Source organism: Rhinolophus sinicus, chromosome 2, assembly GCF_057876585.1.
Source record: "Rhinolophus sinicus isolate RSI-liver-muscle chromosome 2, RSI-T2T, whole genome shotgun sequence".
Classification (NCBI taxonomy): domain Eukaryota; kingdom Metazoa; phylum Chordata; class Mammalia; order Chiroptera; family Rhinolophidae; genus Rhinolophus; species Rhinolophus sinicus.
This window is the reverse complement of record NC_142502.1, coordinates 2,410,279-3,352,500: the sequence shown is the minus strand read 5'-3', so window position 1 is coordinate 3,352,500 and position 942,222 is coordinate 2,410,279. Positions and strand designations below refer to the sequence as shown.

At 44.4% G+C, this 942,222-nt stretch overlaps 6 protein-coding genes, 3 long non-coding RNA genes and 1 pseudogene across 23 annotated transcripts; 2 read left to right on the top strand and 8 right to left on the bottom strand.

Annotated features, from left to right (window-relative positions):
* Nucleotides 1-169,476: 169,476 nt before the first annotated feature.
* On the bottom strand, nucleotides 169,477-187,785 carry C2H6orf118 (chromosome 2 C6orf118 homolog). Of its 5 annotated transcripts, none has more exons than XM_088795130.1 (10): nucleotides 187,290-187,785; nucleotides 180,826-181,499; nucleotides 179,890-180,012; nucleotides 179,035-179,094; nucleotides 178,044-178,168; nucleotides 175,607-175,665; nucleotides 174,518-174,699; nucleotides 171,757-171,810; nucleotides 171,171-171,232; nucleotides 169,477-169,712 (listed from the first exon to the last, which is right to left on the bottom strand). In XM_088795130.1, exons 2-10 carry the CDS (start codon nucleotides 181,471-181,473, stop codon nucleotides 169,649-169,651), a joined length of 1,377 nt encoding a protein of 458 aa, XP_088651256.1. In that variant the 5' UTR covers nucleotides 181,474-181,499; nucleotides 187,290-187,785; the 3' UTR covers nucleotides 169,477-169,648. The 5 variants fall into 5 exon arrangements, with proteins under 5 accessions (XP_088651256.1, XP_074189905.2, XP_088651246.1 ...); XM_074333804.2 differs by lacking the exon at nucleotides 187,290-187,785 and adding an exon at nucleotides 186,763-186,830; XM_088795120.1 differs by lacking the exon at nucleotides 187,290-187,785 and adding an exon at nucleotides 186,564-186,748.
* A 3,046-nt stretch (nucleotides 187,786-190,831) lies between these two features.
* PDE10A (phosphodiesterase 10A) lies at nucleotides 190,832-666,075 on the bottom strand. 7 transcript variants are annotated; one of them, XM_074333806.2, is made up of 23 exons: nucleotides 665,475-666,075; nucleotides 471,240-471,374; nucleotides 341,928-342,056; nucleotides 295,812-295,840; nucleotides 282,391-282,511; nucleotides 281,332-281,381; nucleotides 269,824-269,964; nucleotides 267,675-267,830; nucleotides 266,360-266,410; nucleotides 265,343-265,401; nucleotides 263,510-263,561; nucleotides 253,385-253,527; nucleotides 250,919-251,011; nucleotides 248,302-248,488; nucleotides 236,433-236,575; nucleotides 233,355-233,438; nucleotides 231,586-231,736; nucleotides 229,994-230,149; nucleotides 220,781-220,953; nucleotides 204,764-204,875; nucleotides 201,679-201,759; nucleotides 198,874-198,962; nucleotides 190,832-196,664 (listed from the first exon to the last, which is right to left on the bottom strand). In XM_074333806.2, the coding sequence occupies exons 2-23, from the start codon at nucleotides 471,286-471,288 to the stop codon at nucleotides 196,547-196,549; spliced, it is 2,367 nt and encodes a 788-aa protein (XP_074189907.1). In that variant the 5' UTR covers nucleotides 471,289-471,374; nucleotides 665,475-666,075; the 3' UTR covers nucleotides 190,832-196,546. The 7 variants fall into 7 exon arrangements, with proteins under 7 accessions (XP_074189907.1, XP_074189908.1, XP_074189906.1 ...); XM_074333807.2 differs by having other exon boundaries at nucleotides 471,240-471,370; XM_074333805.2 differs by lacking the exon at nucleotides 665,475-666,075 and adding an exon at nucleotides 664,167-664,504.
* On the top strand, nucleotides 455,018-459,211 carry LOC148758732 (ferritin heavy chain pseudogene; annotated as a pseudogene).
* Nucleotides 666,076-764,501: 98,426 nt separating the features above from the next.
* TBXT (T-box transcription factor T) lies at nucleotides 764,502-773,268 on the bottom strand. Of its 2 annotated transcripts, none has more exons than XM_019712389.3 (8): nucleotides 773,049-773,268; nucleotides 772,312-772,576; nucleotides 771,467-771,601; nucleotides 770,700-770,761; nucleotides 770,519-770,580; nucleotides 768,736-768,912; nucleotides 767,296-767,425; nucleotides 764,502-765,390 (listed from the first exon to the last, which is right to left on the bottom strand). In XM_019712389.3, exons 1-8 carry the CDS (start codon nucleotides 773,252-773,254, stop codon nucleotides 765,117-765,119), a joined length of 1,311 nt encoding a protein of 436 aa, XP_019567948.2. In that variant the 5' UTR covers nucleotides 773,255-773,268; the 3' UTR covers nucleotides 764,502-765,116. The 2 variants fall into 2 exon arrangements, with proteins under 2 accessions (XP_019567948.2, XP_088651195.1); XM_088795069.1 differs by having other exon boundaries at nucleotides 768,736-768,909.
* A 9,700-nt stretch (nucleotides 773,269-782,968) lies between these two features.
* Nucleotides 782,969-828,401, bottom strand: LOC148758731 (uncharacterized). The gene is made up of 3 exons (XR_016019636.1): nucleotides 828,316-828,401; nucleotides 783,598-783,692; nucleotides 782,969-783,206 (listed from the first exon to the last, which is right to left on the bottom strand). It is a non-coding gene; the product is annotated as an uncharacterized LOC148758731 (long non-coding RNA).
* A 50,924-nt stretch (nucleotides 828,402-879,325) lies between these two features.
* On the bottom strand, nucleotides 879,326-882,889 carry PRR18 (proline rich 18). 2 transcript variants are annotated; one of them, XR_012496820.2, is made up of 3 exons: nucleotides 882,737-882,889; nucleotides 881,730-882,647; nucleotides 879,326-880,165 (listed from the first exon to the last, which is right to left on the bottom strand). XR_012496820.2 is itself a non-coding variant. In XM_074333809.2 (2 exons), the coding sequence occupies exon 2, from the start codon at nucleotides 882,638-882,640 to the stop codon at nucleotides 881,801-881,803; it is 840 nt and encodes a 279-aa protein (XP_074189910.2). In that variant the 5' UTR covers nucleotides 882,641-882,647; nucleotides 882,737-882,889; the 3' UTR covers nucleotides 879,326-881,800. The 2 variants fall into 2 exon arrangements, 1 of the variants encoding a protein (XP_074189910.2); XM_074333809.2 differs by having other exon boundaries at nucleotides 879,326-882,647.
* A 7,699-nt stretch (nucleotides 882,890-890,588) lies between these two features.
* Nucleotides 890,589-905,212, bottom strand: SFT2D1 (SFT2 domain containing 1). The gene is made up of 8 exons (XM_074333810.2): nucleotides 905,057-905,212; nucleotides 898,968-899,054; nucleotides 898,332-898,414; nucleotides 897,147-897,228; nucleotides 895,162-895,197; nucleotides 893,790-893,848; nucleotides 892,479-892,508; nucleotides 890,589-891,114 (listed from the first exon to the last, which is right to left on the bottom strand). The coding sequence occupies exons 1-8, from the start codon at nucleotides 905,117-905,119 to the stop codon at nucleotides 891,075-891,077; spliced, it is 480 nt and encodes a 159-aa protein (XP_074189911.1). The 5' UTR covers nucleotides 905,120-905,212; the 3' UTR covers nucleotides 890,589-891,074.
* Nucleotides 900,335-904,785, bottom strand: LOC141571737 (uncharacterized). 2 transcript variants are annotated; one of them, XR_012496822.2, is made up of 3 exons: nucleotides 904,427-904,785; nucleotides 904,159-904,288; nucleotides 900,335-902,682 (listed from the first exon to the last, which is right to left on the bottom strand). It is a non-coding gene; the product is annotated as an uncharacterized LOC141571737 (long non-coding RNA). The 2 variants fall into 2 exon arrangements; XR_012496821.2 differs by having other exon boundaries at nucleotides 904,159-904,785.
* A 2-nt stretch (nucleotides 905,213-905,214) lies between the features above and the next one.
* LOC109434934 (uncharacterized) lies at nucleotides 905,215-909,818 on the top strand. 2 transcript variants are annotated; one of them, XR_002135901.3, is made up of 3 exons: nucleotides 905,215-906,320; nucleotides 907,776-908,547; nucleotides 909,145-909,818. It is a non-coding gene; the product is annotated as an uncharacterized LOC109434934 (long non-coding RNA). The 2 variants fall into 2 exon arrangements; XR_012496829.2 differs by having other exon boundaries at nucleotides 907,258-908,547.
* A 6,675-nt stretch (nucleotides 909,819-916,493) lies between these two features.
* On the bottom strand, nucleotides 916,494-927,857 carry MPC1 (mitochondrial pyruvate carrier 1). The gene is made up of 5 exons (XM_074333811.2): nucleotides 927,656-927,857; nucleotides 924,438-924,441; nucleotides 918,142-918,238; nucleotides 917,361-917,493; nucleotides 916,494-917,039 (listed from the first exon to the last, which is right to left on the bottom strand). The coding sequence occupies exons 1-5, from the start codon at nucleotides 927,724-927,726 to the stop codon at nucleotides 917,015-917,017; spliced, it is 330 nt and encodes a 109-aa protein (XP_074189912.1). The 5' UTR covers nucleotides 927,727-927,857; the 3' UTR covers nucleotides 916,494-917,014.
* Between the last annotated feature and the right edge of the window lie 14,365 nt (nucleotides 927,858-942,222).

Genomic DNA, 942,222 nt, shown 5'->3' with positions numbered 1-942,222 from the left:
AAAAATATTAGCTGCCACATAATATTCAGGGTACCCAGATTAGGAATATGCATGATATGTGACCAGAACATCAATAAATTACCGTCAGAACTTTGAGAAGTCAAACTAGATGAAAATGAAGAGAAACGAAAAGAGATTCTTGTGCGTATTTTAACTTTGCTGCATTGTACTCATCTGATAACCTGTCCTTATGAAAAAGGGAACATCAACTTTACCTCTAGGAGAGACTTTGTATAAGAGATGTCTATTTGTAGAATTCTAAAGACATTGTCCTGGAGAGAAGGGAGAGGAGAACACCGCTCACTAACAGTAGATTGAAAATTATGATCTCGCAAAGGGCAGATACTAAACGAAATAAGTCAAGAACCATATGATTTCACTCACATGTGGGATATAAAACTGAAAGGAATAAAGGAACAAGACAAAGAAATGGAAACTCATAGGGGGAGAGGGGATGGTAGAAGGATTGGTAAAGGGGGGTCAAATATATGGTGATGAAAGGAGAACTGACTGGATAGTGAACACACACTGTGATATACAGATGACGTATTATAGAAATGTACACTTGATTCCTATGTAATTTTACTAACCAATGTCACCCCGATAAATTTAATTAAAAAAAAAAAAAGAAAATTATGATCTTGATTTAATGAAAAAAGTTACCACTGCCCATTTAAGATGTGAAAATGTGAAATTTTGTCCATAGAAATCCCTCACAATCCCAGTGCTCTTAAATTTTAAACTTTATGAACTTCCGATGAAGTCATGCTCTCTCTCTCTCTCTCTCTCTCTCTCTCTCTCTCTCTCTCTCTTTCACACACACACACTCACACACAGACACACATTCACATATACCTATTGCATATACATATATGTATATGTATATATACACATCTAGGATATATATATGAATGTATATACTCATATATCACAGGTATAACAATTAACATACACAAACTTGAGCTTTTGGTTTCAATGATAAACTTTCTCATTAGAATAGCAGTCTACACTCAGAATATCCAACATTAGTACCATCTTTCTTTCTTCAAAAATTTGTATTGCCCTCTACTATGTGAAGTCTGTATGCAGAGTTAAAACTACAAAATCCGATCCCTCCCTGACCCTTCCAGGAACAACTTGGTGGGGTTTATAAGACAGGCAACTCTAGTACAACACGGTGTGTGATTTAATGCACAAAAGTGGTTTCAATAATGATGTTACAATCAATGATGATGAGGAGGAGAAAAGGCTGAAAGGCACAGATAGAAACTAAATATAAGACTTTAGTTTAAAATAATGGACGGAGCACACATGCATGCCCTCTCCCCTCTAAAACATGGCAAAGAATACAGTAACAAAATAAAGGAGGTATTAACCCAAAAGACAAAAATTCGGGTGGGGCGGGGGTGGGGGGGGGTGCATTAACCAGGAAGCAAAGGGCCCCATGCAGCGCACAGGCTCCTGGCTCCCTCACCACTCACGCCTGCACCACCAACCTCCAGTCTACGAGACTGGTGGCTATTTACTGGGAAGACAGACCTGGGGGGACAGGAATATGAGAAAGCAGACACAGCAGATTATGATCTTGATTTAATGGGTGAGGTGAGAGGTTGAAAACAGGAGATTAAATTCTACAATTGGAAGACAGAGGCTTCAAACCTTTTCCTGACAAACTCCCAAATGCCATCTGCTGGTTTTCTATGGCCACAGACTGACTGCTGTGGGATTCCTGTTTGGAGAAGCACAATGCCCACAGAAGGAAAACACCCACCCAGATGCTGCTTTCACACCCTGCCCACACGACAAAAGGCGGCCTGGCAATTTGGTTCCTGTCAGTGTCAGCCCTCCCCTGGCAGTGCTGGCCAGCGCACACCGAGCTTTGCACAGGCTCTTTAGGGATTTACTCTGAGATACAAACATGGGAAGAAAGACACCAAACACAAGCAGAGCACACGTAAGTGGGATCTTTCAGCACCATGAAACGTGTCTCTTCTATCTTCAGAAAGACAGGAGCATAGAGTTATGAGTTGACAGAGCAACGCTGCCTAGCAAATGTGTCAGGGCAGGTTCTCAGTGGTTCAGAGATAAAGGGAGAAGAAATGAGGGCAGAGGTTTGCTGGGAAAGGCCTGGGGTGGATGAAAGGGAGGGAGCACCACAGGCAGGGCCGGCACTCCGGCCACAGCGGGTCTAGGTGGAAAAGCCGAGGAAAGGATTGGGGAAGAGCCTGGAATTGGGAAATTCCTGACCAGGTGGGAGGAGAGCCCGGAGTGACAACTAACATTAGAGGAGCCACACATTGGGTGGGAATGTTGGGGTTCCAGCACCCTCGCCCACATATCAGGTGGGAATCTTGGGGTTCGAACACTTGCCCCTATACTGGGAAGGGATGTTGCAGTTCTAGCACCCTCATTCTCATCAGATGAGAATGTTGGGGTTTCAGCATCCTCACCTCATGTTTTACTGGAATGGTAGGGTTCAAATTTCCACATTGAATGGAAGTGAGGTTCCAGCACCTTTGCCCCACATTGGGTGGGAATGTTGCGGTTCCAGCACCTCATTCCACATCAGGTGGTAAGTTTCTAGTTCCAGCATCTTCACCCCACATTAGTGGGAATGTTGGGGTGAAAGCACCCACACCTCACTTTGGATGGAAATACAGGGGATGGACCTTCTTCCTTCCACACTGGATGGAAAGGTTCCAGTTCTAGCGCCCTCATTGGCTGGGGCAGCTCGGAGAGAAGGTGGCCTGTGCACTGATCCCACAGGGGACAGCTGGAGTCTCCCAACTCATTGCACTTTTCACAGCAGGTCGCCTCCTGTGGGGAGGTGTCAGCAGTGCACCCCCGTGGCTGCACACAGCCACAAAACCTTCTGACACACAATGAACACCAATTCTGCTCATGAACGCGTGGCTTTCTTTGTGCTCCGCTGCAAACCTTCCCTGGGCTTCACAGGGCTCTTTCGTGCTTCTGTAGGCAGCTGCAGTTTCACTGTGCAGCTTTGCTCAACTCTGGTAGATTTTCTCTCATGTGTCTGGCTCATCCTCTAGCAGGTTCACCTGTGTATGTTCTCAAGATGAACGCAGAGATGTGAGAGGGGAGGCAGAAATGTGCCAGTGTTTCTCTAAGCCTTTACTTGCATCAGGTTTTCTACTGCCCACCCTGGTCAAAGCAAATCCCAAGCTGACCCCAGAGTCAGAGTGGAAGGGAAGAGCAAGTATAGGACCAAAGGCGTGGATACTGAGAGGCCATCAACTGTGCCCCAGATGCCACCAATCTAGCACTCTGCCTTCACATGCCTCCCACATGCAACACACCCTCATCTCCATCACCAGTCTCAGTATCAGACGTGACGTCAGGGTCTTGGGTTTTATCTCGAGTCTGGACATGGCTCCTCAGATGCTTCTACACTTGAACCACGGACTTATGATCTAAAAGGCAAGTTATTTGTTCATCAGACAACAACCTAATGGTAAGATAGAGCAAGGATAATGCAATAAACATTCCAGCTCAAAAGAAGCAAAATGGCTGTCATAAGTGTGGAGCTCTGAAAACTTTCCCAGAAATAGGTGGCCACTTCCCCTAATCCAGGGGAGGAAACGGTCTGTTCTTAAATCTCAGTTCTGTCCCTGGGAATGACTTTCCAGTCCATTGTTGTTCATCATGATAGATATGATGATATGATATGATATGATATGATATGATATGATATGATATGATATGATATAAATAATGTATGTTATAATTGTAGCATAATATATAATATACATAGATAAACCTCATGAAATTATAGAATCAAATTATTCATATTATATATTAAATATATAATACATATTATATATAATTAGTATTTATTATATGGCCATACCTTTTAAATTTTTCATTAATACAATATGGAATAGACAGTAATTTTTATTCTAATTTTACAGAGAAGAAAATTAGGCCATTGAGGGGTGAAGTAACTTGCTCAAGTTATACAACTATTAGGTTGGTGGCAAAGTAATTGTGTTTTTTGTATTTTTTAACCTTTTAAACTGCAATGACTTTTGCACCAACCTATAATAAGGGGCAGAACCAAGATTTGAATATGAGCAGTCTGACTCCATAGTCTATGCTCGTGATCACTGTACATTACTGCCTGTCAATAAATGCAGACAACTTTTGTAAAGTTCAACTCCATTGATTTAAAAATCACATGAATCTTAAGAAAACTAGAAATGGACAGTGACTTCCCTATTGACTACACATTAAGGATTTTTACCCACCCCTTCAGCAACACCCCCTCAAAAAAAAACCATGCTCAATGGTGAAAGAGAAGGTTTTCTTTAAAATAACAGGAAAGAAAATAACACATAATACAACAATTCTGTTCAAATTATTTTAAGGTTTAGGATTGCAGTAAGACGAAAATTAAGAAAATATCCAAATAGGTGATAGACATATGCATAAGAACAGTGAAAACAAATAACAACAAAAACTCAAGAATGTCCTTACATAATTTTCTTGGAAGAAAACCTATGTATCTAAGGACAAATTTCAAAAATAGTGAGTTCAGAAATTGATATAAAATCAATACGTAAAATCTACTGCTTCTGTTAGGTTGGTGCAAAAGTAATTACAGTTTTTGCAATATTTTTAACCTTTTAAACTGCAATTACTTTTGCACCAACCTAATATAACCAGCAATGATGGAGTAACTGGAAGAAGCCTTCTTCTCCTCCCACGAGCCCCTGAAAGACTATGCGAAATAAATAAAACTTATTTGCAGACACTGAACAACATGCAGTGGAGGACTGCGAACCCTGAAAAAGTCAACCAAGCCCTTTTAGCCTGGCGGCACGTTGTGAACCACAGTGTAGTTAGTGCTTCCAAGCAGAGAACAGGGGCCGTGTCGAGTGGATGAGACATGACTCCGAGCTTAGAGTGTCTGTGGTGGGTAGAAGTTGGAGGGCAGAGTTGTGGAGAAAAAGGAACGACACAGAAGAAGAGCTGACATCTGTCTGCATAGGGATCTTCTCATAACATTCCTGAGCATGGGGCTGCACATGCATAGTGAGAAATCCCATGGGCCCATGAAAAGAACCACCAGTAGCTCACATCTAAACAATATAGTCAGTGCGGAAGAAGTTCAGGCAGCAACTGGCCAGAGTTCTGGGTCCTAAATGAAGAACAGGTAGTAAGACTCATTAGAAACCCAAGTTGGATCACAACTTAGAAGCAAGATTAAACTATATCAAGAATAAAGGTTACATCAGACCGGTCCTAACAAAATTTATAAACAATCCTTAAAAGGATAAAGCTAACCCACCACCAACTTAACTCCCTACCAAAATAAAACTAAAACTTTTGAAGGAAGAAAACAACATGCAGGCAATTGACCAAAAATTAAAAAATAAAAAAAGTCAGAATGCCTGATGGCTAATCAAAAATCATTAGACAAGAATAGAAGCAGGAAAATATGAACCTTAATCCCGAGGGTGTAAAAAGTCAATAGAAACAGAAGTAGAAATGCCAGATGTGTTAGTATTTACAAAGGACTTTTAATAACCATTATAAAATGCTTAAAATACCAAAGATTATAAATGTGACGATGAACTTAATAAAGAAATGAAGTACATGAAAAGGAACCAAATAAAACTTCCAGAAAGAAAAAATAAAGTCTGTAATAAAAAATTCAATGGTTGTGCTTAAAACCAGACTAGATACTGAGAAAGAAAAGATCAGTAGATTTGAAACTATAGCAATAGAAACTATCCAACCTAAAAAGAAAGAAAAATGGCTTAAAAAATTAGTTACATGGGGAAAAAAATCAAATAAATGAATTAAAGCACTATAAAGAGAGGAGAGAGAGAAATGAGGCAGAAGAAATAGTTCACAAAAAAATGCCCATTTTAGGTAAACTAGACACATGTATCCAAAAAGCTCAAAAAATAAAAAAATAAAAAATCGAGCAGCATAAATACAAATGACACAGTGAGCAATACCATAATCAAATTGCTGAAAACCAATGAAGAAAGAACTAAAAAGCAGCCAGAGAAAAAGACACATTACTGCAGAGGGACATAGATAAGTATAAATGTAGAATCCTATTTAGAAACAATGGTATAAAATCTGAAAGCCAGAAGCAATGGTATAAAATCTGAAAAGGGCAGAAAGAAAATAACTGTAAACTTATATTTCCATATATAGGAAAAATACACTTCTAAAATGAAAACAAATGCATTTTCATGCAAACAAAAGCTGGGAGAATGTGTTGCCTACACACCAGCACTACATGAAATATTAATAGTAAGGAAATGCCTTAGGCAAAGAGAAAATTATACCAGATGAAAATTTGAATCTACACAAAGGAATGAAGTATGCTAGAAATTGCAAATATATGGGTAAACACAAAATATAATTTTCTCAATTTAGTTTATTAAAACATAGTTGATAATTTAAAGAAAAATAGCAATATACTGTTAATAATATAGAATGTGACAACAAATATCCAAAAGATGGGAGAAGAAAATGGAAACACACAATTGGATAGTTATTATATTATGTGTGAAGAGATATGATATTATTTAAAGGTAAAACATGATTACTCATAGATGTATATTATAAACCTTAGAGCGTGCTCTATGATCATAAAACAAAACAAAAACATGTAACTAATTATATAATGGTGGAAATAAAAGCAGACTACTAAATATAACCAATCCAAAAAAATAAATAAATAAATTAGACAAGAAAATGGGGGGAAAAGAGAACAAAACACAGATAGGCTGATAGTAAAAAGGAAAAAAAAATACTGACAACCAATTTATGCCCAATAATTGCCAGTAATTTTATGAAGTGTAAGTAGTCTAAACAACACAATTAAAAAGAGTTTTTTTAGATTACATTAAAAAGCAAGTCAATTTTATGTTGTCTAAAATGATTGAAGACACTGATATGTTAAAAGTAAAAAAAAAATGGGAAAAGATACACTTTTATACACATATACGAAACACTTCTGTATTTCCTATTCTTGGTATTCATGATAAAAACTCTGAAAACAAAGAACTAGGAATAAGATCTTGATCTATTTATCTGTCCTGTCACCAGTAGCATGTATCGTGACAGCTGCACATTTAGACTAAGTTTTGAAATTAGGAATGCTAAATAGTACAACTTTTCCACCTTTTCCAATATATTTCTATCTGTTGTAGTTGCATTTTCAAATACATTATTAAAACTAGCTTGGTAGTTTCTGGGAAGAAAACTTTCTGTGATTTTGATTTGTATCATCTTATCTATAGACCAATAAGGAAATAATGGATATTGAAACAACATTGAGTCTTCCACTCCATGAACTAGGCATAATTTTTCCATTTATTTGTCTCTTTAAAGTTTTTTCTAACAAACTTTTAAAGTTTTCAATGTAGAGATCCTACATATATTTTGTACAATGTATTTTTAAGTACTTGATGACTTTAACACTGTCGTAAAATGTGCTTTTATTTTATTTTTTAATGGTTCTTTGGTAGTCTACAGAAACATAGTGGACTTTTGTATGTTGGTGTTGTATTCTGCCAAATTGTTAAATTCACATGTAGTTGGATATTGCTTTTTTATCCAGTCTCAAACTCTCACAATCAAGAGTGGTATTTAGTGTGTTTACTTTGTAATTAATTCTATATTTATATTTGTCTATCACCTTTGTGCTTAATTTCCACTTAGTCCATCTGCTCTTTCTTACTGTCTTTCATGTTTCCCAATTTTTTTTCTTGGATGATTGAACTATTCTTTTGTATTCCAGTCATCTCTGCTATTAATTGTTTCTGTGTGGTCCTCCATTCTGTTTATAAGAGTTGCTCTGGAGTTTATAGTATGCGTTATTAATGTATCACAGGGGTGCAAAAAAGAGTCTGTTATGTCACAAGAAAATTACAATATATTTCCAGTAACAACCTTACCATCCTTTTGTCTTGGTCATATATATCATTGGTATAGATGCTACAAAACTCATATTTCTTTATGATTTTTGTTAATTTCAACAAATGATAGCTTTTAAAGATTTAAAATATATATGTAAAAATAGGAAAAAAATAGTGTTCTTTATATTTACTTTTTCATTACTTTGTGTATACTGGGTTTCTTTCCAAAACCATTTCAATTCAGCCTATATTTTATTGTGGGGAAGACCTATGTAAGGTTATTGCTTTCAGATTTTTTTGTCTAAAATGTTTTTGCTTTACTTTGAGTTTTGAAGGATGTTTCCACTGGATATAGAATTCTTTGTTGACAATTTTCTTCTCTCAACAGTTTCAAAACATTCTCTTGTCTTCTGTCTTCCACTGTTTCTGACAGAAAGATAGCAGTAATTTTTATTGTTGTCCTTTGTGTGTAATATTTCCTTTTTCTTGGCACCTTTCATAATTTTTTATCTGTTGTTTACAACAATTTAACTATAGCATGCCTGGTAGAGGTTTTTTTCTTCTTCTTCTTCTTTTTAGTTAACTTGCACTCCTGGATTTGTGTATGTTATTATTTTTCATTAATTTTGGAAGTTTCCGATCATTATCTCTTCAAATATCACATCTTTTACATTTTCTTCTTCTTTTAGGACTCTAATTCCACAGTTTCTAGACATTCAATACTGCAAATCATATCATGGATGCTCTGTTCCTTTTCTTATTTTTCCCTTTTCAATGTTCTGATCATTCCTATTGATCCATCTACACGACTGCTCTGCTTAGTCTGATTCGTCTGATCAGCTGACAAGGCCATCAGAAACATTCCCGTTTCTGATATGTTTTTCATTTTTAGCATTCCCATTTGAATCTTTTTTTAGTTTGGTATCTCTGCTGAAATTCCCAATCTGTTCACTCCTGTTATCCACCTTCTCTGTGAGACACTTTAACAGATAAGCCAAAATTATTTTTAAGGTCTCTGTCTGATAATTTCAACATCTGAGTCATTATTACATCTGGATTTATTGACTGATTTATACCTTGATGAAACATCAGATTTCTTGCTTTCTATGTGTTTTTTTACTTGATGATTAATTATCAGATACTGTCTCATTTCAACTATTTTCTTATTATCCATATCTCTGATCTCTTTCTCTTCTACCCACTAAATAATAATAATAATAATAATAATAATAATAATAATGAGTCATGTGCCCACCTCACCTCAGCATGGCTTGTTCCCTTTTGTGTTTTTGTCCATTGGGTTTATGTTGTGACTTAATCAATGTGATAGATTAAAAAAAACTGATTTGGTGGCTTATCTGGCCTGTTTTCATACATCAGGATGGGAGTGATATCCCCTTGTGAACGTCTGTATCCTAACAGGAAGCGGAAGCCCCGTTCAGCTTTCAATGGGGCAGTGGGGGTGTACATAACCCCAGGCTGCCATAGGCAGGTGCCCCGCCACTTCCGGGGTGTCCAGGGAACTGTGGGCTCATGGGGTCAGGTCAATAATGGCAGCAGTAGAGGTCGAAGAGGTGCTCCCACAGCCTCAGTGTCAGTGCTCACTCAGGGACTCTGCATTCAACCAGTTTCCCCATTTGTTCCTTTAGCCTGAGGGCAATGGGTGGCTTTGTGCAGGCCCTTCTCTCTAAGTAGGAATACTGGCTCCCTGGTGGGAAAATCACTGTCCCAACATTTGGGCCAGCCGACATCATCACAGCCTCAAAGAGAAATGCTAGGATTGGCTATGGGAGCTGAAACAATTTGAAAGTGACAGTGACCTCACTGCCAGGACAAAAGGAGATCTTGTTTGTCTGGGATGTGCACTGACAAAATTGTCACTTAAATTGTCACCAGTGGTTGTCTGGGCTGAAGGCCTAATGATGGCCTAACAAGAGCAAACAGTTCCTACTTTTGACCATAATGGTGGAAATAATGACTAGAAAACTGTGGGTATATAGTTTCAGTTTTGCAAAATCTGTGAAATGTGCTGGCTGCTTCCATCTACCCAGAAATGTAATACAGAAAGAGAATAACAATCTCAGAGCTTTAAAGTTTCAGATCCAGGTCCAGTCAGGGAGTCAGGGAATTTCTCTGAGCATCCTAAATGATATCTTACCAGCAGGGCTCATATGCCCAAATTTTAATACTGCAAGTTGCAGAATTATAATACTGCTTGAATTTATAGGATATCCAGGATTCTTCCATAAAAATGAAAGTTTTGATTGGGATGGAATACGGGTTGAAGAATTAGAAGGGGCATTTGGCGCATTTGGATGAATCTGGAACTGTGGAAGCCCCACATTCCCTTGAGATTCCCCTGCTTTGTTGAGGGGAAGGGCTCTCTGATTGTAAAATGGATGAGGAGCTTCCGGAAGAGTAGAGGACAAGCGACAACTCTTGTGTGTCAGAAACGAGACAGAATAGCTTGTCGTGATGGGCACCAGGGCTAGCAGAACAATGAGAAGGCTTTGATCAGAGATCCTTGACAGGAAAATTGCACATGGCATCACTAATGATGAAACAGACCTTCACCTTGCTAAAACATTACTTGTTCCACATAGTCAGAAAAGCTGCAAAATTAAGGAGGCAAAATCTGGCTTGAGTACAACATGAAGAATCAAAGCTTCTTGTATATCTCGCGAACCCAAAGTCCCTTGAAAGAAGAAGATGCCAGCTTTCCTGAAGGAAACATCTTGCTACGCCACCACAAGAATATATCATAAATCTCCCTCACGTCGTCTCATTTCCAAAGGTGAAATAATCTTTCAAAGAGAACAAGGGAAATAACTAAGCATTCTGGAGATTATTAGATACAGGCTCTATGGTGATGCTGGGAGCCAGACCAAGTTCCTGGGATTTCAAAATGTCACCGTCATTCATCTGTCAGCATGGGCATTTAAGGAAGTCCAAAGAGAACTGGGTTTGGTCCAAGTTTTCCCCACTGTAAGCCCAGTGAGCACACGGAGCCACTGTGATCACCTGGCCAATTCTTGAAGCAAAGCTGAACTAGACAGACTCAACAGATTGAAGAATTCCCACCTTGGCTCCCCCACCTGAGAAATGAAGATTATCATGGTAGAAAAGGCCAATTAGAAACTCTGAATTAACGCCACTACACACAATAGTAAAGCAAAAACAATACCACGTCCCTAGGGGGTGTGCAGATGTTAGTGTCACAGTGAAGTATTTGAAAGGTACAGAGTCATGATTTCTATCATAACCCTTGAATTCATCCATTAGATCTTTGCAGAAAGTAACAAAATTCTGGAGAATCTCTATGGATTTTTGGTGAGCAGGAAATTGTCAGAACAATACACTGGGCACCTCAGTAGGATAACTGCATGCTCAAGACTGCAGGGGATCCTAAGAACAGAGTGAGTCGCATGAGCAGGTATCTTGTCCTTTGATGGCACCACCCCTGCTCATCGCCACCATTCACTCCACCTCCACTCACAGACTCCCCAAAGCTCCCTATGGCCAGTTAAAGAAGGGAGAGAAAACCTTCAGCTTGCTTTACCAGTGAGTGTGTCCTCATGGTATGCTTAGCTGCTGTGACATTACTGTCCCACGGGTGGATGGCACTGAGAGTCAGCAGTTAAAGGAAACCCTCCAGGTAGGAAACCCTTGAAGCACCACATAGGGTGGTCCACCTTGCCTGGATGCCAGAGGTATGGCTCTATGCTGATTCACAGCGGATGACTACACTCCGGGCAAATGGACAGGAACTTGAAATAAAAGGTGGAAAGATAGGTGACCAGAACATCTGGGGAAGAGACCTGTAGAGGGACCCTCAGAATAGGTGTAGTGTGTGAAGATCTCTGTGTGGTCACTCCCCCAGGGGTGCTCACTGAAGAGAAGAATCTCAGAAATCGGGTGGACAGGGTGATGTTGTGTAGCAGCCACTTATTTCCTCATCCACCCTGGTGTTTGCTGAGCTCACGTAGAAAACGGCCACGATGGCAGGAACAGGAGCTGATTCAGGACCTCAGCGACATGGACTTCCCTTCGTTAAGGTTTATCTGGTTAGAGAGTCTACTGATTGCCCAACCCACCAATTTTAAAGCCATCTGAGCCCAGAACATAGAGGCGAGTCAGCCACCTGGTGGCAGTTTGATTATATTGGACCTTTCTATCCCAGTGTTTTCTCCTTATCAGAATACACACTTAGTCTGGATACAAATGTGCCTTCCTCACTCACAGTGCTTCTGCCAGCACCAGCATCCCTGGCTTGCAGAATGCTTTCTTCACTACCATGGTATTTCACTATACACTACATATACCAAGAACAAGTTGTTTTGTTGTTTTTTCAATGAAATATTGCTATGGGCCACCCCTCACAGAATTCACTGTTTTTGCCATGTCCAAAAGTTGCTTGCCTTATAGAAATTTGGAATGGCCTATTAAAGACACACTGTGCAAGTTTGGAATGTTTTACTCAAAGATGTGATATAGTCTTTGAAACCAGCAACCCACGCATGGTACCATATTGGTTTTCTATTGTTGTATAGCAAATTGCTCCAAACTTAGCAGCTTAAAGCAGCACTCATTTGTCATCTCACAAATTCTGTGCTTCAAGAGTCTGGGTATTGCTTAGCTGGGTCCTCTCCTCACAAGGCTGCAACAAAGGTGTGGGCTGGGCCTGGGTCCCATCTGACCCTGGACATCCTTACTTTTCCAGGCTCGTGTGGTTTGTTGGCAGCGTTTATTCCTTGCACATGTCGAATTCATGGGGCTTTACTTCTTCAAGGCCAGCAGGAGCGAGCAGCTCTGCTTTTTACAGCCTCTTTAAAAGACTCACCTGATAAGGTGAAGCCTACCTATGGGCACTTGGTTAACTCAAAATCTTTAGTTTCGGGACTTTAATTACATAAGTGGAAGTCCCTTCACCTTTGTCATACGTCATGTAATATAATCATGGGCATGGTGTCTTTCATGTCACAGGCTCCATCCATTGAAGGGGAGGGGCTTCCACAGGGTGGAGACATTCCCATTTTGGTTACCACAAGTGCCATCCCTAAACGAGCCAGAATACAGAGTCTGGCTGTTTTAGAAATTTGAATTCCTTGAGATGTAAGCAACACCAGTAGGGGTCCATCAAGTAGGTTTCTGCCTTGGGGGAACCAGCCCTACAGGTTAGGAGCCATAATCTGCAAATGTGTGACCCACTGTCCCTTGCATTTGCCCGTACAGATTTGCTAACCCTTTTGCAATTGATTTCCTGCATTAAATAACCCTCTGTTTAATGTATCTAGTGTGGCTTCTTTTCTGCCTGGACATTGAAAAATCATAATCTGTCCATTATAGGGGTTTAATTCACTGTAACCACCTCCTGCTTAAAAAGATTTATTGTCTTTTAGGCAGTAAATTTCTTCGTATAATACACACATATTCCCACGCAGATATGTAACAACCATTAGAGTAGAAAACTACTGAATTCTACTAAAAATGAATATAGTTTCTTCAAATCACTGTCAGAGCTGCACACCTATTCAAGCATAGAACTTTATGTAAAACTGGAATTTTTAAACTAGTAATATACTTTAAAATAATCAAAGCTGGATCCCAAGAGCATAGAGAAACTAGACTGTAACAAAAAGAGATCTGAACACTTGAAACCAAATCCCTAGCAAATTCCTTATTTTTCACATAAAATATAGAATACATGCTAGGTATTTATGTATATATATCTATATGTGTCCCTTCGTATTTTTATACTCTTGTTAATTAAATGATTTGGGGTATTCTTGTACAAATTACAGACAGGCATTTGTTTTCTAATATAGTATATATCACCAGTCGTGTTGGGTGGCACATGCCTATCTTAGCAGCATCCATGAACACCAGCATGGGTAGGGCTTCATGGCAGTTGGGATGTTTTCATAACCATACATCATGCATTCTATTAAGTCTGCTTATTTATACTGTGAACAAAATCTTGACAAGTAAGTTTCTTCTCAATGTGAAAACACTTGTTCAGAAATCCAAAATTAGGAGATTTCATGCCCCTGTTTATGGGGTCCTGAGTATATCAGTACTCATTTAAGTAAAATACACTTTTCCTAAGAAATTATTAGCTTGGGATTGGCCTACTGTATCCACTCAGTGAGTAAACAAAGGAAGAACTGGAATGGGTAACAGGTAAGCTGTTGTCTTAGGTGGCTTTGATTATCTCACATTCTGTATGATATTGTGACTTCAGAATGAGCTTACTGACACCATATCCCATTACAATGCATATGCTTCTCTAATTTTCTCACAAGAAAAGCAAACAATCCAAGGTTGGAAAAGGATTTTCCTTTCTTTGGTTTTTCTCTGCCAAGAATGTCATGCCATCATTAAGAAAATATTAATTTTCAGATCAGCTCAAAAACAATGTACTCAGCCTTGAAGAAAGAGTTGGGGAGGAAACTGGACAAATCAACTAATGTAGGTGTTGGCAAATAGAATTATCATCCCACCCTCTTCTAGATATCTATTCCAAAAATCTGAAAACATATATCCACACCCCTATGTCCATTGCAGCACTATTCACCATGGCCAAGACATGGAAACAACCAAAGTGTCCTTCGATAGATGATTGGATAAAGAAGATGTGATACATATATGCAATGGAATACTACGCTGCCGTAGGAAAAGATGAAATAGTGCCATTTGTGACAACATGGATGGATCTTGAGATTATCATGCTAAGCGAAATAAGTCAGACAGAGAAAGTCAAGAACCATGTGACTTCACTCATATGTGGGACATAAAACTGAAAGCAACAAACAAACAAGACAAACAAACAAATAACAGCTCGTAGACACAGACAATAGTTTAGTGGTTACCAGAGGGTGAGGAAGGAGGGAGGATGGTAGATGAGGGTAACAGAGGTGAAATATATGATGATGGAAGGAGAACTGACTCTGAGTGGTGAACACACAGTGTGATATACATATGATGTATTACAGAATTGTACACTTGAAACCTATGTAATTTTACTAACCAATGTCATCCCCAAATTTAATAAAGGTTAAAAATAAAAAATAAAAAAAACAAGAGTATACGAGATTCTAATAAGACAGCCAGGGTCTTCCAAGCCTCTGTTTGGGTCTTTTTTCCCCCTCTGCCCTAAAACTCCCATTCACATCTTCTCCTGGAGTTCCTTATACAGACTCATAAAAAAAATAACACTTTATCTCACATACATGTGGTCTCCTGATGTGGGCCCTCCCCAACAGAAACCCAAAGGCACTGTTTGGGATCAGAAGCAGATGCTTTCTCAAGCCGATGCCGGTACAGAAACCATTCCTTCATCATTTAGCAACTATTCATTTCCTAGACGAAATCAGGGTGTTGTGAGGCAAAGCCATTTCTGCAACATCTTCTCAAGGGATATTTAATTCAAAGTAAACAATCATGTTTTCCCCAGAGAGGTTTAAATTTCTGATAAATTTCCAATTTCTCTCTATATATTTAGGAGTTTCCTCTTATTGAAAATGACCAATACCAGCCTGGAACCCCTATTTGACCCCTCCATGTGTCTGCCAGGATGTATGTACACCAAAAGAGTTCCGCTAACCACACTTTCATTCGTAACTCATTCCCAACGGCTGTCTCTGAAGTCAGTGGACCAGCAAGCTTCTACATTAACCAAACTAAATGTCCGAGTCTGCCAGCTGGACCACTGCAGCCTGCTGGCATGTGCCCAGTGTTAAAAGGGCTAAAAATTCTTCCAGGGCTTAGAGGAATTTAGGCCCCCAGAGCTCCATAAATTAAAGACTGATAACATTCATGTACAAGTATTTGGGTCTTTTCCAGCCCCATCCCCAGTTGGTTTGACTTGGTACATTTCCTAAAAACAAAGGCCAGGAGTCCAGCACTGCCAAGTCCGAAATCATTCCCATTCTGGATGGAAATTGGCAATTCCAATTTAATTTTACTTTAAATCTTTCAGAATCATTAGTAAATATAACCTGATTTTACGCAGAGCTAGATGATTCTGATGATAGTTCTCTGCTTTTTAGAGATTCAATAAATGTTGATCGATTTTTTAAAAAAATCATCAATTCTTCTACTAATGATGGTTAGAGGATCAATTTTAAATCTAACTGGAGAATACACCAATTTTATGAGGCTGAGTAAAATATTACCAAGATGATTCAAGTAAAGGAGTCAATTACGGTGAGGTACAATTTCTCAAGACCCAAGTTCTATCAAGGTGGACATACTCATTTCATAGGCCTGATGTCAATAAGCCTCTATATGTGTGTTTAATAATCACATGCATAGATTGATCTTCTAACATTATCTGCTAAACCACAAAGGGAGAGCTCAGGGTTTTGAAATTGCTTAGCCATTGTAATCTTTAATTCAAAAGCAGAACCTCAACCTCCACTATCTCTAGGAATTTTTGAATCTAAATGAGCTGAAGTACCAAACGAGTGTATTGACCTTTCTTGTTCCAAGACTGCAAATCAATATACCCTCTAAATCTAATAGTTTCAGTAATAGAACGGTTCAATCATTCACTCACAGAAATAAGGATGTATGTGGTTATAGCGTAGAGCTGCTTAAAAGATAATTAGATCAACACCATTCATCTTCCTGAGGATTACCTTAAAAAGATGAGAGAAATAAATAAACAGTTTGAGATAAACTCCAAACTTATTTAGTGAAACATTCTGTCTCTTTGTAGGATTCCTATGTACACAAGGACAACATAACCAACAATAACTCTCCAACACCCTCTCTTCCATTTCACAGTCATGACACTGACTCTGGTTGAGGGGAAGACAGAAGCACATGAATACTATTTCAATGCATGCGTACATTTTATTTCTCAAACAAGACCACCACGTTGCATAAATCCAGGAGGCGCCACAAATCTTGAAGTCTCTTTAAAAGTTGTGTAACATACAACCCACTCATTATTTTAATACAGGAAGTCAAAAGAAGGAAATCACCCTACAACTAAACTTCTCTTATTTTCAATTTATAGCATTCCAAGATATGCCTGAACTCTGAATTTTTCATTTAGAAAACAAATGGATCTTTTAAGAATTTTTAATAAATTAAAACATTTTAGTTAAATTTAAGGTACACATCAATAGGCCTTTATTTATATTTACCAGTACCTGTGGTTAAGAATACTTAACAAGAGGACTTACAAAATCAAAGTGGAAAATAAAAATGGAAACGAAAAAGGGCAAAAAATAGAAAACTGTAACAAAGATGGTAGATTATATCAATAGTCATTTTAAACATCAAGGGTCTAAGTCTATCCATTAAAACAGGGATTGTCAGAGTGGATCAAAACACAAGATCCAAATATATAAATATATATAAATATATTTTATATATAAGTATATATGTGTATGTGTTATGATGCTGACACTAATCAAAAAAGCAGAACTAGCTATATTAATCTCACACAGAGCAAACATCAGAGCACTGAAAGTTATCATAGATAAAGAAGGACATTACATGATGATAAAGGAATCAATTCTCCAAGAATGCATTAAAATCTTTAATGTGTATGCACCTAAGAAAGAGTATAGAAATATGTGAGGTAAATTCTGAAGAACTGCAAAGCGAAAGAGATGAAGTCACTATTATACTTTAGACTTCAATACCCTTCTATCAGAAATGGACAGACCCAGCAGGCAGAAAATCAGTAGTATTGTTAATTGAACTGAATAACTTCATCAAACAACTGGATATTATCAATATCTATAGATTATTTCATCCAGAAAGAATAGAGTACACATTCCTCTATGGAACATTCTGTAAGATAAACCACAATCTGAGCCATAAAACATACCTGAAGCATTTAAAAGGATAAAAAATCACACAATATCTGTTCTCAGACCACAATGGAATTAAACTAGAAATCTACAAAAGAGTGATAAGTTGATAAAATATTGGAGTTAAATAACACTCTTCTATATAACACATGGGTCAAAGAAGAAATCTCCTAAGTGATTAAAGCATCTTAACTAAATGAAAGTGAAAATAAAACTTCAAAATTTGTGGGATAAAGCAAAGCAGTGCTGAGAGGGAAATTTATACCATTGAATGTGTATATTAGCAATATATAGAAGATGTATTACAGAATTGTACACTTGAAACCTACATAATTTTACTAACCAATGTTAAGCCAATAAATTTAATTAAAAGTAAATAAATAAATAAATACCCAAAAAAGAGGAAAGATGTAAAACAAAATATCTAAGCTTCTACCTTAAGCAAAGTAGAGAAAGAAAAAGCATATTAAATCCAATGTAAGCATAAAAAAGGAAATAATATAAATTAGAGCAGAAATCAATGCAATTAAACACAGGGAATCAGTAGAGAAAATCAACAAAACCCAAAACTCAATCTTTGAAATGATCAGTAAAATTGATAAGCTACTGGTCAGGCTAGCAAAGAGAGAGAGACAGAGAGAGAGAGAGAGAGAGAGAGAGAGAGAGAGAGAGACAGAGAGACAGAGAGACAGAGAGACAGAGAGAGAGAGAGAGAGAGAGAGAGAGAGAGAGAAGACAAATTACTAATGTCCCAGTTAAAAGAGAAGGCATTAATGCAGATCATATGGACATAAAAAGCATAGTAAAGGGATGTTATGAACAACTCTATGCCCACAAATTTGATGGCCCAGATGAAATGGACCAATGGATTGAAAGACAAATCTTCCAAAACTCACACAAGAAGAAATAGATTATTTGAATAAACCAATTTATTTTTTAAAAATTGAAGCGCAAGGCCCATCTGGGTTCATTGGTGAATTCTACCAAACATTTAATAAGAAATTATACCAATTCTCTGCAATCTCTTCCAGAAGACAGAAGCAGAAGAAATACTTTATAACTCATTTCATGAGGCTAGCATTACCCTAGCACAAAAACCAGATAAAGATATTACTGGAAAAGAAAACTACAGACTAATATCTCCATCAATATAGATGCAAAATCCTCAACAAAATACCACTACAGACCTATTAGGATGGCCAAAATACAACGCAAACCCAATCCAGCAATGTTTAAAAAGAATGATACACCAGAACCAATTGGGATTTATATGGTCACAAGGCTGCTTTAACATTTGAAAATTGATAATGTAACCCATATCATCAACAAGCTAAAGAAGGCAAATCACATGTCATATCTATAGATGAAAAAAAAAAAAACATTTGACAATATTCAACCCCCATTAATAATAATAATAATAACACTCTTAGCAAACTAAGTATAGAGGGGAACTGCCTCAAATAGATAAAGAACATCTTCAAAAAAGCTACAGCTAACATCATAGTTAATGGTGAGTAACTCAAAGCTTTCCCATAAAGATCAGGTACAAGATTAGGATGTCCCTTCTCACCATTCCTTTTCAACGTCATACTGGAAGTCCTAGCTAATGCAAGAAGACAAGAAAAGGAAATAAAAAGTGTATACATTGAGAAGGAATAAATAAAAATGCTTTGTTCACAGATAAGTAAAAACTCCAAAAGAATCAACCGAAACAAAACAAAAAAAATCCTTCTAGAACTAATAAGTATAACAAGGTTACATAATACAAGGTTAATATACAAAAGCATATGAAAAGCTGTTCAAGTAATATCATTCAGAAGTTTCAAATTTAAAACAGCAATGAGATACTACTACGTACCTATTAGAATGGCCAAAATCCAAACCACTGACAGAATTGTATGTTGGAGAGGATGTGGAGGAACAGGAATTCTCATTCATCATTAGTGGGAATGCAAAATGGTACGTCCGCTTTGGAAAACAGTCTGCTAGTTTCTTAAAAAACTAAGCATACACTTAGCATAAGATCCAGTAATCCTGTTCTTGATATTTACTCACACGAGTTAGAAACATACATCCATGCAACACCCTGCACACAGATGTTTATAGCAACTCTGTTTATAACTGCCAAAACTTGGAGTCAACCAAGATGTCCTTCAGCAGGTGACAGATAAACCAACTGTGTGTCATCCAGCTGACGGAATAGTATTGAGCACTAAGAACGCAGGCGCTCTCAAACCATGACAAGACATGGAGGGATCTTAAATGCACATTATTAAGTGAGTGAAGCCAATCTGAAAAGGCTGCATCCGGATTCCAATTATGACACTGTGGAAAAGGCAAACCATGGAAACAATAAAAAGAATCTCTGGTTGCCAGGTTTTTTGGGGGGAGTGAATAGTCAGAGCACAGAGGATTTATAGGGCAGTGAAAATGTGCCATATGACACTGTAAAGGAGGATGCATGACATCGTACATTCGTCTGTGCCCGCAGAATGTACAAGACCAAGAGCGAACCCTAATGTGAACTACGGACTCCGGAGACAATGAGGTGCCCATGTAGGTTCATTGATCATAACAAATGTATCCCTCGGGGGGTGGGGGGTGCTGACAGTGAAGGACGCTGTGCATGGGGGCGGGCAGGGAGAACATGGGAACTCTCTGTACTGTCCATTTAATTTTTACAGTGAACTTAAAACTGCTCTAAATTATAAAGTTTGTATTGACACATACAAGTATGTGGATCTTAAAACGAAAGTTTAAAATGAACAAATAATTATAAACTGGAAAGAAAGATAAATTCACAAGTTAAACACTGTATCATTCCATTTATGTGACATTCTTGCAAAGGCAAACTAGAGACAGAAAACAGATCAGTGACTGACGGACTACAGGTGGGGGTAAGGGCTCACTACAAGGGGGCAGAAGGAATTTTTTAGGGTGACAGACCTGTTCACAGTCTTGGTCGTGGTCTTAGTTACTGCCTGTACGCATTTATCAAATCTCATCGGACACTGCAGTACAGGGTGAATTTTACTGTTTGTTACGTATACGTTAATTTTTTTAAATTGGGAATAAAGAAACATTAAAAAAATGACAGAAGTAGTCATTGGAATATGCGTGTAGAGCTATATGGCTTTGCTTTCAGCCATTCAATTAACGTCTTTTTTCACATGTAGCAGTTCGGAAAACCTACTTCTAAGATGCTCTCACACTTCCTAGCTCACTGCATCAAAATCGAAACTGCCCCAAACCGAAAAACTAAATGAGTACAATCAATAACCTAAGGAAATGATCTCTAAGATCTTCTTCAGAATAAGTATCATTTTTTCATTCAGTGCACACCTGTTCAAGCAATTCTTTTAGTCTTCTCTTTGCTAAACATATTCTTAAAGTCTGCAAAAAGAAATAAAAAGTAGTATGAACAGACATTCACAGAGATGTGGTTATCCACTGCCACTTGGAGCTGGAAGACACCTCAGTGATAAAACATTCCAAATCTTTATAATTATAAAGCACACTGGTCCCGATAGGCTATTGTCTAGGGCAGCTTGCTGGTGACCACGCTGGACCATGGCAGAATCACCCCAGGCTCTCCTTGCTTCTGCCTTCTGCCTCAACCTAGCAATTGGTGCGGTACAAATGTGGTCACATCCTTTCTTTCCTCCAAACTTCCCATTGCATTGCCATCTCACTCAGAGCAAAAGCCAAAGTCCGTGGGGTAGGACCAGAAGGCCTTCCATGATATCCCCCCTTCCTGCTTCTAGGACTTCACTTCCTGTGACTCTAACCCCACCCCACTCACTCCACTCCAGGGACAAAGGGCTCATTGCACAACCTTCACCACCGTAAAGCTGGCTCCTCTCACAGAGTGCCCCTCTCCTGGCATCGTGTTGTCTCTGGTCCTGTCTCTCCCAGTTCCACCAGGTCTTTATTCAAACGCTACCTTGGCACTCCTGCCTAAAAGTGCACCCCATCCCTATCTGCTGTGTGCTTCTCCTTAGCACCTATCAGTATCGAACATACTATAGATTTTTACGTTATGTTTGCTTATGGCCAGTCTGCACCACGAGAGTAAAAGCTCCGTGAGGACAGGGAGAATGGAGAAGAGAAGTACCCCAGGGCACAGAATTCAGGTTTGGTCAAACAATTATCCCACCATTGGCCAAAGGTTCTCTACAAGGCCACCCAGAATGAGTTCTTAAGTGCTCTGGGCCAGTGAGTGCTGCTTGTCTCCCATCACTCAATTCCTTCCTGCCTTGGAGACTGGGCTCCAGCGGTCTTGACCACGGTTCACAGTGCCATTGCTGTGTGGGAGGCACACGTGGCTTGTCCATGGGGTGACAGCTCGCGAGAAGCTGAGGACCCACATTTGGGTCTGGGACAGGATTCAATCTGGACTTCACTCTCCGTGTGCTGACTGGGTGGGACATTGGGCTGGACGTTGGGAATATTCTGCTTGGTAAGAAGCGTGCAGGCAGATACCTGGTGCTACAGTGTGGCTGAAAGAACACAAGTCACACACCTCTCCCCATAGCACAGAGTGACAGCGAGGGTGACAGTTCCCAGCCGCCTTCTTGCCTCCAGGGAGGACCATAGACATAGCTCTTGCCAACAGAATGTGAACAGGAGTAGAGTTGTCACTAACAGGTCAAGGCAGGGGAACGGCTGAGATGAATTCTTCACCCTGCTTTTCGCATCCTCTTAGGGCCGAAGCCCTTGGTAAGATGGAGCTGCAAGGTTTAAGGGGCCCCCAGCTCGAAGGCATCTTGGTCTGACCAGGACCAGTGACCCTGGATTTTCATATGAGCAAGTAACAGACTCAAACCACTGACAGCCTGGGCTGTTTGTTGCAGCTATTATTATTCTAACACATTCCATCTAACATTCTATCAACAGGCTCTTTCCTGTTGATAGTCCCCGATTGTTTTTGTTTTTTGTTTTTTTTTAAGGAGGGTGCAGTTCACTGTGGCCCATGCGGGGTTCTAACGGCAACTTGCTGCTACCAGCCCCACGCTCTAACCAACTGAGCTAACTGGCCACTTTTCTTTCTTTCTCCTTCTTATTTTCTTTCTTTAGTTTCTTTCTTTTTCTTTCTTTCTTTCTTTCTTTCTTTCTTTCTTTCTTTCTTTCTTTCTTTCTTTCTTCCTTTCTCTCTTTCTTTCTTTGTTTTCTTTAATTTATATTAAATTGTATTAAATTTATTGTTTTACTCATATGTGGGATATAAAACCCAATTCTTTTTAAAATTAGTTTTTACATTCCCTCAGAGACAGAAAAGTAAGCTAGAGACTAACAGCTGCCAAATACCACCACATCTCGCACACACACACACACACACACACACACACACACATTCCAGTGAACAGAACAAAGATATACTCCAAGCTGATTTGCTCTGCCTGCACAGACACATTAGGCCGTGTTCTTTGATTATTAATAATGATGGGTTTTTTCTAATGACAATGCCTAAAACCCCATTAAATCATAATGCAGAATTATTAATACTGAATAGAGATTTCTGAAAGTGTTTTGGAAGAGATAAAAGAAAATCTGAAAACCTGAGAGTCACTCACAAGAAGTCTGGAAAGAAGAGAAGCGGGGGTCAGAGGGCAAACCCGCCACCCCCACCCCCGCAGGCCTGAAGAAAGCACTAGGTCTTAATATTTAGTAAATGTGCACTTACGTGTTTAAGGTTCTCTCTGCTTAGACGTCACCTGCTAGGAGAACAATTCCCTGACCCCCACCCCCACCCCCACCCCGCGAAGTGCGAACTCGGCCGTTTTTCTTCCTCACACCCTCACTCCCTTTCCTGCTGTCTCCTTCGCTATGACGTAAACTTCCCAAGTCAAGGAGGTTTCTCTTACTCATTCATCACTTATTCCTGTGACTGAGCTGGTGATCGCGTCCAGGGTGGGCATTCAATCAGTAATCATTAAATGCATAAAATGTGGGGTGTTTGTGACAAGTCTGTGTCACCCAGTGCGTGTGATGAGAGGTGATGCCCCAAAACGGCAGAGAATTCCATCAATCGCAAAGCAGGAAATTTATACTTAAACATTTTATAGTGTGGCCACGTTCCTCTTCAGTGTTTAGCAGTTCATTTTTTAATGCATAGGAACAAGTACACACAGAGAATACCAGGTTGTCTTTCTAGAATCAGTGGCTGCGAACTTCCCTCAGACCCAGAGGGCATGATCCGATAGCAGCAGCATGAGGACACATCTTCAGATCACTCCAGTTGGAAAGCTCATTATCGAGCATAAAAATTAATAAGTTTTTTTTTAATTCTACGTGCCTGCCATTATTCAGTTCACTTAACACCCCCAAAGTAGTTGTGTCCTGCCAACAGGCATTGGCATCAAAAATTCTTCCTTTGGAATGAAAAAAGCACTTCTGTTTCCATAAAGTCATTTGAACATGATATGAACACATTAACCTAAAATTTCTGCATCGTTCTCCAGATCCCTTTTCTGAGCCAAGGTGCATATGTAATAAACAGTGGATTGCCTAAGGAGTTAGAGGAGACGCAATCCCAAGCCATGGTGAGAGTCACGGGAAAAACAAAATAAAAGGCCTTTTCCTCAAGAGTATTTGGCTTGGCTGAGTGTGTTAAACCCAAATCTCTCACTGCAGGTAAAATTTATATCTAGTTCTTATGGGTATAACTAAAGTCCTTCAAGGGACAACATGGATCATGTCATGTGCAGGGGTGCCTCCACTGAAAGAAAGCCTTGGGGCCTCTGCACTTAAACCTTGCAACACCCCCATGACCTTGGCAGCAACAAACCCCACAGCGGAACAAACTGATTATAATTTCAATGCAGATTTCCCTGCCCAGAAGCCCCTGCTTACTGGCTTCGGTATAGCAGTATTACAAGGTTTCAACTCTGTTTTTTATCTGCTTATTCAGAGGTGAGCAAGTTCAGGCAAAATGATTCATTATGACCAAACTCCTGAGATATTGATTTATAAACGAGAATGCCAATGTTATCAGTCGATACTGTGAGCTATAGCTGAAGAAATGGTATCTGTTGTACATTCAATAGAACCCTTTCCTAGAAGTCAAGTCTCCTCACAAAATTATTTTTAGACCACATTCTTTATTTACTTAGTTCATCTATTATAATAGTCTCTTAGGTAATTTTCCCAGGAATTAAAGACACTGAAATTACCTGGCATATTTCTGTGATATGAAGCTGCTATTAGCGAAATCAAAGACTGTGTTAATTAAGCACAGGGTTTACTAATCCCCACAGAGCTATGAGACCAATACCTAAAATGCAGCCTAATCCAACCTGGAAACAGCAAATAAAAATAAGTTTATAGTTGATATAAGTTCACAACAAATGCTATGGTCAACATAAATGTTTATTTTTTCCCATGAAAAATTTTCCCTTGGTCTGATTCATGGATATATTTTTATAATAATGGTTTCTTTTTAAATAAATTATGCCCTGTGAATTATGGACCTCATTGTCTTCTGCACTGAATGCATGCAATTCTACTAGCCGTGTCCGCGTATCAGGAAATTAGTCAAGAAAATGGCACACATTTATTGAAAAGCTGAGAGTCATTAGCTGCAGATGCCATTATCAATTAAAAGATGAACGCTAACGGCACAGCTTTCCTGATCTTAGCCACTACATTGATCCACCTTGGGGTATGAAACCCGGGTTTGCGTAACTCGAAGCATGTAAGTATTGACTTTTCTCCATGAGTTATGTTTCACTGTGAAGTCTAAAGCTGAATTTTCAATGCAGAACAAATTAAGATGTTACCAGCACCAAGTAGATTTGGTATGTCTAAAAGCATAAAAAGGGATAATTTTAAAGGTGGTTCAGCAAATGTCTGTAAATAATATATCTGAGTACTTTTTCCTTACACATCTCATAAAGGCTGTATATTTAACTACTTGGAGATTTTTCAAGAGACAAAATATTTGAGTTATAATAAAATAAAAATACTGATAATTATTAATCAATATTCTTAATGTTAGCTATATGTCACTGATACATGCTATATATATATATATATATATACACACACACATTAGTGTGGAGTACATATATATATATGTATGTATATATATACACATTTTAGTGTGGAGTAGTATTATCAGGCAATACTAGATATAAAATAATATGCATTGTTATTGTCCCTACTTTATACATACTGAGGTACAGGGGGTTATATAAGTCTCTTCATGAAATTATTGCAGCAGGTTAAAATATGAAATCCAACTAGATGCTAGCTACAGGAAATGCCCATGAGAAAGAGTTGAAAATGGATCTGATAGGAATGTTGTGGGGTGCAGACAGGAGGCTAAAGAAACTGGAATGCTCATATTGACATCCAACGAAGCAGACTTCCAAGCAAGGCACATTGCCTGAGGTAAGCAGGGACATTTCCTAATGATACAACGTTCAATTCATCATGATCACTTCACAACCATAACTGTAAGTAAATCTAACTGCACTGACCAGGGTTCCACCAGAGAAACAGAACCAGTGGAACAGATAAAGTAAAAGCTTTGCTGTGGGCTCTGCCTGGAAGGTGCAAAACCACAGAGCAGAGCAGCGGGGAGGCAGGCTGGAAGCCTCGAGCAGGAGCAGAAGCTGAGCCCACCGCTAGCATTTCTTCCTCAGGGAAGCCTCTCAGTTCTGCTCCTAAAGCCTTTCAACTGATTAAACCAGGCCCACCCAGATGATCTAGGGCAATCTTCCTTACTTAAAGTCAGCTGATTATTTGCTTCACTCTACCAATGTCCTGACCTGGAATAATCTAACAGCCACTCTTTAAAAGGCTGTATTAGGAATTTCTCTTAAGCAGTAAATTACCTGTCTACCTGCCCCAGAAAAAAACATGCTTGTTTCTAAGCAGGCAATAAACCTATTTTATGGATTTTATTTTCTTCTTTTTTTATGTGTCTAATAGCTTTGCTTTATCTTTTTCATACTCATGAACAGAATACATTAGTGCTTGAAAATACACTTATTCCCTGGAAGACAAAGTATAGCGTCTGATGAACTCTTCAGCTGGGTTCTGCATCCCCCACCCCAGTGCCAGGATAAATGAGACACACCATGACTCATACCTGAGTTTTCCCTTTTAAATAACTCCTAATGAAAAGCAATTACTACCAAAAAAATAAAATAAATCTATATATATTCAATGTTTCTTTAAAACAATAAACTGATTATTGACTTTAATCCATCTACAAAATACATACACGGTAGCACCTACGTTAGGGTTAATTAAATAACTGGGGACTATAAGTAACTGAAGTTGGCATATAAAACTGAGTATCATACTAAGCATAGAACTTCCGGATACATAAAGCAAAACTTGACAGGAGTTCTAGGAGATATAGACAAACCATGGTGCTAGTTGGAGACGTTAACACCTCTCTCAGTAACAGAAAAGAACAAGACAAGGAATCAGTAAAGATAAGGAATATATGAACACCATCATCAGCTATCTCGATTTAACTCACATTTAAAAATAAAATACTGTAATGTAGGGGGATTATTGTGTATACTCTGTAACAAATGAGCACAAACTTAGTGGTTTGAAACAGCTCTCATTGATTATCTCATGGTTTCTGTGGGTCAGGAACCTGGGCATGGTTCAGCTGGGTCCTCTGCTTCGGGGTCTCCTCAGGCCGCAATGCAGGTAGTGACGGGGGAGGGGCACTATCATCAGAAGTTAGACTGGGAAAGGACGCGCCTCTAAGCTCCCTCCAGTTATTGGCAGGATTCATTCTCTGGAATCTGAAAGACCCCTGACAGCTTGTTTTACTAAATCCAGCAAGGTAGAGAGAGAGAGACGGAGACAGAGCGCTGAGGAGAGAGCCACTCTAACACTAGCCTGTTAGCAAGATGGTGTCTCATACTGTGTAAAATGATCTCATCATCACAAGAGTAACTTGCTATATTCCTTTGCTATATTCCGTGGGTCATAAATAACTCACAGGTCTCAAGGGGAAGGAATTCCATAAAAACATAAACACAAACAGGCAGGATCTTAGAGACCAGCTTAAAGCCCTTCTATGACAATCCCTAAACCCAACTACTGAAGAAAACACTTTTTTTCAAATTTACATGACAGGCTCACTAAGATAGAACATACACTTAGATAGGATAAAGAGTATCAATAAATTTCATAAGATTGAAATTTTACAGAGTATGCTGTCTGATCATAATGAAATTAAATTAGAGATCCATTATGAAAAACATCTATAAAATCCCCAAACATTTGGAAATTAGGCACCATTTTCTAAATTATTCATGGATCGACAAAGAAATCACAATGGAAATTAGAAAATGTTTTGAACCAAACAATAATAACAAATACAAAATTATATTTGTGAAATGCCTCTAAAGCAACACTTAGAGGGAAATTTATAGCTCTAAACGTTTATGTCAGGAAACAAACAAAACATTAGCATCAAGAATATAAGCTTTCACTTTAAGAACTAGCAAACGATGCACGTGTTAAAGCCAAAGTAGAGAGTAGAAAGGTAACAATAAAAATAAGATCAAAAAAGGCAGCGCCTTCAATAAGTGGTGCTGGGAGAACTGGAAAGCCACGTGCAAAAGAATCAAACTAGACTGCTATCTGTTACCATGTATCAAAATTAACTCAAAATGGATCAAAGACCTAAACATAAGACTTGAAAAAATAAACTGCATAGAAGAAAACTGCATAGGTACTGAATTATGGACCTTGGGCTCAAAGAGGATTTTATGAATTTGACTTCAAAAGCAAGGGAGGTAAAAGCTTAAATAAATTAATGGGGCTATATCAAACTTTAAAGCTTCTGCACAGCAAAGGAAACCATTAACAAAATAAAGAGGCAACCAACCGAATGAGAGAAGATTTTTGCAAATAATGCCTCTGATAAGGGGCTAATATCCAAAATATATAAGGACCTCATACAACTCAACAACAACAACAACAAATCTAATTAAAAGATGGGCAGAGGACCTGAACAGACATTTCTCTAAAAGGACATACAGATGGCCCACAGACATACGAAAAAATGTTCAACATCACTAATCATCGGAGAAATGCAAATAAAAAACACAATGAGATATCACCTCACACCAGTTAGAATGGCTATCATCAACAAGACAAATAGTAACAAGTTTTGGAGAGGCTGTGGAGAAAAAGGAACCCTCATACACTGTTGGTGGGAATGCAGACTGGTGCTGCCATTATGGAAGGCAGTGTGGAGGTTCCTCAAAAAATTACGAACAGAATTACCATATGACCCAGCAATCCCTCTCCTGGGTATCTACCCAAAAAACCTGAAAACATTTATACATAAAGACATGTGTGCTCCAATGTTCATTGCAGCTTTATTTACAGTGGTCAAGACATGGAAACAACCAAAATGTCCTTCAATAGATGAATGGATAAAGAAGTTGTGGTATATACACACAATAGAATACTGTTCAGCGGTAAGAAAAGATGAAACATTGCCATTTGTGACAACATGGATGGATGTTAAGATTATTATGCTAAGCAAAATAAGTCAGACAGAAAAAGTCGAGAACCATATGACTTTCCTGATATGTGGGATATAAAACTGGAAACAGCAAAGGAACAAGACAAACAAATGAAAAAACAAAAACTCATAGACACAGACAACAGTTTAGTGGTTGCCAGAGGCTAAGAGGGGAGGGGGATAGTAGAAGAGGGTAAAAGGGATCAAATATATGGTGATGGAAGAAGAACCGAATCTGGATGGTGAGCACACAAAGTGATTTATAGATTTATAGAGGATGTATTACAGAATTGTACACTTGAAACCTTTGTAACTTGACCAACAAGTGTCACCCCAATAAACTTTATTTACAAAAATGAGATCAGAAAAAAATAAAATAAACAAACAACTGGAAAAATAACAAATCAAAGAGTTTGAGAGATTAAAGTTAAAAAAAAAAAAGAAATGTTAAAAAAATACTACCAATGTCATAATGGTAAGTGAGATATCATTACAGACCATACAAGCATTTAAAGGTAAATGTGAGAACAAAATGAAAGGCTTTATGCCAATAAATTTAACATAGTCAATGGTCGGGTTTTTTAAATGAAATTTAACAAAATTGAAGGTGAATATAAAAATCTGAATAGACCTTTATCTATTAAAGGAATTGAATTAATTATTGAGAACTTTTCATAATGAAAATTGTAGGCCTAGATTATTTCATTGATAAATTAACTCAAAGACTAAAACATAAATACTACCACATTTCAGAAATTAGAGGAAAAAACACAGCAATTCATATTATACGTCTAGCATTAACAAAAACAAACCAAATAAACACATTAAAATAAATGAAAATTACATATGGGAGAACTGACTCTGGGTAGTGAGCACACAATGTGATATATAGATGATGTATTACAGACTTGCACACTTGAAACATATGTAACTTTAGCAACCATTGTCACCCCAACAAATTTAATTAAAACATATAAATGAAAATTGAAGATTAATGTTCTTTGTGAACACACAAAAATCAACTTAACAAATCAAATCCAGAAATATATAAAAGGGACAATACATGGTAAACTGTGTTTTATCCCTTAAATGTAAGGTTAATTGTGTAATTAAACACCAAAGTAACATACCCTATTAACAGAAAATGAGACTAACCATATAATTTTATCAATTAAAATACAGAAAACATTTGACAATTTTCAACTCATACTAATGAAAGTTCTCAGCAAGCAAAATAAAATAAAACTTTCTCAAATCAATAAAAATCATTCAAAGAATATTGTTAACATTATCTTTAAAGGTAATGCCTTTTCCCTAATTTCGGGAACAGGGGAGGGATGTCTTCTTTTACCATTTCTATTCAACATTGTTCTGCAGGTCCTAACCAATGAAGGAGAGCAATAACAATCAACACATATGTCCACAGAAAAGAAATATAGAAGGATGTTCACAGCAGCTGTATTCATTATAGCCCAAATCTGGACATAATGCAAACATCCATCAACAGCAGAAAGGATTAAACAATGATGCCTTAACATGAAGCAAACTACTGATTCATATGCATGAACTTCCAAGTGTTGGGTAAAGCAAGGGAAGCTGACCCTAAGAAGTGCATAGTATGTGGTTCTATTTGTACGACGTTCTTCAACAGGAAACATTACTCTATGGTGGTAATAATCAGAACACCTATCACCTCTTGGGGAGAAATTGAAAGAAAAGGACCACACATGAAGCTTCTAGAAAAATGGAAAGATTCTGGACCTTGGTAAGAGTGCAGGTTACACAGGCGTATACAAAACTCATCTACCTGTATATTTAGGATCTGGTTATTTCATAGAGCAGAGATGAGACAATGAGGTTTATCACTAAACTGAAAAAAAAATAGTAAGGAATTTAAAGTCGAAGAGAATGGTGAGATTATTGAAGTCATGGTAGAAATGACTGGTGTCCACCAGAAATGAGCTGGTGGACAACTGAAGATTAAATTATACTGATTCATAATTAAAAGATGGTAAAATGTTCCTGAGCAGTTTATTTCAATATAACTAATACATCAGGGTAATAGAAATACACCATCCCAATAAAACTTGGATATGATGCAGACAGAAGAAAAATTTGAAAGCTTATTTTGGCAAGAAATTGGGATCCATGGGACCTGAGATTTTGTTTTAGTTTCATCAATGTGCTATCTAATTTCTGTCACTTGACCGGAAAAAAAATGCCAAATGTTCAAATGCTATTCCAATCTTTTTAATAATATAGATAAATTGTGGGGATAGATTTAATCAATACAAAATTATCCAAGTTTAATACTTGGTTAAATAAAACAAAACTAACAACTAAGTCACAGATATGAATAATCCTAAATTTGCTTTTTATTACATGAGATATAAAAGAATCAAAGAATGAAGATTTATCAGGGAAAAAAATAAAGTGTCAGACAGAAATGTGTGTATAATGCACACCTCAAAAAATGGAAACAGCCCTCCCATCTTAGGTGCTATTTAAAGACACTTAGTTTTTCACTAAAAATAATTAAATGGAGTTTTTAATGTCAACTGACATTATATCAACTGAATGTTTTAGTATAGAAAGAATTCATGCCGTTCCCTCAATAGCGTCTGAAAGGAAGTGCAAATGACAAGAATTTATCCTTCCCTCTGAATTTTACCTTGTGTCTCACTGGTGCTCATCGTCTTTGTGGATTGGAGGTTTTACCCCTGGTTCTTCTTAACGATTTTTTTTGTCCTGCCTCAAAAACAGGTGAGAACATCTGGTTCCAATCTCAAGAAAGTAGATTATGGAAACAACCTAAATATCCTTTGCTAGACAATTGGATAAAGAAGATGGGGTACATATATACAAAGAAATATTACTCAGCCATAAATAAAGATGAAATACTCCATTTGTGGCAACATGCATAGATCTTGACATTATCATGCTAAGCGAAGTGGGTCAAACAGAGAAAGTCGAGAACCATATGATTTCACACATGTGTGATATAAAACTGAAGGCAACAAACAAACAAGACAAACAAAAAACTTAGACACAGATAACAGTTTAGTGGTTACCAGAGGGTAGGAGAGTGAGGGGAGGTAGGAGAGGGTGAAAGGGGTGAAATATATGGTGATGGAAGGAGAACTGACTCTGAGTGGTGAACACACAATGCAATATATAGATGACGTCCTATAGAATTGTACATTTTAAACTTATATAATTTTACTGGCCAATGTCACCCCAATAAATTTAATAAAAATTAAAAAAAAGAAAAACATATAAGAATAAAAACTGAAAGTAGATCTAAACTAGCTAATAAAACAGACTGAGCAATTTGCAAAATGCTGAGTTATTTCTGTGAGCCAGGACTCAGTAGTCTGAAAAAATTAGTATTATGAAAATTTCTGGTAGCAATATTAACTCACAGTTATTAAATGCAGAGCACGGATCGGAAATGACTGCAGTATATATTTTCCAAACTGCATTTTATACAAGTATGCAGATTACCACGCCAGTAAGCTCACTGTTTAATTCCCTAGTGAGGAAGCTCCTCACACAGAGTCAGTAAAGGGAAACATATCAATTCTGCATATTCAGACCTCTGCTTGAGCTCCCAGATGCGAAGGGGAAATACTGGATGAAAAGGCATATCTGGTCCTCCTGCGTCTTCCCTGGACCGTCAGTGACATACTGTTCACAGCTAGTCATATCCCTCTTTCCTTTGTTCAGCGAGCACTAATTTATGTGAGTGCCGAGCCCCTCATCATCCCCAAGGCCCAGGAATCCACGGAATCAGCCAGTAACTGCCGGGTACTAAGTTATTAGACACTGCTCACTACGAGCTGTCAAGACTGGAACGGAAAGTAACCAGAGTCCTACAAAAAATGAGAATAGGTTATTTGTCACAGATGAAAACTATGCTAACTCATTGGATGTGACCTTTGACACAAGTGAAGCAACTACTGAGTGGTTAAGAAAACAGCTGTTACCCAAGAATAGAGGCATTTGATGTGCAGTAATAAGAGGAGGGTGGCAGAGAGGGGCCAAGGAGAAGCAGGAACCATCCACATCGCTATTACAATGTTTTAATGGTTCCGCGTTTTGGTGACACCATCGTCACACCAACATAATACCCCATGTCTTTATGATCACGTCTACTAGGTCTCTGAATGTTAGAGACCTTGACTTAATGTTAGGTCTCTGAATATTAGGTCTCAGAGACCTTGACTTACAGGCAGAGCCATGTGTGCAAGGAAACAACAAAATGTCTGCTGGCCTGTCCCTGCAGACAGAGAGAAACTTGCGATAACGGAAAACACCACAAAACAGCTACTGGCTTGCAGGCAGCCAGCGTTTTCTGTTCCAACAAGGCTACCCTGTCAGCACAGCCCCTATAAAACCCTTCTCACCCACTCCTTCAGGGCTGCAAGTCTCCTTTAGACACAGCCCGGGCTGTAGCCGTCTTGGCTCAGCCCGATAGACTTTCTCTTAATAAAATAGACTTTCTCTTAATCATCTTTCTTAACTTGCATGACCGTGCATGTTCCTTTATCAGCTGACCTATCAGTGTGAAAATTATATTGTCTTAGGTCCAGTACGCTGAGCATGTCAAGGCCTAATGGTACTAAATTAAAGTAACTCCCAGTCACCCCACAGGCATTACCTGCCACGTGATAGAAGCCAAGAGCCTTGGGGACAGCCCCAGCCCCTAAGAGGCCCACTCTACAAGCTGGCTAATACCTGCACATGAATGGCGGTTTACTTCCTTTACTTTCTATGCTTGGACCCTGTTCAGTCTGAAAGCCCCCAGAGTGGACCTATGCTTTGGGTAAGGCCTCTGACCTACTGTGTGAATGAGGGTCCGAGGGCAGCTTTGTTAGATCTAACAGAGACTCTTAGATGCTGCCCGATGCGGTCCTGCCCCACCCCCCTTTGTAAAAGGACTGTGTTCACTGGACTCATTTCCACACAGCACGACCCATGAGACCTAAGTGGTATTTGCTCAGCGGGGGTTTAGGAAGTGGGGTGGCTGGGTTCTTGGTGGCACTATAGAGCCATCATCCAACCTGGATGACAAACTTTTTAATGAAAAAATTACTTAATTCATCTTTTTTTAGCTACTCTTGGGGCTTTTATTGTTTGCGAATGAACGCAATTTCTAGCTAAAGCAGCAGGAAGGAAATACATGTATCAGAAATGCTTTCCAAAATTGAAATTAGGACACACAGTATGACATAATTTGACAACTGGATGGAGTAATCGATGTTAAGACTCAGATAATTCAGGCTGAATGGTTTGAGCAGATAGAAAAGAGAGTGAAAGAGAGGGGCTGTAGGTTGGATGGCTGAGTCGACGGGCCAGAGACCACAGACGCAGAGCCTGCAGCACAGAAGGAGGGCCTGGGGTTCCAAACACAGGGCACCCCGCTTCCTAACCAGGCCAGGGCAACAACCGCCTTGGGAGCAGCCCTGCTCTCTGTAACACACGTTGTGCTCATGTCTTGGGGCCTGAGGGTGTTGGTAGATAGCACCCCTTCTCCTCGCCTGTATTGAGGAACCTCGGCAGTGACAGACTGATGCCCACAGGCTGCCTTCATCCCTAATAGAGCCGGGGAGGACGAGGCTCGGTGTGAGGAAGGTGGGCTTACCCCTCCCCTGGCCGAGGAGGCCACCAGGAGCCTCCCCCACAGCTCCAGTACTGCTCAGGGCAGGAGAAAGTGGGGTGCTGGTAGACACAAGCAACTCATGGAGAAAGACTGCGTCTCCCAACATGGGGGTGTGAGTGAGTGGGATATGACCAAGGACTTCTCCATGTGGAAGCATGAAATAAGGGGAGAGTCCACACACACACACACACACACACACACACACACACTCATCCTGTTCACACAACACACACGTCACACACACGTACCCATCCCATACACACACACACAAATCACACAGACACGCTCATCCCATTCACACAACACACGTCACACACACAATGCACACACTATGTACCACACCCACATGTCCATCCTATACACACACATACATACACACATACATCACACACCACACACACAAAACACACCATGCACACGTGCACACACACATGCACACCACAAACTCACACCCACGCATGGCTGGACGTAGTACTCAGAAACCCACGTGCGCGATAGGGGTTCTGCCAGCACAGAGCACACACACAGAAAACTCTCAGATGCACATCATTGGGCCCAGCTCTAATATGTCAGCAAGGAAGTCATTGTTTTAGTGAGTGACTCAGTTCACTTTTCTTCCCTGGCACTCTTCCGTTGTCCATTTGGGCTAATGCTGGGCTTCATTTTGAACCCCAGGATCTTAAGAATTAATTTTAGATCCTAATAGGACCTTAATATTCTTTAGACAAAAGTGAAAAAAGCATTGATAAGAAAGTATAAAAGCATTTTTGCAAACTTGATATAAACTGTCTGGGTTTCATGCACTATTAGTACTCAGTAGACGTTGGCAACAATCAAAGCCAAACTTTTTTATTTTACAGGTGAACAACCAGAATCATAATCCAGTGCGTGAATTTCTCAGATCGTACCTGGTTATGTCAGAATTAGCATGGTGACTCTGGCTGAGGACTTTTGCAGGACTCATCCACCGCCCATGTCATTACAAAGACGATTTCTCACTCGGCATTATAACTAGCACCATTAGGAACCTGCACAGACAGCAGACTGGATGCTTTGTATCTAAACCTCATCACTGTTACTGAGAGCTAACAGCATGGCGTGAAGTCTCGGCAGATACGTTCAAAGGAATTTATCCCAAAAAGCCTGGTCACAGATCTTCTAAAACTTCCCTAAACCTGCAGACTCTCAGTTGCCATGATGGTGAGTGACAGCAGGACACTTCCTGCTAAATGAGAGAACATAATTGTTTTCAGAAGCATGTGCTCGCCACTCTCCTTTAGTGGTTTTCTTTGTGCTGAATGATTTTGCTTCTCTAAAGTACTCCAACCCCACAGGTTATGTGAAGACTTAATTTTTACTCCTTTTCTTAGAACTTCATCTTCTGTAATAACTGTCATTTATCTAAGTGCTAGAAAATCAAGATGACACACCATCCTCCCTTGAAAAGAACAAAATGGTCAAATTACTACAAAAAAAAAAAGTATTTTAAAAAAGACATCAACTTGCCCTTGGTTGTGCTCATTGAGAGAGACAGTAAGAGGGTGCGTTGTCCATAGAGAATTAAAAAATGTAAAGAGTCTGCTTTCACTTATCACCGTGCGCCTGTAATTCTAACCAATGCCAGTGACACAATACCCCGACCCCTGAGGCAGACCACCCCTCCACCCACGCACCCCCCTTGATCCATCACCGTTTGTACAGTTGATTTTCAGGTTTCTACACACAGCAAATCCACATCAGGCTCATCCAACGGTCAGTAGTTATTTGTGGAGTCCAAGGTTTGGGCATGTGGTGTGAGCACAGTAAATCACAGTTCCTTTCTAGAGACTGATAGCAGGCTCTGAGCAGAAGCATTTCTATCCCAGGTCCTGTGGTGCTGGAACTGGGTCAGCTGTCAAGAACTCAGAGCTCAGAGAGTTTGCTTGGAGACGAAGCTGTTGTAGGCGTAAGTAGAGCCAAGACATAAAGAGACAGAGTCTTGATGACTCATTGGAAGCCAGAGATGTAGCCATTTCTGATACTGAGCCCAAATCTTTTCTAAGTCAGTTTGAACTTTTGAATTCTGTCATTTGTCACTGAAAGTATCCTAAGAAACCATCAAATATGGATAATCCATTTCTCATTATCTTATAAAATGCCAAACTCCTTCATTCTTCTAGTCTTTGAGTTCAGTTTAGTATTACATGCTCTCTGACGGCGCCTGACAAGCTTATAGGTCATGTTTTGAGCTTCCACTGAACTGCGTGTTTTACTCACAATGACACAATGAGGTTTCTATCACCATACCCTACTTAATCTGCTCTAAAAGATAACAGATGTCAAGGATTAAAATATCGGTAAACTATACTTACAGTTAGGCAGAGAGGCACTGGCCATACAGCCGCTTAGTTGTAAACACAGCACATAGTTTAACCCTTACCTTACCTCTGAGTAACATCTACTTTTCCTTGAAATTCTCTCCTGCTTCGGCTTCTATGATACCTCGTATTCTTCTCCAACTGATATCTGAGCAATCTTTTCTCTTCCTACAAATGCTCCCATTGCTCCCAAGGTGCCTTCAAGGATGAAATGAAAACCTCCTCCCAGGCGCAGGTCACAATGTGCATCCATTCCTGTTTAGGGGTCGTCACTCTGATCGCCTTTCCCCACTACAACCAGAGCAGAAGCTTCCTGAACCTTCAAGAGTCTTCCCTGTCTTTCTCACCACTGTGCCCCAGTCACTCCGCAGATTTCCTCTCAAACACGAGGCATTCGGTTATTTGCGGGTGTCCCACTTCATTCTGGGCACTCTTCTCTGCCTCTGCTGCCCTCCCACATCCGCACTCGGTGTCTCACGGTGTTCACTCCTCTTTCCTTTGATTCTGTACTTTCCTCGAACTGGAAAGCTCCTCCCATTATTTTTACCTAACACTTTCTCTCTTTTGAGATTTGTCTTTAAGTCTTTCCTCACCTCTCTTTTCCTCCGCCATTGGGATTAGGCATTCCCCATCTGTTTTCTGATACGTAGTAGCTTCTAGAATCCTATGTCCTGGTACAGTTACCACACTGTATTGTGTTCTGAGCATTTGTCCGCTTCTCCTATTAAATGATGGGAACTCTGAGTGCAAGAATGCTGCCATTTCCCTCTGTATCTCCAATCAATAGGATATCCTTCAATGCCAAGTTCTAGGATTTAACATGAAATAGTTAACATAAAAAGACTTGGAGTCCATGTTTCAACAAAGAGAGTGTAGATCACTTCTGCATCCTGTTATACTTTCCATACCCTGACATTATCATCTTTTGATGTTTTAATACAAAGTAATTGTACTCCAACTTTGTCATCAAATTGACTTTTTTATATTGTGGTTGCTGCATTCCCCAAGGGAAATAAAATTCTACAAAGTAAATCATTTAGCCATAAAATGGGTGTAAGCTGCAGCACTACGAATCATATATTTTTTTAATTTCACTGTTTTACAGTAAAAGATTGTGGTAGATTGTTTGCAAGGTCTCTGCTATAATCACGCCCATGCATGTGCCCAGTCCCCTCCCACATGAAGGCGGGGCTTGTCCACGTGACCTGTTTTGAACAATGGAATAATAGCAGACACTTGAAAAGTGCTTCTGCATTGGGTCTTGCCATCCCACGCTGCCGGGGAGCTTTGTGTCATCACGTGAAGAACCCTGGAGTCTCCTGATGGAGTAGGAAAGAGCCTTCCTGGAGCAGAAATGAGCCAACCAGCTAAGCATCCCACACACACACTTTACACCAGCCAGCCAACCAACGAGCAGATAGGGGTGAGGCCTCCCCAGGTCCTCCAGGCCTGGCTGCATCTATGCAGAACAGAATAACCGCTCAGCTTACCCACAGCACTGTGAGAAAAAATTAATGTTTATTGTTTCTAACCAGTACGTTTGGGGATAGTTTGTTATTTAGCAAAAACTAACTGACAGGAGTCACAGAGTAGAGTAATTGAGTTAGGCCCATAAAATATATAATCAAACCAGAAAATTACCTTAGTAAAAGTAAGTAAACTGATTTTTTTTTTCAATTTTGGACAGAACTAGACTTAGACATGATATCTATGTCTTATTTTAAAAAGCACCTGTTGATTCAACAAATATGATTCAGCATCTACCCTATGTATCCAGCACATATTTACATATTCCATCAGATAAACTAATTCAAATTAATAGAATTAATTGTTTGAGACTCATCTTCCATCTCAGAACGTATCTCAGCTCTGAATGAGAATGAAACATTGAGGTGTGAAGACGACAGCCATGAAAAAAGAAATGAAATTCAATGAAAGTGCTGTCCAATTCTACACAAACTCTGTAAGAGAAAGAGAGTAAGAAAAGCAGGTTTTTATTTTCCTTAGAGTCGAAAGGAAAATAAGGGATAAATATTTGTTCTCACTTGGTTGCAACTTCAGGAAAAATGAAAGAATGAGCAGCACAGTGGAAGAGAATGGGCACCAATGGTGGTGTTTCTCCAACAGTCAACAGGAGCTACGTGGCGTGATGTGAAGTCTGAAGCCACAGAGCAGCAGATGTGCTCATCCTTCGTACTGCTTCTCCTGGATGCTATAAAGTCAGTGTAAAAGCCCATATGTGGCAAAACCACTTTCTAAAGCTATTGTAAGCCGTCCTTTCACTCTCTAATCCTCTGAGAAGAGAGTGGTTCCTTCCTTCCTCCCAGGGCGTCACGGCTTCCGCGTTGAGCGCAAGTTGTGCTCAAATTATGTAGGAGCGAAAAACCCATGCTTGAGACTCATAAAATGCAGGAAACGATGTGCTTTCTGTTGGAGAAAGACAGAGTAATAAACTGGCAGGAAGAGGGAGAGATAAAAGTCACAAAAGGGCAGCAGTAATGTCAAAGTGTGTAATTAAAGAGAATCGCTCCCAGGGGAGGCGTGTTCCAAGGAAAGGATGAGCTACTGCCATGCTGGCTGGTGGCTTTAGATGAAAAGACTTATTAGACAATCAAATTGATGGGACAGTCCTGAAATACTGGAGAGTGCTTTGCTCAGGGACTCTCCCTCGAGCTGGAAGAGCACGTTGGCCTCCCAAGCACTGTTTGATTTCCACAGAACCAAAGCACACCAGGGACGGTCAGAACAAACTGGAACCCTGCCTGCATGTACGAGCACGTACACATACTCACAAGACTGTGCCCATGAATATATAACATACATCTATTACATATGGTATAAATACAACTGGGTTGAGATTTTGTATCTTGGTCTACTTTTGATCATGTTTATGTAGCTTGGACACAGCTCAGAATAGGCTCCTTTCAGCAAGAGTTTAAGGTGAACATTGGAAAATCTTTTTAAAAATCCAATAATTAATCAGTAAACAAACTATTGGTTACATACCCCTAAGTGACAAGCACTGTGCTAAGCCCAAGACATACAGTAGTGGATAAAAACAGATAAGGTCCCTGCTCTTATGTAGTCTACTGTATAGTGAAAAAGCTGATAAACATTAAACAACTACAAAAAAATTGATGCATAATTACCATGGTTATGCTTGCTAAATCAGAAAGGTGACATCAGCTTGCATAGTAGGAGTGTTTGGTCTGATCAGGGAGATCAACACAGACCTCTTCAAGGAAATTATTTTTGAGTTGTAATCTGGAGAATGAGAAGAAGTTGCCTAAGCAAAATGGGTAAGGGTGGGAGGAGAAAGTGCTCAGTGCGAGGCATAGCCTATGGTGAAGGATACCATGGGGTTTTCAAGGTCATGACAGGTCATTGCAGCTGGATACAGAGCAGAAGGTAGAAGTAATAGGGGATGAGACCACAGAAGTGGGGAGAGGCCATGCTGGCCCGGGCTTATCAAGGCATATGAAAGATTCTGAATGGTCGCCAATGAAAATTTTCAGCCAAAGCTAACATAACCAGATTTGCCTTGTGAAAAGGACTTTGCTGCAACGCCGGGAACAAAGCCAATGCTAGGGGAACCATCAGAGGATGTCGCAGTAATCAGGTGAGAGATGAACAGGGCCTGTACTAGTGCAGAGTTGAAGGAGGCAGAAGAAAGAAAACAGATTGGAATTAATTTAGAAGTCACATGATATAATCAGTTTCTTTCTCATGGTTTGTTTTTTTTTTCTTTGAGCATTAGCTCAATGGACCGAAAGATATCCAAACACTGAAGCTCCAGAATATGCTTTGGACATTTAATCATTATTGATGGGATTTATGCCACCATCTTTACTGGTGAGAATTCAGTCACTGACTTATGGACTGAATATCTGTGTCCCCTCAAAATCATATGTTGAAACTCTATGCCCTCTGTGATGCTATTACAAGGTGGAGCCTCTGGGAAATAATTTGCATTAGATGAGGTCATAAGGATGGAGCCCTCATAAGAACCAACTGGACAGCTTCCTTCCTCTCTGTTCTCAGTCAGGTGAAGTTACAGAGAGAAGTTGGTACTTTGCAGCCTGAAAGCGGGTCCTCAGCAGAACCCAGCCAAGCTGGCCCTGACTTTGGACTTCCAGCCTCCAGAATCGTGAGGAATATATTTCTGTTGTTTGTACACCGCAGTCTACTATGTTTGTTTTAGCCACCTGAACCAACTAAGACACTGACCTAATACGAAACTCTGTACTGTCTCACCATTTTCCAAATTATATTCCACTGAGCGATTGCATACCATAGGACATACACTCCATAAAGCATCTCAGCTTGTAAAAATATTGGGAAACTGTGTACTCAGTCCTCCTGTGTATATGAACCTCCCAAGGAGTCTTTCGTAAAGACACCCATTGAACGTCACTACATCCAACATCTACAAAATGCATTTGATCCAAAGACATTTATTGTTTTTTATTTTGGAAATCTATTAGTATCCTGCAATACCCATTAGTATACTTTCAAAAACAGGACCACAATAATTTATTTCAGGTTTGTTGAGATTGTGATTTAAAGCTTTGATTGCCATCCACTTCTTCTTTGAACTTCTCCAATAACACAAAAGTTTTCCAAATGACTCTCAAAAATACGAGAATGAAGGATTCACAGCTTCCCTTTAGGGTACATTGATACTGACTAGCCTTGCTGTTTTACATTCTTTCTCCAAATACAACAATGCATTTCTTTTTCTGAGCAAAAATCACACCTTACCTTTTCAATAATTACATCTGACCTGTAACACTTGCTCTCCTACTGATCCTAACACTTGTTAAATTCGTACATAGTTGTGAGCGAGTCTACTTTACAGTATCTTTTCCACTAGCAATATCATCAAGAAACCAAATTCTTTTTTTTTAAGAAACCAAATTCTTGAATTTCAACCTAACTGAGATCTCCAACTTTTTAAGCTGTATATATTTCACTGAGAAGGAATATGAGAACTTCAAGATGAAAGAAAACAATGCAATTTTTAAATCTTTTTCTCACCTTCTTAAAAGGAGAAAAAAGAACAGATTATAATTACTAAACTCATGGACCTTGGGTTCAGGGAATATTTTATGAATTTGTCCTCAAAGACAAGGGAAGTAAAAGCAAAAATAAATGAATGGGACCATATCAACTAAAAAGCTTTTGCACAGCAAAAGAAGCCATCAATAAAACAAAGAGACAATCAACCAAATGGGAGAAGATATTTGCAAACAAGTCCTCCAATAAGGGGCTAATATCCAACTTATATAAAGAACTCATACAACTCAACAACAAAAAGACAAACAATCCAATTAAAAATGGGCAGAAGACCTGAACAGATACTTCTCCCAAGAAGACATACAAACAGCCAACAGATATATGAAAAAATGCTTAACTTCATTAGCTGTTAGGGAAAGGCAAACCAAACCACAATGAGATATCAACTCATACCTGTTAGAATGGCTATCATCAACAAGACAAATAAAAACACTTATTCTTAATCAGTTCCTCTGAGCAGCACAAATAGATCCACAGACATTGTCTCTTTAATTTTCACAGATCTTCACTGAAAAAAAAAAAAATTGCCAGTGGAGATACATGAATATAAATTTCTTTTGAAAAATGCAATTTACAAAATATGTTTACAAAAGAACTGTGCCATAGACTGGGTGCTTTATAAACAACAGAAATTTATTTCTCATAGCTCTGAAAGCTGGGGAGTCCAAGGTCAAAGGGCTGGCAGATTCAGTGTTGTTTGAAAGTGCATTTCCTGGTTCACAGGTGGCCATCTTCTCTCTGTGTCCTCATGTAAGGGAATAGGGGAGGGAGCTCTCTGGGGTCCCTTTTATTGGGGCACTGATCCCAGCAATGAGGGCTTTGCCCTCATGACCTAATCATCTCCCAAAGGCCCCACCTCCTAATATCACATTGGGGTTTAGGTTGCAACATATAAACTTGGGGGAAGGAGACACAAATATTCAGTTTATAGTACTCCACTTTACAGAAGTGGAAAGTTAAGCTACGTCAAAATCCACTATCATTTCTAGGTAAGATTGTAACTCCATCTGCTTGTCCCAAGTGTTGTCCTGACCACGTCACCAGTCACCATCCTTCCTCAACACTAATCCAGTGTGATAAACACTCAAAAGTGTAAATTTATGTCATTGGATTTTTTTGTTCCAATTGATTGATTGATTGATTGGTTGATTTTTGCTCAATTGTCTTGCAATCACATTACCAAACTTCTTCGAAAATTATTTCACTACTTTTATCTTACTTAAACTATTTTAGGAGTGTTTTCATTTCTAACACATTCAGTATGTGTATTCCTGCCATTCTTAGCCAGTGTTTGTAGAGCCATAAAATATTTTTCCATATAATGATAGATTTAACTACTTCCCCAGTGAGTTCTCTTTCTCAAAGAAAATATTTAATGAAATGCATTAAAAAATAAAGGTTTGCAGGGAATCATGTAATCATAAAATAATGGCAGAGAAGTATTAACTCAATAAATATTTAATCAGTAATCATTCTGTGCAGGTACTGTGCTGGGGCTGCACATACACAGCACACAAGACATCCTTTTTGGCCTGGAGGAATTTGCAATATAATAGGAGATGCAGACAAAGAAAGAGAATTGATAATGTGAAAAGCACTACCGTAAGGAAAAGTACAGATGCGCTGGAATCATTGACTCAGTTTTGGAGATTCGGGAAGGACTTACTGGAGGAAGGGCTGTGTCAGCTAAGAAAGTGAGTAGAACTGAACTAAGAAAATGGAGGGAGTGATACACACACACAGACACGCACACACACACTTCATTATCTAGTCCTATAGGCGCAAGAGAGAAGTATAGCAGGAATGTAGAGTGTGAAGATGGAAACTCAATAAGAGTCTATAAACAGGGGCACTGTCCTCAGCACGATAGAAAATTCTTTTTCAAGCAAGAGATTGAGGTAACCAGATTTGTATAGAACAATCATTCTGTTTACAGGGTAGAAAATAAATTGGAGATCATGAAATCTGAGGCTGGAGTTTGAGTTAGAGGCTGTCATGGCAAGAACTAGCAGTCGCATCTTGAATGTAGTGGTTCTCTAACCCACTCTCTGTGCATCACCCAAGTGGGAAAATTCAGGGAACCAGTAGCCACACTGGTCTGAAAATCAGCCTGAGCATGAACTAGAGAAGTGAGAACAATCAGCTAGAAACGGTCATGCAGGATATGGGTGGGGACATGTGTATGGTAAAAAGAACAGAGCCAAGGACAACAATACGGGCCGCGCAACACTTACAGGACAGAGAGTGATTGCTACAAGGAAGATGTGGGAGGATGGGCCAGACAAGAAGGGAAACCAAGGTAGCATGCCATGAAAGCCAGGGTAGAGAGCATTTCAAGATGACAGCAGACATCACTGAAAACTCTGCTGAGGAAGGTAAGAATAAAAATTGAAATTTAGATTTTAAAATGTGGTTTTGGAGTTGGAACGGGGTGTGGGAGCCAGAATTTGCTGGAATGAGGAGACAGTAAGTGTTCTTGGAGGACATAAAAGCACAGACAACGCTGAAGGGCACTTGGACTAAAAGTAAGAGAGGTGGAATGGCCAGTGAGTGTGATCCAGAGTTGACAGTTTAAGACAATAGAGATACGGTAATAAATCTGAGTAACCGGATTATGTTAGTCAGTCTCTGAGAAGAGTTATTCAATAGCTAGGGCGAGCATGGGTAATGCAGACAAAGAGTAGGAAAGCCTACGTGAGCGATATCCCTGAAGCTGGGGACATGGTGGCATTGGATCTGAAGACAAACAGGAGCAGAAGAGAGATGCAGGACGGTGAAGGCTAAATTTTAAATGTGATGTCAAGAAAATGAAGGATTTCTAATATTAATATGTCATTGCATTTTCTCTATGCAAGTGAGGCAAGTGGAAAACGAGTGAGAAATTGTAAGACAGTGAAAAAAATTTTGAAATACAGCCTGTGGCAAATAGGAGTAAAATTTTATCAGGAAAACAAAAAACTACAGTTGCTACAGTCCAATGCCAGCGGAAACTGGAGATCAGATAATCAGGAGAACAGACACAACAGAAGCATTCCACAGCAAAGCGTGGGAAGAGAAAGACTATAGTGCTGGGTCTGAAGTATAAATAAGACTGCAAAGGAAGTAAAGACCAGTGTGAGAGTAACAGACCTGAAAAACTGATGAGGGTTCTGGGGACTGAAGGTTTGGAAAATGTAGACAAGCAATTTTACTGGAGAAGGCTGTGTGAGAGATCTGAAAACACAAGTGGAAGTCCAATGAAAACAGCATGCATGGGGAAGTCTAGAAGTCTACCCAGGAGGTAGAATTTGACCGTATTCGGTCATCTGTATGAATTTGGGCTAGTAGGAGAACTCAGGTGGAAAAGAAGTGTTGAGATTGCCTCCAAAACTTGCAGTGAATGGTAGGGTGTAAATGTCTGGAGATCCAAGATGAGAATGAGTAGAAAATATATAGCAAGTGCCTCAGAAAAGTTGAGGTGTTTTTTTTTTAATGTGTGTCTCTTTGTTGTGGGTGCGTTTGATTTTGTTTGGGTTTGTTGTTGTTGTTTTTAATTTGTTTGTTTATTTAATGCAAGGTGGAGGAGTAATAGTCTGAAAGTAGAAATCTAGCTGAAGGAAAACGTCAACCTCTCCTTCTGACCTTGACAGTGAGGAAGGAAGGGCATCAGCTATGGATGTAACAGGGCCACCACCACGGCACAGCTGAGGCCAACGATTGAAGGAGACATTAAGTCAAGACCCAGTTTGCTCAGCATGGTAGTTGGGTTTATTTGAGCATAGAGGGTTGTCTGGGAAGCAGTTGGGCAACAGCAAGTTGAAAAAGAAGTAAGGAAGCAGAATGTTCAGGAATGGAGACGTAGGAGATGGTAGAGAGTTGCTGCGCTGCCTAGTATTGGTGTAAGCAAGGCGGGATTAGCAGACAGCAAGTTTCCCATCATTGTTCCAATAATGTCCACACCGATTTGAGGGAGAAACGGCGTGTGGAGGAGCCTACGAGCAGTTAGCTCTCTCGATGGCCCTCCTCAAACATCCAGGCCCAAGTCACAAGCCTGAACTGAACCACATGGTTTTCAGGATTCCCACAGTGCGGCCTCCAGTGACATGGGCTACGGCATCTCTTAATGGAGATGCACAGGTTCATGTGTCTTTTGGTATTTTTTTTTAATGTTTAAAAGAAATAAATTTATTTATTTATTTAAATTTATTGGGGTGATATCAGTTAGTAAAATTATGTAGGTTTCAAGTGTACAATTCAATAATCCATCATCTGTATTGCATTGTGTGTTCACCACCAAGAGTGTAATCTCCTTCCGTCATCATATATTTAACCCCCTTTTTTATTAACTCTTCCCCTCACCCCTTACCCTCTGGTAAGCATTAAACTGTTATCTGTGTCTATGAGTTTTTGTTTGTTTGTCTTGTTCATTTGTTGTTTTCAGTTTTATATCCCACATATGAGTGAAATCATATCGTCCTCCATTTTTTCCTGTCCGACTTATGTCACTTAGCATGATTTTCTCAAGATCTATCCATGTTGTCACAAATGGCAGTATTTCATCTTTTCTTATGGCCAAGTAATATTCCATTGTATGTATGCACCACATCTTCTTTATCTAATCATCTATCAAAACACACTTTGGTTGTTTCCATGTCTTGGCTACTGTGAATAATGCTGCAATAAAAATGGGGTACATATACTCGTATTTTTACGATTAAATGTCTTCATATTAAGGAGGAGATACCTAGAAGAGGGATTGCTGGGTCATATGGTAAATTCTATTCTTAATTTTTTGAGGAACCTCCTCACTGTTTCCCACAGTAGCTGCACCAGTCTGCATTCCCACCAACAGTGTATGAGGGTTCCTTTTTCTCCTCAGCCTCACCAACCCCTGTTATTACTTGTCTAGTTGATGATAGCCATTCTACCCTGAAAATGTCCTATCTCGTCTTTTGATTTCTTGCTTCCCCAAATTATCCCTACCTCCCTTCTTCTGAATGTTAGCTCTTATTTAGCACTACCCAGTGCAAACACAAATTAACACATCAAATAAAGTACGTGAGAAAAAAGAAGTGATGAGAAACTCACTCTGACCAAATGTGAAATAATCTACTGTGTGATAAACTCACTATGCATTGAACAGGACAGGGAAATAATATAGTCTCTTTTAAGAAGAGTGGTTGGTTTGGAAGATTAGATTGTTAGCTCCATGGAAGTAAGAACCAAGGAATGGAGTGAGGAAGACAGAAAATAAATTCATAAAGCCCCTGAGAACTGGCTGAAGATGGAGAACTAAAAAGTGAGTGTACTGTTTAATTTTGTTTTCATTTTCCAATTTCTACTTCATTGCTAGCATTCAACTGCCTTCTTTCAATCTGTCATTTATCTATTCTCTAGTTCCTCCTTTTATAAACAAGCTATTTGTTTCACAGACTGAAAAAAGTAGAAGAATTTCAGAGGTCAGCTAACAGAACTTCACATTTTATAGATGAGAAACCTGACTACAGGGGAGATTACAATGTCTCACAGCTAAGACACAGTCAAAATTAAAACCCATGTATGCTAACTTCCCATGTAGTCCCTCTTCCCAAAGCAGTGCAAATGCTGTATTTAAAAATGTTGAAACTTTTCAGCTAATAATTCTAAAGTGTCATTTATCCATAACTTTTAAAAATAAAATGTTAAGTCCATTTAATGCAAAGGAAAACTGAATTTTTCCAAAGTTTTTGGTCAGTATCCAAGTCTTGAGAGATCACGTTTCATTCAGAAGGTGCAATATGTGTGTGTGTGTGTGTATAAGTGTGTGAATGTATGTGTGTGAATGTGTGTGTATGAGTGTGTGTATGTGAGTGTGAGTGTGTGTGTGTGTGTGTGTGTGTGTGTGTTGAAAAGGGGGAAGAAGGAAATGTGTTCAGAAAAGGAACACAGAGGTTATAAATTTAAAAAAGAATAGAGGGTAAAGTCCCTAACCTCAAAGAACTTAGAATATTTTCAGGGAGACACGACGTGAAATGACAGCAATTAGAAAACAATTTATCAAAATTACATAGAACATAGTGAATCCATCAGCTTGAAGATGATGAAAGGTCAAGGAGTAATTCTAAATAATACTGTTCCAAAAAGCAATATAAAAACCATAGCTGAGAAACCATGCATCCAGTCGGTGGCAGCCACATATAAATTACTCATAAAAAAAACTTCAGTGAAATTCATTTAATCTGACTCATTCTGGCATTACTCATCACTCTCTTAGGCTTTGGATCTGATTCAGACAGGAGAAAACTCCAGAGCCTTCATTGTTTGCAAAGTCACATAGTCTCTGGCCTTAACGTGAGTAATTCCATGGCCTTCACGTGAGTAATATCATTTGACCTCATCATTCTCTTGTGCTCTATTATTTGTCATCCTCCCAAAGAAATATTTTGTTTAGTGTGAGTCTCCCCAATCTAACCTTTATTTCCTATGTATATATGTCATTCCTCCTGGATTGTTCTCAAGTTTCATCAATAATTTTCTTACAAATTTTCTTTGACTTTTCACTGACTCCATGGGCCTTATAAAGCCATCTTATTTCTGCTTCCTACCTTCTCAGATCTGCCCTCATCTCTCTTATTTATGTTTATTAATTCCATTTCCCGCCATGCTCTTTTGTTAGGCCTCTGCCATACCCCACTTACCTTGCGATTGTGATTTTCCTCTGCTGACCTTACTTTGGCTCTAGCTTTCCCTGTCTCACAGTCAGACCCCAACGTTTAAGGAATTACATAATATCCATGAGTACAACTTCCAAAAAGTAGAATACACCTCACTTGTGTTTTCAGTCTGGCAAGTTGAAATATATACATTTCTTAATCATATTTAACTCCAGAAAAAATATAATTGGTCTAAGAGAGATATTTTCCTGTCCAAAGCATTTCATTACAGTAAGTTAACTAGTCAAATGCTTCAGAGTGTGTGTGTGTGTGTGTGTGTGTGTGTGTGTGTGTGTGTGTTACATCTTTATACATTCTTCCATTCATAGACACTCAGGTTGTTCCTGTATCTTGGCTATTTAAATAAAAATGTGATGAATATGAGGGTGCAGATATCTCTTCAATACCTGTTTTCATTTCCTTTGGATAAATACCCAGAAGTGGAATTGCTGGATCACATGGGAGTTCTATTTTTTAATTTTTAAGGAGCCTCCGTACTGTTTTCCACAATGGCTGCACCAACTCACATTCCCACGAGCAGGGCACAATCTATTTGCTCCACATCCTCACCAACACTTGTTATCTCTTGTCTGTTTGATGATGGCCATTCTAACAGGTGTGAGGTGGTAATTCATGAGGTTTTGATTTGCATTTTCCTGATAATTAGGGATGTTGAGCACCAGGATTTCTTCATGCTGTGCTTTCTCTTTTGTTGCTTGTAACAATATCCTACTCTCCATTTAATCACTGGATATTGTCACTCTAACATATTCCATAATTTCTCTCTTCTCTGTTGCTTCTTAAAGGTTTTGTTGAAACTGCCTCAGTCTCTTCCTCTCTAAAAGAAGTAGGCCTTTGTATGATGCGTTGTCACAAGATTCCCATAGGAAATGATGTATTAAATTTGTAGATGACGTAATTAACCAATATAATGCTGATCCTTTCCTGAGTTGCTGACAATCCTAAATCTTCACCCAAACCATACAGTTAGACAGGAGAATGGTGCGGAACTTTCTCAGTTGAAACACTTCCAAAGTGTTAGAGTGAAAATTACCATGGGCTTTGGCTGAAGACATGAGGGTACAATGTCCAAACGCCGGTGACTTATACATCACTTAACTTCTGTAAGTCTCACTATTCTAGTCTATAAGACAACAAGCTCAACAACCGCCCCATGGATTCGGACCATGTGCATTATGTGCCACATGGAGTAAAATAATCATAAATGTTTTCCCTTAGAAAGTTGCCATGGCTCTTTAAGAGAAAGAAACTTGAATCTAATTAATAGTAGCAGTTAAAACAATTGCAAAAGAAATTGTGAAAACTTGTTAGCAAGTAAAATGTATTTGAACATGAGTTTCAATTTATAAAGTTTTAAAATATTAAATATAAAAAAGCTGATTTTGGAGATAAGGTTTGAGAATGGGCATGTAAATATTTCCATTCCTGGTAGGGGGTATTTTTGTTGTTGTTTTTTTTTTCCTTTTTTTAACTGTGATTGCCATATTTAAATATTTTTTAACATAAAATTATGTATGTCCATAATAAACTACTAAAAATGTATAAATATAAAATGAAAGTAATCCCCATCGGGCTCTAGTGACACTTACTTCCATTTCTAGGGGCAGTACTTTTTAACACAAATATAAGCATATCTTGCACACCATTTTCCACAGTGTGTCTTGGGTATCTTTCATATCACCACACAACAAATCTACTTGTCTTTTCCACATTGCAGCCAGTTCTCTTATATGGATCCTCTATAATGTACGGGCATATTAGCCAATGACTTATTAAGGAACATTTGTTTCCACACTTTTTGTTACAAAAATGCTACAGAAAGCATCCTTGAACATGCATTTTTCATACTTCCACACACTAAATGCCAAACGTGGAATGTGCTTTATTATTCAATTATTTTCAAAGTTTGATTTATTGCTTAATTGGCTGTGTAGACTTAAAGTGATGGAGAATATATTAATAGTGCAGATGAAATTTAAAAGACCATGCCTGTAGCTTCACATTGTGAATAGCACAAAAATTTGATGAAATATTCTTCCACTATTCGAAAAATATTACCCCATCAGAAAAGAAGTCACTGACATATTGATAAATGACTGAAGGTTCAACATTTCTTGCTGTTTCACTGTTTTCTTCCATATAAAAACAAAAATATTACCCATCATGCATTTAAAATTAGACAAAAGATACGAATTTACATTTCACTGAAGAAGCTATGTGGGTTGCAAATAAACACATGAAAAATTGCTCAAAATTATGGGTCAGTAGAGAAATAATAGTTAAAACCACAGGAGGTACTAAAACACAACTATTAGAATGGAAAAAATTTAAAACACCTACCATAGAAAATTTAAGTGAGGATGTTTAAGAATAGCAACTGTCCCATGCTGCTATTGGAAACATAAAATGGTACAAACATTTTAAAGCACAGTTTAGCAGCTTCTTAAAAAGTTAAACATGCATGTACTCTCTGACAAAGGTGTTATCTCAAGAGTAACGAAAGCATATGTTCACGTAAGACCTATATGTTCAGGGTCATACAGGCTTTATTTATAAAAGTTAAAAACTTATATGCCACTTAATAAAAATAGGTTACTGTGATATATTCATCTTATAGAACAGTACTTCTCAATATGTTGAATGAACTATCGTATACACTGCAAGACACAATCTCAAAGTAATTATGCAGAATAAAAGAAATCAGACAAAAAGAGTAACCTCTTTATGATTCTAGGTGAGGCAAACAACTCAATAATTTAAAAAAAGAACATCAATGGCTTCCTGGCGACGTGGATCTGGAGGGCAGGGAAAGAGTGACTGTAAAGGGATGTGAGATTACTTTGGGGTTGATGAATATGTCCATTATCATGGTTATGATGATGTTTTCACCCATGTATGCGATTTCAAAACTTATAAAACTGTATACATCAGATATGTTAGTTGTATACCAATTATACCTCAATAAAATGTTAAAATAATTCATTGTGCATGGAAATGGATTGACCCCTTGTATTAGAATAACATAACACTTGGTAGCCCCATGTTCACTCCACTCTGTCCTCAACCTTGGCTACAAAGACTCATAAGAAATGAGAGTCCTTTCCATCTGGGTCATCAAGAATTCTGTGTCACACCTGCCCCGTGGCTGGGCTGCAGGATGAATCTACCTTCCCTCACCATCATTTTCTTGCCAGAGCAGCACTGCCCTGGGAACATTCCACAGAAGCTCCACCACTAACATCCTCAAAGGAAAGACGCTCTTCTAGGGGTCCTGAGAATTTCTGCAGACCCTTCATCTGCAGAGCCATGTCATGGGAGCGTCTGTAAAAGCATCTTTAGTGAAGGCACCTGCAGTCTCATTTGCTGTAGGCCAACCCCCTCCCTATTCACACTCCCAGTGTGCCTACTTGGAATCGCTTCCTACCTGAGCCCTGTCCGTCTTGTAACCATGAGCTCAGGTAACGCACGATCCTCTCCAGGTATGCGAGAGAGAGAGAGAGAACAGAGGTCTGCCTTCTCTGAGAACACTGAGGTGACAGGTACAACCTGGAGACCTGCCGACTGGTAGAGCTGAGATGACCTCAGCCACCAGAACTGACAGTAGACTCTATGGACAGACCAACAATTGCAACATGGCTCCAGAAAGCTCCTGACATCCTAGCAACCATACGGACCCCTTCCATGGGGATAATTGCATGAACGGGGTTCATCATCTTTAGTATAAAGAAAGCTTCATACTACAGGCTGCTCTCAGAGCTTCTCTTCTGAAAGCTCATGTGTTGAGAAAGATAGCACATTCTCTGCAATCCCAAAGCCTCTGTTCAGTGTGCGCATTCTGGAGCTGAAAGAGTTCATATTTTTGTCTAAAGGTTCTCCCAGATCTGCTGTCTAAAATATAATCATAGTAAATAAAATTTTTTAAAAAGCCTGTCTATGTTGTTCAGTTCCTGGTGCTCATCAGACTAGAACTTGGGCTGAGTGCCACCCCACGTGCACTGTGAGCCTAAGGACTTCCTCTGGTGGGAAGGTGTTGGTGGCAAATGTGGTGGGAGCTGATACTGCAGTTCCCCCCGCATTCACTGCACTGTAGGACCGTTCACCTCTGAGAACTCCCCAAGAGCTGAGGAGATGTTCAAAGAAGCTCCCAGCAGCAGTGAGTCATTACCTATCGATGTTAACACACTGGGCGGGCAGGTGGAGAACTAGAGTCTCCAGGACACGTGTCCAGTTTGAACTTCCCCACCTGGTTCTGAGACAGCTGCCCAAGTGAGGCCTCTCCATCCCCAGCTCAGTTTCCAGACTCTGAAACGGGGTAACAGTACCTGCCGCATAGGGCTGTATAACTGATACATGAAATAACATGAAGTTTTTAAATGTCTAGTAGAGTGTCTGCTGTACTAGTAAATGATAGATGTTGTTATGAAACATTACTGACAGCCACAGAAGTGACTTCTATACATTCCACTTATTAAAGTAAATGAATAATAACATGGGGTAGCTGGACCCTGAAACATGAATCACTTTGCTGCCCTCAAATGTGTATCACTATCAGCATTTGTTTAGAGCACTCAGTTTCCTACAAACCTGGTAGGCACTCAAAGCAATCACGAGTACAGGTAAGAGCTTCCAGAAATTCTGTTCTTCCACTGCTCCAACGTAGATTTTTCTTTGTTTCCTTAGCAATAAACTATCCACTATCAGAGGAGAAAGACCTATGCCTTATTTTATTTTTACCTTTACTCTATGGCCTTGGACATTGTAATTACTCATTTTTTAAAATACATTAACTCAGATAACTGAGAAGAAAAGATTGCAATAAAAAATTGAAGCACTGCAATCCCTACGTACCATCTCAAGGGGAAGTGTCCTCCACACTCTTTCCCTGCACTGCCTTGCGCTCCCTGACCTTGCTCTCACTGTTTCTTGGACGTGATTGAGCATCGCTAGAAAAACTTTTCATCAAGGCTCAGATTGTTCATTACTATCCATCAGGTCTGATTAGGTCTCACATTTTCTGTGTTCTCAGCACGTTAAGAACCTCCCACACAGCACCTGTCACATTGCATTTAAACTATTCAGGTGCTTCTCTGACTCTCTCATTGTAAGTTCTCTAGACCTGGGACTGGCTTTGGTTTAAATTTTTCTCCCCAGCAAATAACACGTTGCCAACCCACACAGGTAAAAAGAAATAGGCAAGTGACCAGATGGACACATGTATGAATGATTGCTGAGTGAAACTTGAAAGTGCGCTCTGAAATGAGATCCAAGAAACATGGACCAACAGATATTCCGTAGGCTTGACAAAGGATGATCGTGTCTCCATGAGGTGGGTAGGCCCCCAGTGCAAACAGCATGACTCTTATAAGTTAAGTTTCATGGTAAAATTATACATCATGGTCCGTTGAGCCCTGAGAAGCTGACTAAACTTAACATTTTCAGCTGACTCGACTCTGTGCAGTGAGAAGACTGAGAAGGACAGCCTCTGGCATCAGTTCCTTTCACACTAATTATCCAACCTATTTCAGATTAAATTTAGAATAGAGTGGCCAGGTCAGGCAATCTCCTTAAACTTTAATAGAAGTTAATTATTCATTGATCAAACTCATTTAAAGCTAATTAAAGTTTTCCTGCAAGAGAAAATACAAAGGAACTTGGGTTATATTCTTCTCCTTGGGGGCATACCTGATATAAAAACAAATGGAAAAATTGTGGCACTTAAAAGGCTACATGAATACACATATGACAAGTGATTTTTTAAGTTAAGTCATGATTCTTTTAGGCAACTTCACTATGTGAATGTAGTTTCCATGATACTTCTAAATTTTGGTAATTTTTGTAGCTGGAAGAATATAGCCTTACTATAGACCAGCAGTGCTAATAAACGCTTAAAATTACAGAGACTGAATTTATGTAACTATGCTGTTTTGTTAAACATAATCAATTGTACTGCACCATAAATGTTTATAAGAAAAGGATAAGACTTGAGGCTCAGTATGGAACTGCCATTTTACAATTTGTATGCTCTTTTCCAGAAGCCTCCAAAATGGCAGGGCTGTCTATGAAGTGGTAAAGATTAGATGCTTTGCCCTGGAAAAATAACATGTTTATCCTAAAAGAAATTTTCTGCACATTCCACTTTGAACAGTCATCAGTTACAATATGGTGCTTGAAATATGTTGCTTTCTTTTATAGAGTGTTTTCTAATATTGAACATATTTCGAAGTTGCAAATTTTTGCTTTGGGGATATCATTTCTATTCTAAAGGCATAGCTTGCTCTCTTATGATGGCAAGATCAACAGTTTTATTTCCTGACACCATGCATCCTCAATTAAATCACTGTCTGAAAATGCCAATTAGCATAAATAAGCCATTAGAAATAGATTTTATACAAGGTCTGAGTTTCTAAAGCTAAATGTTAAATCTCTTTCTAAATCCATAAGGTGCTTTACAACTTTGTTATTATTTTCTCCTACAATAATAGCCGTGATCTAAAGTTTGAATTAAAGACGTCAAGTCACTGCAGTCTTCACCATTGGTGGACAGCATTTGCTCCCAACCCCGGGATCTATAGAGTCAGCGTGTCCTACACTCATACTTAATTTTGTCTTTGGAAGAACAAAAGATTATCTCTTTCAATCTGTTTTTGTTGTTGTTGTTGTTGTTTTTGAAAGGACTACAGGCAAAGTAAGCAAGGTCTACTCAAGTTCACATTGTCGATTTGGGCACTTCCCATAATTTTCTAGACTAAACTGCATTACAATTGTCTGTTTCTATGTTTGTCTCTCCACCACACTATGACTAAGACATGTGTTTTATTTTTCTTTGCAACCAGAAACTACTGAAAACATTCTGTGCATAGAATTCTTTCAATAAATATCTGTTGAATATGTAAAATAATGGATGGATGGATGAATAGATGGATGGATGGATGGATGATGGATGGATGGATGGATGGATGGATGGATGGATGGATGGGAGGGATGAGCGCGTGAAATCGCCATAGTATGCTGCATGACCAATTAGAATGTTGATTGTCACAGATATTGGGCTATGAAAATAAGTGACGGCTTAAAATGAACTTCTAAAGTTGTGGCCATATATGCTAATTTAAAGAGTTTCAGAGATCTTTTGAAATCTTCACTAAGTCATACAGAACATTTTCACTGGAGAAGACAAGGAGCCATTGCTGTTTCCCCTCATGATTTTAAAGATGTTTAAATCCCTTGCATAAAAGCGTAGCTTTCAATGCCAGAGAGCCATCAGTATACATACATACATACACACATACATATATACACGTGTGTGTGTGTGTGTGTGTGTGTGTGTGTGTGTGTGTGTATAAATACTACCTGAACTGGCTTGATGAGGTAAGTAAATACTTTAGGTTAAGAAAATAGCATGTTGGGGTCTTTCAAATGTTTATGACCCACGCAAGGGTTACACTATCAGAAGCATGCAGAGGGAGACACAGGTCAAGTTAAACAGTTTTCAGGTAGCCAAGACATCGGTCTGAAACAGCTCTGCTTGTTAATATCGACTACTCTATCTTAATGTCTTTCCTATGCAATCATTTTTTTCTCCACTGGACTCCAGATTTTTTTTTTAAAGTTTTGCAAATTGATATCAATGAGTCCCAGCCCTGCCTTATTTTATCTTTAGCTCATTTCAAATCCCTTTTACTAGGAAAGTCAGAAAAACAACAACACAACTTAATACCCAGGCTAAGCTGCTTCCCTGAATAAGCCAATCAGGGACAAAGTAGTTTTCCTCTTCTGAAAGATAATAAACCTTATTTTAAAATAGTTGCAGCTTTCTATAGGCAGAATTAGAGAACATATTTGATTTTCAGACCTATTTCAAAAATAATAATAGCATTAATTCTTATTGATCTTGTAAAGAAAAGGATTTTCTTTATTAGAAAAGGATGAGATGTTTAGGTGCTAAGAAAACAGCACAGTGGATGATGGCACTAAAGCAGCACACCATTTTGAGAATTGGCAATCAGCGCCCAATTTTGAAAGGAGTAAAGGCACAGTAATTGGAAGCTATTGCAGACATTTTTCTTTGCCAGCCAACATCGCCTCTATCTCTTGCTAATTGGATTAAAGCCAGCTGCTGTACATCCCCAAAAAGGGGACTTTTTCACACAGGGGAGCATAATGGTAATAGTGGTGTTTACTCAACGGTCAGAGACATGTACTCTAACATGCAGGAAATGGCATTTCTGTGTTATTTAAATCTACTGAGAGTTACTTTTCAGGAGTTTCCAAATAATGAAAATATAAGCCAATATACTTTACTATGGGGTCCCATGTTTTGACAACTGTGGGAGGTGCCAAGAGTTTCATCAGCTGCATGCAGGGGGCAGGGCGGGGAGGGGGGTGGTCCCATGCCTTCCCCGGTCCGCACAGGGCCTCTGAGCAGTGACTGCAGGGCTCAGGTGCAGCTGCCACTTTCTCCTCACCTGCCTGCAAGTGTCTGAAGGCACTTCCGGGTCATGCGGGACACCCAAATTCTCCCTAAAAATATGAACATCTCCAGTTTAGAGGGTGTGGGAGTTTAGACTACATTTTCACTAATCCTGAAAACTTCTCAGGCTGTTTTTTAAGTAAGTTTTTTTTTAGCTTGTTTTCCGGTTTGGAGTAAAACTACAGTGCACCTTCTCTCCGCATTCCGCACTCCCTCCAATACGACCTCAACCCCAGGATATTCTCCTTGTCAGGGTCTCTGCTGAGAAGCCCTTGAAACAGGAGGACATTTCTGAAAGAGTTTTTGAAGGGGGCAGGGGGAGGTGGAGGGGAGTTCCCTGACCTCTCGGGTGCTGTGGAGTCAGCTGAGTTGAAATTGCTGAGTATTTTGTTGGCACTGGTCAGAGAGCCGTTTGAACAGCCAGAAATCATCATCACTGAAATTATCTTGTTTTCTCATTTCAGGTCATCTCATACCATAAAGACAGAAAGAACCAAAGCAGAAAACAACCCCCACATGTCTTATGACTTAAATATGTCTGTTTAAAAATCAGTACAGTTGGAAGCACCTACTTCATGTAAATACAGCCTGAGGCCATTGGAAATGTCACCAATGAAATAATATCATGGGTTCCACTGTCACTATTAATTGGATAAAATAATACCATACTGTCATCTTCTTAAACTAAAAAAGGTTTAAGTTATTGTTACTTCTCATTCTATGCTGTCACAACCCACATTCCCCCACCTCACCTGCTCCCTCAGCACCCCTCACCTAAGTACATGAATCCACCATCCCCCCCGGGGGCTTATACCAGAGACCAGGCAGCCAGCACCAACACTTCAGCCTCTCAGGTCTCGTAACCAATAGGTTTCCTCTCAAGCCTGTCCCACCAGGTCAACTTCTCATGATCCCCACACACCGCTCTGCTCCATGTCCCAACCAACTCTCCTGGCTCATAGAGATGGTCCCCAAACCATCTCCTGCAGCCACTCACGCCCTCCTGAATGTCCTCTCCACTTGGCGATCATTCAAGGCAGATCTGACCACATCGTCCCCAGACATGCCCTTGTACCATCTGCATCAAAGTCCAAATGTCCCAGCCCCTCTCTACCTTCTTCATCCCATTTCACACCACTCTCCATGATGTTTTTGACCCTCTGACACATGTGCCTTCTTTTTATTCCCTAAATGCTCCCAAATCCTCTACAGCTGCTACTGTCTCGCCCTAAAACGTTCGCCATCACGTTCTCACCTGGTCAAGTCCTGCTCTTCCTTCCAGCAGTAGCATCAGTGCTTCCTCATGAAGGCTTCCTTTAAACTTCCAACACTCAAGAAGACCCTTCGCATCCTACACTAGCAAAACATGTGTGTGTTTCCTCTATGGTATTCGCCACCACTGGGCTTATTTGAAAAATTATTAGTAAAGTGCAGGTGAGCAGAGGGCATGTCTCCCTGGTCCCCCAGTTGCTGGGCACATAAAAGATCCTGACAGGAATGAATTCATTAACGAGGAAATAAGCACATTCCCGGGGAAACAACTGAGGCCATCCAGCTCCATACAGAAAGTTTGCCAACTGTGTCACAGAAGATGTGGGTAGGAAGAGAGTATTTCCCCTGTTTAGTATCCAGTTTTCCTTTTTCTGGCAATAGCACATGATGTCCCTTCAGAGAACTTCACTCCTACACTCTCAGGCCATGTTCCTTGATAGCTCCGATCCTGCTCCAGCTCTGGGAACGGGCACCAGGCCCAACCTTGGACAATCAAAATCAGGGTGATTAGTTCAGAGGTGGACACTTTATTTACTTTGGGCCAATTTAGGACCTCTAATAAAGGTCTTTTCTGTTAGGCCAAAGAGCATTACTTCTTCCTGGTTTACTAAGTTTATATATGGGAGATAACTCAACAGCCATGCCAGGACAGCCTACCTGAGAATAAAGTTCACCAAAGGAAAGCCAAGTCAAGCACTGAAAAGGAAGAGATACAGACAGCGATAGAACTGTATCTTATATGTATGTGTCCATCATCTATCTATCGATCTATCTATCTATCTATCTATCTATCTATCTATCTATCTATCTATCTACCTACCTACCTACCTACCTATCTATCTATCTATCCATCATCAACCAAATCCTGATAACACCATTTGCTGCCTGGAATCTAGGCCCTCATGCAAGTCTAGACCCCCCTGCAAGTCTAGACCCCACTTCAGGTTGGATTTTGACCTTCCAAAATAAAGAATCCAAATGAATACAGCATTTTCTCATGTTGGGGTGAGGAGCAGGAGGTGGAAGAAGAGAAAATCTTCTAAAATCATGACAATGGAAGCTATGGAAAAGGGTCAAGATGTCACTATCTGGCAGAGGACAAAAAAAGATGTCAAGATAGAGAGAAAATGGAACTATGCTTGTCTGCTTTGTGGCAAGTCAATGGGTGTGGGAATAGTTGGTTCGCAGGAACCCAAGGAGATGGGTTCATCGCCGAGAAGATGGTAGACATGGTGGGGTTGCCAGTTGAACTCAAAAGATCTTGAAGTGAGGTCTCGTAAAAAAAAAGGTCCTCCTCAAAAACATTATGCTAAGTGAAAGAGTTACCACACATTGTATGATTCCATTTCTATTCCTGAAAAGGCAAATTTGTAGAGATGGAAAGTGGACTAATGGTTGTCTGGTGCTGGAGGTGGGACACAGATTAACTGTAAATAAGAGAAGAGAGCTTATTGTGGGGATGAAAATGTACCAAAACTGATTCGTGGTGATGGTTGTATCACTCAGAAAAAGTTACTAAAAATCACTGGATTGTACATTTGAAATGGGTGAATTTTATAATATATAAAATATACTTCAATAACATTGTTTCAAAAAGGCACAAAAGATAGGATAAAAGTAAAATAAACAATTCCTAAAACAAAGTTTTATTTGACAAATATTGTTCCTACTGAGTTGGTACACTGTGTTGATAATAATATCACTTACAGGCAAAAGGCATACATATACCATAGTTCAATTCTGGTGAAGACAGAAAAGCAACTATACAAGACATTCTTGGGACAACTGGGGACATGTGAATATGGATTGGATATGAGATGGCGGTGTAAAAGTATTTTTAATTTTCTGAGGTGTGATAATGATACCCTAATTTTATGGGAGAACATCCTTATTCTTAAGAAAGCACACTGAAATATTCAGGGTAACAGAGTAATAATAATTTTAAAAGTCTGGAAATTTGCAATATTTCATTATATCTAATATTCCACCAACTGTAATATGTATCATTATTGTTTATACCAGGAAAAGGGGAAAATGCTGCCAATAAAAATGATTTTCTCAAAACAGATTATTTCCCTTCCTATTGTCTACCACAATTATAATTGAATATTTACGTAATTATTTGTCTACTGTCTATAAGCCTACCAAATTATAAACTATGTGGGGGAAAAAATTGTACCTATCTTTTGTATGATTATATCCTTATCACTAGCCATCTTCTTATCCGATTGCTCACACTTATTCGACAATTTCTCAGTGAATAAATGCAGTTTCTATCAGGTGAAAATACCTCAGAAAAAGAAAAGCTCCATAAACGTTGGGATATAAGGATGCAAAGGAAATGTCAAAGCTAGGAGAGGAGCTAACACAGTAAATAGTTATTTGTTGAAAGAGTAAATGAGTCGGTCTGTGTGGCAGGAGCTGAAACAGAGGACTGGGTAGTGTGCAGCTGAAAGACGAGTGGTCTAGAGGCTGATGGTCACATGGCATTTACAGAAATGAGCCCTAGGCAATGAAGGGACTTGTGCCAGGGACTAGGCAGTGAAGCTGAATCCAGTGCATATACCTAGATGTGACCATGGAGGTTTGGAATATCACTGGGTCGGTTGGTTAACTAGAAGCAATGGTAAGTGGCTGGCATTGGTGGGGCATAGGAAGCATGACAGAAACAGGGCAGGTGGGGGAAGAGAGCCTGAGAAAGCGTTATTTGGAGGCTGTAAAGAGAAGGATGGAGTGATGAGTGAAGAAGGGTCAGGCTGCGTATGATTGGTGAGTCAGGCAGAGTTCAATGATTCATGTGCCATGCCAAGGAGTTTTCCTGAAAGTGATGGTGGGCCTTGGAGGGTTTGGCACAGGGAAAAAATGCTATCAGTTTTGCTATTTAGAAAGATTCGTGTTTTACTCATGTGGGGAATGAGTTAGATTGGAGTCAGATAATCCTCTTTTGAAGCAAAGATAGAAAGAACGTCATAGAGGACATTGGCTGGTAATTGCAAGAGAAGGGACAACTTGGGTAGATATTAAAATAGAATAAATAGAACTGTGTACTACATTAGGCATGAGGCCTGAAGGAAAGGTGAGTGTTTAACATAATAATTCTTGACAGTTTTGAGTTCACAGACTTTTGAGAACCAGCTAAAATATTGACTTGGAAAATGTTATCAGCACACGAACACACAGAACTTTGCTGAGAGATTGAAGGGGGTTTCAATCATCTGCATCTCTCTTCAACACACTCAGTTCATGCCTCAGATTTTTAAATTCCACCTTGGGTAAGAAGCCCTGGTTTAAGGACCCTGCTCAGATGGGATAACTTGCTGCAAAACGGATTCTTCACCCAGCAGAGTAAACAAACGGAAGTGAAATTTTGAGGGGAAAGTTGAACGCATCAGTTGAGGAAATGTTGGAAGCTGGGAGGCACTACTATTAATGTAGCTAGAAGCACAGGGTGTACACTAGGGAAGAACACTTGGTCTGAAAGAATCAGTTAACACGTGGTCTTTAATCATCAGGAATAAATCAGGCCGTCTACCCTGTTTCCCCGAAAATAAGACTGGGTCTTACATCAATTTTTGCTCCAAAAGACACATTAGGGCGTATTTTCAGGGGGTGTCTTATTTTTTCATGTACAACTATCTACATTTATTCAAATACAGTCATGTCATCTTCTTCTGGAACATCGTCATAATGTACCAATGCGTCCGTCTGGCTGAGATCTTACCTGGGACTTATTTTCAGGGAAACACGGTAGGAAGTGTGCTGAGAGAAAGGATAAGGGAACCACAGATAATATCTTGGGGAGCACAAGAAGAGAGTTCCTTAAATTACACTGAGAATTGAGGCGACAGGTAAAGAAAATCAGAAATTCATGTAACTTAAAGAGAATTTTGAGAAGAATGAGGTGACCACTTAAACATGCCCAGAGACACCAATAAGATGAGACCGGCAGTCTACTGGCTCTGGCAAGTGACTGCTGAAGTTTTGTCCCTGGAGTGGCAGAGCTGAGCGAGGACCTTAGACTGCAGGGAGCTGAGGGGTGAATGGGCACAAAAGAGCGTGCACAGGCTTCTCGTTTGAAGCATGTCTGGGGAGTAGTGAGTAGAACAACGTGAGTACCACAGAGAAGAAGAATGGATGTAAGGCTAGGAAGGGAAAGGAAGGTACCAGACGGGAGGAAAATTAACACTTAAGCGGAATCATGTGCCAGGCGCGGTGGGACAGGTACTTCATACCTTGCCTCGCTTAACCCCAACAATCATCCTGTAGCAGGTTGGTGAAAGATTTCAGGATCCAGACAGAGGTCAGCAGAGAGGAAGGAGAGAAGTCATCTACTTTTTCTGTCTGATTTATTTCACTTAGCATGGCATATAAAACTGAAAGTAACAAATGAACAAAACAAGCAAACAAAGAAACAAAAACTCATAAACACAGACAACAGTTTAATGGTTACCAGAGGGTAAGGGGGATGGAGGATGGTAGATGAGGGTAAAGGGGGTCAAATATATGGTGATGGAAGAAGAACTGACTCTGGGTGGTGAAAATACAATGTGATGTATAGATGATGTAATACAGAATTGTACACCTGAAATCTATGTAACTTTACTAACCATTGTCACCCTAATAAATGTAACAAAAATTAAAACTAAAAATAGGGGGAAAAAGCCCTGAGGGACAGAGTCACTGAAATGGCGAAGCAGCAGTAGGAAGGTCAAATGTGAGCAAAAGAAGTCAACTCTGTGAGACAGGGAAATGAAACTCCTCCAGAATTATCGTCAGCCTTGTAAAACTGGTGAATCTTATTTTTAGTACTGCAGGTAGAACTTCAATTGTTGAGCTATTTTATCTTCCTATTTCCTAAGAAATTAACAAGAATTAAACATTTAGATAATTAGCATAGTTATTCTTTCTCTTTTAAAAAGATGTACCCTAGTTTCCATTTCCCGATCTGCTGGTACCTTCCCAGGTCTCTCTCTTTCTGTACTCTAAAAATAATCTTTAGTCATTGAATATGCTTTGTAGTTAATTCAGCTGTAGCACTGCATTCAGTGCCATCTGGAACCACTAATTTCATTTTGTTTGAATTAGCCAAGTGTGCTCTTACCTGAAATTCAACAGCAGCTATTTTTACAAAGTCTTCATTATTCTCTAATTTTCCAGAACATGTTTCTTTTTTTTCTTCCAGTATTTTTAAAGGATGAAAGATACTAAAAGAATTAAAGGTCTGTGAAATGTACTACTTTGAGATGTCTCAATTTTAACAACAAATGTCAATAAAATTTGGTTGAAACAATACATTTTCACTTGTTAATTCTCTTTCACATGCTTAATTAAAAGGCTCTTCAAAGATTATTTTAAAAACCTTCATTTATAAATCAGCTTTAATCTGCTTTGAGCGATATTTAATAAAACTGAGTCACAAACAATTATTTCAATAACTAATGCGGCACAGGTGAGCTCATCAGGCTTGGAAGAAAAATAACAAGTGACTATTAATAAAGGAGCAGTCACTTTCAAAACTGTGCTAGTCAACGTAAGTGATGCTTTCAGGTGCTGCTGTCACCCTTCTCTACTGGACTCCGCACTCACAGAAGGATCAACCCAGCCCAGCCTCTACTCCACTCCTGACTCAAAAATGTAAGGAGCTTAGCAGTCTAGGACTCAATATCAAACCATGCTCGTCCCTCCATCCTGCAGCCATTTTGCTCCCTGGGATTCTGCCTCAATCCTCCTGCAAGCCAGCCTCCCAGGACATTTGGTCTTCTGGGGCTAGGGTCCCATCTTGCTTTGAACACCTATACCCACAGCTCTCCCTACATCTATCTACCTTTACCCACCTGGCCCTGGCCCCTGCCCTGAGACAGAGCTCCACGGCTTCATGACATACCTTGCTAATGCCAACTGTCTGCCTGCCTAAACTTCTACCTGTCACTGGACTATGAGGCCCCACTGACTCGTGCCTGCAGGTGGGACCTCCCCCACCTCACCTCAGACACCACACTGGCTTCTCGGCTGAATTCTCACTCACTGCTTGTCAGATCCTTTCACTGACATGATTTTGTTCTGGAGAGGCCCTCCACAGTCCCTTCAAATGGTTATTCTAGAGATCAGATTCCTTTTGGTCTGCATCTTTCTCAGTCTAGTTTATCTTAATCATCACACCAGTTTGGATGAAATCTAAGCTTAAAGTTTTTATTTTTTTATGTCTGAATAAAAATTCAACTGTCAAAGAGCCGCATGTTACAGCAAGAATATAATTACACAAATTGCCATTGTGCTTTAAAAATTAATAAAACGAGCCATAAGGGGCACGTAGAGAAGTTTATACAAGGTGATGGACAGGATATGTAGGTCAAGACTATAACAGAGACATAGGGCTCAGTCTTGCTGAGATGGGCAGCATTCAAGGTGGTGTGGACGGACGTGAAGTTGGCCAAGTGCAGAACATGGTCAAGGGCTGTTCACCATGACAGGGGGCTGCATGTCCTCTTGAAAAGCATGTTCTATAAAAGTGCAGAGGGCAGCAGTAAGAGAACCAGCATGTTAAGTGGCGAGGACCAATCTGGCCATGGTGTGGAAGAGGAAACCAGAGGCAGAAACATCAGTGTGGGCTCTGCCCTTGTCAGAGAAAAGGAAGATAAGGATGTGAGGACTGTGGCTCAGGCCCCAGGAACAGAAGGGAAAGTGCCTCAGGCAGAGCAGGCTGTGGAGAGCAGGGAGTGGCATGAGGAAGATGTGAGACGGAAGGAGGCCTGTCCAGGTTTCTGAGCTAAGTAGATGGTGGAGAAGTGGGTGAACCCATGGTATAGAAATCCACACATTCATTCATTCATCCATCAGTACTTTTCCAAACATGCAGTAACTCCTATGTGTCCACATTATGAAAGGAATATTTGGGACATGAAGTTTGGTATAAGACTCTGGAAGTCAGGAGAGACTGGATGGGGCACTCATCAGCACATAGGCAGGAGCTGAATGCTGTGAAAATCAATGGGAAAAGCAAAGGAGAGTTTGTAAAATTAGGGAGAAAAGAGCTGATGAAGGCAAGATTAGACCATTTAAGAATTCCTGGTTCAAATTTTTTGGAAGATTTCTCAAGGAATAAAATGTGAAAACATTGAGACAATTGAAAAAACTTCAATCTGGTCTATGAATTATATAGTAGTATTGCATCAATGTAAAATAACCTGATTTTAATAATTGTACTATGATTATTGAAGAGGATGTCCCTTTTTTTAGGAGATACACTCTGAAATAGTTAATGGTGAAGAGGTATCAAGTCTGCCACTTACTCTCTAGTGATTCAGAAAAATAGATGTAGATATTATCTTTACATGTAATATATATTTAGCATTATATATATACACACACACACACACATATATATGTACATATACATATATGGAGAGAGAAAGAGAGAGAGAGAGAGAGAGAGAGAGAGAGAGAGAGAGAGAGAACTAAAGCAAATGGGGCCAAATGTAAACAATTAGTAACTCTGGATAAAGGATACACAGGTTTTAGTTTTATATTCTTACAACTTTTCTGTGGCTTTTAAATTATTTCAAACTATAAGTTCATCTGAAAATACAAATTGTATATAAAAAGTTGAGGAAATGGGGTCATATGGAAAGGAGAAATTTGTATGGAAGAGAAAGTTTTAAGGACTGTTTAATATAAAGTAAAAAACACATCTTTTAACATTAAGCATATGAAATCTGACACATTGTTTAATAACCACTTCTCAACCAAAAACAAAACCTACGCAAGCAAAAGGATAGAGCTGGGATATTAAAATTCTGGACAAAATCAGCATGTGGGAGGTTGCCTAGGCATCAAGGATTTCTGGCAACTGAGCATTCAATGTCCATGACCAGTGTCAGCTCTGACTGAGATACATCCACTGGCAATAAGAATCTAAGCCCCCCTGTCTGACAGTGCGCTTAGAGCTTAGCTTGCTCATAAAAGCCTTAGCCTTAATAGTTATTGGTATAGTATATTGTTGACCATTCTACCCTGGTCACATTCATGTGCTTGTATATAAATATCCCCCAAGGTAGGAAAAATTACAATAATTCAGGCATAGCTATCTTCCTATCTTTTAATTTTTCTTGGTTACAATAAAAAGTATTGATTGTCTGAAGGATTATATTAATTCTATATAGAGGGAAATTCTACCAGCTGCAAGTTAAGTAGGAACTTATGATAAGGACAGAGGTGTGACGCGGAAACCCCAGGCAGGAATAGTTGTGCCTTGGAGAGAGACTGATGAGTGACAGGTGCTATTCATCTCTCTCTCTTCCTCTCTCTCTCTCTCTCTCTCTCTCTCTCACTCTCTCTCTCTCTCTCTCTCTCTCTCGTTTCAATCTCCTCTCGCAACAGACTAACTTCTTGACTACTTCTTGATCCACAATTACTCAGAGATCTAGTTTTATGGAAAATAAATTTCAGTTATAACCAAAGTGTATTAAAAACATACAATTATCCCACCAATTAATTTTACACAAGGGTGTCAGGACTATTCAATGGAGGAAGAATAGTCTTTTCAAAAAGTGCTGCTGGAACAACTGGATTTTCACATCCAAAAGAACAAGATTGGACACCTACATCACACCATACAATAACTAACTCAAAATGGATTAACAACCTAAATATAACAGCTAAAACCATAATACTCAGGAAAAAACATAGGAGTAAATTATGATCTTACACTTGGCAGTGGATTTTTTATATGACATCAAAAGCATAAGCAACAAAAGAAAAAATAAGTAAATTGGAATTTCATCAAAGGTAAAAACATTTTGTGCATCAAAGGACATTTTGAAGAAAATAAAAGACAATCTGCAGAATGGGAGAAAATATTCACAAATCACCTATCTGATAATAGTCTAGTGTCCAAAATATATAAAGAATTCTTACAACTAAAAAACAAAAAGACAACTCAATTTAACAATGGGTAAAGGACTTGAATAGACATCTTGTCAGAGAAAACATACAAATGGCCAACATGTACATGAAAAGATGCTCAACATCATTAGTCATTAAGAAAATGTATTGTTCTTTTGTTGCTTTTGGTTTATATACCACATATCAGTGAAATCACATGGTTCTCTGCTTTAGTACACACTGTTCCCCAATAAAGTCCTGTTCCCCTTCCCCAATAAAATCTTTTTTAAAAAAAGAAAGAAAATGTAAATCAAAACCACAATGAGGTCCCACTTCATACCCACTAAAATGTCTGCAATTTAAAAAATATGGAAAATATCAAGTGTTGGTGAGGATGTAGAGAAAGTCAAACCCTCATATTACTGCTGGCAATGTAAAATGGTCCAGCAATGTGGAAAATAGTTTGGTGGTTCCTCAAATGTTAAACATCAACTTACCATATGACCCAGCAATTCTGTTCCTAGGTAAATACTCCGTCCCCAAGTTGAAAACAGGTTCTTAAACAAATAGACATACATGCATTCATAGCAGCACTATTGTAATAGTCAAAAGATGGACAGCCCAGATGTCCATCAATGGATGAATCAATTTTTGTATACATATACAATGAAATATTAGCCACAAAATAGAAGACAGTTCTGTAGCATGCTACAGTGTGGATGAACATGCAAAATATTATGTTAACTGAAAAAAGCTAGATAAAAAATGTCTCGTATTATGTAATTTATTTAAAATATCCAGAGAGAGATCCAAGATGGCAGAGTATAAGTACTGTGCCTGCTTCTTTCCATGAACACATTAAAATTGCAACTAAATTATAGAGCAATCAACCGGGAGAACCATCTAAAGTCTAGCTGAACAGAAGTTTCATCATGAAGGATATAAAGAACAAGCCACGTCGAGACTGGTAGCGGGGGCCAAGATGCAGAGTGGGCCCCAAACCTCCATGGCGTGATTGAGAATCAGGAGGGATATCTCAGCCATGGAGTTTCCCCCTCAGAGGAGCGAAGGACCACAGCTGCAAACATAGTAGTGCTGGGGGCTGGGAAGAGGAGACCCTACAATATCTGGCTGTGAAAAACAGCGGGGATTCTGACCGCTCAGGTGGGACAAAAGGCTGCAGTTAACCTAGGTGTCCTCTTAAATGGCCTGCGAGCAAAGACTCACTCACCTGCAGGCACTCACCTTGGGCTCCAGAAAAGGGAGAGTAACTCAGGGGTTGTCAGAGGCATACAGGGGACAGACTGAGGTGTGTGGTTCATGGAAAGATCTGGAGGACAGTAGACATTTTCCCTGTGAGGAATCCTTCTCCTGTGCTGCCCACAGGGAGGTGCCCATCTTTCCTGTTTTGAGCCCACCCTCTCATGGCTAAATCTGAATCTAATTGGTCTGGTGAGCTCCAATCGGCTTACTTACTGACCCCAAAACATGCAACTCACCCAACACCAGAGGTACTTTCAACAGCCTCGCCCCTACTCTTTTTTTTTTGGAGAACTACTGGAGTCTGCAACCCCAACTCCATAGCAACTGGCCTTGGTGTGCTCTGAGACTTTTGCTGAGTCTCAGCACTGGCACCAAACCAGAATTTACATTACACTGGTGACCACAAATAATTCCACTCTAGTGACTCCCTGAGACCCCACCTCACCCAACTCACAAGGCTTCATCAGTGGCTAAATCTTAAGGGAGCTGGCATGTGGCAGCAGGTCTCAGGGTGTCCTGGCTATTTGTGGAGCTACCCGAGGCCCAGTACTTATGGTGGCAGACATCCTCGGTTCACAGTGTGGCCTCTCCCAGCCACCTCCAGGTTCAGCACAGGCAGCAAACAACCATGGATCACTTTGTAGCTCCTACCAGGTAGTCCCCAGTGAGTCACAGGCAGTGGGTGACCTGGACCTGCACCGAAGCCCCTTGCAAGAGGCATCAGAACAAACATACTTGGAGGTTGGCTTCAGACCACAGCAGAGCACAACCCAATTAGCCTCACAAGCAGCATACACAAAGTGTGGTCTCAACAGTTACCTGAGCCCACTGAGGCAAATCTCACTAAGTGGGGTAAGGCCCCCCCCCCACAGCAGCCCATGTCCACATCCAAGCTGTGGACATGGTCAAACCCCACAGCCAATCAGCCTGAGGTTCAATCCTACCCACTGCCAATAGCAATCAAGGCTAAAATATAACAGGAGGACACACACAACTCACACAAAGGACACTCCTGGAGCACCCAGAGCAAGTAGCCAGGGAGACTGTGCCAGGGCCTCAGAGAGCACCTACTACATAAGGCCACCTGGCCAAGACTGGGAGACAGAAATCTGCATAATACATAGACACAAACACAGGGAGGTAGCCAAAGTGGAGAGATTTTTTTTTTAAGTCCCAAATAAAAGAACTGGACAAAATGGAGGCAAGGAACCTGCCAGATATAGACTTCAAAGCAATGTTTATAAGGATGCTCAAGGAACTTAGTGAGAACTTCAACAAAGAAATAGCAAGCATCAAAAAGGACACAGAAACTATAAAAATGAACCAGTCAGAAGTGAAGAATACTAACTGAAATGAAGAATACACTACAAGGAATCACTGGCAGACTAGATGAAGCAGAGGATTGAATCAGCAATTTGGAAGAAAAGGTAGCAGAAAACAACCAATCAGAACAGCAAAAAGAATCCAAAACACAAGGATAGTTTAAGAAGTCTCTGAGACAGCATCAAATGTAACAAGATTTGCAACATAGGGGTACCAGAAGAAGAGAAAGCAAGAAATTGAAAACCTATATGACGAAATAATGATAGAAAACTTCCCTAACCTGGCAAAGGAAATAGACATACAAGCCCAGGAAGCACAGAGAGTTCCAAACAAGATGAATCCAAAAGAGTTCCACACCAAGACACATTATAATTAGAATGGCAAAGGTTAAAGGCAAAGAGAGAATCCTAAAAGTAGTAAGAGAGAGACAACTGGCAACTTATAAGGGAGCTCCCATAAGACTGTCAGCTAATTTCTCAACAGAAACTTAGCAGGCCAGAAGGCATTGGCACAAAATATTAAATGTGATGAAAAGCAAGGATCTACAACCAAGGGTATTATACCCAGCAAGGCTAGCACTTAAAATTGAAGGACAAATAAAGACCTTCCCAGACAAGAAAAAGCTAAAGGAGTTCATCACCACCAAACCAGTATTACAAGAAATTTTGGAGGGACTTCTTTAAGATGAGAAAAAAAAGAAAAAAGCAAAAAAGATAAAAATAGTACACACATTTTTTTCATTTCTATTACTGATCTAAGCCATCATTTCCTCTTGATTAGTGAAAATATCAGATACACTCAACAACCATTTCTGGTTTAAAATGCAGAGTCTCCACCAGCCTATTCAAGATTGCCAAGTCAGTCTTCGTCTAACCCATCTTTTCAATGGTTGAGCTTCTTTCACTTCTTTGGGGTGACCCTCGTGATACGATGTGGTATGGCGGGAAGGTAGGCAGGACAGTGGGGACACAGCTGCTTCTTCCCTGGTAGCTCCTGTTGCTGTTCACCATAGAAACTGTGAGGCACATGCTCTCTCAGCTTGGATGGTTGAATGTCACTCTGATGGGTGGCAGGGACCCCACTTCGCAGTCCCGCTGTCCATCTCTGTGAGGTCCCAGCAGCATCTCCACTCTTATGCTACAGCCTTTGCTGGGAGGGGCCCTTTACTTCACAAAGTGTGAGTCCCACGTGGGCACAGGGACATGTAGCTGTTGTACATGCCTCTCTTGAGCTACCAGAAAGAGTCAGAGGCCCGGCTCTGCCCCTCTCCAACCTGGAAGCACCCAGCCATTGCCACCTGCCTGGCCCTGCTCCCCAGTGGAACAGGAGATGTCCTCAAGGTGCCGCTGTCAGTGGTGCACTGGCCCAGGCAGTGGTGGGGGCTGGCAGGGCCCAGACCCCCTGGTGAAAGCTGGCAGTCTGAGAGTCAGCTGAGTGCTAACACTGCAGTCTGGAGGCCGAAGGCTGGACATTCAGGCAGAATTTCTACGTTGCAGTCTGGACACAGAATTCCTTCTCCTTCGGCAAACCTCAGTCTTTGCTTTTGAAACCTTCGTCTGATTGGATGGGGCCCATGACATTATGGAGGGTAATCTGCTTTACTTAAAGTCAGCTGATTGTAAATGCTCATCGTGTCTACAAAAATACCTTCACAGCAACATCTAGGCTGGTGTCCGACCAAACAACTGGCCATTGTCGTCCAGCCAAGTGGACACATAAAAGTAACCGTAACAGCATCATACAAGGAGCCTGGATCCTGACTCGATGAACCTGCCAAGCCAGCCCCGGGCAGGCTACCTCCCGATTTCCTACATGAGAGAAAATGAAATTCTGCTCTACTTAATCCACTGATTTTTTCCCTACTTTTTCCTAAACTAATTCTGACTGATTCGTCTTCTCTTTTATTCTTCTAAAATTAATGGGCTGCTGCATGCTGCTCCCCTTCCTCTGGGAAATACGTAAGGGACATAGGTAAGTGCAGGCATTCCTGTTTCCCTTTCTACTCCAAACTGTCACCCAAAACTCTTCTCCTTCCTACAGCCTGATGTTTATTTCATACTCAGGGTGTAGAGGGAAAATGCTAGTCTCCTGGTTCACAAATGATGCCCAGTCTTCTCTCAGTGAAGACTGTGCCGTGTCTCCTTGGCAATGAGAGCTGGCAGCTGTGGGGATTAGGACAAAACACTGCATTTGTGTCCCAGGTCATCAGTGTCCCACATCCATTGGGCCACACTCATCTCGATTGCGGCCACACCTGGAGACAGAACTACCATCCCTGAGTCACAATTCCAAATTCACAGAAGAGAGAATGTAGACCCCAGCTGGAGTTCTGGTCCTTGCACTGAGACAAGGGGAGACTGTCCTATAGGCCCTCCCTCCATGCCGGGATGCAGTTCTCACCACTTTCTACTCTGGTCCCGTGTGCAGTTAGTTTAGCAGCTCTGTACTGCAACGCCCCCTTTCCAAAATTAGATATAGGAGTGGGCGTGATGGGAAAGGTAAGGGTGTGCACATGTGTGTAACATTATCTAGCCGAGTTCTTGCAACTTTCTGCAGATAGGAAATTAGTTACTGAGAATCGCCAAAATCAGAAATGTGAACTGCAGGCTGGGGCTCGTCTAAAGTAATGTACTGCGCAGGGGCTTCTTATAACTCCTTCACTAACTGTCAGCCAGTTTCGCAAAGAGAACAGAGATGTAAACTACTTCCCTTCTTCGGGTATTCGCGGTAATCACGCTTCTAAAACGCTGGTGCGTCTGACCCTTACTTAAGGCTCTCATTGCTTATTGTCCCAAGCTGTTAACCTCACTTTATCCACTTGCTCAAAGAACAGTCTTTGTGACTGAGACGCTGCATCCCCGTCAAGTCTGCGTGTGCTGGCTGCCTGCTTTACTGGTTCACACAACTGACTGTGTCTACACGCAGCCTCTGCCCGTGCCAGTATTTTCTGCCAACCCAGCAGCTTTTCTGTGCCAGTATCAGTCTTCCATACTTCACAGTGATGGCAGAATCATTTTAAAGCTCTTTTTTGTGGGAAGACTTACTGCCAATTGCAGTGGTAATAGAAAAACCAGCCTGGGCACCCCCATTTGATCTGTTACATCACCCTTTCAAAGTTTAAATTAAACATTAAAACATTAATATCAAATTGAACATTAAATAGTGGCATTTTTGTGTTTTCCTCACTGTCAGATGGTGAGATTTTTAACTCTATTTATTTAGTGGAAGGGGGCCTTCCACTAGCTTCACAGAGACCCAAGGTCAAGGGCTCTCTCTAGTGGAAAGGACTCTATTCAAGTGATTTTTCTCTTCATTTTAAATTTAGCGGATTACCAATTGTATATCATCCTTTCCTAATGGGTACAGAAATGAGGCCAACTGGTGCCAGCCTCCAAACATCACCCAAAGCTCCTGGAGACCCCTGGAGGTCACAAAAGGACCTCTCACTAGGCGGTGCATCTCATCCCTCTTGGTTTCCTTTGGTGTAGCTGCTGCATCTTGCATTAGGTGTCAGTCAAGGTCAAGCAGAAGACCAAGGGCCCACTTACTCAGGACAACTGAGAAGAGTTCCAGAACGGGACAATTTGTAAAACCATGTAGCATCTAAAGGAAAACAACAAGGGGTTGTGGGGCATCCTGTGGTTTCCATCAGGAAAGCCTTGGCCACCTGGGAAAGGATAGAACCATCCCCCAAACCTGGAGCAAGCCATCATAGCTATAAGACATAGCCGTCCACACAGGCTGTGATGCAGCCAAACCCCTAGGACCCAGCAGGCACAGCCATGGCAGTGAGCTCAGGGCCTCACACGCTGGGCTCCTGGCCAGTCTCCTCAGCCAGAGTGCCCAGCCAAGGCGTCATTGGCTCAGTCCACCCAGGGCCACCTCCCGAGGTTAAAGCTGGGTAGAGGAGGAGCAGAGAGAAGCAAACAGAGGTCATGTGGCACATGCTAGAACAGCCATCTCATAGAAGGCTCTGAGGCTTCCTGCTGCTCTGCCAAGCTGGACGTTTCCCGGGCTCATTCATGACTTCATAACTGGCCCTGGTTTCCATGTAAAGATCAAGCTCAAATCTCCTCAGATGGTTGAACCAGTGGGGACAAAATGTCAAGATCAGTAGGCTCTGCTCATTCTCGTTGTTCCCTTACAGGGGTCACTGTGTGCTCCGAAGTTTAGAGACTGGCTCTTGTTGGTGGCTCCATCCCAATCTCCCTATTCTAGTGCGTGGACTGTCATACAGCCAAAAAATTCTGAATGATGAATGAATGAATGAATGAATGAATGAATGAATGAATGAATAGTGCATGGCATTTTCTCTTTAAAAAAATAGGCTTTCGCTACAATAACTATATGTCCTAGAACTTCTAGAGAATTGTTACTTCAAATATTCTCACTCAACATTGCCACTTACGTACACTCACGCTTGACGGACCGAGTGCCCTGATTTTCAGCTCCGAATACAGTCATTGTAGCTAGTGAGACCTGGTTTTCATATGCCCAGTGTAGGCACTGCGGCAAAAATGGCAACTTACAGCTTGTAGACTTCATGTACGAGAGTTATCAATATCCCTGCTCACTGGCACGTTGTGATACGCCAGCCCTGAGACCAATTTTGTGTGTTCAGAGGAAAGTACAAAAAATCAATTATCAAAGAAGGGTTATTACTTTTTTATTTCAACCTCTTGCCTCCCAGAGAAATTCAAAAATCATTACAGACCACCACATTCACAGAAACACTCTTCACCTTTTCCCTATGAAAAGGAACATGACAATCTGCTTATTGAAAGGTAAGAAATCTCTTTGTTTTACTGTTATTTCAAGTTGAATCCACAGTACTTCTCTGTTTCGATCTTTACAGACTAAGATGTCAAATTTAGTCAGTTTAAAAAATAAGTTAAGGAGAAACGAGGATTCTCACATGGCCTCTTATAAAGCCATTTATCTGTTTTATTAGTCACATTAGTATTCTTTTGCCCTTTAAATGTCACCAGTTCAAGAGCACAGCTACATGCATCCTGGAATTATTTCTTCTCATTGTAATGAAACATGAGAATACAATTTCCTAAGACACAGATGACAAAGCAACAACAAAATAGGACTGAGAGAAGTTGGGTACTGCTACAGATAAGAAGCTGGGCTATTTTTCAGTCAAAGCTTTGTCATTGTTCTAACACTGAGCTAGTCAGGAAGTAGTTTAATTTGTTTATTGGTATATGCTATAGTTTTTTTTTTCTTTTATCATCTAAACCATTATTAGAACAATATAATTTGTTCACTCTAAGATATGTGGAAATATAAGAGGTGGCACCTCTTTCTAAAGGAAGAAAAGTCACCTTCTGATGTAGTGTTCTTTAGGAGAAGCTTGCTACCTGCTAAAAAGCTGGGTCTTATATCTGTCCCATTACTGTAGTAACAGATAAGCATATGGTCATAACATTCCTAATATGTCAAAACCTAAAGTAAGCTAAAGCAATCACAGTAGCCTGACCAAAAACTGTGAATAGAAAAAGAGCAAAGAGTAAATGAATTCAGATCTTTTTCCAGAGTCTCAAGTCCATGTTTAGACCACAAAACAATGAGGTAAAATGCGGTCTTCACCAATATTTCCAATGACTGATCCCCTAGAAAACACAAAAGATTTCTTCCTTTATTCTACTCTTCTTATCACAATTCTTGGCATTGTCTGAAATTTTTAATTCCTCTTATTTAGTCTTTTTTTTTTTTTTTTTTTTTGCATCTATACCTAGGTCCTTTCAGTTCTCCTCCCAAAATATTTATTTAACCAATCTTCTTTAATTTTCCCTATCTTTTACAACTTTCCTTGCTTTTATTCATCTAACTTACCTTGAGCTTTCCAATGTCTTTTCTCTGACTTCTGCTTCTCTCCTTTCCATTTCATCTATTGCACTGTGATCAAAATTAGCTTTCTGAGACATAAATCTAGGCATATGTTTGTCTTGATGAATACTATCCTATTTCTCCCTACTGCTTATATCAATGATTCACAAAGAAATACTATCCTATTTCTCCCTACTGCTTATATCAACGAGGAGAAAAGCAATATACATATCAATTTTCTAAATCAATATGGAAAAGAAGCACAATCACCATGTGGTCCAAGTCTCATTTCTTAGGGAAAAAAACAAAGGAACTAGGGTAATGACAAACGTATTGGTTTAACTCCACAGGAAAGAGAGTAACTAGTGAAGAGAAAGAACCAGACATTTCCATGACTCTAGGACTGTCTTCCATTCATGGTTTCTCCTCTCTGTACAGCGACTTCAGCTTTTCCTTTGACAAGTTACCTTTCCGCAGAGGCTGTGTCAGTGCCCTTTGGAAGCTCCTGAGCCCACACCTTTAAAGAATTGCACAGGAGAGAAGATTTTTTCTCCAGCTGCAGGTCTTCCAATGTAGGAAAAATTCTGATTGGCTGAAATGGGGAGGGGGTGGAGTGCTATGATTGGCAGCTCCCACTTAGTTCCTGGTTGGAGTGGAAGTTGAAGGAGTTTCTGAAATATACACCCTTTACAAGGGGAAGAGGCAATGCTGCGGGTCCGTCCAAACAAAGGACACTTACTGTAAGGGGGTTCTTGAGATTCTCTGTGTTAAAAGTAGTCATTATATGGGGATGTTCAGTGTTCATCATACAGCATCAGTTTGTTACTATCCCTACTGCAGGAAAAAAAAAGAAATATAAAATCTGGAAAATTTTATCAGAAAATAAGTCTCCTAAAACTTTGGAGAGTGACTAATACAGGCAAGAATTAAGAGGCTGTGATCCTCAAAGAAGGGGAGTACGTTGGGGTGCTCTCCACATTCACCCCCAGTACCATCACTGAGAATATTTTCCATTTTCAGCGCCGAGGGATGCATTGTCAGCACCAGCCTACCAGGAACTGGAGTTCAGGCCAAGGTCCAGCAGTTTCAATAAGCACAGCAGAAGAGCCACTTCCTTGGAATAAGGGCAGATATATTGTGTGTATATTCATGAGTGGTATTAGTCTGTTTCCTTTTCTTGTGATAGTTGTCTGGATTTGACATCAGGGTAATACTAGCATCACAGAATGAGTTGGGAAGTATTGCCTCTTATTCTATTTTTTTGGTAAAGTTTGTGAAGGATTGGTATTCAATCTTTAAATGTCTGATGGAATTCAACAGTGGTTTAAACACACGTAGGCCTCAGCTTTCCTTTTTTGTAGGTTTTTATTTGCTAACTCAATTTCTTTACTTGTGATAGGGCTCTTCTGATTATCTCTTCTTTTGCCAGTTTCAGCAGTTTTTGTCTCAGAATCTGTGCATTTCATCTAAGTTATCTAGTTGACATGCTTTGTTCATAGTATTCCCTTATAAACCTTTTTATTTCTGTAAGGTCAGTAATAATGTCTCATCTTTTATTTCTGACTTTAGTAATTTGAGCCTTTTATTTTATTATTTAGTATAGCTAAAGTTTGTCAATCTTATTGGAGAACAGTTTAAAAAAATTGTGGTCATCTATATTTGCCTATGTATTTACCTTTACCAGTGTCATTCCTTCATGTGGATTTGGACACTATCGTCTAGTGTCCAGTAATTTCAGCCTAAAGGATTCCTTTGAATATTTATTGTAGGACAGGTTTACAGGTGACAAATTCTTTTAGCTCTTGTGTATCTGGGGATGGCTTAATTTCCCCCCTTAGTTTTGAAAAAACAGTTTTGCAGGACATAGAATTCTTGACTGACATTTTTTTGTTCAGCACTTTGAATATATCATCCTACTGTCTTCTTGCTTCCAAGGTTTTTTTATGAGAACTGAGCTGGTCACCTTATCATGAAGCTCTTGTTTCTCTTGTAAGTCATTTTTCTCTTACTGCTTTCAAGACTCTTCTTTTTATCTTTGACTTTGTCAATTTGACAATGATGTGTCTATATCCAGATTACCTTGAGTTTATCTTACATAGAATGTGTTGAGGTTCTTAAATATGTAGATTAATATTTTTCATATTTGAAAAGGGCAAATTTTTGACATTATTTCCTGAAATATTCTTTGTGACCTTTTTTCTTTCTCATCCTTCTGGTATTCCCATTATGTATATACAGGTATCCTTGATGGTGTCCCACAGGTCTCTGAAGCTCTTTTCAGTTTTCTTAATTTTTTTTCCTTTGTTCCTCAGACTGTATAATCTCTATTGAAAAATTTTCAAGTTCACTGATTCTAGCTCAGATCTATTGTCGAGTTCATCTAGTGATTTTTCATTTCAGTTACTTACTTTTTTACTCTAAATAGAGATTTGGATATATACACACACACATATATATATATGAAGATATGTATAGTTTTGCTATGGACTGAATGTTTGTGTACCCTCAAAATCGTATGTTGAAACCATAACCCCCAATGTGATGGCATTTGGAGATGGGGTCTTTGGGATATAAGCATCATGAAAGTGGTGTCCTCATAATGGGATTAGTGTCCTTGGAAGGAGAAACAAGAAAGAGCCCTCTTTCCTCTCCTCTCCTCTCCTCTCCTCTCCTCTCCTCTCCTCTCCTCTTCTCTCCTCTCCTCTCCTCTCCTCTCCTCTCCTCTCCTCTCCTCTCCTCTTTTCTCCACCATGTGAGGATACAGGTAGAAGATAGCAGTCTGTGAACCAGAAAAAGAGTCCTCAACAGACACTTAATCTGCCAGTACCCTGATCCTGGTTTTCTTAGTGTCCATAAGAGTGAGAAATAAATTTCTGTTGTTTAAGCCACCCAGTTGATAGTTATTTTGTTATAGCAGCTTGAACTAAGACACATTTCTGTCTCTTTGTTGATATTTTCTGATTGGTGTGCCATTACTATCATACTTTCCTTTAAATCTTTAGAAATTATTTCTTTTCTAAGTGCAAATCTGATTACTCTCAGGGACATTTTCTATTGACTCTTCTCTTTACCATGAATGTGGCATACTTTCTTACTTCTTTGCATGTCCCATACTTTTTTGTTGTTGAAATCTGACCATTTAACAAATGTATTGTAACAACTCAAGTGTTAAATTCCTTCACACTGACCCAACAAAGTTTGTTTATGTTGCTTGTTTTACTTTTCCTTCTTGCAGCTCACATGTTTAGCAACTTTCCTGTACTAATTGTATAGATTCTATCTTGACATATGTGACAACTGAGTTGTCTGCTAACCGTTTTTATCCTTATTTTTATTTTAAAAACTGGCTTCCTGCGGTTCACACCTGGATCAGAATAATTTAGTAGTCAACCAATGATTGGGTGGATGATGTTTTTTTACATGCCTTTGCTGTATGTCTTCTACCGTTTATCAAGTGGATCTGTATGAGGATGAATGCATTCAAACTTTACAAGAATGCCCTAATTTTTGCTTCCTGCTTTTCATAACCCCAAGATCAGTCAGAGATGAATAAGTGGTACTTTCTCTTTTCCAGTGTCTTTCCTGGCCATGCACACAGCATTGTACAGGCAGGCAGTCCTTTAGATCACAAGGATTATATCAGAGTTTTTCTTTAATTCTTTTTTATTGTCTAGGTTTCCTTTTAAATTCCACCCCAGCTCTTGTTTGCCTCAACTGAAATTACAGCCTTGGGCAGCTGAGATGTTGCCAGTGGTTCATTATTATTTCAGTAGTGACTAATACGTTTGAAAATCTAGACAAAATTAGTAAATGCCTAAAAAAGCAAATTTTTTCAGCACATATCCAAATAGAAATAGAAAGTCTGAATAACACTATTTCGATTAAAGGAAACTTGTAATTAATTTCCTGAAATGAAAACTCCAGTCCCAGGGAGCTTTATTACTAAATTCTTCAAATGTTTAAGGAAGAAATCTTGCTAACCTTATATGAACTCTTCTAGAGACTAGCAAAAAGGTCCCGAACCTTGATAGCAAAACCTAACAGCATTGTAAGAAAGGCAGCTCAGACCATGCTCTCACAAACATAGATACAAAATTCTTGAATGATAAGGAAATTGAATCAAGCAACAAATAAAGAAGGATAATAGGCTAAGATATATTGAATTAATTTCCAAAGCCAGGTATTTATAATATCAAGAGGCAATATAATTCTCCAAATCAGCAGAATAAGGGGGAAAATTCATATAATTAAATCAATAAACACAGAAAACATTTTTATAACATATCTATTAATGATAAAAATGTCTCAGCAAACTAGGAATAGAAAGTAATAAATTAACCTGATAAAAGTGTATCTATAAATATATAGGAAAACATATTCAATAATGAAATGTTGAAATCTTTCCTTCACAGATGGGGCATGTTAATAGGATACCTGTCATCATTATTTTACACAGACCCTAATCAATGCAATAAGGGAAGGATAGAAAGAAAACTACGTGGAGGAAAGGAGGAATTAAATCTGAAATTATTAATGAGAGACAGAACTATATACTAGAAAATTTAATAGAATCTATAAATAATTTATTGGAATTCAAAGGCATGTTTAAATGGTTGCTCTGTCTGGTAACCTTACCAAGAATACAAAAGTAAAAAAGTGAAAATGCCAAATTCAAACATACTTTTTTATATGCGCAAGAAGCAGACAATGAAATCCATGGAGATAGCTGCTCCTTTGCCCTGTCTCTCTTCCTGGACAGTGCAGTCCTAATGTCATATGTAGGGCTCAGCAAGGTAGCACTATGCTCGGGGCTGGGGTGCCTGTGTGCAGTTGGGGAACCAGAGCAGGAGAGGAAGGCACCCACACAGGGTCTCGGACTCAAGCAGGCCTGATGTGCAGTGTCAGAGTGCAGGCAGGGCGAGGAGGGTGCCCAAGAATTGCTCTGGAAAGTGAGAGCATGAGTGCGGTGAGCAGGCTGAGCAGGGAATCCTGGCAGGTGGAGGGCTTGGGCTGTAGCAGATGAACGTAAATAGGGGGAGGCAAGCATCTGTGCAAAAGGGAAGAGGTAAGAGGAAACAGGATGTTAATTAAATTGGGGATTGCAAATAAGTGAATAAATTCAAGAGAACGCGAACTGGTTTATGTCAGAAAAAGGATTAACAAGTATGAAAAGGGAAAGTAAAGCTAGAATCAACCCTGTGGTATTGGATTATAATTAGAGACACAAGTGTGAGCTAACATATTTCAACCTTCATAGATACAGAAGCAGATACAGATGTGTACACACACACACACACACACACACACACACACACACACACTCCCTACTCCATCTGCTGCGAGGCCTGGGAGCAACCATGTCCCAGGAGAAATGGCCACACCTAAGAGTGCACAGGTAGAACATTCTTAATTCCACCTGTACCAAAAGGAACCATGACTCCTTGGAGAAAGGGCTAATTCTAGGTCTGGGACAGAGAAAATAAAAAATATGCCTGGAATACCTTGTTATTCTTGAAAGCAAAAAGAAAGAGAGAGAGAGAGAGAGAGAGAAGGAGGGAGGGAGGGACGGAGGGAGGGTGGCGGGAGGGAGGGAGGGAGGAAAGAAGGAAGGAAGGAAAGAAGGAAGGAAGGAAAGAAGGAAGGAAGGAAGGAAGGAAGGAAGGAAGGAAGGAAGGAAGGAAGGAAGGAAGGAAGAAAATGCTCAAAAAATAAGACCTGTCAAAAGCACACAGAAATCATCTTGAAATCACTCCCAGTGGCCAAATGCAGGACAATTTGAGCATCAAAGTAAAATAAATAAATCAATAGAATTTAAATTCATTGGGTAAAATAGGAAATCATGAGTCCTTAATGACATAAGTACATATTACATACATAAGAGATAGGCTATTTACATAGTTTGAAAATACCTCCACATTAAAAAAAATCCATTAATTAATGACAAGGGGTAAAAACAAAGTGTCTGCCAGACACTAATCAAATAAATAATCAAAGCAACTATCTTTAGTAATAAGACAAATCAAAATTCTGAGCCTCTTCAGCCTCTTCTAGGAAGCCAGAGCAAGCAGAGCATCACCAGTGTTTTATTGCTGTATCAGGGTGCTCCTGAGAAACAGAACCAATAGGATATGTATGGACATATATAAGAGGAAATGCATAATAGGAATCGGCTCACGTGGTTATGGGGGCTGAGAAGGCCCACAATCCGCCATTTGCAAGCTGGAGACTCAGGAAAGCTGGTCGTATGACTCAGTCCAGTGAAGGGGCTGCTTGTGCTACCATAGTCCTGGAGTCTGGAGCCCCAAGAACCAGGCGCCTCCATGTCCAAGGGTGGGAAAAGATGGACATCCCAGATCAAGACAGGAATTTTCCCTTCCTTCACCTTTTGTTCCATGTAATCTCCAAAGGATTTGATGCTGCCCACCCACATTGGTGAGTCCAGATCTCTGTACTCATTCAACCAAATCAGATGCTCATCTCTTCCAGAAACACCCTCAAGACACACCAGAAATAACGTTTACCCAGAAATTATGTTTACTTGTCAGCCTAGTCAGGTCGACACATAAAATTAACCATTACACTGACAAAATTCAAATCCTAATCTAATCCTGAGGAAATATCAGGCAAATAAAATCAGGAACATCCTATAAAATAACTAGCCTATAATATCAAAAGTACCAAGTTCATCAAGTCAAATATGGAGGCATACTTCCAGGCTGCAATAGATTAAAGAGACATGACAACCAATACAAAATCTAAATCTGAACTGCATTTTCTTGCTGTAGGATGTTATTGGGACAATTAAGAGAAATTTGAGTAGAGCCTGAGTACTAAATATTGTTACCACATCAATGTTAGTTTCCTGATTCTGAAAGCTGTTAGGTAGGAGAATGTCATCATTCATAGAAATGCACACTAAACTATTCAGGGGAAATGGAATATCAAGGGGGCAGCCTGCTCTCAAATGGTTCGGAAAAAGAAAGGTCTTGTAGTGTTCCACAGCTTTTCTATAGCTTCATGATTATTTAAAAAATTTTAAACAATGAACAAAAGTGCTGCACTTCTTAATATAACATCTTTAAATTTTATGTATATTTCTATTAAAATGTGCAAACCACTGTCATGCCATCAGTTTTCTGTAAAGAAAAATATACAATATCAGAAAAAGAAATTAAAGTGGAAAGATATATCACATCCATCAGTTGTTCACCATATTGTTAAACAGAACTCATGAAATCATAATAAAATCCCCATAAAATTAATATTTTGGTAGACATTCATAAGGTATTTCTAAACTTGACACAGAAGCAGAAAGACAATCTACCAGATGTGAAGACTCACATACAGCTCCAGTAATTAAGAGTATGTTGTTGATGCAAGGATACACAAACAGACATGAAACACTAAGAGTCCGGAGATATAACCTCCCATAAGAGGATGATATTATGACCAAGTTTGTACCACAAAGCAGTGGAGAATGAAATGAATGGTCTTTTCAAAACATTGTGCTGGATCAACTGAATATTGATACAGGGAAGAGTAAAATGAACTTTACCTCACACCACACCAAAAAACTATACTTTATGAACTGCTGTTCTAAATGTGTAAGGTAAAGCAACAGAGGTCCTTGGAGAGTGCTACCCAAATAGGACTTCCTGTGGTAACGGAAATGCTTACTATCTGTGCTGTCAACCTGGTAGCCAATAACCTCATAGTGATTTTGAGCACTTGAAACGTGGCTGGTGTAACCAAGCAACGTAATTTTTATTTTTACTTTATTTTACTGAATTTAAATTTAAATATCTACATGTGGCTAGTGGCCACATCATTGGACATCACAGTTCTAGTAGCTAACTAACATAAGAGAAAAACTGTAGGTCCGGGGTGTAGGCAGATACTTCTTAATAGAACACACACAAAAAAGTGTTCTCCATGAAGGAAAAGATTGATAAATGACACTGAAAATAAGCAAGAACTTACATTCATCAAATGACATCATTGAGAGGGTAAAAGGTAAGCCAAAGAGTTGGAGAAGCTATTGCAACACACACAGCTAACAAGTCCTCAAATCCAGAATCTGCAAACATCACCCACAATTCAATAAGAAAATTACAAAAAAGAAAAAAGAAAAAGAATAGCAAATGGCTTGAACAAATACTTCACAAAGAGGATATTCAATGAATAGTGCTTTATGTCATGAGTCATCAAGGAACTTATAACAAAAATCACAAGATATCAGTTCACACCCACTGGAATGGTTAAAATTAAAAAGACTAACAGGACAAGTAGCAAGGGTCTGCAGCAGCAGGAACATACCCCTGCCGCAGGTGGGAGTTGGAAACCCACTTTGGAAAACAGGCATTATCTTCTTAGTTAAATGGATGCTGACCTTGGGAACAGCAATTCCATTCTAATGGGTATACCCAACATGAATGTGTGTCATTGAGCCCCAAAGTCTTGGACAAGACATGTAGAACTTTCCTCAGTTTGAGTTTACCTGATATTCTCTCATGACAAATTGTGGTGTGTGATAATAAATTGTGGACTACAGTGGAGTAGTACAGAATAATGAAAACGAACAAACTACCACTAAATACAACTTGGATGAATCCTGCAAGCATCCTAATGAGTGAAAAGAAAGAAGATACAAAGAATACACATACTCGTACATGATTCCTTTTGGATGAGATTCAGTACCGTAGTGCTAATCCATCACGTTAGAAGGCAGCGTCATGCTCACCTATGGGAAAGGCGGGGGGAGCAGTGACTCCTGAACAGATGAGGGGGCCCTGAGGTACGCACCGGGTTCAATTTCAAGCACTGGATTGTGGGTACATGAGTTTGTTTCCATGTGATCAGGCACTCAGCTGTATGCCTACAGTCGATCACTTAAAAAAAAAAAATTATTATATGACAATAAAAATTATAACATGGTTACTATGAATTTCATAATCTTAGAAATTTATAAAATTAACTGAGTGTATGATTTCTTCCTATAGTATAGCAACTCCAAGCCTGGTTTTATGAAATTGCTACTCCTGCCAATTTTTCCAAGAGCATGCTGAGTTGTTTCGAATATCCTCAAAATTACATTAAATTATTATTTTTGAAATTCAAAAAAATAAATGATATTATGGTGTGAAGAGACAATGAGAATATCACAAAATTCCACAAAGAATTTGATTTTCATGCCCTAAAATAGGAAATGCACTGCTTTAAATTAATGGGATTCTTGTTCCAGCAAATGTTTTTAGAGTCTAACTTTCCAAGGTGAATTTTATGGCACTAGCAACTTTTATAAATGATTTCTTGGCTAAAATATTGAATTAGTATTATTATCCTTCCGTGTGTCATTAGATGTTTAATGAATGTTTTTTACACAGATAACAATGGACATTGTTATCCTGGTAGACGTATAAAAGAAACCATTATCGCACCACTTTAATATCCTTCTTTGTTTAGTTCTCTTCAAATCCTTCCAGAAGAAAAATGCATGTATCTCTTTTCATTCTTTATGCCTCTCCAGGGCTTACATTAGTTGCTAATTGCACTATCCTGTTTTATCTACTTTGGCCCACAGAGATCAAAGACCTTTTTGTGACTTCCTTTCCATAATACCGGGCATAAATTGCTATTTATTATCAACATATATAATGTGTCAGCATTGTCAAGGGGAAATTTCTCTTAGATGAGAACATTTGCATAAAAATAGATGCTCGCATTTTAATTGTAGGGGATATGGCTGCTCTTATCTCTGCCAGCACTAAAAATGAAACTAGCAGAAGAAGAATGTGATGGGGAAAGGCTAATACACACTCTACGCTGATTTCACCCACAAATTACCACAGCTTCAAAAATTAAGTTAGATGAAAATAATATTGTTCTAACATTAATAGGTCAGAGTAGCCTTCATGTAGAATTCACAGGCGTGAGGATTTTCTGAATTATGGAAAACTGTCTTAAATTTCATTTTATGGCATTCTGAAATATATTCCAATAAAATCTGGGAAGTCACATATTTTCCTCATGTGTTTGTACCTTCCCGGTTATTCTCACTTCCTCTCACCATGCAACCTCTCTTCCCATTATAAAATGGAATGTTTCCTTAAAAACTGAGGTCTCTCTGGCCTGTCAGGACAACAGACAAAAGAGCTGAAAAGGTCTTTCCACCAAGCGGTGTGTGACAAGCTCGTCTAATGAAATGTGGCAATTTTTGTTATACCTCAGTGACCCTACAAAAGGGCCTCTCATAGAAACAAATTACATTCCTCTTGATATAGTTTCCACTTACAGGAATAGCAACAAAACCCACAAATCACTCACTGGCAGAGTTGTTCCCACATTGTGTCATCTGATACAATCCATTAATGGCATTTGAGAGCTGTCACAACCAGCACTTGCTTGGCGACCTGTATGTGTGCACGCACGTGTGTGTGTTTGTGTGCGTGTGTGTTTTATTTATATTTTAGAGGAGGAAGGTAAAAATGAATCTCTCCTCTTCGAATATGGAAAAAATGAAATATATTTTAATATTCATAAAACCTGTTCTACCCTTGGAACCACAATGAAAGAAGAAATGTAGAACATACCTTGTGACATTTTTCTGATAGAGTATCATCCTGATTTCTATAACCCACTGATCTGTGGCTGTTAGCTCGCCACTTAAAATAGAAATTTTGCATTTTTACTTCTCTTCTTTTCCACATCTTTACCTCTGTGAATTTTCCTTCTTGGTAAAGTTATAAAAAGAAAGAAAATTGCACCTGCAAAGAGTTTACATCTTTGCTGAATTTCTTTAGTTATTCTTTCAGATATTGGTGTTTTGAATAAGAATTTTCCACCCACGTGAAATGGCTTTTCCATCTGTTTGATCTCCTGGAGATAAAAAGGGGTGCCATGCCACTGATTTAATATCAGGACTTCAGTGTGGGGTCCATATGGCTTATGTGCGTTAGAGGCTGGGAAATAATGAGGATGCTCTTGTCTTATTTTGTTTTTGTTGCTGCTGTTTTGGCACAATTGCATCCAAATAGAAAATGGGGGCAAAAAAGGAAACGCGAGTCAAAGGTAATTGGAAGTTTGTTTTATGTGATGACATATTTTTAAACCCTTTTCCTAAGCTGGTGTCATTGTTGAGTTTTTGCCTCTCTGTTTAGTTAAAAAGCATCCAAATAGTTGAAACAACAAGAATATGGTGACAATCATTTAAATTCTGCGCCCATCAGTTGAAACTTCAGAAAGAATCCTCACGACTCTTTATTTACTAAAGATTTTTAAAATGTAATATGTTGCCCATGAATACAAGTTATTTATGAATTAAGTTTTCTAGAACATGACACTTCTTAGCCCTAGCAGATTTTTCAGGATACCACTAAAGATAGAAAACAAAGGTCAGAAAAGGTAAACACAGAAACTTAAAAGAAGAAAACTTGGGCATGACGATGAAGACTATCCCGCAGCGAAGGGGCTGTTTTCCCGCTGGCACTGGGTTTTGCCGCTTGAATCTCCTCAACAAACTCAGCAACGTGAGGCTGCCCACAGAGATGTTCTGAAAGCAGAAGGAAACCAAAGTCTTCAGGGGAAAGAGCCCAAACTGCAACCTGCAATCTTAAACTATATCAAGGCACCTTAGTCTCTGGGTTTGCTCGTTTCTTTTGGTTCTGAGAAGGGGTCAAACAAGCCACACCATGCGTGCCTCCCTTAAGCAGGTAAGATTTCCATCACTGACCTGTCCGCAGCTGCCATGTGCCTCTTACCCCGCAGCTGCACGTGCCAGGCACTTACAGGCAAGCGGCTGTTTGTCATCTCTGGTAGATGACTGGGATGAAAAGAACATCCCACTTGATAAAAAGCCAGACTCATATGCCAACCCTTCAGAAATTGCCACCTTAGCTTCCAAGCTCTGTGACAGTGACTAGGTTTAAAGCAACAGAGAGAGAAACAGAGACACATAGAGAAAAACAGACATAGAGAAACAAAGACAGACAGAGAAGCAGAGAGAAAGAGACAGAGAGACAAAGGGAAAGATAAGAGACAGGAAGAGAGAGACAGGGAGAGACCCAAGCATGTCACTGGCCTTTAGTGCACAAGAAATTTAAAGCTTTCAATGATACCTTCTATAGAATCAGCTGGGGAAGGCCATTCAAAAGTGCAGTCTTAAATAGATATTAATCTAATCCACAAATGTTTGTAAACTTCATATATTGGCCATCAGTCAGTATGGCGATCTCAACTCTTTATAGTAATACAGTTTTTTAGAGTATTCAGAAGGGATTTTAATTGCCACACATGCCACCTTTATTCGATGCCTATTAAATTTTGTATGATAGCTATTATCTAAACCTCTTTCGTGTCTATATTGACACATGGTATCATATGAAAATTTTACAAGTCAAAATTATTCAGGAAAATATCCTGGGGAAATAATCCATATTAACTGGGATATAAAACAATACATGCAAAAAATTTAAATGTATAACATTTAACAAGAATTAAAAAAATAATATCAGCCTAACATTTTAATCTATAGCTAATTTACATGTGTATTGAAAATTTACTTTGTGCAAGACCCCGTGGAAAATGTAATAGATATAAAATATAAACAAAACTTATTCTATGTCCTTGAGAAACTCACATTTTAATAGGGAAGATAAAACAAATACATTAATAACCTTAGTGTATGGTAGAATATAGTAAGCAAAAAGTATGGTCAGCATAGGGTGAGTGAACATGGGAAACTGAGTCAGAAACAGAATCTGAAGAATATTTTAAATAATGACTTGAAAGGCCACAGTTATACCTGATACAAGGTCCAGAAATGGGTTATTTGTCCTGTTGGATTTTCCACTGTTATGGACTGAATTGTGTTCCCCAAAATGTATTTTTTAAAGCTCTAACCCCCAGTACTTCAGAATGTGACTGTGTTTGGAGGTGGGGTCATTAGTGAGGTAGCCAAGTTAAAATGATGTCATCAGGGTGGGCACCCGTCCGATCTGTTTTTATAACAAGAGGAAATTAGGACAAGCGCATGGAGGAAAGACCATGTGAAGACACAGTGGCCATCCACAGAGGAGAAACCAAGACAGCCAACACCCTGCTCTTGGACTTCCAGCCTCCAGAACGGAAGAACTAAAGTCTATTGTTTAAGTCATCCTGTGGTATTTTGATATGTCGCTCTAACCAATTAACAACCTACATTTTGGATTTAACATGTGTTTTCTATGCCCTATCCTGTTAGTTACCTGGTTGTAGATGATGCTGCATTGGCCTTCCCAGTTCACCTCTACTGGACCAGCAAACCCATCCCCCGGGAACTGTGAGGGAAGGTGCTCCCGGGGGATGGGCTCCTAGCCACTCGTTTTCTCTGGAGAACTACCCACAGCTGACAGAAACTGCCTTACCTGGGAAATTACTCCCACCATCTCACACTGGTGACCCAAAGCCAGTAGCTGACTGACACACGGGTATAAAAGACTGGCCCACTAGCCAGGGTGGGGCAGGGGCAACTCTGGTGCGGTTTATGCTGCAGTGCCCTCCTTCCGTGGGTCAGCACAATGCTAGACTTCCCTGAGTCCAGCTTGCTCAACTCTTCCCCCTGACCTCTCCTGCTTCACAATCTACAGCTTTTTCCTGAGGAACATTCTCTCAATACATTACATGCACTGAATACTGGATTAAAAACTGCTTTTAGAGAACCCAACCTAAAGCAGGTGGAGACAGTCAAAGTCTTAAGAAGCAGAGTCCCAGAGGATTGGAGTCCTGGCATTGAATGCCTGGCCAACTGAAGGCAGTGAAGTTCCAGCGATTGTTGGCAGGTGGAGTGCTGCTAGGCCCTGGCGTGCATGCGTATGGTTGCCACAGCTTCCACCTGCGATGAACTGCAGCAGGCTAAACAAAGAAGGGGATACGCTATCGCTTGCAGTATCTACAGCACTTGAAATATATATATATATATAAAGTGGGGATCCAAGGGCTGTAGATTTGGGGGGTGTCACTAAGTGCCATAGAACCTCAAAGAGAGAAATGACAGGCTCAGATATATTAATCACACTTTAGAGTATAATAAGAAAGTTAGTAAACTTTTTTGACAATTTTTAAATGAATAATCATATCCTGCAGCCAAAGGTAAACAGAGCTAAACATCCAGCACAGACCCTAATGTTAACTATGCAACACTTCTCGGAAGGCTACCCCAGTTGTCTCTCTTGCCTTCTAGCACCAGGAAATGTCCAAAGCTTATACTGCCCCAGACCTAGAATTAGCTATTTCTCTAAGTAGCCCTTATTCCTTTTAATGGGAAATGGTATTTAGAGTCCTAACCTGAATGTAAGGGTGCTCTGAATAGGAATAGAAGTGTCAAATACAATAAAGTCAGACTAATATTAGTGTTTATTTATTTATTTAAATGTGTGTTAACACAGCATTAGAGCTATAGGTCAAATTGGAGGATTTGCAATATTTTACTTTTTTCAAAAACATAATTTTCAGAGTCAAGTAGCTTAATATGATGTCAAATGATTTCCAGTAACTGGGTAAATTTAAAGGTATAAATAAATTAGGAAACCAAAACAAATCTGTCCCTATTAATCCTTCATAAAATACTTCAAATGCACGGCATCCATGGAAAATGAATTTCAAGTATGAATAAAAGGTGTAAGAAATTAAGTGATATAAACTAAAGCAATAGCATTGAAAACACAGGCAATCCTATTTACAATTGATATATGGTAATATACTGTTCTTTGTTCAAATTTCTTCATTAACCAGTTACTACTTCTAGTATTTTCCATAGAAGTTTGCACCAAAAACAAATCCTTATCATTCAGTACATTAGAAACCAATCTCACTAGGAAAAAAAATAGATTAAACATAAACCATAAAATCTCAGTGTTGAAAGAAAGCTTAGAGCTAAATCTTAAATTTAAAATCTCTCAGTCAAGATGGCACAGTAGATAAATACTGTGCTCACCTTCTCTTCCGACCACATCAAAATTACAACTAAACTACAAAACAACCATCATTAAGAATCACCTAAAATCCTACTGAACCAAAGGCCTACAACTACGGACATACAGAAGCCACCTGGACACTGGTAGGAGGGACAGAGCATGGAACAGGCTGGACCCACTCATGTGTGACCATTAAAAATGAGGATGAACATATCCACTGTGGAGATGCCCCCACCAGAGGAGCAACGAGTCCCAGCCCTGCCTCAGTCCAGGGAGAGAAGTCCCCATAATTTCTGGCTATGAAAACCAGTGGAGATTGTGGCTAAGACAGAACAACTGGAGTCTCAGGCATTCCTTGTAAAGGGACCGTGCAGACTTATCTCCTGACTGACTCATTCTTTCTGAGCTCCAGCGCTGGGGCAGCAGCTGGAGAGGCAACACGGACAGGGGGAACTGAGTTGTCTGGCTTCAGGGGCTGAAGAGGCAGCTTTCTCCCAGATGGAGAAGCTGGTGGAGGCCATTGTTTCTTTGTTGAGCCCTCCCCCTTCCCGGCTTTCAGACACAGGTGGACGCCATAAAGTCTCCATCCAGCTGGCTTACACTGAAAGTTCACCACGCCCTGGCCCTGGTGATTTGAGACCACATCCCACCCAACTTTCAGGAACAACCAACTCACTTCCAGGGGCTTTTTCATACAACCTGCCTTGGCTCATGCTGCAATCTTTCACAGAACCAAGCAAACATCTGGCTTGAGCATGTCCTGTACCTCTGGCTGAGTAGCCCTAAGCATGGTAATAGTGGCAGCCAACCTTGATTCACGGCTTGACCTCTCAAGTCACTTCCAAGCACAGGGCAAGTGATGGCCATCTGAAGATTGCTTTGATGTTCCAGCCGGGTGGTCCAGGGTTGGACACAGGCTGGAGCTGAACTCGACCTGCAGCGGGCCCTCTCCCAGGTGGCCCTGGGGCTGGTACTCCAGTGGCCAGCTTTAAAAAGAACTGGGGCATCACCCATCTGCCTCCAAGGATGACACACCCAAGGGGCAAACCAGTCAGACACCAGAGCCCAACTGAGGCAGATCCTGCTCTGTAGGGTAAGCCCCTGCACCACAGTTCCTCCACTGTTGTCATGGTCAGTCCTCACAAGCAATGAGCCTGAGGGTCAGCCCCTCCCATTGACATGCAATTGGCAACCAAGGCTCAACCAGAACAGATGGGCACACAAAACCCACAGAAGAGACACAGATAGAGACACCCAGCTCTGGTGACCAGGGAGGCTGAACCCACAGGACACCTACTACATAAGGCAACTCCACTAAGACCAGCAGACATAGCAGCCTTACCTAATACATAGAAACAAACACAGGTAGGCAGCTGAAATGGGGAGACAAAGAAACATGTACCAAATAACAGAACAGAACAAAGCTCCAGAAAAAGAACTTAACAAAATGGAGAAAAGTAATCTACCAGGAGTAGAGTTCCAAAGACTGGTTATAAAAATGCTCAATGATCTCAGGGAAAACTTCAACAAAAGAGAAAGGAAACATAAAAATGGAGATAGAAAACATAAAAAAGAATCAGTCAGAAATAAAGAATACAGTAACTGAAATGAAGAATACATTACAGGGGATCAACAGTAGATTAGGTGAAGCAGAGGATAGAATCAGTGATTCAGAAGATAAGGTAGCAGAAAACACCCAACAGTACAGCAAAAAGAAAAAAGAATCAAAAAAAAAAAAAAAAAAAAAAAAAAAAAAAAAAAGGAGAGAGTTTAAAGGGCCTCTGGGAAAACTTTAAGCATACCAACATTTGCATTATAGGGGTGCCAGAAGGAGAAGAGAGAAAGCAAGACATTGGGAACCTATTTGAAGAAATAATGACTGAACACTTCCCTAACCTGATGAAGAAAATAGATATACAAGCCCAGAAAGCACAGAGAGTCCCAAAACAATGAACCCAAAGAGGCCAAGACCAAAACACATCATAATTAAAATGCCAAAGTTTAAAGACAAAGAGAGACTCTCAAAAGCAGCAAGAGAAAAGCAGTTACCTATAGGGGAGCTCCCATAAGGCTGTCAGCTGATTTCTCAACAGAAACTTTGCAGGCCAGAAGAGAATGGCACGAAATATTCAATGTGATGAAAAGTAAGGACCTACAACCAACATTACCCAGCAAAGCTATTGTTTAGAATCAATGGGTGAAAAGAAGAAGGGATTAAGAAGTACAAGTTGGTTGTCACACAGTAGTCATGGGGATGTAGGATCATGGGGATGTAGGGTATACATCCCCATGGAATGCATAGTCAATAATATTGTAATAACTATGTATGGTGTCAGACGGGTACTAGATTTATTGGGGTGATAGAGGGGATAGGGGTTGGGGACAAGGTGAAAAAGGTGAAGGGATTAGAAATACAAATTGGTAGTTCCAAAGTAGTCCTGAGGGTGTAAAGTATAGGGAATATAATCAATAATATGGTAATAACTTTGTATAGTGTCAGGTGGGTACTAGTCAGGGGGATCACTTTCTAAATTATATAAATATCTAACCACTATGCTGTATACCTGAAACTAATATAAAATAATATTGAATGTCAACTCTAATTGAAAAGTTGAAAAGGAGGGTAAAGATAAAGAAGAATAAGAGCGTCAAAGTTCCACGTGTAAAACAAATTAGTCTTCGGGATGTAATATACAGCATAGGAAATAGAGTCAATAATATTGATAGCATGGTACAGTGTCAGATGGTTACTGGACTTAACTTGGTGATCACTTCTTTAGCAGAGGGAATATAATCAATCATGTTGTAATAACTCTGTATAGTGTTGAATAACTATGATGTACACCTGAAACTAACATAATGTTGTATGTTAGCTATATTTTAATTAAAATTAAAGAAAGAAAGAAAGAAAGAAAGAAAGAAGGAAGGAAGGAAGGAAGGAAGGAAGGAAGGAAGGAAGGAAGGAAGAAAGCTTAGAAATGAACTACTGCCTTTAGTATGCTGTCCATGGTCCTGATTATAAATGGAGGGTAGTACGAGGGAAACAGTGGGGACACAGTATATTCCCCTACCACTAACTTTGTACTATAATGCTTAAAATCTCAATATATAAGAAAAATATTGTGTGCATTTATTAAAAATATGACAAAACTATGACAGTATATCATATCAGTTCTGTAAGTTGTAAAATGCAAGTAACTAATCCATTTGTTCTGCTAAAAAGTATAAAGTTTGAAAATATTATCACCAAGATAGAAAATATCAATAAAGATAAATTAAAAGTGCAAACCTATGCACTAAGTTCTCACAATCAGATCAGATTGTATCTGCAATGCCAACTCCTTATAAATCCACTACCTAGTCAAACACCTTCTATATAGCAATGCTTTTTTTCTCTCCCAATGGTCACCCAACCTTAGCATCAATATTTGTGGAACAGTTGTTTTTTGTTTGTTTGTTTGTTTGTTTTAGGTCAGTTGTTGCTTTCTTCTAAGTATCTTCTTTGCCACAACCAAAACCTCCCCATCCACACCTTAGCCGCACTGTCACCAACTTAATAGTGTGGATTTAACAATGTGCCATTTTAAGGTATAGTAGTTTTTGCTTTTTTTTTTTCCTTAAGAAAATTTATTTCTAGTCAAACATTCAAAATTTATTCAGGTTTCAATTTTCTCCTTTGTTAGAAAATAAATGTATTAAATTATGTGAGTTTTCTGTAATAAATGGATTACAGTAGATGCAGTTCTATTCAACAATACCTTTCTTCTTGTCCCTTTAGTTATAGATTCCTCACATCTTTCAGTATGCTCATGGGCCATGGGCAGTCATGATAATTCTTAGACTTCTTCACTAATGCATGAGACCTAAGAGACTGGCAGCTAAATCCCAGTCCTAGATTAGAGTCCAGTAACACAGAACATGAAGAAAGCCATGAGAAACTAACTCCAGTGAAAGTTTAACAACAACAAACAAACAAACAAACAAAACCCTCAATATCTTAAAGTGAAAGACATGACACTCAATTTCAATGCACAATTTTAATTCACTGAGGGAGCTGGCTATGTGTGTGTGTGTGTGTGTGTGTGTGTGTGTGTGTGTGTGTGTGTGTGTGTGTGTACATGTAGCCATAGGACCAAAATACTTTAAAGGTACAAACATATTTATGTAGACGACTAAATTTCTGTTACAGATAACGACCAAGTATTATTTAGGAAAGACCTACTAAGAATTTTTTTTATTTTATGATTAAGTTTATGGTTTGTGTGTTTATTTCAAGGTGAATTTCCTCAAGATTCAGTCCTAATTTGAGGCATTAGCACATTCAAACAGTAGTCAAATTTTACACTTAATGTGAAATGTAGTATTATACAAGGTGTATAGAAATATATTATTTCTACTGACAGATGCCAGTGAGAGGAATCAAGATGAGACCTGTTTAAGCAAATAATTTACATTAGAAAATGAACTGCCTTGAACCACCTATCCTTGGTGGACAACTGAGTTCAGTAAAATGCACATGATTTTTATTACGTTTGGCTTCATTGCTCTGTTTTGAAATCTTGATGCTTTCTTTATTACAGCTTAAACCTATTCATCAAAGACTTGATAAGGACCTAGTATATGCTCTACTGTACTAAGTGCTTTGAGGGAAATTCGTATGAAAATTAGGTCTCTTTCCTCAGGGAGATTTTTACAAATTAACACAGGAAAATGTAATAGGTGCTGTACTGGAAGTACATACAAAGTGCTAAGAGTATGGATGCAGGGAGTGTTATATCTTAGGCAGTCTATGATTAATAAGGCAGGTCCACTGTGGCAAGAGGTTAAGGAAGGATTCCTGGGGGATTTTCATGGGAGCTAGATCTTCAGCCCAGGTAGGACTGGAGAAAAGGATATTGCAGATACAAAGCTAGAAAGAGCAATACAGCAGGTCATGTGTAGATAATTGCAAATGTTCCAGTATTACAGGCTTGTTCTGTTTTATCTATTCTCTATATTTTTTGTCATAAAATATTCCACTTTCTGTAAGTGTTCAGAAACTAGGTCTGTGACTGAAGGTTTTCATAAGAAACGAAATAGCAAATGGCAGATTGTGAATAACTGTCTAGGAAATCCAGATAAGAGAATTTTGTTTTATCACCTAAGAAGATAAGGCGGAAGGTTTTAGAACAGGGAGTAATCTGCTCCCTGTTCTGATCAAGTCTGCTCAGGGGCCGGGAGAAGAGATGGGAGCAGCGCAGACAGCTTAGATAGCATCACGGAAGCGCAGCGTCACTAAAAGACGCGGACCGTGTCACCCCCGCGGCCCTAGGCCAAGCATTCAGCATACATGACCCTGTAGTCCTCCCTACAGCACTGTGATGCCGTGATCTCCAAACTGGTTTTACAGCAGAGGAAACAGAAGCACTGTGGAGGGCACTGAGACGTGGGAGAACGAGCAGTGCGTCCATCACAGAGCTGCCATGGTGGCGATACATAGCGTGTGCCTTCAAACACTTAGCAACGGTGCTTCTGAAGGGAGAAAAGTGACTGGGGCCCCGACGCATCGCTGGCTTTGTGATCCAGTCCAGGCTGTGGCCTTGTTAGCTTGGGTTCCTCTCACTCCCATTTCATCGTCTTTCTATTAGCATTTTCACTAATCTCCTTATGAAGTAAAAATTATCTCAGCCACTCAGTACTGCGCTGTTCTCCCTCCCAAATCCCCAGTGGGAGGTGGTGCCCATCACACACTATTGTTTGGGGCAGAGATTCTCACCCCCTCAGTCTTGTTCCCATGGCGACCCGTTGAGTCCATTTCTTCTGCCTCCTCCTAATATGAGCCTTCCACGCCTTATCAAGGTCTATAACAGTCAGTGTCCTCCAGCCATCACTCAATCAAGTTATTAACTCAGTACCAACTGAATGGTCAAAACTGTGCCAAAATTTTTAAAAAGAGGGAAAAAATAGATTAAGATGTAGGGCCCGACCTTTTAATAGTTTTGATCTACATAGAAAGATTCAAATGGAAAAAGATATTTTAATTCTCTGTTTTGTCCAGACCTATACTGAATGTAGCACAAGTACTTAGAAGTTGCATTTGCCGAGGCTAGGTGATGGAAACTTAAAGCCTTCATCATTTTTTACTTTTAGAGAGACAAGTGATTATTTCAGAAGCTTCTTGGGTAGAACACAAGGTAGATAACCATGGAAGGTAACTGTTTCTGTCATGCACTCTGCTAAATTAAAGCCTGTGCATAAAGGTGGGTGAAGTTGTGAGCTGATTAAACATTGAGGGAGTCATGTGAAAGCAGATGTAAGGCAAAGTTTTGATGGAAACCTGCCCTACCCTCACACACCAACCTTACTGTCCACGTAGGCAAAAGGTCAATTCCTATCAACCATTTTTTCTTTTTTAAATTTTTAAAAAATTTTCAATTACAGTTGACATACAATAGTATATTAGTTTCAGGTGTACGACATAGTGATTAGACATTTATATAACTTACAAAATGATCACCCTGATTAATCTGGTGACCATCTGACACCATACCTGGTTATTACCATATTCTTGGCTATATGATTCCTTATCCTGTACTTTACATCCCCATGACTGTTTGTAAAACTGGCAATTTATACTTCTTAATTTCTCCTCCATCACCCGCCCCTCTCCCATCTGGTAGCCATCAGTTTGCTCTCTGTATCTCCGAGTTTAGAGGTATGATATGCTGCCATCAGATAGAGAGTGTCTTTATTCTCAATTTTGGTAAGTTCATGGATAGGAGTATTAACATGAAAAAACATTTTTATAAGGCTCTTCTATGTATTAAACATAAAATCAAGCTCCAGTTACTTGAAAGCAATTTTTGTTTCGGGAGCTTCTAAAAGCTACTGCCATATATGTCATAAGTAGACTTAATGTGCAGTGACGACTAGTATATTAATGTCATCTCATAGGATCCGTTTTCCAAATTGCTCATGATAGAAAGACTAGCCATTCCCATATTTTCCATTTCTATGCTATAACTTTGACCCCAAAAATAGTGTTAAACAATTATAATGTGGTTGTTTTGCTTTAAAGAGACCTGTAAGATTATTATTGTGGAGAAATTCTGTGAAACAATAGGATGCTATCGGGAGTAATTTAAATGAAATCTTTTACGCACTTTATCTTACATCAATTTGAACTTGTGGAGGGTCCTTCTCATTAGGCTTCACATCACTTATGAAACGTAGTTGCCCTGAGGAACACTGGCATTTCTCAAGAGGTATTTATCAAGCCATGAGATGAGTTTTTCATTTTTAGTGCTGGTCATGCTCTAATGTGTTTGTAGAAGAGATAGTGAAATTGAAATTGGACCTGTCCTATCTCTCCATGCCAGCTGAGAGTTGGCAGGCTGGAAAAAACGTGGAATGCAGCTCCCACTCTTTTAAAGCAAAGACTGGGGCATCTTTAAAGGATTTTTTTTCTTAACTTCTGGAAAAAGCCTGATCCCAACCATGTATCTGCATACGTTAGATGAGCCTGACTCCCTAATCCATCATTGAGGGCCCTTTGACCTCTGACTTCAACATAACTTGTTTTTAAATTAAATTTATTGTGGGACAATGGTTAGTAAAAGTACATAGGTTTCAAGTGTACAATTCTATAATACATTCTGTAATACCTCGTCTACATATCATATTGTGTGTTCAACACCCAGAGTCAGTCTCTTTCCATCACCATATGTTTGACTGCCTTTACCCTCCTCGACCAAGCCCCTCACCCCTTACCCTCTGGTAACCACTGTGGCTATGAGTTTTTGTTTATTTGTTTGTCTTGTCCCTTTGTTGTTTTCAGTTTTATATCCCACATGTGAGTGAAGCGCATAAATTTCTCAGTTCAACTCCCATCACGTAACCTGCGTTTCCTCAACTTCCCCATTTGTCTCCTGCGCTTCTCTGCCTTTACCCCATTCTCCATGCTGTACCCTTGACACTTTCCTCCTCCAGCTCTGCTCTCCCCATTGAATTCCTTCAAGATAAGTCTCCAAATAGCTTATCTCTATAAATTATCATAACTTGGATAACAATCAGAATTTCTTTTCCGATGTTCTAATGTGGGAGAGTTGATGGACACAATATCTATCCCACTTCCTGGTGGTCAGTAGACAGTAGTTGGGCTCTGTTAGACTCTGTGGGGTCTCCTAATACTCTCACCGAGGATGCCGAGACTGACCATAAATCCCAGCATGCACCGCTGCAGAGTTGGCACTGATTCCTTGACGTGTGAAGTCAGTAAGCTGCTCCCAGGCCTCCCCCCCACCCGTCTAGTTTATGCCTCATTGTTTTCTACAAGTTTGCAAACTAGGTAAGAGAGATGAACACAGACAGGGAGTGAGAAAGGCACTTGGATTGCATCTATAATCAGGACATGAAAATAATGGGAACAGACCCATTTCCTTGGTGCTGTTAATCTGTCTTCTCTGATACCAACAATATACACTTGGCAGAAGTCAAGTAAAGACAATTCGTGAAAGAAATACAAACGTCTGATCAAAACATGGACAAAATTCTATCTTCTATCTTATTAGTACTTATGGAAACACAACTTGAAACAATGACACACTGAATTCATCTCTAAAAGTGAAAATAATTATTTTATGCATATGCACTATTGGAGAGAGTGCAAATCAGTGAAGGTGTTTTAATTTTTAATTTTTCAAATGTACCCTTAAATCAGTAATTATACTTCCAGGAATTTATTTTAAAGAAACTATTATATATATATATATATATATATATATATATGGTGTGTGTGTATGTGTGTGTGTGTGTGTGTATATATATATATATATATATATATATATATATAATACATACAGAAGGTGTCAAAAAAATGTATACACATTTTAAGAAAGGAAAAAACTATATTAAAATTATGCTGATGGTAACCACTTTGAGCACCTCTTGTAACTATAGAAGTCAAACGTGACTTGTATTTATCTTTTGTTATCAGTATATATTGAGTATTACAATTTTAATACAGTTTTTTCCTTTCTTAAAATGTGCATACATTGTTTTTTGGCACCCTCCTGTATATATATACACATTTTAAGAAAGAAAAAGACTATTAAAATTGTAATACTCAATATACACCGATAACAAAAGATTGATACAAGTCACGTTTGACTTCTGCAATGACAAGAGGTGCTCAGAGTGGTTACCATCAGCATCCAGACACTTCTGATTACGGCGAACTACTGCTTGAGCAACGTTGACAAAAGTGTCCACTTGTATACACTTTTTTGCCATATATATTATATATAAAGTGTTATATATAATATATAATGTATACATATATGTATGTATTATATAATATGTATTATATAATATATGTACATAATTCAAAGCATTATTTAAAACAGAAAAACCAACCAAGAACCAATAACAAGAAAATGGTTAAAATGCAAGTCTGTACTGAAATTTTATGTAGTTCTTTTAAGTGATGTTTTCAAAAATATTTAATAACATTTAAGAGTGCTCATTCCATCATGTTAACTTTAAAAGGATTCATATCTCTGTTATACACAAATGTTATACACAGGGTTACCTTAATTTTGTTACTTATGTATATATTTGTATAAGCTCAATGTTTTTATCATACAACCATAAATTTATATATGTGTATTTGCATAGATAAAAATACTAAAAATAAATATAAAATATATTAATAATTATTTTCATGTAACAATTTGTTTTTCCTCAATTTCTTTTCTATTTCTAATAGACTTCTATGAGATTAAAATTGGAATAGAAAAGAGTAACATCACAAAAGTATTTTTAATTACTGAGAAAGAAGCTAATGAGTTAATACCCTGACACGAAATTGGTGTTTTGGGCTTGATTTTAATTGTTACTAACACCTCAAAATGTTATTGCGTGCAGAGCACAGAATTAGACATAATCACGTTACCACATTAACATAATGGCAGCCCAAATAATGATAGGAAAGGGGGAAGAACAATTGACATACTTCAACAGTGAATTATATTTAGAAACTGTTCTAAGCAAACTATACTCAGTGTGATATGAATAAACTTAACAGAAGTCACTCTGGAATCATTTACACTACTGAAAGAAGTATTGTATCAAGCAGTCTCCAATGTACGGGTAAGAAATGATTAGTGCTTCCCAACATTTACTAAAATAAAAGATAGATAACAGATAGATAGATAGATAGATAGATAGATAGATAGATAGATAGATAGATGATACATTGATAGATGATACATAGATAGATATAATAGATAGATATAATATGTACATACGGACATACATACATTGAATATAAATATGAAAAATAGCAGAACTAGAAGAGGAATGAAATACAGTTCAAGTTGGAAGTCTCACTTACGTATTTGATTTTTCACTTATCATAATTATTCTCTCTTCTGGGAGGAGAACCAGGAATCAGAATTCCTGAAAATTCCTACCCTGCTGGTCTTCTTTGGGCAAATTTATAAAAGGCACCACAGAAAAGTTAACACATTATTGATTACCAAAAATTCATCCTCAAAACCTCTACAAGAGCCAATCCAGTGGCTCAGGCGGTTAGAGCTCCGTGCTCCTTAACTCCGAAGGCTGCCAGTTCGATTCCCACATGGGCCAGTGGGCTCTCAACCACAAGGTTGCCAGTTCAATTCCTTGAGTCCCGCAAGGGATGGTGGGCAGCGCCCCCTGCAACTAGAAATGGCAACTGGACCTGGAGCTGAACTGTGCCCTCCACAACTAAGACTGAAAGGACAACAACTTGACTTGGAAAAAAGTCTTGTTCCCCAATAAAGTCCTGTTCCCCTTCCCCAATAAAATCTTAAAAAAAAAAAAAAAAAAAAAAAAAACCTCTGCAAGCACTGCTTATGCTGTAAAATGGGTCAGAACAAGAAATCTTGCTTTTCCCTCCAGTTTAAATCTCAGGAAAAAACATGCGCGTAAGTGACCTATTCCATGCTTACTGTCTCCTGGGTCCCGCTGGGTTGCAACTACCTGGCTTCATAACTCAGAGTTAGTACAAAGACGGATGGAAGAAGTATGTTCTCCCAGGTTAGAAGAAATCGTGGCTCATGTTTTATCACCTCCCCCATGACAGGGGACTACAGTAAGAGATGATTCTAAATAGTAAATAAATGAAAAGAACATGGAAAAGATCTCCACTAACCGCCAGCTTTTCCAGCCAAAAGCTCTGCTTACTTTACTTTAAAAAGTATGAAAGTCTCCTACTTATAATTTCTCCCCATATTCATCTACATGGCTCTTCCTTAAGGAGAGTGGGGAGCTCTGCCACCCCCTCGGAGTTATGCTCTACCTACAATTGCCCACTGTTTGGACTTCCTTTAAAAATGAAGAAGATGGCCGTTATTGTATATTTTGTTATGTTCTAGGCATTGTGCTTGCTGATTTCCATTCATTATTTTAACGAATCCTATCAAAACCTGTACAAGATAAATACCATGGATGCTACCCTCATTTTAAGGAACGGGGAGCCTGACATGTCAGGAAGGTTTCACAGCTGGAGGGAGCTGGAATTCGAACCCAAATTTGTCTAAACCCAGAGGCTTCGTTCTTCATATCTCTACCACGCTGCCTGCTGAATGGATCAATTGAACCAAATCAACTTATTTTAAAACCATTATAGACATAGTTTTAATGTACTCATGTTTTATTTCATTGCATGTCTCAATGTAGATTTTTTTATTTATGTATTAAAGTCTGCTCTCAAATTTACTGCATAAACTCAACATTTAAACCCAACCTCTTTCTAAATACACACACACACACACACACACACACACACACACACAATGTGTATAGTATATCTCTCTGAAGATTTACATGGTGGGAGGAGAAGTTTACAGTACTAAAGCACAAAACCTGACCCTCCAGCCTTACAACTATCACTTTCCTTGTTTAGTTAAGTTGAGAGTTTTTGGGTCACTGAATTCGGCTGGTCCCCAACCTACTCTAATAGCTTCTTTTCAATATTTTCTTTCTTCTGATAATTATTCCTTAAGTAACGGTATTTCTCAAGATTCAAAGTCTGCATCAGAGCCTGCTGGCTGACCATCAATTGCACTTTCTTGTATTAATACCTTCAGCCACACTCAGGCTACGTGTCCTAGTTTCACATGCAGCCAGTGAGAATGGCTTGTATATGTTCCAAGTCAGACCCACGAAATGATTCTACGCAAAATCCTTTACATTCTTCGCGTACCTGCTGGCTGACCTTGGGCAGCAGTGTGACGATGGTGATGCTTTCGTAGCCTGAGTCTCTGAATATAATACAAGAAACAGAGTCCCTTACTTCTACCCACTCGGAATTGGGCACATACGGTCTGGTTAGATGAGCAGGAAACTTTTCTCTCTGCTAAACCAGTGGAACTTGGGCATTTGTTTTTTGCAGCAATAAGCTTACAGCAACCAATATAGAAACTGGTATCTTGAAGTGGAGGTGCTGCCCTGGTGAAACCCTAAAATAGGTGGCATTGTTGTAGCAGGCAGCCAGCCAGCGGGTGGCAGAGGAACCCTCGAGAGTCTCGTCATGCTGTGCTGACATATTTGGTGAGATTTCCTCCAGCTAACACAGCAGGGGGAGCCCCTTGAATCAGGTGACCAGAACCAGAGCAGCACTATGTTTGGACTGCTTGGGGCCATCCTGAGCAAGATATGACATCAGCTTAAGCAAAACACCAATGGCTCTCAAGCAGAACATCTGAAAATAAGGTCCTTCCACGGTTAGAAAAGCCAGTGCTTCTGACCAGAAATAAAAGAGAGTAAGACTGATTAGAACTACAAGTGAAAAGGCTAATAAAACACATCAGTTGGACAGAGTGACCCAGACCTGTATTAAATACCAGACGCCACCCCGAAGCCTGTTCTTTAAGACAGCTTCAAAATAGCCTCCAGTGAGTCGAGAGAAAGAAGTATGGCAGGAGAAAGCAAACACAAAAGGCTTATCCAGGAATGAACTTGGGTAAGGTTATTCCTCTGTGCAACTCATCAGAAATGAATAGGTCAAAGCCTGCAGTTTCCAGGAGATGGGTATTGCCCAGCAAATGAGGATTCTGATCTAAACACATCTCATGATTGTTGGATGAGCCTTGAAAAACCTTCCAGGAGCTAAAATTTGCACAGGCAGGAAGCAAACCGTGAGTTTTCCAGTCACTACTGGGAGTGTAACCTACTTCAGGGGTACCCACAGAAAAGGGAAAAAAACTTCCAAATGTGAACCCATTTGGTATTAGTGTATAACAAGTTACCCCCAAAACATAGCAACTTAAAAAGACAAGCATTTATTATCTCTCACAATTACTGTGGCTCAGGAACTTGGGGTCAGCTTAGCAAGGCGGTTCTGGCTAAGGAGCCCTTGGGCTGCAATCATCTGACAGCCTGCCTGGGGCTGGGAGACCTGCTTCCAATGAGGCCAGTTCTCAGACCCGGCAAGTCAGTGCTGGCGGTTGGCAGAGGCTGCAGTTCTTCACAACCACAGCCCTGTCCAATGGGATGCTTATGGGTCCCCTGACACAGCGGCCGGTTTCCCCAAGAGAGAGCAAGATGGCGCTCACATGTTAAACTCCCGCAATATCCCATTGGTCGTGCCGGCCAGTCTTATCCAATGTGAGAGGGTTTTACTGGACCTAGAGATGCTGTAACCATGTGCCACAAATCAACTGGCATAAAACAACATTCTATAACAGCTCTGGAGGAGAGAAGTCCAAAATCAAGGTGTCATCAGGTCGCTTCCTTCTGGAAGCTCTCAGGGGGAACCTCTTCCTTGTCCTTCTCTGAGCTTCTGGTGGTTGCTGGCAACCCTTGTCTATCATTGGCTTAGATGCATCACCTAACCTCTGCGTCCATCTTCACATGACATAATACGCTCTGTCTGTCTGTGTCTACAAATCTCCTTCCCCTATCAGGACATCAGTCATTGGACTCAGAGATACACCCAATCCAGTATGACCTCGTCTTAACTTGGTTACATCTGCAAAAACCCTATTTCCAGAAACGGCCACATTCTGAGGTGCTGGTGGACATGATTTTCATGGGGACACCATTCAAGCCAGCACAGACACTAACAACAGGGGTCGAAAATCCTTCGGGGCCATCTTGGAAGCTCTCTACCGCAGCCATTGACATTGAGATACTGTGGTTACTATTGCTGCCATTGTTGTCACAGCTGTTATCTACCTTAAGATTCCTCCTCTTCCCTTCTCACTCCACAAATTCCCCTTTGGCAGCCTGTTCTCCTCTTGTGGCTTCAGGCAGCGCCACTGAGATGACGGGACAAAAACCCCTGCCTGTGGCTTTGATCTATTGGATGAGCTTCAAACCACATTTGCATCTGCCTGATTAATATCTTAATGAGAGATTTTCCAGACCCTTGAAAACAACATTTTCTAAATCAAATCTACCATGTAATCCCTCCAGACACACGATAAACCACTCCCACGCAGATAGATCGTCAACGCCTGTCTAACCCCACGCTGAACAATCATGAAATCCACTTCCTAGCTTCCATACCACCACGCTGTCCAAATTAATAACTGAAACTGATAGCCCCTCTCCTCCCATTTTTCTTCTCCAAACGGTGCTATTTACAGCCACCACCATCAGGGCTCTTTTTATAAATATAAAGAAAGAATGGCACTCCTTCATTATAAAATATTCAGTAGCTTTTGCCTTCGAACTTTTCATCCTGGTATTTAAAAGCCCCAGAGATAGATGAAGTTCTGTCCTCCAAACATAATCAGTCCTTTGTCTTTATTCAACTTGTTTCTTCTGTATACATATCTTTCTTAATTCTAGGCATCTTTCAAATGATCTCTTCAGTGCTGGATTCTTCAAGAAGCTCTTCCACATATTAAAACAAACAAACAAGATGTATCCACCGATAAAGCTGGCCTCTCCGTCCTTCACCCCCAGTATTATAGGCCTTACCTGTGGTATAAGCGTCTACACTGGAGTGAAATGACATACACATGTGCCTGGTTCCCTGACTTGAAGCTAAGACCTAGATACAAGGGACAGATTCCTGGTCATCTACTCCCCCCAGGGCCTGACAGAGGACACGTCCTCCATTATAGAAGTGTGATAAGTGCTGGTTGAGTACATGCTGAATAAATTATAGCTGATTGTTGTAGATCCTAAAGGTATATACATTGAAAACAAACGTTCAATTAGACAGTTTTTGCTATCAAAGTCATGTTAAGGCATATTTATCTATCCCTTAGATTATAAGGAATTTGAATGATCACCACCTAAATTTAAAATGTTAACAGTCATTCCATGATGTTAAAGAGAAAAAGAGGAAGAAGCGGGGAGGCAGCTTACTTACCGTCCTGTAGTAACAGGAAGATACTGATTCCAAATATTGTGTTTAAAAAAAAAAAATTGCTTCTGAAAAGAAGTTCAGAACAACTGGGCCTGGGTTTGGTCGTATTTGGTTTGGTTACTTGTCTTCCCAAAAGAGTAGTTGGTAGAGGTGGTTTGGCAAGTGTTTTTATTAGGTCTCACTGGAGACTCCCCGCTTTCCTACACTGTTCCCGGTATTTCCCGTGGAGGGATGTGTTCTTTCCTTCAGCCACCAAGGGCATCACGGATGACCCAGCTTGAATGTGTGTCAGACACTTGCCTGGAGCAGAGTCAAGAGGCTTTATCCAGTTTCCCTGTTATGTTTTTCCAGAATTTGTGTGTGTGTGTGTGTGTGTGTGTGTGTGTGTGTGTGTGTGTGTGTGTGTTTGCCAGAGCCAGAAACCACTAGACTAGACTTGGACTATTCGTAGAGGGGATGTTTGTAACCCACGCAAATGCCTCATGCTCTGAAATAGTGTACACGTGACTTTCTATTTGCTGAAGAAACATTACCATCTATTTGCCACAAGAAACATCATCAATTCATTCACTCACCCTCCTTTTGGGAGGACAGAAATAAAACACACACTCCCTCTGAGCAACAAACAAAGCGAGAGCTCCGGGCACGTGAAGAAGGGCTTCCGGGGGAGAACGACAGGCCCCCCCACCCCACCCAGGCTCAAGCGCATCCACACAGCTCATCCTGGTCCTTATTCCTGGTTTCCAGACGGTTACCCAGCAGGGAGGCAGCTCTGGTCTTCGTCCTGCCACCAGCCTGATGACTGCACCGCCGCCAGGGCAGCTGGGACCCTCGCCCTTTCCTCTCCTTTGGCCTCCCCCCCAAGTCTACTTCTGCAGACTTTGCTCCACACACTGGACCTGTCAGCCCCGCTGTAACAGAAGGCTCCGTGGGGGGCGGAGGGGGCCTCGTCCACTTCTTCGTTGATGTACCCCAAGCTTTGGAGTTTGTCTAGGCCATAACAGGTGCTGCGTGAATGAATGACACCTCAGGAGCCCCAAACACAGGTATGACACTAAAGTGAGCGGAAGAGGTGCCCCTGTGGCCACAATGAGCCAGCAGCAGCTCCGGAAAGCAGAAGGGAGGCAGATGCAAGCAGTCGTCCCCAGATCACAGGCTTCGCGGCCCCAATGACCTCAGCGGGTCCTCCCCGCGGTCAGCAGGGGACCCTGGACAGAGACACGGTCCCACCTGGAAGCTCGGTGTTGCTCCCTGGATACCAGCAGCCTTTGCAGTCTGCGGAAGGCTTCCAAGGCCAGAGAAAAAGACAAGAAGAAATCCTTCCACTCGGTGGTTTTCTCAACTATTATAGAGAGGATCTTGGATCCTAGTCCCTCTGAAAACTACTTAAACTTTCTTTAATGGACTCCCTCCCACTGATTTTAATCAATAATGAGTCCAGAAGACTCACCATCAATGAATGAAAATTCACTGTCATCTTTGCCAAAGCATAGTGTTTCCTCTTTTACTTGTGAAAGGTGCATTTTACATACTGACGGAGGCATTTTATACACTGAAAAGACAGTGATCCATGTGCAAAAGAAAAGCTTCAGCAGCTTTCTAAACACTCCCTCCCTCCCCTGAACATTTCAGGAGAAGGCTGTCTTTACTCTGGGAGATTGTCTTTCTTCCAGTGGGAAAAAATAATATGGAGAATATTTCACTTCTTAAAAAAAAAAAAAATGCACGGCGAACAGTACTGTGAGTAAAGAAAACACAATCGAGCACTGTTTTAGAGCTTGGATGTCACCAGAAGGTATTTAGTGAAATGCATTGAGCCACATTAAGTCAGCATAGATGACCTGCTGCAGTGAAGTTATGCTATAACAGACATACATACTAACCTCCACCAGTGAGCATGGCGGACAAAAGCCCACGGTCTGACAACACACAATCAGAAATGCTGAAGGACTGGCCCTTAATACTTAGAATTCAAAATAGGGTGGACACCTGGAGGGCAAAGGTCTTATGAGAGTCAATGAATTGCTCAGTACTTCTGAAAAGTCTCTGCCGAAGGTCACCCAGGAGAAACCGATATGGGCTGGACCAGCCCAGCAATAAACTCATTAGTATGCATGGAACTCAAGTCCTTTCGGAAGAACTCTATGGCTTCTCATCTTCAGATATGCCGGCGCATAAATCAACGGCACGATATATTTTCAAAGACATTTCCAAATACAATTGCTAGGCCATGTGTTCCTTGAGGGTACAATCGCCCCCCATCCACAGGGAGCTGCCATACCCAAGACAGCGGTGGGATTAGTTATTTAATTAATAAATAGATTAGAAGTTCATTTTAAAATTTGAAATCTGAACCACTGAGTTATGAATAGATTATTTTGTAAAACATCTTTATTTTAATAAAAATTAAAGCATATATACTGGATTAGACTCCCCTGGCCCCAGCTGCCATCTAATCCAACTTCGTGGCTGATGGGAAAACGTATGCTACAGCCAGAGCTTCCCACTTCCCAAGCAGAAGCTCCAGGGATAAAATCATTTGGTCTCGGGATTGTCTGTATACCTGCTGCTTAGATAGAAAAACCTCCTCCTCAATAAAAAAGCAGCATTACAAACCAGGTCAACCATTCCATGAGCGATGTATGATAAATGTCTATAAACCAGGGCTGCTTTTTTTTTTTTATTTCCCCTTCTCCTTTTTGCTTTCTAATGTCATAATTACTTTTGTTGACCTGAAAAACAATGTAAATGCAGCACTTAAAATCGTGTTGTCTCTTTCTTTACAACCCTCCGTGTGAACCTTACACAGTGAACCCGAGATGTCAGCCCAAGAAAATGTAAGTTGAATTAGAAAATGTGCCCCATCTACGGAATTGCCTGAGCACATAGCTGTACACATTCTTCATTCATGCTGGATTGGCCCCCAGAAAGTCACAGCTGTGTCTTTGCTTGGGAATCTATTGTACTCTTTTCTACAATCTCCTTTGCTAAAAATCCAAGGAGAGATATCAAACGACAATGTGAGGAAACTCATGAGTAACAATTCAATCAATCAGTCGTTACTGAGTGTGTCACTTGTAAGGCACGGTGCTAAATATGATGTGGAAATGTACAGACACTATTGTTTATCCTCAGGGGAAAAAAAATTACCTGTAAAGGAGACAGAAGAAAACATTTGAAAATGTGATTTACAATACAGGACATGGAGAAAACATAGGGAATAAAATCAGAGAAGGAAATAAAACTACGTATGAGTGCACTGTATGAGCTGTTTTACTCCGCCGCAGGTCCAGCCAGGAGTAGAGGAAACGGCCATGGGCACCTTCCAGTCCACCCCAACTCCAGCTTTGCTTTCAGCTCCCAGGTGGCCACTGTCCACTCAGGCTCAATGACCAAAGGGGACACCTTTGAGTCCTGTGTGTGGCTGGGGCTTTGGAGGCAGTGTGGAGATTCCAGAAACTTTCCCATGATTTGGTACCTGCTTCCTTGGCCAATTTGGGGAAGTTGGAGCCAGAGAACACCCAGGATGTGGGCTCCCCCACCCACCCTGCATTCCAGGAGAGGCTGTGTCTCTCGGGCTCTTCAAAAAGGAGCTGGGCAGCAGCTGGGAGCTGATGACAAACAGGTTGCATGTGATGTTAATGTTGGTACTTAACCGCCTAGAACAGTGCCTGGCACATCACAAGAACACAATAAACGTGTGTTATTATCACCATGTAAATGTTTGAGTAGCGTTATCATTGCCGTCATATGAACTTTTAAAAAGTGCTCAATGCAGCACTTTTTTTGTGTGTGTGTTTTTTTTTTTTTTTTCAGAAAGAGTGTACCAAGTAAAATTTCAACCAGCAATGAATGAGAATAAACTTATACAACCTTGTCAACACTGAATATTAATGCTTTTTAAAATAACTTCCAAGCTGATCTTTGAAATGGTGTTTTAATTTTTTATATCTTGAATACTAGTGGGGGTGACCTTTATTTTTACTGAATGTTTACTAGTCAATTGTATTTCTTGTTGTGAGTTATTTGTGCTTGTCCTTTGGCAATTCTTCTCTTGAGGTTTTCCTCTGAATCCTTTTAAACGTGGGGCAGACAAATTAGAGTGATAGGCAAGAAAGGAACCAGGAGATGAAGAGACAGTGCCTTCTGTAGGGACGTCTGCAGGAGAGAAGGTTGGCTTAGGCAGCAGTTAGATATTCTGAGAATGCTGACAGTTTTCATTTATTGAAATCACCATGTACCATGAGCCATTCATCACTTCATTTATTTTGCAAAAGGTAAGCTGAGAAGCTAAGTAGTGCAAGTTATTTTAAGGTAACTTAAAGTCACAGCTAATCAGCTAGGTCTTTCCTTCTGCCTTCAGACCTAAAGCACGTAGGTGCTGGGGCCAGACTACCAAGTTTTGGTTCCTGAGTGTACCACTTACTAGCTGTGTGCCCTTGGGCAAATTTCTCAATGACCTTGTGCTCCCAGTATCCTCAATTGAAGATTAAAATCCTATCTACCTTATAGGGTTATTATAAGGATTAAATGAAGCAATGCATGCAAGGGGCAACAATCTGTCAATTTCTTCTCTCAGTTTACTAAAACCTCTGCTTTGAGAGTAGATTTGTCAGTGAGATTTATAATCTGCCCTTTTTCTATTGCTTTAAATATTTTAAGGCCATGAGATTAGGTGAACAAGGGATGTCATTTTTATATCTTCTTGATGAATTATTGCTTTTTTTTAGTGTCAGGTGTACAAAACAATGTAATAGTTAGACATTTACACCCCTCACAAAGTGATAACCCTTTTCCCCCAATCTACTACCCTTCTGACATTGTATATAGCTGTTACAATTCCATTAACTCTATTCCCTATGCTTTACTCCACATCCCATGATTATATATATATAATTATAGTTGACATTCAATATTATTCAGCTTCAGGTATACAGTGCAGTGGTCAGGCATCTACACAGTCCATGAAGGGGTCACCCTAATAAGACAAGTGCCCATCTGACACCCTACAAAATCTTTATACCATTATTGATTATATTCCCCAAGCTGTCTTTCGTATCCCCATGGCAATATCCCAAACAGGCCCACACCAAGACACATCATAATTGAAGTGACAAAGATTAAAGACAAAGAGAGAATCCTAAAAACACCACGAGATAGACAGCGAGTTACTTACAAGGGAGCTCCCATAAGACTATCAGCTGACTTTTCTACAGAAAATTTGCAGGCCAGAAGGGAGTGGCAGGAAATATTCCAAGTGATGAATACAATGAAGGCCTACAACCTAGATTGCTCTACCCTGCAAGGCTATCATTTAAAATTGAAGGACAGATAAAGAGCTTCCCAGAAAATAATAAGTTAAAGGAATTCATTACCACCAAGCCAGTATTGCAGGAAATGTTAAAAGGCTTCTTTAAGCAGAAGAAAGGTGAAAACAAACTAATGAATTATGGCTTTTCTCATTAAGAAATGTCCTTCCATTTGTGACAACATGGATAGATCTCGAGATTATAATGCTAAGCAAAATAAGTCAGACAAAAAAAGTAGAGAACCATATGATTTCACTGATATGTAGTATATAAACCAAAAACAACAAAAGAACAAGACAAGCAAATGAAAAACAAAAACTCATAGACACAGACAATAGTTTAGTGGTTACCAGAGGGTCAAGGGGGAGGGGGATGGTAGATGACTGTAAAGGGGATCAAATATATGGTGATGGAAGGAGAACTGATTCTGGGTGGTGAAAACACAATGTGAGTTATAGAGGATGTAATACAGAATTGTATACCTGAAATTTATGTAACTTTACTAATAATTGTCACCCCAATAAACTTCAATTTAAAAATAAATAAATAATTTTTAAAAAAGAAATGTCCTTCTTTATCTTTCTAATGCTTTTTCCCCCCACAACTTTTTTTTTCTGATAGTTAATCTATCTTTAAGACAACATCATTGTCTTTTTTTCTTTCTACATTTCGATCTTTCCATGCCCTCGTGTTTTAGGTACATAGTTCTTGTAAACAGCATAGTTCTAGAATTTCTTTTATCCATTGTGAAATTTTCTTTTTTTTTTTTTTAGTCTTTAATAGATTAATTTAATCCACTTAAATTATAAATTTACTCTAAGTATGTTATCTTTTTTGCTACTGTTATAAATAGGGGATTCTCCTCCATTGTAGTCTAACTGGCTAATTTTTTCCATAACATAAAGGCTATTGATTTTGTGTAAACCCTCATGAATCACTTCATGGTTTGATTTAGTTTTATTATTGCTTCTCTGGGGCTTTCCAAGTATGCTCTCATATCAGCTATTAGGAGTGGTTTTACTCTAATTATAAGTCATATGCCCCTAATTGTTCTCTGTGGACAGGTATTGAATTTTTATTTTGCCAAAGCCATTTTAAATGCCTTTGGAGATAACCATATTTTTCTTAGACCCACTAGTACTGGGAATTATATTAATAGATTTGCTAATACTAAATCAGGTTTGCATTCATGGCATAAATGCCACGCTAGTCACCGTGTACGCATTTTCTTAATGTGGTTTTCTAATTTTTGACTAATATTAATACATTTAATTAATATTAATAAGCAAGATAAGTCTATGTTTTTGTGGTATCTATTTGTGTCACTATTAATCTGGATTTATAAAATTAATTTAGATGTTTTTGTTCATTTTTTATGCTCTGAAACAATTTGTGTGTGTGTGTGTGTGTGTGTGTGTGTGTGTGTGTGTGATTATCTAGTCTTCTAATGATTTTGTAGAAACATTTGGACCTAGTGGGTTTCTTTGTTTGTTTGTTTGTTTGTTTTTTGTTGGCTCATGCCTTGATCATTTTTATATTTCTTCTACAGGATATGGTGGAAGGATTTTTATTTCTTCTGGATCAACTTGGGTAAATTTTATTTTTCTAAGAAATCGTTCATTTTGCCAAGATTTCCAAATATATTTGCATGGAGGTATAAAAACAATGTCTTAGACTGTTTCAAAGTTCCTCTGTATCAACAGATATTTTGTATATCAGTGCTTTCTCCCATTTTTCTTGATAAAATTGTACATTGGACTTTTTTCCCTTTTTTTATATCTTCAAAGAGCCAACTTATTGAATTATTAGTTGTATCTAATATTTTCCTGTTTTACCTGATTAATTTGTCTTTATTATTTTCTTATTGTGCTTTTGTTCTGTTTACCTTGTGTTTTGAATAACTTTTTAAATTATAAATTCATTTATTTTCACTTTTTTTTTCTAGAGCTATTTGAGGCTATGAATTGTCCTCTAGTCACCACTTTAAATGTATCCCACTTAATTCTGACATGTAAGTTCTTATTTTTTCCCCAGAACTCTGAACTTTCAATTCATATTTTTCCTTTCTTCCCAGAATTGTTTAATAGGCTTTAAATTCACAAATGGAATGAATTTGGGGAGTTTTTATTTTTATAATTCTTTTATAGATTTCTAGGGGGTTTTTTTTATTTTGAACAAAGAGTTTTGTTTGTAATGCTTACTGCATTGTAGTTACTAATGCTTTCTTGACCTAATATATAACTAACATATCATTTTTGTTCATGGTCTATATACAATTGTGATGAACATATGTCCTCTATTTTTAGGACGTAGTATGAGATACACACACACACACACACACACACACACACACACACACACACACACTATAGCTATTTCACAGACTGTTTAAATCCCTTATATTATTATTTATATTTATGCATCTGGCCTTTTACTGAGTGACATGTTAAAGATTCCTATTGTGGTATGTCTATGTTTTTTTCCTTGTATCTCCTGTAGTTTCTGCTGTATGCAGGTAAGAGCTATCTGGTGCATAGATACTCATAACAGTTAAAGCTTCATTATGAATTTTTACTCTTAGCATTATGCAATATCCTCATTTATGCTCTTTTGTCTGACTTCTACTTTGTCTGAAATTGGAATTATAACACTAATATTCTCATTGTTTCCATCTGCCTGGTATATTTTTGCTCATCACCTTATTTTCAGCCTTTTGGAATCAATGGGTCTTAGGTAGGTCTTTGTTTATAGCATAGAATCAGGTTTTGTTTTACGTGTCACTGTGAAAATAGTTTTAATAGGTGAGTTAAGCTCATTCACCTTATTGATATGACTGACATGCTGGTCTCAGATCTGTCATATAATTTGATGTTATAATAACTGCATGTATTCTGTCATATGTATTGTGTTTCTTTATATGGAGAGTCTCCTGTTATTATTTTTTAAAATTCTTTTGGTATTTTTGGAAAGCTTAAACTTTTGTTTTCATTGTTAAATGTATATTTTTACCTTTTATAGTGTAGCAATCCTTTTTCTTGTTGTTGTTGTTTTGTTTTGGTTTTGGTTTTGGTTTTTTTGTTAACTAAATATTCACTATCTCGTTGGTAAGGTTTAACTAGTATCGTTTGACTCATGGTTATCTTCTACATATTAGTCAGTGATCTCATTTTGCTTTCCCTTTGTCCTTTCCTTTACTTTTTCTTTCTACTTTGTTAGAACATATAACATTTTTTCAGTCTCAGCTCTATAATTAAAAGTATTAACCTATCAGCCTCAGTCTTTCCCAAAGTTTCCCCGTTGGTTGATGGTCATCCTCTAGTAGAAGTCTCATGAAGCTCCTTCCTGTGTGCCCTTCAGTACGAGTTCCTGCACATTCGGTGCTGTTGTCCCAAAGCCTCATACTTGGAGGAGAGCTGGACCATATCAGTGTTTGGTTTTGTGTATTTGTTTTAAAGTCTCAATGAATACTTTTAATTGGCCAGGTCTCAGGTGTAATCATTTCAGTTGAACTTTCCCAGGAAAACAATGGCCCTTTTCAATATATAGATTTCGCATTTTACCAGAAAATTTACTTATATCATTATAATAACTATTGGTTCTTTTTCTTTATTTTGTTTTATTTCTTTAAGAACTCCAATTATATCTTTTTTGGGGCATCTTTTTCTGTCTTCTATTTCAACCACTTTTTCCCTGACCATTTTTACTTTATTTATGTAATTTTTATCTCCTTGGTTGTTTTTCTGTCTTTCTTCAAAGTTTATTATTAAATTTTCACTTCAGTTGACTCACTCTAGGATACCTAATAACTGTTTCTGCACTACTGAAGTGGATTTTATCTCTTCCATGTCTTTCCTGATTTCTATTAAATATATATAATAGAAGTAAATAGAAGAAGTAAATTCTTCTTTTAATCTGACGTGCTTTATTAGGCAAAATTTAACAAAGGTTCCATGTGATTTTTTTCTTCCAGTTCATCAAACCTTAACATCCCTACACACTAGTGACAGCCCTAGGATATGCAAACATAAGGTACTGTTAGAACTCTGAGAGTTTTGACATCATCATACATAATAACCCAACACATTCCTTTCATCAATGAGGAAAATGAGATACTTAATAGCAGAAAAAAACTATAATGAGCCGAGGTCTCTTGACTTCTTTCCCAGTGTTTATCCATTAACTCCGATCATGCTGGCTCAGAACGTATACTTGTGTTAAAGACCTGGTATTTTAAAGTATTTTTTCCACATTTGCTATATTTTAAATATCACATAGGTTTTCTTCTCCAGTTATCCTCTTTTGCTTCATGAAATTAATATAAGAAGCATCTAGTAATGCTTAATTTATATAATTGAATATATGTTGTTAATCATATATATATATATATATATATATATGCTATGTATCTTATATATAGAATATATAAGCTATATATTATGTATATAATATTATATATATATAGTATATTCACACACAAAATTAAGGAGTTTCATTCACATTAGTAATGGGCACTTACATAACCAGCTTCAAGGAAAGAGGGAAGCCAACAGATCTCCATTAACATTTAAGATTGAACATATTCACTTATTTTATTTTATTGTGTCCAACCCAGGGTTGCTGCCAAACTTGTACTTTACTTTGAAACATCGTCATCATTCTGCAAATGTCCCCACTGCGGCTGGCGTCCTCAGGGTAGACTGTGACGAAGACGAGGAGATGAAGTGGAAATAAAATGAGAGCAGTCTTATTCTTGTTTGCCAGAACATTTAAAGTTCTTATCATTATCTCTTCTTATTTTAGAATCTCATGTGCAGTTCTCCTCTCATTCCAAAACGGACACATTACAAATGGAAAAACTAGTGGGCAACCGATAAGGGCTTGGTAATTATGTGACTGCTAGATGGTAAGATCCAGAGCCTATAATTTAGAGCAATCACTGACGAAGCTGTCTAATTCATAAGGGGCAGGAAAAGAGAGTGCATTTGTGCTGATGAAAATCTTTCCAATCCTCATTTGCTGTTATCCACAGACAACACTTTTTCTGTTGCAAATGTGCCTTGACTATAAAAATATATGCAAGTGTATTTGGCTGAGAATGTCATTAGTATAAAACCAGAACACAGAGAGAGAGCAAAACTTTACAATCTTACAATATAATTGTAATATCATACACAAACTCATGAGTCTTAGATTTTTTCTGACCAGGAATGGATGGTCCTAAACTCTGTTTGTTTCACCTTTCTATGCACCATACCTAATTCGTTTTGTAGTAGGAACTTGTTTCTGATCTCTGGTGTGAAATGTTCCTTTTATTCTCAATTCTGGAGGGTGAAGGGCATTTAATAAAAGTTCCAGGGAACTGATTTAAACAAACTTGGCCTCCTGGAGGCCAGGCAAGCACAGAATGCCAAGGTGGTATTAATGGTGGTATGAATGGTTTATAATTTTGAGAAAGTAGACAATCTTGCAATGCCGTGCATGTCCCCATGCGCCAGGCTGAGGAGAGCTGGCCCCAGGGTGCTGTGTAGGTAGCCCACCCTCTCGGCACACACCGCAATGTGCAAGCCTTGGAAACACCAGTTATGCAGCTGCATAGCAAAGGAAGTTGGAATATGCAGTCTGCGAGGGCCTGAAGCATGACACCCTCCTGTGTCCTGGGCAAAGGCCTGGGATGGCAGAGGAGGGCTCCCGGAACTGAAGGCCACTGAACTTGATGAGAAATTATTTCCTGAGATGAGGTAAGCATCACCCTGAAGTCAGGTGGAGTCTAAAGAAAAGCAGGACCTCCCCATTGACTAGGAGCAGTTGCCCTGAAGCATATCTCACATCTGGAAAAACAGCTCTGCCATTGTCCATCTAGAAAACAGTCTCATGGTCCATGTGTCAGCATGCTAAGGGAAAGTGGGACTCCACAGTTTTTAGATGTTCTGGAGGGGGTGGACACCATGGGAACAGTTACACAGTCCAGTAGTCAAATATTGGATAAATCCAAGATAAATCCAAGTTGTCTGTAGACAGTGGCTCCATTCAGGCCAGATCAAATATCATCAGTGGAAAACCTTTTCTACTTAAGGATTTAAACAAGCACCAGCCACAGGCAGTCGTAAGCTGCTTTGTAATTCGGTAAACCGGTCCAAGTGTCCGCATCGCTATTTCTGGAATCCAGACTTTTCAGGTTTAGAAGGGTCCTAATTAGTTGAAGTTAACAACATTTACACAAATCTCCAGCACTGTGTAAGCCTCTTACAGCCTGAGGACGGACAGGACATAATCTTACATAATCACTAATCTTATCCTACAATAGGCTTCCATCTCAGTAGATGCAATTGCCCTGTATTGGTGACGTGGCGGAAGCCAGCATTGTGCTAGGATACCAGCCAGAGCCGACCTTATTTAAACTGGTGGAAAGGGGCTTTGGGAAAACAGCTCCCATGACTTTCACCTGACTCACCCACAGGCGGCAAAGTTGACTTGCTGCGGAGCGTGATTTGGACATATTTTCCCCTTGACTCACTTGTAAACCCTCTGGACTTCTCCACCCAAAGCTCTTTCGGCTCATACTTGCTACCGTATTTCCCTGAACATAAAACCAGGTCTCATATTAATTTTTGCTCCAAAAGATGCATTAGAACTTGTTTTCAGGGGACGTCTTATTACAGTCATGTCATCTTCTTCTGGAACATCGTCATAACTCTCCAAACTCCAAATTCCGGCTTGAATTTCTTGCGACTTCATTTCCTATAGAACCATTGGCCCGAATCTCTCATGTCCAGCAATAGAGCTCTCCTTAAATGAGCACTTCTTGTCCACGTAGCCTGCTCCTAGTGCACTGGCAACACAGCTGTCAGTGATTTTATCCCAAGTCACGACCATGGACTCACTAAATGGATGTACTAAATGCATCCGCCTGGCTGATGATCTTAACTGGGGCTTATTTTTGAGGTAGGGCTTATATTATGAGCATCCTGAAAAATCATGCTAGGGCTTATTTTCTGGTTAAGTCTTATTTTCGGAGAAATACGGTAGTACCCCCACACACACTTGTTTGCTCCACTGTCTGTGTTTTCCAGGATTCACACGTGTTGACACCACACAAGGAGCGTGCTGCAGTCATTACTAGGATTCTGATCTCCCAGGTGGTCTCTGCATCGGTGTTCTGGTCCTAGCCTCCAGCTTAGAGGAGTGAGTCTATAATTCTACTAAGCTCCAGCACGTCATACGCAGGAAGCTATAAGGGCCACTGAGAGGTTCAAGTTTACACAAGTAGGTTTTACTTCATTGGAAATATTACAAGGCATTTTTGCTATCCACCATTTATTACACATGAGAAGCATTTTAGAACCTTTCTGACTTTCATTTCATGGGGGAAGACAGGAAAGAAGAATGGGTGTCATTTTCCAAATGAATGTAAACATCACGTCATCAGAGGATTCGAATTCACTCCATTCCCAGTCATGGTAGGTCTAAGAAGGCCCCAGTGATCCCATCTCCTGTTGAAGTAGGGTTGGCCCGTGTAACAGATAGAAGATGGCAGAGGCAATGGCCTGTTACTTCTGAGATGACAGTATAAATGACACTGTGCTTCCATCTTGCACATCTTAGCATTTGTTTGTCTGCTTTCCTCTTGTTGTTGCCAGGCTGTGCCATATGAACATTCTAATTATAAAACCCATCTAGGTCGCTATATATTAAAAACGTACTCTCTTGGTTCACCAGAATTTTCATTCTGTCACAGAAGTGAGATCAGATTAATGTGACAAGGCTTATGTTTCACAAAAGTTTTAAGATATTTCAGAGCCTGTCGATTCAATAGTGATGTTTACAGACACAGAGTTTTACCAATGTTTTAACATTATGAGCATATATATCTGAGATACCAAAGGCATAACAAACATGGTGTTTTCATAGAGCTCATAGTGACCACATGATTTTTAAGAATTTTTCAATTTTATGCCTACACCAGAAACAAGAGCTAATATATTAAGATGGGGATTTCTTCTTAAAGGTGATGACCTACATCAGAATCATATTTTTGAGCCACCTCCCAGCATATCATTTGGGGAAGGGAATTTTTTCAGTGGGGGCGGGGCAATCATCATTTTCATAAATTCTGGAGCTGTCAAGCTTGAAAATCAATACCCTCAGAGGTGACTCCCGTGGTGTAATGGAAGAAAATACATTTTCTGCATATTTTGACATCTAAATTTTTAAATACATGGAGTGGAGAAAGTAACAGGAGATCAGTATTTTATATTTTCAGACCACCTTGAAGGAATTGGGGTCTCACTATATTCTTGGGTGTAGAGTCCATCCATATGTTATTCACCTGGGCATTCCCCATAGCTCCAAACAGAACTCCCTGTACCTAGCAGTCTTCAAGATACAAGTGATGATTGAGTATGTGAGCTCACGCATTTGAGCGTGATGCCGTCTTTCCCTTGCTCAAGTCCCACTCTATCCGTTACTCTAAGGAATAGCATGATATTCTTTGCACTGACTAAACAGGTCTGTGTGAAGAGTCTGTGAAGGAAGAAGTGCTCGCCCTCAGAAAACGTCACTATCATCGCACCTACCACCTGGAGAGGTAACTGTCATACAACCCGCCTCATCTCAGATCTAGCACAATGGTTATCAGCTCTGACACTGTGATGTAACAACATCTCCTTTCTGTCCGATTTGCAATAAAGACCTAACACTGAGTGTTTATGATGACAAGCTTTATTCAAATTCTGACCCAAGCCCAGCATCCTATTTCTTCTTCCATGAATGAAAAGCACGTGAAACGTGAAATGGAAGATGGTAACAGGATCTGTTTCACGGTAGCCAGTTTCAACCTATTTAAACTCTTTAAGCGAAAAGAAAAAGAACAACAAGAACATGTATGTGGGCCGATCTGTTTTCTGTATTGACTACAAATTTGGTCGCCAGAACCTCCATCTATAATTAGGAAGGTCTATACAACATGGTGGAGCCTCAGCATCTATTAACTATTTTAAAACAGCTAAACATGGTGCTGTTTAGTGTACAAAGCAAGTGTTCCAGACTCAGTCTCAGTCTTTTTCTCCTGATGCTCCCTGTTTAAACGTGGATAATCACTGTATCCTCCAGAAACGCATATTTAAACCAACTGTGGGCTGTTTCTTCATATTTTAGGGCTTTTCTTGTCTTGGAATCCCTAGTGATTCCTTGTCAACCACATTTTGCAGAGCTCGTGTCACCAATCTTTGGCTCTGTTTCAGAAACCCACTGAGTCACTGGCACAAGTATCACTTTCCATAAGCTGGTGGGAAAATAATTTATAAGGAGGCAATGCATTTAATGCATAAATGAGGAAGCCATCAGATAGTATATACATATGACAGCTAAATGAAAAAGTAGTACTTTCACAGAAAGAGTTGAAAAGTGACAGGAAGAATACATGGCATTACTATTTTCACAACGGAAACGATCTTATATTTTTTAATCTATTATCAACTAGCTGTGTTATCTTGGAAAAAATCACTTCACACCTCTGAAAACCATCTTCCTCATTTTTGGAGTGAGGAGATTTGACTAGAGAAACTGTCTAATCCATTTCCTCTCTAAATTATGTGTGGTTTGAACAGTACCTTGTGGACAGGTCTGATAGCTGAGAACAAATGACTGATACTATTTAATATCCTTTTATAGACACACACAAAAAGCAGTGAATCCCTTTGCTTCTCACTTTTCAATGCTCCCCACCCCGTACCCTGCCGTTTCCATAAGATCTGCCTCATTGGCTCAGAAATAAGTCTGGCCTGCTGTGACATTATTAATATCATAACAGTTCTCCACAGATTTGCGCAGAACACTGACAAAGCACATGCAGGGCTGCTCCAAGGCATTACATCAAAAATCCTATTTATGCAAAAGTGCAAACTGCAGATTGACAAGACACTTTGTCTAAAAGGCTTCTTATTCTTGTCTAGGAGCAGCCGGCTGAGAGGATGTATTGTCAGACCCCCACTGTGTGGCCCCAGGCTACTGGGCGTGGGCAGCTTTGGTTCCTTCCTGCAGCACCACACACAGATCAGTAATGAGTGATCTGAAGTGACCTTAGTGGGGTCATGGTCACAGAAACCTGGATCTATCCACTAGCAGCTGAAACCGTGGATCGTGTGTCATTCCCCGCATCAAGCAAAATGACGGGTCTCTTAGCCCTGTTTCATCTGGAGTGTTCAAATTATGGGTGATTGTAAGAACAGGATGCCTTGCTCTGCTGTACGCCACCTCCGACAGGTGCAGTATCACCAATCAAGTGGGAAAATCTTCTACATGAAAACATAAATGTGAAGATGATGTTGGGAATGGTGTGAGTCGTGAGATACAAGGGATGAGCCTGGATATGTCATCCATCAGTTGGAAAGTTCAGGAATCGTGGGTTCCCAGAGTAGAAAAGGCCTTCACTTCCTAAGCAGCTGATCAAATGCAGATTCAAGCATCACACACAAGACTGAATCTTTGGGGCACAACACAGGACAAGTTCCTGATCTGCAGGTTTGGGAAGCAGAGTCTCAGAGAAGAGGAAGTGTCTCCTCAAGATGTTATTTGACTTGCCCAATATCATTAATCAAGACACAGAGGTAAAACTATAGTAAAGGTCTCCTGATTCCCAAACAAAGGGTTCTTCTTGCTATTATTTTAGCAAATAATGAACTCAGGTCATGCAGACCATCCTGTCTTTTCCAGATATTCTAAAATACATTCCTAAATCTAGAAAACCCAGCAAAATACAATACCAACATCAAATTTGAACACTAGAATTACTTATGTTAAATTACATTTTCTTTTAATGATATCAGTTTATTTTGATTATCTTTAAAATAAATAGCTCTGTAAAAATTGTTGCATTTCTCAGGATTCCAGTAGGTAAGCATCTCTCCCTCATGCAAGAGCTGAGACAATTGAGAAATAAGCAAACAAGGAAATATGGTGGAAGCAAAAAAGACAATATGGTGGAAATCTAATATAATATCATTGAATTATAAACTAATATTAAAGACTTTTCAGGCAATAAGATTACTAGGGTTAATTCACAGATTCAGAACATGAGCCTGACCAGTCATAGGCAGTAGTGGTCTGGCATCCTTTCCCATTATTTTTAGTGGCAGCAGAAATTCCCATGTAAGAGCCACTAGTAACTTAGAGGACCAGAAAAAAGCCTGTGTCCCAGCAGGTACCTCCCTCTCAGCAGAGAGAGGAGAGCAGCTATGCTATTCATGCCAAGTTTTGCTTTTTGCCAACTCACAAAAGAAATAAGGGGACGGAGACAGGACAAGAGTGATTCTGTAATAAAGCGTCTTCCACATGGAAGGAAACTTCAGGAGTGGGGGGAAAAGTATTCCCTTGGGGGGGGGAAATAACGTCAGTCCTCAGTTACTATTGTAAAGCTATTATTGAGGATTCCATTTGGTACATTACACAGAATGTAATTCTTTATCAGATTCTCTGAATTCATACCTGACATTAGTCCCAGATCAGTTCCAAATTACATGTATATGTTCCAAATTACACACACATGTGTGCCAAAAATGGATACACATTTTAAAAGATGTTACCTTAAAATGTGTATACATTTTCTGGCACCCTCTGGATATATATAAAACTTTGTCACATGAGCTACCAGAATGTCTTAGGACTCACTCATAGAATATATGCAGGCCTTAATAGCATACATGTTCAATATTATCTTTGCAATTTCTTTTCCATCTTCCTCCTCCTCCGCCTCTGAAATTCTCACCAAAGCCCCTGGTCTCTGTTGCAGAGGGTTTACTCCAGGCAAAGGCAGCACTGGTGTCTGAGGCTCTTATCTCCACCCAGCTCTCATTCATAGAGCAGAAGCTCGGTCTTAATCACAGCAGATGGAGAAGCCAGGGCCCCAATTCCTTCCATCCCAACCCAGTGCTCTTCTTCTGAAGCAGGATGTGCCAGACAAGTGGCATACTGCCCTGGCCCAGCTCCGGATCAGTGGTGCAGATATTTTGCTCAGTGCAAGAGGAAGGCCCTTCAAATAAATGGCTCCAAAGTTCTCCCCAAGGAAACTAACTGTATTTGAAACAAAGCATGGTGAAATTCAATCCTAACGGTCTTGAAAACAATGGAAATTGTGGTGGTGAGCAAATAAGGGGAGGCTAGTGATTCCATAAGAACAACAAGCTGAACTACATGCCAGCAAGAAGCTTAGGAGAGAGAACTGTGGAAAGAGAAAGTTAAGAAGAACCCTCTTGGGGGAAGAACAAACCTCAAAGCCTGGGCTCCAAGACTACACCTTCACAGAAGCCTTCATTTTATTGGCTCAGACTATGGCACAATTTATGTCTCAAGACATTGTTAAAAATAATAGAAAAAGCCACTTAGCAATTAGTCTAGGCTAACATCTGGATATGATATGAATAGTCAGATAGCTTGACAGAAAGATCAGGGAAAGATACAGTCAAAAAAAGCTCTGCTAAAATTACTGTCACTCAGTGTCATCAAGGCTGTACTCTCTGTGGAGCAAAATCAAAGGCTACACACTTTAGGGGAAGTAGACTGCACTGAAATAGCCCAGCCAAGTCACTAAACAAACAAACAAGCAAACAACAAAAATAACAATTCCAGGGTGTGAGGGATGATCAAAATGGCAACGTCAGGTACTACAATATATTATGTAAAAGTCCAATTCTAAACCACAACAAAAGTTATGGGACCAACAGCCAGGAAAGTGTAACCTATACACAAGGAAAAAAAAAAACTAGCAACCAAAACTGCCTTTGAGAGAGTCCAGATGTCAGCGTTAGCAGACAAACCTTCAAAGCAGCAATTAAAATTTGTTCAAAGACCTAAGGAAATCATGTTTAAATGGGTAAAGGGAAGTATGATGAAAATGCATTATAAAATAGAAAATGGAAATAAAGAAATAAAAATTATAAAAATAACCAAATGGAAATTCTGGACTTGAAAAATAAAAAAAATAAAAATTAATTGATTAGTTAAATTAAAATTTACTGAAATTGCTAAATCGATTTGACAGTAGAAATAAACAGCATCTTAGAGAAATGTGGGACACCATTAACTGCTCCAATATACACAGAATGGGAGTACCAAAAGGAGAGGAGAGAAATAAAGGAATAGAAAAAAATATATATTTAAATAAAGAACAAAAAAAAAAAAACCCAAAATTAGAGAAAAACATCAATCTGCACATCCAAGAAGCTCAATGAATTCCAAGTAGGATAAATAGGAAGAGATTCAGACCAAGACAAATAATAGTAAAAAAATGTTGAAATCTAAAGACAAAAAGATCTTGAAAACATACAGGGAAAAATAACTCAAGGGAACTCCCCAAAAATTAACATCTAAGGTTCATCAGAAATGATGGAGGTTAGAAGGCAGTGAGATGACATAATCAAAGTACTGAAAGAGAAAACTATCAATAATTCTATATCCAGCAAAAAGACATTCACAAATTAAGGCAAAATAAAAACATTCTTAGATAAACAGGAATTAGGAAAATTCATCACTAGTTATCTTGGTATATATGAATTATCAAAGGAAGTTCTTTGGGCTAAAAGCAAGTCACTCCATGATTCAGGAGATCCAAGATGGCGGAGGAAACATTGTGCTTGCGTCCTTCCGTAATCACATTAAAATTGCAACTAAATTTTAGAACAATCAACCCAGAGAACCATCTGAAGTTTGGCGGAACAGAAGTTTTATAACGAAGGATATAAAGAAGAAACGACGTCAAGATTTGTAGGAGGGGCCGAGACACAGAACGGGCCCCAAACCTCCATGTGATGGTTGAGAACCAGGAGGGATATCTCAGCCATGGAGGTTCCCTGCAGATGCGCAAGGGACACCGGCCCCCCACCAGCCTCCCCAGCCTGGAGCACTGGTGCCGGGAAGAGGAGCCCCCACAACACCCGACTGTGAAAAACAGTGGGAATTCCTATGATCCAGATGGGACGGAAGACGGCGGGAAACCCAGACATCCTCTTAAATGGCCCACACACAGACTCACTCATTTGCAGGCACTTACCTCGGTCTCCAGCTGATGGACAGTGATTCAGGGTGGGTGTTGGAGACATATGGGGTGCAGACTGAGGTGTGGAGCTTCATAGCAAGGGCTGGACGACAGTCAGCATTTTCCCAGGGAGGAGTCTTCCTCTGCAACCAGAAGGCGGGCACCATCTTTCCTGTGTTGAACCCGCCCCCGGAAGCCAAATCTGAATCTGATTGGCCTGGTGAGCTCCACTCGCTCCACCCTGCTGACTCATTGGGACCCCTGCCCACCTAACTTACTCGAAACTAGAGGTACTTTCTCTTCGGGCAGCCAGCCCCACCCAAATTGCACTGTTTCTTGGAAAACTCTCAGGGTCCACAGACCCCAGGTGGGCAGTGACTGGCCTCGATGTGCTCTGAGGCTTTTGCTGAGTCACTCCAGGCTCAGCACTGGCACAAAACCACAGTCTTCATTAACTTGTTGACCAAAACGCTTCCAAATCTAGTGGCTCCTTGAGACCCTGCCTCGCCCAACTTGTGTGCCGCATGAGGCTTTATCAGTGCCTGAACCTTAAGGCAGGTGGCAGCAGGCCTCGGGGTGCCCTGGAATTTTGCGGAGCTACCGCAGGCCTGGTAATGGTGGCAGATGTCCACGGTTCACAGTGTGTCCTCTCCCATATGCGTCCAGAGTTAGCACAGGCAGTGAACACCTGTGGATTGCTTTGTAGCTCCTACCAGGTAGTCCCCAGCCAGTCACAGGCAGTGGGTTACCTGGGCCTGCATGAGAGCTTCTCGCAAGAAGCCCCAGCACCAATATGCTTGGAGGTTGGCTAAGCACAGCAGAGCATTGTCCAATTAGCCTCATAAGCAGCATGAACAAAGGGAGATCTCAACAGGCACCAGAGCCCACTGGGGCAAATCAACTCAGTGGGGTAAGCCCCCACACAGCAGCCTGTAAGCTGTGGATGTGACCAAATCCCACAGCTAATAAGCCTGTGGGTCAATCCCACCCACTGACATGCCAATAGCAATCAAGGCTCAACTATAACAGGAGGGCACACACAAGGGACACTTCTGGAGCACCCAGCTCAGGTGACCAGGGAGACTGTGCCACTGGGACCCACAGGACACCTACTACATAATGCCACCTAACCAAGACTGGGAGACATAGTACACAGAAACAGACAGGCAGTCAAAATGAGGAAACAAAGAAATACATCCCAAATGAAAGAACAGGATGAAACTCCAGAAAAAGAACTAAACAAAATGGAGGCAAGCAACCTACCAGATACAGAGTTCAAAACAATGGTTACAAGGATGCTCAAGGAATTTAGTGAGAACTTCAACAAAGAGATAGGAAGCATAAAAAAGGACATAGAAACCATAAAAAAAGAACTAAGCAGAAGTGAATAATACCGTAACTGAAATGAAGAATGTACTAGAAGAAATCACCAGCAGAGTAGATGAAAGAGAGGATTGAATCAGGGATTTGCAAGACAAGGTAGATCAAAATTGTAGATAATAAAATGGCAATAGCTATATATCTATTAATTATTACTTTCAATGTAAATGGATTAAATGCTCCATTCTAAAGATATAAAAGGGCGAATGGATAAGAAAACAAAACGCTTACACATGCTGCCCACAGGACAATCACTTCAAATTGAAAGACACACAGAAATGGGAAGTAAAAGGAAGGAAAAAAGATATTTCATGAAAATGGAAATGAAAAGAACAAAAATAGCTGGAGTATTAATGCTTATATCAGACAAAATGGACTTTAAAACAAAGGCTATAACAAGAGACAAAGAAGCACCCAGTAATCCTACTTCAGGGTATTTTTCTGAAGAAATACAAATGCTACTTCGAGGGGACATGTGCTTCCACATGTTCACTGCAGCATTGTTTACAATGGCCACAATGTGGAGGCGGCCTGCGTGTCCGTTGATGGCAGAATGGATAAAGGGGAGGTGGTACATGTATACAATGGAATATTGCTCGGCCATGGAAGGTAATGGGTCCTTGCCATCTGTGGTGACATGGATGGACCTGGAGGGCATTGTGCTGAGTGGAGTATGTCAGACAGAGAAAGACAGATGCAATGTGATTTCACTTATATGTGGAATCTAAAGAACAAAATAAACAAACAGAACAGAAACAAACTCATAGATACAGAAAACATATTGATGGCTACCAGATGGGGTGGCGGGGGAGTGAAATAGGGGAAGGGATTAAGACGTACAAATTGGTTGTTACACTGTACTTATGGGGATGTAGGGTATAGTATAAGGAATATAGTCAATAATATTGTAATAACCATCTATGGTGTAGATGGGCACTAGATTTGTCAGGGTTATAAATGGGAGAGGGTTAAGGGGCAGGGTGAAAAAGGTGAAGGGATTAAGAAGCACCAACTGGTAGTTACAAAACAGTCATGGGGATGTAAAGTAAAGCATAGGGAATATAATCAGTAATATGGTAATAACTATGTATAGTGCCAGGTCTTCTCCATCTGCTGTGATTAAGACCGAGCTTCTGCTCCATGAATGAGAGCTGGGTGGAGATAAGAGCCTCAGACACCAGTGCTGCCTTTGCCTGGAGTAAACCCTCTGCAACAGAGACCAGGGGCTTTGGTGAGAATTTCAGAGGCGGAGGAGGAGGAAGATGGAAAAGAAATTGCAAAGATAATATTGAACATGTATGCTATTAAGGTACTAGACTAGTCGGGGGATCCTTTCTTAAATTATATAAATGTCTAACCACTATGCTGTACATCTGAAATTAATATCAAATAATACTGAATGTCAACCATAATTGAAAAATTAAAAATGGGGGGGAATGGTGAAGGGGCATAAGAGGTCCAATTTCCAGGTATAAAATAAATAAGTCCTGGGGATGTAATGTACAGCATAGGGAATATAGTCAATAATATTGTGATAACGTGGTACGGTGTCAGATGGTTGCTGGACTTATCATGGTGATCACTTCTTTAGGTATGTAAATGTTGAATAACCTAATGTTTGGGTGTATACCTAAAACCTAATGTAAAACCTAATGTTTAGGTGTATATCTAAAAATAATACAAAATTATCTATGAGCTATATATTTTTTTAAAATCTCTTTTAAAAGTAAGTATAATATAAAGAAAAAACTAATGGAAAAATAGCAGGGGAATTTGTATCATAAACCTGTTAATTGTACATTAAAACTTTAATATAAAAATAAAATAAAATAAATAGAAGCAAGTAACCCCAGGCAGTAATTGAATTTTATTTCTTTAAAATAAAGCACCAGTAAATGTAATTATGTAATTATAAAAGACAGTATAAATACATATATTACCTCCTTTCTCCCCTTAACTGATTTAAAAAACAATCATACCATGAAAAGACACGGAGGAACTCGAAATGTGTATTGCTAAGTGAAAGAATCTAATCTGAAAATGCTACCGACTTTATGACTGTATATTATGTTCTGGAAAAGTCAAAACTATGGAAACAATAAAAAGATCAGTGGTTTCCAGGGGTTGAGGAGAAGGGGGGGAGGATAATTTCATGGAGAAAAAGGATTTTTAGGGCAGTGAAAATGTTCTATGTGGTACTGGAATGATACATACCTGTCATTGTACATTTGTCCAAACCGCTGAGGTATAACATCAAGAATGAGCCATTATATAAACTGTGGTCTTTAGGTGATTATGATGTGTCAATGTCGGTTTACCAGTTGTAACAAATACACCACTTGTGAGGTGGATGTTGATAATGAAGGAGTTAATGCCTGGGTGGGGGCAGGGGAGATACGGGAAATACTTGTACCTTCCCTTCAATTTCACTTTGAACCAAAAGTGCAGAAAACTGTTGTTGTTTTTAAATAATATGCATTGCATTCATAGTCAAGTTATTTTCGACCAGTTTGCCAATACAATTCCGTAAGAAACGAACAGTCTTTTCAACAAATGGCGCTGAGACAACTTGCTATCCATGTGCGAAAGAATGAAGTTGGACCCCTTCTTCACACAATACACATAAATTAACTCAACATGGATCATAGACCTAAATGTAGTCTCATACACTGTAGATTTGGAAAATGGCACAGCCACCTTGGAAAACAGTGGGGAATTTTAAACATATGGTTACCATATAACCCAACAATTCACACCTACGTATATACTCAAGAGAAATAAACATTTGTACACACAAGATTGTACATGGATATTCATAACAGTATTATTCATAATATTCAAAAAGCGGAAACAATTTAAAAGTTATATGGAATATGGACTGGTGAAGAGGATAACTGAAAGTGGCACATCCATACAGTGGAATTGTATCTGGCAATGAAGTAATGAATATTGATGTTACATGCCACAACCTGGATGACCCTTGAGAACATTGTGTGAACTGAAAGGAGCCAGCCATGAAAGACCACATCCTGCATGACTCCACTTATGTGAAGTGTTCAGAACAGGTAAGTCCATAGAGAGAAAGCACATTATTAGTGGTTGTCAGGGGCTGGCGGGTGGTGTAATGGAGAGTGACTGCTAATGGGCATAGATTTGGGGGGCAGTGATGGAAAACACTCCAATTAGATTGAGGTCATGATGGCACAACTTTGAATATACTAAAAAAATGTTGAATTGCACTCTAAAATGGGTGAATTGCATGGCATGTGAATTATATCTCAATAAAGCTGTATGAAAAACTTATGTGTGTTACATATTTTTAAATTTTCCAGAATTAAGATAATATAAAAATAAAAGTAATAGGTGCCTTTTACTCCTATCCCATCACCCCCATGCTATGTTATTCCAATCTTTCCTTCAAAGAGATAGACAGAAAACACACAGAAGCAGACAGAGAGATAAAGGAACAGATACAGAGAGTAGCAGGCATATGATTGTATATATTTATACGCAGAAATAAAACAAATAATTTTGTTTACTCTTGACTGTAAGCTGGTTGTCACCGCTCCCTCAGATTTTGGCATGAGCGACTCGTAAACTATGTTTGAGCTCCATCCACTCTGATGTCAAACTTGGTACATCTTTTAATTAATCCAAAAGGATGCATGTGTACAGAAACGCGGATGAACAAGAACATTTTGCTACAACTTTATTAAGGAAGAAAGAGAGCAACATTAACAACACACGGGAGACAACTTCAAAAACAAAAAAAGCCTCGAACATTTCTTTTGATCCAAAATCTCTCTTTGTCCCAACTGCCATAGAAGGAAAAAGGACAATTTGAGAAAAAGAGACAAAACTGAGGAAGGAATTTCTTAATCATTCCTCCATGGAGGTCCCTCAATCTTTTCCCCAGTTTTAGATTTTTTCCTGGAAAACTCAGAGTTTGTCATCCATTTGTTTTGAAATGCAGCTTCCCTGTTCCTTTGCAATCCAAGTGACACTGACGTCTTGACTGCAGATTCTTGTTATTTTTATTTATCATTTTTATTCTTTATATACCAGTATTATACCAGTAACATTCAGTACTTACCATTCCCTAACATATAGTGGGCCCAGCAAGTATTCATTGTTTGCAAATGAATGAGTGAAACTTTGCAATATGTGTCTCAGACAATAGACATAAACAAATTGAGTCAGAATTATTGTTTTTAATTTTTATTAAATTTACTGAGGTGACACTGGTTAGTAAAATTATGTAGGTTTCAAGTGTACAATTCTATAATACATCATCTACCTATTGTATTGTGTGTTCACCACCCAGAGTCGGATTTCTTATCAGCAATAAAAATAGCTTGGGGTGAGGAGGGCTTTGTAGCTGCTGAACACTGTAGTTGCTTGAGTAAGCACATATGATAGGAAATTCTTTTAGAGACCTCCTAAAACATTTTTGTAAGATGTGGAGCGTTTGCTCCTATGAGCAGGTCAGTTTTCAGTTCAAGTAATTATATTTTGTGGACCTAATATTCTTGATGCCATTTCAATTTTCGAATTTACTCTTGGCATCTTCACCTGGAGGGAACAATCTTAACAGACAGTCGTGTTGTGTCGCTGACACCACCTGGCTCTCCACTGCTTCCCTTGACGTGGCTGACCTTCGCAATGCAGCCCGCGAGCAATGAGCATCCTCAAGACACACGGGTGCTTTTTTCTGCAAGTCGTACCAATGGGGAATATTAATAATTGCCCCATAAGAATTCACATCTGGCTTGTTCCCAAGCCAAAAAAAAAAAAAAAAAAAAGTTTTGAGTCTTAATCTCTCAGCATTTCTGGATTGGTGCGCATTTAGCCTACAGTGTTAAAGTAGATTAGACAATAGCATGGGAGAACAATAAATTAATTGATAGAGATTTCAGCTTGGCTTCCACTATCCTAAAATGTTAACTCATACAGACATTCCATTTTTCTAAACTGGACATTCTGCAGAGATAAATGAAGACAGATGGCATCACCCAGAAGCTGGTTATCCTGATGAAGGATCTCAAGGAGTGGCAGCTGTAAGCAACCGTGACCTCTGACATCTTGCATGTAGACAGGTTTGGGAGAGAGGGGAAGCCGCATGTTAGCACAGCTGCTGCTCTGATGGGAATGCTGACAGTGCCGCTGTGATTATTTTTTGACTAAATTCTGCATCCCATTAGTTCTGGTGTGAAAGGCTGACCGTGTGACTCTAGTGTATTCACGTTTCTCCCATCAGGAAAAGTCACACCTGGCTCAGCAGTGCTAAAGCCCAACACCATTCAGTCCAATTTTCTAAAACTTAAACCCTTATCATGTCACGTCACATATTTTAAAAATTCGGTCAAATTGGTAATGGTAAGTAATATGTGATCAGCAGGCAGTAAAAGTAATGAAAATGGGGGTATTTGAAAAAATAAAAGCCACTTGGGCACGTGTGTCTGCCAGGCTATTAGAGCAGAGAACAAATGCCTGGGGCTGTTTTCCTGACACCAGATAAACACGCCAAGGAGCAGTGATAAATTAGAAGGTGAGAAAAAAGTCTCTTATCTCTATAGAGACTAACACATACTTGACAACTATTCTTACATTTGCTGTAAGCATTCAGATAAAACATGCGTGATTAGTTTCCCGTGGAATCTTTCACTGGGTGTTTTTGCCTCATTCCCAGCAAATACTTGTTCCGAAGGTCTAGACACCACAGGGTAGCAGCGATGTATACAAAAGATGGTGAGGTCATTTCAGAAGGACCTGGGAAGGGACTGGGAGAAGAAAGTATATATTTGGATTTTCTCATGAGCTATTATTGCCAATGGCCCAGACTGACAAAAACATTACATCAGAATAGGAATTAGCCAGAATGGTCAATTACCTTCAATACTGAAGAACAGTATCCATCACATGGTAGATGCGAATTTAATGCAAAATGAAACACGAAAGTGAAAGTGAGTAACGCATGGGATGTTCAAGTTAATTATCATTCTACTCATTGGAGTGAAGATAATGAACAAAGCACCGTAATTAAAATTATTTATCAAATTGAACACAGAAAGTGAAATATATATTTTCTGGGTGGCAATATTTTCATCAATGTTACTAATAAAAATATTTGTTCTCTCTTTTGCATAGAAAACAGAAAATATAACTGCTGTAAACTGCCTCTTCAGCTGTAACATGAGAACAATAATATCATGGGTCACCGCTGTGAAGATTATACTAATTCTGCTGGGTCTGAGCACGTACGTGGTGTCCTGTTATGAGCTTCCTTTGCCTGGTCGCCACCCACAGTCAGCTCGCCTCGTCCCACATGCTGAGAACTTCATGGGCGCGCCCTGCCTGACCGTGGCTTGCTCGGGCCAGTCTCCAAACCTCTCCTCACAGTCATTTGCTCAGAGATTGGATCTCAACTACCTTTTAAGGAACAAAGTTATTAAATATAACTTTTCCATCCAGAATTTCTGCTGAGGACTACAGGTTTCAAGTCTCCCCGTGTTCTAAAGAGAAAGATAGCTAATACTATGTCACGTACAAGACGGTGAAGCTCTGTGAAGCTCTTCCCAGCTGTGTACAGGAGACTGGTCATCAGGGGAATGTTCTAGAGCCCTATGCATTCTCCGCCCCCATCCAGGCCTCAGAGAGCATAGCAGCCACGCAGACGAGGGAACTGGGTTTGCCTGTTAGAGGAACAGAAAGAAGGCTGGCATTGCTGTGTGTCAACTACCCCAAAAGTTTAGTGTTTTAAGACAGTATCTAGAGGGGGGGTGGTTGAAGAGGGAAAAGGGGGTCAAATATACAGTGATGGAAGGAGAACTGACTCTGGGTGGTGAACACACCATGCAACATATAGATGATGCATTATCGAAATGTACACTTGCACAATGGGATTTATAGATGATGTAATACAGAATTGTACACCTGAAATCTATGTAATTTTACTAACAATTGTCACCCCAATAAATTTAATAAAAAAAAAAAAGAAACCAAGAAACAAATTAAAAAAAAAAAAAAAGAAATGTACACTTGAAACCTATATACTTTTACTAACCATTGTCACCCCAAAATATTTCATTTAAAAAAAGAAAGCAGTTGCTATTTTGGCTCACTTGTCTATGAGTCAGCAATTTGAGCAAGTTGACGTGGACTGTACTTCTGGGCTCACTCATGCGTCAGATGTCCGCTGCTGCGTTTGCTGGGGGCTTCTTGATCTTTGACTGTCTCAACTGCTATAGCACATCTCTGCTCCAAGTGGGCTCTCATCCTCCAGCAGGCAGCCACCATGGTGGCTGGGCAGTGACCCAAGATGCTAGCAGAAGCACACCAGGCCTCCCAATGCCTAGCAGAACAGACACAACATCCCTTCTGCTGTGTTTCTTTAGACAAGCTAGTCACAAGGCCAACCCAGGTTCATGAAGTAGAGAAATAAATATGTCTCAATAGGAGAAGCTTCAAAGTTGTATTGCAAAGAACCATGGATCCAGGGACAGTAATATGTGAGGCTATTCTTGCCATCTCTGCCACAGCTGTCAGTGCAATGAGAGATAGGCAGAGGCCAGATGACTCCGGGCATGTATGCCATCCACGGTCAGGAGATGGGATCTTCTTACTGAGTGCAGTATAAGTCACTGGACGCTATTGGGATTGGTGGTTTTGAAATATTGTTTAGGGATCTTATACAGGTGGTAGGATGCAAAGGGCAAGAGCGATCATTTACAAGTAATTGCAGTAATACAGCCAATATTTGATGGTTTCTTAGATGAGCACCTGGAGAGATGGAGAAAATTCAGTTAAATCTAGAAATATAAATAGAGCTGAGCGGACCTGTGGTGTATAAACTAGGGGGCTGTGGAAAGAGAGGCATCAGGCTGCTTACTGGAGCTGTACACACTGGGTAACTTAGGGTGCTCTTTCCAGAGAAATGCAAAAGTGCAAAGGAACAGGTATGGGCAAGCAATTCCAATTCCATTCTTACATGTGAAGTTGGTGATGCCCATAATTCATTCAAATGACAATGTCAAGTAAGCAATTAGACATATAAGTCTAAAGGCTATTGGGGTGTTTGCAGTTAGCATAATCAGCATACTAACAGCGTTGTAAAACATGGAAACAGTTTTCAGCACCCATGGAGAGAGTATAAATAGAGACTGTGGTCCAGGGCCATATCTTGTGAAAACCAAATATTTAGAAGTTATCTAAAAGATGGGGAGACAGCAAATGAGACAGCAGCACCCCATGAAATCATCAGGCAGTTACAAATCAAAGGTAACCTTGGCACCCTGGCATATTTTATTGCCATGTTGGGCTGAATAATTCTTTGTTGTAGGGGTTTCCTGGCCTCTACCCATCAGATGCCAGTAGTATACCCCCCCTCTTGTGAGAACGAAAAATGTCACATTACCAAGTAACACCTGGGGGGGGTGCAAATTCACCCCCAATTGAGAACCACTGAAAAAATAAAGAGTTGTCAACTGCGTCAGATAATGCTTACCAGTCAAATGCACTGTGAAGAGAGAAGTGACCTCAGGCTTTGTCAATATGGAGCTCATGTCATGCTGATGACACAGCTCTAATCCGGAGGCAGCAGGGTTAGTCCCCAAAGAGCCAGTGATTCCAGTTGGTAGCTGCAACATGAACAATGCCCCAAAGATACAACTAAAGATGTATCATCCAGAATACATCAGAGGAGGCTATAGACTGCTTCCGGGTCTACCCCACCTGAAGCTGTTACTGTCATGCAGTCATAACCTGCCTGGCCACTGCTCCCTGTTTCTGGTGTTGACCAGCTCTCCCTTCTGTCCACCTGTCTCCTTTGCTCTCATTGCCTGTGAGAGGCTTGGCTCGCTACACTCTGGTATCACTGATCAGGCTCAGACTCAACCTGCTTAACAACCCATTTGGAAATAGTCCCCTACGTGATTAATGTCAGTCCACAATAAGCTTAACTCAAATTAAATGTCCCTCTGGGTCATAAATATAAGTCTGAGGGTCAAAGACATTCTCCCTTTTCATCCAGGACCATTGGGACCTGTAACCACGAGGTGAACTTTGCCAGGCGTCCCACAGCGAGGGGAACTGAGACAATCAACAATATGCGTGTTCCCAGCTGAAGACAGCTTTTGCTATGAATCCATACTTTTTGTCCACGTTCTTTTGTTATCAACTCAGAGTTTTGTGAGATGGATTTAGGCTATGTGAATTTTTTCTCTGTGAAAAACAAGCTGGTGCTCATTAGATACAGACTGATGGCCATGGTAATATTAGCCCATATTCTATCCCAAAATAGCCAACAGCCTGAAGAAGAAAAAGAATCAGAAAAATAAATGTTTCACATGCACATTTCACTGAGTTGTTCGTAACAGAAACCGTAGTCACCCTGAGTCCTCTGTCTTTCCCCCGCACCTTCTTCTGCTTTTTATGTCCTTTTTCTCACAGCACTCCTCATCGTCCAACAATTTACAAGGTAAATATATCATGTTTAAATCACTTTCTGTCTTCAAATCCCCACCGGCTCCACGTGAATATAAACTCCAGACGTGTAAGAATCTTTGTCTATTCTGTTCACCCATGAGTCACAAGTGCCAAGAATCATGCCTGGAACACCCCTGGTACTCGATAAGGTGAGGTGTTTGCCGAACGAATGAATTGGATTTATCCTGACAGGCAAACCGCATTGGAGGAGAGCAAAGAAACAGAGCATCCCAGCCTCCTGAATGCTTTTCTCCTGAGGCGAGGAACAAAAAGGAGGGACTTCTCCTACTCGCTTCCTGACCTGACCCTTCTTCTGACTTAACCTTTGCTTCCAACACTCACCAGGTTACATCGTTTTAACCCAACTGTCTCCTGGGTGTCTGAGAGCTATTTATTTGTACTTAGTGACAATTGACTCTTTTGCTTTTTAAAAATTATAGTTTCTATCCTTACACCTAAAATTCTAACTCACCCCAAATGTCTGTTTCTATATTACCTTTTAATCCTCCGTGTATGATACTGGCCTTTGATACCTTTGTTCAAACATGTCTTGATGAGAAGACATTACACAGCCCTTTGAGCACTAGAGTGGTAACAAGTGGCTTATGTCACTCTACCCAGTTGAAGCAGAGCCAAACCACAAAGCTATTTTGATCAGTTTCAGAACATCTTTCTCCAACAGTAGGTGGCGTGGAACTAATTTTCAGCATGTCATCGCTGTGACCACATCGTTACGTGACTGCCATCTCATGAGCTCATTTTGCAGCAGCATTACTCTATCCCACAAACAAGCACCTCAGCCACTGCACAGGCTCGGCTGTACTCTGCTGCCTGAAAACTCATTTCGGAACCTCTTTAGACCCAAAAGTGGCCATAGTCTGGTACCCTCTCTGACTTCCCTTGCTGATTTTCTTGAGTAGCTTCCAACACTACCTGAGTGATGACAAGAGAAAGTGAAGAATCTTTCCTCAGAGGCTGCAGGGTTAGGATGGGTGACATTACCTTCTTGTCTGCCTTTTGTCCCATGTTTTCATGCCCACTGGACTGTATTGCATATCATTTACTACTTCTAAGTATTCTTTTTTTTTTTTCATCACACTGTAAGGAAATCTTGGAGCAAAGTATATACAGATTAGGAAAGATACCCTTATGTTACTTATTTCATCTTGCTGACAGTTTAATAATAAGTTTCTTTTCAAAATCTTTCTTTCACGTTGTGTTGTGCAGTGCATAACTGTATAAGCATGTGTTTTAACTAAAATAAAGGTTACTGATTATGCCTTTACTTTTCTAATGTACAAATGTTTCCATCTGTGACACTTAGGACTCCTTGAGAGGTCGTAGAACCATCTCTAAGCATCCATTTCATTGACCCCAAAACCACTTTTGCCCTAAGATTTGTGTGTTCCTTCAGATTTTGATGGAAAGAAAATAGTTAGATTAGCCATAACGGGTAATAACTGAAGAAAAATAAGAAAGGCGCTGAGCAGTAACTCAGTATTTGTTTTCTGTACGTCTTCCTAGATGAATGTATCTTTCCAGTACAATTGTTGTGTGTGTTTTTTAACTTAGTTACTCTAATAATTTATTTTACTTTTTAATGTTTAATAAAGAATTATTGGGTAGGAAAGAAAACAAAACAAAAAAAAATCTTTCTTTTCAAATCTGTCCATGAGTCATCATAGTGCGAAAGAGCTATAGAAAATTGACAAATATTACACATAGTTTTTGTCAAGGCCCATAATCCAGTTAAGAGAATCACGTTTTTTATGAAAAGTTAGCTACCTTTTTGTAACTAATACAAGGTAATTTTCTGTGACTCAAAGGAAAGGGAGAGATGAACCTACTCGGAACTGATAAGGACTTGGGTAATTTGAATACATGAGACGGGGGTCTGTGTCTTCAAAAGTAGCCCTCGTTGAATTGATGGCAGGGAGGGTGCTGCGTGTTCACAGAATAATATCAAAGGTTAACAGGGCTCAGTGGACAGATGTCCACACGTCAGATGGCTGGTTGAATTAATTAAGCTGTTCATTTATTCATCCACTAGTTCAATATATTTTATACTGAAGTGTTTAATATACTGGACCCTTTGATGAGTGGGTGCAGGGAACACAAGTGTGAACCAAACAGAAATAATTTCTGCCCTCACAGAGCTTGCATTTTACTGGAGGAGAAAGAAGCGAAACAAGTTTTCTAATTAATAAATTACATATTGTGTTAAGTTCCAGGAGGAAAGGCAGCAGCGTTCTATAAGATTGAGTGGGGCGGGGGGCACAGGAAAGCTAGGAGAAGAGCACTGCAGAGAGGGAGCAGCAAACGGGAAGCATCGGCAGGCCAAGAACTCAATGGCATCGGATACTAACAGCAGGCAGGTGTGGCTGCAGGTAGACAAACAAGGATTCAAGTAGCACAAAGTAACGTTGCAGAGTGTCCATGGTGATGGGTCTTGCACAACATGGTAAGAAGTTTGGTGTTTATTCTAAGAGTGATTGGAACACATTGGAGTGTTTTAAGCCAGAAATTGACACAATGTAGATATGTTTAAAAGAAATCATTTGTGCTGATACATGAAGAATAGCATGGAGGAGACACGAAGGGAAGTCAAGAAACCAGTTATGTGACTACTGGCCAAATCCAGAGGAAAGATGCTGACTTTTTAAGGTGGTTTCCAGACAAAAGGCCATTGTTTCAGTGTTAGCAGGGATCCTTGACAACATTACAGAGGAATGTGTCCCCATTTTTATTCTTATGGGAAATGTCTATGTCTCTAGGCACACAGAAGGAGCAGTGGGAGGAAGATTGTTGAGATAAAAGAGAGAGAAAAGGAAAAATTAGAAGAATAAGATCCTGAAGGACTCAGAGATGCCATTTGGAAGGTTAGCCTTGGAAACCCTAAGAAAGGATGGTATCTGGCTGAGGGGAGAAAGCATGAGTTTGTGATCATCCAGGAAGCAGAATGTCATGACTGTCGTGCTCCAGGACAGCCATCCATTTCTTACCCGGCACCCGACAGGCCTTGTGATGAGGGAGAGGTCCGCTGCTGTCTCCAAAGCAGAAGTTCGAATATGCTAAAAGTTCAGTAGATGGGACCGTCAAGAAGTTGAAGGAGATGTAAGTCAGATAGTGAAGACTGAAAAGGAAAGGGATTGCTCAGGAATCATGGTGGAACAACCTTCTAGAAGCGCAACAGAGAGCAGAAATCCTGACCATTCTCCTTTCCCAGCACATCCAAGAATGTGGAAAGGAGATGGACACTCCAAACAGTGAAGTCAGCGAGGCCTGGCCGGGTGTGGATTGGGGGAGGAGCCCAGAACGAGGCAGTGACAGGCCTGAGACAAAGTCAGAGCCTCCAACTCCAAGTCTAGACATTCTCCAGAAGGACACAGCCGGGACAAGAGTTGACACCTGGAGCGGTCATCACATGGGACTCAGTTGGGACTGAGTAAATGAGCAGATTTGCAAATACCATGGCGATAGCTTCAGGGGTCACATAAGTAGTAGAGAATTTAGATGCTGGAGTTTGTGAAACTGACCAACCCTAAATTCCCTCAGAAAACTGCCAACCTTGTCTCCCTAGGACTCTGACTTGGGTAGTAGTCACTCTGGGAAGAAAAAAATAAGCCAAACAAAATACGGGCTCCCACAATGGTGCTCCCCATGTGGGCTCCTTGTCTTCACCACACTGCCTTCCTCTGAGCTGTGTCTCTTTCGCCCATTTTAAAAGGCCTCATCTTACCTTTCTGTCCCAGCCTCACTAGTCCTAACCTCACTAGTCCTAACCTCACTAGTCCTAACCTCACTAGTCCTCAACAGACTGCAACTAGCACGTCTCCCTGGAGAGACGCCAGAAGCCCACGTTCTCAGCACCAGACCACTGTTCTGGAAAAACATCACTTCTGGAACTTGGCTCCATTTCATGGCCCTGAAACTACAGTGATTTGGGGGAAAGGGGTTTCCCTATAGCTTTAGCTCCTGATCACTCTCGTTAAAGGGGAAAATAAATTAGCTCACAAAAGATTTTTGAGCAAAAATCCTTGCTGGGATAGTTAGGGCTTGACGTAAAGAAAATGGCATCTTACGTCCACTACTCATCCATCGGACACCTCCTCCCATCCTCCAGCCCAGGTTTTACAGGGCCCGAGGACCATTTCAGCCTAGTTTACAGTGTGTTTGAATCTTCTGCCGTCTCCTTGGAACTTAGTCATTCTTACAATATTGCTAGTATTTCATCATCATTCAGTCTAGAAACATGGCTTTTCTGAACTGTTACAAGGTAAGTACAAATCAGAATGCTACACAGCAGTGTGGTGGTTTGGCGGTGTGTGGCTCTATTAAGCGGAGTCAATTTAGTACTGGATGAAGGCAAGGACTAAATTAGAATAGTGGTTGGCAGAAATAGTCTCCCATCTGGCACTGTAATTACATACCACCTTGACCTGCACCAGTCCTGGCTGTTCCAAGCACTGAGATTGCTCTGGGCGGGGAGGCATGGAGGGGGTAGGGGCCAGGCGAGAGACACAGGGCTTAGAAAATATACATTCAGAATATCTTAGCATTTTGAGAAATATGCTGTGTAAAATTTATTTTTACTATGGCTGTGTCTTTTACAATGAAAGGAAACTTCCAGGCATCTCACGAATGTGGCCACTTCAGGGCTGGGATAAAGCCTCTTTTCACCCATGACATCAGGCATCCTTTCAGCTAGGACATTGTTTCAGTACCCCCTTCGGCGACCTCATTCCTCAGTGTGTTTTTTTTTTTTTTTTTTGTAAGGGTCAGTCTTAGTTGCTGCTGACATGCGGCATTTTCAAAGACTCCAAGTGGTCTTTATTACAACCCTTGACTTCACCTTCTGTGCCGACAGGAAATTTTATACAGCCCTCATCTCCCCCATTAGGACAGTGCCAGGCCGCCGCGCACTGCGTGGCGCGACATCGCCACCTACTGGCAAAACGTATTCTGTTCCCGCTTCTCATTCTATTTACTTTTTCCTGTTCCAACACTTAGTGTTTTCTCTAATCCATAAAGATTTAGCTTTTATCTTTCTACTTGAAACCACAACAAATGGGACTTATAATCAAATAAAGTCACCCCTTCAGTCTCGGCTGGTCAAAATCTGTTGGATCTTGCCACTCAGGGGTGAAATCACCGAGGCAGCATGAGCCCCATTTCCTGTCACCTGAAAGCCTGTAGCATTACCCCGTGTTCTCTTAGGCGGTGTCCCAGCCTTCATCCAGACCGACCCCCAGCCAGGGCCTTCCTGCTGCCCTCTCCACTTGGCCTCCAGTGACTCAACCGCAAGCCCACCCTGAACTAACACTTTAACTCACCTCAAAGGGCTGCTGCACACACAGGCTACCAAATAAATGGGTTGCCTTTAAACAGAAAATGACACTGATTGTCACTGAATATAACAGTCGCCTTATGTACATTTCATCGCAACTGCAAGCTCAAATTAGCCTGTCAGAATTTCACTATTCCTGATACCAGCGTGTCAAGTGACACAATTAGCTCAAGAGAATAAAGAAAAGCTTGTCAGAGCCTTCACAGCGTCTCTTCTCAGAGTCCCGTCCCTTTGCACAGTGCCTGATTTAATTCAAACTCTTTTCAAGCCTAAAGTGTGCGTGTGGGTGTGTGAGTGTGTGTGTGTGTGTGTGTTACCCTTCAAACTTCAAAATGATCACACGGTGAAGTTATTTGTATAAAGGCCCAAATGCTTTCCCTTCCCCCTTGTACTTCCTTTCTGCAAATGAGCATTTATCAATGGCTGTATCCTACCTGGCCTTCTATGAGAAAACAAAGGATGCTGAAAAGAAGGGTGCACAACGCAGGTGGAAGCTGGAGACCAAGGCTTGAGGAGCTGACCCCGCGCAACTAAACACCAGCACCAAGTCCAAGGGCGGGGACCACCCAGAGGCAGCTCTGACGGCAAGGAGACAGACATGAGCTAGTTGTTGACACCGACTCAGAAGAAGGTCCCTTTGGTGCCACGTCCTGGCTCCAGAGTGACAATGCCATTGGGTCATTTAGAGAAAAGCCGCAACACGTGCCACCCCAAAACGAATCCTGGGAACAGACTAACCCAGCAACGTGGGGGGTGTTCCCAAAAGACGCTCGACCAGGCCGGGAATGAGGTTCTGATCCCAAGGATGTGAGGGGAGCTCCCAAACGTGGGAGGGATGTGCCCACAGACACGCGTGCTGTGGAATCACAGAGATGTGAATGAACGCTGCAGCATGTTTCCCAGTCTCCGGGTCACAGCAGGTGAGTCCACAGGTTCCAGGAAGCCACGCAATCCCGCCCCGCCCACTCAGAGCCTGAGAGGAGGGGACGTGGAGACAAAGCCGGCCTCCACCCCTGACGTCTGCGTAAAGGATGTAAGTACCACAAATACTCAAAAAGTAAGTTTTACATCATCAAATTATGAAACCCTTCTCTTCTGCTGCTAAATCAGAAAGGGTTCCTGGAGAAACAGAACCCATAAGATGTATGCAGAGAAAGAGATTTATTTTAAGGAATTGATTCACGAGACTGTGGGGGCTGCCAAATCCAAACTCCGTGGAGCAGGAGGCGTTGACCTTGTGGCTTGAGGTTGAATTCTTTTTTCTCCAGGAAACCTCTGTTTCCTCTCTTCAGGCCTTCAACTGATTAGACGAGGCCCACCCACATAATGGTGGGCATTTGCTTTACTTAACCTGAACTGACTGTAAATATTCACCACATCTACAGAGTGCCCTCTCAGCAACATCTAGATTGTGTGTGACCTGACAACCAGACACCGTAGCCCTGCCAGGCTGACACGTGAAGTTCACTACCACACATGCCTTCCAGGGTCTGCCTGGCTCAGGGCAGCCTCAGGCCTTCATGAGCTCACCACCTTGGGTCAAATACTCCCAGGTGATGTGTTTAGGACACATCCACTCCCCAGGCCTGTCTCTCCTCCTCCCCACGTACACACCTGCCAGCCAAATACATCACTGTGGCAAAGGAATAGTGTCTGAATAGACTTTGAATCGACGTCAGCAAGTGTAACCTAATCTGATTATTTTTCTTTTTTAAATTCACAAGAGAAAACGTAAACAAACAAACAAACCAAAAAAACGTGTTTATTCTCCCCAGACATCTCTCACCCAGCACCATGGAAAGAGCCCCCTAGGCCACTGGGATCCCTGGCTGTGCCCATGGCAGGTGGCTCAGTGAGCAGCTTGGTGGCCCGCCCATGGGCGGCGGTGAGCACCCCACTGCGGCATCCCTTGGGCATGACTCCCTCCCTCCGTGGGCAGACCACAGGAAAGGCTCCACGCAGGCTCTCAATCTCCTGGCCTATCAGGGCTGCCAGAGCTCCACAGGGAAGAACAAAGTGACAGAAATTACAACCCCACAAGGATGCAGAGCCCCCGGGCTGCATCGGCCCCAAGAGGGACAAGAGACAAGCCAGCCTGAGGCAAGCAGAGGAAGAGGCAATGCAGCTCACGGCGGCTGCACCCGAGGTGCCACCCACGGACCACATCCCAAGGCTTCTCAGAGGACACCTGGCCAATCTCTACCAGACGTGCTTCAGGAAACTAGTACAAGGCAGGACACCCTCCTCCCTGACCCCACGCCAGGACAGAGTGCAGGGCAGTCATGCCTATGCTGACAGTCCCATCCCTGCAGCAAGTGTTTTAAAGGATGCATGGGCCGAGGCACCATGAGACCAAAGTCGAACAGGTGCAGTTAGTACTGTTCTAGAATCTCCTAGAATCAAGGAGCCGGAAACCACACCAGCAGGGAGGAGGATCCGGCCATCCTTCCAGCTTAAAGACTACAGTCTGCACGCCTGTCCTGATGTGGCGTCACGGAGGTACAAGGCCGCCAGTGACAAGCGTTGCTCCAAGCATTAATAAAGTAAACAATGAAATTAGGTATAAACAAAATTAGTTATGCATGCTGTATTAAAGAAAAACGGAGAACTGTGAGACTCTTGTACATCCAGGAAGGAACACAAGATTCAGCATTTCTGACTTGGTTTCAGGAACAAATACAGCGGGCAACCCCGACGTCAGGATCGCTGTCCTCAAACAGTGGCGGGTCAGTAACAACGCAAACCCACAGCCGTGCCTGCAACGTCAGCGCATTGGAGCGCAAGACCGAACAGACTGTGGGCGTAACTGCTAGAAGGCAGCTCGCTCTCAGCAAAATAGGGCGTCGCACCACAAAACTTCTGAAATAATGATTTTGTGTTAGATAGACCATATTCTCTGGCATATATATAATTGATTTATTATATATATAATTGATTTGTATTCCTAACAACTTTGTTGAGATATATGTAACATATAGTACACTCTGCATATTTAACGTATACAATTTGAAAACTTTGTCAAGTTCATATACCACAATCAAGGTGATGAATATGTGACCCGTGTCCAAAGTTTATTTCTGCCCCACTGAAATCCTCCCTTCCTACTCCTTCCACTTCACCTCCAGCCCTAAGCAACCCCTAATCTGCTTTGTCATTGGGGATGGGCTTGCATTTTATAGAATTTTATCTAAGTGAGACCATGCAGTCTATTCTTTATTTGTTCCTCTTCTTTCACTCAGCGTCATTATGTTGGGATTCATGTATTTGCCGCCTGTATCAAGTTTATTCCTTTTTACTGTTGGGCAATATTCCACTGTATGGATGTACCACTTTTGTTTATCCACGCATCTATTGATGGACATTTGGGGATTTTCCCCCCATTTTGGGGCTATTGAAAATAAAACTGTCATGGGCATTTGTGTACACGTCTTTGCATTGCTGTGAGCTTTTACTTCTCTAGAGTAAATGCCTAGGAGTAGGACATCTGGGTCGTGTGGAAGGTGTACATTTAGGTTTTTCAGAAACTGCCAAACTTTGTCCCAAAGTGATCGCAGCACATGACAGTCACCCCAATGGTGCGTGAGTTCCGGGACCGCTATACCCCACTCAGGATGGTGATCGTTCTCTTTAATGTAAGACATTCTAACAGGTGTGTCTCGTGATTTTAATTGGCATTTCCCTGAAGTCTAGCAGTATTAAGCATCTTTTCATGGGGCTATCTGTCATGGTTTTATTGATTTTTCTCATTGATCGATGTCATAATCAACCATTAATAATATTTTTGGCTTTACTATCACAATTTGTCATTTACTTTGCATTGATGTCCAAGGTGCAATTTTTCTTTCAATCTCTATTATTTATTGTGGAACACAGCCTGACATTAATAACCAACCAATTGTAAGACAACTCTTCTAGGTAAAAGTGAACCAAAATAATTTTTTTAAGTTTTATATCCAAATCCATTTGAGAGGAAAAAAGCCTTCCATACATCAGTTTATCAGAGAAAAATATGTTTCCATTTAAGAAATATAGTTTCTCATGAAAGCCAACTTAAATTTAATGAACATTAATTTTAAGTCATTTGAAGATGACGACTTGAATAACTCTTATATTGCAACTAACTTTACAACTTATTTTCTTAAGCATATTTTTTAAGTTCAAGAGTTTATAATACAGATAAAAAATGGTTTTCTGCAAATATCTGTTCTTTATCTCACCATTTTTAAAACATTTAAGTGTTTCATTCTTACTATTCTTATTAATTTCAAAGTATTCCAAGGCTAATTTCATCAGAGTGTAAAAAGAATAAATAAGCAAATTCCTTTGGCTAAATATTTGAATATATACATCCTGTGCATACATGTGCTTGGGTATGTGAGACAAAGACAAATAAAGAACAAGTTATGTTTCCTTTAAAAATAACACTATAAATATACAAATCAAGTAAATGAGACTTTACAGATTTGGAATCTCTACTAGTTCACTGTATCAAAAAAATTTTTTCCCAGCCACATAAAAGGTCAAATAAACATTCATAATTGCAAAACATCTCAGTTACACCAATAATCTAACAAGCAATAAATATTCATATTTCTGCATTACGCCTTTGACTGCTCATCAATCAGCTGTTATTTCTCTCCTCTAATCGTGCTGCTTACAAATGTGAGCGTACTGAGAACTGCTTAAGATGCTCATTTACTGCAGCTAAAGACTATCATTACAGTAATGCAACATTTTCTGGCAAAGTAGAGAAATGAATTGTTCACAAATAAAATAATGGCTACACAGAAAAGCTGTGAGGCAATGAACACAGGGGGTAGAGGAGGAAGGAGAATCAGAGGAAACAGTGAAAAGCACATAAGGTTCCGGAAACTGAAGAAAGAATTTAATTAGGTGAAAACTAGTGTGTGGGAGGGAAACACAAGAATAAAAGTGTCCAAATGTATTTTGAAAATTAGGCAAACACCGATGATAAAAGAGAATTTCCATCACCCAGTTCTTAAGTTGGAGGACCATCCCTGCCCATAGCCTGCTCAGCGTCATTTTTCACACAGGTCAATACAACTCAATTCTCAGTGTGTGATTTGTCTTCACAGAGCCAAATCCTTTAGGGGCATCTGATGAACCAGTTTTTTTCTATAGATATTACCAAAGGCATATGATGACAAGACATTTCCCCAAAACCTAAGAAAATAGGATGCACAAAGAATACACCATCAATTAAATATCTATTACTTGTAAATAAAACACGGAACTATTAGAATAAATGTGTGAGGTGACGTTAGTACGCCTTCTCATATATACTAAATTGCTTTGTAGACAATTATGCCTAGTCTAGTTAAAGAAATAAAATACGTTTTTTTGCCATCAGGTTAAATAATTAAAAGACATAAATATCTTTTTTTTCTTTCAGTTGTATATTTGGAAAATTTTCTATTTTTTTCTTTTTTTTTAATTTATTGGGGTGACAATGGTTAGTAAAATTACATAGGTTTCAGGTGTACAATTCTATAATACATCATCTATACATTACATTGTGTGTTCACCACTCAGAGTCAGTTCTCCTTCCATCACCATACATTTGATCCCCTTTACCCTCCTCTACCACCTCCCTCCCCCCTTACCCTCTGGTAACCACTAAACTATTGTGGGTGTCTATGAGTTTAAGTATCTTGATAGAACAAATACAAAATTTCTTTAAAACATGAATGGTCTATGAAGAACATCAAAGAAGGGGCCAGCCCGGTGGCTCAGGCGGTTAGAGCTCCGTGCTTCTAACTCCGAAGGCTGCCGGTTCGAGTCCCACATGGGCCAGTGGGCTCCCAACCACAAGGTTGCCAGTTCAATTCCTCGAGTCCCGCAAGGGATGGTGGGCTGTGCAACTAGCAACGGCAACTGGACCTGGAGCTGAGCTGCGCCCTCCACAACTAAGACAGAACAACAACGTGAAGCTGAACAGAACCCTCCACAACTAAGATTGAAAGGACAACAACTTGACCTGGAGAAAAGTCCTGAAAGTGCACACTGTTCCCCCAATAAAGTCCTGTTCACCTTCCCTAATAAAATCTTAAAAAAAAAAAATGCACATTTCATATACTTTAAGGAAAAAAAAAAAAGAACATCAAAGAAGTAATTTTGTTGCCTTTAAGCACTTATTTTTAAATAGTTAGAACCAATTTTCTTGGTCATATTTAATTTAATCTTTTTTTTTTTTTTTTTTGGTCTTTTGGATTAAACTCAAAAATATAAAATACGCAAATCTTGATTTATTGACCTTGTAAGATAAAGATCAAATTTTGCCTAATTCTGGTTGAGCTTTTTGCCAAAGTCCTTCCTTTAATATTCCAGTAATTTGCAAAATATAGAAAAGTAGAAAGAATAAGAGCTCACCTATTAGCCATTACTCAGAGATAAGAGTCTTACTTTTCCAATTATTACATATTCTTCTAAAACATGATTTTAATTACTTCCCAATATTCTATTGTATGAAATAAAAACAAGATTTATTTGATATATCTTCTAAAAAGCAATGTTTGTGTTACTTTAACATCATCCTTGTAAATATGTTCATCTCTGATCATTTTCATAATAAAACTCCTAGAAGTGAACTTACAGAGTCGAAACCATGTACACTGTTTAAACTTTGAATGTACATTGCAAATTGCTCTCGAGAATATTTGAACTAATTTACCTGGTCACCAGCAACATTTAGGCATGCTCTTTTTAAGCATCTTACTCATTTTCTCAATGTAATACCATATATAGATACTTAGTATCTGCTCTAGCTGCAAGCTAAATATATTTACATCCACACTTGGAATGGCAGATGCATACCCATGTATCCCATTCACCACCCCACTCCTGCACTAAGGAAGACATTTCTAGTCCAACACAAACAAAATACTTTGCTGCTGATGTTGGACTCACCTGAAAAATCCTTCCCAAAATAGTTCTCCAGACAACCACTCCCAAAGGCTAAGAGTTGCTGCTTAAGACAAAACCATTTAGCCAACCCTGGGATTTGGTTCTTCGCTGGCACTTACAGCGTGTGCTGCCACCACTCCTATGTATCAGAGACGAAGCTCTGAAGTTTCTGACGCACCATCGGAGCTGTCTTTCACTTTGCCTCTGAAGTGTTTCTCCCCAGCATGGCACCTTTCCTTCACCCGAAAACCTAGACACTCGTGTGATTTCAGGTTTTTCACTATGGTGCCCATTTAGACCTGACCTCCTTGGTAGGCATCCCCTGCCTCAGACATGTTTGCTTAGCTGAGAAAATGTCCCCCGATTTGATTACTGTCACCGCAGATATTGTGCTTTTCACATAGTAACGACCTCCACCAGCTCACGTTAGGTATTATCGAAGACTAACGGCCCCATGTGTTTATGTGTTAGCAGAGGACTCCAAGAACTCCTAGAAACACCAATGAATCACCAGTTCTCTAATTTTTTATTCCTTCCAGTGTGGATGACACATTGGGCCAGTCCAGGCGATAGGAATGTAAAACCAAACCTTCCTTGTCTGACTTAACCACCATCCTCTACAGGCCTACTGTCTACCGGGCTTGCTCTTTCTGGAACTTCACTGTAAGTAACGTGTTTTCCTATTTGAGGTACATCTTCGGGTTGAGATAGACAGACAGATGGATAGACTGACTACACTATTTGCATACAGGTATACATAAATTACTGTCCTATATGTATTACACTCATTACGGGTATCTAATATTTATTCATAAGTGCTTATACATATGCATGCATAATTACTCAGTTATGAAGCATCCACGACTAACATTCTGGAATTAACTACCAGTTGTTTCCTCCAGGAATTAAAAGACAAAACCTGTTGCTCGGAGGTCTTACCAGTTATGGGTCAGGCTCTCTTCCTAGTTGATGCGTCTGACTCTTGGCCTCCCACCAGGTGTCATTCTGTTTAGCCTCCTCGTGCTGAACAATGTCCCATGCTGATTCACACCAGTCCACGACAAGTCCCTTTCTCGTGCTCGTGGGATGTGATTCTGGAAAGCACTCACTCACTGTGTGACTGGCACGAGCCTGCTGCAGCCTTGCAGGAGCCGTAGAGTAATGCTTCTCTCTACTTGCCCACGTCATCTCCCAGAACTCTGTCTTGCTTCACTGTAGAAAGTTTGGGAGCCCCAGCTTCAGTGGCACTTCTCTGAACTGCCTCAGAACCCCGAAACTTACTCAGCCTGAAGGGGCTGCGGAGAAGGGCAGGCAGAGAGGGGAGACGCAGGTTCTTTCTACACAAGGACTAGACAGAATTGCTGCTCATGCCATTTGAGGCTTGACGTTGAAGTTAGATCGGCCAAATCCACAACACTCGTCAGTCTGGATGACCCTATGAGGCCACGTGGTTTCCCGGGGACGAAGATCCCATCCTGTAAGACTCTTATCTGAAGCTCTCACCAGCTGAGCCCAAGGTCATGGCTCTGGCAGTAGATGTTTCTGGTAACATGCAGAGAATTTCCCAGTGAAAGCCAGCCCTGGGAGGACTGGCGCGAGGCTGGCTGTCCACCCCTCACACAGCCAGACACAGCTTCTTCTGTAGTCAATAGACCACCCTCCCACAGGTAGAACATCTTTCCTTCTAAACCCTCAGAAAGCACAGGGTGGGACTGCACACCTTTCCACAGACAGCTGAGACGACGTGCCTTACCCTCCCCTTCTAAGAAAATTCTGTCCTCATAATCCATTGGTGATTTCATCCAGGGGGCACACAAGAACCTGCCATTCTCAGTAGAGTAACAGAGTATTAAACTTTTGAAAAGGCACCCTTTGAGTCAGACACCCCACTGCATCACCATCATTATAACTTAGTCTGTCAGAGACAAATGGAATTATTTTACTTCATATTGTTTTAATTCACTTCTCATTTGCTGCCCCCAAATTTGTAAGCTATGGCACTTTACAAGGTCTGTAAAGATTTCCAGAGGAAACACGCTGAAGAATCTTTTCTACAAATCACTGGGGTGCTATTTTGAGAAGTTTTATTGTTGCTTAAATCTCTTCGACTTAAGGTGGCATAAAGAATATCTTCACTGAATATTGAAAAATTTCTTACTGATTGTTTCTGAGAGTCACGCACTATCAAACACCTACTTTCTGGCAGCAGAAGGGGGGCGTTGTTTTATTGTTGTTCTTTGTTGTGTGTTGCTGGTGGTGGTGTTTTCTCTTTAAACAGCTCACTCCCTCCTACATATGCGCTGGAGATGACCGACCTACTCCCATGCAAAGTGATTTCTGGTGTGGTGACACAAGCGCTGGCAGAAGAGACGACAGTCTGTTCCTGTGCCAGAAGAATAAGTCGCTGCTGTCGTCTCCGGCGCCCCTTCCGCTCACCCCCTCCTCCGGGGAGGCAGCAGGTGTGAGGGAAAGAGCTGGGGAACAACAAGACAGTGATCCACGCGTTTCAAAACAGAGCTTCGTTATAATGCAGCGCCTGGACCGGGCTGCTGAAGACCTTGAAATAAGAGAAGCTCAGTGTGAACTGAATCAAATTATTATTACACGCGTCTCAAAAATTCTGATGTTATAAACAAGCAAAAGTGCCTGCTAAGTGCTGCCCAGCCACGATCAGGTCTGCAGGTCTCCATGTTCCTGCTTCCTAACTGATTTGCAGAGCATTTGAGGCGAATGAAAATTCAAGTGTGACCCAAGGGCTGCGTGCACAGCTCCTCAAACAGACGAGGCATGGCTGGGAGCCCTCTCCGTCAGCCTGCAGCCTCCCAGAGAAGCCTGCTGTCCAGAATGCCAAAGAATCATTGTTGGAACCATAACAATATTCGGAACAGACTCTGCATCTAGGGTGGAGAATTTTGAAATCTTATGAAGCAGGCTGCCCTGCCATCTTGTGGCTAATACAAAGAAATACTCCCCCGTTCAAAATTGACACACAAAACTTGACCTTTACTGTCTGGGATGGTGGTGTCCGTGTTTCAGATGGACTGTTCCGGAGAACTAAAATAAGAAGAGGAATGGCAGGGGCTGTCAACTTGGACCAAATTCGACCACCCCTATGATGCTTATCGAACACTTATTTGAAAATAAAAATCCATGAGGAACATTTTGCTAATCACATATTTTGAGTTTACAGTTCAAGGAGTTATGACAAACATAAACAAAATGTTACTACCAGCACAACAAATAAATTTTCCATTGGCCTGAAAATATCCCTTGTGACTTTTTGCCATTCACCCGCCTACAAGCCCGAATCTCGGACCTGTTTTCTTTCATGTTCTGACACCTCTAGAATTTTCAATACATTGAATAATTGAATAATAAATTGAAAATTGTATCTTCTCTTTGCTGTCTAACTTCTTTCACTGACCGTAATGTTTTTGAGATTCATTCCTGTGACAAGTATGAGTAACTTAATCATTTCTATTGCTGAGTAGTACCCATTGTATAGATATGCCACAATTTGTTCCCTCATTAGCTAGTGGCTGTCTAGGTTGCTCCAGATTGGGGCAATTACAAATAAATCAGTCTGAACATTTGTATACAAGTCTTTGTGTAGACACACGTTTCTCATTTCTGTTGGTAAATGTCTAGGAGTAGGTTCATGTTGTCATATTGTAAGTTATGATAACTTTATAAGTTCCCAGGTTACTAATGAGAAGCATTTATATATATGGCACCGGGGGTGCCAAAAATGTATACCCATTTTAAGAGATATTATCTATGCTCAAGCAGTAGTTCGCTGTAATCAGAAGTGTCTGGATGCTGATGGTAACCACTGTGAGCACCTCTTGTAATTGCAGAAGTCACACATGACTTGTATTCATCTTTTGTTACCAGTATATATTGAGTATCACAATTAATACAGTTTTTTCCTTTCTTAAAATGTGTATACAATTTTTTCGGCACCGTGTGTGTGTGTGGTGTCTTGTTAAAATCCTTTGCTCATTATTTAATTTGGTAAAATTTCTTCTTATTGTTGGGTTGTTGGTGTTCTTTATACATTCTGGACATTAGTCCTTTGTCAAATATGGAAGTATTTTTCTCCCAGTCTACAGATTGCCATTTTATTATAAAGATTTAGGAATTTTATGTCATCTTGATGAACTGACCCCTTCATTATTATGAAATGCTTCTCATTATGCCTGGTAATAATCCTTGTTTTAAAGTCTGCTTTGTGTGTATTAATATGACCAGACCAGGTTTCTTTCAATAGTGTTTGCATAGGATATTTTTCCCATGTGTACATATTTAAAGAGGGCCACTGGTAGACAGAATTTGGTTATGTGCCTTCATTCTATGTGTGCTTTAATTGAAATGTTTGGGTCATTCACATTTATTGCAATTTATCTGTATGATTAGGTGGACTTTTACAATCCTGCCATTTGTTTTCTAATTGTCTTGTCCCTGTTTTCCCCTTTCCATCCTTTCTCTTGGATTCATATTTTTGCCTTTATGTTTTACACTTTTAGTGGTTCCTCGAGAGTTTATGATATGAATCTTTACACAATCAGAGTCTACCTTCAAATAATATCATACCACTTCACACACAGTGTAAGAACCTTAAAGAATATATTTCCATCCCCCCGCCCACCCCACCCCCCCACACTCTTTGTGCTCTTGTGCTTGGAACTTTGTATCTGTTATAAACTCCACAACACATTGTCATTATTTATGCTTTAAACAATCAATAATCTTTCAAATAAATGGAAAAAATATATAATGAAGTGTTTTCTATGTACATCAATATTTACTATTTCCAGTGTTTTTCATTCTTTTGCATAGATCCAAGTTTTCATTTAGTGTCAATTTCTTTGGCCTGATAAATTCCCTTCAATATTTATTGTAGTTCAGTGCATCAGATAGCTAGTATTCTTCAGCTTTTGTATGGGAAATGCTTTATTTGAAAATATTTTTACTTTATATAGATACTATATTGGCAGGGTTTTTTTTTGTTGTTGTTTATTTGGTTTTCTGTGGTTTTTTTTCCCAGCATTGTCATCATTTGTAAGATGCTCCACTGTCTTCTGTTTGGCATAGGTTCTATTGATAAGTCTGTAATCATTCTTGTTTGGTCTGCTATACGTAATGTATCTTCTATCTGCTTATTAGATTTTGTTTTCATTACTTATTTTAAGCAATTTGCTTACTATGTGCCTTTTTTGTAATCCTTCTTCCAATTTTTTTTTTTTTTAGTTTCGTAAATAAAAGTATTTGTAGTTTTCATCAAATTTGAATAAATTTTGACCATTATTTCTTCAGAAAATAGCCTTTCTTCCCTCATTTCTTCTGGTCCCCCAATTCCATGTATGTTAGATTACTTGAATTTTCCCATGTCAGTGAGGTTCTATTAAGTTTTTCCAACCTTTTTTTCCTTTGTGTGCTTCATTTTGAATATTCCTATGTCTTCAAGTTTACTAGTGTTTTCTTTTGTCTGCTATGCTGTCATTCCATCCAGCAAGATGGTATTTTTTTCTTCAGAAGTAACACTTGGTTCTTTATGTTTCATTTCTTCAGTGTATCCAGGTTTTCCTTCAATTCTATAAGCATATTTACAACATTTATTATAGCTGTTTTAAGGTTTTTGTTATTTCTGGATTTATTCGTATTGATTGATTTTCCTGCTGAAAATAGGTCACAATTTGCTGGGGTTTCTTTTATGTTGATAATTTTTTATATGATGCTGGACATTGTGAATATTGCATTGTTAAATATTTGCATTTACTCTCTTTAAGAAGTGCTGATTTTCTTTCTTTTGTTGACACAGTTATAAATCCAGTTGATCCTTTGGAATTATATATTTCAGCAAGGCTAATGCTAAATCAGTCTCTACTCTAAGGCTAATTGAGCTTTACTACTGAGATGTGACCCTTCTGCTATCTCTCCTGGTTGACACAAGTGTTCAAAGTTTCTCTCACTCTGGCTGACGGAAATTTAAATGTCTCCTGGCCTTAGCCTGTGTGAGCTCTCAGAACTGTTCACCTGACTTTTCATAGCTTCATGGAGTTTCACCCTAGACATGCACATTACACAGGTGTGTGCACATAAGTACTTACCCAGGGGTCAAAGAGGTCAAAGGGGTCAAAGAACCCTTAGGCAGGTTTCTAAAGACTATTCTCTTCGTATCTCCCTGTTTTTCTGGATTGTCCTACAAGTTCCAGGTACCTTTGTCTCTCCACCTACCAATCGTGTCTCTTCAGCTCAGTCAGGTCACTCACGTGTGACCTCCCTCCTGCTCAAAGGCCCACTCATTTGTTCTCTTCTCTCAGGGAACACAGTACTATAGCACCTGTCATCCAAAGTTTCGTTATTTTGTCCAGCTTTCTAGTTTTTTATAGTAGGAAAGTAAATCTAATTCCAAATAATCCATCAATTGATAAAAGTGAAAATTCACAGAATGTTTTCTTGATATTCAGTGAAAACCATGGTGCACCATAGCAAATTACCATAAACTTGGTAGTTTAAAGTGGCAGTTATTCTCTCACAGTTCCGGAAGCCAGAGTCGGAAATCAAGGTGTTGGCAGGCTGTGTTCCTTACAGAGGTTTTAGAAGAAAATCCGTTGTTTGCCTCTCCCTTTTTCTGCTGCCTGTGGGCTTTCCTTCGCGTGTGCCTGCATCACATGGGGAAAGTCTTTAAAACCAGATTCCAGTCCAATCCCTGATTTCAAACTATAAAAATTAAGTCCCAAAAAGATGAGGTAGACATCCGACTTGGGAAGCAGGCGAAATGTACAGATTTCCAGACCTCACCCTCAGAGACTCTGAGGTAGTGGCTTTGGACTAGGACCAGGGACTTCGGATTTTCCAAAATGCACAAAGATTCTGCTGCAGGGGCCTGTGCACCACAGGGAGCAACATCTCAAAGGGCTCTCACCTGCTCAGGAACCAAGGTAAACAAGGAAGTGCACGAGCCACAGGAGCAGGATACGACCTCAGAGAGGACAGCCTGCGACCTCAGGACAGTCCAGGTTTTGCTACATTTATTAGACCCAAGGAACTAGAACTGATGTGCTAGTCTCCGTAATAATGAACCCCAACCCCCCTTGTGACATTCTCATTAGAGGTTTCTCCTTCAGTTCATACTGAGATGGAGCCCCTTCCCTAAAGCTGGTCATAATGGAAAGTCAGCGGCCCTGCTTGAGGGTCTTCTGCACCTAGAAATTCCCTAGGGAATGAGAAAATCCTACAATACAAGTTCTCTGGGACTCTTCTAGTGCAAATTCCCATCTTTAGGCTAAAAATAAACACATTCCTATGATCCCTACTGATGACAACTAAAACATATCCTGACCATAAACTTCACAGAAAATATTTTCAGATATTCTAATGACTTCAAAGAGAGGACATAAACAATATATATAATGTACTTAATTTAGGTAACTTCTCGCCCTTGAAAGCATGTCAGTATTTCATGGATGAATAAGAAATAAAGGAAAGAAACAGAAAGTGGTCTGCAATGATGTTTCAAAAGTCTAGAGAATAACACCTAAATAAAAGTTTACACGACTGAAATTTCTAGCTCAGGATCAGCCTGAAGATGATTTTCGTCCATGCATTCTCAGAGTCAAAACCACCAGTCACGTCAATCAATCTAAAGGAACCCAAAAGTCAAAGTGGTTAGAAGAAAAACCCTAGTGACTATGAAAGCTTCCATTTGAACAGGTTAAACATTATAAAAAAACACTAATGCTATGAGTTAATGCTCAGTGGCATAAGAACTCTTATTTTTATCCATTGAAGGAAATTTAAAAAATGCATGAAAAGGTTAGCGTGGACCTTTGTCATTTACATGGGAACGTCACCCCCTTGATGATATGGGCTAAGCCCCATTCATCACAGTGTGTAGCCAGTGGGAGAGGCTTAACAAACACTTAACAATTCCATAGGCATAGATTTATGTCATTCTGGAATAGAATAGAAAAATTAAATGTTTAATAAAAGTGTTTTATTTTTATGACTAAATAAATAATGTTAAGAACCCATAAATGTTGGTATGAGTTGATGAGTGAAATTTAATATTTCTTTCTTCTACATTTTCTAACTCTTAACCTGACAAAATTAAATAGCAATAAATATCCTTACTTCTTCATGTATCTATATACTATATTTCATTTACATGCAAGACAAGCCAATTTAAATAAAATATCATTGCTTTTCAAAAGTAAGCAATTGTCTAAGGGAAAACTTCTAGAAAATATTTCATGTGGTTCACAAACATTTCAATGACACCTCTAGATACTCAGTTTTTTTTAAAACCCTCTCTTCTATTCCATCCTGCATAGTTACTTCTAGTCCCCATTCTGCCCGTTTGTGACACTGCAGTAGGTAATCACAAACGTATCAGATTCCTAGTGAGTAGTGAGATCTGAGATGAATGTGTCACCCTTTTACTGTAAAGATTTCTTTATGTCTTCAAGTACAGTGTGACCATAGAACGTCTTGAGTGAAAAATGTGAAGTGTAAATGAAATGCAAAATGGAAAATGCTTTTAGCTGTTTCAAGTGATTTGATATGAGAATAAAAACCTCACACTGGGAGTAGGAGGTGGGCGGCATGGGGTGGGGGTGGGGATGAAGCATGAGCAAAGCAGAAGAAGCCCACAAAAGCCACTGAAGCAGCAGCTCCGACCTGCATTTCTCAACAATCACGATTTTCAGGAGCAGATTGGCCCAACCTGTGAACTGGGCCCCCTGCCTTACAGCTCCCCTCCCTCTCATTTTTTAGGGGTTGCTGCACAAACCCGAGAAGTGGGTCTAGAGGTTTGATATTCACCAAGGTTACACCATTCAAGTGCAGCCAGTTTCCATCAAATTAGAAATCTGTAAGTAGATACAATTCCAAAGCAATGCTGGATAATATTTACAATCCCACCTGATTCAAAAGGACTGTACAGCTTTCCCAACACCTCACTCAGGATTACTTTTATAAAGATAGATTACTCCATTGACAAAGTGTATCTGAAGCCACTAGTAGACTTACAATCGGATGTATGACAGAAGGAGGGAGTTCCACTTCCTCCTACCCTAGCCACAAGACAAACATAGGTAACTTCAATAACATAACTTTCTTAACCCATCAGAGAGCTAAGGTCACAGAGCAAATAAGTTGCCTCAAATCTAAGGAGAGATGTGCCCCGCTAAGGGGAGATGAGACAGAGAGCCCAGGCTTACATGCGGCGGAGGACAGGAGGAATTCCTTCCTGGAAACCACACTAGTAGACATGAAGAATGCAGCAAAACTTTGTGAAAAGTCCTAAAGGCCATGTATGGGTAAGCATGAGAATAGACAGCCTCTGGAAGCCAGAGACACCAGAAGGGGTCGCACCCTCTCCCTCTCGCAGGCTCTTTACACACTTCCACTGTGTGGGCACAGAAAGACAGTAATAGAAAGCCTTTCGCTTTGGTGCAACCTGGAGGAGGGGGTCGTTCTCTGTTGCAGAAAAGGTACAAGGTATCTCCAGGACTATTCTCTTGTGAAAATAAAGCTTTACCCCACTAACACAGGGGCACAGCTATCATTCCCAGTGCACATGGGGTGACCCACTGCTGCTGGGGACAGAGTAAAAGAAATAAGCCCTCTTTCCTGAGGAAGAAGAAGGAAAAATACCTGGACCCAAGACTGTAAATGGATACAGTGAGGTCTTCTATCACTGAGGGAGGAAAAGAACCCTTATTCCAAAACACAAGACCTTCCAGAATCACTGAGAAAAACAAACAAACAAACAAACAAAACACCTCACCACCCAGGTATGCAGGGCCTGCCTAAGACTGAGGCTAAACTGGGACAACAGAGAAATGACCCCTCCCCAGCCCCCAGCACCAGGCTAGCAAGCCAAGAAACTAGTGACAACCATCCACCACTGAGAGAGGGACAAGAGCACTGAGAAATGTTCCCTGTTGTGGGCTGAATTGTGACTTCCAAAAAGATATATATGTAAGTCCTAAACCTCAGTATCTATAAAAGTGACCTCATCTGGAAATAGGATTTTTGGAGGTATAATCAAGTTGAGATGAGATCCCTGGATCAGGGTGGGCTCTAATGCAGTGACCAGTGTCCTCATATGATGAAGAAAACTTGAACACCAACATACAGAGTGGAGAAGGCCTTGTGAAGTTACAGCCACACACAGACCTGGGAAAGGGCCCAGAAGGTAAAGTGATACTGCCACAAGCCAAGGAACACCTGTGGCCACCAGAGGCAGGGAAAGATCCTCCCTGGATGATTTGAGAGGAACACAGCCTTGCTGACACCTTGGTTTCAGATTTCTGGCTTCAAGAACTGTGAGAGAATAAACATATGCTGTTTTAAGCCATCAAATTTGTAGTAATTTGTTACAGCAGCTGCAGGAAACTAATACCACCCAGGCATAGGTGCACTGGGAAGACCAAAACCTGAGGATGGAGGATGAACACTGAGAAGAAACCTTTCAGAAACCAGCCACCACCCTGAACACAAGGTGCGGCGAGAGGAGTTTGAAGGTAGCGATGCATAAACATAACCAGGACAACAATAAAACCTCAATCCAGCTCAACTCCTGACTAGATTGACTCTAGGTCCCAGACTCAAAGCATATTGATGAAAAGGTGGACCCATATACAAGCATGAGTACCATCTGCCTCAGTCTCTAATAGTTTACAAGCAATGTTCAGCATTCAATCAAAAATTATGAGACACACACACAAACTTTGACATATCATCTTCAAACTGCTGGAACTGAAAAATAAAGTTCTGAAGGCTACCAAAGGAGAAAAAAACATGATATACGGAGTAACAAAGGATTACTGAGTAACTGAGAATTACAGAAGACTTTTTGTCAGAAACTATGCAAAGCAGAAGACAGACATTGTGTGCCATACTACCTTATTTCAATTACTTATAACAATTATCGTTCCTCCCAGATTGCCTCTCAGATATCCACACATATTTTAATCCTTTGAGTATTGGGAATTGAATTTATGCTGTTTCTCCCTTGGCCCTTTCAAAGAAGATCCATATACGACCTCAACTTACAAGATTGAAGCCGCTAAAAGAAAAGACTGTCTCATCTTGCTTTACATTCTCCACAGGCAATAATATAGTGCTTTCCACATAGCAGGTATCAGTACATGAGTTTGAAATTTAATCAAAATTGTTCTTGTCTTATATTAGTTGTCTTGTATTTCATCCATGCTTTCCCCTTCCTTATTCACTCTCTCCATAACTATCGAATAATATTCCAATATGCTCATTTTCACTTCAAAACTGAAGTGATCTAGGAAGTTCTGCAAGGTGCTTTTTAAAATTAGAAAATATATTATTTTTTTAAAAATCAGTTGTGATTTTATACAGCCCAGAAGCATCCCTTAACCAATGAAAGATGGGAGTTGGCGGATAACTACCCAGCTTCCCATTCCTCAGTAGGGTCATTCAGGGTGGGGTTTTACAGTCCCCCTGAGAATCCCAGTTGCCCACAACAGGCCTGCAATATACTTTCCATTGAGCAACTGTAGCGCTCAGATGTCCATCCTATGACAGTGAGAGTGCCACTTGGTAACCTGCTTCCCATCCACAGGGCCTATGTGGGATTCTCTCAGAAGGAGATCATTGCAATTATTAATCTCAAAAAGCAAGTATCTGATAGGACTTGATCTTCATAAAAATTATCAGGAGTTATTATTATTACCACCTCCCATTTTGAAAGAGAAAAACTGGAGGAAGTCAAGGTGCTCCCACATGGTAGTTCCACCACGCTCAGATCCCTACCTGGTCCCACCAGGGCATGCAGCAGAGGATGAAAGGTCACCTGTATTAGCTTCTGCTTCAGTGACAGGCAGTTTCCACCAAATACTTGGAGTTCTCCTTTGTAATATTCTAGATAACGTGCCAGTGCGAGTTACCTTAGCTCCATAGTCATGTTGCTGATGATTTAGATGAAAAGTAATGTCCCTTATCTTACACATGAAAAGAAAACAGTATCCAAATAGGCTTATTACAAATTGAAGAGTGATGCTTCAAGAAAGAATGAGCTAATAGTTACCTCTGAAACAATTAAATAATAAATGTTCAGACATTTTACAAGAGGGTAAACCAATTTCATTTGTGTGCAAAATCCTTGAGATTTGAAAAATAGAGGTCAATTGCATTTTTTACTGCTTCCAGTATTTTGTCATTTCTGCCAAGAACTTTAAGTTCAGTATGTAATAAAAGTACAGGAAAATGTGAGGCAAAACATTGTCAGTAGAGAAGAAAAACCTGAATTACTTTCAATGAACTAAGGGGATTTGAAATGGAAAACACAGTGAACCAAATAATTACTTTGAAATCAATCTTAAATATGAAATTGGTTATGAGTGTTTGCATTTCAGAAGAGTCCAAGATAAATTCTTAACAGAGTAGATAATAAGAAATCTAGATAAAACTTAGCTACAAAGATAGTTTTCTTAACTCGAAATGAGGGGTCTGAATTCACGTGGTCGATATTTGTAGCATTTTGAGCAAGGACGGTCTAGATTTGACACCCAGAGCACAGCGCTAGACTGAGCGTGTCGCCTCCACCCTTTGGGTCTACCTGGCATTGGGGTCAGAGCTTGGATGGAAGGAATGACAGTGGATGAAGAGGAGGCTAAAAGGAAATTACCCAGATTAGCAAGAGTGGTGTCAGCCAAGGGCTGTGGCAGAAGCTTGATGGCAGCTCTTTCATGGGGACGTGATGAAAGACGAAGACAATGACACTAAATACCTTTTTCAGGTAAGTGTGCTGCTGAAGAGGAAAGCAATGAAATAAAGAAGCCTCCAAGAAAGACAACCTGAGTCGATGTGGCTCAAATAAGAAAACGTCTTCTCTCATGTTAAGAAGACCAGAGGTGGTGGCCTTTGGGAGAATATGGCCAGGATTACATACAATGTGTGTTCCATTCTCCTCTCTTTGTCCATCTCTGTGTGCCTAAGTGGCTTTCTCTGTTTCCTCCCTCATCATTACTAGGTAGTTGCCAGCCTAACTGGGGCAACCTGCCTCCTTGTTGATCGTTAGAAGGCTAAACTGCTCCCAACTGCACAATAAGATCCTTCCCTTTCATCTAGTTGGGCTAATTTAGGTCTTATTCCCATTCCTAGACCAGTAAGAGTCACTGGGAAATACCTACACTCAGCTTAAGCCTTAGTTCCTAACTAAATACTGGGGAGGGGAGATGTCAACACCACCAGCTATGTACATCACAAGAACTAGAAGATTTATAAAAATTGCTACTGCCCAGGTCCCACCAATTCCTTGATTTAATTGGTTGGGGTTGAGGCCCAAGCATCCATATATCTATACATATCCATATACATCTCTATACAGAGACAGAGATAGAGATAGAGATAGATTTATTTCTCCCCAGATGAGCCTAATGTGCAGGTAAAATTGAGAAACACTGACTTAGATGAATTTGGGATCCACTACTAAAGCAAGAAGGAAGGTCAGGTCTGCTGTGTTATAAGGGCTGTGATGGAGGAGAGGTGGTTATTATGAGAAGAAAAATTAAAAAGAGAAAATAATGTAAAACTACGGAACCTTGGAGTTCCTGTCAAGACAGAGGGGCAGGTAAACGCTGTGCTCACCTCCTCTCCCAACCACATCAAAATTACAACTAAACTACAAAAAACCATCATTGGGAATCCCCTGAAATCCTGCTGAACTGAAGCCCTGCAACTAAGGACATACAGGAGAAGCCTCTTCAAGACTGGTAGGAGGGGTGGAGACACAGAAAAGCCTGGTCCCACCCCCACATGTGGCCATTGAAAATTGCGAGGGATATCTCAGCTGCAGCGATCCTCCCCTCCCCGCCCCAAGGAGCCAGGGATCCCAGCCTCTCTCCAGCCCAGGGAGAGAAATCTCTAGAGCCAGGGTGAGAAGGCTCCATAATTTCTGTTTGTGAAAACCAGTGAAGATTGTGGCTGAGTGAGATAGAGGGCAGCTGGAGTGCCAGGTGCTCCTCCTAAAGGCACCACACACAGACTTACTTACCAACGGAACCACTTGCTCTGAGTTCCAGCGCTGGGGCGGCAGCTGGAGAAGTGACAGGGACATATGGTGGGGAACTCAGTTGTCTGGAGGGCTGGAGGGGCAGCTTTCTCCCAGAGGGAGGAGCTGGCACAAGCCATGGTTTCTTTGTTAAGCCCTCCCTACTCCCAGCGTGTAGACGCACGCACGCGCGCACGCATGGAGACGCCATATCTGAGTCTGCGTCAGGCTGGCTGACAACATTCATTCACCACGCCCTGGTGATTCTGAGACCCCGTCACCACCGAACTTTCAGGCACACTCAAGCTGCCTCCAGTGTCTCTCTCCTACAAACTGCCTGTCTTAGCTCATGCTGAGGACTTTCCTAGGGTCATTCAAAGGTTCGTGGAACCCACACGAGCAGCATCTGCCTTGAGCATGTCCTGTATTTCTGGCTAAGCAGCCCTAAGCCTGGCACTAGCGGCAGCTGGTCTTGGTTAGCAACTTGGCCTCTCGAGGAACTTCCAAGCACTGCATGGGTGGTGGCCTTGTGCTGAATGCTTTGTGGCTACTGCCAGGTGGCCCCAGGGGAAGGTGCACAGGCTGCAGCTGAACTTGACCTGCAGAGGGTCCCCACCCAGGTGGCCCAGGGCCTGGCGCACCCACTGCCCAGCTTCAGAATGAGCTGGAGCATCACCCAGCAGCCTCCAAGGACAACACACCCAAAGGGCAGACTGAGCAGGCACCAGAGCCCTGCTGAGGCAGATCCTGCTCTGTAGGGTCCGCCCCTGCACCACAACCCCTCCACTGTAGTCACAGCCAGTCCTCACAACCAGTGAGCCTGAGGGTCAAACCCTTCCACTGATGTGCAAAAAGCAACCAAAGCTCAACTACAGGAGGAGGGCACACACAACCCACACAAGGGACACACCTGGAATGTGTGGCTCAGGTGACCAGGAAGATTGCACCACTGAGCCCCACAGCACACCTGCTACATAAGGCCGCCTGGCAAAGACTGGGAGACATAGCAGTTCTACCTAATACATAGAAACAAACACAGGGGAGGCAGCCAAAATGAGGAGACAAAGAAACATATCCCAAATAAAAGAATAGAACAAAGCTCCAGAAAAAGAACTAAATAAAATGGAGACAAGCAATCTACCAGATGCAGAGTTCAAAATACTGCTTATAAAGATACTCAATGACCTCAGGGAGAACTTCAAAAAAGAGACAGAAAACATAAATATGGAGATAGGAAACATAAAAAAGAATCATCAGAAATAAAGAATACAATAACTGAAATGAAGAATACATTACAGGGGATCAACAGTAGATTAGATGAAGCAGAGGATCGAATCAGCGATTCAGAAGATAAGGTAGCAGAAAACACCCAATCAGAACAGCAAAAAAAAAAAAAAAAAAAAAAAGAGGAGAGTTTAAGGGGCCTCTGGGAAAACATTAAGTATACCAACACTTGTATTATATGGGTACCAGAAGGAGAAGAGAGAAAGCAAGGGATTGAGAACCTATTTGAACAAATAATGACTGAAAACTTCCCTAACCTGGTAATGGAAATAGATATACAAGCCCAGGAAGCACAGAGAGTCCCAAACAAGATGAACCCAAAGAGACCAAGACCAAAACACATCATAATTAAAATGCCAAAGTTTAAAGACAAAGAGAAAATCTTAAAAGCAGCAAGAGGAAAGCAGTTAGTTGCCTATAAATCAGCTCCCATAAGGCTTTCAGCTGATTTCTCAATAGAATCTTTGCAGGCCAGAAGGGATTGGCACAAAATATTGAACATGATGAAAAGTAAGGACATATAACCAAGATTAGCCTACCCAGCAAAGCTATCATCTAAAATCAAAGGACAGACAAAGAGTTTCCCAGTCAAGAAAAAACTAAAGGACTTCATCACCACCAAGCCAGTATCACAAGGAATGTTACAGGGATTTCTTTAAGACAAAAATCAAAGATCAAAAATATGAATAATAAAATGGCAATACCTACATACCTATTTACTTTCAATGTAAATGGATTAAATGTTCCAATCAAAAGACAAAGTAGGGCTGAATGGATAAGAAAACAAGACCCTTACATATGCTGCCTAAAAGAGACTCACTTCAGATCAAAAGACACACAGAGACTGAAAGTAAAAGGAAGGAAAAAGATATTTCATGAACATGGAAGCAAACAAACAACAACAAAAAGCTGGCGTAGCAATACTTATAGCAGACAAACTAGACTTTAAAACAAAGGCTATAACAAGAGCCAAAGAAGGACCCAGTAATCCCACTTCTGGGTATTTATCCAAAGAAACCCAAAATGCTACTTTCAGGACATGCTCATCCATATGTTCACTGCAGCATTGTTCACAATAGCCAAGATATGAAGACAACCTGGGTGTCGCTGAATGGATGAATGGATAAAAAGGAGGTGGTACATACAGAGGGTGCCAAAAAAATGTATACACATTTTAAGAAAGGAAAACTATATTAAAATTGTAATACTCAATACACACCAATAACAAAAAATGAATACAAGTCATGTTTGACTTCTGCAATTACAATAAGTGCTCAAAGTCCAGACACTTCTGATGATGCTGAAACTGCTTGAACAACGTTCACCAAAGTGTCCACTTGTATACATTTTTTTTTTTGGCACCCCTGGTGTATTCAATGGAATATTACTCAGCCGTAAAAAAGAATGAAATCTTGTCATCTGTGACAACATGGATGGACCCAGAGGATTTTGTGCTGAGTGTGGTAATTCAGACAGCAAAAAATGAATGTCATATGATTTTATTTACAATTGGAATCTAAAGAAAAAAAATGAACAAAAATAAACTCATCTATACAGAGAACATCTTGATGGCCGCCAGTTGGGAGACAGGTGAAAAAGGGGAAGGGATTAAGAAATACAAATTGATAGTTATAAAATAGCCAGGGAGTGTGTAAAGTAAAGCATAGGGAATGTAATCAATAATATGGTAATAACCATGTATAGTGCCAGGTGAGTACTAGTCAGGGGATCACTTCATAAATTATATAAATGTCTAACCACTATGTTGTACACCTGAAATTAATATAAAATAATATTGAATGTCAACTGTAATTGAAAAATTTTAAAAGGGGGAAAAGATAAAGGGAAATAAGAGGTTAAAATTTCCAGGTATAAAACAAGTAAGTCATGGGGATGTAATGTTTAACATAGAGAACAGAGTCGATAACATTGTGATAGCGTGGTACGGTGTTAGATGGTTGCTGGACTTATCATGGTGATCACTTCATTAGCATAGGGCATATAATTAATAATGTGGTAAAAACTCTGTATAGTGCCAGGTGGAACTGTTGAATAACTATGATGTACACCTGAAACTAATATAATATTGTATGTTAGCTACATTTTAATAAAACCTTTAAAGAAATATAAATACAGATTCTTTCAGGAAGACCAAGTTGGTGATGGGAGCTGGGTAGGACGCTGACACTGCACAAGAATACAATCAAGGAGATGCTTTTCCCTCTTGTTGTACGTTTGCTCATAATATGGATAACCTGGGCATGTTCACATGTTCAGGGAAAAGACCCAGGAAAAAGGAGGCATTGAAGACAGAGAGCATGAGCAATGGAACAAAGTTACTGAGTTGGTGATGGAGACGTGGAGTTCACACCGAGTTAGATGGCACAGCAGCAGCATTAACCCACCCAAGTCCCGAAGGTCGGAGTAAAGTCTGAGACCCAGAGGAGCTGCTGCTCAGCCACGGGAAGTTAGCAGACAATGTCAGGAGGCCACGGGTCTGGGGAGGATTCTGTGAGGATGCCCCGAAGACCAATAGTCACTTCCTCCCCTCCTAGAGGACTTTCATGAAAGTGAAAGGACAATGCTCTTTCACTCTGTGGTCGTGCCCAGCTCAGGGCAGCCTGGCTTCATTAGGACGTGGGCAAACTATTCAGCGTGTCCTGACTCCTACTATTCCTGGCAAGAAAGATACAAGAATAAATCTATAACACACACTGATAGAAGAATCTCAAAACTCAAACTGAAATGAAAATTCTCCTGTTAAACTTTGCAAGAAGAAAACATGGCAGAAATGGCATGTCTACAGACAAAATTTAATAGTTACTAAAGTTGTACACATTTTAAATGAACTAGATCCAAAGGATTTATGTATATGTGCACATAAGCATACTATTCATTAGCATGTAACAACTGGAAGGCTGACGTGAGAGGCAGGCAGCACTGAGCAAACACTGATCACAAGGTAACAATTTTAGATCGGGTTCCACAACAACAATAAATAGAGACTGTGAAAATGATAGTTGACTCTTGCAAAAGTGTTCCTCTGTAAAATTTATTTTTACATTTATGAATGGATCTAAAACAAATTAGAATATGGGACCAAATCCAAGTTAAGATGTTTAGCATTCTAAAGATAAAGGCAGGTTGTAGATAAGTTTAAATGAGCTCACCAACTGCAAGTTCAAATTAATTGAGTTCATAAAAATAGTTCACAAAAAAGACAGTGTTTTTTGATTAAAGTTACTCTTATTTGATTCACATGTTAATTTGGCCAATGTTTTTATTCATATTATGAAAGGATTATATATATATATATATATATATATATATATATATATATATATATATATATATATATATATATATATATATATATAATTTCCATTGATATACTTCAGAATTCTTTGACAGAAATACATAGTGATTAGGTAAATTTAACCTAGTGGAAAATAATTATCCTTTGTGCTACAACTGTATTAAACACATATTAGTCTTATTTTCCATGCAATTTTAAACATCATCTAGAAATACTTTGGTGCTGAAACACTTCTGTTCTACTACTATTAATGCTTATCCTTGAACATTTCCCCAATTCCCTCAACTGCCTTTTCTCCTGTTCTTCTTCTGTTTCCCACGTCACAGGGGCAGGAGAGGGACCTGCGGGGCTGACACAGCGGTTTCCCTCTGTCTGTACATGGCGAGTCCCAAGAGATGCTCAAAAAAGAAAACGAGTTATTTTTAGAAATTGCTGCATGGTACGTTTCCTTCTTAGAGACTGACAAGGTGCTGACAAAATGGTCTGAAAGATGAGACACCTTAGTTTTCGTCCTAATTATTCCCTTGACTTGCTGAAGAATCTTGGACAAATCCATTAGACCAATTGGTTTTGTTCTTAATCTTTAACATGAGGACCTTATTTTTGAATCCACAGACACGTAAAAGTGGAAGGAGAGTTTAAAGTTATCTGGTTTGATCAAACATTTCTAGTGTGTGTGTGTGTGTGTGTGTGTGATGCTATGAATAGTTATATTTTTATTCTTATGAAAAGATTATCCAATAAATGGTACTGACAAGTGCTTATTATTGAGAAGAGGTGACTTGGGAAAACATATTAAACAATAGTTTGAGTGGAAAAGGTCACCTTATTTTTGAAAAAAAAAATTTGTTTAGAAAAAATGTCAGGAATAAGCAAATATGCCAAACTATGAACATTGAAAGCCTGAGTGTACAGAAATATGGACATTTTCCAAGGTTTTTACACTGTCAAGTATTTTCCAAAAATTTTAAGAGGAGCCAGTATTACTTTTATAATATTGAAACATACACTCTCAGAAAATAATGTGTATATTCTGAAATTTTACACTTACTGCCCGAGAAAAGCTCCACTTTCACATTTCCAAACAGCTTTCTTTGCTGGTCTGCTTGTTTTTAGTTTCAGTGGTCTGCATGTCACTCTTTGGCATGAACTCATTTCCCTGTTATCTTGACTGGAGATGTATATAAATGACACGGCGCGATGCGGTGATGAGACTTTAAAAGTTGAGCAAGCCAAAGCTGGGTTGGGATCCCAACTCTATTATTTACAGTGTAGTTTAAATGAATCAATTCACTATGTCACATTTAATTTTCTCCCCTGTGTAATGGGAAAACTGGTGCCTATTTAATAAGATTCTAGTGTACATAAATAACCAGGAGGAGGCAACTGGACTATCGAGAATTCAATGAACGTTAATGAGGTCCTACTTGATTCTATATCCGGTAAGAATGTTCAGTTTCAGCTGCCACCACTCACTCTCTAAAAGCAGAGTGAAGCATGCCCCAGGAAAAGCATCTCTCACTCTGACCTCAAGCTCTACTAGTCCAAGTTGGGATTAAAGCCCTCACTTTGTACTTCACCCTTGGAGTTGACCTTCACAACAGCCCTATACATGGTTCTCCAAAGAAACCGGACTCGCATTTACTGTAAGTGCCCAGACAAGTTTACAGGCAAAGTAGGGATAAAAAAAAAAAAACTCCAAGGCACACTGGCCAGGCAGAAGCACCATGTTAGTGTTATAACATTTGTAGAACACTGTATCGTTTACAATTAGTAAAGATTATTTAATTAAATGGCTATGAATTAGATGATTTCTATATTTTGATAAATGTCTCTATACAAGCTTGCATTGGAAAATAAGAAGCAAGTTTGATCGGTACTGCAGGAGGCCTGAATTTCTTATTGCTATCAAATATTTGAAAATATCTTTCCCTGCAGAAAGTTACTGAATGAAAGAAAAAAAATACTGCAAAAACTGTTATTGTTATGAATAAGTGTAAAAAAGCAAAACTAATCATATGCATGCATGTATTTATTTCAATATCTTGAGAAGGGTACATATATCACATTAATTTTATTAGAGATTAAAACTGACAAAACGAAATGTATCTTCATCAATTTATACATCTGCAAATATCCACATTAGGTACACAGTCGCTGTGAATTTTCATAGGTCATTTTTCCAGTCATTGGGAGTTATTCTCTGTTTCTTTCAATTGCACAAATTCTTTAATAAATTCCCAAAGGTTCCTTAAAATATATAACAAATAAATGTAACAGATTAGAAAAATGTAAATTAAGCATAAAAGAAAATTTCAAAATAAACATCTATTTTAGGACACATTTGCTCAAAAACACAAAGTGAGTGTTTGCAATCCTCCACTTTGATTTTAAAGATTAGTGTCAGTAGAGTTTGGCCTTGAATGTAGCAAAGATTCTCTGTATATATGGGCAAATCCCCTGCAGCATTTTCCAGATTAAGTACAGTGTGGGAGCAAGGTAGATCTACCTTGAAGATGATATTTAAACTTTACATCCATTTATTGTCATTGCCAGGACTATAGGAGCCTTCCCAACTTTGTATTTGTAAATATATGCATATATATATATATACGTTACATATATTATATATGTATATATTACATATGTATTACATATGTGTGTGTGTGTATGTATATATATATATATATATATATATATATATATATATATATATATATATATGTATTTTTTTTCCTTTGAGGACACCTAACATAATATAAAGCCCCACAAAACCAGGATCCACCTGTATGGCTCACTCAGCACCTGTTCTGTTCTGACATCTTTTTCCCCATGATTTTCTATACTATGTAAGCTGGCAATGAAGTGTTCTATTTCCTGGACTTCTTGCAGCTAAGGATGGGCTTGGGACGTGGTGCTGGCCAATGAAATATGGGTGGAAGTCCCAGGGAAGGGCTTACCTTCCCAAATAAACCATAAAAACCTCATAATGAGAAGCTCTTTGCTATTTGTCCTTCTTTCCCCTGTCTTCCTCCAGGGAACATAGACCCAGTGCTTGAAGACAGCCATATTGAGACTCTGAGGAGTAGACCCACGCTCACGGAAAACAGGGAAGAAAGATAGAAGAACCCTGGTTGTTTGATGGTATTACTGAATCTAGACTACCTACAAGTAAATGGCTGTTTAACTGTTGATACAAATAAGCCCTTTGCAGATTTAAATTCTCAATGGCTTTCCGTTGTTCCCAGCCTTACCTAATTGTGAGATTTGAACTGAAGTATGAACTTTAAGAATTTAACTATATAAAGTCTAAATTTATGTAACAGATAATATAAATCAGTCAAAAGTTTCACAGTAATACATGTATAGGATTTTTCAAAGATTGAATATGACTGAGAGCGATATAATTTGAGAAAAGAAAGCCCCATAAAGCCCCACCTTCCTGATCGCTGCCCATGAGAATTAACCCTTAACTCTTCAGTTTTTTTCCAAAGAATTTATTTCTATATTGCTAAAATATATACAGATTGAGGATTAAATTGTGGGCTAAACACTCTTAAGCACAGGAAGGGATGTAACGTCTATATTTACAGTTAAGACTCGTGAATGCAAGCACTTCAAAGTGCTGTCTAGTCTAGCCTAACCTTAAACGCATGGCTTTGAGAACAGCAGATTGTGCGGCTCTTAAATCCTGGCATCACTACTTACTGCTGCTCCCTCTCACTCATCTTATTCTTCCGCATGCACTGCTTCACCTGGTTTTCGATAATCTACCAAGAATTAAAAGTGATTTGGTCACATATAATGACAATAATATTGAATCCAAATAGATTACCACTTCGAGAATCGGGCATAACATACTAATTACACTACGTATAATAAAGAGATATATACACATACGGAATAGAAACAGAACGCAATTTATAAAGCAGCAAATTGTTAGCACACATTTTGGAGAGTTATCCTGAAAGTTGTTAGAGGAGTCAGTTCATTATATTCATTGTCATCAAATAAATTCATTAAAATTAATTGTTATGTGGGGAAAGGTTAGAGAAATGGTCAATTCTGATAGGCACATTCAGCTATTTAAAAATGTATTTTTAATACATTTTTTAAATACATCTGTCCAATTTTAAGCTAATGTCTGTATAGCTAGCTATTCCTAGCATTACAGAAATGTATCATTTAGAAAGATACTGCATATACTCTTATTTGGTTTATGACTTAGCACAAGAAGGCACTATAGGAAATACTTCTATGTTCTATATAAAAACATTGATTCACAAAAACTTACATATATTGTCTTCTTCAAAACGTTATTTGCTGTTTCCAATTTTATAGCTTCAGTCTGAAGGACAAATGATTTTAAGAGAAAGACACAAGGTTAAGAATATTTGTTAAATAATTTCCCCATTTATGAACAAAGACCATTATGTGAGAGCTGTTATTCTAGTTTTGAAAGTACCCAGTTGCACACCATTGAAAAACAGATGAATAAACAAAGCATGACTTGAAGGACATTTGGTAAGACAGAAAGATCCTGGCCCTTTGGGTCAAAACTAGAGAATGTGCGGGTTGATGATGCAAAAGATTAGAGAGTTTTAATACTCTGGAATCAGAGAATTCCAGGGTAGAAGATTTCCTCACTGTTCAGAATTCAAATAGAATTTGTTAAGGTGGCTGGATATAATATAAAAATACAAATATCAATAAATCACATATATACCAGCAATAACTGATTATGAATTGTACTATCTAAAAGTTTTTGAAGTTTTCATTCACAATAGTAAAGGTGCCATAAAGTCACAAGAATAAACATAACAAAAATACTTAAGAACAGTGCACAAAAATAAACTAAATAAATATACAATGATCCTTGGTGGCAGTATTAATATTGTAAAGCTGTCACTTCTTCCCAAATGAATCTATAAATTCATTGTAGGCACAATCAAAATGCCAAGAGTATTACACTGAGAGTTGAAAATTTAGTTAACACTGTGAATGAGAATATCCAAAATAATTGTGAACAAATAATGATGGGCAGGGGCTGTAAAGACTTTGTCTTCCAGATAGCTAACATACTGAAAAGGATTAGCAATTATATCCATGATGCTGGGTAGTGTATAATTAAGAACCTAAGCTGAGTTTAAATCCTCATTCTACTATTAGTTCACTGTAATTTTAATCAAGTTACTTAGCATATTTTTGCTTTGGTTTCTACCTGAAAAAGAGGGTTAATAATAGCAGCTATCTCTTACTGTCTCTTAGGGTTGTTGGGAATGAAATGAAATAGTATTTTTTTAATGTTCACAGCAGTATCTGGCACATTGTTTATCCTCAAAACATTTCTTTGTTTTAGAATTAATGTATTTCATATTCAGAACCAGAAATTGGTTACTTGAAAGATAATAAATTTAATTCTATTGTACCCTCCAGTATTTGAATTAAGGAGCCAAACATAAATAATAAATAGTTAAAGTAGTATAAATTTGAGATATGGAATCATTAAAGGGAATCTTCTATTTCCTAGATTCAATTCATTTAAAGAGATGTTAATTATGAAAGAAAAGTTTACATGATTTGGACATTACATCATGTTTCCAATATAGAAAGCTGTAACTCATTATTTTCACTGTTTAAACATTCAATTAAAAGTTAGTGTTTGGGGCCAGCCCGGTGGCTCGGGCGGTTGGAGCTCCGTGCTCCTCACTCCAAAGGCTGACGGTTCGATTCCTACATGGGCCAGTGGGCTCTCAACCACAAGGTTGCCAGTTCAACTCGTGGGTTCCGCCCCCTGCAACTAAGATTGAACACGGCACCTTGAGCTGAGCTGCCACTGAGCTCCCCGATGGCTCAGTTGGTTGGAGTGCATCCTCTCAACCACAAGGTTGCCGGTTCGACTCCCCCAAGGGATGGTGGGCTATGCCCCCTGCAACTAGCAACGGCAACTGGACCTGGAGCTGAGCTGCGCCCTCCACAACTAAGACTGAACGGACAACAACTTGACTTGGAAAAAAGGCCTGGAAGTACACACTGTTCCCCAATAAAGTCTTGCTCCCCTTCCCCAGTAAAATCTTAAAAAAATAAATAAATAAAAGTGTTTGTTGTCAGGACATTATTTAGTTTATAAAAAAAGACTATAAAAAAAAACCAGAAGGAAATCTGAACATAAGATTTAAAAGAAAGAAATCAAAACAAGTTTGAACCACTACCACCTTCCATACACTTTATAATTCTGCTTAATAGAAAAAAAGAAAAAAGTAGTGCTGGGAAATTATATGTAACCATTTAACCGCAGTAAGAAATAACAATTACATATCAATTATAAACTCTGCAAACAGTGGTTACATTGGGTCAGATGCTACAAAAATAAAAATTAGGTTATAACACATAGAAAGTAGGGCACCATAGCGTTTCAAAACATAGATTATAATTTATAATATATTTTCATCAAGAAAATTATTACAATAATTGTAAGAGACTATTTTTAATATAGTTGACTCTCCTTTTAATGGCAGTAACTCATTCCTATCTGCCAGCATAATTGTACAACCAACTCAGAATCTAACTATGGACTCAATATGGCACAATAAAAATTATAAGGCCTTTGGAACACCCCAAAATTAAGCTTGAACTCCAGCTTTGCCACCTCTAAATTGTGTCACATTGAGCAGGTTACTTAGCTACTGTGAGCTTCAGCTTAAACTACTTAGTACATTTTAGACACTAAACGACAGAAGCCATTATTTTTAGGACAATCATTTTCTATACAAAATATTACATTTCTGGACACATCAATTGACCTGAAAGAGATCTAATTTGACCCTTTACAGAGCTCTACAGAATTTTTATCACCTTCATTTTTGTTGTTTGAGCTACATCTCTTAATTATTCTAATTATTTGCTAATCATTTGCAACAAATGTTTGAAATGAAAATATATTTGGACCAAATTTTATGTAATTTTTTACCCTATTGTGAAATGAAATTGATTTGTGTGTTTATCGAGGTCTTTAAATGAAAGAATGTGAACAGTCAAATACATAAATTGCATACCTCTATGCTTTCAAGCCTGTCCTCAGTGATTTGTGAAATTCCAGTATGAATCAAAGTTGTTTTAATTTCTCTTTCAAGATCTTGAATTTCATCCCATTTCTTAAGTATTTCGCACCTCTTCTTTTCAACCTTCTCAATAAGGGTAAGGTGCTTCTCATCTGTTACATTTTTCTTGGATAATTCTAGAAACATTTTTTAAAAGCAAAGTATTACTGTGTTTATTTACTATTCAGCCCCTTATTAATAACATGATGTGTTATTAACAATATTATGGTATGTATGCTATATATGCTGCATATTTTATATAAGCTACAAAATATAATGTAACTCAAACTCTGAGCACATCAATAAAAATGATCTGATCCGAGAATGGGGCTATTCCTCCTTTAATTCATTCATTTAATCAGTAAGTGTTTACTGAATGCTGAATCTGAGCACCTAACACAGGGTGGCAAAGGCACAGATGACTTGGCCAGAGAGGTCTGAAGAAGTTGAAACTGGAAAGAGAGATGAATAGGAGCTAAACAAGTAAAAGGAGTAAGTGGGGGCATGGGGAAGAGAAGAAAATTTGGCACATTCAGGGAGGGAGGGGGAGGGGGAGGGAGGGGGGCGGGAGGGGGGAGGGAGGGGGAGGGAGGGGGAGGGAGGAGGAGGGAGGAGGAGGAGGGGGAAGGCAGGAAGGAGGGAGGGAGGGAGGGAGGGAGGGGGGAGGGGTAGGGAGGAGGGAGGGAGGGAGGGGGGAGGGAGGAGGGGGGGAGGGAGGAGGGAGGGAGGGAGGGGGGGAGAGAGAGAGAGAGAGAGAGAGGAATATTTTGCACATCCAGTAGGGTCGGGTACTGAGTGCCAGATGAGTAAGATCAAAAGATGATACGAGAAAAAAAGAAAGCATCAGATCCACAAAGCTCTTCTAACCTTCGTTAAGAAATCAGTCAAACTTGTTGAAGGCTTTGCAGCCAGGGGAACGCAGTAAGGCGACAGTCACTCTGTCCACAGCACCAAACGTGCATGACAGACAGCGGACCAGGGCTGAAGAGCCCTCACCCAAAGGCCACAGCAAAATACACGTCAGGACATCACACAGCGACTTGCCTGCGTTTTTCTTAGCAGATTGCAGCAACCTGTGCTCCGCCTCTAATTCATGTCTGAGTCTATGGTTTGGTAATAAAAAAGGGAAATATTAGAATCCCATTCATACCTTTTTTCCTTTTGTTTATTTTATACGTCCTTTTTTCTAATTGAGAAATAAAAACCAACTTCCTAGTTTCTAACAAAAAAGGTCATTAGGAGATGTATACAAAATGAGAGCCTAAGTCAGTCAAGTTAAGTAAACCAAAGAATACCTTCTGGCTGAGACTGCATAAGCCACTAGTTAAAGGAGCTGGTTCACATAAAATAAATGACTTCCAATAATGTGTATTGATATTATTTTGTGAATTGAGTTTCTAAGAAGCAAGGAGGCAAAGAAAGTAGCATTTTATGCTCTGAGGCAAACAACAAACCAAGAGCCTTGGAAAGGTCTGACTGATGTTGGAATAAGATCACATTTTTCCATGTGCATTATGATTTCATCCCACAGATACAAGTCACAAATTCCACTGCATTTAAACTAAAAATAAAATACAAGAGATTTTAAAATAAGGAAATACAATCCTGTGTATCTCTTTGCATCCTCTTCCTGGTTCAAAATAAACAAATTGACTATCTTATTTCTAGTGGGTGCAGAGAGAGGGGGAAAAAGAAGTCCTACTAAGTGTTACATATACTGAGGGAAACCCTGTGCTTTGGTTAAAAACATCAATACCACAAATGACTTAATGTGCACATCTATTAGGGGACTAATAATTTAAGATTTTCACACATATTAGCTCATTTTATCATAGATTAAAATAAACAAAAAGGTATTATGACCCCCAATTTTAACAAATTGAGATTAAATGAATTAGTAACAATAGAAACAACCTTTTCAATATGTAAATTGAGAGTGTTAAGTGTGCATACATTTTTAATGTGCTATACTTTTAAATTTTACTTATGTTTCTATTCCATTGTCTTTTCTTCTTCAGGGATTTTAATTATATGTAAATTGAATTTTTTTCACCCGTCTTCCATTTCAACCACTTTTTTCTCTGACTTTTTTTCCTATGTTTATCTCATTTTCATCCTCTTGCTTTTCTGCTTTTCTCTAATGCCCTTTATTATATTCTCATTCCAAACCATTCCCCATCGGGCATGTCATAATTGAGACTTGAGCTATAACTCTGACTTCTGAACCTCTCTTTCCTCGGTTGTCCATTATTGTTCATGTCTTCCTTTTTCATTGTTGGTCTCTACGCTTAGGTTTTAATTTTGTGGCTCAAGGTGGTTTCTCTAACCTGAAATGCTCTTGAGAATATTTGATTAAGTTTGCATGCGTTTACACCTCTGTATTTTGCCGGCAGGGCTAGTGGTTTGGGGTAGTGTGTGGGATCCCTAATTCAAGAGAATGCTTATCTGTCAGAGTCGCAAATTATGTGTGTATTGTTGTTTTGGGTTGTTTTGTTTCAATTTTTATCTAGATAGCATTTTTTTTTTTTGAGGGAAGGAAGAAGGATAGTGAGAAGGGCTGTGTGCCCTTCAATTTTCTTCTGTTATGGGATTCTAGATTCCCCTTGTTTGCTGCTGTCGTCTCCCTTCAATGCACAGTTTCATGGGATGCTGATCACCTCCTTGCAACCTTCTTCCCTCCCACATCGTGGTCACCTCAGGATGGTTTCCTTGCTTCCACACTCACCCTGAAGACCTATCCTTCCATTAAAGGTTGCTGCTCTGTCACCTCTGCAGTGTTGTCACTGAGGGAATCCCCTCCGGCCCTGGCAGTGGCTTCAGAACCTTTCAGAGATTCTACCAGCTCCATTCTGCACTCTTCCCCAAACTGAACTTGCTCTCACAAAGGTTTGCAGAAAGACAGCGATCATGGCTCACTGGCACTTGATGTTTATTTCCTATTTCCAGGTATTTTTAATTTTGGAGGCTTTCTGTCTTCTGGTTACATTGAAGGCATAAGTTTGTTGTTGTTGTTTTTGTTTGTTTGTTTTTTTATTATTGTTTTGTGTCCTTGAGGATATTTTGGGTATGTCAGGTTTGCTTTAATCTTTTCTTTTTTTCCTTTACAAAATGTATGCCCTATCCAATTGTGATTCTATACTGACAGAGAGGTTAAATGAACTTTTAGGTTAAAAAAATAATAAGGGCATTCGTAAAAGGGTCTTGACTTTGCAGCACTCTTATCTATCAAATTAAGTCCTGAGAAACCACCAGAGAAGACATGAGATTCCTTCAGAACCTTCCCCTCCCACTCCCCACCCCATAGAAACACCAGCTCTAGAAGATTCTGTTCACATGTGAAGGTTTATGGAGGAGGCCAGATGACAGGCCTGACCACCCAATGACATAGATGAAATGTCCATATATGACGGTCACCTGGCTTTAAAATACTGTCCGATAGTATAAGCCCAACATAGGTCGAATCAGACGGGTGACCCCTCACTTGTCATGGCGCTCCATGGCTGCTCTGGTGGCTGTCACACGCGCCCTCAGCTCCTCCCTGGCCTGGCTGATGTCTGCTGTCTTCACGGACCTCCTCTCCAGCCCCTTGACTTGAGCCAGCAAATTCTAGGCAGAACAAGGCCACAGAGGTGAGACAAACACACAGGAAGGAGGAGAATTTTCCTTTTTCTGTTATTAGTGTATTGGAGGTGTCCTGAGAGTCAAAACATAAATGCAAGTAAACATGGATAAATAGGGGTGGGGGCAGACATATCAGAGGCAGGACAAACAGCCATGTGAAGATCCAGGACACCAGTCATATGAAGATCTGGGTAAAATCTTTGTTTTCAATATTTTAAGGTTTTATGATCCTAAAAAATTTTAAAAACGGTGTGGGTTTCACTGTTGGTTTGTATGCAGAAAGGACCAGCTGGTAAAATACATGTAGCACATTCTTATCAGCACTGATATTATTTCTTCTACATTAGTGAGAAATGATTCAATTCAGTCACTGTATGTGGATATAAAGCAATGCTGTGTTCAAATGTGGAAAAAACAGAGCTCTCTGCCTCCTTAGGTGATGGGCTGTCAAGTTCCCAAAACCGAAAGACAGACCCAGTTCCCAGTGGCCTGGGGAGTTTTGCAGTTCTGGTGTCTGACTGAGATGGGCAAGCATATTTGTTCCTTTTGGACTCAATCTCAGAAAGGAAAGAACAGGGTGGACCCCCAGCTCGTCCTGTGCTTAACCCTGCCCATCAAAAGCGTATTTTCCTGCAGCACAATATATCCCAAAACAAAGAAAAAAATGCACACATATGATTTGGGACTAAGAAGTAAGGTTGAACTGACTTTGTAATGCACACACACACACACTCACTCACTCACGCGCAGCTGACACTCAATAAAGGGTCGCTTAGAAGCAGTTTGGGAAAGTGTCTTGAGATGGAGGAAGAAAGAGGCCCCCTTTGGGCACCTGTACGATGCATGGGTACCTCGTACTGTGCTGCAGGCTGCGACGCCAGAAGAATGGCCATGTAGAGTTCATATTCATCCTACACACAAAAAAAAAGAAATGTTACGACAATGCTACAAGGTAAGATTTTTTGCATGTATAAATGATATGGAGGTTAAGGATATCAGTTTAGATCATTTTTAAAACTATAAAATATCCCTACAGTATATTAAACAGTGTACACACTAAAATGTCTAATACCTTCCCGTCTTTGAAGCATATTTGTGTTAACTATTGATCACCTCAGAGTAGAACTACAAAATGCCTTGACATATGCACACACAGGACCTCCTGCCACTCAGAAGCTCCGTGGATTTGGGTCCTGCTGACCTGCCAGAGACGAGCTCCCCATGGATGGGGACATTCCCTGGAGAATGGGCCACCCTGTCACTGCTTTGACGTATTCCTGTCATTAAGAACGTGGAGACCAACAGGCTGTGTGAGGAACCTGACGTCAATGCAGACTCACCCTGAGGGTCCTTCTCGTCAGGAAGTCCCAACAAACGTTTAACTCCATAAGGAGTCATAACAATTCCACAGGCATGATTATAAAAGTTTGTGTATCACATAAGTACAATTGTTTAAAGTGTATGTATAATTGGGAAGCTTTAGCGGAAACATATGGGCTTAAGAGTGAGCTAGCTGGGTGTTTATGCCACGTGGCCCACTGATGACTTAGGCAGCTGAGGACACATTACTCGGAGTCTGTGATTTTCCTCGTCTATAGAGTGGAGACCACGGTACTTGGCAGAATTTCTGTGAGGCTTGAGGTCGTGTGTGCAGAACAGTGTGCCTGGCTGTCAGTTGGTAGGTGGGGAAAGTATGTTTCCATTACCTTAACTTCTTTCAAGATATCGCCAAATATCAAAGAACTATTGCAAATCTCTTCGAAGACTTCTCCGAAGACCTGCAGCCTGCTGCACCGTTGAGGATCACACACACACACTTTCTGGAGCTCCTGGAGGGAAAGAGAACCGGCGCGTTTCAGGACGGCTTGGCTTTCCTTTCTGAATAGTTCCTCAGGCGGCGGAATCAGAAAGCCAGGGCTGGGGGCCTTCATCAGAGGGTACCGCTTCCTGCACTCAAGGATCGGGTCTCGGCAGAGCCCCGGGGTAAACCAAGGCACATCCAGTCCCCTAAACCAGAGCTCTGGTTTCCTGCCCACCCAAGGCTTTTGGTCTTTTTTTTTTTTTCTTTCTTTTTTTCCTGTATTCATTCCCTTGCATCCTGTATTCAAGGATTCATGCTCTGCAAGGTCTTTCTCGTTGCATCAGTCCTCTCGGCCAAAAAATGTCATGGAGGTTTGCTTATGTCACGTGTAGACCGCTTTTCTCTGCTCCATCACTAGGCAGACTCACGGGCCTGGGGCTTCTCCACCGCACTTCACGTGCCACGTCTCCACCCTCCACAGGCACGGCTGGCAGGTAACGCATAGGCAGACTTTACCTGTATTAGGAAACCCCATGTCCTTCCCCGCTCTCCCTTCAGTCTTTCATCGTGAGCCTGGCAAACCTGTCATCAGATGCTGCTGCTGTCCCATGAACATGTACCCTGCAGCCTCCGATGCTTCTGATTATGAAATTACCTCCAACTTGCCAGTTTCTAAACGTAGCCCTCTTTTATGTCATCCGAACCATTACTATACACATCCCATTTGTTAGCGTTTAGCTGGACGTGGAAACAAGTTGTCTGAGGGCGGGCCCCACACACAGCATTCAGACCCCCAGGACCACAGCCCGTGTGTCCACAGTATCACAAGACGGCCCCTCACCTGTCCCAGCTTCTGCTCATGTCCCACCGCCACCTTGCTCCCAGTGATATCGTTCTTTGGCAGGTCCTCCTTTGCAAGCACTTCCTTTTGGAAACACAAGAACTTCCTGTACTTGTCTGCCTTCGTGACGCCCGCCAAGTAGGAGCTGACATAGCGGTGTTCATCCTTGGCTGGGGGAAACCTCACACACTGCCGGCTGGACCCCGCTCGTTTGCACTTCAGGACCCTCATCTCTGGCAAGCTGAGCTCCTCCCTCCTTCGCGGTGTGGGAGGACCCTCCGCTCCCAGAGTCTCCTCTGGGGTAACATCCCCTTTAGAAGTGTGGGGAACGCGTGCAGGGGGGTTCAGGTACCGGAACAGCGGTGTGTTCTGGGCTTCGTTTGGCTGCAGAGCTGTGTTGATGGTAAAATGAGCCAGTGCATCTTTCATCTGTGCGACCTTCCCACCAGATGGCTCTTCCACCCTGAAGACTTTTTCCCCCTTTGGCCTGTTGGCATTGCGCCAGTGATGTGTGATGGTCTCCGGGGGCCTGTAGAGATTGTTGGGGTTCAGGTGTCCCAAGGTGTAAAGGGAGACGTCAGCACTGTGTGCTCTCTCGAGCTTGTCCAGAAGCTGCGTGAGGTTGCACAGGGTCTTCCCACCTGGCATCTCACAATGCCTCCACCGCTGGTAACCTGGCCAGAAAACACAAGGAAACTATTAAATAGCGCACTGGCCTCCACAGCAAGACAATGAGATGGCCGTGTGCATTTGCTGAGCTGGTGCACCCACCCCCCAGAGGAGGAGCTGACAGACGCAGAGAAGGAGAGGGCCCGCCTGCCGCCAGCCCTGGCCACACACGCGGGCCGGGCGCGGGCACAGGCCGTGCAGGTCTGACCAGAAGCCCAGGAGTCTGCAAGGCCAGGAAGAAGGAAGACAGGTGCTGTGATTCAACAGAGGACTTCTTACAACACTGGCAAAAGCTCTGGGAGAAGAGTCTGGAAGTGTAGCCAGTCCTCACCAGTGATACCGGCAGCTGCCTTACCTAAGAGTAAGGAAAGGTGTTTTCCTCTCCTTCTTCCTCACCCAGCTCAGGAGTCCTCAGCTAAGCCCCTAGTGACTGACGAGTCACTCACCCCTCCTGATCTGCCCCCACTTGTAGGGGGACAACGAGCCACTGAGGGAAACACGTGGCTCTGCTGGCAGGGACCCCGCTCCCTCCACAACAGGCCCTGCTTCTCACATGTCCCAGCAGTGGCCTGGGGCCCAGGGCCCAGGACACAAGACAGTGGGGAACCTGGCCTTTTGAGTCAGTTCCTAACTCTGTGCGCTCAAAGATCTCACATAATCTCTCTGAACCACAGCTTTCTCCTCTGCAAAATCAGGACAATCGTCCTACTCAGAAGGGTCGATTGACAACCAATTGACTAGCTCTTGGCAAAGAAACACGTGGCCTGGAACGGATACTCCATAAGTGGAACCCACTTCATTAAAGGACTGCAGTACAGGGCACCCCTTACCACACGCTTCTGGGGGCACATGAGTAGCCTGCGCGTCCCCTGAGGAAAGGGGATTGCTTACAGGGCCACAGAGCATCCAGCCTGTGGCACAACCTTCCCAGAGAAACTTGCAGCACAAAAAGGCAGATATTTTCCCATCCAGCAAAGCTGAGAGCTACCATGTTACTGAGCTGGGAAAGGCACTGCAAAGATGGGAAGCCAGGCCCACTGAGCCCTGCAGGGCCCGTCCTGGGCCCCACAGACCAAGGACTCACCCATACCTGTGCCCCTGCCACAGCATGCAGTCCCCACGACAATGCCATCTGTAACTCGTCTCACCCATAGCTTGTAAACAGGAAGCTGAGAGCACTTATGTGACCCACTCAGGACAAAACACCTGACAAGTGGCAAAGTTAATTTCTGAATGCAGCATTTTTCCCCTAACTGTTGGATTTTGGTCCTCATTCCACAACTGCCTGAACAAAGGGAGGACAGAAGGACTTCCAGGTTCCAGGCCACCTCCCATTTCTCCAATCCGTGTCCCAATCCATGATGAAAAGCAATGGCAATAAATCAGGATGCATTGTTTTCTCCTGAGAAGAGAAACAGGTGCCCAGAGACACGAGGAACTGCCGTCTAAGAAATCACCGCGCTTGCAGCAGCTCCAAACCCAGCCCGCGTTGTACGGGCAGACTGCAGCCTGGACGGGCGGGTCCTCCACTCTGGGCACCACAACGCGCATGTCATGACGTGGGCCTGGCTGAGTGCTTGGTAGCTTTGGGGGGAAACCATTTCCAGGCTCATTCCTGTTGCTGACAGAACCCAGTGCCTTGCTGCTGCAGTACTGAGGCCCCCACTTCTTGTGGACTAGCTGGGTGCCTCTCGGCTCCCAGGAGCCACCCACTTTCCTGGACACACAGCCCTCTCCATCTCTGAGCCAGCAAGAGCACTGCACATACTTCCCATGGCCCCAAACTCTGGCCCCTGCACATGACCTACCCCATCTGATTAGGCCAGGCCCACCCAACAGTCCCCGTCTTGAGGTCACTGGAGCCATGGGACACAGCACAATTGGGGAGCACTCCTGTCTCGTGTTCATAGTCCCAGGGGCTGTGCCAGGCGTGCACCCCAGGGAGTGGGGAGACGGGCCATCCCCCAGCTCCGCTACCTCAGGGACAGCAGCAAGCCCAGAGGCTGTCTCCCTTTGCACTGCCTCCTGTGGAAACAAGTCATCCTTTCTCTCCCATGTGATCGGATATCGGAGCACATGCTTCCAGCAGTGGGATTCTTGAGAATTTCCCCATATTGATTAGCCTATTAGTTCAAAGAAACCACTTATGAAATGCTAAAATATTAATAGAACAATTTTTCAAGACAGATAATCATTATAATTCACCAAAGGCATTGAAACTTGAAGAAAGCACTAAAATCACGTTGCATTTTTCAGGTCTCTCTAGAGGACAGGACTAGTAGAATGTGTACATAGAGAGAAAAATATGGGTTCTAAGGAATAGGCTCACTCGATTGTGGAGTCTGTCAAGTCCAAGATGTGCAGGTGGAGACAGACCCAGCTCACGTCTGAAGGGCTTCTCCTGCAGGCCCCTCTTGCTCCAGAGAGGTCAGTCTTTGCTCTATTGAGACCTTGAACGAGGCCCGCCCGCCCACATTGTGAAGGGCAATCTACTGACTTAAATGTTAATCTAATCCAGCATCCTCGACAGAAACTTCTAGAATGGTATTTGGCCAAATATCCATGTACCAGGGTCCAGCTAAGGCGACACACAAATTCACCATCATGCACAGCATCCCAACTCTCCTTAAAAATGGGACATGGAGGCCACGTAATTATTGTGTCATCATGTGTTTATTTTATTCCCAGAAATGAGTTGAAGCCACCAGCAAATTAATAAGCAAAATCATTTTTCTACTTAGAAACTTTTTTTCCTTAGATTGCAGTAAGACTTGCTTCATTAGACCTGGAAAATCCAGACTCCATTTTTCTCTGCCAAGTTCTTATGCTATACACCATGGATCCCATGCTGGCAACGAATATTTTAATTGTTTTCCTTGCTGAAAACATTGTGATTTGCACATGCTGCCATCTCAAACTGACGGGGAGAAAAAGTTTGAAATAATTCATTGGGAAATGTGGTTCTTTATAAAATGACCAGGAAACAAATTCAATAAAACCAAACCAATTTTGAATCGATATTGATAAGACACAGTGGTAGGTTTTTTAGACTAGGTTTGAATTGATATATATTTCACACATTATTAACATTTGACATTTTTAAACACAAGCTGTTGTTTTTTAGTAATTCCTCTTTTCCAGGATAGAAGCAACAGGTCTTTAATGTCAAAACTATTACACATCAGTGCCCTGTGTTACTGACCTCTGGGAACCCTGGATTTCCACAGAAATCTCGTTGTTCTGTGTCCCCCACCTCCACGCTAAAGTCAGAAAACATCCTGAGGAACGTGTTTGTGACAAAAAAGCAGAGAAAAGAACAGGCAGGTTCCTGCTCCCACAGATGCACTGCCCTGTTGGGGGGTGGAGGGCAGGTGTGGCCAGAGGAGAGCCCCACAGCCTCGGGGAGCAGGCTGGGCGGCAGGCCAAGGGCATATGTCCCCCAGAACTCCTAACAGGATCCAGATGGGGCACCCTGTCTGTGCGGACCCTCTCCCTCTGGCTCTTCTGCCCTTCCACCCACCTGACCATCTGTAAATTCTTCTCAAGGCTGCACTGTTTCTTTCCTGCACCCCCCAGATGGCACTGGGACAGTCCCCTGCACGCACACCACTATCACCTGTAACACTCTTCCACTCTGAGTCACATTTCCTCAATGGAAGGAACTGTCTTATTCACACCAACATCTTCTGAAGGAACAAAAAGAGTAACTGCTTCATGAATAAATGTGGAAAAGAAGTAATGTTTTTAGAATTTTATGTAGTAATATGAAATTTTACTCTGTATCACACACCGTGCTGTCTCTGCCAGGGGAAGAAGTAAACGCCCCTCCAGGAATCCCACAGTCCCCCCCGGGAACGAGATATTCCCCTGTGATAAGGCACCCCCAGTGCTGTAAGCGAGGAAGAAAGCAGGTCCCACGCTCACCACCTCCCTTAGGTCGGTCGCTGTGGAAGGCACCTTCGTAGTACCCCACAGATGTCCACCTCCTCACCCCGTGTTCCTGGCCAAGGGAATTTGCAGATTTAATTAACTTTATGACCTTAAAATCAAGCAATTTTCCTGGATTACCTGGGTGGGCCCCGCCCAAGCACACGAGCCACTAAGAGCAGACAACCTTCTCTGGCTGGGTCAGAGGGAGGGTGGCTGAAGGGAAGTCAGAGACTCCAAGTGTGACTATTCCACTATCACTGGGGACTCTGAGATGAAGGGCCAGGAGCAGGGACTGGAGAGAGGCCGGGGACTGACAGCCAGCAAGGGAACGACCCAGTCCTACACCTGCAAGGACTGCGTTCTGCCAACAGCCTGGCTCATCCTGCAGGAGCGTCTTCCCCAGAGGGCCCAGCCCAGCTCACTCGGGCTTCTGCCCAATGCACTGGAGACGACAAGTGTGGGTTGCTTTACGTCACAGTCTCTGTCCATCTGCTGATGCAGCAGAAGCAAACTCAGACATTGGGTGGCATGTGGAAAGTAGGCTCAGCCGTACCCATGACTGAAGGTGACCACAGGGGACGCTAGCGGCCGGCTACCTCACTAAATCAAATTGTCACTTCAACAAGAGCAGGCATCGCAATGACAGGTGATAGATGACCAGCCAGAGCACATCACTGCCCTCCCCCAGGAACCCCAAATGGAAGACAGCAGTGACACCTCCCAATACCCTGTGGTACAGAGGCTTCAGGTTCTTTCCGGGCACATTAAAGAAAGAATAACCCAAACAGTCTGGATGACCTCACAGCTCCTACGCTGTGGGCTGGGAGGCCAGTGTGGGCACCGCGGCCCTGCTCACCCTGCACTGCTACTACATCTCACCCGATTCACTTTCAGGGATTGTCTGGCAGCTACTTTTTCCTCCTACGTTTTAATGCAGGAGGCTTAGTGAGGTATGTGCCATAGAAAGCGTCTGGCAGTGTCACTTTTTAAAAGAACGCAGGACCAGCATCTAAAAATCTCCCCCTTCCTCCCAGCTCCTCCCAGAGGACACACACACACACACACACACACTCACACACACACACACACACTCACACACTCACACACACACACACTCACACACACTCACACCCCAGGACCTGCTTTCTTGGCGTGTTATCAAATATTCTGAGTAGGCAACTCATCCTCAAATCCGATCCTAAACCCGGTGATCTGGGCGCTGAGTTGCAGCCGCCAAAAAGGTCTCCATTTTTCACACTGAGTTCCCAGAAGCCGAGCTCCTAGGCAAAGGCCAAACAAACAGCCAACAGAAACCACGACGCACTCAGGTGCACTCACACTCAGGCTGCGAATCCTGAGCCATCGCCTCCTCCCACCCGGCTCCTGGCTGAGGCCGGAGTTACCGCGGGAGACAAACACTCCAGGTCCCTCCCCCACCGCGCCCTCTGCTGCCTGGCAACCAGGACGCGCAGCGCGGCACGTCACTCACTCTCCCTCCGACCCTCCCTCTCTTGCGTGTCTCCATTCTTCAGGGAATCCTAGGTTTGCTTGCTTGTTTTACCTTTCAAAATAAAACACTTTCTTCTATGATTGGAAAACTCAAAATATCCTTGAGCTCTTTAATTCTTCTCCAAAGCTTGGGAACAAACACAATAACTGGTCTTTGGTTGGACACGAGAGACGCGTGGGGTGTGTAGCGCACGAACCATCCAGCTGCACCTGGGCGCCCGGCACGTCGTGTGCAGGAGCCAGTCCCTCGGCGGTGTTTTTATCCCCGAGGTTCCCAGTAGGGAACTGAGGCCGGCTGAGGCACGGCCACTTGCCCCAGACCAGTCAGCAGAGAGGAGGAAGCGGGGCGCACATACCTGCCCTGTCTTCTCTGTCTTCAGGCTACGCCACGTGCCGCAGGAAGAAAAGTTAAGCATCTGTAAGTTTCCTGTCTGAAAACTAATTCTGCTTACATTGCCTCCAGCCGGAGAGAATCCCAGGGTGGTGGGTGGAACGCGACTCGCCTGCTCTCGGGGAGAACTCGGCGCATTCCTCACCCCTGAGGGTCTAAAACGAGGAAGGTCACAAGGAAGTTAGACGGCGCCTGGGAAAGATTCGGGCACATGCGTTTTTCTTTGGTTTCGGTTGACGCTGGTCAGACGCCGTAAACGTGACGTTGCCGTGAGCCCGGCGAGCTCCGAGGCTCGGATCAGTACACCTGAGCTTTACCTGGAGACAGGTGACGCAAGGGTTCTCCGGTTTTCTCCCTCCAGCGTTCACAGTCTTCAGGCGTCCAACTAAACTAGGAATGTTGACAGCAAAATGCCCACTTTGCTTAGGGACGGAAGTATTGACCCAGGAGAGGGACCGCTCAGCTTCCCACCTCCGTTTAATTATAAGTTAGGATCGGTGTGTGGAAACCCAGGTTTTTCTACGGCCAGCTAACTGGAGATGAAACAAGGAGCTTTCTGCTCATGATTTCTTAGTAATTGCGTCAACTGGCTGATTATTTTTATAGATTGTAGAATGTCCCAGTTTCCACTCTGTGCAGGCAGGCAGGCTGGTGACAGAGGTATTCCCCTCTCCTTCCAGGATAAAGGCACAGGGAGCCGGCCTTGGCACAGACAGTCGTGGGAAGTGTCAGCGGGATGCAGGGGGAGGGGATTAGTGGGTCACCTGCCTGGCGCAGCCTGCGCTGCCCTCACACAGGCTCAGCTCCTTGGCAGAAGAAAGGACTTAGCTCGTTTTACACGGAATTGCAGAGTCTTGATTTAGATAAGAGAGAAATGCGTTTGTTCCTAAGACCTAAGTTTCTCCGAGTCAGTCCTTATGGTAGGAAGGACGCACACAGTTAAATTAATCCGCCCTGGAGCGCTAATTAGGTCAGGAAGTCTGTGATCAGGTCAACACCAAGCCTTCGCACCTACCTGCGATTCTCCCACTGCTAACTAGTTCCAAGAAGTGTTTGAGGCAGAAGCATAATTGCGTATTTCATTCTGAGTGCAAAAACACACAGGGTCATCCAGAGGCCACACTTAACGAGAATCACCGGGAACGGCGCACGTGCAAAGGGCGAGTGCACGAATTTCCATTAGGAGTGTGCTATTTTGTTTTCCGACTCTAGATGGCGCCGGAACACACGTTAAAACACTTGACTGAAGCCGCCTTTGGATACGACAGACACACTGTCATCCCAAGGAATTCATTTGTCCACTCCTTTCATCCTAGCCTGCATGCCACAAGAAAAAAAGCAGCGTTGTCTGCTCTTGTCACTTTGCTAAGAATGCAGAAATGCACGATTTATTTTCTGCTCTAAAGGTGCTCTAAAGAGTAGACCACCTAGGAGTAGACGGGGGAGTGAGCGCCCTGGAGAGGAGACGTGGGATCGCTATCCTTCAGATTGAAAGGCTGTCAGGTGAAGAGGGAGTAGACTAATCCACGGGGCTGCAAGGACGAACTAGTGTCTTGGAATCGAAATGACAAAGGTACAGAGTACAGCATAGTTTTACATAGAACTTTCTGGCAACAAATGAGAGCTGTCAACGATTGCGGGTACGAAGCCAGATGACCGCCTGTCAGAAGCGGAGAGTAGGAAGGGAGAGCCAGCCAGCGCCCCAGTCCCACCTCCAAGTCATGACTTCACGTTGACAAAGTTCAGTTACCCAGAAGGCTTAGGAAACTGGGCGTTTTAATACATGGCTATTTTAGTTAATGCAAGGTCAGGCAGGTAAATGCTATTTTCCTAATGCACATTAGCATATTCACGTGTCTGAGTCACTGTATGTAAAAATGTTTAGATCTGTTTTTCCCTAATGACTGGGCAGTTAGCACAACCCTAAGAGCCAGAGTTTATGTAATTAATTAGGGACCCCCCCCCCAAAGGCTAGACACTATCTGAATATATGCATTGCCAAGTAAAGCTTTGGACGCTGATGTTTCAAATAAGTTACCGATTTTATTGTCTAGTCACTTTCCTTTCTCTCAACAACAATCAAGGAAAAACCTATTGAACATGGGTTGGGGGGCTCTCCTTTTTTATTTGTGACGGCAGGAGAAGCGGAGAGGAGAGCAGGCAAGCAGTCACGCTTCTGTCCGGTTTCCGCTTCTGTTTAGTTTACTCCAGGGAGAACGGCATCAATTGTGTGTTTGGAAAACAGTTTAAATTGTTAAAGGAGTGGCTTCCCTTTCATCTCTCCCGGATCTGTGACACCAGGACAGCAACCACAGAGGAGAGGACACAGGGAGTAACCGCTCTGACCGGAGGCCTGGGCGGAGCAGGGGGTGCGATCCAGACCTGTGGGCACTTCCCCTGTCCGTCTGCTCCAAAGGCCTCGTCCTGTCCCTCCCAGGAAGCACTTGTTGAATACACGTCTGTTTGACAAGCGGCTCCTTTGGCCTTAGGCCGGAGATGTGAGGGACACCCGCTGCTCTCCTGCCAGCTCCCCACATACAGTCGGGCAGATGGAAAAGCCCAACCAGGCGATTAAGGCCAGGGTTCAAATTCAGATCAGCTTTAGAGTATTAATCTGCAACCTGACTCACCAGAAAGGTCTAGGGCTGTATCAGCTCGTGGCACGGTAAGTATTTTATAGTGTCCGGGGAAAGCTCCTGTCTGACAGCGCTGTGCCCCGGGAGGCACCGCAGTAAGTGCGGGGCTCGGGAATTCCGTGTCGAGGGCCGTCCACACTCCACGCAAGCCAGGCTGTGGACACGCCTGCGCAGCAGCACAACAGCTCTGTAGTCCCCTAAGTGTTTCCTCTCCTTACTCCCACATTTAGCTGTTTTATTCATGCTGAGGGGCGCTCCGGGGATGCAACTGAACTGTAACTTTTTGGTCTTAAAATATTCATCGTGTGGCTGCCCACCTGACGGCAAGCAGACAGTCCCATAAACAATTTCTTTAAGCAGAGTTTGAAAAAGCAAGCCATGAGTATACTTATCACGGTCTCTAGTGGGGTAGCCTAGAACATTCCTGACTACAGCAAGAAGAATCCCAACACGGACTCGTAAACGCGCAAGGGCCCGGAGTCCCTCCGGCTGAGCCAGGTGACCTGGGGTTGTCCTGAGCCCCCGGGGGTGCTGTGTCGCGAGTAATGCTGAGCACTCAGTCACCAGCCTTGTAGTCTGCAGCAGACACTCTAAAAGACCAAATCCCCCCAAATTATCCTTAAACCTTTAACATTATACGATGGAGTTAATAAATCATCTTATGAAATTTAACGTTTTTGTCTCATCGTTTCTGCTAGCGAATGGCCGAAGCAAACATACGACATCACTTCCGGGTGAACGTGGGTGGGGTCTCCCACGCAACAGGGCCTGGAGGGTTTGCCGCTGGCTTATGGGGCCCCTGCACCCCTCCTCCACAGGCAAATATCTCTTAACTTCCCCACAAATGAGAGCGAATGATAAACGTGAAAGGTGATGTTTTAAAAACTCTGTATTCAATTATTCACACCAAAGGATATCCATTAAAATTATGAACATCTCTAAATATATTTCATGTATCATACATATATATACTTTATATGTATAATTACATATCGACAAAAGATTTCTTGCTGCTCCTAAGCATGTAAGTAAAACAAAGGTAGAATTTGCAATGTAACACCCATATATGCATATATATTGGCTGTTTGAATTATGAATTTATTTACAACTTGCCTTAGGTTATAATAAATGATTACTGTTCTGTGATACAAACATAACGGTAAGGGTTTCTTTTAAATACAAAGACTGTAAATGAACACGTGAAAAAATTACACACATGTACAATATTTATAATTTATAAATGCAAAGTTAAGACCTCTTTAGGTTATTGCACTTGTGCATTTTACAAAGATTTTCTATGTCATACATATAAAATGTTTTTTTGGTGTTTTTTTGTGTTTTTTTTTAAATTTACGCACTCATCGACAACAACGAAGTTGGATGCTGTTAACTTAAAATTCTTCCTCCTCCCAAAAGAGAGCCCATCAGCACTCTGGGTACAGATCCATTGACTCCACAAACCAGGTGACTACGCGCACTGTTGTTGACGGCGTGTAAGCTGTGTTACACGCGTGTACGCTGTGGTACACGCGGCTTTTGGTCAACAGGGAGGCGATCGCCTGCAACTTCTTACGTGCCGCAGCCACATAGGGACACAGGATCTCTTGATCATTTGGACTCGTAAAGAAAGTCACCCTTTTCAGAAAGGTTCAAGATGCTGCATTTCTACAAATTTTGGTAACTATTTCACTGTGTTTTGGGCAAGCGCATTATTTCAAATGGATCAATGGATCATAGGGCCACTGGAGCAATACCTCTTACAGGTAAGTCTATTGTACCTTCAATTTGCACACTGAGTGAACACACAGAATACACACCACACAAGAGGTCCTGTGGAAAATAATACTCCCATACGTCATCTACATAGGCGATTTGAAATATGGCAGAGGACTGGGTATCAGGTGACGAAAGAAAAAACCAAACGCTGCAATGCCCATCACATCATGATATTTTAGGTGGGCTAGAGAACTAGGTAATACACTATTGAAATTTAATTTACAATAGAAATAAAACCTTTCCATTTAGACTTCTGCAAATACACAGTACCTCAAAAACATTCACTGACAACTGACAATGTGTAAACGGACTTCTCTCTGGGCAACCTGGACTCGGCTGTGTGTGTGTGTCTGCCTCCTGGGGTGACACACGGCCCTGGGCCCGGCACAGCCACACTCGGGTCCGCGTGCTTCCAGCTGCACTGCCCTCCTTCTCACTGTAAGGAGCACACAGCAAACCACGCCGTGTCCCACTGTGGGATGGAGGAGGAAAAAGCTTAGCACTGGAGTGAAGACAGTAATGCTTCTTGGGATTTTAAACATGTTTCTGGGGAAACATAAATGTCTTTCTCTTCCATCTTTTAAATTTAGAACCAGAACACAGTTGAAACATTTTCTTTCTTTTTTCCTAATTTTTTCATCAAATATGTGTACCTAATGCTTCAGACAACCAAAATATGCAGTTAAAAAAAGACAGAAAACAAAAAGTGTGTTACTGCATGGATATCACTGATTTAAACTTAGGATAAGTCTTTAAAGGAGCCGGCAAAGTATGTATCAGAATAAATACTTATGCAAATATAAAAACAGAACAGCCAAGGGGCTACTGGCAAGCAGAGAAATAACTGGTAGCAGCCTCGGCTAATTTACATTTTCCAGTGATTTAAAAATCAGACTAACACTTGCAATAGAAGGGGTACACTAATGTGACTAAATTAACGTCTTTAAAGAATTAAACCCTAAATCAGCAGAGCGTAGAAAGCAAACACATGTTTAAAATATATAAAGGCAGAAATGATTTTCAAAATCTAAATCATGCATATGTACCTGGAACCCAACAAAATCACATCATAACCAGTGTCACAGTTCTTGGAAGTTGCAAGAAAGACTGAATCTGAGCAGTTCCTTGGCTGAAGTCACAGGGTGTAAGTTAATGAAATCAAATAGGAGACGGGCGTCTGATAAGGAGACAAATGGCCCCTTCAATGTGCTAACGGTAACCATGGCTGTGTCCCTGTAAATGTCTCCAATTATAGTTAAGCAAGAAAAGCAAAATAATATATGAATGAAGACGAAAACTTACAGTATTTAAAATAAAGGCACAGGCCAAGGCATTGTGAGTGATTTAGTCCTATTTAAAGCTCAAACCTTAATCTTGAGTTAAAAGACCAGAAACATAACACTCAAAACAAAATATAGTTAAAAATCCAGGCTAAGGATTTATGTACCTGTATGCATCATGTACGAACATATCTAGCGTGCGTGAACATAACAATAAAACAAAATTCACTAAGGTTGATTATACAGCATTTTAAAAAAAATCTAAAAAGCATGCTAAAAAGAGGAAACCTACACTGAACAAATCTAGTTTCAAATTAGTTGTTTTTGTAGTTAGGAGAACCAGTCACTTCGAGTAGCATTATGACGTCTGCACAGATGTTATTCCCATTGGGAGAGGACTCAGGAATGAGCGGGGAGAACGGTTTCTCATGCGTTTCTTAGAAATCACTAAGGCTGGCAAGTGGGCCCCCATGCCTGCCCGAGCAAAAGGGCCATTTGTGAGAATTACTTTCCACATCCACTGCATTTCTTTTTCAGTCTTTCTAATTAATTAAGCCACAAGTCAACTACTAATTAATAAGATGCTAGTGTTTTTTCAGAATTTTATTCCACTGCCCGAGTTCCATATTTCATGTTGTTGGCACGCATTTCCAAGAAAATTTCTAGTGAAAAAATATACTCACTATCTCTGGAAGGTAATGGAATAATTGTATTTGACAATAAAACACTGTCTATTAAAAATCAGCACAACCAATGAAAATTTCTGCAAATCGAACCTCGTATACCTATACTTACAGCTGGTTATCAAATTTACACTGAACAGGAAAATTTGGCCCCAAATACACCACCTTAATAAGAAACTCATCAAACTTTTGGTAATAAAAACCATCTGCCTTTTAAGAAAAGATTTGGGAAAAAGACTAGAACAGAAGTCAAAAATTTGTCTGCTCGATATATCTGCCAAAATACAAAAATATTCCTAACTTCATTTTTTTTCCCAAAAACAGATTATTAAGTAAACATCACTTCATTCTACCTTTTATTCTAGGTAGATCTATGATTGCTAAGTAAACCTTACACATGGTGAAAGCAATATTAACAGTTTACATTAGGATACAGTCCTTTGCTCAAACTTCCCTTCTATTACAACACTATTTCACGAGAAATCAACCAACCAATAAAGCCACAAACATTTCTTTGGGAAACTGGTTAAAGTGGAGGTCACATAATATAATGTGACCTGGCTATATCGAAATAAATGAATATTCTCTAATAATCTTATCCGAACAGCAACCTTAAAATGCTAGATAGCCCGAGCGTCCCCCAGGACCACTTTCCATATCAAGAAGCAGAGTTTATGCATTCTTTTAAAATCCTTTCAGTTAGACAACAATCTGAAATAATATTCACCCGCCCTTGCAATTCAGTCTACAACTTAACTAGACAGCTAAGTTCACTTTTGTTATTAAAGTTGAATTTGGTGGGGTCGTTTCATAATTTGAGATGCAAGAGAAACACGAAACTTCTTGAATTGAATTTTATGAATACACTAATGTGAAAAAGGACCCTTTCCAGTCAGCTGTTTATCAAACAATACTCATTTTCCAACACGAAAAACCACTGTTTTTGAAGGATGAGGCTAATTTTTATTTTACACAGATGTCACATGTACGTGTGCTGACATACGTGTGTGTATCTGACATGCATACATGTGTGTATCTTTCACATGCGTGTGTAGCTAGCTGCAGTGGCATCTCTCTCTCTCCAGTTATTTCATTTTACCTCATGTTGTATAATTACAATAGAAAACGGGGCACCATGAAGGGAGGACACAGCAGCCCATAATGAAACTGAACAGTGTCAATTTAAAACAAGAACAATGTTTATGTGTAGCTCACTTTGCTACAACATAAATGAACCATGACGTAGAAACAACTGATCTATTTTTACAAAAACCCTGCTCATATGAACAACAATGTGGATGGTATTGAGTATGTAGAATATCTTAAAAATTGATTTGACTAAAAGTGTTAATTCCCATTTCCTGCCACATGAAGGGTGGATTAGATCCTTGTTATGGACCAGCCTGTCACCTTTTGAGACTCAATCGAATTCCTTCTGGTCAGGACTAACCACAGGTTACAGGCTTGGAGGTCACCCTGTCATTATGCTAAACATCTTTACAGCATTAATATGCACCAGCAGTGACTGGCTTATAATCCCTGTAGGAAGGGGTCCAGATGATCACTTTTGTATATTTTCTCAAAACATTAACATTGTGGAGTAATATCAGTCTACAAAAATTATACAGAAGAAACTCTCCAAACCACAGGTTTCTATGTAGATATTGGACCTGGGGCAAAGTACTGAGAAGAGAAATAAGGTACGATGCAATTGCACTGCGTTCTCCTGCTCCCGGTCACGGACAGAAAGCTTACGAGGTCTGAGTAGGAAGGGGATAAATGGGAGATGAATGCAGCAGATCAGAGTAAAAATTACAGACTTCAAGTTTATGGTTTAGTTTGATCTTAAGAGAAATGTATGTTATTTTAATGAAATAATTTGTAGAATAAACCTTTCATTTTGAATGTGAATCTGAAGTTTTGCAATGACACAAAGTGAAAATATAAAGAAATCATTATTAAAAATTCACATTTTACATTCCAGAAGACTTGCCCATTAAAAAAAAATCATATGCCTTGCTTTTATTTTGTTCTTTATGCAAAACGTTTATTAATTTGCCAAGACTGCAATGAAAAAAAATTTAAATATCCTTCGACATCTTCTGAATTGATACTTGGACTGAGGTTTATTTACCATGATGCATGCCTGCAGCTCTTCTCAGGAGGGCAGAGTCCATTTCCTTCCTTTAGCGTTAAATTTACTCATCTGAGCCCTTTAGTATGATCAGAGAGCACACACTTGAGACCCCTAACTTTTAATTTGGGAAGCTGTGAAACAGGAAACTGACTATTTTCGATCACTGATTGCAGAAAGACACTTCGTAGTGTAACCTCGAGGACCGTCGCCCTGGGCTGTCTGCTACAAGTCACGCTAATTACAAGTAGGTCACGCATGAACATTTGCAATAGCGATGTATAGGAATTCCTATTTATAACCAACAACATCAAAGCAACATTGGTGTCCAAGCCAAAGTACAATGTCATAATAGTACCATTTTAAACCCTCACTAGAAAGATACAAGGGAAAAGTACCCCCTTCTGAATAATTGTGTCCATTTCCATTAAGGCCTCAGCAACATTAGCCTATTAGAAAAGGCCGGTTCACAAGTCAGATGGAGTCACGAGGACAGCGGATTTGTGGTCATGGGGTGGTCCTGCTTGTCACTGTCAGGGATGCATTTCCGATGAGACTGGCAGGGAGTCATCTGCTTGACATATTTACTTGATGGTACCTTCTGAAGAGCTTGCACCCCAGTTACCAGGTGTAGGTTCCCCCACAAAAACAAAAGGAAGAAAAGTCAAAGAAAGAAGACGAGTGTGTTGGGGTGGGAAGCTCACCGGTGGCCATCAGTCACCAATCTTCACAGGCAGCTTCTCGGAGGTCCCGGGGGCCACCGCTTGGGAAGAGATCCACACTGCACTCTCCTCGCCTCGAATCACCTTCTCCCACTGGCTGAGGTTGTTCCTAGGGACAAAAAGGGACAGTGGCAGGCACTGGTTAACAGGCTTCCTGGACTGTCTCAAAATGTCACCACCCCACCCCGGTGCAGAACTACGCCTGAGGACGTTTGCTGCCATCCTGACTGATAATAACTAGCTGGCTGGGGCCAGGCAGGCTCCTGTCAGCCTCCCTGATGTGACACTGCAGCTTCGTGTCCCCAGAAGAGCCCCAAATCACCAAAGCCTGGGGGACATCTCATCCCGTCAGCTCCAGACACCAAGGGCAGAAAGGCGGGCCAGGCCAGGCCAGGTCACATCCTAGCCAGTTCGAAGGGGTAACAAGGGGAGCGCGTGCAGTGGGGCTGACCATGGGCATCCGTGGGAGGACCAAGCACATCCCACAGTCCTCCACGGGTGGAAACAGCGAGCGTCCGGCAGCCTCTAGTCCCGGCCTCATCACACTTGAAACGGGGACACTGTGCCATGTAAAAAGTCACTCTAAGTTACACCTGGTACAAACTTCCTTGCGTTTCAGTAAAACTATTTGTGTTCTGGTGACGGCTTGTCTCCAAGGCAGCCCATTTCTCCCCATTCTTGGAGACTTTCTCTCTCAATAGCTGTGGTTTAGATGTTGGAGGCCTCTAATCTTCAGTCGTGTGATAACTGCCACTGCATGGCCACCACCCTGCCCTACGTAGTAACCAGAGACCTCATCAACACTTCCCACCTTGCACCTGGCTTTCTGACATACGAAGTTAAAATCAGAAGGCAACCTTGGCAGGAGCAAAAGGTCATGCAACGCACACACCTGCTGAGACACATCCAGACAAAAGAAATCTCTAGGCCTTATACCCGAAAGAGGTTAACACTGAACTTTTGCATCGTATCATTTTCCCAGAACCGATGGAGATTTTTTGGATATATTACCAAAAAAAGATATACATTAATGTTGCTATTTTTCCCACTGATAGAGGATGAATGTTCTTTAAATGTTAAAGAGATTAAAATGGTCTTTAAGGAATTGTGTAGTTCCTCCCAGAAGCAAGAATACATCAGAGCTGCTGCAACAGCAAAATACTTACCACTCTGCTCAGTAATCACAGCGAAACTTCATTCTGCTGCTTTTAAATATTTAGCACAAAATACAGAGATTTTGCGGTAGGAAAGGACATTTAACCACTGACTCAGGTGTTTTTGTTTTTTACAACGTGTTTTTGGATTTCTATTCACCTTCCAGTCTCTCTCTGGTGGGCAACCCACTTTTCCCAACTTCATTCCATCAAGATTGAGTCCTATTCAGCGCCACACAGGGCTCAGCCTCAGGGAGTAAGACAGGATTTTAATAAAGAACTGCTGACTAAGGTCAGTTGTGGCTCAAGAAAATAAGGTGGGTCGTTACATTCCTGTCCCGAGAGTGGAGAGCACAGACAAACCATCACTTGAATGGGAAAAAATGGGATTTTTTTGTTTGTTGGTGTTGCTTGTTTTCCTTAAAAAATTAGCTCACAAAATAAGTTTCAACAGCAGAGGACGGGAGCATAGTAAAGGCGTTCGGTTTTGTTTGAAATGATCTAGACAGATGTCGGTCTGCCGTCCCCCCAGGCATGTCCATTCTGACCCCCCAGTGTAGTGGCCAAGTAGTTAAAGGTCACCTGGATGCCGGTTCACCTGCCAAAAGTGGACACACATGGCTGCTCTGCTCACTGCCCTCATCATCCCTAGAGGGACCTTGTTGTCTAAGTGACGTGAAAATTCCAATGTTTTTAACTGAGCTCAGCCCTCAGAGAAGATGCTGGAGGGTTATAGAGAAATCTGAAGCCAGAACAGATAACAGAGGGCTTAAATTTTTGGGGGGAGGGAAAGAAAACTCACAAGAGAAAGGCGCTGCTCACTCAAGGTGCCTCCTCTTCGACTCAAACAATAAACCCTGTGGTTGAAGCTCAGCCCCTTTCCCAACAAGTAGCCCTGAGCAGACATTATTGTCCTGTCTTTTTAAAAGTAATACTGGTGGGGCTCGCTGATTCAAAAAACAAACAAACGAAAAACAAGTACTTCTTCTGGACGAATGAGTGCCTTTCAGAAAAAAGGCTCCCGACATGTGCCGGCGAGCTAGGCACACGCTCAGCTGTGCAGTTGCGATGTCCAGTGCCCACGGTGGATGGGCGCAGACAGCGCACCGGCCCACAGCCTCGGCCCTTTCCCTCCAGGCCATCCCCGCGGGGCTTCCCACATACCTGCAGGCTCTGAGGAGAGGTTCCGTGGGCGGGAAGATCTGGGTGAGGGTGGTGTAGCAGGGGATCGCCACCGCATTATAGAAGCCCAGCTGACGCCACGGAAGCCACCGTCAAGAAACACACCACACGTTAGCAATTCTAGCAGCGCCGCTGGCGCCAGCTTCCTTTCTGAAGCCTAACTATGCAATTAAATGTTTGGTTTTGCTGTGTGATATTGGGGCCCAGTGACTACTATGGCCAAGTTCATGGAAAATGCATTACAAACATCCTAGAAATAAAACACATAAAGACTTAAAACACATGAAAAAGTTCATCTAAAGCTAAATACGACATTCAGCAAGGTTCTACTTATAGACGTGTCAAAGAGTAACTCGAGTCCTGCTCTGACCCTGGTCAAGTTCAGCGATCCACCGTGGACATTGCAAAGCCAAGCCTGCTACTCCTGCCCAGGAGGGCTCGCCTCCAGGCGGACATTCAGGAGGCGCACAGGTGTGCTGTCTGCTAACCTGCTGGCTTTGGGTCCCCGACATTTTTGGACCCATAACAAATCTCACTGACTTTATCACAGTTCTGTCAACGTGTCAAATTTCACAGTTTTTGTGAAATTATCTGTGGCACTTTAATAAATACATTATAGAATATTTTATTAGGAATTCTGGGCCACCGTACAAATAAATGACGCTAGCTCCCAGTGGCCCACTGCAGGTGACACGGAAAGACCTGCCAGATTATTAGCCATCACCACTTGTCTCGTCACCAATAGTCTTGCTCTCACCGCCCAAGTGGTGGACAATATGGACAAGATCAAACTGGCTCCTTGGATGAGGTGACCCCCAACCATGGGTTATCTATTTCTTCAATAAAAGGAGCTTCAGTGGGATGTGGCAAAGGACACACAAGGATCCAATCTACGTGGTTCCTTTGCGCTCTATCCTGTGGTAAAGACTGTCGTCATAGTAATCTTACTGGAGTCGTGCCTACGCATTTCCGTCTTCATGGCACATGCAGACTTGCTTATTTTAATACTTAGCAGATGTCACGGAGCAGAAGATCTCAAGAAAGAGATTACTTAGTGGAAAGTAGTGTTTTATTATTGTAGCAAAGAATAATTTCATAGTAATCACAATTTAGAAGCAATAGAGTTGGTAAAATATTAGCTGACTACACAAGTATTTTATTTAAAACTCTCTTACACTGTAGATGGATCTGGAATTTTGGCACAAAAGTAAACTATTCCCTTAGTTAAATAACACTAGAACAGAGGTGACTGATGACATTTTCAGCTATACTAGGCGTTCTGGTGAGATGACTGCTAAACTATCTAGAAAAAAATATTGTTAGAGCCCTGTCTTAAACTATACAACAAGATAAATTCCAAGTGAATCGATAAATTAAAGTGATGGAACAAAAACGAGTAAAGACAACAGAGACAGGTGTTTACGTAGTCTCAGGATGGGAAAAGACTCTTACAGCAGGAAGTGAAAAGTGGACACCAGACAGGACAGGCTGGTCGCTGTGTCTGCATACGTGGGACAGTTACATGAACGATGGTAAAAAACCAATGAACTGCAGAATAGACATAACATATACATGTGGCATGCGTGCTAGGCGTGCCAGGTGCACATTCAAACAGAGAAGGAACAGTGAGCCCCGTGGTAGGAACACCGGCCGTGGCCAGAGCAAGCCGGTCCCTGGTGATGATGAGACAAATACACAGCCTCTCTGTACTGCGCACCTGCCCAGACGCCTGTAGTGACAGCTCATAAATGAACTTCAAAGCAAGCAGGGAAATTGGAGAAGTTATCCAACATCGTCATCCTGTGAATGTTTTGAAATTATTTCTATCCTGAATTCTGTTATAATTATTCATCCATAACTAACTTCCTTATTATGACATTAGAACATCGGTAGTGTAAAAATACCATAATATGAGAAATTTATCACAGCAAACATGCACACGTGGAAAACTAAGAAGACAAGCGCTGTCAAAACATAAAATCATTAACATAAGTTATGTGGTAAGACCTGGAAAGAGAATAATTAATGTCAATTTATGGTGAGACAAAACTCAAAATGTACCAAAATACTAAGCATTATTTGTCAGGAAAAGTGGACCTAATCAGCATCTATAATATTCCTCTCCAAAAAGGTATCTGTATATACCCCATGAAAAAATATTTTCTGCATGTTAAAAATAGGAAGAACTCAAATTCGTCCATCCCCTCTATTTCAAGTCAAAAAAGGACACCATTTACTGTAATGACGTCCGTGGGCAGAAATGACGACAGGCTGTGCTCTGAATCAGGAGTTGCTAATCTTGGTATTAATAACCCCAACTCCCTCTAAATGGAGAGGGCTTCCAGTGGTTCTGGGTTCTGTCCTCTCACCACTAACTGCCCCCCATCCACAGCACAGCCATACCCTCCCACTTTCGAGGTCAACTTGCAGCTTTGGGGACAAAATCAGAGGTTACAGTTAGTTAGCCCTCAACCCAGCTGAGAAATACAAACTGTCAGTCAAGTCTACTTTCCCATCAGCTCAAATGAGATTCCAAGAGCGTCTTTCCACGTGAAGGCTCATCTCAGTGGGTGAAGATGCAAGGGCAAAGGGCCCATGTCTTTTTTCTCTAGTTCTCAGCCCCTCTAAAATTGCTCTAAGATAAAAGGGTGCTCGTTGCTGCATTAATCACCAGAGCTGGAACGCCCCATCCACTCACTGCACATAAAACCTAAGATGGTGTCTGCTTTTCATTCCCGTCAGGTGTGACGAGCACCTGAAGCCGTCCGCCTGTACAAAGCAACATACCTGGCCCTGGGGGACTTCGTCCTTCTTGTCTCGGTCCATCATGGGGATGGGCTGGATTCCCAGCTTCTTCATTTCATCGCCCTACAATATGGGGGGAGGGGGGGGAAATCAGGCTTTCTTCACTTAAGAACAGTTCTAAAATTATGGCATTAGTGCATTCTTCCCTTGATTCATTCATTTTCTTCAAAAGGAATCATGTTTTTAGTGATCGACACCCCAAAAAGGCAAAGTAATGAAAAAACTTAAAGCATCATTGGTTTTTATCCTGATGTTCTCCTGTACTGCATTACCGGAGACCCTGCCATCTCCTGGTTTCATTTTGCAGAAGGTAGAGGCAAGAATAAATGGTGACGTAGTAAGCAGTGAAGAGAAGCAACATGAACAAGCAGGGAAGAACCGCCAGGCCGACTTCTGACTTCCTTTGCAAACAATTTTTCATGTGCATTGACCTGGTGAAGCTTTAGAGGGAAATACTGATGGATCAACAACAAACACTGGTCTGCGAAAATGTGTTAGTGAAGACACAGTGTGACTGGCTATAAATCACGGGACAAGTTATAATCACAGACACTTACTAAAGATCCACTGTATTGCAGACTCTGGGCTAAATAACTTGAAAAGACTATTTCATTTAATCTTCATGAAATATTATGAGTTAGATATTATTATCTCCACTTTATAACTTAAAAAATCTATTTTACTCTATTTGTTAAAGATTGTGGAAATCTTCTTCCTTAACATTTCCTAAATTTCCCCCAATACTCCACTTTTCCCTCACATTTCTTTATTATTTTTGTATTTTAATTAAGTTTGTTTTCATAACTCAGAGGTACAGAACTAACACCATCCTAGGTTTGCTAAGACAGCATCTAGAAACAACTTGCTCTATCCTTCGCTGAGAATTTCCACACACAGGGCAAAGACACTTGTCCTAACAATGTAAGGGTACTTGAAGTATAACTGCTCTAGTTACCACTTTAAGTATTAAAATTAGTGGTCCTCAAATATTGTCTTTCTATAATATGTGAGTAGAACTAACTAGGCCCCTTGCTCTCAAGGATTTACGTAGTACGTCCAATAATTACAAAGATTTGAAGTAAATGATGGTTTGACTATGTGCTTACAGATGAGGATAAATGATAAACAGTAAACAAGCACATTCTATGAAATATGGATACGATGGAGAATTGACGCAGTCTGAGGCTTGGAGAGAAGTGATGCAGAGGGCGAGGGAGGGGGCCCCGGGCAGATGGAACTGCAGGGACCCCGACGAGAAGGAGAGACCTGAACCAACAAACCCCAGGGGCTGGGCAACGTGCCTGGAGACACAATGGCTTTGCAGAGCAAGTCTGTGGTTTTTGTCTTTATCGCTAGAGCATCAACAGACGGACTGGAAGCAGAGTGCTGATGCCATCAGAATTAAAGTCCTCGGTCTCGCAAAGGTGGTAACTGAGGCACGGAGATAAGTAGAGGGCTGGCCCGAGGCCGATCCTAAGGACCAAAGTGGGATGTGAATCTCATCCAACAGTACACCAAAGACCACACTCAAGTACTGTTTGGCCGCTTCTGACAGATACAGGCGAGGGATCCAGTTAGACGTCGCCCTCCTCCAGGTATGACATCTGAAGGTCTGAAGTAGGGGAGAGGATGACGACGGGGGAGAGACGAACTCTCTGAACGTCTATGAGATCAACTGGCAGGACTTGGAGACCATATTGGTTTCCTCCCATGGGCGAGGAGGTCCTGGGAGATGGAGTCTGGAAACATGCTGGGAGCTGAGCCCGTCTTGTGGACTGTGTAACTAACCAGGACAGAAAGGGGAAAAACCTGCCCTACGTACTTGCCACAGTTTGATTCACATTTTAGAACACAAACATAGCCGTTCAAGTATGAAATGTACTAATTAAATAAAATTATTTGCAAAACAATAAGCTGGCTTCATACCCGTTTTCTTGTGATATTTGTAGAATGTTCTCCAGGTTATTACTTTTAGACACATATGGAAATTAAGTGGACCGTGATAATAAAGTCAAATACTACAGTTCAGACATGAACATCTAAACAACCTTCTTAATTGAGTCCAAGAGTAACTAGATTTGGACACACACACACACACGCACACACACACACGCCATGTGTAATCAATTCAAGCCTGCGGTCCTCATGTGATAGAAATTCTTTGTGAAATAATTCAATGCTATAAACCATTCCTGCTAAACTTTTAACTGGAGGATTTGTTGGTTTTTACTTTTACATACATTTTTCTATGTGGGTGTGATACATAGTTTGAATAATCAACTACCAAAATCTTTGCCCTCCAAATTCACTTTTACTTCTTCAAACCAAATGAGGTACCCAAAGGGTTTGTCATTTGCTTTATTACATAAAATAATCTTTTAATACGCAGGGGTCTACATGCTTGTGGATCAATTTGAACAAGAGATTTATATGCTCCTTACTCATGGGCAATTCAGAAAGAAAACTGAGGAGTAAAACACATTTATGATAATTTAGAAAACTCAGTGAAGAAAAATGTTAAGAAAAGTAATTTACATGTTTGTGTCACATGTTAGGACTATCATGAATTAATATCCCACATATTCTATAGACCTTGTAATTTCCTGTTGAATTGACTATTTGGTATAGTTACATAACTTTCTATGTCGTGGTACAAAATGGCTATTCTCTCGAATTTCTAAGTGTAGGCACATCGTATTGCGGGTCCCTCCAAATACTTTTTCAGTATCTATTGTAAGTAGATGACCAGAAATGATTTCTGAATGAACACATGATTAACTATTAAGAAAATTATTGCGCTATTGCTCAGTGAAGAAGTTCCTGACCTCTCTCGGTTCACATCAGAGAATTTACACAAATATTCAAATCAGAGGTAATAGAATGATTGTTCCCACGTTGTACCTGTGTAAATGCTAAATTCTTCATCACATGTGACTGACCGTGGTTTTTGACATTCATGAGCAATGTGCGCACCTAACATACTGCTACTGAAGCATTCAAACATGTATCGCCAGTGCTGTCCCATTTCTTGATATCATCCATACTCATCCAAAACTCAAGGACATACCTCAGCCCAGAATTCGGCGTATATGTCGTTTGCCGTCAGTTTTGTAACTGGCCAGAGTTTGGTCACAGAACAGAGATCGCAGGCGGTCATCATCAAGCCAATGACACGGTCTCTAGAACACAACAACACAAAACTGGTCAGCACAGCGTCTGCACATTTGTGACAAGGATGAAGAAGGCCCCCGTGTTTTCAGGAGTGAGATTTAAAGTGGGCATTAATTCATGGAGGAGGAAGAAAGCATCAAAGAGCAGCTCCAACAGGCAGGAAAGGAAAGGAACCTAACAGTGTTGCTTTGACTGTGAGAACATGGCCACCCCACCCCCAGCTCCACGAAGGGCCTGCCACATGCACCTGTACCCAAGTTTACTGATGAAATCACAAAGGATGTGGGCGTGGCTGTTAGCATCTAAATCTACTGGTAAACCTTTACAGCCATGGGCCAGCTTTTCATTTTCATGGACTTTTGGAAATTTGAATGGGACCTTGAAGAAAAAGTCCATCCCAATGCTTTCATTTTATATGAGGAATGTCTGAGGTGCAAAGAAATGCAGTGAGCCCTCCAAGGAGGAAGCAGGCCCAGACCCCGCCACGCAGGCGCAGCTCTCAGCACCCTTTGGGACTGTACACACCTTGCAAGCTCTAACCTCCCAACTGAAATGAGTTTTCTTTTTCAGTTGCTTTGCACTCACAACTACGTTCCATGTCTGACTTAAAAAAAAAAAAATGGGGTTTGGTTTAATCTATTCTCTTGGAAAAAGAAAAAAAAAAGAAATTGCTTAAAGGATTCAAACAGACATACCCATTATAATTTTAATGGATCCGGTCTAGTGACATATGCTTACCCCAAATGAAATCTACACTTAAGGACAGCATGAAGCACTAGTTATTAGGGAATTTTAATACAACTGAATTCAATTTTTATGAAGCAAATTACGTAATTTAGAAGGCAAACTGTCAAGAAAGACACAAAATTGTGTAATCAGTGCGATGGTGTCATTTCCAGCTCATTCTAAATTCTAATGAGTCCTAGGGCCCCGCTGCTGCCCACAGCTGCCCTACCCCTGGGGGCCACAGGTGTCCCCATCTGTGGGCATCGTCCTGCCCTGGGCCCTGACCTGTCCCGATGAGGGTACATGGCATAGAAAGAGCATCCGCCTTCCCCTGGGGCAGTGTCTGATGCAGTTCTGCTCCCCAAAGCAAAGACGCCTGGGTATGTGGGAGACCCTGTCTTTGCTCCAGTCCGTGCCTTTGATGCCTGCGCATCAGTTTCCAGGTTCCTCTAGTTCCCTTCAGCCCATTTCCTTTGGCCCATGTCCCTCATTAAACACTCTCTTGTTCCACCTTCTTTTCACAAGGACACATGTCAGAAGGGTAGCCTGTCTCTCACAGGGCAGACTAGGTAACTTTCAAAACCGGGACGAGACTCCTGCGTTCCCTTCCTGTGGCCGCAGACACACACTGTGTGAACGCTCAGATCCCTCTAAGTGACCGGGGGACTCTGGACGTCCCAGGTGAGCACTCTGTGGTTTAGGGAAGAAGATTTATTTCCGGATTTGGGCTCCTAACGGAACAACTATATTATGTGTTTCCTCCACAGGTAAATTCATTTAAACTGAAACAGAACACAAAAAAAGCCATTGTTCTGTTTGCAGATAATTATTTATGACATCGAAATAATTCAAACTCATTCCATCCCATGTATTTGCCAAAAAAGAAAATCAACATTTATTTCTCTTATCTAAATATTCTAATAAGCTTTGCCTCATAAAGGTTTCTTACCTCATAAATCTATGAAACAAAAGAGCTGTTAACAGAACCGGACACCGTAAAATACCTGGGACCAGTTTTCTCACTGGAAATGATTCCACCAGTGGCACTGTTACTGCTAGGCGTGGACAGATTACAAACTAGTTATCATTTAGATTGTGCTGCCAAAATTACTTAGACAAAACAATTTAACAGTTACTTTACTGTTCCCCAATACATAAATAAATAAATGAAAGATAAATTTCATAGTAAATGCCTTTAACAAATAAAATTACTCATTTTTTACTCTCAATGATAAGCCAGTCACAACAACTTTTCAGTTCTGTTTCTGACTCGTTTAATTGTTCGAGTGTTTATATCTTATCCTTTCTCTGATGTGCACTTAAATCTAAACGAAGGAAAGACTTTGGAAGAAGTAGGGTGAAGGAATGTCTTCCAAGGACGCAAATATCCCCTGGGACCCAGAGAATAAGCCTTTTTATTTGTATATTTCCTAATGTTTTTAGAGATAACAAAATTCTATAACCAGTTTATTTTTTTAAATGGATGTTTGAGGAAGGCAGTTCCAACATTCAAAACATAGAAATAAAAATTATGAAACCTATTAACAGCTCATATAGTTGTCACTTCAATATTCAGAAGGACACCTAAATGTGATTTCATAGCTTATGCCACATGGGTCCTTGCTGAGACACTGGTCTGTTTGCTGAAGTGGCCGCATGCAACACTATGGGTTCATCTCCACCGAGAAGGATGCTGCTGGGATTCATGACAATGTTCTGATTTCTGTGGGCGTTCTGGTCAGTTTTAGACAAAAGGAGGCAGTGCTCAGTAGTTTCAGTGAAAAATGATAAAGCTACCCTTTGCCTCCTGCTGGCTCAGGTCCGGCGCTGGTTTCCAAACGTGACATTTACTTTGCAGCCGTGGTTAATTGTGGTCTAACTGTGGTCAGAGCAAGAGCTTTGAAGGACGATTTCATCAAAGAAATCCATTAGGTTACAACGTCTGTCTCTCTGCGGTGCCCTCGATTTCTTCTCCTCTCCATCTTTCAGACCACTAGCGTAAGTTCCCTTTTTTAAGCTATTTTTATACTGGTCTAATAGTTCATTTCTGGGACTTTCACTGCACTTGTCAGGCTCTGTCATTTACAAAGTTCAAAGAGCTTATTCATTATCAAATATGAGATATTTGTGAAAACTAAACTATGTATGTCTAATAGAAAAGTGAATTATTCACTTGCATTTGAAAGACACGTAGCAATGACTTTCATACACAATTGGTCTCCGGCTGTTTCATTTTCAAAATAAAACATAATAAATTTACCTCGTATCTTTAAGCAGCCATGTGGCCACAACGTCAGTGATATGGTAATGATATAGTAAATGTCGAGGTAGGTGACAAGCATTATTGGTCAGGACAAAAGGTAGGGAGTGCGTGTCAGAGTATGAGGACTTCCCGCGTTGATCAAGGGACGGTAAGTGACCGTCCGCTCCAGCACGAGTGGAACAAAGGCTGAGGGAGCGCTAAGAGGAGAGAGAGACCTGGGTGAAGTCCAGCTGACACAAGGATAAAAGACCAGGCAGAGCCACTATGCCCAGGATGGCAGGGCAAGGAAGCAGACAGCGTTACCGTGCAGCTGAACATGAGACAGCAGCTACCTACCATCTTCAGACTTTCCACAATGTGGAAAACAAACCAACCAACCTATGTGTTTAAGCCGCAGGTCATTAGGGTTTATTTTTCTTAGACCAAACATTTTCCTAACTGATAAAGCACTTGTGAAAAGAGACTCCTGTGCTCTATGAGATGAGCTATCTGAGCTCTTGCTGTCTATTTCTAGAAGGGACTGGGTGCCAAGGAGAGCAGATTTCCCACTTCATCATACATGTAAAATATTGTCAAATCATCAGAACACAAAACGCCAATAATTAGGGGTAGGCTATGAGTATAAGATCACATTATAAAACCTACACTGTTTATTATTTTCCACTTTTAATTATTTGTTTACTGACAAGTACTTACTGAACACCTACTACGCGTTAGGCACTGTCACAGCTATTCATAATTGGGTGCCACAGGTGAACAAAAGTCTGCAATGTAATTACTTCCATTATATGACATTCCTTCCTCTGATTACACACAAGAAGGTACCATGCCACATAACTTATGTCCAGGCTGACAGAGTTTGAGAGAAAAAGGGAACACTGTCACCCTGATTTAAACACAAACTATTCACAAAAATCAATGAAGAAACATCAAGTGTGAGAATTGTTCTGGAAAATGTTAACCTTAAATGTCACTTTTGTCACAAAATAATTGAGAGTGCAAAAAACATATCCGCTTAAACATTCTTAAGCTTAAAAGGCATATGCACAGGTAAGTAAATAAAATGCTTTTATAAGTACCACTTTAATTTCTCTACTTATGGTTTAGAAACACAATGTTTATTAATTGAAAGGAAGGATGTAGTTCTCTGGAAATTAGGTAAATTCAGTTCGTGGCCAGATTCAGTCATTGACTTCCTCAGACAAATTATGTCTTTCCCTGTTTTACTATTAATTCTAGGAATAAAGGGAGAGGCCACTGCCGGTCTCTTCTCAACTATTCAATGGAGTAATTACAATTACCACCTAAAAAAAGTCACCTGAGTATTATCATATATTTAACTATAAACATTCCAACCATATCAGATAAATTAATGTATTAAAGGTATAAAACAAACTAAATTGGAAATTTACCAATCTACTAAACACATGTATTTTTAAATATTATACAACTCTACGTAAGAGCAGGAAATATTCGTGAGGTGAAGGCCCACACCAGAAACAGCAGCTGGAACTGAGTCCCAAAAGAGAACAAGAATTCATAATCAAAAGAAGATACCACACTGATACACAGAGTTAAACAGTAAAAATAACAGAAACAGAATAAAAACATATTTAAAAATAGATTTCCAGCTTGTAGACCACATCTTAACCAACAGAGGGAAAAACAGCTTTGGAGCAGCGTCCCTTTTTAAACGGTATGCAGGGGAGCCGGGAGGTAAGTATGGGACAGTCGGTGCCCGAGGTCCTGCCCAGGACGTCAGAACCAAGGCCAGGGCCGTCGGGGCGGAGAACACGTGGTCCTGTTCCTTTTGAACAGGACTTGCTCAAGTAAGACAATAAAGAGTGAGGTATAAAAACTAGCATGATTTTGAGTCAATATTCTGCTCAACACAATGTCTATGACTCATCCACGTTGCTGCCCGTATCAGTGGTTCCTTTTTCTTTTCCTTTTTTTTTTTTTTTTGCTAAATAGTACAGTATTCCACAGTATACATGCCAGGAACTGCCTAGTAATTCACCTGTTGTTGGCTATTTGAGTTGCTTCCTGTCTGGACATACTGTGCTTTCCTGAAAATAAGACCTAGCCGGACCATAAGTGCTAATGCGTCTTTTGGAGCAAAAATTAATATAGGATGCAGTGTTATTTTAATATAATATTATAATATAATATAATATAATATAATATAATATAATATAATATAATATAATATAATGGTGGGTCTTATATAATATAATACCGGGTCTTATATTAATTTTTGTTCCAAAAGACACAGTAGAGCTGATGGTCTGGCTAGGTTTTATTTTCGGGGAAACACGGTAGCTGATATACTAAGAAAGGAAAGAAAATGGAATCATACAAAATGATCAATTAAAATGATCAAACTCAAAAAAGAATGAAAGAAAAAAGTGGGAATAAAGAACAAGGCCAAGAATAGAAAACAGTAACAAATATGACAGATATTAATCCAACTATATCAATAATTATTTTAAACACCAACAGTCCAAATATGCCTTAAAGACAGAGACCATCAGAGTGGATCAGAAAACAAGACCCAACTGTATGCTGTCTACCAGAAACCCCCTTTAAATATAAAGACACATATAGATTAAAAGTAAATGGATGGAGAAAGATATACCATGTTGATGCTAATCAAAAGAAAATGGGAGTAGCTGTATTCATTTCAGGCAGAGCAGACTTCAAAGCAAGGAGTGTTACCAAGGATAAAGAGGGTCATTTCATAATGATAAAGGGGTCAATTCTTCAAGCAGATATAGCAATCCTCAACTTGTAGTGGCTACAACAGAATATCAAAATATGCATGGCAAAAACTGACAGGATTCTGAGGAGATGAATCCATTAATATAGCTGGAGATTTCCACACCACTCTATCAGAAATGGACAGATCTAGCCGACAGAAAATCAGTAAGGACATACATGAACTCAATAACTTCACCAAACAACTGGATATAATTAACATCTATAGACTACTTTATCCAACAACAGTAGAAAACACATTCTTTTCAAGCTCACATGGAACATTCACCATGATAGACCATGTTCTGGGCCATAAAATACATCTTAAATTTAAAAGAATAAAAATCATACAATGTATGATCCTAGACAACAAAGGAATTAACTGGATATTAATAACAATACCTGGAAAATCCCCCAAAATATTTAGAGACTGAACACCACACTTCTAAATAACACAAAAGACACAGAAGAAATCAAGAAAAAAATATTTAGAAATAAATAAAATTGAAGATGCAACTTAAGATTTGTGGAATGAAGCAAAGGTAGTGTTTATAGGGGGAAATTATAGCATTAAAATGCATATTCTAGAAAAGAAGATCTAAAATCAATAATCAAACCCTCTTCTTTAGGAAACTAGAAAAAGAGCAAATTAAATCTAAAGTAAGCATAAGAAAAGAAATAAGAATCAGAGCAGAAATCAATAAAATTGAGAAGAGGAAATCAACAGAGAAAATTAACCAAACCAAAAGCTGGTTCTTTGAAAAGGTCAATAAAATCAATAAGAACAGAGAGAGGATACAAATTACTAATGTCAGAAGTGAAAAAGGGGACATCACTACAGATCCCATGGACATTAAAAGGATGATCAAGAAATACTGGGAACAGCTCTGTGCCCTCAAGTTTGATAACCCAGATGAAATGGACAAATTCTTAGAAAGATACAATCTGTCAAAATTTACACAAGAAAGACAATCTGAAAAGGATTTTACCTATTAAAGAAATTTAAACAATAATTAATAACTTCCCAAAATAGAAAGAACCACGCCCAGAATAGTTCACTGGTGAATTCTATCAAACATTTAAAGAAGAAATTATACCAATTCTCTATAATCTCTTTTAGAGCATAAAAGCAAGGAAATACTTCCTAATTCATTCCATGAGGACGGTATTATCCTAAGCAAAACCCGACAAAGACATTATAAGAAAACTACTGACCAATATTTCTCATGAGCATAGATGCAAAAATCCTCAACAAAATATTATCAAATCAAATCCAACATGTATAAAAAGAATTATATACCACGACCAAGTGGGATTTATCCAGGTACTCAAGGCTAGCTCAATAGTCAAAAAATAACAATGTAATCAATCATGTGACCAATAGGGTAAAGAAAACCACATGGCCATATCAATAGATGCAGAAAGTTCATTTGACAATATCGAACATTCACGATGAAAGCTCTCAGTAAACTAGGCCTAGAGCTAACTTCCTCCGCTTCGTAAGTATCGATAGCTAGCATCATACTTAATGGTGAGGAACGAGAAGCCTTCTCAGTGAGATCAGGAATAAGGCAAGGATATCCTTTCTAGCCACTCCCTTTCAAGATCACACTGGAAGTTCTTACTAACGCAATAAGACAAAAAAGGAAATAGAAGGCATACTGATGGGGAAGGAAGGAAAAACACACTGTCTTTCTTCACATGATTATCTGTGTAGAAAATGCAAAAGAATAAACAAGAACACTCCTGGATCCAATAAGTGATTGTAGCAAGATTGCACGATACAAGGTTAACAAACACAAGTAAATTCCCTAAAGACCAGCAAGGAACAAAAGGAATTTAAATACAATAGCTTTTATACTAGCACCCTCCAAAATGAAATACATGCTTATATGGAAAATCAAAAGACCCAGAATAGTCAACACAATATTGAAGAACAAAGTTGGGTGATGGGACACTACCTGACTTCAAGCTTTCTAGAAAGCTACAGTAATCAAAACAGTGTGGTATTGGTAAAAAATGGACAAACGAGGCAGTGGAATGGACAACAGAGAACCCAAAAGTAGACGCCCATAAATATAGTCAAGCGATCTTTGACAAAGGAGCAAAGGCAACACAGTGGACAAAGAGTCTCTTCAACAAAGGGTCCGGGCACAACTGGACATCCGCACATAAATAAATGAACCGAGACAGACCTTACACTTGTCAGCAAAAATTAGCTCAAAATAGCCCACAGACCTAAATGTAAAGTATAAACCTACAGACTTCCTCCACAGAGATACCAAAGAATAACCTACTTCTCTGAAGCTCTCCTCTGCTGCCAGCATTGCATTTGTAAACACTTGGCCTCTTCAGCACATTCTAGCAGACAAACGGACAAGCTGCAGTCAACCACCTGGCCTGACAGCCCCGAATGCCCAGCCCCACAGCACTGCCTGGGGAGAGTTCTCTCAACTCCAGCCTCGGCGCCAGGCCTAACGACCCCCCCTCCGTCCCGCACTGGTCAGTCTCCTGTCCTGTCACAGCTTGTGTCCCCTTGCTGTCCCTTCCCGCCCCCTACTTCTCCAGGGTTTCCTCAGTGCTGTCTGTCCAGGTCTTTCTGCTACTGGAAGTGTTTGCTCAGACCCAGAGACCCTGGGAATGGAAAACCATTCAGCTCTTGGCGTCGTTACACATTCTTCACTTTCCCCAACAGCTGGAGGGTTCCTTGTACCAGGTAAGTGCTGAACTCAGTGACGGTGTGTGGAATCTCTGAGGTCTGGCCAGCTGAAGGCCCCAGCTCTTCTCTCACTGGTGAGTCCTCACCCAGGAGGCAAACAATGATGTGATTTCCAGGACTCTGACAAACAGGAAAGGACGGAAGGGTGAGAGCCTCTTCTGATGAAACTCAAAGGCTCCCGCCCTAGATTCAGGGCCACGTGCACACGTTTCCAGCCTGAATCAGGACACTGAGCTGGCCCTGCCCCTTTGGCCTGGACGTTGCAAAAGAATCATATGGTGCAGTTTTTGATTCTGTGATGCCGCATTGAAATGGCGTAACTTTCGTGTGATCGCTGTGACTCACATGAAACCTCGCATGCGTCACGGTGGGAGAATAGCAGCCCATCCCACTGTCCCAAGAAGCAGGAAGGTAGGGTCCCTGGAGTCCTTTCTCCTGGCAGTCCTCTATTACACCTCACCCAACGTTAGCACATCAGGGAGCATGTACCTGGCAGGGGGACAGGGGTCTCCTAACCCACTTGCCCCCCATCCAGGAGGGAAGACGGGTGTCTGGTGCCAATTCCCTGGGGCGGGGGCTGGGGGTGGGAATAGGGGAGCACAGTGAGGCCAGACAGACACAAAAGGGGCTGCCCTGTGTGCAGGAAGCCCCAGTGAAGTCCCCAGGCCCAGCCAGGGCTGTCCCTTCCCTACCCGAGCCTACTTCCGCCCAGGGTGAGTTGGGCTCTTTCAATTGCAGAGGAGAAAAACTCAGGCCTCTGGGTTAGTGTCCCAGGGCCGCCTGCCATAACAAAGCATCACCCTGGGCGGCTTACACAACAGAGATTTGTCTCACAGCTCTGGAGGCCGGAAGTCCGAGACCACAGTGTGGCATGGCTGGTGCCTTCTGAGGGTCAGGAGAGGTGTCCCGGGCCTCTCTCCTTGGCTTTCAGATGGCCCTCTTGTCCCTGTGTCTGCACATGGCTGTCCCTCAGCCAGGTCTGTGTCTAAATGTCTTCTCAGGACGTCAGTCATGTTGGATTAAGGCCCACCCACATGGCCTCATTTTACCTTAATTTCTTCTTTAAAATCCTATGTCTGAATACGTTCTCCGAATTAGCACTTCGACATGTGAATTTTTTTTTTTTTTTTTAAGAGGGGGATACCATTCAGGCCCTAAGAGCTTTCTAGAACAAGCCTATCTTGAGGATGCTCATGGCCCGAGCTCATCTGGGCCACAGCAGATGGCAGCTTGAGAGAGCTGCCCCTCCGTCTCTCCACGGCCCCCACGCCCTCAGATGAAGTCTGACACCCTCTCCCCCTTCCGGAATGTGTCCCTGTGATTAAACACTGTGTTATAAAGGTACTTAGCTGACCGCCCATCTCTTTAACGAGGTGCCCCAGGGCAGTGTGGCCGGTGGCTGTCCTGTCCTTTGCTGCATAGGCAGCTCTTGGCCCAGCCTGGTCCCTAAAAGGCACTGAGTCTGTGGTTGTGGGAATGGTGGTCACGCTCAGGGTCTCTGCTCCCTTCTCTCAGCGTCACTGGCCAGTCCCCAAGGAGCTCAGGAATTAATATCCCATATGCTACGTTTCACTTTATGTCATTTGTACTGATACCTGCTTAATCTCCTTCAATAGAAATCACATTTATACTTACATCAATTTTAAAAGGAAAATCTTTCATGTAATTTTTAGTTAGATTGTTTATCTTAATAATTATTAAGTTGTAAGAGTCATATGAGACCTTTATTAAATACAAATACCGAGATACTTTCTCACATTCTGTGTCTTGTCTTTTCATTTCATTAAACGTTGTTTTGAAGATCATACATAAGTTTTTAATATGATGAAGTTCAGTCTATCATTTGTTTGAAGGTTACTTACTGCTTTTCCTTGTTTTGTTTTGTCCAGCTTTACTGAGGTATGATTGACAAATAAAAGCTGTATATATTTAGGTTGCGCAACGCGATCATTTGACATTATGTATACCCTGTAACATGGTGACCACAAGTTAATTACCACATCCGTCACCACACAGTTACTTTTTCTGTGGTGAGAACACTTAAGATCTTAGCAAGTTTCAAGTGTAAAATACATTCTTATTAACTATAGTCACCATGCTGTACATGAGGTTCCCAGAACTTTTTCATCCTACAGCTGCAAGTTTGTGTCCTCTGACCTCTATGTCTGAAGACCAGCACTTTTTGTGTGCTTACCCGAAGGTCCTAAGACCTTCTCCTATGTTTTCTTCTAGAAATTACATTATTTTAGATTTTTACATTTAGGTCTATCACCCAACTAAAACCTCAGTAATTCAAGAGCAAGTTTTTGAAAAGACTATCCATTCCCCCATTGAATTATCTTGGCACCTTGGGTGAAAATCAATAGGCTATACAGCGTGAGTCTTCTGTAATTTGTTCCACCCGTTCGTCTACCTAAACACTAATACCCAATGTCTTGATTACTGTTACTTTATAGTGAGGCTTCAAATAAGGTAAAGGCCTCTCAATTTGGCTTTTGCTTTGCAAAACTGTTTTGACTATTCCAGGCCTTTTGCACAGGCGTATCTCAAGAGATACTGCAGGTTCGGTTTGTAGACAGGATTTTAAAATAACTGATAAATATATTAAAGAATCTTCAGGAATATATATTTGGACAAAATGGATGAAGAGATAGGAAATTTTAGGAGATACATGGAAGCTATACAAATATAAACCAAAAAGAAATCTCAGAACTGAAACATACAATAGATAAATCACTGAATGGAATTAACAACAGATTAGAGAGAACATCACAAAGGATCAGTGAAATTAAAGATGGATCACACCCAATTACCTGAACGAAGGCAGAGAAGAAAGAATTGACAAAAACAATACAGAATCCTAATAACTTGTAAGATAGTTTTAAGTGATCTATCATATGCAGAATTAGAGTTGCAGAAAAATAGTGACAACTGGGTCAGAAAAATATATTTGAAGAAATCAAAACTTTTTCAAATTTTATTGTAATCAGCAGCTCACAGACCCCAAAACCTCAGAGGACGTCAAGCAAGACAAATATAAAATAGATCACAAAGGCACACTGTAGACAGAGCCAAAAACCAAAGACAGAAAGAAAACCTTAAAAACAGCCAGAGTCAAAAGACATGTTTTATTCAGAAGAACAACGGTAAGAATGACCGCTGGCTCCTCAGCTGGAAAAATAGATGGAGGCCAGAAGACAACTCAAAAACATTTTTTAAATGCTGAAAGAAACTATCAACTTAGAAGCCTAAATCCAGCAAAAGTATCTTTAAAAAGTGAAGCTGAAATAAGCGATTTTCAGATAAACAAAGACTGAAAGAATTTGTCAACACACTTTAATACATGTTAAGGGAAGTTCTTTGGACTAAAGTAAAATGATACTGAGACTGAAATTTGGATCTATGTGAATGACTGCAAGATACTGGAAATGGTATACGTGAGAAAACATGACAAATTATTTTTCCTTTTTAAAAATCTTAATAGCCAATTGACTATGTAAAATATTAGCAACCTGTGGGGTATATTACATGTAGCAGTGTGATATTTAACAATAATAGCATCAAAACAAAAAAGAAGTATAAAGGATTCTGCTTTTTAAAGGCTTTTACAGTGTACAGAAATGGAATAATATTAATTCAAGTGGATCAATAAAAACACATACTATAAACTTAAGAGCAACCACTTGAAAATATAAACAGGTGTAACAATAAAAGCCAATAGAAGATATAGAACAGAATATTGAAAGAAGCTTTTGATTAACTTAAAAGAAGGCAGAAAAGGAGAGACAAAGAACAAGAGATTAAAGAGAAAAGATAATTAGACAGAAGTAAATATAATATATTAAATGAAATTGACTGAACAGTCCTTTAAGAAGCAGTGATTGATTACAAGTCTCAACTATTGCTGGTTACAAGTGAAACATTAAATGTAAAGAGTAAAGGACTGAAAAAGAATATGACAGCCAACGGTAAGCCTAAGAAAGTTGATATGGCTATTAAACCCAGAAAACTTTAAGGCAAGGAGAAATTACCAGAAAAAAGACAATTCATTTCATACTGATAAGAAAGTAAACCATTGAGCAGATATAGCGAATATAAATGTGTATGCACATTTAATCATAAGTTTCTAAACACATGAAGCAAAATTCACAAATACGTAATAAAAATTCGTAACTTTATTTATACTGGAAATTTTATTTCCAGTTAAAATTGGAAAACATACATTCACAAGTGATAAAATCTATAAAAACGACCCCTTATAATTGTATCAAGAAAGTAACAGGACTTGTATAAACAAACTATAAAACGTTAGTCAGAACTAAAAAGTCATGTCAGTGCTTTTGGATTAGAAGACAATGTGCTTTCATTTTCACGGGAAGGAATCAAGGTGCTGTAACTACAATCAAAATGTCGATGTGATATTTCTGATTGAAAACAAAACTCATAGCAGAATATCTTTTCTTCTTAAGTATTCATGATGAAGGGGATAAAGAGTCATGATGTCTATAATTTACGTTGAAGTGGCACAGTGAAAAAGAATCAGCAAAGAAAATACGATAAAATGTTAACAGTGCTTGAAAGCAGTATGAGTGTATATTTGAGCATAATTTCTACTTTTCTGTAAGTTTGAAATTTTTCTTATTAAAATAGAAAACATGTACTTACTAAGTAACAATTTCCATAAAATTTTTGGAAAGTAAATGAATGATGAAGATTTTAGCAGGTGTGTAGGATAAATTTCAACCTAGTTACAGTAATTATAACAGTATGAGCACAGCTCAGGATTAGCATTTATATGGCTAAGGAGTCCAAAGAATTGTTCGAATTTATACAAAAGCATTAAATTCAACTCAGTGGAAAAATGAATTATTAGTTAAGTGGTATAGATAGATTCAACCTAAGAGGAAAAAATAGCTATAGTCATAAAAATGTAACTCCAGAACTGAGATCTAACAATAAAAATTAAAACTATATAAATACACAAAGGGAATTTTAAGTACTATTTATATTACTGTGAGGACAAGGGAGGCCTTCTTAAGCAAGACACAAAACCAGATTTGATAAAAACAAATGACAGATTTGGCCTCATGAAATTAAATTTATTCAAAAGAAAATCTGAATAAAAATTTTAAAGTCACCTCCAGAAAATATTTGTAACATATAACAGAGACATTTTTAATATACTTAAGAAAAATATAGAATGCATACTGATTTATAAAAAAGTAAGCAATTCAACAAAAATATGCAAAAGCGCTAGATAGACAGATACACAGAAGTAGAACAATAAATAGCCAACAAACGTGAGAAGACCACTAATGCAGTTAGCTGTCAGAGAATGGAAATTTAATGAGAAGTAGTTTTCACCCATATGGTAGGAGAAGTGTGAATTTCTACTGCCTTTCCAGAAGACGTAATATGTGTATACACTTCTAGCACCATATGCTATGCACTTTTTAAAGGACCAGTAGGTGAGATTATAGAGGGAAGAGTTTATTGCAGCATTATTTATAATGCAAAGTTCTAGAAACACCCGACTATCCATATGTAAAAAATTTAACAAGCCTGTATATAGTATTCCATACTACATGATGTTACATAACTCTAAAAAAAAGGAATGCATCTGGCATCATCGTGTTTTTGTTTAAAAAAATGAGAAAAAAGGTATTTGTGTATATATACTGTGTACATACACAGAGAGCTTTGAATAAACACAGAAACATGCATGGGATGATATTACACTAGGTGGTTGTTGGCACTGGACAGGAGAACAGCCCTACTCTGTTTCTTGTATACACCTGTGTATCTATGAATTGTTAAAACAGGCGTTACCCTTAAAATTACTGACTGTCAAAAATTACTTAATCATACGTAACTATACATTATACACCACTAACTTGGACATATATATCTATGCATTAAGCACCAAATATTTGCAATTATAAATTTTCTACGTTATAATTATTGTAATCATTTTGCTAAAAACATACGCAAAAAACTTGATACTAGTTACGTGACTGTTACATATAATCTAAGAATAAACATGTGCACGTGGGTTTCAGCAAGCAAAGGACACCTAATCACAGATGTGCCCCCCACTCTAATGACTCCCATAAGAAGAGGACTATGAACCACGCGCCTCTGTGCAGGCGTTGGAGTCACTATACACAACCTGCTGTGGGCACACCCGTCCCTGGGAGTGGCCAGAGGAGGACATGCTGGGAAGGGCCGTCAAGGCCCGTCGTGACACCGACCCCTGCCAGGCTGTGTGCGCAGACTGCCCTCAGTGAAAATAAGATGTCTTTGAATCGTTACCCTCCAAGAAGGGTCCCTTGATTGTGTCAGTTTAAGCTCCACACCATCTGGCCCTGCCATCTGGAAAGCAGACTGAATCACAGACAGCATTACACCACACGCAGGTGTTCCTCTTGAGCAGGTGAGGTCTATTGCATGGCCGCAGTCACCTGTAAACCCGGGCTTTGTTTGGGGGCACCTGAGTGAGCTGCTTCTGAGAACCTGCAAACAGACTCTTCCAGAAGAAATGTTACGATTTGTACTTAACGGACCACATAGGAGGCACCCGGACAAAGAGAAGAGACCGAGTTCAGCAAGACGAGAATGGAACCAGCAAACGAAGAGTATTCACAAACCTAGAGATCAATAAAGGCAGCAGTACTTAAGATGGACGTGGTCAGACCTGGAAGTAGCCACAGAAGGTTCCAGCAATAAAAGCAGGCTGTCACCACCCACAAACTGCCAGTGGACTGGGACCCAATCTGCTGACCGGAACTGCGAGGGACACACCGGACGTTTTTCTGACCCCGCAGGCGAGGCATGCCTGCTCAGAAAAGAAGGAATCGCCAATTTGGGCTGAGCCGTGAAAGGGTTAAGAGACCGCACTCCTTGTTCTGACTCCTCTCATGCCTGAAACAAACTTCTGATTGCCACTCAGCTTTCTACAGGGTTCCGACCACACAGAAGGTCAATATGCTGATGCTTATAACTAGAATGTACATGTGCAGAGCAACAAAATAGAATTCAATTCGAAATGGAATCCATCATATTAGCTTGATTAACAGGGTTTCAATTCTGGAAAATAAACCCATGTTCATTTGCTTCTGAGTCTGTGAGGCCCATGAGCACACCTGTGACTGGTGAATTCTGGAAACCTCTTATAAAATGACTTGCTTTAAAGCACCCACTCCCGTGTGACTTCTTTCGATTCCAATTCAGATTTTCATTACCCTCATAAGCCATCGTCAGCAATTTGGTCAAATAAAAATCTCCAAAGTCAGTATAAAGTTCGTATAAAACAACAACAAAAACTATATATACGTTTACATTTCTTCTTTCAAATATAAATGTATGCCAAAGTACGTTTCTGTTTTCCAATGTAAGTTTATTCCCGATAACAATTTCCAGGCTTCCAAACATGTAAAAATTGTGTTTACCTATGTGACTGATTATTGAGGTTCAGCGAGCCGGTCTGGTACATCTCCTCCAGCTGCTTCCTGTTCCCGAAGTACAGAGCAAGGTCAGTGGCAATGATGGCTTTGCGGATGATCTCCAGCACGTGCTCGTACTCGCTGGAGCTCAGGGTGGAGAAGATGTTGTGCCCTTCCAGCTGCAGGAAACACAAACACACAGCACCAGTCACAAGCACAGGCTCCGGGTGGACAGCAGTTTCTGTTACTTGAAATACAGAGCACGTCAGTGGCATGTGGCTCACAGGGGACACGTTTGGGGCGAACAAAGGAACTGTTGCAAAGCTAATGGAATTAAGGTCTCGGTGTCTCTTTACGCTCCGACAATGAAGCTACCACTTAAATGACCCACTTACACTGCAGTGACACCACTGATACCCCAAATCCCAGCAACTGAACTATATTCCTAGTTTTGGCGTATTTCTAGAAAGTAATTAAAGGGCTGGAAAATGCAAAATATTTAAGTAAAAGACTTTTCTTCTTAAACTAATTAAAAACACGAGTAATTTTTTATATTACACTGAAAATTAATGGGCTTAAAAAGTCATCTCTAACCTGTTCACGTCAGCAGGCCTAACGAAGACTGACTGACTTTATCCAAGAAGAAAATGTCCCACGACCACAAAATAAAGTATATTTAGGCAGATTAACCCCCCCACACACACGCACGCAGAGAACACGTCCCATGAAACACAAGTCATCAAGGTGCAGACACACACCATGCTGTCATCTCCCCTCGTAGGAGACACGACAGGGCAGATGCACCCGGAACAAGGCCCAGCAGTGGTCGTCTGGGTGCCATCGCCCAGAATCCTTCTTCTGCAGATGAACCGTTTACAGGCTTTTTACAGGAAGTCCTTCCTCTGAGAATTTTAAGGTTTTATTTGTAATTGAGATAAAAATGTGTTGTTCTTTGTTCAAACAAAAATAGTTGCAATAATTAAGGTGCATTAAATTTGTGGGTTCATTTCCTTTTCAGTGATTTCGTTAGTTATCAGAGTCCTACCCGTACCATACTGGTTTTTAATTGTTTTCACTTGTCTGAAGCTACAATTATTGGCTGTTAAAATACAGTAAAAATTTGAAATTATTAAAGTATATTGCTTTACAAAAGCAGCATCTCACTGAGACACTGTCTGCTTCCTATTACTTTGACATAAGTGGCTTGTGCATCATGTGTTTTCAATCATCAGAATCTTTCCATATTATTTACTCTTAAGGTTTTATAAATACTTAACTTTTCCTATGATCAATGCAGCAAATAGAGTTAGTTCTAGTTGGGTATTTTCCTGACAATAATGACAGTAAGGCCTTACATTCATAGGACGCTTTAAGTTTAGAAAGCACTTTCAAATATGTGATTTCACTTTCAGAGGATCAAATTTGAAGCCGTCTTCAGTATCTGTCTGAAATGGAGCATTTGCTGAAACATTACCAAGGTAAGGTTTTCCTTTGAGAGAAATCGCACTGCTTACATATCCCGGGCACTGCAGTAATTTTTAGTGACGCCACCTCATGTGAAGTAGCTTTCAGGGCTGTGACAGGGCCAGAGACCTGGGTGACAAGGGTGGGCTTCAGCTCCCCTCGAGGAGGAAGCTGTGCACGCTCCGAGTCCTGCGCGTGGGTGTGCATGGTGCTGGGCCTGAGTCGTGGGGCACAGGCCGCTTAGTGAGGAGCAGACAAGGGGAGGGTGCAGCACGGGGCAGTTCAAGCACTGGCGGAACCCGGTGTCCTTTCCAGTGTGCTCCAACCTCAACTCGCCACCGCCATATTGTAGAACGTCACAAGAAGGGGACCTCTGTCTGCCTGGCACTGTGAAAGCCGCTTTGCATCGCTCCGCTCCTCCCTCCAGCGGGGCACAGGCAGAGGCCTGTCACCTGTGCTCCCACCTCATTAGCGTTTGGAACTGCAGCATCTGCTTGGTGGCCACGCGAGCTCTGCTCCCGGCAGGCCGCTGGGACAGGAATCCCAGCTACAGGCTTTGTCCTGTATCACCAAAAAGCCCTTCAGCAGCAGTGCGCAGAAATAGTCTAGCGTGCTACCGAGTGTTTCAAATCTCTCTGAAATAGGGACATCTTGGCCTGGGCTCTATAGATTCTCTTGGGGTCTACAGAGTTACAAACTGACGACAATTACATATAAAGACGGTGCCAAAAAATGTCTACACATCTTAAGAAAGGAAAAAAATTTTTTAAATTGTAATACTCAATATATACCGATAACAAAAGATGAATACAAGTCATGTGTATACATTTTTTTGGCATCCCCGGTATACTGAGTGTGTGTCATTCATAACCACGTTTTCATCAGGTTCTAAAAAGTGTCCATGGTCTGAGACAAATTAAAAACCATTTTAAAGGATCTATATAGGAAGTCTGACAATGAAGTTGGCGAACTCATCCTAGAAGAAGTGCTATACACCTCACTGCTGAATATCACTACGGTCACCTTCCAAGTACTCCCCTTGGGAAGCTATGCACTGATGCCAGCGCCTAGTCCACCCTTCAAAGCAATTTTGGGACTCTTTTTCTGGAATGGCCATCAGAGCTGTCATCGTATTACCCTTGATGTCCTGAATGTCATCCAAATGTCTTCCTTTCAATATTTCCTTTCTTTTTGGGTAAAGAAAGAAGTCATTGGGGGCCAGATCAGGTGAGTAGGGAGGGTGTTCCAATACAGGTATTTGTTTACTGTCTAAAAACTCCCTCACAGACAGTGCCATGAGAGCTGGAGCATTGTTGTGATGCAAGAGCCATGAATTGTTGGCGAAAAGTTCAGGTTGTGTAACTTTTTAACTTTTCAGCACTTCCAAATAGTAAACTTGGTTAACTATCTATCCAGTTGGTACAAATTCATAATGAATAATCCCTCTGATATCTACAAAGGTTAGCAACGTCATTGCAACAAGTTCGCCAACTTAATTTTTCGACCTGGTATTCTGCTGGCTACTTCAGGTTTATTACTTCTTTTACTAGTTTATAACATCACAGGAAACTAGGTGGAAAAAGTTCAGGAGAGGACGTTTCTAACAAAAAGTTGTAACCAGGACCATTTTCTGGGATCCTTTAATGTTTTACAAGAGTAAAGGGAATGAAGGAATAAACAATACACTGCCCCTTTCCCTTCAAGAAACTCTAGAACATACAAGTATTCATTAGCATTTTGCTATGAAAACACAAGACAATAAAAAAGATAAAGAAGCCAAATATGGTGGATAAACAGCTTAAAATAGTTTCAAAGCTCCGATTTCACATTAGTTAACATAATAAAATGCCATAAAGCAGTGTAATACTTTTATACTCAGTTGATAAATTTATTATAGCTACTAGCCCAGGGTACGTTGTTTGAAGTTCACATTTATTCAAGGCCGTTGATTCCATTTTATGAACCGAGCATGAAACGACAAGCACTGCATGCCCCGAATGTTCCAGAACCCAGAACGCCTGAGCCGCATGCAGCCGACTCCTCTCCGCGGAAGCAGCTGGGCGCGCCGTGCAGAGGCTCTGAGCCCTCGCGTCTGCGAAGCCTCGGCCAAGGTGAGCAGCGCCGGAGCGGAGGCAGAAGGCCCAGGGCTGGCTGCGGGGGGCCCGGGAGCCCCAGGGGCGAGGGCCGAGGGCCTGAGCGCCGCCCGCCTGGAGGAGCCCGTTCTCAGCACAGCCACCTGGCCCCACCACGCAGCGCGGGACACGGGCCTGTGGGGAGCAGATACTTCGTCTGCAGTCTCGCTCTGTGGAAGGGGAGCAGCGGCTTCGTACCTACTGCATCCAAGGCCCTGAACGGCCCAAGTTCACCGGGAAGGGGCTCAGGTTTAGTGGGCGACACGCGAGACCGGCCTGAGCCGAGAGGAGGGCTGCGAGCCCCACGGGGACGCATGCGCGCTAGGGGAAGCCGGACACGCAGGAGCCCCGGGGCCCGGGGTTGGGAGGGGATTTCACGGTGGCCAGACTCACTGCTGAGCAGAGAAACAGCGAGCATTAAAGTAAAGGCGCTTTAACACAAGGCCTAGGACGCAGCTGCAGTGTCATCGGGAAAGTAATCAGGGGCCACTGACGACTTTGGGTGAGGGGTGCGGTGACCAGGTCTGCGTGTTGGGACGATCGCTCGGCAGCCATGTGGGCTGCACGTGGTCAGGAGGGAGGACACGCTGGTCATCTCCGGGAAGCTTTGCGAGTGTTCTTAACCACACAGAATTCCCCCAAAGCCTACCCTGCTTCGCTCCATAGGAGAGTCTCAGGGAAGGGCCTGGGAGCTCGCTTTCAACACCTGCCTGCCAAGCCGTCCAGGCCTCACGCGGCCACCCTGTCCCCGCTGGGCTATGAATCACCAGCGCAGCAAGTCACAGGCAGGGGCGCAGTCATTCAGGGGTTCTGGGGCAAAAGGCGTCCAGCCGCCAGGAAGGGCATCACCTACACACGGCAGCGGTGCCCTTACAGACACGTAAGGCTCCAGGGCACCTTCCAGTGTCTGTCACCTACTGCAGGAAAGCGCCGACCGAGCACGCTCACTATTCTGCTTGTAAAATGGGAATAAATAATACCGTGTCACAGGATACTACAAAAACAAAAACAGGGACTGTGCAAAATTCTTCAGGTTCTGGTTTATAGTAAGTCCCTAGGAAGAGACGGCATGGTGATGATGATGGTAGTGACAACCATGACGACACAATCCACCTGTGTAGCTTTTGCTCTCAGACTTCAGGGAGAGAGCAAAGCAACAGTTGCCCGGAAGTGAATCTGGTGGCCCCAGACCATTTCTATGCAGAACACATCTGCAGAAAAGGGCAGATGGAAGCCACCCTTGTGTCGCACGCTGGGTTAGTATTTAGTAAAGGCAGCGTGAAACCTAAGTACAGCAGTGTAGTTGTAAGTGCACAGACAACAGTAGTTCTGCCAAGGGCAGACAAGTTGGAAGAACACTAGCTGTGTCACAGAAATGTCAGTGCTATTAAAAGTAATGAAAGTGTCACGGGATCCCAACATGTGGGGTATAAAGATAACTTTCTGAACATATTTCAAAAGCCCTGGGTAATTCAAGATTAATGGAATATCGAGAAAATTTTCTTAATAATGAGAATAATCATTCCTAATAGTCTGTTTTCTAAAATTTTGACTTTTGAGTACTTAACATGGGATATTCACAGAAGGCATACGACAGAAAAAGGGTAGCTTCAATATTCAAAAGTCACTGACATCTCCTAAGGAAAGACAATAAATGGATTTAATATTCTGACATTAATGGCTCTATCAAATCACTGAAAATATGTAGGTAAAATTTAATAAGAAAACAGCGCTTACCTGTTTTCTTGATGGAACTGTCCACGCAGATAATCTGCTCACCTGAAGTCACTCCCCTTCCCTTCTCCTACTGAGCCAACTAAGCCCTTGGTCCCAAGGGCGCGTATCGACTCCCTTTCCCCTACAGAACACCTGTATTTGCAGTCTCCACCTCGGCACACACTGTTCGGGGAGCTCTGGGTTCTCTAACTGTCACACGTCTGCCTCCAGGTGACCACCTCTGCCCACACTGGCAGAACCAGTGACACACTTGCCATTGTGGGGACAAGGGAGGTGAGCCACTCCCTCACATGGCTCCTGAGAGGAAAACTAACCCAAACTGGAAAGCTCCATGCCATGGGGACAACCAGATATGTGTGCATTCAGGGGGCTCGAGGCCATGCCCAAGGGGCACCCTGCTGCCCTCGCTCTGTCGTAAGATCACCTCACTGGGGGACTCAGCCTGAGCTGAGCCTTAGTGGTGAGGAGAAGATCACACAGAAGGCAGCAGAGAATTACACAGAGGGAATCTAGACAATGGCACAGCACTGAGAACAGCCTGGAACTAGAAAGGTACAGCAGACACAGTAGTGCTGGACCAGACAGACCATTCATAAAACATGCACGTTAAGCGAGAAACAGTTTATTCTTGAGGCCTTGGAACCACTGATGACTGTCAACCAGAAGCTACATGTTCAGACATGTATTTGGAAGATGGACTCGAGAGGCACAGCCTTGGAGAGATGGCGATCAGTGAGGGCAAAAGGCAGTCAAATGGACAGAACGTGACGGAGACTGAATCTGGGACAGCCTTGGGGCTGTAGTGGCCAAGGGGCCAGCTCAGCACTGCCCCCTCCAGGTGGGAACACCCTCTCCCTTGAAGGCGGCCATCACACAGCCATGGGCGCCAGGGGCCGTCGTCACCAGGAAAACAGCCCGGATGCCTAGAAGGAAAGGGGCTGGGCAGCAGCCCAGAGAAAGGTAAGACGCACTTGTCTTTTCTCGATGGTCTGTCTCCTTACTCCTTTCATGACATAACTCAGCCCAGCGCTCACTCAACAAGGACTGCCCCCTGCGTCCTTCTCACTGTGACCAAATCCACACCCTCACTGCCTCCCGGTACATGAACAGGTGTGTGTGTGTGTGTGTGTGTGTGTGTGTGTGTGTGTGTGTGTTAGCCTTCAGTAAGCTTTTCAAGTGTGTTCCTTACTACGGTATTTCCCAGAAAATAAGACCTAACCAGAAAATGAGCCCTAGCATGATTTTTCAGGATGACATCCCCTGAACATAAGCCCTAACACACCTTCTGGAGCAAACCTTAATATAAGACCAGGTCTTATTTTCGGGGAAACACACTATTAGGTGTGTTTCCTCACTGCCCATTGATGCTGCTTTGCCAGCCAGTGAGCTCCTCACACCCCCTCCGGATGCCCAGATTGTCCAGGAGGCAACAGTGCCCGCCACAGCGCGAGTCAGCACGCGGGTTAAAAAGTGAGTCTCGGGTGTCTTGACAAAACATAAACCTGGCAGGGCTTGATGACTGGGTATGGGGGCGGGAGAGGCTCAGGGAAGGGAAACGAGGACTGGAAGGCCACCAATCCTGTAGCTGGGTGAATGAGGTCACCGCAGGAGACGCAGAGTACTAAGCACAATTTTGACCCCACCGAACGCCAGTTGACACGGTTGGAAACAGAAGTCATACTGCCGCTTGGCTGAAACTCAGAGTGAGAGCCACAGCCTGTTAGAGGTGTCGCAACCCCCGGGGGGGGGGGGGGGACCAGGCAGAGCTCTGGACCCTCCTGACCTTCATCACTCCAGACCCCGGAGGGCGGGGGCTTGTGGTCATTTTGTCACCACAGCCCAGGGGCCTACAGCAGGTGTTGGCAGCTGGGAAGTGCTAAGTAGCTTTGCTATTGAATCGACTTTCAAGGGGCAGTTAGATGGAGCTGAGAAGAAATGCTCTGAGACGTAGCATGAGCATAAATGCAAAATCAGCTCAGAGTATAGAAATTTCTAGGAAAGGACGGAAGCCTTTCCTGAATACTCCTGCCCATGGATACGGAGCTATCTGCTATGGCCTCAGGATACTTCCCTTGTCACAGCTCACACAGGAGGTTTTGGTCAGTCCTAGGTATGGATTCAGTTTCCAACTGGTGGGCTTTTCACCTGAATCCACAACCATACCCAGCCCTTCCTCCCAGCTTCCTGTTCTTATACTCTGTTGGGTACCATCCCTTCTCTCGTTTTAGATGCCAGCATCTCACTTAACCTTCACTTACTGCTATGAGTTCCGCTTACTATATTCTGACCATTTCAGGGACTCTGCCTCAGTAACCTGGAACCCCACACTGCTGAGGGTTTGCTGAAGATGACACAAGCCATTCTGAAGTGCACTGCTGTTGGCACATGACGGGTCCCTCCCCACCCCACCCGCTCTGCGTCACTGCTGCGTCACCTGCTTTATGTTTTATCCTCCTTCCTTTACAGACAGCCTCACACGATGAGTAAGGTCACAGTAGACATAAACTGTCATGAAGTTCTCTTTCCCTATTTATAAAAGGCATGTGTTACATATATTTTGTGTATATACAGAGGGTGCCAAAAAATGTATACACATTTTAAGAAAGGAGAAAACTGTATTAAAATTGTAATACTCACTATATACCGATAACACAAGATGAATACAAGTCATGTGTGTACATCTTTTTGGCACCCCCGGTATACATGTATGTACAGATACACACATATGCACATGGCCACACATGCCTTTCATCCTGCTTAAGTTCCAGGAACGTATGTATCTGTTTATCCATCCATACGTACATGTCCATGTCGTTAAAAAAAAAAAAAGGAAGAACAGGTGTCAAGGGAACATGAGGAAAGTTGATTACATACTGCTTTCTGGAATAGAACCAGCGTGTGAGCAAGTGAAAGGAACGTCCATCTACTTGGTGGACACGGTTAGGAAACAGCGGCACTCGAGTTAGACCTGACACACGTTTCACTCTCACCCAGCAGGTAATAGAATAGCTCATAGGCTTCAGTAAGTTCCTCATTCACCTGCTCAGTCTGGTCCTACGGACACGGGACGTGAACAGGTAAATTTGGCTGGGTTTGGACACGTCTGCATGTGTATTAGCCACCTGTGGGTGGGACAGTCAGGAAGAAGCTGATGGGAGGGAAAGCCCTGGGCTACACAGCAGAGAACAGTAAGCGTCCTTCTGCTTCGCAGCTTCCTCTGGCGCCCCCTGCTGAAGTCTCTGCCCCCCAAAATTCAAACTCCTCCCTTAGACACATAATCCTGCTCTGGGCACCAATACTGCCAGGAAGACACCGGCTCCACCAATCTGAGGTCAAAACCAGGAAACATTTTAAAACTCCTCTGTGAGAAGAATCCAGCCTCTCTGAGGGGACGGCGACCTTGCTGAGTTTGAGGAAGAAGGTTTGAAGTGAGGGAGGAGCAGTGATGTGAGGCCTGTTGCTGACTAGTTCAACCATCAAGGTCATCTTAAAGGCAATAAAGTAAAGACCAAAACACAGGGAAGGAAAAAATAAAAGACTGCAATGGACTTAAAACCTTGAATTTGCCTAACTTTCAAGACTAACTGTTCAATGCATTCTGGTTCAAGGTTATGACAGCCCCTACATATTACACTAAATGTTGTGACACAAACTTTGCCTTAGGGTATCACGGACTGAAAAGTTAAACGCGATTGAGAAACAGATCCGAAATCTTCATAAGGATTCTTTATCGGAAAATCACAGTGCCTAATGGTGAGTGTGCACACACGTTGCTGGGATGAGCTGTCCCTGCTGTTGCCAGAAGCCGTCAGAACGTCAGAATACCCCCTTACTGATGGAGCCTTGCAGTCTCCTCAGGGGCCCGGGGCAGGCCTGGCTGTCTCACCTGCAGGATGGACACGGTCTGGGAGAAGTGGTGCTGCTCCATAGTGGACGTGGAGTAGAGGGCAGCCAGCGGGTGATCGAACTTCTGCAGGTAGCTGTTACTGAAGCCCCGGTGGTCCAGGTCATGACAGAGACATGCGATCAGCAGCCCTTTGCGCTTGAAAACAAGATGGTGCACAGGTGTTCAAAACCTAGCAACAGGACCCGAGGAGACGTGCAGCGAGCGTGCTGTTCCTGCCACACTGACGTCTGCCATTAACACGGCAACATTCTGGGAACCTTTGAAATTCCCAATTATCTAACTTGCTTTTAACCTCTTTCTTTCTCTGCTTATGAACTTGAGAGTCTAATTACTCTGGAGTTTTCCTGCTCAACTCTGGGAAAAGGGGAGGCAGTATCAAATTAAAGGAAATGTTCCAAAGAATTACAGAGAAAGCCAAGGCACACAAGGAGAAGACCGTTTCAGTCCCTCATGCAGTGTTAAATTGTAATGTTATTATTATTATAATGAATGAATATAACAGCAAATCGTATAGCATGTGCAAACGACAATTCTGAGCAAAAGAAAAAGCAGAAGAGGCTGAAGGGAATTAGTGGGAGGCAGGCCAAGCACTAAAGATCAGGGCCGAGACCTGGAGGGTCAGGGGTCAGAGGCCAGCAGGCCGTGAAGAGGGAGGTGGAAGCAGAGCAGGTAGCTGGGAGAAGAGCGTGGACAGTGAGTGGGTGGAGCACGAGCTGCAGGTGAGCCTGCTCTGAGGGTCAGTGGTCAGCGAGGCGCCAGGGCTGCTGGGAGAGGAAGACAAGAATGGCAGGGGAGGGGCGGTGGGAGATGCTGTGTGGACCAGGGAACGATGACAGGACACGTTCTTTATCACAGAGACCACAGCTCCCCTGTCTACACGGGCAGCTGTCCAGGACACCGGTTTCACAGCAGAGGAGGGCGGGGATTAGCATGAGGGCTCTCACGGGGGGAGGGGACATGCTTGGTGGTCAGGATGGCCCGGACCTGGGGTCCACATGGCTGGGGCCCAGCGCTGGGCCAGGGGCTGGAGGACCGGGTTCGACAGTCGTGCATGAAGCACAAGGCCGTCACCGAGTCCTCTAAGTCTGCGAGATGGACAGCTTTCAGTAGGTGGCGAGCCTGTGTATGTAAATTCAGGGCCATCAGAGGAACACCCCAGAGCTGCTCGCTTCCGTAAGCGACAGGCGCTCACACAGGCACTCAGGTCCTAATTTGCACCCGATGTCCTGGGCTCGCAAGTCAGTGGGCTGTGTCTGCACAGCCAGGACGTCGGGCAATGAGCCCAGCGCCCTTAGTTTACATCCCTTCAGAAGACTGCAGCTTTAAGAGGCAAGGAAGACTACAAAAATTACTGTTTCCTTGGTGAAGCTGGAATTTCTGTATCTACATTTCCTACACAAAACAATGTGACAAGCGCTTGGGTACAACAATCTTTAAAATGCGCTTCTGTTAACTTACTGAACCGAAATGCGTCCCAGAGCGTGTCACCTATCGTGTCCTGTATGTGCTGCAGACACAGCATGAACTCTGCCCCGTTCTCTGGGGCGGAAACCACCTCTGCGCACACCCACCTCCAGGTCAGTGAAGAGCCCGCGGTTGTTCTGCAGAATGGCGTACATGCAGTGTGCCACGGTGACCGCGTGCTTCCAGTTGTGATAGGGAACTCGTCTGTAGTTTTTCTTCACAGACATAATAAAGCGGCACAACTTCTCAAGGTCAAAGCTGTGTGGAAAAGAAGTGGTTACGACGACAGAAGGCAGAAGAGAATGAGCACATCCTAGGAGACGTGTCTCTCCGGTCCACACGTCTGCACGGCGCACGCTGGCAGCCGTGAAGATTCCGGGCGCACTGGAGCCCATCACCACCTCCCTTGTGTTTCTCTGGCCAGTGAAGAAGGGAAGCCTCTTTCCCAGCTTCTGCTCTGATGTATTAACTGGCCCAGCAGGGAGCAGGGACCAGAACCAGCGTGCGTGGCCCGCCACTAACTCCCCTCCCCTTCCTCACCTGGCGAGCATCTCCCAGGCCCACAGAGCTCAGCAGACACAGCAACACATTATCGTCCTGCTGAAGGGCATTTTGAACTAACATTTGCCAAAAAGCAAATTCAGATCACGAACTATAAATATATATATATATATATATATATATATATGGCAAAAGAGTTTTCTAGGTAAGTGATTATCCTTTCAAAATGAATCCAAATTATTATGGTACTCAAGTTATTAAGTGGTAACTGACTATATTCTGACATGGTACATGAAAGAAATGACATATGTTTTTGTTATACAATATTGGTATTTTACATTATCATGTATTTATATTTATTTAAGTTCTTACCAATTATCTCAGTGGATTTAAGACAGCTTAAAACAAAAGCATGTCAATATAAAACAGGGCTCTTTGATATACCAAAGAGCTGAGAGTTAAAAAAACTTCTAAATATATGTAACTTATATTTTCTCCACTGATAATTTCCAAATGTCCTTGAAATACAAGGTGTGTCATTTTAAGAGTTCTAACTGGTCAAACTCTCAATTGCTATTTAAACAATAACTAAAGTTAGTCATCTTGTGTGTCTCCTTTGAAAACAGCAACTTGTATATGTCCCTGATAGATGTGAGAGAAGAGCTAGAATTCAATAGGAAAGGGGTGATGAATTAGTTCTAAAGAAACTAAGAGCCTCTATTAACCACTTAATGAGCACATGAGCAGAGAGAAGGAAAAGCACTCTTTGCACTTTAAGTCTGCGCCTTTCAGCTGAAGAAGAGCATATACAAAGTCATGACCAGCCTTTAGGAAGCCCAAGGTGAGAAGGGAAAAATGTGCAATGAGAGAGCATCATAATTAGATTTCTAATGGAATACTAGACTTTGAATCAGGACACTTGTTTTTGGTTGCTGTTTTTTTTTTTTTTCCACTTATTCTAACTGATATATTACATAAGTTGAGAGCTGATACAAAATGTATGCAAATATTCCAAAACATACTCTAAAATAGTATGTAATTATGCTGAGTAATAATCCCTGTCTTTTTCAGTTAAACAGCCTAACTGCTTTTAGCTTGTATTTTTATGATCACCTGGTTAGACATGTGGTTTTCAGCCAAGGGACAGCCATGTTGCCAGAGAGCTTGGCAGCTTCTGAGCGAAAGATGAAAAGCCTGTGGACCTGTCCAACAATCTTAGCCTTTTTTAATTTAAATATTTAGAAAAATATAATTTATAGAGATGTAGGATATTTTAAGATAACGATCAACCAAGAAAGTGGCAAGTGATATAGATCGGGGGAGGAAGAGGTTGTATCTCTCAATACTTTAAAAGGAGCTTTCAGATAATTCTCACCAGGATGTCCCACAGGACTGGTGGAGCATGTAGACAAAAATCCCAGGCCACATGTTTTCAAAAGGACCGATGTCAAAGTGGAATCTGAAATGAAAAGAAGGCAGAGCTTATTCCTAAATACAAGTAGTATGAACATAATAGGCAGAGACGATAATTGAACTTATTGTCTCTCCAGAAACTAAAAGGACACAGTGAGTGCAGCCATCTCTTTTCTGCCTTCTCAGTCACATCTCTGTGGTATGTAAAGCTTTCCAGAAGGAAATTCCATAGTGCTTAGGAATTTTGTCCAATATTTAAGCCATTGCTTAATTTTCTATTAACCATCTGTAAAACAGGATGTTGTGGTTTTTACTAGAACAATGAAAATGTATAAAAGAATATATTATGAATATTACACATATAGGATACAACTCATAGATAAGGGGGAAAAATCTTATGGAAAAATTTTTTTAGAGTTAAAAATTATCCTATCTCCTGTTTAAATCAGAGAAAAATTTCATAACTATAAACATCCAAAGACATTACCTATTTTTCATTTGCTAATTTAGTTAGTAACATAACCCAAATAAACAGAATGGAATAGTATTAAAAGAATCCATTTTCCTTGAGTTACACTTCTGACACCAAATGTATGAGTTTTCCACCCCTAGTAGAGGATTAGCAATTCTCTAATCCTCTACAGCAGGGGTGTCCAAACTTTTTTCAATGGTTTTCACCAAGGGCCATATGCGGTAAAATACACAAACAGCCGGGCCACTCACTTGAGGTGAAGTACGTATTGCCTCACCTGGTTTATTTCAGTAAACTAAATATAGTTTTGGAATTTGCTGTGGGCCAATTAACTATGGACTGCGAGCTGCAGTTGGCCCGCGGCCGCAGTGTGGACACCCCTGCTCTACAGGTACTACCAACTGACCTTCTACAGTTCAATTCAATTCGGACACGAGCTGGAGTGAGCACACCCCACATGTTAAGGGCTCGGGCCCACAAGACTGACCCTCACTTTAGATGCAAGTCCAGGCCACTAAGATTTCTGACCAATCAGCTGTAAAGCACAGGTCCCTAAACCCCATCCTCAGGTTTGATAATGTGCTACAACAGCTCACAGAACTCAGGGACACACTGGACTTACTATTTCCGGTTTCTTATAAAGGATACGCTCAAATGGAAGAGATGCAGAGGGCGAGGTTTGTGGGAAGGGGCACAGAGCTTCCCGCCCTCTCCAGCATCACCCCTCCTAGTACCTTGATGTGCTCGCCAATTTGAAAGCTCTGTGAAGCCCTTATTTAGGCATTTCACGCAGGCTTCACAGCACAGGCAGGACTGATGAAACCACTCGCCTCTGCTGATTAACTCCGTCCCCTGCCCCTCTTCCCTCAGGAAGGTCCTGGGTGGGGCTGGAAATTCCAATACCCTAATCACGTGGGTGGTTCCTCTGGCAACTAGACCCCAGCCTCTAAGAGTCATTTAGTAGTATAAACACTTGCAAAGTTGTAAGCGGTTTATTATGAATAACAAGACACCTCCTCACCCATTATCATTCAGGAAGTTACAAGGTTTTTTAAGGAACTCTGTGCCAGGAACTAGGTCAAATATCATATATGTCTTTTTTATTATATGACCATATATACTATATATGCCATTAACAGGTAAACTGAGGCATATAAAACATTTAAGGGTTTGAGCAAAAATCAATTTAAATTAGTGCCAAACCAGAAGTGGTTAGGAGGGCAGAAGCCAGGGCACACACTTAAGCAGAGAAGGTGCAGAAGCAAAGCAGGAAGTGACTGAGTGGCGGCAGCTTCCAGCCAAGTGGCTGCCTGAGGGGCTGTCCTCAGCGTGTCCATGTCCTGACCTTGAGGTACTTACAGGCTTAGGTTTGGGGTCGGCCACCTAGGCCGGCAGAGCCACGCAGCCTCAGTCTCCTGGCCTCTTGTTTAATTCATTTAACAACACTACATTCCCAATAATAAGGCAAGTATCAGCTCTGGGTCACTTTTTAAGATATTCTATGTAGTTACACAGTGTAGGCTTGCAAGTACAATGGGCATACAAATTATCACAGGTTCTATCAGCAGTAATTACATACGTTAGCACAGGATTAAAAAACAAAGTGTGAAAGCTGAATCAGTCGTTACTAAGTACTCAAATTTAATTTGTAAATTTAAATTGATACAGACATGAAAACTTTTAGCTATCTGATATTTAATCCTATATTGAATATTAAATATTATATGGTGTGAAGTGAGCAAAGGATGAATGAGAAAAGCTAAAATTTAGGTGAACTCATTTCAGAATTATGTTCAGACTGTTAGTTTTAAAAGATGATGTGATCTGGCCTTTATTCTCTCATAAGATTTGGGATCACCCCAGAAAGGGAAGATGGCACCATGACACTGATAAGGTATACAGACAGAAACGAGCAGAAGGGGAGGCCTGGCCGGCTGAGAAGGCCCTGCGGCAGCTCCTAGGTGTGTCCAGACCCCGCAGCTGCCCTCACTCAGGGCACTGACGCCTCATTGGCTCAGCAGGACCCCAGCCTCACACGTGCCCTAAATCAAAGGGATGTGTTGTTACACACAGAGAAGGAAGACATCTGCTCATCGGAGTATGTACCTGTTTACCAGGACCACTTGAGTGGGCTTCTCAAACAAATCATAAAAAGAAAATGGACAGAAACTACCTTTAGAACCTTGGCAGGAGAGAGAGAGAGACAAAGAGCGGGGAGAGGGAAGGCAATTCTACCCACAGAGATCAAAGCCTTCATACAGTGTGAGGGGAGCCCCTGCCCCCTCTTGGGGTGGGTCAGTGGGCTGCACATCGTGGGGTGTATCTGCCTTTGCTAAGGAACTTCTACGACCCCGCACCTGCACAAAACACCGTCTCTCCACTGAATTCTATCGCTGGAGAAGGCAAAGAGCCCAGCAATGTTATCACGAGCCTTATCACGAGCCAGAAACAAAACCACACAGGGCACACGGTACTTGTGATCCTAATTCTCCAAGCCGTCCCCGACGAGTCCCACACCAGCGGCCATTTGTCCTCGCAGGACCGGCCCCGCGTGGGCGGCACACTCACAGCTCGATGTCTTTGCAGAGCCGCGCCGGGAGGCTGAAGCGCATGAGGCCCTCCCACTCCTCCGCCGTGCACACGCTGTGATAGGACAGTTTCTCCATGGTCACCCGGTAAATGTACTCTGAGTGACGGATCCTGTGGTACATCTGGAAAGCAAACCCAGCAAAGGAACATCAGGTAAATGACTGTGTAAAGACGTACGTCACTGAGGCTCAGGGCTTGGTTTCAAAGGCTCAGAGCACCACTGGATCGACTACCTGTCCACTGACTAATGCCACTCCCCATGTCCGTGCACACTGAAGATACCCACACACGTGTCTGAAGATGCAAACAAACAGTTGTTCAAATCCTATTCCCACTCTAAAAGGCTTATGAAATTCTGCAACAAAAGTCTTTCTCGCAGGCATTTCCCCTGGGCAGTACGATGGCTGAGTATTCTTGGACTCCCAGCTCAGGAACTGTGACAATAAATGCGTTGCTATAAGCCACCCAACCTCTGGGCTTTTGTTACAGCAGCCTGAAGGGACTCAGAGACTAAACCAGTCAAGAGTTCTGTCTGCTATGCCTCCTTTTAAACTATTTGGCTTAATTTTCGGTGACCTCAAAGTCCTCTAGTCCAGGAGTCTCTACACTGATTCTTGTGAAGTGCTTTGTCAGGAAAGAATCCTGGAATGCATGCCTGCAGAATGTACATGCACTGTGCTGATACGTCATTCGCGTTACAAAACACAAACGGAAATGGAAATTTTAAAAAGATAAAATAAAAAGTACGTATTTTAAAGTGTCTATTTACTGAACAAGACTTTTTGTTCTTACTAACTAGGTATTTCAAAATGAAAACACTGTAATTAAATGTTATCAAGTGTCAATTTTTTCCGTTAATACTTCATGCCTGGTTCAGTTTATTTCAATATGTAGATTTTCACTCATACACTTGAGAAAGAGATGCCAAAAAGTTCACGGGGCCAAAAGGAATGAAGGTGTTCCTGGCTGTTCTTAAACCTCCCACTTACAGTTTTGTTCCCTAACCACTAATATTTTTCGTTGAAATTCAGATACATTTGCATTTTCCCCGCTGTCAATCAGTTAATCCTGAAAAGTAATCAGTTGCATCTTTATTTATTATCAAACAGGTTCAAAATCAATGAAACTCTTCACGGAAAATTTTAATCAGTTAAAAGCTGTTTCTTAAAATAAAATTATACAAAATAGTCAATTTCAAAGGAAGGACATGTAAAAGGGAATAAAGAACAGACGGAATAAAGAGAAAACAAAATCATGGTGGATTTACACCTAAACATACAATGTGCATGGTTTAAAGACCCCAATTAAAAGGAAAAAAATTTTTGTCAGATCGAATAAAAAAAGCAAGACCTAATGTATGCAGTTTACCAGAATCCTATTTTAAGGACACAAATAGGGTAAAGGATGGAAAAGATATACCATTTAACACCAGTCAAAAGAAAGTTAGAATGTTTGTATTAATATCCAATAACCGATTTCAGAGCAGACTATTACCAGGGATAAAGAAAGTCATTTCAAATGATGAAGGAGTCAGTTCATCAAGGGGACATAACAGTCCTAAACATGTATGGCCAGTTGATTTGCAGCAAGGACGTGGAGTCAAGACAGAGGAAAACGGGGAGCCTATGCAACAGACGGTGCTGGGACAACTGGGAGCTGCATGCAGAATGAATGAATAAATGAACAAATTAACAAATTTTAATCCTTACCGTGCATCCTATATAAAAATGTACTCAAAATGGATCACAGGTCTAGATGGAAAACTTAAAACAATAAAGCTTCTAGAAGAAAACACAGGAAAGAAATCTTTGCTATAATGCTGGCAGCATGCTCATAAAAGGAAAAAGTGATAAATTGTATTTCCTTAAAACTAAAACTGTTCTCAGACAGAAACAAGACAAGCCGACACTTGGAGCAAATATTTGCAAGTAGCCTATCTAATACATGACTTGTAACTAGAATACAGCAAGAACTACCAAAACTCAGTAACAAAAAAACAAATAATCATAAACAAACAAATGGGCAAGCAATTTGAAAAGACACTTCACCAAAGACGGAGATAGCAAATGGAGGGAGTGGAACATGCACACACGGCACTGGAAATGTAAAAAGGCACAACCAGCCTGGAAAGCAGTCTGGAGGTTTCTTACACAGTGAAACAGCCCCGAACACATGACCCAGCCTTTCCAAGGGGAAGGGAAGCACATGTCCATACAAGGACTTGCGCACAGACACTCACTGCAGCTTCACCTGTAAGAGCCCCAGACTAGAAATACCTCCATGTGCATCAGCAGGCGACTAAATAGACTGTGGGAAACCCACCGGGGGAATACTACTCAGTATTGGCAAGGAATGAACTAATTATACGTGTGATGCCGCGGATGAATCTTGGAATAATGATGCTGAGTGAAAGAAGCCAGACAGATTTTATGATTCCATTTATATAAAACAATTCTAGAAAATGCAAAGCAATTTGTAGTGACAGAAAGCAGATCAGTGTTTATCCCAAACTGGGGGGGAAGACAATAGGGAGGGTCGTGAAGGAGGGGTTACAAAGGGGCACACGGACATTTGAGGTGATGGGCACTCCGGTATCCTGACCGCGGCGAGGGCCTCACGGGCGGTGGAGGTACACAGCTGTCAGATTGTACGCTCTACAAACACTGGCAGTTTACTGTATATTGATGAACAGCAGTAAAATTATTATAAAATTTCTGCTTTCGGACTTTTTCAAGGTATGTGGTAATTTATATATGTGATGCATGAATTTCAGGAAAAAAACCACATGACATGAGACTACTTGCACACAAGTCATTGCAAAGTGCTCCCTTCATGGCATGAGCTTATTTGGAAAAGCAGTTATTTTCTTGTTCAATGTCCCACTTGAGACGATAATGCAGATTCTGGACAGAGAGTGAACATGAACCATCGACAGGAGTTAGCCGGTGTTTACTGATATTCGGTATTACCTTAAGTCAATGTAATCCTATGGGACAGTTGCTAGCAACAGTAACTACATTGAGTCACAGGTAATACTGCTATCATGCTCGTTAATACCCCTGAGCACTCACACTGCAGTCTACTGAATGCTCTGCACACCTTACTTCATGGAATTCTCAGAAATCCTGTTAGGTACTATATTCCCTTTACCATCGTTGTACAAGCTTATGACCTCCAATGAGAATACGTTTTATTTTTATTTATAAACATATTTATAAATTTGTTCACAAAATTACAATGTTTGTAAATCTATAAATTTTTTAAATTAAAATTTTATTTAATTTTATTTTGTAATTAGTGTAGGTAAGTAACATATGCATTTTAACTTTAAGAAACAGTATTGGCAAATTTTATAGCTATTTTAATGCCTATTTTCTAGATGACCTCCAAAATGAATAGAAAATAATATAAAGAGGGATCATTAGTTAATGATTTCAACCTTACTCATCCTGCTGCAATTATTATTGAGGGCAGAAATCTACGTTTTCTTTAAAGTTGATTCTGCATAAGTAATCTATGACTGCTGAGTCCAGCCAGAAGGCACTGACAGGGGGAGGCGGTGCCATTTACTATGACGACATGTCGACCTCAGGCACTGGGATGGGGAAAAGGCCCAGAAGACAGAAGAAACACGACCTGGAAACAGGAGTGTCACATAGTGTATTTCTACCACACGGATGCTAAGAATACAACCACTGATAATTGTGTAACACGGCACGCAACACGGCTTGGCAACCAGGAGTATTCAGTTAATGATGCTTTCAGAGGTTAGCCTGTGGCCTGTTCTACACTCATCTGCACGACACTCAGAGTTGATGGGATTCAGAGGATACCCTGATACCGTGAGCGTCCCCTGCACGCCTGGAGCCCTTCCACGTCCAGCAGCTGAGAGCCAGACCCCAGGTAAACTGCCTGGCTTGCATCGCCTCTGCAGCATGTACGGACTGCATGAGTCTCGGCCAATCCCTTCACTCTCTGTGCCTCGGGTCCCCCGTGTGCATATGTGGATGCTGCAGGATGTCACCCAGGGAAGGACGTGCGGGCTCCATGGGCTGAGAACATGGCCAAGCGGTGCCCAGCTCTCAGTGCTGCTGGCACGCCCACTTAGTCACCTGTGATGATACCAGCACTCATTGCCCCCCACTTGCCTCTTTGTGTTGAATCTGGTGGCCTACTCATGAGTGGCTGTGCTGTGTCACAGGCGCCAGTGAAGCACATCACGTCCCGACTCGGCAGTCAGCACGTCATGTGGCAGCCCAGGACTGTCCACAGGCGCGTATACAGTGCCGACACTGGCGGGCACTGCGAGTGAGGACACTCCTGCTGCAGCGAGCTGATTTTCCAGCTCATCCTCGGGTCTGGGGATCCACAAGACAAGTAACTTCCCTTCTGGGAAAGTCTGAGATATAATGACAGTTGTCCTGCTGTTATCAACTGTGCACTGTTTCCCACTGTCTACTTAATTCACATTTCAATTATAATTCACAAACTATTTGTTAAACACAATTAATTTGGTTCTCTAAATAAATCCTGAAATCCAAGACACACTCTATCCACACAGTATGGAAAGCGCGGAACAAGCAGCCTTGCGCTATTTATTTAGTGGCACAATATAGTGCGGCAGTGGGGGGCGGGGGGGCGGGCCAGCAGAGGTGGTGGTCGCAGTCCTGGGACGTGCAGGCCTGTGGCAGGCCAGAGACTTGGCTGTGGCCGTGGGAGAGGAGGAGCCAAATGGAAAGCCTGGTCATGGGCGTGTGGCCTCCCCCAGGAGAGGCAACTCTAGGTGAATGTAAGTAAATGTCACGTGAATAGGTCAATGGATGGATGAAAGAGGAAGTCCAAGAAAGAAGAGGCCGACCCAAGGAAAAATCAACAGATTAGCACCCCTAAGAAGCGAGTTGATTAAAACTAACCGAGAGCTCAAAAATACACTTTCTACAATCCAGCATTTGGTATATGACTTCTGTGCCCGCACAGCTATTCTAGTGAATGGAGCCAGAGTGCCAAAGTGCAAAGGACTGAGTTTTTGTCCTCGGCCACACCCGAGGTAGACATGTTTAAGATGTTGTTTCTTAAAGGCTGGCTGGTCCAAGCAAGTACTGTCTACAAACCAGAGAGAATGCTGTCTGTCCATGCTGAGATTGGAAAGTGACAACAGCAGCCCCAAATCCTTGGCTTGACGTGACGCCAAGGGCGGGGGAGTGGGGGGGGATGATTTTTCATGTCATGTTCCTGCTACAAGGACAGACTTGCATTTAGAAGAAAGCCAAGAGAAAAAAACAAAACACACACAAGAAAAATGACTCTCAAAACTGTGCCCCCAACACACTCCACTGCATGGAAAATGCAAGGACCCTTTAAGTAAGAATTACTGATTTCTCCTCCTCTGTCAATTTAAGTTTTTTGCTTAGGGTAGACATCAATTACCTCCTTCTTGCTGTTCTCCAGTATGCAAATGAGCAAGATCCCAATTGTAAGGAAAAGCAGTTTAGCTGTGGAAAGAACCAACGCGCTGTCTGTGTAAACAATGAATTCAGGTTTTATGAAAATGGCTGTAATGACTATTCATAATAGAGTAAAAAACAAAGGCAGGAAGCTGGAACGCCTCCTGTGGAGTAGGCACTGGACTTAGAATTTCATCCGTATTACCTCCTTTAGTCCCGACAACTCCCTGCAGGCTGGGCAGCACTCCCACTCACCCCCCGAGGAGACAGGCTCGAGGAAACAAGCCACCTTGCCCAAGGTCCACAAGCTGGACAGTGATGAGGCTCGTACTGAAATCATGGCTGCCTAGTTGCAAGTTTGGGTTTTGAACCATACTCAGCATGCTTTCACTCAAAAGTGGTTAGAGGACGACTTGGAGATGGAAAGGCAGAGGGAGTGAAAGGATGGCATCTGAAGGTGAAGCCGCAGCCACTGCAGAGCGTGCCCGGGTGGGAAGGGCACGTTTACAGTCAACCACAGAATGGAGACTGCCCTGCTCTGGTGCCTGAAGACGCGCGCGTGTGTGTGTGTGTGTGTGTGTGTGTACACTCATTTAAAATTGGTTAGCTAAATAACTGTAGACTGGGCAGGGATTATACTTTTGTATTTTTCATGTAACATAAAAATGCAGTCTAGGAATTGTTATACAGTAATTTCTCCTAAGTTATTCAAATTAAAGATGTGCTAGGGAAAAGTGTGTGTGTGTGTGTGTGTGTGTGTGTGTGTGTGTGTGTTGTGTTACCATGTTCTTACAAACAAGCAAATAGGTCATTGTTAGGAGATAGCTTTGTCATTACCGAATAATACTCATTTCAGTTACTTCTGAGAAAAGCCTTGTAGGAGACATGCAGAACTCGTGTTCTTTCTGCTCAGCAGCCACTTCATCATCCACAAATGTAAATTTAATTTACATCATTCTCCTTTGAAGTGTACCAAAAATCGCTAAATATATCTATTCCAAACAATTTTTGTTCATCCTGTCTCTGCCCTATCATCTACATTACCTTGTCTATGAAGGTTTTTCTGAAGTCTCCCCCCACTTCTGGCCAAGTTAATCACACCCTCCTCAGAGCACTAACTCTGTATTTTACATATAAATACCTTAGAAACCACGGAATGTATGTCTCTCCTAGAAGAGACCTTGGTGCAGGGCAGAGTCAGGTGAAGGCAGAACACGGAGGCTGGAGCCCCCGAACGCATTCAGATCCAGGCTCCGTCACACACCTGCTGTGGGAACTGGGCAAATGACTTCAACTTTGTGTGTCCCTTTGTTTACGTCAATGGAAATAATAACCACCTCATTCAAGGTTGTTGTGCAACCAACAGAGTGAGTTTTCCTGTGTAAAGTGTCCTGAGCAGTACCTGCTGCAGAGTGAGTGTCCTATGGAATGACAGCAGTCCCTGGTCTGCTCAGCTGATGTCCACCCTCAGCACAGAGGACAGTGCTCGGTCGATGCTGAATTCAGGAATGAGTAAGTGTGTCCCTAGTCCACTGGCTTTCCCTTAACAATGATTGTTTTTCTACTCCTTTAATGTTAAATGCTTTCGGATCCAAAATGTACAGAGCTAATCTGTTTTAAAGGACTCCTTTTTCTAGGCAAAACATGTCACAGGTATTACTAGCATGTTAGCTCTATGAAACATACCTAATTGTTTCTTTAAAATCATAGTATGTGGGAGTAACTTAACTGACTGTTGTAATTTAAAAGCCTCTTTCAGTCTTTTTAAATTGGTATCTTTCCATTGATAGTACTAGCAATTATCTGCTAAAAATACAACGAGGCTGATCAGAAACCTGGCCTGTAATCCAATGAAGTGATGGGATCTCACGGAAGCACAAATGGACGAAAGAATAGAGGCACACTGCGCGTTCCTGCGGCCATGCAGCGTGTCGTGTCACATGGGCAGCACTTAGTCAAGCACGACCACTGGGCTGAACGACACTCAATGCGCCGTAACATGACCACGGTACAAGAAGCACCTTTCGTGGAGGAAATGTGACCTGGTTTAGGACAAGTGATTTGTGCAAGAGTTGAAATACTTTGAATTTCCCAGGACCGACACGCGTCACCTGACGTAAAAGTAGCCAGCAATTCATAGCCGCGTTTCCTCCTGCACAAAGCCTTTCATGTTTATGACCGTCCTCAGTGTGTGCGCATATTCTCCAGAAACAGGGAGGACGCTGAAGGAAAGGCAGGAAGTCTGCAGGTGCTGTGTGGGACCATGCTCACTAAAAGCGGTTTTTCCTCTTTTCATCTGGAGCTTGGGAGAAACATGCTCAGAGCGGCGAAGCAAACTGTTCAGACAACGTCAGGCTGAGCGACAGCATGAGGATTGGAACTCGGGCCATGGCCTCTACCTGGGTGCTCCGTGAACCACCATTTTCATCTGTGGGAGCCTCAGCACCCCACCCCAGAGACCAGCTGCTTCCTCACTGAGCCTGACATAAAATGGGGAGCCGTTTGCTTTTATGTTTAGAAGGACGCTTACTCTTCAACAAACAAGAAGTATGACTTGAGAGATATGCAAAGCGGCTTTTTCTGAATTGGAGCGGTTTTGAAATAAACCCAGCTCCCACTCTTCCTCAGCCCGGAACGCCTGGGAGGGGAAGTGGAGAAGACGCGTCGTCCTGAAGCTGCAGGGTGAGAAGCTGTTACTCTTTTTTTGAGTTGGAGGAACTGTCAAAACAATATCATTTCTACAGGCTTTAATGAGAAGAAACACCGCAGTAAAAAAACCCAAAAATTTGGTAACAAACTCCACAGAGAGCTGGAGCGCTGAAGCTGCACCACGCAGATGTCACCATGTACCTTGAAGGCAACCAGCCCTTTGTCCACTCACCCCGAGGACAGGAGGGCATCACGTCCAGGGCGAGCCAGCCAGGGGACGACGTGACACGGCTGCTGGCACATACACTACCTGTCACTGTTGGGAGCAGAAACAGTTTCGCAGTGTTGAGAAAAACTGCAAGTTGCTCCCAATATCAACTAATTCCAGAGATTGTACCCTAAATAATTTACCTAAAAGAATCAATGTACAAACAGGATGTCTGTGAACTTACTCACGACTTTCCGAAGGAGTGTTATGTCTATCATATTAGTTTAGTATTTAGTTTGGGATAATCACGGGTTCTGACTGAACCCAGGTTTTACGATGCAAAAATCCTGGCTCAGAAGAGCTTTGAACCCACTGGAGTAGCTCCTCTAATAACACAGTAGTGTTTACATTGGCATTTATGTATTCTTGGAAATACAATCAAACAAAGGGACATTTTAAAGTATTGGCATTAATGAGGTCTAGTAGTGTTTTCTAAAGTTTCCACAAAACATTAAAGATATAGACCTAAATAAATTTTCAGCGAATAGATCATTGAAAATAATTTTTGGTGATGGAACAATCAGTATTTTTTGGCATCTTAGCTCAGGTGGAGTTCAATTTAAGAAAAACTACTATATATTTGTTTTAATTATAGTTGATATATACAGGGATGTAAAGTACTGCATAAGGAATCTAGTCAATAGGACTGTGATAGCTCTGTATGGTGTCACACGGGTACTAGACTCATTGGGGGGATCACTTTGTGAGGGGTGCAAATGTCTAATCACTATGTTGTTTTGTGCACCTGAAACTAAAACAAGCAAACAAACAAAATTTCTGTACTAAAACTCTTCCTGCTCCCATCTACTAATGAATAAAAGCAATTCTTACGGCTTCCTTAAACATAGAAAGAACAAGTAGGCACAAAATTGATGCTGATCGTGGGAGCCAGCTGTCTCAATGTCAAAGAACAAAGTTCCAAAGATGGAAATGAGACGCTAGAAGGAATTGTGTGGTGTTAGATTGTAGGTATAAATATGTAGCTCAGAGAGAGAAAGAGAGTATGGATATAGAGACTTATGTGGAAACTTTTTCCTAAAATAGTGGAGGAACCTGGCAGCCACCACCCTAACCGGGTGAGAAGAGTTACCATTACCACAAATGGGATGTGCCTGCCTGCAGGGGATGCAATGACAACACATCACTCTGTGATATTTCTGCAAAATTGTACCTTTCAAATAGTCATGAGGAAACACCAGACAAAACCAAATTAAGAAACACTCTGTAAAAGAAATGGATATATGCTTCAAAAATACCCAGGCCATGAAAGACAAAGGGTAAAGAAGGGTCCCAGATTAAAGGAGACTGAAGAGGCCTAGGGATTAAAGTGCCTACCACCTGCTATGGGCTGAACTGTGTCCCCCAAAGTCAGATGTTGAAACCCCCAGCACCTCAGAATGTGATCGCAATTATAGATGGGCCTTAAAAGAGGTACTTAAGGGAGAATGAGGTCAACAGGACGGGCCCTGATCCGACAGAACCAGAGTCCGTATACGAGGGGATCAGAACACAGACATGCACGAGGACCGACCGCGTGAAGACGCGGAGACAGAGGCCCCTCCAAGCCCAGGAGAGGCCTCGGGGACTGTCCTTTAGCTCACCCAGCCTGTGGTGTCTGTTACCGCAGCCCTAACAAACGCATACAGTACCGATGTGAGTTTCTCCATTCTTTAAATTATGCAGTGGAAAAATAAGATGATATCCTTGTTTCTGGAAAATGGAAACTGAAGTGTTTAGTGGTTATAAGACATTTTGTCTGAAACATTCTCAACTATACCAGAGAGAGATGGTCTCTAGAATGAGAGTGCGAGGAGAAAGAAAGAAAGAATTATCCAAGCAAAAATGGTGACATATTAACATCTGGGGCACATGGGTAAAGGTATGAGGGAATTCTTTGTTCTATTTTTGCACTTTTGCTTTCTGTCTGAAATTCTTTTCAAAATAAAAAAGTGTAAATATCTTATGCTAAACCTAGTTTCATTCTAACAATAGGTAATATTTATGAATGGGTATATTAACTATTTTTGTTTTAAGCTATAGCTATCTTATTAAGAAATAATAGTTTCCAATCACTTGTACTTTTTAATTTTGATAATTATCAAAATTTCATAACATAGTTGCTTTGATCATATATATGTAAGACTCATGTAATATACTAATATAACTGTATACTATCACATATATACCACAACCTAAAATTAATCTTTAACATATTATGAATGTCTGTTTTAGAATATTATCAGGGTAATTAATAAAATACTTTAAACTGTAAATATATTATATTAGAATAAAGTTTTGTGGCATAACAGAAATACATGTTCGGAGAGACAAAAGAATGATGCTAAATCTTCCAATCAGAAGAGCCTGTCATTGTATTTTTTAAATGCATTATACAAGTATCAAGACACTACAGCACCTAGATTCCACTGGACTCATTTAAACAATGATGAAAATCAACATACAGAATATACTGGAAATTAGCTTTTTTGCAACTTTTAATGCTTGAAGCAAAAAAATATTTGACAATTGTATTAGTTTATTTCCAATGAGATAACAACAAATGTCCCCAAAAGAGGGCCCCATGGTGACACCAAGGGGGGATGGGTGCTGAGTTACAAATGGTTGTCTCTAATCACTAGATGCTATTTTTTGCCATTTTTGTTTGTAGCCATCACTCGGCTGTTCCCAATCATTATAAGGTTACTCCTGTGGAACTTGGTTCTATTCCCGAAAAGGCAATTCCTCTAAATTATTAAGGTGGTAACTACCCCTTATATTGATTGAGCTTAATAAAAAGGTTAATACAATTTTCCCTAACTTCAAAATTCCAGTAATGTCACCAGATGATTACTAGAGTTTAGAGAACATGAAATGTTCAACTCGTTTAAAATCTAAATGATGATAAATCCAACTACTTGAAAATGAGACTTCATAAAATAAACAGAAGCTCACTTTATTATTCAGTAAACAGGGTCGGACTGCAGTGAGGATTAAATGAGTAACACCTATCACACATCTGACAAATGTGCTAAGCAGCTGCCTCGTGTTTCCTCACAAAGAAACTTTCTGGTTGGTGCTAACTATGAGTCATTACTACTTTTGTACGAGAATCACAAAGAAGGTACAGATGACAAACAAGCAGGGTGTAGAAGACATTCTCCTTATTCATTTCAGTAGGTATTATGAAATAGAAACCTTATGCTTGAACATTTTACCTTTATTTAACTTCACATTTCTTTTCTACAAATTCACACTAGGAGAGTTGATTTCTTGCAATGCATTTTAAGGCATTTTCTAAAATGCGTGCCACCAGGAACCAGTTTCTGGTTTACGAAGGCATCTTACATGGGAGGAGAAAACTGAAACTCCGTGGCTTACAGGCTCTGACATCACCATCGAGCAGGGAGAAGGGCAGGGGGGGCTGTCACTCACGCTGGCAACATGACCATCGAGCAGGGAGAAGGGCGGGGCGGGGGCTGGCACTCACGTTGGCGCAGTGTAAGGCGAGCGCGCAGAAGACGGCGAACATCTTGAAGTTGTTCTCGTCTGTCTTCGAGAAGGCACTGCCGCTGATCTTGTTCACCATTTGCACCACCCCAATCACGCTGCCCCGACTCACGATGGGCATGCACAGGATGTTGCGGGTGGTGTAGCCCGTGTACAGATCCACCTCCCTGCGCGAAGGGTCGGGAACGAGCAACACGAAAGGAAAAACCAGAAGGAGATGAACTACACGTCCGATCATCAACCTCAACTCAGTTTGTAATGTACGTGCTTCTATTACAGACACTGTCGTGGAACTGTCAGCTTCCACATTCAGGACGACGTGACATTTGAAAGTGTTTTATTAAAACCTTTTCAAAAATATTCTAACCAATTTGTTCTTTTGTTTTCAAGAGAGTTTTTCAGAACCGTGTCTAGGAGGCTTTCAGCTTGTTGTACGGTTTGAGTTCCAGCATTACTAACAAAATACAGCTGTGGATTCAGAGAGGAATATCGTAAATTTGGGAAACTAATATGTTCCTTTGAATGTGGTTCTCTTTATGAGCGATGTAACTTGCTTCCCAAACCTAAATGAGAATGAGCCCTTAAAAACTCAGAGCAGGGGTCAGCAAACTCTACCCTTCGGCCAGAACAGCCTCTCCTGTTTTTACACAGAGCTTTGATGGAGCACAACCACCTTGGTCCTTCAGGAACTGCCACCACCCTGCAGCAAAGATGGCTGGCCCGGCCTGGCTTTACAGCGCTTACTATCTGATCCTTACTAGGAAAGGCTCACTGACTCTGATTCAGAGGAAACAGGTTGTGCAAACAAGACCAGTTCCACAGGAGCCACCATAGAGTGAAAGGGAGCCAGCTGGGTGGCAGTCTGGAGCCGGGCTCCTTCCCCTGACACTGGTGTTTTGGGGCACAGTCACGCTGCTGGTGTCAGGGCTCGGCCCTTGTGATGGCTGCGCAGTATCTATGGTGTGGATGCGTCACACTTTATTTACCCACTCACCAGGTAACGGACATCATTATTTGGTAACAGCCAATTTGGGGCAATTGTGAATCATGCTGCTTTGAAGGTTTGCACACATCTTTGTATTGACACGTTAGCATTTTTTGTGGAGAAAAACTTAGGAGTTGCGCTGACTGAGTACAGCAAGTGTGTGCTTAAATTTACAAGAAACTGAGAAACCGTTTGCCAAAGTGGTTGTACCACGACACGCTCTCATCCGCAAAGTATGAGCATCCTGGTTTCCCCACATCCCTGCCAACTCTTGCTAGTGTCGATCTTTTAAAATTTTAGCCATTCAGGTTGGTGTGTAGCAGTGTATCATTGTCAATTAAATTTACATTTCTCTCACATCAAAGATCTTGTGTTATGTTTAACGGCCATTCATGTATTTTCTGTTGTGAAGTGTCTGCTAAAATCTTGTGCCATATTTACTAAATTGAGTTGTCTTATTATGCTGGAAGAATTGCTTATATATTCCAGATACAAGTATTTTGACAGATACATGTTTTGCAAATATTTTCTCACAGTCTGTTACTTGCCTTTTTGGGTTCTTATCATAGGTATGGATCTAAGAGTTGACCCACACATTTTTCCATATAGGTTTTACGTAAGGATATATAAATATTTTCAATATTTAAGCACTAAACTAAGAAGTTTGTTTTTTCCAAAAAAAAGCCAAACCCTGATATTTTCAGCACGTTCTTTACTGATAAAACATATTACTGGGACATATCTGTGTTTATATACAACATGCATACATCTGACATCAGTCAAATACCTGATAAAACTTCCTATTACTTATGTAATTTAACTATATCTTAAAATAAACCAGATGTTTGAAGTAACTGGATACTGTGGTCAAAATATCTCAACTATTACTCCCTAACAGTCATGGCATTAATCTTAAGACTCAATTTCTAGAGATTTATTAAAATCACATTTATATAATTTGGTTTCTAGTTCTCCAAAGAAATTCAGAACAAAACGAAATCTCTGTGAGCCATCCAAATCCAACTTTCATAGTATCTTATGAGAGCTGCAACGTTTTGAGTTCCCACTTTGTGTGTCACGTCAAGTTGACAGACATTTTATGGATATTTTATCTAATCTTAGGAAAAAAACAACTACAAAATAGGCATTGCCGTACCCATTTTAAAGATGAGGAAACGAACGCTCAGAGAGATGAAGTAAGTTACTCCAGGTCAGTCTAAAACTAATAAATGACAGAACAGGGATTCAAAAGTACTTTTATCACTATGTGCTACAGCCTTTTCGAATATGGTTTGATGGAGAACATGCTCAGGACAAATGATGCCATATAATAAGAAAAAGCAGCTTTATAAATTGAAACTCTTGCTTTTTAGTTGCTTTTTACGATATTTTAAACATCTAGAGCTGGATATCACAAATAGTTTAGCATCTGTCATTTTATAAATCTCTGAAAACACTGACTACTAAGCGAGTCAGTTCAAAGCAAGTATAACAGCACCAAGGAGGCAGGAACGGGTTGAGCTGGGCCTCGGGGAATCGGCTCCACCACTGAGGTCTCGGCTGAGCGGGACAGGAGGCGAGAAAGGAGTGGAGAACGTGCATTACTCTTTACCTGTTGAAGCGTGGGTCTGCATAGGCATCTGGAATGTTCAGGACTTCCCCTGTTCTTGCTACTTGACCAGCAATTCCTTTCTCTATTGAAAATCTGCACGTATAAAAGACAGGGACATGGCAATTAAAATGAAGATGTAGTGAAATAATTCGAAACATTTCACTGCCACCAAATACTGAATGAAAAAGCACTGTTGCATTTTTAAATGCTTGCATTAACTTCACACTTACATACTCTAAATCACCTTATTATTATAAAATATGCAAATGTAAAGCAGAGCATCATCTCACAGAAATCACATGGGACCTCTGTTTTAAGATGTAATTCACAATATATATATTATCCTGAATCACAAATTGAAATTGAAAATTAACTAGCATTGTCCTGCACCGACCAGTTATCTTTATGTTTGCAAAGTACCTTGTAATTTACAATATGCTTCAACATAAGTTTTTGCAATTAATTCTCACTGTGGTATGAACTGAGGCCCTTATGAGTTCAGCAACTTGCTGAAATTCCTAAAATGTTAGTGGCACAATAAAAACAAGAATGCAGGTCTGGACTGGTGTACTTTCTACCACAAACATAATCAAATTCACAGGTCATGTCTGGTCTTCAGAGACTATACAGGACCAGAATTTTGAGGCATTTGCAACACAAATACTATATAAAAATAACACAATTTACAACTTCTAGTATTTTTAGTTCTTTAACTTGCTAAATTTAAAAAGTCAAAACACAAGCACTATCTGAACATAATTCAGTTTTGATACCTAGTATCAGCATTTTCTATTAGAAATATTCTCTCATATTTATAGTTTTTCATTACAATATTATCATCAGCCATGCATTCATTTTGAAATTTAGTTAAGAAAAGATGTCTGAAATCCACAATACCTACACAGTTCAACAGCTGGGAAGTAACATCCATAATACTACATTTTCAACATTATAGGAGATAATCATTACTGAAATGAAGCTCCAGCCTAAGGGTTTTCCCTCAGGGAAATTCGAAAGGGAATTGATACAAACTCTAAAAACGGAACCTAGCGTTGCATACAATCAAAGCTGTAGTCACCCTGCTTTCACTGTGCTGTGAACGACATGAATGCAACAAGGTGGAGTGCCGTGAGCAGTCCCAGAACCCACTGCATGATCTGTGCGTGGTTTCTTGGTGTGAGGGCAGCCTGTCTGGAACCACTCCAGCTCTCTCTGCTTTGCCTTCTCTGGTCCTTACACAAATGGTTGGCATCAAGCAGTCAGCTCAGAGAGCTCCAGTCAGCCACCTTCCCCTCACTGCTTCTCCCAGGCTTGTGAACACAGGCTCCCAGGTATTATCTTCCAAAGGAGATCAAGACCAGCCCTGTGAGGGAGCACTTGACCTTCAGCAAGAGAAAGGACCTGACCTGTGTAACCTATATGAGTCTCTCCTGACTGATCTACTGAGATCGAAAACACCAACCAACCCAAAACAGAGCAACTAAGGCAAAACAACTAAATAGTGTCTGTGAGTCAGAGCTCTGTGAGTGTGGCCTGCAGGGTTTATCAGCCTAGGCTGCTGGAACAGGAAGTGCCCAGTGGGGGGCAGTGGGGAGACCTGGTCCTAGGGGACCACTGTTTCCATCACACCTGGTTCCTCCCTTCACAGGACAGAGGCCCGACCGAAGAGCACGTCTTAATGAATGAATAAGGAAGAGTGCTTCACTAGACTGCTGTGACTACAACACTTTAGAGCGTTATGTGGAAAATAGTTCAACAAGACACATAAAACAAAAGGAATGCCAATGTCTTAAAGAAATTCCATTTTTGAATGTTAAGCTGGATTCTTAAAAGTTCTGTGACAGTGCCCCTTGCAGGTGTTCCGACTGTGACCTGATGGAGCCACCATGCCTCCACCAGCTGAGCAAACTCTGTTCTGCTCCTTTAAGTGACAAAAGATGCCACTTAGAGAATGAAGAAGGCTTTTCTTTTGAGATGCAACAGAAGTGCGGAACGTGACTGATTCAACCCACTGCTCAGTTACAGAATAATGTGCTGACGTCATCAAGTCCAGCTGGCAAGTTCCCACCACGGCCTGGACTGAGACAGCCCCACTGGCTGGGGAGGCCCGGGCGCCGGACCGTGGAAGCACACCCTGCTCCTAGACCCAGGAAAACCTGCCGATGCTAGGTGGGCACACCTTTACCTACCTGGGAAGCACTAGTAAGGTTTTCCAACATGATTTCCAAAAGGACCGCCTCCGGAAGACGGCATTTCCAGGAGTGACGCCAAAGCCTCCTAGGCGCGGTTTCGCTGGCACTGCAATGTCATTCCCAGAAGTACTACCTTCAGGAGGCGGGTCCTGGTGGGAATGATATCACAGTATGACAAGTACTGTCAGCACACCTGTGAACAGGCACAGAGAAGTGGGTAACAGAACACCTGCACAGCTGCCGGCACAGCGCACGGCGTCTACTCCGGCTGTACCTTATCTCCTTGGTCTTCTTGAAGATCGGTTTTCCTTCCTTCTCCTCCCCAATATCAAAGAGGTCTGAATACAGCTCCTTGTTCTTGTGGTCGACCTGGAAAAGTGCACAACGGTCTGCGTTCACCAGGTTTTTTGCATAGATCTAAAAGCAAACCATAAAACAAGAGTAAGCCAAGGAGAAATTCAAAGTTTACTTTATCAGAAAGAAATATTAACTTCAGCAACTCTCTAATTCGGTAGGAAATTAGTGTTATAACTAAATTAGTAAAGGAATATAGGTACGACACTACACATAAGCCACTGTTACTATACCAACAGTGGGAGAAACCATCCATGCCACGATGCTGGATGGTAAAATCCACTTGACCTTTGAACCGACCCCCAACACAGTAGACAACGATGTATTAACTTTTGATTCCCCCAAAACATAAGCACACCAGGTGTCCCTGGGTATCTGCGGAGGAAGGGTTCCAGGATCCCCTGCAGATGCTCAAGCCCCCTAATAAAATGGTGTAGACCAACGCGTGCAGTCATCCCTCTGTGTCTGCGGACGCCCAGTCGTGGACAGAAAACAGATCAGATGTTTACTGAAGACAATCTGTGTTTAAGTGGACCTGCGCAGTTCAAACCTGCGTCGTTAAGGGGCAAGTGTACTACAACGCTTCCGGAAGGGCTGGAAAGCAGCCAGTGGCCTGAGTCCCTAAGAGGCTTCCTCCCACCCAGACCTGGCTTCCAGACCTCCCAGCCCCCCCGACACCCTCATCTGAGCCTCTGTCTGCTCTCGGGGCGGCTTCCATTCTGAGTGGTTGGTATGTGACATGCCAGCTGTAAAAAATATGAAATATAGCCCCTAATGAGACATACAGTGTTCATATGTACATTAGCTGCATTTTATTTGCTGCACTATCTAATATTAATGTGTAACAATTATTAAGAAGAGTTTAGTACACATCAGACATTTCTTATACACTTTATGTGCATTAATTCCTCTGAATCCTCACAATAACAATCTGAAGTCAGGAAAAATGTTTATCTCCACTGTACCTAGTATTAGGGAAATTGAGGCACAGAGAAGTAACTTGTCTACAATCACATAGCTAGTAAATTTGAACTCATCCCAGCTGTTCCAATAGCCTATGTTTTTATTATAAATATGCTTTTCCATTTCTGAATGGGAAACTGCATTCATTTCATCATTCTTCTGTTTATCAATTTCCTTCAATAAGCATTTCTTTAATGCCTAACACACCCACCGTCCCCAGTGGGGTGGGACTGCGGTTATCTCGTAAATACCGTATTTACTTATATTGAGGAGTCTGACAACCTCAACCCTCCAGATGACAGACATGAATCAATCCTTCCTCAGAGAATAACAGGCATCACGAAGCCTGTGCAGCAGGGCCACGGGCCACCCTGGGGCCATAGAAAACTCTAGAAACTCATTTAGTCTGCCTTATAGATTCACGCAGAGGACTCAGGAGGGTCAGGCAGCCCATGCGGTGTCCTGGTTCAGTCTCAGCACGTACGCTTGTCTTCACTGCGAATGTAAACGCACTCATTCACTCAGCAAACGCTGGCTGTGCCGACTGTGCAGGGCTGATGACTAAGTGGGTGGCAGAGGAGCAGAGCTTCCAGCTCACTCATCCCCCATCAGCCTGTGAGCTCGGTGACAGCAGAAAGTGCTTCTTTTCTGCACAGGATTCCAAATGCTGAGGACGGGCCCAGAAGAGAGGTCGACTAACTGGAGCCCACAGGCCACATCCCGCCCATGGCGGGCTTTCGTGAATCACGTCTGAGCGGGACAGAGCTGTGTTCATGCCCATACAGCTCCTTCATGCACTGTTCATGGTGCTGCATGGGCAGAGGTGAGTAATGCAATGGAGTACGACTCGTGAAGCATGGCCCATGAGGCACATTTGGCCCTTTACAAACATGTCTGCCAACCTCAGGTGACATGTCCTTTCTCCTTCACCTGAGAACTCTCAATTGATATCTGAGGAAGGGACAACGGCCTACAGGTAGGGAGGAAGTGATGGGACTGTGCTGTTGGCAAACAAAGAAGAATCACCCATCAACTTGGCAAATTCATGAGGTCTTGAATTATTAAATAATAATGATAACCTTGTACTATTAACGATTAATTATATGCAGCAGAAGTTGCATCTCTAGTGCCCAGGGCCGTGTTAGCTGCTTAATACTTTGGCACATATTGATGCTAATAATTGTAAAAATATGGATGAAATGAACAATTTTCTAGAAAAGGGAAATGAATTTAGGAGCTGAAAAGTCAAAATAGAACCAGAACTATAAACAAAATTGAAAAATTGTCAAAGAATTATCCCCAGAAAAGGCATCAGGTCCAAATGATTTCAAATATGAATTATTTAAGAATATTCAACAAATAAATTCCCATCCAATTTAAACTTTTCTAAGTCCAGTTATTTTTACAACCTCTGCTATACCATTGATATTGAAAATTGGCAGACTCTGTAACAAAGAAAAATCACAGACCAATTTTTCTTGGAAACAGAAGAAAAATCATAAAAAACTATTAGCAAATCAAATATAGGAATAAATTATATTACAGTTGTCAAAATATATGTAATAAAATTCAACAATCCTTCAGGATAAAAACTGTAAAATGGAATAGAAGAATTTGTCTCTTCATAAAATGTTCCTGGAAACAAACGTCTACATCACAACAAATAGTAAAATAGCAGAATCATTCCATTAATGTTAAGACATTAAAGTAAAAACAAGACAAAGACATGTTATCATAATTCATAACACAAAATCAGGTAAGAAAAAGATGACAGTACACATATTTGAAGAGCAAAAGTGTCACTCTTTGGTGATACTGTTACTGAATACGTTGAAAGATCAAGAAAATCAAAACCGAAAAACAATTATAGGTAGTAACAAAGGCTTCTGTTTTAAGATGAGTGACTCTAAACTTGTTTACCTTTTCATTCTCCCCAAATATTAAGCTTTCAGTTTGAATTGACACTCATAGGCAGAAAATGCATTAACAAGGAAATCCTAAACATATTTTGGTAACATTTATGAACTCCAAGCATCAGAAGGTACTTATAAAAGCCTTTCCCTCTCTACACAGAGAGAGCGCGAGAGAGAGAGAGAGAGGAGAGGGATTTATTTGTAAGTAGTGGACAATCCTTGATAGCAACAGGGGATTTAAAATTCAGTGGAAATATATCTTCAAATTTCTGTAGAAAACTTGGTAAAATTCTTTAGCAGTTCAAACTAGCATCCAATCATAAAGCAAAATAAAGATAGTTCAGAAGCACATGGGATTCAGAGAATTACTACCTTTGAACTATGCTGGAAGGGAGATTCTCTCAAGCAAAAACAGACAAGTAGATAAAGTCAAAAAAGCCTGAGAGGACTTGGGGCACGAGAAGGAGTGATGAGCAAAGCAGCCACTAAAAGTCCAATGAAACTGTAACATGTGCTAGGAAATGACAGCTAAGAAATCACAGATGTAATATTAACAAGGCAATTAAAAAATCTAGAATATCTGCTTATGTCAAAAATATATAAGGTTAGCAGGTAGACATAGTAAAAAAAAGGAGGAAGTAGAGTATGAGGTCTGACAATTAAGTTCACGAACTCATTCTAGAAAAAGTGCTACACACCTCATTGCTGAATATCATTACAGTCACCTTTGAAGTCCTCCCCTTGGGAAGCTGTGCACCGACGCCAGTGCCTAGTCCACCCTTCAAAGCAGTTTTGGAACTCTTTTTCTGGAATGGCCATCAGAGCTGTCGTCATATTACCCTTGATGTCCTGAATGTCATCAAAATGTCTGCCTTTCAATATTTCCTTTATCTTCGGATAAAGAAAGAAGTCATTGGGAGCCAGATCAGGTGAGTAAGGAGGGTGTTCCAATAGTTATTTGTTTACTGGCTAAAAACTCCCTCGCAGACAGTGCCGTGTGAGCTGGTGCATTGTCGTGATGCAAGAGCCATGAATTGTTGGTGAAAAGTTCAGGTCATTTTCCTCTAACTTTTTCACGCAGCCTTTTCAGCAATTCCAAATAGTCAACCTGGTTAACTGTTTGTCCAGTTGGTACAAATTCATAATGAATAATCTCTCTGATATGAAAAAAGGTTAGCAACATCATTTTGACTCTTGATTTGGACCGATGGAACCTTTTTGGTTGTGGAGAATTGGCTGACTTCCATTGTGTACTTTGATACTTTGTTTCTGGGTCATATTGGTACACCCATGTTTCATCACCAGTGATAACACGGCCCAAAACATCATCTTGCTTCTCCAAAAGGTCGTGGCAAACTTTGACTCTCCTTTGCTTTTGTTCATCGGTAAGCGCCTTTGGGACCATTTTTGCACACACCTTTCTCATGCCAAGATTTTCCTGTTTCTCTATCGATGTTTACTTGGTTTGCTGTGCTTTTCACAGCTGACGATTTTGACACACAATTCGATGAATTTTTGCAATGTTTTCATCAGTTCTGATTGTTACTGGCCGCCCTGAACTTTCTTCATCAGTGACGTGTTCTCTCCCCTCAGAAAAACATTTAATCCATTTTCTTCATGGCATTGTCCTCATAAACTTGGGCTGACATGTCCCTGATTTCACTTCCACTCTGGCCAAGTGTAACAAGAAATTTAATGTTTCTTCGTTGCTCTAATTCAATCTCAGACATTCTCCCGACAGCACACAAAAACACACAACAATAATGAACACCACTCAGCAAGACACTGTCACACGTCAACACGAACACAGCTGTGAGACACTGATAAACCAAGGTGATGAAACCTTCCTGAGCTGTTTGTACAGTGCTGCCTATGTAAGTACATGGCGGCAAGTTCGCAAACTTAATTGTCAGACCTCATATGCTGTCTTTTTAATCTGTTAGTGAAGTGGGTGACGACACAGATACTAGTCATTTATTAATTAAACAATGCTGGCAGGGCTGGCTTTGCCATCGTGTAGGAAGGGACCACCTGAGGACAAGGACCATACAGAGGTGAGCTGAACAAACAAAGAAGGACGTATTCCTGAAAATATAATGTGAGCCCCCTGGTCCAGTAACTACAGAAACATTACTGAGTCAAGGGTTTTTCAGTGATATGAGACAGGAAATTACCCCTTTATTCTCTCAGGCTAACTTGAGCTAGGTACTTGATGTTTTCTGGTTTATACCAAAGCATCCCGATTAACAAACAAGGTCAAGGCAAGCTACTGGGGGGGGGGGGAAGGAAAGAGGAGGGAGGGGGAAAAGGGGGAGAGAGGGAGATGGGGGGAGGGGGAGGGGAGGGGAGGGGAGGGGAGGGGGAGGGGGAGGGGGAGGGGGAGGGGGAGGGGGAGGGGGAGGGGGAGGGGGAGGGGGAGGGGGAGGGGGAGGGAGGGAGAGAGAGAGACCTTCATTAAATGCATTATAGATGAGGAAAATAAAAGTACAGATCAGAATAATATTTAAAGTACCTAGAAATTTGTAAAATTTAATTTAAAAGTCTCATTCACTGATTCTCAATTAGCAGCAGATCCACCTGGCCACAGAGCTCAGGAGGCCCGGTGCTGGTGGGTTGCCCTTGGTGTTTAGTTCTCAGAGGTGAAAGATGCTGCACATCTGCTGTGCTCAGGTCCATCCTGTGGACCAACGAGTAGTTCTGCCCAAAATGTCAGTATCACCCTCACTGAGAAACACTGAACTACATGAAATAGCCTAGGATTTTAAAGATCACCCAGATTTGCTCAGTGGAAATCAGAAATCTCATCTATATTATCCAAGAGCCTTTCAAAATAGTCTAACCTCATTCCCCTCTTGTCTTCTACTCCCGGGTTACCTTTTCAAAACACAAGTCTGATCTTGCACCTTCTAGCTTAAAGGGCACAGCTCCCTACAGGGCCTGGACGACTTGGCCCTGCCCGGGACCTCTGCCCGGAAGCGCTCTGCTCCCTCCCTCCTCTGCAGCACACCCACCGCTCTCTTGCCTACCTGACTTGCACACGTCCCTCAGACCTGCAGCCAATCACATCCTCGGGAAACCCTTGCACGGCTTCCTCCCCCGGTCACGTGTCTATATTCTGAACTTCCACAGCACTCTGTTCTGCTCCTTCACAATCCTTTATATCACTACAATGTTATGTTTATGATGCTATTTGATGAATGTCTGTCTCCCCCAGTAGACCAGAAGCCCCACGAGGACAGAGACTGAGGTTTTCGCTCACCATTTTAGAACTCCAGACGCTATCTAGTATAAGAATGTAAGAGATACACAAGAAATAGTATAGCGAAAATGGATGCACCAACACTTGTAGGGATCGATATTACAGACAACATTGAAACGAGAATCTTAGATCCATCCTTCAATAAGACCCACATGGTTTTATAGGCGATTTATATCAAACCTTGAAGGAACAAATAATTAGTTTATTATTTAAGCCATTTTAGCCCACAGAAAAGAATGGAACATTTCTCAATTCATTTTATAAGTGTAGTATAACCTCAAAAGCAATACTACCCAAAGATAGAAATAAAAAACAAAAACTGAGCAATCTTATGAATGTAACAATTATGTAGAAGCAAAAGTCAGAAACACGTAATAATCACCAATCCAGAAGTAAAGATTGCATTACAACTAAATAGGGTTCATCCTAGGAATGCAAGAGTAGCACAGCATCAAGTAACGAATTAATAGAATTCCCTGTTCTAATTGATTAAAGAAAGAAAAACTATATCATGTTCCTAATGGTTTACATAAATTTGATAATATTCAACACCCAATCAGATGCAAACTCAGCAAATTAGGAGTAGGAGGAAGTATTTAAGTTGTAAACAGTATGTGCTGGGGACCTACAACAAATGTACATGGCAATGAAATATGAGAAGCACACATGTTGTGGAAAATACATCCACTTGCACTGCTTTGTTTCAACAGTGTCCCTAGGGTCTTAGCAAAATACATTAAGAAGAAAAAAAAAGGAAGAAGTAGTATATACACTGAGAAAGCAGAACCACTGCTATCATTATACTCATTGTAAGTGATTGATTTTCTTGAAAATATAAGACTACAACCTGAAAAACCAGTTGAACAAATATGGTGGATCAAAGTCAATATATTCAATTGAGAAAGATTTTTTTAAAATTGAAAACAAGACAGTATTTTTATATGAGAAAACTCTATATGCCAAAGATATCAACTCTACTTAAGTTCTTATTATATTTAAAGTAATTTCAATATAAACCACATACCACAACGAAATGGGATTCATCACAGGAATGCAAGGTTAGTTTAACATCTGAAAATCATTTTATAAAACACACCATATCAATAGAATAAAAATTTAAATACATGATCATCTCAATAAATGCAGAGAAAATGGAGGTTAATAAAATATGAAATCCAATTATGATTAAAACACTCAAAAAACTAGGAATAGAACTTCCTCAATCTGATAAAGGCCATCTACAAAAACAAAAACAAAAAGCACAGCAATCACACTTAATACTGAAGGACAAGATGAGTCTCCTGTAAGCTCAGCCACAAGACAGATGTCCACGCTCTCCACCTTTATTCAACATTGTCCTAGAGATCCCAGGCGGACAATGATGCAGGGAAAAATAAAAGGCATCCAGATTGAAAAGCAGAAAGTAAAACGATCACTAATCATAGATGACATGATTCTGCATGTAGAAAACCCTAAAGAATCCACTCAGAAACTGTTAAGAACAATGACTTCGTCAAAGTTTCAGGATAAGAGATCAAAATACAAAAGCGCATTTTATGTCTATACAAAATGGAAAAATACCCCATGTTCATGTACTGGAAGCGAGTATTGTTAAAACTGGTCCCCAAATTGGTCTACCAATTGAACATAATTTCTATCAGAACCCAAATTCTGAATTCTTTGTATAAATTGACAAGCATATTTCTTAAATTTATATGGAACTGCAACGGACCCAAAACAACCAAAAAATACTGAAAAACAAGAACAAATTTGGAGGAGTCACACTTCCTGATTTCAAAACTTTCTACAAAATGACAGTAGTCTATAAAACTCTTAGAAGAAAACACTAAATTTTCATCATCTCTGATTCGGTTTCTTAGATAGGACACTACAAGCATGAGCAACAAAACACAAAAGTAAGATAACTGGACTTCATCAAAATTAAAACATTTTGTGCTTCAAGAGATACTATCAAGAAAGCGAAAGGACAACCCACATATGGGAGAAGCTATTTTCCAACCATGTGTCAGACAAGGGAATTGTACCTAGAATATATGAAGGACTCTTAGAACTCAATAGAAAAAGACAAGGAACTCAACTAAAAAGTGGTCAATGGATCTGAATAGAAATTTCCTCAGAAAAAATATGCAAATGGCCAACAAGCACTTGAAAGGCTGTTCAAGATCATTAGTCAGCAGAGAGATGCCAATCAAAACCACACTGAGATTGCATTCACATCTACTGTGACAGCAGCATGAAAAAGGCAGATGATAACCAGTGTCAGTGAGGGTGTAGAGAAATTAGAGCCCCTGTGCGTTGCTGGTGGGAATGAAAAATGGTGCAACAGCCTTGGGAAATACTCTGGCTATTCCTCAAAAATTAAACACGTATTTATCACATGACCCAGCATGTCTACTCCAAAGTATATAACCGAAACAACTGTAAACAGGTATTCAAATAAAAAATTGTACACGAATGTTCAAAGCAGCACTATTCACATTAGGCAAACTGTGGAAATAAGCCAAATATTTATCAGCTGATGCCTGGATAAAAAACTGTGGTATGTGTATCTATACAACAGGGTATCACTGGGCTATTAAAAAGGAGTGCAGTGATGACACATGACATAACACGGAGAAACTTTGAAAACATTACACGGAATGAAAGATGCAGGCACAAAAAGCCACACATGATATAATTTCTTTCATGTGAGATGTCTAGAGTAGGTAAGACCATAGAAAAAGAGAGATTGGCGGTTGCTCAGGACTGGGAGGTGGGTGCGGAGCAGACATAAAGGAGGCGAGGGGTAAAACGGAATGTCTTTTGGAGGGAATGAACACGTTCAAAAATCGACTGGTGATGGTTGCACTTACCTGTGACTATACTACAAACTACTGAACTGAACAGTTTAAATGCATGAGTAGTATGACATGTGAATTGTACCTTAATAAAGATGTTTTAAAAAAGATACTATTAATACAAGGACCCGTCAGTCTTTCCTGTACTCCTAGCACAAGCTGTCAGTCCGTATTACAGCTTTATATTTTTATATTCTTCTTCATATTTTTCACTGCTTTACAAGTTCTTTAAGTTCTGCCATAACCAAATAAGTTATTTTTACTGTGCAATCAAGTGTTCTTTTTCCCCCCCAATAAAACCATCAAAATAACTAATTACATAAAGACTGTGCTGGAAGGAACAATTAGTGAATGTTACTCACTAATCGCCCTTCGTAAACTTTCTGTTTCCACAAGACACTGACCACGTCACACCCCATACTTGTAAGTCGTGACATCGAAGAGAAATAGGTCAGTGCACATCATGACATCCGGAGACGAGGCCACCCCGCACCAGACAGGATTATTGTCTTTTGGGAAAGACCAGGAAAACGGGAAGCAGAGAGACATCCATCACAGTACCCAACAGGGCACAGAAGGCACCTAACAGCTTGACCACCACAGCCACTTGGTCAGTGCAGTGTGGCGGGAGCCCCAAAGCAGCCACGCAGGACAATGGGCCAGCCCCATTCTGTACGCTTTTCCGCTCTGCGTGCCTACTAGTCCTCCAGAAGTCAGGGATGAGTAAGACTCAACATCAGTTGAGAATTTTCAACACAGCCTACATGCAAAGGTATTTTGGAGAATATGAAAAGAAAGTAAATGTTTTTGAGGTATAACTCACCACTAGATGATGAAAAAAACTGAGATGTGTTTCAAAACATTATTCAAAACTCTCCAAAATTAATAGAAGTGACCAAAAAAATCAAGGTGATACCTCCAGGTCACTAAGTACTTACCTTTTCACCTATTGAAAACAGCCTGTATGTCTAATACATTAAAATTTCCACCAGACGTTAGGACATGAATTTAAGGTTAAATAAAAATCATTTTCAAAACAAAAGGCAACTTACCATTATGTGTTCAAGTAGAGAATCTATGGCGACTATGTTATCAAAATATGTTCTGTGAAAAAGGAACATAAAACCTGTAAGTAACCTTATTTAGAACACAGAACATACTAAACTATGAATATGTTTCCCAGTTTTGTCTACATTTAAATAAAAAACATAAAGTTGTATGTTTGATTTTTGTCCTCTCATGGAAACAACCAATAATATTAAAGGGATAAATGAAAGTTTATCATTGACTTCATAATGAGGGTTCTAGTTTCAAAGGATGCATTAAGTAATTATTTTACTGATAAGTACTGATGTAGGAAGTTCGTAGCATTTAACTAAAACTATAAAGGATAAATTGGGTTCACCATCTTTAACATTTTCATTAATAACTTTGATCTGAAATAAAAATACTTAAATTTGCTAAATCTCATTAACATGGTTAAAATGTAAATTACCAGTGAAAAGCTGGAAAGTTAAAATGCAGTTTAACTGTACTGAGAGAGCAATGCAATTCATTTCGGAAGAAATATCAGAATACAAGTAACGCTAAGGACCGAATGACTTTACACAGTAAAATGAAGTATTAGTATGAACAGCAAGTTTGGAGGTATCTGGTACATATATTAGAATGAAGCCTGACACAGATGAACCAATAGGCAAGTAATGTAGGAAATGTACAAAGAAGTGCTCTTAACACAGGATCTATTGGCAAGACACTGCTTTCAGTTCAGGTTTGTGTACATTTAGGAACGGACTCGTAATGAGAACGACGTACAGTAATCAACAGTGCCTTTCATTTAAAGACAAACTGTTTAGCTTGAATACACTAAGACTGAACACACTAATTACCCTGTACATTGAGGCATATACTGCAAGGAAGATGGTAAAGTAAATGGATTTCCCACTGAGGAACAGATTGAAAGTGTCACATGTGAGATTTAATTGGACTCTGGAAGACTTACAAGACATTCAAATGTATTAAATGCAAGAGAAGCTGAACAGCTCCTCTTTCTATGTTTAATTCTGTCTCAAAGGGGGTCAAAAGGGAGATCTTTCAGATCCGTATTTGTCTAATTTTATACTGCAGAAAACCAACACAGCACAAAGCGGCAACAGCCGACGAATCAGCTGTGGGTATTAACAATCGCTGATGAGTTGAGGGGAAGCTACCAGCGTGGGGTGAGAACACGGCCTGAGCCGCTGCCGGCAGCCAGGAAGAACCGGCCCATTCCCCTGTAGTCCTTGTAGGAGGACGTGGCCGGCAGTTACACACCTGGGACAACTGTCAGTCTCAACGATTGAGTTGAGGGGTCAGATACGCAGAGCTCCCGGGGCCGAGCAAAACCAGTATGAACCAGTTTCCTCAGTGTCTGTACCTGCGTTCACTGCCACCCACGGGTGTATTTCTAGGTCAAGCGCCAGGGAAATGGACCATCTTCTGTAAAATGGTAACTGAGCGACTATACATGGGAAAATTAAATAACATGATTAATAATAAGTTTTGACTGACATTTGTAGAAAACGCCAGAGAGGACTTCTGGAAAAAACGTAGACATTTCCCCTCCTACTGCTGTCAGTTTTCTCCCATAAAAACAGAAATATTTGGTGTCTTTGACATGTGCTAATAAGTCTGCTTGGGAAACACTGCAAATTGCAAAGCGCGACCGATCGTCACACACACATCTTCAGTCCTTCACAGAGCAAGTGATGGTGGAGGCGGCGCAGCTCTCCGTCCAGTGCAGTGAAGCTCTGACGGCGGGAGGTCTGTCACTGCCCCCCACCCGGCCTGCAGCTAACCGCGCCACTGACCCGTGAGAGCCGCCACACCTGCAGACAGACACTTACTTGGACACATCGAGCAGAAAGTCATTCAACTCAGTCTGTTTGGCAAGGCCTCTGCACACCTGCGACACAAAATACTGGCTATTAATTAATTAGGAGAGATTTTTGCTGATTTCCAAAGGAAGATTCCGGAATACTGCTTACTTATTTAAAAGGCATACCACAATCACTCGTTTATAATGCAACAGTTCACTTTTAGTGAATGCTGAAACGCGCTCAGCAACTCGTATTTATCACCTCCCAGACCATCAGGAGCACCGCAGGCCTGGGACGTGCTTCTGTAACTGAGGCGCAGAGAGGGCCAGAACCTCACTCAGGTCGCAGGGTCGGTGGGGGCGGCCTGCCTGGTCAAACCACTTCCCATTCTAGAAACGGTGCCCGGGCACACATCCCACCCATACTCCCCACTGGCCGTCGGGAAGTCCTGGCCCCTCACCCTTCACCCCCGCCCCGTGTACGTGTTCTCACGATGTTACACAGTCCCCCATAACCCGAGTTTGCTGAAAGGCAATTCACACAACAGCAACACAAAGAAGTGGAAGGCACAAAGCCAAACTGTGTTGGTACCAGGTTCCTGAACTTTCAGTCCAGTTACCAGGAAAACTCTGCAGTGTGTGACCTTTTAATTAGATCATTTTTTCCACGAGAACCAGGTATCTTCAACTGAAGATGAATGTTTTCATATACCATTTAGTTCAGAGAATGTGCTCACTCAGGAAAAGGAATCATGAAAATATCAATCGTGCCAGTAGCAGACTGTTGCTGGGCTTTCGGTGGAAAAAATCCTAATAGATGCATCCCACTTACTGCATACATGATTTACAATCATACGTAACTATACAAAAATAATCGCAAGCTATTTAAGGCAGAAATACAGTGAGTAATACACTTTTTAGAAATGACGTGTCTAATATCGGAACACGAAGCGCCAGTTCCATTTCAGCCTGTGCCCCAGGCCCGAGGCTGTCCCCAAACGAGTGCTCTCCCCAGGAAGCCCAACAGAAACATCCCGAAACTCACCTGCACCTGATGAATCGCCACTGACGCCCAGGCAAGATTCGCTGTTGCCACCTACAAAAAAGGTAGGAAACCAGTTCTTATTCGCCACGGCAGACATGCGACAGAGGACTCCAGCATAAGCGTGTGGGAAGGGAGTTCTGAGGTCGCTGCACAAACACAAATATGTACACGACTTCTCATTTACATTTCCCTTTTCTTTACAACTGAGTGTAGTGCTCCCTTGTTATTCTTAATTTTGGATAAAAAGCCAGACGGACTAAGAGAGCTACAGTCCAATGATTTTAGCACAAAATACTTTCTGTTCAAGAGCAAGACTATCAAGAGGGCCTCCAACGACCGCTGTACAATGACGAACGAGTTCCAGAGCTTGGCGGACATGTGCTCACGTCACTAGCTAGCCTACTTCTATTACTCATTTATTTAACACGTTTACTGCTGCCTTCTCGGTACCAGGCACGTTCTAGATGCTGGAGACACTGCACCACCCACAACAAACAGCTTGTCATGTGGAGAGGAAGGCAAGAAAGAAAACCAGTGAGTACGCCGCCTGCACTGGGTGGGGATGGGGACGGAGCAGAGAGGCACCCCAGAGGGAGGGTGTTCGAGATGGGCGGGGGCCACTCTCCTCTGTGCTGCTGGGAGGCTGGCGGCTGAGGGTGGCGTTTAGACATTACTGAACTCAGCGGAAGGAGGAAGGACATGGGCTCCCCTCCTGGGAGCCCTGCAGCATTGCTCAGGGTGGAGTGTGGGTGGAGGGAGGCACAGAGGGAGGGGCCGGAAGAGCAGGAGATGTGTCATCCAGGCAAGTGGACAGGGTGCAACCACCGAGGGACCTGGGTATCCACTGGGTGGAACACAGACACATCACTGCATTACTTGGTTTTAGTATTAACAGGCCAAGGCCAATTGAGGGAATAGAGAATGGAACTGATTGTTTTCCAAATGGATTTGAGGCTGGAACCTTGATTCGGGACATTCTCTAAAAAGATGACATTTTTAAGAAAACAAAAGGACCACCAGAATGTGAAAACTCTCCAGAATCCATCTATTGCTTTATTTTGTTCACATTATGGCATACTTTTATTTTTATTGTTAAAATGAATTCTTAAAAAAAAAAAAAAAAGCTTGTATTTCCAGGTTACTCAGTCCCCTTTCTAAGTAACTGCAGAATTAACAAACGAACAAAGGTTTTGCACACCCTTACTATTCGACTCAAAACCCTGTTAAGCAAAGTGTGGCTTAGTGCTCCCTCATCTCTTCACCGCACGACATCACTGAGCACCGCCGACCGGCGGGGCGGCCAGCCGGGCCTCACCTCCTGATGCGTCAGGCAGAAAGCCTCCTTGCCCCAGTACCGATACAGCTCCAGGATGCCGACCAGGTCACCAATCGCAGTGACGATCGGCAAACAGAGGACAGACTGGACCCGCATGCCCGATTCCAGGCCGGTACCTCTTGGAAATCGTTCATCCTAAGAAAGAAAATGAGGAAAGACATACATTCAGCTAGAGAAATGGAATAATTAAATTTTGATCCTTATTTCTGTCAGAAATTGCCTAATGCTTGTCATCAATAATAAACAGAGTTTTTTTCCGGGGCAAACCGAAGGCTGCTATACACCTTGTTTAGGAAAATGCCGCTTTATCTGTAGCAAAACGGGACCTACACCTGACTCCTGCTTTGATGTTCATCTTTGTAGAGCAGAATCTAACGAATGAATGAACATGCACTGATATCATGGAATAATAAGTGTAATTACGACGGCAAACATTTATTTATTCATCATCTTCTACTGTAGGTCCAGAACTTTTCTAAACGGCTTTACAAGTACGTACAGTGTCACACCACCTAAAGGAAATTATATATATAATATGTTTCTCTTCTATTTAAGGTTAGAATAACACAAAAGTGGATGTTACTGATAGTCATTCTGATTGTACCCAAAGACCTGTATAAACTATTCAAATCACCCAATAATTAATTACATATCATAAGAAATGAAATTGGTTCTTTGATTTTAATGATTTTCTAGCTTAACAAAAGCACTCAAAGGGGTAATAGGGAGACTGAATGCATTAATATCAAAATACCAATTCCATTTATTCAACGTGTGCTGTCTGTATGAAGCTTTATGTGAATCACGATTAGAACAAATTATACTTATAATTTACAGTTTTTGAAAGTTTGTATATGCAATAGGCCATTTTCAAATGGCCATTTATGTAGTATCTACTTTGAACACTGACTTGTGAAAATGGAAGCATATCTGATCTGTAACACCGAGCAGGTCTAAGGTCTCCAGCAGGTGATTTGATACATTTCCATATTGTGGCGTGACAGCCTCTGCAGCCAAGCTGGCGGTTCTATCACATCACTAGTAGCCTTTCTTTGTGGTGGGGATAATGAAAACCTAGTATCTTAGCAAGTTTGGTAATTATAATACAATACTGCTGTCTATATTCAGTATACTGTGTAACATTTACTTTTAACCACTTGCTTTTCTTTTTCCTTTTCTTTTTTGATAAAATAACTGGCTATCTGATTTGTCCAGGTCATATAGATAACTAGAGGCAAAACCATAATTAAGGCTCAGACTCCATGACTCCAGCCATTTATGGAGCAAAGGCATTACTCCCGGGTACTCGTTTGCACACTTGTCCCTTTGAAGGCTAAGCTCACACAGTGACATGTCCTCACAGTGCCCACAGTCCCATGGATGATTGCACGAAGGGCTCCTTTTTGTCACCGGCCCCGTACCCCCGTCTTTCATCAGTACCCTCCAAAGCTGAATCTGGGCCTGCACACATAGTTTGCTCTGGCTCAGAGGGTAGTCAATCTGATAAAAGCAGAGGCTTGAAAACTTGCTTGCATGTTTTCACTTCTTCTCTAGGACACCTGCCACCATCATAGGAACACACCAGACTTCTCTTACTGGGAGGGGCAGGGGTAAGACCCTCCTGGAGAGCTGCGGCCATCTGAGAGCAGCCTGCTCCTATGCGGTGGCCAGTTGAGCTCAGATGTGTAAGCAGCCCAGCCAAACCTCAGGGGAATGGCCCAGTCCAGACTCACGAGACAGCAAATGGCTGCTGTGTGACATCACTAACATTTGGGGAAGTCTGTCACACAGCAGTAGTAACTTATCCATACATATCCTGCTAGAACGTGAAACACAAAACAGTACCCATTTAGTCTGTGTGAATATAAACACACATTTTACTGCTTAATTATACTGGCATGTGTTGAAACATAAACTACTCAAATCTAGCACTTAATGGGTATATAAGACAAGGTTTTCTGAGTACAAAGAAATTTGTTTACAAATTCATTTATTGACCTGTATCTTGCTCTAATGCTTTAATAAAATGGTTTAAATTATAAGATGATGTACTAAAGGATACATCATCTATCTTAATTAAATCCTTCAGATTACAGATGGCACAAAGAAGAAAGAGAAAGCCATGTACCCCAAGGATGTCTTCCACGAGCAACGTTTTCCGAGACTTGGCCACGTAGGCAGAGGTAGTGGCGCCCTGGGCGATGGGCCCCACAGGGATGAGCCGGGGTTTCCCTTCCTTGATTCCAGGGGGGGTGAACACGCACAGGCTCTGGCAAGAAGAAAGGAGCAGCTTTACAGACTTTCCTGCATAGGAAGGCTCCTGGATAGTACGCAGGAGTCACGAGACCTCCATGAGCCGAGGAACAGACACTAAAGGAGGAAGGGCTTTGCAGCGATCACACTGGAGTGCGTGAGCTGTCATTCTCTCATATTCCAGACACACACAAGGTACAGGTTAAACAGAGGACTTGCGTGAATGTCTAGGTGCAGAAAAACTCTTAAAATAGCCTCCTATTTTGATATATAGAAAATAAGGTGGGAAAAAAAAAAGTAAACTGTCCTGGGACTCAAGACACTCTAGCTGAAGAAGCAGACAGACACTGGGCCGACCTCCCTGAGACGTGGCACGTGGGTCTGCAGGCGGCATCAGGAACTGTAAGGCAGAGTGACTTGGCTATCTTTCATTTTCATTGACAACATTTCTTTCTCAGGACATTGTTTTTTTAAGACTCAGTCACTCTATTCCTTAAATTGGCCTGCCTGAAAATTACAGAGTATACGCTTCATAAAAACATCACTCTTCTCTGTGCAAAACATTTTGGCCAAGTCTGGGTGTATCTTCCCTTTCCACTGACAGGGTGGGAGGGTAAAATTCTGACATTATTTTAGAATAAATATTTTGACAAATATGATCAGTTATTTTGACTAAATCAAACCATATATTTAAATAAATATCTACTAAATAAGGATTGCTAGTCAAAACCAATCACCTAGGGATGGGGGGTGGGGGGATATCATTCTGACATAACTGTATTATAATGCTCTACTCCGCCTGAAACTCACTAAGGCTTGGACACATTCTCCCAACACCTGGAGCGTAAACTGGGTTGTCGTAACTTACAGGGTGAAGACCTTCAGAGGCAAGAAGCATCAGACGACCCTCGTCAGCTAAACAAGTTCCTGTCAATCCTGCCACTACTGAGCTAGTTCCAGGTGAAGACAGTGAGTTGGGTGTATTTAAGTTATTAGACAACTAGTTTTCAAGCTCTGTGATATCCAAGAACGCATTTTTGAAATAAAATCTTATCTTCACGAGAGTGAACCCTCTGCACACGGGCTCCTTCTCAACGGGGAGCAGAGAGGAGGACAGCAGCGTTGGCGGGAGCACCCTGGCTGCTCTGAAGAAACCATCATGGTGTAAAGAGTAAGAGGTACGCGTAAAAAAAACATTTTTTTATTCCCAACTACATCTACGTGGGTCAGCAAGGTGCATACCTAATATTTGCTATTAAGTACAAGGTCTGTGAAACACATATTTCACGTGTTTCTTTTCAAGGGATTAAGTTTAAAATGTTTAAATACAAGTTATACACTTTAAAAAGATTTAAACAATGTAACTCTACGTAAGATGATAAATGACAATTTCACCCTATTCATGTTTAAAGAGGCCAGCAATCGGAATCGCTGTTCTTCAAGTTACTGTGATTCTGTTAAGCACCAACAGACACACGGCGCAGACGAAGCAACTCCCATCACATTTAGTGCCGTGCAATTCCGCGTACGACGACTGGGAGGAGAGCAGAAAATGATTCGAGAACAGGAAGAGATGATTGCGAGACAAGAAATTTAAAGCATATGGTATATTTGGCCTGAAGGAAAACCAGAATTGACACTGACTTTCTCAAACTCTGATTAAGTTAATCCTTTCTCTACCGAGGACAGAACTGCAAGAAAAGAACTGAAACTGAACTGAGTGCACAGGTAAGTCTTGAAGAAGCCCTTCCCGTGACCCAGCAATAGGACGTAAACTCTTGAGCAGCTCCCAACAGCAGCTTTTTTATTTTTGTATTACAGTTGTTGACTTTGTTATTTGAAGATACACAACACACATCTTGTTTGGATGACTCTGCTATATACGCATTAAGGCTAGATTTAATAATATCTTCACATTATACCTAGCGTCATAATTCAATACTGACAGAAGACCTTAAACATGCCTATATTTTAGATCCTTTATTTAATATATAAAACATTTATTGCCTCTTCAGGGTTTCTATGTGATGCACAAGAAACAGATAAGCAAATACTGGACCTGGAATGTATGGAAAACTATTCTCTATATTAGCCTTGCTGAAAATAAATGGTTTACAAATCTTTCAATTACTTAACTGAATCTGAAAAACTTCTTTTTGTGGATAAAGAATTGTCAAAAAATTACATAATTTTTTACAGTGGGAGCTTTATTCTTATGTTTCTAATCAGCTCATGGTTTTTGATCGTATTTATCAGATAGAAATGCCGTCAGGTGAGAGCTGAGGACAAGCGCTAACAACATGTTGAATGATGTCACACTGTCACTGGAAGGCCAACAGCTCAGGCAAGAAGGGCAATGAGGGCCAATGGAAGACAGACACCTGTTTCGGATATTTTTCACAACCTCCCCTTCTCTCCTCTGCATTAGTGGTTTCCTACATGTTTTTGGGATTTAGGGTTGGTTTCGTTTTTTCCGTAAAATCCACCTGTGTTAAAGCTCCGTTCATACCACGCAGTGCTGACTGAAGACCAGTCTCTGGTTTAAATTGTGTCATCTGTAACTGTATGTTCTTTATGGTATTTGTAGCTGAATGGAGTGACAGGCAGTTACCATCGCAAACAGAAAAAGTCAATAAAACTACATTAGAGGCTGAATGTCACACATATTCAAGGATGGGCAGAAGTTCGTTAAACCTACCTTTATTTACTCCACAGGAATAATCAAATAGACAGCTGTGTATGGAACAGTCCCGTTTCCCCCCCTGAACTGCCACCTTCACCCTCTACGAAATCCCCGAGTACACCTGACTCTGTTTCTGAACTCTCAATTCGGTACCCTTTGGTTGATTTTTCTGCCACACTGTTTTAATTACTGTAATAGTCCACTTTGTGATCTGGCAAGACAAGTCTTGCTTTGGTTTTTATTGTTTCAAAATAATCATAATTGACTTTGTAAGATATATCTTGCATTTTCCATTGGTGTAGGGCCTGCATTAATGCATTAACAAATGATGGACACAAGTAAGTTCTGAAGAAACTCACAAAGGAAATACGGACTTTATTTTTCAAAATTAATCCTTATGATTTTTGACATGAGGATTTGACTCGGATGTTCAGATTAATAAGATAAAAATATTATTCTCATTATTTTCATAGGAGGATGAATGAAAACTACTCTTCACAAACACTGCTACACAACATTTTACAACGTATTAATACTGTTCTGCATACATTTACAATATCTAATTTGCCTGTAAAATCCAGTGTTGAATGGAATCTCTAAAATTAATTCCTGCTCTAACGTGTAAATCATGAAAACTTTTATGAGCACATTTTCCAGAGACTAGAGATAAAAACTACAACAGAAAACAAGGAAAAGTTTGGAAGTTTCAAACCTCGACCATCTCCACCCTTTCCAGAGGAGCAAACAAATGACAGCCGTGCCTCTTTATTACTCTTCGGGAGCCCTGCCCGTGACTCGACTGTTACCCCTTCACCTCCAATGGCCTCAGGGAGACTGGCCAAGGAGCCGGAATCAATCCAGAGGACGTGAGTGCTGAGGGATGAATCAGCTTTTCAATTTTTCTAACAAACGCATGTGATCGAGCCGATATTTCGCAATAACAAAAATTTCCATACATACATGTAAAGTTAGACAATTTAAACTAGAGACTGGTAACAGTAGGTTGGCTCAATGAAGGAATAAAAAAGCATTACAAATTATAAAGAAGCAAATTTGGAAAAACAGATTTGGTGGAAAATGAACCATAGGATGGACGATCGCAACTTACGTTTAAAAACCTGTTTTTCTGACGACTCGGGAGCACCTGATTCCTTGACATCAGCTAAACAGATCGTCCACGTCAGTTAGTAAACACCTGTCCTCATCTTTCCATACACAATTCAAAGATCATTTTACTCATGAAAGTTCATTTTCATATTAAGCCTTCAAATCACAACCGATCAATTTTTGGAAATACTAAGAAGACAACGTATTTAAGCTGACCATGGTTTTTATTCCCAGACCCGCGCAGGCACTGGATAGTGAGTGCACTTAGGTCTGCACCTGGCATGGTCCACACCCACCTGGAGCTGGAACAGGTGACTGACTGTGTCTGCAGAGCTCTGGGAAATAAACATGCTAAAGCTTATCGTGCAATTGAAAAAAGCCACACAATTATTGTCACACAATTGGTTCTAAAGTGGCTTCCAAAACCAATATATGAAAAGGAATCTATAAACTTACTTTATGAATTAAAAATTTAAAGTATAATTAGAGTTCACAAGTTTTCAGCTTTTAAAAACATCTCTTATGGATAACACAAGAAAACTGTTATGATAACATTGTAAAATATATTACGTATCAGTTGGGAGGATGTGAACAGGTATGAGAGAGACAAACTGTAAAAACACATAGAAATTGAATTAAGCAAAATCTGAGTCACTGAAAAATGACCTTTGTCTAGCAAGCATTTCTAGAGTACCTTGTACATGTTATGTGTCAGACGCTGTGATGGGCACAAAAATACCTGCTTCCTTTCCTAGCTCCAGATTTCTCATAAATTGCTTCTTCTTCCAAAGAAAGCCTTTCCTTTCCCTTCTCACCTACTAAGTGGGAGGGCGTCCGAGCCGCGTGGTCCCACGGGGCCAGTCATCCCAGCTGTTTCTAACGTGATCCACTCGCAGCGCCCTCATCACATCAGGATCCCAGGACACCCTGCGTTCCTCTCTGTTCGCTAAGACCACGGCACGTGTTATAATTAACTGGATTTCTCAATTTCCCCTACTGGTTATACAGGAATGTGTTTTTTTTGTTTTGTCTTTTTTCTTTGCATGCTCAGCAATTTAGCAGTTTTGGGTATACAGCAGGAGTTTAAAATGGTTTGTTGAATGAATAACGTTCATGACATAACATTCATTTAAGCAATGGAGGTTAAATTAAGTTTTTGGAACTTAAAGAGTTTTGTCAAAGTCACAAAGAAGTGAACTGGAACTCACCAATCCAACTCCAGAGTCAAACTCCGTTGCAAGTCTAAGCTACTCACTGGAAGCTTTTCTTCTGTCCAAGCTTTGAAGCCATGCAGACAGTACAGGGGCTCTCTCCTCGAGGGCTGTCCCCGGTGGAACCCGGACAGGAAGGGGCAGGAACCCCTCTGGCCCAACCCCACCCCAGGTCAGCAGCTGCCTGCACAAGGCTGCAAAGGACACACCGGCTACTGAGTAAACGGCTCATTGGTTTTAGAAAAGCATTATTTTAACACCGTTTTCAATTTCTTCCATGTACTGGTCTAAGGTTTTCTATCATCATTTGCATTAAATGAAGCAACTTATAAATTCCTCAGAAACTGTCCATTTTACCTGGATTTTCACTTTTATGAGTACAAGTGTCTTCTCACGATCTGTCATCTTCACTATATCCATTGTTTCACTATCTTTTAAATTATTAAACATATGCAACTGTGTTTCCCTTTTTTTGTTAATTAGGTTAGCAAATGGCTTATCTGTAAATCCCTTAGATTTCCTCTTTTATGTAGATTTTCTTTTCCTATCTCCATATGTTAGACTGGTAAATCCCAAAGGACAGGGACTTTAATTTATTAATACTACAGTGGCTCTGGTACCGCGTATCAGGTGACAGTGCCCAATAGAAACATGTCCAAGTAATAAATTCACTTACTTTTGTTGTCTTACTTATTAATGTTTCAAACATGTATATAAACTATTCAGAACTTTAAGGATGTGGATTTTCCACTGTGAATAACTTTGTCCAGAGCTTTGGCAATATTGTAATTCATTTTCATAAACACTCTTCTCCAAATATTTCATTAACTGTATTTTAATTGTTTCTTTGTCCAAAGAATTACTTGGCATACTGTTTATGTTTAATTTCCAAGATTTAATTCCCTTGTTATTAGCCATTATGGGGATCTGAATTCTTAAAGGGGGTTAAATGTATCAAAGTAGGGTATAATCTAAAGAAGAAAGAGAACCCCAAGATGGTAAACCCTAGAATAATTACTGAGTTAAATATATAAATTTTTTGAAAAACTTAATGATATTACTAACATCCTCTAAATTATATTTTTGATCTGTCAGTACCTAAAACTACTACTATACTTTTGAGTTCATTTTCTTTGGTAAGATTGTTTTGCTTTATAAATCTCAATGTACCAAACATTTATTGTACAAACTTCATACCAGCTCTACCCTTCACTGCACACTAAGCCCTTCACAAAGGAAGTAACCTTTTCTTTTTTTCTTTTTCCAATTTAATACTTTGATTCTTTAAATTCAACTTTTTTACTGATCTTGTGACACTTGCTCCTATAGTCTGCATTTTTCTGGAATAGGTTTGCTCTAAAATTCCCTTTTCATTTTCAATCTTTCCTAGTCTCTTTGCTTCTATGTGCCTCTATAAAATAGAAGGAAATTGTGGGATTTTTAACCTGATTTAAGATTTGTTTCACTTTCAAATTTTTTTCTCGTTTTTCAATTAGTTTCAGGTATCTAAAGCAACGTAATAGACATTTACACCCCTCACAAAGTCAAAACCCCCCCATCCGCTACCTCTCTGACAACGTACATAGCTATTACAATTCCATTGACTATTCCCTATGCTGTACTTGACATCCCGTGAATATGAACATATATGTGTGTATATATGTGTGTGTGTGTGTGTATGTGTGTGTGTATTTGGCATTTAATCCTATTCTACTTCAGCTTCAGGTGTACAGCGCAGTGGTCAGGCATCTACACCGTCTATGACGTGATCCCCCTGATAAGTCCAGTGCCCATCTGGTACTGCACATAATCTTTACAACCGATTATATTCCCCATGCTGTATTTCACATCCCCATCACTACACTGTGACCACTAATTTGCATTTTCTAACCCCTTCACCTTCTCCCCATTCCCACCTCCCTTCCTTCTAGCAACCATCAGGTTTTTTTTTCCTATAACTCTGAGACTATTTCTGTTTTGTTTGCTTGTTTATTCTGTTCTTTAGATTCCACATATAAGTAAGATCATATGGTATTTGTCTCAGTCTGACTTATTTCACTTAGCATAATATTCTCTAGGTCCATCCATGTTGTTGAAAATTTCATAGACATTACCCTTAGTAGTATTCTTACTGATATATCCCCTCGGGCAAGGGAAGCAAAAGAAAAAATAAACGAATGGGACTATATCAAACTAAAAAGTTTTTTCACAGCAAAGGAAACTATCAATAAAACAAAAAGACATCCTACTGAATGGGAATTTTTTTCTTTTAATAGCTGGACTATATTCTACTTGTCATATTGTTGTGACTTATTTTCATAAGGAATTTCAGTCATATCTGATGTTTTATTTTTAGTGTGTTAATACTGGTTTGTTTTCTAACTTCTTAACTTTCTGCATTATCTTTAAATTTTCCCTTTCTGGTAATATTAACAGCAGTTTTTAATTCTACTAGGGGAACTTTTGATATATTTCAATATTATTTAAACTTACATATCTTAATACATTAATTTCAGAAAATTGATTTTTTTCAACTAATTCTCACTCATGAAAAAAGAAATTAATACTTTCGTACGAATTTTATAATTCCTTCCATCTCTATCTTAATCCTTGGTATTTGTTGATCTAGACTAAAAATTTTATCTCAGTCTATCTAGGTTGCATTATTATAATTCTGTCACTAAAGCATATACATTTTGCTTTGAAAGTTAGTTATTTGCTTTCTAACTATAATTCAAAATTCAGAGGCAAATTTAAAAAACATTGATAAATGTCTACAATTTGCTAACTTTCATGACCAAGGAAGAATTGTAAGAAACTATTCATGTATTTGCTCATCTGTGCAAAAAAATTGTTTTATTTAATATAGTTAGCTTACATTTTAGAAGTATGTCAACATCTGTTACAAGCAATATGGCAGATTAGATAATTTGACACTCCTGAAAAAAAACAATTTTAAAGTTATTTAAAGGCTGGATAAAGTATATTTTATAAATATTTTATAATGCTTTGCTGGGCTGAGAAGAATGGAAGGGATCCACAGAAATCTAAAAGGAAGTAAATAAAGGAACCCTGCAAGGTAAGCAAATCCCAAACTTTTTCTTGAGAGTACCAACCAAAGCCAAGGTTACTGACCCTCCCTCTGGAAAGCCCATGGTGAACAGGAGACTAGACCTGAAACCTGGGTCCTCTCCATACTGGGGACGTGTAATAGGAAAGCCCTGCCCGGGCAAGGACAGCAAAGGGCTGCACGTCGCACGAGGCTGAAGGGTAAACGTACTTACAGCTGCGAGGGCCTTACAAGGAAACCAAGTTATCTTGAATTTACGGCCAGAGGAAGAAGAAAAATCTCCTCTGAGAAATCATAACTGCAGCACGTGGATTCGAGGCTTGAGTCTAAACCACTTTGTAGTCTGAAAAAACTCACTTAGATAATGTAATTAAAATAGTCTTGGATTGGTAGTGCCTCAGGTGACTGGCAAAAACAAATACATATCCTCTCTCTAGGAAAGGAACTTCAACACAAGCCTTTAGAACACCCACTTAAAGGGGCCCAAGGAATAATTTGATTCAAAGTTTAGAAAAAAAAGAGAAACAGAAAACACACGAGCGAGTAAGTCACCATCCATGAAAGGTGGATGGAATAAAAGCCAAGGAGCTGTCAATTCAGAGAGAATACAACACAATATGAAATCGTTCATGTATTTCAAAAATTAAGGATAAGCTTGACAATGTCCTGGGAATGACAAAATTATAGTGAAGGACTCAGACAAACTGAAAACAACCAAAAAGTAACTATATGAGAGTCGGTATATAGAGAGATAATATATCAACCCGAATTCTCTACCCAGCAAAAATCTCTGTAAAGAAAGTGGTGAAATAAAGACACATGCAGAGAGAAAAACGAGATTTTTCCTCCCGTCAGCAAGTTCTCGTCCAGGGAAAGCCTACAAGACTGGGAAAAGGACTCCAAACGGGAGACCGGAGGCAGGAGGAAATGACGAGCAGAGACGTGGCAGCTGCGCGGAGACGTGACAACACTGCAGTGAACTTCCGACCTCAGACTCCGTGTCTTCTTCCCACTCACAGAGACGCAGGTAAGGGAACCGCAAGGGCCTCGCTACCCGTGAGGAGCCACCAACGGAAAGCAGCGTCACCCCAACACAGTACTCACCCCTGAGATCCCCCCCAGGGAGACAACTGTATGCCTTCACAAAGCTTGCATCCTAGTGGAAAAGCCACGTAAGCAAACAACCACACAAGTCACAGGCAAACATGTCATTGCAGACTTGGCTGGCTTCTGTGAGGAAGAAGTGTGTGACATTAAGATGCATCACACAGTGGGATCTCACTGAAGACGGCCAGAACAAGCTACGGCTTTGCTGTGCACCCTGCTGTTCCCAGACAGGCATTGCCGCATGCGACACTCGGCACCTGAGATGTGGGACAGAAAGAAGGAGCAAGGACAGGGACCCGGGACAGCCGCGTAGAGCAAATCAACTGACCACCGGAGTGTAGAGTCAGGTGGCAGATGAGAGCCTGAGCGGATGATGTCACCCGCTCTGCGAAGCTACAAAGGTGGCTGCCAAGTAAGAGAGAATCAGGATTTGTATGCGTAACGTTAGAGTTCAGACAGGATGGACAGAGCTTCTTCTAAATCCTGCGTCAGAGGAAGCTGCTCCACCGTGGTTGGTATGTAAAGCCGTCTGCAAACTATACAGCAAAAACCAAGCCTGGTGAGTAGGAAGGTGGGAGTGGGATCTAAACCCAAGCTCTGAGGGTCCCGCCCTGCCTGAGCCCCGGCCTCCGGCTGCTGCAGCCCCTTTCCCACCTCTGCAGACGAGGTCTCCCACTGTGCTTCCCGCAGAGCAGAAGAGAGCCACCCCCAGTGCAGCCCCAGTTTCAGGGTTCACGTCACTTCTTTTCAGGTAAACAGCCAGAAATGCTGAGCCCAAGGGCCAGTTTGGGTCACACATGACTGACTGAAGGGAAGGTGACACGGGCTACAGACAGAGCAGCACAGATCTCAGGGAAGGAGTGAGGAGAGGGGGGCGCTCGCTACTCCACTGAGCTAACACGCACAGCGGTAAACCATGCAAATAAATGTGCATCATGTGAGAATTTCCTAAAAGGAATTCTTATTTTTAAAATCCCCAAATTTGAGAAATAGATTTTTAGGATGAACAGAGAATAGTGAGGTCTATTTGTTACTTTAGTAGCTTAGCCATTTTAAAATACTACCACTATGTGAAATATAAAGTATTTAGAAGTAACAGTAATATCTGAATAGTTCAATTTAATAAATACTCTTGTCTGTGTACGTGAAAGGCTCGGTGAATACAAAACCGAGTCAGAAAAGGGCCATGCTCTAAAGAGCTTCTATCCTGTGACAAATCATTACAGTGCAGGGAAGACAAGGTCTGTGCAAACGAAGAGGGTCAGCAGGAGTTAGGACTACTGCTAACAAGTGTTCTCTGTGCAGCTTCCTCCCAGGCTTTGCACTGCCGTTATTCAAGGCACTAGTGAAAACCTCAGAAGACTCCATTCCTACCAGTATTTTATGTAATACAAATAGTACACATTTTGATTACTCACAAACACATCACATTGAAAAAACTACATCCCAAATCTCAAATAACAGTAACTAATGCATAAGAAATACACGTGAGTTTGCCAAGTACATTTATCACTGAGTTTTATATATTTAAGCTATGGATATGAGCATTATTGGCTCAGAATATTATTTTAAATACATGTGTGTGTGTTTTCAATACCATCACAAATCAAATGCCAGTAACTGAATGTCTTGAAACACTTTTCCAAGTGCCTGTTCACACTGCAGCTGACAGTGGGTGGGGCTTTGCATTAGGCTGGAAATGCAGGCCCAGCCCTTCCAGGAGACTGGGACCCCTACAGCCAGAAGCCCCCACAGCCACCACCGCAGCTCGGGGGTCTGGACGTTCGGTAACTCTGTCCCAGCACTTTGAGTTGTCTTTAAAAATCTAGGAAATCGTGTGAAAGTGCTAAACTTTTATTCTCATTTTATTCTACTGCAGATTGTATGTAGAAAGGGCACAGACTGTCCACAGCACCCAGACCACAAGGATGAAACAACTTCTGCACAAAACCATAGGTCAAGAAATGCCATTGATAAGATAGGATACCACAAACCGTCACCCAAACAATCAACAAATTATGACTTTATGCCTAAATGTTGTCATGTTGGTAAAAGTCACATATAGAAACAAATTACATAATGAGTTTAAAGCATTTAATTACAATACGTCTATCATGTGGTTTGTAACATAATAGCTTATCTTTTTAAGAAAAGCTTATGACATGTTCTTAACTAGAGCACCAAAATCTAAATTTAGATACTTACATTATTGCACTCTCCAAGGAAATACAGTGCAAATCCATCAGCTTTTGTGGCTGCCAAAGTAATAAAAGGGAAGAAACTAATCTCAATAGAAGAACACAACACGCGTGAATTCTCTAAGGTCAGACCTCAGACCTGAGTCTTCTGAATGGATTCGTTAACACAATTAGTGGTCATGCAGTAAACTGAACAAAATAAGTTATGGCTTTACTTAATTACATAATTAGAGGATTTCCATTTATTTTCATCAGCTATTGCAAATTTTAAGATGTGACATCCTCAGAGGCATATAGCAGTCAATGTACTATGTAATATTTGTCAAACTTCAAAATCAGAATTACCGGAAAAAGTTCAAAAATTTGAGAATTGTATTTAGTTTTTAAAGTATTAAAATTACGAGGAGTGATATTCATAATACTGAATAATCAATAGAAGCATGAATCAAAACCAATGCGTATGTATCGACACATCATCGCTGAAGAGAACATAATGTACGTTTTCTAACTGCTTCGGGCCGTCTGAAGGCAATGACCATGCAGTTAACACATTAAGCCTCAGAGGATCAGCCTGCATTTAACCCCTCGGACGTCACTCCCGTGACCTCTGTGTCTGGAGGTGAGAGCTCGGCCTGCACCTGCCACAGCACCCTCATCAGTGACATGGTGCTAACAGTACACAAAGTTCTCATCTCCCCAAATACACTTAAAATGTTTCTTCTTCCTTAACAATTAATGATTTCTTATATAAAATAATGTCATTTTTGTCATTTAGTTCAGTTCAAACTACTTTCCAAAGAAAACTAGGTTTTCATTAGCAGGTATAGTATATTCCATTTAAACATCAGGGAGATACTTTTCTTGGATGATTCAGAAAAATCTCAGGTTTACATCATTCTAGGAGTTTCATAATGAAGTATTTTCACTGTAAACTTAGCCCAAGAATAAAAGTAAATAACTCGCACTTGCTCCTTAGCAGGTACCTTATTAGTGCCACTTTCTGCAACGAAATAAAAGCAGCTTTGGTTCAATTTTCCTGCTCCGAGGAACACAAAGCGTCTCTTACCGATTTTAATGATGCTGCTCAATTCATAGAGAAGTAGCTGGTTGTCTCCTCCTGTATCCAAGCGCTGTTCTATGTAGCTGTTTAGCTCATACACAACTCCCTGCATATTCGTATCCTGGTACTTTGAATAAAAAAAAAAAAAGAGAGGAAAACAAAGAAAGGACATAAGTAAATATAACGGAACAAAAATTCCTTAGTTTATCAAACATATTATTAACATATATGATTTGATATACTAGCTGTTTATTATGCTTTTATAGAGCATGACTTAATATTACATTCCACTATAAAAATAGAGTGCAAATGAAAATTAGAATTATCTACAGCCTCCATGCATGCTTATTTATGTTAACATACCAAATGTTACGAACTACGACTTTGTTTCTGAAGCTTTATATATAATGTATCAGGCCTGCTTGATCAGTAAAAATGACACAAACGTTTGTTTTCTAACTGAATGAAACATTGTTCAGGTGCTAGGGTCCCCTCCTTTGCCTCCATGTGACCACCACCCTAGTCCCACGTCAACTCTGCTGCTCCAACAGGGGCAAGCGGCTCGCGCCCGGGCGCTGTCCCCACAGCAAGTCCCCAGCACTGGGCTCCATCGAGGTACCAGGGAGAAGAGCAGGTGGAAGGCGTCGGGACAGAAGGTGGAGGCAAAATGTGAGCCCCCCCACCCAGCACCAGCCTGCACGGTTTCTTCTCTAGAAGGACCGGAAACTAGTCTCTACCATGAGTTCCCTGCCCTCCAGCTAACAACAGCCACACGAACTTAAAAAATACAGTAAAATGCTGTCACTCCCTGGCTTGCAAGACTTCTGGGGCCTCCCGCTGCACTTACAGACAAACTGCTCACAGGGTGGCCTCCCGCACCCCACACAATGTGGGCATTTTCTGCCTCCGAAACTGTCTCGAGCCACCTCGTCTTTCTTGACCGCTCAGATACCTTTCACTCCCAAAGGTCTCTGGCTTCTGTTATTCTTGAGCACCGTCCTCCGTAAACATACATGGACTGAGCATATCACTGAAGGAACGGATGAAGCAGTCAACACCCCACAAACATGCGCCGGCCCCCGGCCATCTCACACAGGTGCTGTCCTAGACACGGGCGCTGGAAAACGACCAAAGGTCAGTCCCTGTCCTCAAGAAACCGACATTCCAGTTGGAAGACATGAGACAAGGAAAGCCCATAGTGTCGCAGAAAGAAGGCGGTGGGCGCTATGTGGACCGGGGGTAGGGAAGGCTGACAGCCAATGTCGTCGCAGGGAGAGGGACTCCTAAGTAGAACCCGGATGGACGGCTCCGCTGACACGGGACACAGCAGACTCCAGTGGAGCCCGACACAGGACATGGCAGGTGGCTTCAGTGACACAGCAGACGGCTCCGCTGACACAGGACACGGCAGGCGGCTCTGATGACATGGGACACGAAAGGAGGTTTTGGTGACACAGGACACGGCAGACTCCAGTGGAACCTGACACCTTTGATGCCCTTGGGCCAAGCCTCCCCGACTGGTCTTGTCGGGACTGCTGACCACCCACCGCCTCTCTCTGCTTCTGACCTGGAGACAGATGCGAGTGCAGACAGGCCCAGAAAGTGGAGGACAGAGGGTGACTTGCAGGGAGGGCAACACACACCAGACGAATGACGGAGGTGGCCAGTGAAGAGGCCCTGGAAACCAGTGGGAATGGGTCTCACAGTTGTGGGACACGAGAGAAGAAAGCTGATGCTGGGTGGGGGCACGGCTGTGAGATGGGGGCACCAGACGGGTGTGGGGTTCGGGGGGTGCTGAAGTGCGCCCCCAAGTGGCTGACATTCAGGGCACGTGGCTGGAACGCCAGGGCTCCCGGTGCATACTCCGGTCTCACCAGGCTGGCTGCGGAGCAGATTTACCCCCTAAAACCTGCCTGCCCTTCCCCTGGCCATGACCGACACTGCCCCACCACGGCCCTGACAAACGCATTCCCCCGGCCGCACTGGCCTGCGGGCAGCCTCTGGGTGTGGGCGGGATGACCCCGAAGGGCTGCCCCTCCCCCAGGGTTTCCTGAATTCACTGACAAGATGCGACCTGGCGCACAGGGCACAAGTGACAACACGTAAAATCCAGAGACAAGGGGCGCTGTCAGCATATGGCAGAATGGACACTGCCACAGAAGGCTCTGGCCAGCAGACAACCATTAGCACTGGCTACCTGACCGCAGGGTGCTAGACATGAAACAGGGCCGCCCACTCCCTTCTCAGGAAAGTTCTGGGTCGAGTGACACAAGTCTGCCTTGATCACCACAACAGAAGTCAGAGAGCCAACGAATTCCAGGCTTGAGCCGATTCACAGGCCTGGAAGGCTGGATAAAGGGATGGGAGACCATGTCCCCTGGAGGAAGGGGCCTGACCAACAGCCACCCCTCCCACGGTCCCCAGACACCTGCAGCTCCTGGCTGGGCCGCTGCACCTGGGGAGGGGAAATTACCGGACGTGGCGGGGCCTGCTGGACCTCGGCTAGGCTGACAGTGCGTTGTGGAGACCCGACTCCAGGTGCTGTGCCCGTCAGACGGGCTGTGGGTGCCAGGGGAGCAGCGGGGCTTTAGCTCAGGTCATCTCAGAACGAGCCCGGTAGGTTCTGAAACAGCCTGTGCTAAGTGCAGTCCCAGAATGCACGTCTGGAGTAGACATTCTCAGAAACTGGCAGAAGCCCCACAGTGGACGGACAGGGGTGACCAGTGAGACTTACTGAAATCTGGGGACCAGCTCCCCAAGTACAGAGAACAACAGGACTAGACTAATGAACATGACCCCAAAGCACCAAAACAGAAACCTACCACGCACCATCCCTGCGCCATCACTAACTCAGACCTTCCTGCCTGACCACGGGGCTCCCACCGGCCCTGCCCAGCCGGGTGCCCTGTCCTCGTCCTCGGGGCAGGTACGCGCAGGCGTGGGTGTGCTGCTGTCCTCCGGCCCCACTGCCGAGCTGTCCTCACACACCTGAGGTCTGCGTGCCCTCCCTTCAACCTGGGTCCAGCAACCTGGGTGCTTTGTCGGCCACCCACCTGTGGGACAGCCCGGCCTCCTGCCCAAGTTTTCTGACTTTATTGCTAAAGCTGTATCTTGTTACTAGCTAGTCGTAACTTCCCAGTTATTTGCTAGTTCCAGGTATTGTCCAAGTCCAATTCTTATGCAGTTACCAGTGTGACAGTGAAAATGTACATAAAAGTCACGAACACTTGAAGTGCCTACAAAGCATCAGATGGCTTCCTAGCAGCTTATGTTGTTCATCATCTGTAAACAGTGTCCTGAGTTACTGCCGGTTTTGAAGACTCCAGAGAAAATGCTGGATCCCTACACTGAGCCACGCAGAAGCCATCATGCCTAAAAATCTAACGCTAGACATGTCTTTTTCATGAACCAAGCCATTCTTCAAATACGTCCTTTTATTTGTGGGAAGAGACATGCTAGCTAGTCGTAAGGTGGGTTTTCAGCCACTCCACAGAGGAGTGCCTATAAAAAATGAACTACAGGTTGACTCCTTTCCCTGCCAATAGAATTCTGAGAACAGGCCTTTTCATAAGACCTGTGTGCAGTGCTGAGGTTAACGACCAGCCGTCCACCAGCTCTTCTGGGCAGGAAGTGTGGTCACACACAGGTGAGAACCGGAAGCCATTCCAGCGTGGACAGTTTAACCTGAGGTTTCCTTTAGCCAGGTCTCCAGGCTTTAGTTTTCTCACTCGTAGCACAAGAAGGTTGTTCCAACACTAACTGTCTATGACAATCTACGACCTAGGATTTCAAGTTTTGTTGTTGTGTAAATTTGAATTCGAATCGTTACCCTGACAGTTGGGTTAGTACACCTGTGATGACCAATGGCAACGGCATAAATCTCAGAAGGACGAAACGTTTGCTTATGATTCCTGTTCTTATTAGCGTAATATCAACTCAAATACTAAAGGCCTATCTCCACAGTGGACCATGCAAGCCGCACTACACTGTAAAACTGAGGAATACACGTAAATGGGAACAAGAAGCATGACCACTAGCTGGCGGCTCCCCTCCAACCCCCTGGCCGTCCTGAGGACCACCGTGCAAGCCGGGGCCCAGGGAACGCACAGGGCAAGGTCAAGTCCTGCACTCGGAGACGCAGCTATGCAAACACTGTGAAGAAAGCCCTACGGGACCGGTCCAGTGCCTTACGCACACTTCCAACTCTGCGGCTTCAGGAACCCAAAAGCCCACTAGGACATCAGTGAAGGTGAGCTTGTATCCGCAAAGCATTTGAACTTCACAGCGTCCTCTCACTGCCTTTACTGTACAGAAGAAGCCACACAAAGTACACACTGAGCGAGCATGGCTGAGACATCCCTATTTCAACATGAGTAGAATTCTAAGGCAGAATGAGCTGCACGACAAATGCATCACGTCTCAAGCCTCAAGTCGGACGGACAGCGAGCCCTCAGCCTCTCTCCACACTGACTGTCACGCATGACCTGCTTTTCATTAGAACCACCACTGACAACATGGGCTGAAAAGACAGGACCTCACTGAATGACGGACGTGATCGACCAGCAAAACCGCGAACTCGGGCAGCTCTGTGTGACAGGTGCTGCTGTGTCCAGGAACGTACCAGCCTGCGAGTTTGCTGGGGTGCCTTGGGGTTTTAGGAGCACAGCTGGGGAACCAGGGGAAGAGCCAGCCTATCGCCCAGAGGGAAACAGTACTTTAGGGGATGCCGTGGTAAGCCTTGCTTCAGAAAGCAAGCTGAGAGCTGGTCTAACCAAGAGCAATGTCCCCAGACTTGCTAAAGTGAAGCAGGGGTTTAAATGTAAAAACACTTCACCCGAGGAGTTTAGAGGCACGCAAGAATGAACGGGGAACTTGAATGACCTGGAGGCTGGGAGCCCCGCTGGCCCTATGAGGTGTCACTGACACACCTTGAAGGCTGTAAGAACACACTAGAAAACATAATGAGATGGAGTTGGGTGAATACTTCACGTGCAGAAACAGCCCCCAGCTTTCAGTATAAATCCCAGTATTTGAATAGTATTTTCTCATCATTGCTTAAATTTTTCTTCCTTCTTTTTAATAACTTTATTTTGACATAATTTCAAACTTATAGAAAGTTGCAAGGACAGTACAGAAAACTCCTATTAATCATCAAGTATTTACATGTTTTCCTATCTGCTTTATTGTTCTCACAGTAAGTGCTCCCTCCCTCCTACCCTCCTCTCCCTCCTCTCTCTCATGTCCTTTACGGCAAAGCTCCACTAAGCATCTGTCCACTTTTAGCTGCCACAACGACCTCCACACCCCCGAACCCAAAGGCAGCTCAGTCTTCGTGTCCCTGGACACGCGGGCAGCGCGTGACGCGGCCGATCACTCCCTGTCCTTGGAGTTGTTTCCCCACCACTCACTCCAGGACACACGCCCTCGTCCTCCTCCGGCCTCCTGGACACTTGTCAGCCTTCTTTGCCAAGTCTTCGTCCTGTCTCAGACTTCTCAATGTCCTGTCCCTGGCTGGGCTTTGGATTTTCTCCTCTTTCACACCACACTCACTTCCTAGGTGATCTTATCCAGCCTCGCAGCTTTACGTGCCATCTGCATGTGGTTAATCCCTAAAGCACCCATATTACTAAAAATTCTCAAATTTCTATCTCTACCTCACACCATTCCGCTAATCTCCAGACTCATCCACCAACCACTTACCATCGCTATTTAGAAATCAACTGAGGATCACAGACTTGGCACATAAGAAACCGAGCACCTGACAGGACCTCCGCACACCCCCACTGACGCCCTCCTGCAAACACTGCCATCTAAGTAATGGCATTTACTTAGGACACATTTCGCAAGAATAAAAACTCCATATACATAAAGATGTTCAGTCTAAGAAAAATTAGAAAATCTAAAGACCCAACAATAGAATGAGAAAGTGAAAAATTATCACATAGAAACTCAACAGGATATTTTCAGTCATGAAAGATGTCAGACTACATAACATCAGGAAATATTTATGGCTGCAAAGTAAAAAAAGACAGAAATAAAAACAGTATATGCCCTATAATTATTACTATGTGAATGTGTACATGTAAAGAAAAGACTAGAAGGAAATATTCCTAACTGACATTACTGACGGGATCAGTGTGATGCTTCAGAAACACAGTTCTGATGTTTTAACGCCAAGTGTAAACGATCTTAACTGAATGGAAGTCACTACGGGAAAGGGGGACGGGGACGGGATGACAAGTAGGGCTGCTGGGATGGTCTTCGCCTGGAAAAGCAGAGCTCAGGGCGCACCCCCAAGCACAGAGAGCAGAGGACTGCTGGGAGACATCCCGACGACACAGCGACTAACAAACAGAAGGGGTTCCCGGGGAACAGCCCATCTTCTCCTCAACGCAGACATGGTTCTACTTTAAGAGCGAGGCAGGCAGCTTTCACAAGGGAGGAAAGTTCTAGAACACCTGCTATGTAAGGAGGTCTCATCAGCCACATTACCAGGCAACAGCAAACAGTATAGCCAATCAGCAAAGGAAGCACATCGAACAGAAAGAAATACATGACATTAAACCTCTGAAGAAACAGAGACAGTCAGGACCCGGACTAGCAGCGTTTCCTCTGACGTTGCTGCCACGGGCTGTGAGGAAGTTCTCCTCGCAGGACAGTCACACACCTGCACATACTCGTCTGCTCCGCGGTCTCAGGTGCAGGTACTCGTAATTTCCAAGTCCTCTTTCCTTTGAGGTACTAATGCCATGCTATTTCTCACACAGATTCATCCAGCGATTTCTGGTAACATCCTTCATGGTGGCCGAGTTTCACGTCCAGTCACCACGCAGTTGCTTACGCCTCCCTCCTCGTCATGCAGGTGTCACGCGGGGTCTCTGGTCCCGCTCCCCACACGAGAACGCAGGACATGGTGAGGCCAAAAAGGAACACCCACGGAGCCACAGATAGCGTCAACTATATTCTTGCTGGCGGCTGGGCTGGAGACACAGGAAGCAGGAGCCACACGATCCGCAACCTGCCGTCCACTTCTCTGCCAACCCACCAATCTCACTTGCTAACTGCAATCCGTGCTTGCTAGCTCAGCCACTATCATCTGTTAGTGGAGCCACAGAAGTTATATCAGTGACCAATGGCTCACTGGTTACAGCTGACAGCCAACTAGCCACAGCTGATGGCCATGCAATCACAGTTCATGGCCATTTACTACCAGAGCCAGCACCTTTCCACGTGAGGCCGAGAGCCTAGAAACTGCTCTTCTGGCTCTGTCCCCACAGACCTGTTTGGGGGAATGTCCTTCACAGTGCCCACTCTTACTTTCTGAGAGAACACGGGTTTGAACTGTCCCTCCCTCAATCTTAAGGGCAGATGTGGATTAAGGAAATCTTACCCTCTAACCCGAAAGGTCCCAACACTCTTCATAAAAGATGGCGAGCAAAAGAAATTTTAAATTGCAAAGAAGAAAGAAGGAAGATCACATAAATAAACACAAAGGACTTGAATAGCAGGAAGAAAATTCTTAGTGTGAAATTACTAAAATATTCCTCAAAGAACAGCAAATGCTCAATTTTATATAAGCTTTTCCCCTTCTATGTAAAACTGAGCATTGCTCTCATAGTTTGTATTTGGAGTAAACACAGTGAGAAGAAAAAGTCTCTCTCTTCCTCCTCTTCCCGTTAGGTTGAGTGAGGCTGTGGGGGCGGAGCCCCAGAAAGTAGTTTCCAGGCTCTCGGCCTCACATAGACAGGTGCTGGCTCAGGTAGTAAATGGCCATCAACTGTGATTGGATGGCCATCAGCTGTGGCTAGTTGGCCGTCAGCTGTAACCAGTGAGCCATTGGCCACTAATATAACTGCTGTGGCTACGCTAGCAGAGGGAGAGAGAGAAGAGAGAAAAGAATGGGGGCTAGCAAGAAGATGGCGGCTGGGCTGGCAAGCGTGGATGGCGGTTTGCAGACAGTGTGGATCCAGCCTCCAGTGAGAGTATAGTGCCGCCAGAGAGAATATAGTGGTATGACTCCCCTGCCTATGGCTCCGTGGGTGTTCCTTTTTGGCCTCACCATGTCCTGCGTTCTTGTATGGGGAGCGGGAGCAGAGACCCCGCAGGCCTCCCGGCATGACAGAGGCCTTAACTCCACTGCTGTGTGTATCTGTAGTCAAACATCCATCTTGCAACCTAAACCTTTGACTATTACAGAGCAGTATGACTTTAACCAAATAACGCCACTCTATAAAGAAAGCTTAAAATAATCTCTGACCGAAATGGAGAAATAGGAAAAGAGAGAGAGCGTGAGAGAGAGCACGAGTTTGCAAGTATCTCAGGCTCCTGTTTTTAGCGCTTGCATCTCAGAAAGATCAAGCCCTACAAACAACTGCCGTCACCTGGACACCCATCCACGCTACTCCGTGTATCCAGAACCCGACCCACCTTCCCACTGCTCCCTCCCCTGCCCAGGCTTCCTGTGGGGACGGAGCCCCAGAAAGCAGTTTCCAAGCTCTCGGCCTCACATAGACAGGTGCTGGCTCAGGTAGTAAATGGCCGTCAACTGTGATTGGATGGCCATCAGCTGTGGCTAGTTGGCCGTCAGCTGTAACCAGTGAGCCATTGGCCACTAATATAACCGCTGTGGCTACGCTAGCAAGAAGATGGTGGCTGGGCTGGCAAGCGCGGGTTGCAGTTAGGATGGCGGTTTGCGGACAGTGTGGATCCAGCCTCCAGTGAGACTATAGTGCCGCCAGCGAGAATATACTAGTATGACGCCCCTACCTATGGCTCCGTGGGTGTTCCCCTTTTGGCCTCACCGTGTCCTGCGTTCTTGTGCAGGGGGCGGGAGCAGAGACCCCGCAGGCCGCCCCGCACGACACTTCCCCTGGCCCCAGAACTCACTGCCCATCATCACGAGCCCTCTCTCTTCACAGATTCCTCTGGAGGAACAATCTTTCTACCTTGTTGCCCTAACTGAAACCTGATAATACACCTCCTTACACTAGGATTGATAGCACATGATGTAAAATCATCCTGTAGAATGTATGCATGTGGGTATTAAGCAGACGGTTCACAAATTTCTTCATAAGTGTAATAATAGATATTTTACAAATGTGAACAAAACACAAGCACTTTAGGAAAAAGCTACTTAAAAGTTGGCATTCTATGAGCTTTGCCCCCCTCATTTTATCAAATAACCAAAGAAAAACATAAATGAGAAACTGGGCCACTGTGGCTGCTAAATGCCTTAAATTTCAAGACGACCTCAGTGGACATAATACCAATGAAGCCAAACTGAAAAGAGTCACCAAGGGCTTACTCAGGTGCCCCTTCCCAGGAAAGGGCACTGCTAGGAGAAGCGCACAGAAAATATTCCGCGGAAATGAGTGACGGGGGATCCCAAGTGCAGCCGGTGAGCGCTGGGTGAGGGCGCCTGCTCTCTGCGGCAGGGCCCCGGTTAGAAACACTGAACAGAAGCCGGGGAAATGTCAGCGTCCGCTAACAGAATGCAGTACCGCTCCCGCTTAGCATACAGAGGAGCATGTCCTACTGTTTACCAGGCCAGGACCAAAGGGAGACAAGACAGGGAAATCGGATTCCAGCAGAGAGATGTGTTTCAACGAGCCCAGAAGAAAATCACAGAGATAAATTTCCCCTATGGGAATGTCCACCACTCTGCCCAGCTGGGACTCAGGGGTATCATAGAACCTAGTAAAAATAATGAATTCCAAGAGCAGAGGACAGTTTTATAAATATTTGAAAATTTTAAAAGCAACAATTATATATAAAAACTCACAATCTAATGGAACATACATACAGCATTTTGAGGGGCAAAGGCGGTGCCCAAAATTCTAGACCTGGCTAGAATTTGGCCTATTCTGGCCACTAGGCATCCAAACACTCTTCTTGCCATGTATTTTTCTCTCCCTTTCTTGTTAGAAATCTTTGTGATTTATAAGCCGGAGCCACTTTAACAACAACAGTCACAGTAATAATTTAAAAAAAAGGATTAATTGTGATTAGATGAAAACAAACGATGAAGCTATGGCTGACACCAACACTGCGTCCCCTCCTCTCCGACCTGCGCGCTCTCCTGCCCTCCTTCACTTCTAACCTGGTGGCCACCTTGCTGGACACACTCCTGCCTCAGGGCCTTGGCACTTGCTATGCCATCTGCGGGGAAGGCTCTTCCCCTAGTTCTCAGCATGGGTCACTTCACTCCCCTTAGGGCTTTTCTCAGTTACCTGCCTGGTGATAAATTACAGAAAAGGGGATACAGGAAAACAACTTGGAAACATTACTCAAATTTGTGGCTTCAAAACAGAGAAATATGTAATAGGTTAGAGGACAAAAAATTGAGACTTACTCAAAAGGTTGGGATGGGTCAAAATAAGACAAAATGAACCTTAAACAAATGTACAAGTTAAAATTATAAAACAAAATCTGTTGACAAAGAAGTTTTCTCAGCTTTCCCCCGACATTGCTGACTTCTCTTCCTTAATGTCCCTGGCTGACTTTTCCACGTCTTCTCCACTAAACCATTAGTGTCCAGAGTTTAGTGCTCAGGACTTTTGTTTCCACAGACAGACTCCCTAAGTCATGTCATTTAGTCCCACGGTGTCAAATACTGATGGTGCTACAGACCCCCAAATATATATATATATATCTCCTCGCTCGCCGCACCCAGCCCCGAGCACAGCCGAGCAGCGCTCCCTCCTGACTGCACTGCTCTGCACGACACCCGCCAGACCTCACCGTCTGCTGCCCACACTCCTACACTCACCGGTCCCGTCTCCATCCTCACCTCCCTCTGTGTACTCAGTTCAGCAGCCAGACTGCTTCTCCCAACCTGACACTTCCCCACTCAGTTTACCCAGTGGTGGCCAAGGGTTTGCAGCGTCCCACCCAAAGCCTCTGCAGCAGCTGTAAGACCGGAAACACCCACTCTATAGGTGTTTCCGCACTTCCCACTGCCGACTCGGCTCCAGCCACCCGGGCCTGCCTCAGGGCCTTGGCACTCGCTGCCCCCTCCTTCCGGATGATTCTCTATTTCCTTCACGTCCCCGCTCCAATGTCAACTTAGCAAGTAACCCTCCCGGGACTACCGTATTTGTCCAGGCAGCCAGTCGGTCCACTCCCAATCTACCATCACTGTTTATCCCTTTGTTTTGCTTTATTTTTCTACGTATGTACCATGGTACTTATCCCCGCCTGCTGTGTGCGTGTGTGTCACTGGGAAAGACAGAACACAATCCCTCTACTCAAAGAGCTCTCACCTGGAAGAAGGGGACAGCCTCCTTAGAGGGGACACACATCCACAACCACACTGATACATGACAGTTAAGGACAGGTGTTCTCTCTCCAAGAGAAAGGCTCTCACAAAACTCGAACTGCTTGAGGCTGTAAACCGCAGGCCTTCCGAAGAACAGGCCTTTTGACAACGGATGTGCTCAAACAGAAGCCCTGTGGCCAGCTACTGCCTCCCAAACGACTGCACTCAGTATTTCTGAATCTTATTTTTTTTAATTTAAAACAACGGTGTACTATTTCATAAAGCAAATTCTGAGTATCCGTCAAATCAGCAATGATCAAGACATGGGTATGTTCAGAAAAAATCTTTAAAAGATCCTGGCAACTGACACTATTCCAGGTTGTCAGCTCACATATTTAGTATTTCTCAAGTAGAGATGCATGTTCTCCAAATTTGACATAAAATAACAGCACAGAAAAACCACTGCATCTCTTCTCTCATCACAGGAAAGGGCTGTGTGGCCATGTCACTATCCCATCCAACGTATCATGGGCCAGTACTTTGCGAAACTAAAGTACACACGAATGGCTTCAATACAAATTCTGCTCTCTGCACAATTTCTAGAACCGGTTTTGTCTTTGAAGCAGGGGGCTGCGAAAGCAGAGTCAGTGATGACACCATGGCACCAGAATCTTTACACGTGAGCACATGGAGGCACCGGGAGAGTTCCAGCAACTGCTGAGGAGCTAATTACTGACATAAGCCATGTGTCAGAACCCAAGTCCAATATTTGTTGTCAACAGGGCAGGATGTAGGGAAAACACATGGATGGCTTGGAACCACCTCTTCTGGGCAGCCCTTTACCCACCACCGCCAAAAGCAACAAAGTCTAGGCTTTCAGGGCGTCCCCTACACCCCGGGGTTAGTCTGGCTTTGTGAAGGGAAGGCCGATGGGTAAGCTGCAATTTCCTTCTTCCTGCCCCGACTTAGAGCAGCACGGTACCCCTCCGGTGCCCTGAGACCGCAGCTTTGCCAACACAGTGCCCCAGGATCAGCGCTGCCCCAGCTCACTTGTGAGAACCCCCCCTTTTATCCTCAAGCATCACTTTAAGCCTTTACCACTGCTCCCAGCAGCTGCAAAGGTTCCAGGCCGACCCTCCACCCCTTGACACACCTCAAAGCAGGCAGACCTGGGAAGTCTCTGACTGTGAGGTCAGCAGTGAGGGGACCCCATAAACCCCGAGACCACAGAGACCTCAGGGGTCTGCGAGGCTGGGCTGGACGAGGGAATTCTGCCCAGCGTGCGGGAACACGCTGCTGACTGCGGACTCCTTTCCGCAGACGGTCAGGATGCAAAGGGACCTGTTACATGACCACACCGACAGCACCTCGGTGACGCTTCCTGAGAAAGACTGAGTGACCTGAGGTGGCATCGGGCACAGATCAGACTGATCGCTTTCAGTATTTACCCCCCACTCACACCTGTGTCTGTAGACAGGACACACAGGTATTTTCTCATCTGCAGTTAATTAGAATTCCGTAGATTAAACCCAGTCTGCTAAATGCTTTCCGTCCTTGTCTCCCATAAGCTTTTAAGTCTGCCAAGTCTTTTACAGTTAACGCTAAGTATTTCTCTCGGACATGAAAACTGTCCATTTCCTATTTCTGCAAGTCCTGAGGCATCGCACGTCTTGCACGCACACGTCACCTTTTGCTCTCCCCAAGACAAGGAGCATGAACTCCAAGGCAGGGCACAGGCAGCAGGCAGCACCCATGCGGGCCCCTGGGGGAAGGGCCACAGGGACGGTGGCCTCGCTGTGTGGCCAGAGCAGGCAGCTGCCATGAGGGAACGCTGCGTCTGTGCGGCCGTATCTCATGATTTTCTAAGAGCAGCTACGAATCCCATCTCAAAACGCAGTCGCTCCACTGTTTTACGTCATCACCCGATTCACAAAACCCCAGAGGCGTGTGCGACAGACAGATCGCCTGTGTTGGCTGTGCTCAGTCTTCAGGACTCTGATTGGCAGCCTCTGTCCCTACACACCGGAGTCCACGCTCAGACGGGATACTTCGGGGTGGGGTCCCAGTTTCTGTCCTTCCCTTCCTAACACTGCGACGTGTCAGCACACTGAGAAAAAACCCAGGACTGTGTTCCCGCACAGGGCGGAGGCATGACAGTGATGTCACTTACCCTGCTGATTTCCTTAGGAGCCGATTCATCTGGGGGGAGAAGGAAGGGGAAAGACACAATTAGACACTTGGAGTAGTTCTGAAACACAGAACATGTCATCCACTCCCAATAAATTACAAGACTCGTTTGCCATGCTTCTCCTTAGGAAATCTAAGAATCTGTTTTTTAAAGTCTGTAAAATAAAGGTTAAACGTCACAAATGTAGAGCTTGACGTCCATATTCCTTCGGGAGGGAAATGAAATAACACAACTTGACAGTCATTTCAAGATTACCTCTCAAGAGCTTCCATAGTGGGATTGCCTGCAAATACGGTTGCCCTGTGGTTTATTCAAATACACGTACCTAGAAAATGTGCAAGATCTGCAATACTCTAACGACACAGGCCACACACGTCTCAAGTGACCATAGGACTTGCGCTGTGAGGGTCCATTCCACCATTCTTATTTGCTGGAAGAACACACGCCCCTGTGTGGCACCCTGGCCCAGGCACAACTTACAGCCACTAGCGGGGCGGCTGTGTGGGGTGGGCCCAGGAGCTGTGGCTGCTTGTCAGCTCGATTAAGGGGTAAAATGAGACGGGTGGGGCACACCTGGCCAGGCGAGACCCTCTGAAGGGCTGTCCCTGTGGAGCAGCTGCCTGGCCAGAATACACTTGTGTGACCAACAGGGTACAAGAGACAAAGTGGCCAAGATGCCACCTGAGATCCACTGGTTCTGACCCAGAGGAAGTGGGTTTATGTGGCCCTTCCAGAAGAAGGGCAACTGCAGCTGGGCCTCTCCAGACCCGTCAGGGGGAAGCAGCCTTTAATGTCGTCGCTACCTGCATCTTGCGTAGCAATCAGACCCTGTCTAACTACCACCGCCAGTGCTCACTTCACAAGCCAAAAGTCTAGTGCAATCAGTGCTGCTCCAAAGCGCAGGCTAACTCATTTGACAGCAACACGCCCCTCACGTTCAGACAGGGCTGTGGTTCTCCTTCCTCGTTTAATAGTCGTATAACTAAACCACTGACGCCTGCTGGTTCCTATTTTCTCTAATATTTCCCAGTTCATTGCTTACCACCCATTTTCACAAATAACACAAAGTTTAGTCCCAAATCACATTCCAACCAGTAGCTTCCAAGCTGTCCCTGAATCCAACATGTGCACCTGCAGTCATGCCCACACACACACACACACACACACACAGAGGTATGCACACAGAAGTGTACGTATGACACACACATGCATGAATACACACAACCATCCAGTTTGTCTTCCAACAATATTCTATCGGTCACATGCCTCAGATACTTCAGAAACTATTAGGTTGGTGCAAAAGTAATTGCAGTTTAAAAAGTTGAAAATAAATGCAAAAACCGCAATTACTTTTGCACCATCCTAAAGTATGCCAACACTGGCTGCACGCTGACTTTACCTGGGAACACTTTACAAGTCACCAAGTCGGGACAGCAGCTGTCCGATAGTGGGTGTTCAATAAACAATACCTACTCGTATGCTTTGTATTCTTTTATTAACACACACTACCTTACATGTTTTTCTTATAATTATGCTATGATGGTTTGATTACTGCATCTGGTATTCCTATGATTAAGCATGTTATAGGCAAAACACTAATTGTATCTTCTACACCGAAGTTACATCATAGAAACGTTTCATTTCCTCTTCAACTCCTAACCCCTGATCCTCTTAAAGGTCTCTGAGGATGAGACCATTTGATCTAATCATCAAAACAAATTCATTAACAGATTCTAAAGTTAAAAAGGCTTGTACGTTTTTAATTTGTTAAAGTTTTTATCTAATACATTCAACGAGCACAGCTGAAAAGTCAGGTGGGTTAAAAGGCACGTGTGAAAAGCAGCAGCTGTCGGAGCGGACGCGGCACTGGGACTGACGGGTCAGCAAGCTGGGGCGCTCGGGACTCCCCACTCCCCACCCACCATCCCTACGATGCGAAAGGCAGTGCAAAGGAAAGAGAGGTAGAATGTCCAGACATCGTAAATAAATACTCCTTTTGCTTTTTCTTTCAGTTTTGCTTATTATTTCACAAACCTCAGTGTGCATAAGATACTCTACTGGTATGTGTTTATAAAAACCACCTTTTTTTCTTTATGGGCAGATTAAAGTACTTAAAAAAAAAATTTACCTATAAGCTGATTTCTGGATTTTTCACCACATTTAGGCACTGATTTAGAAATGCGTCCTCTATCTCTTCCTCCAACTCAAGAAGTCACACAATTTTTCTTAAATGAGTGTCAAGTCCGCGTCACTGAGGGAACACGGTGTTTCAGCCGAGGAGATTAATGAGCACAGTGAAATCTGCCCAGAGAAGGCAACCCTGCTTCCTATTTCCTATATGTGGAATTCTCCGCAGAACACCCTTGCCCAAGGAAAATTTAAGCATGTTGAAGAGTTTAGAGGTGAGACACCCAGGGGCTGAGACCGTGAACGAGGGTTTGCAGCCCAAACCGGGAGTCTCTTGTGGAAAAGGTGACTTCTTTGCCACCTTGAAAGTCTGCAGTCAAACAACATCCTAACAATATAACTGGACAGTAAAACCAATTTCTTTCTACAAAGACATGTTCAAAGTAACGGAGAAGAAGGTCCTGACGCCTTGCAGACCACGTAGGGCTCCAAGTGAAGGACCCATGACGCACAGTGTGCCCTTCTAAGATCTCAGGGCCCGGGGTGCCTGTCCACCCCCCCACACACGCACTCATGACCCAACTGTGGGTATTTCACGTGGTTCAACAATGAAGCTCGCTTTAAAACGAAAGGGTAGGGGTCACGGCGAAGAAGGAAACTGCCATGGATACCAGATTTTGTGCCATTCATGAGCATCTAATTTCCAACAAAACTTTCACAAAAGCAGGCACTAACTGTATGTGGCATGGAGGTTCTGCAAACACTTGTTTATTCAAATACCTACTAAAATCCATTTTGTGCCGGGCACTTATCCCTGTTTTCAGGAAGCTTACATTCTAGTGGGATGAATACAAAAAGACAATTTTTTAAAAATTCAGAAATTATTATGGAATATCTATCTTAGTAAACAGAAATTGATTAAAAAAGAAGAAAGCATCTTCAATCTAAACATCATTTTAATATATTTAAAAAGCTTTAGAAAGAACAACTCATGTGAAGAAAAAAACAATCCCCTGGAGGATTTCCTACTAAGTATGACTTTCATTGTAAGTACTTAATATTGAAAAATGTATAAATATTTACAAGTGTGCATAGATCTGTACTTTTCTTTTTGTGATCACTTTGGGTATTTCTTTTATATGAAGTGGGATTTCAGGAATGAATGAATCCAAATTTATATCTAGAACTTAAAGGAATTTATAGTATATGGGCTGATTTTAAAAAGTTCTGTGGCTGCTTTATTCTTCTTTATTCTGAAGTAAGATCCTAGAAATCAAGGGGAAAATTCCACTAAAACTCATATACTTTACAAACAATAAGGGATTATTACATTTTCTTACAATTTGATCCATAAAAATTATAGACAAAAGTAAAGCAAACTACGAAGACGAAAAACTTAAGAGTAAACGAAATACATTTCTTAGTTACAGGAGCCCTAAGAAGATACATTTAACATCAAGCATTAAAGAAAAGAGGTGAAAAGGATTTGGGTTGCTGCTTATAATCCTTAAGTATTTTCATACTTCGTCGATTTTTCATACCTTCCTACTAAAAAGATTTGAGAAGGCTTACAATAAAAATACAACATGACCCAAAAATGCAGCTGCTAAAAATAATGACGAATGTTTGTATTTGTAATTTAATAGGATTTGGTTAAGTTAAAAATAAGGGAAAATCAGAACCACTATATGAGTCAACATTAGCTAAAAGAATATGTATTTAATCTACATGTGTATATAAATACACACACATTTTATTAATTAGACAAACACACACAAATTGGTTGCAATTATAAATTATTTTTTTCGCAGTATATCATGTCATCTCACAAGTCTGAAGTTAAAAACTGTATGTTCATACATATTTTATACATAAGTAAATGTGTGTGTTAGTATCTTGGTGATGAGACGATGTGATGTTCTCTTCATATGTCTAAATTGTCACAATCACAATAAACTGCAATAACTTACAACTTAAACGCCCGGATGGTTTCCCTGCTGTTACCAGACACCGGCATACAGCCTGCACAGGTGGAGGCTCACGTCACTGTCGTGCAGGTGAGCAGGCCCAAGTGCGGGAGACCCCCATCTGTGGGCAGCCTGGCAGAGTCACTGGGTCCCTGCTGCTCCTCCTGGGTCTTCCCAAGTGCCTCCCACTAATGTCTGGCCCGCTCCTCTGTGCTGCTCATGCCAATACGTGGCTGGGCGGTACGGCCCCACACCTTTGCTTAGCTCCGTCAGGACCTGGAGAGCAAACCCTGCACTCTGAGGTGGAACCAGGATGTCCTGGCGTCCCCTAACTGGGGAGAAAGAGAACGCACTTCACTGGTGTCCTCAGAACCACAAAAGCAGCCCCTTTGATAAGACGGAAGAGAAATAATATAAGCAAAATCAATCAGCATAAAAAATGCAAAGTCAAACAATGAAAAAAGAACGACGGAAACTATCTGAAAACTGCACGAGATGAAAAGTCAGGAGAACGCAGGTCTCGGTAACCGGAGTCAGGCAGGAATTGGTGGGTGATGGGCCTTCACTGCTTACTAGGAACGAGCTGTGTTAGTAGGAGACGTGCTCGTCCTCGACCGTGAGCTCGGCAGGACCGGACGGGGTGGCTCTGGTGTCAGGACACTGCACCGCCACTTGCTTTACACAGGCAGAGTGTTTCAAAAGTTGTTCTGTTACACTGCTATTCAGAAACAGCTAGGGTCTGATATTAATAACACTGCATTGAAAGTTATTATGATAGGCATTTTAATGCTACACGTAAAATAAAGAATAAAATGAAAAGCTTTGATTAACTTCATAAAAGAGACATCAAAATAAAGAAGAGAGGTGGTGATTCAATGCCCATAATAGGAATTAAGTTTTAAAAGTACATTTTGCATTCCAAATTCTAAGCTGCAATTTTTATATGACCTCAATTTGAAACTCCAGTAGGGACCGCGCTGAAACTTTCCAGCTTTATTACTCTATGTTCAGAGTATGTGTTTTGAACAATTTCTACTTTTTAAATTGATTGACCATTTCCTTGAAGTTTAACATACAGTCCTTTTCACTAAATCTTCCATGGATCTGTCCTTAGCTTTTGGTGCGTCTTCTGAAGGTAAGGAGAGCAATCCACAAAGTCACATATCGACACCAGGTCCAGAGAGAAGAGACCGAGCAGAAGACAGAGGGAGGACTTGTCCCCCGGTCCCCACACTGGGAAGACATCACTGCACCCCCATCCTTCACGCCCACCAGCCACTTTGCCCTGCGGGAATTCCAACATTCCTAAACGGAGCACGACTGTCTTCTCATTGTGGGAAATTCTTATTTCCCACTAAATCAATAAACCAGCCGTCCTTTTTATATACTTCCGTCTCTCAGGAGCTCGCAGGGCTCCATTCAGCCTCCTCCAGCCATTCCTGGCATTCTGGCACAGCTGTGCAGCTTGTTGAGAGACAGACATCTGTCTTCTGATCACAATTCAATCCACAAGTATTTATTCAACATCTAACATGTGCCAGATAGTGAATAAATGTCTCAGCCCAATCAGACTGAAGAGACGGACTCCAATTCCATGGCTTCAAGAGAACCACAGACAAAGGAGCCCCTGGCCCTTGCTGGTGGTGGGGCCATCCTGTAACCACGAGGGGGCAAGCCTGAAAACAGCCATAGACCAGCAAGGATGGCAGAGGCTTCAGAGGGAAAACGCGGTGTCATAACTATACTAAGATGCCATTTGCCTATTTCTCACTTTCGCACAATCACACCAGATTTCAGAGGCTACCTGATAGCATCACAGTTCGTGGAGTGCATCTCGGTATTCTAACACTCTCTAATCTGTTCTAATGTCACAGGTTCAGAACATAGTATGCGAGTTACCAGAGACGACACATGCTCTCAATACTCCCACAGCTTTTACTGGCTGTTCTCAGATATGCTACAGTGTCTGCGACCACATTCCCATCCAGTCAATAGTTACTGGGTGCCCCAAGCTTTCTTTGCACCCACACAGAAATATAAAAAGTATACTTTATCTGAAACTATTGTTATTTACATTTAATACTTTAATTGTTTTATGCTAAAATAATTTATTTATAATACATTTTCTTATATTTAAGAATAAATCATTGGCTTTCAAAAGGGGAGCTAAGTAAGCTCATTTTCTCCACCTACAACTGCACTATCTATGTCTAAAGATACTGAAAAAGTTAAAACGGCCCTAGCAGAAGACTCTGCGACTCACGGAAGGTAGGAATCTACTCCAAAGAAACAGGGTGAGACTGTAAATAAGAAACAACACTACGATAGAACACCACCCGCTTGGCTGTCCCACTCCGCCTTCGGCTGTCCTGCGCAACAGAACAAGTCCAAGCAGGACTGGCACTGGCTAAGCTACAAGGTGATTGTGAGACCAGTCACTCAGTGTATCAAGAAAAAGGACCTGCGTATTTTAACTGTACACATTGTGCACTCTTTAAAAGCCCAATATTGTTTTTACGACTTTTCAAACCAGAAATGTCAAAACTGCGGGCTGCAGGGTAAGTTGCCATCACCGTGTTGACTAGAGAAACACGTATACAGTGGAGCAAGCAGCGCAGTGCTGCGTGCTGGGCACCACCGAGCGCCAGCTGCAGGAAACGCTCCACCAGCGCTGGCACATTCCCCAGTAGGAGTGAGTGGTGAACGGCTCAGCTGCAGACATAAAGGCTGAATTAACAGCTGCAGAACTGCACTCTCGCCTTCTAATGAACGAATCTGTACACGTGGCCACAGTCCTCATTTTCATCAGATGTGTCTGACATCAGCACGTCGTCCTCACTGGAGCTCTTCTATGTGGATACTGGGCAACAAACAAGTGGTGCTGCAATACTCAGCGTTGAACAACTTTTCCACGTGTCATAGTTTCGGCTGGAACAAGTGTGTTGACATTTGTTCTGGTAAAACTGCTAATGGCCAGCACACACCAAGGCAGTGACCCCAAACTCTAACAGTCATTACATTTTTTCAATGCCATACAGGAGCAAACACTGTAAATAAACCTTGAATATAAACATTAGGCAATAAGCACAAGTGGCGCTGAAGTGTTGAAGAGCTGTTTTCAACCACTCGCACACTGGGAGGAAAACGCCCCTGCCCCTCAGGCTGTCCTTGAGGAAGCAGGTGTGGCTGCTGAACTGGCCCGCGGACCATCAGTGTAAGGTGAGAGCACAGCGAGAGGCGCCCAGTGCGTCACCTTGGGACCAGTATGCCGTCCCCACCCCGTGTGTAACGTATCTCCCTGTCACTGATACATCTCAGATCACATGGCCCCAGAGGCAGTCACTGGCGTCACAGCCGGGATCTGGCACGCAGGCCAAGCGTGCTCTGGGTCCCAGTCAAAGCCCAGACGTGTGTGTCATCCAGCACACAGGACAGAGTATGTCCTCAGGTATAGAATATGCTCCTCCGAGACCTCCAGAAGTACGCCACCTGCTTTGTAGTCGGGGATCCAGATGCAGTCATTTGTATGTTACTTTGGCGGCAAAGACCCAGGACTCCCGACCACCTAAAAAGTTTGCTGATTTTAGGAGGACCTCCCAGTGGTTGTAGGGTTTATCTCCGGGGATAGGCTGGCAAATGTTTAACAAATTACTCCCTTGGGAAAGCATGCTCTGATTTGTAGCGTTTTCCAATCTCTGTGCTATAAATACACCCACAACGTGTGTGCGGAAACCAGCTTGCCCAGGCTTGAGAGAGCCAATTATTACACGTTCAGGAATTGAGTGAGCTGGCTGTTAAAACAGCCATTACTAAAAATGTAATTACATAAACTTAAAATCAAATAAATCATATTTAAAGGTAACAAACACTGAAAACCCAATCATTCTCTATTTTATTTTCTATTACACGTGCTCAAGAGGTTGTGTCTGTTTATGTGGATGACACAAACACTACGTAATGCTGTGCTACTGCATATCTCGTAAGTCTGGTGACCTCACATTGGTAGTTTGATACAGACCATGACAGGAATAAGTAAGTGCTGTGTTACTAAACGTTTATCAGCCTCCCAAGAGAAACAGCACCAACACTCTCATTTGTAGCATATGCTGACTTCTGTAGTATAAATACTTCCTCACGGTTGATTTCAAGCTACCAACTTTGATATCAATTCATAAAATTCCTGAAAATATCCACTGACTGAGCCACTTGATGCCACTCCAGCACACGACTGGTCGCTTTATTTTCATTTGTCATTAGCTTTGTCATTTTGTAAAATTTTGGGTTCTCACCACCTTATGTGAAAGTTCAGTAAGTATTTATGTAATTTGTATGAACCTGCACCTGCATTTTAAAAATATTTCATAATTATGTAAAATCAAAAAAATAAATAAATGTTTCACAGAAGGTCCAAACATCAGAATTTTAACCATAGGGAAGAGCTCACTTAAGTAAAACCCAGCACTACTTTTATCTTTCAAAATTAACTGACATATAGTTTGATTGATAGATAGATACATAGATAGATAGATAGATAGATAGATAGATAGATAGATAGATAGATAGATAGAGATAGATAGATAGATATACTGGAGGTGCCAAAAAAATGTATACACATGATTTGTATTCTTTTTTTTATCAGTATATATTATTACAATTTTAATACAGTTTCTTCCTTTCTAAAAATGTGTATACATTCTTTGGCACCCTCTGTATATACGAATGGAATAATATTAGGTACAAAACATTAAAATTCTAGTTTTATTATAAATAGTCTTTGAAAACAAAAAAAAATTATCAGTATGGATAAAATTCAGAATATATTAATACAACTGATGTTACTTCATTTTATTGTGTCAAAGGATATTTAATGAATGAGAAGGTTGGTAAAACTTTCAGTATCTAATAAAACAAGGAAATACAATCCAATGGGAGAAAACACACCATATTACAAAATTAGGTGAGGGGAGGGAGGATTCTGGGAAGATGGTGGAGCGCGGGAAGCACCAGGAATTAGTCTCTCTGCCTAGATAACAACTGCACTGTCAGAATCTGTCTGCTGGAACTATTTGGGAACTCTGGAGTCTATTGAAGGCCTACAACTTCCGGGCAAAGCTTGGATGGTCAACTGTAATTAATTTCAGTCAACGCCACCGCACAGACAGTGGCAGCCACCTACCCTCCACCGCAGCCACATGGCAGCATCACGCACCTGTTCCTAGGGCAGCCTGCACACAGCTCGTAGGAGTCAGGGTGGGAAAAAAAGGCCATGTCTTCCAAATACTGGGGATCTATTCTGACCACTGACTGCTGTTCCTGACATCGAGGTGCAGACAAAGAAGTAGGTGCCATTGTATTTGCACTTCCCCCAATTGTTTCAAGGCTCTCCCTTAGGGCTAAGTAGACATCCAGAGGACTTAACGGGCCAGTCCTATTTTTACAAACCCTTCATTACTCACCTCTGGGAGCCAGCAATTAAAGACCCTGAAGACTTCAAAAGCAACTACACATACCGTGTGTGCATAGGGAAAGACACAGGCTTAGAAAACCTAAGGACACTTCAAGTTTACATCTTAGGCTGATCCTAGACACAGAGACAGCTTACAATAATCAAAAAAACAAAAACAAAAAACTTCAAAACCTGGAGAAGGGGGCAAATCTGATTTGAGGTTACCTATTACATTCAAATATCCAATTTTAAAGAACAAAAATCACAAGGCATACAAACTACAAACTAAAAGTGAAGTATAGCTCATTCAAAGGAAAAAATAAATAATGAAAACTATCCCTAAAAGATAACTGATGGAAGATCTGTCGACAAAGACTTTCAAAATCTGGCTTAAACAGGGTCAAAGTGAACACAGCCTAAGTGACCTGCAGGACAACATTAAATGGACCAACACATGCATTGTGCAAGTCTCAAAAGAAAAGAGCAAGGTGTCGAGACAATCTTTAAAGAATTAGTAGCAGAACACCTCCCAAACTTAATGAAAGACATGTATATAAGACATCCAAGAAGCTTAACAAATTCCAAGTAATATATATTCAAAAAACACACATAAGATGCATTATAATAAAACTTTCAAAAGACAAAGAAAGAATCTTGAAAGCAGGAAGAAGCAACTCATTGTATACAATAAAATAATAAACAGATTCCTCAGTAAAATAATCAACAGATTTCTCATCAGAGAAAACTGGAGGCCAGAAGGCAGTACACCAACATATACAAAATCCTAAAATAAAAAAATGTCAACCAGATAAACAAAAGCTGAGGGATTTCATCACTATTAGTCCTGACCTGCAAGAAACAAACATTAAAGGGAGTCCGACAAGTAGAAATGAAAGAAACCAGATAGTAACTCAAGGCTATTTGAAGAAAATAAAGATCTCAGTAAAAATAAATTGATGTGCAATTATAAAACATAGTATTATTTTAACAGAAGTTTGCAATGCCACCTTTTTTGTTATCTACATGATATACATATGCTTTAAGAGACTAATATATTTTAAAAACATTATTAGTCTATAAGTCAGCATTATTGCAACTTTGGTTTGTAACCCTCATTTTGTTTTCTACATAATTTAAGAGACTAATACATGTAAAAGAATTATTAATTTATGTTTGAAGGCACACAATGTTTAAAGATGTACTTTTACGACATAAAAAACTAAAAGGGGAAGAGATAGAGCTTAAAGAAGCAGAGTTTTTGTATGTTACTAAAGTTAAGCTAGTATAAATTCAAGTGTTATGACTCTGGGATGTTGTAACTCTAAGACTGGGAGATGTAACACATCTACCTAATATAAAGAAACAAACACAGAGAGGCAGCCAAAATGAGGAGACAAACAAACATGCCCAGATGAAAGAATAGGAGAAAACTCCAGAAAAAGAACTAAACAAAATGGAGACAATCAATTTACCAGATACAGAGTTGGAAACACTGGTTATAAGGATGCTCAAGGAACTTAGTGGGAAATTCAACAGAGATAGCAAGCATAAAAAGGACATAGAAACCATTAAAAAAGTACCAGTCATAAATGAGGAATACAACAACCGAAATGAAGAATACACTTAGAACGAGTAAAGAGAAGACTAGATGAAGAAGAGAACTGAATCAGCAATTTGGAAGATAAGACAGCAGAAAACATCCAATCAGAACAGCAAAAAGAAAAACAAATTTGAAAAATGAGGATAGTTTAAGAGACGTCTGGGACAAAATCAAGTGTAATAATATGTGCATCATAGGGGTATCAAAAGGAGAGAGAAAGCAAGGGATTGAGAACCTATTTGAAGAAATAATGAATGAAAACTTCCCTAACCTGGCAAAGGAAATCGACAAAGAAGCCCAGGAAGCACAGAGTCACAAAGACGATGAACCCAAACAGGCCCACACCAAGACGCATCATAATTAAAATGGCGAAAGTTAAAGACAAAAAGTGAATCTTAAAAGCAGCCAGAGAAAAACAGTTAGTTGCCTACAAGGAAGCTCCCATAAGACTGTCAGCTGCTTTCTTAACAGAAACTTTGCAGGCCAGAAGGGACTGGCACAAAATATTCAAAGTGATGAAAAGCAAGGACCTACAACTAAGACTATTCTACACAGAACGGCTATCATTTAAAGTTGAAGGAAATATGAAAAGCTTCCCAGACAAAGAAAAAGCTAAAGGAGTTCACCACAATACCAGTACGACAAAAAATTTTAAAGGGACTTTTCAAAGAAGAATAAGGGGGAAAAAGAACATAAACATGAATAATAAAATGGCAATAACTATGTACTTATCAATAATCACTTTAAATGTAAATAGATTAAATGCTCCAATCAAAAGAAACAGGGTGGCTGAACGGATAAGAAAACAAAAGCCATACAATACCTATGCTGTCTATAAAAGACCCACATCAGATCAAAAGACAAACAAAGACTGGAAGTAAAGGGATGAAAAAGATATTTCATACAAATGGAAACGAAAAAAAAGTTGGAGTGGTAATACTTGTATCAGACTTTAAAACAAAGGCTATAATAGAAAGACATTTCACAAAGACAAAGGGATCAATCCAACAAGAGGATATAACCCTTACAAACATATATGCAGCCAATAAGGGAGCACCTAAATATATGAAACAAATATGGATGGACATAAAGGCAGAGATCAACAGTAACAGTCTTAGTAGGGGACTTTAACACCCCACTGGCATCAGAGGACACAGCTTCCAGGGAGAAAATCAACAAGGAAACAGTGGCCTCAAATGACACATTAGACCAGATGGATTTAACTGATATTTTTAGAGAATTTCATCCCCAAGCAGCAGAATATACAGTCTTTTCAAGTGCACAGGAAACATTTTCCAAGATAGACCACATGTTAGGCCACAAAACTAGTCTCAATAAACTTAAGAAGACTGAAATCACATCAAGCATCTTCTCTGACCACAACAGTATGAAACTAGAAATCAATTACATGAAAAAAAGTGAAAAACACACAAACACATGGAGGCTAAATAACATGCTGCTACTGAACAATGAAGAGGTCAACAATGAGATCACGGAAGAAATCAAAAGATACCTTGAGACAATGAAAATGAAAACATAACAACCCAAAATCTATGGAACATAGCGAAAGCAGTCCTAAGAGGGAAATTCACAGCAACACAAAAAAAACAAGAAAAATCTCAAACAATCTACCCTTATAATAAAGGAACTAGAAAAAGAACAGCAAGCAAAGCCCAAAGTAAGTAAAAGGAAGGAATAATAATTTTCAGAGCAGAAATACACAAAATACAGTCTGAAAAAACAATAGAAAAGATCAATGAGACCAAGAGCTTGTTTTTGGGGAAAAAAAAAATTGATAATCCTTTATTCAGATTTGTCAAGCAAAAAAGAGGACACAAATAAACAAAATCAGAAATGAAAGAGAAGTGACAACTGACACCACAGAAATACAAAAGAAAAAAAAATACCACGAGCAATCAGATGCCAACAAATTGGCAATTTAGAAGAAATGAATAAATTCCTAGAAACATCTACTCTTCCAAGACTGAATCAAGAAGAAACAGAAAATCTGACAGACTGATTACTACAAAGGAAATCGAATCAGTAATCTAAAAACTCCCAACAAAGTCCTGGACGTCATGACTTCACAGGAATTTTTACCAAACATTCAAACAAGAATTAACATCTATCTTTCTCAGACTTTTCCAAAAATTCAAGAGGAGGGAAGGCTCCCAAGCTCATTTTACAAGGCCACCATCACCCTGATTCCAAAATCAGACAAAGATATTACAAAATAAGAAAATTATAAGCCAATATCCCTGATGAACATAAATGCAAAAATTCTCAACAAAATATTAGCAAACTGAATTCAGCAAAACATTAAAAAAATCATACACCATGATCAAGTGGGATTTATTCCTGCGATGAAAGGTTGATTCAATATCCACAAATCAATGAACGTGATATGCCACATAAACAAAATGAAAGATAAAAATCCTATGATCGTATCGACAGACGCAGAAAAGCCATTTTGACAAAATCCAGCATCTATTTATGATAAAAACTTTCAGCAAAGTGGGAATAGAGGGAACATACCTCAACGTAATAAAGGCCATATATGACAAACCCACAGCTAACATCATACTCAACAATGAAAAGCTAAGAGCATTTTGCTTAAGATCAGGAACAAGACAAGGCTGCCCACTCTCACCACTTTCACTCAGCACAGCACTGGAAGTCCTCGCCACAGCAGTCAGACAAGAAGAAGAAACTAAAGGCATCCAACTTGGAAAGGAAGAAGCAAAACTGTCGTTGTTTGCAGATGACATGATACTATAAATAGAGAACCCCAAAGATGCCACCAAAAAACTATTAGAGCTGATAAATGAATTCAGTAAAATAGCAGGATACAAAATTAATATTCAGAAATCACTTGCATTTTATATGCTAACAACAAACTATCAGAAAGAGAAATTGGGAAAACAATCCCATTTACAATTGCATCAAAAAATAAAATGAAATACCTAGGAATAAATTTAACCAAGGAGGTAAAAGACCTGTACTCGTATTTGGAAAATTGTAAGACATTAAAGAAAGAAACTGAAGAAGATACAAATAAATGGAAGCATATACTGCACTCATGGATAGGAAGAATTAACATCGTAAAAATGTCCACACTACCCAAAGCAATATATAGATTCAATGCAATCCCTATCAAAATACCAATGGCATTTTTCACAGAACTAGAACAAATAATCCTAAAATTTATATGGAATCATGCAAGACCCAAAATAGCCACAGTAATTTTGAGAAAGAAGAACAAAGTTGGAGGTATCATGCTACCTGATATCAAACTATGCTACAAGGCCATAGTAATCAAAACAGCATGACACTGGAGTAAATACAGACACGCAATCAATGGAACAGAATAGAGATCTCAGATATCCCCAGATCTATACAGTCAATGAGTTTATGACAAAGGAGGCAAGAATATACCAGTGGGGTAAAGACACTCTATTCAATAAATGGTGTTGGGGAAACTGGACAGATACATGCAAAACCAGAAAAAGAAACTGGACCACCTTCTTACACCATATACAAGAATAAACTCAAAATGGATTAAAGATTTAAATTTAAAACCCAAAATCATAAAACTCCTAGAAGAAAATATAGGCAACAAACTCTTGGACATTGCTCTTAATAATACTTTTCCTGATCTATCTCCTCGGGCAAGAGAAATAAAGGAAACTAAAGATAGATAGATAGATAGATAGATAGATAGATAGATAGATAGATAGACAGACAGACAGACAGACAGACAGACAGACAGACAGACTGACTGACAGACAGACAGACAGACAGACAGACAGACAGGATTGCATCAAACCAAAACATTTTTGCACAGCAAAGGAAACCATCAGCAAAGAGAAAAGACAACTTACTGATTTGGAGAAGATATTTGAAACTAATACATCCAATGAGGAATTACTATCCAAAGTTTATAAAGAACTCATACAACTCAAAACACACACACACACACACATTCCAATTATAAAAATGGGCACAGGACCTAAATAAACATTTCTCCAAAGAAGACATACAGATGGTCAATAGACATAAAAAATGCTCAACCTCACTAATCATCAAAGAAATGCAAATTAAAACCACAATGACATACCACCTCACTCCTATGAGAAGGGCATCATCAGTAAATCAACAAACAAGTGTTGGTGAGAATGTGGAGAAAAGCGAACCCTTGTGCAGTGTTCGTGGGATTTCAAATTGGTGCAGCCACTATGGAAAACAATATGGATGTTCCTCAAAAAATTAAAAATAGAATTACCTTATGACCCAACAGTTCTACTTCTGGATATTTATCCACAGAAATCCAAAACACTAACTTGAAAACATACATGCACCCGTAAGTTCACTGCAGCATTATTTACTATAGCCCAGATATGGAAGCAACCTAAGTGCCCATCAATAGACGACTGAATAAAGGAGATGTGGTACATCTATACAATATTACTTGGCCATAAAAAGAATGAAATTGTACCATTTGTGACAACATGGATGGACATAGAAGGTATTATGCTAAGTGAAATAAATCAGAGAGAGACAAATACCATATGATCTCATGTATAAGTGGAAGGAAATAAATGAACAAACAAAACAGAAACAAAGTAAACAAATAAACAAAATAGAAACAAACTCATAGATACAGAGAACAAACTGATGGCTGCCAGATCGAATGGAGGGTGGTTGGGGGGGCTGGGTAAAATAGGTGAAGGGATTAAGAAGTATAAATAGGTAGTTATAGAAATAATCACAGGGATGTAAATAAAATACAGGCTAGAGAATATATTCAATAATAATTTAATAACTATGTATGGTGCCAGGACAAAAAAAAAAAAAAGAGAGAAGCTTTTCCTCCAAGATCAGGAAAAAGGTAAAGGTGCCCACTTCTAACACATCTACTCAACACACAGTACAGGAAGTTCTAGTCAGTGTTATTAGGCAAGAAAAATAAATAAAAGGCATCCAAATTGGAAAGAAGTAGTTAAAAGATAAATGTTCGTAGATTATAGGATCTCATATGTAAAAACCCCTAAAGATTGCACACAAACAAAACTGTTAGAATTAATTCAACTAAATAAATCAATTCAACAAAGTAAATGAATTTAACAAAGTGGCAAGATACAATACCAGCACACAAAAATCAGTTGCATTTCTATACACTGACAATGAACGATCCACAAAGGAAATTAAGAAAACAATTCAACTTACAATAGCTTCAAAAATAATAAAATACTTAGGGATTAACCAAAGAAGTGAAAGACTTACACAATGAAAATTACAAAAACATTGACGAAAGAAATTAAATAAGACATAAATAAATGGAAACACACCCCAAGTTCATGGGTTGGAAGACAGTGATGTAAGGATGGCAATACTACCCAAAGTTATTTATAGATTCAATGCAATCCCTATCAAAATCCTCAACACAAATTTTGCATATATAGAAAACCTTATCCTAAAATTCATGTGGAATCTCAAGGGACCCCCAAATAACCAAAACAATCTTCAAAACGAAGAACAAAGCTGGAGAACTCACACTTCCAGGTTTGAAAATTTACTACAAAACAACAATAAACAAATCAGTTTGGTACTGACCTAAAGACAGATATATACATTAGTAGGATAAAATAGAGAGCCCAGAAATAAACTTTGGCATATATGCTCAAACGATTTTTTGACAAAGGTGATGAGACTAGTCAAAGGAGAACGGACCATCTTTTCAAAAAATGGTGTTGGAAACACTGGATATTCACATACAAAAGAATGAAGCTAAAATCTTACCCAACACCATACAGAAAAATTAACTTAAAATGGATCAAAGATCTAAATATAAGAACCAAACTATAAAACTCTTAAAATAAAACATAGGGCAAAAGCTTTGTGACATTAGATTTGACAACAATTTCTTGGCTATGACAGCAAAGTCACAGGCAACAAGAAAAAATAGAAAAAAATGAACTTCATGAAAAATGTTTACATGTGTGCATCAAAAGGTATTATCAAAAGAGTAAAAAGGCAACCCACAGAACTGGAGAATATATTTGTAAATCACATATCTGATAAGGTATTAATATCCAGAATATACAGATAACTCCTAACACAACAACAAAAACAACCCAACTTAAAAATAGGCAAAAGGCTTGAACAGACATTTCTCCGAAGAACATAAACAAATGGCCAATAAGCACATGAAGAGATGCTCAACATTGCTAAGTATTTGGAAAATATAAATCAAAACCACAAGGAGATATCACCTCACACCCATTAGGATCACTATTATAAAAAAAAAAAAAGAAAAAAGAAAAAAAGAAAATTAGTGTTAGCAAGGATGTGAACTGCTGGTGGAAATGTAAGTGCTGCTGCTGCTGTGGAAAACAGAACAGTGTTCCTCAACAAAAACTAGACTTACTGAAGGATCCAGCAATTGCACTTCTGGGTATATTCCCAAAAGATGTGAAGCAGGGGCTTGAACAGATATTTGTCCGCCCATGTTCATAGCAGCCTTATTCACAGTAGCTAAAACATGGAAGCAACCCAACATGGATGGTTGGATGGATAAGCAAAATGTGGTACATACAAACAATGGAATATTATGCAGCCTTAAAAAGGGAGGAGATTTGGACAGGTCACAACATGGATGAACCCTGAGGACATCATGCTGAGCTAAAGAAGCCAATCACAAAACAAACACTGTACGATTCCATTTATATGGGGACTTAGAGTAATCAAAGTCATAGCAACAGAAAGTGGAATGGTGACTGCTAGGAAGGAGGGGCCAGTGGGAGGGAGAGTCACCTGTTACGTAACGGATATAAAGTTTCAGTTTAACAAGATGAAAAGACCTCTGGATGGTGGTGAGGGTAACACATTACGAATGTATTTAGTACTAATGAACTGTACACTTAAAAATGGCTAAGATGGTAAATTTTATGATATATGTGCTTTTATAACAATTTTAAAAATTAGAAAAAAAACTGCAGGAGAGGCAGGTCATTTATTGAACATTCATTTTGAAAAGCGTATTACTATTTTACAGACTAGAACCTTTTCATAAGGCAGCAGGTGAATATACAACACTTCTGGTCATGTGACTGATATTAATTGTACAATGATTATATAGTGACTGTCTTCATGTTTCATGAAAACAAATGCTAGAGCTACTAAACTATGCTTTTTAAAAGTACATCACTTCTCCCTTCACCTATTTACACACCTTTCAGAATTGCTTCTAATATGTCAAATCCAAATACATCAGTCAAGATGGGAATGTTAATGAATTTGATCAAATAAAAATGTCACGATGTATTGATCTGGCTTTTAATTAACAAAACACACAGTATCAGCACAATAGTACAGACACAGCACGTCCCTATTGGAAAACAGTAAGATGTTAATATATAACAGAATTGAAGAAATAAATGTGCATATTAGGAAAAATTCTACTGCACAAAGTACAGAGAGCATTGAGAATTCTCTTTTTAGACCATAATTTCTAAAAAAGATTTTAGTCTTCCATTAAAAGCGAGCCACAGGATATCGAGAAGAGTCTTACACTGAAGTAGCTCTCAAATTTTTTTTATCTCATAGTTCTTTACACTCTCAAAAGTTAGTGAGAGCCCAGAAGGCTTTTATTTATATGTGTTATGAGTATTGATGTTTTCTATAATTTAAATAAAAACTGAAGAACTTTAAATATGTATTTATTGATTTCAAGTAGTAGTAACAAACCTGTTACATATAACAGGCATATATATTTTTACGAAAAATAACTACTTTCCAAAACAAAAAAAATTTACTGAGTAGTGGGGTACTGTTCTGTATTTTTACAAACCTTGTAAAAGTCTGTCTTAATAGAGAAAGCTGGACTCTCTAACCTGCGTCTGCATTCATTTGGTTGAAGTATAAGAACACGGTCTGACTTCACAGAGGTAAGTAGCTAGAAGAGGGAGCAGTTCTTTTAAACAGCTATTCTGGACACTTGTTCTTCGTTGATATTACACCAAAACTTGGCAAGCGATGGTGTCTTAAAGATTGGCTAAAACGTAGATTTGGAACCATGCTAGTGACCTTTTTGCACATGGCTTCTATAGTGGACGGTGTGACGTGTCACCCAGATCCGCGTGACTAATGGAGAGCTCACTCCCCAGTGGCTGGGATACTGTCGGCACAAACCCAGCTCTCCACCAGGGCTGTGCCAGCTGAAGGAGCCCCTCACTCATGGCCACAGCCACTCCAGCGTGACGTGGGGATACAACCACCCAGACGCCTGGGCCCACTCAGGACGTTCCTGAAGGGCCCCCCACAGCTTCATAACTACACACAGGGCCAGCGGAGCCATGCAGAACTAATGCTTAGCATCTCCCTCTAACAATCCGCCCCCTTTCTGGCCATTTCCATTCCATTCCCTCAGCCTCCTTTCCACAGGTGCTCATCCCATGAATTCACTGATGAACTTCCTCCACACTCATCTCCATCTCTGAGCTGACTTCCCAAGAAATGTCACCCGTGACAGGTGGGGTAGGCATGTCCCACAGCAGAGGTGGAGGTGGCAGGAGGACATTCTGCGAGTGCAGAGCAGCCACTGTTTTGCAGTATTATTTCAATCTATTGGTATCGGTAGGTATGGCCACAGTCGTGTTAATGAGCTGAACAAGAGCCCTGCCTATATCGACACACTCAGTCACGTCCTCAGGGTCTCCTTCTGTCCTCATTCACCCAGCTGCAAGTCCACACGAGTGTGACCCTTTCCTCACTACATGCCCAGTTACCGACACATCACGTGGCAAAACCACAACCTGCTTACATTCAACTATTTGCTTTGCAGCTGTAACTGAACTTGGCTGGAGAAAATACACAGTCAAGCTGACTGGTATCAATTCAACTTAAAATGAAATTCAATCCTCAAGGGAGCCTCTTCTGTGCCAAACCATCATACTATAGATACGAACATCCATAGTCCTAACGGACCCCCCCCCCCCTTCTGCTCTTTTCTCAAACTTCTAAAACCTCTTCCCCCAGCACGCCATTTTACATTGACGGTATCCAGGACGCCCCCCAATCTTCCACCACATAGGTCTACCTGCGACCACCTGCAGCAATACGCTGGTTTTCCTCCCGTTATGATGACTGCACCATCCTTGCTCCAAGCCACGGCCAACTCCTCGGCGTGTGTGCTGTGGCCTGTCCTCTCATCTAGTCAAAGACATGCTCCAGCAACCTCCCCTCTCAGGTGTCAACAATGTTTCCTCTCTACTGAAACACTCCAATCACCTATAATCTCTTACTTCACCTGTGTTAAGAACAAACAAAAAACAAAGCCCTCGCCCTCCGGATACCCCTCCCCGGCTCCTCTCCTTTACAACAAACCATAAGACTTGTGAACGTGCTTCATCTCCAAGCCACCTCCTCCATCACCCTTTAAACCCATCCCCAGCAACCCAGCACTCCACCAATACTGTGCTTGGCCAACTCACTCACACTCCAGCCTGCTACAGTTAATGACCACCCTGGGTCCTCATCTTCCTTGAGTCACCAGCACCCTCTGACACCAGTACTCACTCCGTCCCACAGGTTTCCTGCCCGTGGCTCCCAGGACACCACGCGCTCTCCATTCTCCTCACGGCTCATTGGACACATGTTGCCCTAGCTAATTCCTTTCCCCAAACCCTACTGGGCCCAGCTGGCGGGCCTCTACCTCCACTTTCCTCTTGGTGATCTCGTGCAGTGCATGTCTACAAGGTCTGATGATTAAGTTCACAAACTAGTTGCAAAGATATTACTAACCTTTTTTGATAGCAGAAGGATTGTTCATTATGCATTTGTACGAACTGGACAGTTAACTAAGTTGACTATTTGGAAGTGCTGAAAAGGCTGCGTGAAAAAGTTAGACGACCTGAACTTTTCACCAACAATTCATGGCTCTTGCATCACGACAATGCACCAGCTCACATGGCACTGTCTGTGAGGGAGTTTTTAGCCAGTAAACAAATCACTGTATTGGAACACCCTCCCTACTCACCTGATCTGGCCCCCAGTGACTTCTTTCTTTACCCAAAGATAAAGGAAATATTGGAAGGAACACATTTTGATGACACTCAGGACATCACAGGTAATACGACGACAGCTCTGATGACCATTCCAGAAAAAGAGTTCCCAAATTGCTTCGAAGGGTGGGTTAGGTGCTGGCATCAGTGCATAGCTTCCTAAGGGGAGTACTTGGAAGGTGACCGTAGGGATATTCAGCAATGAGGTGTGTAGCACTTTTTCTAGGATGAGTTCCCCAACTTAACTGTCCTATCTCATAGCAGCTCAGGATTCCCAAACGTGTATCTTCCATCCTAACCACCTTCTGAACTGCAGCTGCAAACACCCAACTGCCGACCTGACTACATTCGTATGCCTACCTCACTAAACATCTCAAACTTAGCATGTCCAGGACTGAACTGTGATATCCACCCCCATAAAAATATGTGCTCAACCTATATTCCTCCCATCTTCAAAATTTTCCGTTTCTAAAATTCAGATTAAAGAGATGTTTTTGAATCAAAAATCACTATTTGAAATAGGTTCAACATGTCTGTTGCTGTAAAGTAATTACACGTCCAGTAAATCATGAATTACTCATGTGTATAAATGAAAACGTGGGTAAATGTGAATCCTCAGTTTTGGTTTAAGTCACCCTCCCTACTCACCTTACAAATGTAAATACTATTCTGCTTCCATTTTTTAAAAAATGACTTAGTAAAAGAAATTGGGTTGCTCTTGGGCAGAGCTAATTTAGCCTCCGTTAAATAAATAAATCAACCCCAGCATTTAATTAAGAATAAAACAATTCAACTGTGCCAGTCAAAAAGTAAGGATAATATCATGAAACTAATTTCAGTACTTGACTTTATAAGTGAATAGGCTGAACTGAAAAAAAGCCTGTGCTTTCTCTACACAAATTTCATTCCATTAGTCAATATGCAGTTCCAAACCTAGGTTGCATTAGAACATGTACCATAATTAGAATGTGGAGAGTTCTCCTGTATAGTTTTGTTTGCTAAGAAAATCAGAAAAGAATAAATACAGTTTCAAATGATGATAAACTGCAGAAGGTAGCACACCTCAGCTTTCCAGCTACCACTGCTGGGCCGCCGGTCACACGGGCCGCTTGGCCACACGCCGTCCATACATCCTGGCCGTACGTCTGATTTACTTACAACGTGTTTGGCTGGCATGTGGTGAACACAGGAGTGAAAGAATGAGCCAACAGATGAATGAATGCAGGGATAAAGACCACACGCACCACGGAGGTGTAGATGGCGTCACCGGTCACACGCCCTGAAGACGGGGGATGCGTGGTCCCTGAAGCACTGGGCTGTGCGCTGCTGCTCGGGAAGTAACAGCTGAGACTTCCCGAGTCTGGACTCCAAGTCCCCCTACGTGGTCTTACGACGAAAGAAGACTGGAATCACACAATGATTACACTAGTGCTCAGGTTGAATGTAATTCGTGAACTTCTCCAGAAACAATTTATAAAGTAACAACCAAAAGGTGTCCCTAGTGAGTTTTTCTAAATATACTCCCCACAGCATACAGTGCAGTCAAATTAATTCTTTCCAATTCGGTTTACTATCCCAAGAAGCACACGCACAAAGCAAGAATGGCAAAGTGAATACATGACATTCTAATGTGACAAGCAGTCCAGAGAAGCAGAATTGCAGCAAACTGTCTGAATACTGAAATGTTAAATTTCTTTTCTGACGGTAATCATCTATAACCACGCCACTTCTCTCTTCTAACCCTGATATTCAAAGCACGATATAAAGCTCCTGAATAGATTCAAATTACCGATGACTTAAGTTTGAGTTACATTATTCCTAAGACGTACACACATCAAAAAAAGGCTCTCTCTCTCTCTCTCTCTCGTTTTTATTGACCAGATCAAAGAACCTTCTACTACAATCACACATAACACCTTACTCAACAGCAGTACTTCTGAAGACAATAGAAAAATAGAAAAGCACTTAGCATCTAACACCACCTCACATGTTAAGAGTGCAAGAACAAATTGCAAGTGACTTTCACATTCCCAAAAGCAATTTGCATTAGTGGATGAAAGACTGAGGTTAACAGGAGAGCTCTGTGGCTTCCTAGGAGCTCGCACGCATCTCCATCGTTTATTCAAATAAAATCATTAGGGGAAAACCCTACCAACTGAAAAAGTATTTAGAATAATCACAAATAACATTTCACTTTAAATGATATACATCATTATTCCTTTACCCTGTTGACAGCCACAGGGCCACAGAAAAATACAACAACAACGACCTTTGGACAACGTGTCCTTTGATACAAAAATGGCTCATTTTCTGTGGTAAACAACAGTTTCCAATTAATATAAAGAACTATATTTTTAACATAATATGCTAAGAAATGCAACCTTATATCACTATCATACCATGAATCAACATTAATCTCATGACAGGCATTAGAGTGCTTTTCAATTATTTATTCACTCATTCAATCTTTTATTCATTAAATGAGTATTTAATGTAGCCCATTATGTCAAACATTGCACAAGATACTGGCAGCTCAGTCAGTGCATGGAGAGCTCTGTCACCAAATGATTCCTTCTTAGAATTTAAAAACTAGCAAATAAAATATATTTCATTGAAGCTAAGTGGTAAGTAGGAAATAGATGACACTTTCACTTGTGTGAACACATCTTATAGGCCTCAAATGGACTCAGAAGACGCATAGATCTACATCAAAGAGATGAGATTCAAATCTCATCAAAGAGATAAAAACATAAGACAACATTAGTGCACACATAAAAATACTCTAGTAAATTATAGTAAATTATAACCCAGCATTTCCCATGAAATTTCTCACTTTAGGGCGTTATTTAAAAGAGCATTAATATTATTCATAACTACCCCAAACTGAAATAGCTGAATGTGCTTTAGCAGATCAGTGGATGACGGAAGTCTTCCACACAGCAGAGCATCACTCCGCGGTCACAGGAACAAACAAGTGACAGGTGCATTGACACATGCCAAGTACTAAGCACTAGACCCCAAATGTAAACTTAGAGTAGTCTGATTCCAAAGCCTGCACTGAAATATTTTTCCTGAACACTGTGATGCTGCTGGAAGACACTGTCTTCTACACACCACATTTCTATTCAAACCCGCAAATTATGGGAATGGAGCAGAACACAAATTAAAATGACAAAAATGTGTCACTGGGATCAAATAAAAAAAATCTTTCTTACTGAAATGGTAAGGGTCTTGAAAACAGAATTAGAAATGAGGGTAGACAATATTTAGTGAATTCCTGTAATGTATCATGAAGCTAGTATTTCACAGGGGTGTGTAAGAACGTATAGACTAGCACATTTTCACATCGGTGTCAGTGCCATTTAAAAGCCAGAGCAGGCAGCAAGTGTTTATGCATGTGTTAATAGAACGCATTCCCAACTTCACTGAAGGCATTCCTGGTGAAATCACGAAACCTCCAACAGAGGAGCCCCTCCTCCTCGGCCACCTGCAGGCCAGTCAGGGGGCCCCCACTGCACAGCGGCCGTCGGAGCGCTCAGGCCTGGCCACAGCACCACTGGAAACAGTACTACTTCCGGCTGTGCTCTCACAGGTGGATGTAAGCATGTAAGTGAAGGAACCATGTTTATAGTCACACTGATTCCAATTACAAAACAGTAATTTTTCTAAGGTAAGGTCATATTTTCATATGTGCTTCCATTACTTAAGGCTCTAGTAAAACTCAAAAGCACATGAAGAAAAAAACATTTTAAATGAGCAAAATAAAATTCAGACATCATGAAACCACGATGTAAAAAACTGTAAGCAATTTGAAAGTGGAAACGAGTTATGGAAACAATAGCTTCTAACACTAAAGACACCACGCTGTCTAAACAGACAAACCAATGTCATGAGCTCTGCCTCAGCCAGGATGATAACTGAGGAATCCCAGGGGAGAGGAGGAAAGGGGACGTCACATGAAGAATGACTGGCAGAGCCGAGGGAAGACAGTGTCCTCCTGTCCCCCCTGACCCCTCACCCTGTCCAGTCCAGCATGGGAGTGATGGCTGGCTACTTCCTGCTCCCCAGTTTAACTGTCACCCAACTGTTTCACAGAAAACATGTCCAGTTTCCTGTTAAAGGTACTCCTGAAAGTACAAAAGGCATATAGGAAAGAGGGAAGAACTCTGCCCGTAGCTGGCTTACAACCTGTGCCACTGGCTGATTCCCGAGACCCCTGAGGGGCCTGTACTGCAGACGTGACTGTTACTTTTTTTTCTTTAAGTTGGGGGGAGAGAATTATGTGACACAAGTTTTCCCCCTTTTTTCTTTTTAATAATTCCACCACAGGCTGGTGATGTTTAGGGTAGGGGAAAAACAGCTAAGTCCAACTCAAGGTCACCTTTTTCAAAATGCTCATTTCCTTCTTTTATTTGGGACCGTCCAGTATTAAACTGTCCTGGAAAAGTCTGGTTCATAAAATCAAACAAGTGGCCTGTAGCTCGGTGGCCTTCACTGAACCGTAAAGCACGCTGCTGTCTTTTCAGTTATGAAAGTCTATTGAGGAGGAAAATCCCCATGTCCCCTGAGCCCGCATCAAGGCTGAACCATAACGGCTGTTAAGTTCTTTCCGAAGAGTAACTAAATAGCTCTTTGTTCAAATAACAATTCCTCTTGTTTCTCTCAGGAGATGAGCGATAGTCTGAAGAATATTCTATCCAAAACTTCTCAACAGACTGCTTCATTGCCAGTGATCTGCATTTTTTACAACTTGCAAGATGTAAGTCACATAACCAACTTCACATCCCCCCTGGGCCTTTGAAAGACTTCCAAATCATCATCTAAGTCATTTCACAAACCACAGAGAACATTCTTGAAACCAGCAGTGTGGACGGCCTGAGAAGGAAGCGGCCGACGCTTCTTCACACACGTTGCCGGCACCGAGTTGTAAGGGACAGCTACTGCCATAGACGCGCAATCGATGTGACAGAGCGCCGAGGGGGCAGAGCCCACAGAAATCTGAGACAGAGCACCAGCACCCCTGGCTTGCAGGCCCAGAGCTGTCACAGGGACCCCGTCGAGGCCGAGAGCTGGATCTCTGAAGGCTGCATGGGCCCTATGTCACAGGCCCGCCAGCCGCTCATTTAACAGACACTTACTGAGGAGCTAGAAATCAGACAGGATCCAGCAGGCGCCCTATTCCCCGGGAGCAGCTGCTTGGGGCTGGACGAGACAAGAGGCTACAGTGTCGGCCCAGGGCCAGGGTCCAAGGGACAACTGAGCAGACTGTGAAACCTCTCGGCTTTGGGAAAAGCCCTCGTCAGGGTTTTTTTGGTGAAACATTTATAAAATTTGGAAAAGTCAGGCATTTTAACCACAGTTTGTAAATACTCCTGTCTCTTTTTACTCTGACCTCCTCTTCTCTGTCACACTGTGTGTCACCTTGAGCGGCCCTGGAATTTTCAGGATCCAGCTAAAGGGAAATGGAGGTGGGGACATACATAATTTGGATTCGGTTGGGTGTCTCTTTCTTTAATTAAAGCGTATTGGGGTGACACTGGTTAGTAAAATGACATAGGTTTCAAGTGTACAATTCTATAATCCATCATTCACATATCACGTCGTGTGCTCACCACCTTGATGGAGTCACTTTTCCTTCTATCACCATACATTTACCCTCCTCTAGCACCCCCTCCCGTGGGATATCTGTGTGAGTCCCCAGTCATTTCCATGTATAGTTAGAATTCTGCTTGTGTTCCCAGGGTACCCTTAGCGCACCCCCGGCCAACCCGCTGCACGTCCAGAATAAACTGGTTAATGAGTCGTCGGTGCACAAAGAACCTGAAAAGCCTTAAATAATAGAGTGTATATGTCAAAGAAGGTGGAGGCAGGCTTTGCCAAATTTGACAACAATCTGAAAACATTTACAGAGCATTATTAAAAATGAGTTGCAAAACTGAAAGGATATTTTCTAAATTATCAAAAATAATTTTTAATTATTTCTCTCAATCATGCTAGCAGAAAACTGAATTACCTTTCTATTCTGTGCATGAAAAGGGTGCTTACAAAGTCATCATATAGAGATTCAAGAGCTCATAGCCAAAATATGGAGAAAAAAAAAAAAAGTACTATTGGGATGTTTTGGGGAGTTAATTAATGGAGTATTATGTTAATTTTCTGGATTTGTGTGTTGTTTGTGTATTTTTCAACTTTTAAAAATTCTTAATTTATGGTCTTAATTTCTTTTCACAATTCAAATAAACATCCACTTTAATGCCCAATTTTCAGTAAGAGGGTCTCTCTCAAGCCTCACAGGACGCACCGACTCTTCTTCACAGCGTCCCAGGTGCCGTGGAAGCACGCCGGGCACGGTGGCAGCAGACAGGCACATCGGCCCTAACCCGGGGACGTCCCCAAAGACTTCCAAGTAGACGTGATTCCTGAATTAAATTTCTTTAATTTTTTTTATTTAAAAAATGTGATAAAATAAACATAAATAAAATGTATCATTTTAACTACTTCTAAGTGTACAGTTCAGTGATATTTAGTATATTCACATTATTGGGCAACCAACCTCCAGAACTTTTTCATCTTGCAAAACTGAAACTCTGTCCCCATGAAACACTAATCCCCCGCTCCCGCCCCAGGCCCTGGCAAGAGCCATTCCACCTTCTGTCTCTACGACTTTGACTATTCCTGGTCCCTCATATAAGGGGAATCATACACCGTTTGTTTTGTGACTGGCTTATTTCATTGAGCGCAATATCCTCAAGCTGCATTCATGTCGTAGTATGTGTCGGAAATGCCTTCCTTTCAGGCTGAATAACATTCCACTGTACGGACAGGCCACGTTTTGCTTATCCATCCACCTGTCCAGACACACCTGGAGTGCTGCCCACATGTGGCCACTGCGGACAACACTGCTGGGCACATGGCCGTACAAACACCTCCTCAAGTCCCTCTGTCACTTCACTCGGGTACCGACCCGGGAGTGGAATTGCTGAATCACAGGCTAATTCAACTTTTAACTTTCTGAGAAACTACCCTCCTGGTTTTCCCAGTGGCTGCTCCATTTCACATTCCTACTAGCAGAGCACAGGCGTTCCAACTTTGCCACAGCCTTCCCAACGCCTGCTGTTTTCTGGGCTTCTTTTCATTATTATCACAGCCACGCTACTGAGTATAAGGGGGTGTCCCACTGTAGCTTTGATTTGCACTTCCCGAATGACCAGTGATTCTCAGCTTCTTTTCATGTGTTGTCCATTTGTATGTCTTCTTTGGAGAGACATCTATTCAAGACCTTTGCGCATTTTTAAGTCTGTTTTTTTGTTGTTAAGTTGTAGGAATTCTTTCTATATTCTGGACATAAACCCCAGATCAGATACATGCTTTACAAATATTTTCTCCCATTTCATGGGTTGCGTTTTCGTTCTGTTGACTGTGTCCTTTGATGTATAAATTGAATTTTTCCAGACAAGTACCATGTTTCCCCGAAAATAAGACCTAGCTAGACAATCAGCTTTAATGCGTCTTTTGGAGCAAAAATTAATGTAAGACCCGGTATCATATCATATCATATTATTTTTTATATAAGACCCGGTCTTACAGTAAAATAAGACCAGGTCTTATATTAATTTTTGCTCCAAAAGACGCATTAGAGCTGATTGTCTGACTAGGTCTTATTTTCGGGAAAACACGGTATGAACAGTCAAACTAAGGAGAGGGGAAAAAAGGCATCAATGTTATTAGTTGGGCCAGTATGTGAGGTTACACAAAATCCTGTGTTGCTAGTTCTGTGCAGACTGAATGAAGGAGAAAGAGAAAGAAACACAGATGCAAGGGTGGTCTGGAAAGCGTGAGCTTCTGAAGAGCTTTGGACGGTAAGGTAAGGACTCTGAACTTCATCCCCATATTTCTAAGCAATGCAGGGTTTTTAACCACGGGAGAACCATGGGAAAATGCAGGAGTTTGTATTTTAAAACTCCCACTTTGACATCTGACCAGTGACAGGTTTTAGAGCGGTTCTTTCATAAAAACCCGATTTACACCCTTGCCAGGTCCGCTCTTGTTAGACTGCTGCAATGGTGTCCCTTCCCGTCATTCTTCCTTGGCTGGAGTCCCCGCCACAGACCACCCGAACTTTCCAATTCAATTATTTGACTTGACAGAAAAAAGGGAAGACAGTGAAACAGTTAAAGTACAGACTCTGGGACAGAAACATGGTGCTCATATCCCAGCTCGATGCGTAACAGCTGTCTCAGTTTCCTCCTCTGTAAAATGGGAATGATAATAACAAGAGCCCTCTCTTAACTGTAAGGATTAACTGAATCAGTGCTCGTACATGCAAGGCATTTATATAAGTACCGCATCAGTATTTGCTATTATTTTTTGACTAATCTTTTACACAAATTTACGATCTTTTACACAAATTTACCACCTTTTACTGAGGTCTGTGCTGCGTTTTACTATTTGAGTTAATACAGGTTTTTATTCATAAAATATCTCCCACATCTGCTCTGTCCTGTCAAACACTTGTCCTTTTTGTTCTTAATAGAAAAATAACAGAAATTCTTAAAACTTCCGTTTTATAACATATGGGGATTCTCGGCAACCTTATGGGCTTCACTGTATTCGCTCACTGGTTCTGTAACGCGGACGCGGACGAGCCAGGCCCTCATTTCCTGTCATGAAGGGGTCACCGACACACGAGCGATGCCCCATTCACCTGGAACCGGAGGGCATGCCTCGCTCGGTACAGATTTACAGCCAGAATCTGACAACCAGACACTAATCTAGGCGATGGATTTGCAATGTTTAAAATAAACAAAAAATGTAAATACATGCTACCTGTTACATTTTAAAATGTGCATGGGAAAATACAGTAATTCTTTTTAAGGTGAAATATTTCTATCTTATAAAACACGATTTATAAGAAATCACTTCTCTTTCTAACTTCCTCTTTAGAGTATATTCCACACAAACAGGAAGTCAAGTCATACATCTTAACAACTTGCCAGGGACTTAACATATTCTAAGTATCCTTTCCTGTATTATCATTTCCTATAATTAGTGTATGAAGAAACTTCTAACAGGACTTACTCTAGAACTCCATTTTCTTGGCCCCACAGTAAAAGGATGTACAGGAAGCAGAAAAGACACTGTAGTATGGAGATCACCACAGGACAAACTGAAATCTGAGCGCCTCCACTGACAGACAGCTACAAAGATATTGTGGCTGTGAGAGGTATTATTAATGAGTCCATCTCAAGAAATGCTCAGACTTTCCCAGGAATCAGGAAAGTGAACGTGATTGTTTATGTGCTAGATAAAGTCTCTACGTGAAAAACATCATATAAATTCCCAGATAAGGAGCTCTGACTGTGATTGAGCTCAGGGCCCTGGACTTTTAAAACCCTCAGCCTGAGATCAATTTCTAAAGCATCCCTAGAATTAGTGGTTCTTTTGTTGAGTGTACGTTCTTATAATTACACCAAGGTAAATCGTTCTCTTCCTTATTTTTATCATTTCCTGTCCAACTGTTTTGGAAGTTTGAGAACAGCCCTTATCTTGTTGTGTCTCTGCTTACTCTCTGTGCTTCATGAGTCATTCTCGATAACATTTCCTGATTTACACACATTAGAGATACGGGTGCTTTCCCTCTTTCTCAATCTTGTTCACTCAATGTGCACTTTTCGCCAAATAAATTCAATGTTTTACCATTAGGTTTTAAATTGTGCCCAAACCAAAAGGAACATTTATTTACTTCATTTCAAAATATTAGTCATACAGGTTCCATAAAAAGTTTCCAGCAAAACCTAATCCCTTGATATTTCACAAACATTACAGAGATACAGTTTTTGCTTCCTTTTAAAAGCCTGAGCTACTGCGTTAAGACATCTGGAGGTAAGTTACCAATGACACGGATGAGTTCTGGGAGATAACCGTGGGCCAGAGAGACCAAAACTTCACTCGTTTTGTGTGTGTGTGTGTGTGTGTGTGTGTGTGTGTTTAACACTGAAGAAGATACTAGAGATTCTGAAAAATCCATTCAAAATATGTCTTATCAACTCTCCTTCTAACCTTTCTATAACTTCATGCTGCCCTTCAGATCAAGTCCAAAGCCCATACCTAGGACCTGAGGGTCCTCCAAGACAGTCCCTGCTCACCCCCCACATCCTCCTCCTCCTGGACGCCCCAACAAAGCCCCCTACCCGCTCTCTTCTCCTCTCTTCTACCTCTCTTCTGCCCAGCAAATGCATCCTTCAAGGCTTAGCTGAAATTCTCCATCTCAGAGAACCCATTCGTAGCCCGAGACGAACTCAGGTCCTGTTGCATGCACTTACTACATGCTGACCTTCCTTTTTAGCACTTTTTAAAGTATTTTCCAGTTCTATGGAGACATAATTGACATACAGCTCTGTATGAGTTTAACGTGTACAGCATGATTTCACTTACGTGTATCGTGAAATGACTGCCACAATACGTTTTTCTAACATCCATTGTTTCACATAGATAGAAAAAAAAAGAAAAAGACAAAAACTATTTTTTCCTTAACAAGATTCATGTGCCAGTACTATAAAAGCAAACACAAATATCCCAAAACTTAAAAAACAATAGTAAGAGGAGTGAGCATATTTACTTTAACCAAACGGCTGCCTGCACTGTTGTGCTAGCCAGCTTGCTTCCCACCACTCTGCTTTCCATCCACTTGCTTCTCCCAAGTCCTCTGGGCCCAGTGCCCCCTCTCCAGGCTCTCCCAGGAGTAAATCACAGCAGACCCTGTAGCCCTGCCTTTTCCTGCTGCTCCCCAGTCAACAGCACACCCTTCATTCTGCCACAGGCCCCAAAGCCAATGGTTCTCAAAGGTAAGCTGGCATGGAATTACCTAGGGGGCCCCTGCACAGGCCTTTCTGATTCAGGGGGTCTGGGGTGAGACTGGACCTGTGACGTTTTGAGTTCCAGAATAAAGTTCCTATTGGTCTGGGACCACACTTTTGAGATCCGTGGCCTAGATCGAGCAGCGATTCCTCCAGAAGCCTTCCTCCTTTCTGTGCCTCCTGATGGCCTCGATTCCGACAAGTGCCTGGGTGACCGATACCAGCACCTAACGCTTGATTATACACCGTCAACTGCTGTCCATTCACAGTTTCACGGCTTCCTTCCGTGCCAGAAGATTAACGTCCCTCAGGGGGAGTCAGCTCGGGAAATACTGCTCCTGTGGCTCACAAAGAGCCCCGGACAGGGCAGACAGACTGGCCCACTCTGATTGGCTAAAAGCAAACAATGTGAATTTTACGACCTGAAGCATACCTAATTACATTAAAATTTTTTATTTGCTAGACATTCTGCTAGGTGTTTTCAAATATACACAGTCAACAAATACTGAAATAATCTTATTTTTTGACTTTATTATCTGTATTCCCCCGTAAGGAAATGACCTTGAGGGGAACAAGTTCATATTGCTTGTTCTACAGTTACATACCCACAGGAGTACTCAATATCTGTCAACTGACGTACTGAATGACTCGCCAGAGAAACGAGGAGTTCCTGGTCACATTCCATCTGTAACTCACTACTCAACTGCATGTTTCAAGAAATGATTATTCAACCTTTGGTCAAATAATCCCTATCAATGTTAAATCTCCAGGAAGCTTTCCAGGGTTAGAGAGAAAAAAAAGAAATAGTGATATCATTTACCTTTCACAGATTTTTATTTTGTTTTAAAAAACCTGCTTTATAAAACAAAATTTTATATGTTGAGAAGAATTCAACTAAATAGATACAATTACTTTAATTAAACATCTTTTTCTATAATGTGCCATTAGCAAATACAACTTTTATAAAAAGAAGTACTAATTAAAACAAAGTACTTTCAAAAACCCAGTAAGTCACAACATTTTCATTTGTTAGAACCCCCATAAACAAAATTTTGCTTAAGAAATCCAGGAACGATGGTGAATGCACACTAATAGCTGCCACCAACTGTACAGAGTTGGAACTATACAGAGACTATGAAACCTGCTTCAGAAATCCGTCTGTAACAAGGCTATTACTTTATTTGAATTAGTTTCATAACCACTAACAGAGTTTGTGAGGATCTGACATAACCTTTAAATTCACCATCAAAATCCCAATCAACTTGATCAGATTGTTAGAGCCTTAGCCAGAAGGCACAAGTCACTTCACTAACCTGCCAAAACACCCTCAAAAAGAAGACATTCAAGATACACCTTCATAATAACATGAACAATTAACACAACCAATGGAATGCATCAAATAACTCTCTGCAAATGAATTAATATGAACTTTATCCCCCTTCATGAGATGGTGAACTCATGTTTGTTTTTAATTCAGATCAAGGCATTCAACACTTTTTCTGGTTTTCATTAACAACAACAATAAAAGCAGTATGAAAGTTCTAGGTGAAAATTTAATTTCAATATATCTGAGACAAAATATTTCAGGGAAAGGAGACAAAGTACCCAAAATGAAGTTCCAAGGAAACCATTTTGAAATGTGTTTTTTATTTCTTAGTTGTGACAGGCATAAGCACCAATAGTTAACGCACCGTTTACTAGTGTCCTATTTACTAGAACCTCCTAACATCGCATGCTTTGGCTAAGTAACGCATGTCCCATGAATGTAAAATCCCACTGTTACATATACCAGCAGAAAAACATGTTACATACTAAGCAGGATAAATGATATTTAATCTGCATTTTAAGAGGTATAATTTAAATCCCACTAATTCCAAGTATGAAATAGCTAACAGTTTTATCTGAATGGAAATTAAATCCCATTTCTAGAATCATGCAAAGGTGAGGAAAATGTAGCAAGGACATTCTTTGAGTAACTAAAGACACTATTCATGTATTTGTTGAAAAGTATTTAAGGCAGCACCAATTATTTCCATTATTAATTATTTGGCATTATAAGTATACCAATATAATATGGTCTGCTACTGAATATTTTAGACATAGAAATACATTAAAAATTATTGGCCTCTGAATGTGCATTAACCTTGTAAAAACCACCAGCCACGCCTCTGACTCTCTGGACTCTGCCAGCCAGCTAGTGCTGCATCGCCTGAGACGCTCTCAACACGGGGCCACCAGCCCAGCACACACACCTAGGGAGTGCTTTCCAACGGCTGGGCCTTATGGGCAGCCAATCGGTGGCAACAGGCCTAGGGGGCCCTGGGCCATTTGCCAAGCTTCCCCGGGCTCAATACTGGGGGCAGCCAGCTTCAGCTCACAGCAAGGCCAACCCCACACACTTCCAGGTCAGCACAGTCAGCAGCCAACCACACAGAGCCAGGCAGCCCCAGCCGGTCACAGGCAAGGCCAAACTTGGCCTGCACGGGAGCCCCTCCTAAGAGACACCAGAAACAGCACAGCCAGAGGCCAGCTTCAGACCACACCAGAGCACTACCCAGCTAGCCCCACGAGTGGCACACCCAAAGTGGGGACGGGGGCGTCTCAACAGGCACAAGAGCCCACAGGGGTGAAGCCTCCTCTGAGGGGTCAGCCCCCCACATAGCAGCTCAAACACTGTGGGCACAGCCAGTACTCATAGTCAGTCAGCCTGGGGAGTCAATCCCACCTACCGACACCCCAAAAGCAATCAAGGCTCAACCACAAAAGGAGAACACACACAACACGAAGGATACCTCTGGAACACATGCACAGGAGATTAGGGAGACTGATTAATTCGAATACGCAGGACACACACCACATAAGGCCAACCAGCAAGGACTGAGGGACATAGGAGATCTACCTAACACACAGAAGCAAACACAGGAGGCAGCCAGAATGAGGCAACAAAGAACCATGTCCCAAATAAAAGAACAGGAGAAGCATCCAGAAATGGAACTAAATGACACAGAAGCAATGAACCTGTCAGAGACAGAGGTTAAAACACTGGTTATAAAAATGCTTAAGGAATTTAATGAGAACTTCAACAAAGAGATAGCAAGCATAAAAAAGGACATAGAAACCATAAAAGAGAACCAGTCAGAAACAAAGAATAACTGAAACGAAGAACACACTAGAAGGAATCAACAGCAGATTAGGTGAAGCAGAGGATCAAATCAGCGATTTAGAAGACAAGGTAGCAGAATTCACCTAATCAGAACAACAAAAAGAAAAAAGAAAACAATGAAGATAGTTTAAGAGGCCTTGGGACAATATCCAGCGTAACACATTCACATCATAGGAATACCAGAAGGAGAAGGGAATCAAGAACATATTTGAAGGGGTGGCCAGATGGCTCAACTGCTTAGAGCGCGAGCTCTTAACAACAAGGTTGCTGGTTCAATTCCCACATGGATGGTGGGCTGCGCTCCTGCAATTAAAGATTGAAAACGGCGACTGGACTTGGAGCTGAGCTGCGCCCTCCACAACCAGATTGAAGGACGACTTGGAGCTCATGGGCCCTGGAGAAACACACTGTTCCCCAATATTCCCCAATAAAATTAAAAAAAAAAAAAAACATATTTGAAGAAATAATGACTGAAAACTTCCCTAACCTGGTGAAGGAAATTGGCATACAAGTCCAGGAAGTGCAGAGAGTCCCAAACAAGATGAACCCAAACAGGCACACACCAAGACACATCATAGTTAAAATGGCAAAGGTTAAAGACAAAGAGAGAATCTTAAAAGCAGCAAGAGAGAGACAACTACTTACTTACAAGAGAGCTCCCACAGGACTATCAGCTGATTTCTCAACAGAAACTTTCCAGGCCAGAAGGGAGTGGCAAGAAATATTCAAAGTGATGAAAAATAAGGCCCTACAACCAAGAGGGCCTACCACCAAAACTGTTCTATCCAGCAACGCTGTCATTCAAAATTGAAGGTGAGACAAAGAGCTTCCCAGAAAAGAGAAAGCTAAAGGAATTCACTACCACCAAGACAGTATTACAGGAATGTTAAAAGGACTTCTTTAAGCAGAAGAAAGGAGAAAACAAACTAATGAAGACCAAAAATATAAGTAATAAATTCTAGGCAATATTCTAGGCAAAAAATGATAGGCAATAACTATGTACCTATCAATTATCACTTTAAATGTAAATGGAGTAAATGCTCCAATCAAAAGACATACAGTGGCTGAAAGGATAAGAAAACAAGATCTACGCATATGCTGTCTACAAGAGACCCACCTCAGATTGAAAAACACACATAGACTGAAAGTAAAGGGATGAAGAAAGATATTTCATGCAAATGGAAACCAGAAAAAAGCTGGGGCAGCAATTCTTATATCGGACAAAATAGACTTTAAAATGAAGACTATAATAAAAGACAAAGAAGGACACTATATAATAATAAAGGGATCAATCCAACAAGAGGACATAACCCTAGTAAACATCTATGCACCCAACATAGGAGCACCTAAATATATAAAACAAATATTGACAGACATAAAGGCAGAGATCAACAGTAACACAATCACAGTAGGGGACTTTAACACCCCACTGACACCAATGGACAGATCCTCCAGACAGAAAATCCACATGGAAACAGTGGCCTTAAATGACATATTAGACCAGATGGATTTAATTGACATTTTTAGAGAATTTCACCCCAAAGCAGCAGAATATACATTCTTTTCATGTGCATATGAAACATTTCCCAAGACAGACCACATGCTAGGCCACAAAACAAGTCTGAATAAATATCAGAGACTGAAATGATATCAAGTGCCTTCTCTGACCACAGTGCTAGGAAACTAGAAATCAATTACAAGAAAAAAAAAGTGAAAAACACACAATCACATGGAGACTGAATAACATGCTACTAAATAATGAATGGATCAACAATGAGATCAAAGAAGAAATCAAAAGATACCCCGAGACAAATGAAAATGAAAACACAATAACCCCAAATCTATGGGGCGCAGTGAGAGCAGTCCTAAGAGGGAAATTCATAGCAATGCAGGCCTACCTAAACACAAGAAAAATCCCAAATCAACAGTCTATCTTTACAGCTATGGGAACTAAAAAAAGAACACCAAAATAAGCCCAAAGTGAGTACAAGGAAGGAAATAATAAACATCAGAGCGGAAATAAACAAAATAGAGACCAAAAAAAATAAAGGGCCGGCCCAGTGGCTCAGGCGGTTGGAGCTCCGTGCTCCTGACTCTGAGGGCTGCTGGTTTGATTCCCACATGGGCCAGTGGGCTCTCATCCACAAGGTTGCCAGTTCAACTCCTCAAGTCCCGCAAGGGATGGTGGGTTCCGCCCCCTGCAACTAAGATTGAACACGGCATCTTGAGCTGAGCTGCCTCCCGGATGGCTCAGTTGGTTGGAGCGCAGGCTCTCAACCACAAGGTTGCCAGTTCAATTCCTGGAGTCCCGCAAGGGATGGTGGGCAGCGCCCCCTGCAACTAAAAATTGAACACGGCACCCTGAGCTGAGCTGCCGCTGAGCTCCCGGGCGGCTCAGTTGGTTGGAATGCGTCCTCTCAACCACAAGGTTGCCGGTTCGACTCCCGCAGGGGATGGTGGGCTGTGCCCCCTGCAACTGGAGAATGGCGGCTGGACCTGGAGCTGGGCTGCGCCCTCCACGACTAAGACTGAAAGGACAACAACTTGAAGCTGAACGGCACCCTCCACAACTAGGATTGAAGGGACAACAACTTGACTTGGAAAAAAAGGCCTGGAAGTACACACTGTTCCCCAATGAGGTCCTGTTTCCCTTCCCCAATTAAAAAAAAAAAAAATCTTAAAAAGAAAAAAATACAAAAAATCAATGAAACCAAGAGCTGATTTGTTGAAAACATAAACAAAATTGACAAACCTTTAACCACAGTCATTAAGAAAAAAAGACTGAGGACCTAAATAAATAAAATTAGAAATAAAAGAGGAGAAGTGACCACAGATGCCACAGAAATACAAAAAATTTTAAGAAAATACTACGAGTAACTATATGCCAACAAATTAGACAATCTGGAAGAAATGGATAAATTCATAGAAACATACAATATTCCAGGCTGAATCCAGAAGAAACAGAAAATCTGAACAGACCGATTACCATCAATGAAACTGAATCAATAATCAACAAGTTTCCAACAAACAAAAGTCCTGGACCAGATGGATTCACAGGTGAATTTTACCAGACATTCAAAAAAGAATAACCACCTATTCTCCTCAAACTAAATCCAAACTAAATCTTCTCAAAGCAAGTCCAAAAAAATCCAGAAGTAGTTAAGGCTCCCAAGCTCATTATACAAGGCCACAATTACTCTGATCCCAAAACCAGATAAAGGCATTACAAGAAAAGAAAACTATAGGCTGATATCCCTAATGAACATAGATGTAAAAATCCCCAACAAAATATCAGTAAACCGAATTCAGCAATATATTAAAAAGATACACCACGATCAAGTGGGATTCATTCCTGGTATGCAGGGTTGGTTCAATATCTGCAAATCGAATGACATGATTCATCACATAAACAAAATGAAAAATAGAAATTATATGGTTATATCAATAGATGCAGAAAAAGCATTTGACAAAACCCAGCATCCATTTATGATAAAAACTCTCAGCAAAGTAGGAATAGAGGGATCATACCTCAACATAATAAAGGCCACATATGACCAACCCGCAGGTAACATCATAATGGGGGAAAGCTAAAAGCATTCCCCTTAAAATCAGGAACAAGACAAAGGATGCCCACTTTCACCACTTAGATTCAATATAGTACTAGAAGTTCTAGCCGCAATAATCAGACAAGAAAAAGAAATAACAGGCATCCAAATTGAAAAGGAGGAACTAAAATTGTCATTATTTGCGGATGACATGATACTATGTATAGAAAATCCCAAAGATACCACCAAAAAACTATTATAACTGAAAAATGAATTTAATAAAGTAGCAGGATACAAAATCAACATTCAGAAATCTGTTGCATTTTATACACCAATAATAAAGTATCAGAAAGTGAAATTAAGAAAACAATCCCATTTACAATTGCATCAAAAAAAAAAATACTTAGGAATAAAGTTAAGAAAGTAAAAGACCTGTACTCAGACAATTACAAGACATTGAAAAGGTAAATTAAAGAAGATACAAATAAATGAAAACATGTATCATGTTCATGGATAGGAAGAATTAATATAGTCAAAATGTCTGCACTACCCAAAGCAATATACAGATTCAACACAATCCCTATCAAACTACCAATGACATTTTTCACAGAATTAGAACAAATAATCCTAAAATTTGTATGGAACCATACAAGACTCCAAATACCCATGGCAATCCTGAAATATAAGAACAAAGTGGGAGGTACCACGCTACCTGATACCAAATTATACTACAGGCTATAGGAGTAATCAAAACAGCATGGTACTGTCATAAAATCAGACCCATAGCTCAATGGAAAAGAATATAGACCCCAGAAATAAACCAATGCCTATATGGTCATTTAATCTGTGACAAAGGAAACAAAAATTTACATTGGGGTAGAGACAGTCTATTTAATAAATGGTGCTGGGAAAACTGGACAGATACATGTAAAAAAATGAAAGTGGACCACCTTCTTATGCAATATACAAGAATATAATCAAATGGATTAAAGACTTAAATGTAAGACCCAAAACCATAAAACTCCTAGAAGAAACTACAGGGAGTAAACTCACAGACATTACCCTTAGTAATTTTCTTACTGATATAGCCCCTCGGGCAAAGGAAGCAAAAGAAAAAAAAATAAACAAATGGTACTACATCAAACTAAAAAGCTTTTTCACAGCAAAGGGAAATCATCAATCAAACAAAAGGACATCCTACTGAATGGGAGAAGGTATTTGCCAATGATACATCTGATAAGGGGTTACTATCCATAATTTATTTTAAAAAAAAAGGGGGGGTGGGGGGTGGGAGATGAGGGTAAGAGGGATCGAATATATGGTGATAGAAGAACTGACTCTGGGTGATGAACACACAATGGGATTTATAGATGATGTAATACAGAATTGTACACCTGAAATCTATGTAATTTTACTAACAATTGTCACCCCAATAATTTTAATAAAATAAAATTTAAAAAAAAAAAAACTCATACAACTCAACGCCAAAAAATAAATAAGCAAATAAATAAATAATTAAAAAACTGGCAGAGGACATGAAGAGACATTTCTCTAAAGAGGACATACAGATAGCCAATAAACATGAAAAGATGCTCAACGTCACTAATCAACAGAGAAATGAAAATAAAAACCACAATGAGATACCAACTCACTCCTGTCAATATGTCCATCATCAATAAATCAACAAACAACAAGTGTTGATGAGGATGTGGAAAAAAACAAACCCTCGTGCACTGTTGGTGGGATTGCAGATTGGTGCAGCCACTATCGAAATCAGTATGGAGGTTCCTCAAAAAATTAAGAATAGAATCACCTTATGACCCAGCAATTCTACTCCTGGGTATTTATCCAAAGAAATCCAAAACACTAATTTGAAAAAATATATGCACCCCTATGTTTATTGCAGTGCTATTCACAATAGCCAGGATATGGAAACAACCAAAATGCCCATCAGTAAACAATTGGGTAAAAAAAATGTACATTTATACAATGGACTATTACTCTGCCGTAAGAAAACACTGAAATCTTATTATTTGCAACAACATGGATGGACCTAGAGAATATTATGCTAAGTGAAATAAGTCAGACGTAGAAAGACAAATACCATATGATCTCACTTACATATGGAATTTAAAGAACAGAATAAATGAGCAAACCAAAGAGAAACAGACTCAGAGATACAGAGGAAAAACTGATGGCTGCTAGATGAGAGGGGGTTTGGAGGATGGGGAAAAAGGGAGGGGATTAGAAAGTACAAATTGGTAGTCACAAAATAGTCATGGGGATGTGAAATACAGCATGGGGAATATAGTCAGTAATGTTGTGAAGATCATGTAGGGCGCCAGATGGGCACTGGACTTCTCAGGGGGATCACTTCACAGGTTGCACCAATGCTGACCACTGCACTGTACACCTGAAGCTGATGTAGAATAATATCCAACGTCAACTACAATTAAATATACAAAGAAGGTGCCAAAAAAATATGTACATATTTTAAGAAAGGAAAAAACAATTAAAATTGTAATAGTCAATATATAGCTCTAACAAAAGATTAATACAAGTCACGTGTGACTTCTGCAATTACAAGAGGTGCTCAGAGTGGTTCCCATCAGCGTCCAGACACTTCTGATTACGGCGAACTACTGTTGAGCAACATTGACCAAAGTGTCCACTTGTACACTTTTTTTTTTTGGCACCCCCTGCAAATATGGTCACAGGATATAAAGTGTAGCATAGGGAATACAGTCAATGACATAGTAGTAACTTGAAATGAGTATTTCAAGTTATGATGTCAGAAGGGTAGTAGACTAGGTGGGGGGTTTATCACTTCGTGAGGGGTGTAAATGTCTAATATTATGTTATTTTATATACCTGAAACTAACAACAACAACAACAAAATTATTGGCCATAAAACATACCATTGCTACTCATAATTTTTTGATAATTTGGGTTCAATCAATCACCCCCCTAGAGTACCCAATAGCTTCCCTTTAGAAAATGAATATCAGAGTCACATTTTTAAATTAATCGACATATTTTAAATATTATTCTAATGCCCAAATATACCAGATACAGTCATGCTGACCTTCAATGTCCTCACTTCTTCACGCACCCTTTCCAGTATTACTAACATTATCAACTAATCATTTTTTACGTGAGACGCCAAAAGGGAACACTGATGATAGTCAAGGTAATTCATAATTCTTCCTGCATGTAAATGAAGTCCTGGAATGGCATTAGGGTATGAGACTATGGTCCAGCTTAGAATGTTCTTACAAGAAATGCAAGGGATTGGATCTTCATCAGATTCTAGTTTTTATTTACTAATTTTACATTTATATTTTAGTATGTGTGTAGATGTTAAATAGTTTAGTAACCTGAGTCTTAATGAGTACCAGCTGGGCCTGTCAAATTTACATTGCATAAAAATATAACATTTAGTGATCCAAATCATGACCTAGATAATTTTCTTTCTTTCCCAAGTTTTTCCAAAATGAAAGTATGGTTGTAAGGATGAATAGGCTTCAGTGCTTTCTCAGGAAACATGTATATATTTTCTAAATGAGTATTTCAAGTTATAAAAAATAAATGCTATCTCCAATTTCCAAACATCACTTGAAAATCAATTGTTTGGAATTTGGGATCAGAAGTCAACCTTCAAAGGGCAATTCATCTTGCAACTACATATAGAACTTCATGCATCTGAAATGAAAATGGTATGAAAGTGAAAAATATCAAACTGACACCAAGAACAGTAAACTCTTTGAAACTGAAGTCTCTGAGGACATGCGGTGGCCCCCTGTTCCCAAACCCCCTTCTCTGTCAACACAGAACTGAAAGTGACTCACTGTAGTCCCGCTCCCTCCACGAGGCCACTCTGGCTCCAGGACTCCAAGCCTGGACTGTGCTGAGACTCGCTGTCAGACAAACGAGAAGGAAGCAGAAACTTCTAACTCTCTTCTTCTACTTGTTAGAACTGTGAGACTTAAACATCCCAGGACATAAGCAGTGCCTACATTCAGTTTGCTGAATAAATGAGAAGACAAGGCACCTTGATAGACTTAAAACTATGTAACATAATCCCTGCTCGCAAGAAGCTTTTAAGTGAATCTGGGGGAGATTAGAAGACCATAAAAGTAGCTCAGGTGTCAGGCATCGCATGATAACCAAGTGCCATGACAAGTGTATTACCGGTTCCCTAATGTATTCAGGCGTTCATTCAAAAATGTTTACAGGACTGCCCAGTATGCATCAGCTGTGTTGCTACAAGCCCTCCAGTTACTCATACATGTGCAGTCCTGTCCTGGGATTCCATGGAGAACTAGAAGCTGGACCTCCGGTGGTCCTTTAGCTCCCCTGCAGTTCCAACACCTGCCCCGTGGACACAGCTCTGCCTAATCCTGGCTCACTGCACAGGGTATAAAGGGTGGCTCCGCGCGAGACGCCTCGCAAGCAGAACTGCTCTGGGTCACAGAGTATGGATGCACTACAAACACTGCCCACCTGAACCAGCCCAGGAGCCTCTATTTCTTAAGCGTTTTGCCTATGAGCACCAAGGAAAGAGCAGGTGATCAATAAAATGCTAGAAAAAACCAAGCTTAGTTGACAGCAAAAAGTCAGCATTACAAAACACCAAGGCGTAAAAGAGCTATAGCCATTTTAAAAATGAATGTAATTTGTAATTCAAATAATCATCCCTTTATTCATTTGTTTAAAAACTTTTGCGTTTTCATATATGATCTTTTTCTAAGCACAATATACCATTGCACAATTTGCCCACAATGTAGGTCATTTCTACAAGAGGCTGGTCCACCAGTGGTTAAAAGTGGAAAGAAAATAAATCTTTACTGAGTATTTATAATATATAAAGGACTGTACGAATTATTTTTTCCACCAGTTTTCCTTACTTCATTTCCCATTGCTAAACTGACACAAAGTGAAATAACCTGGGTAGACCCGTCTCATCGTCAACAAACTATTCTCCAAGACCTTCTATCTGTCACAGTTTCTGTTCCTGGATCCACACATGGAAATAGAAACACTCCCTGAAAATTATCTCCATAAAACTTTCTTCCTCAAGAGATTTTCACTGAAAGGATTTGTAAGGAGAATAAGGGTAATTGAGGAGGACACAAAATTTAAAAGTAAGGAGGGAGGGTGGGAAGGAAAAGAAACAAAACGCTTCAACAGACCATGTCCCAATTCATAACTACATAAATGAAATAATGATATTTAACTGGATGTCTGATTTCAAGAAGACTCGGCAGTGCTTTCCTCAACCATTCCCACAAGGTCAGTGCTAAGCGTCATTGTAGAGTCTGAAGGACCGTGGTACCGAACCTCACGGAACAGGATGCGGACAGAAGGAGACAGTCTTGTCACACATGCCCTTGGAAGAGGAGGTAGAGGGGCTTGCTTACCAGACTGCAGAAGCAGCATGAGAGGTTCCTCTTTACACACGTCTACCTCCCACTTCCCGCACCCTTGTTTATTACTGAGGGCCTCTGCGATATGGGTCCTTCTGCACCCACCTGTGCCTACCGCCGGATGCGAAGCCCCAAGTGCAGATCTCATTCACCTCTTTTCATTCTGTCTCACCAACAGCCTCCAGCCCTTAGCAGGGCCACTGCCAAAATCATCTCCTCATAAGGACAAGCTTTTCTTCCAGAATAGCTGAGTATCATCTTAGTTACACATTCTTAATATTATATAACACTATTAATATTGAGGTAGCAATATCAATATTGTTTATTTTAATATTCATTTTAAATTTTAACATTTATATTATTTTACATTTATATCTTTATATATTTACCTATTATATTTGTATACTACTACTATTAAAATAGTAATTAATATTTCAGAATACTCTTAATAATTATATAACCCTTGAGTATATGTATTAAACAGTTTAAAGTATTGTTTGATTACCTAATATAGAAAACAGATGTGGTTAATATGGAATGACACATTCAAATACTTATAAAAGAGTAAGTGTTAGCTATCACTGTATCACTAGGACATTGTGCAACATCTTTCATTTTCTAAGACCTGCATTCAATTTCATATCTCACATATATCATACATTCTTCCACTATATTGTAATCCACCATCATATAGCAAGTTGAAATCTGCGTCTTTATATGATGTGCCTTAAGCACAACTTAAACTTTTGAAAGTATCAAACATCTCAAACTGTTTTCAAATGTTTAAGGATATTCATACCGAAATATGCCATGCCAAGCTTTGTTCTTAATATCAGGTACTATGATTTTTGAGAACAACACGCCTGTTTCTCTAATTTACTTCCACCTCACTCTCCATCGCCCCTTGCCCTCCTCCCAGTACACACAGACACACAACCACACACACACACACACACACACACACACACACACACACACTCAGATGCATGTGCTCTCAAAGCTATTCTGTGTTTCAATGCCAAAAGCTCTCTTTTTGGTTTATTTCTTTTTTATTATAAATAATTAGGTAAGAAAATTATAAAAACTTTCAAAACTACAGTGAGGAAAATCAGCTCCAAGCAATATACAAATAGCACGCTTCTAACAGTAGAGCATTTTAATAATCACTTTTAACTTTAAATATAGCACTCAGTATTTTGCTACACTAGATATAGGTCCAGAAAAATAGTATATATTTTTGCTGTTTTTAATATAAAAGTTCTTCATATGGTTAAAATCATATATAAAATTAATTTCCACCATAAAACAATATTCATAGAAATGAAGGTTTGGCCAAAGATAAATTCATTTAAAACTAAAATTATACTACAATATTCAAACCCTCTATATTAATATACATTTAATTTGGTGGAAAATTTATTTGATTTTATATTCCTTTTGAGCCCACATTTCTGTCTTCAAAAAAAAGAACTAACTGCTTCTTAAGTGTATGAGTGTGAATGAAAAAATCTAATGCAAAGGTAACAGTTTTTTTCCTAACTGTGCACATATAAAAACTGTTTAAAGACTTCATTTTGAAAAATTTACTAACATTTAATAATATAAAGAATATTTTATCATCAATAACAATTAAAATCAAGTCTAATACTGCATTTTTTCAATGTGCTCGTGTCTAAATACATTTTCAAGACTTGTTTGCCAAGACTTGTTTTAGTCAAGGATGTTTCTCTTGTATTTATTTCCCCTTATTCTAACCTACTTTATCTTTTTAGACAGGATATAACTATTACAAAATTAAAATGCTAATATTTCTCCACTTTATATTTTACTTTCTAACATGCATTAAACGCCTGTTTTTGTCACTATAAATTAGAAAATAATCCACTCTCAACTGAATGACATCTTACCTTCTGGTTTGTTGTTCTTCCTCTTCAGCCATTTTTCTACAGTCTCTGCACTAACACTTTCAGACACAAATTCATCTAATACCTGGGGGTGAAGAGAAAGATATGCCTTCACTTTTTCATCTGTCAAACCTGTAAAAGAATTGAAAAGAATAAAATTAACCCATGTGACATCTTCATATACATAGAAGATACAGAAAAATGACATACTATGCTGAGATGGATTTAAAATATAAATATAAAAAGAATACAAAGATGTAAATACATAAAATGGAATATTATCCACAAAAAGGAATGAAGTTCTGATACATATTAAAACATGAAGGAATCCTGAAAACAAGTAAACTAGGCCCGACACAAAGGACAAATATTACATGATTTCTCTTATATGAAGTATTTAGACTAGTCCAATCCATAGACAAAATAGACTAGGGGTTTCCAGGGGCGTGGAAAGGGGGGAGTGCAGGTGAAGGGTCAGAGTGGGGAACTATTGCTCAGTGGGGACAGAGTTTCTATTTCGGGTAAAGGCATATATTATTGGAAGTAGATAAAGTAATGATTGCATACATGTGAGTATAATTAATGCCACTGACTTGTACACCTGAAATGGCTAAAATGGCAACGTTTGTGTTATATACATTCTACCACTATAAAAAAAAAAAACAGTAAAAGAAAAAAATGAAAGTTGGAACTTTAGTGAGTGACTTTAAACTACAGACATTACACCATGAAACAGCTGTTTTCCAACAGTAAATTTCAATGTCATACTTGAAGAGATGCTATGTTTCAGTGTTGTGCAGATAGGTCTTATAAAGCACTACTTTTTGTGTGTAAATAGTTATCATAGATTTAACATCCAAGATAAATGAAATTCTAGTAATAGCACCAAACAGGAAAAGCTAGTACTGGTACATTTCAGGTGTTAAAAAAAAAAAAAAGGTTTAATGAGTCAATTCTTATCTTTAATTGTTTACAACACAAATTCTACTTTTCCTAAGAAGCACTAAATCCAGTGATTAACTACTGCTCATTTAAGAAAAATCTTCAAATGTGTTCACTGATATTCTATGCATGTAGTCAGTTTCACCAAAGTAATTTTCATAGTCTAGTAACTGCACTTTAACATACATAGGATTTTCAAAGCACTTTTACCTGTTTTCATATTGAATATATAAAACTACGTTCTCCTGGGTGGTTCATGGTGGTCAAGTAAAGGGAAGCTCCTCCGAGAGCAGGTCCTGCTCCCCAAACACAAAAGGCACAGGGTGCTGAAGTGAGCTGACGGCTGACCTGACCTTCAAGAAGACAGACAATGCACATCCCGTGCTCTTTGCGTACTCGTACGGCCTCCACACTGGCAGGCACTGGATTCCTTCTTTAAATTTCCTCTCATCACTTATGTGACACAACACAATACAGTTCTTACCCCGGCTTCCTCTCTGCTCTTGACTTCGGCTTTCTCTTCAGTAATCCAAGATGGTGACAGCAAATCTGAATCAAGAGGCTTAATGTACTTTTGATCTCTAGTCCTTGGAAATTCTTCCCTCACCTCAGGGTTCATCTTGACTCAAAACTACATGAGTCATCTCCTTCCTACTTCTTTCCAAAGTGATTTTAACTCTCAACTTTCCTTTTTCTCTCACTCTCTATTTTTTCAGAAACCCAGGCTGAAAATATAAAGTCATAATTGACTCATCCCTCCTCGTCATCTCATTTCATCTTAGTTCTTTATTATCCAAGTCCTATTTGCCAAATTACAAAATTACATATCTGACAAAGGACTTGTATCGAAAATATACAAAGAATGCTTAAAACTCAAGAGGAAAAACAACGCAATTAAAAATGAGTCAAAGATCTAAACAGACACTCTACCAAAAAAGGTGGTAAATCAGTGAAGGAAAAGATGCTCAACTTTTATTAACGAACCAAAGTGAAAAGAAGAAATGAGATTCACTACCCACCTCTAAGAATGGCTATAATCACAGAAATGACAATGTCAATTGTTGGGGAGGATGCAGAGCCACAAAAGTCCTCCTTCGCTGCTAGGAAGAATGCAAACGCTCATCACTTCGGAAGACTTTCTGGCAATTTCCTATAAGCTAAATGTGTCTTCTCACAGGACCCAGCAGTCACAGGACTAGGCATTTACCCAACCGACGGAGACAGGTGCACACAAAAACCTGCACGTGAATGTTTACAGCAATTCTACTCGTAATCTCCCCAAACGGCAGGGACTCAAGATGCTGGCAATAGGCAAGCAGACACACAGCACGTGCAATGTCCACAACGGAAGAGAATTCCGCAATAGGAAGAAACGAGCTAACAAGCCATGAAAAGACACGGGTTACTCTTAAATGCATATGGCTCAAGGCAAAAAGCTAGTCTGAAAAGGCTGCTTATTATGTAGCCCTAATTATACAACATTCTGGAAAAGTCAAAACTACAGAAAGAGATGGTAAAACGATCAGTGGTTGCCAGGTGTTTGAGGGGAAGAGAGAAAGACTGAACGGGTGAAGTACGGGGCATTGTTTAGGGTGATGAAACTATTCTGTATGGTACTGTCATGGCGAATACATGACTTTTTACATTTGTCAAAACGCACAGAACTTGACAGCCGAAACTAAACTTCAATGTATATAAACTTAAAAGTTTTTAGATGGTCAGCGTATCCCAGGATGGAGGCAGAATGTGACACAATAATCCAAATGTATGAAACGGCCTCAGTGCAGGAGGAGGTGGAGGCTAAGGTGCCGACCTCCGTGGCTTTGTACATGGCTGGAGTCTGTAGGGCCCACGGAAGAGAAACAGCATGTGACCACTGGGATTTCAGTGGATAAAGCTGCTATCCCATGGGGGTAAAGAGGAATAATTACGACACTATTCACGTACACTGGCATTGGACAATTAAGTGGACGGTGGGGATGAGATCTCTAGTGGCAGAGTGGGACGTTACAGACAAGAGAAGTCTAGCACGATCTAGTTTAGAAGGAGCTCGTTATTCAGCTGTCAACCTGAGGGATACACAAGGAATAGCTTCATTCAGATGCTGAGTAATTCCTTTCAAGAAAGAGACCAACAGATAGAGAAACACCACAGCAATACCTCCTACTTCAATAGTTTGTTACTGAACCACAGAGACACAATGACAAGGATTAGCTCCATTTGGGTTTCAATGCAAAACACCAATAACAAAATACTAACATCAGTGCCCAGGCACGTTTTCATCTTTTTTTAATCTAGTTGCATTGAGCCTACTTCTGACTTCACAGAAGTCCTACAAGCTTCTAACAACGTAACACATCACTATACACTAGCCTTTTGCTCAGTGCTGTCTGCCCTCCACAGATTGTGTTTTCAGGTGAAGACTGTGTGTGTGCACACGCACGCACATATATATGTGTGTAAGTCTAAACCTTTTATAAAAGCACAAAATACGTAATGGCCTCCCATGGACTCGACACCCAGCTGCAACCATCACCGACCCATGGCCACTCTGCCCATCCGCACCCCCGCCCACTGGCCTCTCATATAATTTTGAAGCAAATCTCAGACATCACTTCTATCCATTCGTACATGTCAGTATGCATCTCTAAGAGAAGAACTATTCTAATCACAAATGATAGCATCATATACAGATAAATAATTCATTTTAATAAAATCAAGTATGCAAATACTCAAGTTTCTAATTGTCAAGTGTTTTTCAGGTTCTTTTTATGAACCTGGACCCAGGTGAGGACCACTGGCTGCAGTTTAAGCTGTTTGGCATTTTCCTAAGGTTTCTTTCACCCTACACTTTCCCCCTCCATCTCTTATGCTGTCCCCACTATAATTTATTACTGAAGAAAACAGACCTTCTGTCCGATGGTTTTCTGCATTCTGGACTTTTCTGACTTTCTCCCTGTGGTTTTGTTTAGCACGTTCGTCTGCCCTCCACATTTCCTGAAAACTGAAATTAAATCTGGAAACCTGAACACAGGGCTGAGGATGGAATTTTTATGAGAGTTACTGTGCTCTTCTGTCAGAAGTTCATACCATCTGGCTTCTCTGTGTGACGTCAGCAGCATCAAAGATACAAGAGTCACTAATTCCCTCAGTAGGGCTTGAAAATGGCAGTGTCCTAATTCTACAATGCCTTCTTTATTTATTCGCTGAAACAATAAAAGAGACACTTCACCTCACCTCCTGTTTGGTTAGTTCATACAGGTATGTTTAGTGTCTTCCCCTTTATTTACCAGTTTTCACGTGAGCTGGTTCAATAGTATTCTCCTGTGGGTGAGCAGCTAAAAGTATTACTATTACGAAATTACGTATTTGAACAAACTTGATCTGTTTCTTCCATTGTAATTATTATGCTTACTGGTACTCAAACTGTTCCATCTTTGGGTCAGTGGGAGAAGCCTCCTCAAGCGGATTTCCAAGTCATTGTGACAAGCATCTAGTGGCTCTGGATGGCCTTCGTAGAACCTGCTAAGATGGGGTGTTTCCAGCCCAAACTGTAGGTTTTCTGCCCCAGATCTGGAGGCACACAATTGTCCTTTGGATCTCTCAGCTCCTTTCAGTGGGCAGTGGTATTTCCATTCCAGGGACGATGGAATTAAGGCTACATAATTACATTTATCACACAACACACATATGGTGTAGGAGAGCTATAAACAGATGGGGGCTGTTTCCTTTTTTGTCCTTTAGGATGTATCTTACTAGAAATGAAGAAGTACTGTATTTTAAAGTCACGTGAAATAGTCTTCTCTCTGGTTATGTCACCAGCTGTATTCATATTTAGGTTCATTTCAGGTGTATCTTTAAATGTGCCTTTATTACAAATTACTATTCTAAATATTGGTATTTATATGCTGCAGTATTTATTTCTGAAATCTTATCTTAATATTCATTAATATTTTAGAAAACCACTTTCAAATCAGAGCTAAAAATGACTGCTTGTCTCATTTAGAGGGGTACTTTTCAATTAACCACAAGTACTAAAGGATCTTTGTTAGAAATAGAAAAAAAAGCACAAATTTTCAAGTGTTAATTCTACCATCTTAATTTTTGGGGTAAAAAACCTCAATATATGTCTGTATTCTTTATTTAAAAATAAACAAACATTCAAGCAGGGCCCAGCCCCCTCCCCACCACACCCGTGGCTTAAGTTCTGGGCCCTGAACCCCAATCCCATCAGCGCCATGTTACCCTAACCCAGGGCTTCCTGATCTTACAATAATTCCTTCCTCCCCAATTAGGTATCTTATCAAGTTCTCTGTTCCAACCCAATCACAGAAAAAGGGTGAAAAGCCCTAAATTCCCATTAGCTCTCTATAGCCAATAGCTAGGCCAGAAGAAACTGCATATTTTAAAATTCTAAGGTCACATTACTAACAGTCTCTTTCCTGATTTATCACCACTGTCTCGATTCTATAACTTCCTCTGTGTTAACTCCGGGTGTGAAGGTAACTGCCAGCTTATCAGAGTCTTAGTCCAACTCAAAGATAGACTATGATTTACCAAAAAGAAGGAAAACACCTTTCATGCGATTAAATATTGCACTCTGATAGTTCCATTGTCAAGGAGCAGCCTGCAGTGTGAGGGGCTTACGTGCGTGTCATATGAGCCGTGGGGGAGTGACGACACACGTTCAGTTGGGGCAACTGGGCGGACATTATTACTGCTCAGTATGGGACTCTGGGCTGACTTCTTTGATTTTGTTTTGCTTTTTCCATGTATGAACCCAGAGGGCAAACCTAGAATTAACATTTTAGGAAGCTGGATTACACTTCAAGTTCAGCAGGCATTTTTAGGAAACAAAAGCTGCGATAACTGGGTCAGGCTACCTCCACGGACAGCGCATTCTCTGCAACTGCGAGGCTCAGGAGAGGCAAATTCGGTGTATTTCAGAGACCCTGCCCAGCATGAGATGCCATCACATTTTCAACTACCCAGGGGATGGGTGTATATACAAATTTACTTTAAAAATTCTTAGTATCACAAGACAGTTCCAAAATATGTCAGAAATTTTTCTAAAAGTATAGTAATATAAATCAATCATTTTAACACCTTAATAACAAAATATGTCAAGTTAAAACAAGGTATCTCGTGCCACACTAAGCAGAGCTGGACTGTCATGTTGCTCAGTGGCAACCTTCTTGCTAGGATGTGTGAGTGTGTTCAAACAAGCCGCATGTAACTGTACTCCCAGGCTGCATATATATGTTGCGATGCACAACTTTTCTTTATTTGTCCAAAGCAAATGAAGGTTTAAATGAAGGGGAATAAGTTTGAAACCAGGTAAGTTTGCTTTCAGAATCCCACAGTTCAACTCGATACACCTTCTCCCTCCAGGGCATTTACCTCCCCTGCACCTACACTCCAGCCACCTACCTCCTCCCCTACGAAGGAGAAACCAGCTGGTAGCACTGGTGAGTCAGTCGGCTGCACCGGAATGTGCCCTCTGCATGGAGTAGATGCATATGTCAGCTCACTGACACCTCAGAGCATTACATATCTGGCACAGAGTACATGCTCAACAAACATTTGTTGAATAAATGAATTATAATCATCAAAGCACAAAAAATGAGAAGGGCAGAGCAGTCATTAGATGACTTTTCTATTGGCCACAGAAGCAATAATTAAGGTTGGAACAAAGATTGAAGACCAAGAGCTCATCTCTCAAAGCCAAGCTATCTCTTGTTTTTGGTACTTCCTTCCGGCTGAGCTTATTATACTTTAATGGAATTGCTACTGACTAGTGTCACTTCCTAATTTGCAATTATATTACACATTCTACATCAAAACTAAATTTAAAAATCTGACTACTAAATACACACACACACAATGGAATATTACTCAGCCATAAAAAAGAAGTAAATCCTAATATTCCTAACAACATGGATGGACCTTGAGGGTCTTATGCTAAGTAAGTCAGACAAAGACAAAAACAATACGATCTCCTTTATATGTGGAATCTAAAAAAGCAGAACTCAAAAAATCAGAGAGCAGAGAAGTGGTTGCCAGGAGGTGGGGTGGGGGAGGGGAAGACAGTCCTCAAAGCATACGACACTCCAGCTGTAAAATAATAAGCTCTGGTTATCTAATGTACAGCCCACTGACGATAATTAATAATACAGCATTACAGACTTGAAAATTAAACGAGTACATCGCAAAAGCATAGATGAAAAAGGGGTCCTACAGAAAGTGACCTCACAGGGCCATGTGACCATAACTTCCTAACTGGGCAGCTCAGGGTGGGCAGTCACACCCCAGGCCTGCCACTTGCCTGGGCCTTAGGCAGCCCCACCCATTGTTTCTGTGCATCTGAGTTAACATACCTTTGAAACACCTGCTTGTCAGACCCCTGGAAGGTGTAACCACCCTCGAGGGAACACATGATCTTGTTAACTAGCCTGTAATCCGCCCCCACCTCGCTTTCTCCCACCTTTGTGTCATCTTCTTCACGTTCCCTCCTTAGTTCCAAATTCACTCTTCAGAGCATTTGACATCTTGCTTCCAAGCAATTGTCACTTTGACTGAAATGAATTCTTATAAAAATTCTCTACAGGTTTGGACGTTCTAAAATCACTCCCAAAAGGGGTAATTATGTGAGGGGGTGGAGGTGTTAACTAACCTTACTGTGGGACCCATTACTCAATGTGTACATGTATGAAGTCATTAAGTTGTACACTTTGAACTCACATGTGTCCCAAGCCAATCATCTCAATGAAGTTGAAACAACTGGCTGCCCTGTAACTGTCCTTGCCTTCTCCCCATCCCGTCTAAAGACTTTCTTCCCCTCCAAGTACATTCCTCCTGAAACAAGCTTGGTCTATGACCTAAAACGCAGTCATTTAATGAACCTGGCTTGAATATACTGCCAGGAGTCTGACCTACATAATTGACTACTTATTCCATGTGAATTAACAGCCTGCGGGGTGAGGGGGGTCCTGGGAGCAAACTGGACATTGTTTGCAATGTTTGTAATTTGCATATCAGAAGGCAATTCCCACACTGCTATATTTCTAAACAAAAATGAAATTCATTACAGGCATGCCCTTGGCTGAGGACACCAATGAAAGTTTCTTTAACTGAGAAAGCCAAAAAAAAACAAGCTCCTCAAAGCGCTCAGATGAAAACAATGATTTTTAAGCAGAGCTACAGGAGTAAGCTCAAGCACACCAAAATATATCCTTGCCACGCCTCAGGAAACTCCCCCTCCAAAGTGAGGTCCCCACAAGAGGGAGATGTGCAGACACACGTTCCCCAGACGCAACTCCAAAGGGTCCTCCGGGTTCCGGGTCAGCAGCGCATGCTCCAAAACAGGCTCTGTTCCTTAGGAAAGGCACTTACCCCTCAAAGTCCTTGTTCTCACAAACAAAACATCAGGCAAATAATAGTACCTATTCCACAGGGATCTAACACATGCACAAAATATGGCTTCCAAGGGCAACCAGGAAACGACAGCCCACAGAGTGCAGAGGGTGAAGTGAGCTCAGGGCAAATCTGTATGTCAACCTGAGAGCTGTCTTGGAGGAAGTAGCCAACGAATGAGAAGAGGGATAGCAACAGGAAAGGAGTACGCAGCCTAGATGTAAAGGCAGAAGTAAGCCAAGGAAGTTCAAGGCTTTGCCCTGAACACAGAGAGATGGACCAGGCTCCCCTCTGTGGATGGTGCTGCCAGGGTTCAAATGGCTGGAGAGACTTGGAGTAAAGGCGCAAGGACGGAGTAGGCATGACTTGGCAAAGTGCACGTAGAATCAATACAGTATTAATGTGACCCCCATGGTAACACTAACCAAAAAACTAAGATCAAACTCTGTCTCCTGAAAGTGAAACTGATTTCTCAAATGCTGGACGGCGGCCACTGAACGCAGAGAAGCCTCATGCTAACTCCATGCATTCTGTGCCTTTTCACTGTACAGACAATGCATCTGTGGACAAATATCTCAGCTACCAACGGCCAAGGACAGCCTACCCATTTACAGTAACAGTAACAAAACAACTTAAAATCTACCACTATATATTGAGATTTTCAGTAAAGCATTTGATAAAATGTTAAAAAAAAAAAACAAAAAGCAAAAAAACGAATAAAAAGTCCCATAGAAGTAAACCTTATGGTAGCATACAATTCTTTTAAAAAAGATTTAAAATATTTTAGAAAGGAAAGAATATAGGTTTCATGTGATAAAACTGAACCTGATAAAATAAGAATAGAGAAGGAAGAAACGAAAACGAGAAAGAGAGTGACAATAAATATACAGGCAGATTTTTAATTAAAAACTTCAGTGTTCACTGTTTTAAAACTGGGTAAGGCAAGCAGAATAACAACTGTAATTCTGTATGGCGATTTAATACCTGGTGAAATATTTCTTTAAGTTTTCACATCAGCATTTCCATTTATCTAAGTTTAAAAGAATCACTCCCTAAAAGTCAAAGTTCACAAATCCCATATATTAGATGTTTCTATAAACAATTCCCTTTTACTTGTCAAGTCGGTTTTTAAAAAATCATGATATTCATATACCAAAAAAAAAAAGAAAATCAAATAGAGAAGCTTTATCAAAATGACTTGAAGCATGCCTTTTCTTTGCTACAAAACATACTTTCTTAAAAGCATTTTATTTTAAGTTGATCTAGAAATGATATTTTCCTAGACATCCTCTATAGATGTATATTATTCATACTTCTCCATTCAATGTAGTAATTCATTTAAAAATCTTATTGAAGTATTACTGTCTCAGGCATACATTGTGTTTTAGGATAAATCAGGAAACTCACAAAATAATAGAAAGATGAGCAGCCAGCCAGATAACCATGCTCCAAGCTAACAGGTGCACTAACTGCACGTAATGTGCGGCCAGCACGATGAATTCTAAACACTGAGATTCCTGGAACCAGGCATGGCTTTGTGGTTATGTGCAATAAACAAACAATACCCTTACCCTTACAGAATGATAATGTTCTCTTTAATGCTGGGTAAGGCTAGCCAACAGGAACTAGTGACAAACGTAAAAGGACCGTGAGGCAGCAGGATGCAGCCAAGGAGATGCCAGTCCCCCACTTAGTTTACTGACAGGGACGTGGCACGCAGGAGGCCGGGAAGGGTTCATGAGAAACAAAGTGGTTCTGCTTTGGGATCGCTGACCTGCAGTGGACTATAGGCCTACCTGTATGGTGACCTCCAGTAAGCAGTAGGAATACAAATCTGCACCTCAGCAGAAGAAACTAGGGGCCAGGAGGTGTATACCTGGAAGTCACCCATATTGTAATAGACTTACAAATCTCTTCGATTTCCTGCGAATACTGCACTACATCCTACACGGCAAAGGAAATGTTAATTCCTATCTTTGCCCTGTACAACTTTTTAAATCATGGAAGAAAATTGTGTTATACACGATCTCATTAGAAAGGTTAAGTCATCCTAGAAAAATGTAAAACATGTATACATGTTTTTTCCAATTGGACTGTATAGTAAATCCTTTGATCAATCTCCTCTTTATTCAAATCATCAAGATTCAAAGCACAGACATCTTCACTCAGAGAGAAGCCGTTTGTGGCGGGCAGAGTTCTAAGATGCTCCCAAGATCCCTCCCTGGTGACCCCACCATCTACAGGACTGTGGACATGCTGGGTTTGACCCCATGATTAGGTCTGTTACACCGCTGCCTGGCCTTGGGACAGGGAGACGATGCAGTTGTGTCTAACCTAGTTACACGGGCCCTTTAAGAACAGAGAATTGCCTCCTATGGTGGCAGGAGAGTTAGTGTAAGATTCACAGCACGAGCTAATTTAAAACCCCACTGCTGGCTTGAAGACGGAAAGCAGTAACCAGCAGACCCCTGGGAACAAAGAGAGGCCCCAAGGCGAAAGCCAGGAGGAAATGGGAGCCCAGTCCCGCAGCCACAAGGAACTGCAATCTGCCACCGACAAGAATGGGTTGGAAGCAGCACTGTCCTGGGCGCCTCCGGAGGAGGACTCAGCACAGCCAACAGCTCTCCTCAGGCCTGAGACCCCTGAGCAGGATTTAACCACCCACAGCCCCACACACAGTTGCACGCGGCCAGACTACTGGTCTACAGAGCTGTGAGCTAATAAATGGGCACTGCTTTAAGCCACTAAATTTGTGGTAATTTGTTACACAAAGATAGACAACTAATACCCCTTTGAAAATTGGATTATTTTTATTATTAATCCAGTTGGGAAAAACGGAATGTGATACAGTTCCCCAACTATGTGACCGTAACCAGTTTAACAAAAAGTACAACTACCAACAGGTGTCCAAGTATGTAACTTTGTAAATAATTAACTAAGTTATTCTGTTTAATGGAAGGACAGGCTCAGAAGAGGACAGCTCGACTTCACCGAAAGCCGTTGGAAGGACTGTGCGTAACTCTGAGAACACATCAACCTCAGCGCAGTGCCCGGAGGTTACGGTTTGGGAAAACATGATTCACTGCGCGGCTGCCGTGAGGCTCTCCACAGACCCTGGCCAGCATGCGCCCGGGACACCCTGGAAAGCAGAGCACAAGACCCTACTGGGTGCTCGATGACGTGACAGCACATCCCTGAGGCAGAAGCATAAAGCAGAGGTACCAGTCAGCGTCGGCTGTCAGGACAAACCCCAGACGGGTGGCTTACACAGCAGCAATGACGGCACGTGCACACACGTGTGCAGCCCAGGAAGCCCACGGTCAAGGTCCCAGCAGGACTTGTCTCCTGGAGACGCATCTCGTGGGCTGTCTCCACAGGTGGGGAGACTGCACTGTGGCCATAGGACACTAACCCTATGGGATCAGGGGCCCACTCCTGTGACCTGGTTTAACCTTAACTCTTCCTGTGGGATCAGGGGTCCACTCCTGTGACCTGGTTTAACCTTAACTCTTCCTGTGGGATCAGGGGTCCACTCCTGTGACCTGGTTTAACCTTAACTCTTCCTCACTCCACATACAGCCACCTGGACCAGGGCTTCAAAGTATGAATTTGGGGGACACAATTCAGTCCACAGCAACAGAGATTCCCAATCCAAACACCTTAAATCATTTCAGTTGGTGGTATAATAGTCTCAACAAAGCCTTTTAAATTTCCTAAGTTTCAAAATAGTAATGAATGCAAAAAAAAAAGTGAGCAAATATCCTAAATTTAAATTTTAAAGGATGTTAAACACCTGAGTGGAAATAGTGGTTAAAAGACAGTAATAGCAAAGGCTCAACTGACAGACACAGCAGGTACACAGGTAATAATAGCCTAAGGGCTATAACAAGCCTATGAAAGGTTAGACAGCACTTCACTGCCAATCAGCTTTTTTAAAAAAGCGTGCGGTTTCATTAGTGAACTGCATTACATTTAAGAAGAAAGTAACACCAATCCCAAAGTCAGGACAGAAGACTTCGCGATTCATGTTACGAGGTATTTTGCCCTGATACCAAAGAACGATCAATGCGCCTCATGAACATAGAGCAAAAACCCTTTAACAAAATATTAGTAGGTTATAGCCAACCACATATACAAAGGCATATGCACCACGATCAAAAAGGTCTTATCTTACAAATGTAAGGTTTGCTATAAATCCCAAAATCAATGAACATAATACACCATGTTAATAGAATAAAGGACAAAAACCATATGGTCACGACGAAGCTGATACACAAGTTATATGACAAAATCCAACATCCATTCATGATATAAAGTCTCCACAAAGTAGAAATTTCCTCAACCAGATAAAAGGCATCGATGAAAAATCTAACCAAACCTAATAGTTCATGCTGAAAGTTGAATATTTTCCTAGGAAAAGAAACGAGGCAAAGATGTCTGCTCTCACTACTTCTATTCAACTTTGTACCTAAGGTTCTAGCCAGTATAATAATGCAAGAAAGAGTAAAAACATACAGATAAGAAAGGAAGAAATAAAGCTGTCTTTATCCACAAACATCATAATCTTCTAGCCAAAAAATCCTAACGCATCTACAAAAAAAGCCACTAAAACAAATGAGCATCTTTTATTAAATCCATCATATTCATAGTATTCCCATCAGAATATGTAGGGTATACAAAAGGTCACAGGACACAAAAATCAATGATTTTTCTGAACACTAATAATTTAAAAGTGAACTTGAACAATAGCACCAAAAAGAATAAAATATATAGCAATAACTTGAACAAAAAAAGTTTAAGACCCAAACACTGAAAACTTAAAACACTGCAAATACAAACTAATTTGCATATAAATAAGCACATGATTCAAAATAAGAGGGTTAAAATCACACGTCTTTGGAATTTGGACAGAGAATCTGAAAGAAAACATCAGAAAAGGGAAGTGATGACAAAAGCACAACATTTATTGCTGGAAAAGTGAAGTGTTACATTTTTTTCTGGCATAACAAATTAATGTGTTATGGGTGTTTTAGAAGTAAAAGTTTGAGAAGAATTATGACACCTGCCTTTAACTGTAAATTGAAACAACTACAATTATTGTGAATGGTCAAAATTCATTTAACTTAATGTATTTTATGCATAACAAAGCTACATCGTATTTTTGCAAAATCTAAACAACTATGAAATCACAGAATTTTAGCAGTTTTTAATAGTTGCCAAATTATACCCAGTATTTACCAAATTCTGCTGGACAGACAAGGAAGCATTTTTTACGTCAGTAAACTTTTACTTAAGAAATAAATTTGACCTCCAAAATAACTAATATTTCTGAGGATAAAAATGAAATCTAGTAAAAGTTGACAAGCTTGTCTTTGATAATTAAACTAGAAAGATGCACTTTGAGAAACTAAAAATATATCTTACAGTAATGCACAAAATGATCATCATGTCTCAAAATAGAGAGCTAGAGACTTGCATCCCCCATGGAGGGAGGAGCTGTGAGCAACTGCTCATTCATGCGGTGAGAAGGAAAAATAACAACAAAACTCTGTAAGAATTAAAAGCTGTTTCTGTCTTCCAGAAGGATGGTTTTAAAAAACCTAAAAGGTAACATCAAAGGAGTTCATCCAAGACTACAGTTTTGAAAAGATCATTTCTTTATCCTTTGTCTCCAAATCTTAACTTTCTCTGCCACTCAACAAGTCTTTATCCAGTGAACCTGTGTGCAAACACACACTAAGCAGTGAAGTCCCTGTTCTGTAGGCTGCTATGTACTTCAATACCTTCCCGTTTGTAAGAACAAAAAAGGCAACCCTGCGCTGTAACAGTGATGTCTGCAAGCTCAGTAAAAGATCAAAGCAAAAATCGATAGGTCCATATGGGATAATTAAGGTCAAACGTCTTTGACTTGCAATGCTGAAAGAGCTTTTAATACTTACGAGTAATAAGGTCTTAATTCTAATCTCTAAAACATTATGTTGACAACTGATAAATAAAATTAGGCCGATACTCAACCAATATGAACTCATAAAAAATTAATCATATTACCTTCAATTCTACATTTAAGCCCAGAAAAGCCCTCCCCACAAATGCAAAGTTTTACCAAGTTTTCAGATTAGTTTTTATGAATCACGTATGAAATAATTTTCTTCCTTTTTAGTGCCACTGTGTATTGTTTCAAAATTCCAACATTAGAAATCTGAATAATTTAAACATTATAATGCAATTTAACTATATCAGATAAAAAGATTGACAATGAGAAAATCTATTTCCTAATGTAATTGCATTAAAAAATAAAATAAAACCGGCATGGTGTCTTTGAGGCTGCTGTCAGGAAAAGCAGCGGATCTTGCCACGCCACTCCTCAGCAGCAGAAGCCAGCGACGAACTCAGCATGGCCACCACGTTTATTAGATGCACTACAGCTGTTTATTATTGTAATAATAAAAATTATAATGTTTAAAGTAGTTCAAAAGATAGAAACCAAATGTCCACTCACAGGGTGCAGTTTCAATAAAGAATAGAATATAGTCTGTTATTAAATCTATGTGCCTGAAGAAAATACATTTGACATTAAATCAACAGGAAAGGTCTCAACTTTCCAACTATTTTACATTAAAACACAAACACCAGATTAGCTCATCTTCAAAATAACTTTCAGATAAATATTTTTAAAACTACAACTTAAAGAGTAAAAATCTAGAGAATATGAAGGAAACGTCCTAAGCATTAAGAATGACAACTAACATTTCTTCACTGTTCTTATAAAAAGCAGCTGAGTTCTCAACCCAGCCTCCGGAGTCCGGGGGTAGGAGTCCCCTCCCTTCTCAGCCGCCAAAATCTGACTGAGTTTCCTTGATAAACTGCTCCCTGCTGCCCTGCACAGCCCACATTGTGCAACTGCTGTCACTGACCTGAGTCACTTGAGGACAGGAGTCTGTCACAGTCACATTGTCGGGTGTCTGAGCACCTGACCTGGCACACGGGGAGGGTTCAGTGGTTCTCAGCCGGGGTGACTCTGTCCCCAGGAGAGTATCTGACAATGTCTGAAGACATTTCGTGTAGTCACCGAGGGGTAGGGGGCAGGGGAGCTGGGTCCTGACATCTAGGAACATCCTGGAATGCTCAGCTACCCACACAAAGTGCCCACAAGGTTTAGGTTGAGAAACCCTGGTTTCACTCGGTGTTTGCTGAAAGGATCAATGCTATAGCTTTTTCACATGAGGAGGTTCTAGAAGAACACAAACAAATGAGAAAGAGGGAGAGAGGGAGGGAGGGAAAATGGAGAACAGTCAGATTTTAACAGAGTAGCCCACTTACTCTTAGGCAGATATGCTAAAGGAAACGTATCTGAAGGTGATGAGAAATGCTGATTTAAATGTGTGATGTGCCCTTCAGGACGTCAGGAACCATCTCAAACAGAACGCCTTGGAAGTTACAGCAATTAAATATCTCTTAGGGGATGTGAAAAGTGACCTGATCCCCCCAAATCCATATGTCCGGGTCCTGGCCCCCAGCACCTCAGAACGTGACTTTATTTGAAAGCAGGGTCACGGCAGATGTCATGAGCTGAGATGAGATCAGGGCCCACTGGATGGAGTGGGCCCTAGTCCAGGACGGCCGCTGGCCTTATAAAAAGAATGTCATGTGAAGAGACAGACACACACAGGAGAACACAAGTGAACACGCAGGCAGAACTCAGGGTCAGGACGGTGTGTGCTAGGAGCCAAGGCCAAAGTGTGGACGAAAACGGGTTCTACAGAAAGTCACCGAAAAGGGAGATGGGTCAGAACTTCCGAGCTGGGCAGGTCATGGGGGGTCATCTCGCCCAGGCCTGTAACTTCTTTAGTAAAAGGCTTATCTTTGCCTTAAGTAGCCGCAACCATTGTTTCTGTGCGTCTATCAACACACCTTTGAAATAAGCCTTCACCACCCTCCAGGGAGCACAGAAACTTCACTCTCCTATAATCCCATCTCCTCCTTCCTCTAATCTGTTCCCTCCTTAATTCCAAAGGCATAGAAGAAGCTGCAAACTGCCATTCTGAGCAGCACTTACCTCAGTCTGTTGAGATCTTGCTTCCAGGCATCTTGTTTGCTCAGATAAATTTTTATAAAAATTTTCTACAAGTTTGGATGTTCTTAGCTCAAAAAGAAATTGCCAGCAAACCGTGACAGGCTAGCACAGATGCATGGAAGATATGCCAGGATGTGCTTTTCTTATCCCCCAAAATTAAACGATTATGCCAGTACAGTATACTAAATTTATGTCTACACACACACACACACACACACACACACACACACACACACACACCACGGCATGCATATGTGTGGTTATCAAACGGACAAAAATAATTTCAAATCTCAGTTCTGCCACTAACAGGCAGAGTGACTTGGCAGGTTAGGTAGCCTTCTAACCTGTGATCTGAACTACAAAACAAGAGGTGCATAACCTTCCTGTGGCTTCTATGTGGATTAAAAATAACATGTGAAAGATGTAAAACTTGTCTCAAAACAACAGCAGCTATCGTGATACAAATGCAGACACACGCGCAACATACACAACCCGCTCCCCGCCCTCACCCCTCCCTTCCCAGACATAGAGGCCACTGTGTGTTCTCTCCCTCTCCTTCCCTCCCTCCCTCCCGGCCTTTCCATCCCTCTTCTCTCTCTCAATCCCCCTCCCTTCCTGTTCTCTCTCTCTCTTTCCCTCTATCCTTCCTTTCCTCTCTCTCTTTCTCCTCTCCCTCCCTGTCTCCTTCTTTCTCTCATTCTCTCTTCCTGGAAATTCAGAGTATTCAAACAGAAGAGACTAGTCTTTGTAATTTTGTAAAATGAATTTAAATTAAAAATCTCATAGCCACAAAACCCTTATCTGAAATTCTTCTCCCCCATAAAAAATCCTTGAGCAAAAATTCTCAACTCAAACCCCTATCCTTTGGACTGTTAAATAGTGGATTTTCAAGCAAATGTTTCCTGAAAGGTCCAAGACTATTGTCCAAAGCAGAACTGTTGGGAGAGCCAAGCAACACGAGGGCTGGGCTTTGGTCCTTGGCACACACAGGACTGCCTGCTGAGGCGTGAGGCCACCAGGGCTCCCCAGCTCTGCTTCCTGCCCTTAAGGCTCCATGAAGGGCTGGGGAGACCCCTCTGACTGACACTCCTGATGGGACAACAGGAAATGTTTCCACTGGAAATGTCTTCCTCAGAAACAGAGATTACTCAGAAATAAAGTCACATTTAATATGTCTCCTAAAAGTAATGCAGACCTAACAGCTGGAAACAACAGCAGTGGCTGTCTGTCTGGGCTTATTCTAGGCCCCTGTGAATTCAACACACCTGCTGGAGACAGGCTGTATCCTTGCCTCGTCGGACAAATTAGGCGAGCCATCGCCCCACGACAGGACAGCACTCCACCCTTCCCCTCCTATTAGCCTGCATAGCTCTCATTTGTTAAGTCAGTATTTCTATTTATTTGTTGAATTACTGCAAGCCTAACTTCCATACAGTGTCTCTCTCCTTTTCTGACACAGCTTCACCAGTAACTATTACGCAACTGACTAACTAGAAACTTATTTGACACCTAACACATCTTAAACAATTATCTTCCACTTATCAAATAGAAATTCAAAAGATATAGCAGGCTTCTTTATGGGAGAGAAAAATGACCATTCTTCCCAAATAACCTTAATTACAGAAGTGAAGCAAGGGACTGGAGAGAGATGGCCAGAATTAGACTTAGAATAAAACATTTCCCAAAGCATGTCAAAAATTCTGACATTATCATCATGGCACATTAAAACGAGCGGAGAGCGTACCCTGTGACATACGTGTCTTGGTAGCACTGCATGACAGTCCCGTCTGGATGCACCAGTTTATCCACTTCCCTACTACAGGACATGTTAGTTGCTGCCAAAATGGGAAATTATAAATAAACCTGCTAGAAACATCCGTATGCAGGTTTTTGTGTGGACGTCAGTTTTCACGTCACTTGGGTAAACACCAAAGAGCAAGACTGCGGGATCATATGGTAAGAGTACAAGGTGTGATCAAAAGATACGGTGAATGTTTAAATAAATAAAAAAACTTTATTACAGTAGAAGACACATCCCCCTCAGAATACTCCCCCTCGCTTCGAGCACACGTATCCCATCCTTCTTGCCACTTTCTGAAACAGACCTGGAAGTCCTCTCTCGTGAGTGTCTTTACTTCATCCTCTATCATGACAATGGTCTGTGTCACACATAGCTTCTGGTACAGCAATTTCTGTCAAATAAAAACATTACAGTGTGTCCTCACCCACCTTATTCACCAGATCTGGCACCATGCGACTTCTGGCTCTTCCCCAAAATCAAATGACCATGAAAGGTAAACGTTTTGAATTGAGTCAGGCCACCAAGGCAGCCACGACAGGGCAACTAAAGACACTCATTAAAGAGGACTTCCAGAACTGCTTCAGAAAGTGGCAAGAACGATGGGATAAGTGTGTTCAAAGTGAGGGGCAGTATTTTGAGGGGGATTAATGGCAATGTGTCTTTTACTGTAATAATTTTTTTCATATTAACATTCCCCATATTGTTTGATCACACTTCGTATGTTTGTTTTCTAGGAAATGGCCAAACTGTCTTCCAAAGTGGCTGCACCATTTTGCATCTCCACCAGCAATGAGTGAGAGAGAGTTCCTGCTGCTCTATGTCCTTTGCTGTTGTCCACGCTCTGGATTTGGTGATTCCAGGAGGTGTGTGCTGGTATCTCACTGCTGTTCTAATTTGCATTTCCATGATGACATGGGATGTAGGACATCTTTTCATATGCTTATTTGCAAGCTATACATCCTCTTGAGTAACGTTAAGCCTTTTGGCTCATTTTTTAATTGGGTTGTTTATTTTCTTATTGTTGACGTTCCAGAGCTTTTGTATAATTTGGATAACAGTCCTGTACCACATGTGTCTTTTGTCTATTTTCTACCATTCTGTAGCTTGTCTTCTCATTCCCTTGACATTATCTTAAAAGCAGCAACAGAAAAGCAACTAGTTACATACAAAGTAACCCCCATAAGACTATCAACTGAATTTTCAGCAGAAACTGTGCAGACAGGAAAGTAATTGCATGATATATTCAAAATCACATCAATCATCTTTTCTTACCACAACAGTATGAAATTAGGAAACAATTACAAGAAGAAAACTGAAAAAAATATAAACACATAGTAGCTAAACAACATGCTACTAAACAACCAACGGGTCACCAAAGATATCAAAGAGGAAATCAAAAATACATTGAGACAAATGAAAATGGAAATCCAACACTCCAAAATGTATGGGACACAACAAAAGGAGTTCTAAGACTGAAGGGTACAGCAACACAGGTCTGCCTCAAGGAACAAGAAAAATTTGAAATAAATAATCTAACCTTACACCTAGAGAACTATTAAAAGAAAAATAAGTAGAAGGAAGGAAATTATAAAGGTCAGAATGGAAATAAATGGAGACTTTAAAAAATAGAAAAGATTAATGAAACTAAGCTGGTTCCTTGAATATATAAACAAAATTGATAAACTTTTATCAAGAGAAAAAGAGAGAGGGTCCAAATAAATAAAACCAGAAATGAAAGGGGAAACATTAAAACCAACATGACAGAACTACAAAGGATCATAAGAGATGACTACACACAATTATGTGCCAACAAATTGGACAACCTAGAAGAAACAGATAAATTTCTAAACACTCACAATCTTCCAAGACCAAATCAGAAGGAAATAGAAAATCTGAATAGACATATTACTAGCAATAAAACTGTATCGGTAATCAAAAAAACAACCAACAAACAAAAGTCCAGGACCAGAGAGCTTCAAAGGTAAATGCTACTATTTAAAGAAAAATTAATACCTACCCATCTCAAACTATTCTAAAAAACTAAAGAAAAAAGAATGCTCTCAAACTACGAGGCCGGCATTATGCTGATACCACAAAAAGACACAACCCCACCCCCCCAAAAAAAACCATACAGGCCAATATCCCTGATGAACATAAATGCATAAACACTCAAAAAATAATTAGCAAATTGAATTCAACAATACATTAAAAAGATCATATACGATGATCACGTGGGATTTATTCCAGGATGCAAGGATAGTTCGATTTCTACAAATGAATAAATCTAACATACCCCATTAACAAAAAGGCTGAAAGTCGCACAATCATATCAACAGAAACATAAAAACAAAACGTGACAAAATTCAACATCCATTTATGATTAAAAATATCAACAAAGTGGGTATAGAGGAAACATACCTCAACAAAATAAAGACCATACATGACAAACCCACAGTTTATACCATTCTCAACAGTGAAAAACCTTAAAATTTTTCCTCTAAGATCAGGAACAAGACAAAGATGCCCAGTCTCACCACTTTTACTAAACATAATGTTGGAAGTCCAAGCTAGTGCAATCAGACAAGATATGAAAAGCATCAAAACTAGAAAATAAAAAGACTATCACTATTTATAGGTGACATAATTTTACATATCAGAAACCTTAAAGACCTCAGCAAAAAACTATTAGAATAAATAATTCAGCAAATTTCAGGATACAAAATTAATATGAAATCTGTTACTTTCCTACACACTAATAATAAACTGTTAAAAAGATAAATTAAGAAGAATTCCCATTTACAACTGCATCAAAAACAATAAAATACCTAGGAATAAATTTTACCAAGGAGATGAAAGACCTACAGTCTGAAAATTCTAAGACAATGATGAAAGCAACAAATAAATGGAAAGATATACCATGACCAGAACTTGGAAGAATTAACATTGTTAAAAGGTCCATACTGCCCAAAGTGATCTACAGATTCAATGCAATTTTTCACCAAAATACCAATGGAATATTTTCACAGAACTAGATTAAATGATCCTAAAACTTGTATGGAACCTCAAAAGAAATCAAATAATCTTGAGAAAGAACAAAGCTGGGGGTATCACACTCCCTGATTTCAAACTATACTACAAAGCCATAGTAATCAAAACAACATGATATTGGCACAAAACAGACACACAGCTCAATGGAACAGAACAGAGAGCCCAGAAATAAACCCACATGGGCAGTTAATCTACGAAAAATGAAGCAAGAAAATCAATGGGGAAAAAACAATTTCTTCAATAAATGATGTTGAGAAAACCAGACAAAAGAATAAAACTGGACTATTTTCTTACACTATATACATAAATAAACATAAAATAGATTAAAGACTTACATGTAAGACCTGAAACCATAAAACTCCTAGCTGAAAACACAGGCAGTTAGCTCTTTGACAATGGTCTTAGCAATAATTTTCTTTGGGGGGGGGGGGGATCTGTTTCCTCGGACAAGTGCCACAAAAGCAAAAATAAACAAATGAGATTACATCAAACTAAAAAGTTTTTGCACAGCAATGGAAAACCATTAACAAAATGAAAACACAACCCACCAAATGATAATCTGATAAGGGGTTAATATCCACGATATATAAAGAACTACAACTCAACATCAGGAAAACAACCTGATTTAAAAACAGGCAGAGGACCTGAACAGACATTTGTTTTCAAAGACAACATACAGATGGCCAACAGACACATGAAAAGACATTGAACATCACTCATCATCTGGGAAATGGAAATCAAAACAACAATGAAAATCACCTCACACCTGTCAGAACGGCTATTACCAAAAAGACAAGAAATAACAAGTGTTGGCAAGGATGTGGACAAAAGGAAAGCCTCTTGCATTATTGATGTAAAAGAAAAAAGAAAACTAAAATACTAATTTCAAAAGATATATGCATCCCTGTGTTCACTGCATTACTTAAAATAGCCAAGATATGAAAGCAACCATATCCAACCACTGATAGACGAATGGATAACGTCACACTCACTCTCACACTCACACACACACACACACAAATATTACACTCATAAAAAAAATGAAATCTTGCCATTTGCATAAGCATGAATGGACCTAGAGGGTGTTTGTTATGCTAGATAGAATAAGTCAGACAAAGAAAAAGAGAAATACCGTATGAACTCACTTATATATGGAATCTAAAACAAAAACAAAACAGAAACAAGCTCACACCGTAGATACAGAGAACAAACTGATGGTTGCCAGAGAGGAGGTGGGTGGGGGAGATGGATGAAGTAGGTGAAGGGGAGGGAGTAAGAGGTACAAACTTCCAGTTATAAAATAAGTAAGTCGCAGGGACGCAAAGTACAACATAGGGAATATAGTCAATGATACTGTAATAACTGGTACAGCAACAGACGGTTACTAGTCTTAATGTGGTGATCACTTCACACGGTATTTAAATGTTGAGTCGCTATGTTATACACCTGAAACCAATATCAGACTGCATGTCAATTATACGTCAATAAAAAACAAAAGATAAAATAACATTACTTTTAAAATACTTATGTTTTTAACTATCATTTATTGAGGACTTGCTAAGTGCCAGGCATCTTATCAGCCTTTGCGCAGTAAGAACATAGGCTGTTCAGGAGCTAAATAATCACATGGTTGAAAAGGACTAAAACCAGTAGCCAACCCAGTCCTTCCGCATCTACAGCCAAAGCCCCACCTACTATGTTACGTTTCGTCTTTCACTTCAGCTTGTTGTTACTGATCTGTTCATCAGCTGGGACCACAAGATTCTAAGTTTTTTGGAAGTCTAGGGTCTCCACCTTACCTACCTTTGCATCATCTACCCAGCAGAGTGCCTCACATGCAACAGAAGCTCAATGCAGGTTTTCAAAAGAACTAAGTAATTGAGAGGTATTACTTTTCTGAAGATAAAAAATAAAGCCTCTGTTAGATTACATAGATGCTGGCCTCCTATGCCCCAAAACTGCCATTTTCTGGGGAAAGAACTAAAAACATACTATTCTGTTGCTCACGGACTTTACAGGGCTGTGCTTGTCCAACAGAGTAGCTATTAGCGACTTGGGGCCACTGAGCACTCGAAAAGTTGCTACTGGAAAATGAGATGTGCTATGAGTGGAAAGTAGACGTTGGATTGCAAAGACAACAGTTCAAATGTAAGATTGAAAACTATCTCATCGAGTAACTTTTGTATTGATCACATGCTAAAATTCTAATGTTGGGGGTGTTTGGGGTTAAATCTATTATTCAAATTAAATTCAGCTGTTTATCTCTATAATGAGGTAAACGAGAAAACTCTGAGAGTACTGCTCTGAGGATCACATTTTTTTCCTGCTTATTCAAGTTCTCTCTTTCCCTTAATTTAGTCTATTAAAATGCACAATGGGAACTGACAGACCACTCAGCAGCTATCCTTTGTCCTGGGTTCCACATGGAGAAGTGAATTTATTAATTTTTCTGCTTTTGAAAGAGTGTTATTAGACTGTGTTAGTATCCAAAGCACATGTTCCAGTTTTGCCAATTTCCTTAAAAATTGACTTTGACTTTACTGGTTTTTATGTCACTAAACATCACATGTAAAACAAACAATGTTCTCTTGATTTATAATAAGGTATAGCAATATAGTTCTTTAAAGCATCATATCTCACCTACTACATTATTTCACGTGATTATAATAAAAGCATTGAGGTAGATATGGCTGTTATTCTTATCCCCTTTTATGAAGAAACACCTGAGACAAAGGTAAGTGATTGGCCCAAGAACATACGGCGACTCAAGTCCGATTTTCAGACCCACCACAACAGTTTTCAGAATAAGCAATTACTCTCTGTATTAGCTTCCTGTGGCTGCCATGACAAATCACCACAAACTGGGGGGCTGAAAACAAGGAAACTCCCTCTGTCACAGTTCTAGACGCAGAAGTCTGAGCCAGGCAGGGCCCTGGGGACAGTCTGTTTCGTGGCTATTGGCCTCGTCACTTGAATGTCTGCCTCCCGGCCACACTGCCTCCTCCTCTTTAGGCTGTGAAATCTCTCCCTCTGCCTCTCTCTCTAAGAACACTTGTCATTGGAGTTAGTGCCCAACTAAGTAATCTGGGATGAACTCATCTCAAGATCCTTAACGTTGGTACACGGTGGCAGATAGCAGTCCAGTTTCATTCTTTGGCACGTGGCTTTCCAATTCTGCCAGCACCATTTATTGAAGAGGCTGTCTTTTCTTCACTGTATGTTTTTGGCTCCTTTGTCGAAAATTATCTGTCCATATTTATGTGGGCTTATTTCTGGGTTTTCAAATCTATTCCATTGGTCTGTGTGTCTGTGTTTCTGCCAATACCATGCTGTTTTGATTACTGTTGCGCTGTAGAGCAAGCTGAAGTCAGGGAGTGTGATACCTCCAGCACTGTTCTTTTTTCTTAGGATTGCTTTGGCTATCCGGGGTCTTTTGTGGTTCCATACAAATCTGCTATCTGTCACCATGTACCAAAATTAACTCAAAATGGATCAAAGACCTAAACATAAGACCTGAAACATTAAACTACATAAAAGAAAACATAGGTACTAAACTTACAGACGTTTGGTTAAAAGAGGGTTTTATGAATTTGACCTCAAAGGCAAGGGAAGTAAAAGTTAAAATAAATGAATGGGACTATATCAAACTAAAAAGCTTCTGCACAGCAAAAGAACCCATCAACAAAACAAAGAGGCAACCAACCAAATGGGAGAAGATATTTGCAAACAACGCCTTCGATAAGGGGCTAATATGCAAAATACGTAAGGAACTCATACAACTCAACAACAAAAAAAACAATAATCCAATCAAAAATGGGCAGAGAACCTGGAGAGACATTTCTCCAAAGACAATGAAATGGCCAAGACATATGAAAAAATGTTCAACATCACTAATCATCAGAGAAATGTAAATTAAAACCACAAGGAATACGTAAGGAACCCGTTAGAATGGCTATGACATGACAAATAATAACAAGTGTTGGAGAGGCTGTGGAGAAAAAGGAACCCTCATACACTGTTGGTGGGAATGCAGACTGGTGCAGCCGTTATGGAAGACAGTGTGGAGTTTCCTCAAAAAATTCAGAATAGAATCACCGTATGACCCAGCAATCTCTCTCCTGGGTATCTACCCAAAAAATCTGAAAAGATTTATCTGTAAAGATATACGAAGTCTGACAATTAAGTTCGCGAACTCATCCTAGAAAAAGTGCTACACACCTCATTGCTGAGTATCCCTATAGTCACCTTTGAAATACTCCCCTTGGGAAGCTATGCACCAATGCCAGCACCTAGTCCACCCTTCAAAGCAATTTTGGAACTCTTTTTCTGGAATGGCCATCAGAGCTGTCATCGTATTACCCTTGATGTCCTGAATGGCATCAGAATGTCTTCCTTTCAATATTGCCTTTATCTTCGGGTGAAGAAGTCATTGGGGGTCAGATCAGGTGAGTAGGGAGAGTGTTCCAATACAGTTATTTGTTTACTGGCTAAAAACTCCCTCACAGACAGTGCCGTGTGAGCTGGTGCGTTGTCGTGATTCAAGAGCCCTGAATTGTTGGAGAAAAGCTCAGGTCATCTAAATTTTTCACGTAGCCTTTTCAGCACTTCCAAATAGTCAACTTGGTTAACTGTTTGTCCAGTTAGTACAAATTCATAATGAATAATCCCTCTGATATCAAGAAAGGTTAACAACATCGTTCCAACAAGTTCACAAACTTAATTGTCTGACCTCGTATATGCTCCGATGTTCACTGCAGCTTTATTTACGGTGGCCACGACAAGGAAACAACCAAAATGTCCTTCAATAGATGAATGGATAAAGAAGTTGTGGTATATATACACAATGGAATACTATTCGACCATAAGATGAAACAGTGCCATTTGCGACAAAATGGATGGATCTTGAGATTATTGTGCTAAGCGAAATAAGTCACATAAAAAAAGTTGAGAATCACATGATTTCACTCATATGTGAAATATAAAACTGAAAGCAACAAAGGAACAAGACGAAGAAACAACTCATAGACACAGTCAATAGTTTAGCAGTTACCAGAGGGAAAGAGGGGAGGGGGTGGTAGATGAGGGGAAAGGGGGTCAAATATCGTGATGGAAGGAGAACTGACTCTGCGTGGTGAGCACACAATGTGATATACAGATGATGTGTTACAGAACTGTACACGTGAAACTTATATAACTTTACTAACCATTGTCACCCCGATAAATTTAAAAAAACAAAAATCAGATCCTTAATTCCATTTGCAAAGACTCTTTGTCCAAATAAGGTAACATTCACAGGTTCTGGGTTTAGGGCTGGGGGACACAGGTGGGGGGAGGGGCACGATTTAACCCACTACACTCTCCCTCAGCCCCCAGAGTCCCTGCTCTGAACAGTAGCGTGGCTCTGTCCTCCAGTTCACAGGTCCCGGCTTTGGTTCCCGGGAATGGGAAAAACTACAACTGATTAGGGAAAAAGGAAGGATTCAGAGTCAGGCAGCCCTGGACCCAAAAAGTAGCTCTAACAGTTGGTATCTATGTGACTTTGGATAAATTATTCAATCTCCTGGGCCTGTTTTATTTTCTGTTTGATGGAAGTATTAATACCTGCCCGATGGGGTTTTATGATCATTAAATTAAAAAACTGTATAATATCACATTGGCCCCATGCCTCACCTTTCTCAGATGGTATCTGGGGTTACCTTACAGAGTGCATGGTCTTCAGAAACCCCTACGTACATGTGTTATGCAAAGCCATAGGTAAATCTAGGTGTAATACATCAGAATTGACTACAAGGATATAAAGCTCTTACGTGCTCTATAGAAGAACTGAATGCTGAGGCTGACCTTAAACACCTTATCGATCTATCTGTGAAAGACTGGCTTGCTCTGCTTGTGACGTCCACCTAACAAACATTTCGTGAAAAAGAACACATCTGCATAAAGAGCTGAAGTTGCAGTCTCTTACTCATGGAAACCTTTTTTCCTACCCTAAAACAAGAAAGAAACAAGACAGACTCACAAGCTGGAATCACAGCTTTACAACATACATGTGAGTGTTTTTCCTCAGAGAGCTGAACCAGCCCTCACTCACTTGTAGGTGATCCTCGCATGCTGATGTTTGTTAGTCTTTGGGGTGACTACTGGTCTTAAGATATTTTTTGGCTCCCATTTCCTTAAAATATCAATGTTAAATAGGGTAAAGAAAAGTGTCATCAAGAGAGTAATCTTAGAGGCAACTGGCTCAAAAAAATAAAATGGAAAGACACTGACTCAGGACTGCGTTTTATTTACATGCTGGAAAACACTGGAAGGTTAACAGAAGACAACGTGAAAGGGCGTATGCTCCAATACACCCTTATAACAGCCCGTGCAAACTCATACTCTCTCCTTTATGAAAATCTTACACTTATTTCTAAAATATTTTTAAAGACAGAATTAATCCTCTTAATAACTGCATAAACATTGTGTCAAGAAATAATAAACATTCAAAAAAAGACTGTTAATCTGAACTGATATGTAAACCATGCAAATGCATGACTACCGCCCTCCTAATGCTTCAATCCAGTTGCACCCACTCGGAGGAACAATGAAGACACATGGGAGAGCCCTGGAGTAAGAATGAAATGTACATAACAGTGCATCTTCCCGTGTGCTTTCAAAAACACATACTGGAAACTGCAACAATTCACATTATTGTACTATATTAATATCAAGAAAACCGTGTATTTTGTTTAAGATAAATGATGTCCTCACAATCAAAACCAACCTTCTCAAGTACTACTTATTTTAACACGTTGGGTACGGATCACGAGAATCTTCACAAGGGATTTAAACCCCGCCGTATGCAACGTATTAAAATAGGAGTAACTCAGTATTTTTAATGAAGGTAATAAACTGGCATCTCCACCCTAAAAGGTGCTCCCCGTCTGCTGAGAGACCTGTGCTGTGCAGGATCCGTAGTCCGTCCGTCTGCGGCCTGAACACTAATGTGAGTGTCTCCACCGTCAGCACGTTCTCTGAAGGCTGACACGACAACCTCATCTTGGCTGCAGAGCCGGGAATCACCTACCGTCAGTGCTCGTTAGTGGCAGGGCTTCTGTTCTCTACAGCCCACACAGACACTAAATGGGCGAACACACACCACTGCCCCTGCGAGAGTTAGGTTCCTGTGAACTTCTGGTCACAGCATTTTCATCAACCCATCGATACATGACCTTGTTTTATGTGGTTTCTGTTTAAAGACCCCTTACTGAGTATACGTTGTTGATTCATAAACACTGAACTCTAACTCACGCCTGCGGGAAGCTTCTCTAACTCCCGTCCTTTCTCCAGGAGAAATGTCACACCCTTCGGTGCTTAGGACCCAGGCCGCACTTCAGCACTGGATGTGGGGGCCATTTGAACAGCGAAATCACCAACAAAATGCACAGAAATGAGAAAAACATGGCCCTAACTATACCCAAAAGGCCTTTCTTTGGACTAGGAAAGCTGAAACAAGAAGGCAGGCTGTCGCACTGCGTGAGCAGGCTGGGAACGTGCCCAGGATGACTCACACTGCCCACTGCTCTGCGTGAGCACGTCCACGGTTGACACCAGGGCACCACGGACACCGCACCCGGGACTGCACGTCAGGTTAGTGAGCAGACAAGTCTGCACGCACAGCATCCTCAAGTGACAAGGACGTTCTCACACAGTAGACGCCTGAGGAGTGTTTGGGGACTGAATGAGTAAGTGCATGAAACCATTATCGTAAGGAGCTGCTTCTCGTACTTCCAGGCATTTCGTTATTTGAGCCATTCTGACACACCCGTACGACACTGAACCCACCGGGCGGGAAAGCTGTATATGTATCACGACGCAGGCTGCATCTGCGGAAAACTAAGTCTTCTTCTGCCTTGCCTGCCGAGCAGACAGGTTACTTCTGTGTTTATTCTACCAGCTCTTTGCTGACAAATAGGAAAATACTGAAACAGCAGCACACGCCATGGAATTCCGTTGGGAAACCGACGGAATCGAGTCCTGCCAATGGACTGGAACAAGAATTACACACCACTTAGGCATCGGCTCTGAGATATTAAAAACATTCCTATGCTCAAGAGTCAATATCACTGCTATGGACAATGTTATCTCCAAGCGAAAGTGAGGCCAGAATCCTGCCACACCGCCAGCTCTTTCACACTCCGCTCTTGGAAAAACAGTTCATCTGCGACTTGGCATTTTAAAACCTGGCGATTCCCTCTAAAAGCATCACACTTCCACTGATTGCTTTTTAAAGTTTCCATTCATAAGTGTTCGGGACCAGCTGACCTGCCTGCCGTGTTCATCTCTGCACGACCCACTCACACTACACTGTTTGGAGTCACACGGCAAATACGGCCAATGAAAGTTCTCAACCACTTGCTCCCAGACAGCGTCCCAATGCTGGCGATTACACAGCCCTCAACCTGCTACCTCGCTCCAAACATCTTCCCCCGTCCCCAACACAGCAGCTGCTAATTCTTTCTTAACAATTACTGAGCCCAATTCTCCCTGGTGACTAAGAAATGCTATCGTCAGGAACACAGGCAGCTAAATTCTGCAAACTACTAATGTAAACTTACTGCACAGTAGAACTGTGCTCATTTATCTTTATATTGGAAAAAGACAAATATAAACACAGCACGTCTGTTTTCTTGAAAGTTTCATGAATGTCATCTATTAGCTCTAAAACTGCAATTCCCTTCCTCAATACTCAGTCACTTAACGACAGTAAGTTAGCAGCTAACAAAAGGAGCATTATTTTTATGGTCCCTATGATACCATTTAATTTATAGCATAAAATCCTACTTCTTAAAGATGGACTGCCAGGGTTCTTCTCTAAGCTCTGCCACTCACTGAGTTACTGCCCAAGTTACCAGACCTTTCTGGGCCCTAATTTCCTTGTCTGTAAAATGGACATGACACTAGTATATACACCTCACAGGATTGTTTTAAGGATTAAATAAGAATAATAGATAAAAACTGCTTAAAACAGTGCGCAGTATATGGTAGCTATTGCTTCCACATAAATAAAAGACACTCGTTATATAATACTTAACAAAACACACAGTACTGTGTTGTTATAAAGTGGCCTCGATAGATATCACAGCTTTAAAAAGTAACTTCGGGAACTCCGTGGCATTTCTAAATTCCCAACACACTTTTCAGCTTCCTCGGTGACAAAAATATAGACATTAAACAGTCATTCTCAGAGTTTTCCTTTTCAACATGTGCATTTTACCGTGCTTCCTGGTTCTCACTGGTGGGACAAGCTTATTACTGTCACCTACATACATGGCTAACTTTATTTAACTAGTGTGTATTTAAAATGTAGATTTAGAAGATGATGCAAAACTTGAACTTCACTAACCTGAGCTGGTGTCAAGATTAGTAACGAATCCTTTTGATATGTAATTGCTAGGCTGCTTAGGTTTTCAGGGCTTTCATTTTAACACAGGCATCCGGGGCTCCCCTTTTTAAGAAGGCAGGCGTACAACTATAGGCTGGAGTTCTCTTTATTCCTTAGAATTTCCTGATGAACCACTGGTGCAGTGAAGCAGACACTTCACTACAATGGCAGTTTCCTCTACCAGAGCATGTTCTATCAGGTTCTATCAACAGAGAGAATGTTTGGCACATGCGTCAGCAGACCACCAGTCCGGACTACTCAGTCTCCTGAATCCAGTGTGTCTACACATGTCAGTGTAACTGCCAAGAAGTGTGCTGAGACAAAGGGCCTGTCAGCTGTTAAGCGCTGCTGAATCCAGCCCAGTTCCCGCTCCGTCTTCCCCTCCTCTTAGCTTTATTAAGACTGGGGTGAGCGCAGGTACAGGGGTCAGTGCACCCATGAGTTTTTGTATGACACCTACTGAACTTCCCCTTTTATTTTTTCCCAGGAAACACACCAAATACGTGAAGACGTGTCAGTGGGAACAAACAAGTCATAAGATACCATATATAATGAATTAAACATATTTTTGCTAACAAACAGCTACTTCTGCCCAACAATTCAGGAATGATACTAAACCATTTAAGCAGACAGGAATCTGGCCTGCGGTCAAGAAAAGCAATAATATATTTTTTAAAAATACTTCAATAGAGCTGCTATTTCAGACAAAGAGCCTTTTCCCGCTCTGGCACAAAATGTGGGACCGGAGCCAAGGTGCTACTTATCAGCCGTCTGACATCAGAGGGAGGCTGCGTGCGTCAGCCAGCCCAGTAGGGACTCCCGGCTTATGGCAATGGCCTGCGTCTCCTATCTTATCAGTTTCCAGGGGCTGGCACCTCAGCCATTCCTGTGTGAACCTGAGAGGAAGGAAGGTGTGTAATTATGAGGGTGCAGGTTCAAGTTGGGAGTTAAGGAGACTTGAGCCCCTTATTAACAAAACAAATGGTCCAACGTGCTACATTAATTACAATGCAAGTTTCTGCCCTCAAACCCACCCTTAAAAGTATTTTTGTAAAGTGCTCTAGCCATATAACACGACCACTTCTCCTACTTATGCAAATACATGTCAAAGTTATGCTTTTAGAAGAGTGATTCCATTCCATTTCATTTCAAAGTCAAAGAAAAAGCAAGTTGTTAGGAAATGTGCGTGTAACTCTTACATTAGCTCCACTAAAAGTTGTTTGGGGGTGAGAATAAGATTCAAACTGCTTTAGAATGACTGCTAATGCTTGCATCTCTAAACAGAAGATCGGAAAAGCAGGCAGAGGAACACTCAATGACCAGGTAGGCTCAGTCCCACTACTCCAGCCAGGCTTGAGTTTTTCCTGAAGAGAAAAAGTGGCTTCGAAAAACTACCCAAATATTAAAAAGAAAAAAACCTTGATTTAAAAATCACTTTTAAAGAAATTTTAAATATTTAAAGCAACATCACACTTGTTAATTCATTTTTCCAATGTAATAAACTTGCATTTTTAATATCCAAAACAAAAGATTTTTATTTACTAGTCTCAACTCAGCATGTATATTAAATAGTTCTCCATAAAAAATGATAGTGCACTTATACCCTGGTTTAAAACTATCTCAAAATACTATACTTCACAAACCACACTGTCATCCTGGTTACTCAGCTAGCAAAATAATAGATTCATGAAATTATATTTAAACTCATCATTTATTATCCCTTCAAGTTTACTTGTTAAATTAGAAAAAATATAATTGATTTGCACCCCAATACTCCCTATATGGGTTTGAGTCCTGCTGGTGTAAACCATGAATAAGTAAAAAATTGTACTCTCCCTCCCATGACAGAATTCCCCTCTCTGTGCATACCTCCTGCTATGGACTGAAATGTCTCCACAATCTTCTGTGTGAAACCCTCTTCCCCACAATGTGATGCTTGGCAATGGGCCTTTGGGGAGGGAACTAGGTAACAGGAGTGGGGCCTCATGATGGGATTCGTGCCCTCATAAGGGAGATGCGTATCTCTCCACCACTGAGCAAGAAAACTTGCGTCCTCAAGCCAGGAAAAGACTTCTCACCAGAATTCTCACGAATCAGCCAGTCCCCTGACCTTAGACTTCCCAAGCCTCCAGAACTGTGAGAAATAATGTCCATTGTTTAATCCACAGATAGGGCAGTCTATTAGAGAGCAACCCAAGCATCCTATGCCAGCTTTTCCTACCCTTAGGCCTCATTCTCCCTTTCATTCCATTGAGTCTGGTCTTTGCCCTCAACTGTACAACCTGGTCCCCGCTCACCTGAATTCTCCGCCATTTGAATGAATTTTGCCTCCCTATTGATTTTGAAGACCTCTGCCAATTACTGCAAAGATGCCTCAGCTGTGACCCCAGAATCCCTCACTTAGCCCCAACAATAGGTAAACCCAACCACCCAATTCCCTTCACTGGCATTTCTAACTGTTAAAGAAAAACACTGTCATGCCAATTGCTTTACTTCCCCCAGGTGATGCCACAGCAGCTGAATCAAGACCGTCCGTTCCATCGTGCTGCGGCACCCACACATCGTCATCTCCCCGACACGTGACTTGACCTCCTTCCTCTTCTGAGAGGATCCTTCATTTTCCTCTTCCACATTTCTCTAAACTTTTATCTATTTTCTAGTCTCATCACACATTGTTTTCCTCTTTCACCACCAAAGTCAAAACAGTAGTTCGGTGCTTACTTTAATGTGTCTTTATCACCACCTGTGAGATCAGCCCCAGCCCACACTGAAACTGCTCTTTCAAATAGAAGCCAACTTCCCTGAAAAGTTAAACATCGTTATCTCAGTCTAAACATCATCTTCCTCAGTCTCAACAATATCAGGTATTATCAACCAATCCCTTGCTTTCTTGAGAATTTTTCCTACACAACATAGCAAAGGTCAGTTACCTAACAATTTGCCTAAAGCAAATATATTATTAAATATATTATTAATCACCCTATAAAAACGAAAATGAGAAACAGCCAACCAGAACATCACAGAAATCTTCAAAGCTGCTAAAACTAACTCATCCAGTATAAAACACTTATAAGCAAGCTTTTTAATACAATAAAACCCTGCCAGGGATGTTGGGAGGGGTTGATTGAGGGTCGACGTCCCAAAATTTCAATGTATGAATGAAACACATTTTAGTCAATTGACAATTTCAATAAATTGGCAAATTAAAACTCAGAGCTACAAAGTTACCCGTGTACTATCCGTCTATCTCAACAGCCCTCCCAAGTTTCTTTTGCTGACTTAGAGACTCTACTCACCTGTTAAATGTTGGGATTTCCTCTCTTCTATCCTCATTCTACATTCTTTTCCTTCAAAGTCTTCTCTAACCCCATGTCTTCAACTGTAACATCTCTGTGGATGACTTCTACATCTATACTTCTAGCTTCTAAATAAAAAAGATCAAATAACTATCAGATAATTGACACCTTAACTTCTTGATCTTACCTCCGCCCTTATGTGCCCATGTCTGTAAGTGAAATCCTCCTCCCAGTCATCAAAGCTCAGTATCTCACCATCCTCCAAACCCCTCTTTCCCTCAATCCTCAAAGATACAGAGGGCGTCAAAATAATGTACACACTTGTAAGAAAGGAAAAAACTGTGTTAAAATTGTAATACGCGATATATACCAATAACAAAAGATGCATACAAGACACGTGTGACGTCTGCCATGACAAGAGGTGCTCACAGTGGTTCCCATCAACGTCCAGACACTTCTGATGACGGCGAACTCCTGCTTGAGCAGCGCTGACCAGTGTCCACTTGGATGCATTTTTTGGCTCCCGTGGTACATAATTTCTGAGTCCTATTCATGCTATCTCCACAATATTTCTGCATCCTTTTAAACTTTTCCGTTCCCACCGTTACTGCCTTTGTTCAGGACACTGTTAGCCCCCATTTTCTCCTCTTTCCATGAGGGGAGATACAGCCTCCAGCTCAGAACAGCTCGTTATTAGACAAATCAGTCCTGGTAATAATCCCACCCCCCTTAAGTCATCTGTTTAGCCATCATACAGGCAAAGCCACTGTCCTTCCAACCTGTGTACCAGACCCGTAGCTTTAGCGAGAGTGGGAATAAGAGGGGGAAGCGTGAAGCAGCGGATCCTTAAGACGTTAGAGACGCACTGAATTAATCAGCGGCGGAGCTGCCCTACCTCAAGGCTTCTTGTCTTATGACATAAACCTTCCTTGCGGTTCATGCAATTTGGAGCTGGGCTGCCATTACTTGCAGCCAAAAGGTACCCAACAGACACGGTCCTGGGAGCCAGTGCTGCAGCCTCCTCCGTCAGGTTCCTCCGGATGTCACATCTCGGGGTTAGTCTCTCCTCACACCGCGCTCAGAAGGACACTTCTGTGCGCGTGTGTGTGTGTGTGAATCCTCGGGCCCCAAAGTCTGTCACTGCGACAGCCCCGGACCGTGCTCAGCTGGCAGGACAGACACCATGTCCACGCGACCTTCACAAGCAGCCGTTCCACACCACATTCCTCGGTCACGCGTCACTCAGGAGATTCTTCCACCACATCAGGACATCAAGCTGTGACCACAGACGGGAACTACTGAGGTGACCACTGTCACCAGCCCTGCCCTCCTGCCCCTCAAGGCCCGTGCAGACGCCCACGCCCCTGCGGCCACGGCGCCCCGAACCGGCCCCGACCCCGGCCCCGAACCCGAGGCGCCTGCTCACAACTCTGGGTGTTGGGCCGGGAAGGGCCGCCACCCCCCGAGGCCGCCCCCCACCCAGGTCCCCTCGCACTCAGCGCGCCGCGGGCCCACCTGGCACGCTCAGGACACCGGCACCGGGCGCCGCCCGGAAGCCTTCAGGCCCCGCCCCAACGCCACTCACTTCCGGTGACGTCACGCGCACGCCGGAAACGCAGCGAGCCTCCCGTTTACGGGTTTTGTAAACAGCATTTACAAATCTAATAAACTGCCCAGTAATTCTTACAAATAACACCTAGCAAGATGCAGGCAATCTGCCAGCTTCACAGGATACTACACTAAAGCGTTAAAGGCTTCCTCCAAAAACCCTTTCTGATGGGGGGGGTGATAGATATGACACGACCTTGGCTAAAACCGACTGGTAATCCATCAACCAGGGTGTTCAGCTATTTTGGAAGTTTCTCCAAATGTAACATACGAATCATTTCTTTTCCTTTTCACCTGATTTATATAAATAGAAGTACTAAGGCATAAGTACTTTAGGACAGTACTGTTAACAGAAAGACAGGATATAATTTTCACATCTTCCAAGAAAGAGAACAATGACTTTTGTCTTTTTAGAATTCAGGTAGCGAACTTGTGGGGACAGACCCAGAAGTGCAGTTTCCAGGCTCTCGGCCTCACGTGGAAAGGTGCTGGCTCAGGTAGTAAATGGCCATCAACTGTGATTGTATGGCCATCAGCTGTGGCTAGTTGGCCGTCAGCTGTAACCAGTGAGCCATTGGCCACTAATATAACTGCTGTGGCTATGCTAGCAGAAAATGGGGGCCTAGCAAGCAGACGGTGGCTGAGCTAGCAAGCACGGATTGCAGTTAGGACGGCGGGTTGCAGACAGTGTGGCTCCTGCTTCCTGTGTCTCCAACCCAGCCGCCAGAGAGAATATAGTGGTATGACTCCCCTACCTATGGCTCCGTGGGTGTTCCTTTTTGGCCTCACCATGTCCTGCGTTCTTGTGTGGGGAGTGGGAGCTGAGACCCTGCCTGATACCCGACACGACAGAACTACAGAGATGAAATGAGGTTAAGAACCTCATTAAGGTCTCTGCACTCACCAACACCCAGAAAACACTGCTCACTGACAACTGTCAGGCCCTGTACGGCTCAGAGATCCAGCAACCAAAACCAAGATTCATCACTCCCAGGACAAACGCTTTCTCTAAATGTTGTTTCTGTTGCCACTCCTATAAAACCAGGTAACTCTATTCTCTTTTAACTAGTATTACCCTTTACAGTTTTCTGATTATCGACCAGAAATTGATCTTCTGTTCTTAAGGTAATTTACAAAGTTGCTAAATACTGCTCTAAAAAAAAAAAATAGATGTTTTTGTTTTGTTTTCTTTTTTAACTACATGTCTCTATATTTCAAACTAGCTTACTATTATTGGAATAGACAGTAGGGGGATTTACCTCCCCATCCTAACCCTGGCTTAATATTAGAGCAATAGCTTGGTGATATTAAACTATTGGGGATTGAGGGAAATAAAGTTAGATTTATGGTTTTCCTGGCTCCCCTGCCATCAAGTCAGTACTTTCAAATATATTTCAAGATGAGTATAAAGTAAAATGCCTTCATGTAAATTACATTTTCTCATCTGTCAAAAGGGATATGATGGGGAAAATACAATCCTTTCCTAAATAGGAAAACGAGTCTCTGTTACTTCTCTAATAAAACCACAGTTTTCCTCAAGTTCCGTCTTTAAGAAAAATATAATGACATACATTCATGTTCCCAATCACTATTGCATGAAAAATATATGAAATATAGAAAATTTAAAAATACAGTGCTTTAATATTCACTACAGCAATTCAGCAATTCCTAACAGTAATACAAATCCATGTACTGAAATACACTCAACAGGGAGAATTTGCAAATTTGGGGGGGAAAAAAGTCAGTTTTCTGTGTGCTCAGGCTAGCTAACTTATCTGCAATGTGGAAAAAACTGCAAATTTACTATCAAACTGAAAACAAGATTTTCAAAAAAACCAACCCTTAATATTTTTCAGTTATATTTAAAACTCTGCCTCAAAGTATAAATTTAAAAAAAATTTAAGATGTTGAGTAAAAGAAAAACACTTCAAAAAGCAAAATATTAAGCTTAAATATGCATACTGTATTATTTAATTTTTTATTACCAACGAAGATAAAAAGTATAAAAGACAGTAACCTGAGAGTTACTTGAAGAATTTGGATTTTCATTTCAGAAGGAGATAAATTTTTGGATTATTGGTGAATATGTTTCAGAGATGTTTGAAAAGACTAGAAGAGGTTCAGAAATAGAAGAATATTGACTAATTTATCTTTAATTATTAGCTTTTCATTTATAGTAACACCAATATTCATTTCAAGAAAATCTTGCATCTCGGGATTTATTTTTTTCCAATTTTACTAATTAAGAGTCAGGAAATACTGATTTACAGGAAAGTAGTCATAACAATAGCTAACACTTATTGAATATTAACCATGGAATAAGCACTATATTAAATGACTTACACGTATTAAATTTTCATTCGTCACAACAATTTAATTGTCATAATTCTAAACGGTAAGAATTATTATTTTCTCCATTTTACAGATGAGGAAACTGATGCAGGTAAGTTAAACAGTTGATCACAATGCTAGGATTAAAACCCAAGTGTCTGCCTCCAGAGTCACACTTTTAATTACAAGAGTAGAAACACTAAGGGAATCAAATTGAACCATATGCAAGCATACACCAAACACAAAGAGCTTTACATGCCTTTAATTTTCACCCAAAAACTATCTGAGTGCTTATGATGTGGCAGTTGCAAAATTGTAGCCTCATTTTTTTCTTCTTCTAACACATACACTTAAAACGTGTTTGGTAGACACGAAAATGTGACTTACGTTAAAGAAACATCATTTTTTAAAAATAATGTAGACATTTAACTCAATTACAACAACCATGATGAAATCATAGATGTCTAGAATTATTTCTCAATTAACAAAGTGCTTAAATCAAAATAAATTTGAAAATGGGAGAGTTGTTTTGCCCAGATACTTTGTCATTGCATCATATTAGTCATCTGTATTAAAAAGCAGTAAAGCCAGAGAAGAGGTATTTTTATTAGGAAGAGAAGGAGCAGAGGGTGGAGCGAAATAGGAGGAAATTAAAGGCGTGCATATTTCACCGTAAATTCAATAGCATGATCTAAAAGGAAATGGCATCGCAGCCTTCCCCTCTAGGCCTGATTGCCAGCACAAAAAGGCTGGTTTTCAGAGCCCCCAAAACAGCTGAGTAGATTTCAGGCGTTCTCCTTGACAAGTATTTTCAGTCTGCCTTGTTTGTTATTCTTTGAAGATACAACCTGGAATGAGGTTTAAGTTTTGCACTTGTAATAAAACTGGTACAATTACACTTGGTGTCGATATAGAAATTATTGGTTTGTTGCTGTGTTTTGCTCTGCTCTGTTACAGTAAAGCTGTCATTCCTGATGGCTGTCCCCCACTCAAAGCCCAGGTTTTCCAACAATAAGAACTACAGCTGTGTGGAATGGGTTGCCAGAGATCTGAACCGCACCAGCATTACTCATCTGGCCCTGCCCTTCTCTGCAATCTTGGCCAAGTGGCAATGTCAAGTTCACCTCAAACTTGGGACACACAAAAGCAGCACACATGTGGGGTACTACAATAAAAACTAAATCGCACAATTCATAGTTTACATCAGCAAAATCTACAGCTAATATAAAGGTATCACGTTAGTCACATTCTAATTTCTTTAAATATTTATCAATCAACATTTATGTTTTAATAACATCATAAAGTTATTAGAACTTGAGATATTTTAAAATGATAAATGTACTCCTAAACTCTCCATCTTGTAAGGACACTAATGCTATGAATCACGTAGGTCATTCTGAGTAAGGGTTCAGAGTATCGAGTCAAAACCCCAAAGGCAACAAAAACTTTCCTCAGATTTCTTCTTCTATCATACTCCACAAAAGAAATTATTCTAAGTGAACTGAATCACCATTATTAATGCTTTTACCATAAACTGAGATTCTTACTGAACCATAGTAGCCACAATACATAAGCTTTTGAATAAGTGCTTTCAATGCTAATTATATAATTATATTTACAATTCCACTTCCTAGTGAGGAAGAAACCTACGGTATTGGATTTGAACTGGAGCTAGCATTAGAAACTTAAATATATATTTCCTAGCTTTATGTCCTGGAAGGGTCTAGAAGGAATAACACCCAAGTTGCAGTGACCACACCTAGTGCTCAAGTCTTAGCTACTAAAGACCATTGCCTTTTACGCAGGACCAGGGCTCCTTGGAGAAATGGCTGATTCCAGGTCTGAGACAGGAAGTATAAAGTAAATATGGAAAATAGTGTGCTAGAAGGGCAAGCAGTGCTCAGGCTAATGGAGCCATGAAATGGACTAAGGAAATGTTTTGAAAGAATTCATACTGGCCACATCTGGGGCAGTCTGAGGGTCAGCAATAATATATGCAGTAATGGATTGTATGTCACACATTAAATGGAAAAAGAAAAAGAGTAAATATCGTAATGTATTATTATAACATTGAATACAAAAGGAATCCATGAGTCCACAATGATACCCAAAGCAAAGTAAAACGGGAGGGCTGGAGGCTGAGGGAAGCTCTATATATGATAATTCAAGGTTTAAATGTAGAAAGAATAGAATTTTTCAAAGATCATCACTTTGTATGCCCCCCTCCCAAAAAAAATCAATGATAAGGCAAAGAAAATGAATCAATGCTAAAATTACTGAATAAGAAAGGGTGTTCAGAAATATGATATTCACACCATTTCAAAGTATCATTCCACCGATTACTCTTTACAAAGCAGAAAAGGTATCTTTACAGTACAGACATCTGGCAGACACCATCTGAACCTAGTGAGTAAATTTAGCATCACCAAAAATAGAACTGACATTATGTGACGCAGTGAGAATCTGTGCTAAACCACAGAACCATATACTCTCCTGCATGATTTGAAAGAAAAGTTGCACATAAAAGGATGGCAGGAGATAAGGCTGGTGTGGTTAACAAGATCACCCACATCATAAAGTTATCTCTAATCTGTGAATGAAGAAACTGAAATTCAGAAAAGTTAGATAACTTCCTCAACGCCAAGTTCTCTAGTGATGGGCAAAGCTGGAATTTAGACCAAGTCCATCCGCTGCTAAAACCCAGATTCTTTAGACTACAGGAGCCTGGCAACTGCAGGTACCAGTGGGTCTAAAGTCTGGGTCCGGCCAAGGTTAATTCGCTCCCCTAAACACTGGCCAACTCTTCAGGGACCAGCCCTGCAGCTGAGCTGGCCGAGCCTCAGTCCTTCCCTTTCCTAATCTACTTGTCTCTACACTAGTCCTTATGGGGTGCAAACTAGGATACCCCCAGCAAAGCATACTGTTACCGTAAAGAAGGCCAGAAGTCTTTGGCTATATTACAGAGTCAGGGAAGGTGGCTCAATTATCAGAGAGACGGACGCCTACAAAGGTAATAAAGATTAGCCTATAGTACAACCAAAATGAAAAAAGTATTACCATTTTGTTGTTCCAATCAATTGAAATGAATAAAATAAATGATGACACATAGCCATGAAATGCTTGCTGTGATCCATTACAACGGCCTCAAATGAAATAAAAATCAATGCGTATTTTAATCAATGTTTAACACCCAGACGTCTATCATAATATAGCCACAAGCTCCAGTTAACCTCCAGTTAACATGTCCCAAAACAAATAAACAACTGATTTGCCTACAAACCTGATCTTCCAATTTCTAAACTTTGGAAAAAGATCTTGGCCCAAACTCTGATACCCTCACTCATGTCTTTCTCTCCCACCCCACATCCAATCCATCAGGAAACCCTGATGGCTGTCCCTTAAAATATATCCACAGTCCCACCATTTCTCATCCAGTCTATGGCCTACACCGTGGCCCGGCCACCATCACCCCTTGTCTGGATTGGTCACTGGCCCCCTCACTTGTCTGTTTCTGTCCTTCTTCTCCTTACAATCTGTTCTCAACGCAGCAGCCAGGGTGATGTTATTAAGTCACATCAGTCACTCCTTTGCTTAAAACCCTTTAATGGCTTCCCATCTTACTTAGAAAACAGACGAAATCTAATGGGGCCCTGAACACCCCACACAACCTTTGCTTTTCTCCCCCACTGTCACTGGCCTCGGCACAATGCCTCCAAATATGCCAGCCATGCTCTCGGGTGAGGTTCTGGCATCTGATGGGTGTTCCCTCTGCTTGAAAACCTTGTCACCCGTGGTCTGTATGGGTCACCAGTTGGAAATCTGTGCTCAGAATTTACCTTCATGGGGCAGCCCTCCCTGCTTTCACCAACTAAAGTCCAATCCACTCCCCCCCCTTCACTGCTGGAGGGTCTTTCGTAGCACTTACCACCAACCTGAGCAGTCTCTATTTCACTTATTTCTGTCTACCTCGGCCCTTAATGGAGCGACCCAAGAGGACAAAGCTGTTCTTTTCAATCTGTTTGTTACTGCTATATTCCCAACTTTAAAAACAGTCAGTACCTAATACCTATCGTGTAAATGAATAAATGAATGAATATATGACAAACCCAGATATACAGACCATGACGTAAGAAAAGTATCCTGGTGGATTGTTTTTCTTTAAAGCCACTTTGCTCTAATATAGAGGACTAAATCCAAAACAGATTTTAATGTTGAATTAGTCATGAAGTTACCTCAATTCTTAAAACAAGCTGTCTGTAGAAAGGTAAGCCAATGAGTCTTTGGTTTTATTTGTACCCAAGTATCTTCCTCTATAGAATCGGGTTTTAGCCACAAAAACAGTTTCTCTCTTTAGGTGATCTATGTTAATTACAAAAAAGTGTTAAGGTAGGTTATGTATGATGTTAAAATATGACCAATTAATAGGAGGAAAAAGTCTCTCAAATAAGTCCAAATATAGCACATAAATGAAGAATTAGGAAAACTGTAAGGACAGAAACAAAACCATGTTAGAAACAGATGCCTACACTGTGTGTTCCAGTTAATTCTTTTCCAGATAGGCTAATAGCTGTGGACAAGACCTTAGCCACAGCAAATAAAGTAGATGAGGGAAAACATGCGTGAATTAGGTTCACTTATAGTTCTGATTATGTCCTTCATATGCCTTTAAATCCCACTTACATATAATGGGATGTAATTTGAAGCTTATAAAAGAGGACTGTGAGGCCAATGGAATGGAAAAGAAGAAACAGGGCGACAGGGCTGCGGCGAGTGGCCCAAATGTAAGAGTGACGTCGATGTTCCCCGTAAAAATCACACACTATGGCAAGCGGCATACGCTACACTTTGGTCCCCAACCCCTTGGCCAACTCCAGGCCGTGCGTCAGACCAACACACCATGCATAAGTCTAATTAAAAACATGCATTTTTTTCCACTCATTTTTTGTTGAGGAAAAAAACCCAAACCTGTCAATTCGCTGGTTAGATCTTAAAATACCAATATACATTTTAGCAATTATTTAATTGTATCCAAGAATGGGAAGATTTATTGTTGCAAAAGTTTGAAGGCCAACTTTACAACTCATATTTAATTCCTGTTCTCCCTCTTTCCAGATCATAGAGAAAGATAGTCCCAAAAGCTAACAATAATATTAGAGAAATCTTAAAAAATACAATTTTTAAGAGTTCCATGCAAATGCACTGCTAAATTCATTGTCAAAGTATCTTTTGAAATAGGAAAAATATACGAAAAAACACTTTTTAGCAAAACTGTGCTTAAAATTTTACAAACTTGAGACACTGGTACAGAAGTTGTTCTATATTATGAAAAAGGATCTTCCCTCCATTTATAATCAGAGTACGAATGGTATGGTCCCTACTGTGTGACCTTTGGAAATGGACTATCCTAAGGGTCAGATCTGCAAAATGGCAATGACACACCAAGCTTACGAGAATTATTGTGAAGACTAATAAAGATAATGCATGTGCAAGTCCCACTATACTGTCTAGAACACGATGATTGCTCAATAAATGGTTCCTTGGGGTCTTTTTTTATCTTAAGCTCATACAATAGGTAGAATCATATATGAATTTACAAAGAAAAGGTCCATTATCCCTATCCTGCTTCAAATAGATTAGGAAAACTAAACTACTAACCCTGGGCTCAGAGTTAGGAACTAGCTTTTGCTACCACCTAGGAGGGTGGACCTTTAGTACACAAACACAGAGGCTGGATCAGTGCCTCGGGACCCCCTTTGCATCACTTCCTCCTCTCTCACCTCTGGAAGAGACATCCAGGAGTCTCTCAGGGAACATTCTCCTTCCTACTTCCGACCTCACCCGCAACCCTCCCAAGCAGGTGAGAAACAGCCCTACCATAAAGTACTGCAGGTTAACTCTAATCCAGACATTCCACCCCATCCTAGTGTCTATTCAGGCGGGAATCTTAGGATTGCCATATTACAGAAAAAGTAGGGAGGAATTTTAAAGAGTACAAACAATCCTAGTGAATTGTTTGCCACCTCCTCCCCTATGGTGACGCCAGTGTTTCTGGCCTGTAATAAAGGCTCTGCTGAAAACAAACGCACCCTAAAAGGAGGAAACAAAAAGCAACAGTCACAGAACATCAGTGGCACCTTGTCACCTCCTAAGGCCAACAAATCCTGATGTGCAGACGCTGCTCAGATTAACTCACTCCCTGCCACACGCATGCATTTTGCTGCCCCCCCACATACCACCCCACAATAGTTTTCTTCGTCCTCTTCAGTGTGACCTCTTTGCAAGCCTCTCTCTGATAAACTGCATCACAATCCATTCATCAATGTCTCCCTGACCTCTTGGAATAATGTAGTCAGAGGAACCGTCGAAGCCACTGCTTCCATCACTTAACCCACATCAAATAGGAAACTAGGAGGTGTGCCTCCATTACATGGGACCATTATAAAACAGCCACTTAGGAACCCTGGGTCTTTAAACAGGCTTTGCAGAACACCTGGTACGTAGCAGGAGCTCCGTAAGCATCCATTGCTACGTCATTCGCACAAGCATCCCTCACCATATAATCTTGCCATAGCAGCGCTGGCCATGACCTGCTAGGGTCGCAGCAGGGGCAGAAGTGCTTCTCTGGCCCAGAGCAGAGCCTGCAGCCAGCCTCCCCGGCCTCTTCCCAGAGTGGCACCAGGCCTGCAGACTGTCTTGGCAACAGGGACTTCGCAAGATTACCTCCTGTCTACCTGGAGTCAGAGCCGACACGCCAGTGGCATCTCCCGCCGCCCCGCTCTCTCGGGCCAAGGATTGGTCAACCGCCCTCCAACAGATTCCAACTGCCGAAGGCTGAGTACAAGCCTGAGGGATCCGGTGGCCCTGACATCACAGTCCAACCCTGGAACGTTGGCGCCCCCACACCTCACAGCCTTCGGCAGCCAGAGGCCTTCTTCCCTGTCAATCAACACTTCCCAGCCCAAACGGGAACCTGACCCCTTACCGTGGACCACCTTCACTCCTCAGGGCATGGCGGGGGACATGCTGGGACACATCGCTAAGAGGGCCTGCGGCCTTCCCCAGATGCTGACGCCATTGCAGGAGAGGGACAAGCCATGTGCAGCAGCTGTCCAGGGAAACGGCAATGAGTGAGTTCTCTGTACCACTTCATCCAGCGAGCAAGTCGGTTGTGCTCGGAAACCAAATGGTGAGTGTGAGTGTGTGTGTGTGTGTGTGTGTGTGTGTGTGTGTGTGTTTCCAATATCGCTCCTAGCCTAGACCTTCCACTCTCACCTCAGAAATAAGGAATTAATCCTTTAAACATATCTGACACTGACAGCATTAGTAGCCAAATCGAGTGCTCAAAGGTTTATACTAAGTATGATTCCAATATTTTTTCTCTAGCTACTCCAACGCAGCAGCATTAACATTTTGTTTTGCAAACAGTGTTGTATTACACATAATTTGCTACCATTTATTGAGCACCTGCTAGGTACCAGGCAGTGTTTTACGGGACTCAGTGGCACTATTGTATGTAATTCTTACAACTGCCCGAGGAGGTAGAGACGAAGAAGGTCACATACGAAAGCTGGTGAGACGCCGATAGTCTAAGACCCACTGCCCTAGCCTTCAGACTCACACCACAAGTGTAATCACTTCCGAGATGTCCTACTCTCTAGATGTCCCAGCCCCTGACATATTTACATTAAGAACTTGATGACAAACAATGTCTTAGTCCTTCTAAAAATTTACGTAGATGTCAGGCAGGCTGTTTTCTGATGTTTTCCTTTCTTCACTCTTAGGTGCATTAAATAATCGGTAGGCTTGCTCATGCCTGTCTAGTTATTAATGATGGTTTATGATTAAACTGTTTCTTCTCAAAGTCTCTGAATATGAAGAGCGCCACACTGAGCGCCTTACCTACCACTCGACATCTAATCCAACTCTATCCTGTCAGAAGACAAAGGGGAAAATTGCTTTTACAATTTATCTTTTTAAAAATGGACACGAGGATCAGGATATACTGAGCAAACAGGTTGACAAGCCAAGTCTGCATTTGGGTCTGAGTCTCCGCTTCTCATCAGGCCTTTTCCTCCAAACCCACAGCCCTCTTCTCCGCTCGCCACTCGCTGGGCCCCAGCATCCTTCACAGGCTTTTCCAGGGACAGAGGAAAGGAGTATCACAAATCATACAGTCAGGCTAAGGTGTCAGGTAGTGGCACCCAGCAGCACAGACAGCAAACATGCCCCCCCACCCCACCGCCCCTGTCTTACTTCCAACTCCCCTGCCCAACCCACCACCTGAAACTGCCTAACACCGTTTCTCAACAAAACTCCAGCACTGGCTACCAACCATGGGAGCTGGTCCTCGAGGACAAATCCCTGGCCTCAAGGGCTTAACTATGTCAGTCTCTCTTAGGGATTTCAATTTCACTTGGAGATTTCCAAAAAAAATAAATGTATCACTGGAGTGTCTCTTCTAAGCACACAGTTTCGGTCACTGTAGAAACTGACGGGGGACAATATTTTAAAGTCGGGAAGATTTAGCACGAGGCTAAGTCTCAGGTCTGGCGTTTGGACAGGCCCCTTCTGAGGTCCTGACTGATCCTACAACGAGCTTTTGTGAAATTCGCAAAATTTCACATGATCACAGATTTTTGTGAAATTTGCAAAAGTGAGATACTTTTGTGTTCTTTTTCATAAAGAGGGCACCCACGTGACATAAGGTTCAGCCCCATAAATATCCAGTGCCCCTAAATGACATCTTATGCAGGTGCAAGGCTCTAATTAAAAGGTAGGCTACACGGTCCAAACTAGTTTGTATTGTATTTATTTATGTGACATTCGAAGTTGTTTTTCTTCCAACACGAAAACAAAATTCGGTTAATTTTCAGAAGAGGCGAGACAAGCAGTAAAAAACAAATGTTACGTTAAAAAGAATAAATAAATTACATCATATGACAGTCACTAAGGCCATGCCTCCTCTTTAGATCTATCGTGAACCAACTTTGGCAAGCCCTGGGCAGCTCTTTAAAATCCGCAACGTCTGAAGCGTCTGCATGAGTGTCCAGGTCAGGGGCCTAGAAGCTCTGCTGTGCAGAATCACCTATTTGAGGAAGAATAAAGGTACTAAAAGGTTTATGGGATTATATCCCATGGCAACTCCTTACAAACTCTCTAATTATATTTTAGCATGGTACTTTAGTGACATAGGGCCAAGGCAATTATGACCCACATGGTTAGCAGGAAATATAAACTCAGAGAAATAAAATTTAGTAGTAAAAATGACACTTGTAACCCCATATTGCTGCTGAGAGGCACTCTAGTGGAAACAGGAAGTATGCATAGCAGGAAGGATTTCAAGGAATGGGGAGTCTCCCCACAAACACTCACTGTTCTCTGCGAAGCCCCTCCCCTACTGCCAGGCCAGTCTGGGTAGGGACAGTCTACCTGCTAGGACTTGGGGGTGGGGCTCTCCTCCAAGCAGGGAGTGACTGCTCCAGTCACTGGCCCGCTGACACCTGGAAACAGAAACAGTCCTAGAAATCTAGAGATGTAGAGAAATAAGGCATGTATTTCAATGTATGTATTTCTCAAGGAGCTTAGAGATAGATAGATAGATAGATAGATAGACAGACAGACAGACAGACAGACAGACAGATAGAGATAGATAGATAGATAGATAGATAGATAGATAGATAGATAGATAGATAGATAGTTATGGTATAGATACATAGATACGGATATATAAATATATGTAGAGATATATAGATATAGATATACAGAAAGAGAGTGGGAACTAACCTAAATGTCTATCCAGCGGGGAATGAATGAATAAAAGGCGGCATAAGCAAACAATGGAACACCATCCCCCAGTTAGCTGACTTCAGTAATAAAACCACATGAATTATTATCCAAACTGGGAATATTCCTACTTGTGTAAACCAATTCTTACACAGCATGCTCCTTTTATGATACATGGAAGGTACAACACGAAGACAGGTAATGCACATAAAGAAAACGTTATCAGGATTATCAAAAACAATGTATGGCCCACAGGGAGGCTTTCCCTACCTCCAAATCTAAAAATTAGTTTCCCTCCCAGCACCCATGCCTTTTCTTTCATAACTTTTACCCACTTTTCAATATCAAACGTATCAAGTAACTATTCATCTAATTGCCTGCTTGGTGAGGGTCGGGGCCGTCACATCCCAAAGATAATACAGTAGTTGATAAATAGTAGACCCTCAACAAATATTTTCATTAAATAAATAATTGTCTACAACTTCAAGCGCCACTCAGATTTTGATTTCTTACAAATACTTAACTCCGTTGTAGAGAACTGACATGAGTTGTTTGATCCAAACATTGCATTGGGCTTTCCTGGGGAAAACAGTGCTACTGTGTGTGGAGAACCTTCTTCACGAGCACCTTAGTCACGTGTTGTGACTATACTATTAACGCTGGCAGATGCTGGCGGGGGAGATGCTAGAGGTTGAGTTGGTTTTAGAGGGGTGCATTCTATGGGCAGTGATTGTCCCATCAGCGTTCCCACGTCCCTCTGGTAAGAGTCTGCTCTCCTGCCATGTGACTTGCAGCTGGCGCTTAATAGTGTCCTGTCATCCTGCCAGGCAATTGATTCACCCATGGAAGGCTGCTCAGAGCCCTTCCTCTGGTCCAGTGGACAGACTCGGGGAGAAGCGGGTCTGTTACTCCACGTGGTGGATTGGAGTTAAGTGTAACAAACATCATGTACTCTCGAGGTCATTGATCTCTTTCATTCAAAATCAGCTCTCCATCCCAGCCTAGGGAGACTCGCCAAATTCCATCTGAAAATTCTGCTGTCATCAGTAATTACTGGAGACAAGCTCAGGGTTGCCAAGTGGGGTGCTGTGTCTCCCTACTTCTTGCACATGCCCTCCCCCTATTCTGGTACAGCAAACGTCCATTACCCACAAGCAAAGGACAACTCAAATTTCCCTCCAAGTCTGAAAGCCCAGCATATACTGAGCAGGTTTATTCAGAACAGGTATCTGCACCAGAACAGAAACACTCAATGACCTAAGAGATGACCATAGCTCAGAGGGTAACAGACAGTGGTTTCAGATGGGAAGCCACTGGACAGTTATCCTCCATTTCCTCCAAACTCAGGCCACTAAGGCCATCTGCAATCCCTTCCCCCACCGGACACCAGTAAGAAAACATTGGGGACACACTCCTTATGGCACGCACGTGTGCAATAGTCTTCACATCAGAACATGATGTGAGAAATAAACCTGCATGGTTTTGTCTCATACCAAGACGAATGCAAACGGAACTACACGACAGGAAACCATACTAACAGAGCCCACTAGACTGTTTTTCCAGCACACGTCTCACTCACCTCACTGCATTTCTTCTGTGAATAACTGTAACAATATCTGCGCATCCACTCATCGAAAACTAAAACCTTATCAATTTAGCCAGTAGGGCAGATTCAAACAGAAGGATCTAAGAACTCTCAGCAAAGTCCTTTGTGACATTTGCAATCAGAAACAGTATTTAGATGAATACACATGCTAATCTAACACACACAATATTAAAAAACAACCAGGAAAGGGGATTTTCTCTTTATTCAGAAATTGGTTCCTCTTTCATCGTTACTAATTTTCCTTCATATGCCCACACTTCACACTGGAAAACAAACCTCTCACTGTGTTTCTGTGCCTTGTACCATGTGTTGCGATAGAAGCTAATGCTAGTTTGCCAACAGAAACTGCCTTTTGGAGGGAACGTGAGACCTTTTTAGCATGTGTTTGGATACTTTCATAACGTATCACACTCCATAATCCAGTAGTCAATGAACCGGATACTTATTTGATTACAGTCCAGAAATTGCATATTTTGTGGACACTGAGGAAGCGCCCAGAGCTGTAAAATAGAGCTTATAAGACGTATTATTAGTCACAACTAAGTGAGAAATTATCTGCGTCAAAAGGTAGCGCTGAGCCCCTCTTCTGAAGAGCAATGTAAGAGTTAAAGACGCAGTGACATTTTAGCGAGCTCCCACACTCCAGCCTTCACTGTTTTCCTCAGCCTCAGACCCCTCCATTAACTCCTATAACCAACTCCTTATCTTCAGACTGTTTTGGCCCCAAATGGAACTGGGTGTCTCCCTCCTGCAGCTGGCCCCTCGTCCTGGACCCCTTCTCATCGCCCATGCCTGACATGTGGGACCCAGGCCATCGGGCCATCTTCCCATCTCGGCCACATGCCGCCTGAAGCCACAGGCTGTCCCATCACGCCACACAGACGACTCTCACACGCCTCACTCACTGTCACGTCTTCTGTCAGTTACTGGGCCTGAAACACGCCACTGGGTTAGTCCCCACTCTGCTAACTACCCTCTGCCTTAAATCTTGCCCCTCCAAACCGCTGCTCAGAAATGCCAAAGTAATCCTCCTCAATGCTGATTTCGTGACTTTCCTCACATGCCCATCCTGAGAAGTCGTCAGCCACTCCTCACCACTGGACGATAAAGTCAAAACTGACAGTAGGGCTCAGAAAGCCTCCGAAAATCCAACCTGAAATCACCTCTTCAGTTTCACCTCCCACCTCTCAATTTCCTCCTGTGACTCCAAGCCCGCACACATCTCCGCCGGGCCCCCTCCTTTCCCCTTCCAGAACATGCTGCTTCTTTCCCTTCCAGAACACTCCCCCCTCCCTCCCACCCACCTCCACCCCTGCCTGCTTCACTCCTACTTACCTTTTAAATTTCACTTTGATATGACTTTTTCCTACAGAGTTTTCCCCAACACACCAACCTGGATGAAGGGTTCTCCCTACAGTCTCTTTAAACGATTTGTATTTTGTTCACTGTTGTACTTCTGGCACTAGCTGAGTTCTGGGCACATAGGAGGCATTTAGTGAATATCTCAATGACTGGTTAAATGAATTTAAATGGAGAAAATATGTTAAAATCCCTACGCCATTTCAGTGACACTCCTGATCAAACAGAAAGAAGGAACAGAGGGTGGCAGTTGTTCATCGTAAAGAATACAATCAAAGAATCGAAGCAAAATGGTAAACTCATTGGACAGAATTTACAAAAATACATGTGAGGTAAATAGGTTAATTCTATTTTAGGTGAAGATAAAACCAATGTGACAAGGTAGCCAATTAAGTCCTAACAGTGGTGCACACCTATCGTTTTAAATGTCAGTTTTCTAAAAACACATGTTACTCACATACTCTCAACAAACTCTGTCAAATGTTTCTGATACCGAAGTGATGATGACAGGCCTGGATGTTTTCCGTTTGTGACAAACAGAAGCCAAAGGCAAGATTACTAGGCTGTGATGAAAGCAAGAAGATACTGCAACTTGGTTATTTTTTTTAAAAGAAGTTTATAAAAAAAAAAAAAAAAAAAAAAAATGGTAAGGCATTAGATTGGTGAGTCTGACAGGTCCTTTTAACTATGACAGGTATCAAAATATTTAAAAAAAGTTTTGTGTCGAAACTCGTTTTGCAAAGTATCATTTTATACATGATACCAAAATTTATCTGGTCAGTTTGGATGAATTTTATTAGGTTACCACTCGGTTTATTTTACTAAATGCAAGTGTCTTTTCACATTCATGCTGCTTTCCATCAGCATCCACTGCCAGCTTACCCCGTTCCCCCGTTTGTGGTCACTTGTGTTTTTGGGTTCCCATGATCTAAGCCATGTTCTCGCTGCTGGGTGTGTTCACTGCCTGGAACGCATGGACCCCACCCTGAAAACCAAAACCCAAGGACATCAAGCAAAATCTGGACTCAGTGATTTATAGTAGATAAGTTAGAAACCTAGTTTTACCCACAAACTTGAATTTTCTCCCTTAAGCTTGACACCTGATGTGCAGTTTAGAAATACTGGCTTTTTAGTAAGTTCTTGAAACTTAATTCCCTCTGCTTTCCTTTCCAAATACACAGAAGGCATTTTCCAGGTCAGATGTGTTTTGGTCCTCTACGGGGCCCTACCCACATGACACAGGATGCACGTGAGCGAAACTAAGTGTAAGCGGTAGCTGTTAAATATTCTGCTTTCCTTACCCAGGACTATCAGGAGCCAATTGATAAAATTGTTCTGCAATTAAGTCCTCTCTTTAGCACAAAGCCTAGTTTCAAAGGGGCAAGCATCCCTAACCATGTTTAGTAAGGACACAACACAAGGTCCCATGAGGGAGCGACCTTCGGCGGCTGCAGCAGGGTATCAGGAGTAGCCGCTCCTTGACAGGTAGTAATAAACACTTTTTAACAAATAATTACAATTGACCCCGAGTAGCTTTCACTTCTTTGGAGAAACACTTTCTTTAGGCAGACAGCCTAAAGGACGTAGAGCTTTTGTGGACTTTTCTAACGTTTCTTTGTGTTGACAAGACATTGCAAAATATGGGTAATGCCAGTGCAGGAGCCACATAAGACACCAAATGAATGTCCTACGAGCACACGATTTCACGGCCTCCAAATTTCAGAGGCTGGCTTCCCTCCTAGCACAGATGAATGATGTGAACAGACAACTTATTACAGTCAGTTTCCACACAATCCCACAAATCAAAATGCAGTCGTTTCCTAAGCAAATAAAAGAGTTGATTTGTAAACAACAAAGAAAAAGGCACACATGATATTGTACCAGTATTTTCATACAAACAATTAAACCTCTCTGTACAAATATTTGAGAACATCTAGATCATTTCCTCAATGTATTTTGTTGGAAATAAAAATTTTATTTTTCTCATTATACTGGCAGACATCTCTTGAATGTATGCACAGTGAGTCAATGCTATGCCTGTATTATTAGATGCCTAACATCCAATTGTGGGCACAACTTCAAGAAAACATATCACAGCACGAATGAGACTCATACCGGTAAGGGGTTCCAACTCCATCCTTCGCTGAAAGGGCAGGAAAAGCTCTGGAACAACAAGCACCGTTCCAAGAGAAGAGCGTCCCTTCCTGTCACCGCACTCCACCAGGCCAGCTGACACCCCGCAGAGGCAAAATACCCAAGGAAGCAGGGCTGGGAGTCGGAATGGGGTCAGCCTGAGGAATGAGGGCCCTACTGCAGGGCCACACCTCCTCAATTCAGTGTGAGCAATTTAATTTAAAATGAGCCTTCACATCTGAGCAGCCAATGGGGGGGAGCGGTGAACAGAGACCTCAGCTCCTAGCACGTCAGCTATGGCGATGAACCATATCCCGGCCAGCCAGGACGGAGGGTCTCCCAGGACATGGGGTGTTCCTGCCACAACTGGGGACGTCCCAAGCCAACCCCAGCAGTCAGTCAGCCCGCCTGGTACAGATGTAACTACAGCGTGAGATTCAGCCAAGGTAAAGGTCAGCCAAACACAATATCGATGTTAAGAGCAGAATAACCCCCACCCAAGACTATTCGCACAATTCTCAGTAGTGAAGGAAAGCGTCAACAGTGAAATAATCACACAGAAATTAAGACTGCTTTATCCCCAAATAAATGACACACATTAATTTAAAATGTTAGAAAACCTGGCCAATAAAATAATCAGAGAATATAGTGACCCTGCTTCTCTGACAGCAAAAAATAATTGTATATAATATATAACACATTGTATATTACATATGTACATGCACGCATTCTATGTGTGTTGTTTAAATGTGTATTTGCCACACTGACGAAGCGTGCACAGAAACCCCACGTGGACCAATACAAGTGTGTAGTAATTTGGAATTAGTTCTTCACTCTATGTTAGCATTACAAAAAAATATCATACCCGTTGTGTCTGATAGATCATTCTCCTAAACTATTTCCTTGCTTCCTGTGATGGTTAATTTTATGTATTAACTTGGCCAGGCCATTGCGCCCCGTCGTTTGATCAAACGCTAGTCTACATGTTTCTGTGAAGGCACTTTTAGATGTGATTCACGTTTAAATCAGTGGACTCTTGAGTCAAGCAGATGACTCTCCATGATGTGGTGGGCCTTGTCCAATCAGTTGAAGGCCTTAAGAGCAAAGACTGAGGTTTCCCCCAAGAAGAAGCTGCCAGCATGCTGCTCTGCAAAGTTCAGACTTGAGACTGTAAACACCAACTTTTACGTGGACCTCCACACTGCCAGCCCTGACAGTCACAGGAGCCAATTCCTTACAATCAATCTGTATAGGCAGGTAGATAGCTAAGACAGATAGAAGATACATAGATAGATGACAGATAATAGATAGCTAGACAGACAGACAGACACACTATTGGTTCTGATTGGGATTGGTTCTGACTAATATAGTTCCCCTCCTCTCCACCCTAAAACACTAATGAAACCCTAATGGCAAAACAGGCACACGCACTGGAGCCATCAGAAAACACCTTTAGTTAAAAGTCATGCTAAAAAGAAACTCAATAAAGAAACAAGTTTCTTTATAATCAGCTTATAGCGGCCAAGGGCCTCTACCAGGTGCTAGGCCTTCTAACTATGTCACAGGGATTGCAGACAGAAAGAGAGACGGAGAAAGTATCAGAGAAACCTAAACACTCAAAAGACGAGTGCCACAAATGTGATCAAGGGAAGCACGTGTGAAACAAACTTTTAAAAATGGTACGAAATTATTAGTATATTTAAGATTACTTTAAAAAGAAAGAATAGTAACTTAGGAACACATCACAGGCGACAAGCTCTCCGCGTTAAATGACTGCAATTTGCTAGGAAAGTTGCCTCTCAATATCCCACTGATCTCGGTGTCGTCTGTACACGCACAGAAAACCCGAATCCTTGTTTATGTGGATTATAAACCAAGGCCAAGATACATCAGCACAACAAACAAAAATGACTGTAAATTATACAAACCTCAAAGCCTCAGAACACGGGACACTAGCTGATGTATAAAGGTGAACCCTCAGAAATAAGAGAACAGTATGAGTAGCAGTCTGGCATCAGCTCTCCAGGTCCTGATACTCTGTGCTGACGGGCCACGCTACCTGGTCTCTCTGCCATCTGCTGCCCTTATGTATTCAGCAAGGGTGACCGTCACCCCTCACAGGGATGTGCCAAGGCTTAAATACAACAATCCAGGCAAAACGCTCCCTTCACACAGCGCCTGACAGGGAGTAACTACGCACCAACCTGTTTCTATCAGGAACAGGTTAAGTGCCATCAGTTTGTCCTGATTTGGAAGTCCGAGTAGCACACTTACATTCTGAAGCAAAATTTGAAAGATTTCCTCCAAAACGGTTAGTTGTTTCAAGTGTGGTGCTCCAAGGGGTGGTGAAATTCACTGATCCATTAAACTGGTCTAAACCCCAACAATGACAGACAACCGGATTTGGCCACTGCGTTTTCCTATGGGTAGAAAGAACTGTGTAATGCTCTGAATAGTCAACGTGCTGGACTTGAAACGAAAAAAAACACAAAACCTAGAGACTGAAAAGACCCCTATTTAACTGAGGGCAGCAGGTCCACGTGTTGAAAAAGCCCAGACTTTGTCACAGTTGTCAGTCTCTGATGTCATGATTTTCCTGACGTTTGTTATTTTTTAATCCAGAGATAAATGGCTTTCCACTATTTCAGGATTTTTAATGTGCAAGTGGGCAGATGGTGCAGGAAGACGCGATGACTAAGCACTGAGAAAACTTTTGAAGAGTTCCTGAAAGGTACAGAAACAAAGCTGGGCAGGGCAAGGAGACGAGACGCAGTCGGGGTTCAGCAGCGGCGTTGAGTTCCTCAAAGGCAGAGGTCCAAACCGACGGAAAGTCAGAGAAAACTTAACTGCACACGGCTCGCTGCGTAACGTGCATTCTTTGTTCTCCTTAGACACCCAGGTGAGAACAGAATCAGGAGGAGGATTCCGGGAAGCTGTGTGCTGTGTGCTAGCATGAGGTATGCCTGTAACACCCTATGCTTAGGTCCCATAGGAAACAGTTTCCGCCACCTGCGGCTTTAAATATCATAATCCTGCACTTAGAAAGCCAGCAAACAAGTCATTTGATGACATTTTCAAATTCAGACTTATTGTTTTTAATTAGACCTGAATTATAGTTTATAAACTGTCCAGGTAAAGCATGAAGAAATACTAAAAACTACTTTCAATTAGCCTAGTTTGAGTCATGAGATTTTTTTTTTTAACTAAAGCACATCAGAGAATTTTAATGAGCTGAGGAGGAGCAATTGCTTTCAATTTAAACCCTAACAAGAATAAATTGTTATCATATTAAATCATTCTTACTGTACCAGCTTCACTGTGGTTTCAGTTAAACATCCCTGTCAACATAAAGATCTCATCCACAATTAGGAGAAATCTTATGTGAGACAACACTTCAAGTTCCTTGAAAGTTTCATAACTTCAATATAAAAGCAGAGACTCCAAGCATGGTTATTTCACCATTGATGTGCGTGTATTTAGGCGGTAATTATGTGGACAATGGATGTTAGCAATTCCATACCATTTAAAGCATATGGACTTGAGGTAATCATCACACAGACTTATTTTCCCTCCCCTCCCCCTGTTAAATAAATAGTTAAGGGAGGCATGTTTGAATCGAATCGGGGCTTCTCCAGGTCGGTCTCTGAAGCTATTTATGGGTCTGGATGGACACTGAGCAAAAGCTCCCGACTTGTCCTGCCTGGCAGGTGGGAGAAGCGGGGGGATAAGAGTGGCCTCAGTGGGATCACACTTTCCGTGGCGGACTTCGGGGTCAGAGGAGTTTTCTTTCATGGTTCAATGTCATAAGGTCAACTAAATCCATTGAAACATTCATATTATTTGTGTTTTTCTAAAGCTATACTGAGATATATTCACATATCATACAACTAAACCATGTAAAGTATACAAGCCAATGGTTTTTGGTATATAACCTCTTTTTAATTGTGGTGGAACTATGTAACACAAAATTTGCCATTTTAACCATTTTTAAGTGTACAACTCTATGGCAGTACATGTGAAAAACAATGCTGTGTGTGTGTAACCTTCACCACTATCTAGTTCCAAAAGGTTTCCATCACCCCAAACAGAAACTCTAACCACTTAGCAGTAATATGGGTGTACAGACCATATTTTGTTTATCCACTCACCTACTGATGCTCATTCAGGTTCTTTCCACCCTTGTCTGTCGTGAATATACGCGACAATAAACATTAGCATACAAATATTTTCTCTAGTTCCCGATGACGATTCCTTTGGAGTGGGATTGCTGGGTCATATGGTAATTCTGTGCTTAGCTTTTTGAGGAACCGCCACCCCATTTATTTTCCTTTATGGCTACACACTTTCACATTGCCACCAGCAGTGTACAGGGGTCCTGATTTCTCCATACCTCAGTAACACTTATTTTCCATCAGTTTTATTACAGCTGTTGTAGCAGGTGAGACATGGTTTCTCGTTGTAGTTTTGACTTGCATTTCCCTGATGACTAGTGACGTTGAACATCTTTTCATGTGATTATTGGCCATCTGTATGTCTTCTTTGAAGAAATATCTATTCAAATCCTTTGACCATTTTTTAACTGCATTGTCTTTTGCTCTTGAGTTATAAGATATATATATATATATAAATCCTTATGAGATAAATGCTTCCCAAATATTTCCTCCCACTCTGTAGGTTGTCTTCTCACTTTCTCGAGTGTCCCCCCACAGACACAAAAGGATTTAATCTTGATGAAGTCCAACTTACCTTTTGTTTCCTCTTGTGCTTTTGGTGTCATATCTACAATCCACTGCCCATATTACAGGTATTACCCACTTTTTGAAAGTTTGCTTTACACCACTTTCCTTTAAGAAAAGACCTACATTAGTACTGTTTTCACAAAAGAAATCCACAGAGGATTTTGGCTTTCCAAAAATGGTGAAAAGTGAACAGTGTCCAGGTTTTGTTTTGCAAGGAGAGTTACAAAGGAAGCAGCACCCCAGGCAGAGAGAGGTGGCCCCACCAGGCTCCGTCCGGGACCTACACGCACGTCTACCTCAGACTCCAGCCGCCAGAGCTCTGAACTGCGTCTGTGAGCCATGTGGGCTTTCATTCCATTTAGTGTGTCCACTAGCGAGGTGTGTCCCAAGGCAGCAGGAAAGCCTAAGAGAGCTCGTCACATAAAACTGGACGTAATTAAGCATGTTGATGGCGGTGAATGAAACAAAGACATGGTGGGTGCATTGAATTTAGTCTGGGAACACTCAAAAAGTCTTCTGTATAAATTAATGGTAATTGCTTCTTTCCTTTACGTCATTTCAGCTTAGGAAGGAACGCTCTACTTTCAGATAGCAGGGGAAGCTGGTATTTGTTTTTGAAGGAAGTTTTTCCTTTTCACCTCTTGTCCTAGTTCTTATTCCTCATTATACACGTAGATCACGCTCTGCCTGACCACCAGACGAACCCTGGTCAAACACGTTTACAGAACACATTTGGAAAGGAAACATATTCCTTCTTAGAAATACAGATGTAGGATATACACTTCTACTTCCAGAAAAGTATACCTGACAATCCTATTTTAGATGCAGATGGGGAAAAGGTGACATCATCTCACAAAAATGCATGATGCTGGCAGCCTAGAAAAAGTTCTAAGGTCCAGGACCTGTCCACTCACAGTAAGTCTTCTAAGGAGACAGGATGACGAGGAAATCAATCTTGGAGACAGAACAAAAAGGGCCAGCTCCTCCACAACCAGGAGGATGCAGTTCTCACTCATCCCACGTCCAAGGTCTGCCTTGCTCGCTGCCCTGCAAAGCAGCCCAGTGTAGTAAACTGCGTTTTACCAATAAAAGAAACAGAGGTGTCGAAGTGGCTGGAATGACTGTTTTCCTGTGCAGGTGGGTGACGCCGCCTAGTGATTATGTTTTCATGGGATGAAGGAGGTTGAACTTCAGCTGAAGCATTTGGCATTTCACAGATGCACACACCGTCCTGACATCTCCCTGGGCGCAGGGGAGGGAGCATAGAAAAGCAATCCCCTTAGCACGGTTTTAGTGAGACAATTTGGGCCAGCATGAACTATCATCAATGACGTCCTTCCAAAAGTGACTGCTGCATTATGTACCTCCCTCCAGATTTATCAGTTACAGTATGCCGTTCATTATAGGTCTGAATTAAATAATCCTCCACCTGTTTTTCACCGCATGATGGATGTCACTGTTGCAGCACCATGGAGAAACATTATACACAAATAGGGACTGTCAGTAATTACCAAGAGTAAAGGGGGAATGAGCCGTGCCCCGCCCCCAAAGCAGTATATGTAGCTTATGGAGTATGTCACACGTGTCTGTCAGATATCGTATCTTAGGCAGAACCTAAAGTTAGAGAAAACACCCTTAGACCTAGAAGTGGACTATAAACCACCACGACCAAAAGAACCCAATGTCCAAGATGACAGTGACAGAACTGTACTTTTTAAAAAAAAAGGCTATTAAGAGGCTGAGGTTGCAGAGGCCTAGGGGTGGATGCCCTCCCTTGCTAAGCAGGAAGCCACAGAAGCTATGCTGCTTTCGCATCAAAGGAAATGGAATTCCAGTTTGAGTTCAGGGCTTATAAGAAAGCTCAGATAGGAGAACGTGACGGGAATGTCAAATACAGCCAGTCGGAATGCCCCCGGGGGACGAGAACAGCAGGACCTCTCTCTCTACGCAGAAACTTCTTCACACTGTAATTCTAACAAACTTCATACACTTCAGGGAATCAGCCTGAAATGCAGGGACTCGAGACTGAGTCGCCTGAAGAACACAGAAGTGTGTCCTGAATCATACCGGTCACCACGAGCTGTGAGAGAAGCGGTCATCACCATCATTGTATCCCAAAAACAAGCTTCTGACTTCAAAGTAAGAACAGGAGAGATGGACTTACTACGGTACAGCTTTGCTCCAAGGACCTCTGTAAATCCTGGTAGGAGAATTTCGGCCCCAATGATGCAACCCTCTGGGTGAAGAGGCCGTGGAGAGTGGCCCTCGCACAGGTTAGCACACCAGAGCGGAGCAGACTGGTCGAGTCCAATGGCTTTAGTCACATTGTGCCCCTTTAGGCCCAGAGACCCCACACAGACAGAGACTTTGAGGGCCCCAGGACATCTGAGTGACACGCCTCTGTAAAACACTGTGTTGCAGAGCAGCAAAGGCCCAGCAAAGGGCTTTGCTGCTCTTCAACCAAGAATCGCGTGGCCTGGCCAAAGCAAGAGCACGATTCTAGCCTAGATGCACAGGGCAAAAGAAATAAGTGAATAAACAAACAGATGGACAAACCGCCATCACTTCGTGTATGTCGATGTGCTGGAGGAGATTACTGCACAAGCTCTGAAAGGAGCGTACCTCACTCGTTTCTGAGAAGCAAGCAAGCCACTGTGCAGCACAAGAGCTCTTATCGTGGCTGGAGTTTAACACTGCAGAATACAGCCAGGGCCTTTGCTTTACACGCCTCTGACATGTTGACTCTTCTCTACCTCAAGACAAAGCCACTAGAGAGGCTTTCCGTTTGTGAAGCCCCAAGGCACTGGGGACATACTAAAGAAAGAATAAGAAGGGCTGCAAGGGAGCCCACTGCATTCATGTCCCTGGATACAGCCGGGAAGCGGCGTCTCCACGCTGAGGACACTGAGCTCGCATCGGGGACACACTCCCGGCACACGGAGCCCCCCTTCGGTGCTGAAGCGGTCTGGTCCCTCCCGAAGGGGGCGGGGCGAGCCCACAGAGGACATCAAGTCAGCAAGACCACCAGCGGCTGGGCACGATGACCCGCCCCAGCAGCTTCCGAGTCACCTATTATGAAATCTTAACGTACAGGTTAGCGTTTTCTCCGTGGTTACAGAAAGTGTAAAAACTGGAAACCTCCTGTGGGCATATTTAAGAAAAGAAACCAACCAGCAAATGAACCTTTCGAAACCCAGCATTTATCTCTCCAAAGGAAACGGGGGACGGTCGTTGGAGGAGAACCGGGGAAGAGAAATAGTTCAGAACGTTTTTATTTTTTAAAATTCCTCTTTTCCCGCAGTAGCTGTTTTCCTGGAGCTATGTGTACACACTGAATCCTGATCCATCGAATTCTAATGTAATCAGACGGGAAGGGTATGTACTTCAGCACATCCCATCAGAACCATTGTTTTTTCCTGACATGAATGCTCTCAAGTGGTCGTCAGCGTGAAGAGCACACCCACCCTCCGTGCCTCCGCGTCGGCAGGTCTGGGCAGGGCCCCGAGCACTCTGAGAACCTCTGCCTTCGAGGAGCTCGGTAAATCCGGGGGGGTGTTTGGCTCGTGTACGGAGGGGTCTGCAGTCCGCCCAGTGATGCAGCATCCTGACTTATTACACTGAACTTGTTGCTTTTCCTGAGAGCCCCTGGCATGGCTGGTAGAATGGGCTTCATTTGCTAGGAAGAAGACTTACGGGGGAAATGCTACCGCTTCCTTCCTGTAAACAGCACTCGACTGTGTCAGGATTGAACGGAAACATGAGTAAGTGAAGACTATTCACCTTGCCTTGTTCAGAGACTGCAGCAAGCACAAAGATAATGCAGTAAACAGAAAGATGGAGGCGGCCAGGAGACTAGGGAAATGGGGACAAGAAGACACATACACCACAATGACACACACGCCACAGATAAGCCAGAAATTTGCAAACATTCCAGCCACCGCGGTGACAGTGCAGACCACTCCTCTGCACAACTCAGCGTGCATGGAATAAAGCAACCACCCGTTCAGGAAAAACACAACAGTACCCCTGGGGTTAAGAGAACAACTGCATCCCCAACTGCCGTCTTTCACGACCAATGTTCAGTAGACACCACCTCCCAGCGCTTCCCGCTGACTGGTTCAACGTGATAAGGTCCAGGTGAGTCCACAGGTGCCTGGCCTGGCTTAACTCCAGCTGTTACATGACAATTGTTGCTCTGCCATATGCCCTGAGAAGTGGCTGGACTACCTCTTCCAGGATGCCACCTAAACTAAGACCCATCTGCTCTAATCAAGAGCTGGGACAGAGGGAAGAGGGGGGACCGCCTGCTACCACTGAGAAGCCAAGTCACACGCCGAGTAGCGGCCACCTCACCGTCGTGCAGAGGTGCCCTGGGCTTCCCTATTCAGGGGCAGTATCCTCCTTGGGAAAACGTTTGGCTCCACTCTAATGGAGAGACGAACAGGAAAGTAAGGCCCCAAAATAAACGTGTTTACGGCACGTGCGTAACATAGAGATTGTATTTACAAAAGGCATCAGAAGAGGGTAATGTCCCCAAAAGGATCTTACTTGTTCCTGTCATCTGTGAGGAGTAGTGGCTGCTATTTATCACTTTATGAGGCTGAACGCAGGCAATGGTTTAGCCTTGGCACAAGTGCACCACCACAGATTGGATCTGTCTTCATGGTACAAAGTCAAGTGGTGTGGGGGTGGGTGTTCATTGCTGTTCCAAAGAAAGGGGGTTCAATAACACACTGCTTCTTGCAGACTGTACACTCACAGACAGCTTGTTAAATCAGTTAGTGGGGAAGGAAACGTGCAAAAATTCTTAGGTCTGTATCTGTAGACAGTTAACTCAGGAAACCTCTGTCCATAGCAAGATGCATACCAGCTCTGGAATTATGCTATACAATAAAAAAACGGATACTTTAGTTGGAGTATATGTATACCTACTTTAACTTACTCCAAAAGGGATTTGTGACCAGTCTAAACGTTTTCTTACCTATGCATTTCATGTAGTTTTTTCAGCGATTTGGAATTAATTCTCAGAGAGAACAGTTTCACTTACGTCCAAATAAAGGAATAGGTCTGTTCCAGTCAAAAAGTTTAAAGACCACAGCCTTTAAAGAATATAGCATTATCTCTATTTTTGGTGTTATATCTATATCTATATCTATATCTATATCTATATCTATATCTATATCTATATCTATAATTTGGGGCATTCAAGAAAGAAGATATCTTTAATAACCACCTGAAGGACAAAATATGAACACAAAATGAAGAAATAGGAATATCATGTTCATTTAACAAAAGCCAAAGATTCTATTTTCTTAACAGAACAATGTTAACTACTGTACACTTACAGTAAGCTGCTTATGTGCAATGTTTCAGAGTAACATTCAGAGTGCAAATATCACAGCCCAGTGTTATCATTATGTAAGCATCTCAGTGTAATATGAACCATTCCCATGACCTCTAGGAAGTCCCTAGGCGTTTGCTCTTTATTTATCCTACAAATTTCAAACGCATAATTCTATGTGTAGATAGACACTGACATCCACGCGGTGAATAAAAGGGTCTCATTTACCTAGGGCATGTGGTACACGTTATCAAAAGAATGCATAGTCCTTCATCTTGGGTTACAATAAATCCGGGAACCAGATCCCATATGCTTGTCCCCACACATTTTATCATATTAGTAAACATAAAGCGAGTTTATTGGCTACTTGCAAAAAAAATTTTGACACATCACACACACACACACACACACACACACACACACACCTCAAAACAAAGTTATAACACTTAACCTTGTGAAGCAAAATTGAGGACAAAAATAGGGAAATATAGTTTGATAAATTATATCTGTGCAATCTACAGCCTTTCCACTGACACAGGATTTTGAGGATTCAACATCAACCATAAAAAAGGCACCTTCTAATCTTACTACAACCTACAGCTTTCTGGAAAGTCTCCACCAGGAAGAACGCAGGCAAGGCGGCCCTTCCAGGAAACCTCACATCCCAGGCGGTCCATGGCCGAGCACTGGTGTGTCCCACAACCTGCAGGCGTCTGTTCCGTCTGCGTCCCACAGTAAACGCGATACTCACTATTCAAATCGGGAGGTCTGCTGCCCGAGCCACTCGTTTGCAAAAACTGGGGAATGTGTATATGCAGCCAAGTGAACACAGCTGTGCGAGTCATTGCAGGTACCACAACGAGCCTCCTTCGGATGGCGTGTGCCGGCTTGCTTTCATCAGGCATTGTTCTAGCCACCGGACAAGCCACCTGCTTCCCAAAGCGGCCCACCCTTCACCTCAAAGGCAAGGCCGTGGATGGGGAGGGCATGGCAGTGAGTCAGGACTTCCGTCCCCGCTGAAGGACCCTCAGCAAGTCACGTGACACCAGTCAGACGGGAACGGACAAGACTGTATGGTTTCACTCATAGGGGAATATGAATCAAAGCCCACTTGTGATGTGTACAGCCAGCACCTGCCTCTCCAGCAAGCTGGCCGTGACCACACCTGAGGGATTAATGGAAAATCCTCAATAAAGGGAATAATACATTCAGTGCGCTGTCCCAGGCACCTAAGAACAAGGGACCACTGTTTTCATTCTACTTTATACATGAGGCAAGTGAGGCACAAGGAAGTGATGCACCTTAGTTCTCACAAACGGTAGGTGACAGGCCAGGACCTGGAGCTGCAGGTGTGGCACCAAGAGAGGGTGGTGAGGAACACGGGACACAGCTGAAGCCACACACAGGTTGGCAGAATGACCACGTGCTCTACCCAGGGGCTTCATCACTGCCCACATCTTCCCCTGCCCCTCTCAAGTCTGCCAGGCCTTCTAGGGTGTGCATTTAGGACCAGGAAAACCACTGTGACAAGCGCGACTGTACCTGAACCTGAACGACTGAGTGCAGCCTACGCCATTTCCAAAAACTGAGCTTTCTGGTGGATGGCGGTCACACACACACACACACTTTGGAAAAGTACCCACATTTGAGATGAGAAAATGAATTATACGTCCAGTCAATACTCGGTAAATACTTTGTGGATCTCCTACTATGTGTCAGCCAGCATAGTAGGTTGACAAATACAAAGGCATCCTTTTTAAAGGTAGGTAAAAGGGAGGGCTTTGCACCAGTAGTAGGGATTTCTTCTTATCCAAGGGTGGGAGGAAGGAGAACAAGGATCCTGAGCGTGGGCCTCCCCAGCACAGCTGGAGACACCCCAGATCGGTCCCAAGGCCATTACAGCCATCGCTGAATTCTCTGGGGAATGGTATTTGCAGTAAAGGCAGGGTGCCAACGCAGAAGGCAAAATCTGGCTTGAATTTCCCTACAGCCAAAAACTAATTTCTAAAGATGCGCCTACGTCTCTACCTCTTGAAGTAAGAAAGTGCTTTGTAGCAATTACTTTCCAGAATCCTATTTTCCCATAGATTTTTATTCCAGTCCCCATCTCCTCATTCCCTCCATCAGTACTTGCTGTTAGGAAACGTTACCAATAACATCTCTTCTAAAAACAGGTCAGAATTTCTGTATGCAGGTGAAAGGGTCCGACTCAAAATGGACATCTAATCAGTTTCCAAGATTATGCCTTTAGTGAAAACCTCCTACTTTTTGCCAAAAAAGAAACAAACAAACAAACAACTTCAATCTTTTCTATTTGGAAATGATTCTAATAGGCAGCATCCACCCTTCCCTTTTAGTTTCACTTTACAATTCTGATTACTTTAAGCATCTATAGGAGTCAAAACTAAAAGCAAACAAAAGCTAAATGTAAAGGGATTTCAATAAAGAAGGGGGGGAGGGAAGGAGGGAGGGAGGGCTGACTCAGTCATTTTTATATAAAAAAACTTTAGCTTTAAAGAAAAACACCTGAGTTTTCTCACACCCGTTAGCCTCTGTGTCGCATTCTGCAAGGGCACCCATAATTGCAGCTCCCGTGCTCAGGGTACCTACCTGCATTGGTGTCTAAGACAGATCACTTATATCCCACGTTTTATGCTGTTAACATAACTACACACATAAACGCAAAAAATAAAATAAAAATTTTTAAAAGCATATATCATGAAATCTTAAAATTTGATCATTTAAATATATACTAGTCAAAACTGGTAAAAGTGAAGTTCGTCATGCCAAGGTTGAGCCGCCCCCACCACACCCACACTGCATAATAAGGTATGTGTTAGTTGCCTACCTAGCAATCTAAAATAGAATATGGGGATAACAATGGCAAATTAACTGCTATACTAGGGAGAACCAGAGCTGAGTACAGAGAACACACAATTGCCACTCAAACATTACATAACGATGAGGAATATTAACTTTCATATTCTGTGTCGCCCCGATTTTGTACAATCCCTAACAATGCATCACATTTGTGCTGAATTTTACAGTTTACTAAGCACTTTCCCATGATTTCATCTTTATGTAGACCAAAAAGTGCGGAAGGTGGGGAGGGAAAAGGAAGACGCTGCAGGACTGTCAGACGACCACCATTTGACAGATAAAGGAAACACTTCAGAAATGCTATGATTTGCCTAGGTGCCCACAACCAGGAGATGGAGGAACCAATATTGAAACTCCAGTCATTTGATGGCGAGTATTAAGCTCCTCACATTACACTCTGATACTGTATTTTATTAACTTGCTGCTTTGCCATTTTTCATTCATTACCTGAGTTTGTAAAACTGAAAACTCAGAGATGATTTTATTTTTACAGGAAGCCATACCTATTAAAATTCTCAACTGCAAGTAATCAAGATAAAAACTGAAGGTAGACATAAAAAACAGTCTATGTGACATGAAATGCATCGAAGTCCTTTAAACGGCAAGCATGTCACTCCTCCATTAGAACACAAGGAACTGTCTGCACAATGTGAAATTTCTAGACGTTGAAAATGGTTTTGAACTGCCAAGAGGCTTTCAAATCATAAAAATTCTTATGGCTTTTATTCATCAGATTCTTAAAAATCCTTTAAAAATTGTGTACCTTTCTGTTTCTGTATGAATATTACATACCTAATATTAGGGTTGTACACCACTTTCAAATCCCCAACTATAATCCATTATCTACTCAGTAAGCATATTAAACAAGGACATCTCCTATTCTTGGTCTATAAAGGCTTAAAAGTAAAAATTTCATGTTACTTTATCAACTAATCGGATTGCCAAATTTAAACAAGCTCACTCATGTAACTGCAAAATGGGAAGATAGTTAATTACATTAGATCCAAGAAAATGTAAAGAACATGAAAACTAAGTAAAAAGCAAGGAGAACTTGCATGCAAGAATCTGCGTCACTGCCGTCTGTAACCGCTGGGGTGCTTCTCCATTTCCTCCCATCGAAACTTCCTAGTTCAAAAGGGCCCAAAATACATCTTATCTGAATGTCAGATGTGTAAAATAAAGTTTTGATAAACTGTGCCATGTTGTTGCCATAAGATACGGATTTAGAGCAAATATGGATTGTGTAAATACAGTTTATACATTTGTTTATAAAACTGCTTATTAAAAATATGCAATTAAAGCGTGGTAAAGAATAAGTCACCCAATAAGCACAATAACTTTATACTGACTGTTACTCTGTCCAGCACCCTACCGAGAAACGGGGGATGCACTGACACACAAATACCACTCATCTGAGGTCACCACTCCAGGAAGGGACGCACCGTGCAGTGGGTGTACTGCATCCATAGGCAGGCCCCACAGGCGGGTCCCTTTGTGGTGGGATAATCACCCACACACAAAGGTGGACAGGGACCAGAGGAGACGGATGCCACACGCTGGCTAGGAGGAGAGGACAAGGGAGCCTTAGTGAGGGGACCAGCAAAGGGAAAGTGATGCCCAAGGACCCACAGGGAAGAAAGAAAAAGGCCTCAACAGTTGGAAAAAAGATAAATGAAAATGCGTAACTGTCTGAGGTTATTAATTATAGCAGCTAACAGAACTGTGAACCATACGAGTCCTTTAAAAGGCATTTCTATATTATAAAAGAACAAAAATAAATGCTCACAAATATTTGATTCTCTATATTCAGTAAGAAAGGCATCACACATTTTCGGAAGATTTATATAAATAACTTAAATCATTAAAAGCAGGTGATTTAAAAGTTACACTTCAATAATCTGGAAATCACTCTCCTGCCCAGAAAGGCTGGGCCCTTTCAGGGTGACGGTCATAGCTCAGCCCCTCTCCACCATGTCCCTCACCTGCTGCCCCAGAACAGGTTCCCTCCCACCAGCGCCCTCCGCCCACATCCACCCTGGCTGGCTGCTCAGTCCTTCCCCTCTGCTCTGTCTCTTCCTCATGGATCAGTCCCCAACGCCCAGATGGGCTCCACACGTGGGACTCAGGCGGTATGTGTTCAGGTCGGCCTTGACTGCTACACCACGGGCTCCAGCACTGTGTCAACACACACGAGGCCCTCAAAATACATCTGCTGAATCGTGCCCCGTCTTACTGAGGGAGACAGCCGCATCCACATGGAAATTAAAACAATGAAAACAACCCATGGTAGAGGTATCAGAGAGGGTGCTCTGAGAAGCATGGAGGGGTGTACGGTCCCAAATAAGCACTGTGGTGACAATGTCAGGGGGTGACGGGCTGGAGGGGGGAGACGCATCCCTGGGCTGCTCTCCGTTCTTGCTGAAGACTCATGAGCCAAATCTCAGGTACAACCCCATCTGGAATCTACATTCCTTTGGGGGTTACCAAACCACCTTCCAGGACTTCCAGTTACTCTTAGGTGGGGCAAAGCCACCTGCCCAGGTCATCCGCTGGCATCCAACTTGTTAATCCAGGTCGAGCCCGCCCTTTGCATCAACTCACTCCTTTGCAGCATCTTAACTTCCACAAGTAACTGTCGCACACCCTGAAGTGACAGATGAAACTTTCCATCACAAGTTTAAATAGATGTGAATGATGTATGTTACCACATTTTTTAAAATTTTATGGCAAACATGGCTTTTATGCATTTTTGTCAAAACCTTGGGTTGAGGACTAGTTCACTTGGTTCATGCAGTCTGTCTACCATACAACCTTCTTGGTGAGCCAGCCCTCGGGGCCCTCCAGTAATGGGGTCAGCCCTGAGTTCTGTCTGCACACGTTACCTTCTGACTTAAAGACACATTCTAACTTGCATCCTCGGACGTCTCACTTCTCAATCGTGATCCTAAGATGGAAGGATGGATAGGTGGGTGGAGGGATGGGTGGAGACACAGAGCCGTGCAGGGAGCTGTTGACCTGGACAGAGACCCTCACCCACAGAAGCTCTCCCCACTCCAGGGAACCTGGACTCTCTCTGAGCAGGACCTTCTCAGACTGCACTGCTGTTACTACCCCACAGGTATTCACACTCTGGGGAACGAACCACCATGAGATCCTGTAAAGGAAAGAGGGAAGCCTCTCTTGGCAGTGGGAGAAAGGCAGGTATGAAAGGGAAGCAGAAAAGCCGACGTGGTGTCAGGCAGGCAGACGTTCTCAGGCAAATCCATTTTTCAAGCAGTCTACAGAACAGTCAACATACAGAAATTGATTTCTTTAAAAACTCTTTGCCCAAGTACCCTCTTGAAAGTGGGCACACCCGTTTGAAGAGAGCTGATCACGAATTCCCATTGCAAGAGGTCCCACAGACTTGGAATCTTCTGGGTGTCTCCCCTGAGCTTCCCTGCCAGCTGACCATCCCGATGCATCACACATATGACGAGAGGCCCCCGTGGCACTCTCTGGGCTTCTCCTTCTTTAATGCGTGCTACATTGCTCATCCGTTATTCCACATGCATTCCTCTACAATAATGTACAATCATGCGCCACACAACATTTCATTTCAGTCAATGACAGACAGACAGCATGTACAACCGTGCTCCCCTAAGATTACAATGGAGCTGAAAAATTCCTATCCCCTAGTGACACTGAAGCCATTGTAACGTCCTAGCACAAAGCATTCCACATGTCTGTGCAGATGCAGATGTAAACAAAACCTACCGTGCTGTCAGCCACACACAAGCACCGCACATACACCTACCACAGTAGGCTGCGCCATCTGGGTTTGTGTGGTGCACACTCTAACATTCCCACAATGACAAAACGGCCTGCGACACATTTCTCAGGATGTACTCCCAGTGTCAGCAACACATGACTGTATTATAACAATAACTCACTATCACATATAACATGTATAATACATTATACATATAACATATAACATATTACACATTCATTACATAAACCCTGCTAAATTCTCTTAAAATTTTCTAAATAACAAGGCTGTATTGTCCCACTCTTCAGTAGGATCAGTAATCCCTATGTTAAGAAAAAAAGAACAATACGAGGATGTATGTGACACAGCAATTTCTTGACAAATTGGCCATTAATCTAGTTATCCACCAAAAAAAAAGAGGACATGGCAATATTTCTCCAAGTTAGTTCAACCATACACAAAAATATTAAAGGTTTCTGCCAAAAAAAATTCCACATACATCATACGGTTCTCAGAGGTGAGTTCATATTCATACATGTCTCTTGATGTCTGTCTTACTCTTTGTAAAGATATTTAGAACTACAAGATGCTAAAAAAAAAAAAATGACAATCAATCACGAATTCTAGAGCGAAAACCCCCAAGTTCCTTTTATATGAAAATGTTGCCCTTACATCCTCCCACAGAAGGTGAATTATTGGGAGCAGAGTGCCCTGTCCCATACAGAGTAGGCCGCTAGGGCAAAGAGCTAGCACATCACCCTGGTTCGGGATGGGTGTCCACATTCCTGAACTATGAATCTGAGTATCGGAGACAGTACACACTTTCTATTGAACTAGAGTGGCTTTCTAAAGAGCCAAAGGGAAAAATTTGCGTTCAGCAGAAATAAGATGTTCTTCTAACGTAAGGAATGGTCAGCAAATTAGAGTCCACTGCCAGTTTTCATCAATAAAATCTCGTTGGAGCACAACAAAAAAAGCTCATTTGTTGGAGTGTTTTCCCACAACCACGGCAGAATAGTTGCAAAACAAACTACAGTATGGCCCACAAAGTCTGAAACATGTACTATCTGGCCCTTTAGAGAACAGTGTGTCCCTGTTCTAAGACGATAATTTCATATAGATGTTTCCATAGACTATGCTGATTTTAGTATTTTTAAATAGTCTATGTAGTCTTATGCGGTTACCATGTTGATTGATAATTCATAGCATTGATTAATAATTTAATCAATCACTTTATAATCTTCTGATCCATAAAATACTACCATAAAGTTTTTTTAATGACACCAAATTCCATCCGTGCCTTACTTACAAGTGCAGTTACATCCTCCATGTGGTTTAACACAGGGCCACTTCTAAACGCTGGGGATTAGGAACACCAAAATGGTGGAAACTCAATAATTCGAATGCTCTCTGAATAGAATGTTCTGGTTTGTTTAACATTCTCTTTAACGGTAGGTTAATCAGGAAACCTTTTCTGTTTTCAAGTGTTTTGCTAAAACTTTCCACATGTGTCCTGCCCGTGTCTGCACCTTACCATAACCACAAAAGCACATAACCTTTCTTTGACAACGAAAGGCCATTCCGCCGGAGAAAAAGTTTCATCTTGAAACATAAAGTGTATGCAGAACAAGCACAATTGTTTAGATGTACATTGATCTCAAGAAAAACGCTGGAACTTAAAAACAATTAACACTTTTTAAAAAGTCTTATGCCTCAGACTCTAAAAGTGGAACTAGACAGTGAACGCTGTGTAATCTGAGGGTTCTGGAGCAGGAGCGGCCTCGGGGACACCATGTCACATCCTCCCAGCCCCTTCTGCTTTCTGCCACTGCAGGGGGCCTGTTCCTAGCAAGGTGAGGCTCACCTGAGGGTCCGCATCCTACTTAGGTGCACACCCTGAGCCTTATCACTTTTACAAGGGCCCACCTGGCCCCCCAGCAAGAAGAGTCTGGAAGTGCAGGGCTCCTGCTCCCCAGGATAGCCCTCCCCGGGGGGAAAGGGGCAGGTGGGTAAATGCCGCTGCCCTTGCCCTTCTGGGAGAGGGGTCTTCCAGGAGGGGTGTCCTCTGGGAGGGAGGTGCTCTGGGAGGGAGGTCCTGCCGCAATCAAGCCCTACTGCCCACATCTCAATGTGAGTAACTCGCCTCCTATTGGCGTTAACTCATTGCCTGTGACCTGCACACCACTGCCTCACTCTTCTCTGCTGGAATCTGCTCCCCAATAAACCATCTGTCCTCATTTCAGGCTGTGGTTTCACAGAAACCCAAACAAAGAACCGAGAGTTCATGGAAATCTTTCTTCAAGGGAAGCCGAGTAATTAACAGAACGAGTGGGGTGACCTAGGGTGATTTCAGAAACGCACCCACACTCAAATGTGGCCAAACCGACATGAGGTGTCGGCTGTGATTTCCTCAGCAACCTTCTGACTGCAGCTGTTTGCTCATCTCCACCCAAACCCACGACGAAACACGGTACAAAGTTTCACACACTGTCCCACATGAGGACAATACCCTTACATAAGCGAGGAAACAAGAACAGAGGCAGGCACCTCTGATCAGCCCGCGAGCGCAGCAGCAAGTCAAAACCTAAACGAGGAGCTCGCTGAGTTTTCTCCAGACACGGGCCCGACTAGACCGGGCCAGGGACCCGAGCTGTGAGGGCCCCTCACCCTGGGACGGTGGGACATCTCCTGAGACCTGTCATGCAGTCACAGCTGCCTTTAAAAATCAGAACTCCACTTTCAGAAATTCTGAGAATTGCTCTGCATTTTCTTTTCTCTTTTTATATTAAACTGAGCTGAGCCTCTCATACTTCATGTAAAGACAAAACAAAAATATTAAAAACGTGAGATTTTTACAATTCAAAAAATTCCAAAGTATTATGACTTAAAACAGATGTGCTACTTATCGTTTGGAGGAAAAGGGGAAACAAACATTTATTTTACAGATAAGGAAGCTGGAGTTCTCAGAAACGAAGCAGAGCTGTGATATGCGCCCAAATTTTACTGCAAAACCCATGTTTCCAGGACACCGCACTGCTTCCTGGGAACACTTCATTCAATACAAACTTAGTGAGTGACTCCTGGTAGTTGGGTTGCCTACATATAAAGTTAGCAACCCTCAAGCTGACAATATCAGGGACAGACAGATGGACAGGCAGTCAGTCTTGGCGGTAGGACGCACTAATCATCCCGGTGCTCCGCACAAAGAGCGGGGGCGGGGGACGGGCGGCCTGGCCGTCCAGCGGAAGGCCTGTCTCGAATTTCTTGTAAACATTACGTCGTCTTGCCTACTGAAAAGCAGAAACCAATTCAGTCATTTAAAATACACATGTGTATATGTCCACTATATAGTGTTAATGCCAAAAGATCCTAACAGATAAAAGTGTAATTCCTCAAATTACGTATAGAGTTTCATATTAAAATAACACTATAGTTTTGTTTCAGATAAATGCAAACCAGATGTAGAACGTATTTTAAAGTGGTTAAAATGTAGCCTTGAAGTTCAGCCTTAAAGAGGGAATTGCTCATGAGTACACTGTCACCTTTCTCCAAGCCAGAGTGAATTAAATCACGAAAGAAACGTAATGCATACGAGGACTGAGACCACTCATGTATAGTTAAGGCTACAGACCAACCATCTACAAAATTCTAAAGTACATGAATGACGAGTTACGAAGGAAAAAACTTACACACACGACCCAAATCCAAGCTACAGTGTCCTCCAGTGTCCTCCCTTTCCAGAGACGGGAGACGTGTCCTAGGCACATGCCTCACCCCCCTTACCGAGGCCCATTCTGCTTCCAGAGCTTTCCCACCGAGCGGCCCAAGCAGCAGGAGACCCAGTGGTCAGGCGGAGGGAGGGGACGCGGACGATTCAGAGACACAGGGAACAGAGGTCAGAGCCACCGAAATGCAGAGGCTCCCTAACCGGGAGAGGCACTAGAAGAGCTGTTGGGAAACGAGATTCCCCTAAATGGGAGAACTCTAATGACAACCACTTTTTTTTAAGTTCTTTCTCTTTCCAAAAATTCTTCCATTTTCAACACATTTTCCTTTCATTTCTTGCCAAGAAAGAACTGCTCCAAGACGCCAGCATTTCCTGGTATCAGTGTTTCCAGAAGCTGGGCTTCCTGTAACTACAAAGAAACACCTTTCCCAGACCAGTGCATACGTTGGGCAGCCTTTTCTTCCTTTCCTTTGCCACCCACCCAACCATCTCCTTGCCCCGTGGACGGCCCCTCCAGGGGCTGCCCGACTGCCCCTGTACAGACAGTGATAGGGTTCTCTCGGTGTCCGAGGAAAAGACAAGAATGTGCTGGGTGCTTCCTCTGTTCAGGGCACGACGGTTGACACTTGGCACGTTAACTCAGTTCATCCTCAGCACCAGCAGCATTGGCAAAGCTGCACCCACTGCCTGTGCCGCTCACTAAGCACCGCGTCTCACCGCGTCTGCTACCTGCATCGCACGCAGAGACAGACCCATCTCTCGACGCCTCAGACCACCCGCTTGCTCTTAAGAGAAGTTGCCAGGTCCGAGGCACCGGGGCTGAGGTACCGAAATACGGACGAGGGCCAGTAGCGCATCAACAGAGAATGAAAAAGGAACAAGAATACACACACACACACACACACACACACACACACACATGCACTTTCTCTGAGGCAAATCTCTATCTAGTAATGGCATTTGTTAAAAGTTCAGATCATCCCCAAACTCAGCACTGAAATACCTCTGTTTTAGTGATATGGGGTGCTTTCCACCACACTGTAATCCAGACACTAGGAGTCATAATAATTTTGAATTTCAAAAAATTGGCCAGGATACATTTAAAAATGTACCAACACAAAACAAAAAAGAAGTCAAAAATCACTTGGGAAAAAACATGACCATTTCCTATTGATGGCCCATCTGACAAAAAGAACAGAACACTTACACAGAAAGAGCCTGTCACTCTACAGCTATGGTCGGATCTTATGAGAAATGAAATTCAACGAGAGCACTAATATTAATAAAAAACAATCTTTAACATAAAGACATTCCCAGTGACCAGAAAAGCCCCTGAAGGCATCTGCAGGGCTCCAGGGAGTGAGAGGACCCCGGTTCCCCATTCCCCACCCCCAGACCCCCCTGGAGAAAAAAGGGCAACAGCCACCCGAGCTTTCCCGAAAACCAGGGCACCACCAGGAAATAGTGCCTTCAAGAAAGAGGCCTAAGACTGTGCAAGCTGACGATTCTGCGCCCCAAGCCTGGGGTGTGTAACCCGGATTAGCTGTGCGAACACCCCAAAATCACAAACACATGAGTCGAAGAAGTCTATCAGGGGAGGAGAAGGCTGACATTCAAGGTTAGGAAAGGGTTTCCACAAAATCCAGTAACTAGGAAGGAAGCAGCGGCTAAAATAACACCAATGGGTGGACAAGGAGGAAATAATAATAACTGAGAAGACAAAGAAAAATGTCAACATTATAAACAGAACACAGGAAAATAAGCGGGGCTGATAATCACACCGAGGGGAAGGAAAGAAACCCACTTAGCTACTAAGAGAAACAGTGAGTATTCACTTTAAACCCAAAATACAGTCAGGGACTAGATCAAATAGGAGGATCTGAAGAATTCAGTTCCACCACAAAGGCACAGCCAGGGGACGCGCCTGTCCTTGTCATCTGGGCAGCGGACACTCTGGGCCTTGCCGTCTTTCATCTGGTCTGCCCAGAACGGCTGCCACACCAGCTCCGCAAACGTCCACCGAGGAATGAATGAATGCATGAATTCACAGCGTCCCACTCGAAATGAAAACTCGGGTCGCTGAAATGTCAGGGTAAATTATACTGTCGTGGCCTCCATGTCGGGTACTACAGAGGCAAGACCACTTGAGGCCACATTTCCATTCACTTGAGAAGTGCTAGAATGTGAAGCCGTCTTCACAGGGAAGACATTTCGGTTTCTTGCCAAAATGTAGTGATTTCTACCAGATGAAGCTGGCTGGGCAGCACTCCAACTGTTTAAACAATAGTTCATATCTTAAATGTGAAACCACAGACTGTATCAGTCAGAAATTACATTGAAGGAGAAGTGGTTTCTTCTTTCCATTTTCAAATCTGTGCATGACGGAGAAAAGGAACTGATAAGATAACTTACATGAGAGGTATTGACGCACGTGATTTTTTTAAATATTCATGGCTTGACATTTGGGGATCCTGTGTAGGAGAAGTAAGTGGGAGGCGAGAGGAAGGCAGAAATCAAGTGAACAAACTTCAGGGGCTGAAAAATAAACTATGACCTCAATAGGAAGACAACAGAAAAAACACACACACAAAAAGAGATTGCATCAGCCACGAAGTAGGGCGACGGACAACTGGTTATATGGCATTTCAGTAAATTCTCATTTTTAAATTTAATTTTTGAATCATCAGTTGCACTCAAAAAATGTGAAAACGAGTACACTGACAGTCTCTGCAACTTTTGTTGTGCAGCCCCCCAGTGCCCACTTCTCCCATGGGCACCCCACACTGTCAGGTAAGTGTGGTCAATGCTTTCTGCAGTTTCTGCCCCGTTTCCTTAGGCAATCACGAACAAATACAAGTACATACTCCTAGGATCCTTTCTAACACAGAATTGCGTGCATATGGGTGTGTTTGCTTTACACTTTGCCTTTGTCACACAGCAATAGATCTGGAAGGTCTCAGTAAATTCGTGTCACGGCTGCAAATTCTATTTAGCCACGCCCCTACAGACAGAACCCTCTGTGGTGTCCAGTGTTCTCTTTCAAACAAGGCTGCCATATATTAACACGACGATAAGTACTTTGCCTATGTGTATGTCTAATGATATGTTCCCAGAAGTAGAATCATTGGTTCAGTGGGGACATGCATTTTTAATACCCACCGATGCTGCCTGCCTAACCGCCTGCTCCGAGGGCTGGACTGACTGCTACTCACCAGGAACGGACAAAAGTACCTGCTTCCCCACGGACCTGCCCACGGTGTGTTGTGCAGTTTGCTGACGCCTGCAAATCCGGCAGGCAAAAACAGTACCTCAGTGTTCTCTGAAACTGCATTTATCTCATCATGAGTGAGGTGGTGAACCTTTTCCTTTTTCACAGTTCTAAAAATGGCTCATATCCTTTGACTATTTTTTATTGGGTTGTTCTTTTTTCCCACCATTTCTAGGAGCTCTTCCCATGTCGGAGAGGTTAGCCCTATGCTGTGACGTGAGCTTGAAGGGTTTTCTTTTCTAGGACAAACATTCGAGAACCACCAGCAGTGTGGAGCCAATGGACCTGAAAAGGCCATGGGGAGAGGCCTGGCGATGGGGCAGAAGGCACAGGGCCCTGCGGGGACAGGGCACAGCCTGGCCCGTGGTACTTAGGGCTATAACAAGTTTCTGTGAGTAGAGATTCACATCGATCTTTTTTTTTAATTACTTCTGGGGTTTGAGTTACATTTCAATAAAGGCTCTCCCCGGTCCAAGACCACCAACAACTTTCATGATTATTTTTCTTTTTATGGCTTCTTTGTACATACTGTTGACCCATCAACAACACGGGGTTTGGACGGCGTAGGGCCACTTACATGCGGGGATATTTTTTCAATAAATATACAGTCGGCCCTTGTATCCCTCGGCTTCACATGTGTAGATTCAACCCATCTTAGATCCAAAACAGTATTTTCGATCTGCAGGTGGGCCCTGGACACGGAGGGCTGACGGCACCATTGTCCTACACCGTTTTACATTAAGGGACTTGAGCAGCCACAGATTCTGGTAACTGCAGGGGGGCCCTGGAACCAATCCCCCGAGGACACCAAGGGGTGCCTACAATGAAGGTTTCGGGGAGTCTAGAGTTGTGTGTGGATTTTTCAACTGTGCAGGGGTTAGTACCTCTAATCGCCAACTTGTCCAAGGGTCAAAAGTGTGTATATTTAAACATAGATCCATTTGGAATTTAACCTGGAGACACAGTTAAAGTACGATCTAATTTTATTTTTCTCTGGATGACGACCTAGGTGTCCCCAAAGCATGTGTTCAACATTCTATCCTTACTCGTCCTATATGAGATGACACTTTAAAAACACATTAGGTTCCTTATGTGTCCAGTTGTGTCTTAAGACGTGTCTAGTCTGCTGCACTGATCGGTCTGTCCAGTCACATGCCAGAGCCCCATGGTTTGAACTGTTGCGGTTTTATAACTAGGTCTTTAATCTACCTCAAAGTAATTAGACAATACATTTGATATATTTAGAACATTATTCTAAAGAGGCGTGATGACTGATGAGACAGGCATGCTTTTAAAAATAAACTTCTCATCGTGGGACGAGATCACCTAAAGACGCAGGTAATCCTCACAGCAGTGACGTAACATGTAGTTACTAACTCAAGGAAGCCGTGGTGAGCAAACCTTTCTGGGTATCATTTTAGATGTTTACTTTGGAAGCTGCTACAACTATAATAAACACGTACTGACATCACATGCAGGGAGCACAGTTTGAACCCCACACTCCCCGACGTCGTTCCTGCGTCACCCTCCACCCGTTGCTCGCCTGTGATTCTAGAGGGACACTTCCAGCCTTTTTTCCAGAACACAGCAACCTGCTCTTCCTGCAAAATTGCTCTGACATCGTACTTGCCAACTTCAAAAAGTCCAAATATGCTTGTGTTTTTATAAATAATTCAGCACGTCCAAACACATGGCATTGTTTCCGCAGTTCATAAGCATCACTTTCTCTTTGCTGGGCTAGAAAATGTTTTCGTCCAAGTAAAAAGCCTTTTATCGGTGCCTCAGGAAATAAGAAATAAAACGGAGGCACCCAAAGTGCTCTAAACACTCATCTCCCTCCTCCCATCACCGCCTGGCACCTGCTCACCACCCCAGCAGCTCAGGCACGGGCATACACTGTGTGCTCAGTAACGTGCAATCCCTGGCCACTGGCGCAAAATAGTATGTTTGGATTACATACAATAATACTGAAGAAAAATCAAAAGCAGTTTCACGTCATGCCAGCAAAATTTAACCACCACGTTATTGATTTCATTCTTTCTTTCCTGTTAGGAAAATTAATGTGTTTAAAGGACCATTTTGATCCTATTCTCTCACGTAAACACCTTCACTTACTTATTCATTCATTGACTTACGGGCCTTGGCAACGTGCTATGCACTGAGGTTAAGAAAGTGAGTAAAACATGCTTCCTGCCCCCAAAGGAACACACAGTGACACAGGAACGCAGACAAGTGGGAGTGCCAGGCGCTAGAGAGGCACAGACGAGGGGGGCACCAGGGATCCACGTGCCCCACAGCTGCCAACTGGGAGGCCAGGCTACCCACTCAGAGGAGACATCATGACTCAGGTCAGAAGCTCACAGACGACCGGCCGATTGGCACGGATGGACATGCAGGGGAGATGTGGCAGAGGGCAGAGGGTGTCTGCATGGAGAGCTTTGCAGGAGCAATTCGAGAAACTAAGACTCATCCCATGGGCCATGCACGCCAGGGAAGAGTGTTTTGACACACTCAGACAGTCCTGTGTCAACTGGCACTGTTAACATGTATGGAAAGTGTCCGTACCCCTCGCCAGACAGCGGCTCCCTAAAAGCAAAGATCAAGTCTGTCTGGATACGATCCCGTCAACGGGGACGTCAGCAACTGGGGCAGGTTAGCCGCTCAGTAAATGGCCATACGTTACATCATCTCCTAACACCAGCCCTTAGGCAGGCCCACCCTTCCCAGATACAAAATGCTAATGATCTCCGTCCTTCCTGTTCCACCCTGCCAGCTTTGTCTGCCACTTCTCTTATGCGTGAGAGAAGGTGAGAGAAGGCTCATCGCAAGTTCTGTTCTCTGAGATCTCACCGCATGTCCCCACCCTGGTGCCTGTGCAGGGGACCGCTCTTCCAGGAACAACCTTCCCTCACTGAGCAACTCATACCAGATACTCGTCCTCCTCGGGACACCACTCCAATTTCACCCTGCTGGGCAGTTCTCATCAGGATGTGCATGGAGGGCTTACAAGCGTCCGTTCTTCCTGGTTCCGTGTATTGGTTTTTAATGCAGAGTACTGCATCTACTCTGTGCCACCTCGCCCATGGAGTTCCCTCCACACACCAATGGATACGTCTTCCGAAATATTACTCTACCCATACGACTTTCCTTCTAAGAAGCTCTCTCTCGATCATCCCCATCTGTCATCTGATTGTCCAGTCACCAGGCCATCCTTCCAATCTCTGAAGCTTATTTCCTGCCTCCCCGGTCACCACTCGAAGTTTCCAAGGCCTTGCCCTCCTGGTCTGCTCACTCTCCGGTGGCCGTGACTCTGCCCACTCAGGGCATTAGGTAGATAGGAGTTTGTGAAAACGCTGTTACTTTGTCACCTTTGCCCTCCCTCTACCCAAAAACCACTCTTTCCGCAGCTCCCTCTGGGAAAAGGTCCTGTGTGGTGTGCAAAGCTTGTCAAGTCCACTACATTCTACCCCTCCCCTCTTCTTTAAGGTTTTGTTCCATTCTCTTTTTCCTATTTCTTCAAATTCCTTTTTCCTCAATAAACACTCTCAAGTTAGCCCTACCTGGGAGAAAAGCCAGCTTTTATCTCCCGCTAGCTATGCAGCTCTCTCACCTTTTCTTCTCTAAGGACTAAAACTGCCATCTATTTTTGTCTCCATGGACTCCTGACCCACTAAAACCAGTTTCCATGTCCGCCACTCCAATCAGAATCCCTGGACACCAGTCACTAGAGACACCTGGCTGTCAACGTACTGGATCCCTGGGGCACCTGGCTTCTTCCATCTTGAGGTTGCTCTTTTGAGCTCCGTGATACCCTCTTCCATGTCACCTCCTCCCTCTCAGATCGCTCTTTCTCAGGGAGTCCCATGGCTCTTCTTTCTTCCCTTAATGGATCTGTCTTCTGCCCTCTTCTCACACCCACTGCTCATCTCAGGTTTCCATTCATGACTGTGGCTTCCACTACCACAGGAGTGCTCAGCAAGTTCCCTCTGCAGATTTCCAGGACCTGTCCTTCCATCCATCAAACGTTGCTGCGGTACCCACACGGCACCACGCAGCTGTTTAGGAACGGACCCCATCTGCATCTCCCTGAAATCCCTCAAAGTCACGGGAAGCATCTGCTTACGCTCGATGGGGCGTGCAGTCCATGGATGTAAATGGCACAGCCACAGTCTTCATTCTCCAGTCCTGACCCATCAGCCGTCTGATGTCCAGACCTTCCCCACCAGCCTCTTCATCTCTCCACGCAGCCGTGTGGGTGGCATCTCAGACTTAATGTTCCCAGCAGAAGGCCTGGTTCCCTGCCCAGCCCATCGCCGCTGCCCCGTCACAGCACAGATTCTCCACTAGCCCCGCGCTCCAGCTAACACCCAGGCCCCGTGTTTGAGCCCCTGCCTCCCTGTACTCCACACATCCCACGCACCTGCACTGACAGACCTCCTGAAGCCACATTCCCTCCATTATTGTCACCCTAATCTCAGTCACCACTGTCTCTGGTCGTGACCAGTCCAGTGGCCTCCATGTACCCCATTCCCACGACAGTGCCAGATCCACTCACCAAACTGCAGCTAGAACGAGCTCCTGAGATCACAATCACTTGTCAGCCACCTGCTTAGAAACTTCCAGTAGCTTCCCCTTCCTTGTGGAGTACAACGCGGCTGTTGCCTGACTTACAGAGCCGTAGCCTGGCCCGTGGGCCTCCGTGGCTTCATTCCTACCTGGTTCTGGTCGGCCCCATGCCCTTCATTCTGTCCCTCTGACCTGGCTGCACCTGGTCACGTGCTGCCCAGTACAACTGCCCGACCCAGAGCGGCCTGCAGAGCCACCCACGAAGGAGCCACCTCCACTCTCAACTTCCGTTCACTGCACAGCCTTGTACGACAACTGCTATTTCTAATGTTTGATATATTTTTTTTAATCTACTGGGGTGACAATTGTTAGTAAAATTACATAAATTTCAGGTGTACAATTCTGTATTACATCATCTATAAATCCCATTGTGTGTTCATCACCCAGAGTCAGTTCTCCTTCCATCACCATATATTTGATCCCCCTTACCCTCATCTCCAACCCCCCTCCCCCCTTACCCTCTGGTAACCACTAAACTATTGTCTGTGTCTATGAGTTTTTGTTTCTCATTTGTTTGTCTTGTTCTTTTGTTGTTTTTGGTTTATATACCACATATCAGTGAAATCACATGGTTCTCTGCTTTTTCTGTCTGACTTATTTTGCTCAGCATTACACTCTCAAGATCCATCCATGTTGTCATAAATGTTCCTATATCATCTTTTCTTACCGCCGAATAGTATTCCATTGTGTATATATACAATTTCTTTATCCATTCATCTATCGAAGGACATTTTGGTTGCTTCCATGTCTTGGCCACCGTAAACAAAGCTGCAATGAACATTGGAGCACACGTGTCGTTATGTATAAATGGTTTCAGATTTTTTTTGGGTAGATACCCAGGAGAGGGATTGCTGGGTCATATGGTAATTCTATTCGTAATTTTTTGAGGAACCTCCACACTGTCTTCCATAACGGCTGCACCAGTCTGCATTCCCACCAACAGGGTATGAGGGTTCCTTTTTCTCCACAGCCTCTCCAACACTTGTTACTATTTGTCTTGTAGATGATAGCCATTCTGATGTTTGACATTTTTTGCTGGTAGTTTGATTGGTTTGTGTCTATACCACAGTGTTGGCACCACACAATCAGAAATGCCCAGGACCAACAATGGTGCTCGCCACAGAGGAGGTGCTCAATGCTGACACTTCCCATGCTGACACTGCTGTTCTCGGAACATGGAAGCACCACACACCCCGCCAAGACACATACCCAACGTTCCAATCCTGAAACTCGGGAGCTCTCTGTCCTGCTGCTCCCTATCCGGTCGCCCAGTCCTACAGCCAGCGCCCGCTGCGGGCCACGCTGGTCCTGGACGTTCCGTGGGTGCTGCCTGTCTTGGCTCAGCCCCTGCCCACACTGGCAGATGACCCTGCCCCAGATATTAGCCCTCTGCCTCGTCATGGGGAGTCCTGCTCCAGCACGGTCTTCCGACCTTTCTTCCTTCCCCCTTGAAAGCTTTCAGGGGTTCGGCAAAGGGTCACTAAGATCCTTGGCGTTAGCCCCCGAGAATCCTCTCTTGGTCCCACCACTCTCTCCCCGCTTCCCGAGCCTCGCTGTAGGCTGCTTCCTGATGGCAGCCTCTGGATGTGCCCTGGCTGGCCTGGCCTGGCCTGGCCCAAAGGCTGTCCCCAGGCTTCTCCTCCTCCAAGGCCCACTGGCTGGAGGAACCTTCCACCTCTGACTCAGAGCAGCTCCTCGGGGACCAGCTCAGGGCCTCCACTCAGCGTGCTGGGTTCTCTGTCTGCCTCTGCCAGGCAGTGAACGTGCTGGTAAGCTCTGCCTGTCTCTCCTGCTGCCCGTGGGTTCCTGACAGAAATAAGTGTGTCACCCAGGACTGCATCCTGGCTCCCAGGACAGGACGGAGGCTAAGGCAAACAGAGCTGAGCGGCCCTCAGCTTCTAAGTTCCTGGAAGACGAATGCCATGCTGTTTTTGTTTCTTTTCATCTTTGAATTTCCCACACAAATCTATGAGCACCTCCCATATGTGTGTCAGCCACTGCTGCAGTCGCAGGGGTGCACCCCAAAAAGACAAGCCCAGCCCTCAGATCTCCTAAGATAGCTTGCCTTCTGCACCCCGGAGGCAGGCAGTAGACCAGTAAATGAGTGAGAGCACCCCAGAAATTGGTAAGGGCTACAAAGAAAGCAAGTGCGGCATCCAGTTTCCTGTGTGAACCCTGGAGCTCTTCCATCACCCCTTCCCTTGGACGGCTTTAGATCAACTGCGAGGGGACCTTGATTTACAGCTTCAAAGGGAATTCAGATGTTTTGAATTACAACTAAGAGAGTCTTCCTTTTAAGGGAGAAGTATTTCTTTTTCATGAAAATTATTTTTTCTTTCCCTGTCACACTGCAGAAGCTGTTTTTAAACAAACAAAAACTAACCATGTGTTTACCGGTGAAAGGTTCACCATTCCATGTTCAACCTGCTGTACAGCAAACAAAATCTTAGTATTTGCTTAATGGCCCAGTGCAGCCCATTCTTTTTTTCTGATGAGGACTTTTGAGATCCAGTCTCTTGGCAACTCTCAAATATGCAATACCGTACTGTTAAGGAGTCACCAAGCCGGACGAGACATCCCCAGGACTTATTTATTTCATTGTACTGCCTGTTTTTTCCCTAATGGGGTAGAAAAAGTTTTAAGTGCAAAATTATGTAAGGGTAATGTATCACATTGAGATGACAGAAGAGATCATCTTGTACTATTTCCCGTTTCTCATTTAAATTCTTGCAGGTTTTTTTGTGTTTTGCTTGTTTGTTTTTTACTTAAATGAGAAATGTGAAATTTGTTCATGCAGGTTTTTTTGTTTTTTGCTTGTTTGTTTGTTTTTTACTTAAATGAGAAATGTGAAATTAAAATGAACAAACCTAAATAGTTCCAGTTCAAACAGCCTGTCCTTTGGATATCAGCCGCTTCGGATGACTGCAGCCTAAACAGTCACTCACATCTCTACACAGGGACCCTGACCTGCACCCTGGCCAGGCAGGAAGAACTCACAGCCTGGTTCTGTGGGAGGTGTCCATGTCTACATTCCAAGTCCTCTGAGGGGACACTTACCAATACTTCCATTTCCCTCAAACAATTTGCACTGAATGCGTACGCAACGGTTACCTGCTCTTCAGCTGCTGGTTGATTTACACCCACTGCTGTTCTGTCCCTCGCATCCCTCAGCAATCTCAGTCTCACCGGGCCCATAAAAATAAGTGCAATGTGAAGTCGAGTGTAGCTTCTATGTGTTAAGCACATTCGCTCTTAAAAGGGATATTTATCTCACTTTGCTCAAGTGTTGGCCACACAGCATCTTAACTCTCAAGAAACAGAGCAAGACGGATGGATGCGGAGTACACCTAAAACCCACCAATTCCTGAAAACAAACACGTTTTCTGTTTTGCACTGAGAAACACACAAGAACCTGCGGCCTGGAGCGGCACGTGCAGTCTGCGTGCACAAGTCTTTCCCCTCTCACTCTGTGTGTTTCCATTCCTCCCCGACCAACCGTATGCTTTTCCCTCAGCTCACTGCCTCACTCGGAGCAGCCCACTGGTGTCCCACACATTATTACCTAGAGATGTGGGAGCCCTGGTGAGGGAGAGGAGGACACAACTTCCGAGTGGGAAGGTCGTTGGGCCCCATATTCAACTCAGCTGCCAAAGCCTTTCTTCCACAGCCTATATCCTACCCTTCCCAGCACAGCACCAAGTGTGGACTGTTACAGCATGACTTCTTGGCTTTCCTTTGCGTGTATGTGTACGTACACACACACACCACTGCAACGAGGGCCTCTCGGTTCCCTTCAGCAGGATTGGGGCTCTCCCAGGGCAGAGATTTTTCTATTCCATCAGCAACTTTCCGGCCAGTTCAGAAGTCAGCAACTAAAGGCTGATGGCGGAGTGAGACGAAGTCAGGCCGGGCCTGGTAGGGATGGAGGAGGACCACTGACCCTTGCAGCACTGGATTCCCTGCTGAACCCACTTCTTGGAGGCACGCTCCTGTTGGCTGGTCACGTTGGGTCCTCCGGGACAGGGGCCTGGCTAGGGCAGCACCTGGCAAGTGGCAGTAGCTTTTCATGTATTTGTTCCTTGCATGACTGAGGGGACCAGTAATGAGTGTGAACCAACTGCAGTGCCCAAATGGCCAGGAACGGAACTAGTACATTATACCTTCCACACGATTTGCTCTCTGATGATGATTAAAATAAAACAGGCATTCCCAGAAACAATAATTGCTCACAGCAGCCTTTGCATGACACTTGCCTGTTAAGACAAAGAGATCAAAGGGAAATACACATGCAGCAAGACACATCTGTATGCATTTGGGCATTTTTACATTCTTCTAGAATCCAGGTTTGGTGGCTTTTTTTTCTTTTCTTTCTTCCCAAAAAGGCTCATTTTTACTGACAAATATCAAAAAAAGTCTGCCAAGCTTCAGGTACTTCCGCAATTCAGACCAATGTGGCTGGTCGTGCAGCAGTGGACAGAAACAAAGACCCCAAAACTGGAGACTAGAGAGAGCAGCACCGCAGAAACTGGCCACTGCCCTTTAATCATCCATCTAGCTGCTTCCCACTTTCGGGGGAGGTGGGTCTAATAACAGATTGTCCTTAAAAGTGCCTTTGTACTTACTACCTTAGCAATGTCCCAAAGACTTTTGTAGTTTCTTGTTCCTACTCAAATGCCACGCTACCCTCTGCCGACTTGGCTGGGTGGGGTGGGGGGGACCACAAACTCTTGAGTGTACTATCACTGGGCTTTCCCCTCTGGGAACTCTCGGCAAAGGGGAAGGAGCCTAGGGACAGCCCTCTTCTCCTCCAGGTCCTCTGTCTTCCCAAAGGGGAAGCCCCTTGGACAAGTTCATGGACATGACCTGTGCACCTTCTTTCTGCTTCACAACAGTCCTACAGGGTGTACAGCCTCAGGCTCACAAACAGCATTAACAACAAACAAACAGAAACCTCACGGCTTTAGGAAAACAGGTTCCATCCCAAAGCCTACACCCCTCTCTTTGGCACCACCCTTTCCCAAAACCAATGTTGTCATAGGTACGATGTGGCAGCCTTCAACCCCCCATCCCAGCAGCTGACAACTGTAAAAGGTAGATGTTAATTTCTTAAAGAAGGAATTCACAAGTGTAGGAGGAAGGGGACAGACAGGACTCCGGTCCCAGACCAGGCCTGAGTCTGACCCAATGCAGGTCAGGTCTGGCTGAGCGCTCCGTGCTCTCCCCCCGCTTTCCATCCACGGCCACCCTGGCTCTGTCTCCACAAGTGAAAACGTCCACGCCTAACATGTCTGTAGGCAACAGGCGAGCCCCTCGTGCCCACACTGCAGCATCTATGAACCTTCAGACTAGGGGAAGCTGCCCGATGGGGGTCAGCTGGGAGCCCAGGCCCCATGCCCCGCAAATCAACGCAGCCTGCAAGTAGGAGCACAGACTCCCGAGCCGGAGCCCGCGCGGGTGTGTGAGAGGCCGCCGGACCACGAGGTCGCCCTGAACAGACCCACGCCCGAGAGGCGGGATCATGGACAAGCTCGCACGCCCCCAGGTTGAGCCCCAAAGGCATCCGGACAAGTTCCGGCCGCGAGGAGGGGCTGGACCCTGAGTGCCCGGGAGGCAGGGCTGGGGTGAGCGGCAGAGGAGAGCAGGAAGCCGAAACAGCAACCCAACGCTGGACGAGTCTGCCGGGAGAAGGCGCCGCGCGAACGCGGCTCCCCAGCAAGGAGCAGACAAAGGCTCGGTGCGCACGCGGTGGACCGTGGCGCCCGAGCCCCGCACTCAGGGCCTCGAGGAGCCGCGCCCGACCCGCCTGGCGCCGGAGTCGCCAGTGCCCCGCGGGCGGCACATCTCGCTCACCCGCCTGGCGCCGGATCTCCCGTCCTCACCTCGCTCGCCCTCCATCCACGACAAAGGCGATCCCCTTCTCTGCGCACCGGGCGCCTCTTCCATTAACGTCTCCTGCCTCCTGCTTTCTAGAGAACCTCTGCTTTGCCTATTCTGCTCTGGCTTGTCCCCCCCCCTCCCCCGTGACACGCCTTCTGCCAACCCTGCTCCAGCGTGCTCTCAGCCTCGCACCCCGAGCTGGGGAGTAGGACTGGCCGTGGTCCTCCCGGGGTCGCGGCCCGAGGCTCCGAACGGGCGGCGCCTCTCTCCTCCAACCTAACGCCCCATTGTCCTTGCTTTCACCAGCCCGAGCGCCGGCTAAGCCCCGAGCTCTACAGAAAGTGGAGTCCGGGTTGGGGTGCTCCCTCTCCGCGGAGGTGCACCCGTTTGCACCCACCTAGTCCTCGCTCTGGAACAGGGTCACGGGAGGGGGCGGACGGAGAGCGGCCCTGGCGCCGACACTGAACCCCGGGAACCACCAGCGCCTTCACCTTTGGGAGCGCCGGGTTCGGGGCCCTGGCTTGCCCTCGCCCAACCAGGGGCCTCAGGGGACGGGACTCCTAGTGGAAGGAAGCGCGTTTACTCCAGCCGCATGGTTCCAGGCTAAAGAGGGGAGAGGCAGGAGTGCGTGGTCACAGAGCGGGGAGTATAAAGACGTGTCGGGGAAGTGTGGCCAGAAACTGCACCGAGGCACCCGCGACTGGCAGCAGGTCCGGTTCTAAACGCTCGCCGCCCTCCGGGTCACCCTTCCCCCCCACACGCTCGCGGAGCCTGGGAAACCCCGGCGTCCGGCGCCCCCACTGTGCCTGCAGCCTGCGCCCCTGCGGGGAAGCCCGCTGGGCGCCAAACGCCTGGGTACTCGCGCCCTGCCCGCCCCCCAGCGCGGGGACGTGGAGCCGGCACTCACTGGGGCTCAGGAAGCACTCGGTCAACCTTCGGAAGCAGCTCGCGTTATTAGAAGGTCCATCTTCCATGTCGGAGCCGGAGAGCAGCGGGGCCGCGGCGGCGAGGGCGAAGCCGGGGGAGCCCGCGAGGCGGGCGGCCGGGCGGAGCGGGAGCCGGGGCGGCGGCGGCCAGGGCCCGCCGCGGGCCGGGAGCAGCAAACCTTGGAGAGCAGGGGACAGGACGAGGCGCCGCCGCCCGCCGCTGCCGCGGGGACTGCTGCTCGGGGGGGCGCTCGAGGGAGCCGCCAGTAGTCCTCCGCCTCCTCGAGCCGCGGCTGCGCCCCCCCTTCCTGGGAGCCGCACGCGGAGGTGATAGGCAGATGAGAAGGGGAGGAGGGCAGGAGGGGGCGGGGGCGGCGGCCAGAAGCAAAAGGAAGGTGGAGAGGAGGGGGGCGCAGGGGAGGCGGAGGCGAGCGCGACGGGAGCGCGGGCCGCGACCCAGCCGCCGCCGCGCGCACACTGGGTGCCAGGGCCCCTCGCGGGGCTGGCGCGGCCTGTGCAGGAGGGGGCCGGGCGCGGGGGCTCCGGGCGGAGTTTGCCGTGGCCGGAGCCGGGCTGGTCCCCGGCCGCTAGCAGGGGGGCCTGGGGGCGGGGAGCGAGCGGCTCTTCGGGGCTGGCCATGGCCCTCCTCCTCGGCCTGGACGCGGCGGGCTCCGCCCCCGCGGGACCTGCCCTCCTCGGCCGGTCGGTCCCGAGCTTCTCTCCCGTCTTCCGCGCCCCTCGCGGCCCAATCTCACATCGTGTTCCGCTTTGGGTGCGTGAGGTCCCTGGGCCGCGGCGAGTTCCAGGCGGGGCGAGGGGCTGCGGAGACGCCTCCTGCAAGCGTGGCGTGGTTCGTGCGCGCTCCGGCGGCCGAGCCTCGGCCACTGCTCCGAAGCAGCGGGGGAAAAGCGCCGCGATGCCGCCACCGGTGCAGGCGATGACGGCGGCGGCTGCAGAGAACGCCCACTGGCGGAGCGGGCGCTCCCCACGCCGCTACCGTTCGCGCCCACGCAGCACGCCCCGCCGCGATTCTGCCCGGCAGCGCCAGGCCCCGCACCCCCGCGGCCCTCTGCGGACAGTGCGCGCGCCGGCCGGGGCAGGAGGGCGGGGAATGCCTGCGGCTCTGCGGGGCGTCGTCACATCTGGATGTGGTGTTCCGGATTCTGCTGGGCGAGCCACGTCGGCCTGTCCCTCGTCCCAGCCAGGGAACCCTCCTGGTGGCGGGCCAGCACCTCCAACCGAGCTGTGCTCTGAGTTCCCCGAGGGGAGTTCAAACTCGGGCGTTTGGTTGGGGGTTAAATCAACGCGCAGTGTTTCCAATAAACTAAGGTTTGTTTAGACAGCCGCTCCATCCAGCACTGCCTTCCTGATACCCACCATAAAACGAGCTTCGCGTTTGCCCAGTTTGCCCCGGTGACGTCAGAAAATGGAAAGGGCAAACTATGGCTCAGTAAGAAAAAACTGAGATCATCGCCCCAAAGCCCCAGGACCGCCTCATCACCTGCGGCTTTCTTGGACAATCCCCCGCCCCCCACCCTTGTCCGATCCCCCCACCCACTGCCTCTTTCCCAAGCTCCGAATCCAGACTGTTGCTACTGAAGGGAAGTGTGCTTGCTGCCCAAAGGGCGCTCCGAACGAGGAGCTGCCAAAAGTTTGTGAAGTTGGAGCGCCGAAACGCACGGACGCGCGGGTGTCCGCTTCCCGGCCGGCGTGCGTGGCGGGTCCTCCACCTACGCGGTGCCGGAGTTGGGTCGATCAACCTGCTGTCCCACGGTGGGATGGGCTGTCCAGACTCCCTGAACTAGGTCACCTTCCCAGGAGTGGTGCACGCGCGCCAAAGCCCAGTTTTCAAGAAGGGCAAGGCGGTCACCTGAGCCCGAGGCTTGCAGGGCGGTTTCGAGACTGGGCAGACGCAGGGCTCGGGACCCCAGGCCCTCCACATTTTCTTCTCTCCTTCCAGTTCTCAGGTGTTACTTTGAAGCGCTCTGCAGATTCTTCCCTCGTCTATACTTGCCCCCATTCCCATCCAAACATCCCGCAATGCAAAAGGGCGTATTTGTATTTGCATCAAATTGGAGTCGTGGGGCGCCCGGGACACGGTGCGGGTCTCCTCCCCCAGCCAAGTCCGAGGCGTTTTTGGCAATTGCTGAGGGCTCCAAGCATGGCGCGTACGGGCGCCAGACCCTGCACTCACCAAATCGGAATCCCTAAACTTGGGGAACGAGAAAAGGATCCTGGTGACGCTTACCTTACTGAGGGGGGATTTTGCCGTGTTGCTTTGTATTTGGGGCTGGGGGGGACGACGGAAAACCTTGAACGTTGTCCGGTTTGTTGCAGCCTCGAGGCTGCCGCTTCTGGGACGCGCACACCCGGCACTTGCAACTTTCCTGCGAGTCGCGGGTTCGTGCGGGCTGCAGTCCCGGTCCCGCGCGCAGCGTCTGGGGGCTTCCCACCGGGTCAGGGAGAATGTGTTTCTCCTCGGAGTGTTCGCTGTTCGTTCCTTTGCACGCACAATGTTTCTCCTTGTCGTTTAAGTTTCTTTACTTGCCGTTTTGGAGTCATTAAAGTGACTGTCCAGTTACAAATAAATTTACGTGTAACTTGAATCTAAACCTCCATACCGGCGAAGGGTGGAAAACATCAAATATTTGTTCTGAGTCTGTTAAATTAGGATGCAAACTGTAGGATTTTCATTTAACCCTTTTCTGGAGTCAAACTTCTATTTTCCGTCCTTTTCTCCAAATACTTGGTGGAAGATACACATTTCCTGGACAAAGTAAAAAGACAAAGCATGACAACGGAAAAGGAACGCGTTGCGGAGATGTTTACGGATGATGGATTACATTTGTTAGGCTTCTCCACATTTAATACTGGAGTCCACTTCTGATCATGTAAGTGCAATAGGCACGTGGCCACTTAGCCAGTCTTCAAGAAATTTTGTTTAGTCAGAGATTTACGTTACAAACAGACACAAAGGCTCCCACTCACCCCTGTGTCCAGGGGTTTCCACACCTGTAGAATATATTTCTCGTGCATTCTTTCGCTTCTCTTTGATCTTCTCTAGTGACATGTCAGAAAAGGGAGAAGATTGTCCCTAAATATTTGTTTGTCCAAACCTTTTATGAATGAACACATTGGCCCATAGTTATGAGAACTCTGCATTTTGATAGTCCCCATAAAGTTTGCAATTTAGTGCTATGTCAAAATTAACTTAGATTACAGTACAACTCCAGCGGCATGGGAAGAGCAATGCAGGAATTCACACCATGGCGTGCTCCTTGTGAAATAAACGGTTTTCCTCATTCTCAGTTGAGAAAATGCAAGCCCACTCTGCAAAGAACAAAAACTAAAAGAATATTAAGAAGGCAGGTAATACCACTAAAAGTACCAAAGTTATGACAATTATAGTAATTCAACATTCTAAAAATATAAAGCATCTGTCTGCTCTTTACCAAATAATGAAGAAGGAAGTTTGTATGGGCGATGAAACCTTTCCTTAATGCACCTATGTTACCATAAGTATATTTAAATTCTCCAAGCATTCTTCATTTATGGTTATTTTTAAATCAAGTTCATTCTATATTAGTTGTAGGATTTTATGTATAATAACTCATTTATAGAGGAAATAATAACTGCCTGGTTATTCTCTAATTTGAATTATATGTTCTTAAAACATTTTAAAATACGGGTCAAGGGAGATCCTAAGAAATTTTTTAAATTACAATTTTCCTCATAAAACTATGAATTTTTAATGATAACTTAACCATGCTCCCCTTTCAATAGCCTAAGAGTTAGGTTTACAATCAATGCAGTTAATGTTTTATGAATTCCTTGGTCTTAATCAAGCAGGCTTGTGTCTTAATTTTGTTTTACAACTTTTGATGTTACTGTTTACAGCTGTAAGTTTTAAATTGCTAACTGGTTCTTGAATAATCTGTTTTCTCTTTTCAAATGCTTGTAACCTTCCTTTGTAAAATGTAAAACAAAAGTTGATTAGATGTTAAACTCATTTTCTTATGCAGATGAAGTCTATACCAAAGACACATTTTCTTTACATTGATTTTAACTTTTGTGACTTGTTGAAAATACAATGTGGTCTGAGCAAAATAACTCAAAAACAAGTGGCTTTCATCCTCTCGCCCAGTGGAAACGTGGGGGCTTTACACGTCAAGCTTCTGGATTTCGCTGCTAGTAAATGATCAGTGCACAAGTCCTTCAGGCGTCATGTGGCACACAGACGCTCTGCTTCTAAAAAGACCACTGAATCAGCATGGGGCACGTTATAAGTGGAACTCAGTAATCAGGCATTTGTTTTCCTCTTCCCAAGCCCACCAAATTCCTTGCTCCTAGCTCTATATTTCAGGAAGCCTCCTCCAATTTTTCCCAGCCCCCATCCATCATGACTCTGTTGTCTAGATTCCTGAAACAAATGTATTTTGTCTGCGCATATGAACATGTTGCATTAAATGTCTTCCTAAGAAATTTTCCGCATGCATAATTTGCACTGACAGTTCCATTTCAAACACCTTGATATTGGGGCATGCTTCTCCTACCACTCATAATCGTGAGTAAAGGCCAGTACACAATAGGCACTCAATGATTGCTCCCCACCTGTCACCTACATGCCAACTGGTTACACATTCCTATTAGTGTGGATGTTAGCAAATCTTAACTAAACTGAGGGATGCATTCTTACACGATTGTAGTTAAGCCTAAAAACAAAGGCCATTATAATTTTAGTGAGAAAAATAATATTATAAATTATAGCCAATACACTGAATGGGACATCCTTGAACGCAGACCATAGGTGATAGAAACAACTTCAGCTACCCCTAATATTCCTTGATCTTCAGTTTCACTTAAATCACTTTTGTAAATTCAAGTTAACTGTAAAACAAACTACAATTTTATGCTTGTTTTATGTTATAAAACAACTAAAAACTAGTATAGGTATTATTCTTCATTAAAAAAACATTAAAATTGTGTTTAATTATCAATGACTATTTTTTAAGTAGGAAGATTATTAAAACATTAATATTCCAAATCAATCTTCTTAAGTATCCATACCTTCTGAGAAAGGGGTTAGTGTGTTTCTTGATGAATAATAAGATGCAAATGGACATTTTCATTAATCAAATGCAAAACACTGACTTCTCCCCTGAAAAAAAGTTCTGCTTAATGGCTGTGAGTCCCTAGCCCGGAGGACACTGTTCTTCACACACTGAGGTTACATAATCAGTCACGAATCCTTGTGGTGACCACGTGCGCATTAAGTCTCTTATGTAAGTGCTGGTTGTGACACAAAACTCAATTTTGAAGACGTTGCCATTAAAAAAGTAGTAAATCACTTTAGAAGCCCATTGAGATTTGCAGAATGCTGAAGTAGTTTTTGTTTCTCAAAAACACACCAGTAACAGTACACCTGTGAGTCCTAGTTACATGATAATATTTTCACCAAACTTTTACAAGTCAGACATATCAATTTTGTTTGATACTGTGTTTTTAGAGTCCAATACTGAGCAGAACCGGAGAAGTCTATATGTATAAAATAGGGCCCAAAAGAAAGAAAGGGTTTTTTAGGAGCGCCAAAGTCTGGTTAAAGCATGTGAGTAGGAATTACAGAGGGGTGTTGGGGTAAACAGCATGGTTAAGGAATGGCTCACTCAGGGTGGCATGTCCTGACCCCTAGGGACACCTGAGGCACAAATGACAAGCACAAAGTCTCACAAACGTTGGCCCACATTCCTGCTGTGTCCCATCCATCCCACCCGACGACTGCCTTAGGGCCACACAAAGTACCCTGTGATGTTCAAATGACGTACGGTGGACATGGTTTGAAATAAGCAGTCTCCATCGGTGGCTCAGAAATCGTTTTTGCAAACTATTTTATTTTAATAGCCATGTTTTTATAATGAGCCTTGACATTTATCCAAGAGGTCAGATGCAGTTGTGGGAAGAAGAAACATTCTTGGCTCTTACAGATTTGTCTCAAAAATGAAGATCAAAACGGCTCATTTAATCCAGAGAATGTATTCTTTTCTGTTCATCTCAGGAAAAGAAAAAAAAAAAGCAAGGTCTGGCCTGGGGCACAAGTAGGCACGGCAAGCTGTGTTCCGGTCTGGACCAGGAATGGACGGGCATTTAAGGGCAGGCAGTGGAGGCTGGGTTCTTGCGTGTGGGTGAATTGTTCTGACGTCACTTACAAAGCCAAGTTTCTCCCTGAGCTTCTCTTACGAAAGTGCCCAGAGGAAAAGAGAGCCATGTGCAGTGACCCAAGCACCCTGGGCGGCTGACGTCCAGGATGCTGCCAGACACACAGGGCCCGGGCACACGTTTCAAGGGTTTGAATTTTATGACAGAAGGCCCTTGTCTAGACCATGTCGGCCCTTCTCTTGCTGGCACACACACCATCCGGCTTCTGGAAAAGAACCATGCTCCCATGTGAGCTGGAACTAGGACTTTGAATATTACATCTTTTGAAATGGACTCTTACAAGAAAACAGGACTCACACAAGCCAGAAGATGAGCAGCCTTGTGTTTTCCAGCCCCGTTTGTTATCTGTATGACTTACCGAGAGCCAGAGAGATCTCGCAGATTGGTAGTTGAAGGAAGGGGCAGTGACACAATGTATCTTCATCGTCTCTGGACACGTTCATGAAGTTTAGTGCAGAAGGTGGGCTTTAACTTGATGTGTATGTGCGGTACTAAGTAACACTGTAGTCCTCAAGAAGGTGTTGTCACAGAGCTGGGGTTCCCCCCCGCCCCCAGAGCTCATTCATAGCCACTTCATGCTCCTGACGGGAAAGCAGTTGTTTGATAGGGTTTCATTGTCTCAAACAGAGCAGCCAGGAGTGTGGGTCCTTGCCGAGCATGGGGGCTCCTGCATTCAGGTCTGTGTCTTCATTGACTCCAGGTGGATGCTTGCGCACGACTTCACCTTTCTCCCTCTCTCTCCAGCATTCCGTTCTGGTATTGGTTTCCACTGGAAGTTTCCAGGACTCTCCAGCCAAGAGTCATGTGCTCCTGGCACACTTTCCTGCACTATGCCTACGAGTGTTCAAAATAATCCTAAGAAAGGACCCTTGCCCTATCAGATAACCCACCATCCCTGCCACGAGTAATAAGAAACGATTATTTAGTATAGCAACCCTACCTGAAAAAAACATACTAGAAAGCCAAACGTATGCTCCTGACTGGAGATCTCCATAATAAACCTTCATTTCACTTTCTACCTATGAGATGTTCGTCTGCTGTGCACGGACACTCCGGCTGATGGACCTCACCATGGCAGTCAAGACCACCAAACACACCAAAGCTAAGTGGCATCAATAGTTGGCTGGTTTCGCTTACCATGTCCCATTGGTCATTGTTTAAAGGACCCAGTGGGCCCAAGCCCAAGTCTGTACCCTTGTGTACAACTGGGCAGGAAGGGAACATCGGCACTGATTCAAAGGGTGCCACTCGTCAGGGGCCAGGACAAATAATCCTGCCACCCGTGGATGGTCAAGGGCGCGTGTGGGAAACCACAGAGAAAGCCGCAAATGGGCAAGAATTTGCATGTTCTGTGTAGACTCTGTCCATCCTCTCCTTCCCGAGTGTCCGAGGGTGGCCCCTCGTCCTAAAATGAGCATCTTGCTTCCAGGACCTGTGTTTTATGGTGTATAGATGGACATACTCCTAACACACTTCTTAACACAAGTCATCCCAAAATGCACGTGAGTGAAATACAGGACAGGAAGGCTGCCTTGAAGGCAGCTACGTCCTAGTTGCCATTCAGTGGCTGTTTTCCCACCCATGGCATAAAGGCCTTACCAGAGGTACACTGAGAAATACAAGGGACATCATTAGCTCACATCAACTCGTCTGATGACGGAATGTCAGCACAAACATTCTGAACGCCCTCCTACTCCATTAAACCCAGTTAAAAATGAGACTGCTAAGCTTGGTGGCTTTATTTTTCAGGGGTACAGTGAGCACAGTACCCCAGAGTGATCAGAGCGTAAATACAGCCCCGGTTGTCTGGCCACCTCATCTCCAGAACTGAACACATGCACCATTTACACAGCCACTTGCAAGTTACATCCGCCCAGGAGGAGAAAATAATTGCTCATTCTGCCGCCCGCAAAAAGACTGTTTTGTATGTCTCCCTGTGAATGTGCTCATTATGGCTGCACTCAAAAGACTCAGTTAATTGACTCTTGGCACCGCTCAGAACCGTCAAGAATTATGTCTAAAATTTGGGCTCATTGTGTAGACTTTTGCACACGTAGATTATAAACCTGAGGAAAAGCAGCTATGAAGGCAGCCTTGGGCTTGTGATTTCCCCGTGAGGTGGATACTGTGCTTTATTCTCTAAGGCAGGATGTTAACATTCAGTATTCCCAGAACTGTGTGTTTATTAAAGTGAGATCATTTTAAAGAGGGCTCAATTCAAATATTCTTCTCCTGAAAGTAGGTTTACACACTCAACAGGCCTGTTTCTGTCTGGGTTATTAGTAAGTATGCCCCGAAAATCTATCTACCTGTTTTCAGTCAAACCTTATTTCTTAAGTAACCGTAAAACACAGGTGAAGTCTGGTTTGAGCTTTTGAGGTCTGATGTAGAGAAATCCAATGGAGAGGTTAATACAGGGAGATAGATCTATGAGTCACTACAATAGCTCTTTGAGTTCTGCATTTAGAACCTGATTCTGGTTGAAGAAGATTCCCACCAAGTTTATCAGAAACCCTCTGACGGCATAAAGGTATCATTACTCATCTATGTCTCAGTGGTCAGCGGTGTGCAGCCACGTCTTTGAGCGTGACCAAAGCTTTTTCACACAACTGCATTTGCTGTGGCCCACTGGAGTTGCCAGCCTTTATCAGATCTATTATAAAAGCACCTCCCACCCCCTGTCCAGCTGGCAAGGTAACTGCAGTGGGTCCCCACTGCTCCTGACAATGACAGCTGGAACTAACCACTCAGCAGGTACCCCAGCTGTCATTTCTAGGTGAGCTCATCCAGAAGAGAGTCACTGGGCACAGTTAAACTCTGAAGAAAATAGAATCGTGAATTTAAAAAAAATTTTCAGATCTCTGATCTGGTTTATAAAATTCACGTTTGACTTTAAAACACTGCAGGGTAACAGAACCCCCGTCACAATTCCTGGGCACGTTGGCAGCCTTGGGGTGGCGGTGGGGCTAGATGAGGGAATGGTCTGCGAAGTGTACTGGGTGGGGGTCAGTCTCCGTTGAAAAGTGAAAGTACAGATTCACAATCACAAAAAGCAAATTGGAAGCTTTGTAACAATAGCAAAATCCAAAACGAGTATTTTTTTTATGAGATTTTGAAACAAGAGTCCAAACTAAATAGAGCAAGTTATACTGCTGTTATAAAAGCTTCTCACCAAAAGCCCCAAAATCATTGGCGACACATGAGTTTCAAAGGGCAAATAATTTAAAGGGGACTGAGAATCCTGGTTTACTTGTTGAGTAAGCAGTCACCAAGCACAGCATAATTATGATGAAAACAGTTAGTGAAAATTCAAACTTTCCAACGGATGAACGAGATTGAAGAGAAAGGGGTATGCACCATTTCTAGGGAATTTAACAGATTCCCTGTTAGTGTGTAAAACTGCCCAGTGCATTTGTATAGCATTTGATTTACAAAAGTGAACATCACATGTCATGGGACTGTCACCCCACTTTGATGCATGCTACCCCAAACTACGGAAAGCATAGCCGTTAAGTATTTCTAATTGTTTTCTTTCACACCACAGCAAGTTTGGCTTTGTTAGACCAACGCAGCATTTTGGTTTTAGAAAGAAAATGTTTAAAATCTAGGTTCCCAAAGGGCAGGGGTCACTGTGGAGTGGTGGCAGGATGGACCCCTTGGAGATCCTGAGACCCTCCCCCACCTCACACGCCCCCCACTTACAGACCACTCAGGTCTCCTTAGCCTCTGGTTTGAAAGAATCAGTCTATTTACTTTAACTTTCTCTTACTTTGTGTGGTATGAGGTTCAGTTGTTCATCAATTCTCTATCTGCATTTTCATTTTTTATTTGTTTTTTAATTTTTTTGGATGTGTATTCAGCTCCTTTATTTTTAGTTTTTCTTCTTTCACATTGAAGGCGTTTCTGTCCATGCATTTTCCCTGAGTTGAGCGTTTTGGGATCCCACAGTCTTCAAAATAAAACATTCCCCTTTTCATATATTTCCAGATGGCTCCTAATTTCAGTTTTAATATGCTTTTTTGATACACGGGTTATATAGAAGCATGCTTATCAATTTCTAAGTAGTGAAAAATATTTTCAGCCACATTATTATTATTATTTTCTTTTTTTGGAGTATAGTAAAAGAATGTGGCCTGTAAAATCTCTAATTTTAAATTTTAATGAAAGTTTTCTTTGTATCCACGTCTATACTCAACGGTATAAAGGTCGTCTGGGGAAGGAGGAGCTGAGCTGGGCAGACTCACGCAGGCACCAGGTCGTGTCTTTGTTCTGCGAACAAATTGCCCAGGTTCAAATCTTGCTTTTACCTCCTTCCAGGTGTGTGTCTCTAGACAAAATAGACAACTTCTCTGAGCTTCATTTTCTGTCTTTAAAGTGGGAACAACAACAATATTCACCTCCTAGTGTGGCTGTGAAAATGATAGAAGATTGTGTGTGAACATTCCTAGCAAGGTGCCTGGTTTGTAGTAAGCACTCAATAAACAGAAATGTTACAAACAAATAAACAAACAGAATTGGCCTCTGGAGTCAGACCAGACCTGGTTTGGAAGCCGACGTCTGCCATAGCCTAGCAGTCCTTGGACAAGTTAGTTTAGAGAGAAAATACGTGGAAACCATTAGGCCGGTGGTTGGTCCAGAACAAATGCCCGGGCCCCCGGACCTGCTGTGGGCACTAGGGATTTCACAGGAGCCACCCTGGACGGACCTGCACTGCAGCCAATGAGCTTTCAGCGTAACTGAGGGCCCTCGAGGGCCTCACCAGGCCAAAGGAAGCCAAGGAGCTCCTCACAAAGGTAAGACAGAGGCCACCAGCGGCTCAAAGTGCCCAGATTGCTCTTCCAAACCAGAGCACAGAGTGTGCCTGCCGGCTGTGAGCGCCGGAACAGCAGCTTTCAACTCCAGGTTTCCATCAGGGACTTTTCACGTGGTCTGTGGGCATCTCCAGCCCTGATTCTCAAACGAGAAACGTGGTTTCCATTCCGAGTACCTTTCCGAGCCATGCTAAGACCTCACCCTCCTCCCCAAGTCTCAGCTTTCTCCAGCGAGATGCCCACGGCACACGACACCCAGCACCTTTTTTTCTGGGAAAAAGGATCAAAGTTTTCAAGCTTAAGTTTTTGGAATAGATCATCTTAGTGATAAGAAGAGAGGTGAAAACATCAAGATAATTTGAGATTAGAAAATCAATGGTTTTCTATACTCTTGTGTCTGCCCTAAAAAGATGGCTAAGTTTTTAATATAAATTTGCTATTCTGCAAACAGGCAATTTTTTACATGCTTTTGGAAGCCTGAGATTCTGCTCTGTTTGCTTGTTTTTGTTTTGGAGGACATATATTAAGCAAAATGACCGAATCATAAAACTTCACAGTTCATCCTTGGAAAGTGTCAATAAAAGTACAGTACATGGTGGCAAGTTATTAACAATGCTTATCATACATGGGTCTACAATAAGGACTTATTTTTATTTGATCAGAGAAAAGTACATTATTCTTTGAGTACTGAGAAGGGAAAAGTATATTGAGAAAGGAAAAGAAGCCTTTAAAATATTTCATTGAAAATTTTCTTGTATGATTTGCATTCTATATTTAGTTAAAATGAGATCATTTAAAATTAGATGTGCAAATGCTCTCAGGGGTGCCCGTGAATGTGGCTGTCCCCAAGGATTTGCAAACTGAAAAGTTCTCCTCCCTCTTCCCAAATCAGAAAAACCCAGCAAGGTTGTAGAGGGGGATTCAGAGCAACTGACTGCCAACCCTTGCACCGTACTAGGAAATCGCTCATGTATTCATTTAGCAAATATTAATTGGGCAACAAGTATTAATGCTGTGCAAGGCATTAGTCTAGGCATGTGGGGTACAGGGGTGACCCAAACAGACCACACCCCGGCCCTGGGGAAGCCTGTATTTCAGAATGGAGAATAACACGCAATAAATACCATAAATGAACCAACTGTGGAAGGCGGTAGATCGTGAGGGGACACACAGTGAGGGGTCCGGGGAGCTGGGCAGAGTCTCAGCAGTGTCCTGGGGCAGGGCCCACAGAGCACCTGGCATGTGAGCCCAGACCTGAGGGAGGGGGCGGTGAGCCTACAGGTGACAGAGGGGCAGCCTGTGTGAAGACCCCCAGAGGCCAGCATGAGCGGCTTCTTGAGAAGGAGCAGGAAGGTGAGTGGGCCTGGAGCAGATGAAGGGGCAGAGGGATGGGCATGGCCAGGATCCAGAGGTCCTGGGCACTCGCTCATGTGAGCTGTTTGTGCCATTGACCTTGGTTCTCCTTCTTCACAGAATGGGGAACCATGGGTGGGCTCACGTGATATGACTGTTGCTTACAACCAACCATCTATATTTCATGTCTATTTTTTTCCTGGATTCTCTGGAAGGATGGGGTGCTATGAGCTAGTCAAAGTGGCAATCCACATTTGTCCTTCCCTTCCTATGTGTTGGGATGGGCCTCTCACCTCAGGAGTGAATAGAAATAAAGACCTTCAAAGAGCCCTGAAGATGACGGGGGAGCTCAAGGGTCTTCTCCAGGGGGACCGAGAAACAACTTTCAAAGAAAACCACAAAATCTCCCTGAAATTATCAACTTTTTTCCTTCCTGTGAAGGTTCACTTTACGTGTCAATTTTGCTAGGCCCTGGTGCCCAAATGTTAGGTCAATGAAGTCATCTTTTATCTTTTAGATGCCATTTAAATCTGTAGACTTTGCGTGCCACCCTCTCTCTCTCCCTCTCCTCTCCTTCCTCTCCTTTTCTCCCTCTCCAATGTATTGATTCTCTTTCTATTTCTCAGAAGAACCCTGATTAATATACTTCCTATGATTCCTTCCATGTTATCAAGCCACTGCCTTTGTATTCAGACCTTTCTTTCATGTATTTCTGGGAGAAAAATACCCTGCACCATCTCTTAAGAAGCAATGGGGATTTCCTTTTTAAATTTAAACTAGAGTTGTGAAAGCTCAAATCCTCATAACCATTTCATTTGGATTCCAAAATAAAGTTATTAAAAACTGGTTCCCCCTTCCTAGTCTACTGGCCTTGTGGAAACAGTTTTCTCTTACGCGACGTGGTTCTCTGCCAACTCCAGTGTCGCTTACATCGTTACTCAGAGACACTTTCACAGAGCTAGATCACAACCCTCAACCACCCACACTCAGCTTCTCCCTCCCTCTTCCTCTCTTTGTACTAACACTTTTTGTACATTAGCTCTTACCAAAAAAGAAAAAAATTCCCTTTGAATGATAAATTAGCAGGCACATTCTTTTGTACACGTGGCAGAAATTCTATCCTAGCAACAGCCACCAAATCAACTGTCATCCACAAGGACATGGTCTATTTCCTTCTAGAAAGAGATTTAAAGCAGTCAGGTAGATGTTTCCAGATTCTTTCATGTTAAGGAACACATTGTGAGATGAAAGAGGAGGAGAGGTTATCTAGAAAAAAAAAACTCCCATTGAAATGATCCATTTGGAGAATCTGAATATTCCGAAGGGTACTTTGATAACATATTATGTGTGAAAGACATTTGAAGTATGTGACATGTGTTCAGTTCAGGTCTTTGTGGCCTGGGGTGTCCAGTAAAATGGGCTGTCATATCGATCATCTCAGGTTATCTTCAGAACAACCTCATCAGGTAGGTAGACTTAAAAGAGGGGTGAGGTGGTTTAGCTCTAAGAACTAATTAAGGCAGATAAACCTCGGTTTAAACCTAGCTAACCTGATCCTTATTTAATGTTCTTTATGCTACAGTAGCCTTAGGTACCAGCAGAAAAAAAAAATAGGGGATCAAAGTTGATACAAAAAAGTGGTGAAGAACCTCTCCCCACCTTCCTACCAAGAAGAATATGGCGTGGAAAAGGCTATTTGAAAAAGGAAAGTCTGGGTTCTGACACAGCTCTTACCTCTCCGGGCCCCTCGCTCCTCCTGACAGAAACCTTCTCAAGACACTATGGACAAAGCAAGGCTGGGCTCCCACAGCTGTCCACGCATATGAGTGCCGAGGAAGTATGTCACAGTCTCCTTGGTGTAAGGCTGTCCTGCTTCACCAGGAGGAAACATACAGTGAAGTATGAGCTAGCAAATCGCTGAGAGTCAACTGTGTGGGGCCCAGAGAGAGAGTATTTAACAAGGTTCAGCCCTGTTTCACTTTCCTTTGAGGACACAGGCCCACATGATTTCATGTGTCCAGTTTAGGACACAGAGAAAAAGGTTGGGAAGTGGCATTTCTGAAATAGCCTCCATCTTATCGCCACCTTGGGTAATGCTGGGTACTCATGGTGGGTACTGTTGCATACTATTTAGTACCCATAGTGGGTACTGTTGGGTAGTGATGGTGGATACTGTTGGGTACTGCTGGGTACCCATGGTGAGTACTGTTGGGTACCTATGGGGGGTAACGTTGGGTGCTGTTGGGTACCTGTGTTGGGTGCTATTGGGTATGGCCAGATATGGTTAGGTACACCATTAAATACTGGCATAGAAACAAAGACAATCATGGACTTTGTCCTTTGGTTTTTCTCTTAAGGAATATAACATCTAATTGGGAGAACTGAAAAGAAAAAAACTCCATCATGAAATTTCTTCTCTAAGTTTTTGGGATAATACGTATAGAAAAGAGAGATTTAAGGCCTAATATAATATTTTGCAAGTTCTAAAGTTTCAGTGAGTTCCTGCCAAAAAAGCAAAAAGAATCACAGTTCAGCTGTAGCAAACTCCACTGAGCAAACAAATTGAAAAATTATTCTTTCTCTATTTTACCAGAAGGCAAAGTTCCAGCTACAATTTGAGGTGATTTCCCTGGAGATAGACACCTCTCAAGCAAAATAAGGGGGGAAAAAGCTAGAAAAGAAAGAAACAAAATGGAGTCTTCTTTACATAAATTAACCTTGAATTTGAGACATAATCTGCTGATAATTTTTAGATAAAGGAACCTTAGAAAATGTCTGTATAACAGACATTTCTGTTACCACTGTGTAACAGAAAGATACAAAAATGCTTCCTTTCAAAAATACTCATTACCTTGTTCCTAAATGCATCTATTTGCTAAATGTATATTTAGGGGGCCAACTTGAAGAAAATGCTTTTGTGTGCTAATATCTTAACGTTACTATGGAACCTATAATTCTGAAGAGTTTCAAATTACTTGGCAAATTACATGTGAAAGTCCCTAGAGAGGATAGTATGGAACTTTCCATATGAAACAGACCAGCCTTCAAATCTCCTTTCATTATAACCTGGTCTTCATGGAGCCCCATAGAGATGTTAGTTTCCCCCCTCCATCCTGACCACGTGATAGATATCGGAGTCTCTATCATTAAATCAGGTTACAAATGGTGAATAGCAACATTTGCTGCACACAAAAAAAAATGAATAAAAAGTGAATGTCCTAACACTGAGATCCATGTGGCTACAGCAATAGAAATAATTTTAAAAGAAAATTTCAAAATTACATTTTTCAGGCATAATGCTCACATCAATAATGGTTTTGGAAAGGTGTTTGTGTGCGTATTTCCCCTTAAAGCATTGGTTCAGATCATCTGGACAATCTCTGAAAAACAAGCCACGCCCCAGCGTGTCCGGCTCAGACCTGGGGTGGGGCTGAGGCTGTGCATTTCTAAGGAGCTCCCGGTGACACTGCCCGGGCTGGTCCAGCATTTAACTATGACTTCCTTCGAACTATGAGGGGATCTGTAGTAATTTCATAGACCTCCTTCCTTCCAAGACGAGCAAATCGTGGACAGGACATAGCCAGCATCCATGAGAAAGTGTTTTCAAATACACTTGTTATTTACCCAGAAGTGGTTCTGAGCTGCAGCATCTTACACAAAGCACATCGTTCACGGAGCGACTGCAGATGGAACGGTCATCTGCTGCCACTGCTCCTTCCGCCCTGGCAGAGCCGCTGGAGGAGGTGAGGAGCTGAGCGGGGTTCATGGGATCCTCGACCAACTTACTGCTGATCCATCTATTAGTATTAATGGGAATCAGTTTAATTGCTCTGAAAGCAATTATCCTCGCCAAAAGAAGGCGTGTGACTCACAGAACAGTGGGTGTCATTCGGGAAAATCTATTTCACATGGCCATGATGAAATCCCTCTAAATTGTGCTTGATCTAGTATTTGATTTGCTGATTTCCCACCAATCTATTAAAGTAGCCAAATGTATCCAAACACTTCATTTATTACCACCTGGGGACACGAAGACCATCACAACAGTGGTCTGGATTCTAGCTTGAGTCAGCTGGCACGTCACTGCTTCACTCAAGCTGTGCCTGCACCATCCGATCTGGGCGGGTGCCTCTCGCATGGATGCTGGTGCACACCTCAACTTGCCCCATTTTAGCTTTTGGGTTAGATGTGTCTGTTTGCTTGTCCAGTTCCCTTTCCCTTCCCCCTCCCCTGGAACGCAAAAGCTGGACAGAGACCAGGTCTTCATGGACCCTTGTATCTGACATTTAGCACAGCTCCTAACACACAGCACACAGTCACAAAAACATTTGTTGAATGAATGGGTGACAAGCAGGAAGGAAAACTGACGATGTAGACAAAAACCTATAGGGAGAGTTCTCTAAAAGGAACTCATTATCAGAGCACTGGCACAGATCCCAAGTGACAGGTGGGAGGATGCAACATGGACAAATGAATGTGATTTAGAACACAATGGGGATTTTCTGGTGGGGCATCGCCAACACAAACTTCTAGGAAACAGCCCAGTCGATGGGCATCGCGAAGGAAAAGCCAGATAAGGGCTTATTAAACAACAACAAGAGGTGCCCACACGCACCCCCACCCCCATGGTACTGTGCCTCCCTATACTGAGTTTTCCAAAGGCATGAGAAGAAGAACCTTCCAGAATCTGTGTGTGGGCATCATAGCGATATTTCCCCCAAGGCCCCATCCAAAAGGTTAAATGTAATGAATAGATGGAGTCTGAATTTTAACAGAACGTATTTGATGCTAAAATTTCACGGAAAGTTCTATATAGTGTTTGATCATTTTAACCTTCTGTCAAAATCGATTCTGTCGCGGTATCACTCTCAGGACTGGCCCTGAGATCAGCGGACTCAATGAAGTACTTGTACAAACCAGGAAGGGGATGGCGAGATGGCACCCTGAACTTCCCAGAAGTGAAACAGGTGGCCATCTACGATAGAACACCTTTACTAGCACCAAGTAACACATCTATAATTTTTTAAATTATTATTTTTTACTAAAGATCCTCACCGGGCTAAGAAATCCCTGCGTGACCGTGTTCCTCTGCTCTTTGTAATCCATAAATGCTGTGGAAAATTCCAGGAAAGTCTATGTCCTCCTTCATCAGAGGTTTAATTCTATGGATGTTGAATCATCGGCACATGTAAGAAGATGGTAAACATTTTTGCTTCTGTTTTACTCTTACAGCAACTGAGTCACCAAGACCTGTTAATACGGAATTTGGAAGCATTCCCAAAAGACAGCCATTTCATCAGTACCGTCAAACTGATCAGAACAATGGCCTATGCTCACAGATAAGGCCAATGAACAGGCTGCTAAGTGTGCCTTCTGCTCTGCTTGTCGGGGCCCTGGGCGAGCTCTGTGGGTCAGCCTTCTTCAGAAGCCACGCCTTTCCTTTGGGGACAATGTATTGTGCGTGTTCCCGGAAAGCTTCTCCAGCAGAAGCCATGCTATCCTTCCATTCGTGTTCCAAGCGCTCCAGGAGCAGTTCCCTCCTAGGAGTGAGTCAACACCTACAGAAGATGCATCCAAGACACCAGCCCGGTGGGTTGGGCTGGTGCGAGGAGGAAGCAGAGCTTCAGCCCAACACCCACTGAAGCAGGACAATCCTGGAGGATGCTGGAGCCAGCAGACGGCTGTCAGTGCATTCAGCACTCTTTGTGAACACCCTTAAATTCTGACAAATAAGATGTAAAAGCAGAATCGATAATATGGTATGCTTGATTCAGCGTTAGACCACATTTTAGTGTAGCCAGGTGGTGACAGAAGCCATTAAGAAGAAAAACAACAAAAGGATAACGTTAAAAGGAGGAAATCCAATCCATGAGCCTAATTGCTTTTGTGAACAAGGGAAGACGCCATTTTTCAGTGTAATAGTGGCTCATTAGAGGATGGGTTGGAAACCATCGCAGAAGACTTCAGAGCTGCCCTTTCACCAAATATTCTTGCAATCCTAAATGTGCATGGACAAGCACACATATTCACGGACGGGCATAAAATGAGGTCCACCCATGAAGGCACATCCTGCACACTTAGGTGTGAATGCATGCCTGCCCCTTGCTTTATGGTTCTGTGATGAACCCTGGGGTCCTGACACAGCTTGTGTCTGAAGTCCCAACTGTAAAACTCTGTCACTGTAAGTGATGGGGAATGGGTGCTTGGACAATATTTCCTGATTTGATTTCCCCGGGGGTCTGCCTCTCCTGAGTGTTGGCTGCTTCTCGCCTTTGCCGCTGTGTTTGTTGTTTGAGGTCTCTTACCATAGGTACAGCTATCATTTGGCTGTTGCTCAGGGAGATGCTGTGGCCAAGCCCCCAGAGTGGCTTTTTGGTTTGTTGTAAACATTATGGTGAGCAGTGAATTCTTGCAGTGACAACATTTAAAATTACACATAAAGAGGGCAGGGTACAACAGTTTCTAAAACAAAGGAATGTAATGTCATATACATGTGGTAGAAAGAGAAATTACCAGGTTTTTTGTCAATAAAATCATAAACTATATTTGTATGTGTTCTTTTGTTTTCCACACGTTTTGGCCAGTGCCTGTTAGGAAACCCTTAGAGAGAAGACTAGATATTAGCCATTTGCACAAGAACACAGATAGGAGCATAAGCATGGTGGATGGACCCGCTGCTCTCTGGTTTTTGTGGCCCTTAGCATTCTCACACAGCTGGACCTGGGTGGCTCTTCCCCACATCAGCCCTCTCCCCGCATCAGCCCTCTCCCCGCATCAGCCCTCTCCCCCATCAGACCTCGCCTAAACTCAGGGATCTGTGGCACTTCCTCCTCCAGTAAATGCTATTATGTGTGCTTCAGGAAGGTTGTGGAAAATGTAAAGTACTTTGGTGTTAAGGAGATGGTCGTGAATGCATGAGAACTAAAACAATGGTTCGTTGAAATGACACAGAATTCTCTCTATTCCAAGTTTTAGCAAACCCAAAACAGCCCAGAGCAGGGCTGTCTCCACCACCTTCACCTTCCTTTCAGTCCACCCCCAGGTTCGCCTACCCCCCACCTCCATCCTGCTGCCCCTTAAAGCAGCTGTGCCCACCACCCCCCAGCTCCCAGACAAGGCCCAGAGGCAGGCTGCTACCCTGTGGTGGGGGTGGGGGGAGGGGGGAGGGGCGTGCCTTTTGTGAGAAAGCTGTATATTCGTGATACTTGGGAAGGTTCTTAACTATGGAATCCAAGTTACCAAACTGAGGGATCCTGAAGTGGTTCTTTAAAATAAAGATGGTATCACAACCCCGTGTTTCACTCTATAAGAAAAGAAGAATTGCAAAATCGAGAAGTTCACGAAATAAAAGGTTTGCTCTGAACGATCACCCCCTCCAGTGGGACAAACTTCAAATATCTCGAACCAATTTGACTCCCACAAATTTCATTAGCAAGATGCCATTCTCCACGCTGATGTTTATCGCTGGGCAGTGATGCCAAGGGGCCGGCCTTAGACGGACTTCTCCACAGTATGAAATGGAGATTGACTAACACTGTGCACTGCGTCAGCTACATCTCCTCTGAATCCCTCTGTACTGACCCTCACAGCCCTCCTGTGAGGCATGCTGGCTCCGCCCTACAGACAGGAGTGGTGAAAGGTGGCAGGGATAGGATACAACTTTCCAAAGTACTCCTTCTTACATTGCTTTTTCTTTAAAGTCGTATCAATTAATTTTTTTTTAAATGTTATGTTGCGCATTAACGAAAAATCAAAAGCCAAAACTAAAACAACACTCCCCGCCCCCCACTGGCACTGCTTATGCAGGACACGTATGTAAAATTACAGATTGTATATGTACGGAATTCACAGAGAATTCACATAGTCATCACAGTCTCTGATTTAAACATGGGCGTTTCCATGGGCGAAACTGTGTGACTTCGGTCAGGTCACATAATGTGTGACATTCGGTGTCAGGACCTTTCAGATGGCTAACACAACACTAACCCCAGCGTGTGTGAATGAGCGCCCTGCACACAGTGTGTCCGCAGCACACGGTAACGACACTGCCCAGAAGGAGGCCGTGCAAGCATTTGTCAGGCATGCAGGAGGCTTTCATGTCTCTCAGGGAGAATCACGGCTTATTTGCCTTTGATGCATGACAGGATTTTATTTGCAGGGCACGTGAACTACAGTGTTGAGTGTCCCCTCCGTGTCAGATCCTACCGTCCTCTGTTGGTCACACAGCAGAACCAGCAGAGGTTGCATTTGAACCCAGGTCTCACACGCCAAGGCTCACGATCCTTCCTCCATGAGCCAGTTTGTATTTCATTTCAGTGTTAAACAGTCCCAGCCCAGGCCCCGTCTGCCACTATGCAGGGACCACTGCTAACCTCCCCAGGGGCTTCTAAGGCCATCTATCAGATGGTCTCATCCAAAGCGGAAGTGAACAGTGTCTGGCCCAGGCTGCTCACTCACTGTTCCTCTGGCACATCTCTCAAGTACTCACATCAAATGTTGCCACAGATTGCCGCCATTCTCTCCTGCCTGGCTTCTGGGGTCCCAGCCTTCAGCCTCGCCCTTCTGAAGTTCCTTTCCCTGATAAAAGCACAGTGAGATCCACAGGTGGCAAATGTGATCGGACTACCTGGTGGCTCTCAGGGACAAATGCAGGCTTGTTGGCAGCCTGGAGGGCTTCCTGCACTGTCCAGCCTCACCTCCCCGCAGCTTTAGACTCCTGGTGCCCCAGACAGCTGGCCCACCCGGTCTCCTTCTCGCCTCCACGCCCAACTCCTGCTACAGGTCAGCCCGCTGCCCTCAGGAGGCCTGCCCTGAGCCCCAGTAGCAGCTGCCACCCCTACCTTCCCCTCCCAGTTCATTTCCCCACGTTATCATGAAGTGGCCTGGCCACCTGTCCTGCTGGGTTGTAAACCCTGAGTCAGTCTTGTTTACCATTTTATTGTACGAGTTCAAAACAAGCACTCAATAAGTACTTACTGAATTAATGAATTTTAATTATATCCTTTACACTTTTTGAATGCACACCAAATGAACTCATAGGCAGGCATCTTACGTCATCCCTTAAAGTCCTTATAATGAATCATTTCTTGAATATGTCCCTTTTGGTTCAGTGGTTTTAGGGTAAAAGATGTGATTTTCAAAAGTATCTAATTAGTGGCAGGACTCACCCACGCATACAAATCTGATCCCGGGGCTTTCACGAGAGTCCACTAACGCAAACGTGCAGGAAGGTAATGCAGGGTGACAGCCGGGAGATGTGAGAGACCCAGCACCGAACCCAGAGCGTTAGCCTGTGGGAGAGAGGACCATGAACCCGCCTCGTAGGTGCTGTGAGGTTGTGCAGGGGCCTGAGGCTGGGAGACGTCTGCTCCATTCTCTTCTGCTCAGAGGAGGTGGACCAAAAGTTTAGCTTGTACCTTAGGGTACAACTTCATAGCAGACTGCCACACTGTGAAGAGGTAGAGCCACCCCCATGTCTTTCCGGTGTCTGAATGAGGACAGGATTCGTGATTAGGCCTCTGGCACGTCCAGTACGATGATCGTTCGGCCGTTACAAAGACTTCTTCCTCTGGCTGGCATGGGCTCTGCCTTCTGCCTCACTGGCCCAGCAATCACGGGTGTCCCACTGGGCACACTTCACGAGCACAGTCATGGGGTCCCACGGCCCTCTCTCGTCTGCTGGTCTTCCGCCTGCCTTGGGGCTCGAACTCCCAGAGGTCAGGTGCATCTGGAGAAGTGTTTCTCCTCAACACCTTAGTGCAGAAAGCATTTTCTTAGCAGCAACACACACGGCACACAACCAAGGCCTGCTGATCTCGCACAGTAGATTTCGTGTTTAGGAGAAAATGCACATCTGAAACTACCTCGGCATCTTGGTTACGTAGGAGCAATCCCTCCCTCCTGTCCTAGTAGAATAAACACTCTTAGACGGGGGGAAAGTATTGTCCAATACAACCAGAAGAAGTGGAGGAAGACTGCCTTCTATTTCCAAATTCCACCTGGACCCATGGCTGCTGTGCTGCAGACGCAAGTATGCTGCATATTTACAGTTTGCAGAAACCAGTCGAACCCTCTCTCACCGCGTTACCATCATAGAGGATAGAAGAGGTCTGGACAATGAATAGCCTAAATGATATACCAATTCCAGGCATCGCATTTTAATTTCAACAAAGCATTATGTTCCCTAACTTGTTTTAAGTGTCAAATCAATGGATCAGTGATTTCTTTACTTACTTGCTTTAGAGATTTGAGTTTACTATGAATAGCTATACAATATTTAGTTCAGATTTTTATTGGTTTGGGGGAATATTACGTGAAATCATGAGTTATGTGAAACATTTAAAATTGCAGTGAAGTTTTTAGACTACGAAAAGCAGACAAGCATAATACCCCATATTATCATCATGGTTTCTTTCTACACTATCATCTAAAAAACCTGTAACTATTGTAAGAGTCTAGACTAATTGGTTTTGAAGACATGATTTGTTTGAACAATGCTCACCACTCTAAAAGAACAGTCTTATATTCTCCACATCTTGGCACCAATTAAACTGATCTCAGGGTTAATTTTTTTTCTGGGGCCAATTAACTTCAGGCAAGGAGGTGAAATAATACATCCATGGGTACTTGGTTAAATAGTTTTCAGACTTCCAATAATGCCTGCTGTTCCCGTGATGCTCATAAAACTTTTTAGAAGTCCACCCCCCCCAGTTATACACAATTATCTGAAATTGACTTAATATTTCACTTTTCTAAATTGTATTCGGAATTGCATAAATCTAGTTTGAAGTACAGTTGACCCTTGAACAACACAAGTTTCAACTCTACAGGTCCACCTATATGTGAACTTTTTTCAATAAATACACAGCTTGCCCTCTATATCTCTGGTTTTCACATCTGTGGATCCCACCGACCACGGTTGGGAAACAGTATGTTTTCTGTTGGGAATCCACAGACACAGCCCATCCTGTGCATTGTCCTATGCCATTTTATATAAGGGACCTGAGCATCTGTGGATTTTGGTATCTGTGAGGGTCCTGGCACCCATCCCCCTCAGATACCGAGGGGTGACTACAGTGAAGTTTTGGGGAAGTCAAAAGTTACGCATGGATTTTCAAGTGCCTGAGTGTTGTTGGCACCTCTAGTCCCAGCATTGTTCAAGGGTCAGCTGTAAATATTTTACTTTTAATGGATAGAAGTGGAAACCTCTCACAAAATCGTAGAAGACTGTATGCAATAATGTTACATAATACATAATTCAAGTCACTATAAATGTAACATAAACCAGAATGAAAAAGGTAGTTCATTATATAACAGGATTCCTGAGTTTGGGGCTAGTGCACAGGCATATCTATTTATAAGTTAATTAAATACGGAGACAAACCTACAAAATCAGAGAAGTAGGGAATCCTTTTATTTTTTAAAACATTACCCTCAGCCTTATAATTAAGCAATTTTCAGGCCATTATACACCATGTTTAAACGTAGTAACTACAGACAACCTGAGTGAGTGCAGCCCACTTCAATTAGCACAATGGAAACAAAGAAGAGAGGGAGAGGCCTGTGAAGAAGTCAGAAGGAATCTGCCAGTGAATGGAGCACCAGGCAGATGCAAAAGCAATGCTACTGAGTCACATACAGCTAGAGCTTCGAAGTCACTGCTCCCAACGTGTCCTCTAGCGGAGCCAGGGGGTGCCGAGAGCAGCCCTGGGGCTGGGACATCAGCCTTTCTCTTGGGGCTGAGGGGCTGTGAGAAGCCACTTCCCTGTGGACTGAATTTCCTCACTGATAAAAAAGGAGGAGCTTGCACTCCACAGCCTCTGAGTTCCTGTCCGTCTACAAGCTTCTCTGAGTGAAAAACTACTCCCTCCAGTAGGGTTTGGTTTTGTTTTTCAAACTATCCGGGACAGAGGATGGATGGAAAGCCCTAAATGTTGACAGTGAAGATGCAAAATCAGAACAAAATCAGGCTCCAAAACAGAACAAAAACCCACTCATTGAGAACGTCAACTTGCTAAAAGCAGAGTTGTAACAAGTTGGCAGCTTTCCCCCGTGTTTGCTGTAGCTTTCAATTCAAGCAATTATGGGATCACCACACCACATACACACCCCAGGAATAAATCACACACACCCTAGGAATAAATCCTTTATTTGAAAATGAAGTCATTAGAAAACAATATTTATTTTATGGCCCCATTTCTATACCACATTTTCCCCGGAAGTGAACAATGTTTCTATGTGGAAACATAAATGAGGGTGTTTTTCCCCTACGGTAAACAATATGCATAATACTAAGAGTACGTCATTTAGAGACCAACTTTCTGCACAGCAACGTTAGGAACTCTGCGGACTCCTCTCCCAGTGAAACTGGTAAAAAGTATTTTAAAAAAAAATACCTAAAGCTTCTGGAAACTTGCCTAAGGGCACACAGCAAAAAAAGAAGCATTTATTCAAGAAAATCTACAGACATTTGTTGAGAATGGCAGATACGTATGGTATTTGAACTGAAGTGTCATCTTCACTCCCTCCTCCCAGCTCAGCAAGCTGGAGACTCTACTCCAGGTGGTTGCAGCCAAGAACACAGGGCTCTCTGCTCCCCAACTCTTAATCTCAGGGCTTTCTCCCCGAGAGAAGCAGACTTCAGTGTTTCTTATTCTGCCCCCAGCTGCTCGTATCCCAGGTAAGTGCAGTGGTGAGGTGGGACCTCCTTCTTCTGCCCAGACTCCACTCATGAAATAGAGGCTGTCGTGTGGGGTGGCCTGTGGGGCCTCTAGTCCCGCTCCCCACACAAGAACGCAGGACATGGTGAGGCCAAAGAGGAACACCCACGGAGCCATAGGTAGGAGAGTCATACCACTACAGTCTCACTGGAGGCTGGAGTCACGTGACCTTCAACCTGCTGTCCGCTTCTCTGCCTGCCAAACAACCGACCAACTCTCGACTCCCAACTCCCGACTCGACTCACTCCCCAACGAACGCAGCCGCGGCAGTTATATCAGTGGCTAATTGGCTAACTGGTAACAGCTGATGGTCAATTAGCCACAGCTGACGGCCATCTACTACTCGAGTCAGCACCTTTCCACGTAAGGCCGAGAGCCTGGAAACCGTTCTCTGGGACTCTGTCTCCACAGAGGCCCTGCCTTGGATGTGGTGTGCTGAGAACATGGGGCCCTAGTCACCTTCCCAAACTTTGAGATGGTGGTTCCATGCCAGGAGAGGCAAGCAAAGAGGACCCCAAACTGCTGCCTGCCCCTCCTCCCCAACACGTGCACAGCTCCTAGAGCACAGATTTCACTTAGAGAGAAGTTTACCACTGCCCCAGCCAGCCCCAGCCCTAGAGCCCAGGTTCATTGATTTGCCTGTTTGGGGTGGGGGTAGGAAGCAGGATATAAAACAAATCACTCCTATATCTTCCCAAAGGAACTGACTTCATTCACAACAGAGCCTGGAGAAGTTTAACATGAGGGCACTCTCGAGAACAGTGGAGGTTACAGTGAAAGGCAACTGGGAAAAGATTTCTGATGTTAATGAGAGACAGCCTAGAGCTGGCTCATAGGACAGAGCCGGGGGTAAGGCTGCTGGCAGGATCCCTCCTAGGGTCAGAATACTAATAGGACCTAGAAACTGTTCCTTCAAAGGAGCCAGAATTTATTTGGATTTTTTTTGTAAATCAATTTATGCCTAGGACATTGTTGAGAACAACTGAACAATCAGCCAGCAAGGCAATTGTGGAGTTTAAAAGCTGTGTGTAGTCAAGGAAAAGAGAGAGAGAGCCCCACCAGCACCACTATCGCCCCAAGGTGACTGTGGGCACACCGGAATCCGTGCCTCCCTGAGGGGCAACAGCAGAGGCTTACACTATGTGTGTGCGCATGTGTGTGCATGTGTAAGAGTGTGTGTGTGCGTGTATGTGTGCGTGTGTGTGTGTGTGTGTGTGTGTGTGAGAGAGAGAGAGAGAGAGAGAGAGAGAGAGAGAGAGAGAACAGGGCTTCACTAAAATAATCCAGCTAGTAACAAATAAATAAGCAAATACAATAACAAGTTTTGGGTGGAGGGAGAACCAATATCCAGACTTGTTACAATATATTATCTGAAGTGTCCAGTTTCCAACAAAAAAAATTATGAGGCATGCAAAGAAACAGGAAAGTATGATCCACACACTGGGGAGTGGAGAGTGAGGGAAAGCAAAAAATAAACAGGCAACAGAAACTGCCCGTGAGAGTGACCAGATGTGAGATTTATCAGGAAATTTCAAAGTAGCCATTATAAATACGCTCTCCAAACTAAAGAGAACAATGATTAAAGAGTAAAGGAAGGTATAAGGACAATTGTTGCATCAAACAGAAAATATCAATGAAGAGAAATTATGAAAAAAAGGTGGAAATTATAGAGTTGAAAAGTACAATAAAGTATTGACTAGAGGGTCTCAACAGTAAATATGAACTAGCAGGATAAAGAATTAACAAACTCGAAGATATTGGTAGAGATTAGGCAAACTAGAGAGAAAAAAAGAATGAAGAAAAAAATGAACAGAGTCCCACAGAAAAGTGGGGTACAATTAAGCATAGCAACATACATATAATGGAAGTGCCAGAAGAAGAGAGAGAAAAAAGAAGAAAAAAATATGCAAATAAATAATTGCTGAAACTCCCCTAATTTATTGAAAAAAAAGTAACCTACACACTTAGGAAGCTCAATGAACTAAAAATCTGATCAACTCAGAGACCCACAAACAGATATTATAGTAAAAAAACGCTGAAAGCAAAGACAAGGAGAAAAATCTTGAAAGCAGCAAGAGAAAACCGATGCACATACAAGAAAACCCTGCAGGTTAACAGCTGACATTCCATCAGAAACAATGGAGGCCAGAAGGCAGTGGAATAACATATTCAAAATGCTCAAAGGAAAACAAATGCTGACAAAGAATTCTATATCTAGCAAAGGTGTACTTCAAAAATAAAAAGGAAATAACACTCTTCCTAAAGCAAAACCTGAGATAATGTGACACTAGCAGACCTGCTCTATGAGAAACACGAAAGGAAGTTTCATACAGTCTTGATGCTGAAGACTGTAACTCTAATCCACATGAGCAAAGACCACCCGTAAAAGTCATTACATAATTATAAAAAATATAAAAATAAACGCGTATTTTCCTCCTTTCTTAACCTACTTAAAAAGCTCCTTTTAAAATAATTGTATAAAATAATAGGTACGTAATGTATTGTTGGGCCTCTAACATAAAGAAATATAACAGAAGTGCAGGGACAGTCTTCGTCCAGAGTTGCCATGGTTTTCTACTTCAATAGCGCTTGGATGGAACTGGCATTCGTCCCCCAGCCCTCTGGTCACTCAGATCTAGCTCTCCAGACAGCGCGCTCGGACCACCCCAAGGTTCCCGCCAGTGCCCCAGCGCCATGCAGCCACTGACACCTCTGCTTAGCCGCCCACCAGGACCACCGTGTCCCCCTCACAGGTGCGCCTGAACTGCCACCAGGACATGGAGGCAGCCATCAAACGCCACGTCAACCTGAGCTCTACGCCTCCTACATCTACCTGTCCATGTCTTACGACTTTGACCACGATCATGTGGCTTTGAAGAACTTTGCCAAACATTTTCTTCACCAATCTCATGAGGAGAGGAAACATGCTAAGAAACTGATGAAGCTACAGAACCAGCAAAGTGGCCGAATCTTCCTTCAGGGTGTCAAGAAACCAGACTGTGACGACTGGGAGAATGGGTTGAATGCAGTGGACTGTGCGTTACAGTTGGAAAAAAGTGTGACTCAGTCACTGCTGGAATTGCACAAACTGGCCATTAACAAAATTGATGTCCATTTGTATGATTTCATTGAGACTCATTACCTGAATGAGCAGTTGAAACCCATCAAAGAATTGGGTGACCACATAACCAATTTACGCAAGATGGGGGCCCCTGAATGTGGCATGGCAGAGTATCTCTTTGACAAGCACACCTGGGCAACAGCAATAGGAGCTAAGCCTTTGGCTGGCTTCCAGTAGCCACAGGGTGGCTTCCTGGTCACCAAAGCAGTTCATACATGTTGGGGTTACCTTTACCTTTCTGTAGGTTGTACCAAATCATCTACTTACGTTCTTTCATTTGTACCATTTCTTCAACTAAAGTAATTTGTTACCCCCCCAAAAAAAAGGTGTAGTATATTTAGCATTAACATCACAAAGTAAATGGGTGTAGACAAAGCTGTAATTGCTAAGGAAACAATGACAGGTGATAAAGCAATAATTATAAAAATATATTATTGGGTTTGTAATATAATTGATGTAATATATGACAATAATACAATAAAAAGGGGGAAGAGAATAGAGCTACATAGGAGGAACATTTCTATATCCCACTGGAATTAAGCTAGTATAAATTGAAAGCTGCTTCTGATAAGTTAAGAAGTATATTACCAAAAATAATCACTAAAAATTAACTCAAAAATATAGAGTGACCATTTCACACCCACTAGAATGGTTGTTATCAAATCAAAAACAAAACGGAAAAAAACAAAGGGTGGGGAGAAATTGGAAACTTTTTCATTGCTCGTGGAAATGTAAAATGATGCAGCCTCTATGGAAAATGACTTGATGACTTCTCAAAAATTTAAACAGTTGTACTTCTGTGTATACACCCAAAAGAAGTGAAAGCAGAGACTCAAACAGGTATCTGCACCCACTGTTCACAGCAGCGTTATTCACAACAGCCAAAAGGTAGAAGCAACCCAAGTGTCTGATGATGGATGAATGGATAAAAAAGAAAAGTCCATACATACAATGGAATAGTGTTCACAATGGTTAACATGGTATATTTTATGTTATGTATATTTTACACAGTAAAAAAGAATTCATTGTGACCACAGAGGAAGATAAAGAGAAAACCTCCCAGTATTGCTCAGTCACTACTCCTGCTGAGAACACTGAGTATTCATTCCTATCAACCCTAGAATAAGCACCTCAGAAAATTATTTTATTCCTCAGGCTTAACTTTATTAAGTGAATCTCATGAAGTGAATCCCTCCTTTCCCTTCAACCTCCCAACTCCTTATTATTGGAAAAAAAAAAAAAAGCCACATTTCCTCGGTAGCTAACTGAGTGCTGATTTAAGTGTGATGAATGCCTCCCCTAAACATCAGGGAGATTACTCAGTAATACCACTAGTTGCACAAGGTACCCTTGTTTGAACAGCCACGGGAGAAGCAGCGGACTCCTTGGATCGATTTAGCATCTCCTCCATCTCTGCAGAAACACTTGTGTTAAGCCTTAAATTCTAGTCTGTTTCCCAGGGTTATAAAAAATGAAAACTGGGAGAAAGAACCCTAACATCGACTACCACCTATGGAGAAAGCAGGAGACCCAGACTCGATCCATATAGAGGGATCACTACTTCTAATCATAAATGTGTAAAGTGGCCTGATATAGTAGAAAGAGAGAGGGGTTTGACATCAGAAACAACAACAACAACAATAGAGTGAGAAAATCATTAATGAAACTAAAATGTTACATTAGGAAATGACATAAGATATATAGAAAAAGAGACATAAGATATATAGACATAAGCTATATAGAAAACAAAACAAAAGAGACATAAGATATATAGAAAACAAAAAGGAAAATAATGGACACAAATCCAGCTATATTAATAATAACATTAAATGTTAATGGATTAAATAATACAGTCAAAAGGAAGAGATTGTCAGACTGGAAAAAATAGCATAATCAAACTATTTGTTGTCTACAGAAGACACACATTAGATCTGAAACTACAAATAGACTTAAAGCAAATGGTTGAAAAAGATATATCATGCAAACAGCAACCACTGGAAAGCTGGATTGACTAGACTAATAGCAGACAAAATAGTCTTTAAAACAACAACAAAAAATGTTACTACAGATAAAGAGGGGCATTTTATAATGATAAAATGGTCAATCCATCAGGAAGATGTAACCATTACCAATATATGTGGAGAACAGAGCACAAAAAAATACATGAAGCAAAACTGACAGAAGTGAAGAGAGAAACAATTCAACAATAATAGTTAGAAACTTCAATACCCCAGTTTCAATAATGAATAGAACAATGAGACAGAGATCAACAAGAAATAGGACACTTAATACTATAAACCAAATAAATCTAACTTTTATCAATAGCACATTCCACCAAACCACAGCAGAATATACATTTTTCTCAAGAGCATATGGAAAGATTCTCCAGGATAGACCACATTCTAGGCAATAAAACAACCTCAATAAATTCAATAGAATAAAAATAATAGAAAGGGTTTTCTCTAGCCATAATGGAAAAAAATTAGAAATCAATAACACGGAGAAATTTGGAAAACTCACAAATAGGTGAAAATACAACAATCTACTCTTAAACAACTGATAGGTCAAAGAAGAAATAAAAAGGAAACTGGAAAACACTTCAAGATGAATGATACAGACACATCATCATACCCAAACTTATGTAATGCAGCCAAGGCAGTGTTTAGAGGGAGATTTATAGCTGTAAATGCCTGTATTAACAAAGCAGAAAGATCTCAAATCAATAACCTACCCTTCCTCTTAAGACACTGGAAGGAGAGCACACTAAATCTAAAGTGCAGAAGGAAGGTAATCATAAAAATTAGAGTGGAAAATAATGAAACAGAGAACAGAAAAACGATAGAGAAATTCAATGAAGCTGAAGACTGGTACATGTTTATAGCAGCATTATTCACAATAGCGAAAAGGTGGAAATAGTCCCAATATCCATCAAGTGAAGACTGGATAAACAAAATGTGGTCTTCCCATAAAATAGAATATTATTCATCCATAAAAAGGAATGAAGTACTGATCCTTGCCACAACATGGATGAACCTTGAAAACATTATGCTCTGTGAAAGACGATGGTCACAAAAGATCACATACCATGGGACCATATACTATGGGACCCATCCACATGAAAGTCCAGAATAGGAGAAACTATACAGACAGGGCGTAGGTTAAAGATTGCTTTGAGTGGGAGGGGGAGGGGGCGAGGTGGCAGACAGAGAGAGAGCTCAAGGGGATGACGCTCATTTTTACAGTGATGAAAATATTCTGAAATTGGCTGTGCTGACGGTTGCACACATCTATGAATATGCCAAAAATCACAAAATTACATGCTTCAATGGGTGAATTATACGTCAAGAAAGCTTTCATAAATTATCACTTCACTTTGTGGCTTCTGACATTAGCACATACACAGCATGTCTTTTCCTTTTTGCAGATAACATCATATGGAATATAAGAAAATTTGAAGAAAAAAAATTAGAATGCCATTTGTCACCCACCCAATATATTGCGTAGATTCGGAATAGGAGAGAATTAAATAGTCAGATTTGAATTTAAATGAACTTTTGCCACAGACGACATTCTGTGCAGTTTTATGCCTAGTTTTATAAGGATAACGCTTAGGGTTCACCGCACTGAGAATGAAATTCTGTCTCCCAAGGGCCTGTAGAAAGAGTATTTTCCAAGTGTGCCATCGCAGGAATTAGTTCATCATCAGCTTATCTTTGATTCCAAAACAACATTTAAAGTATGCAACATACTAGGTTCTCTGTACCCCTAGGAGGACCTTTGGGGAAAAGGTTCCTGCTTTCGATTACATGACTGTCCCTGAGAGGATGAGGTCGCTGCGCTGATGATTTTACAGGTAGGTACGAGGAGAGAACGTGATACATGAAGTGTTCATGGATGCAAGGTGGTTGGCACAGGTTGGGAAACTAGGGTATTCAGCTTACTATGTCTGGACACCAGAGACAGAGGGCCTACTTGTAATTTGAAATTCTTCCATGCCCGTGGGTGATAGGAAGCCAGTTCAATGCCTTGTACGTGGAGAATAAGCATTCGTTACAAAGCACCCACTGTGGTGCAGACGGATGAGGGAGTACAGTTTGTTCAAACACAGGCCCAACTTCAGCTGCCTGCAGTGGATGCTGGGAAACGGGGCACTTGACGGAGACCCACTGTCGGGCCCCGCTCCATCCTGTGTGGCTCTGTGACCCCGCACGTGCGTCTCCCGTTCCTCCGGGTATGTGCAGAACCAGAAAGACCACACCACGACAGCTCACTGCCCTTGGGACTTGCTGGGCAGAGCTCTGTGAGTGTGTGCTCACTCAGGCTGGGGCTACACCGTGTCCTGATGCCACAAAACTGGTTCTGTGGACTCTAACGTGCACCCGCATTGAGCAAGGGGCTGGGGACAGGCAAATAAGATGATGTCTGCCACTACGAAGGAGTCTGGAGGGGAAGGAGACATAAATGGCTGTAGAATACCAAGAGATGTAAGATGTCTTGGTGTTGGAGGGGAGAGTGATGTACCTTCGTGTGCATTTGTGTGTGTGCGCGCACATGTGTGCATATGTGCACGTGTGTGCATGTGTGTACATACATGTGTGCATGTACGTGTGTGTGTTTGGAGGGGGTCAGGCAAGACTTCATGGTCTGGAGGCTGGTCTTGAAGAACGACTGCTAGAGAAGCTAGGGGAGAGGAATTCTACAGGTGGAGAGACCCCCACATGCTGTACAGAGATGCTTTGGGGGGACTGGGAGCCTTCTGGCCATGAGTACTTGGGCTCAGGTGCAGGCGGAGAGGGCAGGAGGGTGAGGCAGGGGGCAGGAGGGTGAGGAGGGGGCAGGAGGGTGAGGGGAGCAGGAGGGTGAGGTTGGGGGCAGGAGGGTGAGGGTGGGGGCAGGAGGGTGAGGGTGGGGGCAGGAGGGTGAGGGTGGGGGGCAGGAGGGTGAGGGGACAGGAGGGTGAGGGTGGGAGGCAGGAGGGTGAGGAGGGGGCAGGAGGGTGAGGGTGGGGGGCAGGAGGGTGAGGGGACAGGAGGGTGAGGGTGGGGGGCAGGAGGGTGAGGGGACAGGAGGGTGAGGGTGGGGGGCAGGAGGGTGAGGGGACAGGAGGGTGAGGGTGGGGGGCAGGAGGGTGAGGAGGGGGGCAGGAGGGTGAGGAGGGGGCAGGAGGGTGAGGAGGGGGCAGGATGGTGAGGCAGGGGGGCAGGAGGGTGAGGGGGGCAGGAGGGTGAGGGTGGGGGGCTGGAGAGCAAGGGGGGGGATGGAGGGTGAGGCGCGGGGGGGCCAGGCCAGACCAGCTGTGCCCAGTGGCCTGATACTGTCCTTCAAGTGTAAGCCATGCTTGAGGCCCTGATGGGTTGGAGCTTCCTCCGGTCACAGTCAGGGTCGGGTGAACTCAGAACACTGAATCTGCCCAAGGACAAGCTCTGTGTGTAATCAGTACAAAAGCAGAGAACAGGTACAGTTTTAAGATGTACCTTTCTAAAAACACCCTGCCCTTTCTCTGTTTCCTCTGACAGTGACTACTTTTAACTTACAATGAAGCAGACTGTGCTCCCAGGTGCTGACGTCAATGGGCTTTCTGCCTGAGCGCAGACCTCACACCGACCCGAAGGGCCTCATTCTAATCACTGGCACGTGGGCTGGCAGCTTCCCTAGCCACCAGCTCTTAACCGGGACAGCCCTGCCCTTCTGGGGACACGTGTGCATACAGCCTTGGCAAAAAAGAGGGGAATCTTCAGTACCATTTCAGAAACCTATGTGAATGTCAAGAAGTGGGCTGTTAGACCAACTAATTTGCTGTGGGAGAGTGACAGCATGTGGCACACCTCTGAATGTGTTGACAAGCATCACAAAATTCCAAAGAGCGAGACACAGGACAAGCAGTCACCATCAGTCATGCATGAGTTCCCGGAGCTGGCGGCCAGCCTTTCGCCCAGAGGAAGCTAGGTTTGCAGACCCTGAGCAACACCGTCCCACAGCCCCTCCAGGAATCTCTCATCACCTAAACGGCACTAGAACCAGTGAACATAAGGGCTCTGACAGTCTCACTGCACAGATGGAACTCGCAGAAGTAGGGCTCGCCTGGGGAAGGTGGGAGACTGAGTCAGCCAACTGATGACAGCCCTGCGTGGTGACCTTTGGTAGCCAAAATACCTGCCACTCTTCAGCCTCCCATGTACCCGGAAATGCAATGTAATCAAACGAGGTGGCGTCTTTTAGAAGCACACACATTCCACTTCCCGAAAAACTCACTTTGGAGAAGGAAAGGCTGTGTTGTGTTGCCGAGGCCAGGTTCTTGGATTGTTTGCAGTCTTGCAAATCATCATTTCTAATCAGACAGAACTGCAGCCATTCCCTGAGCCTCATGGTGTAATTCATGCTTTGCAGTCACACTGTCCAGGCAGCCTGTGGTGGCCGCCTTCTGTCTGAAGGGCCATCACGGGTTCTCTGCCGTCGGGATGTTGGCTGATGCAATTGATGCTTCATCCTCAGCCAGATTCAGGGAATCGGAATCGGACAAAACGTGGGTCATTTCACCAGGTTTGAGAGCCATAACAAGGTTTTGCAGGTAAAAGCAAACAAACAGCAGAAAGGTCACACATAACCGGAGGTTGTCTTTTGTCACTCGCACATTGATTCAATTCTCCCTTCATGAGGCCCAAAGGAAGACAAGGCATAGTGCAGATTGTGTATCAGCGCAAAGCTTTCAAAAGTGAGTTCCAAAGCTGTCGCAGACACGCAGTTAAAGGAGTTTGGACATCCATCTGAGGCTGGATGTCTTCTGAGAACGCAGATGAGAAACACCACACATTTAAAAGCTCAGAAACTCTGTCCAATATGCTGACTTACTCCAGAAATCATGCATGCCATACTCTACTGTTTGCTCTGTAAAACTTGGTCTGAGGCCAAAAGCAATAAACTGTGACCTGACCTTACATGGAACGTCTCATCTGTCTCCATCCTGTGCCTTCGAACCAGACGCCTTCCCAGCAACTGCCCTGCCCCTCCCTCTGGTGCTCCTGCTCCCTGACCCTCATCAACGGCTGTAGGACGGCCCCCCACGGATGGCTGTAGGACGGCCCCCCACTGACGGCTGTAGGACGGCCCCCCACTGACGGCTGTAGGACGGCCCCTCACCGATGGCTGTAGAATGACATGGGGTCTGAGGAGTCAACAGAGGCCCAGCTAGCCGGTCTCTCCTCATTTTCAAATCCCTTGAGATTCTCTAAGGAAGAGTGTTGGTGGCCAGTCCCACAGTAGTAAGGATGTGACTTCACAAGCCACAAAATTAGATCACCAGGAATGGATGGGACAATCGGATGCACACAGCTTCGAGCATTTTCTTTTACACACACCCAAACATATTCACACACGCTCACCAAGGAGGGAGTAAACTCTGTCGCAGTAGCGTCGCACACAATATGTTGTCCCCAACAGGGAAATTCTGTATACGTTTGGGAGAAGGCTCCAGTTCGCAGGCTGTGGGCCAGCAAACACAGCGGGCGTTGTTGGCTCTGGTCCTCGAACAATACCCACTCCCAGATGAACAGATGCACACAATGGCAGCCGCTTTGGAGGGGCCACGCGAGCTCCGTCAACAACAGGCAGCACGATGATCAGGAAGGAAAGGGAGTGAGAACACAGGGCAGCCACTGAAGCTACACGCCACCAGTGCCACCAGCTCAGTCCCTTAAGGGGTGTATGTGGCCAGGACAAGTGCAAAGAGGCCACATGGATGGACACATCCCTGTCACCTTGGCTTTCTTGTATGGAGTCCTTTCCGAGAGGAGTCCACAGACAGTTACATTATTATCATCCTATCTGTGACCACCCACGTCCCTCAGGGGCATTTCTATCCTTCCCATCACACCTGCCAACCTGCCGACCCTTAAAGAGGGGAACAAAGAATCAATGAGATTTGATCAACAGCAGAAATCCTGTTGATTGGGTGTTCTGAGCAGGTTTCACTGAACAGGAAATATCTCTTTTTGTCAATCTATATGAGAAGAGTGAGAGACTAAAACCAACACACCAAGAAATGGGAAACCAAACAGTTTAAAAAACAAAACAAAAAAACCTGTCCTGTTATATACTCGACCATCTTATGCTTTTGGTCAAGGCAAAGCAGAAAGTCGTACCTTAGAGAAATGTAACCGATGAACTCTATCATCTGACCAGCTGATAAAGGTCCACAGCCAAATACCCAACTCGGGTATATATCCATGGTTTTCCCGTATTCTGCAGTCCAATCCGTTTCCGTCTCTACCCTTCAGATTATCTGCTTTTAGAGTCATCCCCTTGTCACTGCAGACCCCGCTGTCCTTGGTGCCCTTCTCAAAGGGCATAGACCTTGAGCCCATAGCAGGTGGCTCTCTCTGCAGTCTTTCGCAGAATACTGGAGCTGCCTGCCAAGCACCCAGCCGCAGGGGCCCACCCCACAGTTCCCAAGATGGTGCCCAGGGGGACAGGACCCAGGGGGACAGGACCTAGGAGTTCTTGTAATCTTTGGAACTTCATTATGATCCCCATGTCACCCAGTATGGTCCTCTGTGCAGAATCGGTCTTCAAAAACTACTTCTTGGGGTGGTAAGGAAGATTCCATGAGTCCAAGATATTGTTCAAATAATTTGACGTAACATAATCATGGTACATCAAATAAAACTGACTATAAGTAGAACTTCAGCTGAAAATTATTCATACACAGCTTTTGGTTTTATTTCTCTTGATATATGAGATGGCTATTATAATTTAGGTAATAGATAATTTTGATGAAAGGCAAAATATGGAGTCTATTTTTGAGTAAGATGCCATAACTTTAAAAAATGACCATTGCCTATGCTCTGTTTAGACGATAACTAAAGCAATCATTTGCTGATGAGGAAGTCTTCATTGAAATAGTGCAAATTTCATTGATTTACATTCAAAATGCAAATTGTCCCCTCCTTCCAAAAACACCTGCGATTGCTTACAATGACACAGGCACGACAAGAGAGAAGGAGGTGTGGACGGCGCCAGGGTCCTCTGAGAACTAGGAGGGAAAGGCCGTGTTTGTCCTCTGAGTAGGGCGAGCGGGTCCTGCTACGGGTCCTAACACCATCGTTGGTACAAACACCCAGGACGAGGCACAGGGCTGACGGATGTGGTGCAGTGCTTTCGGAAAAGCACACATTAGCGACGCCAGGCTCTGCAGAGTGGGAGAAGATAGTCTGCAAAGCAGAAGCATCCTTGTCACCAGAAAAACGTCCTCGACTGGACCACAAGTCTTTCAGTGACGTTACTGTTGTCTGGATGAAGCATCCTTCATAGTATTTATTTCCCTTTGCTTTAATTCTATGTTCCCTCCGCCAACCCAACTACTGTGTTGACGTCCCAGATATCTCACTATCAGGAAGGAGTTTTCCGTGGATCCGGGACAGGGAATTCTGGTTACCGGAAAGGGATTGTTATCAGTGTAAATCAGTAAATGAGTGTTCTGATATATGCATACGGGAGCTGTCTGCTATCATGTAAGCTAATTAGTAAGTCCAGTTGCTGATGTGACACAGATAAAGGCAGGGACGGGACGAGAGTCCCAGCCACTATCCCTTCCCCCTGCCCTGCCCCCCACACCCCCATCCTGAATATTCAGCCTCAGTGTTCACACTTCTCTCCATTAAAACTCAAAGACTGTGATTCAGTCAGTACACTTTGCTGGGAGCTTCCCAGCAGCCAAGTGGAAAACCTACTCATTAATTCAGATTACCTGAGAAAAGGATCCTTTGGGAACCAGTGTTGGAAAATACTAAAATCTCATTTTCATTGATCATCTAGATTTTAGGGAGAAAAAGACTTGTGAATAACAATTTTTCATGGTGTCATTCAGAGAAGAGCAGATTTTTCAGAAGATGAACTATTTTTCTTTGCCTTAAGCCCAGAGCTATTCCTATCAGAGTAAGTGGTTTCGAATTTACTTACGTCTCTGGAAAACCTGAAGCCTGCAATCCGATCTAGGGGGTGTTACCATACAAAAGTTGCAATCCAAAGTGTGTTCAACATCAGTTGTTTAAAACAGAAAATATTTCCCCATGGAAGCAGTAATCTTAAAACTGTGGGAACTCCTGGGGGACGCCCAGAAAATCCTACTTGACCCCAAATGTAGCTAAAAGGGTGCTAACAGTAATCATCAAATGCCACGTTTTGGTCCCTGAACCTTGAGCCAGGCTGCTGCCGCTGACATGTGCCCAGCCCTGGACTGGCCCAACTCCAAATGGGGCTGGCATGGGCCCCTCCTCCCTGCTCAGAGCCAGGTCTCGGGGTCCTCAGTCTCCAGTCAGGGCCCCTCCTAATGGGGTCCCAACCAGATCATTGAACTGAGACGCAAAGACCCACCTCCCTCGCGGCCTTCCATCTTTCTGGCAGCAGCGTCTTTTAGCCTCAGAACTCACACCTGAAGGTGCTCATAAGCCCACCATTCAGGACATGTGTGGGGGTGGAGGGGGTGGAAAGTGCCTCTGGAAATGAGTCCACTCGGTTTCAGGGGACTCCTGTGTTGGGTTACTAAGAATTGAATTGTAATACAAACAAAATTTGGAATTATAATTGTTGGAGTTTCGTTTATGGTATCTTTACTGTGTTCTGGCTCAGTTGTTTTCCTCTCACGTTCAGCCCTGGCTAGTAGCTGTCCACTTGGCCCTTATGTCCCTGGTTCTCACGGGCAACCTACAATTCAGGGTTTCCCAGCACTTCAGAGACGTGGTCTTGCCCTCACCATGTTTCTCTTACACTTTTTCAGGATTTTATTCAAATCGCTCCTACATTTACTTTGTTCCCTTCTCCAACAAACATCTCTTCTCCCATGCTAATCTTTCTTTAAAAATATGCTTTCCTTGAAGATTCAGAGCGGCACTACCCAGCAGAGTGTGGCGGTGCAAACAGTCTACTTCTGTGGGCTTCCACAAGCGGCCACCCCTGTGTGCAGCTACGGAGCCCTGAGACGTGGCGGTGTGATGCACAAACTGAATTTTAAATTCACTGAAAATTAATGCACTTAAATTACAATAGCTACACAGGGCAAGTGGCTACCCAATGAAGTAAGGACGCTATTATTGATTTCCACACTGGAATTGAATCTGACATTGGAATTGAATGTGTACGTGTGTGTGTGTGCGCGCGCGCATGTGTGTCTGTCTGCCGGCAGCTTCCTGGGGTCCTTTTTCCTTTAAGTTCTCTCGAATGGATGATAAAGAGGCTTGGCCCGTGATCAAGGCTGAAAAGAAACATACTGAGTTTCCTCTTGATCCTTGGCCAGACAAGCCAGTCTCCACCTGGCTGTAAGGTGGTCCCCTTTGCTGCTACTGGGGTTCAGCCAATCTGCCCTGCCCCGTATTAAAGAATAAACAAACCCTCTTGACGCCAACCACCACTGCCAGCTACCGTCCCACTTCGTTGTTCTGTGAAACGATACTCACAGGAAGCGTTCTCGACACTCGCTGCCTCCACCCTTCTCTGGACCCTGTCCGGGAACGTCTCTGCCAGGCTCTCCGCCTGCGCCTGCCTCACCAGCCCTCGTCGAGGTCCGACCCACATTGCCCAGTCCCATCTTCACTTCCCCGATGCGCTCATCACACTTGCTCACTTTCTCCTGGAAATGCTTCCTCCTCTTGGTTTCTGGGCCACCAGACACCTGGTCCCCTACTTCCTCTCACCTTGCTGGTGCATCTCCACTTCCTGAAATGAATTCTAAGTGCGGCGGGCTCAGTCCCCGGCTGCTCATGCCACTGCTGTCCCTAGGCGATCTCCACCAGATCTCGAGCACCGTATGTACATCGTCTTCTGCCTCCCTCAGCTCCTCCCACACCGCGGCACAGAATCCCACCATCCACTGTCACTCTGCATCATTCGGACATCGATCTACAGGCTCCTCACTCAACACGCCCGAAGCACGGCCCTCAGTGCTCCCGCTCCGCAAACCTACATCTTCCCTGCTCACCCATCACAGCAAATAGACCAAACCAAACAGCCAGCTAGGAATGTTCCTTTTCTCTCCTTCCTTGCACTTCCCTCCAATCTATCAGCAAGAACCGCCAACTGTGTCTTCAAAATGGTACCGACATCTTCTGGCTTCTGTGTTCTCTATTCCCCAGCTGGGACATGCGCCCGTGGAGACAGGGACCGTATCTTGGTCCTAATTGGGTTCCCGGGTCTCAGAGTGAAACCTGCATATGGCAGGGGCTACATACTATTCACAGAGGAATGAATGGGCATCGCCCTTCGAGAAGCACCCCAGCTACACAGAGTCCTCCACTGGCTCTGCACAAAGTCCCCTGGGTTTCAATGAATACACAGAAACAGACAACTGAGAAGTTGTCACGGTTTTGCTATTTTAAACATGCCTAAACATACAAAGTGGTCACTTCTAAAGACGGCCACCGCCTTCTCTGTGCTAGAAACAGAGAAAAGCACATCTGTTTTCATATTTTAGAAACTTTGGTTCCAAAGTTCTAATAGTCCCCTTCCACGAAAAATTTCAAATAAATCAAGAACTTTTTGCTACCGTGTTTCCCCGAAAATAAGACCTAGGTCGACAATCATCTCTAATGTGTCTTTTGGAGCAAAAAGTAATACAAGACCCAATCGTATTTTACTGTAATATAAGACCAGGTCTTATATTAATTTTTGCTCCAAAAGATGCTCTTCAGCTGATTGTCCAGCTAGGTCTTATTTTTGGGGAAACACGGTAGATACTTTGTTCAGCGATAAAAGCCATCATATACAAGAAATGCACTGTTTGGTGGTGATTAGGGCTGTTATTCTTCACTGTGACATTAAATGACTCATTTGGCGGTGGTGTTAATCAGTGTCAGACCTAACTTCAAAAACTGCAAAAGGTAAAAAGGATGTATATCGGTCAAACAAATCCTCAAAAATAGAAAATCTTCAGTAAATAAAAGGAGAAAAAGCATACAGGTGTCTTCCAGAACTCAGGCAAGCCTGCCTCTACATTCCAAACACTGCTCTAGCACCGAGCATCCCCACGGCTTTCCCCGCCACGGACAGTGGTCTTGCCCACTTGTCCACCAGGCCCTGCTCAGAAGGAGGAGAGAATGTGGGAGAAGGGCAGGGATAGTCTCAGGGGACGGAGGGTCCCACCAGCAGCTCCTTGGTACCTGTTGCGTTGCAGGAGTCCAGGTTGCTTTCTGCAGGGTCATTGCTCATCTGCTCCCGGGTGTCTGTCCTGCTTCTCAGTGTCAGCAAAGCAGGTCCTTTGCTTCCACTCTGAAGTGTGAAGGGAAGGCAGCTGGCTGGAGAGAACAACGAGACATGTATCAGTGTCAATGACTGCTGAAATGCCCCCTCGTCATGGGCAGCGGGGCACCCCCTGGAGTCTCCGATCACAGAGCAATCCTTTATGGAGTAGGTGTGACCCGGGCTCCACTGACCCTTGATGTGGGTGCACACACACAAACCCACCCAATTACAGCTCTGAGCTGCGGAGTCAGAGCTGTACCGGGCAGAGCACCCACCCTCAGGCCATGTCGGGACCCTGAGTGCTGTTCACGGAGGGGCTGTAGGAGTGACTTCACTTGGCAGACCTCCTAAGGGGTTTGCAAGTCAGCTGCACTCGCTGGCACCTCCAGCCAGACCTCAGATGTGGGGCCGTGAGTGTGTGTGGGGGTGGGTGGGTGCTGAGATGAAGGCCTGTGGGGGGGTGAGGGTGAAGGCTGGACTCGCAGGCTTGTCCAGTGCAGCCCTGACCTACGTTCAGCTGAGCTACAAAGCGCTTCAGAGCAACCCAGCAACTGTGTCTGCCTTGTCAGACCTGTGGGTCTCAAGTGCATTTTTGTGACACATGATGTGTGAGTGTGTCTGGCAGTTTTCATCTACACCCCAGGGGTGATCAGCAGGGGGCCTGTTGTAAGAACAGGGGAACAGGAACCGAATCACAAAGGGACTCTTTGGGGCCCTAGAGGGAAATCTGTTGATTCACACATTCAGGAGACTGGAGTCTGCCCAGAGTCTGAGGGTGGAGGGCCGGCTTGTTCTGCATATAAAGTGACTGCCGGCTGTGAACTCCTCTCAGTGCAGGGGCACAAAAGAATGTGTGTGTGAACCCAGAAGGTTCTGCGCAGGGGCTCTGGGATGCCCCACCCAGGACCGTGGAGAGTGGATGCCCTCGGACGTTTGCTCTCCTTCCCATTTTGCAAAGCTCTGGTGAGCAGGCAGGCTCTGTGTGAACTGGGGGCTTCGGCGGACCTCACAGGGTGGGTCTGCACTTGGCAGGAGCCCAGGTGTGGACAGGGCTGGGGGAGGGGCCACCACAGAGGCTGGCCGCCCAGATGCTGGCAGAGGGAGAGTGGACGGGGCCCCTCGGTGAGCCTGTGGGGCTGGAAGCTGGTGACACTTGCGTGGGGTTTATGTGCCGTCACCGATACTGTGCCCTTATTCATCTACAACCAGCTGAGGTTTAGAGACAGACAGGTTACACAGGTTTCTAAGATTAGCAACCATTTTTCATACGGATGAAAACCAGGATTTCAAAGTGTTGAGGTGCTAAGACCAGAAACATTCACCCTAGAACCACACTTGGCTCTTGCGCTAAAATTCAGCCACCAGAACCTGCGTGTGCGTCAGATGACCATCATCTAAATTTGAGCCAATCTTATATTTAGACATTTTCCCCCCAAATCCACCACTTGGAAGGTTCCAGGAATGTTGCATTTGGGGCCAATGACAAGACCATGTTTTCCTGAAGGAAAAGCAACCTGTAGAGAAATAAAAGATTCCAGGGGAGGGCAGGGGAGAAGGAGAGTGTGTGGAGGTGGAGAGGACCACACACACACTCACACTCACACACACTCACGTGCACACCCGTCCACAAAGTCTCCTTCAGCGTTTCAGTGAGGGGTCGGGGGTAGGGAAGACCAAGCAGATGGCTGGAGGCCCAGGAAAGAGGAAGGAATGCAGCTGCCTGCCGCAGAGCAGCAGACTGACTATCAGATCACAGCAGCACAGCCGGCAGCGCCCGTCCTGTGGCCGCTGCACTCTGACAGGTGTGGGGCTCCGTCCTACTTCCCAGCACCTGTGTCCTCTGCTGTGGAACCACACAGCTTCCTACTGCAAGCTGCTCTCTCCCAGCCTTATGCTGTTCTGCCAAGCAGTTATGTTTCCCTTTCTTCTATGCAGCATGCCTGGGATTCAATGTCATATTAGGTACAGGCTCGTTTACCACAAAAAGCCCCCCCCCCCCACTGGGGCCTGGACCACAGAGCAGGGTCCCATGCGGAGGACAAGCAATGGGAACACAAGTGTCCTCACAGAGACCACTGAGTCCTTCTCTGGGCCAGCCCGCTCACACCCCAGGTATCCAGGCACAGGCCCGGTCTCAGCCTGGGTCAGGGGCCTCCTGACATTTGGCACTGAGGCCTGCGTTATGAATTTCCACAACTGCAACATGCACAAACTATTTACTATTGATTTGGTTTGTGAAATTCCTAGTGCGATTGCTTTGTAGAAGCTCCTTCCTTCCCTTCTGTTCTCTGAAAATATTCACGCATACAGCAGAGCAAGGCAGAGAGCGAGCCACCGGGGCTCCCAGGGAGCGGGGCTGGTGTGCAGGCGGCAACGCCTTGTATGAGGAAGGTAGAAGCAATGCTATCGTTTGCTGTCAGCAGGTTTCAGAGGAATGTGCCGAGAAAAAGATGCGGGGTTCACAGACTGACAGGTTGGCGCTCTGGGAGAGCAGTCGGAATAGTGCGTGTGTGTGTATGTGTGTGTGTGTGTGTGTGTGCGCGCGCGGTGGGAGTCAGTTTAAGAAGAACGGCCAGGACAACGTTTGGAGGTGCAGAGCAGAGAGCCGGATGGGCCTCTGGGGACAGCATGCTGGAGGAGGCCGCCACAGGCTAACGGAGCCGAGCACGGGCTCAGGAAGGGGGCGAGTAGCCGCTGGTGACGGAGACTGACGCTACGGACAAGACCAGCCAGGGTTCCGAGCCCGGCCGCTGCCAGGGAAGTGGATGAAGGGTTAAGAGTGCTGCCCCGCAGGGAAGGACGGGAGACAGTCCTCCTTTATGCTTAGGGAAAAGGAAGAGATGGGTGAAGACAAAGAAAAGTAAGAGGGCGGAAGCGCTCATGATGGTTTTGAATGTCCAAATAAAATGAAATACCATACACCAACATCTTTGCTTTGTAATGACTATTCCGCATTTTTTTAAGGCATGGTAAAACATACATAACATTACATTTACCACTTTGACCATTTAAAAGTGTTTGGTTCTGTGGTGTTAAGTACATTCACATCGTTGTGTGATTTTACCATCCACCTCCAGAACAGTCCCACATCCCAAACTGAAACTCTGTCCCCATGAAACACTAACTCGCACCCCACCTCCCCCAGCCCCTGGAAACTACCACCTACTTTCTGTCTCTGTGAATTTGACCACACTGGGAACTTCATATAAGTGGACTCATACAGTATTTTTCCTTTGGCGACTGCCTTATTTTGCTTAACATAATGCTCAAGGTTGATCCATGTTGTAGCATGTGTCAGAATGTCCTTCCTTTTAAGGCTGAATAACATTTCACGGTACGGTTAGACCATAATGTGTTTATCCATCCATCCCTTGACGGTTGCGTCTACGTTTTGACTGTGGTGAAGAACGGTGCCGTGCGCGTGGATGTCCGATTCCTCTTCAATCTCCTGCTTCCACATCTTTTGGAGTATTTACCAGAAGTGGGATTGCTGGGTCATAGGAGAATTCTACATTGCATTTTTTGAGGAACCACCATACCATTTCCACAGCTGCTACACCATTTTACGTTCCCACCCATAAAGCACAGGGGTCCAATATTTCCACAACCTCACCAACACTAGTTTTCTTTCTTTTTAAAAAATAATTGCCATCCTACTGAGTGAGTTAGATCTCATTGTGGTTTTGGTTTGTATTTCCCTGATGCTCAGTGATACTGAGCATCTTTTCATGGACGTCTTGAACATTTGTATGTCTTCTTTGGAGAAATGTCTATTTAAGTCCTTTGCCCAGGTTTTAGTTGGGTTGTTGCGTTTCTTGTTGTTGAGTTGTAAGAGTGATTTATATAGTTGGATATAAATCCCGTATCAGATATATAATTTGCAAATATTTTCTCCCATTCCATGAGTTGCCTTTTCACATTGTTAATTGTGCCCTTTGATGCACCAAAGTTTTTAATTTTGATGAAGTCCAACTTACCCCTTTTTCTTTTGTTGCCTATGCTTTTTGTGTCATATGCAAGAAATCATTGTCAAATCCAAAGTCATGAAGCATTTCCCCTATAGTTTCTTCTAAGACAGACACAGTTTCAAAATATTTACCGCCCAAGTTTCTTTTCCCAGGAAGTCACTACATAATGTCGTCTGCCAACATGTAGGGGTAAACCAAGCCAAAGGGACACATGACATAGCGGGAGATGCAAACAGACTTCCCGGCATGATGGGAACAGAAGCACTGGGACAACATGTGTGCTACCGGCCGGCGGTGCCCTTCACGTGGAGCAGAGCAGGGGGAGGGGGGGCTGCTGCAAGGGACAGACATGGAGTGTTTAGACGGAGTGCTCCAAACGGGCTTGGAGTAAATTTGAAAACTGCATTTTTATCTGTGACAGATCTGTTAGAGCATTAAAAAAAAATAAAAAACACCAAAGTGTAGCTGAAAAAACTAAGCACATGAGAAACACGGTTAATATTAATTGCAGGGAAAATAAAAGTTGCACAAGAGAGAAAACGGAGTCCAAGTAACTGTTCGGCTCAGGCACGGGGAACATTTACACAGATGCCAGCACTGTAACCAGTGATGGCGATGGCGGCACACAGAGCCCCCAGAGCTGGAAAGCAGACCTCACCTCATCTGCCCAGAGAACTCAATCCTCACTTTCATGACAGACATTCAATAGCTGATCTGAAAACAAAGAAATCATCAAGAAATAGCAATATATTATTTAGAAAAGGGAAATAAATACCTAAAAGCAGAAAGAAGAGGCTTAGAAGTGGTTGTATCTTGGTAGCAAGACAGAGCGGGGGGGCGGGGGGGGTGGAGGATGCTTCAGTGTTTTGTTCTAAGCTTGTCAACAATGTTTGATTGTTTTTTAAAGAAAATGCCCACATATACTTTGGGATGATGTTCAGACTTCTGTATTCTTTTCAGAATTTCAGTGTCCCCACAGTGAGGGTCACCACGGGCTCACAGATGCTGCGATATGCAAATTAGAAAGAGGAGCCCCTTGTCTGCAGCAGAAGCAGACCCGGGCCAGCACGTGTGGTTTCCCGAGGACAGAATGGGCTGGATTTCAGCCCTACTTGTGTCCTTAACCTGAGCAACAGGCACGGAGCAAACTGGAAACCACACAGCAGCACTGACCTAAGGATGCTGTTTGGTGCCAACAGCAGCCAAAAAGGAACAGAAAATGGGACTAAGAAAACCCTACCTGCAATTACCCTATGATCAAGTCTCAGCTCCTCATGTGTCCTGTGAGGTGTTTCCAAACCTCTGGTTTGAATGTGAATACCAGTAATAAACAATACACGGTGGCTGAAATCAGCACCATCAATGGAACACCCTGGGAAGCGCGTTTGGACAACAAGGATGTGGCCGACCTGGAGCCACCGTCATCCTCATGAAGAAAAGCACGGCCGGGCATTCTTGGCGGTCTTTAGCTGAGTATGACCTGATGATGTGATGTGACTGCTACGAGGTAGGGAGTTGTAATGCAATTTTGGGGTGAATTAATGAAAGTCCAGTCATAAGAAACGGAAGATAGTCCCAGCATCCTCTGCTCTGGTCAGGCCACATATGCATGTTGTTCTCAGCTCCCGGGTTTAAGGAGGCTATTGACTGTTCACGCAGAATCTTTAACGTGGCAAAAACCAACCACACAGAGAGTTTGAATGGTTGTCTGTAACTAGTATTAGAAATTAGAACGTCATACAGAACAGTAATATATTAGACTTTTTTTAATGCACAGGATTTAAAAAGTTAAATGGGAAGAGAGACTGACTCATTATAAAGAAGGAGTTTGTAATTCAAATTGAGCCATTGAAAAAAAAAAAGTGTTGCCTCACTATTGGGATTAGAACTGGCCCCTGAGGGTGGGACAGGAGGGCAAAGTTATAAGTGCTTTCATGTCCTGGCAACCCCAGCTTCCCTGTGTGAAGGGTTTATGATTTTCAGCACTTCCCGTAAACCTTAAGCTAGGAAAGTATACTTCAATAATATTTGATTTGGGTGTTTGGTAAAGAATGATCTCATCCCCAATCCAATTCATTACTTCTTAACTTGAAAACACTATGAAGCATCAAGATGTATGATACTTTGAATATGAATTAAGATCCAAGAGAATTTCCTAAGAAGGACGGAACTCTTGAACTCCCCAACTGCTCTAGAGAGCCCATTCTGTCGTTCTTATTTCCTATCTGTATTCTAAGTACCACTTACAGACTCTGACATCATAAGTGGTTCCAGATTCCATCAGTGGTGCACAATGAATTAAAAAGCAATAGAATCCAGATGCTTTTTCTGGTAAACAGTTCCTTTGTAGGAAAAGTAAACAGAGTAGGAAGGACAGTCATGGACTTCCCCTAAGACATGCATTCAGGTATGAGGGAAGTCTCTGCCTTTGCACCCAGTTAGCTTGCAATTCCCATTAGCAGATTCACTGGTCTGCAAACACCATCTCATATATTTTTGCATGTCTTCTAAATGATTCATTGATTGTAATGTTTTAAGGGACACAGTAAAAATAGCCTACAAATAAAATACTGATACATAAATTAAGAGAAGCAAAGGCTGTAATAAAATTCCTAAAGCTGCTAAAAATTCCCTCTGAGAACTACTTATGACTATCTTGCCACAGCTAGCTATAAATTATTGTTGAAATTATAGACTTCATGGCATTACACTATTTTCTAATCCTAGGGATTCCAAGGTGATTTCTTATATGGGTGTTAACCCATGAATTTGTGCGTTTAATCAAATGTGTATTTCCTCCCTATTTTTGGAGTGGTACAGAATCATTTACATGATTATGTCAGATAATGACACCTAATTAATCTCATCTTGATGTCAGATAAACTTAATGGAAATCTCTTTCCCAGGGATGCCCAGTGCTATGGTGTAAAGCAAATACCATGGGCTTACACTGCTCCTTCACCGTTATCTGTGGAAAAGCAGAGGTAACTCCCTCTAACCTAATCCTGCTCCATCTGTATACAACTATAACACAAGGGTTAGAAGGTTCATTTTAACTTACATTCATGCCAGCACAATGCCAGGTAAGGTAAGATCTTGTACAGTCTGGTGTATGTAAAGTTCAGAGGTTTCACGTCTACTGAGCATTCAGAAAAATCAGAGTTAATGTCACGTCACACCTTTGCAGGTAAAACAACACAGCCTACTGATCGAATGAATTCTTTTACAAAATTTGATCCAAAATAAATTAATGTATATTTTGCACCCAGAAGCTTAATTGGAACAGCACTTGTGTTTGAGTTCAGCGTAATGATTCAATGTAACCAAAGTGTGACCTCGCCCCTGGGCACCCTCTGCGTTGGCGAAGACAGCTAATGATTAGGCCTCACCCTCCAAGTTCTGGTTCCCTACAATCCCCCTGGGGCACGCGATAACACAGCCAACCACTTCACAGCAGATGGGGTGAGAGGCACAGCCACAGTGGCCTGGCGGTTCAGAGGAGGTGGGTCTGGCATGGCATTACAGTTCTGAGCTTCACCAGGACAATCCTGATTACTTCCTGTTTGGCCACTGCCCATTCTCCCCTTGCTTCTCTCTCCTTCGTTCTCAGTAGACAGGGGAGCTTGTTTGCTCTCTAGTCTATAAGGATCTCCGAGTCCTTTATATTTATGACGTGACATGTCCACACAAATAGTGCACTTTCACTGTCTTCTTTCCCATGAAACTGCTCACAGCCAGCTAAGGGATTTGCTCCGACGCACAGGCTGTGATGCCAAGTCCTGGCGGTCGTGCCCCAAAGCCCGCAGCAGGCCATGTGAACTCCGAATCTCACGGGCATCAAAACAGAGAATATTTTGCTATAGCCGCTAACCGTTCTGTACTTTAAAGTCTGTATTTTAGAAACAGCAGGGAAATCAATAGCCCCTAGCCTTTCCCAGAGAAGTGAGGTAGGACATGACTTGTAATGAGCTCATTTTGAGCTCTGTTTACAACACAGAGAGATGCTCGTTCTGATTACCTGCTTCCAATTTGTTCCTTAAACACTTTTAAGCCAATTCTGAAGGTAGGCAACCAACAAGGAATTGAACCAAGGTTTGATTATCTCTTTATTTTCCATTGGAGGTCACTGTGTGAATTTTATTCAAATAATATACAATCCCTCCGAGAGATACAAAAAAAAAAAAAAAAAGAACGAACTTCACTGAGAAGTCACATCATGAATTATGTAAATGATGCCAGAATCAGGACTCCCCGGGCTTCTCAGTACGCGCTGCGGGTTCAAGTCGGTAGCACACAGTCCATCAAAAGGAAGATAAAGGGCGGAATATTAGTCAGCAAAGCGCTGCACAGAAGTCCCCTTGTTTGTGTGCATACACAGAGCTTCTCACTGTGAAGACTGATTGCTCAGAGACTTGGCCATAAAGTCCCCTTGGAAACTAGGGACTTTATGTAAACTCACTGAATTATGATGTCGGAGTTGAGAAAGACAGAAGTCACATAGTCTCATCTCCCAAGGGATCGTATTTTTCATGTATAAAATGAGGTTGTGAAATCTTTCCAGCTCTCCTCAGGGCCATTTTGAGACTAAGAGTGCCACAGATGTCAAAGAGTGGTAAGAAACTGAGGAGAACTATCCAAATGCAATGTTAACTTATTACTCCTATTACCAGCATTCTGACAGAGCAGCAGGTAAATAGCTAGACTGTTAGAAAAGTAGGTAAATAGCTAGACTGTTAAAAAGGCTAACATCGGGCTGGCTGTCTCGTCAGTACTCACCTGAGAAGAGCAGCATTTCTCTTTGATATCCTCGTGAGATCCATCTAGCCTTTGAATAGGTCAACTATACTTTCAAAGTTTCTCTTATCATACCTACTGGGTCCTTTTCATTCCTCTACGATCTGCTCACCGGGTAATTAAGGGAAGCGTGCTCAAATCTCCACATTTACTGGGAAATGGCTATCAGCAAATGAGGCTGACTTCTATTACCAGTAATTAGGTAGAAGGAAACACAGAGTGAAAATCACAAGGTGCAGTCAAGAGGTTTCACTTTTGCCAGCCAGGGGGCTGCTGATCTTCACGAGACAAGCTCCATTCCAGTGTCCTCATCTTCCTCACTCAGGCAGACCCAGGTCCCTCTCCAGGGACGCAGAGCACCCAGACAGCGTAGGTTGCTCATTGAAGGTCATTTCCTGGTGGTGAGTCATCTTGTGCGTTCATGAGACCTGTGCAGTCAGACGGGAGGCCCTGGTGACAGTGTACCTGAAAGGTCATGGCTGTTTGTTGACTCTCATTCTCGGTGGCGTCACTGCCTTTTGCACTTACTAGAAAAATCGGCCATTTTACTTACCCCTCCCTTGCAGTGTTGGACGGATGGAGGGCTTCGCTGCCCCCACCTTTCGCCTCCCTCACTCTTCTGCTGCTTACCAAAAAGACACACTCTTTCTGCAACTATGGCCACCCAGGTGTGTGCAGTTTGTTGTTTCCAGCTCCGTGTCATCATCTGCAAACATTCAATGGGACAGTTTCTTTATCTGTCAGGTGGAAGGAGCTGGCTCTGAGGCTTTGAAGGATCCTGTCCTTTTGGTCAGGCCACAGACGTTGAGTTAGATCAGCGTAGCCCGTCTTCTTCAGAGGCTTACACTCACTGCTAAGAGAATACGGTCTTCCATACAATAGTTCTATTCCGACTTGTTTTAATATAGGCAGGGACATAACACATTGTATTATTGTGTGCATGCCAGGTAGGGAAAGGAAGAACGAAGGAGTCACACAGTTATAAAGGCTAAAGGTCCAGGGTTTCAAAGAGCGAGAGGCACCTCATCGGGCCAGAAGGGAAGGGGGGCTTCCTGCAACATCCCAGCCCTCGGAGCCGGTGGGGTGGAAGAGGGAGCCAAGAATACCGGAACTCCCGAAGTTCTCCATTCTCTGAAGCCGGCAAATAAATACACTGGGAAATATTTTATAGAACTGAAAAACACTATAACCTTGAGGAACATACACTGAGGAAGCATTAATTTTTGCCCCTTAGTTAAAAGAATTATACTCAGCAATTAAATAGAAATTTTCAAAATTTTAGATTAGTCACAAACGTAGCCGCTGTTACATTTCAGCAAAATAAATGCTGAGCCACATGATATAACTCAAGCAATGAAAGTCGCAAACACTGCACGAGGTGACTCGGGCTGAGTATGAAGGGAAAGTGGAGGGAGGTGGGTTGCTTGTGTTCAATGGTTCCCAGTTGGGGTGGCTTCTGGGCCAGTCACCGGGGCCTCCTCTATGTGAGAGCCGGAGGTCTGACCCACAGCCTGGAGAAGCCATGTCCCGGGCAGGCCCGTCTTTGCCACCATCGGGGCATAGGCAACACAGGATGTCCTTGCTGTGTTGAACACACAGGACAATATTCTACAGGAACAGTTGCCAGTAAAGGAAAACGCTGAGATTTCCTTTGGACACTTCTTTACCTCATTCCTGACCAAACGCGAGATGACAGAGAAGCCCAGGCGTGCTCCAAACCAACAAAACAGAAAACACCCCCAAGCCAGACAAATGAGCTAGTCTAGAGGGCATGACATGTGAGCGCACCTCCTGTCACCGTGTCACTAGGTAACCCCAATGCAGAGGGTTCTTCTGTAGGCCCCAGGGGAGCGTGGTGGCTGCATGCCCACCCTGCCTCCTGGGGCAGGGCCAGAACCTGTGCCCTGTGTGCGCCCCCGGCAGGAAACGTTTCCCAGCTGTGCAGACCATACAGCAGATGCCACTGGGGCCGAGCTGAGGCCTGACTTCAGACAGAAGCATTGACACAAGCTGAATGATTAATACAGAGCAGGGGCCGGGAGGCCTGACACTGTTTTCCTCCCCAGAATCATATACTGAAGCTGTAGGAAATTTTACATAACTCCACGTCATGATTCTTACTCAGGAGCTTACATCAGAGGTCAGCATACAGAGTTCGTCTGAGGGACCGGACCCCCACCCCGTGGACCTGGGGAACCCCTGCTTGCAAAGGCGAGGGGTCTGTCTGCCCAGGGCGCCAGGGACTGCAAAGCACAGCGCTCGGTGTCTAGTCCTCTGTCCTTCTTGCTAGCAGAACATTGCGGGTCCAGGAAAGGATCACTAACAGAACGCTGATCCTCTCCACAGGGGCCGGGGAGTGTCTCCAGAGTGGGCCAGCTCACTGGTTATTTTCCTAAGGCTGGAGCCACAGTGGGACACGCAAGAATTCAAAACGTCTATGGAAATTGGGAGGGGTGGCCAGGAGGAAATGGCCAGAAGGTCAGAAATGACATAAAAGAAGTGAATAAATGTGCTTTCTTGTCCAATCACTTGCTCCATTGCAAGGAAAAAATCCTAGCATGTTTGTTTACTTAATGGAACGTAACTTGAATAATCCATGTTTCCAAAGGAAAATGAAGACATTGTATTTTGTCCAGCTGCTTTTCATCTCACACTGCAGAAAAGACCAAAACTCAAAGCTGCTTTGTAAGTTTGCAAAAATGAGATGGGGGGAAGGAAAAAGAGAAAGGGATGATTATTATTTTTTTCCCCAGACAGACAGCTAGGTCTTGGTCTTCAGCAGAAAATGACGCAGACATCCAACCAACCATGCAAGGAACCCCCACGCTCACTACACAGACAGTGGCCAGAGGGCGTACCTGATGATATGGGGCTTGGCAGGGATTTAGCTGCGTGTGATTCCCCCTGGTGCCCGGCATGGGAAATCAATTTCTGGAACACCAGGTGGCCCTTCCACCATGCTTCCTGTCAGAGCCAATGTCATTGAGATGCTCACTTTATTGAGCTACTTCAGGGGCTTGGGCGCCTTCAGAACAGCTTCTGAAGCAAAACAAGAACCATGAGTCTTCACCACCGTGGGGGAGAAGAGGGAACGAGTGTGAACCGGTTCACAACACCGGAGTCACCCCCTCACTCAGGAGGGACTTGTGGGTGCAAGATTGTCCCAACAGACACATCAGCTTTTCTGCTTCCACAAGGAGCTTGCCAGAAATAATACAGATGGTGAGGAACGTGCTGGATTGAAAACAAGCATCCGTTCGCAATGCCCACATGCCAATTTTCACCACGCAAAACACCGCCCCTCACGATGGGGGTATTGGAAGAGTGGGGATGGTGAAAAAGAGGAATGTCGTGGCGGTAACATTTTTAGGCAAAAATGCATTTTTAAGCCATCTGATGGGTAGGTAAGGTCCATGAATGTGTAGACAGCCTGAAAGCAGATGTAGAGAATGGTGGCCTTGTCCTCAGAGACGCTACATGCCACATCCACACGCACTGACGTCCCCTAATGAAATTTAAACCACTTCCTGGGCCAAATATAACATATCCACAGGGCATGAGGTGGCCCCCAGGTCCTTAGTTTTTCACACCCTGCTTTCTTTATTAGCTAATTTATATTAGGTAAGAGTTATAGACATTTAATAAAAAGAGACAGAATTGTCATTTGGAATGAAGCTAATTAAGGAGAGGTTAGGAGGAAATGGATATATGTAAAGTATCCAGTGAAAATTCAATTTCAGTGAAACTGAATGTCAACCTTTTTCAGATGGAAAATCCCCAAAATATGGCAGTTTTTTCATCCTGATTTTATTCTCTGACTTACAGACATGAAGAGATGAAAGGAAACATCAGAATATTTGGATAAATTGTTGTCTCAGATATGGAGAGTTGGAAATCTATTTTTTTTAAAGGATTGTGTTGGAAGATACACAAAGGCAATAATAGAACAATACCACTGCTCATACCACTGAGGGCAGTCACCCCAAAACTCAGCCTACGTGGGAGCTCCCATGGGTAACCAGGGGGCCCAGACACCCAGATCTAAGCGTCTTGGTATCCTTCAGGGTCTTAATAAACCTTCGACTTAGATATTTAAAACCATACACTCGGCAAGGCCTGTAGTGATGGCTTCTTCGGAGCTGACCTTCTGTAAAGGGGAGAGCAAATTTGAAGGTCCTCATGTCTACTCTCAACTAATCATGCCTTCTGTGGATTATTAGGGGACCACAAGCCCAGGTGACTTTAAAGGGCAAACCACACTAGCTTCAGACCTCTGGTAACATCATGAGCCGGAGAAAGTAGGACAATTTCTGTTGTCCCCTAGAAGAATGATCTACACAGCCAAGCTGCCTTTTGAAGGCAACTAATAGACTTGAATACATGCGTGAAAGTCATATATGTGGGCATAGTTTCAATAAATATGTCACCTGTGTACATTTTTTTTTTTTTGAAAAAAATCACTAGAAGATGCACCACAATGAAAAGATAACAAAACATGAAACCCAACCCAAACTCAAGACTAGGTTAAACAGATCAAGGAACCCTGAGACCAAGTAAACAGAATTGAGTGAAAACCACCCCTTCCCAGTATTTCCACATCCCTCTTCTCATTTCTACTGCAGCATCCCATTTATCCTACAAAGCCGAACTCAAAAGACACCTTTTTTCTGAAGTCTTTCCATATTCCCAGGTCCCCATGTCAAGTGAACCAGTCCTTTCGTCTCAGTGTTTTCTGTACCATCCTGAACTATACGTGCAGCACACATACCAACATGCGAGCAAACGTGTGACTTACAGAGATGACACCACTGAAGAACCCCTGTCCCCATGCCAGCGATAGGACAAACGCCACCACACCCCAGATGCTGCTGGAGTCCCCTCACAGTGTCCCCCTGCCCCCATGGGTCCTGGAGACATGACAGAGAACATGAGGGGCAAACCCACCTCCTGCAGAGACAGTAAACACATACAGGAGTAAGTGGGTGACAGGGTGGCAAGTGCGACAAGGGAGGGACCTGCAGTGTCAGTGGAGGTCAGGAGCCTCCTGCCAACGGGCATTTGGACAGAGACATGAGGGAATGAAGGAAGCAGCGGTGTGCACACCTGGGGAGGGGCCGGGGCACTGGCCTCAAGCGTACGGCGCAGAAGCCAGGAGTCCGCTGGGCGTGTGGGAGGAATGGCGGCAACCACGTGGCTGGAGGGCCGTCAGCAGGGAAAGAAGGGTTCAGGTTTTGTGTGAGCAACCAGAGTAGTGGGAGAATGAACGGGCTGCTGTCCATCTATGTCAATTATGGAGAGAAAAACTGAGAGTCACTGTAAAACGGCCAACCAATAAAATGCCATGTAGGGTCATCACGTGTGTCTTGGGGGTCACTCTTTAAGCTCTAGCCAGGCTTCGCTGGTCCAGCAGTAAAAGGCCCATCCTCTACAGCCAAAACTTCCAGTTTGAACCCTAACTCTGCCGTTTCAATAGGGCAGCCGTGGGTGAGTTATTGAACCTCTCTGTGCCTCAGTTTCCTTATTTGCTATATGGAGACTGCACAACGTTACTGTGAGGGTTGTGTGAGTTCAGGCATTAAAACACTTAGCGCCATGCCTACGACGGAGCAGGTGCTCAAAAAGAGTGAGCTGCCATTTTTCCAGTAAGTGAGATCTGCAGAAAACTTAGTATTTTGTCTTATGTTTTCACCTGGTATCAAGGGTCAATGTAAGAAGCGGCCAAATAAGGTGGGTCTACATATTGGGTAAAACTGCTGTGGAAGACCTGCCCGTGGTTTTCAGAATCTCTGTGTGAAACTCACGAGGTTCACTTTTCAGGATTTAGTTTTGGCAGAGAATGTTAGTTTCTTTTGTGAGTAAATTAGAGCTTCTTGAGCCCTAGTGCAGGGCAGACCATGTGCTAAGGACCCTTCCCTTTGTGTGAATTAACTCGTCCTGCTCTCTTTCTGCTGCGGCTTCAGGAAACAGGAAGGTAAAGACTCAGCTGCAGCAACTGGAGTCGCTTTCCGACAGCCACCTTATTCTGTGCCTCCACCACTCCCCACACACACCCCTGGCCCTTTTTACTATAAAGGTTTCCTTGTGGTTGAAGCCAACTCCATATGGTTCCCTGGCAGTCTTGCCTATGTGGAAAGCTCTTACAGGACTCTGTTTTCTCCGAGCTCTCCCACCCCTGGTTCCCAACGACAGCTCTATCGGATGCCACTTGCCGTCTGGATGACTAACTGCCACCTGCTCCAAATTCCAAAGGCCCTCACTGCCAGCGATGGCAGCATGGTTGCAGAAGTGGCGCGCCCTTACGTGCCCAGCACATTGCCAGCCAGGTCACAGGCACACTGGCTTTCTTCCTGCTACCGTTATCCTAGGGATGGAGCCCTGTTCTCACCCTGCTGAGAACCCCACTGGCCGTTAAGACCTGAGGTAGGAAATATCATCAAGCCAGGAGCTTGATTACAGCGAGTCCTTAAAGAACGTTCGGGATGGTGATTTATTTTCTTGTATATCATTTTAGGTGAGAAACAGCTACCTTGGGCTGGAAAAAAGGGGGACAGATTCTGCCTGTTTCTAGCTGCACTGGGGTGAACTTATTCATGGTTTAATCTGATCTTTGGCTTTCCGCGTTCTCACAGTTGGGCTGCCGGGTCCTTATTTCCCAGGATATACTTTTCTGCTAACACACTGGTTTGCGCGGCACGTAAAGGTGTTGTCAGGATAAATGGCATTGTCTATAAAGTGCTCGGAGTTCTCTGAAGAAAAAGCATGGTAGAAGAACAGAACATTAGCACGTTATTATTCTCATAAAGAGTGGGTGGAATTACAAAGAGAAATCTTGTCAAAGATGTAAGGAAACTTAAAAGTCTGAGACTTTAAAAGGCTGAGATTATTAAAACACCCAGTTGTTTGACAGGAGAAAATTAAACTGTTCTCTTGTCTCAAAAGATATAATGTCACTTTCTCTTTACTTACTGTACCCCACAATCTCTCTTCCTGCACCAAACTTTCACTGAAGTCAAGAAAGTTCCATCTATGAAAGACGATTGTTCGGGTGCACCAGGAAAAGAAAATCTGGTCCAGGAGGAAAGAGAAACTGGTTTCTCATCACCGGCAGCACCTCCAGTCCTCGGAAGACGTGGGACCTGAAAGGGAACAGCTTGCATCCCGGCAACTGCTCACTTGTGTTCGTGGAGGTGGCCTGAGGTGGTGTGTCTGTGCAAGTTGGGGAGACGGACCAGGATAGCAGCTCAAAACTGGGGCCTTGCCTTTCTCCAGCCCCTGGAGAAGGAAGCTACGAGGATCATCACCTGGGAAAGAGACGCGAGGACCACATGTCCCTGTTCTCTTCATGAAAGGAAAGGTGCCTGCGACGTAAAAACATGATACCCGCCCCATCTGGAGGGACACGGCTGTCACCTAAGCCAGGTTGCTTCCCACAGAAAAAGATGTCAAAGTGACAATGACCAAATAGGGGGGGAAAGACACACAGATCGGCATTCCCCAAAGAGCTGAAGCTAGAACAAGAAAAACCTACGGTTCTGTTTGAAATTCTCAGACGAAAGGGTTCAGAAGCACAATCGAAGAGCAGAATGTTAGGAAGAAAGGGGCAGACAGACTGAAGAACCAAATACCAACTTCTAGAAATGGAAATACGGTCAGGGAAACTAAAAGAGAAGCGAACAGCCTATCGGATGACGTAAATGAGAGAGAACGTGGGAGCTGGAACGCAGAGCTCAGGACTCCCTAGAACCCAGCTGAAGAGCTGGGACACAGGATGGGGCAGGAGAGGAAGGGGCGCAGGAAGACTGGGTCCGCTCAGTCCTCGTGGGGGCTCCAGGAGGAGAGAGGGCACAGCGCGCAGCCAGCAGATCCTGCGTACGGGTCCTCCAGACATTCCAACACAAGAACCCATCTTCACAAAATACACGAGGCCTGAGTAGGAGGAAGATCCACACACGTGAATCCTGAGCCAGGTGGGGTCTTCCAGAGAAACAGGCCTGGTGTGCATACGAGGTCTGACAATTGAGTTCACAACTCACCCTAGAAAAAGTGCTCCACACCTCACTGCTGAATATCACCACGGTCACCTTCGAAGTCCTCCCCTGGGGAAGCTATGCACTGACACCAGCGCCTCGTTCACCCTTCAGAGCAATGTTGGAACTCTTTTTCTGGAATGACCAGAGCTGTTGTTGTATTTCCCTTGATGTCCTGAATGTCATCCAAACGTCTTCTTTTCAGTATTTCCTTTATATTTGGGTAAAGAAAGAAGTCATTGGGGGCCAGATCAGGTGAGTAGGGAGGGTGTTCCAATACAGTTATTTGTTTACTGGCTAAAAACTCCCCCACAGACAATGCTGTGTGAGCTGGTGCATTGTCGTGATGCAAGAGCCATGAACTGTTGGCGAAAAGTTCAGGTCATTTTTGTCTAACTTTTTCACGCAGGCTTTTCAGCACTTCCAAAGAGTAAACTTGGGTAACTGTTTGTCCAGTTGGTACAAATTCATAATGAAAAATCCCTCTGATATAAAAAAAAAAGGTTAGCCACATTGTTGCAACAAGTTTGCAAACTTAATTGTCAGACCTCATACACAAACAAATATGCACAGATTTACTATAAGAAATCGGCTCATGTGGTCACGGAGACTGGCAAGCCCAGAGCCTGCAGAAACCGTGTCCCAGTTGGAGTACAGAGCCAGAAGCTGTGGCACGACCAGGCAGAGGACATGCCAGTTCCAAGGCCACCGGCAGGAAAATTTTCTCCTCCTTACAGGAGGGTCAGTGTTTTGTTCCTGTCAAGTCTTCAGTGGATTGCGAGAGGTAGCCCCCCCTGCCCCCCACCTCCCCCTCCCCACACCAATTAGTCATGTCTCTAGGGCCAAAGCCAGGGGCCCTCACCCAGCAACACGACTGCACCCTGCCTCTGGCTGCTGACAAGTATTTGTAAACTTACTTATGGGAAACTAGAACCAAGTGTATATAACAATGGCGGCCAACTCAGCCCAGATTTACATCTCAGGTCAGCAGGACAGTCCCCAGCGCAGGTCCTCGCGTAGATGACGGGCTCCCAGCTATCCTTCTTCTCCCTGACACACACACCGTGAGCCACTGCTGAAGGGTGGGCTTACCTTCCTAGAAAATTGAAACTTAGCAATTACCTGCTTGTGTTAACTGAGAATAAACTGGATGGTTTAATGTGAGTTTCCAGCACTTACAGGGAGGTGTTCAATTAACGCCTGTCCTGATGTCCACTTGTCCTCTTATAGAGGAAAGAAGCATTGCTAGTAAGTTGTTTCAGAGCCTGGTAAAGAGTCTGTATCTTAGGTGGCATTCATCATTAGTGTAAGGAGTCATGCATTCATTAATAAATAGTTACTGGACCTATATGTGTAATTTCTATTCTAGGCACTAGGGATAAAGTCCCTGATATTCTAGTGGACCTATTATACAAATATTCCCAGATATGAGGTGTGATCAACAAATACGGTAAATGTTTAAAGAAAAAAATTTATTACAGTAAAAGACACATTGCCATTAATCCCCCTCAAAATACTCGCCCTCGCTTCAAACACACTTATCCCATCCTTCTTGCCACTTTCTGAAGCAGACCTGGAAGTCCTCTTTCATGAGTGTTTTACATCATCCTCCATCATGACAACGTTCCGTGTCACACATTGCTTCTGGTACACGGCAATGTCTGTCAAATAAAAACATTACAGTGTGTCCTCATCCACCTTATTCACCGGATCAGGCGCCGTGCAACTTCTGGCTCTTCCCTAAAATCAGAATGAGTCAGGACATCGAGGCAGCCACGACAGCGCAACTAAAGACATTCACAAAAGAGGACGTCCAGAACTGCTTCAGAAAGTGGCAAGAAGGATGGGAAGAGTCTGTTGGAAGCGAGGGGGAGTATTTTGAGGGGGATTAATGACACTATGTCTTTTACTGTAATAATTTCTTTTTTATTTAAACATTCACCATATTGTTCGATCACACCTTGTATGTCACTTTTTTTGCAATAATTTTAGCCAAACAGTAATCAAAGGTTTGATTGTGACTTTTCCATAGTGATTTGTCACCTCCCCATACTGCTTTTAAGAATTCTGAGTAATCTATTTGAAAGGGGTAGTTTTTACAATGGTTTTTAAGTCCCACTGGGAAAATGACAGAAATAAACATAAGACACTAGATCCACTACATATTTCTGAAACAACCCATATTTATAAGTAGTAATGTCTACAGCATAAGGAATTCTAAATTTGTCCAGTTCTTACAGAGGAAACACCTTGGAGCAGATGGGGCAGGAAAGCTTACATTTTCATGTCTGCAATAATTAAGAATCACATAGTAAAGACTGAGCCAGTTTTTAGACACTTTTAAAACATTTCAGTAAATTGATACATTGTTTCCTTAATTTTAATTTTAGTTTTCCTCATATTTCACCGAGCTGATCTATCATTATTTGCTTAAGACTTTCCATGATATTTAATTTTAAGTTATTTTGCAGTTTGTTTATATTACTTGTGATGTAAACAATACTGACATTACTATCTCTTTGAGACAAGGTCTTATACATATTTGTGAAATGAAAAAGGCACTAAGTCCTAAATTTTGTACAAGTTTGAAAGTAAAACTTAACTTTTTTCTTAAGTTTGAACTCAAATTTCATTGAGAGTCATTATCTTGCTTATGGTGGATACTCATGGGTCCCACAAAAGATCTCAGTGTGTTTGAATGTAAGGTGTTGGGGTCCGCTGGGGATATTATGTGACATATAGTAGAGGCACCATATCATCTTATAAAAAAAAAAATTCTGAAATATATCTGGCCCAGGGTTTGAATAAAGGACAGTGGATCATTATGGTCTTGTTAATATTCTGAGTTATTTGTTTTTGGTAAGTTTCTAGTAGTGAGATTTCTGATCTACAGGGTGTACATGTTTTTATTTAAAAGTATTATTCTGGTTTACAATGTCACTAGCAATTTTTCAGGATACCTATTTCCTTGCAACCTCTCTAGCATTCCATTTCATTTAAAAAACAATTTTCGCTAGTTTAAACAGGATTAAAATGGTAGCTCATTGGTGCTTCCATTTGCTTTTATTTAGATACTAGGTAGTTTAATCATTTTTCAAATGATGAGTTCAGTAAAAACCATCTCCTGACATTGCACTCAGAGTTGTGGGAAAGTTCATGTCACAGTTTCTTTACGGAAGTGTCTTTGAATATTCTTTACATATTTGCACAGTCTTTAATTACTTTTAGCAACTTGTATGATGTGTTCGTTATAAGCACTGCCCTTGTCCATCGCAATTATCAAAAATATTTTCCCATGACTTTTTTGAACTCGTGGTCATATTTCAGTTGTATTGGTTTCCATGGTACAAAATTCAGGTCTCTTGGCTTTTACTTTGTAATCCCCTAATTGCTTCGATTATTAGAAAATTATCAGTTTTGAATAGTTAACTTATATCCTTTCAAAACTTATAAAAATAGTATCTTTACTATTTTCTTGACTTAAAAATAGATAAACTCCTGACCCAGATATGGTCAGAATAGTTCATCCCCAGTAAACCACTACTTCGTTATAAATGTGTTTAATTCATAATGTAAAATTTAGTCAAATATCAAAACTCAGACTTGGTTTATTGACTACAACCAACACTGATCTCACATTTCTCTAATTCCTCCTACAAAGCTGGTCACGACTCGGAGCTTATTGTCACACAATATTACGTACAGTCCCCTTTGCAGTCCCTTTGGCCCAGACTGGCGTAAGCTAAGGGACGTTCTCGCGTATGTAATGCTTCCTGACTTAGTGATTGTTACATGCCTCTTGGCTCCAAGGGGCAGGAAAGACATGTTAGAACTGGTTCTTGCACTCAAGTATTTTGCAATTTCCTTAGGAGGCTAGGAAACACGGAAATCCAGGGCAGAAATGAGTGGTCCAGACACTCCCTGTCTGGTTAAGAGAAGGGTAAGAATACAGGGAGGTTACTACATGGGTGATTTACCTCAGATTCACTTTCTAAATATTATTTTTTAAACATTTTTTTTAAACACCCAGTTAAACAGGCCAGGATAAAAATAACTGTAGAAGAAACTGGGACCTTAGGAAGTAAATGTAAGAACATTAAATTAAACCAGCACCCACAATACAAAACTATTTGCTACAGTTTCTAGGAAAGTGGCTAGGAGACCAGCACACATATGAGCTTCCTGGCAAATAAGGCTGTGAGGGAATCGTACACCGAACTCAGAGTGTGCACGTGACCACAGAAACACCACCGATTAGAAGAAAACGAAGAGACCTGAACACTTGTGCTCAAAACTCAAACTTATGCTCAGTTCTTCCCCCAAAATATACAGAATATGAGCTCCTCTCAAAGCAAGGTAATCACACAACACAAGAGTGCAAGCCAGAAAAGAAATGTTACGAGGAACAAAGTTATGTGCGGGCCAAAAAGTCAAATTTCTGACCATTTAGCTTGATGGCAGGACAACATTTAGAACAGTGAATATGTTGAGAATAACTGCATAAGAACCGAGGCATGATCTTGACTGCATGAAGTCATTATTAAAAATTAGATTTCTACCTTTAAAAAAAAAAAAAGCAGTGAAAGAAATTTGCTGAATACTTTCTTGCATCCGTTAAGATGCTCAGAAGGCTTTTCTCCTTTAATAGACTGAGTGGTAGGTTTCATCAACTACTAGTCTAATGTTAAAATGTCCAGGCAACATGGTCATGATTTTTAAAATAGTCACTCAGATTGAATTTGCTGTTTTCTCAGAATTACTTCTTATATTTTCATAAGAGGGAATGGCTTACACTTTTTGTGTGTCTTTGTCTAGCATTTTATTTAATATCAGGAATGTCACAGGAATGTCACCACCACTATCAATATTTAATATAGAACTAGAGATGAGCAAAAGAAATCTCTTGGATTATTGGAAAGGAAGATATAAAATTGTCATACTTACAGATAACATTACTAACTACACAGATCCCAAGGAAGCGTAAAGACAGATTGTTAAAATGAAGTCAAGTTTGTTGGATTAAAAAAACCAACTGCCTCCTGACAGCTAATAACAGCTATTTAGAAAATGAAGTTCAAATAACGCGTTGTTTTGATAACAACTACGACTATAGAGTAGCTAGTTCTAAATCTAATAAAAGGTGTTATCTTTAAACAGAAAATTCTGATCACATCATTGAAAAACATTTTCAAAAGATCTAAATATACGGAGTATTATAATACAATATTCATGAGACGGGAAAGCTCATTATTATAAAGACATCAATTCTTCTTCCCAAATTAATCTGAAAGTTCTAGGCAATTCCAGCCTGATTCTCAACAGGGTCTTTCTAATAAGGTGACTCCAAAATTACTGTGGAAGAGCAAAGGGCCAAAAACAACCAAGACCATATTGAGGAAGGAAAGTTGGGGGCCACCTGCCTTACCAGACATTAAGATTTATTTTAATCTGTGGGGGAAAAACAATAAGGTAACTGTAAAAATGACTAATAAACCAATGGAATAAGAGACAGGACCTAGAAACAGACTCATACATTGAGGGAAATTAAAATATAACAAAAGTACAATACAGTTTGAAATAAACAGTGCTTGGACAATTGTTTTTTTCATATTGAACAAAATAATAAAATGAAATCTCTACCTTGTACCATACACAAACATCAATTCAGGTGGGGAAACCCCTTAATAAAAATTTTTTTAAATAAATAAACAAACTTCAAAACACTTAGAAGAAAAATTGGGAGAATATGTCTAGTTTCTAGGAGTAAAAATCATAAAAATAAAGATTGCCAAAAGTGAAAACTTAGAAATTAAATGGGTAATAGATTTATCAGGGGAATCACTTCATAAGGTATATAAATGTCTGATCACTATGCTGTACACCTGAAACTAATATAGTATTGTATGTCAACTGTAATGGAGAAATAAAATAATTATTAAAAAATAACAAAGGAGATAATTAACATAAAACAAGACACAAGCAGCAAGACAATGCTTATTAATATAGATATAACTAGGAAAGGACAAGTACCCAGAATATTAAGAACTACAAATCAATTAAGGAAAGCATCACAAATCCAATAGAAAATGAGCAAAGGAAATGAAAAACAAGCAAACACTCAATAAATATAAAACTATGCATATATCCACTAGTAATAAAAAGCCACAGTTAAGATCACAAGTGCTTTCTGTCATGCAGCAGATTGACGGAAAGTTAAAACATCCATGTGCTTACAGATACTATTACCTGTATGTGGGTCCGGGTCTAATTGGCTAAGCGACTTTGACGGTATTCTAACAACAGCTGCAAAGTTGATGCACTACTGTGGAACCCAATAGCTGCTCTCCTACATAACCAACCTAGCCTCAGACCTGCTCACGTGTACGCACAAGGAGACATGCACCAAAAATGGAAGCATCTTATAATAAAAACGAAACAAAACAAAAGGCAACCTAAATGTCCTTCCAAAGAAAAACAGATAAATGAGTTCAAGCATAGCTGCACAACAGAATCTCATACAACACTGAAAAAATAAATGGACTCGAGTTACATGTCTACATATAAAAAGAACAAAGCACAGCAGAATAAACACAAAACTTCTGAGATCCAGTTTGTACGTTTGCGAAATAATACCAAGTATTCTCTAGATATATGTAGAAAAAGTTTCAAAACATGCCAGAGAATGACAAACACCAAATTTCGGACAGTGATTACTTGTGATTCAGAAGGAGAACAGTGAGACTGGGGAGCAGATTGTACTAGGGTGACTGGTTTCAAACTTTTTTTATATCTGAACGTGGGTGTAGTTACACGGATGTTCATTACACTATTCTTTATATCTTTGTGAATGCCTGAAATAATTATCAATGCAACCACGACGGTTACATATCTGTGTGTATTCTGTAAGTAGAGCCTGGGAATCTGCACTTTTGATAAGCATCCCAGGAGCCAGAGCAAGCGACCACCTGAAACCAAAAAACACAGTCTTTTCCTGATAAACAAGAGAATGCAGCGTCCCCCCTGAAGTGCAGGGGTGCACTGCAAGTCTGGCACTGGAAGCCTGAAACCGGATAGTACCGGTAACTATGTTTTTTCCTATACATCCACAACTACGATAAAGTTCAATCTATAAATTAGGTACAGCAAGAGATGAACAACAATAACCAATATAAAATAGAACAATGTTAACAATATATTGTAACAGAAGTTACATAATTTGGTCTCTCTCCCTCTGACGACCAATCTGTTAACTAAGACCCCTACTAAGTGACTAACAGGCAAGGAGAGTAGACAACGAGGAGACTCTAGACAAAGGGAAGATTCACTCCCCAGTGTGATGGAGCGGGAAGGCACGAGATTTCATCACGCTGCTGGAAATGGCACACAATTTACACTTACGATTTATTTCTGGAAATTTCCATTTAATATTTTCAGATAGCAGTTGACTGTGGGTAACTGAAACTGGGGAAAGTGAAACTGAGGCCTGAAGGGAAGTAGCAGTAAGGAATGGAGCGCCTTCCTGGCTCCTCATCCTCCAGGTAGGTCTCAGTGGGAGACCCCTGCCCACTTCACCCACCTGCCATGGAACCTTCCACGAGCTACCCTGCTCACTGTAAAGACCAAGCAAGGAAACAGACCTACAAACCCAATAGGAGAGAACCAAGACCCGACTCCCAGAAAAAGTAACCCAGGCCGTCTTCCTTAAACACGAATATTTTGGCTCCAAAGGCCCATTAGCATTTAACTGTCAGCTCCACTTCTGTGATTTCTGCTGGTGGGGGACTCGGAACATAGAGCTGTTGAGATGGCACTTGCTGTGAAAATGGATACACAGGCCACTAGAAAACACAAAGTGCTGAGACCTCAGGCTTTAGAAGAAAGGGAGAGCTGCGGTTTGGGTTCCGTACTTGAACTTTGTGGTGTGGTTTGCAACAGCATACCATGAGTGCATGCAAGCACCCTGCTTGGGCCGGGAGTACGAGGTTTGCGTGTTTTTCCCCTTTCAAATATTTTCCTTCCAATATACTTCAGAGTTGCTGATTCCACTAGCACCACCACTGTTATTTCAATGTCAAGGACATGACAGAAATATGCATGTTTTCTCGACTGTGCCAAAAGAAGTAGTTAACTATGTGGGCTGTCGAAGCAAACTGTTCACAGCAACACAACTACCAGCAGTGCTGCAAGGGCAGAGATGAGGGGCAGTTACCTTCTGGAAAGGGGCACACCTCACAGCAGGACACAGGCAGAGAGGACTGACAGGCACAGAGGGTCAAGAAGCCCCTGTGGAAATCTGAGCGCCCACTTGCAGAGGGAGTGTTTGTGTGTGTGTGTGTGTGTGTGTGTGTGTGTGTGTGTGATTTCACCCACCAGTGAATCTGAGCACCCACTTGCAAAGGGAGTGTGTGTGTGTGTGTGTGTGTGTGTGTGTGATTTCACCTACCAGTGAATCTGAGCACCCACTTGCAAAGGGAGTGTGTGTGTGTGTGTGTGTGTGTGTGTGTGTGTGTGATTTCACCTACCAGTGAAGAGGCACCATGATTAGGAAATAGAGCTACATTCCCTGAGGGACCAGCTGGAAAGGCAGAGACTGTGGCTCGACTCATGGACTCTGGCTTAGAACTTCTAGTATATGCCGTTGTTATTGTGGGATACGGGCAAGTTACTGAACCCCTCACTGCCTCAGTTTCCTCATATGTAATAAGAGGGTAATAATAGCACCAGTCTTGTAAGGCTGCTCTGAGGATTAAATGAGTTAATACACTTTAGAGTAATATATGTGAGAAGTGAATTTGGCACAAAGTGCTCAGTAAAGATATGGCTACCATCACTGTCACCATCACCACCATTATAATAATCACCACCACCACCACCACCACCATCACCATCACCACCACCACCACCGACACCATCACCACCACCGTCACCATCACCTCCACCGTCACCACCACCACCACCATCACCATCACCACCACCACCACCGACACCATCACCACCACCGTCACCATCACCTCCACCGTCACCATCACCACCACCATCACAATCACCACCATCACCACTGTCACCACCACCACCATCACCATCACCACCATCACCACCATCATCATCTTTTCTAGCGTCATCATCGTCATCATCATCATCATCAACATCCATGGACTATTTCTTCAAGTGAAGTTATTAAAAAATAGTAAACCCAAAAAAGGTAACTGTAAAAACTCCTAAACTATGGGTCAGGCCTCAAATGTTTCCTGCTGTCTATACCTTTATGCGCACTTCCCTCCCAGTACACTTACAAATTAATTCTGGTCACCCCCAATTGTAGTTTCTTGACAATTTGTCAGTGTTTGAAATCATTTATTCTTCTAAATTCCGGCCTCCAAGGTTTTAAAAACACAGATGGGAAACATGTTCCCAGAAAATAAACGCAAACAAATCACTACACTGATAGGAAGGAATAAAGACTTAGTATTGCTAATACTAATGCGACTAATAGTAATGAGTATGCTTTTGGAGACAAACATTGCTTTAGAAGTCGTTTTTGAAAAAAATATATTTCAACTTTAACATGCCAGTTCTGTCGTATGGGCAACCAACAGGTACTCACATGTGTGTAATGTTTTTGGTGGCCAAGCACACAGATCTGGATTCAGAGAGCAGTGAGCCCACTCTATTCCACCTATCATGTGAGCTTAAGCAGGTCACTTTGCCACCAAAAGCCTCAGTTTCCTTACCTGTACAATGGCAACAATAGCAGTGCCTTATTCAGTGTATATGCTGGTTTAAGACTTAGATAAAACATGTAAAGCACTTAGCTGATCACCCCCTTCTGGGGTCAAGAACAGATATTTGACTACCGTCTGAACACCTACCTTACATCACATCATGTGACCGATCTAGAATTAGGACTTCCTGGGCACAGTAAATAGGCGTCTTTCAGATGGCTGTATTTTGATTTTTATGAAGAGATGTGGTAAAAAGTACATTTCTGTTTCAGCAATAAAGGTTTATTTCTAAAATTGAACAAAAGCCCCAAGGAGTGAAACAGAGCTCCATGTAGACAGACATGCTTAGTTGATACCCAATATTGGAAGCTATTTCGAGACCACGTCAGAACATCATCAGGGAGCGGTTTGTAACAGGTATAACTGGCCATCAAATTTCAGAGCTGTCTTAGGAGGCTGGTTTCCTTAGAGCCATTATGAAGGAGAATCATTTTCAGGAGGGAAAAGGATTTTTCAATGATGTGACCGCCATACTCAAGCCAACTTATAACAGTGAAGCCATGACTGCCGATGCCTTTGGTCTCTGAGAACAGTGGGCATCTGATCAGCGACGTTTCTTTTTCTATTTCTAAGTCAGTGAGGGACAGGGGCTGTCCTGTGTGTTTCAATAAAGCAATATTCATTCATGGGCACTTAGTAAAAAATACCCTCTTCATTTTCTTACAAATCACTTTCTAGCCTGAATTGTTACATAGGCATGGCTATTAGGAATGAAAAACGCAGTTGCACACTTTGTGCATGAAACACATTTAAAGGTCACAAATGTGAGAAACTGTATTTACAAATACTAATTAAAGGACAGCTACTTGTCTGGGGAATATCTTCAAAGGCACAGCCATAAGAAATAACTCTTCAGACACAAAATGCTGAGGCTGCTGCGTAGGGTTAGGTGGCCCATGTCCCGTCCCCTCTGAGGGGGTGACGTTGGAGGCTCCTCTCTTTCAGGGTTGTTTCTCTCCGCTCTGTGCCTGGAACGGCAACTCCGGGCCGAGCAATGACGGCACTGCCTGGGACGGTCAGGAGAGCTGAGTGACCTAGAAGAGCCATGAAAGACCACAGTCCGCAAACACGTTTGACTTTTTCAATGTCATTACTCATTGGTTTTTCTTATAACAGAAATAAAATACTAAGTGCCTGTGGCACTATCACACCCAATCTGTATTAATTCAATCAGAGCCAGTGGGTGGGTTCATCCCCACAGTCCAGTTAGAGGTGCCAGGACGCAGAGGGGTGAGCAGTTGACCTCTGGACACCTCACTGCATGATTCAAACTGGGACCTGTGCAGCTCCGAGGTCCGTGTTCTCCCTGCCTGCGCCCCTGCGTGGTAGCCATGGGTCCATCCTTTAAATATGCTCTGTGATGCTGGGGAAATTGTAACCTTTGTAAACCTTGTTTTCTTACCTGTAGAATGGGGGTAAAACTTATTCATACAAATAATGTAAATATATATATATATATAATCTCCAACCCATCGGAATAGTAACGTTAAATTCCCACTGAAAGTACTCGGGTGGTTGCTCCCCTGTTTCATGCTGACCGGCGAGTTAGGAGAGGTGGGAGAAAACCCCGATCCACGTCTTAGAAACGTGCTTCCTCGAAGCCAAACAACATAGTCAGCCCCTGCTTCCTCCACCCTCCACTCCAGGTGTGAGCATGTCAGGCCAAAGCAGGAATACATTCCTTAAAATGCTTCTCTTTGTCAATTAAATTCCTCTTTGAGATGTCCCCATGTCCTCCATTCACAGAAAACCAGGTGAAACCGACCTGCCATTGAGGAGAGAACTCAGTCCCGAACCTGCCTGTGCTTTGCTCAAAGCCGCCTGCGTTCTCATAAAAAAAGGTACTTTTAATGAAATCACTTAGTAGCAATTATTATTTCATGCTAATAGGATCTTGACTCTCAACATATTGTAAAATAATAATTACAAGTTATCAACTTTAAAGTGCTTAATTGAACTTACTTATGAAACCTGGAAAATAAACACTTGCCCCGGGGATGCGCCCGGGGGGCAGCTCAAGACTAAGCGAGTGTTTAAACAAGTGTTTCTTAGACACCTTCTCTGTATACATGTCATTCTGCCATCACTCAGAAACAGCGCTATCAGAATCACTCTTTTCCTTGAAACACACACAAAAAGCAGGTGTCTAGTCTTCATTATGAAGTCATCTTCACATCTGTTCTTTACCTAGTAATTTGGGAGAATGCCTGATAAACAGTGATTAAAACTGAGGAACGCGGTAGGGTTTAACATTGGGAAGACTGTACGAGGAAAGAACTGGGGCGAGGAGGCTTGTAGAAGACGCAACAGGACAGCAGAAAGGACAGCGCATTTGGAAGAGAGGCTGGACAGCACACACTGCCGCCCTGCCGGTAGGGCTCTCCTGCCACCAGAGCAAATCCAGGGGTCGCCCACGTAGTCACGGGACCCAAGCTCTAAGTGGAACCCAAATGATTCAAACAACCCCTGAGGGAAGTAGGCTCTGGGGGAAACCCTGAAAATACTATTTGACAAAAAGGTAATGCCAGGAATGTTAGAACATTATTTTAAACGTGCAATAATAAAAAGACCAGTAAAGTTCTTTGGGGAAGGTGGAGCTGTCCAGAAACCACTTCCTCCAGCTGATTTCCTATTCTTAAAAACGTTTAGTTCGCTTTTGAGAAGGTTATGCATTCGATGTTGTTCAAAAGTTTTACAAGTTATGAAAAGTCAGATATAAACAGTTGACCTTTCAACTATGTCCTGCATTCACCTTCACCACCCACCATGCCCCAAACAGCTAAGCACTGTTATTTTCTTTGGGTATCATTCTGGATTTTTATGCAGATACAAGAAAACAAGAAGATGTGCTCCCCCTGTCAGAATACAAAGGTTTGCATCTTATATTTTTCTTTTAAGGTTTCTTTGAGAACCTTCTATATTCAGTACACAGGCTTTATTTTTCTTTTATTTTTATAAGTGTGAACAGGTAGATGGTAGATACATTACCGAACACGAAGAGTCCGTCCACCGGCGCTGGCAGAGCCAAGCACTAAACACCCAAATCACACTGGAGAAATACTGGCTATTTTGTTGATGAATGGCGCCACCCAGGACAATGGAAGCCAGTGCTCAAAAGCCAAAACTCCACGATAGCATGTAGGGGCAAAATCCCAGGATCCCGTGGGGTGGGGGTTCAGGGCCGTGCTGGGAGCTGACTGGCCAGCGGCGAGGCTAGGGTAACAAATCATTTCTTCAGCTCTTGAGGACAGTTCTGAGGACTTTTCTGGAGTCCCTCTGTCTGGTCTCCTGGGAAAGTAGCCAGGGGGTCATTCTACCTGAGGGCTCAGGAGCGGAGACATAACTTAGGTCAAGGTTATCTTTATGCTGCATTTATGCCCTGTGGCCATTAGTCAGTTCTAGGCCACTGTCTCCTGCTGCCCCAGGGGCTGCTAGTTATCCAGGGGCGGGGCAGAAAGATGGAAGGGGATGACTGGTCTCTAGAGCTAGGATTTAAAGCTAAATTTACTCGAAGGCCTAAGAACCCTCAGTTTCAATACAGCAAACTTCATTTCAGCAGTTCCGTACTGGTGGACATTTAGGTTCTTTCTAGTCTTTGTTCTTGTGGAAAACGCCACATTGAACCTGCATGGGTCAGGCTGGTTCAAGCGAGACAGCGCTACACATCTTTCCAATTCTGACAGTTGCCAAACTGCTCTCCTCTGCAATCCACAAATGTCCCTGTTTTCTCAAAACCCTACGAGCACAGTGGACTGGCAGGTATTGGCATGGTTTTCCTGTCCCGTGTGAAACATGGCCTCTTGGTGGGGGCAGCTGAGTGTCTTCCACACATTTATAAATCACTATCTTTTCTGTGAATGTCATCCTTACCGCCCACCTCCCTTTTTCTATTAAGATATTGGTCTTCTTCTTGTTGATTTGTGGTGCAAGAGGCAAACTGTTCTCTTGCTTCCATTTTTTCTTTTGCTTTATGACTTGGTTTATGCTGTGTTGTGGAAGTTTTCTTTTTAAGTAAGCTTCAATGTATCGATTGTACCTTTAATGGCTTCTGAATTTTGAAATATAATTAGAAAGGCTATCTCTTTGCTGAATCTGTAAGAGAATTCTCACATTTGTTCTAGTATTTTTCTGACTTCATTTTAAAAAATTTAAATCCCTTCCTCATGTGGATTCATCCCAGGGTACAGTGTAAGATACTGCTCCACCTGCAGCTGTTTCCAGATGGCAACAGTGTTTTTCAACACCATTTATTGGCTGCTTTGTTCAAGTGTATTTAATTCCCTCCTGTGTTTGGACCTACTTCTGGACTTTCTGTTCTCTTACACTGATGATATCTTTTATATGTCTTTGTCACTCTGTTCTAATTACTGGCATTTTAGAATATGTTTCAGCAACTGGTAAGGCAATTTCCAGTTAATTTTGCCATGTGAGCTATAGAATTGCCTCATCTCATTAAAAATAATTTTCTTATGTTTACTGGAATGATTTAGAGAAAGGTGGCAACTTTACATTGTTGATTTTTTTCTGAAAACAGGATACATTTATTTTAATTTCTAATATTTCCTAGTAAATCTCAAATAAGTTTTCAAGCTCATTTGTGGTTCCCCAGAAACAAAAATCTATAAAACGGCAGGAAACTGAAATGTCACGTGCATTGTTTCTTCGATGAGTGTATCTTCTTCACCAGAATTGTCATCATAACTAAGTGGAAGGTTCTGACAGATGCTAAATTATCTTAAATTTTGCTGGACATTAAACAGTTAAAATTAGGCTTTGTGTTTTCCCGGCTTGGCTTTTCAATTAAAAACACCCGAGTGTTTAATAAAGTCATCTTCACGAAGCTTTTGCACTGCGAGCATTGCTGCAGCATTGTGTTTGTCCAAGGTCTCCACTTCTGTTGCTTACAAGAGGCATTATTCATTGCTTTGAAAGTCCAATTCCACTTTGCATTACCACGCGGTGATGTTTTGAAAAGCATGCATTTACGTATATAGAAAGAAAAAGAAATGGGGGAGGCTTGAATTACTGCAAATGCGGCCCTCTGAGGAGATGTGATTTGATGCCACACTGCATGCTGGCTGTTGATGGTGTGAGGGACGCTGGGAGCTGGGGACCCACGTCTCCTGGCGGGGAGCAATTCTGTGTGACGCCCCCACAGCAAGTACACAGCAGTTCTGAGACCCTGTCACCCAAGTGGTTCTCTCCAGGCAAGGGGAGGGAAGAACTTTTCTGGCACAGGTCCAAAAATAAATTTTAAGAAGATGGTACACAGAACAAAGTATTCTATGCAATCTTTAGTGGTGGCGGGGTGCGGGAGTAGGTTAATAACCTCCGAGGGTATTTGTTTTCCGAGCCATATCCTAATAGAGATTGGCTTGGTGACACGTGGCATATGCAACACAAAGGACAGAGTTTAGGTCTTCCTAAAGCTCTCAGCTGGTCCTCACTTGCCATGAGATGGGATTGGTCCAGGCGAGGACCTGCCTCATTTGGGGGGACCAAATCATCTCTCGCTGGAGTCCATTACATGGGGCTTCACTTCTCTCTCAGGGAGAGACGGGACAGGCTCTCCAACACCTCACTTTGTCCCCCTCCACTGTGAAAACATGGTCCCACTGGTGCAAACTTCCCTCAAGATGAAGAAAAGAGCATGAAGGGTTAGCACACCACACGGACGACCTTGTTCAGAGGTTCCCGAGGATGGCAGGCGGCTGACGGCGCTTTTCCACCTGTAGGACGGACCACAAAATAGCAACATCTGAACGGACTTTTCCTAAAGGTGCGCGCATCCAATCTCCTCACTGAAAACATGGAAAATCAGACCTAAAGTGTACGGAGGCACCCAGACCATTGAGGTCTCTGGGCGTCGTGTGGGACTAATGCTCCTCCTTCTCTCGTGTCTCTCTCCTGTTTTTAAAATGACACTTGAAGTGGGCTGCAGAGTGAGCTCCAGGTTGTCTGGTAAGCGGCATCTGGTTTGTTTCTCTTCTGCTTCACCCCATGCAGAATGGCTTTGTACATAATTGCTTGTACTGGTGAAAGTCAATGTCCCGAACCAACAGGTCTGAGTGTCATACATTTGCCCATAAAGTGACTCTGAGTCTAGAATGAAATGTATGGAATTTCATCCCATGACTCTTCTCCAGCAATGATTTATTCCCCCAAAGAACAAAGACATCCCCGAGTCGTTTTACGTTCTTCTCTTTCCACGTACAGTTAACACAGCAAGCGTGCCCTGTCACAAAATTTTTCTTCTTGAATTCGAGTGAAAGTGATTTAATTTATTCATCCTACACTGTCTCACAGCCTAGCATTCAGGCTGATCCGAAGGCCAGCCAAGCTCTTCTGCCTGGTCCCAGTGCCATGCACTGAAGCCACCAAAAAGCTACCCACATGCACATGCGCACACTGGGGATTGCTCACAACTCATTTCCAAGCTAACGTTTCCCACACGTGGAACTGGCTGCTCAGCCCAAGTCAACATTAAAGAAGAAACGTCCGTGGTTACTGAGTGCCGCCCCCCCCCCCACCGTGTTCATCACTGTCCTTCAGCGGCTGGTCACCCCACTAGGTCTACTTACGCCACAGGACTTCAACTTATTTCTTCGCTTTTTTTTTGGGGGGGGGTTGGGGGGGTTTTGTTTGTCTGTTTGTTTTTGGTAGTCATTTTTATCCTATTCCTTACTATCAAGTTTTAAGTGTCTTATAAATATTGTTTGCTAAATCAAACTACTTCTATAAGGAGTCTTACTGTATTCAAGGGGCAATTTACAATGCAATCTATTTTCCGTCTTTCGGTGTATTTAGCAGCAGAATGACGGCGTTGGTGCCACGCAGCCAGCGCGGCGCGCTCGTGGTACCCACACCCGCTGATGCTGTTATAGCATCGTTATGAGGCCGGTCGCAATCGGCATTTTGTGAGCATGCGCAGCTGCCTCGCCTCGTCCTGGACGCTCCCCCTGGATTCCCCGAGGGGTCTGGTCTGTCTGCCGTCACGACTGCTCCCTTAGGGACAGGTCTTCTCGTTTTCTTCCCCGTGTTTGGAAGGATAACACTGAACTTGGGAAGCACAGCTTCACACGGATTAACTCTTTCAGTCCTTGGCCACACTGTGGCGAGGCAGCAGGTGCTTTCTGCGCCTTCCGGACTCAGCGCTCACAGAAAGCGCTCGTTCCCACCTGGCCGTGCGTTCTTGCCCCTCCTGGGCCCCAGCCCCTTCCTCCTTCCCTTCTTCCACCCCTCCATGCCTACTTCCAACAACTATTATTCATCTCAACTACCCCACTTCAAAGATGAGAAAATTGATTGCCTACTACCAGCAGGGAATTAAAATGCTACAGAAATTCACACGTACAAAATAAATCGAGTGTGGACCTTGGGAAGTGCAGGTGACTGACTATTAATGCTAATTTTTTTTTATTCTATCACCTGCTCACTTGCAATATTTCTGCTGAGTCCATCACAATTTTGGGAGGACATTTTTAAATTATTCCCTCAGTTTTGCTTGATAGACAAGCCTGGCTTTTTCTTTAAATGAAACACGATCAACGCGAGGTTAAGACATCACGTCACAAATAGGTGCTTAAACAGCAGAATAAAAAAGCATCAGTTACTACAAACACCAAAAGCTTAGTGTTTTGATGCAAATCATATAGATTTAAAACAACCTCTTATATGAATACCTGTTATCTACTATAATACTACAGTTAAAGAAACACCACTTACTAACGAAAAATGAGACATAAAGCGTAATATAAAGATTTGAACATCACATCCTGACGTGTGGCTAGAGCTGCCTCCTACGAGAGGTCACAGTGTCCTTGCAAATAATCATCTCTGTAATAATTCTTGGTGGAAACCCACTGGGTGGGCTGTGACGGATGCCATTTCATAGGTTCATTACCATGTACTGTCAGAGGTCACCAGTTTCTAATTCAGCACACCTATTTGGTGATATTTTACAATCACATTATATAATACAACGGATCATTACAAATGAAGAGAATTTGAGCACAAATGTGTAACGATTGCAAATCAAGTAACTATAGCGCTATAAAAATTTCACTACACTTTTTTATTTCCTTGTGTCTGGGGAAAACTTTGTCCCTGAGACACAGTTGTTCTCAGGGAAACACTTGGCACCACTTCTCCCTGTGGAATGTATTTCACTTTCTGCAGCCAGACTGAAGGAAATAGAGAAAGACAAAAGAAAATGGGGGAAAAGGAAAATAAAATTCAAAAAATCCCACTCAACAACAAAAACTTTCAAAAAACCCCAGAACAAGGAAAAAGGAAATTATTTATGCTGAAAATTGGCCGCAGACTAATACAAGTCTTGGTCCAAAATCTTGTGACTCCCTGAGCTGTGGGTGATTAGGATCGGAAGACAGTCTGGAAAGTGTCCCAGCAGCTGGAAAGTGTCCCTTGCTGCTGCTGTGGGGCCGGGTGCACAGCCCGCCCTGGTGCTGTGAGGGCAGGCACCCCCCACCCCACGCTTACATCATCTGTCCAGCAACCCTCCAGATTGCCCTCAGCTCACCTCATTTTCCTCTTTCCTACAGACTCCAGCATAATATTTTCCTTGACAATCTCACCGTGATATCCCTTTTATGTTTGGGATTCTGTTTAAACAGTGTGTGTCACCTGCTATTTCTTGTTTCCATCATATGTATCCAGCTAAATAAGTAACAAGGTTTGAAACAGTAGCATCGGGCCAGGCTCACGTGCCTTTGGGTCGCTCACACTGCGTGAACGCCTCACCTTTCAGTGTTGGTGCATCCTACCTCGTCTGACTCTGACATACAGGCATAGATGAGATTTTGTGTGTAGCAATGGCTGCCTCTTACTGAAGGCGTCCTACACCCTAGTGCTTCCTCAGCAATGCACCTGTAGTAGTTCTTTAATCTTGACAATGATCATAAAGTAGAAATCATTATTATTTCCCTTTTATTATCCCGCATTTGACACATGGGGAAACTGAGGTCCAGCATCCCTCAGCTAGTACGTGGTGGAATGAGCAGCCAGGGAGCTTAACTGCTGGGAGGGGCTGCCTTCCCGGGACCAAATCAGCACAAGGCACTCGGGGTCTGACTGCACCCCGTCCACTTTGGCTCAGCCATGGGAGGACCTGGGTCGCAAGTTCTCTGACAGTGACTGTTGCCCTTGGGCAGTTTGATAGGTTTTTAAATCTCACTTCTACCATCTGGACAATAAGGGTATTTAGTACTTCCCTCAGATGTACCCACGAAACGACAGCTATTATTAAAACCAATTTAGCCAATCACACTGGTTTAATCTAGGCTAGTGTTAGAAATCAGTTTGGAAGAAATCAGACACGGCAGATGGGGCAGCACTACCATGACTATCCCTCTTGGAAAAATCTACGAGCTTCAGACACAGCCTTTGTCAAGTTCTATAGCAATTAATGTAGACAATGAAGCAATTCCTTGAAAACTTCCCATTTCGATTGTTTAAGTATCTAGTGTGTTTTTCTAAAACATTTCCTCTAAAACTGCAAGAAAATATTTTTAAGGACAGACTTTGTAAAATGTCCATCGTGAATGACAACAATCAACCCTTTCTTAGTTTCTAACTGCTAGTGGCTTTCCCCACCTTAATTATTCTCCTGTCTGCTCAGCTGCTATCTCCTGAATAGCACTCAGTGTGACGTGATAAGGGGTGTGTATGTGAGAAAGCCGTCAGTAACAGTCATTGACAAGGTATGATGACTGCAAACACGAAAAGACCTGTATTTCCCGCTGCTATCGCACATCCTGCGTATATGACATTCACTCATATTGACTTGAAATAAAATGTTTAGTCTAGAAAGAGCAAGCTTTTCTTGATCAAGAAAGATTCATCCTGATATATGATCTCCTTTTCTAGTTACACATTGCTTTGAAGGCCTTAGCAAGAATGTTATTTTAAAGTTTGATTTGTCTTCTCCTCACTCTTAATTTGGCACAGAAACCAAGGGTTAGTGTTCACTTGAAAAGATCCACATAAAGTTTAGAAAACTACCTGGAAACCCAGCAGATAATCTGAAGACGTTTTGCAAATTAAGGTCATCCTCCATGCAATTGTTTTGTTTTGCAAACTAGTCTGAATTTTTACATTTTTAGGCGCCCCTTTCCCCCCACACACTCACTTTCATTGCTTATTTGTTATGTGGAAAATGCTTCCTGCAGGCAGTTCGTCCAGGCTGGGCTTCTCTATAACTCAGGAAATGAAGTCACCAGGCCTGCAGGCTCTGCCATGGGTCCACCTCCCTTTCCGGACAGAAGCAGCCACTTCAGAGATATTTAAGTACAGATGCAAAGACAGTGACAAGTAAATGGAAATAAATGTGTTTAATAGCTTGCCAGCGCTCTCAGAATCATTCCATTTCCATTTATTTAAAACTTTAGAGACGTGTGAAAATCCTGTGCGGTTCAGAGCTCTTTTTATACAGCCGTTGAAAGATTATATAACATGCAATTTTGACTATAAAAGATGCTAACTACTTGCATCTTTCAAACTTTTTGTTGTTTTATAATTGAATTTTTCTAGCTCACAAATAACACAGTCACTTCTAATTTATACCTTCAGCTAAAGCAAAAAAAAAAAAAAAAAAAAAAAAAAAAATGCCCTCTCATGTTTTTACATAAAAACATGGACTTGATTCTGCTAAATCATTTCACTCTGACACTTACTTTTACCGATTTTTTTTTTTTGCTATTAGTATCCTGAAACGACTGGGTCAGATAGCACGAAAAAAATTACTTATTGTTAGATTAGGTGGTTGAAAAAGAGAAACCAAGAACAATGTTTATATAAATATGTATTCATTTAAAAATATTTTAAGATATAATACATAAACCATAAAGTTAACCCTTTAAAAGCACACAAGTCAGTGAGTTTTAATATATTCACAAGGCTGTGCAGCGCCCCAGGATCTAAGTCCACAACACCTCAGAACTCCCAAGGGAAACTCCACCCCCATAGCAGTCGCCCCATTCCAGCCGTCCCCAGCCCCTGGCAAACACTGGTCTCCTTTCTGTCTCTGTGGGTGTACCTGTTCTGGACACTTTATATAAATGGAATCACACAATGTGTAGTCTTCTGTGACTGGCTTCTTTCACTCACATAGTGTTTTCGAGGTTTATCCATATTTGGGCATGTATCAGGACTTCACTCTTTTTTATAGCTGAGTGATAGTCCACGGCATGGATATACCATAGTTTGTTTGTCCATCCGTTGATGCTGCTCCAATGAGCATTCAAATACAAGTTTTTGTGTGACTATTTGCTGTCAGTTATCTTGGGTATAGATGTAGCAGTGGGATTGCTGGGTCATATGGTACTCCACGGTTAGCTTTTTGAGGAACTGCCAAACCATTTTCCAGAGTGGCTGCTTCCTTTTTAAATTCCCACCAGCAGTGTACTGGGGTTCTAATTTCTCTGCATCTTTGCCAACATTTATGTCTGCTTTTTTTTCCCCCATCCTAGGAGGAGTGAAAGGGTATCTGACTGTGATTTTGATTTACATTTCCCTAATGACTAATGATGTTGAGAATCTTTTCATGTGATTATAGACCATATGTATATTTCTTAGAGAAATACCTATTCAAATCCTTTACCCATTGTTACATTGGGTCACTTGTCTTTTTATTGTTGAGTTTTAAGAGCTCTTTGTATATTCTGGACACTAGACCCTTATCAGATACATAATTTGCAAACATTTCCTCCCACCCTGTGGGTTGGTCTTTTAACTTTATTGATAATGCCCTTTGAAGCACAAAAGTTTTAAATTTTTCTCTTGTTACTTGTGCTTGAAGTGTCATATGTAAGAAAAAATTGCCTAATCTAAGATCATAAAGATTTACATCTCTGTTTTCTTCTAAGAGTTTTATAACTTTTACATTTAGGTCTTTGATCTATTTTGAGCTAATTCTTGTTTATGGTATAAGGTAATAATTTATTTTAAATGTCCTTCACTAAGCTCTCAAACTTTTCTGTATTTATAGGGAAATAGAAGATTATCTAACAACATTATAGCATTAGAACACTATAGAAATAATCCTATCATGTAGTATTTCTAAGCACTTTTGAAATCTATCATATATCTTATCATTTCAATATATCACATAAATACATATGATATATATAATATATATCTATATAAAGATACATAGACATATAAAATATATTGTTTAATATACTGCTTAATATATTATGTAAAATATATATGTGTGTGTATATATATGATGATGATAATCTAGGGTTAGACATCCAAAGAATACTAGGAAGAAAACAGGAAGTCAAGACTGGCCTCTTAAATCACTTTTCCTTGAATGTCAGTTTAAGGGCAGCTACTGCCTGAACTCCAACCAAAAACAGTGTTGGGACTGAGTTTGAATCAGACCTTGCAATACCAACACCGTGACCCTAATCATCTTTGTTCTTTTCACACTTTCCTCCCTTTGTCTAAAAGAAAGCCAAATGAAACACACCAAGCACCAAGCTCCACAAAGACAAGTACATTCCACTCTAAGTGAAAACAGTACAAAGAGAACCGTGAAGTATTTATGTGTATTTTACGTTCTATTCTATAAAGAATATACATGAAACTGCATCTTTTCCGTCATTACACTTTACAAATTATTACAGAAACTTTTCTACTTCAACTCGGTTTATAAGCTATGTATATTCTAGACCAAAGCTGTCCAGTGGAACTTTCTGTGGCAAACGGTGTCCCATTCTGTCACCATCAGCCATATGTGGCTATTGAGTGCTTGAAATGTGGCTAGTCAGGCTGAGGAACTAAGTGTTTAATGTTACCTACGTGTAATTAAGTTACATTTAAATAAGCACAGGTAGCTGGAGACTGCTGGGTGGACAGCACAATTTTCTTCTCTGGTAGCTATAATGTGGTTTAAAAATGCACACACGAATTTTAGAGCAGATGGGACAGTCTACTGAAACTAACCGATTTCAAAAAAAAAAAAAAAAAAAGGAAAATGTTGAGTGTTGAGCTATAGCTTCTGTAGAATTTGTATTGGTTAATTTAAACAGTGATACATATTGCTAGAAACACTTCTCCTCTCTTTCTGGCAAAGAAAAGAGTATAGGCAGACTTCTGGCTGAGCAGACCCTACACACTGCCAAGGCTGTAACTAAAATTAAGCAAAAGTTTAATTGCTAATAGTTTTTTTTTATACCCTGTGAAAATCTTGGAAAGCACATAATCATGGAAATCACATTCAGATAGAAATGGAAAACATTAGCAAGTCTGTCTGTGAGCAAAGACAGTGTCTGACATCTAAACAGAGATTATAAAGCATCTTCTCATGTGGAAGAGAGAAAGGGGGCTTCCTTGGTGCTCTAAGGACCATCTTGCCCACTTACTTAGCACTAAAGCCTTCAGGCGTTTGTCTTTCTTATAAACAAAATCATAAATTATTTATGCAACAGGCTATCGTAAGAACTTGGAGGAACTGTGCAGACATATAGTCATTACAGATGAAAACATCATCCTTCACCTATTGTGTGATTTTGAGTTTTTCTTATAATGCCATTTCAGAAAATACTGATGGATGTATGAACACCTGAAGTAAACAGTTTCTCTGCTAAGGAAGGAGCGCTGGCAAGATGCCAGGCTCCCTGTCTGTTCCTGGAAAGGCAAACATTATAAATGAAAACAAACAATAGCAAACTTAAATGCAGAAGAAGCAAAAAAAAAAAGTAGTTTCTTTCTTCTCAGGACTAGAATGGGGTTCAATGTGGGTCCACTGACAGTGAATCAAAAGCAGCCCCTCTGATGACAAGCCCTATTTCTCCTTGCTCTGGGACAGAGGAATTATTGCATAACATGTGCTCTATTGCAAAAGAAAGCAAACACACAGGAAGGTGTTGAATGGGAAATGCAAGGTTCCCTACCGACCCCCAATCTCCATATACATTGCCCAGTAAAATATTTTTCCTTGTATCCTTCCAGAATGTCCTCTGTGCAGCTATCTGTATGTAACAGGCACTCTTCTATTTCAAGAAGTTATGTAAGTTTCAAGAGCTTGAAGCCCTTGCTCTGAATTTCCACCCCAAAAACAACAGATCACTGTGGACTCCCCCTTCCTCTCCTGTCCTCCCAGGAGGCTGTCACTGTCCTGGGTCTCATCATCCCTGCTCTAAAAATGTTCATTAGCCTTGATGCTGGGCTGCCACCACCCTCTGTGTTCCCTGCGAGTGAAGACTGAGAAACACAGGTGTGAAACTTCATTCTCTAGCCATGTGGTGTCATGATTTCACCTACAGGAGAAAGTGCGAAGTTAAGGAACAGAGTCCTGACCTGGCACGTGCCACCTGGCATGTGCCCACCTGGCCCGAGCCCAGCCGGGCCTCTGCCTGGAGTTCCCTCCCCATTCATCCTGCTGACGGACCGGCTGGCCCTCAGTCACCCCTCCCTGAAGGCTGTGCGCTCACTCTGTGCCCGAAGATCATGCTTTTAAAGTGATCCTTACTGCAGTCGGCGGGATTTGATTTATACACGGAGGGTTCCCGGGCAGGGCGCGTTTGGTAATATTTCGTGTCCCACCCAGGCCAGCCTATGGCTGAAAGACCGCCCCAAAGACTGGTTGCCTCTGTATCTACAGGACAGTAGGGGCCTGTAACGAACGACAGAGTGAAACACGCGTGAAAGCTGACCCAACTTCCCGCCGTGGGGTCTGCAGAGCCCTGGGGGCCCAGGCCCACGGTCAGCCACACGCGGGACCAACCACGCGTGGTGGCCTGTCATGTCCCCCCGGCCCCGTTTCTGTCCGCCCTGAACACCAGCGTGTTGTCCCAATGTGACTAGCACTTTCCACGCTGTCTGCTCATCAGCAGGGCGTGGATTTCGCAGGTCCAACCACCAGGTTCTCACGCAGGAGAATGACCCGCTAGTGACTGCTGTTTACGCCCACGAAGGAAACAAAAATTAAACGTTTATTCTCACACCTTATGTCCCTCAACAGCTTTATAAATGAAACGAATAATGCCTCTGTGAAAACAGCACAGAGATATAATTTCAAGATCCTGATCTCTATCAAATCTCTAATAAGCAAAAAGAAAAGGAAAAAAAAAACGTACAAGCCCCGCCCCGTCCCCCTCCCCCTCACGGGGCTCCAGGTCAGCACCTGCGCGGAGGTGTAATCGCCCTGCTCTCCTGCAACCTGGGGGCTCCACGCAGCCAGCGCGGGGCCAGCCCACGTGACTCCCCGCCAGGCAGCGCAGCGCTGGGGTCACCCCCAAGCGTCCGCAGGGGTGCCAGGCCTTGCTCCCTCCGAAGTCCATATTCACCCACCGAGTCTGTACTTTGTTGTGTTCGAAATACTTCTCTAAAACATCTACCCTAAATACTCGTATTTCTGTGAAGCTGAAATAATGTTTAACCCTCAGACCTTATTTAAACGATGCAACCTGCTGTGAGCCCCGTTGGCAAGACAAGAATAAAGCGCATTGTTTAAAGAAAGGCTGATGAGGAAACTGCAGACTTTGGAAGGATTAGATTTCACGCTCACGAGGGATGCAGTTCAGTTGCTAAATCAGCAGTTAGGCTAAACGCTCCTTTTAAGTTCCCGATGTCTTTATATTCATCTTCCTCACAGAGTAAAGCCCGAAAAGGTAGACGAAGACACTCCACCCTGTGACTCCCCTTTCAAAGCCCGGTGCCTCCTGGGGCCTGTCAGTCACACTCAGAGTTCTCCGCCTGCAGGCGGCTCCACTGGCCGTCCTGAGCCGCCCCCTCACAGGGAGAGAACCCGGCCTGCCCACCTGTGAGGGCCACTTCCCTTCTCTGGGTCACAGTGTCCTCATCTGTAAATGGGGCTGGCAGGTCCTTAGGGTCCCTTTCTGCCTCTGATCCAATGGTTAGGGTCACTTCTCATTGCACATTGTAATTTGCACTTTGCTTTCCAAATGAACCGATTTAGGAGAAGAAACTGCTGGAGAAGGTCTCTGACTCTTTTTATAGTAAAATAAGTGAGGAAAGCTTGGGGGGTGAGGGAGGACAACAAGGACATGTGCTAGTGTGAAAACCCTGAGGGACCGAATATTTCAGAAGCAGGGACAATTAACACTCAGAGGCCCACATCATGAAACGGCCTGACAAGTGCATACACTCCTGGGCCTGCATTTGAACCACCATTGCCAAAGAAATCAGTTAAGTGACTTCTTTGTCATTAGATAAATGATTCTTTCAACATACTCATTCTTAGCATTTCCCTAGGCCAAATCTTTGTTTTTGAAAAGACCTGCAAAATGATCTGTGAAAGCACGGATCCCTCTGAATTTTCATTTCATATTACTTCTGGTTCAAATTAAGGACGTTTTTACTTATTTCTATTCAAACAACACAAATGATTATTTTAAAATATGCACATGCATATCTGGTCTCTTCCATCTTTGGCAGAAGAAATTATTTTTTCTGGAAAATATCACGTCTCTTGTTTATATATTTGAGGAGTGCATGTTGACGTTATGCGTCCTCTCAGAAAGTTTCCACGTCTGAAATAATGTTCAACAGAAAGTTTGCTTCACGTTGTTGTGAGAGGCAATGTTTGAAAAGTTGTTCTTATGCTTTGTGATGACAGCTTATTCCCTATTGCTTCATTACTTTTTTCATACGCTCAAATAAGAGTAAAAACAAAAAAAAACAAAAAATTTCTAATTTTCAAATACTTATTTTTTTATTTTACAAATCAAATTTCAGAAAGTTCAGACCTTCAAGTTTGCCAGGACATAACCAAAAACTAATAATAAGAAACAAAAGTGGCCTCTGACTCAAATTTATGCTACATGAGTTCCCCGCTGATTAGAGAGCCAGCTTCGGCTAATTAGCCTATTCGCAAAATTTACAGTTAACAGTATATTAAGGAGCAGGACCGAGAAGGAAAGAGAGGGTTTCCAGAATCTTGGACAAGTGCAAAAAATATCCTTGTCGGTTTGACAATAAGTAAATGAACCAGAACCACCATAAAATCTAGATGTAAGAACACAAAACCACATGGGACCATTCTCAACAGGGAAAACCAGCCCTCAGCCCCTGGAAAATCACAAAAATATTATTGCATCACAACCAATCATAGGATTCAACAAGCACATTCAAGGTGTTTTTGTTGTTGCTTTTCTTCAAGGCTGAGATGTGTTTAAGACATTCTTTCAGAAAGACTTCCTCCAAAACTTTTCAATTTAAAAAAAAAAAAGATCTGGCATTTCAGTTGTCTGAGAAATTCACTTACTTGTAACACCAACCTCTTTAAGAATCCGCAGTAATTAGAAGCCTCTCAGATTTAAACACTGTCTCACTTTGAAAGCCAAGTAGGAAAAAAAATTAAAGGAAAGTAAAACGTCAATGTATAGTGGAAGGACTTCTAAAAACGAAACGGCCGTGTGAATGTGACTTCCACGTGATTATCTGTAACTTTTGTGCCTTCTTGTCATTTCATTTCGATTCCACTCTGGCAATTACTATTAAATGGATTTGCAACAACAGACATTAGAAATTATCTCTCTCTCAAGAGACGGGAGACAGCAACTTGTAAGGACACACAGAAACAAATGTGTTTTTATGTGTATTTTGAAAACACACACAGAAGGACTACCTACATGCAACTTGTTCTTGAATGTATACAGAGGGGGCCAAAAGAAATGTACACACATTTAAAGAAAGGAAAAAACTATTAATTGTAATACTCAAAATACACTGATAACAAAAGATGAATACAAGTCACGTTTGACTTCTGCAATGACAAGAGGTGCTCAAAGTGGTTCCCATCAGCGTCCAGACACTTCTGATGACGGCGAACTACTGCTTGAGCATAGATAACAGCCCTTAAAATGGGTATACATTTTTTTGGCACCCCGGGTATGTAGAGTATAATAATGGCCTGGAAACAAACACACCAAATTCCTAGGAGTCATTGCTTCTGGAAGATGAGGAGAGGCTGGGACTCAAGCACTTCAGTGTCACTGACAATCTTCACTTGAAAGAAAAAGATTATCACCTTTTCCTTTACTTGAAAGGAAAAGAGTATTACTTGGAATCTAATGTGACAAAACCATAACTCTCAATTCTGGATGGTTGGAATATAGTTCTATGTTTTATTACTTTTGTTACTTTACTTTTTTTTAAGTTTTTGTTTCTTTAACAGTTCTTAAACAACAAAAAAAATCCCACAGAGCTCCCTGCACTAAAGCACCAGCTTAGGCATGACGTGGAGTGGAATGATTTTAAGAGCTCTCCTAAGCTAGTAACTTCACATCTGGCACCTTCCTGGACCATCCTTTGGACAAACGATGTCTAAAAGACAGATACAGACACACCACAAGCGTCCTGTGACGCGCCGTCAGGCTGCGGGGCAGGCTCAGGCTGCTTGCTGGTGACTTTTAAAAACAATTCACATTCTATCAAACAGAAATGTGACGATTTCCAGCTGGCCAAGTGGGGAAAAACTGTTTTTCTCATCTACGTCTGTAATATTATCTAGAATATAGTCGAAGGAAACAAGCACACCACTGAGAAGCACTTCAGCGGGCTGGCCTGTTGCTCCAACAGGCGCGTGGACGCCAGGTAGAGACGCGCCCCTGCAGAACTGCGCACTTTCCCACGCGGACAATGGCGCAACAACCCCCCGGGCCCACAATAGCACCCACCGCGACACTTCCTTAGCAACCGTTTCACACCCAGACTTGGAAATCATCCCTTATTTTGGCAACAGGATGAATATTTGCTGCTCGTGAACTTTTAAAAGGTCATCTGCTGAAAACAAGCCTGCTTCCTTTGACTCAACCGCCCAGCCCCCTCCCTCCAGTCTTGAAACCTACCCATCCAACTGAAGACACAAAACTGAATTTTTCGAGGGGAAAAAATGCGCTTTTTGCATTTTTTTTTTGTAATGGGAAAATGAAACTTCATCTTAGGGATGGTAGAAAAGCAAGTCCGTGTGCGGATTGCCCATATTTTATTACTTTGCTACTGAGTAACAGAAAGAACAAGCAGGTTAAAAACAAATCATTTTGTTCAAGCAATTGTAAACTTTTTTGGTTTATCTTTTAATACCAGTTATTAAACTATACCTGTAAAGGTCATCGTTAGCAAAAATACAAAATTAATTGATATTCCCATTAACTAGTACTAGAGTTTAAAACTTATGTGTCACGTTCAGCAACAAAAAAATGGCCAATGATTGTATTATTTTATATTCATATAAAACTCATTTGAATAATGAATTTAATCAGCCTCCACATTGCCAGTCTTCAAATAATTGTATCCGATTGCTATATTTGAGAATAGGGAAAATTTGCCAATTGTATTGAGTTCTTTTTATTTATTAACTATTTTCAAATATTCCACTTGCTGAGGAAAAAAAACTGTTTCTTGTCAAAGATTTTTAGCTATGAAATTCACACTAATTAAAATAAACTTATTTTTAGATTGTTGCTTGTTAATTCTATAAATCAGGCAGCTTTTTCTTACTAATTATGACATGTATAACACACATTTAAATCTTTCTAAAGTATAAAAAGGCTACAAAAACAAACAAATCTGAGAAATGCATATACATTCTCTGCTTCCCTTTTCTCCTGAACTACAGGACTGTCCTAGTAGACCCAGCAAGTTCAGAAGCTGATCCAATCAGTGGCCATTTTTGCTCATTTCTATGAAACCAGAGTAATGCAGTGAACTGTACCAGGCACATGAAGGTGTGATAAATGTAACGTTGCTTTCACTTTAACTCATTATACAAAAAGGACTATTGTTGCCATGCATATAATAATTACATGTTATCATATACTTGACCTTAATAATGGCATTAATCATTTTGAATTAAGTTTTGTGCGTTCCGTGAAGGTCACAAGGCCTTCCCACCACTGTTACTGGAAACAGAGCTGTGTGGACCGGCCCTCCTCACTCCCTGGGATTCTTCCTTTCTTCCTCCCTCCCTCCCTCCTCCCCTCCCTCTTTCCGTCCTTCTTTCATGTCCTTCCATCCCACTGGGGCCTTGTATTCAGCCCCCATATACATCCCAGATCCCAGAGGTCTGGTCCCTGGTCTGTGAGAAGCTCACAGACAGGTCAGCAGAGTGGAGAGGGCATTGGTGGGGTAGGTGTCATGCCATTTTAGAGATGGGGAAACTGAGGCTCAGACAGGGAAAACAACTGACTGTCTAAGGTCAGAGCACATCAGCAGCTAAATCTCCCAGCTGTCTTTCCAGTAAGTCCCTTTTCCTCCACCTACAGAGCTGCACGTAAAAAAAGCAACTATCTGTATTTGTGTTTTACTCTCATTCTTTTCCCTTTAAAAATAACCAGAGGTGGATATGAATTATGGAGGCAGCGGAAGGAGAATCTGGGTCCTCTGCCTGTGACCTTCCAAACATTCACTGACTCCTGGATTTGCATGCTCGTTTCCTGAACAACAGTGTTGGCCCAGAGTTTGAGTCCCAGCAGCATCGGACCTTTCCTCACAGGGTGGGCATGTGGGGGATGGAGAGCAGGCTGGCACCGGGCAGGGAGCCACCTTGCTGGACAGGAGACTGGAGGTTGCATTTGAGTTGCAAGAGAGCTTTACTGTTTTCCAGAATGTATGTTTTTTGAGGGTCCTTAAAGGGAGAACAAACAGAGATTATGGGGGGATTCAAGGGGTGCCATGGGCTGATTTTTCTCCTACGGCATGAGTTCAGCAGTTTCTTTCTGCTATAGCTGTCATTTTCACATATGACCCTTTCCTAAGGAATGGTTATGACAAGGCCTCACAACAAAACATACTGATGGTTTAATCCTGAGAGCACAGCCAGAATCTCAGCTTGGCAATTAATGGAAGCCTGTCTCTAAGATGGACAGACTGTGCTTCTAAGCAAGATGGTAAATCCAGTGAACTTTCTATTTAATATACGTAGGTACTCTCCTGTTATCATCAAACCCTGTTCTAGGCAAGGTGCCAGATGTGCAAAACTATACAGACGCCCAACGGACGGATCCGGATGAATGGGTCATCACCCCTGGGGCATTTACAATTTAATTTTTATGACTGAATATTTAATACACACAAAGGAGAACATGTGCAAGACACAGAGGAAAGTTATAAAGCACGATAATAAACTGACCACCGTGAACCAATCAAGCCCAAAATGAGACAAGGACATCTCGGACGCCATTGCATCTGCAAGTCTGCCCCTCCCAATGCAGAGGCCCTCCGTCCCCAGAGTCTGTTATTCGTTACCTCCTTTAAAAACGTCTTATCATGTATATAGGATAAATATATATCTTGAATGATACATTGTTTAGCTCTTCCAGGTGGATGTGCAGGTGCTGAGACCACATCCTACAGGTGAGTCGGGTTAGGCAGGCAGAGAGGAAGGGTGCGTTACATGGCGGGGGTGACACACGAGCCAGGCACATAAGAGAAGCACAGCACACTCCCTGGTGAACGTGGGGAGCTCCAGACTCCTCCACAGCTGCTTCCCCAGCTGCTCTGACGCTCCCCTCACTGCTCCCTCCATCCTCGCCCTCGTCCGTCAACACCTCTCTTCCACTGGCTCACTCTTCTCAGTCCACAACAGTTCCCACTCTCCACGGTGCTAAGCAGCCCTCCCTCAGCTCTGCACTCCGCTCAGGTGGGGCACCACAGGTGCTGTCCCCGGGGTGACGCCAGGCTGGTGACAGTCCCCCCCAAAGGCCATCAGTGCTCACCTCATTAACAAATCTGAAGGCTTGCGTTACTGGCTATCGTGAACCTCTTGGCACCTCTTCCCTATGCTTCCATAAGAGCGGCGTTACGTGGGTTTACTCCAACCTCTCGAATTTTCCATTTCTTCATCCCACCTTCAAGAGATGCATGCTCCTCTAGAATCTGTTTTTCATCCTCTGCCTTTTCCGGCTCATCTCTTTCTCATGAATTTATTTGCTCCCATAGCTTCGTCTCGATGACTCTGTTCACGACTCCAAACAATTTATTTTTTCTCCCCGAGCTCTCGTCTCTCTTACCATCTCCCTCGTTGGCATCTCTATCTGGAAACCCCCAACACACCTCAAATTCAAGATATTTACATTTGTACACATTATTTTTATCCTGTAACTCGCCCTTCCATCCAATTTCTCTGTTTTCATGTCCAGGATGATAACCTTAGACATTATTTTGAAATCTCAAACCTTCCTCACCCTCTAACTTGACACATCACCCTACGTAGCCTGCCCTGGCACTTTCATATCACTTTCGTGTGTTCCCTCTGGTCCGATCTCATCTCACCCTCCTGATTCAGACATGTGCCCTGCAGCGGGCCCTCTCTGGTCAGTTGTGTTGTGCTCCGGGTCACCAGATTTATCTCCCGAGGCACCACCGTGGCCTCCTACGTGTTAGTGTCTGGAGGAGGCTCTACAGTCCAAACCTAATCCTCCCTCCCAGCCTTCTGCCTATCGTTTGTCAAAATCAACCTTATAATCATGAAGTTTGGGCAACTTGCTATTCCTAGAACATAGATTTGCATTGTTTCTCTTTTTGTTCAGGGCACAACTTACGCTGGGGATGACTCTGATATCACTATCATTTAGCAATTGGAAAGAAAGCTCTAGCATGCTTACGGTCTGGAAGTCATTGCACTTGGCCTTTAGTAAAGAGAAATTCCAAGTTCAAGTTGACCAAGACGAAGCTTGTAATCAATAGAACATAGTAGCAGAAAAGGGCACCATTTACAAATTCTGGGAGATTCCACTTCCAGATGAGAAGGCGTAAACACAATTTTGCTAAATGCAGCTATAAAACTTGGACGGACTGAATTAGGTCTCTGAAAATTAGACAACAGCCGGTGGGTCGGGGGAATTGGCAGTGAGTTTGCCATGTTCCCTTTGGGTCCCCCATTAGACTATGATAGTCTGGTACCTGGAAGTTGGTATCTGGCACCTCACACCTAGACCAGCTTAGACAGAGGAAGCCCCAGAAGTCCTCTTGTTCTGGAGACACGAGTGGGAAAGGAAAACCCTAAGCCTCGGGGAGAGTGTGGCAAACACACTTCCAGCTCTTCTCTTTGTTCCCCAGGCCCGAGACCCCAGGCAATCTTGTGGTGATGGTGCTGGTGGCAGTTACAAGCCACCCAGAGCACGCAGCAGTCAAAACTCCGAGGGACCAAGCTTCCCCCTCCAATCAGTGCAGCCGTGATCCCAGGGGCGCGGGGCGGACTCTCCTGCCTCTTCCTTTCCAGCCTCCTCTGCTTGGCCCCAGACGTGGAAAGCAATATGCAGACGCAATCCAAAATTACTCAGAACACAACTTGTGTGGGAAAAGACAACAACCCATGCCAAAACAGAGATGATAAAAATACGTCAAAGCAGCTACTACACAGACGGCATCAGGAGATGATGGGGAATTTTACATTTCCCTTCATGAGAGCGTCACGCTGGTTGGAATAAGTCCCTTTCTCAGGAAAGACACCTGCTCTTGCCTCAAGCCTGAATGTTCTATTGTCTTCTATATCCCCTCTGTCTCTATGTTTTATGTTTCCTTTCTCAGACTATTCACATTTGTATCTTCAAGCGGTACAAGTCTGAATTTAATTGTAAAGTCACTTGAATTCTTCTATAGAAATGGAAATTTAACAAACAATAAAAATAATAATGTCTAATTATTTTTTTTGCCCACACATTTAGTGTGAAAATTCTACAGAATGGAACAGTCTTTAATATTCAAAGAGGCCAGTCATTTTCTTTCAAAATGTAATTCAAATTTTTCATGCTTAATGAACCCCAATATGTAAAGTAATTAATAGAGATGCTGAACCTACGAAGGTGACAGAAAGGCGTGTGTAACAATTTTGTATCATAAAAAAACAGTTAATAAATCCCTAATGTGATTAATTTGTAAGTGCTGTGTTTTCCAGATGATACATTAGAGGCTGTGTTACACAAGAAAGAATACTTACAACAGTGATACATGAAAATGCGAATGTACAAGGGCAGACGCCCACCAAATGCTGTCAGACCCTGCGCCCCACAGACGCCTGAGAGCAAACGTGCCCGGTGTTTAATACACTCCATGCCGGAAGGAAACACCTTCCAGAAGATTCCCTTGGACCATCCCGGCCCTCTTTCTAGTCACCAAATCCTCATACTACGTCACTACGAGTCTACACGTAGCAGAGCGGGTGCTGGGCTTCCCGGGCTGCGCTGCTGTTGGCCATTGGCCATGTCCGTGGCTGAGGTCGCTGCTCTGAACTCTCCCGTGGCATTTACTCTAATGTCTGCCCTTGATTGTGTCTCTACTCAGCATTTGTTTCATGATTGTTTCACTTTCTGTATCCATTTAGTATCTGACCACTGGATGGTTTGACTCTGGTTTGTGCTTTGGTATTCCTTATTTGATGCATTCAGCCCAAGGACTGGGTGTCAGTATAAATGAACCAAAGGGAATGCAAAGAGATGTAAAGGCAATTAGCATATTATCCTCCCAGGGGTTTATGTGGTAGAGAAAAAAAGGACACACTAACCACCACGTTATGCTGGGAGCCTGGGGTCAGCAGAATAACCCCCTCCCATTAGACGTCCAGGTCCTAAGCTCTGGGGTTTCTGGAACCTGTGCAAGTTACCCCACCTGGCACAAGGGACTTCAAAAGTGTGATTAAGTTACAGATCTTCAGATGGGAAGATATTCCCAACGGAATCCCAGGGGTCCTTAAAAGTGGAGGAGGGAGACCGAGGGGGAGGCAAAAGGAGACTTCAGTGTGGAGGAGAAAGCCAGGGTGGTGCTACTATGTGAGAAAGACTCAACCAGACATTGCTGGCTTTGAAGATGGAGACAGAGGCCAACATGCAGGCAGTCTTCAGAAAACACTGGAAAAGCCAAGGAAACAGATTCTGCCCTGGAGAAAACACAGCCTCTGACACCTTGATCTTAGCCCGGTGGGACCTGTGTTGGGCTTGTAACTCACAGCACTGTAAGATGATACATTTTACGCTATCTTCGGCCACTGCGTTTTGGGTTATTTGCTACATCAGCCCTAGAAAAATAATAGCATGCCCCAAATACTTGCCAAAATACTAAGGGCAAAGGAGTCCATAGAAGGGAGAAATCCTCAAGAACATGGGAACAAAGCCAGTGGATCTGTTGCCTAAACAGCATGTAATCTGAAAGTTCTAGTTAAAGGGCATTCACCTTGAATTCCTTAGATCAAAAGTTTCTTAATAATTCAACATCTCATCACAAAGTTAGCATATAGCTCAGTAAAATGGCTAAGTCATGTGACTCACTGACAAGTTAATTGTCCGCTGGGATTTTACTGTCATCCTCCCCATGAATTTGATTTATTGCTTCAGAGAAATCACACGACTACCTTGAGGCTGCCTCTCAGACTGCCACAGACACCCCACCTTACTTCAAGGGACGGAAATCTATGTGACCACCCTAACTGAAAATACCTCTGTAACCCAGCCAGAAGGTCCAAAGCAGAGTCATAGTGTGGGAAACCTCCTTCAGTGGACTACAAACTGCCTACAAAATAGGTTGAGCCCCGTGTTAGCTCTGACGTGAACACATGTTACACTCAGAGTTAGAGATCAATGTGGTTTCACTAGTTTCCATTTGACCTTCAGAGATGAACCTGGACTCAATTACCAAACCCTCACCTGACATTTGCTATGGGACTTGGAACTCCGCTAACTCTATTCATCCAACATCCCCTGGGTCCACATGGAACGTCGTGTCCATCATAAACTAATTCTGAAACTAAAACTCCTGCTGTTAGGGGGGGACACCAGAACGGCATCGCCGCATGTGCCCAGTGACACACGCACGGGTCCAACAGACCAGTTCTTGCTGACACATCATGACTTAATTGACACACATTGTGTGGATCAGGAAATCATACGGTCAGATTTCAAAAGCCAAGTTCAATTTTGTGTGTGATGACGTACAATTTTTTAAATGACACTGAATACAAAGAAAAGAACACAGTGTCTATGTAAATATAAGTTTCCATACACTGTTTTCATGCTACTGCCGTTCTTTCACACTTACTTTGTACTACTCTCTGGTGTCCCTCGCGTACATACTGGCTTGCCTTATAAGTTAATGAGTATATGACTTACATACAGTATCAGATTTCTTGTCTTCAAAGGCAGTGGCCATTTTATGGCTGCTTGGCAATCTAAAATAGTGTTTACAATATCTTATTTAGTTAGCTAGGGCTTGTTGAGTAGATGCTATGCCTAAAACTGTTTACTGGAGATAGTAAAGTCATAAACTGTTTTATTACATTTGTCCAATTGTGCATACTCAGGCAGCTCTTGCAGAATATAATGCAAATTATTATCACAGTAAGAATTTTACTCATGATTTTGTAATATATGTCTTAGCAGTCATACTACAATACAGTCTCTTTAAGTTTTAGGAGCAGATCTTTTAGAGTTTGTAATGTGGCACAGTTTTATTCATTCATACCATTTCTACAAAATGAATAAAATTAAGACACATATATGTGTACATTTAAAAAGAGGCCACTTCTTCAGACTGAGGCTTTTTAGTAGTTTGATGATTCTGTTTTAAGTCTGGTTTCTAGTGTCGTGATGGGCGTTGCTCAAAGAAGAGAGGAAGTTTCTTTTCAAGACAGAATGTATTTTCCCAGAAACACAGAAGGAAAGCATCAGAGCATGGTAAGATTATTGGTTTAGAGAAATATCACATTGGGAACTAAAATATCGTAGAATGGGTGCTTTACAAACCCTTAGTTGGCTGCTCATAGGACAGTTTAAGGGCTCTGAAAAAACAGTGCGATCTAGGAGTGATGGAAGAGTCCATCTAATTGAACCCTTCGTTTTAAAGAAGAGGAAATTAGAACAAAAGAGGTGAGTGACTTGTCAAGTTCCAACTGCTAGTTAACTTAAATACCAAGAGCAACCCAGATTTGATGATATGAAATGAATATAAAAAACAGCAAGCAAATCACTTATTTAGATATGCACTTGAAAATCACCATTCAAATAACAACCTTCTAATGAAGTTCAAATGTCTCCAATAATTTTTCTTTTAGTTTGTTCTTTTCCATGAAAGCCAAGTTAGCAGGTCAGAGAATGAGGGGAATGATGGATACTGGGATAGCCAGAGGAGCTGAGACAAGGCAATTAAGTTTGAGTGGCCATAGCTATAAACAGGTGGGAAACTGTGTGCAGACAAGATGGGATGCAGACAAGCAAAGGAAACTGTTGGGTTATAGCTGCCGTAGTCAGTCAGATCCATTAAGACGAATCAAAAAAGATAAGGTAGAGCTGAGGTGGGACTTTTCAGCACCAGGGAGAGTTCCTGCTGGGTAGGCCACCGTGAGGAAGACCTGGGTAGATGATGACCTCTGACCTCCAAAAGTCTCACAGGCCTTCTTCTATTCTGACAAGTCCAAGGACAAAAGGAGAAGGCTGCATACCATCCATTCAAAACCAAGACCTAAAACTCAGTGGGAGAATTCAACCTTCTTGTAAACGTCAGAGACGAGAAATTCGTTCATCTCTGCTTTACTTTTTATAAGTTATATGGCATTGGACAACTTATGCAAGTGTCAGTACCCCAGTGTCCTAATTTGTAAAATGGGTTAAAATGGGTACATGATACTTACAGCCTAGTGTTGCTGAGATTTGAAGGAGATTATTTACATTAAATGCCTAACACAAAGCTTAACATACACAAGCTACTCTGTAAATAGTAACAGTCCTCTCTCTCTCTCTCTCTCTCTCTCTCTCTCTCACTCTCTCTCTCTGTCTCTCTCTCTCTCTCTTCTCCCCTCCACACCCATATACTTTTTTTTTAATTGGGGGCATAAATTCTGACAAAGCAGAGACTTTAAAATCTGCTTGCTCTTTGAATTAATAGTGATATCCAGTAGATAAAATAAAGTTTAAATTCTCATGTGAGTTCTGGACTAGCATCATAGGTAACCTCACGAGGACAATTAAACTTGATTTTTCAAAGTCTTAGTGGTAAAACGTCATTATTGCTGTCGTTGCTATGTCTTTATGGACTAAACCAAATTCTCATCCACTTGGCGTTATCACAATTTCACAACCTCTAAATCCATTGGCCTATAGAAAAAAATAAACTGTTATCAAATTTCCACACCTTGTAAAAGAGGATTAGTTCTAAATCCAAGTATTTCAAACATCTTTCCAAAATAGTTTTCTGTATTAAAGGAAGAAAAAGAGAATTAGGATGAAGTGAGACCTCTGGTCCCTGGTTGCCAGCTACGGCTGCCTATTGGCATCTGCTTGGGAACTTTCAGGATACACATTGACAATCGATCGTATAATCCCACACATCCCGACCCATAACTGGTATTTCAACACGGCAATTCTGATGTGCAGACAGATTTGGAAGCTACCGATAGAGTTCGGAACAAGCACTTTTAAAATAAAGGCTTCTGATCAAAATATTACACACCCATTTTCATACCTTGTTTCGAAACTGCTTTAGTAATCTTTTCAATTAGTGGTCACCATATTCCTCACATTAGTGGCATTCTTCAACATTCACAATGGTTTTCAGCTTCCTACAGGTTATATTCCAAAATAAGGCATTGGCCAGGTAATCATAGTTCATTGAGAATCTGCTCCATGGAGGAAAAAAGCAGTTGTTTGTCTCAGACCCTAAAACAGTGCACATCTGAGGAAGCGATAACCTCGCACCTAATTACTTCTAAGTCATGATTAATTCTAATTGTGCAGTATATGTGATGAGCAGCCCCGGAGTCCAAAGGACAGTGACCCTAGGAGGGATGAGATGCAGCACAATTCAGGGGTGACGATGCTTCCAAACGCACTGCCCGCTGGGAGAAAAGAGGAATCACGAAACCCAAAATCGAGTTTCTGTGCCAAGCAATGTGGATTTCCAAAACACTAACTCATTGTGAACATAAAGCAAACACTGAATTGAGCGAGTATCAAAGTTAAATTTGTGTGTGAGGAATAAAGAAGCATTTCCTCTTCACATAAAGAAGACAGTTTCCATAGGATTGTCGATGGAAACCTGGGAGGCGCCTCCCAGGGGCTTTTATGGAACGACATGGACACTTCCATTAATGAGGCTGATGAACGTCAGCGGACGGCACTCCAACGTGTGTCCCTCTCATTTAGTGCTGTCCTGTGGAACCAATGTCCCAGTCCCCTTCAGCAGAGAAAAGAGATGGAGGAGCTTTAACACAACTCCAAATGGAGATATCCTAGCGTCATGAAAGCTTGAATACGAAACTAAGCATTTATAGACGTCTTCTATTTTAAATACCTTTTTGTATTTACTAATATGATTTTCTTACTTCAGACTAGGTTACTAATTTCAAATCTTCACATACAATAGCAATGACAACTATATTCATAACTGTTCTGTAGCTTAAATCAGTGTATAAGTAACATTTTCTTGCTTCATTCTAGAAAATATAACTGATTATAAATAAATATTTCTTCAGCTGCAACTTATTCTCCATGATATTTTAAAATTCAATTTAATGGATAAGGTCTCATAGTTGATCACATACCAACACAAACATGAATAAAATGTAAGCTGTATCTTAAAGACACAAGATAAGATTTAATAAATTCCCTAAGCCAAAGTACTAACCCCTGTGACGATTAAGTTCCTAATAAACAGTCATTGAAACCCACATCAAAACAAGAGAATTTCTGAAGATGAAAGACCCAACCAATTTTGAGTGTTAATAAAAACTAAATTTCTACAAGAAATAAAATGGAACAATGTTTAGCAGGTGACAATTGGAGACACTAGTGATGGCATTTGGCCACAGTAAGAGCCTGCAGCTGGGCTGGGCTGCCCCTAAGTCACGCTGGCATCCAGGGCTGTTGGGGAGGCACCTAGAAAATGCTCCAGAATCACTGAAAGCAGGAATAAACGAGAGAATAGATGAAGGGGGGGCACGTCATGGCCACCATCTCTCCAACACCAAGAGGGAAACCTAATGTCAACGATAGACTTTAGTTAGTAAAAAAGTATCAGTTTGGGTTCATGGATTGTAACAAACGGGCCTCAGTAATGCAGGAAGTAATGTTAGGGGAAACCGTCTGTGGGAGGGAATGGAAAGGGGGTCCTTGGGAAGCTCTGCACTATCTGCTCAATTTTTCTGGAAACCTAAGAAATAAAATCTATCAAAAAATAGGGGCGCTGACAGGAATATTTTATTTTAGGACTGGGCACACATGGCTGATAGTTCAGAAAAGTAATGTCATCTTTCTACAACCATTTAATGACTAAGAACTACAGCCAAGTTGGGGGTGGGGGTCTGGAGGGAGACGGGCAGTGACACACCTTCTCTCCATTTGTAGAAGACATTCCAGCCAACAAACATACCAAAGCGGGGGGCGCTGTTTGGGGGTGATTCTTGTGGCATCGAGCATTAATTCAGCCAGTGTGTCACTGACAAGCACATGCTTAAGAGTTTCTTTTATTTTCTAATTGGTATCACTCCAGTTGAATAAAAATGCCTGAACTTCTGTTTGGTGAAACCGCAGCAGGCGCAGAATGAAGACGGCTGCCTTGAATACCTGCCAGTCCCCTTAGTAAACACATCTTCGTTGCATAACATAAACGTAAGTGCTCAAAAATCAAACAGACATACCATGTATGAAACGGCAGAAAGAAAGCCCTCCATCTATTTTATGCAAGACACCATACAGACCATCTTGGGCCAAACATTAAAAATGGGCTCTGTATGAAGCAATTAATCACATAAGACATTGAAATTCAGGCTAAGAAGGGCTGAGTGATGAGCCAGACACAATACTTATCTCTATCCATTCTGATGCCCGAATCGTAATTGTAAGAAGTCACGAGCCTTATAATAAAAGTAAAAATTCACTAGGAAGAAGATGAAATTTAAAAACCCTGTCATCAGAAATACAACTGGAAAGTCTTAGTAGAAGTTGGTTTGCCAAGCAGACCGCAAGCGTCCCCTGCTCTGGCTTCTCAAGCGGGGCAGTAGGGACAGGTGTGACACCATCCCACGGGCACTCCAGCACCAGATACACTGTCAGCTCACTAAGTGGAGCCACCAGTCCCACTTGGTGAGCTTTAGGGCGACAAGGCTGACGCTCACAGCCCTTTCAGCAATGACAAGACATTCGTACCCAGGAAGAGCAGCTCTCCTCAGGACTCTGCCGCCCTCCCCCTTGGGAGTCCCCGCCGACCCGGCCCACCAGGAAAGGGGCACTCGGTCTGTGGGCACTGTCCCAATGGTCCCTGACCTATCAGCTGTGCTAAGGGCAGCCATGTAGGCGAGTAGGCCCAAGGCTGCCATTCTGCAGTTTTACTTCTGTATACAGCTTTCCAATATTAAGAGAGAATAAAGACCACATTTTCAAGATTTCTACGTCAAAATACATCTAAGGAAAAAGAGATGTGCCCAAGTAATAGTAATGACATTTATTCAGCATTTATTATGGGCCAGGTACTGAGACCGGCATTTTGCTCACATTATCTCAGGTTGTCTTCACAAAAATCCTGTAAAATGGGTATGATTTTTCATTTTACAGATCCCACAATAAAGTCTTTCAAAAATTAAACTCTGCCCAACATCTCAAAACTGATAAGAAGCAGAGAGACAGGATTCAAAATTCAGACTGTCTGACTCCACGTCCCAGGTCTTATGATTGTGCGATTCTGTGTACACACTCACTCACACTCGCTGACACAGGCACTCACACACTCCTACTCACACACACTCACACACATGCACATTCACACACACTCAGGCACACTTACCTATGCACACATACTCACTCACATGGACTATTTCCTCACTTAATAAAAAGGTGACAAAATGCTGAAACTGCAAGGTTCTCTGAGACGTGCTCCCTCCCGGACAGAGTCATACTTCAAAGGGCAGATCTAAAGTGAAGTGATGATCTTAGCACTGAATTTCATAAAACCTGGGAGTAAGTGAAACTTTCTGGAATCAGGACCTTACAGAACGGATGGCAAAGATCCATCAAGTCATTAATGAATAAACATGAACGTGCACACAATCCTATAATAGAAAAGATGAACAATTATATACACTCTGTTACACAAGAAAACCTATGTGACACGGGCTTATTTTAGAGGTCTGTCAATGAGGAACTGTCAGTTCAGTGACAGAAAGGGAGTTAATTTTCCTGCATCTCTGTGCCCCACTCATCTCCTGCACCTGAAGTGACTTTTCCGGAGGTGGTTCTCGGGAGATGAAAACAAGACACCTCCTCTGGAGGAGAACCTGCCAACTCCTCTGTCTTTCTCTTTTCTCTCCTCTGCTTTTCCCTTGCTCCCCTTCTGGAAATCCTCACACTTTTCCTGTCCTTTGCACGGTCCACATGCCATCGGGCAGTCTGAAGCAGCTTTATTTCTAAGGGGGTCTTGACTGCTAATGACTCAGAAGAGACTGTTCGGCTCCTCCAGGGTCTTTGAGAAGCATCACAGGACACAGGCTTCCAGGGTGCAAACGGGGTGCCCTCGGCTGTATTCAGTGGCCCACAACTGCGACATTCATTCATCACTCTCCTGCCCTGGAAATGTCATTTCACCTGAGGACACTGATGGGGTAAAAAGAGTGTCATCTTGCAATCCTCTCCATCCCCCCCCACACACACACACACCCAGTAGGTCATCTTTGGATTAGGCCTGCAGCTAAATATGCACTTGGGTTTGGGGGGTTTTGTTGTTTTCTTTTAGCTTTAATTTCCTCAATGTTCGTCTGCACAAAGCCTTTGCTCATAAAAAGTTGAAGAACTCAACACGGTCAAAAACGCAGTCTTGACCAGGGAGAGTCTGCAACTAGACTGTGTACACAACTCCCCTCACTTCTTCCGAACTTGGGAGAAGAGATTTCCTCATGTCTTGTCGGCCATTTGCTTCTCCATCAGGGCCGGTGGAGCTCTTCTCCGAATTGGTGGGGCTGAGACGTACCCAGCAGTCCTGGCCTGGTGTGTAATGATTGGAGGTGTATGCAAACCTACATGGTTACAGAGGAGTCAGCTAGGGAGCTGCTGGCATGGCCGTCAATAACGCCTTCTCCCGCTCACATGGATTCCACCAAATAACAGTAGTAATGATTCCCCATCATCATCGACAATCAAATCTCTCCAATCATCCCGTCTTGTAGTAAAGCCTTTATTTTCCTTCCAAACCAAGACCCCATGAAGTCTCACACATTATTGCATTTGGGTTGTTATGAGCCATTTGATCAATAAAGGGACCACACCCCAGCCCTCATTTGATGACATTGAAGCTGTGAAGGACAGGGCAATGGCTGGAGAGAGCACCCCACATTCTGGATTTTACTGGTTGTTTCCTCACGCTGTTGTTTAACTTACTCTAGTCCCCATATTTCCGGTACAGTAAAAGTTTGACTTCAATAGGATAAGCATATAATAATATCATCCATCTTCTGAGAGTGAGAAGCATCCTTACTAATAACTGTACCTGGACAATGGGCAGGAAACAGGAAATAGGTGTAAATAGGCACGTGGTGACCCCGTGAGCCACTCGGGCAAAGACACGTTGTCGGCACCTGTGTGCTTCTCCGCGATGCTAAGCTTGATTACTTGGCTAAGTGGTGACCCTTGGAGCCGCTACTCTGTAGGTATGGTTTTATCATTTGCAATTAACAAATGGGTGATGATTTGGGGAGTACCCTGAGAATACCTTGTTCCCCCGCAGCTTTCGTCTAATTTTTTAGAACCCACTGGTAATTCTTGTCAAATATATGATTTCCTTGGGGGTTACCAAGTGGTTATTTTCTAAACCTATCACTTACCTTACATTTATTAGAGCTTGTTTTTTTTGTTTTTGTTTTTATAATGAAGCGCTTTCCCCTCATTATCCAGGGTGAACTACAGTCCCCCCTACAAAGACAGGGGACATTCTTTCCCTTTCACTACACTGTCCAGAATGAGGGCTTGGAGTGAAATCACCACAAATAGGAGCGATGCATTTCCTCTCTTTCTCTTTTTGGTGGAACCAATGCCTCAAGATGTCTTATTCATGCAATATTTTACAGTCATTTATAATAAATATTTTTATGGCAAGAAAATTACCATATTACCAACTTCTCATAATACGATGAGAAGTTTAGGTGTATTGGAGTCTGAGAATTTAGCAAATGACTAAAGCATTGTAGTCATTTTTAAAATGAAAATTGGTGTATTTACAATATCTTCCTAATGTTTGATATTGAAAGAATGGAAGACAAACATTATGTCTTCACGTCAAATGCCTCTTCTTTCTGAGCAGAGAATGAGTCGTGTGCTCATTCATTATGATCTGTGAGTATTTTGTTTTTCCTACAACATTTGCTAGTATATAATGGAACTATTCTGAGAATACAGCAGACAAGGTAGGCAAGGGTGTCAGTAAACACAGGTCACATTCCATTACTGGGCAAAGCTTGAAGCTAAAGGCTTATCGAGTTGGTCACTGCACCTTTGTTTCCTTCCAACGGAAGGAATAGTCACTGACGTCGTGCGCTGTGCCGCACGCCATGCTGCTCTTCAGTACGTACTTCAAAATGTGTATATACATCGTGAAAAAATACGTCTCTGCTTAGTTGGAAGAACAGATAGCTCTTAAAGTGTAAGATTTTGTTAATATTACATTTCTCAAAATATTATAAAAATCAAGACCCATTATAAAGTCAGGAAAGTTCCTAATTATATTCTGCCTATTTGCTTCAATAACAAGAGAACATGATAGATTTTGTGAAATTGCGTCTTTGTGGGAGAAACACCTACGTGAAAACTGTAGCAGAGACATCATGGGGAAACAAGGCACAAACTCTGTGGTGCCTTTTGAATGTCTGATGTGTCTATGGCCCAGCCCTGTGGTCCCAGAGTTAAGTCACCCTGTCCTGTGTCACCACCTGGCCATTTTGGTCATTTCCAGACCTCACAAGAAGACACAATCCAAACACTCGTGTTTGCAGAACCCATAACCATTGTCCAAAGTTTCAAAATAGCCTGCATCCCTTTAAGTGGTGACTAGAGGAAGGGGTGTGGCTGGAGAGGGATCTGGAATCCACCACCAAATGTGAACTGCCTCACCATGAACTGGAAAATCTGAAAGTCTTCAAATGAAAATATCATATTTTAATGACACTAATCATCAAAGTTAAATTTAAACTAGTAACATGTTAGGAGGCATTTAACTAATTTGAGTGAGGATGTGATTATTAGTGATAAAAATTAATCACAACCTATTGCATGGGACCATGAGCCACACACACACACACACACACACACACACACACACACACACCCCAACACCCAAGGCTGGAATTCCCAAGGCAGCCTGCAAAGCCCATCTCAGACCTGCAGCTCAAATCTAACTTCTGCAGTGAATGAAAAACTGAGCAAGAAAAACTGCAGTGAGTGGAAAACCAGGCAGAGCAAGAGGGTGGATGCCTGTACCCACTAATTTCCACCTCTTCCTTCTGCTAGCTGCCAGGCCTTTTTTGTTTGTTTGGTTTTGGTGGGTGGTTTAAAATCTTACAAAACGAATGACTACCCAGCTAGAATTCCTAAGCTTCATTCAGGAGCAGAGGTTAGAGGCAACAGTTCATTTTTTAAAATTAGTTTCAGGGGTACAAAACAACGTAATAGTTAGACACTTACACCCCTCACCACGTGATAACCCCCCATCTACTACCCCTCTGACATCGTATGTAGCTGTTACAATTGCATTGACTATATTCCCTATGCTGTACTCCACATCCCGTGACCATATATATATATATTTTTATATATATTTATATAAATACCATATATATTTTTACTTATAGTTATTTCTACTTTATATATTTATATATAAATACCATATATATACACATATATATTTTTTTTTTACTTATAGTTGGCATTCGTTGACATTCAATACTATTGTACTTCAGCCTCAGGTGCACAGCACAGCGGTCAGGCATCCACACCATCCATGAAGTGGTCTCCCTACTAAGTCCAGTGCCCACCAGGCACCATACATAATCTTTACAACATTGTGGATTATATTCCCCACACTGTATTTCACATCCCTGTGACTAGTCTGTGGCTACCAGGCTGGAGGCAACAGTTCTTTTTAAAACTTTTAAAATGCGTTTCTAAGGGCAGTGTTTTTGCTGCTTCTTGGTGACAGCATACTTTATCTCATTTCCCCTCCTCACCTAAAAGGCTAATAAGAGTTATGTTCATTCACTATGTAGGGTCTTCCCTAGATGACGCTTGAAAAAGCACTTTCTGTTTTGAATTGCCTATTATACGGGATTTATTGCATCTCAGTGTTTCATCCATCTGCTAATTAGTTCATCTATTCAATAGATACACACTGAGCATGTATGTGCATTGTATCACACCAGATGTTCACAATTTCCCCCGAAGTCTTCTTAACTAGGAGATTATCCACTTAATCTTTAACCATTTTCAGCAACTGAGGATAATTTTCTTTTACACTTGCGACAAATGAAATGACTACCCGCCTGAGCGGGAGCATCTCTCTCCCAGTTTTGTGGACGTTATTACCTCCACATAGAGATTCTAATGCTAAGGACTGGATGCACTGAAACCTTTTCTATGCAGACCATACAGAGAAGCCTGCGTCAGTTCCTCCGTTGGCCCAGGCAGGCTTCACGCTGCTGACCAGCATGTCCGAGCGGTGTGGCCGGCAGCTCCCCTGGGGTATCTGTCTGCAGTCTGTTTTACTCTTGTGCACATGCATCAAAGACCAAGGAGAAGGCCCTGGAATTTCACATTTCCCCGTGAGTGGGTTTCATTTGCTTCTTGTTTGGGAGTGAGACCCTTGGTGCTTTGTTTCTGAGCTGATGTGCTCAGAATCCAGGATCAACAATTCTCTAAAACTAGGCTGAGGGACTTTTTTAAAAGCAAGTGCATTCACACAATTCCCCAAGCAGGGAGGTCTCATTCTGAGAGCCTGAACTAGAGCAGGAGAGAAGAAAGCTTCGGTTGTCTTTTCTGGTATTTGTCAGGGGCTGAGATACACGTAAACTAGGTTCCGCCTTCTCCTATTGGACGATATCATGTCACAGGGACCTGGGGACCATCTGCCTGCAAAGGGGTAAGGAAACTGAAAATGTGCACCCTGTGAGTTGGCAATGCTCCGTGGGAGGTGGACGCATAAATGGGAGAGCTGGGGACACGTGCAGGAAGCGGCTGCACTGCCCTCAGCGTTCTGCAGCAGTGACAGCCCCTCTGGCCCCAACACAACAGCCCCAGACCCAAAGGAAACCCCACATGTGTGGTCAGTGAAGCCTCAGAGCCTTTCCCAGAATCCAACTGTCATGGTGAGTGACCTAGGGAGCCAGAGGAGCCTGGAAAATCACAGTCCCGCCTGCCATTTAACATTAGGAAAACTGGAAAGCAACATGCAAAACAATGAAACTAGACTGCTCTGTGTCACCACATACAAAAATTCACTCAAAATGGATCAAAGACCTAAACATAAGACCTGAAACAATAAACTGCATAGAAGAACACATAGGTACTAAACTTATGGACCCTGGGTTCGGAGAGGATTTTATGGTGTCCAGCTTCACGGGGCTCAGAGAAGTGAAGTGACTTGTCCGTGGTCTAGCTCAATTAGCGGCCAAGGTCCAACCAAGAGGCATGCTCCATGTGTACTCCCAGGGCAGGAGACTGGGGGTGCTCAGTCCTGACGCCTCCCCAGCTGCAGACAGCATTCTCACTGCAGATGCATTTACTTCTACAGCAACAGCCAGCCTGAGAGGACACAGGGAGCCACTATTGCTCTGCCGGGAATAATGAGGTGACAGGTTGGCTGCAGAGAGCTGAAGTTACTCTTGGGACAGAGTGGGGTCCAAGTCTCCCTCCCGCTGCTTTGGAAAGGCAGCTGCCAAACCAGCTCAGAGGCATCCAGTTTAGCAGTCAGCTGGTCACTGAGATCCTATAAACTGCTCTGATGTCTCTTTCTGCAGAGAACTTAACATGCAGGGTCCGCAGGAGAGCCCTGAGGACACCAGCGGCACTGAAAGTGCAGGTTTCAAAGGCACCCCCGTTTATTCATTCACTGCTTGGCTTGGACTTGGCTAAGGAACGCTAAGGCAACATTTCGTGTTGAGATAAAGGAATTGCTAAATTATTAGGACATGTTAATTGTCCTGATTCAAAGATGCAAGCAGCCACAAGTTAAAGCTTATTTTCAAGCCAAATTAACAGTAGGTTTCCAGTTAATTCTTGCTTCGTTACAGAGCTATGGGGATAAATGTGTCTGAGATTGAAGCTTTGAGCTTTTCGTGTTTTCTCCAATGAAAGATCAAAATAAAAGCTTGTCTGGATTGAGAGGGTGGTGTAAGAGACAGTTATTTCTGATTTCGGCATCCATCCCTTAGGTCACCTAGAGTGGCCGTGGTCACTCAGGGTCTCGGGTAAACTATAAGTTGGTACCCAGTTGGTACTAAAGGTGAGTGGTCATGACACCAACAGTGAGCAGGGAATGCAGAGAAGGGATGATGAAGGGAACCGCCACAGTCACCAATAATTACGTGAGCAAGAGACGTGTGCTACCTGAGTCCAGAAGATAAACAGGGGCAGACGCAGCCTGATAACACTGTCGCTATTCAGCCTCCCCTCCCCTCCCTTCCCTTCCCTTCTTTCCTCTTCCCTCCTTTCCCCTCCCCTCTCCCCTCCTCTGACCTTGATCGGCACAACAGCCATCTATTCATCTCCCTGCCTCGAATCCTCCTCGAATCCACGTCCATATTGCTGTGAGGTTCATTTTCTTCCCGTGGGATTCCCACTCCACACTAGCAATGTGGAATGGCTCCCCTCTGCCTGCTTTATCAGACTAAAATCCAGCATCATTTTTCAACACTTCACAACTTGGACCTGACTCTGTGAAATGAAATGCCTATTAACTGAACTCTTTGACCATGACCGTGCAAGGATGCTTACAAGGGGAAGTAAAAACCTCTGCCGTCTGGGAGATGCAGGCATGCAAACACACAAACCACAATTCAGCTTGAGAAGGGCCACCATGAAGGGGCCACTGGGGACAGGTCCCTTGGTGGGGCCTGGAGCTTCTACAACCATGGGGACCCTCTTTAAAAAAGTATTACCAAATTATGATTCCAAAATTAGGTAGCAGACCCTAGAAGGGGCCATGCAGACAAGCAACCCTAAAGCTTATGCTTCGCTAGCTCCGTAGCTCACCTGCCTCCAGGTGTGACTCATGTGTGTAGGACTCAGGCAGGTACGCTGCCACCCACCGCCATCCACTGCCATCTCTGGTTTCTCCTCAGAAGGGATCGATCCGGTATGTTCTACCCGGAAGCCCCTCTGCCTGTCCACATTCTCCCAGCTGGACCTGACTTCCTTCATCCCAGTTTCTCCATAAAAACATTGCTGATGGGATGGCTGTCACTTATCTGTCCTCAGTGCATTGTCCTGGAGTGTACAGCAACCCTACACCACACACAGCATCTCACAGCATTTGTCAGTTGCTTCAGGTTAGATTTCATTTGGCAAATAAATGATAAGTTCCCAGAGGGCAGGGCCTTGTTTCATGGGTCAGATACCATGCTGCCTGGCGTATGGTGAACATATCACGGACACGAGTCATACATGGAAGAAGCGATTAACTTGGTAACCCCACCTTTTGTCACCAGTGCCTAGCAGTGCCAGGCATAACTTATAATGTGCCCCGTCCTCCGGATGAGTCACCTCTGAATATAAACTGGCATCTTCCCCACATTCATCTTTGGACACTTAGACTCTCGGGAACTGCATCCTCGCTGCGTTCTCTCATTATTGCCCACATCCGTCCCGGGTCATCTCAGCTCCTCCCGGGACTTGTGCCGAGGTATGAGGACACTCACAGATGTATGTCTAGCTCACAACTTTCCCCTGAGCACCCAACTCTCTATATAACCACATCTGCATGTCTCTGCGTCCCCAGGGAACCAGGACTTGTTACAGAACAGCTACATAAAGGAGTGTGGCTGTGGGAAAGACAAAAATGAAACATTTCTAAAACCATTTTCATGTCTATGTGCCTGTACAGATGAGAAGCTCCCTGAAGGCAGGGATGAGTCCTCTTCCCCTTTAAATGCCCAGCACGCAGCCTCCCTGGAACAAAGTAGGGATTTGCTAAGTCTTGGACTGAATAATAACGGCAAAAATAGGAGATAGCTCCTGTAGTGAGCTGCTTAAAATGGCCACTGTGTTTCTAGTGTTCACATGAGGTCTGCGTGGGCCATGGGCTCTACCACCTCCACTGACAAGATGACTTTGGATGGGGTCTTCATCACCCTCCCCTGGAACCCCACAATGTGATTTCCCAGACATGCAGGCACGGTTATTCGAATTAATGGAACCTCTCATCTCACCTGGAAAAGACTGCTCGGCGGCAGGAGGCGCGCCCCGCCCCGCCCCCACTGGGTCAGGCCTTCCTGGGCGCACCCCATCGGCCTCGCCTGACACCCCATCGCCTGGCCTGTAACAAATATCGAGCTGCTGCTTTTCTCTCCTTTTCTAAATAAAAGAACTCATCGTTTTTCACAAGAATGGAAAGGTAGACACTTTTGAAGAAGAAACTAAAAAATGACAGGAAGAAACAAACCTATGTTTAACCAAGAATTATTCTGCAATTGAATTTCATTTTCTGAGTAAAAACATTGGTTTAAAAAGCTCACTACTAAGAAATCACAGATAAAGGTGTGTTTGGAGGGTGTGCTGTGGCGCAGATTGGTAGGAAAGACTCAACGGGAAATATTTTACCAAAACAATGACTCATCCTGCATTCAAAGGTCCTCAAATTGTAATATTTTCCTCCAAATCCATATTAAATGTTGACAGCTGCTACAGGAATATGCCCAAATTCCAGCCTGATGTTGTCCCTCTCCCATTTTCAATTAATTATTCCTGTGCTCTCATTCCTTTTGCTTTGATTCCGGTCCCTATGCTAAGAAAATACAAGTGTTCATACTGTTTTCTGAAGGGGTGGGAGGTGGTGCGTACCCACTGGAAAGGGAACCAAACCACTGCGCCCGCCCAGGAAGCAGCCACAGGAGGACGGGGTCTTTGTGACATGGTCACAGGTCCGATTTCCTGTGAACAGTCACGAAGCTATTGGCACAGCGGATCTTGATGACTTGGGATGCGCAGGCGCACACGGTGTGTGGGGGGGGTGCCGGCAGGTGGGACGAGCGGTTGGCCAGGTGGCCAGGTACCGGAGGAGGGAGCCGCGGCGCATGTGCATGCGGATGCAGGGGTGCGTGTGAGGGCCGAGCACCGGCCATTTCAGACACCACCTGGGGGGCAGCGCAGAAGGAGCGGGGGTCAGGTGCTCAAACCCACCCTGCTTTCTAAAGTGGGATGACACTCAGGACCTCAGAGCACCTCCAGTGCGCCCAGGGAGAAGGCCCAGCTGCCCAGGAGGACGAAGTCCCAAAAGGAAGCTTGCAGTCCCCGGGCCTGGGCCACCTTTGTCAGAGGGCCCCCTCCCTGTAAGCTTCTCCTGGGACCCGCACGCCGAGCTTTAGCGACCTGGCGCCAGAGGAACCTGGGAGAGGGTCAAAGTGCCAGGGACAAAATGACAGATTAAAGTAAATGGATGTTTAGAAGCGGAAAAGCCACCAGTGGGGGACGAAGAGGCACTTCCCCAGCCAAGGGGGATACCCGAGGGGTCAGCCTTTCTTGTTGGTCACCTCCCCCCACAGGTCAGACCCAGCCCCCTTCCTCTCCCCTACTCACCCCTACCACCTCCCCTGCTCCAAATCTCTTTTAACTCTATTTACAAGTATATTTCAAAGGTGACAGGAGAGATGAGACGGGGTCCCAAAATGGCCCCAAGTGGAAATGAGGCCCCGCCCTGTGGATCTGCCCCCCAGACCTGGTTCTTCAGGTGGCCAACAAGCACTCTCAGGGCTGGGGAGCAATGTGTCTTTATGCGCTTCCTATAGAGTTAGGCGTTGTTTTACACAGCTGACTGAGTCACTCTGAGAATACGCCGTCTTTATACTTATGCGTTTGATCATTTCTTTAAAGGGGGGGGGGGGCCTGTGAGCAACATGCAGGACGTGAAGAGCTGGGCTCTGGGTTCTGTCATTTGCAGTGTCACTCAGGTCAGAGTCCAGCCCTAGTCCCTGAGTCTGGACGCTCACGTGATTTACTCTCTCTGAGCCTAGTCCCTCGTCCAAAGAAGAAGAATCTTTCTATTAGGCTTCTGAAAGGAGTCAAATGAAAAGGCCTATCTCCAGCGTTCACCACACAATTTAACACGTATGGTGACAAGAGCGTTAGCTGTCTTCCTCTGCTCCCCCCCACCCCAAGGTGTGCTGTAGGTCTGGCTGACAGCCAGACAAAGATGCATCACATACTTTCCAAGATTTCCCTAAAAGACAGGAAATCTGAACTGTCCTTGGAATACATGCAACAACGGGTCCCTTAGGTCTACCATCCAAAACTGAATGCAACCATTTCTGACTTCAGAGGCTCAGCCCACTTCTGAAATTCTGAGACTTGACAAAGTAGATCCACAACCTACCTCATACAGCCTGAAGTGCTTTAAAATGTCGATATCCCTGCCAGCTTGTCCCCTTTCCAGAGTGAAGCTCTAAATGCTTCCGTCTGACCCAGCAAGGGGGCCCTTTCTTCTCTGAGATCGTTTCACTTCTTTTACCATCTGGTGGAAATGTTACATTAATACATCCACGGACCTGAGAAGGGTGAGCTGGTCCTGACCTTTCGGACGCAGGGTGCCTCCGGAGTTTGTCTGGGTCCCCTTCCAGGGTCCCAGCAGACAGAAAGGGGACAGCAGTGTCTAAGAACAGCTGTGTCCGTGTCCACAATGCCCTGCTCTTGTGACACCTACATGGAGGCTCACGGGTGGTTTCTGTGTCCTCGCCGAATCTTGGGATGGCACCTTGAAGGGGTTCAGAACATGCCTCGCCCAGACAGGCCACTTTGCAAAGCACTGAATTATTTTGAGCTGAAGGCAATCGAGACCCGTGGGCTGATGAGACACTTTTACCTCTCCCTTAGAGAATTTAAATTTGGGGCCTTCCTCATAATAAGAGCTATCACCAGAAACAACCTTTGATGACCTATCTACAGGCTAGGACAAACTTCTAATGACTGAACAGCTCTTACCGTCCTACAAATGACCCTCCTCCCCTCTGAAGCCACACATGCCTCACCCCATCCCTTGCTCAGAATGCCATATAGCCCTAATTTTCCCTTTCTGTCCCTGAACCTCTCATAGATGTGGGGTCTCTGACTCTCTCGTGTATGTGGGGTTCCCATACGTGCATAGGTATTAAGTGTGGTTACTTTCTCTTGTTAATCTGTCTCGTGTCCATTTGATTAACAGACCAGCTGGAAGAACCAAGAAGAGTAGAGGAAAGGTTCTTCCTACCCCACTCCCTTCACCATATTCACATATTGGGAGGTTTGTATGTGCTGATGGCAGCACATCCATTGTCCATCCAGTGACCGACTACCCTTCTCATCTGCTGCCACTGGATGTGGGAATCATGTTTATTGAGCTTACAGATTTGGTCAACATATTTGCATTCATTCTTTTGATCCAAAAATGAATTTTAGGATTTTTTTCTTTTTTAAGGTCTTCAAATCTCTTCAGTGGCAGTCAATCAGTACTAAAATAACACATGACTAGTTTTAGAATATAAACATCAACGTGGGCCTAATTAATTGGTTGATTTCTGCCAGGTTATACATGTGACAGGTGGCCCTTCTTTGCCATCCTCAGAGGTTACCATCCTGAGATGCTCCATGGGTGACAAAACCCAGGCCACTGAGCACAGAAGCACATAAAAATAATGTGTCAGAGAGAAAAAATAAAAATAGCAACCAGCATAGTTTTATAAGAGGCAAATCACAATTCTAAAGGTACCGATTTCCAAAATGAAAGATTCTTCAGTGATAAAAACTGACCCTGGTCAGTAACCTTTCTCCAGAAACATGGCTAAGGTGTTCCAGTTGAGGCTGGTTCTCCCCAAATTGCATATTAAATGGACTGCATTTGGCTCAGCCATGACTGGATTGAAATTTAATGTCTTTCTCACTTTCATTATCCCTGTTACAGGCTTGGCCAAGTGATTGTGTAACCGCTTGACCTTTTAAAAAAGGATCAAATGAGCAAGAACGCCTTTTTCTGGCCTTGTCGTCTATCTGTGGACTGCAGTGACAGCATTTTCTAGCCCACCTCCCAGAGGTGACACATCCGCGGGAGTGGGGAGCAGTGCACGTCGTGTTCTTTTGTGTAGGGTGGATTTTCAGTCTTGGGTATGTGGCCGTGGCAAGTCCACACACGATGAGGGATTCACAAAGGAGCTGCACGTCACTTTATGTTAACGGAAGACGCTTGCCCAACGGACCCCACTCGTGTCCACTGACAGGGCTCGTCTACCCACCGTGCATGGAAGGGGTCTCGCTGCCCTGGACCCGCTTGTCCTTATTCCACACGCTGCTGCCCAGAACATTCCTTCCTAGAACATGGGTTCTTATTGATCCCGGGGCTCATTTCCTATTTGTGAACTTGCCTTCCTCCTGGGATTTACTATTCGAGGGTCTTCCCGAGCCAGCCCCGACTCTGCTGCATGTGTTTCTTTGGCTACTTGGTGGACATGCCCCATGGCTGAGCCCCCAGGATATTCCTGAGACATGGGCATCTCTTCCTCAGAGGGGCCGCCTTAGACACTGAGCCACAGCCGTCCAGGACCTCGTTACACTGATGACAGGTGCCCCTTGGAACCGGAATCAACTGCTTTAGATATCGGGTTTTCCTGAGTAAATTTAAAAGACACGTTGATCACACAACAATAGCACTCCTTATAACTGAGGTGCCTGAATTGTCCCCTTATTTCTCTGGCCTTAACAGGCGCGCCGCCTGGTACGTCACACGCCTCTGCGAGGCCCTGCTCTGCGAGGCCCCGGTCTTCTCTCCCAGAGTTGTTAGGGCCAGTTGTACTCCTGCGGCTTAAGTCCTGTCACTGTCCAAATGGAAGAGAAAACTTGAGATGAAGAAACGGGAAGGACATTTTTGTAAGTTTATACTAAATTTTTTTAACGTGTGCATTTGATTCTCTTTCAACAAAGAAAAACCAAAACTCCACCGCATTCACAAGTCAGATGTACAGATGTGGGCTCGCCTGCAGTTCTCCTTTCCTGACACAAGTAGGATGCTTGTGGGCAGTAGAGAAGTTGATTCATCTCTTGGGATCTTCGCTAAATAGAGGCCATCACTCTCTCTACCCCTGCTTCTCCCCACTTGCACGAAGCTAAGATGTTGACTCCTGAGTCAGTACACTGGGCTGCATACGCCACGTCTGATTTCAGCTCCCGTCAGCTGCCTTTCTGTCCCGCCCTCAGCACAGCATGAGTTGGGTTACAACCTGTTTTCTTGGCAGGAAAGCAGTGATTACAGCAGAGCTGACATACAGTAGAAAGGGAAGTTTGCAGAGGGGACTTGGGGCCAAAGCTTGAGGGAGACGTGGGACCAGGATGGCATGAGGTCAAGTGAGAGCTATGGCTCTGGAAATGCTGAGCAGTCATTGGAAAGGAGAAAAGGGCAAGTTCAACGTCAGCCTCCCGTTTCTGTGGAGCTTTAGACACATTTGCAAAGAACATGCCTTAACTCCCCAAAGTCCTCTTAGAAATTCAGATTCAAGCTGAAGCTGCAAAGGCGACTGCATTGCTGGCAGGGATGGTTCCCTAAACAGGAGGGTCACGCCTTGGGCTGTGGAGTTGATGACGGTAACATCTGCATTTGGCCCGACTGCCGTTGTTTCTGGAGTTGAGTGTGCCTCCTGCCTGGTTCCGTCTCTGTCTGCAAAGCCACAGTCACATTTTTTCTGCCACTGAATCCAGTGTACGGGTACGAAGAGAACTGAGAATTCCTGCAGGATCGAGAGACGAAGATGGTCACAGTCTAAAGAAGAGGAGTCGTATTTCAAAAGCCATTTGTGAAGCCTTCCACGGACGTCAGGGGACCCCACTGTGCAGACAGATTTCCATCACTTCCCTTTCACGGCCCTTGTTCTCTTCTCCCTGCTTGTGTGGTAGCTGGGCTGCTGGACACGCCAGCTTCCCTTTCTGACCACTCTGCCTGGGAAAGCTCTCAGGAACCCGCAGCTCACAGCGCCCTGGACGGTCTTCGGAGGTTCACTCGCGAGCGTGGGCACTGCGAGCATGGAACCGTCGCCATGCTGAACGGGGTCTTTAATCGCTGCCGGTCACTCTCAACCTCTAGTGTTTCTTTCTATCCATCGCCGTGGCATCAAAGGCTGCCTTGTCAATGCGCTCACCATAGTACTTACAGAGGAGGAGGAGGAAAGCGATACCAGTGGCTCTCCTCCCAGAAAGCCCTCACCTCTGCCCCAGCAGTGCCTGCTCTCCTGGTTCTCCTGCGAGTCCTGGAATGAAGCAGGTGTGCGAGTGAAACGATGTGTGGATGGCATGTGATGTGCAGGGAGGAGGGCGGACGGGCCAGCCCAAGTGCTACCACTACCTGGCCCGCTCTGAAGTGTCCTGGGGGCCGGCTGTCCTCTCCGGAAAGTGGACAGCTTAGATCACATGACCTACCTTTCTATCATCCTTTGTCTCCGGCTGGGATTATGCTCCGTAGCGGATAACAAATTATTCGTCTTAGTCATCATAGTTTACACATTTTCCAGAACTTGCTATTCTGGACAACTTGAGGGAAATACCGGTACTCAAATTTCTTGGCAAAGCAGAGAGCCATTTCGTATTTACCTGTCTAAGGCAAGGAAAACATGAAGCCACCACTTTTGTCAACTGATTTATACCACGGCCTTTGCACAAGTCAAAATGGAAAGTACTTTTGTAACCCACTGGAAAGCACTCTGCCCCATGTAAAACGACGAAGGTTGCGTGGTAACATGGCAGACTGCGCGTGCGGCCGCACGTGGCGTCAGACACCGTTGCTTGCTAATAGCCGTGACACCACAGTGGCAATGAGAGCAGTAAGTACAATTAGAGCATTCCACGTCAGATATTTTGCCAATGTCGGGCTGAGTTAAGGAAGGAAAGAGCGCCTGTCAGTAATCTAGGTTTAGCACTCGGCAGACTTTGGAGACACATTATTTCACCCTAAGCATTCTTCATCACAGGACTAAAGTGTAAATGTACACAGCTTGTGAAGCAGAGAAACACCACCTGGCCAGGGACCCTGATGTTTGCCCTCCACTGACAAGAAGCTTGTTCTTCCCCGAAGAGTGGACTCACCCCTCGGCAGCCCTGAATGCCACTGCTTGGCCTGTGCCCTGTGCCCGCCCCGTCCTGGGCCCTCTTCTTAGCACCCTGTCCTCACTCCTGCAGCTTTCAGGCCCGTCCTTCGCTGGCCTTCGATCCTCCCAGGTCTTCCTTGGCTCCCCTCACTCGTCAGAGCCCAGGCCTCTCAGCTCTGCGCCCCTGCTGGCCCATGGCTGCCACACCTCGCCACCAAACCCCAAAGGCCATGCGAGCAGCCCCCACACTTTACCCAAGACCCCCACACACCTTCTCAGTAACTTCACACCACATTGCAAGGGCGGTGTGACTGCAGCACGCTCTCGGAGGCTGGCACCGTGAGTTTCTGCCTGGCACAGGCGGCCTAATACCTCATCTGGCTCCCAGCAAGCCTGCTGGCTGCTCACTGGGCACAGTTAACATACAAATGATGCTTCACGGACACGTTCTAAGATGTGTAGGGAACAAGGCCACACTGTCCCTGGCTCCACCAGCTGGTGAAATGAGCCACGGCCTACATGTTGGGGTCAACACTAGCCTGCATAGTGTACATTGCCACGGCCTACATGTTGGGGTCAACACTAGCCTGCATAGTGTACATGGCCACGGCCTACATGTTGGGGTCAACACTAGCCTGCATAGTGTACATTGCCACAGCCTACATGTTGGGGTCAACACTAGCCTGCATAGTGTACATTGCCACAGCCTACATGTTGGGGTCAACACTAGCCTGCATAGTGTACATGGCCACAGCCTACATGTTGGGGTCAACACTAGCCTGCATAGTGTACATTGCCACAGCCTACATGTTGGGGTCAACACTAGCCTGCATAGAGTACATTGTCACGGCCTACATGTTGGGGTCAACACTAGCCTGCATAGTGTACATGGCCACGGCCAGCATAGTGGGGGCAGGGCTTTCTGTATGAAGAGCTAGTGATGCAACCTGTGAAATGAGTTCTCCAAGTCAGCTGGAAGCACACAAACCCCTCCTCCCCCGAAAGCAGACGTTTCTCCCCAGACGGTAAATAACCTCACTCTCTGTGCGAGGTGGTGGAGTCTGCTGGCAGGCACGCAGGACGCTTGGCAGCAGGCCTCCCTGTGGGCTCCCAGACCTCCTCTCTGGACCAGGGGCACGTCCATCACCCCGCCCAGGGCAAGGATTTCCACATCAACCCTTTCTGGCCTCCGACTTGGCAAGGCAGGTGGTTCAGGAGAGGTAAACTGGATGACTCCCCCTGGACCTGTGTGCTTTGGAAACACTGAATTCTCCAAGGCCAGCAGAGAGAACACGGGCTGCCCCTGGAATCACGGCTAACTGTCCTGAGGCCACTGTGCACTGACGTTCCTTCTTTCATCTCTGCACGAACAAAACTCCCAAAATCTATGCTGATCTGATCGAGGACTGTGAAATGCGATGACGTGTTGTCTCGTTCCTGAACACTGCCTCTCTCTCCGTGAGGACGGGATGCAAGGCCTCCCCCTTCCCTTCTTGGCATCTTCTCTGAGGTCTGATCAGGACACACGCTCCAAAGTCTGCTGTGTGCTTGACTCACTCCAGTCACGTCCTCCCAGCTCCTAACTCTCCTTGACCCACTATAATTTCCGTGTCATAATCCCTCCAGTATACCTACCAGCACTGACCACTGACCACATCTCTCTTCTGCCTCCAGGATTCTGTTGGACAGTTGACCACCGTCCCTTCAAAGTCACGTTCTCCAAAACTAAACTCTCCACTCCTCGCAAAAACTGGACTGTCTTTTCCTCTCTCTGACAGAACAAGGAATGGCCTGGAAGCTCAAGTTCACACTGCTTAGAGGGGAATCCAGGATGACTGACAGTTACACTCACGTTGTCTTTTCCATGCTTCCTTCCCTCCATCGCCAACTGGCCTACCTAGAACCTCAGGAAACACCTTTTCTGCCCCCATGCCCTCAGCTGGGCTTACTCGCCGCCCCCCCCAAATAAACTGGATCCTTCCAGAATGCCCCCTTGAATTCTCCCATCCTTTCAGTTGCCGTCCTGGGCCCCCCATCTCGGGCCTCCCTCTCCTTGGCCACTGTGCCCTGTCTGTCTAGTGCATACTGTAGGCTGGGTCTGTCTCCTCCTGGGACAGTTGTGACAAAAGCAGGGAGGTCACCAGCTCACTAACCACGTGCTGAGTTTCTGCTCCTGCCGCTGGAGCTGCAGCATCCGAGTGTGGCTCAGCTGCGAACTTTGTCCTGAACTAAAATGTTTTCACATACTGCTCTCTTTACCACTTCCATTTATTTGTTTGTTTTTAATTTTGTCTTCTACTGGTCGTCTTTGGTCTTAATGAGCCAACGTTTCCATTGTAAACCAACCACCTCCAGTTCTTTTGGGACACGAGAAAGCTATGAACATGTCACACTTCTGTCGTCTACTTATTTTCCATCCACTCGGACAATGTGCTGTGTAGGCAGTAGGCACCAGACAAATATTTTTCAGAAGATAATACCATATTGTCCAGAAAAAAACACACGTTATTTCTAATTTCCAGGTTCAGTGTTTTAAAGATAAAAATATTTTTAACAACTTTAGCAAAATTGATTAGTGGTGAAGCAAGGAACAGTGAGGGTCCTAAAAGAAAAAAAAAGTCTTCTAGCTAAATAAATATCCTACAACTCTAGGTAAAATAAGATTTGTTTTTCACACTGACTGGCACTGTTCATGAAGTAAAAGATTGTAGTTGATCTATCAGTGAAACTATTTTTAAAACAAGTAGTGGCTTTTTCAAGTCTCAAGTTGCCTTAGTAAAGTTTAAGATAACCGTATCATAGTTAATGATTAGTGAAATACAAATTGCAGGTCTAAAATTTTTTAAATACAGAAATGTTTAAAATTTTATATTTTCTCTAAATCTGTTCTTTATATTCACTTCTACTCTCTGCAAACCAACCTGCAAACCAGACACAGCGATCTTTACTATGCAAAGAGGAAACTGAATCTGAGAGAGAGGTCCAATGACTTTTCACTAAGACTCATCCTTAGGCACTCTACAAAGGTCAGTTTGACATAATGATGTTCCATATAAATGTAATTTTAAAATAATGCCCACATGGAATACTCAGCTATAAATCTAACAAAATATGTACAAGGTCTGTGTGTGGAAAGCTATAAAAATTTGAACAAAATCGAGAAGAACGAATAGATGGAGAGATATCCCAAGTTCATGGATAATAAAGCTCAATATTGTCTAGATGTGAGTTCTTCCCAAATTGAGCTACCGAGTTAATGCAATCCCAATCAAAATCCCAGAAGGTTATTTGGTGGGTCGTGAGAAACTGATGGTAAGGTTTATACGGAGGCGGAAGATCCAAAATACCCACCACGATACAGAAGAAGAACAAAGTTCAAGAGCTGACACTACCTGACTTCGAGACTGACGAAAAGCTACAGGAACCAAGGCAGTGTCATGTGGTGAAAGAACAGACAAAAAGAGCAAATGAACAGAACAGAGAGCCCAGAAGTAGACCCACATCAATACAGTCAAGTGGCCATTGAAGGAGCAAAGGCAACACAGTGGCAAGGACAGTCTTGTCAACAAATGGTGCTGGAGCAACTGGACGTCACATGCAAGAAATGAATCTAGACATAGATCTTACGCCTGTCAGAAAAACTAACTCAAAATAGCTCACAGAATCACAGACCTAAATGTAAATGCTAAATGTAAAATGCCAAACTACAAAACTCCTAGGAGGTAACATAGGAGAAAACCTTGGTAGGGTGATGATGTTTTATATGCTTCACCAAAGGCACTGTCCATGAAATACATAACTGATAAGCTGGACTTCATTAAAATTAAAAACTTCTGCTCTGCAAAAGACATTGTCAAGAAAACGATAAGACAAAGACTGGGAGAAAATATTGGCAAAAGACATGTGATAAAGGGCTGTTATTCAAAATATACAAAGAACTTTTAAAACTCAACAATAAGAAAATAACCTGATTTTTAAAATGGGCCAAATATCTTAACAGACACCCCACCAAAGAAGACACAGAGATAGTAAATAAGCCAAACAGATGCTCCACATCGTGTGTCACAAGGAGAAAGCAAATTAAAACAACCACGAGACACAAGCACACACATGTGAGAATGGCCCAAATCCAGAGCAGTGACAGCACCAAACGCTAACAAGGCTGTGGAGCCGCAGGAACCCTCACACGCCGCTGGTGGGAACGCAGATGGTGCAGCCACCTTGGGAGACAGTTCCGTGGCTCCTTGCAAAACCAAACATACTCTCACCAGACAATTCATCAGTCGTGCCCCTGGGTCTTTTCCCAAATGAGCTGACAACTTATGTCCACACAGAAGTCTGCACACGGATGTTTGGAGCAGCTTTTTTTTCGTAATCGCCAAAACTTGGACTCAACCGAGATATCCTTCAGAAGGTGACGGATAAACTGTTGTATATCCAGAGAACAGATTATTATCAGCACTAGAAAGAAATGGGCTACCCAGCTATGAAAAGACGTGGGAGAATCTTAAAAGCATATTAAGCAAAAGAAATCAATCTGCAAAGGCTGCATACTCCCTGAGGTGGGGCGGATGTAACAAATTGATCTGAATTGATCAAGGTGCCAAGGGCATTATAAAACATTTATTGCTTTTTAAAAATCCAACCAATACTGAATTTGAAGGTACACTGGGCCCCAAGGGTTTGGAGTGTGGGGTTGTGGGCCGTACATGTGGGAGTCGGATCCCATGTTGGGAAGACTACTAGGTGAGCGGTCCGGCCACCTGGATTCCCACTGACCACTTGCTACCCACATGGCTTCTCAAGCCACCCAGTGGCTCCAGACGTCGTTCCATTGACCATAACACAGGATGGAATTATCCAGCCTTACTTTTCACACAGGATTATTATGAAATAGTAAATGAAATAGCAGACAAAAGCCTATGAAATGATTCATAACTATTTAAAAAGATTTCATCTTAAAGTGAAATTATTGGCCTGATGGAGAGAAAAAGGAATCATGTTTAAATCGATAGATTATTTCACAACCACTTCTTCCATGATTTCCATAGTCTTTAAATTCTTATTCACTTAATATTATTTAAAAATTCTTAACTTCTTTACATAGAAATACAACAAAATAGAAACCAACGTCCAAGATTTCTAGAAACCTGTTCATACAGCCATATTTTTATTTGTTGTTCTTATTTCCTACAACCAAAAAAAAAAAAAAATAGAAAGCCAGAGAAGAGCCAAACCCATCCGGAAAATGATTGTAGTTAGACGAACAGTAAGCTATGGCCTCAGTCTGTCCCTCTGCCTCCGCAACCTGGCATTATATGGTAACTGACAGAGCAAGCATCAAGGCTCACGGTGTGTTTCTCCAGACAATCCCTGGCCCCAGAAAAGTGAGTGAATCACAGGATGGAAATGGGCCCTGTATGCATCTACAATTCTGAAAGAAGATTAAAAGTTTAAAATTGCGCTTGATTTTTATCTCTGGCTGCCTGTTCACACAAAAGAACAAACACTGTCAGGGTCACCGTTACATGCAGAAATAGATAAAATAAGCAGGGAATGAAGCTTTCTTGTCACTGAGCTCCGGTGCCCAGACACTGAGCATGCTCAGTAAGGATGTGGCGGCAGAGAGTCAATCAGTTGACAACAGCAAAAAAAAAAAAAAAAAAAAAATCTGTTCCCTGCTTTTCTGCCCCAAATTACAGAATTCAGGGTGTTTTTATTCTTAAGGGGCAGGCATTTTAACTGGGTTTGGAACCTTGTTATGGAAATCTAGGTGTTACATTTAACAGAGGTCAAGAACAGTTTAGTCACCAAGCAACTCCTCAGTGACACGGTTAAGTCGGAAAATTGCCCAGTGAGGCGAGAATACAAGATCGATGATGTTTGATGGGGGGCTTGGGGGCGACAAGACATTAGAGTCCTGGGTCACCTAGCTCGGGGTTTGGACATCATGAAAAGGCAGGACTGCCTGGGGTGGGGGAGGGGTGGAAAGAAGAAGGGAAATGCTGGAAGGAGGTCCTGAGGCACCACGTCCTCGGAGACTGGCCTGAGTGCCGTACTCGGCCTTCCAACTTCCAGTTCCGTTTCCTCTGATCACAGACCGCCAGAAGTATTGTACTTGTATGATATACGAGTATATCGTTGCTTCTGCTAGCCCCTTGTGCCATCTTTCCTATTGTGTTTGGGGGCAGCTGTGGTCCGTGGGGGGTGAGGGCTGGTTCCGTGGGAGCGTCTGACACCCCCTTATACCACAGTTCCCTTCCCGCCTCACACCTCCAGGTTCAGCCCTCCCAAAGCTGCCCGTTCCCAGAGGACAGGAGGCCCCTGACATAGCAACTCGAGTGACCTTTCATTTTAATATTTATTGACCGATCATCATTGCACCCTCACTGTGCTAGTTCCCACAGGAGATGTGTCTCAGGGGCTGATACAGTCTCTGGGCTTCGGGAGCCTTCCATCCGTGCACAGGGGCAGCCGAGCAGGAGGTGACAGCATGAGCTGGGGACTGCTGTCTGATTCCACTTCTGGCTGGGGCAACGTGGGCTCTGCTCGGTTTTCCTGTCTGTACAGTGGGACAGCAATAGGAACGCTGCGAGGGTCAAATGAGCTAATGCTCGGAGTTCTCAGGCCCCTGCCTGGGAAATATTAGGCCCTGCGAGGACTTCAGTGTTTGGTAAGTCAATGAGTGTATGAGAGTCCACAACAATCAGAGCAACACAAAACAGTGACAGGCTGTGACTATCAGCCAACACCAAGCTAGGCTACAGAGTGCCGTGTGTGTCCCAGAGGTTGGGAGAGAGAGGGGGGCACAGCCCTGGGAAAGGATTCACGGAGGGAGCGGCCCTGGGGGGCTTCCTTATTGGTTAGGGTGTGGGGTACAAAGCGGAGTGTGACAGCAAGGAAGCCTCTAAGATGGGGTGACAGACGAGGGACGGGGTGGGGGTGGGGCTGGAGGGCAGCCATGCTGTAGCAGTTAACACAGCTCTGGTTGCAGATGGTGGGAACCGTGCGCAGCCCGCGTCAGGGAAGAGAAAGAAAAACAAGAAACCTAGAGGGAAAGTCAAGGCCCACGCGACAGGAAGGGAGGAGACATCGGAATTAGGAACTCAGAACTCTCAAGATGCTTTCCCTGGATCCTGCTTCTGCTTCTCCCTGCCTGACAGACCAGAGGGCTTGGTGTAGAAGAAAACAAGAAGATGAGCAGCTCTAGAGCTCGGGCCCAGCTGCTTCAGCCACTAAGAGGTCACGCTGGGGACGAAACTCTTGGGGAGACACTCACTGGCCCCTATGGGTCCAGGGCCCACCCCTAGACCAAACCACCATGTGTCTCCAGCAGCCCGCTGGCGTACAGTGAGGGACAGGTAGGGGAGGGGGAGGACAGCCCCCAGAAGAGACATAGGGCGGCCAGTCCAGGACACAGCCTCGCCCCAACCCCCTCCCCCACACCCACACACACACCATAGATGCGACAGGCTGGAGAGAACGTGCTGGATATTAGGGGTCGGTGACATTGAGGATGGCCTCGAATGTCAGGTTGAGCAGCAGACATGCAGCGTGACGCACGCGAGACTGCAGGTGTGTCTCATGTCATCAGGCTTAGGAGGCGTTACAGCGTGTGCACAAACCACTCATGCTTGCCACAGAATCCCCGCCCATCCCTGCCAGCTCGCCTGAACTGAGGGAGAGAGAGCAGAGCGAGGAACCCTGGCTTGGAAATGGGAGAGCTGCATTCCAGTTCTGACTCTCAGCGAGTTTAGAAAAACAGCGTAAACTCTGCACTTCAGTTTCTGTTCTGTAAAACAAGATATGCTTTGCCGTTTATCTCATGGGGGGTGGTGGCAAATGAGACCGTACAGCTGAAATTAAAAAGTGCCGTAGAATTTTAACATTCGCAAGATGAAGAGTCAAACAGGCCTGCCTATCAGTCCGTATTCGTCTCACATCTTAAGAGAACGTTCCCGGCTGTGGGTCACTCACCAGGGGCTGTCCTACACACGGCGCGTGTTCTCACGCCTGCTCTCTGAGGGACGCACTCTGAGTCCACGTACACATTGGAAACCCAGCTGCCACGAGGCCGGCTACCGGCGGGTGGGAGTCGCCCTGCCTCCACGGCTCTGCGCCTTTCTGCACGTCCCCTCTGCTCAGTCCGCCTTCACTGCTGCCCATCTCCACTCCATCCCACCCCCTCCTCCGTATACAACCACATTTTCTCCCAGACTCCCCTCCAAACAAGAAACAGAAAGGGAAACAACGGAGGAGAAAAAGAAACTTCAACAAGATCATGACGCGTTTGCAAATCTGCCGATGTTTGTTTCCTTTGTGCTGGCTGGCTGGTCACACCGAAATGCTTCTCTTTAGGGAATCGTAAAGAAGTCAAAGTTAAGGTCTTTAAGTTCAAGCATTTTCCAATCCTGGGGGAAGGCTGGGCAAATAAATACTAAAAGCAAAATGTAAGCCAATTTATGTAGGAAAAAATAGTGCAGCTCTGGGAGCTGAGGTTTGCCTTTCGATTAGAGGTGTGAAGGTCCCCCACCGGCTCAGTCTGCATGTGGGAAATGTGCGGATGGAAGTCACGTCCTTACAAGCAAGAATCATATTATTCTATGAATGATTATTTCAGGCTCAGAAATAGAGCAGATTTCATATGAACCTGTTCTTTCATTTAATAATGGGCCACGAAGTCTGAAGGGCTTCCAAAGACAGTTGCTAAATTTACTTGCAGCAAATCTATAGCAAATGATGGAACCTTGTTTCAAGGTGACAGGCGACTAACCCGGCTGTTTACTTCAGCTCTGTGGGACGGTGTCCATTTCTGTCAGCAGCTGTCGAGTGTAAATCTAAACCCTTGAGAAAGCGTCGATTTCATGATTTCCTTACTTCTAGGTTTAAAATGCCAGTTGGAGATGGAGGAAATGTCAGGGGCTGAAAGGGTCGCGTGATGTGTGGCTGACAAATATGTAGATTTTCCTGTGCACATTTTTGAGGCCGCCATCTGAGCCTGAGTCCTGCGTGTCCACTGGCGGCTGGACATCCTGCAGGCATCTCAGACTCAACATTTCCAAAACCAGGTTCGTTTTCTCCTCGCACCCTGCCCCTGCCCTGTATCCTGATCACCACGTGCCCCCTCCATCAGCACACGCGGCTGATTTCTGACGCCACCTCTCACTGTCCACATCTCATCAGTTGCCGGTCTCATTACTTGCACCCTAAGTCCTTCCTGCTTCTTTAAAGACGGCACTTCCACCGTGAGACAGAGACGCTTCACACCGTGTAGCTCGTGATCAGCGCGCGTCCCACGTGTCTCGGCTCCTGGCTTCCGTCACGTGCACCCGTCCTCCCCGCTGCCACCAGCAGCTGCCCTGAGACGTGCCTCCGACCTGTGCACATTCCCAGGGATCTCAGTCCCCTCACACCTCCGCAGAGTGGTCACCCACGCGTCCTGCCGGCCTCAGCAGCGGCCGCGCCTCTCAGCCCACGGGGTCCGGAGCCCCACCAGGTCGATCCACTTGCTCCTCCTCCATTTCCACGGTATTTGCCCTAAACCACGACTGAAGCCCCTTCTGGACCGCACTGCAGTGGTTGTGCGTCACGCGCTGTCCGCCCGGCTGTGAGCTCATCCAGGGAAGGCGCTCGCATGTGCCCCTCCCCCACTGCCGGTGCCCAGCACAGGGCCTGCCCCCCGGCCCCGCGGGGTTTAGCAACGGCTTTTCAAATGAGCAGAGGGATGAATGATAGATAGGCTGGAGTCATAATATTAAACACGTTTACTCGGTTGTTTAATGTTATTCAGCTCCATCTGTGCATATTATTCTGTGGTCACACTGTACCCAGTAACACACAGGCATTCTTTTTAAAAATCTGTGTTTTAGACTCCCCAAACACAGGTTGTTAATATAAATTTGGGAGGGGATTTTTAAAACGCAACATCTTTTGAATTCTACAAATTATATTTGGCGAGAAACTATATTCAAATGATGTAGAAAATGTTTCTGATACAGTTAAGTAAAAAGTATAACCGATTAGAAGAGCGTGTATGATTTTCATTCATTTTTGTTTGAAAAATACATGTATAAATGAACCACAAAGATCTGTAGCAAAAGATTCTAACAGGATTGTTATCGTTGCTATAGGATTAAGGATTTTTCAAATTTCAAATTGTACTTATTTTTAAAATCTCCTATAGTGAATAGATACTAACTTTTATAGCAAATAACAATCGGAGTCTTGTGCAAGCTTCTGTTGCAGAGCAGCAGGATCACTTCACAGGTTCATCACAAACAATCCATTTGCTTCTCTCCGTTCCCTAGACTTGCTGAGTTCTACATATGTCTCTGTGGCCCCTACGGTGAGTTTGATCAGCTCGATAATTCAGCGTGAACCTGAGGCTCTTGTTCTTCACACCTGAGTGTGTGAGCACCTGGAAGGCAGTCCTGGGCTCTGAGCGTCCTGACCCGCGCAACCCACACCGCTCTGCAGGTAAGGACTTCCGACCCTCTGTGGGCTGCACCCCTGCCAATGCAGCATTTGCACAAGAGATTACTTTAGTAAAAGAAAAAATTAAATTATTATTCAACAGAAAAGCAGCTAAATGATACAGTCATGAACCTCAGTTCTTTCACTAATTCATCAGCTCACATTTCCAGATGAACTCTCCCTGAAAACCTTCTCTCATAGCTGTGCCACACTGTCTCCAAACCAATCCCTGTGATAGTCATTATGTTCCTATTCATTGCAGTGACATTCAGTAGCCTTAAAATTTAGGTAAATATTAAGACCTGGCAAGAGGAAAATATAAATTTGACAGCCACTCCATGATTTGAAATCACTGTGTATTAAAATTGTATTCCATTAACTTAAAGCAAATTAATGGTACTGTCAACATTTTAACCTCAGAGACCACTCAAAGAAGGCTAAGAGCTATTTATTAAGTACTAATCAACTCGACCGATTAAAACCAAACATTTATCACATCTGGCATTGTAGATGTATTCATGCTTTTGACCGTTGAAAAGTAGCTGAGACTATACAATGCCTGCAGATAGCAGTACCCTCAAATTTTGCAGCTTGAGAAAATATCGTATGAGTGGATTTTGTATAGAACAGAATCTTAGAACCAGCTTTTAAAAGGGGAAACATTACTTTAGTGTTGAAGGGAAAACATTTAATTTATAACTATGCATATTAGAAACCAACACCCAGAAAACAAATCTTAGTCCCACAATAATTCTTAAAACTTTCACCCAACTTCCAGGAAATGTATGAAGTTATTAATCTATATAATCAGGCCAGGTACTCCCAAATAGCAGGGTGACCCCTGTAACATGAGTAGTGCTTCTTTCCTTTTGGTCCTGTACACCCCACCAACCCCCAGGAAGGGTCTGGGTCCTGTATCAGAAGCACCTTGCAAAGAGCAGGACACAGAGTAGATACTCAATAAATTGTTGAATAAATGAATGTCTCACTGGAAATTATTATTTTTATTTTTATTTTTTAATTTTTATTGGGGAACAATGTGTTTCTCCAGGGCCCGTCAGCTCCAAGTCATTGTCCTTCAATCTAGTTGTGGAGGGCGCAGCTCAGCTCCTAGTTTAGTCGCTGTTTTCAATCTTTAGTTGCAGGGGGCGCGGCCCACCATCCCATGTGGGAATTGAACCGGCAACCTTGTTGTTGAGAGCTCGCGCTCTAACCAACTGAGCCATCCGGCCACCTCTAGAAATTATTTTTGAGAAGACCTGATGTCTCATTCGGCCTCAGGCAACTGGTAAATGTGTGACATCCAGAATATCTTTTTGTTCCCCTGCTTTCCCATCACTCCTCTACCAAGCAGGACTTTTCTTTCTTTTCTTTTCTTTTTTACTAAATTTGCAGTGCACCTGTTCAAACAGAGAGGTACTTGGGATGAAGGCAAGTGCTTCGTTTTCCCCTGCAAAAACCACCAAACAAACAAACTAACCAACCCTCAGAGACTGGGGACAGCTTCTACCATGCTTACTAACTAGCTCTCCCCAAACTGAAGCAGCCCAGTGTCACACGCTGCAAGTGCAGCCTCCAGCATGGGGCTGACTGTTCAAGCCCAGTGGACACCTGGCAGAGGTAGAGACCCTGGGGGAAGCAGTGAGTGGATGTCGTGGGTCCAGACAGCCTGACCTAGGATCTCTCTTGTACACTTGGAACAGATGTCCCCATCCTTCTGTCTTCCTCAACACGGGAGTCACTGGTGGAGACACAGAATGAAGCCGGTAGGATCGGGGCAGGGGTTGTTCCACTTAGTACTTTCAGGAGATAAAAGTTAGAGCAGCTGCGAGTGCTCAGTCAGTTCCCAGGACACAGAGCACACAGCTAATTTTAGACCCGAAGCTTCAGGTTCCAACAGCAGCTCCCCAGCGGGGTCAGACCCAGGCTAACGTGGGTGCTTCAGCAGCACCGAGTTCCGCCCGCACACCCCCCCCCCCACAGGCTCCTTCTCACATGCCCTTTGCTTCCCTTGGCCCCCATCAGAACAAAAGCTAGCAGTCATTATCTTGACAGCACAGAGAAGAAATGGAAACCATTTCAACGATGAGGCATTTAATATTTTAATTACTGATAATTATGATACTGCAGAAGAATATAGAAGACAGCATTATTTAAATGTGGGAGAGAAGTTTAAATTATGCTAATGTGTTTAACTTGTCTATAAATTTCTTTTTGACAGAATATAAAATTTCGGAGTCAGCTCGCTGACGTGAGTGAGTTGCTGGGTTGCCTCTGCCTTGTGATTAGACGCGATGACATCTCGTGCTGAAGGATGGCAGGTGCAGTGACGGAGGTACCGGCCACGCAGGCGCGAGAGGACTTCAGAAAGGTCAGCTTGGAGCCTGAGCACTCCTGACCTTGGTCTGAGTTAGTCTCTGAACTTGGCGAAACCTTTCCCTGTCAGTCTCACACCTCCCAATTCCAATATTTAGGCGTCACTGATATGTGAGCAGTCCACGGAGGGCGAGTCTTTTCACTGCTACATACACTGCGTGCATTGTCTTGCCGAGTTTCCAAGTCCTGCCTTCTGGTTTTGTAAGAGCCGGGGGTACATCTACGGTTCTGCTATGGGCTCTGTGGTCCCCAGAAAACTACTGACTCTCCTGGTGACCCAGAAGCGTCCCTCCCAGAATTGCTGGGAGCCCGCATGAGGAGACATGGAGAGTGCCTGGCACACAGTAGGTTTTCTCCTCTGAGTGATTGTTTCCAATACAATTTTTGATACTCAGTTTTCAAGAAGTCCAAGCCTTTCCCTAGAGGGTCACAAACTTAAATTTGGTGAAGATCGAACACTCCCCCCTGCCCCAAAATTCCTTGCAACCAAAAAGTTCAATCGCAAAATGTCAGAGAGCATAACCAATTGATGAATGAGCTTTTGATTGGGGTAATGTGGATTTGAGAAGCTTTCGCTTTGAGCAAAAATTATCTGTTATCTAATTCACATGCATAGCCATTGAAAATGCATTTTTCCTCAGTCTGTTTGTCTCATCAGAATCGTCTTGTCTGGACCTTCCAAAGGCTTTTATTTACCAAATACTTAAGATCCTGAAGTCACCTTACGTCAGCCTTCACCTCAGAACAAAGACTGTCCCACCGCCGTGTCTGCAGACGATGGCCTGGCCCAGACACCTCTGTTAACACAACACGTCAATGTCACAAGCAGTTGGTGCCACCTTGGAAGGAATTTTTTGGCAGATTTCTGTTATTTTTTTTTTTTTTAAGGACAATCTACTGTCTTTTGTTTCTTGAGAAAAGAAAATTAACTTTAATTCCGTTCTCACCCACTGAATTTTTTGAACCCTGTTGCATGGGTCAAAGGCGTTTGTTTGTTTTAAAGTAATTGTCGTGAACCTACAGCTTCCTGGAGTGGCTTCTTGCATTCCTTAGACATTTCTCTAACCCAGGCCTGAGGATGCTCTCAGAACAGTGAAATGTCTGGGCGGGGCTGTCAGCCTCACGGATGGGAGAGCCACAGGCCAGGAGGAAGAACCACGAAGACCTGGGCAGCTCATGTTTTAATGCTTCACCTTCACTCGTGACAAAAGAAAGTGACAGCATCCCAGCTCTCTGTCATCGGTCTAACTGCCAGCAGCTGCGCATCTAAGTACTGAGAAGCCATGTGTAAGTGACACGTACATTACTGCAATAAACTAAAACCACTTTTAAAACGTGGCTTCAATCTGAGCAGTTCTCTCCATGTCCTACCAGCCTGGTCAGGGGCCCATCCCCACCCCCAACACTGCTGCAAGGGCCTCCTCCCTGCCCTCCCTGCCTCAGCCCTGCAGGCCCCTGCCTCAGGTGGCCAACACCTCCCACCCGCCTGCCTGCCACTCAGACACTGCCCAGCGGCCCCCTGGCTCCTGGCTCAGAGCCCCTGCATTGGCTGTTCCTTCTGCCTGGAATGCTCTTCCTCCAGATGGTCACCTGACTTCTGACCAAATGTCACCTACCTGCCATCCTATCACAAACACTGCACACAAACATCCCCAACACCCCCCACCACACCCCATCCCTCACTGGCGGTCACTCCCGGTTTTTCCATAATACTAACCAGCACTGACAATACATCGCAGATACTGTTCTGTGTTTCATGCTGGCCTCCCACGCTGAGCTCTGGAAAGCAGGGCTTTGTCTCGCTTGTTCATGGCTGCACCTCAAGCCTGAAACCAGCGTGTTCACAGAGCTCGGTACCTGTGCACAGGTGACTGAGCCAGTGACTCTCAGCCAGAAGCTTCTTCCCAATTTGCTTATGTTATGGCTCAGGAAGGGAGATGGGCCAGACAGAGAAGAATCTGCTCCTGACGGGGAAGCTGTACTGAGGACCCAGCGACAGGCTATCTGTGGGAACACCTGAGCCGGGCTCCCAGGCACCCCCCACTTACTCCTGCTCCTCCACAGGGCGCCTAAGCTCGGGTCCTTCCACGTCCACGTCCACCTTGAGGTCAGGTCAGCTTGCGGCTGCTGAGGGCATCACCTCGGACGACATGTGGAGGCAGGACCTTGGACCCCGTGGCCGTGGCTGCTGCAGGGCTGGGGTCGTGGGGAGGGACTCACTGCACGTGCCCTGCACCCTAGGGACGTGTCAAATGCCTACCCACCCTCCTTAAAACCCAGCCTCAGTTTGTTGAAGTCACTAGCTCCAGGTCAGCGGAGCAGGAGGAGGTACAATTGTGCTTCCCGCCCACGTGGAACACCCCCACACATACACAGTGTGTGAGCTGAGTTTGGCGTTGTGGCCTGGAGGAGATCTGCCCTGGGCACTGAGACGGCCAACAGGACACTCAGACTGTGGTGGCCAAGGGGCTTGAGCTCATTCCGCAGGGGAAAGCAGTGGTTAGTGGCACCGCAGAGGATGAAGGGATTTGGAGTTGGCCTCAAGCTGTGTGGTCCCCAAGCCCCAACTGAGATCCACGGAAAACGGTCCAGCCACATTGTGGCTCCCTGACGTTTGAGGGAAGGAAAGCTGATGCTGGCCCATGGGAGTCCGTCCCTACCATGGGGTCTAGAAGATTCCAGCTGGGTTCCTCAGGCCATCTGGGCGGCCACAGAGTCAAGCTGCCCCAGAGGCTGGGCTGAGGCCCGCTGGGCAAACAGCCAGGCCACGGTGGGCCTGGGTCCCTCCCGTTGGTCACCAGGCTAGTTGGTCAGCTCCAGGGAGGTCAGTCGGTACCTCCTTCAGCCTGCGGCCTGGGCAGGTTCTCCAGGAGACCCACCAGAGTGGCTACCCCTGAGCCCCTCACCCTCTGCAGCCACCAAGACCCCAGCTAGACTCAAGTGACAGGAGCGTCAGCCCCTCCCAACCTGCTGTCTCTCTATCACTGCTTACCACGCTTCACCATTCTCTTACTAGGATCTTGCCTTAAAAATTAATGTCATGAAACTCCTTTTTTCCTCCAAATTCCTAAAATATTGTAGTCATAATTTTGACCAGTAATACAGTTTCAAAACAGAAAGAATGCTCAAACTTCTTAGAAACAAGCTCACACACCTCTGTTCCAATTCCCTGTTTTCACAAGATGACACAGAAAGAAGGGTCTTCCATTGTGTCCGCAGGGAGGGATGGAAGGAGGGGGCAGGTGGGGGGAGGCAGGATGGGCGATGGTGGGGCCGGAGGGAGGAGCACTGAAGGGACCTGGAGGGACATGTAGGGGGAAGCACGCGGCGGGGGGGGGGGGGGGGGGGGGGGGGGGAGAGCGGGGAGCAAGGATGGGAGGGAGCAAGGAGGGGACATGGAGGCGGCTTCGAGGGCGAAGGGACAGGGAGGGGAAAACTAAGGAGCAGGGGCTAAGGGAACACGGAGCCCGGTTGGAATAGTGTAAGACGGACGGGACCAGGAGGCCGGGAGGGGACGCGGCTGGAACGCCCCCCGCGGTGTGCAGCCTCCGCCCCCACCCCCAGCAGGGGTGGCCGCCTGGGCAGGCAGAGCAGCGCTCACGTCCCGCCCCGCCCAGTCCCCCGAGCCGGATCGGACGCCCATGGCAGGAAGCAGGCCGGTCTCCCAGCACGGCCACGCCCGCGGCTTCCACCCGCGTCACGCCGCCTGTGGCCGCAGGAGCTGGGCTGGCCACACTGGGTCTCCACCCCGTGCTTCCCACGCCGACATTCCTCTCTAACCCACGAAAAGGCAGCCCTCGCCTCCCTTGCCACCTCCCCCAAAACAACCTACAGAAAATGTTCAAGTTGGAAACAGATTTTCAGTCACGCAGTTGATGCTAAGTACCACAGTATTTCAGTGGGTGCTAAAAATTGACCTGATGCTATCAAACACACCTTATTTATTTTGATACATTGCTTTAAGTGTATTTCCTTTCCAATACCCTTTAAAGATGAACTAGGACAACTGATTGTCCATGAACTCCTGCACTAAGGAATCGGGTCCAGACCGGCACAGGAAAACGACAGCCCTCCTCTCAACACCGGACGCTCTGTCTGTGACCCCAGCCTGTGACATCACCCACTTGAAGAAGAGAAATGATCCAAGTCAGGCTGAAGACAGAACTCTGAGGAGACACGACTAGTTCTATCTAGAGAAGAGTGTTTGTTCTCAGGCATACTCCTGGGTTAGAAACATTGGAATTAGAAGCAGCAGCATTCTTTAGTTCATTGAACACCTACTAGGTATTAAGGGCTTGACTCTGTAATCTGTATGCAACATAAGCAGAAAAGGAGCAAACGCCTGGCGGGGAAGAGCTTCAAAGTCTCAGGCATGAAAATCATTCAATACCAACTTGAGAACAAGTTAGGTGTGAAAAATAAATGTGCTACCTGGTGTCCTAGGACACAAAATCAAGAAGGTGAAACAGATAAAAGTATATGTTATCTAATACTATAATGTATAATAGTATATATATATATAGTTATAGAATAGCATATATTATAATATATACAGCATATATAGGTATAAGCATACACACACATTTATATTTGTCACATGTACTATATATATCTCCGTACATTAACTCTAAAGAGTAGATGTTAATATTCCCATTTTACAAAGAGACTGAAGTCCTAAGGTAAAATGGACAACACTGCAGAGCTAGAAAAATTGCAATTTGAAAATCTGAACACAGTTTTGTCTGTTCCTGACATGTGTCCTCTTTTAAGCAGACCTGCCGAAGCCTGGACTAAACCTTCAGCATCCTGAGGGGAGCAGGCCACTTGGGGGAAGGGGGGGACAGGGGCATGCAGGGCTCCTAGAACCCTCTCAGCAAACACTAGGTCAGTTTTCCTCCTTTCAGGGCTGGATGAGTCCAGCCCCCTCCCACAAGGACCCCAGTACTTGCCAATGCCTGACCTTTCCTTAACAAAGAAAAGGCTTTCATTCCGCTAGGAGATGAAAGCTTATTCAAGGTGAAGCATCAGTGTGAGTGAGTTAAAGAAAGTCCATCAAGGAAGTGCTGTAAACATAGGAGACACATCGGATCCTGCCTCCACTGGACTTCCACTGGCTTAGTGCTGGGGGTAAGGGATTGGGAAGGAGTGGGGTGAAGTGGTGGGGTCCCCACTGAAAGAGGAAAGTACAGAAGGAGAGACAGAGGCAAGAAAATGTCCTAAGCCTCATTCCTAGGATGCTGGGGCACCCCCGGTGTCCTTGTAGCTGGGACAGGTCCCATGGCCTCTGTCAAGAGCCTGCTCCCAGGCAGCCCTGGTCCCCTGATGTCTGCTCTCCCACGAGCTGCCCCAGGCACCTCTGGATGTCCAGACACCAGTGCTGAATCTCCCCAGATTTGTCCTGGACGATGTCCTCCGGTAGCGGTTAGCGATTTCATCAGATGCACAGTCTGGCTGTAAAAGCGAGCACTGTGCCACAGCTTGTGGAGTGGGAAACGTACAGTCTGTGTTAACAACTCAGTGAAAGGGTGTCTGCAATCCGCATTAATTGGTTCTGGCCTTTGCTGTCAGAGGAGTTCTCCCTGCTTGAACTACTCACAGGCTCCCTTCTGTGACAATTTCCTAAGATGAGGGCCTATTGTCCCCGGGGATGGGGCATTTGTTCACCTCAGGAATGGGATTATGTGAAATGTGAGACCTGAAATCAGGCAAAACTCACAAAGCAGCCACAGCTCACTTACTCTGTGACAGCCTCGCATTTGGCTCCATCAGGACTGCAATCAAAAGGAAAGATGAACTATGCATTTCATCTTATGACGAGATCCTGCTCTAAGGCTTCTGGACATTGAGTTTTCCCAAGTGCAGCCTTTGTTGGCAGACCTGGTTCCTTCTTATGTGGGAGATGTTTTCCTTGTTCTCTAGCAAAAGAGGGGTTACCCTTACTGGAAACTCGTGGGTGCTCCAACTTCTCAGCAGACGCCCCACTCCTGATCCCAGTTTGGGACCACGGCACTGGATGTGAGGCCACCTTGGCTACTTTTGCAGGTCAGCACAGTCGTGGAAAAAACTGCACAGACAATAGGAACATGGTGATTTAAATGTAGGGTCTGCTTCCCTGGCGGTGGCAGTAAACTGAAACTCCAGACACCACCCCCCACCCCAATAGTCTAGAAATCAGATTGAACAGATGAGTTGCTGAGGCCTGGAGAATCAGTATGCTGCGACAGCTGGAAAGCTGGTGAGTATCTGGAGAGGGAGAAATGCTTTTTCAAATCTGGAGGCATGGAAGTCAGATGTATTGACAAGTTATGATGAAAAGAGAATCATCACTTTCTCTTATAGCTCATATTGTTTTGGGCAGTAAATGTGAAACCAAACCGGGCCCTAACATTAAAACCCGGTGGCTCCTGAGGGATCTTACACTGCAAGCAGACCCTAATCGTTGTTTCTCCCTAGCTGTTTTAGCGTCTTTCAGCAGATAACACCAGGCCGCCTCACCACCCGACCTAGCCAGATCAAACTGGTCCCAGCGGCTTGAGCAGGCAGTTATCCACCAACGACCCTAAGCTGACTTCCAGGGCATAGTGGAACTAAGATTTGGGGAACTCAAGTAATAGAGCTGCCGCTGCTCGCTCTCCGGAGCCCATTAAAAAGCGAGAGGTCCATCACTAAGGAAGACGGGAGCCCAGGCCAAACATGGACACACACGACTGACAAATCAAACCCTGCCAGATTAGAAGTTTTTTGTTCCCTCCTGTCTTCCTTTCAGGTTCCTAACCTTACAGGGCTTCGTTCCAAGACTATCCAATCAGAGCCCCTGAATTGGAATTAATGAATATGCATAGCCCTCCCCACCTTATTCTTTAAATTTGCTTCAAATGTTTATTTGGGGAAACAGATTTGCACTTTCTCCTTGTTTTCTTGGCTAGTTGCCTCACGAATAAAAACGCTTTTCTCTGCAAAAAAGCATGTTGCCTCAGAACCTGGCTTCTCTGTACTTAATAGGCAAAGGACCCACCAACTTCGGTCGGAAACAAATGCTTTGGGAAACGCTCTGCAAAGAATCCTCCAGCTTTAACTCGGTCTCCACCTCTCACCCTGGCACACATGCCACTCCCTGGAGGGGAGCCATGCTACCTGAACATTGGGAAACAAACAGAAGTAGTGATAATCCTCTACAGTAAATAATGAGTAACGTTCGCATCTAGCATACATTCCAAAGACAGCTTTTCTGATCCTTTTCCAAAGCAATTCAGATGGACACCAGTACACATACCTCCACTCCGTGTTAGGAAGCCATGTTGAGTCATGAAACCATCACACAGTGGGCCCTCCATGTGCTCAGGAGTAGGGGAGGCCTGCCTCTGCCCCCAAAGGAGGAATGTGCACCCCATAAGTTGTGTCACACTGGAACTCTGTATCTTAGGGAGGTAGACCAGCTACCTGGTCATCTCCAATGTTCCATCCTATGCAGACTGTAAAGAAGAGATGTCCGTCTGTTTTGTGAAGTGTGACCCGAGCACCTGAGACCACTGAGTGCAAAGAATGAAGAGCTGATTAAACTTCCGCTCTCCTCTGCTCCTTGTGCCAATGACATGCATATTCTTCCAGGATCAAACTGATACAAATGGATGATTGTCACGAAATCTGAATGCTGGTTTTAAAGTGTTAATCCCCACCAGGCTGGCATTGTCAGACCATAACAACCATTATTCTGTTTCAACCTAAATGACCCACTCGAAACTTTGACAAGGAGTCCTAGCAAACCTCCAATTACTGAGCCTAACTGGTAATCAGAGGACAATTTATCTACATAAAATAGCTTAATGTAACTTTAAAAACCGATTCTCATCTCTCAAACAAGAAGCCAGTCCTCGTGGTAAGAAATGATTGCCCAGAATAGGAATTCACACTTAAATTTATCTTTAGTATTTTAAAAGTTTCTGCATACTTAAAAATTACAGAAATCATCTCTTCATTAAAAATATTTTTATAAAAAGCCTGCTTCTGAAATGCTTACTGACATTTCATACTATGTCTTCCTCTCATGCCTCACAATTTATTCTCTACCTCTTCTACTTGTCAGGATGTAATATTGTTTTGTTTTTACATAAGAACAAGCAAAATGTTAACAATGCCCACAAAAACCTCCAATACCTGGCCAACAGAAAGTCAGAAGAGAAATCATAGACATATGTACTTTTGTTTAGTCTTACAGTGGAACTTTAAGAAAGTAAATGTATTTTCAACTATCTTCAACTTACACACTAGGAAAGTGGAAGATTTTGTTTAAGTACATGTATATGTACATAGAGAGATCTAAGAATCCTGCCTCCTTCCATGAACACATTAAAATTACAACTAAATTGCAGAACAGTCAACCTGGGGAACCATCCGAAGTCTGGCTGAACAGAAGTTTTATAACTAAGAACGTAAAGAAGCCACGTCGAGACTTGAAGGAAGGGCAGAGATGCAGAACAGGCCCCACACCTGTGTGTGGTAGATGAGAACCAGGTGGGATATCTCAGCTGCAGAGATTTCCCCTGGAGGAGAGAGGGACCCAAGGCCCACAGCGACCTTCCCAGCCCAGAGCACTGGTGTCAGGAAAAGGGGCCCCCACAAGAGCTGGCTGTGAAAAACAGTGGCAAGTCCAACCATCCAGGTGGGACAGAAGGCGGCGGGAAACCCAGGCGTTCTCTTAAACAGCCCATGCACAGACTCACTTGCTCACAGGCACTCACCTTGGGATCCAGAGGAGGGACGGTAACTTGGGGGACATGAGAGGCATACAAGGTGCAGAGTGAGGTGTGTGGCCTTGGGGGCAGGCCTGGAGGACCGTCGCCATTTTCCCTGTGAAGGGTCCTCCTTGCTGTGCAGCTGGCAGGCAGGCACCATCTTCCCTGTGTTGAGCCCGCCCCTACAGGTCAAATCTGAATCTGATTGGTCTAGTGAGCTCCACTGGGACTCCACCTATTCCACCCAACTCCCCCAGTACTGGAGGCAATTTCTCCGAGAGTAGCCAGGCCTGCCTGCGTTGCACTCTTTCTAGGAAAACTATCGGAGTCCATGGGCCCCAGGCAGGCAGTGTCTGGCATCCGTGTGCTCTGAGACTTGCTGAGTAGCTCCAGGCTCAGCACAGGCACCACACCAGAATGTACATTAACCTGGTAACCACAATTCTTCCCACTCTAGTGACTCCCTGAGACCCTGCCTCATCCAACTCGCATACCACACGAGGCTTTGTCAGTTGCTCAACCGTAAGGAAGCCAGCAGGTGGCAGCAGGCCTCCAGGTGTCCTGGCTTTCTGCAGAGCTACCTCAGTCCGGTACTGATGGCAGCCAATTTTGGTTCACAGCGTGGCCTCTCCCATGCACCCCCAGGTCCAGCACAGGCAGCGAACAACTGCAGATCACTTTTTAGTTCCTACCAGATAGTTCCTGACCTGTCACAGGCATTAGATGATCTGGGAATGCACCAGAGCCCCTCCCAAGAGGCCCCAGAACCAACATACTTGGGGTTTGACTTCAGATCACAGCAGAGCACCACCCAATTACCCTCACAAGTAGCACACACATAGAGCGGTCCCAACAGGCGCCAGAGCCCGCTGGGGCAAATCCCACTCAGTGGGGTAAGCCTTTCTCACTGCAGCCCATAAACTGTGGCCAGTAAGCCTGAGGGTCAACCCCACCCACTGACATGCTAATGGAAATCAAGACTCAACTATAGCAGAAGGGCACACACAACTCACACAAGGGACACTCTGGGAGTACCCAGAACAGGTGACCAGGGAGACTGCCAAGGCCCCACAGGGCACCTACTACATAAGGCCACCTGCCCAAGACTGGGAGACACAGTAGATCTACCTTATACATAGAAATAAACAAAGAGAGGCAGCCAATATGAGGAAACAAAGAAATGCATCCCAAATGATAGAACAGGAGAAAACTCCAGAAAAAGAACTAAAGAAAATGGAGGCAAACAACCTACCACAGAGTTCAAAACGATGATTATAAGGATGCTCAAGGAAATTAGTGAGAACTTCAACAAAGAGATAGCAAGCATAAAAAGGGACATAGAAACCATAAAAAAGAACCAGTTGGAAATGAAGAATACAGTAACTGAAATGAAGAATGCACTAGAAGGAATCAACAGCACACTAGATGAAGCAGAGGATCAAATCAGCAATTTGGAAAACCAAGGTAGCAGAAAAACACCAATCAGAACAGCAAAAAGAAAAAAAAAATCCAAAAAAATGAGGATAATTTAAGGGGCCTCTATACCAACATTCACATCATAGGGGTGCCAGACAGAGAAGAGAGACAAGGAATTGAGAAACTATTTGAAGCAATAATTACTGAAACCTCCCCTAATCTGGCAAAGGAAATAGACATACAAGTCTAGGAAGCACAGAGTCCCAAACAAGATGAACACAAAGAGGCCCACACCAAGATGCATCAAAATCAAAATGGCAACAGTTACAGGCAAAAAGATAATTATAAAAGCAACAAGAGAAAAGCTGTTAGTTACTAACAAAGGAGCTCCCATAAGACTATTGACTGACTTCTCAACAGAAACTTTTCAGGACAGAAGGGATTGACACAAAATATCTAAAGTAATGAATAGCAAGGATCTACAACCAATATTACTCTACCCAGCAAAGCTATCATTTACAATCGAAGGGCAGATAAAGAGCTTCCCAGATAAGAAAAAGCTAAGGAGTTCCTCACCACCAAACGAGTATTACAAGAAATGTTAGACAGACTTCTCAAAGATGAAAATTTAAAAAATCAAAAATATGAAAAGCAAAATGGCAATAGCTACATATCTATCAACAATTACTTCCAATGTAAATGGATTAAATGCACTAATCAAAAGACATAGGAGGGCTGAATGGATAAGAAAACAAAACTCTTACGAGGGGTTGGACAATTAAGTTCACAAAGTCATCCTAGAAAAAGTGCTATATACTCACTGCTGAATATCACTATGGTCACCTTCAAAGTCCTCCCCTTGGGAAGCTATGCCCCAATGCCAGCACCTAGTCCACCCTTCAAAGCAGTTTTGGAACTCTTTTTCTGGAATGGCCATCAGACCTGTCATCGTATTACCCTTGATGTCCTGAATGTCTTCAAAATGTCTTCCTTTCAATAGTTCCTTTACCTTTGGGTAAAGAAAGAAGCCATTGGGGGCCGGACAGGTGAGTAGGGAGGGTGTTCCAATACAGTTATTTGTTTACTGGCTAAAAACTCCCTCACAGACAGTGCCGTGTGAGCTGGTACATTGTTGTGATGCAAGAGCCATGAATTGTTGGTGATAAGTTCAGGTCGTCTAAATTTTTCACGCAGCCTTTTCAGCACTTTCAGATAGTCAACTTGGTTAACTGCTTGTCCAGTTGGTACAAATTCCTAATGAATAATCCCTCTGATATCAAAAAAGGTTAGCAACATTGTTGCAACTAGTTCGTGAACATAATTGTCAAACTATATATATACACACACACACACACAGTCTTAAGCCAAATGGGAAATCCTTGGTTCCTGACACAGACAACTCCAAATTCTTCCTTTTGGACAGGTCGGGAGCTGGGCTGGCAGGAGAGGCTGCAGGAAGGGACCAAGAGGAAGCTTTCATTCAAGAGGTTAGCTAACTTTCCCACGTTTACAAAGTAACTTACCCATAAAACTGGACTTAAATCCTGATTTTTTAAAATTTCAGGTTTGTGGCCTCTCTCTCACTTGAGATGATTTCTAGAAGTCAATGACCCCTGACTTCCCAGCCGCCCCAGGAAACTAGATTGCTCCTGAGACCCACCAATTTCTCTGTGGTTCCCACTCCAGGGGGGCCTTCCCCTCTTACTCAAAAGCCCTCTGTTCTCAGTGGACGATCCCAGCTCCAAGATGTGAAGGAAGCCAGTGACATAATTCATCAGCAATAGCTGATATGCTCATCCTGGTTAAAGCAGGAGGTTTATGTTTTCAAGAGACTTTTCTAGGGGGACGGACGGGTGGATCAGTTGGTTAGAGTGAGAGCTCTGGACAACGGTGCTGCCAGTTCGATTCCCACATGGGCCAGTGAGCTGCACCCTCCGCAACTAGAATGAAGTCAATGAGTTGCCGCTCAGCTCCTGGGTGGCCAGAATGTTCACTTGGTTGGAGCGCAGGCTCTCAACCACAAGGTTGCTGGTTTGATTCCCACATGGGCCACTGGACTCTCAACCACAAGTTGCTGTTTCGACTCCTCGAGTCCCGCAAGGGATGGTGGGCTCCATCCCTGCAACTAAGATTGAACACAGCACCTTGAGCTGAGCTGCCGCTGAGCTCCCGGATGGCTCAGTTGGTTGGAGCACGTCCTCTCAACCACAAGGTTGCCGGTTCGACTTCCGCAAGGATGGTGGGCACCCCCTGCAACTAGTAATGGCAACTGGCCCTGGAGCTGAGCTGCACCCTTCACAACTAAGATTCAAAGGACAACAACTTGACTTGGAAAAGTCCTGGAAGTACACACTGTTCCCCAATAAAGCAATAAAGTCCTGTTCCCCTTCCCCAATAAAATCTTTTTTTCTTTTTTTTTTTTAAAAAGAGGCTTTCCTGGGTTTAACAGAAAATTTAATCGCCAGAGTGTGTTGGGGACATTTTATGGTGAGAAAATGTTGTCTGCATCCCTTACATTTTCTGGGGTACCTCCCCCCACACACAATTTAAAATCCAAATGATGACTCTTGGAAAGACTGTCGGGGCCAAGACTCTTGTAAAGGTGTGTCCTGGCCCCGACAGGCCAGTTGTGAGTCAGTTACCTGTGTGCACCGTCCGAGCTGGGCTGGAAACAAGTCACACTGACAATAATCGAAAACAATAGATGTAATCACCTCCTTCTGATTTTCATATCATATATCATCTGTTTTCTGTTTAGTTACAGGATTTTAAATTTAGAAAATGGCATTACTAGATGTCCCTTTGGCTCCTCTTCTTAGGTCATTAAGAAACAAACTTCGAGTAAGCTTTGAAAGAAACAGGAGAGATTTTCTCCTCATTGTGTGGGGCTCAGGGGTCTTTGACAGGGAATGAGGGGCTATTTGTCCAGACTTGACTGTGTGTGACCCCCAGATCAGCAGATTTAACATACAATGGGAATTATTTATCTCTGCCAGGTCCCTAACTTTCCCAGGGTAGAGAGGCAGGGAAGCAGAGAAGACAGACCTCCCTCAGAGGCTGGTGAGATCTATAGAGTGGCCCCCAGAAATGAGGGGACACAGCAGGAAAGGGGCTCCGTGAAGGCCTGGAGACATACGGGCCCTTCCAGGCCGCAGGAAAACAGGCCCTCGTGGGTGTGATTCAGCAAAGGCAACAGCACGCATGGCCCAGGATGACTGGGGCTGCCCCATGCCTCGGACCCCTAGACTAGAGGGGCAAGCAGCATTTCATCCGCACGTGTCCAGTAAGTCACCTGGCGTGTGTGTGTGTGTGTGTGTGTGTGTGTGGCAGGGGGCAGAGGTGCCCAGGGAACAGCTGCTCTGCCAGCTGGCTCGAGCCGGCCAGAGTCCAGAAATTACTCTAGACCAGGAGCAATCTTCACTGCATTTCATCAAACGGCTCTTACCTAGCCCCGGCAGGTAAGACCAGCCCTGTGAAGATTCTGATTTCCAGTCCAGGTAAGAGCTGGTGAAGATCAGGTGTGAGAACTGAGGGAGCGAGGCTAAGGGTTCACTGTCCGGGGAAAGAACACGACACAAAGGTGGGCCCCCACGCAGGGGCTGAAGGGAAGCCGGGGAAGACCACACAGCTCTCTGCCGCTCGCTGCAAGGCTTAAACTGGACCTACGATGCTGCTGCTCACCTGCCAAGACCAGGTGAGTGACTGCAGCTCAGGGTGGATGACCAGTACAGACACACGTCATGTGGGCACTGGGGGCCCCGGGCTGGAAAGGACCAGAGCAGGCAGTTTAGTCCCCAGAGTGACTGGATGGAGAGCAGAAACACACCCCTGAGTGCTAAGCGTGCTGTGCCCTGACCCCCTTTCCAGCGGGCCCTGGAGTGTAAGCTGTGGAGAAGCTTAGGGATTTCAGGGCAGGCACGGCCACTGCCTGGGCCACAGCAAGCCCTCCCGGTCACTCCACAGCACACCTGGCCTGCACACCTGCATGCGGCCTGGAAACCCACCTCATCACCCAGGGCCAGGTACGCAAGGGAAACCAGGGACATGTGGGGGGTGGGGTGGGAACCCTGCTCAGACATGGGGAGAGGGTCAACAAATGAGCGGCTCTTACCTCACTGCTAGGGATGGACACCACACTTTCTAAACTGCATACACAGTACCCCAAAGCAGCTGCAGGGAAGAAAGGTGGGACCCCAGGGAAATGCTGAGAAAATGTCACACCGAAGTCTATGCAGCTCTGGAAGTGCCTCAGAGGGGAGGCTGAGTCACTGGGCGGGGGCCTCATCCTTCTCATCCTTCCCTCAGGGGCTGTTGTCAGAGCCCAGTTTGGTCAGTTCAGTGAACAAACTTTGAGAACAGGGGAGAGAGAATGGCAGGGACCTCTAAGTCGCACATCCTGAGGCCCAGGTCAACTCCTTCTTACAAATAGCAGGACGGGGTCACGATGCCCCCTCACTCACTGCCCTGTGGCCTGGCACTGGCTCTGTCGTGGAGGCTGCAGATGAGCCAGATGGGGTTGCTGCCACCCAGGAGTCACGTCTAGGGATGGAGAACATTGGGGGACCTCCAGGGAGGGTGGCGAGGTGGGGTCTTGACAGTGGGGCTCTCAGCACGGAAGTGGGGCCGGGAGTGGACCCTGACAAGTGCAGACTCCTAGGACGGGTGGGTGGGGCCCGTCCCCGGCTCAGAGCGCTCGCAACGATGCAGCACAAGTCTGTGCCAGGACCACGTGTGGGCTGCAGACAGCACTCAGGGGCGTGTGACAGGGGAGTGAGCGCACGCCGGGGGGAGAAATGTCTTCAGCCACAAAGACTCTAGGATGTGTCAGCAGCTGAGCAAGTCATTACAGCACTGAATCCTGCCGGCCACTCCCACGCTACCAGCCCAGAGACGTCAATGTAACATCTTAGCAATTACGAAACGCAACTTTGTTTTCTAACTCGCCTTTTTCTTTGCACTTCCTCCCTGACTGCCAGCAGCATATCCCTGTATAAGACCAGGGCTCTGGGGCTGTGACTGACCCAGGACACTGTGGTCTCTGCTGCACTGGTCACTGTCCAGCAAGCGTCCTTCATATCTGGTCTCGTTTCTCTCTAAAGTCACCGTGCAACAAACGCACATCCACTCCTGCAGCAAAAGCAAGGACGGGGTTGGCTAGGACGTTGGTTGCTGGATGAGCTGCTCTCCTTCCTGCGGGCCTGGTCTGTGCGCCTGGACTCCCTCAGGGCAGGAACCGGGCGCTCCCACCGCCCTCCCAGCGCGGGCCTCCTGGCTCTTCGCTTCCAGAGCCAGCGCGGGAGGGCCAAGCCGGGCCACAGGGTCTGCAGGGGCCGCAGCCGGTGACAGTGGGGCCGGAAGGCGGGAGAGGGGCCTGGACCTCCAATTCTCCCAGAGCAGCAGAGTAACGAAAACTCCAAATAAAGGCACGGAAGGCCCAGAGGGATGAAATGCTGCCCAGAAGAGTGAGATTATAATGCTTACCGAAAATATAACTAGCACGTGGTGGGGCTATTCGTACAGCTACAAGCGCCCTCTGCCTTCAAGTGGTGTATTCTTTACTGTGTAGTCTTTTCCCGTCTTCTTTTCTTTACTTTCTCTGCTTTCAAGCATTCCTCTATGTGCTGCACCATAAACCATGTGGGTTCTGTGTTTAATGTTTTACCCAAGTTTTTAATTGAGAATATAAGTCAACATTTGCTGCCAGAGCTTATTTCAGAAAAGTAGCCGGACCCGGGCTGCCTCCCCCGGTGTGAATAACGCGTCACTCCAGGAGCGCTGAGGTCCCTCTGCTAACCTGCTGATGGCCAGGGCTTCCAGCTCGCCTTTTGAAAAGCAGTACAGGGCCAGGGACTCAGACAGGGGAAACGAATGAGAGAATTTCCTAATGTTCAGGCTGCCTTCTGACCGTGAACTAGAATAGAAAGGTGAGCAAATGACCTCGGCCTACGGTAATTGTGGGGTTCAAGTAACATCACAAAACAATTCCGTTCCCTTCCCACAGCTTACAACCTCCCTGAAACCCTTTGGGGGAATAATTTTTCACTTTGAAATCATCCCATCCCATCCCTTTCATCACTTCCTACAGTTACTGAAAAGCCTGCACTAATGGAACGCCTTTTGGGCGAAATGAAATTAAGCCGGGAAGTGATGGATATAAACAAGGGTTTTCTAACTTCTGTTATTCTTTGTGTAAGACAATTTGGGGTTTTTTACATAATATTTTTCTACTTTTTTATTGAGATATAACTGATACACCATGAAATTCATTCCTTTAAAGTGCACATTTCAGTGCTTTTTAATATATTCACAAGACTGTGGGCCCATCACACTGTCTAATTCCAGACTATTTCCATTAACCCAGAAGAAGCCCCAGACCTACTTGCCATCACTCCCGCTACCCCTCCCCACCAGCGCTGTGCAACAGCTACTTGGAGAGGGTTTGTTTGAATTCGGTGAGCATTTCTTCAGGACCGTTTCTGCTGTGGCTGACACACAGTGCTGAGAAGTGGGGCCTGAGGTGGAGCTGGAGGCCTAGCCTGTGTGACATCGGCAGGTCACTTCAGCTACCTCGCCTCCTGTCTCCCCCACCTCCCCATCTGCACAGTGGGGGTCACACCAGCATTGGAGTAGAGCTGTTGCGAGAAGGAGACGAGGAAGTACTGTCAGGGCCCCAGAGACACTCAACACTCCAGAATAAAACGTGCTTCTGCCCTCAGGGCACAATGGCACCCTCCCGGGTGACACAGACCTACCCACAGAGGCTGTGCCATGGGCGGCAGGCTGCCTGCCCTGTGTCCTCTCCTGTCCTGCTCTGGGGCCAGCAGGGAACCAGGGGGAAGGATGTGACGGGCAGCCCAGGTTCTGGACGTTGATGGTGGGGGTGGTTGTTCTGAGGGCTGGAGCTTCTGCAGCCATTTAAGCAGCAAACCTACTCAGGGGTGGAAGAGCAGCGGCAGCTGCGCTTGGGCCCTGAGGAAACTGCTCAGAAGCCCTCACTGCCTCTGCTCTCTCAGTTTTCTGAGCCAGTGTCCACTTGGCGAGGCCGCACGACATACAGTCCCCACTTATTCAAGCAGACGCTAGTCCCCGTGCTGGCAGGAAGGGATTTTGCAGATGTGGTTAAAGATGTTGACTGGCTGACTGGAAGTGAATCCAAAGCGAAATGACCCTGGTGGGCCTGGTCTAATCAGGCGAGCCCTTCAGAAGAGGACTGAGGCCCCCGAGTCAGACTCCAAAGTCCCCGCTGTGGCTGCCGCTGTTCATCTCCCTCCCAGGGCCCCTGCACACAGGCCTTGGACGTGCATGTCCAGCCCCCACCATCACATGAGCCATTTCCTGGTGAGAAGTCCGTGAACACAGACACATACACATATTTATACAAATACCCGTCCTGCGTCCCTGGCTGGATCCTGAGCCACACAGAGGTTACGTTACTTGTCACCAGGCACGCTCCGGTGCAGTGATGGCACAATGCAGGCCTCCTTGTCCAGAAGAAGGACACACACACAGACTGGCCTTGGGCCAGCCCTCCGTGCTGCATCCTGTGACTCTGGGGTCTGCAGGTCATTCGTTTGCTGAGGTGAGACAAGGGACCTTTGCCTTGTTAAAGGGTCGGGTGGCCAGGACACTGAGCTAAGCAAGGCAGGAGCGATGACACAACTGAGTGCAGACACTGTAAGCTCTCAGCCATCTGTCCACTGGACTAGTCTGGACCATTCTGCATCCACACACACACACACACACACACACACACACACACACACACTGAATCCTGCACCAATTCCCATTGATTCCGCTCTCTGACTATCTCAAATCAGTCTGCCTCTGACCCCACCGCCCCCACCAGCCTGGCCCAGGCACTGTCACCTCACTCACGCACCTTTCCGAGGCAGTTATTCCCTCCAGCAGGCTCTCCCAGATGCGGTCAGAGTGGCTTTCCGAGACTGGACTCAGATCCTGTCACAACCGCACTTGTGGAAACAGCCTTCCAGAGGCTCCCCCTCGTTTTTAGGCTCAGGATTACAGTCCTAAGCATGAGGTCGAAGGACGGGCTCTGCACGCTCCTCCAGCCTCGTGCCAGCCTCCGTCCACGGCCGTCTGTGCCCCAGCCACGCTGGCTCTGTCCGCTCCCACACGTGCCACCCCACGTTCCCCCAGCAGGAATTCACACGCGTGTCCCTCTGCCTGGAACACCACTGCCCCCCTATTCTTCCTTCCGTTCTCACTCGGCATCTCCCCCTCAGAGAAACACCCGGACTCCCTCAGCTCAGCTATCTTTACACGCACTGGAAAACGCTCTCCCACCCCTCCTGCCCAGCAGGCAGGGACCGTGTGTGTTTGTGTCCCAGTCACACCCTGCTCCTGGCACGGTACCCGGCCTGGTGGAAGTGCTCCATAAGCACTGTCCACGCAGTGAGTAAAGTGATGTGAGTGGGTGGCACTGCTCAGTTATGAGTGACAGGAAATGGTCACAAGGGGATGTCCCAATATGTTAGGTTCTGCCGTGTTCATTCAGTGAATGCAACAAACCCTGAATGAAACAAACTCCACACGGAGTTCATTTATTTAGAAAGTACATTTACTTATAAAGAATCAGATTCTCCCTGACTCCCCTAAATAAATGGTGCCTGGATGTCTCAGGGATACCAACTAGTAGCTGCCCGGATTGGAGCATTTGCATGTGCCCAAGGTCCCCACCCAGCGCTGGTACAGCCACGCGTTCCAGGCCAGGAGAGAATGACAGCGCGCACGGCGCTGATGATGGCTCTGGGCTGGAAGACTGGTCTGGACCAAACGGCACCAGCCGGGAACGCTGGCCTTTCTCCCCGTGCCCTGCCCTCTGCTCCCTCCTGGGGCCCTGCACAGTGGATCTGGTGCTCTTCACAGAGGAACGGCGGACCTGAGGCAGACAGAAGGCCAGGCTTTACGGAGGAGGGGCAAGGTGAGCAGAAATGAAAGGGTCAGGTAGGCAGGACAGCAGAGGAGAGGATCCTGGGAGAGGCAGTCAGCAGTAGACAGGAGAAGCACGGCAGCGTGAAGGCGGCCAGGGATTCAGTCTTCATTCCGCCACCCAGCTGGCGAATCAATGAACGCTGGTGAGTATCTAGCTCATGCCTGGGACTGTGTGATGCTCTGGGGATACGAGAGTGACGAAAGTCACCTGTTGCCTCCAATGACCTGGCACTTCTGCCAGGCGTTCGACGCTGGAGGAGACCACGAGAGCATGAGGTCTAAGTAAGGATGGAGAGGAGCCCAGGCGCTGTGGCACCCGAGGCACATACCCTGGCTCCAACAAGGGTTTGCAATTTAGAAAGAGCCGACCGGCTGCAGCCTGGGGGTGGGGGCAGGGCCAGTGCTGCCCCTTCGAGTCCCGTCCACTGCATGCCACACCCCACGGCCCCACGCCCCTCATGGCTGTGCAGGCGTCAGCCCTGTGAGGGTTAAGGCCACAGGACAACATCTTGCAGGGGACAGCTCTAATAACCCCAGTGAGCTAGAGCCGGGGAGCAGGGTGGGAAGAGGGGGTTGGGCTGAGAAGCATTGCGAGGTGAAAACAGGATGACACGAGACGCCACCTCACACCCATTAGGATTATTTTTTTAAAAAGGAAATAAAGAGTTGGTGAGGATGTGGAGAAACTGACGCTCTGTGCGTAGCTGGCAGGAATGTAAAATGCTGTAGTCACATGGAAAACAGTATGGCGGTTCGTCAAAAAATTAAACGTAAAATTCCCGGGTGATCCAGCAATTCCACTTTCTGAAGCAGTGAAAGCAGACTCTGGAACCACAGGGGAATTCAAGTCGCGGCAGATCTAAATATTTAGTTCACAAAACACTGAGATTTAAATTGATATTTTGCTTAAGTCGGCGTCAAGGAGAAAAGCCTAGGGCATTCAAAATTCAGTTGAGTTGAGTAAGAGACTGTGAATGTGTCCTTAAAATGTTGGTTCTCCTCTCTCTTCTGTACTTCACATGGTAGGAAGATTCAGTCCTTCATTTGATGACCATTAAGCTTGGGCTAAGGGCTCAGCATGATACTGGGCAGAAAGGAGCAGTGCAGCCTGGTGCACAATTGCCTCCAGCCTCATGGCTTGTCACCCCTCCCTCTCCTGCAGAGCAAGACACATGAGGGGCGGAAGGGAGTCTGGGCGGGAAGGACTAGCACATGCAAGGCGAGGAACCCGGCAAGAACATGATGGCCTTGAGGAAGCAGCGGTGGACCCCAAACTTCCCCACACACACGCTCCTCCAGCACAGCTTACGGGGTGTTCACATTCCATTTCCCACTTGCCTCTCCCACCTTCTCGTGACACCTGTTCTGTGAATTACATGTCAGTCACACAGCAAAGCTCACCCATTCCCTCTTATGTCTGTGCGATGACTTTGCCATTTCTTGGGCCTGAAGGAATTCCTTCAGCCCTTCCCTCCACTCTTTCATGGTAAGAGGCACTTGTCCTTCAAGATGGAGGTGAGATCTCACCTCCTCCAGGAAGCCCTCCTCTACACCTCCCAACCCAACATTCTGTCTCTCACCTCCCTGTTATGGATCTTACAGCCACACGCTCTGTTCTCCTCTTGGTTTGCCTCCTCCACTTGTGTCTAAGCCCCTGGGGAACACAACCTGCATTTTTTTTCACCGTGGCACACCCACTATTCAATGCCCAGCACTTGGGAGATGGTAACCCTTGTCAAATGTCTCTTGTTGTTTTGCTTTTTTGTTTTCTCAGTGTTATGTAAACTCAGTCAACCGGATGTTTCTTCAGGGACTCTGAATGACTCTTGCAAAGGGCAGAGTGTCTAGGATTTATTCCACCCCAGCCAGGCTGCCCAAGGTCCAGACTGTCCCTGACTGTGGTCTGGAGGCCAGCCTCCCTCCGCCCATCCATCACCTGTTTCCCAAGACCCTGTGATGCTGCGAGCAAGCTGGTGAGCTTTCAGGAAGGGGCTTCTCTGCTTCTGGTGTCCACTGCTTGCAGACAAGAGCCCTGAGTGGCACACGGCACGGATGGAAGTGTGTCACTGTGGCTGTCCACGGATTTGGCAGGCTGGCCCCCTGTCCTAGTTGACAGCACTAGTTCACTGAAAAGAACACTTCCAAGGCGTCCAAAACTCTCCTGCACGTGCCAAACTCCACCACTGACCTACTGATGTGGCCTCGAACGCATCACTGTGCCACCTGCCTCCCCCACAAGGCATCATTCGGATTAATGAGTTAATATGCAAAAGTACTTTATGCTTTAAATAGTGCTTTTCAGCAGAGGCGCTCCGAGAATTATAATCACTACAGCTTACAAGAAATTAGAAAGGCATTCCTAAAGAACTATCATATTTATCTCACACTTTTAAGGAGAAATGGACTGGAATTACAAATTTTCCCTTCAAGAAGTGGTCAAGACTTTTTGACTATATAAAATTGAGAAGAGAAAAAAAGAAACTTACATAAACATGTAAATTAGATTTGGTTTTGCCCGACCCTGTTCCCAGTAGGTCGACTAACCACACAAGGCTCTCAGTCCCCAGTTCATAGGGTTGAAGACCCTGAAACGTTGAGCGGGCACTTCTGCCTCTGCCCCTGTGGGCTCCTCAGCCTCTGCCTCCCGGCGCCTCTGCCTTCTCTTCTCCTCTGCCTTCTCCTCTCCCCAATTGCACCCCCATCTCCATCCTCGTCTCCCAGTCACTGCACAGGCGCCTCCCTGCAGACAGAGCACGCTGGAGTCGGCTGTCTTCTGTGGCTGGGGAACCACCGTCCCCCGGCAGGGCCCCGGAAGACATGACTTTATAATCTTACTGAGCAGGACTTCCTCCTCTACCTGTAAAGTGCCGATCGTCTTTCCCTGAAATACCACAGCTCATCCTCCTCAACAACCACGTCTAGTCATTAGCACATAAGGAAACGCAGATGCCCGGTAAGGACAGTGACCGGGCCAGGCCCAGGTGTGGGCTCACCTCGCTTCTCACACAGCCTCACAAGGTGTCGGCACCAGGAGACGAACATGGGGAGACACAGGAGTCCTGCGAGTCTTACGGGTGTGCATGTGCATTCCAGCACATTCTAGGCAGCGAAATGGCTTTGATTGGCCACAGCCCTCCTCTGTCTGCCTTTGATACATTATATACAAAGGAAAGGACCGATATCCCAACACGTCATGTGCATTATAAAATATACACCGAAATCAGAAATTCAACAAGGGAAATATAAAAATGACTATTTAGAGATATTCTCATGCTTTCTTTTCACCTCCACATGAGGGCTCTTGAACATCCCTTTTTTGGAGGCCAACGGTCTAGCACTTAATTTGGAAGATATCTGTCTACACCCTTCCCTACTGGGGGATTCAAAATCAGGTGATGTTTGACTCCATTTACCACCACCAGGTTTCACTCACCTTTGTAGACTCGATCTCAGCAAACAGTATGCCTGTTGATTCATTTAATTTAACAACTTGGAACAGCTGTTTCTCCAGGTCACTTTGGGTCTCAATGTCTTCCAGAGTGTCGGCGTTGGGAAGCCCAGTGCCACCTTGCTTCCTAGCTCACTAGTGAGCATCAACACGCTGATTAAGGGCCGAGCAGAGAAGCGGGAGGCCTCCGAGAGCCCTTACCACTCCTGCCGCCCACTGCCCCCGACGGCTCCACCGGCGCTCTGCTGGCAGGGCAGGGTGCTGGCACCTGCTGACCCCTGTGTGTCCTCGGCGGGCCTCAGGACAGCCTGAGCACGGGACATCTTGCTGCTCCTGAGAAGTCACTCAGAGTAGCCCTGGCCACATGAGGTGACCTTTGCTGCCACCTCCTTGAACTGTACAACAATTAGATGGGGAGGCCTTCACCTCCTGTCCCAGCGAGCAACGACCAGAGGTGTCCCTGCATTAGGGGGGCACCTGATGGGGACAACCAGAGGTGTCCCTGCATTTGGGGGGGAACCTGCTGGGGATGACCAGAGGTGTCCCTGCATTTGGGGGGGAACCTGCTGGGGACTTCCGCACCCTTGGGCGCGAGAAGGGCAGTTCGGAAGGGAGAAGTCTGTCCAGAAGGGAGAAGTCTGTCCATGGTGCTGTCAGCCCAGAACGCCGCAGAGTTCCCACAGGAGGTCGTGTTCAGGAAACAGGATGAATGCATTGGTGACCCGGCACTCAGCGGCTCCATCGCAGCCAGAAGGGCTCCAGTGAACGCCTGCCGAGGGAACGGGCTCCTCACTACGTCCTTGTTTATTTAAGTGCGAAGGAAATTGCAACACAAAGCAAAAAATATTTTACCAACGATATGCTGTAAATGACGCCAAAGCTCTTCTTTTTTGTTGTGCTTTTTGCTCAACCCGAGTTGCTAAGAGAGATTGTCTCTCACAGTATTTCTCATTTCCACGTAGCTACTTTAGAAAAATTGGATAGGAAAAAAACGAACTATACACACACACACAAACACACACACACACACAATTTGTATATTGTGCTTTGATTTTATAGATGTGCTTTGAAAACTGAACTTGTGTAAGATCACAATGGTCCTTTCCCCCTAAAATTATTTATACTTGATAGCTTAATCTACAAAATCTTCATGTGCTTGCCTTTGACACATTAAAACCCAGAATGATAATGTTACCCATTTTTTTTAAATGTTAAGATTGTCACAGTCAGTCAAGCAGACAAAAGGCAGGTAACTCAGAGGCAGCGATGAGTGTTGAGCAGTCTCCATGGAGCCCATGAGGTAACCACATGACTTCCATTAAATGGGCCACTTAGGGCCACAAGTGTATGCATTAGAACTCCTCTGCTGTTCTATAATTACTATTCCAAATCTAAACATATGCTAAAGAAATGTAGGCATTCATATTTAAATTCCTTTGCAGGCGCCTGCCTTAACTTTCCCATGAGTTCCAATGAGTAACAGAGAGCATGCAAGTTTACTTAGGAAATTCATCAGGTCTCCTGGGGTAGACACAGTGGGACCTTGATGACTGTGATTTTGACTTCAATGTGTTTAGCTCAAATGCATCCAGGGTTTACTATACGCCAAGGACGGCCTAAGTACACTGCTGCATCATTTCTTTTTATCGTAGTCACTGTTTTGCACAGAGAGGTGAAGTAACTTGCCCATGGCCACACAGCAAGTTAGTGGTGAAAGATGCAAGACTCAGTCCTCCCACATCAGACATTCTAACTTGCAGTTAGAAGGTCCACCTTCTTTTGTTCTCACTCTGAGACTTACTAGTCTCAGACTAACTAACCTTGCACCATTCATTCCACTTCTCTGAAGCTCTTTAACTCAGTAAAGCTTGTTCACTAGAAAGATTGCCTCTCCTGAAGACTGGACAGAGCTTTCCAGGTGGAGACTGGCATCCCGCGTATGTTGTTCCTGGAGGTGGGTCAGGGAGGGGGTGGCACACGCATCCCTGAGTCCCCACTGCGCCCAGCCTGAGAGCGAGATCAGTCCGCCCCTCCCTAGAGACACACTTGATCTAGGGTAAAGAGGCAGGATCCCACACAGGCTTTATACACCCCTGGGACTGAATGAGGGGGCTGGACAGTGCAAGGTAAGGAATTCGGGGCAGGAAGAGATCACAGTGGGCTCAGGAGGTGGCCCTGAAAGGATGGAGAGAGTTCTGACACACAGCGGAGCCCAGTATAGGGCACTGAGGACCAAGAGCGGAGCCAACACTCACACCCAGAGAAGGCACATGGTCTTGGGGAGAGGAGAGGAGAGGCGCCCGCAGGAATGGGCGGGGCTGGCGTGGGGGGTGTGGCGGGAATTAATAACCACCAGAGGGGCACCCCCAGCTTTATCCCAGGAGGCACGGCAGACACTAAGGGTTTAGCAGAGGCGTGGATGGTCAGGCTGGTGCTTACAGAGACCTGACCTGGCGACCAGAAGGTAAACGGGTCAAGACACTGAAGAGAGGGCCTGCACCCGGGGGTGGCAGGAGGTGGATCTAGACAGCACGACAAGGGAAGGTCCCTGGCCTCCAGAGTGAGCAGCCTGGAAGGTTCCAGAATGGGGGGTGTTGGTGAGAAGCAGAGAGGAGGCTTGCGTGGGACACAGTGCAGGAGGGGAACACAAGCTGAGTTCAGTGTTACTCAGTGTAATGGTTTTCTCAAACTGAGCATCCTGGGGGAGAAAAGCAGCAGGCCTTTTGTACCTGGGCCTGGAGCACTGAAGGGGGCTGGGTTTGAGCTGTGGAGAGGACTCACACGCCGGTCAAGTCAAGGTGGAAGAGCCTCAGAACAGGGAACGGACAGGGAGCAGAGCGGAGCCCAGAGGGAAGCTGAGCCATCCTGGGTGACACTCAAGCTGCATAAGCAGAACTGGGGCGGCTATTCCCATGGAACCCCACGTTCAGGCTTTGGGAGACGCGAGCTACGGGCCCCGCAAACTGCTAATCGGTGAAACGTCACCGGGGACAGCTAAGGAATTTCAAGCCACTCCATTTTCCATTTTCAAAAAGGAACATACAATAGCTAACACCCCCTAATTGAACCTGAGTTTGGAAATGTCATGAGCTACCACAAGGCTTAGAACTTGAAGTCCTTTATTAAAAAGTCAATTTAGAAGTTCAGTATGTTTTAAAGCCCTAAGGCAAGATAGAAATAGCTTTTCAACTCTGTTCATTTTGATCTAATAAATTTCATTGTTTCCCTATTCTCCCCAATTCTTAACCATAATTTAAGGAGGTTGAGAAGGATTCTATTAAAGAAATAACAGTATGAAGACACCAGCATCGTTGGTTAGAGCACAGAGTCCCAAAATTCAGCGTCGCATTTGCCCGGCTGTTTGTTAAAATGCTGACTCATGGGTCCCACACCCCATAGGATGTGCCTGGGTGTGGTCAACACAGCTTTAAAAAAAAAATACCAAAGGTGATTCTCGTGGGTTCATCCTGAACTTTCTTACAAACTGCTGGGCATTGTCAGCTTTCCATCCTGGAAGTGTTAGCTGTTAGGTGTACTAATGTCAGGACAGCTTATGTAAGTTACAGAAAATACCAGCACATGATATAACTCTGAACCTAACAACTGCTGCGTATTTAAAGCATTCTTTGTCGTTCTGGTGGAGGGCTGTGCTCTCTCTGAGAGTCGCTGTGTTTGGCGGTAAACAAACCTCCTTTCTGAGATAAGAAATGGCTGGAATATTACAGGACCGATGGGGGAAGGTCCCAGTGAACCTGAGGTACAAAGGTGAGAGGTACCGACTCAAACATCATCTGATGTGGGGTTAGCAGCAAATTTTTATATTTCAAAACATCACAACGGGCCATCCAATCTAAAGTGAAAGGAAAGCAAAAGATCCCATCGTACAGGTCTTTCTACAGTTGACACCCAAAGCAAAATGTCGCGGGTCTGATGGCTGTCGGCTCCTTTGATGGAACTCTCAAGAAGGCACCTGTCCGAGGGACTTAAACCACATTCTCGGGGGATAAGGGAGATAAAACTCGAGTGAATATAAGAAAAGATTGAGAAGAAATACAATTAGGATAATGAAAAAACAAGAAAAAAAACAGGAGAAGCTGGCATTCAACAACAGGCATTAAAAAAAACAAACCCACATTGCATCCCACACTGCTTGGTTAACGCTCCCCATTTCGAAAGTGGGAAAACATAGCAGAAATTAGCCGTCTCTCATGGGCTTCATTCCATCATTGCTGGCAAACCATTTTACCTACTTATTTGGAAAAATATTGCCAGAGCTCAGCCGGACTTTGGGGATCCAGGAAATGTTCCGAGGAGCAGCACTCGGTTCAGCGAGGGGTGTGTTTCTCTTGAAAACCTAAAGGTTGCTTGTGAACATTATTTATGTGCTGTGAAACCTCATGAGGAAACCCGTAGAGGTCTCTGGAATCCACCGAACATACGAAACAAGCATTTAATTGTATCATTTGACGTACACCTTCTTATGGGGCGTAAATCTGCCAGCATCTGCTAAATATGCACAAGGCTTATTACATTCTCTTTGGTGTGTTTACTAAGAAGGCTGCAAATCTGACCAATGACTAGGTATGAGACCTCCAACCGTCATTAATTAGTTAAATAGCTATGTCTCAATGCGGAAAAAAATATCCCCCCTGCAGCTAGCTGTAGAATGTAGTGACTCTAACAGTGGGTTTAAAAAAAAAAAAATGGAATGAGGTGTCTGAACCTGGGGAATAAATGTGCAGAAGGTTGCACTGTTAGGGCGATTTCCAGAATGCACAACGGCCTACAATCAATGTGTCGTCCTCGCCGAGGCTGACGCGATCCAACAGAAAATGGGGTCTCTGTATCCTGCTCCCTGAGTTGTTTATGTCCCTGAGCAGATCAGACTCATTCGAAGTCACTGTTGTGATTTCACACGGGAGCCGGAAGCTGTGCCCAGCAGGGTAGGGGTCCCCGGCCACACTCCGTTTATGGCCTGTGGTAAGCATTCCATCCCCTCCATCGGAAGCACTAGGACTGACATAGTTTTAATAAGTAAATAAAGTTGTGTCACCCTAGGAGATTGTCTTTGAAAGAGACATCCTGCCCAGTGGCAAATTATTCAGTTTGCAAACAGCGCAATGAAGCTGCCTCCTGGTGTTAGGGAAGGTATGGGCTGGCCAGGGGGACAGGAAGGATGCTTTGTCCCCTCAGGCACGAGGGCTCATTTTCCTTACCACCACCCTCAGCCCCTTCACGTCACCATGCCCACTGGCACCCACGGTGTTTTGCTAAACCTAGTTCCAATTCAAAACGAAGGGCAGACAATTCCCTGAGGAACTCCAGAAAGGAGACTCATTTCTCTTTTCAGCGGTTTGCTGAAGGAGGAAATATGAGCAATTGAGATGAACAATTTGGGAACCACATAAAATTTTAAAAAATGGATGAGCAAGAAATGCCACAAACCCTGGGGGAATACAGCAAAGCCATGCACGCTTCCTTCTTCCCGTCCTCGGAGGGGAGCCCGCAGCCCCCAGTTCATGTGAGATTCCGCGGCCCCTCTGACATTCTGAGCACTTTCCTTTACATGGAGGAAGCGGTTTCTGCTTCTGAAGAACAGGGACACACTGCAGACATGTGGCCGGTGCCCCCAGCCTCTGGACAGAGTGACCCACGCCTGGGCGTCTTCATTTTCAGAAGACGGCAGACAGCATACTTGCCAGTGCCAGTCCTCCTATGGGCAGGCTCTTCTCAAGTAAGCAACTCTTGTCTTATTCTTCCATGTCAATCTCATCATTGCAGGTGGAAAGCCGAGCATTTTCGGATTTGCACAAAAGCCACGGTGACTGACACCTGAGTGAGAAGTGCAGAAGGCCCTCCTTGGCTGCCCCAGCCCTCAGAACAGCAGCCGTAATCAGGTGTGAGACAGAAGGAAGGAAGGAAGCATGGCGACTGCTGAAGCGGACACAACTGGCTATAAAGTATTCAAAGCTGATGCCTTTGATTCTCAGCTACATTGTTACAATCATTAACTTCCCCAGACATTCCTATAATACACAATGCAACAACACTTAGGATAGCGTAAAAGGAGAGCAAAAACGCTGCCTCTGACATAAATGGTCCGTTGGAGGAGTAGGAACAAAGTAGTGAAGCAAGTAAACAAAAGGCATGTGGGAAGATAAACGTGAGATCAAACAAGGGGGCTGCCATCTTAAATAAGTTTGAGGCCACTGAGATGCCAGTCGGCGGGCTTCTTCAAATACACAGGCCTGCGCCTTACATGCTTCTGACAGTAAGAATCTTTCTGTGACGCAAGCCAACTCGACTCCCCATGTTGTAAGCCAGCGGGGGTTTTGTTTGTTTTTGGGGGGTTTGGGGACAGCAATTAAGGGGAAAAAGAAATGATTTCTTTTTTTAATTTATCAAGGAAATTAACACAGTGTTAATTTAAACCTGAACCATCAAGATGTGAATCCGCGTATTTCTTTGGGCCTAAACAAATTCGCCTGAGTCTCCATCTTGATTTCATTTCCCTGGGTCTTTCAATTACGAGTTACATATTCTATTTACCGTGTGTCCCCGAAAATGAGGCCTAGACGGATAATAAGCTCTAATGCGTCTTTTGGAGCAAAAATTAATATAAGACCTGGTATCATATTTTGTTAGATAAGACCCAGTCTCATAGTAAAATAAGACCAGGTCTTATATTAATTTTTGCTCCAAAAGATGCATTAGAGCTGATTGTCTGGCTAGTTGTTATTTTGGGGGAAACATGGTAATCAAAATTTGCTTTCTAACAATACAGGTAAAGTTTATTAAAGTCCCATGGACATCTCAGAAGCGACGAGACAGCAGTACAATTAGCAGAGTATTCCTGTTTGCGTATTCCACCAGCCACCAACACAGTGCCCTGTGGAGTTTTGCCCAGAACGGCTGATTAGATTTTCACATGATAGCTATTTTATTCCTTTTTTCTCGGGTTCGAGCTTGGGAAATAAATTCAACATACAGAGAAATCAACCTACAGGACCAGCCCATTTCTGCCCCGACTCATCCATTCAACAAGTATTTGCAGAAGCCCCCCTCATCTGGGGGTGAGACATTTCAAGACCCCCAGTGGATGCCTGAAACTGCAGAGAGTACGGAGCCCTATATGTGCTATATTTTTTCCTATACATACATACCTATGATAAAGCTTAATTTAGAAATTAGGCACAGTAGAGATTAACAAAAATAACTAGTAACACAATGGGACAATTATAACAATATACTGTAATAAAAGTTATGTGAATGGGGTTTCTCTCTCATAACGTCTCATCATACTGTGCGTGGAGACGCCAGACAAAGAGATAATAATGCTTGTCCCCGGTGGAACAGAGTAGGACAGCTGGAGACTTCATCACACTACTTAGGACAGTGTACAATTTAAAACTTCTGAATCATTTATTTCTGAAATGTTTCATTTAATATTTTTGGGTGATGGTTGACTGCAGGTAACTGAAACTGCAGAAAGTGAAACCTTGTGTAGTGGGGACAGCTGTACTGAGCGCCTGCTGTGTGCCGGAACCATCCTGCAGAGGGCTGTCCCGCTGAAGGACGAGGGCCCACTTCCCTGCCCACCCTCCACCCCCTGCAGCTTCCACTTGGGGCAACGTGGCGGGAGTGGCCCATGGGGCTGAGGGCGTATGGATTGTCTGTGTGTGCCAGGGGGAGGGTCTGCCATGTAAAGTGGGGCATCAGGACAGGTCTTCCAGAGAAGGTGACCTCTGACCAAAGCCCCTACGAGTGGTGTGGGGAGGGGTGGGCAGCGTGATGGTGTCCTCAAGGACACAGGAAGGCTCGGGCGTTGGGGGGCAGTAGGAGAAGAGCTCAGAGGGCCAAGGGGGCAGTGGGGTCCCCCTGAGGTCCTCTGTAGGCTCTTGGCTTGAGCAGCAGTGACACAGCCTGACTTACATCTGAGGCTCAGGCCTCCACTGCATTGAGAACAGACCATAGGGGTCAAGGTCGATGGGACCACAGGCACGAGGCTGAGCCTCACTTCCTCTTCTGTCCAAGGAGGACGACGCTGCCTGCTCGCAGCTTTCTTGGGATGATTGTGACACAATGCAGGTGAAGTGCTCGACTCTGTGACAGCCGCAAAGGTGCAGTAAATGTCACTGCCACCACATTACACTTGCTGACTATTACCTACAACTTGCATCCAGTAAGCACCCCGTGCATTTACATTGAGCACCTTAAACACAACACTGAGAATCACCTTCTAGTATTTTCCGGGTAACACTTTTCAAATGCCTGAAAATGGGGAGCAAAGCTGTGGGATGCTGCTCAGGAAACGCCACTGAGAGGAAGGTGGGGCGTCACTGCAAACTCCTGTGTCTACCCACCCAAACTGAACCCAGAAGGCACTGCAGTCGCAGGACGACGGCCCCTGCAGACGTCCCCTCCTAATCGCAGCTCCTGTGAGTGTGTGGCGTCACACGGCAAAGGGGGCACAGAGGGGGCAGATGGAATGAAGGTTGTTAGTCGGTTGACTTTAAGACAGGGAGACCGTCCAGGTGGCCCTGTGCAATCACAAGGGTGCTTAGCCAAGTGGGGGAGGGAGGCAGAAGGACAGCCACGATGTAAGAGAGAGGGCCAGCATTGAAGACGGAGGGAGGGCTGAGAGCTGAGGATGCTGGCGCCTCTGGAAGCTGGAAAGGCCAGGGAACGGTTCTCCCCTGGAGACTCCAGAGGAACCAGCCCTACAGACACTCCGGTTTTAGCCTCCTGAGACCCATTGTGGACTCTGGGCTCCAGAACTGTGAGGAAATAAACTGATGTTATTCAAGCCAATGTGTTTGTGTAATTGTTACAGCAGCGAGAGGAAACTAATACGAATGCCATCACCTTTATCCATTCCACAAGATAATTCCATGGTCACTGTTCTACTAAGCCACAGCGTCATCTAGTGATGGCGTCACCTAGCGAGCACCGGTTACTTGTGTTGTAGCGACACAGAATGCCATGGAACCCTTCCCAGAAAGGATACCGTCTTTGGAACTGGGGGAACAATGTTTGGAGGGAATCCTTATTTCTCAGGCCCTGAGCCTGTGAAAACGCGGGCTCTCATTTCCGCTACAGCTGTTTGAAGCCTCCCTTCCCGGTTATCGTGTGTCACCTGACCCATTTAGAGGTGACTGAAATCACGGATCACAATGGAAGCGCCTCTAAGGCCAGACAAATGTTGAGGCGAAGGGAGCAGGCCAGGCACCCACGCCCTGGGAGTAACGATTCTCCCACAAGGGATGTGTTTTCTCCGTTATTATTGACAATTGTCTTTCTCCTGGATACCAGTCCAGGGTTGTTTCAGGCTTTGATAAAAACACGCCCTATCCAACCCCTGCCCCACCCAACACAGTTCCATTTCTTGTACATTTACTGTCAGAGAAGCAACCTCACCCAGTCTTGGTGTCGGGAACCAAGAGGAAGTGGGGGCTGTGAAAATTTGGGTGCCCAGGGTGTGTTTGGGGAACCAGCCCCTGGAGGAGTCAAGCCAGCTGTGGCCAGAGCTTCCGACTTTTTGCAGGAGTCTGGAAGTCTGAATCCTTGCAAAAAATGTCCTGCTTTGTAACTATTAGCAACTACTTACAAATATTTTTGGACGGCTGGGCCCCCGGAGATTGGGCCCGCTCACCCAGGCGCGGCCCGGGATCTGATGGGAGTGTCCGCTCTGTGGCTGGGCTCTGTCCTTACTGCAGGGCTGCACTTTCCTCCGACAGGGAGAGGAAGTAAGGGGCACCCTTCCACTGCAGCCACTGGAGTCGTCAGGCCCCTATTGACACTCTCACGCCCGCAGGCCAACTGCACTCCCAGGCAGGTGAAATGATTGTCACGATAGGAGTGTGCATAGGAGTGTGCGTGTGGGAGGGGGACCCGTCTGCCCTGCAGGCATGCCCCATCCTCCTGCAGCTCGCAGGACAAGGATTCCTTCCTTGATGCACGTCCAGTTAGACCTCTCCAACCGGTCCTGGCACAGCCGCGCCGCTGGCCAAACCCGCAGAACTAAGCAACAATAACTCAGGCTCAGAAAACTCCTCCAGGCTTTGCTGTGGGTTGATCTGTGTCCCCCCCCCCCCCCATCCAAATACTGAAATTCTAACCCTTAGTTCCTTGAAATTTCTGTTGTTTCAGGACCCCGCTGTGGTACTTTGTAGGGGCCCTAGCAAACTCTGCAGGCCCATGTCCCTGCTCAGGGTTGAGACGAGGGCCCCTCAGCCAGGCTTCTTCCTGTCCTGGATGCTGTGGGGTTCAGAACCTGGATTGCCATTGTTTCCTGGGGTCTGACTGAGGGTCCCCATGTGCTCCCTTTGGTGGAAGCATCCCTCGCAGACTCACACTATCTCTAGCGTCCCCATCAGCAGCTTCCTGTGTCTCCAGGGGGGACAGGCTATTGTCCCCTTTCACCCCCTCCTCACTGGGGTCCAGATCACTTTCGTATTCTTAAAAATCATTGAGGACTCTAGAGAACTTTTGTTTGTGTGTGTTTCATCTCTTGATATATAATTGTATCAGAAATTAACACTCAGAACATTTAAAACTATTAATTCATTAGAAACAATGGTAATAAACCTATTACATAAGTTTTATACAAAAGCATATTGCCATGAAAAACAACCATGTTTTCCAAGACAGAAAAATTAGGGAGCGAGTGGCAGTGTTTTACATTTTGCAAATCTCTTTAATGTCTGGCTTTGTTGGAAGACAGTGGGTCATGAGAGACACTTCTGCGTCCGCTCTGGTGTGAGGTTGCTTTGATTGAAGTATCTGAACAAAAGCTGCCTCATCAAGACATGGTTGGAAAAGGGAGTATTTTAACAGCCTTTTCAGAAAACGGTGACCTTTTTCTCTCTGATACTCTGCCAAAAGTGGTGCAGTGGTAGCTTCTTAAAAGCGTGTTGCAATGTGGACTGTGAAACACGCCCGGGACCTTCTCTGCTCTTGACACTGAAACCCAGGGTCTGTGAGGCCCCGTGAGGGGTCTCTAATCCATTCCTGACGGGGACCATCGCTCCTGCTCCCTGGAAACATCAGCTCACTGAGCTGTGCAGTGTAAAATGTCACATGAACATCTCCACCGCTCTTATCAGGAAAAACTCTCGGGACTGGGCCGTTCCAGCTCCTGCTGGCTGACACAAGTTTCCAAAGTTCTAATTTTTACTCCCAAGCTTGAATTTGATCGTTGGCAACCAACACTGTCATTTGTTCCCCTTCAAGTGACAGACTCACTTTGTTCTTTTTGGGAAATGGTCCGCCAAATACCCAAGCCTGAATGACTAGAGCTGCTCAGTTGTTTTCAAGTAAAAAACAGTGTTTTATGGGAAAAACGGCTAGTTCAACCTGCATTTCTACCGCTGCACAAGCGTTTTGCTGAGGTTGTCTCTGCGGCTCAGACTACCTGCCTGTGTGTTCTGCCCATTTCAGCACACAGTATGAAGAGACGTCCACAGGCGTCAAGGGTTAACAGGAGGAATCGCTTCCACGGCCTCTTCCAGGGCATTAAGTGAAAGTGTCTTTTCTTTACACGAGCTGGGGTGGGGGGACCCTGGTCCCTGCTGGGCTCCCACACTATTGGTGCAAATGTCAACCTACGGAAAGATCAAATCACGTCTTTGCATCTTTATGAGAAGACTTTTGACCTCCCCAACCGCCTGAGAATGTGTGGGGCCCCTGGCGTCTGTGGACCACGTGTGTGAAGCAGAATTCAGCAGAAAGCAGTGTCTCTAATTCCCCAGGAATCCTTTAAACAGTTTCTTATCATTAGTGGCTAAGAAGTCCGTTAGACCCCTTCCATCCCATAAAACCAGTGGAATTAATTAACTTCACCGATATGCTCCTTCCTACGAAAGCGATACGGTCTCACATCACAATTGATTCATAGTGGGATCGGATGTGCGTTTCTCCCGCACTGGGTTTGCTGGGGACTGGAAGTGCCGGCGCCTGGGGGATGGGGCCCTCTGCTGGTCAGCGTGGGAAGTGCGCTGGCCGGGAGGCGGAGCGCGCCCAGCGGACCTCTGTGCTCCTTGTTACCAAGTGTGTTTCCCCTTCAGGAGCAGGTTCAAGGTTTTCAAGTTTTTTCAACTACATACTTTATTTAATTTCAATAATTAAAATGTTTTTAAAGAATCAGGATGATACTGTCAGAACTAAACATGATTAAAAATATTTGGTGACACTGAAGTGTCTATAGCAGGTCCAGGCACCTGGTTGCGGTAACTTACAAGCAAAAACCAAGTGGTCTCCTTGTTGCTTCATGTCACGAGGCTTTGAAGTTTGGATTAAGCACGTTTTGGTCATTCAGTCCTACTGTGTTTGTGTGTGTGTGTGTGTGTGTGTGTGTGTGTGTGTGTGTGAAAGGAGAGCAAGAAAGTGAACAGCTAGATTCAAGAAAGACAAAAGAGACAACTGAAGAAAACTTTCTATTTATACGTAAGAGAACTTGCTACCTATATCTCTACCCTACAATGAATAATTATCGTCCTCACACATTCAAGGAGGGTTACAGTCACCCAAATGCCACGTGAGCATATGAAAGTTCTTTTAAGAGTTATTCAGGTTCTGGATACATTTGCGTTAATGATCCCTCACAAAACAGAGAAGAGCAACTGAACTACTGTGAACTTAGCAGGCACTGGCTTGGTTCCATCGGATGTCAGTAATACTTTGAAGAGTTTGAAACGTTCCCCGTGGTCCTGTCCATTGAGCGAGGCACCCTGGTCGGGGACCCCCTGCAGGCGTCCTACGAGTGGGCGCATCTCACCAGGTGCTTACTGAGCCTCAGTATGTGTGAGGCGCTGTGCGGGATTTGGGGGTTGTCAGAGGTTCATAAGGTGTATGCTGGCCACTCTCTCCTGCGTTTCCTGCAGCCTCATCCCCAAGTCCTGGGAAGACGGACTTCGGGTGCTGTCACCACCCCTCGGTGTACCTTCACATCAGTGCTCCTCGTGAGAAAGAAAGAACAACCGATGACAACCTGAAGACGGGCTTACCTGAAAAGCCCTCTCAGAAGTCAGGAGTTTCTTCCTCCCAAGGAGGAAGTCACTTAGGGACGAAATGCATAGGGGGGCCCGCGAAAACACATAAGACTCAAATGAACGCCGGGCCATTCTACCGCTCAGCCTCTGCAACTGTGAAACATTAACGAGGACATCAAACCTTTGTCAGGCCAGCAGCGGGCAGGCAGAGCATCACCACGGGGACTCACCCGCCTGGGGGGAAATCTGCTCTAAGAAAATCTCAGAAAATCCCATTTTCGTTCTGCCACAACGTTTTCTCTGAGTCAAACGTTTCTATTGATTTGATGCCAGCAGACCTTGCGAATGCGAATACAAACTGTCTCTTATTCCACTGACTTCTCTGTAAAACCTTCTGTTGCTTCATGTTTCATCGAAGACTTACAGGGTCAAGGACTCCAAATCGTGATGGCTGGCAGGCAGTCGGGTTCCCCGCCCTTACAGACCCCACCCAGGCCGGGAGGACCCGGAAGCCTTCTCACGCAGCGGTTCCCCAGCGATTGGCTGCACCATCACTCTGGAGAAAATTACAGCTGCTGAGACCCCGCTAACCCCCATCTCTCGGGAAGGGTCTGGACATCCGTGTTGTCTAGTTCCCCGGTATTTCAGAGCACGGCCAGTTCACATCCCAGCCCACCTGGGCCACACCCTCTGCACACAGCATCCCAGCCGTGCTTCACCTGTCACCAGCACAAGCCTGGAGAAAGAAAATGACACGGAAGAAATCTTTCTCTCACGCATGTTTTGCTCAATATTTTTTAACTTCTGTGAATACTGCTTAACTGAAGGCGCTGTGGCTTTTAAGGAATCATATTTCAGATCCATATTTCATAGGGTGGGGGTTATAAACACACACAGATAAACTTAGACACAGAAAATTCTTTGCACCTGAGGCCTTGACAAGGACCATCTAAGAAAGCCATCCTCCATGCGTTCCTTAGGCTCTCGGTCCCACCCTCCAGGTCCAGTGCTGGTAACAGGGCTGGGCTACTGATAGGGAGCCCCCTGGGGGGATGTTTCACACTGAGAGCCCATTGCTCTGGAGTGAACAGCTGGAGAAGGGAAAGCTTCTTGGCGTTTCAGTAATGAGAACCTTGAGTACAAGCCTTATTCCTTCAACAAACTGTGACTTTACCACTGAGCTGGAACAATGGTTTTGCCTTGACATGAACTAGCGGTCAGGTGGCAAGTCAGACGTCTTGCCCCCAGGGCATCCACAAGGTAAGGCTTTGCACCCAGGAGGCTGGTGCAGATGTGCACGCGTGTTGAAAGGTCGGCTGACAGGTTAGGAAACTGGGGCCCCTATGCACGACCAGATGACCATGAATGGTCACCCAGGTGCCCCTCACAAATGAAAGGATGATATGAAGCTAAAGTGACAGTATGTTACGATGAAGACGCAGACGTGCGGGGAGTAAATCCTGACACACTGAGGACAACTCCACGATGCACCGATGGGCATCCCGCCAGAAACCTGGGAAGCATCACTTCCACCTGCACAGGTACGGGGATCCTGCAGCATGACTTAGGGCCTCAGCAGATTCAGCCTTCACATTGTACTTCAACTGCCAAATCCCACGTTTCGGTGACGCCTGTAATGTCCAAGACACCGTTAGCTGCACACAAACTGAAGTCCTGAATTGCGGGCCACGTGCCCAGGACGTAAGGTCACCATGGGGCTGCTGGGGGCAGTCTGAGCCCCTCAGGAGGACACCCGGGAGGGCCTGACCCCACGGGGCCCGGGGGCTCCGCCTGCACTTGGTGTCTTGCTTTTCCATCACTCTAGCTCTCTCCCTAGGGCACACCAGGAAGCAGCACCACGAAATGCCCATGTTTGCTGGGGCTGTGGGCACGACAGGCTGTATTGCTCTTGCAAAGCCCATGTGAACATTTATTTTTGGAGAAAAAGACTAGAACATAGCTTTAGCTCACAAGGAACCAGGGGCATTTGGCTCCTCGGCAATGTTCAGTAAATAACTGCCTGTATATATACTATTTACCATTCAACGTTGGCAGGAAGTTCAGAGCCTAATAAACACCAGCCAAACGTACCAGCTGCCGAATGGGACACAACAGAGCACGCTTATTTCCTTTCTTTTCTTGTCTTGGCATTTTCTTACTTACAGTTCCTCTGCTGCTACTTTTTAAATTCTTATTAGTATTTCACAATTACTTCATCGTAGAGGAGTTAGTCATAAATCACCTCATCCTTGATCAGTACACAAATAAAAATGCGCACAAAAATATTACTTAAAATAAAACAAAATACAGAGAGACGTCACGTTGCAAATGTGCAGGGGTTTAGGGCAAAGTACTTGCAGAATCCAGAAGTAAAATGAATGTTGTGAATGCAGTTCTTGAAGACAAACTTGAAGTGTGTATGGGAAGGTAACCCAAGGAGCCCTAACCACAAGGTCAGGAGGTCGGCGCACCTCAAATGTCCGTATTGACAAGACGCAGCCTCGCTGACTCACAGATTGTACCGGTTGTGGAAAGGAAAATGTGGTCATCGGGCAAGATGGAAAGTTACTAGGCGGTGGGCCTGTCGGTGGGCTGCGTGCCACCAAATGGCCTCCCCGTGCTGTGCCCCAAGTCTACGCCTTCACTTCTCCAACCCATTCCCTATACAGCAGCCGGAGTGACCCTTTGCAAAAGAAAACCGATCTTGCCATCATCTGCTTAAAAGACTTCAAAGGCTCCCCATCAGCCTTAAGGTTTGTCAGGACAAACCATGAAAGTCTCCAACGAAAGTACACGCTATTGTACAGCAAAATATCATCAGAATTAAAAGGCAAAGGACAAACTGGGAAATGTGTTTTCTATAAATAGAAAAGGAGCAGATGGGTCAGGAGCCAAGCGCATGCCCTGTGGGCTACTAGCCCTCCCGGGCAAAGGACAACGACGGATCAGAAGAAAAGTGAGTGAAACAGAGACCAACGTCTCACTTCGCTCCTCTGGGGCTGGAACTATGGGGATTAGCTCCCCCCCCCCCCACAGCTAATCACCAGGAATTTTCAGTGACACCGAGTGAGTCGTGACCCCTCACGCACTGCTAGTGGGATATTTGTTCTTCTCAATCTATTCATTCTATTTCTAACCCAAAAGCTTGAGACATGGACAAATATTTAAGAAGAAAGCTGTTCACGGCATATTATGTTCTAACAGCAGAAAGCTAAATGCTCAGAAATAGGGAAATCATGAAAACATTGACGCCAGAATATCATGTGACCATGAACAAGTCAAACGGAGAAACTGTATACTGTAGGAAAATGCTCACCACAGAACGCCAAGGGGACAGAACCGGCTGGTACAGCGAGGCCAAGTAGGTGAACACAGTACTGGGGAGTATCTACGGGTTATGACATATAAATTCATGATTTTACTTTCCATTTCTCTGTGTATTCTTGGTGTTTCTTAATAGGCATGCTTTGTTTTTTAAACGTTAACCAGAAGCTACCAACAATTCTAAGGCAGAGGGATGATGTGAGGGGGGCATAGATGAGGCTCGCGTGGCCTTGCGTGGAGCTGAGACAGCAGACCGACGTCATGTGGTCAAGGTGAATGCAGGGACACGAGAGGGAGAGGGTCAAGTGGGGAGACACGAGTTCTTCGCACGGCTGGTGGGCTGACACCAACAACCCAGAGAAAAATCAGCAGAAGACATCTGGGGGACAGAATAGAGTGACATCCACATGGACAATGTCGGGTTTGAGGGACTGGATTTGGGGCTCACTCGGAATCGCTGAAAAGGGGGGCTGTCTGGTATTAGGCGGTGGGGGCGGGCGCAGACACCTCCCCACGTGAGCCAGAACTCAGGGCAGTGCGTGGAGCTCCTGGTGAGGCCGTGGGCTGCAGACCTGGAGAGCGCCGCCTGGCGGGAGGGGGGCTGAGCAAAGGCGCAGCCATGTGCCTGCACAGGGCGCAGACGGGACGTGCCTGGGCGAGGGCGGGGACCACCCGCGAAGGAGGAAATCACGGCGCTTTCAAGGAAATGTCACGCCGGGTGAAGGCTCTCACTGGAGGATAGCGAAGCTGGAAAATGCAAGTGGGCCAAGATGGCAGGGGGCTGAACGGCAGAAGCCCGTGCTATACTCATTAGGGACTCTTCTCAATTCCACACGATCTTGTCCTTGCAGAGTCTCAGAGGTGGCCACAGAGCAGGCCAGGGAACGCCCGTACGAAATAACCCAGTATACGCTTCCGCGTCTTAGTTTATCAATTGTATTATATTTGTAACATTCACATTTTATTTGTAATAAAGTGTTTTCATTTATGTTTAATAAATGCAAGCAAATAAGACATTTTTTTTTTTCCTTTTTTAAAACAACCTGGAAACTAGAAAACCTCCACAGACATCCGGCTCTCATTAGCCTTGAGGCAAGGGGACCCCTGCTTGCTATGTGACAGAAGGCTTTGGATCCCGGCTGTGACGTTATGACGGGGCTGTGCTGTGCTGTCGGGGCTCAGCGTTCACAGAGCATGGCAGGGAGGGCCACGGACACGCGTGGGTGCCCTGTGCGTTAGCCTTCCTCCTGTCTAGATAGAAACCGAGTCTCCTGCCCGAGCAGTGCAGGTGGCATTGGCCCTCTCTGAGCTCCAGGGGGCCCCATCCCATTCTCTAAAACCCATCAGCGTTTCTTGTGCCTCTGGCCACACAGATTGGCTCAGTGGCAGGAGAGTCACTGAGACAGGAGACAGGTCCTGGCTGAGAGGACGAGGGCATTGTTTTCTTTAATGAGTCAGAGTATTTAAGGTGACACGGACTCCCTAGGAAGGAGAGAAATGCTATTTCAACCCCAGGCCTGCTCAGCAGCCGTCCCTCAGCGGACCACACCGCAGTGGGGAGAACTCACCGTCAGTGACACTCTGAGAGGGGGAACCTGGACTCTTGGCATTTCATCAAGGTGACCCCCCAAGCTAGGCCCATGTGCCAGCACTGAAGGAGGAGGGGTATGCTTGCTGAGGGCAACGCCGGTGGAGGAAGAAACCAGGTCAAATCCTTGATATGGTGGAAAATGGAGATTGTTCCACCATTACTTGGCAAGGTTTCCTCTGGGCCGTATGCCTGCTTGAGGGGGAGCAGATGCACGGGGAAGGCTGGGGGGGCATCCTCTGAGGGCCCCCAGAGGTTCTGCCTGCAGGGTAAATCCTTAGCTTGAATCGCACACTCAGGACAGATTACATCGAAATAATCTCCTTTGCTTAAAATTCCAACCACCAATTCTTTGAACGCCTTAAATGGTGAGTTCTTGACACAACCAAAACCCAAATAATACTCCTGGGATATTTCTGGGAACAGGAACAAAAACCCCTCTCGGCAGTGAGGTGAGATGTGCGTTTGTTTGGCTTCTGGCTCCCACATTAATTTGCTCTGCAGGGAGGGTCAATAAACCCTGTTTTCCTTTGAACATCTGCAAAATGAAGATCATTCATCACTTCATATCATAAAGTCAGAGCTTGAAAGGCCACAGTTTTCTTAAATTCAACCCAACTCCCGAGAGAGCAAACATCTGCTTGCTGATCTCATTTTTAAAACTGAGATTTGAGTTACTGGTCTTTAGGTCTTTTAAGAACTTTCCTTAACTTAAAACCAAACCAAGCCCTTATTTATAATAGAGTTAAGCTCAATATTTGAACTTGACATAAAATTCTTACTATCAATATGTATCATCTTGATAACATATTTTTTAGAGACGTGAAGGATGCATTTTAAAACTTAGATGAAAAAAAAGTCCTTAATTTGAATGATGATATTAAGGTAGTTTTCCCCTTTTAATTTTACTGACCAATTCACTTAAATACATACTATGAAAATAAATAAAAAAAGGACAAATACCTAAAAATAAACTATTCACTCACTTCTGAAATTTTTTTCTTAGTGGTCATTTAGGAATTCCAAGTGTGTACATGTTTGAAAACTCTGCTAAGAATTATGATGAAAAGTCCGCCTCTTCCATAAAGGGAAAATATAACACAAATATAGTTTCCTATTACTGCCAGCCTCCCCAAGGGACCAAGACTGAAGCTGTGTTCTTCCGGCCCCGGAAAACATTTTGTGAGAAAATGAAGCATGATGTGGTCTTTCTGTAGCAGCAAACCAGTGAGAAAACACGCAGAACCGGAGCGACTCCCTGGGCCTTGGGGGGAGGAGGGTCATAGGTACAGACAGCTCTGCATAATCACACCCCACGTCTGCACTCCAGGGTTTGCTGCTCACAGCCATTCCGTTTTGTAGTCATCAAACCCCGGTCTACAAATGTGGAGCCTCCGATCCAAAGCTGTGAACCAGACAGCTAAGGCACGACTTGCTCCCAGGCAAATGCAGTCTTTTCCTTGGTGACACACTTCCCCACATGGAGAAAGAGAACTTACTTTGCATTAGGAAAAAAATGTTTTCAGTGGGGTGTCCTGGCTTCATTCTGCGATCAGAGGTTCCATTCCTGGGACTCTAACTATGGCATGAATTTACCCTACAAATTCATTTATTCTTCTGTGCGAGATAAGAAAGATGACATTACCAGTTTTGTTTAAAACAGTGTTATCAGAAACAGTCATTAGATGACTACAGATTCGTTTTAAAATCGATAAACCTGGTGGAAATTACAGTGCTGGGGATAGATGTTAACTCGAGCACGTTTTATATGCTTTCTCAGTATGTTTGCAGAAGCCTGCACAGTCCACAGTATTTGCAATTTAAACTGGGAAGTGGAGGAAAGAATTACATCTCAAACCCACTCATAAATTCCTTCAAATTCTCAGGGGTGCCTCTGAGATTCACTGTGACGCACGTGGGCCACTGTGGGATGTCACAATTGCTTCCTGGAGCAGACCCCACATTCCCAAGGGCAACTTGTAACCCTGTTTGCTTCCTCGCGTCCCCAGGGCTCAAAAGCAGAGAAGTAGATTTATTTGGTCCAACAAAGGCCACTGCGCAGGGTCAGTCGGGACATTAGTTAATATTAAACTGGGAATCAGTTTCCTAGAGAGGGGCACGGCGCAGAAAAACTAGCTGAAGCAAAGACATGTGCACAATTTTTAAGACTAATACAAAAAGGGGAGGGGAGGCAATCACTAAGAAATGCTTGGACCATCATTGGTGTGGGTTGGGGTCTCCTCTGGTGGGCCCAGACCTCACCCTGTATTTACTAACTAATTTTATCTCTTCTCCAATTCTTCTAAAATGCTTGGTTTCTGACGTGCTTATGTGCGCTGTCAGTATTCTGAAGGTAACGTCCGGAGAGGTAGGCACCCTGGGTCCTTTTTCCCAGAATCCCTGGCACATTTGAAATCACTGGACCACAGTACGATCAACTTGGATGAATCCCTGTAATAACTGAGGTCTCTGTCTACTAAACTCACTATTAAGTTCACGGAAACACCAGGTGGTTGTGTCTCACTGTCATCTGTCAGGGCCAGTTCTGTCAGGTTGTAGACTTGTGCCGGGTATACAGTAGGTGCCCAAAGGTTCACATTTCTGCTCAGCTTCCTGTGGGACATTTGAGAACCATTAGGGAAGACTTCAGTACTTCAGAGGGAATGACCTTATTCGCCTCCAAAGAATGAATATTTTAAATGCTTTTTGATCAACACAAGACGAAGCCATTAAGTGGCGGAGTTTTTACTTCAGAGAACACTCGAGCCCCAGAAACTGGCGTGAGCCTCACTTTCAGGTCCTTCTGAGAATACACATTTTGTTCTCTTTTCTGTCGTCACTAGAACCAAGATAGGTCACTGTGATTTTTTTGTTTGGGTTTTTTTGTTTGCTTGTTTGCTGATTTCTAAAAAGATCTATTTTATTTTTCTGAGTTCTTTCATTTTAACCTGGGGATATTTAATCCTACCAGATACTTTACAATTGCTCTGCCTTCTTTCTCTATTGGTTTTTAAGTATGGGGTTTGGACTTCGGAGAAATTAAGTGACTTGTTAATGGTGAAATCGCTCTAAAGGGCAGAGCAGAAGCTGGGAGAGGATATCCCGCCCGATCACTAGCCCTAGACTCTTTCTCCCACCACAGAGGGACAGAAAGCGGCTTTTGGGAGAGGCGTTCATGGACAGTGTGAGGTAGGTCTTTGGGTGCCGCAGCTGTGACCAGAATTTAAAATGGCCCTCACATATTTGAAAGCTGTGCATCCAATGAAAAAGGCTAAAACAACCTGTGATGAACCCACTAAGTCATTATAGAGGAAAGAAAGGAGACTAAATATTACTTAATTCAGAGCTGGCATGTTTAAAATAAAGGAGCATGTCATTCTAATTAGAAGAGTAATTCACCCGTATTTCTCCAAAGGAAACCTAATGTAATGAATTAAATACTTAAACGGAAGCCTCAAACAGTGCAACTCTTAGGCACTTGAGAAAATAAACAAAAATGGGAAAAAGATTCTTTGGAATGGTTTTCCATTCTGACTATTCCTACCCGAAAACAGAAAGCCACAGAAATCAGGGCAGCAAATTAAATGAAGATATTGTTGTTTTCCTATGAGATCTTTTCTCCCCGAAGTAGAAGCCCCTGCTGCACAAGATACCGCTTCTCTGGGACCTTCGTGGTTAAAAACTAACAGCCTCCCAGCTCTCAGAGTTGCTGCCAACCTCTGTGCGTCATGGAGCAGAAAGGCTGCAAAAGATCATAACATCCCAGGGAGAGGAGTTTGGAGACGACGAAACTCGAAACTCATCTGTCTGCCGGCCCTTCAGAAATCGCAGTGTGAGCTGGCTCTGCTCTGAGGGCCCAGACCCGGCACAGGGCAGAGGGAGGCACAGCCATGGAGAAGCAGATGCTGCTGACAATCACCACGCACAGACTTTCTGACCCGCGCGCCCTGAGCGTCAGGTTGGTGCGTGGAATCTGCCGTGTGGATTTGAAATCTACATTTGAAGTGCCTGAATTTGGAAAGTGAAGACCTGGATTCTGCGGCCTGATGCTTTCAGTTCAAGGAAAAGTAATTTAAGAAACGATCCCTTTTGCTGCTCCCTTAAGGCGCTGTCTGCTTTCAAGAGGAATAATTGTTTAGCTCCATGTGCGACTCTCGAGAGTCACGACCCATGGACAAGCCCCGTCGTTTAGTCTCCTCTCAGAAATGACACATTTCTTCCTGTCCTGGCTTAGCCCCCACTGTGTGTCCCTGGAGTTCGCTCAGGACGCCGCCCCTTCTGAGGTCTGTGCTCCCCCAGTCCACAGCCCAGTCTCCCCCAGAGCGGTTAGATTTAAGGGCTGTCCCCAGGGTCCCTCCCAATTCTCTTTCCACCACATCCGACCCCTTCCCAGTGAGTGACCACGGGTCTGCAGGTTGGTTTTCCCCACTCGGTTGTTCTAAACCCTCTTCGCACGTCCAAACATCTTCACGTGACAATCCTTCACGGTGCCCGAATGAACGTGCTAGCCACCCTGGCTCCCCACAATAACTTCCTCACATTAAATACAACACCAACATCTAACGTTCTCTGAGAACCTCCTGTTCACCAGGCGCTGAGCTAAGTACTGCATATGTTATCGCGGTTAGTCTTCACACAACCAGCTCCGAGGAAGGTAGGATTATATCCCTCTGTCAAGGGAGAAAGGGAAGCAAAGCGCGGAGACCCTAAATCACACACTCAGCGAGTGGGCGAGCCAGAATTCAGACACGGGTCTTCCCACAGGAAAGCACACCGCGTTCCCACACCTCCCATGGCCCCCAGCAGACCTGGCGACGGCTGCACACACCCACCTGGTGTCCTCGCTCTACTCACTACACAATAAACTGCCCGGTTTTGGAGAATGAGATTAGCAACCATACCAGAGGGGTCTTCCTTCTTACCCACCTGCTGTTTCCAGTCTAAGTCGCCAGACAGAGACGCGATCCCGGCCCCTCACATTTAGGCAGCCATTCTAAGAGGAAGAGTTCAATCTCCAGAGAACAAGCTGGCATCAGGGTTTCTTTGGACACCAGCACTACAGGTCAGCAAACACGAAAAGCCAGTTTGGAAGCATCACCCAGGCATCACCAGTACTCAGGGTAGGTGTCTACGTACTGCCGAAGCGTCAGGGTCAGGATGAGGGATATGACGTGACCTATTTGGAAGTCCTGAATAAAGGTGGACTAGCTTTTCCTAGATTAAGATGTGGTGATAGACAGAGTAACAGCCTCCCCGAGACATCCATATCCTAAAGCCTCAGCCTGTGTGTGTGCTGCTTTACACGACAAGGGCTGCACAGGGATGGTTCTGGATGACCCAGGAGGGCCCAGTGTCATCACAGGGGCCCCTCATGAGGGAGGCAGGTGGGTTGGACTCAGAGACAGCCATGTGAGGATGAACAGAGGCGGGGTGATGTGTGTGAAGATGGAGGAAGGGCCAAGAGCCAGGGAGTGTGGGCACCTCCAAAAGCTGGAAAGGACAGGAAACAGATCTCCCTGGAGCCTCCAGAGGGCCAGCCCTGCAGACACCTTCATTTTAACCCCGTGAGACACAGTCTGGACTTCTGATCTCCACACTTATGATGATAACAAATTCGTGTTGCTTTAGGCTCCTACTAATGTGTTGCAGCAGCAATCGGAGGTAATATAGAGGCAGTGACAGTGAGCTGGGCACAATGTCTCCCAGCGCCTTTCATAGGTCCCATGCCACCTGGTTAACGAGGAGCCTGAAGTCGAACTGCACATAACTTGGTTCTTTCATCCAATTATCACACCAGATACTTGGAGGTCTAACCTATTCATCCAAGATTGCAAATGGATAATGAAATTTCATCTCTAACACGGTGAATTTTATTAAAATTGCTAATGAAACACAAGCTGCTGAACTTTCAAAATCCTAGCTTTGCTGTAGTTTGAGTGATTTTGGAAGATGAGCAAACTACTTGGCAGAAGACAAAGCATCAACATTAAAGCAAAATGTGAGCTTGTCCCAGAGGGCTGTCAACCCCCAGCCACACACGTCCGGGACACGTGGCTCGTCCCACGTGGCTCATCCCACGTGCCTCGTCCCACGTGGCTCATGACACCCACCCCGCAGGACCAGCCCCCGAGCCCCGCAGCACAAATCCTACACAGCCTCCTCCTCCCAAGAGGACAGGGAGGAAGCACTCCCATGAAAACTGCTAAAATCATTCTTATTTTTGAGTTTCCCTTTCTTCTATTTAACAGCTTTATTGAGCTGTAATTGATACACAAGAAATTATACATATTAGTATGTACAGTGTGTTGAGTTTGGACATAAGCAACACCTGTGATTCCATCCCTACCCTCAAGGTGACAGACACATCCACCACCTCCAGAGTTTCCTCATATCGTGTGTGTGTGTGTGTGTGTGCGTGTGTGTGTGTGAGATGGGACACGTAACATGAGACCTACCCGCAGCAAATTTTGAAGTGTACAGTACACTATTTTAAACTACAGGCAGACTGTTGTACAGCAGAGCTCCATAACTCTTTCCTCGAGCATAACAAACGTTGCACCCATGGAAAACAACTCTCCTTTCTCCCTCCCCAGCCACTGGCAACCACCACTCTCCGTCTGCTTCTAGGAGTTTGGCTATTTTAGACACTTCATATGAGTGAAATCACGCAGCAGTTGTCTTTCTGCCTGGCTTATTTCATTTAGCATAATGCCCTCTGGGTCCATCCATGCTTGGCAAACAGCAGGATTTCCTTCGTTTTGAAAGCTGAGTACTATTGCATTGTGTGTAAGTTCCACGTTTTCCTGAACGGCTCATCTGTCTAGGGACACCTGGGCTGTCTCCGCATCTTGGCCACCTGGATAATGCTGCCGCCAGCACAGGAGTGCTGCTTTAGACCAGAGGCAGCTGGAAGGAGGAGGGGCCTGGGCACCATGCCAGGGTCTTTGTGGGCGGGGCCATGGTTACCATCCTAGAAGGTGGAGGGCGTCTGTTTTGAGATGCACATGTGACTGGATTTCTAGAGATCATGGCAGGTGAGGGCCAGGTGCATTTTCAACCCCGTCTGTGCTGAGAGCCAAGAATGAGGGTTGGGAGTGGTCGTGCAGGGAGTGCTGGGAACATGAGGGGATCAGGTCAGGGACTTCAACTGGGTTCTAAACTCAAGGGACAGAGAACTCTAAGGAGCACCGGAGTTATATATGACAAATGCTGCACAGACAGGCAAAGTCATTTAAACCCCCAAAAACCTCCAGAAAGGAAACTCCAGGCCTCCCATGTAAATACACCCTAGGTCTTCAGGAATTCTGTCATCATCAGTGGTTTCCCAAACCAAGTTCAATGTTGGAATTGGAAGCCACGTCAGGTTTGGTGTCCAGGGTGACGCTTTTAGCTGATCAGCTTGGGTATCATATTGATGACCGTGCTCAAAATATTCTTCAGATTCCTGACCACATGACTAGGCAATAATGACAAAACCCACTTCCTTTGTTGGGGATGTTTGGTTCGCTTTGGTTTTTTTCAATCGTCCTTTTCAAAATAACAAAAGTGCTGCATCTTTGGAACCCTTTCCCTTTCCCGGTGACATTATTGGAGGAAATACAAAGTAAAATGCTGACATGCTCTGACTTCTGCACACAAAAGTTGGACAACGTCGTCGTCGTTTGAGTGGGTTTCCCAGAGCCAGTCCTCACAACACGGAACTAACACTACTGCTCACGCGTGTCCTCCGTAGCTGTTTCCCCAAACCCCTTCCTCCACACCCTCCCTGCAAGGGCCAAGCGCCACTTCACAAATCCGGGGAAGGCTTTCAAACACGTAACCCACACCAAGCCGTAAGTCCCTTACGGTGCGCTCTCCCCAAAATGGTGTTTGCATTTTGTTTTCCTTTTAAATAAGATCATTTCTATTTTAAAAATATTTGTAGTATTTGCCTCTGAAAACATGACAGATAAGGCAAGACTTAGAAATAACGAACAACACTTTCATGGTGGGCAGGAGAGTGGGGGAAACACTTCTGCATCTTGGTCCTCTCTCACATGACACAGCGCAGGAAGCAGGGACTCTGCCTACAGGTAACGTGGCCCTGGCTGCTCCAGTCTCTGAGGACAGGCTCCTGCTTTACTGAAGGACATGCTGGAGATTGAGACCAAGTAGCAGTGGTGACACATCCTGGGCACTTACTGTGTCCTGGGCACTTTCCTCAGCACTTCGGACAGGCTGTCACAATAAGGTGATAAGATTTACACTGAGACAGAAGGGCGGTGACATTCTAAGGTCTTATTCCAGTGATGGGCTGAATCCAGGCAGGGGACTCTGGGGGCACCCACCCACCATGCCATGTGGCATCTCTGGGACACTGAAGCCCCGACAGTCCTGCACTGGAAGTAGGTGTGGACGCAGTCCTGTAAGTTTTCTTCATTGCTCCATGCTCCACAAGGACGGCTTGAATTACATTTAGAAAACGTGTTGCTATGGTCTAAATTTCTGCTGTTCAATTACTGTGTGCTTTCTCTTCCCTGACTGGACCCAGGCGGACACAGAAATGGTGCCAGAATCTACCTGTTGGGATCATCTATTCTCAGAGCTCAGAATGAGATGGCGTTGGCCCACCTGCTGGGTGGTATCTTCTCACCTCTCCCCGGACACCTCCACTTTCAGGGAGATTTCCTAACTTCAGGCTCCTTTTCTGACCGTGTATATTTCTATCCAATGGAGTTCTCCTGCGTATCTGAAAGTGTGGGGCCCTCCATATGTTCACGTGCTTCTTTCTACCTCCAGGGTTTTCTGCCTCAGCCGGGCCAAGGCCCGTTGATGTGTAGTGATGCCATTTTCTCTGGCATTAAGTGTTTTCGTTTCTAATCATAAAATCATACCACGTGAAGACTTTTCACTGGGAACAGGTTCAGTTGGCAGCTGGGTAGATTCAGCCAAGCACTGCAGTATAAACTTTCTGGGCCCAGGAAAACCCTAAGCACATTTTGCCAAGCACTTTTTCCTCCTAATTTTTAAATCCATGTGCATTTCAGGGGAGATTTAATCCGTCTGTTTCTCATTCACTCACACGTAACTCATCATTTTGTCATTTCGTAAGAGCTTTTGATGTCTCAGAAGCCTTCTGTGCAGTGTCATACGCCTTTCTTCTTACTCTTTAAGCCATGAAAGCCACATTTCTTTTTAACAAAAAGAAAAGAAAAAGAGCAAACAAAATCAGAATTTAAAAAGACTGAAGATTGTTTGTAGATTCAGAAAATGCAGGATGCTCAGGTAGCTTCTAGGCTTTTCCAGGGCATTTCACTTCTTCACTAAACCAGACCTTTGGCCAATGCTCTGGCCGAAAGCAGTGGAAAATTTCAACTCATTTCAAACAAGTCAACCCTTCAAAACCAGCAATGTTTCAATAAATACCACCTAAACTCCACCCGGCAAGACAGTCAAACTGTCTCTGAGTCGGATCAAATCACATCCTTGAGAAGCAGCCTCCTGGCTGAGGCGGTTCCCGGGTTAGGAGCAATTCTCTGCCTGAACACACACGCGAGGGGAGACGTGACTGCACCACCCCAAGCAGCCGTTCCTGGATCATTTCTCCTCTGTCTGACTATTCACCAGCACACTCCACCTCATACATCTTCACAACCTCTCTGATTATTGTACAGACACAAGTCACTTGGTGAAATGCTGCCCAGTGACATTCTTTGCACCCCACTTAGACCACAGCGCAGGCACACCAGCTCACACCCCATCCTTGGGCCCCACCTCCTCACAGCAGACCCTGCGACACATCAGGGAGGAACCAGCTCTTTGGCCAGAAGCGCCCTGACCTTGGTGACACAACTCAGCATTAGAAAAACTGGGATATGTGACAGATTTCCCCTCCTGCCTCTCTCACTGACCCCGTGAGAAGCGTAAGCTGCGATCCCGGTGGCCACCCGACAGGTCACCCGCAGAGCGTCTTCAATGTCATTACACCTATTTGCTGACACGTCTGTCTCGGCAACCAGACTGTGGGGTCCTCCAGGGCACCCTGTCCCTGCCCCCCCCGGAACCCCCCTGAGTGAGTACACTATCCGTGCGGTGTGAACGGATGCAGAAACAGTGCCCATGAGCACCAGGTGTCCTGTGAAACCAAACGTAAGCCTAGGTTATCAAGTACGTCTCCGTGAAGAGAATCTGGACCCGGGGAGGCATACGCCAATGTGTCCTGCTTAGGTTTGAAAGGGATGACCAGCCTCCCTGCTAAGTTTCACCTGCAAGTTCATTTAGTTCGAGGCAGTGCAGGGGTTACATGAGGGGCTGGGGGGTGTTGCTGGGAACCTCCACACCCTCACAGAGGGGAGAGGAGCCTGAGGGACCCCAGCACTGCTGTCTTTGGTTCCGAATATCAGTGTTGACATGGCCGTGCCAGGCGCGTTGGGGTCTCATTGACAGAATATGGGGGTCGGTAGGGGAGCATGACAGAAATCGGCACATGTGGTAGGACATCAGCGTGGGGACTGCTGCTTCATGTAATAAGATGACAAGCATGACCTGGCACTATATCCCCACCCAGAACTCAGGAGACGTGACTCCACGCGTGACAGGCCCAGGCCTGAGAGAGGGCTCGGTCCCTCCTAAGTGTCCGTGACTGCAGGGGAGGTGGCACAGCGACCAGGAGTGCAGACCATGGACAGAAAGACGGCTAGTACCCAGAGTGTGTGTGTGCCTGGGCGGTCCCTCCCTCCACCACAAACATAGGAGACAGGAGAGGCCTGGGAAAGCGTGAATCACACAGAATCACACCTGTCATGACGTCACGGACAGTGCTGAGGGCTGATGGAGAACCTGCCAGCACTCACCCAGAGGAAAGCCAGTTTCCCAGGAAATAACGCTGTGCTTTGCGCACATGAGGCCTCTGCTGGGAGACGTCCAGGGCGTGTGGGGGTGACAGCAGAAACACTGGGGAATGCGTTTCTTCCCAAAAGTTCCATAAAGCATTGACTGAATTTGATTTCACCAATTTCTGACTCCCACATTGACTCCCATTTTAGTGACCACTTAGAGAACCATGGGATGTGGCTGTTGTGGCCTGGACGCCCTTCAGTCCCATGTCTGGGCGATGTGGAGACTACGTCCGCTGGGGCAGAGGCAGCCGGCGGAGCTGGAACCGAGAGCCCGTGGCAGCCTTCCTTTTTCCACCCGTCACATGAGGGCTTCCCTCTGACATTTTCAGCTACACGATTTTCTGAGCGTGTGTCATACACGTGATTTCAATCCATTTGAGTCACATGGGTCTGCTGGAGTCTCACAAAGAAAACTAACGTTGATGTACAGTACTTAGTCTTGACGTTACTGTGAATTTTATGTAAAATGTCCTTTCACACAGTTAAAGAGAAACACTGGAATTAACTGCATCAAGTGTAATTGATCTCCTTTTGATAACAACCGCGATAATGGATCAGATTAATTGAACACAACAATGCTCTAGGCTTTAAGAAAATTATTGCAAACATCTTCAACCGTGGGGGCTTAGGGGGTAATTGGGAAAAGCACAGCAAAGAACTTAAGGATATAAACACAGAGGGAGGGAAGACGGCGGCAGATACGGCACTGTAATTACAGGTTTATTCACGCTGTTGTGTGGGTTATAATTACAGAATTCGGCTCCGGCTATGCCTTGGGAGCCCCAGTCTGCAAGTCTGTGCAGCCGCTGACCACTAGAGGGCAGTACACACCAAATAAAGAGCGAGACCCGCGCCAGAACTTGACATTTTAGGTGTGTTATCTTGTGACTTTCCAGCTTTATTAAGATTCCAAAATGCATGTTAATTTCTCTTATGATTTTCCAGATTTATTAAGATTCCAAAATGCATGTTAATTTCTCTTTTTTAAAATCCATTGGAAATGTAGAAGATAAGGTGGGGGCTTCAGCAAAGAAAGGTAGAGACCACCACCATGTTGTTAAGCCGGTGGGGACGGTGTTTGACTGGAACGTACTCACCTAACTGTGTACCCGGTGGTTTTCATTCATGGTGGTGCTTTGGGGGAGGGGCGGGGTGGCCTCCGGGAATCACCGGAAAAGCCCCCTGGAGGACTGGAGACTGGCTTCAAGTTACAGAGGTAGAATCCTGGGTCTGAAGGGGTAGCTAAAGACAGCTTCATTAAGCATCCTGGGTTATTCCAACATGCCCTCCACTCTTACAGTCTGCTTTTAGCAGAGGGAAATGCTAAATGAACAATCATGTTCCATTGCTCTCTTTTAGACCTACACATACATTGCATATGTAGACATAGTTATGCATATATGTGCTCAGAGGGAGGTCAGAAAGAATACATGAGATAACCTATGTGCTCTTTCGGTCTGAAGATGTATATCTTGCACACACACACATATATATATATATATATATATATATATATATATATATATATAGTCTGATATCTATATGTAGAAAGAGGGAACTATACAGGTAACAGTTTAAGTTTGGGAATTTATATATTGTATATACATTTATATATGTGTTTATTTATACAACTCCTCAAATATTTGTGTAATGCCTGTAACAAGCTCTGTGCTACACAAAGGAAACTCTACAGATAAACAAAATGGCACCCATCTCTGGCAATAACTGTAGTGTAGGTACAAACAAACTAAAACTGTGAGGTAAAATGTCTTTAAAATCCTTTAAAATATATAGCTGACTATAAGGGAACTCCTAAGAGGGACTGTGAGTCCCCAGCAGGCCTGGAGCTCTGGGGCTGGCTGAGGCCTGAGGGGGTCTGCTGCTCCTGCTGGGTTTAGTGACCACCTGGGAAGTCAGGAGATAGGTCCTGGGGCTCCCTGTGCAAATGGAGAGGGACAGCGGACCCCACCTAAAGTCAGAACCCAGGGGGTGCTCACTGAGAGGGTGAACAAGGAGAAACCAGACCCACAAATGGAGACCCTGGGAAGAGTGTCATCTTGGCCTTGGTTCTTTGAGGGGAAACCATACCTCCACCGGGAATCTGTAATCATAGGCTTGCCTGGTTTGGGGTTCACATTTATACTAAACACACTAAACAAGAACATTGTTTCGAAGCATTGCCAGATTGCTAGCACCAACAAGCATCTGGAAAAATGAAATCAAAATTACTCAAGGGCAAGTTAAGAGTCTGGAGAGCAGAGCAAAAGGTCTAACACATGTGTAACTGGGGTTCCAGAAGGAGACGATGCAATTCAAAGACAAGCGAGTTGAGCATTTGAGAGGCATCAATTCTCAGACGTAGGAAATCCTCGGGTAAAATACGTACGCAATTAAAATGTCCACACTTATAAACATGGCACAGATCAAGCAACACATCGAAAGTGCTCCAAGCACAGCCATCTCCTCAGCAGAGTTTCATAGTCCTGATATTGCGTACATGTTTTGTGTACCTCCCACGAGCTCAATGTCACTGTTGCCTGTTTGATACCCAAGAAAACCCAACAAGGGACTTAAGTACCAAGGAATAAGAGTTGCCTGGGTAGGGTTCAGCGTGAGGGCCACAAACCATGGAAATATCCAATAGTCTTCAACCCCCCCCAACCAATTTTTGTCCCCTTGGGGCTGATGGCTCCCCTGTTGACAATGTGTGATCTACGGCGTGAATCACTGCTCTGTGGCCTGCTGAGAAGAGCAGCCTTAATCAGGGAAAGTGTTCGCATAGTTGTTACTTATACAAAAGTATACTCCTGCTTGTTGTTCTCTAATGTTTCCAGTCTTGGTCAATACATGCCTGAGCAATGACAGTCCCACTTGGTAAAATACACCAGTCACCACAGAAGAAAAACAAATGGTTCTGCCATACCACTGGTTTACCCCAACTTTGTTGGGACTGGGAGGGCCACCAAGCCCAGAGGGAGTTGCCTTTGTTCATGAGGTATTTTCTGAGCCACTCACCCCATCAAGGCACGCATTGGGACAGCCAGCTGGAACTGGCACTACCCTGGACTTCTCGGGTTCCTGCCTCTCATAAGTACTGTGCTCACAAATTTTCGTCATTAACCACCCAAGCGCCCTCCGTATCAGGACTATCTAAGGCATTGAGAAACTCTAAGGGCCAGCTGGACCCAATGGCCCAGGAATCTTTCCTCACAAGGCACCCACCAGGCATATGATTTATTTCACTCACTCCCTCGCTCACCCACCCATGAGCTTTCCCTGAGCTCTCGCTCTGTGTTAGAGGCTGGGATCTCCGCCTGCTGCACAGGGCGCCATCTCCTTCAGACGGCAAGTGCAAACCACATCTCCATGACATTAGCTGCAGGTCATTGAAAGAACCATTTATATCGTAACTCGAGTGGCTCCATGTTGTCATTATGCAAATAAAAGTCATCTCACAGACTTGTAACCAATCAGATGGCAGCAAACTCTAGGAAGGAAGATGGCGCCTCGGGAAGGGAAAGCAGGAAGATGCCTGGTGGTTTGTGGGTGGCACTGACATTTTAAACAGGAAAATTTCAGACTGATAGATGGGGGAGGGCAAGAGGGATGACAAATAATCGATCAATAGCATCTGGGATGATGGCTTGAGCTCTTTAAGTCAAGTTCTGAACCCTTGATTTTTGATTTGGCAGGACCATGTTTAGCCCCCGTGAAAAGTCAATGTTTTGTCAGCAGCCTTCCTTCTCCTTATGACAAAATCATTAAAACCACCGTTAATGACGTGTCAATGTAAGTTCATCGACTGTGACAAATGTACCCTGTGGTGCAAGATGTCGAAAGTAGAGGTGCCGTGCGTGTGGGGGACAAGGGTTCTATGGGGACTTCCTGTACTTTCTCCCCATTTTTACTGTGAACCTAAAACTGCTCTACAAAAGTAAAGTTTACTAATTATGTTAATGGTCACAGGCTAGTCCTTGTCTTCCAGACAGGTAGGGCAAGCCTCCATCGTGCTCGCCCATTTTTGGTGGGTCTTGGGTGTGTCCACAGAGCCTTCCAGCTGCTCCCTGAGAAATATCGTAAAGGCAAAGGACAGAGTAGGGCTGCACGCGAGGAAGCTGGAGGAATAACCAGGCTGTGAATGGTCTAATCAGATGAGATCCCTATCACCTCAGACACCACTGCCATCTGGAAGCGAAGAGCTGTCATTATTTTCAAGTTAAGAAAGACACAAGGGGCCTGACTTGGGTAGCTCTGAAGGACCCCACCCCGTCCAGAATTTCTTCTAAATTCTTTCAAATTTAGAAGAAAACAGAAAACACCACCTCCCAACATCCCTTTCTTTCTAGTCAATTCCTTTTTTAAAGTAGCAAACCTTTAAACATGTTGTAACACTAGCGGGTGGACGCTATAGATAGCATTTGCAGCATCTTTTAATATTCTGATAAGGGGTCATCCATTGTATTCCATAAAGGGTTGCGCTTTTCTGCCTCATTTTAAGGATGTTTGAAGAGGGGCTTCACAAAAGACTATTGCAAACAATTTGAAAGTAGCTCTGAGTCATGGCAACTCTGCATTCAAAGCACTTTTTTTTTACTTGTATCTCATTTGAGATGTGTCTGGCTTATATCAATGGTAAGTTCATGTTCAGAGTTTCAGGTGTGGATGGACCTGGGGCTCAAAGGCGTCCCCAGGATCCAGGTGGCCCTTGTCATTCAGCTCTGTTCCCAGTGTGACGGTGTTAGGAGGTGACGAGGTCATGAGGGTGGAGCCCCCATGAACGGGATCAGTGCCCTCATAACAGGAACCCCAGAAAGTTTCCTTCTCTCCCCATCATGTGAGGACACACAGAGCAGTCGGAGGTCTGCAACCTGGAAGAGGGTCCCCACCAGAACCCAGCCCTGCTGGCCCCCTGATCTGGGACTTCCAGCCTCCAGAAGTGTGAGCAATACAGTGGTACCTCTGCTTTCGAATGTAATCCATTCCGGAAGACTGTTCGAGTTCTGAAAGGTTCGAAAACCGAGGCATGGTTTCCCCATAGAAAGTAATGCAAAATGGATTGATCCATTCCAGACCTTTAAAATCAGCCCCTAAAACTGCAAATTTAGCATGAATTTTACTATCTAATGATAGCACAGATCCATAAAATTTACGGCGTTTGTAAACCGAAATGTTCGTCAATGGAGATGTTCGAAAACCGAGGTACTACTGTATATGCCTGCTGTTCCCCAGCACCCCTGTCTGTCTGTGGTGTTCTGTTACAGCAGCCGGATCGAAACCGCGTGTCCACCCCAGTGTCAGAGACTCTGAAGCAAGTCTGCTGTGGTGACATAGGGAAACTCCACCTCGTCTTATTAAAACACAATTCTCCTCTGCCAGCCCTACCCACATGTCCCAGGCATGAAACACCTGAAAAATAAAAAGAACAATAAAAGAGGAAAAGAATGGAGAAAACAAACGTTTACACGTGTTCTGAACAAAAGCTGCTGGACCCTTGCCTACTACAAGCCCAGTCCCAAGCTTCCTGGCAACAGGCGGGAGGTGAGGGAGGTAGACAGCGTCTAAAGGTTCAGAGCAAACCCCCTCAGCCCCTGGGGGGTCTGCAATGATGTGGGTGGAGGACAGCAGCCACCTCTCCACAGAAATTCCAACTCGCAGCCTCTTAATTCATCACCACTCTGACCAAAGTGAGATGGCCACAGAGAAACCAGTGACCTCCTGCCGAGGCCCTGCCTGGGGCTGCTTCAGCCACACCTCCCGCAGTTAAAAGGCTGCAGGAAACAGCCCAGTGCGCCCGCGGTCACCCTGTGCACCCACAGTCCCCCCTGTGGAGGAGATGCTAGCACGGCCGTGTCCCCTCAGCTCTGTGCTCACGCTCCTCCTGGATCCCTGGCCCTGGGGCAGCTTTATCGGGCTTGAAGCCCCGTGTCTGTGTTCCTGGGTCCTCTGTCCCCTGTGGGCAGCCACACCTGCACCTGGCCTGTCCCCGGTAGCCAGGCACTCACAGGGCATCCTCACGCATCGTCTTGTCCTCTTGTCTGTGAGGGTCCGGCCTCACCCTTCCCAGGAATAACCCAGGTGGCATTGCACTGCCGTCTCCATCATGTCCAAGCTGGGGACCTGTCCCCACCGCAGGGTCTTGAACAATGATTCTGTCCAAGGAAAGGCCACCCATGAACTTGTGGAGAATCTTCCTGCGTGGAACAAAGGGTCTCCAGGGGGTCTGTGCCACAGGCTCGGGCTGTCTATCTGCACCAAGCATGCGGCACTGACCCATCTCCTCCTCCCTGCTGTTCTCTAAAGGTCTCATTTTATGCCCTTCTCCCGCTTAGGGTGTAAACTCAAGTCAGAGAGACACACGCATTAAAGGAGTTCTGTTTACATATCTTTCCTTTCATTTTGAAGCAATGACACACTTGTAAAAAGGCTGTACTAATAACACAAGCATTTCCACGTGTCCTTCACCAGCCTCCCCAGATGTTACATAACCACAGTACAACCATCAAATCAGATGTACAAAATGATATAACTGTCTTAACTCCTCCAGGGTCACCATTCACATTTTTCCAATTATCTTCCAATCACTACTGTGATTTTCTTCTGGTTCAGGATCCCTTTTACATTCAGTTGTTAGACCTTAGAAACAGATATTTTTGACCACTAGTTATGTGCTGGGCAAACTCCTAAGTCAGACTCTTTCCACACACCTCATTTCATTTGCACTGTCTTGTTAGTTAGGCTTCTATTATTGTCATCATTTAACTGATGGCTAGAATGAGGCTCAGAGAAGTTAATTAACTTGAGTGAGGTCACACAGCAATAAACAGCAGCACTAGTATTTGAACCAGATCTGTCTGTCTCAGGAGCCTGAACTCTGTAGTTGATACACCCATAGGGATGGGCAGCCTAGTGTCCTCCAATCGCCCCACCCCACTTCAGACATCTCTGGAAAGACTTTTCTTTCCCATATGGCCACAGGTTAATATACTCCAGAGCATCCAGCACCACGCTGAATGAATAGTAGGAGGTCAACAAAAGTTTCTTAACTGCAGTTGAACATTCCAGGTAGTTTATAGAACTTAGGTAGAATTTGGAGTTGCAGCAATATTAATGCTACACCTGGCTCTCAGCTTCAGAAATTGTGCTCTATAGGCCTTGGAATTATTTCTCAGCATCTAGTCACTGGGTGCTTCGTTGGCTGGCTCACTGATTGCGTCCTGTTCCAGGCTGACAATAAAACACCATTGTCTGTGGCTCCATTTCCCTTGGTGCAGCCTAACTGATGTATTCACATCTCTGTGAACCCTGCTTGCTACCTTTTGGTCTTCCGGTCACGTACTTCAAGGACCAATTATGAGTTTGCAGCACCTCCTGGATGACTGACGCCTCAAAGGCTTCTCTGAGAATAAAATATGGTTGGACTGAGACTTAGCTCAATGAGACGGCTTATTTAGGAGCTACGTACCCGAAGAGAATTTGCCAGTGGAGGGCTGTCTCTGGAGGAATGTCGTGTGTCTCACTGTGACATGTTTAACCTGTTTACAGTAACTTGGATGCCTCCAGAAAGGACATGCTTCTCAAATCTGCAGATGACAGTATGAGATGCAACTAACGTGATAAATGACAGGCTCCAACTGCAGAGGCCTCAACAACTAGAACACTTGGCTGAAACCACAAGATGGAGTTAAACAGAGATACATGTCAAGGCCTGCAATTAGGTTCCAAAAATCAATCCCATAAGCACTGGGTAGGGAAAACCTGGACTTACAGCGATTGTGTGGAAGAAATGTGGGAGAAGTTTCAGCTGCCCACGAACTCGATATGCAGACAAGAGCAGGTCCAGCTACTGTGGGCAGGACCACCATCCCCTGCTCCACTTGTAGGGAAGAATAAACAAAATAAAATAAGACAAGGTCCCACTGGGCTCGGGCTGACCACGGGATACCTTGGGGATTAGGTTCAATTTGGAGAGTCACATTTAAGGATGGAAACACCAGAAAACACTTCTACATGTCTGTTCACGACTTTGAGGCATCCTAAAACCGACATCATATGAAGGAAGTTCCCTTTACTGACTCGTTAGCCGGACAAGTGGCTCTCAGCACTGGTTGCATATCGGAAACTCCTGGGGAACGTTGAAAGTTTCATATCTGGAATGATTCTGACTCAGGTTTGCTGTTGGGTCTGGACAGCTGCATTTTGTAAAGATTTCCAAGTGTTTCTTAGGAAGAACCCGGGCTGAGAACTGCTGACCTGAGGAAGAAAGTCTGCGTTCCTCAGCTGGCTGTCAAAGCAGAGTGAGTTTGTCCTCAACTAATTCCCACTGTCCACTTGTCAAAGGTTGGATGGTGCACCCCCCAAGATAAGCTGAAGTTCTAACCCTCAGACCTGCAAACGAATACAACTCATTTGGAAATAGATGTCATCAAGTTAAAGTGAGGTCATATCTATTAGGATGGGTCTGATCCAACATGGCTGGTGTTCCGATAAGAAAACAGAAACATGGAGACAACGCCTTGTGATGACACAGGAGGAAGGCGGCCGTGTGGAGACGGAGACAGAAATCGGAGTGATGCTGCCACAAGCCAAGGGGCCCTGGGGCCCCCAGGAGCTGGAAGAGTGAGGGTGGGTCCTGGCCTAGAGCTTTAGGGGAAGCACGGTCCTGCTGACACCATGATTTTAGACATCTACCCTCAAGAAGTGTGAGAAAATAAATTCGAGTTGTGGCACTTTGGCAGTTTGTGGCACTTGGTTACCACAGGCCGAGTGAACTCAGGCACCCCCGTTGACGTGGTTCACCCTGCTCATCTGAACTCTTCCTCTCCCTGTTGCTCACGTCCTGCCAACTCCCGCTTCTGCCCCTGCCTCCACATGCCTGAGTCCCACAGGCCCCACATTCCTGCCCAAATGCGCTGCTTCCCTGAGACTCCACAGACAATCGCTGGCCAGAAGCCCTCCCTGCACTAACACAATATGTGGTGGGAGCCCCTGCAGGGTTGAGGTCTCTTTGTTGGAGCCATTTCACCCGATCCTGGCTGATACAAGCCAAATCTTGTCATCCTGCTGTCAACTGTGAGATGCTTTCAGACAGACCCCGCGGCCATCGTTTTAGTAACCAAACCAGCAGGAATGGTTTCTACATCAGACACATCCAGTAAACACTTATGCCTAGAAAAGCAGGAGAATGTGTACTCATGTGCATAGAGCGGAGACACCGAACAAAAGATAGAACAGCGATCCTGAGGTATTGGCCATCAGTTGGACAAGCACATAGCATTTTTTTGTGGTTCAGGAACCGAAAGGAACACAGAGAAGCAAACAGAATTTCCTCACAGTTCAGGATGTCCAAGAACTAAACAAATTTCCTAGAAAAAGGATGAACTTTCTGTGTTTGGAAGCTTAAAGCAGGAATAGTTGACATTTGGCCAGAGCTTCTGGCAGTTGGGTTTATAAGCTGGAGCTTAGAAGCGAGTTCCAGAATGATAACATAAATTTGGAGGACACTTGTGTATGGTTGTATTTAACAGCTTGAGACCAGGCTGGGTGGAGCCGCCTGGAGGGATGTACGGACGAGGAGTGAGGAGACGCCGATCTGAGGGCTGCCTGGGAGGGGAGCTTCCCATGCGCAGTGGGGGGAAGGTAAAGAGGGTCCCGCAAAGAAGGGTGAGAAAGTGAATGCAGAGGTGCAGAGACCCAGAGAAGGGCGTGGGCAGCGGCGTCAGACACTGCACGTGTCACTGCCTAACTTCTGTAGGTCTCTTCTCACAGGCCACCCTGAATCCCACCTCAGCTGCCTCCCGCCAGCGGCACACCTGGCCCCTCACCTGCTGCACTGTCCTGCACAGACTAGCACCTGGCACCTCTTGTGTGCACTGTCACTATTCTCTTTCCACATGCGCGTCAAGGGTCCAGGGCTTTGTCCATTCGTGTGCCTATCCCAGCCTCCAAAAGACTGCCTGACATAGCACGGTCATCAAATACGTGTGATGTGAATGTGAGCGTGTTGGCTAATTTGGGGAATAACACTTAATTTGTAGCTGCCAGAATCTAGATCTTTTATTGTTGAAAATTACTTTTGTTAGCAACTTAAAGAAAAACAGTTGAGATCATGATACACTTTACCGTTTTCACTTGAGTTTACATTTAATAATATGATCAGATCCTATACACTAGTGTCAGTCTTCACTTTCACTGGTTCATTAATTCGTTCTACAAATGTTAACTGAAACCTGCGTGGGCCAGCCAATGTAGGACGCACTGGGGACAGACAGTGCAGAGGAGCTGGCACCGCGCCTACCCTCAGCAAGCTTCCAGTCGAGGGGACAGATCCTACGAACGTGTCACAAAAATACCTTTATAATTACAAATGTTGACATGCACCTTGCAGAAAAAGCATAGGGCTGAGGGACATGCTTCATTCATGTGGAGTCCTTTCTGAAGAGGTGGCATTAAAGCTGAAACTTAAAGGAGGGTGGCAGCCTGGGCCGCTGGGGAGACCTGAAGATGTGCATGTTTGCTGGGTGAGGGCTCGTTCCCAGGTCATCACACTGGCTCCACCCAGGACTCTGCTCTCTTGGGAGTTTGCTACAAAATCAACTGCAGCCACGTTCTCAATGTAAAAATAGCATCTCCCTCTGCTTACGGAGTCGGGTTGCTCAGCAACCTGGTTATTTTTTTTTTCCTTTCTGTTTCTTTTTGAATCTCCTCATATACTAATTTTTCATCGACTGGGTAATTAGTCTGGAAGGGCTGATTGGTTAGGGCCGTCTGATAAGTCATGCCGGTGAGAACTAAGGGGGCGTGATGTTGCCTTGGTGGGACCCAGGGGTCTTCCTGCCCAGATTCAGGGGCGAAGGCAGAGGCTGAGGAAACCACAGGGAGACTTTCAGAGACACTTGGGGGTCTTTCCCGTTGTCACTTAAGAGTAAAGACATGTGAGTAGGCATAAAGTCATCTCTCTCTCTCTCTCTCTCTCTCTCTCTCTCTCTCTCTCTCTCGCCCACACACACCTTATTGGAAAGGATGACAGACTGAGGTTGAAGACCTTCCATCCAAACCCCATGAATATTGGCTGGTAATGGAAAAAAAGGTTACAGGACAAATCAGTGACAAAGTTTAGTCCCCTCTTCTCAAATTCCATTCTAAAGGCCACATTCAATCATCGATCTGTCAAGCAAATCTACAAATGTCCACACATACAGTTGGTTACTGGATAGCACAGTGACTATTACAGGTGGTAAAATATATGACATTCCCTGGGCTTACCAGAAGGTTGACCACAGGGTCTGATTCAAGTTCTGAGCAAGTTAATGAGTAAAATCAGACTCGGTTTTTCTTAGTGACAGAGGGGTCTGTTGTAGGTCGCCATCATTGTGCGTGGTCAATAGCAGAGGCGGGAAGCCTGGGATGTGTGAGATCTAGAATGTTCTAAGCCCCAGCCTGGTCCACATCTGCACACATACTGAACCGTCAGCCTAATTAGTGATGAGGTTCTGATGGTTCCACAAAGGGAAGCACTCACCCAACCGGAAGTGCCTTCCCCACGAGGACTGGGCCTTCCTTCTCTCATCTCCGCACAGCCGGGAGCCAGCGTGACATTCCCTAAACACTAGCTGCGTGAACCGATGCACCACAAATGAGCAGACCTCCAACCAAGCAGCAGAGGAGGGTTTTCTGTTCTCTGTTATTCCTAATCCCATACCAGTTGTCTCTTCAAATTCATTTTGCAGAGCAATTCGTCTAAAACGTAACACATGACCACATCTCCCCTCTGTGTTATGGCTTCCAAAGGCTCCAGTGCACACAGAGAAATGCCCAAGTGCCTAGAGGGGCCTGCCCCTCCACCGGCCGTGCCTCTTTGTTTGCCCTTGACCAACACGAAATGGCCCAGTGTTCCCCAAATGCCCCGGGAGGATCCGGGCAGCTGTGTGTTGACTCTCTGCTCTGCTTGGAACACTCTCCTGACTCGTTCAGCAACTCCTTAAGACTCGATTTAGAAATCTCCTCTGCCGGGGGCCTCCCCTTCTCAATAACCCATTTCCATTTCTGCCTCGCTCCCATCTGGTGAGGTTCTCCCCATGGAAGCGTTTTGTCTCATTTTCTTTGTCTCCACTAAGCATAGTCCTGTCACATAGAAGTGTCTCAATATATCAGCTGATCCGTTACCCACTACTGAGGTCTGAGTATGTACAGCTATCTGTACTCCCCATTGTCGAAGCTGCTGTCCGAACAGCGTCAGTCTGTCATTAACCATCGATCACCTTCCTCCTTCATCATTTGTGAGCTGTAGGAAACAGTCATCAATAATTATTTCCCAATTGAATTTAAAAAGAAGGCAAGTCCTTTCCTTTAAAAATAATTGCACTGACCGCATATGCAGATTGCACTTCTGTCTTATAAGCACGTGGTCCTTCCAGGATCTTTGTTCAAGGAAGCCCACCCCATCCGACCTCCTGCCCAGCCTCTGACTGGGACACCGATTTCTCGGAGAGTCACAGAATGTGCGTCATGGTTTGATTCTGCACTTCAGTGGCTGACTTGATGTGATTCTGAAATAGGGAAAAAGTAAAACAGCTTCTAAGAAATAAGTGTTTTCCTTTGATTTGTGTTTCTGGCTCCAAAGTCTCAAATTATCAGTTGATGGATTGATTTTTATCGGAACTGACTGGTCGATTTTGGCAAACGCATAATCAGTTCACCCTCACGTATTTTCTTCTTCCTCCCACCTCGCTTGGTATCATGTGGACTCACAATGTGCCCTCAGGAAATCACCACCTTCAGTGCTTGTGCTTCCCGGGTCAGGCCCTGGATTCAGTAGGACTCCGTCCCTAAGGAGCTCCCCAAGGAGAGCTCTGCTGGGTGTAGACGTGTGGGCCTGATGCAACCGGCTGGGGAGGGAACCTAGGCTGACCAAGTGGGGGTGGCGCTGTCTGCTCCCCAGGGGAGCAGAGGAGAAGGGCAGCAGCTGGAAGTGAGCACAGGATTTAGGGGTGTTGTTTTATTAGAGATGAAAGGTACGAGGGCAATGTTTGTGCTGAAGGAAATGACGAAGTACAGAGAATAACGGGTGGTCAAAGGAGAGTAATCGCAAGACGCAGTGCTTGAGAAGAGCGGGAACGGGGTCTGGAACACCAGCGGACAGCGAGGGCGTCGCATCCGCCTGACGGAGGAACGAAGGGCCTCTCTGGGTACGGACGTGTGTAGGTTGGGAAAAGATACGGAATCTCTGATTGCTTCTATTTTGCAATAAGCAGTGAAGGGAGATGATTGGCTAAGAGTAAGGAAAACTTGACGAATTAATCCTTAATTAAAATTAACACCTAACTTTCTTTTAGAATATAAGATACGATGATTTACTTTAATTTCTCACAATAAAGTCCCATTCAGTATTTTTTCCCTATTTAAGATGTCATTGTGGTCCCTGTCCTGGGACACTCTCTTTAAGGTCCCTTCCCAGGTACCGACTCTTTGGATGGCGAGGACGTCCCATACTTCAGATTAAACAAACAAATGCCGACAGTGTGAAGGAGGCATTCTCTTCACACTTTACCTTTCCTCTAAGTTACACTGTCTCAATGGCCCTTAATTTCACTTGGTTTTTGTCACTTCGTACTTAATTTGTGCACAACCGTGGAAAACTTATCCAAAAAGAATTTAACCCCATGAGTCATGTTTCATCTGTCTTCCACCTTTCTACCGGCATGAAATTTGTCCCATTCAAAGACTTCCGTGCAACAATGTCGGCCAGGAAATGACCGATGTCAACTAATGAATGAACAGCTTTTGGTGTTTTGCTTGTTAGTCTTGCACTTATCTCACACATGTAGCTGAATTCTTTTATCCTTTATAGGTATAGGTAGCTCACCACCCCTTAGGATCTTTTGTGTCATAGGAGGGTCTATCTCTGTGCGAAAGGAAACACCACCACCCCCCAGTTTCCAAAGTACCGTGAGGTTGATCCTTGTAGAGAACGCTTATGCACAGCCAAAGCCCTTTACCCGAAGCAGGACTCTTGCAGTGCATAAAGTAATTTATTTCACTTTACAGAAACAATAATAATTTCATAATAAAGCCTTACTAATTTCAACCAACCCAGGAGCATCACCTTTGAAGCGTGTCCGTCACTTGCGCTCCGGGACTACATGCTCTCTCCTGCTTGTGGTCACCCCTTTCCCCATCACCTGACCTCTAAAACTCAGGTGGGCTGCTCCTGGTCCTCTTCCCTTTCCTGTCTAGCCCCCTCCCTGTCCCAGGCTTCAAGCAACACTGGTGCCTGTCGCCCCACATTTAAATGGCAGCCTGAGCCTCTCCCCTGAAAGCCAGACACAGACACCCCCCTGCAAGCACAGCAGTCTCCAAACTACGCCCTGCACACCTCCTGCCCCAGGCTCCCCATGTCCGGAAACGGGGAGTCCTTTCTCCTGGTTGCTCAGGAATTTAATGCTGGAGTCTTCTTGACAAATCCCTGTCACACCCCACATCCAGTCTGGTGCCTTTTACTTCACAGTGTATCCAGTATCCACTCACCCCGTACAGCCATCGCCCATCACCTCCTGTCACCTGGATGGCTGCAGGAGGTCCCCCTGGTGTGGGCCCTTGTCACTCTTTAGATCTCACTACAGCAAGCAGGGCAAAGCGGCATCTGCTCAAACCCTCTATGGCCTCCCACCTTGCTCCGAGTCAAAGCCAAGCACCTAACGACAGCCTTTGCGGCCCCCAAACTCATCTGGGACACTCTGCCTCACTTCTTCTCCTTCCCTCTGCAGAGCTCTTCAGCTAGGCGTCCACATGGCTTGCTCCCACCCTACCCGATTCTGAACACCTGCCCCATTTCTTTGCTTTCTTTTTTTCTTAGAACGTATCACTGTTTTTAAAACGTACCTATCTTGCTTATTTTGCCTGTTCTCCAACAGACTGTAAACCCCGAGCAGGTATTATACTCTGGTTTCCCCTTTGCCGTGTCTGCAGTGCCTGAAGTCGTGTCTGGCGTGAACGAGACGCTCATTACATGCATGTCGAGTGGATGACAGGATGGAACACAGTCCTGTGTTGGACTGGGAGGCCGCAGGCGCAGCCGACCGGTGGGCAGGACGCCAGGAAGCGCTGGAATTTAATGAGCAGGATGTCGGAGACAAGGGAACCCACCTGAGGGGAGACTCAGGAGGTCGGGATGTGCCTGGGAGCCGAACAAGGGGACAGTGCGTTTGCTTCCAGGCTCTCCCTGACGAACAGATGGGCGAGTTTTCCTTGCTCATCAGCGTCAAACCACAGCGAAATAAACTGCTGACAAATTTGCTAAGTGCAGTCTTTCTGTTGGAAGATTCACAAAGCGACTAATATATATAGTGTGTACCAGCTTAAAAGCAATCCTGCCAGAATAAAAACTATATTTGAAAGTCTCTTTTAAGAACATCTCGGGGGTGTGTTTTTTGGTTGGTTTTTTTTTTTTTTTTTTGGAAGTCTAATTTGGTTCTGCAAAGGGAATGAAACTTTAGTTCCTAGTAAAATGAATTTACTCCCTCAATTTCTCATTCCCATCTACTAGAAGATCCTATAACGATATTGGAATTAAAAATGGCAAAATAATAAAATAAAATTCCAAGTTATGTGGATGAAAACTAACACACCTTTAGAGTGCCGTGCTTTACAAAGCCAAAGAAAATGAATGGATTTTAGGGTTAGGCACACCTGAATTCAAGCGGCTGATCACACACCTCGTTGGTGTTTATTGTGAGCCTTAGTTCACCATCAGAAAATGGGGACCCTGGTGTCACCTTGCAGGGCTGTTTAAGGACTGGAACCAGTATGACTGAGAAGCTAGTGGAGGACCCAGCATGCAGCACCAGCCCCAGAGTGCTGGCTCACAGTTGACGCTTCTCCTGCTACTAAAAAATACAACACAACGGCCTACTATGCAATCTAAGGATCCTTAAGAATCATGATGTTACCACAACACAGAAATTCTTATGACTTTGAGAAACATCAACATCAATGTGAGCCTTAAGCCTGTCCTTCCTGGAGACAATGCTTTTTATTAAAATGAGCCTGCATTTTAGCGGAGAAATGAGAGTATGAGTGGCATCCTTTTCTGCACGTTTTCACAAAGAGCAGGGTCCTGAAAACGGTGTGCAAAGGTCTTGTATACAAATCCATCCAAGTTTCTCAGAAGTATGTAATTTAAAATTTTTTTTTCTTTGCAAGCATAGAATTCCCTTAAACAAACGATCTCATTTCATCGCTGACAACCTGAAACCCAGCTCCCATGTGGCTGGGCCGGCAAGACGTGGCGTGGTCTCCAGGGCCCTGTCACCTACACGATGGCCGGGTTGGCTGGTGAACCAGGTGAATAAACCACCAAAAAGACACGCAGGCCTCAGTGAGTTTCGCCCGCCCTCAGTGCCCTGGCCTGTGCGTCTCTGGTGCAGTCACGCGGCCCCAGGTACAGAGAATGGGCCCGCAGGGACCAGGTATACGGGACAATCAGCTCGCCCTGCACACCACACAGTCCGGAAGGGACGACAGGCCACTTCCTGGAGAAAGCACAGCACAGTGATGTCAAGTGAGGACGATGGAAGCAAGCGCTGTACAGCCCAGAGGAGGCGAGCTCACTGCCAGGGCGCCCTTAGAGGAAGCTTTCAAGGGACAAGAACGTGTGTGGGGCCCACCTCTGGGAGACGTCTGCCCTTGAGCTTGCACATGGTTCTCCCCTGCACCTTCCATAGGTACGAAGATTTTATACATAAACACATACAGTGTGTCCTCATTGCTCACGATTGATTCTGCATGTGTGAATTCACGCACGCACTAAAATGTGTTGGTAACCCCCAGTCAGCACGCGTGGTGCTTTCCCGCATTTGCAGACGCGCAGAGAGGAGAAATATGTAAGGCTCCCAGCTGGGGCTGAACAAGGCAACACTCCGCCTTCTTGTTGCAGCTTTCACCCTGTACATGTGTCCCTTTGTGGTCTATATAGTGCCCCATTTGCCCCATTTTTGTGCTTTTTAAAAATTTGCCTGTTTAAAATGGTCCCCAGGTCTAGTGTGGAAGTGCTGTCTCATTCTTTACAGAAAAAATATGTGTGTTAGAGAAGCTTCGCTCAGGTATGAGTTACAGCGTCTTAGCCACAAGTTCAGTGTTAACCAATCAACATATGTATTAAATAAGGTGTCTTTAAAAAGAAACACATATAAAAGAGAGTTATTTCTTGATCAGTGGGTGAAAATGTGTGGCCACAAGTTTGCAGGAACCTGGCCCTGTATTTCCCCTAAGAGCAAAGTTTCAGTCTCAGAAAGTCAATGTCCGTGGTGACTATAGAACAGATCTACTGTTAACAGTAACTGACCATGTAGGTATATGTGTGTATGTGGATATACGCACATACATGTGCATGTATGAATGAATATGTAAACATGTATAGGAGGCTATGGCTTGTGGCTGGGCTCATGGTTCCCTGAAAAGAGACTGTTATGATTCAATGACCTGTACAGTAACACCAAGAAATCTCAGGAGATGGGAAGGGAAAACTAAAAGGACTGTGCATAAACCATTCATCAGAGCCCCCAATTCAAGAGAAGGCGTGCGTGAGATGGGCCATCTGACATGTCCGTGGCTCCCCCAGCTTTGCAAAGAGCACTTGCATGTTTCCTATGATAGCCCCGCCTCCATCAGGCTGCGAGACTTCAGCACACGAGGGCTTTCAATGCAGCTAGATGGTAATACTTTTCCCCAAATTTCAATGTTCTCAATAGTTCAAGTGTCACAAATTATTTTTTCTCCAAATAGTTTACATTAACAAACTTTAAATGCAAATACTTTGAACAGAACACCCACACCCAATGTACAACCCCTATTGGTTTGCAGTGTAAAAAAAAAAGTCTTTTCCAACTGTCAACATTTTGAATCAGTGTTATCATACAGCTTTGAGGTTCCCATAGCAACATGCTCCATTGCCTAGGTGACAATGATCTTATGACGTCACCAATGAGCTAAACTAACTTAGAAAACAATTGGACATTTCCTCCTCGGTGCCCTCACATCTCAGAGTTGCCGTCCACCCCTTCGAGAGTCCATGCACCCAGTGCAGCTTCATGAAGACTTACGGGGACATTCCTTATCATAATTCCAAGGTTTGCCTGGGAAGGTCTCTCCCATCTTCCAGACATTTACCACACTAACCGAGAGGCCCCTCCGTGATCCCATGGAGGATTCCCAGCTATAGAACACACGTCAAATGAAGATATGGGGAAGATAAATGCAGCCGCTGTGCAAAGGCGTCAAGGGGGAGGAGAAAGTGGACAAAGTCCAGAGACACTGTCACCAACTCAGGCATCAGGAGCCACTCAGGAAGCAGCTGATTGGCTGCATGAACCAGCAGAGGCCAGTTTCTTTTTTACCTCAAAACAAATGTTTGCTAACCTGCAGGAAGGTATGCCCATGCCGGTTCATTCTGTCAGTATCTCCATAAGTGTTCGATTTCACGCGGGAAGGTGTCACACGCATGCACAGATGTGTGGAAGAGACTGTTCCACAAGTGCGAAGTATTTGAAAGTACACCTCAGACCAGGAACTGAGACTTCACAGGGGATGCCATGCTTTTTCCCACGTCTTCTCATAGTCAGTTTGTTTGCATAACAGTGTGGTACAGGATGCTTCCAGAACAAGAGTATAGAAATTTAGAGAATAGAATGTCATTCACTGGTTTTGAGGCACAGAAACACTGTCCTAATGCATATTTTGCCTCCCAAATCATCAAATATCATTTAGGCACTTTGTAATTAACCAAAAGGAGGCTTTTAACAAACAGCATGGAGCTCTAACTTGAAAATGGACAATTGCGCAGTGAGTGTCCAAAATCAATTTTCTTTTGCAAAAGGAAAACGTGTCATCTGACTGCTTGTATGCAGCGAGAAATGGAAGAAGCCGGCTTGCACCAGGACGCACGGCTCACCGGGCCGGTCCAAATACTAGGCTGGACAAGCCCAAGGCTGAGCGCGGAGGGAGAGGACAAAAGAAGCTGAAGAGGTTCCTCCTCTCAGATTGTAAGGATGGGAAAAAAGGCTGATTCAAAAATTATAGTAACAAAATGAGAAATAATTTGGAATAAGACAAGAAAATATACTGAAATCCTAAAACTTGACATAGACCATATATTCCATGTGAGGGCTAGAATAAGTAGTTACAAGTCTCAGAGGGCTAAAGCAGGAGGGCGGCCCTTCCCACACTGCCATCACTTGTCACCAGTCAGCCACGTCTTCTCCACACCAGGAAGGTGTTAGGCCGCCCCCTCCTCACCAGAGCACTGCTCTCTCTCCCTCTCCTTCTGTTCCCAGTAACCAGACCAGCCCCACAGGCTCCTGCATTGAGTTCCCCACAGCACTGCACATACAATCAGGTGACACAACATGTGTCACTGGACCCCATGGTCCAATGTGCTCCACTTTCACTTTCCTAAAAGCAAGGTGACTGGTCCAAGCCTCACTCGTGGCCTTGAGCATGCTCTGGAGCTTCTCGACCTTCCCGCTTCTTGCCATCATCACTCAGCGCTCTCAAATCTAGAAGCATCTTTGACATTTTGGTGCCATTAGCCTTCTACAACAATTCAAAGTCTGAGACAATCCTGGAGTTAAAGTATATGAGTCCACAGACACTTTGATACGAAGGTATCCCTAAAAATACTTAATCCAGCCATGTCATTATGTCTAATTCCTGGTCTTTCATTAAGATGTAAACAGTAACAGTCGGTGAGTGATCACGTTTGCACATGCGGCTGTGTTCGCATTGCTCTGAGAACATTAATTTGGGAATGTACAATGATTCTGCTTTAAATATTCTTAAAAAATGGTGTCGACATTGTCGGAACTAATGCCAGCTCCTAATTTTCAATCTGTTGATCCAAATATGTTTCTGAAAAATCTGCCAGTAACAAAAAAGTTAGATGTCTGTCAGCATCATGAGATTCCGTGACCTAAATCCACATTTGATTTCCGCTTGTCCCTTGCTGCTCTCAGTGGGTCAGGAAGTACTCAGATTACAAACCTGAATGTGAGGTCAAGCCCTATTGCCACCTACCCCTTCTGTGAGGACACAGCAGTCAATACTAATGACAAGGAGAAAAGGAAACGGCGGGGGGGTGGGGGTGGGGGGTTAAAAGGCTGTAAAAACAAAACTAAACAGGAACACCTGGCTCCTTTGGGTCTTCAGCAGTTATTAACAATTCTGTCTCTTCTTTGTGGTTGTCATACGAATTAAATTTTAACTTGCCTAGGGATGTGGAACAACCATATCGTCATCACAATAAATTAAAACACAAGGCACTGAAGAGATGAGCTCTAATGCTGAGCTCTAAGTCAGAACCAGGGCAAACGTACGCATCAGACTTTGGCCTCTGCAGTTGTAAGTCTATGTGCTACTACCTACCTTCCTAAAGGGGTAGGAACAGGAAATTCACTAAAGAAAATAGAGAAAAGCCTCCCGGATGCTGTGTGTGTCCTTTCAGCAGGAGCACAGGAAGCTGACGCCCGCGTAGGTGCAGGCCCGGTGGTACTTCCAGGCAAATCTTCCCACCTTCCCATCTCAGCACCATCCCCTAAGCCCAGCTCACATGTGTGTCCTCCTCTGGATCCCAAGAGTGAGAGACACGCGCGCATGCTATAAAGTCTGTGATGTGCATCTGGGCACGTCCTTCGCTGCTGACTTGTATTTTCTTGTGGAAGCTCCTGACCCTCGGCTCCCAAGTGAGGGACCAGCCTCCTCTTTCACCTCCTCCTCCAGTAAATGCTCCCTAAGTACAGAACGTCCACTAAAATCGATTCACCTCAGACTCTGAAAAGGAAAACAATTAGTAATTTGACAATACCTGGCTGGTGTAAGAAAATACAGAGTGAACCCACTAACTGCCATATATGAGAAGCTGTGGAAATTTGTAACCACAATAGTCTCATCATGTACAGAACTCTCTGGAAGGCCGGCTCAAACATGGATGTATTCTTTTTGTTTTATAGACCATTTTTTTAGAGTGGTTGATTTAGCTTCACAGCAAAATTGAGTGAAAAGTAGAATTCTCATACATGCCCTGTCCCCCCCCCCCCCGCCCACGTACAGTGTTTTTTTTAAATTACCGATAGTGTTCGAAAACGTGGATAATTAAAATGCAATATACATTTTCAGATTTTAAAAAAAAGGAATAGAACGCTTTGGCCTATTTTCCATTCAGAATAGACCTCAAGCCACCATCAATGTCTATTGAACTGAGATTTAATATCACTGACACGTAAATGATGATAAATTCCATTATCTGCCAACAGGAGAAGTACCAGAAACTCTTTCCAAGCAATAATCATTTTAGTAGCCAACGGCTCACCTGAGACTTACAACTTTTTTTTGTCATAGACTTGCCTGACTGACAAACTGAGTTTGTACTTAAACTACTTGCATTTGAAAATAGATCTAAATATTCCATTTCTATATGTGTCCCTAGAGTAAAACGTAGAGCATGTTTGTTTATGTTTTTAAACCGGTTTGGCTCTGCTCTCGGATTTTAGAAACCGGTCTCCTAGAAACATGCTAACCCCAAACGTGAAGCCGTCCCCTGGGGGCGTCAACACAGGCTCCTGGGGACCTAACACTAATGAGTGGCACCGTCTCTCACACTGTCTCTGCAGATGTGGTTGCAACCTTGTGACAAGGTAAGGAGAGCTGCTTCCAATGCCAGATGACGGACGTCTGCTTGTCCCAGATGGCAAGAGCTTGGACGTACATCGCGTTCTTCCGGGAAGGGCTTTGTCCGCACAGACACGGGAACTGTCTAGGTTTAAAAAAACGACTCTATTCTTGAATAAAACCTGAAGAGGCAGGGAGCTCCTGGCCCTTCCATAATAGCCCATTTGGATGATTAACACCGTTCTCCTCTTTGTGGCTTCGTCAGGAAGCACAGCTGGCTTGATGCCTTCCCTGAAGCAACCAGGTTCTTTGGATGGAGACGGACACACAGACCCCGGTCACTGTGCCCATGTCCTGGTACGGAAGTGACGTCCGCTCAGCTAGAGTATGAAACATGTACCTTCTCCTGGGGAGTGCAGGCACCTGACATGTCCTATGGCGTAAATGTAATGGAGCGGCCAGGCCCACGCCTGCCTAGGAATGCCTGGGTGTCACTGCCAAGTGCGAGCGCTTGTTCCTTCCACACACCACGTTTCTCCCATCAGCACGGTCTCTGCTCACTCTGGCCAGGGATTTGCGGCTGCCTCTGTAAGGGCCAAGGAGCAGATGGGTCCGGATTTCGGGGCCACATTCCCTTTCGGTCACACTCACCTATCTTCTTCCTCATTCCCCTTTTTCTCCTCCTCTCCTCCCCCTCCCCCTCTCCCTCCTCCTGTCTTCAGTTGCGCTGATGAGGCTGCCTCAATGTCCTGAATCAATTCAAAATGTTTTCCTTTCATGGTCATTTTTACTTTGGGGAAGAGCCAGAAGTCACATGGTGCCAGATCCAGTGAATAAGGTGGATGAGGACACACTGTCATGCTTTTGTTTGACAGAAATTTCTGTACCAGAAGTGATGTGTGACATGGAGTGTTGTCTTGATCGTGGATGAACTAAAGGCGCTCGTGAAAGAGGACTTCCAGAGCTGCTTCAGAAAGTGGCAAGAACAACAGGATAAGTGTGTTCAAAGTGAGGAGGAGGATTTTGAGGATTAATGGCAATGTGTCTTTTACTGTAATGAAGTTTTTAAATTTAAATATTCACCATATCTTTTGATCACACCTTGTATATTGATTGCAGTGGTGGTCAAATACTTCTACATGTGTGATAAAATTGCCTAGAACTAAATACATGCACACACACAAATGAGTACTATTAACACCTGTGAAATCTGAACAGGTGGGTGGGTCCCATCACGGTCACTTTCCTGGTCGGGATGCTGCATTGTAGATCCTACCACTTGGGAAACGAAATGAAGGCTTCAGAAGACTTCCCTGTACTGTTATCTTTTCTTAAACAAATGCATGAATAGCCTACATTTATCTCATAATAAAAGTTTTCCAAAATTTCATCAGATGATCAGGGTGCAGTGTACTCATCTCTCTGGGGAGGGACAGCACCCTAGACACTGGTTTTCCAGATGTGCTGCCCTTGGGGTCCACCTGAGCTCTCTCTGGCAGACAGCGCAGTGAAGGACCAGCAACATGTGGCTGATGTGATGTGCACGTGATACTCGAAGAGGTTTTGACTGACAGAGCAAGTTATGCTAAGAAGTCACATCGCACTTGCTGAGAGCAAAACCCATCTCATCTTATTGGGCACAAGACACTCTTTTGCCACATTAATCAAGAACTAAATGCACATGTGTCCCTCAGTGTTGAGAAAATACTCTTATTTTGGCTTCTTTAATAGGATCTGTGCCAAAGTCTAAATTCTTCTCAAATGCAAGTTCTATATTAAATGGAAAAGTCAAGCCAGAAGGTTCAATTTACCTTTAAAAAACTCAAGAGTTTGCCATTTATTTGGAAATCCTGGCTGTGAGATTGGACACACCCTTTGTTCACACTCTCTCTGCAGGTCTCGGCACCGGACGACAGGAAACAGAAAACGCAGCCAGGCTTCCAGCCCCTGGCAATTACAACGCAGCGTCCAACCCAACCAGCATCAGACTTTCCACATAATCCCACCCAGTAAACACACACAACGTGTCAGACAGACTCAGCTCCCAATATCCTCACATGACTTTGCGGGTATTGGAAAAATCTTCACACCTCAGAGCTACTAAAAATAATTGTTTTCTAATGAAGATGCTCTACTTAGCATCAAAAAGGATGTAATTTTCTATTCGAAATACGAAATACGTTGCATCTGTAGTGATCCAAGATGGCAGAGTAGATAAACCCTGTGCTTGTGTCCTTCCGTAATCACATTAAAATTACAACTAAGTTACAGATCAACCTGGAGAACCATCTGAAGTCTAGCCAAACAGAAGTCTTATATCTAAAAATATAAAGAAGGAGCCACACAGAGACTGGTAGGAGAGGTAGAGACGAGGAACAGGCCTCAAACCTCCATGAGGCGGTTGAGAATCAGGAGGGATATTTTGGCTGTGGAGGGTCCCCCAGGAGGATAGAGGGACCCAGCCCCACAGCAACCTTGCCAGCCCAGAGCACTGGTGCTGAGAAGAGTAGCTCCCACAACACCTGGCTGTGAAAAACAGTGGGGATTCCAACCATCCAGGTGGGGCAGAGGCTGCGGGAAACCCAGGCGTCCTTTTAAATGGCCCACACACAGACTCTCTCACTCGCAGGCACTCACGTTGGGCTCCGGTGGACAGACGGTGACTTAGGAGGCATAGGAGACATACTGAAAGCAGATTGAAGTATGTGGCTTCAGGGCAAGGGCTGTAGGACAGTCGCCATTTTCCCTGTGAGGTATCTTCTTCCTATATAGCCGGCAGGGAGGCTCCATCTTTCCTGTGTTGAGTCCGCCCCCTCACAGTCAAATCTGAATCTGATTAGTCTGGTGAACTCCACTGCTCCACCCTGCTGATTCAGCTGGGACCCCATCCCACCCAACTCACACACAGCTGGTGGCACTTTCTTCAAGAGCAGCCAGCCCTGCCTGCACTGCACTCTTTCTTTGAAAAGTATTGGAGGCCACGGGCCCCAGGCAGGCAGTGACTGGCCTCAGTGCGCTCTGAGACTTTTGCTGAGTAGCTCCAGACTCAGCACTGGCATCAAACCAGAATTTACACTAACTTGATGACCACAACTCTTCCCACTCTAGTGAGTCTCTGAGACCCTGCCTTATACAACTCGCATACCACATGAGGCATTATCAGAGACTGAATCTTAAGGGAGCAGACAGGTGGCAGCAGGCTTCCGGGTGCTCTGGCTTTTTGCAGAGCTACCCCAGGTCTGGTACTGGTGGTAGACCTCCTCGGTTTGCAGCATGGCCCCTCCCATGTGACCCCAGGTCCAGTACAGGTAGCAAACAGCTGCAGATTGCTTTTAGCCAGTCCCTGGCTGGTCACAAGTAATGGGTGACCTGGGCACCAAAGCTCCTCCCAAGAAGCCCCAGCAACAACATACTTGGAGGTCGACTTCCGATCATAGCAGAGCACCACCCAATTAGTGGCACACACATACAGCGGTCTCAACAGGCACCAGAGTCTGCTGGGGCAAATCCCACTCAGTGGGGCAGGCCTTTCTCACTGCAGCCCATAAGCTGTGGACATGGCCAAACTCCACAGCCAGTCAGTCTGAGGGTCAATCCCAGCAACTGAAGTGCCAATAGCAATCAAGGTTCAACTGTAACTGGAGGGCACACAAAACCCACATAAGAGACACTCCTGGAGCTTCCAGAGCAAGTGACCAGGGAGACTGTGCCACTGGGCCCCACTGGACACCCACTACATCAGCCCACCCAGCCAAGACTGGGAGACATAGCATATCTCTCTAATACCTAGACATAAACACAGAGAAGCAGCCAAAATGAGGAAACAAAGAAATATGTCACAACTGAAAGAACAGGAGAAAACTCCAGAAAAAAAAACTAAATAAAATGGAGGCAAGCCACCTACCAGAGACAGACTTCAAAACAATGATAAGAATGCTCAAGGAACTTAGTGAGAACTTCAACAAAGAGATAGCAAGCATAAAAAGGGACATAGAAACCATAAAAAAAAAGAACCAATCAGAAGTGAAGAATGCAATAACTGAAATGAAGAATGCACTAGGAGGAATCACCCGCAGACTAGATGAGGCAGAGGATCGGCGATTTGCAAGACAAAGCCACAGAAAACACCCAATCAGAACAGCAAAAAGAAAATGAATCCAAAAAAAATGAGGAGAGGATACTTTAAGAGACCTCTGGGACAACATCAAGAATGCTGACATTCACATCATAGGAAAGGACATATTAAAAAAATAAAGCATCACTGCCTATTTCTTAGATATACTCACACAAAACCACATGGGATGCAGAGACCTGGAAATTCATTTTAAAATATAAATAACCAAAGGTATGCACCCAAGGCACATCTCCCTGATCAAAGAATTGTCAATAGAGAGCTTCTTGGTTTTTTCAGCCCAAACTTTACAGATTGCACAGATCTTTATTACAACATCATAGGCTAGTATTTATAAGAGAAAAATATACATACAACCAAATTCAATATGACATTGTACAATAAGGCAGCATGCAAGGAGAAATGTCTGTTTCTTTCTGACCACCGTATGGTGGACAGACACTCAGGACCATGATAGTGGCTTTGAAGAACACACAGGACACCAACAGCACAAGGGACTTCACACTCATGAACCTGGGGGTATAAGCAAAGCTCCTTTTGACAACTTTTCTTGTTGAAATATTAATTGCATCCTCTGAATAATTATCATCACCTTCCTGGTCGGGGTCTTCAGCTGCACCAAGGTAATGAAGATCCCACCTTCATCACTTTGAGTTTGAACTTGGTCTTTTGCCTGAAATTGTGGCTTCATCTCCCAACTTGCCAACACCATCAATTTTCACAACTAGTGACAAAAAAATGACTCCGGATGCTTCTTTCTCAATAATCTTCATTTTTCCCTTGCCCCGCCTTTCTACTTAATTGTACATTTATTACATGTTGCTTTTCGGTAGACATCTCTGAATCTCCATAAACATGTGGCCACTGAAACCAATGCTTATTTGAAAGCAAAGAACACATACTATATAGGACTCATGCTTTCCCGGATATTCAGCCACTTCTCAGGCACGCTGGACTTCCACGTGTGTCCTTCATTGTCCCTTACCGTTCTCTACAATGCCACACCTGCCACCCACTGCCGTTTGGGGCCCAAATCCAGTAAGGAGGATAAGAGAAGAAGATGGATGTCTTGTTTTTGGATAAAAACTTCAGCTTGAGAAACACTTTGACAAAAACACTTTGACAAATGTGACACATTGTCACATTTTAGGGTCACACACCCTGTGAGATAGACAAGATAGGCAGTATTATCTCCAACATATGAAAGTGAAAACACACGTGCAAGTGACCTCCCCCAAGGTGGCAGCCTGGGGGCTCAGAAAGGTCCCCGCAGGTCAGGCACTGCTTCCACACAGCTACACTGATGGATAAGATGTGGGTCCTTCCTTGACAAAGCTCACCGTCTTCTGGTGGATGCAGACATGTGAGACTCAGAGTGAAAAGGGTGCCATCGAGGATATGTGGAAGGGACAGGAGAAGCTAACTGACAGCAAGAGGCCTGTGAAAGGCTTTGTAAGTAATGCCATGTGGAGTCGCGTCTTTGAATAATGAGAAGACCAGACACACACGAGGGAAGAGGAGAAGGATGGGGGGAAATGGTTCAAAGGAAGAAAAAGTGCGTGCAAATGTCCAGAAACATCAAGCCACGGAAGGTATGTGTGCATGTGAGGCGTGGGGTAGGCAAGGTGACAAAGGACATTGTGTGCCAGGCGGAGAAGTCTAGAGTTTATCTTATAGCTGCTGGCAGGTTTCACCAGGAGAAAGACAGGATTGAATCTGAATGTGGAAATATATTTACAGTAGAGAGGAAGAAGATTGTTGGCTACAGCCCACGAAGAGATGATTGTGGCCTAAACTAAGGCAGGAATGGTGGGCACGTGACCGCAGAAAACACAGTCTGGTAACGATGGATATAGGTGGTGGGTGACAGAAGACATGAGGAAGCATTTCAGGTTTTCAGCTCATAAATGTTGGAGGATGATAATAATTTTAACACAAGAAGAAAAATCTGATGGGTCCCTGACTGGGAAAGAGGAAGAATTGGAAGAGGAGGTAATGCATTGGTCTGGAGCAGCTCTAGTGGGCTGAGCTTTTGGCATGGGGTGGTGGGCTGGGAACTGGGCACAGAGAATGGAAGCTGACTGTCACGGCAGGAATGGATGTAAGAGATAGCAGGTGGCAAGCGACAGCACCTTCATGTAGGAGACGGGTAGAGAGAAGCGAGCTAATGAACTCCGGGAGGGAGAAAGACCAGGAGAGGATGGGGAAGCAATCCAAAAGAGATTTTTGAGAAGGAAGAGGGAGGAGGAAGGGATGGTGATGGGAACCAGCTCCACACACACATCTGTTGACAGCCAGCTCTGGCACCAGACGTCAGCTGTGCCCTCGCTGTCCACGGTGTGTTGGGAGCTGGCAGGCAGGCCAGGGTACTAGGCGTGAATGCAAGTATTTGGAGACCAGGAGACTGTTCGCTGTGAAAGGAGGGAGAGAGAGATGGGAGAACGAACTTCTTAAATTCTACTGCTAGATAGACCATGTTGGCAAACAGGAAAAGCAGCCAGAGGCGATGGAGGAGGGGTAGAGATTAATGATCGAGGTTCTGACTACACCCCACTGTTCCCTGTATCCTTGCTTCCAACCCAACAGCACGATGCACCGCTACTTTTCTAAGGCAGGTTCCTTCAGTCCTTTCCTGCTGGAACTGAGGAGAAATAGATAGGAGGAATAAGACCCCTGACGTGAGCTGAGAGATGCTTTAGTCGGGGCTAACCACAGCCTGTATTGTCAGGGAGTTGTTCGTACAAATTTCCGAAGACCACTTACAGTGGGACGAAGTTCTTCTGTGTGGAAGAGGTGACTGCAGCGGTTTCCTTAGCCCTGTGTCAGGCAGCCCTGCCCGTGTCCCTGGGGTCTCAGAAACGCCTTAACGGCTCAAGGACAGAAGGACAGCCCAGCCCTTTGGCCTGCTGGGGTCACCCCCCAAGCACACTCTGCCACCGCTGCTGCTCTAATCCTCAAGAGGGAAGAGGCCAGGAGGCCTCTACTTGAGACTTAACAAGGCTTTCATTTGCCTTTTTTTTTTGTTTAACCAAAGTACAAGATAAGAAGACATCAGCTAACATTCAGATTTTGTTAACTGTCTCTTTTTATCTAGTTTCTATTAATTCAGAGTAACTTTTCTCCGAAGTCATTCAGATGGTGAGATTTGCACATTCTCTTAAAACAACTTTGCATTGGAATTCGTTCTCACATTGAACCCAAAATAAACTTACATATTTAAAAAAAAAAAGTTCTTAATAGATCCCTTCTTTTTTCATGTCTCTGAATAATATTTTTTCACAACTTATGAAAGAAACATTTATTGCAAGAGTGGGCACAGGACATGTCTAGACACCGTTACAAGCTCTACCATGCTTGGCACATAGTAGGACTCGATAAATATTTGTTGAATGAACGAGGAGGCAATAGCAATTATTCAATGAAATAATAGTGAACATTTTGGCAAACAGATAAAAACAGTCTGAGAACAAGCTGCTGTCAGTTACACAGAGCTTGTTGTCAAGAGCAGAAAATCACAATTAAAAAAGAAAAAAAAACACTACCCAAATTCTATAAGCAGGATACAACTAAGGATTTACTTGTTCAAGCCAAGCTGATCTTTTAGTAAGTTCTAATGAAAATAGTCTTGCTAATTTCGGAGATTCTTACCTGTCAAAGCTTAAATTCAGACCCTATCAACCAGCTCCTGCTATGTGAAGGCTGATGACATTTACAACCTCAGACATCTGTACACACCTGGCAACACGGCAGGGTCCTACCTGAGTCTCTCCCTCTCCATGTCTCTCCATAAAGACTTCAGCAGACAAAACCTGGACGGTAACTACCAACAGTGTAAATACGTTACACTGCCCCTCCCCAGCAGGCCAAGAACCCCGGTAACGGGAGCAGTGAGCTGCGGTATTCCTGGGGCACAACTGTGAACGCGTCAGGAAGCCCAAGTCAAACACTCAGACTATACGAGCTCAAAACCAGAACGGACGGCACGAACAGAACAGCTGTGTCACCAAGCGCGAACTTCGTGAAACTAGTATAGAATTCACTGACGGGCACAGCACCCTGAACACATTGCAGACATATGGTTACATCTCCAACGCAAACAGGTCATCAGCTCACATCTCTTGACGTTTCATTAAGACGGCTATTCTGTGTATAATTTACCTGTTCTATTGAAATACAATGTTTTTTAACGTCATAATGCCCCAAATCTGACTTGTGGTTAAAATGTTACTGAGCCTGGGAGAGTTTCAGGTGAGGGCACACAGAGCCCCCTGCTCACGGAACCAAGCCCTCTGCCGAGCTACAGTTTCCGGTCCCCAAAGAACCCAGCTGGGACTTCTCTTAGGAGGGGCTCTGATGTTTTCCAGAACATTGGTCCCTGTAGCAATGGCCAAGTACTTACTCAAGAAGCAGATATACAGAATTCTAGAGGTATTCGGGGCATGACAACAACAGAAACACTTGCTATGAATAACCAGGTTAACTGGTGCGTATGTGCGTGCATGTGGTGGAGGGGGGCAGAGTGAACAAAACGGGAAATGAAGTTCTGTTTAGCGACTAGAAGTGAAATTTTATGTAGAGAAGAAGTAAAAGCTTCAATACATCAGCTGGATGTACAAGACTCTGGATCGCAGCATCGCTCATAGCGTCAGAAACCTGGAAACAAAGTAAATGCCCATTGACAGGGGAAGGAGCAAAATATTAGAAAAACAGGGCACACGCACGCCACAGAGTATTACGCAGCCAGTGCAAAGAATTAGGACACATCAGTTGACGATGAGATTTCTAGGAAATACTGGTGATTGAGCCAAGATATAGAAAATACACATACTATCCTCCTTTTATAAAATAAACAATAGCACAAACGCTATGTGTATCATACAAATATCCTTTTCTCCCCAAATCCTCTTGTTCAGATAATGAGATTTCACACAGTGAAGGTTATCGGCATATGTGTATGTATATAGTTTTACATCTGTAAATTAAAAAACAGCATTAAGGCTGAAGAAGTATAATATTGAATGTCAACTATAATTATATATAGTCATGAGATGTAAAGTACAGCACAGGGAACATAGTCAATGGAACTATAACAGCTATGTACGGTGTCAGAGGGGTAGTAGACGTGGGGGGGTTATCACTGTGTGAGGGGTGCAAATGTCTAACCATTATGTTGTTTTGTACACCTGAAACTAATATAAAAACATAAAATTTAATTTAAAAAATGAACAGCATTACGAGAGCTCACATTTTTGCATTTATGAAAATATTGGTGTAAATAAATACATTCATAAATTCCTATAATTTTGAAAAAGAAGAAGTGAGGCGGGTGAATTGTTTTAATTTGCATCATTTGGTTTCTTCTGGTATTTTTGTTCCTGAAAAATAAACCGTATCTACACTTTGTGTACTAATTGCTATTTGAACTATTACACATGTTGCAGTGTCCCCAGAATAACCACCAGAAGGAAACGCCGGAGACAGTGGTGAGGACACCAGTCTTCCATCAAGGTAAGTCCCTTGCTCAGGCGGACTGAATCACAGCCCGGCTTTCAGAGCCAGGGCTGCTAACTCCTGAGTCCTCTGTACTGCTCACAGGAACCTCCTGAGAGCCTTGCTTTTTCCATGCATGGGACCCCCGTGGGGAAGCAGACAGATCACCCCAACAATGGGAGCCCGACTCTTTGCTCTGAACACTTCGATTACTCCAATTACTACCCACCCCAGAGTTTCTGGGCCCTGGGACAGAGGCCACAGGATTCTTAGCTCTCAACAATCCCACACGTGTGCAGTGGAGACAACTGGTAAACCTTACACAGCGACAACTAAGCATCTAAGTGGGAGATTCCCAGAACTGAGCACTTGAGCAGTCGTTTCATTATTCAAGGATATTCACCTGGTGTCTCCTTCGCACTTAGAATAAAGGTGCTTTTGGCAACACACTGCCGAATTTAGGACATTGCCCGTCTATAGCACTTAGACTCAAATTTGTATTAGACTGAGTCTTGCAGACAGTGTTGGCCTGAAAGCATGTGGAAAAGGACGGTTATATTAAAACACATGAGTGGAAATGAATCAAGGGGGTGCACTGTCGTACTGGCAGTGACTCGCCAACAATCAGACCAAGTGTAAAGTGTCATCAGGGACAATCGACCGACACGTTTTCCTACTGGCGGGACGAACCGACTGGAAACTGCCCTATGTCTTATACATTTGCTCTCAGAAGGTTCACGTGAGGCTCCAGTGCAGTTTTCCATCGAGATGAACCCACAGGACACAGACCGGCCTGGCACTCTGCTAGTTACGCTCCTGTCCCCACCTACAGACCTGACACCTCACGGCAGCAGGCCACACTGCGTCCCTTCCTGCGGACGGCCTGCACCCCACGGAGCACCCCTTCCTGGGACCTGAGCCTCTTTCTGGGGCACCTTCTCTGGCCCTGCGGGTTGTCCCTGTGATGTGGCCCATTCCACCCTCAATCCTTAGCTCCATTTTTTAAAAAAGGTCTTGAGTAAAGTGAAGTGTGATTAGTTATTGGGACTAAACTAATGATATGCACATTTCGGTGACCTTCAGAGTTGGTAAAATAACAAAATAAAGGTAATGTTTTTCAAATTTTGATGCAATATTAGCCCATTTTTTTCCCTAGGAAAAACACACATAGAACTTAAATTGTTTGATCTCCATAACGTCTTTTCAAGAAACGCGACCCACCATACACCGTAGAACTGTCTGCAGACACACGCCAACACTGCCTGACGTAGATCCAAGCAGGGGAGGCAACGGAGGGAGAAGGGTAGGAGCCCAGACTCAGAAGTTAGCCTGGGATTTGTACCCAAATCTGAAACTCAGTGGCTGTGGGCCTCAAACAAGTCACTCTTCTGCCTGCGTGTCTGCATATGAAGGGGGCAGTAATACGAACTGCCTCGGAGGGTTGTTGTAAGAATTAAATGAGAGGGAGGGTCCCCAAGGAGACCGTGTTGCCCGAAAATAAGACCGGGTCTTATATTAATATTAATTTTTGCTCCATTAGGGTGTATTTTCAGGGGATGTCTTATTTTTCATGTACAACAATCTACATTTATTCAAATACAGTCATGTCATCTTCTTCTGGAACATCGTCATAACATACTAAATGCGTCCGTCTGGCTGAGATCTTACCTGGGGCTTATTTTTGGGGTAGGTCTTATTCTCGGGGAAACACAGTGGTAGACCTGTACTAAAGAAAGTGACATAAGCCCCTCTGAAACAAACAGAAGTCTCCCCATTTCTACAGCCCGTGAGGCACCGTCTTACCAGAGGTACCGGGATGCCCTCATAAACTGCCCACACCAACCTTCCTCCAGTCCTTTCCAACACTCCATCCCTCACCGCCCTTCCACGTGAAGTCCATCTGCCACCTGAGATGTGGTCCACACTCCACCTCCTGCAATGTCCCGTCCCTCCAGGCCAGGCTCCCACTCCACCTGGTCACTGACGCCTTCCTTCCCTGAGGCTGCGGGCAGCCGGGTCTCTTCCGACTCACAGGGTCTTTGTTTCCCTCCCCGTCCACGCGCCTGCCTCTTACCGTACTGCGTGCAGGATGATTTCTGAATGAGATCTTACTCCTCAAGCCTCACTTATTAAGTGCCCTATTCAGGCTTGCCAACAAGCTCACTAGTAAACCACACAAGCACTGGGTGTTGGCAGGGCAGTTAGAAACGCCAACTTACGATTTAAAAATTACCTTCACAAAAATCAAGTCTTGCGGGAGCTTATTATCATTCCAGTTTTGTTTCCACCTTGAACATAATTACAGAAGATGCTAAGAATTTGTGACACATTATCTTTAGCGTCTCTTTGCACCCGCAGGGGATGGTGGTGGTAGTTGTGTTCGGGAAATTACTGTTCCCCTCTCTGTCTACAGTGGGGTCCCACCTGTCTGCTCACCTGTGCCGGCCACGCTGCTCCCATGCTGGGGCCTCCACCCACCTGCCCTTACCTGTCAGCTTCTAGTTTCAGCTTGTTCCATCCGAATGCCACTTGACCTCCCCCTGGGAGAAGCACCGTTACTTCTGACCATTTCTTAGGCCTTCAGTGTCTCCCGACCACTATTCTCCGTGGGGTGCAGGCTGGTCAGGATCACACAGCAGGCTCTCTACTCTCCCCTTCTACACATCTTCCCCTGGTTTCTGTTCTTTTCTTGCTCTCTCTCTTTTCTCTCATTCTCTTCCTCTCTCTTTTTGGTTCTCTTGCACACAGGGTGGCAGGTGGCCCTGGAAATGTGGGCACTCACTTCAGATCTTCTTCAAGGTGACCTTTCCAAAGTGACATAGTTCCTGGAGCATTTACACATTTCTTAACCAGTTAACATGTACAAACTGTCCTGCCATTTTTATTATGCATCACTAATGACGTTTTTGAGTGCTGTGGCCCTAACCCCATTTTCCCATAAGTCCTGTGGATTTTAATGCAGGATTTTGCACAACGTGTTGAATTTTAGGAATACGTATGTTGTGTGACAGCAGAAGAACTGGCCCGCTGTGTTGGAGCTGCTCACGCCCTCTCGCTCTCACTTGAAAGCTTGGACTGTGTGTATCAGTCCGATGGCATCACAATGGTGGCTTGAAATCTGCCACAGTGGAGTGTAAGTTGGGAGCTGTGGTCTCTTATCCTGATTCAATAAACTATTTGTGTCCTTTTTGGAAAACTACTGGTGTCTTTGGACATTATTCCCTCAGACGGGCTGGAATGCTGTGACTTGCGGGCTCTCCGGCTCCTGCGTCACATGACCATATGTGCCTTCAACCTCTAGAAGTCAGTTTATGGGATAGAGCGAGGCCCCCAAGGCCTTTCTGGAGGCTGACCTAGTTAGGGAGGTCCCATCCACTGCGGAAGAACCTGGAAAACCAACTTCTTACTGACCCAAAGTCACACCAGGTTCACCAGCTCTGTAAAGGATGAATTCGGTAACAAACAACAGAACAAATGTCAGTATGTTAGCTCCATTTCCAGATGTACCTGATGTCTTCTAGATTCTTCCCACTGTGCTCTTCTTCCCCGTCCAGCTCTGCAGAACTTCAGCTTGGCTTGAATAGCTGTACCCAGCTTGCTCCTGCCCAGCCTCAGATGCAGCCCCTGGACATCTTCTAACCTGCTCTCTGACCCCTGATGTACCGCCTCAGTGTCCCACAGCTGAGCTGCCTCAGTTTCCTTGTTTCACCAACAGCTGGCTGCCCTTCCAACTGATCTCATGAGCAGCTCTTGGTTCTCCTTCCTTGCACCTCACTCACATGTGCGTGATGCGAAATTCTAACCCCTGCCCTCCTATTCGGGTCCTCTTCACTCCGGCTCCTACGTTCCCTACCGGTTTGGTCTCCTCCCAATGCTAGTTCTTCCGCGTCGATGGCTCTGATCCCTGCTCTGCAGCAATGTCCTCTGCCGCCGTTTCTTCCAGCTTCATTTTCAATTCTCCTCTCCACCCAACTCCGAATGTCCCATGTCCGGGTCCAGGTACATCTGCTCCATGCAGGGGGTGACCCTGCTCTCCTTCGATGGAGGATGCTTGTCCCATTTACGCATTTGACAGATGTTGGGGTGGCCCTGCAAAGTGCAGTACTGCTCTAGCCAGCCAGTCCAAACTCCGCAATTGGCACTGTACACCACGCTGGCTCTAATGATGTGTAATAAACAGCTGACGCTCATCAGTAGCTATTGTAGCCGGCAACGTGGTGGTACTTCCCAACGGGTGTTATTTCATCCTCCACACCCTTGTGAAGTAGCGGCTGGCATTAGCCTCAGTTTCTCATAGGAGGCAACAGGCGTGGAGAAATTAAATGATCTTCCCAGCAAACTTCAAAGTCAACACCCTGGGGCCAGAACGCCCCTCGGCCCCCGCCCCACCACCATCTTAGCCACCACGTAACTGTACCACCTGCACTGGGGACTGCTCCCCACAGTTTTCAGTCTCTCACTTGTGCACAGCCTGTCTCCCCAACTTTGACAGACTCTGCGTCGCACTTTGAGCATAACCCTGAAGCTTCTGGAGGAACCAGAGTCGAAAATCATGATGAGATCTTGCCAAAGCAAGATCCATGGTAATTACCATGGAACCACGGTAATACGTTTATGACATGAACTTGTTACGTGGTAGCACGTGGGGAAAACACTGGAAAAGAATGCAGCTCCCCAGGGTTACATACACTTCAGACCACAACTCTGAAACTCACCGACCCTGTTGGGGTTATTCTTCAATATTACTGGTGCAAGAAAGTTTCCGACATTTTTCCATTAGGTTTCAGATTTGTCTTCTTTTTTAAATATTTTAAAAATATTTTCAGTGACAGTTGACATTCAATATTATATTAGTTTAAGGTATACGACATAGTGTTTAGACGTTTATGTAATTTAAGAAGTGATCCCCTTGATAAATCTAGTGCCCACCTGACACCACACACAGTTATTACAATATTATTGACTGTGTTCCTTATGCTGTACTCTACATCCCCATAACCTTGTCTTCTTCAAGAAATAGGGAGAACTCACCAGAAGCCTGAGAAATGTGGGAGAGGCAGAAAACCACAGCTCTCTAACTCCTGCCTCAGCAGAACAGCCTCAGCGTGGAGAGGGGCCCAGGTGGCCTGAGCCACCTTGCCTGCCACCCGCGAGGCCACCAGCTTCCAGCCGGGAGGCTCCAACACCCTGAATCGTTTGCTTCCCACTTGGCTCCATTCACTTTGCTATGTAAATCTTTTATGTGCATTTCCTTAGCCACTTTTTATTTTTACAAGAGCAAAAAGTGGCCCCAGCACATTCCTCACCAGGAGCTGTGGGTTTTCCATCCTCTCGTAATGGTGAACGGCGTTCAGCCCTGCCCCTGTCCCCCACATTACATTTCAAGTCCAGCATTACAGGAAATTAGGAACTGAAACACGGAGACTTTAAAAATGAAAAATTGGCCTTTTGAGCTGGCTACCGAACTACCCCTTTTCCATTAATTGAAACTTACTAATTAAAGATTATATGTTAGACTTTTCCATATGGCTCACCCTGCGACTTTGGGCCTTCATTCTCTCTGTTCTTACAGAAGTGTTTTTAAACCATTTAGTTAATTACCCACCCCATCTGTCCCTTACAATATTCAATATTAATTTCTATAATACTTACTGGCTTAAGGGATAAGAAAAGGAAAATTTTTCTTTGTTAGCTGTTATTACTTTTTTTATAATTAATACTTTATTTTTAGAGCAGTTTTAGATTTACAGGAAATGGAGCAGAAAGTATGGACAACTCCCATGTACCCCCCTCCCCTGACTGGCTGCCACTACCACTAACTGATGTGGCACCAAACGGGTGAATCGATGCTGATACTTTATCACTGACGGAAGTCCACAGTTTCCACTAGAGCCCACTCTTGGTCTTGTACATTCTATGGGTTACCGATGCATATGTCATGTGTCTACCATGAGAGTACCATGCAGGGTTACCCTAAAAAGCCTCCGACCTCCACCTGGGCAGCCCTCCCTCCCCCTTAACCCCGGGGGATCAACCCCAACCATTGATCTCTGTACTGTCTCCGTAGTTCTGCCTTTTCCAGAATGTCCTGTACTTGACAGTGTACAGCATGCAGCCTTCTCAGATTGGCTTTCTTTCAGTAAGCAACATTAGTCAAGCTTCCTCCATGTCTTTTTGTCACTTGAAGGCTCATTTCTTCTGCTTGTTTATACCATCCCATTGTCTGGGGACACCACAGTTTGTTTCTCCTCTCACCCACGGAACGTGTCTGGCTGCTTCCATAATGTGTTGGACCATTATGAATAAAAGTGCTCTACACATTCACTCACAGGGTTTTATACAGAAAAAAGGAAAATTTTAAGCTAAATTGTATAAAATAAAATATTACAGGAGATGCCACTACTGCCATTATTCCTATTGTGATTACTGATGTTATTAAGAGTCTGTCATCAAACCTTAAGATAGAAGTGGTGGCAACGTGACAACGAAGCATATTTTACAGAGCATCCACACGCATGTGACATTGGATCTGGTTCTGGACATTCAGGCCTTAACCACTACCCGTGAGGAAGCCCTCAGCCTGAGGAGGTAAAGTGCAGCAGGTAGGAGCACACTTGGGACAAGTGACAGAAAAGCCAGGTCAGGGAGCCTGATGCAATAGGACTTTGTTTCTCCAAGACAACAAGAGCGGCTGCATTCGAGTCAAGCAGACGAGAAGAGGCAAGCCAGCACCTTCACAAGGAGGCACACGGTTCCCAGAAGCTTCTACGTGACTTCTTTGCTGTGTACCTTGCTGCCCAGACAATGTCCCCCGACCCCCTCTGGGCACGAAGGAGGCTACCAAGGCAAGCTCTTAGTTTTCCACAGTGTGCGGTGCAGGAAGTCAAGGGAAAGACACTGAGAATGCTCGTTGGATCAGCTAAACACACAGGCTTTGTCACTGTAGAGAATAAACAGCAGACTCCACGATGCTCCAGTTAGTGCCATTCCAGCCGTCTTACAGCCCCCAAGGATCGCCTTGCTGCCCACAGTGACACCTGGTTGGAAAGGGATGCTAAGAAGGCCTGTCATGATTTCCTGCAGTCTCCCCTGGCTACCATCACAGCCGTGATGCATCACTGCTCCTCAGTGTGTGCAGGGGCCGTGCCTGGGCAACCTCATTTTACTGGTAGCCTGGCAAGTCACCCGTCCCAAGATTTCATCATTCCTGACGCTTAAAGTCGAGCCCTGCATGTAAGGTGGGAAGTAGAGAGGATATCGAGCAAGCAAAAAGTTTGCTTTGACGGCATTTCTCATTCATTTTCCACTTCCATTGTTTTGATGTAGGCCTTGGTATCTGTCACTTAGATCTCTGTGATAACTTCAGAACTGTGTCCCTCTGCCAGGGCCCATATTCAAACCCTTTCTCCTCATATTTGCAGCTGAGTCTCCATGAAACACAGAGCTGGTTGGTCCCTTACTTGCTCACATGCCTCTGGTGCCTCCTCCCTGCCTACCAGGTGAACCCCAGCACCGCAGCCTGCCTTCCAACACCTGTCTTCCATCTCCCCATTCCCAGTCTACGGGCCCTGCTGGTGAGACCTCATGCATGCTGTTCCTTCTTCCTTCATGGTACTCTTTTTGTATAAAAACCCAATATTTCAATGCACAAAGCATAGGAAACCAGACCGTAACCCACATTAGAAAGTTCCAACATGGGACACATATGAAAGCATTTTACTGTGAGTGCAAAAGTCATTTCTCACTATTGATGTGCTTTAAAAATTATTGACAAGGAAAAAAAAAAACTTCATGAGACCAGAGAATTTAAGAATCTATATGCCAGTAACATACTGACAAGTCAAGCAAACAAGGTACCACAATAAATGAAGATGGAAAAAACTGCCAATTCCTGCAGCCATACATTGATAGACTACAGGACATAACAACATACACTTTCATTCAATGAAAACTTCTAAAGCTACATAGAAAAGCACATACTGTGCTTTTGCTATAATTTCTGAAAATATTCCTTAATCTTTTGGGCCTCAACTGTCACATCTGTAAAATGGGCATATTCATACTGACTAAACAGAAGACAGAGAGACTGGAAAAATTGTTAGGGGTCCTTCCAGCTTTAAAATGTCTGATACTATTAGATACTTAAAAGCACAATAAAATAATGTTTTTTAAATTATTAAATTATTCCGTAATAGTAGCATTCCATGTTTAACAATCTCTCTTAACTCATAGAATAAGCACGTAACTAACACATTATGTGAATCAAGCGTTTGGAGGGAGAGGTACCAAATTAGCAAGAGAAATATACAAATTACTATTGTTTCTCCACATTTTTTAAAGAGAGTTCAAAAGAAGGACTCCATACCCATAGCAATTTTTCTCCATTTCACTGAGTGCTTTTCTAAAATCCTTATTTCGATGACTCGATTCTGTGGTTTCTTGTCGTTTAATTATTTCAAGCGGTTCTACCCGGGTCCAGAATTTACTAGTAACCCTAGAAACATAACAGCAATGATGAAAGTTGCTCAAGAAAAGCAATTCTTATGGAATTTCAGTGTGGCTGACTTGCACAATCCTTTGATATTCACTTGTGGGATACTTCTGATTTCTTTGTGCAAAGAAACTTGCCCTTCAACCCGAAGTGAGGAATATTTTAAACCTTTCTATTTGAACTTGTGTCACAATTCACCAGATTCTATTAATACCTCTTCCTGTGGTTCTCACCTAATTTTAAAAACACGACTATTTACACAAGGGAGCAATGACTCACAGGGTTTTCTCTTCGACATCTTTCTATGTCTATTGAGCACAAGAAGGAGGGTTCAGAATTCAATGGTGTCATAGGATGGACGGGTGAGTGGGGTCTTAAGGCTGTGCGTAGGCAAACAGCGGTGCATTTTCAAATATGACTTCTCCTAAAGAGTGATTAACTAACTGCACTAATCACGATTCAACCTCCATCCCCTCCAAGCACTGACAGAGTAAGGACGAGCCCAGAGGTTGATTGTGATGTACAGAGCTGGGCCAGGAGAGAGTCCAAAAGCTGCCTGGCGGAGCCGGCCAGGAGAGGAACACTTACCAAAATAGCAAGAGGGCCTCGTGGTCACAGTGCAGGAGCTTGCGCTGCTCAGAGGGCAAGATGTGCTCAGTAGTATGTCAGAAGGGGGTGTGGGGGGAGGGGACAGGAATTACCCTGCACACCGTTACCCTAAAACCTGCATGACACTGATGGAGATCCAAGACGGTGAAATAAACACTGTGCCTGCTTCCTTCCATGAACACATTAAAATTACAACTAACTTACAGAACAATCAAGCTTGAGAACCATCTGAAGTCTAGCCAAACAAGCCCTATAACTGAAAACATAAAGAAGCCAGGACAAGACTGGTAGGAGGGGCAGAGACACAGAACAGGTGTGTGGTGGATGAGAATCAGGTGGGATATCTCAGCCGCAGCGATTCCCCCCAGAGGAGTGAGGGACCCCAGTCCCACACCAGGCTCCCCAGCCCAGAGCACTGGTGCCGGGAAGAGGAGCCCCCACAACATCTGACTAAAAAACAGTGGGGATTCTGACAATCCAAGTGGGATGGAAGGCGGCGGGAAACCCAGGCATCCTCTTAAACACCTGTGCACAGAATCTCACTCACAGGCACTCACCTTGGGCTCCAGCAGAGGGACGGTGACTCAGGTGGTGTCAGAGGCATACAGGCGGGGAGGGGCAGACTGAGGTGTGTGGCTTCCGGCGAGGGCTGGAAGACAGTCACCAGTTTCCCTGTGTGGGCTCCGCACACAGCCGTGCTGAGGGCAGGCGGGCGCCATCTTTCCTGTGTGGAGCCCACCCCCTTCGGCCAAATCTGAATCCCATTGGTCTGGTAAACTCCCTTTCTGCGCCCTGATGACTCAGCTGTGACCCCGCCCCACCCAACTCCCCCAATGCCAGAGGCACTTTCTCTGACAGCGTGGTCAAGAGAACCAACAGCCAGGTCGGTGATGTGCAGAGAGGTGACGGGTTAGGGTTTACTTCTGAACCAGGCACAGAGTTTCAGGCTTAACACCTCTGTGCCAGGCTGTTCTTGGCAAGCTCCATACATACATAGCAGAATGAAAGTCTGCAATGTGCTCAGGGTGCTGGGAGCCAAGGTGAAGCCATTCCCCAAAAATGCTCAGCACCCCATTTCCACCCAATGGTTTCCATATTGGCACTCAAGAAGCGCTTTTCTCTGGTGGAGTGGGGATGGGAGGAGGCAAAGGAGTCATGACAGGGGTGGGGAGGAAAGGAGAGAGCGCATTTCAAAGGTCCTGGCTCTTCTCTCCATCTCTAGTGATTTTGTGAAGATATAAGAAAAATGACAGTGTTTTGCCATAAAAATATAATGAGCCCTTTATCCACTGTCCTCCCCATGAAAATTATTGTGCGCCATTCTGGATGGATGGAAATAAGAGAAATACACACACACCCCTCCCTAAGTTGTAACTATATTCTAACTACCTGATCTTAGAAATACAGTGATGGACAGGGATGGAAATTTTTCAGGTGTTGGCAAGAATGCAACCAACCTTTCCACCCTTTGAAATGAAACTTTTCAAATAAGTAATCGATATTTGTGTTATTTTCCTCTCTCTCTCTCTCTCTCTCTCTCTCTCTCTCACACACACACACACACACACACACACACAGGAAAGAGCAGAAACATTCTTAGTGCTAACTCAGGGTAGCTCAGGTCTCTGGCTGTAAATAAGTTGCCCCATTACCTAATACCTTCCATTGCACAGTGTGGCTATGAGCCAGGTGGTGGCTGGTTCAAACCCCAGCTCTGCACCCACTTGCTGTGTCACCTCTCACGAGTGACCTCTCACGAGTGCGTTGACATCTTTGTGTGAAAATGTCCTTATCTAAAGTGAGACGACAAAGTCTATCCGGGGAATGTGCTGAAACTTATTGAAAGTATACAGCATGAATGTAGACAGATGGTTTTGCCAGTAAAGCAAAGGGGCTCAGAGAAGGGAGGTGACTGACTGGCCAAAGCCATGCTGCTGACGTGTGGCAGGGACACAGCACATCTGTTGCTGGCAGGTGACAGCAAAGTCACGCTCTCCTGCCTCCGAGTTCGGCTCTCTGCCTAGATGCCCCATCCCCATTTTTCAGACGTGGTAAGTCCTGCTATACTTCCTCACCCAGTCCAGGTGTTGCCTGCTGGACCACCTATGCCACGTTAAAGCCTCTCTTTGGAGGTGTCGCCATGCCCTCTGCAGACCTCTCTCAGCAACAGCCCTGTAGGCACCTCACCTGGCTGGACTTGGGGCCAGGCGCTGTGCATTTAACTCTGGATTCACAGCCACTGTGTCACAGCAGGTCATCAAGGTGAGAAGGAAGGAAGACCAGGAGCCAACCAGCCAGGTGTCGGCCACACCATAGAGTTAGAAAGACCAAGGCAGGGCTGGAGGAGGTCAGAGCTTGGAGCACGCAGCCCTCACAGGCCATGCGTCGAGGTGACAACCAATGGGAATCCATCTAGAGGTTTGATGAGGGGTATGGTGTGATCAGGTTTTCGTTTAAGAACGATCACCCTGGTGCAATTTACCTGCCTCTACTCAGAAGCCAGCACTATGGGAAGTGGGGAAACACGAGAGGCCTCCCATAAGTCTTCCTCTCGTTACTGTTTAATGACATTCTGCAAGTATTAGGCAGTACATTCAAATGGGGAGGAAGGAGGTATAACATTTGGAATAAGGAAGTAAATTATCATTATCTATAACGACTGCCTGAGGCACTTGACAAAATAATCTGAAGAACAAATGTAAATGGCAGAAGTCAGTAAGCTGGACGAGTCAATTCCCTTTGTCCCACAAGCGCCTCTTCTTCCTCTTCCCCTGTCTTTCCTGAACAAAGCCATTGGGGGGGCGAGACCCAACGAGCAGCTGCACCAAGGCCAAATGCAGAGGCGTTGCGGTGGCCCAGACCTGGGTGTCGGAGCCGGAAAAGGCGAGGGCAGTGAACACACAGAGGAGGGTGGCAGCAGTTACAGGAGATTGTCTATACACAGAAGAACTGATCAAATAACGTGTAGATGTACATGAAACCAGGTTGCTCGTATCGGAGAAGAGAGCTACAAATATGAAAAAGGAGAACACTAGAATGAAGCCTGTGATATTGCATTGGAACGAAGGTGTTGGTGTGAATTTCTGATGTTGAATGGAGATACATATGGAAAAATAGAGACATAAATGTGTTTACACATGTGTGTCTGTCTCTCTGCATAGACAGATACAGAGATAGAGAAAAAGGTCAAGGTTAAGATAGAGATACACATGTCAAAATGCACAGAAACTGCCTTGAAGGGACTCTCACTGGCTAAGTCAGGGACAATCTGAGCTTAAAAATCAATAGGGGTAATGTATTATTACCCACTGAATAAAATAGGAAACCAAGAGTCCAGACACATGGAAAGCAACAAATGAATACAAGAAAGTTTGAAGAGGAACAGAATATTCACCCGGTGTCAAAGTATCCTCCCACGAATTCCTTACTGCTTCCAGGGGGAAGAATGGAACTCTATGTTACGTTGTAACTTTATAATGTTACGTTGGGGTCGGTAATTGGGGACCCTCCCTTAATCCAGTGGCCATGTGGTCCAAGAGGACATCCTCAGTAACAGGACAAATTCAATTCGTGGACCACCTGTTAAGATTCCGTAAGAAGGGCAGCATCATTTCTGTGATATCCTGGATCTAACCATGAGAACATATCAGAAAAAACTCAAACTAAGAGACATTTTATGAAATTACTTGCTCATAATCTTTACAAACACCAAAGTCATGAAAGTCCGTGAAAGACCAAGGAACTGCTCCAGACTGGAGGAGACCAAAGACGCAAATGCCATGTGTGGTCCTGCCCGGGACCCGTTTGCTCTTTGGAAGTTATTAGAACAACTGGCAAAACAGGAAAGGAGCCTTAGGATTGATTAGATGGCATCCATTAGCAATGCATCCATGACCGTTTCTGATTTGGGTGGTTGTACTGTGTTCATGTAAGAGAATGTCCTAGTTTGTACAAAGCGCGCACTAAGATATCTGGGTAATGGTTCGGGGGAAAGCTATTTCTACTGTACTTAAAACTTTTCTGTAAATTTAAGATTGTTTCAAGTGTAAAAATCAGTTTATAAAAATATTCACAGCATTCACCATATGCAAGAAACTGAAAAAATGAGTGGAAAAAATTATTCTACTACAAGGGCAATAGAAAAGGGATAAATATAGCTAAGAATGAACTTAGAGGAAATGGGAAATAACTATATGAAGAAGTATTTTAAATGAAACACATTTTAAACAAGCTATTTTAACAATAACACAAAAGAGGACTTATTTTTCATTACGTATCTTTTGACTTTTTACCAACTGCATTTATTTTTTTATCCAAGACTACATGAATTAAATTGTAACAATGAAGACAATGCATGGAAGAAAACATTATCAGAACAGAGCTAGAGCTGCATCTGGGGGAGATTACTATAAAGACATCTCTTTTAAATAAAGAAACAAAGTTGCACAGAAGTGGACTCTGGTTGTTACATCCAACGTGTGTAAATGTGGAAGGCTCCTCACTGCCTAAGGAGCATGTCAGGCTGGAAGGTCAAGGCCATCCATGATTCAACCCCACCAAGCCTGGGGAAATGGATCGCTCCCTTCTAGAAACCTCCACAATCCTTTGGATGACTTGCAGGAAGCCACTCATTTAATGGATCATGTAACACATTCTTATCTTCCTGTAAAGACTGAAAATTCTTTAAGGGCTGGGAAGATGAGGGGGCGGGGAGGAGAGGAAGAGGGACAAGAGGGGAGGGGATAGAGAGGAGGAAGAGGAGAGAGCAGAGGAGGAGAGGAAAGGGGAAGGAAAAGGGTGTCCACCACCTACGGCAAGTCACTGGTGCTTTGCACGTAGTAAATTTATAACTGTGTGATTATGACCTTTCCATGTCCTTATTTTCTCTCTTGATCTGAACACAGATCCAAATTGCTAATGGTGGCTCCCCAATTAAGAACCACGTTCTATACATACATTTTCCTAAAGATGGGAGGACAGGGAGTCAAAAAGTAATGATTTACCACCTCTAGTTTTTAAAAAGAGAACTGGAAAGTTTAAATCATCAGACCCAGGGGTTGAAGCAGTTCTGAGAACCACAGCTGTACCAGGCATTTCCAAAGATAATTTGGCATTAATTTTTACAAATTGGCATGTAGGCAGCCACAGTTTTTATTTATTTATTTCATTATTTCACCTCTTTACCTATCAAATCTAGACAATCAGATGTCAGACTTGAAGGGGAAAAATAAAGAACTGTACGTACCCATGGAGTTGACTCCCATGTAACTTTGAACATTTAAAGTATGAAATAGCAAGTGATAGCTGACAAAGTAGCAATCACAGCATAAATCACAGAGTCTAAAGTCCGGCTTCCTAGGTGGTGAGGGGGTGAGAAGAAAAGGTACACTCTGTAACAAGGAAACCAAAAAGAATCTCAAAGGAAAAATAAAAAAGCAAAGATAATTGCTCCACAGCACATTCCAATAAAGACTGTGAATTAGCCATGAAACGTTTCCAAGAGCATAAAAGTGGTTTTAGAAAGGAGAGTGTGCGTTTCATTCTGTCGTGGAAGGTGGAACATATTCTGTTCCACTCGCTGGATGGAGCTGCCGCTGGGTAACAAGGACCCCGGTCACTGGTGGGGATTGCCACCGCAGACAGACAGCACTACTTCCTTCAGGCTGGCCCCAGCTCTGCGACTGGCCATCTGATGTGCCCTGACGGGGGTCCCAATGTGGGCCTTGGCGTCTGTCTTCCTGTTCTCCTTCCCTCTCCCTCCCCACCCTGTGCTGGCATCACTGCTGAGGTGCGCTCCAGCCGCTCAGTCATTAACGTACAGTTATTTCGGGAACACCCACCCTGTGCTCATCCTTGGAGAGTCACTGCAACGATGACTTGCTCACGCCCCCAGTGTGTTCCCCACCTCGCTGAGGGGCCAGGGCTCGCACGGAGCGTTAGGAGACGAGAGACAGAGCATGTTCCTGGAATCATCCAGAAATGGTGCCACAGGGGTGGGGGGTGGGGGGAGGGGGGTGCTGCGATAGGACAAACCCACCGGGTGGGGACCGTGCAGGTGCTATTATATTCACGGGTTTGCATTTTCAGTTACAAAGGCAGAGCCCTCTTCCAGACTCACCATAATCCAAAGAGATTCGCTACAATTTATTTCAATAAATAAATTCATTGAAATTATTTCTGTTATTTTTCACCAAGAGGCCATAACAATTCTGGCCTTGTGGGCTAGCCACTGTCACCGCGATATCTGTAAAATATGGTCTAGACCAGGGATTTTATTACTTTTTCAACTCACAATAAGAAGCACATTTTACAAGGGGACGAAACACACACACACACACACACACACACACACACACACACACACGCGCGCGCATCGTTAGATAATACCTGCCCATTCCGCTGGATTCAGCCGGACACGCTTTTGCTCCCCCTTTCCTCTCCGCCTCTGCTCTCTCCTCTTCCTCCTCGCCATCCCTTCCCCTCTTGTCCCTCTTCCTCTCCTCCCCTCCCCCTCCTTTTCTCCCCCATTCCAGTCAGCTTTTGGAAATATGGTTGAGATTCACAAACAATAAATTTCATGACTCACAAATAGACTGTGAGCCACAATTTGAGAGCATTCCAAAACGTCATGGAATTGAGGTCTCTAAGGAGTCCCACATGTGTTTTGTGAGTGAAAGATAAGGCTATTGAAGTTAGCTGAAGTTGACTAAGGAATGCATTACATTAACAAAAGCCTGAAGTCTGGGGGGGAAAAAAACAACTAACATTCTGAAGAAACATCCGACAATTAGTTCGTGGCACTCTAAAGACCTGTGTGGTGACTAAGGGGGCCCCTGGGCACACAAACAGATGGGCAGCCTCGTGAGTCCAAGACGACCCTCCAAGGCTGGGTGAGGACAGATTTTCACAGCAACATCCACAGAAGTGAGGACGGGCTGGGCATCGCGAGGGTTAGTTTACAAACACAGCATCTTTCTTCTCCTTCGTGCATACACCTGGACAGGTAATAACTTATGACTCTAATGACCGCAAGAATGCATATGGAATGAACCCGGCTTCTGGAGAACCTTCCACGCCAATGAGAGAAATCGGGATCCAAAAACAGACCTGGACTCTGTAAAAATGTCAACATCACGGAACTTTTCTAGATTAAAGAAATGTGACAACTCAGTGTCACCTGTGATTCTTGATTGGCTCCTAGGTTAAGGGGGGAAAAACAGGCTATTATTGGGGAAATTTGAATATGTGCTCACACTAGATAAGATTTTATGCATTAAATATTCTCAGGGTGGCTATTGGACTGTGGTCGTCTAGGAGAACGCCTTGCTCTTTGAAAATAAATCTGCAGTATCTAGAGCATCATGTCTACAGATAACTGTCACATGGTTCAGCCAAAAACAACAATATCTGTGAAAGAGAGAAGAGGAGGAGGAGACAGTGCAGTCAAACACTAGTCGTCACTCCTGAGCGTGAGATGGACCTCCTACCCAGATTTGGTTCAAATGTCCAGACTGATGATGCCACATACACATACACAGGGTAAGAAAAACTTACTGCTCACATACGCGGCAGACGGCCAAGCGTGTCGGAAAATGGCTTGAGAGCCAGCGGATGTGGGCATCGCTCTGGCTACAAGGTGGGGCTGGGTGACAGTTCCTGTGTAGGGGTCATGGCTTCTGTGGATTGAGCTTCCACTGTCACCGAGGGAAGGACCATGTGGGCTGTCTTACCAGCTTGCCCAGAGGTGCGGCGGAGCAGGGAGCTGGGAGGTAGAATTCTTACACTGGACACAGTCCAACATCACAAATGGAGTTAAACTCCATATTAAAATGTTACAGTTGGTAAATTTAGGTGAAGAGTATAACAGCATGCATTGTCCAAATCCTGCAAATTTGTGTAGATGTGACACTTAAAAATAAATTAAGTGGGAGAAGAAGAGAATGTGTTTCTCCTTTTCTCTCACACATTCATACCAGGCAAATTTAGTCTCAGGGAAACGATTTTTATAAATATGTGATGCTGTGCTTCAATCACCTGTGTGTGCCCAATCTCAGAGCCAGCTTTCTTTATGAATGAAAAATGTCTACCGCTCAGTGTAAATATTCTTGTTTATCTCTAGCCATTTACAAGTGGAATTCTCATGGTCACTAGTAAATAGAATTCTCAATACTTCAAGTTGCCTCAGTTACAGAAACATTCATCATTTCATTCAACAAGAAATTATTGCGTGCCTACTGTATACCAGGCACTGTTCTGGGAGTGGGAACAATGCAGTGAACAAAAACTCCGGTTATCAGTTCTAGATGAAATCCGATGTAAACACACCAGTTAAGACACTCCCCCCACCCCCGCTCTTGGTCAGTTTATATTCTGATGACAGTATTTCAGGATCTCTAAGTATACAAAACGTATAGAAGTCACAAAATCCAGACTTACCATTGCAGTTATGTGAGAATTCATGAGCAATACTTGTACCGATTGCAGCGTGCGTGTCCCACCCCAGAAAGTGTGTTAGTCTCCTATGGTAACATAATACACATTTGCACAAAACAGAATTCTGTTTCTGTTATTACATATTTGTGTATCCCACGGCAAAATCACGAGCCTCTGCCTATTTATAATAACAGGACAGAACCCAACACTGCTCTCCACGGCTACTTCCAGCTGAGAGCTGAAGAAGAAAAAGTCCCATATCCTGAAATCCATCGGCGCTACACCTACCACTGCCTCAATGTCCACCATCCATCCCACTGTTGGGAGGAGCATGCTTATGTTTGCCCAAAACTCCAATTTGGGGTCCCCAAAGTGTGGTGTCCATACTGATAGCAGCTCCAATTGCATAAGGAAATTGGGGCAGGTGTGTGCAAATAAGACTTTGGTGGGGTTTAAGTTGTCACCTCTTTGACTTGACTCCTATCTCTAGGAATCTACCAACATATAAATTTATATGTGTGTTCAAAAACACTTGCAGTTGCTTATTACAGTATTGTTTATCAACACAAAACACGAGTAACTTAAGCAGCATTCAATAGGCATTAAATCAATCACGTTACATTGTACCATGGGATAGTATACAGACAATAAAAATAAAGCAATTCTCCATATGCTGATAAGTCTCCAAGATATACGAGTAGGTAAGTGAATAGAAAGGTACACGGAGAAAGTGTATACAGGATGCTGGTGCTGGTATAAAAAAGTAACATTATATATGAAACCCTGTATGTGGAGAGAATATTTCTGCTTGGGGACATAAGAACCTTGTGACATTGGTGACCTTTGGGAAAGGTGAGCGGGGTTAAAGGAGAACATATTATATGTCTTTCCTATATATCGTCTTGTGATATTTGACTATTTTTACTGTGTGTGTATGTGTGTATACAGTAACATATATGTGTATATGCATATATATATATACACGTATGTAATATGATGATATTGATGATTGTGATTGCTTTCTTGTATTCATCAAGGAAGAAAAGAGAAAGTCAAAGAGCTCTTAACAAGAATTCCAGGTCACAGTTGAGCAGTTCTTTTACTAAAAACACTCCTCTCGCTAACAAGGTGGAGACAATTTCTGCTTATCTGAGAAGCAAAGGTTCCATTTGCATGATTTAGTCCTGCCACGGAAGCGCTAAGAGGAAGCCTTGTACCTAGCTCTCTCCTCTGTTGATTTGCAACCCTGTTTATCCACTAGAGGGAAGGTATGTGTTTGTGGGGAGCAGGGAGAGGGTTGGAGCAGCTGCTAACTTGTAGATCAAAAAAAAGGTGCCCGAAGTTAACCCCGCACCATGCTCAGAGCTGCTGAGGGTTCTAGAAAGAAAGCGTCCTGCAGCCACCTTGCCTTTTCAAAATGTGTCTCCCCACCCTTTCAGGTTAATAAGAACTGTCTTTCGTCTGCTTTCTTTGTGAGCTACCATTTTGTTTGGAGTCTAGTTATGGTTTATCAGTGTCTTCATGCAATCACTATCAAAGTCTTAGAAATTTGACCATCCAGGTCAAATTGACCATTAATTCAGCCTTCTCATGTTACAGATGAGGAAACAGACAATGGAGCGCCTTTGTCCTTTAGACACAGGCAACTTCATTTCTGGTCCAAGTGTGAGGACCGATCCCTCGAGTCCACTCTGCATTCTCAGACTTCTGTTGCCCTAGAGTCTCCTCTCTCCTCCACCATCCTAGCTTCACTGCATGGCAATGGCCTTTCTGGTGGGAGCCAGAGAAGCTGACCTGAGACCTAGAACATATCTGAACTATAATTCTCTTTACCATCAAACTTCTGTGGAACGTGTGCTGGTGAGATTGTTTTCTTTAACATCAATTTCTTCCAGGGGTCATGCTCAGTCTTTTATATTAATGATTATAAATCACCCTTTAAGATACCTTTTCATAATCATCTTTAAAAACCTGATCAATTATTCTTTTTTAGAAAATCAATCTGTTAGGTTTCTTTACCCCACCTGGTTACAGGTGGTCACGCAGATGTAGGTCACGTAATAATCTGGGTACTCACCTTTAGTTTTAGAGGCATGCTGCTGATACTGCTTCCTCTGCCTCCAAGTCCCAGATGCCCCCAGAGCCAATGACCTCTTAATAATACAAGGAAGCCACAAAACCCAAATGCCACTGTGGTGTCAAAGAGGTCACAGTCATGGGAAACCACGCTTTCTTCGGTCATCAACTCATCAGACAAAGGAATAGCTGCCTTAGACGATTTCACTGCGGCTCAAGAAATTTGAGGAATGTGAACTATGAGTAGGTCATGGGTCCCTGTTCAAACTCCCCGCCCCAGGTCCCCTCAGCTCAGAGGCCCCCTTTACCTGACTTTAAACCCGATAGCGGCAGGAAACCAGGCTAGAAGGGATCATAACTAATTTCATCAAAAATAGAAACAATTTAGTTTTAAAATACTCATGAGATTAATTGAATGTAATAATAAGAAATTGACATTGCTTTACATGCAAAAATCATCTTAAAAGAAATGAGAGTTAAAACTAGAAGACAAAACAATATAGGACAATTAGGGGAGGGACAGAGGGAGGATAGAGATGGATTTCTGAGAACCTATGGGGCCCGAGAGCATAGGTTTCTAACTAGAGTGTAACTGTGGGAAAACAGAGTTTAATGTTACAATGTGTAGAGTAACGAATGAAGTATCTTGTGATTAAACCAAAATTTCTAAGTAAATAATTCCTTGAAAAGGGATGTATATGAAGAGAATGTGAAGAGAATGACAAAACAGAAGAATCTTCTTACGGGATAAGATCAAAAACTATAATTATTTAGTGTTTTCATCAAAGACTCTTTCCGTACATTCTGTGCCATGTCCATCATCTTCACAGCCAGCTCTACAGTCTAACACACGCATATCAAAGTTCAAAGCAATGAAGAAAAGGAGAAGCAAAGCAAAACCAAGACTGCGTCTGGCAGTGTCCATTTGCACACCAAATTTCTCTAAGTTGTGAAGACAAAATCTCCTAAGTTTAACACGTTATGCAAATATCTTCCATCAGTACAGTCTGACTATGTGTAGGACACAGAGCCAGCTGGGGCCCACGAGACGACCACACTCTGACTACGATTTTATACACACACACACACACACACACACACACACACACACACACGTCAAATAACATCAAAGGGCATCCAAAGAAATGTTCCGCCAAAGCTAGGATGGCCCACTGCGTTTTCCTCTTTGCCCAGCTAGACAAAGTAAGATAGAGCCCTCATGGTCAGGGAGAAACCCTAAGCCATGTGTGTGTGCTCACAACGACCCATGTAAGACTTTACCTCCATCCCCACAAGGAATGTCCCGAAGAGAAACTCTTAATGAGACAGGAGTCATCACAGCCCAATAACCAGGAAATATCCACCTGGAACCGGAAGGGAGCACCTCCCAGCTGTGACTGGGAAATCAGTGCACCTTGCCATAGACTGGCTGTGGGTGAGGGCAGGACTGTGGGTTATTGTTCTTATGTTCAAAGTTTCCACCACACTCTCTCCAGGCAGCCTGCAGCTATTTAAAACTTTAGATCAAGCCAACCTGCTGACAGACTGTCTTAAAATCAATGACTATCACTGAAGCTTAATTTCCAATTGCCTTAATTGAATACACGCTACAATGTACTTTCAACGGTTGCAATTAATAAACACATCGGTTTTCCAAGTTGTTGGAACATAAAAGAAGCCCTTTCTGATATTGGAAGTCAGCAGCAAGACTGATGGAAATACATTCCTCTCTTCTTCAACGTGTATTGTCAAGTTTGGTTGAGAGACCCAAAGGAAAAACAACAGTATCGAGGTGGAGGGTGGGGGCGGGGGTGCAGTCCCTCTTACGTTTCCGAGCACATGCCACCACCTGTCCCTCAGCATCTCCTGTTGTCAAAGTGTGCACAGCCAGGATTCCACCATATACACAGCGCTGTGTTTCCACCACTTCAGAAATGGGCCATGGCCACCATTTCCCAAAGAAATACAGCCACAATCCTATGGTTGAGCGTTCCCACACTTAATGGTTTCTACAGTTACATATTCACAGGCAATTATCAAATAGCATTTTTATTTGCCAAATACAAAGGATACAGTAAAATCATTAGACATTTTCAAGCTCTGAAACAAAACCAATTTGCACAAGAAATCATTTCAAAACTATGATCATCTCAGAGTAATATGGATGTAGGTACTGACTGTTGCCTATTCTGACTTGCAAAAAATTCTCAGGTGGATCCTATCACACTAGGGCGTGTGGGAATTCTTAGCTACTGTTAGGACAAGTCCTCCATAGCATAGCTTTTGAAGTTCTCATACCATACATTTCCACAAAAAAGATTAGAAATGTTTGTTAAAACACAATTTTTATAAATGGCAGCCATGCATTCATTAATTATTAAAAGGGCATAAGTGTATGCAGGTGGTTATTTACCATGACGATGTCAGTTCCCATAGATGTCACCAGATGTGTAACCAAAAGGACATGGTATGTACCTTGTGAGTGACCCTCAGGTCAAAGCCCAACACTGAGCATAGAGCTGACGAATTTGTCAGACACTCATGGTCATATGCAATTATCTGACCATTCGGATAAACTCATTTGCAATACTTGAATTTCTTACCAAATGCCATTTTCCCAGTAAGATTCATTTAAGAAATGCACTGACTTGTGCCCTAAGATCATAACTGAGCAAAGACAGCCAAAGCATGGGCAGTCACTAAGATACAGCCTCTTCTGAGGTAAGCAAGCATCTGTGCTCTGATGTCTGAAAAATCCGAAATGCACTGTCCAACAATGGCCAAAACCGAGCCTTCACTTTAAAAGGCACACGAGCCAAGCAGAAGGCTCTGAGTGGACCCAGGGATTCATGTTGAATGTGCAGGAAGGACTTCATGTTTCTTATGACGTCAATAGAGAAGGGCCATGGCCTCCATGTTGGAGCCACATGCCCATGTGCCCTGGTGCCCTGCTGGGACCTGCACCTGCCACCCACCGAGACCAGAAAGGACAGCCCTCACGCAAAACCACTCTGCCTGCCGGGGCTCAGGTCGCCGCCCCACTGGTCCCTTCACCTCCTCTTCCACAGCTTAACCAACAACAAAACAGTGGCCTCTGGCTCATTTTTCCTTTGTATTTGAACTACAGCCCAGAAAAGGCTGGACTGGTTCATTTGGGCCTACTTTTCACCAAATCCAAAAATGCTTTCAGCAAAATCAAAGGTGTCTGCTTGGGCTTCTTTTCTGTGGAAATCAGATACCCAAGCATGGCTTTTGTTTCCACAGGAGCTTTTCCACCTTCACTTTGTCGTTGGCATTTTCTAGGCAAAGGAGGACCCACCTACTTTTACCACATCCCTCCTTGCAGTCACAGCACATCTCCAAATCTGCTTTGAGCCTCACCTCCAACTTCAGGAGGATGCAAAGGGAAGGATTCAACATGACGCAACCCTGCACGTCCCTGGGCTGGAGAAGCCTGGGGGAAGGCAGCATCCCTCCCTGCAGTCCCTCGCCAGCCAGCCAGAACACTAGGGGGACAGCTCCAGCACCCCACCCTCCAGACACAGGTGTCCTGCACACAGACGTCAGTCCAGGCTATGTACCCACAGGGTGGTTTGTCACCCCAGTGCACACGACAACAAGGCAGGCAGAGGACGGGCACTGGTCAGCAGGCTGGACGCCCACTTCTTGGCCTCTTCCTGCCTCCTCTCCCACCCCACCCCACCCCACCCTGTCTTTCTCCCCATAGCACTTCCAATGCACCCAATTCTGGGTCTCCAGCATCAGCCTAATCAGCTCCTTCCCACCCCACCCCCAATTTCCTGAAGACACATGTAAAATCCCATTTGTGGGGGAAAAAAGTCTACCCAAGTTGCCTTAACATAGGGAGCTGTGACGGAGGTGGGCTGGAGCATTCCTGCAGAGCAGCTCTCAACTCCCAATGCTCCCCTGCCCGGTCCTCTCCTCCAGCTCCACCCCTCCCCCTACCTGGCTCCTCGCGGCCGCGGCCCCCAGACCAGGCAGCGGGTTCCTCCTCTGGGAGCGGGGACTGTCCTCCACCTCCTCCACCCTCCAGGGCTTTGCGTTTCTTCGACATCTCTGCCCAGGGCTGGGGCTTGGGGTTTCTTTTCCCCACCCCAACCCTCCCCCCTCGGAGAGGAGAGTGAAGGTGGGGTTAGGTGGAAGGGAGAGGGAGACAGAGGAAAGGGGTGGGGAGGAGAGAACAGGGAGGGAATGAATGGAAGGGGGTTGCTGCTTGGAGGGGAAGGCACTTAGGAGAGGCAGGAGGAGGCAGGGCCGGAGGGCGCAGGGATCCTACAGTGAGTTCGTCAGCGCAGCCCTCCGTCTAGGGGGTTTGCCTGCTCTCGCTCGCTCTCCCTCTCTCTCCTTCCTCCTTCCTCTTTCTCTTTCCTCTCGAAGGGTGTCAGCTGAGAGGGAAGGAGAGAGCAAACACCAGACAGGAGAGGCTCGGTGGGCCGCTCAGCTGATTTCTTTCTAATTTGGGAGGGGTGGGTGGGGGTGCTATATATTTGGACCCCTGGGTTCTCTGTTTACGGAGAAGTAATATCTTGCGGGGGGGGCAGTGTTTGTGGTGTTTGTGGGGGGTGTTCAGTGGATTGCAGAGGAAATTTGATAGAATGGAGAAATAAAATGCTGCAGGATGCAAGGTAGTGATGCCTTCAGGTGCTAGGGACACCGGACCCTCCTCCCCTATGACATCATTGGAGCTTCTGCAAAGGGGGCCAGGGAGGCGGCGGTGGGAGGAACAGAGCAGAGCGGCAGCAAAGGGGGTGGGGGGAGGCGGGAGGGGAGACCTTGTCCCCATTCAGGACTAGGAGGGAAGATGAGCTAGGAGTGAGGAAGGTGCAGGGCACACCGGCCCTTCTTTTGGCCGCCTCCAGAGGCACCTGCCCGTCTGGCGTCACCGCGGCTGCGGTTTGCAGCTGGAGGGCCGCCTGCGCAGGGAACCCGGAGCTGGAGAACTCGGCGCAGGCAGTAGGCGGGAGGCAGTCACTCGGCGCTGGGGTGGCCGCAGCCTCTCTCACCTCCTCCACCCTTTGCGTTTTCTTGCTTTATAAACTCAGGTTTCATCTTTCCACTTCCACTCATTTACCCCTCCTCCAAAACTGCCGTGCCCCCAAACCACACACACACACACACACACACATTTTCTTATCGCCAAAACGGACGGAGGGAAACGATGGCTGTGTTTTTTTTAAGTAGGATAAAGGTTGAAATTAAGTTTTGCTGGACTTTCAAGGGTTAAATAATAGGTAAAAAGAACTATCAACTTACCGCCAAAGTGTGCTGACACGCACAGCTGCTCTCCGCTTCACTCAAGTTCATACATTTAAAAAGCGAGAAGCGTGGGGGAAAGGCCAACCCGCCGCGAGCGCGGCGGGTCCAGGGCTCCATCCGGAACTGCGCAAAACAAGTTGCCGACGAGGCCGGTGGCCCGAGTTCGGGACCTCTCCTAGGATGCTCGCGTCTGCTCGCCTCAGCAGCAGGCATATTCCAAAGACAGCGGGCACTCTGGGTTTCGCACCGATCTTCTCGGAGAAGGGGGAGACAACTCTAAACGGTGTGTGGCATCCCTCTTTCCCTCCTTTCCATCTGGGGGTCTCAAGGAAAGCCGCGCTGAGCGCTCTGGGAGCTCATGAATTCCAGTCCATTTCAGCTCGTCCTCCCTGCAGCCGCAACTTTGGACCCGCACAGCTATAGATCATGAGTGCGAATGTGCGCGCGTGTGTGTGCCCAGTGCGCGCGCGTGTGCCAGGATATGTGCCCGCGCGCACTGGGCACCGGGTGCATGTGCTCTCAGGCACGGCTCTCCCTGGCTGCTTGGAACTTGGAGAGTTTTCCTTTAAGCCGGCACTGCTGCCCGGACACCCCCCGCGTCCAACAGGAGGCGATGACGTCCGTAGCCTCGTTGCCAGACAGTCCCCGGGCTGCCGCTGCCGCTCACTGACAGGAGCTGGCGCTCCGACGTCAGCAGCCGGACCTTTGGCAAGGCTGCTCCCGCGGAGACGGCTCCCACCCCCGCACCTGCCAGCCGGCCCACGGGGGGGGGGGGGTAATGAAATCAAAGGCACGGGGAGGGGGCTGGGGAGGCGCTGACGCGGGGTTGCGGGGGGAGGAGGGGTCCGATCTGCCCTCTTTGTCCTGGAGCTCCCGAGTATATAAATAGTGCTGTCTCCAGCCAGACTTTCACCCCCAGCTCACACCCCCGCAGGGCCCCCGCCCCTGCCCCCGTCACTTGGAGTCGCCCTCGCGCCGCCGGGAGGGAGGTGGGGAGGGGGCGGGGAAGCAGGGAGTGGACAGACGCTGCTTCGCTTCCCTCTTCCCATTCATAGATTCAGTTGGAGTCTTAGGGCTGCCGCTGGGCTCCCGAGTCGCTGTGAATGGATTGATGCCCGCGCGCGGGGACCACCAGGTCCTCAGGGATGTCTCCCGCGCGGAGGGGTGGGAGGCGCTCCTCCCACGCGGAGACACGCACCCTCACCTTCGTGAGCGTGGCAGGACCCTAAACGACAACCCTTAGGGGAACAGGGGCCTGCCCTCTCCTGCCCCTCCACCCCCAGGGTCTTTTCAGCCCCTGAAATGCCAGAACGCAAAACCGAGCGAGACTCGAGCTGCGCTCAGTCCCCACACCACGGAGAGCCAGACCCGGACTGGACCAGAGCCCGTCTGCCGCCTGGATCGTAGCAACAGAGAGGGGGCGGCCACGTGGCGCGCGGGGCAGTGGCTGGAGCCCAGAGTGTCGCCTCCCTCTGCACAGCTGGCTGCCCGAGCCCACGCACCTTCAGCTCCCGAGCCCCCAGGGGTGCAGCGGTGCCTGGGAGAGGGTGCAGTGCGGGGATTTCGGGGGACCGCAGGGCGGGTTCCCCATTGGGCGGGCTCCCCACTGGGCGGTTCCCCACCCGAGCCCAGTCGACAGGAATGCGTGGGCGCTAATCCCCGGCGCACTGCTGCGGGGAGTGTCCGGATGGCAAGGCCCACGCGGGACCCTGAGTAGCGCTAGACCCCCCAGCTGGGCACTGACCGGGCTTCTGGCCCAGGACCCCAAAGTATGGAGTTCTGAGGCGCTCCATACACCTCAGGAGCTTACTAAATGCACATCAAGGCGTCCTTGGTAGGCAGGGCACAAATGTGGCAGGGGTGACACAGAGAAAGCCTTTGCTGGGTCTGGGTTACTGCACACGCCCAGGAGCTTGGTGGCAAACTGCACTGAGCCCTTCAGAGCTGGCTTTGGCCCAGCCTGTAGAGCAGGCTGTAAGAAGCTGCCCACTCCCCTGGCCTTGGTCCCCACTCCTGCCCCATAAAAGGCCACCCTTCCACTTGGGTGCTGGAGCTCAGCTCCTCTGCTAGTAAAGGAAATGGCTTCACAGTTGCCTTCATATGAAACTCATCTACTGGGTCCTTCCCAACACACACACACACACACACTGCCATCTCCCTGGTGGACAAAGGAAAAATAAAACCATTCGTGACCCCATCTGCTCCGCCCTCCCAGTCCCAGCCTCCCCCCTCCCTTTACAACAGACAGCACACAGCAGCCCCTAGACCCTGTCTCTGCTTACTGTCCTGTCCCGCTGGCTCTTGAGCCCACTCCAATGAGCCTGTCTCGGCGGCTCACCCACACCCCACTCACCCAGGCCACCGTCACCGCCCACTCACACCACACGGCAACTCTGAGTCCTCATCTCCTTGACGCGCCATCTGCCTGGGGCACAGTTCAGGGCTCCCTCTTCCTATACACATGCCGTTTGCTTGGCTTTCGACCACCATCTGCCCAGGTATTTGCCCTACCTCTGGCCATGCCCTCTGGGCCACGCCACATCTCCCCAGCTTCGTGGAGCTACAGTCCCAGGACAGAGCCCACGACCCCTGCTCTTCTCTCACCACCTGCCCCTCGGTGGTCTCGCTCAGCCTCCTGGTTTCAAGCCTTCCGTGGTTACTGGAGACTTTTGTTTGTGTTTGTATTTAATGTTTGTATTTAGCTCAGACCTCTCCCCTACACGCTGGAATCTCATGCCTGCCCAGCACCTGCCCAGCACCAGGAGCTTACCATGACTGTAACTGGCTTCTGACTCACCCTCACCCCAAGCCTGCCCTTCCCACAGGTTTTCCCACCTCAGTGAATGAATATCCCATCCTCTCTGCTACCCTTGGGCCAAAAACTTTGGAGAAATGATGACTCCTCCTTTTTTCATCCCCACAGTCCATCTGTCGGCAAATTCTGTCGCCTCTGCCTTTAAATATGTCCAGGCTACCAGTCCCTGTCACCAGCCCTCCCGCTGGGCTGTGGCTCTGCCCAGGCCCCCTTCACTCCGTCCTCCCCAGGGCAGCCAGGGCAGTCCAGTGCAAATGCCAGACCAAGTCTCTCCTCCAGAGGCTTTCCAACGCCCGGGGAAAAGCCAGAGTCCTCACTGACCAGCCCTGTGGCCTCTCGGGCTTTGTCCCTCTTCCCGCTCGGCTGTCCCCAGCCTCACCGTCCTTTCCCAAGGCCACTCAGAGCTTCGCGCCTGCTGAGCCCTCTGTAGACTCTTCTGCTCATCACAGCTCCCTTCTCTCCCTCCTCTTGTCTTGACTTGGTGGCCTGGTTGGAGAAGCTCCACATACTTCCTACCCCTGCCCCTGCTTTGTCTTCCTCTTTGGTTTACTTGGGGTTGGCATATTTGTCTTGTTTACTCTATGTCCCACTAAAATGCTGGCTGCGTGATGACAAGCGTGTTGGCCTTTGTTGGGAAACTAGACTCGGCTTCAGGAGCCCCTCGCCTCACCACACATCCCGGAGACACTTGATTTGTTTGTTCGCAAAGAGAAGGTGAGCTTGGAGTCTGGTGTGGGACTTTCCTCTGCCACCGTGGCCCCCCAAATAAAATACTATATGGGAGTATGTGAGCCCCTGCCCCGAGATCCCCTTAGGGTTCTGGGTGACTCCTGGGGAATGCAGTGCATTTGTCACCCCCACCCCAACACACGCTCTCCCCTTCAATCACTTCCTTGTGCCCCCCTTCTTCTCCTCCCTGCTTGTTGCCCTTTCCTTTCCTGCTCAAGCCCTAAGCCTGCCGTGGGGGCCCAGGCTCCCGCATGGCCGCCTTGAAGGGGCCGCAGCTGCCCTGTGTCCTCAGAGTGCCACGCTCCTTTCTTCAGTCCTGTTCAGGGTGTTCATGTCCCTTCTATTTCCTGGAACTTTCCAATGTCCAATCTATGAGTCACACATTTCATTCATTCAGCAATCACTGAGTTCTGGGGCTCCAAAGTCTGGAGTCCTGGGGACTCCCCACATGGCTTCGTGATCCAGAGCCTGTGGTGGGGGTTAGGGGACGCAGGCCTCAGAAGAGGCCCTAGGCTCCGTGCTGTGCTGCAGGCGGTGGGGGAACAACCTGAAGAGGAGAGGTGGGCTGAGAAGACGTCTGGGCAGCACACACCAGGCCGGCTCGAGCAGGCAGGCAGGAGGCTGGGTACGTGGCCCACAGGCCAGAGAGAGTGGAAGCTTGGGACCTGGGTGCTCCAGTGTCAGGCCGGAGGGCGAACAGATGATGAAAGACCTTGAAGGGTTTTCAGAAGATGAATGGTGTTCTGCGTGTTCTAACAGAAGGCTGGTGAGCAGATCAGGGGAGGTGAGAGCAGAGGTGGGGAGCCGCTGAGACAGGCTGTTGTAGGGTAGGAGGCGAGCATGCTGTGTGACAGGATGTGGGAGGTGAGGGAGATGGGAATAGCTCCAGAATGCATGAGGGGTTGCTCCTAGTAGGATCTGAAGATAAATCAAAGTTCGCTGAGGATTACAGAGTGATGGACACCCAGCAGGCACGGGCTGGCTGCACTCAGGCGGGGCGATCGTCACAGCCGGGGGCTGCCACCCACCTTGCACACCTGGAAACTCCATGTTACGGACCCAACCTGAGCGCCTCAGGGTGGGGGGAGCTTAGATGAAGACTCACAAGAGACTGATGTATAAGCCAGGGCCACGTGTCCATTTCCAGTAGGGCCAAGTGTTTGTGGGGGCTGGGGTTCTCTATCCTTGTATTGGGACCTCCGGGTCCCATGTCGGGTAAGGAACACATCGAATGACAGAGCATTGTACGGGCTTAGAGGCCTGCTCCTCCGGGCTATGGGAGGGTAATGGCTGACTCCACAGTTAGGACTCCAGTGAGAAGCAGCGGGCCTTCCCTGCGTCCTGGCCCCGTGCTCCTGCTTCCAATGATCTCTGGAAACTCTGAAGAGCTCTGTGAGAACAAAAGGCCCGGGGGCGCTTCAGGACTTCTCCTGACACCTGCGCGGGCCCAGCCTTCGTGCAACAGCTGCTTCCCATGGTCAGAGACCTTTTCATTTTCCCTTTTCTTGAAGAGTGTTTCCAGGTTCTTCTCTTTCCAAGAAGTGAGATCTTCAGATAACGGGTGCTAATTCTGACTGCTTCTGAGAACAGGTGGGGGAAACAAGCAGACCCAGAGAAAGCACCTTCCCAGCACAATGCGCCCCCATGCCCCTCACCCACCCCCACCCCCACCCCCTGCCCCACTCAGCCAGAGGCTGGGCCTTGACCCACTGGGCTCAGTCATTTCTGTGCTGAGAAGAATTTGTATGTTGTGGGAATTTATTTTCAAATGGAGTTGGAAAGATGGAAAGTCCGAGAGTAGCTAAGTTAATGTTGTGAATGGATTAAATCTGAAAATAAAGATTCGGCATCTAACCACGGATGAGTAGAGCTGGAAGGAACATTCCATGATCTCAGGGCCCCAAATTCCATGTTGTAAATGAGGCAATTGAGGGCAAATGGTGTAACACAGGCAGCCGTGGGGCCTTCAAACTGTTTTCTAAGAGGAAAGACATTATATTGTGCATTACGCTCAGATTTTTAAGTTGCTCAAACAAAATCAGAAAGATTAATTACATCTTATCTGTTCCTCTTCTTCCATAAGTAAGATAGCTTAGTTGTCTTAAATATTGCATCTGTTTAGACTTCATCACTCACATTTTTTTAAGATGTCACTTGGAAGTAATTTCAAATTTACAGAAAAGTTGCACGAATAAAAACAACTGGAAGACCTCCCATGTACCAGTAACCCAGATTCGTGTCCCGTTAACCTTTCGCCTCATTGGCTTTGTCACTCGTGTGCTATTTTTCAAATCACTTATGAGGAGTTCTATGCCTCCTGGCCCTTTACCCCCAAACACTTCAGTGTGAATTTCCTAGAATTAGGATATTTTCTTCTGTACACACAGCACTGTTGTCGCCATCTCTAGATTAACACACTGACCCGGTGCTTTTCTCTAATCTCTGCCCATGTTCCAATTTTGTCCATGGAGCCAGTGTCCCTCAGCACACTTGTCCCCACACCCTCCAGAGCAGGGGTTGCATTGAATGGCCCTATTTCTTAGACTCTTTCTTTCTGGAGCATTTCCAGAGACTTGCTTTGGTGACTGACACAGACATTTTGGAAGAATAGAGATGTCCCTTTCCCCTGTTTTCAGTAAACCATTCCTTGGTGGGGGTGTTTGACTTTTCCTGGTGATTAGGTTCAGTTTTCAAGTTGTCAGCTGGAATGCTATGGGGAGTGGGGGGTGTTGTTCAGCATTTCACACCTGGAGGCTCGGAGGGCCACCTGGTCCTCCCTGCTGCTCCGGGTCCTGAGCTGGGTCTGTCCGATTTCTCTGCTGTATAATAAGAACTCTTTGTGTTTCACTTGCAACTAATAAGCCGTCTGCAAAGAGACCCTTAAAGATTGGGTGGATATTCTGCCCTCACGGCAATCTACCCAGAAGGGGCTCCCACCGGGGATCTGGCCTGGTCCCCTCCTGCTGGACGGCTCTCGAGTCAGCTCTCCATCCACAGTCACTCAGGAGCCCTCCCTTCCCTAATTTATGTGTCTATTTATTAGTAATATATGAGTATTGAATTTTATTAACGACTCATAAATTCCTATTTTTAATGGTTTACAATTCACTCCTATATGTAATTATTTTGCCCATATTCATTCCATTAAAGGGCCAGTGAGAACCCCTATAGGCTGGTTCCTGTGTCCCCATCATTTTCCGAACTCTTCCTTACTTTCAGCACAGCAAGATGTTTCTGGCCCATCTTGTATCTACCTGGCCCCAGCCTGGAATCAGCCATTTCTCCCAGAACGAGGGTCCTTGTAGTGGGAATAGATACCAAGACCCAGGTAGCAGGACCGCCACTGCTCTGGGGTGTCTTCTTCTTGGCCCTTACAGCAGACAGGTCTAGGCAATAAGTGAGCATGCACGTACATACCTAGACACGCATGCATGTGCTCACATGCGTACCTTCACATGTGGAGAGTCAGGAGTCTTTCTTGACTGTCCCCAGGGCCTCTATGGATGTCCCTTTCATCACAGTGACGTCCCCAGCTCCCAAAAACATCACCATGTCTACTCACTTGCTCCACCCTGCAATGCGTCTGAAAGTTCCCTAATTGCTTTGCCTGAACTACAGTGACAAACAAACTTCTGAAAGAGGTCAAGGTCGTTTGCCAGTCTCCTCCAACACCTCTCACCAAATCCGCAGGCTCTGTGGTCAAATACTGCGTTCACAAGTCATTTGGATTTCTTCTTTCTCATTCACTCCCCTTCCATTGTCACTTCTTTGAAAGATGACCAGATTTGTTTGCTTCCGTTTCCTCTCAGGTTTAGGGTTTATACCCCTTTCCATTCTTACTGATTTATTTTTGTTTTTTTGAATATGTATTTTTTTAACCTGCTTCTGAAAGTGAAAGTATACTTAAAACCTGCAGGGAGAAGTTCACGCTCTCTGTCTTCCTCCACTCCCTCTTTCCTCCAGACCCTGTAGGAAGCCAACTTCATTGTCTTCTGGTTTCTTAACTCCGATTCCTTTTGCAAAGGTGAGCAGATGTGTTCGTTTTTTTCATTTTCTGCTTTTTTCCTCCGTGAAACGTATAGCACATTTGCTCTTCTGCAATTTGCTGTTCTTTGCTTCCTAACACTGAAAACCACTCGGGATCGTCCTCATTTCCAATAGCTGCTCACCCCCCACCGTGCGTATGTACCACAGCTTGTCCAGCCCATTTCCGCTGCTGGGACGTCTAGGTAATTTCCAAAACTTTGCAGTTACAGATAATGCTGCGAGGTGTTACTTCATGCATTTACATTTTCATAATCAGAGGTGTAACTTCAGGGTAAATCCCTAGAAGCATTGCGAAGCCACCAGGTGAATATGAACATAGTTTTGTTAGATGTTGGCACATTCTTCTTTAAAGGGTTTGTGCCAGTTTACAAGTCACCAATCATTTTCTATTGTAAAGAAAAGTAAACAAAATTTCCCAAGTGTACACAGGTCTGCGTTAATGAAAAACTATTTATTCTGTTTTAAGGAAGTAACTTGTTTCACTAAATTAGAATGGCTGGGGTCTAGGGCTGCTTTGTCCTCAGGCAACTTGGGATGTGATGAAATTAACAGGATATATAAACGTGTGCTTTTTACCTCTTGCTTACTAACTTGCCACACAAATTTTGAACCTAATATATCCCTCCATGTTATGTAATAAATCTACTGGAAAGAAACCCATTGGAATCACGTGTGGTTTTTGTTCTCAGTTCTGTCATACTCTTGCTCTGTGAATTGGGGAAGGTCATTTGTTACTAAAACTCTGTTTCCTCCTCTGTAAAATGGGGATAAAAACAATATTTGCCCTGCTATCCAGTAGTTTTGTTTAAGAATCAAATGCATGTGTCATTTATAGACATAATGGCAAATCTGTCATCTCATTACCTATCTATCTATCTATCTATCTATCTATCTATCTATCCATCCATCCATCCATCCATCCATCCATCCATCCATCTATCTATCTATCTTTTGTCTCTATATGGCCACAGTCTTTGAAACATCTCCCTTCCGGGATAGTGAGGGCAAAAACATTTAACTGGAATTTAGGAAACCTGCACTTTTTTCCCATCATTTTCATCCCTACCATGGTCAACACACTGTTTAACTCTAGAAGTGGTATTTCACCTTTCCATATCTGATCTTCCATCTTTAAAAACTGAAAGGGTTGATCTCATTCACCTGTAAGATTCTTTCTGGTCCAAAAACATTGTGATTCTTCAAGCGACGATGGCAGGCAGGCAGTGAGAGCGCTGCAAGGTCTGAGAGAACGCCACGCCCCCTCTTTAAAGATCTTCACTAAGAAATGCACCATTTCAAAATGGAACTTTTAACAAAGAGAGCCGTTAGACTTCCTGAAAGTCTGAGACCATTGTCCCACCCAGGAGGGGCAGGACTGCCACCTTTGATCAGTGGATAGTACTCAGGGTTGTTTCTCGTCTTTCCGTGAGATCTTGGGTAATTATTTTGAGCTTAGTTGGCTAACAATGAAGGCTGTAAAGAAAAAGAGAGGACAGGATCTCGGTACTCCTATCCTGTGGTCACTCTAGGCTCAACTCAGGTGACCAAGAAATAAGAGACACCTCACCTGGTGGGAGAGAAGTCAAGAGAGACGTTGGAAGGGAGCGAGTGCGTCGCAACATGGCTGACTGCTTTGACAATTCACCTTCATCACAGACTTTGAAGGTCTGGGTCTAAAACGGCAACACCTTCTCCACGAGGGCTCCGCTGGCCACGCTGACCCAGGCCGGGCTGCTGCTCAGTGTGAAACAGCACGCTGCGCTCTGGTCTCACACCACCCGCCCCTGCACTCGCAGCCCTGAGAACAAGACTAGCTAACAATGTCCAGCCTCGGCGGGCCCTGAGCATGAGCCTCTGTGCCCTTTCCTTCCCCCAGTGGCTGTGACACAACCTCACTCTTCTGGTCAACCCTTCCAGTCTGGAAGCCATCAGTAGTCCTTCTCTTTCCACCAGCCTCCGACCCATCGCAGACGTGGCCTGTGCCCCGAGCATCGCTCAGGCCATCTGGTCCTCCGGTCCTCACACCAGCGTGGCTGAGGCCTCAAAGGGTCAGCTTTGCCCACATGGACGTCTCCTGAGACAGCGCCTTCCTCGTCCTGCTCCCAGTGCAATTTTATGAATTGCTGTCCGACTGGATCACACCCAGACCTCACATAGTCCAACACTCCCCAAAGGACAAAGCCGGACTGGCCACTGGCCACAGACAGCCCTTCACAGCTGGCGCTCGCTCACCCCTCTGGCCTGAGCCTTCCCCACCTGCGTCGGCTCTGTACCCTCCCATCACACGGAACCCTGGAAGTCCCCCCGACACACCATCTTGCCCGCACCCCCCACTGTGACCCATGGCCCTCTGCCAGGACGTCCTACCTGGACGCCGACTCCAGGCCAAAATCGGCCAGGTGACTGGCTCCTTCAGAGCTCAGCTCGAGGGCCGCTGCCCCTGGAGCTCACCCCGCCTGTGTTCTGGCCTGGGCTGAAGTGACGGCCCTCGCTCTGGTGGCACCAGACACACCTACGTCAGGGTGGCCTCCATCCCACTAAAGCAGCGCAGTCGGGTCTTGTGCATGGGTAGAAACCCTGACCTCTTGTGCTCACACAGCAGTAAGTCTGGGAGTGGCCGCTGCTGGCTGGGCAGTGGCTCGGTGATGCCAGACCCACCAGGGCACCTCTCAGCCTTTTCTTCCTGATGGGCCCTTCATGGGCAAGTTGTCGGCCCAGACCCAGGGGCTATTTTGTGTTCAAGCCATGAAGATAAAGAGAAGAAAGACTCACACCTGCTCCTTTCATCAGGAAAAACACAACCTTTGGCAGAAACTTTGCATATCGGTCCGTGGCCAAGACTGTGTCACAGAGCATGCCTGGCCGCCAGAGCAGGACAATGACTTCCTCAGCTGGGGCGCAGACAGCACCTTCGCCCCAGACAGACCGGACCTGTTAGAGGGAGAAGAGAGACGAGAACTTGGAAATGCCATCGATGCGTCGGTCAGTGTCAGCCCGTCTGTCTGCCACCTGGCTTACAGGGGATGTACAATCGGGGGTGGTCAGAAGGAAGTCCGGGGGTGGTGCTGTGCTACCGCTTACATTTGCTAAGACAGACATATCTATCTTAGCATGAAATCACTTATTGACGGTTACCAGGCAGGAGTTGTTCTCGTCAGACCCCCCATGTTTCAATTTAGTATCAAGTGTGTGTTTTTTCCATGGCTTCAATCTTCTCGTGGAATTTCCTCTGTCCCCTAGCAGTGACTGCAGATATTGGTCACTTTGTGAAGAGGACTATCATATATCCAAACAGCTTGATTTTAGAAGAGTGATGGATGCACCGCAACAGAACAGCACTGCTGGATCAGAGGCTGACACTCTGGAAGGAGCAGACAGAAGAGTTTTCCAAAAACAGCCCAAGGATTGCGAGGGCAAGCCAAACGCCAACATAAAACAATGTCCTTTCTTGTATATACCAAAAGATAAGACTTAGCTCCTATCCTAAGTTAAATTGGATTGGCTGGTGTTCAGCCACACATCCCTGGGGAACAAACTTGTTTGTACAGTGTGTAAGCAGGACACGCAGTGCGCTGGCAGTGGATACTCTGTCACTGACGGAGGGTCCTCACTCTCCCAGCTCCCCTCCCCCACCCCGTGTGCAGCAGCTCAACACCACGGTCTTCTTACACGAAGAGAAAACAAATACCATGTTTACCCGAAAATAAGACCTAGCTGGACAGTCAGCTCTAATGCATCTTTTGGAACAAAAATTAATATAAAACCCGGTCTTATTTCACTATAATGTAAGACCTGGTATAATATAATATAATATAATATAATATAATATAATATAATATAATATAATATAATATAATACTGGGTCTTATATTAATTTTTGCTCCAAAAGACACATTAGAGCTGATTGTCCAGCTAGGTCTTATTTTCGGGGAAACACGGTATGTCATTGAAAGTTGTGAAATCACTTCTCTCAGATTTGAGGTAGTTCTCAACACACTGAGGTCTGCAATGTTAGAGATTCTCTTGCAGATCTGGTATTTTCCATGGAGAAATGCTAAGATTTTTTACTAATCTACAAATAAAAGAACACGCTGCCCCAGCATGTACCCATTTATAATTTGATCTTTCATCACAAGGTTTTTTTTCAATTACTTATTTTGGTAACCATGGCACTATTAACATAAAACATACATGTATATGAGTGTTGTAAGAGGGTTATTATGGTATGTTTAAGTACATGCTCACCTTGAATGGAAATCAAAGGTGGGAAATTTTACACAACCACACATCTGTGGAAATTCTATACAAATCAAGGAAGGATGGCAATAAACACCTTTAATTTATTTCAGATGTTAAGATGCCTTTTTAAAAAGTTGCTGTGTCTACCAGTTGTCTTTTATATCTTGAGACACATTTACCTTAAATACATGCTGGCAATAGCTAATAAACTATTTCAACTGTAAGTAATTCTAAAAGGAAATGAGACAGTTAGCAGAGTCCGTAGAAGACAGAAAATGGGAAACGTCCTGCTTGTGGGAAGAGCAATGCAGAAGCGCCAAGAAACTCAGAATTTGGACTGGAGATTATACCAGCCCATAGAAACAGGGGCGCAGAGTCAACCCTTGTCATGGTCCTCAAGTTTGCGACACCCAGCACTGGTCACACAGAGCTGGGACCTAACAACAAGCACTCTCCCGCGATCTGGGCTTCAGGGCACCCTCGTCACCTACTGTCTCTTTCTTCCTTTCATTTGTTGAGCCTTAGAAAACAGGCATGTTGAGCCTCACCCACACGCCCGGACCAGCACAGGACACGCTGGAGACCAGGCTGGGTACAGCAGCTGGTCAGCGCCTGGCTGAGTTCGTGGTCTTGGGCTGGTGAGACGGGAGGATGAGAAAGGACTGACATGTGTCCACTATGTGACTGCAAGTTGTAACATGTGCCATGGAGGACCTGCACAGTGCAGTCACAGGTCACCATAAAGTGTGTGCTTTGGTTGGGACCGAAAATGGTAAGAGAGATATCTTTGAAGTGGTTTTGGTCATAGGCCCGGCAGCAGAGTGGACACTATCCAGGAGAGAGGAGACGGGTAGGTGCTGCTAGGTGGAGGTTGCCGAGAAAGAAAGAGCCTCCTGGAGACTAAGAGAAGATGAGCAGGTCCTGGAGGGTGTGACTGAGGCTGATGAAATGGAAAGGACCAGGCGACAGAGGGCCTGGGAATCGCCACTCGGAATTAGGTTTGTCCCAAGGCGACAGGTGGGCATCGAAGGGTTTTCAGCAAGAAGGACACAGAGTCGTGTGTACTTTGCAAGTTCTCAGAAAGCAAACTGAGAATGTATCAGAGTCTCCCTGACTTGCACCAAAACCTAGAAAGTGAGAGAATGTCTTATAAAACAATTTAACTATGGCTGCACCCAGGGGGAGACCGCGGGGATCTCCTGAGATGCACAGCCAATTGGCATGAGAAGTGAGACAGACGGCAGGGCCGACTGCGGGGGTGCAGCCCAGGGCAGAGAGGCAGATGTCCACAAGGGCCCCTCCCCTTCTGCTCCAGGAAACGAACTCCACCCTGACCCAGAGCTAGATATCCCCCAGGTTCCCCGGAGTTCAAGGTCACCACCAGACCGGAACAGTTCTTGTGAGCAGTGTGAGTGGAAGCTGATTGATGTGCCCCCTGCCCAGGCGGATGCCCATGAGAGACCAGGCGTGTCCGCTGCACACTCTCTTTCCTTTCCTTGCAGCTGGAATGTCTGCACAACCTTGGAGGCCAAAAGCAGGCAGGACCCGGGACTGTAACCTGGAGGAAAACGCACGTCTTAGCCCCGAGTTGCTTTATTGCCGGTCACTTGTTACAGCAGCAGAGCCTCTCAAGCTGACTAAGGACAGAGGAGCACGTATGGCCGGGAATGTAAACAGCCACGTCCTCCTCCAAGCACAACTGTGCTTGGGGCAGAGAGCTGTGGGTGGTGGGCAATGCTGGAGATAGAAAGACCAGGGGGAGCCACTCAGCTTGGCAGCATGCCCCTCCCACCTCGCCCGGCTACATAACTTCTGGGGGCAGGGCAAAGTGAAAATGTGGGGACTCTTGTTCAAGATTATGAAGAATCTTAAGAAGGTGACAGCCAAGTAAAAAGCCAGCCTGAGGACCCTGAGCCCAGCCTTACTCTCCAGGGGCTTCCTGCTGAGTAGCTGTGCCTGCCTGTCCCCCGGCAGGCAACACACAGGGGTTGCTAACTGTCCACCACGGTCTCCGCTGCAAAGCCATGCTCCCAGCCAACACTCCCCTCTCATTTGTGGAGTGTGCCACCATGTGACAGGAGGGGTCCCAGGACTCTGAGGTAGCAGTGAAGCCACTCAAACAGGAGAATCTTAGTTATTATCGTTTCTCTCCTGAATCTGCCTACGTGGTGAGTAAGCTGGCTTAGTGCCTCTCAGATCACACAGAGCAGCATTTCCTAATATAGAGCATGAACCCTAACAGATGTCTTAGTATGGTTACCAGAATCACAGCCCCAAAGATATCCATGCCCCCGTCCCCAGCTCCTGTGACTATGGCACCAGCAACTGGGACATAGCAAAGGGGACTCTGCAGTGGGCTTAGGGTATGCACCTTGTGATGGGGAGAATAATGTGAGCTATTCAGGTGGCCAGGCCCAGCTGAATCCTATGACTCCTTAGAAGAGGAGAGGTGCTCCCAGTAACAGAGTGGAGCTGGCTCTGGAGCCAAGAACTGCAGTTGCCTCCGGAGGCCCACAAAGGCCAGGACCTGATTCCACATCCCCCACCCCCCAGCCTCCAGAAGGAATGCAGCTTGCTGCCACCTTAGTTTTAGCCCAGGGAGACCCACAGAACTCTAAGATGGTAAATGCGCATTGTCTTAAGCCACTAAATCTGGGGTCATCTTATAGCAGCAACATGAAACTGATACACTTAGGTTAGCAGTAACCACAAGAGGTTGAAATTATTTTTCATCAAAGAAATCCATTATTAATGTGTGTTAGAGACAGGGGTTTTGGGGGGCTTCTGGTGAGCTATTATCAAAGGGAAGACCCAGAGGGTATAAGAATTTTGTCCACTCCCAAACTTTCTCAAATAGATACAGTGATCTTTTCGGCAAAATATGAGAAGTCAAGGAGCCCTTAGTGACTGATACGACCTTCTCATTTTGGTTTTAAGGCGACAGAAGGGACATTGAAACCTGCATGTTTGCAGCAGCTGATGCCAGACCTGAGCGGTGCCATTCTCAGAGTTGGCAGTTTGAGGAGAACACCTGGGTGAAGTATCATTTCTAAGAGACATTCATGTTTGTTTGTTATTATGGCAAAATGTATGACACACAGCCAGCTTTCCACATACAATTCAGTGGCACTAATTACATTCACATCGTTGCAACCACCACCATTATCCCCCCACTTTTTTATTGTCCCAGACAGAAACTCTGTCCCTATTAAAGTGTAACTCCCCACCCCCTCCCCCAAACCCTGGCACCACCGTCTACTTTCTGGCTCTCTGAATGTGACAACTCCAGGAACCTCATATAGGAGGAATCACATGGCATTTGTCCCTATGTGACTAGCGTATTTCACTCAGTACACTGCCTTCCAGTTTCGGCCACGCTGCAGCTGGCCTCAGCACCCACTCCCTTTGATGGCTGAATGGCTCTCTGGCGTGGGTAGACCAGTTATCAGCTGATGGGCATTTGGGCCGTTTCCAGCATTTGGCGATTGTGAGTACCGCCGCTGTGCATTTCGGTATATGAGCATCAGACATTCCTGTGTGTGAGTCTAAGGTATAATTAGGGTTTACTGGAGATGAGAAGGATGTTAAAAGAAGAGGGCTTCTCAAAATCTCTCTCCACCAGGAGGGTACTGCCCGCTGCAGTTGCCTTGGAAAGTTCAATGCCACTGGGACACCATGAGTAACGTATCCACCATAACAAGTGGGTATGTGAGCAGAGACGTCAGAATTTAAGTCTGGAGGCTAAACTGTGGCTGCCTGGTTCAGGCCCAAGCTATATGATGGATTTTCAAGCACATTTAGAAAGGAGGACATTTGGCCAGTTATCCCAGTTCTGGAGAATGTGAGAACACCCACTGGTCTGGAAATCCAGATGTTTATGGGCAGTCAGTCCTTGGCTTGTTTTGCTTTACTACAGAAGCAGCATTTACCTTTAGGCCACGACAGCTGTTCCTGCCCCTGACACCCCTCTTCGGGTTGTCCCCACACAGCTGGCTTCTCTAGCACAGCAGGGGCTCAGGCCCAGGGATTGGAAGAACCTGCAGGAGAAACACCGGACTGCTGTGCAGGGACCAGCTCAGACACCCACCCTCCCAGCACAGCACCGATATTCTCGTTCCTGTCCTGAAGACTTTGTGGCATAAAAACACCCTGACTCTAGTGGGTTTCAGGGCTTGAACAACAGGCACTTGCTGGAGAGGGGGCTGGGGGCATGTATGGGGGCAGCTCTGTCTGCAGGGGGTTCCGGTGATGGCTCCCACTAACCCCTTATCTGGGGACTGAGACCTGCAGGGGACCGCCAGCCCGGGTACCCTCCCCCTCCATCCCCCGCCTGCCCCTCCTCTGCTCTCCCAGGCAAAGGGGGCCTGGGGACGCTGGGGTGCTGGGGGAAGTAGGGTCATGCGGGGTGGCGTGAGGGACTGCAAAGCGGGTGCAGGAGGGTGGCAGTGTGCAGCAGGGGGCCCTCGGGGTGCGGCAGAGGGGAGTGTGGGGGTCGTGGGGAGCATGGGGGTGCAAAGGAAGACAGAGGGGTTGGCTCAGGGAGGCGTGGGGTCTGCAGAAGGCATACAGTGGCACCTGGGGGCGCGAGGGGCACAGCAGTGGGGGCTGCAGAGGAGGCCCAGGGAGCCGGCCCTCGCGCGCCCCTCTCGGGCCCCCTGCGCCCGCGCCCCCACCCTGCTGCTGCCGTCAGAGCCGCTTGCGTCAATGCTGCTCGGTGACACACAGAGGTTTTTTTTCTCCTGCTCTTTTTTCTCAATGAGAGCAGCCTAATGGGATTTTTGTTATCAGACTCATAAATCAAACCACTGGGGCCGTCATGCCTGGCACGTGTACAGCACCCCTCCCCCGCCCCCGCGCGCGAACGGGGACTGAGCGGCCGTTCCTCTTTTGCAGAAAAAACTTTAAATATTTCATCTGTGTGTTGTTAGGCGGGCTGCGTTTCTGCAGGCAGAGCGGCTGCAGCGGGGCGTTGACGCCAGGTAGCCAGGTCCTGCAAATGCCTCACACGCAAGAACAGTGAAAAACGGGATTTGCAGGCAGAACGAATGGTCCGAGGGGACCCACACCGTTCAAGCTGCTGCAACACAAATCGACTGAAGGACCTGTTGGTGGGGGTTGCTGGTGCACAGTTAGTAGCTTCTCCTGCCCTGCATTTTTTCTGTGGGTGTTATTGACACAAAACAGAACACCAGCTATGAATGCAAATCAAGCAGTAACTACGTCAGCAGCAGGAGCGGTCTGGAGCGGCAGGAATCCTGCCTGCCTCTGCGAGCGCTCCAATGCCTAGTGCACGCAGATTTCTAACGATAAGGAACACTGGGAAACCTAACTCTCTGCGTCGGCAAGCAGGGGGGTGGGCTAGCCCTTGTTCGCCGGGAGGCGCAGGCCCAGGTTTATTCCCAGGGGAAACATCCAGGAGCCCCTTCCTATTTCCATCAGAGGTTCAACCACAAGTGGAAGCCCAGAAACTCCATGGGAAGGCGGGGGTGGGGGGGTGGGGGTGGGGGGTGGGGCAAGCTAGCAGGGTAGGGTCGCTCGGGAGGGAGGCTGAGCTTCCAGAAGCGGACACACAAACGCGGTCCACCTCTGGGAACCACCCCTTAGGAATAGCACATGTGTTCAAGCCTGATCCACACAGAAGCGAAGTGTTCTGCAAACTGGTAATCCGGGCACCCTGAAACCTTGGCTGCCTGGCTAGGGCAGCCCCTTCTCTGGGAAATTTTCGGAGCAGCCTCGGTCGGCTCAGATTGAAATTTCACAGAGCGACATACTTTCAATTGAAAGTGGGTGCCCAGAGTCCAGCAGCCTGGGAAGAAAGTGGTTACAAAGAGTATGGCCCAATTTTTTTGCAAATTCATGGTAATTTTTACTCCCCTTTCCCGAATCCGTGGCCTCTGTGCCTCCAACTTTATTTAAAGGTCGTAACTGACCCCAGGAGCAGTGATTGTGTGTGTTCTTTCGAATCCCAGACTTTCCTGCTTTTGAGTCATGGTTCCTTCTGCCGCCAGTTACGGCAGCGGCGGCCCCTGAGCTGGAGACCGAGGCTGAGAGCTTCAACAAGGGTCGGGCTCGTGTGCCGCGTCAGAGGCACGGTCAGCCACCCGTCCAGTTCTCACCCTGTGCTTATGGCAGGACAAGGTCTGCATGTGTGGACTTCCTTCACAGAAGTTAGTAAGTCAGCTAGTGCCAACTAAGTTCTGTGTTTTCAGGAGCGATCACGGCCCGTCGCCCACATTCTTTCCCTGGCAGCAAGGAGAGAGGTGAAAACATTGGAGGAGAGAGGCATGGAGAGCGGGCCCAGAAGGGGGCAAAGAGGAAGACAGGGGAAAGAAAACCAGTACATGTGTTTGCATCGTTAAGATGGAACCATGGATGCCCAGGATGACGTGTTTTATATCGCATGTGGGGCCCAACAATTTTAGGGTGCACAGCGGAAAGAGAAATGGGCGTCAGGACATGGTGGCCTTAGAACACTATTGCAAACTTCACCTCCGTCACTTCCTGTCTGACGCCCCTATTCCCGTATGAATGGTAACTACTCAGCGAAAGATGAGGTGCAGTAACTATAGTCGCTGCATTAACGTGGTGATTGATCGACTTTAGCGCAAGAGTTCATTTTAGGCGCCTGCCATTGCATAAAATAAGTAAAAATCCGTCCTCTTGCAAAACGATTTTTTATACAAAATTAGGCAGACACAATGAATGCTACCAAAAAATTAGCTCACTTTTTGCATCCAGAGGAAAGGATACATTTTGTAAATATGTAAAGATACAGATGGCAGTGGAGGGCAGTGGGGAGAAATGGGAGTGGGGCCTGTTTAGAGGGGAGGAAACGGGGCTGGTAAGGGTGGAGGAGTGGGTGCCGCCCCTGACATTCACCAAGGGCGGGATGCGGTGGGAGTCGCCTGCCGGAGGCTGGCTCCTCCCTGCGGTTCCCAAGCCAGCAACAGCGCACACAGCTTGGATCCCTCCCGGAGGGAAGAAATGGGACACACCCTACTCCGAAGGAGCCTGGCCGGGCAGCGTCCACCTGGCGGAAAAAAACCTACTGAATCAGTGAATCAGAGCAGATCTGTGATGCAGCCTCGGGCTGTAAGAGAGACTGAGAGCCGCACGCAGGGCGCTCTGGTCCTGACGGCACCACGGCGTCCTGGGTACCCCGCAATCAACAATAGACGTCCTTTGTAGCGTTGCCTCCAGGAGAGGGAAACCCTGACATGAGCAGTGCTATATGCATGCTCTGCAACGAGCAGTTAAATTTGCCATCCCCCTCCCTTTCCCTTCAGGCGGACTGTAGTGTGTGTGTGTGTGTGTGTGTGTGTGTGTGTGTGTGTGCACGTGTGCGCGCGCGCGCAAATATGTGCATGTGTGTGCGTGCACGCGCACATATGTGCGTGTATGTGCGCACGCGTTTGTACGCACAACCTCCACGCATACACATTCATCAACACTGGTCCTGTAAAAGGATTCTGAGTCCAGAATACATGTACCGCCTGTAACTTCTTAAACGCATATGTAGCTTTAAGATACTGAGTTTCACGACACAGCTTCATTTTTATCACAGTCCTCAGTGTGTGGAGGGTGGAAACACGGGAGCAAAAGATGCAATGTGTGCATCAGGAAGTCTGCCGCAGCTCCACTGACGTCTGCCCCTCACGCTTGGTCTGCTGCAATCAATCACTCCGCCCGCCGCGCCAGCCTGCGGTAACAGACATGCGCCCTGGGAGGAAACCCTGCGCCTCGCCAGGGCTCCAGCTACACAGTCTGGCTATATTTTCATTTTATTAATTGAGAGGAAGGGCTGGGAGGAGAAAAAAGCAAAGGAGACTTTAAAGGATTTTACAGTTTTGTGTTTTTTTTAATGGTTTTTTTTTTTCCTGTATGTGAGTTTGGCACAGTAAGAACAGAGAGGGATTCCATGACACATGGCTTTGCAAAAAGGAGCGTCAACCTGAGTTCCGTGAACTTGTGTCAGCATTTCTTCCCTAAGAAGACATCAATCTCTTGATAATACTGCCTCTCTTCTTTATGTATATTATTGTTTAAATTTTTGAGGAAAAAGATTTTTAAATGTAATGTCAATCTTTATATTTTATTTCTGTCAATTATTTTTACAGAGCCTCGTCACTTAAGTTCAAGTGTAATTTCATTTAGTTTCTGATGTATTTCACGGTGTAAAGGGAATGGGAGCTATGAAGTGCGCACAAAACAGGCACAAATGAACCGTACTTAATGTTTACATAGTTCTCACGGGTTGTAAGGGAACCGCCCTGGAAACGCTAATATGGCTCCACATGGGTACACAGAGGGCTTTCTGGAAGTAAACTCCACTCGGAGAGCTGGGCACTGGGCCCGAGAACCCCAGGATTAACGCTCCTGAATAAGTAGGGGCAGCAGACATTTCTGGGAACCTCAAGGAAGTGTCCAAGGGTGGAGATAGGAAGGTGGGGAAATCACTCTGCGGAAGGAAACATGGTGTGTGGGTTCTGTCTGGAGAACCCTTCCCAGGGCTGCCTTCACAAAGTGCCATGAACTGGGAAGCTAAACTGCAGAAATGTCTACAAGTCCGAGATCAAGGTGTGGGCGGGGTCACGCTCCTTGCCAGGCTCTGGGTGGAATCCTTCCTCCCTCTCCTGGCTCCTGGTTGTGGCCCCAGCCTGGGTGATTCTTGGCTTGCAGCTGTGTCACGTTGATCTCTGCCTCTGTTGTCACACGGCCTTCTCTCTGTGCATCTTGTGCACATCTTATAGGGACACCGGTCATGTTGGATTGGGACCCAAATGACCTCATGCTGACTTGGTTTCCTCTGCAAGCACCCTACTTCCATATAAGAGCTGGGTCGCTGCTACTGGGGTTAGGGCTTCACATATATTTTCAGAGCACACAGTTCGAGCTCACAGATGCTTTGGGGCTGTATCAAGGATGGCCTCTGACTCAGGCAGGAGGAACAAGTCCTGAGCTTCTCAAAAGAGGTGACTCAGCATAACAGAGGGAAAGGTCCGGAGTTCCCACACCACCTAGCATCACCGTGTCTCATGCCTGATGGCATTATGGCAGCTACGGCATGTGCATATCCTGGCACAGGCACTGGAGGGGCAACCAAGGGACAACCTGTCGCAGTGAGGCTGGCTTCTCAGATCACCTGGAAAGGTGGGACACAGAGCTCACGCAGGAGGACGGCAGGGAGAGCCCGGTCCTGTGGGTCATTAGGTCCTCGTGACTCCACATGGGGGCTCAGAGCCAACAGCCCCCACTGTCTGGGCCTCCCTCCTCCTTCCTTCCTCCAGTTGGTGAGGTCTAGGGGAGCAGGAATGTACATCCGCATGCTGGGCGCCGCATTAACCAGAGGACTGGTTGGATCTCTTATTTCCTCCTGATGTTTGCCACATGGTATGAAGACTCACAGCGACTGTGGTGTGTGTGAGTTTATGAAATGACTCACAGTTGAATACAGCCAGGCCAGTGATATCCGGCTGTGTCCACAGGGTCCTAGAGTCGGGAAGAGGCACCCCATGGACTACGGCAAGGAGGAAGGGGAGGGGTGCTGGGCCTCCTGGCTTGGGGTCAAAAATCGCCACTTCGCTGCCACTAGTTCTATATGCTGAGGACATATGAATTTTGTGAAGGATTTTAATGGGGAAAAGGGATGAACAAATCAAGTAAGTAATTGATGTGTTTATTGATTGAACAAATATGTGGGGACCTATGTTCCAGGCACCATTCTACGTGCATGAGAGACATCTCACCCATGAACAAAGCGTAGTTGTGGGACCACCATTCTATTGGATGAGGGGCACACAATTAATGTTAATACATGAGAAAAACAGATATCGTGACAGAAGGTAATCTGCGCTGTGGGGCAAAACCAAATACAGCAGGATGAAAGGGTAGGAAAGGCAGGCTTACCAAGACGATGGCATGAGAGCAGAGTTGGCCTTGATGAAGGAGTTGGCAACGTGGCATCTGTGCAAAGAATGTTCGAGCAGAGGAAAGAGCCAGAGACTAGGACACGAGGTAGTTAGGAAACCCTGTGGGTCATTGCAAGGATCCAGTTTTCACTCTGAGTGACGTGGAGGTCTCAGAGGAATGACAGCATGTGACATGAATTATAGGAGGGTCTCTCTGACTACAGGGCTGAAAATGAACTGGAGGGGGCAAGGGTGGGCAGCAGGGAGTCTGGGGAGGAGACTGGGGCAGAAATCCAAATGAGAGATGACGCTACGCGGACGAGTGGCCGCAGCAAGGACGGTAAGGTACTGTCATAATGTGAATATTTTCTGAAGAAGGAGCTAAGAGGACTTCCCTGGGATTCAATGTGTGACGTCAGGAAAGGGAGGAGTCAAAGGGTGACTTTAAAGAAAAAATCTAAGCTTGAACATTTTAGTGAAGATTTGAAAAATATGAAAACTGAAACACCAAATTTGAAAAAACAAGCCCTAAAAACAAATTCTAGAATTGAAAAATGCAGCAATGAAAAGCAAGAAGCCAGTGGGTGAGTTTAAAGTTTAGTCAGTAGATCAACATAGCTGAAGAGAAGTTACTAAACAAGAAGATGCACTGGGAGAAACTACCCAGAATGTGGCACCGAGTGACAAAGTAGGACTTGTTTTCAAAATCTCTGGATGGATTAAGCTATCTCAGAGTATAGGTCCAACGTGATGCTCAAAAATGTGTTTAATTGGACAAAGTGGTGAAGAGAAATCAGACCAATGGTGAGGATTTCCCACCAAAGTGGGATAAGGTCGAACTACCTATGACTAAGCTGAGAGAGAGAGAGAGAAAGAGAGAGAGAGAGAGAGAGAGAGAGAGAGAGAGAGAGAGAGAGAGAGAGAGAGAGAGAGAGGAATGTGGCAGTGAGAAAGCAGAGAACTATAGTCAATAGGAATTGTGGAGTCTGTCAGCCTTTGCAAGGGCTGTGACTCTAAACTTCATCTCTTTAGAGAAATGCAGAGCCAGCTGTTGGAGTGTGTGGGTAGAGGAGAAGCGTGATCTGATTCACATTTTGAAAGGATCTCTCTGGCCACAGCATTGAAACCTGCCCACAGGGAGGCCAAGTTGTAGCAACTACCACCCACATCAGCTGACCAGAACCGTAGTTAGGAAGCTGGCCAACGCTGACAGGGGTGCAGTCCTTAATCTGGCACCTGTGCCAGCATGTGGTGCTGTCATTGTAGCTGTGCCATCCCACGCAGTATTTAAACCATGATTCTTACTGCTGATTATTTCATCCTTCATAGGATTCTATGGTCCAGAGCAGCTGTATTTGCTGGAGAGGAAACTAACAGGAGAATTCTTCACGTCACCATCGCGTACAAATCACAACGTCCAGAAAAGTTGCCATGTTGGCACTGCAAGTGCAGTCATCAAGTTGCAATGAAAACTGACTTTGTTTAGGATTAGTTTTTCTGCAGCTGGATTTCCATCTCATCAGCAGTTCCTGAAGACATGGACTGTGTGACCACTGGAGGGGAGGCATGGGGGACCCCATTTAGCACAGACTCACCCAACATTTGCAAGCAAATGTCCCTCTTTAGCACCTCAGCACTTGTATGTGATATTTTAGTCTCATCTGCCTGAAGCACTTCTTTATAAGAAGCCCCACAATGCACCACTGTTTATTTGTAAAACATTGAAAATGTATTTCTGTTCATTTTTTTATTTCCATGCTCTTTCCTTCAAGGAATTCTATTGAGGTTTTTAAAAATTTTTTTATGTTTTGTATGTAAACGTCACTAGAATTTTAATGACTTCATTACTTTATTAGCCAGTGCCCTTCTGCCAATAATATTCTCTGATTTTAGCACTTCATCACTGATTGTGGTTGTAAAAAAAAAAGTGTATATATATATATATATATATATATATATATATATATATATATGGTCAAAAAACATATACACATTTTAAGGAAGAAAGGAAAAAAACTATTAAAATTGTAATACTCGATATATACTGATAACAAAAGATGAATACAAGTCACGTTTGACTTCTGCAATTACAAGAGGTGCTCAAAGTGGTTACCATCAGCACCCAGACACTTCTGATTATGGTGAACTACTGCTTGAGCATAGATAACATCTCTTAAAATGAGTATACATTTTTGGCACCCCCAGTATGTATATGTATGCGTGTGTGTGTGTGTATATATATAAATTAGAAGAATGGAAAATGATACATCATGCAAATGGTAAGCATAAGAAAGCTGGAATGGCTATATTAATGCCACACAAAATAGACTATAAAACAAGGAATACTATTAGAGATAAAATACAAAATGGACAACCTAAAATGGAAATCACTTAAACCAAACTAATTCTTTGAAAAGATCAGTTAAAACTGTTAAATCTTTAACTAGACTGATGAAAGAAAAGGAAGAGAATAAATATCTTGCCAATATCGAGAATGGAAAAGACTTTCCGCTACAATAGCCTCCCAAACAGAAAGCACCAGGCCCATGCGGGCTCACTGGTGAATTCTACCAAACATTTAAGGAAATTATATCAATTGTCTATAATCTCATCCAGAGGATAGATTCAGAGGGACTACTTCCTAAGTCATTGTATGAGGCCAGCATTATCCTAATACCCAAACCAGATAAAGACAGACAAGAACAGAAAATTATAAAGCAGTATCTCTGATGAACATCAATGTGGAAATTCTCAATAATATTTTAGCAAATCAGATCCAAGAATGTCAAAAAGAATTATACACCATGTCCAAGTGGGACTCATCCCAGGTATGCAAGGCTAGTTCAACAATCAAAAAGCAATTAATGTAATCCATAATATCAGAAGAATAATGAAAACAATCCCATGATCATATCGCTAGATGCAGAAAAGCATTAGACAGAATCCAACGCCCATTCATGATAAACACTCGGCAAAGTAGGCATAGAGGAACCTCCCCAACTTGGTAAAGATCGTGTACAAAAACCTACAACTGACATCACACTTAACGGTGAGAAGCTGAAAGCTTTCCTGCTAAGATCAGAAAGGAGGCAAAGATGTCCCCTCATCACTGCATTTCAACACAGTCCTGACATTGACTTTTGTCTGTTTACTTTTTTTTGGTTTTATTGAGATAAAATTGACAAACAGCACGGTAAGAGTTCCAGGTGTGCAGCATAATGACTTGACTTACATATATTGTGAATCGATTACCAGGTAAGTTTAGTTAACATCCATCCTCTCATTCAGATACAAAAAAAAAGAAGAAAAAAAATAATTTCCTTGTGATGAAAACTCTTAGGATTGACTGTCTTAACAACTTTCAAATATACCACTCAGCCATGTTCACTGCGGCCATCGTTTGTACATCACATCCTCAGCAGATATTTGTCACGTAACTGGAGACGTTTGTCCATTTATCCAAAACTGTAGAGAAGTCCAACTACTGAAAGTAGATCAGTGCTCGCCTGGAAGTGGTGGGGGGTTGGTTGGCAGCAAAGAGAACTCTTTGCGGGGGTAATGGAAATATTCTACAACTAGATTACGGTGGCAGTTACACTGTTGCATGCGTTTTTCAAAACTAATCAAACTGCACTCTTAAATGGGGTGTGTTTCAGTGTGTGCAGATAATATTTTAACAAAGTTAAAGTCAACTTAATAAACTGATTCTTAACGAAGAAAAATAAGTGAAGCTAAACAGTTTGGTACACCGTGCCAGGCTCTAAGTAGCTTCTGGAGTGACAAGTGGTCCGCCAGATGGCCCTGAGGTTCCTTCTTCACCCCCCTCCCCGGCTGTGGTGGGGAGGAGGGTGGGAGCCCTGCAGAAACCAAGCCAAACTCCTGCAGATGACACTAACATTCCTGTGTAACGGAAAAGAGAGGTACTAGTCAGTGGGCAGCCGGCTCAAAGCGACACTACCAGCCGGAAACCAAACCTGGGAACGCTCCTCCGCATCCTGCTCCTGGTTTGGCCTTCAGGAGCGCTGAGTCAGCCCCCCGCCCCCAGCAGAACGGGCCCGCAGCTCTGCTTTCCAGAACCATTCTCAGTTTTCATAGCTTTGGGCATTCTTGGTTACAGAGCCCCAAGCCACTACAGAGCAAACATATTAAAATTTCACCACATCCCACATTAAATATATATGGGTTTAGTTAAATTGCAGGAAACCAGTTGGTATAATTTTATATTTTGTGGACTTTTAGTTAAACATTTATTTATTTCAAGTTTTCCGTGTTTTTCCCACCCACAAATTACAGGCAATTTTTTTCCCTTTGCAGTTCTTAAAAATCTCAAAGACTCCAGAACAGTAGGGTCTCTGTCCCTGCCAAGCCTCCAACATAAACAGGCCTTCCCTTCACACATGTGCTCTGGCTGCCTGTGTAGCCTGGAGTTTATTTGTTGTTTGTTTGTTTGTTTTTTGAAAGTTTCTATTTCATTTAGAGAGATCACCCACTCACAGACAACCGGGTGGGGTGAGTGGAGCAGGTGTGCTTCTTCTGCCCCCGGGCAGGCACACCTGGGAGACAACCAGAGCATGGTCTCCAGCCCTGCTAAGGCACACAGCACCTGGGCACCCACCTGTCCCATTCCCATGCTGTCTGCTCAGCAGGTTCTGCATCTGTAACCAGCTCCCTGTTGCCTGTCAGGCTGGGCTCCACCCACGCAGAGCCTGACTCCCCAGGGCACTTGTCTAAGAGGTTATTGAGCAAGGGCTCCCAGGGGAGTTTGTGGGGAGGAGGGAATCGGGGCTGAAAGAGGGGAACCAGGATGTGCTCTCAGCGGGAGGCTAGCTTCCTTGCCCCCCCCAAACTGGAGCAAGCTTATCACCACAGAGCTGCCTGCCATAGGCAGGCAGAGAGCCCCCCTACCTCCCAGGGCAATTCTCCTGGGGGTGCAGCTTTGAGCCATTTTGAGGTCACCATTCACAGGAGTGGGGCACAGGAGGGGGACCTGGGCTGCAGCTCTAAGGACCACACTGTCACTGTCGTTGGAGCTCTGGTTCCCAAGCCGGTGGCCTCCGCAAATGGGGATCTTCCCACTACTCCAGATTTCCAGGCACCACCCCCAAGACACAAGTAATTTCCAGAAGCTTCCCAGGGATTCCAATTGCAGCCAAGTTTGGGATGCACTGTACTTTCACTAGTTTCCCTTGGCTTTAACTCTCATCCAGTGACTGGTGTCTGCAGAGTGGGCAGGAGCCCCTCTCCCTGTGTCACATGTGGCAAGAAGAGCTCTTTGCGACCTGCATGGCACAGAACTTTTAGTGACACATCTTTTTCAGTTTTGACATTATCCCCACCAGATGAAATCCTGGTGATGGGGAAAAACGGGGTACATTTATCCAAGTGATAATGTTCTCAGAAGCCCCACCTGTGGCTGTTGGCACCAAGGACCAGGCGGCTCTCTCTGGGGACACTGCTCAATGTCTCCTGCAGAGAAACTCCTGGACCCTTTGGGCCAGCTGCTCAGAGGGACGCAGGTACTCAAGCCAGCAGTGTGAGCGCACCTGGATTGTTCAGGAGATGGCCACGAGAAAACGCCCTCCTCTTTCGCTCTCAGGCTTTTCCCAGAATGAATGCCTTATCTAACACGTCCACTATTAATCATGGGTGCATTCGGGCAGAAAGATCGTGTGTGAGTGTGTGTGTGTGTGTGTGTGTGTGTGTGTGTGTGTTCTTTTACATTACAATCTGTGGCACCTTCCGACTATCTACAGTGAAAAGGAGATTCTCAAAAAAAAAAAAAAAAAGAAAGAAAGAAAGAAAGAAAAAGAGCTTCTCCCCATGCAGTGAGCACACGAGGGACAGGGCCTCCAGTCACAAGGGCTGAGTGAGAGAAAGGGGGGGAAGTGAGGCACTTAGTGCCGTCTATACCGAGGTGTATGTGAGCCAAGTTCATGAGTGACCTCGTTCTAGGAATCTTTCCACGTGCAAATGGAAAAAGAACAGCCTGCGTCCTATGAAATCTTGCAAAAAAAACGTTTCTATATGCAGCCTGCTGTATTAGCTATGAAAATCATAGTACCTGAAAACCTCAGAGCTCCTGATGAGCTGCTAGAATATTTGAATTTAGAGTTACTCCCCTTAAGTGAAACGTCGTGTGTGACCAGAGTTATCTGCACGTCATACTGCCAAGTACCCGTAGGTTACAAGTGATTTCTGCAGACGGCTCAGAGGAAGGTCAGGGAAGGCAAAGACAGCGCTGTCTTCGTGCACTTTCCAACTTACTATAAAATGCTAGGGCTGCGTTTATCTCATACATAGTAACTCAAAATGCAGGCCTATTTTTCACAGGTAGATACCATAAGCATGTCTGAATAATAAGATGAAAAGAGGAGATTCAACTCTTATCATATTAATCTCATTAGTGTAGACACCAAGGTGAAAAATCTAGAATTTACAGTGTAGCTGTCTTCACTGATCTCATATCTGGTGGTTTCAGACATTCCACCACTCCTTGGTCGAGATAATAAGCCCAGTGAATGTTGGCCTCAGGTAACAACAAATTACCTCCTATTGACGCACATGGGAGAGGCAGTGGAGTGCAAGGGACAGGGACCTGGCTGACCTAAGCGACCTGGCATGTCATCTTGCGAATGTCACTTATCAGCTGTGTGTCCCCGTGCAATCACATCTTTGATGAAGTGCAGGCCGAGGCAAATCATGAGTCTGCCTTCCACATCCAGTATCCCATGGCATCTTCCCTGGAGAATGTGGCTTAGTGAAGGCTAACCCAAAATAAATGTCAACTGAAAGGGAGAGGGTTGTATAGAAGCAGGCAACTGTAACAAACCCAGAAATAAACCCTAATATCCAACTCATCTGGATCCTTTCCTTGACTTCTCTGAAACCCTAAGAAGGATGCCTACAATCTGTCAGTAACCCAGCATTTACACATAGAAAATGGCCCTGCAATGAGGGTGTTGAAATTATTTTAATCCCCGAGATCTATTAACATTTTTAAGAGCTGGATGTTGGGAGACAATCCTCCACGGGTCCTTTGTGTTTCTGCATGTCTTGAACATGAGGTCCCAGTGCTTTTGTTCTGGATCTCTTCAAGGCTGTTTGCAAGTGAAGAGCCTTGGGAGAAAGATGGACTCGTTCTCCCAAGCAACGGGCAGGTGTGCTTACCGTCCAGTGCAATAGAGAGCGTGTCCCCTCCCAGGCAGATGGCACACGGCTCATTATGTACGATTTACATTCCCTAGTCAGGGTTCTGCTCCTGTGCTGCAAATAACTACAAATAAAGATGTCCCCTTTGGGTTGCCTTATAGGAACTGGGATTTGGGGGACTGAGCTACTGGCTGTTGCTAAAGCTGTGAGTAATAAACCACCTTCAGCTGAACCACCCCCATGGACTGGGCAGGCTGATCGTTAGTTTGCAAGTAGGGAAACTGCATACCCTTCACACTTCTCAACGGAAGGTTGAGTTTTTACAGCACACCACTACAAATCACTGAAATTGACAGCAACAATGATTCATAGGTTTCCTTTTCCTGGCAAGTTTTTGCATATCAGTGGCCTTTGAGAAGATGTCATGAGTTGCTGAACTCTTTGATTCTCCATCTCCTCATTTACAAAATATGAATAATGGTATCATCCTCACAGGAAGATTGAATGAGACACCACATGTGGGAAAACCCAAGAAGTGACAACATTACAGACACTCAATTTTCATTTAAAGATTTGAATTTGAAATGTCACTAAACTTTGTTAAAGATCACAGTAGGAGAAAGAGACTAGATGTACCCTTCAACCTGGAAAACTGAAAAGTTGAACGAAACATAATTCTCACTTAAAAATGAATTTAAAAGACACTCTTTGGGATCCAAGATGGCGGAGTAGATAAACACTGTGCCTGCATCCTTCCCGTGAACACATTAAAATTACAACTAAATAATAGAACAATCAACCTGGAGAACCATCTGAAGTCTAGCCGAACAGAAGTCCTATGCTGAAAATATAAAGAAGCCACTGTGAGACGAATAGTAGGGGTGGAGACATGGAACAGGACCCAAACCTCCAGGAGGCAGTTGAGAATGAGTTGAGAAAACACGGCTATAGTGGTTCCCCCCGGAGGAGCGAGGGACCCCAGCTGCACAGAGGCCTCCCCAGCCCAAAGTACTGGTGCCGGGAAGAGGAGGCCCCACAAAGAGTTGGGACTCCGTCTGACCAGGTGGGATGGAAGGCTACACAGATATCCTCTTAAACTGCCGTTCACAGACTGACTCGATCGCAGGCACTAACCTTGGGCTCCAGCGCAGGGGTGGTGAATCAGGTGAGCATCTGAGGCGTACAGGGGGCAGACTGAGATGTGTGGCTGCAGCAGGAGGACTGGCGGACAGTCTGCGTTTTCCTGAAAGATGGCAGACGCCACCTTTCCTGTGTTGAACCCGCCCCCAGAGTCCAAATCTGACTCTGATTGGCCTGGTGAGCTCCACGCTCTGCCCTGCTGACTCAGCTGGGACCCCACCCCACACAACTCACCACTGCCAGAGGCAATTTTCCGTGAGCAGTCAGCCCCTCCGCATTGCACTCTTTCTTCGAAAACTATCGGAGTCCACGGACCCCAGGTGGGCAGTGACTATCCTTGATGTGCTCTGAGACTTTTGCTGAGTCACTGTAGGCTCAGCACTGGCACCAAACTGGAGTCTACATTAACCTGATCACCACAATAGTTCCCACTCTATTAACTCCCTGAGACCCTGCTTCACCCAATTCATGTACCTCAGGAGGCTTTATCAGTGGCTGAACCTTAAGGGAGCTGTCAGGTGGCAGCAGGCCTCCAGGTGTCCTGGCTTTTTGCAGAGTTACCCCAGGCCTGGTACTGGTGGCAGCTGTCCTTGGTTTGCAGCATGGCCCCTCCCATGTGCCTCCAGGTTAAGCACAGGCAGTGAACAATTGCAGATTGCTTTGTAGCTACTGTAGCCCCTGGCCAATAACAGGCTGTGGCTGACCTGGGCCTGACTGAAGCCCCTCCCAAGAGGTCCCAGAACCAACATACTGGGAGGTTGGATTCAGACCACAGCAAGCACTGCCCAATTAGCCCCACAAGTGGCACACACGTAGGATGGTCTCAACAGGAACCAGAGCTCAGTGGGGTAAACCCCACTCAGTGGGGTCAGCCTCATGCACAGCACTACTAAACTGTGGACATGGCCAAACCTCACAGTCAGTCAGCCTGAGGGTCAGTCCCACCTACTGACATGCCAATAGCAATCTAAGCTCAACTATAACAAGACAGCACACATAATCCACACAAGGGACATTCCTGGAACACCTAGTTCAGGTGACAAGGGAGACTGTGCCACTGGGCCCCACAAGACACCTCCTATATAAGACAACCTGGCCAAGAGTGGGAAACATAGCAGATCTACTTAATACATAGAAACAAACACAGAGAGGCAGCCAAAATGAGGAAACAAAGAAGTGCATCCCAAATGAAAAAACAGGAGGAAACTCCAGAAAAAGAACTAAAAGAAATGGAGGCAAGCAACCTACCAGAGATAGAGCTCAAAACAATGGTTATGTAGGATGCTCAAGAAATTTAGTGAGAACATCAACAAACAGACAGCAAGCATGAAAAAGGACAGAAACCGTAAAAAAAGAAGCCAGTCAAAAGTGAAGAATACAATTGAAATGAAGAACGCACTAGAAGAAATCACCAGTACAATAGATGAAGAAAAAATCGGAATGATATGGAAGACAAGGTGGCAGAAAACATTGAACTGTAACAGCAAAAAGAAAAAATAATTATGTGCGTGTGTGTGTGTGTGTGTGTGTGTGTGTGTGTGTACTATATATATATGGAAACACATCAGAACAGAAGCAAAAGGACACAGAGTGGGAGATGGTAGTATACTACCATAAGTTTCTTCCATTATGCATAATATTATACAACAAATAGTGATATGTTATTTGACGGTTGACTTGGTAAATTTTTAAGATATATAGTGGACTCCAGAGCAACCATATATGCACACAAAAGAAATACAGCTAATAAGCCAAATACAGCAATAACATTAAAATTCTTTCTAAATAGTCAATATAAAAGAAGACAGAAAACAGGGGGATAGACAATAGTTGGAAAAAGCAAAAACATAACAAGATAAAAGATTTAAACACAAACCTATTGATAACCACAGTAAATGGTCTACACCAGGGATTTCTGCCAAGGGCCAGACAGTGAACATTTTATGCTCTGCATGCAGTATGAACTCTGCTGTCGTAGCAAGAAATCAGTCATAAGCATTCTACAAATAAATCGATATGGCTGTGTTCCAGCAAAGTTGATTTACAAAACCAGGTGGTGGTTTTGGCCTAGGGATCATAGTTTGCTGACTTCTGGTCTAAACAGTCCAATTAAAAAGCAAAGATATATACAAAAACACTGAAATGCTAATTGTAAAGTATTGGGAAAACTTGCATTATAAAAATATCATTACAAAATACTCAAGTGCCAAGATTAACATGAGACAACGCAGATTTCAGAGCAAAGAATTCACCAAAATAAAGAGGGACATTTTATGACAAGGGGATTGATTTATCTTGAAGACATAAAAATGCTGAATTGATATTCACTTAATAACAGATCTTCAAAATACTTGAAGCAAAAACTGATAAACCTGAGAGGAAAAATAGATAAATTTATAATTATATTTGGAGCTTGCAACATACCTCTCTCAATAATTGATTTAAAAAGGAGACAGAAGTTTAATAAAGATATAGAAGTCTTGACAAACACTAATATCAACTTATTTTAATTGATATCTATACAAACCACCCCCAACTACAAAACACACATCCATTTCAAGAACATATGGAACATTTACCAAGATAGACCACATTCAGGGCCAAAACACAAGTGTCCACATTTTAAAAGGACCGAAATCATAAAAAGCATATTCTTTAAAGAAAATTAAATTAAATTAAAAGTCAGCAACAGAAATATATGTGGTAAATCTCCAATTATTTGGAAATTGAAAATTTAAATATGCAGTCTTTCAAAGAAGTAAAATGGGAAGCTAGAAAGTATTTTGATTTGGATAAAAATACAAACATTCTATTAAAATTTGTGGGATGCAGCCAAAGCATGTTTAGAGGAAATTTTATAACATCAAATGCTTATATTAAGAAAGAAGAAATGTTTCAGATCATCGATCTAAGCTTCCACCTTAAGAAAACTAATAAGGGGCAGGACTTCCATATATGGCAAAGTGAGGAACTCAGCAAATCCTCTCCCCAAAAATACAAAGTGACATTGGACACAATTATTTTTAAAAACCAACAATTTCAGGGCTCTCAGAATTGACCAAAGCATGTAACAAACTGGGAAGTGGTTATTCATGAAAACCTCCTGAACTTCCGGTAAGAAGTTTGGGAAATGGCAGGTTCTTCCCTTTCAGCTTCATCAGTGAGGCGGTTGTACCAATTTAGGAGAAGCCACGGAAAACAGCGACTTTCCTGCTAGAGGAGGCTCACTGACTTGGAGTTGGGTGCAAGGGAAGCAAACAACAACCCTACCCCGAGTGGTATTGCCAAAGTGGAGATCTCAGAGGCAAACACATTGGGAAGAGCAGAGCCAGCTAGCCTGAGGTCGCAGTCCTGATTGGGACCCGCACCAGGGCCGCAGACGAGCCAGGAAATCAACAGAGCAGTCCAGGGCATGAGACAGCCCAGACAGCCTTTACCAGCTCTCCATGCAGCCCCACGGGAGAGACTGGCGAGAGCCCCACTGGCTGACAGTGGGTCTGCACAAGCACACAAAGTGGACGTAAAAGGTCCCAGCTGAAAGTCAGAGTCAGGGCAGACTTGAATGCACTCCCCACGTCACACACCATCTACTGGCAGAGAGGGGAAGCTTCACTGGCTCAGGCTGTTGCAGCACAACCTCTGAACAATCAATGGCTGACCACTGTCTATGACGGTACAGACATGTGGGTGACCCCTAGGAAGCCATGTGCAAAAATAAGATAAAAAACGTGAGCGAGGACTGCAGTGGCTACATGCCATGAGGGAAAGAGATTTCCCAGATTTAGTCTAGATAAGTTGCTAAATAAGCACCAGCAACAATAACAGCCCTCAAGGGGGAAAAATCAGAATCCAGAGCTGCTAAATATGTATTATACATAACATGCTATCTAAATATTAGGTTAGAGCTAGCATATTACCTAAACTTCCCAGAAGCAGCAAAGTATGATTCATAGGTAGTGGGAAAAGCACTCAAAGTCACACTTTTCAACACCAGAATTTCTATGTGGTACTTTTTAATAATTTCTCTCTCTTTATGTGTTGAGTTTTTATCACGATACTTTAATTCATCAAATTTCCTTTAGTAATTTAAACTTCTCCTTTAGTATTCGAAGTATGTTTATTTATAATGCTGCTTTGAAGTCCTGTCAGCTAAGTTCAATATCTGGCTGAACTCGATTGCTGAAGTCAGCAACAAGCTCCGTGTTCCAAGTCAGGTCCAGTTCTTTCTTACCTGTGTGGACACGGAGCTTGGGCTTGCTCACCCCTGCCTTAAAGCCACCTTGCTGCAGGACTGCTTCAAAGAAACACCAGACATACAGTCACAATGATGAAAAGCAGTTCTGACTTTTCTGGCATGTCTCAAACAATGACGTGGAAGGGCCTGTTATAGGATAAACTGAGGCACATTAAAATTTTCAAGAGTTCATTTGAGCACATGTTGATTCAAATCAGGCAGCACCAAATAGAAAGCGGTGAAGAGCCTCCAGCCTCGGGAGCTGGGGAGAAGCTTTTTATAGAGAAGACACAGAAGCAAAGCAAGGGCAATATTTGATTGGCTATAGCTGAAGCAATTGCCTTAGTTGGGAAAGCCAAATTTGTGACCTGTTGTTGTTTCATTTTCTCAGATTCCAGTGCATGGATTCTGGGTTAAGTTATGGTTTGCTTACGGAGGCTACAAGGCATTGGAGCCTCCCCAGCTGACTGACCCCTTTGTTTAAGTTAATTACTATAAAAGTCCCATTCATGATGTGTGGGAAAACTTTTCGAGATATACTTGGTGCATTTCTCTATTAATATCTAAAAATCTCTGTTTTCCTCCCTTCAAGTTCCCAAAGCGATTTTGCTAAACTTAGACCTTTATGATCATTCCAAAAATATTGAAATTTTGCAAGATTCCCTGAATTTATAGCACTTTAGAAAATAATGGTAATGATAATAAACTAAAGTAATAATACCTTGCCGTAGGAATCGGTTTTCTCCCAGTGAAGGGCCACACAATTTTGACTCTTATTTCGAGTTTGTTAATATAATCATTCTGAATTTTCCACAGGAAATCAGATATTCCCAAGGCTTGTATTTTCTAAATTTTGCCAACTGAGAAAAGATGTAAATTTCAGGAATTTTTGAGGGTATATGCCAGATTTATCCTCAGGGGGAAAATGAGACAAGAAATTCCTAACAATTAGAAAACATGTGTGAAAGTGTTGGGGTATGCAAGTTGTTTTCCAAATGTGAGCCTTCTGTTGACCCGTTCACCTACCGATTCTGCCCATCAAGTTGATAGAAAAAGGTCTCTTCTCGTGGCCTCGATTTGCATTTTCCTGGTTACTAGTGATGCTGAACATCTCTTCCCATATCTGTTAGTCTCTGCGTTTCTGCTTCCGAAAATACCTGTGTTTGCCCATTGACATATTGGATTTTTTGCATTTTTCCTATTGATTAGTGTGAGTTACTAAATGCTCTTTATATCAATTCTATGTTACATTTTACAAATATAGTGTTCAGCTCATTTTTACTTTCTTTAAAGTCTCATTTGAACTTAAAGAACAGGAGTCCTTAATTTTAGTATCATAAAATAAAGATGTTGCCTTATTTTTTCTTTTTCGAGTTTGTGTCAGTCCGGTGGAGTCAGCAAAAAGAGTGCCTGAGAGGGGAAGCTGAATAGAGGGAATGTGCAATGGGGAATCTTTGAAAAGGTGTTGGATGAGCTGAGAAGACCAAGAGAAGAGGCTGGTGAAGCAACCCAGAGATCACCACATCGCAAATGCAAGCTCATCCCTGGCCTGGAGGAAGAAAAGAGAAGCACGTGGGGAAAGGCGGGACTTGATCTGAGAAAAAGAAGGCACATGACAGGGATAGTTGCAAAGTTTTGTTTTTGACATTTAAGTTGTTAATCTGTCTGAAATGAATTTTTTTTATGGTACCAGCTATGGATCAAATTTCATTTTTTTTCTATATCAGAAAGTCATTTTCCCAGTGAATCCATTGAAAGATGACATATTGATACACACCCTTCTTGACTTTTAAGTAAATAATTCATGAAATAGAAAACAATGGTTTATTAAAAATAAATTAATAATTAAATATATCTCAAAATGTTTTAACAGAATTTTAAAAGTTAAATTTCATGAAATGTAGCAACTCTTCATTTTTAAAATATCTTTATTTTCTTACTAGACAGTGGGAAAATATTTAGGGCAGAAAATCATCAATAGTTTGCAAACAAAACAAGTTGTATTTTATATACCTGTTGTCCTTCCCAGAATTGTGGAAATTTTCACTTTTGTAAGAAAAAATGAAAAAACAAACAAACAAACAAACAACATGCACTGGATAAGTTTTGTTTGTTTTTTTAATGTAAGTTTTTTGGGGTCACTGGGTAAGTTTTGCCCACTAGGAAGAGCTGTTTAATCTGTATTCCAAGGCCCCGTCTCTCCTCAGGATGTTTTTTTGTTCTAAGAATTTGCTCTGACTGAGACAAGCTTCTTCCTACTTCTTTAGACTAGTGAGCCATTTTATAGTCACAGTTCATACCTGTTTTTAAATGCCACAGTGGAGGAATAAGGCAGGAGAGAAACAGGGGCAGGGGCTGTGGTGCCGAGGCCAGGTCTGCCTGGCCGGTGGAGTCTTGACTTCACGCCAGGTCAGGACCAGCAGACTCTGTTTTCCGTATTTCAAAGTCCTCTTTCTAGAGAATTGTTGTGAGTGCCCTAGCTTGTCCTATGAGCCAATCAAATACACCAACACAACTATTGCTGCTTATATTTCTACCCGGGAATGCACTCCCATTTGTCCCTCCTTTTTCATCTCTTCATAGTCTGAGAGAAAGGAACACACTCACTAAAAATCAGATCAAAACTAATACTAGAAAACTGAAAAGCACCATAGTATCCCCAGGAGATAAAACATCTCACTCTTACATTTGTAAGCCATATGCTAATGTCAGAATAATAGAAATGGAGCCACTTTGAAATGGAGCAGGAGCTGCCCTCCCAGAGGAACCGCCCTGCACGCCTGACGCCTCAGACCTCTGGGTGTTCAAACAGGGCCAAGTGACCTGTGACCTGGGCCTAAGCAACACTGTGCCCCCATAGAACTGTTTGTGAGGATGACAAGAAAGCAGATAGTATGACTGCCGGACTGATGACGAAAGCACTGAAAACTAAAACACTGTTTACAATCAGCGTCACTATGTCATGTTATCTGCACGGAGAGCAGCGCCTTCCATCTGTGGATGTCACTGTCCCGTCCCCTTCTCATACACACCATCGCCTTTGTCTCCTCATCGGAACATTATTTGGGCTCCTGCCTGAATCAATGCTTCCTGAATAGCTGTTCTTTTTGTTCTCAAATAAATGCTTGTTGCCTCTCGCTTCAACAGCCTTTTATTTTTAGGTTAGCAGTATTGCTTGCACAACTTTAAAGTTTTGCATCAAAGACTTCCTGCAGCACAGGCTTCAGAAATCATCTGTGGACGATTTATCTAATAAGCATTTATCTAATCAGCATTTATGGGGACCAATTATGTGTCTGATGCTTTACCAAGTGCAGTAGTGTACCTAGGAATGACTTCACACAAATCCCACAAACTGGGCGGCTTGAAACAACAGAAATGCGTTCTCACACAGTTTGGGAGGCCAGAAGTCTGAAATCAAGGTGTGGGCAGGGCCACACTCCCTCTGAAGGCTCGAGGGGACATTCTGCCAGCTCCTGGTGTTGCTGGCAACCCTTGGCGTTCCTTGGCTAGTAGAAGCATCGCTCCAACCTCTGCCTCCATCTATGGCTATCTTCTCCGCGGGTCTGTGTGTCCCCACATGGCGGCCTCTTATAGGGACCCCCGGTTTATTGGTCTACGAGCCCACCCTACTCCAGTGTGAGTTTATCTCAAGAAATTACATCTGCAATGACCCTATTTCCAGGTAAGGTTGCCTCCTGAGACACTGGGTGTTAGGACTCCAATATACCTTTTTGGGGACACAATTCAACCATAATACCAAGGTCTGGCAGGATGAAAATGAGTAAAATATACTTTGTATGTTTTAATACTATTTTATCCAGCTCTCTTAAAATTGAATTTTTTACTTTCATTAGATGTAAACTCTATCTACCCAATCTTTCTATTTCCCTCAGTCCTTCAAACCCTGAAAAGATGTTCTCCTTATTATGGATTTTTAGCAGTTTAATGGTGGTGTGCCTGAGATGCTTTTCTTCTCTTTCTTTTCTTTTTCTTTCTCTTTCTCTCCTTCTTTTTCTTTTTCATTGAGTTTCTGGAACTTGTGGTTTTATAGTCTTTCTTAAATTTGTAAAAATTTTTGCCATTATTTCTTCAAATACTTTTTTCTGTCCCTCCTTCCATCTTGTGGGACTCCAATTACTTGTATGTTAGACTATTTGGTGTTTTCCACGGCCAGTGACACTCTGTTCATTCTTTTCCACTTTTTTTCCTCTGTGTGCTTCATTTCAGATAGTTTTTATATCCTCACGTTCACTGCTTTTTTAAAAAAAAATTATCTACAGCATGTAATCTATATCTAGTTGACTTCAGATACTGCATTTTTTCATTCCTAGAAATTCACCTTCAATCTTTTTTATATCTCCCATTTCTTTCTTCATCATACTCATGTTTACTTCTGCCTTCATGAATATATGGAGTATATTTAATGTATTTTCAACCTCCTGCTCTGTTATTTCCAGTGTCTTTTCATTTCTAATTCTGTTTCTGTTGCTCAATTTATCTCCTAGTTGTGAGTCATATTTTTCCTGTATTCTTGTCTGCTGGGTAGTTGTATGTTATACCCTGAAATCATGCATTTTACATCATTGTTTTCTGGGTTCTGTTGCATTCTTTTAAAAACTGTTTGATTTTTTCTTTTTCATTTATGCAGCTATAATCAGCTGCATCCTTTTGAGGCTTTCTTTAGAGCTGCGTTAGGGTAAGTCCAGAGCCGTTTTCAGTCTAAGACTGATATAGTCCCACTACTAAAGCCATAGTCTTATGATGTCCCATGTTTTATGAGGTCGTTCCCGCTCATTAGTGGGTCCATAAACTACTCCCAGTCCTGTGGAGGCTACACATGCAGATCACCACTCACTCAATGCCTCATGGGGCCTTTTGCAGATCTCTTGCTTCCTCTCTATAGTTCCATCATGTCTTATACTTTGAACCTGCAAATTCTAGCCACCTTAACCTCCATGAAGTCCAATCTACTTCTCCTCAAGGTTGTAAGCCTGCCAGGCTCTGACTGATTGCACCTCCGTCCCTGCAGCCTGTAGACAGCCTGCGGGCTTTATTCCTAGGCACTCATACACACAGAGACCTCATCTCTGCAGTGCCTATCGTCCAATGTCTGCACAGCATCGCTTTATGTATTTAGGCAGGTTTTATAGTCATTCAAGTTGAGAGCGAAAATCCAGTCTCTGCCACTCCATCTGGACTAGAAGCAGAAGCTGCCAGCACGTCCTGTGTTGATATAGCAAATGGGTGTCCTCTGCGCATTGCACAGAATGTCGTCAGCCTGTAGGTCTTCTGGACTTAGGTGGCAGGTCCACTCGTGACCACTTCTCAGAGGTCCTTCCCTCCACCATCTACCTTGGCAGTTATGGCATTCCTACTTCACTCATCAGAAAAATCCATCACTTTTCCAGAATTCCAGGTCAGCCTAGCTTTATGTTTCCACTAGCTTCCAGGGTCCTTGCCAGGGTGTTAAATCTTGTGCCAAGGGAAAGAATTTCTGGGAGAGTAAGCAGTTAGCAGGAAGACACTCCAAGGAAGAAAATAGGTAAGTGACTGGTCTGATCTTTTTTTGAACATGCTGATAACTGGACCTCATGACAAATCTGTGGCTTGATGGCATACAGTTCCCTGGAAAATGTCACACAGGCCACGCAAACATCTGAGTATAAAACGGAGACATTTGATTCCACGCAGTGTACCCTGCACGTCACTCAGACACCTCACCTACCACTCTGGGCCAGCATCATGTCTTTCGGGACATGAAGGGCCCAGAAGGTTCCAGACCTCTCCCTGCTTTGCATCTGCCTCAGGACCCCGGCAGGAGATACTCCCAAGGCCGGTTGCCCCTCATGCACACACAGCCCCTCTGTTCTCTTGGCGAGCCCACGTATTCACCTCACACTTCACTGGGGTTCGACCCTTGATATTTGTCTAGTTCCAGAAGAGGAGCTGGAGCTGCCCTTTCCCAGGGGCCTCAGCTGGTCCTGTGGGGGCGCCTGAACTGGGCTGATTCCTCCTGGTTACCAGACACGGCCTCAACGCCAGCCAGGCATGGCTGTGGGCTCCCTCGTAGGCAGCCGGTTCCCTGCGGTCACGGATGTTGCCCAGTGAGGGCTGCAGCTGCAAGTCAACCCCAGCTGATGCTCCCAGCCCCCCCCCCCCCAGTGTGGGTGGGGCCCCAAAGTATCCACAGTGCATTACATTGATTTTTTTCAAAACAGTTGAGAATCACTGGACTGTGACAAGCTAACTGGTCATGTCCTGGAGACGGAAAAGTACTGCCCTCGCTCATGCTTACGCCCTTAGCACCTGGCCCCGTGCTCCTCACACGCCGGCCACAGCATCAGGCTGCAGCCCCGTCGCTGCTGATGGAAACCAAACACCTTCTCTCCAGGAGCTCAGGCCCAGATCACTGCTGTTTTGTTTGACTCGCTCTTTCTCTGGCATCCCATTCATCCCTCTCCTCATCTAGTTGCCCTGCCCCCCAAAATGCAGTGGATCCGGAATCTGAACAGTCCTGCACCTCTCACTGCTGCTGCTCCGGCGTCAGCCTCAATGGTCCTTTAAAAAGAAAGCAGATGATGCCACGCTCATTCCTCTGCTCAAAACCCTTAGCTGCCTCCGTTTCATTCAGGATGAAGGTGAGACGTTGTGAAGGCCGTGACGTCCCTGTGGGGCTCCCCACCTGCCCCTGAGCACAGGTCCCACAGCCTGGCCCCTCCTCACTGCCCCAGCAACTTACTGCTTACTGGTGCGCCTCGGGCACGAGTGCGGCGCCCATCTCAGGGCCTTCGCCTGGAGTGCCCACCCATCTGCATGGACCTCTCCTTCACCACTCAAGTTGCTGCCCAAGAAACTGTGTTGCTAAGGCCCACCTGTGTGCCCTTCTATTAGGAACCACAGCCTATCCATTGCCCGCACCCCACCCCTGCTCACCAGCGCCTCTGCCAAACCCCTTACTCTGCTCTGTAGCTCAGACACTTCCATCTTGCAGCACCCTAAGCACTTCACTTACTTGGCGTTTCCTTTTTTTCTGTCTCCTCCACTGCAGACGTTCATCCCACGAGGGCAGGGAGCTCCGTGTGCTTTGCTCACGAGTGTACCTCAGGTGTCCCGTAACACAACCTGGCCCACAGTAGGTGCTCATCAAGGCACCATCCATCAGTGGCCGACGGTTGAGACACGAGGGCACTGAGCTGTCACTTGCCTTTTCTCTGACTCATACCCCATGTTTAAAACCTGATTCACATGTACATTCTTCACAAGGACTCGCATTCTTGAACCCTAAAATAGGAAGTCACAAAATGATTTGTTGTCAAAAGGTCTTAGCGCATTACTCTTATTACTAAATTCAAATCTGATTTGAAATTATGACTTTTTCTGGTTTATATAACTGACAAAAACGAATTAAGGAGAATATCCTTTCTCATGGGAATTTTATCTCCAAGGCTTCTGCTAGCACTGAAAACAGTCGGATTCTAAGCGTCTGTTCACTCTCCATGGCCGTATCCAAATATTTTAGCACGGATCCCACAGCCTGCACAGTTGGGCGGCCCAGCTGGTCTGCAGTATGTGGGGGTGGCTGGGGGGTGGCCGGGGGCCAGATGACGTCAATTGGCAGAGCCGGAGCTGGAAGCATCTCACGCTCAGCCTGCCTCCCACACGTTTCTCTTCCCAGCCAGCGAAGCAGCTAACTTTTGCTCCTCAGTATTCAAATTCATCTTCTGCAATTTTTCAACAAGAAAATTTGTGGCCTTTCTAGATTCTTTCGTCATATTATTCTCAACCAATGACTATGTCAATGAAAAATATAGGAATTAAGTGGGATTGTTTCAACTAATGACACTTCTAGTCACACATGTATTTCTCAAGATCTTACTGTTAATTTTTTAAAATGTCTGCACCCATTCTTTTAAAGTCTTACATTTTTTATCTGGGAGGAGGATGAAGATTTTGCAGAGAAGAGCTGTCAAGGAGTGCCAAGTCGTGGATTACAGATACTGTGACAATGGATTTGTCAGTTGTCTTTACTGACATGCTAAGGTCTACGAATTTATCTTTGTTTTTCACTTTGTGTGGGAAGACCAACGGCTGCCTTGGGTAGGCTTATTAAACAGTACACCTCTTTGTCACTGCGGTGTACAAATAAACCAAATAGAAAAATCACATAGCAAAACTCATGATAGTTTAGTGTCTAAATGGGTGGGGGGAGAAAGCAAAACTAGCACAATCCATGATATAAATAGGAAATGTTTCCTTAAAGAATCTCATTTATACCAGCATTTACTTTTGTCTGAAATTTCTTCTGTGATGTTGGCAACCTAGTTTAATTACAGGCTGTGAGCGTCTCAGTCTCTAAAAACAGAAGCAGGAAAGGAAGGTGAAGGCAGCCCTGGGGGAAGCTACACTGCTGACCGGCCAAGTTCACGGCTCTTGTGCTCTCAGCATTTCTGCGCTGTGTAGCCGTAGGTCTCCCATGTGAATTGTCTTGCCCATATTCTCAGTGACAAGTCAACATCATGCAATTGCTCCCAATTTTCCACATTTTGTCCTGTTTTCACTCTACTCTGAGACACTTACAGGTATTCCCTGACCAATTTTTAAGACGCATAGTAAAATTAATAACTTCCCTGCTTTCTTCTGTCTTCTCTTTCTCAATTAATCATGAGCTTACCCTCAGACTCACTGCTTCCAGGTGTCTCCAGCCCATTTCATTCTCAACTGCTGAGCACACTCGTACCCGACCTTCACTTCTTCCAGGTCTCTAACTCTAATCGGCGTCTCTCTTTTTCCCCTGCATCATTCCTGTAGAGAAAGAACCAGCCTAGTCCTGTGGCATGCATCCTTCCCATGTAGGGCTTCAGCTGAACAATACTCATTCGGCTCCCAGGGTGCAGAGCGGCAGTGCAGCCTCCCTTTGCAAGCTCCTTGCAGACCTGTCCGCGGTCACCTCCCCTCCCAGCTCCTCCCGCTCACTCTGGGGTTCTCCAAGTCTGACTTTCATTTAGACCTTTTCACAGAAACACCTCTCTGGTTTCCAGTGGCTCCTCCTCATCCAAATCTTGTCTGTGTTTCCTTACGTGCCTTGGTCAGAAAAAGTGTCCGTCAGTGAAAGCTTACACACAGAGTCACATTTTCTCATCAGCTACCATCACCATTGCAGACATGCACTCCTATAGGAAGAAAATTACACAAAGTGGTAATAAAAATCATAGTAACGATCATGAAATTCACCGCTTAATACACTTGATATTTTAATGCACTCTCCTTGCTTCCTGATGGGAACCATTTCTACATAGGTTGGATGTCTGTAAAGACTGGTGGATTCATAACAAGTCCCGTGTGCTGATTAATGGAACAACGCCACCAGAAAGCTCCCTGGTGCGATGTCACAGAACTCCCAATAGTCGTAGAAACAAGTCTTGAAAGAAAATAGTCTACTTGTCGCTTTCATTCAAGATAGGAAGCTCTCACGAATAGTAAATATATTAATTTAAAAAACAAAACAAAAATAAATAAAAACCTCAGCAGTCTGAAATATTGGTCTCAATCCAAAACAATGCAACAATAAACATCATATCAACTCTTCCATTTGAATTCTGCACCCGAATACCACTACTAAACAGCAGTTTATAATTAAGGAATTTGGGGATTTAAAAACTCTAAAATGTCAAAGGAAGCTGTGGTATAATTCCCTGACCCAAAACCCCAGTGAGTGTACTCTTCAGCTGTATTAAAAGAAGGTTGAGAAGTCGGTCCTGACATGGCTGTCCCCCCAGGACTGTGGTAGGGTCTGCCTCACACTGTTCAAGGGACCGTGGTGGACTTGCACACGTCCAGGGGTAAGCAGCCAGCGTCCCGGGTGAGGGTGGGGATAACATAATCATTGTTTACTGGGAAGGCTAAAGTAACCAGTGATGTTCAGTCTACAGAGGAAAAGGAGGTGTAATAATTGTCTTCAAGCTGCTGGAAGCTCCTGGCAGAAGCAGAGAGGAGGGAAGTGGAATTTGAGGAATGCAAACCTCTGGACCCCCTGGGGTGTCCCAAGTGACTTTCTAATCCTTAGGGAGGTGAAAAGTGTAGCCATAATCTTCTTCCTCACCTCCCCTTTATTCTTGAAATAAAAGCCCATCATCCATGAAAAAATATTGTCTTCAGTATCTAAAGATTTGAATGCAGTAAAAAGAACAGACTTCCATCTCCACTGTCAGTGCCATCGGACACAAATGCTCTTGGGTTATTAGATGGCTGGAAGTCGCCTCCAAGTTGTCACATCCACCTCCAAACCACGGGCGTGTTTCCCCAGGACTCCTGGGAATGTCCGAAACGTGAAGGAGGTACTCTCCCCTTGCCTCATGATTGTACTATTAAACATAATTAGCATTTTTAAATATCATTAAATCAGAGATGGGCACGGGAAAATGGACAGACTGCATTTCCCTCCACGCTTCCACTTTTCCCAGCATCTCAGGATCTGTCCACTGCATTTCCCTCCACGCTTCCACTTTTCCCAGCATCTCAGGATCTGCCCACTGGGTTACAGTGACTATGTGAGGGCGGCTCTAACCCGGCTTGGATGGGTTTTGGCGCAAACACCATGGAGCAGCCACCAATCAACATTTCCATCACCCAGTGTCGCAGTGCCACGTGGCAGCCATCACCAGAAGCCAGGCAACCAGGGATGTGCTTTCGGTCATCACAGGTCCCTGCCCAGCGATTTGGCATGTGTCTGATGTGTACCCAGGACTGGTAAGAGCTCTGAGATATTTCCATGCCTGTTGGTAAATACTGTGACCATAATCAAGATCATCAATAACATACATGTGGTTTATTCAGGGATGGTTAGTTCTGTGTCAGTTTGGCTAGATTTACTATCCCGTTATTCCATCAAACACTAATCCGGGTGTTGCCGTGAAGGTATTTTGAAGACTTGGTTAACATCTGCAGCCAGTTGACGTTACAAAGGAGATAATTCTGGATAATGTGGGTGGGCCTCATCCAATCCATTGAAAGCCTTAACAGCAAAAACAGGTTTCCTGGGAAAGAAGGAATTCTGCCTCCACATCATCCCATAGAAGTCTTGCCTGAGTTTCCAACATGCCAGCTTGCCTGGTAGATTTTGTGCTTACCAATTCCTACAATTGTGAGACATTCCTTAAGATAGATAGATGACAGATGACAGATGATAGATAGATATAGATAGGTAGGTAGGTAGGTAGACAAATAGATGATAGACAAACAGCTAGATGATAGATAATAATAATTAATAATAATAATAATAGATAGGTAGATAGATGATAGATAGATAATAGATGTTAGATGATTGATAGATATAGATGGATGGATAGATGGATAGGAAGGATAAATCTTACTGGCTCTGTTTCTCTGGAGAGCCTGGACGGACTCACTTGGTAGACACACATGCACTATGGTTCTGAGACGTCTTTCTGGGCCCTGGAGTATAAAGCAGTGTCATGTTTTGGGGTATCACCTCTGGTGTCAAAAGTTCTGGGTGGGAACACTGGGCCGCACAGCTGAGCTGAAGAGGGCTTGTTCTGGCAACACCTCCGAGACAGGCCGAGCCCCGCGGGGCGAGCTGAGTGCAGCTTAGTTGAGGGCAGGTGCGGAGCCCCTGCTGCCACTGTGCGGTGATGTCCCAGGTGCGTTTGGGGAACTTTATTTGGCAATGTATTTCCTGACAGGGCACTTAATTAGTAGTTCGCTAATCAGAAATCTATAGTTCAGAGGTGGCTATAGCAAGATTTTGAAGCATTTTTACATAAACCTGTCATTGAAATTTCTTTAGCAAATTTTCCTTGGTGAAATAAATGGTCTTCAGAAAATGCAGCTGAATAGGAAATTTTTACAGGTTCCACTGCCCTTGTGTGGACAAGGTGAAAAGTCTGGTAAACCTGGTCACCTAACACGTATGGGGCAGTGTCTTAGATCTGGAATTCTCCACTTGACAAGGACTGATGACAACGGTGTGTACCCTGATCCAAGGAGACGTAGCAGTAGGCTCACCACCTGTGCCTGAGGACACGTAGAAAGGATTCCACCAGGACCACTAAATCCAAGTATGTATCTGCACTGGGGTCTGCCTGTCGATGCACATTCGTGAGGCAGGACGGAGTCTCAGTCTTTCTTAGTTATAACAACTCTCCTGGTGTCAGGTTGCAGAGACAGTGTTCCATCTTTAATCATAAGCAATTAACAGTGTTACTAAAAGAATCTGAAAGCTGCTAAACCATGCTTTACTCCAGGAGATCCGTCACAGCTGACATAGGAAGGCAGTGGGCAGAGGCAGAGACAGAGCCCAGGGAGAAAGCAGTCTGTGGAAATCATGAGATAATGGACAGAGAGCAAGTTGGTAGGTAGCAGGGAGAGCAGAGATAAGGCAAGGCACGATGTCACAAAGTCAGTGGAGGAAGCCACATGGCTTCCTGGAGCTACTGGAGAACTAAGGCTGCCACCAGTCAGCTAGGGTTCCTGCTGGATCACAAGGTGCTTCTGAGGTCCGTGGGACAAACAGACAGTGGAGCAGAATGTCTGGCATCAGGCCATGTGGCCATGGTAGGCCTGGCCCCCACACAGCCTACTGCTGGTCCACAGTGAAAAACATGAAGAAATATTGAGTTAGGATATTTTTTAAACTGACAAACACTCACCTGGAAGGAAGGATGATACCGATAGTCTTGTCCGCCTAAGTAAGTTATGTTAGCAGACCTCCCTCACTTAGGAAATAAACATTCTTTCTGAGACGCTGTTTCTGTGTTTAGGCAGAACCCAACCAGACCCTCGCATTACACTTTGTCTTTATGAAGTAAGAACCAAGTAGAAGATAAACGTAAATACCAAAGCTTAGAAGAGAGGAGAGAAGTCAGAGGAGGGTCCTTACCAGACTCTGAATCTGATGGCACCTTCACCTTGGACTTCCCAGACTCCAGAACTAGTGACATCTTAGGAATGGTGGCAATGTGGTGGTCTTCTTGAGTTCTCCTCCAGAACTTACCACAAATTGAATGTCTATAACCCATCAAAGGACTCTCTGCTCATCACACAGAACAGCTAAGAGACTCGTATGACGATCATTTGAAGGGCCCAGCTCAAGAGGCACAAGATTCAACACACCCAGAGGCCAACTCCGGACCAAACCAGAGTATTACTGGGTTTGACCTACAAGTGACACACCCAGAGGGAATTCTCTACAAAGAGCCCATAGGGGACAAGCCTCATTTGAGCGGTCAACCCTCACACAGCAGAACATCCTGCTGTGGGCAGAGCCAAGTCTCACAACTAGTCAGCCTAGGAGTCAATGCCACCTACTGATAAGCCAAAAGCAATTAAAGATCAACTTTAACAGGACAATATACACAACACAAGAGTCACCTTTGGAGCACACGCACAGGAGAATAGGGAAGTGGTGCAAGTCAAATATAAAGGACACATACTACTTAAGATCACCCAGCAAAAACAAAGAACTCTAAGGGATCTACCTAATACATCGAAGCAAACACAGAGAGTCAGCCAGAATGGGGAAAAAAACAAACATGTCCCAAATAAAAGAACAGAAGAAACTACAGAATTGGAACCAAATGAAACAGAGGTAACCAACCTATCAGAGACAGTTCAGAACACTGATGATAAGAACGTTTAAGGAGGTTAGTGACGATGTAAAGAAAGATAGAGAAACCACAATGAACAACCAGTTAGAACTAAAGAATACAATAACTGAAATAAAGAACTCACTTGAAGGAATTACCAGCAGGTTAGATGAGACACAGGATCAAATCAGCGACTTAGAAGACAAGTTAACAGAGATCACCAAAACAGAACAGCAAAAATAAAAAAGAATAAAAAACAATGAAGATGGTTTAAGAGACCTCTGGGATAACATCAAGTGCAACAACATGTGCATCATAGGAACACCAGAAGGTGAAGAGAGGGAGCAAGGGATCGAGAACATATTTGAAGTAATAATGTCTGAAAACTTACCTAACCTGATGAAGGAAACCAACATACAAGCCCAGGAAGTGCAGAGAGTTCCAACCAGGATAAACCCAAACAGATCCACACCAAGACACATTACAGTTAAAATGGCAAAGGTTAAAGACAAAGAGAGAATCCTAAAAGCAGCAAGAGAAAGACAGAGGGTTGCATACAAGGGAACTCCCATAAGACTATCAAATGACTTTTCTGCAGAAACATTGCAGGCCAGGAGGGAGTGGCAGGAGATACTCAAAGTGATGGAAAACAAAGGCCTACAACCTAGATTGCTTTATCCAGCAAGGCTATCATTTAAAGTTGATGGAGAGATAAAGAGCTTCCCAGAAAAGAATAAGCTAAAGGAATTCATTACCACCAAGCCAGCATTGCAGGAAATGTTAAAAGGGCTTCTGTAAACAGAAGAAAGATGAAAACAATCTAAGTACAAATTTAAAAAATGGCAATAACTATGTACCTATCAATAATCACTTTAAATGTAAATGGATTAAGTGCTCCAATCAAAAGACATAGGGTGGCTGAGTGGATAAGAAAGCAAGACCTGTGTATATGCTGCATACAAGAGACTCACCTCAGATCAAAAGACACACACAGGCTGAAAGTGAAGGGCTGGAGTAAGATACTTCATGCAAATGGAATGAGAAAAAAGCTGGAGTTGCAATACTTACATCTGACAAAATAGACTTTAAAATGAAGAATATATTAAAAGACAAAGATGGACACTACATAATAATAAAGGGATGGATCCAACAAGAGGACATGACCCTAGTAAACATCTATGCACCCAACATAGGAGACCTAAATATATAAAACAGATATTGACTGACATAAAGACAGAGATCAACAGTAACATTATCACAGTAGGGGATTTCAACACACCTCTGACAACAAGGGACAGGTCTTCCAGCCAGAAAATCAATATGGAAACAACAGCCTTAAATGATACATTGGACCACTTGGATTTAATCCATATTTTCAGAGCATTTCACCCCAAAGCTTCAGAATACACATTCTTCTCAAGCACACATGGAACATTTTCCTAGATAGACGACATGTTAGGCCACAAAACAAGCCTTGATACATTTAAGAAAATTGAAATCATACCAGTTGTCTTCTCTGACCACAGTGCTATGACATTAGAAATCAACTACAGGAAAGAAACTGGAAGACACACCAATTCATGGAGACTGAATAACATGTTACTAAATAATGAATGGGTCAACCAGGAGATCAGGGAAGAAATCAAGAGCTATCTCAAGACAACGAAAATGAAAACACGATGACCCAAAATCTATGGCATGCAGTGAAAGCAGTCTTAAGAGGGAAATTCATAGCAGGCCTACCTAAAGAAACAAGAAAAATGACTAATCAACAGTTTATCTTCACATTTTAGGGATCTGGAAATAGAACAGCCCAAAGGGAGTACAAGTAAGGAGATAATAAAGATCAGAGTGGAAATAAGTGAAATAGAGACCAGAAAAACAATACAAAGAATCAATGAATCCAAGAGTTGTTTTTTAGAGAAGATAAACTAAATTGACAAACCTTTAGCCAGACTCATTAATAAAAAGAGAGGACCTAAATTAATAAAATCAGAAATGAAAGAGGAGAAGTGACAACAGACACCTCAGAAATACAAAAAATTTTAAGAAATTACTATGAGCAACTATATGCCAACAAATTTGACAATCTGGAAGAAATGGACAATTTTCTAGAGGCGTACAACCTTCCAATGCTAACTCAAGAAGAAACAGAAAACCTGAATAGACTGATTACCACCAGGGAAATTGAATCAGTAATCAACAATCTCCCAACAAACAAAAGCCCTGGACAAGATGGCTTTACGGTGAATTTTACAAAACATTCAAAAAAGAATTATCACGTATCCTCCTCAAGCTCTTCCAAAAAAATCCAGGAGGGAAGGCTCCCAAACACTTTTTACGAAGCCACTATCACCCTGATCCCAAAATCATACAAAGACACTACGAAAAAAGAAAACTACAGGCCAATATCCCTAATGAACATAGATGCAAAAATCCCCAACAAAACATTAGCGAACAGAATTAAGCAATACATTAAAAAGATCATACACCATGATCAAGTGGGATTCATTGCTGGTATGCAAGGTTAGTACCACATCTGCAAATCAATTAATGTGATTCACATTAACAAAATGAAAAATAAAAATCATATGATCATATCAATAGATGCAGAAAAAACATTTGACAAAATCTAGCAGCCATTTATGATAAAAACTCTTAAGAAAGTGGGAATAGAGGGACCATATCTCAACATAATAAAGGCCATATATGATAAACCCACAGCTAACATCATACTCAATGAGGAAAAGCTAAAACCATTCCCCTTAAGATCAGGAACCAGGCAAGGTTGCCCACTTTCTCCACTTCTATTCAACATAGTGCTGGAAGTTCTAGCCACAGCAATCAGACAAGAAAAAGAAACAAAAGACATCCAAATTGGTAAGGAGGAAGTAAAATTGTCATTATATGCAGATGACATAATACTATATAGAGAGAACCCTAAAGTCTCCACCAAAAAACTATTAGAGCTGATAGATGAATTTAGTAAAGTAGCAGGACACAAAATTAATATTCATAAATCAGCTGCATTTGCATATACCAATAATAAAATATCAGAAGGAGAAATTAAGAAGACAATCCCATTATAATTGCTTCAAAGACTATAAAATACCTAGGAATAAATTTAACCAAAGAAATAAAAGATCTATACTCAGAAAATTATAAGACACTGAAGAAAGAAACTGAAGATGATACAAATAGATGGAAATGCATACCATGCTCATGGATAGGAAGAATTAACACCATTAAAAATGTCCATATTGCCTAAGGCAATCTACAGAGTCAACATAATTCCTATCAAGCTACCAAGTACACTTTTCACAGAAATAGAACATATAATCCTAAAATTTATATGGGACCACAAAAGACCCCGGATAGCCTCAGCAATCTTGAGAAATAAGAACAAAGTGGAAGGTATAACGATACTTGACATCAAATTATACTACAAGGCTACAGTAATCAAAGCAGCATGGTACTGGCATAAAAACAGACACATAGATCAATGGAACAGAATAGAGAGTCCAGAAATAAATCCATGCCTATATGGCCATTTAACCTATGACAATGGAAGCAAGAATGTACGGTGGGGTAAGGACAGTCTATTCAATAAATGATGCTGGGAAACCTGAACAGACACATGCAAAAAAATGAAGCTGGACCACCTCCTTACACCATATACAAAAATAAATTCAAAATGGCTTAAAGATTTAAATGTAAGATCTGAAACCATAAAATTCTTAGAAGAAAATATAGGAAGAAACTTCACAGACATTACCCACAGTAAGATTTTTACTGCTATATCCCCTGGGGCAAGGGAAGTACGAGAAAAAATAAACATGTCGGCTTACATCAAACTAAAAGGTTTTTTCATAGCAAAGGAAACCATCAATAAAACAAAAAGGGATCCTACCAAATGGGAGAACATATTGGCCAATGATATATCCGATAAGGGGTTAATATCCAAAATTTATAAAAAACTCACTCAACTCAACTCCAAAAAAACAAACAACCCAATTGAAAAATAGGCAGAGGACTTGAAGAGACATTTTTCTAAAGAGGATATACAGATGGCAAACAGACATATTAAAAAAATGCTCAACCTCACTAATCATTAGAGAAATGCAAATAAAAACCACAATGTGATACCACCTCACCCCAGTCAGAATGGCATCATCAATAAATCAACAAACAACAAGTGCTGGCGAGGATGTGGAGAAAAGGGAACCCTTGCGCACTGTTAGTGGGATTGCAGATTGGTGCAGCCACTATGGAAAACAGTATGGAGGTATCTCAAAAATCTGAAAATGAACTACCTTATGACCCAGCAATTCCACTCCTAGGTATCTATCCAGAGAAATCCAAAAGTCTAATTCGAAAAAATCTATGTTTATTGCACACTGTACACAATAGCCAAGACATGGAAACAACCGAAATGCTCATCGGTAGATGACTGGATTAAGAAACTGTGGTACATGTATACAATGGAATATTACGCAGCCATAAAAAGAATGAAATCTTATCATTTGCAACAATATGGATGGACCTAGAGAACATTATGCTAAGTGAAATAAGTAGACAGAGAAAGACAAATACCATATGATCTCACTTATATGTGGAATCTAAAGAAAAAAAATAAATGAATAAACTAATCAGAAACAGTCTCAGAAACATAGAGGAAAAACTGAGGGTTGCTAGATGGGAGGGGGGTGGGGATAAGGGGGAAGGTGAGGGGATTAGAAAGCACAATCGGTAACCACAAGATGGCCACGGGGATACGAAAGTCAATTTGGGGAATGTAATCAATAATGTTGTAAAGATTTTGTAGGGTATCCGATGGACACTTGTTTCGTTAGGGAGACCACTTCAGGAATGATGTAGATGCCTGATCACTGCACCGTACACCTGAAGCTAAACAATAATGAGTGTCAACTACAATTTTATATATACATATATACACACAAAAAGTGGAGTTCAGCATTAGGAATAGAGACAGTGGACATGTAATGGCTGTGTGCGATGTGAGACGGGTAGTGGATGGGGGAGGGGGGTTATTACTGTGTGAGGGACATAAATGATAAATGTCTATTACATTGTTTTGTACACCTGAAACTAATATTAAAAAAGGGAGAGAGAGGAGAGTTTGGAGAACGGACAATGAGTTAAGTCACTCGTACAAACATGGATTGGCTGCCTTGGGTGATAAAAATGGTGCTCCATGGTCCCCTCCTCCAAAGGGCTCGCAATCCATAGAACAGACAGCCTCCTACAGCACTTTTCACACTAAAAGATGATGTTTGAGATAATAGACGCATAAACAGAATGCATGCTAACGTTCTTACATGAATTAGCCTTTATTCAGGAAAAATGTTCTTTCCTAAAACTACATGTAATTCACCCATCTCTCTTGCTTTAATGAGAATCACTGCTTTTAAAACGATGTCTGATCGGGATTTCAGAATAGCTGTCAACGTCCCTGTGTCTTCACCACCCATCACATGTTCACTCACCACAATCAGCAAACTTAGGAAGGTTCAAACTGAAGTGCGTTATTAACATGGAAGACAGCTCTGAAATGGATGGTTCTCAGAAGCACTGTCTGTCCTTCCTAGTGTGTATTAGGTAAGTAACATGCAGGTGCCCGCAGATGAAGCCAACGCAGAACTGAAGCAAATGACAGAATCAGAGACAGAGGTTTTATTTTGCTCCTTCACCCCCTATCTCCAGCCAGGCTGTAAGAGCTAATCAACTCAGATGGATCTGTAGTGAATTTTGTCCACTATTTGTCCTGTCAGGGTGCCAGGGTTCCCCGTGCTGTGTAAAACTACCAGTTGGAAAGCTTTCCATTATATGGACTAAACCTTGCAATAGTATAAAATCCACAATAATTTTCTTTAAAATTTTGAAATTATTTGCATAAAACTACCTAAGCCTGGTGCCTTTTTTAAAAAGTTTTTTCTTCTATGATTGATTATAGGTACAATGGCCAAGTAATTTATTTCCAAAGTGGAGCACTTTTCAGATTTAAAAGGGTGAAAACAGACATAAAACAAGGTAATCCCAGACAAACCAGGAGATGTGGGTCTCGGGAAGAAAAGGATTAGCTGAACTTTGTAAGCTATTCTGTTTGGAGGACCCATAGGAAACAAAGAAAAAAAGAGACAGCCTGGCCACATCTCCTTGGAAACGTGCTAATCAGACTTCTATTTGGAAGCAGAAAGGTGATAGAGGGTCCTCAGCTACAGAGTGCTGTGTGCAGGCTGTACCTGGCTGGCTTGGCAGGTTGCAGGTGATAAACAAACATAGGATTTATAGACTTATAGCACTGGGAAATGTCAATGTCCTATATGTAATTATTAGAATATAAAATAGAGACATTTCACGATTGAAACGCCCCTTTTGTGAGAGCGAAGCTATGTATGCCGTAAGGAAGCCTCATGTGATAATTCTCCACAGCAAGAACCTGGAGATTGCACCGGTGGTCTCACATCCCCTTGTTCACCTTGGTCTCCTGATTACTTGCTCCCTTTGAATCACTACTGAAGCTTAATAATGGGTACAATTTCTGATTTTGAGTGTCTAACTGGATGTTCTGACCACATTTCCTAATTTCTGATTATAGAATTATGCAGAATATATGTTTGTAATTTCCTTAACCTCTTCTCTGCCCGTGATTATATAGCAATCTTCCATCCTAACGTCATGTGTCTGCATGTTTTCTCTCATTTTCTGGATTGTCCTAGCCTTTAGAATTCTGCATACCACAGTTACAAACACAGGGCCACAGATGTAATGTCACTTGTACCCATAAATGCTGCCGTGTGCATTTCTTAAAAACAAGTACAGTAAGGCCTCGCTTAATGTCATCAACAGGTTCTGCAACCTTAAGTGAAACAACATATAAAGACGTCAATTTTACTGTAGGTAAATAACTGTATCAAAATAACTTACTGACACATGAACATTAAAAATCTGAATAAGCCTGTCACTACTGAAGAAAACAGTGCATTTTCTGAGAGCAAGTTTGTCTCCTCCCCTCATTTATAGCTAATGTGCATCAAAACACGCAGTTGACAATTTAGGGGATGGAAAAACAGCATTACGCTTGCACACATCCCCCCAGTTATATTATGTGGAGTATAGTAATGGGGTAGGTGATGGGGACAATCAAAGACAAGGAAAAAACACTGTCATCGTTAGAATGCGACGCACCCGACCTGTGGTGTCCCAGTGGTGAACACGTGACTGTCCGTGCTTGCCCGGCTCTGGATTAAACAGCAGGTTTTGTGGTCACCTGTGTTTGGGGGGTGTTGCTTGTTTACTAGATGCTTTATCTGGCGTGGAATGTACGTTCTCCATTTACTCACGCGCCGCATCTTTGATCGGCTGGTCCAATCCCACTGGAATTTGCTCCAACGTAATTGACTCTCCTTCAGGCTGTCATTAGTTTGCTTCATGGCACTCGGCCCTTAGTGCCATCTGGTCAGATGTCAGATGCCAATCCACATCTGACCAGCTCACCCCATACCTTCAGACCAGCACCATCCTTGCTTTCCATCTTACCTCCCTCGTTGGGTGAGTGTCGGCCCCACTGCTCAGGAGCCACTCCCCATGTGCAGCTTCCCCAAGGCAGTCCCTCCACGTGCAGTCACACAGACTCAGCGCCAGGGAGACAGGCAGCACAGTGGCCCCTGCGCACACCCAGTGCTTCTGGAAACTGACTCAGCTTTTCTTTCTCAAGGAACAGATGCTAAACACGTCTAATGTTTCTTGAATGCTGAAATATTTCTATAGGTGTAGTCACTTTGAGGGAACAAAAAATATACGTGTGAAAGTGTATACATTATCATTCTTATTAGTTGTTTTATTCAAATGTTCAATTAGCCAGTTTATCTCTTTCTTCTAAAGATTGGGACTATTAAAATGTACCATCAAATTGCATTTTGTTTTCTCATTGCTCTGTCTTGTGAGTTTTTCAATGTACGAAGGTGGGACAATTAAGTTAGCGAACTTTCCACCGTGTAGGAGCATGGTGGAAAGTTCGCGAACCTAATTGTTCCTCGTATATTCAGTTTCCTTCGATTTTGTTCTCTTCATCAAGAATATTAATATGTTGGGGCCCACCCGGTGGCTCAGGCAGTGAGAGCTCCATGCTCCTGACGCCGAAGGCTGCCAGTTCGATTCCCACATGGGCCAGTGGGCTCTCAACCACAAGGTTATTGGTTTGACTCCTCAAGTCCCACAAAGGATGGTGGGCTCTGTCCCCTGCAACTAAGATTGAACACGGCACCTTGAGCTGAGCTGAGCCCTCCACAACTATGATTGAAAGGATAACAACTTGACTTGAAAAAAGTCCTGGAAGTACACACTGTTCCCAATAAAGTCCTGTTTCCCTTTACCAATCTTTAAAAAAAAAAAAAAAAAAAAAAAAAAAAAGTATCAATATGTTGGTTCATAAACTGGGTTTTCTGTCTCTTTTCCATCAACTCACTTCCCATCTAGTGCACCTTCCTTTTCCATTCGCTCTGAATTCGCGGTGAGTTTTCATGTCTACCCTCCACGTGACAACTCCTGTCCCACGGCTCCCGTTCCACTCTTCAGGGTAGATTTTAATGTTGTGATTGTGTTTTAGCTGCTATAAGCCTTTCCCAACCCTTTCATCTCCGTTTTTAAAACCTGGCTTTCTTTTATTTTTACCTCATTGTCTTTCTTTTAAACTCAGTTTGTTGAACTGAGTTGTTGACTCAGTTCATTCAAGTCCTGAAAACTGTCTAATCTTGACTCACGGCATTCACCTTTCTCACATATACAAAAGAAGTTTTACAATTTTTTCCTCTAGAATTTTGGAGTAGAACATTTTCAGGTTTAACCAGGCCACATAAGACAACGCTTGAGCCAGTTGCCAGCCTATCCCATCGGGCCCCGGAAGCTGGTGGTTGTGTGGACGCAGCTCCCAGGGTCCCCCTGCCATACCTGGGCCCCGCTGTCCAGCTGAAGTAGAGGCAACAAGCAAACCCACTTTCTGGACAAAGGCAACTTCCCTCCAGAATTTTTCCAAAATTACACATTTTCTTCCCTTGTCACACTGCATCTAAGTCATTGTCTTAGAAGAACTCTCAGATCTTGGTCTAGCTTCCGTAGTGGATATAGTTTTGTAATTCAACTTTATTCCCAAAAGGAAAGGAAACAAAACCATCAATTACAGGTCTCATAAGAAAGTCTCTGGAATCTGACCAAGAACCTCCCCCATCACGGTGCTTTTGAGTCTCTTTTTTCCACGTCTTTATCTAGAAACTGAGAAATATCTGCTGTTGCCAGGTGACATTTTAAACCCAGAACAAGTTTCAACACACTGACAGGGCTTTCTTTCATTCAGATGGGAATTGGCTTATCAGACTGATACCTGCTCAGTGAGTGCCCATGGCTGGCACTGTCCCGCACAATGTCACCAGGTCCTGGATCTGCTCTGATCACGTGTCTACGTGTCTCCCGGAAGTGCCTGAGTAGTTGTGGTGGCAGGTGACCATGGCCGCCAACTTGTAGGCCACCCTTCCCTTTTTTGCCCCTTTCTTTGTTAGGCGAGAATTGTTGGTACCTGCACCCAAAGCTGAAGAAATGTCTATTCAACTTGACGAACTAAAAATGAACGCAGGGAGTCACCCCAAACGATAGAATCCACAGCGCACTGAAGAAGAGGCGGGTTTGGAGACCACTTCGTCCCATCTCAAATGGCAGCGCTTCAAGTCAGTACCAACTCGTGTCTCCGACTGCTCACCCAGAGTCCAGTTCTCTTTCTACCAAATAATGAAACTTTTCCATAATTTTCCTACATGATTCATGATAAAACTATGACTATCTATGTGGTTGTTTTATATACTCTTCTAGAGATGTTTCATACACAGAATTTTCAGGATTTTGACACAAACTAAAAATTCCATCAATTGCCATTATTAAAAAAATAAGCCATTTTGGGTTTTTTTCCTTCCCTTTCCTAGAGAGTGATCGCAGAACATAGATTCTAATAAGCACCCATATGGCACTATGAAGGATTGTGAAACTGAAGCTGTTTCTTAAAATCATAAATGCAGAAATTTGTAAATGCTAAAGATTTCAACCACCAACCTCTCTTTTGCATGGATTTTTCCTGAAAAAACTTCTGTAGTTAAAATAACCAAAATCATATGTACTGCGAAGTTGTGTAAATATTTCCAGTTTACTGGGTTCTTCTCCCCCAGTATTTGAAAACCAGTTCTTTATGAGAACACAAGGGAATGTTAAATATGGGAGGCGTGTAAGTGGTCTCAGTTTATAGTTTGCAGCCTGGGTAGTGTATATTCCAGTACCATGTAGACATTGCTGGTTTAACAAGTATCACACATTCTACAATTTCGGCATTTATACATGTGACGGGATCAGAACCAGCTTTTGAAGGTCTCAGGAAACTCATGGCTATCAAATAACAATGACGGCAATTTATTGAACCAGAAATCTAGACTCTGTTGACTGAAAGTTGTCATAAATTCCTATTGTAATAGATTCATTTTAAAGACTTCCTTTGGAAATTTGGCTTACAATTTTAGGGGTATACAAAGCGAATAACACACAACCATAACTGATCTTGAGTGAGCATAAGACCCTGTCTGTAGTGTGTTGACATAGATATGGTAATTGTATGGAATTTCTCTGGTCTGGTCTTGGTGGGGACACTGGGAGTGATGGAAGAGGAGGGTCAACGGCTGCCATTAGTGAAAAAAGAATCTTCATGCTCCTCGGTTATGTGAGAAATAGGTCACATCTGAACTATATTCAACAAATAGTACAATTGCTCAATCGATCATTCTACAATATTTTTTATGCAATAAAATATGGGTCAGATATTTAGGCTGGATGGTGAAGGAGGAAATACATGGAAACAGAAAAAACATAATCACCAAAGTCTTCCTGAAAGAGCTGGCAATTTTCATAAGAGTCAGCTGCCATCTTTGAATTGAGACTTGAAAAGTAATTAGAAATTTTCTAGGCAGCTAAGTAAGGGGAGCACGTGTCTGGCAGAGAGTACCTGTTACAGCACATCCAGGAATGTGGAGAGCATCAAACGTTTGAGAGGCAATGAACATGCAGAATAAAGCACTTACATGTCTAAGAAATCAGACCAGAAGTTATGAGAATAAAAAGACAAAGAAACATATACACATAATTGGAAATGAACAACAGGAACTCGGGGACGTGAGAGAATAGGAGAAAAAGATAAGATAAAGGTCGGAATGAGGTTAATACTCAAAAGACATACTGTAAGTCAAGTTGGAAAATGTTTCTTATTTAAAAAAAAAAAAAGCATTATTACTTCCTGATTGACTAAATAAATCCAAGGATTGTGTAGGCTGCTGCCTCTATGCTAGTTAAGTGTTTTAAGGCAACATGTTTATTTACGATAAATGGAATCAGAAAGTGCTTTCAACACACGTATAAATCATCCCGCCATAAAAGATACACATCTCCAAAAATGAGGGTTTAAATTTTGAAGTAGTTGCTCTTAAGCCCTTTTTCTGGGTTTAGGGCAGAGCCTCTAAATAAAGTGAATAGCTAGAGATGTGGACGGAAGAGAATGTGGGAAGGGAAATTCATCCGGATGGAGAAAACATACGAACAAGGCCTGGAGGTGGGGAGACGGTGGCCCCGCTGGAGGACAAGTGTGGCAAAGTGGGGTGTGGGGGGAGAGAGCTGCAGGCCTGCTTGGAACCCGGCATGGAAGACCTCTGTGTCAGTTCCCTAGGGACACCATAACAATGACTTAAAACACAGATACTTAGTCTCTCAGGGTTCTGGAGGCTGGAAGTCCGAAATCAAGATGTCAGCAGGGCCACATGCTCTCTAAAGGCACTAGGGGGGGATCCTTCCTGCCTCCTCCAGCTTCGGTGGGGGCCGGCCATCTTTGGCATTCCTTGGCTTGTGACAGCGCAACTCCAATCTCTGCATTTATTGTCACATGTGTCCTCCCTGTGTGCTTCTGTGTCTTCACAGGGTGTTCTGCTCTGTGTGTCTGTGTGCATATTTCCCTCTTCTTATAAGGACACCATTCAATGGACGAGGACCCACCCTATTCCAACATGACCTCATCTTAACTTGATGAACAACCTGTGTAAAGACCCTGAACATGAATTTTGGACACTTTTTAACTTATGACAACCTTTAATTCTAATTGAAGATACTTGGATTTTTACAGCATGCAATTGCCGCATTGGCGCAGGACTTAAATAAATTCCTTCAAAGGAAGGAAAACATCAGGACCTTCTATGAGCAGAGAAATGGTAATTGTCCTCCTTGCGTAATCACAGACATTTAGGTGTTACTACTGGGCTCTTGTATGTATGTTCTTCTCCCTAACTGGAATGTAGTGGACGGGGGCTGACCTACATTTTTCTCATCGACATATTGTGCAGTAAACATTTTTGGCATGAAAAAATGTTTGAGAGATGGAAACCAAGAGTGGAACGACATTTATGAAACCCTCAGTCTGCGCCAGGCATTATCCATACGTGATCTTGTTAGGCATCATTTGTCCTTCCAAGATGAGGACACTGACGAGTACAGAACTTCTGAGACCTGCCCAGGGTCACACATGAATAAATAGTTTGAGTATGTAAATTGCTTTTATGGGATGCAGCTTATGCCCCTCGACAGCATTTAACGAATATTGATAATGAAAGTGGGAAGACTGTGAGCTCCGGAGAGGGGTCAGTGCTGTGCTGGGTTAGGAAGCTGATCTCTCCCGGGTGCTTGGACAAAGGCTACTCAAGACACCGTCTCCTTTCCAATCATTGTTGGTTTCGAGACTGCTTCTCTGAATGCAAATGGACCACATGGTCACCAGAATTAGAAGGCTGTGTATGTAACATGTACATAAACATTAAAACTGTGCTAGAAAATACTGTTTGGTAAAAACTTAATTTTTTCCTTCCTTATACTTTTCTGAATCTTCTATTGAATATCTTTGCTGAATAAGCATTAAACATTTTAAAAAGAAATTTTGACTTTGGTATTTCAGGTCAGGACTTGCATATGAGCCCAGCACCTACTAGTTAAGTGATGTAGCCTCACCTTCTATCTTCTTTGCCAAGACCTATAAAAACAGTTAAGTCTCCGCTTAACATTACGGGGAGGTTCTGCGACTTTAAGCAAAACATCATGTGATGAAACTAAGTTTACCATAGGCTGAGAGATATAAACAAGAGTTAGGCTTCTAGGGCGTCTCATCAACCGTATGATGAAACGAGGTCGAATGAAACAATGTTATACAAGGACCTGCTGTATGGATAAACCACTATCTACCTCCCAAGACTGTTGAGATTCAAATCAGATCTTATTATAAAAGTCCAAGAGCCCAACACAGTACAGAAGACAAAATATGTGGCACGCAGACATGCGGGTGCCATTTTGTTTTCTCTCCCTGGGAAGCAAGTCAGCTCCCAGGAGATGTGACCACGTGCACACACTAGGACAGTGCTGTTCACTGGCATGGCCTCTGTTTACAAGCCTGTCGCCCCGCTGGAGTGTTAACCCCTATTAAACCAAACTAAAATGAAGACCAGACCTAACGGCACCAGCCACTAAAATGGCGCCAGACTTAAGGGCACCAACTGCTTGAGAATTCCCCAGGCAGACAAAACTATTTAAGCCACGTCAGCAAAACAAAATCTAGCTTATATCATAAGTGAAATTAGGTAATTTCTTGCAAATGCCTCTGACAATCATAAGAGAAATGTAAGTCATCTTCCTAAAAGGGTTTGAGATCATTACTTTTAACCAGTCCCTGCCTTCTGAAGACTCCCATGATACTAAGCAATCCCAGGAAAGTTTAGTTTCCCCATTTTCACTTTATAAGCCATTCTGCAGTGCCATGCCTCTGAGCGTCACATCAGTTTTGGGTTTGAAAGCTCCCAGTTGCAACAAACTGTACTTAGGTGCACAATAAATTTTTATAAATACTATTTTACTGATCTGGTGGTTTTAATTTTTACTGTTTCTGGTTTTTGACACCTTTAAGAATAGACTGCCATTCTTTCCTAGAACAGCTCCTGGCACGTGGTAGGACTCAAAGCGTTTCAAATTCATAAGTGAATTAATATTACTCAACAACATGGTGGTATAAAGTTTTTAAAAGAACATGTAAATTTTAAGAAAATAGACCTTTTCTTTAATACTATTGTATAATTTGGAATCCTAATAATGCATTTATTAGGGGAAGGCATTTCACAGAGACTATTATCTGTTACCTAAAAGGATCAAGATGTTTAAATATAAAAACAAAAAAATGTAGGGGAAAATATATAAAGACGTGAAAAGAGAAACAATTAATTTTAGGCTAGCTCCTCTGCGGTCAGATGGTGTAGACAGTCCTGACACACACCAGAATCATATTGAAACTTTGTGCTCCAGTTACCTTGGCAAACACTGAAGTCTCCTTCACACCACCTGGCCATAAGTGGAGTTCACAGTGAGGGCTGCTGGGTTTTAAACAGCCCAGAGGCCAGGCCCACGCTCAGATGGCTGCTGAAACTTACAGTGTATGCAGAGCGATGGGCAGTGCAGATGTAAAGGCACACACTAAGAGATGAAGTCTTGGGAAATGCACCAAACTCGTTCCCTATGTTTAGAATTCTTCACTGAGTAGCTATGTTACTTGCTGGAAATCATATTTTAAAATTTTGAATAAATTAATCTCCAGAACAGTAAAGATAGAGATTCATGTAAGGATTTCGAATGTCGGTAGCTTTAACATGGCAGAGATTCCTCCAGCTTACAGCAGTACAAAAGCACATGCATTGCTGTTTCATCCACTAAATATTTACCCTCAGACTTTCAACATCAATAAAAAGAATTCTATTTTTAGATGCACCATATTCTCTTTAAGAGAAAAATTAGATTTCATATTTCTGAGTAGCAATAGAGGAACACACCCCTCTGACTCTTCTTTTTTTAAATAAGGGTAGTCTTTAGCTAATCAAGCATTAAAAAATCTAAATGCTAATAAGCATATAAACTATTCTGCCCTTGCATTTTTTGAGCCACTGGAGATAATGACAGATCATTCAAAACCATAGCTTTTAAAATAATAAGCACTTATCCAGACTGTGTTGCTTACCGATTAGATATGCAAACTTGTGGGATTGCTGTAAGGATTAAAAACAATAATGAATAAGAGAACAATTTCTGCATTTTAAGGGGCCATGCACACACAAGGCACATTGTTATAAACATGAGTTCAGGACAGCAGTAACCCTATAAATGGTGTCATGTTTCTTATGGGACTTTTACTACCCACCCAAAGTCTCTTCTTACATGCTGCCCTAAATTTAAGAGCCTCAAATGATATATCTTCTGCAACCTTCTACTTTTCCCCTTTTTCTTTCTCTTCTGCCATTTGATTTTAACAGAAGATAAAACCCTTAAATATCTTTAAAAATACTGCCAGGCTGCTTAGCAGGGTCCTTTGACCAATTTTGTTGACTGTAGAAAGAGCTTAGGAACAAAATCTGAGTTTTAGAATCAATATAACAAAATCGCCGGCCTCCGTGAAACTTTGAAGGCTTGCCCATAACTACTCTGGTCGGTCAAATGCTGACTCATACCTTTCTTGAAAAAGAAGAAAGCCATATGTTTTAAAAGACACAGCTATTATGTTTTCCCATAAATGTGCGTAGAATATCCACTTGGAAAAGTAAACAGCTCACCTCCCCCTAAACCAGTCATGTCACATGACTGGTCATTTTTACAAGCCTCCAGATAAATACCTTTCCAGGTCCAGTTCAGAGGTGGAAATCTGCTATTGTTCTAAGTGCTTGGCCATCTTTTCTTCAAAGGAGCGCTAGGACAGAGAAAAGCCACTTCTGTCCCACGCACAGGTGGGCAGTTGTGACCGGCTCAGGGGCCCAGCTCTCTGGTAGCGTCACACACTTTCAGCAGCTGACCAGGGAGGCATGCAAGGCCAGTGCTGTGACACTGACCACAATTTTAGGTCGTCGGTGATCAGCTCTGTTGTTTCCAGCCTGTTCTGGACTCTAGTTGGAAAGAAGCACAAATCAACTCATTCTCGGGTCAGAGAAAAGGCAAGAAGTGATGGCAGGGCTTGGAATACAAATCAAAGCATCTTCAGCATCCTGAAAACTCTCGTGGACTTAGATGTCAGCATTACCTAATGTCCATGCCGTTTCTATACTGAGACGCGTGGTGAGGGTTGGTTTAAATCTACTCATATGTCGACCACACAATCTATTCAAGCAGCTGCTGTGTTTTCCTAACAGAAGAAAATCCAAGACTCTGAGTCCAGAGCTTCTGCTCTGGGGCAGAAACCCATTTTCTCAGTGCTTCATTTCTTAGTTCATAAAATGGATGAGTAGACGCCACCACATTAGCGTTGTGAGACAGGCAAAGAAGAAACACTACGTTTTCAAATGTCATGTGCATGTGAGTGACCTGAGCAACTGACTAAAATGCAGATGATGGTGCAGCAGGTCGGGGGTGAGAGCAGAGACTCCAAATATCTAATTGGCTCCCAGAAGACACTGGTTCAGTTAGTCTGGGGACCACACCGTGAGCAGCAAGGTGACAGCACTGATGCCATTCCCAGGCAGATGGCTTTGCCAGGCTTGTAGGGTTCCCTAATCAGAGAAGCTGGGGAAAAGGACGGCGACTACATTGTAAAGGGAAATATAACACCAAAATGACTCTCAAGGGTCAAACGGCATTGAATTCTTTTACAGGAATAAGACAGGACAGCAGGGAGGACCAGTGTGGTTTGTCCAGTCGACTTTTGTTGCGTTTCCTGATGCTCAACACCCAGCTCCCTCCTGGCCCCACTCCATCGCGAGGGCTAAGAAAGGCAGTATGACTCACACCTGCCTCCATGTTATGCCGCGGATTTTCTAGGACACTGAACTTCACATCTCTAGCCCATTGTTCCTTTTAGCACACTTAGTTCTGTGGAATCGTAGATCCTCATTTTTGATCCAGAATATATGGCCACCGAGTTAGAGCCGGTAGTCTGACCAGCCTCACTGCTGCGGCTGGTTGGCCTGGTACTGGGGCCTGTACGTGGTCCTCCCTGGGCCTGGCGTCTTCCGTCTCATGACTCCATGCCCCCTGGAGCCTCAAGGCCCCTGCGTATTCAGCTGCAGAGAATGAGAGAGAGAGGAGCCACCCTGGGAGTATGGACAGCACCCCGACCCTCATGGAGAACCCACGGGGACCCTGGCCTGGCGGCGTGACCGGGAAGGAATGAAACAGCGAGGGTTACCTGTGCGATGCCACTGAATTAATTTATTTTTTGGCCGCTTATAAAAGACCCATTTTATTGTGTGTGTTTTTTTAATTAAATTAATTGGGGTGACAATGGTTAGTAAAATTGCATGTTTCAAGTGTGCATTTCTATAATACATCTTCTATATTGTACTGTGTGTTCACCACCCACCCAGTCAGTTCTCCTTCCATCACCATATTTGACCCCCTGTACCCTCCTCTACCACCTCTGCCCTCCTTACCCTCTTGTCTGTGTCTATGAGTTTTGTTTGTTTGTTGCTTTCAGTTTTCTCTTTCACATATGATTGCAGCATTACTCACGGAGGCCAAGACATGGAAATCAGTGAAGTGTCCCTCCATGGACGACTGGATAAAGAAGATGTGCTTCAGATACACAATGGGATACCAGTCGGCCATAAGAAAAGGTGAAACAATTGACTTTTAACCACCGCTGAGTCCATCTAAACGGTGACTTCACTGGACGTGCAGGGAGGCCCAGCAGAACCAGACGTCTGGAGGAGCGCCGAGGTGTCCTGGGGGCGCTGCCTGCCCTGGAGGCGGACACGTGGAGAAGCATTCCCTGTCTGGGTCAAGTGCACCCCAGAAAGTGGAGAGGGGCGCAGCGGGGGGAGGGGCCTGGTATTCACCAACGACCTCCACAATGTCTAGAGCAGACGTGATCCTGGCTGTAGTTAAAACATAAGAATCAGGAACCACCTCTAAGTTGCTAGTAGCAGGGGGAGCCAGGATTCCAAGGGTTTGCTCTACTCCAGCGCCAAACTGCCACCTCTTTGCTCCTCCCGACGCACAGGTCAGACAGGTAAGACGAGCCTGACGGCCCGGGATGCGTGTGCGCGCATGCGCAGGAGAGACAGCCGACCCGAGGCTGGGCAGGTCGGTGGCGTCCGTTGCAATGGGGGGGGGGGGGGGACCTCACACCACCACAGTGTCTGCCCGATTAGTTTTTAAATTCCACACATGGAAAATCTCGCCACATGGAAATATTTGTTGGCAACACTAAATGTTTTTTCAAAGTTTAGCGTAAATTTGTCCCACTAATGCCAACTTAGGTGACATGATTTTTAGATGAAATTTCAGTGAAAAGGACTGTGTGCCTTGCCCACCTCTCTCGCCAACCTTCCATCGGAGATGAGTGGCCTGCGTTTCTTAAGTTTTGAACGGAAACTGACTCTACTCTGGTTTTCAGTCTGTGTGGTTGTGGATGTGAAATAAAAGCCATGCTATAAAAAAAATTAATGGCAGCCTACTAATGGTTTTATTTCTTTGAGTTTGCAAGAATTAAGCTAATGGCTGGGGGGAAACCTTCCCACTTTGGAAATTAAATTTATATCCTGAGGAAAGTCAACCACCTTTTGGAAAATCTCAGGTAACATCCAAAAATTTCACAAATGGTTTCATCACAAACAGGCACCAAATGGAAACACAGGAACAGAAAGGGCTTGGCACCCGCAGGCCCCCACGAGTGGCTTTGTGCCTCTGTCACCCACAGAACCTCCAGCCCAGGGGCTCCCTCAACCGAGTGGGACACAGAATGCCTAAGACTTAGCTTCAAATTTGCAAATTTTTATTTAACAGAGATTTGCAATCATTGTTTTTTATTTGAATATCTCATCATGACAAACACAGGCTTAGAAAAATGTGATGGGCCAAGGGAGGGGTAGAGACCAGAAGGTTAAACTCCAGAGTGAGTTTTCCAAGCCCCGCCCCCATTTTCCAAGGGGCCATTTAGCTTCAGAGAAGGAGGAGGTGGGGGAGGGGGAAAAAAGGAGGAGGAAGGGAGGAGGGCAGGGGGACCGTTGACTCCAGCTTTGTTCCTCAGTCACCCAAAAATCACACACACACTCACACACCACGGTTTTGCTTATAAAGTACCTTAGAATTAAGTCAGAGAAGCTGTGGGCTTGCAAAAGTATTGAGGGGGAATTTTAAATGCATTCACCTTGATCTTTCATTATTACATTTTAAAGCTATTCCAGCGTAAAACTTTGCACACATTGTGATCTCAAATGACAAAAACTACTTTTAATCTGCTGAAGGTTCTCGGTCACGGTCTCCCCCCAGACAATATGCAGAAGCTACTCCATTGGGTGGCCTGAGAGCAGAGTGACCAAGGGAAGGGCTGGCTGGGACCTCCTCCACCTGGTCTGCCCGCTTCACGGATGGTGTTACTGAGGGCAGCAGCGCCCCAGCCTCCTGTGCCTGGAGCTGGTGGTGAGGGGGTGGGGTGGGGGTGGGGGCGGGCGATGCAAGGCAGCCAGGAGGCATCGGTCCTCTGTCCGCCCCACGGGGAGTAATCAGGCTCCTACTGGGAGGCACACCCTGGGGGGAACATCGGGGAGCCTGGAGCTGGGCAAACAGCGCTGGGTCTCGTTCCCACATAACTTCGGGCCAATGATTTAACCTCTTTGAGACTCAGTTTCTTCCTCTGTACCAGGGGCATGACCAGGCGCCAACCAGCATGGCTGTGAGACTCAGCGACGCTGGCTGTCTTGACACACCCAGCAAACCACATCTGCCCAGTGTGCCCGTCACGTGCAGAGGCCCAAGGACCTCCCGCGTCCGGTGTCTGGTTCTGCTGGATGGGTCCCATCAGGACAGTCACACCCAGCACCGCTCATTCCTAAAAGCGGTGGCTTTGTTTTATACTGCCTTTCCGTCCATTCCTGCACAGCCCTTTCCATACGTTTGTCTGCACATTCTGCCTTCATTGTCACCTCTCTCTGACCCCTGATCTCCCTTCGGTCTGGCTCCCATCCCCATCATGTCACTGCCATTGTCCTTGCACTTGTCACCCATAGCCTCACATGTCACACGTCTGCCCTGATCTTACTGGAGAGCACTCAGCTTCTTCCTTGGGGCCTCCCTCTTCCTGGACCACGGTGCCATCTCCGTTTCTTGGCAAGTCCCGCTTCCTGAGCCCTAACTCTGGTGGCCCTGAGCCTTCTCATCTCCGCCAGCCTGGTGCTGAGACCCAAATATTCATCCAGCCTAGACTTCCTGCCAAGCTTCAAACTTGAGTGTCCTCTGGGAAATCACAGGCATCTCAAATTCAGCGTGTCTGAAAGAAGCTCTGATTTCTCCCCCAAAATATGCACCTGCCGCCCAGTCCCCTTAACACAGTTCATGGGGCCACCATTGAGGCACCTACTCAAGACAGAAACCTGGGCATTATACCTCATACCCCACCCAGCAAACCCAGGAAGCCACTGCCAGAATGAGTGTCAGGCCATCCTCTCGGCTCCAGGTCCCTCTACCCGGCCCCTCATCTTTCATGGGGACAAATGCCAACTCCTAACCGGTCTTTCTTCACTCCTTGTGAAGCCCACCAGCCCATGTCTTTTCCTAATGAATATGTGTAGCAACATTGTTTGTAATCACCAGTAACTGAAAGCAACACCCATGGCCTTGAGTGGGTGACTGGATAAACACACCACAGACACCAGTCAGCTGTGGACACAGGTAACCACCCAGGCAGACCTCAAGGGCATCGTGCTGAGGATGAAAGAAGCCAAGGTCATACACACATGCCGCCTGAATCCATTGACATGACACTCTAGAAAAGGTGAAATTCCAGGGTCAGAGAACAAATCAGTGGTTGCCAGGAACTAGGGTGGGCAGCACACAAAACTCACTGGGTGTTAGAATTGCTCTGTGTCCTATTTGTGCCGCCAGTGACAAAAATCAGTGCATGCTAACACCCACAGAACTGTATGCCAAAAAGGGAATTTTACTGCACGCAAAGTTTTTAATAAAATACATGTTAAATAAAAAGACTAGAGAGTCCCAAACCTGGGAAGTTTTACATGACTTCCATTGCCCACTACCCTCCAGTGGTACCCAGACCGTCATTAGTTGGATCTCTGAATCTGAGCTTAGCTCATTGCACTGAGATCACCAACTCCCTCTCAAAAGAGACTGATAAGCAGGAAACACGTGTCATTCCCCAGGAGGGCAACTGTCTGTAAATCTGAAACCAAACTAACCACAGCTGCAGGACTGCTCTTAACCAGTAACATGTGAGTGGGGGAGAAATAGCCCCCTTTATTCTGCCCAAGTTTGCTGCACAAAGTTTGCACTTGAACTCTGACGCAATCCCATTGAAAACTCCCAAGTAAAGGTTTCCCCCTAACGCAGTTGGGGATTCAAGAAATAAAGTCACACGTCCTACAGAATCACAGAGTCCAAATCAGCAAACACACTCAGTCTGCACCCACTTTGTCTTCAACACTGCATTACTCAGGTGACTTCTTTCTATAAAGCAAATCATTTTACTGCGATTCAGAGATACAACTAACCAAATTCTATTTTGCAATGGAAAGTAATGATGACACAGTCCCTGCATATTATCAGTTCCTGGAGTGCTTGGTCTCCAGGATGAGGTCAAACCTCACTCTGAGATGCCCTCACTGGCCCGGGCATTCTGCTTATGTCGCTTGTCACAAAGTGTGACATTTCATTGATTGAGTATTTGATTAACACTGGCCTACCCCGCTGGACTGAGAGCTTCATGAAAACATGCATTGTTTTATTTTTGCTTATCAATTCACCCTTATCACCCAGCAAGGCGGCTGACACGTGTCATGGGCTCGAAAACCATGTTTGGATAAGTGTATACAAGTACTGCAGCGTGACTTTTTATAATCACATCACTTACCAGGTTGTGGAAGCACGACCTAAATTACCCATTTGTCGTAAGGTTGCATTTTGTACTCCTTGCTTTGGTTGCACATTTTAAAGCAATGAGTGTCTCACTGCGTCTTCCATGACAGTTACCTAGTTATGGCCATCCTTCTAACACACTACAAACAGTGGAGGAAATGCCAGAACCACACAAGGATGTTTCATGGCAAGAAAAGGTCACGCACGAAATGCCTGGACGTAGAATCTCGAGTTCCAGTTTCTTTGCGGGCAAGTTGCTTGCACAGTCTAACCAATGAGTGTGGCCCCAACTGGCAAACTATTACCAAATAGCAGGATCTACTCAAGGTCATTCACGGTCATTCAAAAACATACAACAGCAAATCCACAAGAGGGAGTTAGAGCCCCAGAAACGGTCCCATCTCAGGGCTCCAGTGTCTGAGATAATGTGCACCCTGCTCAGAACCACAGAGGCTTCTAGAAACAAGAGTCAGCGAGATAGATGTGTCTCCCTGCTTTCAGTTCCAGGGAGAAGGAGAGCAGGGCAAAGGTTGGTTTCTCAAAGGCTTGAGAAATAACCTGAGAAGAAGGGGTATTGCATTGCTCGAGGACTAAAAGGAAACAAAACAGACACTCTTTAAAGTAGGAGGTGAGCTCCAGGCCAGCAGTAAACGTTTCCATTCAACGGAGGACACTTCACCCTGTCTGCTTAAAGTGTGACAGGGCATCTCATACATTCAAAAGAAGTCATTTCATTATCTTTCCTTTCTAAATGCTTTACAACCAACTTGTTGCACAGACTTTTCAAATTAGTCAAATGCCTCCAGAGTTGAATTAATCATATGCCTGCTATGAACTTAGTTACTAGGAACATTGGGCTATATTAATAGAAGTATATTCATCAGACAATGGGAGGTCAGAATCCCACTATAATAATCACACCTACTTTCAATACTTGTTATTTTTTAACCCTTACAACAACTGTGGAAGGCAGACACCTAGGGCGGCCCTGTATCCCATTGTGTAGAGGAATAGGCCCCGGCCCGGCTTTGTAGCCTTAGACATCATTTCACCAGCTGTGCAGAGCTACAAGAATTCCATGAACTGATGCCTGGGAAGCACTTACTGAGCCCAGGGCTGGCTCAGGAAACACTCAGAAATAGCAGTGATCATTGGATGATTACTTGACAGATGGGAACCTAACATTCCTCTAGTTACATGACTTGCCCAATATCCCAACAACGGTAGGAGGCTGAGCTAGGGTTCAAATCCAGGTTTGGTGTTGTCTTTTCCTAGTCCCTTCTTCACCTGCTTCTTGGCTACCTTTTTCACTCTACCTTGCCATGGTGACATCGCAGACTACACCTTTCCTTTGCCAAGATATAGTGACATAATATCCCCCAAGATTGATAGGTCTCTTCCTTGATACATTGAGTATTTCCACAATCACTCGTATTTTCAGTGGTTCCCTGTCAGTCGACTCTGCTGGGTAAACTCCCTCTGCTCACAAAACCCTTAAACGAACAAAGAAACAATGCATGCCTTTTCTCCTTCCTGCTTCCCGTCAGCTCCAGGCCCACCCTGCCCCTTCACGGTGCACACAGGCATGTTTACAAAGTGCGCCCTGCGCTGCAACCCCATATCAGCTCCTCTGGCTTTGGCCCCTTGCATCTGGCTCATCTCCTGTGACACTGAAACCCAGAGGTCCCAGGGACATTGCTGTGCATACGTGACGATCGCCAATGCTCTCCTCTGTCTCCATCCCCACCTTGCCCCTCCCAGCTCCCTACATCGGCCCCCCCTCAGCTTCCTGAGCCCATTTTCTGCTTTCTTGCTTTACTCCAACTTGACCAACTTGTATGGTTTCTTTTCTTGATTCCTCTTTCTACTGTCTCCTTCCTCAATTTCTCCTAAAAAAATGGGAGAATTTCAGGATGATAAGGGATCTCAAAAGTTATCTGGTTCAATTGCCATTTACTCTTTGACTTCCCCCAGCACCCCTCGCCCCCAAATATCCCTCTCTAATGCCCACATGCCGGGCAGGGCAGTACCCCGTCACCTAGCTAGCAGTGTAGAAAAACCTATCATTTATCCCATCAAAATGGGCTTCCAACAACCTTTTTCAGTTCTGCCCCTTGAGGTTACCACCAGCAGGCACCGCCCCAGCCTCCACACAATCACAGCTTTCCCTGACTTTGCCCTAAAACCCTGAGGTTTCTTCTCTCCCGATGACAGCCCAAGTTTCCTCAACTGCAACTCATAACATAGGGCTTCTTATTCTCCATCCTCCTGCCACTGAGCCTGTTGCAGGTTAAACTCTGAATTGTGCTTGCTTAAGAGGATCCGTACGGAATACACAAGGGTGCGCACCACTCTGGCTGTAGAGAAGATGCAGGTCAGGGGTCGGTTACTGGCTGGAATGAGGCCCTAGATGGATGGATGGATGGATGGATGGATGGATGGATGGACGACAGATAGAGAGAGAGATAGACAGACACATAGATGATTAATGGATGGATGGATGATAGATAGATGGACAGATAAACTGGATTCATACATCAAAGGGAAAGTCAAACCACAGCTAAGTGAAATAAAGGCTGATTCTTTCAGTGCTGAAAGACACAAGAGCAGTGTCATGCAGGGTGTCATGTGGAGTCTCAGCTCCCGCTCCCCACATAAGAACGCAGGACATGGTGAGGCCTAAAAGCAACACCCACGGAGCCATAGGTAGGGGAGTCATACCACTATAGTCTCACTGGCGGCTGGGTTGGAGACACAGGAAGCAGGAGCCACACGATCTTCAACTTGCCGTCCCCTTCTCTGCCAACCAACCTCGCTAGTTGCAATCTGCCTCTCTGCAATCTGTAATCCACACGCCACACCACGCCACACCCTGCTAGTTTAGCCACCGCAGTTATATCAGTGGCCAATGGCTAACCGATAACAGCCAATGGCCAACTAGTCACAGCTGATGGCCATCTACTACCCGAGCCAGGACCTTTCCACATGAGGGCGAGAGCCTGGAAACTGCTCTTTGGGGCTCTGTCCCCACAAGCAGTAAATGTGAGTTTGAGCCTAGATGATGGGATGTGTGTGGCGCTTGTCCCAGAACAGCTGTGAGTCAGCGTGTGGAAGGTGAACAGCTGTTGGCGGTCCACATCCTGTGGCCCTGACCACACAGTGAGGGCTGAGTCTTGCCCATGGCTCTGCTTCTCCACCAGCAAAACTTGCTGTCCGGAATACCTAGTTCTACTGTTCTCAAACCTTTACCACACCTTTTACCACAAGGTCTGAAAAGACCCTTTTTAATTTATTTACTTGTGTTTTTTTTCTGCACCCCAATCCCACCCCTGGGGAAAAAACTGTTGTCATGCAGTGTCTCTAGTCCTGCTCCCCGCACAAAAACGCAGGACATGGTGAGGCCAAAAAGGAACACCCACGGAGCCTTAGGTAGGGGAGTCATACCACTATATTCTCGTTGGCGGCTGGGTTGGAGACACAGGAAGCAGGAGCCACACGATCCACAGCCTGCCATCCGCTTCTCTGCTAAGCAACCAACCGGCATAGCCATGGCACTTATATTAGTGACTAATGGCTAACTGGTTACAGCTGATGGCCATCTACTACTCGAGCCAGCACCTTTCCACGTGAGGTTGAGAGCCTGGAAACTGCTCTCTAGGACTCTGTCCCCACAACTGTCTTGTTCGCTGTGGTGGTGCCAGTACGACGCCATAAACATGTGTTTAACCAATAAGTAAACTTAATAAACTTAATAAGTGGGTGAGTATATGCTCACACTCAGAAGAGGGTGCACTATCACAAGCTATTTTAAAATAATGAGGCCCTGGGAAGCTTTGCTGATGTTGTTTCGCCATCGTGTGGCCATTTGGGCTATTGCAGCTACAGCCTTACATTTTCACAACTGTCTGCATGAGGGTAATAATTCTCCTTGTATTTGCCCCATTGGCTGGTGGAACTTAGAAGTTAATGGGACCTACTCCACTCACCTGTTTCTCTCCCACCTCCTCTCTATCTGTATCTGTTTATGCCCCTTAGAGCTGGCATTTCCCTGAGGTCCAGATGTGGCGTGTGCTTTTCTCCCTGGTAAGTTTTGTTGGCCCACTAAACCTGTGTGCTAATGACTGCTAATTCCACACCTCACTCACAGACCTCTTCCCGTCTGCTCAGACTCCTCATTCAAGCTACAAGCTGCTTTCTACATGCGGACTTAGCTGCATCCCACAAATTTAGAGACGTTGTATTTTTAGGGTCTTGCAGATCAAAATGTTTCCTAATTTCCCCTTGTTTTCATCTTTGCCACATGAGTCATTTAGAAGAGTGTTGTTTAGATTTGGGTTTTTTTTTAAATCTAGCTATCATATTGTTACTGATTTCTAACTGAATTTCATTGTGTTCAGAGAATACACTTTGCAAGATTTTTATCCTTTTAAATTTATTGAGACTTGTTTTTATGTGCCAGCATATTGTCTATCTTAGCGAATATATCATATGCACTGGAAAAGAGTGTGTATTCTGTCGTTGTTGGATATAGTATTCTATAACTATCAATCAGATAAAGGTGGTAATAGTGTAGCTCAGATCTTCTACTGATTTTTTTGTCAATTTGTTCTACCAATTGGAGAAGATGCGTAATAAAACGCTTCGTTATAATTGCGGAGTTGTGTGTATTTCCCAATTCAGTCCATTTTTGCTTTATGTATCTGAGGCTCTGTTATTAATCATATATACATATTTAATTTCAGTCTTCCTGATGAATTGTTACTTTTGTAATTCTGATAATGAAATGTCTCTGATAATATTCTGATATTACAAGAACAATATACAAGCCTTCTTATGCTCATTGTTTGCTCATGGCATATCTTTTTTTAATTTGTTTTTATTGGGGAACAGTGTGTTTCTCCAGGATCCATCAGCTCCAAGTCATTGTCCTTCAATCTAGTTGTGGAGGACGTAGCTCAGCTCCAAGTCCAGTTGCTGTTTTCAATCTTTAGTTGCAGGGGGCACAGCCCACCATCCCACGTGGGAACCGAACCAGCAACCCTGTCGTCCAGAGCTCACGCTGTAACCAACTGAGCCATCTGGCCGCCCCAGCATATCTTTTTTGATCCATTTCTTTCAACCTAACTAACTTACCGTGTTTCCCTGAAAATAAGACCTAGCCGGACAGTCAGCTCTAATGGATCTTTTGGAGCAAAAATTAATATAAGACCCAGTATATATTACATTACATTACATTACATTATATATTATATTATATTATATTATATTATATTATATTATATTATATTATATTATATTATATTAATTACAGACCCAGTCTTATATTATAGTAAAACAATACCGGGTCTCATATTAATTTTTGCTCCAAAAGCTGCATTAGAGCTGATTGTCCAGCTAGGTCTTATTTTCGGGGAAACATGGTACCTATTGTAAATAATGTTGCAGTGAACACAGGGGTGCATATATCTTTTCAAATTAGTGATTTCATTTTCTTTTGATAAATACCCAGCAGTGGAATTGCTGGGTCATAGGTAATTCTGTGTTTAATTTTTTGAGGTCCTCCACGCTGTTTTCCATAGTGGCTGCACCAATTGCAAGCCCACCAACAGTACATGAAGGTGTACTGGAAGTCTCCACATCCTCGTCAACACTTGTTATTTCTTGTCTTTTTTATAATAGTCATTCTGACAGGGGTGAGGCAACATCTCATCGTGGGTTTGATTTGCATTTTCCTGATGATTAGTGATGTTAAATACCTTGTCATGTACTTATTGGCCATTTGTATGGTTTTTTTTTGGAAAAAATGTCTATGTCTACTCAGATCTTCAGCCCATTTTTTAATTAGATTGTTTGGGGTTTTTTGCTGTTGAGTTGTGTAAGCTCTTTATGTATGTTGAAAAATAGCCCCTTATTAGATATACAATTTGCCAATATTTTCTCCCATTCAGTAAGTTGCCTTTTCATTTTGTTGCTGATTTTCTTTGCTGTGCAGAAGCTGTTAGTATGATGCAGCCCATTTATTTATTTTTGCTTTTGTTGTTTTTGCTTTTACTGTCAGATTCAAAAAATGATCACTAAGACCTATGTCAAGGAGCTTACCACCTGTTTCCTCCTAGGAGTTCCATGTTTTCAGTTCTTATGTTCAAGTCTTTAATCCATTTGAAATTAATTTTTGTGTATAAGATAGTGATCAGTTTCATTCTTTTGCATGTGGCTGTTCAGTTTTCCCAACACCGTTTATTCAAGAAACATTCCTTTCCCCATTGTATATTCTTGGTTCCTTTGTCATAAATTAGTTGACCACATATGTGTGGGTTTATTTTGGGGCTCTCTATTCTGTGCCATTGATCTATGTCTGTTTTCATGCCAGTATCATACTGTTTTAATTAATATAGCCTTGTAATACAGTTTGAAATCAGGGATCGTGATGCCTCCAGTTTTGTTCTTTTTTTTCCTCAAGATTGCTGTGGCTATTTGGGTGTTTTTTTGTGGTTCCATTCAAATTTTAAGATTATTTGCTTTATTTCTTTGAAAAATGTCATTGAATTTTGATAAGGATTGCATTAAATCTGTAGATTGCTTTGGTTAGTATGGACATTTTAACATTGATTCTTCCAATCTATGAGTACATATCTTTCCATTTATTTTTATCTTCGATTTCATTCATTAATGTCTCACAATTTTCAATATACACCTCCTTGATTAAATTTCTTTAAATTTCACCTCCTTGGTTAAATTTATTCCTAGGTATTTTATTCTTTTCTGATGCAATTTAAATGCAATTATTTTCTTTATTTCTTTTTCTGGTAGTTCATGATTGGTATATAAAAATGCAACAGATTTTTGTGTATTGATTTTATATCCTGCAACTTTATTGAATTTGTTTATAAGTTATAATAGTTTTTAATAAGGTCTTTAGGGTTTTCTATACATAATATTATGTTATTTTCAAACAGTGACACTTTTACTTCTTTTCTTCCAATTTGGATGTCTTTTATTTCTTTTTCTTCTTTAATTGCTCTGGCTAAGACTCCAATACCATGTTGAATATAAGTGCTGAGAGTGGGCATATTTGTCTTGTTCCTGGTCTTGAAGAAAACCTTTCAGCTTTTCACCACTGAGTCTGATATTAGTTGTGGGCTTGTCTTATGTGGCCTTTATCATGTTGAGGTAAGTTTCTTCTATACCCACTTTGTTGAGAGTTTTTTTCAAAACTTAATGTTGAATTTTTCAAATGCTTTTTCTGCATCTATTGAGATGATTCTATGATGTTTATCCCTTCATTTTGTTAATGTGGTGTATCACAGTTGTGGATTTGTGGATGTTGAACCATCTTTGCATTCCTGGAGAAAATCCCACTTGATCATGGTCTCTGTACTATTTTTGTAACACTTTTGTAAATCTAAGATTATTGCAAATTAAAGGTTTAAAATGCCATTTATAGTTTTGTAATAAATATACATGCTGTCAAAATATAGCTGTTTCTATGGAGATGAACACCAAAATCAGAAGAGTGGTTTCCTGCAGTCAGGAGTATGGAGAATACAATCAGGGCAATGTATAGAGAGGTGATTTCAACTACACTTGCAATATTTTGCTTTATAAACTGCATGATAGATTTTAAGGTATGTATTACATTATTCTTTGAGGGGTGTGTGTGTGTGTGTGTGTGTGTGTGTGTGTGTGTGTTATAACAAATTACTAAAAGGAAAGTGCACAGAAAAAAAGACAACACAAAAATTGCACTAATCAATTTTGAGTCTGTGACTATCCCTGACACTCACCCACACACACACACACACACACACACACACAGGTTCCAGGATTAAAGCTCTTCATTTGAATAACTTTACAGTGTAATAAATCCATCTGCTTTGCAGAGTTACTTTTTACTCCACTGCCAGATGTACCCAAACAGGAAAATGTTTCTGCTGGAATGTCCTTCTGTCTCTGGGATGGAAAAAGGGGGGGAAATTCTTCAACAGCCATTTGTTGCATGACTAGAGCTGTGCTCGTGTTCACAAAGAGACACCATTTGCCGTTCGGGAAGGTACGGTTCCCTGCCTGAACTCCGCACAGTAGTGTGAACTATGTTTGTTGATATTAATGACTCACGGCTCCAAGTGAAAACAGTAGCCAGTCCCTAGCAACCACGCATCATTTTCCCCCAAACATTTCCAACTTCTCTGGATTCCTATGGAAACCGTTTTCTTCTTGCTTCCATCTCTGTGTGACACAAGACAAAAATCTTCACAGCTTTTCCACTTTCTAATCAGCAGGGTGGGTGTGGATGGAGCCAAAATAACAGCAAAGAAACAGTTGTGGGCCCAGATTCCTCCAATAGCCAGTGTGCTTTTGGACTTTCCAATCCTTAATGGAGAACAGACCGGGGAAAGCTCAGCTTCCTCTCAGCTTTAACTGCTTGTTGGCCTCCGAAGGGCAGGATGGATCACAGCCACGCCGCACACGGCTCTTATGGCCTCTGGTTCTGGATGCTGATGTTGGACGTTCAATAAAACACTGCAGATGAATAGGAATGGGCAATTTGCAGATGAGTAAAAATAGGAGAAAACCAGCTGTTTTTGTAGCGAGTCTTTTAAATTTGGTTCTTTAGGGTTTGCTTCCACCTTTCAGTCTGCAGTTTACTGAGCAGCACGTTGTTCAGAGGGGCCCCTGTCCTCTTCTTGAGGTGCTTTCTTCCGTGTCAGTCCAGCACTGCTGTTTGTCCTCCTGTACGGCCATTCTTTGGTCTTTCATCAGCTCCTCTTGCCCTTTCTGATCTATAAATATCAGTCCCTCTGGTTTCCATGGTGAGCCCTCTTCTGGGCCTCGCCCCAACTTCTGCCTGCATCACCTCGTCCATTCCATGACTTCATGACCGATCCATGCTCCAACAGGTCCCCAGTTTACATTCCCAGCCCAGACCTCTTTAAATGGTCGTTGACAAATCACACGTGTACATCAAACTTAACATGTCTGAAACGGTCTCGTCTCCAGGTCTGCTGGTTACGCCACGATGCGCCTTCTTGCTCATTCCAGACGTCCATGTCATTCTCACTGCCCCTCATCACCAGCAAATCACGTTCATTCTCCCCCCAAGATCTCCTCTCGGGGCCGGGCTGGCAGAAGCCAGCGTCCCACCCAAGCTGCCCGCGGAGCATTCAGATGCTGGGATGGAGGAGAGCTGTGGCAATGAGGTGAGACTCAGACGTGGATGACCAGGGGAGTGACGTAGGGAGGACACTAGGGGGGTATGCTGCCCATGGCTGCAGCAGGGGCCATTCCTGCAGCGTGGCTGAGAGGCTCACGTAGACACGAGAAAATACGGAGCAGCGAGGGGAAGAGCTGGCATTCGGCAGCGGGTGGGGATGCAAAGAGAAATGTGTCTGAGCTCTTTCCCTGCTTCGCCTCACAGATGCAGGCCTGGGAAACAGCAACTCGGATCAGCTTGTACTCGCTCTCCTCTGTGAGAGGCAAGGCCAGAGTGCGACAGCGGCGTGAAAATTAGCACCTTCCTAAAACAGCTGAGTCAAATAAGCCTTCTCATGACTTCACATCCAATCACCCCACTTGCTAATAGGAATGAAGGAGGTAAATAATTTAAAAACAAAATATAAAAGAGCCTTTGTGTGGCGCCTCCATGAAGCCCACCTTCCTTCTCAGAAACACAAGCTCCTTGCAACGTTGCTGTAAGAGCACATGAGATAAACAGGCGAAGTTTTACCCCCAAAACTCCATGGAGCATTGTGGGGCACAACACTGGATGGAGAAAAGCTGAGCCATGGCTGGGAGGGCAGTGGTACATGGCACACGCCAGTCGGAAGGGACTGACGTTGGCGCAGGGCCGAGGGGGCCTGAAGCCCTGTGGAAGGTCCTCTGCGGGTGGGGGCCCATCAGCCCAGGAGCCAGGCCAGGCCAGCACTGAGGAGTCCAGCCAGGACCACATGCTGGGGCCAGACCCTCAGGACTGCTGCTGTGTAAATGTTTGCCCAATGGGGGGCTCTAGACTGACAGAAGTGGAAGATCAGGGCTGCCTGGGTTAATTGTTCATTGATTAATATGAATTGTGAATTCTTATTAGCAAACTCCTTACTATCTCTAAAATATACTTTCTTCATTGGCAAAATGGGGATAAGAAGCACGTGACAAGATTGTAATAAAGGTTAAAAATATATGTGTGTACGCATACGAAAGGTGGGACCATTAAGTTCGAGGACTCACACAGCGGAAAGTTTGCGACGCTAATTGTCTGACCTCGTATGTGAATATGTATTTATGTGTGAATATGTATGTGTATATGAATTATAGGCGTGTGAATATGTCGTGTGTGAATGTATATGGATATGTGTGCATGCCATACGAACATTATATGTGTGACTATTTCCGTGTGTGTGCGTGTATGTGTGTATATGTATATGAATACATATGTGTGTGTGCTATAGGACTGTGATGTGTGTATATGTGCATGAATATGTACATTGTATAGAAAGTGACTGTCACATGACTACTGCCTTGTCCCGGGCCCTAGCTGGGCCACGCTCCCCCCGTGGTTCACACCACCCCAGGAGGAGAAGGCCCCTGCCCAAGGGAACAATGCCCTGAGGAGGCTTTGGGGTCCTGGGATGGGCACACCAGCCTCTGCAGCGCGGAGTGTTGTCAGCACATCCAGACTGACTAGCTAGGACTGCTTACCTGGCTACCCCAACAGGTTATCAGAACCAGTCCTGGCACCTGCACATTGGGTCACCTCGTCACCTCGGTCGTCCAGATCGTCCTCACCCACACCCTCAGCTCTCCTTTGCTCTGTGCACTCCCCAGCCTGACCCAATTTGCCACTTTCCCAGACTCTTTTCCTGCACATCTGGAAACTCCCTTTTTATTTTAAATGCGTACCATTTCACTGGCATATAAATAATATATAGTAAAGTGTCCATATTTAAATGGTACGATTTGATGAGTTTTGATGCGTGACTCCTGCGAGGTTATCACCACAATTAAGATCACGAATATTTCCATCACATCCAAACATTTTCTCTTACCTCTTTGTGATCGATTCCTCCCTCCCAACTTCCCACAGATGCGTTTTCTGTAACTAAATCTTTGTATTTTATACAATTTTATATAAATGGAATAATACACTATGTACTTTGTAGTGTCTGTCTTCTTTTATGCAACATAATTATTTTGAGATTCTTGAATGTTGTTACATGTATCAACAGTTTGTTCTTTTTTATTACTAAGTAGCATTCTGTTGTGTAGATACACCAAAATATGCTTGTTCTTTCACCTGCTGATGGACATTCAGGCTGTTTTCAGTTGTTGGGTGTCACAAGCCAAGCTTCTGTGAATATGTGTGTACCAGTATTGCTGCAGAACAAAATTCCTGTTTCTCTTGCATAAGTGGGAGAGGAAAGGCTGGGCCACATGGTTGATATCTATTTAATTTTTAAAGAAACTACCAAACATTTTCGAGAGCAGACAAACAATCTGAAATTATCGCCAGTGTGTGAGTTCCCACATATTTGACAACACTTAACATGGTCAGTCTTTTTACTTGTATCCATTTAGCAGGTGAGTAATGGTTTTCATGTGCATTTCCATAATAATTAATTATCTTGAGCACACGTATTTTCATTTTCTTATTTGTTTACGTATCTTATTTTGTGAAGTGCCTGTTCAAATCTTCTGCCCATTTTTAGGGGGGTTGTTTGTTCTCTTATAATATAATTGTGAGAGGTATTTTTTTTTTAGTTATTTATTGTTTCCAGTTACAGTTGACATTCAATATTATTTTATATTAGTTTCGGGTTAAAGAATTATTTGTATATTGCATGTACAAATGTTTGTTGGATATATATTTTATAAACATTTTTTTCCCAGTCTGTGATTTTCCTTTTTCATTTTTATAGTAACGTGTTTTGAAGATCAAAAATTTTCATTTTGAAGAAGTCAAATTTATTGATTTTTTTTTTTTTTTTTTTTTTTTTTTTTTTTTGTCTTTTTTACTTTGTGGTTTTGGAGTCCTTTTAAATAAATTTTTGCCAAAGTCAAGGTCACTAAGATTTTTCTCCTCTGTTTTCTTTTTGAAGTTTTATCTATTACATTTGGGCCTAAGACTTATTTCAAGTTAATGCTTTAAATGATGTGAGATAAAGCTCTGCAGTTTTGGTTTTGGTTTTGTTTTATATGGTTATCCAGTTGTCCCAGGATCACTTGTTAAAGAGCTCATCTTTGAATTGTTTTGACACCTTTGTCAAAAATCAGTTGATTCTAGATATGTAGGTCTATTTCTGTGCTTTCTATTTGATGTGTCTCTTTTTCTGTCTTTATGTCTATACCACACAGCTTTGATTAATATAGTTCAAGTATATGTCTTAAAATCATTTAGGTTAGATTAGCCAAATCTGTTCTTCAATGTCATGTGGACTATATTAGGTAATTTGCATTTCCATTTAAAATTTAGGATTAGCTTTTAAACATCTAACCAAAAAAACCTCCTGGGATTTAATTGGAATTGCCTTGAATCTATAGACCTATTTAAGGAGAACAGCCATCTTAACAATGTTGTCTTCTAATCCATGAACATAGTATATCTCTCCATTTATCTAGATCTTTTATTTTTCTCAGCAATGTTTTGCAGTAAGATATTACAAACAAAATAAATGTCCATAATTAATATAAATTGTGATGCATCCATGTTATATCAGATAAGAGATGTGTATTAGTAGATAAAACAGAAAACTCAAATTACAGTAGATTTAAAATTTTGAGTGTAACGTTTTCTAATATATGTGTCTTGAAGGAGGCAGTTCAAGGCTTGTATAGAAGATCGATGATGGTCTTAGAAGCCAGGTGCCTCTGTAGTTCTTCTCTGTCAACTTCGTCACACAGCTTTCATGCATGGTCAAAGAGACTGCTGGAACTGCCGTCACTTCATACACAATACAGACAGAAACTCAGAGGAGGATTTTGGGTAGGAGGGAAAACTGCTTAAAACACAGTAGGAAAAGTTCAGGACACAACTGAGAAAAGTAAACAAAATAGATTGGAAAGGAACAATAATTTAAAGAATTAAACATAAAAGTGATGTACTCAAATGGCATTCAAATAAGATACAACAGATGCATAATGGAATCCCCAAAAGGGAGAACCAAATTAACAGAACAGAATGTCAGCCTATAAGTTATAAAGAAGCAAGCTATAAATTATAAAATATATGAAATAAAAATGTATGCTCTTTAGACTGAAAAGCCCTCTGTATAATCATTGAGAAATGGACAGAGAACAATGCACAAGTTGCTGAAAATCAATGGCAAAGAAGAAACCTCTAGACATCCAGACAACCAAGCCTACGTCACCTGTAAGAGAATATTATCACATTGGCTCCAGAATAACCCCAGCAGTGTTCCACCCATCAGTGGAGCGATGTTGAAAGATTCTCAAAAACAGAATGCATGACCAGTGAATTCTCTACCCAGCCAAATTACTGTTTAAAGTATAAAAGAACAGAATACAAAGTACAAATAAATAGTAATAAAAAGCAACTTCTGAAACAAAATACAAATATTCGGTTTACTAGACGTGCACACATAAAATAAAACAACAAACACAGATCAATTTAGTGGAAAACATGTTTTAAAATAAGCAATAAAAATAATAAATGTAACGTAAAATTATGAAAAAATGAATACTACATCTATCCTCTATAACAATAAATGCAGTTGAACTAATTTTACTTTTAAAAGACTCTAAAATTGGATCAAAAGGCAAAATATAATAAATGCAATATATAAAAAATAAGACGACCTAACCTGCGGTGCACCGATGTGGGAAACAATAACAGGGGCTTCACCTGTGGGAGTGACCACCGTCTGCAATGAGACAGGACTTTTCTTTCCAAAGATCACACTGTATATAAAAGGACCTTAAACGCAATGTTTTCAGGACCAGGAAGGTACACTCAATTAGTTAAACAGTACGAACTTGCAATGAGCAGGAAATAAGCCCTAGAGAGCTCATGCACAGTGAATATAGACAACGATATTATATTAGCATCATCAAACCTGCTAAGAGAGTAGAATCTAATGATTCCAACAACTAAAACATGAGGACCATTATGTCACGGATAGAGGGGTTAATTATCACCACAATGGCAACCATATCACAACACAGAAATGTATCAAGTTAACATGTGGACACTTAAATTGACACAATGTTGTATGTCAAATATATTTCGATCACAATACATTTTTAAAATTATTAAAACAGACAGTATACAGCAGCAGGCTTTGGTGGGACCCATCTGGAAAAGGAATTTAAATTCAAATCATCTTTAAAATACTGTGCTACCGAACAAAATATTTCTGCATGTCAAATCCACAGGACAAGAGTTTCTGATCCTGATGTTTATACTTAAAAGAAATAAGTGTTTGCATAGGAAGTAAAGTCAGGAAGTCAAATTATTATTGCAGTAACGCAGAGTGGGAGTAAGTGCTGAATGAGGCAATCTGGGGCTGGGGACTAGAGGAGAGCAGTGAGCAAGACCATGCAGGACAGGCCACGGCTTGGCAGTGAGGCAGTGAGCAAAGCAGCCTTGCATTTTAGTCATTTACTAAGTTGGATGTGTAGCTATCTGTCATGCAGGGTGTCATGCAGGGTCTCAGCTCCCGCTCCCCACATAAGTACACAGGATATGGTGAGGCCAAAAAGGAACACCCACGGAGCCATAGATAGGGGAGTCATACCACTATATTCTTGCTGGCAGCTGGGTTGGAGACATAGGAAGCAGGAGCCACATGATCCGCAATCCACCGTCCCCTTTTCTGCCAACCAACCAACCAACCAACCAACCAGCACAGTCACGGCAGTTACATCAGCAGCCAACTGGCTACAGACAACAGCAACCACCACCGAGACAGCACCATCCCCAGGCGAGGCCAAGACCTGGAAACTGCTCTCCAGGACTCTGTCCCCACACTCCACCCCTCCAGAGTCTCGCCTCACAATCTACACAAAAAGTGTCTTCTGCGAGGGGCCCTGTGTCAGGAGCCCAGATCATGAAAAAAAAAGGTCCCAGTTCCATTCAAGTAATGTCCCAAGGGGTATCCCTCGATGTCCACCTACTTTCTGGGCACAGCCAGAGCTCGAAGGGCACCGCCAGTCCTTCTGGGCACAACCAGACTTCCTGGGCACAGCCAGGGTTTCTCATAAACAAGACTGCAGTCTGCGCCAGTGTCAACTAGGGCCAAGCCCTCTGCACATTAGAAGGGGACCAATGTATGAACAGTTCCACGTGGGGCCTCAGGTCCCTGCTCGTCCCCTCTGACCGGGTACCTTGGCCCCACCCCTAATCAAGCTGAAAGGAGTCGGCCTCAAGTAGCCACATGAAGTCCTGGAGGGACATGGGTCGCGCTTTCCCAGAGTTCTCCTTTAGGTTTCGCCAGAATTGCTTTTCAGGATGCAGCTGTTTCAAAAGTTCCAACAAGAGTGCATTGGGTTGTTGGTCTATCTTCTCCCAATCGACCCCTGCTGCCACGAGATCACGCCACATCTGTGCGCGTGTTACTCTCTGAGGCCCGTGACCTCACCCCTTTACTTTTGATTTAGGCTTCCAGGTCTCAACTGTGCGGACCTCCTGTCTTAACTTCCTTCGCCCCTGGCTTTCAACATCCCCTAGGGTGGCCATGGCAGTTGTAACTTCATGGATCTGTCGCCCTACATACGGTGTAAGAATAGCAATCAAGGATCCAAAAGCACTCGCAGGTGCAGTGTCCAAAACCAGATCTCTCATGCTGGCAGTGAAAAGCTCGTCATCTGGGCCCTGCATGTTGAGGTTAAAAATAGCATGTCTCATACCCATTTCAAGGATGATTTGAGTAAGTTCCATATATGACTGCCATTGACTCACAGTGTCTGGCAGCTTGCCAGACTGTTCCCATACTGTGCGTACCGCAGCCGTGAGCCACGCCATTAGAGAATGGTTGCCCTGGTTGTGGGCCAACCTATGGCAGTTTTGTAACCTTTGTCGCAGGGACTGATGCACTGTCACGAAGGCTAGCTTTTCCATCTCGTCTGGGGAGCAGAGAATGCTGTCTGCTCCCTCATCCCATAAACGTAACAGCCAAGCTGAGACTGGCTCTCCAGGGCGCTGTCTGTACCGCCTCCCCAGCTCCTGCAACTCAGTGGGAGTGTATGGGGTGTAGGTAGTGAACTCAGTCACAGCTGGGTTGCCGGCAGCAACGCCCCCGGGGCCCAAAGGTTGCTCACGTTTTACCCTTTGCTTCATAATGGGCTGGGCTTAGGGGTTGGGAGCTACATTGTCTGCATTCGCTTCCTCTGCCTCTGCCTCTGAGTCTCCACTGTGGGGCCCCTCTTCTAACAGGAGCACCCGAGCTTCCAACACCTCCCCCTGAGCTTCCAGCGCCTCCCCCGGGGCTGCTGGTCCGGCACCTGGGCTACTTCATTAAGCACGTTCTCCATGTTATGTCACAACACAATGAGGAACATCCAGCCCACGCGGCCGGCTGTAGCCTTCGCCTCCTCCGGCAACCGCTCAGCCAGAGCCTGCAGGGCCCTCTCCACACTGGCCAGAGAGCCATCCATGTCCTCCCACCCCTCCTTGGGGGTCAAACTCCTGAGAACAGTGGCCACCGAACACCACACACTGTGTGGGGGCCACACGTCCTCCTGCCCAGAGTCAGACTCCATTCCTACCTGGTCGGAATCTTGCTCACCGCGCCAGGTGTCTGAGTGGGTGGAGGCCTCCGCGGCAGATGTCCACAACTCTCGGAGCTTAAGGCCGCAGCAGATCACCAAAATGAACGCAACGCCCTCCACGGCCAACAGGGTGGCGTGCCATCTGGAGGCTCGAGTCTCCCAGGCAGACCGCACCTCCCGTTCCTGGTGCAGCTCCTCACGGGCCTTCTGAAACTGAGCTTTCATACATATAAACTGCTCCATTACCTTACGGAGAGTTTCAGCCGACACCAAACCCTGCTCGCTGCACCGTGTCATGCAGGGTGTCACGCGGGGTCTCAGCTCCCACTCCCCACATAAGAATGCAGGATATGGTGAGGCCAAAAAGGAACAGCCACGGAGCCACAGATAGGTGAGTCACACCACTATATTCTTGCTGGCAGCCAGGCGAGACACAGGAAGTAGGATCCACACGATCCGCAATCCACCGTCCCCTTTTCTGCCTGCCAATCAACCAACCAACCAACGCAGTCATGGCAGTTACATCAGCAACCAATTTGCCAACCAGCTACAGCCAATGGTCAACCACCACCAGAGCCAGCACCTCCCCACGCGAGGCCGAGAGCCTGGAAACCACTTTCTGGGACTCTGTCCCCACACCATCCTATTACACTGTGAGCTTGATATTATTAATTCTTTACCTGCCACTATGCTTTATACTTAGAAGACGGACAGCCTAGCACCACCAACGATCATCAGCTTTGGAATCAGATGGGCATGAGTCTAACCCCAAGCAGGTACTGCAACCCACATTCGTAACAGCCACATTATTTGGCTTCTCCCAAATACACCAAGATATGTGAAATGTTGAGGGTAATACATACATATGTTGACTGTTACCCTTGGGACTTTGCTTACCATTTACACCTGCCAGTAAAACCAAAAAGCACATGAAAGGACAGGCTTGAGACCCTCGGTGCTGCGGGGGCATCTGTCCCACACCCTGCGCCCTAGCTCATCTCCCCTCTCTCTGCATCTCCACCTCCACCTCCATCACTTCACAATTGTAAGGTTTTCCTTTGACCTAGTAAAGCACCCAGAAGAAGGTGGCAGAACAAGAGGACCAGTATTAACTTGTGTACAGTGACTCTTGCAAGTCACTGGACCCACTATTTGCCCTAGGAGCCCTCGGGTCAGGCCTGTTTACCTTCACGAGTAACCAGGCATCCAAGAACACACGTGGGTTCTGATGGCCTCATCTGGAGGGAATGTTCTCACAGCCAGGACTGCCGTGAGCAGGGGTCATCCAGCCCCTGCATATTAGGGTTGAACACAGCATGTCTCATACCCATTTCACGGATGATTTGAGTAAGTTTTCCCTAATACGAAAGTAAATGTTTAAAAGAAGTCATGTGCATGCCAATTGTAGTTATTAGAAGAAACATTTTATAAAGAAGTCAAATATAAGTCATGATTCAACCATAGTTAATTATCTATGTCAAAAATTAATCCTTTAGAAAATAAATAAATAAATCCTTTAGATACTATGAATATGTGCCACTTTCTTCAAAAACATGTACCATTTAATTAGAATACACATGGCCTCCTGTTTTCCAGTCCATGTTCCATCACTCACTCAGACCCAAGGAATTTTCCTCAGTGCTGTCTGAACTATGTGTTTTTCCTGATGAGAAAATTCTCCTGTGTAGGTGAGAAATGGCATTCATTTCCCACACTTAGCCTCTAAGAACAGCGCACGCAAGAAAGAACTTGGATGGAGACGCTGCCTGCAGTCAGAGAGTGAGGCAATGCATCCCCCCGGGAAGAAACAAGGCCACACTAGTCTCGTGTGTGGCGTCTTCAGAGCAAGCCTGTGATTCCCATGGAGCTGGAAGCAGCCACATGACATAGTTCTGGCCAATGCAACATAGACAACTGGTCACTGTTGCTTTTCCTGCCTTTTTCTTCTGCTTAAAATATGTACTGGAAGGCTGGAAATATAGCAGCCCTCTGCCAAGGTGCAAACCTAAGGATTAAATCCAACATGGCAAAGATCATGGAGCGGAAAGAGAAAAGAGTCTGTTTTTCTATAAATCTTGGACCACCCCTCGCCAGTTTATCATATAAGGCCAAGGAAGCCCAACTGTGCCCAGTCGTATTTGCAAAGCTCATAACACACTTGAATGTAAATAAAGATAATTCTGATCCGAGCCTCAGACCCCATGTAGGTAAAGCAGGAGCCATTAAGTAAATTACAAGTGATTGTTAATAGCTGTGGACATGGAATTTTGATGGGCTGTGTAGAAATATCAAGAGTGAGAGGCAGGTAGGCATAGGACACGCTCCCCAGGTGCAAGCAGCTTTCGGTAGATTTTGGAGACAGGAGTGCCCACGACCTCGGACTGACATACTATATTACACCTAATTGCACATACACACATGGGGCCTGTCTAGCCAATGACCTAGTAGAGCTGACTTGCTCGACACTTTTTACAATACTTTTTAAAAATTAGTTAAACAGGCAGTATACAGCAGCAGACATTGGTGGGACCCACCTGGCTCCAGCACGAAGGCTGGAGAGCAGGTGTGACAGGCTTGTCCCAGGAAGGAGGTGTTAGTTGTTGGAGGAAAAGAGTCATTTTTACATGTTGTAGTGGGTGTCTCTCTCTACACCTTTATCATCCCAGTGTCTGTACCCGAGGGAGAAGAGAGTTGCAAGGCTGTTCCAAGTTACAAAAACCCATTTCACTAAAATCTCTATTAATCCTTGAGAAGCAAACAGAGAGGCTGGGGGCGCCCCTTACAGAGGGTCATAAAAAGTGAGGCCCTGCTTTTCCCAAACAGACCAGTCCTCTTTGATCGCTGGCACTGCAAGGCTTGCAGGGCAACTGGGGGCCCCCAGGCAGGAGCAGCTCCAGTAAAAAGCTTCTTTATTCAGCCAGAGATGTGACGCTGGGCAAATGGCGGTTGCCCCAGATTTTTGTGACTGAAGACATGGAGGGGCCTCCAGGTGAGGCGGGTACTGGATAGAATGGGGCAGGGCACGCCGTGTGCCCAGACAGGGACAGCTGGGGCTGAAATCAGCTTGCACTCATGCTGCCCACCCAACGTGGCTGCATCGGTCCAGAGCGCGCTCTCATTCTGATGTGACAAGGATTCCACATGCACTAAAGCCAGCCCTGCAGACGCCTTTGTGTGCAGAACGATCACCATGCTGAGACTCCCAAAGTACAATCGAGATTGAACACGGCACCTTAAGCTGAGCTGCTGCTGAGCTCCCGGATGGCTCAGTTGGTTGGAGCCTGTCCTCGCAACCACAAGGTTGCCGGTTCGACTCCCGCAAGGGATGGTGGGCTGTGCCCCCTTGCAACTAACAATGGCAACTAGACCTGGAGCTGAGCTGCGCCCTCCACAACTACGATTGAAAGGACAACAACTTGACCTGGAAGTACACACTGTTCCCCAATAAAGTCCTGTTCCCCTTCCCCAATAAAATCTTTAAAGAAAAAAAAAGACAAGAATGAAAAAAGAACCAACGCAGTATCTAGACATACAAATTGTAAGAAAAATAAAAAAAAATCAGAGGAAAGACAAAGGAAAGCATTTGATAGACGAGCAACATATCAGAGGAATTTTTGTTTCTGGTTTTAATAAAAAACACGTTGCCTGAGACCACTGATGTCGACAGGAAAGAGAAGGAGATAAGCTACAAAGTCACAGCATTTATTCAGATTTCTGAAAACACAGAGATGTGTAAATGAACTCCACTCTAGAAAGTGACAAGCCTGGGAGGGGGGACACCCAGCATGGCAGAACAACAATACTGCGTGACGGTTCCCTGGGTGAGGAACGGCGAGCCAGGTTTCCGCATGTGCGTGTGCGCAGGGGTGACTAGTCAGAACCCTGCGAAGCCTGAGTCACAGATAGTTCTGCATACAACCTCCAACCGTTCTCCAGGGTGAAAGCCGGAAATGGGGGTGAGAGCTGCGGGGCACCCAGGGAGGCGTGGGGTCTCATCCGAGTACAGGGAAGCACTCTCAGAAGGCAAGAGGTAAGAGAGCAACAGATGTGAGAGGCCCTTTCTAGTCATTCTGGGCCCTCAGAGAGTGGGGAGCAGTGGCTCCCACAGGCCTGGGGCCATGCCAGGGTTCAAATTCCAGGCTCTGCTGATCCAGCGTCAGAATATGTGAGCCAGCAGCAGTAAATCCATCGAAGAACATACAACAAGACCCACCCTCGTTCAGCTTGGAGCCAACAGACTGACCCTCACTTCAGCCTCGCAGAGTGAGGTGCTCGCCTCTGGAGGTAAATATCATTTACTTCAGTCCCTACTATTATTTTCTACAAGAATATCCAGCAAAAAATATCCAGCAAAGAATATCCAGCAAAAAATTACAAGGCATGTAAAAAAGTAAGGGAAAGTGACCCACAGTAATAAAAAGGAAATTGCCAATAGACTCAAATTTTGGAATCAGAGACTTTTAAATGGCTACGTTAAAAATACTAAGGTAGCCAGTGGGAAAAAATAGACAGCGTGTGTAGAGAGATGGCAAAATTCAGCAGACACATACACACTAGAAATTAAAACCAACTGTAAATGCCAGGAAAAAATGATTTCAAAAATAAACACTTGATTAGATGGGCTTAATAACTGATTGGATGCTGCAAAAGGAAAAAAATTGATAAATTGAAGGTAGGTCAATGAAAAGAATCAAAACTGAATAAAAACAAAAAGAAAAAAGAAGTGGAGGAGAGCTCAGATGGGAGCATCCAAAATTTGTGGGACCACATCAAACACTCTAACATACGCGTAATTGGAGTCCCAGAGGAAGGGAAGATCAAGTATAACGCAGCAGAGGAGTCATATCAAGGGATAATGGCTAACAACTTTCCAAAATTGGTGAAAAGCACGAACCCACAGATACAAAATCATCAGCAAACTCTAGGCAAGATAAATACAAAGAAAATAAACCTAAGAACATTATAGTAAAACTGCTGAAAACAAAATGTAAACAACAGATCTTTAAAGCATCAAAGAGGAAAAGATATATTGTATATAATATAGAGAGAGGGATAACGTTGTGAATGACACCTGCCTTCTCACCAGGAAAGTGGAGGCTAGAAGACAAGAAAATGACCAAAAATAAATAAATAAATAAATAAATAAATAAATAAATAAAATTCACACAAAAAAAACTAAAATTCTATACCCCGTGAAAATATTGCTCAAAATTGGAAGTGAAATAATGATAGTCTCTGACAAAAACTGACAGCTTTCATATCCAGCAAACCCACCCTACAAAAAATGCTAAAAGAAAGTTCCCAGATGGAACCCCGGGTCTGAAGGAAAAGAAGAAGATTACCAGACAGGGTAACTATTACATCATACATTGATTGTTTAAACAAAAAATCATAGCAATTCTCCTCTTAGCGAGATCTTTGAATCAATAAAATATTTTCTCCAAATTTTAGAATGGTAGCACATTGCTAATATTAAGTAGCCTTTTCACTATTAATTACCTCCTTCCTGAAAGGTGTCTATGCTTGTGACATCCACACTGGAAATGTTACAAAGACCTCTAGCAAAATGTGAAACACAATTGCCTTACTGTTTGACTTTCCTCTTTGGCGTTGTTCATCAAGGGTGAGCTGGCTGCATTGGCTTCTGTCACCGTGCCCAGGAGTGAGCGTGTTACTGTCAGCAAGCCTACCTGACTGACGCGTCCTCTGTGAAATTCACTCAGTAACCCTATTCCTGGCCTATACAAGGAATAACACTGTATTTCTATCGCTGACAGTTGGTATACCAATGAGGTAATCTCACTCTTTTTTAAAGTTATTTTTAAAAAGAGAAAACAAACTCCAGGGCCAAACGGCCTCACTGGTACATTTTACAAAACATTTTATGAGAGCAATGTTACCTTGATAACAAACACTGACAAAGATGTTACTAAAAAAAATGTTTACATCCATCTCCCTCAGGAATATGTTAACAAAAATCCTTATAAAAATATTATGAAATGAATCCAGTGATATATAAAAAGTATAGCACATGATGACCACGTGGTGTTTATCTGAGGAATGCAAGGTTGGTACCATTTGAAAACCAAGCAGAAATACAACACATTAACAAAGTAAAAGAGGAATGATTGTCCATGAGACTCAGTAGTTGTGGAGTAAGCGTTGGAAAATTTGATGTGCCTTCATAATAATAACTCAGAAAAATCGGACTATAAGGGAATGCCCTCAGCTTATAGAAGCCAACAGATAATATTACATGCCCTTTCCTGTTACAACTGAGAAAATGGCAATTATATTGGCTCTCACTATTTCCATTCAATTTTTACTGTTTCCATTCAATATTTCCCCATTCACGTTTCCATTCAACTCACCTAACACAAGAATAAAATATAGTAGTGACCAGTTAGCTCAGTTGGTTAGAGTGTGGTGCTGATAACACCAAGGATGCCAGTTCAGTCCCCGCATGGGCCACTGTGAGCTGCACCTTCCTTCAAAACAAAACAAAACAAAAAGGTATAAAAAAAAATACAACATAAAAGGCATACAAGTTAACAAAGAAGAAGTAAAACTCTTATAAGTTACAAATAATGTAAGTATTTACATAGAAAACCCAAAAAGTACTAGGACTAATAAGTGAAATTATCAAGGTCACAGCACACAAGTTTAATTTATTATACTTCTATATTTATTATATTTCTATATACTAGCAACAATTGGAAAGTGAAATTGCAAAAGTAAATATTTTTATAACAACATCAAAAGAATATCAAATTACTGGGAACATATCTACTCAAAAATATGCAGTGCCTCTACCCTGAAAACTATAAAACCCTGCTGAGACAAATTAAACAAATTGAAAAGTGTCCCATGTTCATGGACTAAAAGATACAATACTGTCATCATGGCATATCCGAAAAATGGCCTAGAGAGTCAATGAAAAACTGCAGTAGGTGTTTTTGAAAAATTAAACAAGCTGTTCCTAAAATTTATCTCGAAATGCAAAACAATGAAATCTAGAAGAGCTATAAACATTTTGATAAAGAAGAAAAAAGTTAGAGATCTTACACTCCTTAAATTCAAGAATTATTATAAAGCGATGGTAAGTGAGACCGTGAAATACTGGCATAAGGGTAGGAAAATAGATCAATGGAACCAAATAGAAAGTCAAGAATAGATATACATATATGGCCAATTAATTTTCAACCCATGCGGGAAGGAACATCCTTTTAACAACTATAACTAGAACAACTAGACTTCCCCACGGGGGAAAAATGACTCCCTACCTCACTCCATATTCAGAAAATCATGTGTGCCATAGCGTAGATCTAAGCATAGAACTGAGAACAACAAAACTTCTGGAAGAAAACAAAGGAGACCATCATCACAACTTTGGGTAAGTAAAGATGTATTGGACAAGGCACCAAAAGCACTCACCATCAAAGAAAACAATTGATAAATTATAATGTAAAATATCTACTCATCAAAAGACACCACTGAGAAAATGAACAGACAAGCAACAGATTGGGTAGAACAATTTGTTCTACAAATTGATGGTGAGAAGGCAAATAACCCAATTTTTAAGAGGGCTTAACAACCAGAACACACACAAAAGAAGATATATGAATGGCCAGTAGGCATATTAAAAGATACTTAACATTATTAGTTTTCAGGCAAAGCAAATCAAAACCACAATGAGATAACAATTTCACCCACTAAAATTGCTAGATTCAGAACAGTGACACTAAATATTGTCCACACTAAACTCTGGCAAAGAAGTGGAACAATTAGAACTTCGATACTGCACTCGGGGGAGTTTAAAACAGTACAGTCACTTTGGGGAAATGTTTGGGAATTTCTTATAAAGTTCAGCTTTCACTTGCCTTAGGATCCAGCCATTCCATCCCTAGTTGTACGCCCGAGAGAAACGAGAATGCTTGTACAAGAACATTCATAGTCCCCTTTCTTGTAACTGCCGAAAAATGAAAACAGTCGCAGGAAATCCCGCACTAGTTCAGGGCAGCTCGGCTGACTTACTCACTGGGAGAGAGGGGCACTTACCGCTGTGCGAGCTGGGACGAGACAGTGCTCGTGTTTGTATCTCCACTTCCTTTGCTACAGAAAGAGGACAGATTTCTGGGAGGTTAATCGACACATGCAAAGCACTTCAAACAGTGGCAGACACATAGCAAGATCCCAGAATGATGGCTGTGATCACCGCCCAGGAGCTTCAAGCTGGGGGTCAGGTAGACCAGCTTGTTTTTGTGGGTGGCTGGAACCAAAGTGGGGGATGCACGGGTGCTGGGAAGTGAGGGTCTTCTACCGTGTGCATTCTTAATGGGCCTTGCGGTGGGGTGGGGGGTGGGGGGAGTGGGAAAGTTTACGATGCCCTGGAATTGAACAACTGTCTTTCGTTTGATGTCCACAGGTTTCCACACCTGAGTCAATGAAGATCCTGCTGAGTCGGCAATAAACCCTTCCTTTTCATGAAAAGAAGGCAACCCTGAGGGGGCGGGAAGGAGAACCTCCACCCCGAGAACCTGCTCAAGCAGATGGCTTTAGGAAAGCGCATACGCAGAAGTGAGGATCTAGAAAGTTTCCATTCCCACTTTCACCCGAGAAAGCCACTCTGCAGAGAAAACGAGTGTGGCTGCCCTTCTAGCCTCCCTGCCTGGGAGCAGAATTTCCCCCGAGCCCCCTTGTCACGTGTGCACCCAAAGCACGTCTCACCTTCTCACCTACAAGTATCTAGCTTTAAGTTTTGTTGTGTTTTGTTTTGCTTGTGTTGTTTGTTTTCTATGGGATTTTGCTATCCACACTTATAAATATCTTGGTAATTATAAATGCTTTCTGCTCCCTGCTTTTAGAAACAAATTTTACTCTAAGAAGGACAATGTTTATTAACACAGGTTAATAAATCAGTGATATATAGTAATTACAGGTTTAAAACGAAGGAAAGCATAAAAGGAATCTGCTTTTCTTTTATAAGCACTTTCAAAATAGTATATTTTAACAACGTTTGAAATCATTTACCAAACACATGAGGTGCATTAACTAGAAGTGAAACACAATATTTTTGTATGAAACACATGAAAAGTCATATGAAGCTGTCACTTAAAAGATGGTGTTCACCTGTGGTGGGGAAAGTTACTATCGCACAGAGACTGAATTGTTTGGCTCCAAGGTGGGTGTTTATGTAAGCTGCGCTACTGTTTGCTGAGAAGTCACTCCCCTCTCCCTTGGGACGCCCTGGGCAGGCTGTATGGTTCCAGCCCACTGACATACTGCTTAACCGCGAGACGAGATTTGGCTGCCACAGTGTGGGTGGAGGATGAAGCCAGTTCACAGCAGAGGGTTGAAGACATAGAGAAAGGTGCTGCTGGATGGATGTCCCGCTGCTCCCATCTCCCACTGAGAGAACTGTATGACCAGGTGGTGCATGGTGTGTCCCTCAACCCCGGTCCTGAAGAAAATACTCGAGGGTCAGACTGAAGCCTCCCTGCCCGGAGCAGAGCACAGACCCTCGCTGGAGGCTGGGACATGCGATGTGAGGAGAAACGAGATTGGCTTTTGTGAGCCCCTGCCATTTGGAGGTTGATTTTTACATGGCGTTATCACATCAAAAACCGATGAAAACAGCGTAAGGATTAAATTAAGTTCTACAAAATGGGGCGACATAGTAGTCAATATAAAACTCACTAGGTACTTGGCACATGAAGTCCGTGTCTAGATGACATACTCTAACCACGCAGTCGCTGGTATGTAGAGGCTGAAAAACAGCAAGACGTTGGTACAGACGTCGATAGGACACCTTAGGACCAGGGCCTGCAGTCCCTCTACTCAGGAGAAAGTGTAGGCTTTGTTCTTAAAACAGGGTAAGAGAGGGCATCCACCAAAGTGATTGTCGCATGCTTTAGGAATGGATTATTCACTCCTTCTGAGAAAGAGACAAGAAATATCAGAATAAAGTCTTTTCTGAAATAAGGTCCTAAACAGATGGATTTGGTCTTCCAGGTTCAAAAGTTACCTACTATTAAGACATGAGACCCTCCACAGCCCCAAACCTATGCAAATGAGGACTAAGGAGAGAGGAACCTGAAAGCCACTTCCTGTTTAATGAGAAAGGATGCTTGAGGATCGCAGGTGGGAGCCAAGGGCCTGCTGGCCACTCCTAAGTCATGATCTGCCCAGGGCACAGGTGACACATCACAGATGTCTCCAGAGCGGGCACTCCTTGGGCATCACATTGATTAGGTGTGGAAGAAAGGGACAAAGTAGTTGTGTGTGTCAGTGGAGGATGGGGTGCCAGCATGCAGAGGGGGTGATCAAAAAAGGCTGGCTACTGTCACTCAAAGAAGCAGACCCAGGGCCTCAAAGAAAGGCAGATGGTTTTCTAGGCAACTCTGATGGCTGCCTACACCCAGGCAGTGACCTATCAGGAGGCCCACTTCAGTCTTAGCTCTTGAGTTTCGGGCAGAAAAGAGCTATTGGGTCAGTGTGCAGCGGTTGGTTGTTGGGGCCCCAACACTGAAACACAGGGAGGTATATCTTGCGTTAGACGACCGCTCAGTAGGACAATGGCATGATCAGATCTTTCTGAGATTGATTTCCTGTCTCTGATCATTGAAATGTCGCCATCTTTTGGTTGTATTAACTTCTGGGAAGGAGACTCTACCTTTTGGGGATGTAGCTGAAAAGCTATGTGGTGGAGGCCACGGATACAGGAGAAACGAAGAACTGGGGACAATGGCAGCTCTCACAGTCAGCCTCTTAGAGCCAGTTCACCCCAGCACCAGGCTCAGAATCCAGAACCCAGAGTCACGTGACGTACGCGTACACCAAGTCTGGAAGCGGCTCGTTGGGATCCAGAATCCTGTGAAATGTAGAGTGTCCCCACACGCTACATACAAGATAGTCACAATAAACAGTCCTGCTTGAAAAGTGGAAGACGCAGTGATGCATGACGATGCCTGGCAGTGCCACCCCCTGGGAGCTGCCCGGCCCCTCTGCCCTGGGGGAGAGGACACCCTGCATCCTGATGCCGGCTCCCCACCCACCCCACCGTTCTCCTTGCCTGTGCCGTCTATTCCTAGCTGCTCTGTGCTCTGAAACCTAGTTCGTCCACTGGTGACAGACACTCCAGCTTTGTTCTGACTGGTGTCAGCATGGTGTATCTTTTCCCATCACTTTACTTTTAACCTATTGTGTCTTTATATATGAAGTACATTTGCTGTAGGGAGCAAATAGTTAGGTCGTGCTTCTTTTTGAAACAAATCTGACAATCTATGCCTCACATTGTTTGCATTCACTATGAGTATTGATACGACTAAGTTCAAAATTACCATCTTGTTCTTCGTTTTCTAATGGCCCCCTTTGTTCACTTTTCCTCTTGTTCTGCCTTCTGGCTTTTATTTCTCACAACAATCCTGATAAAGGATTTCTTTTCTCCATATTTACATATAAGGAACTTGAATTTCTGGAGTACAGAACCGGTTCCCCTGGGGTCCCACAGCAAGTGAGGCAAAGGTGATCTCAAGTGTGGGTCTTTTGTACCAATCACATGCTTTTTCACCATATCAGGGCCCCACTACATAACTGGAGACACTTTGGTTTATTACAATATTAATACCTTGAATTTGAACTCTGGGTCAACTTCAGAAACTCAAACATGCCAAGACCCTGTCCATCTTCTACGTGTAGAAACGGTCCCCCAACCAGAGTGAAAGCCCCTGGAGGAAGGACCCTGGGACTCAGTGTCCCCGTTCGGAACATCAAGCTGGAACTAAGATCAAATTAAGGATTCTGCCACTAGGTGGAGAAATTGCCCCAATCAAGCACAAGTGGGGTTCTGGTTCTCTGCTGGGGACACCAGCAGGAAAGGTTATTTACAAATGCCATATCCTGCAAAGGACTGTGGCCACTACATCGTACATCTATAAACCAACTTTTTGTAGGCTCATGTTACGTACTTTCACTTGACTCAGGTGGACAACCCATATTAAGCAGGATTTCAAGCATGAGTGTTAAGGACAGACACGATAAACAATGCTGCTTGAAAAGTGGAAGGCTCAGCAACGCATGGCATGTCTGGCAGTGGCCACCCCCTGAGAGCCTTTTTCATGGAGCACGTTAACCTTTCTTATGGAGCATGTTCTCCAATCTGTCGTTACCCACCTTCTTCCATGATTGTGTTGGCTGTTTCAATCTCTTGAAAATCTTTTAGCATCTTTTGCATTTTTGTAGCATTTAGCATGGAGTAAATATATGCATATTTCACTTCCAGTTCTGCAACTGACTAGATAAAATATTACAGTTCATAGCTGGTAGAAATGTTTCTTTAGGACAAGGTCTTCACCACCAGCTATAACAGCAGAATCTTACCCAAAAAGCAAGGATTTGAATAACCACGTCACCCACCATATTTTGCATATTGCCTTTATTTTGCAGAAAATGCTTCCTGCTGATTGTCTTTGGCTACTTTGTCAAAAGAACAACATAAACAGTTGCAAGTTTAACCACACAAGAGATTAGCTACCTACGCTCAAAATAGACCCTTTCTAGTGAGCTTTGTGTTTCAACTAAAATCTGCTGTCTCCAACTATATCATCTGTGCTCCGCAGCCCAGCTCAACTATGACAGCTGCCACAGTTGTCATAGTTATTTTTCCTGAAAACTACTTGAAAGCAACAAGGAAGGGAATCAAACGTGTGCTTTTATCTCGCTAAAGCAGGACCAGAGGAGTTTACAGGTTCTGATGTCCCCAAGTCGTCTATGTGCTGTATGAGAAACAAGCAAAGGTTTCTGGACCCTAGCAAATCAGTCTTGCTGTGAATCGTGGCGATGGAAGCCAACCACCTGCCTGCACACTTGAATTCCCCTGCAGCACATAAATGACCCAGACCACAGGCCATGGCTGATGCCAGGTGGGAGGGGGGCCTCTTGGTCATTATTCTCCTCTGATGAAGAAACGGAGGTAATAAAGCCCAACTCCTTCCCCTGACCCACGAGGCTGCCACTGGGTACCTAGATCACTGGAATCAACACTTGCTGCCATGACAGAGGAGTCAGTGCATGTCAAGACGTGGTGATTCACATGGAGGGTGGAGACACGGGCGTCCATGAGGCCATGAGACGGGCCTGGGCCGAGGCGTCGTACTGGGTGTCAGCAGTGTCTGTGGCCGTGGCGGCCCCGTCATACAGCGGGGAACCTGAGGACAAGGCAGCCGAGGCCGGGTGGGCGAGGGGTGCAGTGTGCGCGGACGGCCCCCGGAAGAGCTGGGCACCCAGCCCGCTGGACACGCCTGCTGGGGGAGCACCAGGCGAGACCGTGCCATTGCTCACAGACCACAGGCTGGGGTACTGGCTGGAATGGAAAAGGGGAGAAGCAGACAAGTCAGAGGCCTGAAACCAGGGGGGCCCCGGACCAGCTGCACTACGGGCACCAAACACCAAAACTCCCTGAGAACCGGGGTATATGGCATCTTCCAAACAGGTCATTTCCCCATATTACACGACTCATGGGTGTGTAAGACACTGGCCTGTCTGTTAAGGAGAACGGAAACCCTGGGAACAGACTCCAGGTTATTTGCATGGGCGTAGCCCCTGGCCCAGTGCCGTTAGGTTTTGCTACAAAGACCTGGGCTGGTAGCGTTGCATTCTTGTTCAGCATTCGACATTCCCAGACAGCCAGAATCAAAGGGTTCCTGGCCTGAGCTGAAGCATCTGTGTCGACTAGCACCCCCACCCCCGCTGCAGGGATCCTCGGGGTGGCGTCAACACCCCCCCGGAAACATGACCCTGTGAAAGGCGGCCCTTGGAGAGACCCCACCCAGGCACCACTCCCCACACTTTGTCCTGAGATGTCAGTTCATAGCTGGCATCACGCAGGACAGAAAGAAAGGGGCCTGGGAGTGACACCCGGAAGCAAATCCTGGTTCTGCCCTTGACCAGATGTGTCACTTTAGACTTGGCCTGGGACTTCTTTTGAGGCTGTTTCCCAATCCACGAAAGGAGTTGGAAATAAATATTCAATCCTCTAGTCTAAGAACACAGATTTGAACAGCATTAAATGATGCTAAAATTGTTTTGAGAAAATTGCTCTCTTCTAGAAGAGTCGGCCTATAAATGAAGAATGAGACCTTATGCTACATTCTTTACCAAGCCATGTCCTGTGTTCAGATGGACCTGAACTTACACACATGCCTGAGGTAAGCGAGGTACCTTACTATCCCCATTTTACAGATGAAAAAAACACCAGGCTCCAAGATGCCCAATTAGGACGGTACTGAAAACCTCAGGTGAGATCCCCACTGCCAGCAGCTTGTAACCTACACGTCATCCGATTTACGGGCAGGATTCTAAGTGACCTCAGAGCCCTTGGAAGTTTGCTGGTTTGTGCATTGTCTGCTTTATTTTAAGAGTAGACAATTAAGGTCTTATTACAAAGGGATCATTTCCTACACAGGAAGAATTCAAACCTTAGGCATGTTTTGATATTCTATATACAATAAAGTGCATCGCTTTTGAGAGCAAGATAATTTGCGTACAGACTCGCTCTGCTGTGAGCCAACGACTTGTTCAATCATTTAATACCTTCGAGCCTATTTCATCATTGGAAAATGAGAATTGACTTCTAACTTTGTTAGTTTTTTATTATAAAAATTCTATGAAGAAATGTAATACATTTGCCAATCACCTTGATTTTTTAAGCCAATTTCCTTCTACATAATTTTCGAGTAAGTAATAAAATAGTCATCATTATGTTACCCAGCATATGTGCTAAGGACTTTGATTCTATATCCACAGAAAAGCCAACAAACGTACTTCTGTAACTCAATAATAGCTCCTGTCAAAAATGGTTCTGGAAACATTTCTTCAGAATTCACCTACTGACCCCAATATCCTGTAAAGACAGGCTGACACCGGGGTTATTCAGCGTCTTTTGCAGAAATGAGGCTCAGAATTTAAGAGATGTGTCCACCACATGAGCTGGTAATGGCAGGGCCAGGACAGGGCCCTAGTTTCCTTCCTTTAAGGCCCATTGGCCCAAGGGAACCATGGGTCCTCCCAGAGCATGACCAGGGGAGGGACTCAGGGCAGGGACTCAGCATGGTCACGTAAGCTGAGACCCCTGCACACATCTAGCTAATGGTCCAGTCACAAGTGAAAACCCAGCCACCCACAGATAAAGGCCAGTGAGTGGAACTGGCATGCGGTCACAGGCAGGGGGTACTTGGGACGTCTGCATCGTTTCCCAGATGGACGTTACCTGGCACCCGCAGGTGGGCCGGTGCTGGCACACATGGGCAACGTGCTGGTGTGGGGGGGCACTCCAAGGCTGGACCAGTTGTCAGGGGACTGGAGCATGGGCAGACATGCAGGTGAATTGTCGGAATAGGCTGCGGGATGCCAGAAAGTATCATTATTGATGGCGTCTTCCAAGAGCAACACAATGCAGTGAAATACTACAGCTCAACATTAATGAAAACAAAATGTGTGCAAGCAAATGAGAAAATGGTCCACCAGCCGGCTCCGTTGCTCATCGAAGGCTAATACTGATTGCCAGATGTACATATTTGAAAATATACTCCAGTCAGCCCAGGATTTTTCTGTATCATTAGATCAGGGGTGTCCAAACTGCGGCCCGCGGGCCAACTGCGGCCCATGATCCATTGTTAATTGGCCCGCAGCCAATTCCAAAAATATATTTAGTTTACTTAAATAAACTAGGTGAGGCAATACATACTTCACCTCGAGTAGTGGCCCGGCTGTTTGTGTATTTACCGCATATAGCCCTTGGTGAAAAAGGTTGAAAAAAGTTTGGACACCCCTGCATTAGATCAACAGCTGCCCTCTGGAAACGGAATCCTACAACCATTTGACTGGGGATTAATTATATTTTAAACTAAAAACACGTAAACTGTAACCTGCCTTTTCCCACACAATGATTCAAGAACTGAAAGACCTTTACAAACCATTACTCCAGGGCAAAATGTAAAATATGGTCTGCTAGCCTTGGAGACTAGCCTCTGGCTACACACATCCCGAGGGCTATTTCCTTACCAAATAAGCTCCTTTCATTTCAAATCAGCTTTAACTGCTTAATTGTTTTATGGTGTTCATTAGCTTTTTCCCTCCTTCTGGAGCCAGACAAAATGAAGTCTAGGCACACAGGGGGTTAGACAGAAATCAGGCAGGGGATCTTAGGGTCTGCCACCGTTACAAGGCCTGCATCACCTGAGGGCTTATTCAAATGGCTGGGCCCCCCCATGATCCCTCCCCCCACACGCAGAAAGTCGGGAGAGTGTCCAGCGGCGCGGCGGTGAGACTGCTGATCTGGGCACCACACTTGAAGAATCCCACTTAGGTCTAGGCCACCCAGGAATCCCTGTGCCTGGCTGACCCAACACAGCACTTTGCAGAGGCTCAGAAACATGCAAACCTGGGTGCCTAGAGCTGCCCACAGTTCTGGGCCAGGAAGCTGGAGCAACGACTGACGCACACTCAACATCCAGAGTCTCTCGGCAGGACCTCTCTGTGATGGAGCCCACCGTGGCCCAGACCAGACATGGCTCCTCTCGAGCCACGAAAGAGCCAGGCTTGGGTGTGGGTTCTGGAGGGCTTCTCCCATCCTGCCCTCTGGAACCCGGCAGATCCCTTTCCAAAAGTGGTCTTCCAACCCCCCAAGCTCCTTCAACATACAACTTACTCGGAGAGTTGTTCCGATGCGTGTACGGGCTGGGGTAGGGTGATGGCCGGTGGTTCCTCAGGGTGGGGTACCTTTCACAGCTGTGCGTGGAGGGAAGTGACAGGGGGCCGCCAAACTGAGGATGGGGGGTGGCAGGTGGGCACAGTGCGCTGGTTCCGGGAATCAGCCACCCCCCTGCTGTGAGAAAAGAATGTGGAGTAACTGGCATTTCATGACCTCCGTGTTTATAGGACAGGAGGGCTGAGACCAGGGAACTGTGTCTTTTCCTTGGAGTCTCTGATGAACTGGGGTTCATAGTGTCCACACTGAGTGTCCAGGCCAAGTCTGAAGGCATCGGCCATCAGCTTCACACTGGAGGCCACAGGTTGACCAAGGTTCTGAGAAAACCTGGGAGACCCCAGCCTTAGCCAACCCTGCTGCTTCCTCCACCATTCTCATTCAGACCCGCACCCAGCCCAGAATCATCCCGGCCTTAGGGGAGTTTTCTGCTGGCTTTTCCATTCCCCCAGGCCAGCCTTCAGGTCCTAACTGCTGAGCATGAATAAACGTCAAAGGAGGCAAAATTCAGAGCCAGACCCGCACAACACACAGGGCCAGCCATGCAAGTCACATCGCTGCGGCCTCCCAGGCCTCCCACTAGCCACCGTCACACCATGGAGCCACTGTCCCTGCCGGGGCACCTTTTCTGCCACTTTCCTTCTGTTTTAGTTCATGCTCCCAACTACACACCGATCAGAAATTGACTGCAACACTGTCCTCTACAACTCCGATTTCTTCTCCATTCTGTTGTCTGTCTGTTTATAGAGTTTTTGTTCGTTTTGGTTTCAGTTTAGAAAAGCCACCTCTGGGGGACAACTACTCTGGCTCCAATTTCCAAACTACAAACGGCTCTTGCGACAACACTTAAATGAAGAAGAGTCCGGATGTACCCCTCAAGCATGGGCCATGCCCTGCCAGAGCAGCAGTCCACATGCCACTCCCACATGCGGCCCACAAGCCACTTCAGGAGGCCTGATTGATAAATTAGCCTAGAAGATGACTTTAAAAAAAAAGAAAACAGCCCAGAACATGACAGGAGTGTGCCCTGCTGGTTCATCCAGCCCCCAGAGGGGACAAGCAAACTCTAACTTTTCTCTCCTGACAGTATCAGTTATTTAAACTCTCTGAGCCTGCCCTGTGAGGAGAGGAGACACAGCGTTTTCTCCTACTGGATGCCACCATCTGGGCCTGCAAACCTTGGCTCTGGCTCACAGAACTCCTAAAGGAACCTGGACTTAAACCAGACTCTGCCCATCCCACGAGCCACTGTTTCCACCCAAACCAGCATGTGTTAATGCACCATCCCCAGAACTAAAGCTGGCAAAGGGAAAAAACCCATTTTTTTCATAAGCATCTCCCCAAAGATGCTCCTTCCGTTCTCAATCAATAACAAAAACAGAAACCACCTCAAAGTGGGTATAGAGAGCGGGTCCTCCTCCTGCCCAACACGGCAGAGTCTAAACTCCCTCCAAGGTCTCGGTGACCTGGCCCAGCCATGGCTGGAGCTGCCTCAGAGCAAAACCAAAGAGCCCAGGTAACTCGGCCCCAACTTCTAGCTGGACGAGCACCCACAAGTCCGGAGAGAGCAGAGGCTGAAGACTTCATCATGCAATGGCACGCTGCGCCTTGCACAGCAAAGCGGCGAGTCTGCCCCCAACCACACCCAGAAGCCCAAGTCTGCTGTGCCCAACTCAACCATCCAGTCCCGAAACGGGTACATCAGGCACAGCACAACGAACCGTACATTGGGGGTACCCAGACTGCTGGCTGTCTCCGGGTTCTTCCATCATCTCTTTGTGATCGCTTCTGTCAAAAAAGTGTATTGAACTGTCAAGCAGGAGAACATTCAGAAAATAGAATTGGCAGCAATATTTCATCTTTCTGCACACTTCTCTGCCCAAAGGACATAGTTAGAATGCTCTCACCTTTCCTTTGCATCAAGGAAAGCTTTTGCGAATGGATTGTATTTAATTTTAAGAGCTGTGATCTGAAAAAACAAAAAAAGTCACATTAGTGTATTGCTCATAGCCAGGGGATTTAACTTGGCACCAAGAAATTGGGAAGCACCAGTACTCTTTTAAAAATTCAAATATAAATCAGACTTCTTCCCGGGTATATTTTCCCATTTGGGTCTGAAGTGGCTGAGAAATTGTACTAGGTCATGAAGAATTGTGGGGAGCCATGCATCACAAAGAATCGCACATTGATGAAAAGTTCTTCATTGCTGATTTGCTAAGTGGAATTCACAAGACACTGAATCTGGATGTAAGACAGAGATTTCCAGGTATTAAGCAGCATTTTGTTTCCAATGAAGACCTCCCGACTGCTCGGGTGGAAGGCTGCCCACCCACCCTCTTGGGAAGATTTCCAGAATAAGATGCCCCTCCCTCACACAAGTCTTGTTCTCAAGAAATCCTCACAGTTCTTTACCTAAGTTTCACTCATCTTTTCAATTTGAGCATTTAGTAGATGCTTCTGGTTTTAGACGCTTTTACAGAGAATGAAAAGGGGAAAATGCTTGCATGAGAACTTATTGTAAACTTTCCTCCCCTCTGTTCCAGTTTTATACTTATGCTAAATTATTTGAAAAGGCATTAATTTTCAGCCTGAAGTGCACTAATCACACGTGTCCCCACTGGCAGGAATCTCCAAGGGGACAGCACGCTGGGAACGCTGCCTCCGCCCCCCTCACCTCCTCATTCTGATAAGCGGTCACAGCGATGAACTGGGTCTCTGGGAAGCAGTGGCTGGCGATCATGCGCTGGGGACCCCCAACTCTCACGATGTGGATTCGGGGCTCATACTTATGCAAGGAGTTCAGCATAATCTGAGGGAGACATAGACACGTGTGTGGGGGGCGACCACCAAGGTCCCAGTTAAGCTCACAGAGCATCCATTGGCCCTGCAGCTGAGAAAAATGCACCCAAGAGGCAGAAATTCCTATCGCTCCTGCTGGAGTTGGTGGGGTCCCATCAGGTGCCACGGCGTGTGAGACGCTACACACCGTTAAAGGCAACGAGTGCGCATCATGAAAGCCTCTGAGCTGGGAGAACGAAGCCCTGAGGCTTCCAGAACCACTACGGACAACTCTCAATGCCTGAGCTTGTTTGCAGCTGCTGGAACGGGGTCGCCCAGTACCAACCCCAGGTAAAGCGGTCTTTAGGAAAAGACAAATTTACAACTTGGTTCAGAATTCACGCAGTAAATAATGTGGCAGCTGTTTAAGCCCTAACGTGACAGTTTACTATCAAGGGTGATATCTTCTCTCCCCTTAGGGAAGTCGAGCGCTAAAACACAGGAGTTCCCCAAAGCCTGAGACCTGCGAGTCTGCAAGGTGAGACTTGAGCCCTCTCCGCGTTCCCCAGGCCCTGCTGTGACCTCAGTTTACTATAAACAACACTGACGGCTTGACTGAAGAAGGCTGTGGCATTTTCTCTAGGGCAGGCGTCATCTCCCCTGCAAGCAGCGACCCTTCCAAGACCCCGCCACGCAGAAGGCGCAGGCGGGCAGGCCCCTTTTCGCCCCCATCACACCTACCTGGCCCCCTCCGTTGAGCTTGTTGGTGAGCTTGACTTTGCTGAAGGAGACCGGCGCCTTCATCCAGTGCGCCCCGAAGTTGGGCGAGTCGGGATGGATGTAGACGCAGCTGGGCGCCTGGGGCTCGGGCTTGCCCCCCGGCACCCACTCCCCGTTCACGTACTTCCAGCGGTGATTGTCAGCCGCCACGAAGTCTAGCAGGAAGGAGTACATGGCGTTGGGGTCCAATCCGGATACGTTCACCTTCAGCACCGGGAACATCCTCCTGGGAAGAAAAGAGCGGAGCAGGAGGACTCTGGATCTGAACCCTTAGCCGGGAGGCAGAAAGCCTGGGACAGAGGCGTCTGTCTTTTCAGGGCAAAGCGGAGCCTCCCGGGAACTTAGCACGGGGACTCCCAAGCTCCCCCCTCCCCAGAGCCCTCCTAGGCCCCCAGGCGTCCTCCATACTCTCCCAGGTTCTCAGAGACAGAGGCGGCGAGGAGCCGAGCTAAGCCGGGCGGGCAGCTCGCGGGCCCTGGGACTGCTCCTCCGAGCCCTGCTCCCCAACCTTCCCAAATGAAGCCCCAGAAAGATGACGGGTGGGGACCGCCAGGGTCTGTTCCCTGCCCTAGTGGAAATGAGCAATAAGACCTCCACCAGGAAAAAAAATTGTTGGACGTTAAGAAACTTTCCAGGCTGCCCGCCCGCGCGAGCGCGTAACCCACGCCCGGAGGGGGGGGCTCAGGCCGCGCACGCACCTGCCGTTCTTGGTCACAATCATCTCATTGGTGAGCTCCTTGAAGCGCAGCCACAGCTCGCTCTCCTCCAGGCCCACGTGCAGCTCGCGCTCCGTGGGGTCGCCCTTCTCGCGGCCGGCCTGCAGCTCGCTCTCCACGGCGCTCAGCAGGTGGTCCACTCGGCACTGCAGGCTCTTCCCCGCGCTCTCGGTGCCGGGGGAGCTCATCCTCCCACCCACCCCTCCCCACCGCCCCCCAAGCCCCGACTCGCTACCCGAGAGCCACCTTCACCCCAGTCGGAGGCCACTCTTCCCTAAAGAGGGGCCGCTGGGGCCAACACCCGCGAAGGCGACCAGGTCCTAGCACAGACCCGGGAGGAGGGCGAGGACAGCGATCTGGGGGATGGGGGTCGGGGGAAGGGGTGGGGGGAAGGTTATTCCACTTGAACTCCCGTGAGGAGCGACTAGAGTAGGTCTCTGGGGAAAGAAAATCGGTCTCCTCCCCATAAATAGAGCAGCGGTAGCCGCGAAGGGGGGTGCGGCGGATTGGGCCGCGGGCCTTTTGAAGTGCGGGGGGGCGGCTGTCCATTGGCCGCCAGCGGCCATATCAGACCCGCAGGGCGGGCTAGGCAGGACCGGGGCCAACAATAGGCTCCCGCGCTCCTGTTTCATGTAAGTCGGAGGTCCACCCAGCGCGCCCCGGCCCAGTCCCTACACCTCCGCCCTCCCCCAAATGTTTGCACCTCCATCAAAGCGGCGGGGCGGACCTTGCGGGATGGGAGGAGGTCGAGGTGGTGGGAGGAGCCGGGCGCCGGAACTTGCCCGGTCCGCACGTCCTCTAAGGCTTGCCCGCCGCCCACGATGCTCCCCAATTCCCTCCTCGCTCTCCAAGCACACCCGGACTCCGCAGGTGTGCCACCCTTAAGTCGCACCGCGATGCTCACCTGCGTCTGGGCCGGATGTTCTCGGTCCCCCGCCAGAGAGCAGCGTGCACAGCCCGGCTTAAGGGCGCCGCGCCTGCGGTGCCCCGCGCCTGCGGTGCCCAAATCGTGCTGGTCTCGCGCCTCCGAAGGCCCAGCCCTCCACCGGGCAGTGTCCCATCCCGACCAGTCCCTCGCCCCGCAGCACTTCAGGTAGCTCCACCAACACCCACGACCATGGGTCAGCGCACCTGGCGTCCCCGATCCCGCAGCCCTCACCTGTCTGGAAGGCGAAGCCCATGGATCGGTCCCGCGACCACAGAGGGAAATAGACGGAAATCAACCAAACGACCCCTTTTTGGAAGTTTTCTCGCTTCCCTTATAAAATCAGGACTTAGGTGACGAGGTCTGCGCGTGTACTGTGACCCCAGAGTTTTCTTGGCTTCTGTTTCTGGTCTTTGTTTTTGCGGAAAGTGGGAGGGGGGTTAGGCCAAGGTATTCCCTCCGGAGCGGGGTTCGGGTGCGTCTCCCCGCCCTGCGGGACCGCAGCGCCCGGCCGGGTGGGGAGCGGCTGCTTTATTACCTTTTGGTGAGAACCTCCGCGAGGAGAGCGAAGGAAAGGTGACAATGAGCAGGAAGTAGTTCAGTAGGGCCCTTTAAACAACATTCCTCCTAAAACGGGAGCCCTGGAAGGGGAAAGGAGGCAGAAGCTCTGCGTCGGAGCGTCGGCTGTGCGCCGCTGAACCCCTGCCCACCACTGTAATGGGCTTGTGGTTCCAGCCTCAGTTTACCAATTTCTTCCTGTTCACAAGCCCAGGACTCTGGGAAAAGTCAATGCATCGGGTGGCACACCGTTCGGAACAGCGGTGCGCCCTAGAAAGGGGCTGCGGGTCAGGACGCGGAACTCGCGCCTCGCGTTAACTCTTCCCTGCCCGGCTCCTGTCCCCGCGCTCCTGGGTCCGGAACTGCAGAGAAGCGGCGGGAAGGGTCGGGGCCTCGCTAGCTAGCGGAGGACCACCCGCCACCGCATTCCCAGAGCCAGCCGGAGGGAAGGCGCCTGCCGCCCCCAGGGGAGGGCTGAGCGTGCTTCCGGGGCCGTTTCCAAATGGAGACAGCCATCGGGAAGCCCTGTGCACCTCGTTACTGTCCGCATTTCGGTTTCTTTTGTTGTCAAGGATGCAAGGAAATACCCAGGGGGGCCAACCCGCGAGGGAAGTTTCCTCCTGAAAACGACACCAAAATGACCTCTTTTCCCTGGCACCCGAACTGGACCATCCTGAGCCGCCTGCCACCTCGGTCTTGGGACCGTGGGCTTTGGAGGGTTGTATGTGTTTTTACTGAGGGAATAAAACGTCTGATGTGTCATCTCTGTGGCCTACGACTAGCAGAGTCTTCGCATTTAGAATAAAGAGGGGAGGGGGGCGCCGAGGAGGAAGAAGGGTGGGTCCAGGCAACTCAGGATCTCTAAGACCCGGGGTCTGGAGCGGAGCTTCTGACGCTCCGGGACCCCTAAGGCAGAAGCCCTCTGGGCGCTCACCGCTTCGGGGCTCGATATTCCCAAAGTCCAGAAGAACTCATGGATGCTGGAGGGTTTCGCAGACCGCTCCAAAACTGCGGTTCTGATTTCAGTTCGGCTCCACGAACAGGACGGGGCACGGCCCAACAGAACAAAACCCCTGCAGCAAAGAATGTCACATTTCTAACAGGCTCAGGGACAGCTCTGCCCACCAGCACGAAATGTCCGGAGTGTCCCAGAGCGCCAGGCAGAAGTTCCACAGCCGCAGTTGGGGGGAGTCTGCGGCCTGACGTCATGAACTGAGCTGCGACTGGGAAGCTGCTGCCGTCTCTCACAACCTACTATTTTTCCTCTTTTCTGTGCCTGATTTTCTGGATCTTTGTACCTTGGTTCTCAGGACAAGCGTCTCCACTCTGGCCTTTTCAATAAAGGCCGTAGTGCATGACAGTTTACAGCCAAAAACTTCCTCTGGCCCAGCCGGTAAGGAATTGCCAGCTAATAACAATGTGCTTCCTTGGGAGGGGTTGGGGAACCTGAGGCTCTTCCAACTGCTTCTCTCCCAAGGTCTCTGTCTCCTTGGGAAGCCCAGTCATTCAGGGAAAAGAAAGAGGTCTTATGGCTGGGCCCAGGGATGCAACTGGTCCCCCTAAAAAATAACTTAGGCAACACTTTACAAGAAAATACACACACACCTCAATTCCCGGAGAGGTAGTTTTCCCCGAGGCCCAACTCCTCAAACAACAAAAGCATCTGTCTTTTAGGCGCAGCTATCAGTGATGCCATAACAGGCTCAAAGCCAGTGGGGCAGGGCCACCAGCACTGTGGGACCCGCACCAGCCACTCCAGTTTCCTCCTTCCTGGAGGAAAATAGAAGTTCATGTCTGATTATATCATTTATGCTCATAATCGTGGAATAGTATATACGAGGTTTGACAATTAACAATTGTCGAACTCATCCTACAAAAAGTGCTACATACCTCATTGCTGAATATCACTATGAATGTCACCTTCAAAGTGCTCCCCTTGGGAAGCTATGCACTGATGCCAGCACCTAGTCCACCCTTCAAAGCAATTATGGAACTCTTTCTGGAATGGCCATCAGGGCTGTCATAGTATTACCCTTGATGTCCTGAATGGTATCCAAACGTCTTCCTTTCAATATTTCTTTTATCTTTGGGTAAAGAAAGAAGTCATTGGGGGCCAGATCAGGTGAGTAGGGAGGGTGTTCCAGTACAGCTATTTATTTACTGGCTAAAAACTCCCTCACAGACAGTGCCGTGTGAGCTGGTGCATTGTCGTGATACAAGAGCCATGAATTGTTGGCAAAAAGTTCAGGTCGTCTAACTTTTTCATGCAGCCTTTTCAGCACTTCCAAATAGTAAACTTGGTTAACTGTTTGTCCAGTTGGTACAAATTCATAATGAATAATCCCTTTGATGTCAAAAAAAGGTTAGCAACATTGTTGCAACAAGTTCGTGAACTTAATGGTCAGACCTTGTATATACTATGCAGTGTTTCCCCGAAAATAAGACCTAGCCGGACTATCAGCTCTAATGCGTCTTTTGGAGCAAAAATTAATATAAGACCCAGTCTTGTTTTACTATAATATAGACCGGGTATAATATAATATAGTATAATACAATATAATATAATATAATATAATATAATATAATATAATATAATATAATATAATATAATATAATATAATAATACCGGCTCTTATATTAATTTTTGCTCCAAAAGACACATTAGAGCTGATTGTTTGGCTAGGTCTTATTTTGGGGGAAACACAGTATATAATATATAAAATAGGTGTGTGTGAAAATGAAAACCTCAAGCACGAACCACTGTTCATATTTCAGTGTTTTTTCCTCACCTTTTTCCATTTTGTTTCTCTGGCAAGCTCATTCTCCCAACGGTTAAGCAGACTTAACTCAAGCACTTCCAAGCTCTAAATTTAAGACAACACATAAAGGGTCCTTAACAGCAAATCATTTCTGTCACCAGTTGGCTTATTTGTCTCTTCCACTGAAAAAAACCCAGTGAAGTTTGTTATGGTTTTCACAGTTGCACAATATAATTCTTTAGACAATGTAGCACTGAAAAATGTTTTAAAGGCCATTGGGTTGTTGCCGGCATCTCTGGTTTGTGGAAAAGAATGAAGACTTGCTTTTTAAAGTCTTTTTCTCAGGATAGTGGCCCAACTCTGTACATGGCTGGCCCAACATTGCAGCTACAGGAAGAGGGCCCTGGGGTTGTCCCCTTGAGCTGGACGAGCTCTCCCAGCGGAACTGCAGGGGAAGGTGTGGCCTTTGCAGTTGGACAACTACCAGCCACAGGAAGCACTTCAAGACCAAACCCATCCTCACTATCTTTTCTGAGCCGCCAGCTTTGTCACACATGACAGTGTATGCTTTCGTGATGGAGCTCACACGTTAAAAACAAACAAACAAGTCTGGAGAAAGGCTGAATGTTTGGGAGTGTGACACTTCTCCTGAAAACCCCAGTACAGCTGCTCCAGTCCCTTTGGAATTCAAGGCTGCAGAGGAGAAATGCGTGGGCAGCTGGATGACGGTCCCTGAGATGCTAGGGAGCTGGAGTGCTTTGTGTCTGGACACTTGATAGTTCACGGGTTTCTTCATGACGTGTGTCCGTGGGACCCCTTTGTCCTAATTCCGCTTGGGCTGCAGGGAGAGCCTTCAAGAGTGTCCTCAGTTAGGACTTGCGTGTGGCTATTGTGTCAGCTGTTCAGCGTCCCTCTGGGTGATCTACCTGCCATATCTGATCACCTGCCTGGTCTCAGTTCCTCCCACCTTCTCTCACTGTCTCATGTCTTAGACTTTTCTGCATGTATTAAGCGGCTTGTGAAGTGTTTTTTCCACACCTCTCTGTCAATGCACCTCCGTGCGGCTTTGGGGTTTTACTGCCCCCCTGTGGACATATCTCTGTTCTGGCTTTGGTTTTCTGACAAGCCTTGTTTCCTCCCTTCCCGAGGCATCTCCTGCGTGTACCTCTGTTGCTGCCTTCTTGCTCCTCAAGGCTCCATTTCTGTTCCTCATGGTTTTCTGTGTCTTGCTGAGAAGGCCAGTTTTCTGAATTTATCTTCTGGTTCCTGGGGTTTATTATTGCCAGAGACTGCTTTTCCTCTGGGTCTTATAAACAACCCTTTCCCTCTATCCTTAACACTTCGCTCCACGTTACTTTCTTTCCCCGCTTACTCCTCATGAATGGCGCTGTCTCCCCAGCCTGCCTGTACTGGCCTTCGATGGCCCAGCTGGGGCGGACGTCCTCTCACAGCTGCACGGTGAGACCCACAGAGCGCAGTGTCTGTATTACTGTGAAACCAGTACTCGACTCATGGTGGGGACTCGGCAGGCTCCAATGAGTAACGAGGTTCACAAACATGGAATGCGTGTAGGTCGCATATGTGTGGACCTATACGCTCAGGGGCCGCTGCGTGCACGGCATGGGGCATTTTAACAGCACCGGGCCAAACGTTCATCATTCGCGGTCACCGAAACGCACGAGCCAGAGCTGGATGGGGCCTTCCTTCCGTCAGGCAGGCACTCATGGACTCAAAGAGTCAATTGTCTGGAAGAGAGTAGAGGAAGGGTTCCCCGTGGAAATTGTGTGTAAAATGAGACACAACAAGAATCGAAGGAGCTCTTCCGAGGGAAGGAATGAGGGTGAAGGGAGTAGGCACGTCATTCTAGGCTTAAAATCACTCAAGAAATCATGCCTAGGGACTCTAGTCAACCGTTAGTTAATGACTATGCCTGTAATACTACTGGACCTTTTCTTCCTCCTTTCTCTCTACCGATATCTTGGAAAATGCTATTTTGGCACTAAGTGAAACATGATGTCTCAAATCAGTTCTCTGTAGAAAAGAATGTTGGAAATAAATGCAGGCAGAAGTGTCTTTGTACGTGCTTGTGCTGGACCAGCTGCAATCTCCTTAGTCACTAGTTAGCAGGCAAGGTCAACATTATGTCCCAAATCATGGCAGGTTGTCATCGTAGCTATAAAAGGACTGATACAGCAGCTCGCAGGTTGGAGATCCGGGGTCTGACCTGCCCTAGAGAAGCAGAGACAGCCTGGGGGTGCGGGGCCCTAGGGACAAGGCAGGGGTCCAGGCCTAGGAGTGGAAGGGAGACACTCCCTCTGTGATAAGCAGTAGGCCATGCAGAGGACATGCAGAGACCATGGAGACAGGAAGGCAGGGTGCAGTGGGCTTCCACAGCCTGATTCTGGAGCAAAGAAGCACAGCCACTAAGAGAGCCGACTTCTACTGACACCAGAGACTCAGACGATACAATCGCCTATTTAACAAGAGCACGTGGGATGTTACAACAGGAGGGTGCAGCCAGGCAGGACATTTTATGGTGAGACAGACGTGCTGGGAGTGTGACATGGGAAGATGGACAGGGAGGGCGGGGATCAGACAGGCAGGGGTGGGGAACGACACTGAGCAGACGGCAGACAGAGACACAAAGGAACAAAGGAACAGAAGAGCGGGATCAAATTGTAAGAATATTTGGGGACAGCTAATCTGGGGGGGGTGAGAAGCAGAGGCAAAGGCAGAGCCAGCAGAAACCTGCCACAGGACTTGGAGGGGAGAAGGCTGCCCACAGGGGATAGGAAGAAGGGAGAGTGACAGACAGTGCCTGAAGGAGGCTGGCGCAGGCTCCTGTGGGTGCTGTGGAAGACAATGGGGGAGCTAATGTCAGGTACCCATAGAGCAAGTACCAGACTGACAGTAAATGGGACGAAGGCGACGGGTTAGCACATCTGTGAGAAAAGATTCCCCACAATGGTTCCCACCTGGCACTTCTCCAGCTGGGAAGCAGCCCTGAGGAAAGCCTTTTTGGGAAGGAGAATTAGCACCTTCTGCAGCCTGACTCACGGGGCTTCCAGGGGACAGACAACCTGTCCCAGCCCAGGTCCCAAGAAGGGGCATTGCCGTTCATGAAGAGGCCTATTATATGCAAAGAATGGTGCCTCTTATCATCCAGACGGCTGCGGCCTTCCAAGGGGTGGCACCCTCTTACACTCGGAAGCCCAGGATGCAGAGGGAGTGAGAAAGGGAGTGGCAGCTGGATCTCTGCTTTGTCTTATTTTATGCTCTTCTCGTTTCCACCAGACTAGGGGAACTCTATGGAGAAGTAGAAACAAATGTATTGTCTCCCTCCCACACACAGTCATATAGCTATTTATAAATGGAATCTGGTGCACTCGTGTGTATGTTTGGGGAGGGGGAAACAGATCGGCTTAAATACTTTTGAAATCTGGAAAAGCCTTCAGTAAAATAAAGGATAACAACATAGTAGGAGCTGGAGAAGGAAAATTCTTTATAAACAACGCAGTCGGAGATGCTGGCAGCGAGAGAGAGGCAAGAGCCAGGCTGTGTTCAGGCTCCGTACATACCCTCACCCAGTTTCCAAGGGCCTGTGGAAGGATGAGTCCTCACCCCTTTAAAGTCGTCCATCATGAATGTAGATCAGAGCGGTAAAGACGGTTCCCAGGGTCACACGGTGAGTGTGGGACGAGAATTCCAAGTCATGCGACTGGGCTCGGGCTCGTTATACGATCACCAACTTGTGAAACTTTCAGACGCCGTCAGTAACCTCAGAGCTGCTTTTCAGAAGCCCACACGATTACAGCTGCTCCATCTCAGTGTGGGAGGGATTACTGTCATGAAAAGGAGAACCTGAGAATTTGGGGGACGTGTGTAATGCTGTCTGCTGGGGTTTGAATGTAGGGTATATACACACTCTCATGTATTTCTCAGGTTTGGAAAGAAATAGAATGGAGTTAAAATTTTAAAACGTAATTAAAGCTTAACGGTGTGGGGCTTTTGTTATTCTTTACAACAAGAAAAAGTGGGAAGCATCGCTGGCTGTGGCTGGAGGGCAGGATTCAAGGCCAGGTGTGCTACGGCCCTAAAATGAGAAAATCGCCTGACATCGCCCGAGTTTCTTTCCCAGTTTGTAACATGGATAAGTTGGTGCCCGCAGAGTCAGTGAGGGTTAATGAGATGCCGTGAATCAGCTGTTTTGTTTCATACTGAGGTGGGGAAGGTTCCCCGAAAATCAAGGGGTTCCACGCCCAGCACAGGGCCGCAACGTGTCGCTTGAGTCTTGAAAAAGCACTCCCTCCGATTAATAGACTCGGGAACTCCGAGATCCTCCGTGTTACAGCATGGAGTTGCGGGCAGCATTATAGAAAGTGGGCTCTCGGAAACACCTTCCATTAGGAAAAAAAAGTACAAGTATATTGAATGATTGATCACTTGGCAATTTGCCATAATCTTTGGCTTAAATAAACTAGACCCAATCTAGAAAGTTCTTTACGAGCTTGTGTCTTTCCTATCCATTTGTTCATACCTGAGCATCTTGCCTCTTGAGTGTGCTCTGAGCATAGCAGTCAGTCTCCCAGCCCCAGCCTCAGATGCTCTGGAAAGCTGGGGAATTCACTGTCAGACAATGACAGCCTTCAAGTTCACTACCAGGAAAGTTACTACAGCACCAGTCACAAAACAGAAGGGCTCACAGACCAGATGAAGAAGCACAAATCACAGGGTTCAGTGAATTAATTAGAAACACACCACGAGAAGCAAAGGTAAAACAATGGAGCAGGTCACCTCGGATGGGCCACGGGCCTCGCGACCCGAGCCCAGGTCCCCAGTGTCCACATGCCTGGCTCTCTTTGCTGCCTCACCTTCTCAACGACGGTGGGTGAGGAGGCAGAGCTGAGGCTGAGCAACTGGGAATAAACAGTACAACAAACCCTCATGACCGCGACCCAGCGTCAGCCGGAGAAACGCACGGGCAGTCCTGCTTCATCCGTGCCCCCACCCCGCTCTCTTCCACCTCCAGATTACTTTGAAGTGAACCCCAACTTCGGGTCTTTTCACCCATAAAAGAAATATTGCCCTAAAAAGATAGAGTCCTAAAAGATAAGACCCTTTTTTGGTTAAGCCTAACCATAATGCCATTTATATAACACCTACACATAATTCACAAGAAGACTTGGTGTCATCACAAATCTAGTCAATGTCCACATTTCTGTTAGTCTCATAAATGCATGAGAGAATCCATACACATATCTTTCGATGCCCACGTGCCTGCATCCATCAGGTGGGTCACAGCCTAGAAAGGGAATGTCTGGGTCACGTTCATCTTCAGTATCTCTAGACACGCTGAATTGTTTCCCAAAGAGGTCACACCAATTTTACATGCTACCTGCCACGAGCGAGGCTCCCCTCGCTGTGCATCCTGGCCAACCCTTGATATCATCATATTTTGTCATTTTCCCAATCTAATGGGTATAAAAAGGAATGTCATGGATTTAAATTGCATTTTCCCAATTACTAAGGATTTCGAGTATCCCATTGAACCTTTTTTAAATTCAATTGTAGGAGTTCTTTTAAAATGCTGGTACTAATCATTTGTCGATTTTATAAATAGCAAAACGTGACTAGTCTTTTCACATCTTTGATGATGTCCTGCTGTGAACAGATATTCTCAGTTTTAATATGGTCAAATGTATCACACGTTTCCTTTCCATTTTATGCTTTGCGTGTCTTTAAGAGGACAATTCCTACCTCCAGTACAAGGTAGTCTCCCGTATTCTTAAAGATGTGTAGTTAAGTCGTTTCACGTTTAGGACGTTAACCCATGTAGAATGACTTCTGTGCATAAGAAGAGATCCACATAGTCCAATGTTGCCTTGCCATCTTAGCCTCCTAGAATGAAGAAAAACGAAAAACTATGTATAAACTCTGAAAGCAGAGTGCCATGGGGACATGCCAGCCACCACCTCTTAGAACTAATTCTTGGTCATTTGCTCTTGTTCACCAAGGAATTAGGAAACAATTCCCTCTCCACCTGCCATTATCCTGGGAATCCCCATCTCTTCCGGGTGCTGACCCATCTAATTCTCCAGGCACGAGTGACTTTCACCCCCACTCCAGCAGGACGGCTCTGACTCAGAAATCTTAAGCTCGGTGTCCTGCTCTGAGCACAACCTGCCATCCTCTGGCATCTCCTGCTTTCACTCTGACCCTAAGTTGTTCTTTGATGTCCTGGAAGATTACCACCTCTAACCCTCAGCAAAGAGAAAGGACGGGGGCCAACCACAACACGGTGTGTCTGCACTGCTGTCCCAGGGTCCGTGGTGCTGTGGCCTTCCCAGCAGGATCAGGCCCGCCCTTCTGTGTTTTGGAAGGTTCCTAAAGAAAAGAGACTTCTCTTAAAAATTGTATTTAAATTATTTTTTCTACACATGAACTCTTAAAATGGTGTTAATACCAATGTATATTTTCCTGCAAATATAAGATTTTTTTCCACTTTATTGAACTTCATGGTATTAACCTTTGGATCACAGACCTCCTTAAAAATCTAATTTGAAAAAAACACCCTATGAATCCTCTTTCCTAGCAAAATCATATGTATATAATCACATACAACATATTGTAAGGGGTTCACACCCCCTCACGCGAATTCCTCACATTAAGCACCCCAGTCTTCTATAGTTTGCCAATGGATTTCCCCGTTCAGTGTCTCTTGCACTGTTTCCCTTGTAAGGTTTCGCTGCATACACGTCAGACTTCTCAATAACCCTACGTCCTTTCCTGAGCATGTGACTCCACAAGGCTGTTAAATCTCAAACCGGAAACTTTGACTACTGGGGAAATAATGAAAACATTCTTCAAAATTCTGGAAATACAGTCTATAGATTAGTGTTTCATACTCAATAATCCTGCTTTGGACACTGTTTTGAGAGCCACAGATATTGGCTAAATAAAACAGCATCCATTCTGGCCAAATGAATCTTCACAAAAACCAATTATCAGAGAAATGAAAACAAATTATTATTAACAAAGGTGTGCGCGTGTGTGTGTGTAAGAAAAAAATAATCTCTACTGCAATTTGCATGAAAATTCAAACAAACTAACGAATGACTCATGAGTGCATGCCTGCTATATGCGTTGGCTTGAATATCTATAAAGAATCCGTAATTCAGTAGAATCTGAGGGCTACCCAAGAAACAGACCCTAGAGGACAACTCGTGTTAGATGATCTTTTTTTGTCTTAGTTATGGGGTCTATACCCGGGTGCCCAAAAGAATAGGATCCGTGACCCTTTTTGGAGGGCAGAACGCAGGGGTACCCAGAACTGGGAGTAATTTCCCAGCCCTCAGTGGGCAGTGAGTGTGCACCGATTTTCTGGAGATTTCTAAAAACCACCTGCTCTGTGCTAAGCTGCATGTTTATAGTAAGACAGCAGGATGCATATGCTCTAAAGTACAAGATGCCATAATTAAAATATTGGCTCTGTCCGTTGCACTCAAGCTGGAAAGGGCTCACAGAAGAAAAGTGGAAGTTGACATGACACCAAAGTATCAAGAGACTGAACCACGGTGTCTTGTCTTGAAGGCTCTTCCCTGCCACGTCAGACAGGACAATGCAAAAACAAATGTCCCACAAATGCAACCTAGCATCATCAGCGGCCAGGCTGCAGGTGGGCTTCTCCTGAGTTGGAGGCAGGCTTAGGGGGCACAACCAACTCCCCTCCTTCTTCAGGAGGTCATTGGGGGTGAGTGTAAGGTGCCCGCCACGGCGACGTGCTCCATCCTATACTAGACATCCCTGATGACTGCTACCTGAGTGGGTGTAGCTCACCTTGTACGATGAGCTTGACATCCAAGGAGCTCGTGCCCCTGCTGGGCATTATGGGATGCACCTTACCTACGTTACTGAATTCATTCCTCGCAACAACCCTCGAGTAGGTGTCCTTGCATCCTGTACAAAATAAGGAAACCAAGGCCGACCCGACGAAGGCTGCGTGGGTGCAGGGGTGGGCAGGGGTCGAAGCAGGTGTGCCCTGCAAAGCCTAACGCCAAACTGCCTTGGAGTGAGAAGGGGAGGGGTGGGCCTTATATAGGTTTTATAGACGGAAAACTCACCCAGAGGAGCCCGCTAGTTCCTTCATCCATTGGGGACAATTAACTGAGCCCCTGCTGTGTGCCATTACCATACCTGAAGCAGGAGATGCTGTGGGGAACAAGACCACCCTTGCCCCCTCGCTGGGTTCCAGTGGGACAGACGACTGGATGGACAAGCCCACCACCCATCTATATCAATCCACTCACGTGATGAGTGGAGGAAAATGCCACGATGGGAAGGATGAGGGCGGTGGGAGCGCTGTGTGGGTCCCACCGTCCCCTGGACACCCTCGGCCTCCTCACCTGGGCTGCACTCCAAGCTGCCCATGTCCACCTGGAAACATGTGATCCAGCTTCTGGCCACAAACGCTCCTTTCATTTTTTGTTATTGTTTTCATTGTATGCAGAGTGTGATAGTCTTTAAAACAGAATTTGGTAAAATTGAACTAGCAATGGTCACTAAAATGTGTATTTATTTATCCATATTTATATTTCATTACATACTACTTGGTATTTTAGAAGATAGTATCTTATAGCGAAAAAATACCGTTTAGGCCCCTGTGACACTCTGTGAGTCCATCTCATCGGTGATGGCCCACCCGAGTGGTGGCTTCACCGGGCAGTGCCATGGTGACAGACCAAAGGGGCAGGGCCTCAGGCCACAGGAAGAGGGCACTGTTTGGGTTTGGGTTTGGTTTTGTTTCTCAGTTGGACATGTGATTATATTTTTATTTCTCCAAACCCCAAACTAACCTTTTTGTCCTCTAGTCACCACATCAAGACCCAGAATGGAAACAAGGCTCAGTACCAATGGGGGCAGCTTCATCCTTAATTCAAATGGTGGCCACCGCTTACAGGCAGCCCTCCCATATTGTGTCAGGACGGTGGCTGTGCCAGCTGCTGACAGCAGCAGGGAGGGCTCTGTGCAGTCAGGTCCCTGGGCTGGCCCCTTGTCCACACCCCCAGATCTAAGACAGAGCCTCACTGTGAGCTTCCAGACCAACACAACACTGCCCAGACCTCCAGCGTGGCCCTCGTGGTCCGTTCGTCTCCAGCAGCCTGAGCGGGTAGCAGCAAACAGAGAAAAGCAAACACAGGAGCCAGCTGTCGGGTTCAGCACTCCTTGAACACACAGCGACTGCTGTTAGAAAGCCCTCAATATTTTTCTTGCTGGAAGCCTTTGGCTCGTGTTCCTCTTGAAGGGAATGAAGCTGCCCATGGTGAAGAAAGCATTCCCAGCCCCCAGGCCATATGCGCCCCTGTGTGAACGAATTACATGATTTTGGATGAAGCATACGGAGTCCACCACCTAAGACAGCCATGAAACTATTTTCCTTTCACTCCTTCGGAGTATTAAAAATACAACCTGGCATAAAACGGGCCTACACCCAGACAGGTGGGGGTGAAGCAGTGTCCGTGGCTGACAGATGCCTCCTGGATGGGCCGAGGACATCCATCCTCGCCCAGCTGCTTGCTGGCTGTGCACACAAGAGCGCTCACCTGCCCTTCTCAGCCTGTTTTCTGACCTGCAACACGTGACGAGATCACTTAAGTACTCAGAGAGAAGTACTGAGAGACGTACTCACTTCAGTACTGTGAGAAGGATGAAGTGACATGCTCGTCCACAGAGAATTTTGCACAGTGCCTAGAGCAGGCTCAGTACTTGTTAGCTGCCACTTTTCTCTCAGTGCTAATAAGAGACATTCGTCACCATGCTGTCTCCTCCCCTCGCCTGCACCCTGGGCTGCCCTGGGACAATGGGGACAGGCAGGAGACTGCCTGCCTCTTGTAGGGAATTCCATTCAGGCCTGTGCAGCCCTGGAGGCTGGGGACCTGTGGGTTACCCTTGGGTCAGAATGGGTCCCACAGTGACAGCCCAGGATGTCCCCTGCATGTAACGCCTGCAGTGGTGACTGCAGACCCCACTGCTCTCACCTTGTCTCAGCACAGCTCTGTGAGAACACAGAGTAATGGCTGTCATCACTGGTTTATTTTTGAGGACAAAACTCTAGAGCCAAAGAAATAACTGCACAATGGCACCGCTACTGAGGGTGCCCTGGGCTGGGCCCCAGGGGACTTCATCCTTTCTGGTGAGGCCAGAGCAGCTGAAGTAAAGTAGAGGGGACACCCCGGGGTGAGCCCCCTGGGGGGCTGGGAGCCTAGCGGGGGTGCCAGAGGCAGAGGAGAGGTAATAGGCAGCCCCGCACGGGCCCCTTCCTGCTGGGCTGACACAGGTGCCCACAGCCCTGCCAGCCATTTGTCTCCATCCACACTGAGACAGAAACAAACACAGCCTTTTATCAGCTCCTGGGGAGCAGCTGTTTGACAAATTGCTTTTCTGAGTAAAGTACTCAGGCCTATGGGAAGATACACAATAATTAGAAGATGCAATCCCTGCCTCTGAGGCACTCATAGAGACAAACAGCCAAATCATGCAACTTGAGGAAGGGCAGTTTCAGCCCTAGAGGCCGGGGACCTGGGAGTTAGGCGATAGATCCTGGAAGGCTTCCTGGAGGAAGTGGACTCGTGGACAAGAGGGGAAGGAAGGTCAAGGGCATGGGTCAAACCCAGTCTGAGAGAAAGGAATTTGCCAGTCATACAGATGGGAGTGGAGGGGGAAAGGAAGCTCATACATATTTTAGCCAGAATAGTGGACAAAGTGCAGTTTGGTGGGCACGGACGCCCTCTGAAGTTGCATTTAATATCACGAGCAGTTTCACGTGTTGCTGAACTGGTCTTGGGCCGAGCAGTGGGGAGAAGCATCGTCCTGCTGGCTGGCTCTGGGTGTGCAGGACAGAGCAGGACCGGCTGCCAAGTGGCTGCCACAGCCGGATCTCCCTAGCTGGTGACAGGCAACGGCCTGGGCACCTCCCCTGCGCTGGGCCTTGGGCTCCCGCGGCCCTGGGGTGTTGCCAGGCACCTGTGGTGGATGCTCAGCGAGGATGTTGTCACCGTCTCCTCTGTTTGGCCCAGGCCCGAGCCCTGCCTGCTGCGTGGCCACCCCACACACGTCGAGGCTCTGCCCTCCATCAGCAAAAACAGAACGCCCTGAACTGTGCTTGCAGTTTGGCTGCAAACACGCCAACTTTTCCAAAGACGTTTTTTCCCAAAGGCGCTTTCCTTCGTCATCTGCATGTCTAAGCATCCTAAATCTTTATATCTCTACATATGCCATGTGAGAAAATGTAATGACAGTTAAAGGAAAAACAAACAGGATTTTTGAAAACTTGGCCTTCCATCTTTTTATACTTAAGATGTGCAGCTTTCATTAGCTACAAAAGTCAATAGGATGCCTCCTAAGTGCATCCTTAAATATTGTAAAGTGCTCCAAGCACCTAAGGGACGTCCTGAGTCGTTTGGTATGTCACCCTTGGATGGGTCAGCACATAGCTTCCGCTTTCCTTTCCTTCTGTGTACAGGAATCATGTATCAGCAGATGGAAGAGGAGACACGGGCCATTAGCATTTCCTCCAGTCCCATGGGTGCTTCCATGATTATTTGGATTGGTTTAATTATTTTGAAGACATTCAGACAATTTCTGATTAGAAACAGCCAGCAAGGGGAACTACCACAGGCACGCTGGATCAGGGGTGACATGGGGACGGAACCAGGGGTGACATGAGGACAGAATCGGGATGACATGGGGACAGGACCGGGGGTGACATGGGGATGGGATCAGGGGTGACATGGGGACAGGATCAGGGTTAACATGGGGACACAATCAGGGGTGACATGGGGACAGGATCGGGGTGACACGGGGATGAGATCGGGGTGACAGGATCGGGGTGACATGGGGACGGGATCAGGGGTGACATGGGATGCATCAGAGCAGGAGCTGCATTTGCATTTCCGAGGCCAGGCCACACTTTCCCTAGGTATTGCCATTTCCCCAACCATTGGGTCTGATTAAAGGAGGACAGAAAATTACCTACGCCCCTAAATTGCAACAACAAAGGCTGGTTTTCTGTCTTCAATCAGAACCGCAAGGCTGCCTGATTCAAATGCTAATGGCCAGGCCCTGAATTGGCCACTAAAAGAGGAGACACTTTTCCCTGCAAATGACCAGAAAGTCAGTCCTTTGCTGCGGGAGGTGGTCTGGTCTGGGGTGCGCGTGCTCTGGAGAAGAGAAGAGGCCTTCAATTTGAACAAGGCTCTGACGCACAGACTGTGGTTTCCTTGGGAACGGCCCCCATCCCTGTCTCACAGGCATCGGAACAGACCTGCGCAATTTCCAAATTCTTTGTTGGAAAAGGGCCAGTTTTAGTGGGTTGCCACCATCTTAATTCACCCCAGGTCCGAGGTGGCCTTGCTTCTTTGGGATCTAAGGAAAGGAAGCAGCTTCTCAGCCGCCATGTCCCCCAGCCCCCCAACCAGGCACCGCGATCCCCATACTCTGCTTGCTCGGGGAGCTGGAGACTGTGGACCTGGGGCCAGAAGATCCAAGTTCAAGTCCCACCACTCAGGGCATGACCTTGGGCCAGGTTCTGGGCTCAGGCTGGTGTCCCCATGTACAATGTGTACCTGTTGGGTCTTAGGGATGAGGGAAGCCGATTCCTACCTCCTCACACAGGTGAGGGAAGCCCGCAGAGCACAGTCCCCGGGATCTAGAGTCAGCCCCAGAGGCGGGCTGTACGTCCGCCACTCGCCTGAGCCCGACCAGGGTGGCTCACGTGACCAGAGAAGCCCGAGGCCCCTCTCTGTGCAGCACCTGCCCGGGGACATCACACGGGGCGCTGAGTGCCAGGTGCAGCACCCAGGAGGGTGCTGGTTAGAACGCAGAGCTCTGGCCGGCCTGCCGTCACAGTGGAGGATGCAGAGCTTTGGGAAACTTGTCCTCAGTCTCTGTGCCTGCCTTTTGCATGGTGACAGCATGTGCCTTCTTCATATTGGCTGCTGTGTTTGCCTCATCCAGCCATCATGCCGTCGTGCCCGTGTAGACTCTACCCACCAGTGCCCAGCTTGCGGCCCACAGCGCTTGCTCACCTGTCCCCTCCGCCCTGCCCCTCCTGCCCAGAGATGTGTATCTGTAGGAACAAGTCTGGTTTTACATTTGAAGGCGTCGGTCGCTTCAACAGTGTCCAGTCCCGAGGGAATTGTCCTAGAATCCTCAAAAGTAACGACCCTTTCCCCATCTCTACTTCCCACAATCCCTGAGAAGCTCAAAGGACAGCGTGACTGGCTTTAACTCACTTTTTAGATTTACACTCTGCCGGTCTCTTTCTTATTGATTAGGCTTATACGATGCTTCTCTGACTGGGAAAGAGTTTTGAAAGCATGTTGCAGAGCGACACTTCCGTCCCCCACCTGTGAACGTGACTGTGCAAAGACACATTTCCAATAGGCATCGGGGACGTTCTAGAAAGAAGTCACCTCCAGAAGAACGCCGTGTGAGCACGGGAAGTGGCGTTCATGCGATGGAAGCCGCTGAGGTTTACTGCACTTCGGGAGTCCTTCTCACCATCCTTACAGGTCATCTCGTTCTTAAAGAACTGTTTTGTTTTCACTTCTATCCTTTATGTCCATGTGCTACTTCCGCAGCTAGAATTCGGAGCTGTCCAGGTTGGGGACCTGTCTGTCTGTCTCTCGGGCACAGATCAGGCGGCAGGTGACGCTGTGTTGTTTCTAGGATGAGTAGATAGGACGCAGCCATGCTCTCCGTTTCCCACGTACAAAGCTTTGGATGCGCGTCAAGTTACTCTGCAGGTGGGACCGAGGCCGCTGGAGAGCAAGACCGTCTGACAGGGAGACAGGTCCTCAGGCCGTGACTCATAAAAACAAATGAGGTTCTTTAGCACAGCAGAAGTAAGGGTGGTCTCAAGGACAGTATTTGAGGTGATATTTTAAAAATCCAAAAATAGTACCTACCTTACTCCACTCTAAGAAAATGAGGAGAGATTATTTAAAAAAACTAGAAATAGCTGGAAAACAAAAGTCAAACCCAGCTGAGCTGAATCCCAAGTGACAGCATATCAGGTTAGTTAGGGAAATTTTAAACAGACGAAAATAAATCAAGGAACAAGTAGGAATATGAAGGTAGAGGAATGGAAGGACTGAGGAAACAGGTGCAAGGCAGCGACTTGCCAAGTCCCCTAGGCCTTAGGTGAGGCAGTGATTCCATCAGTCAGAAAGCGTTCTCATGGAGTGGCGCCCCCACCAGGAGCAGCGCTCTGAACAGCGACCCTCCTCTAACTTCATGTCAGCCAAACACCGTGGGGCTCCAACAGTCACAGGCAGGCCCATCGATTCAGGGTTCCCACACTTGCCCAGTCATAGCGTCACAGGAATTACCGTGTTTCCCCAAAAATAAGACCTAGCCAGACAATCAGCTCTAATGTGTTTTCTGGAGCAAAAATCAATATAAGACCCGGTCTTATTTTACTATAAGACCAGGAATATAATGTAATGTAATGTAATGTAATGTAATGTAATGTAATGTAATATATAACATAATATAATATAAGACCGGGTCTTATATTATAAGACCTTGAAAACAACACACACCTGGCAACTCAGTCTCACAGCACAGGCCTCACAGAATCGCACATTTTTACCAGGTGCCCCAGTGACTGCTAGGACCCAGCACACTTGGGGACCTGGTGCAGAGGAGGGTGGCTCAGGAAGAGAAACCAGAAACCGAGACAAAGGCTCGGCTTGCTTCAGGCAGCCCCCTCCCCCATATGCGCACAGCTTCACATTGTATTCATTGCTCAAAGAACCAGATGGAAAGCTCGACTACACAAGTGATAGGACGAGATTCCCTGTACAAATCAAAGGCCTTAATAAGCATATGTTTCCGGTTTAACTACCCCATTTGGGTGGAGGTGAGAACCTGGTCCTTAGGTTTCTGAACAGGTATGTTCACAGAATTTGACCATCAGAATGAGTCTCTGAGACCGTCTTGCCTAACTCCCTCATTTGACAGCAAGAGGTTTACCTGTGTGCCGTGTGAGTTTGTACATCCATGCACACATGAGTCTGTACTTACAGGAGTGTGTCTTTTACCCTTTCTGAATTCGGGAGACTTCTGGGGCCATACCCTTAGCCTGTAGTTTGTAAATAAATTAAGCAGAGTCCAATCCTGGAGTTCACAATCCAGTGGCAGGAAGTCTATGGACAAACGTTTGTTCATTAAATTCACGCACTCCAAAAATTCCCATGCACCCTAAGAAGCTCAAATGTCGCTCAGGTTATACTGATGTTACCTTGACATGTTTGGGGGACATTAAGCCAGAATATCTGGCTTTGTGGCTGGCACTTCAGGTTGCTAGAGAGAACCGCTGGGGGCGGGGGGCACATGTGTGGGGCAGGGAGTTTGCCTTGGCCGCTCAGCCAGGTTTCCTGACTGTTCTCATGAGAGAAGCATTTGCCTGCATCCTGTCTTTTCTTCTCTGCTATTGCTTCTTCTGAATTTCACTTTGAACCCCCAACACCTTGAACCTCTCCCACGCTAAAGACAGCTGGACTCCACCTGGGCCCCACCTTGGAGGGAGGTGGGAGAATAGGAAGGTGGGGAAGATCCAGCAGAGAGCTTTAAGGAAACCCAGGCAGCTCAGCGTCTCCGCCTTCCTTCCTTCGGGTGGTTTCTCTGTAGTTTGTGGCTGTTCACACTCTTCCCTCCAGTCCGTAAGCCGAGAAAGAAGGCCTCTGCAGGGACAGGCCAGACACCTTTTCACAAATACCCTTCAGTGTCACCGTGTACTGATGCCACCAGCCATGCTGTGCTCTTCCAACGTCCACCGACACTGCAGGGCGGGGAAGGGCCTGGTCCTTGTGTCCCTGGACTGAGGCAAGGGCCCCGCCACAACTTAAGGCTCCGATTCCCAATGCAGCACCGTGTGGCCCAACCCAAATTTCACTGACACTTCCCGTCCCTGATTTTAAGACATGTACGCGTTGTCCTTCATGATTGAGGCTCTCTGGTGTGAGGATGTGGGGAGCTGTCTTTCTGAATTGTGGTGGCCTTGCGTCTGTCACAGAATGCCAGCTGCTGCGTTTGTCTCTTATCTTCTGCTTGAGTACAGTGTATCGATACATAACAATATTGACAATTTTGCCTTTACTTATTTCAGTTCCTCTCATTGCTGGTTTTACAGGCTTTGGGAATTTCAATTCTTAGCCTCTTCCAGATTTGTCCTTTTTTTTTCCCCCTCGAATCTCCTTCAGAGGAGACATTTCAGCAGCCGAGTCCAGTTCTGTCACTCACTCCTATGGCGTGGGGAACCTGTGGACTGGGTTGCTCCCCGGCCTTCTGGATTGAAGTCCCAGCCTTAGTGCTTCTTTCCTGTCACCCTGGGAGGTGATGTAACTGGGCACCTCATTTTGCTTACCAGTCCTTACAGACCACGACACCTAACCAGACTGTAAGGATGAGTAGTAAGGCGTGTGAAATAGCGGCACACAGTGGACACTGGTCCCTGGCACACCAACGACAACCAGCTGTTTCTGCCTTTGAGCTCCCCAAGCAACCCCTTCCAGGAAAGCTGATGGTCTGACGTGGCCCCTTCCTGCCTCCAGGACTCTCCTCCAGTTTCCCTCACCCACGTCTCCCGGGCCTTATTTCTGTTCTCTGCCCACGCCAGGCTTGCTCCCTGCCGGGTCTCTGCTGCCCCCTGGCCCGGCACTCTTCCATCTGATGCTGTCACACGGGCTTCTCCCATAAGCCTCACTGCAGTGCCATCTCCGTAGACACAAGCCACACGGTGAGAGTGGATAAGAAAAACGAGGTGGGAAGCTCTCCATCGAATTTTGTGCCACAAATTAGAAGCATGAGATTCGACGCTGTTAGGCAAGACAACAGGCCCAACATGGAGTCACTTAGGCTAACCTCCCTGTCACCCAACCGAGACTTAATTACAGTTTCAGCTCTCCCAGAAATGGAATCTTAAACCTGTTAATCAGGCATCAGCTGATCCACATTAGTGAGGTCACTGGCCCGAGAGACGCCTGTCATGCCCTGAAGGAAAGTGACTTTGCAGTAACCAACCTGCTTCTTTGCCTCATGTACCTTCCTTGACCGGCTCCTTTCAATCTATGAAAGTCATTTTGTGCAGCTTCTCAGAGCTCCTTTCTCTCTGCTCCATGCGATGCTCCTAATTCAGGAACCACTGAATAAAGCCAATACGATCTTTAAAATTTACTCAGTTGAATTTTTTTTCTTTTTTTACAACATAGAAACATGGATGCAATGAGTAAGAAACAGTGGCATTGGAGGAGGGAAGAACGTGTACACAGGCACATGGGCAAACACATCCAGAGGGCGGGTGGCTGGGCCGGTAGCAGGCGGGAATGGAAGGGGACTGTACATCAAACAAGAGGCCACCCCACGAGCCCTCACCTCCCTATTTAAATTCTCCCAGTAGTAGGAATCACGAGCGAACACTTAGCTTACATCAGGGTCTTTCCCCAAACAGGAAGAACTGTCTGTGCCTTTCGCCCTGAGTGTATTGGAACACACCTATTATTAGGGCGCTATAGGAAAGACCAGCTCAGAGGGAGTGCAAATGCGAAGTGAGTCTCATGAGCTGCACTTAGTAAAATGATCTATTCCATTAAAAAGCACTTAAACATTGCAAATTACTTTTTTTGTACCAAGTCATTACCATATGATGCGAGAACAAAACTGAGCTTTGAACTCATTTCAGAACTGAAATAGCTCAGAAACACAATTTCCATACGCAAAGAAAGAACCCATTTTTAGTTAGAAGTAAGAAGAAATTTGGCAAGAGAACAGAAAATCCAACCAAGATGAAGTCTTCCAGAATAACAAGCAGTACTCCAAAGTCGAAACTAAGAATGATTTTTGAGACGTAAAAACAAGACAGAGCCGTACCCGGCACCGACGGGATTTTAAAGGCTTCTATTGAGACTCATAAGCATAGTTCATTCTCCCAAAAGCAACAGGGGAAGAAGTGAACTTTCAAATACCAAGAGAAGTAGAGACAGAGCAGCAGAAGGAGGCAGTGGCTGGGTCCCACAGTTAACTGCTGCTGGGCCAGGGCAGGCCTGCGAAGGGACCTGCCCATGAAGCAAAACACAATAAAACAGGAGCATCAACGTATGCAGATCATTCTGGCAAAACACCTCCCCCATCAATACTAGGACAGCAGTATTATTACCGAGTATTTCCAGTACCTGTACCAGGAAATGGCAGTATTACTACTAAGTATTTCCAGTACCCGTACTAGGAAACAGTAGTATTATTGACTATTTCCAGTACCCACCATAGGCTCTTCACAGCCATCTTCCTGGTGACCCGGGCAAAGTCACCTCCAGGCCCAGCAAGGAGCAGTGTCTCTCCCGTGGCCGACACTGCTGGCTGCCCACCCTACACCTAGTAACCATTTTCGTCCTTGCTAACAGGACCCCAGCATCGCTGTGGAGCGCAAGGTACCCAGCCAGAGAAAAACCCACGGTATATGGGATGTGGCAGTGAACTCGCAGTTAGTTTTAACGTCCTTGTGCTAAACCACCCGCTGTCCCCAAGACTCGGGACTAAGGACAGTCTGTCAGGCCCTGGTCCCCTCCCTTCAAACTGACCCGATGACCCACATTTACACTCTGCCTAATCTTGGGCTGAGTATTTTTGCCAGAAAGCACCTGGCCTCTCCTACCACAGCAGGCCTAGCCTTCCAGTCCTCCAGGAAAAATGAATTTAAAGTGCTTTAGTTCTAGACTGTTCCATGACCAGGCTCAAGTGGGGTTTCCATGCTACATTTGCCCTTTCAGACCATCAGAAAACTAAAAAAGGACCAGGGCTTTTCACCCTGAAGAGCCACTGATGTCAGAGCGAACTTCACTCCCCGCTTCTCAGGCTCAGCTGATACAAAGGGCAAATTTCTTTGAAGTCACGTTTTACTAAAAATTCTTACTAATTTGTATTTTATTCCTTAAAGTACATGTCTTTGCTTCAGTTTCAGAATGATGTATTTCCATCCATATCTTTGGATGCAACTGACGCCCAGGAAACGCACATTGTCTCATTTAAGTGTACCCTTTTCTGTTAGCCCGGAGGATGGGGTCCCCAGTTAGAAAGCAAAGGCCTTTCTCCAGGTCCTGACGTTCAGTCCTGGGTCTGATGTCCTCAGTGACCCCACGAGGTAGCCACCACCGTGCTCACCTCACAGCTGACGAGACAAAGCAGCGGGGTACAGCAGGAGCTGCAGGAGAAGATGGTTTGGGGGGATTATAGACAGGCTTGCAGTGGCCCAACAATCCTGCCTACGGTGACGGCTCAGGCCCCTGAGAAGGACCCCTCTGACCCAAGCCTGACAGACGATTCTGAACAATGACAAATGGCAAAAGTAACCGTGATGGAGCTGGGCCTTTGAGCGCGATGCAAACAAGGATGCACCTTATATTCCCCAAGAGCAGACAGTCAGCGTGCGTGACCCTTGTCGTTCCAAACCACGCGCTCTCAACAGTCGAATGGGTTTCCTGGCCGCGGGCACTGAATCCAGGACTAGCCCACCTTGGCTACAAACCACAGTGTCCAGTCAGCACAGAAAATGTGATAGTTTGAAAAACTTGACTCTTTCGCTTCTGTGTTCATAACTTATCCACCACTGTTATGGCCCATATAATACTGTCCAGTAACTACCAATGTCAGGCAAATTTTCAGGTTAAGTTTTGACACCTGTTGAGGTGATATCTATTGTTTTCCGCTGGCCTTTCCCCATCACTCCCTTTCTTTTGACAATAGCACCCAGCCCCTTGGGGAAACTGCCCTGCTCCCCCACCCCATGTCATTCTGGGATCCTCAGTGGCCACGTATCATCACCCCCTCAAGACCTGATGAGGCTGGGCTGCCAGAGGAGAAAATGATGCCAAAATGCAAAGCAAGGCAGGATTGAAAGCAGAGAATCCTGAAGATGACCCAAGGGGGCCTGGGGACAGGCTCACCCCCTTGGTCTGTGTGGCCATGTGGTCCACACTTGTCACTCCCTGTCACCTGCAGCCCAGTGTCCTGGCTTGTAACTACCTTGTGGGTCACATATTTTTTCACACACACCAAAAATGTGCCAGGACTTTAGTGTTTATTTTTTCCCTAGTTATACTGGGGCTTATGCTTAGCTGAGCTATAACATTGTACACGCTCAGGACGTGCAGCACAATGATTTGATGTCTGTGCTGTGAAATGATCACCACACTGAATTAGTTACCATCCATCGCCCTACATAATGATAACTTTTTTTACTGCCAGGAGTTTAAATCACAAAGGACATCCTGTTGAGTTGAACTGCAGTCGTTGGCTGAAATGATTCTGTCCTAGGGAGAAACTGTCCTGTTGGATGACAAACCATAGTCACTCGTGTCCACGTAATCGCTTCACGTCACGGTGTTTGATTTGTGACTTGGAGTTGGTGAAGATGGCAGTCTCTGTGAAGATCAGCCATTACATCACTTCCAAGCTTGTTGGAAAGTTTCCCTGGGAGAAATGTTACGTAGCTAGAGTTTTAGTGTTTTACTCAAGGCTTCCTCACTTCCTGCTTAGGCGCCTCTTTTGAAAGAAAAAAAAAAAAGCCTCAGTAACATCTATAAGCCTCTAGCTAGACTGACAAAAATAAAGATATACATCACCACATCAAGAATGAAACAGGGACTATCACCACACATACGTCAGCCATCAAAATGATAGTAAGGGTTATCACACACTTATAAATTTGACAATTTAGGAGATATGGACCATTCCTCAAAACCCACCAACTACCCAAGCTCAGCGAAGATGAGAAACATAACCTTATAACCCTAGCAGTCTTATAACTGTTAAAGAAATTGAATGTAGAAATCTCCTGACCCAGATGGTTTCACACGAGAATTTTATCTAACATTTAAGGAAGAATTAACACACAATTTCATACAATCTCTTCCAAAAAAAACAGATGAGCAGGGACTGCTTCCCAACACATTTTATGAGGCTAGTATTACCCTGATACTAAAAGCAGAGAAAGACAGCACACACACACACACACACACACACACACACACACACTCATACACACACACACACACACACAATATCTCATGAAATGTAGACACAAAAACTCTCAACAAAATATTAGCAAATCCGATCTATCAATACACCACAACTAAGTAGAATTTCTCGATATGCAAGCTGGTTCAATATTCAAAAGTCAGTTAGTGTAAACCACTATCAATAGGCTATGAAATCAATTAAGGCAGAAAAAGCACATGACTAACTCCTATATCCAGTCATATAAACTCTCTCAGCAAACTAGGAATAAAGGAGAACTTGCTCAGCTTCATAAAAAGCATTTACATGAAGTCCACAGCTAGTATCATACTTATGGTTAAAGACTGAATGTTTTTCCTTTAAGATTGGCAAGGATATCTGCTCTCACCTTCCTAATTCAGCAAAATCCTGGATGTTCTAGTGCAATAAAATAAAAATATAAAAGCCATGCCAATTTAAAGGAAAGAAATAAAACTGTCTTCATTGCAGATGATATGGCTGTCTATGTAGAAAAATCTTAAGCAATCTACAAAAAAACAAACAAACAAAAAAGACACACAAAAACCACAGCTCCCAAAACTAATAAATGATCTCAGTAAGATTACAGGATTACAAGATAAACACACAAAAATTAATGGAATTTCTATGTTCTAAAGATGAATAAGTGGAAATATAAATTACAGATGAAATACCATTTATAATCTCTCCAAAGAAAGCAGAATCTTATGTATAAATCTAATAAAACGTGCACAGAATATGTATGCTAAAAATTACGAAATGCTGATTAAAGAAATCAAAGAAGACCTAAATAATTGGAGAGACTTACCATGTTCATGGATTAGAAGATGTCAATTATCCCTCAACTGATACATAAGTTTAATGGAATCTTTATCAAAACCCCAGCAAAATGTCTGTAAACATAGACAGTCTTAGTCTAAAATTTATATGGAAAGGGAAAAACCCTACAATAGTCAAAATAGTTGAAGAAGAAGAAAATGGGAGGAATCACTCTTCCTTTTGTTAGGAAGTTAGCTACAGCAATAGCTACAGTAATCAAGATTATGACGGATATGATGTTAGTAGGGGGTGAGAAACCCCAATAAATGGAACAGGCAGAACACCCAGAAATAGACCTGCCAAACACGCCGATTCATTTTTGAAAAGGATGCAAACGCAGTTCAATACAGGAGGGATAGCTTTTTTCACAAATAGTGCTGGGGCAAATGAACAAGGGTAACGGGGAAAACCTAGATATGGACCTCAAACATTTCACAAAAAATCAATTCCAAATGAATCACAGACTGAAATGTAAAATGAAAAACTACAGAACTTCCAGAAGATAATATGGGGGAAACGTAGGTGACCCCGGTTTGGCAATGCGTTGTTAAGATACGACACTAAAAGCAACACAATCCATGAAAGAGAAAAATGGTAAGTTGGACTAAAATAAAATTTAAAAAAAACACTTCTCTGTGAAAGACACTGTTAAGAGTGAAGAGACAAGCCACAGACGGGCAGAAAATATTTGTGAAAACATAGCTGGGGACTTGTATTGAAAATATACAAAGAACTCTTTAAAAAAAAACCCAATAATTAAAAAAAAAAAAATACAATTTTAAAATGAGCCAAAGACCTGAAGGGACACCTCACCAAAGAAGATATACAGATGGCAGGTAAGCATATGAATAGATGTCCCACATCCTATTGACGAAGGAAATGCAAATTAAAACAACAACGAGATGCCAGCACACACCTACTGGAATGACCAGAATCTGGAACACTGATGGCACCAAACACTGGCCAGGACTCGCTCATCGCTGGTGGGAGTGCAAAACGGTGCAGCCACTTTGGAAGACAATTTGGCAGTTTCTTAGGAAACTAAACATACTCTTACCATGTAAATCAGCTATCGTGCTCCTTGGTATTTCCCCAAAGGAACTGAAATTTTACGTCCACAGGAAAACCTGCACCTGGGTATTATAGCAGCTTTTGTCATAATCACCAACACTGGGAAGCAACCAAGACGTCTCCCAGTAAGTGAATGGATAAAGAAACTGTGATTCATTCAGACAGTGGAGTATTTGGAGCCAAAAAAAAAAACAACGAGCTGTCAAGCCATGAAAAGACATGGAGGAAACGTGCCTGTATTAGACTAAGTGAGAGAAGCCAGTCTGAAGAGGCTGCACGTTGTAGGATTCTAACTATACGACGTTCTGGAAAAGGCAAACCTGGGAGACAGTATGAAGGTCAGTGGTTGCCAGGGGTGGGGAGGAAGGGTGAACAGTGGAACACGGGAATTTCAGGACAGTAAAGATACTCTCTGACACTAGAACGGTGGATACACGACATTACACATTTGTCAAAACTCATAGAAGAAGTGGCCCCTAATGTGAACTGTGGACTTCAGTTGATAATAAAATGTGATCATTTTATCTTTACCGTGAAGGATCTGGGTTAGGCTTTTCTTTCTAACTCTGCAAGCCACAGTCTAGCAGCCATTCACTACGACAGAAAAGGTCAGCAGCACTGGGTGGAGAAGAGCCTCCAGTTGGCAGAGGTCGTTTTCTGTCTCAGAGAGAGAGCAGCGCGGACATGACTGAGGACCCCATTCAGGGATCTGACCGCTCAGCAGACAGCCGGGTGGGCTTCCCAGGGGGTCGGGAGCCTGTCAAATAATCACATTCGAGAGACTGGAGAAGGACGTGGGAGGAGAGGTGATGGTCTGGGGTGGGTCTAACAACCCCCGATGAGGACCCAGTTAGGCTAGTGGTTCCTTACAGCAGAGGGAAGACGTGCCCCCGCCCCACCCCCGCCCTGCCCCAGCGCTTCACAGCAAAGGCTCGCAAACCCTGGTAAATGCAAAAGACCCAAATCTTATAGTAACTGTTGATTGAAATAACCAGTGCATCACTTAAACATTTTTTTCCCTTAAAGTATTTTTCTCCCCCTAATGGACACAGCTGATGTAAATATGGCCCAGTGCCTGGCCCTTTCAAGTTGGCTTCCTTAATCAGGCGGAGATAAATGGTGTGTTGTGCCCTAGAGGGAGGCCAGGCACTGGGGCCGCTTCCTGTTGTTCCAGCATTAGCATACCTACTGCAGGATCAAAGGAGCCCAGCTCGCCCTGCCGCTCGCCATGGGGGAGAGAAAGGCTAATACAATTAAAAATAAGCTGCAATTTGGTATGACCTGAAACTGTGACAGTTTGTCACCAAGGATTAAGGTTTATGGAGAGTGGTTTTGCTCGGGACCAGTTTAGAAGCCTGCTGGCACTGGAGCCTCTTCTGTCGAGAATGCACTGTCTCTGCGTCTGCTAAGACGTCTGTCAGGCCCACTCACGGCCGATGCAGTTGGGCCAAAGCCAAAATGTTTCATTTACTGGGTATCGTGATCCCCTTTGATTAATTAAAAGGATACGACAAAGGAAATCAACCTGGAGAAGTGCAGCTTACGGGTCAGACTCTGCTAAGTGGCATGTATAGCTCATTCTCTTATTCGTCCCATCAGTGATTTACTGAGTTTCCACAGACCCTGTGCCGGCCACAGTGGGCCTGATGGTGAGGACAATGGGCAGGAGTCCTGTCCCCATGGAGTCCCCGGGGCACCAGGGGAGACGAGCACTGAGCAGAGAACCACAGACGTAGGCCTGCTGCTGGAGCTGGGGGAGTGCTCCAGGGACACGGCCTCCACCCTGAGAACCCGGATAAGAGAAGACAGCGGCAGGAGGGAGACGGGAACGCCCCTCCAGGGCTGAGGCGGCAGCCGGCACAGAAGGACAGGAGTTAACTAGATGGAGGGGTGGACGGAGGGAGGAGACGGCGCAGGGGCAGAGTGTGTACCAAACTCCGTCCATTCCCGGAGCCGAAAAGTCAATGAGATGGGAGTTGAGGACATAGAGAGCCAGGAGCGTGTCCGTCCTATCAGGGTTTCGTCACTGTCTCAAGAGCACGAGGCAGACACTGAAGCGTTTTGCAGAGGAGGCTGACATGATCTAGATGTGTTTTGAAATCACTGTCCTAATGGAAAGGAAATAAGGACAAGAGTGGATGCAAGAAGGCCGTTGGCTCAGGTGGCGGGTAGGAAGGAGGTCATGGGTGCGAGAGACGTTGGAAGGGTTTGGGGGGTGGGGGAGAGGAGAAGAGGGTGGCAAGGCCAAGGTTTCTGGCTGGCATAACAGGCCCTTTCCATGACCACACTGAGCCCTGCCCTCACAGGACCTATTATTTCACCCTGGCAGGCACAGGATGAGGCTGGGAGTGAGAGAAGCAGCTTTCCCAACGCCTCCCAGCCGGTGTACACTGCAGGACTCACAGGGCTCATCAGCCCTGCCAGGGACACTCGCTTCCTGACTCCGTGTTGCCTGCTCCTCAGGGGCAGCCCAGAACCTCCCTGAGACCCCACTGAACCCACCACCGACCAGATGAGCCCATGCCTATGGGCACCCGGGCAGCCTGCACCAAACGGCAGGCCCCTCTGTGTGTGGCCGGGTAGCTAGACCCACCATCAAGCTGCTGGTCATCAGGCACTGTTGTTCCCTACTGAAGCCAAGCCTGGTTATAATCCACGTTTTATAACTTAGTGAACTATTTATATAATCCCATAAAACAGGACCATGAAAGGGAGTGATTTCTAAAAACACAAAACCACCATGCTGACTGCTTAGGGAACACATGACAAAGTAAGTCACCCAGAAGGCCACCAACAAATAGGAGCAGGTGAGAAAGCTGCCAGAGTTTGACAACGGTTCCGCCCTTGGGTTCCATGCCAGGGATGTTCAAGTAACCACATGACTGGAAATCTAAAATGTAGGTAATGCATTTAAGTTGTAGATGACGCAAGAAAAGCCACACAAAACCAATCAGCACAAAGGAAAAGGCTTGGCCCCATCAAAATAAATAAATAAACAACTATATATTTACATTAAAGGATTCAAGAATAAACCAAACTTTAATATAACAAATCTAGATGGTTCTAGAAATTGTTACTGTTTGGACCATGACTATAGGTTCCCTCTACTTAATCAACCAAAATTTATGAGTGCTTTTTTTACAAGGTGAGTCCCACATCTAGAAGAGTAACAGGTGTGGATTCATCCTAGGGATACTATTAGGTTCTGTCACAGGAAAGCACTGAACAGAACAGAAAGCACAGAACAAGACCCAAATACCTCTGAAGACGCGGTGTGGGAGAAAGACAGCATTCCTAATGAGGTGGAAGACAATGGACTGTTTGTCAAATGGTTTTAAGACAAATGGCAAAATATTTTGGAAGTATAATGTCAGATCCTTACCTCATAATCAAATAAATCTCTCCATAATTTTTAAAGCTCCAATGAGCAGCCAAAGTGAAGAACCACAAGGTAGGTCAATATTTACAGGATATTTGGTTTGGGAAGATATACAGCCTAAAGGAAAAGATTAAAACATTTAAATTAAAACTCTCTGTTGCTTCCATAAGTTAAAAAATGTATCAGCATTAAAAGGTAAATGGTAAACTTGTAATTTTGGCAACTCTGTGAGAGACACAATGTTTACATTCCAATGGAGCGATCTTACAAATCAAAAAGAAATTGGACTACCCTTCCGTGAGCACGTGTGTGCACACCCACACACATGCATGGACATGCTGGTACATGACAGTGATATGTGACATAGAGATCAATGAAATAATGAAAGTGTCTTCTATCTCACTAGCAATAAAAGAAATGCAAAACTAACCAGTTTTTATTTATACTATTTTGGTTACAAAGAAGGATTTTTATAGAAACTGCTCAGTGTTGGCTAAAGCACTGAGGTCCGTGAGAGGACAATTCAGAGCAGCCAAATCTTGAAGATATGTCCTGACTCAGCCATTCCATTTCTGAACTTTGGTCTCATTGTGCTCTTCTGTCATAACCTGTGCACAAAGCCACTCCCCACCCCGCCCCACTGAGGATTAGCGTAGGTTGGGAAGCCAGCCCTGCAGCTGAGGTGCTCTCATGCCAGCCCCCTGCCCCCAGCGCCCTCGCATAGCTCTTGGAGTCTCCACACTCGGGAATTGTCAGCTTGCTGGTTTTCTCTGTCCGGCAGCGGCACCCGGCCCACGAGCGAGATGCTTTGTTCATCTTCACATCCCCAGCCTATGACACAGTCGCTGGCCCACAGCAAGGGCTCATCACAGGTTTAATTAACACGTTGCGTACGGCGGGTTTAAATCCCTCAGACCCCTCTGTTCCGGCAGGTTTTTAAAAGAAACTACTTTAAAATGCACTCTTCTCTTTAAAGCGTAAATGCTTCTATGTCATTTATTATTTTTCTATGATTTACTCACCTATGATGTTAGTAATCCCTCCTGGTGTGATACTGCAGAAAGCAGCTTCCTTTGTGCAGTGGGACAACATGTATTTCATGAGGTATCACCGAAGAGTTAAATAAAATAATTCAGTGTTTTTCCAAAAATAACATAATTCAAAATCGCCTAAGGGATACTCAGGTTCCAAATGTTATAAACACATCACTACAGTTCTGGAAAACTCTGTTTATTCGTACATCCACTGTTGTGAATGTAACACGTGAAATGACTCAAGGGTGAAAAAATGTATCCGATTCAAAATCACTATTTTTTTAGAAAAAAAAAATAATATGAATTCTAAAAAGTGTACATATGATGCAGACTTTATTCATTAACGACATTTGCCCGTTAGATATTAATGAAACACAAATAATTCAATAAAATGTGCAAAGTAAAAAGAGTCAACAGTAAAAACGAGAATTCTCGTTATCCGTCCTTAACGCGTGGCTCAGAAAAAAACGAAGATTCTCGTGATCCGTACGCAACGTGTTAAGCAATGGTTCTATGCAGAACTGTTGTTAGAAAAAACGTAATACTGACTAATAAACTTCCCACAAGAACAGGGAGGTAAGAGAGCTGTGGCAGGGCCCTCCCTGTCTGCTCCTCTGGGTATACAGTACAGCCCTCTCCACCTACCAGTGTTCCCACAGGACTTCCTGCCAGGATGGGCGCCTTCCCCCTCCCCTCGGTCTAATATAGAAACCACTGTCCACACACGGCCACTGAGCACTTGGAATGGGGCTGGTGCAGCTGGGAAATAATCCTACTAAATTTAAATAGTCATGTGTGACTAGCGGCCACAGGATTGGACAGAGGTGGTCTAGACCAATTGCCTTGGTTTCCCAAATGGGGAAACTGAGTCCCAGGAAGTTAAGTGATTGGTTTGAAGTTTTGACAATTAAGTAGCGAGAGACCAAACACTTCCGTAGGGGTATCATGAGGACCCATGAGTTAGTTTCTAGGCTAATTTCTACCCTCCAAGAAAGGATGCAAGTACTATTTTCCTTTTAATACTTTTGGAGAAAAAGTAAGAGAATTGTGAGATTCTTTGTTTTCTCTAAATTTTACGCTGGCCAGGCAATAGCCTTTGCTAATGATCCCAATTCTTACTTTAGAATTGAACATCAAAGATGCTAATTTTGGGGTGGCCTGATGGCTCAGTTGGTTAGAGCACGAGCTCTGAACAGGACTGCTGGTTCGATTGAAGACAATGAGCTGCCACTGAGCTTCTGGAGGGGCAGCCAGATGGTTAGAGTGCAAACTCTCAACAAAAAGGTTGCCAGTTCAATTCCCGCATGGGATGGTGGACTGAGACCCCTGCAATTAAAGATTGAAAACGGTGACTGGATTTGGAGCTGAGCTGCACCCTCCACAACCAGATTGAAGGACAATGACTTGGAGCTGATGGGCCCTGGAGAAACACACTGTCCCCCAATATTCCCCAATAAAATACAATTAAAAAAAGATGCTAATTTCATCCATTTTGCCTACATTTCATTAAACAGGAAGTGAAGACGCTTGTCAAAATGAAAGAAGTTCTAACTGGAAATCACAAATCTGTCAAATGTGAGGTCTATGATGTAATTTGAAAGGAATCTTTTATGTTTTTCTCATGGACATGGTTACAACTAGAGACTCAGACCCCATGGCCTGCAAGGTCTCCCGAAGGTCAGGTGCTATCGGATTCATACAAACGTGCACACACACACACACACACACACACACACACACACACACACACACACACCCCTCCAGGACATTTCATACTAAACTGCACAAAAGTGACAGAATAACTAAAATTCTGGAGTCCTCTTTTAAACAAAAGGAGAAAACTACTGAAAGCAAAGTGGACCAGAAAGAACTAATTGGAGATTAAAATCATGGTATGAAAATAAGAGGAACATGGAAGCTTCGGTCCCGTCCTTAGCTTTCCTCTAAGGACTAAAGCAAGACGGCCAGTGCAGGCTGGACGTACAGGAAGAGACGAGGGGAGCACTCAGGGACGGCCTGCACCCTTTAACCTTAAACTTGAATCCAGAGAGCTCTGCGTATATATGAGGTGCGTTTTTCTACTGCACGGCTCTGTTTCCCACTCGTGCAACAAGTCACTGTCATCTGCTCGTCACAGATGTTGTCCCTGAAGCACTGAGCTCTGGCAGTGAAGCGCTGAGAAGCACCCACGCAGCCAGCCCCCAAGTGTGGGGAGGAAGTGGGTCTTTCCTTGTAAACTTAGCTGATAGTTGCTCTCACCCTACCTGGGACACCAATTGAAAAAGGAAAAAGGAAGTGGTCAAAGTCAGGCTTTTTTGTAAACTTCAAAGCTTCTCTCTCCCTCCCCCTCTTTACATTTTACTGTCTGGTGAGCTGGCTCGTCTGCAGCTGTTGGCAGAGACTGTGTCTGCGGCGTCAAACCTGCCTCCTCAGGGCTCATAAAGCTACAGCAGGGAACCCGGCCCGCAGGTGTGGGGGGAGGACAGCAGCCCCCTAATGACTTCATCACACCCCATGCTGAGCTGCTGGGGAGAGAGGGGTGGATGGAGCTGGGAGCCTCGCTGTTTGTCATGCGTCGGGCCAGCTCTCTCTCCACAGCAAGGGCTGTTTCAGCTCCTGATACTGCTCTGAAATTCCTACTGCCCGGTGTGCAGGGGCTGGCGGGGCCAGTCTCATACCCTCCCCAGACATGCCCATCCCCTGTGACTCCCCAGTAGAAACCTTCGTGCAAACAAGTCCACCAAAACTAAGACCTCTCAAAGAGCGAGGCAGAGAGAAGCCAAATTAACTTAGACACAGGATAAGCCAAGTTAAAAAAAAAAAAATGTCCTAAACAGCATCAAGTACTACACAAAACGCTTCTAAACCTATAAGACCCGCACGTTTTTCTTCCTCCAACTGGGAGACATAAATAAGAATTGTATGTGCTTTCAGAGCCATCAGACCTCCGATAGGATTTAATAGTAAGAATGTTTTACATTTTGCCCCTTTTCTTCTCTTTCAGTGATAGAAGAAATTAATTACAGACTGCCTGTTAGTCAATTTTAAGGAAACTTTGCAGACCACTAGTTCATTATGCCTATGGATTTGTGACAATATTTTGAAAAATAAGGGGGGAAAGCAATTCATTTAAAGCAATCAAATTTTTCTTATTGTTTTTATTGTAGATTGAGAAATACATACACTTCTTCAAAGAAATGGAAAAGTGTGGCATTTTTGTAAAAGGAAGGAGCATCTTAGAGACAGTTCAGAGCAAATGCAGTGGGTCTACACCATTCATTAAGCCCCCACTGTGTGCTGGGTCATGAGCACTTCACCCCTCTGGGGAGAGAAAGGGGGTGGGTAGCAGGAGAGGAAGCATGAAAAAATATACGTAAGAAAGAAAAAGTCCTGGTTTTGCCCTCAAGGACTTTATTTTTAATTGGAGATACCCAACAAATAAGCACAAAATTGACTTGAACACATTTTTAAAAAAATCAGCAGCCACGATTTCATCATGTACCCTTAAATTATTTTCACTCTTTAATATTGTGATTACATTATGATTAACACTGCTTATCAAGTCAATCGTTTTTGATAACTTGTATCTGCTGGGTCCATACTTTAAATTCTACAGAAAACTGGTGGGGTTGGGGTTAGGTGACCCACAAAACCATGAAGACTGACAGTAAAAAACCCAGCATTCAGAACTGAGGTCACTCCTCATTACTGTGGGATTAGACGAAAACACGAAATGCTCTTACTTGGCAAACATTTTCAGAGAACCTACCATATGTCAGGCATTGTCCTAGGATCTTGGTATATGAGGATTAAACATAATAAAGCACATGGTTTGAACACATGGATGCAAGATCACAAAGAAGGTGGATTCCAAGAGATGCATGACATATTGCAATTCGTTTTTCTATCATTTAACTCCAGAGAGGAGAGTCACCTAGTACACATCCTCGGTCAGAGGGTGCAAACTCCAGCCTATGGGCCATGTCTGTGGTTTTCACATTCTGTAGACGGAAGGGAGAAAGGAAGGAAGGAAAGAAAATGCCATGGAGACTGAACGTGGCCTGCAGAGTCTGAAAGGATTGCCATCTAACCCTTTCCAGAAAATGTGCTGCCTAGATTATAAGAACAGCTAGAAAAAAGGTCACACTTACTCCAGTGCGTCATTCCTTTCCTGTTCTTAGAGATTGCAGGGTTTCAGATATCTGATGGATCTCTATTTAATTTAGATTAATTTTAAACTTACTTCTGAATTCCTGGTTTAGCATTGATTATGTGACATTATTCTTAATAAGAAATCAGTACATTAAACATTCTATAGTATTCAATCTTTGCTGATTTCCGAAAGGTCTCTCTGGCCACTCCCCTGTGTCACTTCTTCTAACCCAGGCATCTTACGTGGCTAAAATCAATGTGTATATATATTGGATAATTTGCATTTTGAAGAACCATGGTGTCTAACTGCAGTTAAACCACAAAGATTGTTCCATCTGGGAACAAAACTACTTTTCAGGTGTGATGGGAGACAAGTCTTTATTTAATCACCAAATAATATCCACGCTCCCTCATAAAATACATGTTTAGGCAAAAGTTCATACTCTGTAGATTTCTACAAGGAGTAAACAACGAAGCATGTTGCTTTCCATCAATGAATTTATGTGCTGCTCTTTCCATGACTATTTGGGTGTGGCAAATGACTCACTTGCTGAAGTTGGAAATTTTGGAATTTTTACTTTCTGTATTTTGTATTACTTTTAAGCCTATTTGACAGTGGATGAAAATTTACACATTTTGTGAAATTAAGGCACAACAGATCAGCCTGGATTTACCTATGCACATGAAGAGTATCTAAAACGGAAGCTGATCAGATACAAAGGAAATTTATTTTGAATTTTCCTCATTGTACAGATTCTATGCTTGCTCCATAGAAACCTAACAAAATGTGTTTCCTGGACCGAGGCAAAATGAAAGTTTGATCCTTGATCTCACAGGAGGATATGGTTAGTCCCTAAAACCAATGATGCCATTTGGCTTATGCCCATTTGAGGTAATTAATGCCATTTGTACTGCACAGAGCTGCAGTCACACTTTACAGCCGGCTGGACCCGATGAGAACAGGCGCTGAGTTATACGTTACCACGTACCTGCAGGACCAGAGGGTCTGATGAAGTGCACGTTACCTGCCACAATTAGGCAATGAAGCTATAAACTAAGGATCAAAAGTAGTTTCTAAATGTGCATAGAGGCAAGCCGTTTCATCGGCGAGGAGTACACATGTTCTCAGGGTTCGTTTTTCAGTCCCTTAGAAAGATGCTATGAAGCACATTTTTCTGGTCCAATGGCTTCTACCACGTCGCAAAGTTTGGGGGAGAAATGCTACAAAACAGACACAAGTAATTATTTACAAAAGATGACTGGAGTAAATTCGGGGGCAAAGTTGGCTGGCAGACTGCCTTAAATGTTCCAAGAAATTTGGGAAAAGAAATACCGAGAAGCATGAACTTAACTTTCCTTAATGAAACAGAACCACTTAGGTGAGCAGGACGCTGCCGGTCCTTGGCGGGCCAAGACGCTGGGTACCTTAGGGGGACCCATGCCAGCGGGACAGAATGGTGCACCCTCAAAGGAGGGCGTGCCGGCAAAGAGAAGCGTGGAAACATTGAAATTAGTGTCATGTGTCGCAGACAGCGCCCTCCACTGCCCATCAACCGAAACTGCGCATCCCGCTCTCACATAAAAGAAAAATTGGGCACTGATCCACGTGACACGGAACAGTCCTTAAAAGTATCAAACAGGGGCCGGCCCGGTGGCTCAGGCGGTTAGAGCTCCGTGCTCCTAACTCCGAAGGCTGCCGGTTCGATTCCCACATGGGCCAGTGGGCTCTCAACCACAAGGCTGCCAGTTCAACTCCTCGAGTCCCGCAAGGGATGGTGGGCTCCGTCCCCTGCAACTAAGATTGAACACGGCACCTTGAGCTGAGCTGCCGCTGAGCTCCCGGATGGCTCAGTTGGTTGGAGCCTGTCCTCTCAACCACAAGGTTGCCGGTTCGACTCCCGCAAGGGATGGTGGGCTATGCCCCCTGCAACTAGAAACAGGAACTGGACCTGGAGCTGAGCAGCGCCCTCCACAACTAAGACTGAAAGAACAACAACTTGAAGCTGAACAGAACCCCCCACAACTAAGACTGAAAGGACAACAATTTGACCATTGTTCCCCTTCCCCCAATAAAAAAAATCTTTAAAAAAAAAAAGAAAAAAAGAATAAAAGCCTAATTATATCTTAAAAAAAAAAAAGTATCAAACAGAGAGGGGCCGGCCGGGTGGCTCAGGCAGTTAGAGCTCCGTGCTCCTAACTCCAAAGGCTGCCGGTTCGATTCCCACATGGGCCAGTGGGCTCTCAACCACAAGGTTGCCAGTTCAACTCCTCGAGTCCCACAAGAGATGGTGGGCTCTGCCACCTGCAACTAACAACAGCAACTGGACCTGGAGCTGAGCTGCACCCTCCACAACTAAGACTGAAAGGACAGCAACTTGACTTGGAAAAAAGGCCTGGAAGTACACACTGTTCCCCTTCCCCAATAAAATATATATATATATATATATCTCAGACAAAGAAATTGGCTGTGGCTGACTGTTCTCAGAATAATGACAGAATTATAAACAGGCATAATGCTCTCTTTCCATTATTTCCAATTTTGCCTTCATAGTCCTATCCCCAAAATGTAACTTAGCACAGCTATCATTAAATGGAACTCAGCTGAACAAAACAAAAAAGAAGAAAGCATACTAAATGAGTGTAATTCTGTGGGCGGGAGGGACTTTGCACAACTTCATTCATTTCATTGAACTCTTTAATAACACCGGGGGTAGGAATTACCGCTCCCATTTAAAGATAAGAAAACTGACAAGTGGCGAATGCACGGGACTCACCCAAGGTTTATGACAGACCACTGAAGGACCAGGTCACCGCATCTGGCTGACTCACAATAACTCAACAATAGTGCATTTTCTAATAAAGCTAAAATGGTAAAATGCCTGAGGCATAATTGAGGATTTCCTACCTGCAGGTAGTAAATAAGTTTTAAAAGTATATTTTTTCTACCTTTCTAGTTGCATCCTGATTGGGTAGAATCAGTATTTTGAGTGTTTATCGGGAAATGGGGGAAATTGTATCTAGCAACTTGCTACCCTTTCTGTAACATGAAGTGATGCCAGTGAAAATAGTAACGACTTCACTTCTATGCTATGGCCACATGTTTTCACAGGTCATTCTCGTAACTGAGGACAGTGGGGTAGAACTTCATTCATTCATTCACTCCTTAGCTACGTGGAGCTAAAAAAAAAAGACCTAGTTCTGGACTAAGGACATGCACAGCCTTGTACACAGATTAGATGAGGAAATGAGTTGAGGGAAAACACTGCCCAAATTGAATGAATCTACGCAATCTAATAATTAATATTCTCAAAGGAAAATAAAGTATTGCAAAAATAGAGGGCACGGTTGTGAGACATGATCATAACCGCTTACTTCTCTTCATTACGTGTAATGTACACATATCTATCCTGCATTCCTTCCTCGCCACAGCCTACACTTAGGTCTCACATCGCTTATGGAAAAGTACGTGGTCCCATGCTGAGTGTCGCCTGGACAAGGCAGGACAGATGGCTGACTCACACAGAAGATGCCACTCTTTCTGGTGGGGGCACGGCCATGCTGTCCAGCTGGTCTGGCCCTGAGCTCGGTAAACACGCGTCGGGGGATGAGGGAAGCAGGCTGGTGTTTGAAAGGACGTTTTCTCCCTCTTGGAGCAGACCGAGCACCCAGGATGAAACCAATGGCAATGGCTCAAGAGCCCCATGTGTACCAATCAACACGACACATGGGGGAGCGGGACCCCATCTGAAGAGTCCACTGGCCCTAAGGAGTTTTAAATCCGGAGGCTGACAACAAAAGCCTGCGATGAAAAGTGCACACACGTGGGTAGGAGGAAGAACACTGCTGGGGACGCTGAGTATAAAGTAATGCCAACTAACCAGGCCACGTGTGCGTTCACGGGGCAGCATGGGAGCGTGGGGGCTCCCTGGCAAAGTGGCCCCAGGTGCCAGGCTGAGTCTGGCCCTCGAGGAGCTTACTACCCACTCAAGGACCACGTCGTGCCAAGGCAAATGAGGAAGAGTGGGCATCGTCAGTGGGACCCACCTGGGAAGGTCTGCAGAGCAGGAGAAGGTGAGCCTGGCCACGGGAACCCTCTGGACAGGTAGAAGGCGAACAGTGGGCCGTGCAGGAAATTCAGGGCAGCCCCCTGGTGGTCAGAGGACCCACTGCTCCCCTGGGGAGCTGGCAGCCAGATGACGGAGGCCTTGAACACTGGGTCTGACCATCCACAAGCCAAACAGCCGCCACATGCCTTAGGTTCACGGTTCAGAAACTGTATGTAATGAGACAAAATGAAAAGCATTGCCATGGAAAATAATATTTCTTAGAAAATTCCCTGATCTTTTCATGAATTCCTCAAGTATATATTGAGTGCCAGGTACTTTTTTTAGACACTAGAAATATACAGAAAATACTATATGGAGTGAAAAAGGCACTTCAATGTACAGAGTAGAGAAAAACATTAAAGAAGGCAAGTAAATAAAATATATATTATGAATCAAAGCAGGCTGAGGTAATTTAAATGTAGGGGAGGGCGTGGAGGCGGCATAGAAAGGTCACACGGGTTTGCTCATGTTCTGAGGAGAGACCTGAAGGAAGTGGAGGAGGTAGCGTGGGGGAAGGGGCACTGCAAGTGCAAAGGCCCTGGGGTGGAAGGATACCTCGTATGCGGCACAAGGAGGCTGCTGCGTCCTGGGCAGAAAGGTCACGGAACAGACAGGAGATAAAGGTCTGAGACCAGAAAACAGGGCGCTGAGGCCCCAGGCAGAGGTCAGAGGTCAGGGGACACTCAGGTGACTTCCCATTACATCAGTATCACCTTTATGCGTGGTTCTGCTCACCTTACACTAGAAAGAAATCCATTCACAAATTCTGTGTCCTTCATCACAACATGAAGGGATTCAGTGGGTCCATTTTTAGAAGTCACAGGTATTACAGGGTCCTCTTTAGGCCTCTTGAGGCATTAGGGAGACTTTTTAGAAAACCCATAAAGCAGGGACCCACCCCTCACACTGACAGATGCTGACAGTGAGAGCCCAGAGTTTCCATCTTGGCAAAGTGCTCACTACAGGAGGAGGGTGGGCCTGAAGCAGTGTCGCTGGACCCCATACATGAAGGGGGTGGGGACACCCCTATCCAGCTCCTGTGCCCCCACTCAGCCCTGATGACACAAAGCGAAAACTGGATCTGACGCCACCTTGAGAAGGCTCTCGTGCCTTGGGCCTTCAGTGATCTGAACGTGGGATCTAAAGTGACACAGCCAGGAGTGGCTCGTCAGAAGGGATAGAAAAAGTGGCCTCTCTCCTCACCATCGTCATCAGAAGAAATCGCCTTGAGCTCCCTAAACCAGCACCTTGCTTTACAAAAATGAAGATAGTTTTAGGAATGGATGAACCACACATGCATTTGGCAAAATGGCATCAACTTGAAACCTGAACTAAATTGAAGCATTTACAAGCCAAGGCAAATGTTCAAAGGGAGACTGACACACAAAGAGCAGATGGCGGGTGAGAAGCCAGAGTGTGTTTTGCCAACACCCACAAAATGCAGATTTTCTTAAGTGCCTTGAAGGCTGTTTATGGTCGGAGCACCCAGGAAGCAGCCCCCCAGCTCCAGGCACGGGAAGCTTTCTGACAGCAGCACACTGCCTCCTGGAAAGCCGATGACAGACCGCTTCTTAGGGATTCTTACTTTTCATGAAAACATCACCTCTGTCTTGGAAAAGCCAGTCCACATTTTATTTTACAACGCGGAAAGGGAGGACACTATTTGTAGGTGATGACCTGCCTTCTGAAATTGCATGAAAAACTGAAAGAAAGGGTCATCTGTCACACAATCTCCTGTCTATTTCTAGGGGCTATCCAAACCCTTAGGGAACTGCAAAAATTTCTTTAAATGTCCAATTAGAGGAACTCCAGAAAGAGTACTGTATCCTCTTAAACCTCTTAGGAACATATTTGCAAAAATAATTCTAAACCTTTCCATCCACATTTAATGAAGAATGTTTAGGGTAAATATTAAGTGCAGACTAAAATATGCCTACACTAAAATAAAGGAAAAATGGAAGCTCTGAATTGCTCGTATCAATCAGGGAGAAAATTGAGAGCATGTATTTTCACTGAAATTTTCTCATCAGCTGTTATTTCTGATCCCTTTAGGTACTTTCTTATACTGAAATTATTTTTGAGAAAAAAGAACAGCAAAATCAAATTGCACATTCATTATCATATTTAAAAGTTACTCTACCACTCCTTCTAAAACCCAAATCAAGTTGCAGTGATGCTAAAAATTTACCAGAATGTTAGTCATTTGAGAAGTTGGTTTATTTCTCACAAAATCTATTTTGGTGCATACTCAAATAAGTGGGTTTTTCTATGTGTGGATGGATGGATGGATGGATGGATGGATGGATGGATGGATGGATGGATGATGGATGGATGGATGGGTGGATGGATGGGTGGGTGGGTGGGTGGGTGGGTAGATGGATGGATGGATGGGTGGGTGGGTGGGTGGATGGATGGGTGGGTGGGTGGGTGGGTGGGTGGATGGGTGGATGGGTGGATGGGTGGATGGGTGGGTGGGTGGGTGGATGGGTGGGTGGGTGGGTGGGTGGGTGGATGGGTGGGTGGATGGGTGGGTGGGTGGGTGGGTGGGTGGGTGGATGGGTGGGTGGGTGGGTGGATGGGTGGATGGGTGGATGGGTGGATGGGTGGGTGGGTGGGTGGGTGGGTGGATGGGTGGATGGGTGGATGGGTGGATGGGTGGGTGGGTGGGTGGGTGGATGGGTGGGTGGGTGGGTGGATGGGTGGGTGGGTGGGTGGATGGGTGGGTGGGTGGGTGGATGGGTGGGTGGGTGGATGGGTGGGTGGGTGGGTGGGTGGGTGGGTGGATGGGTGGGTGGGTGGGTGGGTGGGTGGGTGGGTGGGTGGGTGGGTGGATGGGTGGATGGGTGGATGGGTGGATGGGTGGATGGATGGATGGGTAGATGGATAGATGTACTGAGTGAATGTGGATGGATAGATGGTTGGATGGATGGATGGGTGGAAGGACTGATGGTTGGATGGATAGATGGAGTGAGTGAATGTGGATAGATAAATGGTTGGATGGATGGATGGATGGATGGATGGATGGATGGATGGGTAAATGGATAAGTGGATAAGTGGGTGGATAGTTAGATGATATTTGATTAAACTTGGAAGCAAGCACTGATTTTTAGACAAATATCTTCACATATAGAAAACACCCCCTCCTTACAGGAAAGACAGCAATAATACCAACCGGTCTCATCCTGACAGACAAAAGGCTTTCACACATGCCAGCTCATTATCACACACAAACTTAGAGATCCTACAATTAATATCTTTGGAAGGAGAGATTTCACCACACTCAGTACTGTTCTAATTATCAAGGTAATTAATAACCTTAAGATTTCAGGGCCACACTGAGGATTTCTATGTCATTTACCCTGGGAGGGGACCAGAGAGGTTCTTCCTGAGTTTGAGGCAGGCAGGAGATTGATTCTGGGGAAGATCTCCGGTTCTGTAAAGAACAGTAAATGCTCCATTCCAGGGACGGGTAAGCTCCGACGGAGGGTGCCTCACTGCACAAAAGCATCTCACAGAAATAAAGCACCTCTTATTTGGAGATATTACTATGTATTTCAATATTTCTGGAATTAAAAACATATTCTAACATATATATTTGGTAATTGATATAGCTTTTCCCCTCTCAAATAAATATAGTCTTTATATCTGTCTAGATTCTCAACATATAACAAATGCGTACATATAAGATGCTCAAAATGTACTATTATTTGTATCATTTTTAAAGGAAAGTTATCTTTGGTTCTTGAAATTTTTCTTTTATGTGAATATTAGAGATTGACAATATTTGTAAAACGCAGCACTAAGCATCCAAAAGCCATATTATTTATTATTTCTCAGAATATCTAGGTATGTTTTCAGCACAGCTTTATGGTCAGACAGGCTGTCAAGAAAAATAACTTACAGTTAGAAAAGATAAACTCTTCTTTTTTTCAATATCAGATTCATTAAACTGGGTAAAGTCAAATTAATCTATTTTTAATATAATGGTAATTGTTTTGTCTCTTCGTTTTTGAAGTTTGATAAGTTTTATTATTCCAAGTAAATCAATAATAAATATTGTTTCCATTTACATTTAAGGAAAATGAAGTTTTCAACATGAATTATCTACTCAGAATGAGCGTGTGCTATCACTGAGTGGGCGGACATAAACGTCACTGCTAAACTATAAAGGCTGCAAAATTGTGAAGGATAAATCAAAATGAAAATGTAAACAAGTGACAAATAAAGAGAAGTAAAGAAAGACCAGGCAATGGTCTTCTAAAAGAATCTTCTCACATGTTTCTGATATATCCCTGATGATTTAGAAACAAGAAGAATGTCTTATTACTATTATCCTGGATGCAATATGATGTGTTGTTTCTTCCATCTTTATGGAAAACAGTAGCAGACGTTTTTCCTATAGTGTAAAGATCCAGGAACCTCCCTAATTTAAGGGCCTTGTTATTAAACAAAGGGCCATGGACGAAGCTTCTGGAATTAGAGCCCAATGTTTGCCATCTATTATATCCTGTAAACAGACTAAACTTGTGTTCTTAGCGACCAATCTGCCACCGCCCCCAAAACAAAGGCAATTAGAGGAAAGAATTCAGCTCTGGGGATCATTCACAGCTAAAAATACTTTATTGCTATATTATTTTAATATGTTTTAATCTTAAAACCAGCGCATTTTTATTGACCCACCAGAAGAAGGAAAAAAGGACTCACTTGATAAGGATTCACAAATTAACAAGACGCCAGGGAAGGTGCCAGCCACCGCTCTCAGCTTAGACCCCAGTTTGACAGGAGTAGAGGAACTTCGGTGGCGAATCTGGGGACTAAGCAGGCCTGACCTGGGCGCCACACAGCCCTGCCTCCTGGCAGCCAAGGGGCTGCTGTACTGCTCGCCTCGTTCAGGGGGCCGACCACACAGCAGCCGCTGTCCTGTCCAGGGTGCTGCGACAGTCAGTATGGGGGTCCCACCTGCAGTTATGGGGGGCTCCTAGCTGCGTTACACCTTCACCTCAGTTCAGACAAATTCAAGATGTGCTTTCTGTCTCATCCTTCACGATCTAACAGTCATGTGGTGTGGTCTGTGCAGTATTTTTCAGGGCGTGCTCATCACGTACATCCTGGCAATTAGACAGAATCAGACGTACAGGTTCACCTACAAGTGCACGTGGCTTTTTCTTTACTCATTTAACAAATACCATATTTGTTGAGTTCTTCCCTTGCGCCCAGCACGGCTCTGGGCATTGATTGCAACAGGAACAAATGGACGGAACTGTCTGCCCACAAGGAAGGGGCACTCAGGTGAAGGAAGGCAGACAGACAGGCACATAAGCACATAAGCAAGTCAGTCTTGCAGACCATAGCAAGGAAGGACGTGGGCTTCCACATGTGTGACACCATCTGAGGGCGTGGGAGGAGTCCACAGGCGCAGCTTTCCTCCGTGGGCGCTGGTCTCCCCCGGCTTTGTGGACACCTGGCTGCTGCCATCAAGAGAGGGCATGGGGGGCCGGCCCAGTGGCTCAGGCGGTTAGAACTCCATGCTCCTAACTCTGAAGGCTGCCGGTTCGATTCCCACATGGGCCAGTGGGCTCTCAACCACAAGGTTGCCAGTTCGAATCCTCGACTCCCACATGGGATGGTGGGCTCTGCCCCGTGCAACTAGAAAACAGCAAATGGACCTGGAACTGAACTGCGCCCTCCATAACTAAGATTGAAAGGACAACAACTTGACTTGGAAAAAAGGCCTGGAAATACACACTGTTCCCCAATAAAGTCCTGTTCCCCTTCCCCAATAAAATCTTTAAAAAAAAAAGGGGGGGGAGGCATGGATTCCCCTGTCCCTTGCATCTCAGCAGCACTGTGACTTGCTCTGACTCATAGAATGGGACACAGTGGAATTCTGGGACTTGCAAACCCAGGCCTTAAGAGGACAACCAGTTTCTGCTTCCTCTGTCTTAGAAAACAGCCACCTGTAGGAAACATGGCTACCCTGCCAGGGCGGTGGGGGGAGGGGTCGGGGAGGAAAGAAGACGTCTAAACCGGCTCAGACGTACTAGAGTCAGGCCAGCTCACGACCATGTGAATGCTGGGGACACCAACAAAAGAATCCTCTCCCTGAGCTTCAACCAACCCTTAGAATTAATGGTATTGTTGTTGGAAGCCACTAAGCTAAGCTTCAGGGCATTTTGTCACTGCAATGGATGCTGGGAGCCCTGCAGAGGGTTACTCTGGCTCCTGTCTTAAGACTAGACTCCGTGACTGTGTGCTGGAGGGGAGGGGCCGCAAAAGCAGTGAATGTGACAAGACATGAGCCTGGCCTGGACCTGGCAGTCGTACACGCATCAAGGTGGTCACAGGTGGTCAGGTTCTGGAGAGAGCTACTGCAGTAGATTCCACTTCTGTGAAGCTGAACATGGCAGGACTCGTCTGTAGCTTCCTCTGGACATGTCCTGAAGGGAGCAATGCGATTGCTAACTGACGGTATGTGAGGCGTGACAACAAAAGACAAGTGGAGGACAAAGGGGACCTCAACACTTGCCTCACTGGCAGCAGCCCAGATATCATTCAAATTCTACGCTGGCAGGGGCACAGCCTGAGAGCCACAGGCCAACCATCCCCGAGACTGGCTGTGCCAGGGGTGCTTGCCCTTGGAAGCTAAGGCTCTGGGAGCGAGCAGGGCTGGAAGCAGTCACCTGTCACCTGAGAACACACAGGTAAGTTGGAGTTCCTGACAACCCACGTGCAGGTGCTGAGCCTGCGAGGCAGGCAGAGGAAAACTCCTTGTTAAGACTCTTGCAGAGTCATCAGGTGGTTTCTTGGAGATGAACGCCGACCGTGGCTTCTTTCCAAAAGCTAACAAGGGATGGGGTCCCTTCTTGTCCTCAGGGAGAGCCAGTGAGGACTGTCATCGGGGATGTCAATCCGTAAACAGCCGCCAAACCCGGGGTCCACGTCTCCCTGGACATTCCTCCCAGAAGCTCAGGTCCTGCATCCTGGGGTCTGCCTGCATCCTTGGGGCATCGGCTGGTCACCCCTCTGGCTCCCCTACAAGTCATTCACTCAGTGACTCTTCACTGGGCACCTGCTCTGTACCAGCAGCATCTGTGTCCTGCATATCTGAAGGGAGTTCTTTATCAAGAGTTGGAAAACTGATATTCAAATCTGGCTCTTTGAAAACGAGCAGGTTGTAAAATTACCTGACATGTTGTGTCCATCCGAGAGCCACCATGGCGGTCCCCAGAGCCCCTCACAATCTCTTTTCTCAGAAGTCTCTTCTCTAACAGGGTTTATAAGATGATAGATGTTCTTTATTTTCTGTTTCAATCCTTTTTCCTCTGCTCCCCTTCCTTCCTTTTCTCCCCCAAAGTCTCCTCCCATCTCCTGCACCAGCGTCTCCCCCAAGCCCACCGTGTGCCGGTTCTGAATCTCAGGCTGAACCTCAGTCAACTGAGCAGTGGGACACACCTTGGGGAACAATGACAGCACCGACTGTGCTTTCTGAAAGGACCACAGACTTGCTGTCGGGTGTGCACGTGCTCTGCAGACATTAGCAGGTGTCACTATTAATACCAGGATTTGGGAGTGAAGGAAAAACCATCGAGGACTCACGTCCTGTGCAGCTGACTTTGAAACTCCTCTGGGGCCCGTTTTCGGTCACTACGCTGTGCTCAGTGGGCCTGGGCTGTGTTCTAGGAAGGGCTGATGGGGTGAGTCACATAGTGCCTTGTTCACCCACATGAGAAGTCTCCTCCCACATCTGCCCACGTGCGGCCAGTAGGAGACGCACATCAGCAGGATCGCCCGTGCAGCCCGCAGGCTCAATTGGGGCTGATGGCATCACGCTTAGCGTTAGCACAGAGCAGAACAGCTTAATTGCAAATGAACTCCTTACAAACATGAGCTGCTGGTCACCAGGTGCCAGGACAAGGAAAATCCAGTCCCACCAGTGAAGAAACTACTCAGAACCTGGGCACCTGACAGCTGATGGGGTGTAGGTGTTCGACAGCAAGGCAAGGGAGGGTGATGGGGAGGGGACGGGGTACCCCCACCCCTGGGGTTGGGGCACAAACTGGAAGAGGATCACTCTCAGAAACAAGCCCCAGGGTGCAGGACTTTAAGACAGGCAGGCAACCAGGGCAGGTCCAGACGTGGGGCTCCACCTCCTGACAATTAAATCAGGACAGTCACACACCTGAGCGGGGTTACTGCCTGGGGTCCCGGTGCTCACACTCCAGCTGCCACACAGTCACTTGGGCAGCTCACAAAAACAGACTGCCGGCCCCACCCTCGAGGGTCTGATTCAGTGGGCCTGAGACTCTGCATTTCTAAGGCGTTCCCAGGGGTGCTGGGCTGGTCAGGACCACTCTCAGCAACCCACGGATACAGTGTATGGACCAGGACTGGATGTGCTGTTGTCTGATGATGCTGTTGTCTGATGATGCTGTAGAATCCAGCCCCACACACTTAGGAAAGCCCAGGTTTGCTGATGCTTTGTGCCCACGGGTACCATTACGTCATCCCCTCGTGACGCGAGTCCACCCCTCGAGGTGAGGGCTTGGTGTTGACCGTGAATTCAGAGGAGCTGGCAAAGGGGGCTCAACTTACATGAAATGACAAACGACTCATTTTAGACCGTCACAGTGGTTCCCGAATGCAGCAAGTGTGGCCATTCCGTCTGTGCCAGGCAAGGCCTCTGCATATAATTGCTGGTAATATAGAGGAATCAGTACGGTGATAAGGTATTTAGGGATCAATCACTAGTGCCTTCCCAATACAATCCAACCAGAAGCCAGAGTATGAAGCCTTTTGTTTCAATCACAGTACGGAGCCTTTAATTTCAAGTGCACCTTTAAAAGGACAGTTCCCATGGAGATATTTTTTTTTCCCTAGCCAACTAAAGCCCGTGTTCTCTGCTGAAAGTGCCACTAAGGAGTTGGGTGTGTCTGGGTTTCAGGCAGGTGACATATGGCCACCCAAATGGGACCTATGGCCACATGGGCCCAAGTTGCTCACAATCCACGTGACCTGGCTTTGGTATTTCAAGGGTATTTTTCCAGGATTTTTGAAGTTCAAGCAATAAAGCACATGCAAGTCTTATTGGTTAAATTTCACCCAGCACCTCACACCAGCGACCACAGGCTCACGTCCCCTGAGTCTCAACCCACAGAAACTGCAACTCTGTGCAACACGTCTTTAGAAAGAAAACGTGAAACTACACAGGCAGAAATTGTTAAACTAGACACAGTGACGTCTGCAGACTCATGCATGAAACTCCGCAGGCTGGCCTCATCCCACTCTTATTTTCTATTTTTCTTTAATGTTCTCCTGGGTCATTCCCCTCAAGGACGTCTTGTTCAGACTTATTTGTCCTCTCTATTGACAAGTTGTTAGAGCAATCTCCTTAAATTCATTTTGGATTTAATTTCAAGTGGCATTTCTCCTTTTCATGTTAAAAAGGGTCTTGCCTCATTTAAGTTTATTTTTTCTCACCTTTCTGTGAACAGTCTCCTCCTAGGGTCAGCTCTTGGGTAACAATGTTGAATCAAAGATCTGTTTGCCTTAATGCAGGCAAACCAAACAGGGGCTCCCTGGTGACAGAGACCCCGGGGCCAGATGAAAGGCCAGTATGCTTTCTCACAGCTTGGTGCCAGCTGCACTGACCAGCTTCCAAATTCACCTGCAGGGCCCTTCTACACAAAGGTTTCTGGTAAAAACTCTTACATGGAGCAAAAAGTAATGATCAGGAAGGGACCTTCAGACTCAAGTGTCACTTTATATTTTTTTATTTTTTTATTTTATTTTATTAAATTTATTGGGGTGACAATTGTTAGTAAAATTACATAGATTTCAGGTGTACAATTCTGTATTACATCATCTATAAATCCCATTGTGTGTTCATCACCCAGAGTCAGTTCTCCTTCCATCACCATATATTCGATCCCCCTTACCCTCATCTCCCACCCCCTACCCCCCACCCCCCTTACCCTATGGCAACCACCAAACCATTGTCTGTGTCTATGAGTTTCTGTTTCTCATTTGTTTGTCTTGTTCTTTTGTTGCTTTTGGCATAGAAGAAAACATAGGTACTAAACTTATGGATCTTGGGTTCAAAGAGCATTTTATGAATTTGACTCCAAAGGCAATGGAAGTAAAAGCTAAAATAAACTAATGGGACTATATGAAACTTAAAAGCTTCTGCACAGCAAAAGAAACCATTGACAAAATAAAGAGGCCACCAACTGAATGGGAGAAGATTTTTGCAAATAGTGCCTCCGATAAGGGGCTAGTATCCACAATATACAAGGAACTCATGCAACTCAACAACAAAAAAACAAACAACCCAATTGAAAAATGGGCAGAGGACTTGAAGAGACATTCCTCCAAAGAGGACATACAAATGGCAAATAGACATATGAAAAAATGCTCAACATCACTAATCATCAGAGAAATGTAAATAAAAACCATGATGAGATATCACCTCACCCCAGTCAGAATGTCGATCATCAACAAGACAAATAGTAACAAGTGTTGGAGAGGCTGTGGAGAAAAAGGAACCCTCATACACTGTTGGTGGGAATGCAGACTGGTGCAGCCGCTATGGAAGGCAGTGTGGAGGTTCCTCAAAAAATTAGGAATAGAATTGCCATATGACCCAGCAATCCCTCTCCTGGGTATCTACCCAAAAAATCTGAAAACATTTATACATAAAGACACGTGTGCTCCAATGTTCATTGCAGCTTTGTTTACGGTGGCCAAGACATGGAAACAACCAAAATGTCCTTCAATAGGTGAATGGATGAAGAAGTTGTGGTATATATACACAATGGAATACTATTCGGCAGTAAGCAAAGATGATATAGGAACATTTGTGACAACATGGATGGATCTTGAGAGTGTAATGCGGAGCGAAATAAGTCAGACAGAAAAAGCAGAGAACCATGTGATTTCACTGATATGTGGTATATAAACACTTTATATTTTTTTAATTGGAAAATTTACAAAGAAGTCATTCTATTTTCAGCATACCTTTAAGTGTTGTGTTCTATGGTTTATAGTTTTGTTTTGTGTTTAGTAAAGACTTTATCTTTTTAGAGCAATTTTGGGTTTACAAGAAAATTGAGAGAAAAAGACAGAGATTTTGCACAGCCTCCCCCCAAATCCAAACCACTCACCAAACAGGTACATTTGGTACTAGGTATTGAACCTATGATAACACAAAGCCTGTAGTTTACCTTGGCGTTCACTCTTCGTGGTGGACATTTTATGGGTTTGGACAAATGTATAATGACATATATTTGACATTATAATATTAAACAATATTGTCACTGCCCTAAAAATCCTCTGTGCTCTGCCTATTCATCGCTGCCCCCCTTCCTCCCCCCCTCTCCCCACAGCCACTGATCTTTTTACTGTCTTTGTATTTTGCCTTTTCCAGAATGTCACACAGTTGGAATCGCACAGTGTGATTCCAAAAAGCCTTACAGATTGGCTTTTCACTTAGTAATATGCATTTAATGTTTCTCTATGCCCTGGGATTTCAGGTCAAGGTGCTGAGTAGGTAAATGCTGTGCTCTCCTCCTTCCACGATCACATCAGAATTACAACTAAACTACAAAACAACCATCACTGAGAACCACCTGAAATCTGGCTGACCCGAAGTCCTACAACTAAGGACACACAGGAAAAGCCACTTCTAAACTGGTAGGAGGGACAGAGACACGAAACACACTGGTCCCACACCCGCGTGTGACCATAAAAAATTGGGGGGATATCTTGGCTGAGGAGACACCCCCTGAGGAGTGAGGGATCCCAGTCCCACACCAGGCTCCCCAACCCAGGGTTCCAGTGACAGGAGGGAAAGTCCCCACGACTTCTGGCTGTGAAAACCAGCAGAAATTGTGTCTGAGTGAGATGGAGAGTGGCTGGAGTCCCAGGCATTTCTTTTAAATGGCCTGTGCATGGACTTACTTGCTGACCAACTCACTCACTCTGAGCTCCAGAACTGGGGCAGCATCTCAAAAGGCACCAGGGACCTACAGGGAGGTACTGAATTGTCTGGCTCCAGGCCAAGGGCTGGAGGGGCAGCTTTCATCCAGACAGAAGAGCTGGGAGAGACCATAGTTTCCTTGTTGAGCCTTCTCCCCTCTCAGCAGGCAGACACAGGTGGCCACTATATCTGAGTCTCCATCAGCCTGGCTGACAGCCATTCATTCATGCCACCCTGGTGATTCCCTGAGACCCCACCCCACCCAACTTGTGGGCCCACCCAAGCTGCTTCCAGTGGCCTTTCAACACAAACAGTCTGTCTTGGCTCATGCTACAGACTTTCCTAAAACCTCTCAAAGGTTCACAAACCCCAGACAAACAGCATCTGTCCTTGGCATGTCTCATACGTCTTGCTAAGCAGCCATGAGTCTGGCATTGGCGGCAGCTGGCCTCAGTTTACAGCTCAGCCTCTCCCAGGTGTCTCCAAGCCCAGCATAGGTGACAGCCGTTTGCTGTGCTGGGCTAACACACACCCCTGCTGTGCTAACACACAGGGTTCTGCTGTGCTAACTGGTTACCCTGGGCAAGTGAGTAATCAGTTGTCCTAAGTTTCCATTTCCTCACCTGCAAAATGGGTTTGCTAAAAAATAGTAGGTATACCATTACACAGGGTTCATGTGAGGATTAATTGGGATAATTCATGCACATTGCTTGAAATAGCAAATAAATTTGCAGTGTAATTATTTTAGTCATTTGCATAGCCCATCTTATTGCTTTAACATAAGATAAGAACCATTTTTCTCCTTATTATGATATTTTATGTAGGACGTATTTCATTAGTTAATCTCTAAAGCCTTTCCCCACAGCACTGTCAAATAAGTCTTATTTAAATTCAGCTGTGTTTTTTTTAATATATAATGTTAATATCTCCTACAACGCTTTGAAATAGAAAACTCTCATTGCAGCATTCCACATTAACAAGCACTTACATGAGTTTCATGGCTTCTGGTTTATGAACTTGTGTATACATTCAAGCTGTCTTCTCACTACGGGGTTTTCTGTATCGTGAGTTTTCACATTGTGTATTTCTATTTTTCTAGTTGTTTTTTCTCTCCATTTAGACGATGATACACTTTGAGTTGAATGGAACATTAGCATTCACTTAGGTCAACTTCCCTCTCAAAACTGAAATCCCTGGTGGGGGCAGGGTAGGATGACAGGGTTCGGTTTAGGTTTGCCCACTTAAGTTACCAAAGGTAGGCCGGGCCCAAAGATACACCTTGGCCATTAAATAAAAAATTCCCTCTCATAGAGAATTAAAATTGACTTCTGTGTAATTACTTCCCATTGGCTCTAGTCTGGTCTCTGAAGCTACTCAGGATAAATATGAAATACGTGTGAAATGTGCTTATGGGACTATGAAATCCACAAGAGAACCCCAAGTGTCTGGGGCCATTTATGCTCCCTTGAGGTGTGCCATCCCATGCTCAGGTAAGCCTAAGGCTTTCCTGTGGGAAAGTTTCTAGAGTCTTATCACCCAGCCGAGCTTTCTTTTTAAAAAGGGACTACATTTTCATCCTCATCTTGAAATTGTCACAGAATCTTGTAAGTCGTCTACCAAAATCTTTCCCACTCTGGCCAGAGTAAATACTTACACACACATGCATGTATGTATGGACAAAAAAAAAACCTGCTTTCAGTTCTTCCTTGAATACAGAGAGATGACCAGAAATCATTGATCTCCAAAGCACTTTTCATTTCTTCACTTTCTTCAGAGACAATAAAGCCTTACCTTCAGGTGGATCGTGATTTGTTTTTTCAAAAGCTCCATATTTCTAACATTATTTGCGAGAACTACCTTTCCTTGGTCAAGATGCAAGATTTATCTTGACTGAAAAGTGTTAAATGGAATTTGAGTCTACAGTTATGAGACCATTTTGTCCTCTCTCCAGAGAATGCACTGCATCAGAGCATCAGACAAATGTTTGCTGCAAATTAAACTTTCACCATCTCCAGCCAGCTGACAGAGTGGCCCCAAAACACTGCCCTGTCCCGCGGATTGAGAACGATGTGCTCCTGGCACCCAGGTGTGAAGGACCAGCGGTCCCAGCTCATCTGGAGGGTGCCGTGAACTGCACACCACCCAGGCACCAACGGGAGCTGAGAAGAAACCAGAAAGCCAGTCCCCCTCCAAACAGCCGCGGTTCCCAAATGCGCCCAAACAATTTTCTGGTGAAGAAAAAGTTCAGGACACAGCATAGCCAGTTGTTTAGCAAAAGAATTTGATAAAACCATGGCCAAAAAATAAAATACTTTGCAAATAGCCTTCATTTTTATCTTTAAACAAATCTGTGCCGAGCACTTCTGTGCGAGGTTCCTGTCATAACACCTTCATAAAACTGGCATCATTACCAGCATTTTCTGGATAAACTAGGGAGCTGAGGACCTGCTCACACCACCTGTAAAGAAACAAGACAAGGGGTCAGACCCAGAGTTTCTGACTCCAGGACTGAGCTCGTCCCTTATCCTGCTGCTGTATATGAGCACACAAGTGAAAGTCCTACTCTGTGAACCAAGGTGAAAATGGCCTTAATTTTGAAATCTCACAGGTAAAGTGCACGTATTAAGATACATCTCGGGGCCGGCCCCAGGTGCTGAGGCAGTTAGAGCTCCATGCTCCTAACTCCAAAGGCTGCCGGTTCGATTCCCACATGGGCCAGCGAGCTCTGCCCTCTGCAGCTAAGACTGTGAACAACAGCTCTCCCCAGAGCTGGGCTGCGTGAGCAGCCGAAGGTGATGTGAGCTGCTGTGAGTGGCCGACCAATGAGTGGCAACCAACAGGCCTGGGCGGGGAGGGGAGGGAGCGCAAGCCTCACAACACCAGCATGGATCAGGGAGCTGTGTCCTGCACAACTAGACTGAGAAATAACGGCTTGAACCGGAGTGGGGGGGGGGGGGGAGGCAGACAAAGGGGGAAAAAGAAAATAAACCACAATTGCTTTTGCACCAACCCAACATATCATAAAGAACAAGACTCATTTAGTTTCTTTCTCTCCAAACTTATGTTTCCTTTTGGCGACTTTTATGCTTGTCGAGTGGTTTTTAGTGCACGTTTGATCTCCCCAGACGCATTATTTTTTCTTCGGAGGTAGGGTCCACGATCGTCTCCCTTTCTATCATCCAAATGAAACGATCTGTGTGACACAAAAAGTGACTTTGCATACCGTAAGGATTTTGTCATGCTTATTACACTAATCACTGAAAATGAATCTTTTAATTCTAAGCAACTCAAAAGCTTGGAACACAGTAGACATGCAAAAGAAAATTCCCTGATGGAAACTGAAAGTGTTAGAAACACATTTGTCCATCAGTATGAGAAACCTTACTTCTTTCCTCTGATCAGCGTTGACCAACAGACAGGTTTCTCTTCTCCTAGGAGCAGCCCCGTGGTTCAGGAGGAGACCCTGGAAAGAGACATTTTACACTTATCAAGAACCGCTTTGTTCGTGTGGTAATAGAACCATAGCATTTGATATTATAAATTTCCATTACCCTATAAATAGAAAAAAATATGAATTCACACTGAGATATATTGATTAAAATTTTAAGATCAAGTTTAACGTTTAAACAATAAATTCTTCCTTTTGGCATAAAATTTGAAATTTATAATGCTTTTAACTATGCAAGATTTATTCTTGTATTTGAATATTTAACAATACTACTTATATACATATGTGCTGATAGATTTTTTTATTTACGTTTGTATCGAAGTCAAAAATTATATCAATATGTTTTAATTCTTAAAATTCTGGGAAAAAAGTGAATTTATTTTGCTAAAACAAAAGTCCATTTTATATATACAGAGGGTGCCAAAAAAATGTACACACATTTTAAGAAAGGAAAACTGCATTAAAATTGTAATACTCAATATATACCAACAACAAAAGATGAATACAAGTCACGTTTGACTTCTGCAATGACAAGAGGTGCTCAAAGTGGTTCCCATCAGCGTCCAGACACTTCTGATTATGGCGAACTACTGCTTGAGCATAGATAACATCTCTTAAAATGGGTATACATTTTTTTGGCATCCTGGTATATATCATTTAAATAGTCTAAAATTAAAAATAAATAAAAAAATATTCCAAAATTATAGTAAACATTTGTAGACGTGTATCTGGATCAAAGTCCTGCATTTTCTAGAAAATGGTGCTGTTCCTTCTGTGAATATTTCTGAACACACTGCTAATCTGGGTGCTCAGATTCCTTCAAGCTGGACACCTAAGTCCAGTGTTAGGACGATAACAGGTCTTTGATTAAGAATTGACCATTGAAAGTTCCAGTGGAGGGTAGGACACCACGCCAGTCGATTACAAAACAGAAAACAATTACTAACAGTGGACAGGAGTGTTTTGAGGACAGATGCTCTTCTGCACTGATGACAGAGCTTCCATATTTCACTCTCACACATCTCAACAGTGAGAAAGGGTTTTCTGTTCTACCACTTCTTAGCTCTACATTAACCCCTCCGTTAAGCTGTCCAAACTTTCTGCGTCCATCCAAAAAGTCCCAGGTTCTGAGCACCCAGGATGGAAGTCCTGTTTACACATATACACAGGTGTCAGAGTGGACGTGCCCAAACTACGCCCAAACCAAGCATTCAACAGTGACCAGCTCCAAACTGGGGGGCACTTTCTCAGCAGGTGGGCACACCAGCCCCCTCTCCCCCAGGTGACCTGCCTGGACATGAAAAGGCTCCGGGGCCTGGTGCTCCAGCACACCACTCCAAATTTGCACTTGAAGCTTTCCGTTCTAAAAAAGTGTCATTCTACTAACAATGTTTAAATCTGCTCCGGAAATTAACTTTGCATGTTACATGGGAAAAGTGCACAAATGACTTATAAAATCTGCAAGTTTGAACAGTATTTCTTTAGACACATTTTTATAGCAACAGCACAGACCAATATTATGGGGTCACGTGAAAGATAATATTGCCTGTAAAACTCAGAACATAGGTTAGAGAAGAAAGCCTAGAATATCCATTCAGGATATTAATGTGAATGCATAATTAATAAAAGATGATGCCTACCTAAAAATACTTTGCCTCAGCATTTGGCCAAAAGGTAGTAGGTACGCCATTTCCCAGGGTTCGTATACCAGCATTGCCTAGACCAGTGCCTGGTGAAACTGTAAGTATTTATGCCAGAACGCAGAAGGACTCGTTATAGAGAACTGCAGGCCTCATGTGAGGTGTGTTCGTCTACCACACTCCGTGAAGTCCTCAGGTGGGTCACTTGACCCCACCGAGGTATCTGAAAGCACCACAGCCGCCCAGTGGCCTTGCTATGAGTTTCACTCACCTCCAGACTATTGTCCTCTCCTCCTAGCTAAGATTTATGCTTCCATAAGTGCAACTGAGACTGTGCAGAGGAAACCCTCTGTGGTATTACTGTTACATGACTCGATGAGCAAATTTAACTTCCACACTTCCTTGCAGCCCTACTTGAAAATCTCATGTTCCCAAACCTCACACACTTTAGGGGAACACTGTTTTTTCATCCTTTGGGATATTTATCACATACGTTTGTGCACAGCTCTTTGCAGGAAGTAAATGCTCAGCACTTACTGAAATGCATTTCTTCACTTTGGTGAGAGAGACAGGTAATGTGGTGAAGAAAAAGTGTGCAGTTTTTGTCTCACTCTGAACTGTAGTTCCTGATGATTATTGCCAGTATCACTGATCTTAGGACTAAAGGAAAATGTCAAACATAGAAGCACTATTTTATGGTGCTTATTTTATTTTACAATTATATTAAAAATCAGTACTTTTTTAAAAATACAGTTTAAAAATCTTTAAAACCCAGCTCTCCTGTGCTATGAACCTAACTGTAAGGCAGATGACATCACTGCTTCCCACAACCAACTGCTAAAAAGTGAAAGCATTTATCAAAATCCTGAAGAAAAAAATAGGAAAAATACAAACTTTTAAATTTTATATTCTGGAACTTTTGTTTGATTTCTGTCCTACAAGCTTCCTCCTGAATCAGCTTCCAAATATATATAGATATAGATATAGATATAGATATAGATATAGATATAGATATAGATATAGATATAGATATAGATATAGATATAGACAATATATTTCAGTGACATTTTTATTGGCAAATTATGCCAGCACATAATTTGAAATTTAAATTCCCATTTCTAAGTATCAGAGTATAACATCTAGATAATTTGCAGCTCTGTAATTAGGAAAGGGTTATTTGCAATAGTAACTAACGCCAAAAATGTAACACCTTTGGAAGTCAAAAAAGTGACACCTTTGGAAGTCTCTGACCCTTAATTCTAGGGGTTCATTTATATTTAAAAATTAAAGGAAACGATTTGAAGCAAGGTAAACTGTTTTGGTTTTTTCCCTCTCCTTTTTTTAATCTCAAGTAGCAACAGGAGATAGGAGTTAATACCAGGGGCATTCTTTGGGAGCAGAGCGGGTGACACAAGGAGGGGGTACTAGGCAGGGAGGGGCAGGTTTGGGGACAGTGAGATGACAGAGGCAACACCTTTTCCTTAAAATTCAATTCTAACTTTATGTCCCTTTGACATGGAGACTTTAGAATTGTCACACACCATAAACTGACTGTCACACATGAATATGCTGCCTGTGATCATAAACGCTGTACTTGCCGGTTTGGTAGAAAACAGGCATCGGGTTCTCACCTCTTTTAAATACCATTTCACCTCTTGGAAGTTGGGAGTACTTGTCAAACTGATAAGGTCTGTTTTAGGAAGTATAACTAGATATGGAACAGCTTCTTTAAAACAGTGACACCCTCCTCCCACCCGCTCCCCCAAGAACTAATTCACCCAGAGATTTATGACTTTGAAGGCGGGATCTTCCACGTTCAGGAAGCACCGGGCTCTAAAAGGGTGTTTTTAGGTGGCGCAAACAAAGCGTACATCGGGACTAGGCAGACAGTTGTTCAGTCTAATTTCTAGAGCAATTCCTCACTGAGTGACTCGTTTTGCGTGGAGACTGGAATCCCGCAGCCGCCCGGGGCGGTGGCCCAACAGGTGGGTCCCTCCGTCTCTCGAAGGGAAGAGCTGTCATTCACCTCTGCCGTTCCCAGCTCTGCTTAGAACAGAGTAACGTTAAAATGGATGGAGTCCATACCACCGCCCAGAAGGCAGCCCCCAGGAAGTGTAGGGGGTGTGGGGGCCATGGGGGTTGGGTCTCCCCTTCTGTGCAGTTCCCAGCACGTCAAGAGTGTGCGAGGAGCCGACGGCGGGAAGGCCTTACTCCCACCTAACCCCAGGCAGAGGGACTCCAAGAGCAAAGACTAGTCCAGATGGGCTGGGCTGGGGGCGAGGGGGGCGGTTGGACCCCCGATTCCTGAGTCGTTCTGAGACGGGCACACAGAATAACTCGGTGACGCGAATACCTGCCCCAGCGCTCCCAGCCCCGCGCCAGCCAGGGAGGCGCAGGGGGCGCGGGGGGCGCGGGGGGTGCGGGGCGCGGGGGGCGCGGGGGGCGCGGGGGGCGGGGGGGCGCGGGGGGCGCGCGGGGGGCGCGGGGAGGCGCGGGGGGCGGGGGGAGGCGCGGGGGGGGGGGCGCAGAGGGCGCGGGGGGGGGGGCGCGGGGGGCGTGGGGCGCGGTCCAGCTCTAGCAACGCGCTGCACAGAAGGAAAGAAAAGTCGCGGACAGTCTGCGGCTCAGTAGCTGGGAAACAGGCGAAAACAAATGACAAGTAAACACCCAGCCACAGGAAGCCATTAAGGAGAGTGGGCGCTAATGAGCCCGCAGCGGGGACCCGCCGCCCGCCGTGCGCCCCGCCCGCCGAGGAAGCGCTGCGGCCGTAAACCCGCCCGGGCTCCTGGGCCCCTTCCAGCCGGGCCATCAGAATCCGCAATTACTGCCATCCGCGGTGAGAAGACTCCCGGGAAGGAGAAAAGAACATTGGGGTTCTGTGGTCCCGCACATTCCCACGTCCCCCGGGCCGCGCGCGAGAACAGTACAGCCGGGGGGCGGGGCCCCCACGCTCCCCAAGGTGAGGGCTTAACCCGCCGCGGGAACGTGAAGACGAGACCCTCAACCCGCTTTCCAAGGAGTCTTCCGAAATGGTGTCTCCGGAAAACCACCCTTTTGAATAACCAAATGTTCCTTTGTGCTCCCTTAAATTTGAAACCATTCTTTAGATTTTTTGGGGGGGCCCGGTGGCAGTGGTTTGTCAAGCAAGAAGTGATGGCCTCCCTTGAACTTTTCTGTCTGAACTGTCTAACACACCTTACAGCTAGTTTTACGTCTCGGGGTGACAGTTCTGTCTGGGATGGGGCAGGGAGCTCCTGCCGCCGCATACCCGCTGTGCCTTCCCGGGCAAGGTCCTGGGAGCAGCGACACGCGCTGTCAGCCGGGCGCGTCCCAGGGTCCCCTCGGGTCCCTGGGTCCTTGGGCCTTGGGGATGCCAGGTTCCTTCCCCCGGGCTTCAGCACCAGACCTCACACAGACATGGGCTTATGAACTTAGAGAACTGTGCAAAGAAACTTCCAAGGGAACCGTGCCTTTTAAGCTTGTTTATCTTACGCATTTTAGAAAGTAGGTGGGAAAGGGTTTGGGGTGAGTTTCAGAACTAGAATGTCTACATATGATGCTTGGACAAGTATTCCCGAAGCATTACTTAAGCCTTGATAATTATTTCTTTATGATTTCTTTCTATGTGATCAGTTCCCTCTGTAAGAAGGAGAGACTACATTTAACCACAAATACATCTTTCTGGGTACATAGGAAGATACAGACCTTGATAAAGTTCTCTGAGCAGCAATCTTAAAAGGAATTGCAATGCGGCATGCTATGTCCCAACTAAGGAGATTCTTTTCTGGTTTGTGTCTTTGCGTTTCTGTCGGCTTGTCTTTCTCAAGGAAAATTAATTTAAATATATTTTCATTGTCATAGTTCACGTCTTGTGCCCTGAATATTGAGTTACAATAGCTTGATTAAGCTTTAATAATGAAATCACTCTATGCCACTGATAACTGAACTAGAAGCTCTTGTATTATTTTTAGTTGTAAAGCAACATTTTTGGTCCTGACACTAAAACTTCTCTTTTTGAAAGTTTAACAGTATCTGTGAAGTTGCTCTGCAAACATTAACTGAAGCTCATTCACATCCACTGTAAATACAGAATACAGTATTCTTTGTGATGCAAATGCTCGTGGAAATAATAAAAAGAAATAATGTAGCCAATTAACTAGCAAAATTGAAATTATTTTGTATTCACAAAATATTTTTTAAAGGCACTAAAACTATTTGCTGAAAGAATAAAGGACAGTGCTTGTATTTCCACTATCTCATGCATTCGATATAATTATGAAAAAAATTTAAACATCTAAAGATCCTCATTTTAAACACATATTGGTAAAAATAAACAGATGAGTACAACTGGGGGAAAGGAATGTCCTACCTCTCTAAAGTTTAAAAACTGAAAAAATAAACATACTCTATAGAAAGGACGTACATTTGAGGGTCATTCTAATGGGCTCGAATCCAAGCTCTGTGTTTTGGGCAAGTTCCTTAGCCTTTCCAAGTCTTCGACTTTTCAGCTGTAAACTCCACTTACTTGATAATACCCTCCTTAGTGATAATACCTTCCTCCCAAGACTGTTCCGAGGAGACAGCTGTCTGTAAAGTGCCTGGAGCCATCTGGAAAATGGTAGGAAATCAAAGCATATGACATAATCTTTTGTGCTCCGTGAGTTTTTATGTTTTATCTACTAAATTGTATCAACTAAAACGTGAGGGCTAAAACATATATAGAAAAATCATTAAGGTGTGCAAAATTGTTTTAAAATCTTAACATTTATCTAATTCGTAAATGAACTGGGTTATAAATATTTTAAAGATATGCTCACATTGATAAAAATGATAATGCCAAACAATAAGCACATAGCCCGTAAAATCTTCCCGATGTATCAGCACCAGACTCTTTACGCTGTTAATGGAATAAATGCATGCATTCTTACCCCCTGCTGTCACGAGGTGTCACAGCTGGAGCAGATTAAAACAACACACATTTATGGAGGCCCAGTTTCTAAAGTCCAGGGCATGGCCTAGCTGGGTCTCTTGTTGAGGGTCTCACAAGGTTGCAGCCAAGGTGTTGGCCAGGCTGCGTTCTCATCTGGAGGTCTGACTGGGGAAGCGTGCACAGCCCTGCTCATGAGCACGGTGGCAGCATCCAGTTCTAGGATTTATGGCAGCTGACTTCTTCAGAGTCCACAGGGGAATCCAGCCTTACTAGCAAGGTGGAGTCATACAGAGTGGATCGTAATTCCCAGGGTGACTTCCAACACAGTTGCCATAAGCCAGTCACAGGTCCTGCTTTGTGACTCAGGGTTTCATCTCACTCAGCTCACTGCTCATCTCCTGAAAAGGTCCGTGTGTGACTGGACTCTCTGACCTTGAGATTTTTCTAGAAAAGGCCTCATCAAAAAGCTGTGCAGGGGGCGGATGGAAGGCTCAGCTGATTAGAGAGCGAGCTCTCAACAACAAGATTGCCGGTTCAATTCCCACATGGGATGGTGGGCTGTGCCCCCTGCAACTAAAGGTTTAAAACGGCAACTGGACTTGGAGCTGAGCTGCGCCCTCCACAACTAGATTAAAGGACAACGACTTGGAGCTGATGGGCCCTGGAGAAACACAGTGTTCCTGAATATTCCCCAATTAAAAAAATATTTTAAAAAATAGTCATATGTTTAAAAAAAAAAAAAGCTGCGCAGTCATATTGTCGGCTTCTTCTCTCAACCATAACACCTTCATTTTAGCATCGTTTGCCACCCGGCAATATGGACACCTTGATTTCTGACTTCTGGACTCCAGAACCTTGAGAGAATACACCTGTGTCACCAGACACCAGTTTGTGGTCACTTGTTATACAGCCCAAGGAGACTCACACAGTGAACTGAAGACAGATGCAGCTACTTCTTCCTCAAGCCTTTATTCTCTTCTTAGAGTCCCAAGGAGCAATGGACCTAAGTTACAAGAACTGACCGTCTGTGGGTTGTCTTCACTTCCACCAAATCATCATTTACGTAGCTCTGTTTCAGGACCTATCACATTCCAGGGAGTCTGCCTGCTAATGTGTCTCTGTCCCTTACTAAGCTGAGTTCCAGAGCAAGCCTCGTGTTTTGGAATGTGGCCTGTGTCACCAGCCTGCCAGAGCTCAAGCCCAGCTATGCCACCTACTAGCTGGGTTGCTGGGAGGTTACAGGACCTTTCTGTGCTTCATTTTTCACATCTGCAGATGGGGAGTGACCTGCCCATAGAGTCGTGGGGCCCAAGTGCACGGACGTAAGCCAAGTGCCTAAAAGAGCGCCAGTTCCATGCTGAGGACTATGGAGCCTTGCTGCTGCAGCACTGTCACCATAATCACGTGGGCTGAGGAGGCAAACATTTGTCCAACGATCTATCATTTAACGTTATGTCGTAAATGTTCAATTCGTTTGCGTTTTTAAAAAAAGCTGTGTCTTTCTTGTGTGTGCCTGTCTGTGTATCATAAGCCACATCAAATTCCTTCAGGCACTATGTATCAATTAAAAACAGACAGAGATTTACAAGGCCCCTTTCTACTCAAGAAAGCTAACAAGTGAAACTTCGGCGGTGCAGAAGCTCAGGGGGATGAGACAAGTAGGACAGTCAGCATGCCTAGGTAACAGGATTGAAAAATAAGATTTACACCATGGCATTCATTTTTCAATTTGATCTTTTCAAAAATGCATCAGCTACTTCCCTGGCTTTTTCTTTTTCACTGTGGGTTATTGTAGTTTGTTTCATAAAAGTGAACTTGGAAGAGTAAATCATGGTGTCTTCACATCCCTCGGTATCGCCTGTGTTTCTAGCATGATCAGTGATTTCCACTTACTGGGCACCGACCAAGTTCCAGGCACTCTGCTGGTCTCCACCATCATCACTTAATTACTTAATTTTTGGAACGTATCATCATACCGTCAACTGTTCTGCCCTCTAGGTCAGTTTAATTCACTACATACCCACAGCAGCCTTGCAAAGTGGATATTTTGTTTCATAGGTGAGAAAACTGACACTCAGTAAAGAAACTAGGACCAGGCCTCAGGGTAACCCCCTCCAAGGCTGGGCTCACTGCTGCCACTCCCTGTCGCTCTTGTGACATCTGCAGTTGACTTAGCAGGAGGTGGTGTGCACAGCTTAGTGTTTTGATATTTTAATTACATTGTTGCACATTTCCATGAGCGCAGGTTTTATATAATTATTATGGTCACATTGTTACATCCTATTAGCTACTTCGATTCAGCTAATGTCCATTCAGTAAATATTTATTGATTGTTTATATGCCGTGTCCTGTCAAATGCTGGGGAATTAAGATAGGGTTTCTATCCTCAAGCTGTCACCTAGCCCAGAGACAAACGTGATGTGAAAAAAGAAGTGTGATGCATGGTGATACGTGCATTTACCAATGATGGCCCTGGAGTTATCACTGACGAGGCCATTCTTACAAAGGTCTTCTCTCTACCCTGGATTGTCATTTCATAGGGGGCCTGCTAGGTCAGAGGTGAGGACAATTGCACAGCACAATCTGATGGCCACACTGCTTTCCCCACATGGCCTGTCCAAGTTGGGGATTTTTATTTTAGCGACTTGATAGTAAAATGGTAATAACTCAAGTGACTGTAATTTAAATTTCCTAGTGGAGTTGAACTTTTTTATGTAGAAGTCCATTCTTTCTGTTCCCTCATGTCGGAGTTCTAGTTCCAGTTCTGCCATGAGCCAACTGGAAAGAGAATAATAAAACCGTCCCTCTGTACCTCATTGTGTGGTTACAACGCTTAATACAATCTGTAAACACACACGGTTATTGTTGATTTGGGACCATTAGCATCCTTTGAGGATTTGTTTAGCAAAGTATGGATTATATATACATTAATATCAATTCATATACATTTTGGATATAAACTTTTGTCACATTTATTATTTTTACATTTCATTTTCTTATAATATGAAGTTTCTTTTCATTGTGTACAAAGGTTTTCGTAATGTTATTGGGTTAAACTTAACTGCTATGTCTCTGATTACATCATTTATATCGAATAGGCAAAAATTAATTTATCCTCCATTACCAAGATGAACAAATTGCCCCCCCCCCAAAGTGCTATTCACTTCCCTTATAACTGGCATATAGTATTTAAAGTGCAAATCAAAGTTAAGATATTTATTCTGTATCATTTCTCTTCTCCACAGTTTGTTCCTCTGGATTTGTTGTATGCTAAACTTATATAACTTTGGGTTTCTTTCTGCACTAGATTTGTGTGGCCTGCATTTAGCAGCGCTAAGTACTGAAATACATCATCTCGATTTGACTCTGTTCATTGTTTTGCAAAATACAGTGTAATTTTTTCTGGTATATGGTTTTCTCCATTGCATTCAAGTTCACAGGAAGTTATGTACTAGACTCCCTGACAAAAAGCACCATTTTGATCAAGTTATCGGTTATTTTGGTGTTTTGTAAGCAAAGCCCATGAAACCAATATTTATTATGAACCTAATGTATGGAAAAGTAGCAGAAGAAATAGAATTTCCTATTATTTTTTTAAAACCATTCAATTATTTCCAGTACCAAAAATAATTATTTAATTATAATCACTTTTTGCCATGACTGATATGTATATATTTCATTGATTATAAATATCTTCAAGTATAATTATTAATAAATCAATGCCCACTTGGAAAATGTTTGCTGAAAATAATGAGATGATCTTTCAAACCCATCAAAATCTGCCCAACGCTCGCACTTTTACTTAAGCCTTGCTTTCTATTAAATTATTCACATTTATCATATTAAAATACCAATGATCATGGTAATTATTGACTGAGAGACTGAGTTTATAGAGCTCTAATTCTATAACAAAGGCAAGGTGATGGTTTCAGAAATGGGAAAGGTTACAAGTCTGCCCTCTTCAGGCTTAAAACCGGTGATCCTGAAATCCTAAACCGGCCCTTCCTTTCTGGGGTTGCAGGCCAGGAAACCCCGTTAGGCAGACTGAGTTGGGGTGTGGCTGCTGTCTTTTATTTGGGCTCCCAAGTCCTGGCCATACCAAGTGGGTGGAATGACCATCGGAGCTGTTAATAGAACTGTGACACCACGGTCCTTCCAGATGGATGGGCAGAGGCCTGTGGCCAAGTCTTCCTAAAATAACGTCGCTGTGCATTTCTCTAAATTAGCCCTTTCCTCTAAACTAGAGACCTGCTGCCCTTAACAACCAATGCCTGCGTCAGTATGCTGCAGATGACAACATAAGCAGCACACATGCTAACAACTTCTTGGAAAGAAAAAAAAGGGGGAGGGGGCGTTGAATTTCCCTCCACAGAGAGCCGTGCCCAGGAAACACATTTGCAGGCCTGGTCTTGGCCCTCCGTCCCAGGGGCCTGGGGGGAATGGGGACGTGGTGGGGTCAGTGCCGCAGCAGTGCCCACTGGGCATGAGAATTCTCTAAGTTACACTCTTGCTCTGCTATTTCAACAGCTGGCTTGGCCTCAGTATCTATTAATTTGGTTAAACACGGAAGTCTAGATCCTATAAATGAAGGGAAACATCAAAACCACGAAAAAGTAAAAACAAATTCCAATTTAGCAATTTAGCAAATGGAACACAATAAAAGTCATCATCACACATCCTTTAAAAATGTCATCTCATTCTCAGTCTCTGGCTAAAGGACTTCAAAACGGAAATGCTCAAAACAACAACAACAACAACAAAAGTCAATGAAATGTACTATTGAGGAAAGAATCGTGTTTTAAAGTTCAACTAATTCAAACCAACGTACATTTATTAAGAGCCTACAATAAATTCATAAGTGTAATTAAGTAATGAAATAAACACATAGCTTGATACCGCTGTTTGATTACACGCCCCTCCCCCCCAAGTGCCTCTGTGAGCCCCTGGGGGGGAGACACTTTGCCCCCAGTGAGTCACTCAGCTTCTAGGCGCTACTTCTTCCAACTGGAGGAAACAAGTCCTTTTTCCTGAACCAACTGAAAAATTCCTCCTTCTTCCTTATAAAGTCCTCTGAGTCCATGACCTTCTCCTTCTCAACTTTACATTCCGCCAACCTTGTTAGGGGTTTTGTGGTAAAAACAAAAGTGATTATGTGCACCTTCGTGACGCTGCAGAATACACCTTTCTATATTTCTGTGCAACGTATTTAGCTTATCCCCAGAAAAGGAACAAAAACAATTTTTTTGGTTGCCTGTTGCCAAATGACACCATAGCCCTTTCAAACAGGTGTGTTTGTGTGACAGGTGTGACTCGCCGCACAAGACAGCTGTGCCGGAAAGCCTATTGCGTGTAAATCGTGCCTTAAACACACGAGCAAGGAAATGGCGCGTCATTTTCTGAGTTGGAAATTCACTCTGATTATATGTTTCCTGTAAACATCACTGCATAAAATCTGTCTGGTCCCTCAAAAATCAAATTTAAACATGCGTTTTAAAGCAGAGCCACTGCCATCCCAGACTGAAATCCTTACTTAGCTCTTGTGTCTGAGGAAATCAGGTGAAAATCTGGCAGGAATGCCAGGACTTAACGAAGGTCATGCTTCAAGAAGGTTCTGTGAAATCTTGGAAAGTGACAGCAAATGAGACCCAGAGAGTATGTGGTCCAACCCCCAGCCCATCACCTCCCGCTGCCCTGCCCTTCCCACTCACTCCACTTACAAAGCAGAAAACTGAGGCCGAAATGGGTGAGGGGCTGAGGAAGCCAAACACTTATACTATTAAAATCCAAATCTCCTGTCCAGAGTCCAGTGAACATCAACCTTCAAGTCTGCAGGACAGTTTTATGCAGAAGGGCAGGAAATGTTCACAAGGTTGAGTCTTAATTAGACTAGTACAAATTAGGGGACCGTCACGCTCCCCAAATCGTGGTAAATACTGCAGATACAATAAGTGTGCATTCCATTCACTTCCAATCAGTAAGAAAATGGATTGCTCCAGTGATTAAAAATTGTTAAATACTGTTTCAAAAATGAGTCATTTCTGCATCTTGTCCAGACAGATAGCAGTGAGTGGAAAGGACCTTGGGGGTGGAGGCCGTGCCCACCCATTTCCGCTGCCTTGTCACAGGCACGTTCCCGTACTGGGAAACAGAGGATGGGAAGAAATGTTTTCTGAGGTCTGTTTAATACTACAATTGCAGATTTTAAGATGTTCACATCTTTGGTCGTGAGGAAAAATGAGATAAATAATTCCACTGAAGCCTTGAACACCCTCAATAGATCCGTCTCACAGACATTTTTTGTCCCAAAAAATCCCCCAGATTTTTGACTCCCGGAAGCATCAAAACTGTGTCAACAACCTTTGCTGAACATTATTAAACCTCTGCATTAGAAGCTGATGTTTCTTACTATCTTTACTCCCAGTACCATTTTTAACCCTCTTTCATGATGGCATGTTGTTTTGAGTAGGAATTCCATTCTTTAACGTCCCTGTTCGGTTAGAGATCTTTTTATTAATATAATGTCCTCAGGAATACGATACAAAGTCCACTACACTTCAGCAATTTTTGGCCCCACAGAAACGTAAGCATTAGCTGGGTATTGCTATAAATTCCAGACATATGCCCGTGCTTTGTAGTCACTCAGTTTCCTCAGAGCATTTTCTCAGAAGCCTCCCCCACAGCTTTAAAAAAAAAAAAAAGGGTGGAAAATGCCAGTTGCTGTCTCTGGGCTGTCATTATGGGCTCCCCGTCAGAAGTCGGTGGAGGAGAGGGGAACAAGGGGTAATTGTCCTTTAAAATGGAGAGGAGTTCCTTTTAGAAAGGGACTGCCCTGAGGAAGTCGTTTTAAAACAAATAACTGTTCAGGAGGGAGCGGCAAAAGGTGGGAAGTGTTTGTCTTTGATTTCCCAGTCTGTGTATTTGAGCTCAGACGTACATATTAGTAGGATGCTAATGACCTCCTGTGAGGACAGTGGTATTTGACACTCGGTACCATCAACAGAAAGGTTTTGGGTGTGTTTTTTCCCTCCCATCAAGCTGCCTGGTGGGGGGAAGGCAGTGTGGCAGGAGTGGCAGATCCAGGGCCTGGGGAGGGGTGCATGGTTTGACCTCCAGGTGGGTGGAGAGCAAAGTGATTCCCGATCTTTCTGCACATCAAGGAGGCCCCTAAAAGGTGCAACCTCACAGTCCTCAGGCGGCTGTATTTATATAACCCATTGCTCCTCCCCAAGGACAGGGCTTCTCAAACTTGAGGGGGCTCCAGAATCACCTGGAGGCTTCTCACATTTGCAGGACCCGCCCCCAGGCTCTGACACAGCAGGGCTGGGTGGCGCCTGAGACTCTGCATTTTTAAAGAGTTCCCACATCTATGCAGCTGGTCCGGGGACCACACCTGGAGACCCACTGCCCTCCAGGATTAATTCTGGGTCAGTCCAAAGCTCCCATCCATCTTTACATGACCTTCTCTTCCAAAGAGAAGTGTGTGTGTCCAAGTTTCCCTTTTATTAAAACAGCAGTCGTATTGGAATACGTCCCCCTACTCCAGTATGACCTCAGCTTAGCTAATTATATCATCAACAACTATTTCCAAAGGGCACATTCTCTTTTGAGAGGACACAATTCAATCCATGGCAGCGAGCTTACTCACCACACCTCTGCCGGGACACTCGCGCGCGCGTGCTCTGTGGGTGCCTTGCTCCCTCACACCAGCTCACTCACCCTCCACCACTTACCAGGGTCCTGCTAGCTGCCCTGTGGTGTCTAGCTCCCAATAGTCACCTACCCGGGCAGCTAAAAAACGTAAGCTGTTGCCTGGGATACATGCCGGGGTTGTCTTGCAATGTGATCTCCTCGCACAACTTTACATGGTGCCTTGCCACAGCATTTTAGGAGACAGGAGCATTTCAGACAGATTCCAGCTGCTGAATATGCTTTACTGAAAAGGAACACTATATAATAAACACACCTGACAGCACCTTATTAGTACTAAAGCCTAGGCATTCCACTGGATTGTGAGGTTTGGGGATTGTTAGCTGTTAAGTTAAATCGACAGTTTACAAGTCTGCAGCTAAAACCCTGCAGTGGCTCCTCTGACCCAGAACAAAAGCCAAAGTCCCTTCTGGGCCTACAGCCACGCTGTCCCCACGGCTGTCCCCTGACCAACAAGTCTGACTCTCTCCCTGGCCTCTCTCACCTCCAAACACATGCCTGTCCTCAATGTTCCTGGCCCACCACTAGCCCCAGGGCCTTGGCACCTGCTGCTCTGGCACTGGTTCCCCCAGGAAACTTCTACCTTCCCCAGGGCCTCCCTGTGGCCAGCCCTGACTGTCCCATTTAAACCACAGGCGGTTGGAGCTCCGTGCTCCTAACTCCGAAGGCTGGTGGTTCAATTCCCACATGGGCCAGTGCGCTCTCAACCACAAGGTTGCCAGTTCGATTCTTCAACTCCCGCAAGGGATGGTGGGCAGCGCTCCCTGCAACTAAGATTGAATGGCACCTTGAGCTGAGCTGTTGCTGAGCTCCCAGATGGCTCAGTTGGTTGGAGAGCGTCCTCTCATCCACAAGGTTGCAGGTTCGACTCCCGCAAGGGATGGTGGGCTGTGCCCCCTGCAACTGGACCTGGAGCTGAGCTGCACCCTCCACAACTAAGACTGAAAGGACAACAACTTGAAGCTGAACAGCACCCTCCACAACTAAGACTGAAAGAACAACAACTTGACTTCGAAAAAAGTCCTGGAAGTACACACGGTTCCCCAATAAAGTCCTGTTCCCCTTCCCCAATAAAATCTTTAAAAAACAAACAAACAAAACAAAAAAAAACACAGCCCCAAGTATCCCTTAACCTTAACTCATACTGTTCAGTCCCAGAGGAAAAGCATGTATTCTTTCACCGTAAGTACAATGAGAACTGAGTGGGTTATGTAGAGATCTTTATCAAGGAGGTTCCTCTCTCTTCCAATTTGTCTGACAGCTTTTATCAGCAATGGGTGTTAAATTTGGTCAAATGTTTTTTCTTCATTGATTGATAAGATCATGTGATTAAATTGATTGATTTGATTTTCAAATACCAAACTAGTCTTGCATCCCTACGTGAAACCCCACTCAATTATGGTGTATGTGTATTATTTTTCTATGTGTTGCTACTTTTATTTACTAATATTTTATTGAGGATTTTTGGATCTAAATTCATGAGGAATATTGTTATGTAGGTATTGGGGGGGTGTTGTTTAGTTTTGTACTCTTTGTCTAGTTTTGGTATCAGGCTAAAACTAGCTTCATGAAATTAAATTGGGAAGTGTTCATTCCTGTTTCTTGGAAAAGGACGTATAATAGTTTTGTTAATTATTCTTCAAATAATTGATAGAGTTTTCCAGTGAAGGCATATAGATCTGGAGATTTCTTTTGGGGGAGTTTTAAAATGACAAAATCAATTTCTTTAATATGTACAGGGCTATTCAAGGGTCCCATTTCACATTGGTTGAGTTGTGGTAGTTTGGGTTTTTGGAGAATTGGTCCATTTCATCTAAGTTGTTAAATTTATGGTGTGAAGTTGTTCATAATGTTTCCTTTTTGATGCCTGCAGATCCCTTTGTCATTGCTGATATCAGTGATTCTTCGTCAATTTGGCTAGAGTTTTGTCAATGTTATTAATCTTTTCAAATAGCCAACTCTTTGTTTCTGAGATTTTCTCCATTACTTTTCTGTTTTCAAGTTCATTTAATTTTGCCCTTATCTTTAATTATTTCCTTTCTTCTGCTCTCTTGGGGTTTATTTTGCTTGTCCCTTTTTAGGTTCTTGAGGTGGGAGCTTAGATTATTGATTTGAAATTTCCTAATAAGTGATTTGTTGCTGTGCATTTGCCTCTCAGCATTGCTTTAGCTGAGCAATTTTGTGTCCCACAAATTTTGATACGTTGTATTTTCATTTCATTTAATTTAATGTTTTTTTTTGTTTGTTTTTTTTTTACCTCCCTTGACATTTCCTTTTAGGCCCATGATTATTTAGTAGTGTGCTCTGTCAGTTTCCAAGTGTTGGGAGATTTTCCTGTTTATCTTCCTGTTATTGAGTTCTAGTTTGGTTTTGCTGTGGTCAGAAAACAAACTCTGCATGATTTAAACTCTTTTAAATTGTTTGAGGTTTGCTTGATGTTCCAGGATATGATCTGTCTTAGTACACATTCATGGTCACTTGAAAGAATGTGTGTTCTGTTGTTGTGGAGTAGAGTGTTCCATAAATGTCAATTAGATCCCATGGTTGATGGTATTTCAGCGTTCTTCCATATCCTTGGTGATTTTTCTGCCTACTTGTGCTGTCGTTATTGAGACAGTTGTGTTGAAATCTTCAACTATAAGTGCGGATTTGTCTGTTCCTCCTTTTACTTCTATTCATTTTTGATTCACATATTTTAAAGCAGAATGAAGGAAATTACAGCAGCACAAATTAATCAACTTAAAAAACAGAAAAAACAATAGAGAAAAATCAATGAAACAAAGAATTGGTTTTCAAGAAGATCAATAAAATTGACAATAAAATCTCCAGGCCCCTGTGGTTCGCTGCAGCATGTGCATTTTCATACAGTGAGGACTGCTGTGTCCTCTCAGTGGACTGATTTGTCATTGTATAACATCCGTCTCTGTCTCTGGTACTTTTGTATTGAACTCTACGTTACCTGATATTAATATAGTACGTAGCTACTCCTGCTTTCTTTGATTAATGTTTGCACAACATAACTTTTTTTTCTATCCTTTTACTTTCAGGCTGCCAATATGCTAATATTAGAGTGCATTTCTTGCAGAAAGCATATAGTTGGGTCATGTTTAAATCCATTCTGATGATCTCTTTTAATTGGTGTATGTAGGTCACTTACAGTTAATGGAAATTATTGATATATTAGGGCTCTGCCACTTTATTTTTGTTTTCTGTTTGCTCTGTTTTTTGTTTCTCTGTTTCCTTGTCCCTGCCTTCCTGCAGAGCACAGAAAGGAAGCCTTAGGCACTGAGTCTAGCTGCCCCCTTCCTACCCTCCCAGAGATCGCCCCGCCTCCACCTGCCCAGTGCTAGAAGCGGAACAGTAGCAGTGTCAGATCAAAAGAACAGAATATTTGCAGTTCAGAGAACTGTGGTCTGCAGACATGGACTCGCAGCCCAACTAGTTCCAACAAAGGGGAGGGAGCTGTGGAAGCAGAACTGGCTGTGGTGGTGGTCGCCGCCATTGCTCTGGGCCACCTCTCACAAACCACCCCGCCCCTGTCCCCACCTATCTGGGCAGATCCCTGCAGGAGTACACAGAACTGCTGAAACACACGAGCTCTGAATCTGGTGCAGGAAGAGCTTTGGAACTTCAAAAGCTGTCCGCATTCCCATACGGCCCCGGCGCCCTATGACCCAGGCGAACTGTTAACAGAGGAGAAGCCCGCCTTCCAGGGAATCCCCCCATTGTGTGAGAAGCTGGAATAGTGCAGAGAAAATATAACACTACAGTGTGAGAGAAAAAAAAGGCGGCAGTCGGAGAGAAAATAAAACTTTCTACAAACACATACTGGAAAACAAAAGAGAGACCTCTTTCTATCAACCTGTTGCAGAACCCACTCCTGTAGATGTCTAGGAAGAGAAATAATAAATCATTAATTGCCAAGAATAACCAAGGCAACAAGACAGCTAAGAAAGAAAATGAAGTCTCCAGAAAATGAACTTAAAGATATGGAAATATGTGACTTAAATGACAGAAAGTTCAAGATTGCAGTTCTGAAAAAACTCAATGAGATGCAAGAAAACACAGAAAGGCAGTTTAATGAACTCAGAAACACAATCAAACAACAACATGAATATTTTACCAAAGATTGAAATTTTGAAAAAGAACCAAATAGAATTTCTGGAGATTAAGAACTCAATAGAAGAAATGAAGAATGAAATAGCCAGCTTAGGTAGTAGAGTTGACCAGATGGAGGAAAGAATGTGTGACATCGAAGATAGAAACCTGGAAATGACATAGATGGAAGAAGAAAGAGACTTGAGACTTAAAAGAAATGAAAGAACTCTACAAGAACTTTCTGATTCCTTCAGAAAGAGCAATATAAGAATAATGGGCATACCAGAAGGAGAAGAAAGAGAAAAGGGAACAGAGAATATATTCAAACAAATTGTCGATAAGAACTTCCCAAACTTGTGGAAAGAACTGGATCCTCGAATCCAAGAAGCAAATAAAACACCTAACTACCTCAACCCCAACAGGCCTTCTCCAAGGCACATTGTATTGAAGCTGTCAAAAATCAATGACAAAGAAAGAATCCTCAAGGCAGCCAGGGAAAATAAGACAGTAACCTACAAAGGAAAGCCCATTAGATTATCATCAGATTTTTCAGCAGCAACTCTACAAGCCAGGAGGGAGTGGAACCAAATATTCAAACTATTGAAAGAGAGAAATTATGAGCCAAGAATAATATACCCAGCAAACATATCCTTTAGATATGAAGGCGGAATAAAGACCTTTCCAGACATACAGAAGCTGAGGGAATTTTCTAATATACTACTAGCACTACAAGAAATACTAAAGGAGGCTATTCAACCACCATCAACAGGAACAATCTGTGGCAACCAAAACACAAAAAGGGGGAGAGTAAAGGCCTGAAACAGAATGTGGGAATGGAGAAAGTAAGCATGCTGAAGAAAATGGAATACTCTAAATATCAAACTTTCTTTTACATAAATTTAATGGTAACCGCTCAAAAAAATACAGAACTGAAATATATACTGCAATAAAAGAAGATACAGAGGGAAAAATCATAGAATACCACCACACAGAAATAATAGACAAAAACAAAAAGGCAAAGAAACAATGGAGACATGATCTTGCCAGAAAACTAAAGACAGAATGATAGGAAATCCTCACATATCAATAATCACCCTAAATGTAAATGGACTGAACTCACCAATAAAAAGCACAGAGTAGTAGATTGGATCAAAAAAACTAAACCTAACCATATGCTGTCTCCAAGAGACACATCACAGCTACAATGACAAGCATAGGCTCAATGTGAAAGGGTGGAAATTGACACTCCAAGCAAATGGTATCCAGAGAAAATCAGGTGTAGCTATACTGATATCAGATGAAACAGACTTCAGGGTGAAAAAGGTAACAAGAGACAAAGATGGACACTTCATAATGGTAAAGTGGAATATACAACAAGAAGACATAACAGTCATCAATATTTACGCCCCCAATCAGGGAGCACCGAAATATACCACACAACTTCTAACAGAACTAAAGGGAGAAATTGAGCAAAACACAATTATACTAGGGGACCTAAATACATCATTGACAGCTATGGATAGACCATCCAAACAGAAAATAAATAATGAAATAGCAGCAGTAAATGACACATTAGATGAAATGGACATAATTGATATTTATAGAACATTTCGACCTAAAACATCAGACTATACATTTTTTTCTAGTGTACATGGAACATTCTCAAGGATAGGCCATATCTTGGGACATAAAACTAGTGTCAGCAAATTTAAGAAGATTGAAGTCATACCAAGCATATTCTCTGATCACAGGCTTTGACATTGGATATCAACTGCAAAAAGAAAGCAGGAAAAACCACAAATACATGAAGATTAAACAATATACTTCTAAAGAACGACCGGGTCAAAGAAGAAATTAGAGGAGAGATCAAAAGATACATAGAAACAAACGACAAAATGCATCCTACCAAAATTTTTGGGATGCAGCGAAAGCAGTTTTAAGAGGGAAATTGATATCACTATGGCCTTATCTCAAGAAACAAGAAAAATCCCAAATAAATAACCTGACATTATACCTTAAAGAACTAGAAAAAGAAGAACAAATGAAACCCAAGGTCAGCAGAAGAAAAGAAATAATAAAAACCACAGCAGAACTAAATGAAATAGAGAACAAAAAGACAATAGAAAAAATTAATGTGACAAAGAGCTGGTTCTTTGAAAAGATTAACAAAATTGACAAACCCTTGGCTAGGCTCACTAAGATAAAAAGAGAGAAGACACTAGTAAACAAAATTAGAAATTGAAAAGGGGAAGATATCACGGATGCCACAGAAATACAAAGGATCATCCAAGAATACTATGAAGGACTATATGCCACCAAATTCAACAACCTAGAAGAAATGGACAAGTTCTCAGAAACATATAGCCTTCCTAGGCTGAATCATGAAAAATTGGAAAATCTAAACAGACTGATCACCAGTAAGGAAATTGAATCAGTCATCCAAAACCTTCCCAAAAGCAAAAGTCCGGGACCAGATGGCTTCACTAGTGAATTCTACCAAACCTTCAAAGAGGATCTAATACCAATCCTGCTCAAACTCTTCCAAAAAATTAAAAAAGAGACAGTACTCCCTAATTCATTTTATGAGGCCAACATTACCCTGATACCAAAACCTGGTAAGGACAACACAAAAAAAGAAAACTACAGACCAATATCTCTGATGAATACAGATGCAAAAATCCTAAACAAAATTCTAGCATATCGAATGCAACAATGCATTAAAAAGATTATTCATCATGACCAAGTGGGGTTCATCCCCGGGGCACAAGGATGGTTCAACATCCGCAAATCCATCAATGTGATACATCACATGAACAAAATAAAGGACAAAAGTCATATGATTATATCAATTGATGCAGAAAAAGCATTTGACAAGATACAATATCCATTTATGATTAAAACACTTAATAAAATAGGTATAGAAGGAAAATACCATAACATAATAAAGGCCATATATGACAAGCCCTCAGCTAATCTCATAATTAATGGTGAAAAACTGAAGCCCTTTGCTCTACGTTCAGGAACACGACAGGGCTGTCCCCTATCACCTCAGCTTTTCAACACAGTGTTGGAAATCCTCGCCAGAGCAATCAGGCAAGAGAAATAAATAAAAGGTATCCAAATAGGGAATGAAGAAGTTAAATGATCACTCTTTGCAGATGACATGATGCTATATATAGAAAACCCTAAAGACTCCACCGAAAAGCTATTAGAAACAATCAACGAATACAGTAAAGTTGCTGGCTACAAAATCAACGCACAAAAGTCCATTGCCTTCCTATATACTAACAATGAAATCTCAGAAAAAGAAATTTAAAAAAAATTCCTTTTGCAAATGCAGGAAAAGAATAAAATACCTAGGAATAAACTTAACCAAGGATGTGAAAGAGACCTATATGCTGAAAACTATAAGACATTTTAAAAAGAAATTGAAGAAGACACAAAGAAATGGAAAGACACTCCATGCTCATGGATTGGAAGAATCAACATAGTTAAAATGGCCATATTACCCAAAGCAATATACAAATTTAATGCAATCCCCATCAAAATCTCAATTGCATTGTTTAAAGAAATAGAACAAAAAATCATCAGATTTGTTTGGAACCACAAAAGACCCCAAATAGCCAAGCAATCTTAAGAAAAAAGAACAGCGGTATCACATACCCTGACTTTAGTTTGGACTACAGGGCTACAATAATCAAAACAACATGTATTGGCAGAAAAACAGACACATAGACCAATGGAAGAGAATTGAGAATCCAGAAATAAAACCACATAAATATGGACAGATAATTTTTGACAAAGAAGCTAAAAACATACAATGAAGGAAAGACAGCCTCTGGGAGAATTGGATAGCCACATGCAAAAGAATGAAACTGGACTGCTATCAGTCACCATGTACCAAAATTAATTCAAAATGAATCAAAGACTTAAGGACAACACCTGACACAATAAACTGCATAGAAGAAAACATAGGTACTAAACTTATGGACCTTGGGTTCAAAGAACATTTTATGAATTTGACTCCAAAGGCAATGGAAGTAAAAGCTAAAATAAATGAATGGGACTATATGAAACTTAAAAGCTTCTGCACAGCAAAAGAACCATCGACAAAATAAAGAGGCAACCAACTAAACGGGAAAAGATTTTTGCAAACAGGTGCATCCGATAAAGGGCTAATATCCAAAATATACAAGGAACTCATGCAACTCAACACCAAAAAAACAAACAACCCAATTGAAAAATGGGCAGAGGACCTGAAGAGACATTTCTCCAAAGAGGACATACAAATGGCAAATAGACATATGAAAAAATGCTCAACATCTCTAATCATCAGAGAAATGTAAATAAAAACCACAATGAGATATCACCTCACCCCAGTCAGAATGGCTGTCATCAACAAGACAAATAGTGACAAGTGTTGGAGAGGCTGTGGAGAAAAAGGAACCCTCATACACTGTTGGTGGGAATGCAGACTGGTGCAGCCGTTATGGAAGGCAGTGTGGAGGTTCCTCAAAAAATTAAGAATAGAATTACCATATGACCCAGCAATCCCTCTCCTGGGTATCTACCCAAAAAATCTGAAAACATTTAGAGATAAAGACACGTGTGCTCCAATGTTCATTGCAGCTTTGTTTAGGGTGGCCAAGACATGGAAACAACCAAAATGTCCTTCGATAGATGAATGGATAAAGAAGTTGTGGTATATATACACAATGGAATACTATTTGGAGGTAAGAAAAGATGATATAGGAACATTTGTGACAACCTGGATGGATCTTGAGATTATAATGCTAAGTGAAATAACTCAGACAGAAAAAGCAGAGAACCGTATGATTTCACTGATACGTGGTATATAAACCAAAAACAACAAAAGAACAAGACAAACAAATGAGAAACAAAAACTCATAGACAAGTTTAGTGGTTACCAGAGGGTAAGGGGGGAGGAGGGTGGTAGATGAGGGTAAAGGGGGATCAAATATATGGTGATGGAAGGAGAACTGACTCTGGGTGGTGAACGCACAATGGGAATTATTGATAATGTAATACAGAATTGTACACCTGAAATCTGTGTAACTTTACTAACAATTGTCACCCCAATAAATTTTAATTTAAAAAAAAAAGAACAGAAAATACATCTGAAAAATAAAGCATGACTTCATATTAGTATTTTCAGGGCAAACATAACAGTGTAAGGTTCAGCATAGTCTCTTATTTTGTACCTTTATTTTCTCTCTCACACTAAACACCCTGCTTTATAAGAGCATTAACAATTACTACTTTTTTTTATCTTATAACATTCATAAGATAGTTTCAAAGTAATAATTCTAATATGACTAACAACAAAATTACTATATGAAATAAGATTTCTTTGTAACTCCTTTTCTACTTAGACTATATTCCACTAAACATGCACAATAATAATAAAAATACTATGCTTTAAAAACCCATGAAATGATTTTTTTCTCTATGTGATTGTTATTAATTTGATATACAATTAGCTTCACTCATTACCATTTTCAATTTTAAGGATTGCTTTTTTCTGTTAATTACATGATATGATACATTTACATGGTTCAAAAATCAAAGAGGATTAGAGAATTTACACTTGAATCTCACTTTCATTCCATGCTGTTCTCTCCTACCTGTCCCCTATAGGTAACCATCAAACCCTGAGTTTCTGGTTTATGTTTCTTTTTGTGAGTGTGTGTGTGTGTGTGTGTGTGTGTGTGTGTGTGTATTCTTATTTCTCCCTACAGTACACAAGATGTATTCTGTTCTGACCCTTGCTTTTTTCCACCTGATGCTATTTTGAAGATCTGAATGTATCGGCACAGAGATCTTCCGGTTTCCTTTTATAGCCTCATAGTCCAGCCCTCTGCTCATGGAGATTTCAGTTGTTTCCAGTTGTAGCATCACAGATAATGCTGCTATTAGTTACAACACTGCACGGGTCATCTCATCCTTGTGCAACTATAGCTTTGGGATAGATTGCTAGACACGGGGTTGCCAGGTTGAAGGGCAAATGCAGCTATTTTGTTCCTATTGCTTTTTAAAATAAATTAGTGTTTTAGTCTGAAAGCAATCTTTACTGATCTCACCTGTGTTAGATGAAATAATCTCTGAAACCTCTTTGAGACTGTCGATTAGGCCTTTAGTATTTCTTCCTGTATTAAAAAGTAAATTTGTTGTATATGATACTATTTATTCTGAAGCCTCAGAATACCCCCTTCTATTCCACTGAATCTTTGCTGTGTCTGCTCATTGGTTTTCACTGTCTTCTTATTATTCAAGAGTGTGTGTGTGTGTGTGTGTGTGTGTGTGTGCGTGTGTGTGTGTGTTTATGCGCATGTGCTTGTAAGCATCATATTTTGGGGGGCAGGAGGCTGCAGACCCTGCCCCTCCTTCACAAAGAGCTCAGAAAGCTGCAGGATGACCTCTGGCGGGCTCCCCCACCTCCTAGGACCTTCTTTCCCGCCTAATGTCCTGCAAGTTCAGGGATAACAAGGGGAGACCTGGGGTCTCCCTCCTTAAGGGTCCTGGAGCACGACAGGATACAAGCTGCGACGAGCGGGGTCTCAGCTCCCGCTCTCCGCACAAGAACGCAGGACATGGTGAGGCCAAAAAGGAACACCCACCGAGCCATGGCTAGGGGGTTCTTACCGCTATACTCTCGCTGGCGGCTGGGTTGGAGACACAGGAAGCAGGAGTCACACCACGTGCAACCCCCGACCGCTTCTCTGCCAACCAACCAAACCCCCTAGTGTAGCCACGTAGTTATATTAGTGGCTAATGGCTAACTAGTCACAGCTGATGGCCATCTACTCCCAGAGCCAGCACCTTTCCAGGTGAGGTCGAGAGCCTGGAAACGGCTCTGTCCCCACAACCTGTTTTCTCCGGATTCAATTTTCTCAACTTTAAGTTCAAGTTGTGGATTTAGAAGACCCCGGAGCGTTTCTACAGCCTGGAATCGTGCATGCGGACACTGCTGGGGCCGCATGGGGGCACATCTGCTTTTCACAGGAGCACACCTGCTCGCCCCTGCTCACCTAACCGGCCGGCGGGCCTCCTCGCCACCTCCCCTTTCGTCCTCCAGAGGGCGCCATAGAACCAGGAGCCGCAGCTCACAGAGCTACTAGGTTCTCAATCCTGGCTCTTGGTCAGGGAAAAAAAAGTTAAAACACATTATCTGTGGGATTCCGTATAATTACCTGATTTTGACTTGCCATGTTCTGTTTTGTGGCCGTGGGTGACCGAAAGCTGCGTGAACTTTTCATACGCATTCATGGAAAAGTGACCTTTTCCTAAGAGCTTTGTTAGAATTTGCAACTTCGTGCTGTCAAAGAAAGTTTTAACTGTCAGATTACAGACTTTTGTATATACGCACAGTCATATTTTCTGCCACTAACAATGGCCACTTTGTCAGACATGAACTGAGGGCATCCAATAGAAAAACACTGAAGACCACAAATTTGATTGTTTAAAACACCAACAAATAGTTACATGTGTTCTCACTGAGATTGGTTGTGTTGCCTTTTCTTTGTCTTTAGCCTTGTGAAAACATCTGTGCTCAGCTTCTTTCCATTTAGTGTTTCCAGACGATCTTTCAAGATTCGTGACATCCTAAATCACACATTTTTTTTAAGTGTATCAAATTTGGGGTCAAGATAATTTTTCCTCTAAGACGTGTTTTACATCGTGTTTTACCATCCATTCAGCAGAACGCGGTTCCCTAGGCACGCTGGGAGAGGTCGCGGTCTGCAGGTTGTCTCTGCAAACTCACCCAGCAGGGGGGGCAGTAGGTGGTGACAGCAGGTCCCAGAGCCCAGAGGTCTCCCGTGTCCTTTCCCAGGAGCCTGTTCTCAGCCACGACCTGCTACCAGCAGAAGGGAGCCCACAACCCCCCCTTTCTCCCGGGCTCACTTGGGGCCCAGAATAGGCCCCAAACGGGAATAATGGCCTTTACTAAGGAGGAAGGCAGGGGTGAGAAAGAAATGGACAGCAGGAGACAGGGCCCGGTGCAGCTGGGAGGTCTTGTCTGCGGGCACAGCCGCACTGGGAGGCCCTTGTCCTGTTTCTTGGCTTCCTGTCCTTTCTGGATTTCAGAGCCTGGCAACCGGGGACAGCCGCTAGGTGGGGGGAGGGGGTCATGAGAGGTGGCTTATGAAAGGCTCAGGGAAACCAGCCGGGGGTCCTGGAGAGCCACAGGAAACGCTTCTTCACGATTTTGTCCCTATTTCTCCTGTCTTTCTCCCACTAAGCCTATAATAATCTCTTCGGGGAGGTAGCAGAATATTCTTTTTTCAACTGAGACATATAATTCACATACCATAGAACTCACCCTTTGAAGCGTTCAATTCGGTGTGTTTTTTAATTTGTAAGTTTGTGCAACTGTCACCACGATCAATTTTAGAACATTTTCATCTCCCCAAAAGGAAGCCCATAACTCTTAGCAGTCACTCCCCATTTCCCCTCCCCCGGCCCTGGCCACCACTAATCTGCTTTCTATCGCTATAGATGCAATGGGCTGAACTGTGTCCCCCCAAATTCACATGTTGAAGTCCTAACCCCTAGCACCTCAGAATTGACTGTATTTGGAGACGAGGCCTTGAAACAAGTGAATGAGTTACAATGAGACCCTTAGAGTGAGTGCCCATTCAATGTGACTGGTGCCCGTGCAAGAAGAGGAATGCTGGACACACAGAGACACTGGGCATGCGCACACAGAGGAAAGACTGTGAGGACATGGTGGGAAGACACGAGCCAAGGAGGGAGGCCTCAGAAGGAACCAGCCCTGCTCACACCTTGATCTTGGCCTTCCCGCCTCCAGAACTGTGAGAACATAAGTTCTGTCGTCCGGGCCCGCCAGTCTGGCGCATGCTGTCGGGGCAGCCCTAGCAGGGTAACAACAGACTTTCCTGGCCCCAACATTTCATGTAAATGGAATCATACAACATGCAATCTTTTGTATCTGGTTTCTTTAACTTAACGTAATGTTTTCAAGGTTCGTCCGTGGTGTAGCATCTATATAAGTACTTTTTCCTTTTATGGCCGAATAGTATTCCGTTATATGGATATATACACTTTGATTTTCCATTTATCACTTAGGACGTGTGGGTTGTTTTCACTGCTTGACTTTTATGAATAATGCTGTTATGAAAATCACGTACGAGGTTTTGCATGAACATGTATTTTCAATTACCTTGGGTATACCTCTAGGACTGTAATTTCTGGGTCACATGGTAATTCTATGCTTAACTCTTTAAGGAACTGCCAACTATTCCCCAAAGCAGCTGCATCATTTTACATTCCCACCAGTCACAGCTAAGAGTTCCGATTTCTCCATGTCATCACCAACATTTGTTATTTTCTTCATTACAGCCATCCTGGCGAGGGTGCAGCGACGTCTGGGTGTGGTGAGGATAGTCTTTTATGTCAAAAACGTTTAACACAGCATAGTTTCTTTCTCTGCCACACCTGAGATGGGCTCAGGACATCAGCTGGTGACGAGACCATCGTGTGCAACCTCAGGGTTGAAAGGTCTCACTCCAAACAAAATGTCATTACCCCAGGTAGTATAAAGTGCCCAGGAAGTGATCTTCTCTGGCTCAGAGTTCAACATTTTTGGCAATCCCTTCCAGGGTGAGTTGGCTCTATTTACTTACCCTCAATCTCTAGTGACAAAGTACTTCACAGGAGGTAATGCATTCAACACCCAGACAAGGGAATAAACCTGAGGGAGGCAGTGGTGCGTCCTTTGACACTAGGCGTCTCTGCAGCGGTCACCGGAGCATTTGCTCACGTCTGTGGTGTAAACACTCACACCAGCAGATTTCAAGCTTCAAGTATGAGGTCACCCAGCTCAGGAAATTCCTGAAACTGTCACAGGTCTCACCCTGGAGGAGCCGGCTCGAGCCCCACTGGGCTGTTGTTCTCTTGTACTGAGCCCCGGGCTGCTATGACCAACCTGGGCACCCCAAGTCTCATGATGGAGGACAGTGGCCTTCTGGAAATGCAGGTCTGGGTCACACAGGTCCCTGAGCGGAGTGTCACCTCTTTGAGGATGTGTGTGTGTACATGTGTCCTGGCCAAAGTGTGTCCAATGGGTCCCTGTCATTGCTGGCTTACGGTCCATGACGGTGGTTCTGTGCCGTGTTACAACCCGAGAAAAACAGTTCCCATCTCAATTCCTGGATGCAGCCTTGGCCTTCCCTCTTTAGCACCGCTCCCACTCACCACCTTCATCCCCTGAAATGCCACCTAACATGGTCAAGTTCATGTCTGGGGAGAGAGATCATGGCCTGTCCCTCCCAGTGGTTTGTTTTCACCCGGGGTCTGGCCGTCCCTTCCCTGCTGCCCCCTGACCCATGAGTGCAGCCACAGCTTAGCAGGGTGCACGAAGGCTGCCAACCCTGTGTGAGAAGCACATGAAGAGCGAAAGGGCCATGTCCCCAGTGCTCAGCGACTGTCCACACGCCCTCAGAGTCCAGGTCCCTTGGGTCACAGCAGTTTCATTGCACTGCTGAATAAATGAGGTTTCAGCTTCTCAGTGCTTCTGTCTGGTCCCCTATCAACTGACATTCAGATCTTCAGACCAACTGTATTACTTAGAAGAAAATGTTCTTACGTGAAGAGATGACCATGAAGAGCATTGTAAGTATATGCTGTTTTTCTGTGACGGAATACCGAATGGTCTTTTTCTGCAGTAATTAAGTTTTTTGGGGAAAAAAAAAATTGATCTGAGTATGTAATCTGTACATTTTAAGGTTTAGGAGCTAAATTCCTGAAATAGTATGGTTCGCTCCTAAGCTAGTGATTATAACGTGCACGCATGTATTTGTCTCTCTGAAAACTGCCATCTAGCAGGGTTTCTGCTCGCACATCACCCGCTTTCTTCCGTTCAGCATCACATGCGGAGTCCTGGTGAGTGGAACACCACCGACTTGTGGTGGTTTCCCTGGAAGCACAAGCCCAGAGCTCCCCACCCACTTCTGCGTCGGGTGAGATTTGGAGACACGGAACTAAGGCTTGGAGACAGAGTTCATGCAGCAAGGAAGGCCAGTGTTCCACTTTCCAAAACATTCACAAAGCTCATTTCTCGCCTGTGGCGCTCCATATGGGGCACAGTGCTCACAGCAGCAGCAAGCGATGTGTCCTGCGAAGGACAACACTGCAAAGTGCAGGTCAGGTTTCTGACCCAAGCTACTCTCAAAACTCAGGGAGGGAGACGGCAACTGTTGTGTGGGGTGGGGAGAGATGGAGGTAGAGACAGAGACAGAGATAGAAAGACAGAGGCAGGGAGAGGGAGAGGGAGAGGGAGAGGGGGAGGGGGAGGGGGAGGGGGAGGGAGAGGGAGAGGGAGATGGGCAAGGAGGAGAGGAAGGGACAAGGACGGGGGGACTATGAGTGACATGTGGAGGTCACTTGTTTCTAAGCAACTAGCTGTTTGGGAACAGCCTTTTCTAAAGGATGATTCCACGCCGGCCTTTCACCTACAGTTCTCCAGACTGGAGATTTACAAGCTGAGGCCTCGTCGTGGCTTTCTCCTTAGCGCCATTGCTGGCGGTGTCACTTTTGCTCCTGAGGTGATCAGTGTGGCCAGGCCGCAGGAGAGCACGGCTGGTGAGCGGCCCTGGGAGCCAGTCACCTCTCTGCCCCGCCTCCACCGCGGGAAAAGTGAGGTCAGTGCCAGCTGCAGCTGCAGCCTCACACTCATCACAGAGCCTTGTTTCCCCCAAAGAAAGATGGCATTGTACTGCTCTCGTCTGTCACACCAAATTCAACATTCTCTTGTTAATTTGCCAAACCTTTTATGCTTTCATCTTGGAATCTTTGTAAATGAGGCTGGACATTTCTCTGTATTTCTCCTTCCAGACCCTGAGGCCAGCTCAGATCTGAGCTCACAGGCTCGTCTGTCGTCCCAGGTCCAGCCCACGCTGCGCAGTGAGGCAGCCTGAGGCCAGGCCCGCTCAGACCTCACCTGCAGGGAATGCGGGTGGAAAAGGGACAGACAGAAAGGTAACCGCTGGGTACTTACCCGCACTGTAATATAAATGACTCAAGAGAAACACTGCTGACATTTCAAACTAGACAGTCAAACTCAGCCTCAGGAATGAATGAGAGGGAAAGACAGATTAAGTAAGGGAAGGGAGGGAGGGAGGGAGGGAGGGAGGGAGGGAGGGAGGAAAAAACAGAGGAAAGCACAGAACTAGGTTTCTGCAATATGAAGTAAGTATTATATTTTTTGAAGTAAGAATTCCCTATTTGTGAATCCTAATTATGTGTTTCTTTGTAGAGTTTTATTTTGAGTAGCTAATTATACAAATGGCTGTGGGCCCCTCCTGATATACCATGTTGTCAATTATATAGACTTCAAAAGTTGGTAGCACTAAATTCTAAAATTAGAAAGAATTCAAGTTGCATAAATTCAATTTTGAAAACAAAAATGAAGAGAACTGAAATGCATTTCTAGAGAAAACTGTTTTGACAATGCGCACGAGCGTCCCAAATGACAGCAAATCTCCCCAGACATTTTTCTAAACGCTGAGGTGAACTGCTTAGGGATATTTTGAGATCCTAAGACTACTAACTCTTATCCCTGGAAAACTTATTTAAAAGAAAAGGCAAGAAGAAAGGCTAACACGGTGCCTTTGCATAACAGGTCCTGCAGGGAAAGGCCGGACTGTTTCGGTGTTAACATTACTCAGACTGGTTAGGAACCAATTCCCGTTTGCAGTTGGAGGGCGGCCCAGGGCGTGCGGGGCTCGGTGCCCGGAACCGGATGCCCACGCAGGCACCGCGGCTCCACGCGAGGGACGCCGTGCGTCTGTGCCTCAGTTTCCTTACGTGTAAAATAGGGAAGGAAGAAACCGCGCTCTGCCCACGTTCAGCGTCCTTCCCTGAGTGTCTGCACAACCCGGCAGGCGTGGACCTGGCTCTGCGAGGCTGTGCTCCTTCCCGGGCAGCTGACCTTCCCGCTCAGCCTCGCATCGCAGCTGCGCGGCCTGGGAGCAGCGGGGGTCGGAGCCCGCCCTTCCCGGCCGCGCATTAACTTGCGCGATGTTTCCCCCAGTTCTGGTTCAGGCGCTCATTTAGTGGGTTGTGTTAATGTAACGGAACACACAAGAACGTAGCATGTCCCATATACTTTACAATGTCACAGAAGAGGTTGCCTTCGCGTGGGAAGGGGCAGTGTGGTCTCATGCAATGTTTTGTTTCCCACACACACGCTGGGTCACGATGGAAAGTGTGTTTCTGCCCGTAGGACACAGCCACGGTCTGAAAGCCATCGTTCCATGGAAAAGGAAAGGAAAAGCCAAGGCACTGCTTTCGGGGACGAGGGTAGGGTAGAGGGAGCGGGTCACCAGGCCCACAGAGGTTGGGGTGCTGGGGTCCTCTCACGGGCAGTGCCTTCTGAGCACCTGTCTCGGGAATGCAAAGCCTCGGGCACCTGCGCACGCGCTGCGGCTCTCAGGACCTCCTCGCCAGAAGAGCACGCGTGGACAGCACTTTCTTGATGGAAATCAGGGGCTGAGACTGGCATCGCCACCTGTGTTGCCACGGCAACATGTTAGTGCTTCCACTGTCCCATCTCTGTAGGATCCAGTCATTTGCTGTCATTGTGCCTATGAGGACCTGTCTGCACAGGGCGCCCCGCCCGCCCATAGCCATGGGAGGTGGGCATCCGCTGGGAGCCCCCCAGGCCTGGAGCAGGTGCTGGCAGACCCACCCTGGGGATGGGCTGAGTGTTTTGTTCTGATCGGCAGGCAGAACTTGGCTCTTATCTTTTCCCTGCTCCATGAGAGATGCGTCTAGAGGACAAGGAAGGGTGGAGGGGGAAGGACAGACAGACAGAGCCTGGTCCCTTGGTGACCTCCATTTCAGGATCGGGCAGCAGACTCCGGCTGGGGCTCCCACTCCTTGCTGATGATGAAATAGGACGGAACAGGTGGGATGGCACACTGCTTGTCCCAGGGCACTGCCACTCCTCCTGTTCCGGGTCAGGAAAAGCCACAACAGCAGTCTGAAGACCATGGCGTCGTGACATGGAAGACGATTCAGGATTTCTATTCAGATCCTGTTTCATTCTCACATGTCGTTTCTGCATTGTGACCTTTCAGTCACTGAAGAAAGAAAACTGAGACTCTTAAGGACAGAAATTCCAAAGGCAAAGGAAATTGTTTAATAAATCCACCTCCTGTGCCCCTGTGTGTGGAAGCCTAGTGTCCTACGTGTGCAAGCCTAGTGTTTCCTAAGTCCGTTATATTTTCCTGTTATCAAACATGGAGTCCCTTGGCAGTGACTTGGAGGGCGGCTTTAAGACTAGAATGCGGATAACAATCAGGAAACAACCATTTTGACAATGGGAAAAGAGGTGAGCAGACACCCCACAGGGAAGATACGGGGGTGGCACATAAAGATGGGGATGCAGTGTGAGTCATTAGAGAGATGAAAGTCAAAACCACGATGAGACGCCACCACAGACCTATGACAACAGCTCAAGTTCAAAATGCAACCACATCCCTTGGGGGCCAGAGCTGGGAACAACTGAAACGCCATCCACTGCTGGTGGGAAAGTCAAATGGTGCAGCCACTTTGGCAGAGTCTCATGGTTTCTTAGAAAGTGAGACACACACCTACCACACGACCCCCTTTCCACTCCCAGGTTTTCACCCAGAGAAGCGGCGTCAGCACACGACATCCTCTTGCACACTCACAGTGACATTGTAACGGCCCCAAACCAGGAACAACCCAAACATCCATCCAGAGATGTACGGGTAACCCACCTGTGGCATAGCCACACCATGTAGTGACACCGCTCAGCAGGAAAAGGGATAAGCTGTCGATACACATCACACCCTGCAATGAAACCAATTCTCTGAGAGGAAAAAAAAACAGACCGAACAGAGCGCATATGGGAAGACTGCTTGTACAGAATTCTGGAAAGTGCAAACTAACCTATCATGACAAAAAGCCAATCAGCAGTTGCTTTGGGACAATTCGGGGAGGGGGGGAAGTGAGGAGGGGCGGTATTTCCAAAGGGACACGAGGAAATTTGGGGGTGATCGATATGTCCACTGCTTTGATTTAATAAGGCGACAGATGGCTTGACATACATCATACATATGTCAAAACTTGTCAAAGTTTACAGGTTTATGTATGTGCAGCTTATTGTATGTCAAGGGCACTTCAAAAAAGCTATAAAACAAACAAAAGCTGTCCTTTGCCTCTGCAGGCCCCGCTCACCCTGACAACCACCGGTCCCCCCTATTCCACACCCCTTCTCCACGGCCCGGCCTCTTACCTGTCATTACTGTGATCTGATTTCTATGGAAACCACTGCTGCAAAGGCCTGGCTGTCCTCAGGGTGTAAGGCTCACTGTCCTCCTGCTGCCTCCGTCCTGCTCCTGGCACCGGTCACCGCCCCCCACCTGTTCATCTCCCTTGGCTGCTGTGTCTGCAACCACAGGCTCGGGCCCTCCTGCCTCGACGGCCACTCACCGTCATCTCTCCCATTGGCCCTCCCACTCGCCTCTGTAAGGTTGGCTTGTCGGACTCTATTTTGTCCCCTTTGGTCCTCATGCTATGTGTTCCTTGGGGGTCTCAGCCACCCCTTCTTCTGTTCTTAGCACCAGGACGTTGATGGCTCACACCCCCTGTGCACTCTGACCTCGCTCCCGACTCCAAGCTCACATCCAAGGGCATCCCGCCAGCCCCTGAAGTCCCACGTACCCAGACGTGAGCCCTCACTCTCTCCTGAGGTTCACCCCACCCTGCCATTCCCTGTCCTGAGCAGTCACACCATCCTCCAAATGAGAACACCGGGAGCGCTCTGACACGGCCCCTACGTCCAGAATCTGTCACTAAGTCCCTCCACACACCCCGGCCAGAGCGGCCCTCCCAACCCCCCTGCAGTCCACGTTGGGGCATCGAGTATGAGGATGGAAAAAGGACAAGCGACTTTTACTCTAAAAACATGGTTTCCTGGTGGACAGTCTCCCAGGGGGAGAGGTCAGGGGGTCGGAAAACCTCCATGGGAATGTTTATTTGATAGCTGACTCCTCTTCAGTGCCACCAAGCAAACATTTCAGAAAGGCATTGCCCTCGTATGACCAGGGGGGGTGGCCTGGCCTGTGAGGGAAGTGCTTTGGGCGGGAAGGAAGCTCGGTTCTGCTCAGGTGGTTTTCAGCGTGGAGGTGGGTGGGAGGGGCCACCAGGGCTGTGTAGGGCTGTGTTGTCTGTCAGTGATCACAGAGCGAAGTCTGTGGCCGGGCAGTGGACGGCGGGGCCCCTGGAGGGGTGCGAGGCTGGACAGCTGGACGTCGTGTCCACCATGGTCTTCCACTGGCTGTGTGACTCTGGCCACTTCACTCCAAGCTCACGTGACGAAGAAGCGGATGGACGAGGGTTTTCCCGAGGGAGACGACTCCCCGCTTGCTGGCGCTGTCATGACACTCTGCCTCCCTTTGCATCCAGGCACCTAACCTGCAAATGGGATTATCGTCCCAGCCACAAAGTCCCAGGGGCTCATCCTGTCGGTGCCCAAACCAAGCAGAGGCGCTTGGCCCTCCATGGCCCAGGAGGAGGTGGGCTTTCTTCCCCGGGGCCTTGGAGCAGCGGCAGGATTCCTGAGGGCCAGGAAGCCGCTGCTCAGTTTGCTCCCGGACCTGGATGACCGGACTCTGCAACTGCTCTGGCCCCCGTGTGACCCCGAGGACACGGTGCTGTCCCTGGACGGCGCTGCCACGGTCCCTCCATCACGATGCTGAGGAAAGAAACCAAGACGCGTGGCTTCTAGGTTGCTGGTGTGCGGGACAGACTTAGATGAGGGTCAGCGTGGAAGTCTGTGGGGGGAGGACGTGCGGGTTTAGGCACTTTCGGCCTGATGCCCAGGCCACCTGAACCAGGGTGGTGGCCTCTGCTTTGGCTGCTTTGCTTGTTCTGTTCTGGTAAGTATCCGGGGACACCAGACTTTAACACTCTTCACTCACTCGTGACACAGGACAGCTAACTCAGCCGCAAAGGAAAAAGATGGTTTAATGTTACCTCCACTTAAAAGTCATTCTAATGACTCAACAAACTCGGCATTGTCACAAAGAGTATTTAAGAATGTAGCACATTTCTCCTCTTGTCCTTGAAACTTCGTCATGAAAATTGGAGGGCTATAACAAAGTGCTAGGTTTAGTTTTGCAAAACAGAAGGAAAAATCCAAAAGCTGCCAAACAATATCATGTTTGTTATTCCTCAGGACTATTTTAAAGACAGTGGCCTTACAGGCCTCTTGCAGCATTTTCCTGGTTTTAATCTCCTCTAATTCCCTAGAGAAACAATTGGCCAGCAGTCCTTCCTGGGCCAACACGGGGAGGGGGGCGGGGAGCATGGGGGGCGGGGCAGGTGGCCTCACGGGGGCAGGGGCTCCGAAGCCTCTAGCCACCCATCCCCTTGGCCTCCAGGTCCCCTCCTGTCCCTTCACCCTCCTCACTGCTCACCCAACCCTGACCTTGACCCCACAGTCCGGCCACCCTTCCCTGCCCCAAGCCCCCTCCATCTGTGTGACTCAGTGAGGCTCTGGCTGGCAGGGCACCTAGTACTGCTTGGGGCCTGTCCGGGCACGTTCAGGGCGGGACGCACCGCGTCCTGCATCTCCATCGGTTGTCACAACACGAGCCAGCCAGCCTGGTGACCAAGGTGTGCACCACGTCCCAGCCAGCATCCGTCATTCTCATTTTCCATTCCATCCAGCAGCCACCCAGTTTGTGTTGGAATTCACTGCTGAGCACCCTTGCTGTCTGAGTCTCTTGTCCCTTTTAGATTCCTCCCTCTGAGAAAGCTCCTGTCTCTTCGGCTCGCCTGGAGCTCCGGGGGCACTCGGGAACGCTCTGTGTTTGCACTGCACAAAGCTGCGTGCACAACCGGGGAAGATGAGAGTCATACTAAAAATGCAGCCTTAGGCTGACAGCTGTGGACGCAGAAGCCACTTCTGTGTGCATTAGTCAGTCGCATTGTTCCGTCCTGTTAGGCGCTCCCCAGGCTCGGGTCCTGGCACCAGCAGGGTGAGAAGTGTGACTTGGAATAAGGGGAAACTCAGGGAGCGCCGGTTCACGTCGGGGCACACATCTTGGGGGTCGGAAAACACTGGAACTCCTTCCTCTTGCACTTCATTTGTTTACTCCAACCGGGAAGTCAGCCGTTTCCCGCCGTGAGCGATGGAGGCCCTGGTTACTCCACCAAAAACCTCGTCCTCTCAGCCCGAGGGGCCGAGTGCTGATCTAACAGGAAGAAACACAGCAGTTTGGGACAGAATTTTTATCGTGATCATGAAACCATGGCCCCTCCCCTCCAACTTACAGCTGGCCAGACCGTTCATGCAGGAGCAGTTGGGAGCACACCTGCTGTGATTTGAATGGAGCTCCCATACTTGCTGCTGTGTGACAGTGGGCAAGTTGATCAGCCTTTCTGGGCCTCAGTCTTCCCATCGGCAAAATAGTATCTATCTCACAGGATGTCAAGACAATTAAGTGAGTTCGTATATGTGCAGTGCTTGGTGTCAGGAAAAATCATTCATGCACTCATTAACATAGGAAGGAAGACTTCATTCAGGGCTGTAGGTGCAAGCCTGTCACAACAGGGACAGAGACGGGCTCAAGTCCAGACGGAGCAAAGGCAGGTGGATTTATAGTGAGGAGTGAGGGGGGGTTGATGGATGGGAAATTGCTAATGGAGACATCGAGGCGGGGGTTCTCGCTGAGCGCAGGCCAGGGTGACCAGCTGTCAAGGCTGGGGAGTCTCCCTAACGTGACGCAGCAGGAAGCTTGCTACCACTGGTCTAAGCAGGCCAAGGGCGCTTAGGCAAAGACGATGCCCACAGGCAAGGCCCAGGGAGGCCCAGGACGGCACCTGTGGATGAGGCCCAGTGGAAAAGAAGCTCAGAGACTCAGGTTTGGTCAAGGAGAGTCTGTCATTGGAAACAAAGTCCACTACACACCGGTACTCTGTAAATGTCTTAATTGCTGTCAGCTTTCATACACTGAATAGAATACTTTAAAAACAGCCAGGTAAACAGCAAAGAAGAAATGCAAATTGTTGCCACATGAAAATACACAAAAAGGTTAACTTTTATTATTCAAAGAGTTCGAACAAGATGTCTTTGATTTTTTTTTTTTTTGGTCTATCAGATTAACATGTGAAAGATAATAACACCACGTGTTTGTGGGTGAACGGAAAAGACATTTGCACACAACACACTGGGTGGACATTGGCCAAACTTTCTGGAGGAAAAGTCACTGAAACCAGTTCAGTATATTCACACTCTCGGCTCCCTTGTTTTGAAGTTGATCCCAAAACAACTCGGAGATAAGACACGTGAACAGCACTGCTCACCCCAGTATTATTTACAATTCATAAACCTAAATACTGGGGACACAGCCACTCACTGCAGCAGCATTTATAATGGCCCAAAAGGTGGGCAAACTAAATGTTTGATTAGAGAATTTGTTTTTAAAATGATGGTAATAATGGGAAACTACACAGCCAGTAAAATCACGTGATAGGAAAAATATTTAGTAAGATGAGGAAATTCTCATGTTAATTTTTAATAGTCCTCTTTATATATGAATAGATACTAGAAGGGAAATAAACAAAGATGATAAAAGGTGATACCCAGATAATAGAAACGTGAGTAATTTTTATTTTCTAATTTATATCCAGATTTTTTACAAGTAGGAAAAGCGCAGTTATTAAAAAAGAACAAAAGTCCATCATTGCATTTTGGTATTTAGAAGAAATAACACTGTAAGTTAATAGATCCTTCGTAAGTATCAAATGTCATGGAAACTTTCCCAGGATCATCCTGTTTCTTTTTGTTTGTATTGTACCATTATCAAATGCCTCATCTCCTAAGAAATAAACCTTTTTCCCATCAATCTGGTATTTTTGTTAGTAGAACAATGAGACAAAACATATGAAAATGTTTTGAATACTGTTACTCAGTAACCAAATACGGGGCACTGTTACTTTTCATTGAAGTACAGTTGACATACACCATTATATTAGTGTCAGGTGCACAACATGGTGATTTGACATGTATCGTGGGGCAATCATATGATTATTCCTCATTCTGTTCAGAAAACACGTGTGGCATTTACGACGGGACTGGGGTCTCATTTACAGCCTGGCTTTGCTCAGCACACATGACGTCTTTAATTACTTCTCTGCATGAGGACGACAAAATGGGGGACCAAACTGAGATCAAGCCACACAATTCCTCTCTGTAAAAAAGAAACTTATGTTTCGATTTGTGGTATTTAATTACCTTTTAAAAAATATTTCAAATTTCCATAACTACTACTGAAAAAGAATAACAGCAACTCAGCTAACAAATGAGCAGGTGTGTTGTCCAGCTATGTTTTTGCCCTCCTTGGAGGGCTCTGCAGAGACAGGGGACGGTCCCTGAGGTGCAGTGACGCTTACAGGATGTGGGGTCTGTCCTCAGGAGTGGGAAAGGCAAGCTGTGCATGGAAGCATAAGCTTCTTTGCGTTTAACTAACAGCTCTGCCACTTAACAGCTGTGGGGACTTGGGCTGTTAGAACTCCCACCACACACTCACATGGTTCCCGCGACCCTCCATGATCTGCCAAATCCCCGCACCCCTCCTCGGGGCTCACTGCCCATTCGCTACTCACGCTTCCTTGTGGCTTAATCCTGCCACTTAGCTCACCCCCCTGCCTGACCCTAGCCCCCCAGGATTTGCGTGGCCAGTGCCCAGCTTCCTCACGCCTGTGCTCAGGCGCACCCGTGCTGCGTCCAGCAGCCTGCAGCCACCTCCCCACTGCCCTGTGTCTACTCATTGGACCTGCTTTCTTTTTCCCGTTCACTGTCTCCCACCATTAGAATGTAAGTCTCATGGGGACATGCAGCGACGCATCCCCTGCTCTCAGACTGCTGCTGGCATTTGGTCAGTGAATGACCATGGCTCCACGTGCTACAATGCACGTGGGGTGTCCACCCAGGCTGGTTGCTCTCTGTTCCTGAGCTACTGTAGGGGCTGCGAGTATCCACCGCCCTCCTCTGGTCAAATGTTCTCATTTTCTCCCCTCCCCCATGTTCCCCACTGTGTGAGGTCAAACCACAGCTGCCCTCTCCCCAAAATCTGCATCCTGCCCGGAGTGACCCTGGGGCAGAAATACGAGAGTCACCCGAGACCCTGATGGACTCCCCATTAGTGCCTGCAGATGTCTCCATCTGCAGAGAGAGCAAAATCCAAGTCCCCATATGTGGGGTTGCAGTACCCGTTTCTGATTAGCAAATTAAGTGAGGTGAATGGCTCACGTAATAGAAAAGCATTCATTCATTCATTCATTCACTCACTCACTCACTCACTCACTCACTCATTCAAGAGGTATTTTTATGCACTGACAATGTCCGAGCAAGGACCAGGACAGTCACCAAGGGTGAAGTTGAATGACAGCCCTCAGTCCCTGCCCTTGGGGACAATGCACCTAGCAAAAGACAAGGGACAAGAGCAAAAATAGCTCCAACTCAGGGCGGGGTGTGGCCCACGGGGAAGCACCTGGGTGGAGGGGCGGCGCCAGCAAGGCAGTGACACTAAGATTTCAGGTGTGACAGGGACTTCACTCAACAAGCCCAAGTGCAGGGTGGGAGCAAGGCGGCTTCTCAGAACAGGCTCAAATGGAGAGCTGTTGGTGGCTGCAGGTCCGGAGTTTGTGCAGAAAGCAGCTGGGCTGGCACTGACCTGAAGGGGCACCGCGGGGTGGGGCCTGATGCGAGGACAGCCCTGGGGTACTGAGCCAGGCACCTGTACGGCCCCAGCCCTCCACACGTGCCCCTGGATTACTGCCTTCTTCTAAAATCTCCACGGACCGTCACATTCAAAAGTATGACTAAATAGGAGTAAAAGTGTGAATACCTGAGTACATTGGAGTGAAAAGGGCCAAATAAGGGCTTCAAATATTAATTATGGAGGAAAAAAAGGGTCACAAATAGTTTTTTCAGTCTTCCAAAGCAACAGAAAGATGAGGGACAAATTAATCCAAAGTACTTCATCCTTAGAATTAAACATCAACTTAAATGTGAACTACATTTGTGCTCAAATCTGAACTGATATTTAATTCCAGGCACATAATGACGGGAGTACTTGCATTTAAATCTCATTTCTTTGCTGGTCTGAAGACACCCAGAAAAGGGAAGACAGGACGACATTAATTCTTTCAACCAAGATTACAATGGTCACCGGGAGCTTTCTCTGTTCCTTTGCTCCTAAGTGATCCTTTATGTATAAGTTTTACTGTTACGTGGCCATGAGGGCTTTTTAAGTGTCACTAGAACTCTAGTATTTCCATTTATTGTAAGTCATAAACTATGCACTTGATTATAAGCTTTTATAAGATACGAAGTTTTTTGAGAATGGAAAAACTGAATTAATAATCAATGTCCTGCAGTCAAAGTAGTTGATATACATACAAAACAGACTTCTTCAGAACTCAGTGCAAGTTTAAGAAAGCTGGGGGAGAAGTTATCTGACTTATTTAATGGTTTCTCATGTGTGCATTGTGATGGCAGCTTTAAGCCAAAGAGCATAAGAATATTCCCTGGGCTTACTTTTTATTGCGGTTTTTGTTATTTTAAGAAATAATTCTTCCTGAGTCTTACAGGCAGCTGGCCCTGGTGACAACTGGTCTCAGGTCCCACATGCCTCCAGGTCCAGGACAGTCAGCAACCACCCACAGATCACTTTGTAGCTCCTACCAGGTAGTCCCTGGCCAGTCACAGGCAGTGGGTGACCTGTGCCTGTACCTATTAATAATCACTTTAAATGTAAATGGATTAAATGCTCCAATTAAAAGACAGGTGCTGAATGGATGAGAAAACAAGATCTGTACATATATACATATTCTGCCTACAAGAGACCCATTTCAGAGCAAAAGACACACAAAGACTGAAAGTAAAGGGATGGGAAAAGATATTTCATGCAAATGGAAACAAAAACAGAAACCAAAAAAAGCTGGGGTAGCAATACTTATTATACCAAACAAACTAGACTTTAAAACAAAAGCTATAATAGAGACGAAGAAGGACATTTCATAATGATAAAGGGATCGATCCAACAGGAGGATACAACCCTTGTAAACATTTATGCACCCAACATAGGAGCACCTAAATACATAGAGCGAATATTAACCAACACAAAGGGAGTGATTGACAGTAATACAGTCATAGTAGGGGGCTTTAACACCAGAGGATACATCTTCCAGACAGAAAATCAACAAGGAAACAGCAGCCTTAAATGGCATATTAGATTAGATAGATTTAATTGATAATTTTAGAGCATTTCACCCAAAGCAGCAGAATTTACATTATTTTCAAGTGTATGTGGATCATTTTCCAAGACAGACCACATGATAGGCCACAAAACAAGTCTCCATAAATTTAAGAAGATTGAAATCACACCAAGCATCTTCTCTGACAACAAAGTGTAAAACTAGAAATCAATTACAAGGAAAAAGAAAAACAACAACAATGGAAAAACACACAAACACAAGGAGGCTAAATAACACGCTACTAAACAATGAATGGGACAAAAATGAGATCAAGGAAGAAATCCTTATAACAAATGAAAATAAAAACATGACAACCCCAAATCTATGGGACACAGTGAAAGCAGTCCTAAGAGGGAAATTCATAGCAATACAGGCCTACCTCAACAAACAAGAAAAATCTCAAATAGACAATCTAAGCCTACAGCTAAAGAAACTAGAAGCAAACAAACAAACAAACAAAACAAAGATACCCCCAGCAAATAAAGCTCAAAGTGAGTAGAAGGAAGAAAATAATAAAGATCAGAGCAAAACTAAATATAGTCTAAAAAATAAAAAAATAAAAATCAATGAAACCAAGAACTGGTTCTTTTAAAGGTAAAATTGATAAACCTTTAACCAGACTCATCAAGAAAAAAAGAGAGAGAGGGGCCGGCCCGGTGGCTCAGGTGGTTAGAGCTCCGTGCTCCTAACTCCGAAGGCTGCCGTTTCGATTCCCACATGGGCCAGTGGGCTCTCAACCACAAGGTTGCCAGTTCAATTCCTCAACTCCCGCAAGGGATGGTGGGCTCCGTCCCCTGCAACTAAGATTGAACACGGCACCTTGAGCTGAGCTGCCTCCCGGATGGCTCAGTTGGTTGGAGCACGTCTTCTCAACCACAAGGTTGCCGGTTCGACTCCCACAAGAGATGGTGGGCTGCGCCCCCTGCAACTAGGAATGGCAACTGGACCTGGAGCTGAGCTGTGCCTTCCACAACTAAGACTGAAAGGACAACAACTTGACTTGGAAAAAAGTCCTGGAAGTACACACTGTTCCCCAATAAAGTCCTGTTCCCCTTCCCCAATAAAATCTTAAAAATAAAAAAATACCAACAGCATTTTTCGCAGAACTAGAACAAATAATCCTAAAATTTATATGGAACCATAAAAAAAACCCCAAATAGCCGCAGCAATCTTGAGAAAGAAGAAAGTTCTATCACGCTACCTGATATCAAATCATACCACAAAGCCATAGTAATCCAAACAGCATGTCACTGGCATAAAAACAGACACATAGATCAATGGAACAGAATTGACAGCCCAGAAATAAACCCGCATATATGTGGTCAGTTAATCTACATGACAAAGGAGGTAAGAATATACAGTGGGGTAAAGGTGTGAACTGCTCTAAGTACACAGGGGCATTCACACCAGCATGGCTGGTACAGGGCTCCTGTTCTTACACCTCTGTGAATGGGGCCCACAGGTATTTCTTACGTTCACATAGATGTTTGAACACTGATGTAATGATGTTGATTTAGGTTTGCTCCCTTCAAAACAGACTCTGAAGCATTTACCACAGAGAAATAGCAGGACTATTTTAAGCTTTGGAGAGTTTGGTTGGAACCAGAGGATGAGGACGAGGGGGAAGGTTTGGAGAGGGGGCTGGCCTGTGCATTGCCCACGGGCGTGGGGCCTGGGAAAGCAGGCAAAGGGGACTCTGGGCACTGCCCAAAGCCCACACTGCGTGCGTCCTTCCCCCTCCATCCCTGCTCACCAGCTTCCTCCTTCCTCTTCCTCCAGGGCAGGAAGACGGAACAGGGGCAGTGGACATCAGCTAACCCTGTTCCTTCCCTTCACACCCCCCACCCCCATTCTGCTAACCCACACCTCCCACCTCTTCAAATGCTTCCTGCCCTCCCCTGTCCCCTTGAACAATTCCAACAACATATTCAAAGAGGCCACCTCTGGTCGCCTGGCTTGCATACCTTATAAATACTTATCAGTGTTTTGGGCCAATAATTGGATCTTGGATGACGAGAATGCATGCTGAGCTCAGGGATGGGTGGCCCTAGGAAAAGAATCAGGCCAATGCAGCCCTTCCCTGGCTCCAGCACAGCAGGAAGTACAGGTCTGTCTCAGTCAGCCCATCGTCACGCAGCCCAGGCGCTCGCTTTCCCTCTGCAGCTCAGCTCCGTGTTCCTTCCCTAATGCTGCTGTCGGCAATTCTAGAACATAAGGGATTGTATTAGCGGGACTACACACGGCGAAATATGACTGACGTGATCCCAGTTGAGTTTTCGCCTGGACACCTGCTTGTCCTTTCCCACACTACTGACATGGGATCCCTATTCTTGTCGCTGCTCTTACAACATTTTAACGCATTTTTCTAAAATGCAGGCAAATATGCCATTGTTTGTGGAAGAGTGAGTATGATTTCTGCTAGGAGTTACCAGGCTATTGGCCCAGACAGGCGTCCCTAGGAAAGGTACCCAAGGCTTTCAGACACGTCTTACAGGGAGACGGGAAGCAAAGCATTCATATAACATCATCTCCTTAATGCAGCTTTGCCCACAGGCCCCCGACTGCCTGAGATAGCTGTGCTTTGTAACAAATATGAAATTATTTGAGACAACCTAGACTTAGATTTTTAGCTTGCCCTTCCATCACTCTGGTATTTCTCTGCAGGCACTTGGACAACCCAGCAGTGGGTACCCGCTGTACTTGTCATGAACGGCCCTCTATGTGAGTCAGTCTCCACAAATCGAGGATTGTTCCAGAACTCAGGCGTGACTGTCTCTGCTAGCCCAGCACTGCGTCAGTGGGCTCACAGTCAGGACCCGCCCCCACGAGCAGCTGCAATGATGACAGACCAGGGCCAGCACCGCGTGCCAGGAGCCAGGCTCGTCCCCGCCACCCACCCCGCCCGGCAGCACCCATCACCCGTGTCCAGATGGGGAAACAGGAGCAGAGATGAGTGATTGACAGGGGTCCTGGAGAACGTGGTGGGCCTGGATGCAAGCCAGCCCATGTGCGTCACCAAGAGTCAACAGCTGGACACAGCGTCCCTTTCAGAGTCGCTGAATCCCCCTCAGCGTCTGTGTCTTTCTCATTTTGCCAGTTGGTTTCATCTCGGAGTGTCTTTTCAGCAACTCCCTGGAGTGAGGTTTTTATGTTTCTGTCATGGTAACCATGTAACCCTTCCCAGCCTTCATTTGTGTGACAGGCTAATACACACAGGTCACTTTCCATAACCTTGAGCAATCATTTTACTTGGACGGTGCTGGCCCTTCCACTTGTAAAACAACAAAGTGATGCATCCATGTTGGGAGGTTTCCAGAGTTGATTGGCAGAGATGTGTCCCTGCGGACGTGTGACACAAACAGCATGGACGTGGGGGTCACACTTCCCCTCTTGGACCCCAGCGCCCTCAGGAGCTGTAACTACTGGGCACTGTTGCCACATGTCAACCTAGGTGGTTGGGGACACGTCACATAGACTTTCCCAAGGAGTTCCATCCACACTGGTGGTGAATCTAAGACCTCCGAAATGACGCAGTGAAAAGGCAAACCAGGGCTGCGGGCGAACTGTCTACAGCACCGCGTCCCAGGACCGCCTGTAGCTCTGTCTGCTCCAGCTGCTGTAACAGCACACAGACGTGTGGCTTGTGAACAACATGCGTTACTTCTCCCAGTTCTGAGGTTGCAAGTCTGAGATGAAGGCAACGGCAGATTCGTGTCTGGGGAGGACCTGCCTCCTGGTTCACAGATGCTGTCTTTTGTGTCCTGGCAGAAGGGGCAGTGCACTCTCTAGGGTCCCTTTTAAAGGACACTGATCCCATTCATTGGGCTCCACCCTCGTGGCACAATCACCTCCCAAATGCCCCACCTGCTACCGCACACTGGGGTTAGAATTTTAACATACGAATTTTAACGGGGCACAAATTCAGCCCGTAGTACTATTTCGCTATCATCTATCATCTATCCATCTGCAGAGTTCAACTGTAAATGTGTCATCATGTCTGTTCAAGGTACCATTGCTTGTAGATGTAATGAGCGCCTTCTTAAATTTCGTTAGTCACAAATAAATTCACAATGCTAGTTTTTTCGTTCATTGTACAAATCCTTATATGCTCAACTCCCATCACACATGCATTACAATTCTTTTATGTCTTAGTCTTTTGACTCTTGACCTTTGTCACCTAATGAGGTAAACACTAAAAATGTCCGCACAGTAACACTATGAAACACCACTTCGTCCACAGATCTGGGAGAGGGTATGAGGAAGGCTGAGGAATGGGCAGGGTTTACTCTTAAACACTGAATATTCAGCACTATGGAACGGAATTCCTGCAGAATTTCTCAAGACGACTCATTTTTAGAGACCCTATCGGATGTAACCTGAAGTGTGTCTTAGAAACAGTCTGACTGTCATAAGTGGAACTGCTGACCTAAGTGTTCATGGTGGCGTGCTCGTTCTGGAAAACGCCGCTGAGCCTCGGCCAGCATTCTGCAGCCTGCGGCCAGGAGGAAACCCTCATCCGTCAGGGTCTCAGAGGCCCCGTAGGTACAACTCAAAAAATGCACCGTGAGAGCAGGGCCGGCCGGGCCTCAAAATGCCCACAAGCATTCAGGAGTTCAGTTCAAAATGGAATTGTCCCAGTGCGGATGTGACATGGTTCACTCCTCATGGGGAATTCTGCCCACTCTCCCACATCCTCAGAGGAGGGGTGTACGTGCAGGGATGGCCCGAGCCCACATGTCCCCTCCCCGTCGTTCACCTGCCCGGCCCCTTTGGTGCACATCAGCGTGACTGTTCCCAGGTGTCACGTGGGGTGTCATGAGGGGTCTCTGGTCCCACTCCCCACATAAGAATGCAGGACATGGTGAGGCCAAAAAGGAACACCCACGGAGCCAGAGATAGGGGAGTCATACCGCTATATTCTTGCTGGTGGCTGGGTTGGAGACACAGGAAGCAAACTTCCGCCAGCACCCCAACAAGGGGTCTTCCTGCACCCCAGTCTCTCTGGCGGCCGGGCAAGACGCACACCGGAAATAGGATCCACACGATCCGCAATCCCCCGTCCACTTTTCTGCCTGCCAACCAATCAACCACCAGCGCAGTCACAGCAGTTATATCAGTGGCTAGTGGCTAACTGGTTACAGCTGATGGCCAACCAGTCACAGCTGATGGCCATCTACCACCCGAGCCAGCACCTTTCCACATGAGGCCGAGAGCCTGGAAACTGCTCTCTGGGACTCTGTCCCCACTCCAGGACAGCCACCAGCTGTTGCAGACACTCGCTGGAGGCCCAGGCCTGCCCACCTCAAGCCGACCTTCCCCATGACCTTCCCCGAGTGTCTCCGCAAGGTGGCCCAGGAGCCGTTTCTGCTCTTTCCCCCAGACAAGGCTGTACTGCCTGTGGCCCTTTTGTCACAGGGCTCCAGAGGCCTCGCCCCGCACCTGCACGTGGCCAGGCAGGTGCGTAGGAACACTGGTGCTCTCCACCCTACTACGCTATGTTCCTCCGCCCTCCGCCCCGCCCGTGAGGGAGGCTGCGCTGCCCTGACTTGCTTATGGAGGAACCTGGGCCTCAGAGAGCCTGCAAGCCTGCGACACCAGCCCAATGTCACTGACGTAGTGTGAGCCAGGAGCCAAATGCTACCTCCTCGCCCCATGCTGCTGTGCTGGGGCCCCAGAGCAGGGCAGACACTCGTCCTCGTGTCCAGAACAGAGTGACCTGTCCACTGCTGTCATCCAGCCGCTTCAACATACCTGCACGTCTGCAGCAGAAATCACGTATATGCCATGGAACTATCCTCAGAGTTACCTGTGGAAGCCCTGGTCCCAATGAGACTGTGCTTGGGGCCCCTAAAGAGGTGATTAAGGTTAAATTAGGTCCTAAGGGTGGGGCCTGTCCCAGTAGGAGGAGGCACCAGGGACCCCTCTGTGCTGCAGCACAGACTCAGGCTGTGTGAGGACACAGAGCGGGCAGCCGTCTGCCAGCCAGGAAGACAGCCCACACCAGACACGGAATTTGCTGGTTCAGTGACCTTGGACTTCCAGTCTCCAGAACTGTGAGGAAATAAACGTCTGTTGCTTAAGCTCTCAGTCTGTGGTGCTTTGTTACTGAGCCTGAGCTAATAGAGACCAACCAGCGTCCTAAGGAACAACTCAGGAGTAACCGTCCTCCAATCAAAACCATCGCTCCTGACAGACAATATCCCTAATTATACCTTTTAACAGGTGAATTCATTTAGTTGTGTAGGAGACAGTTTTATAATAGTTTTGTATCTCAGGTTTGCCTCATCCGGTAGAAATGGGAAATATTTGCTGAATGAATAAATGAATGATTCTGGGTCTACTGGGATACTATCCTGCTCAAAGTAAACTATTCTATAAATACTTTAGAGTTTGCTCATAAGATCGTAAAACACGGAACACAGGTGATAAAATCCGCCTTGAGTGTTTCCTGAGTCCTGTCCTGTAGTTCTTGCGTTAAAGCAGTGGTTCCCAAACGAGGCTGTGCAGCAGCCCCCCTGGGTCCCTCTCAGGTCTACAAAATCAGACTCTCGGTTTGGGGTCTGGATAATATGTATCTTGAAATGTTTCCCCAGAAATTCAGATGTAGCCCCTCCGCCCCCCAGCACAGATTACATGCACGAGAGGCTGACACATATGGTAGAAACCAGGGACTTCTCAAAGTGTGGCCTAAAGACTTTTGAGGGTCCCCAGGCCCTTTTAGGGTCTTGGTTTCAATTTCCAATACAGGAAGTGTTGCTAGATATAATCCACATAAACAGAAGCTCCTGGCTTCTCTCAATAACTATTAAAGGAGTCTTGAGACCAAAAGTTTTAGAATTCTGTAACATTTTCTACATGTTTTGGACAGTACTTGCTAAATACGTGAGGAGATCTAAAATTGCTGCCTAGAGACTCTCTCCCATTTTCCCATGTGATCCACCTCCACAAGGGCAGGTGGGGGTGGTCTGATGTGGGAGAGGACACAGCTTTCACCAAGAATGAACAGTGACGTGAAGAATATGGACGCCTCTTCCACAAGCTGCAGTTAGGGTACCGTCCGTTACAAACACCACATGATCTCACTGATATGTGAATCTGAAACACCCAAACAAACGAACAAAACAGAAATAGACTCATAGATACAGAGAACAAACTGATGGATGCCAGATGGGAGGGGGCTTGGGGGTGTGGGTGAAAAAGGGGAAGAGATTAAGAAGCACAAATTGCCAGTTATGAAAACAGTCACGGAGATATGAAGTACAGCAGGGGGAATATAGTCAATAATATTTTAATAAGTATGTATGGTGCCAGGTGGGCACTAGACTTATCAGGGGATCACTCCGTAAGTTATATAAATGACTAACCACTATGTTGTACACCTGAAACTAATATAATATTGAATGTCAACTGGAATTGAAAAATAAAAATATTTGAAAAAATAGAAATACATAAATAAAATAAAAATAAAAAGAATTCCACTCATTATATTGCATGTATTATAAATATATACTTACACAAAATAATTTTCTCTAAGAAAAACTATGTCTCTTGTAATGGGTGTTTCTTGTTAGATACTGAGATTATATAACTATGTTTAATTTTGCTTTTGCTACCAGGAAACTCAGAAACAAATTTTTAAGCTCAGGACATAAAGAATAAATAAGTTTGGAATAAGAAGGTAAAACACAGTAGACATTTTTATTCTTAAACCCCTCAGGGAAATAAAAGTACAGCCCCCAACACAGGTGTGCATGAAATGGTAAAAGAAAAACCTCAGGTGAGTGAGGATTTTGATTTCGCACAGGTAAATACCAGAAAATCATGTTTTTCGGGCAGTGAAGTGTTTTAGAGGTATTCATCACAGCGGAACTTGAGCTGGTAACATGCAGGCGTCATCACAAACGCTTTACCCGCATCTCATCAGAATCCTTACCAGGATTCTGATAATCCTTACTTATCTGCTATGTCGTCTTAACCCCATTATATGGAAGACACTAAGGTACAAACGTCTAATAAGAGACGGCTGACGAGGGACAGCGTCACTATGGGGACTCCAGCCTCGTCAGCTCCACAGGCCACCCTGAGCCTGGGGGAGGTACGTCTTCCCTAACCTGAGTGGGGGGAGCACTCCGCTGCTCAGCTGGGCCTGGGGCATCACCAGCCGTGCGAGCAGCCCTGTTGTCAGTGTCTGGACAAAGGCCATGCTGGGCTGCCCGCAGGTACAGAGGTTCTCGTGTGCAGCCCTGGGGACGCAGTGCTCTTATCACTTATGACACCCGCGGTGGCTTCAGTTTCCACACTAAAAAGTAAAGGCACAAAATTACGATTCCAGAGCCAGGTTAGTATGAGCAGATCCCACAGATAGCCCAGCCTCAACGGAACAGTGCAATTTCTGGGGAAACCACACAGCTCAAGGTTCTGCCTTTTTGGCATCTACTTTTTCCAGAAAGAGAGCAGATCAAGATAAAATCTACCTTAAAGTGCCAGGGTATTTCCTAAAGGTATGGAATTAAGTCATACAGGCTCAATATTGGAAAGCACACACACGCCCACTTAGCCAGTGACGTTCCACGATCTCACGACAGCACAAACACCCAGCCTCCTGGTAGGAACGCCCGACCTACCATGGGGGCACTTGACAGTAAGAGCTCTACTCACGGAGAGAGCATGGAGCCCACCTTCTTACTCCCACGGACATCTTTTCTTACTTTTTCTCTGTGGACCCAAATATTCAAAAGACAAGCCACATTTACAAAGGACATCTCCCCTTCCTAGTGTTGAATGGTCCTCACCATTAATCATATTGACCCTTTAACTTCCGATTGGTGGGCCCTACCAGTTTGAAACTACTTTTGGGGGGGAAAGGGCTCTAGTAGGCATATGTAGAAGTTCTTAATTGGAGATCCGTGGGCTTCCTAAAATACATGCAAATTTTCATCGTTCCATGGTCCATCTTCCTAGGACGATATTGGGAATATAGCTCTCATGGGACTTTGTGGCCTGACAAAAGGTTGCATATCACTGCCAAACAGCCATATGATGATGATATTTGATTAGCGTTAGAATTTTGTAAATCCTGGTAGTGACTGAAACCAATGAACCTTTGTGGACCCCGGGGAATCCCACACCCTCAAATGGGACGGCACCACGGTGAGACCACCTCGCATGAATTTTAAATACCTCTGTGATTTCAGTGGCCAGTTTTTAATGGCTTCATCAAAAAGAAACACAAAGCATTGAATTTCTCTTTTATTTAAACATTAAGAAATTGCAACACAATGACTTAGAAAGCTTTCTTGGAATGTCAGCAGCATGAATAGACACCATGTGTCCTTTTTTGTTTTTTTATTGAGTGTCATCAACCGAGCAACATAAAAGTCCCACTCATCTGCTGTTAAAGTGAGGAACAAGGCACACAAAACTCTGTGGAGCAAATGCAAATGGGAAAAAAGTGCTCAGGTCATACTGTGGCCAGTTAGGGGATGGGGATGGGGATGGGGAGCCCAGAGAAAGGGGTGAGAGGAAAGGAAAACAAAGAAATAGGGACACAGAGAGAACCACAGATGGAGAGAGAACCACACACTGTCACAGCAATACGACCAGGAAGACACACGAGGTCAGAGACAGAAAGAAGTTTGGCAAAATCCATTATTTCAGGAAAGTCTTTAAAATGTTATTATTGCAACGATGGACAGAAACCTGGGTCCCTTCATTATTGGTATTTGCTCTATGTGTAAATGAGACCAAGTTATGACACTGCCCACTATGAACTCACGGTCAGTTCGCTCTTCATCTGCTGGTGACCGACCAGAAATAGTGCTCCTGGCCCAGGACTGGGCTCTGCAGATTGCACTGGGGGTGGCCAGAGTGCTCAGGGGACAGATGTCACAATGTCACCTCCGCAAGACTGCTACTTTGCCTCTGGTATTAATACATTCAGTTCAAATAAAAGACAGTGGGGCTCTCTCCCCTCAAACAGGGTCTTCTGACCCGCTGTTCAGTGGGGAGGGGGTTATTCTTGCAACTCATCTGGTGGCCTACGCAGCTCCCACTGAGTTAAATGCTTCACGTCCAACTAGATTTGTGCCGAGAGAGAGAGAGAGAGAGAGAGAGAGAGAGAGAGAGAGAGAGAGAGAGAGAGAGAGAGAGGTTAGCACAAACATCTCCAAAGGAAAAACACAAAATTGGTTTTTTAAAATGTAAGGTTTCAATGTAAAATTTAATTACGACTTCACACATTAACATCTAACAAGATAAACATTAAACTGTTGCTGACTTTTACAAAAGAAGCCCCCAACTGAGGTAATATGTTATTTTTGTATAACCAGCCTTGTCTGATTATAACATTTTTTCCTTTTTCAACCTTATATGAGTTAAATATACTCAGCTGCATGGAGAAAGTGTCTAAGAATTAGCAGGAAGGGTGTGGTCCCTAAAAGGCAGGGGAGTTTTACCCTTTATCCAACAATAAATAGAAGTTTCTTTTATAAAATTACTATATACAACTGTACAAAGCCACCATGTCACTGATTTTCAGTGATTAAAAATACTGAAAACATACAGACCTACCCCACACCCTACCAGCAACTTCCAGCTTTCTCCTGCAAATAACATTGTGTTCTGGGTACAGCTGTCTGCGTTTTCCCCTCCTTTGTAGCACAGAAGATACTTTGTGAGCAGCACTTCAAATAAAGAGGATGGATTTGGGCAGACGCTGCTTGGCTCCTGCCATCCCTTTACCAGGCCATGGGGGAAACCTGGCACCTCTGGGCTTCAGAAGAGACTCACGTGTGCGCACGAGTGGGAATGAGCGTGTGAGGGTGCGTGAGGAGTGTGAGCATGTGTTTGTGTGTGCATGTGACTGTGTGCAAGTGTGCATGTAAGAGTGTGGATATGGATGAGTGTGTGGGCATGTTTCTAAGTGTGAGGGTTGTGTGAGAGTATACGTGTGAGCGTCTGTGGGCTTACACCAGGCTCACAGCGGGGAGTGCTGCCCACGGCGCACCAAGCCAGGATGCGTCAGTGTTGTGACAACTGTTCCCATGCCAGCGCCCATCCACCAGGGGCCTGAGTCCCTGGTGACTGCCCTCCCAGTTTGCAGTAGGAAGATTCCACTCACTTGTGTTCCCAGGCTTTCCAACCCCGCCCCCATACGTTTCTATTTAGGAGAAACAAACTCATAAATGCCGCACCACAGCCACCATCCTGGGCCTCGCCCTCCCCCTGGCTGTTACTAACTGCTCAGACCAGGGCACCCGCAGGGAGTGACACCACAGAGGGTGTCAGGAACCGAAACGGAGGGGTGGGGGCTGAGGCACTTTCAGTGCTGCAAACGCTGCCACGTGCAGCAAGGACACCTGTGGGCACGATGAGGCCAGGATGGTGCAGGAGGCAGACGTGGCGGGTAGAGAACACGTGTGTGGGAGTGGGAAAGGTCGTGGTGCCACGCGGACTGTGGAGTGGGCAGGGCCTGGGCCTGTGTGGTGGGCATCAGATGAGGCTGTGTCTCCCACGAGGGCGCCCCGGTGGAGCAGCATGTCCAGGAGATGCGCTGTAGGCACTGAGTGTGCCCTCCGGTCCGGTCCCACCAGGCCCTGCTCGCAGGTGCCCAGGTGTGGCAGGGCTCCCGGGACACCCACCTGGCTCACAGGCGCCCTGGAGGTGGGCGGTGGGCATCGGGTGGGCGCCAGGAGGGGTGGGTCCAGCCCCCTCACAGCGTGCTCAGGTGCGGCAGTGTGTCCAGGGCCCCGGTGCGGTCACGCGTCGCGGCCGCCGACTCCACGCCGCGCAGCCACTCGGTGCACTTGCGGACCAGGCCCTCGTCCACGGTCGCGGCCTCCTCCTCGTACTCCACGTCGTCGTACTTGTGCCGATCGTTGAGCAGCGACACCTTGAGCAGCCGGCGCAGGTCGGTGGGCCGCAGGCCAGGGTCGGGGGCCCGCAGGCCGCCGGGCAGGAGCGGGACGCCGGGCGGGCGAGCGTCCGGGCCTCCAGGGTCGCCGCCACTCCGCGGGCCCGCGGCCCTGGCCCGGGGGCCGGGGGCGAGCAGGCGCCTGGCGTCCGCCGAGGGCGAGGGGAGCGGCCGGCGGGGCCGCGCCAGCAGCTGCTTCTCCAGGTGGCGCTTCTGGATCACCAGGACGGCCTCGGGGGTGAGGCTCAGCGAGAAGCGCACGGCGGCGTCTGGCCCCGGCCCGGAGGCGGCGGGTCCCGCGCGACTGTCGCCCGCGCCAGCCGTATCCGGGGCGTGCGGGCGGCCGGACGCGGCCGGAGCTGGGGTACGTGGAGGAACCGGGCCGGGGGCGCGGCGGGCCGGTGGCCTCTTCAGGGTGGCCGAGGGCCAGGAGCGGGACAGCAGCGCCTCGGGCCGCTCCGGGGGCCTCTTCTTGTCCCCGGCCGCGGAGGGCGGCGAGGGCCCCGACAGGGCGCAGGCGGGCGCCGCCGCCTTCCGGGGGGCGCTGGCCCTGCGGGGCGGGGGGCGCGCGGCAGGGACCCCCGAGGCCGGGGCGGGCGGCGGTGGGAAAGGCATGCTGCCACCGAGCCGGCGGAGCATCAGCGCCCTAAAAGGAGAGGGGCTGTCCTTAGTCCCTGGGGCGTGGAGCCCGGCGCCCTCCCCATCGGTGGCCCCGCGTCCTCCCTCGGCACCCACCTCCGTCCAGCCACGGCATCTCCAGCTCCCTCACGTCCCGGCGCCAGCACCCAGGGGCTGTAAGCCAAGTCACCCTTCCTTCCCTCCTTCAGGGGCGCAACTCCGGGGCTCCTCGGCCAAGCCCGCGCAGACAGCCCCTCGCGCCCTGCAGCGTCAAGCGAGAGGCGCCCTCCGGCGGGAGGAGGAGCCGCGTGCGCCTGCTGTGGACGCCGCACAGCCAGGTGCCGGCTGTGCCCGGCTGGTGTCGCGGTCACTGATGCACACAGCGAGATGCGGGCCGGACAGCAGGGGGGGCGGGGGCTCCGCGGGACGTCCCAGCGCCGCTGCTAGCGACAATCCTTCAGAGGCGGGAGGCTCAGGGAGCGCAGGGCGTGTCCCCAGTCCGGGGCGGAGTCCTGGCATCGGAGAGAAAACCCTTCACAACCTCTGGAGGCCTTTAAGATGGTGCAGCTTCGGGTAACCCTGGTGGGCTAGCCTCGCATTCTGCTGTCCCCTGAAGGCTGGCTGAACTCAAAGGTGGGGCAAGACATTTCGGTGAATCACTGTGCTTTTAACTTTACATAAGTAATGCCATTGCTGACAGTCATTTCAAAATTAAAAACCTGGGCAAAATGTCCAGTTTCAGTTACATCATGATGCAGGAAATGTTAGACATTACGATCTTCGGCGTGATGGCTGTGAGCAAGGCAGCATATTCAGTGCTATAGCAGTGGTCCTAAATGACAGTGAGACATCTTCGCTGTCTACTTCTAGTTGTAGAGACATGAGAACAGCCCCGCAATATTCGGACGCGGGTTGATTCACAGCAATTACAAAGCAATGTGTCAGTTTCACCTAAGCAGTCCCCGCATTACTTCAGAATTATCAATTGTTTACAGCTCCAAAAATGTTTTTTCACAGGTGTTGCTTTTCTGGGCTAAGCAGGTTGTGTTGTGTTGCAACCCGTGAGCCAGAAACATTCAACGTGGGTGACTCACCTGTGCCTGGTGCCAGCAGCCCCAGGTGCACATCTGCCCGCCTCTGCTGACCCTGCTGCCAGCGGACACAGTCCCCTTCTAGTCCCATGTGTTCCAGCTGAGATAGCTACTGGGTCAGCGCAGGGGTGAAACGTGACAGGTGACCAGAAACATTTCTCACCACAGCTGGGGGTGAGGGGAAGGTTTGGGTTCCACGATCTCCATCAGCACCCCCGAAACCACCCCATATGTTTACATATTCTCGAAAAGCTATGCAAATGCAGCTTCCAGCCAAGTCTCCAGCTGTCCTCACTCCCACCAGGACCCCAAGTGTGGCCTGTCTCTCAGCAGCTGCTCAGGGGGGACATGTGTCTGAGACAGTTTAGGTCCTACGAGATCTGTCCTAGGGATTGAAAGCAGCACACATTTTGTTCCAGGTTTAGCATTTGGAGGTGGGTGGGGACTAGGGACGCAAGGGGCGGTGGCCAGGAGAGTGGCCTGGAGGCACGATGAAGATGCTGCCGACAGGATGAGGCTAGAAGGGCAGGGGCCAAACAGCATTCTTGTGTGCACAGCATGGGCAGTCAGCGGCGGAGGGAAACCAACAGCACACCCAGTTCTTCCAGCAGATCAACAGCTGTGACCGGGTCAGCGATGGGTCCCCTTCCCTAACTCCTAGCACGCTTCCAAGTGATGACAACGGGTGACAGTCAGGTGAGGGCGGGTTGGTGTCTCGTAATTATAATCGCTAATCTATATTGATTGAAACGCTCCTGACTCCTATTACTATCTCCATTCTACTGGGACATGGGTGGGGGGAAGGACCCTAACATCCCAGTGGGTGAGGAGCCCCCCCCCCAGCAGTGAGGTTCCGGAGCCCCCATACCTGAGGTCAGTGGGTGGAGGATGGATTAAGCAGCCATCACTGCCCACACTAGCAGAAATCGGGCATTCCTCCAAGAAGAGAAAGCAAGATGCAGACTGACATCTCTCCAGACTGTTCACTGGGCTTCTTCAGGTCCCCCCTCCCTACACACCTTGTCCCGTTCCAGAAGCTTGGAGACTCGGGAAGTGGTAAGTCTGCCCAACCTCTGGGTCAGAAAAGTAGATACTGAGTGCCTGTTGGCCCGTCACCCAGGTCAGCTCAGAGGGCCTCCCTGAGGGCCCTGGAAGGGCGTTGTGTGGGGACGAGAAGTTCCTGTACCTCGTGGTGAGCCGCTGTCCCAGGAGCCACAGGGAGCATGGCATTTCTGCCGTTCTGAGGTCTCCAGACTCTGCTAAGGCACCCACATGACAGCATAACTGCTTCCTGCCAGGCCTCTTCTACTTGCATCCTTCAGCTCTTTGAAAATTAGAGGGTAGAAAGCCAGGTGTGGGCCTGGGAGGGGACACAGGAAAGCTACATGTCGCCAGCCATGTCACAGGCGCACTGGCTGTTAAAGAATCCGTTACACACACATTCTATTTGGTCAACTTGAGTAGCCGGTGACAGTTAAGAGTAAGGAACGTTACACTAGAAGACAGCCAAGTTTACATGCAGAATAAAAGACTTGATGGAAAAGTGATTAGAGTCAAGAAATAGAATCCAATTCCACTCGACACTTACATGGGGTTTTGGATAACAAGCCCAGGACGCAGCTGTGGGGACAACTGTTTACATATTGGGTTGTGAGACTAGAATGCTAGAATACTGTGGTCTGCTTCTGGGAGCACTGGAGTACAGGAGTCCATCTTTCCTGATTGCATTTCATCTTGAGGGTACGAAATTTATTATTTCAAATGAGCTGGTTGATTTGAAAAGACATAAGCCAGCTCAAATATATGTATTCAGAACGGTCCATATTTTTATGACATTTAATTTGTGCATTACATTTCATTTTCAAATTTCAAATTGTCCACACTTTGGGAGTTAATGGTAATTGTTTCTCCTACTATTGTGTCCCAGTTAAGTGTATGGATAAAGACTTCTTTATAAAAACCCTTTAAGGCAGTTCCAGAAGGAGTTAAAATGTATGTAGAAAACATTTCAATCACTAAAATAAAATACCAAGAAGATTATACCCACGCCCAACTGAAACTACAGAAGGTTCCAGCTCCCAGGTTTGAACCGAACTGGAGTTACTGAAACTGTGGTATGGCGGCCCTGCTCTGCAAAGGGCCACTGACCTGGTCACAAGGCACTGCCTGGATCCCATAGGTATCCAGCCGGATGCACGCTACTGCCACAGACACCCACGTGCTCAATTTGTCATTACATGGATTCCCAGTTAATAAAAGATGAGCCAGTAACGACACCATAATACCAGGAAATCCTTCTAAGAAAGTTTCCTCATTAACGTATTAACTTCTTGGTTTTACTAAGGCATATAATACTTCAATGTGCATTCAGAAAACTCCAAACAGGAAAACAAATCGGCAATCTCTCCCCAAATGCTATACTTCATTTCTATGTTTTGATTCAAATAATTTACTTGACATATAGCAACAAGGAGTCAAACATCTAGAACTAAAACTGCATCTGAATTTTAAACCATGGAAAGCTAAGTCCAGTTTTAAAAATCCTACTTGATTACTGAGAAGTAGCGAACTTGCTCAGCAACTAAAAAATACCTCAATTTCTTCTTCTAACATTGGTTTGTTACTACGAAAGGTTTTGGGAGTAGAAGAACATTTAGAAAACTGTTCAGATGTGATTTACTTTAAGTCTTGCTTTTTTTCCCATCATGAGATAAGAATCACGTTATCTGGATACCTCATGGCAGCCTCCTGGTCCTTACAGGAAAAAGCCAACGTTTGCCCACGTCGCCCCACAGCGAGCACGCGGAGAGGCAGACCGTCTGCCCAGAGCGCTCCCCTCCCGGCCAGCGCGTTTCCAGAACCCGTTACACTTTTAGGACTCAAAAAGCTTCTGTTTTGTGGCCTCTATTGATGTTAGCCTTATTAGAAATTTAAACTGAGACTTAAAATAATGTTTAGTACATTTAAAAATAATAAACACATTATGCTAACAATAAACCCATTGCACTGACATTTTTAACGACAAATCAACACTATTTTCTAAAACGAACCAGCCAGAGGTAAGTGGTGGACTCTGAGCTGGGTCCTTGAGCGGCCATGTGTCCAGAACCTGGCGATGCCACTGTGTCGCGCAGCAGCAGGACGAAAAGCACAGGCAGTGTCTTGGGGTTATTACCAAAGTAGATCCTGAAAGGGTCTCGGTGACCCGCAGGCAGGTCCCTGGGCCACTGTGAGAAGGGCGGCGATGGTCGGTGGTGAACAAGGACGCAGCACTGCACACACGCAACCACATCTCCGCTAGGAGGCCGGCTCTGCACGTGGAAAGCCACGCAAGCAGTGGGCCTCTGGGTCCGCGGAGTGCATGCGCGAGTCAACCACCCGGAGATGGAAAACATTTGCCCAAGTTACGTCACTGCTGACGTCACCACGAAGTTCGGCCCACGATGGCTGCGCCTGCACTGGACGTGTACAGGCTTTTTTTCCCTTGCCATAATTCCCTAAACAGTACAGTGTAACAACTGTTCGCGCAGCATTTACACTGCATTAGGTACTACAAGTAACCTAGGGATGGTTTAAAGGACACGGGGACGTGCGCAAGTTATGTGCAAACAGTAGCCATTCTGATACAGGGGACTTGAGTGTCCACGGATTTCTGTATCCGAGAGGGTCCTGGAACCCATCAAGGCCACCAGGGACCCCTGTAGTTCGTTCTTTAACAGCCCGGAAACAAGTGAAGCAAATGACGTGAGTTTACACGGGAAGCAAAGCCACCAACCCCATTAACGACGACGCGCCTTAAGTTTCTATCCACGTGTCCATGGCAAAGCGTGGGATTTTAGGTGTAGTATTAACTGCATTCACAAGCCTCCCACACGGCTTCTAATAACATGCACGGGACGTGCGCGCTCATGAACTCTTACTCAGAAACATGGCTCGATGACGCTTACAGGAAACTGACCTGGAGAAACATTAGGCAAAAGCTGGGACACAGCTCCAATCATCGCAGAATGAAAAAAATGACACCGAGGACAGACAAATTGCGGGCACTTCCCTGCGGCCTTCTGTCCACAGAGCCCCGCGCGAGTGTGCCTGCCCGGGGCGCAGCGTTTGTGCCAACGAGTTTAACTTGCGGTTGTCCCCCCCAACCCCCCCGGCCCCCACAAAAGCATCTAATTGTCAACTGTCCGTTGAATGATTCACTTGAAAGCAAAAGAGAAGCCCCAATAAGCTGGCCTGGGATGGGGGAGCGCGAGGGGGGCACAGGCAGGCGCGGACTTCAGGCAGCCCCACCCCGAGAGCTCCCGCGCAGGCGTCACGTTCCCCGCAGTCCCAGCTGCAAGGCGGCTTTGTGAAAGCGGCGCACTGCTTTAAATGGTCGCGCAGACACTTCCACAGCTGGTTTCTAATTCAAGAGATGGTTTAATTTTAAAGAGAACAGCAGAAGTTCACGTTTCCTGAGGCCACGGCGTCTGGGGATAAAGAACATAAAGGAGTTTGCAAACGTGAACGCGAAGTTTGTCTTTGCCCCTCACCATCTGGTGCCGGCCCCGTGAGTCCCTTTGAGACGCACGACCAGGCAGATGTGTGACCTCTGTCAACCAGCTGCAGGACCAGCCTGGAGCCTGAGGGAAATGACTGGAAAGAGGCTGGGCTTATCCTGCGAAGGCTGTGGACCTCCGACCACGACAGGACCTCTTCCAAAGGGCCCCCCATCCTGACAAGTGGGCAGGACATAGCCCGATGTGAACCATCTCAGGTGACCACCAGGGGACTGGTGTGGAACTCCGACTCCCTGGGGCAGAGCGCAGCACAGGCTTCGGCTGACCTTTCACAGCCGTCCGGTCCTGCTGGCGACACACACGCATCATGTCGCCCGTCACAGCCACGGGCTCTGAAGCCCATCACTAGGTCCCTCCCCCCTTTGTAGGGGCTGCAGCAGCTCTGAGACCCTCCGGCTCACGTGGGGCCAGGCGGTTCACCTCAGTGGGCGCGGCAGGCTTCCTTCACGTGAGGGGAAGTCCACCGAGGCCCATGACCACCATGCCTGGCACAGGGCGCTCGCTCACTGACCACCACCTTTCCAGCACCACACACCCCGGGGCTGCCACTGTTGCGGGCAGGTGGCACCCAGGCAGAGGGCCCCATGAAGCCTGGCCAGGCAGCACCCGTGTCTCTGGCGTCTCCCCAGCACCACCTCAGTGGCCTTAACAGTGTTCTTCCCGGTCCTCGAGGCCGAGGCCCCACCTCAGTGGTGGACACCTGTCCGGGGTCTTCTGCACAACACAGCAACAGCTTCCAGCTGGTTCCGGGCACACGCTCCAAACTCACTCCCACAGGGGCCTCTTTGACAGGTCCGTCTGCTCTCTGCTCATCGCAGCCTGTCCCTGGACTGGACTCTTGTCGGGACTCTCCTCTGGCGCTGCCCATACCTGGCTCCCTCCTCCCACACTGACTCCTACCTGACCCCTATTTTGGTCTGTGTGAACAATGCAGGGCAAAAGGCCAGCAGGTGTAATAATTCCATTTCCATTAAGAACACAGGGCTACCTGAAAGCAGTGGCACTGGCGTCCCCGCGTCCTCCTGGGGAAGGTGTGGGACGTGCTGACAAACCAGGCCGCAGAACTCCACACGGTGGGGAGCCGGTCTCTGGACGCAGACAGGCCTGGCAGACCTGCCTCGGCTGAGCAGCGGCCACGTCATGCCACTCCAGACAAGTCCATTCACCTCGGCTGGTTCCAACCGCCTGACCCTAACCCTGACCCTGACCGGGCGGTGAAAGGAGGGCAGTCTGCCTGGGGGGTGCTCGCACACGCCTGCTGGCCCCTGACCTGAGAACTACAGTCTTTTATTCTTTTACTGCTGTCATCTTGCTAATTGTCTAAAACAAGCTCCTCGGGGTCAAACTCCAGCCCCTTACGTGTCCCCTGTGCACACCACCCCCATCTCCTTAGACGCTCTGCACACACCAGGCTCCTTGCTACCCAGCGTGCCCACTCTGCCCTGCCCTCTGAACTCCCAAGATGTCCTGTGACTGTCTTCCAACAACTGGGCCCGTGCCTGCCTCTCCCACACAGGTGTCTAGGGTGGAGGATGTGGCATTTTCATGTACCACCACCACCTGGCTGGCTGGCTGCTGCGACTTCCTCCCTGTCCCTTCCCCTGCCTCCCTCTCCAGCCTCAGCTCCCACCCCTGTGCTGACACCCTGTGCTGATCTACCCCCTCCCAGCATCACATCCTCTCCTGCCCTCTAGAACATTCTCTCCGGGCACATCCACTAGGATAACTACCCAAGTACCCCTGCCATCACCGTCTCCAGAGCCCTGCTTACGCCAAGGCCAGTGGGGCTCTCCTCTCTGCCCTCCCCGCTGCCAACTGCAGTTCAGAAGCTCTGTGGGCAACCAACTTGACTAGGGTCTGCCTGTGGGGCTGGGGGCAAGGGTGGGAGAGCTGGCGGAGGAGGGGAGCCTGCTCCCCACAGCTCCACTCCCAAGCCCCATCAAGCAGGCTCTCCCTGGGGCCCAGCAACAGCCAGGGCCTTCCTCCCCCGGGGCTAAGAGCAGCTTCTTCCTTCTTCCTGTGTGGCTGCCTCACCTCTCCACCTGGCTGTCAGCTCTCTTTGCACCTCCACAACTAGTGCCCACATCACACCCTCCACCCGGACTTCCTGCATGCTGTTTGCAGAGGTCCACCCTGGGCGACACTTCTAAATGTCTTATCATTACAGTCCTATTACCGTTTACAAGTTTGTACCCACAAACACTATTAGGGCAGGATTGCAGCTTACTCTTCTCCAGGAAAACTGCCCAGTGCCGAGATTCTCCTGGCTGAACCAAGGTACTGCCCACTTAAGATACTGTAAATGTGATCCAGAAGAAGTTATTTTTCCAAGTGTGGGTTTATTTCAAAATTGTAAAGATTTATATATTATTTTTATTACATATAATAAGCAATTTTTAAAGTAAAAAATTTCACATTTAAATTTTTTTAAAAAAAGACACTTAAACTATCTAGACATTTAAAAAGAGCCCCAAAAGTTGACTATATCTTGCAGCACAGGTTTATCCTTAAATATTCACATCTCAAATGCTGTTTAGAAAAGATTTAAAAACTGGCTAAACATCTACAACTAACTAGCAATGATTAAAATCTTCTCTTTGGAAGAGCACATTAATGACATATAATGAATTTAACATGACAAGCGTGTAGCATCTTAATCAAGCATGTAGTCCTACCAGTACACAAAACGGTCTTCAGCTGTCACTGCAGTGGTTTGAGGAGTAATTACTGTACCGGGAAAAACGCACTTCACCAAAAAAACAGTACATCAATTTTCAAATGCTCTTTTTGAAGAGTTTCTGATTTTCAACTTATGAGAGAAGAACAGCACTTAATCACTGCGTCCCTGGTGGAAAAAAGGAAGACAAAGTGGTATGACAATGTGCTTCCCGGGCCAACTCAGGGGACATTGCTGCCAGGAGACCAGCGCACCATCACCTGTGTGCCAGAACTCGGCGGGAACCCAACACGTCAGACTTGAGATTGAACTTGAGTTCAAGAACTGAGACTTGGAAAAAATTTGTTAATTTCCGAAATGGCACTTATTTTAGGAAATCTTTACCAGCACATACACTAACCTTAATAAGAAAAATTTAAATGCCAAAACAACTTAACAAAGAAATAATTTTTAACAAGAAATAACAAACTGGATGTTACAAAGCAAAATGCTTATAACTGCATGCTAAGAAGTCCCAAAAAAATCCATGTGATAAATTTCATTCAACTTTAATAATTTTTCCCAAACGAGTTTGTTTGAAGTATTACTTAATACTTTTGTTCATTCCGGTTATTATTTGTATGCGGACTGTTGAACTGGAGACCCACATAGGGGCAGACACGACTCACTGCTCTGAGCCTGTCTGGGGAGGGGACACCTTTCTAGGTGAGCCGGTCCTTGGTGAGCAGCAGTAAGGGAGCTGCGGCACATGTCCGAGGATGGTCAGTTACATCTAGCGCTCTGCTTCAGCCTCGCACCTGTACCGGACCCGGGCTGGCTGGTTCTCCTTATAAGGAGATAAGGAGATATCTCCTTATAAGGAGATAATTCATCAAAAAAGAACTATCCACAGGAAAATAGACTTTCTGCCAATCTCCTTCATTGTTCACATGAGGCATACAACCTTCCTCTTTTTCACAGACTACCTGTTTGCAAATTTTACAAAGAAGCTAAGCTGTGCCTCAACAGAGTATTTTTCTGAATCTGTCAGATTTAAGATTACTATTAGTTTTGTCTTGCCCTCCACAACTAAATTAGTACATTCCTCTGAAAAAATATAAATGGCAGTTACCTCTTGACATATAGAATAAATATGTTTCTACTGGCTTAAGACAAACATTCATGTATCAGACCTCATTTTATCACTAACTTCCCTTTATTTAGTAGAATTTTGCTGGAGTCTCCACATCCTATTTAATGAATAGCTGCAGTCATGGAAGGATCCAGAACTCTTGTCAGAGTTCCCTAACTACACAGGTGCAGGTGTTAGAAGCAGGAGTAAAATCTGCTACTATGTTCAAAATGGCTTCACTTTATACAGAAGCTTCTTTGTATCCATCTCATTTAAAATATTTCCTTTTGGGAAGAAAGTCAAAGCCAACAAAAAACAACAGCCTTCTAAATAACATTTCAATGTGAAAATTATTAAACTTCATGCATTTCTGTGCAATAATTAGAGCAGCAAAAACAAAATGGAATTGAAACATGCTTACCTTGCAAATGGGATGTATGACAGACTATACCTGCAAGAAAAAGCCATTTGTTGAAATTTAATTTAAATGATGCTTCTCTTTATGCCAAATGGCCACATTCTACCACCAAAAAAGTAAGGCGGCACGTGGCTGCAGTGATGCTCCAAGTACCACCCCAGCAGCAGCCCCAGCTGCAGCCGGAACTTGTACAGAATGCAGATTATCGGGCCAGACCCCACACATCCTGAATGAGAAACTGGGTTAACAAACTCGAAGTGCCTCTGCTGCCTGCTAAAGTTTGAGCTTATTATTAACCAAAAGGTTACCCGTTTCAAGTTTTTTTTAAATAAAAACAAATAATTTGAGCAGAGACTGCATTCTCCTTTAGAGAGAAATCAATCATTAAATACAGATGATGCAATAAAAAGCAACATACTATAGAAAATGACCAAGGAAATCAACTAAAACGTTCCCATTTCACTGAAAACGAGCAAAACTCCTCCATAGTGCTCCTCTGTAACATAGAGAACCGCATTGAACTGTCATTGAAAGCACATCGGTCAGTGGAAAGGGAGAAACAGTTACAAGAAAGACTGATCCTAGACTGGGTACCATCCAAAAGGAGATTTAAAACAGCAAAATCAGGAGGGGCGTTACTGACTGCTGGAAGGAGCAAACAAAACTTAGCTCTGCAGAAAAGGAAAGACACACTTAAAAGTGTTTTATGTGTGAGAACACCTTCCCGGTCTGACCCGGAAGCGTGCAAGGACAATACATCCAATACCAGCACACTCGCTGGGCCTTTTACTGCAGCCCACGCCAGGAAAGGGGCCAGGAAGGGGCCAAGTCTGCTGGGGAGCCGGGGCGGCTGAGGACCGGAGGCGGAGGAAGGACCAGCCCAGGGAGAGGCTAGAAGCAGCCGTCTGCCACTGACGCTCCCATGGCAGCTGCAGGGACGGCAAGGCCAGGGTTGACTTCAGAAGAACCTGCTCAGTGCGGAGGCAGTGACAGTGCCAAGGGAATGGCAGGCCCCCGTGCCCTCAGGCCTCTCCGCTGTGCGTTCAGACGGCACCACCTTCACGTCTGAGCACTTCTCTTTCACGTACGAGCATGGTGGACCTGCAGAAGCAGCGCACCCCACCCCGTCCCAGGTCTCCCTGCTGCAGTCACCGTGGGACACGCGCAGACTTCACGCGTCTGACCTCTCAGGTCCGTCCCCTCCCCACTCCGAGGCACCCACTTCAACCGCCAGATGAAATGCCAACGACTTTCCCAGGCTTCTAGGCTCAGAACAAAACGCCTGGCACTGTTTTCTAATCAGGTGAGACTTACCAGGTCATCGACAAGAACTGCAATATGCAGAATAGTACGGCCAGCCCCTTCTTATGCCACTAACAACAGCAAAAGAGAAAAATAATGAGTTAAGAATTTAAAAAAATATTTACAAATATTGTTTACAACCCAGTTCAATTCTTCCCCTTCAAAAGTGTAAGGTGACAGCTCCATTTATTTTATTAAGCTTTAGTATGAGAAATATAAGATTCAGTAGAACTGAAACAAATATTTCATAAGCTACCGTTCCTTTCTAAAATTCTCTGTATCCATTCATTTAAATACTACTCAATCTATGGCGTTACGTAAATGTTACTGGAATCACTGTGCCCAGGCTGAACACATTCAAGCTGGGACGTTAGGTCCTTAAGTCAAGGCCAACACTTGTCAGACCCACACCCAAAATCCCACATAGTTATTAGATCTAGAGCCTCTGTCGAATTTACACATTTTACTCATTCTCACTGGCTCCTTGTCTTGAGTTATTTTTTAAAGGAAAACTGCATTTTATTGTTTCCTAGAATAATGTACAATAGTTTCCATGACTTTGGATGGTCTATTTTTAGAATTCCTTGTCCATTTTTATTGTTTTTTTACTTACTTCTTTTACTTCTATCTACTTCTAAACAAACAGGCTGCTAGACCATTCCCAAACCAGAAATCAATTTTCCACAGGGATATGCAAAAATTGTTCAGCATATTCTTTGAAGTCCACATTGGGAAACGAGGTGTAAATCAATTCTCATGTAACTGATGTTTAGTCCTTACATCATCAAAACTGAAAAGCAAACTAAGACCTTCTCTGAAAGAGCATTTCTAGAACGTCACACACGACCCTTGCTTCCTGGAAATGTATAGTTTTTTGGTTAGCTCCAGAACCACCTGAAAGCTTCCTGGGACGCAGACAGGGAACCATAAATAAAGAAGAATCAGTCGGGTGCGTGATCAGAAAGATGAGCTGTTTACAGTGGGACTTCTCTAGGCGAATGAGGAACGGCCCACCCTGCCCGCAGTGGTCTAAGGTTCCTGGATGCGCTTTCGTCTCCGTTCCATTCATTTGTTTGGGTTTGTTTTCTGGCCCCTCATCAGTGGCTCCCTCCCACGCTGGCCGGCAGCAGAACCTCTCACAGCCCAGGGACCGACAGAGGAGCCAGCCCAGCCTAGAGGTAAGGACAAACTCACCCTTGTCTGTTTCAGATGTACAGTCTACGTAATCACTAATGGGATGTCACCAGGCACAATTTTAGGGACACCCAATCTCTGGTGGGTTTGAAAGAAGCCAGACTTTGAGCTCCTTTCAGGTAACAGTGTGATGACTATCCCCAACGAGGGACCAGGCTAGTAACAAGCAGGCATGGAGGATGTAACTTACCCAGAGAGCAGCACACAAGGTAAAGATGAGACACAACTGGAGTAAAGGAAAGAAATTATGGTAAGTCTGAATCCCTTCAAAAGCTTCATAAAAATGCATAAACTAATCTGCACTCATTTGCATGATAACAACATACTATAGAAGAAAATTAATGCGACCACTGCCTCCAGCTGTACTTACATATTCCGTGAGGATCATTTTACTTTAAAATCTGTGACTGGAGTATTCCCTGGCAAAACGGAAACAACTCGAAAATGATCCATTGATGCCTTATGTCAACAGAAAGAATGCCCGCAGAATGGTTCAGTGACAACAGCTGCTCTTATGAACGACTGTGCTAATGTTTAGTAACAATACTGCCAACAGTTTATGGCACGTGCTAACACAGCAGCTTCTCCTTTACTTAGCTTTACATAGGAATCTACTGGAATGATTTCCATACATCATCATTCCACATCTCTGTGCCCCCCAAGGAGGCAGGTGGCAGCAATGGTGACAGGCAGGAGGTTTGGAGATAGAGACCTAGGCAGCTCCCAGCTCTGCCGCCTACGGTCTGTGTCCCTGGTTAAGTCAGTTATCTGGTCCAGACCACAGTTATCTTCCCTTTAGAAGGAGGGTGATACCCTCTGCCTGCTCTACAGGGCTTTGCAGGAACAAATCACAATACATGGGTAATGCGCTTGAGTCTGGGGCTGGCACTCAGAAAGTGCTGAGTGGCAGTATTTCTTTACCACCACTATTAGGCCTAAGCTCAGGTCAGCAGCAATGAGGCCCTGCGCAAAGCATTCAGCTAGAAACGATATGACTCAATCCATCACCAAAGTTCATCATATGAATAAATAACCATCTCTTTGGGGAAATATTTATGTTTCTAACTGTTTGAAAAGCCCTTTGAGTTCATGCTTATTTATGTAAGGCAGAATGCATTACTAAGGTGGGTTCCAGGATGTCCTAAATAAAATGAATCCACATAAAATCTTGGTGGAATATAACATTGTTACAGTCTAACGGTGTAAGATCATTTCTCAGCAACCCAGACAAAGTTCAATGTTAATATATATGCGGCTTTACCAGCTAACACAGGAAGTTCAAAATAACTGGAAAAATAAGTAAAATGGCACTAACTCTGATGAAGCTGAATAAGGACATAGATAAAAAATTAGGCTAAAAAGTTTTTACTCTGGGAAGGAGGGAGAAGGTTCACATGCTACAGCTGAAAACATGTCCTTACTTACAAATCTACAAAGATTAGTTGTGTTTGAAAAGCAAATTAATAGTTAAAAGGACAAATGAGCTAATACTGACATTTAAATTCAAAAACAGGCTTTAAGGACAAAGAAATCTGCAAGAGACGGAATAAGCGCGTTAGGATCAGAGGCCTGGGTGGAGGGGGACCTGGGCTCCCCCTGCCTGAAATACCCACCAACCATCAGCTAAGAACCCAAAGCGCATGACGAAAGCTGTTTCCAAGAGCACACTTGTTCACAGACAAAGACATCACTGAATTCCAGCCGCCGCAGCAGCCCGGACAGACCCCGACGTGAAGTGCTTGTCAACTGGTCAAACAGGGAAGCGACCACACCAGAGGACAGGCTACTTAAATCAATGCCCACTCTCCCCGAGATGACTCAAATGGAGGCAGAGTGATCTGTCTTCCAGCCCACCCTCCACAAGCACACAGCAGTCCATTAGGAAACGTTCTGTGGGGCTTGACGGTGAAATACATCCAGTTCTAATGTGCATTTTAAATACAGAGCTGCAATGTTAGATACATGCAAAGAAAGTTGCATTTACCCAGCCCATCATTTTAGGTAACACTGGGTAACTCACGCTCTTTAATCACACAGCCTGCATGATGTAATCATGACATGCCACACGAGAAATATGACAAAGGACTGACATAAAAATGCGCAATTTTTTTTGTAAAATAACAATGCAAAAATACTTCAATAAAGGTGTTTTTCTGATTTTCACTATTTACTTACAATCATAATAATTGTTGCAAGCAATCTTGTTGTTTCAAACATCTTCTTCAGCTGCTTCATAGGCCCCATTAAAAAGCACGTGCTATTAGAAACAAAGAGGAGAACTGAGCGAGGGACCACCTAACCTGTGTGGTCACATAAAAACAAACTCTTTCAAGAAAAGAAACCCTGGGTTCGTTTATTTAATAAGAATCTCTCACTAAATCTGGTTAATTTTCCCTTACTATCAAAAGCAAACTTTAGTTTTCTATGAAACATAAATGCCTTTTGACAAATTATTCATAGTGGGATTTTATAGCCACCAGTGAGCCAAAGTGGTCCCAAGCTGACAGGCTGCCTGTCAATATGTTTGTTGTCTGCCAATATCAGTCACGATTTCCTGTCTGCGCACACGTTACATGTCAGCACAATGCAAGGCCACCTCCACGAGTAATTAACTGTCCTGGAAAGTCTCTCATAGCAGGTCCACAGGCACTGCCAGCTCCGGCTTCTTTCAGACCCCGTCGGAACCGGAACCACCACAGGTACGAGCCCTCACTGAGCTTGGCCTTGACTCACGCCTGCTCACTTGACAATACCTCTGACCCAGAAAATTCCAGAAGAAACAGACGGTCACCTCTGAAAGCTAAGTGCACACAAATGCAGAGCTCATACATGTGACAACCACCCCAAAGATGGGACGTCAGCACCCCAAAGATGCACTCAGAGAGGACTGCCCAAGGCCCAGCCCGCCGCGCCTCTGCCTCACCACCCCGCCTCCCCACACCACTGCCACCCCGTCGTCCGGCTAGGCCACTGGTCATCTGACCGACCACCTGCCTCACGGGGACACAGGCTTCCCAAACTAGGGAGGGGGCTCAGAGGACGGGCTGGGGGGAGCGCGTCCTCACCTCGCCAGGCACAGCCCCAGCTGTAAGAGGGGTGCTAACAGTGCCCCCCTCATAACTGGGGTCACAGACACAAAACGCTGCAGACAGTCCCTGGCACACAGGGACTGGCTACTCCTACCATGACCACTCCGTTACGGCAGCTGGCACACAGCAGGTGTCAGTATTTATTAAAGAAATACATATTCTGTGCTGAATTCACAACATGTCAGAGCTCTAGAAATAGATCCTATTAGGAAAGTCCTCAGGAGAGTGATAGCAAACGAAGTATTTTAAGAAGCTAAATTTCTGTACATACCTTGCTAATGCAGCAATATTTCCAAAGGTGTAAAACACTGCGAAAAGCTTTAGGCCACCAGGAAGCCATAGCAATCCAGTTCCCTGAGTTAAAATATTATAGTTATTTCAAAATAATTTTACCATTGTAATGGCTTAAAATTAAATGTGCTACAGTAGTAATATAAATATATAATAATACACATTTTAAGTATAAATGTGCTTGCATATACTGATTATATCATTTAAAAAAGCAGTTAATTTTCAATGTTATTTCCTAATTTGAATCTTCTGTGTATTTGAATGTAAGTCTATGTAAATGAGCCATAACACAACTTTCTTTATACATGTGAGTAAACTCACACTACTTAAATTAAACTGTTTTTAAATGGCAAGTTAAAAAACGTTAATTAACATCTCAATTACTAACTCTGCAGCTAGTTTGATTTTTTTTAAAATTATTTTAACAATCCATACCCCCCCAAAATGTTACTTTCTGCATCTTTGTATTGGTCTCTGCCCCTTTCATCAGGTATCTGAATGTGTCCCACCGGAAGTCTCGGAGCAATCCAGGTAAAGCGCACTGCTTGTGGGTACTAAACGGGACTACGGGTCTGGCACAAATAGAAATGAAGAAGCCACAGAGGCCTTGACTCACGAGGATGGAGAAGACGACGCCGCTCGCGAAGCAGATGGCAAACCACTTCAACCTGGTGCTGAAACTCAGGGACGAGGCGTCCAGGGCCTTAAGGAAGAAGCGGGTTAGGACCTGCCCAGGCCCCCACTGCCCAACCGGTCCTCTGCACTTCCTTCTGGGCAGACTGCGGATCTTAGTGTTACTTTGCATGTGGTTTAAGCATATGGAGATCCCGCGGTTGGGAAGGGAACTACAAACACGCTCTGGGGACCACGAGGGCCTGAGGGACCACTGCTAGCTTTGGCAGGTGTGACAACAGAATTGTGCTCACGTTTAAAGCGCCCCTACCTGGGAGGGACAGGATATGCACACTGAGCTGGATGAAATCACATGAGGTACATTATAAAATACTGTGATTTCAAAAACTAGAGAGGAAAGATGCAACCAGACGGGCAAAATGCTGACCAACGCTGAGGCAGCCCACACCTCTCTCAGCGTCTGTCTGAGGTCGCTCAGGTGACATGCCCTACGTGCAGAGCCTGAGATGGGGCTTCCTGTGCAGCAACTGCTGGAAGCGAGGGGAGCTGGACAGAGCACGAGGAACCGAGCAAGGGTGAGTGTCAGCTGGAGTTCAGCTTGGACCTGCAGTGTCAACGCCTGCCCGGAGCAGGGCTGCTTCCGGTCCCCACCTCCTGCCAGCTGCTGGGGCGGAGTGGGGGTGACTGCGGGAGCTCCGAGGTGAGCAGAGGCAGAGCTGTGAGCCACTGGGGGCGGGTACACCTGCCTAATGATGGGGCCCTGGGCAGCCACCAGCAGTGTGTATCATCAGACACACCGTCAACTTGGCTTATTAAGAAGAGTCATTCCAAACAACTCAGAAAGCCCTGGGTACCTCCCGACTGTTACTAAAACGCAGTTTTGAGATGATAATTTATTCCAGAGCAACGACGTTCCTGTGTGTCCTGCGAATTCTAACCAAATTAGAACAACACAGAAATTGCTCTGCATACTTTATATGGCACGACAACCCGGCATGCAGAATGATTCAGCACACACATTCAGATTACTAAGTGCACTATTAAAACTTATTTTCCCAATAGGGCTGAAAAAGTCTCAACAACAGCTGTTTCAAGAAACTAGATATATGCAGTAAGACTTTATATACCAAAATTTAAATTTCTAGCTTATATTACCATAGATACTTAAAATAAGACCACATGCTTATCATGTATTTTCAAGAATGAAGTAAACACAAAATTTTACATGCAAAAGCTGAAAATTACCTGAGTAGATTAATCTTTGAATCCTTATGCAGCATGAAAAGTAGATAAAAATAACTTAATAAAGACTCTGTCACAGTAACACATCACTTTTTAACACACTTCAAATGTTCTTATATTTTTACTTTAATTCAGACATTCTTGTTGCCAGTGATGTCATCTGTTTACAACAAAACTGATAACTGGATTTTAAACAAAGAATAAACCTGCCTATAAAAACATCTAAACTTTATTCTTTCTGATCAGGAAGAATATCCATCAATACAGTTTAATTACTAGAACAAAATAAGCCCTGAAGACGGCACATCACACAGGAAATGACCTACTGGTTTGTAAGGAAATGGAAACGTCATTAGGAAGAACGATTTCTAAACGGTCAGTGTGAGCACAGTGAGGTGAGGCTTAAGGAGACGAAAAAGCACCCAGTTTTCCTTTTTGTCACAAGCTCAAGTCACCCCGTGGTCCACAAGTCCAACCGTGAGTTTGCAGCAGCCAGTTCATTTTCCTCTCAGCGTGCTCCTTGTATAATCGGAGGGATTTCCCTTATTCCATCTGCCATGCGATGAAACCTGTGACAACTTACTCCCTTTGTAAATATGGAATATTCAACGCACAAGCACATGACTTGTCTCAAGCCTTGCAAATTGCCCTGGATCCAGAAACAAAGCACAGATTTCCTAACTCCTAACTGGGCAAATTACACACAGTTTCAACATGGGACAAGCTGGCACTGCATTCTCCCTGCGGTCCCTTCCCCTTACTCGGAGGCTCATCCATGAACAGCCACCCTACTGTCCTCGTTTGTCACCTGCAGCTCTCTCTCCGAGTCACTCTCTCTTGCTCAGGACCCCGATCCCAGGCCCCACTCGGACCCCGCAGGCTTCGATCGTGTCAGCATCCACAGGGACAGCCTGGCCCTTCCGTTCCTCACCCCCCATCTCAGTGGCCTTTTCCTGCCACTGCACTCAGTGACTCAGGGCAGTCGTAGTACCTGAAACTGCTCTACCCCAAACTTCAAGCGGCTGCTCCCTGACCCGATGCCATCCCGGGCACGCTGAGCCACAGGCTCCTGCCTCGACTGGCCTGCGCCTGTGCCCTTTCTCCAGCCCACCATCCTTCTCCCCCTCTCAGTGGACGGCACGCGGCACATCGCTTCCATGAGACATTTAAACCTTTCTGCTGCATCCATCAGGCAAACCCCATGACTCTTCCTTCCTCTTCCCCGGGACGGAGTCACGTGGCACGCCTCGGGCACCATAACCCCGTCCTCATCAACTTCTGGCCTGTGTTGTTGTCTTCTCTCTACCACCTGCCTTCTCTCTGCCACCCCAGTTCAAAGCCCCTCCATTTCAGACGCCCAGTTCTTGCCCTGACACTTCCACTCGCAGCAGATAACTTCCCTTTCTCACGTAGAAAACGGAGGCCGTCGCTTGCTGCTCCCAGACCACCAAGGCACCTCAGGGACGTCCTCTCGTCCTGTCCTCAGGTCACTGCAGAGCAGCTAAGGTCAGCCTGGCCACCCCGCCTTGGATCCCACCCCCTCGGCCTCCGCAGGGACTCACAGGGAACTTACGGGCTGCTTAGCCCTCTCCAACAGTGAACGTGGCTTTATCCAGGTTCTGTCCCTGACACCGTTTCCATTAACCTTCACATGTGCTGATGCGTCCTCCATTTTAAACCAGCAAAATGCTCGCTGATCCATCCATCCAACAGCCACCGAGTGCTCCTAGTCTAAGTGCTGGGTGGGGTCCGGCCCCGGTGAGAAGGTGTCCCCGGCCACTGCCCTGCCCACGGCGCGTGGTGCCGGGGCCACACTGCAGTGCCTGAGGATCTGGGGTCAAGGACTGGGCCTGGTCTGCCACGCCCTCTCCCGCGTCTCACTCCCGGCCCAGCACCCCGTTTCCGGGTCCCTTTATCTGCGGCCCTGAGCAGGGCAGGACTCTTCTTCCACCAAGGCCTCCTCCCAGGGCACGTGGGGACCCTAAGGACACCGTCCTCCTCTCTGCCTCTGCCCCCTAAGGGAGCCTTCCCACTGGCCTCTCCTGACCTCAGGGTCCACTGCCCGTGGGGCTCCCTCAGCAGGGAGCAGACCCCCAGCCGTCCGCACCCAGTCCATGGGGGAAATGGGCACTCCTCCAGTGTGAGCCTCTTGCTAATACCATCGCAGAAAGTGACTTCAGGCTGAATCAGCCCTTCTCTTTGGGGCTTGGGGCTTTAATCCACCCCTCCGACACCTGAGAGCCCAGGTCTCTCTCCCCCAACTCGGCTGAGCTCCTGACACTAGGACCCACAACAGTGAACACGAAAGGGTCGCTGTCTTCCGATAAGCAAGTGCCCATATAACAAGCATCATCCCATGAAGAGAAACTCGCAGGTCAAAGGGCGGAGCTGGCCAGAGACGCGTGACGTCAGCAGATCCATCAGTGAAGGCCCTTCTGGGAGGTACAGGAGGAGACCTGAATGAAGTAAGGGGTGCCCATCAGAGCGAGAGCCCCTTCTTCTCGAAGGAGCTAACCTGGGAGCTGATGGGATCCCCTCCCGGGCACATGCCAGGCACTGTCCTTGACCACCCAGCTCCAGCCCTCACGCAGCTCAAACCTTCCAGACAGGAAGGCTGCTTCCCGTGCTTCACGCCAGGGGCTTTCTTAAGACCCCCTATCCCTTCCTTGTCACCGCATTGGACGAACCCCTCCCTCCAGCCACTCCGGATGGCGCTCTCCTCCGAGTCCCAACCACCCCACCGGCTGCTCCTTCTGCGTGTCCTCGTCGGTCTCCCTCTTCCTGGAGATGAAGTGTCTTCCTAGGCCTTCCCCTGCCCTTGTCTACACGTCTCTAAGACCTGGCTCAGGTCTTATGATGAAGGAATGCGTCATCTCTGCGCTCACAGCTGCCTGGCATCTTCCTGTCACCTCGCCTGAGGGCCCCAGAACTGTGGCTCCTCTGCCTCTCCCCCGGCCTCCAGGCCACCTGGGCGGGAGGACGGAGCCGCCCAGAGCTTCCCTGCGCCCCCTCACTCACTGCCTCGCCCCCGTCCTCACCCCGCCCCCAGCCTGTCTCATCCAGTCGTCCACGCCCGTGTGCGTCCTGCCACACTCCCAGCACACTCCCAGCCATCCTAACCACCATCAGAAACTCCTCTGCACCCTGTCACCCTCTTCTCTGATCATTCGCCACCTCCCTCCTCGGTGTGCAACGTGGTCCCCCGCACCCTCTCAATGGGCCTGTCTTCTCCTAAGCATCCTGTACCTCTGGGCCAGGAGGTGGGCTAGGTGACGGCCCCCTCCTCACTGGCTGCCACAGTTTATATTTACTAGTTTTTAACTGTTCCCCCCAATTAAAATGTACATGCCAAGTGGATGAGGGCTTTGTTTTGGTCGCTGCTGTAACCCCCGCATCGTGAACAGGGCCACACATGCGGAGGTACTAAGAGTTGCTGAGTGAAGGAATGGGCCACCTCTGAACTCACAGCTCCCGTCCATTCGAATCGCTCCAATCTTTAACCAATGACGTGTCTACGTATCTTTCTCCCCTCCAGACGGTGGGCTCAAGAAAAGGGGCTCTACGGCCTTCACGCCCCCAAGGTTTAAAGCAGCTCAGTCCATCAGAACTGTCTGCGAAGGACTGTCCCACTCATGCGCTGTCCTAGGCACAGCCACTCACACAAGTGCCTCATGTGGCCAGTGTGACTGGGAAAGGATTTTAACTTGTATTCAACTTTAATTAATTGAAATGTAAGTAGTCAAGTGTGGCTATGGCTGTGCTGTGTGACAGACCTCGAGTGTGCACTGGAACACAAAACAGTGGTGCAGGAAATGCGCTGGTAAGACATTACCGCCCTGTTGATGCTTCTCGTGTTACTATCAGGTTGGTGCAAAAGCAGTTGTGGTTTAAAAGGTTAAAAACTGCAAAACCGCAATTACGTTTGCACCAACCTGACACTTAGATGGGTTATTGCAGAACCACTATGATCTGTCAAACCGGTTACAGGGTTCACCGAGTAGACGCCTGTCTTCTAGTCTCCGAACCCCCCAGACTAGCCCGGAACGCTGCCCACAAGATGTGCTGAATAAACAAGACAACGAAGGAAGTTAGGAAAGGGCACAAACAAAACTTCTTTACGTAACGCTATTCCATTGTAAACGTTCCCACTTCGGTGACAGGCAAACAAGACCTTGTCTGCATGCAAATAAAAGTACTTACGAAGCAGTTCCTGCTCCACTCCTGTTTCACTCCCTCAATAGAGGAAGTGACCCTCACCAAGCCCGTGGGTGAGGCCCCGGGACACGGGCTTTAAAACACAAAAATGTCTTACTAGGCTCAACGCCTTAACAAGCATCTTTCACTTCAGTGTCACTTCACTTCCCCGTGACCTGGATTTGTACCTCGTCTCCCCGCTTCCAAGAGCCACACCCACCGCCCGGGCCCTCATTTATCTCCGGGGACAAACGGAGGCAGGAAACCTGCAGAGTTCGGCTCCCGGCCGCTCGCGGACACCGCGCCCGCCCCGCACGGCGCGCACAGGCCCGCGCAGAGCCCGCACCCGGCGCCGAGAGCCACGCAGAGGCCGGGCGGGCAGCGTGCGGGCAGACGGGTCGCCTGGCAGAGGGGGCCGACCGGGGCGCGCGGCGGGTGTCTCAGTGAGCTCCGTGGACACCGGAAAACCCCCGCGCTTCCCGGGGCGGCGGAGCCCTCCCGCATCAGCCGTCCGCGCACAGGCGGCCCCGCTCGCCCACGCTCCGCGGGCCGGACCCGGCACACGCTCAGCCCCCTCTGCTGTCGCAGCCGCGGCCCGGGGGGCGGGGAGCGCTGGGACCCTGCGGCGGCCCGTACCTGCGAAGTCAGGCCCTGCTCCTCGTCGTCCTGGCCGCTCAGGACCCGCCGCAGCTTCTCCATGGCTCTGCTCCCGGGGCGCAGCGACGGCCACTCGGTCGCCCGCCCCTGGCGCACTCGGAGGAAACCGGAACCGGAGACTGCTCTAGGTAACCGGAAGTGCGGATCACCCGTTTCCGGCCAGGCCCCTGCGGCCGCCGTAGCAGCGCGCGCATGCGCGCCGGGGCCCGCCGGCCTCTCGGGCTCCGAGCCGAGCCCCGCCGAGCCTGGTAGGCGGGTCCCGCGCTGCGCTGGTTTCCGGCCGGCTGGCTGAGTGGGCGTGGTCACGCGGGATGCAGAGCAGCCGCGAGTCACCGGTGCTCGAATTGCAGCCGTCGCCCGTCACCTGGAGTCGGCACAGCGGGCGCACAGCCGCTGCTTGTTGGGTGAACGCAGTCGCCCGGACGCTGGGCGCCGCTACCCCGCCCGGTGCTCAGGCGCTCGCCCAGTCGTGCTGCGGCCCAGAGGTCCAGGGCTGCAACGCGACGCCGGGCCTGACACTGAGCGGAATCCGGGGCCGACGTGGGAATCCTGACTGACAGGCGGGGTCCTTGCGGGCAGCACTCTGGGGAGCGGGAACATTTAAAATGGGACAGTATTACGTAAAGGCCCTTTATTTGTCCCTTTCCTAGCTTCCTTCCTTGTCCTACTTATTCAGCACATCGTATTCCGGGCTAGTTCTACACTGAAGTTTTCCAAGCATCTTCGCTGGACGGAGCCGGGGAGCGAAGGGCAGGCTCTGGGGCAGGCGGCTCCGTGCCGACTTCAGCCCCGCCGCTGCCTGTGCGGTGGGGACAAGCGCTCCCCCAGCCGGGCCTCATCAGCACGTGAAACGCCGACCTTGCGGGGTTGAATGAGAGTAGAGTTCACATTATCTCAGAAGAAACGGAGCGAGGCTGCCGTCCTCCTTTTACCTTGTGAGAGGTGTTGACTCAGTTCACCTTCCAACTAAGCATTGGAGAGTGAACCCCTGCTTAGAAGAGGAATAGCTGATCCAACACATCTGTCCAGTTTTAACATAAACTGCAATCCTTTGAACCGGGGTTTACCGCTCTCTGGCCAACACTGGTGAACAGACACTAGCGCATGGGGAGACGGCTTTTTTTGTTTTTGGCTCTTACTCTCCACCGTGCTAAGGAAAGATTAGAAACGAGGGCCTGGACAATATAAAGTCCAGAGTATCTTGCAGCTTCCCCGAAGTGTGTTACTCCAAGGGCATCAAACGGTAAGTTCTGCTTTTTGGCTGGTTAAGATCATAGCGAAAATGTCTTGTTTCATTACACCACCCACACTCTTCCCTAAAATCTGACAAAAGGTGGACCCCCCAAAACTTTTATTCTCTGTCCTGCGGCCTTCAGTACAGATTTTATCTCATCTCAATTAGGTGAGAACATAGAAGACTTCCAGAAAAGCAGGTCATACACTTCCTATGATAAGAACAGTCCAATGCCCAGCATTTTTCAGGCAGAAAATACATTTGGCCTATTTATACTAAAGTGTGAGATCTTATCCTTTGGTCCTTAACTGAAAAAGATCAGAAAATAGATCAACATCTGTTGTAAAAATCATAAACCTCTATGCTTCTATTTAGTAGAGTACACCTCTAAGTACTAACATTTCCCTTTTGAAGTGTAGTGACTTCAGTTTTCCATATGCGGGAAGATGAGATAAAGGGATACGTCTAGTGGTGGGGATTCACCTTTCCAAGGATATATGAGGTTGCACCATGTGAAATTGTCAATGTCCAACTATTTTTAAGCTACAAAGGGCTATTCCATATGTTTCAACCTGTACTTGGGTATAAGAAGTCTTGCTTAGAAAATAGTATTAAATGTTTAAGAATGTTTTTTGGGCTTTTCCACTTCTCATGCTCTATGAGCCAAGCTCAAGTTTCCTAAAAACTACTGCACAGTTTATTGAAGGCATAACCCTTATTTAGATACTGAGATGATGAGTGATGGTCTGGGTTCCCGAGTCAGACTGCCTGGATTAGAATCCTGGCTCCCTTGTTTTGTGTTATAGCTGAAGTTTTGGGCAAGTCAACCTAAATTTCTGTTTCACTTTCTCACATGTGAAAATCAAGGTGATAATAGTTCCTGCCTTTCAGGGTTGTTATGAGGATTAAGTAAAATAATACTGCAGTTGACCCTCTTCATTCACAGGTTCTGTATTTGCCAACTTGCCAAAATTTGTAACCCCCAAATCCATGCTTGCAAGTACTTTCACAGCCATTCAAGGGAAATGCACAGAAAAGGGAAAATTTTGAGTTAGCCAAGGCACACGGTTCCTCGGAGGTAAACAAGGTGACGCTCTGCCTTCTTGGTTCAGCTTCTTCTAGAACAAGTACCCTTCTTGTGGTCCATTTAGTGCCATGTTTTTGCATTTTTGTGCTTTCTGTTGGTGATTTCGCTGTTAAAATCGGCTCCCAAGCGTAGTGCTGAGGTGCCGTCTGCTGTTCCTATGCACAGAAGGCTGCAATGTGCTTTACGGAGAAAACAAGTGTCAGAGAAGCTTCGTGCAGGCCTGACTTAGGTGTTGTCGGCCATGAGTTCAATGTTAAGGAATCGCCAGCATGTGCGAAATAAGGTGTCTCTAAACAGAAACACATGAAACGTTATGAATTGACTGGTTGAGGAAAATGTGGCCAGAGACCCACCGGAAGCTCACCCGTGTTTCCTAGGAGCGGTGCTTCAGATTTCACTGGTGCCGTGTTTGTGGGGACTCTGTGGAACAGAACTCCCACGAGTGACGAGGACTGCCACGCCGACACAGCAGGGCCTGCCACTCCGAGTGCTGAGTACCTGCTGTTGTTTCGTCACGTGGGATTTCTGCTCCTCGGGATCCCTGTCTCCCCAACCTCGTGAAATACTGAGCAGTCTGGACAGAAACCTAAAGTGAGCCTGTACCTCTTGCCTGTAAACCTAGACAAAAATCCAGTAGCTTCCGTCTTCCTTTCTGCTTCTCAGCTACAGAGCTTTCCAGAGCCACCAGCCGTCACAAACACAAGGCAGCCCAGGCACAAAACAGGAGGAGGTGCTAAGTGGTGAGAGGCCAGGCGGTTGAGACTGGCCCACATGGAGCTGAGCACCGCTCCCATGCTGCTTTCCTCCAGGCCCCAGAGGAGTTTAACAGACTCCTCTCCACACTGAAATCCACCCCTCCTCCCCACCCTCTTCCCTTCACCTGACCACAGGAAAGCGGCGAGGGAGTGACATGAAGACAAGTTCAGAGGAGAGCTAGTCAGCGAGGCCAAGGTCACCTTTCTGGGGGAGTGGCCCATGGGGAGTGTGTTCCTTTCTACAGGCCCAGCCCACCCACAAATGCAACACTCCGTCCCACTCAGGAAGTCCACCCCCACGGGACCTCAGGCACAAAGCACCACCCCTCACACCAGCTGACTTTGGTACGCGCTTGGTTCCCAGAGGGTTTCTGCGGAGAGGAATACCGTAAAGGTACGTGGGAACCTTTCCTCACCGGCGACACTTGACGCATTCTGAAAGAACATAGAACCTTTTTAATTTCTTCTTCCCATCTCCATGATTTCATACACTACTTGGTGGAAATGGTGAATGTGTCAAACACTCTCCAGTGAAAATGACACCTGAAATTGAGCCCCTGTGCGGTTACAGTGTGGGACGGATCTAACAATATTTAATCATCAGTCATTTACTGTCTCATAAGCTTATCTTAGTCACTTCTATGGACATGATAGCAAATCCTGGTACAAAAAGTAACAGAATAGTTTTCTTTCTTAAGGACTGAGACCCCAGAATGCTTTGTGAATGAGCAAAGTCAGCTGCCTATGGGGGGGCCTGTTGCCATAGTTACCGGAGTGCCACGCGGCAAAAGAGTGGAGGAAGCCAGGCCCTGGGCAGAGGGAAGGACTGGCTGTCAAGGTGTGGGCGAGAAAGAATTAGGGATAATTGCTTAGGAGGAATATGACTGAAACGAAAAGGCAGGAGACAAACCTTTAGAAAAACACAGCCTTAGTTCTAATAATGCTTCTCATTTTTCCAAAGAGACATTAATTCTTTTCTATCGCATTTCAGTGTTTCTGTTCCTGACATCAGCCCTGAAACAAAGTGAACTGTTCCCACAGCCAGAAGGCGATGGGAGGAGCGTGTCCGATGGGAACGGAAAAGTAGCCCCCCCCCATCACCACCACTACCATCACCACCCTCACCACCGTCACCATCACCACCACCACCACCATCACTATCACCACCGTCACCACCGTCATCACCGTCACAACCAGCATCACCACCACCAGCATCACCACCACCAGCACCGAAGCCAGCGGCAAACTGAGCTGATTATGAGCGACCCCCCACCCTAAGGGAAGGCATACAGATAGCAGGGGCCCATCTTGACTCCTACCCGTCCTTCCCGTCTGGCCCGCTGGCAGCCGTTCTCCACAGCTGGCTGTGCAGGTCACTGTAAACCTGTTCCTCTCACTCCACTTAGAAAACCTTCAACAACGCCCCCACTTCCTCAGAATAAAGGCCGCATCTCAGCGCAGTACACAGAGCTGGTCGTGATCCAGCCGCTGCTCTTCTCCCCAGCCTCATGCAGGACCATATCTTTCTTTCCACATCACATGCATGTGCGGTGTCAACACACAGAGACTCACATGTTCAGCCTGTGAAAGCCATACCTACATGCCTTTCTACACTCTGGTCTCACGGCTTCAAATCTTCCTCCCCACACCGCCGTGTCCCCCACCCCAACTCCGCCAAGCTTCCTTTCTTGGCCAGTTCCCACTTGACCTAGGAGTCTCCTCCTCAGGGGAGTCTTCCCAGGCCTCTTGAGACATGGCCAGTGCCCCTGCCCCACACACCGCCCTGTCCATCCCAAAGCAGACTCAGCAGTCGCTCTGCTGACCTGCGGCTGGGACAACCCGCAGCCAGTTAGTGTCTAAATGCCTCATTAGTGTCCAGGCCCCATCCCTAGGCACAGAGCCTGGCATAGGACAGAAACTTGGCAGATGTTTCTAGAATGAAAAAATGAGTAACAATAATAGAGCATATTAAAGGATCTGAGGCATAAATTGCCTCCAGATGCCATCAAGGGTTGACTGTAGGGGAGAAAATAAATCTTGGTGTCAATGAACAATTATGTGTTGAGTGTGTCGTGTGTGGCAGGCACTGCCCAGGCTAGCAGCAGAGGTACACAGATGAGGCCTGTGATGGGATGGCTGGGAGAGACGGGTCTATTATTTAATCAGAAACAACGGGAGAACTGTGCTACTGCAAAAATCCACATCCACTGTGCTCTCCCTTCGCACACAGCACGCTTCTCGGCACTGCATGACATTTGCTGAGTGAACTGCCTGCTCGCTTTACTCAAGGACAGTTTGCATTTGAATGTCAGAGAACATATTGAACACCCATCACAATAGTCAAGTCTGTCTTCGTTTTCCCTTCACCAGAACAGTGAATGTATTTTACAGAATTTTTGACAGGGACTTGTCACATACTGTATAAAAATCCCCATCAAGTGCAGTGAAATATAATTGATGCTGATCAAATTCCCTAAAAAGTTAAATGGAAAACTGCTCATTCTAGGTGCAGACATGAGTTTCTATTTCTCTTAACGTAAGTGGGATGGTTTGTGACAACTGTTATAAAAGCCATGGTCACCCGACAGTTGTGTATACCCGTGTTCTAACCAGCCTACCCGTGACCTCTAGAACCTTTGCAGTTGGAGCACACCTGCTTGATTAGCTTGCGAGGTGTCCAGGTGGGCTCCCCAGCTGTACCTGAGGTGGGCGCACAGCAGTTGGGAGGGGTCATTTCTTCCAAATGCTGTAAGGAATTTAGCTGGGGCACTGTGATTTCTTCAGCCCTTTACATAGTTTTCCGGGTACAAAGCTTGGGCTTGTCATTGTCGCTTGCTGGTGAGGCAGTGTGACCTTCCTGCTCTTGATGCAGCACACTTCTCCCAGTGAAAAGGATGACGTCTCCCCACAGGACGAGGTCCTTGATTTCAGGGAAAACACTGGTAATGGTAAAAAGTACTTCTGGATGCACGTGGCCTCTCTTGATTTCTCACCAGGAACTGTGGCCGTGAAGACTAAGCAGTCACGTTCCTTGTCAGAGGGTACACTCTAACGCCCCTTTTTTAGACAGCCTGCCTTGTCTGAAAAAGGTATATTTTTAAATAACTAGTCACCAAAAGCTTTGGGATGGGTGAGCTACTTGAAGGGTATTTAATTGGGCTGGAAAATACATAAAAGCAGAGTTGGCACTCTGACTTCAGAGTGAAGAGAAGATTTCAGACCAAACTCGAAAGCCTTGCATTTACATATGTCGCCTTTGCTTATCTGTGGAATGGTGAGATACCACCTATCTCTTTAAAATCTCCCTAGAGGAAAATAAACATGGGTACACAAGGTTAACAGAATGTTAACTGAGACATTTGCATTTATACAATGGAAGCCTTAGTATAAAAATACATAGCATGGTATGTAGAAACTTTAGATACCATTATTTTTATTTAAAGAGAAAAGTTGTAACTCAGCACAAGGTAAAACTTTCACATCAGGACAAGATTAAAAAGTTAAACTATATAGGTTGTAATGGCTAGAAATTAAATAGTAAAAGGGCGAATTGATCTGTTCACCAAAACTCGTCAGCGTAGACAATTGAGATGACAGAGCACTGAGGACTCAGAGCCCAATTGCTTACCCTGTTTCCCCGAAAATAAGACCTAGCCGGACCATCAGCTCTAATGTGTCGTTTGGAGCAAAAATTAATGTAAGACCCAGTCTTATATAAGACCCAGTATTATATTACATTATATTGTATTATATTATATTATATATTATATTATACCCAATCTTATAGTAAAATAAGACCAGGTCCTATATTATATTAATTATATTATACTGATTATGTATTATATTAATTATATATTATATTATATAATATTATATTATACCCAGTCTTATAGTAAAATAAGACCGGGTCTTATATTAATTTTTGCTCCAAAAGACGCATTAGAGCTGATGGTCCAGCTAGGTCTTATTTTCAGGGAAACACAGTAGGTGGCCCTGTCCCCTCGAGTATAGTAGGGCCTGACCTCCTACTTCTTGTCCTAAGAAACCACCAGAAGCTACCACCTCAGAACTCTCAGCTGCCAGAACACAAAAGCCTTCACATTGAAACTAAAACAACTGCAGTCACCTCTACACTGGACAAGCTTATGTAACAGAGGAAAAGATTAAGTGGGTTTACAAGGACACTGAGGACACTGAAATGGCCAAGGAATGACAGCTCTAGCAGCAAGAGTGCTAAGCCCGTGTGTTGGCACAAAGACCTTCCTCACTCGTGCTGGGGGCAGTGCAGGCAGAGGGCAGGAGGCGTCTGGTGAAGGGCACATGGCAGCTCTCAGAGCTTCCAAGGATCGCATCAAAGGGGCTCCCAGCAGCCAAAGGAATGACCTTCGAACCAAAAAGAATAATCATCACAGCTGATACAATCACATTAAATCTATAAAAATTCAAGTCTATTATCATGCTCAAAAAAGAAAATCCAGAAAAAATTTCAAAATAATTTCTTAACAACTGAAACAGCCATTGACCCAATTCCTTACTTTGAAAACCAGGTAGAAAGAGAAAGAATTGTGCATTTATCCTGCCTTTTCCGTGGGGCCCAGCCTGTCCCTGGGGAACCGTGTGCGTTACAGAAGGGGGCCTGGGGACGAGAAATGAAGTCAGCCTCTAGTCACCTCGTGGAAGTCCTAGTTTAAGCCGGACTGTCAGTCAGGCTGACACGTCACCTGCCTCCCATGGACCTCTCGGGCGGGCACCCAAAGGCAGCGAGAGCTGGGGTCACCAGAACAGCCAAGGACAGGGTGCGCTGTCCTGCTGACTGATGAGCCAGGTCGTTGTCCTGAGACAAAAAGTAGTCAGGGAGCAGCTAATCCTCACTCAGCTCTCCCGGGTTTCTGTTACATCCTCCAGTAAACAGCACCCCGCCCCGCCCCCGCCCCAGTCCTGTGGGCCACCCCGGCTCAGGCCCACCCCCAGCAGCTGCCCGTCCTGATGACAGTGAGGACTGGGATTTCCCAAACGTGGGCACCTCTGCACAGACGCCTGAGGTCTGCTCTCCTCACTCCCCAAGGCCACTCACCTGCTCAGAGCTGCTGTCCCAGGTCACTGGGGCTCTGCTTTGGATGATGTGGTTTTGTTGTTCGCTTCTTGCTGAACATTAAAAAGGAAATGATTTTGAGACTATCAAATGACTTCTGAGTAATTGATGTCATGTCAGGACTCAGATGTCCTAACGACTGCTGCTTACTTTCTGCAACCGCTCCTCACAGGAGTCTGAGAAAACAGCTCAGAAATCCAAGATGAAAACGTAAACGAGGGCCGGCCCGGTGGCTCAGGCGGTTAGAGCTCCGTGCTCCTAACTCCGAAGGCTGCCGGTTGGATTCCCACATGGGCCAGTGGGCTCTCAACCACAAGGCTGCCAGTTCAATTCCTCGAGTCCCACAAGGGATGGTGGGCTCTGCCCCCTGCAACTAAGATTGAACACGGCACCTTGAGCTGAGCTGCCGCTGAGCTCCCAGATGGCTCAGTTGGCTGGAGCACGTCCTCTCAACCACAAGTGGCCAGTTCGACTCCCGCAAGGGATGGTGGGCTGCGCCCCCTGCAACTAGAAAACGGCAACTGGACCTGGAGCTGAGCTGCGCCCTCCACAACTAAGATTGAAAGGACAACAACTTGACTTGGAAAAAAGTCCTGGAAGTACACACTGTCTCCAATAAAGTCCTGTTCCCCTTCCCCAATAAAATCTTTAAAAAAACCCACAAAAAACGTAAACGAGAGAGCAGCTGAACCAGCTTGAGGGGTGGAGGCAGCGCTGCCCGGTTCCCGCTGTGTGGCGCGTGGGAAGAGTCAGGACGAGGGACCAATCCTGAGCCTCCTGAGCCAGCTGTGCCAGGGGAGTTCCTCACGAAACAAAAGGCCATTGACTCTCTCCTGCCATTGGCAATTCTCACACATGTGCAGCCTGGGAGGCCACTCACAGGGCCAGGACTCATGCTGTCGGGTTGGCCACTTTTACTTGGTGCAGGAAGGACCTGACAATTGTCACCTCTGCCCGTGAAGTCATAGTGACAGAAACCAACATGGCCCTTTAGTCTTGACAGTTGGTGTCAACTTAATCTTGGAAGTTAAGTCACAGCTCATTTGTGTCTTCAAACTCTGTACTTTATTTGAAAGGAAAAATATTTTGAGACTTTGAGTATTATTTTTAGAGATAATGTTATATGTGGTTATTTAAAACTCTGAATATGTATTACTGGGCTTTTAAAGTAAGGTTTGCATCAATTCACTCCTTGTGTTTTCAGTGTCATGTAACTATTATTCCTTTAAATGCCGGCTCCCTTTTCCTGGTTACGTTTACATTGCCAGCAGCGTTCTCGCTACCACCACGGTTCTGGGAACACACTGCAGGACCAGGTCACATTAGACCCTAAATGCCCACTCTCTCAGTGCGGACCACTCACCGTGTTCCGTGCCTGTACGCCTCAAATGTCTTCCAGAAGAGGAAGCTCTGCAAATCCCCAGAGGACAGAGCCGCGGAGCTTGTCCGGGCCTGGAGCCAGGCGTCCCATGAGCATGGGTGGAGCGTTCCATGTGCCTGAGGCCATCACTTACACCCGAGCACCCGGTGTTCTCAGCGCCCTTTCTGCCAGTGATAGACAACGGATATGGGCATTTTAAAGCAAGCAAGAACCTTTAAAACACAAAATCAAAAAGGAACCCTGCTCTGGAAGAGCGTTTTGCACATCGGTGTTGCAATGAGGAATGAGCCTCCCGCAGTGGGCATTTCACACCCGCCTCTCGGTGTCATCCTTTTGTATCCTTGCCAGGACCCGGAGCCTGCGAAGTCCCCAGGCCCTGTGACGGAGCTTTTTGTCTTGGCTCCTTCCTCTTCGGGGAAAGGTCAAGATCAAAGCTCATTTCCTGCGTCGCCCTACGCAGGGCTCCTTCCTCGTGCGCAGGACTCCTTCCTCGTGCGCAGGGCTCCTTCCTCGTGCTAGGGCTCCTTCCTTGTATGTCTCCGGTGTTTGCACAAAGCCTCGTGTGTTCATTAGCAGACTTCCCCTTAGCAGGTGCCTGAGGGGAGTTCGCTGGACCAGCCTGCTGACGTCATTTTATCAGGGGCCTTTCCTGCTCTAATCTCCACAGTATCTGCTTCTGGGTCCCTGGGGTGCTTAGGTCTCCAGCGGGGTGACACCTACGGGCTGCCCCTTTAGGTAGCTAACACATCTTTCTGACAGAGACGGCGAAAATCCCCTTGCTCCTTACACAGCACTGAAGACAGGTAGGACGAGATTTTTCCAAGATGGCCAAAGGAACAGATCCCACATCACACAAGTGGCTGGAGAGACGGACCAAGAGGAAAGGCACAGGTTTCAGTTGTTACTTTAGACGCCCCTGGGAAGACTGATTTTTTTTATGAGTACTATTACATCATAAATGAAGCAACCACGTTGTTTCAACTTAATCAGACCAAGTCTAGGCTCTTATCTCTAGTTCCTTTCACCACAGCCTCACCTCTAGTGGCTGTGGAGGAATGAGCCTGAGGGAGCCCCTCCTGTCCTGCTGAAAGGCCGCAGGGACCACGGGCAGCAGGAGCTGGGGGCAGGGGAGGCGCCTGGCCCTGCCACCCATCAGTTGTCTCCCACCTTCTCGCCCCCGTCCCCTCCCCCTGGAAATGGAAGCAGACCAGGCCTGCTGGCCTCCCAGGGCTGTGTGGGGCCCAAGAGAGAGCACGTCTGAGAATGCCTTGTAAACTGTCCAGTACCTTTAAAGGAAGGAAAGCAAAAGTGACGGGAGAATGTGCTCAGAGGGAAGGCAGTCTGGGGAGGGGTTCTCCTGGCCGCAGGCCAACCTCAGCTTCACGTCCGCTGCGCTCACCCGTCAGTGCCACAGAGAAGGCCATGCGAATTTTCACGGCAACGTTTTAAAGCCCTAACCTGACTGCGGAACGTGCGTGAAGCCAACAGGGAGCCGGCAGGGCTGCATTCTCGGGCACTGAGTCCCGTGCCCGGCTCCCGGAGTGGCTCGGGTATGGAGGCTCCAACCCTTCCCCAGCAGCCACAGCCCACACCAGTGCCCAGCACAGTGGGGTGATGGCACTGCAATCCCGAAGGCTGTCTGGGGATGGAAGGCCTATATTTGAGTGTGTTTTTAATGTCTGCCCTTGAGAAAGAACACCCTCTGGACAGCTGAGACTGTGGACACTTCCAGAACCAACCTGCCATTCCAGCCTGGCATTTCCCTGCCATCTTGATCATCTTCAAGGAGTTCCATTTTACACCTATGTCCGTCTTTTCAAGGATATAGGTCTGCAGTTTCTTAAAAACATGGCAAAATATTTACTCATTTCATTTGATAATAGTGAAATCATTTATTGCCATTAAGTTACAGCATTTCAATGTACACGCTGCATGGAAATACAGATGCTTTTTCAAACACCGGCGATCAGAGTTTATGTGTGTGGCCAGCTGTTGGGTGTCTCATGGTCATTAAACGAAAAATCAAGAATTCTGAGGACTTAAGTGCCAATAGTTACAACAAATTTTGTTCTCTTCAGTTTTTCATCAACTCAATTCTAAGAGATGATATACATATTACTGCAGATAAAACCATCATTGGGAATTAATAAAATGATTGCGTATTTGGAGCTAGTCTTTATAAGGAGAATTAAAATACTCAGGACTTGTAAGGCAGCCGTGAGTTGGTTTACAACTCTCAGCTATTTCTATAAAAATTGTCTGGTTAGTAAAAACAGCATCGGCATATTTTGCTCAGCAACAAACATTATTCATGATGGAATTTGTGACTCAGCAGCAGCTGGCAATGCCTTCCTTCCTTTCTAGGAGCCAGTCCGTCATTTCCCATTGTTATGCTGATGGCTTTTTACTCATCCTGGAAATACCAAGAAAAATTCAGTAAGAATCAAAGTTTCACTGCCAGCCTCAGAGGCCTGGAATGCTTTAAGAAGTCACCTTTACGTAATATTTGGCCAATTCTACAGAAACAGTAACATCCTAGTTCATGCACTGTGATAACCTCCCAGTCAGTTTCCAATTCAGCAGCATGTTTCTGCTGGGAATCACGTTTCCCCAGCTGCTCGCACACATCTGTACACTCACATACCCACTCACACCCAGCCCCAAATGCCTCTAAGACAGGATTTAGCTTCATTCCCCCAATTCCTAAAAACAAGAAGAATGCATTGGGGCTTACTCGTGCTTGATAAGCCGTCCTCCCTGAATGAGCTGGGCTACTTCATTTGTGGCGTGGCATGCAAACAGGAGCCAGTTTCGAGGCTGCACCTTGTAGGCAAATCTCATGAACGTCAAGGAGTAACAGCAGAGGGCTGCCAAAATGTCAACGCGAAGGAAAGCAATGACTTACAATTCAGAAGACTCAGAGTAGGCGGGCCACCAGATCAACACCTCAACTGCCTTAACCAAAACAAGAACCCCTTCTGCTAAATACTTTCACAGAAGATCAAAGTTATTGCTTAATGCATGTGTGCACGGAAGACCATCAGACATGTGACTATTCCTTTGTTAGTTATTACTGAACATTTTAGGAACGAGGGTGTTACAGGGAGTGGACAGACATGAGTTCTAGCCACTTCACTGTCCCCTAGTGTTGTTCACAATCCATTACCTGACAGGACTGCTATGCAATCCTTTAAGAATTTTATGAGCAAATATGAGGGTTTCAAGTAAACTTCATGAAACTTTTTCCAAATACAATTCAAGAGGACACATTTTCAACTGGGTGCAGTAAATCTCAAAGGCAGACAGGACCTTAATTCTTTCCAGATAAATATTTCAAAGTCGCCCTGTTTTATCCTCTCCATGGAGAAGTGACATCTTCAACGTGTCCTGTTCTTGGCTTCTTTCTAATAGTGGCTATACTCGCTTATCTGGTGCTACCAAACTGAGATGTACACAGCAGCTGTTGTAATTACCCAGCTAACCGTCCTCCCAGGTATTCAAAGCTGCATACTTACCAAATGTCATCCGTCCACTGATAATCTCTGGAGACTTTTTCATGTCATTGATGGCAGCAATGGGAAGACCCCAGTTGGCAACTGGGCCCCAGAAGTGCTATAAAAAATGAGAAGGGAAAGAAGGAAGAGAGATAAAGGCAGAGCTGTGAACAGCTGCAATTTCTCGTACTTTAAACAATAATGTGAATTATGGGAAACCAATCTTCAAATTTACATATCCTATGGTTCGCTGTTTAACTGATGGGATGGTTAACAGATGTGACTGTCCAAGTGTTTGCCTATGAATCAGCAGTTCTTACAAGGTGAGCCCAAAGCTAGAAAGGGTGTGGCAGTTCACCAAGGTCCTACCAACTTGCAGATGACAATTAAGTAACCTCTGACTGTCCCACTTAGAGAATATTAAAATGAGATTAACTTCTTACATGATTTACTCTTGCCATAACTTTAAAACTGTAACTATTCTTCATCAAGTTTTAAATCAAAACTTCTTTTTTCTAACTTTCATTATTTGTCAATAGCTCTTAAAATGCATTTCCTAAATTGGATATTTTCTGAAGAACCTAATAAGGGAAAAAGTGTTTTCAGCTGTTATGAGCTACATTAAGATCAGAGAACCTACAAATCTACACTCAAAACACCAGAAATTAAGATTGCAAAATACTTTTGAAGCAATAGCAACAACTTAGCTTTAAAATGGACCGACAGTTTTTCACTTGACAATGCAGCCGTGCCAGGATAGCACAATTAAGTTGTCCATGCTTAACAGCAGTGGACCCAACCTAATTTAATTTCTGAGGCGGAAGTAAGACAACTAGCTTTTTCCATTAAATCAGAAATTGTTTCATTAATGTACAATGTGCAAATACTTTAAAATAGGAAAGAAACCACACATTGTTGGCTAACCACCCATTTTAAGGCATCAGGACATTAAACAGAACTTGCCTTCTGCCTGTCAAAGTGTTTAAGATAAATTCAGGCTGCAGAATACATTTTTAGATATTGCATTTTGAATACTGACCAGTAATTAAATTCCAAACATTCCATAAGAAGTGGGAAACCCAGGGAAATCCACGAAAAAATAAATGAGAAGTACGTTTGGCTGATACAGGAATACTGTGAAACATGAGGACGAGGCCCAGGCCTTACACAGCTGTAAAGCGTCAGGGCTCCTAGTGGTCAGCACGGTAAGGGTGTGAGCACCTGAGGACAGCCTGTGAGTCAGTCAGGCAGAGCAGGCACACAGAGGCCTTGAGGTTCTGGGGAGGCCACCTAATCCTCTTGTGTCCAGGCCGGATGTGATCAGAGTGAGATGCTCGCCGTGGGACTTGAATGGTTCTTACACCTGGAGGAGGCGTGGCCACTTCTTTCTTCCCCCGTCACCAGACCTCTGGGGAGTGTCCACCATCCCTACCTACTTCCTTCTTTCCACCCTGTCCCTTTGGGAGTGTCACTTCATTTTCAGCGCTTATTATTCCAGAGTGGTGTTCTTTTCCTCCTTTCTCGACCAGGCCTTTCTCCACTTGCATCTATTTTCACTTTTCCCCTTGTGATCTCTTTCTACTGCTCAGTCCTGCCTGGTGGTCTTGGGGTCTACTTAACGTGCATAGATTCAGGGCTGTCACAGAGGCTGAAGAGTTACTCCAAGAGGGGCACAGAGGTGTCTTCTCTCCCAGCGGGGCCAAGCAGAGGCCACGCATCATCTGCAAACTTAAGGAGCCCGGGGAGATTTCCATCACATGACAGTATTGCAAGTTTCAGTGTGACGAGTCAGGGCTGCATGAAACAGGGCTCTGCATGGTAAGGGTGGGTGTGCGCTGAGTGTGCGCAGTGAGCTGTACAAGGTCAGGATGGGCGTGCGCTGAGTGCACAGTGAGCTGTATAAGGTCAGGATGGGCGTGCGCTGAGTGTGCGCAGTGAGCTGTACAAGGTCAGGATGGGCGTGCGCTGAGTGCACAGTGAGCTGTACAAGGTCAGGATGGGCGTGCGCTGTGAGTGTATAAGGTACAGGGTAAGGACTAGAAGTACAATGACTGTGAACAAGAAGCTATACTTAAAATATGTTTCTTAAAAAGTACATAAAAGGTAAAAATTTCACACTAGTTTACTATGATATCTAACCTTAGAAAATGTAACACCTTTCTTTCTATACCAGGTTCTACCTCTCTCTTCCCTCTTTTGAAGTTCATGTTTGACCTATGCTATGTCAGATAGTCACCAGTCAATGTCTAGGAAAATAAGGAATTTCATGATTACTATTTGAAAGAAATTAACGTATTTTGGATTAAATGGGAAAATACTTTTATTCTATTATAATTCTTAATTGAGAATAAAAGAACATTGAAACAAATGAGTCCCACTATGATCTATTCACTGCTTTGGAATCTGTCTCCATTTCATCGGCTGTCAGGCTCTGTATTGACTGCACGCAATGAGGTCATATTATATAAGCCCAGGACACGTTGGGCTTGCAGAGACATTACCTCCAGAGGACACCGGGGGCGCACTCTGCCTGTAACTCACCAGCCATGGTGACTAGATAGCTACCTCAAGCAAAGGGAGGCAGGTCTGTTGTCCGTAACTTTAATGCAGAAAGTCTGAAAACGCCTGAAATTAAGTAGAAACAATTTTCTTACCGTACTATTTGGTGAGAAATCACAGAGGTTCAGACAGGGGAAACATGGAAAGAAAAAAAAAAAAAGAAAGAATGAAAGAAAAGATCAGATGTTTTCAAAGATTCCGGTTCTAGGTATTAGGTACTTCAACTTGACACGTATTCACGTTTCAGTAACAGAACTAGCGTTAACAGCACACATTCTTTTCTTTACTTGAGAAAGTCTAGAAATATTTCTAATAACAACTTGGACCTAATGAAATGAAACCTTAATTTTATGAAAAATATGCTTCATCCTTAGGGCAGAGCTTTCCAATGGATATATAATATAAGTCACAAATAAGAGCTACATGTTATTTAAATTTTTCTAAAAGGGAAAACAGAAGCCGATTTTAGTATTTATCCGACATATCAAAAGTACTTTAATTTGAACACATAAACAATGAAACCTTATTAATGAGCTATTTTATATTCTATTTGGTACCAAGCCTCTGAGCCCTGGTGTGTGCTGACACGCATGGTCCATCTCAGTCTGGACCTGGAAGCTTGGGGCTCCCAAATGGGACAGCACAGTCTTACAGACCATGTCTTTGAAAATGGACGTCGCTGAGGAACACAGTGCTGCAGAATCCTACTAACAATAAGCTTGCCATTTTCACTTGCCAAAAGGCATGTCATTTTATACGAAACTCTGGAACCTAATGTGGTACCTACCTTTGCAAGGCATTCAAAAATATATGTATTGCATGAATGAATAGTAAAAACTTTCAGTGTTAAATGAACTGGTTTCCTGAACATTAAACTTCATACCATTTAAAAATATATCGAAAATTTTGTAGATTTACTTTAAAGTTTTAAGTAAAAATTACTTTTATTTCTGAAATGGCAATCCTCCTTGATAGGATATAGCTCAATTGTTCTGTTAAGGCAAAAATTTAAAGTTTAGCTACTGCAAGAGTTACCGAAACAAAATGATAAAATCTTTTATAAACAGTCATGTCCAAACAACTCTTCTAGATGTTCTGATTTAGAGGTTGTAGAAGTTGTCATTTACATCACGAAAATATTTGTTGACAGTACTGATAATATACTTCAAACAGGTTCTCTGATGAAATACCAAAAGCCCAGTAAGAGCCTGTCTAATGGATCATGTTCCCGAGACTGTTTCACAGCCAGTCCAGCCTGCGCCCGGGGCTTCTGGCAGAGGGTCGATGCCCTTTGCAGACCAGAGAGCGCAGTCCACCAAGAGTCACCTATTGTGTCATTCTCCTGATCTTGGCACACAGGATATGAACACAGGCCTTTTAGTGAACTATAAATTAGCAACAGCACATTGTTTTCCCCTACAAAAGATGTGTATTTAAAATTTAAAATGCCAACTTGGAGATGGTTTAGTTTTCAATTCAGGACTCTAGAATTGTACACCAGTTCAGATTCTACCCTATTTGACAACAGGTGACCTCAGTACAAACATACAGGGAGCTGCCTTCACACGCTGCTCCATGCAAACGTCCTACGTGAAAATGATCACAAAGGTGATATTGATCACTTCACATTCCAGTGATTTAATGATTGTAGAACAATCCAAGACTCAAGTCATTTTCTAAACATCCTGGTAAACACAGAAATCCACAACACAGCAGCCCTTAATTCTGTCAGCATTGTCTAAAACATGAATCAACAACTCAGTCAAGAAATCTGAAAATCGTATTTGTGCAGAACAAACTGGAAAAAGAAAAAAGAAGCTTCTTAGTACGTATGAGTGTCTGTTCCAAAGAAAGATAAATTTACAAACAACACACACTGTAACTTGGGGACAGTAAAGTAAAAGTGTAAAAAATATCCTTGATTTTCTATTTGGTATGCTGCCTTTATTTCAGTGATGGTTAAGAAAAAAACCCCAAACTCCCAAACGTATAGGTAAAGGTTTTCTTGGGTTCACTTATGACCTGAATTCTCACGGAGACACCTATCTTCCTGGTTGAGAATGATGATGGAGGTGAGGACGAAGGATCTACCCTGTTTCCCTGAAAATAAGACCTAGCCGGACAATCAGCTCTCATGCGTCTTTTGGAGCAAAAATTAATGTAACACCTGGTATTGTATATATTATATTATATTATACTATATTATATTATATATTATGTTATATTATAATATATTAAAGACCCGGTCTTATTTTATACTAAAATAAGACCGAGTCTTATATTAATTTTTGCTCCAAAAGATGATTAGAGCTGACTGTCGGCTAGGTCTTATTTTCGGGGAAACAGGGTACCATGGAATAAACTTGATCTTGTTTTTCTCCTTAATTTGGAACCATGACTGGTTGGGTCAAGGTTTCTTCTAAGCTCATTTTTATTTTCATGATGTCTCCTGGGCATTGCCAATCTTGGCTGTTTCTGATTTTCCTAGAATTGCTGCCAGTAATTGCTAGCTTTCTCTGAAGTACTGTAATTTGGGTAATTCTTAACTTGTTTGCATAATACGAACAGGCTCCGACTGGCAAGCTAGCACAGTCTACTTACAACACCACTTAAAGTGGGGTAGGGTTTTGAGATATTCTAGAGGCAGGTCTCCTATAGGCTGAAGATGCTCACCTGCCTTTCATCTATTCTCAGAAGTTTTATCTAATTTTCTAGTTCCAGTTAAAATGAGGGAGCATTTTAACAATCAGGATGGGTGTTCAACTGCATTTAGTTGGTCAAAACTAAACTGGATGACAGGAAAGAGACTCTTGAGGCCAAGCTCTGCTTTAACACTTGCAGCTTCGTGGTGTATGAAGGCCAACTACGCGGCAGGGAAGTAACAACAAGGGCAGGCGTGGGAGAGCACGGCAGAGAAGAGACAGGAGCAGGAAAGAAGGTGCGCAAAAGTACCTAAAACCTTACTTCTTTTCAAAACCATTCTCGTGCTCCACTATTTTCCTTTAAATTCTAAGTAAACATTCCTGTTTGGGTTTCACAAGTGTGGTGTCAGAAGCTCTCGCGTTTTCTGCATGGTCTAGCTACCACTTTTCTCACAAGGCAGGTGAAGTGTTGAACCAGCTGCTGCCTAAGGTACATTCCACCTTCCCGTTACTCCACTGCAACGTCTCACCTGGTTAACAGGTGGAAGTGCTTAAAGGTCTCCTACAAACGTAGAGGTTACAATCCACTGAGAGCAGGGTATTCTTAACTCAGGATTTTCAGATTTATAAGCAAGCTAAGTAATGATCTGACTTGAATATACTCGCCGATCCGGGTCTACTTAAGAAAACATTCATTGCACATATGTCTAAATACATATGTGCAAATTTACATCTGTTCATATCTCTAAGAAGGGCAGTAAATCTCTAGACTCAAACCCTGATGGACTCAATCATTAAAACATGTCCTACCCCAAAACTGACTTGCTCATTCTCACTTCTTAACCAAAATTCAGGAGGGAGAAGGAGAGGAGAGGCAGAGCATCAATAAGATATCTGAGGAAATAGTTTCTTTAAAATATATATACACACACGTGTGTGTGTGTAAAATATTAGCGATCAGGAAGTTCTTGATTTAAGAGCCTCTCAATAAGGTGAGTAAAAGCAAAACAACAAACTGGTGGGAGGTGGAAAGCGTCAATACGAGTACCGGGAACCCAGGGGTTGCACACAGAACAACAACAAAACACAAATGGGCCACGTCCTGCTGTCGAGCACAGTGCTGTGCATTAAACAGCTACAAAAGCTCAACACGTAGCCCAGGACGCCACAGCCGGACAGCACCAGGGCCGAGGACTCAACCATCACTCAAACTTATCACCTAGGTTCAATAACACCATCATCACATCTAACAAAACTGTCAATAATTCCTTAGTGTGACTTAACACTGACACCCATTTAAATGTCCCCAGCTGTCCCGATACCACCTTTCACAGCTGATTTTCCCAGACCAGACCCAAAGTTCACACACTGCCTTTGGTTAGGGCCTATTCTATTAGATTGGTGCAAAAGTAATTACAAATAATTGCAAAAACCACAATTACTTTTGCAGCTACCTAATATTAAATCCAGTTTCTCCAGGATGTGGGCTGCAGGGGGGTGTCAGCATTTTAAAATATACTTGGGGGGTGTGGGGACAGAGTCCCAGAGAGCAGTTTCCAGGCTCTTGACCTCGCGTGGGGAGGTGCTGGCTCAGGTAGTAGATGGCCATCAGCTGTTACCAGTTAGCTATTAGCCACTAATATAACTGCTGTGCCTACACTGACAAGGGGGTTGGTTGGTGGGCAGAGAAGCGGACGGCAGATCATGACTAACAAGTGCACTTAGCAAGCAGATGGCGGATTGTGGACCATGTGGATCCTACTTCCTGTGCCTCGCCCAGCTGCCAGCGAGACTGGGGTGCAGGAAGACCCCTCGTTGAGGTGCAGGCAGATGTTTGCTTCCTGTGTCTCGACCGGCTGCCATCGAGAATATAGCGGTATGACTCCCCTATCTATGGCTCTGTGGGTGTTCCTTTTTGGCCTCACCATGTCCTGCGTTCTTGTGCGGGGAGTGGGAGCTGAGACCCTGCATTACAGGGGACAACCGGATGGCTCAGTCGGTTAGAGCACGAGCTCTTAACAACAAGGTTGTTGGTTCCATTCCTGCATGGGAAGGTGGGCTGCGCCCCCTGCAACTAAAGATTGAAAACGGCCACTGGACTTAGAGCTGAGCTGCGCCTTCCACAACTAGATTGAAGGATAACGACTTGGAGCTGATGGGCCCTGGAGAAACACACTGTTCCCCAATATTCCTCAATAAATCTTTAAAAAATAATAATAAAATAAAATACACTTGGAAATCCACTTTAGTAAGAAAGACATTTCAATCTTATGCATAAATGTGACTAACAGGAGTTTCACAATCTATGTAAAATATGACATTAAATTTTTGCTGAAAAACTCAACCATGTGACTATTAAAATAACTGTTTAAATTCTAGAAGAACTTTAGGTTAGCAAATGCCTCCAGCCCTCAGTGGGCTGTGAAGGAACGCAGATCTTACTTGGCAGGGGGCGTGCGCCCCCAGAACAAGGCCCGGATCAGAAGGTACAGAACCTCACTTCTGATGAGAAGGGAGCCATAATGGCATTGTCTTCTTTATTCTCCTTTACAAAAGCAAGCAGGGGCTGTGAGCAAGCTTGGAAGAGCAGGGAAAACTTCCCTCTGATAAGTTCTAGAAAGTTTTCTCTTGCTAGGGGAAAAAAAGCTAAAATAAAAGCTTCTGGTGAGTTTTGATACCAGACCTCCAACAGCCTTCAATCAATGATTGGCAGGAATAGTGTGAAATCCCACTGTTGCCAAGAATGGCCAGGAAAATAACGTCCCTTAAAAAAATTAAGTTAGTCAAAGCTTAATTCAATTAAAGTAATACTGGAGGGAGAAAGTACATAAGCATTAAAGATACATGAAGTTAATCTTGGAAAAAAGATTAGATCATATATCAAAGTATTCTACTGAAAAGCCTGGCTTTCGGAAACCTATCTAGCAGAAAAAATATATAAATTTAGGAAAGCAGGGTCAACTCTCTTCCTTGAATGTATGTTTAACAAATTCTTTTTATGTAACAGAACATTAGGTAATCATCAGCGTAATTCTTACATGGATAAGCTGTAAAAACTTTACTTTTAATTATACCAAACAATTTTATCCTTAGTTGTACCTAGCTACCAGAAAGACTCATCGCACAAGGAGGCCACATTAATAAAAAACGAAAGTAACAGTCAAAGCCGTAGGGAACCTTACCTGCGGGGACTAAGAACATATCCTCACGTTACTACTTTGCTCAGCTTTTCCAACACATTAACCTGATCCAGTGCTCGGCTCCACAATACTGACCACGGCTTAATCACAGTCTTGTTTGAGTACAGAAACATCTTTTTTTGCAGTCAGGAGTGAAGCTTTTCTTTCCAAATTTACTCTGCCACAAGGCAGACTAAACTCTTTTCTTAGCCTGCTGCTCTGTAAAATTAGAAGTAAATAGAATTTCTAATAAAATTCATGAGTAGAAGAATTAAGCGTTTTCCGCTGGTAGCAGTGAGTCGCCTTCGCGCTGCACCCTCTGAATAACCACTCGGGACTTCTCGCTCCTCGGCTGCCATCGCTTTACTTCTTTACCACGCTATTCACTAGTGGAAAAAACACGCAGCCCTACGCTTGCCCAGATTTAACATCACACGGAAAAACTAAGAATTAGACTCCCAAGTAAACTGTTTAAAACTGTTCCAAAGTGATAGTACGTATTTTGAAATGAAAGCAAGCATCTCAAGATTAGAGATGAAAATACAATACAGAAAGCGTGTCTTCGGGCCTTTCTGCCCTGAACGCCCTTCGTTTCTGTCGGGAAAGGAAGAGTTAACGGCCAACAGAAGAAGGAAAAGTGCGCCCTTGGAGACACCGTGTTACTTAGGCTGGCGGAGCGGTCGCGTAGGGAAACATCAGGTTTCACCCCCTCCGCTTACAGTTCTCATCGGAAGGCGAGCCGAGCCCGGCACCTTTACCTTCCGTGGCTGCAGAGCGGAGACCGGGCTCACCTGGCGCCCACCGTCAAGGGCGCGGGGCTCGGCTCCCGGGGACGCGCTGCTCGGCTCCGGGGACGCGCGGCTCGGCTCCCGGGGACGCGCTGCTCGGCTCCGGGGACGCGCGGCTCGGCTCCCGGGGACGCGCCCCCGCGGCGCTGCCACCCTCACACCCGCGCAGCTCCGCCCGCTCCCGGCCCCGTCCGCGCCGGGGCGGCGTCCTCCCTCCCGGGCTCCGGCGCGCGCCGCTACCCCGAACCCTCCCCGCGCGGCCCGGGCCCCAGTCCCGCTGCCCCGGAGCCCCCTGCTCCTCATCCCCGACAGCGTCGGACCCCGACTCCAGGTGCCCCCGGTGGTTCCCGCCCCGGGGAGTCGTCACCTCATGAGGTAGTCCCGAAAGTCCTTGCTCCGGACATAGTCCGCCGCCTTCCGCACCAGCGCGCCCGCCATGGCCGTGCCGGACCCCGGGGGACGAACAGGGCTCCCGCTGCAGCTCCTCGGAGCCCAATGACACCCGGCCGAGCGGACAGAGCGGACACCGTCCCCGCCCGCCGGCCCGCCTTACGACAGCTCGGCTTGCCTTACGGCCGCGCCGCGCCGCCCTGCTCTTGGCCTATGGGAGAGCAGACGGTGGGACGCAACGAGCGGATTGGCTCGCACGCCCCGCACACCTTCTCCCCGCCCCTCCGTGGGGCTGGGGGCGGGGCCGGCTGCCGTAAAAGTGGCCTGGCCCGGAGGCGATTGGTGGGCGGTTGCTAGGCACTCGCGGCTCGAGCCCTCCGGATGCGGAGGTGACATTCCGGGGCGCGGTCCTCAAAAGGGCCCTGCAGCATGAGTGTTGGGTCGGTCTTTGCGGCGCCGGAGAACCCCTGCGCGACTGCCCGGGTTCAGCGGGTTCTGGACAGAGAAGTGGATGCAGGGACAAGCGAAGCGGGGTGGCACGCAGCCTCTGTCCCCAGGCAAAGGTTACGGAGTCCGCGGGCGAGCACATCGAGGGGAGCTGGGCGGATGCCCGGGATGTGCGCCGATGCCCGCGCGCCGCGCTCGGCGGCCGCACTGAGTCGGAGAAGACAAACAAGGGGGGTTTCTGTGTTTCAGGGCTTTTTGTTACTGATTTTGTTTTAGATTGGCCCAAAATGTACATGAGTTGAGTCACTTAATATACCTTTGTAAAAGTGTGGGGCACAGGGACCCTCGGACATCGCTGGCAGGGAGATAAACTGGGATACAGACATCTCTTTAGAGGGTGGACTCAGCAGGATGTGTTGTCGTTGATGGACGCCCTTTGTCCCAGCAAGTCCGTTTCTAGGGACATGTTCTAGGATAGTCCAGCAAGTTCGTGCAGTTTCCATGTGCAGCATTGTTGTTTGTTTGTTTGTTCTTTAATTGGGGAATATTGGGGAACAGTGTGTTTTTCCAGGACCCATCAGCTCCAAGTCAAGCCGTTGTTTTTCTTTTTCAATCCAGTTGTGGAGGGCGCAGCTCACTGCTCTGTGTGGGACTCAGGACAGGCGACACCTTGGTGTTATGAGCACCGCGCTCTAACCAACGAGCAACCGGTCGCTCTACAACACTTTTTAATACAGACGGATTGGAAACGATTTACATATCCATCCATAGGGAGAGAGTTAAGTAGATCATGGTGCATTCCTTCCGTGAGATACTATACAGCAGTTAAAAAGAATAGAGCTGACTCTGTGTGTGCTGATACGGAAAAATCTTTAAGATCTAGAAGGAAAAGGCAAGGCGCAGAATCCTGTGTAAAGTATGCTACTCATTTGTGCATAGGGACAGAAAAGTAAAGGAGTCTTGATTGTCAATAATAGTAATAGTTACCTTTTTTGACCACTAGGCATTATTTGTACATTATGTCTCCTGCTCGTATCAACCCAGAAGGTGGGTGCAAGTAAACTGAATGGATTCTTGAATAAAAACCAAACTGCTTCTGGAAGATTGGTGAAGAGAGCTGCGTCCCCCGCCCCCACTCCCCACCCCCACCCCCGCCTCCCCAGTGTGAGAATGGGCTCCTGAATCTCACTGTGTTCCGTCTTATCCCCTAATATTTTTCTCTCATGAGCAGTGGTTCTGAAACTTGAGCTGTAAGAAGATAGACCCGCAGATTCTTAGACCCCCACCCTCAGCCTCAGGAGGGCTGGAGTGTGGCCCTGGAAGCTACTGTAGCGCCTGGTTCTGGGGCAGCTGGGCAGTGACAGCACTTGGAGAAACACGACTGAGGGCAGCTGCCCCAATGACTGTTGTCACCACCAGGACGGTGCAGAAGACTCTGCTTTCCACATGTGGGCCTCAGTTGGACCTGTCAGCCTTGCAATTTAGTTTCCCATTGCATGGAGGAGTGTAAGCTGACGTATTCAAGTAAAGGAACATATAAAGGGAATAATGTCCTGCTAGGCAGCTAACCTGGGATCTGAATCCAGTTCTCTTTTACTCTGAGGTCCATACTTTCCCACTATTCCACGCTGCCACAAAGGGAAGGACTTCTTTCATGTGAATATGCATCTTTGCTACTTTATATATGGAGCAGGCAACACAGTCTAATTTACAGAGAACATGAGAGTAGATACGGCGCCCAGCTACATTATTTCACAAAACCTCAGGAAGGCCCAACCCTATATGGTCCTTACTTGGACAGTGTATGGAAGGAAAAATGCAAACGTCACTGGCTACTTTGAATCCCAGAATTGTGGACGTGATTACAAAGGCTTAGCAGGGAGCCCTTGGTCAAATGTATTAAGGAAACTTATTTAACTCAGACAAGGTTACTTTTTTTCCTGCAGCTCTTCTGAGAACCTTTACTAAACTCGTGTGAATTGTAATATTATAAAAGAAGGTTATTCTGTGTAGCATTTCCCAAACTTCCTTAACCATGGAACCCTATAGGAAGGAGCATCTTGTGGGACTGACGGCCCAGGGGTTACGGTGGCCATGTGTCCTGCTGGGGCATCCACGTGGCCTGCTGGGGCGTCCACACCCTGTGAGTCAGGGCACGGCAGAGGGACTAAGACCTTCCAGTCAGGTGAATGAACCCCTCGTTATTTGATGACATTTGGCACGTGACTCAAATTCCCTAGACCTCGGTTTTAAATCTACAAAATAGAAACTGTAAAATAATATATAAAAGGGACGTCATGTCCCACGTGAGAGGAAAAGCGGTTTTCTTGGAGCGTTAGGCCACGTTTGAGCAACGAGAGCCCCAGAGCAGAGGAAGCTTTACCGTCATCTCCCTGTGAGAGCGAACAGCTTCTGCAGTTTCTGGAGGTTTCTCGTATGAAGTCTCAGAGGCCTGAGTGATCACCATGTAGACTGAGAAGTGGGGAGCTATATAAACTCAGCGAAATTTTGTAACAGCAAAAATTTTATTAAAAAAAGACCTGTGAAGTACATTTAAATGTGACGTCCATGTTGAGTTATATTTCCAGGCAGAAATGAAGTGAAAGAGGCCAGACACAAAGGATCACACATCGTGTGATTCCACGTCCATGAAATGTCCTGAGTAGGCAAGTCCACAGCGATGTAAATAGCTGGGTGGCTGCCCTGGGAGACGTGGAGAAGCAGAGTAACTGGTAATGGGCACAGGCGTCCTTTCTGGGTGGTGAAAATGGTCTAGCACTGATTGTAGTGATGGTTGCACAACTCTGACTATGCTAAAAACCATTAAATTATACACCTTAAACGGGTGAATTGTGTAATATGTGCATTTTATCCCAATAAAGTTATTTTAAAAAATTTAACAGTAAAAAACAAACAAACACCTCAAAAAAGATGCATTCAAAAGCAAACAAAACAAAACCCCTGAAACTCTTTTATCACAATCAGTGCACTGACCATTGGTAATTAAAGGGAAAGAACGCTTACCTGCATAAACCATTTCAGTCAGTTGTAGTGATAAAGGAAAGCCTTCTTTTTAGAGAGGGAATATGAAGGAACGGTAGCCAAAGAACACCAGTTTGCAATCCCTTGTGAAGTGACCGATGCAGACAGAAATCACCAAGGGATGCTGACCTCACTTGGCACGTGAGTGGGGGCTGGGCGCTCATAGGCAGCAGAGGCTGCCCAGGGATTCTGTGCACATTTACAAGGAGGGATCATCTGGTCACCTAACATCACTTGGTACCCCCTGGGGCCGTGCAACATCAGGTACACAGCCCCATGGCGGGGCTGGGGGGACCCACCACCCCATAGCTTGAACCTGAATGTAATTGAGCCTGTAGCTCCATCCACCTCCAGGTCACAGGAAATGAAACGGTTGTGGGAACTAATCCAAGGAAACTCTGAGGAAGTAATCAAACATGTCCAGTGAGTGGGACGTTTACTAGGACAGCAGGACAACCGAACCGCTCTCTTCTACACACCCCCGCATGAAGAAAGGGGACTGTCCAGTTGGGCCCTGCCCAGCAGAAATGTGACAAGAGCCACACGCAGGACACACGTTTTCAGCAGCCACACTGAAATGTAAAAAGAAACCAGTAAAATTAATTATAATAGTCGATTTAGTCCAATATAGCCATTATTTCAGTATGTAATCAACATAAAAATTTTTATTGAAATATTTTATGTTCTTTTTGTACTAAGTCTTCAAAATCTTATAATTCATCACAGTTCAGATGCCAAATTTTCATTGGCAATGCTTGATCTGTATTTAAATTTCACAGAATTTACAGTTTAAAAAGTATATTCACATACCCAAGGTATTCCAAACATACGGAAAAGTTTCCTGGACTGAATTGAGGGGCCCCCAAGCTCATTTTCAGTTCACGTTTGCATTCATACTGACAAAACTGGCTCAGCTTTTTTAGAAGAATTTACTTTGAAGCAGAAGCAATGTCAGTTTCAAAATGACATCAGCTCAAGTTAAGTAAACTCACCCACTCTTGTTGCAACCGGTTGTTTTAACATTGAATCCAAAGCTCAGTTTATTGCACAATTTGAACAGCATCGCTTCAAATGGGGGGGGGGGGCAGTTTTTGCAGCTAATTTACACACTGCTGTTTATTATTACTAAATGTTCTGCCTGCTCATGTTAGAGAATTTTGTCAAATCATGATTTGTATTCCAGAAATTCCAATTGCAAATAAATTCTCCTACCCATCTAGCCAGGTCACAAGGAAGCGCTGAAAGAAAGCCTTCCAGCTTCAGGTTTAGCTCATCCATATACAGTGTGATATTGGTGAGAAGACACACGTCACACTGCCCCTCTTCCTTGCTTAGCCAACGTGGCAAACATCCCCTTTGTTTTAAGAAAGTCTTGAATTGGAGGTAAAGGAGGAGTAAAGTCCCGTAAAACTCTTCCAGGACTCAACCGCCAGGCTTGTGGATTTTTCAGTAGTTCCGTGAACGGGTGATGATTCAGACCCTTTGCACATATTTGCCGAACAATTGAAAGAACTCTATCCATTACCCTCTCCAAAGTGTCTGCCTCCGGAAGCAGAATGTAAATATTTTCGACATGTATCACATAACGGAACAAAGCAGTAACACAAACTTCCGTGTCTTGTTTCAAAATTCCAACAAACCCCAATTTTCAGCCAACAGAGCTGGAGCACCGTCCATTGGGATAGAAATTCCTCTTTTTCACCTCTAGCTGACACTAAAAGACTCAAATACCCACTCCGTGGTTTTATTTTTCAGGCCTCGGGCTGGCAACGTTTCTTTGTACATTTGAAAGTTTGATGCTGGCCCAGGACGTGAGTCGTTCCAAGCAGCCGGCTGCTCTTCAGTCGTTCCTATGCTCTTCCATGTTGGGGTTGATGAGGTGTGTTTCAGACCAGTTTATTATTATAACTTCTTTTAACCTAAACGATGTTTCAAGCTGTCAAAAAGTCTGTAAATTCTGAATACATAATGTTGGCTTAACGTGTTTTTCATGAAGGTGATTTTCTTTAACCATCACAAATTGCAGGCCCGTCCTGCTATTTGTGCCTGGTCACACACTTTACACATCGTTTCCTCTGAGAAGGTGTCTTGCCAGTCATGACAGTGGTGCCACTTTCCTCTTGTCTCACTTGCGTTACGCCAGCCTTCCACGGTGGCACCTCTTCTTAATGGGTTGGAAACTTGAATTCTAAGGACGCTGTCTAAGCCTCATTTTCTACAATGTGATGTAAACCACAGTGATTAAAACAGCCAGCTGAATTGTGGCGAATTTTGTGACTACACTGTGAGTGTAATACTCTCACATCGGTTAACACACAGTAACATTAAAACACAGAAAGGGATCAGTCCTTTTCTGCAGAAATCTTTCACCCTCAAAGTGGGTTAAAGTTTGACTGAGGTAATTTTGCTTAGTTGGCCTCAGAGGAACTTCCACGCAGGCCAGGCTGCTGGGATCTGCAGGGCGGTTCTGAGCAGTGTATCAGAAAGCCAACAGTGCTTTGTCCTCATCCACTATCTCTAGCCTACTTCCTGGCTTCAAAAGAGAGACGCAGCTTGGCAGAATTCTGTGCTGATTAAGCAAACTGGTGTCCTTGGGTCCATTTGCCTGAATGGGACGTTGGCTCCATGGGCGATAAAAGTGCCACGAGTGGGAAAGGAGGTGGTGTGGCTGAGCACCTGCCGTGTCCCGTGCACATTCACACTGTCCCCTGCAGGAGGGGGAGTGACACTCCCACTGGTGCTTCCTCCCACATTCATGTCACAGGAGCCCGAGGTGGTGGGCTTCACGCAGCTCTGCATGCCATGGCTGGCATTCCAGCTGCCAAAGTGAAGGCATTTCCTATTTCACTCAGCACTTGTACTGTGTGTTGAAAATGTTTTCCAGTGACTTTTGGGGTGGGACGGGGAGCAGGAGGAGGGAAAGTGTTTTCTCATAAGTGAAACCAGTTCGGGTCTTATGTGTGGGCTCCCACGCCTGTCTGCGCTATGGTCACTCTCGTTCCATGGTTCAGTCTCTCATCTGTCCCCCAGTTGGTATTGGCTGCTTCCCAAAGGTCAGTATTGTGTCTGGGGTTCAGGTAAACACAACAGATAAGGATTCTGCTGTGATCACAGTCCACCTGGAGAAACATGCAGAGGGTGAGGGGGTTAGAGAGGGAGAGAGAAGAGGGAGAGGGAGGAAGGGAGGGAGGGAGGGAGGGAGGGAGGGAGGGAGGGAGAGAGAGAGAGAGAGAGAGAGAGCAAGAGAAGAGGGAGAGAGGAGGGAACTAGAGAGGGAGGAGGGAGGGAGGGAGAGAGAAAATGAATGCCAGGTTATGCTAAGTGCCGGGCGGGAGATGAGCAGGTGATGGGTAAGGCAGAACTTTGACAGGGCAGGTGGGTGGGGTGCTGGTTTGGGCGGGACGGTCAGAGAAAGCCTCTGAGGTGGCGAGGCCTAAATCACCAGCAGAAGCAGCCCTCAAGGCCTGGGGAAGAGAGTTCCAGGCAGGGGGAATGGAGCAGACCCGGGCTCGGTCTGTCCCAGTGACAGTCCCAGGCCGTGTGAGGGTCCGCAGGTCCCACAGCACAGGTGTGAGTGTAAGCAGGTGGCTCAGCCCCTTGGTACCATCCCTGTGGCCTCAGGGCTGCTCTCCCGACCTGCTGAGTGAGCAAGTTCTGCACACAGCTCCGCTAGTATGCTGACCTCACCGGCAGTTCTCCCGCCAGCAGCAGCAACGGGGCCGACCCAAAGCCTCAGCCACATGCTACCCACACAGCAAGAAGCTCACCGTTAAGGAGGTGCAATGGGCTGATGTTCGTGTCCCCTCAAACTCATTTGCTGAAGTCCTACCCCTCAGCGAGATGGTAATTGGAGGGGGACCTTTGGGTGGTGGTTAGGGTTAGATGAGGCCATGGGGTGGGGGGCCCTTATAAGAAGAGACCAGGGCCATCTCTGAACCAGGAAGCAGGTCCCCACCAGACACCGAATCTGCTGACACTCAGATCTTAGACTGACCAGCCTCAGAACTGTGAGAAACAAGGGAGAGGGGGGCACCTCTTTTAACTTCCTCTGGTTCCAAGGGCATATTTAGGGGAAGTCGATTCCCCCCTCTAGTGGCGAATTGTGACAAGTGCAAACACGGAAAGCACTTTCCAGAGGAAGCAGTGACCTTCCGGGAAGAAGAAATGAATTCTGTGGTCAACCTGCCTTGGTCAGCAAAGTCATCTCATCCCTCCCACCTCCCCACCCCTGAGGACACCAAAGCCCTATTTAGAATTGCACATGGTCACATTTACAGGGTTGGCACAAGGTGGGTGTCACGCAGGGTCTCTAGTCCCGCTCCCCGCACAAGAACGCAGGACAGGGTGAGGCCAAAAAGGAACACCCACGGAGCCATAGATGGGGGAGTCATACCACTATATTCTCGTGGGCGGCTGGGTTGGAGACACAGGAAGCAGGAGCCACACGATCCACAATCCGCCGTCCCCTTCTCTGCCAACCAACGTACTTGCTAACTGCAATCCACGCCTGCTAGCGTAGTCACAGCAGTTATATCAGTGGCTGGTGGCTAACTGGTAACAGCTGACGGCCAACCAGTTACAGCTGACGGCCATCTACTACCCAAGCCAGCACCTTTCCATGTGAGGCCGAGAGCCTGGAAACTGCTCTCTGGGACTCTGTCCCACAGTGGGTCCTGTGGGTCCCAGCTCAGTACGTCACTCATTCATTCCCAGATGTTGTTTGCCAGGCATTGCACTGGAGCTAGGAATAGAAGAGGACGCCTGCCGTCAGGGCTGTGCCAGGCTGGGGGAGCCAGGCACACCAGGAGCAATTCCATTTCCATGTCTGTCTCGCTCGGGTACCAGGGTCTGTGGGGAGCAGTCAGGGCTGGAGAAGATTTTATGGAGGTAACGCCTGAGCTGAATGTAAAGGACCGGTGGGCTTAGTCTCCTGGACAGTAACCCTGCAATTTTAGGCAGCCGTTGTGACCCAAACTGCATTCAAACCTGCCTGCAGTACTTGGCCCCAAGTAGCTGAGCAGGAGGTACTGGGTATACAGGGAGTTATAGTTACAGCGGGTCTGAGGTCCTTTGCAAATAAAAGTTGTCTGGGGCCCTACTGAGAGCTTGATGTGTATGTGATGGCACACAGGGCTGACGTGGGGTGACTGTATCAGGCCCAGGTGACGACCAGATCTCCTCTTCATTTTCTGCAAGGTAGACAGTCTTAATGTATTAGAGTTCTCCAGAGAAACAGCACCAACAGGAGGTCCGTCTATTAATCAGTCATCTACCTATCATCTGTCCTATCATTTATCTATCTGTATCTATGTGTTCTAATCGCTCTCTCCTATCTATCTACCATCTTTCATCTATCGATCTATGGATCTATCATCTATCTATCTATCATCTGTCTATCTATATCTATCATCTGTCCTATCATCTCTCTACCTACCTACCTACCCACCCATTTCACTGGCAGGCTGGAGACTCAGGTAAGAGTTGATGTGCAGTCTTGAATCTGCTGGTTGGAAACTCAGGCAAGTTTCTATGCTGCAGCCTTGAGACTTCCTTCTTCAGAAACCTCAGTCTTTGCTCTCAAGGCCTTCAACTGACAGGATGAGGCCCACCGCATCATGGAGAGTCATCTGCTTTACTTAAAGTAAATGATGCTACTCAAGTTGAATTTTAAATACTGTTCTCACAACTGTGAGAGTTTGGGCTCTGCTGTTTTCCAACTGCCAGTTCCTACTGTTGGAGAAATTAGACAAAGAGGTGAATGGAAATCCCAAAGAGGTTAAACACATGTTAGAGGAAGTAGATACAGCCTACAGTTTCTTATCTGAGATACTTGGGGCCCTGTGTATTTCAGAATGCAGACTATTCTGGATTTTAGGAAGGTACTGTGGTGCAATGCTGTATATTACATTAGCGCCTCAGTGAGGTCTGGGGCTGAGCCTTAGCGCCCTGCAATCAAATATCTCTGCAGGAAAACATGAATATTCTGCACTAAACATGCATGTCTGTGCAAAGTACGGTAGTGAGGATAGCTGAGACCACCAGTTGCTCCACAACAGTTCAGGTTAGGCTTTGCTGCTGTAGAAGAGGACAAATAATCTTACCCTACCCTTCTGGTTCTTGGCCGAGACGCCCTGTAATGAAAGAAAGATTAGCAAGGAGTTTTATAACATGTATACTTCTGTTTTATAACATGTATACTTCTGTTCACAAGGTAGAGACCCAGGAAAAGAGAGTCCGAGGTGACCCCCATCACCCCCTAAATACCATCTTCAGCTAAAGACAAAAGAATGATGCTGGGGAGGGGACCTCAGCTCTGGGAGGCCACCAGGAAGAGCGCAGCAAAGTGGGAAGGTTGTCATGCAGATTTCTCCACGGAGGATACTCTGGGGTTAGTTACCCTTCTCTTCCAGGTAGAGCAGACTTAACCGACAAATGAGGGAGACACCCTGACAAACGCCGATTTCCTTTACAAACCTAAATGTCCCCTACAAAAGGGTAGCTTCTACTCTGTTTTCAGAGCTTCTGTATCTGCTGTTTCTTGAAAATAACCAGCTGAAATAAGCCTTAGGCCGAAGAGGCGTAATTTGAGGTGGCATATTCTGTTCCCCTTCATTCCTGTCTTTGAAACTTCCCCAAGAAGTTTCACAGCCACTTATTTGTAAAATACATCTTATCTCATTAAACTTGGCCTGGTTGTTGGCATAAGCACAGCAAAAATAGTAATTGACCATATGGGCTCCTTGTAAGTCTGCTTTTCTGGAACTTTCCATAACAAATCTTAGATAGGACTTTTAAAAAAGGCTCTCCCTGCCCTGCCCCTGCAGACCTCTCCCTGCCCTGCCCCTGCAGACCTCTCCCTGCCCTGCCCCTGCAGACCTCTCCCTGCCCTGCCCCTGCAGACCTCTCCCTATCCTGTCCCTGCAGACCTCTCCCTGCCCTGCCCCTGCAGACCTCTCCCTGCCCCTGCAGACCTCTCCCTGCCCTGCCCCTGCAGACCTCTCCCTATCCTGTCCCTGCAGACCTCTCCCGGTCCTGCCCCTGCAGACCTCTCCCTGCCCTGCCCCTGCAGACCTCTCCCTGCCCTGCCCCTGCAGACCTCTCCCTATCCTGTCCCTGCAGACCTCTCCCGGTCCTGCAGACCTCTCCCTATCCTGCCCCTGCAGACCTCTCCCTGCCCCTGCAGACCTCTCCCTGCCCTGCCCCTGCAGACCTCTCCCTATCCTGTCCCTGCAGACCTCTCCCGGTCCTGCAGACCTCTCCCTATCCTGCCCCTGCAGACCTCTCCCTATCCTGCCCCTGCAGACCTCTCCCTATCCTGCCCCTGCAGACCTCTCCCTGCCCCTGCAGACCTCTCCCTGCCCCTGCAGACCTCTCCCTGCCCCTGCAGACCTCTCCCTGCCCTGCAGACCTCTCCCTGCCCTGCCCCTGCAGACCTCTCCCTGCCCTGCCCCTGCAGACCTCTCCCTGCCCTGCAGACCTCTCCCTATCCTGCCCCTGCAGACCTCTCCCTATCCTGCCCCTGCAGACCTCTCCCTATCCTGCCCCTGCAGACCTCTCCCTGCCCCTGCAGACCTCTCCCTGCCCCTGCAGACCTCTCCCTGCCCTGCAGACCTCTCCCTGCCCTGCCCCTGCAGACCTCTCCCTATCCTGTCCCTGCAGACCTCTCCCTGTCCTGCAGACCTGTCTCGGGCCCACCAGCTCCTTCAACGCCCCTCCACATGGAACCTCCTCTGACCCCATTTCCCATAACTCTTTGCCATCTGACAGGCTACATCATTTGTGTCATTTGTCATTTATTTTGTGAATAAAAGGGGCTACGCAATAAACCTGACAAGCCCTGGTGTGGGGAGGGGGTGTCACATAGCAGGCCTGAGAAGCTCAGTGAATGACAGTCACTACACAGGATGGCCTGATCACAAATTCCCAACAGAGCAGCTCATGGCAGGTGGTCACAGGTAACAAAGGTCAGCCCTTACCTTAACTGAGCCCTGTCCACGTTCCCATGCATCTAGGATAACATACCAGAGTACTGTTCTTTTCCTCTCTACCGAAGGCACAGCCACTGCACCAGAGCACGAGACCACAGACCCCCTCACTGTTACCTGGTACCCGAATACCATCTCTCTGTGCTGTGCGTGCTAATGATTAACTATCCTGCCCTCACCAAGGTGAAAGACGCATGTGTCCCTCCGTTTACTTCTTATCCAATCCCAGGGATTTCCCACTTTGCTTTCTCCCGCCCTCTTAACCTACCATCAAGGGATTTCATGTCTCTTCCTTACGTTTTCTACTTTGATTCTAAGTGCATGAAAGCAACTGCAAAACTGTTCTCTGGAGCATTATTTCAGTCCCTCAAGGTTTTGCTTCCAGGAAGGTCCTCAAATTTTGGCTCAAATAAAATCTTATCGGACTTTTCTATAGGGCGGACGTTGTTTGGCCGACAGTGTGTTTGCTTAGCTCTCCTCTCATTAGGACGGAAGCCAGTTGAGGGCGGAGTAGCAGGGAGACTCGCCTGCTCGCTCACTGTGGCTTCCGCCTTCCGTGGTGCCTGGTGAAGAGGGGGTGTCAATACCTGTTTGTCTGAGTGAATGAATGAGTGGCTGGGCCAGCTGTCCCTGCAGTAGAATCTTCCAGACTGTGGTTCAGGGCACTGTCTTTGTGGTTTGTCCTTGCAATGTTTCCAGCAGCCATCCTGGATCCCCAAACCCCACACCACACTGAGGGGTGCCAACTGTGCCGCTCTGGGGACATGGAGACACACAAGTGGCCCAGAGCTGCCCTGCCGTCTGCGATTGACATAGGGGCCCAGGAAGGTGTTGCAGGAAAGGAAGTGTGGAGACCTCTGGGCCTTTGGAGGCGCTGGATGCGAGTCCCAGCCCCGTGCCGCGCGGGCTTGACCTACCTCCTGGCTTCCGTTTATCTCACACATTGGGTGGCTATGGAGCCAGACTTCATGCTTTCATCACTAATCTTCTCAACGGTTTAGAAATCCAATTTTCACTTCTGTTCATGTCAGAGTCTTTAGTTTGGGTTTTATGTGATTTGGAATTTCTTTGGCTGTTTGGAGATATTTTGTCAATAGGCTTGACTTTATATTGTTAGCAAAACTTAAGGCTCTAAAAATATTTTTCAAATTTGTGTGAAGAGCCTAAATCTGATCTTAATTTCTCTCTCTTTTTAAAGACAAACCTTTCCTTCAGTCTGAACACCTACCTTTCCAACTGCTCTTTAGGCCTAGAAGCAATAAAACCTGACTGATCCACTCTAAGCCCATAGTTTTAAATGACAAACAAGCCGAGTTTGAAAGCCTGAGGTTTTGACATATCTCCCTGTGAGCCAAGCTTCTGGGGTCACAGCGTCCTGCAGTCCAGCGTGGAACCCAGGAGAGCTGAGAGGCCAGTGAATCGTGTCCACTTCCCTCAGGAGGGAAACACGTGTGGATAAAATTCCGGGGCCAACACTGAAACAAGTGGGGCTCCTTGCGCACCATGACATCTGGCTGGCATCACAGTGGCCATTCAGGAATGTGGCTTTCTTGCCTGAGCTCAGGTGTGACAGAAACAGCATACTGAGGCTTGTTTCTCTGTCAAATGTTTATTTGATGTTTTTCCTCAACGGAGTAAAGTGAAAAACATGAATCTGAATGCACATATGTCATAAATGAGTGCTTTTGATCTTAGATCCTGAAGCCGTTACTGGGAATTAATTAACTAAAACCATGAAGGTCACAGGCTCGGCACTGAGAGGTTGGTGTGTATTGCTGAGAAGGGCGGGCAGATCTGAAGGACTGGGGAGCGGTCCCGCCCTGTGTTCCTGCAGGCGCTCAGGACCTGGGGACCTGCCGTGACACTGGCCCTGACCTGGTGCACTCTTCTCCCCACTGGAGAACCAGCCCCGCTGCGGAGGGCCTGGCCCTGAGGACAGCGGTGGCCCGTGGTCCGTGCTCAGGAAGCGTGTTCTGATTGAGTGACTCTGCCACGCAGGCTCGTCTGTTTAGCCTGTTTCCACATGGTGAGGTTATTGTCACTATGTAAAAATACCGACAAACGGAAGAAGCTGAAGGGGTGCCTGCCTGAGGGTGGCACCTTGTCCTGTGTGTGGCAGAGTGAGCCAGGCTCTGGGGATAGGGACGGAGACAGGCCTGATGCTGCGGGTGGCACAGCCAGGCCAACGCTCGCTGACAACTCTGGGTCCTGAGTCATGAGCGGCATTAGGAATCCCTCCCCCCAGAACTCGAAGGTCACAGGCCAGATAAGTTGCTAGCAGTTTGTGGGGCCTGAGAATTGGTGACGGGCTGGCCTTGAGCCCAGCAGCTCAGGCTGTGGCCCCTTTACCCGCCTCCTTCCTCAGCATCTTGGGAAGCAGATGCGGCTGAGGCCTGGGGTGGTGTTGCTTACAAGTGACAGCTGGATGTGAGATTATGTATTCAATATTCTGAATGAAAGGTGTCTGGGGGACTATCCTAAGTCCCAAAACAGATGGATGTGTCTGTCCTCAGGTGCATTTGTGACTTGCTGACACTTGAGAGCTAGCTGAGGGCCCCATGAGATAAGGGCAGCAGCGAACGTGCGGGCCAGCCTCCTCTCCCCGGCCTGCCGGCGGTCTCTCAGATGACACTCACTTCAGCATTTGGGGACAGTAGATACAAAATGGAGTGGCTTATTATTGGGAGACAAATCCCAATGGGTCTTGCATTTCTGCATACCTTCTCAACGTTTGCACAATGCACAGCCCAGGAAGATAGAGACCACGTCCCGCCTGGGGTTTTGGACTTTCCTAAATTGGGGTGTTCAGCTGTGACATAAGTCCACTGCTCATTCCTCCTCCTCCTGGGTCTCTCCACCACCCTGAGACTTGGGGGGTCAGGGAACGGACGTGTGCATGGGCACATGCCGTCTGCTCTGTGCACTCTGACCCCAGCTCTTGTGTTTCCGTCCGACATCCAGGGGCTTGGTGGCAGGACAACTCATCAGCCTGAGTCGGGCAAAGCCTCAGAAATGGCACAGTTCTTGACCTCATGTTTCCTGAACCAAACACACGCACACAGGCTGAAAA

Excerpts from the sequence above, each read along its gene's own strand:
- C2H6orf118 (XM_074333804.2), bottom strand. The coding sequence starts at position 186,787 with ATGGCTCAGGATTCGCAGCCTGAGT. Across the intron at positions 179,095-179,889 it reads ATATCTTGAAAGAAGTTAAG|GATGAATATGAACTCTACAT; the intron begins GTAATGGAAACA and ends TTTTGTGTGTAG. Across the intron at positions 178,169-179,034 it reads AGCCTGCAGCACAGTACGAG|AATTTGCTGGCTCAAGTCAA; the intron begins GTACCCATGCAT and ends TGTTCTGCCTAG.
- PDE10A (XM_019749828.3), bottom strand. The coding sequence starts at position 430,516 with ATGGCCAGCCCCGAAGAGCCGCTCGCTCCCCGCCCCCAGGCCCCCCTG. Across the intron at positions 269,965-281,331 it reads TCCTTGGAGAGTGCAATAAT|AGCCTGTGCGTGTTCACCCC; the intron begins GTAAGTATCTAA and ends TCTTCTTGCCAG. Across the intron at positions 233,439-236,432 it reads CTCTGCAAAGACATCGAGCT|ATTCCACTTTGACATCGGTC; the intron begins GTGAGTGTGCCG and ends TTTTCATTTCAG.
- TBXT (XM_019712389.3), bottom strand. The coding sequence starts at position 773,254 with ATGAGCTCCCCCGGCACCGAGAGCGCGGGGAAGAGCCTGCAGTGCCGA. Across the intron at positions 771,602-772,311 it reads AGCTCAACGGAGGGGGCCAG|ATTATGCTGAACTCCTTGCA; the intron begins GTAGGTGTGATG and ends TGTCTCCCTCAG. Across the intron at positions 770,762-771,466 it reads CCGCTTATCAGAATGAGGAG|ATCACAGCTCTTAAAATTAA; the intron begins GTGAGGGGGGCG and ends TTGTTTTTTCAG.
- PRR18 (XM_074333809.2), bottom strand. The coding sequence starts at position 882,640 with ATGCTCCGCCGGCTCGGTGGCAGCATGCCTTTCCCACCGCCGCCCGCC.
- SFT2D1 (XM_074333810.2), bottom strand. The coding sequence starts at position 905,119 with ATGGAGAAGCTGCGGCGGGTCCTGAGCGGCCAGGACGACGAGGAGCAG. Across the intron at positions 897,229-898,331 it reads AATATTGCTGCATTAGCAAG|CACGTGCTTTTTAATGGGGC; the intron begins GTATGTACAGAA and ends TGTTTCTAATAG. Across the intron at positions 895,198-897,146 it reads TTGCAACAATTATTATGATT|TTGTGTCTCATCTTTACCTT; the intron begins GTAAGTAAATAG and ends CCTTTACTCCAG.
- MPC1 (XM_074333811.2), bottom strand. The coding sequence starts at position 927,726 with ATGGCGGGCGCGCTGGTGCGGAAGGCGGCGGACTATGTCCGGAGCAAG. Across the intron at positions 917,494-918,141 it reads CAGTGGACGGATGACATTTG|CCCTCTGCTGTTACTCCTTG; the intron begins GTAAGTATGCAG and ends ACATTTTGGCAG. Across the intron at positions 917,040-917,360 it reads GGACGGCTTATCAAGCACGA|GATGAGTAAAAAGCCATCAG; the intron begins GTAAGCCCCAAT and ends TGGTATTTCCAG.